This window comes from Lepidochelys kempii, chromosome 7, assembly GCF_965140265.1.
Source record: "Lepidochelys kempii isolate rLepKem1 chromosome 7, rLepKem1.hap2, whole genome shotgun sequence".
NCBI classification, from domain to species: domain Eukaryota; kingdom Metazoa; phylum Chordata; order Testudines; family Cheloniidae; genus Lepidochelys; species Lepidochelys kempii.
The window spans coordinates 13,778,402-14,931,834 of record NC_133262.1 but is presented as its reverse complement, the minus strand read 5'-3'; the positions used below and the strand labels follow the sequence as shown (position 1 = coordinate 14,931,834).

The window sequence follows — 1,153,433 nt, the reverse complement described above, 5'->3', positions numbered from 1 at the left end:
CGAGCAGAACCCATCATTAGCATGGATGCATATCCTCTGGAATGGTGGTTGAAGCATGAAGGGACATATGAATCTTTAGTGCATCTGGCATGTAAATATCTTGCGACACCAGTTACAACAGTGCCATGAGAACACCTCTTCTTACTTTCAGGTGACATTGTAAACAAGAAGCAGGCAGCATTATCTCCTGTAAATGTAACCAAACTTGTTTGTCTGAGTGATTGACTGAAGTAGGATTGAGCAGACTTGTAGGCGCAAAAGTTTTACGTTGTTTTATATTTGAATGCAGTTTTTTTTAACATAATTTGACATTTGTAAGTTCAACTTTCATGATAAAGAGATTGCACTACAGTACTTATATTAGATGAATTGAAAATACTATTTCTTTTGTTTTTTAACAGTGCAAATATTTGTAATCAAAAATAAAGTGAGCGCTGTACACTTTGTATTCTGTGTTGTAATTGAAATCAATATATTTGAAATGTAGAAAACACCCAAAAATATTTAAATAAATGGTATTCTATTGTTGTTTAACAGTGCGATTAATTGTGATTAGCTTTTTTAATCGCTTGACAGCCCTAGTTATCTCCATTATCTTACTTAATAGAAGCGGTTGAGTCAGAAGCTCTAGAATTTTTTGTGACAGTTTGACATCAATTTGAGATGGTCTAGACAATCAGAGTACTGCACAAGTGCACCCATGCACGCACAAAGGCTGCAGGCTGAACTAAATGACCACTAAATGCCCGACCACTTCTGTGATTAAATTGCACGGTCAAATAAATTGTTGTTTTATATATTCATTGTCTTATACTAGCTCTTGGAGCCTCATTGCGTTAGGCACAGTTGTATATTCACATTGTAAGAGACTAAAATAAAAGGAGTACTTGTGGCACCTTAGAGACTACAAATTTATTTGAGCATAAGCTTTTGTGAGCTACAGCTCACTTCATCAGGTGCATGCAGTGGAAAATACAGTGGGAGATTTATATATACAGAGAATATGAAACAATGGGTGTTACCATACACACTGTAACAAGAGTGATCAGGTAAGGTGAGCTATTAACAGCAGGAGAACGGGGGGCGGGGGATCTTTTGTAGTGATAATCAAGGTGGGCCATTTCCAGCAGTTGACAAGAACGTGTGAGGGGCGGGAATAAACATGGGGAAATAGCTTTACTTTGTGTAATGGCACATCCACTTCCAGTCTTTGTTATTTGTATCCAGTTTGCAAATTAATTCCAATTCAGCTGTCTCTCCTTGGAGTCTGTTTTTGAAGTTTTTTTGTTGAAGAAGTGCAACTTTTAGGTCTGTAATCAAATGACCAAAGAGGTTGAAGTGCTCTCCAACTGGTTTTTGAATGTTATAATTCTTGAGATATGATTTGTGTCCATTTGTTCTTTTACGTAGAGACTGTCCAGTTTGGCCAATGTACATGGCAGAGGGGCATTGCTGGCACATGATGGCATATATCACATTGGTGGATGTGCAGGTGAACGAGCCTCTGATAGTGTGGCTGATGTGATTAGGCCCTATGATGGTGTCCCCTGAATAGATATGTGGACACAGTTGGCAATGGGCTTTGTTGCAAGGATAGGCTTCTGGGGTAGTGTTTCTGTGGTATGGTGTGTAGTTGCTAGTAAGTATTTGCTTCAGGTTGGGGGGCTGTCTGTAAGCGAGAACTGGCCTGCCTCCCAAGATCTGGCAGAGTGAGGGATCATTTTCCAGGATAGGTTGTAGATCAGTGATGATGTGCTGGAGAGGTTTTAGCTGGGGGCTGTACGTGATGGCCAAGGGTATTCTGTTATTTTCCTTTTTGGGCCTGTCCTGTAGTAGGTGACTTCTGGGTACCCATCTCGTTCTGTCAGTCTGTTTCCTCACTTCCCCAGGTGTGTATTGTAGTTTTAAGAATGCTTGATAAAGATCTTGTAGGTGTTTGTCTCTGTCTGAAGGATTGGAGCAAATTCAGTTGTATTTCAGAGCTTGGCTGTAGACAATGGATCATGTGATGTGTCCTGGATGGAAGCTGGAAGCATGTAGGTAAGTATAGCGGTCAGTAGGTTTCTGGTATAGGGTGGTGTTTATGTGACCATTGCTTATTTGCACTGTAGTGTCCAGGAAGTGGATCTCTTGTGTGGACTAGTCCAGGTTGAGGTTGATGGTGGGCTGTAAATTGTTGAAATCCAGGTGGAATTTTTCAAGGGCTTCCTTCTCGTGGGTCCATATGATGATGTCATCAATGTAGCGCAAATAGAGGAGGGGTGCTAGGGTACAAGAGCTAAGGAAGCGTTGTTCTAAGTCACGCATAAAAATGTTGGCATACTATGGGGCCCTGTGCGTACCCATAGCAGTGCTGCTGATTTGAAGGTATAAGTTGTCCCCAAATCTGAAATGGTTGTCGGTGGGGACAAAGTCACAAAGCTCAGCCACCAGGTGTGCCGTGGCCTCATCAGGGATACAGTTCTTGACAGCTTGTAGTCCATCCTCATGTGGAATACCGGTGTAAAGAGCATCTACATCCATGGTGGCCAGATTATTGCACCAGTTCAAATGGTCTGCAGGAGCAGAAAGACATGAGTTAGCTTTGGAGGTGCTCGTGCAACTTGGAATTGCAGCAAAGAGCTGAGAGGACATTTCAAAGAAGAGGAGAGATGCAAATACTTTTTCTATGAGAAAACAAAGGCAAGCTTGTGCTTTACAGGAAGAAAAGCACACTGTGTGTAAAAATAATACAGTTTGATGGATTTGGCTGATTGCTATGCAGCCCACTCTCAGTATAAGCAGAATTCATCTATTCTACTGTTCTGTCAAGCAAGCAGACAGTCTGTGCCATTTTGAAAAGTTGATAGGATAGAACTTCTTCCATCTGCCAATTACAGTGACCTTGGGAATCCATTGGACTGTAACATTCACTCTTTTGAGATAACTGCTTTATCACCAGGTATACTGAGAAAAATTACACAACCCAAAGATAATCAGTGTAGGAATTCTCTCTTTTCCCAGCTACTACGTGGGAGATAAAAACATTTCTTTCTTTTCTTTATTACCTCATGATTTGTTTTAAATTTTGTCAGCATGTGTCTTACATTTTTTTCAAATGTATTCCAAATAACCTATCGGGTCAGAAACAGTGTTTGCCAGTCCTGAGATGAAGTAATCTTTGCTGATATGAAGCATTATCACATATCAGTAAGGGGAAAATGTTTAAAGTGTAGGAGGAAATTTCCACATAAGTAGTAAGATTTGGCAACTTGAAGAGCCAATGAGAGTTAAACTACAAATAAAGTAAACCAGTTAGTGCTGTTCACTGAGCAGAGTGAATATTTTTAACATTTTTCACAAGTATTTGTTTAAATTTGAAAACGAATTTCATTTTGACTGCATCTGCAACTCTTCCCTTGGACTTGTCTATATAGTACCTTGGTCCAGACTAGTTGGGATGTAAATTACCAATCCCTGTAACAAACCTTGTTGCCTACTTTGTCCCTATATCTACTCTAGCGACACCATCAGAGGACCCAACCACATCAGTCACACCATCAGGGACTCATTCACCTGCACATCTACTAATGTGATATATGCTATCATGTGCCAGCAATGCCCCTCTGCCATGTACATTGGCCAAACTGGACACTGTCTACGTAAAGAAAAAATGGACACAAATCGGACATCAGGAATGATAACATACAAAAGCCAGTAGGAGAACACTTCAATCTTCCTGGACATTCTATAACAGATTTAAAAGTAGCCATACTTGAACAAAAAAAAAAACCTTCAGAAACAGACTTCAGAGAAAACTGCAGAACTAAAATTCATTTGCAAATTTAACACCATTAATTTGGGCTTGAATAGGGACTGGGAGTGTCTGGCTCATTACAAAAGCAACTTTCCCTCTCCTGGAATTGACATCTCCTCATCAATTATTGGGAGTGGACTACATCCACCCTTATTGAATTGGCCCTGTCAACACTAGTTCTCCACTTGTGAGGTAACTCCCTTTTCTTCATGTGTCAGTATGACAATGCCTGCATCTGTAATTTTCACTCCATGCATCTGAAGAAGTGGGGTTTCTACCCATGAAAGCTTATACCCAAATAAATCTGTTAGTCTTTTTAAGGTGCCACCGAACTCCTTGTTGTTTTTGTGGATACAGACTAACATGACTACCCCCTAATAATTTTTTGTATCTCAAAGACCTACAGTGCGAATAGCTGACATTGGCCCTTTCAAACCTTATCTAGATCTGAACCTACTTACAGAAAATTCTTTTGTGGATGTTAAAAGTAGTACTGGTAGAATAATGTGCATGTTTGCAATGGCTTACGCAGGTCTCAATTAAAAAGCATCTTCCTGTTTGAAAGATTTGATGCAACACTTCAAGGGCCTAATGCAACTCTCATTCGGGACAATGGAAAGAAGATACCTCATTTACCTGAATGAGAGTTCAATTCAGACCCAAAATGGTAAATACCAGTATTAGTGGTAATAGCTTTCAAACCAGCAGAAAATTTTTAAATTAACCCACTTTAATCAAGTTCTTCTGTATTATCAGGGGAATAAAAGTGTATTTTTTTTACAGTTAAGGAAATAACTTTAAGGGTCACAATGCAAAATTCATTTAGCAGAATCCTTTTGCTTTACTATTTATATATCCCTTATTTTGGTATTGAAGGGTGGGAGAACATAAAATTAACTATCTTGATTCTGCTTTGAGGATATCACACCTTGAAACAACAACCTTCCTTTCCAAATGAGTCATTTATTAGCTGCTTCATCATCAGAAATCCTCAAGGAATCCTCAACAATGGGTTATTTCGTTTACTGCACAATTATGTCCATGGCCCCCAGATTCTATTAGTTCTAGCGGAACAGAAATCCAGTGGAATGTTTCACTATTCATTCATCTGCACTGAGAAAATAGAGAAAAATCACTCCAAAAGGAGCAAAAAAAGTAGACTTCACAAATTTAGTATTGCAATTATGAGAAATAATAATGTTCTCTGCAGAACAGCAAATTATCCTTAGGTTGAAAACAAAAGGGAGCAAAAAGCCAAGATTATTAAAATTGTTTAGTGATTTTCAGTGCCCAACTTTGGATACCTTAAAAGAGGTCTAATTTTCAAACCGTGCTGAGTACCTATCCTCTGAAATGAGGTCCTTTAAAGCCTTTCAAATTGGGCACTGAAAAATTGTTATCCCAATTGTTATCCCAACCCTAAACACTAGTCACTAATCACATTTGAAAATCTTGGCCCAAATACTCTAAGCACTAGAGAGGAAGTGTGATTTAAGAATAAGGCTGACCAACTTGGTATCATTAAAATAAGAACTGACCCCAAACTGATGTTTGAAGAAGTTAACACAATTTTTCCTTCTTTCCCATTTTTGTACGTGATTATGTCACAGACCAGAGTCGAATACCTTCTTGCAGTCTTAATCTGTACAAAGGATTTTGCAATAAAACCAGATTTAAAAAAAACAACTTCTCCATTGTTTGGGATTTTCTTACTAACCTATAACTGGTAAATGGACCAAAATGTTCACTGAGGTAATGTAAATTTCAATGAACCTAAGCATCATTACAGCTGAAACTCAACTGAGTTTCCCCATATTTTATAATTCCCATTCCCATAACAGGCCCCCCCATAAACACCAATGTATATGTCCATATCTTCTAGTTGTTAGCCTCGGTGGCTTGTTACCAAGACCCTATATACTCAGGGGCAAGTTGGACCTAAACTCTGTAGTAAAATCCTTAGTTTTTCTAGCATTCTAGTGCAGTGGTTCCCAAACTAGGGGCGCCGCTTGTTCAGGGAAAGCCCTGGTGGGCCGGGCTGGTTTGTTTACCTGCCGCGTCCGTAGGTTCGGCCCATCGCAGCTCCCAGTGGCTGTGGTTTGCCGCTCTCGGCCAGTGGGAGCTGCAGGAAGCAGTGCAGGCTGAGGGACACCAGGGGCTTCCCCGAACAAGCAGTGCCCCTAGTTTGGGAATCACTGTTCTAGTGCAATAGAATGGAAATTCTATAGCAGCATCACGTAAATTTTAAAAATAGAGGAAGTTTTGTGTGTGTGTGTGTGTATATGTGGATTAATTATGAAAATTAGCAATGCAGTCAGTATAGTCACCTCTGTTGTATGCATTTTGTTAATAAATTCAATTTATTTGAGGCTGTCCTGCATTTTCATTTTTCAGTGTGCTGCAGAAGATTTCATTGACCATGCATCACTGGCTCATGGAAGTTGTCAGGGGAGAAGCTATAGGTTTTGGCACCTCTGGAGGCCTGGGAAGAGGTTTGAGATTGTGGGATTCTTGGCTAAAATGATCAGCAGCGAAGTAGTTTGTGTTATCTGCAAAACAGACATTGATTTCTACAGATTTATTCATTGTTTGCAATTTTTTTAGATAGTATATTTATGCTAATATATGTTAGCTGATAGGTTGTTTGCAATCTATAAACTTCGACTATATCTTTGCTGATTAATTATTTTTTATATGAGATTAGTTAGTTAAGGCACCTGGTATTGCTACTGTTGCTTTGAGGGACTCTAATGAGGGAAGCACTTGCAATGCAAGTAAGGTACATCCTTGTACGTGTGTTTGTTTGTGTGTGTGTGTGTGTGCATAAAGGTGTTTGCATAAAGAACGGATCTTTTCCCAACACTCAGGTGAGCAAACATCCATCCACACAAATGCTCATGGCCTAATTGCAAAATAATTCCAAATTAGAGTTAATGTTCATGAAGGATCTTAAGCAAAGAAAGCAGTCATGGGATAAGACGGAAGGTCCTCTCATGGATCAGTTACTGGTTAAAGGGTAGGAATAAATGATCAGTTTTCAGAATGGAGAGAAGTGTCAGTTTCCCCCAGCGTTCTGTACTTGGACCAATACTGTTCAACATATTCATAAATGATCTGAAAAAAGGGGTAAACAGTGAGGTGGCAAAATTTGCAGATGATACAAAGCTACTCAGGATAGGTAAGCCCAAAGCAGACTGCGAAGAGTTACAAAGGGATCTCACAAAACTGGGCAACAAAATGGCAGATGAAATTCAATGTTGATAAATGCAAAGTAATGCACATTGAGAAACATAATCCCCACTATACATATAAAATGATGGGGTCTAAATTAGTTGTTATCTCTTAAGAAAGAGATCTCGGAGTCATTGTGGATAGTTCTCTGAAAACATCCACTCAATGTGCAGCGGCAGTCAAAAAAGCTAAAGAATGTTGGGAATCATTATGAAAGGGATAGATAATAAGACAGAAAATATCATATTGCCTCTGTATAAGTCCATGGTGCGCCCACCTCTTGAATACTGCATGCACATCTGGTCACCCCATCTCAAACAAGACATACTGAAATCGGAAAAGGTACAGAACAGGGCAAAAAAAATACCCAGGGGTATGGAAGAGCTTCGATATGAAGAGAGATTACTAAAACTGAGACTGTTGCAGCTTGGAAAAGAGATGACTATGGGGAGAGGTGAGAGATCTATAAAATCATGACTGGTGTGGCGAAAGTAATTAAGGAAGTGTTATTGACTCCTCCTCATAACACACAGGGGTCACCCAATGAAATTAATGGGCAGCAGGTTTAAAACAAATAAAAGGAAGTATTTCTTCACACAATGCACAGTCAACCTGTGGAATACTTTGTGAGAGTATGCTGGGTTCAGAAAAGACTATAACAGGGTTCAAAAAAGAGCTAAATAAGTTCATGGAGAATAGGTCCATCAATAGCTATTAGCCAGGATGGGTAGGGATGCAAAACCATGCTCTGAAGTGTCCCTAGCATGTGTTTGCCAGAAGCTGGGAATGGGTGACGGGATGGATCACTTTGATGATTACCTGATATGTTCATTCCCTCTGAAGCATCGGGCATTGACCGGTGTCAGAAGACAGGATACTGGGCTGGATGGACCGTTGGTCTGACCCAGTATGGCCTTTTTTATGTTGTTTTGATTTTCCATCTCTTTTTGCCCCTCTAAATAGCAATGAATGACTAGGGAAATTTGAAATTGCTGGAGTAGATGAATTAGCAAGTAAGAGGAAAAACCACAAAGAAGAAATAACCGTCTTTTAATTTTAATGATTTATTATGATACTTAATAGTACAATAGTAAATAGTATTAAATGTTTTGTAAGACTTTTCTGAAAAAAATGTGATCTTAGTAATATAAGACCGCATTATAGCCTCTGATGGCACACTTTTTGACAAGAGGTGGGCAGATACCACTTTTTTTTTTAAATATAAAATGTGGAAAATAAATGAAGTTCTAAGGTAATATATCACCAGATCACCAGATTTCTGATTCGGTATTGTATAGCTGAATTGTGGGATCAGTGCCATTTTCTGAAGTTGTTAATTACCAGACTAAAGGCCAGCACATAGTGCTACATAAAACTGGCAATAAATTGCCACTGAGAGGCTTGCTTTTTATATTTTATTACACAAAAAGCTGTTATTTTAAATTAAGAAATTAATTCAAGGAAAGAAATGGAAAGTAAGATTTAAAAAATGGTGGTTCGTATGCAAGGCAGCTCTGTATTTATAAGTCTCAAGAACTTTAAAATACATATTAAAATGTACTTGAAGTTTTTTATTCGTAGCACATGCAATTATCTATATTTTAAGAATATTTATGAGAATTATTACACAGATAGTGAAAATGTGCAATTATAGGAAGAATAAAGTGAGGGTCTTGTAGTCTGTGACTGTCTACGCCCCTAGGGTCAGGGCAGCATGGCCTAGTAGCCAGAGTCTCTAGAGGTGGGGCGCCCACCAAGGGGTGTTACAGCCCCGGTAGGGGGGCCTGGGCCCACCTGACTCCACTGGGCCCCGACCCAGGGACCTAACAGTGGCATAGCAACTTGCCACTGAGTCAGTGCGGGGGATCCTACCAAAACACGCTGAGGTTTCCTGGGTGGAAGGTACCACTCCATCACCCTCCCTGGGTCACTTCCTACTAGTGTCTGTGTTGGGGTCTTCCATGAGCCATCAGGTTCTCTGTGATCAGCTGGGCCGGTCGTCTCCAGTGGCTCCTCCAGTCGCCAGGGTGCAGGTGGGCCTAGGGAGGCTCTGATTCCGGGTGCAGTCAGGGGCTGTGGCTAGCCCTCTGCAGGAGCTTGCCAGCCAGGTCCTTCCCCTGCGGCCTCCAGCCCAGAATGAGGTGGGCTTCCTCCCTTTATACTGCTAGAGCAGTTAGAGCATGTCCAGTCCTGTCGGGGAGGCAGGACTTCTGCTGTCAATAATATGGCCTTAACCTGTCTGGGCTAGTGCGGCGTAAGCAGACCCCGTCACATAGTCATATATATATATATATATATATATATATACAACTCTCAGACTAGATGTAAACCTGTGGATCCTGCTTACTGAAGATCCCATGGTACTTTTTGCAACACTATTGGTAACAGTTGTGGTGATCTGGCCAAATCCTAAAACAGAAAATTCTATTATGCTTATCTAAAATCCACCAGAAGTTTCAATTGTATACAGCCTCCTTAACTCCTGCTGCTCAAGAGTCTGAACCAAAGCCCAATTGACTCCGGAGATTGGGTCAGATTCCTATTGTGTAATGTTTAAACAGTTATGTTCCACCCGGAAAGTTGTTGCATTTCAGTGCTGGGTGAAGCGATTCCAGTAATAGTTCCTATGGTCCCATTCAGAGTAAAGAGGTTTGATCCAACACCCATTGAATTAAAGTGAGAGATTACCAATGCCTTCAATGGGCATTGGATCTAATGTTACACTAATAAAAATGATACCAACAGGATCTTGTAAGAGGGACAAGGCAAATTGCCACGTCTATTGTAAATACAACAAAATATTCCTATGTGCAATTTCTAGATAGATCCATTCACACACACAGACATTCACACACAGGTTCTACATAAAGGTTGTTATAGTTACCAGCCTAGATGTTGCTCGTGCCAAGTCACTGGCCAGGTGGCCTGGACACGAGAGTGGAGCCGAGCCTTTGTCAGATGCGCATCCGATGCTCCTGGAGGGTGGTCATAGAACCAGACTCAAAGAACACAGTCCCTGGACCCAATTTTTATAGGTCTCTGGTTCAGTACAGGTCTATGGGAATTGCTTCATCATGCTGAATTTACAATTGAGATGACCATCAATCAGCAGGTGGTACATCCATGATGGCTAGGTGTTATCTTCTTGTTCTTCCTTGATGCGTTTTGGGTGGATTCCCGTTCGCCCTCCGGGGGTCATCCAGTTATCTCCACTTTGCATATTCTTCAGCCCATCGATATCAAGGTTGAAATTCTTAGGATTAGGCTGGCACCATTTACTAACCAATTATTTCCCTGCTTCAGGCTCTCAATTCCATGCACTCATCATTCATTCTTTTACTTAACAACAAAATCTATGACTTTTGATTCATTTAACAAGTTTTATCCCACTATCTATTTTTCCCTCTTTGGATACCAAGATTTACGTAGGCATGACAAGGTGTCCCCGTGGGGGAAGAGCATCAGGGTATTGTTTTAAAGAACAGCATTGTTTCCTCAAAGTTCTTATCACTTTCCAGCACAGACTCTTTGTCCTATACCGGCCTGAAATAATTAGCACTTTGGCCTTGCATTTGTTACAGAGTGAAATTCAACAGCATGGAACTGATGTTCATACCTTTTTACAATACCTATATACTCTTTTGTCTATCTTTATTTCTACTATACATAATTATAATTCTATCATACTTATATAACTTTGAGGGCGACCCAACACTAATCCAAAATGAATAGGCCAGGGGTATTTACTCCAAAGCCTGGATAGTTTTGTGTCATCTCCACTACTTCATCTCATCTCCAGGCAAGGCCTGCAGAAGGGCCTGAAAGTGGGGCCTAAACTGACTGAGCAAACCAGTGAACTACAGAAAGCTCTGCTAACAGTCTGCAGATCCCTGACTGGACACACACATGGCATTTCTCTCCTTGATCCTTTCAGGCTTCCATCTTGAATGTGGCAGCAAAGCTGGCCTGGATGCCCCACTGCACCTGGCTCCTGTGCCCTGTGTATAATGGGAGTCATGAAAGAAAAGTTAGCATGGCTGCTCGCAGCATTAACTAATCCTCTTTGGTGTAGAAAATGGGTTATGTAGAAAAGGGAACAAGCCGTTGAAGGTCGGGTGGGGGGGAGGGGAGTTCCCTAATTTCTCCTTTGTGCTGTCTGGCCAATAAGATTCTTTTTTCCTATTCAGCTTGTTTCCTCTGCGGATAATTGAGGCAGGAAGGTAGACGTTGGCAGAGAAATTATTAGAGCCACATTTCCTTTCATATCAGCTCCAAGGCCTATTTCCATTGGATTTCCAAAATTTGTTTCCTCCTGTAATGTGACATTTGGTATAGGAACCTTTGTCTGCAAAGTGCTTTGGGATCCTTTGAGTGCAAGAGGATACGTAAACGCCAGATATTAAATTAAGAAATGCACACCAAAGGCCTCATTCTCATCCCATTGATGTAACTGAGAACTTTGCCATTGACTTAAATAGGAATAGAGTCAGGTCCCAAGCTGACGGGCCTGATTCACCTCCAGCTTGCACGCTTCATAGTCATTTAGGCCCTGATTCAGCAAGGTATTTGTGCACGTAGCTTTAAGTATGTGAGTCATTTTGCTATCTTTAATTACATGTGTTTTGATATCCTCCTGGAATGAGGCCCTATGCCTGTGTAAGGGGCATGCAAAATGCTACTAAACTGGATTTTTCTATTCACACTAATAGCACCATCCCCCACCTCCATATCACGGCTTTAAAGACCACATAAGATGCAGGGAGTGGAAACTCTGGCCCATTGTGTTTTTATTTTGAGATACCAGTGCAGTGGGTGTAGTGGATATGAACAGCAATTTCTGAATCCAGATGGCTTATATTCCAGTATTAGTAATATAATATCGTAACCAATATTCAAGTTCAGCCTTTTTATCCTTTAAGAAATGCTGTACCAAGGCTCATAGAACATAATTTGATATCCTCTGACTTAGTGCTAAAATATTACAACCATCGGATCCCCTGAGTCCTGAAGTTTGCAAAGATCATTTCTTTTTTAGATTAGACCAAATATCTGGAGAAGATATTCTATTGTTCAGAGTAATAATTGTTTCATATAAAATATAATAACGCAAGGGTCCTAAATTAATGAGGCTTACGGAATACTGGATTGTGTAACGTATCTCAGCACATCATATGATAAAAATTGTGGTTTTGCTAGAGACTTTGCAAGGCGCTAATACACATCCTTTTTTACGTCAGTATCGTTTAGAATGGTCATGGATGTACACACACTTCTCACTTGGGGAGAAAGCATTTTTTCAGTCAACCAAGGTTTGTTTCAAGTTAATATATGATTTTTGTGCTAGTGCGAAGTTAACCTTCTATGTTTTGTCTCATGAAAATTCTCAGGATGAAACTAGAAACAGTTATGACATACTTGTGAATTTTGCCAAATGCAGTAGTTTTTACCTAGCATTATTAGTAGTATTTATTCGTGTGTATTAATGTAGCACCTAGAGATCCCAATCAGGAATCAGGACCCCACTGAATTCGGTGCTGTACAGCATGAAATCGAAAAGCCATCCCTACCCCACAGAACCACTTTTGCAAGTTTATCCTCACTTTAGACAACCTATTGCTTAGGGATGATTATGTGTCTCCAACATGTTATGCATATTGCTTACTGTGATGGGTATACAAACCCCACACTGGACAATAAGAGGTAAAGGAGCTGCTCTGGGCTCAGCAGACTCTGTCCATTACAACTGCAAGGCATACACAGGCTGGAGGAGGAGCTTAAAAGGAGACCAGAACAGCTCACTTGTGGGCAGATTAGGAAGGAGAGCAGACATTCAACTTTCAGCTCCTGAGGAAAGGGCAGAGGGAAGACTTCCCAGACAGCCAGTCCCTGAAGGCTCCTCCCTGAGGGAAGGGAGGGCCAATTCCTGATGCACCCAGAGGAGGAGTCATTCCCCTCCATCTCTTACTAATTCAGTTTATTTGTGATAATTGCCCTTGCTTCTTGTTCATGGGCTACCCTGAAGAAGGAGAGACTTTGAAATGACCTGGCTGGAGAGCCAAGACACAGGAAAAGACAGGCCACTTTTGGCAGGAGACCTCCAGTGAAGAGAAAGCTGCTATGCCATGCCTGGCCTTGAGGAGATGAGTTGACCCCTTCACACTTACATTTCATGAAACTCCTTCAGCACCATTTTTATACATTAAACGCCATTCTACCATCAGATAGGCATGTGTCACTCCCACTGATTCCAATAGGGGATGCATAAACAGATCAAAGGGCTTAATTTGACCCTATTTGAACCTGAGGGTTGTAGGGGGGTTTTATGTGAGGTAACAGAAGGAAAGAAGATACCTTTCACTAATGATGTCAGTCATATTCCTATGTAAGTCTACATTATATTATTATGTGTTTGCTTTTCATGTTTAATCATTATCAGTACAGCCAGGATAAGGAAAGAAAACATCTGTGTATCCTAAAGGAAAATTAACTTCTTTTGAAAGGTCAGCATAATTTAACAGCATAGTCCTCATTCCAACATCAGATATCTTAACCTTGATAAGAGACATTTTCAGGATTGTCAGATGGTGTTTTTATATATATATATTGCTAATATTAAATTAGTTTTTAAATGATATAACTATAAAATTAGTTTTAGCAAAGTGAGGAAACTGTTACAAAAGAAAGAAGATGAGGATGACATCATTTCAGTGTAGCCCATAGCAACAAAATTAACAATTTCTTAACTGATGCAGTACAGCATATATAATATATATGCTACCAATGGAGTCCACAGGAAGGTGGCACGTTGCACCATATGTGGGAATTAATGAATTTATTTTCAATATTTTGCAGAAGTGCCATACAGATTGTGCACCATGAAATAGAATGTAATAAATGTACAAAAGATGCATTATAATTACTGCACCTCTGTCTCTGTGGGAGAGAAAAAGATACACCATCAGTTGCTCTTTCATAATAGCCAGATCTGCACACCTAGTTCACCTGCCCAAATATTCTATACAAGACGCTTACTCCATCCTAGAAATTTAGGGGCCATATTCAATACAGTATTTAAGCACATGCTTAAGTCTTATTGAAATGTAGGCGTGGTAATGGCATGATGACCATCAGAAGTTGCTGAAGAGGAAAGAAAGTGCAATTTGATCTGTAAATTAGAAGATAGGTCAAAGGAAATACATTCAGGTCCGTAAGATGAAGCAGAGAGTAAAATTATATTTATTGCAAGTGGTTAAATGGTGAAGTTAGGTTGTGTACCCCTGTTCCCCCCTGACTTTCCTTTGGATTTGTGTGGATTTGGATTTCATTCCCTAGTGTCTTTTGAGAAGGGTTTGGTTTTTTTTGGGGGGGGGGGTGCATGAAGACTAAGAGCTTCCTAGAATTTATCTCCCCGACTTTGTCCAAGAGATTAGGGTATACGCAATGTCCTTTTTCATTGTCAGACTTTTCTTGCTGCGAGGAATTCGGCTTCCTTGTCAGACAAGGTTATTATTTTATAATAATAATTTTATATAATTGTGACCAGAGTTGTAAGGGGGCCATTCTGAAATTGCTCAGTCAGGGCACACTGCAAAGAATGGGGCAGAGAATCCCCAAAACTGGTGGTTATTTCTAATGCTTGGAGTCAACAAACCAGCAACCAGACAGCTTTTACAGTACTTTACTGGTTACCCATAAGCCAGAAATACAGTTCCATTAAAGCAACCCAGTCTTGGGCTCCCACCCAGACAGCCAAGTCAAATATGAGGAAGATTACTGAAAATCTTGTTCATCATATAAACAGTTCTACCAATCTAGAAGGACTGGACACTTACCAACCAGATTAATGAATATCTCTGATCTTACCCAAATATATGCTTACAGCCAATTCTTATTAAGTAAACGAAGATTTATTGCAAAAGAAAAGAGAGAGTATTGGTTAAAAGGTCGTTATACATAAAGATATAAATAGAGTTCTTAGGTCAGTTTCATAGTTGAGATGGTGAGCTTTAGAGTTGCAAAGAGTTCTTTCAGAATCAGTTCATCAGGTTATAGTCCAATGTACAATATCAGGGCGATCCAGAATGGAACTGGAGACCTCAGTCTTGCAACTCAAACTTCCCCTGTTGAAGCTTAAGTAGATCTAAGATTCAGGATCAGGGTCCTAGAGTTTTTTTTATAGATTCCTGACAGGCTATTGACAACCTCTTGAGAACAGATGTTCCTTGGGTGAAACATTGTGGCTTTGAAATAAAAACCTTCTATTTCCTAAGCACCACTGGTAATTAGCTGCTAGGTAGTTTACTATAAACTTCAAAGAGAAATCAAGACAATGATTTGCTATATTCACAGTTCATCTAAATATTAACATCTCCTTTTGATCTCTGAATTAACAGAATACAGTGACAGACAGGAACCATTCGGTTACATTGGCAACCTCTAGCAATATATATGTAAACACACTATAGTGGGGCGGTGTAGCATCCCTCTGAGCCAGAGAGGGAGGGACCACTCTCTCTGCCCAGCTGGGCAGAGTCTGGCCAGGCCCACCCCCCTCCATCAGAAGTTGAGAAGCGGGGAGGAAGTACCAAAGGCGGAGCCTCTAGCCCAGTGGAGGCTGAGCCAGGGAAGGAGGCAGACGCATCCTGCTTGCTGCTGCTCACCAAACTTGCTGCTGAGCCAGGCAGCGGCCCAGACCTGGAGAGGCCCGAACCCGAGGAGGAGCTGGTGGGATTGCCGGTGGCCAAATACTCTGATGAACCTGAGGAACTGGAGTTGGATCTGGAACTTGGGTAGGAGTAGCCCAGGGTTTAGTTTGATGGTGTTGCGGCTTAACAGCTGGTCAGCAAGTTACCAGGAGGATCTCTGCTGACCCAGTGGCAGGACACCCGCCGCTGTTAGGCCCCTGGGCTGGAACGCAGTGTAGCCGGGTGGGTCTGTGTTCCCCTACCCCTGGCATCCACCTCTCGGGTGGCAGCCTCCCCACCATTGGCCACATGGCCACTGGTTGCCCGTGCTCCCCTGCCTACGGGTTAGTGCTACAGACTGCTTACTTGCTCTACCCTGCCTAGGGGCCTCAGGCCTCTTGACCATTGGGAAGTAACCCTGGTAGGAAGGCTGGGACGCTGTACCTACTCTGCTAATTCCCCCAATAGTAGGCCGCGATCCTGGTGATGTACTGAGGCGGGGTGGCATCCCTCCAAGCCAGAGTGGGAGGGACAACTGCTTCCATACTACACACACAAAAACCACAATTATCATCTGCTAATATGTCCCTAAAAGCTGAATCTGGGTCAATTAGCCTGCTAGTTGTATAACCCTTTCTGGCCCTGACATAAATATAAAGGGAAGGGTAAACACCTTTAAATCCCTTCTGGCCAGAGGAAAAACCCTTTCACCTGTAAAGGGTTAAGAAGCTAGGATAACCTCGCTGGCACCTGACCAAAATGACCAATGAGGAGACAAAGCTGGAGGGGAGAGAAACAAAGGTTCTCTCTGTCTGTGTGATGCTTTTGCCGGGAACAGAAAAGGAATGGAGTCTTAGAACTTAGTAAGTAATCTAGCTAGATAGGCGTTAGATTTTGTTTTGTTTAAATGGCTAATAAAATAAGCTGTGCTGAATGGAATGTATATTCCTGTTTTTGTGTCTTTTAGTAACTTAAGGTTTTGCCTAGAGGGATTCTCTATGTTTTGAATCTGATTACCCTGTAAGGTATTTACCACCCTGATTTTACAGAGGTGATTCTTTTACTTTTTCTTCGATTACAATTCTTCTTTTAAGAACCTGATTGCTTTTTCATTGTTCTTAAGATCCAAGGGTTTGGGTCTGTGTTCACCGATGTAAATTGGTGAGGATTTTTATCAAGCCTTCCCCAGGAAAGGGGGTGTAGGGTTTGAGAGGATTTTGAGGGGAAAGCCGTTTCCAAGCAGGCTCTTTCCCTGTTATATATTTGTTAAACGCTTGGTGGTGGCAGCAATAAAGTCCAAGGGCGAAAGGTAAAATAGTTTGTACCTTGGGGAAGTTTTAACCTAAGCTGGTAAAAATAAGCTTAGGAGGTTTTTTGTGCAGGTCCCCACATCTGTACCCTAGAGTTCAGAGTGGGGAAGGAACCTTGACAGACCCTGTGTCACAAAATAATATAACTTCTTTCTTTCAATGTATTTACTGTCTCAGTCCCCAACTCTAGATGAAATGGCATAATGGGGTGGCCTTGGGGAGCACGGCTAAGCTGACGTACTATGATATTGATTTTCTAAGCATTGTATATTTTTTTGCCACGTTCAGCCTTGGGATAAGTGATTTTTAAATAAATCTAAATAAAAGGTGGGAAGAAAAAGAACAGTTCCCTTTCTAGCAAAGGGGAAACAAGTAGGAGGTGCTTTTTAATGTGCTCAGAGAGCAGTCTGTCCAGGAGGAAAGTTAAGGCAGCTAAATCGAGAGAGACAACCTAGATTGCCTCAAGAGTCCTCAGTCCCTAAATATAACATAGTCGGGCAGAAAGGTGGTATCTCGAAACATCTGGTACCATGAAGGTAACCAGCTATTCAGATTAAGTACTGGAAACATGTTTACTTCAGGAATATGAATTGAGAGGAAAAGGATCTAACCCCTCAAAGCGTAATCACAAATCACACACGTCACTGAAACAATCACAAACTTCCTTCATTTTACTTCCCTGTAAAATGGAGTGTCACCATATGTAACATCAGGCTTGATGCTGCTCCCACTGCAGTCAATGACAGGTTTGGCATTGACTTAAAAATGAGGCGATCCTAACCCTCTCTGGTATATGTGTTCCACTGTACGCTGTAATGTATTCATTTTAGCAGAACTGGTGGAATGATTCTCAGCAGTGAGTATCTGTGTAGACAGCGTGGATTAGCATACTGAAGGTAGCATGTAAATAGAAAGGAAGATTTTGTGGTTCATAAATATTTGCTGCTCCAAGATCAGGAATATATCAGTGGCTCTTATCCTGGAATCTTCCAAATACTTCACAATGATTCATTTGCTTTATATATGTGTGTGACACAGAGAGCTTCAGAGAGGCAATGAGAACAAATACTTGTTATTTTTCACTATTTCAGTAATATTAAAAACCTGGAAACAAGAAGAGTTGTCATCAATAAAAAGTCGACATTTACTAGCCATTACCACACCATGCAAGGGTATTTCCCTATAGAACAAACAGGAAATAACTTCTGCATTTTGGAGACTATGGTACAGTAACTGCTGGTAAAAGTTGATATTATAACAACCACTGCACCTTAAATTTACAGCTGCTTCTACCTGCCTTTCCATTTTGAGGAGGCCAAGGGTTGACCCCTGCTTACCTACTGAAGGCCAGCTCCGATGGATAGTTTCGTTTTGTTTTGGTCTCTCTATTTTCAGGCAATAAATCTTTCCTTTTCTAATGCTTCCCACATTCCTGGCTGCCCTTTGCTGTGACTACTGCATCTCTGTGAGACCTTATGTGCTACGTGATACTTCCCTGGATGCTGAATTTTGTCATTTTTGTTTAGTCTCTGTGAACATCAGAGCTCAGCTGAAACTGTAGTTCAGCATCCTGACGGACCAGCTGAATCTTTACCAGCATTTAAAAATAAAAAAAAAACAACCCTGACAAACTTACAGCTTTACATCAGCAATAATGATAGTGAGGAATCATTTCTCATGAGCTAGTCCTATCTTTGCAGTATTAGAGAGAGATCCCCTCTGGCACTGTTAAACATGAGGCTCAAGAGCTATCTTGCTCTGATGAATTGAACTATATTTTAAAAATCCCCTCCCCCCAATAGATTATTAAAATGGAGTTCCATATTTGTTCTCCAGCCTAAGACTGTACGGTGGCACAGGCTTTCCTTCATGGGCCTTGAGGATTGTTATTACCTTAGTTGAGCTAATTCAACAAAGATGGGCTCCTTGACTTAATTAAAAAGTGCAGCCTTGGTTCCTTTGTGTACACACACTTCATATTATTGTGCCTGAACTTGTCATGATCTAAGGGGATTTGATTATTAAGTATGAAGGTGGAAAGGCAACCTGAAGGTTTCATTAAGGGACTCTTGTTTATCAAACCGGCAGAGGTAGGAGGAAAGCACTAGGAAAGAACATAGGGGGAGATTTTCAAAGGGAAATAATCATTAGACACCTAATTCCCATTGACCTTCAATTCAAGCTTGGTGCCTAACTGTCATCGGTGCCTCTAAAAATTTTCCCCAGGCTCACCCACTTTAAAGGAACAGATTTCATCACTGTAGATGATCTTAATTCAATCTAGGCTGTTCTTCTCCCAAAGTAAAAATCCTATGAATACTATGGGTGGTGAAAACAATAAATTCCAGTGCTGATTCTGCATGACCCTCAAGACACAGTACCTAGTCCCTACGTACATGCATGCCAGTTAGCAGTTTTACCCTGGACAACCTTCAGGATTCCAAAGAATGACAGCTGGAGGCTGCACATGTCACTTCAGGGGGATGACCATCACAGCCTGATGTAATATGCATCTACTCCCAAGCTCTCACCTCCAGCCCACTCTCCTTCTCAGGCCAGTCTGAAACTGGTGGCCTCAGGATGGCAATGTGGTGTATCTTAATCCATCATGTTTCTTCAGAAAGGGCAGCAGCTCTATTACTGTGGCCTGCCCATTGCCATGACCTTCTGTGCTATAATGTTTGTGCTGCCCTAGGTTTCCATTTTGTCATTAAAATATCTCAAATTATTAACTTTCCAAAAATTGAATAAACATGCAGAGAACTGTCCAGTGACAAGCAATCAACTGGTTACAACCTATTTAGTATTTCAGTTCTTTTATTTAAACTACCATTTTCATTTGCACAGCAGTTACAACATTTAAATCAATACCCACAGAATAAAAATGCTTTGATTCCTAAGCCTTTGTGCTGGGGTCATCAATAGTTCATTAGTCTTGCTTTGCATCTGTCAATAAATGGAGCAATTGAGAGAGAGAGAGCCCCAGGAAAGAAGTAAGCAAAATCCATATTGGGAAGCAGACATCTTCGAAACCATTCCTTTGCTTCTTATTCCTCCCCTTTCATTTTTAGAACCCATGATATGATTATAATACAGATGTTGGCCCTGATCCTGCAAAGAGTGTCTCATGGAGCCCTATTGAAGTCAGCGGGGTTCTTCAAGGGCTTGGTGGGGCTTTACACAAGCACAGCTCATGCATGATCGAGGCCAGAAATATTTTTGAAATGCTGGCTTTTATAATCATCCTTGACGAAGGAATGAGTTGCATATGAAGGGGTTTTTTTATAACTATATCAGGGAGGAAAGTAGTACTAGAGAGAAAGCAGGCCTACTAATAAATAAGCAGGGGAATGAAATTGATTGATTAAAAACTACTGAGTTACTGATTTCCCTTTCAAATTTGATTTTTTTAACAATTAAAATAAAGGAAAGTTTAGACAACTGGGTAGTAATGAAAACCTTGTTAAAATAGCAATTGTTTAAAGATCAAGTAAGGGAATCCATGGAAAATCTGAATATATGCAAATCAGCTAGTCCAGTGAGATGCTAGTTTTCACATCAAAAGTGCAGTTCTACTCTTCATAAGTTACCAAAGTGGTGTCATATTTACTAACCCAACATCTTGTGTCTGTTCAGTTACATCTGCTTTCTTAGTACAGAATGAGACTCCAACCCCGCAAACATGTATGTGAGTAACTTTATGCCCATGGCAGGACAGGCAAAACAGAATCTTGCCTTCCATTTGACAGAGGGACAAGGAGGTATGGGGCTATTGCCTTTCATAGTAACATGAGAGCCATTCTGCTGGCCTAGAGCCAGGATGGATCCAGGAGGGCAAGAAGGAAGAGTTCTGCCCTGTGCATTTTACATTTCCTTTACAAAAGGAGTAGCATGCATCCCTAGCTTACGTGTGCTGCAAATGACAGCATATATTCTAGGTAATGGGGTCCTGGTTCAGTACTTTCGTTGGATAAAAACATCCCTTTGAGACATGGCTAGGAATCCAGGCTCCATAGTTTTTCAGTTGACACCAGTGGGATCAGAATTTCACTTCAGGTCCCCTCCAGCACTCTCCTGAGGGTTAAGTGAAGTTCCTGAACTGTTGCTTTGACAGAAAGAAGCTTCCTGTATATCCTTGTAAGGCACTCACACAGCACAGGACAGGGCAGGGGATTTGCTCCAAAATAATAACCATACCACTTTTTATAAAGCTTTTACCTTAAGGTATAAGGTGGCTTACACTCCCAAGGTGTTTTTCATCTCTGAGGATCCCAAAGTGCCTTAAAAATTCTTAGCTGTATATTGAGATCATTTCACACACCTATGAAATGCACACATGTGAAAATAGCAGGTTGTGTGTTAAAAACAAAAAACAACAACAACAACAAAAACCCCATAGCAACACTGTGCACCACTTTAAAGCAGGGCGTATAGAATTCTGTATTTAGTTGAAACAGCACTGTGGACTTAGGCAGGTATAGTGGCCGAGGCTTTCAAACTCCATGCAATCTGGGCTTCTAAAAGCCAGCCTGTGTCATTAACCAGAGTTGTTGTTTTGGCCCGAAGATAAGGCATATCTCCTACTTTTTAGGGGGAAACATGCAATAGGATGTCTAATGATTATAGTTATGACTTTGATTTTTACCATTAATCTATAAGATAGCAGATCAAGCAAATCAATGCTCCCAGGTTGGGACATTGGCTTGCTATTGATTCTGAAGATAGCATTCCACCTACTGAATAATGAGTACCACTTCCTGGAGCATCTCGGTGTTCCTTGAAGGCCTCCAATCCAAGTAATTACTCAATCTTGTGTAGCTTGATTTGTGAGATTTGACGTTATATCAGCATGAGGTGCTGGGGCTGCAGATCATGCTACATGACGACTATAATGTAGCAAAAATTATATTAATAACAGTTCATTACCTGGTCCCTGTCAATCTGCACCACCAAATTTTACAGATCAAGTAGAGATCATTTCTTGTAGCAGGTTCAAATCAAAGTTGACTTACTGGTTCAACAAAATTGAAGAACATGCTTGGTAATTTCAGTTTTTATCAATTAATTAGAACTTCACATAGTATGATTAGAAGGTCAAGAACTAAATTGTATTATTAATTAGATATTAAACCATTAGCCTGGTAGTCTTCTGGGAGTCTATATGATTGCTGTCATCTTGATCATGACATATTTGTACCAAGAGTTACTAAGCATCTGAATATAGTATATGCTCAAAACCCACCACACTACATAGATGCTCGAGTCAGAGTGTTGAAACAAAACATCCTATCATCAATAGCTGTTTGAAGTTCTCATCTTTCCCATCGTGAATTGAAAAAAATAACCAAACAATTAGCAGGCAGGAACTTGATTCTGTATTAATGAGAGCTCTGCTGTAGGGGCACCAAGATGCTCCTGGCCTAATAGTGGGAGGGAGGTCGAAGAACGAAATTTCCCACTAAGATGATGCAACAACTTTCCACACTCTGCTGTGTAGCATTCGAAGACTTGCAGTTCAAGGCTAACATGGGTTTCTACCAACCCACTGTGTTACAATTATTTTGCAAAGTTTGAGTGGTGTATTGTGGACTGTGTTGGAATTGCAAGTGGGGGCAGAGATGGTTCTGGGTCCTGCTTTAAACTGGGGTCTCTGTAATCTGTAGTGAACCATGTAATCTGGGAACAGCAGTCAGGAGTGCAGCCAGCCAATCTATAGTAAGGTGGGGTGAGTTTTAGGGAGCAGCCTGCTTTATCACTCTGTTTTTTTATTCTTGCGTGCACTGTTACATTGCAATCTTCCAGCAAGAATATTTGTTTTTAATCTAACTTCTCTGTGTGTATATCATGAACATAAGAGTTAGGGTCCATACTTATATTCAGCACATTTAAGTGAAGAACAGTGTTGTTTAAGTGGTCTAATAAAGAGATGGTAAAGACAAGAAACAATATGTGTAGTTTACTCTAAGAAAGCTACAAACTCTTGGGAGTTCTAACACTGGAAACAAGTTATTTGCCATAATAGTATTTATTAGGGCTATCAAGTGCTTAAAAAAATTAATCGTGATTAATTGCACTGTTAAACAATAAAAAAAGGTATCAAATTAAATATTTTAGGATGTTTTCTACATTTTAAAATATATTTATTTCAATAACAACACAGAATTCAAAGTGTACAGTGTTCACTTTATATTTATTGTTGATGACAAGTATTTGCACTGTAAAAAAACAAAAGAAATAGAATTTTTCAGTTCACCTAATACAAGTACTGTAGTGCATTCTCTTTATCATGCAAGTTGAACTTAAAAATGTAAAATTATGTAAAAAAACACTCTGTATTCAAAAATAAAACAATGTAAAATTTTAGAGCCGGCAAGTCCACTCAGTCCTACTTCTTGTTCAGCCAATCACTCAGACAAACAAGTTTGTTTATCTTTGCAGGAGATAATGCTGCCTGCTTCTTGTTTACAATGGCACCTGAAAGTGAGAAGAGGCATTCTCATGGCACTGTTGTAGCTGGCATCACAAGATATTTACGTGTCAGATGCACTTAAGATTCTTATGTCCCTTCATGCTTCAACCACCATTCCAGGGGACATGCGTCCATGCTGATGACGTGTTCTGGTCGATAACAATCCAAAGCAGTGAGGATCGACGCATGTTCGTTTTCATTATCTGAGTCAGATGCCACCAGCACAAGGTTGATTTTCTTTTTTGGTGGTTCAGGTTCTGTAGTTTCTGCATCAGAGTGTTGCTCTTTAAAGACTTCTGAAAACATGCTCCACATCTTGTCCCTCTCAGATTTTGGAAGGCACTTCAGATTCTTTAACCTTGGGTCGAGTGCTGTAGCTGTCTTTAGAAATTTCACATTGGTACCTTCTTTGCGTCTTGTGAAATCTGTTGTGAAAGTGTTCTTAAAGTAAACAACATGCTGGGTTATCATCCGAGACTGCTATAACATGAAATATATGGCAGAATGCGGGTAAAACAGCAGGGGACATACAATTCTCCCCCAAGGAGTTCAATCACAAATTTAATTAATGCACTATTTTTTTAACGAGCATCATCAGCATGGGAGCATGTCCTCTGGAATAAAAGCATGAAGGGGCATATGAATGTTTAGCATAAATACTTTCCAACGCCTGCTCCAGAAGTGCCATGCAAATGCCTATTCTCACTTTCTGGTGACATTGTAAATAAGAAGAGGGCAGCATTATCTCCAGTAAATGTAAACAAACTTGTTTCTCTTAGCGATTGGCTGAACAAGAAGTAGGACTGAGTGGACTTGTGGGCTCTGAAGTCTTACATTGTTTTGTTTTTGAGTGCAGTTATGTAACAAAAAAAATCTACATTTTCAAGTTGCACTTTCACAACAAAGAGATTGCACTACAGTACTTGTATCGGGTGAATTGAAAAATACTATTTTTGTGTATCATTTTTACAGTGCAAATATTTGTTGTTGAAATCAAAGTGTATATTATTTTTATTACAACACATAATACAATATATATGAAAATGTAAAAAAAAATCCAAATATTTAATACATTTCAATTGGTATTGTATGGTTTAACAGTGCAATTAAACTGTGATTAATTGCGATTGATTTTTTTAATAGCAATTAATTTTTGAGCTAATCATGTGAGTTAACTGTGATTAATCAACAGCCCTAGTATTTATATATGGTACTGCAGTGTTTTTGTAGCTGTGTTGGTCCCAGGATACTAGAAAGGTAAGGTGGGTGAGGTAATATATTTTATTTAACCAACTTCTGTTCGTGAAAGAGAGAAACTTTTGAACTTACACAGAGCTCTTACATAAGGACATAAGAATGGCCATACTGGGTCAGACCAATGATCCAGCTAGCCCAATATCCTGTCTTCTGACAGTGTCCAGTGCCAGATGCATCAGAGGGAGTGAACGTAACAGGACAATTATTGAGTGATCCATCCATCCTGTCATCTAGTCCCAACTTCTAGTAGTACATTCACAATAGTGAAATATATTGTTATATCAGATTCTTGGTTAAAATCAATGAGATCTCTAATATTGTTATTACAAGTGTTAGAAGAAGGTTGGGTTACTACTACTCAGTTATCCAAATCAAACCAATTGGCAGAGCTCATATTTTCACTGTTATACTTACAGTAACTGGATCATTAGATCCTGGTGTGTAAATTGATTTGATTTTTGGTATTACATTAGATTTTCTGATCCCCACGAGATTCTAAGAGTGATATCTTGGCAAGAATAGCACTGTATGCTCTTATAAAGTAATATGATATTGGTGAAAAGACCTTCAATCTACTCATTTGGGGATAAAAAAAAAAGCTGACTGACTCAGCGATCCCTTTTATTCAAATTCTTGCTATACATACTTTGGGTGACAAGTTAGTGCAGATGAAAACAGAATATATAGTACCAAGGAGAAGAACAGAGAGCAAACTGCAGCAGAACCAGCAACACCCACAGCAGCAATAAAGAATGAGTGTGGTACAGCACCTGTGTAGAACGCCTGAGGCCAGACTGGTAGGTGGCAGAAAGATTGCAATAGGAAATGGACATGGGGAGTGCCATATGCACTGAACACTGAAAAGCTGAAAACAGCATTTTAATGCTGTGAAAAAAACTTGTGACCTTGAATAAGGACAAGAATAGGGAGGAATAGATGATGTTGTGCAGGTTGGCACATGCAGTTGTTTGCCTAATTTAAGCATATAAATATCCAATCGATACATGACAGTCAGGTACTGTATTTGCATGTGGCCAGTTAGGCAATCAACTGTGTGTTTGTTTGTGTGTGTGTGTGTGTGTGCACGCACGCTTGTACACATAAGTAGTGAGTTGTGTACATATATTAGGTATTTGGACCGTTTTTTTAAAGGTTTCCTCCCACAGTAAGAATATAAAATGGTGCCTTTCCATGTGCTTGGAGTTAAGCATGAGTTTAAGTGTTCTGCTGAAAAAAGGACTTACAAATAAGTCTCTAAAGATCTTTTTACTGACCATCGTGAAATATTTTGCATGGGGCTCCTTACCTGCTTGCTAAATATAATTACATGGAGTGCAGTTAACTAAGCTTTAGTTCAGAAGGATCCGCCTTAATATTTTTTGATGTACATGGGTTGCACACAAGCCAGTATCTGGAATGGAACTTATCATGGAGAAACAGAAATACACTGGATTTTTTTCCCACTAGAGTAAAATTTCTCATTTTCAAAAGACAATACAAATAAATTGGATGTCCTCCTTACAAGTAGCTGCAATTTACTGCAATTTAGGTGTCCTACCGGTCACTATTCCATGGTGCTTAGAAAAAAAAGATCACTGTCAACAGCCAAGCCTTGTAACGGTTATTCGTTCTATTAAAAGCAAGCATGTTTTATATTTTTTTAAAATACACACGCCTATGTTTTGAAAGTACTTTACACATAGCTTTATCTAAACAAAGCATCAAAAAGTGGAAAATCTAATCTGACAGTATGCATTCTAGTGATCCCTAATTTTCAGTCACTCTGCCATGTCTTCCAGGTTTCTATTTAATTAGTGTGGGAGGTAGTAGATTAAAGACCTGAATGCCTTTGCACTGACTTCAAATTATCTTGAGTTATTGTGATCGCTTTACTCTAAATTCTTTTTCAGTCTAATTTAATTCCTGCAGCATAAATGCCATTATTAATATCACATTTAGAAGACCAACCTCCTTCAGCCTCCTGGTAACTGCAGAATAACCACCTTTCTTTCTGGTTGATATTTGAAAAGTGTGGCCTGGAGTAAGAATAGCTTTAGGCTTAGCACAGATGAAATACATTCGTGGAGTTTGGTTTAAAAAAGAACTGCCCAATAGTTATACTATTACATTAGTTTAGAGAATAGCACTTCAAAACTGATTTTAGATTTTGCTTTTTATCTTGGGACTCTGTATGTAGATTGCAAGAATTGCAATAATTCCAGTTTTTATATAGCAGAGATATTTTCCTCAAATCATTCATTGTTTATGCAAGTGGATGGGAACCTGATTGGAGGAATATGGTGATAATGGCAGAAAGGGAGCTGTGATCCTCATCCTTTTCTTTGACCCCGTGGAAGCTCCTCTGTGGGTTCCCTGTAGGGAGTGGGGGACATGAAGTCGTATGGTGAGGGCTAGGGATAGGATTTGTGGGGGACTGCCCTGTTCTCCACATTGTTCCCTCACCTCGTATTGTGCAGGATGCATTAACAAATGTGCATAAACAAACATACAATACACTCCCTTCCACCTCCATCCCAAAGGAGTTGACTGAAAGAGAAGCCATGGCCGCATGACTCGAGAACCATGCTTCCATGGAATATGGAGTGGTAGGCCACAAAGCAGTGCAGAGTCATAGGCCATTGACACAATTAGCCAAGTAGCTCTTGTGGAATGCATGAATTTTAAAGGTCTGAATACCCTAGCAGTCCTGTATTGCTGGAGAAACTCCAGCCCTGAAGGAACGATGAGACTGAAGGTTCATGACTGGCACTTTATGGAGTGCCCTGTCTCGTGAGTTTGTCCCAGATAGGTAATGACCTGGCCCATCATATTTATAATTATGGTCAAAGCACATACATATTCTTAGTATTAAAAATGAGTAATTATATTGTGTTCTCTATAATAGATGTGTTTGGCTTTTTTAAATCATTACAATGAAAAGAGGAAGTACTCAAAATGCGTGGTTCTTTAGCTATCATTGCACACTCAGATTAAATTTTAGAACATATGTACCCATTTACCAGGGAGAACTGGCCACTTTTAGAACTTAAAGTGTCACTTTAAAAAAATAAACTAGCATTTATATCATAAACATGAAGCATCAAGGGGTTGCAAAAGCATTCAAAAATGAAACATCAAACATTTCAAACAAAGAAAGTGAATATTTCACAGCTCTACTGGGAAGGTCAAATGGAATTACCTTGATATTTCCTTATTGGTGGCATTAGGAGTGATCCTCTATCTCTGTGTCCATGAATCAATGGTCTAAGGATTTTCTGAAGGATGCAAGCAACAGTGAAATAACCTTTCTTGGTAGGTTGGCTAAGGTTAAATAATCAAATTGATTCTTGGACCAAGAAAATGATTAAAATTAGACAGAGCTGTGATCTTTTGTCAATATTGGTGGTATTAGGAAGCTGCATAGATGGGAAAATACAGAACATCCAGCTAATTTGGTAGGGAAAGAGTCTGAGATCCATTGATACAGTCATCATGGAGGCTAAGATTTGTTTGTAGATATAATTAACTCAGGGCCAGATTCTGATATCCTTACACTACAAAAATGGCCTCACTGGCTTCAGTGGAACTACATGGTGGAGTAAGATGCTACTCAGTAGGAGTAAGAGTGTCCAAATCTGGCCCTGCTACAACAATCCCAAATTCTTGCATAGCCTTGCTGTATTTATTCATGCTTTAGGAAATCTCCTTGATGCTATCCATTGCATATCAGCTAATGTGGAAGTCATAATGCACTGTAATTCAATCTGATTTAGTTAGGATGCATAAATCAGACAATAAAGAAGTCATGATGCACAGTAGCTTCATTGTCCTTGTTAGGATCACATACTTTTCAGTAGTGATGACTTCTATAATCTTGGAAGTGATTCAGAGAGTAGAAATTGGGTGTCAGCTAAATACTGTTAGATTTCCTTTCAGACAGTGGTAGTCACATTTGCAAATGTCCATTCACTGAGCAAACCTCTAAGGTTTTATGTATAGTGTCATCCTAAATCTGCTGGGTAGAGCCCTGTGTATACATAAGCAGCCTGCATAATGGTCAACAACAAAGCTCTTCAAAACAAAATTTATTAAATTGACAAATGCACTTTAGTAGTTAAATTAGTCAAATATCTGCTACACTATATAAACTTACTTTCTCTCATGTTCTTCCTCCCATTTTAGACCATTCCTGAAGAAGGTATCAAGGTCAAAACTTGCTTTGTATTTCATGAATTTATCATAAACCCATTTGTTTCTCTGTAGCCATCACCATGAGATCAAATGAGAAAGGGAAGGAGGAATGTTTCAAATACTCAAGTTTCAGTTCTGCCCATTAGAGTTCCTGAAGTAAAACATATAGCAAAATATTGCAGAGAATTCAGTGTGTTGAGAGATCTTCATTGCTTATTTTAACTGTAATGCATTATTTGGACTGCTAAGCAAAATCTAAATGATAAATGTTTATATTTTGATGAAATCTATATCTTGGGATTTTATATAAGAAAAGCCACTGTTGCCATTTTAATTTATTAGGGGACAGTTATGTACAGATGGTATATACAGAGTCATTTCCTGACTGTAGTCCAGAGTAAGTTGATTTGTGGTTTAATGATTTTTATCAAAATGAAATAAGCGTTTGATCTTTGGATTTGATCTGACTATATCTGCAGCTGCTACTCCACTACAGCAATTACTTCCAAACTGGGCGTTATGCCCAGGCAAATGGAGTTTGTCCTTGTTTCATGTCTCATTGACTGTCCTGATAATACACATAAGTAACAGTCTAAGCTCTTCCTTCTTATAAATTTGATAGCTGTGAAAACGAGTAATATGATTTTTCTCCCCTAATCAAAGACGAGTGCTGTGCTAGAATAAAGCATTTAGTGGGACCAGTTAATTTTATTAATATAAAACTTAAAGACATTTCTAAATAAAATTTAGTATGAATGCATGTAATTTTCTCTACATAATCCTGCCATAACCCTTTTTATAGGAAAACAAGAAACTCATCTATACTTTCTAAATCTAGGCCCTTACTGGTAATCTTCACATCTGTCTATCTATTTTAAGAATTGTCCTGTGGAGATTTTTGTATATATACTGGAGCAAATCTATTCTTTGTATAACTCCACCGAAGCCAATTGAGTTGTGCCAGAGATGAATTTGGCCCATTATAACATCATATGAAATACGTGACTCTGTATTTGCTAAAAGCATGAACTAGGCTAATTTTAATGCTAGCTCATATTTTCTTTGCATGAAATATCTTTCCTATCTTTCCAACGCAATATTTTTTCTTTACTTACCCCTAAGGGTCAGCAAAAGTGTTCAGCATCCAGCAGCAAATAGTTAAGCTTCATCCGAGGGCAAACCCTGCAAACTGTTGTTCACGTGAATAGTCCTGACCCATGTGAGTTGCCCCATTGGCTGCGGTGTACTAGACAGGAAAGTAATGTGAAATAGTATGGGCTACTCATATGAGTAGTATCAGCCCCCTAGTTAGTAGCATGCAGTTTGTTCTTTGAATGGAATGGTATTATTTTTTTCCACTGTTTTAGTGCTAAACTATCTTTCATGCATCTAACAGAGCTCAAGTCTTCAGATTTGTAGCATTAAATAGGTTCAGTTGCACAAAATTACAAAACAGACCAAGGATCTATACTTCACCCTATTTACAGTCACATGGAAAAATGCATGACACCTTAACTCTGTAGCACTTAGATTTTAAATAGTCATTTTTGGCAGAATAGTCTGAGGTACAGATCCATATGTGATAAAAATGGAAATAACTGGAGAGCAATGGGATCGAGCTGACTATGGATTTACATTTCTACCAGAAACTGACATAAAACAGGTAGTTATGAGTATACCAAAAGGATTTCCTTCGCCACAGTTGCTACTGTGTCTTTAGCAGATCAGACCACATGTACTCTATTCACTTCTTAATCCAGGAAAATTAAAATCACCAGTGATAGCTTCATTGTCTTGCCATCTGCTGCTCCAGGTGCTCCCGTGCTTTATCAGAGATGGAGCAATGTGACCTAGAATTCAATTGCATAGTTGGGATTGTTCCCAGAAGTCCTGAGTTTCAATCTCATGACATCGAAATAAAGTAAACATTAAGAATTGATGCAAGAACATATGTCCTTGTATACCTCATCGGAAGTCTATTGTGGAGCTATTTTTAGACATTTACCAACTTGCAGTCACCAGAATATCAAGCTTAGTGTAATGTTCAGAAAAATGTACAGCTACCTCTCTAAAGATGCAAACAAATTTAGTTCAGTTGTGGGGGATGGTTTATGATTGTGGAAGCGTTGGGACCCAATTCTGCAGCCCTTTCGGATGTCCTAAATTTGAGTTAATTTATCTCAAATGGAAATGGTTGAAAACTGCAAAACTGTGTTCCTTTTCTATGTAATGCTGCTAATAAACAACCCTAAGCTTGGGTGACATGATTCTTATCTTACACCTATTTCCCACTTGTGTAATTCCACTGAATTAAGTGGTTGAATCCTGATGTCCAAATATGGGGAAGTGATGAAAATGATTATCTTCTGTTTTCGAGTTTTCCGCTAAATATTCATACTACTCAACAGGCTGAGCAAACTGTTAGCCCTAGCCAGTCTGGGTGAAGTGTTACAACGCATTCTTGTGTGGCACCAAGAAGATTTAAAATGCATTCAGCTTGTAGAACACCTGGGACATTCGTGTGTTTTCAGATGAAGCAGTCTCTAGCGCTCTTTTCTCTGCCTTGTTTCACCTGACGAACATGGTCTGAGCAAAGCACTTGATGGTCATTTTGCTGTAAGAAATTAAAAACAATATATGAGAGGAAATGGAAAGAGGAGCTATTCTGAGAGCTTTTTCCATCTCCTTCATTGCTAGGAAACTGCTACCCATGACTGCACCACATTTCATCTTCTCAACAGCTGCCTAATTTGTACTGCAGAATTAAGGGCTATTTACAGAGGAAACTTTCACAAGAGAAGGGGGAAAATGTAAATGTGGTTATTTTTCCCCTTTCATTGCTTTCATAGGACCTGATTAATTTTGGAACAAATCTAAAAATGTATGGAAACCAACTGTGCTAATGACAGCGAGAGCCAAGGCCTCGAGGTTTAAGTGATTTCCCGTGGGCAGATACCGGTACTTGTGTGGTGCTACAGTGACTTCAGTGAGGCTCAATGCAGGTGTAGAAGTCCACTTGCATGGATCTCATTGTAGGCTTGAGACTCTGAGGGCTAGATCTACAAAAGGATTGAGGCACCTAACTCTCGTGGGGCCCCTAAGACAATATTTAGATCCTCAAAACCCCTGCTTAGCCATCACCTAACCCTCTTTTTTGCCTAAAGTCCCCATGTACCTACATTCCTGCTGCTTGGTAGGACTTAGGAGGCTTTGCGCATGATCTGTCTTTGCTCCAGCATGATTATCAAACTAGACATTCCCTGCTTCTTGCTTATAAGACAGGAGAGATTTAACAGGAGAGATTGAAAAACCCACCCCAGAAGAGCCAATAGCGCAGTAGTTACAGAATCATAGACTTTAAGGTCAGAAGGGACCATTATGACCGTCTAGTCTGACCTCCTGCACAATGCAAGCCAGAGAACTCACCCACCCACTCCTGTAACAAACCCCTAACCTATGTCTGAGCTACTGAAGTCCTTGAATTGTGGTTTAAAGACTTCAAGGTGCAGAGAATCCTCGAGCCTGGGTGCCAAATTCAGGTTGGCAGGGTGCCTAGAGGTTAAGCCCTACAACACTGAGCCTCAGTGCCTTTTGTGGATCTAGCCCTAAAGGCCTAATGCTTATTTACAATAACATCTCTTTGCCCTGTTCTTAGGGCTCCTTCATGTTGCCAGAGGGTGTAAAGATGCCTTAGTGTAAATGAGAATTGGGGCCTAAGAGTTTAAAGATGGTAGAAGTGTTGGAGTGAAAAACAACTTTTGAAACCAGCTAAATTCCCTGCCATGAACACAATATCAGAATGACTTCTGCTATCAGCTAGTCAGGGTTCAGAGAGATGAGTGCAGCTTTGCCATTTAACTCTCTGAGAATTAATCCCCACTGATACCACAGCCTTGTATCATGGGTTTATGGAGGATTCTCCCTAGAGGGAATTAGTGTCTTCCTGTATAAAGAACAATGGGTGGAAAATGGGTAAATATGAATCCCTTTTTCCTTTTCTGTTTGTTGTTTTGTTATGCCTTCCTTATTTACTATGTACAATTACATATTTCTTTTCATGCAATTATTCATTCTCTACTTTTTTTCTTCTTATAACCTCACTGTCTCACCCTGCCTCACTGGACCTGGGGGCCTCGAACTGTTAACCCCACATTATTGCCATATTTCCTCCTGGCCGTTCCCTCAGAATTCCCCACTTGTGACTATGAGCAAAGTTTCAGGAGAGCAGCCAAATGTCAAGTCCCCTCAAATTACTGTACCGTATAAATAGACTAACAGATGCAAACAGTATGTTAGAATAGCTCTGTTCAACAAAAATTAATACTTACAGGAGCTGTCCTCAACATGTCCCAAAGGCAGGCCAGATGGTCACTGTTAGCATGGCCCGCCAACTCTAAGGCATGCAGCCAACTTGCTGTCCCACATTTGTCCCAGGCACCCCCACTTAATTTCTTTGCACCAATGTTGCACAGAGTGGTTTGCAATTCTGAAGTTCTTATTTTTAAAGATCTGGGAGTTGTTTGCAAAGATTGACCCAGATTAAATGGCACTAAAGACTCAGTGCCTGGCTGTGTAATGAAACTGTCATTGTTCAGAATAGAAGTGGTTGGTCTTCCTGCATGTCCTCTTTGGGTACGTCACCCATGAATGTCTATAGGCTCAGGATATTTCCTGTGAGCTTTTCCATGAAGATTCAGTGAAAAGTGATAACTCCAAGGGAAACTCAGCAGCTTTCCTGGGCTTCCAAGGGGCTTATTTGTATTGTCTGAGTGGATCCAGAAAAGCTCATTCTACACCAGCCAATAGGTTACAAAGCCTATGTAGAGTCTCGGAGCCCTTTTTCGTCTTTTTTTAAATTATTATTATTATTATTTTATTTATTATCCTGTGCATTATCAATCAAGGAGGTGTCAGACACAACCGCTGCACTGAAGCAAGAGGATAATGACAGGTTAGTTTATGTGAGCTGAACTATTTTGGGGAGAACACACTGCAGAATCATATCAGTAGAATGGATGAGCACTTCGAAGAACAAAAAGCATTTAATGAAAAAATGCTGCTTCAGTTTTTCTGGCCGACTCTCTCAGGGTAATGCATGCCCAGAGAGCCTGATCCTGAAAGGTGCTGAGTACTTTCTTGTATTCAGGGGCCACACAGCACATCACAGGATGAGGCCCTACTAGTGTATTGGCTGGTTCACATGGCTTGCATGCGCTATGAAACATTAATTACTTTGCTGTGTTTGCTTTTCATTTTATACTGTCATATATTGCATCTTCCCACACAGGCAGCGTAACAAAGCAAATGGCTTCATTACAGATTGAAGAAAAGCACCAGATAAGAGCTGATGTGCAACTTCAAAATCTTGTTTGTGACAAACCGTGAGTAACCCATCAAGCAACACCAGGTTTGCAAGTATTTGAGTCATGTTTGGAAAGAGCAAACCATTCTAGGCAGCTCTAATTATCTTTTTTTTTTTTAAGTGTGATTTCTTTCCTTCTGGTTAGATGTAAAGTTTGTCAAACTTGCCTGTCTTTAAAGTACTGAAAGGTACAAAAACTTCTCAGACTCCCCTTTCTTTTTTTCTTAGTATCACCATGCTCTCGTCTCCAGCCAAATCCTCTATGAAAAAATGGAAAAAGACTCTTCTGAACTGCAGCAGGAGGGATATTTAGCAAGATATTGCTACATTTAATGCTTTTTCGGGCTTCTTTTAATTGCAAAGGGCACAAGGCGCTAACTTTTCCCCCTTTTCTTCTTGTCTCAAAATTACAGAAATCTCCCTGGTCTTTAACAAGGGACAATCCTTCCCCTCTGCCCCCATACTACACGAAGCACAAAGCACAGGAAGGCTTGACACAGTGACACTGGTGGGATTCCAGTGTAGCAAGGAGGAACAGAGGGTTGGATCCTTGTGCGTGGGCTCTGCCCTGCACGGAGCTGTACCATACTGTGGCTCACTGCAGTTCAGCGATAAGGGGTGTTTCAGAAACAGGCTGGGAGAAGAATAGGCAGGGCTCAGGAGAGCAGCTACTATACATATACACTGGCCCTTCCCCACAAGGAGAGGGGTTAGTGAAAGTCATTGACTGCTCCGAGCCAATGCTGAGTTAAGGCAATCTGGGGCCAAGGGCACACAAGGACACAGAGCTTCCTGTCTCTAACCCCACATGGAGCCATGGTGTTATAGAGTCTTCCTCACTTCGCAGCAAATCAGGGTCTGTGGCATATGACCCCTGTTTCCTTGGGAGCAGCAAAGGCAGCTATGGGGATCCTCTGCACCCCATAAAACAGGGGTGGCAACATTGAGTCCTCAGTATTTACCCCAGCAACCAGGTTATATATATAGATGAATAGGCCAGGCCCACTTGATTCTTCTCTCCCTGCCATACACCCAGGCCTCTGGAAGTGACTTGGCAGGACTTCCCAAGGCAAAGGGCCTGGTCTAAACACCCCATTTAGATGCATGAAGCCATCTACACATCTGAGCTATTGTTCCAGGCACTCTGCAAACTCAGGCAGACATTGCTGCCTCTGTTACACTTGATTTGTTTTCAGTCTTCTCTTCATGGTTACAGGGGGCTAGAGCCTTCATAGATTCATAATATTAAGGTCAGAAGGGACCATTATGATCATCTAGTCTGACCCCCTGCACAACGCAGGCACAACGCAGTTCAATACAAATAGTTCACCCACCTACTCCTGCGAAAAACCTCTCACCTATGTCTGAGCTATTGAAGTCCTCAAATCGTGGTTTAAAGACTTCAAGGAGCAGAGAATCCTCCAGCAAGTAACCTGTGCCCCATGCTACAGAGGAAGGAAAAAAACCTCCAGGGCCTCTTCCAATCTGCCCTGGAGGAAAATTCCTTCCCGACCCCAAATATGGCGATCAGCTAAACCCTGAGCATATGGGCAAGATCTTCTTTAAATGAAAGCTGAGATTCTAGCACATGATTCCAGCAGCTACGGCCCTTGGCACAGACCGTATGGTGCCTATTCCTTTACTCAGCATGCATCCCAACCCCGTGGACCCACCCAGAGCCTGACTACTCAGGCTGTATGCTAGAGACAAGATTTAGCCCTTGGTGGCAAAGTTCTTCAGATACTATACTAAGCAGCATTAAACATCTGAGGAGAATATTCTTCCAATTTTAACCTCTTACACACAATGACAAAGTTATTATGGTGAGATGTTGGGGGGAAGAATTGCATTCAGGTCCCATCCTCTGCTTAGTCCGGAAAATAGAGAACAATGGCAAATATGCACACAGTAGTATCTGTAAAGTTGGCATCATTTAAGTGTCACTTCTACATGATTGCCTTTCCTGAGAAGAAATTAGGGCAAATAATTTTTCAAACCCTGTAATATGTCATTCCCACAAAAATTGTTTTTGGGAGTAGGTCCTTCTAGGAATGACATCCCATATATACTCAAGGCCTTGGGCAAGTCACTTCACCTCTCTGCCTCAGTTTCCCCATTTGTAAAACGGGGCTAATAATACGGACTTCCTTTTTGAAGCATTTTGATATCGGTTGATAAAGTGTTATGTAAGAGCTAGCTATTTTTGTTACCTGAACACCAGTAGGTAACTCCCCAAATGGGAATTACCAAAATTGCTATACATTTTTAAAAAACAAACATCTGTATGACCCTTCTACATTGATCTAAGTGAAGCATATAGCAACATTCTTCAGAGGCTTCAACAGGGAATCCCAATGAAGTATCCCTTTCTCACACAAGCATGACACACATTGATGTTACTAATAGCAGGCAAAGGCATCAACTTTCAAAAGTTTCTAGCTGTTGCACCTTGAATGATGAAGATGCCCTACTGACCACAGACTTCCAGAGTGGGGTGGGAAGGGCTATTTACAATATAGAGCTGACAGATCAAATAGAGCTACTTCCTGATTCCTGATTAGCTCAGGAAGGGGTGAATTCACTCTTCCATTCTAAGCAGAAAACACATGGCAGTGCAGGGTCCTGAGGGTTAGAAGGTTAAAATTATGAGATGCCCGACAGAATGTCAGTCGTGATGACTGGAGAGCTGTACGGCCAATAGCGGTATATAAGCTTGGCACCAGGCTGCCAGAAAGCATGAATTTCAAATGCAGAAGATTGTGCAAAAAGCAGTTCCCACAATTTAACAAACAGAAGATTATAATAGGCCCACAGGCAGCAATGTGAAGTATAATGCTTTAAATTCAAGTCACACTGATAAGAATAACAAATAAAGAGATAGAATTCACTTTAAAAGCAGGATTAGCAAAGCTGTTGGGAGGAAGGGGGATATTTTAAAGGATGTTAAACAGAAGTTAATCTACTTTTATATAATTTGTTTTCCTATTCTTCCTGAGCTGGCTTGCTTTGGAGACAGCTGCTTTCAGGGTTTACAACCATGCATATGGTTAGTAAGGATAGAATTGGCAGCCAATCAAGTGATAGAATAATGACTAACTAGTAAAACAGCTGAGTATATAATTTACAGATGATTTGACCACATCAAATCAGTGAAATGTGAACTATTCATTTTTACTATCTCCAGCTTGCTGTCTGTTGTGAACTGTCCCATTTACAAGTCTGATTGCCACCCAATAGATCTACTAGCCACGCATACGCTCCTGATGGTGAAAGCCTTTACTTTCTGCAGCCCTCAGCATGCCGGCATGATGTAGTCTGGTGATTCCTACACCTTTACAGTGAATTGGACACACAAAAGCCATTTTAAATTCCATACCAGGTACAAAATAGAGAGAGACCTGAATCAAAACCTGGTCACTGGATCAGCACATCTCCTGAACTGTGAGATATTCCAAGTATCTGTAACCTCACCTTCAAAATACAGGACATGCTCAGGATTCATATGCCACCTATACTATGGAAAATTCAGACTTTATAGTTGTCCCATCTCTATGTCAAAGCCAGGCCAGAAACCCTGGGTCTGCATATTCCCAGATTTGGGAGAAGTATGGCACTGGACCCAAACTTTGTGAACTAGATCAATCACTAACATGGAAACAAAATTGGTAGTGGAGCAGTGAGAACAGAGACTAAAGTTACATTAAAATTGTTTAACTCTTTACAAGCAGCACCCTCTCTCCTCTTCCCCCTCCCCTCATCAAATGCTGTAGGAGAACTCCTCTTCTGAAAATTTTCAGCAGAAAATTTTTGGGGTTTCTAAAGGTATTTTTTCTTTTAATCTAAACCTACATTTTCATTCATACTTTATTTTTTTATTACTTGGAAAAAGGGGGAAAGGGAGTAATGCAGGAAGTGTGGGGGTGGGGAGTGTGCGGAACACAAAACTCTAAAAATGGAAAACTGAAGTTTTTCAGTTTTCAAGAAGCCCAACAACATTTAAAGGTGAAAAAAAATGAAAAATTTTGTTTTGTTTCAAAATGTCAGTTTGAAATGAAATTTTTCATTTCAGGTTTTCTAATTAGAAAAGTAAAACATTTAGTCACAATCAACACTTTTCCACACACACACAAATTCAATGTTGACAAAACCAATGTGAATTTTTTTGTGCAAAAAATTTTGACCAGCTCTAACAAAGGAATTTGGCTGTTGTTCGTGGCGCTAGGAGAACAATAGTGTAAAGTTTTAGGTGACCTTGTATTGTCTATCTTCTATCACATCCCAGAGTATATTCAAATCATTGTTGTTTTACAGGAATTTATGAATAGAGCTGTTTGTAATATGGGATATTTTTCTGCAGAAAATGTTGATGAAATTGAAAAAGATACATTTTTATTGAAACCCCAGAAATGTTCAGTTTTAGAACAGAAAGTTGTGACGTTTCTACCCTTCCCCTTTGCCTTCGTGAAGCTTGCACTCCTTGGGGCACCAGAATAGAATTGTCCTTATGCCATCCTGAATATCAGGACTGTCACTGTACCTGCTGTTTCATGGAGGCACGAGGAGACGTGTGCTTCTCCTCCTGTACACCCATGCAATGGCCAGCTCCAATCTAGTCCATAACGCCTAGGGACAACCACACACATTGGAGAATCAAATGTTTCTTTTATTCAGATGCCTGTATAAACTGTGTTCCTCCTCTGTGCTTATATTTTTTAATCACTCAGAACTCTTCAGCTCATCTTCACATTAGAATTCTGTTCATTATCGCTGATTCAGGGAATTCAACTGTCCAGCATGAAGCAGCTTGATTCTTTCATGTTGCAAATTTGTTGGTCTGCTAGGCAAGCATTACATTTTGTTTGCAATGTATTTTACACGTGTTTGAGAGGGTCAGGTCACCACTCAATGAAACTGTCGGAAGAGTCCAAACAGGCCACAGTACTGCATGGAGTGCAGATAATATTGATTTTTCCAGCGTTATTGTATTATGGAGAGAAGTCTTGCATCCAAGGATATTATTCTAGCAGTTGTAGCAAATGTAAAAGTGCCATGCAATTTAACAGCTGAAGTGCCAGAATTTTATATGGTGAAGTCCAACTCTTTCAAAATTCTACAGGAGGATACTTAAACTAACAATTTTATTCACAACTCTTACGGAGAGAGTCTTCCCCATTAGGTTTATTGTAAGGCACCATTAAACCCAGGGGCTTAGTACAGGCTAATTATTACTTTTGGCTCATGAACAAAGTGGGTTATTGTGAACTTACACAAGGCCATATATTTGTGTCTTCAAAATTAGTGATTTGCTGTCAGAGTTTCTTAAAAGTCCATGTGTGCCCATGGTGAACAGCTTGAGACAACTGCGGCATCCCTATGTGACGAAATATGTCTGCAGTAGCAGATGATAATGGTGTAGAAGTTCCACAGAGTCTCTAAGCATCTTGAAGGTGGTCCAGAGGACATAGGGTTATGAAACTCTGCAGCTATCAGTAGGAAAATTCTTCATCTTTGTTGTTCTGTCTTTCCTGCCAAAGCCCTCTAGTATCCTTAAGACAAGGTCTGTGAACACTTGAGGGTAGGAGGGGAGGAATGTTTGGTGCCATAGGCCAACTCATTTTTCTTTCCTAACTCACATTGTCTTCTGGCTGCAGTCTCAGCTTGACAGCTCTTATGAAATGGTATCTGCCCCCTGTTGTGCACTTCAGTTTGTTTGCTTTGCACCTCTTGAAAAAAACATGCGTAGAGATTATCAGGAAAGCATTGCTCTTCAGGACAGTAGCTAAACATGTGCTTAAGTTCCACTTAATTAAAGTACATGTTTAAATGCTTTCCTGAGGTGAGATCTAGAGGACTGATCCAAAATTAGTTGAGGTCAGTGGGAGTTCTTTTTTCCCCTTGCCTTCGGTTCAGGCTTTTCGGGGGTGGGGGTCATACAGTGCGAGAGTTCTGGTATAGTTTATGCCTCCTTGGCCACTTATTAGTTCAGTGTATCCATTCTCCTGATCCTTCCAGGCTGTGGAATGGTTAGGGTGGTCTGCCCCTTGAGTTAAACCAGGAAGTCAGAAGAACTGACAGATATGGGGCATTCAGCTCAAAATTTTGCTCCCTGCATTGCATTTTCTGGGGTTCCACTGGGACATTGTGCAGAGTTGGTGAAATTGCTAAACTGAGTTCCTCAGTTTTGTGCAGGAACCAGGATGTGCATTCTGAAATGCACATAAATTTGCCATACTCTTCAGCTGATGATGCAGTTCAGAGTAGCATACTTTGGCCAATATTTATGAGGCATGATTTATTTTTAAAAATTGCAGTGTTGCAACATGATATTCATTCATTCTACTTTCTTCTAAAAGGAAATATATTTTGCAGGCAGTTTTTTAGGATTTGAAGAGGGAAAGAAAATAACATTGTGGCCAGTACAGTAGAGTAGGCTTAGTGCACTTGGCTTCTCTCGGCTGGAGACACTTACAGTCAATGAGACCATAATGACTTCTCTACCATTGGTATCATCTTTTGACTGATAAGTTGAGTAGGTAAACTTTTGTACTGGGTTGGCAACTGGGTTGACATAGAAGTCTATGGAAACTCCAGGCATATATTAGAGGACGGAATTTGGCCCATTTTTATTGTCATATATATTGCAAATAGGCATGATTCTGGTCCCAAACCCAGTTTCACACTGGAGTAATTTCCTTGACTTCAATGGAATTACACCTATTTTCCACCAGAGGCAGCATTGGCTAGTGGATGGGGCACTGGACCGTGACCCAGGAGACCTGGCTTCTCATTCTCAGCCTGCGCAACTGACCTTCTTTGTGACTTTGGACAAGCCATTCCACTTCTCTCTCTTTCTGTCTCCCTTCCCATCCTTTGTCTGTCTTGTCTATTTAAACTGTAAATTCTTTGAGGCAAGAATTGTCTCTTACTCTGGTTTATACAGTGCCTAGCAAAATGAAGTCCAAATCTCAGCTAGCCATTAGATGCTACATTAATACAACTAATAATGCACTAGCATGAATCCGATCAGAATCAATCTCCATATTCTGAAAGTTTAATAGTTTCCCAGAGCAGCACTACATCATGGGCCAATTATCTACTAAATCACAATTTTCTAAAAATTCAAAACCAATTTTGGGCACACAAGTTCCAAAGTGTGTTTTGAGAAGTTTCCTGCTAGGTTAATCATAAACCTTTTTTTGCCAAGCTGCAGCACAACACACATTTTCAGGGCTGAGTTATAAACCCCCTGAACAAAATGGGATTTATAATGGAACGTTGATGCTTCACTATTGATTTTATACTTCACGGCTGTAGAATGGCACTAGTGGGAGCTGCCATAATAAAACTCTTCGAAACCTACAGATTATACAGGCCCCAAGGTTCCTACCTCTCCTTCCCCTCTCTAAATGGTGCCTTACCAAACTGCACCTCAGTTTCTTCTAGGTCTGGCATTGTTCCTCTTTGAGTTTTCAGAATATTTGTGTAAGTTATTTATCACTAATTTCTGCAAGTTTTATCTCTACAGGTGATCTTTTTCCCCAAAATAACTACTCACGTTCAGGATTAATCAGACTATACAAAACTCTTAAAGCTACAGTTAACATTGTCTCTGTGTAGTGAAGGAACCCATTAAAGGAATGGGTTTACTAAGAGTACCCAAATCAACATATCAAGGCTGTAGTTCAAAGTCCAAACATTACCTCTTGAATGATACGTACCCTGACCTCCCAGCCTTATATTCTGACACCACAACGATAAAGAGCCTTTCCTGGGGCCTGAGTCACAGTTGCCCAGTGGTGTCTTTGAACCATCACCGCCACCTGTTGTATTCATTTAGATGGAATAAACGGGCCAAACATAAGTCATAACATAAGTCAGTCACTGTCCAACATTTAATGGTGTTAAACAAGGCCTGGGGTTTGGTGTACAGAGACTTCAGCCTGCTCAGTACCATGGGAAACACCATTAAAAATCCCTTTTAACCTTTTATTAAAGATGCATAAAAGAAAGAAAAACAGTCGAAGCTTTTTGAATTTATTGAACAGGGCTTTCATTTTAACAACATCTCTTGTTCCCCTTTCCCTTTTGCTGGAGACAGTTTCTAGAAGGAAAAAACCCTTGTTTGACTGACTCTTAGATGGTATCAAAGATGGTAATAACTGTTCTTTTGGGGAAAATACAAGAAATTGGCTGAGATGGTTGGAGCTGTTGTTGAAGTATGATCCTTTTTCATCTCTGGTGGTATCTGGAATTCAGCTAGAGCTGGTAAAAGTGATGATGTCATCTGGGTCCCTTTCTCTAACTCAGTTTAGTCAGGACTGTCTCTCAAGATTAGGCTGAAGGTCTGGAGTCCCAGAAGATGGTGGGGGTGACAGACATGATGGTGAAGTTCACACAAATAGCCAGTTTTTCTCCCCAGAGTCTTTTTTCAAGGACCCAAAAGGCAGAGATGGGTAGACTAGCCCATCCCCTCATTACTTTGCCTACCAAACAGGCCTAATATCTAACATACCAATTTTGGTTCATTAATTTCTGGACATGGATTTTCTTGTTGGCCAAGAATGATTTTAACACAGTTCTTGAGTTATATGAGTAGGCGTTCTTGTTTGAACTAATTCAGTCTTTCTGTCTCCTCTAAATACCTTTTCCCATCAACATTTGTGGTTATAGGTTATTGTGATGGAGTGTTCCAGCCCTTTTAGGCCCCCTGCTGAAGGCCTTGTGGTCCTACCATACCCCAGCCCAGGAAAAGGAGCAGTGAGGTTGAGTCCTCCAGGCCTGCCTAGAAAAGCTGAAGGGAAGCAGCCAAACAGAGCTCAGCAGGCTCAGTTAAAGTGCGCCATAGGGCCTAAGCAGGGTAGTTGCTGGCTAGAACCAGAAGGGTGAAGAAGGAGTGGAAGGCTGTGAGACTCCACAGGTAAAGAGACTGGGGAGAAGCCCTGCTCAAGAAGGGATAGGACTGGTAAAGCTTTCCAGATGCAGAGGCCTAGGAGAGCGAGCCATGGCTAAAAGGGGGAAAAGAGTGTTACAAGCTCTCCAGGCAAAGAGGCCTGAGATAAGATCCTGAGAAACCAGGACAGAGACTGAGAAGCTCTCCAGGCAAGAAGAAGCCAAGAAGGTGGTGGGACAGAGTGTGAAGAAGCCCAAGGAATGCAGCAATAGCAGCTAGTAAAGAAAGCAGCATGTGACTGCTACTTGTAGGGTCCCTGAGTTGGAATCCGGAGTAGTGGGCAGGCGTGGGTCCCTCCACTGGTGGAGTGCCCAAAGCCCTGAGACGAGAACAACTTCCATTTTGGAACCCAAGAAAGGGGCTAGAGTTTAAACAGGCCCAGAGCTAGGGCTGAAGACCCTGGAGATGGCCAACCATTTGTTGGACTGTGTTACCCCAGAAGGGGTTCATTCATGTGTTTTTAAACTATTTGTGACTTAGGCTGAGGGCTGAGCCATTGAAGACCTGTCTGATGATTATAACCACCAACAAGGGGTGCCAGGAACAGAAATAGGAAAGAGTGCATGATTTCACGCAGCTGACAGGAAATGCTCATGAGAGGCTAGTGTCTGCCCCCACTATAGACATCTTGTGAATTTTCACACACTTTTCACAGTTGAGCTCAGAATTATTATGAATTTGTAGGCCCAATTATCATAACCCTCCCATCCCAGAGGATACCCTTAGAACAGAAGGCCTGTCCCAACAAGTCTGCCACACCTCTACCACAAGAGCCCCAGCACTGGTATTTCTGGGTGTGTCAAGGATAAGGGGGAAAGGTGGGGAGTGGCTGGCTTGGTCCTGCATGCCTGTTTATTCCTTGGCTGCTGCGTGCCCCATTGGAGCTTTGGGAAGGTGGGTAAAAGCCTGGCGGGCAGCCCCCAATAAGGCACTTCCTTCCTGTGACTTCACCAAGCTGTGTAGCATCTCAAGGACAAACTCTGCCTCCCTTGTCTGCACTGGCTGAAGAGGGAACACTCGCCCTCTGCTCCATTTCCCCTGATTCTTTTGGTTATAGATATTGCTGCTTATCTTCAGGTCACCAAATTGCTAATTTTCTTTTCATCCCTTCAGCAGCTGATTCTGGAGCACTTCTAGTTGGGCAGGATTTTACTGAGAGCACCAAGCAACGTGCGTCAGATATTTTGGCACGTTCCCTTTGCATTTCATGCTGAAAGGGTCATGTTCAGATTTATATTGAGTTTAGCTCCCATCATTGGGAGCACAAGCAGACTACTTGGAACAGTGTTGTGTGTGTGCTCAGCATCGGACATAAACACTTTTCTTGCCAAATATGCTGGCATGTCATTTGTATTTACCCTAATATTTATGCCAGTTCCTTGCAAATATGCTTGTTATGATCTGTTCCAAACAGCCGCTTGCCATGGGAGATAGATGCATTTAAAGGGACTGAATTTTCATCTTTCAAGCTAAAACTAACACTTTGCCTGCTCTGGCTGTATAAAGAGGTCTTAGTATAAGTAAGAATCTGAGCCAGCATTAGGAAATGCAACTTCTTCTTCAGTTGTGAGTAGCTAAAAATGTAGGCTGCCAGCAGTTGAGTGGGAAAGAAAATGCTTGTTTAGATGAACTGTTGGATAAGGCACTTGCAAAACCAAAATGGAATGCTTTTTTCCCCTGCACAAACTTATTAATTGTCCTTTATTCATTATTCAATATTGTGGATCTAGGCCCCATTCTGCAAGGTGCTGTACAAACAGAGAGCTATTGTGATGTTACACCCCATATTCTTCATAGAAATATTGTTATGATATGAATATGGCATAACTAAGATATATTTTATGCAAAAAGGGTCATGTGAGGTATCATTGGAAAAGTTATGATTTACTGAATGTCTTTATCCAATTTGTATGCATGTATCATTTCTGTATCTAAAGTGAGGAATATTGTCTATGTAACAATTACTACTATGTTGTTATGTGCTTGGGAAACGCCCACCATACAGTAAGCAATCAGCCTCAAAGACAATGAGTCTTCAAAAGGTGTGGATCCGCCATCTTCCCAGGAGTTCCTTCCCGTAGACCTTGCAAATAAACCTTGTCTCGTGGTTGCCCTGACACTGCAAGGTGATACGATGATGTCACCTTGTACAAAATACCACCTTGGACACCACTGGTACTTTTCCACTGGAAATGAAGGCTTCCTGCCTTATGTAAATTCTATTTAAGGCTGGGAAGGAAGGCATTCAGGACTCTCCTCCATTGTCTGCCCAGGAAGGAAGATGACTAAAAACGCCTGAAGGAAAAGGCAGGGTGGAGTCCAGGCTGAGATAGGGGTCCAGTCTGTAAAGAGAAATAACTGGAACTCGATGATACAGAAACTCTGCAACTTGCCTAAAACAACATTTAGGGTGATAAATTACATTTTAAACCTGTTTCTTGAGTGTATTAAGCTTAGTTTGCGTGTTTTGTTTTATTTGCTCAGTAATCTGCTTTGTACTGTTTGCTATCCCTTATCACTTAAAATGTACCTTTTGTAGTTAATAAACTTATTTCTTGTTTATAACATAACCCAGTTAGTTCAATTCATATCTTGGGGAGGGGCAAGAAGCTGTGCATATCTATCTCCACATTTCAGAGTAACAGCCGTGTTAGTCTGTATTCACAAAAAGAAAAGGAGTACTTGTGGCACCTTAGAGACTAACCAATTTATTTGAGCAAAAGCTTTTGTGAGGTGAGCTGTAACTCACGAAAGCTTATGCTCAAATAAATTGGTTAGTCTCTAAGGTGCCACAAGTACTCCTTTGCTCTCCACATTGAGGGAGAGGGTGATTTTTATGAGCTTGCGCCGTGCAGATTTTTCTATATAGCACAAGACAATATTATTTTGGTTTACTCCTGAATCTCTGAGCTGAATCCTCTCACACAGAGCTGACTTCAGTCAGTGTCTCCGGATGTGGTCTTACCAGTGTTTGTGTGCTAGAGAAGGCTTGAGGCCCTGCTGGCCTGGCACAGCATAGGCAGGGTTAGTATGCCCAGGTTGGTGGAATGGACGGGCTCAGTGAGACCCCAGCACATCAGGTGATACCCAGATGGGGGCGGGGTCTAACCTGTCACTGCTATCATAAAGGAAAGGAGAGACTCCCATTGAATTCAGTGGGTGTTGGATCAAGCTTGTACATTGTTGTCTTTTTAAACTGTAAGCTCTTTGGGGGCAGGGCTTGTATATTCCTACAAACAGACCAAAGTCCTGACTGTTTGGATGGGTGGGGTTTGAGGGGTGCTGGGGCCAGGGCTGGTAGGAAGTGGGGTAATGGAAGGACTAGCAGCCCCTACACATGCATACATTTCCTGTTGCCTCCTTCTGGCCTTTGGGGTGGGGACTTTATTGAAGACATCTGTCAGTGCAGGCCTCATACTAAGCAGCAGAGCAATGTGTTCTTGTTGTATTTATTGTCGTTTATGAACAGTAAGTAACTCTGAATCCAGCCATTGCTTTTACTGTTTACCTAACAGTAGCTGCTGGATATCCCTTAGAAAGAATCATGCAACTTGTTAACTTGGCAGGATGGTAGCAAACCATGATACCTTCTTGTTGTAATCTGGCTCGTGGGCTTATAATGATTTACTTACTTCATTTACTGTAGGCTCTATGGAATGTTAAGCCCCTGCATTTTGTCATAAATAAGATAGTGTGTGCCTGTTGAAATAATTGCATGTTTTATATGTACGTTTATCTTATGTATCACAAACACAATATACACTGTCTCAAGAAGATAATAAAAAAGCAAATCTAATGTCACTGAACTGCATAAATCTTTGGTATCTGACTGGTTCTCTTAGTTATCATATGCAAAGTTAGCTGCAGTAGATTACATATCAGTTAACATCCTTATTAAATGTCAAGGAGTATTAACTGATCATTTCCTGTGACTACCTCACTTAGTACCAGTTCCATCCTGAAACCTGTCTTTGCAAGCTTAATATATGGAAAATAATGCTTATGCATTACCGACTTATGTAACCTAAAATTAATTACATGGCAACTGGAGTTATCTGTTATGGTCAAGATTTCAGAAAATGGATGCCTAAAATAAGGCTTCAAAACCCACAAGGGAGCTGTTGGGTACTCTGCATTTTTGAAAATCAGGTCACTTAAGTCTGTTCTAAATACCTTATTATGAACCTAACCTTCAGCACCTCTTGAAAACAAAATTTCCCTATATATTACTACTTAACCATAGCAGCTATTCTTTAATTATGAGCTCACTTGGGAGAGGTGAAATATCACCAAAAGGCTTAACTTGCTCCCCATCCTGTAGATACTGCCAAAACACTTGTTGCTCACTGGGCAACCCTCCCCAGTCTTGTACTTAGGAGTATGTGAACTGAGTATTTCTTGTCCACAAAAAATCTCCCTGTAATCCTTGCCCTCTATTAGTTCCAAAGGGAAACTCATACATGCCAAATCATTATTTCATGGCTATAATTCAAGTTCATTTGTTACAACTGTTCTTGTTATAAATGACCAGGCAGATCTCTCCAGGATTGACCCGTCTTCCTCATGGCAATTGTGTCATAGGAAGAAAGTGACAGAACTCAGGAGGATAGCATCGCACCATTTTGTATCCACAACCGAAGCCCCAAAACATTTGGGTGAGTGGGATGAGCTCTATTTAAGAAAATCAGCATTTTGGTTGCTGAAAATATATGGTTGATTACTTTCTACTGCCAATGCCACAGCTTCTAGTTATTAAGGTTGCATTGAGGTTAATCTGGACCAAGGTCAACCAAAATATCTGCTTCCCTGTCCACTTCCTCTGCTGCACCACCAAAAGAAAACCTTGGCATCTCTCAAAGAAGTCACCTCTTCTTCCTTCAATTTTAGGATGAATAAAACAAGAAGAGCTGAAAGGTTCTGAATATTACAATATGACTTGTTTGATGGCTCAATAAAACTTTGATACTTTTCTGCGCAAAGTTAAGAGGTTTTGGAAAGATAATTAAAAAATCATTAATTGATTTTTCCTTTATTGTTGTAATATTTATTTTCCATCAACATCATCTGCTTCATGATGGTTTTGGAATATTCTCCAGAAACATTGGACATTAGGATATTCTTATGCATGAAAGATTTTTAAACTCTTTAAGGAATCTGAGGATTATTTAGACAACTCTTAGCTCAGCAATTTAATTCCATCCATATGTTAATTGTTTGAATTGGGGAGGGTGAATTGGAGTGGGGAGTGGAAGATATTCACAAAGTACAATATGAAGAGATTGGATTAATTATCATTAGAGGAGATTTACCAGTAAATTTAAGGTATTGAATGCTATGCAAAACTAGGGTTACTATAAAAACTATTTGTAGCAAACTCCTCTGTGCAGTAATTGCTCTATGTGTAAGGAAGACTTGCCCTGGAGCATTCTTCCTTTACTGTATATGAAGCTTTTACCTAGGGTTTGTTTTCTCTTGAATAAATTCCTTCTTCCTTTCATATGTTTCACTCTTCCTTTTTAGATTTAGCTGCCATTTAGGCATATGGTTTAATCTCTCAGCCTGCCTCTATTCTGGAACTGCATGTAAATACAGTGAAACACAACCAGTTGGGATGTATCCCTCCATGTAACAGAATATGGAATAATAGAAACATAGGGTTAGAAGGGACCTCAAGGATCATCTAGTCTAACACTCTGCCAAGATGCAGGGTTTGTTGTGTTTAACCCATCCAAGACAAATGTCTATCCAGTCTCCTTTTTGAAAACCTCCAGCAAAGGAGCTTCCACAACCTCTGGAGGCAGTCTGTTCCATTGTCCAACTGTTCTTAGTAAGGAAGTTTTTCCTGAGATTTAAGCTAAATCTTCTGTGTTCTAGTTTGAACCCACTGCCTCTTGCCCTGCCCTCCATCTTTTTTTTTTTAATGTAGCCTTTCAAATATCTGAAGACCACTATCATGGTCTCCTCTCTTCCAAACTAAACCTACCCACTTCCTTCAGCCTTTGCTCATATGGCTTGCATTCCATCCCTTTAATCATCTTTGTTGCTCACCTCTGGATCCTTTCTATATGATGGTGACCAAAATTGGACACATTATTTAGTACCTAACCAGTAAGTGGTACTATCAGTTCCCGGGACTTGCATGCTATGCCCCTGTTAATGCAACCTAAAATTGTATTTGCTTTTTTTGCAACAGCATCACATTGCTGATTCATGTTGATGCTGTGATCCACCACAACTCCCAGATTCTTCTCTGTCTTGGCAGCAGCACTGCAGTTATCCCCCATTCTGTATTTGTGCATTTGGTTCTTCTTCCCTCAGTGTAGCATATTATGGTTGTCTTTGTTGAATTTCAATTCTGTTGGCTGGAGCCCAATTCTCCAATTTATCAAGATCCCTCCAAACTTTAGCTTTATCCTCCAAAGTGTTGGCAACCTCTCTGCCCCTCAGCTTTCTGTCATCTGCAAACTTGATCAGTGTGTTCTCTATTCCTGCATCTAGGTCATTAATAAACATGTTAAACAATACTGGACCCAGAACAGAGCCCTGTGGAACCCCACTTGAGACCTCTCTCCAATCTGACATCATTCCATTAATAGTTACAGTTTGTTTGCAGTTGTTTAACCAATTATGTATCCATTTAATGGTAGTTCCACATTTCTCCAACTTACTTATCTGCTTACATATAACTGCTTCATCTTTATTTGGAGACCCACTTCAGTTACGCAACCAATTTTGGTTGGTGCATTGAGGCAGTTACCTCAGACTGGTTTCATAGTGTGAATTGGTGGCTCTGACATTCCTCAGAGTACAAACTGGACTGAACGGTGGTGTCTCCTTAACTCTCTAACCTGGGGTGCCTTTTATACTGCTTTGCTATAAGAACAGCCACCCCGGTCTGATCACACAGCCTTTGGCGTATAAATCCACTCCCAGCTAAATACATGAGCACTTTGACCATGAGCACTCTGAATTACATACAGGGCGACCCCTGCAAATTCTTAGTTCCTCCAGAAATGTGTGTCTCATGCTGTCTAGCACACTACTGAACAATGCACCCTCATAGAAAGTCTGTCATTTCATCGTGGGAAGATGATATATGTACCAGCCTTGCTTAACCCAAATGGAGTTTCCCACACACTTTAGGCTGAACACACTGATTAAGATAAAAAATAAGATAGATTTTAAGTGATTAGAAATATTGGTGCATAAAAGTCAGGATTGGTTGCAAAATAAAAGAAATACACAAGCTATTACCTAACTTAACAAGCTATGTAGCCTTGAAAGCAAAGATTTTTGTCTCACCATACTGCTGTAAATTTCACAGGCTGGGTCTTCTTCCAGCCTGGGACCCATTCCCCCATTAGTTTAGCTCTTTGAGAGTTGTTGATGTCATGAGCAGAGAGACAGGAGGAGGAGAGGGTGAGTTGGAGGTTACTGTCCCTCATATTTATATCCCTCTCCCTTCTTTGAGGATCACCCCAGCTTGGGTGTAGGCAACAAGCAGTCTCTTGTGGATGTGAGGTTTCAAACATTCCTGTGATGCAATGTAAAGTTCTTGTTTACAACTTCCCATTGCTGGAGAATGGCCGCTTACGTAGGTGATGGCCATTTAACACCTGTCTGGTGTGCTAGTATGTCTGTGTCTGAGAAACTGGTTTGTGGGTGTTACTTTGAATTACAACATATTTCAGTAGCAGTCTTAAAGTTTCAGAGTAGCAGCCGTGTTAGTCTGTATCTGCAAAAAGAACAGGAGTACTTGTGGCACCTTCGAGACTAATAAATAACCTTAGAACTTTACATACAATGTTGATACACATATTTTTCCAGGACAATGATATCCAGCAGATTTTGACTTTTAAAATACCACCTCACAAGGCATACTTTGTACACAATTTATCAGAGTCTTGTAAAAGTGGTGACCATTATAGTCACAGTGGTATATCATCCCTCTTTTGTTATATAACAAAACAAGCCCTCTTGTGGCATCTCATGGCAACCAGGATGACCATAGCACATGATCACCACCAGCAGACAGTTGTTGTTTTCTTGTGTGACTACGCAAGTAATTTAATGGCTAGGGAGGGAGTTGGTGGCTGAATATTTCTGCATTTTTACCAAAGATCGCATGGAGAATGATGTGGGCTGAGCAGTTAGTTCTTGCATGTTAATTTTAGAGCGTGGAAGCTCATCACTCAGTATGTGCAGCCTGTTTCTGAATCTGGTTTTGGAATGGATGTGTCACTCCAGTGGTTGGAGCTTGTGATGGTATAATGAAATGGTGACCCGTGGCACATTCCTCTGCATAGTGTTAGGGGATTCCTGGGTGCATCCCAGTGCACAGATATTTGCAGAGTTGGATGAGGGAATGGACAAATGCAGGGCCAGCAAATCCACCTCTTAGCCATTGTTCACACATGGAGGGGGCACAAGACTGTTTCAGGCCTGAGTCTGAATCTATTTATAATATGTATTACGGTCGTGTCTAGGGGCCCCAAATGAAACTGTTCCCCACAGTGCTGTGCAGTGTACAGACATACAATAAGAGGTAGTGCCTATCCCAAAGAGCTTACTCTCTAAACAGAGAAGACAGAGAAAGGATGGAAAGGGAAACAGAAGCACTGAGAGGTGAAGTGACTTATCTAAGGTCACACAGCAGGTGAGTAGAAGAAATGGAAATAGAAGTCAGGTCACCTGGGTTCCAGTCCTGTGCCTTATCCCCCAGACTATACTGGTTCTCACTGATTTCCTTTTCTCTAGCTGGCCCTCTGCTCCTTCCTGATAGTTAGCTCAGTGTAGTTTGCTGGAGAGACAATCCTCCCTCTGTAAACCATACCATCAAATCTGCTTCCCCTCCCCTGCCAATAGTTTACATTTTGTGATTTAAAAAAAAAAGTTTTACCATTTTAGCAAGATTGCAAAATTTGGGACTATCTCTTCCCACCCAAATCTGGTGCCATAGCTGCTAAATGTCACTATCTCACAGTTAGAGGCAAACTGCAATGACTTGAGACAATCACAAAGAGATTCCATCAAAGTGAATGGTTTCTAAGGCTAAGGGAAGATTTCACTCCAGCTGAAATACCTCTAGGGCTTGTCAGGACAAATCAGACAGGAACCTGACCCACTGGCATGAAGATAAAGTACATGCATACACACACAGCTACTCCCCATATACCTGAACTTTTCCCAACATGCTCATTTCCCCTCTTTACACTATAATAGCTTTTAATTTTATATACAATACCAGTAATCGTTTTGTCTCCTTTTGCCTGGATCATCTAAATTGCTTTAAACCCATCTGCAAAGCAACTGCTTCAAATTAAATTTTGTGATAAAAACAAGTGAAGCATAATTGAGAACAGACAAAAGACGCTTGCCTTGAGAAAAGAATGATAAGAAATGAGACAATGGTGTTCTTAGGTATATATTTTTTCTCTACAGTAGGCCAAATGTTCCTGCAATCTGTGAGATGCTTACTACATTATAATTACGCCAGATTGGTGCTGTTATTGTAAACATTAAATGGTCTATTTTCCCCATCTACGTTGTACAACTCCCCCCCCCCCCCAGAACTTAACTATCATACTAATAAGAAAAGGAGTACTGGGGCACCTTAGAGACTAACCAATTTATTTGAGCATAAGCTTTCGTGAGCTACAGCTCACTTCATCGGATGGAATAGGTCTAGATTAAACACAGATGCAGAAACATCTGTATTTTCAGAAGCCTTGTGTAAAGAAAGTATATTTATTCTATAAAGAATTACAAAGATGCTTTAAGAAAAGGAGGACTTGTGGCACCTTAGAGACTAATTGGTTAGTCTCTAAGGTGCCACAAGTCCTCCTTTTCTTTTTGCGAATACAGACTAACACAGCTGCTACTCTGAAACCTGTCAAAGATGCTTTATACTTTTGTCCATGCTGCAGGCAGGAGCATTGGAAAACACGCAGCTTGTCTCTAGTGGGGTTGCTTTACCATGGAATTGTTCATGCAAATATGGATCTATTGTTTCTTGTGTTAATTAATAAGCCAGCAGCTAAGGTTGCTAGAGGAAATTAAGAGGTACAATAGGCTGTTAGCAGAGAACAATCAGAAACCAGCTTCTTGGAATGTGTGGTTTAATGTTCTTTCTGATAATTAAGCTGCTGCGGAAAAGACTCCAAGGTGTGTGTAAACTTAATAAGGGAGCTGCTCAAATAACATCCTAGCTAGTGTGTCTTGGGGCTGGTCTGCATGGACACCTCCAGGAAGATTAATTCAAAATAATTAAAGGTGCAAATTTGAAGTCAGATAGTTAAATCACAGTAAATCTTTGTGTGGACTCTTATTCAGAATTAAATGGGCCTTAATTTGATTTAGCTTAATTCGCATTGGATTGTGGAGGGCTCAGAGGTTGGACTGTGCCCGTCACTAACCTGCAGAGGGACAGTGGGGTCTGCATAGGCCTAGAGGGGAGCGCTGGTATTGCCTGTGGCTGGTGGTGTTGGGAGCGGACACCTGGCAGGCACAGCCAAGGCTTCATCACTCTAAGGGCAGATCGTAGCAAGGTGCCTCACAACCCTGGGGACCCCAGGAAGTGTCACAGGAGGCATCTTCTGCCCCCTCATCAGATATCTGAAACTCATAAACCAACGTGTCTCTCACTTACCATTCTCAAGACAGGATCTAACCAAAAGTGTCAAATGTGTTTTCTAATGGCTGATTACCACAGGAAGCTGCTATGGGTTATGTCAGACGTTGCTGCAGTTCGCGTTCATTGGAACAAGTGCCTAGAGAAATTCATAGCACTCCAATGATTAGCACAGAGCAGAAATGCCAAGAGAAGACATTGCTGGGAACGGAACACGGAACTGTATAATTGAGTAACATTACAGTAGCATTGCTCATTGTAAGTTCAGGCATGTACAGGATTAATTGCCAGCAGGTGCCAAAGATAAGAAATTTCCCTTTGAGCTGGGGAGGGAGATAGCTTTGTATATTTCTTTTTATTGCTCCATTTTTACCAACATATATTTGAGCATAAAATGAGCCTTCATTTTAGGAAATGTGATAAATAATATTGCTACCTTGGAGAAAAACACTTTAATACAAAAGCAATTTCCTTGTGTGAGCCTTCAAAGAACAGAGAGTGTTAATTAGGAAATTACTACATGGAAAAAAGAAACATTGGGGCGGGGGGCAGCCCTTCATTCTTATGGGTGAAGCCGTTACTTTATAACCTGCCCTGAGTGAGGGTGTAGCACCCACTGTCACAAGAGGAGACACAAGAATGAATTGGGACTCAGAGAGTCCCACATCCTCCCTCGTTGCTCTAAGGGGATTTGCACCTGTTCTAGTTGGCACTTGGCTGGTGCGGAGCTAGGGAATTTCCCCCTCTTCACCCCTGCCCAGCCCCATTGGTCACTGGAGAGTATATCAAGCAAATAGCCCTGTTCTCCCCACCCCGAGAGCCAGAGTCCCAATTTGAGCAACAGAGTAAGGGGATGCCTACTGTGTGTCTTGAATAAGGAATGTAGCAATCTAGCCTTATGTAAGAGAGGATTTGCTCACATGAGGTAACATTTGCAGAATCAGGCTCAGTATCACAATAAAAAGACTGAGGTTGAAGGGAATGATTTAAAATTCAGATGCTCTCTCAGCTTCTCAAAACATTTACTAAATACATCATTTTAATCAATATATATCAAAGAAAAGCCATGGGACCCATTAAAATCATGGGAATGCAAATAGAACAGTCAAAATAAGTAACCATATGATAACTCCCATCTTTGTCTGACTGGTCTGCTTCAACAGCAGTTCCTTTGTTTACTGTAATATTGCCAGTTAATTAGAATTGTGAAAGCTATGGAGAGTAGCCTATTCCTATTGCAGCCAATATGGGTTTAGCAATCGTCTTCAATGGAAGCCAGACCCGAGTCACACACGTTAGTAGGAAACTTTTATGCACCATTTTACATGGATGGAAAAAGAGAATTGTGCACTGACCTCAAGAATCATTGGTTTATATGGGCTCTAGTAACATAAGGATTCCAATGCATGTGCACACACAAAAACAAAAACATCCTACCCAAATCTTTATTTTTAAATTGGCAAAAGAGCCATAGCCAATCACTAGTCAAAGGAAAAAATAAAAATATAGTGATCCAAGTTTCTCCTCCTCCCAGCTCTGAACAGACATTTTTCAGCTGCTTACCAGAAACAAATGCTTGTGAAGAAGGATATTCAGCCATTGCCGAAAAATGATTTGTCTCACAGGCATCTTCTAAAATGTAAGTTTTGCCTAAGTATTCCATTTCTCAATGGAACTGAACATTCTTTCAAGACCTTTGCTAAAGCAGGAGTGCAGATCTTTAAGTGGGAGGTTTAGGAAACAGAAGAAATCTTACAACATTGTATTTTAAAGTGCTTCCTGGATTTTCTTTTTTTTTTCCTTCCGTATTATCTTTTACAAGTATCTGAGATGCAACTTGCAATGAATTCTGCCTGCCCGAAAACACAAAAGGCCAGATTTTGATACCCTTCTTCACAGTGGAATAGCACCTACCTCCATGAGGGGTCCCAGTGAAATCAGTTCATTCAAATGTCAATATTAAAGTGATCAAATATGAATTAAAAGCTCAGTTCAACAAGATTTTCTGTTCACTATTCATGCTCTTAAAGAGTGATATCTAGATGTGAGAGCCACTTCCCTTTATGTATTTTGAATCATACTTCATTCCCATTAAACAGCACAAAGATCTTAAAACCTGTCTATGAGAAGTGCTAATAAATGCTAAACAAATTTCACCGCTACACCCTATGGATACCTCTATCCACAGCAGAATGGTTCACTGCACTCACTAGGGCTTCTGGCTGTAAGACGATAGACAGAATACAAAGAAAATCTGAATCACTGGTGTGATATGGAAATGAATAATTAGAACGTAAATTAAACATTATCCTGTAGCGTGTCTGTTACACAAATATCATAAAGTTGCAATGGGAAAAATAAGTATTAAGTTAAAGGTTGACTAATGTAAGTCCTAGTGGATAAATTTGTAGATATTTAACAGTATTACCAACTCCTGCAATTTTATTGAGCGTTTTATGGTATCTGGTGTTTTTCTTAATGCCTTAGTTCCTGTAGTCATGGGATTAGGTGAGAATTTCGACCTTCATTTAAATAAACCATAAGTTTCTCGCTCTCATGGTTGCAGAGAAAAGTTTGAAAATGTGACCTGAGTGCTCCCCACAAGCTCAAAACCAAAAGACAAAAAAGAACCTAACATATATTACTGTAAAATAATTACATGATTTTGAAGCCACTCTCATGATTGTTTGAGGGGGTGATTTTTTGAATCCTTGAGGTTGGCAGTATTGATTAAAGTCTGTTTTCAACAAAACAGACCAAACCATTTTGATAATCTGGCATGAAGGTGGCAAAGCTACACATTACTTAGGAAGGAAAGACCCTTAAGTGAGCATTTTATTTCTTTCTAAAACACACTCAATTCACCCGATCACTGCTAGTTCAGATCACCCAAACAGCACCCTGCCCCCAGCTCCTGACCTTCCCCATTGCCACACCTGACAAGTAAAATGGAGACATTAAAGTGAAGGAGATTTTAATAAGGGTATCAAGAATTTTCCAGCCTACCTGGGAAATTCTGGAATCTAGACTCAAGGTTTTCATCCACTCATCAACTTTCATTCTCAATTCCTTACTTGTCTGTCCCTTCCTCCCATTCTGATCAGCAGTTGTCTTTGAGCAAGGCAGCTATAGTCATGCTGCATGGGGGGGCGGTTACAGAAACATTGCATGGCATCTGGAGTCCCCAGGAGAAATTCTGGCTTCTGGGAGTAAGAGATGCACATAGGAGAGTGATAGGTTTACCACATTTGCGCAGAGTACACCATGTTCAGCCAGCTTTGTCTACTTATTTTCCCTTTCAAACAGCTACCAGCATGTGACCACTACGAGGCACTAGCGAGCACTAGCAAGGAGCAGCGGTGGTGTTCCCCAACAGGATTTTGCACAGCCCCTGTGCGGGCATATGGATCAGGGTGTACTTCTTGCACCCTGTGTCCTCTACCCCCTTGTGCACCAGTGCCAGAATACAGCCCTCTATTTGTATTTATTTCCACATTTGTCTTGTGAAATGTGCAAATGGATGACTCAGATGGGCAATGTGGCCCGGTTAACTTTTCTGTTAGAACTTCATTTCCTAGCTTTGTGGGTGGCCTAAAATAGGCCACCCAACGTTGTGTGAATGTGTAGACATACTCCCATGCATTGGATTGCATTTATTGTTTGGCAATTTAGAGGCATGAGCGCTCAAGCAATTTTATCCAATATAAAAACAATCGTTCAGAGAATGAGAGAGAGAGACTGTGGAACTGGTTATTCTGACCACCAAACCAAATCAAATCATGAAATTAAACCATTTGCGCTTACGGGGAAAATGCAAAAGCCATCCTATATCTTGTTTCGATGGCTGGCTCAGCTCAGCACCCGACTGGCATTGTACTCAGTAATGGATGAGGAATGACAAAATACTGCAGCAGTATTGAGTGAACAATCTCTGCTGAGAGACATCCACCTTTATACCCTTATCTGTGTTTAGGTAAACCTGGGAAATTAAAATGTTTTATCCTATTAGGGATTCTGTATTTTGAGGGCTGTCTTATCATACTGCATAATAATTTGTATGTGCCGTACTAATTATGTATGTTGCTGTTCTCACAAGTGATAGTGTATAGGGATAGTTACAATTTCTTTTTGCCATTGCAGTGCCTACATCCAGCCTGAAGCATATCAGCTTATATGAGCAAAATGAGGTTAAAAACAAATATAAGTATCTGAAGCACAAAGTAAGATATACTGGGCAGATCTCACATTTTGACAGCACTCTCCCAGCTGCCTTTGACATAACACGCTCATCAAGCATTTCCCGACCTATAAAGTGATTGTTCTCTCTCTCTCTGGTGGAAATTTTGCAGTGCTCAGTTTCTTGAACGAAAAAAGAGCTATGTTTGTGTCATGCACCAGCTGTTTTCCTTTCTGAAGGAAGATGTGCCGGGGCTAGATGAAAGCTGAAGTCAGTGGCAGAAAATAAGGCAGCCAGATCAGATGAAACACATAGGAAGGAACCGTTGGAGACTTTGCAAGTAGAAACAATGAATGGAATAGTGGTAAAGGAACAAGTGAAGAGGTGGGAGGATGTGGGACTTGAAAGGCTAGTAAGATGAGCGGAGGATAAATGTCCAATGTGTCTCTCAACCTAGTCACCAACAGTATGTTCTGATTGTGAGCGGGTAGCCTGAGAAAAGGCACAGACTGACAGTATCCTAACCACTGACCAGAATCAAAGACGTGTGAAGGGGTATACAGACTACATACTGGTCAAGAAGGGATTAATGACAGCCTGTGGGCTCAATCAGCACTGCCCCACTACACCTGTGAGAGGTGTGAAGCCTGGAGGGAGGGGTTAAAAGGGAGAAAGCCCACCTCAGTAGTGGCTGATTGGGAGAGGAAGTAGAACCGTTGTGCTAGTTCCTTGAAAGATGGCCTGGCTGGGGCCAGGGCCTTTCTAGAGACTGCCTAAAGAAAGGCTAGGCTGGGTCCAGGGGACATTCAGAGACTCCTGAAAGAAGTCCAAAGACCGCTAGATGCCAGAGATTCCTTGGGGCAGGTAGGCCTGGTGCAGGACTTTTATCTTTGCTTTGTTTTCCACAGCTAATGTGCTGTGCTTTTGGTCCTGGGAGACTGAACCTTTACTGTAGCGAAGATACTACTTCTTTATAAAAAAAGACTGCTTCACAGCTGACAGCAGATAAACATAATTATACAGTCAGATAAACATAATTTACAAGACTTTGATGGTGCCAGCTGGTGACTACCAGGAAATCTAAATGTAATGGAGTATGCTGGCAAAAATATCTCTCTGTCCATCTAGACATTTTTGCACAACCATCACTGAAATATTTGAATACCTCTCGTACCCAGAAAAAGTAAACTGGATGGTATGCTACCATCCAGCACGTGGATCAGCCATATCAAATTGACCTAAAATGTACTGGGGTTTCCTAAGGATGATAATCCATGTGAAATAAATGATGCCAACTAAGAAGGAGTCAATATAGCCACGATCTGGGAAGATAAATAAACATGGTAGTGATGCAGGTAATCTCTCAAGGGCCCTTCCCGTGCAGAATACAAGGGAAGAAAGGGGAAGAGTACTGGAGACCCATTGATAGAGGCACTGGTGAGGTAGGAAGGTGTGGTGTGTGAGGTTCCAGGACCATTGGAAAGCCTTTAGTAACGGCAATCTATTTCAGTAAGAAGGTCCTCCTTTCAAAAGAAAAATCAAGTTCCTAGAGAAGCTTTCATTTAACTCAGATGACCGAGTTTCTACTTTTGGCATACAAAGGAGAAGATGGAAGGATTCAAAGAAGAATAGAACATAAATGGGCTAGAGCAATGTTTGTACGATTGAAAGAAGCCTGGGGAAAAGCAAGAAGAATTAGGTGTAATACTAAATTCTGGAGATTTTGATCTCCTGGGTATAGTGAAATCTGGGGGGACAATTTTCATAAGAGTAAGTCAGAAAATGGCAATACTTTATTTTTGTAGGCTATCTGAATTGCTTAGTGTCAGATACTCACTTACGTAGTGTCTTAGGGCCACTTTAAGTGCCTAAAGTTGCAGATAGGAGCCTCAGGGGATTTTCAGGAGTGCAAAGGCACCTAACAACCATTGAAATCAATAGGCTGGATTAAAATCCCATTGAAATCAACGGGAGTTAAGCACCTAGACATTTCTGAAAATCTCACTAGGTGCCTAAATATCTTTAAAAATCTGGCCCTTATTCCTCAAGTAATCAGACCTGGGACCTGGCCTGGGACTTGAGAGCCTGAGTTCTTTTCCCAGCTCTGCCACTGGACTGCTGGATCACCTTGGGCAAGTCACTTCCCCTCTTTGTGCCTCAGTCTCCTCATCTGTAAAATGGGGATAATGATACTGACCTCTTATGTACAGGGCTTTGCAATCTGCTAGATATTTTTAAGATTAGTATTATTATTATTCAGTGGAATATGCATGGAATAAGCTAGTACTCGGGTGATTAAGGATATTACAACCTGCCCTATAATGAAATGATATCATGTAATGAACCATTGGTGGACTTTGGAAAGGCCATTTAAGCAAAATGAAAGACTAGTCAGATAAATGTCACTCACCAGAATTACACTGGGAAACACCCGAGCGGGTTCTGACCCTTCAAAAATCACTTTTGGGACAGTAGTCAGCTGTGTACCTATTGATGGTAATAATTTAAATGCCATCTCTCTTCGTTCTTGCAGTATAATTAAATGGAGCTTCCTTTCCCTTCCCCAGTCCAGATACTTTTGACTAGAATTGAAATATCACAGAAGGCTAAACTGAAATCCTGTCTCTACCTTCTTGCTTATAAATTAAAGGTGTAGGGTCAAGATTTCAATTCAGAAATCGAATTGGGTCTGTAGGGTTACATTTGCATTGTGTTTGCTGACCTTCCAAAGTGTATTGTTTGCTTTTTAATCTACAATAAGGCCCATGGAGTGCATAATTGTTGTAGGCACTTAGGAGATGTGCTTAGATACAGTCCTTATGGGCACTTTAAAAACATCTAAGATAGGCAGATAGATGTAAGAAGACGTGATTTCCAGCCCCAAATAATTTTCAGGCTGTTTTCCTGTTCCCTACATCTCGGAGGTGTCTGAGGATTATCCCTATTTTACAGGGCAGAAACATAAGGTGACTTGCTCAAGACCACACAGCAAGTAAGTAGCAGAGACAAGGATAGACCCTGGCAGTCTTGACATCCAGCCTCCTGCTCTAACCGGAAGTAATGCTTCTTCTTGGGCCAGTTTTCTATTACTAGTATTGTTTTTATTGTTTGTTATGGTAGTGCACAATGAATCAAATCGGAATTATTTATTTTTCAAAGCACTAAAATGTGCTGGGCACCTTATGGGAAGGCAAGAGGAGAAAGGAGGCTGCAGATCCCAGTTTACTTGTTGCGTTGCTCTGACTAGGGTGGGGAAAGGGGCTGGTAAGACTTGACTTACCCCTTGTGTCCTCATCATAGCTAGTCCTGACTGCTTCGGGGAAGGAATTTGAGGGACGGGGGGTGATCTGATGGTGAATTGCTACTGTGGTGATTGAGTTGTGATTAACACTTTTCTTTTTGTACTTAAACTTTTTTCATTAACCTTTTTGTCCGTGTCTCTGTATGTGTGTTTTAATTTAAAAAATGGTCAGAGTATGGCCATGCACAGTGCATAAATTAGAGCAATTACCACTCATTTCATTTTTTCAAAGCAGAGCATTGAGTATGACATACTCTGTGTTCTGTGGGACCCATTCTAATACCCAGCTTCATGTTGAATAGCTCTGCAGTCTGTGGGCATTTCCAGTGAAATCCACAAGACTCCCTGAAGTCCCTCAATGTGACTAAGAGTATCAGATTCTGGCATTGTAATTACTTCATTTTTTCGTCTTAATGTAATAACATTTAATTGCTGTAAGAAGACATTAATAGAAAGTACAGTACAATATGCATCAGATAGAAGTACTGTCATTGAAACCAATGGGATCATATTCTGGTTTATTCTTAGCATGTTCTCAACATAGTCTCAATTAAGTGTGTGTGTGTGTGTATTTTATTTTTCCCTCCTAAAGTTTGTAATCCGTGTTTACCAGAAATTATAGGCAGGTTGGCTTTCCAACTCCACTGTGCTCCAGGTCAGTTTGATAATATGGGAAATGGCAGTTTAACACCAATTAACAGTCCTCTTTATAATGGATTAGCATTTTGTTCAGTTGATAATTTCCGTAATTAACTCCCTGAGTTTGCATGCACTTTTGAACAGAAATTAGGTACTTTTATCAGTGCTGAAAAAGGAAATGCACAGAACAGACATGGCTCACTGAAAATATTATAATCGGTAATGATCGTGGGTTTACTAAACTTGAGCTTGCTTGTGAAAACAGAACTAGCTGTATAGATCACTGTATGTGTGTAAGCTAAGGACAGCTGCAGGTGGAGATGGAGAACTTGACAAGTTTCTACAGTTCTGATAAGCTCTGCAGTGCTTGTTCTGCAAAACGAATGTGTTCATCCTGCCTTCAGGATCCCCAGGCTTTCAAATTGCTGACTTGCCGTATACTTGGGCCAGATGGTCAAGTGCTCAGCACCCACATTCAAAGCCAAATTTTCAAAACAGCTGAGTTCCCATTTAGACAATTAAATAAGGGTCAGATTTTGCTTATCTGCATTTGGCCAATTTGTCCATTTTATGATCCCATACAAATCATTGTCAAAAATCAATGATATATGTGGTTCTACCAATGGGATAGCAATGGTCTTAAATCATTCTTAATCTTTAATCAACAGCATAGTGTCACCAAGAATTTGATTCTGCCAATGGGAGTTTTATTATTGATTTTTGAGGTAGAAGGAGGCAGATATAAATTGAAAATCTGCTCCTCCTACTCCTAGAGAAGGGGTTTTGTTTGTTTTGTCATGCCAGGCTGTCAGCAACAGAATAATTGGATGTATGCATTGTGTAGCAACCAATCTCCCACATGACTGGGTAACAGCATTTATAAGGGTTTGTCATGCAGCTAAGCAAGAAGCTTTAAAACTTTGGCTCTAGTTAAAAATTAAAATATTCATTTACGCCAGCAGAACTCATGTCACGGTTCTTGACATTTCACGAAATTACCACGTACTCAGTGAAGACATAGATGGAATCTTCTTGGTGTATTTGAGAACCATTTAACTCAACAATAATGGAGCTAATTCAGAAACCTAAGTAATGTTAACGATACCACAGCGTTCATATAAAAGCCTTGGCTCTTTACATTAGTTGCTCACTGGGATTTAAGAATTACACGGGAGAATGCTCACTGGATGCCTCTTATACTGGTTCTGCATGTGGGGAAATCCCTGTGATATCAATACACTGAAAAGATCAAGTTTGCTTGATCAATGCTGCCATCAGACATACATGTGCAACCAATTTGGTGGGGTGCTGTTATCCTCAAGGGGTGGGTGGGCTACAAACAGATGTGATGAACCTGCTACATCCTTGCTTTAAGATGGGGTACTAGCTGGTTTCTGCTACAGATCATCAAATCACACTAGATAACAGGATAACCAGTCCCAGGAGTGTAGCCTGGACATGTACCACCGCAATAATTACTGCAGTGGTACAAGTCAAGCTAGTATAGGTTTACTTACATTTTTATTGCAGACAAACCCTGAATGACATATGCTGGAGTCTCATGCTGTCAGTCCTAAAACATCCTCTGAATTTCTAAAAGTTATAGTTTACAATTTCTTAATCAAAAAGTGTTTGTTTAATCCAACATGGGGTGATTCTATATTCGATCTCATATTGACAAATAAAGAGGAATTGATCTCAGAACTAAAAATGACTGGTTGCTTAGGTGCAAATGATTGTGGCTTGATTACATTTGTTGTGTACAAACAGAATAAAGTCCAAACCGATAATATATATTCTTGGTACTTTTAAAAGGGCCAGATTCACAAAGTTAAAAACAATTATCCAAATCAGCTGAGAGTAAAATGTGAATGATAATTGGGAACTGCTAAAGAATATTTTACTAAATGTTCCCAAATCCACAATCTCATAACTGAGAAAAGACTGTTCTGATTTAAAAAACAAGCTGGCTTAAAGGGGTAGCGAAAGCAGCTATAAATTTCTAAAAATTCTATGGGAAAAGTGGAAGTTGATGGTAATGAATAGAAATTAGAAGCTAGGAATTATAGAATATTGATAAGAGAAGCAAAATCACACAAGGAGAACCAAATGGCTAGCAGAGTTAAGGACAATAAGAATGAGTTATTTTAAAGTATATTAAGAACAAAAAGGATGCTAACAGTGGTATTAGACTATTACTATGTGTAATGGTAGAATAGTCAATAATAATTAGGCTTGGTAGAATTTGTAATTTCGACAAATAGTGGTGTTTGTTTTTAAGCATTTTTTTCCATTTTCATCATTTCAAATTTTCACAGTTGCAAAAAATTATGAGGGTAGTTAATCACTATTTAATGACAGGATATGTGGAGCTTCAAAGAGTTAGAGCTTTGTACTGTTAAAACACAAATTGTCAACATCACATGTCAAAATAAAAAATTAAATATCCTTAAATCAAACTCTATTAAATCCTAAAGCAACATTTTTTCTTATTTTGCCAATCTATACATTTAGATTATTGTCAATGGAAATATTTCTTTGTCAGTTTGTGTGTGTATGGTGAAACCAACATATACTGACATTTACTGATGAAAATCTAATCTTTCCTAGCCTAATAATAATGAAGAAAAGGCTAAAGTGTTCATTACATGGTTTTGTTCTGTATTTGGGGGGGAAATCCATGACTATTGATATCATATGATGCTGTTGGAATGGAAATTATTTCATTGGTAACTCAGGAGGATATTAAATAGTAGCTACTAAAGTTAAACTTTTTAAAATTAGTATGCTTTGATAACTTGCATCTGGGAGAGTTAAAAGAAATGGCCAAGTAGCTCTCTGGAGCATTAATGTTGATTTTCAATAAGTCTTGGAATACTGGGAAATTTCCAGAGGACTATGAAAAACTCTTGGGAGTCATGGTGAATAATCAGCTGAACATGAGCTCCCAGTCAAAGGGCTCATGCTATCCTTGAATATCTCGACAGAGGAATATGAAGTAGGAGTAGGGAGATTACCTTTGTATTTAGCACCTACATGTCCACTACTGTATATTGTATCCAGTTCTGTTGTCCACAATTCAAGAAGGATGTCAGAAAAATTGGATGGGGTTTAGAGAAGAGCCATGTAAATGATAAAAGATTTGAAAAACAGGCCTTCCACTGATAGACTCAAGGAACTCAATCTATTTAAGGATTAAAATAAAGGATAAGATGTGGCTTGATCATAGTCTAAGTACCTACATGGGCAGCAGAAATTTGATAATGGAGGGCTTTTCAATTTAGCAGATGAATCATAACAAAGTCCAAAGTCTGGAAGCTGATGCTATACAAATTCAGATGTAAAACAAAGTGAGAATTACAGGGTAATTAATCAATAGAGCAATTTATCAAGACTTGGAGTGAAGTCTCCATCACAGGAAATTTCTAAATATAGAGTGGCTGTTTTGCTAAAAGATATGCTCTAGTTCAAACAGGAATTAATTCAGGGATGTCTTATGGTCTGTGTTGGGGAGGAAGTGGTCACAATTCTGCCTTCTGGCTTTATAAGTGAAGATGATCTAGAAGGTCACAGGTTTGCTTCTCACTGCTGACAACTCACACATGCTCTCCCCTCTTAACTAGTGGGGAAAGCATTGATGCTGGAGAGAGGACACATTTGTGTTTAAGACATAGATTATTCTAAGGAGAAATGGTCAAATAGAGAAATAATGGGAAGAAGATGATATCTGATCTTTTATAGAATTAGAAATTTGTTTCTGTTTTAAATTGTTAAGAAGTTGATTCAAATTTTCTGCATATGGGCAGGATATTTACTTTCTATGCTTGCTGTTCAACGTAAGGTAAACACTCAGCTGATCCACTTAAGATATAAATAAGTAGTTTAATGCACTTTGTGGTGCATAAAACAGATGTTTGAAAGCACATCTGTTAGATGTTCGGGTTTTTTAGTCACCTTCAGTTTTTTATAATCTGATCTCCTTCTACAGTTGTATTAAAGACTATTTTCAGCTGTAAATGTGCACCGGGCCATCTTAAGGATGGGGTGTTTAGGAGTCTACAGTCAATCTAGGTCTGATTCCTAGCCCTGGCATTCATGCCCCCGGGCTGGAAGAGGCTGAGACCACTGCAGAGAAAGTGTACATAGCTCCTGGGGTGAGGGAGCGCCTTGTATCCTTTGACATTGTCCTGTCTAGCTGCTTAAGGAGTCAGGCTGATGGACTGTAAAGGGAGCCACATTCTGTCATCTTCAGCTGGAAGGATGTGGTGGCTGCAGTGCAGGGGATAAAACTGTTAATGAAATGATGGGATCTTCCAAGAAAAGCAGAGATCCTTCTCCTACCAGAGAAAACTGTCAGTTGATGTAAATCGAAGACAATGAAGCTATGCTGATTTGGCCCAATACCTCTCTAACACACTGCTGCAAGAACCCTACTGGCCTGCTTTCATATTTCAGCAATGTGTTCTTTCTTACCTTGTGCATGGTATATTTCAAACATTACAATTGATTTAAGATTTTGTGCTGTTAAGTACAAAAAGAAGCCTAGCTTTCAGACCACTTGCGGAAGGAATCCTTTCACTGATTCAAAGCCTGGAGATAGGCCTGCATTTCCAACAAATGTCTTCATAATACTTAATATTCAATAGAATAAGAGGAGAATAATGAGCACGGCCATATCCCAGGTTAGTAATTACCTCTGTCATTATTAATTTTCTAAAGCAATCCAGTCAAATGAGTCATTATTATTTAAAATTCTTTAGCTAGGACTGATTTGATTCTTTCTCCCTATTGTGCCTAATTTCATGTAATGTCTGACTACAATACAGAGCTAAGGATCCCGTGTAATTCTAATATAGAATCATTATAAATAGCCTGATTCTTTGATTATAGCCCAAATGGATCTGATGCTTTGTTACTTTACTGAGCTTTAATCACTTTTGAATGAAATGGCAACATTTACTAAAGGTGGCTACAACTATATCATAAGCAAAAAATAACACACTGATCTGAGCAGAGTTATTTGAACCTGCATTACCGAAATATATTTATGGCTTGCCTTCATTTAAATCTTCTAAATAAATTTATCTATTCAGTGCAATGTCTTTTGAATCAAATTAGTCCCAACAACTGTGTTGTTTTTTACAGATGACACATTCAGTGTGAAAGTAAATGTTTCTATTCATTGTGGGCGTGACATAACATGCTACCCAGGCTATTCTGCTGATTGATGAGTTCATCCCAATTGTATCAGATCAGCAGGCTGACCACTAAGAACTGCAGGTGAAACTATAGCCTCACCTGATTAAGATGAAACTGTGCCCTGGAAAAGTGTGAATGCAGTGTCGTAAAATCAAGTTGATGCTCTATTAAAGGTGCCATCCTTCACATGACGGGTCAGATCCTTAGCTGGTGTAAATTACCATAGCTCCATTGAAGTCATTGGATTTACACCAACTATACTGATTTACACCAGCTGAGGTTCTGGCCCAAACATTTTAAATGAGGTCCTCATCTGTGCTGGTCATCTACAACACTTTTCTAAAAGCGTATGGAATATCCTGGGAACACATTAACTTCCTCACTCTTTGTGAAATAGAATCATAGAATCATAGAATATCAGGGTTGGAAGGGACCCCAGAAGGTCATCTAGTCCAACCCCCTGCTCAAAGCAGGACCAATTCCCAGTTAAATCATCCCAGCCAGGGCTTTGTCAAGCCTGACCTTAAAAACCTCTAAGGAAGGAGATTCTACCACCTCCCTAGGTAACGCATTCCAGTGTTTCACCACCCTCTTAGTGAAAAAGTTTTTCCTAATATCCAATCTAAACCTCCCCCACTGCAACTTGAGACCATTACTCCTCGTTCTGTCATCTGCTACCACTGAGAACAGTCTAGAGCCATCCTCTTTGGAACCCCCTTTCAGGTAGTTGAAAGCAGCTATCAAATCCCCCCTCATTCTTCTCTTCTGCAGGCTAAACAATCCCAGCTCCCTCAGCCTCTCCTCATAACTCATGTGTTCCAGTCCCCTAATCATTTTTGTTGCCCTTCGCTGGACTCTCTCCAATTTATCCACATCCTTCTTGAAGTGTGGGGCCCAAAACTGGACACAGTACTCCAGATGAGGCCTCACCAATGTCGAATAGAGGGGAATGATCACGTCCCTCGATCTGCTCGCTATGCCCCTACTTATACATCCCAAAATGCCATTGGCCTTCTTGGCAACAAGGGCACACTGCTGACTCATATCCAGCTTCTCGTCCACTGTCACCCCTAGGTCCTTTTCCGCAGAACTGCTGCCTAGCCATTCGGTCCCTAGTCTGTAGCTGTGCATTGGGTTCTTCCGTCCTAAGTGCAGGACCCTGCACTTATCCTTATTGAACCTCATCAGATTTCTTTTGGCCCAATCCTCCAATTTGTCTAGGTCCTTCTGTATCCTATCCCTCCCCTCCAGCGGATCTACCACTCCTCCCAGTTTAGTATCATCCGCATTCAAATATATTAATATTATTGGAAATAGAACAACCTTAAAAAAGTCAAGGTCTTAGCAAAATCTAACTAAAACTAGTATTCCTTGTTTTACAGGAAGTCCTATTTGTAGAAAAGTACAAACGTAAAATGCCTGGAAATGAACAATTGAGAGATCCCGTCTATTTCCCACTGCCATATAATCCTGTCAGTACGTGTATTTTTTTTTTTAAACCTGTAACAGGAAGCTAGGCAGAAGGGATTGGAGAGGGTTTATGATAAGCTCCACAATAAAGCAGAGAGCAAAACAGCTTTAAAAATAAATGCCCAAACACTTCATTAAAGGAACTGAAGCTGCCCAGTGGGGCCTCCGACCCTTCTAGAATGTGGGGTGACAACTTTAAACCTGAAAAGCAGAAAATAGAAGTTTACAGTACATGCCACTACTGCAATGCATCCTTAACTCCGCTGTCCTCAAGTGACATCCCAACACACAAGAGCCATCTTAATTGTATTGTGTCATGCTGAAGCGAAATGGAAATGTGGCCAGCTGCAAGGGAGGGATATCTTGGGGCGGGGGTGGGGGGAGAATTAATGCTGGGAGGCTTAATGAGCTGGTTTTCCAGGTCCATTAGCACTTTTTTGAAGCCTTCATAGCAGATCTAAGCAAGATCTATCAGAAAGAAACTTAGAGGTTAGTCATCTTTTCCCAACTCTTAAAGAGTGAAGACAAGATCAGTGGAAATGGTGCCTTTACCAAGATGCAAAGGGCTTAGTAGATCAGTGCTTTAGTCCTGCCTCTTGGTGAGTTAAATGATTCCCTGTCATTTAGATAGCTTTACATTATACCTTTTTAATTCATCTTCGCCATGGAGAGGTTGATGAGGATGAGGAGGAGCCAATGGGAACTGTAAATCTGTAAATCAGTTTCCACGGTATGCATCCGATGAAGTGAGCTGTAGCTCACGAAAGCTCATGCTCAAATAAATTGGTTAGTCTCTAAGGTGCCACAAGTCCTCCTTTTCTTTTTGCGAATACAGACTAACACGGCTGTTACTCTGAAACCTGTAAATCTTTGAACACTTGCCCATGCTAGGGTTCAAACACCATCAGCTTGCTTTGGAGGAAGAGAATAGAGTATACATTTGAGGATTGCTCCACACTTAGTACTGGTGTCATTTTTAATCAGTGTCAGACATGAGGGCATATATCTGTTTCTCAAAAGCCTAGAGGTCTTGGAACTCATATGCAGTGTGGTTGTAGCCATGTTGGTCTCAAGATATCAGAGAGACAAGGTGGGTGAGGTAATATCTCTTCTTGGACCAACTTCTGTTGGTGAGGGAGACAAGCTTATGCAGACCTGAAGAAAAGTTCTGTGTAACCTCAAAAACTTGTATCTCACCAAAGGAAGCTGGTCCAATAAAAGATGGACCTCACCCACAATGTCTCTCTTAGTACTCATTGACAATAAACACCACATCACCTGTGTAATGGGGATATAGAGTGGGTATAAATTACACTTGCACCCACTTTAAAGCTTTTAGTGCTTCCAAAGAGGCGTAGAGAGGCCTCAGTGTAAATTAGAACAATCTGCAATGAGTAACGTCATGGTGTCAGTACGGTATGTAGTTTAAGGCAGTGGTACCTTTCTATAAGCAGGTCTAAAACTAAGTTTTTTATAAATATTCAACTGTTGGAAATGAGGCCTTCATACTGAGTTTTAAAGCCCAAGGCCCTTTAGGTATATTCTGTTTCCAGTCCCAGCTGAGTGGATGTTCATTTTTTTCCTGTGCACTCAGTGACCTTTATTTCTTGTGTTGCTTAGAGTTGTGAAATGAGAAGCACCTGCCTTTGTCACTGCTCTGAGCTCTGCTCATTTTTGCATTTCTCAAGCCAGTATCTTTCCCCAGAGGAAGGCAAGTCTTGGAACCCAGCTCACATGCTTCCTGGTGCTTTGCTCGGACATTAGAGCTTGTCAGTTTATGCTGTTTTGAGTTGAATTTTGGAATTAAAAATATTGAATTAGACATTTAATAAATGAGGAGACGAAAAAAGGACCTCTTGGGGCATTTAAAAATCTTGACCATCCAACATTTCATCATTTGCTAATTTCTACTGACCATTTGTAAAGAAAGCTAGATTTTGTCCTTTAACAGCAGAAAGCAGAAATAAACATTGTTCTTTTGTAGCTTTTATAAACTCACAAGCACAAACTGGTTGGATGGCTTTTTCCTCCCTTAATTTCTTTCAACTGATGTGTTTGAATATTTACATCAGATAGTAATGTGTGATAAGTCAGTATTTGTCCTAGATGATTATTATCTCTCAAAGCGAATAGGCTAAATTCATCTTCACTGTAATAAGATTATATCAGGACTGATTTGGCCCAGGGAGATTAACTGCAGGAATTAATAATATTTTAGCTTCCCCAGTTTAAACTTTATTCTTTAAAAAAATCTTTATTATTTTGAGTGAAACTCACCTGTGTGAATATCTCTAGCACAAGTCCTCTACAATCTCCTAAATACCAATCTAAACTCTATTTTGAGTCAACAGGATTACTCCAGTAAGTAAAGTTACTCACACATATGAGTGTTTGCAGAATTGAGCCCCTAAACATTATGGTAAGGTCTTCAAAAATACAGACTGATGACAGAGCTCTGCTCCCATTGACATTAACTAGATAAAACTCAGCAGTCAAAAAAGCTAACAGAATGTTAGGAACCATTAGGAAAGGGATAGATAAGAAGACAGACAATATAATGCCACTATAAAATTCATGGTATGCCCACACCTTTAATACTGCACGCGCAAGAACCAGGGGTCACACAATGAAATTAATAGGCAGCGGGTTTAAAACAAAGAAAATGAAGTTCTTCTTCACACAGTGCACAGTCAACCTCTGGGACTCATTGCTAGGGGATGTTGTGAAGGCCAAAACTATTAACAGGGTACAAAATAGAATTTGAGAAATAGATGGACCTATCCTCCATGAATAGCTATTAGCCAAGATGGTCAGGCCTACAATCCCATGCTCTGGGTGTCCCTAGCCCTTGCCTGCTAAAAGCTGGGAGTGGACGAGAGAGGATGGATCACTCGATGATTGCCTGGTCTGTTCATTCCCACTGAAGCCTCTGGCGTCGGGCACTGTCAGAAGACAGGATACTGGGCTGGATGGGCCGTTGGTCTGACCCAGCATGGCCGTTCTCATGTTCTTAACTCCCATGGATTTCACTGAGAACAGAGTAAGACAAATAATTAGCATTAAGATCCCACCTTAAACTCTTTGTGGCAAGGACTGTCTTTATTTTTGTGTATTGTACAGCATGAAGCACATAGGTGCCAAAGAAAGAATCATTATCATTAAGAATCCAACACTGTACATTTCCGGGGGATTTTATTTAAAAATGTTGCCTCCTGTAGTTTATGCTCCTATTTATATTCTCATTTCTGTAACCTGGAAGCGTGCTCGACGGCTTAGTGTAGGACAGGGGTAGCCAACCTGGGGCTCCGGAGCCACAGGCGGCTCTTCAGAAGTTAACATGCGGCTCCTTGTATAGGCCCCGACTCCGGGGCTGGAGCTACAGCCGCCAACTTTCCACTGTGCTGGGGGGTGCTCACTGCTCAACCCCTGGCTCTGCCAGAGGCCCTGCCCCCCTCCACTCCCCTCTCCTGAACCTGCCATGCCCTCGCTCCTCCTTCCTACCCCCCGCCAGAACCTCCTACATGCCACGAAACAGCTGATTGGAAGGTGCAGGGAGATAGGGGGAGGTGCTGATTGTTGGGGCTGCTGGTGGGCGGGAGGCGCTGGGAAGCTGATGTCGGGGGTGGGGGGGCTGCTGATGTATTCCTGTGGCTCTTTGGCAATGTACACTGGTAAATTCTGGCTCCTTCTCAGGCTCAGGTTGGCCACTCCTAGTGTAGGATATTTAACCCATTCATCCAGCACTATAATAAAAATGCATTAGGGAGCTAAGCCAAAGCCCACTGAAGTCAATGGGAATCTTTCCACTGACTGACTTTAATGGACTTTTGAATCAGGCCTTAAGTGTATTTAATTATAATAATCAAGCATGAACTTCTATAATCCATATTGATTTTAAGTGCCAAATAGAAACTATCATAAATCAGTGGCAATCACAAATAGTGGTAGAGGAGCCTGGAGCAGAAATTTGGAGAAGCCCCAGTTTGCTTTGTACTACCCAGTTCAATTAATATGATCTCCTCTAACAAGACTGTAGAGGATACAGAGCTATCTCTGCTTCCTCTCCTCACATAATTACAGCTTATATCATGTCATAGTCCTCAAGACATACAGTAAAAAAGCTATAAAATTTATATTAAAGTTTTATGATTTCCAGATTTTACTAGGAATACTTCATAATATTAGTGCCTTCTTCTTGGAAAGATTTCACTCCTATGAATCTTTGCTTTTTCTGATGTTTCTCTCCCAGCCATATGATGGGTTTAATCAGTGAATGAAAGTTAAAAATGGTACTGGCTTTAAATCCTGTTTCCCTTTAGTTATGATAAATATTCAACTTTGAAATCAGGTCTGAGATGCTGAAGCCACCGCAAAGGTCTGATCCTGAAAATCTTCACTCAGTTGAATAGTCTTTACTTGCATACAGACCTCTTGAAGACAATGGGACTACTTCATATAGTGTGAAATTTGCCCCTTTGCAGATGATCCATGCATAGGGTGACCAGATGTCCCGATTTTATAGGGACAGTCCTAATATTTGGGGCTTTTTCTTATATAGGCTCCTATTACCCCCCCACCCACCCCCATCCCGATTTTTCACACATGCTATCTGGTCACCCTATCCACGCAAGGCCTGTGTCAGTCAAGTGCCCAAAATAAGGCTTAAGTTGTGTCTGTATCATGTGCCATAAGGACCATGTGTCTGAGTAAGGGTTGCCTGGCTAGCCCTTGAACTTGGATGTTTTGGTAAAAGCAAATACGGGAGGAAAAGAAGTGCCATAGCTGACAAAGAAGAGTCAATGCTTATTCTAAATTGGAAAAATGGAGAGCTGCCAAATATCTATTTATTCTCCCCCTCCCCCACGCCCACCCACAAAGCCATCTAACGAGGAACACGGTGGCAAAGTTCCTCTCACATCTGGAAATTTGGCAGGAATATAAATGTTAATGGAAGTTACATGTGAGAACAATAGAGTCCTCCAAGTAAAAATAGAAAACACCCATTAGGTCATACACCCATCCCCCTTCTAGGGAGAATTATTCTTGCAGTTCATCTTCTAGTGCTTCAATCTAGTATTACATGTCTCCTGTGATGGCCAATCTGGTTAGATCCGTACCCTTCAGACTCTTTGTCTCTTTACATTTTCATCCTCATTTAGTGATGCATAATAAAGAGATAATAGGCCTGACCCTACTCCATGGTAGAAGTCCCATTAATTACAATGAGAGCACCATGAGGCCAAAAAAAGTATAGGATAAAATCCTGCTGTCTTTTACTTAAGCAAAACTCCCACTGCCATTCAATCAGCCTGTTGCCTGAGTACGGACTGTAAGATTTGGGACCTGTCCCAGCCAAGCACTTAAGCGTGTGTGTGAATTTAAGCACACGAGTAATCCAATTGAAGTAAATTACACACCTGCTTAAAATGAAGCACCTGCTTAAGTGCTCAGCTGCTTAACACCTGCTTAAGTGCTCAGCTGGGTCAGGGCCTGGCCCATAGAAATGGACAAAATTTTGGTATTATGGCAAAAAGCTGAATGAGTGAAAGTAAATGGAACTTCTTACATATAACAACTTAGCTGAGCTTTGCCATGAATCTCTGTGGTTTTTATAGTAAATGTTACTTTATGACAGTTGCCATGTTACTTCAATCCTCTTGAGTATAAATTAGAAGCGTATATATCCTAAAATGGTTTGTTCTTTATGTCACGTAATGCTGCCTTTCCTTCCATTCATGATTAATTTTTTTAATGGTTCCCTTTAGAACTTAAAAAAAAATAATTAAAATGAATGAATCCTCTGCAGTGGCAGTAAAGCAGTGAGCATATTGCATCCTAGCTCTGCTCCCAAGTCTGATCAAAGGAAAGTGTGGTGCTGGGAAGTTGTAATGTTTTGTATTTAGCGTTCTGACCACCCACCGAGACCAAATGTTGACTTGGGGGATAGTCATGAATTAGAGTTTCGCTTATGCTCAAATAAATTTGTGAGTCTCTCTGGTGCCACAAGTACTCCTTTTCTTTTTGCGAATACAAACACGGCTGCTACTCTAAGAACTGTACAGAGATGGTAGAATTAACATGAGTAAACGTGGAGTTTATTTCCTACTGGAGTCATCTTTGATACTTATTCCCTACTGGAAGATAACGTTATGCAGAAGATTTTACAATGGCCACGGGTATCTTTCCTCTGCTATCTTCCTTTCTCAATATTTCACATTAGACCTGGCTAACCTATTTCAAACAATAGTTGTAAAGACTCTACCCCTCTTCTATTTAAATGTATGCTTTACTTACCATCCTAAAGCTTTATTTTTTTCATATTTCGCAAATGCACTGAGTCTTCTAAGCCTATGCATGTGTTTCAGTGGAGATCTCAGTCAGTTTTTAGAATTTCTTTTAAACTATTCTGGTTCACTGTTAAACATTAATATTTATCTGTAAATGTAAACAAGTGGATTTGCAGCCCATTATATCTGCTATTCCTCAGATTGTCTACAAAGGCTTTGAAATGAGCTTGAGGTAGGTAATTGACAACTGAGTGCCTGGTGGGGTTGAAAGTGTCATTACCGCAAGAAGCAACCTTCAAAGCTCCAATTCAGTCGAGGACCAGCAAGGGCTGGCTCAAGTAATACAGTCCTTTGGGACTGGTGAAAAACAAGCTCTCTAAGCAGGCTCATGGGGCTTTGCAAGCTGTCAGCTCCTTTTTTTTTTTTTTTTATTTTAAAACAAAGAAGATTTGCTTGAATTCAATGGGTGTTTACCATGTGCAGACGGCAAGTCTAAACCCTACGTGGCCTTCCCAAATTGAGCACAATCCCATGGGAGTGCTGGCTGGAACATTTATAAGTTCTAGGCAGAAGGAACGTTGGGTTTATGGTTCATATTAGGAGGATACTGAAAATGCAAACCATAGCACGGGTAAAAATGGATAGCTGTTGCAATAGCCCTGAGGAGACGTACTTTAGGTCCGATTCTGCCACCTTTACTCACACTTCGTAGCACCTTACTCTGTGAGCAATCATGTTGAAATCAGTAGGACCACTCCTGTTGCCAAGTACTGTTTTTAAATGACTACAGATGGCACTATCAAGCCCTTAGAGTATATCGCCACGACAAATATCATAACCAAACTTCACCAAGTGTAGCTTCACCAGTAGTAGCAACTGTGGAAACTGTAGTGTAGATAGGCCTCAGTTGCTTTTACCCCCATCATGTTGTCTATACATGGACAACACAGTGCTGATGAAAACACCTGACTGTTGTCTGCACTCGGCTTCCTCTTTGTACCTCTGGTGGAGATGCAGCCACGGAGCATTCAGTGTAGCATATCGTTGGGGCTACAAAGAAGCCAGTAGTGCTATCTCGTTTGCCCACTGAGCACTAAACTATTCACCGGTTTAGGTTCAAGCAGCCTAAAGCCTGCTGCAAACTGCTGGTGGCCAAAAAGGGGCCAGTCCAGCAGCCAGGGATGCTTGTCAAGGGTCAGACTAAAAGTTCATTCACCTAAAACACATTTCCTGACATTTTGAGGTTTTGCCCTTTTTTTAAAAAAAATGGCAATTTTCTAAATTAAAACATTTCGAAATAAGTCGAAACATGTTGAGATAATTCTGATCTTTTTCACCTATTTATTTTTAGCCAAAACTATACTCTGAATTTGACCCAAATTTGCAAATAGATTCAGTGGCCCCCTGTCATAAATATAAAGGGAAGGGTAAACCCCTTTAAAATCCCTCCTGGCCAGAGGAAAAATCCTCTCACCTGTAAAGGGTTAAGAAGCTAAAGGTAACCTCGCTGGCACCTGACCAAAATGACCAATAAGGAGACAAGATACTTTCAAAAGCTGGGAGGAGGGAGAGAAACAAAGGGTCTGTGTCTGTTGGTATGCTGCTTTTGCCGGGGATAGACCAGGAATGGAGTCTTAGAACTTTTAGTAAGTAATGTAGCTAGGTATCTGTTAGATTACGATTTCTTTAAATGTCTGAAAAAAGAATTGTGCTGAATAGAATGACTATTTCTGTCTGTGTGTCTTTTTTGTAACTTAAGGTTTTGCCTAGAGGGATTCTCTATGTTTTGAATCTAATTACCCTGTAAGGTATCTACCATCCTGATTTGACAGAGAGGATTTCTTTACTTCTATTTACTTCTATTAAAAGTCTTCTTGTAAGAAAACTGAATGCTTTTTCATTGTTCTCAGATCCAAGGGTTTGGGTCTGTGGTCACCTATGCAAATTGGTGAGGACTTTTACCAAACCTTTCCCAGGAAGTGGGGTGCAAGGGTTGGGAGGATTTTGGGGGGAAAGACATGTCCAAACTATGTTTCCCAGTAAACCCAGTTAGAGTTGGCAGTGGATATTCCAAGGACAAAGGATAAAATTAATTTGTACCTTGGGAAAGTTTTAACCTAAGCTGCTAAAAGTAAGCTTAGGAGGTTTTCATGCAGGTCCCCACATCTGTACCCTAGAGTTCAGAGTGGGGAGGAACCTTAACACCCCCAAACGGCACTTTTTAGTGAATGTATTAATTTATTTTTTAAAGTCCTTGGCTCTATTTGCTAGATCACTAGGATGTCACAGCCATGCTGCCTGTGTCAGGAACTGGAAGGACACACTAGGAATTGCTAGGGTGGTTCTCTCACGCCTGGGGGTCTGGGTGAACTAGCTTTAGAAGAGCTCAGTGCTGCCAGAGGAAGGGGCAGCTGTCATAGCAGGGCTGAGAATCTGGCTCAGCGGATCCAGTGCTCTCCCTTTGGGAACTAATTTGCAGCTTCTCAAAATGGAGTTTTGCAGCAAGCCTAGGAGAGCAAAAAAGTTTGTAGTTATGAGGGAGTTTGCTCTAAATACTTCTGAGATTTCTCCTTCAAGATATTTGTTGGGGGTGGGGGTGTATGCATGCAAACACAGACATATTAGAGTTGCACTTAGAGGTTGGGCTCGCTCGGTGTGTGTGTGTACTGTACTGTACTGTACTGTACTAAGGGTATTTTGGTAGTTTCCCATTAAACATTGCATTATTCTGGTCAGCGGACTTTACCAGGAGCCCTGTTCATGGATCTGAGGCCAAAATTTGGTCCTTTGTTTGGATGTTTTGTTTATTTCTATCTTTCTTGTTGATTTCACTGAGAGTTCATCTCTTTGAAAATCAGGCAGGTGCTTCAGATGGATTCAGGAGACTCATTTTAAGCTCCTGTTTTAATAAAATCTTGAAGCAGTATCTTGCTCTGCAAGTAGCCCCACTGATTAATTTCCATAGAAATCCAAGGAGTAAGTTATTCCTCAAAATGAGTAAGGATGACAGAATCTGAACCTTTATTCTTGGTTTATCTGGACTGTGATTTCAGTTACCGTTTGTTAGAAAATATGTCTGCATGTCCGCTATCGCTTCTTTTTTTCCTCCCCTTGGAACCAATTAATAAATCATTTCAAAATGAAAAAGTGTGTTTTTCCCAAAGCTGCACTGCTCTACTTTTATCTGTCTTGTACAGCAAGTTGGTTTAAAGATTAAAAACTTGTCCGAATAGAAATGAACCAAATTAAGGCACAAAAGAGGAAGGATGTTGCTGTGGTTAAGACCTCAAGATGGGCTTAAATTCTTGGCTCTGACATGGACTTCCTGTGTGATCTTGGACAGTCAGTTAGGTGGACATGTGTTACCTGTCTCCCACCCTTTGTCTATCTTGTGTAAGCTCTTCAGAGCAGGAACTGTCACTTAGAAGTTGGGTATTATATATGTATCTGGTAAGTGCTAATACAAATAAATAATAAAAAATATCTTAAAGGAAAAAAATCTCAGAACTATTTAGTGCAAACTCTCCCATAACTGTAAATTTTTCTCCATCTTGTACAGTCGTACAGTATCATGAGTTAAAGTGAACCAAATCTAAACTGTTGTGGCATATAAAACTGCAAACAAAGGAAGGCAGCTTTTTTTCCCTAACCCCCTGAGATTTATTCTGATAGTTTGCAACAAGATGGAATGGATAATGGAAGTCCCTTGTCACAATAACTCAGTTTAAATGTATTGTCAGATTAATAGACTCGGTTATCCACTCTTCCAGGGAGAAAAATGACTCATAGTTTCAAATCATCCCCTCACTCATAACATCCAATCAAATTAACTGAACATTCCAAATTTAGATTACCAGCAGCAACCAGGCATTTTATGCTTTTTGTAATAAAAATCTCCTTTTTTTTAAATATATTTTTAGTGCTAGCCAAATGATTTCCAATTGCCACAGCAACATCTGTTGGTGACTGAAATTCTATCACTAAACTCTCTGTAAAAGCCCCGTTGGTTTGTACTGTGCTTAGAGTATGTATCAAAAGATTATTGTGCTGTTCTGGTGATAGGAATCTTTGTCTTTACATAGGTAACTCAACTGCCCAGGTTCAGATGACAGAGCATTGGTAATATCCTTGTTTAAGGAAATCTATCTTCACACCCATCTGGAATGGACATTTAGACCCAAATCTGCAAGCAAGATGCTTATATGAGTGCCTAACATGAGCATGTGCGTTGTCTTGTTGAATGCCACACTGAACTGGGGCCAAAATAGGGTGCTAGACATCACTGTAAAAGCCTGTCAGGCCAAATTCTCCGCTGATGTAAAGTGACACAGCTCCACTGAAATCAATGGAGCTGTGTTAATTTACACCAGTAGAGAAGTTGGTCCACTGAATTTAGATCCTTTCTATAGAATTTTTAACCCATCCTACATGATTACATAGGTCGGTTTAAAAATTCTATAGAAAGGATTTCGCTGTTAAATTCAATAGGAAAGGCATATTAGCTCTCTTCTTCTTCTTCCTTATTATATTATTATTACTATTATTATTTTATTATATATTATTTATTTTATCACATATAAAGGTAGTTGAGGGTAATTAGTGTGCTCAGTGTTATACAAAATAGGCATAAAAACACTATATATTTGTCAAAGCAGGACTTATTAAATGCAGAGATTATGGTAAATTATTTATGGAAAGGCAAACAAGTTGAGTAAAAACCAGACAAATCTTTTCCCATCCCTTGAACTGAACCAAAAGCAGTCATTTTTCAGCAGTTTGGGGTAGTTCAGTTATGGCCTGATCCAGCATATTGACTTCCATGGGACCACTCACATGTGGTTAAGCATGTGCTTAAGTGGATCAGGGCCTTAATCTTATACCCCTGGCTCTCATTCCTAGTCTGTCATTTTGTGGCAGTGGGAATTTGGGCACCATTGCAACTGGTTTCTAGGATTTCTTCAGCAGTGATGTCCCCAAGGTTATGATGTAAGTTCATTAGTTCACTTGATGACAGAATTTTTTGATAGTGTTTTGGCTATTAACTAGCTGATGTAGGGTTGCTGGGGCCTTTTATAATTGTTAAGCAGAATACTTTATGTAATTGTGAAAGTCTTTTCATCTGCTGTTTTTTATGTAATTACAAGGAAAAAAATTCTGAATTTCCATGCCATCACATGTGGTGTAGTCTTCAAAGGGCAGCTTCATTCATGACTGCATGGGGAGTGAGTTATCCTGGTTTGCATCTGGATAGTGGCAAACTGCTAGCTTTAATAGTTCTGAGCATCTCTGACCTGCAATCACTGTCTAGCAGATTTTTTGATCTGACACTGCATTGTGGGGAGTATTGCAAGGATCGTTCTTCGACCTCTCTCGGGGAATCCTGCTGTCAGGCAGCAAACCTGTGAAACATGAAATGTGTAGTTTTAAAGTCTAAACTTCTTCTAATTCAAGATGCTCATAAGCACCACTTTCCTTTCAAAGTTCTCATCCTGTGTGTGCTTGTCCATCTCTTGTGATGTTTCAGAGTAACAGCCGTGTTAGTCTGTATTCGCAAAAAGAAAAGGAGGACTTGTGGCACCTTAGAGACTAACCAATTTATTTGAGCATAAGCTTTCGTGAGCTACAGCTCACTTCATCGGATGCATACTGTGGAAACTGCAGAAGACATTATATACACAGAGACCATGAAACAATACCTCCTCCCACCCCACTCTCCTGCTGGTAATAGCTTATCTAAAGTGATCACTCTCCTTACAATATGCATGATAATCAAGTTGGGCCATTTCCAGCACAAATCCAGGTTTTCTCACCCCCCCCCGCCCCAAAAAACACACACACAAACTCACTCTCCCATCCTATACCGGAAACCTACTGACCGCTATTCCTACCTACATGCCTCCAGCTTTCACCCTGATCACACCACACGATCCATCGTCTACAGCCAAGCTCTGCGATACAACCGCATTTGCTCCAACCCCTCAGACAGAGACAAACACCTACAAGATCTCTATCAAGCATTCTTACAACTACAATACCCACCTACGGAAGTGAAGAAACAGATTGATAGAGCCAGAAGAGTTCACAGAAGTCACCTACTACAGGACAGGCCTAACAAAGAAAATAACAGAACGCCACTAGCCGTCACCTTCAGCCCCCAACTAAAATGCCTCCAATGCATTATTAAGGATCTACAACCTATCCTAAAGGATGACCCAGCACTCTCACAAATCTTGGGAGACAGGCCAGTCCTTGCCTACAGACAGCCCCCCAACCTGAAGCAAATACTCACCAACAACCACATACCACACAACAGAACCACTAACCCAGGAACCTATCCTTGCAACAAAGCCCGTTGCCAACTGTGCCCACATATCTATTCAGGGGACACCATCACAGGGCCTAATAACATCAGCCACACTATCAGAGGCTCGTTCACCTGCACATCCACCAATGTGATATATGCCATCATGTGCCAGCAATGCCCCTCTGCCATGTACATTGGTCAAACTGGACAGTCTCTACGTAAAAGAATAAATGGACACAAATCAGATGTCAAGAATTATAACATTCATAAACCAGTCGGAGAACACTTCAATCTCTCTGGTCACGCAATTACAGACATGAAGGTCGCTATCTTAAAACAAAAAATCTTCAAATCCAGACTCCAGCGAGAAACTGCTGAATTGGAATTCATTTGCAAATTGGATACTATTAATTTAGGCTTAAATAGAGACTGGGAGTGGCTAAGTCATTATGCAAGGTAGCTTATTTCCCCTTGTTTTTTCCATACCCCCCCTCCCCCCGACGTTCTGGTTAAACTTGGATTTATGCTGGAAATGGCCCACCTTGATTATCATACACATTGTAAGGGGAGTGGTCACTTTGGATGGGCTATTACCAGCAGGAGAGTGAGTTTGGGGGGGGGGGGGGCGGAGGGTGAGAAAGCCTGGATCTGTGCTGGAAATGGCCCACCTTGATTTTCATACACATTGTAAGGAGAGTGATCACTTTAGATACGCTATTACCAGCAGGAGAGTGGGGTGGGAGGAGGTATTGTTTCATGGTCTCTGTGTATATAATGTCTTTTGCAGTTTCCACAGTATGCATCCGATGAAGTGAGCTGTAGCTCACGAAAGCTTATGCTCAAATAAATTGGTTAGTCTCTAAGGTGCCACAAGTCCTCCTTTTCTCTTGTGATGTGTACCTCATGCCTATCTCGCTCTCCATTGCATCACTAGCATTTTTTTTAGCAGTGAGTGTCATAAGGTTTACTTTCAAAAATGTCATCTTCTCTCTTAATTAGGCATTTTCCTACAATGAACCATATGAGAATCAATTAGGAAGATGATTTTTTGTGTCTTTCCAGGATGATCACATGCAGCAGACTAGGTAAGTGTTTACTGATTGATAAAATTGGCAGAAGGGTAGATGATTGGCTTTGAGGATTGGATTTTTAACAGGGGAAGGTATTTTTTTTAAACTCACCAGACAAATAAGGAAAGGAACCCAATAGGGAAATCGAAGTGCAGCATGTCTCTTCACTACATAGCCGAAGGCTGCTCCTGTCACTGGGGACTCCGCTTCAGTGTTTCCCTCTCTCTCTGATTCGCCAAGCCTGCTTTTGCTATCACCAGCTGCCACTTTACACCCTCAAAGTGGCTGCATTTCAATTCCAACTCCTGCTGTGGCAGAACAATTCCTGGATGGTTCCCTGACATGGCTTCAAAGTCAATTCATCACCATTGTTTTATTTTAAAAAATCTGTTTCCTATGGGAATGCTATAAAATGTGAGACCGTGAATCATATGAAATGAACTCACTTGACATTTTTGTCTTAGATCACAACCTATCCTATTTCCCATCCCTGATTGCTTTGTTGTGCCCTGTCCCCTATACTCTTGCTTTCCTCCTGTCTTGGATAGTTATCAATGCCTATTATCCAAGGTGAGCAGGAATTGTGTCCCTCACCTCTGTTTGCCAGAAGCTGGGAATGGGTGACAGGGGATGGGTCACCTGATGATTTGTTCTGTTCATTCCCTCTGAGGTATCTGGCAATGGCCACTGTTGGAAGGCAGCATACTGGGCTAGATGGACTTTTGGTCTGACCCAGTATGGCCGTTCTTATGGGATCCATTTGCACTTGTTATTTCCCTTTTCTATTATTTTTCCTTTTACCTATTCCTCTCTCACCCATATATTTTCCATCTCCCACTCATCCTCTTTATATCCCTCCTCCCCCCTTCCCATTCCTGTCCTCTGTCAAGCTCCCATTCCCTTTTTTCATGTTTTTCTTTCTCCCCATCTTCCCTACATTTCCTTATAGAAAATAACTGTTGCATAAATGTTTTGGGTCTTTCCACAGAATTTTTAATAGAGAATTACAGCCTTGCATAGAATCCCATAGAATAGGTTAAAAAACCTTTGGGCATTGATTCAGAAAATCACTTAAGCATATGCTTAATTTTTGAGCATGTGCTTAAGTGCTGTCCTGAACAGGACTATAGCACAGATCCCATCTTCTATTAAAAGGCATTGGTTTTTTAAGTCATTTCCATAGAATTCTATTAAACGTTTCTGCTTCTCTAAGTCTTTTCCATAAGTGAAACTCCACTTGATGGGATGGAAGCCCAAACTAGTGGGGGTAAACACTGAAGAAAATGTTTGTATGTCCTCCTGAGTAGCAAATTTGCTGTACAACTCACAGCCCCATCACACATTGGAACACTTCTTCTTTAAACTATAAACGCAAAGTGGAAAAAACAGCCCAGACAAAGAAGATTCCCATGCCCTTTTCTTGTTGCTGTTAAAGTGCAAAAATGGAAACACCTACTGCTTGGTGGCTTGCTAAATAAGTCTTTTATTTTTATAAATCACCAGAGTAGAATTTGAATGATTTAGTTTGTCAACCTGGGGCAATGTTAATTTCCATTCTCCAGGTTTTTGTAACTTGTGCATTAACTCTCGAGACTCTGGCCACCCTTTCCTGAGTAGGGTGTCACCACCTCGGAACTGCAGGGGCTTCATGAATTACAAAAGCAAATTGAAATGTCAGCCACATGCAGCCTTTCTACAACAGCTAAATTATGGATCCAATGCACTACAGCAAACATTTAGAAATTATTCAGTCAAAATAGTTGTGGGGTTCTGGTCTGTAAAAACACTAGCTTATGAGTAATATTATCTGGGGGGTGTATGTGAGTGTGTGTATATAACTCATTTTAAAAAAAAAACTAGGTACTTCAATCAGAGCTTCATTCTACCATAAACCCAATTAGCTTCAGTCAGCTTGGCTGTTCACAGGAGTGTGTGTAAGGCTATGAATAATTCCTAGACTCGGTTTTCCCTCTAAGAAATGTCATGTGGCTTTTCTTGCTGCTAGATAACCTTCTGCACTTGTCTCTGAGGTCCCACATCCTAATAAACTGAAGATATCTGTTTAAAAATCATAAATATGTATTTGAATAGTATGTCGGGGCAGCTTTAGCAAGGGTACATGGGTGCAACCGCAGATGCAGAAATCAGGCTGGATTAACCAGTGGGCACTGGGTGCACTTGAACAGGGCCCCTATCTCAGGTCTCTCAGGGTTAGTCAAGGTTTACTTGGCCCTGCCTCAGTTCTGGGGGCTGCACTTGATGACTTCTTAAGGTCCCTTCCAGCCCTACGTTTCTATAATTCTGTGACGGTGGGAGGGCTGGACCAAATTTGAGTGAGTGGCATTGTGACGCCATGTGTCAGGTCACAATTCCTAGAGTGGGCAGCTGGGCCCAACTCCATGGGACAGGAGCTGCCATTGTGGGGTGAGTGCAGGGCAGGCTGGGGGAGAGGGGGGATTAGGGTTGCAGTGCCAAGGCAGAGTGTGCTGCTGTGGGTAGTCAGTGCCCCCTCAGCAGTTTAGTGTAGTGCAATCCAGTGAATGAGGAGGCCACATCTGTCTAGTATGAGCATTAGTATTAGTATTCAGCGCATGAGGACATTCAATAAAGATATATACCTGGCTTCTTTTCCTGGTCTCAGCAAAATGAATGAGGGTTTTGCCATTAAGTTTCAGTGGGAGCAGGATTGAGATACTACTATTCTTAACCAAGAACTCAAGACGTTGTTACCCATAAAAACTTTATAGATTATAAACTCTATTGGGCAGAGACCATCTTTCTGTTGAGTGTTTGTAGAGTGCTTAGCACAATGGATCTCTAGGCACTCTTGCAATTCAAATTAATAATTATATAGCTGCCACTGATAAGTAGATAACATTGCCATACTATTCAGTATACACCTAGACTATAGAGTGCCTAGATGGACAAAGCTGTTCAGTTCCAAAAACGACTGAAAAGTTCTGAAGGTGTATAATGAAGCTCCAGCAAATACAAATGATTTACAAGAAGCTTGGGAAATGAGCTATGTGCTTTATGTCCACTCTTGGAGGCCATTTCTTCCTTGGCCTTTCGGCTGAGATGTCAAGATGGGCTACTGGTAACATAGACATCTGTGTACCATGACTGAAACCATTAACTCATTCTCTACAGGCTCAACCAGCAGGTCACCACACAGCAGGCGTATTGCCGTAGACGAGGGCATTTGGTGGACCACCTCGCATGTGGAAGAGGTAAGGAGAGAGAAGGCCAGGAGTAGCTAGTGGTCCAACAGTACATATTGAGAAGAGAGTAACCTGCTTCACAGTATTTTAAAACACACACAAAATGCCAACACTGTGTTTTTACAATGTTTTAATATACTTCTGGTGTCTGATGGGAAAAATGTGATAATTTGGGGCTCAAGGGTGTAAATGCTTACTAGCTGGTGTTTTCATAGAACATACTTTACCACTGACTACTTACTTTGGGATTCTAAACAAATAGCAGGTAGGCCTTGGAGGGTGTTAATTTGCTTTTCACCTGAAAACTTTGTCTAAAATGCTGTTGTTTCAAAATGTGCTGGGGAGGATCTGCACAGATCTCCCCGTTCATTCTTTTTTTTTTTTTTTAGGACTGTCAAGCGATTATAAAAATTTATCGCTATTAATCATGCAATTAATTGCACTGTTTAATACCATACCATTTATTTAAATATTTTTGGATGTTTACTACATACATTGATCTCAATTACAACACAGAACACAAAGTGTATAGTGCTCACTTTATATTTTTATTACAAATATTTGTGCTGTAAAAAACAAAAGAAATAGTATTTTTCAATTCATACAAGGACTGTAATGCAATCTCTTTGTCATGAAAGTTGAACTTACAAATGTAAAATTATGTATGTAACCCACACACCTTCTGTGTGTGGTGTTCTGTCCCATCTAGTAGCACCAAGACCACTTAGAGAGAGAGAGAGAGATTATGAGTCTGCTCTACAGCCTTAGCTAACAGCCAATTGGCTTTTAGCTCATACAGTAGAGGATTGTGCACTGAGGTCCAGATTCGATTCTGCCTGACAACAACTGGGATCTGTCGGTGTTTAACTGCATTAAAAATAAAACAGTGTAAAACTTTAGAGCCTACAAGTCCATTCAGTCCTACTTCTTGTTCAGCCAGTCACTCAGACAAACAAGTTTGTTTACATTTGCAGGAGATAGTTTACGTCGCTTGAAAGTGAGAATAGACATTCGCATGGCACTGTTGTAGCTAGTGTCGCAAGATATTTACGTGCCAGATGCACTGAAGATTCATATGTCCCTTCATCTTCAACCACCATTCCAGAGGACATACGACATACATCCATGCTGATGGTGGGTTCTGCTGGATAACGATCCAAAGCACTGTGGACCGACGCATGTTCATTTTCATTATCTGAGTCAGATGCTACCAGCAGAAGGTTGATTTTCTTTTTTGGTGGTTTGGGTTCCGTAGTTTCTGCATCAGAGTGTTGCTCTTTTAAGACTTCTGAAAGCAAGCTCTACACCTCGTCCCTCTCAGATTTTGGAAAGCACTTCAGATTCTTAAACCTTGGGTCGAGTGCTATAGCTATCTTTAGAAATCTCACATTGGTACCTTCTTTGCTTCTTCTAAAATCTGCAGTGAAAGTGTTCTTAAAATGAATATGTGCTGGGTCATCATCCGAGACTGCTATAATATGAAATACATGGCAGAATGCGGATAAAACAGAGCAGGAGACATACTATTCTTCCGCAAGGAATTCAGTCAAAATTTAATTAACTCTTTTTTTTTTTTTTTAATGAGCGTCATCAGCATGGAAGCATATCCTCCGGAATGGTGGCCAAAGCATGAAGGGGCATAGGAATGTTTAGCATATCTGGCATGTAAATACCTTGCAATGCCGGCTACAAAAGTGCCACATGAACATCTGTTCTCACTTTCAGGTGACATTGTAAATAAGAAGCGGGCAGCATTATCTCCCGCAAATGTAAACAAACTTGTTTCTTAGCAATTTGCTGAATAAGAAGTGGAACTGAGTGGACTTGTAAGCTCTACAATTTTACATTATTTTATTTTTGAGTGTAGTTATATAACCAAAAACAATCTACATTTGTAAGTTGCACTTTCATGATAGATTGCATTATCGTACTTGAATGAGGTGAATTAAAAAATACAATTTCTTTTATCATTTTTACAGTGCAAATATTTGTAATTAAAATAGTAATATAAAGTGAGCACTGTACACTTTGTATTCAATATTGTAATTTAAATCAATATATTAGAAAATGTAGAAAAACATCCACAAATATTTAATAAATTTCAGTTGGTATTCTATAGTTTAACCATGCGATTAAAATTGAGATTAATCTCAATTTTTTAATTTGCGGTTAATTTTAATTTTTTTAGTTAATCGTGTGTGTTAACTGTAATTAATCAACAGCCCTAATTTTTTTCCCTCATCTCTTCATTGTACCCACACAATCATTCTACTATTTTCAGGCTAGCTATGGGGCTGCTAAAAAGCCATGAGATGGTATTTAGTACCCCATCTAACTCCAACTGAAGCCAGTTGAAAGATTCTCATTAACTTCAGTGGGAATTGGCTGGGCCCTCTTTCATCACCAATCTGTGCTTGCCATATCCAAATGCCAGTCTTGTAGCTAATCACATGTTTTCCTTCAATCACTTTTATTTTGTTCACATAAGCTGATACAGTGTATTTATCTCAGTCTTACTTACTACTATGGACCAAGGTTCAGAAAGAGCTAGCGTACTTGAGCCAGACTATCTGATGTGGAATGTAGAGCTATTTTGGAAAATTTCAAATTTTGAAATTTCAGAAAAAGGGGCCACTTTTTTTCAGATTTTGTTGAAAGAAAAATTCAATTCCAAATCTTGAATTTGTAAAATGTGGAACTTGCACAAAAAAGTGCCCCTTTTTTCAGCCAGCTCTAATCAATACAAAGTTTGTGGTGTTAGCTAGCTATGCCACTTTAAATATCTTAATACATTTGTCCTGGGTGATAATATCTGCAGTATATTTTGTTATTGCTTCACCAGTGTAAATTTCACATTAGAAAATATTGCTGACACTCCAGTGGGAGGTCAGTTTTAACCTCATCCTGACTGATTTTAATATGAGGTACAAAACTGAGTCTCTTTTAACAACTGTGAACTAAGTTCACAGACAGCTGCAGCGGCACAGGGGGATAGCAAACAGAGCTGTAAACAGGGGAGTTTGAGTGGGAGTTTGTAAGGGGAGTTTGTTTTGTGGTGCTTGTTTTTTGCTGTGGGTGGTGGTGTTTTGGTGTGGTTTGTGTTTCCCAGATTAACAGGATTTAGGTGGGAAGACAATGATAGATACCGAGGCAGCTGTGGGAGTGACCCATGTAGTGGAAGACACAATGAGGATGACTGGATGTGGAAGCTGTGGTATGTACATGATCCTGGAGGGGGCACCTGGTAAGAGTTTTGTCTGTATGAAATGTCGTCTGATAGAGCTGATGGAGGAAAAGATCCGAGGTTTGGAGATGCAGGTGGAAAGTCTGGTTGAGTTTAGGAAGGAGTCTGAGCAGATTATGTAGCAAAGACATGAGGTATCTGAAGGGAAAAGCTCAGACTTGCAGGGGGAATCAGGGCTGGGGAATTCTGAGGGGAGACTGGGTGAGGAAAGTGGTCAGTGGAAGCATATGACTAAAAGAACCAGGCAGAGGAAAAGATGGGCTAGTGAAGGAGAAATAGAGCTCAAGAATAGGTTTGCAGAGTTGGAAAACGAAGAAGGGGCTCAGCAGGTAGTCACTGAAGGTGGAAGGGCAAGGAAGAAGAGAAGAGCGACTAGTTCTATAGGAAAAGGGGAAGAGTTAATGGAGATTGCACCAAATATGAGCCCCAGGAGCATACAGGATGGGTTAAGGAGGATTACAAGGGAGAATAGGAATGGAAAGAATTTATTATAGCCAGAGGGAACAGGGGATAGACTGGAAAATAGCACCATCACTAGGAAAAGGCAGGTCTATGTGATTGGGGACTCTCTTTACTGAGAAGAATAGAGAGCTCTGTAACCAGAGCTGATCCAGAGAATCCAGAGAGGGTGTGCTGTCTTCCAGGTGCTAAGATACGGGATGTAGACTTGAGGTTGAAAAGGATTCTAAAGGGAGCAGGAAAGAATCCCCTAATTATCCTTCATGTGGGAACAAATGATACGGCTAGATTCTTGCTGGAAAGTATTAAGGGAGACTATGCTAGGCTGGGGAAGACGCTTAAGGAAATCGAGGCTCAGGTGATCTTTAGTGGGATTCTGCCTGTTCCTAGAGAAGGGCAACAAAGGTGTGACAAGATTATGACTATTAACAGATGGCTTAGGCAGTGGTGCTGTAAGGAGGGCTTTGGGATATATGGCCACTGGGAGGCATTCATGGACAGAGGACAGTTCTTTCGGGATGGACTTCCCGAGGGAAGGAAATAGACTTCTAGGATGGAGGCTGGCACAACTGATTAAGAGAGCTTTAAACTAGGAATTTGGGGGAGATGGTTGGGAGATGTCCAGGTAATCTCCACGCCGGATTTTAGCATTGAGAGGGAAGAAAACGAAGTAAGAGAGGATACAGCCGTGGGTAGGAGAATGTATGTAAGGAGAAAGAGCAGTGTAGATACCAGTCTAATAGGTGACACTGGCTGTAGAATGACCGTGCCTAATCGGGTACAGAATGTGAGTGAGGCCAAACAGCAAAAATTAAGATGTGAGGAGCCTAGGTAACAAAATGGAGGAACTAGAGCTACTGGTGCAGGAAGTGAAACCAGATACTCTAGGGGGAACAGAGACCTGGTGGAATAGTCGTCATGACTGGACTACAGGGATTGAGGGGTCTGTGCTGTCTAGGAAAGACCGAAATAAAGGCAAAGGTGGTGGAGTAGCATTGTCTATCAATGATGAGGTAGAATGTAAAGAAATAAAAAGCGATGGAATGGATAAGACAGAGTCCGTCTGGGCAAAAATCACACTGGGGAAGAAAACTATTCAAGCCTCCCCTGGGATAGTGCTTGGGGTGGGCTATAGACCGCCGGGATCTAATTTGGATACGGATAGAGCCCTTTTTAATGTTTGTAATAAAGTAAATACTAATGGAAACTGTGTGATCATGGGAGACTTTAACTTCCCAGATATAGACTGGAGGACGAGTGCTAGTAATAATAATAGGGCTCAGATTTTCCTAGATGCGATAGCTGATGGATTCCTTCAGCAAGTAGTTGCTGAACTGACTAGAGGGGATGCCATTTTAGATTTGGTTTTGGTGAGTAGTGAGGACCTCATAGAAGAAACGGTTGTAGGGGATAGTCTTGGCTCACGTGATCATGAGCTAATTCAGTTCAAACTGAACAGAAGGATTAACAAAAATAAATCTGCAATTACGGTTTTTGATTTCAAAAGGGCTGACTTTCAGAAATTAAGGAAATTAGTTAGGGAAGTGGATTGAACTGAAGAATTTATAGATCTAAAGGTAGAGGAGGCCTGGGATTATTTTAAATCAAAGCTGCAGAAGCTATCGGAAGCCTGCATCCCAAGAAAGGGGAAAAAAATTCATAGGCAGGAGTTGTAGACCAAGCTAGATGAGCAAGCATCTCAGAGAGGTGATTAAGAAAAAGGAGAAAGAATACAGGGAGTGGAAGAAGGGAGGGATCAGCAAGGAAAGCTACCTTATTGAGGTCAGAACATGTAGGGATAAAGTGAGACAGGCTAAAAATCAAGTAGAGTTGGACCTTGCAAAGGGAATTAAAACCAATAGTAAAAGGTTCTATAGTCATATAAATAAGAAGAAAACAAAAAAAGAAGTGGGACCACTAAACACTGAGGATGGAGTGGAGGTCAAGGAAAATCTAGGCATTGCCCAATATCTAAACAAATACTTTGCCTCAGTCTTTAATAAGCCTAAAGAGGATCTTAGGGATAATGGTAGCATGACAAATGGGAATGAGGATATGGAGGTAGACATTACCATATTTGAGGTAGAAGCGAAACTCAAACAGCTCAATGGGACTAAATCGGGGGGCCCAGATAATCTTCATCCAAGAATATTAAAGGAATTGGCTCATGAAATTGCAAGCCCATTAGCAAGAATTTTTAATGAATCTGTAAACTCAGGGGTTGTACCGTATGATTGGAGAATTGCTAACATAGTTCCTATTTTTAAGACAGGGGAAAAAAGTGATCCGGGTAATTATAGGCCTGTTAGTTTGACATCTGTAGTATGCAAGGTCTTGGAAAAAAATTTGAAGGAGAAGGTAGTTAAGGACATTGAGGTCAATGGTAAATGGGACAAAATACAACATGGTTTTATAAAAGGTAGATCGTGCCAAACCAACCTGATTTCCTTCTTTGAGAAAGTAACAGATTTTGAAGACAAAGGAAATGCAGTGGATCTAATTTACCTAGATTTTAGTAAGGCATTTGATACCGTGCCACATGGGGAATTAGTTAAATTGGATAAGATGGGGATCAATAGGAAAATTGAAAGGTGGATAAGGAATTGGTTAAAGGGGAGACTACAACGGGTCCTACTGAAAGGTGAACTGTCAGGCGGGAGGGAGGTTACCAGTGGAGTTCCTCAAGGATCGGTTTTGGGACCAATCTTATTTAATCTTTTTATTACTGACCTTGGCACAAAAAGCCGGAGTGTGCTAATAAAGTTTGCAGATGATACAAAGCTGGGAGGCATTGCCAATCTAGAGAAGGACTGGGATATCATATAGGAGGATCTGGATGACCTTGTAAACTGGAGTAATAGTAATAGGATGAAATTTAATAGTGAGAAGTGTAAGGTCATGCATTTAGGGATTAATAACAAGAATTTTAGTTATAAGCTAGGGACGCAACAATTAGAAGTAACGGAGGAGGAAAAGGACCTTGGAGTACTGGTTGATCATAGGATGACTATGAGCTGCTAATGTGATATGGCCGTGAAAAAAGCTAATGCGGTCTTGGGATGCATCAGGAGAGCTATTTCCAGTAGGGATAAGGAGGTTTTAGTACCATTATACAAGGCACTGGTGAGACCTCACCTGGAATACTGTGTGCAGTTCTGGTCTCCCATGTTTAAGAAGGATGAATTCAAACTGGAACAGGTACAGAGAAGGGCTACTCGGATGGTCTGAGGAATGGAAAACTTGTCTTATGAAAGGAGACTCAAGGAGCTTGGCTTGTTTAGCCTAACTAAAAGAAGGTTGAGGGGAGATATGATTGCTCTCTATAAATATATCAGAGGGATAAATACTGGAGAGGGAGAGGAATTATTTAAGCTCAGTACCAATGTGGACACAAGAACAAATGGATATAAACTGGCCACCAGGAAATTTAGACTAGAAATCAGACAGAGGTTTCTAACCATTAGAGGAGTGAAGTTTTGGAATAGCCTTCCAAAGGAAGCAGTGGGGGCAAAAGATCTATCTGGCTTTAAGATTAAACTCAATAAGTTTATGGAGGAGATGGTATGATGGGATAACATGGTTTTGGTAATTAAATATTCATGGTAAATAGGCCCAATGGCCTGTGATGGGATATTAGATGGGGTGGGATCCGAGTTACCCAGGAAAGAATTTTCTGTAGTATCTGGCTGATTAATCTTGCCCATATGCTCAGGGTTTAGCTGATCACCATATTTGGGGTCGGGAAGGAATTTTCCTCCAGGGCAGATTGGAAGAGGCCCTGGAGGTTTTTCACCTTCCTCTGTAGCATGGGGCATGGGTCACTTGCTGGAGGATTCTCTGCTCCTTGAAGTCTTTAAACTACAATTTGAGGACTTCAATAGCACAGATATAGGTGTGAGGTTTTTTGCAGGAGTGGTGGGTGAAATTCTGTGGCCTGCATTGTGCAGGAGGTCAGACTAGATGATCATAATGGTCCCTTCTGACCTAAATATCTATGAATCTATAAGTTGCATACAATAGAAATGACAGTGTGATTATAGCACAAGAAGTCCCTCTATTATATGGGTATGTCAAAACTCCTTTGTCACATGAATGACAATCAATGCCTGACTTCTTCTGAACATACTGTTATGTCAACAACTGTTTCCTCAGTTACTTAGAAGTGGAGTTGGGGGAAGGAAGTGGACCAGGTGACATGATGATAAATTCTCAACAGAAGGATTTTTTTGTCCATATATTTGTAAGGCACTGTGGCACCTCCATGTAAAATTTCATCTCAGTTCTTTGTGTGAGATTATTTAAATCCACATGTGTGTCTCACTTCTAATCCATCGCTATGAATAATGTATTGACAAACTGATGACTAGTGCACCTGTACTAGTTGAAGGGACAACGCAGAGAACCCAGCAAGTGTATGTGTTCTCTGAAGATTTTCACTGCAGTGAAAAGCATTCCATTCTGTATAAATAGTTGTGAGCCCTCTAATGGCACCCAACATCTTCTCTTTTAGCAGAGGCCAGGAACTGATCAGAGCAGCAGTATGTGTATGGCTTGGCCTTGCATGTTTGTATGCAGTTAGCAAATACAATTATCTGGCAACCAGCTCGGACCATGTGGCGTCTTCACTTTCTTGTTTTTGTGTAAAGACTAAGAGCAAAAGACACAACAAATCCAGCCTGCAGAGAAGGGGGCACCGCCTCTTCCCTGAAGTTCCTGTGGACTCTAAGGTAAAGCTAAAAGAAAAGGAGTACTTGTGGCACCTTAGAGACTAACCAATTTATTTGAGCATGCTCACTGAGAACCTTCATGTGCATATAGTTATGTTCTCTAATATAACAGTGATGCAGTATTGCTAAGGATGTCCACACCCTTATATCCCCACGGCGCCATTTCTTGGAATATTGTCTTAATTCTTACTCGGGCAAAACTCCCATTGAGTTTTGGGATCTTGATTTGATCCTCTAAGTGTGCCTGTAATATAAATAATACATCATAATAAGAGCAGTTTCTGTGCATTGAGGAGTGCCCACAGATATACAGGTGTTTCATAGAAATTATGTGGTGAAAGAGGATATTTTACATCTAAAGGGCAAGTAAAAGATATTGTCCAACTGGCAAAGCTAAAGCTTTCAGAATTAAAGGCTAGCGGGTCTTGAATCAAGTTCATGCTTCCCCCTTCCCTTACATTTGTAACCCTTTTTGTGCTTTTATTACCTAAGGACATCCTTACAAATTGTTTTTTGTACTATAGTATTCATTGTCTAAAATCTTATAGATAATAGGGAAAGCAGCTGGGAAATTAAGGAGTTATTTTAATTTCTGTTAATGAACTACAGCTTGCACAGCTGATAGTCTTCAGGGAAAGGAGAGAGAAAAAGTTCTTAGAAATCCACAGACTCTGTGCTTGCACTGAGCTGTGTTGTCATTGTACGTTTCAAGGGACAAACCTGAGAACATACAAGACTGTTACGAGTTCTGGGCAGAGAGTTACACAGGCAGGGTTTTGCAGTTCACAATACCAAGTTTTATGGCACCTATCAAATCCATGAACAATGCTAGATAGTCTTGAGCTCCATCTATTGCCACTTCATCTATTAACTATTTGCAGAAATATAGAAATATAGAAATATATTTATAGAAATAAAGTATTCTTGTAACACTGTTTTTATAAATCCCACATAGGATTTCTAACAGATGAAGAGCCAAATTCTGTCCTCAGATACTTGTGCATAAAGACCACTGAAGTCAGCAGGACTGACACACAAGTTTTTGAAAGCAGAATTTAGCCCATATCAGCATTTTCTAAATTTAAAGGACTATTGGAAAAGCAGAACATGTGGCGGTTATTTTAGAAGATGGAATATATGGGAGCAACTTGGAAGAAGCTTGAAATCCAATTAGGGAAACTCACTTAAAGGTTTTGCATTAGCTCATTACAGGATGGCAGATGTAGGAGGTCTTCAAAGCAAAGAAATGTCTGTTAAATGAGGAAAGGCTGCATAGCTGTGTTTTTTGTGGTCATGTCTAAGAATTGAAATATTCTGGGACACAGTTACAGATAGACAGACAGACTCCTGAAATGAATCCCAGAAATTTGCTTTGGGGGATTAGATAGCCTCATATTTAATACAGCTGTCTTGAGCATCCGGTTATTTGTAGCTCAAGAAACAATTCTGATTTACTGGTCGCACAATGTGCCCGTAATTTGGGCCCATCTACAGGAATTTTGGTGAGAATGCTGCCAATGTGACAGTGGCAGGCTGAGATTGAAAGTGAGGATATTTCACTGCATTTTAATATTCAAAGGTTCTTTTTAATGTGGGGGCTTATATAAACAGGCTACAGAGGGAGACAGAGGCATTGCAAACTCCTCTGCACGCCTCTCAAGTCTGACCTGCAATGTCTATGCTGTTCCTGCAGGGCTGAACCCACACACTTTGCATTCACATCAATGGCCATACAGCCCAGTAAGCCAAATTCAGGGCTGCCTACTATGAGATCAATGGCGTTAAATCTAATTTGGCCCCTCACATTTCTGCACTGAGCTCAGATTGGCCTCTGCCCACAATGTTTATTGAATGTTTTGAATCCTACCTAAAGCTTATATTGTCCTTGCATGACTCCCATTTGTTTCAAATGAGGGGAGAAAGTACCCCTTAGATTCTATACGTGCCCTTTTATTAGAGGTTGATCAGGAATTATTACCTTTAAAAAAAAGCTATTTTTAGCACTGATGTGTGAATTTAGACAAATACAGTCCTTTTAAATCTCCTTGCTATAGTGAATAATTGTCTTAAAGGGAAAAATTGAGATTGTGTATCATTAGGAGAAGCGTCATTATGATCTTTTGTGTTTATTTTGCCAATAAGCAGAAGTAGATTGAAAAATGAAATGTACAAATTAACTGGATGATTGTGCCATGATTGTCATCTGCCCCCCCTCCCCCTCGCTCTCTCTGAAGTTAGGGGAAGCAGCCACGCTGTCAATGTGACAGGCATGAGTAATAGCATGCAGCTGTGCCACCAAGTTTCTTATTGCCCACGCCAACCAGAGGAAATGAGAGAATTCTGACAAGGCCTTGCACTTTTCAAAAACTGTGAAGGGAATAAGCAAGAAAATTAAACTAGTGTCAGAATGAAACCTGGCCCAACTGAAGTCAGTGGGAGTGTTTTTCCATTGACTTCAATGGAGCAGGTATTTCATCCCTGGGACCTGTCTGAGAAGGAGCGCTATTTCCATTTCAGTCTTGGGAGCCCAGTCTCACAATCCTTCCATGGGAGTTTTGCCTGAGTAAGGATGGCAGAATCAGATCTCTTTACCTCTGTGCTAAACTCCAACTGACCTCAGCAGGAGTTTTGAATGTGGATCAAGCGTAGTTTATGAGACTTAATCATCTACAAAGCTTATAAATGCAACTGAAGATCATTTGTCATTTAATGAGCATGGAGCTCCAATTTAAAACAATGGGAGCTCACACATGGAATAGGTATGGCATCAGGAGACAAACAGGTAATCCATATGTTAGCTGATATGGCCCCTGACCTGCCAGTGACTCTTGTGCACGGCCTCAGAGAGAATTTATTGAGGCATCTGGCAAGAGTAATCTGCCCTGAGATGTTAGAGGGAAGAAAGGAGGAAATATAAAGAGGGAGTGCAGGATGTGGAACTGGTGTTGTCCAAAATCTGAACACGTTACTGCGGCTTTTGCAGCATGAATGTTTGCTCCTATGGGTAGTAGTGATGCCACTGTCTCAGGGCCAGCCTTAGGGAAAATAGCACCCTGGGCAAACTTGTATTTTGGCACCCCTGCTCCCCGCTGCTGCTCCCTTCTGCGGCCTCGCACCCCAGGCCCACCCTGCTTCTTGCCTCTCAATTATAGTGCCCCCCTGACCACGACACCCTGAATGGTCACCCATGTCGCCCACTCATAAGGCCAGCCCTGCACTTTCTCCTGCCCAAAGTTGGCCCCATGCTATTAAGACTACTTAAATGAGTTGCTCTGCTGAAGCTGCTTAAATCTAGAAAATTGGTTAAATCCACAAGCTCTGTGATTCCTTTGACAGATTTGTGATTCCTCTTTAAAAGATATTCCCATGGAACCTCAAACGGCATAGAGACAATGTTTATCTAATTAAAGAGTTTAATGAACAAAAATGAAAAGTGTTCTGCTTTGCTAATGGATTTTTCATTTGAAGAATGCAGTGATATCGAGAGGTGGTAGCCACTCCAGAGTTAAGGTTACAGCTGACTTTTCATTATAAGTCCAACTGCAGCATCCCCTTCTGAAATTAGTGGTCTCCAAAGTGATATATTACTTCTGGGGTCTAGGTAGAATTTGTCTAAAAAATTTGATGTGACTTGGACAAGGGCTTTACATATTATGATGCCCTAAGTATCCACACACATTTAATTTTCCAACAGAAAATAGAAAAAAGAGAGACAAAACCTCGTTTCCAGGATGCCCTATCTGAGATTTAGAGCCCAAATGGGGTTAGGGCTGTAGCTTAGGGGATAGTGATCTGGGAGGCCTCTGAGACCCTCCAAAGGCTCTGGATTTGGTCCACTACACTGCTAAAACTGAAAGAGGAGAAGCGGGGAGGTCTGTGGACCAGAAAGGTTTGCCATTGGATTGCTGGATTTACCCACACAGAACTCTGTTCCTGTGCACATCTGGTTTCCACAGAAAACAAGTGTTTGTTAGTGAGGTACCTCTCCCACATTCATCAGGAATCCCCCCCTCCTCCTCCAGCCTCCTTCAAGTTCCAGTCCAATTTGGCAGGTTTCAGAGGAACAGCCGTGTTAGTCTGTATTCGCAAAAAGAAAAGGAGGACTTGTGGCACCTTAGAGACTAACCAATTTATTTGAGCATGAGCTTTCGTGAGCTACAGCTCACTTCATCAGATGTTTACCGTGGAAACTGCAGCAGACTTTATATACACACAGAAATCATGAAACAATACCTCCTCCCACCCCACTGTCCTGCTGGTAATAGCTTATCTAAAGTGATCAACAGGTGGGCCATTTCCAGCACAAATCCAGGTTTTCTCACCCTCCACCCCCCCACACAAATTCACTCTCCTGCTGGTGCTAGCCCATCCAAAGTGACAACTCTTTACATAATCAAGTCGGGCTATTTCCTGCATAGATCAAGGTTTTCTCACATCCCCCCCACCCCCATACACACACAAACTCACTCTCCTGCTGGTAATAGCTCATCTAAACTGACCATTCTCCAGGTTTAAATCCAAGTTAAACCAGAACATCTGGGGGGGGGGGTAGGAAAAAACAAGAGGAAACAGGCTACCTTGCATAATGACTTAGCCACTCCCAGTCTCTATTTAAGCCTAAATTAATAGTATCCAATTTGCAAATGAATTCCAATTCAGCAGTTTCTCGCTGGAGTCTGGATTTGAAGTTTTTTTGTTTTAAGATAGCGACCTTCATGTCTGTGATTGCGTGACCAGAGAGATTGAAGTGTTCTCCGACTGGTTTATGAATGTTATAATTCTTGACATCTGATTTGTGTCCATTTATTCTTTTACGTAGAGACTGTCCAGTTTGACCAATGTACATGGCAGAGGGGCATTGCTGGCACATGATGGCATAGATCACATTGGTGGATGTGCAGGTGAACGAGCCTCTGATAGTGTGGCTGATGTTATTAGGCCCTGTGATGGTGTCCCCTGAATAGATATGTGGGCACAATTGGCAACGGGCTTTGTTGCAAGGATAAGTTCCTGGGTTAGTGGTTCTGTTGTGTGGTATGTGGTTGTTGGTGAGTATTTGCTTCAGGTTGCGGGGCTGTCTGTAGGCAAGGACTGGCCTGTCTCCCAAGACTTGTGAGAGTGTTGGGTCATCCTTTAGGATAGGTTGTAGATCCTTAATAATGCGTTGGAGGGGTTTTAGTTGGGGGCTGAAGGTGACGGCTAGTGGCGTTCTGTTATTTTCTTTGTTAGGCCTGTCCTGTAGTAGGTAACTTCTGGGAACTCTTCTGGCTCTATCAATCTGTTTCTTTACTTCTGCAGGTGGGTATTGTAGTTGTAAGAAAGCTTGACAGAGATCTTGTAGGTGTTTGTCTCTGTCTGAGGGGTTGGAGCAAATGCGGTTGTATCGCAGAGCTTGGCTGTAGACGATGGATCGTGTGGTGTGGTCAGGGTGAAAGCTGGAGGCATGCAGGTAGGAATAGCGGTCAGTAGGTTTACGGTATAGGGTGGTGTTTATGTGGCCATTGTTTATTAGCACTGTAGTGTCCAGGAAGTGGATCTCTTGTGTGGACTGGACCAGGCTGAGGTTGGTGGTGGGATGGAAATTGTTGAAATCATGGTGGAATTCCTCAAGGGCTTCTTTTCCATGGGTCCAGATGATGAAGATGTCATCAATATAGCGCAAGTAGAGTAGGGGCTTTAGGGGACGAGAGCTGAGGAAGCGTTGTTCTAAATCAGCCATAAAAATGTTGGCATACTGTGGGGCCATGCGGGTACCCATAGCAGTGCCGCTGATCTGAAGGTATACATTGTCCCCAAATGTGAAATAGTTATGGGTAAGGACAAAGTCACAAAGTTCAGCCACCAGGTTAGCCGTGACATTATCGGGGATAGTGTTCTTGACGGCTTGTAGTCCATCTTTGTGTGGAATGTTGGTGTAGAGGGCTTCTACATCCATAGTAGCCAGGATGGTGTTATCAGGAAGATCACCGATGGATTGAAGTTTCCTCAGGAAGTCAGTGGTGTCTCGAAGGTAGCTGGGAGTGCTGGTAGCGTAGGGCCTGAGGAGGGAGTCTACATAGCCAGACAATCCTGCTGTCAGGGTGCCAATGCCTGAGATGATGGGGCGCCCAGGATTTCCAGGTTTATGGATCTTGGGTAGTAGATAGAATATCCCAGGTCGGGGTTCCAGGGGTGTGTCTGTGCGGATTTGATCTTGTGCTTTTTCAGGAAGTTTCTTGAGCAAATGCTGTAGTTGCTTTTGGTAACTCTCAGTGGGATCATAGGGTAATGGCTTGTAGAAACTCGTGTTGGAGAGCTGCCGAGCAGCCTCTTGTTCATATTCCGACCTATTCATGATGACAACAGCACCTCCTTTGTCAGCCTTTTTGATTATGATGTCAGAGTTGTTTCTGAGGCTGTGGATGGCATTGCGTTCCGCATGGCTGAGGTTATGGGGCAAGTGATGCTGCTTTTCCACAATTTCAGCCCGTGCACGTCGGCGGAAGCACTCTATGTAGAAGTCCAGTCTGCTGTTTCGACCTTCAGGAGGAGTCCATCTAGAATCCCTCTTTCTGTAGTGTTGGCAGGGAGACCTCTGTGGATTAGTATGTTGTTCAGAGGTATTTTGGAAATATTCCTTGAGACGGAGACGTCGAAAATAGGATTCTAGGTCACCACAGAACTGTATCATGTTCGTGGGGGTGGAGGGGCAGAAGGAGAGTCCCCGAGATAGAACAGCTGCTTCTGCTGGGCTGAGAGTATAGTTGGATAGGTTAACAATATTGCTAGGTGGGGTGAGGGAACCATTGCTGTGGCCCCTTGTAGCATGTAGTAGTTTAGAAAGTTTAGTGTCTTTTTTCTTTTGTAGAGAAGCAAAGTGTGCGTTGTAAATGGCTTGTCTAGTTTTAGTAAAATCCAGCCACGAGGAAGTTTGTGTGGAAGGTTGGTTCTTTATGAGAGTATCCATTTTTGAGAGCTCATTCTTAATCTTTCCCTGTTTGCTGTAGAGGATCTTGATCAGGTGATTCCGCAGTTTCTTTGAGAGCGTGAGGCACAAGCTGTCAGCATAGTCTGTGTGGTATGTAGATTGTAATGGATTTTTGACCTTCAGTCCTTTTGGTACGATGTCCATCTGTTTGCATTTGGAAAGGAAGATGATGTCTGTCTGTATCTGTACAAGTTTCTTCATGCAGTTGATAGATTTCCACTCCATACGGCTAAATGCAGTGCCTTGCATAATGACAGGTTTCAGAGGAACAGCCGTGTTAGTCTGTATTCGCAAAAAGAAAAGGAGGACTTGTGGCACCTTAGAGACTAACCAATTTATTTGAGCATGAGCTTTCGTGAGCTACAGCTCACTTCATCAGATGTTTACCGTGGAAACTGCAGCAGACTTTATATACACACAGAAATCATGAAACAATACCTCCTCCCACCCCACTGTCCTGCTGGTAATAGCTTATCTAAAGTGATCAACAGGTGGGCCATTTCCAGCACAAATCCAGGTTTTCTCACCCTCCACCCCCCCACACAAATTCACTCTCCTGCTGGTGCTAGCCCATCCAAAGTGACAACTCTTTACATAATCAAGTCGGGCTATTTCCTGCATAGATCAAGGTTTTCTCACATCCCCCCCACCCCCATACACACATAACTATTACCCATAACTATTTCACATTTGGGGACAATGTATACCTTCAGATCAGCGGCACTGCTATGGGTACCCGCATGGCCCCACAGTATGCCAACATTTTTATGGCTGATTTAGAACAACGCTTCCTCAGCTCTCGTCCCCTAAAGCCCCTACTCTACTTGCGCTATATTGATGACATCTTCATCATCTGGACCCATGGAAAAGAAGCCCTTGAGGAATTCCACCATGATTTCAACAATTTCCATCCCACCACCAACCTCAGCCTGGTCCAGTCCACACAAGAGATCCACTTCCTGGACACTACAGTGCTAATAAACAATGGCCACATAAACACCACCCTATACCGTAAACCTACTGACCGCTATTCCTACCTGCATGCCTCCAGCTTTCACCCTGACCACACCACACGATCCATCGTCTACAGCCAAGCTCTGCGATACAACCGCATTTGCTCCAACCCCTCAGACAGAGACAAACACCTACAAGATCTCTGTCAAGCTTTCTTACAACTACAATACCCACCTGCAGAAGTAAAGAAACAGATTGATAGAGCCAGAAGAGTTCCCAGAAGTTACCTACTACAGGACAGGCCTAACAAAGAAAATAACAGAACGCCACTAGCCGTCACCTTCAGCCCCCAACTAAAACCCCTCCAACGCATTATTAAGGATCTACAACCTATCCTAAAGGATGACCCAACACTCTCACAAGTCTTGGGAGACAGGCCAGTCCTTGCCTACAGACAGCCCCGCAACCTGAAGCAAATACTCACCAACAACCACATACCACACAACAGAACCACTAACCCAGGAACTTATCCTTGCAACAAAGCCCGTTGCCAATTGTGCCCACATATCTATTCAGGGGACACCATCACAGGGCCTAATAACATCAGCCACACTATCAGAGGCTCGTTCACCTGCACATCCACCAATGTGATCTATGCCATCATGTGCCAGCAATGCCCCTCTGCCATGTACATTGGTCAAACTGGACAGTCTCTACGTAAAAGAATAAATGGACACAAATCAGATGTCAAGAATTATAACATTCATAAACCAGTCGGAGAACACTTCAATCTCTCTGGTCACGCAATCACAGACATGAAGGTCGCTATCTTAAAACAAAAAAACTTCAAATCCAGACTCCAGCGAGAAACTGCTGAATTGGAATTCATTTGCAAATTGGATACTATTAATTTAGGCTTAAATAGAGACTGGGAGTGGCTAAGTCATTATGCAAGGTAGCCTGTTTCCTCTTGTTTTTTCCTACCCCCCCCCCCCAGATGTTCTGGTTTAACTTGGATTTAAACCTGGAGAATGGTCAGTTTAGATGAGCTATTACCAGCAGGAGAGTGAGTTTGTGTGTGTATGGGGGTGGGGGGGATGTGAGAAAACCTTGATCTATGCAGGAAATAGCCCGACTTGATTATGTAAAGAGTTGTCACTTTGGATGGGCTAGCACCAGCAGGAGAGTGAATTTGTGTGGGGGGGTGGAGGGTGAGAAAACCTGGATTTGTGCTGGAAATGGCCCACCTGTTGATCACTTTAGATAAGCTATTACCAGCAGGACAGTGGGGTGGGAGGAGGTATTGTTTCATGATTTCTGTGTGTATATAAAGTCTGCTGCAGTTTCCACGGTAAACATCTGATGAAGTGAGCTGTAGCTCACGAAAGCTCATGCTCAAATAAATTGGTTAGTCTCTAAGGTGCCACAAGTCCTCCTTTTCTTTTAGTCCAATTTGGGACAATTTAAAAGCAAATAAGGAAATCCCCACACAAAGTTGTTTTATTTTAAAGTGAAATAAAGTTGCAGAAATATATTAGAGAACTCAGAGGGTACTTTTAAAAAATAACATTAGACCTAAAAACCAAAAAAAATTAGAAACGTAGGAAATTCAGACTTCAGGCTAAAGCTTAAAAAACCCAGACTATTGAAAGCAAGGAAATTCACACTTCAGGTAGCTCAACTACCTTAACTCGGCTCCCTGCAGATCCCAGCATACCATCTGTTGTTTGTGTGCAGAGTATTGAAAATGTGCGCCACAGAACATTAGTTTTATAATGTGCTTCCTACATCTCTGGGCTTATTAGGTTTGTACATGGAGTAATATTAGTTCCTGTGTCTAATGACACTAATAATTGGCAGCCACAAAGAATCAGACAATCTGATAGTATATTGTTTAATCAGAGGGTTGTAAAATTCTTGAATGTGTATTGTATAGAATCATAAAACAGGTCATAAGGCAAGGTAGTGTGACTTTCCAGTGGTTTCAGGGCATTGCTGGGGGGGAGGGGCAATGTGAATTCCCATACTTTCAAAGGTTTGGCTTTCTTGTTACCTTAACTCTGAATTTCCTAAGGTTCTAACATACATTTTTAAAAGGAACTCTACTATTCTTGCAAACTAACACACACACAATTATGTGCCTGCAACCTTCAATTCACCTTCAGTTTCATGTGGAAATTCCATACGCTTATTAGGGTATGTCTACACTACAAAATTAGGTCGAATTTATAGAAATCGGTTTTTTAGCAATCATTTTTATATATTCGAGTGTGTGTGTCCCCACAGAAAATGCTCTAAGTGCATTAAGTGCATTAACTCGGCAGAGTGCTTCCACAGTACCGAGGCAAGCGTCGACTTCCGGAGTGTTGCACTGTGGGTAGCTATCCCACAGTTCCCGCAGTCTCCACTGCCCATTGGAATTCTGGGATGAGATCCCAATGCCTGATGGGGCTAAAACATCGTCGTGGGTGGTTCTGGGTATATATCGTCAGGCCCCCGTTCCCTCCTTCCCTCCGTGAAAGCAGCAGCAGACAATCGTTTCGCGCCTTTTTTCTTGAGTTACCTGTGCAGACGCCATACCACGGCAAGCATGGAGCCCGCTCAGGTAACCGTCACCGTATGTCTCCTGCGTGCTGGCAGATGTGGTACTGCATTGCTACACAGCAGCAGCAACCCATTGCCTTGTGGCAGCAGACAGTACAGTAGGACTCGTAGCTGTCATTGTCATGTCCGAGGTGCTCCTGGCCACATCAGCCAGGAGCGCCTGGGCAGACATGGGCGCAGGGACTAAATTTGGAGTGACTTGACCAGGTCATTCTCTTTAGTCCTGCAGTCAGTCCTATTGAACCATCTTATGGTGAGCAGGCAGGCGATACGGATTGCTAGCAGTCCTACCGTACCATCTTCTGCCAGGCAGGCAAGAGATGAGGATGGCTCGCAGTCCTACTGCACCATCTTCTGCCGAGCAGCCATGAGATGTGGATGGCTTGCAGTCCTTCTGCACCGTCTGCTGCCAGCCAAAGATGTAAAAGATAGATGGAGTGGATCAAAACAAGAAATAGACCAGATTTGTTTTGTACTCATTTGCTTCCCCCTCTCCCCCGTCTAGGGATTTCATTCCTCTAGGTCACACTGCAGTCACTCACAGAGAAGGTGCAGCGAGGTAAATCTAGCCATATATCAATCAGAGGCCAGACCAACTTGCTTGTTTCAATAAGAGCAATTACTTAGGTGCACCATTTCTTATTGGAACCCTCCGTGAAGTTCTGCCTGAAATACTCCTTGATGTAAAGCCACCCCCTTTGTGGATTTTAATTCCCTGTAAGCCAACCCTGTAAGCCATGTCATCAGTCACCCCTCCCTCCATCAGAGCAATGGCAGACAATCGTTCCGCGCCTTTTTTCTGTGTGGACGCCATACCAAGGCAAGCATGGAGGCCGCTCAGCTCACTTTGGCAATTAGGAGCACATTCAACACCACACGCATTATCCAGCAGTATATGCAGCACCAGAACCTGGCAGAGCGATACCGGGCGAGGAGGCGACGTCAGCGCGGTCACGTAAGTGATCAGGACATGGACACAGATTTCTCTGAAAGCATGGGCCCTGGCAATGCATGCATCATGGTGCTAATGGCGCAGGTTCATGCTGTGGAATGCCGATTCTGGGCTCTGGAAACAAGCTATGGTGGGACCGCATAGTGTTGCAGGTCTGGGACGATTCCCAGTGGCTGCGAAACTTTCGCATGCGTAAGGGCACTTTCATGGAACTTTGTGACTTGCTTTCCCCTGCCCTGAAGCACATGAATACCAAGATGAGAGCAGCCCTCACAGTTGAGAAGCGAGTGGCGATAGCCCTGTGGAAGCTTGCAACGCCAGACAGCTACCGGTCAGTTGGGAATCAATTTGGAGTGGGCAAATCTACTGTGGGGGCTGCTGTGATGCAAGTAGCCCACGCAATCAAAGATCTGCTGATATCAAGGGTAGTGACCCTGGGAAATGTGCAGGTCATAGTGGATGGCTTTGCTGCAATGGGATTCCCTAACTGTGGTGGGGCCACAGACGGAACCCATATCCCTATCTTAGCACCGGAACACCAAGCCGGCGAGTACATAAACCGCAAGGGGTACTTTTCAATAGTGCTGCAAGCTCTGGTGGATCACAAGGGACGTTTCACCAACATCAACGTGGGATGGCCGGGAAAGGTACATGACGCTCGCCTCTTCAGGAACTCTGGTCTGTTTCAAAAGCTGCAGAAAGGGACTTTATTCCGAGACCAGAAAATAACTGTTGGGGATGTTTAAAAGTCTATAGTTATCCTTGGGGACCCAGCCTACCCCTTAATGCCATGGCTCATGAAGCCGTACACAGGCACCCTGGACAGTAGTCAGGAGCTGTTCAACTACAGGCTGAGCAAGTGCAGAATGGTGGTAGAATGTGCATTTGGACGTTTAAAGGCGCGCTGGTGCAGTTTACTGACTCGCTTAGACCTCAGCGAAACCAGTATTCCCACTGTTATTACTGCTTGCTGTGCGCTCCACAATATCTGTGAGAGTAAGGGGGAGACGTTTATGGCGGGGTGGGAGGTTGAGGCAAATCGCCTGGCTGCTGGTTACGCGCAGCCAGACACCAGGGCGGTTAGAAGAGCACAGGAGGGCACGGTACGCATCAGAGAAGCTTTGAAAACCAGTTTCATGACTGGCCAGGCTACGGTGTGAAAGTTCTGTTTGTTTTTCGTTGATGAAACCGCCCGCCCCTTGGTTCACTCTACTTTCCTGCAAGCTAACCACCCTCCCCTCCTCCCTTTAATCATTGCTTGCAGAGGCAATAAAGTCATTGTTGCTTCACATTCATGCATTCTTTATTCATTCATCACACAAATAGGGGGATGACTACCAAGGTAGCCCAGGAGGGGTGGTGGAGGAGGGAAGGAAAATGCCACACAGCACTTTAAAAGTTTACAACTTTAAAATTTATTGAATGCCAGCCTTCTGTTTTTTGGGCAATCCTCTGTGGTGGAGTGGCTGGTTGGCCGGAGGCCCCCCTACCGCGTTCTTGGGCGTCTGGGTGTGGAGGCTATGGAACTTGGGGAGGAGGGCGGTTGGTTACACAGGGGCTGTAGCGGCAGTCTGTGCTCCAGCTGCCTTTGCTGCAGCTCAACCATACACTGGAGCATACTGGTTTGATCCTCCAGCAGCCTCAACATTGAATCCTGCCTCCTCTCATCACGCTGCCGCCACATTTGAGCTTCAGCCCTCTCTTCAGCCCGCCACTTACTCTCTTCAGCCCGCCACCTCTCCTCCCGGTCATTTTGTGCTTTCCTGCACTCTGACATTATTTGCCTCCACACATTCGTCTGTGCTCTGTCAGTGTGGGAGGACAGCATGAACTCAGAGAACATTTCATCACAAGTGTGTTTTTTTTTCTTTCTAATCTTCACTAGCCTCTGGGAAGGAGAAGATCCTTTGATCATTGAAACACATGCAGCTGGTGGAGAAAAAAAAGGGACAGCGGTATTTAAAAAGACACATTTTATAAAACAGTGGCTACACTCTTTCAGGGTAAACCTTGCTGTTAACATTACATACATAGCACATGTGCTTTTGTTACAAGGTCGCATTTTGCCTCCCCCCACCGCGTGGCTATCCCCTCAACCCACCCCCCACCCCGTGGCTAACAGCGGGGAACATTTCTGTTCAGCCACAGGCAAACAGCCCAGCAGGAACGGGCACCTCTGAGTGTCCCCTGAAGAAAAGCACCCTATTTCAACCAGGCGACCATGAATGATATCTCACTCTCCTGAGGATAACACAGAGAGATAAAGAACGGATGTTGTTTGAATGCCAGCAAACATACACTGCAATGCTTTGTTGTACAATGATTCCCGAGTACGTGTTACTGGCCTGGAGTGGTAAAGTGTCCTACCATGGAGGATGCAATAAGGCTGCCCTCCCCAGAAACCTTTTGCAAAGGCTTTGGGAGTACATCCAGGAGAGCCGCGAATGCCAGGGCAAATTAATCCTTTCACATGCTTGCTTTTAAACCATGTATAGTATTTTAAAAGGTACACTCACCGGAGGTCCCTTCTCTGCCTGCCAGGTCCAGGAGGCAGCCTTGGGTGGGCTCGGGGGGTACTGGCTCCAGGTCCAGGGTGAGAAACAGTTCCTGGCTGCTGGGAAAACCGGTTTCTCCGCTTGCTTGCTGTGACCTGTCTACAACCTCATCATCATCATCATCTTCTTCATCCCCAAAACCTGCTTCCGTGTTGCCTCCATCTCCATTGAAGGAGTCAAACAACACGGCTGGGGTAGTGGTGGCTGAACCCCCTAAAATGGCGTGCAGCTCATCATAGAAGCGGCATGTTTGGGCTCTGACCCAGAGAAGCCGTTTGCTTCTCTGGTTTTCTGGTAGGCATGCCTCAGCTCCTTAAGTTTCATGCGGCACTGCTTCGGGTCCCTGTTATGGCCTCTGTCCTTCATGCCCTGGGAGATTTTGACTAAGGTTTTGGCATTTCGAAAACTGGAATGGAGTTCTGATAGCACGGATTCCTCTTCCCGTACAGCGATCAGATCCCGTACCTCCCGTTCAGTCCATGCTGGAGCTCTTTTGTGATTCTGGGACTCCATCATGGTCACCTCTGCTGATGAGCTCTGCATGGTCACCTGCAGCTTGCCACGCTGGCCAAACAGGAAATGAGATTCAAAAGTTTGCGGTTCTTTTCCTGTCTACCTGGCCAGTGCATCTGAGTTGAGAGTGCTGTTCAGAGCGGTCACAATGGAGCACTCTGGGATAGCTCCCGGAGGCCAATACCGTCAAATTGTGTCCACAGTACCCCAAATTCGACCCGGCAAGTCCGATTTAAGCGCTAATCCACTTGTTGGGGTGGAGTAAGGAAATCGATTTTAAGAGCCCTTTAAGTCAAAAAAAAGGGCTTCATCGTGTGGACGGGTGCAGTTTACATCGATTTAACGCTGCTAAATTCGACCTACAGTCCTGGTGTAGACCAGGGCTAAGACATCCAGCAGGGAAAATGCCATTAAACACAGTCTTTTTAGCCCCTCTTAGTTTGCCTTTAATATATTAAATAGCGGTCTTTGAATTTGGTAATGTGTGGTATCCACTATTAGCACAATGGATAAATTCTCCTCTTTTCCCTAGTAATGTGTTTTAGGCTCTTTGCAAAGAGTTTATAGCAAAAGGGTGGATGCATCTGTGGTACATCTTTATGTGAAAGGCAGAACTTTCATTTCATCCTCTTGCTTCCATAAAATGATTTAGTGTTAACGTAATTATTAGCATTCTCATTAAAAACAGTTTAGCTAAAAACCAAGACACATAAAGACATAGTGACTTCATCAAAGCAACTCAAATCCAGATAAAGCTAGCTTCCTAATTTGACTTCTGTGCTTTGAAATAAATCCTCAGAGCATCAATTATGGTATCTCCTGTAAAGCAATTACTATCAGCCTCCATCACTTTCCTTTACACATTTTAATTGAATTATTATTTCTACTTTAAAATGTAGGGTAAGGAGTTTTACAGTCCAAAAAAAGAACTAAAGCAGGCAACAAAGAAATTCAATATAAAAACAGAAATTGCTTTCTTTCAGAACCAGGTTGATTAGAGTTGTGTATAACTACACACACAGCAGGTGGAAGGAAGATTAACATTTCACTAATTCCTAGTGGTCATTACAGCAAGGAAATTTAATCCACAGAGTTCACAAGAACTGCAATTGCATGCTGGTATGTCTGATTTAAGAGAGAGCAAAAATCACACAATTTTTATATTTCAATATCTGGTTTCATTTGAATCTTTTCTGGCCTGGAGGCAGTACCTGTACACCCAGCATCCTCTGTTTAAATGAAAAATTCATTTTACTGATCATGAACATTTAACAAACACATTCACGATCTGCTTCTGCCTCCAGTGGGAGTGGAATCAGACCCTCAGCTAATGAAGCCTGTCGATAGGAAAAGTGTTTGTAGAGCAAGGATATTATTAATCCACCAGGAAGTCACTGATTCAGATCTATGCTATATCAGAGTAAATTCAGAGGAACTCCATTGATTTACATGGGTCCAAATGAGATCAGATTCTGGCCCACTGCTTCATAATCTGGCAAATAAATGAATAAATCCAACAACTAAAATCAAACACAAAAGGCATGAGAGTTCAGCTGGGGTCATCCACTGTCCCTACCAGAATCTCTAAACTCTGTGCCTCCTACCTCCACTTTTTATGAGCTACAGGTCCCCTACCAGTGAATCACTGGCTCTAAGTTGGTCCCAGGGTCCCTTGACAGCCAGAACTCAGACACATAGATCAATGGGATCTGTGCCTAAGCTGCAAATGGTTGCAAGGGTGTTGAATGCTCCCAGAAATTTTCCTTGTAGTTCTTTGGGCCAGCCTGAGCCTAGTTTTCCATTTTCCAGAGGCAAGACAAGAGGGAAGTGAAAGAATAGGAAGGAAAACATTGCTATCTCTAGAACTTACTGTGGAATGTTACTGAAGATGAGATGTGGGTATAGCCAGCAGCACTCTGCAAAATAAACTGCATACTGTTCACTTCACCTAGAACCAGACGTCCTGCTGCTGCATCTGCCTTAGAGGCCTTTGGTATAGACACATCAAAAAGATGAGCTAAAAGGAGCTGTGTTGGCAGGAAACATTAGTTCAGACATTATAAGAAAGCCATTGCTCTTGGCTATGCACATGGTATCATATTTGTAACTAATACAATGTGATCTCATAATGCAGCAGTGTCCTGTGTCAGTTTGGTTCTTCTCCTGAAGAAAAAAACCAGAAGCTAAGGACCAAATCCATCATCTTTCACACCAACTGCAGAAAGAAGGCCCCTGTACAGCAGGACTATTTGCAAAGAAGGGTTTCTGCCCCCTTCTCCAGCGTCTAGTCCACCTACTCAGCCAGGTGCTGAGACTGGATGTGCCGCTCTGGTAGATACCTACATGGTACCTCCCTCTGAGGTGTGATTTGGGAACAGTGAGGTTTCCATTAAAATACCTTGGCATTTTGCTTTGCTTGGTGTTGGTGTTGGGTTTTTTAATTAATAGTTTTAAAAACATTTAAAATAGAAAACAAAATGTGGGTAAAGATATTATGACTGGTATGTCATGGGGAAACTAGATTACAATAGCACGACAATAGGCCCAATTCTCTCCCTCCAGAAGTCAGCAGGAGTTTGTCACTAAGCTCAGTGGGAACAGAATTGGGCTCAGTACTAGTGTAGCCCATGTTACAACATCAGTGTAAGTCTACAGAAATGTTATTACATTACTAAGATGAAAGCCCAACAAAGAAATCAAAATCCACTACTCAGGTGTATACATTAAAAAAGTTAAATATGCTTTTACATGGATTATCTTCTCTCAGAAAGTCATGAATTAAAGAAAGTATCATCCCAACCACTAACTGAAGGGGTCAGGAAGACATTTCCCCTAGGAACACATTATTCCAGAACTGTTCATTTCAAAAGTTTCTTGCACTGTCCGCTGAAGCATCTGAGGTATTGTCCCACATATGGAGAAGGGACTATTTGGACCACCACTCTAATCCAATTTGGCAATTCCTGTCTTCCTAGATTCCAGTGAGCTCTTAGACATGAGAGTCAGGGTGCTACACAGGTGTTTTCATCCCTTCCTTTCTATACCATGATAAATAAACTTTAAGATGTCTTAGGCATCATCTTTCCAAAATAAGCATGCCATGAGATGGCTGTTCCATAGATGCAGCTGTCCATTGAGCTGTTCATACTCTGCAGAATGGTTTCAGAATTGTGGCTTTTTGTCTATTGCTGGAGCCTGCTACAGTGTCCAAAATCCAAACGTGTTGCCTCATAACACTCCCCTCTTGATTTTGTCACCCCTGAGGTTGGAGCTGCTGCAGCCACTTATTCTTCTTTGAGCTGGAACCAAAGTGCACCAAGACATGAATGGGTGATTTGCTTTGGTCTTGGTCCAAGTATTAGTCTGGATCCTGTTTCCATTGACGTGAAATGGCATTAACTAAAATAGGTGTAGAACTGAGACCGTTAGTTGATTTTCTTTTTAATACTCTTAAGGCCAATAATTCATTCCTCTGGGCTATAAAATACATACACACAAAATTGTTTTAAAAATAAACAGAAGCAGATGGTATTGCAACTAAATTATGTTTGTATTGGAATAATTGAAGAACAAATAATATATCCCTGCAAAGAAAACAACTGACCATCAGACATATGTTTTACCTGTGTTTTATTAAGCAACAGGGGTTATTTACTAGAATAATTATTATAGTAATGGCAGTGATATAACCCTTGCTGTCTGTATTCAGACAAATATTCTCACTGGGCCTGAACCTCAGCTGGTGTACATTGGCATAGCTTTCTCGAAATCAATGGAGCTAAGCAGCTTTGTGCCCTTTGACTTGCATGAGTGAAGACTGGAAGCTTGCTCTTGAAATGTGAGAGTCAGACCCCAGGGGAAAATTGTGCAGGTCCCATCGCTTTCTGTTTTCCTAGGTTGCCTGTGCCATAAAGAAGCTGTTTTACCCCACTAATGGCCGATAAAATTGGTGGCTGAGATGAAATTATGGCTTCTGCTTCCCGGCTAACGAGGATGGACAAGAAGACTTGTGGTGTTCCATGAAGGAACTTGTGGGCAACTACTGAGCAAGATATCAGACCTGTCACTGGCTAAGATAAATACACAAAGAAAATTAAACAATAAACGAAGAGGTAAGTTGTTGGGTTTTTTTAAAATGTGTAGGAGTAAATCTGATGCTTTGATGATTATATTTTCAGACATGTGGCCTAGAGCTATTTCAGACTACCAATACTGACTTTTGGCTGACGATAACTGTTTAAATGCAAGAAACAGAATTTATTGCATGCAAACTAAATGAAACAGTCCTTAGGACAAGAAAAAACGGATTGCAGGTGCAAATAAGCATGAAATGAAATTCTGCTAATGAGTTTCCATTAGAAGCTAAATACATAATCAAATCATTTTTCACCCAACATACAACAGTGAGAAAATCAATTTATTCATCATAAGCATTACTGTGTGTCTTGACACTTTCAATATGGGTCTATAACTAGCTATGCTGAGCGAACACTTCAATTTCAGTTAGGGGGCAGCTGGCATCAGCATATAAACCTTTCTCAGTGCAGAGACTGAAGGGTTCTGTGATTGGTCATCAGATGAAAACTAACAAAATGATTTCTTTTAAAACCACAAACAATCAAAGTTAAGATTACAAAATACATGGCATGTTTCAGGATAATTGTATGTGAAATCAAAAGAAATAAAAAAGGTTGTCTTGGCCTCATTAAATCTAGATTCTACTTACAAATGTCTCCGTGCGGTAAGTGGGTTAGTTTTTATTTTTATTTTTCTCTCCTATAATTTATTTAGTCCTCTTGTTAAATGTCTTTCTTGATTTCCTCTCTCCTGCCTTGATGAAAAACTTGGAACCTGACTTACCTGACTTCTTGGGACTTTATTTATCTGTGGCTTGTATTTCTGTTACAGATATCAAAATTTTGGGATTAGAGGAGAGTGCCCTGGGGTTAAGGTACTAGTTTGGGATTTAGGATACTCAGATTTGATTCGTTTTTCTATCACTGATTTACTGTGCAAGCTTGGGCAAGTCTGAGTCACTGTCTCTTAGTTCCCCATTTGTAAAAGAAGGATAATAGCACTTCCATATCACACAGGGTTGCTGTGAGGATAAATACATTAAAGAATGTGAGGCACTCCAATTCTAAATTTATTGGGGGCCACAGAAGTACCTAAGATTGATAACTAGGAATAAATGTCGGATAGGAAATGTCCATGGTGAACTATATTCAGTGATGATTCAATAACAGAAGGCATATTTTAGAGTTAAAGGGCCAAATGTTTCGTACAGTACATGTAGCTAGCACAGCGAGATGCACAGTTGCAGTAAATGTACAACAGAGCTGGGCAAAAAAAAAAAAAAAGAAATTGCCAAAAACGCAGTTTCAAGGTGACCAATTTGGTTTGAATTCAGCACGTCGTTTGATTGAATAAAAAATAAAATTAAAAAAAAATAAAAAAAGTCGAAACCATGCATTTTGAAATTTTCAGCACTCAACATTTCAATTTTTCATTTTGAAACAATTTTTTATTTAGAAATTTAGCTCGACATTTTTTTATTAAAAAATGTAAACGGTAAAAAAAATAAAACAACCAAAAACCTAAAAAAATGAAACAAACTGGGGGGAAAAAATGTTTCGGGTCATTTCAGCCACCAATTATTTGCACAGTTCTTGTAGAAATAAACAGACAGACGGTTGATTATTTCTGCATGTAATGATTACGGCACACAACAGCAGCAATTTTGCATGCAAACCATGCTTTTGGAGTTTTGTACATGCAAAACTGTAAAACCTTACATTCAAAAACTGATGGTGGTTGAAGCCAATATACAAAATATTGATTCCTTATGGGCCAGATTCTGCCACCTTTACTCCCAATGAGTCAGTTGTCCCATTGATTTTCAATGGGGCCATTTGTGGAGTAAAATACTATTCAATGGAAGCAAAATTGGCAGGATCTGGTTCTAATTCAGTGTTATTTTAAAATACAGTAAATGAGCTGGATCACTGCATTATCCCATTAAAGAAAACAGCACTAACAGCTGGTGACTTTTAGCTACCAAAAAGCCCAAGACAGCTCTTCTTTTGATGCTGACACTCAATACCTTTGAGGACCAGGACCTTTGAAGTCAGTGGGAGTTTTGCCTGGGTAAGGACTTTAGGAATAGCCAATAATCAGTCCATTACAGTCCACTGTATTATGTGCATTAGCATCTAGAAAGGCATGTTTTTCAACCTCATAGAAATCCAAAGTAGAAGAAATCTTGGGGCGGGGGAGAACCCTCATATCGACCTTTCTTTCAAGTAAGAACTCATTTTGACAGCTGAATGCAGTTATTAAATTTTCAAAACACTCTCACTGACTGATGACATTGGGACAGTATACCAGCCATGCCTAGCTGATAAAAAGAGGATTTAGTGGACATTATTTCTCAGTGGATCTTATAGATGGAAGTTGAAGTGTGTATTAGTGCACCACTGAAAAGCAAATGAGATTGCTTGGACACATAATACTTCTAGAGAAGCTTTCAACAAATGTATGGTTGGGTGTAAACCTTCTATTGAGGCATGAAAAAATGCCTTTCTTGCTCATAGTAGAAATTTCAGCAAACTCGGAAATGAAATTTTCTTCCTGTCTCATGTCCAAAATCATGAAGAGGCAGGAGTTCAATTATACTAATTGTCATTGATAAATGCTTATAGTTAAAGGATCAGATTCTGATTCCTATTCACATGGCATCTTACTTCATGAGTGGCTGTGTTGATTTCTGTGGGATAATATTTTGCATTTACATGGTGCTTTTCATTCCATAGGATCCCAAAAGGATTTACAAATTTGGTAAACTGGAATACAGCCTCCTCTTGTGTGAATAGCATATGGTTCTGCTAGACAACTATTTAGGCTTGGAAATGATGAATACCTTACAGTTGAAACTACAATGGGCAATTTAGCCAGGCACAATGTAATGACCTGACTTGGCAATTGCTGTGTTCCAGAGGGCAAGGTCACATAGTGGGTGTGGTGATTCCTGTATGTGCATTATAGAAGCAAAATACTAAACACATTCCAAAATACTTTGTTTTTCAAGTTCATAATTTTTTTTTGCATCAGTGAAATTTTCATCTAAAGGGGACATAAAATATTGTGTGCTGTCTGTATGTCCACCATGCTTCTGAGGCAGCTTTCCACAGAGTATTCTCAAAGCATGTAGACAGTGTCTCTTTGAATTTCCAGTGGAGATTGGTTACTACTTGGTAGAAGTGGAATAGGTGAAGTCACAAGGCATTTCTTCTCGTCTCTTGATTGGCCAAGCCTACCTCAGGAGAAGCAATTTGACCTGTTTTCTCAGAGGGAATGCCAGCATTTGGTGCCTGATGTAAAAGAATTGACTCCATTGGGCATTGGATCAGACTCTTTGTGTGCTCTTTTCAGGTCAACCAAAAACAAAGTTACTTTTCCAGGGGCCTGAACCCTGGAATTTCTTTGAGCTATTCACAAGGGTTCAAGAGTTCTCTGTGTGCCTGTCTATTGCTCCCAGCAGCAGTGAAGGAAGAGGGGACTGCTTTTGTCTTCTAAATTCTGAAGACCATCATCCTGGACTGAGGAGGATGACTGCTATCCACCAATGTCACCAGAGGAGCTGAAGGCCCTTCGCCTCAGAAGACCAAGTAGTATTGGTGAGGTTTGTCAGGACTTGTCTTCCATAGAGGGAAAAGAAAATGTGTGGGACAGAAAGAAATGAAAATATTTGCACAACTTATTGTATATAGTTCAGCAAGTACATTAGGCTTCTCAGACACTGTAGAAATGTACAGCATTCTTGTTGTTTATTATTTTTCAATAGTGTCTCAGAGCCTCAGGCATGGCTCAGGTTGTGGTGTACAAACAACAACAAAAAATCCCAGCCCCAAAGAGCTTACAGTCTAAGGCCTTGTATTCACTATACAATTAAGTCAACCTATGTTAGGTCAATATACAGCCATTGCAGTAATTACTGTGGTTTTTCATATCCACATTATCCTCCCCCTGCCAGTGGTGCATGTCCTCACCAAGAGCGCTTAGAATAGAGTCATAGAATATCAGGGTTGGAAGGGACCTCAGGAGGTCATCTAGTGAGTCCAACACCCTGCTCAAACCAGGACCAATCCCCAACTAAATCATCCCAGCCAGGGCTTTGTCAAGCCTGACCTTAAAAACCTCTAAGAAGGAGAGGTTTCAGAGTAGCAGCCGTGTTAGTCTGTATTCACAAAAAGAAAAGGAGGACTTGTAGCACCTTAGAGACTAACAAATGTATTTGAGCATAAGCTTTCGTGAGCTACAGCTTACTTCATCGGAATGCATCCGATGAAGTGAGCTGTAGCTCACGAAAGCTTATGCTCAAATACACTTGTTAGTCTCTAAGGTGCCACAAGTCCTCCTTTTCTTTTTAAGGAAAGAGATTTCACCACCTCCCTAGGTAACCCATTCCAGTGCTTCACCGCCCTCCTAGTGAAAAAGTTTTTCCTAATATCCAACCTAAACTCCCCCACTGCAACTTGAGACCATTATTCCTTGTTCTGTCATCTGGTACCATTGAGAATAGTCTAGATCCATCTTCTTTGGAACCCCCTTTCAAGTAGTTGAAAGCAGCTATCAAATCCCCCCTCATTCTTCTCCTCTGCAGACTAAATAATCCAAGTTCCCTTAGCCTCTCCTCATAAGTCATGTACTCCAGCCCCACTAATCATTTTTGTTGCCCTCCACTGGACTTTTTCCAATTTTTCCACATCCTTCTTGTAGTGTGGGGCCCAACTTAAGTGGAGCAGTGTGGGGGGCTGACAGCAGCCTCTCAGCACGGAGAAATACAATGCTGACAGGTTATGTAAGTAATGCAGTATTGTAGCGGGGTGGTCACCCGCTCCTGCCTGGAAGGGCTTAAAACAGCCCTCAGAGAGGGCTGAGGCAGAGGAAAAGCGGGGCTGATTGGGGTGTGGCCACAGCTGAGGCTGCCTCCCAAACAGACCTAGCTGGTCCTATAAAAGCCAGTGAAGCCAGGAGCAGAACTCTCTCTCTAGCCTGTTGAGAGGGAGGGACCTGGCTGCTGGAAGCATACCAAGGTACCTGAGGTGGAGCAGGGCTGGGAGAAGGCCAGAGGAGCTGGGGAGCTCTGGCCTGGAAACCCCCCAGACTGCAGGCCAAGTGGAAGGCCAATAGGCAGAGGCAGCCCAAGGGGTAGGCAGAGGCAGCAGGTCCAACCCCCCTTGCCTATGATGAGTGGCACTTACACTGCAGTTGGCCCCAAAGAACGGGGGCTAGGTGATGACTGGCAGTGGCCATAGACTGAGGCGAGGTGGGGGTAGAGGGTTGGGGGTTCCCTGGGGAGGGGAGACCCAGATCTTTGCAGGGTACTGCAGGTGGCAGCACCCCGACATGAAAGGGGGTACCGAGGTCCAGAAGAGACTTGGGGCCCAGCGGCAAGCAGGACACCAGCCTGTAGGGGGCGCTCTGGAGGCTGGAATGCTAATTCCCTGGACGACCAGCAGGAGGCGCCGCAGGGATGAGTCTCGCTCCGTTACAAGTATCTACACGGACACTACGCCACCCTAACTACATCGACCTAAGCACTAGGCCTCTCGTGGAATGGAGTTATTAGGTCAGTGTAGTGGGGGACTTATATTGGTGGGAGCAACACTGTATGTGGACATCTACAAAGTTAGGTCAACATAAGCTGCCTTATGTCAGCCTAACTCTGTAGTGTAGACCTGGTCTAAGTATAAGACAAGAGACAACAGTAGGAGACAGACAGACAGGAGAACACCAGGAAACAATATCAGTCAGCTCACCAGCTCCATTACTGTATTACTGTCAAAGCATTAGAACTTTCTACATATTCTCTGGGAGAGCTGATTCAAGGATGTCCTGCTTCCTCACCTTCCCTTAGACTTGTAAATGAGAAACAAATAAAATGTATGTAGAACTACTTCTACTCTACACATCAGGAAACACCCTTTATCTCACACCAGCTGGATATCTTCATTGCCCTTCATCACCAGACACATTCATCAAACATGACAAATGCCTCCAAAATGCTAAATCACTCCTCTCCATTTCAATGGCTGCATGATAGTTATCATACCCCTAGTCAGTTTTAAAATATGTACATGCCAAACTGAAATACCTACAGCTCCTACCAGGGATACGAGAACAGGGGAAGAAAACTATGAGTTCCAAATGAATTTTAGTTTTTTTTCACTTGCTCAAAAAATAAAGTTGAGATAAACTCATGAATTGTTCTGGGACTTCCAGACATTTTCCTGCTAATTAAGCTATGACCTGTGAAGTGTGAAATGAAAATGCAAATTCTTACAAATGCAGTTTTATTGATCTAGTGGAATGCTCAGTTCCATGGCCTTTGCTACATAGTTAGCTTGGACAGCTTCAATTATCCTCTTATGTGAAAACTACAGGGTTTGGATTACAAGGGGTTGTAAATGAACAAATGCCTTCATGCTTCCTTGGAGGAGAGAACTGTACAAAGCGTGGCCTCTGGCGGTGGGGGCGGGGTCTGCATGCGCGCGCGGGGGGGGCCGCCTGGGGCCTCGCCACCGCGTGCATTTTTTCAGTACCTTGTTTTAGTCTGGAATTCTTTCAATTTCTGTAATCTGGCGCTATGCAAAAGTGTTTTTGTTTGTTTGTTTGTTTGTTTGGGTTTTTTTGGAGGGATAGCTCAGAGGTTTGAGCATTGGCCTGCTAAACCCAGGGTTGTGAGTTCAATCCTTGAAGGGGCCATTTAGGGATCTGGGGCAAAAATTGGGGATTGGTCCTGCTTTGAGCAGGGGGTTGGACTAGATGACCTCCTGAGGTCCCTTCCAACCCTGATATTCTATGATTCTATGAAAAATGTTGAGAGGTTTTTGAGGGGGAGGGATAGCTCAGTGGTTTCAGCATTGGCCTGCTAAATTCAAGGTTGTGAGTTCAATCCTTGAGGGGGCCATTTAGGTATTTGGGGCAAAAATTGGGGATTGGTCCTGCTTGGAGCAGGGGGTTAGACTAGATGACCTCCTGAGGTCCCTTCCAACCCTGATATTCTATGAAAGCCTCCAAAGACGCACCCAACTGCTTCCTTACTCTCTCTTTCCCCAAGCTGTTCTCTATCTTACTTCCTGCAGGGACCCGTGCCACTCTTCCTGTCTCTGGGAAAACTGGTGACCATCTGGTACTTTGTGATGCTTCTTGAACTGGGATAGGCCACTTCCTGGGTCTTTTGGGAGTAGCCAGGTGGTTGGTGTAATACAGTTTCCTGCAATATCCTGGACAAAGCTTATTGAATTAAGTTCCTGTATCATTGTGGGCCAGGGATTGTATGCAGTTACATGGGGGAGGGGGACCATAGCCCTCTAGGAACTAAGAATAGTAGTGGGTAGTTAGGCAAATTCACTCAGGTTATAACACCTTCAGAGAGCTAACACCACCTGGGGAAAGGCTCCCATATACTGGTTCAAACTAGACTCTCCAGTGACCAATAGACAAAGAAAGGACTTTTGGTTAAATAGCCTGAGTTAAAACAGACTCAGGGCCTTCTTTCTGATCCAGCAGCAATCAGGACCTTCTATCCAAGGATGGCCTCAGGCCTTCCTAGTAAGGGTTGGATGGACATGACCCAGTCCATGTGCTTGTTCTGAACTAACAGCTGTTATAAACTTATGACCACAGGAGAAAAATGGTTGGTAGGATTTGAAGGACAGTTGACTGGCCAGAGTGATCTCTGGGACGCTTATTAGCATGTGTGTAGGTTCTTTTATCATTTGAATATGTTGTTGCTGTAATGCTTTTACCTTAAGAATAAATGCACTTGCTTAGAAAGAGCTGTGTGGTAACTTAACTGTGGCAATTACATTGTTCAATTCTCTGAGGAGAAAAGTGAACAAGCCTGCTGAGGCAATCTGACTTTGCTGGGGAATACACAGTTTAGCCAGGGATCTGTGCAGCCTGGAAATACTCCTGTCAGGAGGTAGAGAAAGATGCATGTCTCTGTTTGAGAGAGGTGATGGCTGGGGATCCAGGAACCTAAGAGTGCGTGCCCTTGCTAGACCACACAGGGGCAATACAGGTGCAGTTGTCCTGAACTGTCACATTCACCATAAGGCTTAGTAAGGCAAAGTAACTTAGGAATCCAAAGGCATCTCTAGCAGCTACCTTCCTACCTACCTGTAGCTCACGAAAGCTCATGCTCAAATAAATTGGTTAGTCTCTAAGGTGCCACAAGTACTCCTTTTCTTTTTGCGAATACAGACTAACACGGCTGTTACTCTGAAACCTTCCAGAAAGAGAAGCCCCAAAATCCTTAATTTCCAGTAAGCACACTAGGATGATCCCTGGTTTTAATTTAGCAGTCTGCATTGGAAGAGGATGTTTCCCTCTTGTTCTACTCTCTGTATTTGTGGAAGAGAAGGAGGTTAAGTAGAAGAAAGGAGCTTGAGACTACATCCAGGCCTCCTCCTAGAAAATCCAGCAAATTTGGAGTGGGTAGTGGTCCCAACTGGCTGGCTCACAAAGATACACAAGTAAGAACACAGGAATGGTCATTCGGAAGCTCACTGGATTTACTGAGAAAGTGGGAGGTGGGAAGGGACTCTGGCTAGCAGGGGATGTTTTCAGAAGTGTTTTGGCTGTTTCCCATCATATAAACATTCTCTACACATTTGTAAAAATGTATCAGAATCAGGATGAGTTGTGAAGGCTTGAATGAGTATCGCTCTGAGCTCTACCTATAATAACTGCTCCCAGGGAATTGAGTTCTATTCCCATCAGTGTCACTATAGAAAAGTCCCATTAATTGGGTGAGCTTCCCTTTGGAAAGGAACTTTTATGAGGCTTAAATGAGGTCTGTAAAACACTTTGAGGTCCTTAGATAACAGGTACCGTAGAAATGCTAAACGATATTAAAAACAAAATACTAAAACATCAAATTTACTGTTGCAGCTAATATCTTTTGTGCTTAATGGGTTTGAAAGTGTTGCACTGTATAGTCCATTGTTGTTTTACAATCAGGTTAGTGTGTAAATCTGCCTCTTTTTATTATGTAACAGGTTACTTGTTTTCTGCTGAGTTGCCAAGGAAATATGCTGGGTTCATCTTGTGGAGTGTTTTCATGTTGTTTTCCCTTAATGTTGGTAAGTGAAGTTTCCTGTTTCTTATTATATATTCCTTTATTTTCATCCTCTTCAGTGTATTGGGTGTGTCTTCAGGCATTAAAAAATTCCATTCCTTCTGTATGGGGGATTTAATGTTTGAAAGACACTGAAAGAGAAGCTTTGAGATCATCAAGGCCCAAAACATTGGAGTTATTTTAAAGAAGAAAACTTACAAAAATCTAAAACTGAAACCAGTGCTTTATGAATTTTAAAGGGTTTTAACAACTGAAAGACGCTGAAAGGGAAACTATCAAGACATCTTGGCCCCAAAATTAGGTTTTATTACAATATATATTTTTTGCAAAATCCAAAATTTAAAATCAGTGTTTGTAGATTTTTCTAAAACAACCTCAGTGACAACTGTATAATTGTTTTATAAATTTAAGCATTCCTTCTTTGGTGTTTTGCAACCCAAATACAAGAACCTTGTGTTTCATACATAAAAACCAAAAACTGACAAGGAGAAAAGAGGGGAATTTTTTATTTATATTCAGTTGATACATGATTCCAGAATCCTGAAAGCATTGAAATACATTCTTCCATGAAGCAAAATACTGACTGATGCATTTGCTTAGATCTATGCGGAGCACTTTAGTATTTGTTCCATTTTGTAGCTGTGCAAAGGAGAGTTTTTAGTTTTCGTTTTTAACATTTTTTTGCAACACAATTTCCATTAAAGCTGAATGCTGAATTTGTGCTGCACAAAAAAGTGCTAATGTTGCAAATGTCATAGAATGCAAAACCCACCTTGAAGTCGATGGGAATTCTGCATCTGGAGTACTTAAAGAGTATGGCCACGAATGGAACGATGATCCAATGGTTAGGGTGCTAGCTTGGAATTTGGGAAATCTGTGTTTAATTCCTTGCTGTTCTACAGACTTCCTGTGTAACCCTGGGGAAGTCATTTAGTCTTGCTGTGCCTCAGTTCCCCATCTGTTTAAATGGGGCAGGCAAAGGGATATTGTGAGGCACTCAGATACTAAACTAATGGGGCCCATATAACTCATGATTTCAACAATTTCCATACCACCATCAACCTCAGCCTGGACCAGTCCACACAAGAGATTCACTTCCTGAACACTACGGTGCTCATAAGTGATGGTCACATAAACACCACCCTATACCGGAAACCTACTGACCGCTATGCCTACCTACATGCCTCCAGCTTTCATCCAGACCACACCACACGATCCATTGTCTACAGCCAAGCTCTACGATACAACCACATTTGCTCCAACCCCACAGACAGAGACAAACACCTACAAGATCTCTATCAAACATTCTTACAACTACAATATCTACCTGCTGAAGTGAAGAAACAGATTGACAGAGCCAGAAGAGTACCAGAAGTTACCTACTACAGGACAGGCCCAACAAAGAAAATAACAGAATGCCACTAGCATTCTTGTTGCAAACGCCTCCAACGCATTATTAAGGATCTACAACCTATCCTGAAGGATGACCCAACACTCTCACAAATCTTGGGAAGCAGGCCAGTCCTTGCCTACAGACAGCCCCCCAACCTGAAGCAAATACTCACCAACACAGCGGGGGCTGTGAGAAAACCTGGATTTGTGCTGGAAATGGCCCACCTTGATTATCATCCACATTGTAGGGAGAGTGGACACTTTGGATAAGCTATTACCAGCAGGAGAATGAGTTTGTGTGTGTGGTTTTTGGAAAAGTGGGGGAGGGTGAGAAAACCTGGATTTGTGCTGGAAATGGCCCAACTTGATTATCATACACATTGTAAGGAGAGTGATCACTTCAGATAAGCTATTACCAGCAGGAGAGTGGGGTGGGAGGAGGTATTGTTTCATGGTCTCTGTGTATATAATGTCTTCTGCAGTTTCCACAGTATGCATCCGATGAAGTGAGCTGTAGCTCACGAAAGCTTATGCTCAAATAAATTGGTTAGTCTCTAAGGTGCCACAAGTACTCCTTTTCTTTTTGCGAATACAGACTAACACGGCTGTTACTCTGAAACCTACACAAAGTAAAACTATTTCCCCATGTTTATTCCCCCTCCCGCCCCCCCCCGCATTGTTCCTCAGCCGGAACTGGCCCACCTTGATTATCACTACAAAAGGTTTTCCCCCCCAGCCCCGCTCTCCTGCTGGTAATAGCTCACCTTAAGTGATCACTTTTGTTACAGTGTGTATGGTAACACCCATTGTTTCATGTTCTCTGTGAATATAAATCTCCCCACTGTATTTTCCACTGAATGCATCCGATGAAGTGAGCTGTAGCTCATGAAAGCTTATGCTCAAATAATTTGTTAGTCTCTAAGGTGCCACAAGTACTCCTTTTCTTTTTTCATGGATATAGATAGTTCTCACACATTATTATTCTGTTCCCAAACAGAAACCTTTAACCAAAAATTAATGTTAAAAGTGTATTTCAGTGGAGTCCCACTACCATTCAAAAAGCATTTACAAAATAAAAAAGCAAATGTTAGGAAGTCTGGATATGAACAGTTAAGGTATTTGGCTAGTTTCCCCATTCCTCTGCCGCTCCCATCCCTACCAGATGGGTTTAGGCACCCAAATGCCACTGAAATTCAATGGGAGTTGGGCATCTAACTTTGCCTTCCCTTATTTGTCTCTGTGGGAATGTCTGCATGAGGATAAACAACCTGCAGCTGGCTCGGGTCAGCTTACTCAGGCCTGCCTGGGTTGGGCTCCGGAGTTGAAAAATCGCCGTGTAGATGTTCAGGCTTGGTCTGGAGCCCAAGCTCTGGGACTCCGTGAGGGTGGAGGGTCCCAGAGCTTGGGCTCCAGACCAAGCCCTGAACATCTACACGGCGATTTTTCAACCCTGCAGCCCATGCTCCGCACACCTGAGTGGGCTGACCCAGGCCAGCTGTGGCCGTGCCCCGGGTCTTTTATCCCTGTGTAGATGTACCCTATCTCCCTCCCTGGCCCTGTACCCATTTCAAGGCTGTGCACATTATTTTAGTCTCTTCGGATAAAATTTCGAAAGGGCCTAAGGGTAATGTTTCTAAAAGGGCCTAAATCATTCAGGAACCTAAATCCCTTTGAAAGCCAATGCAAGTTAAGTCACTTAGGAGCCTAAGTCCCTTTGGGACTATTTGAAACTTTCCCCCTGGTATTAATTCACAGGCTGCCCTTTATAGAGTGGCTGAATTAATTCAAGTGTTTTCAATGGTGAAAGGTTGCAGTTTCTCAGGTATCATCCTTTCCCTCCTTACTGCCAGGGGGGAGGGTGCTGCCAAGTTCAGCCTGTGGTAGCCATTTATTGGAACTGCCATTGAAAAACTGAAAAAAATCCAAAACTTTGGTTGGAAGGTTTTTGATGAACATATGGCATTTCTTATGTAAAGCACACTTTAAAACGTTAGTGTTTTGAAAATCTAATTTTCCAGCAAAAAACAGCTAGAGACCTGGGGATTACAGATTATTCACATGCATGGTCCCACATTCAGCCATTGCAAACTGCTACTGTTTGACCTGCACCCAAATGGTGAGGAAAGGACATTTGTCACATGCCTGTTGACAAGAACAAAGTGGTCTCGTGATGCTGCCCAAGCTCAATAAGATTCATATAGCACAAATGGTTGCATGGAAGCAACATTCTCTTAAATTCAATTTAATAATCCAAACTGTAAACACAGTTGAGGGGAAAATATTTGAAGATTGATTTTTTTCCCCTAAAGTAAAGATTCTCTAAGTGGTGACTCTTAGAAGCCAATTGCCTTACGAAATATATCTATTTTTTACCTAGCATTTGATACAAGTTTATCTGTCAAAATGAGGAGGGATGTCAAAAAGTTTAAACCTGTTTGCAGGAAACCTATTTGGTGTGAAAACCTGTCAGGCTCCTGGCAGGAGAGGATTTCCCTAGCTGAGAATTACAAAAGAATATCTTCATTTAAAAGATGAGTTTAGAAGTAAGCATATAAAGTCATCTGAGGATGTTACCGGTATTAGCAAAAAGCCTCAGCCCAGAGTTAGAAAGCCTGCTGCTAGCATCCTTAACTAGTAAAGGCTTTATTACCTGAAAGGTGAGATCAGATGGAAAGTCAGCATTGTTGGGGGCAGGGTGGGAATGAGCTAGTGGGTTTGGGAAGAAATCTTGCACAGCTGTTCATCTTGCTATTGTCCTTGAACTGTACTCTGGGGTGAAATTTTGTTTATTGCAGGGGGACTGAGCTTGTAATAATGCAGACACCATTGGCATTATCATACTTAATGGTTCCCTATAGCTACAATGCCACCAGAAGTAGCCATGTCTCAGTCCCGATTCATTTCACTTGCAGAACATCCACTGGGTCAAAGGAAGGAGGAACACTGTCCAGTGTGCACCTCACTCTTTTCTGGCTCTCACAGAGGAAGGAATTCTCCTTCTGTGGAGAGACATCACTTCACCCGTCACTGAAATGCAGCCACCGTTGGGGTGGAATGCAGCTATTGTTTAAGAGGGGCCAGGCACCACATGATCATTTTGGGAGCGAGGGAAATGGAAGACTTTAGACCAGCATTCTGTGAGTCTAATGACCTCAACTCCATTTGACTTCTGGCCCTGTAATTGTAAGTCCAAATCCCTACATGTTGTCAAGACCTCCAATGTACCCATCTGAAAGATGGTATTTCCAAGAAAACACTGCCCCTTTACACGATGTTAGGAATTGGCTCAGTACACAGCTCAGAAGGAAGAGAGCCACCTCCTGAATTATCAAACCCTGTTGGAAGTTCATGCTGGATGTTATACATATATATATACATACACACTACACATAAACGTGTTCTGGACAGGCCCTCATACAGCTTAGCTTGTCAGAAGTGCTGAAACTGCAAGCCAAGTTGGTATAATTGCAGCCTATAATGAATCCTATGAGCTTCCTGTTAAAACCCCACCAAACAGCTCTCTTGTTCTTGTCTGAAATATTAACCTCTTTTTTTTTTTTGTAATTTAATATGTAATTTCCATCCATAAACAGGTTAACCTCATCGAAGAAAGCTGCTTCCCACACTGGCTGCCAGCCAACCCAGATGCAGTTTGCAAGTGAAAACCTGTCATTGATGTGATATTACATATGAACTATAGTTTTGTATAGAGATGGGTAGCAAGAGTACCTTCCTTGGGCAGGGGTCAGATAATATGTGTATTTTGGATGTGTTTGCTCCATAATTTACTTTGATTGTGGCACTATAAGATACTGCAATTGTGTAAAAAAATTGCTTTATTCCATTATTTTTCTAAAAAATCTAATCTTATTTTAGCATCTGCCTAGTTTTAATAAAATTCTGTTTTAGCAATAATTTTACTGTGTGAAAGTCTAATAGTTTTTAGCTTCATTTTGTCCAGGGGAATATCTCTTGGTGAGAGAATTTTATATTAATGTTTAATGCACGTTCCAAGTCCACTTTTGGAAGATCTGTATTTGATCAGCAGTTGATGCAGTGCACTTTTCACCAAAGCAAAATGGGTTATATCTTCCATGCAATAGCTGCAAGATTAGATTTTATTCCCTTAAGTAAAATAATTGTGGAATCAAAAGTTTCAGTTTCAGCACCAGTTAAAGTTATAGTTTAATTCCTGCAACTATTTAAACTGTCACTGCCTTTCTATCAAAAATATTTATTTGAGCACAACCCCCTATCCCCATTTAAAGTGACTGATCAGAATTTTTCATCATCTGTCTTTCTACTGTTGTCAGCAGCAATCTGATCATCTCACGCCCCCGCCTCACCCGAGTTAAGAAGAAAGGTGGAAGACGAGAGCATTCAGTGAACATACAATTTTCCCAATTGCTTGAAGGCTTACACTTGGTGATATACAATGGTATGAAAGGTTTTGGAGAAATGTGCATTCAGTGTAATCCTCTAAATCCATTGTGCAATGTCCTCTTTCAGAATGCCCAATTACCTGAATGATTTGAGAAAAGTAAAGCATTAGAATGGCACCCAATTAGTCTTTAAGACCAATATATGTGATTCCCTTTATACTGTAAAGTCTCAGGGCTTGCCCTGCAAGGTGCTGGCCACTCTGGCCGTAATCCAGCAAAGCACTTAAGCACATGCTTAACTTTAAGCATAGGACTTGAAAGCCCTGGGTGCTACTGGATGTTGAGCACTTTTGTAAAACTGGGTCCCCAGAAGTAGTGATACTCAGCACTTTTCATCCACAGGTGGGTAAGCATCCTTATCCCCATTTTATAGATGGGGAAACTGAGGTCCAGGGAGGTAAAGTGACTTGCCCAAGTTAACACAGCCAGTCAGGGAAATTTTTGAATTACCACTCAGGTCTCCTAATTCCCAACCTTTATGCTCGATCCACTAGATAACAGGTGATCAGGAATGGTCTAGATAATAGTTAGTCCTGGCATGGGTTCAGGGGACTGGACTAGATGACCTCTTGAGGTCCTTTCCAGTCCTATGATTCTATGACGCAGCCATTGTAATGTGTATGCAGTAGTGTTATAACCATGTTGGTCCCAGGATATTACAGAGAGAGGTGAGGTAATATCTTTTATTGCACCAGCTTTTGTTAGTAAGAGAGACAAGCTTTCATTGTAACGCATAATTTGTTATATCTGCCCATGAACTAAAGCACTATCCACATGTGCACAACAGGGTGATTTTACTGAGTTACTGCATGGTATTGATGTACAAACATCTACAGTGTCATAGTTCAACTCAGAGGCTGGGTCTTCAGATTTGCCCAGCTGATCATATTAGAATAGACTTTCTCACAATATTTTGGGGCTTTTTATCTTATTTGGAATCTGGAAATGTTGAACCACACAAAAATGAGAAGTAATAGGAGGTATAAATGTGAATGGACATTTTCAAACATCCAAGTAAGAATCAGTTGTATCTAAAAATGGGCAAAGGTGCAGGAATTGATGGAGGAGTTCTTGAATTTTCTAAGCCAGTTCAATCCCTAGTGTACATACTAATTTCTGAGATAATTGTTACACAATTTGCTGAACATAATCAAGTGTTATCTGTGCCCTGTAAAATGAAGCCCCGGCTAATATTTTGACTAACCGCAGGGGTGATTTAACAGTTACACTGAAATGAGAATAAAGACTTGTTAATGACCTTTAAAAATCACATCATTTACTTCTGTGCTATTTGTAGTTAAGCCAAACTAGCCACAAAGGGGTACATGTTCCTTTCAGTGCATGCATGCAACTCCTGTTAATACTAATGGCAGATGCATACCCATTGAGAAATGTCAATCCCCCTAAACCAGACTTATCACCCTGGTGTGACAGCATCAGGAAGCACTGTGATGGAGGAGGAGAGAATTTTCTATTCTAATTGCACAACTCTAACATTCAATGTGATGAAAATAGTTTAAGGGCCCGATTCTGCAGGCTGTTGAGCGTTTCCTGTATGGTGCTGAGAACCCTTGCTGCCCATTTAGCTTTCCTAAACAAAGAACATATTATTATGTTCTAAAGAACAAAAACATTGCAGGCCAGATTTTCAAAGTGCTCAGCACTTGCAACTGGATCTGATTTTTCAAAAGACCTCCGTTCTCATTTAGATACCTAAATGCAGTGGTCAGATTTTCAAAAGCACTCAGCAACCAGCAGCTCCCATTAAGAACAATGGGAAATGCTGAGTGTTTTGATGCATTTTGGAAATCTGGCCTTGCAAAGTCATTAGGGCAACATAGCAATAACCCAGGAGACACTGTCCAAGGTATTTCCCACTGGCTCTAGTTCTCTTGTTTAGAGCAACATTCCAATCAACTCCTACAGCAGCTCATACTTATGCACAACTAATGGTATCAGTGGGCAATTCACATATAAGGGTGATTGATGATCAAATCAATTCATAGATTATATATGATGGCACTGGGTCTTCACTGCATACCACTAGTACAATACAGAACATCTACATTTTCACATGAATGATAGTGACTCAGAATTTACTTCTAACTTAATTTGCTGTATAAAGAGCTTAAACTGCCAACAAACAAGTAATTACTATTTTATCTCACACTTTTTTTTTCTTATCTTAAAAGGCAGATAAATTCAATTCTCAGCAAAGGGCCAGTAATTGGGAGAAAATGGTCCACATTTTTTCTGTGACGGTCACATTAGTTAAAGTTGCTGGGACTATTTTTCCAATCCATAACACTCAAACATGAAAAGTGCGTCAAATTATTCCCTTTGTATATACACTGCAACTCTGGATGAAATGGAAGCTTAGGTCCCAATTTTCCACGTTGTTACATCTGTTTTACACTGGAGTGGCCATGGAATAAAACTGGTTTTAAAGGGTGGAGGATCAGGACCTCAGTTTTAGTGTTTTCTTGAATACAAATTCTCCTCGTGTCTCCAAAATTGTAAGGGCTTGATGACTTACAGATATCTATATTTCTTGTTTTGTAAGTCTGAAATTTGGGTAACTTTGAGCTTATATAACATAGTTTGTAAAGTACTGTAAAGCCTTTAATAAAGTATCATTTATTAAATCTCATACTAAGACTGTTAAATGTAAGAATTATATGTATGTGTTTAGTTAGGACAAGGAATGGTATATAGTATAGTATAGTATAATGGTATATAGTAAATCCTACACTAGAAATATACACTGATTTTTACTAGTGAGACAAAGGATGGTCCAGTAATTACAGTGATAGCCTGTGGCTTGAAGAACCTGTGTTCAAAGCCCTGCTCTGTTATAAACTTCCTATACGACCTTGGGAAGTCACTTGGGGCTGGATTCACAAAGCAACTTCGGCACCTAACTGACACTTCAGGTACCTCAGTCCCAGATTCAGGTGCCACCTGTATTCATCCCATGAATTGTGCTCAGCTGCCACCAAACCCTGTAGGTACCTAAAAATCACTTGGCACCTAAATTTGTGCTGTGAAAGTTCCCTAGGCACTTGTGTGTCTGGCTCTGGGCATGCACACTGCTGTCTCACACTAGGTGTTTGGATGCCTAAGCCCCAGTATGATGCATAAACTCTTGCCTAATTCACCTGCAGGGCCCAATACAGTAAGCATTCTCTGAGTAGCCTACCTCCTCACAAAATAGCTGAATGGGAGGGGGGTTAGAGTCAGAGAAAGCATGAAAATGACTCGATAGCCTTGTGGTTAGAGTACTTACCCAAGCTATGGGAGACCCAAGATCCAGGCCCCTTCCTTCACTTACTTTCATCCACAGTGTAACAGCACCAATAAGAGCGAATGAGGGAGCCGCACATCAGAATATCTCATACCCCAGTGGTTAAGACGCACAGGTGGCAGATCCCTGTTCAAATCCTTTCTCCTCATCAGGTGGAGGGAGGACTTGAACCAGGGATCTGTTACATCTCGCCACAAGTTTTGAAGGACCCCTTCCTCCTCTGCTTAATGCAAGAAACGCCTTAGGCATTTACTTCCAGGAGAGGGTTCACAGCTGAGAATCTCAAGCAGGGATAGGCATTTCCCTCCAGCCTGGACTTAAGCATGAAACTCCCTGACAGAGATCAGACTTAGGACACATTCCTTTCCTTGGCATTTCCCACTGGCTAATGTAGGTGGCTCTCCACTCAGCATGCTGGCTTTTGTGACTCCCATTTTTAGGCGCCTATCTTCCTCCAAATTGCTGTGTAGACATTTGTGCTCAGGCTGGAGCCCGAGCTCTGGAACCCTCCACCAAATGTCTACACAGCAATTTTTCAGCCCTGGAGCCTGAGCCTAAGTCAGCTGACCAAGGCTAGCAGTGCTATTTTTATCCCTGTGTAGACATACTCTAAGTGACTGTCACTTTTGGAAATGGTACTTAGTTACTTAGCTACGTCTGAAAATGTTACCCCTGCCCTAGTCCAACCAGAAATTATGAGTTTGATGCAGGAGTTACTGGGTGAAAGTCTCTGGCCTGTCTTATGCAGAAAGTCACCTTAGATGACCATAATGAGACCTTCTAGATTTAAAAAACATTAATCTTTTCCAATGTGTGATAGGGTGTTCACCCCACACCAGAAATGAAGGGGTTGAAAGTAGCCTAGGGAGGCTGTGCAGAGAGCAGCCAATTGGAGAGAGGCTGCACGGAGCATCCAGTCAGGGCCCAGCAGGCTAACATTAAAGGGAGGTGCAGGGCCACAGATAGTCAGTGGCTGCAGGGACCCAAGGAGAGAGGACTGTGTTCTTGGTGGGAAGGTAGCACCTTGGACAGAGCAGTTGCTGGCAGGGACCAGAGGCGCAAGGGGGAGCTCCTGACTGGCTGCTGGGACTTGTGGGCTGGAGGCTCTGAGAAGAGGGTGAAGAAGGTGCTGGGGCATTGGGGAAAGTGAAGCAGTATTGGCGAAGTTAAGGAGAGGCAGCAGGAGGCTTCTATCTACAGTGTCCCTGGGCCAAGACCCAGAGTAGTGAGATGGCCCGGATCCCCTCCACTCACACTGGGGAAGTGGCTGGACTATAGAACTGGGAGATTCTTAACCTCCCCGGAAAGGGGGAAGACACAGATTGTGACATGGCTAGAGGGCCGAGTCATGAAAAGGACACTGCAGTTCCTGGGCTGAGATGGGTCTACAAGCATAGAAAGTGGATAGAGAGGCACCACCAGGAGAGGACATGCCAGCTGGGTGCTAATCCCTGAGACAACCAGCAGGTGGAGCTGCTCTGGTGAGTGAACCCCTGTCACAGTAGCTTACTATGATATTGCTTACACTGATCTCCACATGATTCTGAATAGATCTAGATTGTATGGTATTATTAAGGTATAAATTTTGCCATGGAATGAAATCCTGGCCCATTAAACTCAATGGTAAAACTCTTATTGCCTTTAATAGGGCCAGGATTTCACCCCCAGTTTCACCCTAGAAGTTTCAAAGATGTCATGTTATTCGCAAAAAGAAAAGGAGGACTTGTGGCACCTTAGAGACTAACCAATTTATTTGAGCATAAGCTTTCATAATCATCGGATGCAAGTGAGCTGTAGCTCACGAAAGCTCATGCTCAAATAAATTGGTTAGTCTCTAAGGTGCCACAAGTCCTCCTTTTCTTTTTGCGAATACAGACTAACACGGCTGTTACTTTGAAACATGTTATTAGTATGTGTATTTCTTTCACTGAAATATACATCCCAAAATCTGTGGTTCAGTTTTACTCTCTGCCAGGTGCCAAAATATTAAGTCTAGTTGCATTTTCCCCTACCTTATTTTATTTGACCTTCAGGTGTTACCTAGAGCCCCATAAGTGTTCATGGCACCTTGCAAAACACACAAAAACACACGAGGACATTACAGTATAATACAACTATGAGGCATGGGGTATTGGTTTAGATGCAAGAGGTAGAAAGGAGAGACAAGTCCTAATACTGCACTGCCTTGTGCCAGGTATAACACCACCAGATCAGAATTTACCACTTTGCAGTCAGATTGCATAGGTGTGAATGACATCACGAGGTACCAGCGGGAAGAGAGTCAAACCCATAACTAACGAGAGCAGAACAAGAAAGCTCTGCAAGAGAAATGGGTTTGAAGGTGGGGTTTGATGGAGACAGTTGGCGGGGTGCATGGGAGGTTGTTCTAAGCATCATGGAGGCAAAGGGAGCATTTATGAGAGAGGATACATAGGAACAAGAAAGCTATAAGATGAAATGAGAGCAGAGGTGCAGGTGAGGGTGGAATTGTTCAGGGTCTTTGACGCCTAAGGGGAGAAGTCTGAAACTTGTATGTTTTCTCTATTATCAGTAAGATAAAGGGAAACCTGACATTGTGTGTCATAGGGGGTCTGCACTCTTCTGTGAAACCTTTTCAGGACTGCCTATAATTTAGTAATGCCTGTTCTGACGTTCTGAAGTTAAGTTCAGGAATGGATTGTGTCGACTGGCAATGAGCTTCATGAAACTGCTGAGCTGTGCTGAGTTGAGTGCTACCAAACTATACAGTAGAAATCTTTTTTTTAAAGTCTTACATGCCTCAAGTTTCTGTCCTAATCGACCCGTTTTTAACATTCCCCTGCACCAGACAACTGGAGCATTTCTAGTTTGGTTTGATTGACACTTCTTTTAAAATACCCTTTGGAATGTGCTTTGGGTCTGGTTTCCCCACAGAAACCTCAATACATCCGAACATTATAATAACCTCTGTCTTGGGACTGTTTCTCTGCAGTGTGGCACCTCAGGGACAAGCCTGCAGTCAACAGTCAGAGTACAAAGTACATTCCAGATTGAAATGTAGCTAAAATAGCAAAATGTATAGGTCAAACAGGTATTTAGATGTCTAGATTTGTTAATGATTCATTTGAGGCTCTGAGCTAAAATAAATATTTCTTTCATCCATTTTTAAATGAATGTTTGTTTCTGGTTTCTACATAGTCTTTTACGTCAATCCTTTGGATATTTTTATCCACCACACTGTACCCCGTAGATATGGCTGTATGAGTATGCATACACCTGTCGTGCCACCATAAACTAGAATTTGCACGAACATATTTGGCAAATGCATGGCCACAAAAGCTAAGCATGCAGTTATGTAGTTTGTGCATGCAAATTGCGCTTTGCATGTTCAACTGCAGAGCCCTCTTTTGAAAATCTGGCTCTTTACATCTGGTAGCAATGGGCATTATACAAAGCTGGCATGGAATATCAGACCTACTCATGTAAATATGTCCCATTGCTTTCTAGTGGGCTTGGTTCTAATGTGTATGCACTCATACTACTGCTGCTAATGGGGATTCTTCTCTTGTTCAAATGGTAGGTGCTGGTCTCATGAGGCAGAACATTCTAGTTCTATCCCTCTTGACATAAATAGTTCTTGCAGCCACATTTGTAACTGCCCTAGGGGCTTTTTATCAGCAGATCAGTTTACAGTATCTCACCCTAGAGAAAAACCTAGTGCTGAGCCACCCAGACTTGCTTTGCTCCCACCCCCTGACCTTGTGTTGATTACTACAGATCCAGAGAATGTGGATGCAGCTGTAGAAACATCAGAGAAAAATGAGTTATGCCTGATAAATACTCTTGGTATTTGTGGTGGAATATGCTCCTACACACTACTGTAATCTTAGTAAGAAGTATGCCTAGTTAAGGTATCATTTGAAAACTCATAATTTGCTGGTCAGTATTGTCTGGTAAAATGTGTGGCAACATTGTATGTGAAGTTCTAAGATTCCCCTTTATGATGTTATTAACGCATGTTCCAAACCACACAGCCTGGGCCAGGGAGAGGTCAGGTCTGTCTTAAACAAAGGAAGGAATGTGTGCTTGCCTTAATTTGCGTTGAAGCCATAAACAGAGTCATCAACCAGGAAGGGAAAACAAAGGAAGTTCAAACAGGTGAAAAAAAACAGCAGGGAATATCCTTCCACATAGACTCTTTGTCTCCTGGGTCTCAGCTGGAAGTGTTTTTCAAGAGGGGGACTGAAACTATAAAAAGGAAGGACAAACATCCCTAGGCATTCCCCTCCTGTCCTTCCCACTTCATTCTCCACACCTGAGAAGACATTGGACTCTGGGGGAAGGATCCTGACCTGAAGAATTTGGTCAGTAACCTTGCTGGAAACATGTGGTGAGAAAATTTCCTTTGCAACTAAGTTAGCTTCTTAAGTAGATGCTAATAAGCATTCTATATTGTTTTTCTTGGTAACCATTTCTGACTTTTATGCCTCCTTACTTATACTCATTTACAATCTATCTCTTTGTAGTTAATAAACTTGTTTACTGTTTTACCTAATCCAGTGTGTTTAAATTGAAGTGTCTGGATAACTGTTTAAGATAATAAGCTGTCATATTACTTCCTGAAATAAATAATGGATTTAATATATTTGTACTGGCTAGGAGAGGGCTGGGAAGTACAGGACATACATTTCTTGGAGAAGATTCCAGGACTAGTGTCACCCTGAAGTATAACCAAAGCTGGTGAGAGCCACGGTGCAGCTGGCCAGCTGCAGTTACACACACATACACAGGGTGTAGCTTGCATGCTGGAACGCTGTTTGTGAACATCCCAGGTGGGAGTTACTATAGCAAGGCATTGTAAGGCACTCGAGGTTGCAGGGCAGGGGTGACACAACCTCTCCCCGTCCCCCAGTCTGGATTGTGCCCTGGTATGTCACAATAGTGCAGACTTTTTTCACATGGGCCTTGCAGTCAGAGAAGACATCAACAAAGAAGGTACATTTGTATAAGTGTCAGGGATGCTTTGCAATCTCAAAGCACAGAAGCAGTGGATTCACTGTAAATATTGAAACAGAGTCCTGACCTGCTCTGTGCTGTGTTGGATAACAATAAAGGTTGTCAGCTATTTTCTCATTTAAATAGCCCTAATTCTGAAAAAAGCAGCTGAAATGACTACTCATATGTAGTTGTGTTTTTAATAACCTGTGGGTGACATACAACTGCTACCTGCCTCATTAAGATGCTAGTTCACTGCATTAGTATAAACTATTTTGATTTTAAAATTGAATAGGGATGGTGAGATGGTATCAACAGAGAGTACTGATTCATTAACATATTTATAATTGTGTTCCTCCTCCCATATTTTTGACCCCTCTTTGAAGTCTGTTCTGTAGTAACAGAGTCAGAACCTTGACAAGGCTTTGGTGGACAATGACAGAGCTTTGCTTTCTGGCTGGAAAAGTCCCACAGAATTGAATAGAAACTGGGGGTTGTTTATAGTTTTTGGGGGAGAAGGGGTTGGACCATCTTATAGAATTAGATAGAGAATGGTATCCCTGCTCTGGGATGGTGCAAAACATCTACTGAAGGGTTATAATTCTTCATAAAAGGCTTTATGTTTTTTTTGCAATATGTTCTGAATTGCCCTATTGACATTGTCCCTATTCTATTTATTCTGACTTTTCTACAAACTTTATTATCATTTATTTTCTGTATTATGATAGCACTCGGGAGTCCTAGTTATGGACCAGGACCCCATTGTGGTAGGTAACTTTTTGGTTTTCTTTCACTCACTCAAGAACAGTCATTGGCTCTTCATAAAATAAGAGAGACTCTTATTGAATATTTTTGAGTAGTTGAATCAGAGAAGTAAAGAGGCCTTTGAGCTGAGGTGGGACTTTGCAGAGTCAGATACATGCCCCGTTCTGGCTCTTGTTCTTGTCTGCCATGCTGCACAGCCCAGTGAAAAAGCTGTCTTGCTGTACGTAAGCATGAGAGTCCTAAAGCTGTGAAGCTCCTGGTTTCAGGGCTGGTCGTGCTGTGTCTGATTACACAAAAACTGATGGTTTTGTTATGGTTTTTGTTTCCCCCTAGGGACTGTACCTGAAAGAGCAACCAGCCACCTGCATTGTTTCAAATGACAGCAGACAGGCTGAGAAACCGTGTGTCCCAGGGACCACCCCCACCTGGCCTGACACATGCATACACTCTGCCTTTCCCCTATAGGTCTCCCAGTGAGCCTACTCTGCATGAGTCCTTGAGCTAGTCTTACCCTGCACATAGTCACATGGAGTTAGAGTTACTCCAGGCAATGCTATAAGTGGCAAGGTAACGGTCAGCTGAGCTGCACATCCAAGAGATACAGGGGCTACTCATCTAGACTGAGCTGGCATCCATGATTCTCCTCACTTCTAGGTTGTGGCAGAGTATTGGAGGGCAAAAGAGAGCCTGCTTTTAGGGAATAGATTGTGGGGAGGTGAGACAAAGGAAGATTGAGAGTGAACGGAGTGTCAGAAAGAGAAGAGAGAGAGATCAGTAGACAAATGTGCGTGATGGTTTTGTCTCTAGGTTAACATGCCAATTGTTTGTGTTCAAAGGGGTCCTAACTGTATTTGGAGTTAAATGAGGACACAGTGCCTACTACCCTCTGGAGGTTAGATGAGGATATCATGGCTTACTACACTGTTTCCCTTCGCAATGTCTCCATCTGCTGTCACATAAGAACTACATACAAACATCTGAATGTGGTAGAGGAGAGACTTACACTGTAAGCCTAATTCGGGAAACATATTCACAATTTACTATGAGTACGTATTGACTGGGACCACTCTGTCATTTTGCCTTTATGCTGAACAATCCAACTTGGACAATTGAGAGCTGTCACGAGCAGAATCATTTAGCAGAGCAAATTAAAAAGAAAAGAGCTATAAACTGCAAGGAACTTACTTCATGGATAACAGCCATCATACTTTTCCATGCTGTGAGAAACAAGATTATACAGCAACTGTCCTTTCATACAAAGCAAAATGTGTTGAGTGACAAACTATCCTGCAAGATCCTAATTTCCCATTCGGTATTTCTTAAAACTGGCATGATTTTACAGGCAAATACATATTTGCCCTCAGCGGTGTACTGATAAAATGTATTACAGGATTAATTACAAGTATAGAGATGGGTTTGTAGTGGCCTTACTGCTTTTTATTTTCTATAGAGTGCTATATTTTAGGATAGAAAAACTGCACTTATTGGAAAAAAGGATATTTTGTATATGCATTCTTATTTCCTTTCTCGAATATGTAGCCTGAAAAGCAAGTAAAACTGTTCTTCCAAGGCACAAATACAGGGGTTGTCAACATTTAGTTCATGTTAAATAACACTTTCTTATTATTATTTCCTCATTTTATAAAACAAATGACTAATGTAACTATTGAGAGACATATATTGTTGGGTTAGTTGATCAGCAGCTAAGCTTCCCAATATCAGTAAAATGAGATTGTGAAGGCCCAAAGCAGGTTCTAACATACATGCTATTGTAGGTAAATAAGAAGGGAACAGATTCAGTCCATCTGGAAGCTTGTACAGTGACAATTCCAGATGGCAACTCTGTCACAGTGACAGGGCTGACTGCAACTCTGACCCTTCTGGGTCTTTTTCAATGCACTCCTCTCAAGTGTTGAGCCTCAAGCCATCCTTCCTTTCTTGAGGTGTAATCACACAGTTCTGTCACTCTCAGACTGAGCCTTGGTCTACAATGCCCAGGTACTAACTATGATTGTCTCAGTAGGTCAGACTTAGGCTCAGACTCTGCAGTTCTGTTCCCTATGGGGGCAGTGACCAGTGGTCAGTACAGTTACCAAATAGCTTAAAGCAAAGTATTATTTATTTAGAACAGAAGCATTTAAGAGAAAACAGGTCTTAAAACAATAAACAGACTATATACATGTCTAGCTTACCAGGTTATCCATCTTCCACACAGCAATCCTGGTAGGTCTACACTTCCCATATACCCCCCATCAAGACCGCCACGGTGTAGACGATACAATCTGACCTCATAACTCAGTTCGTTCCTCTCCGCTTCAGAGAGCGTTCTTTAAAGCTGCTTAGTCCTTCTGATCACCCACCTTCTGTTTTTAACTGTTTGTAGCCTTTCGTTCTGTTAGTTCCCAGTACTGGCAAACAAGTCTTTTGACTTGATGGAGACAGCATATAGGATTATTGAAGTTAAAAGGTTTCCCCATTGTCTTTCAAGCGTGTGCCTTGGTATTCTTATCAAGAGCCAATGTGTTGCCTTCTGGCTTTGTTTTTCCAACAGTACCCTTCCTAGATCCATACATTCATACAGGAAAAGCTAATATACCATAACTACCTCACTGATCTTCTCACATACAGGATTCATGAAAATTATTACATAGCAGCTCTGCATCTGCCACAAGCTCCAGCAAGTAGAACTGGGGAGTTTATAGCCAAACAGGAACCCCTATGTACACTACCTCCACACAGATAACCACTGTTTCTGTTTGAATGTCTTACACAGTCCCCCTGGCAACAAGTTACTCTTCAGCTCTCTCTAGTGGATTATCATCCTACAAAGTTCTGTGAAGCGTTTCCTTTGGCGTCTTGCATTCAGATTCCAATTACCAGCTATCATTTGCATTAGTGCACACATTTTGGTTGCCTTATAGTAACATAGTTTGAAGAGAAATTAAGGATTTTAAAGGCTGAGGATTCTTAGATCTTGATATATTCTTTCAGGGCAGCTAGAGGAGGCAGATTGGCAAGCATTTTTGTAGATAAAATGATGCCTGTAAGAAGGATGGAATGTATGGCGGTTATTTGTAATTCCTCAGCTATTGACTGAGAGAACAAGTATTCAAGTAGTTATGAGGGGACGTTTACAGTAACAAGGCCACCTTTCATTGTGTGTGTTTATTAACACATTTAGCATAGTTATAAGCTATTTCAAATTTCCTGCTTGGCAGTGAACCAACCATAAATAAATAAGCTTACAGTGTCATTAAACCTGCAGTGTTAATGGGGGTGAGTGCTAGACAAAAGCTCACAAATACTAACTTTAGTGAATGGAGTTTTAAATGCTTTAGATATTATTTCAAGAGTCCTCCAGACCCCTGTAGAACCTTTACTCCCTCTTTACTTCCTCCCAATCTTTGAGTTCCTATACTTACACCCATCATTTTTACTAGAGAGGACATGAATCCATATAAGACGCTCCTTGATCAGCTGGGACACAGTCCAATTCAATTAGATTCTTTCCAGTGTCTTTAATGAGAGTTGGATTGGGCACTTGCAGAGGATACTTAAATAATTCAGTGTGATAATTTCTCTTTCTTTCAGTGGCTGCGGGCATTGGTACTACACCAGATTAAGCCACTTGCAAACCCTAGTAACCAAAAACAACTGGCTGAACCAGTCTCTTGCACACTGTAAATGCATTACCAGTATAGCTGGTGGAAATCTGAGGGCGCAGTGTGGTGTCTTGAAAAATTTGAGCAGGTGAGATCATGAATAATTTCAAAAGAAAGCAAACAATTTTGCTTCCTTTGAAATTTTTCACTTTTTGTTTTTCCAGTGAAGAACTTATCAATGAATTTTTAATGAAAAGACCATTTTTCAAACTTCCTGGTTTTTTCCCCCTTCCTCTTGTTAAATAAAAAAAGAGAAAGTGTTACTTCTCTCACTTTTAACATTCTTTTAAATTTTTTTCCATGAGAAATATGCAGTTAAGTGTGAGGAAAATGCTTTTTCACTCTTTCTTTTTTTCATGCTTTCCACTGGGGGGAAAAAAAGAGGAAAAGGAAATAAAAATGGAGAGAGGGTTTGGACTTTTACAACAATTTAAACCAAAACATTTCAAAAATACAAAACAAAAGTCAGGCTTTTTATTATTAATTTCAAATTTTAAACCCCAAACCATTACAACTGAAATTTTTCATGAATTTTTTTTCTTTCAACAATACCCAATTTTTCACTGAAAAAAAATTTATAAAAAAATTCGATGACTCTAATTTCTCGTAGTTTAGCTGGCTAGTGCTGCTCTAAAGGTGAATCTACCTCTCAGAACTTCAGTCAGAACTTAGATCTCCATGGACATCAATGGAAGCGCCACACTTGTAAGGAAAGTAGAATGCTGGAATCGAGAGACTTTTTGCCCTTAATTATTTCTTCTGAAATTTTATACTATGTGGAGGATCAACTGGGGAATACAGGAAATGGGGGGGGAGGGTTAACTCAAATGGATGGAACGGCTTCAATGGAACTTCATCCTGGTCCATTTTTCACCAAGAAAGGGCAACAGAAGCAATATGTTTAAACTGGGCTATAAAGGTAGGGTGACCAGATGTCCCAATTTTATAGGGAAAGTCCTGATATTTGGGGCTTTTTCTTATATAGGCTCCTAATACCCCCCACCCTCTGTCCCGATTTTTCACACTTGCTATCTGGTCACCCTATATAAAGGAGAACAAGCAAAAGGTAGGAGGCATTTAGTGAAACAATAAACAGACTTCTGGGGAGAATGATTAAAAGATCGATGAGTGAGAAGGAGAATGAAGATGAGGAAAAAAAGGAGCAGAAAATAAAATACTGACAGGGTCAGGTCCTCAGCTGGTATAAATCAGCTTTGCTTCCTTGAAGTCAGTTTACACCAGCTGAGAATCTGTCCCTGAATGGCAAATTGCAGAGAGTATTTACAAAAAGAAAAGGAGTACTTGTGGCACCTTAGAGACTAACAAATTTATTAGAGCATAAGCTTTCGTGGGCTACAACCCACTTCATCGGCTGCAAGTATTTAGGTACCATGAAAGAATTTTCAAAACTAGTTGCGGAAAACGGAAGTAAAAGTGAAAATAAGTCCATTGACTCATGCTGGTGGGGAGAAGGAGATGAAGAAATGGCAGGATTTTTTGTCTGTTACCAGCCAGCTGGCTCCTGCCTTTAGAGAGGAGGATAAGGATGGAAAACTGCTGAGGACAGAAGATTATATTTCCTGGTGTGATGGGGAATCTGATAGTCTCTAGATAACAACAAAAATGAGATTAGATGCTCTCACAGTAAATGAAGTCAAGAGAATTTAGCCCCACACTAAAATGTAATGTAGTCTTTGGAAGAGAGTTCAGATTCCTGATGGCTGCAAAGCACAGTAGTTAGCACCATTGTTTTAAAATACATAGCTACTCAGACATATCATAAGCAATGGCACTGCATGCGTCCGATGCAGTGAGCTGTAGCCCACGAAAGCTTATGCTCAAATAAACTGGTTAGTCTCTAAGGTGCCACAAGTACTCCTGTTCTTTCTGCGGATACAGACTAACACGGCTGTGACTCTGGAAAATGGCAGAGCAGTGATTCTACAGCAACACTTTTTTTATTTTTTTGCTTTTTTTATTATTTTTACTCTCCACCGTTTGAAATACTCTTAGGACATGGAAAATAAATAGCATTTCTTCCCCTAACAGCTTTCATTTCTCCTCTCCTGTTTACCATTCTCATTTACTTAACTTTTCTAAAAGGAAGCTCAAACATCTGTCCATATCAGTACAGAGGCCCCCACCAAGCAGGCCAAGTGCCACCTGCACCATCTGGTGGCTGAGTGCTTTACATGCATTGGATTTGTATTTCTCAGGCTTTGCAGCCTTGCTGAATATGAAGATTGAAAACAATGCATCCTTCTCCCGTTGACTTTAGTCTTTATTTTTAATGGCACAAATTTTGCTCTCAATTATTTACAATGTAACTCCATCTTAAGCTTTGCACTGTGTTCATTGGCGTCCACTGGCTTCAATGGAGTTACTCATGTCACCGAGAGAATTTGGATCCCTTTCTGTTACTTGTATGTATATTAGGGTACAAATATGCGGACAGTTTTTCAGATATGCTTCTACAACAAAAAATTTGACAGCACTAAGGATTTAAAAAGAAATACATTCTAAGAATGTCATGCTCATTCTCTGAAATAATGGTGTTGACGTTTCCTATGTAAATCACCATAAATACTGTACGTGTTTCAAAAAGTAAAGCTTGGACTCTTAGCTAGGTATGACACTGACAAATGGATGTAAATGTGTACAAAGGACAAAAGGGCTAGGCTGGCTTTGAGCCAGGACCTGCATTGTGGATATGACTGAAAATGCGCTAAAATTCCCAGGAGCGATTCTGGCTGACTAAATTCTTTCTGTGGATTTGGGGAGAGTATTCTAGCGAGGCAGCTCCATCACACTTTGGAAGGGCACAGTGTGTGCTCCTGCCTTACAATCCCCCCTGATTCTTGCGCACCCACATATTGCAAGCTGTGCTCTGGCCCTAAGTACTAGGGGTCCAATTTTGCCTCCCTTACTCATGCAGAGTTGTGCTTTCCTCAGATGGTACCATTTAAAGCCGGGAGATGCCCAAGGGAGGCAGAATCAGACACTGAAAATTGCAGAGATGTATCTGATTGCCCACTTTTGACACTTCTCAACAAGGGGATAGTAGTAACAGCCAGACCTAACTGAGTAAAGGGCTTTCCAGTGCACAGGAGTTCCTTCCTAAATGTTCTGAGAGGGCCAGGTTTGTCCCCCAAACACTGGCAAAACTGGCAGTTGGTTAAGTCCCCTAAACCTGCAATGACAGCCTTCATCACTCCCTGAATGATCTTACTCTGACATTCTGGACTGCACCAACTGGCTTCAGGCCCACCCAGCAGAGCAGGGATTATGTGGCTTGTACCACTGTTATCTCCTGCTGAAGGAGTTTCCACTCTGGTGAAAATCAGTGGAACCCCGGCACTGACTCAGATACTTTTTAATTTATCCGCCCCATTTGGTTTGCTGGTTAGAATTGCTACAGTATACCTTCCTACACAACAGGGGCAAATCCTGCATTCCTTATCATCCAAGCAAAGTTCCCACTGAAGTTTGTTATGTAAGTTTTTCTTATGTAAGAACTGCAGGATTTAGTTTCATGTAGGATGCACAGATAGTCTTCTGAGGCCAATATCAGTGCCATCTCTGAGGCTAGATTCTCCCATCTCCATCCTCCTCATCTTCATACTGTACAATAGTATGACTTTGAGTATCTTCTGGTATCTCCTGCCTGGGAAATAAAAGTCCTTAAAGCTACTCCAGTTACTTCTTCCATGTATTGTTTTAGAAATGTTCAAACACAACTCAATATATTATTATGAATGTGATTTGGACACCTTATTTAAAATATCCTTAGATGACATTTAAATATGGAAGACTCAGCAAAATGAGTTGTGATCAACCTCTTACAAAAGCAAACTCATTTACAAAAGTACTTTAGTAAGAATGAAAATAGAATGTAACTGTGGAAAATGGAAATTTTGATTCTAGTTGTCATTAACTTACTTGGAAACACATTTGGTATTTCAAACTTTAGTAAATCATTGTGCCTTCCAATTAACTCTCACACCCCAGACAATATAATGTGACTAATTTAATTTAACTCTGTTATTTAAACATCTAAACAATTCTTTATTTCTGAGGCAGAAAGAAATGTGCAGTTGTGTATTATTGTACAAGCGGTAATGGGCAAAAGGAAAATTACTGGCATAAAATTCATTTTAGCTCCTTGGTTTATCAGTTTAAAGAAAAGATACAGTTTGAATGATGGCAATTAGAACATTAACTTGTCTTCACTGTCTTACAGACTTAATTATTTGTAGTTAAGAATCTAAAGTATTGCAAACTGAATTTTTGTCTGCCTAAGCAAAGGCATAATGGGAATCGGAGTCGGTGCTTAGCAACATCCTTGGATACCCGAGTGCTGTCATGACCCTCAGCTTTGATTGTTACCTTCCAGGCGGCACGTTAAGGAGATACCACATCACTGGTGGACAACTTCAAGCAGAAGTTGAAACTAACTGTGTGGGTGTGTGTATATGTATTGCGGCAAGGCACCCCTTCTACCTCACCGGACTTAGCGCTCCCTTCTCTGGCAGGGAGGAGGCCCGGGGTAAATCAGCCCCCACTCTGGAGTGTGCCTGTCTTCCCCCTTTGGGGTTTATTTCTCAGAGCCTTCCTGGTAGGCCTCAGGGCAGGCTTGAGAAGTGCTCTTCCGCCAGACAAAGGGAAACAAGTCTATAGCACACCAAAACAAAAGGGGAATACCTTTCTCTGGCCCCCTCAGTGGGGCAGGTGTTGTCCTGTCACTGGCCCCAGGGTGTTAGTCCTTCCCCTAAACAAGCACTGGGTTTGGGTGTCTCCCCTATGGGGAGGAGCGCAGTCTCCCACACTGGAAAATCCTATCTCCCTGCCATTTCCAGCCTTGCAGCAGTTTGTCTCTCCCTCCTCCAGGCTCTCACCAGAAGAGAGATTTGAACAGGTTTCAGGCAGCCCTTAATTGGACTCAGGTGTCCCTAATTGACCTGAAGTAACCCCTTTCCAGCTTGTAGGAAAAAGGGCATTTAGCATTCTAGGGTTAACATACCTGTTTTCCCAGACCTTCTTGCAGATGTCCGGCCTGACTCTGTCACAGTATATACACCTAAAGTGCTGCCCGATCCAAGTTTAAGCAATAAAGAAATATGCTAGGACTTCAACAATAGTAATTTTAGTAATAATAATAAGCAAATGAACTATACTATGCTTAGAGTCTGAGAACAGTATAATGGCTGCAATCATGCGGCCCCAGTCCTGTAAGTACTGCTGTAATACAAATAATGATCAAGTTAGAGAAAAAAGTCATGTTTCAGCAAAGTTTTGCTCCATTTAGTCTTTATAAGGTATTGATATCTTTTGGTAAGGATTCCCATATACTATAGGAACAAATTCTCTGCTGGTGTCACTCCACTGATTTCGGGATGGTCCTGTGCATTTCAGTTTCTACATGTCACCCCGGAAGCCTACATCAGAGTCAGGCATTGAATGCTGCTCTTAAGCCTCAGTCCAATGCCTTAACCACAAGACCATCATTCTTTTCGGTAGGAAAGTATGAATGCTCCATCAGCTCCCAGCAGACTTTAAAAGTTTCTCAAGTGATTCTAAGAGACCTATGTTTTCATTTAATGGTAAGCAAGTCTCTCTATAATTTTGCCTTGCAAGTATTCATGCCAGAAGAGTTTGAGCAGCTATCTAATCAGGGGAGAGAGACAGTATTATGTGATTTACCTGACTAATCATAGGTGAGCAGCGCCGCTTGAAATTTGAATATCTGTGATCCTGCCATAGAGTAGAGAATTTGAAAAGATGATTGCTGAATAAATTCACATAATGAACAAATCTGAGGAAAGTGTGATTCGCTTGCAGTTATTCCATGAGCAGAAAATCAAAAAAACTAGATTCCTTGAATAAATTTTCCATTGCAAATTATTTGCTCAGCTCTAATTGTAGTCACATGCATCCAGAACATGCTTGCTAAACTGCCACTCCTTTTTTTTTTCGCACAAGCACAAAAATCTACATTTGAGCTTCACAAGCAAGTCTCTTTACACCCGATTTGTGGGCATAAATGTGAGTTTTAGCACATGGAACAGCACAGCTGAAAATGTATAGGCCACTTTTGAAAATGTGGCCCATATTATACAGTGCTTTTATTACTCTAGTGTTGTTTTCAAATATACATGTTTTCAGATCCATTAAAAGCCAATGTTTAAGCACTATTCCTTTTGCAACCTTTTGTGCTCTATTCTGCAAAGAGGTAGCTACCCTGGCAACTTCTTGGAAAAGCAGTTTATAGCATTTGGGCCACTTTCTGTCCTGGCTTTTAGTGACACTCCTGCAGAATCCACTGATTGACCAGCAGTGATCTCCACAATGATTCTGCAGCTTCCAAGAAAGAGATGTTAATCTGAACAATGTTGAGTACCAAGGGCAATGTGATGGTATATGTTTGTGTGCATCAAATTCATATAGCATCATCTGTGACGAGAATGAAAACTTCCCAGTTAATGATGGCTAAAAATCTTTACTACATAATAGATTCAAGCATGGCCAAGATTTTCAGAAATGACTAGTGACTTTAGGTGCCTTGAGAAGGCCCAACTTTCAGAGGGCAGGAGCTCAGCACTATCTGAAAGTCAGGCCCCAGAAGGTGTCTCAAGTTGAGCGTCTCAAGTTGGGCACCCAGAATCCCTGAACCATTTTGAAAATCTTGGTCACGGGGGTCTGATTCTCCTTTTGACTTCATTGGGGTTATTTCTTCTTTATGTTGCATCTTCAGGTGCTGGAATGCAAATAGTAGTAACAATAATACCAGCAAGAGGGGAAATCAGGATTACAGGAAAAATGGCAACCCATGCAGATTTTGAATAATGCAAAAATACATTCTGTTTTCTTCTTTTCTTTTCTTGGCTTTATGGCGGGGGAACCCCCACTGGATAGCCTAGTCAAAGTAAGAATAGCTGAAAACCAGGGCTGGTTCATTATACTTCATCCAACCATTGGATGGAGTATAATGAAAACATTATGGGCCAGACACACATGTGGAACCTTCAGGCCTTTGGCAGCAGAAAGTTGATCAAAAATGGAGTCAGAAGGGTGTGCAATCTCCATTCCAGCTGCTGGCCCAGAATGGCTGATGTAGCCCACAAAATGCTGGCCTATCCAGGGCTGGCCTATCCTGGGTCCAACTGGGTGTGAGAGTAACTGACTCACTACCTCACCAGAGCAGCCTCCAAAGATAGATCTCTAATCCTGCTTGTAGAGGGGCACATTCTGATATCTTTTCTCTGAATAGCACGTTACTGCACAAGTAGTCCCATTGAATCTGACTAAGAGGGTAGACATTGTGGGGGATGCAGTGTTCTCTGTTTTTATTTCATGGAAGACAAACAAACCTTAATGCTTGATACTTTCATGTTTGGGCTAATACTAACCAGTGAAGCATTGCAGATACATTTCAATGTTTTAAAAATATAAGCAATCTCTAAAGATCTGTGATTAATGTGGTTAGATTGACTGAAAACATTTTGCTGCAATGGATCTTAAGAAATTCACAGTTCATTTCCAGTGATTAAAAAAAAATAATTAAATGCTGTGTGGTAAGTTTACCATGAAGTGATTAGAGCCAAGCTTTACATTAACTATTCTACCAAGATCTAAGTCCTGCAAAAGCCCAGTTTTACTCATGTGGTCCCATTGACTTTAATGGGGCTTCTCATACAAATAAAGTTACTTTCATGAATAAATGTCTGTAGGTTTGGGTCATAAGTCATTATAACAGAGGTAGATATTTTTCAGGTAATCAAGAATAGTCCTAAGAGTTATTGGCGTAAAGAGCAATTTAAATATAGATGGTATTTTTTTTTAAATTTACATTATACCCCTCTATATCAGCCTCACAATTTAAAGGGACTTTTTGTAAATGTAATATATGCTCACTTTGAGATCCCTTTACATTGCCAAAGGGATGTAAAGGAATCTTTGTGTAAATCAGTCTGGCCCATATAGATATAATATTTCAATTATTTCCTCTTAATCAATTAAAAAATCTCAATTGATTTTCTCTTAGTACATTTTTAAAACAACCTCTGCCTCCCCCCGCAAAAGACACAACAACCCTATTCTCATAATTCTGGTGTTAGGTGGCAACGTCTTGTGATGAGGTTGGCATTGTTGAACGTGGCTCTGAAAGGGATTGTATGGCTCAGGGGAGTTCTGAAGGCATGCAGAACCTGTTATGTCTGTGTTAGGAGATTGAATTCAGGCCAGGCGGGAGGTGCTGAAAGGTCTAGACAACACACAATTTTTCTATAAATGGTAGGGTGTGATATTTTACAGAAATGCTTAAATCAATACAACCTCTAGTGTGGATGTAGTTATAAAAGTGCCTTATAGTGGTATAACTTAATCCCTTTCCCATAAAAACCCCACTGCGAGGGGCAGGGCCTGAACCACTTTAATTATAGTGGTATACTGAAAGTGGTACAATTCGTGTGCAGACAAACTCCAAGTCATTGCTAGCTCATGGCTGTTCTGTGACTTGTGTAAAATGAGTTATGGGCTCAAGCCAATTCACAGTGGATGCCCTTGCACTTGGGCCTTGTGTTGAAAGTCTTAGTGCAGGGACCAAGAGTTAATAGGGTACCAAAACTGATTCTCTGACCTCTTGTGTTTTTCTCTGTACAGAAAGACTGAAGTGGGTGGAGAACTAAGGTTAGAACTTATTATGCCAACCCTTACTTGTATTGTTAGCACATCTTTCCAACCCTTCCACCCCATTCCTCTTCTCTGATTGATCCAAGTTTTTGTGTTTAGTCACAAAGCTGACTGTGAACTATCTGAGGTGGGGACTGTCCATTTGTTAGTTGATTGTCCTAGACATTGTACAATGGGGCCCTAATCTTTGGTTGGAGCCCCTCAGCGTTAATAGTGGTAAGGCTGGATAGCCTCTGCTATGATGTGCCCGTGCAGAAGACAGAAGGCATAAGTCTCTGTGGCTGCTGTTCTGAAACCTATAACAAAAAGACATTCCCTTAATTAAAAATGGTATATGGATCGGCTTAGAATGCAACATAGTGCCAGAGATGTCAGACTTTCTGAGCAGATCACATTTTTGTTTTGCCTGATATCGTCAAAGCTAACTATCCAATTATTTATTAGTTACAGGGTAGCCAGGAAAATCTCCTCCCTCTCATTGCTTCCATCTCTAAACATTTAATCATTTCTCTGCCAATAATTAATCTATCCACTTCTGTTCGATATATTTTCTGTGGTTTGTACGATCATTTCATAAATGTACAATTACCACAGCTGGCTGAAAAATTGTCTAAATACTTTTGATGGAAAGTTAGGTTTTTTTATTCAACTGACATTTTTGAGAAAAAATCCATTTTCATCAATTTAGGGGTTTTCACTGAAAAATCAAAAATCCCCCAAATGACATTTTGAGGGGGAAGGTTGTTTTTTAAAGGGGAAACCCTAAAAATTTAAAAGAAAATATCATTTCCCAGTGTGCTTTAATAATTATTTATTCTTTACCTGGGTCTGCAGCTTTGAGAACCTTTTGACTGTAGTTTTCTGATCAATATCTGGTTCCTGGAGTATTGCAGGTGTTTAGAGGCCATGCTGTCTGGGTGTGATGGACTAGACATTCAGGGGCAATCAGTCATGACTATCAACAAGACCTTTGGACTCTGAATGTCTTGTGATGAGGAAGCTGTCAATCATTATGACTGAACTAAAGTTTCCACTGAAAAGAACTTTAACAGATTATGCAATGATTAATAATAATAATAAATATAAAAATACTTAGGACAGTGTGGATACCAGTCTAATAGGTGATACTGGCTGTAGAATGACCGTGCCTCATAGGGTACAGAATGTGAGTGAGGCCAAACAGCAAAAATTAAGATGTGAGGAGCCTAGGTAACAAAATGGAGGAACTAGAGCTACTGGTGCAGGAAGTGAAACCAGATACTCTAGGGGGAACAGAGACCTGGTGGAATAGTCGTCATGACTGGACTACAGGGATTGAGGGGTCTGTGCTGTCTAGGAAAGACCGAAATAAAGGTAAAGGTGGTGGAGTAGCATTGTCTATCAATGATGAGGTAGAATGTAAAGAAATAAAAAGCAATAGAATGGATACGACAGAGTCCGTCTGGGCAAAAATTACATTGGGGAAGAAAACTATTCGAGCCTCCCCTGGGATAGTGCTTGGGGTGGGCTATAGACCGCCGGGATCTAATTTGGATACGGACAGAGCCCTTTTTAATGTTTGTAATAAAGTAAATACTAATGGAAACTGCGTGATCATGGGAGACTTTAACTTCCCAGATATAGACTGGAGGACGAGTGCTAGTAATAATATTAGGGCTCAGATTTTCCTAGATGCGATAGCTGATGGATTCTTTCATCAAGTAGTTGCTGAACCAACTAGAGGGGATGCCATTTTAGATTTTGGTTTTGGTGAGTAGTGAGGACCTCATAGAAGAAATGGTTGTAGGAGATAGTCTTGGCTTACGTGATCATGAGCTAATTCAGTTCAAACTGAACGGAAGGATTAACAAAAATAAATCTGCAACTAGGGTTTTTGATTTCAAAAGGGCTGACTTTCAAAAATTAAGGAAATTAGTTAGGGAAGTGGATTGGACTGAAGAACTTATGGATCTAAAGGTAGAGGAGGCCTGGGATTACTTTAAATCAAAGCTGCAGAAGCTTATCGGAAGCCTACATCCCAAGAAAGGGAAAAAATATTCATAGGCAGGAGTTGTAGACCAAGCTGGATGAGCAAGCATCTCAGAGAGGTGATTAAGAAAAAGCAGAAAGCATACAGGGAGTGGAAGATGGGAGGAATCAGCAAGGAAAGCTACCTTATTGAGGTCAGAACATCTAGGGATAAAGTGAGACAGGCTAAAAATCAAGTAGAGTTGGACCTTGCAAAGGGAATTAAAACCAATAGTAAAAGGTTCTATAGCCATATAAATAAGAAGAAAACAAAGAAAGAAGAAGTGGGACCGCTAAACACTGAGGATGGAGTGGAGGTTAAGGATAATCTAGGCATGGCCCAATATCTAAACAAATACTTTGCCTCAGCCTTTAATAAGCCTAAAGAGGATCTTAGGGATAATGGTAGCATGACAAATGGGAATGAGGATATGGAGGTAGACATTACCATATTTGAGGTAGAAGCGAAACTCAAACAGCTCAATGGGACTAAATCGGGGGGCCCAGATAATCTTCATCCAAGAATATTAAAGGAATTGGCACATGAAATTGCAAGCCCATCAGCAAGAATTTTTAATGAATCTGTAAACTCAGGAGTTGTACCATATGATTGGAGAATTGCTAACATAGTTCCTATTTTTAAGAAAGGGAAAAAAAGTCATCCGGGTAACTACAGACCTGTTAGTTTGACATCTGTAGTATGCAAGGTCTTGGAAAAAATTTTGAAGGAGAAAGTAGTTAAGGACATTGAAGTCAATGGTAAATGGAACAAAATACAACATGGTTTTACAAAAGGTAGATTGTGCCAAACCAACCTGATCTCCTTCTTTGAGAAAGTAACAGATTTTTTAGACAAAGGAAACGCAGTGGATCTAATTTACCTAAATTTCAGTAAGGCGTTTGATACTGTGCCACATGGGGAATTATTAGTTAAATTGGAAAAGATGGGGATCAATAGGAAAATTGAAAGGTGGATAAGGAATTGGTTAAAGGGGCTACAACGGGTCCTACTGAAAGGTGAACTGTCAGGCTGGAGGGAGGTTACCAGTGGAGTTCCTCAAGGATCAGTTTTGAGACCAATCTTAATTAATCTTTTCATTACTGACCTCGGCACAAAAAGTGGGAGTGTGCTAATAAAGTTTGCGGATGATACAAAGCTGGGAGGTAATGCCAATTTAAAGAAGGACCAGGATATCATACAGGAGGATCTGGATGACCTTGTAAAGTGGAGTAATAGTAATAGGATGAAATTTAGTTGTGAGAAGTGTAAGGTTATGCATTTAGGGATTAATAATAAGAATTTTAAGAATGCTGGGGACGCATCAATTAGAAGTAACGGAGGAGGAGAAGGATCTTGGAGTACTGGTTGATCATAGGATGACTATGAGCCGCCAATGTGATATGGCTGTGAAAAAAGCTAATGCGGTCTTGGGATGCATCAGGGGAGGTATTTCCAGTAGGGATAAGGAGGTTTTAGTACCGTTATACAAGGCACTGGTGAGACCTCACCTGGAATACTGTGTGCAGTTCTGGTCTCCCATGTTTAAGAAGGATGAATTCAAACTGGAACAGGTACAGAGAAGGGCTACTAGGATGGTCCGAGGAATGGAAAACTTGTCTTCTGAAAGGAGACTCAAGGAGCTTTGCTTGTTTAGTCTAACTAAGAGAAGGTTGAGGGGAGATATGATTGCTCTCTATAAATATATCAGAGGGATAAATACTGGACAGGGAGAGGAATTATTTAAGCTCAGTACCAATGTGGACACAAGAACAAATGGATATAAACTGGCCACCAGGAAATTTAGACTAGAAATCAGACAGAGGTTTCTAACCATCAGAGGAGTGAAGTTTTGGAATAGCCTTCCAAGGGAAGCAGTGGGGGCAAAAGATCTATCTGGCTTTAAGATTAAACTCGATAAGTTTATGGAGGAGATGATATGATGGGATAACATGATTTTGGTAATTAATTGATCTTTAAATATTCATGGTAAATAGGCCTAATGGCCTGTGATGGGATGTTAGATGGGGTGGGATCTGAGTTACCCAGGAAAAAATTTTCTGGCTGGTGAATCTTGCCCATATGCTCAGGGTTTAGCTGATCGACATATTTGGGGTCAGGAAGGAATTTTCCTCCAGGGCAGATTGGAAGAGGCCCTGGAGGTTTTTCGCCTTCCTCTGTAGCATGGGGCACAGGTCACTTGCTGGAGGATTCTGTGCTCCTTGAAGTCTTTAACCACGATTTGAGGACTTCACTAGCTCAGACATAGGTGAGGTTTTTCGCAGGAGTGGGTGGGTGAGATTCTATGGCCTGCGTTGTGCAGGAGGTCGGACTAGATGATCATAATGGTCCCTTCTGACCTAAATATCTATGAATCTATTTAAAAAGCACATGTTTATAGAACTAAATAAATCCATAAACTGAATGCAAGGCTTATCCATTTCTAAATAGCTCTAAAACCAATAAAGATGTACCTTTTGAATTATGATTGCTTCTACCTCTGCTTAACAAAGCTGTGATCAAGTATAACACCAGCTGCAGATTCAAATAAGTATGTGATATACTTCAACTCTAAGACCCTTAACAGAAAATACACCAGGATTTACTGTAAAATTCCATGGAGCAGTAGAGCAAATGGTAGGTAAGTACTAAGTCAATGGGTCTTGGGTTACTTGGAGCTTTTAAAGTAATCAATACTTTCCAGTCATATTAGCTCATAAGAAGATGGAAGATGACATTAATATCTGTCTCTTTTTCCTCTCTATACTTACTCATACTCTTGCTTTAATCAATTTATGCTGGAATCAATAATAATATAGAAAACAACACTGTTGTTTAAAAATAACACATTTGATCCGTATTGACTGGCTTGTTGTAGCTAATTTATATGGTGTTTCATTGGAGTAAATAATTATTTTCTTTTTCTATCTCTAAATGGAAAATTCATACCCCTGAAAACTCTGGAGTAGCATGTGCTATTCCCCATGGTGGTATTTGTTCTGAATAAACAGTACAATAATACTACAATATCCATTTTAGTAAAATCTTGTAGGGTAGTTTCAAATAATAATACTTAACATTTATGTAGTATATTATGATTTTAAAAGCAGGGTACAGACATTAACGAAAGTTAATTAATATTAACCTTTTAATCAATCAGCTCTGCACTAGTATACATTCAGAGTTACCTGAAATAATTTCACTCTTTGGTTGAAGGAACTGATTCTTTGCCTTTGATTCTGTATCAGAGAAATGGAGCAATGCTTCCAATATATTGTCATTGGGTCCAATACTGCATTCCTTACCCAGGCAAGTCAAGATTAGAGTTGGTCAGAAAACAGACGTTCCACAGGAAATTCTGACATTTCGAAGTTTGTTTTTGTTCCAAATTGGAATTAAAAGTTTTGAAATTTCTCACAAAACAGTTCTTCATTGACGATCAAATAAGCACAATCCCTTTTGATGTCATGTCATAATACCTAAGTGAATTTACATGAGCCTAATCTCAATAGACCTTTGTGGATCCAATACTCACTGATAAAGTGTTCTTGGAATTGTAAGAAAGTAACTTTTGATTTTCAGTGTGCCCATCAACCTGTTCTTCAATATAGATGATATAAAGTCCAAATATACCCCCTTCCTGGGAGCCTGGTTTTATTACACAAATTGAGAATAATATTACATAAAGTTTAGCTCATACCTTCTTGGTTGGGCCTAGAGTTCCTGTGTCAGGACCACTCCTGATCATCTCACCGCCACCACCAATCCCACCTCCTTCACAGCTGAGCGATTTAATGAGACACCTGTCTCTTAGTCAGCAGAACTCACTTTGCCCATTCTCAGCATGATTAACGCCTGCTGACAAGGTGGGGGTTTTTTTCAGGAAAACATTACCAGACGGGTATATACCTCTACCCAGAGCCATGCCCAGGGCATGCTCTCTGGCTTCCTATCCCATGCATAACCCCTTTAGGCTGCAGCTGAGTGGCACACAGTGCATCTCAAGAGAAGGAGGTGTAAAGGTGGCTTTCAGGCCTTTCTAGTCCTCAGTCCTAGGTTTGGAGGTTGCTTTAATTTGCAGAGGATGCCATTTGGTCCAAGGGCCCGATACAACAGCCAAGAATCATAAGGGCATAGGGAAGCTTAGGCCACATCTCCTGCTTCCAGCCACACTCCCTCTCCTGGCAGCCAGGAGAGGAATGGTATAGGAGCTGCCACAATGACTCTCCACCACTGGGAAGATGCTTTCAGGGCTGGCTACGCTAGCTGAGAAGCTGTTTTGCATTAGCAGCACAACACATCCCTCATGCAGAAGAGAATGTGATCCTATGTGTCCATCTCTACTACTGTTACTGGGATGAAGATCATAATGGTGAGTTACAGAACATGGGTTAATCTTCAGAAGCATATGAACGCTTTTGCTTTAATCTGTATTCTATCAAAACACAGACACTTTTGGAATTTTTTGAGGGGAGGGGAAAGTGTTTGATATTGTGTTTCAATTGGCTTCCCATTTATGCCAGCTGGTTTTGATCCCTCACGTTCCTATTTTGTACATTCTTTCCATTGGCTGGGCTGTTGAATGAACAAATGTCACTCTCAGAGTGACGTTAAATGCCAGGATGATGGAGTATCCAATGTAGTTGTAGTTGTGTGGATACCAGGATAATAGAGAGAAGGTGGTTGAGGTAATATCTTTTATTGGACCATGTCATGGGGCGGGACTCACCCCTGCGGCACCTCCTGCTGGTCTCTCAGGGAATTAGCTCTTCCAACCTCCAGAGCGCCCTCTGCAGGCTGGTGTCCTGCTTGCCACTGGCTCTGTGTCCCTTCCGGACCCCAGTGCCCCTTTTACCCAGGTGCTACCCCCTGGCAGTACCCCCACAGTCTCTGGGTCTCCCCTCCCCAGGGAACCCCCACCCACTATCCCCACCTCCCCTCAGTCTTTAGCTCAGCCTTAGCTGGGGTGGACTACAAAGTATAAGCCAATCATCACAGGCAAGGGGGGTTTGGACCTGCTGCCTCTGCCTACCTGTGGGCTGACCCTGAAACTCCAGTACCCCTTTTGGCCTTACACTAGGCCTGCAGCCTGGGGGGTTTCCAGGACAGGGATCCCCAGCTCCTCTAGCCTTCCCCCAGCCCTGCTCCACCTTAGGTACCCAGTTACACTCCTCAGCAGCCAGGCCCTTCTCCCTGTAAAGGCAGAGAGAGAGTGTCTGCTCCTGGCCCACTGCCCTCTTATAAGGGCCAGCTAAGCCTGATTGGGGCATGGCCACAGCTGAGTCTGCTTCTCCCAATCAGCCTGAAAACTGCTTGCTCCCAGCCACAACCCTCTCCTGGGCTGATGTCAGGCCCTTCAGGGCAGGAACAGGAACACCACCCTGCTGCAGACCAATTTCTGTTGGTGAGAGAAACAAGCTTTCAAGCCACAGAGAGCTCTTCTTCAGGTCTGGGAAAGCTATTCTGAGCGTCCAAATGCTCAGAGTAGCTTTCCCAGACCTGAAAAAGAGCTCTCTGTAGCTCGAAGGCTTGTCTCTCTCACCCACAAAAGCTGGCTCAATAAAAGATATTACCTCAACCACCTTATCTCTCTAGAATGATGGAGTGTAAGACCACGAAACTCTTTGCTGTGTTCATGAATTTGGCCTAGTATTTATTTTGGATACTTTTGCTAGAAGATATAGATGGCCTAGCTCTGAGCGGCTAGGTATCCACTGACCCAGACCAGGGTGAAAAGGGTAACTTTTGACCTCATTTGTTCCAGGATTTGTATTGGGACCTAATCTTGCACTCCCAGTTAAGATCTGTAGCTCTGAGGCAGGATCTTGTTTAAAAATTCTATTGGTATAATGTTCATCTTTGGATATCAGGGAATTTATCGTTGAACTGGGGTGGGTGGAGCGGTTCTCACTTCACAGGTCTTGCAGACCTCAAAAATGTTGATTTTGTACAGATCTAAGAGCTTCAATGAATCCAACCTCAACAAAACAATCACTAACCTGAGCAATCATGCCACAATCACGGGCTGTGATCTTGCCAAATCTTGCAAACTAAGCAAGGTGGACCTAGTAAGTACTTAAAATGGAAATTTACAAGGTAAAAAGGAATTTGTGTATCATTAGGGCACCAGACTGCAGCTGCTGTTCCATCATCTGACAAATTATACCATATTAACTAATGGAAAATAACTGATATTTCTATAACCTTTACTGCCTAGATGCATTTTGAATTATGTTGTATGATCATATAGTCAAAGACTTTTTTGTAATACGGAAGCATAAGAGGACTGTGTTGACATTGGTATGGGAACTTATATGCTATTAAAACTTCTGGACCACATTTTCAGCCAGTCTGAAAGTTGGTCTCTGTAATTGCTCCCTCAAGTTTTGTGCACACCAAGAGTTGTGTGTAATGTGTACAAAAGGGTACTTGTGGGGGGGGGGAGAATGGACTTAATAATGAGAAATCTAATTGCCAAGGGTGACTGAAATGCATCTCTCCGTGAACATTGTCTTCTTTATGGAAAGTAAAGTTTGTCTAACAGCTTGGAAGATCTTGACTGTGGAAATGCATTGCAATAATTTAAATTAATGTCTCTGTTGAATGATGTTCTTTTATAATTAACTAAATCATAAACATGGCCATCTAATCTACTCAATAAGAGAATGGCTTGCAAATCAGTTATGGACAATAAGCATCAGGTTCCTTATGTCTGAAAATACAATCTCTTAGCATGAGGTCTGTTTAGCACAGCAAATTTTTTTTCTTGTTTGAACAAACATGACTTGTGCAAACTATTGTTTCTACGTACAGAGTTAATTTGCAAGCAGTGATTGCTAGATTTCTAAGTAAATGAAAAAGAATGATGAAAGAATGTGTTTAGCTATTTGTTGAATTCACTCATTTATTAGTGTTAGATTCAAAAGATACTGGGCCAGATTCTCTGGCTTGTTTCCATCCCTTGTGCACCATCTGAGATGTATAGAGGACCACAATATGGCTGTAGCTACCTAGCTGAAAATTGCCTTGGTGGAAGGCGGGATAGTTCTCAGCTGCTGTAAAGCCAGCAGAGCTTGTATCTATGACAATGGGCCTCAGCCTAAGACAGTTTTTAGGGGCTGGGAAGCCTGGGGTGGAACACAGCTTTGCTTCGTCAGTTCACAATTGGTATACTGGCCTTTAGGAACTGTAATAAGCTGTTGTAAGTTTAAAGCAATCCCCTCTAGATATCTCCCAGGATCCACTACTTTCAGGATAGGCACCCAGAAAGCACTGCGACTGAAATGGTTTGGAACAGCAGGAATATGAGTGCAAGGGAACCTGAAGCTTTTCTTAAAGAAGTTCACCATGGCTTAAGTGAAGACACTGGCATTTATGCTTAAATTAGTTTACTACAATAGGTTCAGTTACAAACAGTCCAATCCTGAGTGCAGACACGGCCACAGATTTAATCCCTCAGGAAGCTGCACTTTGGCAATGGTATGTGACCCAGGTATAACTTGGTGTCAACTTGTGGAGGGCACAGGAGGGTTTTACAGGGATCCCCTGGATCAGCTATATGCATAATAATTCACGAATGGGAGGTCTGTGCTGAGAGCCAATGGCCAATTGGTCATCAGAATCATTGTGAAATATATGTATAGATACTAGTTAAGGAGTTATGGGTCTATACTGAAAATTTTGTTCTTGAGGCCCGTAACCAGCAGGTGGCATGTCCCAGACATGTTTTTTCAGGCAGGGGGTAGCAGACACCTATTTCCGTATCTGGTCATTTTGTATTGTGTGTCTCACAATGTATGCCTATTTGCACACTGAGCCAGATATCAATTAAGAGATTGTGAAATCTACAAGAAAAGAATATACAGGAAAAAACAACCAGCAGTGCTGGGGATGTAGGGTAGGGTGGAGTGGGGAGATGGTCCTGTTTATAATTAAGGACAATGGATTGTTCTGATATATCAGGGAGTGCAAACAGACAGCCTGGATCTTTCACTGAGGAGGCAAGTGATGGTGTGACTTGTCTCATGAATAGTAGATCACAGTCAAGTCTGGCTAGAAGGACTTTTGGGTAAGAATTGCTCTGTAACACATGAATGTATCTAGCTTAGCAAGTCTAGATTCTAGAATGCATCTTATGATTTTATTTTATATGTAACCATTGGTTCCCAACACTAAACTTTTAATTGTTTTCATTATAAAAATATCTAAGTGTTGTGTGTCAAATGGAGTGATCTTAGGTGACACTAGTAAGCTGGGGTGTACTGCTGCCTTGGAAGCAATGAATCTGAGTACTTTGATTGTTCAGTGGAACAGGGACTGGATATTCCAGGCAGACACTTGGAGGGTTTGGGGATTGGTGTGTGCATATTGCTAAACTGGAGAGAGACAGTGGGGTCTGCCTAGGCCTAGAAGGGAGTGCTTGTGTTCCTGTGGCCACTGGCGTTGGTCAGACACAGACAAGGCTTCCTCATGCTAAGTATGGGTGGTAGCGAGGAGCCTCACGACCCTGGATAGTGTCACTTATTAATCTTTGAAACTCTGATCCAGATCAGGTGACTGGAGGTAGTAAACAAGCTTAAGAATTTCAGAAGTGCTGAATCCTACCCTAAAAGTCCAGTTTCTGCTGCAGTGTGTGAGGTGTTTGACACATAGTAAGTCAGTTTGCAAAGCTCTTTGGGATTCTTCTAAACAGACAGCACCCCCATAAGTTATAATCAACTTTCTCAGACTATATGCTTGCTTGTCAGTGTAAAAATCCTGTTCTATCTGTGGACTACTTGTGCAGAAAATATCTCTGTCTCAAGGATGGTAAACCTATCAACCTTACCAGGGAAGGCTTATTGATTCTGGTTGCTCGTTCACCCTAGCTGTCATGGCTAGTCTGAACTGAATATAATTAGACAAGCTCCATGAACTCAAGGGAAACAGCTTTTCCTTTTTTACAGCTCCTTATAAACAGGACATAAAAAGAGAATGAATCAGTTTTGCCTTCTACAAAATGGTCAGTTTTTGCCATTTCATTATCTGACCCTATTCATCAAACCAATGAAAATGAAAATACAGCACTCAAACACCTCTTACCTGAACACAGAAACATATTCTGAAGAGACATGCCAAACTGGCAAACAAAACCCACAAAAATTGGGCTTGTTTTTGGCTTAATGGGCTTGTGAGTTGCTTTTTGGCTAGTTTTTGGCTTGTAGATTGTTGGTTGTTGTAGCTTGTTGCTTCAATTTTTTTGATAGGCTCCCGGCAAGCAGGGCTGACTTTAGTTTTTTTGCCACCCCAAGCAAAAAAAAAATTGGCTGTGCCCCCACCCCCTTTGGGGGGGATGGGGGGCTTTTATACATGTTTGCACTTCGCAATGTTTTTTTTGGTTTGTTTTGGGTTTTTTTTGACTGTTTAAAATAAAAAAAAATGAAAACAGAGACTTTGTAGTTAGTGAAATAAAACAATTTCCTACTAGTGTACTCATTTAATTTTAACAAAATCACAATTACAAATAATTTGGGTGAAACTATACTAATGTTTTTCATTACAGTGTGTCTTCTGGTGCGCCCCGTTTCTCATAAATTAAAAGAATTTATATGAACTGAATTTTTCTGGTTTTTATACTTGCATAGTCTTTTAATAATTCAGTGAAATCTAAATTTTTTTGCAATGGTACTTTCAACTGAAATTAATGCAAGTCCTGACAAATGATTGAGACATGGTGGACCTCAAATAATTTTTTAGTAATTTCAGTTTTGAGAAACTGCACTCACCAGAAGCCACTGATACTGGTAATGTTAAAAGAATGCGTAATGCTATAGCAGTGTTTGGAGTGAGGTGCTCGGGGCTTTACATCCTGCCCGTGGGCCCCCAGCCCGATCTCAGACCCGGCCCCACCCCCACAGAGGGGACAGTAACCAACAGAGAGGCTGGTGGGCGGGTCAGCCGCGGGGAGGGTGGCGGACCAGGGGCGCCCACCCAGCGCTGAGCCGCCTGGGGCAGCGGGTCCCTTACCAGCCGCAGGCCTGTGCCTTTTTCTGGCTTAAGAAGTGTGTCCCACCCAAACAGTAGGGCTAGGCATCTCTCCCAATCAGGAGCTTCATAGGCAAGATGCTTTTTGAGCTAGCTGTGCCCCAGGGGAGAGCAGGAGGGAAAGTAATCTTATGACAAATCTCCTAAATCTAGAACATAAGAAAGATTAAAATATAGAACCGTCTTGTCTTCACAGAACAGAAATTCTGCTATCAGCAACATAGCTCAATCTCACAATAAAGATAATAAAAGTTGCACTCATGAAACTGACAGCAGAACTTGTTTTTTAATTTTTCAAAAGCATTAAGGTAAAGGAGCAGGATGGGGCAAGCACAGTGCACCTGCAAGTTGGCAGATGATTGGCCAAATGGTTTGCTTAGCAAATCTTTGAATTGTAAGTATCCTCACACCTTCTTGTCAACTGTCTAAATGGGCCATCTTGAGTATCACTACAAAAGTTTTTTTCTCCTGCTGATAATAGCTCACCTTAACTAATTAGCCCCTCACAGTTTGTATGGTAACTTCCAACTTATCTGTATATGTATCTGTATATATATCTCTATATCTTACTATATGTTCCATTCTATGCATCCGATGAAGTGGGCTGTAGCCCACGAAAGCTTATGCTCTAATAAATTGGTTAGTCTCTAAGGTGCCACAAGTCCTCCTGTTCTTTTTGCGGATACAGACTAACACGGCTGCTACTCTGAAACCTTACATAGGATAGATTTTAGTTGCTTCACCCTTTATGGCAAAAGTTGCATGGCCACATGTGCTACTATTTCATAAGTATACTTCCAATCCCTAAAAATAATCCCTCACAAAAGCAAGTACTATCTAGCATGGGATGTGCAATAGTACTTCACTGAGCTATATACAGTACCATAGCATAAGTAAACCAGTGGGTTTTAACCTTTTGAAAGACTTGCTAGTGGTATATACTGAATATAATGTTGTTGTGTCCCCACTTGCCCTTCAGAGGGAAGTTGCAATGTTTGCATGTACATTTCAGTACATCAGCATAGAAAAAAAACCTGTGAAGGTCTTGGTTTAAAAACCATTACTGCTCCTCTTACAGTCCCTTGTCAGTGTTAAATATGACTGGGTAATACATTTTAAATTCTGTAGTCTGCTGAGATTACATATTCCCTCAAAACTCGCTCCTTCCACTGTGAAGCCAGTAAAATCGGAAGCAATCCTTAAACCAAATCAGGGAGTATTCCTAAAATTAATGCCAACTACTGTTGGAAATGATGTGCTTGCATTAAGTTTTCTGAAGTTTGTTCACTGTTGAATGACTTTGTATGAGAAACAGAGATAATGTAGTATAAACTGTGCATGTAAACTAGTGGTTTCAACTGATCTATGCTTTAGACTTGAGTCTAATTTATGAATTAGTTCTCTGTATAGATGTGTGTAAACAATGATTTTAAATTAGCTGCATAATGTATGGAAATAATTTAATCTTTGACTTTTCTGGTTAATATATACATGTGTAAACCTAACATTAATGCTCCATTACCCAATGATTTACTATTCCTTGTTTAAATATTGTATTCCCTTGAATTGTTGTTTGGAAACATTTACACATCCAAGATAAGCTTTGTAAATTGACTGTTTACATCACATTTCATTCAGTTTGCTCACTAGGGGCCCAATTCTCCTGCCCAAGTTAATGTGGAGCAGTGCCTTATTTTGCCAATAGTTCCCCCTCATTTCACTGTGAGCAGAGATGGCAGAAGTGAGCCCTAAATTAACTTCATTTTCCATTCAGATAGAGCTGTTCAGAGACTCCACTGCAGCACCAGCACTGTCCAAAACTACGCATTGTTCCTTCTGCTGAGACAAGTGCCACCAAGTCAAATAAGAGCTGTGGTGACAGAGAGAGAAGTGAAAATCACATTTTAAAACTACCTGTATAGGCCTGATTCAGGTATAAATGAATGTTTAACTCAACAGTTACTCCAGTTTACACCCGCTGAGTATCTGGCCCTATATGACCATTATCCAGCAATACAAAATAATTAAACAATAAAGGAAAATAGTAATATTATTCATTTTATTTGACTGCAAAAATCTAAGAGCCAGATCCAGTTTCTGGTATGTGCTCTTTGAACTTTAAGGAAGCAGCTGAGGATACACCAACCCTATGCCAACCCCCAGACTCTAACAATGGGGAAGTTTCAAGATTGTGGGAGACAGGACCAGAGTGTAATGCTCCCCTGAGAGCTGCTCTCTTCTGGTACAAGTTAAAGCAGCCCCACCTATGCTGTCTCACTTTCATAGGTGCACTAAGAATGACTCTAGTGCGCCTGGGGATCTGACCTTAGGGCCTGATTCTGCTCTTACTTATACTAGTTTTACTACAGTGTAACCCAAACCACTTCAGTTAAGTTACTCCTGATTTACACTGGTGTTCATGAGAGCAGCATTAGACCCATAGATTTAGCTGGGAAGGGGCTCCTTGTCATGTTCTCACTACAACAGAATCATCTGCTATGGGCAACAACCAAATTGTGAAGAGGTAACCCTCCCTATACCTCAAGGACAGCAGTGGATGGGACAGCATAGAACCAGTTTGGGGAAGGGGCAGGGTTGGATTTTTCTTGGGCTGGTTTGCATACTCCTTTCCCCCAATTAGCCCAATGTTGCCTAAATCTATGACTTCATTTTCTACTGTCTTTATCACATTTCACTTTATAACCACATTCACTTTCTCTCCCATGCTGTGTATCACTAAAGTTAAATACAAGTTTTGCACACAAGCCAAATAGTTTGCTGCATGGGAATGCATTGGCCAGAGTTTACTGGCATGAGAGTTTGGGCATGTTTAGTAATGGTCTCTCTGTCTAAAAAACATTTTTCCATGTCCAATGAGATGCTCACTCACTGAGATGCCTGGCCCCATCATATGACTGGTCAACAAATATGAAATGAGAGTCATAAATATGTCATGTCCTGATTTATTGTTTTTGCTATAGATACTGTATTTTCAATTATTTATCAAGTCACCTAGAGCCTGGGAGTCACTTTTTAAATTTAAATATATAAATATAGTGTTACTCTTGTGCCTAGTGGTAGCAGAGTTCAGTACCTCGTCTGGGTATTTTCTTAATATTACTTGTTTTATTTACACTATCTGTACACACCAGTTCTTGAACAGAAGTGATCACAAACGGCTGAGATTTCTACAATGGGCTTGCCTGCTGTGCCAAGATAGCAAAGTCTGGTTCCCGAGGAGCAACACTGCCCCAAGAATTGAAAGATTAAGGTAGAAAGCAAACTCCCCTCCTGCTTGCCACAGCCCCCCCCACCCCCCAAATACATCACAAAACTAACAATGAACCATTTCGTCAAAGACCAACCAGTGATCACATGCTATGAAAAAGAACTTGCAAATCTGTTTGTAACAATGACATCTGTTGACTCCAATCATAGCAATAAAGTACATTAATCTTAAATGCACAAGTTTACACTTCACTTGGAGATATATGTTAGGCAGAGGGAGCTTATATTTGCTACATTTTGAAGTCTGGTTTTTAGAGACTGTATTCTCTCAATCAATGCTGAGGAGTAGGGGGCAAGTAGCTCTAAAAGAACTCTGGAGTTTCACATGGCCGTAAGCCCTCTCCAGTGCAACTGTTGCTGCTCGTGGCTGCCACTTTCCATCCCTTAACCAACACAGTTTCCCCTCATGAGTACAGGCTGGGGCAAGCACATGAAATCTACCACATTCTGGAAGAAATGCTGAACAAAGGGGGAGAGAATGGGAAGGGGGCGAGAAGCAACTTGACCAATAGGTAAATTATAGGACAATTTCTGTGATTGAATAATTAAATCATAAATGAGGCCCTGACTGAATATATCAACTCCCTCTACCAGCATAGTTACAGAAGTGGAATTCTTTCTTTTGCTTTCTGGGTAGAGGCCTTTATTTTTAGTAGCCAAAGAATGTAAATTCTGTTTCATGTATATAATTTGCTGATGAGTGTGGTGTTGGTGTATGTTTGCAGCTATGGAACACTGCAAACTGCACATGATATTAATAGGTTTCATAGTAGCAGCCATGTTAATCTGTATCCACAAAAAGAAAAGGACGACTTGTGACACCTTAGAGACTAACAAATTTATCTGAGCATTTGTTAGTCTCTAAGGTGCCACAAATCCTCATGATGGTAATGTGCATGTACTGTGTACTCAGACCCAGGGTCTTTATTTTCTATATCACTAGTGTCACGCTCTGCCACTGCCAAACTAATCTTTGGATTCCTAATTTACCGATTTTTTTACTTCCTTTATATTACTGCTCCTCTTCTGTTGTTTTCCTCTGGGAAGGTGATTACCTTCCTATGACACCAAAGCAACTCTGAGATTAGCCATCAGTAGTCTTGCAAGTAGCATATGGCCATTAGCCCCCCACTATAACACTGTCTTCTAGGACACAGGCAGATAACATGCATTTGCATGCTGTGCTCCACAGACTCAGGGAGAAAAGTATGTAAAGTGTATTCTCATATCCCAGTGTTCTAAAACACAGTACTCCTGAAATAATAAAATGCAAATTCACTGCAGCTGTCTCCAATAGACAGATGCAAAGGAAAAATGAAGGAAGAGAGATAAGGGCCCCTTCAAGTGCATTGACTTAGTTTAAAATTACAATAATTTAAACTGTTCACAGACAGACTGGCACTAACCAGATTAACTAAAATAGCTTGGGATATACATTCACGCTCACTGGCTCAGACCAGATTAACTAAAATAGTTTTGAGTTTTTTATAGTAGCTTTCTGATCTCTGACAACCTACCCTCTTGTTGCTGCTTGCCCTCCTCTATCAGAACCCAGGTTAGTACAACAGTAAGTGTACAAATTAAATTGACTTCTGTTAACTTTGGTATGAACTCTGGAGCAGTCTAATCTCTGCTGGGATGGATTAAAGAATGAAACCTTGTGATATCAGACCTTTCAGCCTAGTGATTGCCTGATGTGGTACAAAAGCCAATATTAATCTATCAATTTAAAAACCCGTTAGAAATCACATTTAACAATGTTCAAAAACTGAAACAAAATATAACTTAGCAAAAATAAGAACAAAATAAGTAACAATACTCCTTAACATAATATAACTGCAGATAGAGCCACTGTGCAGAAGGCTGGTAGAAATTATCATCCATATTTTACACAGAGAGAAACTGAGTTAGAGATTAAGGCCTAATTTTCAAATTTTCAATGGTCTAATTCTGGGTTTCTATTCTTAGACACCAACTGGAGTTATGGATGCTCAGCACCTTCGTAAATAGGTTTTAGGAGTGTCTAATGACTTATCCAAGCCACAGGAGGAGTCCATGTCAAAGGCAGGATTAGAACTCAAGAGTTCTTGTCTCCCAGTCTGCGTTCTCAGCGCTTACAATTTTATCATGAGCCAAACAATATTTAGTGATTTTCTTAATATCCCAGCTCCTTGAGTTGAGATCTCAGCTTTCATTTAAAAATAATATTTCTAGTTTTGTCTTTGCTTTCTATACAATATTAATTTTTTTTAAACTGCAATAGCATGGTTGGATTTCAAAAAACTGTTTATTAATTAAATACAAATATACAAGACATAGCTACTTATGTGCACTGCTGCTCCAGCAGGGTTCTGAATGGCTTCTAAACAAAAGACAAAGAGGTCAACTAAAAGGCTCCCAAATGGTTTAAATGATTCCTATACACTAGCCCTAATGATTGAGGAGAAAAGCTGAACATGTGACCCAAGCATGCATGTACCCAAGATGCAAAAATCGAAAGGCAAAAAAAGCCCAACAACTCAGCATGAATTTTTTAAAAAATATCTTGAGTTTTTAAGCCAAACTTAGCACCCACAAAATCATAACTCATAAAAAATCATAAAAAAATCATAACTCATGACTTTTGAATGCTTGAGGTTGGCAATACCAGTACACTCACGTTGATTTGATTTTTTTTATTTTTTGTAGTATGTAACAAACATACATCTGGGTCCAAAATGTAGACTGTTCCACATTATGGATCACTGGAAGGGTATTTGATGATACCAACAGATGCCCATTCAAATAAACTGTCTTTTTGTTATTGATTCTGAAAAATCTTTTAGCAGTACTGGGAAACACTTTGGACTACGTCAAACTCTTTTGTAAGTAAAAGTGAGTTGAAAATATCTATTCTCTGAGGGCTGCCAAACTTCCTTTAAGATTCTACTACTTCAAAAATACATGTCCTGGGATGAGGATCTAGTTTTTGAACTAGTTTGAAGAATGTTATTTCTAAAGTATTTGTCAGTGTTCATACAGCAATGAGCATCATATCTGGAGCTGCATAAAGAGTGCTGAGTAGAGATCTTTGTACTGAAAAATTTGGATTAAAAAAACCAGGTTTCTAATGCATCAAAGCTTTGAGGTGTTAAGATCTGCATTTTGGAGTTGGCCCATTATAAAGTATGGGCCATTTGTAGGACCACATATTTGACTTGTGTAAATCAATATAGATACACTAAAGCCAATATGTTTAAACCATCTGAGAATTTGGCCCACAAAATACTAACCTGGGTTCACTTTTCAAACATCCCCCAACCTCAGGCAGGGTTAGCATGTTCATGTCTGGGGTTTCAGTTTAGTTCCATCTCTAGTTTTGTAAGATCTGGCCTGAAGCACAGTGGGCTCCCTAATAAGTTTCTTACTTGAAAATACATCAATCCTGTTCCTAATGACAAATATCATTATCCAAAGCAGTTTTTTGTATAAAAGACCAGAGTTTTGTCTGTTCCATGATGAATTAACTTGGACATGCATTTGACCAAAAGGTCCCATATTACAAATATGAGCCAACAGTATTTCTTGAGAGCACAGTTTTGTGTACATAGGCCATTAGATACTGTAATCCCATCTCACGTTTTGGAAGATAATTCTCACTGGTGTTTTCTCACAGAGTGTTTTTAAAAAAATTAAAGCATTGTGTTGTAAATAAATATGTTGTTAAGGGGAAGGGAAGGCACATTAAACATAAGGGTTAGCATGGAATAAAGTGCAAATGTACTTGTGGAAGTAGACAAATGGGTGATCAAGGCTGATATCCTTGGTTAAGTGTGCATGTGTGTGTGTAGAGGAGCAATATGATTAAACACCAGAGCAAGTAAGGAGGAAGGGGTTAGGACCTTAAAGGAAAGAACATGATATTTGTATTTGATGCAGTAAGGGAAAGTCAGGGGCAAAAACCAAAGCAGCAGTGACGTGGTAGCCTGAAGGGTCAGGAAAATGATTTAACAGCAGCATTCAGATGAACCCAAAGTGGGGAGCGTGACACATATTGCAACCATGTGCGGTTTTATTGGAGACCATATTGTATTTTATGTTGAAAGCATGAAAAGCTCAAAAAGCCACTATACTGACTGGGCCAGACAGTATGAGCTATAGAGTATTCATAGCTCTTGCTAGAATGCAAGTGATGTTTATTTGTGTGTTCTGGGAATCACTAGGGGGTGACTAATGCAAAATTACAAGGCTGGCTTTGAAGCTTGACCACCTGGGGACCATGGGACGAGGGCTATCTGTTTTCAAGAGCCTGGGAGACAAAGAAAGACTTTTTGTATAAAAGGCTGAGTTTAACAACTCAAAAAGAAAAGGAGTACTTGTGGCACCTTAGAGACTAACCAATTTATTTGAGCATGAGCTTTCGTGAGCTACAGCTCACTTCATCGGATGCATACCGTGGAAACTGCAGCAGACTTTATATACACACAGAGAATACGAAACAATACCTCCTCCCACCGCACTGTCCTGCTGGTAATAGCTTATCTAAAGTGATCATCAAGTTGGGCCATTTCCAGCACAAATCCAGGTTTTCTCACCCTCCACCCCCCCACACACAAATTCACTCTGCTACTGGTAATAGCTCATCCAAAGTGACCACTCTCCCTACAATGTGCATGATAATCAAGATGGGCCATGTCCAGCAACTCAGGGTCTTCTTTTTGAGTCAGCAAATAGGCCCTTTTTTTAGTCCTAAGGTGACCTCAACCCTGGATGGTGTAAGGACTTTGTCCTATGAGGGCCCCATAAGACCAGTGGGCAATTTCTGATACATTTAATGAGCATATAGGACTTCTGTTTTCTCTGTATGGTTTTCTATCCTGGATAAATTACGCCGCTGAGAAAGAAAGAGCTCTGTGGTAACTTATAACTGCCGGCATTTTCTGGTCATAGTCCTGAGACAGGAAGTACAGCACATCACAGATTGGCTTGTGGGAGATATTTCAGTGTATGGCAGGGAACTATGCAGCCTTAAAACCCCTGGTCAGAAGGGAGTGGGACACAGGTCCCTGTACAGAGACAGTTGACATCTAGAGGCCTGAGATTTGACTGGGGACTCCAGGAGTGGACTGCAAAGGGATGATACAAGTTCAGTTACCCTGAAATTGTGGCAGGGAGATGGGTATCCCGAAGGACTAAAAGAAGGAAGTGATGGAAATCAAGATTGGAGATGAGAGTTTTATCTGTGGAGAGAAAAAGTGGCTTATTTTGGAACATTAGGAAGAATTAGCAGGCCAGCATGGCTTCCCCCACTTTCACTTTGCTCCCTGCAGTTTGTTTGCTTTAGGCCTTCTGCTCAGCTAGACCAGTAATTTGTATTACTGCAATGCCTGGAGGCCAGCTGGGATTGGGGCTGCAGTGTGCTAAACACACAGCACAAAATAACAAACAGCCCTTGCCCTGAGGAATTTACAATCAAAAGCGCCAGGAATGAGGAAGGGTAGGAGGGGGGATCTAGGGTGACGAGATGTCCCAATTTTATAGGGACGGTCCCGATTTGTGGGTCTTTTTCTTATATAGGCTCTTATTATCCCCTACCCCCGTCCTAATTTTTCACATTTGCTGTGTCATCACCCTAGAGGGATCTAACATACAGTGATGGGTTGCCCAAATCTTATTAGTGCCGCAATTTTTCTCCCCATGGGGCGGGTGGATTTTGGTGGTGGATGGTGCTTTTGCAAAGAGTGGATGAGCTCAGTGGAAAGCCAAAGCAAGGAAGAGGGACACTGAAAGGGGGGGGGGGGGTAAGGGGGCGAGGGAAGGCAGCAGATGGAGTGAAACCACGATAACGAGACCGAGGGGAAGGGCTGGCTGCGGCTGAAGCAAATAACCCCTCAGCACAGAGGAGAGAATCTCCGTCGTGGAAGCTCTGGGAACCAGCTGATGCCAAAAGCTCCGTCCGTCTCTCTTCCCGAGTCCAGGCTGCTGGGGGGCGGCGTGGGGCGGGGGATCCCCGGGAACCTGCAGCCCTGGCGGGAGAGAGCAGCTTCCCCCTGCGCGGGGCTGCTGCTGTTTGCTGCCCGCAGCGCGCCCGGGCAGGCGGCATGGACCTCCCCGGCCCGGCTGCCGGGAAGGGGCCCGGGCGGCCAGGCGCTCTGAGCGGGATCCTGGCGCCGGACCCGTTTTAACCCCGCCGCCGCCGGCAGCGCGAGGAAGGGCCCCGGCGCCGGGCGGCCCGGCCGGCGGCTGCCGCCCCGCTGGGCGCTAGGGGTCGCTGTGGCGCGGCGGCGGGTCGGAGAGATTCCCCGGCGGCCTCCCAGGCTCCTCTGCGGGTAAACAGCGATGGCCGCCGAGGAAGGAGGCGGAGAGCCCGACAACAACATGGGGAATCACCTGCAGCTCCTACCCGGTAGTGGCCGCTGCCGCCGCCGCCCCGGGCCGGCTCCCTGCGCGGGGGGAGAGCGAGGGCGGGCTGGGCGAGGGGGGTGGAGAAGAGGAGCTCGGCTGGAGGGGGGCGCGAGGGGCAGGGCCCCGAGGGATGGGGGGGCGCGAGGGGCTGCGGCGGGGGGCAGGGCCCCGAGGGATGGGGGGCGCGAGGGGCTGCGGCGGGGGGCAGGGCCCCGAGGGATGGGGGGGGCGCGAGGGGCTGCGGCGGGGGGCAGGGCCCCGAGGGATGGGGGGGCGCGAGGGGCAAGGGGCAGGGCCCCGAGGGATGGGGGGGCGCGAGGGGCAAGGGGCAGGGCCCCGAGGGATGGGGGGCGCGAGGGGCTGCGGCGGGGGGCAGGGCCCCGAGGGATGGGGGGCGCGAGGGGCTGCGGCGGGGGGCAGGGCCCCGTGGGATGGGGGGCGCGAGGGGCTGCGGCGGGGGGCAGGGCCCCGTGGGATGGGGGGCGCGAGGGGCTGCGGCGGGGGGCAGGGCCCCGTGGGATGGGGGGCGCGAGGGGCTGCGGCGGGGGGCAGGGCCCCGTGGGATGGGGGGCGCGAGGGGCTGCGGCGGGGGGCAGGGCCCCGTGGGATGGGGGGCGCGAGGGGCTGCGGCGGGGGGCAGGGCCCCGTGGGATGGGGGGCGCGAGGGGCTGCGGCGGGGGGCAGGGCCCCGTGGGATGGGGGGGCGCGAGGGGCTGCGGCGGGGGGCAGGGCCCCGAGGGATGGGGGGCGCGAGGGGCTGTGGCGGGGGGCAGGGCCCTGTGGGATGGGGGGCGCGAGGGGCTGCGGCGGGGGGCAGGGCCCCGTGGGATGGGGGGCACGAGGGGCAAGGGGCAGGGCCCCGTGGGATGGGGGGCGCGAGGGGCTGCGGCGGGGGGCAGGGCCCCGAGGGATGGGGGGCGCGAGGGGCTGCGGGGGAGGGCAGGGCCCCGTGGGATGGGGGGCACGAGGGGCAAGGGGCAGGGCCCCGTGGGATGGGGGGCGCGAGGGGCTGCGGCGGGGGGCAGGGCCCCGAGGGATGGGGGGCGCGAGGGGCTGCGGGGGAGGGCAGGGCCCTGTGGGATGCGGGGCAGGGAACTGTGGCATGAGGCTGTGGTGGGGGGTAGGGGCCTGTGGCATGAGGGAGCAGGGGGCTGCAATGGGGGGCAGGGGCCTGTGGGGGGGTGTCAGGAGCCTGTGGCACAGGGGGAAAGAGGAATATGGTGAGGGGGCAGGAGTCTGTGGCATGGCGGGGTATGGAGCTGCAATGAGGAGCAGGGGGCAGGAGACTGGCGCAGGGAGGGGAAGAATAAAGGGGGGTACTGTTTGTTTTGGGCCTCTGGAAATGCCACCAAGGTCCAGAAGCCTGGGACAACATTGTGGAATAGGGAGCGGGGCTAGGTAGTGGAATACTACGGCACTGGTATGGTGGGGAAGCAAGTGAGAGATCTAGGGAAGGGTCTTGGATTCCGGGAGCAGAGGAGGGAGAACTAGGAAGGGAACCTGAGGACTTAGGCAGTGGAGGAGGGATTGCTGTGTATTGGGCTCGGGATAGTATACAAATAATAATAATAATTAATGACAGGTTTCAGAGTAGCAGCCGTGTTAGTCTGTATTCGCAAAAAGAAAAGGAGGACTTGTGGCACCTTAGAGACTAACAAATTTATTTGAGCATAGGCTTTCGTGAGCTACAGCTCACTTCATCACTCAAATAAATTTGTTAGTCTCTAAGGTGCGACAAGTACTCCTTTTCTTTTTAATAATTAATCGAGGGACATGATATTAAAAGAGGTGTTTTTCAGTGGGGGACCAGGCATGATCAGATTAGGGGAAAGTGGGAGAGAACAGGTTCTTTGGTGGAGGGTGAGGTATGGAGGCAGGGAAGGAAGACAGGCTGTGTTAGGATGTGGTGTTTATGAATGCTTATGTACTGCCATCCCTCCTGCTTTCAGCGGTGCTCTGAATCTGCCTCCAGGAGAATAGCCCCAGCAGAGGGCTGCTCTTGAGCAGAAGAAGGAGCAGTGGCAGCATCTACTACTGTTTTCACTTCTGTTTGTGTGTATTGGAGAAGCTTAGACAGAAATGGGAGGCGTTCTCTGATTTTTTTTTTTTAATTGCTGCTCATGTAGTTGCAATCAGTATTTAAGCAGGGAGTAAGATATGCAGAGGAAACAATGTTTTACAAATGAAGCTGCAATCTTTAAGCCTTCATATGTCATGTACTTGTTTAGTATTGGCTTGCTGCTTGCTTACAGCAGGGACTGTGCAGAAGTTAAACATCAGCCAGGCAGCACAGAAGGGCAAAATAATTAAATATTCAATGTGTGTTAGAAGTTAGGAATGGAAACTTTATCTTTTAGATCAAGTCCATACCCACGTAAAAGGAGAATCGGATATTCAGTGTATGATTTATGTAAATCATAGGTATGATTTACAGAGGTGCTGAGCACTGATTCAAGGAGAACTGCAAGTACCTTTATCAATAGCTCAAGAGTTACTGTATTAGTTTGAAGTCCAAGAAGAAACTTTCAGTTTGAACACTGTAAATCCCACTAATAAGCAGGGAAGCTGGGATGGTCTGTGGTTAAAGCACTGAACTCAAGAGATCTAGAGTCATCATAGAATCATAGAATATCAGGGTTGGAAGGGACCTCAGGAGGTCATCTAGTCCAACCCCCTGCTCAAAGCAGGACCAATCCCCAATTAAATCATCCCAGCCAGGGCTTTGTCAAGCCTGACCTTAAAAACTTCTAAGGAAGGAGATTCCACCACCTCCCTAAGTAACGCATTCCAGTGTTTCACCACTATCCTAGTGAAAAAGTTTTTCCTAATATCAACCTAAATCTCCCCCACTGCAACTTGAGACCATTACTCCTTTTTCTGTCATCTGCTACCACTGAGAACAATCTAGAGCCATCCTCTTTGGAACCACCTTTCAGGTAGTTGAAAGCAGCTATCAAATCCCCCCTCATTCTTCTCTTCCGTAGACTAAACATCCCCAGTTCCCTCAGCCTCTCCTCATAAGTCATGTGTTCCAGTCCCCTAATCATTTTTCTTGCCCTCTGCTGGACTCTTTCCAATTTTTCCACATCCTTCTTGTAGTGTGGGGCCCAAAACTGGAGAGTCAATTCCTCCTCCTGCTACAGACTTCCTGTGTGACCTTGACCACTCAAGATAGGAATTTTAAAGCAGCCTAAGGGCTTGTCTACATGGGGTAATTTCCGAACATAAGGAAACCACTATAATTATACTGCTATAACTCCCCATGTGAGAAGAAAAGGAGTACTTGTGGCACCATGTGAGGACACACATTTTGGAATGAATGCCTTTCACCATGTTAAAAGAAAAGGAGTACTTGTGGCACCTCAGAGACTAACAAATTTATTTGAGCATAAGCTTTCGTAAGCTACAGCTCACTTCATCGGATGCATTCAGTGGAAAATACAGTGGGGAGATTTATATACACCGAGAACATGAAACAATGGGTGTTACCATACACACTGTAACGAAAGTGATCACTTAAGGTGAGCTATTACCAGCAGGAGAGTGGGGGGGGACCTTTTGTAGTGATAATCAAGGTGGGCCAGTTCCAGCAGTTGACAAGAACATCTGAGGAGCAGTGGGGGGGTGGGGGGCACAGTAAACATGTGGAAATAGTTTTACTTTGTGTAATGACCCATCCACTCCTAGTCTCTATTCAAGCCTAAGTTAAATTTGCAAATTTCCAGTTTGCAAATTAATTCCAATTCAGCTGTCTCTCATTGGAGTCTGTTTTTGAAGTTTTTTTGTTGAAGAATTGCAACTTTTAGGTCTGTAATCGAGTGACCGAAGAGATTGAAGTGTTCTCCAACTGGTTTTTGAATGTTATAATTCTTGACATCTGATTTGTGTCCATTCTTTTACATAGAGACTGTCCAGTTTGACCAATGTACATGGCAGAGGGGCATTGCTGGCACGTGATGGCATATATCACATTGGTGGATGTGCAGGTGAACGAGCCTCTGATAGCGTGGCTGCTGTGATTAGGCCCTATGATGGTGTCCCCTGAATAGATATGTGGACACAGTTGGCAACGGGCTTTGTTGCAAGGATAGGTTCCTGGGTTAGGGGTTCTGTTATGTGGTTGCTGGTGAGTACTTGCTTCAAGTTGTGGGGCTGTCTGTAAGCAAGGACTGACCTGTCTCCCAAGATCTGTGAAAGTGATGGGTCGTCCTTCAGAATCGGTTGTAGATCCTTGATGATGCGTTGGAGACGTTTTAGTCAACATTCTTGTCAACTGCTGGAAATGGCCCACCTTGATTATCACTACAAAAGGTGTGTCTTCTCCCTCTTCCCCCCCCCCCCCCCCCCCCGTTCTCCTGCTGGACCTTACCTGATCACTCGTGTTACAGTGTGTATGGTAACACCCATTGTTTCATGTTCTTCTGTGTATATAAATCTCCCCACTGCATGCATCCAATGAAGTGAGCTGTAGCTCACGAGCTTATGCTCAAATAAATTGGTTAGTCTCTAAGGTGCCACAAGTACTCCCTTTCTTTTTGTGGATACAGACTAACATGGCTGCTACTCTGAAACCTTTCACCATGTTAGTTTATGTTGATTTGGAAGTGGTATAAATTAATCTAGAGAAAGGCATTCCACATGGGGAGCCAGACTGATATAGTTATAATAGTAAATTTCCTATTGTGGATAAGCCCAGAGAATTAGGTGCTTAATTGTCATTTAAATTCAGTGAGTGGGGTGTCTTACTCCCTTAGACTCCTTTGAAAATGCCTGCCTTAATCTTTTCCCTGTACTTCCTTTTCCCAGCTATAAAATGAGGTACTTTCTTACCTCACAAAGGCATTGAGAGTAAATTCATTAATATTTGTGATTGATGAGATACGTTTGAGTACCTAGGCTGGTGATCTGCCTTCTACCAAGTAACTGTAAGGTCTCTCATATGGTTTGAATGTTATCTTGGGTGCTTGCCCTGGCTTTTAGTGTATTAAAACTATGCCAAGGTCACGTTTTACTTTCAACTGAAAAATTAAATAGTTTTTTAGGTAAGAGAAGGCAAGATGTGCTCTTTCTGCCTTCCCTCTCATTTTTTTGTGATAAAATTTTGTAGAAAAATAAAGACACTGATGCTCTTTCAATGTTCACATTGTGCTACTGCAGTAAAATGAGTCATCATTCCTCACAGGCTTCCAGGCTCGTTCGGCCAGCACACTGCAGTTGATATGTATTTTGGCAATGCTATGCAAAACTTTGCAGGGCACAACTGATTTTTAATCTACAAATGTTGCTTTCTAGTCTCTGTTTCAAACAAACAAAGCATCTCCTCCTTTTCTCCCTGCCTCTTTTATAATTAAAAAAAAACAACCCCATTACTTAGTGATATAACTGAATGAGAGTTCATTTAAACCAGAATATCATCTTTAGATGGAAGGCATCAACTAGCAAAAATCTTTTGGGTATGAAGTTTTAAAAAAGGTGGGCCTATTGCTGACTTGAATACAATTGATTTTATAATATATACAAGACTTCTCCCTGGAGACAGTGGGAGACAACTCTAAGTAGAAATTAAATGTGTTAGACATTTTCCCAGTTATTGTTCAAAGTGTTTAGAGCTCCAAAATATAGTTAAAACAATATAGGAAATGAGATTAGGGGGTTGTCAGACCTGGTCATTTCCTATTAGTATGCATTCTGCACCTAGACTTGAGCCAGCATGTTAAAATATTCATATGAGAGGGAGAAATGTGATATGTGCAAGGTTCATAACACAGACAAATCAGATCATGTCCTCCTATGTGGAAAGTTATGTAAAATATATCTAGCACAACATTTTCAAATGTAATTTACTCTTGGAGGAATTCTGCACCAAAAAAAATGAAAATTTTGCACACAATGTTTTAAAATTATGCATATTTTATTTGTCAAAATAATGCAATATAGTCAGACCAGTTTCAATTATTTTTGGTTATTTATTTCAAAATACCTGCCAGTGAGTATGTCTGTAACAATACAGACAACAAAAAAAGATTCAGGAAATGTTTTTTGACCAATAGATTCCTTACTAGGCATATTAACACAGAACTCAGAGTAATAATTAATTTAAACTACAATACAGAACTGTATTTCCCGCACCCCTCAGAAGCAGTGCAAAGGCTTGGTGGAATCAAGGGTAATGGAGGAGCTGAGGGAGAGGGAAGTAAATTGCTGGGAAAGAGCCTGGGTGTGAATTTGGAGGGTTTTTGGGTGTGGGTGGGAAAAGTATGGAACAGGATTTTGGGGGTGGAGGGGCGGGATTGTAGGGAGCTTCCCCCATGCAGACCCTGGTTGACCCCTAAGCCTCTCCCATTCAGTCAGGCACATTTGCCCCATGTGTTCCTGCACCCCCAGATGTCCTTACATCCCCTGTCCACATGTGTCCCTCCACCCCCACTCAGACACCCACTCCCCATCCCCATGTGGCCCTGCACCCTTTCCCTGTCCCTATGTGTCTCTGTGCCCCACTCAGCCACCCTCTATACCCATGTAGCTCTGCACCCCCTCCCGTCACCATGTGGCCCTGCGCCTCCACTCCCATTCAGCCCCTGCTGCAGTCTGTCCTCCCCCACCAGCCCTTATAAGCCCCTGTCTGATCCCTCCCCAGCACCCCATGTTGTCAGTCTCCCCATAGCCTCTGTCTCCTGACCTGGCCTGACCGGTGCTGTAAAGAAGGCAGGCTCTTTCTCTTCTCTAGCTGGCTGGGAGCTGCTGCTGTGATCTGTTGCCACAGCGACCTCAGGTGGGCAAAAGGCAGAACTGTGGAAGTTATTTTCTGCTGGGAGCTGCTGCTGTTCTTGTGCCCCAGTGCCCTGTGGTAAGCAACAGGCGGAACTGCAGCAAAATTTCGGCAGAAGCTTTTTTCTGCATAAAAAATTAAAAGTATGCGTGGTTGATTAATTATGCACACATGCAGTAGCGCAGATTTCCCCCAGGAGTAGTAATTGTCCAGTGGAACATATAGAAAACTATCAACCAAGCACTTGGAAAAGCTTGCATCTGTGGCATTCACTTGTGATGGCTGAAGAGGAGAATTTGAGAAATGCCATGTTCAGTGTTTTGCAATCTGTTCAATATTTACCTTATGTTAAGATCATTTACAGACACATATCTTAAAAGACATACAGGGTGTCATGCATCATGAGAGTCCTGGAAAGGCTGTTGGTTTCTTTCCAATTGTGCCCCTTTACCTCTAGTTTTGAAAACAAATAGAGTCTTGGTAAGGGAAGGTTTATGTAGCCTACAGTTCCATTGCTGAGAATAGAATTGTTCATCCTGAGACACCTTGCTTTTATAAGTCTGACCTCTTATTGTGATTTCGAAATAAGATGCAGTTGCTGATCTTTGTCAATATTTGTGGTTTGTATTTGTTACTTGGTTTTGTTTTCTTTGTTTGTTTTAAAGAACATATCAATTATAAAGAAGAAAGCTGAGCAAGAAATATCTGTCATAACCCTTATATTAGGTCCTTTGTGTTATACAGTGTTGTGTTTCAAGATCTGAGTGATGTATTTCAGCACCATTACAATCGATTCACTACTCATCATTTATTGCTAGAATCCTGCAAATCTATTTTAGAACGCTTACATGAAAGCTAGGCATGACTATATCATGTAAAGGTCATTTTCATTTCTTCTGAAGAAAAAGTCTGAGTGTCATGCAACTAAAAGAGAAGTGTTGTGTAATTAGCTCATTGCATTATATGGATATAAACTAACAGTAGCCATTATGTAGTAAGTGGTCATGCCTAGAGTGATCACTAGTTGGCAGTTATTTATTACTTTGATTTTCTCCACTGTAGGCTCTTACATTTAATACAGTAGAAAAATATTTAAATTTTTAAACACGTTTTCTATGTAAGTGAAGTAGCTATTCTGAGCACCGAATCACTAAATACTTTTCTTATATAGGAGATGTATTTACTGCATATAAATTATGAAAGTGAAGGATTAAAAAGGACATTGCAAACTTAAAAGTCACACTTTTGTCTGAAAATATTTTCGAAGTAACATCTTATAATTACTGTAATGCAAGAGATTACTACTTTCCTCCAGTTTTACATGTTATTTACTGTTATATTTGACAGCAATTTCTAAAGAATCAGGTTAATTGCTTCCCTTCATAGTAACTTTAGTTTTGCTTGCTGATTTGTGTGGGTGTTTCACACAATGACGAGAGAGGTTAACAACAAAAAAAAACTTGGCCAGAAATATTGTCTGAGGGCTTCAAATGGGTGTAGTACTTGATATTTCTTTTAACTCATTTTGTGTAGATACTACTACTAACTTCTATTGTGCAATTGTCTAAATTTCAAAATACTATAAATGTAATAAAATAGCCTAGTTTTGTAGATCCCCTCAATTCATTTCCTTACATAATGAGAGTAAAAATTTGGAATTAAGGTAAAGTACTACTTTGTATTATAGTTGGACATCTTTGATGATAATATTGGTTCACGTAATAATTGCTGTGCCTTTTTCTGTTTGGCACCTTGAAAACATGTTACCCAGCACTTGACTGTTTCTGTGAAAATGTGATTCTGTGCAACAGCAGGAAAATAGTTTCCCATAAAAGTAAAACACATTTGTTTTCCACCAATTTATAAATATGAAGACTATTTGCCTACGGATGGATTATTCAAGGGATACTATGTATCCTCTTTTTCCTAATGCTTTGAGTTTTCGAGGCAGCTTAACACTTGTTGGATGATGTTTCTTCTTGACGTTCTGTTTCTCTGCTTGCTAGCAGAGAGTGAGGAAGATGATGACCTTGAAATGGAAGTTGAAGATCAAGATAGTAAAGAAGCTGAAAAGCCAAATATTAATTTTGACACCAGTCTGCCAACATCACATATGGTATGTGGTTTTTCTATGTGCCTTCCACAGCATCTTAAGCATCCTTGTGAAGAGGTTTTGATCCAGTTGTATGTAAATGTACAGGCTTGGATATAAATAAAGGCTCTGAATAGATGCAGTGGCATTCCTAGTGTTGTCAGATTACATAGATTATTCTTTCAAATATTATCCTAGAAATCCCTCCTTTTAGTTCTGGTAGTAATGGAATAGAGGCCGGAGGTACATATGACTAACTTGAACTTCTAGAAGAAACAAATGGTGGGTATTTAATTTAGCGCAGTTCCAGTTGGTGATCTCCATCATATACTTAGTGGATCAGGGATTATATCCTAAGAATTATGAAAGGCCGCAGTTGTCGCTCTTATTTTCAGCATAGAATCGAATGGCTACTTAAAGCCACCACCTTCTCACGTATAAGTGGGTCTTCCAGAGTAAGGTTGAGGCATTTTGACAAACCAGTAAGAGTAAGTGTTCACAGCTGTAGCTTCTGGTGTGCCAATTCTGTCTGAAAATAACAGACTTTACACATCCAGCGAAAGTATATCAGAGTCGCAGAACTAATTGAAAAATTTTCAGTTTAAGTATAGTTCAAAGTTTTTTTACATGCTAAAAAGGGCCAGGCATTTTAAAAAAAATCAAACAGTAAAAACTCAAGTTTTCACAAACTTGAATGGGCATCATCTCTAGATAGCAAAATGCAAAATTATGTTTATTGTAAGGCCAGCAGAACAACCTGTAAAATATTCCTTTGACGTTAAAATGTTACAGGATTCCTGCACTGTTGTCCTTTATAGGTACTTGATCATGTAAATGTTAATTACTGAGTGTAGGGCTTTACTACCATGAATAGTCCCTAACTACCCTTTAGGCCTTGTCTAGACTAAGGAAAAAGGTGCTTTTAAAAAAGAAACATGTTAGCCAACTGATTTTAAATGTTACTTAGCATCTTGGTGCTGACTGTGTTTAATACCTTTAAAACATACTAACTGATTGTGGATGTCAGTAGTCTGGGGTTGACGAAAACCAGCGAAGTCTTTAAAGGTATTAAACCAGGTCTACATTAGGTGCTACATGAAGTTTAAAATCATAGCAGCTAACATGGTTTACACATATTATTCCTATCCCTTCCACTTGTCTTAGCATGTTACTAAATCCATGGGCGTTTTTGTAAATTAAGTGCAGTTTGCAGGTCAGAAGCTCCTTATGGAGTGCTTGCTGATGAGCTGCAAGGAACTGACTGATCATTTGGCAGTGGTTCTCTTGCTCATTTCTACCTGGTAAATCATTATATATTTTCCTAATATTACTTTGCCATTTAAGCAATTGGTATAGTTGCCACAGGAATGTTCCATGATCTCAAATGTAAGATGGGTATACATGATTGTGAGTGTGAGGGAAGGTGCCCTATTAATATTAAGATGCAGTCCACAAAGACCCCCTGTATTAGTACATTAGAACCAGTTTTTTCATAATCTTTATTCCTGCATTGTTCAATATTTTTAGAAACTTTGCAAATACTATTATGTTGTAATCTCCTCAGGCAAGACATTTGGTCTTGCTTTATACCTACTAAGTACCATAACTTCTTATAGCTCTCAAAAGTAATATGCTGTAATATTTATTTTTTGCTTTACAGTATTTGGGTTCTGATATGGAAGAGTTTCACGGGAGAACGGTGCATGATGACGACAGCTGTCAAGTGATTCCAGTGTTGCCCCATGTGGTGGTGATGTTGATTCCTGGACAAACCTTGCCTCTTCAGCTTTTTCGCCCTCAAGAGGTTAGCATGGTGCGGAATTTAATTCAGAAAGACAGAACCTTTGCTGTTCTTGCATACAGGTAAAATACTCAGTAGTTACTGATACTGTGAAGCTTATGTTTTATCACTGATTTCTTTGGGCAGAATATTAAAAACAGATGGCTGAAACACTTCTGCAATATATTACATGCTTTAATGGCTTATAGAGTTGTGTGTTAGAAACCAAGTTTGCCTAATTATGTAAAGATTTAATTAGTTTGTTTCATGACATCATCACAAACATAATCCCCTTTGAAATAGGGGGCGAAATACATTTTGGGGGTTTTTTATGTGACTGTTTTATTGATTTCATTAGATGTTTGAATGCAGTGCCCTCTTTGCTTAAAATAAAAAGTCTCAGGGTCTGGAACATAAGGACACAAACCAGAGGTTAGCTTCTTATTTTCTAGAACTTTCTTTATTTAAAAGTGTGTTTTGCCTGTGTAATCAAAAGAATGTATTTCTGATTCTCTTTTCCCCAAATTAAATACTGCATAACTTATATGTAACATACTTAGACACATGATTCAAATAGAGCTACAACAAATGAGGAGATATTGGAGCTACTGTATAGGTGGGTGGGTGTGGGTGTGTAAAAGAGAGAAAGAAGCTTACTGTGACTGCCAAGATGTCAGGCTTTTCTCACTGCTTTGGTTTTTAGCTGTCCCTTGTCTTTTTTTCCCCCTCACTCCTAACTGGCTCCTCATCAGTTTCTCCCTTGTTTCCCCCTTCCCCTGTCATAGGGTGTACTCTGAAGACATGCTCTCCTTGCCATTTGCCCCACCTCCATTTGAGAGCTGAGGGAGTCCCCATGAGACCTAGTTAAAACAGTCAAATTGCAATCACTCCTCCTTCCTTCCCTCTTTCACCCCCACCTGCACCAGCCAAAGAGATGTTCCACAAGGGAGTAGAAAGGAGTAGAAGTATGGTTTGCTTTCTGTGCAGTAGCTGATGTGGGGAGAAGCCACTGCAGCCCCTCAATATCTAAAGGTCTTCTCCAACTCCAGCCATCTTGGTCAGATCTTGGGAGTGTTAACCAAGGTTCCTCACTTCAGAATCAAGTCCTTCTTTCTCTTCCACCGTGTGGTATCCCTGCCTAGAGATTGCCCAGACTGGTTAAGAATGTGCAGGTTTTCCCCCCAATCCACTAGAGATGTTACTAGATCATACTGGGGGCAAGAGAAGCTATTTTCAGAACCATACAGTCTTAAGAATTTGTTAGTATGTTCATTAGCAAAAATTTAAACACAAAATTGTTTGTTTTCTTACCATTATGTCATGGAGGAATCATTCTCACAGATCAGCTGTGTGCTGAGTCTGAAGGAGTTTTTGCTAAGTAATTTTTGAATCATCGGTAAACATACAGTTAACAAAAACAGACTTTATTTTTTCAAATGTAAACAAATATTGCTTCCCCTTTGTAATAATTCAGATAGTTGAAGATATTTTCCTCCTCAAAGTTAAGACCAAACAAAACAACTTTAGGCTAAGACAAAGCATGGATAATTTCAGCCGTAAAGGAGACTTTTTCAGAAAGTGATGAATGAGTGAAAAATGGAAGTGTGAGGGTTAAGTTGAGTGAACACTGTAACCTGTATGGTAGGTAATGTGTATCTTATGCTCTTTTTTAGCAATATACGTGAAAGGGAAGCACATTTTGGAACAACAGCTGAAATATATGCCTACCGAGAAGAACAGGAGTTTGGAATTGAAACAGTCAAAGTGAAAGCAGTAGGAAGACAGAGGTTCAAGGTGCTTGAAATAAGAACTCAGTCAGATGGGTAAGAAAGTAGATAATATATGCGTGTCTGTGTTCAGCAAAACTAGTGACTTCCAGCACTTTTTATAATTGGTTGGTAAAATATGACTCTGAAGAAATTTTCCCTCTGAAGAAAATTTGCTCTTCCCAATGCAACACTTTTAACTGTAGTGCTGGGGAATCATGCCTCTCAGGGTCACTGAACTGATCAGTCATTATGGATCAGGCTTTATTTTTAAGGTTGCCTGACGCTGCCTGTTATAAGACCCTGTTTTCAGTAGACTAGAACTTTACAAAATGTTTACCACAAAATGATTCATCCATTTTCTGAAATGAGGCTAAGGAAAATTATATTGATTTGCTGTGTTAACATTTTTTGGCAACTTCTTCTTTTAAAAGATTTACTCACCGCTGCTTTGGAACAAGGACTTGAAATTTGGCCAAGGGCATGGCCTTTGTGTCAGGAATGTGCTTTTTGTCATCCCCATGAAAACAGATTTGGTCAAGTTATGAGCCCTTGCAAAATCGCAGTTCTCACTTGTTCAGTAGCAATTTCTTAGATTGTAGCAGCTAAATTCCATCTCTGCACATATCTCCATTGTGCACATAAGTTATAAAATAGTATGTGATAATGTCATTATAGACTATTTCTTCCAGAGGACCCCTGCCTTTTTTAATGCAGAGAATGGGCCTGCGTTGAGGTGAATCAGGGTTGTATAGTGAAGGAGACTGTTGCCTGTAGCACCTCTGCTTTGTGGCAGATGTTTGAAGGTTTATAGTGAATGAGGCAGGGGATTTCAGGAAGAAAAAGAATGATATCATGATTAAGTCAGCTGAGTGTTGCCCTGGAGAATTGGTTTCTATCCCTGCCTCTGACGGAGTTTGTGTGATGTTCCTCAAGTCACTTAAACCAAACTTGGTTACTAATTGTGAGTTCCTCATTGTCCTCCTGACTAAGTTTCTGGGGTCTGATTTGAAGAAGGTGCTAAGGACTCTTAGCTACAACTGATGTTAATGGGGGCTCATGCTTTGAACATATGAAGTGCTATGTAATGGTAAATACTCAGGAAAAAAAAAATCAGGTCCGAGGCATCTCAAATGGGGTACCCAAAAATTAGTGGATACTGTTGACCTTAATCTCTGTGTCTCAGTTTCTCTATCTGTAAAATGTTGATGATGATATGCCTTCATCTCCCACAGGTATTGAGGAAATAGATTCATTAATGTTTATGAAGAACTTAGACACTATAATGATGAACACCATAGAAAAGCCAATGAGGAAGTTTAATTCTGTCTTCAGAGCAGGGAGGAATTAGTGTGCAATAAATAAGGCCTGGGGCTACTCGTTGAACAGTGAGGAGAAAATAAAATGTTGAATAGCTGCTCAATAAGTGAGCACATCCATCCTGTGCACTGAATTAGGCAGAGGTCCTGTGGAAAGAGTACTACAGGTGAATCGCATCATACGTGCATTTAACTTACGCTAATTCAACTATACGCACTTGGCAAAAAAAAAAGAAAAATAACAACATACCTGTAAATAGTGCGGGCAGTTCCGCCCACCATTCCACTCAATGAGCGTATGCCCCGGAGTGAGCGAGAGATGGGAGACGTGAATCTGCTGTTCCCTCAGTCAGTCTCAGTTCCTGCGTGCCTCTTGTAGTGTGAGCATTTTGCCGCACTGAGTGTGATTCTCATGTTTAAAGATACTCTATATATTTTTCGTACAACATGGCCTCTAAATGCAAGCCAACTACTTCATCTGGTGCTCAACTGAAGAAACAGTGATCTGCTCCAACACTGGAGGAAAAACTGGCTGTGTTGGACTTATTGAGAGACAGTATGTCGGTCTCCAATGTGGTGTGTAAATATGGCTGCAGCGAATCTAGCATCCGTGCCATCAAGATTCGAGAGAGAGAATTTGTCAAGCCATGGCAAAAAGTGTTCCAATAACTGCTAAGGTGACGAGCCAGGTACGTGATAAGACTTCAGTGAAGACTGAAAAGGCATTAAACTTATGGCTGGAGGACATGAACCGTAAACGTGTGCCTATCGATGGCAACACGTTGTGAGAAAAGGCTCTTAGCCCCTATGCGCTGTTCAAACTTCCCGCAGAAGAGGGACAACCTTCTGATGAGAAGGAATTAAAAGCCAGCCAAGGTTGGCTTAACAGTTTTAGGAACCGCTTCAACCTCAAAAATGTGCAGGCTACTGGTGAAGCTGCATCTGCCAATGAAGAGGCAGCAAAAGCCTACCCCACACAATTAAAGAAAATCATAGAAGAAAAGGGCTATCTTCTGGAACAAGTTTTTAATGCTGACGAGACTGGGCTCTTCTGGAAAAAAAATGCCCAACCGCACTTACATTTCGAAATCAGAAAGACAAGCCCCTGGCTTCAAAGCAGCTAAACGCCGCGTGACTGTGTTGTTTTGTGGCACTGCAGCTGGGCATTTAATAAAGCCAGGCTTGCTCTACAGGGCTGCAAATCCCCGTGCCCTACAAGGCAAGAACAAAAATCTCCTGCCTGTGTTCTGGCAATCAAATAAAAAGGCTTGGGTGACGGCAGCATTATTTCTGGATTGGTTCCACAAGTATTTCATTCCAGAGGTCAAGCGGTACCTCGAAGAGAAAGGACTTGACTTTAAAGTGTTGTTGATCATAAACAGTGCTCCTGGCCACCCTGCAGCACTCCGGTTTGCGCATAATGATGTTGAAGTAGTCCTTCTCCTGCCCAATACTACCTCCATCCTCCAACCTCTCGACCGAGGCATGATTCGCCGTTTCAAGGCCACATACATGAGGCTTACGTTCTCACGGATACGTAGCGCAATGGATGCTGATCACAATCTTAATGTGAGAGTGTTGGACGTCCTTCAACATTGCCAATTGCATCATTTTTATTAAACAGGCAATGGATGCAATCAAGCCTGAAACAGTCAATGCATGTTGGCGAAACCTATGGAAAGAATATGTGAATGATTTTAAGGGTTTCCCGACCATTGACACAAAGAAGTGAAATGCATTGTTCAGGTGGCCAGGCAAGTTGGTGGTGATTGCTTCGTCGACATCCTTGAGGAAGAAATTGAAGAATTAATTGAGAGCCATAGAGAAATATTGACTAATGAAGAGTTAGAGGAACTGATAAAATCATCTGCAGAAGATAATGATAATGAACAGGAAGAGCCAGCAAGTTGGAATCTTCAAAAATTTGCTGAAGTGTGCCAAGCAGCGAAACATTTAAATGATTTAATTTCTGAATACGATCCCTCTATGGAACGAAGCCTCAAAATCACACGTCGTATTACAGACAATTTGAGACGGTATCAAGAAATGTTTGAGCAGCTCAAGAGACAACAGCAACAGTTGCCGATCACCATGTTTTTCAAGGAAAAACAACCAGCAGCAGATGAGCCTACGCAATCAACTTCTCGAGCTGAACCAGAGCCAACCATTTCATCTACAGCTTGCTCTCCGTCACCTCCGTCTCCTGGATCGACATCAAGCCCTGACAACCCCTCTGTAATTACCCCTTGTAATTAAAAATACAGTATTGTAAAATTATATTTTGCATATGTACTCTTTATTATACACGGTACATTACTGTTTACATTATACATTTATACATACTACTGTACAGGTTGTATACACAAAACCATGTACAGTATACTGTACTTTATGGGCGATTTAAGAGATTTTCAAGGGTAATTTTGACTATACGTGATTTTCACCTTGCACACTGACTTTAGAACCAAACCCCCGCTTAAGATGCTACTCCACTGTATGTGATCATGTAATTAAAGACTGTATCACATACTCACAAGAAAAATTAAAATTGCACAGGCAACCTTCATTCTGGCATTTCCTAACTTTTGAGTGCTTGACTTTGCAACCTCAATGTTGATTTAATGTTGTTTCTTATGTATCTACATACTTTTTCTAATAATTTTTGCTTTTTCTCATTTGCATTTTAAATGTTTTTAAAATTTTGTGCTAACCGTTCTAATTGAGAATTTAAAATTCTCAGACATATGATTTTTGAAATGGTGGGGTTGTTTTTCTGGCCAGTAACTCTGCAAAATCACATCTCTGGCACGTTGGCTAATATACCTTTATCAAAAACAAACATTCTCCATTCAGAATTTACTGATCGGTTTTGTTTCACTCCGATAGCAGTGCAGAGCCAACACAGCCAACATGAGTGAAAAGTAGTAAAAAGTTGTTTTTAGCATTAAAGTAAGCCCATATTATTTGGCATGTTCACAGGGCTCAGATTGGTTGAGTAAGAAGGTGCTATATTTATAGTGATCTTTTTTTAAACAATAGCTGTGCTTTAAGTTAGGGACACATGGCTTAAACTCCCGCATAGATTTCCACCACAACTTTAACAACCACTACTGTCCATTAAATTCTCTCTGGAACACTCCCACACTAGCATCAACTTCCTGGACACCACAGTCAGCTTTAACAATGGAACCCTACAAACAACCAGATACAAGAAACCCATGGATCACCACACCTACCATCATAGATCCACCCCAAACACACCAGGAAATCTGTTATCTACAGCCAGGCATTCAGATACCACAGATTATGCTCAGAGGAGAAAGTCCGGGACATGCACCTTAACACACTAAAACCGCCCTCACCAAAGGACACTCCACCAGATAAGTAGATTGCATCGTAGAACGGCCCACCCAAATACCCTGAGAGAACCTGCTTGAATACAGAAATAAAACCCTCTCTGACCGCACACCCCTAGGTGTCACCTACCACCAGACACTGGAACCCATACCATACAGGGTATCATCAAACAGTTACAACCCATACTTGATGGGAACCCCATCCTGAAAGGAATCATTCCTGAACTTCCATTTCTGGCCTTCAAACAATCCTCAGCTTCTCTAAGCTCATCAACAGAAGCAAGCTCCCCACAGAGCAGGACACAGTAACTCAAAGCGGCATCAGACCCTGCCAGAACAACAGATGCAAAACCTGCAGACATATCTCCACTGCTCAGTGATCAATACCAGTTGACTCTGGTTCTGGCCTCCAGGTGTCCATGGAGTCCAGTGCTGATGAGGGAGATGCTAGTATCAACTGTTCCACCTCGGTGGTGAATCTGGCAGGTACATACCTCCTCTGCCTTTTGGTCCAGGACTCTGTCAGGGCCGTGTCAACAATAGCCCTGGAGATTGAATGAGCCGCTGTTAGCACCGCACCCCAGTGTTCCCCTTCCACAGGTTGTGGAAGCAGGGCCAGTACAGGTATCGGTACAGGGGGCCTTGGTACCGCTTAAGTTGGCACCACAAATGCTACCATGGTGACTTTCACCACCCTCCATGTCGGTACTGTCAGACATTGTGGTACCACTGTTCACGTCAGGACCGACACCGGTATGCTTGATACTAATAGTACCACTTCCGTTGGCAGCATTGCTTCGTTCTGGGTGACGGATGAGTCAGACAGGGTACTCACTGCCTCTGGTCTCCGTTCATCCTTATCTCTGGGATCTGCAGGCTCCTCTGCATCTGAGTCGGGGTCATCATCCTCCCTCTCTCCAGTGTCCTACCTGCATTGAGGGCAGTTGATGGAGCATTATGGGTACTAGGATTGGTGCCCATCTTGCAATCGGGATGGAGGTGCCTGGCTGAAAGTGCATTAGGCAGTGATATTGGCATTTCATCTCCCTGTTCAGGGAAGATCAGTCCTCTCCAATGCCATGGGAACAAGATTCTTAAAAGGGATCCTTTGTCTACATCCTCTCATCCAAGAGCGTGTTCCCCTGTGGGACCTAAACACAGTCCTAACAGGTCTGATGGGTCCTTCTTTCGAGCCCCTAGCATCTTGTCCCTTTCCACTCTTGTGTCAGAAAATGACTTTTCTGGTAGCAATAAAATCCACAAAGGAGACTGTAAGTTGCAGGCTCCAATGGAAGATCCTTTTTATGCACAATTCTCCAAAGACCAGGTGACTTTATGACCACACCCAATTCTTTTGTCTAAAGTGGTTTCTCAGTTTCATTTGAGCTAGTCAGTATATTTACCTGTTTTTTGTTTTTGTTGTTTTTTGGGGTTTTTTTTCCTAAACTGCATTCAGCTCCAGAGGAGCAGTGTCTCCATACCTTAGATGTCAGGCAATGTTTAGCCTTTTATCTGGACAGGACTAAACCATTTCCTGCTTTGCATCATTAATTTGTGTCATATGCAGACCACATGAGGGTTCAAGCAGTATCTTCGCAGACTATCTCCAAATGGATAACATCCTGCATCAAGATGGCATACGTCTCCTCAGTGGGTGGGAGCTCATCCTATGAGGATTCAAGCAATGTCCATAGCGTTCCTCAGTGACATTTCCATATTGGACATATGCAAGGGTGCAATGTGATCATTGATACATTCGTTCATGAACCATTACCCCATAACCTCATATTTCACAGCGGATGCAAGCTTTGGTAGTGAGGTCTGAGTTTAGGTAGACTCTGAGCCCTGCCTGCTGCAGCTGGGGGCATGACACTTCTGCTTGTTGTCACCTAATTGGAATACACAGCCGCATCTACTCAAAGAAGAAACAGGTATTTGTTGTAACTGTGGATCTTACAGACATGATGCAGACTCTATTTCACGACCCACCCTGCATCCCCTCTGCATCGGAGTCTCATTTCTGGGCATTCAGTGTGAAATTACTCCGTTGGCGCCTCCTTCTCCATTGCATCAAACACTAACTTCTGTTCCTTTACTTCACCAGTTCAGTTTAGCTTTCCCAGAACTTAATCCATTTCTTATCTTATCTCACTGCTTTGTGATCCATCTCCTTCACTCCACCAATCATGTCAGCCTTTACCAGCTTGTCATTTCTCCCACAATCACTTCTCACCTTCTTCCATGCTGTCCATTATGCATTAAACACTATTCCCTAATCAATTTTCAAGGAAGTTCTCTGTCCTCTATTATGATGCCTATGGTAAACTGCGTAATGATATTGGCTAGGTTGGCTAAGACCTCTTGTCTGCTTATTTAAAAAAAAAAAAAAAATTAGACACTTCTAAATTGTACACTCAGTTGAGAATATATGTAATGTCCGTATTCCACCTGCTGTAACCCATGTATTTCTCCTCCTATCAGGGATGCTGGAACAATTTGTATAGTAGGGGCGCTGAGAGCCATTGAACCAAACTGTAAACCCTGTGTACAGTGAAGACCACTTCAACCGGGTAGAATTAGTGGGGGAAGCAAAAGTGGATGGGAATCTGGGAGGCAGTGACCATGAGTTGGTTGAGTTCAGGATCCTGACGCAGGGAACAAAGGTAAGCAGCAGGATACGGACCCTGGACTTCAGGAAAGCAGACTTCGACTCCCTCAGGGAACGGATGGCCAGGATCCCCTGGGGGACTAACTTGAAGGGGAAAGGAGTCCAGGAGAGCTGGCTGTATTTCAAGGAATCCCTGTTGAGGTTACAGGGACAAACCATCCCGATGAGTCGAAAGAATAGTAAATATGGCAGGCGACCAACTTGGCTTAATGGTGAAATCCTAGCGGATCTTAAACATAAAAAAGAAGCTTACAAGAAGTGGAAGGTTGGACATATGACCAGGGAAGAGTATAAAAATATTGCTCGGGCATGTAGGAATGTTATCAGGAGGGCCAAATCGCACCTGGAGCTGCAGCTAGCCAGAGATGTCAAGAGTAACAAGAAGGGTTTCTTCAGGTATGTTGGTAACAAGAAGAAAGCCAAGGAATGTGTGGGCCCCTTACTGAATGAGGGAGGCAACCTAGTGACAGAGGATGTGGAAAAAGCTAATGTACTCAATGCTTTTTTTGCCTCTGTTTTCACTAACAAGGTCAGCTCCCAGACTGCTGCGCTGGGCATCACAAAATGCGGAAGAGATGGCCAGCCCTCTGTGGAGATAGAGGCGGTTAGGGACTATTTAGAAAAGCTGGACGTGCACAAGTCCATGGGGCCGGACGAGTTGCATCCGAGAGTGCTGAAGGAATTGGCGGCTGTGATTGCAGAGCCACTGGCCATTATCTTTGAAAACTCGTGGCGAACCGGGGAAGTCCCGGATGACTGGAAAAAGGCTAATGTAGTGCCAATCTTTAAAAAAGGGAAGAAGGAAGATCCTGGGAACTACAGGCCAGTCAGCCTCACCTCAGTCCCTGGAAAAATCATGGAGCAGGTCCTCAAAGAATCAATCCTGAAGCACTTGCATGAGAGGAAAGTGATCAGGAACAGCCAGCATGGATTCACCAAGGGAAGGTCATGCCTGACTAATCTAATCGCCTTTTATGATGAGATTACTGGTTCTGTGGATGAAGGGAAAGCAGTGGATGTATTGTTTCTTGACTTTAGCAAAGCTTTTGACACGGTCTCCCATAGTATTCTTGTCAGCAAGTTAAGGAAGTATGGGCTGGATGAATGCACTATAAGGTGGGTAGAAAGCTGGCTAAATTGTCGGGCTCAACGGGTAGTGATCAATGGCTCCATGTCTAGTTGGCAGCCGGTATCAAGTGGAGTGCCCCAAGGGTCGGTCCTGGGGCCGGTTTTATTCAATATCTTCATAAATGATCTGGAGGATGGTGTGGATTGCACTCTCAGCAAATTTGCGGATGATACTAAACTGGGAGGAGTGGTAGATACGCTGGAGGGGAGGGATAGGATACAGAAGGACCTAGACCAATTGGAAGATTGGGCCAAAAGGAATCTGATGAGGTTCAATAAGGATAAGTGCAGGGTCCTGCACTTAGGACGGAAGAACCCAATGCACAGCTACAGACTAGGGACCGAATGGCTAGGCAGCAGTTCTGCAGAAAAGGACCTAGGGGTGACAGTGGACGAGAAGCTGGATATGAGTCAGCAGTGTGCCCTTGTTGCCAAGAAGGCCAATGGCATTTTGGGATGTATAAGTAGGGGCATAGCGAGCAGATCGAGGGACGTGATCGTTCCCCTCTATTCGACATTGGTGAGGCCTCATCTGGAGTACTGTGTGCAGTTTTGGGCCCCACACTTCAAGAAGGATGTGGATAAATTGGAGAGAGTCCAGCGAAGGGCAACAAAAATGATTAGGGGTCTGGAACACATGAGTTATGAGGAGAGGCTGAGGGAGCTGGGATTGTTTAGCCTGCAGAAGAGAAGAATGAGGGGGGATTTGATAGCTGCTTTCAACTACCTGAAAGGGGGTTCCAAAGAGGATGGCTCTAGACTGTTCTCAATGGTAGCAGATGACAGAACGAGGAGTAATGGTCTCAAGTTGCAGTGGGGGAGGTTTAGATTGGATATTAGGAAAAACTTTTTCACTAAGAGGGTGGTGAAACACTGGAATGTGTTACCTAGGGAGGTGGTAGAATCTCCTTCCTTAGAGGTTTTTAAGGTCAGGCTTGACAAAGCCCTGGCTGGGATGATTTAACTGGGAATTGGTCCTGCTTCGAGCAGGGGGTTGGACTAGATGACCTTCTGGGGTCCCTTCCAACCCTGATATTCTATGATTCTATGATTCTAAGCCACCCCCACATCGCTAGTTCCAGCACTTATGTCTCCAGTTATGTTCTACACCTTGTTGGAGCTTGTCTCTATTTAAAATGTAACCACTCTGGGTTAGAGAGTGTATTTTGTTGTATATTTGTACAGAGTGCTGCACAGTCCCTACTGAGGACTGTGCGTGGTAGCAAAATACAAATAATATTTTCATTAAAAAATTTATATTTAGAGATGAGATTTCCTGTCCACCCACTTAAAAGGAACAACATAAATGTTTGCATTCATTGTTCAGCACAGCAACATTCTTTTTAAAATGAGGCATTAGAATATCAGCTAACTGAGCAATCTGATTAACTAGTCATTCTGTTACTTTACAGTAACATTAAGTAAAAGATTAAATAATGTGTTGCCATTTACAAAGGCCAGTACTGCTCTGCTGTCCCTAACCATCTAATTTTTTTGCTTCTGTCACTGATCATTTCAGTTTTGAAACAAGAAAGTTATTGTTTGAACACAAGATGGCAGTACATAGTTAACAAAGGTAGCAACCACATCTGTTATGAAAATTGAATATCTGGAGGTGGCAAAGATACAGCTGTTTTATTCTGCTGCTAGAATATTTTACTATGGCAATTACATTCTACAAGTGATTTAGAAAGTTCATTATCACACAACAAAATATTAATCAAGAAAATGTGAAATCTTAAGGAACTTGTTTTTTAGGTTTTTAGAATTAACTCAAGGTAGGGTTGAAAAATTATTTAAAAACAAGATATTGTTTAACTTTTTAAAGATTAAATTTATTGGAGTGCTTCAGATCTTGTAATATCGTCTCCAACATATGTTCAGCTTTATTGCATGCTTCGGGAGGCATTCTCATATTTGAAACTGTTGCCTGCATTTACAGCTTGTGCAACATAGATGTAACTCCAACATAGCTAATAACTCCAGTGTGCTGTATTCAACTTCCCTAGTGTGACCTTTGAACCACAGTTAAAAATCAACGGTTACCTACGTATATTTATGTTGAACCTTTTAAAACCTTTTTATTACTGTATTTAAGTCACATGAAGTGACTATCAAAAACTAAAGGGTGCCATTCTTTTTTTATTTTTTATTACTCACTTTCATCCTATTCTTTATCTTCAGTAAATATTAAAATATCACTTTACAATATGATCTGCATTTGTGGGTCAAGGCAGCACTTCTAAAAATATGCGATGGGAAAGTACTCATTAAATATACCAGAAAAAGAAGCAGAAATCTAAGTCTGATTTTTTTTTTGTTGAATTGAAACAACATGTGGAATCGCACTTTCAAGCTGACAAATTCATGTTAGTATTTTAGCATTCTTGGTGCGTTATACTGTTAAGAGAACAGAACATATAAAATACTTTCCTACTAAACAGTACTCCTGGTAGGTGGTTTGGTTTTTGTTTTTTTTTAAAGTACAGTGGCCTTTGTGGGGAGTAGGTGACCTGGGGGGAGGGATAGCTCAGTGGTTTGAGCATTGGCCTGCTAAACCCAGGGTTGTGAGTTCAATCCTTGAGGGGGCCATTTAGGGATCTGGGGCAAAAATTGGGGATTGGTCCTGCTTCAAGCAGGGGGTTGGACTAGATGATCTCCTGAGGTCCCTTCCAACCCTAACCTTCCATGATTCTAGTGTATAAGTGGGGTACTAAAAGATTATTACCATCTGTATCCTATTTCTGCTGATTTTGAACTCTAGCTAATCACATAACGTTTAGGGTTTAAAGAAAGGAAACTGCTTTTCAGCTAAACTTCCTTTCTGAGAGTTTGATATGTATTATCTGACAGTTATTTTAATACCAAAATTAACTTGAAGACAAAAAACTAAAAATATAATGCTGAGATGGTAGAATGTTCTGCTGTGACTCTACTTCCAAACTGACTTCAGTTCTGATCACAATTCTGATACATAAACTATGCCCTTAAAAAGTTGGCGCCTGTTCTTCTGGGGGGAAGCTGCTGCTGTGCAAAGTGCTTCCTAGCGTCCTTGCCTGCAGTGGGCTGTGCCTGTGTGGGGTAAGCCAGAGGCACATCCCAACCACAGTACAGTACAGTATATATATAATGCCTTTTGTCTGCCCCCCAAAAATTTCCTTGGAACCTAACCCCCCCCCCGCATTTATATTAAATCTTATGGAAAAATTGGATTCATTTAATATCATTTCACTTAAAGTTGCATTTTTCAGGAACATAACTACAATGTTAAGTGAGGAGTTACTGTACATAAATTCTATGCTATGTAGTCACAACAATAGTTCAATTTGTACAAGTGAGACTTAAGTAACTTTAAAAATCTAATGAGATGGCTTCATGTTTGAAGATTTACGTTGCTTCATCAAGGTTGGTTCTTCTGCACATACTTACATAGGCGGTGGAATCCAAACTGTTGCTCTTCTAAATTTTTTATATATAATTTTTTTTCTTTATCAGAATCCAGCAGGCTAAAGTACAAATCCTTCCTGAGCGAGTGCTGCCTTCAACTATGTCAGCAGTACAGCTGGAATCCCTGAACAGATGCCACATAATTCCTTCTTCCAAACCCACAGCGTGGCAGGACCAACATATACATCAATGGTGGCAGAAATATCAAAAGGTCAGAAACTAATTGTTTTTTTTATTTTATTTTTGATGGCATTTCAAAAATCAATAAGTTCTATCTGTGTGTCTTTAAAGAAAAATGCACAAACTGGGACCCTATATGTCAACCTTCTGCTGTTGCTGCAGATTGTGTGGGTTGTTTATCAGCGGACAGCAGTGGGCAAAATCACACTTTGTATTAGATTAGTTATGTCTTATTTTAATTACCATGTCATTGCTTTGGGGGAAGTAGTGTTGTATGTGTATATCTTGCTAAATTGCAGGGAAGGTATAAGGATTGCCTACACATGGAAATTCACCAGCAGAACTATACTATTAGAGTTATTCTGCTATAATTCTACTGGCATAACTCCCCATGTGGACACTCTTATTTAGGCATAAGAGTGCTTTTTTTTTTTTTTTTTTTAGCTTATGTGGCTAAGTCCATATGAAATCTATTAATGTTTATAGTGGCACATAAACCTTTTTTTTTTTTTTTTAAATGTAAGCTAAGAATCCCAGACTCCCAAGACACATTTACAAATGCATTCTATTTATTGGGATGGTCAGTGTTAGGAGATTGTGGTGATTGCTACATAATGAGAATTAAATCTAAGGGCTTGATTTCTAGTTCCTCTCTCTAACATTTACTTTTTTTTCTCATTTACTTTTTTTTCTCATATCAGTTCCTTTCATCCATCAGTTTCTTTCCTCTTTCATTATCACCCTGACTTCTAGTACTTCAGGTGAATTATAGACCAGTCAGCCTAACTTAGATACCTGGAAAGGTACTGAAACAAATAATTGAACAATCAGTTTGTAAGCACCTAGAGCATAATAGGGCTAAACAAAATAGCCAGTATGGATTTGTCAAGAAAAATCATGTCAAACCAACCTAGTTTCCTTCTTTGACAGGATTACTAGCCTACTGGATGGGGGAAGCAGTACCTGTGATGTATCTTGATTTTAGTAACGCTTTAGAAACCATCCCACATGACATTAACATAAGCAAACTAGCAAATATTTATGTTCTGCATTGTTTTTCTGGCGATTTCTGTAAGTGTACCTGGTTTGTTTTTTCTAAACTGGACTCTTTATCATGTACATAATTGAACCTCACTAATCTAACACTGATTAGTGAGGTTTGTAGAATACTGAGAGCTGGAGGTAGGGCCAGCAAGTTGATATGATGATCTTTGTGGGCAAATAGAAGGGCTTCTTGACGTGCCCTGGGTTTAGCTTTGACTCGAAAACTGTTGGCCATCAGTGCTGCTACTACTGCTTCTGCTGCTGCCTGGGTGCTACTGCCATGGCTTTGGTTTGGCTGTCGGAGAGAAGAGGGACGTGGTAGCTGATTTGTAGTGGAAAATTTTAGAGTGCCATCATTTCCTGTCTTTTCTCTGTGGTTGGGTAAATTCAGCTGAAGGGCAGAGGTGACTTTTTTTGGTGGCTTTATTGATCTATGGGAACACTGAGAACGTGCACCAGTGGAAGAGCATGAGCAGCATCTGCTCGTGGTCGAATCTTCTTCCAGGCATTTGATATGTGGGTGAGAGGTAATCCATGGGTGACGCTGTCTTCCTGTAGTTATCCACAGGGAGGCGACTTCCCCAACATCAGAACCTCTGTGTTTACTTCCTCACTGAAGAGCAAATTTAGATGTCTACTTTCCCTTTGCAGCTGTGCAGTTTAACAAAGTGCAAATCAGTGAGGTTCCATTCTGCTTAATTTTTTGTATTTAAATACATAGTTGTTCCGCTCATGTTAGGAGTGGTGATCCTAGACCAGGGATCGGCAACCTTTGGCACACAGTCTGCCAGGGTAAGCCTCCTGGGGGGCCGGGCCGGTTTGTTTACCTGTCACATCTGCAGGTTCAGCTGATCGCAGCGCCCACTGGCCGCGGTTCGCCGTTCCAGACCAATGGGGGCTGCGGGAAGTGGCGGCCAGCACATCTCTCGGCCTGCGCCGTTTCCCGCAGCCCCTATTGGCCTGGAGTGGCGAACCATGGCCAGTGGGTACTGCGATGGGCCAAACCTGCAGACGCTGCAGGTAAACAAACTGGCCCAGCCCGCCAGGGGGCTTACCCTGGCAGGCTGCGTGCCAAAGGTTGCCAATCCCTGTCCTAAACCATAGATGACAATCTCATAGGCTGGATGCATTTTACTGGCTTCTACTAAATACTGTAAAGGAAATTTTATAAATGAGGTTAATACACAGGCTGAATATATAATACAAGAAATAGAAGTTTCTTGGTCTTTTTAAATAAATTGAGAGTGTCATGCTTTAAGATCAGAGGCCCCTAAGTGTTAATCCAATACAAATGATGATGATATGCCCCTTGCTGAATAACTCAAGAATCCTGACAGGTTTCAGAGTACCAGCCGTGTTAGTCTGTATTCGCAAAAAGAAAAGGAGTACTTGTGGCACCTTAGAGACTAACAAATTTATTTGAGCATAAGGTTTCGTGAGCATGCATCCAATGAAGTGAGCTATAGCTCACGAAAGCTTATGCTCAAATAAATTTGTTAGTCTCTAAGGTGCCACAAGTACTCCTTTTCTTTTTTCAAGAATCCTGAATATCCCAAACTGATATTTGCTTAACACGTTTTTGCTTAAATATAATCCTGTTTCGCTTTCAGTATTGAAATGAATCAGAAAGAAGGCAGGGCATAGCTGATTGCAAGTCCCTCCCTCCCTGCATATGCTAATCAGGTTGCCCCACACTTTTGCAGTGAAAAAATGTGCTTTATGGCCAGAGTTCATCACCTGGAGAAAGTAACTCATCAACAGAAAATGCAAATCCAGACTTTCTGAAGACCAAACCTCTGCAGGAATCAAAAGAAATCAGGTGTGTAGTGCTCCTAAGATTCCTTGCATCTCGATTCTCCCACCTGAGAAGCTGGTAGTTAAACCTAAAAAGCTGAAATAAAGCACATTCATGTTGTAATTACATATCTCTTCATATGTTCTCAATATGATACCCGTGACTGTAATTATATACAAAATATTTCTGCATACTTCAGTGCCTAATAACCTGCCCAGTAAGTAATGTCTACCAGAGAACTACAATATTTGTATTTAACCCATTTGTTTTGGACAAACTCTATATTTTTAATGCTACGTCATTATTCTTGGCATATGTTCAACACAAATATTTCATTTTCAGAAGAGCTAGTATATAATTTTTTATTAAGTATTTTGAAATTTAAATTTAGAAAATTAATTTGATTTAATGCAACATTAAGGTTACATATTTAAGTCAGGAGATGCAAAACATAAAGTTAACGTAGGCAAATAAAGGTTTCTGTGTTGCATGTGCTCTATTTGTAAGTTCTAATAACTAGTGAAAGCATAATATATATGAATTAGTGTTTCTATGAGAATCTTAACTATTTTATTTCCTTCTCTCCTTTTTAAAGATGCACCTTTATGCTCCTGTAATGTAGCTTTTAGAATTTAATTCACTTTTTAAAAAAAAGAGGAGAGGAGAAACTGCTATTGCACTTTAATAAGGTGTTGGTCTTGACTGACAGGAATTTAACTTCAATTTCACTCATTTCCCCAGAGTATGCTCCACTGGGGAAAATCCTGTCTCCTTCCCTGTGCTGCAGAGTTGCACCATTGCAGTTTTGCCAATGGCTGAAATTGGGGATAATCTACAATGTAAACATTTCAAAAGAACCTAACATTTCAGTTTGTGACTCAAGTCTTGCCTCTATCTCGATTCTCATCCATGTACAAAAACCTCTTCCTTAAATTAAGAGGTGTTTTAAGATCAACCTAGCTGGCCTATCAGGGAAGTGAGTTGGAGCTTGAGTGATGCTGGTGCTCAAGCTAATAATGCAAGAGCTCAAGTTACAGTAGCTAATCCAATCACTTTGCTAATCCAATCAGTCTGTGCTGTTGCTGCATGTTTGAATTTAATAACCATTTGAGATTGTCAAATAACAGGCTCAAATGGAATTATTTGATCAAAGATTTAATCAGAGATTAGTTCAACACCACCCAGAAAGAAAAGATATATTACCACCCTTGGTGTAAGTTAAAGAGCTGGCCTTTGTGTCTCTCCCCTGTGTAACTGGTGTGTTGATGGCAGATTTCATTTCCCTACCTAATTCCCAATATATCTATCTTTTCTATGGGGTATGAAACAAAGAGAAACCGCTTTTATGGATGGAAAAAATATTTTCCTATGATTGACTTTTGCCATATGTTATGTTTTTTAATGTTTTTGTTTACCTCATTACTTATGGAATTTCCTTTATGGTATCTGTAGGCTACATGATGGATAAGCAAAAAGGGAATTCTAACCAGATCACTATTCCTGACAACTGGCAATCCCCAAGACCTCTTTTAATGGATCCCCATTTCGTCATTGCAGAAAGTATCTGCAATAATAATTGTTCCTTACCAAACAGTCCTGCTTATATCTCTGTAGACTCTTTTGGTAGTTTGAGGGGGTCTTTTTTCCTGGACATTTGTTTTCTCACAGAGTTGGATGGCTTATAGTCTAAGGGTATGGCTACGCTTGCAGATGTAGAGTGCTTTGAGTTAAACCAGCCTTCGTAGAGCGCAGTAGGGAAAGCGCTGCAGTCTGTCCACACTGACAGCTTCAAGCGCACTGTCATAGGCACATTAGCAGCTCTTGCAATGGCCACAGAGAGCAGTGCATTGTGGTAGCTATCCCAGCATGCAAGTGGCTGCAATGTTCTTTTCAAATGGGGGGGGTGGAGTGTGACAGGGAGTGTGTTGTGTGTATGTGGGGGGAGAGTGAGTGGGTTTTGGGGGACTGAGAACATGTCAGCATGCTGTCTTGTAAGTTCAGACAGCAGCAGACTCCCCTTCCCCCCCCCACCTCTCTCTCACACACAGCATTCCACAGTAACAGCTTGCTTTGTCTTGAAGCAGATAATCAGCCAGCTGTCAGAAACAAAGCTTTCAATGAGCATATCCGCATTTCTACAGCGAGTTAAAAACAATGAGAAGAGTGGCCACTTGACTTAAGGGGATTATGGGATGTTTCCAGAGGCTGATCAGAGTGCAACACCTCATTCACACCGACGCTGTGGTGCTCCAGCGGGGGCGCAGCAAACGTTATTCCACTCGCCGAAGTGGAGTACCAGCAGAGTTGTAGCCGCAGAGTCAGAGCGCTCTACGTGCCTTGCCAGTGTGGGCGGGTAGTGAGCTAGTGCATCTGGGGCTCCTTTACTGCGCTGTAACTCGCAAGTGTAGCCAAGCCCTAATACTCAATCGTAAGAAATTCCTGCATATAAGTCACTCACAAGTTACGGACCAATACTCTGGCCTTACTAGTCAAATGCACTTTGCTAACACTATAAAAAAATTTGGGAGAATATATCAATTTAATATAGGGTAGAACCTCAAAGTTACGACACCTCAGGAATGGAGTTTGTTCGTAACTCTGAATAAAACATTGTGGTTGTTCTTTCAAAAGTTTACAACTGAACATTGACTTAGTAAACTTTCAAAGCTGTATTATGCAGAAGAAAAATGCTGCTTATAACCATCTTAATTTGAATGAAACAAGCACAGAAACAGTTTCCTTAGCTTGTCAAATCTTTTTTTAATTTTCCCTTTACTTTTTTTAGTAGTTTACGTTTAACACGGCACCGTACTGTATTTGCTGTGTGTGTCTGTTACTGCCTGACAGCATACGTCCAGTTCCAAAAGAGGCATGTGGGTGACCAGTCAGTTTGTAACTCTGAAGTTCTACTGTACGTTCTTATAAGAGTAATATGTATTTTGAGCAAAACTAACACATTGGTGACCTGGTCTGGTCCCCAGCTGCGAGGCTGTCAGTTCTTAGCTAATGCCTACACCCTGGGCAAGAACTAGCGTCTGGCCTGCTAGCATCATGCGTACATCTCAGTATTAGTATTTTACAATACTGACTGTCAAAAAATTACAGACAGGGTACAGACACGGTGAATCAAAAGCTTTCCATTCTAAAGAAAGTGCTAATATCTTTAAAGTGGTGAACTCAACCTTGCAACATCTTTGCTGTTCAGTCTTCCTGTTCCATTTATAACAAGTGCTACAGATGCATGCAACATAAAATGGGGTGTTCACTGCAGCAGGTTCACAGAGTGGGGATGTTGCAATTCCCCTTAGACAGAAATACATATATACCTTCTAAAGCTCAGAGCCATTCATTGGACATTACGAGCATTTTTTTATCCATCTCCAGCACAAAGTTGTCCATGTAATTATGAAAACATCACTGCAATGCTTTATATAAACAAGCAGGGCTTTTCAGTTTTACTCATCTTTGCAGGGAAGCAATGGTTTTGTGGGAATGGTGCATTCTCTGGTATAGACCCTCCAGTTATGCATCTCTCAGGGAAGAACAAGAATCTGATGGACTAGCTGTGCAAATCACAGTAGATATCAATGAGTGGTTACTGAAAACATCAGTGATACAGGAAATCTCCACACACTAGGGACACCCCCACTTTTTTACAGCCAAATAGAATGCAAAATGTCAAAAGCTTTGTTTGAAAGCAGTGAGACATATTTTGGATGCATTCCTCATGTCCTGGAGCCAGTGTCTCTTCCGTGCCTTTTCTGCTATAAACCTAATATCCTGGATTCAAAGGGGAAAAAAGAAAAACAGGACAAGGCAAAGATCATTTTAATGGCTCCCACATAGCAGAGGCTCACAGACCTTCTGTGTTTTTCAGCAGGGATCTGTGAGAGACTACTTCTTGTTCCAGATTTGCTGACTCTAAAAGATGATCAAGTCTGTCATACAGATCTGAGCTCTCACCACCAGAGCATTAGGACAATGGGTTTTTAACTGACCTCGAACTATCTTGTTCCACTGTTGTTCTGAGTGTGTTAGAGAACTCTAGGAAAGGATCTACTAGAAAATGTTATAATTAAAGGTTCACAATGTGTGCAGATAATACTGTAATAATAACAATGTCCCCTACAATGGCCTCAATCCATTGTATACTTGCATACTCCGGCTCAAAATGTCATACCTATCACTTTTTTTTTCTTTTTAAATTATGGTCCATTTATCAGTCAGATTAATGAAAACTCTATTGATGGGGGCACCATCACTGTAATGGGAAATAAATTTACATAATTACCGGAGATTCCTTCCCCTGTGTTAGGCTCTCCCATGCTTGCCTACTGTAACTAACTGGACGTCGGTAGAATCTCAAACAGGTCCTGGCTTGCGGCATAGCTCGACTCCCCCCCCCCACCCGCAAGTCCCCCATCTTTATTCTTGCTGTTCATGTCCGGGGACTGTGATTTGGGCTCCTAAAAGGTATCCGCAGTGGTGTGTGGGGTGGTGGTGGGGTCTCCGCCAATATGGTATACAGCTCTTTGTAAAAGCAGCAGGTCTGTAGCTCAGCACTGGATCGACTGTTGGCCTCTTCTGATATGCCTGTCACAATTCCTTTGTTTTTCACGCAGCACTGGTACTGATCTCAGTCGTACTCCTTCTCCTGCATCCCCCTGCAATCTGCTTATAGATGTCCATGTTACTATAGCTATGCTTGCACAGCCTCTTTGCCCAGAAGGCTAATATGTCCTGTCTGCTCCAAGCTGGAGAATGTCTGGAACATGTAGCTGACATGGTCATCTGGGCAGCTGCACCGAACAACAGATAGCTGCTAGATGTGCTTGCCCCGATGGACAATCAGGAAAAGGCATTTCAAAAATTTGTGTGGTTTTAAAGGGGGTTTTGGCTTCTGTTCTTCATGACCCCTGGGCAGTGAAGGTCACAGTTGTGACCAGAGTAGTTAGTGTCTGGGATTGTGGGACAGCTGCTGGAAGGACTGTCAGGGTCAACATAGGCAAGGCAATGTTTACACTCATGCTGCATCGACCTCAGTATGTTGACCATGGCTCAACACTGCTCAGGCAGGTGGTGTTACTCTGTTGGCTTAATAGAGAGCATATGTTAATGAAGACAAAGTGAAATGTAGACTTGCAGAGCTAGGTAGATGCAAGTGGCTTGTGTCGAGCAAACTTTCTAGTGTAGACGAGGCCAAAGGTACCAGTTAGGACTGGTTGTGGTGTTTATTTTTTGGCGTGTAAACCTCTGTCTGTTGGCAAATGGACAGAGACCCACCGTACTCATTTCTCATATGCTAGTGAAGAATATAAAGTTTTCAAGTTATTAGAATAAAAACAAACAAGGAATTCTTGCGTTGGTACCTTCACGTGCCAAGATTTCTGAAGGAAGATTATTTGACCTAGTAATATCCCTGAAAATAAGGGCTTATACTTAAATGCTGACAGATTTTTAGCTAGACCATTGCAGTAGGTGCAACTGTTAAGACACTCACACTAGTTCCTTTAAATAAAGAAATAAAATAAAATGCCAGTCTTGTGTACTTGAGTTCAGTATCTCAATAAAAGGTTCCTAAATGTGTAATGACCAAAGCATTTTCACTGCAGAAATCAGTCATAATAGATGTCCTTGTTTTGTGTTGGGGCATCAGCTTTCATAGAGAATCATTAATTCCCAGGAAGTAGCCTGTGTCTTCCTCAGTATTGCTAATATCTTAATCTCTCTCACTCTCTTGTTAATTCTTTGAAACAAGCGTTCACTGCAGAGATTTGATTTGTTTTTTGAACAACTGAAAAAAGTGTGTTACTGTTGGACAGGTTGAACATAGAGAGATGATGTCACTGAGCCTTTTCCCTTTCATGCTGTTTCTCTGAATCCACTCTGTATGTCGTAGTGCTGTTTCTTTAGAGCAGAAATCAAGTGATCATGTTACTCGTTTTCATATTTGAGAACAACTCCGCTAACTCAGGTCACTCTTGACAGCTCAAATAAATTTGTTCGTCTCTAAGATGCCACAAGTACTCCTTTTCTTTTTGTAGAATTTTACTGTAATCATTATGGTTATGATTTGTTCTACATCTCAAACTGCGCGCGCGTGTGTGTGTGTGTATGGGCAGGTAAACGAACTGGCCCGGTCCGCCAGGGGCTTTCCCCGCACAAGCAGCGGAACAAGTTTGGGAATCATTGTCCAACTGTATTTTCTACTGCATGCATCTGATGAAGTGGGTTTTAGCCCATGAAAGCTTATGCCCAAATATGTGTGTGTGTGTGTGTATATGTATGTGTATATATATACACATATACATCTATTTCTCCTGCTGATAATAGCCCACCTTAATTAATTGGTCTCGTTACAGTTGGTGTAGCAACACCCATTTTTTTCATGTTCTCTGTGTGTGTATATATATCTTTCTACTGCAGTGGTTCCCAAATTTGTTCCGCCGCTTGCGCAGGGAAAGCCCCTGGTGGGCCGGGCCGGTTTGTTTACCTGCTGCATCCGCAGGTTTGGCCAATCGCAGCTCCCAGTGGCCGCGGTTCGCTGCTCCCTCAGCCCGCGCCGCTTCCAGCAGCTCCCATTGTAGAACCACTGTCCTACTGTATTTTCTACTGCATGCACCCAATGAAGTGGGTTTTAGCCCACAAAAGCTTATGCCCAAATAAATTTGTTAGTCACTAAAGCGCCACAAGTACTCCTCAGTTTTTTTGCTGATGCCACTCTGAAACCTATATTCTGTTTGTTTTTTAGGGTCTTGTACCACACTCATGGTATCAATAATGCAACTATTATTTGATTTTAAAACAGACACTTCAGTAATGTTACTCATTTTTCCCTCAGTTAGATAGCAATGGACTTGTGACTTGATCACAGTTTTGTACTTAATATGAAATGTCCTTACTCAACAACTGTTTTACTATGAGGAAGCACTCTTTGGATCTACTTACTAGACTACTACTGAGCTGAGACTCAGGTGATCTGGATTCTGTTTCTGGCTTGTCCACAGATATTTTTTGTGTGTGTGTTTTAACTTGTCATTTGGGGACACTGGCAACTTAAAAATCAAACATCTATGTGAGTACTTCTACCTGCTGTTTTTACAAGCAACACTTACCATTGCTAATTCTTTAAAAAGTATTCTTTTGAAGTAAGGGAGACAGTTTACACCAGCTAATTATCTGGCCCATTGTTCTCAATTTTTTTTTTAGTTTGCATGTGCATTTCATTATAATAATTTCATTGTTTAACCTGTGTAGTCAGTCAGTTTCCCCTCCTACCCCCCATTGCTGGAGGGGATCATTCATTACAACAGGAGAGGGATAAATATGTTTAAACTACAAAAAAGTGATTGTAAAACCCACACAAATTAACAGTGGGCTAATGGACAGGCAAACTACCTGAAACTACTGATAACTTTTTATAAAACTGACTAGATTTGAAGGTGATTATGTACCTTTAAAGGCCACGTCTGCTTGTTGATTATTTGTCATTAAATGAGATTTAATCTCTGTTTGTTTGTTTATTTGTAAATCTGCAATGTGGGTACTGTGTATCTTCATGCATTTTCAAAATATTTTGAGATTTTTTTGGATTGAATGTGCTAACAAGTCCCCAGTGGTGTTATGTTGATTGACAATTCGTGGCATTTTTAAATAAGTAGATGTCTTCCCAGATTATTTTCTCCTCTCCCTCCCCCATATCTGTTTGAACAAGATCTACAGAAATGTTATGATTCAAAAGTAAATGTTATGTTTTCTGTTTCAGCGGAAGTTTCACTGTGCTAGTTTGACTTCTTGGCCTCCGTGGCTCTACTCCTTATATGATGCTGTAAGTATAAACCAGATTTTACCCAGGTATCTGTAATCAATTTTATGTTTTTGGGTATTTCATTATTAAGTAGCACAAAACCATATAATCTATTTTTATTTTGTGTTTTTAAGTACTGACTGCGGCATTATCAAAACATTAGCCAAAATGACACACATTTTAAAATATCTTCAACAAACTTACACATTTTGCTGCAGAAATACTCAACACAATAACAATTTTTGTTTTTATTTCCAAATTAGTAGCTTGGATTTTTATTTGTTACCTTATAGTCTGTGTACATGACTTTAGTAGAAACCGTGAATCCCCACCAAATATGACTTACCCTAATAGTTGATCCGGTACTGAAAGGTTCAGTGTAGTTCAAAAAAAATACACATTTAGAATCCTTAATCAGCTGTTCCCCTCCCTCCCAATAAAGTCTGCTCAATCTTTACCACAATCATTATAAGCAAAACAGAATATGCATCCTGTGAAGAACTTTAGCAGTACCAGCCCTGGCTGTTAGTGTATTACCTCGTCTGTGAAATCTTGTGGTCCCACTGCAGTCAGAGGAAGTTTTGAAACTGACTTCAGTGAGGCCAGGATTTCACTCCTTGTGTCCTGTGGAGGGAAAGTGGACTATGCATCTGGTCACAAGGGGAGCGAGGGGGGCAGTTCTGCTGCCAGCCACCCTGATACTACCATAGCATAGAAATCCTTTAAAGGTAGTTAATTTATTTTCCAAAACTGATCAGATCTCTTGTTTCTGAGAAGTATCCCCACCTTGCCTGATGGGAAACCTAGGCTGATTTTTAATTTATTAGCTTAAAATATGTAGACATGTAGATAAACTGTCTTTGTGCTAAGCTTTTTAAAAGCTAATGTCCACTAGAGGCCAATAGCTCACTCCCCATTTTGCTTTTATTTTAAAGGGGAAAAAATGTGTATTTAAATTACGCTTTTCTTCTAATGAAAGGAAACCTTAATGGAAAGAGTCAAGAGGCAACTACATGAGTGGGATGAAAATCTTAAAGATGAATCTCTTCCATCAAATCCAATAGGTATTATAAAATTATGTTGCTTGGTTTTCAGCAAATTTGTATTTTCTCCCCTCGTATTTTGTTAAAGGTAATGATCTTTTTTTTTTTTTTTTTTCTTGCTGGCTAGCCCACAACTTCTACTAGGAAGAGATTATGTGTAGTGAAAGCACATACTAGTCCATTAACAAAGCACCTTTACCAAAAATTTTCCAACACACTTTTAGCACTTGTTCCCTGACCTGCTAGAAATTAATTTTTAAAGCTGGAAAGTTCAGCTTTTGAATTTTCTGACTGACCATGAGATGGGACTGTAGTAGTATATCAGGCCTGTGCTTGTCCTGTGGTCTAACGGTGCTTTTGATGACATAAGAACAAGGATGAATACAGTAAAGTCCATTACCTTATGACAGCATAAATTCCAAGGTCTGGTTAAAGGCAGCTGATTTTTATATAATTCTTAAAAATAAAACTCAATTGAGTATATCAAGACTGAAACGTGTGACTATTGTTTGGGTTTGTTTTTGTTCTGTTTACAAATCTGGCGGGGGGGACCTACGGAAATGAATGCACACAGAAAATGCTTATCCTTCCCATGAGATAACACTTAAGCAAACGTTGATATTAGAGCCAACATTGCCACTTGGTTACGGTGTGTGAAAAGTGTATATTTTTGCTAGTACAATCTTGTTTAGAAAAGCATTGTGCAGACATAGAGAACTGAATAAAAGGCATCTGTATTTCATTTTTTTATTTCTTACATTGTAACAGTCATGGTGCTTTTCTCCAGATTTTTCTTACAGAGTTGCGGCTTGCCTGCCAATTGATGATTCGTTACGTATTCAGCTGCTTAAAATAGGGAGTGCTATTCAGCGACTGCGGTGTGAATTAGATATTATGAACAAAGTAAGTATCTTATTTATGTTTAATTTACGGTGCTTTGATTTAGTGTCACCAGGTAATAAGAGTAGAGTTTGTATAATCTATAACAAAATATAACTTGGAAATGGCAGAATTTTTTTTTTAAGAGGTGGTATTTTTTAGAACTTTTTTTATTTTTCCTATTTATTTTTAACTTTGATAGAATATGTGCTCCACTGATAGTGGCTGGCCCATTATATTTAGCAGCAGACTCGCAGTGCATTTTATCCTTTTTTTCCCTAGCGCTAAAGTACTTGCTGGCTTTTTTTCATCTTGAAAGAATGACAATCATATTTTTAAAATGATGTTCCAACACTTCATTGTACATTGCCAGCCAAGAGATGGTGCTAGAAGCCTGATGCAGTTAGTACCATTCTTTCAAAAATCAGAAAGCATTTACAGTAAAACATACATTAATGAAATATTGCTGTGCCATGATAAGTGGAGTGGATTTTGGTGCTTTTTAAAGTGTGATATATCCCTACAATGATAAGACTATATAAATATTGGACTAAAAGGATTTTTACATTCAAACATCTACTACCCTGATAAGCAGCAGGATTCCAAGATGCTTTAAAACTTGTCTTTTGTTGCCCTTTTACATGGGTTTTCTGGAACTAAAACTTAACCAAGACTATCTAACGCAGGAATTACAATAGCTGTGTGTCCAGATGGGCTGTCAATCTAGTGTAAATGTACTAACTTCACATGAAAGAGCTAGGAGAAATGCACAGAGGAGCATTGGAGAGTTAATAACAGATGACAGAAAGCTGAGGTATTTAAGGCCTATTGTGTTTCAGTCTTCACTAAAGAGGTTAATGGTGATCAGATGTGTAACAGAGTCAATATTAACAAGGGGGAAGGAACACAAACCAGAATAGGGAAAGAATTAGTTAAAGAATGTTTAGATGTTAGAGATATTCAATGCAGCAGGCTAGGATACTTAATTCACGCTAGGGTACTTAAGGAACTAACTGAAGCAATATCGGAACCATTAGCAATTATCTTTGAGAACTCATGGAGGATGGGTGAGGTCCGAGAGGACTGCAGAAAGACACACGTAGTACCTATCTTTTAAAACGGGAACAAAAAGGACCTGGAAAATTAAACACCAACCAGCCTAACTTAGAAAGTGGAACAAATTACTCAACAATCAAATCGTAAGCAACTAGGGAAAATAGGGTAATAAGTAATAGCTAACATGGATTTGTCAAGAACAAATCATGCCAGACCAACCTAATTTTCTTCTTTGACAAGGGTTACTGGTGGGGAAGCAGTAGCTATAGTATATCTTGATTTTCAGTAAGGCTCCTGACATGGTTCAGCATGACATTCTCATAAGCAAACTAGGTATGTGATATAGATGAAATTACTATAAGGTGAGTAATTTCTGGTTGAAGGACCATACGCAAAGGGTAGTTATCAGTAGTTCTCTGTGAAACTGGGAGGCTGCACCTAGTGGAGTCCCACAGGGCTCTGTCCTGGGGCCAGTATTAGTCAATATTTTCATTAATGACTTGGATAATGGGGTGGAGAGTAAGCTTATAAACTTGTGGCTGAGGCTAAATTCTGAGGCGGTTGAAAGCACTTTGGAGAAGACCATTAGAATTCAAAATGACCTTGACAAATTGGTTTGAAATCAAGATGAATCAGTAAAGACAAGTGCAAAGTCTTTCCCTTGTGAAGGAAAAATTACAACTACAATATGGGGAATAACTGGCTATGCAGTAATACTTCAAAGAAAAGGATCTGAGGGTTATAGTGGATCACAAACTGAATATGTGCCAATAATGTGCTGCAGTTGTGTAAACTGCCAATATCATTCTGGGTTATATTAAGAGTAGTATCATATGTAAGACAAGGGAGGTAATTTTTTTCTCTACCTGGCACTGGTGAGGCCTCAGGTGAAGTATTGTGACCAATTCTGGGTGCCACAGTTTGGGAAAGATGTGGACAAATTGGAGACAGCAACAAAAATGATAAAAGCTTTAAAAAAACCTGACTTATGAGGACAGGTTAAAAAAAACTGAGTATGTTTAATCTTGAGGAGGAAGACTGAGAGGGACCTGATAACAGTTTTCAAATATGTTAAGTCAAAGTTCCCTTGAGCCCATGGCTCATCAGGGTGTCATAAAGAGGACGGTGATCAACTGTTCTCCATGTCCACTGAAGATAGGACAAGAAGTAATGGGCTTAATCTGCAGCGAGGCAGATTTAGGTTAAATATTAGGAAAAACTTTAACTATAATAATAGTTAAATACTGGAATAAGTTACCAAGAAAGGTTGTCTAACCTGTTCTTAAAAACCTCCAGTGATGGGGATTCCACAAACAGGGATGGTCTAAAGGAAAGGAGTACTTGTGGCACCTTAGAGACTAACCAATTTATTTGAGCATAAGCTTTCGTGAGCTACAGCTCGCTTCATCGGCTGCAGACTAACACGGCTGTTACTCTGAAACCTGTCATTATGCAAGGGATGGTCTAGGCATTCTTGGTCTGCCACAGCATGGGAGGATTGACTAGATCGTCTCCCATGATACCTTCCAGCCCTACATTTCTGTGATTTTTAGGGCTGCATTGGGAAAATTTTCAGATAGGATTTCTCTAATCATTTAGGAGATTAGCCACCCCTTTCCTGTTGCTGAAATTATAAAATGTTCTAATGTTAACACTCATGCAATTCCAAAAACTGCATTAGGTACATCTTTTTATAAATCCTAAAAGAGACTAGGAGACCTGAACTGCCCTTATGAAATATATAGCATTGACTTTAGTCTATAGTCTTTCCTTGCCCAACAATATAGGACACGAGTGTACATGTGAAGATCCAGCTGTAAAAATATATTATATAAACCTCTCTAACTGTTGGAGTAATATATAATATAAGGCCACTAAATTGATTACATACAGAATCAGCCAAATTTTGATTTATTTTTGATTTAGTGTTGTAACTGAGGTCAGAATCTGGCCTATTGCCTTAATGCATGTGAAATATATTGTATTAGTAATGCGTTTTGTGAATAAAACTTGCACTGCTCTTATGATAAACAGTTTATTTATATAGCGCTAAAAATGTGCATAGCACTATACAGAAATAATACATACATGATTCCTTTCCCCAGAGAGTTTACATTATAAATCAGACAGTCCTAGTGATTGAAACACCAGGTAAAGAAGGGAAGGATGGACAAAGAATAAAATAAAGGAGAATATGGGTGATGTCTGATGCTTAAATTCTGATAATTTTAAGATAAGTGCAGTAGAATGAAAGAACAATAGAAGATGGCACACAGGAATGGGTTAGTGGTGGGGAAGTCAGGCAAAAAGAAGTGGGTGTTGAGGAACAGGAAGGAAAGTAATGACAGTTGGCACATTATTAGAGGGAAGTCATTCAGGGTATAGTGCACATCACCAAAAAGCCCCCCAAAAGGCATAAGTAAGAGGAAACAAAAGGAGCAACATGCTGAAGTGAGCAGGACATGAGGAATAGGGGTCAGAACTTAGTTGGAACCAAAAGTACGAACTGTGATTTACATAAATTGTTTTAAGTGAATATTGTTAAAACAACATTTTGTTTCATAAACTTATTAAATTGTTTCACTGACAATTTCAAAAGTATTATTCTTTTTTTAAAAAAGGTAGGAAATATTTTATATCTCAAAAATTTATACTGGAATAAAGTATTATTATGAACTGATTTTTACAGGTTTAGTTTCTGGGAAAGGTCAGTAATTTTGTTCTGTTCCAGCTTACTTTCTAGTAATTTTAAGTGGTAGATTAATCTGTTACAGTACTTCACAGGGGTCATAGGAAGAAGGGTGGTGAGGGAATCAATCCATTTAATTTTAAAAATATTTTTTCTTGAAGTTAAAAGCACTCTTTCCCAGTATTTCAGAACTTAATACATTTTGCCGAAATTAAAAGCTCATGTTTATACTTGTCCTCCTGTTCTATGTTACATATTAAATAGCAACATCTTTTTATTTCTCTAGAAGTATTAGTTTTTCAAAAGCTCTTGAAAGAATAGTCCTTTTCCTAATTTATTACAGTTACATAGTCAGAGACCTTTTCTTTTAAAAAACAAAAACAAAAAAGCTTGTGATTATGTTACTTTGATGACAAACATGCAGAAGTGAGTAAAGTTGTCCTAATGATAGTGTATTTGTTTTTCTTTTGAAGTGTACATCTCTTTGTTGTAAACAATGTCAAGACACAGAAATAACAACTAAGAATGAAATATTCAGGTGAGTTTTTAATTAGTTTAGTCTCTTCTTTGGAAGACATGCAATTCCTGTACTTTGTCAACATTACAATAAATGAAAATTGGATATGTATTAATAGTTTTGCTCTTCCTACAACTCTCATTTTCTCTTTGCATTTTATTCTTCTGAGATTGTTCTGAGCTGATCAATAAATATTCACAGGAAATTCTCTGTGTAAAACAATATAGATAAAATAAACTCAGACATCATCCAGTCCACAGACATCTAACAAAAGGGTTATTTATGATGACTTTAGAATAATAGAAGTTGGAGTTTGAAAGTCCATGTTATATTATCTGGCCCAGCATCCAGCCACTGTAGGGTTGTACTCTTAGGGTGAATTTTGGAGTCTAAATTCTTGTATATCACTGTAATATTTCGGATCTGATTAACCTAATTCAGAAGTAATAGGGAAAAAAATCTCAGTTGTGCATAATACTTCCACCTTTTAACAAGCACTGATTTCAGATTACTGTATGTGATTTGAGTATCATAGATGTGCTATTAGTATGTTATGAAGCAAGGAAGACATGCATCATAGGATATGACGTGATGTCAAACAGTCTAAAAATCATTCTAAGAGTTGTAGTAGGCAATTCATTCTTATATGTATGACCTATCCATTGTCCTTATTAATAGGTATGTCAATATAGTATTTCTTGAAAACAGTTACCACTGCTGGTGGCCTTGTCTCCAGCTTCACCCAGGATAACTAATATCTGTCTATCACCTATGATGATTTGAAGGTTAAAAGATTTCTTGGCTTAACAAAGGTTCTTCATAGTGCTTTTTTTGTTTTGTTTTGTCCGTGTGATAAGCAGCTATAGTAATTATCTAAACGATAGATTGTGGAACGCTTAGCTGCTGCTATGTTCATTTGTGGGATGTCTTTTTTAACTACTTTTTTGAAATTGAGACATTAGTGTGGTAAATGCTTATTTTTCTGACTGCTCAATTTTAAAGGCAGAATTAAGAGGATGAGTAGTGTTGCTATTTGTTGTAAGTTTTTACTCAGTGGAGGCAAGTAATGTTCTCTCATGTAATGAAGGTTCACATACCTATTTTTATTCCATCTTTTAATACTGTAACTCAATAAATTTTGTCTACAAGCATATTAGACTGCTTTTTATGCAAAATATTTTTAAGCATTTGGCAATTTCCTTCCTCTATTCATTTTCTAATTAGAGTTGTTTTAATTTTATGAACACTTTTCAGCCCTGTTTTCCTTTTTGATATATGTCTTGGGAAATTATCAAAGTACATAACTGGCTCTTATTTATCCGTTGTAGTTTATCCCTGTGTGGACCCATGGCAGCATATGTGAATCCTCATGGATATGTCCATGAGACCCTTACAGTGTACAAAGCCTGCAACTTGAGTCTGAGTGGCCGACCTTCTACAGAGCACAGTTGGTTTCCTGGGTAAAACAGTATTTCTTTCTACTAATAATGTACTCCAGTATTACAAAATACAGTTCAGAAATCTTATTAGCAAATAATAGAAATTTATAATTCTGATTTAAATGCATTCTGGCCTACAAACGCTGAGAAGCAGACATTACATTATTTTCTAAACTCTTAAAAATGATAATTTAACTACTGTAAATGAAGAAAAAAGTAAATTTAGTATTCCTTCTTAATCTAAAATAAATTGGACAAGTTAGACAAAACGTATTGAAAATTCTCTTGTACCTTTAAAATTGTGCATACATTTTGCCACGTTTTAAAAGTTGTTTTTGAATAATTCTCTTTTAATTACCCAACCAGCATCTTGATAAATAACTATATATAATAGGGAGTGTTATAATTTGTATTGTAGTAGTACCAAGTGACCCCAGTCAGGTAGGTATCAGGGCCTCATTGTAAAATAGATACTCTGTCCCAAGAGGGCTTACAATCTTTCATGCAGATGGCGAAAGAACCAGCAACTAAAGTGTCAGGTGACATTAACTATCACCTTAAAATCTGTTAGCTGTAGGATCATGTCTTTCATTCTTTTTAAAAACATTTCAGTCTCCAGAATGATACTACTGTTACTTCTTCCCTCCCTCCCTCCATCCCCAGTTTGAATTGTCTTCGGTATGTAATCTCCAACCCTAGAACTTTCTACATAGTAAACTGTGACTGTCTCTCATTATGACTAGAGATTATTTACAAATCTGAGGACCTTGTTTTAAACTATTTTGGTTGTTTATATTGCTTATAGTTGGGAATTCTGTCTTTCATGGACTAAAATGTATAGATTTGTATTTATTTTATTCATATTAGAAACTTTAAGTGGTGCACACTTTAATCCTGACTACTGATTCCTCACTATCAAATATCTGATAGATCACTGAAAAGGATTAAGTGTAATTTACTTCTGTTCTCCCTCAGTCTCCTCCGTTTATCTTTGATGCTTCATCACCACCCTCCCTACAAGTGTAGTTGAATCAAAATGCCAAGCAGAATATTTAGCATATTGATCATTTCAGACCATGTCGTGTTACTCATCTTGTCTAAAAAAATTACGAGGAAAATCTCATATATAAACCATATAACTGGACTAGTAGCTTCTTAAGTAGGTTGGCGATTTTGAATACCCAGCTTTTAAAATAAAATAGAAAACTTTAAATAATATATTTAAACACAGTCCAGCTTCTGGAGCATATAAGTGGGATATTTATTTCCGAAGAGTTTCTCTGTCTATGACATAGACAAGTTTATGGAAAGCATATTATAATTATTTCTGTAGGGACCAGTGCTGTCCCTACAAAAATTTTAAACAGGGAATTGTACAGCATAAACAGATGAATTCTGAAAAAAGCCATATTGTTTCTCTGCAGATATCTTTGGTGATAAAAAGATTTAGAGGCAAATACAGAAAACGTGATGCATAAGTGGAATTGTTCCTATATAGAATATTTAGAAAAATCCACGAACTGTCAGCTATGCTTTAATAATAATCGAAAAATAGAAATATTATCTTATCCAGAGACTGATTTAAATGTGCAGTGATATAATTCTGCTGTTTGAGGAAGTAAGGTACTTACTTTTCAAAATAACAAAGGTGTTTATTCCTGAACCATTTTTTAAATAAACTCTTTAGCACCTGTAGCACTGCTGGAATAATAACCTAATTTTGAAGCTATTTGAGTTCCGAACACTTAAAAAGTGTGTACGCTTCAGCAGGTGAAAGATGCGAATAAATCCTGTTTTTCTAACTTGAAGGAGATAGAGGGCAAGGAGGAAAACAAAATGTACAGGTGCAGGAACTGTCTCAGATCCTGCCAAGAATCAAAGGGGAAACTGAACAAATTTAGAGCAGTCAGAATTGTTCATGGTTTATCCATGGACTTTTATTTTCAAAAGGTTATTCCACAGAACAAGTCTTGGTAAGGTAAAGTGATACAGATCAATTTCTCAAATAAAATTACAGTAATGAATTCTTTTAGATAGTGCACGTGTTTGAAAGGTTGATCTCAGCTTCTGCAACCAGTAAGAGTTGCATCTGAGTAATTGGATTCCTACATCAAAGGGTTCCCCCCATTACCCACAGCCTTGTCCTGAGCTCTCCCCTAAAAAACCTCGGGATATAACATTTTGGGTGTGGTGCAATTTTTGTTTTTTTTTTCTGTCCTTTATCTGTTATTTTCTTAAGCAACCACTATGATCCTTTCTTCCAGCTGAAGTTTAGGTTCCCTTAAAGTTGCCGCCCATCCCTCCCAGAACCATTTAAGCTTTTGGTTTGAATAGACAAGCATATTTTAGAATAATTAAAAACAAAACAAAACAACAACTTGCACTTGTAAGCTTGTCATAATTCACATACAATTTGAAATGTAGGTTGTGTTCTACAACTCTGTCCTTAACTTTAATCCATAAATCGTTTTCTGCCTCTTTCTTTCTGTACCATACTATCAGAAATAATTTGCTCATCAAGTTTAACTCACCTTTAACCAGTCTGTCTCTCCATGGTAATCTGTTGTCTCCTAAAGGAATTGGACCCTGTTTTTGCATTCACTTGCTGACTTAAACAAATGGATAGCTACCACAATAGCCATTCCAGGGTACTTGACTAATTTGCACACGTTTAAATTTGCCATTTCTCACCTTGCTGCCTGCTTCTCCTTTGAATACAAGTCCACCTGTCAGTGGTGAGTGATGTAGATGGGCGGTCATCAGGATATATGGAAAAACCAGTTCACTGACTGATCTGTCAGAGCAGTGGTTCTCAACCAGGGGTCCAGGTCTCCCTGAGGGGCCGTAAGCAGGTTTCAGGGGTCCTCCAAGCATGGTCAGCATTAGACTCGCTGGGGCCCAGGGCAGAAAGCCAAAGCCTACAGCATGGGGCTGAAGCCCAGGGACCTGAGCCCCATCACCCAGGCCTGAAGCCTGAGCAATGTAGCTTTGCGGGGGGCCCTGTGGCATGGAGCCCTAGGCAGTTGTCCTGCTTGCTACCCCCTAACGCTGGACTTGGCTTTTATATGAAGAAAACCAGTTATTGTGGCACAGGTGGGCCTGGAGTTTTTATAGCATGTTGGGGAGGCCTCAGAAAGAAAGAGGTTGAGAACCTCTGTCTCAGAGGATCTTTTTTCTTTCATGCATTCATCACAGAAGGCATCTGGTGACTCATATTATCTGTTCTGAAGTTAGTCCTTACTTCTCACTCTCAGATTTTCTCCTCTGGAGGCAGTAGAATTTTGGTTTTCTTCCTTTTGAAGCCATTGCTCTATCAAGCTAGATGCCTCATTCTTTATTAAATCCATCAGCAACTCAGAAAAATCATTCTCCTTTAAATATATCCTTAAAACCATCCCTTATGTCTTAAGTTTATTATGATAAGCATTTTTGATACTCCTGTATTGGCACACAATAATTAATCATATTACTGAAATATATAGTGAAATAAAAATGCTTTTACTATTGTACTTTTGTGGACAATATAATAATGTTAAAGGCTGAGATTTTCAAAGAGACCTAGGGAGTTTGGTGCCCAAGCCCTGTTGAAAAATCAATGAGAATTGGGTCCCTGAATCCCATAAACCCATTTGAAAATCCCAAACTAAAACTGATATTTTCTTCTTACTGAGTTATTTAACTGTTCCAGTTCCATTAAAATGTTCTCATGAATGATGTGACTCCTGCCAAAACACTTTATTTTTTTTTTTTTTAGGTATGCATGGACTATAGCCCAGTGCAGAATTTGTGGGAATCACATGGGGTGGAAGTTCACAGCTGCTAAAAAAGATCTGTCTCCTCAAAGATTCTGGGGATTGACCCGATCTGCTCTCCTGCCTAGAATTCCAGAAGATGGATCAGGCCACGATAGAACACCATTACTTTGCCTGTAATCTAGTAAACCTGTTTTTGGAGTGAATAAGCAGCCGCCAGTATCTCTCAATTGAACATGGTCAATGCGGCTTCTGATGCTTGCTTAAATACGTTTTTTTTTTTTTAAATGAAAGCAAAGAAAAAGACAAGCATCATTACATTTTGGGTTTGGTGCACAGACAAGGTACTGTTGTTTCCAGATATACTGGGAATTGAAGGTTGTGTCTTAAAATTTGACACTGGAAAGAGAAGTACAGTGAGAGACCAGAAAATGCATCTGATTCAAGGAATGTCAGATAAATGCTGAAACAGATTACTCAAACTTGCCACTGTATAATTTAAGAAGATGTTTACTGCAATTGAAGTAAGGTTAAAAGATACGCAAAAAAAAAGCACGATTAAACAGTATTTGATTCATACAATTTATGTATGATGGTAAATATCAAATTTTTGTTTGTGGGATATTGGCTACTAGTATACTTCAAGTATATTTTGCTGAGAAATCCTCGTTTCCAATTATATGAAATACTCCACGTTCACACAGTCTTTTTCAAATATTTGCCTAAACAAGTATCAAAGAGTGTGTCAGGTCCAAACCTCTGTACTGATTGATGTTGCATTGGTTAATGTCATCCTTGTAGCGATGCTGTAAATGGTAGAAGCCAAGAACTTACTGATATCTGCTGCTAAAGCAACTACTGTATAAAATTCCTTTCTAAAGGAATCCTGTATTACTTGTTTTGTCCTTATCAGTTATTTCATATACTTAGCATGTTTGACATGTTGATTAGCAATCGCATAAAAACTAAATTATGAATATAAAATGTACAGGTTGATTCCAGTGCATAAAATACATTGTCATTTGTTTCCATAATACATTAGTAAATTTCAGTCAATAAAATTAAATAGTTTTACATTTTTTTAAACAATTTCCCTCTGAAATTAATTTACCTTGTATACGTGCCTAAAGTTTGGTGATGTAAATACTTCACACTGGAAATTGCTCACATCTGTATTTTGACTAGGGAGAGGCAGCATACCTTTACTGCTTTTTATGTTTGCATATCATAAGTGAAAGGCTGTGCATTTATCATCATTCTTTCCTGATAAAGGAGTAATTTTTCTAAATAAAGCAGAAATCAAAGGCAGGTTTGTTTTTATGAGACACTGTGCTACAGAAAAGGGTGCCAAAAAGGGTGCAGCTTTCGCTGTTTTTTCAGAATGCACTTTGATGGTAGAATCTGAAGATGACAGATTTCTCCTATAAATATATATATATATTCCCCTCTTCTGTTCACTCTTTATTTGTTCAAAGTAAATCTTAGAGATCCTGTATGTGTGGTTACTTGTATTGTTAAAGAAAAATTATACTAAAATGTTTAAGATTATATTTATGAAATGCTTCATCCATCCTCACATACCATGTTTGTTTATTGTATGTAGCATTAATATGTTACTCCAGTAAAGGAATAAGGACAAATATCTTTAAGAGATAAGTAACTGACTTTACTGATGTTGCCATGGTGTGTTGTACTGAAGCCAAAAAAAGATTTTCAAGTGATACAAGATGTTATATGCTGAAAGGGTATTAGAAAACTTTATTATGTTAGATATCTAGAGAGTAATGATGGTGTAACTCAGGTTTAATTCCTTGAAGCCTTCTACCTCTGTGCTTCTGTGATGTTTTTAGTTATCACATATACATCTGTAAAATCAAATTTTACTTTATTCTGCAACATTCTTAACTTATCAGTGAGCGGTGAAAAGCAATATTAGTTTAAACAAAATTCTGAACAAATAGAGGGTGAAAGATGATTCATTTTCTTAGAGCATTCTAGATTTTATTTGTATTTTTAGAATCAGCTTTCAAAAAGATTAAATGTTAAGCACTCGTGTGAAAGGAGCAAGAGTCTGTGAATTATCTGTACTATAGTCATTCAAATTATATTGAGGTGTTTTTTCTAACTTAGTTTGAATATTTTTTTTCCTACGGTACTAAGCACCTGAAGTTCCTATTGACATTACTGAGCTTTGTGGATGCCTAGCACTTTTGAAAATCATGTCATTCACTGTTAATATTCACTGAATTGTGGTGAGTGATTTTTTTCAAAAAGGATGTTGTCTTCGGCTATCATCAAACCTAATAGTGTGCTTTTATTTTTGGCTAGGTCTGTATCAGTTTGCCTCAAGTAAAAAGATCAGAATAACATTGTGAGACAATATTTTAGCATGAAATAAGCATACTTTTGGTATTGTACATATATAAAAATGTAAAACTAATATAATAGAGATCACTAAGAAGTTAATTTAGCAGTAACTTAATGTTGTTGTTTTTCACTCTACCTAAAATTCTGTGTAATGTTTGCCATTACAAAGTTCATGACATTTTCTAAGTTGAAAATGTGTGATTCAGGTTAATTGCAAAGAAGATAAACTCTGTTGTGGGACACCTCGCCATTAAAAAACTACAACTGTAGGGATCCTTAATATGTACAGTAGGACTTTTATAGTATGGATGTAGAATTGTAAAAGGTTCTGTACATTAGTTAGAATTTTCTATGCTTAGAAAAATAGGTTTTCTTTTCTGAGGAAAAATTACTACAATGTTAGGATTGTCAGCTGTTATCAGTAAGTTATTCAAATACAGAGATTACATACTTCTGAGAACGAAGTACTAAACAAATCAGTAAACATCATGAAAACAGTTGTTTCAGCTTCATTCAGTTGCTTCTTTTAAAGTCATTATTGCGGTAGCACTAAGACACCACATTGATCTGAAAGTCCATTTCACTAACAAATATCAAGATTTCAAAATAATTTCTGTTAAATTTAGATGCATAAACAGATCCATAATAAAATGTTTTCTGTTGCATGTAGCTATTTCTGTTCTAGAGTGTTCTGGAGTTCTATATCTCTTATTTTATTTTATAATGCTATTTTTGTACATGAAACATTTTGGTCATCCACCTGTTTTTCATCTGACTGTTAAAACTTCTTTGTAAAGTTGCAGGTAGGGTAACACGCTCTCTTTAACTGTTCCTTTGTCTGCCTTTTTAAACAAGTTTTCAAAAAATCTCATTGCTTGCAAACATTCACGAAAAATAAAACTCTTTCAAATATATTTCAAAACAAATGCCTAGGATCATGTTTTTGGGTGGTGCTTGGGCTGGGAAGGAAAGATAGCATTTGGTTTTGTATTATTATTTAGATTGTGGTGTTATTCAAAATGCCCTAGGTGTGTTCCAAAATACAGAGGACACTGTTTCCACTTTAAAGAGCATGGAGACTGGAAAGGCAAAGAAGGACAAAAGATGTAAGATAGTCAAACAATATATAAGCAAAATGGTACACACATGGCTCAGTAATTCTACTGGGTTTTTGTTTGTTTGTTTTTGTTTTTGAAGGGGGGGGCTAAATGAAACACTAAAGTCCCTTCCCCTCCCCCATCAGCCCTTTTAGGGTGATCACCCATCCTGAATTGGGTGGGACAGTTCTGAAATGCAGAGTTCAAGTCCTGGTCCTGGGCTGAATGACTCCAGACAGCATTTGGCTCAGATTCCCGCCAGTGCCTGCCTGAGACTTGGGGCAGCACCAGCCTCTTCCCAGCTGCCTTAGCCCCCATCACCATGAGGCCCTGCCCTTGCTCCTCTTCCCTTCCCCCCTCCCCTAAAGGGCCCACCCAGGGCAAGCCAAAAGCCGGAGCTGGGCAGTAGCAAGAGCCTTCCAGGTTGGTTTGGGGAGTCCCAGACCCTCTATCTGCCATGGGCGGTGCTCGCTAGGGGGCAGGGACACAAGCATCTTGAGCATGCCAGACCGCTGCCCAGGGGAGGTGGAGGGTCCAGGTCTCTCCACAGCGGCCCAGGTTCCTGGGCAGCTCTTACCACTGCCTGGTTCTGGCTTCTGGCCTGGCCAGGGGGAAGGGCCTCAAGAGGAGAGGAGAGGCAGGAGGTTGGGGGAAGAGGTGGGGCCTTGCGGGCAGGGCTCCTACATGGGTCCCACTTTTGCCTTTTTGAAAAGATGGTCCCTCTAAGCCCTTTACTTCCACCCACCCAAGCAATCCCTAGCTTCAATTCCAATTTTTATCTCCCTCTCTTCTAGTGTTCCACCATTTATCTTCATTTAAATGAGTAAATTCTTCATTAACAGAGAGATTAGATAAATAAGTAGATAACTTAGGCAGCTAGTTTTCGAGAGGCATAATTGGTTAGTCTCTAAGGTGCCACAAGTACTCCTTTTCTTTTTTCATCATGGAAGAAGTGAGTTTTGAGGAGAGGGTAGCTATGACAAGTTCAGGAAAAGTGTGCCATCTACGGGGAGTTGTGTGGAAAAAGGCTCAGAGACAAATATGGGAAAGGCAGACAAATGGTATGTTGAGCCTGGCAGAATTAGCAGAGAGGAGGGGAATGAGGATGTGATAAGACCAGGGAAGATGAGGCAAAATTATATCGGGCAGGGTTCTCAAACTGTGGATCGCGACCCCGTTTAATGAGGTCATCAGGGCTGGTTTAGACTTCCTGGGGCCAAAGCCTGAGCTCCACTGCCTAGGGCCGCAGCTGAAGCCTGAGCCCAGCTTCCCCGGGGCCAGAGACGAAACCCAATAGCTTCAGTCCTGGGCATCAGGGCTCAGTTACAAGCTGAAGCCCTTGGGTTTCGGCTTTGCGTCCCTCCCCTGCCTGGAGTGGTGGGGTTCGGGCTTTAGGCCTCCCCTGCCTGGGGTGGTGGGGCTCGGGCTTCAGGCCTCCCCAACCCTGACCCCAGCGCAGCAGGGCTTGGACAAGCTCAGTTCCCCCTTCTGGGGTGGTGTAGTAATTTTTGTTGTCAGAGGGGGGGTCTCAGTGCAATGAAGTTTGATAAATCCCAACGTAGAGCCTTAAAAACTGTTACAAGCATCTTGAATGTCTAAGATAAGCACAGGGACTAGCCAGCTTCAGGATGGGAAGAAATATAAAAATGACGTAAAGCCACCATTGCTCCACCTCGTGCTCAAGTCCTGCATCAAGTGCAATTGAACCAGAGCAAAGACTCTCAGCTTAGATATGAACCCACCAGTATGCTCATAAATGTGTGCTACCACATGAACCAGGAACATTTGGACCTTGTCTAATCTGAGCTTTTTCACCTCTAATGTTCTATGCTCTGGGCTAGGTTACCTAAAGAAATAGAGTAACTTGGTTTAGCTGTTGACATTTTTGTTCTAAGTACAGGCCAGGAACTAATTTTCTGTCAGAAAACATCCCCAGTTCTGCCCCCAGCTCCACCTTCAGCCCAAGCTCCACGGCTGAACCAGCTGTGCAGTAATGAAGGTGGGAGGGGAGACAGGAAACATTTGGGCACCACTGAGCTAAGGGCTTAAGTCGCTTGAAAATGGCTCTGAGGCATGTATCTTGCTTAGGCACTTCTGAAAATTTTACCCTTAGACTAGATGTAAAGTGTATAATTCTCCAGTTACCTGGCAAGAATTATAATGGAGGGTGGTTAGTATTACTGCCAAATACCAGTAAGTCTGAAATGTAAATCATGCCTAGTTCCCGTTTGTTAATGTTTTCACCAATGCTGGTGTATGACTAAGTTTCTGCAGAGGCTTTTCAGGTCATACTTTGAATGTAGACTGAAAGTGTTTGCTATTTTTAGTATATTCTAGCAGTTTATAATCACATGGCTGAAAAGCTATTCAGTGCTACATATTATATGCATTTCTAACTTCTCCACACCCACACAAGATCTAGCATGCAAGAAAACCTGTGTATGCATTTTCTCATAAACAAGTTGCCGTTGATTGGCTTACCAGATGCTTGACTCCGTACAAATTTAAGATGTCTGCCCCTCTTCTTTGGGAGATCCCACGTTTTTCAGCATTGTGCAAATCCGCTAGGGGCTAGTGACAAATGCATAGCTATTATGTTGGGCATAGGTTGATAGATTCTGCATAGAAATGTAAGCATGTACCATATGAAGAGGACAGATCCTGAGCTTGTCGTCTAAAGATATTATGACTAAATGAGGCTGTTCAACTTGTACTTAAGGTTATATGCAGGTAGGGGAGCATGTTGAATTGAATTTCAGACTTTCAGAGAGCTATTGTGTTATGAAGAAATTACCTAAAATGTCAAGACTTTAAATCCTTGTCCTTTTACACACATTGATAATGAAGGGCACTGATAGCTCCTTTAGCACTAACATTCTATTAAAGCAACAATCTTTACTATCCCATTGGAATTCGAAGAGGATTTTGTGGGGAGGGGGAGGAAGAGAGGGTAGACTTATTAGACAATAACCAGTCATGCTTCACAGTATTCTATAGGATTTGCTGATTTATTGAAGCTCATAAGAAAGGTCAACTACCTGAATAAAATCAGTGATAAAATACTAGATAAGGATAAAGATATGATCACAGGCTTTACTTAATCCATAGAGAAATTACAAAGGGTTTGGAACGGCAGCGTGTTATATGACTTCTTTAATGTGTGTGTGACTTTTAAAAAATAAATAAATATGACTTTTAGAGGACTTAGAGGACAAACTGATTGAAAAGCTTCATCTATGTCTGAATACGGTAGCACTTGTCTATAAAGGGCTGCAATCTGTATTTTATTCTCTGTGCACATTTTCTTCACCTACTAGTAATTCCATTTGTAATATATAGGAACAAAAAGGTTAGTATTGTCATAAAAACTATCAACTGAGACTATGAGAGTCCCACAGAAGTTAATGAGCCTTCATGTCTATACCAGATGGGCAAGTAAAATAAGGATAATGTTCTGCCTTCACATTCAGCCAAATGGATCCCAGTGCACAAACATTGATTGTGCAAACTATAGAGGAATCACTCTTACTCCAAATTGAAGTATAACAGCATATGAGATGAAACACAACAAATTCTAACAGAGCACAGCAGGACTTCACAAAAGTTTAGGAAGTAAAGAATAATTTACAAGAAACGAAAGCACGTGGGAGATTTTAGTACTCAGTGATGTAGTGTTTATTCAGGTGTAGACCTCTGTCTGCTTTTAAAACACGGTTAATGTATCATTATTTCCTTTTGATGGATGGGGAAATGGGAAGTGACTTACATAAGGTAGTCGAATAATTCAGTAAGAAACTAGGATTAGCACTCAGGGCCCAGGACAGAGTCAAGAGACCTGTCTATGAGCTATTTGGCATACCTATATAGGAAAAGTATAATTACCCAAGATAAAAAGAGGGATTAGCCCTTCTGTGAAAATTTTCATGGCATCTGCACTGACCATAAATAATGAGGGCCATGTTCTACATTTCATCCAAAAGACAATGGGTAAAATTTTCCAAAAGTGCTCAAGTTATTGAGGAGCCAAATCCCATAGCCTTTCAATTTAAAAAAATACAAAAAGTAAATAAAAATTCAACTAACTGGACAAATAGGGCCAGAGCCTGGGATCCTGTAAATTGATAAATCTCCACTGAAGTTCATGGAGCTACAGCAATTTATACCAGCTGAAGATCTGACCCATAGCCTTTAAAAATACAGCTCAAAAATCTGAGCTCTGAGGCAAACATAAGTGTTATGCATTCATTATATTGTTTGTTTGCAGTGGAATGCAGCCATAGGTAAGAAAAACCCCGTAGAAACTACCTTGCAGTGAGGGAGGCTGTCCATCACACAATGAGCAATAATCAATACCAAACTTGCAAACTGCCTCTTTATTTTCATTCACTGAGCGTACCAATCCGTGCTTGGGATGTAGAGGAGAGTGGGAGTTGTAGAGAGTTGTTTGCAGCCTTCTCATTCTTTGACACCTGGCTCTGGTGGAAGTTAGAGCAAGAAGATGGGCCTACTCTAGCTGAGTCAGTGGCATAAGGTCCATAATGGATCACCACATTCCACTGTTCTCCCTCCTGCCCTTGCAAGTACCTGACAGTCCCCCCCCCCCACACACACACACTCCATATTAGCTCTGGTTACCCTACAGAAGGGAAATTCTCTACTAGCCGTTTTAAAACTGTCTTGTGCAAAATGGCTTCAGCAGACCAACAAATCCAACTATACGCATCTCACTGAGAACAAATGCTGGGAGAAAAGTGAGATTAACACAAAATGTAACCATCACATGCCTGCCAATTGTAACTTGCCTTCATCTGATACTTTGTATTCATGTGTCACTTGAGCTGTAATGTACTGGGGCCATGTTAGCACAGTCTCAGTAAGTTTGAATATGTACGGTGTGGTCCTTGTGATAAAATAAACTACAATTGCATTAGAAATGTATTTGTTGTAAAATGATTCTGCCCAATACCTGGGGAATACTATTCGCTTTCAGTGAGCATGAAGTTTGAATAGAACTTTGTCATAAAATTAGGTTTAAATAATCATTTTCTCATGTAGGAGCAACAGATTTGTCTTTGTCTGTAAAAAGAAACCGTCATCTTATTGCAAATGCAGCATAAGTCCCTTCATAAATCAAATTGTGTCTGTTCATTGCTGAAGTCTATGCTTGGAATAGAGATAAGACTTTGAAGAGTAGGGGAAAAAATTAAAATGCTGCTTTTGTCACTAGCCTGCAGTCTGGGTAGCTGCAAACATACCTTATTAATTCAAAATGGTAATGATTTAACCCTTGATGTCTTAGAGTATGTTTTTCTTCAAAAGAACATTTGCAATGTAGGAAGCCAAACAATACAGTCATAATATTATTCTTATTTGTCTTGCAATAGCACTTAGGATCTGTAGTAATGGACCAGGACTCTGTTGTGCTAGGTCCTGTACAAACATACAACAACAAAAGATGGTTGCTACCCTAAAAGACTTTACCTTGCACTTCTATCGCACCAAATGCCATAGAATCTCAAGATATTCAAAGCAATAAAGCTACAACACTCCTGAAAGCAAGATAGGTATTATGTGATGTGAGTCAGGTGAACTGAGGCAAAGCAATGTGACATGATTTGAGGAAGGTCACAGAGTGAGTCAATGGCAGAGTCAGGAATTGTACGCAGGAGGCTTTCCCCTTTCGTCATCCACACGCTGAGACAAATAAGTTTCTAACCCCAGTCTGTTAGATAGCCTGAAACAATGACAGATGTGTAAACTCACCCCAGCTCTCATTGGAATGTCAACCCTGGAGCCCAATGACGTTATTATCTGCACTATATGTATATACATATATATATTTGCATTAAGCACCAATAACATTAAGCCCAAATATTGTAACGGTGATATAGCCTAAACTGGCCTATATCATAATCCTGTTCACTCATGCTAAGTATCCCATAACACCTTGTGTCACTTTTAGTGACGTGTAAAGAAATGTGTAACTTGTAAAACCATCTAAATAATACCAGCTGAAATGTGTAACTTGGGGAGCACACCTTCTGCATAAGGTGAATGTAACTTCGCTGCACGAGTCTGCTCTTCAGAGAATGGTATCATTATAGAACCGTTTTCCTGTACCATATTAATAAATCAGACTGGGATTGGTTATTTGGTCTCTTACATATATTTCATAAAGAACTAACAAACCAACCTGTGGTCAAGTAATCGACTCTACAATTTATCAACAATACCAGCACTAACTATTTAATTGCTTAGCATTTTAGCGGATAGCCTGGGGCAAGGGGAATTGCTGCAGTGAAAGCAGTGCAATGGTGTAAAAGGTTGAGAGAGAGAAAGCAAGGGAGAGGAGCAGAGAACGGAAGATGGCGGGGAAAGAGAAATAGCAATGGTCCTAATGTGGAATAGATTTTCTCTCTGGTGAGTGATACTGTGACTATAGGGTACTGAACACACAAATAATGGTAGTAACTAAAGTTAATTCACCACACACAAAATGCATTCTATCCTTGATCTTTGCACTAACTTCTCATTGCCAGCAGCAGGAGATCTTTTGTGGTCTGAGGGCAATATGAAGTCCTGAATTTATATCCCAGCCTGTAAACTATACTAAAAATGGAATTCAGTCTCTGCAACGAATGAGTTTAACACCTTATTCTAGGTACATGTTAGGCCATCCCATTGCCATGGTGTCGGTGGGTGTGAAAGGCATTTATCTTCCCAATTCCTCTACATGGTAGGGAAGTGTAGGGGCAAGGTTGCGGAAGATTGGCGAGGAGCTAAGTGGTGGACTGAGTATGTGACTGGATGTAAGCGAAGGATGCAGGCAGTTTCAATGAAATTTGTCCGACAGACCCTGCCAAAAGACATTGTAGCATAGCTCAGCATATTTTTGCCTGTAAACAAGTCAGTTTAAGTAATAAACATAAATCGTACATATAAAAATCTAGCCAGCTGTTGACCCCATGTAATCCCGAGATAAGTGTGGAGAATATAGCGCCGCAGAGGACTCCCCCCAGGGGCGGAGTCCTGCCTGGTCAGCTGTCCCGAACGGCCAGAGTCCCCGCAGCCCCTCCGTGCGTCCTAGGGGCTTCCCACGCAGATTGGAGCGTAAGTTCTTCCTTCCGTCAATAAAGCATAGTTTACTATTCTTAGGCCTGAGTGTCCTCCTTTTGCTGGTATCTTCCCCCTGCCCGCCCCCAGCCCTTGTGGGCACAGGAAATATTATCCCCATTTTGCAGATGGGGAACTGAGGCACAGAAAGGTTAAGTGATTTGTCAATAAAATATATGGCCATAATCACAACCAGTGTAAATACAAAACATGCTGTTAAGCACTTGCTCAAATTCACCTCCTGCTGCTAATAATCTCACCAGTCATGGGCCTCTCTTTAACCTGCCCTTGTTGGGGAGATAATGATGACATCACATGACTTGATAGCTTTCCTTGGTCCCGGCATATCAGGATGGGCAGAAAATTTTCTTTCCCATTAACTACACAGGGTAGAGGATTGGATGATGTTGGCTGAGATTGTCCACCCAAAATAGAAGGGTTGCTGGTTGACTGCAATATGTGTCTTGAAAGAAAGGCATGTATGATGCCTACCAGATGCTGTTTGCTCAGTTATCTGAAATTACTTCAGAGGGACTTTACTTTTACCTGAGCGAGAGAGTGCATGTGTGCACGCACATATATAGAGAGCTGGCTCCGTATGTATTTTTTGCTCTCTTTGTGATTTGTGCCCAACAGAAAGCTGAGGCAATAACGGCCATCTCGTTGTGCATTGTTAGCCAGAGCTGCTCCTCTCTCCCTCAGTAATGGAAAAGGATAAAAATGTTAATTTGAAGAAACACTCATTGCTGTGAGTTATGCTTAAAAAGTAAATTAATATCATTGCCAGCAACTCATCAGAAGAACAGCTCTAATCCTCATTAATGCAGCCCTTGTGCAGAAATATTATCACAGAGAAAATGAGGCTACAAGAGGGACTAGGCTCAATTGCTGTGAGTGAAATAGATTATATTGTCTTCCTTCAGATCAACTCCTAAATATTAGCTGTCACTAAGTCAGATTAGGGGTTAACCTATTCGGAAAGTGACATCTTAGCTTGCACATGGAGTTTATTTTCCTTATGCAACCTGATAACTTGTTTAACCTCCTTTATGCCCTGATTCCCACCGCCGAATAATTCATTTCTCAATGGTATACTTTTCCATTTAGCATAATGACTATTATAAAAGCTCCACTTGTTCCTTGTCTCTTCCAGCACCAAACACATTGTTTGCCCATTAAAAATGTGAATCAATACCATTAGCCAAGCTCTTAAGCTACAGGTTGCTATGTGGGCCTAACCCGTAAGAAGGGATTTTAGTTAACATTTAAAGCCTAACAGACACACACATAAGCAAATGAATTACAGGCGTGAAAACAAACAACCAAAAAATGACATAACTGCATGTGTAAGTGCTGCTTTGTCGCCACTGGTTAGTGAACCCAGGCCCTTGCATTGTATAGATCACCTGATTTCGCTGTGCTCATGCCTCAAGGACTTTGCAGCGAGTTGGCAGGCATGTTTGACACGAGCTGGTTTGCAGATTGATGGTTGGTATCCCTGAAACACTACAGTAATGCATGTGGCATAAATGCCGAGCGCTAATGAATTGTTATTATTTAGCCTGGGAGGTGGCTGGGCAACTGCTGTTGTACCACATCTTTCTGAAAACACAGCTTTGGAGTACAGTGTGGTAAAATTCACCGTGCACTTCAGCGTAGGAGGCGCAGTCAAACTGATTGTGTTGCCTCTTGCTCAGCAGACCCTCCTTTGTGGAACACAGATCCCGCGAAACTTTTCTTCCCCTGGAAAGGATGTCAAAACAAGCCCCAGTAACTAGGGTGGCCAACTTTCGCGCTGGAACCTCCCCCAACCCCAAAACGCCCCCCCCCCCACACTCTCTCTCCCTCTCCTTGGGGGCAATGGTCCTAGTAAAGCTCTTAATAGCACACATGCCCAAATAAAGCTAGGCTTCTAAAAAGAAGGGTTTATTGTCCATGAAAAGACTGCATAAAAATACTTACTACTGGTTGCGTCTTCCTTTCCTTACCTATATGCGGCAATAGGCAGCAGGCGACTGCACTCACTGCCCGCTGGCTGAAAGAAAGGGTTGGCCTGGAGTGTAAATTTTACTTAAGTGTTTGCTTTTCTGTGATCACCCTCATCTATAAAGCTAATCTGGAGGGTGGAGCAATTGCTCAGCAGCACTGGGGTGCTTTGAATCTATTATAAGCAGCCTGTTTGTCACTGCAAACAGACAAAGCAAGGTACAAGCAACAGACTTTTTACTTCAGCGAGTACAAAAAAGGGCAAGTGTGACTTCATGTCTTTCTCTGCAGCCTTCCTCTATGAGCAATAAAGCAAAAAGAGCTTTCATGCCTAGCCTCTTGTTACAAAGCTACAGCAATAAGATCGGCTATTTTGAAATGGAAAGGAGGCGTCTAATGTATGCATTAGGGCACCCTAAATGTTATATGCAGAGGGACTAACCACCTCAGGTTGCTCAACCCCCATGGTACAGTCAAGAGCAACAAAAGTTTATTTTAAATTAAAGACCCAACTTGAAACTTGATTTACTGATTACAAATCTATATGGATTGTCACGTGACACAGAGATTACGAAAAGGGAACTGGATGGCTGCAGTGACTGATAATGGGCCATATTAGCTGCTGTGCTGAGGTTACAGATACTGAACTTCCATGTCTTGGGAGGGTTTGTCAATAGGTGTGTCCCACTGAAACCTTTTCACCGTGCCTGCTGCCTCATAATGTGGTACATATATTAGTGAAATTTCCTGGTTTGTAAAGCGTCTGTGTCATCTACTGCAGACCTGGTCAGCTCAGAAGACCAGCCAAACCCTGATTACAAGTAACAGCTTCATCAAGAAACATGCAAGAGTGTGGAAAATATTTGTTTCAATGTCTCAATACATTAATTGGCCCACTGACTGAATCTGAAGCATGAAGCAACTCCACTACACTTTCCTACATTGCAGGGCCATAATAGGGGGCCATATGCTCCTTAGGTACAGCATGTGACTAGCGAACAGTGCTACACTTCACAGTCAGGCTGAAGACAACCAAGGTTGTGTTCCGCGTGGCCTTGTCACTCACGCCTGTACATAATGTCAATTTTCATATTGTTTATCAGGCGAAAAATATGGGAATTTAGGGCTAGATGCACCATGGCGCCTTGGGTGTTGCCTGCTTCCCTTTTAGGTGCCCTTTCACCTGGTGAAATCCACAACCCTGAATTAGGCGCCTAGATAATACATTGGGAGGTGCCTAAGACTGGGATTCATGAAAACCAACATGATTCTCAGGGAGCTGCTTAAGCCCCTGGTCCCCAAACTTTGAGTGTTGTGGCCTCCCCGTCCCCTTACCACACCCATCTCTGCCCCCCACTCCAGAGCTGGGGCAAGGAGCGGAGACACAGCTTGGCGGGGTGTGTGTGTGGGGGGGTGGGAGACACGAGGTAGACAGAGGTAAGGGGGCTGAGGCTGGAGCTGGGAGCGAAAGCAGAGCCAGGGCCTGAGGCTGGGGGTGGAGCATAGATGCAGCCAGGCCCACAACCGGTGTGGCTCTGCTCCCACCTCCACCCGCTCGCAGCCTCTGCCCCCCGGGTCGGGAATGGAGCCACAACCAGGGGTCAAGGCTCGGGCTGGCGTGAAGCTGCAGTCAGACTGTGATGGGTGTGGAGCTGGGCTGAGGCTGGGGACGGGCCAGGGTAGTGCTGGGAGGGGGGGCAGTTTGGGAACCTCTGGCTTAAGCTAAAGGACAGTAGCTGCCGAGAGAGGGGTGTGTGTCCTAAACCCCATCCCTCAAAGAGATGTAGGTGCCTAAGGCAGTGCTGCCAGGTGGCATTTATCACCACGTGGGAGTCTTCACAACTATGGCCCCTCTCTTGGCATCAGTCGCCCATTCCTTTGGAAATGGGGCTGTGTACAGCTACCTCCTTACAAAGTGGGGTGATCTTCCTGAGAACCCCACCGTTAGGTAGCGTACACACAGAACACGGGTGAGCCTGGTTTAAATCTGCCCTCTGTCTGATGTAAGAAGGGCTTTGAACTTAAGTCTCTCACTATGCCAGTGAGTGCCAAACCATTGGCCTATTCTGAGGTGGGTCTCTGGTACTGAAGTTGTTGTACAAATAATTATTTGGGCTGGAGAGTTTGTGAGAATGATGCTGTATTCACGTGAGACATGGGCGACCCAATTTCAAATCCCTTCTCACTAGGCAAAGGGAGAATTGAACTGGCAGGATCTCCCATCCCAATTAAGTACCCTAATTACTGCGCCAAACAGTTATAAGGGGAAACCATTCTGCCCCAGGCTGTATTCTGTGAAATTAGGCATGCTCTGCGCACACCTACCAGCAGCAATGACGTGTTTGGGGGGGCGCCCACGCTGAGTTGTGTCCCCTCCTCCAATTTTTGCCAGGGTTTACACTGGATCATCAGACCCATCAAGTGAGGGCTGCTGCCCTTGTTCTCTTTGCCCTGCCCTGGAGCTGCCCCTGGCTTGTGTCTTTGCAGCATTCATCCATTCCCTGCTTCTTCTCCATGCTGCAGCTGGAAGCAGCTCCCGCCCCTTCCCACTCCTCACAGTACCAAAAGGCAGCTACCACCTCCAGGTTGCTGCTGGCCATGGATATAGCCCAGCTGCCTCCTGCAGCATGGCCAAGAAGGGGTTAAGCCGTAATGAGTCATTGTGCACCAGGGACCTGGCTGCAGAGGCTTCACTGGCTGCAGAGCCATGCAAATGAGTGGCTCAGTGGGGAAGGCACCACCTGCAGGAGGAGCTGCACCTCACATGGCTCCGGGTGCAAAGCCTAGGGGATGGAGGAGCCCCTCTCGGCCTGGGGGGGCCTCAACCTCCCCACCCCACCACTTCTCCCAAGTCCCCGCCCCACCCCATTCTACCTCCTGCCCCAAGCGTGCCCTGTCCCTCCCCCTTCCTCCAAGAGCCTCCTGCATGCTGCTGAACAGCTGATTGTGATGAGCAGTAGTGCTGCGGGGGTGGGAGCTGGCTGCTGGTGGGCGTCAACGCCTATGCTCAGGAAAATTCAAGGTAGCTCTGGACTGGAAATGACGTGTCGTCCTCTCTCACTGGAAGCGGGGTGTGCCCCGCTGAAGGTTTATGGAGCAACAGCAGGGCTGGGGAGGGTGAAGGGGCAAAGCAGGGAGGGGCCAGCGAGAGGAGGCACTGGGGAGGAGGCAGCAAGACTGGCCGATGGGTGGGCAGCAGAGATGACACATGGGGCGGTCACTTGCCTCCCCCTTTAAATTGTGGCCCCCACTCTCGACAGTTGTGTGTTGCCTCTGCATACCAGATCACACTCATATAAGAATCCTATTGGAGCTTAGGCAGGAACATAGGCATAAAGGCCTTTTAGTGCCAAAACTTACGTGCTTCGGGAAGGCAGGCACCACCAGCGTTTGGTAGCAGCTGTGTAGAAATGCTAGGGGGTGCCTAAATGTTGGATATAGGCATCTAGAGAGGGAGTCAGTCACCTTGTTGTAGCTCATTTGCACTGGCCGAGAAGAGTACCAGATTAGATGGCTCGTGAGTGCATTCCTGCTTGGCAATTCCTATGCTACAGTCTTTTGCACATTGGGTAACTGGTGTACACTGCAAATTACCCAAGCTGATCTTGTCAGCGTTATATGGTCAAACTCTGCATAACGCTACCCATTTGGGGCTGTTATAAGAGGAACAAGCATTCCTTCAACAGCAGGCAGGCATGTGCAATGACAATGAAGAACACATTTACTGTGGCACATTCAAGGGACATCCTGCTGGTTATTGTAAATTTGAAGTCCTTGCCGTAAATGCCAAGCTTATTTTAGAGCTTCCCCAATGAAACACAACCTTAACTCCAGATCTAACAGTCACCACTGTTATCTTGCTAGATACACACTCTCACAGAATTTGCTTTTGTCCGAGAATTTAGTGTTCGAGAAAGTTGCCAAATTATTGCAGCTGTAATCCAATTTCCTCTGTTACCCACATCACGGGCAATGGCATTTTGAGGCCCACTTAAATGTATCCATCTTATTGCTAAATGATAAACACTTGTAAATACGCTATAGCAGACAATAGATTATTTTATCAATACCCTTCCAGTGTTTCTTAAACATTTAGACGTGAAAGACAAAATTCTTAATTGTCCAAACCATTACTTGTCAGCTAGCTGAGGTGGTGGGAATATTTCCCAAATGGAGTCACCCTGTAAGCGTGGCACAATCACAACAGATGTGCCTAACTTACAAACTATTGCCCTGACTTGGAACCATGAAAGTAGCCTTCTATGCCTGTTCCAAGCACCAGTGAAATCCATGTCCGGCACTAAGCCGATGTGGGGGAATGGTGTCTGTGAATACCCAGTTGTAGCACTGGATCCTACAATGCTAATAACTTGCATGTAAGGCTCTGCAAGTAGGTTTTCAAAAGCAAAAACAGCACCCAACTCCCACTGACTTTAAGTGGCAGTTAGGCACATAAATGGCATTTGTGCCTTTGAAATATATCCCCTTGTTTAATTAAACCTATTTTAGCACTAGACCAGGGATCAGAAACTTTTGGCACATGGCCCGCCAGGGTAGAGCCCCCTGGCCAGCTGGGCCGGTTTGTTTACCCCGCCACGTCTGCAGGTTTGGCCGATCGTGGCTCCCATTGGCCGCGGCTCGCCGTTGCAGGCCAATGGGGGTTGCGGGAACCAGCGGCCAGCACGTTCCTCGGCCTGCCCCGCTTCCTGCAGCCCCCATTGGCCTGGAACGGCGAACCGCGGCCAGTGGGAGCCGTGATCGGCCAAACCTGCGGACACGGCTGATAAACAAACCAGCCTGGCCTGCCATGGGGCTTTCCCTGGTGCTTTGCCATGGGGCTTTCCCTGGTAATTACCAGCAGGACAGTGGGGTGGGAGGAGGTATTGTTTCATGATTTCTGTGTGTATATAAAGTCTGCTGCAGTTTCCACGGTAAACATCTGATGAAGTGAGCTGTAGCTCACGAAAGCTCATGCTCAAATAAATTGGTTAGTCTCTAAGGTGCCACAAGTACTCCTTTTCTTTTTGCGAATACAGACTAACACGGCTGTTCCTCTGAAACCTATGTAAGTGCTAAGTATTGCTATAAAGTGAATAAGAAAGGTGGTGGTGGTGGGGGGACAACACAAGAATGCCCTGGAAGTGGGGGTTGCCAAGCCTCCAGGATTGTCCTGGAGTCGGCAGGAATTAAAGATGAATCTTTAATTAAAGATTATGTCATGTGATGAAATCTCCAGGAATACTGCCAACCAAATTTGGCAACCCTACCAGGAAGCCACTTATGCATGCTTGTGAACACTCCCACTCAAGCCAGGCCTCAGCTGCCCTGCTCATCCTCTGCTCAGTACTGATGTCAAAGTGGCTTGAGTGCTGGACTCAACCAATGATACCTGGCTCTCAATGTGCTATGTGTTTTCTAAAGAAATCAAACCCTGTATTCTATGTACTCCAAGAGGCCTCAGGTCCTTACAGTTATTTTCCTACTAAGCTCCCTCCAGTAAACCTTTACATTTAGAGTTCTCAGGGGGCATAAAAAGCCCCATGTAGTGATAATACTGCTCCCAGCCTGCTGGCTCTGCCCTTTCCTTTAGAGATGCATCCAGGCCCATTTGGGACATTAATGATATTTACACAAAGCACAGTAAATACATTCAATAAACCTCACAACTCACCTTGGTGATACGTAATTAGTATTATTCTCCATTTTGCCCTCCTCTGGCGGTTCCTTATCTGAGGTGGTGGTATATAGGTAGTCTTTTCTTGTCCCTTGCGGGTGTGGGGAGAACAGGTATCTGGAGAAGATGGAGGGCAGATGAGCTGATTGCTGAGGGCAGGAGCCCCCTTGAAGTTCTGCACCAAGCGAGGCTGAATCCATCTTGTTGTGCTGTGCTATGGATCCTGCCTGAAAGAACTCCCTTCTCCCTGAGATGATGGTTGCTACCTCAGCATGATATCCTTGGTAACATATTCTAAATATTAGTCCTTTTCTAAGCATCCCATTAATGGACATCCCGGGATGGTTAGTCATTGCCTACCAAGACCCTGGAAGACTACAGAAGCAGAGTATCATTGCCTTGTTTATAGCTACTCCCACCCCTGCTTAAGCCTGGCAGCACTGACTCTTTGCAAGAAAAAACAGAAGGGACAGAAAGCAGAAAAGTTGCAGGGAAGAGACAGTGAAAGGGCACTTTCAACTCTTCCTCCTGGTTTTCTCCATGAGGAATCTACCTCTGCTGCGTGGTGGTTGGGAGCTCTTTTGAAGGATAAAAGGAATATGGTGTATTAGAACAGAACCATCAGTCGCTTTCAGTGACACAGGACAACAAATGAAGAAGCCTGTCTGCACACCATGGGGTGGGAGTGGGGCCGGGTATGAAAAATCTGAGGATGTCTACACTACAAAATTACATCAACTTAACTTACATTGTCAGACAGCCCTGCAGTTATTAAACTGCCTGTGTGTATGCACACTTGGCTCCTTGTGAAAGCAGTGTGTCCCCTCACCAGGAGCGCTTGTATCATCAGAGTGGGGCACTGTGGGATGGCTTCTGAAGGCCAGTAACAGTCAACATAATTAACAGTGTGTTGACTAAATTAGATAGACTGTGACTCTAAGCTGCTCAGGGAGGTGGTGTTACAATAGGCTTAGAGAGACACTTAACGTCAGCAGGAGCCAAATGTAAGTGAAGACACTGCCTCAGCTAGATTGACACAAGGCGGTTTATGTCTAACCATGTAGTATAGACCAGGCCTGAATTTGCTTAGTTACTCCAGCTTTACAGAAACATGAGAAATAATCCATTCAACCATCATGGTGGCAGCCACCTCAGAGAAAGGGGCACAGCATTTAGGAACAGGGATGTCCCACAGTGCACCAAACCTGATTTAATGTGACTTATATGGAACTTTACAAATTAATACAAATTATGAATACAGTAATATATATCTTAATTAAGCCACTATTACGGAATGCACTACTTAAAGTAAATTTGACCATGATCTCTGCAACAGCTTTTGTTGCTTAATTGTGGAATTGAAAAGCTATTAACAGCAGCTTTTAATGTTTTGTAGAGTTTAATTGAATACAGTTTGTTTAAAATGTTATATAGTCATTTACAGATACGAAAATTGATGTCTCACAGTTTCACATTTTTTAATTTAATTTCTTCCAAATTCTGTGAAACAGTAATGTTGAGCATTCAATGAACCTGAGGTAGGGACCATACATTTAATAAGAATTTTAATTGGGCTATTTGATCTGAGATGCTAATCAGGTTGCAATAAAAACAGAGTGATTGTATTTAATCACACTACTTTCAAAACAACTTGCTTCTCCATCTGCTGAGAGTGTGAAGTTTAAGGATGGAAAAGTCAAAGATGCCAAACCCTCCCTCAGAGTTTCATCCTGAAAAGAGAATTTTCAAAGCTGCCGCACTGAGTTGCTACCTCAAGGGCTGCTTTAAGGATTAATTCAAGTTTGTAAAGTGTTCTAAGTTCCTTAGAAGGAAGAATCTACTTCAGTGCTAAATTGTATCCTGTTTTCCCAGGCAAAATTAAAAAAAATACTTTAACAAATTGTACAGATAAAACGCTTGCAAGCATATCAACAGACTAATAAAATACAACCATGCTCTTATTAGTATGAAAATACAGTACTCAAGGATTTATGTTTTCTCCTCAGTTTCTGATCATTGGCCCTAAATATCTACAGAACAATTTATCATGTCTTGACTGTGTAAGTAACTGGAATTCCAACCCACCCCATAATAATTAGCTACATAAAAGCACACAAATACATGTCCTGCTGTAAAACTGCTGATTTTACTGCCATCTAATGTTAGAGTCATTGTCTATTTTTCTGAACTAATCCCACTAATTTCAATTCAACTATTCATTGAATGACACTAAACATAAGTAAGGGTGGCAGGAACTCGACCCCAAGTCAGTTATTTTGAGAGGTGTGGGGGGATTATGGTAGTAAATATATTTTTACAGTCAGTTTCTTATCCCCTCAAATGCTTTACATATACACCCCTGTACGCAGTTCAGGTTCACTTTGCCTAGGGTATGTCAAGCAAACACACCCTAACCCTTTTACTCCCTTTGATATCTGTGACTCTAGGGAAAGGTAAGAAGGGAATTACTTCTAATCAGTAAGGAGAATACGAGGTGGTTCTCTTTTACTGTGACAAAATGTGATTACCTGACACTGGGAGGAGAAATCTGGACTAGCTGCTCTGGATCTGCTTTAGTTTTCAGTGGTTACATGTTACACTTTAATATTCCTCATTTCATGTATAAAAACTAAAATATACTTTAGGAAAAAGGACAGAGGGGCTCCAAAAATTTGTATACTTGTAAAATGGAGAAACAAATGACTGAAAAATCATAAGACATAAAAAGTACTTATACCCAAGTAGATATTTATGATATCAATTTAGACTAGTCATCCGTTTAATCTAAAGTTGATTTAGGAATTAAGATAAAAACTAAAAGCTTCAGGAAAACAGGGTTGTTTCACATGATAGGATATCATTTGTTTGGGAACTGCTGAAGTGAACCTTTCAAGCTGATACTCAGCTTTGACTACAAAAAAATATTTAGATCTCATTAGTCTAGGAATATGAGACTCCCCCCAGGCAAAAATAATGCATTAAAAAGGTTTTTATCTGGAGCACAGAAGTCATTCACCTTGTCTGTAGCTAAGACAGAATATCAAAAATCCTTGTGTCACCTCTACTTGCCATTAGGAACACTGGAGATAAAAAACGCCCAGGTATTAATTATTTACCATTTAAACATAAACAGAGGTAGAGTTTTCAGTCAGATTGGCAGAAATAAAGCCCCATGTTACTGCAGAGCTAAACTCCTGCATTCAGAGCATAGTATGAATTTTGAACATGAAACAATTTAGTGCCTAAAAGTCTTGAACTCAAATGCAATATTGGTTGGTGGTAGCATTATATTTACAAATATTTTGATTCTTCCTGTAACAAGGTAAATACAATTATGTGTATTAATAAATCATCAAACCCTACTACTCGTACATTTTACACCTTCTTTACACAATTTAAGAGTTCTTCTTTATCCATTTGGTAACCACTCTTCTTCCACTGATCCCTTAACTGCTGTAACATTGTTCCAATTTCCTTTCCAGAAGAAATTCCCATTTTTCTTAAATCATGGCCACTGACAGGAAAAGAAGGGACAGACCACTCTTGCATTTCCTTTAGAAGATGCTCCTCTCCTTGGTATTTTAGAAGCTCACAGATCCTGGAGTTCATATCAGGTTCCCTAGACTTAAACAAAACAAAAACACACAACAACTATTAAGTGTCAGAAAACAGCTTAGTCTCAGATCAGCTGATGTTGTTCCTACTCAACATCACAAACTGACACCACAACCGGCACTTGCTTGACAGCCTGTAAAGCCCTAATGGACAATATATACATAACATCTCCATTTTGACTGTGCAGTTGATTAGCTTTCCCCAACATCTAACCAAGATTGGCACTTGCAATAGAGCCACTGTAGCTACCAGACTGGCTCAGATAAGTAGCTGGATTTAGCATTTTGGGGAAGGTGGAACAAATCAGAAGATATTTTTCATCCCAAGGGAGTGAGCCTGTCTTTTATTACTTAGGTTTGCAACCTGGGGATTTTGGCAGATCCTTGGAGGCTTCTGGAAACCCAGATAGTAGTAGTAGTAGTGGCCATTATTTCCGGTATATAATTGGCAAAGAGGCTATTACCAGAGTGACCCATGCCTTGCTCACCTCCAGCCTAGAGTACTGCAGTGTACTCAACATGGGGCTACACTTGAAAATTATTCAAGCTTCCGCTGTAGCAGAATGGCACTGGTTGCCTACTTAATAGTACTTCTCACAAGGAACATATTATACCTGTGTTTCAGAGACTGCACCAGCTTTCAGTTCATTTTGTGCACAATTCAAATGGTTGAATTTGATCTATAAAGCTCTTTATGGTTAGGGTCCCTTGAAGTCAACCTTTTTTCTTCTGTTTTGATACAGCAGGAGAGATCACCTGGGACAGCCATAGCCAAACTAACAAATCATTCCCCAGATATGTTTACAAGGAGTTGTGTAGCATTGACTCAAAATTTTTCTTTCAGATGTTTAACTCCAACATTTCAAACCTGGCTGCCTTAAAGTTAGACCAATAGGCCCATGCAAAAGCTGCTACCTTACGGAGTTGGGGCAGCTCAGCACTGCTAAAAATATTACTTCTAAGAAGGCGCATACATATGGCTTTTAGGAGCCTAACACAAACCATCAAATTTGAAAATTTTGGCTTTTTTAGGTATCGAAGTGTGATACAGGTGCCCATGCGAATAGCAGCTCTGAAGGGGGTCTCAAAATATCAAACCTTGGTGTTTTATGTTGCAAGTGATAGATTTATTATAGTAATTAACTTCCTAACAACTCCTCCTCTGACCCCCAAACCTCCCCACCTCAGTTCCATACTTCTCCCACCCACACTCAACAACCCTCCAGGTTCAATCCCAGGCTCCTTCCCTCTTCTTCAGCTCCTCCATTGACCCTGACTCCCCCAAGCCGTTGCACGGCTTCTGGGGGGTATGAGAAATATGTTTCTGTATTGTAGTTTAAATGAATTACTCCAAAAAGTTCTGTATTAATTTGCCTAGTAAGGAATCTTTTTGCCAAAAAACATTCCCTGAATAATTTTTTTTTTTTTGGCTGTATTATTACTGCCATACTTGCTGACAGGTATTTTGAAACAAATTACCAAAACAATTGAAACTGGTGTGATTATAATGGTGTTATTTTGACAAATAAAATATGCAGAATTTTAAAATATTATGTGCAGAATTTTTAATTTTTTGACGCAGAATTCCGCCACAAGTAAACTATAGTTAACTCTGTATAGCACTTTTCATCCACAAACCTCAAAGTACTTTTGAAAAGAAGGAAAGTATCACGATCCCTGTATTACAGGTGGGGAAACTTTGGTGTATAGAGGTGAAGTAACTAACCCAAAATCACAAAGCAGGTCAGTAAAATGTCTGGGAATAGAACGCAAGAGTCCTGATTCCCAGTCCAGGGTCCTCTGCGTTGGACGATGCTGCCTCTTTTCCTGTCTGTCTTAAGTGAGAGCTTTGAGTTTAATATAAGAAATAAAATAGACAGTGACATGAAATGCACTTACATCTATAATGAAGTCTTGATATGGTTTAAGTGGTTCTGGACTATCTGTAGCTTTGATTAAGTCTCTTCTATGCTTCACTATAAAAAGGCCAAGGTTTTTCTCTTCTTTTGAGATTTTCAGCCTCAAATCGAGTTTTATGACATCATCCTGCACCTTGAACAGTGATGTTAGAACGGTCATTGGTTTTGGAAACAGATTCTGAACATTTTTACTGACTTTGTCAAATTCCTCTAAACTCCCATTAACAGGTAATCCTGAAGGGGGACACACAAAAAGTATCATGAAATAGTGTTACAAAAGAACTAGCAAATCAGCAGAAGAAATGGTCTAATCAAGTACTGCACGACAACACAAATGACTATGGAGACTACTGCCATCTTAATATGCTGGTCTGCAGTTATTTGTGTTATAGAATTCTTATGTAACCCTCATTGTACTTTACCTATATAATGGGCAACATCGAGCTCATACATAAGTCGAACCAAATGATTTACGTGGTTTCCAACAAGAATTTTTTTCAGTTCCACCCAAATCCTCTCTCCTGATATTCCAGCCAAACCTTTGGCATTTTTCTTAATTGCTTCCAGAGTATTAGGTTCATGGTCACCAGGCTTTTCTGCTACTCTTCCATAAAACCTACAAAATAAGAATTCTAAATCTTACTACATTTAACGATTCTTCTGTTTAATACTTCTCTTCAGAAAATTACCTCAGGGCAATATTAACTGTCCTAATCTTAAAGTATTCATGGAGTATTAAAGTGCAACTGATCTTACATAATTAGAACTTATGGAGTGCTTTATATATCCACAGATGTCAAAGCACATCACACTTTCAAAGGCATCATCACTTCATTCTACAAATGAAACTGAGGTGCAGTTGCAAAAGGTCTTACAGAAAGTTGGTGGCAGATCTTGGGACAGAACTGAAGTCTCTTAGGGCCAGATTTTCAAAGGTATTTAGGTGTCTAGTGGGTTTTTCAAAAGCACCTAAATAGATTAGGTGCCTAACAAGAGTCGGGCACCTAATCTGTTTAGGCACTTTTGAAAATTCCACTAGGTGCCTGTTTGGATCTTTAGATGGCTAAATAAATACCTTTGAAAAGCTGGCTGTTGACTGCTATGACCTACTCCCAATGAACCAAGCAGTTTCTAATCTTGTAATGATTATCCAATTTTTGTGTCTTCAGAATACCGCTTTCCTTTTCTCTCTGCATGTTCTCGGATAACGTGTCATTCATAAGCCATCCTGACAGCTTAATGCCATGTTGGCTCTACTCTTACTTCCCCTGTAACAGATGGCAACATTCCCCATTCCTCAACAGAAGAATCATATTACACACCCACTAACCTTCCCAGCCACTGTAGTGAACTTGGCAGCAGATGTCCAGAATCAGAGACGATCACAAAAGAAAAGCTGACTGAGCACTGAAAATTTCTAGGCATGGTAACATTAGATCCATTGAGGGTCAGAGTAACCAGTAAATTGAGCTTCATGTTATTAATTAACTCCTCAGTTCTAAAGCTGACTTAGTCTTGTTTCTCCATCTCCATGTTTTGTTAATAACTGGGACATGAGGTTGCAGAAACAAGTGTGGTACGACCCATCACCCTATTTATCACCGCAGAAGGAAAATCATTACCAAAATTACATGAGTCCTTATTTTCAGCATCTTACTGAGGACAAGGCACTATATGAGTTTGGCTTGTGTGTTTTTCATGACACACTAAGCTTCTATTTATCCAACTGGCTGTGGAATATAACACTCTTGTGAAGATTTTGTTTGAAAATAACTATAACGTTATTCATTTCTTTATTTAGAAAAGCAAAATATTACCTGAAATATCTCAGTATTCGTAAATAATCCTCTTGTATTCTCTGGCTTGCATGTCCTACAAATCTTACTTTCTTGTTTTTTAAGTCTTCGTAACCCCTGAAATAATCAAAAAGCGTGCCATCCAAACCTAGTAAAGAAAAAGTGTTTTTAAAAGGTGTATTTAAGTAAATGTAAAAACAACCTATAATTTTAGTTGATTTAAAGCAGCAGAGATTATACACTTAGTTTTAACACAATACTCTATTACTGGGTAAATGATTAAATTGCAGCAAGGGAGATTAAGGTTGGACATTAGGAAAAACTTCCTAACTGTCAGGGTGGTTAAGCACTGGAATAAATTGCACAGGGAGGTTGTGGAATCTCCATCATTGGAGATTTTTAAGAGCAGGTTAGACAAACACCTGTCAGGAATGGTCTAGATAATACTGAGTCCTACTACGAGTGCATGGGACTGGACCAGATGACCTCGAGGTCCCTTCCAGTCCTATGATTCTATGAAGAAAACGTTCACGTCAGAAGACCTGAAAGCCAAGATATCCTCTGATCGGTCAGACCTCCCCCATTTGTGCAACCCCCAATTTAGCTATGGAGGCAAATTCTGGTTTTGGGCAAAGGCCTAGATGAAACACTGCCTTCAACATTAAGAGAGAAATTGTATTTTATTTTTGGAAGAAGTTACCTAAAAACATAGAGTTGATTGTAAGATCTCTTCTTTCAGCATCTTTTTCCCAGTCCGTTGTGAATTCCACCTCTGCATGTCGTCCATCAGTGACAACATCAATTCTAAGTGTGGTAATTTCAAAATTCTGTTCATGGAGCTGCAATTCACACAATATTGTTGTTTTATCTTCAAACACAATAAGGAAAAGGAATCAATGTACAAGAGTTAAATTTTCTTTGTGCATATCCACCTTCTATACAAATGTACAATGAACAGAAAAATCAGAATACGTTCATTGCCTTTAGGTAAGGTTCGTTTGATAAGGTTTTATTTTTAATTTTCTCATGCTACTTGGGGTGCTATACTTTTGTTCAGAAAACAGAAGCCAAATAATTATACAAATCTTGGAGGAAATAATTGCAATGCTACTTTGGCTAAGATCAAGCATAGTATCAGTTTACTATTGGATAAACCCTGTATTGGGGAAAATATATCCTGCTTTTATATGGGGATGGACTATCTAACAGATTTTTTCTAACTACTAAGAGCCTACAAGATTCATAAACCTAGTTTGTGATTACCCTGGCAGTAATGGTTCCATGTTTTTCTCCTTTGTTATTGATCATACGAACACCAGCAGACTGGAACATTTCCTTCATCTGAGTAGGTGTAGCAACGGTGGCAAAGTCCACATCTTGTGGTTTCATTCCATTTAATAAATCTCTGACAGCACCTCCAGCTATTCTTAATTCATACTTTTCCTTTTCAAATAACTCTGGGAGGGGAAAAAATCTTGGTAAGAATATTTTCTTTTAAAAATGTAATATCCCTCTTTAACCAGCTGTAGATTTGACTCATGCATATTGGGGCAGATTTTCAAAGATATTGCAAATGTTAAATATGCACAAATACCAGGATTGCATATAAAAAAACCCCCCAAAACCAAAACCACTAGTCATGTGCACATACAACCAAGCCAGCTGATTGCCTAACTGGCCACGTATGGATGCAAATATGTTTGCATTCATGACATCGCATGCACACATTTGAAAAATCTAGCCCAGTACATCATGTTAACAGAGGCTTGTTTTGCATAAAAGACAAAGAAAGTCAATATAGGCCTTGTGCATTCAACAAATAAATATTTAGATTACTGAAATTTGCATAAGGTTATACTTGCTATAAAGTTTGAATAGCACCACAAGAGGACCTAAACAAGAATAATTGTGCAAGTGCCTGAACATTGGGTCCATGTGAAATTAAAACATGCGAACAACAGTTTAAAGCAGCGATACCCAGATCTCAGTGGTTCAGAACCCAAATTAGCGATCAACATTACCCAAAAGAGCTACAGTAGCATGAATTCATTGTCTCACAGCAAAATGAGAGCTGCAGGAGACACATTAAAGAGCCACTTCTTACTTGCGAGACTCAGTCAGTATCACTGGTTTAAAGATTACTGCTAGTAATGGTTCAGTAGTGACTTCTCTTGTCACTGGACACAGAATGTGAAGAAATGCCTATATGATCTTGAAGAACTAAAGAACTTAATATGCTGCCTTCAGCAGCTTCTTGACATAAATTATGAGGAGCACTGTCTTCTTTGGAATTTATACAAATGATTGTCATATTTGAAATTGGTAAAAAAGAATATATGGCAAAGTACAGATCTCCCTGTATTCTTAATATTTTACCAAAAAGGGCCAACTTCCTCAATTAATTTAGAAAAGTGGTTCCTGCAAGCCTTGCAACACACTGAAATAAAAGTATCTGCAAGATTTGTGAGTTAGAAACAAAATATTTATTTTCTTTCAGGCAATACGTTAATTTTACTAAAATTTAAAATATTTTTTGAAATAAGGTTTCAAAAGACACCCTCTTTAAAGTTGAGAGGCATGGTCAGTACATTACTACCACACTCCAGCACGTGACACATTAAAATTTATGTAAATATTATTACAGTGCAGTTTTCCCAATCTCCCATGTTTTCTTGACAGATTTACTGATGCAGTAACCTCAAAAGTGATACACCTCAATTCAAGGTCAGAGGTGTAACTGCAATACCATATTTATTCAGTGGTGCCAAAATCAGTTGTTCCACCCCAAGTTTAAAAGAAAAAGTCAGACTCAAGAAGTGAGATTTGTTTTCAACTATAAAGAAAAGAGAAACACACAAAGAGCATATTATACATAAAAATGTGTTCAAATGTCCAAGTTTGCTAAAGTGAGGCAGGGTTTTTTTAGACCTCTTCATTGTAAAATGAAGACAGAAGAAACAAAAATACATACTAATTTAGGAACAAAATTGTTGATTTTTTCATTGTTTATAAACCTACTGTGAATAAAAATGTTTTCATTTATTATTTCAATTAAAAGAGTTTTGAGGATAAATATTCCCTTGTAGAGTCGAAATCCTTAACAATACCCACACATGAGAACCAAAATGTCAAATGGACTAAAAACTGACTGAAATGGCTTTGACCAATGTGCCAATTATACTGTCCTAGCTGAATGAAATGCAAACAAGGAAACAACATACAGTAACTCCTCACTTAAAGTCATCCCGGTTAACATTGTTTTGTTGCTGATCAATTAGAGAACATGCGTGTTTAAAGTTGCACAATGCTCCCTTATAACGTTGTTTGGCAGCTGTCTGCTTTGTCCACTGCTTGCAGAAAGAGCAGCCCGTTGCAGCTAGCTGGTGGGGGCTTGGAACCAGGGTGGACCAGCAGCCCCCGTATCAGCTCCCCGCTCCCCTAAGTTCCCTGTGCTGCAGCCACCCAGCAGGCTACCAATTGCCAGAAGTTCAGCTGTCCCTCCCCCCACTGCCGTGTGCTGCTCCTGCCCTCTGCTTTGGAGTTGCTCCTAGAAGCCTCCTGATTGCTGTGGAAGGGGAGGGGGAAGGGCAGGGGGGGCTAATGTCAGGGTGTCTCCCTCCCCCCTGCTCCTGCCCCCCGCTTACCCCATCTCCATGGCAGGGGCGAGGGGGGGATGCGACACGACAGGGCTCAGGACGGGGGGGGGGGGGAGAGCTTGCTGGCAGCAGCTGCTGTCTCAACTTGCTGATCTACTTAAAAAGACAGTGTACTTAGAGTGAGGTCAGTGTACTTAATGGGGCAATACACATCTCTCTCTCTCCCCCTCTCTCACATACACACACAGGGTGTGTCTCTGTCTCTCATGCTGTCTCCCCACCCTCCATTTGTGCTGCCTTGTAGAGTGTGAGACTACATTAATAACAATGAGCTAACCCTTGAGGGCTCAGTTGAGTGCTAGTTCATCATTTAGTAGTAAGGCATTCCCTGGGAAATACTCCACTCGCTGACTTCACCACCTCAACCAACTTCACAATCATCATTGCTGTGTACAGTATTAAATTGTTTGTTTAAAATGTATACTGTGTATGTGTGCGTGTGTGTATATATAGAAGTCTTTTGTCTGGTGAAAAAAAATTTCCCTGGAACCTAACTCCCCCTATTTACATTAATTCTTATGGAGAAATTGGATTCGCTTAACATTGTTTCGCTTAAAGTCACATTTTTCAGGAACGTACAACGTTAAGCGAGGAGTTACTGTACATGGGAAAAAACAGCTGTTTAAAACTTTCAGTTTCAATAACGTTCAAAAAATGTTCGGCATTTTAGTATCAGCCATATTAAAATGTTCTTTATTCTTGAAAGTGTCCCCTTAAAAAGTTAGAATAAAATGTTTTATGAAGAAGCCACTTTAAAATATTATTAAATCACTTTGTAAAATAAATGAATAAATACATTAAACTTACATAATACTTTCCTGAAAGATCCCAAACACTTCACACATTACACAAAACACCCCAACTTTTGGAAGGAACAGCAAACAAATGGCACACAAAGTCAATGAAATTTTGTCTAAGACACTAGAGCAAATCCAAATTCAATATATGTACCATCATATCTTTAATATATTTACAAAGCTAACAGGATCTCTGAGTTTAGAATGCAGTTCTACCCTCAGGAAATGAATCTCTAAAAATGTCACAGTGGGACTCCATATACACTGTCTCACTGATTTGCATTTCAAATTTGCTCACTTTGGAAGTGAAAAGATTTGTTTTCTAAATGCCATCACCCACAAACTCACCCTGGACTCCTACTTCTCTCCATTTCATAAATCACCACCAGTAACAGAGGTTCTCCAAGTGAAATGTAACTTCCTGCCTGCAGCCCCATAAACTTCAGATTTTGCAATCAATGACACTTATCAGCCTTAGGTAACTTTGCACAGGTGCTACCTATAATCTGAAGACAGAGCGGTTGCCAAGGTGCAATTTGGCAGATACCTATGAGCAAAATAAAAGAATCCAGCTCGACTGCAAGAGCACCCAGGGTTTGGGCAGACGACACGTGAAAAAAAAATATATATTTTTTTTTACTTGCAAACTGGGCATATCTGAAATGTGAATCATAGAAACACAGGACTGGAAGGAAGCTCAAGGGATCATCTAGTCCAGTCCCCTGCACTGAGGCAGGACTAAGTATTATCTAGATCATTCCTGACAGGCATTTGTTTAACGTGTTCTTAAAAACCTCCCATGACAGAGATCCTGCAACCTCCCTAGATAATTTGTTCCAGTGCTTAACTACCCTGACAATTAGCAAGTTTTTTCTAATGTCTAACTCAATCTCCCTTGCTACAATTTAAGCCCATTTATCACTCTCCTCTTTATAGCAACCTTTTACGCACTTGAAGACTGGTACATCCCCCCTCAGTCTTCTCTTCTCCAGACTAAACAAACCCAAGTTTTTCTATCTTTCCTTACAGGTCATGTTTTCTAGACCTTTAATCATTTTAGTTGCTCTCTTCTGGACTCTCCCCAATATGTCCACTCCTTTTCCCAACTTCCAAGTGTGGTGCCCAGAACTGGACGCAATACTCCAGTTAAGGCTTCAACAGCGTTGAAGAGAGTGGAAGAATTACTTCTCATGTCTTGATAAATCTAAGAATAGAACTCACAATTAATTTGGGGCTTGTTCCCTGCATTTTGACAGTGTGCCCCGAGGTTGGTACTCACGCTCTTGTGCTTCTGCAAGACAACTTGACTCAGAGAACAATATCTGCACATTGGACGATACGGTTGCACATTTCATTTTCTCAGCTCATAAGTGGAGTAAGAGTCAATGAATATGGAACCATTTACACAAAGTCATGTTTGCAGGAAGAACTGAATTTTACAGGTAAACAGAAGCATACATGTTCTAGCATGCACCACTACCTAGCCCCTCCTACATACAGGCCTAGATAAAGGCCATGTGTACATCTGATGGAGATAGCCTTTCATTGGTGAGAAATGCACTTGCGTCCACACTCAAATTTGTTCCAATACATATTTCTCTAACCATTAATCAATGCATGCTGTGCCCACACAAGGTTAAAGTAAGCTTCCCTCTATTAGCTTCATCAATTGAGTGGCAGCCTGGACCCCTTCAAATTCCATTCAGTGCTAACAGTGGTCTGAGCTACTGAGCTACAATAATCTGGTCACTTTTCTGAACTCCCCTGCCAGAGGTTTGCTTGACCAGAAGTCACCTCTGAGGATGGAAGTATAAGCTGGTTTCAGAGTAGCAGCCGTGTTAGTCTGTATTCGCAAAAAGAAAAGGAGGACTTGTGGCACCTTACAGACTAACAAATCTATTTGAGCATAAGCTTCCGTGAGCTACAGCTCACTTCATCCGATGTAGCTCACAAAAGCTCATGCTCAAATAAATTTGTTAGTCTCTACGGTGCCACAAGTTCTCTTCTTTTTGGAAGTGTAAGCATCTCTCACCTGCCACACTCTTCAGCCCTGGGGTGAAGAGAGACTGGAATTCCGGAGACTCCAGCTTCATGGTGACCAAGTGCCGTCCCTGGACCCGGACCCCTCTCTGGGCGAGGGGGAAGAGGTGGAGACCCGCCCTGCAGCGCGGCAGGAACAGCTGGCACCACATCTAAGGAGAAGAAACGGACCCAGTATAAGTTGGGACGGAGCCCATCGCTGAGGGGGGAAAAGCCAAGTTCCCCTTCTCTGCAGCTTCTCCACAAGGTGGGAAGGGTCAAACAACTGATCTTGACGTGAACGCGCCCCTCAATCGCCACAGCACCCCAGCGCCTCCAGAACTTCAAGGCAGGTCTGCTCAGGGGGAGATAAGGAAGCATCACCCCCTTTGTTTTACAAACGGGAAACTAAATGGCGCTCAGGCCAGACGAACGGTGCCTTGCTCCGGGTTCGCTCCACCGGCTCCCACAGGTTGATTCCAGAACTAGAGCGTCCACACACACGCAGAGCTACTCCGAGTCCGGACCCCGGCCCGGCGCGCAGTGCGGGGGGGGGGGGAGCTCTCCTTGCACCCCAAGACCCCCTGAGTCCGGGGTTCCGGACCCCCGGCCCGCCCCAGGCAGGACTCCGAGGGGGCCGGCTGCCCACAGACCGCACTGGCGGCCCCAGGTCGGGTCTGCCACCCCCGCGCGGGGCCGGCATCGCAGCGGGGCAGCCCCGAGCGAAAGGCTCGGCCCCGTGCAAACGGCGCCGGGATCTGCCTCCCCAGGCCGAGCCCGGGCAGCCGCTGCCCCCGGGACCCATCGCCCCTCCCCTGCCCGGTGCCCGCCGCAAGGTGGGGGCGTCGCTGGGCCCGGGGCAGGCGCCGCGGGGTCCGGCCTGAAGGGAGCGGCCCCGGCACGCCGGGCGCTTAGACCGCGCGGGGGCGGGGGAGGCGGCGGCGGCCCTACCCAGCCTGCGGCCTCCGTGCCGAGCTCGCCCGCCGAGGCCGCCTCTTCCGGGAAGGGCGCGTGAGCGGGGAGGAGCCAGTCGCGGGGCGGGAGGATGACAGGCCCAGCGCCCCCTGCCGGCCCCTGGGGGAAGGTGCGGGCTGCTGGGCTCTGCGCCCCCTGCCGGCCCCTGGGGGAGGTGCGGGCTGCTGGGCTCTGCGCCCCCTGCCGGCCCCTGGGGGAGGTGCGGGCTGCTGGGCTCTGCGCCCCCTGCCGGCCCTTGGGGGAGGTGCGGGCTGCTGGACTCTGCGCCCCCTGCCGGCCCCTGGGGGAGGTGCGGGCTTGGGGACTCCAGCGCCCCCTAAAGGCGAAGGCCGTGGGACCGTGGGCTCCATCTCACCCCCCAGCCCCTCGACAGCCAGCACCGAGCTTTCAACCTGCACCAGCTCCACGCTGTTGTCTGCCCCCGATCGCCTCAGCGTCCTGTGGGCCAGGCTGGGGGAGGTCACGATGAGCCTCCCGCTCCTGTGAGCATCCCTGCTGCGGGTGAAATAAATCCCCACGCAAAAGTGCCCGCGGGCGAGTCTGAGGGACCCCACAGCTGGTCACTTGCCCTATTCACCTGTGTAGGGCACCTTGACTGATCCTGTCACTAACCCACAGACAGTGCTTCTGTTTTTTGGCATTTCTTAATTTCATTTGGGGGTGGGGTTATTTTCAGCAGTGTTTGAGTTTTATGTAGCTGTCCAAAACCAGGGGGGGTTGTGGCTTTCTCTTTAGATATTCACTGATTTCGTTTTTTTTAATTGGGGCATTCATCCGTTGCACTAGAAAATCAGAAGCCAGCCCGCAGAGTAGCATGAGAACCTCCATACACTCTTGGGTAAGGTGGGCAGAAGAAACATACAGTGTACGGTAATAGGTATGTGTTGTCAGACATCACCAGTGTGGTGCTCTGCTCTATCCAATGTTGATAACAGTCGGCTGCGTGCATGTGTGTTCTCCCTGTGTGTTGTCCCAGCTCTTTGCAGATCAGCTGGCACAACGGATCTCGAGAAGAACCACCCAATGACCACAGACTCAGATAAGGTACGAAGGCACCCAGCCAGGTTTACTGCCAAATGAAACACAGTCTCTAGCTCCCTGGATCAGATGTCTATAGTTCTGCTAGTACATATGTGCTCCCTGACAATGCCTGGGAATGTTAGGCCCGGGACCATGACTGAGGAATGTAGTATTATGATTGAGCATTAGAGGCACTCCCAAATAATTAATATATGTGAATAATATGGATATGGTGTATATATTTGTAGTGTATACGGGCATATATGTATGTATATGTACATATACCAGCACTTTATATCCAAGCATAACAATTCTTTTCCAATCTGGTGTTATAATTTGGCCCCTGTGGTACTGCAGGTAGCAACCCACTTTTATTTGGGCAATTACAGTTACCATTTGTATCATTATTAGGAGTCGGCTGAGTGTTTGGAAATACTGGGATAGGGATTGTGATGTGTCCTACAGTGCTTTGTATAGGAGAAGTAAAACAGAAATTTGGAGTAGTGACGCTACCACTGAGGCCTTTCTATATAAATATATTGTAATTAGTTACTACACAGTAGTAGTAACTGTAGCTCACGAAAGCTCATGCTCAAATAAATTGGTTAGTCTCTAAGGTGCCACAAGTCCTCCTTTTCTTTTTGTGGCTACAGACTAACACAGCTGCTACTCTGAAACCCGTACACAGTACTGTCCATCCTTGTTATAGATTACCCTTACTACGGGCTGTCACCCTTTGGTAAGCTTCACTGGGCAGGAAACAGAAGTGGCTAACTTCTCTGTTCCATTGGTTGAACTGCTCTGTGATACACCAGTACTAGACCTAGATCCACTTGTTTCTTGTGGATGTTGTCTTCCAGATAACCTACTGAATGGATGGTAACCAATTTATCAAATATTGCTGTGTCAGGATGTAGGATTGATATCCAGACACTGAATAAGATTGTTTCGAATAACATGTTAGTTAGGATGCAGTGTCAGTAACCCACATTATGACTGGTGCTAACAGGGAATTTGTTTACCCAATTTGTAGTTACTGTGCAACTTAATTTCTTTACCAATTTGTTTTTCCTTGCCTTCATGTTGTTTGCTGCCATTCATTTGATGATTTTTACCTGTGTGTTGGTTAAGCGGTTTAGCAAGGTTGCAATAACGCAATACAGAAATAATACCACAGTACAACGATAATATGGTAGTACAGCAATAATACAGCTTTTTTTACACAGGAACCAAGTTGAAATTAAATGACAGTTTCTCCTGGTCCAGCTAGTGCTTTTTAGCTGATAGTTAACTTAATTGTCCATATATGGTAGATAGAGGTGTATTTGACCAGTCTCTTATTTATAAAGCACTTCATTTTTCTTTTCTTGATGCTTGGTAGTTTCTTCACTGTATACTGATATTTTCTGGTTTCTTTGGTCTGTGGGATGCAACTTAAACAACTTTTGTTAGTTAACATAGTAAAGTTTTTTGTTTGTTTTCAATAACCCAAACTTAATACAAAATTTAACTAAGTTTGTTTACAATGTAATAGTAGGGTGCTGCCTCTCACCTTGTACATGTTGGTTCGAACAAAACAACTCTATCCATCATATTACCCTTTTGCCCATCTTTAGGATGGGTCAGACTGTTCCTTGTTATCTGTGTGGAATGTGCAAGTATCTAAGTATTCTGGTACCTTTTAGGTATGTGTATGTTTGCAACATCAGCCCTTTTCTTGCCAGCGTCTGTGAGCAGGGTCTGCCTCTGGCTCACAGTTTAGCTTTGCTTTATGTTAACAAAGTCTTGATCATTACTTTAGTTCAGGCCTTAGGCCTCATACTGGGCCTCAGATACAAGGGTTTATGTTTCAGAGCCTCATTTTACTACAGTATGTTGCCAAACAGAGAAATGTAGTGGCTGGAGGGGACTTCACGAGGTCTAGTCCATCATCCTGCCTCATCGTCCTGGGCCATCCCTGGCTCTGACAGATGCTTATCCAACCCGTTCTTAAAAACTTCCCATGAGGGACTCCATACTGTCTTTTAATTCATACAGATGCACTGTTGCCCACCCCTAGAGTTCAAAGATCATGACTCAGGTCCCGCAAACTCATGACTAGCTGGTTTAGAAATAATGAGATTAAAAAAAAATGTGTTTATTTGCCTTGGACTTTCTGAGCCTTTAGGGTGCTTTACTATGCAACTATAAGGGCTAGAAATTTACATTAAAAAAAAAATCAAAGCTGAGATTCACATACAATCCCCTGATTCCAGCAGCCTGAACTTTAAGAAAAAGTACTGCAAGTCTCACAACAATATCACCAGAGCTGGCCACGCTGCTGATGAGCTGTAAACATGATGAGTATTCTGTGGTAAAGTCTTAGGACTAGAATTCCAGCTAGATTGGCCTGGTTGCAGCTGCTTACCTTTGGTGGAGCCCTGCCTGGATGTAGAGATGTATGCAGTTGGATCAAATTTCCGATTTCTTTAGTCCTTACATTTCAGTATAGAGAGCCCAAGCAGAACAGAGGTCCTGTGTGCAGCATGCCTGGATGCATTATGGATAGAAATAATGCAGAACATAGTTTAACTGTTAATTGTAAGCTCTTTGGGACAGGGACTATCTCTTACTATATGTGCGTAGCAAAATGGAACTTCAATCTCATTTGGAGCCTATAGGTACTGAACATATTTTTTATATGACATATAGAAGTTATAATAAAAACATAAAATACTATTGCTGGACAGTTGCCATGTAACACTACTTTATTTCTTAGAATTCAGAACAATACACACAAAAACTTAAAAACAGAGAGACACAAAGCGGGTGACTCCCTAAAACAGAGAGACACAACTCACTTAAAGCTGGCTTTCTGCAGACTGTCTTCTGAGAAAGACCCGGATTACATGCTTCCCTATAGAGCCCTCAAACCTGCAAGCGGGACCAGTAAACCCTTTACAAATTACAATGATAGCATCTTATTTTAATACAGCTTTCAATACATCACAAATACAAAGAATAAAGTAGCACATTCCCATTTGGAATGTTGTTTTCAGTTTTGGTATCTCAATTTGAAGATATAGCTGAGATTCAAAAGGTTCAGTGAAGGACAGTAAAGATGGTTAGAAGTCTTTTATGAGGATATGTGTATAGAAAGAGACTGAAAAGCGATAGAACAGTAAACTACAAAACATAATGAGCTAGTACTCTGAACACAGGATGGGAAGCCAGGAGCTTCTTGAGTTCTAATCTCAGCTCTGTTTGTAACTCATTGTTTGCCTTGGGCAAGTCACCTAACCTTGCTGCCTCAGTTTCTTCATTTGCATATTACCTACCAAATGATATAGTTTTGATGATTAATTACTATTTGAACAAAACTTTGAAAATGTAAACACTGTAACAGCTTTGAGTGTCATATCATAGCCTAGACTGTGGGGACGGGTACATTAGAAATACTGTGAAAGATATATACGCACTTAGTTGAGGTATTTAAAATTAAATATCAGTCCTGTTTTTTTTTATGTGGTCCCTTATAAAAGAACATAAGGCATCTGGCCCTGTCAATTCAGAGTCCACAAATTCATGGATTCATTTCCTGTTGTTAGCTAAGTAGCTTTCCAGTGTACTCCTTACCTTTGATCTCAAGAGCAAGGGGTCACTTGAAATTAATGGCCGGTATTTTTAATATAAAGCAAAATAATTCTTCACAGTGTGTTTAGTCAGTGAGCTGAATTCACTAATACAGGAGGTCAGAACATTATATGCTGTAGCTGGCTTTAATAATGGCTTGGATAATTCTGTGACCAGAAAAACAAAATTATAGCTACAAAGGCAATGCTAGAGCCCATTGAATTTGATACTCCGGGTATTAAATGTTAGCCCCAGGGTCAGAAGAATCTCTTCCCCGTGAAAAGCATTTCACAATTTCTGAGGTGCATTAGGTGATGGACATTCTGCTTTCCTGTGAAATAATGACAGTAGTTAGGATACTGGTCCTAGTATTGCAAACCTGATGGTCCTACGTTTTCCAGTGCAGAGGGCACTATGCCTCACTTAAACCTTTCATTAAGGCTTTAGATGGAATATACTGGTGTAGTGGGACCTTGTTTGGGTCCATTGAAAAATTTTGTTGTTAAGCCATAATCAGCTTGGGAAGATGCTGATGTTGGTCCATCCTCTGGTGCATTTAAGACAATCACAAAGAAAAGTACCGCAGGAGTTTGCTTAGTACCTACCCTGGCCCTGCTTGTTTCTTATTCACTGAACCATCATAATGCAAATGTTCTGATTTCTGGCAAAGGTAGCATGTGACCTCCCTCTTAAGGTTACAAAAGAATACATTTATAATTGTGTTCAGAAAAATTCCCTCATTAAATACAAGTTCATACTAATCTTCAGGCCGCTTTAATATTAAAATAACTCTATCTGAAATGTAACTAATGCTTACTATTCCGAAATATTTTACAAACATAGGCCCCAATTCTGCAAAATGTGTCCACCCACACAGAGCCTTGTGGGGTCTATATAGATCTTAATGGGTCTATAACTCATACATCAACTACAGAGATCACTTCAAGTAACGAACTGGAGCCACTTCTGGTGTTAAACTTGAGAGCTGTTCAACAATGATCTGTGACATTGCATAATAGTTTGGGTATCTGGTGTACCTTTACTGAGAGGGAATGATTCAAAAATGGCTACATTTCCTCTTAGAAAGTTAGAAGGACACTCCTGACTGAGGTAAAGGGACAAATTTGGCTCATTAGAACATGAAGGCAGGCAGGTTTTCAAAGGAGCCGGAAGGAGTTACACATCCAAATTTCATTGAAAGTCATTGGGAGATGGCTGCCTGGCTTCCTTTGTGAGTAAAGCTCAGTTTCAGCAGCAAGGGTGTTGAAATGGTCATTTCAAATGGGAGGTACTGTTACACATAAATGGACTCTTTTGTCTCACATTTTACGCAAAGCCAGCTGACACAGTAGCATTTTGCTGTGGAAAGATTTTCCTGGCATTGAACACTTAACAGACATTGCAAGAGTGAATGCCTGCAAGTATAAATGAACTCTTCCAAAAAATCTGATATATATAATGGCCTTCAGTCAGACTTGTCTAAGATGGTAAGAAGACTAAGAATCTGTCCCTGAGTGGCGATAGCTAGGCTGATGGAAGGATTCTGTCATCGACCTATCCAATCCACATTTACACCTGGGATAGGTCAGCATGACTACAGGCTACAGCTCTCAGGGGCATGCATTTGTCACACCCCTGAGTGCCGTAGTTATACCAACCTAACTTTTAAGTGTAGACCAGGCTGATGTGGCATAGCTATGAAGAAGTTTTTTCTGCCAGTGCAGGAACACCACCTGCTCAAATAATATTAGGTTTGGCAACAGAAGGACTCTTCTGTTGGTGTAGCTGCATCTATACTGGGTGGGTTTGTCAACATAGCTATTCCAGTATAAGTTTTAAGCGTAGACCAGGCCTAAAACTAGCCTCCTTTTTACTCCTTTACAGAAACTTTCCATTGATAATGACAGAGTTGCCTTCCCTATAAATCAGTTCTTTACATTTGTTTTTTCCTTTGCTTCTTAATTTCTCATTTCCTCTGCTATCACTTTTAATTGTAACTTTGTGCCAGAATTCTTTTATCCCGCAGAGCATTTCGGGATGCAGTTTGTATGAAAGACAAAAATCATTGTGGTGTGTTGTATCATATTGCTATATGCCAAATTATTTATAGTCCCACCATATTATGGTATATAATTAAGCCAACACAGGTAGAAGTAAAGTCATTTCATGCTTAAGAAAGCTCTTCATTCTGTGGTTATATGCACAGTTCCCTTTTTTTCTGCAGTCTCCTAATTAATCATCCGTCATCATTTCTAACGTACGTCTCAGAGTTGCATTTAAACACAGAGCAGAGTTATAAAAGAAACACGGAGAGAGCTGCCCAGAGGCCAGTTTTCAGAAACAGAGCTAAGAATCTGAAATGAACCCTTAGGATTCTGCTGCAAACCTCAAGGAACATTTTTTGGAGGAGCGAATGGGTATCCCTTTTACAGATTGCCTTGTCTTTCGTGCACTGGGAAATGAGAGTCTGGAACCTGCTCCCAGTCAGTAAACTCTTGACAGTGGACTAGACTGCAGCTGTGCTAATAAGTAAGAAAAACCTTAACTTCTAGCAGATGTTTTCTGCAACTGTGGCTTTTTGCTGTCTTTTAAGACCGAAGATATTATGTATCATTTTCTACAGTATTTATTTTATACCATTCGTAATCAATATGTGCTTGCCTCTTATTTCAGTGTGAATGCTTATGCGTATTAGTGAATAGGCTGTTAATGCTATTGTGGATATGTAATCACCTTGTCTAATTATTTAAAATGATACTTTTGTTTGATCAGAGAGACAAGGTGGGTGAGGTAGTATCTTTTATTGGACCAACTTCTGCTGGTGAGCAAGAAAAGCTTTGGAGGCACACAGAGCTCTTCTTCAGGTCTGGGAAAGGTACTTCCAATGTCATAGCAAAATGCAACATGGAATGGAATGCTTAGCATAAATAGAAAAGGAGTACTTGTGGCATCTTAGTCTCTAAAGTGCCACAAGTACTCCTTTTCTTTTTGCGAACACAGACTAACAGGGCTGCTACTCTGAAACTTAGCATAAATAGTTAGCACATAGTATAAGGGACCATTCAAGGTAGAGTGGCCCGTTAACACCAATAGAAGATTTTACCTTGCTCACCCTGTCTCTGAAATATCCTGGGTCCAACACGGCTACAACTACCCTGCTTACATTTTCGTTTGATTACATTTTCAGTAATTTCACATACACACCCACCAGTAAATGATGAAGAACAATGATAAATATATCTGAAAAGTTTGTAGTATCACGTGAGTATGGAAATGCCTCTTTAAAGAGTTAATTTTTCTCTACTGGGGTGATGGAAAAATGAAGTATAAAATAAAAAGAAATGAGGAAGGAAAATATTTGGAGCTAAAATCACAAGGATTCAAGGATAAAACAACATAAGATTCAGTCAAGGTAAACTGATCTGCATTAGTATAATATTTTTCTCCCATTTTTCAAATGGGAAATTGAGGGTCCAGGAATCTTAGGACAGGTCTACACTTAAAACGCTGCTTGGCACAGCTGCACCAATGCAACTGCACCACTGTAGCTCTTTAATGAAAACACTCTAAGCCGATGGGAGAAAACTCCTGTCGGCTTAGTTAATCCACCTCTGGGAGAGACGGTAGCTATGTCAGTGGGAGAAGCTCTCCTGCCGACATAGTGCTGGATTATGCATACTCCTGAGTGATATACTTATACTGAAGTAATTCTGTATTGTAGACCAGGGCCTAGTGTCCTTCCAAGGTCCCAGGGAAAGTATGTGGTGGAAGAAGAATTAGAAACCAGATCTCTTGACTCCAAGGTAAAAATTTACAAACTTGGGTGTTAGGCACCCAAATCCATCTTTCAGCTACTAAATAGATGGCTTGATTTGCAGGCATGCTAAGTACCAGCAGCCTCTGTCCAAGTCAATGTTCTGAAATTACTGAAGTCAGTACAAGAGGTGGGTCTTCAGCACATCTGACAAGCTGTGCATTTTAGAAATCTAGAGATGAACTCAGGTGCCTAACTTTTAGGCACCTACGGTTGAAAAATTTGATTGCCAGCGTTGTGCTCCCCATTTACTCAGAGAAATATAAAGCTCTCTTTAAAACATTACATAAGGGTACTGCTGCAGCTATGAAGCAATAATAAAGCACCTCCCATAGCTAAAAAGTTTAATCATAAGTGAAATCCAGTTCAATACTCTGATTACATCAGCTTCAATAATACCAGAACTAAACGGTAAGTACTGTTGCATTGCCTCTGGGAGGCTCAGACGTCCCTGTTAGGATTTGTATGTGATTTTTCAGTAATTTGAATGCGTTTTAGCAGAAATATGATCTAGCCATTGTCTGTAGATTTTTGTATCTTTAGTAATGTTTATGGAAGAAGAAAAACTGAAAATCTGTATGAGGCTTGCAAATGGAATTTTAAAGAAATGCTATATTTCGTATTTTTGCAAGACCCACTGGGTCTTTTCTTACATAAAGACTTTTTATTGGTATGATTTCTGTGTCTTTACATACAGATTAGGCAACAATTAAATAGCCCATTTTAGGGCATGTCTACACTACAGCCCTAAGTCAACCTATGTTAGGTTGACTTACAGCCACCACACTAATTACAGCCAATGGTGAAATCCACAGACGCATGGCTTTTCAGGAGCTATACTGCCATCGAGGGCAAGTGGTCTTGGAGATATTGTGCAGGCATGTGGATGGCCATGGCATGATTCTTTGAAATTCCCATGGATCTCAGAAGGGCATCAAGTATCAGGCCAAATCTGCTTCCAACTCCATAGTAGCAGATGGAGGCCAAGCTTGGCTCCCCTGAGACTGATCAGTTAGAAAAGCCACAGGTCCAACCAGACTCATTCACTTTTCTGACCAGCGAATAACTAGCTCCCCACAGGATATAAACATAGAGAATGGAATGGGACTTGGATGCTACACAACACCTTGTTTTCATGAACTCAAAATTAAAAATAGCTACTCTGCAGCAGAAGTTTCCAAACCTGCACTTGCTGGATCACTGGGGATCTGCAGAGTACTTGCTGATGGGTCATGGAAAACTGATAGGTCGCAGGATGCTAGCTCTTTTCACTTCCAGCTGCTAAATCACTTTACAGAAGCTAATATACACTAAATACTTTCACAGTGTTATTTTTCCATGTAAGGAATTGCTGTAGTTGCCATAGACAAGTTATGTGAGTCGGACTGGGAGGGAATGCAGCCATGCCAGAGGATGTTCTTAGTAAGACAGTCTCTCTCTTAAGATGCAATCCATCATATGAAAGTTTGGGAACCTGCTGGTCAGTACTGCCTTGTTGTTTACTGGGTTATGTGTGAATGATCAGTCGAACAGGTTTTCTGTACTTCACACACAAAAACCGAGTTTAACCTCAGCACACCATGCTGTTTACTAAACATTAAAAGTAATCACTCTTTCAGTCTCATACAAACAAAAATGGCTTCTCTTACACCCAGTAATAAACACAGGCATGTAGGTCCTTGGAGAACGTAACCTTTAGGGCTAGCCTGCTAGCTTGTTTTATTAGAAACCGCAAGAATGTGGAAGTAACGGTTCAGGCACATCTAACAATAACAGTGTTGATGGGGTAAGTTAGTAAAATAGTGTACGTGGAAGGGAAGGAGGGTAGAATGAAGGTTGTGGTGTGTGCATAGACAACCTTTACCCTCAGTCTCCCACTCCGGAAAGCAGCAGCCCCTCCCTAAGCTTCCAGATTTTGCCCCTGCCTCTCCCTGTGGGGTGCAGCTCGCAGCACACTGACGCCGGCAGCTGCTGCACAGGGAAGGGGGACAGACATTTAGTAATGGCAAGATGTGTACCTGCAGGCAGGGCCATCCCTTGCCATTTTGGTGCCCTACTCAGCCCCCTGCGGGGGGGGGGCTCAGGCCTCCATGGGGGGCAGGAACAGGCTTGGGGGGCAAAGGGGAACCATCCCCCAGCACGAGCCAGCGGAATGGAGCGGTTTGGGGCTGGGTCGCTAAACTTCCTGCCACACAGTGAATGCACGGTGTGCCTGACCCCTGCTGCAGTCCTCAGGGGAAGGGGTGGCGTGGGGGTGGGGCTGGGGAAGAGCAGGGGGCAGGAAGCAGCAGGACGGGCGTGGAGCAGGGCGTGGGCTTTGGGGAAGGGGTGGAGTAGGGGCGGGGCTGGGGCAGAGCGGGGGGTGCATGGGGAAGAGGCGGAGCAGCACGCAGTTGCATATTTGGTGTATGGGTAGGAATGGCCCTGCCTGCCTGCAGGGGAAGGAGTGGAGGATAGGCACTATAAGGTGACAACTTAATTTCCTTAATTTTGTTTCTTTGCATGTAGCCACCTCAGATGTTACACTACAAACTTTGTGTGTGTTAATTTATAGGTAAGGGGCTACATCTTGTATTATAACTCACCATTATCACTTATTACCAAAAGGATATGGCCATCCTGGTGAGCATTTTTCCAGTTCTCCTTTGGACACTGATGGCATTTCAGGCAAACTCATTGCAAGCTAAAGGAAGTAAGTAATTTTCTCCTAGTGATACCTGAAGCTTTTGTTCTTTTGCCATTTATATGCTTACATTTTTCTCCCATCATGATTTGTTCTCTCGGGGTCTCTGTCACCTTGTCCTTCTAAATTGTCAGTCCCATCCTTCTTCTATCTTTGCTAATATTTATGCCTTATTTCCTTGTTCAGCATAAATATGTTCCACACATATATGTAGGCTTGGCAGAATTCAGTTTTTTTAATACCAATCTTTATTTCAAGCATTTTTCCAATTTTTATTGATTCTAATTTTCACAGTTGGGCAAAATTATGGGTGTGTGTATCAGACAATTATTTAATGACAGCAGGTGTTGTTATTAAAGTTAAAGCTTTAATACACTTTAAAACACTAACTGTCAACATCACATATCAAAATGCACAAAGTAAATGTCCTTAAACCAAACAAGAATAAGTTCTCAAGCAGCATTTCTCTTACTTTACCTATTTGTAAATTTTGATTACCGATGGAAATATTTTTCGTCGGTTTCTGTGTGTGCGTGTGGTACAGTGAAAGCGGTGTATACAGACATTTACCAATAAAAATCTAATCCTGGAAAGCCTATACATATAAATTCTTGTGTTTTAAATTAAATCTCTCTGTATGCTTTAATATACATTTTTCCACTCAATTCCATCTTGTTTGTAAGGCCCTGATTGTGCAAACTGATCTGTGGGTGATAGCCCTGGGCCAACACAAATCCATGGATCCATCCATGTCAGGGATCCATCCATGTAAATCAACCTGAAGGATCCAAAACTATATTTTTTTAAACAAACTAGCTGTGATAGTAGGTTACTCAACTTTGTGAATTTAAAGTAATCGGGTTTTCATAATAGTTTTATCTTGGTTAGGTTTCAATTAAATTCCTATTCAATAATCTATTTGCTCCTATCTCTCAGCCTTTTGCCCAAGTATAAGAAACATGTTTTATAAGAAGCTATTGAATGAATAAAGTCTAACATTTAAGTGAAGTCTGTAACCATTTTCCTGTATTGATAGTTACTTGTAAGTAGCTATTGCTCTGAACTACTCACTATTCACTATTATTAGTTTATACATTAGTATATCATTAATTATTTTGTTTTTTCCCTTAATCAACAGTTCAGGTTCTCCCACCTGTTAACTTCACTCTCACAGTCTCTGCTCTAGCAGAAGTACTTTTGCAATGGAAACCAAACCCTGATCAAGAAGAAAAGAACTACACTATTAGATATGATGTGGAAATTATGACTCCCGAGAGGGACGAGGTAAGTGTAAAGTATTGCTAATACATGTTGGATTAAATGTGCTATATTAAATTCAAACCCAAGATTTACTGATTAAGATATGACTTTCAGATACATTGGCTTATCAGATTTACTTTTGGTTTTGTGTCATAAACAAATATATTAGCCATTGACCAGATCCATCTCTCTCTCTGTCTGTGGGAACAACTCTGTTGCAAGGGAGATTAACCCCAAGAAATAGCAGGTGTCAGTATTTCTGTCACGGTTCCCAAGGAATTCTACTAAGTGAGGGTAGTTTTAATTTTTGGCTCACTGGAGGCTGTCTGGGAGAGGTGTTGAATCAGCACTGCTCTTGGATGGTATAGTCCACCACTCATGTTACTGCATTTATTGCAGATTGACGCCAGTATATAGATAGTATTTGGATCCATGTTTCACCAAAATTCTCTACCTGGAAACCTTCATTTAACCCATTTCCAGTAGGCAATCCCCCATCTTAAGCAACACATTTGAAGTACCTTCAAATACCATATGATTTGAACTTTAGTAAAAGACCACCTTTGTTAGGAGATCTACCTTTGCTGGTCCCCTGAGTGAGAACCTAGGTCAGGTTTCATTGCATTTGATACTAATAAATTGTTTATTTTTCAAGTATGATACAAAGAAAACTTGCAGTACCCGTATGGCTGTGCTTCATAATGGTTTTTCTGCACGTATTCGGACATTGCTTCTCTATACCAACTCGCAAATAAAAAGTAACTGGGTTACAGCTAAACTCCAAGCCCCACCAGGTAAGATATGTTACGAATGTAATTTTATGTTATGTTGTAGTCTGTAGACAAGAAAGCACGAAAAGGATGACAGGTTAAAAACTTCAGAAGGAAGACACATCTCCTACTCTACATGGCATTGTTCTTATACAATAGTTTTGGTCCAGATTCCGGTATCATTTTTCACACTGAATAGCATCTTACTCCTGATTATAACCCCATGACTTCATTTTGTCAGCGGCACTACTTGCGGAGCAAGATGCTATTTGATCTGAGTATGGGTATCAGAATTAGGCCCTCAGAGGGACAACAGTCCCAAGGAGCAGAAGATGGCTGAGATTTAGGGTATCAGTTAAGATAGGCCTGGTTTGGCCAATATAATTGATAAAGAGGAGGTGGAGTAGTGGTTTTGTTAGAGCAGGGCGTGGGCAGAGATATCATGAGAATGTGTAAGATCCTGAAATGAAAAGAACAGAAAGATGCCTATCCTGGAAGACTCATTGGCTCAGGACTGGTAACAGAATAGCAACCTTTTTCACTTGGAGGTTACTGGTTGATTTTTAATTACTACTACTTAACAACTGGTCAGGGGTCTACGTGAAATAAGTTGGGGAATCCTGTTTGGTTTCTAGTAGAGTTGGTTCCTCATCACAGTTTTAACTAATTGTCTATCTATGCTGACAGGACTGAACGGAGATGGGCACTATTTCTCAGCCTTAGAAACGATCCTTACGGGTCAAGGTAGAGGCACTTTAGATGGTAGGGATGCATGTAGAAGGTTACACTGCTGTTGTAAGATTTGATCCTGTAAATGGACTCGCATTCTTTTAAATCAAATCTAACCATCCACCCTTTGTTTTAGAAAACATACTCCTGTTTTAGGATTTTGAATTCTCCATGAGACAAGTCTGTAGTACTCGTCTCCTACAGACTTTTCATGTTCCCAATTGTCCTCATCTCTATCCTGCATTGTTTTCATTGTTGGTCTGGTATCCAGCAATATCAGCAATCAGAGCCTTGTGTTACAAAAAAGCTAAGCAAACAGGCCCCAGAGAATCATAGTTATCTCCATTGCTTCTTCCATCTCCTTTCCAATCCATATCTGATTTCAATCTCTCTGCAGCTCTTGTCATATCTGTGCTAGCCAGACTCACTCTTGGAAGCCCCCAAGCCTGGAATATGTTCTGGAGCTGTACAACTTTGATAATCCTTACAACAGAGTCCTTGAAAGACAGTAGCTGACATCATCTAATCCTCCCTTATTTAATAATTTAGTTCACTTCTGCTCTAGAGACAGTTTAGGACAGCTCAAGTCTAAATGCGCCGATTACATCACAAAGCCTGAAGGGCAGTGTTGTATCTGTTCTAGTCTGACTTCCTTTATGCAAACAGGTTCAACCAATTCTGGGAAAGAAGGAAATGGAAGTGATTTTAAGAAGCTTTTGATTTTTGAAATGTTTATTTAGAGATAGATAGGTTTGTTTACATATGTATGTATGTATGTATACTTGTCAGATATCATGCAAACTGCCTGAGAAAGCCTTATACTCTTGGGTCCTGATTCAAAGCCCTTACAAGTCCATGGGACTACTGAGAGGCTTAAAATTATGCATTATGTGTAGTAATAATTGGGCCTACAAATTTACCCTAATTGTAAGCTCAATTGTAAGAAGTGAGTGAAAGTTCAGAAAATGTCACAGTAGCCTATAACAATAAATGTTGATGGGGAAAGGTACAAAAGGGAGACAGAATTAGTTAAAAAGCCTACTGTTATAACTCAAGCACTGTGTTAAGATCATGCCTGGTAAAGTCAGGGACCAGAACTCAGTGAACCAGAATTGGTGTTTTGGAAATTAGGCCTAATTGGCAAGCAAAATAATGAGGAAATGGGCTATTCTGCCCATCATTCCCTTTTGGGCACCTTAAAAGAAAAGTCTTTAGGAGGAAAAAAAAATCAAGCAGCAGCTCTTTGTCAACAACTGGTGACTGAAAGATGGGAGAACAGGAACAAGCAAACTTCACCACCATGGCTTTCCTCCCTCCCCCGCCTACTGGAACTCTGGGATCCACCGTGGGTCTTTGTCATCCTACTACCAAGAGATGTTCTGAACAGACTTGGCCAAAGGGAGGGACCCAGATGATATCACTACCCCCACTGCTCTGGCTACACCCCAGACACCGCGTTGTTTTCTTCGCCGCGTGTGTATTTTTTGCTCGTCCCACCTTATTTCTTCTGTTTCCTATCTCTTATCCTATCTCTTCGTTTGCCTTCTGTTTAATAGACGTCAGGCTTAGCTAGCCAAGACTGCATATTTTTCCAATATGTCTGTGAGCCTGTGCCCAGAGAGGCAGATAAAAGCAATGCCTAATTAGTCCAACACTGGTACAGGTTTGCCACTTCTTGGAGTGGCTGATAAGACTGCTATGCCTGTGTTTCTCCAGCAGAAATGTTGCAATTGAGAGTTTAACACCAGTGACAAAAGCTGCATTTTCTGTCCTTCCTGTTCTTGTCTCTCCCCTTGTGTGTATATGTCTTGTTTTGCTTTCTAGGAAATGGGATCAGACTTTAAAAAGAACAGCAACAGCAGCTTCAGCCCTTCTCAACTAACTTTTTCTCTTTTCCCCAAAAAAGACCACTTAAGAGAATGTCAAACAAAGATTGTTTTCCTTCTAAAGACTCTCTATAGGTAAACGAAAAGGGAACAAGGGATGCTGTTAAAATGAAAGTCTTGCTTAATACCTTACATTTTAAATGCTTTAACTGTTTTCCCTTCTTTTTTCTATCTCTAATAACAGGTTAAAAGGTGTTTTTAATGATGTATTTGCCATGGTACTAAGCAGGCTGAGGTCTTTGTTTACCAAATGTTAAAGGTTGCTTAAAACTTTTTCATGTTGGAAAGTTACAGGTCATGTTAACACCTTTAACTCTTTGGGTTGGTATATAAGGCCCTACTTGAATTGTGGGACGAACTTTAAATAATTGCGGCTGAGTTGCGAACAAGACATGGAAAATCGTGGAAAAGTAATAATGGACCTTTATTAATAGCAGTAATTTGGAAAAGCCAAAGTAGACCTATTTGTTTATGAAAAAATTACTGGAACGATATCAACACTGACGCATTATGTTATGTCTGCTCATTGTTTTGATAACAACCTTTTTTACTGCAACTATATTACATTCATTTTAAACCAGTGACAGGTACAATATAAAACTCAGAAGACTACAAGTCTTAACACAACTGCTGTAGAAATTGAGTGCAGTCACGTTAGCCTTTTACAAGCATTGAATGTTAGTGCAGTGCTAATTGCATAATCAAAATGTATGCAAAATTGTGGACTGTGCAAAGTAAGCCAATTAAAATACAAATTGCAGTGGAAGCTGCAAGATCTGCAATTTCTGTAATGTCACGAATGAAGTAGGGCTGTCCTCAGATAGACCATTAAATGTAGTATAACATGTGCTTAAGGGTTTTGCTGGAATGGGGTTGAAAGAAATTGCTTCAAGTGAATGGGACTAGGAGAAAATATTTTAAAACTTTCTAAAACGTTTCTAAACATTGTTTCCCGTAATTGAGGGGCATACACAGAATACGTGGTGATGTCCTGTGCTATAAAAAGAACATTTGTAATGTTTGGGATGAACTGCTTCACCACTCATGAGAGAGATTTGATGTATAGACAGAGAAATATTTGATATATAGACAGATTAGATAGAATATATACATATACAAGGAACCAAAGACTGTAATCAATTGTATTTTAAGTTATTTTATAATCGTGAGTAGTAAGAACATGCTAGTAAATATTTAGCGCGTATTACCTTACAAGTGCAACCTTTTGTCTATTACTGGTGCTATAGGTGCTGTTGAGACATCAGTCACTAACTTGTCCTGTGTGATTTGCACTGCCGTTAATAATACTGCATCTCTACATTGCACCTGGCTTGCTGGCAAAGCGGCGCCAGAAGATACCAAATACTTTCTATTTTACAGGTAAGTGCCTGCTTCTATTTTTGACCCTTGTAGGTTTCCTTAAGATAATAATGTCTTACAAACTAATCTAATTTAGGTATAACAACTACACTGAAGAATGCCAAGAATATAGTAAAGACAAATGGGAGAGAAATATTGGTTGCCGATTTTCAAGCACTTACATAGAGACTAGTGAAACTGACGAAGTCATCGTAATACACATTAATGGGTCAAGCAATGGCACTGCAATCAAACCTTTTGAACAGATATTTAATCAAAATGCCATTCGTGAGTAAATATTTTTATTTTTTACACATTAAAATATCGATAGCTTCTTAGATCTTGGTGAAATGTTTGCAGTGAAATCTTAAAAAAATCTGATGTAAAACTCAAACGTGCTCTGCATTTTGGTTTAAAGATTTGCTGAAGTTCATTGGTGGTTTGAATGATACATGGTCCAGTTTAAGATATGGGCTAGTTTAAGGGTTCACATGGATATTTTCTGAAACTGGAGGTGTTAGTGTGGAACTAGGGGAAATATGATGATTTTAACAGTGTGATTTTAATAGTTAGGTTTAAATTTAAGGACAATAAAACTAAAAGATAGAAATAACCTATTAGTTCCCCTAATTTATCTGTCTGCCAAAGGTCTTGTCCCCTAACGCCCCTACTCTACTTGCACTACATTGATGACATCTTTATCATCTGGACCATGGAAAAGAAGCCCTTGAGGAATTCCACCATGATTTCAACAATTTCCATCCCACCATCAACCTGAGCCTAGACCAATCCACACAAGCGGTCCATTTCCTGGACACTACTGTGCTAATAAGCAATGGTCACATAAACACCACCCTATACTGGAAACCTACTGACCACTATACTTACCTACATGCCTCCAGCTTCCATCCAGGACACACCACAGGATCCATTGTCTACAGCCAAGCTCTAAGATACAACCGCATTTGCTCCAATCCCTCAGATGGATACAAACACCTACAAGATCTCTATCAAGCATTCTTAAAACTACAATACCCACCTGCTGAAGTGAAAAAACAGAGTGACAGAGCCAGAAGAGTACCCAGAAGTCACCTACTAGAGGACAGGCCCAACAAAGAAAATAACAGAACGCCACTAGCTGTCACCTTCAGCCCTCAACTAAAACCTTTCCAGCGCATCATCAAAGATTTACAACCTATCCTGAAAAATGATCCCTCACTCTCACAGATCTTGGGAGACAGACCAGTCCTCGCTTACAGAGAGCCCCCCAACCTGAAGCAAATACTCTCCAGCAACCACACAACACACAACAAAAACACTACCCCAGGAACCTATCCTTGCAACAAAGCCCGATGCCAACTTTGTCCACATATTTATTCAAGTGACACCATCATAGGACCTAATCACATTAGCCACGCCATCAGGGGCTCGTTCACCTGCACATCTACCAATGTGATATATGCCATCATGTGCCAGCAATGCCCCTCTGCCATGTACATCGGCTAAACCGGACAGTCTCTATGCAAAAGAATAAATGGACACAAATCTGACATCAGGAATCATAACATTCAAAAACCGGTAGGAGAACACTTCAACCTCTCTGGCCACTCAGTAAAAGATTTAAGGGTGGCAATTTTGCAACAGAAAAGATTCAAAAACAGACTCCACCAAGAAACTGCTGAGCTTGAATTAATATGCAAACTAGATACCACTAACTTGGGTTTGAATAGAGACTGGGAGTGGCTAGGTCATTACACATGTTGAATCTATTTCCCTAAGTTAAGTATCCTCACACCTTCTTGTTAACTGTCTAAATGGGCCATCTTGAGTATCACTATAAACGTTTTTTTCTCTTGCTGATAATAGCTCATCTTAATTAATTAGCCTCTTACAGCTTGTATGACAACTTCCATCTTCTCTGTATGTGTATATATGTCTTCTTACAATATGTTCCATTCTATGCATCCGATGAAGTGGGCTGTAGCCCATGAAAGCTTATGCTCTAATAAATTTGTTAGTCTGTAAGGTGCCACAAGTCCTCCTGTTCTTTTTGCGGATACAGACTAACACGGCTGCTACTCTGAAACCTGCCAAAGTATGGTTTCCCACAGTATTTTTTTACTGCTTTATCCAGTCTAGCTTTAAATGTCCCAAGCAATGCAGCTTTTAGCAGTTTTTAATGTACAGTTTAACACATTTCATCGGAAGGAAGCTTTTCCTGATAGGTTATTTTTCCTTTATGTCATCCCTTTACTCTAGTTTATACTCCCTGGATCCTCTTATATAATTTCCTTCCCATCTTAATTTGTACAACCTTCACTTATTTATAGACTTATCACATCTCCTTTCATATGTTGCTTAACTAAGAGAAACATATTGAACTTTTTAAACTTACTTCTTAGAGGTATCCACATATTCAGTTTCAATGCTCTTCTCTGAACTTCTTGCAATTTTTCAGAAACTTTATGGCAGCATGGTGCCTGGAATATACTGAAGTATTGTATTCCGGTCACCATATTACCAAAAGGATGTTGAAAAACAGGAAGATCTTACAACACAGATGGACTCAGCAGGACATATAGAAGCACCATATACACAATTCTAGGGGTCATCATCCAACTCCTAAAATAAGGCAACATGAAATGATATATGGTGACAAAAGCTGGTGGAGGCTAAGGAGAAAAGGGGGAAAAGGTTATAGCAACAAGACCTATTTTGCATGAAAAAAATCTCCTTACCTTCTCTTTGTCAATAATGAATCTTACAAGGCATGAAATAATTGAAAGTTGTTATTTTTTAAAATCTTGTAAAGGATTTTAATAAAGGAGGTCAGTTACTCAGTAATTGTTAATATATCAGTGGCTTTACCAACTTTTCAGTGGTTGTTTTTCCACTGATATATTCAGTTCTCTTAAACCCCTTCCTATCATACAACAAACTCAAAGTGAAATTCGTGGGCTGTAAATAAACCAGATCCAAACCATAGACAAACTTTTGAACAACCTCCTGCCAAGAGAATTGCTTTATGGGTAATACATTGGTATCTTATTCATTTTCTAGAGAAAGTGAATCCTCCTAGAAATGTCACCATGTCTTTAAAACAAAACAACCTTCTGGTCAAGTGGGAAATGCCAGCTTCTTCTTTCCTAAAGGAATGTTTTAAATATGAACTTAACATCTACAACTGGAAGATGGGTTACAAACAGGTAACTGCTTGTTAAAAGTTGAGGTATTCTATATAGAACTTACCTATGAATTGTCTTTCTTATATGTCTAGAATATGTTTTATATGTAATCTAGCGAAAAAGTCTTCTGGTTCATGGATATCTTTTGAGTTTCACATTATGAATGTAACCAGCACTCCAACTACCATCCTCTAAAATCTACAGATCTAGCGTCAAATCTTAGTCCCACTGAAATCAATGGCAAAACTCCCACTGACTTTAATGGGGCTAGGATTTCACCCCTAATTTTTAAATCAGCTTTCTTTTATGGAGCACTTTTTTTTTTTTTTTGCCTACAATGAATTATACCCACATTTTAGCTTGGAAAACACGAATGGAACAATTTAAAATGTACATCAGTTTTGGATGTTCATCTTGACGCATCCAGGTCCATTCTGTCAAAGGTACAGGTGCTCAGCAACTCTGAAAATCCAACAGTAAGGGTCTTAAACTGGACCCCCCAAAACCAGTGACTACTTTTGAAAATTTTGGCCTGAATGAATTGCAGGGGGAAAATGGTGGATGTAATTAATTGTGGGTGCAAAATTGTGCCCACAAATATGGAGGTTTTGTGTGAAAATCATGTCTTTGACATCGACCTCTAGGCTATTAAAACTAATTTAAAAGAAGAACAAACATAATAATCAATTTGTAACAATGCTTATATCTATGCCTAAAGCAAATATTGTAAATTTACTTCTGAAGTTTAGTAACTGGAGCAATTTAAGTGTTGCTGTCTTGACCTTATTAGTCTTAAGAAATCTATGACAGAGTTATGTTGTTTTTAACAGATATTGGAAACCGAGTTAAATAGTTTCAGTTTAAGGATTGATGACACCTGCAGATACTCCATACAGATTAGAGCTAATCATCAATCATGGTGTACCGAAGGATTTTGGAGTGATTGGACTGAACCTCTTTATATTGGTAAGAATCAAAATGTCTTTGTTGTCTAACAGTTACTTTAATACATATGTTATTGAAGGCCAAATTCTGTTTAATCATGCACATGTACAGCTACCATTAACTTCAGTGGAAGCCATGCAAGTGTATCTGAGGACGTACATTGACCCTTTAATTGTTGCTACTCCTTGCTACCTCTGGATAGTCCAGAATATGGGTTCCATTCATAAAGATATTTGTGGATCAATGAAAAATTTGTTTGAAAGAACACTTGAAAATAGTGTAGATCCCAAATTCAGGTTTTAATTAAAAGAATCAATAAAAACAGCTTACTAAAAATATACATGGTGTCGTGAACACAAATGCTATTGTATTGCGAATACATGAGAACCAGAAAGTGAAACTGACTGGTTCAAATTTTAGAGCTGGTTGAAAAGGATTAATTGAACTACACCCACAGCTCTTTTTGAAGTCCATGAGGGCTGTGCATGCTTGGCACCTCTGAAATCATGGTCCTAGGGGAGTGTATAGCGCTCCTTCCTGCCTACTGATACCATGTTGGAGCATTGGCTATGTCTACACTTGCAGAATTTTTGCACTATCAGTTTCAATGGTGATAGTGAACCAGTGAAAGAAAAGCGCTGGTTTGTGTACTCACTTACTTCCAAAGGCGTCAGAGAGTTTTTACATTTGCAGCACTTCCATCGCGGATCAGGGCAGCTATCCCACAGTGCAGCTCTCTCCATTTTTGACGATGGGTCTTGTGGGTGGGGTGATCGCAGGGCACCCTGGGTCCCTGCACAGCCTCCTCTCCCCAAACACTGATCAGCTCCAGTCGCTCAGCACTGCTCCAAGCGGGGGATCGTTTGCTCAGTGGAGCAGCCATTGTCACCTGGCCAGAAGATAAATGAGCACTTGCAATAAAACAGGAAGGGGAGTTTCAAAGTTCCCGGGGCTTTACAGGGGGAGGGGTGGATGTCTGTTTACCTGGCATCACAGCATCAGAGCAGCTGCCAGAGTGGTCACCTGGGCATTGTGGGATATTCTGCGGAGGCTAAAAGCTGTGTAAACAGGAAGAACGTGTCTTCACTTGTCCATCAGCGCAAAAGCATCACCAGTAAGAGCTGCACGCCTCTCGTGGAGATGTTTTTCTCTTTGCGGTGAAACTTCTGATTTTTACTGCAAAAAGTCTTTGGCAAGTGTAGAAGCTCCCATGGTTTTTGTGCAAAAAAGGGACTTTTTCTGCTTTAAATGGCAAGTGTAGACATGATTGGTGCAATACTATTTCAGAGAAATGAATGCCACCTCCCGAATCTACCTGTTGTAGTAACCTGCAGTGTCCTTAGGTGTCTCCATATAATTACTAGCCTGGGGCAGTTTTGCTCTCCATGTGAAATATGACAAGATCCTAGCCTGAGCTGGCACAGCTGGGTCTGACATGCATCACACAGGAAGAAATCAGCATGTCCTGCTAGCTGTTTAATTCTTTAAATATGACACATACCTGCCTCCTCCGCCCCTCCCCCCCGCCCAGTGATGTGGGTACTGGTGTGCTAATGCCAAAAGTCAAAGCGAATGGTGAGGTCAGGTACTCCTTATTAGAAGTTACCTGAACTCCCACGGGAGTCTGTGAAGGTTAGTATCTTTGGAAAGCATTAATTTGCCTAGATCGGATCCACTTGATACTGCATTTCCTGATTGCTGAACATGTTCTCATCGAAGTAGCAGTTATCATATCATAACACATTATCGACTGTTTGTTCTCAGCCATCCCCTCGCTCTCTTATCTTTGGAGTTATATTTTTTTACTTCCTGATTTTCTTTTTTAAAAAAATGTTCTTCACTTTGCTCTCTCCTGTTTACCAAACTCTTCAATGCCTTTACACCTATTATCTAGTGAACATTAATGCGCCTACTTGGCTCTAATGAATTCACTGGGTACCTTCACCCAGCTCCTGATAACAGAGTGTCCTTCAGAAATGGGGCCACAGCAGTGCTATGCAACTACAATTCATGCTCTGGTGCTGACCAAGCTGTGCTCACAAAATGAAGGAAGTCAGTATAGGGTTGCTTACATCAGCCCTAATCTGTTTCCATTCTGGGGCTCAGCCCTTTGTGACTCATTTATAGGTCCTATAAGCCAACGGTTCTTAAACTTATTTGATTGCACCCCCCCATTCTTTGTGTCTGTAGTAGTTTAACCCCTCCCCCCCCCCCCCACACACACACCCTGTTCCTGGCCCACAAATACAGATATGGCCACCCTAGCTCTTAGGACAGAGCAGGGAGCCGTGGCTGCTGGTGGGGTGCCCAGCTCTGAAGGCAGCACCACCACCAGCAGCAAAGCAGAAGTAAGGATGACAATACTACACCATGCCACCCTTATTTCTGCACTGCTTTCAGAGCTGGATGCCCAGCCACTGCTCTCCTAAAACTTCTCCCCGCCCCCCACCGAATACATTCCACGCCCTCCCAGTTTGAGAACCTACTGGAGCAAGGGTCAAAATTGGCCCTACAATTTCCACATGCACAGTATCTGAGTTGCCATGGTTAAGGCCCTGTGTTAAGTTCTTTCAGCTGCCATTAGCTGGGCCCTTACTTCTTATTTGAAGTATGAGGAAATACTGCCTTGTCTCAGGTAGCACACTGGTAACTTTGGCAAATGTTGGATCTGCAGAGGATAACTGGGTAAATTTTAGTCTGCTTGTCTGTGGAGAACTTATTAGACATGAACTAGCCTACATCAATGAACTGTTTATGTGCCAAGTGAGTCCGTGGAGAGCTGGTTTCACATGTTTTTTGCAGAACTTGAACTTGCAACCTCATATGTTGCATCACTAATTGCAAACATGAAACATATTCAAACTGATGAAAAAACTAAAAATGTACCCAGATGTCTCACCAGGATTATTCATTTAAAACCTAAAAAAACCCAAGGAAATTCTCCAAAACAAACTTAATTCAGTGTCTGTTAAGGTTGCTAGGTTTTTCTTGTTCACAAACAGAAATTTGTATTCCTGATTCCTGCCTTATCTTATGGCTCTTTAGGATCAAAGGCAGCCAAAAAAAAAAACCCACAGAAGCTTCAGGACTACTCTACTATGTGCTGGGAACCAGGAGTAGCTCACTCCAGTTTTAGGACTAAGAAAATGTAAATGCATCTTAGTGCCACTTTCCACCCCACCCTCCCAGACTTGCACCAAGCACAGCTTGGCCTTAGACCTCATTTTCTTGGAAGTATAATTGTAACCAAAATTTAAAAAAAAACTATTTAAATCAATGGCAGTAATTAATATGCACGTTTGCCCAGGTCGACAAGCTGCAATGGCACAGGCCCCAATCCTGCAATCGTTTCTCATGTGAGCACTCCATACCTACAAAAATAGTCCCAATGACTACAGGAAAGGAGTACTTGTGGCACCTTAGAGACTAACCAATTTATTTGAGCATAAGCTTTCGTGAGCTACAGCTCACTTCATTGGATGCATACTGAAGTGATGAAGTGAGCTGTAGCTCACGAAAGCTTATGCTCAAATAAATTGGTTAGTCTCTAAGGTGCCACAAGTCCTCCTTTTCTTTTTGCGAATACAGACTAACACGGCTGTTACAATGACTACAGGGTGACTCCTCCCATAAGATCTGCAGGACACTTAGGCACTTAGGCCTTCATTGCACAGAAAAGAATCTGTTCCAAAGGTGAATATTATTTCTTCTTGGAACCTGAGTATTGTGCTGCTGACCAATTTATATCCTTTCAATTATTCAGTGACAGTCATTCTGTCACCTTGATATCGGCTGCGTGCCGTTTTCATAGGCATACGGGGAGTGGGAAAACTTTAAAATCTAAATGTTCAAATGTAAATGTTTTCTTTATGTAGATCAGAGTGGTGAAATGTGACATCAGGAACACCTTTGTCAAACAGGAACATTGTCCTTAATACAATAGGTGTTTCTGCCCCCAGACACTTGGAGCAGTGACATTCTTCCTGAGGGAGGATTAACAACAGACTTCAAAGAAAAATTGGTGGTCTCACTGCATGTTTTATTGGCCCTGGCTATTAAGCCAGGAAAATCCAACTCCTGGCTTGAAAGGATTAAAATAAATAACTGAAGGGTGGTTTAACGGAAAACAAGTTCTTTGTGACCACGATTATAAGCAAACTGTCTCTTTATTGCAGCCTCAGACATATTTGCCTGTTGTGTGGAATTGCACAACTCAGTATGTTAACAAAGCAGGGTGCACTGCACTGATAATGATTGTGGCCCTGATTCATGCCAGTTCTTAGCTTGCTTGCTTTCTTCTATGCATAAATTGAAACCTAGCCACGTGGAAGAAGTTCTTAATGCTTAATTTGCTACAGATTGTTCCCCAGTCATAGGTATAAAAGATTTTATATGGAGAGATATAAATTGTGATCTCAGATACATCCATGTAAACCCACTGAATGAAGTAAACTTGGTTCCAAGGGCTTATCTACTGGAAGAATTTTTCCCAATGTGTTTTCTTCAAAGGGAAAAAATCATCCTTTTTTTTTTAAATCCAGGAAAAAACCAGCCAAGGACTCCTGTAGACTCCAAGACCTACACGGTTCTCATTGCGCTTATAGTATCCATATGTTCCATGGCATTGCTTATTGCTATAATATGCAGAAAGTAAGTATTTTTGCTTAGGCAATAACTAATTCGCCTAGATTACATTTGCATGAGGAATTATTAAATGCATTATTCGGTACTCAAAGGGCTTTTATTTTGGTATTAAACATGATTAATACATATCAAGAATATTGATTAAATAATAATAGTTGTTCAGTGAATTTAAGGAAGTTTAGGAGAATGAACAATTTAATCTCAAATTCCAAAGCCATGTGTTGAAAGAGGGACTGAAACTGTCTCAGTGTGAGATGGACTGTTGGGAAGCTACCTTATCTACTTTGCTCAGTCCTCAGTAAGATGGACCCTGGTGGCCATTTATCTCCATAGAAGAATGCCACCTTGAGACCCAACAAAAGCTGCTCAGAGAAACCATCTTCCATGGTTAAAGACAAAGGCCAGTATTTTCAAACTTGTGGTCGAAAACCAGGCACCTGAAATCCATATTTAGGCACCTGTACATGTGGCCTGATTTTCACTGACTTCGCTGGGAGGCAAAGGTGCTCAGCACCACCAGAAAACCAAGCCAGTGTGGACTTATACCCGTTAGCATTTAACTATTCTCTAGGACTGGTTTGGCAAGTATTTTATAGCAGCTTCTTTTTAATATTAGAGCCCATGGATGCCCTTGTAGCCAACCTTCCAAAGACATTGTGTGAACAAAGCCAGAAATAGTTTGGATTTCAGTGGCAATATTCAGAAATCAAGGAAGAGAATCATAAATCAATGAGGAAGTCAGTTCATCAATGATGATTCAAAGAATCAATAATGTAATTACAAACTCTTCTCCCTAAGAGATATATCAAGCAGCAACCATTAGGTTCACAATAAAAATGCTCACAGTAATTCAAGCACTGTCCTTGAATCCACTAACTGCCTGTTAATTTCTTTAATGGCTCCTAAATTAGTTGCTCACCTGATGAGTCTTCAGCTGACTTCCTTCCCCCAAAGTTTCTTTTGTCAAACTAAAAGCACAGGTTGTAAAAAGAATCACTTTGGGTATGTCTACACAGCCGATGTTAAAGTGCTGCCATAGCAGCTCCAGTGCTGTAAAAAAGCCACTTCCATGAGGGGAATAGCTCCCAACACTGGGAGCCCGGGTCCAGCTCTTTAGCACTGTCTACACTGCCACTTTACAGCGCGGAAACTTGGACCACTCAGGGGGGTGGTTTTGCATTGTATATTCCCAGTACAGAGTTAACTTGGGAGTTGGCCCTAATTTCCCTCCTAGCCACACACAAAACCTCCAATCCAAATTTCATGGGGACTTAAACCTGGGCTAGCTGGTATGGTTAGAGGTGTGGGTTAGAACTCCAGTTCCACTTTCACCCAGGCTGGTAATCCACCCACTCTGCAATATGGACACAGGCTCACTCATTTGAATGCTGATAGTCCTCCACTACCTTCCCACAAGTCTCCTTTTGTGCCCAGGACAGACATGTTCTCTCACAATTCACTGGGGAGGAATTATAGAGCAGGTCAGCTTACTTCAGCTCAGTGAACATGGGATAGGTCTCTGAAGTCCTAGCCACACACACGCATGAGTGCAGCACCAGTGAGGTATGTCTACGCTGTGATAAAAAAACCCCATGGCGCCAAGTGTCAGAGTCCAGGTCAGTTGAAAAATAGCATGTTTGAGCTTGGGCTGGAGCCCAGGTTCTGAGACCCCCCATGAGGTGGGAGGGTTAAGCCTGAGCCCCAACATCTACACTGCAGATTTTACAGCCCTGCAGCCTAAGTCAACCCACCCAGGCCAGCTGTGGCCATGCCACGGGTCTTTCATTGCAATGTAAACATCCCCAGGAACTAGGGTAGGGGGCTTTGCAGCATGGCTGCTCACACCTGGGCTGGGCCAACATAAGTGCTCAGACCGGCTGCCAATCTCCCGAGTTCACTGTGCTGTGACGATATTCCCTTTGTGGTACAAGTAACTCACCTGCCAAGAGCTGAAATGATAGCAGCATGTACAACAGTACGATCTCCAGTCAGCTGTGTCCCATCCCTTAGCTGGATCCCCAGCTGCAGCTGCCCCCCCTCCCCCCCCGAGTGACTCCAGCTGAGCCACACTTCAGGGGTTGACATGCACATTCCAAATCATTTTGTGACGCCGTGTTCAAAATAGGTTGCAGAATGTTCCATCTTTTCTCCTTGGTAAGGAAGAGGAAGTGCCTAGGTCCCCTTAGAAATCTCTTTCTTAGGAAATCCTCTTTCTCCCACATTCCCAATGATTCCTCGGCCACACGCCTCAGGCATAAAGTTATAGCCTGTACAACTGTGAAAAGACTTCATTGTGTTTTCAATATTCCCAGTCTTCCCTTTTGTGACGTGTAATTTTCATCATCACATCACTAAATAATTAGCTAAGCACAAATATGTGTTGTAACATTTACCTACTGAGGCAGTAGCCATTTTAGCCAGGGCATGTCTACCAACTACAATACCGCATGATAGTCATGGAAGACTTTGGAGGAGCTATCTGTGGGGTATAATTAAGAGCCCAAGTGGGCGACATGAAAGGGAATAAGTTAGTAGCAGGAATTTACTGTAGATAATTTGCTCAGAAGGAATAATGGGATAATAAGAGCTTGGCAGGAACCAAAGAGGCTTTTGAAAAGGGCAAAGTGATGGTCATGGAAGAGTTCAACCAACCAGATGAACTGAGACAGTGGTGATAAAATAAAACTATCAGTAGCTGAGTGGGAATGGTACAGGACTGCCTCTTCCTTAAGCAGCACATAACAGAGTGAAACAGAAACAGGCAGTTCTCACCTTGACCCCAACCAACACAGCTGAAAGTGGTGCAGATGTAATGCTAGCTGAGCATCTAATCAACGGAGACTACGCTAATTGTTGCACTGGTTTTAAACCAGTGTCATTTCACTTAAATCATATCAGCATGTGATGGAACGGACAATTAGATCATGTATATTAAGGATATAATTTTGTCACGGAGCTCACAGGATCATGTCTGTCCTGGGCAGAAAAGGGGAATTGTGGGAAGGTAGTGGAGAACTATCAGCACTCAAGTGTGTGAGCCTGTGTCCATATTGCGGAGTGGGTGGATTACCAGGCTGGGTGAAAGTGGAACATTGAGCCTCAGCATCGAAGTTGGGTGTAAGGATCTTGATACTGTTCCATAGGGGTTGCAGGATTTTAATCTAATCTTTGGTCGGCTCTGCAAGTCATAGTGCAGTGGGATCCTCGTATTTGATTAGGAAAGCAAGATAGTGCTTTTTTCTCAGCAGACACTGTAGATTTTCATTTTGGTGATCAAAGACTGTAATTGAGCCTCTGATAAATTCAACCTAAGCTTTTGAGTTACTTCTCACTGTGTTTCTGTGGGGACTGACGTGTTTAGCCTTACTTTGTTTTATTTATGTTTGTGTATAACTGTGAAGATTAAAGTAGCCTTGTTATAATGCAGAAATTGTTCTTCTTATGTTTCTTTAGCATTGTAAGATTATATAAAGTTAATATTTGAGAATTAAGTTCATTCCTTTTAGACTTGGTTTGGGGAGGTTGACCCTGTGCAAGCCTTGCTGAAAATTTTTAGCAACTGAATTCTAGGTCTCCATATGCTTTCCTAGGGGAGATGGTTTTTTTGAGGCACTGGAGAAGGTAAGTGAAGTCCACCCAAAGGGTACACGGCATACAGGCCACATGGGCTTTTGCAAAGCAGAAGCTCTGACTACTTACCCGCAATGGAGTCCAGCTACAAGGAACCTATTGAGCATACCCCAAACTACACCCAATTTCAGGAACTTCTGGGTGTGGCTTGCTAATTTTGCATTTACCAAGCACCAATGACCCAGTTATTCCTAAACCCCCACCCTGTCCCCCCTCGTCTATAGATCTCTTAAAGAGATCTCTCTCTATCAGGCACATGGATTATAGCTGCACCATCCCAGCAGCACCTCAGAGAACAGATTATGGCACCGAGTCACATTCCCTCCCCTTTGCCCTGGGGAAAGCGTAAGTTATTGCATTCTCTTCCACTGCGTGGCACTTCACTACCCACAGCGTGCTAGGCCAGCTGCTCTGGCCAGTCATTAGGGGTGAGTGGAGTCTCCTCCCTCATTGCTCTGGCCTCAGCCATTTACTAGCAGGTGTGTAGCCCCCCAGCTCTCCTCCCTGGGTCAGGAGTCACAATCTGAGTAGGAGTTGGGGCAGGCGAGTTGAGTGTATGTGGCAATAGAGTCCCTGGGAATCAAACCATTGTTAATCATGGTAGAGTGAAGAAACCAACTGATTTCTTTCATAAACCTGCTTTACTGTTTCCACAGGTATCACGTATGGAGCAGACTATTTCCACCAATTCCAACACCCCAAAACAGTTTAAAAAATCTGTTTTTAAATAAAAGCTATCAGGTAAAAGAAATGTATTTACATTATTTGCACAGAGGAGACAATTAACAGTCTTTGGCTGCTGCCTCTTTCCTAGACATATGTTAAGTATGTCTTTCTTTTGTATTGTCCTCCTGGAGAGCAACTAACATTGCTCTGATTAAGAACTCCCTTCCTGCTGTTCATAACTTCCCATGTAAATATTACTTGTGAGCCACATTTCCAGACTAGTGCATGCAGAAATGTGTGCACATAATTTGTGTGTGCAATTAATGCAATAATCAGACAATCCTAACTGCAAGCACAAAAAGCCGAGTTAGAAACTGAATGAGCCATTTGCACCTGCAGTTGGTGAGGTTGGGTGTGCAATTATGGCAACTGTGGCCAGACTCTCAAACTGGTTTAAATTAGCAAAGATCTGTTGACTTTAGAGAAGACTTGTGACCGAGCCCTGTTTGTGCATTGTATATTTGTGTGAAATCCTAAAGGGTGGCCCTATGTATTACATAGCTCTACTGTATTAAATACACACTAAAAATAAGCCACAAAGTTAAAAGTATAAGGCCAAATCCTGGTAAAAGAACCATGCCTGGGTAGTAGACTTTGCTTGCTTGAAGAAATATCTCTAGCTAGACTAGGGCTGGCTGCAGTTGTGTGTGTGTGTGTGGGTGGGTGGTGGGGGGGAGGGAAGAGCAGTGGATGTGGCCTGCTACTACCTTCTAATGTGAGGCATGATAACATCCTGCCATGCCTGTAGCTTGCCCACTGTGTTGCAGAATGGAAATCTGCTGCAGTGTCTCCTTCTGGGTAGCACAGGGGAAGCCATATACATTCCTTCCGGATTTGAGAGAAATAGCCAGATTTTCAAGGTAAATGTGCACCCAAATCATACATTTGCTCAGGCAAACAGGCACTTAGATGCCTAGCAAGCTACCCATTGGAAGGCCAGAGCGCCAGCTTGCCTAGTCAGCTGTAGGATTTGCACTTACGATTTAGAATTCACTTTTGGAAGCTGTGCCCACAAAGTCCATTTACTGTGTTCCAGTGTGAGCCCAGATTGCTACAGATGATGCCATAGCTTCAGTGGGGAAAGGAGCTGTCTCCTGAACAGTGAAGTGGAGTTCGAGTGGCAGATTTGTTCAGGATAGTACAAGTGATGTAACTAGGACTAATCTGATGAAACGAAGAAAGGGAAAACCTAGGCAGATTTATCTGGAAACATTTGCTGACAGCAAGATGTATGTGGTGGAGGAATGGTGCGAAGTGCTGGAAAAGTCCATCCCATAGGAAACTTAAACCTGAATGGACAAAGCACTAAAGAATGTATTCCAGGTAACATTCTAGGGAGGAAGGATGATCCAGCGGTTATGGTACTAGCTGGGAACTCTAGGTTCAATTGCCTGCTCTGCCACCGACTTCTTGGGCAAGTCAAACAGGGCATTGCAATCGAAGGTATGAGCGTCGTACGTTACATGCCTGAATAGCTTTAATCTAGCCAGCTTGGGTACTAATGGCAGTGAACCATTAGTACTAGTGGCAGCGTGGACTGCAGCTTGAGCTAGCTGTCCGAGTAGGTACCCAGGGTTCTGGGCCTGGGCTGCAACCTGCCGTTTGTACCCAAGCTAGCCAGAGTAAACCTAGTTCAGATATGTCTACTCCAGCTGCAATCACACCCCTGATTGCAATGTACGTACCCTTAGTCTCTCTGTGTTTCAGTTCCCCGCCTGTAAAATAGGGACAATGGCCTCTCAAGGATGTTGTGAGAATAAGTACATTATAGATTGTGAGCACTCAGATATTACACTAATGTGGGATATGGAAGTACCATAGATAGATAGCCCTGTGTTGGCACAGATGCAAACACCATGTAACTTCTGTCTTCTGACCTGATTTACTTTGTGAAAACTGATGAGAGATCCTTTGGACTTAATATTAAGTAGTTTTTATGCCTTCTTATGTTTGCTATTCCTGAAAAAATATAATTGCCTTACAGATAAGATGTAACTTGGCCTTGGCTTTTCATGGAGAATTTTGTATAGTAACTTGCTTCTAATTTCCTGCCATCCTCTGAAAAGTTTTCCTTTGTTATTCCACAGTCTGATCAAGGAAATAGGCTTAAGAGATTATTGTATAAGCCTTCAGTTTGTTTTTAATTAAAGTAAAGTCAACTGTGGAAAATAACATGACTGGGTATGACAAACTGATTTTAGAATAAGAGAAATAGCAAACATTAACATAGCAGCTAAGCAATCTTTAGAAAAAGTGAAATGAGACAAAGAGCATTTTACATTACTGAGAGCAGCATTGGGGTTTATGAAGCAATCTTTTTATTTAAAGTACATTTAATGCAGATGAACGAAACCAGATTGAGAGCCCTAGAGGCAGAAGGCTGGTGTTTAGCAATAGACTACAATACAACCTGAGCAGCTAGCAAATTTCCTCCCACCCCACTGACATGCTTTAGTTTGTTCTGATGGGACCACTTCTGTGCCAGATCAATTTTGGTGTCTCTGCTGAGATTGCCAGAATGGGTGCAATTATTGTGTTGCCCCTCAGTTCTTAAATATTTAACATTAGGGTGTGGTTCAACTCAGAAAGGGGCCTGTGTAAAAATGGCAATTCACAGTTTCCATATTTATTGTGTTTCAATGACTCCAAGGCAACTTTGTTCAACTTACAAGTAAACAGATATTTTATCTCTCTGCCAGCCCTATAAACTTAGCTTGGGATCATGAAAGTCCAACTGTGTTCTTTCTGGTTCATGTATCAAGGTTCAGAAGGCCGCATTCTATCCATAATTACACCTGTGAAAGTCCATTTGGGGTTCAGAGGTCAGAATTTGGCACCACCATTCTTATATAGAGAATTCTTAAATAATGGATAGCCCGCTCACTCTCTCCTAATACTATTCATCCTGCTTTTCCTCCATAGATCTCAATAAGGTTTACCAAGGAGGGAAAGTATCATTGTCACTTTACAAAAGGGTGAAAATCTGGTCCCACTGAAGTTATGGCAAAATCCCCAATGAAGTCAGTGAGACCAGGATTGTACAGTACTTGTCCAAGGTTACGGCAGGCCAGTGGCCAAGCCAGGAATAGAACCCCAAGTCTTTTGTATGCTGGTATAGTGCACCACACTGCTCCTCTCGGAGCCTTATTAGCTCTGCAGTGCTAACAGGACAGAGTTAAAAATGGTAGTCAAGCATTGATTTTGCAACGAAAATAATTAGGTAGGACACCAAATACACCTGGGGCAGATCTGTGGAGTAAGATAGTGCCATTTTCCCCACAGCCCGTGCTTTAGCATTTTTCTTCTGCCAGTTAAGGCAATATTATACAAAGCTAGATTTGTGACCTTTGACTATGGATCTCACATTGCCAGTGACAAAAGTGACGTGTCAGCAAAATGGCCACAACCAGCAACGGGGTTAATTGTGATATAAACTTTTACACAATTTATCCCCTGCTGAGACATACTTTGCAGCCTGCAAAATTTCATACTGCTTGGATGAGTTAATGGGTGCATTGCTCCTGGAATACACCAGTTTCAGAGGTTAAATCTCAAGCAAAAATATATATTTTTGAATTGTGTGTTTTTAATCATAGTGAACTTTGAACTGTCATGAACTGGAGCTCAAAAGCATTTTTCACCTACCATTTGGTAGCTAAAAGCAGTGTTTGTGTTTCAGAGAGCACGTACCTATACCAGTGAAACAGAAACAGAAGTCGGAAGTTGCTTTGAAGATCTTGGAAGTTATACTGAAGACCTTTATTCCGATGTCCTCGAAGATTCATAATCTGAAATATTACTCCATTCCTGATCTTGAAATTAACAGGAGTGTTACTGCACGTGACAACAGCTTAGAGTGGATGGACCTTCAGGGCACGCCATCACCAGCGCTTCAAAGATAGAGAAATGTGTTGCTTCCAAGCGGTTAAGTTGCTTAATTACAAACTAACACATACGAATATGTCACTTTTTAAGAAAAAAGTGAGTACGGCCTGTGACGTTCTGGGCCTCCGGGGGGCACCCGACACCCCCATGTTCATCTTTATAAAATGATTGCATGGTATCCAGTGCAAAGTTTCTCATGTTGGGTATCTTCAGAAGCCTCTGAGCATGGTTGTTATAGTGATGTTATAGTAATTGTTACAGTGATGTTGTAGGCTATCATTTCATGTATATAGTTACGAGGCTGAAAATGTGTCTTGTGGCTTAAAGCAAGCCCAGACAGAAACTCTCCAAGAACAGGGAGGCAGTTCAGGGCATGGATGGGACAGCCCAGCCTCACAGGAACAATGGACACTGGCTCAGGCAGCAACAAAAGAATCTGTTAGACCCTCGAGGGAGTCACCCCCTTCTTTGGGCAGTCTGGGACTGTGATGTGATAATGCTCACCTGACTCTGAAGGGGTACGGGTAGGCAAAGCCAATAGGAAAGAAAGGACACGATAAAAGGGAGAGCTATTGTGCCATGTTTTCGCTCTTCCACCTGCATCTACAGACACCACCATCACCAAGCGACTGAAGCGCTGATCAAAGGGGAGAGCCTGGCTGAAGATCCAGCCTGAGAAGCATCTAAGTTTTTAAGGACACTGAAAGTGTTAAGATCAGCTTAGAATGTGTTTTGCTTTTATTTCATTTGACCAAATCTGACTTGTTATGCTTTGACTTATAATCACTTAAATCTGACTTTATAGTTAATAAATGTTTGTTTATTCTACCTGAAGCAGTGTATTTGGTTTGCAGCGTGTCAGAGACTCTCCTTGGGAGAACAAGCCTGGTACGTATCAATTTCTTTGTTAAATGGACAAACTTATATAAGCTTGCAGCGTCCAGTGGGCATAACTGAACACTGCAAGACGGATGCTCCGAGGGTTGTTTCTGGGCAGGGCCAGCTCTCGGCACCAGCTAAGCCAGCTGGTGCCTGGGGCGGCACTGCTGAAGGGGCGGCACTCCGGCAGCAGCCCTGCTGGCAATTCGGTAGCAGCCCCTCTCCGTTGTTTCTCGCGGTGGTAATTCAGTGGCAACTCTTCTGACTCAGGTCTCGCCGTGGGTGGCAATTCGGCGGCAGCTCCCTCCGATGGTCCTGTTCTCTCCAGCAGCGGCGTATTCGGCAGGGCTTTTTCTTTTTCTTTTTTTTTTTTGCTGCTTGGGGGCGGCAAAAAACGTAGAGCCGGCCCAGTTTCTGGAACCAAAGATATTGGCTAGTGTCATTCAGCTGCACAATCCAAGGAGCATCTTATATGCCAGAGGCTGTGCGTGAACAGCCCAGGCATGGGGGCTCTCACAGCAGAGCAGGGTAGGTCTGGCTCCCAGAGTCAAGGATTGGAGTGGTCTAGCAGATCACTGGTCCAGACAACACCAGAGGGGAACGTCACACATTCTGTAAGCATTTCTTATCAAAGCATGAAACAATAAATTCCTTTCTGTGAGAGCCAAAGACCTCTTCTGCTTGGCAGCTAAGAGATAGAGCTCCAGTAACCACAGTGAAGCTACTTCTACTTACATCAGAGCTGAATTTGGCCAAGTGGAACCACTCCTGTAAGAGTGGGCTGAAGAACTCGTCTCCTGTTGCTGCTGCTGTTCTCCGATAACTGGCATATTTTTGTTCCCAGGACCATATGTTCTGAGAAGGGGGTTAGGGAGCTATCACACTGATACAAATCACATTTGAGTCTTTGCTCTTTGGAGCTCAGGTGGGACAGGGCCAGAAAGACTCAAAAATCAAAATACAATGAAAGAACTCTTTCAAGAGGTGGTGGCTCGATCTGTGTTTTGTTACGCAAGTCCCTTGCCTTCCATTCCCTTTTTAAAATCTCACCTTTTCCCAGACAAACAACCCCCCACATGGAACTAAATTATGATACATCCTTTGTTACCATAGATGTTCTAATATCTGGTACTATGAACTCCATCCTCCCTCTGGCCTTCCCTTTTTTAATATTCATTCCCTTAGCGTCCTATGTTTGTTGAACTCATCTTTGGTTATAAGCTTCTCAGTTTGCAAGACCTGTGTCTTAATATATGTAAGAAGTGTAATTAATATCAGTGGAAGTATAAGCAAATACTAACAACTTATGGATAAGGGAACATCCAAACTACCTAATTAGGCAAACTACTCGGAGATTTAATTTAAAATGTGGATTTTCTTCCTTTTTTGGGGGGGGGGAGGTGTAATTAGAACTGCTTTAATGGTGTGTGAGATTTGATGTGCAGAACTCTGTTTCATAGTATTTAACCAGAGGTCAAACATGAGGGCCTGATTCTCCATTACCTTGTACAGTTAGTTACAGTACTGCAAAATGGGTGTAAAACTTTGTATTTGCATTCTTTTTGCACTGCTGTAATTGATTAAACGGGTGCAGAATAATGGCAGATCAGGCTCAGACTGAACAAGGTGCAGGATATGGCAGCTCAGGCTCATCTGGTCTTCCTTAATTACAATTACAAGAGTTTGTAAACTGTGAGGTCACGAGAGACTGATTTTGAAGAGGTTAGTTACCTTCTGCGGCATCCAAATAGGCTGCTTACTTTTGCATATGCAATTGATAACTGCACGTGCAAATTATCTTTTTGCATGCACAACTAGTCAGACTTACAAGCGATCATGTGCATTCAGATAATTCATTGCTTCTGCAATCAATGCGACCTCGGATGTTATGCATCAGGATTATAGCTTTTGTGCGCTGCAGTGCTATCGGTGTGCCAAATTCAAACACTAAGTGACTTCATACGGAAAAGCATTTAGCACAACATCTATAAAGTTCAACAGAAAACTAACAAAAGGCACACATTGACACGTAAACAGGAAGCCAACAGATTCTTGGTAGCTGCCCTTTCAAACATTATGAAATGGTTAGTCTATCAGCATCAAGCCCATCTGTACTACGTGCCGTCTGCAGACAGGGCCGAGCACGTTGTCAGCACTTAAATCGTCAGAATTACTTTGAAAATGCTGCTTGTGCAGATGAAACAAATTCTAGGCCTAAGTGACAAAGTCAGTGGAGTGGCAGGCACTCAGCACCTCTCTGGAGCGTGTCCTGTGCCCTCTCATGGCTTCTTCTCGAGCCTGTTCTTCACAATTTCTGTGCTTGAGTGCCAGACATCTTCAGCAATGTCCTGTTGTGCTAGGAATGCCTTTAACCTGAGGACTGGCCATTTGCCCAAACCAAAAACTGAGTGCTAGAGTAAATGGTGAAAATGGTGTTTCTCACCTGATCAAATAATTTTCTACTCTGAAAAGGAACCCTGTTTGGAGCAGTAAGTTTCGTGAGATCCTGTCTCTAGGCACATTGGCACACTTCCTAGGCTATGCATATGTGAAGATAGAAGATATCCTGAAAAGAGCGAGGGAAACAAAGACCTTCAGTTACTATGTTTTCAGCCCCAGTCTCTGTTTTCACATGCTCATGTTTGTGAGAAGAGTTGAATGCACCTGTAATAAATAGGAGCACATCCATTCTGTAGCCACAGACAGTGAACTTTGGACAAACGGATCTCTGTGCATAAAACAGGATCATGCCCATTTCTGTGGTCTTAATCAGTTGCACTTGCAAAAGGTTGGCATGGAAAAGTAGAGGGCATGGGAAGATTTGTTCCCAAATATATATGGATGTTTCATAAAGTCGTCCTGACTAGAGTGCCCTCTTGTGGCAGGCCATGGTACAACATGTGTACCCATCACAGTTTGTCCACTCAGGTAAACCAGGGACTCCATGCTAGGCTCTCTTGGTTGAATAATACCCCTCTGGGGGTCTGTTTATTACAAAATGTAACACAAATAGTCCAAAACATAAGTCCCACAAAGTCCCTTTATCACAATCAGTGCATATAGTTCTTAAAAAAAAAATCACACATTCTCTTGGCCTTTAGCGTAACACATACCACATTTTGGCATCTTCCACCACGCCTAGGCTTCTTGTCAGTCCTTTTTAGTCCCTCTTCCAGGACAGCTAACCCAGCCTCTTCCACTGAAGTGCAACCCTGCTTTTCCCACTGGAAACTTCCACAGTCTCTCTGCTGGGAGAGCATCCTCACCCAGGGAGCCCTGCTTGCTCCCCCAGCCTTCTCACTGTTCCCCTGGGTCCAGCTCTGCAGAGTGGAGACATCAATGGGTGAGCACCACTGCTGTTCCCCTGCTTTCATCCCTCAGCTTTGGCTCTCCAGCTTAGAACCAGCCAGCACCTCCCTCCGATGCTCCTCCTGCCTTCAGCCCCCTTCAGGAAGCACTTGGCAGTTCTCACCTGCATTTTCCTGACTGACTCCGCCAACCTCGACTCACCAGGTCTTTCTTCCTCTTAGATTCTCCCTGAGCCTTTATAGCCCCAAGTGTTGCGCTGCCCTCTTAACTAGCCAGCCTGGGAGCATCTGTTCTGGCACAGGGAAGCTGGATCTATTTAATTTACAGCAGCCAGCCACCCTGTGACAAAGTGAAAGGAAACCCGCAGAGAAATATTATTGCTCTTGGCTGGGATTTCTGAACAAGCCAAAGGGAATTAGGCCCCCAACTCCCCATTAATTTCAGCTCCCTTAGGATCCTTGAGAATTCCAGCCTTAATCAATAGGGTGTTCTGGTATTGCCTACATTGTACACTATACACTTCAGCTCTCAGTTGCACCAGTCCAAACCAAATGAAGCAGAGTTTAAGCCAGTGTTTGTTCTTTTAGTTTAATCTTGTTGCCTCCCTTGCAATCTGTATGCTTGCCTTGTGTAATCCACAGAGCACACTGTAAAATAAACCTGCATCTCAGAGCCACGCAGGCAACTTTGTCTTGAAAGGGAACTTGTTTTGCTGATGCTCATGAGGTGTGGTGACTTGTGCAGAGTTTCTCCTAATACTATCCGGAAGTTAGTGCCACCACTGTCCTGTGCTGTTGTTAAATAGGTGCCTGGTAAGGCAACTCCCATATTTTCACATGCTGTGTATTTGTACCTCTCTACTGTATTTTCCTCTCCATGCATCTGATGAAGTGGATTGTAGCCCACAAAAGCTTATGCCCAAATAAATTTGTTAGTCTCTAAGGTGCCACAAGGATTCCCCATTTTTTTTACTTTAATTAGCCAGTTCCCAAACTGGTGTAAATTTGTATGACTCCTTTGAATTTTTGTGCCTAAAAATTTCCCTTCAGGTGATTTTAATGGATCTGAGGAGCCAAGATATAACAGCCTAAAAGCAGAGTGTATTAGATCAACAGAAGCTTAAAGTGGAAACAGAGGAGAATACATTTGCTATTGATGTATTTTATTTGTTTCATGCCATCAACTATCCTAATATATAAGAATGCTAAATCTAGTTCTCTCTCATGTATTAAGCCCTTTTTAACAGAAGGCTACAGCAGGGCTTATGCAGTGTATTTAAATAATTTTTGCATCGTATTACTATAGGTGCAGCGATCAGAAACTGTCTGGGATGCTCAGAATTTACCAGCCAAGCTCGTGATGTAGCCAAAAAATGTGATCAAACATAAAAGGCAGGTATATTAGGCTGGTGCACTTGGACAAATATTTGTGTTTCTGATTAATGTCTCAAATAAAAATGAAAGACAATCTTTCAAGGTTTAGTGTTATTGACAAGAGCCAGATGGATGGTGCATGAGGAAATTACACAACCAGTTTGAAAGATTTGATGAAAACATACGAGAATGTGTACAGATTTTCACAAAGCCAGAAACAATGCTCCAGATGCTTAGTGCTTCTAGAAATGACTCGCTTGCTCAAGAGGGGCCAGATTGCAAAAACCTTACTCACAACACTAGTTGTGGTGCAAGGTATTATGCAGTGTGAGTAAGGGCATCATAATCTATCCCATAGAATATAAATGCTGTGTGGGGACAACAGCCATTGCCTTGCTCTTGGAAAAATGCACTTAAATAAAATATAACATGAAAGATATATGTCCAGCAACAAACTGTTAGGGTCCGGCATCTAGATTTGGTCATTCTGCCCATAGGTGAGCAATACTGCATATCCATGTATCTACACTGGTATGCGCTCTTCTGAAATCCAGGTACCCCATCTCTAGAGAAAGAACGAGGAGGACTTGTGGCACCTTAGAGACTAACAAATTTATTTGAGCATAAGCTTTCGTGGGCTAAAACAATGGGTGTTTTGATCACTCTTACTATGGTGTGTATGGCAACACCCATTGTTTCATGTTCTCTGTGTATATATATCTCTTCCTCCTGTATTTTCCACTGCATGTATCTGATGAAGTGGGTTTTAGCCCACAAAAGCTTATGCTCAAATACATTTGTTGTCCTCCTCGTTCTTTTTGCTGATACAGATTAACACAGCTACCACTCTGAAACCCATTCCAGAGAGTTGTTGTCTTGTCTAAACCACACAATTTCCAATAAGATTCTAGCAATAAAGTCTCATCAGGAAAGTTTGTAAATATAATTGAAAGAGACAGTGTGGTCAGTGTATAAGGCACTGGACTGAGAATCAAGATGCCTAGCTGTGTGACTGTGCCTCTCTGTGCCTCAGTTTCCCCCACTGTAAAAAAGGGCATCATGACCTCACATCCCTTTGTAAAATGCTTTGAGAATTGCAGATGAACAGCAGTAGGAAAGAGCTAAATATTATTATTACATGGTCAAAGATATTCAAGATGTAAATTTCCCTTTGAAGACAAAATGTTTGTGTGTATCGGATGATAGGAACTAAGTAGTTTTCAAGGCAATCACTATTTTCCCCTCCTTACAGCACCGATTTATACTGGGTTTATTCTTGTAATGGGATGAGATCCTAACCTGATATAAATCAACATAGCATCATGAACTTTACCAGCTGAGGATCTAGCCCATTGTATTTGCCGTTGTTGACATCACAGTACTGCCTATCTCATGCAGATGTAAATTGGGAGGCTTTGCTTGTGGCTTAAAGGGACTAGCTATTTATTTAAAAAGAACAATAAAACAACTCTCTAGCAAGTCATTCCTTACTGTCATTTAGCAATTTAAGCCACAGGACAGTAATCTAAGTCACTGAAAAATTTCTAATACACTCATAACCCTCATGGTTAATTGAGCTATCATCATTTAGTGATTATTGCCTCATTACAGTGTAATGTGGCAGAGATGATGGGCCAAATTTACCAGTGGCGTGGTGGCTGCAACTGTGCTGAAGCAAATATTGGGCCTGTTTATACCAATGTTTTTAGATCTGAATTACAAATAGGTTCAGTACATTTGTGCTAGACACCCAAGTGAATACTTCACACAGATTTTGCCTTCAATTAGGATACACAAACCCAATATATTCATCATATACATCAACACAAAAATATCTGAGATAACATCAGATGGAGAGTCAGCATAGGGAATGCCTACCACTAAATACTGACCTTGACTGAATATTGCAAATTTAAAATTGAGTTACCAGGCCATTTGATTTTTAAGCTCCCTTGATCACAAAGTGGAGCCTGGCTCCTTTGAAAATGTACAGCGTCATTGGACTGCTATAATTATATCGCCTTCACACACTGGTGCACCCAAAATTCAATGTTAGAAATATAATACAGCAGGATATTCATACCCCACCCCATTCTGCTGGAAATATGTGATGGTGGGAAGCTTGTGCATATCGAGTTCTCCCCTTGCTTGCTTGTTCACTGAGCACTGGAAAGTTGGAGTCTGTAAGAAGAGCTGTGTTGGACTGAGTGGCAAACCAGCTAGCACCAAACTGGGAAGATCTGCTTGGAAATCTTGCACCTTTGCTTCTGTAGCCTGTTGCTCTGCCTGGGCCTCTTGCTTGGTCCGTTCGATAGAGACTCCTCTTTAAATCCACATAAAAGGGCTGCAATTAACTCCCCTCCACACCCTTTCGAGGAATGTCTGTTTACTAGTAAATTTAACATACAGCATCCAGTGAGAGCACATATCCAGATCCAGAGATCATGTTCACAAGCAGAACACTGAGTTTATGAAACCGCAGTATGGGCCATATAAAAGCCAACTCATGACTTTAATGCCATTTTCAATTTACCATTACCATAAATCCAGCAGCACTGACAAACTGAGGATACTACTGATATCAAAGAAACTGCTAGCTTCTCTAGTGTTGAATTGAAGAGAACCTTCACAGTACAAATGATGATATATACATTCTTGACACTCTGCGCATCAAATTCAGGGGTAGTCAATTATTTTTTGTTAAGGTCCAAATTTCTTGGGAAAGGTACAGTCAAGGTCCAGGAAAAAAAAAAGAATAATGATAATAAGTAAATAAAAAGATTTTAGGGTCTGTTCAAAAGCGGATTTGGCCCGCAGTCTGCCTATTGACTACCCTGATGTACATTGTAAACCACAAAGCAACAGCCTTCCTAGTGAGGGTTCATTGGAATTGTGTATAACTTACAACTGGATGAATGCTTAGAAGAAAATTTCATCAGTAATACCAAGAGTCAGCAGGAATCTTGATCAAGGTTATATATCCTTCTGTACAGAATTAATATTCCCACAGGCACCAGAAGAAAGGTCCTCTCATCCTGTGGACTGTATTTGTGCTATCTGCAAACGTTATCAGCAAATTGGGCACCTGTACTTGTTCTGACTGCAGTTCCTTCCTACCTGCTGAACTTTTGTAGCTTGTGTCCTTCCTCAAAAACTGTCAGAAGTGTTAAATGGGTTTGTGAAGATAAACATTTCATCTGTTTCTTTTTTCCATATCTAAATGAGATGCTAACTGAGGTTCTCCATCAGTAAACACTCTATGATATTAGTTCACATAAGCTTTGAAAGGTCACAGAGCAACACAAGAGTTTGGGATCATCCAAAATTCATCAGATACTCTTTTTTATAGTGTAGGAAGCAGAATAAGCCTAGAGACTTCATGTAATTTGATTTCTCTGCCTCCCCTTAGTTCTGGGTTGGACTGCTTCCCACTTTTAAGTCAGTGGCAATCCGAGATAACCAGTGCTGAAGTTTGTCTCAAATTATAAACAGGTATTTAGGAAAAATGCTCCTGGAAGACCAGTATCTTTACAAATGACAGAATATTTATTACCAATACCTTTAAAAAAAAGATTACATCTGCTAGATCACTGATAAATATCATTTACACTGGGGAGAAAACTACATCGGCTTTTTTTTGTTTCATTTTCTTGTTTTTGTGGGTTTTTTTGTTTTTCTGTTTACATAGAAGTAACCATATCAAACTAAGAAAGGAACACAGCTGGAAATATTGACAATATTTCTCTGGTTAACACCCCTGACTTTTACACAAGTGGAATCCCAATGATGAGTTACTGAATAAATATATTTAGAAGGTTGAAAAGTTAACTTGTAGTATTTTGTAAGCAAAAAAGACAAGTTACAGGCAAATTTAAGCTATCAGGAAAAAAATAAAGCACTGCAGCGCATTTAAACTTGAAAATTTGTATAGAAAATTCCATTGCCTTTTTACCAGCATTGATCCCTCTGAGTGGACTTACAAAATTCTCCCATAGTAACAAACAGTCCTTTTCTCAAGAAGAGTTATTTTTCTGTTGATATTGTCATTTTCCAATATGATTCTACTTAGACTTTATATTTGCATGACGAGTTTGTAAAGAAACAAAGACTTCCTAGCACAGAACGGTTGAGGGACCATACACACAAAGATTCTTTGCAAATGAATATGAAAATTATACTTTAGAGAGTTATTCACTAGAAACATGATACATCTGTCAGATTCAGTTTATGATCTACACTCAAAACAGATTATAAAAACAAACATAACTTTGGAATTAAATTATGAAGATTTATGAATTTATATTTAAAATGTACACTGAAAAGAAATACATATTCAGACAGTGGAACCCAGAATTAGTTTTAAATCTTAAAGACATGCATATTATGATTATAATTTCCTTGGTGTAAGTCCAGAGTAAAATAATTGTTTAAACTGGCATTACTTTGGATTTACACCAAGATAACTAAGGTCAGAATCTGATCCTTCTTTTGCTGCAGTAACTTTTGGTCTATGTTACTATAGGAAGAGATTACGACTAAGTAATATCAACTTTAATGTTCAATTTAATGTTAATTATGATCAAGACAGAGCTACTTAAATACAATAAAATGAAAGCTTAATATATGATGTTAAATTATTGGCTAGGAACAAAAATCTGTATACTTATTTTTGAAGATTGTAGCTGTTCTTGAAGGTTAGCTCAAGTTTATCTTGTTTACTCATCTGATCCAAAATGAATAAATATCATAAGCACTTGATTTAACATAGGAACCATCATAACTGCCGTTTAAATACAGCTGCTTTGAGTTACGAACCAAGTCCTAAACAGTTCTCCCAATGTGTACCCTTGTAAAACTGTACAATCAATTTGTAACCAATTTACTAAGAACAACTTTGAACTCTCAGTTCTAAAGGAAAAAATTCCAAACAATATTTTTTATGATAGTGTTATCTGTAGCATTTTATAGCAGAGGAAAAATTAATATCTACATCATATGTTAACTTTAAAAAATTCTATAAAACACTAAATATATAATAAAAAATATGCATATAAGGACATATGTAAACTGCTTTGGTAACATCATATTACAGATGTTTTCAGTGCATTGCAGAGTTTCCAAGGAAACTTCAAACAAAGCTATATTTGCTTTGAGGAAGTACTGTATAATGCCATTCCTAAAGAAGCATAAAACATTTTTTTTCCAGTAGTAAGATGTACTTGAACAACAATATTACTTAGTACTGGGTGTCTTCAAAACACTAGCTAAATGTTGCTTATATTATAAACAGGAAGTCCTTTATGTAATTTTTGTCATAAACTTGATCTAGCTGTGAGGGATATCATTATTGTGCTGATGGCTGACAACGTACACGCATTTGAAGTAGAAGTACCAGATCCTCTTGCATATGCATCTGAAAAAAGGAGAGAGAAAAGTAACAGTAAGGAGAGCAGGATTCACCCTGCAGCCATTAAATCCTGCCATGATGAACCCAAAATGCATTTGACAGCAAAATGGGTAACAAACCACAAATGAGGAGGTGGTGACCTCCGAAGGTCCAGCGTTCAAAGTAAATTTGGCTACGGACCCAAGAGTTCCTTCAAAGTTTAGCCAAACTGTATGTTTGCAGATTGGGCTAGGGATCTTACTACAACAGCCTTCTGATGAGACATCATGAGTACAGGCTCAGGGTTGCCGAAGAAATCAATCCAAGCATATTGAATGCCCAAGATTTGTAAATCTCACAGTCCCAGTCTGAGGAACATGGGGAAGACGGAATGGAATTTTTCTTTCTTGGACCTAACCAACCTCTTCTCCCCCTTCTAGATTCTGTTTATTTAGTGGGACCTACTACTTTCATTAGCCATTCTGCATTATGGAGTGTACTTGAATTCCCCCAGCCTTTTGTATTCCAGGTACATTCAAAATTCTATTACTTTATATATATCTCTTTAGAATAGAACAAAGTTCAAGTTACCAAACACTATACCAACATGGCATGATGGGCCAGATCCTCATGTAACTAGCTGATTTATACCAGCTTGGAATCTGGTCTGATATATTTTGTGACTCCCATGTTAGACCAGAGAAAAATAGCATGCACGTTACTGGCTTTTGATCTTATGATTTTCTGTGACCGACACTTAGATTCCTGACTCGTTTGTATGAGTAAGGTACGTATCTACATAGGTAAGATCGGAATTGTAGCCTATTACCTTTTACACTGTTGTAACTCTACTGAGTGCAGTGGAGTTACTCTGTAAGTAAGGGCAAAATCAGGCCCTTAGAATGAGTACAGTATAGCATCCAGAACTCTGAGAAATATTAAAGATTCCCAGCAAAACCACCAATCTGGATTTAAATTCAAACCTAGTCAAACACCGCAAGCAAAAGTGACACAGCCTTAAAAATTCCCTTCAGAACATCCATGAACACACTCCCCTCTGACAAATTTATGCCAGGGTCAGGCTTAAAGAACCTGCAGAAACAGTCAGCCTAGCAACACCTCCCTAAACTTTCAGCTTGATGTCTTGCCCTAACAGCTCTGATCCTGCTTGGAGAATTTCAGCCATCTCAGGTGGATTGGGGCTTTTCTCCTGACTTTCCCATGGTATGTGTCAAATCCTGCCATCCCTATTTCAGTGGGAGTTTTGACTGAGTAATGATGTCAGGATTTGGCCCATGGCCATAAACTCCCCCAGCCACCTGATTAAATCAGTTTGCCAACTGCAGCATCACTCATGGAAATCACTTGGGAAGGCAGAACATAGGCATTTTATAAGACCAGTGCATTGTAATAACTACTCCCTTCTCTACTTAAAATGAAAATATCAGCTTCTACATGGAGATAAAGCTTCATTTCCCTAAATAAGTAAATATGCACACAACATACAGTGAAGTACTGATATAAGGTGACAGTATAAATTAATACATTTTTGCACATCATACTGAACACTTTCTGATCATAAATTGCAGTGAAACAACAGATTCAATACATTGATATTGAAGAGACTATCAAAACCTGTAATAGCAAATGAAAAAAACATGAGCGTGTCAGTCTAGAAATGCTCAGTAAAATATAACCTTTTTTACTATGCTGTTGCATGTAGTTTATTCTTGAGTTGGGGCCAAACCTAAACCTTGGGTTTGAATGCCCCCAAATTCTCGGAAAGTTCAGGTCTGAATATGAGCGCTGTAGCTCAGTCTCCTCTCTGGTTTATTGTTTATGGTTTATTGAAGCCTGCCTTCATTATGATTGAATGCTCCGGGTTGCTTGCACAAAACCTTTCTTTGTGGCTGCAGCTGATAATCTGCATATGCAAAGTGGGCCACAGTGCCCGCAAGAGCTCAATTTTAGCGTGCAAGCAATGGGATGCCATCTGAAAATTTGGGCCCTTGATCTATTAAGAATCCATGCTCCATGGTCTGGAAACACAAGCACAAACCCCAAAATGACAACATTCTTACTTGATATCTTTGGAATTCGGATTTGTTCACTGCTGCTACCATCGCCTCCATCACTAAATGGCTTTATTTCTATGATGTAGTCTTCATTAAAAGGCAAAGAAAGCTCAACAGATGTTTTATTCGTTTCGATTACAGATGTGCTGCTCTGTCTGTTCCATCTGTATAAAACCTGCAAAACATTGGAGTGGAGAATGGAGGTGGGAGGGGGAAAGAGAAATACCAGAACTGATCATCTCCATAACAACCTGAAGATTTACTATTGCTCTTTCCCTTCCTAGAGTACCACAGAATTGTCTTTATTATCACCAGAAGCACGACAGATTTCACAGATGTGTTGATCCGAACCTGATCGGTGCTTTAGGAAGCAACGTTTGTGAATACTTCACTTTGTGCTGATGTGAAGCCACTGGGCACTGAGGGCTAACTACGGAGGGAGCTTGCAGAACACGGTTCTTGCTGGAATTCTGATGGGTAGCCCTGTTATAATGCCACATGACACGCAGCAGAGGCCCTTGTCACTGGCAGAGCACCTCTGCCTCTCAGCTTGATTAAACTTCATTTTCCCATCAGCTGGAGCAATTTCAGAAGCTCTCCAGCACAGCCAGCTTTAGCCAGGTGGGTGTGCTTCAAAAGGGCCATCTAATTTATGGGTCAGCCATCAGAAATCGTTCTGAACAGGTGCTGCTGCTGGGCTCTTTATTTACCAGGTTGTTGGGAGTAGCAGGGAAGAGCACTTTGACTGGAAAATAAAAAACGAAAGCGATTCTGCTGTGGCTTGTGATCAGATGAGCCTGGCATAAATCACGCTTCCATTCAAAGAGCTAACCAGGCACATGCCAACTTTATTCAGAATCACTGAGTTCCTCTGTGGATACTTCCTTCCCTCTCCTCTAATGTAGCATTTGGACACCTTAATTTATACTTTGTAAATGCAAGGAGCTGAATATGATTTTCCTTAAATTAGAAAGATCCCTAAGCCTCCTTTCTAAATTCTGGGCACCAGAGACATCAAATTCAGTATCACCTTAGTCCTTACTAAGGATCAAACTAAAATAAATCCTTTGGCTTATTTAGAGATGTCATAACATCTTATTATAGTGCTTCAGAAAACTGGACTGGCGTATTTGATGTAGTGTCACAAGCAGCTTCACAGAATAAATTGCTTCTTTGATTTACCTTCTGTCTTTTCCTAAGATCTGGAAATTCTACTTATTTAGAATATAAACCCTGCCACAAAATAGCATATTTCCAGAAAAAAAGAAGTGGTTTTGCTCTCTGCATATAAGTGCAATAATGTGGCTGTACAACTGTAACACAAAAGAAAAAGACGAGATACAAAAAAGACACACTACTAGATGAGAAGGCTTTGGAAAGGTCACGAGGGCCTCTCTTCCACCATTTCAGGCTGACTTTTGGTTGAATTTTGAACTCAAAAATGTGGCCAAAACTGCTGAGATTTGCTGGGTTTGGATGGAAATGAGTTTTGCCCATATAAAAATGTGGTCTAGATTGGGTCAAATATCAGCACAGACATGCATGAAACTTGGCCCAGGTTCATGAAGGTAAGTGAATCTGTCTTGAGTTTCATGTTCCTAACAAAACCTGAAACTTTGTAAAATTTTCTGTAGTTTCAGGTTCCATTGCAAAAGGTTTGCAGAGCTTGAAACTCAATGTAACTTCCTGCTTCCTCAGGCCAAAGTAAGGTCTCGTGTAGCATGGCATAGTTCCAGGACTGAATTCTACCCAACATTTTTCTCCTTATAATTTGTACCGGACCAAAATTGCTACTAACTGGTATGTCATGCCCTCCTTCCTTCTGCTTTATGAACAAAGCTGAACCACCTAACAAGCACTTTAATCTTGTCTGCTGCAATTAGTGGGCTTATTTCAGCCACTGGTGGGCCCCAGTAAGCAAGTCTGTCAAGGGCAGGGGTACAGTGGTGCAAGCTGCCCACAACCCCTAATTGGCATGTTGGCTTTGGCCAGTACAGCCCAGAAAATTCACCACTTCTGCCAGAGGGGCTCCCATAGAGCCTTGGCTAAAGTTTAAATCGCTTTCCTTCTGGCACAGATAGGAATCTCTGGAGGTGAATGCCCTTTACTAATTACAGAACAAGCCCACTACGTGTTGATTTTGTATCTATTTCTGAATGTCCTTACATAGTTATAATGGGCTGTGTAACTGTGTACATCGTTGTTCCTGCTTGGGTCAGGATAGCTGTGCAAATAACACAAAAGTCTCTTGGCTAGGGTGACCATATTTCCCAAAAGTGAAAAAGGGACACTCCCTGGGGCTAGCCCAAAGTGCCCTCCCTCTCCCGATGGGGCTGGCCCTATTCCCTGCCCCCATATCTATGTGGGGCTGGCATCAGGCACCTGGTCCAACCCCCCGCCCTTCCCCCCACGGGCCATTAGCCGCCAACCCGTGCTGCTCACCCCCTCAGCCTGCGCCGTTGACCCCACCCCCCTGCCAAGCCTCTCACCCCCCTCCTCCAGCTCATGCAGGCCAGCCTGAGCTGCCTGCCCACTCAGGGCAGGGGGGTGAGCAGTGCAGGCCATGCTGCTCATCCCCCTTGGCCCCTGCCACTCATCTGAGCGACTCCCCCACACCCCGCTTGTGTGGGGCTGGCTTGGCTGGAGCCGCTCACCCAGGACATCATCCCTGGATGTTCCTCCGTGCCCCACTAGTGGTCACCCCACTTTTTTTTTGCAAAACTGGGTATTTGTCTCCTTTGCTCTTGCCAACGGATGATCAGGACATGGTTTAAAAAAAGGACTGTTCCAGTCAAACCGGGACGTATGTTCACCCTACTCTTGAGTTCTGATTTTATTCCAAACTCTAAATTTAGCTCCGGATTCATGGATAGGTTCACTTTAACCCAAAAGTCAATGTGAAAATCCCAGGGGAGTTGAATCTGATGAGTTCATCACAGGCCTACTGTCAAGAGGCAGTTAATACAGATAAATAACCAGTCTTATGTACCCATGCTAAGAAGTTACCCACTTTGTATCCTTTCACTTCTGATTCATTATCCAGTGCTTTAACCTGATCCCAGTTCAGTATAATCTTGGAGTCAGATGAATTCCATATGATGTTTCCAGGGGGTTGACTCGGTGCTATATTAAAATATACAAAGTATTATATGGTTATGTAGCAATGTTTTCTGGCTTAATCCAGCTAAATACTTTTATGGCTTCCATCACCACAGTAGCTGAACATCCACAAAATCCGAATGCTCTGGTAAGTTAATGAGCTGTTGCAGCAAGGTATGTGTTCTAGGTCACAGCAGGTCTTACACAACACAGTGGTATAAATGAAAAGGGACTCAGTTGCTTGCTCGACATGAGTATGACCAGAAGAGAGAGCACCACCTTGAATGATGATATGAATGTTTAGCTTTCTTGCATAGCGATAATTTCAGTAGAGTTGTTTAAAAAAACCCAAACCACCACCTCAACCCCACAAAGCTCTTGCAGGAAGAACATGGCTACAGAAAAAAATCTCACAGCACCTTCAAACTAGAGAGAGACCTGGAAAATGCCAACAAGGAAAGTGCTTGTTGGCATCCCAGTGTTAGACCATGATCTATCACAATGAATACTCACGGGGCTTTTTGGTAGTGACATTGACTGGAGCACTGGAGGGTCCTGTCCCTGCGGTGTTGTATGCCTTGACGGCTAAGTGATATAATGCATTGCCTTTCAAATTAGTGATTTTTGTAGATGTTCGATTACCAAGAGTCCTGATTTTTCTAGCATTTTCTTCCTTATCTTCATGTCTCCAACATCTAACCTGAAAAAACACAATATGTACATTTACCTACTTAAGTCAGCGTAATTGAACCTATCCATGTCTTAATTCTCCATAGCCATGGTACTGCAGTAAGTGAAATCCTGAGATTAATAATGTAAAATTTATCTCTATGGTTAACATGCCCTTAACTACTGTCAAATGGAACAGGGCCATTCACCATCCTGAAAGTGAGAATCATATTAAGACAGTGTTCCCACTCCACTCTATAAATCTTGCTATTCTCTCCATCTTAGAGAAGACCACAACTGGAAATGTTCATAAACCCAGAGGTCAGTGCTTCTGACCTGCAGTGGACTCTGAGATGGAGAAAATGAAACAATTTATAGATCTCAATTTTCAACTGAACAGCACTTACTGTGGGCTATTGTAGTCTCCACAAGTCCCTAGAAAAGACAGGTCCCCCCCCCACCCTGCAACAGACTGCTACCCATTTTCATCATGGATGACAAATATATTTTCCTTTGTACCTTAAAAAGAGACATCCCAGTGTACAGGGGGAAAACAGTGAGCAAGCACTGCTTTGGGTCATCATCAGCCAGCAGATACCCATATAAGAAGCAGTGTTTAGGTGACCTTCAATTATATATTGCTATGATCTCCTCATTGAACAGTATTAAGTCTGTTCCAGCCTGATATCATATTTTATTCTCATACCTCATAACCCTGTATCCTTCCTTTACTCTGATTCTCACGTGGAGAGGCCCAATAAACTTCAATGTCTGAAGCAGAAAGGCTTTTGGCAAAGACGCTGGCTGGAGCTCTGGTGGGTTCTATATGTATAGATGGGGGGAAAACAAAGGTCTCAATGTAGGTTCTATGCTTAACTTTGCTACAAACTTCAGGGTTTACTCCACTAACTAGAAGAGAGTGGGGTTAAGCAGCCAAAAATACTGTTTCAAATTCAAAATGGTGACCCATCAGACCTAGGAATGAATTCATTATGCCAATGTGTAATAAATAATCAGATGTCATTGGGGCACTTAAACCAGGACATGACGTATTGGTATTAGGATTAATTCCTTTTAAATTTCAGTTGAATTCTTTCAAAATTACATATTACGTTCCCATTAATATCAAAAGATTTCACTGTGACTAATGTTATTTTAATGACTATCAAAACAATTAGTTGTGACTCACCATTTATAATAAATCAGAGCAAGGATTAGAAATCAATGGATGTGTCCACCTGGGATACTAAACCCTTTCAAAAACAGTTAGCAGCATGCCTCATGCATCAGATTTCAAGACAGTGCAAAGGAAGGAAGTGCAGTGCACAGCATACTGTACCTTCTTCTGCAGAATATACAACTGTCACAGGGCTAAAAGAACCTTCCCCTTTATTGTTGTACACTCCCACTTTAACTTCATAGGGAGTGAATGGCGGCAAGCTCTCATTTCGAAACACGTATCTGGAGGCATCAGAAGAAGCTACTACAGTCTGCATCCAGCTTACTGTGCCCAAGGGTCGGAATGCCACCACGTAACCAAAGCCACCTCCATTCTGTAATTCTTCAGGCACTGTCTATAAGGAGGGCAGATCATACACAGAATAATCAGTAGTGTCAGGTATTGCCTGGATTTATTTTTCCTTCTCGCATGCTTTCCATTCTCAGTTTGCTCCCTTTAAGAAACCCTCTCATAAATGGCATATTCCAAACAGGAAACAATTGTAGTTCTCCAGTAGGTGCAGCTAATAATTACGCCAGAGCATCTTTTTGCCAAAGATCTGCAAGGCAGCTCCTCAAATTCATATAGAAATTCCTGTATAAAACATTCTGAGCCACATCATACCTGCAGACACAACTGTCTACCCATCTTAGGGCTGTCTGCACCTATCTCTGTAGCATATCCCAGGTAAACTAAATCTGCAGATCAGCTCCTGTTTGGTTTCAGTGAGTTTCTCATCTGCATATCTAAGTTAACATGTGGCTCCATTGTTTATACAAACTGACATCAACCATGTGTATTTACTATTCAGATCTCTGACTTTATAACCATCAAAGCCTTTAGCTTGTATGCTCCTCTGGCTACTCTGTGTGCAGTTTCCAAATTCCTGGTCATGGTACGTAGCTTGTTTTCAGGCAAAGAACATAACGTGAAGTATACTAATAGCTGTAAGATAGCAGTGAGTGACATGTCATAAAAGTGATGGAGACTGGCAGGCAAATGATGTATCACATAAGATGAAGAGATTTTCCCCTTCAGGTCACTTTTGTACGTGCTGCAATTGCCTAGCTTCATATTTTTAACCTTAGAAAAGGAACATAAGCAATAAAAGCCCCAAGTCAGTACAATTACGTGCTTTAGTCTCACTAAAGCCAATGGATCTTAAGTGTGTGCTTATGTGATTTTTCTGAGTATCAGAGTAAAAATAAAACAACTTGAAGTGACAGGTTTCAGAATAGCAACCGTGTTAGTCTGTATTCGCAAAAAGAAAAGGAGTACTTGTGGCACCTTAGAGACTAACAAATGTATTTGAGCATAAGCATCTGATGAAGTGAGCTGTAGCTCACGAAAGCTTATGCTCAAATACATTTGTTAGTCTCTAAGGTGCCACAAGTACTCCTTAACTTGAAGTGAGTGTTCCGTAATCAGTGTTATATGGATTTTTAAAAAAAGAAAAGAAAATGACTGTGTGTTGATCATTTTAGAGGAGCCTAAACTAAGATACTTTCAAAGCATGATTCAAAGTCACGGATGATGGTTTTGATATCTCTCTAATATTTTTTTAAAAAAACCATATATTGAGTGTCTTTAAGGGATTCAGTGAAACTAATTAGTCCAAGGGAAGATAAGGGTCAACACACTGAGCCATGCAGTGAGGATAAAAACACATTTGCAGATTTTTAATAATCTTCAAAAATACCTCTGGTGACTCTTGGCTGCCAGGTTACTCAAAAGAAGTGCTCAGTGTGGGCAGTATCAAATCTAGTTATATTAATGGCTAGTTTAACTCACTCTATCACACCCCAATATGAAAATAAGAGCAGTCAAAACAATGAATATTTCACCCTCAATTGCCTTCAAGAATTTTTCATCTGTGCTTTCTTCTTCTCTAGGCTTTGTGATCGACTGAAATCAACCGCTAATGCAAGTTCTGTATGATGCACTATCATTAGAGCCACCTTCAGATCATTTACTGTTATTCAACAAAAATAGCCTGGCGCTAATCACCTACAACTCATCAAGCAAATCAGCACCTCTCAGGATTTGGCCTCTTGAAACTTATTTTATACACCAAGGTTAATTCTCTGTGGAGTGGCTGGCCTGAGTAACCAGATCAGATGATGGGCAGGTGTGCAGAGGAGCAAGAGTGGAGGAATCCTGCCCCCACCTCCCAGGCCACGGAGCTGCTTCCTGGGATGGGGGACAAAAGGATCCTCTCTCTCTCTCCACCCCCTAGCCCAGCCCATCCATGTTCTGCCATTGTCTGTGCTGATGTGCAGGGATCATCGTGGAGCTCACTGACACACTGTAGTGCACACATCCTGCACCGCCGACCCACAGCCAGCTTCACCCCACCTTGCACAAAAAATATGCATTAGTTCCATTGCTTGGAGAGCCTCCATGGAAGAACAGGCTGGATTTTAGTCTAATTGAATCAAAGGCAGGAACCTTTTCAATAAATGTGGTCTTGTGCTCTCATACACAGGTGTAAATCAGCAGTATCTCCACTGGAGAATGGAAATACAATGGGATAAAATTGGTGTGAGCAGATCATCATCAGTCATGTGCTGCACACTATATAAGAATGGCCCTACTGGGTCAGACCAAGGGTCCATCTAGCCCAGTATCCTGTCTTCTGACAGTGGCCAGTGCCCGGTGCCCCAGAGGGAATGAACAGAATAGGTAATCATCATCAAGTGATCCATCCCCTGTCGCTCATTCCCAGCTTCTGGCAAACAGAGGCTAGGGACACCATTCCTGCCCATCCTGGCTAATAGCCATTGATGGACCTATCCTCCATGAATTTATCTAGTTCTTTCTGAACCCTGTTCTGGTCTTGGCCTTCACAACATCCTCTCACAAGGAGTTCCACAGGTTGACTGTGCGTTGTGTGAAGAAATGCTTCCTTTTATTTGTTTTAAACCTGCTGCCTATTAATTTAATTTGGTGACCCCTAGTTCTTGTGTTACGAGAAGTAGTAAACAACACTTCCTTATCTACTTTCTCTACACCAATCACGATTTTATAGACCTTAATCATATCTCTCCTTAGCCGTCTCTTTTCCAAGCTGAAAAGTCCCAGTCTTATTAATCTCTCCTCAAAGGAAGCCGTTTCATACCCCTAATAATTTGTGTTGTCCTTTTCTGAACCTTTTCCAATCCAATATATCTTTTTTGAGATGGGGCAACCACATCTGCGCACAGTATTCAAGATGTAGGCATACCATGGATTTATATAGAGGCAACATGATATTTTCTGTCCTATTATCTATCCCTTTCTTAATTATTCCCAGCATTCTGTTTGCTTTTTTGACTGCCGCTGCACATTAAGTGGATGTTTTCAGAGAACTATCCACAATGAGTTGAAGATCTCTTTCTTGAGTGGTAACAGCCAATTTAGACTCCATCATTTTGTATGTATAGTTGGGATTATGTTTTCCAATTACTTTGCATTTATCAACATTAAACTTCATCTGCCATTTTGTTGCCCAGTCACCCAGTTTTGAGAGATCCTTTTGTAGCTCTTTCCAGTCTGCCTGGGTTTTAACAATATTTAGTAATTTTGTATCATCTGCAAATTTTACCACCTCACCCCTTTTTCCAGATCATTTATGAACATGTTGAATAGGACTTGTCCCCAGAACAGACCCCAGGGGACACCACTATTTACCTCTCTCCATTTTGAAAACTGACCATTTATACCTACCCTTTGTTTCCTATCTTTAAACCAGTTACCAATCCATGAGAGCACCTTCCCTCTTATCCCGTGGCAGTTTACTTTGCGTAAGAGCCTTTGGTGAGGGACCTTGTCAAAGGCTTTCTTAAAATCTAAGTACACTATATCCACTGGATCCCCTTGGTCCACATGATTGTTGACCTCCTCAAAGAATTCTAGTAGATTGTTGAGGCATGATTTCCCTTTACTAAAACCGTGTTGACTTTTCCTCAACAAATTATGTTCATCTATATGTCTGACAATATTGTTCTTTATTATAGTTTCAACCAGTTTGCTCAGGACTGAAGTCAGGTTTACAGGCCTGTAATTGCCGGGATCACATCTGGAACCCTTTTTAAAAATTGGCATCACATTAGCTATCCTTCAGTCATCTGGTACAGAAGCTGATGTAAATGACAGGTTACAGACTACAGTTAGTGGTTCTGCAATTTCACATTTGAGTTCCTTCAGAACTCTTGGGTGAATACCATCTGATCCTGGTGACTTACTGCTGTTTAATTTATTAATTGGTTCCAAAACCTCCTCTAATGATACCTCAGTCTGGGACAATTCCTCAGATCTGTCACCTAAAAGGAATGGCTCAGGTTTGGGAATCTCCCTCATATCCTCAGCCGTGAAGACTGATGCAAAGAATTCGTTTAGTTTTTCCACAATGGCCTTATCGTCCTTGAGTGCTCCTTTAGCACCTCGATCGTCCAGCCTTATAAAACAGATGCATTAATTCTCCCATTGATTTATACTTCATTTACCTCCCAGGTAATGACCAGCTCCGACTTGCTCCCTCCACCGCCACTGACGTTAGCCGGGGTGATTTCAGGAACTGTGTAAAAGAAATGTTACAGGAGGTGGCATGGAAGCACAAGTGATTAATTTTGAAGCTAGAAGTTTGATTCATTTTAAACAGAGAAAGAAAGAGGCACATGTAGTACTGGCATCTTGTGACTTTTCCCTTTTGGGACCATGAGCCTGACTATCGAAAGGAGCACAGAGAACAGATACTTTTAGTTTTTTGTAAGTGAGATGGACTATTATCCATGTATCTAGTTGCTAATTGCTTGTTTTAAATATTTATTTTCCATATAACAAGGTCCATTTATTTTCACAATATTGATTCCTGCTTTTCAATTTAGAGCCAAATCCTGCAGTCAGTAGGAATTTTTCCTGAGTTAAGACAGAGCAAGAACTACAAGATTGGATGCATAATGAACAGTCCTCGTGACAATTGCCTGGGGTGATGTCTCCAACCCTGCTCCAAGACCTTTAGGGCAGGTCAAAGGGCTAGAGCGGCATAAAGGGGCTCTGAAAGCCCCTTGGCGCAGACACTGCAGAAGACGTCTATAAGGCTGCCTTTTAAGGCTCTCCTCATGAGCACTAGTTTTAAAGGTGTCAGGGAGTGTGGCTTGTCAGGAACGAGGTCATAGCACATTGTGCTGCAGAGATTATGGGCAGTGCTGTGGCGCAGAGGACAATCCACAGAGGCTGCAGTAACTAAGGCCGGTTGAAATTTTTTTGACAAAAATTATTTCTGTTGGAAATACCATATTGTCTAACCCAGAATGTTTCATGGAAATATATTGGTTTCAGTGAGAATTTTAAGACAGACCCACCCCAGAGTAGCCAAAAGCCTAGTGGTGAAAGTTGTCTCCTCAAATGTGGGAGACTCAGGTTTAAGTCTTTGTTCTGCCATATCCCAGGTGAGCGCCCTAACCACCAGCCCATTGGCTATTCTGACATGCAAGCACAGCTCTCTGTATCTTGTGTTTTTTTGTGAAAAACATTTCAAAAGGTCTTATTTTTGTTCCTTATCAAAATGAAAAGAAACCTTGAAATTTTTTGTGAAACGGAATTAATTTTTTCTGGCCAGCCCTCACCATAACTCTCACAGATGCCCCAGAGCTGTCTGAGCGTGGAGTGGCCCAGGACCAAGAAGGCCTCAGGATGACTTAAAGCTACCTAAGTCTCTCCTCTGTCTCTGCACTGCAAATTCTGTGCTCTGCCTCTTAAACTACATCTACACTGCACACCACTAGTGACAGTGTGTAGAGTTAGCGTAGCTACACACCACAGTAAAAAACAAGCTGCCTCCACACTCCAGTGGGGAAAGGCTTCAGCAGTAGGGAGCTGTCAGAGCCTTTCCTGGCTGCCTTCCCCCCACTGCCAGAGCCTTTCCATGTTGCTGGAGCCTTTCTCTGTGACAGGGAAAGACTCTGGCAGTGAGACACGACACTGCTGGGAGAGGCACTGCTTGGATGTGTACAGTGCTGTATAGATTACATACCCTAATGTAAGAGTTCAGGGGCCTAAGCAGTGCCTCAGTATATACTGCCATTTATACCCATGCTGGAAGGGTGTGAAATGTATGTCCTCCACACTCCACCGTAAGGAGTGTGAAGTGTAGATGTACCTGAGAGGAGTAGACCAGAAACTCACTTCTGATCTGTAGAAAAAAGTAATCATACAGTACTCTACTAGTGTTCCCTCAGCACAAATGTGGGACAACGCAGGAATTACTAGACTGGTTCACAACAGTGATCCATCCTATCTTCAGAGGAAGCTGAATTCACCTCTCCTCAAATGGCCTTTGTCAGCTGGGCTATACAGGACATGGGGGGAATTGGGTGAAGTGTTCCCAGTCATGTACTTCTAGAAAGCATGGAATAAAGCCCATCTTGGGCCTCATTTTTTCTATTAATTCTATTCTACTCTATTTATGTGTGCTCTTTGTGAATGTTATACCATTAGGCAGAGGAGAAACTAGATAATATAGCTTATAGAAACTGTCATATAGAAAATATTTCTTAACCTTGTTCAAGGTAACCTACTGCTTATGGCAAGGTGCTTTTTAAAAAAGACTTTATTGGGCTTCCTTTCTACTACTTACGAGCTTCTTCAGTTCTTCTTTTCTCTGAGGGTCTGCTTGGTTCCCCAATCCCAATGAGGCTGGCTGCAACTGCTCGAAATTCATACTCAACCCAAGGGTTTAAACCCACCACGGTTGCAGTGAATGTCTTGCCATCAATGATATCTGGAACTGAAATATACCCTCAGGTTAGGAGAGTGAGAGTTGGACATTAAGAGCAATTACACTTATTCAGTCATTGAATAACAGTAGCCTCTTGATCTATAGGCGCAGTCTTGAAACTATTAAACAATGGGAGTACTTGTGGCACCTTAGAGACTAACCAATTTATTTGAGCATAAGCTTTCATGAGCTACAGCTCACTTCATCGGATGCATACTATGGAAAGAGTAGAAGATCTTATTATATACACACAAAGCATGAAAAAATACCTCCTCCCACCCCACTCTCCTGCTGGTAATAGCTTATCTAAAGTGATCACTCTCCTTACAATGTGTATGATAATCAAGTTGGGCCATTTCCAGCACAAATCCGGGGGGTGGTGGTGGTGTGAGAAAACCTGGATTTGTGCTGGAAATGGCCCAACTTGATTATCATACGCATTGTAAGGAGAGTGATCACTTTAGATAAGCTATTACCAGCAGGAGAGTGGGGTGGGAGGAGGTATTTTTTCATGCTTTGTGTGTGTATAAAAAGATCTTCTACACTTTCCACAGTATGCATCCGATGTAGTGAGCTGTAGCTCATGAAAGCTTATGCTCAAATAAATTGGTTAGTCTCTAAGGTGCCACGAGTACTCATTTTCTTTTTGCGAATACAGACTAACACGGCTGTTACTCTGAAACCTATTAAACAATGGAAGGTCACCTTGAGAGCAGAACAGTTAAGGACTATGAATCTGGGCCCTTAGTGTGTTTTCCCATTTTATTCTTTTGTCAATGCTTAATATGGGGAAGCAAAGCAGGATGTATACAAACAATATGCAGGCATTAAGGAAATCTATGCTTTAGAAATTGACTTTTCATCCTCACAGAAATACTATCGTATCCTTATATAGTCTCATTAAAAGGTAACACAACTTAGTCCTGATCTACACACAGTTTTTGTACCATATGATTATTTTGTTTAGCTGGTTATTGGTTTAACTAATAGAGATATACTGATACAAACCCTAGTGTGGATGCCTTATAGCATTATATAAGAAGGTGCCTTATAGCATTATAGCTTATTTCCCTTCCCATGCAGGAATAGGTATACTGGTATAAGCATATTTATATCAGTGTAACTATGTTCACTCTAGGTTGTATAGTTTTAACTATATGGGCTAGGTTAAAACAGTACAACTTTCATGTGTAGAGAAGGCTTTCCATACATACTGTAGCATTCTGAACCTTTTGCTCACAGCAGTTGAAACAATTATTATAAATTGCGTCTTTCACAAGAATTTGCTGAATCAAATGAACATATTGAAGAATGAGCAAAGATACAGTGGAATTTTGTTCTTCCTCTGTTGGGAAAGTAATTCCGCCAAAAGAGACGCTACTCCGGATGACGCTGTCTGTCGCCTGAAAGATGTCTTTAGAGTACGATTGTTGTCGTCATGATTGTACATCACCAGTGTAGCACTGTGTAATATATGAAATAATGGAAAGAAATATTTCCCCGAAAATACAGTGCATAAAAACTGATGAGAAAAACTGGTTGAGTAATACCACTGCAAGGTTGGCAAATCCTGGAAAGGATTAAGAAAGACCGAATGTATTGCTATTAGAGCTGGACAGGAAGTGGTTTTCCCATTCCATGAAACTTTTTGGGATTTCAGCCATTTTTCCCATTCCACCTTGAGACAAACCCAAGATCTTCTGAAGTTTTTCTGTGACAAATGAGAGAGACGCTACCTCATAATAGCCAGGTGGTCAGGGCACTCACCTAGGATGTGGGAGACCCAGGTGAGAATTCCTGATTCAGGCCAGGAACTTGAACCTGTATCTTCCACATCTCAGGCAAGTGCCCTAACCACCAGGCTATTGGCTATCCTGGAACAGGTGGGTGGGTCTGTATCTGTCTGTTTCTCTCTCCCTCCCAGACTTGAGGAAGCTTTTCTGACAAAAGTTGTACCTAAATGGATAGGTTCCTGGAAAAGGTTTCAGTTTCACTGAATGGGCGTTTTCAGACAAAACAGTTTTGGTGAAAAATTCCCAAACAGTTGTAATCACTGTGCTGGAGGCATGAGTTATTCTGGCTTCATAGCTAACTTTACTCATCCTGTATGTTTGTGTAATGATGGATCAGTTTTTACATGTACAGAATTCTTTCGTGGCCAACTTTAGTTACTACTGACTTCTGCATTTACCTGTGTTCACTGCTTGCCATCCCACAGAAAATGGGGTCCTTGCTTGAATGACATACATAGTAATGGGGCTGTGATTATCTGCTCCTGGCCTCCAGGATAATTGAGCTGTAGTGTCAGTGATTTCATCTACTGTCACGGCTTCAGGTGGGCCTGGTGGACCTGTTATAAAATACATACAAAACAGTTCAGCTGAAATTATTAAAATGACACAATATAGCATGTGAAGGAAGAAATGTTCTATTCTTCATTTAAGATTCAGAAACAGAAAGTTCAGCCTTAGAATGGTATGGCTCTATGGTTTTTGCCTCTAGCACATAGATCTAGGAGCAGCCCTAGCTGTTTTGCTGCCCAGGGTGAAAAATGTGTTTGGCACATGCCCCTTTGCAGAGGTATAGCAAAAAAACTCCCCCAAAACTAGGAAAAAACCCACAACAGCCAAACAACTGTCCAATCAGCAGAGCAAAACAAAGGCTGGCCAATCAGAGCGGAGCAAAACCACTGGCTAATCAGAGTGGAGCAAAAACAGCCTGTCAGAGGAGAGGGGAAAAGAAGCACCCAGTGGCATGGTGGAGCCCCATGGAAGTTGGTGCCCAGGGCTACCGCCCAGTTTGCCCAGCCCCAGAACCAGCCCCACCCAGACCTACCAATGACCTTAGTGGGAGACCAGCAGTGCAGCGCATGGGCAGTGTAGCCCATATAGAAGAGAATTACTACAGTTGAAGTAGACTTTACAGGAGAGAATTTAATTAGAAAAACACATAAGATTGTGCTTAAGTGCTTTCTAGACAACTTAAACTCATGCTTAAATGATTTGCAGAATCAGGGCTTTAAAGCGATGGTACATCTAGTTCAATCATTTCCCTGTAGTAATAATCCAAAGCAATTAGTTTAGTATTTGTACAGCGCTCTGTGTGAAACAGCTATTATCACAAAGTATTCAATAGCAATGACCTGAAAAGAAATAACCTAAAGAACCAAATGTCCAAAAGAAGAAACACAAAAGTTTGGTCTCCTAATTCCAAGAAGTCAGACTCCTCCTCTCTACCAACTACTGAAGTTGGAAAATCTTTGCTTGATAACCATTTGGGTTTCCTCTGGTGATAAAACAGACAGCTTTCCTGCAAACTCAAGCCATGATTTGGATAGGCTGAGAGTGTATGTGCACAGGAAAGGCCAAAGACCCCAAATTTCTGATTTCCTTCTATAAAGAAGGAAGGCAGAAGTATGATACAGATAAAGACCTATTTAAAACCTGGTTAAGAGAAGGCTTTACTAGAGCCGGTTGAAATTTTTAACAATTCCATGACATTTCAAAATTCTAAAATAAAAAAACAACCCATACTACATTTTCACAATCCTCTTTCCTCTCTCCCACCTCATTTTTGCTGACTTGTAGGATTGGTGGATGTGTTTCAAATTTCAAAATTCAGCAGAAATTGAATTACAAGATTTTCCAGCTTTTAAATCTATATGATTTAGACCAACACTGCACAGATTCAGGCCTCTCACCTCGTACCTTATTCAAATACACAATATAATATCACTTTCGATTACCTGCTGTAAGACTTGCTTCTTTTGCAACCAGCCTGGCCAAGTGTCTTACAAATTAGACAACAAACCCTCCCCAGTAACACAAACTTTAAAGCAACTGCTGCGGTACTTTTTACTTCCAAGACTCTGGGAGAATACAGTTCTCCTTAGACAAGATAGTTTGATAACTTCGTAGACGTTCTTCCATGTTATACTAATTAAATCTATTGAAAACTAGAGACACAGCTGGGAGAGAAGGGAGAGAAGAGAAACTGAAATTAAGATATTGATCCACCATCACTTCAGCAATGTGTGCCTGTTTCAGCTGCCAGCATGCACAGACGAGAGACGCTGTCATTACGTGGCTTCAGAATGAATGGAACTCTAAGCCTGTGATGGGTGGCTTATTTGTTATTTATACAATGCCATGGGTATGCTTTTCAGTATTGTCTTGTCAGTTTTTCTTGTTTTGTATCCTCTGACATAAGGTACCTAATTTATTTGAATTCTAGATGTGAATAACACACCATATCTAATCTGTGTTATTAATATAACTTAATTTGAATGGCTATATTGTACATTTATTAAAACTTTATTTCTTTGCATTTATTAACACACTTTTATGGGATGTATTCTCTTTCTCCATGCCTATCCCCATAGTATCTTAGTGGCTCTCTCCACAGGAAAATTTTTTTGTATGCCCCAGTAAAGGGGGAGAGGGAAGAACAGAAAAATCTATCTTATGTTTTTATACTCTCACCCACGATCATAGTATCTGAGTGTCTTGCTTGAAAATTGGTAGCTATAAGTCCTTAGTAGGCTTCATGGAGTCTCTGGTTTACCTCCTTTTTGGAGCTCAAACTATGGTTTGGTGTTTTTTGTTAAATTTGTTTGTTATAGGTTTTTATATTTTATTTTTATTTTTGGGAGGTATAGGGTGGCGTCTGTGTGGTAAGGGTCATTCTGCCTATTATACAAAGGAAAAAAATATGAACAAAATGTCATGAGAACAAAATGAGAAGGAAACTCATCTAGACAAAGCACAGACCATGTGAGCATTCAAGGAGGTCTTGAAAGAGCCAGCATTCTTACCCATGCAGGGATGCTGTTGTTTTGGGAGGTAGTCTCTCCAGCATAAGTATGGAAGGGCGGAAAGTAACAGAGCCATGACTCTCCTGCTGTTATGAGAGTATAGACCATAACCTTCCAAAGGATGACTCCCCTCTTCTGGAAGATATATAGATCTTTAACAGCATGAGGGCTTGAACATGGGCCTACAGGTCCCCAGGTAGTGCCCAGACTGCAGTGGCCTTCTGGCAGCTTACTGAAACCAGTGTAGAAGAGGACTAGCAGAGCTTTAGCGCACTCAGGGCCACGCCCACAAAATCTACTGATTGGGGGAGATGTCTGGCCCCACAGATTGGCTCAGATGCACAATTTAAGCCATCAGGAGGCCCAAGAAATTATCTGAGCAACTCGGTGAATCCCTGGCTGGCTGCCACTTTGGACCCTGCCTAATTCCTGGTTCCTGTCCTCCTTTTCCCAGACCTTCCTCTGCTCTCAATTTCTGTTTTCCTACCTCGCTCCAGCTTCCTGCTCTTTTGCTCTACCTACTGCAGTAAGATGAGGACCTGAAACATAAGCCCTTGGTATCAGAGGCTCGGTATGAGAACTGAGGCCTGAAGTAAAGTAACGGTCAAGACTTTGCTAACATAAAGCAAAGTTAAGCTGTGAGCCAAAGGCAGGCCCCGCTCACAAAAGTTGGCAAGAAGGAGGCAGTTAATTGGACGTATTCACATATTTAAAGGGTATCAAGTACGAATAGGATAAACAGGTGCCGGGATGGCGCCAGAACAGTCCAGTACGAACACATTCCACAGAAATAATGAGGAACAGGCTGACCCATCCTAAAAGACAGGGTCAAAAGGGTAATATGACAGATAGAGTTGCTGGTTTGAACCAACACGTACCAGGAGAGAGGCAGCACCCCAATACGTAGAGGGGTTGTACCTTGATGTGTCAGGAGTGATGTGTAACTTGTTTGTACCTGTGTATGAGAATGCATCCCTGAGTGGATGTCTTTGTCTGGCCTAGGGGGAAGTGGTAAATCCCACCACTGCCTGAGCCGGTCCATTGTCAGGGACCACATATGTATTAGCAGAACTGTAGACATCCGATCCGGGGAGCTAGAGACTGTTTCGATTGGCAATAAACCTGGCCGGGCGCCTTTGTACCTTATCGGAGTCTCTGGTCATTGGCGGTTCTCTTGAGATCTGCTGTGTCAGCGATCTGCACAGAATCGGGACAGCACACAGCCGACTGTTATCAACATTGAAAAGAGCAGAGCACCACACTGGTGGCATCTGACAACACTGGTGACCCCAATGGCTGATCTGGTGAGTAAGCGAGCTGTCTGTTGTAGGAATCAAGATCTAATATGACAGAAAACCATAAGCTAGGGGACCCCTTTAGCCCCTCCCTGCAAATCCCCAAAGAGTTTAAAAAATATTATGGGGAAGAAACATGTAATGTAATTTGTAAGGCTAGGGCAGAGACTGTAGCCTTAAAATGTAAAATATTGCAAACTATAACCATGGCTGTTAAATGGTTAAAACAGCACACCACAAAATTGGTGGGGCAAGTAACAGTAACAAAGAAAGAGTTAAAAGAATCAAAAGAAGCTACACAGCCCTGGAATGCTCCCACCCCCCTTGCAGGATGGCAAGCAGCCCAGAGACAACCAACACAGGAACAGAATAAAACATTGGAAACAGCTGTAAGGAACCTACAAAAAACACATGTGCCGTCCCCTGTTATAAGTATTAGTGGTAAACAGCAGGCTCCAGGTAGCTACCCTGTGCCTGAAGAATGGAGACAGAAATGGAAAAAAGAGGCCCTCGTAAAATTAAAAGATGAAATGGGGTCCACTGCATTGCAACCACTACCTTATGATAAAAGCCAGGTGCTGGTAAAACCTAAATCGGGACCTGGACTAGTGCCTGTCAGAAAGGGACAAGTAAGTACACAGATGGAAAAGGTAGCACACAATACTTTCGCTGAATTGGTAAATCAAATGAAGAAAAAAATGGTACAGTTCACAGAGCACATTAGGAGACAGGAGCTGCGACTGGATCACAGGGGAGTGAATAAAAAGGAATTTCAAAGTCAGAAACTAAAATTGAGCAAGTTAACACCTAGAATTGATGCATTAACATATGGAGTTGCCCAAAAACAGTTAACTGCAGGAAAAAAAAGGGCCCTCCTGCAATCTGTTTGGCATGCAGACAAAAGCAACAGATTCAGGTTTTACAAGAGCAGATAATTACCCTCATTCTCATCTCAGAGCCAGGATTGAAACCCAGTGTGCGGTTTCCCAACTGCTTTGACCCATGGAACCACACTCCACACTCAGCTAAAAATATAACCTCCTTTCTCAAATATTTTTACATACCAGTATGTTTTCTTTTATATCCTTTATCAGTTTGCTAAACTTGCTGCTGCTGCCTGTACCTTAAGAGTTAATCTCTCTTGGCTCAAGTCTCACTACCTTCCTAGGACGGTAGCTTTTCAATCCCCCCACCCCCTTGTTTCCTGCCTCTCCTCACTTCGACTCTTTCTCTGTGTTAAAAGTTATAGTTTTTGCAGAAACCTCCAAAAGATAAAGCAACTGAAAACAGAACAAAACAAGAAACAAAAAGAAAACAAGGTAAAAACTTTACTTTAAATAGAGCCAGTAAATTAATTAATAGATTCAAGATACTAAGGTCAGAAGGGACCATTATGATCATCTAGTCCAACTTCCTGCACAACACAGGCCACAGAATCTCACCCACCCACTCCTGCGAAAAACCTCTCACCTATGTCTGAGCTACTGAAGTCCTCAAATCGTGGTTTAAAGACTTCAAGGAGCAGAGAATCCTCCAGCAAGTGACCCGTGCCCCATGCTACAGAGGAAGGCGAAAAACCCCCAGGGCCTCTTCCAATCTGCCCTGGAGGAAAATTCCTTCCCAACCCCAAATATGGCAATCAGCTAAACCCTGAGAATATGGGCAAGATTCACCAGCCAGATACCCAGGAAAGAATTTTCTGTAGTAACTCAGATCCCACCCCATCTAACATCCCATCACAGGCCATTGGGCCTATTTACTGTGAATATTTAAACATCAATTAATTACCAAACTCACGTTATCCCATCATACCATCTCCTCCATAAATTTATTGAGTTTAATCTTAAAGCCAGATAGGTCTTTTGCCCCCACTGCTTCCCTTGGAAGGCTATTCCAAAACTTCACTCCTCTGATGGTTAGAAACCTTCGTCTAATTTCAAGTCTAAACTTCCCAATGACTAGCCTTCAGGAATGCTGGAATTATTCCTAACTTTCTTGAAGATATGGTTGCCAAGAAACAGAAATGCACACTCTGCTTCTAAACCTAACCACTCACTAATATTTTAATCTTATTTCCATACAGCACAGTTTTAAAATAATCTGAAATATAAAGTAATGCAAATTCCTTGTTACCAAATTAATACAATAAATTTGGCAAATATTAATATATATTTTATCCATTTTTGTTAAAAGTTTTAAATCAGGTAATAACTTGTTTATTCAAATGTTTAACCCTTTTTATTTTTTATTTTTGTTTGCCTTATTTGAAAGTTTAATACCCTCAAAGTATTTGCATGGACCTGTATTTAAAATTTATTTTGGTTTAATTTTACAGTTGGCTTAAGTTTATACGCTTTTCTTTTATGTTATGTTATGTTAATGGGAAGCAGTGGTTGTTAAAGTTTGTGCTTCTAAACAGTTAACAAGAGTGAAATTGGTATCACAAGCAAATTAACTCTAAAAAGCTTATTAAAAATTATGTGATTGTCTTTTGCTAACACAGAATGTTCAGCAGGAAAAAAAGCAATAAACCTTCTCACAGAAGATTGTGAGCATTTATTTTAGCAGTTAAGCATTACATTTAATATAAAATATTAGTAATGCACCTCAAATGAAAATGACTGTCTATACAACAATTGCAAAAGTATAGCTTGTGTTATAAAAGACTTGGTCCCTATTATGTTGTCCCTATTACATTGTAAACAAACTAAGTTAAACTTTGTAGTAAGTTTGGGTTACTGAAAACAAAAACAAAAAAGGAAAACAAACAAAAAACTTTACTATGTTAACTCACAACAATTGTTTAAATTGCATCCCACAGACCAAAGACACTAGAAAATATCACACCCTGAAGACACCAGAAAATATCAGTATACAGTGAAGAAACTACCAAGCATCAAGAAAAGAAAAATGAAGTGCTTTATAAATAAGAGACTGGCCAAATACACCTCTATCTTCATATATGGACAATTAAGTTAACTATCAGCTAAAAAGCACTAGCTGGACCAGGATAAACTGTCATTTAATTTCAACTTGGTTCCTGTGTAAAAACAGCTGTATTATTGCTGTACTACCGTATTATCGTTGTACTGTGGTATTATTTCTGTATTGTGCTATTGCTGTACAGCGTTTACAAGGCGCATAACCTTGCTAAACCGCTTAACGAACACACAGGTAAAAATCATCAAATGAATGGCAGCAAACAACATGAAGGCAAGGAAAAAAATAAATTGGTAAAGAAATTAAGTTACACAGTAACTACAAATTGGGTAAACAAATTCCCTGTTAGTACCAGTCATAATGTGGGTCACTGACACTTCCTCCTAACTAAGGCACCTGTTATTCAAAACAATCTTGCTCAGTGTCGGGATACCAATACTACATCCTGACACAGCGATATTTGATAAATTGGTTACTGTCCATTCAGTAGGTTATCTGGAAAACAACATCCTTAGAAACAGCTGGATCCACGTCTACTACTGGTGTATCATGGGGCAGTGCAATTCATGGAACAGAGAAGCTACCCATTCCTGTTTCCTGCCCAGCAAAGCTTACCAGAGGATGACAACCAGCAATAAGGGTAACTCATAACATGAATGCACAATACTGGGTAATAACTAATTACAAGACATTTATATATAAAGGCCTCATTTGTAGTGTCACTAGTCCAAATTTCTGTTTTACTTCTCATATACATAATGCTGTGGAAAACACTATAACAATGCCTATCCCAATATTTCAAAACACTCAGCCTACTGCTAATGATGATAGAGGTGATAACTGTAATTGCCCTAATAGGAGTCTATATGTGTCACCAAAGTAAAAGGGCCAGAGTACAATACCAGACTGCAAAAACATGGTTATGCTTGGATATAAGGTTGTGTCATATGTACACATAAATACTATACATATATACCCATATATGCTACAAATATATATGCCATATCCATATTATTCATATGTATTAATTATTTGGGAGTGCCTCTAAGACTCAATCATAACACTACATTCCTCAGTCATGGTCCCGGGCCTAACATTCCCAGGTCCATCATAAAGGACTAAAAAATAATTGGATAATAAAATCTGCCTATCAGTCGTACGAGGGAATGTGCAGACTAAAAAGACAGGTGGGGCATAAGTGTATGGATGGTAAAATGAGGTAACCACATAACACTGTTTAGCCCACTGGGTTATCTGTAGTCCATGCATTATGCTTTTCCAGGACGATGGGGAAACATCCTCTCCATAAAAAGACAAAAAGTGGGAGAATGTAATAAGATGGACTACACACATATCTAAAGGGTATCAAGTACTAATAGGATAAACAGGTGCCAGGAAGAAGATACTGGTACGAACACATTCCACAGAGATAATGAGGAACAGGCTGACCCACCCTAAAAGACAGGGTCAAATGGATAACATGATGGATAGAGTTGTTTGTTCAAACTAACATGTACCAGGAGAGAGGCAGCACCCCAACAAGCAGAGGGGTTGTACCTTGATGCATCAGGAGTGATGTGTAACTTGTTTGTACCTGTGTATAAGAATGCATCCCTGAGTGGATGTCTTTGTCTGGCCTAGGGGGCCATGGGCAGTTCTCTCAGGATCTGCTGTGTCAACTATCTGCGCAGAGCCGGGGCAGTACACAGAGGGAACATGCACACAGCCAACTGTTATCATCATTGAACAGAGCAGAGCACCATACTGGTGGCATCTTACAACACCTATGACTCTGATCCTGGCTTCGAATCAAGCAGTTTGACTGCCCATGCCCCGGTCATCACAAACAGCTTCCTCTGTGGTGGTGTGACTCCACATAAACCTCTAGTAAGTAGAGCTTGGCAAATAACTGATTTGTCAGTTTGGTGGCAGTTCAAGAAAAAAAACCCCAAAATATTTTTCATTTCGGTTGAACTGAATCAGAAATATTTTGGTGAATAAAAAGAAAGTCTGTTTCAGACCAGGGATTTGAACCCACATCCCAGGTGTGTGCCCTAACCACTGGGCTAATGGTTGTCAGGTGGGGAATAGCATCACCACCACCTCCTCCTCATTCTCTGTCTGTTTGGGAATAGGCAAAATTATACCAATAGTTTATGAATAGTTACAGGTCAAGCTGAAACTGTTTCTTTTTTTGTGGACTAATAAACTATTAGTCTGAGAAACTTTTGCCAGATCTACTAGTAAGGACAGCCCTCAGTATGGCCTCACAATGGTGCAATAGGTATTTTTCAGCCTAATAATGGATATGGAAGCTGAGGACATAAATGACTACTCATAAGGGTCAGTGGCAGAACTAAAAGTGAAGCTCGGGAGCTATGGCTCCTAGTCGCACATCCTAATGTTTAGTCAATACATTTATCTGCCTTTGTGGCATGGATAAACCCTTATCAATAAGTTACCTGCTTTTTGTTTCCTCACCCATCCTGACACAGAAAGTTACCATAGTTTCCCTGGCCTTTTTTCCCCCTTCACTTATGTTTGAATGATTTCTTTATTTTGGTAAGATCAGTACAATTAGCAACAAAAATGGCACTACTTTTCAATCGAGGAGGCAGAATCAACAAGAGTGTGCATAGTTGTCATGGGACAACAATCTTTTAGGAAAAGGTTCAGACTAGGCTGACCAGATAGCAAATGTCAAAAATTGGGACAGAAGGTCGGGGGTAATAGGTGCTTATGTGAGAAAAAGACCCCCAAAATCAGGACTGTCCCTATAAAATCAGGACACCTGGTCACCCTAGTTCAGACTGGTGTTTTTTGTGGTGGCAAGGTCACTATTTCTGCTATCTTTGTGGTCATTTTGTTGTAAGAATCATGTTCTTGTTGACTGCTTACAGAGCTGGTTTACGGGAAGTTACCTAACTCATGTTCCCACCAGCGGACTGTTTTGAAATGTTTATGCAAAAATATTTATCTGAAACAATAAAAGACAAAAAATATGAAACAGCAATGTAATTGTAGTACTTGAGCTCTCTGGGGATATGGGGTAGTAGCTTTCCTTATTGGACAGGGGATGTTGGGTATAGCAATTAATGAGTTTTTGCTTCACATATGCCGTCACAAACAATGATTTGATGATCTGGCACATGACATTTCATCAACAGCTTTCATCAGCATGTGTTGATAGATTCATGAGGAGAAAATATGAATGTTACAGTCATTCCTCCCATAGGTATAGCTTTTCTCAACTATTTTGCCAATCGAATAAAGAGAAATTCGGAGTTAGGAACAAAAGACCTAAATCATTCATTGTGTTCACTGGGCTTTTTAGAATATGTTTTCTTCTAAGAATGGTGTTGACAAATTCCTAGCAGACTTTGTCTCCTGTAAAATGAAGTATGCAATATCACTTAAGAACTTCACATACTACTAATTTAAATACTTAGTAGTTTAAGTTATTGGCATTTAAGTGCTGATCTGAGCATCATCCTCATTAAATAGAGAAAACATTCAGAACAGCAATAGTGTCTTTTATCCTACCAGGGAAGGACTGAAAAACCATGGTTGTCTTCTTAAATGGACAGTAATAATTTCTCCTCTGCTAGACTCTGACAGCTTGCCTGTGGTTAAGAACTTCAGCATTCACCTCCTAAAGTAGTAAACATATTTAAACTCATAAAATAGGATTTTGATTTCAGGAATTCCCATCTATACACAGGGGTGCATTTGTGACGGTAGGTTTATGGCCTAATCTTGTATGTTTTACTCTGACAAAACTGCCACAGCCGATAGGTGAGGGGTGCAGGATTTAGCCCTTGCTACACAGTTTTCTCTTTTTCCTTTTGGAGTGAAATGAAAGCTTGTGGAATACATTGGGTAGACAGCAATAAAAACTGAAGTCTTCCATTGGCAGATAAGAATGCAAGCTTCTCCTCACACTGCCCAAAATGTATGTGCCTTTATCTTGACCCAGAGGGACACCTTCAGTGGGGAGAGAGTCCAATTTGATCTCAATTCCGATACCATTCATAACTGCTTTGCTGAGGCAACCTAACAAAGGCAACTAGAGCAAGTTGCAGGTCTGGGTTTTGGGACAGTGTCCTTTGCTATGAGGAACTGAGCATCCTCAACTTCCGCTGAAATTGGTAGGAACTGAGATTGCTCAGCACCTTGCATGAGCAGAATGGGCATTTTAGAAACTGGTTTGGTTGAAACTAACAATTATTTTTCCCCACACAGTAACTGTACACTGAATCCAGGCTATATTCATGCCAATGACCCAGAATAGAGATTTAATACATTCAAATTAAAGGCCAGATTCACAGATCATCTAAGCACACTAAGGATTTGATCTCAAAGTTAACACGACGGTCGTTTTACTAGATCATGATTAATCTGGAGAAGCAATGCAGTATTGACAGCAACGAATTTAGTGAATTAACATTAAAGTATTTCAGCTGCAGAAGTAACTCAATACAAAATCTTGTTTCTGCAAGTTATGAAAGTTTTGTGATGGCTATATAAACACACATAGAAGGATTTTTGTGTGCAGTATTTGGAAAATGTACTGTGTGGTACCTCATAGCTTATTTCTTACAATAATGATAAGGTGTTGGGAATTTCTTTGAGACCATGCATTGTATTACTAAGAACAGCAGACAGTGTAAAAAGTAGTTTTACAACAACAACAAAATTCAAATACCTCTTACAATCAGGTCTGCAGTAGCCGATAGCTTGTCCACAGTTGTTTGCACCATGCAGACATATTTCCCAGCATGCTTCAGCTGGATGCTTCTGATCATCAAATCACCAGCTGAATCCTGCTGATAAAGTAGGGAAAAGTGGTTACAATTACTTTTTAATGAGCTCTAAACATCATTACCACATGAAGGACACTGTGACTAATGGATTTATTTTACACCGGCTGATGAAAACATTAGTAATGGAAGCTGTGTGGCCTATTACAAATATGTGAACCTGCCTTGAAGATAAGAGCAGTAGCATTTCTAAAATTATAGTTTCTACAAGGGATAGGGGAGTCTGGTGGGTCAGGTAGACAGTTTACCATTAAAATGATGTGACAAAATTTATGTGAGGCAGGTTCTCTATGATTCCTTATTTATCTCTCCAGCCATCCAATTTATAGACTTAATTGGTATTCAGATACCTATGTTCCGCCTACAGCCATTTCATAGGTGAAAATCAGCCTAAATTAGGAGGCATATAGTTTGACAACCTTGTCTTTCAGCCAGCATTTTGATTGCCCACCATTTATATATTAAAGATAATGAGAACAGTACTCTCTAAGGAAATCTTGCTTCACCTAGGATGGAACAACACTAATGCATGTCTGATTAACAGTTGAATAGAACTAATTATGTTTATGTATGTATATGTATCTCAATATTTCTATACTCTTCACCAGACACAATGCTTTCAGTACATTAGAAATCTCAATTTAAGATTGTGATTATGGTATCTTCAGTGAAGAATATTAATAAAAAGTTTGAAATTTTTGTCCGTTTTGTCCCTTTTGCCCCTGTCAAGTGTAATCACTAGAAACAGCTGTCTCTGTTGCTGTGTACCCTAGAATGCAGATCTTTGAGTGATATGTTGCATCTTCAAATTCATTTTGTTCACCACCCCTGTCATAAATATAAAGGGAAGGGTAAACCCCTTTGAAATCCCTCCTGGCCAGGGGAAAGCTCCTCTCACCTGTAAAGGGTTAAGAAGCTAAAGGTAACCTCGCTGGCACCTGACCAAAATGACCAATGAGGAGACAAGATACTTTCAAAAGCTGGGAGGAGGGAGAGAAACAAAGGGTCTGTGTGTCTGTCTTAGGCTGGGTTTCTGCCGGGGATAGACCAGGAATGGAGTCTTAGAACTTTTAGTAAGTAATCTAGCTAGGTATGTGTTAGATTATGATTTCTTTAAATGGCTGAGAAAAGAATTGTGCTGAATAGAATAACTATTTCTGTCTGTGTATCTTTTTTGTAACTTAAGGTTTTGCCTAGAGGGGTTCTCTATGTTTTTGAATCTAATTACCCTGTAAGATATCTACCATCCTGATTTTACAGGGGGGGATTCCTTTATTTCTATTTACTTCTATTTTTATTAAAAGTCTTCTTGTAAGAAACTGAATGCTTTTTCATTGTTCTCAGATCCAAGGGTTTGGGTCTGTGGTCACCTATGCAAATTGGTGAGGCTTTTTATCCAACATTTCCCAGGAATTGGGGGGTGCAAGTGTTGGGAGGATTGTTCATTGTTCTTAAGATCCAAGGGTCTGGGTCTGTAGTCACCTAGGCAAATTGGTGAGGCTTTTTACCAAACCTTGTCCAGGAAGTGGGGTGCAAGGTTTGGGAAGTATTTTGGGGGGAAAGACGCGTCCAAACAGCTCTTCCCCAGTAACCAGTATTAGTTTGGTGGTGGTAGCGGCCAATCCAAGGACGACGGGTGGAATATTTTGTACCTTGGGGAAGTTTTGACCTAAGCTGGTAAAGATAAGCTTAGGAGGTTTTTCATGCAGGTCCCCACATCTGTACCCTAGAGTTCAGAGTGGGGGAGGAACCTTGACAACCCCTCAAAATGATAACAACAAGGCTCATAAATTGCATTTGCTTTTCCCCGCAGCACTAAATTTCACACCTGACAAATGTAAATGGAGACCATTACTCTGCTTAAAGTCTAGAAGAGGCTCTAACTTTGTGAAATGTCCATGAAAGCCACATGTGGAAACCTTTTTCGTTCCCTCCACTATTTCTAGTGAATACATATTTGGTTTCTTCCATCTTTTCTGTTAGCTACATTGAATGCAAGCAGACAAGGGGAAAAAATGAAATTAAATATTTTTTTTCTGTTGCAACTAGGTTAGATTAAACCCTCAACAGACCCACACAAAATGGAGTGGGTACAACTAGATGAAATAGGAAATGTGAAAAATAGCATAGATGGATTCCATCTCTGTACGAAATACTGCACACAACCCAGTTCTCAAATTTTTTATTCAAATGAAACACGAGTGAACTTTATTTTTCAGTGAACTGCGAGGGATTTTGGTCCTGTGGGCCCAAATGACCTCAAAAGAAGTCACACACAACAACTCAGCCCATGCTCTACCCCTCTGAAAATTTAAGAGGTGAAAACTTTTCATCTGTGTTATCAATTCTTTTCAATCAGAATAATAACATCCAAAAGTTTGGTTGGTTGTTGGGAGAGACTCATGGATCTGTTGTTCCTATTTTAAACCTCCTTTATAATGACTTAATCCAGGGCTGTCCCTGGGGTATGGTGAATTGGGGCGACCGCTCCGGGCCCCATGTTTTGGGGGGCCCCGTGGGCCAGTGCGGTCAGTCCCGGAAGTGATGGGTCAGTCCCGAAAGTGATGGATTTGTCACTTCCGCCCCAGGCCCCGCACCTCCCTAGGGACGGCCCTGACTTAATCACATACATTTTATAGCACCCAATCTGTAAGGACTCCCAGAGATGGTTGGTATTACAAAAAAGTGTGAAAATTAAAACAATTACAGGTGAAAACACATTAAAGCAGCGAGTGTATTATTCATATTTCAAACTACTGACAACAGTGCCTTAGATTGCCTCAAATGACTGTTAAGAACTTAGATGTTAAGGTGCATTGTATGACTCAGGGGCTCTTTTCACCTCTAGGTCAATGGTTTGATCCTCACTAGTGACTGAAAGTTATTACCTCAGGATGGCTGTTCATGAGTCCACATATAATGAGATCTCATTCTAATTGGGTATGGATTCACATTACTAAATCCCCTTTCAAATGAGATACCTATGTCAATAATCTCAGTAGAGAGGCCAAGTACTGATGTGATTAATTAAATGGACTCTATTCCTGCCTTGCTCCCTTGTTTTCTTTTCAAAGGCAACTCTAGGACTTTGTACTGAAGTAGTAAGCACTTTTGTTTCCTACAGGGCCCATGAGGAAACCTGCTTGTGACCACTGCAGGAACACCAAAAGCACCATGAGGTTGTCATCTTCATATAGAGGACCTTGACTGCAAAAGTATATTTACGGCTTAGCCTTTGAGAAATGACTTCAACTTAGTGGCTTTGACAATTATTATATTCACTGCAGCTGGGATCTTCAAAAGGGCCCATCCCTAAACAGCACCCGACTTCCATTGAATGGATGCATTAACTCCGTTAGGTTCTTTTGAAAATACCAACCTACATCTATTAAGTTAAACCTCAAACATACTGTCACAGACAAGGTACCATGCAGAAAGATTGGCTGCCTCATGGTGTTCTTCCTGCTGCACTGTCTGCCATGCAGTGGATCCTTGAAGAGAAAAGACAGTATGACCCGTTAATACTATAAAAATGGCCAAATCTTGATTCCATTCAACTAAATGTGAAAATTCCCATCGATTTCAATGGGACCAGGAATGGGCCCAATGTCTTTTGTTTTAAAAACAAAAGAAAACGATAAGGTTAAGGCATGGAGGTCTTTTCAGTGAATTTAATGGCCACAAGGGTACTAGATTCACAGCCATGGAGACAGAAGCCTTCTACTGACAGACAGAAGAGGTTTGGCACAGGTAGCAGTTGGGCAAACTTCCCCACACTGTCACACCAATTTACCATGCCTCAGCAGACAGGAGAGGGTGGTTCATGCCCTATGCCCATTTGGCTTGAAGACTCTCCATGGGGGCTGCTAACAAAAGTGTTAATTAGTGCCGATTACGGCAGTTGTTTTCTGATGTGCTCCAAACAACTCTAGAAGAAAATGGACACATTTCACACAGGCTGCTAGGCAGTGATCAGACAGTAATAACTTTGGGAGCTGCATTTGACTACTGACCTAGAGGTGAAAGGTGTAGGGTCACTAGTTAAGTGAATTTGAAATGAAATAATGTAACTCATAAGGCAGAGAGAATTTTTATGGATGCTTTCCTAATCCCATAGTCTATTCTGTAATGAGATACTTTACATTTTGAATGTGAACAAAATGGTTAAAAAACTCTTATCAAACCTGCTCTTTTACTCAATACCATGTTTTCATGGACACAATCTTTGTAACCTACGAGTATCATATTCTTTGGTCATTGAAAATATTTGCATTATCTGGTGTCACAGTTTAGATTTCAGATAAACAAAGTAGTATTAAGTGGTGCTAATACCAGCCAGCCATATCACACGAACAGAAAAATCAGATGGTAAAACATTGAAAGAAAACCTGATCCCAGAGGCAACACTGTTGTAGTTTGCAGGAGAGGGGGATACTTATTTTGCAGATATAAACTGGAACAAGGGTGAGTAAACATTGATTTATGGGGGCACAGAAATATACTGACAATGACAAAGACTAATCAAACAGGTTACAGAGCTCCAGAAAAGTGTGTTCCCCAAATTCTTTCTACTTTTTATGTGAATATAGAGTTTTACAATTACATTCAATTTATACTTTGCTGTTTCAGCAAGGAGGAGAACGCTAAGGAATTTATTCACCTTGGGGCAGATTAAGAAATCTCTACGCAAAGGGAATTGCCAATGTATTGTAGGGCTCTTTAGCATTAGTGGGATTTATTGGTATAAAATATGTCCCTCAAGAATCCACAGAAAAATAGACCTTGAGAAATACCAGTCATATTGGGCTATATATGAATTACTACAAACTGGGATACAGTACCTATTTAATGCTTTGCTTATTAGTCAGTAAAACACAAGATACAGTTCTCACTATTAGCAGGGATATATCACTACTTTATCTTTCCCTTTAAGTTTGATTCTGTGTAGACAGTCCTTTTCTCAGTTATCCATGGTCATTACTTGTGTCTCAGTATAACATATGAATGGCTTTTGGGGGTAGTTCATATTAATACTTACCCCTCCAACTCTTTCAAAGTGATCCCCGTCTTTCTCAAAGTCTATCAGGTGTCCATTAAATGACCAAGTAAACATAATATCTAGCGAGTGATCATGAGATACCTGGCAAGGCAGGACAATACTTTCTCCAACAGTGACATCTGTGCTGGAAGGTGGTACGACAACCCGTGTTGGATCTGTATACAATAAACAGAGAATACACAAAAGAAGAATGACTCCCTTCTCCTTTAGAGATACACAGATTTCAAGAGCTGATTACAACACTAGGCAGCTTGTTGCAACCTCTTTATTGGTGAGTGAACTTTTAAAAAGTTAAGAGGTTCAATTAGGAGAAGAACTGAAGAGTTAGGAGGATGCTTAAAGGAACAATTGAACTATTAAGTTTGTAAAAGTGGGCTGGGAATTTTGTAAGAACAGGCCCTTGAGCCCTCTGTTTTCAGCTGAGTTGAAAATACCACCTGCAAATCTTTCAGGATGTCTGCTTTCATCTGAAGCCTAGAAGTGCAGGGAGAGGTGTATGAAAATAAAAAGGTAATGACCAGATGTGGAGAGGGGATGGGGAGAAGGGGTATCAAATTTGAAAGGCTTGGTTCAAATTTAGGGGAGGGGCCAAAGATCAGAGAATATTTCATCAGAACCTGTTTATCCTCCCTTTATTATAACCATTGTCAGTTGATCACTTTCCTTTTATCTGGGAATACATGCTGCAAGGTTTATCAGCGAATGTATTGGTTCACTAGTGTTATCAAAAAAAGTTGCGAGTATTCCCCAAACTGAGCACTACCTTGACACCATTCATTCATGGACTAACATGCACTTCTTGCCTGAATCATACAGAGTGCTAAAGCAGCAGCAATCAAAGTGAAGCAAGAACATATTAAAATTAAACTAAATACATTCAGAATCTCCTTTATTCATGGCTCTTATCACAAACTGTGTATTTGTTTGGTACATCTGTTTACCATCTTCCAAATTCTGATGCTCTTAAGTCCATTCATTTTGGGTGAAATTCTTTGTTTTGAAGAGGGCTGACACAAGGTCTATGCACCACATTCCTCTTAACTGGGAGAGTTTAAGTGATGCATAAGCCATATGCTGGCTCCTTACACAAGGATGAATTTTACCATTATTACAATTTCAAAGCTTATACTGTAGATCTCAACAGATACTTCCTCTCAACCCACCCTTGATTTACATGCCTTTGAAGCTAAAAAAATTATTTTGGCTTTAAAATAGCAGTGACTCTTCCTCCCAAATAGCTCTTTATGAAGGATTTCTCATTCTGTCTTGAGATATCAGATGTTTCAATACTTAGGCAACAGAATCCAAGAGGCATTTCCAGAGATACAACAAAGCAAATATTCCACCATATACCTAATTGTCAAAGACTAAATAATCACTAATGTAATGATATTAAGGAATATTTCTCATCATGCCATTGACGCAAACATTATGCATAAACACTGCTGAACATTTTAGAACTTGTTAAAAGACAAGGCCAGGGGACAAGGGCCTGAATGTACAAAAGAAGTTATGCATCTGTCTGTTTTAGGCATCTAAGTCCCAGTTTCAGGGACTGCTGGGATGCACAAAACTTCCACTGAAACCCTGTAGATGCCTAAACTCACTTGGCACCTAAGTTTTTGCAGTAAATGTTCCCAAGTTGTTTTTGCTTCTGTCTCTGAGCATGCACATTGCTGCCCTACTGTGGGTGTCTGGGTGCTCATCTGCCTATGCCCCAAAGTGATTCACAAGCTGGGGAAAATAGGCATCTGGCCACCTAACTCACCTGAGGAGCCCAATCTAATAGGGTCTGACAGCACTGTAGCTTGGCAGATTGCTGGGATAACTGGGTTGGCCTCCCGCAGTAGGATGATAAAATTATTGTTTAGGCATCTCCTACATGATGTATCTAATCCAAAGGTAAATGTTTAAAACCTGGGCATTTAGGGCTTGATTCAAACCCCACTGAAGTCAAGAGAAAAAGAATCCCACTGACTTTGTTAGGCATGCTTTCAAACCATATGGACTTTAGAATGAAGTTGGACTGTTGTTGGTTCACTAACTACATAAATACAAAGAATAGAAGACTTGGGTAATACAGATTTCCACAATGTGTAGCAGGAAAATTAGCAGAACAGGTAAGGAAATACAGTATGGTGCCTCTCAACTCAGGTGTAGTGTTACCACAAGTAGGCCTACAACATCTGTACTGACTATTGTGTTTCATTATAAATGTTATATGTTAGCTAGAGGTTCAGAGTCTAAAGGATTGAGTACATTGGTTTCCACCCAACCCCCTGGAATGGATTAAGACACACTTGATTCAAGCTACTCTTTACAGCAATCAAGCATGTTACTCTAGGGTTTGTACCAGTGAGGGTTACATTGGTGTTGCTAAGCTCATGCAAAATTCCCTGTGGGCCTGATCCTGTGAAGTAAAGGTAATGGAAATTGAGGGCACTTAGCATTTCAAAGGAAATCTTAATTTACCATTTCTGTCCACCCATCCCCCGAATAATTTCAAATAATAATAATGATAAAAAACCCACCTATCGAAGGCTCTACATGTCCTAACACATCATTAATGCTACCATAAAATCCTAGCAGGATTACAATAATCATTTAGACAGGAACTCCCTCAACCCTCTCCAAAAATCCCATAAAATGTTTAAGGGTGTGATCCTGAGAAGAAATGAGTGTCTCCTACAAGTTTATGAGCAGAGTTGGGCAAATTTTTTTTGCACTAACCTTTTCACTTAGTTTAAAAAATGCAGATTTGGTGACACCAAAATATTTCTTGAATTTGTGTTGCTTTTGCTGAATTTTCTTATTTTGGAAAAAAGTCAAAAATTTTTTCCAAAAATGTTGAAATGGCCAGTTAAAATGATTAGTTTTTCAGTTAGAAACATATTTTCATTTCAAAATTTCCAGTAATTTTATTTAAAAATATCTAAAAGGTTTAAAATGCTTAAAATCAAAATAAAATGTTTGTTTTGTCTAAACAAAATATTTCAGTGGACCTGAACTGTTTTTGTTTTGTTTTTTTAACTTTTTGGAATTGCTAACATCTGATGAAGTGGGCTGTAGCCCACAAAAGCTTATGGTCTAATAAATTTGTTAGCCTCTAAGGTGCCACAAGTATTCCTGTTCTTTTAACAAACTGAAAAATCTCTTTTGCCCACCCAGCTTTTGTCCTGATCACCTTCAGCTTCTACTAGAGTCCTATAATTTATCTTGCAGGATTGGGCTCTACACAAGTATTAGTGGCTAGTTTTTGCTGAGTCTAGTCTGCACTTCCCTGTGACATCCTGCAAAAATGCAAGAGGTCATCACTACAAAAGGGAAGGGAAGGGCACGGAATGGTTGCTGATATATACACACACACACACACACGCTTTCCGAGATGCTAAACTTAATCCCAGTGGAAATCGATGGGAGCTACAGGTGCCCTTGCCTCAGGTTCCTAATCCCTTAGTGTCGAGAAGCATAGTGATGTTATATTTTAACATACTGTTTTTCACTGAATGGCTGATACAGCCTGATGACAAATGACACCTGAGTGGAATACAGGCAAGACTTTGACCCTAGTCACATTTAGCATGAATGTGAGCCCTCTATGATGCAATTTACAAATCACTCTGGGGAGAATGGTTACCAATCTGTGTTCAAAGACTGGAGAAGTAAAAAAAAAGTTCTATTTAATAGTCCTAGTTGCAGCAGCAAATGGAAAGTGTTATGCACAAGCCAGTTGAGGACAGTCAAGTGGCAGACCTTGGCAATATGAGGCCAAATGGTAATCAAAGTTATTTGATTTGCATTGTTAAAAGTCATAGTTTGAATCAAGCATAGTTTTAATCAAAGAGAGTGCTTCAATGACACCAAATTTGTTCTGGTTAGCCTCCATATTTCAAAGTTAGCTACAACAAGGATTTTTATGAGCTAGTCAAAATTTGCTATGAAATAACTATTTATTTATTCATTCTCTATTGCTCTTAGTTACTATACAAGAAAGACGAATGAACCATTTACCTATATACTACAGCAGAGCGGGGTTTTTTTGTTTTTCCACCATGATGTTCTACTAAATACAGATTATTTTCCTCAGCTATCTTTGTTAAGTAACCTTTACACAGAGGAAGATTTCCAAGGGCAGCTAATTGTTTTTAAAAAGTGGTCAAATGGAAAGGTTTTTTTATTTGCGATTCAAGTGAACATTTGCTTTTGGAAGCCTTCTTGTGCACATTGGTATGGCTTCAAAAATAAGAGCAATCAAAGTTGTTGAATGGGAGTTCTGAGAAAGTTCAGCTAGCATTACTGCACGGATACCATTGGAAATATTAAATTGAAAAAGGTAATGTTCAGTTTCTCTAGAGGTTTTTATTTTCTTCAAACACCAAATAGGTAAAAAATCCTCCCCACTTTCCAGTTGTGAAAAGGAACTAATGACAGATTAAGAAAAAAGGGCAACTGAGTGAAATAGCATGTTTTGTATGCATATATGTAAGTATATATCATAGATTAATATATATAGGTCCAAATGCAGCCTTGGCGTACAATGAAAGAGTTCAATTTCCATTGCAGAGGGACGGAGTTCAACCATAATTAATAAAAAGGCTTTCCTAGATAAGTATTGAGAGGACAGGCAGTAAATGATGAGATTTACAGTTTGATCTGACTCACTGCTACAAATACTGTCAATGAGTAGTTAACACTCTTGTCTGTAGGTGTCACTGAAAGCTCAGGAGAGGAGGAAAGCTGCTTTTTTCTTTTCTTCCCCTCAAGTCAGCAATTTTCAGGACCAAAGTTTTAGTGCTTATCATGTAAAGGAAACTTCATTTTCTTATTTTACATACAATATCTTTTTGCATGCCAACTATATCTGAAAGATCATTTATGTTTCCAGTGTGTTTTGAAAGCTTAGGTCTTTTGAGAAGAGAATATGCTTACAGGGCCAGATCCTCAACTAGTGTAAATCAGCACTATTCCATTGATTTCAGTGAAGCTATGCCAATTGACACCAGCAAAGGATCTGGCCCATAATACGTACAAAAGAACCCTCATAGAGTATTCAAGCTTTCCTGACCTATCTTTTGATCTGCATTGTTTCTCTTAGTTTTACTGTTGATTGCAGGCTACCAGAATCTGCTGTATTTCTCATTAGTTTAGTTTGCTTATGTTGGACTATATTTTTAGCAAGAGTTTACCTGTTAACCTTCAATGTGAGAAGATGTGGGTAGCATTTGTCATCAGTGTGCCTGCTGTAACTGTTGCTTTTGTTACTTGTATTCTACCAGAAGAAAATCTTCTCTGGCTGTTTGCACTATTTGGTTTTCATGTCTCATTTCGGGAAGTTGCTACACATTTGATAGTTTCAAACCGCCCAGCTGTATGTATCACCGATATTTGAGGGGAACAAATTATCCAATTTGAAAAGAAACCAGCTTGCCCTGATTTTTTTTAATTGATTCTGTGTCCATTAGGAGGGATTGTTTGTTTAGAATAAACAGCTCCATATTGCCATATTTGCTTGTTGTAGATCACGCAGTGCTGTGTTGTGTCATGTTGATCTAGAATACATGACACAGTGGGACACAATCTGCTGTGGCACAAAATAAGCAACATAAATAAATCAGAGGCAGACAGTCAGAGACGGATGCGTTGTTTTAAAGCCAATGCCCGATGTGAGAGTGTCAGCTGCTGAATGAAACGAGTGAGCAACAACAGAGTAATGAATGACACCACAGTGGATAACAGTTTATCCCTAGTGACCAAAAAGACTTCAAATGAATTGGGGATTTCTAACTAGAGCTAGGCTGGTCTGCTGGTCCATTGCATTACACCGCCACACAGGGTCCCATTTCAAGTGTGTTCACTTCCAACCTGGCAATGTTGTGTGCTCAGACTGTGAACGGATGGGAATGCTATGTTAATAACCGTAATGTCTTTCATTCAAGGACATCAAAGTGCTTAGCAAAAAAAGGATGAAGCATCCTAAGTCCTGAATGAGGTGGGAGGATAGAGTATTTTAAACCTCAGAAGGCTGAATACCGTTTGCAACATGCTCAGGACTTGAGACAAACAAAAGGAGTTGTGATTCAGTGGGAGTTGAGCATCTCAAATGATTGATCCCAAAGAGACGTAGGGCCAACGTTTTCATATGTGGGTCTCTAAAGTTAGGGACCGAAATATGTATTTAGTCATCTAAACAAGTGACCTGATTTTCAGAGGTACTCGGCTGAAGAAGACAAGCCTTGTGATATTGACACAGGACTGGGACCTGTGAGCTGGGGGTTCACTTCCTGGCTTTGTTACAAACTCCCTGCAACACTTGGACAAATCAGTCTCTGTGTGCCTCAGTTCCACATCTGTAAAATGGGGATAATAGCGCTTCCCTTTCCCCACCCTTGTCTATTTGGATTATAAACTCTTCAGGGTGGGGACTCTCTCTCTCTCCTCTGTATGTGGGGTGCATTGTACAAACGTCCCCCATCATAACAATGGGCACCTACCATTTCCATTGCTTTAGCACCTCGAGCACCAGACAGCTTATTTAGGTGCCTAAATACAGATGTAAATGCTTAGCTTCAAGTCCCTATGTTTACATTTTTTGCCAAAATGACTTTCTCAAGGTTACACAAGTCACTGGAAGTGCTCAACAGAAAAACAATCCAGGAGCCACGGCCCCCCCTTCCTATATTGTAATCACTAGATCAGGGGTTCTCAAACTTCATTGTACCGCGACCCCCTTCGGACAACAAAAATCACTACATGACCCCAGGAGTGGGGAACCGAAGCATGAGCCCACCTGAGTCCTCACTGCACTGGGTGGGTGGGTGGCAAAAGCAAAGCCCAATCCCCACTGTCCTGGGTGGGGCGGGGGGAGGAGGGGATGGGCAAAGCCAAAGCCCAGCAGCTTCAGTCCCAGGAAGGGGACCTATAATATGAGCCCCACTGCCCAGGGCTGAAGCCCTTGGGCTTTGGCCCTGGAAGGCGGGGCTTGCACTTCAGCCATAGATGGTGGGGTTCGGGCTTTGGCCCCGGGCCCCAGAAAGTCTAAGCCAGCCCTGGCAACCCCATTAAAACAGGTCCCGACCCACAGTTTGAGAACAACGCTGCACTTGATCACATGCTCTCGTCATACAGCCCCATTGGACTGACGTAAAGAATGGCACAGACAGGGTTCATAAGGAGCCTGGTCTCTCTCTGCTCCCCACTATTATTAAACATCTCCAGAAGAATAGCATTATGCTTAGCACTGTATAAGTATATTTGAAGACCCAGATCCCCAAAACGCTTCATAGAGTCAGAGTTTAGACCAGAAAGGACCACCAGATCATCTAGCCTGACCTTCTACATATCACATGCCATCAACACCACTCAGCATCCACACACTAAACCCAATATCCAAACTTAGATCAAAGTATTATAACCTTCAGGAGACCAGACTATTATCACAGAATGAAAGGCCAGAAAGGACCTTGAGAGGTCATCAAGTCCAGCCTCCTGTGCTGAGGCAGGACCAAGTATACCTAGACCATCCCTGACAGGTGTTTGTCCAAGCTGTTCTTTAAAACCTGCAGTGTCGGGGATTCCACAGCTTTCCCTGGAAGCCTATTGCTGTTCAAAATTACCCTTTGTATTTTGCCTCTTAAAACTCTCCAGTTTGTTCCCGTGTTTCTTAGAGTGGACTGGACACTGTACTCCAGCTGAGGCCTCACCAGTGCCAAACAGAGTGGGACAGTTAACTCCTGTGTTTTACATACATAAGAATTGAAGCTAGCTCATGGAGGGAGAACAAACCTGGTCTGGCTCTTTACCTGGAAGAAAGAAAGTGAGTCTTTGCTCAGGTAACTCATGTACATTTTCTTCAAGCTCCTTGATACCATTTGGTACCCACATATCAGCAATAGACTTGGAGGCAATGCCTGACTTAGAGAGCCTGACGAGCTCTGGCACAGAATGGCCAAAGTGGTTGCTGGAGAATGCAATGAAGAAGATTTTATTCTGAGCTGGAAAGAAGGATGCCATATAGGCCAAGGCCATTTCAGCACACGAGGTGCTGACTTCCGATACTGTGTATCGTCATTGTTAGATTTTTAATGAAAGCCAGTGTGGATGACAAGGTAATTTCAGGTTCAAGCATGAATGCTCAAGTGCAGGGGTTTATGTTCAATTACCAGATGCTTCAAACAAGCAGCTAAGACAAAGGAAAGCAATGCCAAGCACAAAGGGTCAAGTTCAACACTATTGAAAATGGACAGAATGTTGCCTTTGCTGTTGATGTACAGTAATCAGATAAGACACAACAGGGTTAGGTAAAAGGTTCACTAAAGTTTTAGCATCCTTTGTGTGGGTCAGGGGACTTATGCAGTAGCTATAAATTTGAGGCCAGCCATTCTATGGCCTCAGGTATTTAACAATGTTAGGAACACCTCCCCTTCCTTCCCCCGTGCAAATAGGAAGAATAATAGACCACAGTTTTTACTAAACTCCACCCAAATGCATAAAGTTATCACTTTTGATTGTGCATTCATGGTTGATTCCGGAGGAATTTACTTTGATTAACAATTCTGAAAGGCTGGTTCAGGAAATTATATTGAGTCATTTTTGTGCCCCAGTTGACCCTGATGTGCATACAAGATGCCCCCATAGCAGAAGCAGATACAGGGCTATATTTTTTCTGTGGCCTCCATTCCGCATTCATTTTTGTAGATACAAACGATTGTGCTTGCAATTGTGGACCTGGAATGATTTTCAAGTGCAAATATTCGTCCCCACCCATTTAACTACCTGGTTTTGTGATGCAAACATTAGAGTTAACTTTCAAAGTTCTGGGCCATATATCTTTTATTTTATGCACAGGCACTCATGCAACTTTACAAGGATTTAGATTTAAATTCAATTTTTAAAGATAAATTATAACCCCAGAATTTTGGGGATGATTTTTGAAATATTTTTGTTTGGTTTATTTATTTTTGCCATAAGTAGCTGTTCAAAGATCTCCATTACTTAGTTTCAATTGGCAAGGACCAGTGATTAGATGGATATAGCTGAAACTGCTCCCAGGCAATTCATTTTGGTCTTGGATGTGTGTGACTTTGGAAGGGAGATATTGGGCAGCATACCAAAGCAGTATGCCCTAGATTTTGCCCTGCACGTAGAGCATTATGTTGATTTCAAGTAAGACTGAGTCTTATCTTCCTTTGTGTAAGCTGCAGAATTTTAAAGTGTTCCTAGCATGTGTATCTCACCTGAGTGAGCAGATGTTCTCACTTTCAGATTTAGGTCATTCTGGTATTGTTGTTGAAATTTTGCTTGCTGACTTTTGGCTTCAACATCAGGGGTTAAGAAGTTAGGTTGTCTTGTAAGGGTAACAAAATACCAGTAAGATGAGAGATGATCTCACCATTTTCCAGGAATATTTTAATTGCATAATATTGGTACTAAACTACACTTGGTGCCTGAATGTAAGTTTAATAGGAAACCTAACATGAAGGGTGTGTGTGATTTCAAAACATATTTTCAAGGTTTGTTCTTGGCAAAAAGGAAATCAGAATTTTTTCAAAAAAGGACAAGAGGATTACAAAGTTGTAACGGCTTGGGTACACCTCCACCTGAGTTCTGGACTGTAGAATAAAGGAGGAAAAGAGAGAAAATGAAAATATTTGGAGTCAGTGGTGATCTATTTTATGAGTGGTGTTTATGGTCATTCTTGGTTTGTGACTAAATTATTGCATTATGTAAATAATTCAGTGGATTTTTCCCTTGTCATGTTAGTTTGTACAAACTGACTAATTCTCTAGGAAAGGGTTATTTGGGTGTCTGCCAGGGTTTAGATATAAATTAGCTAGGATATAAATTAGATAATGTCTTCTGCTGTTTCTATAGATGATAATGTGATAGAACCAGAAGTACTTGCAGTTGTAGTTTGGTCAAGAAGCAGGATGCTGGTGACAAAAGGGCATATTGACAAACAAGGAGAGAGATTAAGCAGATGGGGAACCACATGAAATGAGTGGAAAAGCCCCCAGAAGCAGACCGATAACAGTCAGCACCGTGACAGCAAAGAGAGAGTAAAAAGACACACTGATTTGGTTTTTTTAAACATGCACAAGTAGGTGACATTTTTGCCTGTGCAGACAGTGAAGGTCGAATGCCACACTGTCGTTTTTGATCAGGCAGAAAAAAAACTTGGGTTATCATGCAAATATGCTCAACAATAGTCTTGGTGTCATCATAAAATTTGTCAAACTTTTGAAGAAAATAATGACTGCCTTAAGAGTGGCAATGTGAGATAGCAGATACAGATTAAACTGAAGTATTAAAAGCCTAAGGCATCCATGTAACACAGGCAGAATACCTACCCATTCAGGCAAATAGGACCAGGATAACGACACAATGAAAATACAATGAAAGTGTAAATTCCAATGATTGAACCAAATTCACCCATTTACAACGATGAGGTGACATGTAAATTTATGCTGCCATTTATGTTACCTCTGAATTTGGCCCTAAAAATCTATAAGCATCATCCAGTCCCCTAGCATATGCCCGCATCCCACAAAGACATAACAAAATGCAAATTCTCAACAGCACGGATAATTAACCATTGGAACAGTTTAGCAAGGGATGTGGTATGTGCTCCATTATTTAGAGTCTTCAAATCAAGATTGGATGACTTTCTACAATAGAATGTTCTAGCTCAACCAAGAATTATTGGACATAATGCAGGTCTCTTAATGGGTGACATTTTATAGCCTTTGTTATGTATGAGGTCAGACTAGATGGTCATAATGGTCTCTTCTCTTCTGTGAAAGACCTTGCAGGACAAGATCTATATTATATTAGAGACAATATAAATCAACAGTAGCATTTAAATCACTCTGCTTTTGATATGTGACCAAAGATTAGAAATCACACATAGGAATACACTAAATATTCAGACAAGCTGCAACATTTCCCCCCTCCCCACCTTTTTGTATTTGCTAATGCAACATTTATACAAGAACTGCAAATTGACTTAAAGTCAAAAACATCTGAAGCTTGGTGACTATCAAACTTCTGGGACCTCTTAACATTCTAGACATCTTCAGACACTGTGAAAAATGCTGAAGACAGGATAATGTGACCCTGAACTGAGAAGATTAATAACCGGTGAATAGCTAAACTAACATGTGGTAGTTTGCTATGCTAATTTCTACAGCTATGCTAATGGATTGTTTGAGTAGTTTATGGGGCATGGCCAAAATTAATTTTAGTAAGGAACAGGGAAAGGTGAGAGCAAAGGTGAGTGGTTAAACAAAATCTTCCGCTTTACAATATCACAGCATCCACCTGCATTGCTTTCACTTATATGCTGTCAATCTTACAGGAAGGCAACAGCACATAATGGTCCACATATAATCAGTAAGACTCAGGCTGGCTCTTTTCATATACCAGTATATGTTTCCATGTGTTCTGTACAATGAACCACTGTACGTGTGTATTCACAAGCAAAGGAACTGATTTGTAAGGCATGTCCCGTATAAGAAAATATATAGCATTTTACTGTATTGATTATTTTCTGCAGTAGTATGATATTGCTAGATATAGAGTAAAATTTCTCATGACAGGTCAGTGGGACTTAACCTCCTAAGTGCCTGAGTCACTTTTGAAAATAGGACTTAGATGCTTTTGAAAAGTTAACCCATAGTGTTGCTATATACTCCTGCCATACTTTTCTGTAATAAGGGATGTCAGTGATTTATAGCGATGTACATAATTGGGAGTGAGGCTTGGAGGGGGAGAAATGCGGTCCTTCCTGAAGGAGCAAATGTCCTGATTCAGCAATTCATCCCCAATTCAGCAATCAAACACATGCTTAAATGCTTTCCTGAGAGGGGTCCGCATGATTACAACCCTGGCAACTTTAACATGGTTAGTCTTTGCTACATTAGAACCACATTTTATAAACGGAGAGCTTGTATACTTTTTAGATATATGTTACAGTGTCTCCTGAGCCATTTTCTGTTAGGAAGCATCCATTTCATTTTAACGTGGGCAATTTTTCTTTTTAAGTAAAATGTGAGCAAAATACTGTTCCATTGCTTTTCCTACTAAGCTGTCCATCTGTTCACTTTTAAAAGTGGCAGTTTTCTTCTTGGCTCCATTCATACCTGAACGACAGTTTTGGTACAACGTATTAACGCATTTCTTAAAATGACATTGAAAAAAAGTTTCCCATAGATTGAAAACTGTCTAAACATGATGTAAGAGTTCCCCTCCCAGGAATTAATGCCTCCCATCTCCAAGAAAGGGACCAGCCAGTCAATCAGCAGACAAGCATTTCTGCATACTGAAATACACACTCTTTGTGTGGCTGAATAGTAAATGAAGGTTAATTTAAATCTGAAAACAAATTAAAAATGGAATTGGATCAAAGAATACCGGGAAGGGATGAACCATTATAACACTATGAAGACAAAACAAATTAAAATATATCTGGTCCAGAAAGAGAGCACAAAGGGTGTTTCTTAAGTAAGAACAGGGAACAATACTTCATTTTAACCTCCATTTTATCCTGTGCAATGCTATCTTATTAAATCAAGCTCTCTCCGTACAAATGTGACAAAGAAAATCTTATGTAATGGGGTCTGAAAATGACAATCAAATCTGTCACTCAGAGAAATTTTTACTTGCTCTTTTATAGGAGTCAGCATTGGTGCCTGATTACAGTAGGAAAACAAAGCATACACTTTGCTATACATGTATTGCTTTGTATTTTGCACTAAAATAAAAGGCACTTCACTTCAGAAGTACCTTATATGAAATCGGTATATTTGACAAATGATTGTACCATTTGTGACAGACTTTATAGATAATCCAGTGAATTCAAGGTGTCACCTTTTGTGGGCTATTGATTAATACTAGCTGATATCCATCTTTGCAAGTATGGAATAATCTACTGTCATTAAAAAATGATGGCCATCTTACAAGGAAGGTTAATCAGATACAGACGCAATCATATCTGGTCTTTGATAAATTACAAGTCACTCAAAGATCAATCATCGGTTCCCCCCTGAAACAAGCCATTGTTACTGCAGAAATGTAATGACATGCAGTGTGTTCTACTGTCACATGCACAGCATCCAAAAGAATTTTGCCATTTTGAACAATGTAGCCTGCTGAGATTGTTGATTTGTGGCATTTTAAAATATGTTTAGAATGATAATGATCGTAAATATAGAGAAGTGCTGGCTTAAATTTTCAAGGCACTACAGGCGAGCAATAAAAAATAACTAATATGCCTGCACTCAAACACATCAGCTATAAGGTGATTGATATAGTTTGTGCATTTGTATGGAGCTGTATGTATTCTTACATTTCTCTACATGCCCATCACGCCCCAACATTTATCTCTGCTCTGCTACCTCCATACCCAGGGTGCAGGCCAAGAAGTTATTCTAAAGCTCAGGATTTAGTGAACATGCAACAGTAACATCAAAATAAACCATTTTTAAAGTCTAATAACTCCGGGCTCACCAAAGCTAGAGAATACCATTAGACATCAATGGAAAACCAGGATTTCAAACAAACATGGTATAGCATTAGTTTCTAATCCTTAGTATCATGGATGTCATACCATGAATTGGTCATTGGTCTGAAGGGATAGGCAAATATCTAGGCCTTCCAGGACATTTACTATACAGACTATGGTACTTTCAGCCACTTATGGCCACTGTCCTTTTGTCTGATGACCATTCCCCAGAAAGCTGAAGTTGCTGGAACCAATCACTATATATATTGCTATACCAATAATCTCAAAAGAAGTTGGCGAATTTACTATTACTTATTATTTGTATGATGATAGCCACAGAAGGCCCCAGTCATAGACTGGAGCCTCACTGTGCTTGGCGCTGTAAAAACAGAACAGACATCCACGGCCTCATGGAGCTTACAGTCTAAGGATTAGGGCAGCTCAATACTTTAAATGCTGCAGCTGCACCCCTGTAGTGCTTCAGTGAAGACAGTACCTATGCCGACAGGAAGGCTTCACCTGTTGGTCTAGGCACTCCACCTCCCCGAGAGGAGGTAGCTGTGTCAACGGAGACTTCTCCTGTCACCCTAGTGCTGTTTGCATCAGGGATTAGGTCAGTTTAATTGTGTCACTCAGGGGTGGGGCGTGTGTGGATTTTTCACAACCCCGAGCGAGCAACATAGCTATATCAACCTAATTTCCTAGTGTAGACCTGGTCTTAGACAAGATGTAGATATGACTGGGGAGGGGGAGAGGGCACAAGATAATAATGAGACAAAACGGGATACCCCTCACTTCTGCTTTTTCCCTATTCAGTTCTTTTGTATCTCCCTTTCCCCATCTTCTCTCACTCATTTCCTTCTCTACCTGCTCAGATGTTGTGCTATCTTAATCTGATGTAAAATATTAACCATTGTACCTGGCTCCTTGAAATGGATAAAAACCTCGAGCTGTGCTTTGTGTCAGTTTTATTCATTAAGACAAAACTCTTAGGTATTATATTTTGTAATGAAGTTTCTTTATAAATCTGTAATTTGTATTATTTTGTAAGACATGATATAATTATTAATGTAATTTTTAGTATGGGGTGGGCAAACTTTTTGGCCCAAGGGCCGCATCGGGGTGTGAAACTTTATGGAGGGCCAGGTAGGGAAGGCTGTGCCCCCCCAAACAGCCTGGCCCCCGCCCCCTATCTGCCCCTCCCACTTCCCACCCCCTGACTGCCCCCCTCAGAACTCCCGACCCATCCAACTCCCCTGCTCCCCGTCCCCTGACCCCTATCCACTGCCCCATCCCCTGACAGGCCCCCCAGGACTCCCATCCAACCCCCCTTGTTCCCCATCCCCAACCATCCCAGAACCTCTGCCCCATCCAACCATTCCCTGTCCCCTAACTGCCCCCCAGAACCCCCTACCCAACCCCCCACTGCCGCATGCCGCTACCGGCCCCTTACCATGCCGCTCAGAGCGGCAGGAGCTTGCAGCCCTGCTGCCCACGCGGCAGCGTACCTGCAGGGGAGGGGGGACAACAGGAGAGGGGCCAGGGGCAAGCCGGATGTGGCCCGCGGGCCGTAGTTTGCCCACCTCTGTTTTAGTAGATGGGGAGCGGGTGGGGAGCATTATCCCGGTTTTTAGCTGCCCAAATCCTGGTACCATTATTTTGATTGTACATGTCTTAGGGGGTGACAACAGGGGATTATACTCAATGGACAAATATTTTGTCTCTCAGATGTTATAGTAAAAAATATAAAGCCAACACATCTGCCTTTTAGATCTCAATTCATGTTGCAAATAAAACCACAGGAAAACATTTCCTTTTTCTTCCATTTGGCTAAGAGTCAAGTCCTAATGTTTATTTCACAAAAATCATGTTTTGCCCCAGAATAACGCAATTACTGGTCATAACATTTCATTTGAACTGTACTGGTTTACTGAAGGACACCTGTTGCACATTTAAAAAAATAAAACATTCCTGATTTCATGCCAATTTGTTGCAAGTTTTACATACTTTTTCAAGGTGTGAAAGACAAAATTCTATCTATCGTCCTCTGTTGGGCAGAAGCAGATATCAGGGCCTTGAAGTTTGGTTTCCTGGTGGAGGAGACATCAATGATGTGGAGTCTAGATATAGTCTTAGTGCAACTTTTTTATTTTATACTAGATACATCAGTCCTTGAACAGTCATGGTCACAAACAGCACACAAGCAATCCACTTTCAGGCATCTCACTCTGAACACCAATGTCTGGCTCCCAAGGGGCAACTCTGCCACAAGAATTTACCTTAACTAGCAAGATTAAGGCAGAGAGCAGCTCCATCTTATTGCTTGCCGTAGGTTCCACAAGAAGAAACTACATAACAATAATACAATCATTTTTTCCAAGACTGAATAGTGCTTGCACACTAAGAAAAAGAACATCCAGGACTATGTAACAGTGCCACCTGCTGACATACCTAAATACAGTTACATATTGTCTTTCATTTACAGGGGTGATTAGTAATTCTTAATGCCTCACTTTTTTGGGTACCCCACTGGAAGTATCAATGAGGGACCTGATTTTCAAAGGGTGTCTTATCATCCCTTTCTAAAATCCAGATCCCTAGGCAGTGTCACAAGCTAGGCACCCAAGATCACCAGGCACTTTTGAAAGTCTCGGCCACAGTATGTGAATCAAAGGAATATGCTGAAAATGTCCAGCAGAAATTCAGTGTCGTAAATGTCTGAGAGTAAAATTAGCTAATACTGCCCTCAATTCAGCAACCTGAGGATGAAGGGGATGAAGAAAAACTTTCCAAAAATAAAGAACAGTAAGTATTTTCATACTAGTTAAACAATTTTCATTTATTTTCTCTATCTGTGATTCCCTCAATGATGCAGAGTACTGAACGCCACAAAGCATTAATTTTTTTAAACAGAACCATCACTGGGGTGGACTCCTAGTCTTAATTTATTCTATTTAGCAAGTTGAACAAAACTCACAGCCCTACACTGAAACTAAAAACACAGACGGGCAGATTTTCAGCCGGTGTAAATTGACTTAGCTTCTTTGACTTCAACAGAGCTACACTGTTTAGCTCTAGCTGAAAATCAAATCTTTTATCTCTCCGTTGATGCACAATTTCCCTCTCCTTTCCTCATCCCCATCTTTGTATATGAAAAACCCTGTTCCCACCTTAAAATGGTTTTGGACAGGAAGTGGACCATCAGAGCTTACTGATGTTACTGGAAACCAAATTCTCTCTATTATCGTATACTGGAATCTGTGAAGGAACACAAAGGACAGTGTAAAAGAAGAACAAAGCAAAGAGTTTCACACTGAGACCTACAGTTATTTCTTCGGAAAAATTACCACCTCAGTTTTCAGCAATGAGTGGCAACAGCCTGTAGTTATTGCAATGGTTTCTCTGCAGGTTGGGTTGTTGTGTCAATCTCACAGATGACTTCAACCAAAGTATTCCTCTAAACAGCATCTGCTGCCACTATTTTATAATTAGAAGAAAATTAATACAAGTGTTAGCAAATAGCTCCCTGAGAGAAATGATTCTTCAACACAAGTGCCAAGTCTAAGACCCTTAAGCTTTTTAGAAACCACACTAAAAACAGAAATCAGCTAGGTTGTGCTTTTGCAGTACAATAAAGAGACAAACTAGACTGCAGGATATATTAACTTACTGTTATATATGCAGAAGTGTAGGTCATAACACAACCTGTTGCTGTTACAGCTCACTTTGTTTAGTTCCAACCCAATGTATTTTGGACTTGCACAAAAAGATAAGAAGTTTGGGATCAGGCCTTCCATGTAAAGTTAAATTCTGCCTGTATATGGATCAAGCGGAGAATGGCAAACAGGCCCTGAGACATGACTGCGTAATAGAGGGAAATACCATCATATAAATGTAGATAATTCTTATTTTGAAACACATCTTTATCCTATATCCTGTTGATCCTTTGCCCTATTACTGCACGCAACACAGAAGACAAAACACATCTTTCTAAAAGGACCAAATGCCAAGAATTGAAAGGAGCCCAACCAAACAAAATCCTCCAAAACAAACCTCTTTTAAAAAAATTCCATGCTCAGAAGAGACTAATTTATTTTCTGGTGAACATGATAACCTCTTCTCAATTTACTTGGGAATCCTGCACGGTACTGATTAATGTTTCCTTGTCCCATTGACAGATCTTGAGACAGCAAACTTTTATTTTGATAGCTGAGCTTTTCTTCTATTACTAATAACTTCCTGGCATTGATGTGAGAGAAAAGTGGAAGGATCAATGAAGAATCATGTGTAGAATAAAAAACTCTCAAGATCATCCCTTCTTCAGAGGTTGCAGAAAATCTCTGGTTCCCACTCCTGACTAGAAGTACAATATGAAGCATTATTAGAAAGCATCTCTAATGTTGCTCTCCTTTCACAGATTTTTTACTCCAAATCAATCACAGGTTTCCTTATGTAGATCACTTCATAATGTGACTCAAGAGGTAACTTATAAAGATATACAACGAGAGAGAAACATATAGTGTGCCAACATGTAAAATAATTTTCGTATTTCAAACTTTATTTTCAAGATTTTTTTAAATGATTAAATTTAAGAGTGGGTTTAGTGTTCATAAAAAGTGAGAAACTAAAGGGACTAGGCTTGGCTGAAACTACTTATTATTTGCATTGGGTATATATAATAATAAGGGATCTGAGCTCAGCTGTGCTAGGCACTGTATAAATATATAAAGAGAAGATGGCACCTGCTCCAAGACATACTGGGGCATTCATCTCGTCTTCAATGCAGTTAAACCATGGATGAATTTGGCCCAGTGCTGGTAGCTACCATAATAGCTATCCTACCTACCCCTGCTGATGCCCTTTAATCATTAGCTGCAACACCACTCCTTGCCATTCACATTCGTGGTGCTCTTGAGAGGATAAGATCAGTCATCTTGAAATATATCAGACAGTTTGGTTATCCGGACAACTTATGTCTAGCCTTAAATCATTAAGATCACTTTCTATTGTACCTAAGCCAGGATATTAATTCAGGTCTCCAGTGTTGAGATGCAAGTGAATCACTATATCACATCTCTCTCTCTATTTTTTACTAGTAAATACAATAATAATAATAATACCCAGCTCTTACATAATGCTTCTCATTAGATCAGTAATGTAGATGTTGGAAAGAGACTTCCTGCTACTCTGATTTCAGAGTCACTGTTTTCAAATTTCACTGTGTACAATTTTCAGCACTGAAAAATTCTTGCCACTGCTGTCCGTTTCACTCCCCCACCCCGCCCCCATATTGCACCCTTTGGCTTATCACCAGGCACTGAGACAATCAGTCACGTTTTCAATGTGTGTAATATCTAGGTTTAGGTCTCCAGTCTCCTTCAATAACATGAATGGATGGGAGTCAGATTGCTCCCCACACTTTGACAGCCATTGACTCTATGACAAGCTTTCCCTTTCCTCCAAGACAGGGTTGCATATTCAGGGAGGGTTTGTACTGTTCTCTGTGGTGTCCTTTCCCATTAGAATATCAGGAAAATAGCAGCATAAGATAATGGTGACCCTGTCTGCAATTGCTCCCTCCTGTGAAAGTCATGCTGCCTTGGCAAAGGAGATATGAGGCAATACTGCAGAGTCCCTGCCTTCTCTACCCCGTCCCCTCCCCAGATCTGTGGGATTCCTGTAGAGGTGATGCATTTGGAGGTCCATTCCCTGCCTGCTCTGGAAAGAGACAAACCACACCCCTCAGAGTGGATAAGTAGGAAGACATGCTAAGAGTTGAAATTCACACAGTTTGACTAGCCTCTATGATGAGGGTTTTTCCTGCACTGGGGTGTTCTGGGACAGTAGGAATTTTAAGCCATGGCAGCACAACTGTCACATTTGACTTTATAAGAATCAAAACGGTCAAAGGAACAAACAAACATACAAACTCACTGAGCCAGATCTTCAGCAGGTGTAAATTGATGCAGCTCCATTAAGTCCATGAAGCTACTCAAATTTACTCTACTAAGAATCTGGCCTACTGCATCCAATTAGAAATGGACTCTTCTTTTTATTCTTATGTTGCAGACATTGGCGTTAGCAGTACAAATCATTAACTGTCAGAGCTTAGTGATGCAGGAAAGGTTAGCCAGCTCATCACTCCTGTTCTAACCCTGCAGCTACCTCCAACTGACTAAATCTGTCAAATGCATCTGTGGCCTTCTTCCCACGATGTTGCTGCCTGACTTACTGGATTCGAAGATTCTCTCATTGCTACAAGTTACAAACATTCTCATTTCCCTAAGTCAGAATCAAAAGTTGAGCTACTTTCTATTACTGATAGCTGAGGGAAGTGGGTAGGATGATAAACCAAATGTATCCGCTTTACTGTAAACACACTCACCATGTTGATAATTTTCAGTTAACTGGCCCTTGCTGCTCTTTACATGACTTCCCTATCTATGAAATTAAAACAGCTTCCATCAGGCCAGGTTCAAAGTAACTTATTCTTTATATTTTGTGCTCATATACATACATGCTCAGATGCAGATGTAAGTAGGCATCAGATATATATCAGAAAACCACTATGTGTGCTTTGAGAATGCTTTCATTTTAACAACATTGAACTTTCATTTGTATTCAGAAAACTGCAAAATATTGTAACCTTTCTGAAATGGATCATGTTAAACTAAATTGGAACAAGTTGATGAAAAAGTGTTAATTAACCTTCTTTCATCTTATTGAGCATTTGTGTTTAACCTACAGGTCATCTCCTTTTTGAACTGCTGTATGGATTTGATCTTCAACGACAGGCAAATCGACTGAATCATCTATTGACAGTGAAATTAAGTGAGAACTCTTGAACCTCTTCCTTTCTCTGCAAGGGTAAGTAAATTCCTAAAATGAACCTTTTCATGAATTATTTTAATGGGTTTTTTTATGGTAGAAGAGGTTGTAATAATTCTTAGTCTTAATATGTGAGCTTGTTTAAATTTGTTAGCTATGCCTTGTGGGCTTATGCTGAAAATACAGGGTGACAAATGGAAAAACCTCTCCTTTTCTACAGGGAGTGTAGACAAATGGCTGACCTCTTTAAAGTCATTTCCCCACAAGTTTTACATACTGACATAGAAATATTTAGAAACACAAGACACTTGCTCCTGTCTTGACATGCTTATTTATCTGTGCAATTATCTCATTTAAAACCACTAATTGACTAAAAAAGTAAATGGGGGAGGAAAATCCTTCTGAATTTAACATTTAATAGAACAGACATTTCACAGCACCCAGCTTTCTCTAAATCAGAGTGGGATAGGCAAAATAAGAAACTGAACTGAAAAAAGAAGCTCAGAAGGAGTCAATATATTTTTATTTCTGCTGTTAAAAATATAACTTTAATAATGCTAGAAATAAGTCCAAAACTGTTAAGTGAGGTAGGTCAGAGATCTATGCTTTTTAATATCTAGCTTTTCTCCAGTAAGACTTTTATCACATTAATGGCTAAATCATACTGATTGTAAAACAGCCAAAATGAAGCAATTAGTAAGGCCTGTGACAGCCATAGAGAATTAAATGCACAAGGTTTTCAATGCAAGCCAGATGGATATCTTCAATATATTTCTTATTATCTGCTCATGGTAATATGTTCAATTAAACTGAATCAGTACTACGGAAGACCATTTGAATTGCCTGAAAAAAATAAGTGTCTGCTACAAGTTTAATGAGGCTAAACAGTCATATTATGTTGACAAGTTTTATTTGTTATGATCAGTAAGTGTTTACAAGAAAAAAAGGAATCTATTTCATGTGAGCAGCCTTTCCTAAGTGAAAAGTATTATACTTTACACTTCAATTTAGCTGCCTGAGTGTGTTCTATTCACTTTTTAAATCCTTTAGGTATCAGAGTTGAACTTAAATGTAAAAAGGGCAAGAAACAAACATTTTTTTCACTAAGCACTTTCTGTTCAGCAATGATCATAAATTAAAGGAATGCAGCTTTATAACAATATGCAGTTAACCAATTATGGGACTGAAGCAGCTCCCAGTGAGGTCAATGGAAAAGCTCGGTGGTAGTTGGATGGGGCCCTAAAAGAGGGCAATGTTCAATAAGCCATTATGCTTGCTATAATCTTTATCAAATGTTATGGAAAGTTACTGACCTTTCTCTACTGCAACACAGTGCTAATGGTCCATGGCTGTACTGCTTGTCATGTTGGCATTAAGAAAACCAAAAGTAAAAGATATTCGCACAAGAACTATGAAGATGGTAAGGATCATACATTCCATGGCACGCACACATTTTATACTCCGTGGGCCACATTTTCAGCAGTCCTCCTTAACAGTGTTTGCAAAATTTGAGGGGGGAAGGGAATATGATTCAAAGGTTATAGCATGGATCCTGGGTTCTATCCTGGCTCTGCTGTGTGACCTTGGACAATCTGCAATCTCTGTGCTTTAATTTACTCATTTGAAAAATGGAGATACTGAAACAATGCAATTTATTTTACCTCAGAAGGGTGTTCTCTGAACCATAGTCAATGTTTTCAAAGTACTTTTTTAGATCCTCAGGTGAAAGGAGATGTCTAAGTTCTAAGTATTATTAAATGCAAGTTTTGCATGCATAAAATGCATACCCCCACAAATTTTGATTTCTGAAGACGATTTCTGAATATTTGACCCTACATATGTGATTTGGAATGGAAATGACTTGTGTCTCACAATGACGATCCCAAAGTGGTCTACAATGAGACTATTCAACCTACTGTATTTAGGAGAAGAATAACTTACCCCAATTAAAACTATGTGGGAAATGCAGTTAGGCAACACACTGGAATTTTGCTTGAAATTGTAATACTGCTCTTGCAAAATGATACCTACTGGACATCAATAACACATTTTTCACTTCTATCCAACTACTGACCAGGCTTAGCTTAGAACAGTGATTTTCAATCAGTGGTCCGTAGACTGCTGGAGGGCCGCAGACTATGTCTGAGGGTCCACGAAAGGTTGTTGTTACCACAGACATGGATCCCTGGGGGTCCACAAATTATGTCTAAGATTTCCAAAGGGGTCCACACCTCCATTCAAAAATTTGTAGGGGTCCGCAATTGAAAAACAGTTGAAAACCATTGGCTTAGAAGATCCACTATCAGCACAACAGCCCCAAGGGGTATGGCTACAACAATTTGGGGAGGTGACAAAGAAGGATCAGTGAAATGAATAACTCTCATTTAAAAACTTTTCTTTCATACAGTGTATGCATTGGATCATATTTAATCCTACTAGAAGACACTTAATTGTATCCTAGAAAATAATTGGTGCCATTGGAAACAGTCCAATTAGGGAGAATGTACTCAGTTGCAGTTTTATGGCCAAACGTTATTGCTTTTGTTAATTGCTAAAATTTAGTGTTCATTACTGATTTCTAACTGTTTGTGAGTCAGAAGACAGGACACATTTTTCAATACTTACACATATTGGTTAGTTTCAACAGACTATGTGAACACTATCACAGTTTTCTTTAGAAAGAAATGCACAGAGATGGTCTCTCTACTGAAAAACAAAGTGGAAATCAATTTTATTTTTCTACTCCAAAACTAAACAAGAAGAACACACACAAAAACCACCAGGAATAAATCAGAGGTCAAATGTCTCTATATCCCCTGTATTTTTCCCTATAGAATTTCAAAAATCTGGATTTGCTGAACGTGAGATCAATTGTGGGGGTTTTTTTAAACCATTATTAAGCCAAAATTGGGATTTCTCTCCCCCAAATTATTTCTTTAAACTAGTATTAATTTTTATGGAATACTCAGATCTTACATATGTATGATGAGTCCCCATAAAAATGGTCCTCCATTACTTAACAAAATATTTTAAAATTGTCTTTCCCCCCCCTCTTTTGACCTTTTCAAAGTTCTTGATGATGGGTAACTGAATAGTTTTGGCTCTGATACTAGTTGACAACACACAGTGTGCCATCAAATATAATTACCAAAAACCAAACCACGAGCAGCCCAAATTGCCTCTCTTTGATTGCTGGTCTATGGAAGCTATGCTTTTTTCTGAATGGGTATTGTGACACTGGCAAACCAGCTAACCTGTGTATGACCCTTATAGGCATTGTAATCAGGATAATTCACTTGTGTGTGGGTATCAAAGAAATGTTAATTAGACTAGCAATCACTAACTTGTTCATGTGTAGTGATAAGATTCAAGAGCAAATGCTAAATGTATTTGTCCGTGTTTACCTATATCTTGTTAGAACTTTACCAATGTCACCACATCAGCTTGTAGATGCTAAATCATTTTCATGTCTCTTTAGATGGTGTATGTGACTGTACTCAATCAGCCTTAAAACCAAAGATGTGTATATAATGCATGAGACTAATGATAATAACTGATGACCATCAATTATCCATGCCTGTTATAATGAATGGTCAGCAATTACCTTATGTAAATCAATGTACAGTAACTGGTTTGTTTGTTTATGCATGGGAAGCAGAAGTTTAACTTCAAAGAAGGGTTCTAGTTTAACAATGAAGATCCAACTTTTTGTGACAATTTCTGTCAGAAGGCTTGTCAGCCTGCCGGAGAGCTATAAATACTGGACCTTGGGCAAGATCCTGCCATCTCTAGTCTGTTGAACTTTAAATAGGGAAAGTTTAGGCCATTGGACAGAGATGTCCAAGTAACTTCTTGGATTGCCCTGGATAATTCATGCAAGGACTCTAACAGACTACAGCTAAAATGTCATTTGGACTCTAATCTTTTGGATAATCTAAAGAAATTTATTTGCAACCTACCAGACCAGATTTAACATCACTGGTATTAACCAGATCTACAAACTCTGAAATCAACTGTAATTTACATGATTCATTTACCCTCTTAAAAATTATCTTTCCTTTTCTTTTATATTATTAAACCTTTAGTTTTTAGTTCCTAAAGGATTGGCTATCAGTGTGATTTTTGGGTAAGATCTGAAGTATATTTTGACCTGAGGTGCATGTCTGATCCTTTCGGATTGGAAGAACTTTATATGTGATTTCTGGTTTTAATAATTACAGAAGTCCAGTTGTCTGGGTGGTAAGCTAGGGACTGGGATGCCTAAGGGGACTGTGTTTTTAGCTTCTTGTTAACCAGTGTGGTGATACAAGAGTTCAGTTTTTTTACCGTCTTGGTGAACTCTAATGTTGGAATAACCACCAGTTTTGGGGTGTGTCTGCCCTGAATGTGGCATTCTCAGTGGTGAGCCATACCAGGCAGCATGACAGGCCTATCCCTCTCTATTTCAACATTAAGTTGTCATTGAAACTTGCTCTCTTCTTAATGGCAGAGTCAGAGATAACTATCAGGGCTCCTGGAAATGACAGTCAGACCATACTAACTTTCACAGTTCAAAGCAGACTTCCTGGCTGGTGCTAGGATGAACTTTTTTAGGAGTTTAAAATTGGATGATGTACATCAGTCAGCTGGGAAAGAAATGTAAAGTAACTGCATGTCACAAAGCACCACCACCTCAAAACAGATCTCAGAGAAAAGAAAAAAGCAGCAATTTATTATATTGATATGGTGAAAAACTGGGTCATAACTCACAGAGCATGTGTGAAGAGGATGCTAAGGTTCTAAAATCTTATTCTGGTAAATATGAAATATACCTTGTAAATATGAAATATACCTTATGTCTTTAGACAAATACTTTATGGGGAATAATGCAAAGAGACATTTGACCAGTGATTTAGAATTCTTAAGTCAAACATTGTAGCTAATACTATGCAGACAGCAATGAAATGGTTAGAGGTAGTAAAGTATTAGATGCAAATTCTCTCCTGGGGAAATCTTCTTGATCAAGGACTCAAGCTCCCCCTAAGTGAAAAACAATTGATATAGATGTGTCCCTGGAAGTACCTCAATCATAACTGGAAACAATAACTAGTGAAATGCATAGTGATAAAATGCATGTGCAGTCAGTGATGAAAAAAGAAAAAGAAAAAACAAGGGCTATAGAAAGACAGCCCAAACTCTTGCAGAAAATCTGCACTTTGTATATCCGTAAGGCAAAGAAATGTTGTAGTTAATGCCCCGCCAATGAAATAATATACCCAGAAAATGGTGGTCACTGTTCTAAATGTAATACATTGAAAAACTTGGGAAAGCCATGTAGATATGACACAAACCAAGCCACGTATATTTTTGACCAATACATGATAAAGGACAGTTAATGAACACAACACATTTGTATTGATATACTCAGCATTAATGTTTGAGAAATAGATCAGTCATGCACAGGCCAAGCATTTGCTGATCTCTTACTCTTAGATTTAAACTTGATACTGGAGAGCCCAAAGAAACGTTATATCAAAGTACATGATATATTCAGCAAATTCAGCCTTCTGGTTCCATTGCACTGTGCAAGTAAGAGTTTCTATGGCTATAGAACTAAATGACAAAGTACAAGGCACAAATATAAGCAGAAATGCAGACATGCTGAGGACTGAGATTTTTGTTATGAACACTCAAGCATCTTCAAGTATGGACCTGGAATCATAGAAGATTAGGGTTGGAAGAGACCTAGGAGGTCATCTAATCCAACCCCCTGTTCAAAGCAGGACCAACCCCAAATAAATCATCCCAGCCAGGGCTTTGTCAAGCTGGGTCTAAGGATGGAGATTCCACCACCTCCCTAGGTAACCCATTCCAGTGCTGCACCACCCTCCTAGTGAAATAGTTTTTCCTAATATCCAACCTAGACCTCCCCCACTGCAACTTGAGACCATTGCTTCATGTGTAAATCTTGCAGTTATTAAACTGGGGATATCTGTAGATCCAGTTGACAACATGTAACTCTGACACTCTAAGCATCATCCCACCATGAGAAGAATTACAATGCAAGAGTGATGAGACCTATGAAGGAGTTGCAAGGGTCTAAAAACTCTACTGCAATACAATGCAGAACAGGCTCCTTCTTTTAAGCAGCCTTGGTGGTATGGCTGAACCCAGGAAAAAAGATTGCTGTGTGTACTGGAGGTAAACTAGTCGGAACATTGTTTGATAGAAATGGGATCAAACCGATCCAGTTTAAATCATTCCAATAAAGAACATGAAACAACCACACAAAGGAGCAGAGTTACATCATGTTCTTGTAGCTAACTACTGTAGCTGGCAAAGTTTGCACCAGACTGTTTGAAATTAATGCACCCCCATGGCCATACTAAAACAAGTCAATGAATTCCATTTAAGATAAAGAAACTGTTTTCCATAATATGATGGACCTTTTTGCAATCCAACCCGGTTCAGTGTTTTCCTGAGTTTTTATTTGAAAAGTTGACCTTGCCAAGCAGATGCTTCTATGAAAGGCCTTGGTGCAACAGAGCCTCAGAAAGGCTGATTACTACTGAATGTAACAAAGTCACTCAGACCAATCTGAAGAGCATTATGCACACGCAGAAAAGCAATTCCATCTGATTGCAAGTGTGATCATTAGTATTGGCCCAATCACCCTATTATAGAAAAATTAAATCACTTGAAGAAACACTAAATTCTCCAGCGCCAATCACTTTCAGAACAAAATTTCTGAAACATGCAATATTGGATAGATGGCCAGGCATTAGAAAGCAATATTTTTCTAGTGTAGCAAAGTTTTGGAACAAGACAGTTAAGTTCTTTTCAGCTCCGTCTTGGATGGCATATTCTTAATTTTTGAAGGTGAGAAAATAGTTATTTCACATCCACTAAAACAAGATATAATAGTGCAAATCCACACTGGTCCTATGGGTATAATACGAGGCAGGGACGTATAAAATGCGAGGCAGGGACATATTCTCTCGGCCTGGCACATGGCAGCAAGTTGACCACTTACTTCAAAGTGTTCAAACAAAAGGTGCATGTGAAATACAAAAGAGTCATAGATTGCATATTAATGTCTGTAAGACCATTCCAGACCAGGGATGTGGTTTATGTGGGATAATAAAGTCTGTATCAATACTGATTAATATAATGCTCTTTGAACTACAAGCCTGAACATTACCAAAGGGATTACAATAATCCATGAATTGTCAGATACGGAATCCCTGAAAAGCTTTCAGACCCTGGAGGTAAATATTCCTCAGAGGAATTTGCTGAATTTTGCCAAACCACATGATTTTAAAAATAGGTTATTAAATCAGTGTATCCACAAAGTAATGTTCTTGCTGTGGGTGGAAGAAAAGAATCCAAACTCGAGCTGCTGGAGAAAGCTGAGGCTGTTGACAAAGACCTCTCTCAGTCTATTTCAGGGTGGGAATACACCTATTGGCAATATCGTTGCTCACTACTCCTGTGTGGAGGTAAATAGCTGAAAACCAAAGCAGCCAATATGAGATGGATGCAAGCTAGTCTGAGACACAAACAAAAATAAACAACGGTTTAAATCTGTTAAGCCATTCACTGCTTTGAGCGCTGGCATGATGGTAGCTAGAAACCTACTCCTAAAACGAACAGGTAAATAAGGTAATTAGAACTTGTCCTTGCCCTAGTTGCATGTAAGTACCGGAACCATTGTTATAATCTGCTCTGGATTATCAGTCTACAAAACATACTGACTTTATCCCCTACCTACTGTGATATCGGACACCAGAAAGTGATAAAGCCACTCCCACCAGACTGTTACTTACAAACCCCATAGATTCTCCCCTGTCCTGAACTTTATCTAGCTATTTACACCAGGGAAAAGTGGATGCAAAGCATTACCATTGGGAACGTGTAGTGTTTTACATACACTGAGTAGTACGAGGTGCAGTACAGTGAGGAACCTGAGCCTATCTCCCCAACGTAATCACAGTTTATGAACCATTAGAACAATAATACTTGTAGCATCACTAGAACAGTGAAAAGGCCTCTGCTGTGAAGCCATATACTACCAAACTTGGCCAGACAATCAAACCAATATTGTTTCAGACTCAGAAGCTATTTGATTTGATACAGAGGGCTATATCAAAAGAGATATACACTGCACGTGTTTACATAGTTTGAGTGTTAAGAACTGATATGATCATTCCATTCCTCCAAAGCTACAAGACTAAATCATATTAAGAGGATCATGTACGTCAAAGTAATTTTGCCACAAACTCATGTAAGTATTTAGTGTAACTCATAAGCACCAAGCTGTATGGGAAGGATTGGCTTATTTTGGGAAGGGAGCAGTAGCAATATCATTTGCATTTATGTTATTATTAGCTTGTTTACATGGCTCCCTCCTGAACCCCTGCCTGCCAGAGAAACTTCATTTGTGTATTAGTTATTGCTATCCGAGTGAGAAGGGAACTGTTGGTAATTAAGCCATTCTGCAAGCAAATGGTATCCGACTTGTGCACATAAACAAGACACAAAATAACACTTCAGGGAAGATGAAGGAAGCTGGTCCTCCCTTAGCCATTGACAATGCAAGGCTCAGGGGAACCATTCCAGCAGGCTGCTTGCACCCACTCTGATAATGTGAAGTTGAAAGAGGCAGAAGACAGGAGGCAGGATTGGTAGTTGTGGTGCGCAGGGGAACTACCTCATTGGAAATAAGCTGCTACTGTAGTAGCTAGAGAAGCTCCCTTTCCCAGAGTCTCTCTATAGTTAATGTATTCAGCTTTGCCATTAAAATCTGAATTAGTCCTCCAGCAGCTCAGAGCTGCCTCTATAAAAAGCCACTTATGTGACTGCATTAAAGTACAAATAAGCCAGCATTCGACAGTATATGCCTAACACTGTTTACTCTATTCGTCATGTAAACACTCTAGTACTAAGTCTTTTTATGTCATGGAAGAATTGGAACATTTAGCCTCAGGTACAGCAAAAATGGAAAAATGACTGAAAATTAATATGTATATGCTGCATGTAAACACAACCGGTATTCTACACATCTCCTAATAATATCTGCTGAATTATTCCCTATCCGTATAGATGCAATCCCTGGTTTTTAATGTAAAGGTCAAATTGTACATGCAAGGTTTGCAAGAATTTGAGTCTCAAAAGCCAGGACAGTTTTCACTTAGAACTAACAGAACAAACCAAAAATGTATTCTGATTGGTCTGGGAAACCACTGAAGTTCAGAATTTCTGACAATGGCATGTTAATAAAGAGCCCTATGGGCACCTGTCAGAATGTTATATTTTTAAGACATCTACTGATGCATAATACAAATATTTATTCATCTCTCTGGTTGTTTACCAGAGATTATTTTAAGCCTCCATGTATCTGGTGTAACAGATATTATCCTTCCTCCCTTCCCCCTCCAAATCCTCCGTCCTTGCTCACCCTATATGTGACACTATTGGCATCTCTCTTCAAATTTGGTGGGGGAGGAGGAAAGAAGGAAATAGGATTTAAAAAAGAGAAATGCTTATTGTTAATGGAAGAAACCAGAAAGGTTAGAAAAGATGTCTTCTGATGTATGACCTTCACGGTTTTTTAATGAATGACATATGATGAGATCAAAAAGAATAAAAACATATCTTAAGGTCAGAGAACACATCAGCTGACAAATTAGCCCTTTTGTAGACCACAAAATTGAATTAACATATGGCATTCAGAAATATTTCCCCCCCAACTATTACATATGTGTAGGTCCTATTAATGTTAATAGGATCAAGTTGCTAATGAGCACTGACGATGAAAAAATAATACTTGCTAATCTCTTATAACCTTAAGAGGTTATTAACACAATGTGAAGAGATACTTAAACCATGTGACCAATAAACAATGACCAGATGCAATATATACACTTGCACTAAGTAGCAAACAGGCTGTCTCTAATAATAAGAAGAAGGAAGAATTAGATAATTCTTAAATTACAAAATTACTACTTTTCAGCAGCATCAGCTAAACAAAGTAATATTTTTAAATATTAACCTTTTATGGATGTACAGTCAGGGCCTGATTTGTGGAGGTGCACCTGACTTCAATATGGAGATATGGGTCTTAGCATTTTTGAAAATCAGACCTTGTATCAATTATATTTAAACTAAAGACTCAGGGTATGGTTCTTATCTTACTTATGCTGGTTTTACATCTGTTTAACCCTCTTGACTTCAATAGAGTTAGTTCTGATATGCATCACATAAGATCAGAGTCAGTCCCTAAGGGTTTGTCTGGACACCAGCTGGGAGCATGCTTCCCAGCGCAGGCAGACAGACAGACCTGTGCTAGCTCTGCTCGCTTATGCTAAAAATAGCAGTATGGCCATGGCACGTGGCTTGGACTGTCCACCAAGTATGCACCCAGAGGGCTGGGCGGGTTTGAACTCGGGTGGCTAGCCCGAACGACAGCACATGCCGCTGCAGCCACACTGCTAGTTTTAGCAAGCTACCTCGTGTCTGCCTACCCATGCGGAGAAGTATGCAGTGTAGACATAACTTAAGGGCAAATTCTGCCTCCATTTACACCTATGTAACCCCTCATTAGGGCTGACTAGAGTCAAATTGGTCCTCAAACACAGAGCGTTTAATTATTATTATTATTTAAAACAGTATGTTACAATTCACACAGAGGTGAGGAAAGTGTGCTTCTATATCTCTAGAGGCAGGAGTGCTGGAACAATTTGTATAGTCAGGGTGCTGAGAGCCATTGAACCAAACTGGAAACCCTGGATATCATGAAGACCCCACTTCAAGCCAGGGAGTGTGGAGGTGCTCCCAGCAGCACTAGTTCCAGCACCTATGTATATAGGTTCTAATACCACTCTCATTACCGTAGTATCTGGGCACCTTCTAGTAGTGCATTGAGCAACGTGACTGACATCTTTGTCATGGACTGTTCTCTCATCTGCTCCCCAGGGGGTGAAGCACATATAGTGGAGTGTCTTGTTTTGGTAGGGGGGGTTGGTTGTTTTTGATAAATATACATATTGCCCTGTTTATTGTTATGGGTCGAATTAAAACCCCACCGAGACGGATAGGTGTGAAACCACCCTTCAATTAACATAACTGTTACCATGAGCCCCTGTGTCAGACAAAAGATGTGTGTGAACCCACCCAAGAGATTTTGGCTGAGTATTGTTTTGGGTGGGGATGTCTGGGGGAAGGGGAAGGGGGAAAAGATATCACACAGAATCTGAGACCAGACAAGAACAGAGACAGAAGAGGCAAGAAAGCCAAGCAGGAGCCTGTAAGCACAGTGTGACCATGGACAAAGCTAAGATCTGCTGTTGGCATGATAAACTAAGAAACTGCTCCTTTTGTTTTTGGCTCCTTCTGCATTCAGAGACACAGGACTTTGTACCTTCCTTATAAATAACCAAAACTGCATCAAAGAAAATATCAGACTCCATCGATTTCTACTTGCAACTGAAACATCTTTAAGGCCCTGAACTTTGACCAGCTGCTTTGGTCGAAAAGGGGCAACATTATTTTAGAGAAGGCAAAGGCAAAGAAATGAGAGAGTTCATTCCACTGTCTTGGACTGGCCCTCAAGAAAATTCTGTGTCCCACTTTACCTGGCTATGCTTTGGGCAAGCATTGTTCTCACATATAGCCACCACAATTCTGGACAAATGTCTCAAGTCTAGCCCTGGCCCTCTCCTGACCTGAGATTGACGCCGGGGTTAGTTGTGTCAAATTGTATGGTGGTTTTGAGATGTGCACAAATGAGGGTTCACACACTGGGATTCACACTTATTTGGTGCTACCATCTTTAAGATCTGAGCCCAGGGTCAATTTCACCGCTGATATAAGTGAGTGCAACTTCATCATAGTCCATGGAAGGGCCATTGCACCACCCAGTCATATTCCTAGCTTATCTGCTTTCTTGTACTAACATAATGGACTTAAGAACTGGATCCTTTTGTGCCAATAAAAGGTCGGTTGTTATATTCTATTGTTTATGTTTTCCATGCAATAATAATGTATTTAAATTAGTACATTAATTTACAAAGGATTCACAATTAGACTTTTCCTTAAGGAAAAGCTATTGGGATCCAAATCTACAAGGGGCTGAGCACCCTCAGCTTCTACTAAAATCAGTAGGACAGAGGTCACTCAGGGCTATCTCCTGTGCCTGCTGAAGTGTTAAGCTCCCGCTGACTTCAGTGGTGGGGCACAAAGCCTTCTGCCCCTTACAGGAGGTGCTCAGAACCTTGGGCAAGACTATTCCTGCTGTCCTGTTCTTGGGAACTTCCAGAATTTCAATCACACTTATTTGTTATGCTTCAGCTTGAGGAAAACAGGGATTAATGTTTAACATGACTCTGACAGCCAGAGTCATCTTAAACACAGACCTACTGCTAACCTTAGGGACTTCCTGTTCAAAGAGACTAATATCTGCTGAGACACATGCTGTACAAGCTGCGCAAACTGGAAGTGACTATGTTAAGTCCAATTTATTTCTAAGACATAATATAGTCCCCCTAGAGCCTTCATTTTAAAATAAAAATTGCACAAAGGCACATGAACGAAAGAGAAGAAATATGCATTATGCTGGTGCTGTCCTACTGTGGGGCCTGACCCTTCAATTCCTAAATATGTACCAGCCTCATCAATGGGAGTTCTACCTGGGAAAGGACTGCTGAATTTTGAGATGATATCGCAGAAGTGACAGAATGTTACACTGCACATCTAGAGGTCCCAAGGGGAAAAAGTGAAGGGTATCAAGCACAAAACACAAAGGGACAGATTTTCAGCTGGTGTTATTCCATGAAGCCCATTGACTTCACTGGAGCTATGCCAATTTACACCAGCTGAAGATCGCTCCAATATACCTAAAAACTTTTCTAATATAAAGAGAAGCATGTAAAATTAAAGATAGAGAGAAGATCTAATAATATAATTGGGAAAGTTCCTATTCTCACACACAAGTGCACACCCAGCATTTTAGGGATGATTTTGCTCCATGAACATGCTGGTGCTGCATCACACACACACACACACAGGTTTGTAGCAGGTAAAGAAACATGGGGGATCACTGTGTTTCTCAGGGCCAGCTATCCTGGGATTCACTGCTTAAACCCACTCTGATTATAAAAAGCACCTGTTTAAACTTGCATTAAAAGCATTTTTAAGAAGTCTCTGTATACTATAGAAATAATTGATAGGGAGAGCCTCTAAACCAATACTGTCCATCAATGCCAATATATGGGAGAATTAAAACTGACAGCATTAGAGCTCTGTGATTGATTACAAAATAATAAATCAATCTCTCCTGATCTGTTATCCAGCATACCATTTTCCACAAATAAGAGAGAGATGGAGAGTGTTTATCAGTGTAATAATCTATATACCTGTTGCCTATAATAATTCATCAGACATGCAACTTCTCATAACAGTGCATAACTTTAAAACATTTGTCAGTGTCACTGCATTTAACAGATTTGAACTTTAAATCCTTTGATCAAACATTTTATGTTTACTTTTTTTAAAAATTTGTTGAGAGAGAATTTCTGGGCATACACTTGGGATTTGTGGGATGTATAAAGAATATCACCCAGTGGCAAGAATTAATAAATCGTGTTAAATCACACTGATTATATTTTGGAAAATAAAAAGCTGTATTGCACGGGCAAAAGTTGCATATTATTTTGTAAACCTGCACGTATAAAGAGTTTACCAGGACTTTTAAAAGGATTAGACATCTGCAGTTTCATTAGATTAGATAAACATTTTTAAAGGACATCAACTAGCCATTAACTGCCTAGGGTAAAAAAACTTCCTCCATGGATATTCTGACTTTAATGCAGAGGTGGGCTGGCCCCTGAGTGCCTGGCCCTGGAGGCTTGCCCCCGGCCCCTCCCCTGCTGTTTCCCCTCCGCCTCCACCTCAGTACTCTGCGCCACGCTCTGGGCAGAGCAGTTGCAGAGCCGTGGCCTGACCCGGTGCTCTGGGCGGCACGGCTGTAGTGCCGCCAGCCACCGGTGCTCCAGGCAGCGCGGTAAGGTGGTGGTGGTGGGGGTGTGGATAGAGGGCAGGGGAGTTCGGGCTGGTGGTCGGGGGTGGGGGTGTGCATAAGGGTCAGGGGGGTCAGAGGGTAGGGAGCAGGGGGTGGTGGATGGGGCAGGAGTCCCGGGGGGGACATCAGGGGGCGAGAAGCGGGGCGGTCGGATAGGAGCCGGGGGCCGGGCCACACCTGGCTGTTTGGGGAGACACAGCCTCCCCTAACTGGCCCTCCATACAACCTGATGTGGCCTCAGGTCAAAAAGTTTGCCCGCCCCTGCTTTAATGGGTTTCAAGTTAAGCATGTAGTTCAAAAACTTTGCTGGATCAGGGCCATAGTGCATAACTGTTCATAATTAGTCATTAGGGAGGCAACTTCTTCTGAAGGGTCTAGTGCTGGTGACTGTCAGAGAAAGGACAGTGGACTTAATGGACCATTCGTCTGATCCAGGGCAGCAATTCTTATGTTCCTATATTTCATTCAGTTTAATCTTATATATATCACAAAACATAGTACCAACTTGCAATAAATATTATTCAAGACATCAAACAGATTTTACTGTTAACATATCTTTGGCCTCAGTTATACTGAATGGCATTAGGTAAGCTTTGATATTTGAAAATCAGCAATCTCTGTATACTCCACAGAGCCATACAGCAGAAGGGAATGTGTAGCAACTGCTCCCATTGACTAGTGGGAGCTGCTGGGAGTCAGTACCACGCAGGATCGGAGACATTAAGAAGCGTGGAACATGTGTGGCTTCTTCTTTCTCTATCAGAGATGAAGGAGGAGGTATCAGTATTGTGTAATAAGGGCTGTTACCTTTCACCACCAAACTTCCAGTGCTGCTAGCCGTACCAAAGTGGTTTGTTGCTATACATGAATAACTTCCAGCATCTGCCTTAGTGACATTGACAATTCGGAGGCTTCCATCATCCATAATATTGATTCTGGAAAGACAATCAGGCATGAAGGGTTTTCTTTTAAGATAGCATAATATTCTTTTAAGTCTGTATCAATTATTTGCATTTTGAACAGTACACAGTCCATTGCCAGTTACAGAGGGAGTTCAATTGACAGAAATCTCTTAGGTACCCAATTCATAAATACTGCATGCATCATTTACTTGAGTTTTCTGTGTCTTTACCTGAGAGCAACTTTAATTTACACACTAGGAGCACGTGTAGGTTTTATGTGAATCTGCCCTTTGATAGTCAGTGCTCACCGGAACAACTCTTGCAACATGTGGTGCACATGCTACACCCAAAAGTCTAGAGTCAATTACTCAATACTGCAAAATAGTATTATTACAAATTTACTTGCTTTCTTTGATTTTTTTGTAAGACACTTTGTGGCTTCTAAAATAAGGGTACAAAATTTACTAAAAATCAGGGTGAATTTTCTGCTTATTGAAAACCTACTACCTGGATGTTTTAATTGCACTCTCATTTCATGACATGTCCGGCAGCACTGGCCTGTACAATCATGGTTTGAGAAGTCCTGTAAACTTTCTCTCCCTTGCAAAAGAATTTCTGCACCATGCAGTGTTATACCTTGCTTGCACAGCAGGGGGCAGCTGGAGAACTGAATGTTAACAGGTCAGCTTTTCTAAACCTTTCATCATTTTTGTTGCTTTTCTCTGGACTCTCCAATTTGTCCACATCTTTCTTAAAGTGTGGCAACCCAAATTAGACATAATACTCCAGCTGAGGCCTCACCAGTGCTGAGTAGAGTGGGGCAATAACCTCCCATGTCTTACATAGATACTCCTGTTAATACACTCCAGAATGACATTAGCCTTTTTAGTGACTGCATCACATTTTTGACTCATGTTCAATCTGCAATCCACTATAAGCCCCAGCGCATGTCTTTACTCGTATACTGCCACATATCAATGTACGTGTGACGTGAACTGTATATTGAACATAGAGATGGCCATACTGGATTGGACCAACGGTCCATCTTGTGCAGTATCCTAAATCCAGCAGAGGCCAGCACCAGCTGTTTCAAAGGAAGCACTTGGTGCTATTATCCACTTCAAGTCTTAAGAACAGACCTAGAAGTGTTTTTCTGAAAGCTGAAGATGCCCTGGACATGCACTAAAACTTCCAAATAGACATAAAGAAACAAAGCAAAGAACAAAAAATATTCTCCAGCCCCCAAAAGAGAATCCCACCCACTCATTCCAGCCACAGCATACATCCCTCCCCCCACCTAACCCAGCCCGCAGCACCCCTGCTCTACACAAAAGCCCCAAAAAGGTGATAATCTTATATTTTATTTTTGGTTTTCAGAATTTAAAGAAAGGGATGAAAGGAACATTATTAAATATATCACATTTTTGAAACCAAAAAGGGAAAATGATTGTGCATTTCAATTTATTTTTTTAGAATTAAAAAAAATATGTTGGAAAAAAAAACAACCTTGTGTGTCAGTGTTCATTGTTTCACTTTTTCAACAGAAGCCAAAGCTGTACAGACAGGAGAACGAAGCTCTTGGGTCTGCTGGAAAAGGCGTCTGGGGGCAACATGAGCTGAGACCATGGCTGAAAAGAGCCAAGTGTGGCTCAGGGGGCAGAACAGATGGAGCAAATTTATTTAAAAGGTGATTATTCGATTTAAAAAAGGCATGAGGCAAGTTCAAGGGTGAACAAGAGAGTCTGATGGGACTCCTTTAAGTGCAGAATAGGACTGAATTCAGGAGGCAGTGCTGCCTAGTCCATAGGGCACAAACAGTATGTCAGGAAACCTGGGTTTTCCTCCTAGCTTTGTCACTGACCTGCTTTGTTACAGTTGGTAAGTCAATTACCCTCTCAGTATTTGTTTCCCCATATATATGCTGGAAAACCCTTTGAGGTCTGTGGATGAAAAGTGCTAGATAAGTGCTATTAAGTACTGGCACAATGCTCCTAAGGGGATGGATCATAGATCTTTATTTCGCATAGAGCTAGTTGGAAGCTATTTATCAGATAATGTATTTCATGAATAATGCATTTTAATTTTATCCAGTGTTCAAATGGCTCTAATTTTGAGTTTTGTCTAATTCTCTCTCTCTGGCTTCCAAATGCTACCCTTTCTCTTTTTGTATGAACTTCCTTCACAGCATAAATTTAGTTTGCTGATCACTTGAAAAGAATTTTGGATTTCAGCTTCCAAAGAAGTGACCTTTGGATGATGCCAGTGAGTCTAATACCAGCTTTGTGCACACTCGTGGGGAGGGGGATGTTAATGCGGCTTTACTGAATAAGGATCTATGTCACTTCTGTTTCCAATTTTGAGGTTCATGTGGGTAGCTCTCAAAACTGACGGTGTCTCTTAATGATGATATGAAAGTGCCAACAGTCCACTAAGTACCTAAATACACCGCTCCACCTGCATTTTAATAGCTGTGAATACACTCTTCTTAATTCTGAAACCACACTCCAGTAAGTAATCCCTTTTACTTTCATGCTAAGGATTTACATTAAAACAGACAAATACCTATGTAAGACAAATGTATTTTAAATAAATCAGATCCTTAAGCTTACTGTTTAAACTGTGACTCATTGATTAAGTGGGCCTCATGGTCCATTTTGCTGAAAGTACTCTTCTAACCTGTACATTTTGCCCCTTAACATGAAGCTCATGTGGTGGAAGTTAACAGGAACAATTATTTCAGCACTTTGAAATTTGTTAGAGAGAGTTCAAAGAGTAGGAATGACTTCCACTGCTTCACAAGTTTTCTTTGTAGATGTAGCCACATTAAAACAAGGGAAAAAGCTCATTGTAGGCCTTTGAAGGCTCTCTAACTGCTAACTGCGTTGAAAGAAAACATGTCTTCATCAACCACTTTCAGCAGTTTGGTTAAAAACGTTCTTTCAAGATGAGAAGTTCAAATTAAATGAAGCTTTGCTCAGCATACTTTTTGTTCTAAAATATATCCACCAACACGTTTTCTAATTAGTTGCCAGGAACGATGTTAACTAAAGCAACATTTTCCATAAATGCATGTATTACTTTAGCGGAGAATCAAATGTCAATTGCTGAGTACATTTTTTTTCCAAATTAAATAGTCCTTTAAAACTGCTTCAAACTTGAAAGTAAGAAAAAAACAGTAGTTTTCCCTGGAGAGTGTGTTAACAGTACTACCATCTGCAATTAATTTACAGTTATAGGTGTCTAGCAACATGGTCAGAAAATGTAAAAAGTTTCCACAAAGTTTGCCTTGTTTATTGCAACTCAATGCGCATGGTTTTTCAGTCTCTGTCAATCATTATTATTTATACAGAGCCATATAAGCACAGTATTATCTAAATATTATTCTGTAATAGACTTCCATTGACTTCAATAGGCTCTGGATTAGGCCCCTAAGAGTTACTCTTATCCTAAAGATCCACAAGGGACAGATTAGGACTATGGAAATATCTATTCAGACTCAACAGGCAATAATCACTTTGCTGACATCAAGCAAGTATAATGCTACTGAAACCACCAGGCTCATCATAACTTCACCTCTTGGAAAGGCCTGCCAGCCTTATCTTATTCACCATTCTTCATTTCCCTCTCTTCTCCTATTCTTTTCTCCCATCATCTGCAAAGTGCTAAGCAGGTATTTATGAAACGTGTAATTCCCCACAGCATCTAAAGTCAGCAGAAGCCAGATATTTCAGAAGAATGAATTTAAGAAGAATGCTTCAGCAGCGGCATGGCAACCTGGCACCAGTGATACTGGACAGCTGAGTGGCAAAAGCTGAAGTTTTATTTGTATAGTGACCACAAGTTATTAGGCAAAGCCAATACATACATTAGGATGCTACTTAGGCTCAGAATAATAATCTTTAAAATTGATCCAAAACCCTTCAAATCAAAGAGATCCTTTCTATTGACTTCGATGGGCTTTGGATCGGGCACATAGGGCTTTGGATCGGGCACATAGCTCTTAAATATGGGTATTACTACATGCTATAGGGTTAGACATCGGACTTTCCCCTTGCATGACTAGTTATTTATATGTTTGGAGAGGCACAGCCTTCCCCTATGTTACCCGATGCCCATGACTGCAAAATTAAAGACAAAAATTGGTAACTTTGGGCCTGATTCAACCAAAAAGAGGTTGGGCTTGTCAGAGTTGAAGCTGATTTTCTGGGTTTTCTGCAATGAAGAATTTAGCACCCTTTAAAAGTCAGGTCTCGCCCATTGAGAGAAGCATTTCAGTTATTAACTTTTTTCAAATGCCCCATATTTGTGAAAACCTGTATTTTTAACTCCTCTGGTAGAAGACACTCATACTCTCAGTGAAATCAGGCCCATGCAGAGAGTTTTGTGAAGGTAACCGTCACAGGAAGCAGGCTGCAGAGCACTTTCATCCTAACAATGAATAATTCATATCTGAAATACCCATATTTAGTGTCCTCTTAAAAAGGACTGGACACAGTAATTTTTTTAACTAATGGCTTAAGCCACTATTACAGAATACGTTAGCATAGTTTGTAACTTGAACCTGAGAAAAGTTACATGTGAATACTCCCAATGATTTCACAGAGTATTCTCATTAATTTAACGTGTTTTCAGAATTGGACCCTTAGAATCTACTTCAATCCTGCCTTTACCCAATATTTAGGATTGCATGATGCTTACTATCTGTGTAAATAATATAATATTATTTGATTAAAGGATAACGACTATACGCAAATAATTGGTTAGGCAGATTAACCACATTTACTTGCTCTTTCCATGAGTATCAGGGAGATTGAAAGATTCCACTGAGGCTAGTTAAACTGTCCTTGTTCATGCTCATATGATTTTTAATTTTTAAGTCAGTTTGTTGTCCAGGTTGAATTTTCCAGGTTCTGGGTTTGATATACTTCAAGGCCTCCAAATTTTAAACAAGTGACTGACTTGCAACTATTAATCTGATTCTGAGCATCGGGTTCCCTACTAATTCCCATGAATCCTGGTAACATTAGATAAGAACTGAAAATGTATATCTGCTTCTACTCTTGCATAGGCTAGTGAAACTGACCGACCTGTAGGCTGCCTTTTAATCACTGACAATATCATAGAACAGTCAAAGAAGATAAAAGTATCAAGGTGGAAAAATAAAGAAGAGACAAGTACTTCAGCACCCCTTTATAAAGACAGGTCATCTTAATTGCAACATATTACATTATCTGTAATGTACAGAAGCTGCTGCTCTTGGCTGTCAACTAGAGATTCAGATCCATCGAGAGTAGGAACATATCTGGACTTATGAGATAAATTGAATCTCTATTTCTTAAAATGAGGCTTTGGGTTCTAACCATTGAAGAGTTGACCTTGTTCTTCTTGTAAATCAAAACCAGCCTGGGGAGATGGTAAAAATGCAGATTTTTCTTCCCCTACAGCAGCAGCAAATGACAAAACCTGCATACATCCTGTCACCCGAAGGAAGAGGTCTATCCCAAAATTGAGACATACACAGTTTTCATGACAGCTCCTCATTGATGCTGTATAGCCCATGTGAGAGCAAATGCCCTTAACTGTTTTTGAAGCAAGAGAAGAAAGTGTCTTAAGGCATTTGTTCATTTGGCTGGCATGGACCTTGGAAAGGAGAACACACAAAGGAGAATTAGGAAAGAAGAATGTAAGAAAGAAAAATGTAAATATTGAAAGCAGAATTTTCAGTAGGAGTTATATTTTTCAATGAGTAACAAATTTAGAACCAGATTCTGCCCCACTGAAGTCCATGAGAGTTTTTATCATTGACTTTATGGAAACAGGATCAGGTTATATAAATGGGCAGCCTGCCTCCTGAGCCACACCTCATGGCCAGGGGTGGCTCTCTGGCATCATTTGTCTGATGACCCAAAGTTACACAGGAAAAGGACCTCCTAAACTCATCACAACCCTGGAAATCAGTGCTAACCCCTTACCAAACCTCAGAGGAAATCTGACAGATCTTTTGTGTGTCTGAAGATATGCATTTCAACCAAAATATGCCATCGATCTGTTCTTCAGTTTCAAACTCCTATTTCAATCTGGTATTCACTTAGAAAACCCAACCTTGCATTATTTACTGTAAAAACCTGTCCCAAGCCGTATGTTTAATTAAAAAAAAAATCTATAAGGGATCCAAACACTAAATCTAACACCTTTGCTGGCCAGGGATTGACAGCATCATCCCTACCTTGCAACGATCAGGGAGAAGGATGCCCTTGTACATGTGCATGTAGGTGCTCTGCTGGCATGCAAAATGCTAACACAGTTCACTTTGATTTATTTACTAACCTGCAAAGTACATGCAACAATATTTGAAAAATTAGATTTTACCCAGAGTGATGATATTGCAGGTGTTTATGCTTATACGATTCTCAACATTCCTCTTTTTACTGCTCTGTGAGATGAATGGGGGTGGGATGGGGGCAGTGCATATGGTGGGCTGAGTGTGCAACATTAACATTTTTACCTTCTATAAAGAAGTGATATGGATACAGGCTACAGGACTTCTGGGCTATCATTATTGACTTGTAGGATGGTTTCTTTAGAGCAAACTACTCACAATTATATGGTGGCTTTTGTTCACATTGGGCATATTAGTTCTTCTGCAATTAAATCAGTTATGTTGCTGCTTATGTGATAATATTAGTATTGCAATTTATAAATTACAAGCAGATCTTTACTCGCTTTGGCTGTTGATTAAACACATAAATCAGAAATATTTCCTGCTTAGCCAAGTGAATGTTTTAAATTTTAGTTCCCCAAGAAACAATTTTTAGAATGTCTGATCTTTTTTCTATTACAGGGAGAAAAGATGTCTTCGAGCAAGAATTTAAATGAATGTCAGTTGGAAGAAACACACACAGAGTGCAATTTCAGATAAAACTACCATTGATCCCTTCATGTACAGCCTTTGTGGCAGTGGTTGACATGGCTATTGAAAAGAGACTGTGGTGACAGAATTCTTCTAAAAGGTAATCTGTCTTCTCTGGGAAGATTTAGGTTAAATGCACCTGTGTTTCAGCCTGTATGATAAATGGCTCACTGGCCATCCTCTGAACCTTATGGGAGAAAAAAAGAAGGGCTGATCAGACAGACCAGACTGTATTCCTAGCAATTTATCTGTTCAGTCTCTAGCCATAATTCTACAGACAGAATCAGGCCCTAAAGCATTTTAAGAGCTTATTTAACCTAACTCATGACCCAATTCTGCCATGAATTCAATGGAAGGGTGAGGGTGTTGAGCACCTCTTTGGAGGTGCTCAGCATCTGGTATGATTCTGGTGCATTTTATTATTTACCATATTATCTCTCTTAATTTATTTCTATCTAATAGCCTTGTCAAAGTTTGTTACCCATTTCTATTTCTTGCCATTGAACTAAGCAGAAGGTTGAGATTATTAAAGTGATCCCATAACACAAGTATTAGCCATTAATCTATTTCAGTAAAATAAGCAGAGATTGCAAAATGCTTACAGGGCAGATTGTGAATCCCTTACTCGCAGTGATGAGTAATGACTCACAAATGTGTTGCTACTGAACTCTGTGAGACTGTGAGTGACTGCTCAACATATTGTGAAAGGGGTTGGTTCAGAATATGACACACATACTGTAAATGCTTTGGAACAGGGACCTTGTCTTCATACTTGAGTGTAAAGTTCTTAGTACCCTGCATTCTATATAAATAAATAAACAACAATGATCAAATATTGCATTTATGCCCATTCTTTACCACGGCTGTGAAATTAATCACTAACAAAGCGAAGGCAAAAGGCAAAATTCTGCACCCTTAATTGTACAAAGCTGGTAGCAGAGTTGTGCCCTAATGGCCCAATCTAGATCCCATTTACCTCAGTTCCATTTACTTTTATGGAAAATGATCACACGCTAAATCATGGAAGTTTAAAGTGCTCACCATCTCACAAGCAGTGATGACCATCTCCCAGATCAGACCCTAACAAGTGGCAGATAAGACACTGATACAAAACTGTATATTGCAGAACAGGGGTCAAAAATTATTACCACAGTATAGTTCTCCACCCAAAACAAACAAACAAACAAATCCCCCAAGCAAGGTTTTTACCCCATAAAGGGACAAATGCCAGAGACTTCATGAATTCCTCTAGAAACTTCACTATTGCTACTGATTTCACATGGAAGATGGCTCAGACACTGATGGCAGTATGAAAGCCTAAGATAGGGAATGCATGGGAAGAAAATAGTCTTATAGACTGGTTTGATCAAATCATTCTGACAGGATGATTGGATACCATATGACATTTCTGCCCATTTTAAAATCTGTGGTATGCGGAAAATCCATGCTACTACAGTTGTGGGAGTCACTGAGCACCGCTTGAATATCATATTAATTATTAACTGAGAAATAGAAATGAGGGACCTGAACAATATTCACAGTTATGTAATCCAGTCATTACATTAGATAGGACCACAGGGAAGACAGGCAGTTTTTGTTAGCACTGCGTTAGAATGTATTTCAATTTCATTATCAAACTAAACTCAGAATTGAATGAAAAACTAGGCAATAGATGGCTAAGTCCTGCATTGTGCACACACAATTGCCTCTCTGAAACCTGTCTTAAAGACTTGTTAGTTTTGCTTTAGTTAAGCAGATAGTTACCTCAGCACACACTTCCCTATACATAGTGTGGGAAATAGTCAGGGATTACTGCAAATACTAAGGTAATGTTATTTAGTGACTGATCGAAAGCCATTTAAATCACTGGGAATTTTTCCATTGATTTCAATAGGCACTGGATGTTGCACTTACTTGTCTATGACAATTGACAGGTCTTTTAATAGTGACCACTGTAACTAAATCTCAGAGTTTACATTTGCTTAAAAAAAAACTCCTCAGGTAAAATGCTGACCTTATCAAGGTTAACAGAAAAACGGCCACTGACTTCAGCGGGGTCAGGATTTCACTTCTCATTTGAGTCTGATAGATGCAAAGAGAGTATGTGCTTTTCCCTTAGGGAATTACATGTATAGTTGTTCACAGTGAAATGGATATCTGCTATTTTGTAAACAGAAGACAAACCAACCATCATGTGAAAAATCCCATGTTTAATTGGTCACCTCTTATCATCTCCTTCCCAGGTGACAGTTATTTTTTGTACCGTAGAACCTCAGACCCTGATGGGCAACCAATCTGGAAAGAACTGTGAAATCACCCAAGTAATTGGCTATAATGACTAATTAAATCTGTTGACTGGACATTTTACTAAAGAGTTGCATTTTCTGGAAAATTTAAATATTCCAGAATGACAAAGGCCCTTCCATAATTCTAAGGAGATGATGATAACAAAGAGCTTTTTGTATTCCCAATAACCGAAATACGTATGAAATCAGTGAGTGTACTCTGTGAAATCACTGGGAATATTCACATGTAACTTTTCTCAGGTTCAAGTTACAAACCATTCTAAAGTATTCTATAATAGTGGCTTAAACCATTAGTTATTCTCATTATAAAAAAAAGGAAGGGGCCAGATTCTTAGCAGGTGTAAATTGATGCAGTTGTCTGTGATACTATGCTGATTTATGTCATCTGAGGATCTGCTGCAGATCCTCCTTCTCAGTAAAAATGTTTTCTTTTCCTTTTAGAATAATATTTGCAATTCTTCTCAACAATAACCTGGAAAAATTATAGCTTATATCTTCCTCAGTCTTAACTAGACTGTCTCTACTGACAATCGTATAATTAAAGTGGAAATAAGTTCCTAAATCACAATTCACTTCATTGAAGGAAGTCCATTTTGTGTTCTGCAGGAGATACGTATCAGGAATTAGCTATGAACTGGTTATATTAAAAAAAGTCTGATTGCCTGTTTTTTCAATGCAACCCTATGTGATTGTTAATTAGAAAGATCTCCTGGAAGTTTCATTTTATTTTAACTCTGGTTTCCGTCTGTGGTCTCAGAGCACTCCCGAAGCCAGCTACATTGAATCATGCAGGGTTCAGTTTACCTCAGAGTTTTCTAACCAATTTACCACCTACATAACTGAATCGATGTTCCAGGTGATTGTACTTCATAAGTACAAATTGTACAAGACACTCTTCCTCAATACGTTGCCAAATGCAGCTTCCCCCATGAAGCATGACATTTCTCATGTTTTGCTGCGAAAGCTAATATTAGTCAAAATAAAATTTCAAATTTAGATTCCCCTCCGCAATGAAAATGCCTTTGGTTCAGAGTGAAAGACACCCTCCACTGTCACTCAGATGCATTAGGGAATTGGTTTAATTTTACAAAATACTTAAAAAAAAGTCCTTTGCCTCATAGAAGTTTTTCCATTGGGAGGGAGGCATTTTCCCCACAGAGAAGTCAAATGCTCAGCCACCAGGCCAGAAGCCACAGATCCCCAGAGAACTGCACAAGTCTCAGAGGATCCACTAGAGAAGGGGTGGGCAAAATTTTTGGGCCAAGGGCCACATCTGGTTGGGGAAATTGTATGCAGGGCTGGGGCAGAGGGTTGGGGTGTGGGAAGGGGTGCGGTGTGCAGGTACAGGCTCAGGGCAAGGGATTGGGGCAGAGGAGGGGTGTGGGGTGTATGGGGGGCTCAGGGCAGGGGGTTGGGGTGCAGGAGGGGTGCAGGGTGTGACAGGGGGCTCAGGGCAGGGAGTTGGGGTGCATGGGAGTGAAGGATGAGACAGGGGGCTCAGGGCAGGGAGCTGGGGTGCGAGGTGCAGGCAGAGGGCTTAGGGCAGGGAGTTGGGGGGCAGGGGTGCAGGGGTACAGGAGGGGTTCGGGCTCCGGCCTGGCGCCGCTTACCTAAAGCAGTTCCGGGGTGGCAGCAATGTGCACCGGGACCAGGGCAGGCTTCCTGCCTGCCTGCCCTGGCCCCACGCAGCACCGCTCCTGGAAGCGGCCGGCACCACGTCCCTGCACGGCCCCTGGGGAACAGGGGGCACAGGGCTCCACGCACTGCCCTTGCCACGCCTCCTGGTACCTCCCCCAAAGCTCCCATTGGCCGCGGTTCCCTGTTCCTGGCCAATGGGAGCTGCGGGGGGTGGGGAGCAGTGCCTGGAGGCAAGGGCAACGCATGGAGTCCTCTGCCCCCCGCCCCCAGGGACGTTCTGAGGCGTGGTTCTGAGGCGTGGGGCCTGCGGCACCACGGGGGACAATCCCACGGGCCAGATCCAAAGCCCTGAGGGGCCGGATCTGGCCTGAGGGCCGTAGTTTGCCCACCCCTGCACTAGAGGTACAAGCTGCACAAATTCACACACACCCCAGAGACTCAGCCACCCATTGGAGGTCCTACAATGACACTACAATGGTGACACTACACCATCTCTGGAGCTCCAAGACTTTTCCCCTCAGCATCTCTCTACCTGCCAGTTTCCATCAGCATCTGCCCCAGGAATGATCCACCCCCATCTCCCAGTGGAAATTCCACAGTGCTGAGCAGCCACACCAGCAGAAGTAAATACAGCTTGGAGTCATATTAACATCCTCTGTTTGTCTCTCAGCTGCCCACCTGACCTCTTTCCAACCCCACCAGTTCCACAGATAGCCTAAGAAGGGGCTTCCCTCAGATTGAGGTGAACAGGAAAATGCCTCACAGGTGAGATTCTCTCCTCCACCCTCCCCCACTTTCAGGCACAAGCTCCATTCTGCGATTGGATGGGGAAGGAATCACAAAGCTCTCATAGCTGTATACACAGCTGTTAGCCCTTCTCCTGTTTTCTGGGACCTCTCCTGTCCTCCATGAGTTTGTAAATATTATTGCCAGTGGCTCCAAGATTTCTTCAGCGCTCTCTGACCCCGCTGATTTGAATTCATTCAAATTGGTCAGAAGATCTCTGACGTGTTCTTTACTTATCCTGATCTGCATCCCTTCCCCTTTATTGTCTATGGTAGCTTCACTAGTCATCCAGAAACATTATTTTTTGTGAGAAGGCTTAAGAGTCCATTGAGCAGCTCTGCCTTCCTATATTTTCTATTACCAGCTCATCTGTTCCATTGAGCAGCGAACCCACACTGTCCTTGATCTTTCTCTTTTTTGTCTGACATATTTGAAGAACCCCTTCCTGTTGTCTTTAACATTTCTTGCCAGCTGTAACTCACTCTTTGCCTTGGCTTTCCTGATTTTGTCCCTACACGCTCATATTATTCCCTTGGTGACATGCCCCTCCTTCTATTTCCTGTATGTGTCCCTTTTGGTTGTTAGATTGGTAAAAAGCTCCTTGTGTAGCCAGCCACATTAACCTCCTGTGGCTCTTCCTATCTTTCCTCTGCAACAGAATAGTTTGATGTTGAGCCTCTAGTATTACATCTTTTAAGAACTGCCAGCACCCTTGACTCCTTCTCTTCCTAATTGGTCTTTCCATGGGACCTTGCCTACTATTTCTCTGAGTCAGCTGAAATCTGCCTTTCTGAAGTCTAGCGTCCTTGTTTTCCTTTCCATAGGAGAACATGAGAAGAACCAAACCCTGGGCACTGGACTGGACCTTTGGCACATTGTTTAAAGATGCCCAGGGTCACAATTCCAGTATAAAAATATCTCTAAGTTATTTAGGAGGAACAGCTCACTACAAAAATATATTCCTTAAAGGCTACTGATAACAGGAAAAATAAATAAATACATAAACCAAATGGTTCTAGGAAAACCAAAGGAAATGAGAATGCTGTGAATATTAAATAATAGAAACTCTTTTCTTTCATCTCTCTCTCTCTCTCTCTCTACTGATTTATCAGGATTCAAATAATTAAAAAAATAAATTTGGGGAGACCAATTCATGAAAATAAGTGTTTGGGTAGCCAATGTGCATGCAAAGCCATGGAAAACTAATTTTTCATAGCTTCCATTGTTCATAATATAAGCACGTTTGGTGTTAAATGGGGCCCTTTGTGTTGAATTGGGAGGATTATCTAAGGTTGGAAGGGACTAATGCTGCAAGATGCTGAGTTCACCCATTTCCCGTTGAACCCAGACATGACAAACACATAGGAATTCTCAGTCCCTACTGAAATCGAGCTCTTATGGCAAAATTCTCCAGCTCCTCATTTTATTTTTATAGTAGAAAGTGGGTTAAAAACAGCAACATGTCCCCAGACTGGTCCTGAGGTGTCACTGTGGCTCTTTGGGGATGGGGAGTGGCACACAGCCTGCATTGGGATGGGGGATGTAAGCATGGACCAAGGCATGACTGTTTGTGGCACTAACTGTATCATCAATACCACTCCCCATTTTCCCTTCACTGGCCTGTTGAGTTTGTCTGTTCTTAAAATTAGGTTCTTGTGTGGGAGCCATCCATTTAAAAGTATACCTTCTGGTTATGTTTCTGACACTAGAGTTTAATATACAACAGCAATGGTTTACATTTAAATTGGCAAAATTTACCCACATGGGGAGGGCCAGTGCAGAGTCATTGGCACAGCTAAGGCTGGGTGCTCGGGGCTGTGAGCAGAGAAGCTGCACAGGATTGCTTCACACTCTTCCTATTCACTAGAAGAGATCTCTGTGCTGGCCTCACATAGACTGGTGAGAGGTGAGCAGCAGGTGGGAGGAAAGGGGCTTGGAAATTAGCCAGCGGAAGGTCTACAAGATCCACATTTATGTAGCTATAATCACCACAAAACACATTTTAAATGGGGAGGAAGAGCTACAGTTACTACTCTAGCTTTTAGCAGGAGCAGCGGACAGGCCATGGTTTGGGGAGAAGAGTTCACACATATCACATTGTTATTATATAAGCCCAATAAACTCAGGATTTATGCAGGTGAAGTGAATTCCACACAAGTATCTCAAGGTGCTTTACAAAAACTAATTCATTCAGCCCATCCAAAGTCCAGTTGAGGTACTTTAGGAAGCCCATTCTTACACAAGAGTAATTGTTACCCGAGTCACAGTGGTTAAGTGACTTTCCCAAGGTGACTCAGATTCAGTGGAAGCACTAAAGAGACCCCAAGAATTGCGACTTCCAGCCTCCTGCTCTAACAGCTCTACCAATTGGAATGACAAGCTCTAGTCCTCTCTGTGGAAAAATATGTACATTCATACAGATTTTCTATGTGAATCAGCTGCTGACACAACCCATTTTTGGAACCATTCATGAGATTAGAAAAGAAGCAGTAAATGCATTCTCAGCTTATTGTTCCAGCTGATACCATCTGAACAGAAGCCCAAAGGCATAGTCTTTCAAATACAAGACATTCTTTTTGTTAGTTTCAATGAAAAATGTTCACGGTACAAAGACAGATTACCCACTTCACTTATAATTGACATTAACATGGATTTTAAAGTTCCAAAGACACATTTTAAACTACATAAACATAATATTTAATTACTCATCAAAAATACTATGATAACATGCTAGAATATCTGAGAAAAGTACTTTAGAAATCCTTTCCCCCCTCCCCAGACATATAGTTATTTCCTCAGATTTTAAACTCATTACATGAATTTCTTAAAGCTGAGCCTTGAATGTAGAATCAGTATCTTATTTTTTTTAATTATGAAAACATTGCAGAAAAGAAACACTTGACAATAAATAATGTTTTCCTTTAAAATGCATAAAAGTTACTGAAATCAGTTTCTTTGGATTAGGGGAATACTGTGTGTATGTGGATGAATGAATGAATCTACACTTGCATTTAGGAATCTAATTTTAGCATTTTTGAAAATTTTGGGGTGTGTGTGGGTGTGGGGGTGTTAAGCCCTCCCCTAAGAAAAGTTCTCTGCTACTTGGAGACAGATTACACCCGTCTCCTGCATAGTTTCACTGCAGGGGATAACTCTATCTTTCACTATAGTGCACTCACAGGGTGAGAGGAATAATTTAGCCTTATGTACAGTACACTGGGATAACTTTAATAATCACTGAAATGTAGCCCTTGCCAGTGTGGAAAGCAACAGCTGTTTAACAGCCCAGAGAAAATGACACTATTTCTTAGGAAGGTGTAAGCACATAGTGCCTCTGACTGCATCCAGGAGGCATGCTGCCTGTAGGCCCCAGTTCCTCTCTCTAGCCTCCACCCCCTTGTGACCCACCAAACACCACCTGAGAAATGTCACAACTGAGCCCAATGTTAAGAAGTCTGTTGACAGCTTTGGGTTCTTTAGGTGAAACTGCCGCTAGAAGGTTAGTCATTACTTTGACTAGGCAGACTTAACTCGCATCCAACTTTGTGTGTGTGTGTGTGTGTGTGTGTGTGTGTGTGTGTGTGTGTGTGTGTGTGTGTGTGTGTGTGTGTGTGTGTGTGTGTAATGATGAGGAGGAGGAGGACAGAACACTCAACACTTGCATGATGAGCAAATATTTTAGTACAGTGGTCACCAACCCGTCGATCACATTCTCCGGGCTGCTAAAAGTCTGGTAATGCAGCAAGGCTCTGGCAGGCGGCCTGCCTGCCCTGGCTCTGTGCCTCTCCGGGAAGCTGCTGGCTGCTGGTACATCTCTGCGACTGCTGGGGGAGGAGGTGGTGCCACGCACTGCCACTGCCTCCAGAACAGGCCAATGGGAGCTGTGGGGGCAGCGCTTGTGGGCACGGGCAGCGCAGGGAGACCCGTTGCCCACCTCCCACCAGGGGCTGCGGAGGTGTGCCAGCAGCCAGCCGTTTCCGGGCGTGGAGCCTGCCTGAGACCTGCTGCGCTGCCGGCCGGGAGCCGCCTGTGGTCAGTGCCTCCCAGCCCAGAGCCTGCACCCATACCCCCTCCTATACCCCAACCCCCTGCCCCAGCCTGCAGCCCCCTCCTGTACCCAAACTCCCTCCCAGAGCTTGCACTCCTCACTCCTGCACCCCAACACCCCGCCCCAGGCTCAGCCAATGCACATCCCACAGTTGAGAATGTTACACTGATTTGTGACAATCCCTGAAGGATTTTGGATCTATAAACCACAAATGATACTAATAAAAAGTAAAATTCATGAAATGTCCAGTGGATTCTATGAGATTAGGTGCAATGTGACCATATGACCTCTGCACCCGAACTCCCTCCCAGAGCTTGCACCCCTCATGCCTACACCCCAACCCCCTGCCCCAGGCTTAGCCTGGAGCCCCCTCCCACACTCCGAACCTCTTGGACCCACCCCCAGCTCACAGCCTGCACCCCCTCCTGCACCCCAACCCCTTGCCCCAGCCCGGTGAAAGTGAGTGAGGGTGGGGGAAAGTGAGCGACAGAGGGTCGGGGGAATGGAGTGAGTGGGGCGGGGCCATGGGGAAGGGGTGGGGTAGATCCTGGGTTGATCTTAAATTCAAAAAGTGATCTTGTGCGTAAAAAGGTTGGAGACCACTGTTTTAGTACTTTTTCCTCTCATTTCATGAGAATAATATACATGAAACGCTCAATACTAAAACATCTCTGACAATACAGAGCACTGCATAGGTCAAGTGGCTATGGAGTCTGTCAGCTCCAGGTCACTGGTTGAAATATGGCTTAGGTTGGTATTAACAAATTCATTATTGTCTGAATGTGCTAGGTGACCTCTGTAAAATGAACTGAGGAGTGCCATTCCTAGTCAATAAGTGATCGTACTAAGGACAAGATCATGGGAATAAGAGAGTAGAAGATGCCTGCTTACTCCAGTAGGTGGGATATCCAAAGGAAAGCATCTCCTTGCAGCTGCCACTCTTCCTCTCACACAGAAGGCGCAGGCAGGAGTGGGAAGTGTGCAAATCTTGATTCAGCCGGCATTCACCTGGCAAAGGACTGGGGTAGATTACTTCCTCCATGGAGCAAGGTGGAGCCAAAGACTGAACTGCGACTCAGACTTGTTTGTGTGGAACCACGCACTGCCTTTTACTCAGGGTAAATTGTATAATTACAATCTGTCCCTAAATAAGCATTAGTTGGAAACCAGAGAGTCCATCAATGGCTATCAGCCAAGATGGTTAAGGATGGAACTCCTGCTCTGGGTGTCCCTAAACTTCAACTGCCCGCCTCCAACTGGACGACAGAGGATGGATCACTCCATAACTGCCCTATTCTAGTAATTCCTTCTGAAGCATCTGGCACTGGCCACTGTCAGAAGACAGGATACTGGGCCAGATGGACCACTGGTCTGCTCCGGTGTGACTGTTCTTATGTTCTCACTAGACTTTAGAGGCCTGGACATTGAACTTTTCCATGACACTTACAGATGGGCCTTCCAGTTGAGCAGTCAAGCATTTGTTGGCAAAGGTTGCACTGCTATTGCTAGTGTTATAACTCTTCTGGGGATAAAGTGAGCACCTCATTCTCCAGGGCTATCAATCCAGCCCCTTTTAAAAACACTAAATTCTCCAATTAAAAAGAAAGTTAAGTTTTGAACACACAATTTCAGGGCATTTAAGCATTAATAAAATAAAATAATAATAATAATAAAAAAAGCAGAAAGCACCTTTGCTTCCAAAGAGCAGTTTTCTAATTTTTATTTTTATTTTTTATTTTTGGTAGGGCAAGTATCCATTTTTTGCACTATTTAATAGACATGTTTCTAAAGTCCAGTGTTGATGACAATGACTTGACACAAAATGACTGTTCGATATAATGAACAAGAAAGAGGCAAGCAGGTCTTTATGGATATATGTGGTGTTTATAAAACTGCAGAGATGTTGATTAACAATATATTCAAATTATTTTTAGAATGTCTTTTCTTTTACTTAAAAAATTTCAAAAGGAAATTGTATTGCTCTAGTAACGTATGTACACAACTCCCATTAGCTTTCGTTGAACTTGTATGTGTCCATAAAAGCTAAGTATATTTATTATATTTTCTTACTTTCCAACTAACTGTAGCAAGTTTGGCATAAAAATTATTGAAAACTACATATGGATCAGAATTTCAAAGAATGGAAAAATGACCACAAAAGGATACACACAAAATGCTACATCAAAAAAGTGCATATAAGGTTCAAATATCCATATCCATAAAGTTATGAAATTTGAGGAAATAATTAATTGTATAGTTTGTGGGATGGTTAAGTTATAATGAAAACAAACCACTGTCCTATGCAAAGAACATTTTGGGCTTGTCAACATGGGGACACTCAGAAAAATTAATCCAAATTAGCTAAAGGTGGATATTTAAAGTGGATTTGTTAAAACACATTAAATTCCTGCGTGGACACACTCATTCATAATTATAATGGCCTTAATTTAGCTTAGTTTAATTCACTTTAAACCTCTGGAAGTGATTTTAACTCAACTAAATTAAGGCCACTTAATTCTGGGTGGTTGTCTACCCTAAGAATTTATGTCAACTTAGCTTCATCTCTTAGGGGTGTGACAACCCCCTGAGAGACATAGCTATGCCAACTTAATCTCTGGTGTAGACAGTGCTAGGTCAATGGAATAATTTTTCTGTTGACCTAGCGCTGTCTACACCAGGAGTTAGGTTAGCTAAACAATGTCATTCAGGGGGGTGAATTTTTCACCCCCTGAGCAACGAAGGTATGCTGAGGTAAATTCCCAGTGTAGTCTAGCCCTGGGTTAGTTAGGCTTAACTTTCCTGAGCGTCCCCCTGTAGATAAGCCCTTATTATGAGGGTATGAAGTAAGCCTACTTCAGTCCGATTGATTTTGATAGCATGTCCTGAAATTCTACCATGGGGATGGAGAACCGAATTCAAGGGTCAATGAAAAAAACTGATAAATATAATTGCAATTTCTTTGCAATATCCTTTTTGATGATCAGACTTCTGACATTGTGACAATTTAATATGGGGAAGTCTAGACCTCAGTCCCCTCATAGAAATTGATCGTGTTCATAATTCTCTATGGAATTTGTGGATGATTACGATAAACCATTTCCTCATGCTAGGTGAGATGAGGTGACAGATCGAGCTCATTTTTGTGACCACTGCAACTATTTTACAAAGGGAGGAGGGAGGAGAGAATGGCACTAAATGAAGAGTTCAGATAATGTTAAAGCAATTCTAGGAAGAGGCTTCACTGGGAAATTAGCTTTGTTAAGAATAGAAGGATACCTTCATTGTAGCAAGTGCTATGGCAAGCTTAAATAACAGATAGGAGGGAGCCACACCCTGTTTCACAGGAAGTTTAAAACCCTACCTATGGCGAAACACAAATCTTGACGACTTTTAATGCAGTGAATTTTTATCTGCTTTTCAAATTCTAGTCTTTGTGGAGATGCCCTTCACAGGAGAAAAGTGAAATTGGTATTGTAATAATTTAAGGTTCCAGTGGACGCAGCACCAAATGGTGTTGGTTTTATAGTGGACTATAGAACATACTCATAATTTCAAAACAGGATTCCATGTTTCTATGATCCTCCAAGTGCAAATCATTAGGTGCCTGATACTGTGAGCTCCTCTGGAGAGGCGCTAAGCACCTTCAATTCTCATTGCCTTGGGCCCCAAATTAGCAAGGTATTGAAGCAAAAACACATGTTTAAAGTTAGGCATGTTCTTAGTAATTTGTTGAACTGGGGCATTAATCAAGAGTGAAGGATGCTGAACAACCCCTTAGGAAGTGCTCAAGCTATCACTAAATCAAATCCTAGAACAAAATGGTTACTTTTTTTTTTGAATACTTGCAACACAGAAGACTAAAGCAAAGAGAAACGTGTCTCACCCACAAGCGGTCAATGGAAGTGTAAGAGAGAGATAAGATGCGCCCAACACCTCATTTTCTGCCTCATTCTCTGCACACCATCCAACCTGTCCACTGAGGGCTCAATGTAATGAAGATTTATACTGTGATAATTGAAAACAATTGCATAAATAAAGCACTGATTTGTAGCCTCTCTGTCCTAAACTCAGAGTAATAATCATGTGCTGCTTTGGGTGAGTGAAATGGATTGAATTCGAGGATTAAAACTGAATCTTTAAAACCAATAAAACATACATTTTTCTGTAAGTGGGGGTGAATTCTTAGAGCCAAATTCTTAGCTGATGTAACCAGCATAGCTCTACTGACTTCAATGGAGCTATGCTGATTTACACCAGCGGAGAGTCTGGCCTTAGACTCCAACCTCTTTAAAGTAATTCCATAAACCAGTGATCTTCAATCAGCTTGCGAAGCAAAACCTGATTCCATGTTAGGAAATCTTGGAACTCATTCAATTCACTAATAAAGTGAGTTTGGACTCTTGTAGAGCTGGGTGAAATTTTTCATGCAAAAAAACTTTATTTTGCTGAAAAATGCAGATACAGGTCCACTGAAACAATCTGCAAGTTCAGGTTGGTTTGGGTGAATTGTTTTGGTAAAAAAAATAAGAAATTTGGAAATGTCAGAACTTTTCCACATTTCTGAAACATTTTGTTTTGGCTTTCCCCCTAATTTATTTCATAAGCATTTTAAATGTTTTTAAAACCCCAAAATCAACACAATTTTTTAGACATTGTAGTTCACCAAAATTTTGAAACATTTTCATTTTGGGTTGACCCAAAACATTTTTCCCCAGACCTATGCTGGAACCAAATATTCAGTTATTTACAGCCATCGCCTCTTGATAGCCTTTACACTGGTTCAACTGTCACAATTATGATAAGGCAAAGTGAAATGAGAGGTTTGAATACTGCCCTTAAGTTAAATGCACAAAGTTCCATTTGACGCCGTTCAGTTGCACGGCTGTAACTGATGGCAGAATTTGGCCCATGGAATCTGCCCCTAGGAATGGCAGCTACAGTGTCACAAATGTCTCGTTTGGAACTGCAGGACCTAGTCTTGGACAAGTTCTGATTCCTCAGAACTCTGAGCAGTCTTGGCAACTGCTAAGGCCAGGAATCTCATGGATCAGCCTGTGTGGCTCACTTCTGGCTGCTCATGAGACCAGTGGTTCAGAGTCACCTCCAAATGCCAACTGAGCTAAACCAGTACAAAAGGCAGCCAAGGTGTTTTACCAAGAAACTCCACAAAGCCACAAATTACATTGAAAGTGTTTCAGAGTAACAGCCGTGTTAGTCTGTATTCGTAAAAAGAAAAGGAATACTTGTGGCACCTTAGAGACTAACCAATTTATTTGAGCATGAGCTTTTGTGAGCTACAGCTCACTTCATCGAATGCATACCGTGGAAACTGCAGAAGACATTATATACACACAGAGACCATGAAACAATACCTCCTCCTGCCCCACTGTCCTGCTGGTAATAGCTTATCTAAAGTGATCATCAAGTTGGGCCATTTCCAGCACAAATCCAGGTTTTCTCACCCTCCACCCCCCCCCCACAAACTCACTCTCCTGCTGGTAATAGCCCATCCAAAGTGACCACTCTCTTCACAATAAGAAAAGGAGTACTTGTGGCACCTTAGAGACTAACCAATTTATTAGAGCATAAGCTTTCGTGAGCTACAGCTCACTTCATCAGATGCATATCGTGGAAACTGCAGCAGACTTTATATATACACAGAGAATATGAACCAATACCTCCTCCCACCCCACTGTCCTGCTGGTAATAGCTTATCTAAAGTGATCATCAGGTGGGCCATTTCCAGCACAAATCCAGGTTTTCTCACCCTCCACCCCCCGACACAAATTCACTCTCCTGCTGGTGATAGCCCATCCAAAGTGACAACTCTTTACACAATGTGCATGACAATCAAGTTGGGCTATTTCCTGCACAAATCCAGGTTTTCTCACATCCCCCCCACCCCCATACACACACAAACTCACTCTCCTGCTGGTCACTTTGGATGGGCTATTACCAGCAGGAGAGTGAGTTTGTGTGTGTATGGGGGTGGGGGGGATGTGAGAACCTGGATTTGTGCAGGAAATAGCCCAGCTTGATTGTCATGCACATTGTGTAAAGAGTTGTCACTTTGGATGGGCTATCACCAGCAGGAGAGTGAATTTGTGTGGGGGGGTGGAGGGTTTGTGCTGGAAAATGCAAAAGCTGGATTTGTGCTGGAAATCACTTTAGATAAGCTATTACCAGCAGGACAGTGGGGTGGGAATAGGTATTGTTTCATATTCTCTGTGTATATATAAAGCCTGCTGCAGTTTCCACGATATGCATCTGAGGAAGTGAGCTGTAGCTCATGAAAGCTTTCTCCCTACAATGTGCATGATAATCAAGGTGGGCGATTTCCAGCACAAATCCAGGTTTTCTCAACCCCCACCCCCATACACACACAAACTCACTCTCCTGCTGGTAACAGCTTATCTAAAGTGATCATCAAGTTGGGCCATTTCCAGCACAAATCCAGGTTTTCTCACCCTCCGCCCCCCGCTCCCCCCCACAAACTCACTCTCCTGCTGGTAATAGCCCATCCAAAGTGACCACTCTCTTCACAATGTTGGTCACTCTACCAAGGCAGGATGTAATGAAAAATGCAGATACAGGTCCACTGAAACAATCTGCAAGTTCAGGTTCAGGTTCAAGTTCAGGCCCACCTGATGATCACTTTAGATAAGCTATTACCAGCAGGACAGTGGGGTGGGAGGAGGTATTGTTTCATGGTCTCTGTGTGTATATAATGTCTTCTGCAGTTTCCATGGTATGCATCCTATGCAGTGAGCTGTAGCTCACGAAAGCTGATGCTCAAATAAATTGGTTAGTCTCTAAGGTGCCACAAGTACTCCTTTTCTTTTTATTGAAAGTGTTGAACACATATCCATGAGCTTGTGTGACATCACACTTGATCCTTCCCTGAACAAAATACAGAGGCACAGGTTCTGCTGAGAAATAATCAATTAAAATGATTCCTTTTAAGAACAGGATACCCAGTAATTTTGGACCTCTCTCTGTCCAATCAAGTAGTTAAATTCTTCATTTTAGCTCTCTTTTGCAGTAAATGGGTTAAAATAAGTTGACAGGCCAGTTATTTCACATGTTCAAACAAGGTAAAGCCACCTCTTTGAGAACTAAGATAAATGCTGTAATGCCAATTCAAAGCTCAGAAAGCTATTTACACAGTGTCATTTTTCACTCTACCAAGGCAGGATGTAATGAAAAACCGACAAGTTATTGATGATTTGGCTACCTGCCTGCCTAAAAGAAATTGCATAGGGTGCTTTATTAAAAAAAATAGCCAACGCAATCAATGCAAGACAATGGTTGGAAACTTCCTTTGGGGTTTTGGTCTTCACTGGAATGCCACTAGACTACATGTCCAAAACAAATTCTTACACTACATCTGTCAAGTTATCAATATGAAACTAATATCATCTCTGTTTGCATACAGGCACCGTGTGGCTAATATGTGTTTTCTATCCTATTGTCATTTTCTTTTTGATGTTCAGAGCAGTTAAGAAATAATTAAGTAGGTTCAAGGCAACCAACCCCTCTCCCCCAAATCTGTATTAATACTCTTTAACTCAAGAAACATCTAAACTGCTAGGGAAAACCAATTTGCATTCTCTTTCTTATCTGGCTTTGCATTTTTTCCTTACTAAAATGGTACAGTTATATAGAACTGTAGTTAATATAATGTCAGAATTTCCATTATGCAAAATCCTTCTAGTTTTAGTGGCTTGTGAGGAAGTCCTAAAATTTTATTTTTAAACACGGTTCTTGGCATGCAAAATGACAGCCTGGGAGCAAACATTGATTAACATATTTTCCCCCTAGAAAAGCAAAGTTGTTAAACCTCTTTAAGGATCAAAAGTTCCAAAAAATAAAAGCTGAACAGAAAAATCTCTACCTTTCTATCACTTAATTCAGTTTACCCCTTGCAGAGAAAGCAGAAAGCGGTGTGTATATATGTTTATTTAAAGTTATGGGCCAAATTTTAAACTCTTTGGTAAATCACTACAGAATATGGACCTACTTACTTAACTTAAAATACCCAATTCTGCGAAGAAAATACATTCAATTGAGTAAGCAAAATAATGAACATAAAAACAACAGTTTGGCTAACTGGTAGATAACTTCCTATTTTGGAGTAGTTATCTGGGAGTTTTTAGAAGCTCTAGTTTTTTTTAAAAGGGGGTTGTATACATTATACTCTCAAAATAAAAATAAGTTAGATTTCAAATAACAGGCCAAATTCTTCTAATATAAGTAGACAATATGGCCATTATTGTGAATAAGGTGAATTGCAGTAGGATAAAACTAATGAAGTAGCACAATGGGGATGAATTAAGTCCATCAAATCCAGGCTATTCAGAAAAAAGAAAAGGAGTACTTGTGGCACCTTAGAGACTAACCAATTTATTTGAGCATGAGCTTTCGTGAGCTACAGCTCACTTCATCCGTGGAAACTGCAGCAGACTTTATATATACACAGAGAATATGAAACAATACCTCCTCCCACCCCACTGTCCTGCTGGTAACAGCTTATCTAAAGTGATCATCAGGTGGGCCATTTCCAGCACAAATCCAGGTTTTCTCACCCTCCACCCCCCCCCACAAATTCAGAGACAATTCTAAGAGTACAATTTGACGGTTAAGTAATGCTAGTGAGCCCAAGAGCTGCTATCATTTAAAAATCACAAACATACCTTATGGCTAATTCTCCACAAACTAACTTTAGTTAGAAGAGTGACAACTGAGCATGTAGCTTGACATTTTCAAAGCAGAGTAGGGAAGTCTGATTCACATTATATCATTTTTGCAGCAAAACGTGTGTCTGAACTGCACACACTACTTTGAAATTCTCAGTTTGACACCTCCTGGGTTGTAGTGGTGCCGAGATGAATGGACTCTTCTGGAGCTTTTGCGTTCTCTCCTGTCACAGATCTGAGTGCACGGAGGCCATGATCCTGCAAGGAGCTCCACATGGTAGACTGCTACATTTGCAGAATTAGGATCTAAGTGCACATATATCAAGGATGAAATCCTGGCCCCACTGGACTTCAATAGGGTCAGGGTTTCACGCTACATTAGTGAAATTGACACAATTAGAAGCTCAAATTTAGAGCAGCATCCTTCAGGACCAGCAATTCGTCACAGGCATAAGTGCTATATGATTATGCATGGATGTAAGCATGTGCTTAAGCACTTTCCTGAACCAAGGCAAGAGAAATCAGCCATGTATTTTTAGACAGCAAGAAATCTGAAATCAAGAAATACATGCTTTGACAAGATAACTTTAATTTACATGATACTGTCATTTTTATGTATTGCAATAAGCAATATTTTTCTTTACAGAAAGACTCCATCCAAGTGACAAAAAGAGTCTCTTTCCGGTCCTTGACCTGTTTTGACTATGCAGTATTCTCAGGGTTGCTGTGCTTATGCAGAAGGACTGAATTCCTTTCTCAGCTCCTAGCTAATGAGGTAATCGGGGCAAGTCATTTCACTGGTGAATCAACGAAGTAAGGATACCAAGACAGCTGAAATATCCAATACTACTTCATCCTCAATATGTGATTGATGTGTTATTAATGGTGTCGACAAAATGTAAATGCTAAATGATTTAAAGAGATGGGATTCTTGTTTATTTGAAATGCTCAATAAACTCTAGCCTTTTTACTCAAACCCTATAACTATAGCAGAGAGTAGGACGCCTTGAAACAACTACAGAATCATAGAAATGTAGGCCTGGAAGGGACCTCAAAAAGTCCTCTAAGCCCATCACCTCATGCTGAGGCAACATAAAGGATACCTAGATCTGACAAAAAGAAAAGGAGTACTTGTGGCACCTTAGAGACTAACAAATTTATTTGAGCATAAGCTTTCGTGAGCTACAGCTCACTTCATCGGATGCATTCAGTGGAAGCCTAACACGACTGCTACTCCGAAACTAGATCTGACTGTTATTTGTCTAACCTGTTCTTACAACCATCAAACCTCCCTAGGTAATCTGTTCCAGGGTGTAACTATCCTTATAGTTAGAAAGTTTTTTGTAATATCCAACCTAAATCTCCCTTGTGGCAAACTAAGCCAATAGCTTCTTGTCTTACCCTCAGATGACAAGCAGAACAATTGATCACCGTCCTCTTTATAATTATCTTTTACTTATTTGAAGACTTATATACCCTTATCAGGGGGTAACTGTGTTAGTCTGTATCCACAAAAACAACAGGGAGTCCAGTGGCACCTTAAAGACTAACAGATTTATTTGGGCATAAGCTTCCATGGGTAAAAAACCCACTTCTTCAGATGCATGGAGAGAAAATTACAGAAGCGGGCATTATTATACTGACACATGAAGAGAAGGGAGTTACCTCACAAGTGGAGAACCAGTGTTGACAGGGCCAATTTGATCAGGGTGGATGTAGTCCACTCCCAATAATTGATGAAGAGGTGTCAATTCCAGGAGAGGCAAAGCTGCTTTTGTAGTGAGCCAGCCACTCCTAGTCCCTATTCAAGCCCAAATTAATGGTGTTACATTTGAAAATGAATTTTATTTCTGCGGTTTCTTTTTGAAGTCTGTTTTTGAGGTTTTTTTGTTCAAGTATGGCTACTTTTAAATCTGTTATAGAACGTACAGGAAGATTGAAGTGTTCTCCTACTGGTTTTTGTATGTTACCATTCCTGATGTCTGATTTGTGTCCATTTATTCTTTTACATAGAGACTGTCTGGTTTGGCCAATGTACATGGCAGAGGGGCATTGCTGGCATATGACAGCATATATAACATTAGTAGATGTGCAGCGAAATGAGTTCCTGATGGTGTGGCTGATGTGGTTGGGTCCTCTGATGGTGTCGCTAGAGTAGATATGGGGACAGAGTAGGCAATGAGGTTTGTAACAGGGATTGGTTCCTGGGTTAGGGTTTCTGTGGTGTGATGTGTAGTTGCTGGCGAGTATTTGCTTCAGGTTGTGGGGGCTGTCTGTAAGTGATGACTGGCCTGCCTCCCAAGGTCTGTGAGAGTGAGGGATCGTTTTCCAGGATAGGTTGTAGGTTGCCGATGATGTGCTGGAGAGGTTTTAGCTGGGGGGCTGTATGTGATGGCCAGTGGTGTTCTGTTATTTTCTTTGTTGGGCCTGTCCCATAGTAGGGCCTACTTTCCTTGTTGGGCCTGTCCTGTAGTCCTACAGGACAGGCCCAACAAGGAAAATAATAGCTCTTAACATGACCGGGTTGCGGTTCCAAGGCCCCGTACCCCAGCCAGAGCTGGGTCAGGGTAAGAGCCGTGCAGACAGCTGTTGGGAGCCATAAACCCTCCACCTGCCCTAGGCAGGGGACCCGCAGGGTGGGGACACGGACTGGGGGCTGATGTGCGCCCCCCTCCCATCCCAGGCAGGTGGAGGGTCTGTGGCTCACGGTCTGCTCCAGCTTCTGGCTTGGCCAAGGGCAGGTCCTCGGGCAGAAGGGGAGGGGTAGGGCACGGAGGGGGCAGAGCCCCTGGCCCCACATTTTTGGGAAGGCTCTGCTGGGGCTGACTCCAGCTGAGGCCTCACTATTGTAGAGTACAGTGGAACAGTCACCACTCATGTCTTACATATGGGACTCCTGTTAATATATCCCACAGTGACATTTCCCTTTCTTGCCAATGCATCACAGTGTTGACTCATATACAATTTGTGGTCTTCTGTGTTATGTAAAGATGGTCTGTGACACAAAGGCGTCAATGCAAAGAAATCCAAATGTCAGTGCTGGCACTATCAGTAAAATTTCCAAAAGCCACGCTAAGGGAGTCAGGAGCCTAAGTGACTTTCAGTGAGACGTAGCCTCCTTAGTTACTTTTGAAAATTGGACTTAGGGATAGATGCCTAATTCCCAACATCTTTAAAAATCTGGCCCTCAGGCATATTTGAAAATACTACTGTATCACCTTAGCTTGTCCCCTCAAGCCTTCATATGGCAGAAGTGTAAATTTAAGGAGCGATGCGCCAGACCTCCAAGCACTGCATTACCTATGCTCAGAAGAAGATCAGTTTGAATGTTGCATTTCTTTGTTTTTACTAGATTTCATAAAAAAGAAAACCTTCTGGACTTAAACAATACGGTTTTGTGTCTGTGCGCTCATATATCACCACGCTTGTCAAGGCTGCAACATAAATGGGACCAACTGGGAAAATTCCCATGAAGATAGCAAGCACACCTAGAGTATCTAGGTCAGATCGTGCTGTAACAAAGCGCACCGTGAAGGCCCCTTTATAAAGAAACTTGTTTAATTAAGATAACAGATGTTGTTATTATACAAGTCCTTGTGAGCGGCTGTTTAATTGGACACTTTCACATTCTTTGCCAGCAGTCCTGAACATCATTTACTTTTTATGATTTTTTTCCCCTTACAAATGAACCAAGTAAACAATTCACACACTGTATGTTCATACAAAGGAGAGTATTCTAATGGTAAAGGAGCTTAACATGAGCCAGAATGGGAGGAGAGTAATCTTTTTTGGCATAAAAGGAAAGTTAGTTTTCTGTGCCACTGTGCATGTGTGTCTGGTAGCAGCGTCAGTTTAATATTCAGTGTCTTTCAGGAAAACATTAGGAACACCAGCCCCCCATTTGTGGATTTTAAATATTAATTATTTTAACAGAATATTAACTGGTTTGGAAATGCTCAAGCTCTGGTTTTGATATGAGCTGGCAAACTGGATAACTAACAATAGACCATGGAGCTCAATGTGTGATGGAAGGGGAAAAGGATGAATGACTGATCTGAAGGCAAGACATAACATAGGGTCTCTTGTCATCTTTGCATATTGCACAGCTCTAAGTCTGAAAAGGGAAAACAAGATTTCTCACTTACCTACACCTGGAGAAAGAAAGCACGTCCAAATCCTAGCCTGCGTAAGGGCCAAATGTGGTCATCTCCTTCATGGGGATGGAAGGTGTTCAATTACAACTGATTCACTATGGTTCTGCAGTGGGGGCAGGGGTGGGGACTACTAGCTGTGAGCTGCCATGAAAGCCGATCGAGTACACCCTTTGTGCTGTGGAGATTTGCTTTACAGTGCCTATCTTCAGAAGCAGTACACAGCAGGAGTTAGGGGGTGGAGAGCAGTGAGCAGATTCATCATTATGCAGTTCCATAGTGCTAAATTCTTTCAGATAGGGGGGTGTACAGGGCTTTCATGTGCCATTATTGTCCTTAGGCTATAGAAACATCAGTGGAATGGCTGCACAGCACCCCCACAACAAGCTCTGGGGCTTTTGGGAAGATTTCCTTCAACTAAACCCTTCTTGGATTATCCCTACAAAGGCTATTTACTGGAGCTATGCAGAAATGTGTGGGGAGTAGCATTTGGCATTTAGACAGTTACTAAAAATTCTTTTTTTTGTGTCTGGTCATGGAAAAGTAATAAGCTTTGATGTGTGTACAGAGAGACTGATATTTTAAAATGAATACCTACCACTTAAAACAGTGCCTTTCATCTGAAGACTGCCAGTGCTTTGCAAACATTCATTTAGTCCCATAAACCCCTGCCCCCATGTGAAGTACATAAGTGTGATTATCCCCAATATATAAGGGTGTAAGTTGAGGGGGAAAGAGAGAGATAGTGACAGGCCATCCATGATGGAGCAGGAAAAGGAACGCATAACTTCTGGATGCAAGACCTATGTTCTAATCCTTGCCCAACACTCCTCAACAGCGACATGATTTCCCATCAACAGCAAGGTACATGCTGGGGAATAAGATCAGTTCAGACAAATATTCTTTCCATATATTACAAACACACACAAATGCAATAAGGTATTTAAAGAAAACCCAACTGTGAGGCTTCAGTGAGTTTGGTAATGCAGATTAATAAATCATACTGTACTAACTGCAATGCTCCTGTGGCTGAAGGTGCCAAACTTTATCCATTTAGCATATATGGTACTGCTTGCAAGCTCTTTGGCCTGTGCAACGTTATAATTATTTGGACAATGGAGGAGTATACTATAATAAAGGGGAATATATATTTACAAATATTTAAAAATATGCTTTCTGATATAATTACATAGTTCAGTTGGATAGGTACCTAAATTATAGGGTATTTCTTACTCAATTTGAAATATGGGCATGGTTGTGCCTGAACATCATAGCTTTAGTTGACAGCGCTCTATAGACCACCTGGATTTATCTGTAGTCACCCAGGGCCTGATTCTCTCTCTCTTATATTGTAAACCAAGAGTAACCACTATAGTCACTGACTTTAGTGGAGTTACTTCTGATTTACACCCATGTATGCTCGAGCCAGAACAGGCATTCTATCTATAACAGAGTAAGTTCCCTGCAGGAACCATACTGTCATTATAAATAAATGTAAATCTTTCTATAATAAGATCACCTGAAAAATAAAGGTTTTAAAATACAAATTTAGGTAACAAATCTATCTAACATTGTAACTGAATTATTATGAGAGGATTCAGAAACCCTGTAGGAACAAGTCTGTCATGACTACCCCAACTCAGTCTTCCTGTATGTTAGGGGGCTTATTCCTTCACGCACTTACTTCCCTCGTCCTTCTCGCATGAAAAGAGAGCAACAATACCCAAAGTCCAAAGGTGCAAACAATTTGATGTTTATTGGGGTGAACTTCCAGCAAGCATGATTCCAATTTCCTTCCTTAGTGTCCCCCTTCCCAACTCTGACACCACAGAGCCTTACCTATGTCCCTGTTCCCATTCCCCCCCTTAGCAAAACATGATTCCAATTCCCTACCCCCATTCCCTGTTCCCATTTCCCCACCCCACCCTCACACTTCCTGATTGACTGCAGACTATATAGTAAAACTTGAGTTCTGCTTAGCTATACCTTAACCAATCATTTTCCTGAAATTTAACTAACCAATCCTAACATATTGTAACATGATTATGTAACCAATTATATCCCACCATCTTAATTAGTTTACACCCAGCAAAATTAATTATACAGCAGACAGGAACAATCACAGAACCAGACAGAGAGTATGCAGACAAACAATAGGGAAATGGGGACTACAGTGATAGAACAAACAAAGAAATGAGGATTTCACATCCCAGCTATTGATAAGTGAGTTCTTGCCAGACAGGATGCTTATCAAACTAAAAAAGAAAAGGAGTACTTGTGGCACCTTAGCGACTAACCAATTTATTAGAGCATAAGCTTTCGTGAGCTACAGCTCACTTCCTCAGATGCATATCGTGGAAACTGCAGCAGGCTTTATATATACACAGAGAATATGAAACAATACCTCCTCCCACCCCACTGTCCTGCTGGTAATGGAAATGGCCCACCTGATGATCACTTTAGATAAGCTATTACCAGCAGGACAGTGGGGTGGGAGGAGGTATTGTTTCATATTCTCTGTGTATATATAAAGCCTGCTGCAGTTTCCACGATATGCATCTGAGGAAGTGAGCTGTAGCTCACGAAAGCTTATGCTCTAATAAATTGGTTAGTCTCTAAGGTGCCACAAGTACTCCTTTTCTTTTTGCGAATACAGACTAACACGGCTGTTACTCTGAAACTTATCAAACTAAGTTTCCTTTTTACATTTTCTAGGCACTTCCCTTTCTCTGGAGGCGATAGGCATTATCAGGACAGGATTGTATTCCTAACAGCCCAATAGCACCTTATTTCAATGTGATTAGTTTGGAATGTGAGGATGTGACTGTTTGCTTCCCAGCTTATGGCTGCCTCTGCTGCTTAGCCAAGGGCCTTAGCCTAAGCACAGGGCCTCAGACTGTCACAGTAAGAGAAGGCCCTTACACCGGCAGACAGTGATTTTGATTCTTTCTTTATACCTCTATAACTAGCCAAGTGATAAGAATATACTTAAATTCTTAGAGTATAGGCCTTTATAGACAGGCCTGAATATCTATATCCTAACACTGTATACGGCATTTAATGCTAAGAAATGATTGTCACAAATAGGGAATATGGTGAAACATAAAATGCTTAATCAAAAACTTGCATGAAAGGTGCAAGAGTTTAAGAGAAGAGTTTTCCCTAAGAATATGAATCTCTTCTCATTTATACCAGCCTCCCACTGGGGTAACTATTCAGTCCAGTGAAGTTGTTCCTGATTTACACTGGTGTAACTGAGAGCACTATCAGGCCCTGCAACTGAACATGGCTCAGTTTCCATAGTTACCACAATTCATTTAGCATTTTCTTCTGACCAAAGCTCTCATTAACTGTTCAATGTTTAGAGCCCCAGCTCTGTTTCCAAAAGGGTAGGGAAGGGAGAAGAAAGGTAGGGCCCACGTCAACTCTCTCTCCCGCACGGTGTTGGGATCTGTCGATCTGGTTCAGACCCTGCTGCTAGTCTACTTGTACTTTTGAAAAATTATAGGGCCAAATTGCTTGGCAGAGCTCAGGAAGGTGGTGGTGCAAAAGTTTGTAACCTCCTCTTCCCGATCCACAGAGCTATCTAGCATAAGGTAGAGCAGCAAGCCTACTCTACATTTTGCCAGGTGCTCAGAGTCTCAAGGGTCTACTCTGAGAACCACAAATTGCCGGAATCGAGGATGTCTGGCCATAACCCTTACGCCAAAGGCTTGGAGGATGGGATCTGCGGTGGTAGCACTGAATTACTAAGAGTTACCCCAGGTTAGGGAAATCCTCTACTGGGATGCTTCAGCCATATGTAATGTGGTTATGCACAAGGATTATGTTATGTGCTGCCCATAGAACATAATAGGCTCTGGGCTGTGAATAATGTGTCTGGATGTTCATGTAGCACCACGAACGGGTAATGAACTCTGGATCCATAGCTATGTAGGAGCAGTCTTTATTTCCAGAGCTGATTTTGCAACATTTCTATATCTATGCTATAGCTATATATAATTTAGGTTCTGGAGCCAGGCTGCTAACGTTACTTTGATGCAGTTATGCCTCCAAGGCAGGATTTCCATTATTATGGAGATGAACTGCCTTTAATGATTGCAATAATATAATTGTACCCCAGGGCAGAATTCCTAATAACACAATGGTAGAGCTCTCAAACACCACTCAGAGATACCTCCAGGGCAGGTTGTTCATTAAGGCACAGAACACAGTAGTTCTGCCTCCAGAGAAGAATACAAAACCTAAAGCAATAAAGCTTTCTTTTTCAAGATAGGCTGTGCCTTCTGGGCAAACACTAAGCATTACATTTAGTTCTTCCTCCTGGACAGCAGTAGCCCCCAGAACAGGATTCCTAGCAGCACATGATGCATGTTATTTCTGCCTCTGGACGTTATTCCCGCCTCTGGACGTTATTCCCTAATATTACACTCTGTCTACAAAGTCACAAGAGCCTCAAGGTAGGAACTTGAACAATTGCCATGATATGGCAGAATTCAAAGCATCCCAGGGAACTGGCACATTAACATTGTTTTTAATTCCTCTTGGAATTGGAAGGACTATCCACACCAATGAACCTCCACAGCATCAGAGCTGAGGTTCAGCGAGGAGAGGTATCCAGAAGTTCAGATGCTCGTCCAAAGTTCACAAATCTTCAGTGTTGACTAGGCTGGAAATTTTGTGGGAACAGCTTTTCTCACATGCTACCCAAAACTTCTGCTTCCAGCCCAGAAGAAAATATCTCAGCAACAGCTATTCTTTATGCTCTTTTTTCCATAGATTTCAATATATTTAAGACCAGAAAGGACCGTCATGATCAACTACTTTGACCTGCATAACACAAGTCAGAGAATTTCACGCAATGAGTCCTGCATCAAGTCCAATAAATTGTGGTTGAACAGGAACATATCTTTGAGAAAGACATCCATCCCTGATTTAAAGGCTCCAGTTGATGGAAGATTTACCACAAGCCTTTGGACCTTTAGTATTTTCAGTTTCAGTCTGAACCCAGAACTCACTCCTGCTCTGGCCTCTTTGGGCCTGATAAGACAGCTGCAGTGACATAAAGGGGTTTACGATGCCCTGGTTCCTGCCAAAGGATTCTCTTGGCACAGGCACTGCAGGAGATATCCATAAGACTGTGCTATGACGATCTTCTTGAAAACCCTGGCATAGGGATGAGCTGAGGCAGGATGGGCATGGCAGGGCTGTACAGATTCTGAGCACTGCTGCTGCTGAGAGGGCAGCCAGGGTGGCTGCTGTAACTTAGGCCCCTAAAGCTGTCTAAATTACATGGGGGGAAGAGGTGATCTAGCAACTGGATTGTGAAGATGCAAAGATGGCTTAAAGCCACTTTAGCCTCCCCCTCCTCTGAGGCTGTGAGTTCTGTGCTGAGTCTCTTAGAGGCAAAGCAAACAATCTCACCCTTGACAGGTTTCAGAGTAACAGCCGTGTTAGTCTGTATTCGCAAAAAGAAAAGGAGTACTTGTGGCACCTCAAATAAACTGGTTAGTCTCTAAGGTGCCACAAGTACTCCTTTTCTTTTTGAGAATCTCACCCTTGGTGTGCCTGGTGTAATCAAATATGACCATAAGGCTTCTGTATTAAATTGCCTATTTTGATCTGTATCTAAAATGTGGTCTGTGTGCTTGACTTCTAAGATGGAATGTTAGACTAAGCCGGGGATCAGGCAGTTTCAACACCCTCCCGCAAGAGGGAGACAGCAATCAGGCCTCTGATTATAACCCATTGAGAATGAATGGGTTTAATTTCCCAAACAATGGAGCAGAAGCCACTGCAGGGACATTCTCCTGGATAGGCCCTGCTGAAAGATCCAAAGTCAGAAGTCAAATTTCCCCTGAGCCAATGGCTCATCAAGCTGACAGGGTTAAGGCATATCAGTTTCACAGCCAACAGCACACAAGGAAGTGATGTGGCCAGCATCTCATCCAACTGTCTTTGACTGCCATAACCTGATGCATAAGGTACCCATTTTGCAGCTGGGTGAACTGGAGGTGGCCTTTCAGTGTGAGATCCAGCTGACTGGAAAAACCCAGGTTGAAACACCAGAAGATGCCATATCTTGGCTTGTAAGCAGAAAAACTATTGACCAATATGGTAAGTGGGCTCAGAAACCTACACAGAAAGGGGATGGAGCTTTCTTGAAGCAGTCAAAGAGAGACACACTGGAGGATCTGAGCTTTGCTAGAAGAATGAAAGCTGGATTGTCTCTGTTCCTGTACCTTATAGGGAAAGCCTATCTAACATAGCTTGAGGGGAAGCATAAGGTTAGATAAGGCTAAATACCCATGCAGACTGTTGGTTGTTTCAAGATCTATTTTTCTCTGACATACTGTTCCAGCTGCTAAATAAGAGTACTTTGTGTGAAGAAGGCTATTGTTCAATATCACTGGCCATGGGTTCCTGAAGGGAGGATCAAGCAGATGTCCACAAATCTATTTGGACCTGCAGAGTGATAAATGGTTAGTATATATGGGGTAGTGAACTCAGGACCTGGTCTAAAGGCTTGTCTACATGGCTAGTATGTCAAAGCATACTACAGGTTTCAGAGTAGTAGCCGTGTTAGTCTGAATCAGCAAAAAGAACGAGCAGTACTTGTGGCACCTTAGAGACTAACAGTAGGAAGATATAGTATGTATGGCAACACCCATTTTTTCATGTTCTCTGTGTGTGTATATATCTGTATCTATATATCTGTGTCTTCCTACTGTATTTTCCACTGCATGCATCCAATGAAGTGGGTTTTAGCCCAAGAAAGCTTACGCTCAAATACATTTGTTAATCTCTGAGGTGCCACAAGTACTCCTCATTCTTACAGCATACTACAGAATTGTTAGTGCACAGTAGCAGGGTCCATGTGGTCAGTTAGCATGCAGCAGGATAGTACATTGTAGATTCACACCCTGGCTTGCTGCACACTAACTCACTGTGTAGAGAACTGCATATTTCCACCCCAAAGCAAGTAACTGCAAGACTCGAGATCTGATCTGCATGCATTCAGAAACACCAGGAAGGGGACAGGACCACAGCCCATGGTATGGAAAAATGAAAAGCAGGTGCAATGGAAAAAACCCTCTCAACATTTTCATAGAATCCTAGAATATCAGGGTTGGAAGGGACCTTAGGAGGTCATCTAGTCCAACCCCCTGCTCAAAGCAGGACCAATCCCCAATTTTTGCCCGAGATCCCTAAATGGCCCCTTCAAGGATTAAACTCACAACCCTGGGTCTAGCAGGCCAATGCTCAAGCCACTGAGCTATCCCTCCCCCCAAAATAGAATATCAGGGTTGGAAGGGACCCCAGGAGGTCATCTAGTCCAGTGCCCTGCTCAAAGCAGGACCAATCCCCAATTTTTGCCCCAGATCCCTAATGGCTTCCTCAAGGATTAAACTCACAACCGTGTGTTTAGCAGGCCAATGCTCAAACCACTGAGCTATCCCTCCCCCCAAAAGTTTTTAAGTGACTTTAAAACGTTTGAGTTTGAATTTCATTCTAACAATAAATGAAATGTAGCAGAGGAGAGACTTTTTTATATTTCCAAGCAGCCACCTCCCCAATGGTACCCAGTTTTACATCTGGACAGGTAGGCTATCATGTATTTGTAATAATAAATATAGTATGGGAAACTTAGAAGGAAAAATGTCTTATTAAGGCATTAGGGCTGGGAAAAATAATTGGAAGAACAGTAATTCTATTTGAGTCCATATGAAAGAATGTAGTGATATCATGTTTCAGATCTTGCATTAGTCATCATTATCTTCTTTGCTATTTTTTCCACAATTGCATCTGGCTCTCTCTGGTGAATATGAGTTAGTTACATGGAACAGATGTGATACTGTGATTTGTTAAGGCTTTTACGAATGAGTAGTTAATATACTATAGTTAATGTGTCCTGCTGAACTATTCATGTATTTGATTATTTTTTTCCCATTAGAAGCCAAAATGATCTCACCTTCATGAAATATTTTGGTGAGCCACCCTTGCTTAAATTCAGATGGTATCTATTACCTTCCAATTCCAACTGTTCTGTATCTAAACTTTTTCTAATAGTAACTATAGGAGTTAAAGTATAGTTTTCATGTTTTAGTTCATATTTTCTTCTGGGAGGAAAGGTTAAAGTCCAAAGAATTGTGCTTGGTCAGCATTGTATCACAGTGAGAGTACATATTTAGATGAGAAAAATATATTCGTATATTTTCCCTTCTAGATAGTAGCCCTTTGTCCAAATAAACTAACCCCCAGTCACCCCACCATCAGCACACATGAGAAAATGTGCACAGGTAATGCTTATACAAACTTCAGATACAGAGTTTGGCTAGTGCAGAATGCAAGGAGAACAGTGAGCTCACAATTCTGAGACAGTAAAGGCTTAATTGTTCAACATTTTCTATTCTCTTTAAAGTCTTTTGTCTGAAGAACAAGATATCTCCGTTTTAAAACCCAATACATTGCGAGTCCTAAACACTTTTTTATAACTTTAATCTAGACTTGCCTCAGATTCTAGTTGGTGGAGGTAGCTCTATACTTTATCCACAGGATAAGACTGAATGAAATTCTGCAGGGCTCATCCAGGAACAACTTGCACTTACTTCAATGGGTTAAATGTGCAGTCTAGCCCACTTTAAAGAGGGAGTGGGCAAAATGACTGGTCTATTGAAAATGGCATCTTGAGAGTTCAAAGCAAACAGCACATAATGCAATAGCTTAATAAATAAATGTCAGATATTGCAACGCAATGAACACCCTTGTTTTATTGCAAGGCAATGAGCACCCTTGTTTTAGCATCTGGCCATAAATGAGCCTAAATTTTGACATACCATTCTAATGTTTGCAATGAGAATGGGGTTATTACAGGTAAGCAGTTCAGATAAAGCAAAGCATGAGGATAGACTTTCAGGTGAACCAAACCTGAGCCAGTCTAAGCTGTGAAAAAGGTTGGTACATATTTTAAAAGTAGGATTTGGGCACTTCTGCATTTGCTGATTTCGTTCATGCCTAATTGAAGGATGAAGGATAAAGTCATCCTTGTGGGCAGGTGAAAAGCCAACAGCACCAGAAGTCTTGAATGTAAGTATATTTTCATTGACAATATTTTAATAAACACATAGAATTATGTGCATTAATTTTAAGAGCTATAAAATTCAGCTATCTGCTAGCAGTACAGGAATCTGCTCATTGAGTGAATGCCACCAAAATTGGCATGTAACACTATCTCATAAATTCCTTGAGACAAATTTTCAAAGAATGGTTTCAGTTTTTTTCCTGTGCATAATTGCAAGCACCACTGTTGCACAAATTGGGTAGATAAAGCCATCAGATATAAAAACATTCAGTACCAACACCTGACTGCATGTGCGGAATGTGCATGTGCAAATTTAGAGGCCATGTTGAGGCCAGTTGCAAATATCATCCTTGGAATAAAATAAATGTGACTTGGCCACTCAGAAAGTACTGTCTCCAAGTCAGACATTACAATTGCCAAACTAGTTACTTACCCCAAATAGGTTTCAGAGTAACAGCCGTGTTAGTCTGTATTCGCAAAAAGAAAAGGAGTACTTGTGGCACCTTAGAGACTAACCAATTTATTTGAGCATAAGCATCGTGCATCCGATGAAGTGAGCTGTAGCTCATGAAAGCTTATGCTCAAATAAATTGGTTAGTCTCTAAGGTGCCACAAGTACTCCTTTTCTTTTTACCCCAAATAATTGCTGTTTGCTGGGAGACTGAATAATTTACAAGGGGATAATAATTTGCAGTTGAGAGTTTCAGGGAGAGGATCTCCTGGGAAATCTTTTTGAAGAACTATGGCTATTTGGAGCAATCCAAAGGCAAATATTTGCTCTTTCGACTATATCTTTAGTGGATAAGCTTCTTGGCAGGGCTTTTTTTTTTTTAAACTCTATACAGAGCTTGGGATGAACACAAGAGGAGCAGCTCTCCCACCCCAAATACCACAGATTGAACACTAAGGGTATGTCTACACTACGAAATTAGGTCGAATTTATAGAAGTCGGTTTTTTAGAAATCGTTTTTATATATTCGAGTGTGTGTGTCCCCACAGAAAATGCTCTAAGTGTATTAAGTGCATTAACTCGGCGGAGTGCTTCCACAGTACCGAGGCAAACGTCGACTTTCAGAGCGTTGCACTGTGGGTAGCTATCCCACAGTTCCTGCAGTCTCCGGAAATGAGATTCAAAAGTTCGCGGTTCTTTTCCTGTCTACCTGGCCAGTGTATCTGAGTTGAGAGTGCTGTCCAGAGCGGTCACAATGGAGCACTCTGGGATAGCTCCTGGAGGCCAATACCGTCAAATTGTGTCCACAGTACCCCAAATTCGACCCGGCAAGGCCGATTTAAGTGCTAATCCACTTGTCAGGGGTGGAGTAAGGAAATTGATTTTAAGAGCCCTTTAAGTAAAAAAAAAAAGGGCTTCATCATGTGGACGGGTGCAGGTTTACATCGATTTAACACTGCTAAATTCGACCTAAAGTCCTAGTGTAGACCAGGGCTAGGTGTTTTTACATTTATTTGCAATTCATTTCCAGGAAGCTATTAATGACCATTTTAGCTTTCATTGCTGAAAGCCCTTGGGTTGGAGCAAGCTAACAAAAGTAATGATTACTTTAAGAGTTTACCTCTCATTTTCTCTTAGGATCTCTTTTCCTTTCTTCCAAGTATAAGTAGGTCTGGGGGAAGCTTTAGGCTTACACTCTATGATTACTTCACCGCCCACTTTAACAAGAGTTAATCTTTTCAAGAGAGTTTTGGAAAAGTCTGGACCCAAAGCTGAAAAAGAAAAGTAGAAGCAGCTTAGAATTCACTCTGGAAAGAAGCAATCGGGTTTCTTTTAACATTAGAATATTTTGGTGTATCCTCTCACCAATTTACATTTGTAACTTCCATAATTATCAACATCAGGAGCTACACATGCAGATTGCTTAGGAAAATAGATACTTTTGTGCTTAAAAGCTTAATTTATTTAGAAAGATATATTTAATAGCAAAACCTATTGGTAATGAAACCTAAAGATCATGGACCAAATATTCAGCTGGTGTAAATCAGTGTAGCCCTAATAAAGTCAATGGAACCTTGCTGATTTGCACCAGCTAGGAATCAAGCTCCATTTATATAGTGCAATTTGGAGAAGCTCACATCAGAAATACTTATATGTGCAGTGGGTGTCAATCTTCCATGTTCATAACATAACAGTGTGTGGTGATGATGAAAGTATGCTAAGATGCCTAACAGTACACAGGAGATTACAGATCTCTTCGCCAGTATTGTGTGTGCATAACACAATAGTATGCAGGGAGGTGACTGTTGCCATAATTATGGAATGGAACACATAATATAGGACAATAAATGCTGTAGTTTGAAGAGGCGTTGAGTGACTCAGGGAATTTAGTGGGACATTTATGTTAGGTTCTCAGCTTTTTTTTTTTTACATAAATGTTTCTTGTTCTAACACTTTTTATTGTAGATACCGTGATCAGCATTAAACTATCAGCATTTGTAAACAATTACTCCAGAGCGGCTTCTGAGATAGCACAATTTACTTTATACTTAAAAGAATGCCAAATAAAAGTGATATCTCGGTTTCCATCATGTTGGAGCTCTTGGCAGATGTTGACATGCTAATAGTATAATTTAAAGAGTCAGAAAAAGTAACATTTATATTCAAATAAAGTGCATAGTTTTGTATAGATACAAGAACTGATTCTCCTTTTACATTAAATAAGCTAGAAGTACTATGAAGTCAGAGGAATTACATTTGTATAAAGCCAATTTTAGGTCAGTATAAGCCCCATAGTACATAAATATGTTCATTGTGTTCAGAATCAAACTTAACACCCATAGTGACAGTGAAAGGGTTTGATAAATATTTTTCAGCTGACCAAATACATCTTTGTCAATCTGTCTCAAACCCAAAATGAAGCTTTTTGATTGAACTTGGTGCTCCCACTTTCCCCCTCCCCCTCGATCTGTAAGTCTTCTAGGCTTTGGGGAACAAAAATCTTGTTACACAGCAACATTTACTTCAGGCCTCCTTAAATACATTTGCACATTTTACCGATGCACGCATTTGCATGAACAATCACCTACACCGGCATATACAAACAGAAGTGTCTGGAAATTTGGAAGATGCAAGGAAGCCTGCTGAAAGTTTGGTCCATTTCAGTAGAAATTCAAGTTTTATTTTAAAAAATGTTTTATGATTCAAACCACAGGCGTGGAAAAACCAAACCAAACAAAAAGCACATTTTGTAGGTGTCCCCTGAAGACTTCATTCACAAATCCACAGACCACCTGGAACAATGATCTATTCTCTCCATGCTCACTGTATAGCCTGTCAGCTGGGCCTAACATGGAAGGTTTGTGCAGTATAATGGAAAGTACTAGGACTTAATATAGAGTGCCAAGCCCAGAGTTTGTGATTTGAATTATCTTTAAGCATACAGTAAATTTTGTTTGCTAAAATGTCTTCAACAAACTTCCAGAATTAAACTGAATTATGGAGTACACACTGTATTGACTATAATTAACATGTATGCACAAATCCAAGTTTAAAAAATAGTCAGCCCTATAAATGTGACACCTACAAAATGGGACAAATTAGAAAAGACCTCATCTCCCCCACAACTGATAACATACTAAATTTGCTACTTTTGCAACTACAAAAAAGTTACTTTTACATCTTACATGTCTTACTGTATTAGCTAAGATACAATGCAGTATACTAATTCAATATGATTATTTTACAGGTGTACTAATCACATTAGACTCATTTCACAGTACATTTCATACAGCTATACTTTTGAATACAATGCTTTGGCACCATGTTTGACTTTTAAGAGTTATAACATTGATTTTGCATTCTATTTTCAAATCTATTGCTGTTGTTCCAATGCATGATGGTCCTCACAACTCCCTTCTCGGATGCAGGTTTTTTGTTTGCTTGTTTGTTTTGGCAAATAATTCCTGCTTGATAATATATCGAACTTGGCCGCCAGAATGCTTTGTGGCAAAAATTAAAAACTTTTTCATGTTATGGCATATAATTGTAGAAGTGAGCCCAAAGATTTGGCTTGGCTCTCCAGTTTTGTGTCACTCCGCTACTTCAGGAGAGTTTTAATTCACTGTTTGTAGATCAAGTAGATGTTACACATAATGGCTAAAATAATGGCTGTAGTTTGGGGAGGGACGGGAGGGGGGAGGTATTGCCCCCTCCATCCCTGAAACTGCAAGCCTCGGGTAGGCACGGAATTCCCCCCCCCCCCCATGCATAGCCCCATTGTCTGGAATGGAGCTGCCGCCCCCAAATATAGAAGTCAAACTAGGCCTATGTCTACAATGCTCCTGAAGCAATAGGGTGGCACAAAACTGGATAGTGGAACCCAGGAGAAATTCAGTTTCTTGAAAAAAGAAAGGAGTACTTGTGGCACCTTAGAGACTAACCAATTTATTTGAGCATAAGCTTTCGTGAGCTACAGCTCACTTCTCTGCCACTCAATTTTCTGCCATCCACTCTGCCTCCAGTGCAAAAAGAATATAGGATAAGGAATAACTTCATGCTGATTAGGGGATGGACTATATGGCCTAAGACAACTCTTCTATCTCCAACTTCTGTGAATCAGTGAGTCAACTAACATCTGAGCTGTCTTGCCTTTTATGTGTGATCATAGATGGATCGTTTCATTTTGGCATAGAGGAAAGTACAATACGTTATATAGGAGACGATCAAAGAACCAGAAAAACAAAACTGGTGCCAAAAAACCTTTCAAAATAGAAGACACACAGTAAGGACCTCTGCATATTAATATACTATATATATCAGAGTTGGTCACATTGCTCTTTGAGAACAATATTAATTACCAATTTTAAAATGAAATGTGCCACTTTTTTTCTATTGAAAAATAATTTGGAAATCAATCTTTGGGTAGATCAGTTACTTATAAATGTTTACTGAACAGTTTAGACAACTAATTTTCAGAATATGGGTTGCTTGCAAAGTATTTGCATTGACCATTCACTTTTGTTACTCGCAGACATGTGTTCTATGTATAGTAGCCTGAGACACCCAGTACTAGCATTTTTGCTCCCGGATGGTATGAGATGGCTGTAACTTTCTAAACTGGAAAATAATGAACACCACATTCATTGCAGAATCATCATTCTTGTCATTTTATGTAGGGGGGAGGAAGGCGGGGAGAGAGAGACAACCACACAGAAACTACTATGATTTACATATAAGATACCGAATACTGAGCAACAGCCTACATTATTTGTGAAGAGATAATATAACCCTAGGAATCACAGAAAATTGAACTCAGGTCTTGGAGTCACCAATATATTTGTAAAGCAGGTTTTTCAGTATTCTACTAGTCCTTCTATTTCAAGCATTTATCTGGAACAAAGAACTGGTCTTAATATAGAAGGAGGATCAGTTCCTTAACAGCACAGAGTCATTGCAACCTTAATGTGAACAAAGCAAATCTAGAATTAACCATATCTTTCTCTCAATCTGCAGGTTTTTAAGGCTAACTCTTTAAGATATTTGCTAGTTATGCATGAGCAGCTCTCTTAGACTTGTTCTACATTTGAGCTTGATGAAGATGTAAAACACCGTATGTAAAGACCCCGGGCACTCCTTGCTTACCCATTACATTTGCACAGGCCCTGAAGAAATGGGGTATAATGCAGAATAGGACTGCTATCAGACAGGCAGAGTGTCATACCAGCACAGGGATTTATTGAAGAGGCAGACAGAATAGAGAAGCAGGGATTTTGTTTGCTGCTTTAACAGATGCTGACCTTGAAGAGTTGGATTTTCTTAGAGGTGAAGTATCAGGGTAAAAGCTATCTAAAATCCATCCCTGTTTCCTGTGTGGATATGGGAAGCTATTGCTCTTGCCCATTTCCTCATGTTTCCTGTGTCAATATGGGAACCCACTGCACTATACTCTTTCCTCTCTAGGGGCTATTGTTAGGATCACCCACCAACTCCACAATATATTGGCCTAGAGCCTGGGCTGCAGCCAAACACTGGAAAAGTAAAAGTGACTTTCAGCCATGTTTTTGTACTCCTGATCTTAGGGCTGTTGTGAATTTTGTCCAGTCCACAGGAATGAGAGAGCAGTCTCAGGGCTACTCTAAATGACATCAGCTGCCAACAGCTCCAAGAGGCCATTTTATCATCCAGAGATTATTGGGGCACAGGTAAGCCCTAGACATGCCCCCTATACCAAGTGCAGCCTGCATGCAGGGAAGAATCTGGGTCTTTATCTTATGCTAGTTTCTGCCTACCTTACAAGGCTCATTTTATAACAGTTCTGAATAGACTGGAAAAGCATCAGTAGGTTTATCTGGATTTCTTTTATACAGTAGGCAACATGCCCAATAAATCTTATCACTGTGAAGCCTAATTTGTTGAACATGATTGTACTTTCCTCGAGCAGCAAACTTCCAGATGAAAATGTTTTTTTCTATGTAGGCATCTCTCAGGTTGATAAAAGGACGACCTACATTGAAATGTGATGTGCAGAACATACCTCATGCCTTGTTCTTAAGGACAAAGCAAATCAAACAACGGTACTGAACATTCTCTTTGAAAACTCCTAAGACTAGATTGTTTAATCAGAAACTCTAGTTTCTCCTTGGAAATGCTGCATGTAATCTGACCTCTTTACTGGTTCCCTCTTTTCTCTCTGATGGAAAGAACTTTCCCAGCATTGTAAGAGAGCAAATTAGCTACTCACAAGCTTATGCTGAAGGAAGGAAGAAGAAAGGGCAGCTTTCTAATTCAGTGCAGAACTAGGAGTCTGGAGACATGAGTTCTATCCCTGACTCTGACATACACCTCCTGGAAGTCCCTTTAGATGTGATCTCCCACCAGTTTTATGCTGCCAATGAATACTATGGGGCTACTCCTGATTATCAACAGGATAAGTGAGAGGAGAATCAGAATTAGTCTCTCTGTGCTCCAGCTTCCCCCTCTGCAGATAAGATAAGGAGACAAGATTTCTAGTTCAAAGTGATGGTCTGAGGCTCAGTCCATGGATCCTTGTAAAACTGACTGGTTGGCTCCTCATTATTTGAAACTCTATTTATCGCATGGTATGAAGGGATAGCCAAAACCCCTGGTTAAATGGAATTGTATAATATGCAAGACCAACAACCAGCCTGTCTCTATTCTGGACTTGCTCTAGCATTACACAAATTGACCCTGATTTTCCTCTTGCTTACGTCAGTTTTACCAGGCGTAACTCCACTTCAGTGAGTTACTCTTAATGTACTCCAGTGCAATAGAGGCCAATATATCAGGCCCAATGGGTTTACTTGCTGAATGGACCTCAGAGCGCATAACACTTTTTATGTGTGGATTGACAATCATTTGGCAAATGAGCTGCTCAGTGCGTACTCATAGCAGACTGTCGCAAAACAAAAATGCATACAGTGGAACCCTCTTGTAGTGTAGTCATAGAACAATTTGACTGTAAGCAGATATACAGGAAGAAGTGCAGTTTTACTATTGCAATACACTGACACAATTTATAGCTGTCATTATGCTCACTGAAATTGATATATAACATGGGCATGACCCACTGAAGTCAGTCTGTCTCGTTCTGTCTGAGGGTTTTATACTGCTTTCCACATAAAATCAGTAGCAATAATGAAGTCCCTACTGGATGTTATAGAGTCTCTGGCACTTCCCTTTTTATGGTGTCAAAACTCTGTGTAAGGTAGAGGTATTTTAGGGATTTAGGGGTTGAAAAGGGTGTCAGCGTTGTGTCATTCTTAGGGTGAAAAGGCTATTCAAAGAGGAAAGTTTTGCAAAGTTTCCTAAAGAGGATTAAATTCAGACTCTGTATTCAATAGACAGACTTATTGAGTTCAACATGGATCAGTTCCCAACTGCACTATCACTGGATCCCACTGTCTTATTAAAAGGCTGATATAGGGGCTTCTAAACACCAAGAGGTGGGTAGTAGGCCACCAATTTTCCATGCTCAGGTACCTGTATTAACAACAAGATGGAGTGATGTGAGGAATTCTTTGTTCCGTGTATAACCATCTGCCTAAATAATTGTTATTACACTTGTTTCCTTGGTGCCAGAGGTATACTGATGTACTCTTGGCTGAGACATTTAAGCTTAGCAACATTGGTATAGGTAACATGAGATTTTTGGTTTTTAGGAAAGGAAACTCACCAATTACACTCAACTCCGCACTGGTGAAAATGACTCCATGTCTGTTTTCTGCTACACACTGATACATGCCTGCATCTGACAGATTCACATTTGTTATTGTAAGTGCTCCATGTTCTATCTGAATTCTGTCCTGTAGAACAACAAAATAAATAAGGAAACCCCACCTTAGAATTTATGTTACAGCAGCTGTGTCATCTCTTACATCACAGGGTACAAGAAAAAATAGTAATATGAACAATTTACATGCTACAATCTATTTGTCTGTCAACTAAATTTATATCAGGTTAGACGTTAAATGGAAAAACCAATACCGTAGTTGGTAAATGCAATTTAAATGGGAGGACTCTCCCTTGAGTTCTCATTGATTTAATACCTAAACCATTCAGATTAATATCCCCTTCAAAGAGATAAACTTGAATCTAAAAATGCACTTCTGTTTTAAGGTAGTGTATCATGGTCAAATACATTCTTGAGAACATTTAAAACAGTTGAGTTATTAGCCTGTAGCCCTCTGAAGGTTAATAGGAATAGTAATCATCTTAGGTAGTGCAGAGAGAAACATTTAAAATCAGCTGCAGTTTACTGGAAAAAAAATGTAGATGTTAATAATTTAATGATCCTTTATTTCTGCCACTAACGTGATTTAAGAACAAGACCATCTGCTAGTGACCAGCATGAAGTAAAATTAACATGTGGAACAAAAGACCATGGTATCATTTGTCAGCCTAAGGATATGGAACTCATATTATCAGTTTTAATAAGTACAGCAAAATGCTCCCTCCCTCCTGGGAGTTCTGCCATTTTTAAAAAAATAAGTAATATAAAGAGCTATTGGCTTTCTACTTGGCTGCAGGGTGGCAATTTAATGTTTGTGCAATCTTTATTAGGACTTGATCAAATCTAGGCAGCCATGTCCTTTCACATTAAGTGGAGGGAGAAAAATGCAGGCTACCCTGATAACCCTTTAGTAATTTGCTTTAGTTTTGCTGTATAATTGAGACAATAATGGGACTCAAAGTTGCCCTCTAGCGAGAGAAGGAGTGGGGCGGTGGGAGAGTGAGCTTTATCCCCCACTTCTATGGATTGCTAATCTGTAGGCAGTTCTTCATGGCACTGCTAATGGCAGGTCAAGTCTCTGGTCACCTATGCAGGAACAACTCTAAACAAGAGAAATTGGATTATTGTTTAGAGACTGGAGGAAATGCCAAAGTTTCATTAACATTTGAAGTTCAGCTGAAAACTATCAAATGAAAATCATTTTATGTCCTAAAACCCCATGGTACCTGATTTTACTGGGGCCTCTCAACCATCAGATTACTATTATGAATTACTCATTCCACAGAGCTATAAACAGTTGAAAAAGTATAATTGCTTCATATACCCTATTTTCCCTAATATAAATCTCTTCTGAACCTGTCCTGAAGCCTTCCCCACCATCCTACAGAAAGTAAGGGACTATTTTTCTTCAATACAGGAACTCAATGTCATATAATGGCATTGACCCATGAAGGTAGAAAATATGCTCTAGCTTGAATTTTAAGGCTCAGTCACTGTTTGCACTTCTATTTCAAAGGCAGTGAACTATGCAGACATGAGAAAGCTGCCAAATCAGCAGAATCCTTGTAGAACATTCTGCAAAAGGCAACCTCGTTCAAAGAACAAAGGATATTATTCTTCAGCAATATTCTTACCCGAGGCATCAATGGCTCACCATCCTTTAGCCAGCTGTATGAAGGCTTTGGTCTCCCATTCGCTTTACACTCCCAAAAGATGCTTTCTTCTATAGCTTTGTGAGCATCACTTATTTTCTGAATCCAGTTAGGTGGTGCTGCAGTGCAGAAAGTAATGAATAAAACCACATGTTTGTAAACAAGAGTCTATTTTCTAGATGCCAGCAAACCCCCCAAATAGCTTTCCTCAAAGAATCACATATTTAATACCATTGGATTCGCTTTGGGGATTTTTTCCCTAGGGTTCCAATTCTGCTCCTTTTGAAATTAATGGGAACAGGATCAGGATCTCGTTTCCCAACTTTTATTTTTAATATAAGTATTAAATAAAAAAAATTGCATCTTCAGAAATGAAGTACTTCAGCACATGAGAAGTGCCATTGAAATAAATGGGACTGCTGGCATGCTTGAAGTTAGTACTTTCCTGATGTTTTCACAAACTGGGCCTAAGTGGCTTGCTGGGTCACAGCTCTCGATCAAAACCCTTTAAGCTTTGGGAGCATTAGGAGCCATATTCAAGCACTATTCAGATCTAAGTTCAGATCCTAACACCACATCTTGGCCCCTTGCTAGTTTAGGGACAGATCCTGCAAAACCCGAGCTACTCGTGAATAAAGGATACATGTGTAGAAAAAAGCATCTCATGTCAATAAGAGTTCAGAGGATTGGGACCTTAATACAGTAGCGTTTAAAGTACTGACTTCACATACTTCATCTTCTAAATAGATCTCTGTGAAAACTGGCATTTGTTGTTTGCAGGTGTCTGAAAACCTTTTTCTAGTTTTGTGTTAGGTAGGTTTTCACACCCTTATATTATCCATACTCAAAACTGAGAGCAAATTTCTGCTGTAACTCTCAAGTTTTCCTGGAAACCTTGAAAAACCACTGAGTTTATGTTATCTCCACAAAACCACATTGACATAGGTTTGTCTCTAGTCCACTGCACAAAACCCCAGTGAACGTTTCAAAAAACTCAGTCTGAGCTTCAGGACTGTACTAAAATCAGATGTGTTTCAGGTTTTTCTTAAAGGTAGATTTGCCCTACTTTAAAATAACAAACACAACCTGAAAGGATTTAAAAAAATATTACCAGCAGAGGTCTCCAAGAACCTGAATAATATTTTTCGATACTTTCCCTGGATAATCAGATAAAACAATTAGGATTTCTCAAACAAAAGACAACAGCTTTATAAATCCCATTTAGCCTGAGATGAGGGAACAGAGAAAGGTTTGACAGAATAGATGAAAAAAACAAACTTGATAACAAACACCAAATGTTAAATTGAATGGAAACTTGATATCACTACACTTTAAATACTGCTGTGTCCATCTTTATATGTTCCTGCTGATAGACCCAAGAAATCTCAAAGAGCTAGGATGCTTTTTTAATGTTCTGCCTGGGGAATTTGTCTCAAATGATGTTGCTGTTCATAACAGATATGCACCTAATTCCTCATATGCCACATTGAATATTTCCCCTCCCACTGTGTCTATAAACAACAAATCAAAGGGAAAAAAACACAGAAATTTGCATAGAATTTTAAATACACCACAGAAATACTCAGTGGGGATTACAAAAGCAGAAAGGCAAACTTAATATGGTGAAACAATGTTAATATAGAACTTAAATAGACCTCACAACCAAAAATGGAGAGGTGGACAAGGCTTACCCCTTCCTACCTTTCCTACTGTTATACTTTAGGCTTGTTCATTACATGCATCCCAAGAGTCATAAAAAGGGGAGGTCGTGAAACATAGCAAGATGGGTGGCAACTGCTAGCACTGTATTGAATAAGACATGAAGTAATGAGTTCCGGCACACATTCCTTCTCTCAGTGCAACAGGTTCCAAGATTTAATGCTATTTGCAAGTTACAGCTGACTGCACAATTTGTCTACATGGCTACTATTACTATTAGCATCTAACTCATAACTTTGAAGAAAGCCTTAGGATACCCTTTGTTATGAAAGGACTCTATAAAACCTCCTTTTTGTTTTGTTCATTTCCCACTTCCCAAAAAAACCCCAAATTGCTCTTTTTAAAAAAATAGACAAAACAATCTGTCAAGGTTCCTCCCCCACTCTGAACTCTAGGGTACAGATGTGGGGACCTGCATGAAAAACCTCCTAAGCTTATCTTTACCAGCTTAGGTCAAAACTTCCCCAAGGTACAAAATATTCCACCCGTTGTCCTTGGACTGGCCGCTACCACCACCAAACTAATACTGGTTACTGGGGAAGAGCTGTTTGGACTCGTCCTTCCCCCCAAAATACTTCCCAAAACCTTGCACCCCACTTCCTGGACAAGGTTTGGTAAAAAGCCTCACCAATTTGCCTAGGTGACTACAGACGCAGACCCTTGGATCTTAAGAACAATGAACAATCCTCCCAACACTTGCACCCCCCCTTTCCTGGGAAATGTTGGATAAAAAGCCTCACCAATTTGCATAGGTGACCACAGACCCAAACCCTTGGATCTGAGAACAATGAGAAAGCATTCAGTTTCTTACAAGAAGACTTTTAATAAAAATAGAAGTAAATAGAAATAAAGAAATCCCCCCTGTAAAATCAGGATGGTAGATATCTTACAGGGTAATTAGATTAAAAAACATAGAGAACCCCTCTAGGCAAAGCCTTAAGTTACAAAAAAGATACACAGACAGAAATAGTTATTCTATTCAGCACAATCCTTTTCTCAGCCATTTAAAGAAATCATAATCTAACACATACCTAGCTAGATTACTTACTAAAAGTTCTAAGACTCCATTCCTGGTCTATCCCCGGCAAAGAAGACGACTACAGACAGACAGACCCTTTGTTTCTCTCCCTCCTCCCAGCTTTTGAAAGTATCTTGTCTCCTCATTGGTCATTTTGGTCAGGTGCCAGCGAGGTTACCTTTAGCTTCTTAACCCTTTACAGGTGAGAGGAGCTTTCCCCTGGCCAGGAGGGATTTCAAAGGGGTTTACCCTTCCCTTTATATTTATGACACAATCAAATGAAGAAAATCTACATAATTTGTACAGTGTGTTCTGTGGCATAGTTATATTGGAATGTCATATATAAATTGCCTCAGGTGAAATTATAAGAACTCAAATTCTATAATAGGTGAGATTTTAGATCTTTCTTTTTCCTTTTGTGGCTATCAATCTTACATTCCTTGCATAAGCAAAGATTTCACCCATGCAAATGGCAGCTTTTTGCCTGTGCAATCCTGGACTGAAGGACTGAGCCAGCGTTTATGAACTGGAAGGAGCAATCAGATCCCTACTTTTAGAACATTCCAGTCTTTATTTTATTCGGGTTATAAAATCTTAAAATCCTAATGTAAATAATTGCATCAAGACTCAAACTTCTGATGCTGGAAATGATCCAAACAGCTACAGAAGCTATTCATTTCAATCTCTTGTGCAGCACCTGTGAGCCACAGAGTTGAACGATACCCCAGTGTTCATCCATTCTAGTTATGTGAACTGGTTAAGCTTTTTAACCTAATGCTATTTATGATGCAGACAGCTATTGTGAAAGCTTAGTAGGTCAATAATAAATCTCAGTGACAACAGCAGGGCCCATTGTTTCACAGGAATGCAGTTCTGTGGTTCTCTTTGGGAGACATTTTTAATTAGGTCAAACTCTCCATTGAACCACTTGTTCTAGAGAATACAAGACATTCTCCTAATTTAGTCTTATGTAAAACACCAGGGCTGGTTCATGAAGTAGGTGTATTTGAGCCATCAGCACCAGCTACCATAATATAATGAAATTTTGACATCCTCCCATTGGGGATCATACAAAGAAGCAGTAAAGTGAGACAAAGCTTCAAGCAGGCTAATTTTTTTTTAAAAAAAGAATAAGGGTGTAAGGCCAGTTGTGCATTACAAACTTTTAATGGCATAGCTATGTAGGTCTGGGGTGTGATGAGGTGTGATTTGTGACTGACATGGGGCTGTGCTGGCAACAGCTGCTAGTTTAAAGGCAGCTATATTGAAAAAGCTGCTTCTTTGTTGGTAGAGCTTCTTCCAGATCCCTGAAAACTCCGGAAGGGAAAAGCTAGGTCATTAGACATCATAAAAGCAGCATGGAAGCTAATTTAAGAATAATATTAACATCACAAGAAATTGGCATATGCCACATCTATGAGAGAAAGGAAAAAAGGGCAAGAAAAAATACAAAAACAGTTGAATGGATACGAGTATTCTTTAAAGAAAAGAAATCCATCTCAAGTGATGGAATCAGGGCCTGGAGCTCAGTCTCTGGCAGGTACAATGTAAAGTAGAGATTAAGGGACACATTTCCAAAGCCCTGCTTACCTTTTACCACATTCAAAGGTTTAAAGGTTTAGTTTAGGACATTTAGACAGCTAAGTGAGTAACTATACTCACATTAGGGCTGCCAATTTGGTAATATTTAAAAACCAGACACTCCAGCAGCTGTGCTGGAACCTCCCTCGCCCTGCCTCTTCCTCCCAAGGCCCCACCCCTGCCCTGCCTCTTCCTCCCAAGGCCCCACCCTTGCCCCACCTCTTCTCCCAAGGCCCCACTTCTATCCATGCATCTTCCCCCCTCCTTCCCCTCACTTGCTGCTTTTCCCCGCCCAGGTCAGGAGGGACTTGCCTGCTTTGCCAGGGTTGGGAGCTACAGCTGCCTGACGCAGGTAGGAGGGGGTCCTGGATGATGATCCAGCGCCACCCCGCCTCCGCACCCACGGTAACTGGACTCTGGGTGTTCTGGCAGTAGAGCTGACCGGACACTGTCAGGTCCCCTTTTTGACCAAACTTTCCAGTCAAAAGCCAGGTACCTGGTCACCTTAACCCAAATAATATAGTCTGGCACTTATATGTCTAAATAGCCTAAGCTGAGTTTGCAATTATTGCACAAATTGCAAGTGCCAAAAAGGAGACCCAGCTAAGGCTGGACCTGCACTAAAAGGGTTAAAAGCAAGTTTGAAGATGAAATAGACAAAACTAGCAAAGATGTGTCTGCAGCAAAAGAGCGACTAATACACATATTGTTAGATTCACAATTGCTATATATAGACTTCAGTGGAGCTAAGCCAATTTATAGCAGCAGAGGACCTGGCCCAGGCTGTGTAATTCATCATGAACAGCAGATACTCTACTGAAGGGCTACAAGACTGCCTATTGTTGTATCTATTCTTTATGAAGAGGCTGAAAGTGAACCTGGGAATCAGAGCGGAGAGCCGAACACTACTACTAACTAAAACAGTTGAAAAAAATAATTAACAATAAAGCATTTTTTTGTTCTGAAGCACTACACAGTGAATGATGTTTGCCCCCTATGAGGGACAATTAAGCACACCTGTTATATGGGACAAAGAAGAACATAGTCTCACTAATTTATACATCCCTAATCTGTTAGAATTCTTAATGGCCATGTGAAGGCAGATGACAAGCTGTTTCCTTTTCTCTACCCTCAATAAAAAACAAATGATAATCCACTTATCTAACAAAGTCTAACAAAACTTCAGCAGGTTCATTGGCTTGAATGCTGTATCCTCATCACCTACCCTTCAGCTGTTTGTGTCTGGAGAAAGTAACCCATTCTGGAAAGGGATTGTCTTTCCTCTGTTTGTACAGCACCAGCACAATCCTGACTGGGGCCTTTTGCTCAATACTATAATATCACTGAAGTAGAAGTAGTAGTTCGCCGCTCCAGGCCAATGGGGGCTGCAGGAAGCGGCGTGGGCCGAGGGATGTGCTGGCTGCTGCTTCCCGCAGCCCCCATTGGCCTGGAGCAGCGAACCGCAGCCAGTGGGAGCTATGATTGGCCAAACCTGTGGACGCGGCAGGTAAACAAACCGGCCCAGCCTGCCGGGGGGCTTACCGATCCCTGCATTTGACATTATGTTGCCCAGTTATACCAGTCTATTTCCTGTTTCATAAAACATTTTGTACAATCACATATTTTCTTTTTTTGCCTTTTGTAATGGCACTGATAATCTTGTGTTACAGACTCAGTATACCTTTATAAAGGGAAACAGTATGCTTGAAGTTTTTGCTATTCACTCACTTATGCACCAGACTGCAGATACTGCAAGAATCTGTGGGAAGTTGGAATGTCTTATGATCATCATTCAAACTGTTATTTTTAACTAATAAACTATACTAAGTATCACACTGATTTTACTGTATTTTAGCCAAACAGTATTTTATTTCACCTTAAGTCTTTTTGGACTTTAAAAAAATAGCCTATGATTTCAAGCCCCAGCCCTATAAAGACTTACTGCACCTTGTTCTTGGTACACCTTTCTGGCAGTGTAAAAGGGACTTAGAAGCAGGTATAATATAATTTACATTTAAGGCTGCTTTACATTGCCAGAATGGTATAAAGTGGCCTTATCATAAATGAGACTCAGACCTTTGGACTACAGTAGGATTACTCATGTGTGTAAAGGATTAAGGAACTATACTGGCAATCAGGAGAGTTGGGGTCACTGCCCAGCTTTGCCACCAACTTTCTGAATGACATTGGGCAAGTCAATTAATCTCTCTGTTCCTCAGGATCCCATCTGTATAATTAGGATAGTAAGGCTATGTCTACACTAGCACTTTTGTCGGTATAACTTATGTCCCTCGGGGTTGTGAAAAAAACACCCCTCTGAGCGACATAAGTTACACCGACAGAAGCGCTGGTGTGGACAGCCTTATGTTGGCAGGAGACGCTCTCCCACTAGCATAGCTACAGTTGCTCATTGGGGATGGTTTAATTATGTTGACGGGACAGCTCTCTCCTGTCGGCATAAAGTGGCTAAAATGGAGATCTTACAGCAGTGCAGCGGCATAAGTACAGAAATGCCGCTGTGAGGTCTCTACTGTAGACATAGCTTAACACTCCCTTTGTCTGTCATGCACATTCAGGCCCCCAGACTTGCAAGCATTTACTTAAATTAACTTAATTTTATTCACATTGAAGCTAATAGGCCTACACATGTGCTTAAGTTAAGGATATGCATAAGGGTTTGCAGGATCATGGCTTTCATTTGTAAGTTCTCTGAGAAAGGGGCAGTCTATAAAGAACAGTTTCTTACCCTACAATAACTGTGGTTATTCATCATGTCATCAGTGTGGATTCCATTATAGGACTGCATGTACCTTATGCTCACAAAATTGGAGTCTTTTTACCATCAAGGTCACATATACGCCCCAAGCCTCCCAGTGCTCCCATATGAGGGCATAAAGGATGGTGCAGGGCCCTCAGATCCCTCACAATCCAAAGACCATGTCACTGAGAACACTGAAAAGTGGGGATGGAGGATGATCATGGAATCTGCATTGACAACAATCTCTGTAACCCAAGCACCCCGCAGTGGCCAGAGGTCACTCTACAGCACCCTGCCTCAACTACCTACTCTCTTCAGGATCCTTTAAAAAACTCAGTTTAAAGGTAGTTCAAACAATCCCCTCCTAAGATCCTATTTATTGAGTTCTCAGGCACATATGGGCCCTTTGGGCCTCAAACCCAGTTCAGTATCAAAATAACGCTTTCAAACATAGCTCCCTGCGGGACTGCCCTTCTGCTTCTCCCACAGCATCTCCTGCCTAGAAATTGTCCTCCTTCACAGGTCTTCCCAGCTGGGCCTTTGGAGTCTCTCCCCAGCTTGGACAGGGTCTCTCTCAGGCCTCTTTGCCTCAAGAGCTTTCTGCACTCTTTCCTGCTTCTTGAGCTTTCCCCTGCTGACTCAGAGACTTTCTGTTCCCTGCAGTGTGTACAAATATAGCCAGAGTTTCCTGGGGCTCCCACCTTCACTGCAACCTCCTGCTCCTTTTTGTACTTGAATTACCTGATTCCTCTCAGGTGGAGATCATCTTGTAATGGAGGTTGGCTTATCCCCAGCCTCACCAGCCCATGAGGCAAGCCACCCTGTTTCAATCTCAAAGAACCACAGTTACAGTAGGGCAGAGGTGGGCAAACTACGGCCCGCGGGCCACATCTGGCCCGTGGGACCCTCCTGCTCGGTCCCTGAGTTCCTGGCCTGGGAGGCTAGCCCCCGGCCCCTCCCATGCTGACCCCTCTTCCCCCGCAGCCTCAGCTCACTGCGCTGCCAGCGCAATGCTCCGGGTGGCGGGGCTCTGTAATGCCTAACTCACTTTTGAAAATGATTTAGGCTCTTAAGTCACTTTTGGGTAAATTTTTCAAAAAACACGTAGTCTCACTGAACGTCAATAGGGTTTAGGTGCTCAAGTGCTAACATCACTTTTTAAAAATGGGAGTTGGCACTTTTGAAAATTGATTTCACTTGCAAAAGTCCTTTTAAAGACATCATGTAGCCATTTGTTTTCTGTATTTTACATTATTTGCTATCCATGAAAACTTGTTTTACATGGGACTTGTAAAAGAGGTGCATGGCAAAGCTGAGTGCATTTGCTCAGCTGGTGTGGGGCCAGTTCGCACTGGAACAGCTTACTGGGACGTTTGCCATGTGGAGGATGACATTTTGTTCTCAAACTACATGGAGGATGCAGAGCAAAATGGTGTCCACCGCCCAACATGTGTGTGAGGTCAGAGTGGTGGGGGCATCCTGGTAGTTGTCCATTCAGGACTACACCACAGTGTGGAAGTAAAAATCAGAGCTGAAAACATGTTTTGCACCTTGAACAGACATAGCTTCATAGATTCCAAGGCCAGAAGTGACCACTGTGATATCTAGTCTGACCTCTGGCAAAACACAGGCCATATAACTTCCCCCAAATATTTCCTTTTGAACTAGAGCATCTGATTTAAAAAAAACATTCAGTCTTCATTTTAAGATTGCCAGTGATAAAGCATCCACCATGACTCTTAGTAAACTGTTCCAATGGTTAATTACCTTCACTGTTAAAATATTACACCTTATTACTAGTCAAAAATTGTCTAGCTTCAACTTCCAGACATCGCATTTTGTAATACCTTTGTCTGATAGACTGAAGAGCCCATTATCAAATATTTGTAGATACTTACAGACTGGTACTCACCCCCTAACCTTACCTTTGTTAAGCTGAATAGATTCAGCTCCTTGAGTAAAAGACTCAAAGAGTAGTTACCAAGAGTTTACTGTCAAACTAGGAGGATGTATCTAGTAGGTTCCCTCAAGGTTGTGTCCAGGGTGCTGTACTAATCAATATATTGATTAATGACTTGGGTAATAGGATATGCTTACAAAATTTGTGGATGGCACCAAACAGGAGGGATTGCATGCATTTTGGAGGACAGGATTAGAATTCAAAATGACCTTGATAACATGGAGAATTGGTCAGAAATACAAAATGGGGAATAATTTGCTAAGTGGTAGTACTGGAGAAAAAGATCTGGGGGTTACAGTGGATCACAATTTGAATATGAGCCAACAATGTGATGCAGTTGCAAAAAAGAGAAATATCAAGCATACGTGTATTAATAGGAGTGTCATATCAAAAACATGGGAAGTTATTGTTCTTCTCTACTAAGCACTGGTGAGGCCTCAACTGGAGCTGTGTTCTAGTTTTGCGCACCACACTTTAGGAAAGATGAGGACATATTCGAGAGGGTCCAGTGGAGAGCAAGAACAATGATAAAAGGTTTAGGAAACATGACCTATGAAGAAAGGTTAAAAGAATTGGGTATGTTTAATTTTGAGAAAAGAAGACTGAGGGGGGCTGTTATAAAGAAGATGGTGATCAATTGTTCTCCATGTCCACTGACCATAGGAAAAGACCTTAATCTGCAGCAAAAGACATTTAGGTTAGATATTAGGAAAAACTTTCTAATTATAAGTATATATAAGTACTGGAATAGGTCACTAAGGGAGGTTGTGGAAATGGAATCCTTGTCATTGGAGGGTTTTAAGAACAGATTAGAAAAACACTTGTCAGGGATAGTCTAGATTTACTTGCTCCTGCCTGAGCACGGGGGACTGGAGCAGATGACCTCTCCAGGTCAACTTCCAGTCTTATGATTCTATGATAAGCCCTTTTGGGTTATTAAAACACATATTGTTTGCTTGTGCTCCACTTACCAGGCGATCCAAATCATTGTGGCAATCCAAATCACTGTGTATCAGTGACCTGTCCTCTTCATTATTAACCACTCTCCCAATGTTTGTGTAATCTCAAAAGTTTATCTGCAATGATTTTATGTTTTCTTCTAGGTCACTGATAAAAATGTTAACTAGCAGAGGGCCAGGAACCAACCCCTGCAGTACTCCACCAGACACATTTCTACTCAATGATGATTCCTTGTTTACGTACACTTTGAGTCCTATCGGTTAGCCAGCTTTTAATACCTTTAATTGTAGCATGTTAATTTTGTAGTGTTCTTGTTTTTTTAATCAAAATGTCATGCGATATGGAAGTCTATTACGCCAGTACTATTATCTGTATCCACCAAAGGAAATAGCATTGGTGTAATAAACTTAGACTTCTGTCATTTATAGAGCTTGCTAATAACTGATTTTTAAGTTTGCTGGCAATTCTAAAAATAAAAAAATTGTTTCAGATCAACGCAAAACTGAAATCTTTAGCAAATAGAAAAACGGAAAAAATATTGTTTTGTTTTTTTAAGCAGTTTTTAACTTTTAAAAAAATAATATTAAAGGAAATTCTAAAACAAAAAGTCATTCTGAATAAAAAATTCAAAACATTTCTTTTAAGAAATGTTAAAACAAAACACTGTGACTTTTTCATTTTTTCGTTTTTTTGTTTTTTTGACCCAATTCGTCAAAACTGGCACAAACTTAAGGCACATTTCAGTGTCACTGAATAGCGTTTTTTGTTGAAAACAGTTTCAGTTAAAAAATTATGCCCAGCTCTAGTCACTTACACTTCTACAAAAGGAATGTAACGCTATGATGTGGTAGCATTTTGCTCCCACGAGGTGCAAGACAGAGGAGAATCATGCTCACTGATTTCAGTACAATTATAGCAGGGATGTAGTTGGCCCATTTTTCCTAGGAATGTTTTTAATCACAGTAGTTGAAAAGGCAGCACCATTGTTTCTTTGTGTTCTCCCATCAGTCTGTGTCCAAAGTTGTCTCCTGTTTTATATTTAGACTATAAGCTCTTTGGGACAGAGACTGCTTTTTGTTCCATGTTTGTACAGTGCAGTCCTGGCTCATGACTGTGCATCCCAGGAGCCCTGGCAAATAATAAAAAATAATTATAAATAAAAAAGTTATCTTGATGCCGGTTTTGTGAAAGGAAAAGCAGCTCTCTCTTAGAATTAGCTCAGAAGAGTCTCCTTGGAAAACCGTAAAAGTGTTGGGTTTTTACCTCTGCATAATATATAAATCTTTGCTTCATGTAAGGTTATCAAGTTTAAAATTTCTGAGCCGTCAGATTAAAAATGGAATTCAGGTTAAAGTGAATACTTCATAAATGTTTTGGATCAAAACATATTGCTCTGACTTCTGACTTCCAAGTTCAATCAGTTCAATGAGAAAGCAGAAGCTAGAAGCCCAGGAGCCAGTCCAAATGATATGGCAATAATGCATTCCTACCATCTGGGAGCCCTGGATCTGGTAATAGGCTCAAGTTTAAAGGCTCACTGCATTGCAGAGGGAATTTGCACACCTTCTTCAGCAGCAGAGGTTCAAACTAGATCGTGTTATGAAAGCTCATTTTTTCAGCTCAATAGGGAGCAGATTGCAAAGCCAGGTATACCATACAACATACCTGTGACTGCTACTGTGGTGTTGTATGGATAAGCAACACATAAGGGCTAAAAAAAAAAAAAAGAGAGGTACGTCTCCAAACTTAATTCACTCGTATTCAGGAGTTAATCTCAGACACAAAACACCTGGTTAGGTATTGTGTGTGTGTGTTATGATAGCTTCTTATGGTAAAAAAAACAAGGAAAGCAATGTTTAAGTCAGGATTTGCCATATACTTTTAGTTGAGAAATACAAGTACTTATAATTATATTAATTTGGTACATTTTCTAATAATGAAGTAGGACAGCTGGATAACAGGAATGCATGCCTTTGGAAAACAACAACACAACATATTTTAGTGTCTCAAAACAGAGAAATCTATGGAAGAATACATCTGTCATGTTTAATTATTCTTTCCTGCAGCAATGAGAATGCCAAACAACTTTCGTGTCACTGATATGCTAACAATGGGAAAAGTCACACAGAAGAATAAACATTGATACAAGAGTGAAATACAATACAAGTCAGCCTTTCCTGACGACTTTCTGAAGCACCAAAAGTGGTTGACAAAGGAGGTATGCCTGGGTTATCTACAGCAAGCAGGCAAATTTGAATTTCATTTTCTTTTTTTCCACCTGTTCACAGATGTAGATAACTCAGTTTAAAAGAGTAACACTGTTAGAGCCAGATTTTAATCTCTGAGGGCATGCATTGTGATAGAACATTTCCCTGAGCAATGCTGCAAGTAAGTGACAAGTCTGATTTTCCATATCAAATACTCTGGAGTGTTCCTCTTTTTAGGCTGTGAACGTTTGTCCCACTAGAACCAACTTGAAAAGCTGTAACAACCTTAGTTATATTTCCATAAAGATATAACATTTCCCATCTTTAAAAAGAAAAAGGATTAAAGGAAAATGCTTCCATTCATTCATGCACCACTCATATGAGGTATTTACACGAAGTTGCTTTCAGTATGAAAATTTTAGCCTTTATATGAAACTCAAGGTCAAATTTCAGGACCTATGTTGTGAAAATGGTCTACATTTTCAACATTAAATGGGTGCCAACAAAAAAAGGTGTCCTTGAAAACTGGAAAGATTATGCCAGCCTCAAAATGACACTACTGGGGATAAAAAAAAAAAAGATAATATTTTAATTTAATATCTTCCAAATAAACAGTGGAATTTGCACTGGTCACCGGTCACAGAGGAACAGTTCTGGAGACTGAATGCCTCTATTTGCCCAGAGAAAAGGTAGGCGCACAGGCAGCAGTAGAACAAGCTTCCCAGCATTGCACTGCAATGTGCTTCAACCCCGACCTGGAGGAACAGGGTTTTAGGGATAAGCGGGTAGCTCAGTCTCCGTCATCCCATAAAATCCTGACCTTCTCTGCCAAGACTGCTGATAAGTATGACAAGTGACAGCAATTGTGGTTGTGGCTTTTGTGATGTGGACAATTGTCCACTGGGAATTGGATTGAGGTCACCAAATTCATGATGCTTACTGCTTATAATCTAACAGAGGTTGTGTCAGCAATGCAGTGGAGACATGCTGTACTGTCGTGGTGGGGAACATAGATTTGGTCTTGAGTTCAATCCAGCCTCCCAGGCTGATAGAGCTCGGCACTCTAAAGAATAACTGTGCTCCGTACCAGTGCACGAGAGAGAATATTGGGTCACGCTTGAACAACTGGTCCCTCAGTGGAGGACACCAACGTGCTCCAGAAGAAGCTGTGTCTGGAAATAGAGTGGTAACTATGACACAGGGATTTTTGAAGCTTGTTGGGAGTGTAAAGCAAGGACAACTCTGTGTGTGTGTGTGCGCGCACACACTTGCATATTCTGCAGGTTCCAAAAAAATAACCAAAATGAAAAGAAATCCAAAACCATGAACATTTTTAGCCAGTGCTTTCTTACCTTTAAAAAACACAACATGATTTGCCCTTGTACCCAAAATGAGCAAATCTAATGTAACTTAGACCAACTCAAACTTTGCAATTGCAAGCTCAGTTCATTTCCTAACGGCTGACACAGTTTGGGGCTGAGTTTCCAATAGATGATCATGTATCTGCAGACACTTCTACTAGGATTAGAGGCACCAATACAAGCTTAATCAGAGGCCCATGTAGGGTGACCAGACAGCAAGTGTGAAAAATTGGGATGGCGGTGGGGGGTATTAGGAGCCTATATAAGAAAAAGACCCAAAAATCGGGACTGTCCCTATAAAATCGGGACATCTGGTCATCCTAGGCCCATGCATTTGAAATTTTACATTTATATCGTGCTCAGATCAATACCCATGATTTGACTCTAACAAGAGCAGATACAGACAATCTTTGGAGTGGGAAGGATTAGCCAAGCACTGACTTGGTTAATCAACAACAGTTTTCAGTCTGTGTAGTGTTACCACCAAAACCCCTTCTAAAAACAGCCCAGTTAAGAGCAATTACCAATGATTAATGAAGGGCAGCACACAGCTCTCATAATAAATCACAAATCATAACCACCAGAATGCCTCATAGGACTGTTAGGTTTGCAGCTATTTGTAGGCAAAGGCAAATAAATTGCTTTACAATTGCTTTCTGTGTGTTACCATGCCAGTCTCCTTTCCACAATGCATTTTTTCATTTCCCTCACTTCTTAGTCACAATCAATATGCCCTACTCAGAAAGATTTTATTTTATTTCAAATTGTACTTGTTGAGCACTACTGCTGGCAAAATAAAATAATCAAAAAAACATAAAAAAACCCAATGACATCCTGACAAGATGTTTACAACACATTGCTTGTGCGGCAATAAAAAAACAGGAAAGTTGTCATTCTGCTTACCATAAAATGTAAGCTGCCCTCGTGCCATGTTCTTTCCTCTCACATTTTCAGCCACACACTCATACAGACCAGCATCTTCCTGCTGAAAGTTTGGGATTTCAAGAACTCCACTCGATTTTTGTCTCCTGGCTTTCCTGGGTATTTGTTTACCATCTGCTCTTCTCCAGCTAATAGTAGGAACTGGGCTGATAATAAGAATAAAGCAAAAGAGCCTCATAGTAAAAGCTACATCCCGTTATTGGGTTATTAATTCATATTTTGAAAAGTAGAACCAGTAGAAGTTCTGTTTCCCTAAAAGCAATAGTTTTGTTCATATACTAAGTATAGTGTGCTGTGACTCCAAACTGCAAGCAACGGACACAATCCCTAGATAAACCTCTCCCCACCTTCCCTTCTGACTTTGGGAATCAGGACTAGAACTTTGATCCATTAACTCCAAAAACACAGGTGTGTTTCACTTGAGATGCAGAGCATGTTCAATCGCTGGTTACAATAATAGGTCCTTTATTCTCTCTGTGGGTCAGTCACTAGAGGGTGATTACACAAACACATCCACCCATCTTGATATATTATGCATGTTGCTAAGTGAGAGCTGCTTGCCCACTAGAAAACATTTCAACAAGCACTTCACAGGCTTAATTTTAATTATTTGATTTGATCACCAAAATCTCAATTGTGTATTCCTGATACTTCTCTTGGAAAGTGAACAATGCTATTCTTTTGATTTTATGTCTTCCTGGGCTTAAGCTTAACTCCCACTGAAATTCAGAGGGAGCAGGTTTGGGCCCCATATTGGTATAGCATTGGCCTGATTAAGATAACTGTTTCTCTGATCAGTTCCCTCTGTTTCATATACGATGACCTTTCTTTCCACAAGGTGAATACTCTGCCAAAGAACTGGAGTAGTTTGGTCACTGATTCCATAATTTATTTTTTAATGGGTTTACCAGCTAGCCCATCATTCACATTGTCTGCGCTGGCCTGGTGAGCAGGAGCCCGTGAATGAGTGCCAACAACTCCACTTTCCCATCTTCCCCATATATGTGCTGAAAATGTATGGTAATTGCAACATGTGACACTTTTCAGAGCCTCTCAGGTGCCAAAAGAACCTTAGTAACAGAATATACCTAGATGCAACTTTACAAAATAAATTGTCTCTTTTCTTCTCCTTACCAATCACATTTTTCATGGCGGGTTAAGCTAAGACAAATCTCTTCCATGTAAAGGAAATCAGCAAATATCTATACTACAAATAAAGCAAGTGATTTAAAAAAGTATACTCTAACATACACTACTATTATACCCGGGTAAGCTAAAGTAATAATAATGAACCAAAACTTACTTTCCCAAGGCAAAGCATTCCAGTTTCACAGTTGTTCCTTTTGCAGATGGAACATTTTCTGGGAACTGCACTTCTATTTTTGGCTCATATTCACCCATCACCCCTGTGAACACATCATAGATGCTAAAGTGTGGCTGAATTTTTGTGATACATTCTCAAGTGTTCCTGCATTATCACAGAGCTGTTCTATACATCATTACTTGCCCAGTTAATCTGCTCATTTAAAACAGGGCCTGTCTCTAACAGCCTAGTACTGTGGACTCTCTTCCCATTTACTGCTAGAGGAAAATCTGCATCACAGCTCCCCTCCATCTGTTTAAGATTAAATTTCTTCATGGTTCCATTACTTTTTTGCTTTTGAATATTTAGTTCTTTTTCAGGTATCTTGTAAAATACGGAAAGAGATAATAAAGTAGGATCACCATCTTTTGAATAATGTAATGTGGAACAAATAGCCACTAGAAAAAGTTTTAAAAGCATTGGGGGCTAATCAGGGCTCCTATTAACTTCAAGGATTTAGATGCTTAGAGATCGTATACTGTACTAGTAATTTCTTGATCTTTAACTGCCTTATTAAATAATGTAACATGGCAGGATTTTTATGAAATTGTGTTTAAAAATTTGTGCACATAAAAAAGCCATTAAATTTATGATAAATTGCCAGATTTCTACTGACTGCAGAGTCTTAAAACTGGTACATATAATTTCACCGATAGTGATTATAAACGAAATGATGATCGTAGTTTAAATCTTAACTGTTTCTCTCTGGGAGGCCACCGTGCAGGACTGGGGTTTAAGAATGGGGGGAGTCCTGCAGTTTTGGAGATAGGGAACAGCACAACTGATGAAGAAAAATGACTGCTACCAATACACACTGATTCAGAATTTGGGCAGCATAGGTTCCCACAGAGTTAATTCTGATGAGTAAATCAAATATATTGAAGTAGTTCTGGTGGTCTTTTTTACTTATTTGCTGTATTGTCATGTGTGTCATTGCTTTATAAAAAGTACTGCATGGTGCAAGTTTAATGACAGCAAGAAGAAGCTGGAGAGGCTATTTGCTTTGCTTTTTCACAGTGGGATTGTTTTATATCAAAAATGCCCAAGATAAGTGTGTGTGTGGGCTAAGACTTACATCAAATCCATTTTTACTTCTTGACCTATATATTATCTGTTCTGATACAACAACAGGTTACATCACCTTCCTTCAATCCATTTGCTTAAATGAGCATTGTCTCTACATTATATAAAAAGCAGCTGCCACATGAAATCAGTCATCTGAACAAAGTATGTTTGTTAACAATACAAATACACAACACTTACTACCAAAACAAGACACATAAAAGTATCAGGGAACTCACAAGTGAATGTCACTAAACTAGGCATTTCAGTTTGAATTATTAGGCTCAATAGTTTTCAGCCTTTGGAGATTATAATATGGATGGAGCTGATAGTGCTGTCCATTTTAAGGCTGCCTGACAGTTTTCAATATAAGACCCTGTTTTCAGTTGCTTAAAACTTGGCGAAACTTCAACTGTTTGGACTGAAATTTTCTATTCTGGGGGTCTGCCTCAGGATGATTTTATTGTGTTTGTTGAAAATATCTGCCAAAGGAGACTGGGCCTGGGAACTAGGGGGGAGAGGATCAGGCTGGTTGGGCAAGAAAACCGGGATTGGGAGCCGGTGATAGAAATGAGCAGGACTGGGAGCCAGTTGGCCTGAGGAAAAACACTGAGATTGGACAAGGAGCTGGAGGAAAAAAGGGAGGCTGGGAATGGCTGGACAAGGTGACTGGGACTAAGATCCAGAGTAGGGGGGAATGGGAGCCACTGCACAGAACTGGTAGCCCTGGGGCAGCAGGGGCTAAGGTATCTTTAGGCCACATTTTTGCCCCGAGATCCTGGGCTGCTCCAGGAGCTGGTGAGACCCTTGGCATAAATTAGACAGCCCCAGGGGGCTGCACTGTTGTCCCAGGATGCAGTGCTACCTGGAGTCTCTGCTGTAAAGTGTGCTGTAGCCCTGTCCCAGACACACTCTCCCAACCTCCGCTCCTGACCCACACCCTACACCAGGGTTTGCAAGGGGAGCCTCAGGAGACAATCTTACGCCTGTCTTCCACAACGCCTGTGCCGGGGGAATCCTCCCGAGGCAGAACTGGGGTTTTTAAGGCCCCCTTTATGCTGCTAAGGCCCTTCAACCCAGCGTAAAAGAGCCAAAGTGGTGGAAAGGATCTCCACCTCAGGTTTTCTACAGGTGGAGAACATTTCATCCCTAGTCTAGCCTATATTTTTTGGGGAAAAAACCCCAAACCTTCCTTTTCGGGTGTGTGTGTGGAGGGGAGGCTTCCTATTCCACCTCACCATAGACAGGAATTCTGCTACATGGTTGCATGTTTAATCATATATAATGTACAGTAAATAGATTAATAACAGTTTAGTATATTTTAAGTAAAGTGGGAGAGGTACATTGTGAAATTTTCCCATGTAATTCTAATTGAAATTAGATGTAACTGGGACATTAATTGTTGATGAATAGGCCTCTTAGCCTGCTAATTTAATGATACAGCAGTCTAATGAGAATAATATGTCCTATATTAAGATGTGCTGGACATGTCGGCATAAATCCAAAAGACAAGCAAGACATATTTGCCAGTTTAAATACAATGTGGCTATTCTGTGGTTTCCATTTCATTCATTTGTGCTCTTTATATTTCTGAAATGTGCTGTGTTCTTTCTTTTGATGCATCATAGCATGTTAAGTCCAGATTTTATTGCATCACTAACTGTTGTATTAGAAACCAAGCTGGAAATGATTTTAGATGTTGCACACAATGTTAGTGACAAGCTTAGTTTCAAAATACAAAATTTCGCGCATCTTAAAGATACTAACTTTTGCGCCTGGGGAAATCTGACCATATTTTGCTAAATGGACATTATAGCACCTTTACTGTTTAATGCAATGTTTTCCAGGGCTCCTCAGCAGTTCAATTAAAATTTCAAGTCCATAATAAACTCTAGAGTACATCTCAAAGGAGTTGGAGTATGTTTAGGAAGGCAATTGGACCCTGTAAATATGTCAGTGTGAGTGTGCAGAGGAATGATTTGCTAAGGCAAAGCCCTTGGCAATGTGCTTCATAGTGAGTACCACTAGTAAGCATCATAACATTATGCTCCATTTCAAGAACAGCAGCATATACAGGGCCCAAACTTACTTCCGCTGAAGTCAGTGGAAGCAGAGTATTGTATGATCTGTGTAAAATATTGTTACTGAAGATCTTAAATAACATACAGGCTATTTTTATTCCTCATATGGAGCAGATGCTAATGGAAGACTTGACAGCTTTAAGCTTTCATCTTTTTCTTTCCTGCACTGTGGTAACCTATATGGGAGCTAAGGGCCAAATTCTGCTATCCATTACTCCATTGACTTCCTAAGGCTAACTTGATCATTTAAACACTGCAAGCAATCATGAAAATATGATTTATGTATCTACTCAAAAACTTAATGTGATACATGTCTATTTGTGGTATAAAATTAGAAATCTTTACTTATTTTCCCCTTCTTGTAGCACTCCTCTGACTACTAAAAATAGCATTCATTCTACTGGGAACTATTGCCTAAGCTAATAGCTTCCAAAACAGCTAAGTGTTTGTGTGATCATTTTTGGCCTGTATAAAATGAGCAAAACTGCAGCATATCCACTAAAATCTGTTTTCTTCCCTGTCCTTGCTCAAGTGTCTCCAAGTTTGTATTTTATTTTACAACAATCCCCTGCTATTGTGGCATCTTCCAGTGACAAAGTATCTTTTACAACAACAGCTTTAAAAAATACTGATTTCTATGACATAGAACTGCAAACTGAGTCTGTGCATTCTTCAAATTCTCAGTGGAACTTTAGGAAGTTGAGACTAATTATTTATCTTTACTCTGAATAAAAATTCAGGCCGTTTCTTAATATTTGCAGAATGATTGCTTCAAAAAAACAAACAATAACAACAAAAAACAGATATCTTACCATCATTTCTCAGTATCAAAGGAGTTGGGGGGCCCAGCACTTTATTATTTGTTACAGTGTTTGTCACTACGCATGTGTAGTTGCCCACATCAGATGTTTCCACCTTTGCTATGTACAAATTCCCAGTCTCTTGAGAAACAAAGCGACGATTATCCTGGTGCACAAATGATGGATATTCATTGAAGATCCATGCGTAAGTCAGTTCTAGAAGTAAAAGGTATTATTAACATAATGCTTTTTTAATTTTAAAATATGGTTCCATCCCAGGGCAGAACTGAAACTCTGAAAATGAATTTCTCCCTGTCTCTTGTACTTACAGTAAGGGGACAGTAACTCATAATGAAATGAAAATGTCTTGTTTGTACAATTATGAATATAATCTTCCATACGTGTACTGGTGCAGTGCTGTCTTTCTGAGTCTTCAGCCAGACAGCTACAAGCTCCAACGCCTCTGTTGCCCCTCAACTTTTCCAAACCAGAACAAAATGAAATTAACGAGAATTTCTCTAATTCTATTCTGAAACTGTCAAGAATCATGCCAATTTCACATGGCTTAGAAAAGCGATGAGCTGTAGCAGAGCCAGGCACTGGAGCTATTTATGGCAAAGATGACTCAAGAGCAGCCTTGCATAAACTGTAAAGAAGCAGAAATGCAGATAGACAGTACCGGATAGAATACAGCTATCTCAGTATCTCGCTTCTTTTTTCTGGACTAGTCATTAATTCGGGGAAAAAATAGTAAAAAAACCTGTTACATTTGGGTATAGATAATGTCGGTCTTGTTTAGTGGACTTTTACATCAATTGCAATGTTGATTTTTGTGAGACTTCTTTGATTTATACCCAAAGGTTCAGTTTTTAAAGAATTTAATCAAAAAATATCAGCTTTGTATGTCACAGCATCAATTAAAAGCAATCTGAACATTTTTTTTACAAATTTAAGAGCCATGATATCCTGTAGCTACAATAAAACATGTGTGTAGTCTTAAAAATGTACACATTAACACATTTAAAAAGGAACTGGTTAAAACTGAATATATTTTCCTCCTATACTGACCTACGTCCAGGCTTCTATTTTTCTCTTGCAAGTGTTGAAAACTTTAGACACAAAGCATAACAGGGAATAATACAGCTGCTACCATAGCATTTGGTCCCAATCTTGCAATGTTACCGTGCTGGCTGACTTTCATGCCCATGTAGAATTCCCAAGTCAAGGCCCCACAAATGTCTTTCTGCATTGATCACTTACCAGGATCAGGCCTTCCACCATTATGCAAATGAAATAGAGAACTATCATGAACCATTGTCTTTGGCAGGGAAACTTACTTTGTAGTTCACCTTTAAGAACTGTTGTGGACCAGCTTTCACAAGCAAATTCTACATCTTCACTTCCAAAACGGCGCATCAAAATTGTGGGTGACTATGTTTGTATGTGCACATAACTCATTGGGATCCACCTCCATTTATTTGAATTTATCATCCACCATATCGCAGAGAATTCAGACTTAACGGTTTGACAGGTCAGGACGTTTTATCACATGGAAACTAAGGGTGGAACAATTGTTATGCCTTTGTCACCAAGATCATATCTGTAACAGGGTGTGCTGACTCAGGCACTAACTCAGCACTCCATCACTCAAATCCCCATCTGTTTACGCTAGCTAACGGAGTTCTGATTGAAAGACAGGCAGTTGACAAAAGAGGATAATCAACTGAATGGGGATACAGCTGAGTGGCTAAGTGGGTAGAAGCAGGCCCAACAACTGGGCCCACATAAGCAGACAGGAAGGAAGGGTCGTGGGAAGGGTTGGTAGCCGGAAGGAAGGCAGAGGTAGGCAGGACTGACTGTTGCTGCTGCTAGTAGGGTTCCCTTTGCTAGAAGCAAGTGGGGAAGCTGGCTATGAACAGTAAATATATGTGAACAACACTATATGCTGTGGCCTGCTGGAAGAATACGATAAATAAAGGTGGTGGAGAAGGAGACCTGGAGAAGTTGTGATCTGTGATAAAGGCCTAAAAGGACTCACAAGGGACCACCCCGTGACAATCTCATTTTTCCTGAGTCATGAAGAATACTCTTAACTTTATTCATTCTTTCCCTTCAAGATAAATTATGGTGGAATCTGCCTTACTCTGTTCTTGTGAACTGTACGGTTTTATACTTTGGAATTTTTTAATACACTAAATTAAGTAGCTATAATCTTCAGTGTGACTAATTCGATAATACTTTAATTTATAACATGTCTTTGGAAGTTATTTGCAAAAGAAAAAACTGTGAGAGACATACTGCAAGTGATTGCAGAGTTTATAAGTTAGGTTAATGTAATATAACCCCATTATATTTGTCTCAGACTAATACCTAAACATTGAAAATGTTTGAGAAATTACAGTAAGGAAAGATCACTGTAGCTTTGTAAAGGGAACATTAATTATAATAAACAGCATATTCTTAGTTTAATACTCTAATGAGCCATAATTGTAATTGACCTCAAGTACTGTTATGTACTTTAGGAAATACATTCTGTCCTAACGTTCCAGTGTTTACACACATAGGAGGGGGTATGCAGTTTGTTGTGGTTTTCATTTTAGTTATTTATTTATTTAATGACAGGATTATAAAATATCTGCTTAGACCTCTTGGAAGATATAATTACGTTTATGTGGGAATATCTAATCATTGTATTTACACATGTGCATCTAATTATAAGTAACCCCATGCTGATGTCAAGAGGATACTTCGAATAAACAAGGTAGCACTTCTCAGCAGGCTTATTATTTCCTGCAAGCATTTAGATTTTTTTTTTTAATTTACTCATGGTGAACAATTAACTTGTTTCCCCCAGAAGCATCCAACAATAGACAAACATTTCTGCTCTAGAATGCAAACAGCAGCTTTTAGGTTTGAGTGAATCTCCACAGACCATGGTCCCCCCTGCAAAATAAGGAAAAGCCTAAGACAAAAATGTTATGTAGTAACTACAGCACAGTCAATGAATAAGATACTCAGCAATTTGTTTGACTCCAATTCAGTGTGAGTTTAGAAACCCTAGGCAAGCAGATACAAGAGTGAAGAAGGCTGTGTGGATGTTGTATGCAATGGGGAAGACTGATTTAAAAACCAACTAGTGATTTTGAGTACTTCAATTATTGGGAGCCCATCTTGAGGCAAAGTGGACAAATTTTCAGAGGCTGGATGCTCAGCACTTTCTGAAAATCAGGTTCCTTTAAGTTGTCTCAAGTTGGGTTTCCCTCCCCGACCCTCAAAATACAAAAAGAGGAACCCCAAATCACTAGCCACCTTTGAAAATTTCAGCCTTACTAAAGATCTAATGATTTAGTATCTCTGTCTTATGTTGATTCTAACACAGTTACACTGCACAGTACTACAGCTGTATAACTAATAACTGCTGTAGTAATAAGGCTTGAGGCAGCATTATCAAGTCAGATGTGCTGTGTAGTATTGAAAATAACTGGGTGATACTATTAAGAGTTCTAATTTTATTGTTCTAAAATAACTGGGGACTTTTTATTATTGTAGAATTACAGTGAGTTTGAATCAAGTGATATAATAAAAAGGATGGGAAATAAAGCAGACTGGAGAAGCCTTAAGTACATTTCTTTCTGTAGCAAAACATATATATTGTACATACTGTACAATACTCACTTTGATTTCCTTAGAGATCCCTGTGCAATATTTATGTCTTTTCAAACTTGACAGATTTCTTTTTATAAGGTTTCACATACTAATTGCTCTGGAAGTGACAGACAGTTCTTGTGCCATAGGCAATTTGTAACATCTGAGTAAACAGACACTTAAAATACAGTACGAGATAGCATTTGGTGATTCTGGTGGGTGATTGAAAAACTTATGTGGGTTATAACAAGGTGCCTTACAGTGTAAAGATTGTATCCAGAGTAGTTCATGGTTTCTCACAGACCATACCAGGTATCCTTTCAGGACTGAATGTGATGTGCTGTTTTCTAACTTGGGTCCCTTCTCATGTAATTTTGGGTAACAGACAATGTTTTACTACACTGCATACAATGTTTTATTTGCCTTTTTAAAATACATTAAGCTAGATCTCTTAAATGTGGTGCACTCTTTTATACATTTTGACCCAGATTTGCAACTGGTGAAAATCTATGAAGCTTGATTGGTTTTTAGTCAATTGATACCAGCCGAGAAGCTGACCCTTTATACATTATATATCTTTCTTTTCCTAGGGAGATGCACTTTCCATGCGGGGAGTGCTTTGACTGCACGCATTTCCAAAAGAGAAAAAGGTGTGTCAAAAAAATTTAAGACTGCTGGCAAATTCACACTTTGGCAAGGATTTCAAGACTGGACAGAGGAAAACTGCTATTTTTGAACTTTTAAGGCATGATCATAGGCTTCCACAACTTTTTAAAATTCACTGGATTCAGGACATTAAATAAGAAACTTTTTTCACTATATTGTTCATGTTAAGAACTTTTCCTTATATATACACATGTATGCTGCTGATTTAGGAAAACTGGTGACTTCAGCTTACTCTGCTGTTCGTGCTTCTGTACATACTTGGGATGCTCAGTGCAATAGCAGTAAGCTTATCGCATTCCAGGAGAAGGAAAGCAGATTTCCTTTTGTCAAAGAATTAACTTCTTTGTGCACAAGGTCACAAGATACTAGGATCTGCTCTAAGGCTCTGGAACAATGAAGCAAAGATAATACAGATATGGAACAGCATGTTAAAACTCTATAATATCCCTCAGAATTCAAGGGAGCCCTTGGTAAATTCAAGCACAAGTAAAGACTGGTGAAGTAAAAGGTGTGGAATACATTAGGTTGTTGAGAGAAGATTGGTCTCACTCTGGCTAAAATAAATGGTGGAAGAGAAGTGCAGAGACATATAGTCACAGAAATGGAAGTCACATAAACATATCACAGAGAAATGTACCACACAGTAGTACCTAAGAATCTACTTCATTTAGTTAGCCATCAAAATTCACCGACAACCGGAAATACCATAAGCTTTTAGGGAAAGCTTGGGCACACAGCAATAACAGAGAACATATTAACATTATTAGTATTAACATATTTAATTTTATGTTATGGATTAGTGATCGGCACTGGAATGTGATAGACTGCATGCTACAGGTGGAATATACATTTTAAACACATCCATCTAAGGCAGTGGCTCTCAAACTTTTGAACTGGTGACCCTTTTCACATAGCTAGCCTCTGAGTGTGACCCCCCTCTTACAAATTAAAAACACTTTTTTATATATTTAACACCATTATAAATGCTGGAGGCAAATCGGGGTTTGGCGTGGAGGTTGACAGCTCGCAGCTCCCTATGTAATAACCTTGTGAACCCCTGAGGGGTACCGATCCCCAGTTTGACAACCCCTGATCTAAGGGACATTAACCTTTATCCCAGTTCAAAGCCCTGTGAATGTTCTTGACTTCTACTCAGGCGCAATATCAAAAGATAGGAACCCTTTACTTCAATTCTTTCATCACCTTCATAGATTCTCCCTCACTACCTGCCTGAGCGTGACAATTTCGCTCCACATCAGCTTGGACTATGTCTGCATTTCAGAATCGAGTATATTGATCACAAATCCATATTATACACTATAAGAAACAAACAAAAATAACCCATTAACAAATCTCAGCCAGGATTTAAAAACAAGACGTTTTAGGCTCTTGCATTCATTCCTAGATGGCTAAATAAATGGCCTGATTTTCCAAAGTTTGGAACATCCAATAACTCCCATTTACTTCACTTAACACTTTTGTAAACTGACCACTTATTTAAGCTACTTAAATAAAGATTTTGGAACCCAATGTAAGACACTCATTTTTGAAAATCTTGTCCCAGATACTGTCTCTTCTGGCCTGTGATATACCTGTAGTTTTGCTGAAGAACTCTCTCACACAAGTTGCCACTAGAGAATCTGCAGAAACAAGCAGACAAAGGCAATCACTCTGCACCAGAAACAAAAGGAGGACTTGTGGCACCTTAGAGACTAACAAATTTATCTGAGCATGAGCTTTTGTGAGCTACAGCTCACTTCATCGGATGCATTCAGTGGAAAATACAGTGGGGAGATTTATATACAGAGAGAACATGAAACAATGGGTGTTACCATACACACTGTAATCTGAGTGATCACTTAAGGTGAGCTTTCAGAGTAACAGCCGTGTTAGTCTGTATTCGCAAAAAGAAAAGGAGGACTTGTGGCACCTTAGAGACTAACCAATTTATTTGAGCATGAGCTTTCGTGAGCTACAGCTCACGTCATCGGATGCATACCGTGGAAACTGCAGCAGACTTTATATATACACAGAGAATATGAACCAATACCTCCTCCCACCCCACTGTCCTGCTGGTAATAGCTTATCTAAAGTGATCATCAGGTGGGCCATTTCCAGCACAAATCCAGGTTTTCTCACCCTCCACCCCCCCACACAAATTCACTCTCCTGCTGGTGATAGCCCATCCAAAGTGACAACTCTTTACACAATGTGCATGACAATCAAGTTGGGCTATTTCCTGCACAAATCCAGGTTTTCTCACATCCCCCCCACCCCCATACACACACAAACTCACTCTCCTGCTGGTAATAGCTCATCCAAACTGACCACTCTCCAAGTTTAAATCCAAGTTAAACCAGAACATCTGGGGGGGGGGGGGGGTTAGGAAAAAACAAGAGGACACAGGCTACCTTGCATAATGACTTAGCCACTCCCAGTCTCTATTTAAGCCTAAATTAATAGTATCCAATTTGCAAATGAATTCCAATTCAGCAGTTTCTCGCTGGAGTCTGGATTTGAAGTTTTTTTGTTTTAAGATAGCGACCTTCATGTCTGTGATTGCGTGACCAGAGAGATTGAAGTGTTCTCCGACTGGTTTATGAATGTTATAATTCTTGACATCTGATTTGTGTCCATTTATTCTTTTACGTAGAGACTGTCCAGTTTGACCAATGTACATGGCAGAGGGGCATTGCTGGCACATGATGGCATATATCACATTGGTGGATGTGCAGGTGAACGAGCCTCTGATAGTGTGGCTGATGTTATTAGGCCCTGTGATGGTGTCCCCTGAATAGATATGTGGACACAGTTGGCAACGGGCTTTGTTGCAAGGATAAGTTCCTGGGTTAGTGGTTCTGTTGTGTGGTATGTGGTTGTTGGTGAGTATTTGCTTCAGGTTGCGGGGCTGTCTGTAGGCAAGGACTGGCCTGTCTCCCAAGATTTGTGAGACTGCTGGGTCATCCTTTAGGATAGGTTGTAGATCCTTAATAATGCGTTGGAGGGGTTTTAGTTGGGGGCTGAAGGTGATGGCTAGTGGCGTTCTGTTATTTTCTTTGTTAGGCCTGTCCTGTAGTAGGTAACTTCTGGGAACTCTTCTGGCTCTATCAATCTGTTTCTTTACTTCTGCAGGTGGGTATTGTAGTTGTAAGAAAGCTTGACAGAGATCTTGTAGGTGTTTGTCTCTGTGAGCTATTACCAGCAGGAGAGTGGGGAGTAATAGCTCACCTTAAGTGATCACTCTGGTTACCGTGTGTATGGTAACACCCATTGTTTCATGTTCTCTCTGTATATAAATCTCCCCACTGTATTTTCCACTGAATGCATCCGATGAAGTGAGCTGTAGTTCACGAAAGCTTATGCTCAAATAAATTTGTTAGTCTCTAAGGTGCCACAAGTACTCCTTTTCTTTTTGCCAATACAGACTAACACGGCTGCTACTCTGAAACCTGTCACCAGAAACAGTATCACTAGACATGGCCTGAGTGTGATCTCCATGGAATGACGGGAGATGGAGGTGTAGAGATGCAGAATTACAGAAAGATGTGTAAAGCATGATACAGACACAGCGCAAAATGGCATCTTTTAGCACTGCAATGGGAAATGGTGGAGGACAGAAGAAATCAGCAGCCTCATCAATCTGTCTGCCAGTGTATTCTTTCTGCTAGCAGCATCCACTTGCTCTCTCATACTGGGATGTCTGTGCCTTTTATTCAATTTATCATCTGTGTCATTACTTCCTGTCTGGCTACTCTAGAGTACCTTACATTCAGATGCATGCTTAGTTTGCTACTAGCATCATCTCGTTCAACTCACAGAGGTTTTATAATATAAGTAGAAAGTGCAGTTTCTTTAGGAACATTTGTATATGTGAGAGAACAGTTTTGCTGCTGGTGTGCTCGGTCTTCATTCTCTGACAGAGCTAAATCTGATGAAAAATGGATTACCCCATTCTTGCTCTTTTATACAGTTTGGATGTTACTGTGAACACCTGATGCTCTTTCCATGGTGCAAGCTGAAGCACTGTAGTGCTCTTCAGGCTGGCAAAGGTTTTCTTGGTCACTAGCCTGGTTCTCTGTGACTCTTGTTATATCTGTCTGAGAACTGAGACTGGCCAATTTCCTCTTTAAATGTAATCCTTGAATTATAACTATATGACTTGTGAATACGTAATTTAACATTCCTCATACTCTCTTAAATGTCTTGCATCTTGTTGCATGCTAGAGTGACTTAAATAACCATCTTAAGTCCATGGCTCTGGATTTCAAAAGCCAGCTGAGCCAGGATGACCTGAAAATATACGCATTGTAGCCAAGACTAGTTACTTTGCTAGGACACTCATAATACCCTGGACAACAAAAACCTTCTGTACATGCAAATAATAAATAAATAATGATGGCTCACTCTTATAGAGCACTCTTCATCAGTAGATCTCAAGGTGCTTTACAAAGGTGGTCATTATTATTTATCCTGTTTTACAGATGGGGAAACTGAGGCACAATGACTTGACTTGCCCAAGGTCACCCAGCAAAGCAATGGCAGAGCCAGGAACTGAACCAAGGTCTTCTGAGTCCCAGTCCAGTGCCTCTATGTGTATATATGTCTTCTATTAGATATTCTTGTTATCTATAGGTGCAACAAGGTGCCTGGGATGCCAGTGAACAAATGGTCCTGTCATTAAAACAATGAGGAGTCCGGTGGCACCTTAAATAAATCTGTTAGTCTTTAAGGTGCCACTGGACTACTCATTGTTTTTGTGGATACAAATTAACATGGCTACCCCTCTGATACTTGGGTCCTGTCATTGTGCATGAGAACTTAGGGATGGAGTCACCCAATTATTTTCTCAATTTGGTTCAGGGGTGTGCTACTAGGTAAACAACCATGGATTCTCTTTACTCTGTGACAAGTACTGTTCCCATGAGTATCATCATGCACTTCTCCATAGTATTCAGTTCTCCTGAAAGGCAGGCAGATAATCAAGCATATCTACCTGAGGAATACCTCAGGCTCCACATTGCTCTCCAGAAACTCAAATCTCTGCCCAAACTGAAAATTACTTTCAGTCATACTAGAAATATAGCAAATCCCTACTTACACCATTAAATATGGATTATCGCTATGGTTTTCAGTGTCTATTCTGCATTTACTTTGGTGCAAATGAGAGCAGAATTTGGCCCACAATATTTCCAAAGAGCATTATTTGCATTGAACTTTCCCATCGTGTAGTGCTTGGCAATTTTTGGCTTAGAGCACATCACTGAATATATAAACCTTGAACAGTTAAAAAGGTGTCTCCCCATTTTTGTATATATTCTTCCCCTTTCACATTTCCATTACTCCCTGTTTATGTGGCATGGCCCAAAGCCCTGGCAGATTGCATTTCTAATTAATTGATGAGAATCTATATGAAACAGAGCGTAATCCCCAGTACATCCCCAGGACAACACGGCAGCATACATTCTACTTTAGGAAAAGATACACACTTAAAGGAAGTTAATGTTAATTGCAAAATATTCTCAAATAATAACTTTTACAAAGTTGTCAAAAATGTTACTGAAAGCTGAATAGGAACTTATGCTTTGAATTACAATTTTAATTAGACTGATGATTTGCCAGAATAATGTTCTCTCAAGCTCCCATGTAATTTAAACCTTTTTTTTTTCTCTTAGTGAACACAAAATGCACATTTCATGTCTCATACAAAAACAGCTTTCTTTCTGGTATTGCTTTTAGACAAAATATACATTTTCCATAAAGAGAGGTCTGCCACTGAGCAAATTTAAAGTCTATATAGTGATTATGAAAAAAGCTATTAAAACATCAAGATTTCATTTACCATAAAGCTAAATGGAAGAGTAAAAAATGTAAATGAATATTAACAACAAAATGGGGAATGTTTATCATTTTTAATACGAACAGTGTGCTATATATAATATGCAATGTTAGATTTTACAGGCTTTACTGAAAGTTACAAAGATAGATCATTAATAATTCCCCTAATTTATATAGTATCACCCAATATTTCATCCTCAACAAGTGGGTAAAAATTGGGATTCCCTTTTAATCACAGAGCTTGCAACATTTGCTGTAAAATCTAATATAGACGAAGAATGTATACAGATCTTAAAAGATATATATGCTACAAATTCACTGTATGATCTTGGGGAAATCATTTAGGCTGTTTGTGATTAGTTCATCATTGGTAGAATGGGGATATTTATACCTTAACCACCTTTTAAAAACTATCTTTAACCCTGGGATGAGAATGGTATGGGAAGGCTTATCCAGCTACCAGTGGAGTCAATGAAAGACTCCCATTAATTTCAACAGGGGTCAGGCCTCAGTATGAAGTATCTTTATTTATTTTTATCTTCAGATAGTATATGGCTCGAGCTATGAACTTTAAATGGAAAATATCTACCTTATTATTATTGCTAGTATAGCAAACAAACAAGCAAAAACTCCTGAAATAAATCAAACTTAAAATTAATATAATTAAAAACATAAAACAAAACAAAAAAGCCCACCCTAAGAAGACTTTTTACCCCACTAGGGACTTCACTTAAGCTTAGAGATTGTTATGAAATATTCATACTATGGCAGTACCCAAAAGCTCTATCTCCATGTATCTTATCTGTGCATTTCTAACGCTCCCATCCACACAGTGTCTGGACACTGATCGCACTGTAGGGCACACCATTGTAACAGAGTTCACTACATTAGTCTGCAAAATACGTAATCTCTCCCTGCTGAATTCTGCAGAAAGAGACAATTCTTTTGGCTGTCTTCATTGTACACAAAAATATCTTTACTCTTTGGAAAGTAGGCTAAGTCTCCAAGCTGCTGCAATAGTGAGCATGTGATCAAATTGAGGGGAAAAAATGTCAAATAATGTATTTCTCTCTCCTTAAAGTGTCTTAGATTAAAGCTGTTGTATGACAGACAGAAAAAGGCCTGAATAATTGTCTCCGGCACCTATCACAACCGCACAGCCTCTTCACCAGTCAGATTAGCAAACCACTCCACCCACCCTTCAGTTAGAGATGGCGCATCATATAAGTAATACAAATTATTTTACAATGCTGAAAACAAATTAACAATTATTGGCTTTGAAGCCTCCCCCTGAAGAGGGATGCAGATACATACTCCCCTCTACCCTTGCAACAGGCACTCAGACTTCTTCCCACTGTAGCTTCCCACTGTTGAAGCTTCCTTTCCCACAACACAGTCAAGTTTTGTTAGGCTATGGCTGCCCTACAGAGCTTACAGCGGTGTCACTATAGCACTGCTAATGCAGTTACTCTAAGCCAATGGGAGAGAGCTCTCCTGCCAACTTAATTACTTCAGCCCCCGTGAGCGCTGGTAGCTATGTGGGTGAGAGAAGCTCTCCCGCCAACATGGAGCTGTCCGCATCAGCGCTTCGGTCAGTGTAACTTGCATTCCTCAGGGGGGTGGCTCATTCACACCCTGAGCGATGTAACTTATGCCAACCTAAGCTGTAGTGTGCACTTAGCCTTACACTCTCTGCAACCTTCCTGAAAGTGCCCTAATTGGGGCCTCCCACTTGTGTCTGTGTTCCCTTTCTCCCTCATCTGCCTGCTTCCGTTCTGGGTCTCTGCCTGTACAGGAACACATGGCCGGGGGAAGGGGGATCTCACTCTCACTCCCCATTGCCAGTTCAAACCTAACGGCAGGTTCAGGAACTGGAAGAGGAGAAGCAGATTAGCTGGAAAAAAGGGGCATGAGTGGAACTCTCCTGCAGAAAACCCTCCTCCAACCCAAACATGTTCACATTACATGAATACTCAAACCCCTTAAATGCAGTCATTCCCTGTGGATAAGAAGTTCCAGCCCCAGTCGGCAGGGACTTCATTAGCAGAACTCCAAGCATGAAGATGCTGCAAAACTGGGCTCTTAAACAGAGTGTGGGCTGGGAGGAGGAGGAAGTGAAGGCTTTTTTAATGTCTTCATTGAATATGAAGGGAGTCATCTCTTCTGTCCCCCTCCACTGTAAATTGTAGGCCTGCTCCTGAAGCTCGACGCTGTGCAAGGTTCTCAGTTCCCTTCATTCCCACTGGCTTCCTAAGACCAGCAGCACACCTGCTGCTTTAGTACTGCACTCCTGATCTTCCAGGAGAGAGAACAGCTCATGTTGCGCTGAGACTAGTGATCCTAAGAACAACTCCCTTTGCTCCTGTGAAGTACTGAACTCTATATCACAGATCACATTTGTTTTTCACACACACACACACACACACACACACACTAGTGATCTATCAAGCATGTGTATGTAACCATATACATAGGAATTATATTTGATATTAGGTCGGTGGTATTGGGGCTAGAGAACAGATTTGCATTTGCCTTCATAAATTATGATTATTGCTAAGCTATAGGTAATGGATAAAAATATGTTATTGCCATTCATATAATACAGCAGCTTGTGACAGAAGACCATATATTGTGCTGTAAGCTATCATGGCAAAGCCTCAAGGATACAAAGCAAAAGGGCCCATTGCAGATTTATCTGAAAATTTCTTGGCTATGGAGGGTTGAAAGCAGACTCTTAACATTATATTTAATATGCTTGCTTGAATTTCCATAGTAATTTCCATGGAGACTTACCTAACAAAGTAACAGGAGCCGGTATTTTGCTGCATTTCCCCTAGCAGCAACAAACAGAGGTAACAAGAATACAGAACTGACACATCACATACATCCCAGCTGTCTCTGGTATCTACCATTCCATTCCCTCTCCCAAATGTTGCTATTCTTCACTTTTATTTCTTTACACTATCATCTATTTTGTAACATAAAAAGTCCAGAGGCTCTGGGAGGGAGGGGACCTGAAGAGGATTGGAATATAGCTGTTTACTGCCAGATATTACCCTGAACAAACACTGCATACCAAGTCACGCAACACAGTCTCACAAAGCTCATACCCAAAGTTACAAATATGGCAGCTGTCAATATTCACTTGTTATTACAACCAGACAAACTCCAAAGCATATGGTGTGGGGACGAATGTGACCTATTCTTAGATTGTTTCAATCCACACTTTAAAGCACTAACACTTTCTCTCTCTCTCTCTCTTAACTGGCCTTCACTGTTGATGTTCATTCAATTTTAAAATAAAAGAGAAGATCCTATAAAAAGCTGGGCTTCCATTAACTTCAGCACAAATTGAGGAGGCTTAGCATCTCATAGGATCAGACCCTTAATAAAAGGACAATCTCTTACTTTATTATCACTGAATTTTCAAAGAATCTGCTACAACTTGCATTCACAGGTTAAAAAAAAAAGATTCACTGCTGATCTAGTACCAGTATACACCTCAGAGAAGAGAGACATGAGTAGTGAAGCTGTCAGAGAAACCACAAAAGGAGCAGGAGAGGAAAGCAGTGATGTTTCCCTTCATTTGGTCCTACTCAGGGAGCCTGCAGAAATCCTTCTGTTTTCCACTGTACAGATGGGGCTCTGCAGTTCGAGGGCAGAAGGAGGGGGAGCGAAGTCTGGGAGCACTGTCCAGGGAATACTCTCTTCTCAGCCAGGCAGATGGATTAGTACTTCTCTAGATAAAGACAGGGTTGACCCAAGGGCAGCATGGCAACTGCTGGCACAATGTAACTAAAGGAGAAGAGAAGACAAGGCTTCATCGTGGGGTTAGAGCTACCAATCTGTGAGGTTTGGAGAACACACTTCTGCCTGTCTCCAGCCTCCCAAGCTCCTTCTCACTTGAGTGGAGTGTTTGTCTGGAATTCTGCAAGGGTTGTTGGAGGGCAGTGGTTCTCAACCCTTTGTACTGGTGACCCCTTTCATATAGCAAGCCTCTGTGTGATCCCCCCCACTTATTAATTAAAAATACTTTAAAATATATTTAATACCATTATACATGCTGGATGCAAAGCAGCATTTGGGGTGGAGGCTGACAACTCATGATCCCCTCATGTAATAACCTCGTGTCCCCCTGAGGGGTCCCGACCCCCAGTTTGAGAACTGCTGTTGTAGAGTGTTCTGGCTTCTCTGCCTCTCTCTGGTGAACCGTTCTGTGGCAATAAAGCTAGCTATATTATTAGTTGTGAATAATATTTGTTGTGAGCTTAGCCCATTTCTCTTTTCACAGATTATTCATTAGCTGATTCCCCCCAATTTCTATCCATGTATTAACTTTTAAAAATAGCTGCTTAATAATTTGTCAGTGGTGCTTGCACTCACAACTCTCTCTACACAACTCAAAAGATTGCTCTAGAGGAGATAGAATAAAATGAAGAATAGTAAAGTAGATGGTGAAAGTGAGATAACTGTTGATATGATCAAGGCAACTGGAGATACTGGAGTAGAGTGTCTTCACAGATTATTATATGTTTACTGGGATCAACCCTGATGACTGGAGAATGGGGTTGATGGTGCCTCTCTTGAACAGTAAGTGTGATCCAAATGATTTTAACACCTATTGGGGCATCACCCTGTTAAGTCAGCCTCTCAAAGTCCTTGAGAAGTTTTGGAGGCAAGATTGAGGTGCAAGATGGAGGAAAATTTAGGAGATGAGCAACATAGCTTTAGGAAGGGAAAGAGTACTATAGATACAATATATGCAATGAGACAGAAGTTTGAAAGCATGATAAATGGAGGCCATAACTGCTATGTAGCAGTTATTGATCTCAAGAAAGCATATCACTTGGTTCTGCAGCAATTGGTGTTTGGAGCAGTGAGCTGGATGGGAGGGGGCCTGCAAGAATTGGAGATGATAGAGGGTCAAGAGCTAAGGTGTAACAATATGTGGAATTTCAGAGTTTTGAGATAACCATGGAACTGAGACAAGGCAGTGTGCTGAATCCGCTTCTTTTCATCCTGGCTATGGACTTAATTAGTAGGAGAAACAAGCCCGTGGAGACACAGAGGAAAATAATGTCTGCTGATGAGCTGTCCCTTTTGGATGACAGCAAAGAGGAATTGGTAAATACAGTATCAGAATGGGCATTGGTGTTTGAAGATTATGATTTGAAAGTAAACACAAGGAAAACTGATGTTATTCAGTTAGGGAAGATAGACAAACCTGCTAGCTGATGTTTGAGGAAAGAAGCTGAATCATAAGAAAGAATCTGTGCATTTCTGAAGTACATTCAGTACCATTAGAGAGAGATCTGGAGAACCTTAAAAGAAGAACCAAATGTGCATGGGCAGTAGTGAAAAAGGTGGCAGGCAATTAAGTAACAAAGTGAAAGGAAAAGCATATGCTGCATGTGTTTGTGCCTGCCTGCTCTATGGTTTGGAAATGGTGGATCTTGCAGAGATGAACGAAGAAGACACAGGGAAAAACAACATAATGAGGAATATGCTAGGTAAGTGAAGGGTAGACAGAGCATGCATGGAAGAAATCAGGGCGCATGGAAGATCAACTTGGGAATCTGAGTGATAGGCTGGAGAGTGAATGTTTGAATTGGGTGGGACGTGATATAAATGGGAGAAGAATGACCAGCAAAGAAAGCATGGGACAAAGAAGACAGCAAGAAACAATGTGGAAGACTGAGGATACACTGGACAGACACTGTCAAGAGAAATTTGAAGAGAAAAGGGGTGGAACTCCAAAACCTTTGAAAACATGACAGGGACTGAAAGGAGTGGCAAAGAACTATGGGCACCTGTGACCCTAGGTAAATGGAAAAAGGAGTCAAGAAGTGAAGGGAAGTGATCTGCTTAATAATTTAGAGGAACCAAATTTAAGACCATCAATTTATTCACTTATTCTTCACTTTGACTATTTGCTATGCACTAACCATGCTGTATGATTGGTCACTAAGCCACATTCCAGGTTTCTGCCCCCTAATAGGATGACAAATTAAAATAACACATTTTCAGAAGAATAATTACTTGTGCTAAAGTTTATACAACTTTCAGGATGTGTGAATATTTTCACAGATACTCAGCGGCCATCTGACTATTTGCAACAACAAATAATAAGAACCCACAACAGCAGTAGAGAAAATATACTACTTTTAGCCTAAAAAAATCCAGGAATCACCTTTTTGTACTACCGTATTTGACCAGTTCTATGTAAAAGGATATGATGTGGTCCTCAATAAGTAAAACATCAGAAGATTTTTGGTGACTGATACAAGGTGTATTCCAATAGGAATGTAGCACTTATGCAACATATTTAAAAATAATTGCTACCTCTTTATGGACTTGCCTCATACCTGAGGGTTTCAGGAGGCAAAACAGGGAATTAAATAATTAGGAAATTTGGAATGTACTTTAAAGGAATTAAAATTGCAAGATGAAGGCTTATGTGATGGGAAACATTTATAATAAAGATCTATATAAATATCATAGGCCCAAGTCCTGCAAACACTTATTATGCACATACTTAAATTTACCCCCAAGTAGTCCCTTTGACTTCAGCGGGACTAATCATGTGTGTATCATAAGTTCGCAGTAATAAGTGATAGAAGAGATGCTATACCATAATATATGCATATTATATATATATTATGCACACACAAATGCACACACACACATTTTCCTTACAATGTGTTCCTGCATTTAAACCTATCTTTTCCCACTTGCAATAATTTGAATACACAGATTAATTATATTTTCATTAAGGAACTAAGACTGTGTAAGAACTTCGGTATTACATGAATTCTGGTCAATAATCAGTTTGACCCATTCCTTATCTCTGCTTTTCTATATCTCTAAAATGGTTAAATATTTGACAGTTGTTCAATAATTGACCTAGCTTATCTCCTACAAACAGGTTGCTATCCTAGTTGCTATAGCAACTATAAACATTAATGATTATTACCCCAACATCCCATTGGGGATTTTGACACAGTCTTAACTTAAAAGTTCCCTCAGGGAGAAAAATCACCAGTCGCCTCCATCTATGACAGAATGGAAAATATTACGAGACTGAAAGTCCTCTGTATTGTATTTATTACTGCTAAATTCACAAACCTATTGCAGAAACTTCTCATGGGTAGCAGATTTTTTTCCCTGCCAGCCTAGCATGCAGGCAGATAGGTCTTGGGAGTAAACTGTATGGATAAGAACTGCATGGGCACTGTCACAGTTCAGGGCAATTGCACCATTCAGTGGCCCAACAAGGGAACCTACCCTCAGGCTTCTAGGTCCCCATCTGTTGCCTCTCTTGGGTGGAGACCTGCATCCCTCTCTCTTCTGACTGGGGTATTCCCAGGCTGCACAGGTCCCTGACTTCTCTGTGTATTTCCCATCACAGCCAGGTTGCCCAAGGACAACGGCTTGCTTTTTCTTTAGAGACAGATACCAAGTGTAAGGGCTACAGATATGTACCCACACAGGCTTCCTATGCAAGCATACTTTATTCTTAAGGTAAAAGCATCACAGAGAAAATGTATTAAAACAATAAAAGAACCTGCATGCATGCTAATAAGCTTACCAGAGTTAAACCAAACTCTAACATGGATTCTGACAGGATAAGTCCTCCAACCCTGCACCTTAGGAGTGTCCTTGTGGTTACCAGTTCATCACAGCTTCAGCTCAGAACAAGCACGCTCATAACTAAGGCTGAGATTTTTTCACCGTTATTTTTAGTAAAAGTCACAAACAGGTGATGGGCAATAAACAAAAATTCATGGAGCACGTGACTTGTCCGTTACTTTATTAAAAATAACCAGGGGCAGGGCTAGGTAGGGGGAGGAATGGAGTCCCATACCGGGGGAGACTGACAGGCTGAGCCCCGGGCTATGGCAGGGGGCAAAGCTCCAACTCCAGTGGCCGCAGCAGGGGTCACAGCCATGGGTGACACACAGCCCTTGCTCCAGTGCTGGCCCAGCTGCGGGACAGAGGTACATGCCCGACTGCAGCCGCAGCCACAGTGTGGGGAGAGGGGAGGCACACGGCCCTGGGAAGCCGCATGGGGGGCATGTGACCCCAGCTGCAGCCTCCGGTGAAAGCCACGGGGCTGGGGCGCGTGGACCCTGCCAAGCCCGGGAAGCTGCATTCCTGATTCCAGCCAGCCCCAGTTGCAGGGCAGGGGCGCACAGTCCCGCCTCCTCCTCCTGAAGCCCTAGAAGTCACGGAGCTCCGGCAAAGTCATGGAATCCGTGACTGCCATGACCTCTGTGACTAAATCATGGCCTTATTCATAATCTGTTCACTTCATTCTTTATACAGTTCAGGGGTCTTTAATCTGGAGTTTTCAGAAGAGGTAATTAGTACACAATGGGTCTCTCTCTTCCAAAAGTTGGTTTCTGGGGGGAGAACTTGCATTTCCCTCCCCCAAAAATACTTCCTTAGAAGTCCACCTCATACATATTGTTCCAAAAAAGACTTCTGAAGTTCCTACTACCAGCCAGAGATAGAATTAATCTTGTCTTCCTGCTAAAGCAATTCTATACAATCTTACAGTAGTACATAAACATTTGTATTTCTAATACAATGAACTCCAAAGATGTTAAATTTAATTTATCAAAGTTTAACTTAATTCCATAAGGTTTATTCAGGATAACACAGGATATTGTCAGTCTGTTACAGGTACGCTGACCTAACAAACCAGAAATTGCCTCCAGAACCTGTATCTTCTGGGAACATTGTCTCAGCCCCAATTAATCTAACTCTCTGGGTTTTCAACTTAATTTCTTTACTTAATTTCTGGGGCCAACTGGAGGGGAGAGGGTCAGTGGCCCAGAAGATAAGTAATTCTATAGCTGTGAAAAACCTGGTTGGTAATTTCAATTAGCAAACGTTTTTTCCAGTGTCAATTCACAATTCACAAAGTGGACACCACTACATTTTTTGGTCTGACTCTGGGTCATAACCATGAATTGTCTCAGATTCACTCAGAATTTGTTTGCTTGAAGTTTGTTTGAAAAATCAACCCAATGTTGTAAAAAAAAGATTTCGGAAACATTTGATGATCCAGTCCCAATGTTTGGATTGTTATAAAATTTAAAAAAAATGAATTTTCCCTGGTTGCCAGTTTCATTACACACATATTTTGCAGGTCTAGTTTAAGCTAGGCTCAGTTTGCTCCTGGCACTAGACCAATGGGTCTCCCCTAAAGTGGAGATATAACTATTAATACTGTCCAAAACCCTACTCTGTTGAGGAGGGGACTGTATCTGGTTGGAACAGAGACCCCAAAGTTGGGAGAGGATGGGACAGGCCCAGTCAGCAGATGTACTCTGTAGAGCGGTCTGTGGAATTTAAAGCTGATCTCCTTTAACAGAACTTCTGGGGGTAGGTATCCCTCGAGCCAAACCCCACATAGCGTGGCTACTACAATGGGCACAAGTGTTGCAAATTGCACCCCTTGTGTCTTTCCGTATGAAGCTGTCTCTTAATGTTAAAATAATGATTTCAGGCAAACTTTACTGCATGGGGACTGTACAGTGTCATACAGTGTCACACAGCTTCATCCAGTCATGGCCACAAAACCAGCACAGGGCATTCATGAGTGGATCAAACCCCCTATATTAGCAATTACATTCTATGTGAAAATACTTGCTCTTCTATTCAAGCCAAGATGGTTTCACAGCACTTCCTATTGAACTATACATGGGGCCATATGGTTCTCTCTGGTTTTGATCTGCACTTCCTCATTCATTTTAGTCAGGAAATTTTCCTTAAAAGAATAATAGCATGATATGGTCCACAGAGTGGCATAGAAAGAAACCACTCAGCCAAGCAGAGATAAGGTGTCTCAATGGTAGATCTTGTCAGTAGTAAATAGGAAGAGGAGAGAACAAGAATAAAGATAGGACAGACTAAATGATTAGGAGGACCAGACCGTGGCTGCTAATTACCTGTGCCCTTAAGTCAAAAGAGAGTCCAGATGCCTCAAGTTAGTTATGTACTTAAATGATACTAAAATTGATTTTTAACTCTAGAATATATTTGTCCTTTACATAATTCAACCATTACTTATATTTCCCAAGTTATTATGTGTACTATATAAACTATAAATAATATCACTTTAAAGAGTGATTCACAGATTTAATCAGTCAGTTTGTTTTCTATTTAAAGTCATGGAGAGTTAGCTTAAAGCCCTACTTTTGTATGCTTGCTCGAGCTGAGCCTGATCTAAAGGCCCCGTGCTTGTTTTAAAACATATTTCAATGTGACCTAGCTAATCCTTTAATACCACGCTTTCACTACCTTTGATCAGCCTCTTATTGTAGCTATAAGAGATTAGATCAAACCTTTAAAAGAAAGTTGGTTGTGGAGAATTTTCTTACTGAAGTGTATTAATATCAATTCTAAGGCTGAAATATTTAGCAAAACAGTATGAGAGAGATGTCCTTTTTAGGAAATATCAGACTACCAAAAATATTTGATATCTGTATAGATATTATTATTGCATTACATTTTTGATGCTACTGTAACGTGCATGCTAAAATAACATTATATCGATGAGCTGGATTTAATTGCTGTAAGTAAAGTTACATTTATACTTTACTAAGACACATTGTTTTCTGAAAAAACTCTGCATTTGGGGGTTAAAACTTTATTTATTTTTAAGCTGGGCAGTTTCTCTGTTTTCTTTTTAAAAAATCATGAAAATTATCCCATGTTCATACAATATTAAGGTTACACATTTACACACAGAGGGAATGTAAAAGTTTGGGTTTTCACAGTGCCATGACCTTGCTCATGATTTTGTTTTTTAATTGAGGTCAGATTTTGCCTTCGTCTTATTCCACATGGATTAACACACTACCTCTATGTGCATAAACGACTGTGCTGTCAGAGCCACTGTGCTGTCAGAGCCGTTAACTTAAATGGGACTCTACAGGAGCAAGCAGATCTAATTGCAAGATTGGAGATGCACCAGTGTAGTGTTTTGCATATATAATATGTGGGTACATGTACACAGACAACTGTCCCACTCATGTGCTTTGTGTTCTGTAAGGACTGCTTCTGAGGACTTGAAGGTTGCTCACAGTCTCTGCCCTTTTTTGACATCTCTGTGGGAGACTGCCAAGCAAAGTTCAAATTATTATGGGAGGAGGTGTGTGGTTGTGATGTGACCAAAAGTACACTAGTAACTGGACTCAGGTCTCTAATGTATTGTATATAGACCACAAAATGGTCATAACATAACTTACTGCGTCTATTTACTCAGTGGTGAAAGGTTTCAGCCATTAGTCACCTCCCTTCAATATTCATTTAGTATAGACCCCAGTTTAGCAAGGTAGTTAAGCACATGCCCAACTTTCAGAATATTTATTTGTTTGTTTTTAAACGCTGTCATGAGCCATCACCAAAAAAGAATTAAAAAAATCCATTAATGTCTTGTTCCTTATTATTTCAATATCGTCCAGGGTCTTTACCTGGGAGATGAATCACTTATGTTTTAGTTTTTGTGAATGCAGCATGAGTTACGTATGCCAGATGTCTTTTCCCTTGCTGTCTATCTTGTGACAGTCCAACAGCCCAACTGGCATATAAGGGAAAATAGTAAGTGTTCGGTAGCAAACTTGCTGTTTTCAAAGATTTAGTCAGTTATTAACAAGGAAAGTCACTGGGTTGTTAATGCACATGTGTCAGAGTTTCAAACTTGAATACAGATCCCTGGGGAAGCTGCACTGACAGATGTGCTGAAGACAAAACTGCAAGTAGGCAGTCAGTCAGCAGGAGATCATTAGTCTGCATGAAGAGTTGCAGCTCCTAAGTGACTGAAGGGTAAAAATCTACAAGAATCATGCATAAATTATACATAGCAGGGTTACACTACCAAAACATCATATATATTAAACCTGCAGAGGTATAGGGCAGCTGTAAGAGGAAACTGTAAGCAAATGTATTCCCTCCTTTCATAAACAGAAATTTTTAAATCCTCAGATGGTATAAATCTGTGTAGCTCCATTGAAGTCAAAGGTGCTACTCAATTACACCAACTGGCTCCAAACATCTGAGCTAAATTCTACTCTCAGTTATGGCCCACTTCTGCAACTCCAGCTCACAAAAGTTGACCCCACTGAAATCAGAATTACTTACTTTGGTAAGGGTTGTAAGATCGTACAGTTAAAGAAGTGTAAATCCAAAGTAAACTGTATTTACACCAGTGTAAACAAAAGTAGAGTTTTACAATTTCTTAGAATTCCCAATTAAAACAAAACAACAACAAAACAATCTTAACTGTAACGTTGTTAGAATTGAACAGGTGATAGACCAGTAAAATGCTAAAGGACACATATGTGATGGGACATTTAAAAAAGAAGTTCCAAAACCAAAAAAAATTAATCTATTTCCCTCCCATCTTTAAAAAAATTAATAAACATGTAAACACACTGAATGAGCAGTTTTAAAACAAGGATTATGGAGGATTAATTTTAATCTCATCCATGTCTATCTCCTGAGAAGCTTTTTACTTCTTGATCTTAATAATTTAAACAGGCTGCATATAAAACATAAATGATGGACCATATACTTTAAATGGAAGTTACAACTTTCAACCCATCTAATTTAAATTAGAGTAGAGTTTTTTATGAGTGATTTTAAGTTTCAAGAAACCTGTCTGGCAGATCAGGACACTTCTTCAACATGCTGAATCAGAGAGAATATAGAATTATGCTCGATGGTACGGTTTCCTAACCCTGTAATGTCATATTTCATTCAGCAATGGCCTTCTTTTTCTGTAATTTTTTTAAACTGATTTTCATAAAGGAACAGACAATGAAAAGTACAAAAAGGTAAATGATTTATAGCTTGTATTTGTTTCCAAATACTGTCCTGATGCAAATGCTGCAGGACTGTCCAGCAATGGATTCTTGATTCTGACTCATTGTTTACAGGCTAATCTGTAATACTAGTATCTAATGAGATAACTTACATTAATTTTGTTCTGTTGATAAATGATTGCACCTGGTACACGGGATTTCAACCACTGGCTTCAATGCAGCTACATTCATTCACAGCAGCTGAGGATTTGGCCCAAAAATTCATATTGAAGCATGCAGGATTTGGAGCAGCAATTTTTGGGTTCTCTGCCTGCAATATGTCACTTGATGGCTTTCAGAGCCAAATATGTTTTCCCCAGACTAGAGAGCACTTTTTTGTATTAGTTATTTGTATTGTCATAGCACCTAGGAATCTCAGTCATGGACCAGGACTCTATTGTATTGGGTGCAGTCTTTAATATTGTAACTATTTTTGATCCATGCGGTTGGACAAAATGTAGGATCTTGTGGGTTGTTTCCGTTAGGGGGGGAAATCCATGATGGATCAAATCATGTTTCATTACAAAGAATGAACACAAAATCCTGTTTCCCTAAACACAGTTGGAACATGAGGAGACAGGTTTTTTGCTCACAGTTTTAAGCCCCTTTCCAGCCTGCACTTAGCCCAAAGTTCTTTCTCTTAGCTTTTTCTCAGGGTCATGGTACCAATTCTTCTGCATCCGTGTCTGATGCTTCCTTGGTGTCGTCTCGGTCTCCTTCAGTGGTCTTTCTGGTTGCATCTTCTCTCTCATTCTCTCTCTCTCTCACACCCCCCCCCCCAACAAATGATTACCAGTGAAAAACCTCTACCAACATAGCTCTGCCTCTGACCAGCTCAGCATGACTTGTTTTGGGCAGCGTCTTCTACTGTTTTGGCTATCTATTGTATAAAAGAGCCTGACCGTTTTCTTACATTTATTCTGAATGAAGGTTAGGGTTTTGCCCACCAGCTTCCAGGAAGTGTAACCCAGAATGACAATATTAAACATATGGGTGTGGGAGTGCTAGTTCAATAAGGAGTGTGTGTGTGTGTGTGCAAAGTGGTCCTCTTGTCACAAGATAGCTGATTTGTCCCCACGTAGATCTCTGAAATAGGCCACACTGCCATTTGGCTAGGATTTGTTTAGCTATTTCAACCCCAGTTCTGTTCTGTCTTCCCTCACTGCATCTTTCATGCACCTCAGTAAACACATGTCTCAATGGCACAGATGGAAGTTCACCTTTTGAGATCCTAAATGTTTCAAGGCAGCAGCTCTCTCATTAGTGCTAATTCAAGCAGTTTTAGTGATAGTTGCTTTTCCCCCCAGGCACCAAGGAATGATCACATTTTCATTCCAATCTCCTCCACAGTCAACAATGGATTTTTCACAGATTCAGCAGTTAAACCAGCTAATCAAGTCTCTCCATTAATTTGACCGAATAGAACACTGTGATTTTTCAGGATAACTTTTAATATTAAACTCAGGTAATGATGCAGGCTGCTTTGGTTTTGTCTGTTTTAAATTGGCCCATTCTAATGACTTTGCTCATTGCAAAGTCCCTTTTTGGACATATACAGATTTTTTCCTGCAGAAAAAATTCCTTTTCAAAAACTTTTGTTAGGGGAGATGAGAGCCACAAAAATAGAAAATGTATGGACATCCTGTGATCCTCTCTATGTAAACAAAGGAAATAAGCAGAATTCTGATCCCAACTGACATAAAAAAGTAGCACTTTTCCAAATACAGCATCCCACTCCTCCATGAGAGCTAGAAATAACATGGTAGGAATCCCAGGTCAGGTCACAGCGAACCATGGCTGGACCTATTCTTCCAAGCTCTTCTCCATGTTCCCTGCATGAGGGTTTCAGAGAAAGGAGGATAAATTAATGCCACTCTGAGTACACTTAAACAATCTCTCATTTCCCCGTGGACACTGACTGGCATGTTTGATCTTCCATATTGACTAGAGGGGCTATTTCCTCACTCTACTTCTTACTTCCTTGGCCCATTCTCTTTGACTACCTTGGGTTTTTTGGGCCACACATTATATTAAGATTCCATTTATAAATGGTTAACAAAGGGTTAACAATGACGACGAGATGTTACAGACATCAGCAGCATATGAACAGATGGTTATAAACGTCATCAGAACAAGGTGTTACAAATGGTTATTAGCCATTGTTATAAACAACTTTTTGATCGTTCGGACTCTAACATTTGTTGAGACGGCTATTAATAATTTATAAACCCTTTATAAATGGCATCTTGTGTGACCATTGTTTTTGGTGGATGGGGGAGAGGTAATGAATGGTAGGCAAATATTTGGTGCCAGAGTGTTATACCCAGAATTTGTCCCAGGGACAAAGGGCTAGATTGTGATACCCCTTCTTATTTTGAGTGGTACCTTACCCTTGTCTGCAGGGAGTCCAACTGAACAGTCCTGCTCAACTTTCCTGCTTTCCTCCCCCGCCCTACTTCCTCCTCATCAGAGTTGGGTAAGCGAGGGAGAACTCTGGGACATGATCCATGCAGAGATGATTGCACAGGCAAAAAATAATTCATTTCACACAACAGTTCATCATCCTCATGATTACAACCAAAAAATGGTGCCCTGGGCGAAATTGTATTTTGGCACCCTTTCTTTGAGTCAAGTACAGATACACAGTATGGTCACACACCTGAATTTACTGGAGAAGCTTTAAGTTACAGTCGGGACTGTGTGTACCCTTCAGCAGAGACCATTGCACGGGCACCCCGGCAAGAACATCAGGCTGGCGACCGTGTGAAGCACTGGAGGGATGGCAGGGCTGCGAGGGACGAACTGAAGCCTAGCACAGCACGCACCTGGCACAGGATCTGTTTCCCTGAGCTGCCATAAACCTGCCCAGGAGCCCTGCTACTTCTGTTCCTCAGTGCTGCCCAACTTCAGACACTGCTGTGTGCCCCCAGGAGCGCTTACCACTAGCCTGGGCACACCTCATCCTCCCCTGATCCACGGGCTTTTGGGAGCGAGTGAGCAGCTACCCTGGCAGGCAGGCTGTGTTTAGGGTGACCAGATTCCCAATTTAATAGAGACAGTCCTGATATTCGGGGGATTTCTTTTATAGGCACTTATTACACCCCACCTCTGTCCCAATTTTTCACACTTGCTATCTGTTCACCCTAGCTGTGCCAGACAGCCTGGGGTGAGTGCAGGAGACACAGGGTGGAAGTAGCTCTCCCCCGGGTGCTCTCCTCACCCCCCAGTCCAGTGCAGACCGGCACATGGCCAGTCCTGGCCCCATCCTGCCCTGAAAGGTGCTCCCCCAGGCCTGCTGGGGCTCCCACAGCTCAACCCTGGGACAGACCGTTCCCAACCACAAGTTGTAACAACGCCCCTCACAACTTCAGCTCCTCCCCTATCTGGGAGCTGTCCCAGCCTACTCACTCCCTCTGCCAAGCAGGACCTTGTGTGGGCCAACAAAGCCATCCACAAGTGGGGAGTGGAACCTGGCCAGTGGGCACTTGCCTCTTGCCCTGCCCATGTGCCAGCATCCTCTTGACCACGGCTCCCCCCTGACCATGGTGCCCTGGGCAGTCACCCACGTCGCCCACTTGTAAGGCCGGCTCTGTGTGTTTCCCCAACCAATGACACCCTGTGCTGAGGACTTTTCTGCAGAACTTTGTTGCTGTAATTCACAGTGTATTTTGAAAACAGGGCTGGCAGCTGCACTTCACTACCTACCATATAGCATGAAAGGTTGAGATTGAGATGAAATCAAAATTGCCATCTCTTCTGTCAAACGCTAAAATTTAGTTAGTTCTACTTGATTAAGCTGTGCAACAGAACCAAAAGTTCTCTCAGCTATTGAAAAAGTCAGGAGAGAACAAAAAAAGAGAGAACCTTTAGCAGCTCATCCATTATGTGAAAAAGATGTGAAAATAATTCCCTGTCAACATATCAGCTCAAAGGCACAGAGCTTACAAATGCAATTCCATCAGAAGTAATGTTCTGAGATAGTTAAGAGTTCTTTGAACAGGTTGATCTTTAATAACTCCCTTCCCCTTGGGAAGATGGAAATATGCAAGTGGATCTTCGTAACATGTATGCATACAATAATTCCGAAGAACAAGGTGTCAACTCATTTTCCTTTAAATCTTGTTTTTCCAAATAAAGCCCTACTAATCAACCCAATGTTTTAAAATTCGGTACCTAAAGCTTGGCTCCTAAATGGAAAATAAGTGACTAGATACGAATGTATGAGCTTCATTTCCAGCATACGGAACTGAACACATGAGTGCATATTTCTATTTTAATTAGTAAAACGTACCTCTTTTATAGTTCTAACAGAACAAAGTGGAAGAAAAATAGCTGAATTCTCATAGAATCATAGAATATCAGGGTTGGAAGGGACCCCAGAAGGTCATCTAGTCCAACCCCCTGCTCGAAGCAGGACCAATTCCCAGTTAAATCATCCCAGCCAGGGCTTTGTCAAGCCTGACCTTAAAAACCTCTAAGGAAGGAGATTCTACCACCTCCCTAGGTAACGCATTCCAGTGTTTCACCACCCTCATAGTGAAAAAGTTTTTCCTAATATCCAATCTAAGCCTCCCCCACTGCAACTTGAGACCATTACTCCTCGTTCTGTCAATGTTCAGACAACACCGATCAATCTATGAAATGATCAGGTTTAGCTCAGGGTTGTGTTGCACGGAAATTCCTGTGAGATTCTGGATACAAATTTAGAATGATCTTTTTAAAGTCTCTTTGATGGGTAAATACTATAGCATTTAACTGAAAATACTACGCCAGATCCTCTCGTTGGTGTAAATCTGTATAACTCCACTGAAGCTGTTTGATAATCTGGTATAATTTCTAAAGAAATGATGGGAGGGAAAGGATAGTTCAGTGCTTAGGGTGTACTGAACCTGGGTTCAATTCCCAGCTCGGCCACAGACTTCCTGTGTGATGCTGCCCAAGTTACTTAATTGCTCTGTGCCTCAGTTCTCCATGTATAAAATGGGCAAAACAACACTCCTGAACCTAAGCTGGGTGTTGTGAGGCTAAATCCTTTAAATATTGTGAGGTGCTATGGCCATGGGAAACCACATAAATAAAACAGAGAGAGAACATATAAACCAATCTATGGAATTTGCTATTGAATTCTACAGCTGGATTAAAGTAATATTTATAACATCTTAGAAGTCTCATCTTTATTATTTTATAGGATGTTCCCACAAGTGTTGGGAATAGGCCTATGTGGCTCCTCCTGTCAAGAGGCATGGAGGTGAGCAAATGAAACAAAAATGGGGAAGAAAAGCCCTAAAGGCAAAAGAGGGGGAGAATGACTCATTGTGGCTGAGCCACAGTCTCCTCAAAAGCCTGTAGTGGGAGCTCCCTACACACTGTTTGAGGCAGGGACTCTCTTTGTTCTGTGTTTGTACAGCGTCTAGCACAATGAGATGCTGATCTGCAACTGGGTCTATGAGGTGCTACCGCAATACAAATAATTATAGGTGGGGTTCTACTTTCAATTATAAACTCCTGTTTTCCGTTGCTTATAATTTTACCAGACTTGAATTATTTGGGCTGAAACTTTCCATGCCAATTGTCTACCTTGGGCTGACTCTTTCTGGAAAATTTCAGCCCAAAGAGTACTGCTGTTTATGAGAATGAGGCTAGGGAAAATAATGTTTTCAATATTAAAAATAAAAAAACCACGGCTATCCTTTCTTTGAAAAGCTCTAGTACCCCCATACTTTGCAGCAGCCACATGAAATCTGTCATGTGGGTGGCCTTTGTGCCACAGATGTGCTGCTTGCCATCCTCATGAAAATCTGTCCAGATCTGGTAAAGTTATAAGCCTTTGAAAAAAAATCACAATTCGCACATGCTCAGTAGAGACTTTCTAGAACCTAACAGCTAAAAGCTTTGAAGTTGCAATCCTCACTGAGCCTGCTCCATCCCCTCACAGCTCCTGTGTGTGACCAGACTGTGTACACACCATTCTCAGAGAGTGACTGATCATGCTGTATCCCCTCAGGTTTCCTGCACATGACTGGACAGCACATGCACCGTATTCACAGAATGACTGAGGCATGCTCCAGCCCAGGGATATGGGGATGGAGCCAGCCTTCCTCCATAACAGCTGTTCTGGGCCGGGATGCGGCTGGGCACAAGGACTGAGAGCAGGAAGCCTGTCTCTCCTGTGTCTTCAGTAAATTCCTTCTGATACCTAGGTAGCATGGAGAAAGAAACCATCTGCTTCAAATTCAGGGGGAGGCAAGAGACAGATCTAGGCTCTTGTGGGGGAGGACTGGGATAGTGGATTGGAACAAGGAGCCTGGGACTGGAGGGTTGCATGGTGCAGAGACTGAGAAACCAGGGAATGCAATGGGGTAGGGGAGAAACTGAGATCAGATGAAAAAACAGGTGGGGATGGGTCTGGGAGCCAGTGTGGTGTGGAGAAGGAGGGATAATAGATCTGCCAAGGAGCCAGGAGATACAAGGGGAGAATAGGCACTGGCTGGGCATAGCCTGGGGTAAGGAACTGAGAGTGGTGAGGACACAAATTGGATGAGAAACCTGGGGAGGGAGACTGGGACTGGGAACTAGTGGGCATGGGGAATGTGGGGCAGGGGGGATGGGAAATTGGAGGGAAACAGAGACACATCAGGGAGTAGGGAAGAGAAATGGGACTGGCTGGGCAAGGATACTGGGAGTGGTTGTTTGGGGAAGAGTGGGATGGGAGGTGTGCAGGGGTAAGACTAGGATTTTCTGGGCAAGGAGACAGGGACTGGGATCAGAAGCCTGAGGAGTGAAGACTGGGCCTGGGTCGGCAAGGAGAATAGGAACGTGATGAGGAGCTAGTGGTCGGGTAGAGACAAGGCTGGGATAGGGAAATGTTAGGGGGAATAGGGCAGAAGGGCCAAGCTTGTGGGCAATGGTCAGAAGCATAGGCGCCTACCCTGGGGTGCTCCAGGGCTCAACCACCCACAGAAAAAAAATAGGGGTGGGGCCACCCATCAACTGTTCAGCTGTGCCACAGATCAGCTGTTGGGCGGCTGATGGAAGGATGAAGAGCAGCGAGGGGACTCAGGGTAGGTGGGAAGAGGCAGAGCAAGGGTGGAGTCTCTTGGGAGGGGCCAGAGTGGGGGCAGGAAGAGGCAGAGCAAGGGTGGGGCCTCAGGGCGGAGTGCGGGTGGAGCACCCACAGGGAAAAATAAAAGTCAATGCCTGTGGTCAGAAGAGTCTATGCCCACTAGAATGCACACATTTCCAGAGTCTTGAATTGCACCCTCCTCTGTCAGCAGATATTTGTGAAACCCACTGGCAAAATGTCCCATCTCCCTCTAGAGCTGGCCTACATGGAGAATAACTACCTACTACTGCTATCAGTTATTTCATTAGTTTAAGTGGCAGAGGTCGGTGTGGCAGATCTAAAGACTTCACCCCTGCTAATGATCTATGTGGGTATCAATATGATGCCACACGATATAATTTCTGGTTTTTCAGTTTGCTTTTTTTAAGAGGCACAAAATCACACACAAAACCCCATGTTAAAAGATTATTAGGGTTGCAAAGTCAAGCACTCTGAAGTTAGGAACTGCCAGAATTAAAGTTGGCCGTGCAACCTTACTTTGGCCCCTTTATGGGTATAGATTAATTTGATCTCATACTGTGTATTTGTGCAGCAACACTGCCCCATTCAGTGCACAGAACAGACAGTCCATATTTTGTTCTCTCCATGTTGCTCAATGCATGGCCTCTGCCTTATTTACGTCACATTATTCAAGCCCAGCTCTGAAGACAGAACTATTAATTTCCTCATGGGCTTTCCTGTGGTGCTCATCACTATAGAATATGAGTGCTTCACGCACAATAATGAAAATTATTTTCATACTCCCACCGTACAGATTAGGGATGTAAATATCGGTTAAAAATGTTAACCGACTAAATGATTTAAATTACATCGTTTAACCAGTTAACCATTAACTGAGGTCACTCAGGTGGGGCGGCGCGGGGTGGCAGAGGCTGGAGTCCCACTGGCCTGGCTGGGGCTGGGGCCTGGCTGGGGTCCCAATGTGGGCTGCGATGGTCCCACGCAGCTGGGGATGGGGTCCCGCCTGCCCAGCCCACCGTGGCTGGGGCCGCTCCAGCATGGCCTGGTACGGTTGGAGCTGGGGCCATCCCAGCCTGCCCGGCCCATTGAGGCTGGGATCCTGCAAGAGCCCACCTGGCCCACCGCGGCCGGGGGTCTCACCCCAGCTCACCTGCTGCAGCCGGGGCTGCCCCAGCTTACTGCAGCTGGGGTCCCGCTGCGCAGCCCGTCCGGCCCGCCAGCCCGCCCGTGGTGGCTGGGTCCATGCCAGCCCACCTGCAGCTGGGGTCCTGTCGAGGCTAGGATTCCTCTGGTCCGCTGGCCCAACACAGTTCTGGCTGACCACCAGGGTAAACGGTTAAGATCCGGTTAATGGTAAACCTAATGTTTATTGGTTAACTGGTTAACCGATTAAACTTTTATATCCTTAGTACAGATGGTGAATGGAGGCACAGAGAGAGAAAGGTAAAAAGTATTCACTAATTTTGGGTGCCCAATTTGATACATGTAGGACCTGATTTTGCAGAGTACTTTGGATTATATAGCACTATTTAAACTCACAGCGGAGTTCCCGCTGAGTTCAGTTGCAGTTGTCAGCACTCCTGCAAATCACGCCCAAGGTCTGAAGTCAGGCATTCAGAATATGAGGACCATACAACTAGTGATCACCCCTAAAAAGACCAGTTTAAGTAACTTGACTGGTATCTCACAGGAACTCTATGGAAAAGGCAGGGACAGAACCCAGTTCTCCAGGGCATCATTCAACTGCCTCAGCCATGCAACTGTCTTTTCTCTTTCTGCAGTATCCTGCCTCATTCACTAAACACCTTCCAACTTCTCAAACGAATAATGTAGGGGTCCTCCAGACAACAGCCCCCTTCACTACACAGCATTCAGCAATCCTGTATAGGAAATGAGGCTGGGATCCTGTGGAAAAAAGTTGTATATGATCATGTAATTAAAGACAGTATCATAATGCATGCAGATGAGGGGGTGAATTAAAGTTGCACAGGCAACCTTAATTCTGGCATTTCCTAATTTTTGAGTGCTTGACTTTGCAACCTTCATAATTTTTAATATAGTTCTTTTGCATGTAATAAATAACAACAGCAGCAGCAGCTAACTCTTCTCTGTCAGGACTCAATGATGGGAGGAACATATCAAGGGCACACAATAATTACTTTCTCTGACAGGATTTGCAGATGGCAGGAACACTGATGGCAAAATCAACCAGAACTGATGCTTTGATATGTATTTAAATTCCACACTGTCCTCTCCTCATGGAGATGAAGAATAGCACAGATACAGGTGGGGCAGGCAATGCAGATCTGATTCTTGCAGTGCTTTGATTCCAGAAAGAAGGGAGTCACCCCAAAACAGAACAGGTCAGAGAAGCAGGTGGCGGAATTTACACTCCCCCATGGGTCATTGATGTTGGCAAGCTGCCTGACCCATCTTCCTATGTGCACTGCCCCTGAAAGGAGATCATACATCAAGAACACCAAAAGGACAACCTCATGAACTTTCCTGGGCCCTCCATCCCACTCCTGTGGGTTTTACTACAAGAGTGTGTCCTGTGTCCCTGCAGTTATTACATTCTACAGGCTGCAAGAGTTACAAAAAGAGGCTGTTAGTGTTCAGTGCAATTGAAGCCGGCTCAAATTTAAACAGTTCAATGTCACTGTTTAATCTATAGTCTCATAATGAAATGGCAGAGATATTGTTAGCAAGTATTCAAAAATTAAATTACTATTTGTATAGTAGGTAATGCAGCGCTCAGCAACAACATACATCTGGTAAATGTGACAGTTAAATGTCCCAATTTCCATAAATGCACAGAATAAAGTACCAGTGTATTAGCACTGATTCGACATGAATTAGTGAAAAGATATTAAATATGGAGATTTGTACTGGAATTCATTTAAAGGGAAAGGATCTCTCAAATATTTCCAAGGGGGTCTCATCCCCTATGGAGTGTGCTCATCTTCAGAGGGTATTGATCTAGCAGTACTTTGAAAATGTAAAGCACTATAAGTACTATTTTTGCTACCTCCAAATTATAGGGCTGATCCCAAGAAATGCTGAATACCCACAACCTGTCTCATCAAAAAAGCCACCCAAACATTTCCTAAAATGGCCATTGGTTTTTAATGTACTTAGCAGGAGATACTAGGATTTATTATTATTGACTAGTTAATTTGATGGTAGCACACAGAAGCTGCAATCAGAACTCAATGTTGTTAGGTGCTGTGAAAACAGAGGTAGATGTAGTCTTTTGTCTGAAGTGTTTACCATGTAAAATGATTGAAGTAGTTACTACAATCCTGCTCTTTCCTAGAGTGTATTCAACACTGTGACTCCCCTCCGGCGAATGGAAGTTACTGGCGCCATTGCCATTGTTAATGTCCATCTTTAAAAAACACTTTGTCAGCAATACCAGTGGATCTAGGTGTGGTGGTATGAATGAAGGAATTATTAGAAATGGACTTCTTAATGATGAGAGAACTGAGAAGTATTGGGAAGAAATACATACATGTGATAGGATAAATGGCTAAGGAACAAAGATGACGACTTGGGTAGCTTTTTATTATTCTTAGTTTTACTACTTCCCTATTTTATACTTGCTTAATAGGTATGAGTGAATAAATGGGGAAAGGGAAAAAAAGGGAACTTCTAAAAGACAGGGTCCTATAAATAAGGCAAGCCAATCTTCTGTGCCCATCTATGTAATGTTTCAAGAGCTGAACATCTGACAGTGCCAAATGTTTGATTTACATCCATTCCTGCCCTTATTCCTCAGCTCCAAATAGGTGTCTATTTCCAAATTTCCAGCACTCAGCCAGCATTTTAGCATTTCAGCATGTCCCATCATTATGCTGCTTAACACAATATAACACTATGATACACTGACCTGACAAAATGCTGACTCCCTGCTGAAAATGTATCCTAAGAAATACACATTTCTTTTTCAGCTGGAGGGAAAAAAGGACTGGATTCATTCAGTGAATTTCCAGCTTGTATTAAAATAAGAATTGTTGCAATGCATCTTGCACTGGAAAGTCCAAATGACTATGTATGAACTGTATTTGGTCCCCTTTAAGAAGCTGAAAATACTTGTTAAGCATTTGCCTCACATTAAGATAAATTACTGCTAGCATTTTAATCAGAGACAGCTGACTTTTTTTTTTAGCATCTCTAAGGTAGAAAATGGCTCAAAGCTCAACTAGCACATGGAATCCAACATAATTTTGCTCTCAGCTACAATCCCTTTAAAAAACAGATATATCCCAAAGACCAAACTTCTGTTTACATACATGTAGCAAACTACAGCTGAAAGGAATGAGGGTAGGGGAGAAAGCAAAGAAGTAGAACCATTTGGGTTTTTTTTTTTAAAAGGATGAACCATTAATAGTTTTTCTTAACTATAAAACAAAGGGGAAAACATTGTCCTGGTGCCATACATCTACTGCTTTCACCCTGTCTGATCTCCCAAGTGAAGGAGGGCTGGGCTGGGCCACTACATGGCTGAGTTTTCTCCAAGGAATAGCTGAGGATGTGCTAGTGATAATGATTCACTAGATGGTGCTATTCCATCTAAGTCACAGTGCTAAGGGGCACTGTGGTCTTTTTTATGATATGTAAAACCATTGTCCTGAGTAGAGGTAGTTGGGATTTTTTGGACAAAATGTTTTTTTGTCATTAAATGCCAATCTGTCAAAACCAAAGCTTTTTGGAGAGAGACTCACCTCAAAATAGGCAATAGGGCAGTGATTAAGGCACTTACCTTAGGAAGTCCAGATGCGACTCCCTATTTTGAATGAGGCAGAACAAGCACTTGAACCTAGGTCTCCCACTTCCTAACTACCGCACCATTGGCTATTCTGGGGTGTTTCTCTCTTGTGGGTTTTTTTTTTTTTGAGAAAAAATACAAAATGTCTAGAGTTAGATGTGAAAGGAAAACAAATGTTGACATCTCAAGATTTTTCATGAAACAGATTTCTTGTTTTCTGGCCAGCCCTAGTCCTCAGCAGGTAAATCAAAGGTCCATGGCACTATTTTCCAGGCTATGGCATTAAGCACAGTGTCCTAATCAAATTCCAAATCAGATAATTGTATTTTCTCTCTCTAAATTGCTCTTGTATTTTCAATTACATATAGTATTCTTCACGTCTTGCCTAAAACTGCTGTGTATTGCTGTAGTAAAGCATTAAACAATTGCTGTGTTATATCCCAGAGATGGTAGAACTACAGTGTTGGATGAAGTGATCTCTATAGTTTTAGTTTGTAAAAACTACTTTGGGATCCCTTGGGATGGAAGCTGCTATAATTTTTCACTAATAAAACATCCCTAGAAAGAGTATCCACCAGGAACATCAGATATTCTCATACTCATTTCTATCTCCCCACAGTTGGAAAAGGAGATATCTGCAGTAACTGTGCTGTAATCATTAATAGGTTTCCAATGTATATTGTGAGCAAGCTAGTTGGCTAACTAAAGTGTAATTGGGAAACAATGTGCAATTGGCAGCCTAAAAATTCTACCATTCCTTCAGGTTATTTCCTGCTGATCAGGATGAATTATATTAAATACAAATTAGGTCCTGTTAAAAAAAAAAAAAGAAGATGACATTTTCTTCATGCAGGGCAAGTGAGATTACCAGGATCCAGATCAGAAGAGACTGGAATTACTTTGCCTTTCGTAACATTTCTTCTTATTGAAAGAGGTTTAGAACATCAGCTTCTGTACGCTGGCACAGGCCAATTGATGACAACGGAGCTGTGCCAATTTAAACTAACAGTGGATCTAGTAATAATACCTTCAGTCTTCTGCCTTGATGGGCACCAGAAGCGAGTGTCCTTATCTCACAGGCACCAAAACATGCCTTTCCTTACATGCTGTATATATTCAGACCCAAGTAATGGGAAATAACTTTATCAGCTCTTTAGAGTGTTACTGTCATCACTGAATACATTTACATTAGAAGGTCTTTGAGTCACTTACACACAACACATCCACCTGACAGTTCAATCTGGATCTCAGCCATTTTCTCTGCAAAATAGCAACAAAATTCCTCACTGCAAAAAAAAAATAAAAAACAAATAAAAAATAAAAAAACCCACCTCAGCACATAACCTGGAATTCCCCTCACCCTCCCATTGCTCACGCTAAATTAATTTACACATTTAATCTTCGTGGCAGAGGAGTTGGTATGGTATGCAATTCTCTGTAAGGGTGAGATGGGACTCATCGGGGTGGTATGGAAGGAGCATGGTTTGATTTTAAGGCAGCTGAATTAATTGATGGGTAGGAGAGAGTAATTGTGAATAGCATTATTTGTGTCTTATCTCTTGTTTATAAGTTTCCGCATTACCTGCCCCTAATGGGAAATGGCAGCCCCTTTACTTGGTGATGATATTGTCAGGGTAGGGGTGGGTGATAATTTGTGAGGGTTCATGATGTGAGGAGAGAGACTGGATGGTAGCGTTGGTTTTATGGGAGAGTGCGCATCGGGTATATGCAGGGAGAGTGGGCCAAATTCATCAATGTAGTTACACCATGGATGGATTTGGCACCAGTGCTTAACGTTATTTTATGTTACAAATAATAATAAAATTGTCAAGATTTTACATGCGCTCATGCATTACTTGAAACACAGGCCACAATTCTGACACTCAGTCCAGTAGCATTTTCAATCAAATTCCAGCCTATAGCAGTTTCCTAGGTAACCAATATACAGCCACAGAAACTAACTGCATAGAGCACACAGAAAGCACGGGGAGAGGAAGGAGGGAGGACAGAATGGGGTATAATCGGGGAAGATGGTGCCTTCAGACAGTAATATGCTGTTCTTATTTTTGGTATACAGTGCCTCGCTCTATGATGGTGAACTCATTATAAATAAATTGATAGAGGCATTTTCATACATACGTCTTGAAACTATCTGAAACTATTATATCTTTAAGAAGCCAATTTTAAGTATTAGAGTAATGTTTGTTCAGGATTTTTACAAAGCAATGGGTTCAAAGACTGACCAGTTACTGGTACGGTTATAATAGATGCGTAATTCTTATGAGTATCTCAGCAGATCTGTTTAAATCGCATTTCTCCAGACAAAAGCAGAGATTTGAATGCAGATCAAGTATCAGCCTCCTGCAAAGTTCAGCGCATCTTTGATTTCAGCATGGCAATCAACATGATCATAACACTAAAACAGTCCAGAAGAGAAAGAAACCCCATCAAAATAAACAAAACAAAAAACTCCTCCCAAGACTACAGCACCAAAATTGGGATGAAGGGGTTTCTGAGCACCTGGGAGGCTAGGGCTAAATAACAGTGACCAAAAGAGGAGCAAAACAATTTATGCCACATTGTCAAGAGCTAAATTCAAAGTAAACATAAGAACAGAAGAACGACCCTACTGGGTCAGACCAAAGGTCCATCTAGCCCAGTATCTTGTCTTTCGACAGTGGCCAATGCCTCAAGTGCCAAGTGCCTCATAGGGAATGAACAGAACAGGTAATCATCAAGTGATCTATCCCCTGTCATCCATTCCCTACTTCGGGGAGGGAGACAAGGTTTTTGTAGCTGGGGGGGAGAGAAAAGTTGAAGCAGTTGGTAGTGGGTGGCAGGTGATGGAGGCTTTGTGCATCTCGGAATATGAATTGGATAACAGGCTTGTGATATAGAAGTCAGCTCAGGGTACATTTTACTGAAAAGTTCCTACCGGACCCTTCAACCTCTTACACTTAGTTCTGACCTTTCAAATGCCAACCACTACAACCTCAGGGTCTTCTTCCTTGCAGAACCCTCCAGTAACAGCCCCTCTACCTTAAAATTGCAGGTTTCGTTGCATCTGTGTTGGGCCCCACATCTCTACTGAAAAGTTGGGTAAGCTGGTATGCATTGGGATCTGGGATCTCTATAAAACCTTAGGCACACTAGATTACATGAGCTGATAAGAGCCAATCCTTCCATTATATACTTGAGTACTTAGCAGTTAATAAATGCAGATACCCCAATGGGGCACAGTCCAGGTGCAGGTAGGTCCCAAATTTAACCTTTAAGGTAGGAACAAAGTGCCTTAGATTGCAGATGTAACAACCATGTCCCTGTAATGGGTACTTCCATGGAGATTCCAGAAGTTGTAATCTGATGATAATATTATACACTGAAGGAGAGGCATAATGCCTAAAAAAATGAAGGCGAAAGGTGTCCTAGTTACAGAAACTAGATAGATGGTTATCCTTGTCATGGCATTCCCCCTCTCCCATACAGTGACAGCATTGAATGTACCTTTGGTGAAGAAAATCTTCAGAGCGCCCAACAAGTTAAAATGCAGAACAATGTCATTGGTGCAAAAAATATTTACTCTTCTCAATAGAGGTCAGTGGGATTTCTGCCTGGGGTTTATCCTGATTCAAAAGGTTTGGTCAAGGCTTACAGATGATATTCAGAATTAAAATCTCTCTTGATTTGTGAGCAGTAGCAGATCACACAGGTCATTAAAGTATCAGACCCAGGGGCCTTCCAAACTATTTTTTTTTTAATTTTGTTTCTTTCAAGTGTCAGTCTAGGTGGGCACTGTGAAGCCCAGGGGCCAAAGGAGGCTGGCAGACTTGTCAAGCTTTCCTGACAGCTGGGCAAAAGCAAATGGGCTCAGTAAATACTTGCCTCATTGTGTCTGAGCAGTAAAAACACCACAGTGGCAAATGGTTTGCTAGGCAACTTTTAGCTGATGAGTGAGGACTCAAATGGCACATAGATTTAAAAACAAGATTACAATTTAAAAAAAAAAGAGAGAGAGAGAGAGAAATTACCTGAAAATTTATATGTGGATTACTGGAAATACCACTTGGGTGTATACCCAGCCAAAATAGCTAGTTGTTGATCATAGTGATTAGTGACAATACACTGAAGTTGTGTGACACACTTCATTGACTATTGGGCACACAATGCATTGCCTGCAATCAAGTCCAATACCAAATCAATTGATATAATAGACAACTAACTAATTATCTTTCCAATGCTTGATTTGTGAGAATTGCAACACAGAAACACACATGTATAAACACCCAGCCAACCAAGATAGTTTTGGCACCACTCGTTACATATCTACCTAGGATATAACCAGAGATCTTTATAAAAATTTAGTTGAAAATGATTGCTTTGAATTTTCTAAACTTTTTTTATCACCCCCTTTTAAAGCGACGTTGTAGTAAAGTAATTGCTATAGTCTTCATAGTTTATAAAATCCATTTAGAAACTTGATTTTTTTGGGACCATCTACCACTTTCTTGGCCACGGAGAAAACACTGAGTTTTTATTGAAATGTCCCTGTTAACTTGTCTGAACAGCAGCATCGATGATGCTGATTCCCATCATGGACGAGGATTTGATAGCTATCAAACACTGTCAGAAGAGAACAATCTCTTGGGCTACTGTAGTGTGTTCTTTTTCATTTCCCTGTTAAAGACTGTTGAATATTTCTTTATAAAAGGAATATATTTAGAATATAGGGGATGTTATGTACCATGTTTTAAGGTAATTCATATTTGGAAGTTACACTAACTTGATAACATCCTTTCATGTCTCCCCACATTATTTAAAGCCTCAGAACCACATAATGCAAGGTCAAATTTAGCTCTGGAATAGGTGGGTGCAAATCTCATTAACTTCAATGGGATTTGCACCTCAGGGCTAAACTTGGTGCACAGGATATAAATTCTCTTGCACTGAGGGTGAAATTCATTATTGTGAATGAAATAATAATGCAATGGAAAGAGGCTCAAATGTGATCCACCCTTTTTCTACCTGGTTACCCTCTCTGCCTACTGAAAACTTGCAGAAGACCAAACATACAGAGCATAAACAGATGGGCTTCTATGGGCTCCATGTAATCTAGGTTCATCTGCTCCACTTTGGCACACACTGGCATTTGCATTAGTTTCTTTCCCTCCATGCATGCATTTAGATGATAAAACTTTTTCCTTTCTCTGGGTTTATCACACCAAATTCTTAGCAGATTTACCCAGGTGTCTGTATGCCCAGCAAGAACCATTCAGGATGGATCATTCTCTCAGTCCAACACTATCACCTGCTTCTTCCCTGGATGGAAACTTTAAGAACTCTTGAAACCCTATTCTGGAGCAAGAGACAGAGAAACTTGCAAATTGCCATTGAATATTGAAAATAGTATTATTAATATGATTTACCTCCAGAATGCGGTGGTGGTCCACACAACAGTACCATTCCCTGACCCTGTCGGACTGACACTGTACTTCTTGTTCTTGTCTTGAAGTTTTCAAGGTCTGTTAGCAAGAAAGAGTGCATGAAATGGCATTAGTATTCTCTTCTGGAAGGACTGCATATGTTAGGGCTATTTATTTTATTTTCTGAGGGAGATACAAAATGAACATCAGTTTGGAAAAGATATTTGTAGAAGTCTGCTCCTAAGACACAGGCAGAACAGGCTGTTGCCTAGCGTAGCAAAACATTGGAGGAAGCAAAAGGTTCAATAAATATTTGGGTGATTGTGGACTGGTACTGGTGGACATTCACCTCGGGCAAAGTAAACTCTTTGAGATAACACTGACAATGTATTATGCTTTGCAGATAATGTTATAACACACAATGAAAGAAATTATTGCCATAAATTGCCATTTATCCTTATTTATTTTATAATCCATGTCTGTTTCCCCACAGATTATGATTCTTTCCCTTTTGGATGAGTCTTTGTTATCCATGTCCCATGCAAGCCACATGTGGATGCAAATCTGTAGTTCGGAACATGGAAAGATTCACCATGGTGAAGCTCCCTGCTAACACTGACATTCATTCACCAACGTATGTTAGCTGCACAGTGCTTTATTGCACTAAATTCCTCAGTTCATTTCTCTCCTGTCCTTTCCTGGAGGTATTAGACACTGTGAAAATGTGCCCCCCTCTCTCCCTGTCTTGCACAGTGAGCTTGAGAAAGTTACTATTAATCGTTGAGGTTACAATTTGTGACTGAACTAGCAGCACCAAGTATTGATCAGCAGCATCAGCTGCCATGGGAATTCTATGCAAGAGCTCTAGTATATTGAGTCACCCCAGTAGCCTTTTTATCTTATACAGTGGCTTGCTTTTAAATTTCCATTCTGTTTTTCCTTTCGGTGCAGCTGAGCCATTGTTTGCTGATCTCAAAATTGCTGTTTGGCGCAGCAGAAAAACACAGAAAATACACCTGAGATAAGTGAACAACAGGAATGTCATTATACTGTTAGAAAGTGAAAACAATTATACTTAATTTTTATCCCCTTTAGATCTTTTCGCTACGGAAGAGTTAACACAGGTCCATAGATAGTGCTCTTTGCTATTAAGACGACTCCATTTTTCATTTTAGCCACAGTGCTGTTCAGGTATTAATCTCACAGTAGTGTCGTAGATTCTGAACCCGCAAAACAGTTACGGATGCACATACCTTTACCCTCCAGTGTAAAGCTACACAATGTGGAAACTGTTTGCAGGGTTGGGGCCTCATTCTCTCTTATGCCTTGGGATGAGTGCTATGCCCGATCACAAAGAGACTTTTTGGGGACAAGGCAAGCGTTTATTATTCTTTGTATTGTGGTAGCACCTAGGAGGCCAGCCATGTTCCTAACTGTCAGGGTGGTTAAGCACTGGAATAAATTGCCTAGGGAGGTTGTGGAATCTCAATCATTGGAGGTTTTTAAGAGCAGGTTAGACAAACACCTGTCAGGAATGGTCTAGATAATACATAACCCTGCCATGAGTGCAGGGGACTGGACTAGATGACCTCTCGAGGTCCTTTCCAGTTCTATGATTCTATGGTCCAGGACGCCATTGTGCTAGGTACTGTACAAATTCAGAGCAAAAAGACAGCCCCGACACCAAAGAGTTTACAACCTAAGTAAAAACAGTAATCAGAAGGCAAATAATGGGCAACAATTAATTATAAGGTTTATACAGATTTTAGCACAGTTCTGCTGTGTCCTTATGCTATACATTTTACTACTTTTTAAATGACTGAATAACATTGCACAATATTCGGAAGGTATATGGCTTGTGAAGGGAGATAAAGTAAATTTGTGCACTGCTGTGGGTTAGTATATAAACCTGTTTGTTAGCCTGAGAGAGAATTTTGGGTTTGACTTTTAATACTCTTACATCCTTACTAATATGTGTGAAGAACAAAGGACAATGATGCTGTGTGTTGCATTTCCCACAACCAGATGGGGCTTTTAGTACAATGAGACAGATAAGGGATGGAGCTGAAAGTGTTACAGGATATGGTGGGAGTGGTACTATATGAGCACACACTTGACATCTGCCTCAACTCCTTATCTCAAAGCAAGGTCAGGCAACCAGTCGGGAGGGGCAAAGGGAGATTGGGGCAGAAGGTAAAACACTGAAAGACCAGAGGAATGCCTGCCCCTAAACGGAGCACAACCTCACTTCTTACCCCTTCCATGGGGTACAAAATGGATGGGATGAAGACCCCGACTCATGACCCTCCAGAACAGAAAATGACCATAAGTTATAAGGGGTGTGACTAGGGTCGTGTGTTGCAGGTATATTTGGGCCTGCTAAGAAGAAGGAGTGGGAATGGGGAGTGGGAAGGGGAATGAGAATGGTAATGGCAGAATGGAGGACTGGGAATAGGGCAATGAGGAACAGAGACACAGGTAAGGCTCTGCAGCACCAGAGCTGGGAAAGGGACATGGGGTAAATGCTCTGTGGCATCAGAGCTGGAAACAGAACACTGGGACGAGGGAGCTCCATCGGTGTGCGTAGCTAGGGGTTAGAAGAAGGGTCGTATAGAACTGTAGTTGTGGGAGGGAAGGGAAAACTCTATCGGCATATAGCGATAAGCCTGACTGGTGTGAAGGGCTTCAAAATATGTTTGCTTGGAACTAAACCCCAATAAACATCACATTGCCTGCACTTTGGACTTCTGGTCTTCTGCTTTCCGTCTGCATAACAAGAACCAGGGAAGGGGGTTAAGGGAAAGCCCTCTAACACTGTGAATGAGTTGTGAAAATTATAACAGTCCAAAATATCAACATGGCTCAGTTCCTTTTGGAGTCAGTAGACTGAGGCAATGATAAGTAAATTGAGGCCAGTCAGCAATTGGCTAAGCCCTTTACATGATCAGACCCTTAGGGAAGATCAAAGTAACACATAAGTCTCAAAGCTATGATCCAAATTAAATAATGTGTCATCATAATTTGGGCCCCAATTCTGCATTGGATCAACTGCTGTGGGCCATTGCGGTAGGACTCCACAGGGAGAAAGAGGTTCATACTGGCAACCCTGATTAAAGATTGGGAACATACGTAGCAAAAACAATGCAGAATACAAAACCATGCATAAATAAGGAAGAAAAAACAGAGTCATATTCCTTAACTGGGAAGTTACTGAATGCTGAGAATCAAGCAACAGACAGTTGTGGGTGAAGAGAATGCCTTCACACTCCATTACTTTGGTTGTAGCCTAGAGAAAAAACAATGGTGATGTCTTTTCAAGCAGGCAAAAATATACCTTTAAAATTAATAATACACAAATGGGAAAGTGGTGCTTTTAAAGGTCAAGTCCTGCATTCCTCATCCTCCCCAAAACTCCCACTGACTAGTTATGACTGTGCAAAGAATGTATGATTGAACTTCATCCTTGCTGAGGATGGTAACATAAGAACTAATGGCCTGAAACCAAGTCGGGAGAAAATAAATTAAATATTAGGATTTTTTTAACCGTAGAACCAGTCTGACAATGGAATAATCTGCCAAGGGAGGTTTGCATACATAATAACAAAAGCACTAGTGATTTTCAAAACAGAGTCAAGAGATTGTTGCAAGGCAATTCTGCCCCAGGGGCTTGAACTGCAGGTTTAAACATGTGAGGTAGTCCACTAGGGCTCCTCATGCGGGTATGGGTTGCAGGATCAGTTCCCCAGAGCAGGGGGACTAACTAGATCAGTGGCTCTCAATCAGTGGTATGCATACCCCTTGGGGGTACTCAAAGGTCTTCTGAGGATACATCAACTCATCTATCTATTTGCCTAGTTTTATAACAGGCTACATGGAAAGCACTAGCGAAGTCAGTACAAGCTAAAAGTTCATACAGACAATGACTTATTTATACTGCTCTGTATACTGAAATGCAAGTACAATATTTATATTCCAATTGATTTATTTTATATTATATGGTACAAATGAGAAAGGAAGCAATTTTTCAGTAATAGTGTGCTGTGACCCTTTTGTATTTTTATGTCTGATTTTGTAAGCAAATAGTTTTTAAGTGAGGTGAAACTTGGGGGTTACACAAGACAAATCAGACTCCTGAAAGGGATACAGTAGTCTGGAAAGGTTGAGAGTCATTGGACTAGATGACTCAGGAGATCTTTTTCAGTCAGTTCAGCTGTGATTTCATTCACGCACACAGACATCTTTGCTCAGGTGTAAGACTTCACCAACGTCACTTCTCTTCAAGTCAACAAGTAAAGCTTTAACATTATCTCATTTTTATTTTATTTTATTTATTTTAAAGTAAGTTTCTAGCCTTTGTGGTTGTGGAGAAAAGTTTGAAAACATGAAGCAAGGACACACCAGAGGCTCAGAAACCAGAAGGCAAATAAAAAGAACCCCTTTGGAAAAAAATCTAATGATTTTTAAGCCAATATCAGGGTTGGGTTTTTTTTGCCAGGCTTCAACGTTTGCGGTTACTAATACTGTACAGCCGGGGCTAGCTCTTCAACCCTTACTCATATCGATGAGAACTTAATCATTGAAATAGTCCTATTGGCCTCAGTGGGACTATTTGCATGAGTAATGGCCACCAACAAGTGTAAGGGTTGTACAATGGGGCATTCAATAAGCAAAGCCTGTGTGCGTGCATAGGTAAACATACACATTTAACAAATTTAACATTTAACAAATAATTATGACACTACCACAACCACTATTACTACCAATTAATAGAATCATCTGGGAAATACAAAGTTAAACCTGCACAAATGAAACCATTTGGAGAAAAATGTAATGAGTAGTATTGATGATAAAAAAATCCAAGGAAAAGGCATCATGGTTCCGCGCATCAAGGGAGATGTATGTATTTAAAATGTGTCCATCTATTTTGGAAAGAAAATTTTAAAAGCATGATAATGTCAAAGTCCTGCAGACATGTAGTAATAGACTTTTTAAGCTGTGACTCAGCTATTCAATTATTCCTCCACCATAGATTGAAGTATTTAATTTTGCATTATATAAAAAGGCATGGTACAGACTGTACATAATACAGTTTTCAGGCCCTGATCCTGCAAACACTTCTGTGGGTGTTTAATTTTAAAACTGGCTGCAAAGGGAGAATTTTTTTTAATATTCTGATTTACTGCTCTTGGGGATTTTGCTGGTAAGGATGGTTTAGAAAAAAGTTCTTAGGTCATTTGTCATGACACCAGTAACTCTAGTTCTTTCAGCATGGGAAAAAAGTACACAACATAATGGTAAGTTTAAACCCAGAGCTGGTCTTCTAGCTTCTTTGTGGGTGTGAGAAAATCACTCAGAGGACACCAGTTTGATGGCAAAACAGCCAGTAATCTATTTATGACAAGAAAATGATTATAACCAGGGGAAAAAATGTCTCCACTTGAGTCAGCTGCGGAGAGATGACAGAATAATGGCCAGAGCTCATTTCCAGGTAAGTTTCAGGTTATGAATATAGACGATCATTCATCACTCACGCTAACATTGCAAATTACTGAATTTGTAAATTAGGCCTGTGTCCTGCAAATGCTCATGCATTACTCAGCCTTACACTGTAAATAAGGGCCCTACTGTGAATCTGTTACTCACATGAGTAGTCCAATTGGCTTTAGTTGTGAGTAACTTTTCACTGATGTGTGTAAGAAGGATTTTCAATCTAGTCCTAAGTGAACAAACATGAATAAAACTTAAAGGCTGATGCATCACAAAACATATTTCATTCCCTTATTTTGAAGTGCATAGTTTTGTTTTATTTATGCATCTCCACAGTGTACATATGAATTTACTGTGGTACATAGTATCTTGCTATTGCATTTTTTTGTGAGAAGTGAGGATAAATTTTGGCTTTTTTTGACTTATTTATACAAATATATGGATTAGTGAAGTGCCAATTAAAGAGGTTCTGCTTTACTCTTGATGCTGTGCAATGTGGATACACTGCCTAGAAACTTGTATTCAAATAGTTACAAAATGTTCCATTTCAGAATTAAATTCTGCACAATTGAACAATCAATACATGGAAGCAAGAACACTTGCCATACAAAAGTTAAATGCACTTGCTGAAAATTTCCCCAGAAGCAGCTTTATTGCATAAGTGGCACTCATACATTTTATTCCTTTGATTTATGCTATCCTCAATCAGTGGCAACACACCTTTCTAGTGCCTCTCCACCTCTGCATGAAGAGTAGGTGGGAAACTGTTCTCTTTACTTTTTACCATAAAGATCAATGGGATGGCATCGGAGAAGAAATGAAAATAAGCCTTTGCAACTTCAGATTATTGTGAATTACAGTGCAAATGGTGCAGCTATGTATATTTCCCAGAGTGACTATCACTCCTAACCTGTCACGTATTCTCTACAGTCTGGCTTGCCCACAAATTCTCAGATTCTAGATAACATAAGGAAGATTTTATCTTTCTTTTAGTTAATTAAAAAAATAATTACATAACTCTAAAAGAGCTCTTGCTACAGTATTCTGACTTTCTAGTTTGTGCTTTGTAAACTAGATGAGCCCTTAAAAGTCATGAGACTCAGAACATGAACTTTTTTAGCCAATTTTTAATTAGTTAGAACTAGGAAAGTAATTAACAGATTTACTTGAAACTCCTTAGAAAATTCAAGCTTCACTCTGAGATTACGTGCTGAAAATTTGACGTGGTTATGCTGTGGTTTTCAAACAAAAACAGAGGGTGAAGTCCTGCATCGAGTGCAAAACCGAACCGTTGCTTAACTATGGAGTTGCAACGGCTCTGCCACAATGCAGAATAACATAAGAATGGCCATACTGGTCAGGTCAATGGTCCATCTAGCCCAATATTGCATCTTCCAACTGTAACCAGTGCCAGATACTTCACAGGGAATTAACAGAATTGAGCAATTTTCAGGAGATCCATCCCTTATCACGCAGTTCCAGCTTCTGGAAGTCAGAGATTTAGGAATACCCAGGGAAGGGGGTTGTGTCCCTCACTCTTTTGGTTAATAGCCATTGATGGATATATCCTCCATGAACTTATCTAGTTCTTTTTTGAACCCAGCTATACTTTCGGCCTTCACAATCCCCTGGCAATGCGCTCCACAGGTTAACAGTGCATTCTCTGAAGAAGTACTTCCAAATGTTTGTTTTAAACTTGGTGTCTATTAATTTCATTGGCTGACTCCTGATTCTAAAGTTATGTAAAGAGGGTAAATAACACTTCCCTATTCACTTTCTTCACATCATTCATGGTTTTATAGACCTCAATCAGATCCGCCGTTTGTCGTCTCTTTTCAGAGCTGAATATTCCCAGTCTTTTTAATCTCTTTTTTCATATGGAAGCTGTTCCATACCCCTAATCATTTTCTGTTGCCCTTCTCTGTACCAATTTCTAATATATCTTTTTTGAGATAGGGCAACCAGAACTGCATGATTCATGAGAGCTTGTTCTTAGATCTACACTGAGTGAGGTGATAGTATACATATTGCATAGTGGGGCATTTTCTAAATTAGGAGCAAGTGGGTGACATGATCTGCAGCAGTTTGCCATGCCAAATATAATTCACTTTTTTCTCCTGTCTTGCTCCTTACGTTGCTTGTTCAGCCCCTGTTGCTCCACTCTTTCTCAACCTATTTCTCTCTCTCTCTTACAGCCCATTTTCTGTTGTCTGGTTCCCGTCCGCACCTTTCTGTTGCTGACGCTCTCCATATGCTTCACTCTCCTATTGCCAAGATCCGCCTGTTCTCTGCCTTTCTGTCTGCCATTGACCCAAGTTTCCTATCTCTCATCTCTTCAATTTTTTCTTCTCCACCATCTTCTTTTTTTCCTATTGTTCCTAAAATTTAAACTAATTTCAAATATCCCATTTCTTTTCTTTCCCCCGTCACAGATCCTAGCAAATGCCTCCTGCCAGCCACACACTAGACAGCTGTGAGGGGAATCCAGGCCTCTGTGCTCTGGATCCCCTGGGGTGTGTTTGTGAAGGCCTTGGCTGGCCTCTCTGGCACATTTTCTGGGCATTGACTCCCAGTCTGCTACCCCTTCTTGGAAATGAGGATCCTCAGCCCACCTGCTTGGGGCCTCCAGGACCAGCACTGACACCCAAGATCCCCAGCAACCTAAGCACACCCTTTTCCCCGAACTCCACCCCAAAGGTGTGAAGATTTTGTTTACAGTTTAACTCTCTCAGGGGCATGCAGAAGCAGTCCACACACACAGAGAGTACAGTGTAATACTACTATCCTCTTTTATACTTAATGATGCAAAGCACAGGAGACTACAGATCATACAAAACAATAAACATCTAAAACCACAAATATCCTTCATTTTCTACATGCTACAGGCGCTGTCAGCAATGGTGGACCCATATACATATAGGCAGTCATAACAAAGCACTTTTTCATAGTACAACTCCACAATATTAATCAGTGTTCATAAGTTGTACAGACTTCACCAATCCATAGCACCCCCTTCCCATGATGACATCATCTCCCTTTCTTTGAAACCCACACTGAAGGAAGGGGACATCAGTTGACTCATTTTTGGACAGTGCATCATAGGTTCTTTGACTTTGCACAGCAAGACACACATTCAGAGTACAGGGGCCAGAAGGTGGCAAGCAAAGAAAATGATTCAGCCAGCAGCCCCGCAGCAACACAAGATAACTTCTTCCCCTTCTAAGAAAGCAGGCTACCAAACAGAATATAATGCCCAGGTTCCTACAGCACTTAGATAGCAGGTAACAGTAGAGCTTTGGTAATATGGGCATGAAGACGTACACAAGTTGGATGGGCTTAGATCAGCTGTGTTGATAGAGAAAAGGCACGGTCCTAACTTTCTGTAAATATTCTTTATAAAAAGACTTTGGATAATTAACTCCGCTTAAAATGAAAATTCTGAGATACAAGAAATGTTAATGCTCCCAATGTCTTAAACAAATGAACTTCCCAGTGAGAAGAACTCAAATTATGTGAAGTGACTGAGATGAATAAAACATTAAGCATCATGAAAATATACAGATATGGTTACCAGTGGTGTAGTACTTTCACCACGCTGTCAGTGATGTATCATACAATTATTTGGTCTTCATTTACCATGGGAGTTTTATAACTTAATAGGCTACCAAGCATGACATGGAGAATTAAACTATATATCACAACCGCAAAGGGTTATGTGAGCTTTATATAAGAAATAGGCTTCAATCATTATACGGTATAAATCTCCAATGAATTCTTGATTATATTGGTTTCTAAACAATTTTCTTTGTTTAAATAAATAAAAGATGTCTTCACATAACAGAAATCAACAATAGTGAAGGTGAAATTAAATAAATTTAAATGAGGCTTTGCAAACAACTGAACAGAAAAAATGCTTTATTTGAAGACTGGGGGAAAAAACATTCAGGCTATGAGAAAAGGTTTACGGATTGATTCTGACCTCAATGACATTGATCACACAGATTTAAATCCACAGACTTCATAGTGTGATTACCCTTGATTTACATTGGTTTGCGATCAGAATCAGGACCACAATCTAGTTCAAATTTGTAAGTTATAGTATCAAGAGGAGATATATATTAATGATTCATATTGTTCTACTGGCTGCTTAGAGACTAACCAAATTGGTTAGTCTCTAAGGTGCCACAAGTACTCCTTTTCTTTTTGCGAATACAGACTAACACGGCTGCTACTCTGAAACCTGTCATATTGTTCTGTGATGCCCTTGACTGCCCATGGATAGGTACCATCTTTAGCTCATCTGCTTACAAACCCACCTGGGTACATTGTACTATATGAAAGTAATATCTCTACAAGACAGCACCTTCTCCGTGTAACATAGTGGTAGTACTGGATATTGAGATTCACAGATAATAGAAAGCCACTTTCTATACAGTACAATCCTTCCACACCCAGTAAGATATTGGTAATGTAATAAGAGATCAGCTCAGTGCAAGGTATGCTATGTCATCCTTCATTACGGGTAAGTACATGTGGTTCCCCCAATCCACTAATCAGAAGTCAGTAGACACACATATTTTTGGGAATACAACCAGCCCCTACGATTTGCCCAAACGTCTTCATCAATAAGACTATGATGCCATCGAGGTACTTGCCACTTCATCACAAAAGTTCATTTTAATAAAGCCAAATGCAAAGCTACATATCTAGAAACAAAGAATGCAATCCAGAATAGGAGACGGTATCCTGGAAAGCAGTGAATCTGAAAAGGATTTAGGGGTCACAGTGGTGAAACAACTGACCCTGAGCTCAAAGTGCAATATTGTGGCAAAAAAAGGCTAATGTGATCCCTGGATGTATACCCAGGGCAGAAGTGAACAGGAAGGTGATTTTACATTTGTGAGACCAATACTGGAATGCTGCAGCTTGGGGATTTAACTAAAAGGGTTGAGTATATTTTTGTTTCATTTATTTATTTACAATTATTGTGGAAGAAGGGAGTCAACTTTATATTTGTATGTCAAGTCAATAAGAATATTTATATGTAAGACAAATACGATGTGACAAAATTGAGGACCTCTGAGATGATTAAAAAAATCATCCCATATTAGGCTGTGTGTGTGTTCAAGCACTTCATTAGATCAGGCCCTCAATCGAGGTATCCCAGGATAATCCAGATTTTTTTGTGGCAGCAAGGTCATGTGTGAGGAGTAGGAAATACCCTTTCTAGTCACGTGATCAAGGGAGAAGCTTTATACCCTGACACTGCATTTCACGGTTGGTTTAGCAGATGATAAAAAATAAGTGGGAACTCATTCTGAATATAATACTTATTCTCAGATACCAACCACTGTCAAAAGCAGGATATTTAACTTGATGGACTGATGGCCTGAATGTGTGTACAAAATCCCATGCCCTACTCATCACAGATTGCTTGCATGATCAGTAACTACAATTTATGCTGTATTTTGTTCAAATGAGTATTAATTATCATATATTTTTGTTTTCATCAAACCAAATATCAACAAAAAATCAACTACTGTATTGGGGGAAAAAAACAACCCAAAAACGAGCCCTCACATGTACAACTGTTGTGTGTCTGCACAATTCCACTAAGTGGACATTTTAATGGAATAAAAAGAACTGGTAATTGAAAATTACTCCTGAGAATAGAATTTTTATGTTAGCATTAAAATGTAGGGAATAAAGAAATACAAATCAAGTAGGTACATAAAATCTGCATAAATTACACTGTATGTAAATTTCTATGGCCCTTGAGCATCAATAACTTATGCACTGTCTTGTTCCATAATTTGTGATTATTTAATGATTGCAAAAAATGAAGAAGATGAAGAAGAAAGGGTTGAATCAGGGACCTACCTTCAAATCAGGTTTTTATTTTAGAGCCTTGGTAACAAACTAAATAAGACAGAGTTTCTTTTTTATAATTTGCTTAAAAAAAACCAAATTAACATCAATATGCATATATGAATTTTGGTTCTATTTAATCTGAGCGTTCCAAAATAGCACAAATTTGTTGTTAAGAAATGATAATATTGGTAGGTGAAAGTTATACTACAGGGAAATTATTATGAATTTACATTCATTTCATAACAGCCAAAAGGGCTATACAAACCAGACAGAGGATCGCTTCATCAGCCATTGGAAGGTACCAAATATTTAACAGGGCACGGAGATATCACATTCCTATTAAGAAGCAAACAGTAAATTTTCCAACTGACACTGCAGAGGGGAGATTATCAGGCAGTAAATAACCAGAATATCGGTATGCCACCAGGATTAACATAGTCAATTTTAGCAATCTGCAATGACCATGATTGTCCAAGACCTGTTTTTGTCTCTCTCCAGAACATATGTCCAGAAGCACAGCAGCTTTGACCCAGTGCTGATTCAAAATATTGTATCACATGCTGAAAGCACCACTTTCTGGTTTTCCATAAAGGTTTTCCCTTTCATGTATTGTTTCAGCCTGTTCTTGCTTAGGATGGGAGTGTGCTGACAGGGCCACGTCTAGTGGTATAGCTGGTTGAAAGAATAATGGTAAAGTAGAATGGTTGAAAGAAAGATGACTTGATCATTAGAAAATTATTGTGTTATGAATCTTGATTCTGTCTGCAAATTGCATCTTTTGGCATTCTTTGGCTTTGCTGTTCATTTGGAGATATATATTTGCTGATTATTTTGCATTTTTGTGTTGCATAGTAGAGATCAAAACTTATCTATAATTATACCTATAAATAAGGCATGACCTGACTTTGCATCTAAAATTCCTAAGGAAATAGTGGAGGAAAAGATGAACCATGTATTTTAAGAGTGGCAGCTGTGTTAGTCTGTATCAGCAAAAAGAACGAGGAGTACTTGTGGCACCTTAGAGATGAATAAATTTATTTGAGCATAAGCTTTCATGGGCTAAAACCCACTTCATCGGATGCATGCAGTGGAAAATATAGTTTATTTTTTAAAAATAAATTTATTTGCCTTTAGTGAGGAGCTTTAATTCATTATGTGATGCAAATTATAAAAATGAGGAACACAGATTAAAATAAAATCAAGCAACACTAATTAAAATAGCATTTCTTGATTGTGCCAAATTCTGCTCCAAGTTAAACGGATGCATATCAAGAGTAACCAAGAGCAGAATTTGATCTAACAATTCAAAAACTTTGATGTTATTAAATATCAGCAAGAGGAAAGCTGGAGAATACTTTAGGTCTTCCATGATGTATAGACATGGAACTCACAAAAGTTACAAATTCAGATTTGAATCATAACCCTAAGAAAGCCTAAAGGGAGTCTAATTAAGTTCCCCTCAATGTGTATGTTATGCCAAAGTAGATTCCATCAAGAATTAACTATTCAGGCCTTGGCTATTCATTCATAGGGCCAGATTCAGGGGTGAAGTGTAATTTAAATTCCCTTACAATAACTATGATTCCATTAGACTGACTTCAACTCCCTTAGAGCTACTTTCTCTCACTCTGCTGATGTCTAAGGGAGGGTAAGTGATTGTTGCGCATACATCTATGGCCCAGTTGAGGGTGTAAAGAGGTATAAGTTAAAGTAGCCACCATACTACTTTAACTATACCTTCTTCCAGTTCTTTGGTGTGTAATTTACACTGACTTAGACCCCCTTAGATATCAGTAAAATGGATTTAATCAGCTCTAACACCAACTAAGTGAGCATAAGGGAATCTAAGTTAGTGTAAGGTGGTCTGATACATCTCCTTCAGATTTGGTCCATTGCCTTACATAATATATATTAAGAAGATTTACATTGTGCAGACCTAAGACTACAACTAAAACAGCAAGGGGTGCTGTTCTAAATGTATTGGACACCACAGAGGCTGTGCGTGATGGGGGCCTTCTCCTCCGACATCTGCTGGCGCTGTAATAGAGAAAAAGGAACTGTGAGGCATATGCTGTGGGACTGTTCAATGGTCAGGCAGCTTTGGAAAGAGGTGGACACAAGGGTGAAAATAGAGCATGGCTTTCAGCAACCAAATCTCATCTGAAAATTATATCCTAGATTATGTACTGATCTACTAAACTGGGTTTAATTCCACCACAAAGGTTCGTGGAGGGCATAATGATCACAAAAGGCATGATTTTACAAAAATGGACTAGACATATGCCCAGACGACAGCAGTTGTATTCAGTCCTGTCTGAGTTAGCAGCAATATAATAACTTATTGACGTAAAGAGCAATTATATAAATCTGAAAAGAAATTGGATCCTGTTTCTTTGTATATTTTGATAAAGAGTGCTGAGATAGCTCAAACAAAACAGACTTCCATTCCACCTCAGCCTTTTCCCTTCCTCTTCCTGCCCCTTCACTCTCCCTGGTCCCCTCCTTCTCTTTGTTGCCTATTTGTGTATGTCATGTGTGTGTGTGTGTACATATATACAGTGGTGAGCTGGAGCTGGTTCGGACCGGTTCCCTAGAACCGGTTGTTAAATTTAGAAGCCCTTTTAGAACCGGTTGTTCTGTGAGGGACAACCGGTTCTAAAAGGGCTTCTAAATTTAACTGGCCAAAAGTGGCACCTTAGGCGCCAACTCCATGGGTGCTCCAGCCCTGGAGCACCCAAGGGGAAAATTTGGTGGGTGCAGAGCACCCACCGGCAGCTCCCTGCCCCGCCTCACCCCCGGCCCCAGCTCACCTCCGCTCCACCTCTGCTTCCTCCCCTGAACGTGCCGCCCCGCCCTGCTTCTCCGCCCCCCAAGGCTTCCTGCGAATCAGCTTCCCGCTCAGGCCCAGGGAGGCGGAGGTGAGCTGGGGCGGAGGGGCGCGAGGAGGGCCGCCCGCACCGCAGCAGGTAACCTGGCGGGGTGGGGGTGTGCAGGGGAACCGCTCCCCGCCCCAGCTCACCTCCGCCATCCTTGGCCTGAGTGGGAAGCCGCCGCCTGCTTCTCAGCCGTCCCCGGCTTTCTGCTGAACAGCTGATTCGCGGGAAGCTAGGGTGGGGCGCAGAGAAGCCGAGGGGGGCAGCGCGTTCAGCGGAGGAGGCGGAGCGGAGGTGAGGTGATCTGGGGCCGGGCGGGGAGCTGCCAGTGGGTGCCCTGCACCCACCAAATTTTCCCTGTGGGTGCTCCAGCCCCGGAGCACCCAGGGAGTTGGCGCCTAAGGCGCCACTTTTGATGTGATCAGTGGGGGAGCGGCCACTCCCCCTGCTCCCCCCCTAGCTACACTCCCCCGCCCCTAGGAGCCAGAGGGACCTCCCGGATGCTTCCTGGGAGCTGCCCCAGGTAAGCACCTCCAGGACACCCCACCTCTCCCCCTGGCAGGTGCCTCTGACTCTTAGGGGTTGGCACCCACGAGACCCTCCTGCCCGGATCTGGGGGCAGTCAGGGGACAGGGGAGGGGGGTGGATGGGACAGGGGTCCTGGAGAGCAGGAGTGGGCAACGACCCCCTCATAGGGTGAGGAGGGAACCCGTTGTTAAGATTTTGGCAGCTCATCACTGCATATATATTGTTGCCTATGACTCATAAACTTTAAGATCAGAAGGGACCATCGTGATCATCTAGTCTGACTTCCTGCACACTGAAGGCCACAGAACCTCACCCACTCACTCCTGTAATAGACCCATAACCTCTGGCTGAGTTACTGAAGTCCTCAAAAAATGCTTTAAAGATTTCAAGTTACAGAGAATTCACCATTTACACTAGTTTAAACCTGCAAGTGACCTGTGCCCCATATATTGCAGATGGTGAAAAACACCCCGGGTCTCAGGCAATCTCCTAAGGGAAAATTCCTTCCCAATCCCAAATGTGGCAATCAGTTAGACCCTGAGCATGCGATCAAGATAAATCAGGTGGATACCTGGGAAAGAATTCTTGTAATAACTCAGAGCCCTCCCCCATCTAGTGTCCCATCTCTGGTCGCTGGGAATTTTTGCTATTGGCAGTCAAGGATGGGCAGTCTCATCATACCATTCCCTTCATAAATTTATCAAGCTGAGCCTTGAAGTAAGTTAGGTTTTTTCCCCCCAGTACTCTCCTTGGAAGACTATTCCAAAACTTCACTACTCTGATGGTTACAAACCTTCACCTAATTACGAGCTTAAACTTGTTGATGGCCAATTTATAGCCATTTGTTCTTGTGTCCACATTGGTACTTCAATAACTCTTCTCCCTTCCTGGTATTTATCTTTCTGATGTATTTATAGAGAGCAATCATATCTTCCCTCAGCCTTCTTTTGGTTAGGCTAAACGAGCCAAGTTCTTTGAGTTTCCTCTTATAAGGATTCCTTGGATCATCCTAGTAGCCCTTCTCTGCATCTGTTCCAGTTAGACTCTTAACCTGTTATGTCTGTGTCATACTGTCTGATTTTGTGTGGTCTGGTCTTGCAGTTTTGACAAGTTGTAAAATTTCATAATTGCATAATTTTACTGGCTATGCTGTGAAAATGCGGTATTTGATAACATGTGTGCTGTAGGTCATTTACCTCTTGTACTTTTTACTGTTGGTTTCTTTACAAAAATTAATAAAAATTAGTCAGAGGCACACCATCATTACTTTGGATAAGTCTCAAACCATGAAGAAACAACCTATAAAAATTGAGGAACACTGCTTAGACTACATCATCTCTATAATACTGTCATCCTTAATCAACCGTCATTGAACACATGCGACTGTAAGAAAATTTGTGACATATTTAGTCCTTGAAAAAAATGTTGATTTGTGTCGCTGGCTCACAGTGCGACCTTTGGCAAGTCACTTAACTTCTCAGGGTCAAAGTTTATTCATCTGTAAAGATGGTTATAATAAAACTTGAACTATATACCTCAAAAGAGGCTTCATTAATTAATATATGCAAAGAGATTTGACATCCTAGGATGAAACATACCAGATACGTGCAAGATATTATTAGCATGCATGCATTAACAACCTTCCTTTAGTACAAACTTGAATTTCTTTTTAGTGCAATACTAGCTTTTTCTGTGACCTTTTTTAACATGCCATATTGAAAATTCTTACTTTTATGAATGCACCCTATTTTGGTAGAATGAAGTGATGACAGTCTGGAGTAGATTATTAGACTAACCATCTGAAAAACGTCCAAGGTCAGTCAAACTTGCCAGCTGCAGCTAGTATGATATCGCAACACATTGAACTTTTCCTTCTAGTTTATCATTTAATATAGGGTACTGCATGACTCACTTCTGAAACATCATATGTGATGGAATTAACATTGAAATAATGCTCCAAACAAAACGCCCCTAAACAACCTCACAAGCCTCTGTAGTTTACCTCAGTAAACTTCATACAGAAATGTTAACTTGGAAAATATGGCATTTGATGGTTATAATTATCCAACTTTGGCCGGGGTAGGTAATATTTTCTCCATATTTTAACATTCACAGAAAGCACAATCATCAATATTTATAGGCTAAGAAGATTAAATGATAAGCAAACCAGGGCTGCTGTATTTGTCCTTAATTATGAATGACTAGGGTCCACATGGCCAGGGATTAAAGCAATATAAAATCTGGAAACTCTAGCATATAACTTTTACCTCCAGAGAGGTCTTGAAAATCTCAATTTGATCTTTTATGCCAATGTCACATCAGCTAATAGCAGAGATCAGAAATGCACCAAATAGCAAGAAAAAGGCAAGATGATCTCTCTTTACTAAGAATTCATGGGTAGAATGAGACACAGATAATGTAATGTTTGACCTCTATTGTTAGTATTTAAACCCATTTTCATTTACTGCTCACCTAATTGCTTAATTTTGAAAATCTGAAGTCAGGCATGTTTACAGCATTTGTATACTAGGTCCACTTGCTTCCTGTTGTTGGCTACAATGTGGAAATAATTCCACTACTGAACTCCAGACACCCTGGAAACAAGAATGAAAACAGTAAGACTTCCCTAAGGAGGCTGCATGTCTCAGGTCATTGGTGATTTGACAAAGAGCTTCCTATCTTTTATGAAAGGTAAGCTCTGGTTTGCATTTCTTTGTTTGCCAGGGGAGTGTTTCCATGGTTGTTTCTCCTTAAGCTTGTATAAAAAAATGCTTAGCATATCTTTAGAATCCAGAATGCTTTCTGTAATTATTCCACTTCCGAAACTAAGAGTGTTACACACATGAGGAATATTTCTTAACTACTAAACAAAATAAAAAATATAGTAGAAAAATGATTCAAATTGGTTGTGACAGGTGTCTACATGTCTTTTAGAAAGCCAATTTATGTGACTGTATCTTGCAGAAATAAGCACAGTTGCGCATTTGGTTGAATGATGCACTGTCAAAACATCATTCTCCATTGGTTAACTCTTTTTTATTAAGTTTAAAGCATTTTATAATGATTGGGACATGAAGTTTCAATGTTATTTCTTATCTACTACACTTCTACCTTCTTTTTTTAAATTTACAGCTTATACGAAAAATAATTATTCATTCTGATATATCGTAAGAGCAGCAGATGCTTAAATCAATCATAGAACTGGAAGGGACCCCGAGAAGTCATCTAGTCCAGTCCCCTGCACTTCTGACAGGCCTAATTATCTAGACCAGTTGTGGGCAACCTACAGCCCATTAGGGTAATCTGACTGCAGGCCAGAAGATATTTTGCTGACATTGACCATCCGCAGGCACAGCCCCTCGCAGCTCCCAGTGGCCACAGTGGGAAGCGGCGGCCAGTAAATCCCTGCGGCCTGCCACTTCCCGTAGCTCCCATTGGCCGGGAACGGCGAACTGTGGCCACTGGGAGCTGTGGAGGGCCGTGCTTGCAGATGGTCGACACCAGCAAAATGTCTCGTGACCCGCAATCAGATTACCTTGATGGGCCGCATGTGGCCTGTGGGCCGCAGGTTGCCCATCACTGATCTAGACCATTCCTGACAGGTGTTTGTCTAATCTGCTCTTAAAAATCTCCAATGATGGAGATTCCACAACCTCCCTAGGTAATTTGTTCCAGTGCTTAACTACCGTGACAGGAAATTTTTCCTAATGTCCAACCTAAACCTCCATTGCAGCAATTTAAGCCCATTGCTTCTTGTCCTAGTCTCAGAGGTTAAGAAAAACAATTTTTCTTCCTCCTCCTTGTAACAACCTTTTACATACTTGAAAACTGTTATCATTTCCCCTCTCAGTCTTCTCTTTTCCAGACTAAACAAACACAATTTTTTCAATCTTCTCTCATAGGTCATGTTTTCTAGACCTTTAATCATTTTTGTTGCTCTTCTGTGGACTCTCTCCAATTTGTCCACATGCTTCCTGAAATGTGGTGCCCAGAACTGGATACAATTCTACAGTTGAGGCCTTATCAGGGCAGAGTAGAGCAGAAGAATTACTTCTTGTGTCTTGTTTACAACACTTCTGCTAACACATCCCAGAATGATGTTAGCTTTTTTTGCAACAGCGTTACACCTTTGACTCATATTTAGCTTGTGGTCCACTATGACCCCCAGGTCCCTTTCTGCAGTACTTCTTCCTAGGCAGTCATTTCCCATTTTGTATGTGTGCAACTGATTGTTTCTTCCTAAATGGAGTACTTTGCATTTGTCCTTATTGAATTTCATCCTATTTACTTCAGACCATTTCTCCAGTTTGTCCAGATCATTTTGAATTTTAATCCTATCCTCCAAAGCACTTGCAACCCCTCCCAGCTTTGTATCGTTCACAAACTTTATAAGTGTACTCTGAATGCCATTATCTAAATAATTGATGCAGATATTGAACAGAACCGGACATAGAATTGATCTCTGCAGGACCCCACTCATTATGCCCTTCCAGCATGACTGTGAACCTGATAACTACTCTTTGGGAATGGTTTTCCAACCAGTTTTGCACCCACCTTATCGTAGCTTCATCTAGGTTTCATTTCCCTAGTTTGTTTATGAGAAGGTCATGCAAGACAGTATCAAAAGCTTTACTAAAGTCAAGATATACCATGTCTACCGCTTCCCCACTATCTACAAGGCTTGTTACCCTATCAAAGAAAGCTATCAGGTTGATTTGACATGATTTGTTTTTGACAAGTCCATGCTGACTGTTACTTATCACCTTATTATCTTCTAGATGTTTGCAAATTGGTTGCTTAATTATTTGCTCCATTATCTTTCCAGGTACAGAAGTTAAGCTGACTGGTCTGTAATTCCCTGGGTTGTCCTTTTTTCCCTTTTTATAGATGGGCACTATATTTGCTCTTTTCCAGGCTTCTGGAATCTCTCCCATCTTTCATGACTTCTCAAAGATAATCACTAATGGCTCAGATATCTTCTCAATCAGCTCCTTGAGTATTCTAGGATACATTTCATCAGGCCCTGGTGACTTGAAGACATCTAATTTGTCTAAGTAATTTTAAACTTGTTCTTTCCCTATTTTAGCCTCCTCTGATCTTATCTCATTTTCATTGGCATTCACTACCTTAGACATCCAATCACCACCAACCTTCTTGGTAAAAACTGAAACAAAGAAATCATTAAGCACCGCTGCCATTTCCACATTTTCTGTTATTATGCCCCCCCCAGCTTTGAGTAATGGGTCTTTCCTGTCCTTGGTCTTCCTCTTGCTTCTAATGTATTTGTAGAATATTTTCTTGTTACCATTTATGTCTCTGGCTAGTTTGATCAAAATTTGATCAATAAATAAATTCTTTATACATTGTTAAATCCCGATTTAACATGATTCAGGGCTTACAGCAGAATATTGGACGCTATTATTCTGCTATACTTGGCTCAAAGGTATGTCTACACAGTATCTGGGAGGCTGGTTCCCAGCAGGGGTAGACAGACACATGCCAGTTCTGCTCCAGTTACATGCTAAAAATAGCAGTATGGTTACGATCGCATGGACAACGGCTCAGTCTAGCTGCCCAAGTACAATTGTTCCTGACTTCCTGGGAATGTAGCCTTCATTAATATGCTAATTTACTAAACTAGGCAAAGGCTAAATTATAGTACTTTACCTAGCTACATTTTCAGGTATATAATAGCCAAGAAACACAAGGGGATTTTGAAAACTGCCTAAGATTTAGTAGCACAAGTCCCATTGATATTCAATGGTTTGTGTTTGTATACCCGCTATTTTTTTAAATGTTTCCAATAGTGTATAACCTTTTCAGATGTAAAATATCTTGGATCTATGATGAAGTATGAATTTTAAGGCAAAATTCAGGTGTCCTTAACAAAATCAATGGACATTTTGCTTAATTAAGGACCACAGAATGCAGCCCCAAGTGATTATGAGTAAGTCAGAAATGCCATATTATTGAAAGCACAGACCAAAGAGGTTGGCATATCTGCTCATTTTAGATTGGATAAAGCATGTTCTATCAAGAGATTGCTCATACACAGTCTTCCAAATTGCTTTCACCAGATTTGCATAGCTCTAATACACACAACAGACCCATGCTTTCATATCCTGGACACAAATACACAAACAGATGGAGAAAGAAGCCATTTGCATTGGTTCATATGGAGTAATGTGACTTCACTAGATGTAGACTATAAAATCTTCTAATTTGGCCCATAACACAGCCTTTAAAAAGCAGGTTTCAGAGTAGCAGCCGTGTTAGTCTGTATTCGCAAAAAATACAAAAAATAGCATACTCCAGGCCATCTTAATAAGCTGTAGAGTTTAGAGGACATAGCTTAAAGGAAATCATAGCCTGTCTATAAGAAAGTGGGCTGAAAGCACTTTAACTGATGACTAGCACCCAAAAACATTAAAGCTTTTTGCTCTCAAAACACTAGACAAGACTTGCCTCTCGATATTTATGGATCTAATATTGCTAAACACTGTCTCTACACAACCTGTGGCTGACTTCTTAAAAGCAGGGTTTTATGTCATCCCTTTCACAAATACATAAAGATTAAGTGCTTCTGCCTGTGTCCTTGCTGTGGTGTCAGGACTGTACAGCTGCCTGTGTAGTTCAGAAAAAAAGCTCTGTTGATACAGGGCTTAATAGTGTTTTAGTTTAAAAGCTTGTGTTTTAATGAATAATTTTTAGAGTCACTGATTTGAGAAATAGTTTACAAGTCTTAGGATGGATGCTTTCTAATTTGACCTTCGGAGTAGAAATTTCACTGGGATTTGAATTTAATTGGGGGTGTGTGTGGGGGAGGAGAAGTTTCAAGAGGGTAGGCCCCCAACTTCCCTACCCCCTATGAAAATACTGTTGTTATGAGATTTTTACTATGTGCATTAAACAAGAGGCAGTATAAGGTGGGAGGGATAACTCAGTGGTTTGAGCATTGGCCTGCTAAACCCAGGGTCGTGAGTTCAATCGTTGAGGGGGCCATTTAGGGATCTGTGGCAAAAATTGGGGACTGCTTTGAGCAGGGGGTTGGACTAGATGACCTCCTGAGGTCCCTTCCAACCCTGATATTCTATGATTCTAGATTGAACACTTTTATTTTCTGTTACAGATTTGTTTTTATTAAACTCCGTTTTATTAAATGAAAGCATTGGTGCCTTTCAGTAAATACTGGGGATTTTACTTAATTGAATACCAAATGTGCTAATTACTAAACTGAATATGTAATTTCTTGTTTAATTGTTATAGGTTAATTAATATTTCTGTAAAATATTTCAATTATTAACCATTATATTTTTATTGCAATAATATGCAGAAAATTCAATCAGTGTCAAAGGTTCATTGTGCTAAAATCTATACAATCATAAAGGAAGTCCCTGACCTAAGAAACTTGCAATCTAAGACCCACAATGAATTAACTTTATCATGTTAGCTCCATTGAAGTTAATGGAACTTAAGCACATGGTTAAAGTTAAGCACATACTTATGACTTTTCAGGATCAGGTCCTAAGAAGCAAGCAATATATGAAGGGTTAGTGAGAGGGATAAAATCAAAATGTATATAAAATTTAAACAGAGATCTTAATCTTTCCTCCCAAGCCTTCCCTGCTACCTCTCCTTTCTCGATCACTGTGGACAACATCAGCGGTCTATTCCTGAGGCCTGTTACTGTGTGTTGACTTCTACTCAAATCTCTCTCTTGATTCTCACATCCAGACTATGTCTAAATTTTGCAGAGTCTTTCTGCATAATATCTGTAAGATATGATCTTTCTTATCCACATAGCTCAAACTCTTGTTCATCTCACATCTCATTTACTATAACATCCTTTTCTCTAGTCTTGATAAAAGCAATTATGCTCATACCCCTTAAGAACACTGCTATAAAGACCATTCTCCTAGCCCATCGTTTTGACCATGTCATCCCTCTCTTTGCATCCCTCCTTTGGCTCTCTATTCTCTATCCCATCAGTCATAAGTTGCTGGTCAACATTTTGAAGGCCCTTCTTGGTCTTTCCCCACCCTGTCTTTCAGTGAGCTATCGATGGTCACCTTCAATCATCCCATGATGTCCGCCTCCACCACCCACTTGTTAAGTTTTCAGACGGGCACTTTTCCGCTTTCTACGATGCTTCCCTACACTCTTGGGAGGAGATCCTCACAAACAACCACAGAACTACCCCATTATCCTCCTTCAAATCCCCCTAGAAAATTCTCCTTTGCCTTGATGCCTCCAAAAAAATACTTAACAATAGTATAACTTGACAGTAATATAACTGTCTATCATCAGTATTGTCCCATTGTTCCCAGGTACATCTGAATCCATCTCTTGTTTTATACTTAAATTATAATCTCCTTGGGGACCATCTTTTTGTTCTGTATTTATACAGCATCTAGCACAGTGAAGTCCTGGTCAATGACTAGTGCTACTAGGCCCTACGGTAATCCAAATCCAAATAAATAATAACAATAATAATATACTGTACATAAACGCTTGTACTATAACACTCTCTTGCACTGAGGATGGAACAAGGGCATCTAACAAAATTCCTGACACCCTCTTCCCCATGACAAGGAGTAAGTGTGTTTGCAAAGAGCAAGGTTGAGGGCCTTGCAAATTTATTCATTCATTTGCTTACTCATGGAAGCAAAATCCTTTATTATAACCAGGATACAAGGAGGCACAAGCTGACAAATACACATACAGGTGCATACTAAATGTATCTGCTGGAAATGATTCTCCTTTGTTTCTGTTACAGTATAGTGTAGTGTTCAACATGTGTAATCTGAACTATGGCTCTCATTCAGCAAAGCAGTTATGCATATTCTTTAATTTTGAGCACATGAACAATCCTGCCAGAAAAACTTTTAAGCATGCGCTTAACTCAAGCATGGGTTTAAGTGCTTTGCTTCATTGGGGTTTAAGGGACGTTGAGTGAGGACCATGAATGTTTGTGGAGTACTGGACATTACCTTCCCTAAGTTTTTATTTTAGTGCAATTTAATGCATTTAAAAATCAAACTATTCTTCAGAGGTATCTTCATGACCTTCATTGAAAGATCATTTCTAGCAAAGATTATTTAGCAGTATCTAAAGAGAGAAGAGTTCATCAGAGGCAAGGAAAAGCACTCAAACCCTCTCTTCTGCTTGATTACACCACATTATTAAGGGTCCTCTGAGAACTCCTTCAGCACACCAAACCTGTTGGATTGTGTTGTACCACACCTTGTTACTTTGGGTTGCTGCTGGCCCAACCCAAGACCAGATTTCAATAGCAGACATTTCATTCTTTCTGCTCCTATTTCTATTCTAGTGAATGATAAAGTAGTAGTCACGTTTTGTTGCAGATGGACAAAAGGAACTGGCAAGAGTACATCCTGACAAACATGTGTTTAGAGTCTCACTGTCCCTAACTTACAATTTATGTCATTGTTTTATATTTTCCCCTCTCAGAAAATAAAATGGGAAAGGAAGGAAAGAAAGTTCATGCACTGAAATTACATTGTTTGTTTTCAATTCTTTAGAATGTCCTAATAAAACCCGCAATCCACAAGGCACCATCCTACAAGGTGCTGAGGGTCCTCAGCTCCCACTGATATCAAAGGGAGCTGAGAACTTTCAAAACCACCACTCAACTATCTGGCAAGATATAGCCCTAAATGCTCATGGAGGCATTTTGATGCTATGTTGGTGGGCACTGTCTAAAATCCTGGAGAGACAGATTCAAAAGATGCAGGTGGGTTCTATACTTCAGAGATAGCCTGGTCCAACACAAGCTATCTTTGAACTAATGCAAATACAATTGGAAAGTACTTTTAAAATATGGACAAGTAGTATTATCCTCATTTGAAAAATGGAGAAATTGAGGCTCCAAGAGGTGATATGACCTAACAAAGGTGTCACAGCAAGTCATCTTAAGAGTTGAATCCTGGATCCCTGTCCTGTGCTCGATTCACTAAGACATATGACAAGGAAAGGTCTCATTTTTTTTAAGCCTTAGAAATATCAACGATTTTCTTAGCTATCAATTCAAGTCAAATCAAATCATTATGGATAAATGTGTGCGTATTTTATACATACACACACATCATTTATATAGGGGTGTGTGTGTGTGTGTATATATATATATATATTTCCATCAGTACTAAACTTCATTCTATTCATGTTAAAGAAGCTTGCAGGCATTTTAAACAACAGCTATTTATATAACAAAACAGTTATACTACGTAAAATTCTGTAGGATGGAAGGAAGACAGGGCTTTTCTAAGGTCATTATGCTCTCTTTTGAGAGACCTATTGTAACCCACAATATTTTTTTCCTGATGAAATTACTTACACCAACTGTTCTGATTGCTGACTTTCGTGTACCTTTCTGAATACTCATCATGTTTAAAGGTTTCAGAGTAACAGCCGTGTTAGTCTGTATTCGCAAAAAGAAAAGGAGGACTTGTGGCACCTTAGAGACTAACCAATTTATTAGAGCATGAGCTTTCGTGAGCTACAGCTCACTTCTGAGGAAGTGAGCTGTAGCTCACGAAAGCTCATGCTCTAATAAATTGGTTAGTCTCTAAGGTGCCACAAGTCCTCCTTTTCTTTTTTCATCATGTTTAAAGACATTCCAAGAATTAAAAGAATTACCGGTATATTCATTTAGCAACAATGTTCCTGAGCCATATCATTTTGGTCTTATATTTGACACACAATAGCTCAGATGGTTTTCCAGCATCACTAGTCTCCATTTCCTTGAAAAGTCAGTACCCTTCAGTTAGGACACATCTCAGTTTTCTCCTTTTGAATAATCAGGATCCCTGAATAGTTACTGCAGTCTGGGGACACTGTATTTTACAGTATCATCTGCATTTCTCGACTATTCTATTTATTGTGGAAAAAATAACTTCATTTGATGGTATATATATTTGCTACTTCTGTTTAGGTATCCCTGCTATTTTACTGCAAAAATAAATAAACCGAGTATGTACTGTAGTCAATAAATATAGCACAAATTTTTCCATGTATACAAAGATGAGCAATCTAATAAAAGCTACTTACCAATCTATATTACTCAATTACTCCTGTCCTGTATTTTGAATTATAAACAAACAAACAAAAAGGCTAAGAAAAAATATTTGGTAAATATAGTCATGCTCAGAGGATTAACACCACAGCTAAGGAGACATTAATATTCACAACAGGCTACTTATCTTTAAGGGACCCATTTTTTTATTTCTTTATTTTTTCCTTTAAAGACTGGGCTAGATTTTAGACAAACATCACTGAGTCTCTAATAATCTAGGAGTAAACAGCCAAATGGGCCATGAACTGGAACTAACTTGGTGGTAATACAGATAGGCTTTGGGAATGAGACAGAAGAGAACAGGAAATTTCACTGATAATAGTACAATATGAGATTCTCTGCAAGGTTGTGGTAAACAGGCAAAAGGTAAAAATCACCTTGACCTTCCTCAGTCTTACTATTGAAGTTTTATATTGGCTTCTTTATGAATAGCATATTTTTACATATAATTGTGCGTGTGTGTAATATATATATGTATATACAACTGGATCAGGGAGTCATTAGTTAATGTTAGTGAATTTGTAACTGGTTGATTAAGGCTGTGGTGACCAAATGACCTTTAAAAACACAGACAGCTAGTTTATTTTAAAGTGAAAACTGTCCTGAATATCCGGGATCAAATCTGTGCTTCAGAAATAACAGAAAAAAATGGAAAGTTTTATATTCACTTCAATCTAGCAGTAATCTGAGTAAATCATAATACTTTGCCACAATTCAACACAATGTATAGTGTGGCTAGCAACTGAAAATAGCAACAGGCTTTGCAACTCATAAAGTCTATTAGCAGAGCTTTGCAAATTTTTTTTTTCACATTTCCAGCCCTAGCTATGCTGTGCTCAAATGAGTGCTATTTTACCGTCAGTTTAATAAGCAACACGAGCCCAATCCACAGCTCTCTGAAGTCGCTGGCAGCCTTTCCATTGACTTCATTGGGCAGAAAAAATGTTTGAGGCCTTAACTTCATTGACAATTATAAATAAATAAATAAATATGGAAGTAACTGACAAATCTATGTTCTCAAAGAACAGAATTTTGGAAACCCTTCCAAATTGTATCCTGACTCATATACCCTGTGCAACCCAATTAATTTAATTAATTAAAGGGATTTACACTGACTAAACATCTAAACATAGGTAAAAAAGTAATTTGTATCTTAATTTCTTTGGTTTATTTTCTACTTAGAAATGGCACTTCACTTGTTTTAATAAAAAGAATAAACAATCAGAAAAAAAAGAAGTGATATCAGTTCCGGAGATTACATTGATTCAAGTAAGTATGGCAGATGAATGAGGCTGGAAAAAAGCCTCTGATTTTTTTCCCCTTGCACATGTAAAAACTGAGATTTTTTACAATTCAGAACTGGGTCTAACACATGTGAAAACAATCACCACAAAATATAATCAGGTCAGATTCCACCTTAGAATGCCATTGAAATGTTCATGTCTTTTACTGAGGCTTCTAGTATATCTAAATTTCAATGGTATGCCAGGTTTTAAAGTAAACTTTAGAAGAGCCAGGGAGATTAAATTCATAACTTTGCTAGACACTAAAAATCATGGACTGAATAGAGACACTGGAGTTATGTCTTATTACAATGATCTATAACTCATTAACAACTCCCCAGTTGGTCCTCCCGGGCCCTGCCCCAACCTTTCCCCCCTATGACTGGACAGATGTTAACGAGCCACTTCACCTTGAATGGTCCCTTGAAATATGTGTTAACTACTTATGCTAAATAATCTGTTCCATCTTGTATTTAGCTATGACAAAGGCTGTGAGTTTGTCATGGAGGTCTGGAAATCATGGATTTTGTGACTTTCCGTGACCTCTGCAGTGGCCACTGCCCCCGCCAGCAGCAGCAGGAGTTTGCGTTGGGGGCTTAGGGCTGGGGCATGGGACGGGGTGAGGGCTCTGGGTGGCGCTTTGGAAGTAGCGACTTCCCTCAGCTCCTAGGGGGAGCCGCGGTGAGGGGGCTCTGCATGCTGCCGCCGCCTGCACACACCACCTATGCAGCTCCCATTGTCCGCGGTTCCTGGCCAATGAGAGCTGCGGAGCCAGCACTTGCGGAGAAGGCAGCATGCAGAGCTGTGTGGCTGCATCTCCATTTAGGAGCTGAGGGATGTCGCCCCTTCCAGGAAGGCACAGAACCGGGTAGGGAGCCAGCCAGCCTTGCCAATGTGCCCCCCTCACTTCCCCAGCACCAATGCGGGTCCTGGGCCACCCACACTGTCTATCCCCCCCAGCACCAGCAGGGGTCCCAGCCCTCCTCAGCACCCCGAGGACAGTCCCCTTCCCAAGACTTACTCAGGGGTATATATTACAACTCATGTAAAGGCCACAGGCTGAGAATTTTTGTTTACTGCCTGTAACCTGTCCATGACTTTTACTAAAAATACCCATGTCTAAAACATAGCCTCTGAGTAGAAGAAGAGCTCTGTGTAAGCTTAAAAAGTTGTCTCTCTCACCAACAGAAGATGGTCCAATAAAAAATATTACTTCACCCCACCTCACCTTGTCTTCAGAAGAGCCAGTCATTTTAGATATTAAGAATGACTACAGTTTTTTTGAAAGAAAGTGCTCCAATAACAATCGTTCTCTTTGTAACAGGTACTTTCAAGAGACAATGTGATTAAAGCTCAGGTAGGGGAACTCACTTCACAGTCCATTATCTCTCAGTATACTGTAAAATCTCTGCTAACTATAACATTTGTCATTAACCATCAATGCAATCTCCCTCAATCCTATTTTACTTGTAGTCTTCTTTCAATTCTAACCTCGGACAGGTCACAGATTTTATTTATTTATTTTTGGACTTGCTATTGGATCTGGCTATTTTTCACTAAAGGAAAGATTAATAGAATTTTTGAGTAACAAGTGTGACAGGATAAAGCTGGCCCCTCATAGGTTTGAGATCATTTGCTCTGTGCTGTCTATAAAACAATCTAATGCAGAGGTGGGCAAACTACGGCCCGTGCGCCACATCCGGCCCGTGGGACTGTCCTACCCAGCCCTTGAGCTCCCGGCCGGGGAGGCTAGCCCCCAGCCCCTGCCCTGCTGTTCCCTCTCCCCCACAGCCTCCCCTCCCGCACAGCCTCAGCTCACTGCGCTGCCAGCGATCTGGGCAGCAGGGCTGCGAGCTCCTGCCAGGCAGCATGGCTGCAAGGGCCGCTGGCCTGCCCCAGTGCTCTAAACTGTGCAGCGGCGTGGCTTGCTCCAGCCAGGCAGCGCAGCTGCCAGTCCTGGTGCTCTGAGCGGCATGGTAAGGGGGCGGGGAGTGTGTGTGTGGGGGTGGGGTAAGGGGCAAGGGAACCCGGGGGGCAATCAGAGGATGGGGAACCGGGGGGGTTGGATAGGCGTGAGAGTCCCGGGGGGGTGCTGTCAGGGGTTGGGGTGTGGATAGGGGTCGGGGCAGTCAGGGGTCAGGGAGCGGGGGGGGTTGGATAGGGGTGCGGCCCTGGTGGGGCAGTTAGGGGTGGGGGTTCCCAGGAGGGGGCAGTCAGGGGACAAGGAGTGGGGGGTTGGATGGGTCTGGGGTTCTGAGTGAAGCAGTCAGGGGGTGAGAAGTGGGAGGAGGTGGATAGGGGGCAGGAGCCAGGCTGTTTGGGGAGGCACAGCCTTCCCTACCCAGCCCTCCATACAGTTTTGGAATGCTGATGTGGCCCTCGGGCCAAAAAGTTTGCCCACCCCCGATCTAATGCATATTTCAAGTGCTATGTTAGGGATCCAACAGGATAAACGTTTAGGTCCAAATTTTCAAAACTTGCTTTCAGTTTTGGGTGCTTCCACCTTTGGATGCCCACTTGGGGCCTAAATCCTCAAATGGTGTAAATCAGGGCAGCTAACTTGTCTTTATTGGCTTCCGTGGAGCTACCTCAATTTACAGCAGTTGAGAGTCTGGCAGCCAGAAACGGAGGCCTCTAGAATTTGAGGCCACTTTTGAAACGTGGGCACTACAGCATTCACAGATTATAGATGTAATTTATAAACACCAAGACAGCTCGGACAGACGAATGTTATAGATATTCCATTTTGCAGCATCTCTGGCTATACTTCTAAAGCACATATTTTAACAAACTGGTTAGCTTACATTGGCCCATGGTTACTTAACATATCGCTCTGTCAGGTACAAGAAAGACATTGATGGCAGTTATCCAATACATTTTGAGTAGCTACTTCTGTGATTGTCCCTTTAGACTGCATTTATATTAGGACATAACACTCCCTTGTGCATTGTTTTCTTGTTTCAATAGTAGCCTCTCTGTGTGATATAAATTGAAAACCATTTCCTGAATATCAAAGGGGGCCTACAAAAGTACTAGCTTTGAGATAGGGTGAACCGATTATTTACCAGCATCCTGCCACTGTTTTAAGTAATAACACAGTTATCTTATTTATAACCCTAAAGTAGAAACAAACTGGATATTAATCCTTACACCTCTGTTTCTTGTTCATTAAGGTTATAAAACAAACCTCTGTAATGTACTGCATATTAGTTCTATTCATCCAAAAAAGCTGATGGTGCTTAGAATGTCTTCCTACTCATCAGAGAATGTGCTTGAAAAGGTGCAGAGTTTGTACAGCCGATACCAGAAAGACTAGTAATGTGCCTATTACAGCTGTGTGTGAAATGATGATGTAAGCAAAGAAGAAAATGTGTATTTGGAAGCATTTGCATGAGCAGAAATTCAGGGGAGGAGTTTGCAAGTCATCTTTTACAGAACATACTCTCCTGCATCATAGCAAACACGATCACACGGGACCTAGCACAATGGGACTCCAATTCTGGATGAACATCAAAGTCCTACTGTAATACAAACAATAGCAATTAAAAAAAAAGATCAGGGCCCTACTCTGTTAAGTGTTGAGTACACCCAGAGATAGGAAGACACAGCTCCCTGTTCCACGGAGCTTACAGTGCAAGGAGGAGATCTGCTCTTTCAAAATTGTGTCAGATGCTACAGCTTCCCTCTCTCGCCCCCCCCCCCCCCCCGGCTTTGGCCCTGCACGTACCATGCTGGAGAGCTGTAAACCAGGCCGAGACCCATCTTCACAACACTGATGCTTTCCTATTGATTAAGGAACCAGTAAAGACCCTAACATGCTCCACTGCATTCGACAGACTGGCCCTACATCCCAATGGCATGTAATCAGTGTGGGCCTGGGAGTATTGGGACGGTAGATGTCAGCTTTGTGGAAGTGAATGTTGGGTTCCTGAGTTGTAGCTAGGCTGTATACAACTGTGCTTGGCTTAGAGATACTGCTGAGAGAGGGGAGCTGTTTCTGCATATGCTGCTGCTGCTGCTCAAGAATGCATTGATGCTGCAATAATGCAATTCTTCGGCCATGTGCAGAGATACCAGGGTTTGCTGTCTCTAACCTTCTGGTCTTTATTCTTAATTCATCTGAAGCCTAGTCCATGAAATTACCCTGTGAACAGCTTAGGCACTGAGTGATCAGCAAGAACATGGAAATGCTGAGGCCATTCAAATTGGATCATCTAAACTGTGCTCAGCTGTGAGATTGCCTTGGTCAGGCAGTCAGCATGTGAACAATGTAAGCGTCCATCTGGGTTTTTAAACAACTAAAGGACAAACTGTACAGAAAATGAAGTTTATTTTTAAGGGGCCTCACCTCACAGTGTTTTTTTGATGGTACAAAATGCACCATGTGTATCACAGTGACTGATTGCCTGATTATTGCTTGGAAACAGGCGTGACTGAATGTTTATAAACAGCTTTTTATTGGCTGTGGGTCAAAGACATTAGTCACCAAGGAAGGGATGTCTCTTGAGCTATAAGATAGGTGGATCAGCCTTCTGTTGGGCAATGGCTAGAGAAAGAAAGAAAACAGCTTCTGCAGTTTAGAAAATGCATGTGATGTTTTATTTCCTGGAGAAGTCTGTAGCTCAAAGAACATGTTTTGATTTTGTGAAAAAGTGGAGACTATGAGCAGGGGGCAGAGGTGCACTGGTTATGTGCATTGGTGCAGTGGTTATATGCACAGTCTAAATGCTGGCGCAAGAAATAAAAAATACAACACCCCGACATTTTCATAGAATTGCAAAGGTTTTAGCCGCACAATCCCATGAAAGTCAATGTGAATTGGGGGGAGGGGACTAAAAGCCAACCCATGACTGAAAAAGAATAGCACTAAGTGTTGTATCAGCTGTTCATCCCGATGAAACTAGATCTTGAATTGAGTTCATGACTAGATCACTAGGTGGGCTAGCTATGTATGTTGAGGGTCATACAGCTAGCTCTCCAAAGATTCTGCTTCTTTCACAAACCTTCCAAGGAAACTATGATGTACATCTTAATGAGATACATTAATCTTATGTGGACCATGAACTGTTATAAAATTTGGCCATTTGGGTAGCAGAGCTCCTGAGCCAATGGACACTCACAGGCCCAGGAAGTCTGGCAGACAATCACCTGAGTTCACCTCAGGCCCTTGCTCTGGACACAATTTACTCCTTAACACCTCCCTATTCACTCCACTCAGCTCTTTGCCCTTCCTCCTGACTGATCCCTACAGGATTAGGCTCCACTGGCCATCTATCTTGGAGTTGCATATGTACTGCATTCTCTCAGTCAGCGTTCAGTATAGCCAGGTCTCTAAAATGACTTGCTTCCCTCACCATCTGGTTGCTGAGGTGATCTGGGCAACTGTCTGCCAAACTTCCTGGGCCAGTAAATCCATCAGTTCATATTTGGTGGTGGGGTGGGATCTCAATGCCTGGGTGAAAAACATGGAGACTGAGAAGAACCGCCACAGAAAACAACTGAACAAAGGAAAAGAGATACGGAGGAACTGGAGAACTAGATTTCTGCCCCTTGCTGGCAGATCTGGGAAAAAAAAAAAGTTCAAGGTTGAGATTAACTCAGGCAATCATTTGCCAAACCTTTCTGGGCCAGTCAGAGAACCACCAGCTCACAAGGTCTTAATTTCCAGATTTTATTTTTTCATCCAATATAACGACTTCCAAGAGGTTTGATAATTAAATTACTGCTTATTAAAGGCACCATCTTTTCTAAGCAGCCAGAAATTACAGTTACCACCTTGGAACTGATTTCATTCAGATGTGCCAAAAGCTTCATTCAGTTTCATACGGTAATGTCAATAAATTAATTAGGGAGTTTTGTTGTTGTGCTTTTTATTTATATATTTATTTATTTTTGTCCTGAAAAATGCAGCGGCATTGGTGGCTTTCTGCAAATGTTTTCATTATTAATTGTTCTTGAAAGAATTACTTCATTGATCATTTAATCTTCAGAAAGCAAATGAATCCACTTCAGGGCAATAAGAGGCTACAACAATAAAAAATTTGAGCAGCAATTATAATTTGTTTCTTAGCAACTAATAGCAAAAATTATGGGATTTGGTCTATCACCAAATATTACAGGAATCATTACAGCTTTGGGAATATTGCGAAAATCCTTTATTGTATAATGCTGTGAGTAATTTTCGTTTTCAACTATCATAGTGAAATTATTTTGGGACTGGTAGGTCAAACCCCAAAAGCAGTCTCATTACAAGTGTATTATTATTGTTTTTGCTACTGCCATTGCATTGTGCTGTGCTGCACACTATCTGTTAAGTCACGCATAGTAATAATTTTCAAAGTAGCATTTCTAGAAAACAAATTCCTTTAATAAACTCTGTGGGGGGGGGGAGGGGAGAAATAGGTCTCTAGCTATTTCCTGCACTTAAAAAAACATCCTGTTGGTTAAAGCAAATTCAAATTTCTATAATGGATCTGAATGAAATCCAAAAGGATTTTAAAGAAAGGAACCACACTAGAGAATAGAGAAAATGCCCACAAAATTTGAGTGGATCCGTTAGATTAAATTGTCCGGGGAATTTACAGTTCAGCAGTTTCCATAAAGATATCAGACCTGTGACCCACATTTTCATCAAAACAAAAATCACACCAAAATATAGATTTTTCAAGAAACCCCTCCATCCCCCCATAAAATGTTACTAATTTTTTTTTTAGAAAATATATATGTTGTGTAGCAAATATTTAGCCAGCCCTAGGAACAACCTCTGTTTGGTGGATACGAGGGTCAACATTTTGGCTCCATCAGAAATGAAGTGCAGGTGCAAGTTTGAATACTTGCATCTCTAACTCCCTAGTTTGTGCTCACAATCAGGTGGTACAAAGTGCAAATACTCCTGTTGGTGCACACTGTTCAGTTGCTGGCAGAAGTGTTGCTGGCACAAATTGCATCCGCCACAGAGAGGCTGTGTGGCTGAACACATACCTTTGAATATCAAAATCAGTTCGGAGAGTTAAGTATGAATAATAAGAATACAAGCCAAACAACAGAAGCATATACATTTCTGTATTAAAGTTGTATCTAATTAGAGAATACACCCAAGAGATGTTAAAATGGAGGGTTAAAACTTCCATTAGAAATTATTTGGTTCATAGATATCAAAGATGGACCCTATTAGGTAATTTACTTCATCACCATGCCAGTGAAGAATTATTCTTTTAATTAAGCTTTGTCCATTTTAGTTTTAAAAGTTTCAAATGGGAGGGCTTCAACAGCTTTTCTACAGTCTAAACAATCTCACCCTTAAGAAGTATACGGTGATGGCTTCCCTTAATTCTCCATGATCCTGGTGATGTCAAGGAATTATGACGTGATTGGAATAACAGATACTTGGTGGGATAACTCACATGACTGGAGTACTGTCATGGATGGTTATAAACTGTTCAGGAAGGACAGGCAGGGCAGAAATGGTGGGGGAGTAGCACTGTATGTAAGGGAGCAGTATGACTGCTCAGAGCTCCGGTACGAAACTGCAGAAAAACCTGAGTGTCTCTGGATTAAGTTTAGAAGTGTGAGCAACAAGAGTGATGTAGTGGTGGGAGTCTGCTATAGACCACCGGACCAGGGGGATGGGGTGGACGAGGCTTTCTTCCGGCAACTCGCAGAAGCTTCTAGATCTCATGCCCTGGTTCTCATGGGTGACTTTAATCTTCCTGATATCTGCTGGGAGAGCAATACAGCGGTGCATAGACAATCCAGGAAGTCTTTGGAAAGCGGAGGGGACAATTTCCTGGCGCAAGTGCTAGAGGAGCCAACTGGGGGGGAGCTTTTCTTGACCTGCTGCTCACAAACAGGGAAGAGTTAGTGGGGGAAGCAAAAATGGACGAGAATCTGGGAGGCAGTGACCATGAGTTGGTTGAGTTCAGGATCCTGACACAGGGAAGAAAGGTAAGCAGCAGGATACGAACACTGGACTTCAGAAAAGCAGACTTTGACACCCTCAGGGAACTGATGGGCAAGATCACCTGGGAGAATAACATGAGGGGAAAAGGAGTCCAGGAGAGCTGGCTGTATTTTAAAGAATCCTTATTGAGGTTACAGGGATAAACCATCCCGATGAGTCGAAAGAATAGTAAATATGGCAGGCGACCAGCTTGGCTTAACGGTGAAATCCTAGCGGATCTTAAACATAAAAAAGAAGCTCACATGAAGTGGAAGATTGGACATATGACGAGGGAAGAGTATAAAAATATTGCTCGGGCATGTAGGAATGAAATCAGGAGGGCCAAATCGCACCTGGAGCTGCAGCTAGCAAGAGATGTCAAGAGTAACAAGAAGGGTTTCTTCAGGTATGTTGGCAACAAGAAGAAAGCCAAGGAAAGTGTGGGCCCCTTACTGAATGAGGGAGGCAACCTAGTGACAGAGGATGTGGAAAAAGCTAATGTGCTCAATGCTTTTTTTGTCTCTGTCTTCACTAACAAGGACAGCTCCCAGACTGCTGCGTTGGGCATGACAACATGGGGAGTAGATGGCCAGCCCTCTGTGGTGAAAGAGGTGCTTAGGGACTATTTAGAAAAGCTGGACGTGCACAAATCCATGGGGCCGGACGAGTTGCATCCGAGAGTGCTAAAGGAATTGGCAGCTGTGATTGCAGAGCCATTGGCCATTATCTTTGAAAACTCGTGGCGATCGGGGGAAGTCCCAGATGACTGGAAAAAGGCTAATGTAGTGCCAATCTTTAAAAAAGGGAAGAAGGAGGATCCTGGGAACTACAGGCCAGTCAGCCTCACCTCAGTCCCTGGAAAAATCATGGAGCAGGTCCTCAAAGAATCAATCCTGAAGCACTTACATGAGAGGAAAGTGATCAGGAACAGTCAGCATGGATTCACCAAGGGAAGGTCATGCCTGAGTAATCTAATCGCCTTCTATGATGAGATTACTGGTTCTGTGGATGAAGGGAAAGCAGTGGATGTATTGTTTCTTGACTTTAGCAAAGCTTTTGACACGGTCTCCCACAGTATTCTTGTCAGCAAGTTAAAGAAGTATGGGCTGGATGAATGCACTATAAGGTGGGTAGAAAGTTGGCTAGATTGTCGGGCTCAACGGGTAGTGATCAATGGCTCCATGTCTAGTTGGCAGCCGGTGTCAAGTGGAGTGCCCCAAGGGTCGGTTCTGGGGCCAGTTTTGTTCAATATCTTCATAAATGATCTGGAGGATGGTGTGGATTGCACCCTCAGCAAATTTGTGGATGATACTAAACTGGGAGGAGTGGTAGATATGCTGGAGGGCAGGGATAGGATACAGAGGGACCTAGACAAATTGGAGGATTGGGCCAAAAGAAATCTGATGAGGTTCAATAAGGATAAGTGCAGGGTCCTGCACTTAGGACGGAAGAACCCAATGCACAGCTACAGACTAGGGACTGAATGGCTAGGCAGCAGTTCTGCGGAAAAGGACCTAGGGGTGACAGTGCATGAGAAGCTCGATATGAGTCAGCAGTGTGCCCTTGTTGCGAAGAAGGCCAATGGCATTTTGGGATGTATAAGTAGGGGCATAGTGAGCAGATCAAGGGACGTGATCGTTCCCCTCTATTCGACATTGGTGAGGCCTCATCTGGAGTACTGTGTCCAGTTTTGGGCCCCACACTACAAGAAGGATGTGGATAAATTGGAGGGAGTCCAGCGAAGGGCAACAAAAATGATTAGGGGTCTGGAACACATGACTTATGAGGAGAGGCTGAGGGAACTGGGATTGTTTAGTCTGCAGAAGAGAAGAATGAGAGGGGATTTGATAGCTGCTTTCAACTACCTGAGAGGTGGTTCCAGAGAGGATGGTTCTAGACTATTCTCAGTGGTAGAAGAGGACAGGACAAGGAGTAATGGTCTCAAGTTGCAGTGGGGGAGGTTTAGGTTGGATATTAGGAAAAACTTCTTCACTAGGAGGGTGGTGAAACACTGGAATGCATTACCTAGGGAGGTGGTAGAATCTCCTTCCTTAGAAGTTTTTAAGGTCAGGCTTGACCAAGCCCTGGCTGGGATGATTTAATTGGGGATTGGTACTGCTTTGAGCAGGGGGTTGGACTAGATGACCTCCTGAGGTCCCTTCCAACCCTGATATTCTATGATTCTATGACCCAGGCTGGGGATAGCTAGGAGAGAAACAAATGTGTGTGGGAGATGGCTTGGGGGAAGATGAAGAATGATAGCATGGTAGATCCTCAAACCCAAAACATTAGAAGTGTGTAAGTGGAATATCCCTCCTCTAAATAACAAGGGTGACACCTATATTTTTGGTGCATCCACAACTAAATTTTCAAAATTAAATTATTACATACTAATTGGGACTGAAGGTTTTCCTTAGGCTCAAAAATCAGAAAGCAGACCAAAGAATCACTGTATTTGATTTTTTTAAAAATCTCATGATTTTTAACCCAATCTAATTATTGGGGGGTGTAGACCTGTGTTGCAGTGTCCCCAATTGTAAAATGGGGCTAATAATATCACTTGCCCCATGGATAAATTCTGATGATTAATTAGCTCATGTTTATGCAGTCCTTTGCAAAATATAAGTACTAAGGGGTAAATGCTGCCACAGGCAAACAACTCAGATAACTGGGCTGAGATCTATGAGGGAGGGAAACCTCCCCTCCAGGTGCTCCACAACCATTAAGGTAACCCTAACTCAGTAATGTAGCTTCATTGGCTGTTTGTCCCCAGCCCTTGCTGTGCAACTAATTTGGGGATTTATACAGGTTCCATCCCAGCTTCCTCCCCAGCCTGTCTCTCTTCACCTACAACCTTAACTTTCTGGAATGGCATGGAAGGAGCCACTGCAGCAATGGGCTCTGCCAAAATAGTCCCAGAAGTGATGATCCTGGCTTCTAAGCAGACCTTGCTTGGCTCTTCTGCAGGTAGAGTCCATCACACCAGTCCAGGAAGGGATAGGCTTTGACTCAATACTATATTTATTAATAAGTAAAGTCCCCAAACTTCCTACATTTTAGTGGTCAGACGTCCTGAGCGAATATAGTTCGTGGACCACTGTTGCACAGTATGTGATTTATATTGTTAGGAATGGAAACAAACCACCGTCTGTGTCTGTGGAAGAGCCCTTATGGGCTTGCACTGAAGCAGTATATGATGAGTGAGCAATAAAGACCGGATGCCATGCTTAGCATTACCTCATGTCATAGAATCATAGAATATCAGGGTTGGAAGGGACCTCAGGAGGTCATTTAGTCCAACCCCCTGCTCAAAGCAGGACCAATCCCCAATTAAATCATCCCAGCCAGGGCTTTGTCAAGCCTGACCTTAAAAACTTCTAAGGAAGGAGATTCCACCACCTCCCTAGGTAACGCATTCCAGTGCTTCACCTAATAGCCAACCTAAACCTTCCCCACTGCAACTTGAGACCATTACTCCTTGTTCTGTCATCTGCTACCACTGAGAACAGTCTAGAGCCATCCTCTTTGGAACCCCCTTTCAGGTAGTTGAAAGCAGCTATCAAATTCCCCCTCATTCTTCTCTTCCGCAGACTAAACATCCCCAGTTCCCTCAGCCTCTCCTCATAACTCATGTGTTCCAGTCCCCTAATCATTTTTGTTGCCCTCCGCTGGACTCTTTCCAATTTTTCCACATCCTTCTTGTAGTGTAGGGCCCAAAACTGGACACAGTACCCTAGATGAGGCCTCACCAATGTCGAATAGAGGGGAACGATCACGTCCCTCGATCTGCTAGCAATGCCCCTACTTATACATCCCAAAATGCCATTGGCCTTCTTGGCAACAAGGGCACACTGCTGACTCATATCCAGCTTCTCATGCACTGTCACCCCTAGGTCCTTTTCTGCAGAACTGCTGCCTAGCCATTCGGTCCCTAGTCTGTAGCGGTGCATTGGATTCTTCCGTCCTAAGTGCAGGACTCTGCACTTGTCCTTGTTGAACCTCATCAGATTTCTTTTCGCCCAATCCTCCAATTTGTCTAGGTCCCTCTGTATCCTACCCCTATCCTCCAGCGTATCTACCTCTCCTCCCAGTTTAGTGTCATCTGAAAACTTGCTGAGGGTGCAATCCACACCATCCTCCAGATTATTTATGAAGATATTGAACAAAACTGGCCCCAGGACCGACCCTTGGGGCACTCCACTTGATACCGGCTGCCAACTAGACATGCAGCCATTGATCACTACCCGTTGAGCCCGACAATCTAGCCAGCTTTCTATCCACCTTATAGTGCATTCATCCAGCCCATACTTCTTTAACTTGCTGGCAAGAATACTGTGGGAGACCGTGTCAAAAGCTTTGCTAAAGTCAAGGAACAACACGTCCACTGCTTTCCCTTCATCCACAGAACCAGTCATCTCGTCATAGAAGGCAATTAGATTAGTCAGGCATGACTTGCCCTTGGTGAATCCATGCTGACTGTTCTTGATCACTTTCCTCTCCTCTAAGTGCTTCAGAATTGATTCCTTGAGGACCTGCTCCATGATTTTTCCAGGGACTGAGGTGAGGCTGACTGGCCTGTAGTCCCCAGGATCCTTCTTCTTCCCTTTTTTAAAGATTGGCACTACATTAGCCTTTTTCCAGTCGTCTGGGACTTCCCCCGATCGCCATGAGTTTTCAAAGATAATGGCCAATGGCTCTGCAATCACAGCTGCCAACTCCTTTAGCACTCTCGGATGCAACGCATCCGGCCTCATGGACTTGTGCACGTCCAGCTTTTCTAAATAGTCCCGAACCACTTCTTTTTCCACAGAGGGCTGGTCAACTCCTCCCCATGCTGTGCTGCCCAGTGCAGTAGTGTAGGAGCTGACCTTCTTCGTGAAGACAGAGGCAAGAAAAGCATTGAGTACATTAGCTTTTCCACATCCTCTGTCACTAGGTTGCCTCCCTCATTCAGTAAGGGGCCCACACTTTCCTTGACTTTCTTCTTGTTGCTAACATACCTGAAGAAACCCTTCTGGTTACTCTTAACATCTCTTGCTAGCTGCAACTCCAGGTGTGATTTGGCCTTCCTGATTTCACTCCTGCATGCCCGAGCAACATTTGTATATCATCCCTGGTCATTTGTCCAATCTTCCACTTCTTGCAAGCTTCTTTTTTGAATTTAAGATCAGCAAGGATTTCACTGTGAAGCCAGGCTGGTCGCCTGCCATATTTACTATTCTTTGTACACATCGGGATGGTTTGTTCCTATAACCTCAATAAGGATTCTTTAAAATACAGCCAGCTCTCCTGGACTCCTTTCCCCCTCATGTTATTCTCCCAATGTCAAAAAAGTTATAATGAAAAGTAGAAAAAAATCTGAAGAGGATAAGGAAAGTGAGCAGACAATGAGTTCTGTACTAAATATTTAGAAGATGAGAACTATTTCAGCTTAGAAAAGAAAACAATAAGAGGTAGCCTACCATAACGTTAAAAAACAATGAATGCTATTGAGACGATGAGCAAGGCATTACTATTTTTTCTCTCTCATAATACTAGAAAAAGGGGATGCCCAAATAAATTAAAGACAACAGATTTAAAACTGTGGAAAACCTGTAGCATTCACTGCCGGGAGACTGAGGCAATTAACTTAGTAGTGTTTTTAAAAGGATTAAATTTTTATAGGAAAAATAGGTCTGACTCTGACCTCATTTAACTCTGCCGATTTACACCAGTATAAATGAAGTCAGAATCAATTCCAGTAAGAGCATCTATATTAACAACAGACAGTATAAATATGCACTCAGGAGATAAGCCCTCTTGATCCAGGGAACATTTCTCGGTTAACTGACAGGGGTTATGAAGAAATATCCCCAGTGTGCACAATGGACACCTTCTCCAGTGAACTGTGGGGACTCCAAAGATCTGAGGGGAATCCTAGCCTCAAGTCAGTATATCTCAGGTCAGCTGCCTGGGGAACATGTTCCTCTGTATGCTATCCTGGCCCTGTCACTCCCTGAGCTGCACATCTCACTTCCTAACAGTGTTCCATTCACTCTGTTCCTCAGTTTCTGCACATCAGGGTGGAAGAAGCATTACAGTCTGACAGGAAATCTGTGCTTTTCCAAAGAAAACAAACTGCCTAGGATAGCTTTACGTGGCTCATAGTACAACAGAAATTAGAGAAAAGACTCGTTAGATCCAAAGACCCATCCCATCCATCACCTCGAGGCCAATACAAGATTGTTCCCTGCTGTACGACTAGGATTTTGTCCAGTCTTGTTTCAGCTATCCACAGCAAGAAAGCCTCCTGACTTCTCCTTGGGGGACTATTCCACAGCCTAACATGTTGCACTTCTAATATTCTTTTTGTTTTTCAATCCTGTTATTCCTATTTGTGCTTTCCTCCTTCTGCCAGCCATACACCCCAAACTCACAGGGGACCCAGTCATGCAGGGGGCACTTTACAGTGTCGCTGGCAGTTCAAAGAGAGCGCATCCATCAGTTCTGCTCCACTCCTCTTCCCACAATTTTCATCTCCCTTCCATCTCTGTCTCCTTCTCTTTCCTGAACTATGCAGTGGAGGGGAGCATAGTGGAGGGCCCAATATGTGATTTCCCCCTCACCCCCTTTGTTAAATAAACCTCTTCTGAATTTGCCTGTTACCTATGGCTCAGCAGCAGAATAAAACTTGGCTTTATCTGTCTGTCTGCATCTAGCATATTTGTGACTATGCGTGTTCACTGTTGCCAAGCACTGCTGGCAACGTAGGTCTCTCTTGGCATTGTGCTATTAACTAAGTGTTAGTTTTGGACTCTTGCTATTCCCAGTGCACCAGGTTTTCCAAATGCAATTCATTCTCACATAACACTGTACTTGCTCTTAACAACTCCTTTGCTGTGCACATTTCACCTGTACCATCTGCAGTATCATGAGCTTTGCTTTCTCTCTTGTCCCGCCCCACCCATTCTCATCTTTAAGGTACTTGGTGTGACGATACATGAATAATGAATGAACACATCTTGGAGAGTTTATACTAAAACATTTACCATAAACATCTGCAAATCATTTTACATTTGTTAGCTTCAGCTGGTAGGCAAATTTTTGAGGATTATTTCCCTTCAAGGGCCCAATTCTGCTCCCTTTGATGTCATTGGGAGTTTTGCTATTAATTTTAAGGAGAGCAGGATTGGGTCTTCGATTGGTAGAAGCTATTCTATTCTATCCAGGTTCAGATACCGCATTCATCATAGTACTAATCTGAATGCTTTCCAGTAGTGCATTAAGCAACATGACTACACATCTAGGCCTATCCTGTTCCCATTGAGATCAATGAGAATTTTGCTATTAACAAGATTAGAATACAAGTGCTCTGAAGAGCTGACTGACTTGGCCATGGCTGGTGATGGGGTGTGTGTCGAATTGCACAATCTCGTGAGGCATCCTCCAACCTGTCTCTCCACATTCTTCAATCAGAACTAGCCAAACATTATTTTGAGGAGCTCTCTTGTCCTGCTTGGGGTAGGTTGTATATGTGGAAAACAACTGCTTGAGAGAGAGGAGACGGTCATTGGATATAGGAGTTGGTGAAAAAGATGTGCTGAGAACTACATTTAAAACATCAAGTAAAGATTACAGTGTATCTGATGCAGAACTAGGTAGGTAAAGTGCACCCAGAAAAGACACCATTGGTTGGAGAATACCTCCTCTCCCCAATGAAGGACACATATAATTTGAGTGAAAAACATACTATGCAACAAATTAGCTTACATTTTCCTGTTTTACACTGCAACAAAGGTAAAATGTAATATACAATGGAATTCATTAGAGGCTTGAAATCAATAGCAGAACTCCCATTGACATCAATGAGAGCAGAGATTGTGCTCTAAGAGAAAGTAATAATCCCTCACTGATTCCAAGAGGAGTCAGTCTGGTCCCTCACTATGGGTTCCTTGTAGGCACAGCCCTGCCGTGCAGTGCTGCACTCCCCCAGGGAGAGCACTGGGAGACATTCTGGTTCAAGGAAGAGCTTCCAGATATGCAGAGTCAGAGCGCTTGCTGCTACCCCCTTTCATGACTGATTTCCAATGGCTGGTGTGTAGTACAGGGCAGACACAACCTCACTTCCTTCCAGTCCCTTCGGGGTGCCAGGCATCTTTGGAGCAACAGAGAGTGAGCAATCCCAGTTATCCTGAAGACAGGGACTGAAAAGTCTTCATATATGGATGGCCAAAGGGTAAGCGAGACTCCTCTTACCCTCCCAACCCTCCATACTTCCCTGCACTGCAAACCTGGGTAAGCGACAGGCAGAATCTTAATGACAAACAAGCATAAAGAATGACATAGGTTTAATATCCTGAGTCTTTTAGTAGTTCTACCAAAAGAAGGGATGCAAGGATGCAAAGCCTTAGACTTCAGTCCCAGAAATATTATGGATTGACATTTAAAGGGATGCATCAACATGAAATCTAGTCAGTTTAACAAAAAGTGAGTTCAGAGGCACTACACCCATCCGAGTTCTCCTGCTAATGTAGGTGTTTTTGCAATTACATCTTCTTTGCTTTTCTTCTCTTTTTCAAAATGTTTTTCCCCCTGCCCTGCTGCCATGTGGAAGACTCCCAGAAACAAAAGGGAAAATGACTAAGTAAGACTCAGATTAAATAAATCACGTTGATTTCAGAGGGACTCAATTGGGGCTTAAATGATAGTGCAGCACGACCAGTGGCACTGGCTGTTCACACAGAGTGGGATATATTAATATTCCAAAGCTAAAACAAACAGGACTAAAAAAGAGAAACATGCATTTAAATACAATCTCATCTTTCAGTCATATCAACCTTAAAAGTATTACTCATAACTAAAGGAAGCAAAACTATTACACGATTAATGAACTGTATGCTGTTTTTGTCCCTCTAGATTTTTATTGCATAATCATCATGATGTGATGAGTACCTGCAGTTTGTAATAAATGTATTCATCTGGCTCACCTTATGGCCAGTTTATAATAAATCCCAGTTTGTGGGTAGTCTATTTATTTATTTTTAAATCAAAGCTACTGCATATAGCTACTGCCTTTGTATCTTTCCATGTCTAGCTGTACATCTTGTTGAAGAATTCAGGTACTTCAGGCCAAATTTTACCCTGGCTACCATAGCAACATCAGGGCCCCCTTCCTCCCTTGCATCCCGCTGCTGGCTACTAGCATCCTGGGTAGCAGTGAGGGAGTAGGCTAAATCCCACCCCTTGCACAGGCAGGTGGGAGGCAGCAGAACGGGGCAGAGCCTGGGCTGCACATCCTCAATGTGCCAGGCAACATACAGTGGCTTGGGTATAGACTGGTTGCAGTTTACTGACTCCCCAGAGTAGCAGCTCAAGCGGGAGGGAGACTATGAGAGTGAGTCAGAATCTCCTTCCTGGGCTGCTCCTGAGGCAGCGCTAAGATGCACTGCACCTTACTTGGGCCTGGTGGTAAAGTCACGGTTGAGCATTTAATGAAATAAAATATTATATTAAGTTTATCATATTAGGAGACTGTGTGCTTCACAGAAAATAAAGTGAGCTATCTGAAATGTAAGATTATATTATATTATACATGCCAGAGTGTGTGGGTCAGTGTGTGTTTGAGACAGAGATATTACTGTCATCCTCCACCTCCGTTTCACTAACTCAAATGGATTTTAAAACAACAGATTTAATTTAAAAAAAAAAGTCATTTAACAAAGGTTTGTGAACAAAAGCAACGGAACTGAAATAATATCACAGCTTTTTACCAACCCTTCTAAACTACCCTCTTTTTTGGGACTGATTCTGCAATCCTTTTACTCATTTTGAATGGTATCTTATTTTGCAAGTCATCCCAGACTCTACTCAGGGTAAATAAAGGCAACTGAATTTGTTTCATCGGCATTCTTTGGTTAGTGAGGGCTGGATTGAAAGAGACTATACAAAACGTATGTTATAGTTGGGATTCTTCCAGGGGATAGATATGGGGTTTATCCCTGGGTTTTCAGCTCTGTCGTGAAGGTTTCTCTCTACAACAGTACGGTTTCTGCTAGGAAGGGGTCACAAAGCATGAGTTGTTGGAGATTTCTGGGACCCCAACAGGTCAATAAACCAAGAGTAGGTTTAGCCTCCCATATGAGCTAGGCTCCAATTAGTTGAAACATACAACAGAGCTGTTGCTTTTTTCAGTTTTTCAAATCAATCACAATATGGCAACTTAATAATATTACAGTGAACAACCGTCACTCTACTGCATATCCATCTGATGTAATGATAAAACTGATGTCAATCATTTGATACAATAATGAAGTCATTGTTAAAGAATCTTTCCACGGAATCAATATCACCTTCTTACAAAGCAAATGTCTCCTCTTTGTCTTCACATCTATAGTAGTTTGCACACGTGCCCCAGAATGTTCCTTCAGTGTTTATGTAGCAGTAGGAGACCTGCATCCTGAAACAACTGTCTCTTTATAACTGGTATTGGGGCCTACATTCTTCTCTCAGTCACACAGGTGCTACCCCATTCAAGGGTCATTGAGAGGAGTGGCTAGCTGAGCACCTAATTTTTATGCTCCGAACAGCAATTAAGCGCTCAGACTGGTCCAAGTATTTTGTACCCCATGCTCTTGAGAATAAGGGAGCATGCATGCTAGGGGGCTTGAGACTTACTTCTAGAAAAGTTGTGGACAACATTTAAGCCTTGATCTTGCAAGTCAAAGCACACAGCACAAGGCTGGTGCACTCCAGGACAAGTCTGAGTAGGGGTAACTATGTACAGGTAAGGTTAGGAACTAGCAGAGTCCCCAGACAAGTGGAAATAAATCTTAAGCCCACGTGTCACCTTGCTGTTATTACTGTTAATAGCATACACACAACCTGAGGTGCGGATAAAAAATGGCCATGACTGACAGGACAATCCTCAGCATGGAAATGAGATGTTTTATTACATACTTCCCTCTTCCATCTTACTTTTGCTAGTATCTAGGAATTACTTGGCAGCCATGCAGCAGTGCTAGGATCACACTCCCTGGGTAAGCCCATTACCTATTACTTTACACTTATATGTACAACACTCTGCACCTGTGTTGTGCAGGATCAAGCCCCCTGTATTCAATGTTACTTGTGCCCATGTGTAACTTCTGCTCCCATGTGCACCGGAGTACAGCCTTGTGCTCCTATTACACGTCAAAAAAGGGTTTGCAGTGTCAAGGCATAGGTATAACTGTGTTTCTTTAAGTGGAATTTCTTTGGTGTATGTGGTGATTGCCCACACCCCTTTTTCACCATAGGCTTTACATGGGGGAGGCAAGCTTCAAAGTTCCCTGTACTTTTTCCCCAAGCGGAGCTTTCCTGAAAGAAGCCTTAGTTTAAATGAAAATTCATACACACACATTCATACACATACATTATGGCATTCTAAAGCAGAAACTAGATGATCAGTTTACAAATACACTTCTGAATGTGGCTGGATTTAAAAATTAATAGAAATATCTTGTGACGTATACATGGAGGAAGCACATCTTTCCCAAGGACTTCCTCAGGCTCCTGTCTTGAGACACCCACTCTCCTTCCAAATATCTGCTCAACCATAGGTTGGTCCTACTGATTCCTAAACCCAGGGACAGTCTGAACAGTGTTCCCCCTTCACACATACTTCTCAAAGGGCTCACTCCTAAACTCGGCCATATGACCTTGATCCAACTCTCCATAAAATCAGCGGCGAGACTTCTATCGCCGTCAGTGGGAGTTGGATCAGGCACAATACTTGCGGAGTTAAGAATTTCAGGTGTAATCCATGCTCAGTACCTTGAAGGATAAGGCACTTTGTGATGCAGTCATGTGCTAGCAGGGCCTGATCCGACGCCACTGAAGTCAATAGCAGTTTTACCATTGACTTCCATGAAAGCGCAACTGGGGCCATTAGAATTTGTAATGTTATCTTTGAATAGGTGAATACATTTAAAACACAGCACAGGGGCTGCATTTCGTACCTAGGCAAGACTCCCTATCGATTTCAGGCCCTTTATTTCTGAACACAAGTTACCGTACAGCAAATAAAATTGTCAAACTATCCCTCCTCCACAAAAGAGAAAATACACAATTCAATTTAGTTTAAGTGTATTTTCATATATCATTTTGAAAAGCAATGGGTCTCATATTAAGAGTTTAAGGCTCCCCCCCCCGGTGAATCTGTACTGCTACAAACACAGGGTTTAAAGAATCATTAATCCATATTCCATTAGTGTGGTGTAGCAGACTCCTTACTTTTTGAAAATGTGTTCAATTTAAGAGACAACTAGCATGTCAGGAAAAAAAGGAACAAATTTGAAATGTTAATGATGTATAACAAAGCAAGTATTTGGGGGCATATATTAGCACTTTCATCATAATTAGTTTGTAACCTAAATACATATTTCAAGAATAAATTGCTGACCCTCTCTGACCTCCACAAGAGGCTGAATAGCTATTTCAGAGTTTAATCTGCAGTGAAAAGGCTAGAGAAGAATAATTTAGCCCTTGAAATAAGAATGAACATCTTTTAATGATGCCCCTGGATTCAGAATTTAACCCTTGCACTTAAAAGCGAGTATTAGTCTCAAAAGGGCTGGCAATATCTTAGCTCTCAAATAAGAACGAGATAACAAACAGCATAAATACGGAGCAGCCCAGAGAAAAATGGATTGTTCATTTTAAAGACAAAGCAGTGAAAGGTGCTGGCTGGTAAAACAACTGAGTCTTGGACTCTATAACAAAATGGTATTCCACAGCTAAAAATGTCATAACATGTAACGGTAACAATGCTTGAGAGACCACAGTTGAATTGCTTGAGCTGCAGGTAGGGCAGAGATTGCAAGTGCAATAATAGCAAGTTTCTAGGTCTCCAAATGCCACACAAAGGGGTTAAATTCAGAGTAAATGACCCTGGTAAAAAGAAAAAATCCAGAGAGAGGGATTGAGGGCAAATGGACTTTACTGAGACACTTCAAACTGCTAGAGTGGATTCTTGCTAGGAAATAATTTTATATTATTCCATAAAAAACCTACAGAGGGCAATTCAAAAATGATAATGTCAGAAAAAAGTATAAGGGAAAGAGGTTACGTGCTTTGAATTAGCTAGGACTTCCAGTTCCTGCAACAAGTGCCTCTTATTGTTGATTTTGTTGTATTAAATAGCACCGGCACATCCACATATCTTGGAATGTCAGTGTTCAGAAACATGCATTATTAAAACAGATTCACACTTCTCAGAGGCAGAGCTTGTGTAATAAAATTAAAACTACAGTGGGTATTTCAGAATTCAGCCAGTTCTGGTTGCAATCTCTTTGCTCATATAACTCGGAATGACTTACTGTTTTGCTGAAGAGCAGAGGCTGACTTAACAAATGCTTGTTTTTCTCCCCATCTCCAATCCAAATGTTCCTAACATGATTAAAATCTAATTGATCTAAATTTGAGCAATTTATTTATCCAAACACTCATCCATCACCATTTTAAGTGCTAAGAAACAAACTTCGCATCTTAAAGCAACCTTCTTAATTAAGAATCAGTCAAGCCTATCTTATGCTTGGTCATCTATCAAAACTCCAAGTACAGTCCAGATTTATTACTGTCAAGAAAGTTAAATCAATTAATTATAAATACAATAGACATTAAGGTTCCATGTTTGAAAATAAATATGCAATGTTATGATTGGTTGTTTTTTTAAAATACAGCCTTGTTTTTGTGATTACCAGCTAATGGTCATTTGATACAAAATGGCTTAATGAATATAGTGGCATATCCTGCTCCCATTCATGTAGTCAGTGGGAGTCTGACAATTGATTTTGATGGGAGCAGGACCTTGCCTTACATCACTGAACTCTTAACTTACTACACCTGCTCTCACCCTCTAGGTAGTTAGAAGTTGAGATCATTATTGACTTTCATAAATGATACGATTATAGCACAAACTGTTTTCAAGTGCTTAGCTATGAATAATGACATTGCAAAGGCTTAGCCTGATGGATATTGGAAGTCCTTGATTTGTAAGATTTGAGCTGCTGTGAAGCAAGTGATATGCAGAGAAGCAGGCCCAAAACAATATTTATGAAACAATCCCCTTGACATACTGAAATCTAATGTTATTAGATGAGTTTTGAGGAAGCAGTTCATTAGCGCTCTACAGTGAAAGAGCATCTTCAGTCATGGAAAAACACAAGCAGATCATAAGAAAAACTGATAATATATTGTTAACTACTCTGGGAGAGGGAAGACTTTAGCTTCCCACAGCTCTGTTTCTCATTACAAATCACCTTTTTATGTGCAGCGAATCTGGCACAAATTTGGCATCTTACCCCTTTTACTTGCAGAATAGGATCACATTAATTGTAGATATTAGACAGTCCATTAAACATATTGCATTATATTAAAAGTCTAGCTTTCCCTTACGAGGTAAATTATGCTTAAGAAATACTAAGATCTGACCAAAAATGCACATGAAGAAAATTATTGTTAAGGTATAGCTTGCACCTTTCACAGCACAAAGCCTCTCAGGGTACGTCTACACAGCAAGTAGACACAGCAAGTAGCAAGGCCCCACTGCTGGCCTGTGACAGCTGACTTGGACTCGCGAGACTCGGGCTCCAGGACTGTTTCACTGCTGTGTAGACTTTTGGGCTGGAGCTCAAGCTCTGGTAGCCTCCCACTTTGCAGGGTCCTAGAACCTGGGCCTGAGCCCAAGCCAGGAAGCCTACCCACCAATGAATCAAGTTTGCTGGCCTGGGCCAGTGCGGGTGTGTAGCTGCTGTGTAGACATGCCCTCAGAGCTTACAGGTATGAAGGAGGAGGGACTTGCCCTCAGTGCTATTATGCCTGCTAGCCAAGGAGGTTGGCCATGGCTCTTTATTATCCATGATCTTCCTTTCAAAGGACCCTCATCCTGCACTCTATGAAGTCAAATGCAGAATTCTTACTGGCTTCAAACAATGCAGGTTCAAGCCCATTAAAACCTATTTAGCTCTCCTCATTTATGAAGGTGTGTCAAAAGTGCTGAATAGGCCTTAAATAAATATTATAAAGCAGCCTTTAGAAAAAACAAAAGCAACTTTGGTGGTTCTAAAATGATCAAATAAATCAATGTACATGATACATAAATAGCACATATAAAGAACTTAGTATTGCACATCACCTTTACATTAATTTCAATATTGTGTATATATACACCCGTACACAGTGTCAGTGTAACCCACACACCTCCTGGGTGTAGAGTTCTGTCCCATGTAGTGGCACCGAGACCACTTAGAGATTAATGAGTCTGCTTTACAGCTTTAGCTAAGGGCCATATGGCTTTTAGCTCATGCAGTAGAGCCTCATGCATTTAGCTCCAGAGGTCCGGGGTCCATCGGTGTTACAAGTGGGACAGAACACCACACCCAGGAGGTGTGTTACATCAGCACTTAAAAACTCTGTCAGATATGTACCGCCCACTAGATCTTCTATCACAGGAGTGATAAAAACTGCCGTTATGGAACAGCTGCTTCTGAAGGACATGTCCCTTTGGGCACTTTTGAAGCTTTAAAATCTTTGTTTTCCATTGGAGGGAAAAATCACTTTTGAACATTTCTATTATTCACTTGTAAAAAGTGTTAGCAGCATGTTTCCTACTGCCACGTACTCACACGTCCACTGTCTCTTATCGCTAGGCAGATATACACATTCTGTGCTGTACGCCCATTTAGTTAACTAGTCACAAAATAGAACATTTCCAATCCTCACTCAGATTTAGTCAAGATATGTTCTCAACAAAACAAGCAGCATGACAAAGAATAATGAATAACAAATTAGATGAGGTTAAAAAAAAGCCATCATCTTACCATTTTTCCAGCATTATATTGCAAGAATTCAGTATTTGCCATGGGTTGTAATCGCTACTTACAAGCAAACTGAAGTTTTGCCTCTCTGCTAACAATGGTTCCAAATGAGTTTGTTGCTATGCACTGGTACATTCCAATATCTTGGGTTTTATTGAGGTTATTGATCAACAAGCTGCCTCCCACCACACTGTAGCGGTAATCCATACCGACGTCAACACTGGTTCCATTTAACTTCCACCTATAGTATAAAAATTCCAGGAGTTGAATTCTCCTAACATTAATCAATATTTCTGTACGTTTCTAAAGCAACATGAAAAGTAAATACAGAAAACATTACAACCCATGATTTCTTATTTTTAAACCCAGCATGAAAATGCATGTTTCCTGCACCACATTGAAATGTTCTAATATTTCACTTATAGAGCAACATCCTTAACATATATTTCAGTCACTGATTTGATTAATGCTCTTATTGTTTTGGCTGTTGTTATTGATGTTGTTAGTCTTTGGAATTAATCATTTTGCAAGGGGAAGCCCCAGAAACAGAATTTTTGAACCACTCAACTTCTTTTCTTTTTCTGCCTTAGTTGTTTGTTTGCTTTTAAATTTAAGAAAACTCACTCACAGCAGATGTTTTAACAAACTGGGGCATCAAAATTTTCTAAAAAATCTCTCCCCAATTACAACTGCCATCTCTAGCAGCCCATGATGGAACATATAAAGGATTAGATCCTTAGAGCAGTTCCCTGTATTGGAACCTATGGGGAAGGAATTTGAATATATTTGCATGAGAGAATCAACATATTCTACTGCATTAAATGCTAAGTATTGCCAGAAGACAGCAACAGGATTCGGGTCTTATGAGTTTAATCAGTTTCAAAGTGGGCATTTACACTAGAGAGAAAAATGGGGGGTGGGGGCGGGGAGGGAGACACCAGGTTAAATTGGTTAAGACAACCAGATTAATTCTATGTAATAACAACAGCATCACCAGAACAGCATATTTTCATATATATAGCTTCTTTCACCCAAGGTTCTCAAAGCACATTATAAAGCTAGGAACCATAAGTAGCATTATTGAAATTTTTCAGATTTTTAAGATAGTTAAGCACATAGATCTTAAGGGACAGATTTTCAGTTCTGCATGCAGATAATTTACTGTGAAATTATCATGACTGTGCACAGAAAGTTAGACCTCACATTGCTCATTTGCACACAGCATTAATGTGCAATTTTTGTGGCAAAAAAGAGGGCGTAAGGACCAGATTTTTAAACGTATTAAAGTTCAGGGGATTTTAGGTAGATTCAATGTATTGCATAAAGATTTTAATCCCAAATATCTCATTTAATGTGTCAAAGCAAGTCTTAAGAAGCCTTAGCAATAAATGAATAGGATTCAAATTAACTATATTATTGTATTTGGTGTGTTTCATGGATTTTAAAAGTGATACAAAAGGGTAAACTATTGTATCAATTCAAAATCAAAACACACCAACAGATAAAGATGCATCACACCCCAAATTCTGATAGAACTTCTCTGGGTGGGATGCATGCAGACATGTGTCTTGGAGAGACACGATCATGGAGAAGGCATGCTAAAGAATAGCAAAATATGTAACAAACCTGATAGTTGGTTTAGGATTTCCCTTTACGTCACAGCTCAACTTCACTTTCTTTTCCTCAGAATCCAGTGGAAAAATCACATTGTTTGGTTCCTGAATGAAAACTGGCCCATGCAGCGTGCTGTCATCTGTGTTACATGGAACAAAAATGTGACAGGTATTGTACAATATCTTAATATAACAAATATAAAGAAAAGTCTTAGAGAGAGGTGCATCTGGTATATCATTCACCCTAAAAATGACCATGCAACAACACTTTTACTGGGAAAAGAAGTCAAAAGATTTATTCTACAATCATACAATCTCTTATACTGCTGTCTTTTCACAGACTGTTGGACTTTCACGAAAGGGATCACAAACATAACCAGCAGAAAGATTTGAATTTCACATAGGCCCCAGTTCTGCAACTGACTGTGAGCTGGGCCATCCGTCAGGCCCACACATACTTCTATTAAAATTAGAATGTATTATTCTTGAGTGTGTGGTTTACATGCTTTGATGTAGACATTATCTTTAAGAAACATTTTATTTTGAAACCATTTTTAAATGCAATATTTAAAATAATGTGAGTTGTAGGTTCATAGGTATTTACAGGGTCTGATAAAATCCTGCATGATAATTGGGTACTGTTAACCCACTGTGTACTGAAACCCCTTTGTACTGAAAGAGTTCACTAAAATACTGGCATTTCAAAGTGGTTCTTTGGCCACACAGTATTTATTGTAAAATACTTTTCATATTATCAGATCCTTGACATAGACACTGTCTTTATTTATTTTTTGTCTTGTACAGCTCCAAGCAAACAGTTGCCATTTGATGTAGCCTTATTTATGTTATTATCATCAACTGTTATGATATTTTCATCATTATTATCATAAGCATTCAACAATTACCATAAGAGCATTTTGTTTCATGTACCTGGTATACAACACAGCAGTGAAAGAGCTAAGTAGAAGATCCATATACTGCTTCTTTCTATGGTCCTGATCGTGCAATGAACTCCACATGGACAGACCTCTTCACCCACGGTAAGGGCATCTCTACACTTAACATGCTGAAGCAGCACAGCTGTACCACTTAAGTGTAGACACTACCTATACTGCTGGGAGGGTTTCTCCCATAGGTATAGGTAATCCACCTCCCTGAAAGATGATAGCTCGTTCAACAGGAGAATTCTTCCATTGACCTAGCGCTGTCTACACCAGGGATTAGATCGGTTTAACTATGCTGCTCAGGGGTGTGTGGATTTTTCACACCTCTGAGTGAGGTAGTTAAGTCGACTTAATTTTGTAGTGTAGACCAGGCCCAAGTTTATTGCAGAACGAGTGCCTGTATGTTTAGCTACTCAGAAATGGCTGAGTGCAGCTCATGGCAAATGGGCTCTGAACTTTTCAGAAATAAATGTGTGGTTTTCCTTCTGACCCCCCCGAAATGTAAACTAAAAATGTGCTAAATTGGTGTATAAGAGTGAAGATATTTTATCAAAACATCCCGATATGAAATGCAAAGAATGCTGTAGCCTCTTAATATTCTACCGTAAATTAGGGAGAGGAGTGTGGATGAAAACCTAGCTAGGGTTGTATTTATTATACTCTCCATGATATTATCTTCTGTTAATCCTTTCATTCCCCCAGGCCCTCTCCTTCTTTTCTTTTCTTCTTATTCCCCGATGCAACAGGAGCTCTCCTAACCTTCTCCATCTTCTTTTTTTTAATCTTTATTATGCATGGAGCTAAAGGTGAGCATTGCTAAGAGATATAGGTGAACTGGTTCAATGAAAATAAAAAGCAACCCAAACCTTCAGCCAAACATTGACTGCTAGACCTTTCAGAAGAGCTAAAAAAGTTCAGTTAACTTTGCATCCCCCACCTTCTGCTTTCAGGCTTCTGTGCTCCTAAACTAAAATTGGCAGCAGAATTTAAATTGTGTGAGGGAGAAAATGCAGGCAGTACTTCTGACCTAAGTTCAACTTGAAAGTATAAAAGAAAAAAACTCACAAAAAAGTTGTCACAAGATTTCCGGTCTGATTACCTTACCTAAGAGCTTTGATGGATAAGCCTGGTTAGGAACTGGAAAAGCACTTGAATTCTGCATGCTTATCTGAACCACACAATGTCCTGATTTCATAGTCAATGTCTGAGTTAAAAATCTATCAATATATTGTTGGACTCAATGTTACCCACAATTTCTTCTATTGTTTTCTAGGAATTATGTTAGATATAGCTGATAGGAAACGCCAAATACGGCTCGTGTTTCTCACAAACATACAGACCAGTAGTTACTAAATCAGGCTACAAATATATTTTAAAACTACTAATTAGGGCAAACTCCCATTGTGACCTAACTAGACTTTTTAAAAATGTTGTAAAGGACTCATATTTTTACAATGATCCAGACAATTTCTGAGCTTCTTAAATTCTTATGAGACATTAATAAGAACTTCTTGTGGGATCACCAGCACTGTGTCATAATTAAACATAAAACAGTATTTCAAAAAGTAACACGAATGTTGTTTATGATATATACACACACAGTTTGTATTATAACATAAATTCATTACCATCATAGATCATGTCTCTGAGTGATTTCATATTATCTTTAGAATAACTGTAACATAAAGTAAACTCTGATTTTTTCTCTCTCAAAAATAATTCATCTTCTTGCTTTTGTCAAGCAGTTGTTGTTGTTTTTAATTTTGCTATTCAGTATCATAAATACTGGTTCCTTGCTAGATGTCACAAAGCCCAGTCTGACCCATTTTAAGTCAGAGAGACTTTTCATTGACCTTAAAAGGAGTTTGATCTCTCCCTCTAAGTCAATAGGGATCTTCACAGGCCATTACTCTTGCACAAGAACCTAGAGAGCTCCTGTTGCATTGGGGAATAAGAAAAAAAGAAAAAAGAAAAGAAAAGAAGATAACCTAATCTCCATATTCCACAAATAAGAAGTGAGGTAGACTCTGTTTACACACGTTTACTCTCAGCTACACTACTGATTGTGACCTAAGTATGGATTTAACTTGAAGCCTCCTAAGAGGCGCTAATACCCTAATTAAGGATAAGGATTCTCAACTCAATTAACAATTTAAATAATTTTTACATGAGGTTAGGTGACCAGTCTTCCTGGTATTACCCCTCCACCTCGTTCTGACTCCCTACTATCTCCTCAATGAACTCTCAGGAGAACTGGAGAGAGTGGGAGAAAAGGAGTCATGTAGAGGAGTGACAACGAGGCTGGAAATGAGCAGACGAACTATAATACTATGATATAATACTCCGAAGCAATCATATGTGAGGAAGATGTATCTCAGTGGATGCATGGCACTCATGGCCAGGCAGCTGGTAGAGCGTAGAGCTGGTGGGGGTAACCTATAATTCTAGCATATATTCAGGAACTCTACTGAATTGTTTTGAGGGGTGTCAGAAGAACCCTATAGCAAGTACCTCAGAAAGAAAACTCTGCCTCTGTTATGTAATGATTTGAGAGAGACTGTGCAAAGATTATCAAGGAGCTACATTTCCCAAATCTCCTCTCCTCAACACAAAAGGGGATGCTCTAAGCAAATACCTGTTGTATTTATCTTTATTTTTAAATACATATTAAATATGTCCGACTGATTCATATATTATTCAAAACACATTTCACATAATCTCTACCTTCAATTATAGCTGTGTGCAGCTCACTGTTGCTGGCAGAAAAAGAAAGATAACAACAACAACTAATAATAATCACCACCACCTCAGGATGAGATTGGGATATCCTTACTCATTTCTGATATGCATAGGTCCTTTACTCCTGGAGTAGCTGTATAGACTTCAAAGGTGGTAAATTATGCAGCATGAGGAAGGGAATTGCAATCTAGCCCATAGGGATTACAGCTTCAATTTTTATACTGATTGGATTTACAACAAAAATTAAAGGACATTTTAATTTCTCCAATGTCCCAAATAGTCAAATACAGAAATGAGCATTTTTAAGCATCTAATTTCAATAGATGTGTTGTCCTGATGCTCAGATAGTGTAGTGATGGGTGCCTAGAAATATCATAGACAGACTGATCGATCATGCTGGAATAGGGAAAAGACAAACTATCCCCTCGTAATTCTATTAGTCAGTGAACCATGCTGACGCAGATATCTACTGTATCGACTACATTATCTATGTTACACCACATAGAGGTACTTGAGTCACATTGTCTTGTTGTTTCACATTATTTCAAGTGTGGTGTGTCAGTTTACATTGCATCACATCATACTAAAGGTCACAAGAAAATATACCTCATGTTTAAAAGAGGATTGTTGCCGTTAAGCTCAGATACTCAAACTAATAAAAAAGGCACACAGCAAACTTGTTTCTTTATTGCTGGTCTTTGCCAGACCCCATGGACATATGATGGCTGATGCCAAAGTGTAATTTTTAAGGCTGTTTCAAGTGGCTTATTCCAACAGAGGGACTGATGTGGTTCTGGTATGAAAGGTGGGGCAAGTAACCACAGTGTGCCAGAGGGTCATAAATACCTCACCGTGCAAATGTTCAACCAGCAATGCAGCACGGCTGGAGAGGGACCATAGAAGAGGATGTTATTGCACGGACCTGATTGTAGGACTGGTGCCTAAATAATTTGCTCTTTCATCCTCTGCCAGTGAACCAATTTTGAAAAGCAGACGAGACAGCAGTTTTCAAGCTTCAACCATACTGGTTCATAAATGTCTAGAGACATTTGATTTGGCACTGTATTGCTAAGAAATAAGTGCAGCCTATTTACATCATTTGCAAGCACTGTACTGGGTAGTTAGAAAACTAGTCACAACACACAAAAGATACAGAATTCAAAGGCAGTAATGGCCTCAGTTAGGTAAAATAATTTTGTTAATTGATGTAATTAATTTGTATCAAACCCATGGGAGCTGAGAACAAAATGACATTAAGTGTAAGTTGATGACAGATCATGAGATCAAGTTGCTTTCCACATACCAAAATACATGCACTTGACACCTTTTAACATTTGTCTTTTACCCCCACCCCCCACTCCACCCCACCAACAACAACTTTTCTGCTACCTAACAACAACAACAGACACAGCTAAAAATACTACTTGGCTTTCAAAAGAGAAAATTGCATTGGTTAAGGAAAATAAATGAGAAACTCTGGGAGCAGCTGTCAGCATAAAAGTAGAACAAAAGGGGGAGAGAAAAATTACAACGATGCCCAGTTAAATTTATTTCTCAAATTTATTTCTGAGTGACTATTCTTCCTTCTTCTTTCTCTTCCCAATTACTGCCTGTGGGTAGCCAAGATAAGCAAGTCCAAACTGTTTAGTTCATAGCCCACACAGTCTTGTTGCCACGATCCAATGTATTATTGAAACCAGGACATGATCCTCTGATTGTATCTGGTAACAAATGAGCTACGCTGATTTATACCAGATGAGGATCTGGGCCAAAGAATTCTAAATACTCAGCAATTAATAAACAGAACAAAATTGCTGTCTTGTCTCTTGTATGTGGAAAACTACTATTTGCACCATAAATATGATAGTCTTGATTAAATTACAATATTGCTGGTTAAAAAATGAATTTAATATATACAGTATCTAGTATATCATAAGGCAAATACATTTTATTTTACTATACTATGTCATTTTGCAGGAAGAGGTTTGTTACAGGATGCTTGTTATTGTAAAATAGTCAATGGCATTTAAATTCACCACAAAAATTATGATTATTTATATTGCCGTAATGGCAAGAGATCTCAATCACAGATTCGAGCCCCACTGGGGTAGTCACTGTACAAACATACACCAAAAAGGCTTACTTATCTAAGTATATGTTTACTAGATGCAATTGTTAAAATAAAGATAATGAAAAAGATAGTGTTAGTTTTTATAGATCTATATATTTTGATAGAGGCCATGGCTGAAAGATTGATAGATGGGTAGATCTGTAAAGACTATCAGACCATGTGGTGGGTATCATTAAAATAATATTAAAATCAGTAGTGGGCATGGGCATGGGCATGGTTTACCAGTTGAGAGCCTTGACATCAATGGAAGTCCTTCTGTTGAGTTCAGTGAGCTTTACATCTAGCCCTAAGTGGGGAGAACATTTATAAGATTATTTTAATTATACTTTCTTTTAGGCTTTTATGCCTATAAAATGATGATTCAAAGTACCTAAGTTTATAAAGAACTACTACCATATGATTTCATGGTGCTCTCTTTGATCCTTTACTTTCCAGCATCTACTGTCTGGTCTGTGTTAGTCTTTACAGATCTATTACTTTTCTGTGAAAATACAAATACCCTTCATGTGTAAGCTATGCTTTCTGTTTATGTATTTTCACAATAAGAGATTCCTTTTGAGTTGCATCTGTTACTCAAGACAGAGACAACTGACCCAAAATGAACATGGAGCAAGCTTAAGCTTAAGGCCAGTTGCAAACAGTGATTCACCTCCAAAAGGCATCTCTTCTTCTATCAGCAAAAATAAACAGAAGCGAAGATCAAGGTTTTGACTCCTTTGAAAGGAGCATGCTTTTTTATGCTTGTGAGGCTTTCATCCAACACACACAAAATTACATTGAATTTTAGGAGAAAAGCTATCTTTTAAACACAGTAGTACAGGAACTGCCAGGCTGGATCGAGTCCAATATCCTGTCTTTGACGGTGTACAGAAATAAATACTGCAGAGGAAAGTCCCTTGCTGTTCTATTTCTACTGGGATGGACAGCTGTGGATCAGTGAGCAGCAATTTGCCCCCTGCAGCCACATTGTCTACTAAGTCAAGCACGGCTTAGAAATAGTTGAGAATCAGGTCCCAGGTACACAGTGGACATAGGAAAGTATCTACATTTTCACCCTTCATGTCTGGGTTCCAACACACTCGCTGGGCACTGCAGGAGAGCCCAGTCCAGAGCCACTGTCTATATTATGTATGTTCCATAGAAACCCAGAAGCCGTGGTTTTCTTGGGCTGTCAACCCATCAACTTTCAGAAACACTAAATTCACCATAAAAAAGTAAATGAAGTAATTGGAAAACCCATCTGGAAATTTCTTTACTAACTGCAGTTTATTCTATCAAAAAGAATTTCTTTATCTGAATTTTAAAAAAATCTTGTCCCACGTTGCCTACTTTCAGTTTTTTGAATGTACAAAGTTTTACCCATGTCACTGGTGTCTAGAGTTGGGCAGGAACTGGGTTTTCTGTTTCAGGGACATTTCACAATTTTTGGAAACCAATTCTGTTCCAAAATGGGACCAAAAAACCCCAACCCCCCCCCAAAACAAAAATATCCTCTTGGATCAATCATTTTGAGGTGAAAAATTGAAATGTTCCATTTTGAAAATGTCAAAACAGAAAGTTCCAACCTTATCACAATTTTTTTTTTCATTTTGTCCTCAAAATGAAATTTTGTTGATATTGACATGTTTCTGCAAAATGTTTAACTTTTGACATATCAGCATTTTCGGATGGAAAACAGTTCCATCGGAAAAATTCCAACCAGCGCTAGGGGAATCCCAACAAAGTGATTACTTCTCTGCAGGGGAGTTGAATTTATGTTTACAAGTCTGGCCCAGAAAGATCGCTTAGCTTACAACTACAGGGGACCCAAGCCAGAAGTCTTCTGTCACCATCAGGAGCAAGATTCACTTGTGTGATAATTCTAGTGCCACATGACTTGACTCACAAACTGCTACCTGGTGGCTGAGTGCTCTGTGGAAAGAATAGCTAAGCAGCCTGGAAAATGAGGATAGCTCCACCCCATCTCAATGTTTGTTGGAGCGCATCACAGGTTTTGCCCTCTTGTTTAATAGAAAACTGACATCTGTTATTCCCTCCCTAAAACACACACTGGTTTCTGGATGCTTTGCTCACAGATCTGTCTTTTGCATGACTGAAAGTCCCCCAACTACTGTGGCAGGGCTGTTTGTGGAAAGTGGCATTTTGAGGGACTGGAAAAGCCCAGGTGAATTAAGTGCTACTCAGAATCAAACCTCTTCTGAGCTTTAAGACACTTTATAACCATTTGATCCTCCCTTTTGATTAGCTGACCCACATGGACTGAAAAATAAACTTTTATACCATGCATATTAAGTCCTTACTTTTTTGTAGTCAGAATTTTTCATCTCATTGTTTCATGGATTTATTACAACTTGATGTTTCACCCGAGTGATCTTCTAGTCTAACTTTATTCACGCTATCTTTGAGATGTAACTTAATCTTATGTAGAGAAATGCCTTTAATGTTCCCTTAGCATTATAACATCTTCAATGTACTGTACTCAAATGATCCTCCCCTCTTATGTACCTAAGTCTTCCATTTATGCAAAGCCCTTTTCCTGTTTTCTTCCACCCATCTCCACCACTCTATATTTAATTCACCTCAGCTACTTTTATTGAAGCTTCATTACTACTTGTTATGGAAGAAACCTGAGTTAATATTGTATAATTTTCTGCAAAAATGCACAGAATAAGCACAGAAAGCACAGAAAGACTCAGATATTTTACTCAGACAGGGATCTGCCCAAGGATATATACATTTGACTCCTGTTGACATCATCAGCATCAGGGCAACCTTCCAAGTGCTGGACTTGGCTTCCTCTGATTATGCCATAAATCTATCACACAGATCAAAAAAATCGAACTTAGGGGGATCTAAGTGTGATCCCCATCAGGCCATGTCCCGAAAAAGTTGACTCTGATGCCAAGTCACAAGGAGTTCAGTAATGAGTTTAAAGCATAGATACTGGTTTAATGGCATCATAATAACCTCATTTTGTTTTGGTTTAAGTCACCCATTATAGGCTGGCTATTTGTCAGTTTGTAAGATCTAATAAGAATATTGAAGTCAGCTGTGATATCCCTACAGCGCTCACTTCTCCTCCAACCTTTATTTATTTATTTAAACTTTCAGTTCAATTTTATCTGACCCTCCCTCTACTTGCTTTGCCATAAACAGTGTACAAATAGCAGGAAATATGATAGAAGCAAACCTGTTTGGGGCAAATTTTCTATATCCTCCTAATATGTACCTGTAAAATTGCAAGTGCACTTATTTGCCTGTGCAAAATCTTACATTTATGAATACAATTACCCATTTCATGAGAGTAAGCATAGGAATTTACAGACTCAAATGGATATGCACATATATTTTAAAGATACACTTTAGGAGGCTCTTTAGAATATTTTCCATGTGGAAATATCATGTGGTATTTAAATTATATGCAAATGCTAAAATGGAACTTATATTTGACATCTTCGTTTTATGTTCAATCATAAATAAATCATATTCAGATATTTTAAGTTATAGGAAAGTGTACTATTTCATATGTTACTGAATCACTAATGCATCGTATGAAAAGATATTATATACTCTTTAGATATATGAAACTCATATTTCCTTTACACATGGGGTGGTCCACTCCAATTTTAAAGCTAGAGGTTTCCTCAATTTTCACAAAAATCACAACATTTGGTTAAAAGAAACCATGAAGATCCTGCAAACTTTTTGTTTTTCTTATCTATAGTACATTTTCTGTATCCAGCAGTCAAAACCCAAGGCAAAATAAGAAAGCATTCAGGAGGCTGTTAAGCACTAAGCACTTGTTGTCTGTCTGTACATTTATTAAAATGAAACTTGAAGGGAGTTTAAAGCAAACTGAGGTTAAACATTTTATTTCAAATGAACAGGTCGAAGCCATTCTTATTCTCTCTGAACATTATACTCAGTGATTGATACTGTTAGCTAAGAAAAGGAGTACTTGTGGCACCTTAGAGACTAACCAATTTATTTGAGCATGAGCTTTCGTGAGCATCACTTCATCGGATGCATGCCATGGAAACTGCAGCAGGCTTTATTTATACACAGAGAATATGAAAAAATACCTCCTCCCACCCCACTGTCCTGCTGGTAATAGCTTATCTAAAGTGATCACCAGGTGGGCCATTTCCAGCACAAATCCAGGTTTTCTCACCCTCCACCCCCCCACACAAATTCACTCTCCTGCTGGTGATAGCCCATCCAAAGTGACAACTCTTTACACAATGTGCATGATAATAAAGTTGGGCCATTTCCTGCACAAATCCAGGTTCTCACCACACACACAAACTCACTCTCCTGCTGGTAATAGCTCATCCGATGAAGTGAGCTGTAGCTCACGAAAGCTCATGCTCAAATAAATTGGTTAGTCTCTAAGGTGCCACAAGTACTCCTTTTCTTTTTGCGAATACAGACTAACACGGCTGTTACTCTGAAACCTGTTAGCTAAGAGGAACTTTTAAAATTTCCATTGAAAATTATGGCCAATTTGAGAGACAGTTTAATTGAATATTTCATACTGTAGGGAAAGCTAATAAAATTGAAGAGAGAATTCTTGGAATATATCCAGTTTAAATGATAAAAACCCTTTCCTTATTTTCTTCCTAGGGAATTGGTTTTAACTACCTATGCCAGTTTATTTTCATACAGTTACAAATCGGTATTTCTGCAAGACAAAATTGTGCCTTGGGAATAGTAACTCTTTTCAGGAAAATAAAAAGCCAGATAGATTGGACAGCTGAAGGGCATCACTAATTAACACAACATAATGCTCTTCAAGGTGAGTCAGTTGTACTAAGACTTCCAGAGCAGAAAAGATCTAAAACTCTCAATTTCTCTCTATTTTTTTTTTTTGCCTATCACTTCAATTACCTTCATTACATCAAATGCACAAACATATCTTGCTAATAATATTTAACTGATAAGAATGAGATTTCACATACGACATTTCTAATACAATCAATAAATAAATAAATAATAATCTGGGTGTTTTTTATAAACAAGTTGCACCAGGCATTTTTGGGGTGATGCAGTGCAGTAAAAAAAATGAAATTACATTTGAAAATGGATGTAAACACTCCTGCATAAAGAGCTGTTTTATGGGGGAGGCTTTCCAACCTTTGCATGCTTATGGATGCTTTGCATGCTTCCCTTGCTAACAGAACTGCGGATAATCCCTGCACCACAGCCACACCACTTGCTTTTAAGAAACCAAGATGGTCAAGATCAGACATGCAACCATGAGCATTCTCATCAAAAACCAATTTGAATCCTTTGATATTTGATTAATACCATCATACCCCACAGATCTCAAAAGACAAAGGGTCTGGCGACACCAACCCACAGCTGATATATCTTAGCCATGGAGAATAGAATAAATTCATCACAGATAATTGAAGGGAGTATTACGAAGCTGAGACACTCGGCTTAGTAAAATGGCAAACAGGTGGATGGGTGGTTGCTGGTGGTTTCTGTAGGTTAGGACAAGCAATTCCTCTTGACGTCAGTCACATCACTTCTGCAACTCTGAACAAAGGCCTACAGAAGACCATACTCCAAGCAGCTCTCCCTATCTCCTCTCTTGTCTCTCCTTCACTTTCCACAGATCACGGTTATGCTGAGTTCAAGCAGCTGTGGAGTGGCGAGAACTGTCTAACAAGTGATGTACGTCATTGAGCCAGTTCACACTTTGTCAGATATACCTTGCCATCAGTAACAGGACCATAAAAAATCCATAGTTTTCCTTAGCCTCTGAGGATGCGAGCAAATAAAGCTATTCCAGTGTTAATTTAGTTGTGGAAGAGTTCCGGCACTGAAATGGATGTGGGAATGGATAGACCACTGTATGAGAGTAAATTAAGTGTCTGAAATATTTGAATCAAAGTCAAAGACAAGGCAAAACATACAACCAGCCCAATAGAAATGGGCTTTACTCAAAGGTCACGGAGCAGAGTCCATCATTCACTGAGCCAGGGAGAATGCGTATGACTCTATAGCCTTGGAGTTGGGTACTCACCTGGGGGTGGCAATGACAGTCCTTACTCCAATTAATCTTTAACTATTTATACAAAGTGGAATGTCTTCAGCAGGTACTGAGAGTGCCCCACCCCAGAAAAGCCAGTAGCCTGGGAGAAGGAACACTTGACTTCAAGTCCCTGCTTCAGTTGTGGGTCTGCCACATCCCAGGTGAGTTCCCTAACCCCTGGGCTATTGGTTATAGAGGGTCACCACTAATATCACCACCACCTGCTCCTCCTCCTCCTTCGTTCTGAGATTGGTGCCTCAGTCTCCCTGGGAATCGAGCCTGAGAAATCAAAATCCAAATGTTTCATTTTTAAAATGTCAAATGAACCATATCAACATTTTCTACCCCCCAACACACACTTTTTTATTAGACTGTAACATGTGTCATCCCTATAGTTCCACACTATGATCATGATCACAGATGCTTTCTCTTCAGTACAGGACAAGAGCACAGAGTTTATGGATTACTGACACAAATGTTCTGACACCAAACATCCATATAGTCAGCACACCGCAGCTGACCACAGCTAATAAGCAGATATATTCACACTACTCCATTAGGATTACTTATATTAGCCCAATACAATGCATGATACAATGATAAAATGTATAAATACACTGCATATTAAGAATACATAAAACACAAGGAGACATCTCTACGTCCCTTAACATGAGATAAGTTATCAAGGAGAGACAGGCCCCATAGCATATTTATTAATGACCAAGTCATTTTTGTTGTTTTCAATTTCTGAAAGTTAGGAATTGCTCAAGGGACATTTCTGAAACGTAGTTTAAAAAACAAAATCAGTCCTGTGCTGATGTCTTATTAGTTAAGTTTGAGCCTAGAGGAAACCATTAGAGTAAAGCTGCACATCCATGGAAATACAGGAGTATAATGGGAACTTCCAAATACCAACCCTTAACTATAGCAATACCTTTAGCGGTACTATAGGATGAGGAAAAAATACAAAGAACTTCAGGAAGAGAACCAGAAATAAATATGGATTATGTTTATAGAAGCAAAATTATACAGCAGTTTCTGCAGCAACTTCCAAAGCAGCTGGAGAATGAATGTATCTATTATTCAGCCGAGCTGTATGAGTTTTACAGCTAGCAATAGGTGAATTAAGTCAAAGTCAAAAACTCCACTAAAACCTTTGCTTATTTCACAAATTAAAGATGTTGGATCTAGAAGTTTTAGAAGTTTTTTTAATCTATTATTTTTCTTTTACATGTGCCTCTTCTTATGAGTTTGGGTTGTTCCCATGACTGTCATAACATCATTGGAGTTTGGACATTACATCCACACTTTTGGGGCTCATCAGAACCAAGCCAAACCCACACTCTGAAACTTGGTTCTTCAATTGCTGGTTATTTCTTCCCTTTTGATGTTCTTCTCTCTCCCAAACATACATACAGTAAAAATTGAGGGTATTATGCTATCTACCTAATTAATTCAAAGCTTATTGCTTATATACACTATTAAGTGTCTCATGAGCTCCTCCTCCGCTAGCATATATAGAACCAAACTAAACAGATACAGTACAGTATTATAGCAATGTTACGCCGAGGCTTATTTAAACTCCATCATATTTGCGGGGAGGAGGAAGAGAAGGTCAAGTTAGAAGTTGTTCCAAAGTATATGTGCCCATTCATATACTACTCTTCGCTGTAAATTTTACCAGTTGTAGTCGGACTTCATCAAACTGATATCTTTGCCTAACACATTAAAACTAAAATGGGGTCAGTTGTTTCATTTGGTTTTGAATAATATTGTACATTTATTTTAGCATCAGAGTTCAGGCACATCTCTAGTGAAAATACAGTTTCGAGTAAATTACTGCACATTTTATAGTTAATTCTTCCAGGTCAGGGCTTTTTATAGTTCAAGTTGGGGAGGTCAGTCAATGAGCAGTGGGATCCAGTTGGGATTCATTATTTTTTTAAGGGAGATTTTTCTGCTGCTAGTAGCCTGCTCCAAGACAGTCATTGTTCTCAACCATTTACGCAATGGCTTCTAACCATCTTCTGTCTATTCTTCATCCTCAAGGGTCACTCTGCTGGTCTGTAGATACTACACTGAGGTGCAAGTCATGTTCCATATCTGATGAATTGTGGCTTTGAGTTTTTGTCACTCAAAGCTTATTGCTTGTATACACCAGAAATTATTCTATTAACAAGTTTCTCATGAGCTCCTCCTCCACTAGGGGACTGGAACTTGGATTGGGGCAAACTGGCTGTGGTTCAGTCTTAACAAGAGTGACGGGGCGCTTGTGGGCTTACAAGTAGCTCCTGCCTCTATTTTTGAGAAAGTATGTTCGTTCTTTGTCAAAGAGTTTTGATTTTGTGGGCACCCTTGGAGACTTCTGTTACCAAAGTATCATTTGGGACTGATAACCAAGAACATCTTTTTCATTGGCATGTGGCCTTTCCTATCTGATCTGGCTCTCTCCACAGCAATCCATGTAACTTCCATGCTGCATTATTGCACTGAACTTTACTTGGAGCTACTCTAGAAGATCGCTCAGGAGCTTCCTCCAGTGCAGAATATTGTTAGATAAATTATCGATTTTCTCCAGGGACTGTCCTGGTTTCCTATTCATTTTGGGGTACAATTCAAGGTGTTACTTTTGATGTAACAGCTTCCTGTCTAGCTGAGAGTCTTCATCTCTCTTTATGTGCTTTCATGACAATTTAGGACATCTGAGCTCCTTAAACTAAAAATCTCTAGATAATAAACATGAGGGTTCTTAAGGAAAGTATTCTCTTGACAGATGAAACAAAAGCCAGACTACAGATACTATTTTTCCACTAAAGAAAACATTAGTCAATAAAAGTTATGGAATAACCACCTTACACAATGCTGTAAAATACTGGAGACTGGAGTAACCATTAATCCCTGTATCATCTAATGGTTAGAAAGCTAAATTGAATTCTTAAAATATATGCACAGGTTCTAAACTAATTGAAGAGAACAACTTTTTGCAGAAATCCTCAAGGGGAAAGGAATTCTCTTTCAATCACAATTTCAGTGGAGAGCCTGATGCTTTTGTTGTCAGGTCGAAGTACATCAAGCACCATCAGAAATAAAGCTGATTCCTGCCAACTTTGTATCCTGCTATTTACAGAAAGGTTTAGGCAAGGGATTCAGTTCTCACATATTTGTGAATAAGCAGATAAAATTACCAATGAGTAATTTAATACTTCTCCTGGGTAGGAGCAAGTACTAGATAATCTGTCTGGCACGTTTCTTTAACGCGGAAGGATGTCGAACCTAATTTGCACTCACTGGCTTGCAATTGTGCTGTATTCTGTTACCTAACAGAGCAGCCAAAATATATATATTTATATATATATCTATATATATTTATAGCTGCATATTTTGTAAATATAGCAGGAAAACATGACACAATACTGCAGAGTTACAGCATTACTTGTCTTGTTTCAAATAAGGCAACAGGATACACCAGGAGTGCTTTAGGCCCTGGATGTTTATAGTTGTAAAATATTAAGAGGACTAGTGCTTACATGTGAGAATTGTGAGCTGGTGACTGGTATAAAAATATACTTGGCTGTATCCAGTATAAGGAAGGCTGGGGCGCAATTATGGAAATCTTGGGAATATTTTTTTTTAAAAGGAGAGTGCTGTTAATTTTAACATGCATGTTTTAATGGTAAAAGCAGGTTTTTAAATTTATACACAGTGAAAAGTAAAATGGTAGTTAACCAATTCAATAAAAATCCATGTAGTTCTACTTACATGTTTTGCCTTGACAACAATAGGAGCACTTAAAACAGTGTTCTTGGGAGGACACCATAACAGGATACCAGTGAGTGAGTGTGATGAAATTTCATCATACCTACCTGTCAAAAAGGAAGTGTTTTCTTTGGCTCTATTTCATTTTATGATTAAAGAAGCATGCAGTGTCTGATTGATTGATTGATTTGGGTTCTTCATCTTCATCTTCTCTCTTGCTCTCTCTCTCTCTCTTCCAGATTTGGTTAAAAGTACTTGACGATAATTCTGTGCTAACACTCCCACAGATCTACCAATGAACTGTATTCTGACTTCTGGTAACCCTGATTCCCCCACCCCCACAAAAACAGAGAGACTTTAAGACACGTGGCTGCTTTGTGATGGGCATAAATACTTTGTCTCTCTCATTCTGGGCCCCTGGGGGCGGAACCAAGTTCTATAACACCCTGCCTTTACCACTCTGTTTTGACTGCATCTTTCATGGCTCAAGGCTAAACAATGTAACTGTTCCAGGGATCCCCTATTGGTTTTCCTCTCCGAAACTGAGTGGTGCTTCAGTTATTGATAGGTAACTACAGCCATATATGAATTAAATGTATATTATTCAAGTTAAATGTATAACTATTTTATACTGAGTTTGTAAACTCTTTGGGACAGAGACCATTTTTGTACCAGCACCTGGCACAATACACTCCAGAGCCATAATGGGCTCCTAGGTGCTATTGTTTTACAAATAATAAATAATTATAATAAGATAATAACTGTACAGTCATAGGCCTTTGAAATTTCTCGTTTTCAGCAGGGAGAGTGTTATTTTTTTAAAGGAACTCAGGTTAATTCCGTTAAATTGATTCTGCAGGAATGGTCATCGGAAAATAGGGGTAATAGGCAACTTGTACCCTGTGGTGGGAGAATCAGGCCTGGGTGGTACTTTTCAAAAGAGTCTGGGTGATCTGGCACCTACACATAATTGAAGATTCAAAGAGAGACAGGTGCCTAACTCACTTAGGCTCTTTTGAAAATCTCACCCTTTGGCTGTTGTATGCCTGTTCTTATATAGTTGCTTTGATGTTTACATGTTAGTGTTATAGTCACATCCTCAAAAATGTAATGGATGGAATGGAAAGATGATTTATTTATTTTTTTTACAGAAAAATGTAATGTTTAATTTTAAAACAAAAAGAGAGGGGAGGGGAGGAGATCAGACTAGTAAGCAATGTAGCACTAGCTGTTAAATAGGTCAGCCGACTAAACTGGAGACACTTCTGAAAAGGAAGCATACCAAAGTTAAATGGGTTGACTGGCCAAGCTTGGTTCACAGGTGGCCACTTACTGTGTTGTATAAAGAAGCTCTTTTAAGGACAGGTAGGTTGGTTGAGGAGTGAGGGTTGCAGAGAGGGGTAAGACTGTTAAAGTCCAAAGAGGGAGCAGAGTGGGACAGGCCCTGTTGAGATGATAGGGAGGAATACAGATTCAAATGATTTCAGGGGCTCACCATTTAGATTAGATTCTTCTCTCCTTATTTCACACAGGTTAATCTCTCCATTTAATACTGGGATTTAATCACTCAAGTAAATGCTATATTAAGTGGACTGTTTCTAATTATTGGAGCCACAATCACAGTTTTGGAATAATACGTGGCAATACCTGGAAAGTCAGGTCGTCTTCACTGATTTCACCTGACCTGTCTTAAACCCACTATTTTCATGTTGGCTGTCCTAGATCATGTTTAAAACAGCCAGTTTTAATATGCTGAGAAAAACAGCAACGATCTGATCTAGCAAAGCAAAGATTAAAAGAAGTAGGTTGAAGAGAAAGTACTTTGCTTTTCCCTGTATAAATCAATTTACCTCATGTTTTAATCCTTTAAAACTATACAGATCATTGTAAAACCAGTCACACTTTTAACAGACCCCTTTTATTGACATTACAGCTGCTTTTATAGAAAGACTGCAATTGAATTAAATTGTAAACATATTCCCCAAAAATAGAGTTTGGGATTTGCATTTTTCCTACTGAATTTCAATAAGGAGAATAAGGAAGGCTCACAAGGGAGATAAGCACGGTCTTTCCCAAGATTTATTTGAATTTACAATTACTTTGGATAATATTAATATATTTTTATATACTTAAGTTACCAGTGGGACCAATATGCTTATGCTTTGGAGGGAGAGGCTTGTCAATAGGCCTGTCAATAGCTTGATTATAACTCTCTCACTTGGGATGTATGTAACTCAGCGTATGCCTGTACTACAAATTAAACATGATGTTCCAGGTCTGAGCCCAGGAGTAAATTTTTTCAGATTGGAAAAGCTTCTGTAGTAAGCTGTGGGGAAAACCATCAGAGGAGAGGGAGATACCCACCAGAGAACTTGCAGGGTCAAGTGTATCTATTTATTAGAGCTGACTGGGAATTTTTTTTACAAAACTTTATTCAATAAAAAATGCCAATTCACCATTGGTTTTGACAAAAATTTCATTGAGAAGGTTCCCCAGGTCCAGGATGGAATCTCTCTCTCTCATTCACTCTAGAACAGTCCAATGGTTAAGGCACTTACCTGGGAGGTGGGAGACTGAGGTTAAAGTCTCTACTCTGCCTGATTCTTGTTTTCCAGCCAGCTCTACTGTTTATATCCATTCTATTATATTCTAATGCTAGAGAAATTCAGCTTCTAAACGCTTGCTTCATAACACAAATCAGGCTGATATATTACACCCTAAAGTAAACCATGCATCCTGCCCTCTATTATTATTTACAGCATTTATAGTCTACAGCCCAACAAAAGCAGGCACAATAAAGAAATATTTTTATGCACAGATTTCAACACATTTGGAAGAATTGCCAGGCAACCTCTTCATCTTTATTCATTCATTCATTGGTGCAAAACTAGGCATCAGCAGTTTTCAATTATCTCTTTGATTTTTCATTGATTAGAATGTCTGCCTACCACCACAAAGACCCTAGCCGTCTGCTTGGAATTTAAAGAGAACTGATTTGGAAAGACAAAAAATATCTCTTATGCCAAGTGCCATATCAAAGCAAAGTTTGTGTGATTTTGTTCTTCACTATATCAAGTTCCCTCTTCAGATGCTCTGGCCAACATATATCGCAGCATAGCTTCAAAAACTGATGGCGTGTGGTTGTGGGTGATTGTGAAAGTTTCACTAGCTTTTCCCACTTCTCCCGAATGTTCAATCCTCTAAACAGGATCCAGTGTTATAATCTCCAAGTTGCTACCATGTATAAATGGATTTATGTTATTTGATATATGTTGTTTGGACATGGGGCCAGATTCTCAGCTGAGGTAAATCTGCATACCTCCACTGAAGTAATTGGAGTTACACAAATGTACACGGTCTGAGGAGCAGGCCTCAATCTTAAGAAAGTTACTGTGGCCTAAAACTGAAGGAGCTATAAGGCACTTCAGTTTTCCTCAGATGTACAATAATTAATGCATATTGCCAGGACAACCTTTGGAATGGTTACAAACAATGCTGAATCATTTGTGGTCAACCTATGAACACTAGATCTTAAGAAGACTTTCTTTAGCACTCTCTCTGGATTTTTCACTTTACAATACCCTATTTGGGATTGGGGGCATATTCACGCACTCTTTCTTTATGTCTGCTTAGTATGAGCAAAGTAGCTTTAGGCACAGGAAAGTTTTCACAACACTGTCCAGTAATATTCCATCAACCATTTCTTTCTTTTATGGACTCCAATCTTGCAGACCCTTTCACATGCCCACTTACTTTAATCGCTGTTCCATTGCAGAGGGATTGGAGAACCTGGACCCACCTAAATGTAAACACACGCACACAAAATCATCCCACACAAACACAACATTTAATTTAATGTTCTGAGTTACACCAGTGTAAATTCAGAAAATTCAGTTTTCCATGGAGTTACTGGTATAAATTTAAAATGTATCTGAATGCTTAGGATCCCTTCTGCACATATAATATAAATATTTTAATCTTCAAAAGGGTTTATAAACTGTAATTAATCTTCACAATACCTCTGTGTAATATAGAAACGTGATCACTATTACCCCCTTTTTTCAGTATAATGTAGCTCATAAAAGCTGTCAAGACATATGACATGGAAAGTGATGTCATTCATATAACTGGTATAGCACTGGCAATTTAAACTTCCTAATGTTGTCTTGCTAATGTGCTTCAACTCTAACCTGGTGGTATCACCTGTAGAGGTGAAAGAGTTGTTCATTTTCAGTGGTCCATTCAAAACTTGACCTCTCTGTTCAGGTAGCCAACAAGTTGGATCCCATTCATGGTCATTCTTGTCACAGGGGACACACATCCAGTGGAAAGACTATTAATGTTAATGCTGATACTTCAAATACATACTTCAAGTCACACTTCAAACTTAATCCAGCAGTACCTGAACAATTGCTTTAGATACATAAGCCAGGAAAGAGAAAAGGTGTCTTTCTATCTAAACTATTTACAAACAAGCATGAGAGTAACAGATGTACAGCGGTCTATCAAATCTACAAAAATCTTTGAACCAGGTTAATCACAAAGTAGAAATTCTATCAAATCTACAGAAATCTTTGCACCAGGTTAATCACAAAGTAGAACTTTTGTACAGTACAATTAATAACTGATACCTAGGTATGATGCAAGGCTATTTTCAGCACTAACAAATAAGGAGGTTCTTTTATATGCTGCATAGAGGATTTCCTACATCATCATACCCCCAAGGCATTAAGGATAAACACAAAATAATTGTATCTCAAGAGATGGAACACAGCTAGTTGCCCCCTGTGGAAGCTCTTGTTTTGATGTTGTAATGAAGGAAAATCTCTGAAGAAATGTATCACAATAAAATTGATACACAGATAAAAATCAGATCAAATATTAATGAAGGCAGCACACTAACAAATGAAATGCAAGGGAGATGATATGTATATCTTCAGAAGAAAATTTTCAGTCAGAAATTTCTATTACCTTACAACAAACATATTTGTTTTATTGTATAATAAGGAATGCTATTTCTATTGGATTGGTGTGGTCCTTCTAAAGTAAACTAGTTCTAAATACCGTATATTTGTGGTAATTTGGCAGATCTTAGGAAATCATCAAAGTCATGGACTAGAATTTCAATGGAAAGTAACAAATGTTACCATTTGACATATTTTACTGGGATTAACACAAGAAACAAAACATTCATGAGCCACTAAAGCTGAAGAATCTTAATACACCTACGCTACTAGTCAGAGAGTTTATGACTACCTGCAGTATTTTATCAGGTGGTCACATGCCAATTGGAGAGTGGTGTGTCTCAGTTATTTTTCTTTTTAAATTACAAGTCATAGAAGCTAAAAGAAAGATTATTAAAGAAAAATATAATTTCCTATTTAGTGAGTAAAGTGCTCAGTGGGTAATCAAAATGTATGCACTGCTTCAGCAAGTTTTTTTAATTACAATTTAAATAATAGGTTTCTCTATATTGAAATTAAAGGATTATACTGGATTGAGAACTGCACTACACAGAGTCTATAGATTATTTTTTTAAATGCCTTGAAGACAATAAGAACTTTTCTAAGTAGTCTTTTATTTAGTCTGAGTGCTTTAGTTTTAACTTTATACTGTACTTTTTTAAAAAGTAAGCCATTCCATGTCATAATGAGGAATATTCAGACAAAGTAATTAAAATAAGAATAACTATGTATAAATTGCTTTGGTTGCACTCTGTTTTCTCATTAGAACAATGTTCAGAAAACAGCAGAAAATTAAAGATGTTCAGAAGGGTTTTTCTTGACCTGTTGGTTTCAGAACCTGCTGTATATGAAATAGAATTTAAAATGAAAGGTATCAGAGCCATTAATATTTTGGTTGTTAACAGAAGAAAAGTCTGTAACACACTTAGAGGATTGTCAACAACTAGTTCAAAGTCAAGAGAATTAATACATTTTTAATTATTTTAAAAAAAATCATTTAACTTGTGAAAGCTGAATGGGCTGTAATGATGATATCTCATTAAATGTTAACAAAAATACTACTATAGTACTTGTGACCCACATCATCATCAGCATTATCACATAAACATATAGTGTTTTTAACACCTCAACGCTCATTAATTTTGCTACAAACACTGTTTCTAGAATACATCTTCGTACAGAGATCTCCTAAGATTTCTCAGTAAAGAGGCAATGAACACAGAGCAAATATATGGTATCAGTACTATAGCTGAAAAAAGTTCATAAGCATATTCTAAATAGAATGGAGGGCTAGCTGGACATGACTGTGGTGTACATGGGTGGGTTAGTGGTCTAAACATCAGGTTTGACATAAACAGACTTCTTACAACCACAAAATGCAATGAGGATAGCAACACACCTCTCTGCTTCATTCACAAGTGATCTTTCAGATAAAATATTTTAAAACAGCAGGAGTCTCATGGAAAATGGAAATGATCGTTGAGACTATCCAGTCCTGTCTTTTCTATTGACATAAATGATGTCCCTTTTGTGAAACAGGGGTTTTTACTAGGATCCCTGCCAAAAAATGCCTCCACCTTCAGCTCCACTCCTTCTCCCACATACATGCACATTGTTCTGCAGTATGCTGAACACTAATTACCTACTTTACTATCAGGTTCCATCAAAAAAGGAGCTGCATTTCAGTGCTTTATGAACTGATTTCTGTATTGTAGAGGTAAACCTAAGTTTTGGACTCATGCTTCCCATGTAAACTTATAGCCCACTCCAGGCATAACTTGTTTATACATGTCAACCCTGCATATTGCTAATGTTGCTGAGACTGTAATTAAGATTTGTATTATACTGAGAGAGAGAAATTATGTTGTGGGTAGCATGTTTCCTTATCAGTTGCAGACACTCTCTTGTGACAATGTGAAGTCTTGTTACTGTCAGTGCAACTGTGCTTTGGGTATAAATATATGGCTTAATGATGGCCTACCTATGACTTGTTATATCTTTGCTTTTGGGAGTTTGCACTGTGGTGGTGGGGACACTTGAAAGACAGTATACAAATGAATATGAGTAAATAGAAGAAAGTACTGACATTCCTAACAGTATGAAAATGTGATGGCCACCATTTTGGCCAACATAGAAGATTGAACTGGGCATCTCCGGAGCTGAAAGCCATGAGTCTCTACAGCCTGAACTAAAGAGCCATGTTCCTTAATAGGGGGCTGTGACAGACTCACATCACTACAAGAAGGATGTGGAAAAATTGGAAAGAGTCCAGCGAAGGGCATCAAAAATGGTTAGGGGACTGGAACACATGACTTATGAGGAGAGGCTGAGGGAACTGGGATTATTTAGTCTACAGAAGAGAAGAATGAGGGGGTATTTGATAGCTGCTTTCAACTACCTGAAAGGGGATTCCAAAGAAGATGAACCTAGACTGTTCTCAGTGGTAGCAGATGACAGAACAAGGAGTAGTGGTCTCAAGTTGCAGTGGGGGAGGTTTAGGTTGGCTAGTAGGAAAAACTTTTTCACGAGGAGCGTGGTGAAGCACTGGAATGCGTTACCGAGGGAGGTGGTGGAATCTCCTTCCTTAGAGGTTTTTAAGGCTTGACAAAGCCCTGGCTGGGATGATTTAGTTGGGGATTGGTCCTGCGTGGGGGGGTTGGACTGGATGACCTCCTGAGGTCCCTTCCAACCCTGACGTTCTAAGATTCTGTGATTTTATGTGGATCAGTCATTGAGGGGAACGTGGCACACGCGCACGCACACCCACCAACAGTCAGAGAAAGCCCATCCTGTGGCACTGAGGCCACAGGAGCTCGGATATTGGACAAGGCCCAATTTGTGTGACCGCTGCCATTTTGGCTGATACCCTGGGGATTGAACTAAAAGCGTGAACCACGACAGCTTCAGCACAGGTGTAATTTGACATCTATATTTAGGGCGGGCAGCTCCAGTCCTGCCAATGGGGCCACATGTGGGGGTGAGGCAAATTCCACCCCTACCCGAGGTTTCCATAATGGAGGGGCAACACTCTTCATGCCCCCCACAAACTTCAACTAAGGCCAGAGTGTAGCATTCAGCCATTGCCCTAATGTGGGAGTAGCAATCAGCTACTTTTCCCTCAAAAGGAGCTCTTGGAAGGGGTTGTGGGAAGTCTGTATCTAGAACAATATTAATGCTAAGTGGTTATTAAGAACCTTACATCTTCTGCTGACTACAAATGAAAACTAGATCTGAGAAACTTCAGTACTGTAGATAAGACAAATATAAAGAAGGACTTCAAACAGCATTCAGAAAACATGATGAATGAAGAAGTTTGCAAGGCATATGTGACATCATGCTAAGTGTAGAATATTCAAGTATATTCCAATAAAAATAAAAACAAAACAAATATTTACCAAGTTATTGCAGAGTACATGTGTTATAGCATTACCCTATATTAGGAATTAACTGCAATAGCCAAGTTGCCACAATGTGGTAAGTGTTAACTTTGCTGGTTTCAGAGTAGCAGCCGTGTTAATCTGTATTCGCAAAAAGAAAAGGAATACTTGTGGCACCTTAGAGACTAACCAATTTATTTGAGCATAAGCTTTCGTGAGCTACAGCTCACTTCATCGGATGCATACTGTGGAAAGTGTAGAAGATCTTTTTATACACACAAAGCATGAAAAAATACCTCCCCGCACCCCACTCTTCCGCTGGCAATAGCCCATCTAAAGTGATCACTAAGTGAGCTGTAGCTCACGAAAGCTTATGCTCAAATAAATTGGTTAGTCTCTAAGGTGCCACAAGTACTCCTTTTCTTTTCTCCTTGCAATGTGTACGATAATCAAGTTGGGCCATTTCCAGCACAAATCCAGGTCCCCCCCGCCACACACAAACCCACTCTACCACAGGAGAGTGGATTTGTGTGGGGGGGGTTGGCGGAGAGAAAACCTGGATTTGTGCTGGAAATGGCCCAACTTGATTATCATACACATTGTAAGGAGAGTGATCACTTTAGATGGGCTATTGCCAGCGAGAGAGTGGGGTGGGGGGAGGTATTTTTTCATGCTTTGTGTGTATAAAAAGATCTTCTACACTTTCCACAGTTTGCATCTGATGAAGTGAGCTGTAGCTCACGAAAGTTTATGCTCAAATAAATTGGTTAGTCTCTAAGGTGCCACAAGTACTCCTTTTCTTTTTGTTAACTTTGCTGACACTTTATTTATCATGTCTCTTGACCCTTTAACAATTAACATCCCGCAGTTAAGCAGTTTTGTCCACAGACTAAATTAACTGCAAATAAATTGATTCATCCTCTAATAAAATGACTTAAATTTTGTGGAGAAAATTTCGGTTTAGTGTTTTCGATTAATTTTAATTTGCTTCTCTCTCTTTTTTTCTCCTTTACACATCTACATAAACTTTCAGAGGAAATTTATAAGGTTTTAGTCAACCTTTTTATTATATCAATATACACATAATATCATCTCAGAGGAATTTCATATATATTAAAATGCAAATATACGTCCAATAGTTACAATTTAAATAAAATGAGCATTTACTAATAGATACTTCATTGTGATTTCTGAGAAATAACATAGGAAAATAACCTAGAAGAAGAAATAACTGATGCCTCTCAGATACTAACATGTTGTAAATGTTGATTTTCTTAATGGCTACCAGAGCAGTACATGTAGCATACACAAAAGATGTGTATCCTCAGCTGATGTAAATCTATTAAGCTCTGTTCACTTCAGCGCAGGATCTGGTTCTACATGACAATAAAGTGAAATAAAACCCAAATCCTGAGAGCTGCCCAGCACCTTTCTGGTGATTCTAATTCCTAGACCAGTATCTTAATAACAATGCCATATTTTCTCTTTCTGCAATGAACGAGGCAGAGGTCCTAAGGCCTCATTAATTACACAACCTTGTCCAAAGGCAATTACACAACAGTCCTAAGGTCTCATAAATTACACAACCTTGTTTCATTCCCCATCCATCCTGTACACTCAATGAGGCAAAGTTCCCAAGGAAAAAAATAGTATGTGATGACATAATTAATAACTATGATCTACATAAAGGAATAAAATCAAGGTTACATGGCAACCTTACTTCTGGCATATCCTTATGTTAAAGTGCTTGAGTGTTCATTTAATGGAATTTTTGTATGGAATTTCACAGGGGCCTTTAATAAATAAACAAAATAAATAAATAAATAAATAAATAAATAAATAAATAAACCTGAAAAAAATCATTGCAATAACACGGGTTATCAGAAGAGTGTGAATCCAGGATCTTTATTTCACACTGCAGGTCTCTACCACTTGAACTAAAAGGTTAATTGATATCTGTTAGCGGTATCACTAGAAATCTGTCATCCTTGTGCACCAGTCACTGAAAGTGGAATTTGACACCTAATTTGCCAGTCAGATACACAACTACGTGCTAGAAATTAGGATTCCAGTATTCTGTTCCTGCTAAGGAGGTTGTATATTCTAGTAGTAAGAGCAAGGAGCCAGGAATTAGAGCACTTGGGTGCTATTAGTTTGTTACTAATGCTTTGCATTTACATTATGCCTGTTTGTGCATAGTTCTTAATGGTTGCAAGATAGGCAAGAGTATCCTATTTTACAGACATTATTGCCCAAGAAATAGATTTGAAATATTAATTATGAAAGGTAGTTTGAGACTTGGGTCTACCATGCTAAGGTGCTGGGTTCTATTGTCAGTTCTGTCAGAAGTGACCTTATACAATCTCTCAAACCTTAGCCAAAATTTCGAAAGGCGGCTAATAATTGTTAGCTTTAACAAACTATAGTAATTCGAGCTATAAATCATATTTATTTATTTATCTATCATAAAAAGCTCCTCAAAATGTGAGTGTCCAAACAGAGGCACCTTAAAGGAGCCTGACTCTTTAGACAGTGGATGCTCGGTGCTTTCTGAAAACCACCCCTTTAAAATGCCTGAAGATGGCCCAAGAACAGAGGCACCTAAAATCACTAGTCACTTTTGAAAATCTTCAACTCATCTGTAAAAGGGAGGAAATTATGCCTGCCCACTTGCCGAAGTAGGGCGTGAAGATTTGTTCAATAATAAGGACTATGACATGCATAGAATTATTAACACCAGTCACTGGGAGAGTCAAGACTAAAATTAGAATAATAGAATCATAGGGTCTGAAGAGACCTCAAGGGTCATCTAGTCTAACCCCCAATACATGGTTTCTTGGCTCCCAGACCAGTACATCTCCCCCAGGCCAAAATATATTCTGATGGAGAAAAAACAGGAGAGGCTCTTTTGAGCTTTAGCTCTATAGGTATCATTTACCTATTATGTAGGTTTTAGGAGACACGTGGAGCTCAGGGAGCATATTCAGTACAGTTAGAATGTTCAGCAAAAATAAGGAATGAAAACAAATAAGGAACTATAGAGATTTTGACTGTGTGTGTGCAAATGGCAATTTTCTGTGGCTTATAACTCAAACTCGTCATGTTTTCATAGGGACAAAGAAAGACACTGATTTGACCTCAGAAATATCTCCCTACCAAATTACTGTTTCCTACTTGAAACTATGGATGTGCTAGAATCTTTAAAATGGTTAGGCTTCTTTAATGTTTGAAAAACAAGCATTGGTGACCTGTCATACACAGATGGTCAGACTAGATGAAAAATATGATTCTTTGAGCCCAACCAGGAAAATTTCAACTTGAAAGATTATACTTTGTTAAAGCTAGCAGCAGCTGAAATATTTTCCATTACAATTTTAACTAAAAGTATTTGGAAATTGTCACTATAAGCATCATGGCTGCTCCATTAATAACAGTATAGATGTATGTACACACATACACACGCACACAGTCCTGCTCTTTAAAATTTTTCCAATCCCACATGTGATTTCCTCACCTGCTGGGTGAATTCCATTGAAAAGCATTGAGTTCCTAAAGAACAAAAACAACAATAAAATATTTTCTTCCTGCAGAACCGGAAGAATATTAAAAAGCGAGGCTGCATACACAACCACACAAATGCTGCATATATACACCAACACCCGGTGTGCAATCGTGGTTTACAGAACACTTAGAAAACTATTTTACTTCCTGCATTCCCTGTAGTTCTATCTTCCTTTCATGTAGCTGTTCCAACTTTCAATTCACAAAAACAAAACCTCTTTAGAACCAAAATAAATACTAATCTTAAATTCAATGTACCCTGACAGCAAATAAGTTTGCTGTGCTTACTTCAGCATGAATAAAAAGCCCGCAAGGAGACTCCTACATAAGAGTATATTTACAAGTTCCATTACCCACTGGAGAGATTGATGTAATAAACCTATAATAAAAAGCCTCATGTTATGGATTTCTCTAATGTTTCTTATCAAATAGCCTGTATTATGTTGGCTTGTGTATTCAATTTAAAATAGGTTTTCAATAAGTGCCTCAGAGCTAGAGGTCATTTTTGCTTAGTTTTCTGACACGTAGAAATGTTTATAGTCTTTTCTATTCTTTAGACTCTGAAAGCTGTGTTTGTAGTTTGGTCAAGTACTTTACAACATTTATCTATATACATTCTTTTCTTGGATCTACCTCCAAAGCTAATACAGTTGCTGGTCCCATTATGTAATTTATTTTTTATTACTAAGTAGGAATAGGTGAAGTGTTTCACATCAAGTAAGACTGGCATACAGAAATTGTTCTGTACTATTCATAGCTGACACTGATTTCCTGTTGTCTTGCTGGAACACAAATAAGGTATTCCTTGTTCCCCGCAAGGCAGGAACACTCCAGCAGTTACTTCACATTTTATGTTAGTGGAAACAGCACAATGTCATAGAATGGATGCAGTGATAGGAGATGCAGGCAATAGTAAAACACATGGTCCTCTTTAGTAGTTTTTATTTCTGTGCACTGGATGTAGCTAACCGCATGAGATATCTTTGCCATTAATTTAATTTAATTGCTATCCGTTGTAATTTACCTTAGGAAATATTTGGAATCAATTAAATATTACTATGCTACCTTTTTTCTTGGATTGTTATTTAAGATGCTTTATTATTTTTTTCCAATCTGTACAAACCATTACAATCTTAAACTCTGATCCTGCAATCAGAATAATGTGGGAGACCTTCTTATCTTCCAGGGGTTCCATGGGGGGACTAAGGGCTTGTCTGCACAGTGCAGCAGTACGCTTCAGTGGGGTGTGAATTCTAATGTGCACCAATATGTCACTAACTGGCCTGTATTACACCCTGCTGGTGCTCATTAAAAGTTCTCTAGTGCACAATAACCTAGTCCCGTTTCTAACAGTGCTATGTTAACAAACAGTAGGGAACTTTTAATGCATTCCAGCAGTATGTTCACGGCCCAATTCGTGTGTGACACATTAGTGTGCATTAGTATTGAGACTCCATTGATGTGAACTTCCCCACCACCTCGACAAACCCAAAGAATCTGTATATGAGTATCTGATTTCAGGATCAGTGCCCTAAAGCTTATTCTCCCTTCAATGGGTACAAAGTTAGTACCATTGGGAGTTACATGTATTAAAATGAGCTTTCTCTTCATGGGCCAGATCCAAAGCCCACTGAAGTCAATGGGAGTCTTTCCATTCATTTCAGTGGGCATTCAATCGTGGCCCATATGCAGGCAAAACTGGAAGTCAAGAGTTGGTAAAATATCCCCCCCAAACTTACAGAGGCGTTTTTTCTCCTCTAGAACAGTTAATATTCTGTATTCTATATGCTAGAAGCAAATAAAAAGGGAGAAAGAATGTCAGACAAATGTGAGAATACTGTAGTGCATTAAATGGAAATTAAGACTCAATTCAACTTCTATGAGAACAGTAGAGATACTTTTCCCCATCAATCTCAGTCTAACAAAGGTGAAGGGCACTCAGAGGCGAGGAATCAACTTGCCATTAAAAAAAGTTAAAAATAGAAAGCTTCCTTAGAGTACATCAGGTGAGCACTAGTCATCCAGCACCCCAAATACTGGGGGATTCTTTCAGATCCAACAGCTGCAGTTATACATCCAAACTTCCCTTTGAAAACAGAGGGGGATTTTGAAATGAAAAGTGGTGCCTTTTTTTCTTTAAGCTACATTTCAGTACTCCTGTCATAAGAAATCTGGAACACAAGACGCATTTTTGCACACATTCAATATAATTTAGCCTACTATTTAAACTCCAAGCATTTTCCAGCCTAGTAATTAACAGTACTGGTGCAACTACATTCTTGTTCTTGAGACATATGCTGTAGCAGGGCCATCGCCAGGATCTACATGAGGTGTGACATAGCAGCAGAAGCATAGCTTACAACCCCCAGAGGTATCATCATGTGAAGCCCAGCTTACCCTCAAGAGGACTCATTCCCTCCCAGTGTCTGTGTTCCCCTCAACGCATTCCCCTCCCTTTTCCATTTCCTTTCCCCGCTGTGTCTGGCTTCTTCTTTCACTCTCAGCCACTGTACCTACCCATTTTGTGCCTTGAGTTTGGTTTCATCCCTCCCTTTCATCTCTCCCTCACTTTTTCTTCTTTTCCTTTCCTCTCCCCTGCATTTATATTTTCCCAATCGCTAAGTGTTGCCCCTCCCTATTCTTTCCCCACATCTCACCCTTATTTGTGTAAGTTCATTATTTTTAAAGAACACATTTACAGCAACTCAGAGAAGCTTGAAAGTTGTAACATTTCCGATCCCATTAACCTATGCATGGTAAGAGTTCAGTGGTGACAGCGCTCAATCCACAATATCAGTGTAGCTCACTCACCTCTCAGACAAAAGGTCAGAGGCTCAAGTTGCACACCAAAGTTTAGACTGTATATAACACTGACATGCTATTACTTCAGCATGGTACAGGTGTTTTTCTTCAGATGAGATTCTCAGTGATATCCCTTTTGCCCACGTAGATGTTAAATGCATCAACTCACTTTTGAAACGACTAGGTTACATTGTCCTGATCATCATTCCCAATCTTAGTACAATAGGTTCTAACATCCTAGTCCGGACGAGAATTTAGACACAACTTTAATTACCTACACTTTCACTGTATTACAAGTATCCCATTAATTTGAGATACTCTGTGTATGAAAAGTACTATGAAATAAAAATCTGTTCTATAACAAAACTCAATCCATTCACCTCTCATGGTGGTTAGTCATGTCAGAGAAAATAGAATTGTTTTTTATTTATAGGCCCATTAGGTCCATGTTCCCCAACCTAAATAAACGAGCTACTAAGAGTAACTTGGAAGCAGAACTTCATATCTACACATCGAAAACATGATGTGCTGATGCATCTTCAGATAAAGAGGGCACTGGCTTCTGGAAAGCACTCACCCTCCCTCCCTACTTTTGCTCTGGCCCCTACGCACAAACAGCCCAAGATTCTCCTGCAGCATTCCACTCAGCTGGGGGGATTAGAACCTGTGGCAAGGAGGAAATAGAATAGTAAACAACAAATGCTGACTGCCAGAAATCTCACAAGTACAGACTATCATGACATTTCAGGTATTTCCTGACTCCGTCCAGACCAGAAACATTGTGTGAAGAATGTTTCTTGGAGTATTTCAGTACTCTGTCTTTCACCAATATAAGAAACTATAAAAATCACACACTTCCTACAATACCCAGAGGCCATCAAGACACTGCATGAAGTTTATGTATTGTCAGTGTAAGAGACAAATGAAAAAGGTGAACACCTTTTCATTCTTTACAGTATTCTCTGATTTGGGAGGAGGCAATGGTTGGTACCTACAGCAGAATAATACTCTTGCTACTTTCATTCAGGGTTGAACAATATTTCCATTAAAAATCTTGAACTATAAAAATCAGATAAAGTTTTCTAAAACAAAACTCTCCTTACAGCTATTTCCAATAACCTGGGTAGCTTGATACTTATTTTATTGATATTATAATATAAAAAAGTGTTGTTTTTTTAAAATTGATCTTAAATAAAAGCACAAAACCAGCCTTAAAACTCGGAATATTTCATGTGCTTTTAATGCAAATATGATAGAGTTCTAAAATGCTTTAAACTAGACTAATATATTTGGTTACAAAACAACATTATTTACTATGGAATATCACAACGTTAGGCTGATATCACAGTCTCTTGAATTATAAGGTTTCCAGTCTTAATAAATGACCTACCAATCCAAAGCAACTCAGAGGAAGATACTTTTCTTTTTCACAATGTTTCAATACTGTAATAAGGGTGTGGGGAACAAATCTTCGGCCAGTATTTTCAAACAGGGTCCTAAGGTTTGGCACCTAAAAATATATATAGGCACCTAAGCAAAAGTTGCATAATTTTCACAGGTAATGAGCATTTTCATGTCTTGTTGAAGCTAGGGGAATCTGTGGATGCTCAGCACCCCTGCAAATCAGGCCATTTTTATTTAGATTTTAAGTACAGATTTAGAAATTCGGGATTTGAAAAGAATGCTTTAGAAAAACGATGCTTGAGCCCCCTCTGAAATCACTGGGAGTTTTATCGTTAACCTCAAGGGTGAAGGCTCAGATCCATAGCTATTATACCTACAAGCTACAGTGGGGTTGTTTAAATAACCTCAACTCAAAATGTATTTGCTTTGGTCAGCATAAAAGAGAACTTTAATGTTTTTATAACATAGGGTTGGTTTTTTGTTTTTGTTTGGTTGGATTTTTTAATTTTATTTTATTTAGTATCCTCCTAAAAAGAAAAAGGATGCTCGGGACTAACTTTTAATGAAACATCTTGAACAAATTATAGCAAAGGAAAATTTGAGTCCTTGATAATTTAAGTGTTATTTTTACTACTAATGTGAATTCAACCCTAGCAAATTAAAACAGAAAGAATTAATTGGATATGCAAATGAGATTATTCAGTATATAAATCTAATTACATACCAATTTGCATTAACAGCATGAAAAAAGAATAAATTGTTCTTTGTAAATTGATTGTCTTAAATAACCACCTGTAGCACAATAAAGTGCCATGCAAAAGGTATATTTTATAGGCAGTCATTGTCAGCATTAATAATACCATGCTCTTCAAAGATCTTGTCAAGAGTACCTTCTAAAGAGGAATCCTGCTTACACTTCTGATTTACAATATTGCATTATTAGTCTCCTAGTATATACTAAAACACTTTCACAACTTCTCCAGTTTTTTATGTCAGCTATAGACAATATGTAAAAACAAAACACACTGATCTTTAAAACATTCTGTGCTTTCAGAGACAAAACCAGACTTTCAGCAGAAAACTTTGTTTTTTCTTATCTGACTTTAGAAAATCCAGGAACATAAAAAAGAACACATTTGAATGAGACATGAGATACTGCACACATCCTTAGTAATCTGACATTTACAGTAAGCTCAGTGATCCTGAAACAGCTACCAGTACAGTATATTAGATGATCCCTCTAGGAAAATCAGCTTACGTTTTAACTTTTATTGTTGCACAGCTGATAAAACAAAAGGGTGCAGGACAATTTTAACAGAATGAGAAAACAATTCCTTAGAGAGAGACACTTCTGATAACTTTGGGCCAGCTTATAACTCTCCTATTCCAATTGTGGAACTGGTACGGGCACAAGTAGCCTCTTGAAATCAAAGGACTTCTTGTTCAACATACTGTTCATTAACGGGAGTAAGTAGTTTAAAATCTGGCATTTAAATAACTTCACATATATAATGATGGTCAACAAAATATACTGTCCACAGTCAGAAGAATGGAAATGGCCTTTTCACTGGTAACAGAGGAGATACTGGGAGAGAGCAGGGCTGCTAATTATAGAAAATTAAAATATAACAATCTAAAATAAGTTTGACCCATTTAGTAAAAAGGTAACAGTCAGAGTTGGGTGAATACTGCTGAAAGTTGTCTGTGGTTTCATCAGTATGTCTAAACCAATCTGATTTGACTGTATGTGTGCATTCTTTTCACAAATACTTTAGCAAATGAGTTTCCCTGCATGAAGGTCAAGGAAACCACATCTAAAGAGAATATTCCAGATTAATGAATTTGAACTCAAACTTTACTGTTCAAAGCAGAAACCTGTTACTAAGCGTTCTACTGATCCTACCAGAAACATACCACATGACCTGTGTTTCCAATCAACACTAAGCAATAAAACTCAACTACCCAATATCAAATATTTACAATAAACAGCTCATGAACAAACTGCAGAAATTATTGGGAAAACAATTAACAAAAACAAATAATTAAACAATTGAGAATGTCCCAATCTGTTTTCAGACAATTCATGAACAGAAACAGGGTGAAATCCGTCAAATAAATTATTTGCTACAAATTTTTCATTTCTAATAAAAATACAATAAAATTTAGAACAATACAGTAGAGAAACAATTCACTAACATACATTTCACCTATTTTTAAAAAATTAGAACAGTAAATATATGAGAAAAATAAATCAAGAAATCACCAAGATAAAAAAATAATTGCTCCAGGGCCAGTATGTGATCAGAGGATGGAGTGCAAATAGAGTGAGGGAAACACAGAGAACTCCCCTGAAGCCCCTCGCTTCCCTCCCCTTGAAATACAGGAATTGCTGCTCTTTGTAGGTGAAACCTATCCCTCAAATAGGTTTTAAGTGGGTCTTCCTGGCTTACAGCTGTGGGATAAACTAGCTTGCCTGAAGAGAAGAGAAAGGTCCTTCTGGCACAAAGGAAGGGGAGTTCCTTTCTCTAACTCCAGTGAGTACTGGGACAAGGAAGTGAGACTTTTTTCATAGCGAAGTTGACTATAACTGCACTCTGAGGAGGACAGCTCTATAGCGACAGGCAGCAGATTAAGGACAGAAACACAACCATGCTTCCACCCAGAAGCTGGGATGGGATAGAGACCTCCAGCTATGCCAGTTGAGAGAAATTTGGTGCCGGTGTACATCATGTTCACTGGGCCCCCCACCTCTCCCATTTCACTTTATTTACTTGGATGTTACAGACATTTTGCCCCCCACCCCCAAGCTCGGCACCCCAGTACAATTGACACCCTTTCATCACGCCCTTGTCAGACCTACCTCCAGTCCTGTGAGCTCCTCCCCATTACAAAGCAAGAGATGTTCCTTCAATGGCCTCAAATTAACATTTTGGAGTTCAATAGGTCCCATTCTACTCTGCCACTGGCATGCTCCCTTCATTAAACAGAATGGAAATACCCACAGCAAGGGGTTTTGTTCTTCCTCCCACTTTGAGACCCCACTACCCCTGGAGCAGCTCCCTTGGATGGGCCCAATTGGACGGAGAAAAGGGAAATGGGAATAGTGAGTAGGGCTGCTGTTGTTTAGGGGAGGAGGAGGGAAAACATTTATTATTCTTCCATGCCAGATCTGATGAACTTCAGTTAGTTAGCAAGGGGGGCTGCTGCATTTTGCACTAGCTTCCGATCCCAAATGGACAAGGCAAAGAGCCACATAGAGCTCTTTGCAGTGGTCTAGTGTTGAGGTGACAAAGGCACAGATCAAGGTAGCGAGGGTCAGATCTACACCCTTTGTTGTAAACCACTGAGCATGAATAAATATCCTCTCTTGGTCATACCTGCTATCTGATAACCTGAAAGCAGATGGGAATCAGGCCCTAAAATGAGAACTCAAGTGACAACTGGTGAGCAAATTCCCTCTCAGTCACCACCTGAAGTGAAAGGCTGTCAAGGTTCCTCCCCCACTCTGAACTCTAGGGTACAGATGTGGGGACCTGCATGAAAACCTCCTAAGCTTATCTTTACCAGCTTAGGTCAAAACTTCCCCAAGGTACAAAATAGTCCACCCGTTGTCCTTGGATTGGCCGCTACCACCACCAAACTAATACTGGTTACTGGGGAAGAGCTGTTTGGACGCATCTTTCCCCCCAAAATACTTCCCAAAACCTTGCACCCCACTTCCTGGACAAGGTTTGGTAAAAAGCCTCACCAATTTGCCTAGGTGACTACAGACCCAGACCCTTGGATCTTAAGAACAATGAACAATCCTCCCAACACTTGCATCCCCCCTTTCCTGGGAAATGTTGGATAAAAAGCCTCACCAATTTGCACAGGTGACCACAGACCCAAACCCTTGGATCTGAGAACAATGAAAAAGCATTCAGTTTTCTTACAAGAAGACTTTTAATAAAAATAGAAGTAAATAGAAATAAAGAAATCCCCCCTGTAAAATCAGGATGGTAGATACCTTACAGGGTAGTTAGATTCAAAACATAGAGAACCCCTCTAGGCAAAACCTTAAGTTACAAAAAAGATACACAGACAGAAATAGTTATTCTATGCAGCACAGTTCTTTTCTCAGCCATTTAAAGAAATCATAATCTAACACGTACCTAGCTAGATTACTTACTAAAAGTTCTAAGACTCCATTCCTGTTCTGTCCCCGGCCAAGACAGACTATAGACAGACACACAGGCCCTTGTTTCTCTCCCTCCTCCCAGCTTTTGAAAGTATCTTGTCTCCTCATTGGTCATTTTGGTCAGGTGCCAGCGAGGTTACCTTTAGCTTCTTAACCCTTTACAGGTGAGAGGAGCTTTCCCCTGGCCAGGAGGGATTTCAAAGGGGTTTACCCTTCCCTTTATATTTATGACAAAGGCCTATTCTCAATTCTCCTAAAACATCCAGTCCATTTTATGGAGATGCCTTTCCTCCTGAACTCCTTCCCCATACACAACATTCTGCATGGTGATGAGAAGTGAACTATAAAAGGAATTGTGAATTTACAGATTGTTTTGTAATGGAATAACTTTTGACTTTAAATTGCATTAAGGAACAGAGGACTACAAGGGACCTCTGGGGCATCCAGTCCAGTCTCCTGCTATCACAGGCCACCCTGTCATATAATCCCATTCACAAATTATCAATCTCCATTTTAAAACTAGTTTGCCCCCACTACTCCTATGGGAAAGATGCTCCTCTACACAGAGTTTCACTATATCCAACCTGACTAAGAAAAGGTTCCACTGTGTGTGTATCAGTGGAAAAGGCAATCTAGTGTCATCTTGCACATCTGGAGACTGAAAGCAGCAGTTGTACCCAAAACATTACAGTCACTTTACAGGCATTTCTTGTGTCATCTCTGTAGGTAACATGTCACTGTTCATTGCTGAAAAGTTAAATAATCACTGCACCATTACTCTGAGGAAAATCTAACATGATCTTTGATACTGATGATCCGCCAACCAAAAGAGGAGCACCACAATGCATTAAGTTGTTATGACTAAAGCGTTGCTTCTTTAATGAAAGATGACAGCATCCTAATTAGCCAGCCCACACACCTACACTCCTGCTTTGAATGTATGTGTTGAATGTAAACATTTAACCCCAAGTCACATTAGCAGCCAGGCAGATTATGGTTCTAGCTGATCTTTCTCATGAATATTCTTGTCAGTTTTCCAATGGGATAAAGTGTTAGTTTATTGAAACAGTCATAATTCTTCACCTCTTTATTGCCTGCCTTGCTTTCAGTTGAAGGAAAGATTCCCAAGCACTAGTTTTTTCTGCTAAGTTTAGAGAGATTTAAAGGATTTTTTTGGAGGTAAAAGAGAGAGAGAGAGAGAGAACAAAAAAAATGGCGAAAATGTTCCCTTACTCATTTGCAAACCCTTGTCTCTGGCTGGATTTTCTTCACCCTATAGAAAAACAGATTTCATCTTACAGAGAAATGCTGGGATTTATGATATACATTTTTGCTCCAATGGACACAGTTAACTATCCATGAAAAGCTAACTGCCTCCAGGTCCCCTCATTTGATTACATGTAGAGGACAGATTGAAAAGAGAAGGGTTCTGTCCCAGGAGCAGCTCACTCCATTCTCCCCCACCTACATAAGCACCATGGACTGAAGGGGGCAGGGCACTGGATCTTCTCCTCCTCAACCCACAGGACTATGGCCTGTATATTAACTTTTGCTGCTTCCCTTCCAAGCCATGGAGAAACTTCTGTGCCAGACAGGGCAAGAAAGATTGCTGGAAGTACAGCTTGTAGGTTAAGGGCAGATCCCCTGTTGTGTGCGTGCAGAGAGAACCATACTACCCGAATATAAAAATTCAAAGGAAATACCATGACTTGAAACTCACAGAGTGTCCTCTCACATATGAGGGCAATTCCTGCATGAGGAAAAATGGTGCCCCAGTCTTGCAGTTCATGGCTGCAACACACCTACCTCTACCAAAGAAGAGGGAGTTTCTTTTATTAGACACGGAACTACACAACAAAATAACCTGTAACATGCTGCATAAGAACATCCTTCGGTTTTATTTTTCTGTGTCAGAACCATTTATTAGCTGATTCCCATTAACTAAAGGGCACACGATATATGGGATAATACTTTACTGAATGAATCACTGCAGGACATGATGCAGCACCTTTGGACAGATGGGCTAATGAATGCATAAACAATATCTTTGCTTGTTGATCAGCTCATTTTTTTGCATTCATTTTCAATATTTGTATGTGAGTTTCCTCTAAAGAAGATGAATTTTCTTCACAACGGGCATTTCCCAAACCCTCCCATCTTCTTCCCTGCATAGCTGCCTTCACTGTTCAGGGTAGGATGCTGGTGCTAAAACTAGTTCTCATTCCACAGGTGTTCTTAGAAATGATTCCATACTTGACCCATATTTTCTGTATCCTGGGTTGCTATTGAAGTATAGAAAAAATAAAAGTCAGTTTTGCTAAATTAAGGAGCAGGTGTTGTCTGAGATGTGTGATACCGAGTGCTCCATTTTCTCCCTCCTCCCCATACCACTTTCAGTACTGTAATGATAACGGCCCAGATAAACTCAGCTACATGCCAAGGAAGGTCAGGGCAGAAAGAAGCGAGGATTAATTGGGGAACAGTTGGAGAAGTTAGAGGAAATTGAGCCCTAGATTCTCCAAATTGCAACCAATTGTATGTGTTGGGACTCCTTTTAGAAACCACAGAAATTAACAAACAAAACCCAACTCCCCCGCCCCCCAACTCTACACTTCTGTGAGGTGTCACTACAAAGTGGATGCAGTGAAGCTTCATTTATAGTCTGAGTGACCTTTGAGTCCTTGAATGAAATGTTCTACACCAATGTTTCCCAACCTTTCCCCCTTTTAGGAGGCTGATTTGTCTTGCATACCACAAGTTTCACCTCACTCAAAAACTACTAGCTTACAAAATCAGACATAAGAACACAAAATTGTCACAGCACACAGTCACTGAAAAATTGCTTACTTTCTCATTTTTACCATGTAATTATAAAATAAATCATGACCCCCTGGCTGAGAAACACAGATATAGTATATAGAGCAGTATAAACAAGTCTTTGTCTGTGTGAAATTTTAGTTTGAACTGACTCCACTTGTGCTTTTCATGTAGCCTGTTTTAAAACTTGGCAAATATCTAGATGAGTTGATGTACCCCTGGGAAGGCCTCTGTGTACCCCCGGGGTACGTCTACCCCTGGTTGAGAACCACTGTTCTACATAATCATACACCTACACTAGTATTCTCAGGATCTATGTCAGTGCTACATACCACAAAGGCGTGTTTACACGGGCCAATTAGCTCTGGGTTCAAGGCTTTCATTTAAGTTTGGCTTGTAATAACGAAGATTATACCACATTGTACAGTGATCATCTCAATGCAGCTTACTGCAGAAGTAAAACTCAGACACAGTATAGTGTAACTATGCAGCTTGGTTGGCACAGTAATAGGGCTCATATCCTCAGTAACATTCCTCAGTGACTTTTACAGTTTAGTCACCTTCAGCTTCATAATACACAGAAGCTGCACAAGGCAGAAATTCAGGATATGTGCACTTCCACATCCATGAATGCAAGTTTCTCACACAAAGGCTGCATCCCAGGAGGCTGTTGTTCCATAGATCATATTTATCTGAACCACTATTTTAGCAAGGCAATTTAACTCGCGTAGGGTCAAATCCTGCTCAGCTGACACATGCAGAGGATCCTGCTAAAGCTACTACCCAAGTGGTCCTGGGAATTAAATTTTGGACCGCATATCAAAAGGTATCATCTCCACATGCCTCACCATAGATGCAACCCTACTAATCCCAAGTTTACTTTATCGGTGGCCTTTGCTGGTTCAGAAAGTAAACTAGCCAATTTTTTGTAAAGCCGTCACTACAAGAGACTCATATCAAGCAGATAAAACCACATAGACTGACAAGGGCAGAAAACTACCCACTGACCAGGGAGCAAATTCCCTGGGAGGAATGTCTACATGAAAGGCAGGCTACTGTTAAAAACTTCTCAGGACAGTAAGGATATGTGTGCTGTTAAGCTGAAATGACCACATTGATTAGAACTATTAGGGCCACATGACAACCCATGGAACCAGTGTAAACACAGTGAAGTTACCATAAGACATCAGGGCTTGATCCTTCCAGCTGACACAAGGAAGTGAGGCAAGCTGCGTTCCCTGAGCCAGGCAGCGTCAGAGTGTCCTTGGGGGATTCCCCACCTCCCCCACTCCCATAGAAAAACAGCTGGCATTTTCACATTGCCCTCTCCCAGGAATTGCACAGGTGAAGAACATCTTCATATTGTGGAAACTCAGGACTCCACAGCAGCATTGCTTGGAGAAGCTGTTCCAAATCAGCACTCCAATGGACTGATTTGGCCAATCCTCCCTCTCTACCAGCAACACCCACTTTTGGGGCGGCCCTAGCTGGCTGCAAGCTCCCTGGCAGAGTGGGCCTTATGGAAAAAGTCCTGAAAAATTTTAATTGGGATGAAACCAATAGGAAACTATAAAGGCTTTGTCCTGCATGGTGTTGAAAACTCCTGAAAGGTTGTTCAGTATCTTCAGCTCCTGCCTACTTCAGTGGGAGTTGAGAGTGTTCAGCATCTCTCAGAAGGCCACAGAACTTGACAAGATAGAACCCTTAATAGGGTTTTATAGAAATTATTCATAAAACCTATACAATTTATTAGAGAGTGACATCTTCTCTACATGTTTTTCAATGTGTAGCAAGGATATAATTATTCATTAAAATATATAGGATAGTCCAAAATACAAAGAGGAAGTTTTCATATTCTATTAAATTATACATGACTTTCATCACATAAGGGAGGAGAGGGTAGTTTGTGGGTGCATTGTATTGAAAACTCCCTTCACACTTACTCTGCACCTGCTAGGTCTCCCCACCTTGAATCTGGACTAATCTAAAATCTCTCCAGATTGGACCTTATGTAAAAATGAAAATCCACTTTTTGACATATACTGTATAGAATTTAGATGTGACGTAGGTGACAAACTAAGACTGTTCATACAGACAAGTTCCTCCTTTAGTTGTGAACTAGTCCTGAGTTCTGAAAATCTAACTGCTATTCATAACTATTTCAACAAATAATTTTCAGCCTAGGAGATGTCCACAAACTGTTAACTTTAACTATTTGTTATTGTTCACCTAACTCACATGGTGTTGTTTCTGCTCACTGACTGGATAAGTGAAATGGAAAAATAATTTATGAAGAACGAATATATGTCTAATTCAAATGTACAAACAAACATTTGCAACACTAATTCATGAAACTTCTGGGATCCACAAGCATTTTCAGGACTATGGGGCAGTCCTCTGAATACTCACAAATACCTCTCCTCTTCAACAAAAAAAGACCTCAAAAGTCATATCAAAGCAAACTGTACTTTTGCTCACAAGAATATTCACAAATCAGAGACTGTTTGCTTTTTGGGGAGGTTTGCTATTCAACCATCTTTAAGATGGGAGATAACTATATTGACTGTCATATGCAAATATTCTATGAACAAATAGTTTCTACCACTTAAAAGAAAGCAAAGGAAGCAGTTTATAATCCAGTATTTATTGTATATTTTAAATAATATTTATACTTGAAGGACTAGCTGAAGTTAAGCATCATATATCAATCTAAAGAGAGGCTGGTAATACACTTGTATAGTTCAGCTAATACATTTTTCATTTAACTACACAGTGGACGTCAATACATTTGTATAGTGAAACTAATACATTTTTCATTACTTTAAATGCAATGTGGGCAACTACAGAGTTACTAATGAATTTACATGAGATCCTCCAAAGACCTCAGAAACAATTTAAATCATTTTTAAACCACTGTATTCTCTTGTTCACAAAAAGCAATGATGGTAATGAGTAGGATATCATTTGTACAGAGTGTGTCAGCATATTTATTTCCACTATCAACTAGGACTAAAGAATCTTAGAATATCAGGGTTGGAAGGGACCTCAGGAGGTCATCTAGTCCAACCCCCTGCACAAAGCAGGACCAATCCCCAATTTTTGCCCCAGATCCCTAAATGGCCCCCTCAGGGTTTGAACTCACAACCCTGGGTTTAGCAGGCCAATGCTCGAACCACTGAGCTATCCCTCCCCATAGTAACAAAAAGCCCATAGTAACCAAAAACGCATGTTTTCTCCATGTTTCTTCACAATATCTGCCTCCCACTGAGAGCTGTTAATATAGTGACTTTCTCCTGGGGGAATTCTGTGTCACTGTGTGTGTGCAGAATTCATGCCCCCTGTAGATTTATTTGCTTCCCTGCAGAAAAATGACTTCTGTGGTGTAGAGAAGTCTTATTGTAAGGACAGTATGGCTTATAAATGCTTATGGTGCTTTAGTGATTAGAACTGGTCTAAATTTTTGGACTGAAAACACTTCCTATCAAAATATGCTCCATGAACTGTTTGCTACTGACTTTTCTGGAGATGGTCAGTAGCCAATATAAATTGTGAGTTTGATTCACCAGCCCTCACGTGCTCTTCACTTGCCTATGGTGTAACACTGAACATATGGCTGCATATATTTGTTGACTAATAACTAGAAATAAATGGTCAAACCTAGCTACATTACTATTAGACCAAAGAGGTTTGGGTTTTCCTCTAAAGCTCCCCACTCCCATTCCCCATCCATTGTATTTTACAGATGCTCCCCCACTTACGCGATCATTCCGTTCTGGAACACCTTGTGTAACTCGAATTTTGTATAAGTCAGAAACATATACCTGACCATTAGGCAAAAAAACCCCAAACCAAACCAAAACAACAACAAAAAAATCCTCCTACTTCTAGTTTACGGAACTTTTTCTGTAAGTGCGGATTTGAGTAAGTCGGGACTTGCGTAACCCGGGGAGCGTTTGTAGTTTAAAAATATTACCAAAATAATTGAAACCAGCGTGATTATATTGTGCTATTTTGACAAATAAAATATGCAGAATTTTAAAATATTGTGAGCAGAATTTTTAATTTTTTGGAGCAGAATTCCTCCAGGAGTGGTGACTAAGAGAAAGTTAGAGGTCAGAAGACAATGTTATTGTCTCCATGGATGCCAGTACCAGGACTTCTAGGTGAGGGCTGCACAGTTGGACTGGGATATTTCCCAGGGCCCATTTGCCCTATAGAACAATTTGAGAAGATATTCTGTTGTGAAGTTTGATACTATTATCATTAAATATCATCTCAAATTATTTTAGAATACAAAAACAATTAAAATCAGCATCAAACACATATTAAATGTTTGAAATCTTCAATTTAAAATAAAATTGTCCCAGATTTCTGATTATTATTATTATTTATAACACAGTAGCATCTTGGGGCCTTGATGGAGACAGGAGCTCCATTGTCGTAGGTGCTGTACAAACACAAAATGAGACAACCTCCACCTCACAGATTTGACAATCTAAAGAGGACACACAGAGAAGTGGGAGGAAAGGAAACAGAGTCACAGGTGGGTAAAGTTAATTGCCCAACATCCTAGTACACATACAGCACAGCAAGGGGTAGAACCCATGGCTTCTGACGGCCAGTATATGAATCTATCCACTAAGCCACAGTTCAGGATCCTGTCTGAATACAAGCAGGAAACAAATTCCATAATCATCGGACAGACCACTCAAGCAAAGAGACGGTAGTTAGGTCCCAAATCTCTCTATACTAACTGCAGTCCTGGAAGAACTGTCAGGCATATCCTTGTCTCCATTCTATTGTCTCCAGAGTAGAACATGGATAAAATACATCCCTGGAGGAGAAGCCTGGGGGTGCCACTGGAGAACTCACCAATAGCTCTCTAATCACCATGCCCTGGTGGAGTAAGCCCATTCATCGATCTAGGCATCCACAATATATTTGACTTAAAAAAAATTCAGAGGGAGAAAATTGAGGGATGAGGTAGAAGCGGAACAAGAGGGGAGAGAAAGAGAAGGGGACAAATTGATAAAGGGAGTGAGCCAGGAATGTCTAATGATCTTAGGCCTAGAAACAACCCTGGTGCCATGTTACCCATCATACCAAACAGATTTAATTGTATCCCTAGGATAACATTTTTCTTCTTTTTTACCCCACAAACATATCCTGTTTCACTGACAATTCTTGACTCATTCAGTGAATCAACGATAACAAGTTGGACCAAAAAACCCAAATCTGAGCAACACCAAGAACAGAGAAACACCAAGCTTTCTGGGGGTTAATTCAGCAGGAAAGATATGCTCTATCTCAACTAGGAAGTTAAGGGCTTGATGCACATGTCATTGATTGAAATGTTTGCCTGTTTTATCTGGGAGATCAGATGAGATGATCATATTGGTCCCTTCTGGCCTTAAAATATATGAAACTTGAAGATCTGTTTGGCTTTAACCAGATCAGACTCTGATCAACTAGGGAAGCCAGATGTGGTGAGGAATCTTTAACTGCTTGTTTCTAAAATTATTGCCTTTTGAATATGAAAGAGAGGGAGAGATACACATGAACAAACATAGCAATTAATGAGTATTTTGCAAAAATTGATAGAAGCTGCAACACTCCTGTAAGAAACAAAATAAAAAACATTTTTAATATTTATCAGTGATAAAATGTGGCCCTACAATTGACCCTGAACAAAAACAGCCACATTCAGCCACAGAGTAAGTGACGACACCAACAAATGAAACCCATGGAAGCCACACTCGCTTCGTTCACTGTTGGATTTCACCAGAGAGGGCTGGGGCTGAAGACACCTTATGAAGCCATTCTCCAAATGATTTGGATGAGCCATATTTCATTTAGTGTGGGAGTCATATAATCTGAGGCCAGAAGGCACCAGCAGATCATCTAGTCATACTTCCTGTATATCACAGGCCTCCAATCCTACCCAGCACCCACACACTATAGCCAAGAACTGAAATGAGACCAAAGTATTACAGCCCCAGGAGACTAAATTATTATGTGCCACAAGAAGAGAATAGGGATGAGATGGTGCACCAGTGTCTGAGGTTCTCACGATAGCAGAGAAATGATTAAGTGGGAAATTCCCAGACAAATGAACTACACTCACACACTGCAGAGGAAGGTGCCCTCCCCCCAGTCACTGCCAATTTAACCGGGAGGAAAATTCCTTCCCAACCCCACATATGGTGATCAGTTAGACCCTGAGCATATGAGCAAGAACCAACCAGCCAAGCATCTCAGAGAATGCTCAGTCCCACCTCAGAGTCCTGGACCTCCCTGTCTAATGTCCCATTTATATCCTGGCCATCACTGGAGTACCTCTAACACATAGGTAATACATCCAATTACATAAGAATGCAGAAGTATTCATTGCCAAAGTATTCACTGTTATATTTTAAAGTTTAAAACCCAAGATGAACAATCTGAAATATGTTCACCATAGGCCCAGTCCTCCAAACCTCTAAGCATGTGCGGATCTTTATTTATGTGAATAATCCCATCAATTTTAGGGCCACATTTTATCACTGATAAATATTAAAAATGTTTTTTATTTTGTTTCTTACAGGAGTGTTGCAGCTTCTATCAATTTTTGCAAAATACTCATTAATTGCTATGTTTGTTCATGTGTATCTCTCCCTCTCTTTCATATTCAAAAGGCAATAGTTTTAGAAACAAGCAGTTAAAGATTCCAAATAATCACTAAATTCCACTGTGACAGGGGCTTGAGGTATTTGTTACCAGTAATTGGGTGCCACATTAAGGAATGCTAAAAAAAATTGTGTTGAAAGGCTGTGTGATAGTTTTTAACTACAGCACCTTACACATGAACTGCGAAATCTGCTGCTGACTCAAACGTGTAAGACCTAACAGAAGGTTAACAACCTTTCACACATCAATCTGCAAACATCTGATAGACAGATTTTAACGTTGCATCACTATGAAAAAGTGAAACTATAAGTATATTTTACACATAGCAAGGTTATTTCAAAACAAGCGCGAGCATGCGTGAGCACACACACACACTGATTTTGATGGTTCTCAGAATAAACTAAAACAGAGAGCTTCCAACTAAGTTTAAAAAATGTCATTTAAGGTACATTTGGTTCCACAGGATTCAGAACAAATTTAAATGAGAAAACAGTAATACACTTATGAAAAATTAAGCAAACTTTATTATTCGTTGTAATGATCATTTCAGCGAGAACATCTTTGTCATAGAAGTGCCACGATTTCTTTCTAGGTCAGCATAAAATGTTAAAATAGAGTTTTCGTGTGTGTGTGTGTGTGTAAAATGTTAGCAGTCATTAAAAGGTTGAAAGAATTAAACATGAAAGATTGACATCCCTGAAGAATAAAATCTATTCTTCATCCCAGAGCTCTGTGGCATAATACTGGACCTGATTGTGGCCCTTTTATTCCACTTCTGTAAAGGGGGCATAACATCAAGCGTTGGGCCCTCAGAGGCAGACCCCCCCCGTACAGGGCCATACTAGAGGTAGGAAGGGGAGGATTGTGGGCGGGGAGGGGAAGTGGCTCAAGGGTTATGTGCTCCAGTTCACAGATGCTCTAACTTATTCCAGTGGCTGCACTGACCTCTGAATCAGACCAGAATATGGGAAATGCAAACATGGTCAGAAGCCACCTTTGCTCTGTGACTGTGGGGGCTACTTCCGCTTCTCCCTGGTCTCACGCATTCGGGCAGAGTTGCTCTGAGCAGCGTCCGCGGGCTCCCTTGACGCCTTTGAGGAGCAGTGGGTGCTGTCCGGGGTTCTCTGCTCAGTCTCCCCGTCCTGTTCCCTTAGTTTAGCCCTGTGACCTCACTCCCATCCCTGTTCTATCTTTAGTTGTGCCCCGTACTTAATTGAGATCCCGGACCTTGTGGATTCTCCCCTTGGGCTCTGCCCGCCCATCTCCAGGATCCCAACAGACTGACTTGTGTTTTCTGTGCTTTGATTCCTGAGACACATAGCATAGATTTTGGTACCTTGGATTCTACCTGTTCTGCAGGAAGGGAGTATGTTGCTTTCATTTTAACAAGAACTCAGTCTTATTAAACGATATTCCCCCTGCAGAGCAGGATTTACTACTTCTAGAGGAGAAAAGTACAGTCTCTTGTCTCATCCATTTCTTGGGCTCAGTGCCAAGATTACTAATAAAGTGAATTACTTGCATCAGCAATAGATGACAGTGTATTTTTGCAATGTGGATACATTCTTTTCTATTCTATATAGGTTCTTATACCTCCCTCTTCACTGTAGAATCTGACCAAATCCTGATAGTGCACTAATTGATGTGACTGGCCTGTGTCACGTGGTTCATTCTCTCTGTCATCCTCTCCCCAGGTGGAGAATTGTGTACCTAGTGAAGTGTTTTGGTAGAGACTTTAAAAAAAAAAAAAGTACATACCACTAGAGAGAATGCAATGACAAAAATGCACCTTGCACTTAAAGCAGAATGTGGTCAGGTTTCCAGGGTTGTAGCAGCGAAGAGCTCAGAATGCTTCTATCTATGCCTGTTTTCAGTCATCGTGATTGAAGTCTTTAAAGCTTCTGTACTGGTTTATAACACACTGTTGTCATGTTCTGCATTTTCTTATTCAACTCTGCTCCTAATGCAATTTGTTTTTTGTTCAGTTGCTGGGTGCAGTAATTTCATGTTTCATCAGTGCTGATACCGTATTATTGCATTTTGTTCTCTACTCCCAGTTCCCATGATGTAACCCAAAGACCTTGTTATTGTTGCTGTTTCTATTGTTTCCATTTCACCAGGGAAAGCTTCTGTGATTTATCATTCATACCCCCTGTTCTTGCTAATAAAGTAGAAGTTGCACAAAAGAAAGAACACTTTTGGAAACTAACATCCACCATGCTTGTTTGCACACATCAGTGTTTATTTTCCCTTTGACCTTTCTCCCCCATTCACATTTTGATAGCTACCACTGCAGATGGGTGACCTGAATTACCCTGCAGTTTATTACACCTAAAACAGAAAGGTAGTGATAACTAACTAATAGAGATTATTATCCAGTAATCTGTAAAATATAGAAAAGACTGGGGCATTTCAGGCTGTGAGGTGAATACAATAGATAGATGTAAAATATGATCCATCTATTGCATAAGTAAACTAAGGGTATGTCTTCACTACCCGCCGGATTGGCGGGTAGTGATCAATCTATCGGGGATCAATTTATCAATCCCCGAATTGATGCCTATACTCCACCTCAGCAGGAGGAGTAAACTGAGTCGACGGGGGAGCCGCCGCAGTTGACTCGCTGCCGTGAGGATGGCCAGGTAAGTCAAACTAAGATATTAAGTTGTGTATCTTAGTTTGAAACCTTCCCCCACCCACCCGCCCAGTGTAGCCCAGGACAAAGGCATAGAAAACTGATAAGAAGCAAGACAATAGAAAGTAGAAATGTAAGGTGATGTCATTATAAAAGTATGGGCCAGATCCTCAGCCAGTATAAACTGGCACAACTTGATAGAAGTCAATGCCCTGATTTGAAGATCCAAGCGCATACTGTCATTCTAAGTTTAGAGTTTTCTGATCAACCCAATGATTTTGTTTCTTTCCACATCACATGTGATCGTTATAGAGGTTTTTGTGTGCGTGCTCATTTATTTTTCCTTCCACTTGCAACAAACTGGGTGGGGTTTTTTTTTTCAGAAGGGAAAGTTTGCTAACTCAAGTTTTCCTATTTCACCCATTCACATATTTTCAAAAAAATTAAAACTTGCTTATTCCAAGTGCTTGCTTATACAGATCCCTAGATAAACAGGTTATATTGCACATATAAGCACACAGATCTGTTTTCTTTTTAATTTATTTCTAATTGTATTTTTTTCCAAATATAACAAATATTCCAAAACACCAGATTCATCATAATACACAAAATAAATAAACAGAGTTTGGATAAAGGGAGGGGAGGGGAAGCGGCATATCTATCTTCAGAATCTATGTTCATTATATACTTCTAAAAGGTCAGACCAAATTGCTTTGCATTTTTCAGGCATTTCTTTTCTGTGCAATGATCGTCATTTGTTAGATGCGAGGTCAGCCATATCATGGAGCCAGGCATCCATAATTGGTGGAGATCGACTTCTCCATTTTTGCGGGATTCATTTTTTGGAGACCAAAGCTGCACGTTGGAACCTTACCGCCTTGTTACCAGGAATATATACAAGAATGAAACTTTAGGGGAGGGCTCCAACTTAGCAGCCAATATCGACTCAATCCTTTGACACACCGCATATCAGAAATTCTTGATACAAGGGCACTTCCAAAGCATAATAGCTAACGTAGCACAAAGGGAGTTACATGTCCAAGAGTGGTTAGCATTTATGAGGCCCATTACCGTTAGTCTATGTGGGGGCCATTATATTCAAACAAGTGTCTTTTGATGAATAGACTGTAGTCTCAGGTCTATAAATGTTTTTTTTAAAACATTAGATACAATTGTATTTCAATGGGTTGGCTATAAACTGTGTATCCAAATCTCTATTCCAAGCAATTCTCAAATGATCAATCTTTGGGACAGGTTTTTGGGCCATAAAAGTGTAAAAGGATACTGATGGCCAAGAAAATACAAGTTTCCTCAAAAATAAAAGTTCTCGAGGTTCTGGAGTTCCCAATGCATCCAGTCCAAATACATTTATAAGTGAATACTTTAGCTGAAGATATGTCCATGCTCCAGAGCAGGCCAAGATAAATTGTTGCTGAAGACCTACAAATTGTTTACAATTTTTTATAGTCAATTTGCTGTGACATAGTCATAATTCCTCTGTCCATCCTCATCCCTCCACATCAAGGTTTTGCCACTGATTTCCAGGATAGGATTGTACCATGGGACCACCTCTACATGGAAAAATGGATGGGAGCAGAACTTTCTAGCCAAGTTTGACAAAGCTTGCCTCACAGACATTATTGTGGGAGCTCTGGAGCCATCACATCTATAATAATTTGACTTTACAATGCCTGAAAGGAGACAGAGTCGACCAATTCTTGTTGAATCTGAACCCAAGGTGGGGTCTGTGTGGTCATATCTAACAGCCACTTAGATGCCTGGTTTAATAAAAAGGAGATATGATATTTTCCAAGTTGTGAAAACAAAATCCTCCCAGAGACAGGGGGAACTGTAATTTGTTCAGAGCCAGGCTATGTTTCTTACCTGTACCCCCTAAAATGTTCTGAAAATAATATTGAATTTCTTAAAATAAGTTTGAGGAATAGAAATAGAGAGATCCCAGACATTCAACATTCTGGGAAGGACATTCATTTTCAACATATTCATTTTACCCCACAAACTGAGGGTTAACGAACTCCATCTCCCCAAATTGTTAGCTGCATGCATAATAATTTGTTCCATATTTATCTTAGGGATGTTCTGAATATTTTTGGGACTCAGTATTCCTAAGTATTTCATATAAGAGGATTGCCACTGAAAGTCCCAATTTGAGAAAAGGTGTTTTGTGGGCATATTTGTTAATGCCTAAGATTTCTGATTTCCCCAATTAAGTTGATATCCTGAGAGGAGTCCACACCTCTGTTTTCTTGTAGTATAGTGGCAAAGAACTGACACTATGGAAAAGGCTCAACATCTACTTTTTACAAATTATACATGAGAACTCTTATTACAAAGCCACTTCCAAGTTTCCAAAAGTTTGTGAGAGAGACATATTAGATGAGCAATAAAATATAACTTAAAGTAATTGTCATTGACCCTATTAAGTTATTGAACCCCATTCTAACCATATGAATGCCTGGCTCACATCCAAAATTCACAGAATTTTGATGGGGAAATGATATATTGTGTCTCTCCAAGCAAGCTGATGATGTATCACTATATAGTCACTCATTAGAAGGTAACACGCATATGCTACGCTGTCAATTTAGGATTAAAGAGACAAAAGAGAAAACATGCAACTCCAACTGAGCATGCAGTAGGAATCTACAAATGCCAATGGAGAGAAGGGGATTTTCAAAAGCTCTCAGCATTGGCCTAACTTTGCTTACACCAAAGTCACTTGTAAAATTCCCATTGACCTAGGTGTGAGACTAGAGTTAAATCAACAAGTAGTTAAATGTTCATCTGTTCTGCTCCACTTTACAAAAAACATTTCAGCCCTGGCTACACTAGAGAACTGAACTATTACTGATAATGGCTCTCAGCAATGGATCCACAAAGTTTCAGTCAGTTTTTCTGAAGCAGAACAGAAAGCAGTTTAGTCTTCTCTACATTAACACTGCAAGCATTTTTAATACCAATTTAGGAGCACACATTGCGAAAGCCATTGTCAACAAAGTTCAGTTTTCTCCTCCACCATGTATTAGACTTGCTATTTCTCCACAAGCACTTGGATGTACCTAACCTTCATGGTCTGGAGTCAGCCACTCTGCATATATTTATGCATGGTTCTGCTAATAATTCTCTACTCTCTTTTGGTTTCCAGGGCCCCAGCTATCCTGTTTATCCTCAAACCTATCCAGCTGCTCTTTAACTATCTCCTCTCATGGCTCCCTATCTATTGGTGTCCATCTGGATTTTGTCTTTGGTCATCTTCACTGTTCCTTCATACTTTAGGCTTTAAAGAGCTCACCTATTGAGCTCACCTGTCATTAATGCCTCTATATGAACATCTCATAAATCTCTCTCTTCATCCCCAATCTTTCCCCTACCATCCTGTCTCACAACTCTGACTTGCTTTCTAATGTATTATCCCAGATCTACCATTGCTAGTAAAAGCTTCACAAGAACCGAGCCCCTCAATCTTAAACCCCTGTTCCTTCCTCTCCATTTCCACGGACAATCCAGCATCTTCCCTTTTAAATCAAGATTGGATTTTTTTCTAAAAGATATGTAGGAATTATTTTGCAGAAGTTCAATGGCCTGTGTAATACATGAAGCCAGACTAGAGGATCACAATGGTCCCCTCTAGTCTTGGAATCTATGAATCTACCCATGAGTCTTCAATTACAGAGAGAACTATTTTTATTTGCTCTCTCTGGCAAGGGGCATACTGTGTGTGCCAATCAAAAATGAAGCTGGAGACATTCTTACTGGTAAACTATAGGCATTGGGTCTGCATTACATGCTCAAGAAGATCACAGATCTGTAAGAATTGAGACATTAAGCTAACATTATAATATCACTGTGACCAACTGAACTCAGAAACAGAATTATCATCCTCCTATATGTTTGCTTTTTAATCCCAGTAACAAGAACATAAGAATGGCCATACTGGGTCAGACCAAAGGTCCATCCAGCCCAGTAGCCTGTCTACTGACAGTGGCCAATGCCAGGTGCCCCAGAGGGAGAGAACCTAACAGGTAATGATCAAGTGATCTCTCTCCTGCCATCATCTCCACCCTCTGACAAACAAAGGCTAGGGACAACATTCCTTATCCATCCTGGCTAATAGCCATTAATGGACTTAACCTCCATGAATTTATCCAGTTCTCTTTTAAACCCTGTTATAGTTTTAAACCCTGTTATAGTCCTAGCCTTCACAACCTCCTAAGGCAAGGAGTTCCACAGGTTGACTGTGCATGAGTGAAGAAGAACTTCCTTTTATTTGTTTTAAACCTGCTGCCCATTAATTTCATTTGGTGGCTCCTAGTTTTTATATTATGGGAACAAGTAAATAACTTTTCCTTATTCACTTTCTCCACACCACTAATGATTTTATATACCTCTATCATATCCCCCCCCAGTCTCCCTTTTCCAAGCTGAAAAGTCCTAGCCTCTTTAATCTCATATGGGACCCGTTCCACTTGGCACCTGAAAAGTTTAATTAAGTTGAAAGTCACCAACTTCTGCTCAAGATGCTGACTGCCGGCTTGTTAATTAGTTGCCTTTCTCATTGATTAGCCACTTGTATAGTACTCGATTATAAATGGTTGTAATGCTTGCCTTGTTTCAGTGCCTAATTAATATGATATAGGCTATTTAACAGTTGTGTCTTAGTTTGATTTATGATGCTAAATCTGTATATTTTATTGCTAAATAAAAATAATGCACAAGAAAAAATAAAAAAACAAACTGAAGCACTGAGGTGATAACTTACAAGTTTTGTTTTTTCATCATAATTTATAAGAAAACTTTTCTAAAACTTGCAATAATGACTCAGTGCAGCCTGTCATGGGTAAATAAATTTCAGTGTGCAAGTTGTCACAATACTTGACAAATGCTTCAATAAACCAGCATTAAACAATGTTCAAATGACTGAGTTACAGTATATCATTTTGTGGTGTATTCATGAAAAATAATATTTATTGTGAACAACCCTCATATCTGCCATTTTGGGAGATAACATTCCTTTTCAGGAATACATAAGGATCTCATTTCATGTTAAGGGCTTAATCCTGATAGAGGCTAAAAACCCTCAACAGCCAGTGAGGGCACCCAAGCACCCTCTCAGATTCAGGCTTTTGGGTAAAATCTACACATGGGGCTGGATTCACAAAGGAACTTGTCTGTGGTGATGCTGAGTGTTGCCATGACTAATTTTAGGTGCTTAGAAAAATCACTGAGATTCACAAAGTCTGAGTTCAGTGCTTTGACTCCCTATACAATGAATGTGGATAGGTGCTTTAGAATGGGATTCATTAAAGCCAGCACACTGTGAAGTTCTTTGACTAAACTAGCCAATGGTACATTTCAAGCTGAGGGGTGTGCACAAAACCCCACCCCTCTCTCAGAGATAGGCCCCCAAGCCTGAGCTACAGGGAGATGCCTACCTCTGCTTGGGATTCTCAGCTGCCAATCTTCACTTGGCATTAAGGCATCTACACTATTTTAGCAAGAAGCTGGGGGTGGGGAAAAAGAGGAGGAGGGACCTCCCTCATCACTTTTAACCCAGTGGTTAGGGTACTCCTCTGGAATGTAGGAAATCCAAGGTTCAAGCCCCACCTGAGAGGGAGAAGGGACTTGAAGTGTGTTCTGCTACCCCAGGCGAGCGCGCTAACCATTAGGTATGGTTTAGTCTTATGTGGGCTCCCTCAGTCTCTCCTGCTGAAGCTGTTCAACTGTGGATAATAAATTAAAAAAAACTGGAACAGAGGGACTTGATCTTTGGTCTCCTGCTTCCCAGGGGAGTGCTCTAGCCATCAGGTTTCAGTGTCATACTCTTGCTCTCCTCTCTTTTCCACTCCCCCATGATTCTTTCCTTATGTGTTCACAGCTTCAATAGGAGAGACTGAGAGGGTCCCACATCCGCATATCCCATGGTCCAGTGGCTAAGACACTCAGTGAAAGGAGGTAGATCCCCATTCAAATATCTTCTCCTCAGATGAGGGGGAGACTTGAATTGGGGGTCTCCCACATCAGATGAATACCCTAACCACTGAGTTAAAGGTTCTGAGGGAGGTCCTCCCTTCACTCCAAAGCCTCTGTGTGTAAGTTCACTTATGGGGCCTGATCTGGTAGGTGAAGTCAGAGCATGCTTACTGGACAGGAAACCCTTGGTGAGTTAGGCAAAGGAACGCCTATTTTCCTCAGTACATGAATCGCTCTAGGGCAGGGGATTGGCAACCTTTCAGAAGCGGTGTGCCAGGTCTTCATTTATTCACTCTAATTTAAGGTTTTGCGTGCCAGTAATACGTTTTAATGTTTTTAGAAGGTCTCTTTCTATAAGTCTATAATATATAACTAAACTATTGTTGTATGTAAAGTAAATCAGGTTTTTAAAATGTTTAAGAAGCTTCATTTAAAATTAAATTAAAATGCAGAGCCCCCCGGACCGGTGGCCAGGACCCGGGCGTGTGAGTGCCTCTGAAAATCAGCTTCTGTGCTGCCTTTGGCACGCGTGTCATAGGTTGCCTACCCCTGCTCTAGGGCTTAGGCCTCCAGATGCTGGTGTGGGCTACAGTGTACATGTTCAGAGGCTGAAATATAGACAAGGAAATTCTACTGCACAAATCTAGGTGCAGAGTGATTTTAGGCACCTACAGAGTCCAGGGACAGCAGAGTGGGGGGTTTTGTGAATCCCAGTGGGGTCTGATTCTGAGATTTAAGCACCAAAAGTGGCAGTGAATCCAGCCCATGATGCAGAGTGCCAGCAAACTCTCATAGCAGGCTACATGCCATAAATATGAGGGGAGCAGTCATACAGCAGTCATACACCCACTTAGGCTGGCGTGAAAGACAACAATGAGAGTGGGCCAGGAGAGAGACCACAGAATCTATGATTTTGCAGACTCGGGTAGCCCCAAACTCCAGCACAACTAGTGCAGAGTGGCTGTGGCTGTTCTTTTAGCTGATAGGATGGAACGGCATCTACTATGAGGAGCTGTACAGCAGTCCTGCTCACTGGCTCCAAGATTCTCCAGTCTCCTCCAGCCACAAAGAGGGCCAATGAAGATGGAATGGATTTTTTTTTCTTTCTTTCTTCAGACAAACAGCAAAAATCATGCAATCCCAACTAATGTAAAACTCCTAGTTGTAGTCAGTGTAAGGTCTAAGGCCCCTCAACAACTAAATAAAGAATATGAGGAAACACTTGCTTTCCCCATGAGATAATATTAGCCAGCCACATTCTGCTGATATAAATTTACACTTTATAGTGTCAGAAAAAGGACAATTCTATCATTCCCCACACTTACAGTATCATTAATTATCAGGGTTTGAAATGCCCCTTTTCCCATTTCATTCCATCCTCCTTGGAAGTGACACATCCATTGACTGCATGGCTGAAAGATCTTTATTTAAGCTATAATGACCAATGGCAATTGCATTCCTTGGCAGTTAATGATAAGCTGGAGGAGACCAGTGCATGAGACTAAGTCAAGGGACCTGAACCCAAATAGTTATTAACTGAAATTAAGTGTCCTTGGTGATTATTGTTACTATTATAAATGGTGGACTTAAAAAAAAATGGAAAGAACAAGTAAAGTAATTCTCTTTATGTGTGAGGGAAAGTCAGACAAAGTTAAAGTGGCCATGACACAGCCATAGATACTCTGATTAGGAGTACTGTTTTTTTCCCTAGCAGTTCAAGATGGGGGTAGGGACCAAAAGGCGCACAAAGCTTAATTATCCACATTAAATAAACCGGCAATAGAGCTGACAACACTTTGCATTATAACATGCAATGAATTTAAATGGTACTTTTTCTAGAGAGACCAAATTATGGATCCAATCCTGCAGTCCTTAATCTGTATTTAGGCAACAGCCCTGCCCCAAAGAGCTAATAATATAAATCAGTAAGAGATAGGGATTCTCCAGGGTCACACAGATGCTCAGTGTTGGAGCCAGGAATTAACCAGATTTTGTGATTCTCAGTCCTGCATCTCCTGGACCATGTTCTCTCTCAGCACTACCATTTACTTCAATGACTGGGTAAGGATTACAGGATGGTTTCCTATCCCATCACACAATTCAGATTTTTCAGGGAACACTGAACTTTTAAACTACCTAAGAGTATAGCAATCAACAATGCCTATGCTATGGCACTTGGTACTTACTAGCAGTAGAGTGATACTTTGCGTCTTCATTCTCACCTAATTTGAGAGGAGGCTATGTTATGGCTCCCTAACAGATTTAATTTCAATCTTCACACAACTAATTTTCAAAGCAAGGAAACTAAAATGAAAAGAGGCATCATATATAATACACAAGGGATCAATATGCAACCAAATAGTGTGAACATTTTTTTACAAAAGATCTTCTGTATATTTTTATCATGATCAATACTTTTTTCTTAGAAGATGTCATTAATCACGTCCAGATAGATTTGGGACCGATAGGAGAGAACCACAAAATACCTAGCAGTTTGTGTGGAAAACAAAGCTGGGCAAATTATAATGCTGTTGCCTCTCTCTATACGTACTTTCATACGTGTTGCATTAATCACAAGCTGGAAATTATGGGTCAGAGACTTTGTGCTAAACCACTGGAGGATTTTGGCCATTGAAGTTGTATGAATGATCACTTTAATGCAATGGAGTTAGTTGATGTAGGCCACACACCCACATTGTTGCTGGCTTAATGGAAAAGGGGGTGACACCATCTGAAAGAGGGTTTTGACTGGAATGACACTCCTCTACACAAATCCTGGGTTATGTATTCTGCCCTGTGTGGCTGTTACAAACCAGCATAGTTTAGTGAAGTCCTGATGCTGTGTTAGTCAATAGCCTGGTTAGGATATGCATTAAATGATATGTGATCAAATGGGTGCTTCATGCTAGCATTGCATATCATCTTTCCCCTCTCTGTGTATCAGGAATACCAGAGGACGCGGCACAATGACTCATAATATTTATTATTAGCGGTGATACCTTTACAGGGCCGTACATCCAAACCAATGCACTTCACAAACATTAATTAATTATGACTCTCAGTACTCTTGTAAAGTGGATAGCACTTCAAGGTCATACAGCAAGCTGCTGATAGACCAGGACCAGAGAACCCTGAGACAGAGCTGTCAACAGATGGACTAACAGAGTTGAGTATAATTCCTGAATTTTAGTCCCAAATTGAAATGGAAATTGTACAAAATCTATAAAGGCTGGATAACTTTCCTGCCATATTACATGTGTGTACTTCCTGGTTTCTGAATAGCACTAGAAAATGAAGTATTTGGGTCCTGATCAGAAGCAGAATGTAAAGCAAATTAGATTTAAAAAAAAAGTCTGTCTGTTCTCATGAGATTACTAGCCCAGTTTTGAGGATTCAAGAGGCCAACCAGATAAGCATATGGATTCAGGGTAATTTTCTGAACTGAACTGCCAGAACCTTTTGAGATATGCCTATCTGTTCTTGTAACTGACCTAGCTATTAGAGTACCCCCTGTAAAATGGATAGGACTTGCTCAAGTTCATATAGGAAGCCATGTATCTTTTTTTCATGATGGGTCTGATACTGCTCTCTTTCCTCACTGAGGGGGAAAAAAGACTGCAGGGTTGGGCATGGTTTTTTTCCACTGGAACTTTCTATATAGAAAATAAAATTTCTGGCCCCATTTTAAAAGGAATTAAAAGAAAGACAAATCTGTTATGACTGTAAATTTAGAAGCACGTTTGGTATGAAAACATTTAATGTGTGTTTTATCTAAGGATGCTGGCACTTTTTAAAATTATAGCTACCAAGTTTACCGTTGTAATTTAGAAAACTCTTTGTGAAAAAGAAACAAATGCCTTTCCACAACAATAAGGAATGGTGAGCACTATTAATAAGCATTTATCATCATTTTTAGGGAATATTTAATGTTTATGTTCCTTCTCACTTTCCCCTAATTTGTTTTATTCAGACAATGATCAGCAGCATGCAGGCGTAGCTTTCCTTAGGCAGTTGTCTCTGCACAGTATTTTGTACTGCATCTGAAAACCCCTCAAAACATTTAAAGCTTTCTGTACTAATAAGGGGAGTAACTCTAATCCTGGGAGGTCTTTAAATCTTATAAAATGCTTCATATTGGTGGAACCACTATGTGATTTGATCTCAAATTGCTACATGTTGTCAGCTGCAAATTGCGATGTTTGGCCTCCTTTGTTTGATCACCCATAGTTCTTCTTGCCACAAGCAATTACTTTTACAGTAGCAAGTCTTATCATCACTACAACCTCCCTTGTTTATAACAGAATTGTCCCCAGACATAGTGAAAACAAACTTAAAATGTTGATGGGATCTAACCGTGTTTAACAGGCTGTAACATAGTTTGGGACACAGGTTGAGTCTATGCTAAAAGTCAGACCCATGTCTTAACTGCATTGGGGGTAACAGAACAGTTACCCCCATCGCTCTTTTTGTGGTATATGCAGGCTCTTTATATTCCTGGGGTCTACTGGGAGAGGGCTGAGAGATGAAGCATGATTGAAAGTTAAAAGATGACCAGACTTTGCCAACGAGACAAAAAAATAAAGTTTGTTAACCAATGAAAACCCCTGCCAACAAACAGGGAATACTACTGGGGCTAAACTCATCTGTGACCTGGGTCACATGCCGATTGATATATTTTATTATTCTGGGAAGTGATATTTTACCTCTTTTCCAACTCCTGACTTTAAATTTTTTCCATGCCCCTCTTTATGCTTGAAATTATCTCTGACCCCTTGTGTGGGAATCAGCCACACTTTCTTCTTTCCTCTCCAGCTCACTCCTTCCACAACACCTTTCAACAAGTGTCCACTGGATAACGATCTTTCATTTAACAAAGCTTACTTTTGCCCTAACTCAGCAGTTTTCAAACTTTTTGAGCTAAGGCCCCTCTTTGAGTTACAATTTTTGGTTGTGCCTCCCCCCAACCCAGACAAAAAGAGGCAAGTCAGGGGATGGAGGTGGTACTCCCTCTCCAAGCCCTTGCAGGCTGAAGCGTGAGCCCCACCAGAATAGACTGAAGCTCGAGCCACCTGGCGTCACCTCTCCTCTCCCCCCCGAATATTCCTTGGTGTGTCCCACTGTTTGAAAATCTGTGCCCTAACTTACGTGAGGTTTTTGCCTGACCACTGTATTAATTGTGGCTGATTTGACTGGAAGCTTCTTTGGGGCAGGGATTTCTACGTTTGTATTGTGTCACCCACATATATGGTGCTCAAGGAACAATACATAGCAATAGTAAGTCTTATATTCATTGTGTGTCCATGTTCAACTGTAAGTTTGTGAAGATAAAAGCTCTAAGGTGCACGCGACACAACTGCAGTTTCCATGGAAAAGAAAGTGTTTGTAAACTAACACCAAGGAATTAAGGAATATCATATTCTGGGGGGAAAAAGCCCAAAATATCATACACGAACACACAAAGGGCGAAATTACTTTACCCGCATAAACAACAAATAACCAGGCTTTTTACAAGTAGGCTGGGAAGTTAAATATACTCATCCAACCCTGGGCAACCTGCCATTGTAGCCTATGAGCTACAGTAAAGGTTGCTTTCTCTCCCTATCACTTGTGCAGTGTGTTGGGGCCAATCCACATAAATATAAATTCCATGAACCATCCCCTGGCCTGCCCAGTTGCTGACCTCCATATGGCTGATAGTGGGCCAGCATGTGAATTTCACCTTAAAGTATTTATTACTGCTGCCTTGAAATCCTAGAATATGGTAACTATGCAACTCAATGACATAGAAAAACATGCACATTCTTTTTAATCATCTAGATAAGTGGCTCTCAACCTTTACAAACTACTGTACCTTTTTCAGGAATCTGATGTGTCTTGCGTACCCCCAAGTTTTACCTTACCTAAAAACTATTTGCTTACAAAATCAGACATAAAAATACAAAAAGTGTCACAGCACCTTACTACTGAAAAATGGCTTATCATTATAAAATACGTCAACTGGAATATAAATATTGTACAGTAAAAGCTGATTTTTCTGGCACTTCAGCACCCAGAAAGCTCTATAAATTGACATTTCTTATCTTCATTGAAATTCCGGTTTATAATCCAGTTGGCGCGCTGCCTCTGCCAGCAGGTGCCGCCCCCGCAGCTCCCATTGGACGCAGTTCCCAACCAATGGGAACTGCGGAGCTAGCACTCGGGGCGGGGCGGGGGCAGTGTGCGGAGCTGCCTGCTGCGCCTGCGCCTAGGAGCCAGGACAGGTCACCGCTTGTGAGGAGCTGCCCGAGGTGAGTGCCCCCCAGATCTGGCATCCCGTGCCACCAACCCGAGCCCCCTCCCACACCCAAACTCCCTCTCAGGGCCTGCGACCCACACCTCCTCCTACATCCAAATTCCCTCCTTCTTAGTTAACCAGTATTTTTCACTTACCGCCCCACCCCACATTTCCCCAACATGCCGGATAGAACAACTTTTACTGTACTTATTTACAGCTTTTACTGTACTTACATTTCATTTTACTGTACTTACATTATACAGTGCAGTATAAACAAGTTATTGTCTGCATGAAATTTTAGTTTGTACTGACTTCGCTAATACTTTTTATGTAGCCTTTTGTAAAACTAGGCAAATATCTAGATGAGTTGATGTACTCCCTGGAATACCTCTGCATATCCCCAGGGGCACACGTATCCTTGGTTGAGAACCACTGAATATCCTTTGTGCATATGTTTGTACAAATTTCAAATCACTACATGCATAAATATATGAACTAATTGAACTAATATACATTACAGTAGCTGCTAGCAACCTTTCTATTCAGCTTCCAAGTCTAGTTACATTGAATTCCCGTTCAAGTCTCTTTGGCTTATTTGAACCATGAAAAATAATAATTATAGACAGGTCATGCACTCTGGCTTTATTGCAGCCCAAAATATTACACACATTTTCACCTTCCAACTTTAATTTAAAATAGAGATGTGCCAAATAGTGAGATTAAAATTGTTCCCTGAAAAGTCAACGCCACTGTGATTAGAATATTAAAAAGCATCAGAGAAACACTTTGATTCCACCCCCCCCCTTATTAGTTATACACCACAGGACATGTTTTATCAGAACAAGGTGTTCCAGAATGTGTGATCATACTTTTTTAATAATATCACTATTTATGATATGATGTACATGCACACACCCATAGCCCGTTTGGTGATATTAACGTAAAAATACTTGCCAATCTAGGTTAAAACCGGGAGTCAATGGAGACCTGATCAAAGAGAGGTAAATATATTGCCTGCTACCCCAAAAAGGGGCAGAATAGAAGCTGCTGGAACTGTGGGCACATTGCAACCTAGAAATAGCCTCGTGAGAAAGGCCATAAAAAGTGAATTACCAAAATCAATTCCTGAGGTAACCAAGACATGAATAATATTTTAGCAGCCTGCCTGTTAAAATACGTACAGCTACAAGAAATGTTCGCGAGGGAAAAAAATAGAACCTAAGTAGGAGATGTAAAAGTAATAAAGCCTACCTTCCGTTTCCAAGATGAAACAAATAATTAAAATGATGGTACTTATTTGAGTAAGACATAACGGTTCATTTCTGAAGTCTTTTAAAAAAATTATATTGATTGTACATAAAAAAGTCAAAATCTTCCTAAAAAAGTTAGGCTCCTCAGTCCTTATTTAAATGCTTAAATAACTAGCCCAATTTTCAAAAGTGCTAAGCACTTAGCATCTTCCATTGGAGGCAACTTTAGGCATATTTTTAGGCACCAATTTTTATACCTTACCCAAAGCAGAGCGTGCTGTACTTGTGACAATATTCTTTAACTTCTATAGTTTCTCCAGATAGTGCTGGGTGGGACATATGGGTATTTTTTTTATTAGTTTTTGTGGCAAAACTGTAATCACATATTAAATATGCCATTGTTTCTGTAGGTGTTCATGCATTATTTTGCCTCACTTTTACTTTTAAAAATACATTGTTTCATGGAAGTCACCCTTTGCTATTGAGTAGAAATGACAAATCACTTCAGGAAAACATTGACTATTAAAGGCCATATCATGATCTCAACTCATAAAAGCAGCTCTCATTGATATTTGTGAGAGCTGATTATGCATCGCAAAGCCATTGGTGTTTTGATACAATGGGGTGCTGTTATGCTAGACAGCTAATGATGATGAAAACAGTTATACCATGCTTTACCTGTTCAAAGTGCTATACAAATATTAACTAGGCAGTCAGGTACTGGAGTTACTGGAAATACATAAAGTAAAATAATTATATAATTAAAACTAACAAATTCATTTGAGCATAAGCTTTCATGAGCTACAGCTCACTTCATCGGATGCATTCCTGATGAAGTGAGCTGTAGCTCACGAAAGCTTATGCTCAAATAAATTGGTTAGTCTCTAAGGTGCCACAAGTCCTCCTTTTCTTTTTGCAGATACAGACTAACAGGGCTGCTACTCTGAAACCTATAATTAAAACTGATCATTTCCTATTTACTGCCAACACTGAAGGAGGAGGTGTGGAAACTAAGTAGCACTAGTACAACAGTACTTCATGGGTTAGTGGTTCATACTTATCTAAAGGCACAAGCAGAATTTCTCTTATATTTGTAGTCTCCATTTGTACTGAAACATGAATTCCACTAGGTCCCGTAAGCGTTCATCTGGATTTTCAAAGGCATTTGAGGGAGTTAGGCACTCCGATTTTATTAAAATTTAATGGGAGTTGGGCACTTCCATCTGTGCCTTTTAAAATCTCCTTATATTTTATTTGGTATATTGGGGTACACCGAAAATACTGTATATACATTTTGTCTGATTCTTCCTCATGTAATTTGTGCTTACATTAGTTTAAATATTGCACTCTTCTGAAACATTTGGCTTATGTACCTAAGCAACATATTCTTATATTTTGTTATGCACATACTGCATCATGGACTTTGTACCCATCTAAAATCATTGCCTTAAATTAATTTACTCACTTTGGAAACGTTTCCGACACAAGCATGTGCATTTGCTCATATACAATGTTCTCAGTGGGGCATGGCCACATGTCTAAAGGCAGAATCAATCCCTTTACATGTTGAATTCATTGATCTGGTTACACTGATTTTTGTTATGAAAATACAGGATTCTAGAAAATACACTGGAGTTTTTATGTGAAGCACAGAAGTATGTTTGACAAATATTGGTCTGCATCATTTTTTATTGTTGGGTTGAGAAATATATAGTTGAGGTCTTTGGCTATGTTGTACCATCATGTCAGAGAGAATGTCCAGAGATGATGTTGACAGAATATTTTCATGTTTGAAAAACAGTATTGAAAATTACATTGAAAATATACCTCTTAAAAATCTGTCTCCAGTTTCAGAGTCTCTGTTCTCATGTACATGTTTCAATGTTAAAAAATCCAGTGTGGGTGGGATAAATGATTATGCAAGCTGCATATTTTTAACTTTGTGAAAGATATCATCCTACTGAATGTCTGAAGCTGGATTTATTAAATCTGGACAGGTGCTGCTGGTCCACTATTCCCTAATGCTGACATTCTCCCATGTCTAGAAGACCAGCACAAGGACTGCAGTGCTTAAGTCCCACTTAAACCCTATTTTGATTGCCTGAGTGGTGTATAGGCCTTACACTGGTGCTCCGTGAATTTCACTACAATTTCAGATGAGAGAAGGTATTGTGCCCATTGTGCTCAGGAACAAATGCACATGCAGGGAAAGGGTCACAAACCCAGGAAGTGATAATCAGACATCTTGAAGAAACTCAGAGTCAGGACACAGTGCAGTGATCAGCAATCACTAACGGTTATGTTTCAAATGGTAAACAGAAAAGGAGTACTTGTGGCACCTTAGAGACTAACCAATTTGTATATACAGACAGACATAATCTTCCTTGCCAAATGCAAACAGATGGACATCGTAAAATTGGTTAGTCTCTAAGGTGCCACAAGTCCTCCTTTTCTTTTTGCGAATACAGACTAACACGGCTGCTACTCTGAAATGGTAAACAAAAATCCTTTGTATAAAAGAGCGTACACTTCATAAAGTAGCAGAGCTACACATGGTACCGGAAGTGGGAGAGCACTTGATGGGAGAACACTGTTCGGAAAACATCTAAAGTCAGCATATAAAGGAGAGAGGGACTGTTTCAAGCAGCCATTACACTAAAGAACAGATCAGAGGAATTCCCCTCCCTGCTCAGAAATCCACCTCCTCTGCAACACAGACAGAAAAAAAAATGATAGCCTAAAGCCACTGCTGGAACATGGAGGAATCTTGGAAGAGGCTTAAACAGTGGTTTTTTTTTTTTTTTTCTCATATGACAGCAATAGATGCAGGCTTTTTGAGCTGAACCTGGAAAATAGCCTTACTGTTAACCATAGCTGGTGTGGGAAGCTCTAGATATTTTTACAGCTTCCAGCTCTCCCCAGAAGACAGTGCAAATTTTGATAAAGTCTGAGGACAATTTGAGACACACTGCACACCTAGAAAGACTGAAACTCATGAAAGACTCCTTTTTCCACACAAAAGTAGAAAAGAAAAACAAAAAGGCACTGATGATTACATCACAGACTTGAAGCACAAGAGCCAATCTTGCAATTTTGGGCCCCTAAACAATTGCTTAATTAGAGATAGGCTGGTGGGAGTCTACAATGATTCAGTGCTGCAGGAGCACCTCCTGAAAGACTGTGATTTACCTTCAGAAAAACATAAACATCTGCAAAGCAGCAGAGCAGGCCAAACTGCAAATGCAGGCTTTAAGCAAAGAGGATACCAGGGAGACTGTGCAAGAAGTCACTCTACAGGAGGACAAGAAGGAAACATACACAAAAAGGTGGTACACTGACAACAGTCAATATAAGAAAGGGCAAAACACCACCACATTTTATAGCAGGGCTAGCCCAAATAAATGTGTTGGAAGTGTGGAACCAAACACGGGAACGGACAATGCCCATCATCTGGACAAAAGTGCAGAGTGCATCACAAGTACAACCATTTTGCTCACCAATGCAGCCCACAGAAAACCAGGGCTGCGATGTGGGAATATGGTAATAGCTCCAGTGAGGAGGCAGTATATGTTGATGCCATGCGGCAATGACTGCCAGTAGACAAGAACTGGCTCATTACTCTTAATAGTAATGATTCACAGATCACATATAAAGTAGATACAGGGCAAACTTTAAAATACAAGCCCCCACTGGAGAATGAGGCAAGCATCCTGACAGTGTACAATGGACTCCCTATTCCAGTGATGGGCAGATGCCAGCTCAATCTGATACACAAGAAAGAAAAGACTAGGCACACCTTTGTTATTGTTACATGAGACAAAACATCTATGTTGGGCCTGGAATCATCTCAACTGTGGGGACTGATATGCCAGCTGTTTAATATAGAACATAACTTGTCTTAAGGCATCAAAACCTTAGTAGAGAAATATACGGATGTGTTCAAAGGCTTGGGAAAGCTGCTAGTCATACCTAAAACTACTTTGAAGAAGGATAGGAACCTTGTTATACACGCAGCCAGGAGAGGCAGATTCCAGCAAGAACTGCAATGTCTCCTACCCATGGAAGTAATAGAAAGAGTTGAGGAAGCAACAGCTTGGGTGCCCTCGCTGGTGATTGTACAAAAGAGATCTAGATCTTAGTGCTTGTGTCTCCATCCCAAGGAATGAAACACTAACATAATAAGGGAGCATTATCACTTACCCACCAAACATTAAAAAGAAAAGGAGTACTTGTGGCACCCACCTTAGAGACTAACAATTTTATTTGAGCATAAGCTTCTGTGAGCTACAGCTCACTTCATCTGTAGATCATGAAAGCTTATGCTCAAATAAATTTGTTGGTCTCTAAGGTGCCACAAGTACACCTTTTCTTTTTGCGGATACAAACTAACACGGCTGTTACTCTGAAACCCAACAAACATTAAATCTTGGGAGAGATGGCAGGCACCAAATTTTTCATGATTCTAGATGCATCTAATGGGTTTTGGCAAATGTTCTTGACTACTGAGATCTCACAGCTGTGTACTTTTAACACTCCTTTCAATAGATACTGCTTCAAACCTTGTGGCATTTGCTCTGCACCTGAAGTATTCCATAGAACAATGCAACATTTACTGAATGACATTGAAAGTGTTAAAGTGTACATAGATGATATCCTTATCTGGGGCACTAGAGAACAGGAACACAATACACGGCAGGCAAAAATTCTGCAGATTGCCAGAAAGCAAGGATTGAAGTTGAGCACAAAGAAGTGCCAGTTCATGAAGACAGAACTTCTCTATTTTGGGTAAATCCTGTCAGAAAGTAGTGTCAGTCCAGATCCAGCAAAAGTACAAGCCATCTATAGGATGCCAAGCCCAAAGCAAAAAGACTGACAAAGGTGTGTAGGTATTGTGATTGACTCAGCAAATTCATAGATAACCTGACTGATAAAATAGAAAATGTGAGAAAACTATGACTTAATGGTGTGTATGGGAACTGGACTAGAGAGTGTGAAAATAAATACAACACACTGAAAAGATTACTTGCAGGTGCTCCCACCCCACAATATTTTGGCATCTCATGCCTTGCAAAGTTATCCACAGATTCTCCTAAGGATGGATTAGGTGCAGTGCTACTTCAAAAGAAAGGCTGTGCTGTAATCCTACAGCGTATGCATTGAGAGCTTTCACAAATACAGAGCACGGATTGAAAAGGGAATACTGGAAATACTAAGAATGGTATTTGGCTGTAATATTTTTTACAACTACATTTATAGAATAGCTTTTGTAACTGAAACAGATCATAAACTGTTGATAACCATTTCAAGAAGGAACTGCCTAGAATTGAGAGACTTCTAATGAAGCTCCTAAAATATGACTATGTCATTGAATTCACCCTGGGAAATCATTTAATCATGGTAGGTATGGTATCCAGGATCTGAGATGAATCTCAGAGAGCTGTGGATCCAGAAACTGAAACAGAGAGATATTCCCATCAACATGACAAAATATTCAGAAGCCATTTTACCTCACACATGGGCACAGCTAAAAAGTGCTACAGTGAAGGATGAGATGCTGCAGTTCATTATTCATGCTCTACACTTTGGAGGGAAAACACAATTCATGCCTAAACAGTATGTTCTTTCACGCACAAGCTGTTTATGGTTGAAAATGTCCTTGTCATAAGTAAGAGCATTGTGATTCCATTTGAACTTAGAAAAAAATGCGCTAAAGACCATTCACGAAGGGCACTTGGGTATAGAGAAATGCAAAAGAAAGGCACGGGAAGCACTCTATTAGCCAGGCATGAATGATGACATCACTGACATTGTAAATAGCTGTGCCACATGGGTAATGAGCTTGCAAAATGTGGCATAAAAATGATTAGGTGGCTGTTTAAAAATGCAACACGTGATAGAAGACCCTCCTCTTGCCTTGCTGAATCACAGAGCAGTACCATTACAATGCGGTAAGTCACCTGCAGAGCTTTTGCTAGGACATCAGATAAGAACTAAACTTCCTCATCTGAAGATGAAACAAGGTGCAGTTAAGGAACAGATGCACAATTGAGTGCACAAGGACGGGGAAAGACGTAAAGGTATTAAAAAGTTCCACTGTGGCAAAACCTCCATATGCCTGAGGTAACTACATCCTGGAGAAGCTGTTAAAATTTAGAATAATGGTTCTCAGGGAGATTAGGCTGAGGTGATTAAGTTGGTTGCTCCAAGATCATGTGAGATCAAAACAAAACAGGAATTTTTGTTGAGGTGGAACCGTAAGCATCTCTTACCAGTACCAGTGATAAGCATCCCCGATCAGCTACCTCCACACACAGTGCAGGACTTATCAGCAAAACCACCTACATATCAAACTGGGCACATCCCAGTAGTCACACCCAGACATACCAAAATGACACCGCCTCCGAGACGACTAAGGATGTGGACTTATCAGACACAAGATCATCAGATAACCAGGCCGATTACCCGTGAAACACACCGCCATAGCCACAGGAAACTGATGCTGTCCCAAGACTTCCAGTGGAGACGAGGACACATTGTGGCAGAACTGAAACCCAAAGAGACTAATAGAAAGCTGCTGAGCAGCAGGGAAATCACATCTCACCATTTTCTGAAGAACTGTAATATTATTTTGTTCATTTGGTGTTAATAAAAAGGGTATGCTGTGTATGCTAATGAACTCATGCATAAGCAGAGAAAGGGACACAAACCCAAGAAGTTGTAGTCAGACATCTTGCAGAAACTCAGGTCAATACAGAGACAGGACACAGTGCGGTGATAAGCAACAAAATCACCATTAACAATTATGTTTCAAATGTTAAATAAACACCCTTTGTACAAAATAGCATATGCTTCATAAAGTAGCAGAACAACATAGGCATGAGATACTGTAGGCCACATTTTCAAGAGCTCACATTTAGGCACCAGAAGAGGGATCTAGATTTCTGAAAGAGCTTTGCACTTAGAGTGCTGATCCGTTTTTAAAATCTGGCCCTAAGTGTCATAATAGGAACTGATGGGAGCTGAGCACTTTGGAAAATCTGTCCTCGCCCGCCCAAATGGTGCCGTACATTTGAAAAATCTGGTGATGAGGCTTTTTGAAAACCTGGCCATATGTGACTTATTGTGTGTAGGCCTCCGATTTTTTTTTCATGGTGGAGAATAATGGATATCTGCTCTCAAACTGCTATTAACCAGTGTGAAAGAATGCACATGTTATGATAAAATGAAAAGTTGTAGGCATTTTGGTTGCTTGTGTTTTGGGCACTGGCGGATTAGGGTTTTGTGGGACCCTGGGCCAGACCCTCCCACTGCTTCTGCCTGCAGTCCCTCCCCACTCCCTCCCCGGCACTCTGCCTGGGGGGAACAGGGTTGGAGCACAGGGGCTTGCCCCGCTCTGTCTGCCTGGTGCTCCTGCTGGGGGTGGGGGGAGTGGGGTCATGTCATGGGGGCACCCATTTTTCTGGGGTTCCCCAATTGGCTGGGGCCCTTGGACACAGTGGCTAATCTGCCACTGGTTTGGGGTGGGGTGGGATTGTTTTGTTCTGTTCCTGAGGATGGAGTTCTGAAGAGAGGTTAGATCTGGGAGTGAAGAGTCAGGATTCCTGGATTCAATTCCTGGCTCTGCCATTGAGGGTGAGTCTAGTGTAGGTGTGGTTGCAGCAGAGGTAGGCATATCTATATTAGCTTTAATCTAGCTAGCACAAATAATAATAATAGGGAAGATAAAGTAGATCAGGTTTCAGTGTGGGCTAGACCCCCAAGTACAAACCCACTGGGGACCCTGGGTACGTCTTCCCTACTATTGTTACCAGTGTTAGATAGATTAAAGCTATCATGGGTAAATCTACCCATGCTACAATCACACCTTCACTTTGCTGAGTGTGAATTGCTGTGTAATCAGGGGCAAAATACCAAATGTGCACACGTCTGCACACACCTTTTTGAAAATACAGGCCACACCTTATCCATCTGTATATGGGTAGTCTCCTTCTAGTACAACAGTTTTAGCAGGAGTGTTGTGAGGACACATTCATTTTATGTCTGAGAGATACCCGGAGATCTATGTATCAAAGTGTCCTCAGAGTTGGGAGATTGGTTATCTTCAGAAACCCAAGTTTACAGAAGACAATTTTACTAGATGTACAGGTAGAAGAAAGGAAATCACTACCTAAATTAGAATTGGAGGAACAGAACATTAGCTGGTGTCAATGAGCATAACTCCACTGACTTTACTACTGAGAATGCGACCCTGAAAATGGTCTGGAGTGCTGCAAAAATACTAGCTATGTTCTGGGTGACAGGCAAAGATTTTTAACTGAAAAAATTGAATAGCGCAACAGGATTTTTAATCTCAAGTATTGTATAAGAGTAAAGGTGCCACTTCATACCTTGAAAGAAAACACATGCATCAAGAGAAAGGAAAATGCACTGCAAGGAAAGTGTGCATAATGCTTCACACAAGCACAGTGTGAGAACACACAACACAACCCAGCAGACACCCACTAAAAACTGCCAAGGTGGAGTTAGGGTGTGACAGGAGGAAGAGGTTCTCATTTTGTAGTAAGAGTTCACTACAATTCTCTTATTTTGTTTTACGTTGGTATCATTTTCTCCTTCTCTGCAGTAGCCTTGTTTTAACTATGTATCCCCCTCATCTTCTCTAGCTTTCATAATTATTGCATCTATTCAATTTAATCCCTGCCCTCTACAATCTGTAGGGCAGGCAGGGACACTGCTCAGCCGGACAGTATTCCTTCCAGGGCTCTCATGTTGTACTAATGGGGAAGCAATTTGTGACACCCCTTTATGGGGTATAAAATACTCTCTTCCATGCATCTAACCAGCTCCACTCACCAGTGCATATAGGGGGCTGGATGCCATGGTTCTGCCTTCTGACCACACACTTTCTCAAGGACGGAGCAACTCTGGAACAACCCCTCTGCTCCTCAGCGCCAGGAGCTAGGATCTGGGAAGCTCTAACACGAGCTCAAAAGGGGTGGGGGCATCCTAACTCTCCTTTACTCCCCTATACGGCCACCTTCATGTTAGGCACAATTCTTAGCAGGGTTCCAACATAATTTCCCTATCCCTGCCATTCTCCCCGCAAGTTTCAGCTATTCTTTTCCTTTTATATATACAAACGATTCTGGGAGCTAGCAGCAGTGCTCAGCACCTATCAGGATCAGGCCCTATCATACAACAAACCAATGACAACAAACTCATCTTTATACATATCACTTCACTGATTATAAACCAAAGACTTACACAGACAATCCAATAGGTTTCATTACCAAGCTATTTTGTTGGAGAGTAAAAATAAAATTCTGCGTGCATTTTAATCAATAGAGCTAATATAAATCTCATGATGCGACACATCAAGTCTTTGTATTTTGGCCTGCACACTTTGAAGTCTGTTAAATGGCCACTTTAATTTTAAAACCGATCACTCAGAAATACTAAATGGATAAACTCTTTATAGCTTTTTCCCTATGACAAAACACACTTAGTAAAAACAAAAGCATTATCATAAAACTGATAGTTGTCACTTATGGATTCTTTTATTTGGGCATGAGTTTATGAGCTTTATTCTAAAAAAGGAAGGAAGACAAACAATTTTACTTGACAAGTTTTGCTTTGCAAAGAGCTCTGAGGAAATTTTATGAACAAGACTAGAAACCCAAATATCCCAGAAGAACTAGAGAGGGGGAAATTACAGGAGCAAACAAATTTTGTTTAGAAGTTATTGGTTTCCTTATTCTCTTTCTCCATGTGGTCTAACATCCTCACTGCCAAACACACAATGTCTGTGTATTTTATAAAATGGGGGGTGGAAGGGTGGGGAGGGAGCTCAATCGCAAAACTTTCAGGTGAATATGCTTGGTCACATGTAGAATACTCATATTTGCACACAAAAAAGGTCCTACTCCAAATGTATAAATAAAGACCTGACTTCCTTAAACAGGATATTAATAAGCAGCAACATGATAAAAGCATATAAATAATAACTAGTACAGAGGAAGTAGGTCATGAATTTCTGTTCTCTCTGGCTGCCCAATAACACAAGAGCACAGGGACATTCAATGAAATTAAGAAGTGGCAAGTCCAAAACTGATAGAAGAAAACACTTTTCACACCATGTGTAATTAGACTGTGGAACTCTTTGCTCCTGTAGGTTAATGATGACAAGAACTTAGCAATATTCAGGAAGGGATTGGACATTTATATGAACAACAAGAATATCCAGAGTTACAATTAATGGTAATAATTTAGAAATTGATATTAATCCTCATGCTTCAGAGTTTAAGGCAATCTGGAATTATTAGAGACCAGGATGAGACTTAATATGGGAGGCAGATTATCCCACACTTGCTTGTGGAGGGATTCTTGTACCTTCTTCTGAAGCATCTGGTACTGGCCACTGTCAGAGACAGGATAGAGAACAAGATGGACCTCATAGCTGATCTAGTATGGCAATGCCTATGGTTTTTTTGTGAAACAGAAAAGAAAAGAAAAGAAAAGAAAAGAAAAGAAAAGAAAAGAAAAGAAAAGAAAAGAAAAGAAAAGAAAAGTGCATGTACAAAATTGTACTGCAATTGGCAAGCATGTTTGCAAATACATTTCCCCTAGTTTCCCCTTTGCCGTAATCCATGATGATACTCTCCTGGAAAGGAAGACAGACTTAAAGCTTCTACTGTCTGTTGATTCGTTGGTGGCCTATGTTAAATGAACTGGTAGACAATGTCACACAATCCACCGCCTCAAGAAGCACCTTTGTTGAGAACTCGAGGTCAAGTATACATTACACACGGAGAAGAACTACCATCTGTAGTACTAGCCTCTTCTAGTCAGATTTTAGGCAGGTTGCGCCAGACCCTCAGATGGTGTAAATTGTCATTGCTCTATAGAAGATAGTGAATCTGTGCCTTTGCTTCTAGAGAAGGCAATCAAGCCATTTACACCACCTGAGGATACAGTCCATTACTGGGACAGGGGAGGGGAAGTTTGCCCTGTATTATTTCCTTTATGGATAAATTAGATGGCCTCCGTATTCAATGCTGTCAATCCAGCATCCTTCATGAGCACACAAATTCATCTCAAGGAAAAAAAAAAGTCTCTGGTGAAATCCCAGCCCCAATATAGTCAATGGGAGTTTTGCCTCACTCTACATGCTGCATGAGTCATAGCAACCACCTGAGAGGTAAATGACCTTTTAGGAAAGTCCCTTGCGGGTGGCAACCAAGAATTTTCAAAACATTAAATTATAGAAGCTAACAAAATAAATAAAACTGCATTACAAGGATTCAACTTTAGACAATATGCCACCCAGTAAGCAAAAGTACCATTCCTAGAAAAGCTGAGTGAATCAACTAAAGTAACACAGACCCCACCACTCCACGAGTAGAGCTATCAACTCTCATTCTCCTAACTCTTCATATTAATCTGAATACTAACGATCCAAATGATTGATGAACTTGATTTTATGTTTTATGCCCCCATGAATTGTGGGGCTTCACCTAAGGTCAGAAGGGCCTGGTACCATATGTAAAAATTAGTCTGATCATTTCACTCAAATCAGAACCTATCTGATGTAACTGGTTTTTTTTCTGTAAAGTTTAATCTTCATGCTCCCTTAAAATTATTACAGTGCTTTGCTCCTGAATCACAAGTTTATGCTTAGTTGGTTGTCTTGACATTCATTTCTTTTGTAGCAATGGGAGTGCTTTTCTGGTGTGTTAATTTATTTCTGGTGTTGGTATCATTTACATTGGAGTATTATACTTTAATCGGTGGCTTTGCATTTTGATTATTCATCTTGCTACCTCAGCTTTATAGGCTATGTCTGTGAGGTCTTGATGTATTTTGTTTATCATCACAACACTTCCCTAGATTCTCTTATGGTTCATATTAGTTGTTCTTTATTACTACTGTTTTGGTTGACTTGGGTTCAGTTTAGTCTCATGAGTGGAATTTATCATTTGTTTACGCTTTGATCATTTTAATTAAATTGCAGTGGGGTTTGGAAGATTTTGCTTTGTGGGCTGGTTTTAGTTCTTCAAGGTCACATGTCATCTGAATATCATCTCCAAGTAGAATGTGTCATTTTTATATGCAGGATTTACAGCCGTATATTACTACAAAGTTTCAGTCAACACACAATCAATTTTTTCCTCAGTTCATTCTTCGGCTTTAGTTTTGTGTATTAATGCTTAGAAAATTCTGGGGGATGTGCGGAAGATATTTTCTGCATGGAGAATTGCCATACGTGGCAGATATACTGGACCATATATGTTCCTGGTATCATCTCTTTGCCTTCACATGGCCCATTCTATACCATAGCTTCAGTTTCCCATCCCTATCCACATATATTTTATTCTGTGACATATGGCTATATCATACTTTCCAAGAAAGAGATTGCTGGATCTTTGCTAAAGCCTGATAAATGTTTTTTTATGGGCCATTCCCCCTTGGGTTACAATTATTAGCATAAGGATTGTTTGGCATTGTAGTATTAATATAATTATGAGGAGTGCAGTTCTGCAAAGTTGGCAATTCAAGGAAAGATTCTAGAAAATATAGCAGAGTCTTTAAGAATATTGGTGTGACAGAATACACCCTTGTATTCACATCCTACACACTATTAAAATAATCTTTGTACAAAATATGCCTTGTAAGGTCTCATTTGAAAACTCATAATTTCCTGGTCAGAACTGTCCTTGTAAAATATCTGTGGCAACATTATATGTGAAGTTTTAAGATTCTTTTGTATGGTTCCTAACCTCACAGCCCTGCCCAAACAGAAGTTGGCAACATGTCTCTCCTAAACAAAGGAATGTGTGGTTGCCTTAATTTGCATTTAAGCAATAAACAGAGTCATCCAGCAGGAAAGGAAAGCACAGGAAGTTCAAACAGGTGAAAAAACCAGCAGGGAATATCCTTCCACATAAACTGGTTCTCACTTGGAAATGTTTTTCAAGGGAGGGGGATAAAACGATAAAAAGAGGGACAGATACCCTAAGACACCTCTTTCTCTTTGTCTGGCTATCTCATTCACTATACCTGCAGAGACAAAGGAAGCAGGTGTTCAACTCTGGGGAAGGGATCCTGATATGAGAGGTTGGTCAGTAATTTGCTGCAGCATGAGGTAAGAAACTTTGCTTGAATCGAATATAGTTTATTAAGTTAGCCATTACTAAGCATCTTATCTTTAAAAAAAAGAAAAGGAGTACTTGTGGCACCTTAGAGACTAACCAATTTATTTGAGCATGAGCTTTCGTGAGCTACAGCTGTAGCTCATGCTCAAATAAATTGGTTAGTCTCTAAGGTGCCACAAGTACTCCTTTTCTTTGTGCGAATACAGACTAACACGGCTGTTACTCTGAAACCATCTTATCTTTATTTTTCTTGTAACCATTTCTGACTTTTATGCCTCATTATTTGTACTCGCTTAAAATCTCTGTGTGTAGTTAATAAATTCGTTTTGCTGTTTTATCTAATACAGTGTATTTAAACTGAGGTGTCTGAATAACTATTTGAAATAATAAACTGGCACATTATTCCCTGAAAGGAATAACGGACTTAAAATATTTGTGTTGTCCAGAAGAGGGCTGGGCAGAACATTACATACGTTTCTGGGGGAAATTCTGAGACTGGGGCGGGGATTGGGGGTCATCTGGCAGCATAACCAAGGCTGGTAAGAGCCAAGGTGTGGCTGGCTGGTTGCAGCACACACAGAGACCTAACTGGGAGTGATTTACATGCTGGGGGATGTTTGTGAGCAGTCCAGGCTGGAAGCTACAGCAGCAAAGCATTGTAAAGGGCACCCCAGGTTAGAGGTCACAATTGGCATTAGTTATGATGTCCAGGGAAAATGCCATCAGTGATCAAAAACAAGATCTTGGAATGATCAAAGTAAAAATGAACTTTGAAGACTGATCCAAGGTTATATTGTATATGTTCATGGTTCATATGTATATGAACAGGATATGCTGGGAGTTTTATTTCATTCTAGGTGGACCTTCAGCAGTGAAGGATATGAGGGAGACTAGATAGCTCAAGGAATTAATAGACTTTCACCTGTAGGTAACATTTAAATACAGTCCAGGATTGGTCTATATATAATTTATTTTTTTCCAACACTCCTCATTGCATCATTAGAGTTAATATTAAAGTAGACTGTGAGCCTCTTACACTGATGACTACTCACACAAATAGTCCCACTGACTTCAGTGACACTGCTCATGCGAGCAACTGCTTCCCAGTGTGAGAGAAGAGCTAAGAATTCTGACCTTTATAGCTCATAGTAATGACCAGAAAGGTAGGTAAGTAGCTGATTTCCTAACTGGATAGCTAAAATGACAATTGGCAATGCGTTAAAAAGGTGGTTTCTGGAAATTGGAATGAATTAATTACTTTTAAGAGATGTGAAAAGGCTTCAAAATTTAGCTCCAAAGTTGTATTCTGAACAGTAAGATTCAGGAGTGTTCAGATTTAGAGTTTGAGGTTGTATTAATCTCAGACTACTACAGTACTAAACCATAATTTTTATGAAAACTGAAAATTACCTCATTATATTCTTTTGATTTGATTGAACTTTTTTTTTTTTTTTGAAGGGATGGAGTCAACAAAGCTTTCTAGCTAACACCATGGGACTTTTAAAAAATACTTTCTTTTGAGCCCAACAAAACGATACACAATCTTTGAAAATTTAAAGTAATGCAAAAAGTCTGATTTGATTCATGGTGCTAATTCCATAGTGGGATTCCCTGACACCCCTCTTTCTTCCTATATGTCTTTCTATGCAGAGTCTTACAAGTTTTCACAGGTAAAAACAATGTTCTGAGATCACAAGGAGTTCCAGAAAAGGAGAGTAATGACGTTTGGTCCAGGCCACATTTGGAAGGTAAGTTTTCCTTCCCCCTCTGTAGTGCTGAAGAAGACTTATCCATAAAACCAAGAGACTAAATCCCATACAATCAATTAAAGGAATTAGGAACTGGGGAGCCTTGTTAGTTTCTAATTATGACATATTTTTGGGAAAATCTCAGTTTTACTGAGAGATACTTTGAAGGGAACCTGAATCATGTATACCTTTCCCTAGGAACAGGAGAGCACAGTACTTTTATATTTTAACTACTTTATTTTGGTGCCTAGACATGGTTGGTGCTCTAAAAATACATCAAATAAAATAAAGACTGCAAGCTTTTTGAGATAGGTGGTGGTTTTTTTAGCATATTTTATGTATTGTAATGTACATCATACAGTAAGGCAGCTGTAGAACTAGTAATTAACCACTGTCATACTAATTAACAATTTTTAATTAACCATGTCATATTTTACATTTTTGTCATATTTCCCCCCTTATGGGGATCATGGCGTCATGGCCTGAGCAAACCAGGCTGTGGCTATTCTCCGTTGCAGAATGGCCCACAGGGGGCCATTACAGCTGAGATTAAGCTAGAACAGTCCCAGGACAGTACAATTTTATTTATTTTTGATTTCACTCTAAGGGGAAATTCCACATCAAAGGATGTCCCTATCCAAAGCTTTGGCCATCTTTGGCAAACAATTAAAGACACAATAATGCAGGAGTTACAAATATTCTCTCAAAGCAGCAGCACCTCTCTCTCTTGCCATAAAACCAAGCCTCCTATATTCGTCACCTGAAATAAAACGTGCCCAAAACTTGAGATCACCCACTCCATTCCTGGGGTGAGTGCAACTTAACTGGAACACAGAATGTGACACCATGTCATTGGGAAATTCACTGCAAAGCACAGAAGAGGGAAAAACTGCTGCTGCAGAACAATCTGTGTTAAGGCCAGTTTTCATTTAAATTAGATCTTAAATGGGAAAAGTAGGAATGGAAAAAACATCAGGCCTAAAAACCCAAACACAGTCCTCTGAATTATTCTTTTACTGAATTTCTTTATATTTCACGGAGCAACAGATTCTTTATTTATGAGTTTTTGGGGTGGAAATGATAGCAAATAAACATGCATTCTTGTGGTTTGTGAGATTGAGTGAATTTATTATTATTATTATTTATAAACAACATAGATTGCATTTAGGGAGGAGGGAGGACAGAAATACCGACAACTCTGCAGTTCACTCACAGCAGTGCTGTAGCAGTTAAATTATACTAGATCTATACCTACGACACACTGTTAGAGTTAGAATTTCTAGTACCATGTATGGAATAGTATAACACTTTGTAACTAGTTTTCATCCTGCTCTGAAATTGTCATAGTACATTTAAGAAACTTGGGCCAAAATTTTCAAATGTGGGTACCTGAAGTTAGGTACCTAAATCAATATTTAGATTTAGACAAAGTGGCCTAATGTTCAGTGGTCCTGAGTATAAGAGAATAAACATATTTCCAACTGGCTTTTAGAGAATACTCAAAAGTAACACAGAAACATAAAAATATAAAAAGGGAGGAAAACACAAGTTAATGAAGAAAACACTTAAGAATTCTGAATATCAAGCAGTGAATAAATTAGAGCAATCAAGATGAACAACAAGATGACAAAAACATTAATTAAAACCTAACTACCCCCATTCAGAACAAAGCACGTGTTTAAGAATATTAATACTGTGTAATGAGAAACCTATCAATGAAGACTTAATGAGGGAGGAGGAAGATTCAAAATGACCTTACTGTATTTCTTTATCATTCATGAGCAATCCTTTGTTCTACCTCTAAATGTGTTTTTCATCACAATTTTGGGTCTGATTCTGATTTCACTCACACTGCTTTTAGTAGTATAATGCAAATTTAGCTATTCCTATTTTACATCTGTGTAAACAAGATCAGAATCAGATCCATTGTTTGCAAAGTAGTGGCTTGTTCGATTGAATTAAGAGTGCATGCTCGGCTGTATTGCCTTAGTGCTTTTGCTTCTCAGGCAAGTGACACATCTCTGGAGAGAGGGGGGTGGAAAAGCAGGCCTCCATTCTAGAAAAAAATATGGAATTATTTAGTAGGGCTTGTATTTTGCAAAAATACAGTGTACAAAGTGATTTTGGAGATTAATGTTTAAGAAATTGGATAGGTCCCAAGTGGATAATACCTAGGAGACTAGCTGTTTTAAAGGTGTGGAGGGGAGAATTAGGGATCATGGGATTTGGAGATTTTCCCACTGAAGGGGTTTAGGGTGTATAGCAGTCTTGCTGGGAAGAAGTCATATCCCAGAAACTCTCACTTAGTTGAGGCCTACACTCCCCAAAGCACTTATTTCCCAGTTACATATTGTTGAGCAGACAATCAAACTAGAAAACAGCACTGGGTCAGAAGGTCAGCTGAGAACAGACTGCACAGATGCAGGCAGGAAAAACATTGAAACAGGGCAGAGAAGGTTGGGAGACAGGGAAGGGAAATCAATTTATCCCTCTTTGCTGGGGAGGATTATAGTTCTAAATAGGTGGATGAATGAGACAAAGTCAGAATTTTAATTGCAGAAGTCATAACTAGAGAGATGTCTTTTTCCATAGACATTTTTGGCATTTGTGAGACACACTGGACTGGAAGTGGTGAACTTTCCATAAAGCACCATAAAACCATCTACTGTGGAAGCACAGACAATGCCCAGAATGAAGGAGATGCCCTCATACTATCAGAAAATATTTACAGCTCTTTGAAAATCTTTAGATGTGTCTCATCACGCATAATGAGCATTAAACTACAAGGGAAACATGACCCTACTATCATAATACAATCTAAGCCATTGGTGGGCAACCTGAGGCCCCTCAGGGTAATCCACTGGTGGGCCGCGAGACAGTTTGTTTACATTGACCATCCATAAGCAAGGCTGCCCGCAGCTCCCAGTGGCCGTACTTTGCTGTTCCCGGTCAATGGGAGCTGCAGGAAGTGGCAGGCCGTAGGGCCATACTGGCCATCGCTTCCTGCAGCTCCCATTAGCCGGGAACGACAAACCACGGCCACTGGTAGCTGTGGGCGGCTGTGCCTGTGGACGGTCAATGTAAACGAACTGTCTCAAGGCCCACCAGCGGATTACCATGACAGGCTGCAGGTTGCCCAGCACTGCTGTAGAGTGATTCTTGACCAAATGAAAAAAAGAGCAGAGGAAATCCTTTGAGTCATAAAATGGCTTTTGATCTGGATGTTCTATGACATACCAGATACTTGTTTTTCATCAAATGTTGGAGTTACACAGAGGTCAACGAATGCCTAAGTATTCAAGTCTTAACAGAGAAGCTCTGTGGCAAGTAATCAAGTGGTATGGTTTTAGCAGCAAGTTGATTTAAATATTGCAGAGTCTGTATAACATAGCTTGGCATACAGTATGAGTCAGCGGCAAGCTGACAGAGTGGTTTGAAGTGAAAACTGGAGTCAAACAGGGATGCATATAAAGTCCAATACTTTTACTGTACACTTAGAAAACATCTTGTTCAACTCCCTCAGCAAAACTCGTTGAGCCTGCAGTGGGGAAACTTATCAATCACTTTGACTTTGCAGAAGATATCATAGTTATTGTGTTTATAGAGGAATACAACCAAGAAGCAGCAAGTAACCTGTACAGAACAGCCATAGAATGGGGCTTAGAAATGAAGGAACAAAAGTCAAAACCGATGATAACATCAAGAAACAGGCTAAACTCGTCATTAAAATGGTGTAGACATTGAAAAAGTAGAGTTTCTGCTGGGCTTCATTGTACGACAACTGCTGTGAAGATGACATCAACAAGCAGGTAGCTATTACCAACACAATGTTCGCATGCCTGAATAAAAGTGTGTGGATCTTAAAACGAGTGTCCATACGAGCTACAACCTGACTACATACAACACTCGTTGTACCCACATTACTTTTTGTTTATGAAACATGGGTACTGAAAAAATACCTGGAGCAAAATTTGCAAACAATTGAGATGAAGTGCCTGTGCCATATCTTAAGTGTCACAAGGCCAGACAGACCAAGAAATGATGACATCTGTGGAAGACTAAAAGTGCAGTGCACGACTATAATCATCAAAAGGTGCCAACTACAACGGGTTGGCCATGTTGGTAAAACATCCCATTACCCACTGCCTAAAATTGTTCTTTCAGGACGAGTCAATGGAGAGAGAGAGGCTGAGAATGTCCAAGGAGACAGTGGTATAACATAAAACCATTCAGGCAACACCAAACAGGCTCAAATTATGCCTCAGAACAGATGTGGATGGAATCTGTTCATAACCTCTGGCCTACCCAACCTTGGTGTTGGAAAAACAAGATGATGACAATATAGGTGGGAGAGGATCTGGACTATGGTGAGCAGGGATCAAGCATTTGAAGAAGTGTTAGATTGCATTAAGGGAGGAGGGAGGACTGAAATACCGACAACTCTGCAGTTCACTCACAACAGTGCTGTAGCAGTTAAAAAGATGAGTACAGTGTTGCATCATATTATTCAAATTATTTGGATCATTCCTCTCAATATTGTTCTCAAAGGATTTAATGTTATACTATACCAGTGTTTAATTGAGCACTGAACTGCTTAGCATGGAACATGGGCAAAATGATAGCTTTCGTCAACAGCAACTCAATTAAAAATCGGTAGAACTGGTATCTGAAATAGCAGGGTCTAGCTTTGGAGATACTAATCAATATTAAAGGAGCAGGTTGAGAGCGTTGCTTTGGTCTGTTCAGCAGCCTTTGCTAATGCAGTTCACAGAGTGGAGTCTTACTTTGCTGGTTTATCATTGACATATAAAACTTGGTATACTTTTGAATTAGTGTGAAATACAGTGGCATTTTTAAATCAAAAAGTTTTAAAGTGACACTTTACCTGCAAGGCACAACATGAATGACTGCAGCACGAGCAGTTCCCATAGCAACCTCATTTTCAGTTTCCGAGGTCAAAGGAGGATCACGTCCAATAACTAGTGAATAAAATGCTGCTTCTTTTAAGTTTTACACAACCTTTAATCTGTGGGAGGGAAAAAAAGAGAGACACATTACAATGAGATTTAGGATTACAGCTCTTCATACTATGAGAGTATCTTTCCATGTGAGCTAAATGAAATTGAGACCTGGAGGGAAACAGAAATTGTTGTTTTATAAAGTCAGTCCAGGTGGGTTGGGGGTGGGGAGCAGGAATTAGAAATTATGGATCTGAAGAACAAAGAAGAGGATTTACAGAGTGTGTTTCCGTATTTGCAGAGGAGCACTATATCTGTGAGATGTGCGGTCTAAGTGATCTGAGCATAGGACTGGAAGGCAGACTCATGTGACATAATCTTGGTTCTGCATCCTCCTCTTTCTCTGTTACCTTGGGCAAGTCATTTGAACTTCTCTACCTCACTTTTCCCATCTGTAAACTCACCTGTTTGCCTCATGGGGGTGCTGTTATTAGTTAGTTAATTGTGTAAAACACTTTGAAGATGAAAGTATTACTATTATCCCTCTTTACTGTCTGACAACTTTAAAGTACTTCAGCAACTGAACTGAACGAAGCAAAATGTAGCTACCTCCAGAAATCATAAATATCACTCTGTACAAAGGAGACTGTCTCCAGAGGTAGTGAGGCCTTCTCTCTACCTATTGAGCCAGGACACTCCCTCTCCTCCTCATGACCCTGCAGTGACATGGTCAGCTTTGGACTAATTTCCATACTGTAACTTAGATTTTCTGCATGGCAGCATGTCGTGTTACCACTAGACCGGGGTGGACAAACTTTTTGGCCCGAGGGCCACATCTGGGTATGGAAATTGTATGGAGGGCCATGAATGCTAACAAAATTGGGGGTTGGGGTGCGGGAGGGGGTGAGGGCTCCGGCTCAGGGTGTGGGCTCTGGGGTGGGGCCAGAAATGAAGAGTTCAGGGTGCGGGAGAGGGCTCTGGGCTGGGGCAGGATGTTGGGGTGCAGGGGGGGTGAGGGCTCCAGCTGAGGGTATGGGCTCTGGGGTGGGGCCAGAAATGAGGAGTTCAGGATGCAGGAGAGGGCTCTGGGCTGGGGCAGGGTGTTGGGGTGCAGGGGGGTGAGGGCTCCAGCTGAGGGTATGGGCTCTGGGGTAGGGCTGGAGATGAGGGGTTGGGGGTGCAGGAGGGTGTTCTGGGCTGGGACCAAGAGGTTTCAAGGGCAGGAGGGGAATCAGGACTGGGGCAGGGGGTTAGGGCACAGGAGAGGGTCGAGGTGCAGGCTCCAGGCAGTTCTTTCTGCAAGCAGCTCCCAGAAGCAGCGGCATGTCCCCACTCCAGGTCCTATGCGGAGGCACAGCCAGGTGGCTCAGTGCACTGCCCCGTCTGTAGATGCTGCCCCTGCAGCTCCCATTGGCTGTGGTTCCAATGAGAACTGCAGGGGCGATGCTTGGGGTGGGGGCAGCATGCAGAGCCCCCTGGTTGCCCCTACATGTAGGAGGTGGAGGGAGACATGCCACTGTTTCTGGGAGCCATGCGGAGCCATGGTACACATGGAGTGGGGCAAGCCCCCAGCTGAAGCACCAGAGCGGGGCAAGCCCCGGATCCCACTCCCTGGTGGGAAATTGAGGGTTAGATTAAAACGTCTGAAGGGCCAGATATGGCCCCTGGGCCATAGTTTGCCCACCCCTGCACTAGACCATCAGGCCAGCCAAGGATTACAGTGCTGTAAAACATTTGAGAGTCACATCAATTTGTCTCAAGGCAATATATTTTCAGTAGAGCATGACTTTGTTCTTCCCGCCCCTTCTCTGGGAAGTTTTTCTGAAGCATCCGCACAATTACCGATCCTCAGATAAGGAACCTGAAACACACTGGAAACCTTCAATGGAATTATCATCTAAGCATTTCCAAATGAAACCTGATCTTTTCCTGGCACTCTAATTTCCATTACAAATTAGGAGGAGAAAATACCCCTTTTCTACAAAGGGCTCCTGTCCAGAAATAACCACAGGAGGCATTTAAATACTAAAAATACATACATAATTCCACCCAATCATACATTCTTATCATTTATTCATATCACTGATGTCTGGAAGTTAAGGGGCCTTCATGTTTACAAGACAAACTGCATGACTAATAGAAAGTGAAATGGTATCATTAGAGGTCTCTGGTTGCTTTTGTGAGTTAAAATTGATAAGATTCTTCTCATAAAGTCAGGTTCAATGTGCTGAGAAGACTAAGAACCCTTATCTTCTGATCTGAAGATGTAATTCGAAGAGGGTGAAGACTAACTGAATATATTCAGATATTCTGACATGCATGATGATTAGACTGGTTGTAGATAAGCAGGAAGGGCTGATCAATGAAACGAATAACATCTTAAGTGAATTATTAGGGCATTAATAATTAATTGTATTTAAAAAAATGTCGTGACTGACCTCTGAATTGATCTACAATGTTAAGCCGTTTCTCTCTTGCAGCAATTAATGAGGAAAAGTATCCAATTTCGTAATACAGATTTCATACTAGGTAAAAAAAAACTAGTTATGCTCTATGTGCCAAATTGTGCTCTCAGTTACAGTAACAGAAGTACAGGGTAACTCCACAGAACTCAAGACAGTTATTTTCAATTTACATCTGTGCAACTGAGAGTGTAATTTTGCCCTACGCTCAACATCATGTTGTGAATTTCTTCTTAGCATTCTGGCTTTCCAACAACGTATTCTCACCAATAAACAGAGATCCTTATGTATAAGGTATTATTTGTAAAACTTGTACTATACTGGGGCCGTTCAATGGTTTAGGATTATTCTTCTCACTTCATGGAATAAGCTGAGTGGAACTTGAGCAGAATAGTAATTTACATGTAGTATTTCCTTTGATACCTAATTAAGAACACAAGAGGTAGGATAACACTTATAATTAACTTAATATACTGCCAGAAAAAATATCTCCAATGCCCACAGACACATGCCACAAAAAAACACAGCTACTAGCATATAGAAAGACTAACTATGATGATCCCCAGGGGTACTGAGATTTGTGAGACACCTCACCAACACCTGGCTTTAGCATGAGGAAGTCTGGTCTGTGCCTGCTGTGGATCCTCTCCCTGAAACCACCAGCCCCTGGTGACATAAGCACCTCACTCTCTCAGCACAGGTAGCAATAGGCACACACCAACTCCAAAATCCTGGGGCTGTTCCCTGTAGCATCCCACCCCTTGTCCACTGAACACTCTCAGAATTTCCAGGCCCGCTGTTCCCAAAGGAACAGTACACACCAGCGTGTAAGATTTAACTCAGGATCATCACTTTGCTTAACTCCACACCACTTAGATATATTTACAGTGAAAACAAGAGTACATTCATTGTCAAAGAACAGAGATTCAAGTGAAAGTGAGTAAGAATATTGGAAACAAATGGTTACAGGCAAAACAAAATCACAACATGCTTTCTAGAGACTAAACTTAACCAATAAGTTATCCTCTCAGCTAGAGAAGCTTATCTCAGCCAAAGTTCTCTCCAGCCATTTGAACCAAGCCTGGTTGTAATCCCATTTCCATGCAGTAAACTCATTGTTTGTTTACTACCTTGGTGAAGGATGAAAAGGATGTCCCCCAAATACAGTAGAGCAACCCTTGATGAGCAGCTCAAGATACATCCTCCCCTTCACACTGCTTGCTTTCCTGTTCATAGAATCATAGACTTTAAGGTCAGACGGAACCATTATGATCGTCTAGTCCAGTGGTTCTCAAACTAGGGCCGCCGCTCCTTCAGGGAAAGCCCTGGCGGGCCGGGCTGGTTTGTTTACCTGCTGCATCCACAGGTTCGGCCGATCGTGGCTCCCACTGGCCGCAGTTCGCTGCTCCAGGCTAATGGGCCTGCGGGAAGCGGTGCGGGCCGAGGGATGTGCTGGCTGCCCTTCCTGCAGCCCCCATTGGCCTGGAGCGACGAACCGCAGCCAGTGGGAACTGCGATCAGCTGAACCTGCGGACATGGCGGGTAAACAAACCAGCCTGGCCCTCTAGGGGCTCTCTCTGAACAAATGGCAGCCCTAGTTTGAGAACCACTGGTCTAGTCTGACCTCCTGCACATCGCAGGCCACAAAATCTCACCCACCCACTCCTATGTCTGAGCTATTGAAGTCCTCAAATCATTGTCTAAAGACTTCACGGTGCAGAGAATTCTCCAGCAAGTGACCTGTGCCCCACACTGCAGAGAAAGGTGAAAACCCCCCAGGACCTCTGCCAATCTGCCCTGGAGGAAAATTCCTTCCTGACTCCAAATATGGCGGTCAGCTAAACTCTGAGCATGTGGGCAAGACTCACCAGCCAGATACCCAGGAAAGAATTCTCTGTAGTAACTCAGACCCCACCCCATCTAACATCCCAACACAGGCCATTGGGCATATTTACAGCTAATAGTCAAAGATCAATTAATTGCCAAAATTAGGCTATCCCATCATACCATCCTCTCCATAAACATATCAAGCTTAGTCTTGAAGCCAGATATGTCTTTTGCCCCCACTGCTCCCCTTGGAAGGCTGTTCCAGAACTTCACTCCTCTGATGGTGAGAAACCTTTGCTAATTTTCTTCTTCGAAATTCCCACAATCCTTCATTAACCTTCAGTTCAGACTGGTGAGAAGAGACTCCTGGTAAACTACACAATACTTAATTTACATGTAAAAAGCCCCCTAGATTAAAAATATATATATCTGACAGAAAACTTGTTCACCTTTGCTGGTGATCATTCCCTAGACACTGAGACTTTAGAACATAATTTTCACTGTATATACATAACTCCTTACACAACATCTGTACATGCATTTCGAAATGACAACAAGTGTGAGAGTGGCTTTTATTTGAGACCTCACACGACATTCTTTGGTGACCTAGAATGGACATACCAGACCCAGGAGATCCGTGTACCTTATACACCCACTTCCGTGCCCCATGCTAGTTGGTACAAAGTGGTTCCTGAATCACATTCACCAGTCACATTTTATTAGAAAGGTTAACAACAACAGTACCAATTTCAAGCCAAAAAACTCTCCAAGTGGTCTGCATACATCCCTGTGAGGTAAGGAAGTATTATAGCATCCATTTTACAGATGAAGAAATGAGAATAGATGCTAGAAGTGTCATCCAAAAAGCCTACTGAAGGATTTCCATTGATTTAATGGACTTTGGGGATCTGTTTGTAGGTAACTCGATCAAACTGATGACTAATCAAGTCACTGACAGAACTGGAACTATATGCCTGGAGATCTGGCTTGCTTTCTTCCCTATTTTTCCAGAGGCATCAGAAAGCAGCCAAATAGCACTCTGTCATTCATGTGGCTCATACTGCAATTTCTAACTCCTCCTCTTGAGGTGTTTATCTTTTGGTAGAAACCCCAGAATGTACCATGGCAGTCACAAGTACTGCCATCCTACTTCCAGAAATTGGGGTGCTCATACACAGGGGAGTAATTGGGACCTTTCATATTTGTGCTGTGTCTGGTCTTAATGGGATGAAGTATTAAGGTGGCTTCCAAGTATATATTATACCACAACATGCAGATATATCTCTGTTCACATTTTCAAAACTTGCATAGAAACTTTCAGTATACAGGAAAAAGAAAGAGAAAAGTAGATCATTGACTGACATGATGTTATAAATTTCTTCTAAACATTTAAGAAGGGCATTCAAGATGGCAGCTTCTTTCCCTTCCATAAAATCATTTTAACACCACAACTACCTGTCCTGGTTTTAGCTGAAAACAAAATAATGAGACAGATATTTATTAGTATTCAGCACAGTTATTTATCAAATACAATGGAAAATGTGAAAAACTCCCTAAAATTCTGCTTATTTCAACATTTTCAGTGTAATCAGAAGACTTCAAAGGGAGATCATCTGGTTTAAAGAAGAGGTATTTTGAAGTAATCTCTGATGATGGTAGACCAGGTGCCAGCTCTTGCCAAGGCTGTAGGCTTCAGCTGAGCTTGGACAAATTCATAGCTAGAAACCAGACCAGCTCATCTGCGTGTTCAAGATATGTATTACAAAGATGTATTTAATGTTTAGTGTAGTGTTTAAACTATAAAATACTTGTACGTTGCTGCTCTGAATTTGTGAGCCCAGGCAGACGGAGGAAGATTATCAATACTAAGTGGGGGGTAGTAACACATCACAATAAAAAGACTGGGTTAATGGCCTTCTCACAGGGGTGAAGGTGCTATGTGCAAGGAAGCTTGTCCCATCATTTTGAATTCTGGAAATAAAGATACCTGGCATGAAAATTCTTCATCTCTTTGTTGTTTGCTGCAGCTAGGAAACAGAAGCAGAGATCCCAAAGGTCAACCTAGGTTAACCCTAAAAGACATGGAGTGTTGACAGATTACTACATGTCTGTCACCTTTTGGAACCATATCTGCAACTGATTTGTTTATGTATGTTGTCTGTTTTAACCTGTAAATAACTCTTTCATTTGCTACAACCATTGTCTTTGGTGTGAGATCTGAGGTACAAATTGACCTGGGGTAAGTGACTGGGCTCTTGGGACTGGATACAACCTTAATCTTAGTTGATTGCCATACAGTAAAGATCAATAATCACTAGTTCAGCATACCTGGGTGGCATGACAAACTGGAATGCCCAAGGGGACTGTATGACTCTGTGGTAAGACTGTTAGAGTGCTTCAGAGTTCACATTTGTTACTGGGTTGGTGACATCTAATTATAGAATATACAAGCAGTGTGGTGTGTCTGCTCTGAGTTTGGCACTCAATGCCGTGAACCACTCCAGCCAGCATGACATAATCAAAGTTCAGAGTAGCAGCCATGTTAGTCTGTATTCGCAAAAAGAAAAGGAGTACTTGTGGCACCTTAGAGAATGGCATCCGATGAAGTGAGCTGTAGCTCATGAAAGCTTATGCTCAAATAAATTGGTTAGTCTCTAAGGTGCCACAAGTACTCCTTTTCTTTTTATAATCAAAGTTTCAGAGTAACAGCCGTGTTAGTTTCTTTTTATAATCAAAGTTGAAATTCTCATCATTTGTGACATTAAGGACCAGCCTACATATGGCACTTGTCTCCTTCAGGACTTCCTCGAACCTCAAAGAAAATTTTATGCATGTACAGGGGGGCGGGGGATACCTCAGGTTTAGCAATTACTTTAGAATACATTCCTTGAGGATGTGCTTGCAGATATTGAATTTCTATTGGACCAGTACCGTGTTTTGATGTCATTCCCAGAAATACCGTTGCTGAAAGCAATTATTTCCTGGAATGATATTACAGTTTTAGAAGCATTATCTTCCTGCTACTATATAACAGCTTTCCCAGAAGTCCCATTGCAAACAGGCACTTGGATTATTGGCATGCCAGCCCAACTTTGGCATTGCATGATAAAGTACCTATCCTGGTCCCTAAATGTGACATCTAATGGGCTATGGGAAAATCTTCCAATAGAAATAATGCAAGCCCCATCATGAGAGGAAGTAAAAAGTAAGTGGGGAGGGGAGGCATGAGCACACCATTAGAATTAATATTCATCGATCTTTACAATATGGTGGTATCTTAGATACTGCTTTATTTTCCTATACTTAGAATCGCAGATTCTTCTCCCATTTCACATATGAATGAGCCTGAGCCTGAAAACCTTTTCTCACATGTGTAGTTATTATTTATGCCAGTAGGCCCATTGCCAACAGCTGTGTTTGTGCTGAAAGTGTTGGTACATGTTTTATGACTACCACCTTAGAACAGGAAACAACCAAGCCTGGGCAACGAATTTGATAATTGAAAAGATCCTTCCCATCTCAAATTTCTGTTTTCTGGCTGAGTAAAAGCCTTTGGTATTACTTTTGCAAAGGAATGCAACAAACCTGAACACTCATAAAAGGAATTCTTATTCTTAAGAGGAAATATCAATGGAGTCAAAGTAGCGTGCAATTTTTTTAAAGATATAAAAATGAGAGCCTCATGATTTAAACTCTAATTATATCCCCTCTGAAACACCCCACCTCGAAACACTTGTGCAGATGCTTTTCTATCCTTACTTTTGGTAATGCCACCATCAGTAGCAATTTGTTTTGAAAGGCACCTTTTTCCTAATTGGATTTTGACAGAGAAAGTTGACTGTACAAGCTTTGAGCATAAGGTATTAGAAGAAACAGGATGTGCATAGTTGTTGAGGTATTTAGCAGTTGGTTTTCCAGAGATGCTGAGCACACATTGCTCTCATTAATTCCAACTGTAGTTGTGAGTGCTTAATGCTTCTGAAAACAAAACAAAACAGGACTTTAGCCTTCAGGGCACTTGGGCTGGTGAGTTCACATTGTATCGAAAAAGACCACCACAAGATGGAACTCCCTTTTTCCCTCCAGTGTAAAGGAAAGCATTGTAATCTTTGATGAAAATGTTAGTGCCCAGAGTCCAGCATACAGACCCTCCACTTTTGCAGACATTCAGAAATAAAATTTGCAAAACGCCTCAGGCTCTCAGCTGAAGTAGTAGTAGCAAGAAAGCTTTCTTAGCAATCTTCTCACGTTTGTTTTTCTTCTACCCATTGGTGTGCTACAGAGTGCCAATTCCTCTGAACTCCAAAATAAATCACTGGTAATGAAGCATGGTGCACATACAGACAGCAACAGGCATTTTTTAATCACCTAAACAAAAGAAGAGCTAAAAGTAAGCACAAAACACTCCAAAACCTAATATATGAGTTGTCAGATTTAAAGTGGCAAGTACGCTATGATTTTCACAGCTCTCACCTGAGTGCAGTTAGGAGCACAAAGACTGAATGTCATTGTCCATACTAGCTTTCAAGCCACATACCAGTAACCCCTTAAAGCCAGGAGTCTTTTTGGTCAGAAATACAGTCATTTTCAAACTCAGAAATTCAGGATGCAACATGCAACACAAGTCAAATACTGGGCCCCACCAAACAGGAATACAAAGGCTTGGTGCAGCAATGCTCTATTAGGAGTGAAGATTCCTCCCATACAAACTGAAGGGAAGAAAGAGACCCTCTCAATAGCGACTACTGCAGCCTCAGTGTTGCAGTGTTCCTGTGGACTGTTCACCACATACAGTAAGTGGCTAGCATCTGTGCAGTCACAGAGCAACCTGGTCTGGTCCCATTCTTCCTTCAAACATAATCACCCTACAAGTATGGAAAGGGTCCTGTAGAGCACAATCCCAAGGAGCACAGGGGTGTGAAGGCACCTTGTGCAGATTCTTGGCATGTCAACCCTTCTATCTTATAGAATTACATTGGTTATGCTGCCTTCACAGCCCTCCATGTCAAAAGGATGGAGCGTTTGGATTCAGTCCTTTGAGCATTATGTTGCAAGACATGTAAATAGTGCATTTCACCGTGATACTTACCAATGGCTTTTAAAAACGGTTTATGTTCCTTTTTATAATGCTGTACTAATAAATGAGAAAGTAGTTATTAAAATTTATACTTGCATCCAAGGAACTAAAGGTTCTTTGCAACGGTGATTTAATATTAGCATTTTAAAGGTAAGGAAACTGAGGCACAGAGAGTTTAACAGACTTGCCCAAGATCACACACCAAAGCAGCACCCAGGAAAGCTGGCTCCCAATCCCCTTCTCTAGCTGGTAGATCACAGTGCCTCCTTTGGTACTTTGCTCAGCCTTGTACAGTCTTTCTGTCTTTATAGGTGTTGGCTATATGCCTTTAGTGCAGAGGTGGGCAAACCATGGCCCACGGGACCCTCCTGCCCAGCCCCTGAGCTCCTGGCCCAGAAGGCTAGCCCCCGGCCCCTCTCCCGCAGCCTCAGCTCACTGCGCTGCCGGCGCAATGCTCTGGGCGGCGGGGCTGCAGAGCCTTGGCTGCCTGTCCTGGTGCTCTGGGTGGTGCTGCTGTAGCGCCCCCAGCCACCGGTGCTCCAGGCAGCGCGGTAAGGGCAGGGAGCAGGGCGGGCTGGATCGAGGGCAGGGGAGTTCAGGGAGAGTGGTCAGGGGGCAGGGGTGTGGATAGGGGTCGGGGCAGTCAGAGGGCGGGGAACAGGGGGGTTGAATGGGGGCAGGGGCAGTCAGGAAGGGGTGGGGGGCAGTGGGGGACAGGGTTTCCGGGGGCCGTCAGGGGACTGGGAGGAAGAAGGGGTGATTGGATGGGGAAGGGGTCCTGGGGAGAGCAGTAAGGAATGAGAGGAGGGGTTGGATGAGGTGACAGGGGGCAGTCAGGGGACAAGGAGCAAGGCGGGGTGGATGGGGCAGGAGTCCTGGGGGGCTGTCAGGGGGTGAGAAGTTGGGGGAGGGAGGGTCAGATAGGGGGTGGGGCCGGGCCACGCCTGGCTGTTTGGGGAGTCTCAGCCTTCCCTAACCGGCCCTCCGTACAATTTTGGAAACCCAATGTGGCCCTCAGGCCAAAAAGTTTGCCCGCCCCTGCTTTAGGGGCAAGGTCCTTCCCAAGGGCAGACTCCATGCCGCCTTCTTCCTCTGTTTGACACAAACTTAAAACAAACATTAATGTGACAGACAGCTTAGAATTTGGGGATAAATTTAATATTTACCCTCCTGATTCTATCAGCTTCCATAGGTTATTCAATAGCTACTTGCTGCCAAAACGGTTAGAGAAAAAAATAGTGAAATATTCACATGATACAATCAATATTGTCAAATGTTGTAGCTGGTTGGTAATTAAATTAAAAATATTGCTGACTGTTCAAAATAGACCACAAACAGATACAAATTCATCCTGTTTTCATGAAAAAGGCTGAAAATAAACGCGTGTAGGATTTCGGAGATTAAAAAAAACCCTTGTCTTTGGAAACGTGTGATCGTTCCAAGGACACAATATTACACAGAGCATGATACAATCATCGTTATAAAAATGTAGGAACAATCAGCACAATTGCAATGTCGCAGGTTCAGTTTGTATCATGACATAAACCTAGCTCCTTAATTAGCATTGTGGACATGTTGTGTGGGCAAGTAATTTCAGTAGTTCTGGTTACCTGTTGAGAATAACAAATGGCTGAATTATGCAAAAAACCCAGCCAATCACTTCTGAGAATAAAGACCTCATTAATTGGAGTTGTTTCTGAGTTCTGTAATCAAATGCCCTGTGCTGTTTTAATTTTGTATTTGTTTTTGCTAATTTCCTGAGAAAAGAAATGAGGGAGAAAGGAACAAATGAACTAAGTTATTTCAGAAGCATTCAGTTGCTGTGATAATTATTGAGGGTCTAAATCCTTACTCCAACTAGTAGTTCTTTCTTACCCAATTTGTCCCACTGCTGCTTGTGTGTATAAAGACCGCTCATGTAAGATCAGACCTTAAGAGAGAGTACTTTACCTCCTATAGACACTTCATCTGATCCTTTCTGGTTTAATATTTCAGAATATTAGTCAGAATTGAATCTGAAAGACATTGTTTTACATACACCTTCAACTTGGCTTGTAGGATGCAGGCATTCTCTCCTCATTTGTACACATAACAGCATTTATTCCCAACTAAAGAAGTGTGGACTATGCATGTTATTGCTGTAGAATCACTACCAACGTTCAAAAATTCAGCAAAGTCCCCACAAATCATTATTTTTCTTTCCCTTGCCTCCTTGAACTCCATGCACATCCCTAGAAAACCCTGGGGGAAATAGATAATCTTTTCAGAGTTTCCTGAAGGTCACAAATCTAGGCTCTGTCAAACCAAGGGAAGTAAGTGAATTCCAGAGTCAAGGCCTCCTTTCTGGACATACCATGTCACCCCCAAACCGACCCTTTCATTTAAATTGTTGTCACCACAAGCACTTTAGTTGCTCACAATTGCCACATCCCCCCATGAGAGTCTGAATCCAAAAAATCATGAGTTTGTCTCAAAATCATGAGATTTTGTAAACAAATTGTTTTAAAAAATTTAGCTTCTGATTTTTGAACTCACTCTGTCCACCCTGAAAGTATGTGACAATTACAGTGGTGCCAAATTACAAATTTAGCATAAGACAGTTTTGGCCTGCAGGAGCTCTTGCTAGAAGACCCAACCAAGATCGTGGCCCCATTTTGTCAGGTACTGTACAAACACATAGTGAGAGAGGGTCTTTGCCCTGAAGAGCTTGCAGTATAGTGCAAAATACAGTGGTGAATTTGTGATGAGAGAGCTGGAACTCGGAACCACAAAACTGATCTAATTTTTGACCACCAAAGACCCATTAGTTGGAAACAACTTTGCATTCCTGCTTAATTGAAGGTATACATTGTCCCCAAATGTGAAATAGTTATGGGTAAGGACAAAGTCACAAAGTTCAGCCACCAGGTTTGCCGTGACATTATCGGGGATACTATTCCTGACGGCTTGTAGTCCATCTTTGTGTGGAATGTTGGTGTAGAGGGCTTCTACATCCATAGTGGCCAGGATGGTGTTTTCAGGAAGATCACCGATGGATTGTAGTTTCCTCAGGAAGTCAGTGGTGTCTCGAAGATAGCTGGGAGTGCTGGTAGCGTAGGGCCTGAGGAGGGAGTCTACATAGCCAGACAATCCTGCTGTCAGGGTGCCAATGACTGAGATGATGGGGTGTCCAGGATTTCCAGGTTTATGGATCTTGGGTAGCAGATAGAATACCCCAGGTCAGGATTCTAGGGGTCTGTCTGTGCGGATTTGTTCTTTTTCAGGGAGTTTCTTGAGCAAATGGTATAGTTTCTTTTGGTAACCCTCAGTGGGATCAGAGGGTAATGGCTTGTAGAAAGTGGTGTTGGAGAGCTGCCTAGCAGCCTCTTGTTCATATTCTGACTTAGAACAACGCTTCCTCAGCTCTCATCCTCTAATGCCCCTACTCTACTTGCGCTATATTGATGACATCTTCATCATCTGGACCCATGGAAAAGAAGCCCTTGAGGAATTCCACCATGATTTCAACAATTTCCATCCCACCATCAACCTCAGCCTGGACCAGTCCACACAAGAGATCCACTTCCTGGACACTACATGCTCAAATAAATTTGTTAGTCTCTAAGGTGCCACAAGTACTCCTTTTCTTTTTGTGAATACAGACTAACACGGCTGCTACTCTGAAAATGTAGACTGTGTGTCACTAAATGGTACATACTCATTTTCACAGGTGGAATCACTGACCCACACAAAACCTGATGTACCAAAATAGAAGCCGCCTACAATGTATGTCCCACAAACTCCAAGTCTTTACAGAAATCTATGTTCTTGATATACAGTGCCTAAATCTTTTTTTAAACCCTAGGACTTGATTTTAACCCTCTCACTATTGTAGGTGTTGCTGTGAATCTCTATGTAAAAAAGTTATGCAAAATTTGTTTTTTCAGAGACAGCCCTTTCACATCACAAAAATCAATCAATCAATAAAATAAATAAAAAAAGAGAGATAGTTAGGAGAGAAGAAGGTAATGGGAGAGTACCAGTGACATCTCTCACTGTATTCTACGCACTCTTGTTATTCTCACGGCATGTTTGTCAGATACCGAAATATCTCAAGCTCATTTGCTGAAATTATCCTCTTCAAAACTCCATTATAAAATGCATTTTAATATCTGGTGGCTGATAAAGCAAACGATATACAACTTTATATATAACACATTTACAGAATGTGTTCATCATAAATGGAAGAGAGATGCTCTTTTTAACATAAATTTGAATATCTTAAAAAAAACCCCTCAAATTTGCTGTCTAGTTTTCTCCTCTGGGCATTTATTTTTAGTGGCTAGATAGAGACTTCATTTCATTGCATCTCAAGAAGTTTTAACACTTCAACAAACGAGTTTCTAACTCACCATAGTCATTTATATTTGTCAGACCTTTTCGGTCTTTGGCATGCGTTGCATATGAAGTCTCATCTCTCAGTTGCACATCTGCCGTAGGCTGTCACAAAGCTCAGTCATCATAATCTGAAGAAAATGAAAAGGTGTGCAACTGCCAGAAAGTAAGCTGGCTCCTGTTCGATTGCACCACCTCAAACAAATCCAAGCTAGAGATACTTAGTATCATTTCTACTATTCTGTACCATGGGGATACAGCCCAGGAAAAGAATATTCCCAGAAGAACAGCACAATGGATCCAAATCCTTTGAGGTTCTGATTGCCACCAAATTTGACTGAGTTTACTGAGTCACACAGTATCTCTCAGGATTGGGCTAAGTAACGCTACCATAAACTCAGTCATATTACTGAAGAGTAATAGACCATCACTTCCTACAACTCTTCTTCATTCACTAATTGAACTATTAGAAGACCAAGGAAAGCGAGTGAACATATAAAAAAGAAACAGTCTTGTGGTACATTCAGCTCCACCTGCATGCAATGCTCTCCATATGTCAGGATGAATTTATTCATTTTAAATTTATAGTGCTTTATAAAGAAACAATTTATCAGATAATGATGTCAAAATATTGCGTGATGGCACGTGAAGCATGCATTGCCTATTTTGTACCCTCAGTGCTATAATCCTGACACCTCCGGTGAGTATAAAATTCACTTAATTTTACTGATGATTTTTCTCTCTTTAAACTTTTCTAAGAAGTTCAAGTCTTACAGCTTACATTATACTCTATATTCCTTGTCAATGTAGTCTATTTACACAAGATCATGTGTAGCCAGCAAAGGTCCTCAAACAAAAATTAAGTTTTGTGGGTCAAAATATTTTATACTATTTTGTTAAAAGTGCCTGTTCCCATGGAGGGGGTGTAGCAAGGCGATGACTCACTGGTGCAGCACCTCCTGCTGGTAGTCTTGGGAATTACCTCTTCCAGTCTGGAGCGCCCTCTGCAGGCCGGTGTCTCTCCTGACGCTGGCCCCATGTCCCTTCCAGACCCTGGTGCCCCTTTCCCTCAGGGTTCTGCCCCAGCAGTACCCCCAACCCTCTAACCTCACCTTGCGTCAGCAGCTACTGCCAGTTGCCATCTAGCCCCCGCTCACTAGGGCAGACTGCAGTGTGTAATGGCCACTCATCATTGGCAAGGGGTAGGACCAGCTGCCTCTGCCTGTCCTCAGGCTGCCCCTCTGCAGCCCCAGTACCTTTTGTAGGCCTTCACCGAGGCCTGCAGCCTGGGGGTTTACCAGGCTGGAGCTCCCCAGCTCCCTTTGCCCTCCCCCAGCACTGCTCCACCTCAGGTACCTTGCTCCCTTTCTAGCCTTGCTAGCCTTTCCCACTCCAGGGCTAGACTGAGACTCCCCCAGCTATTGGCCCTCAGTTCCTTTATAAGGGCCACCTGTGGTCAGCTCCTCACTCAGCTTTTCCCAGCCGCAGCCCTCTCAAGGGCTGCTTTTAACCCTGCTACGGGGGGGAACAAAAATCTCACTTCCTGGTAACTCTTACTATTTCCTTATGGATTTTTTTCCCCCTCTGAGTTTACTGTAAAAGGTTGTTTCTGAATCTGAATCGCTGTAAGTGAATAGCAGTGTCTTCATCCTAAGACTTTTTCAAAGATAAGGTTAGCAGCTTAGCTCTTCATTACTGCTGTGATGCCATTAAAGTTCTACTCCTTTCAGACAAAAAGACATCCTCCTTATTTTTCAAACTAATGGCATCTGGTGAGCCATATATTTTCTCTGACTGACAAAAATAGGCTTCTCAGAGCAATTGGAAACAGAAGTAAATAGTGAGGGATTTATCTCTCAGCATCCTCTGACACAGCCATGCCCAAAATTTTAGCTGTGTGCGACCTTTCATAAAATTAACATTGTTTGAGTTCAGAGTTGGGTGAACACTGAAAAAAAAATTGAATTTGTTCAAAGTATTAAACAAATTCAACTCTTCTGTGATTACATTTTAGGAAAATTCTAATGGATGAGTTTACTGGCAGAAACGTCCTTCGAATCAATTAGTTTTAAGGAGACCTGGCAGGATATTTGCAGAAATCATATCTCCAAATCAGAATCCTCTAGGCTTCTCTCCCCTCTCCCACCCACCAGAAATGTGATTCTGACACTTACATTTATTCAGTCAGAGAACAGAAATATACCAGGTGACCTATACATCTAATCAAAACCACTTGAATACTCACAACAGCAACAAAACAGGCTTAAAATGATTTGAAGTAATTATCCAACAAATAATTATGGATAATTAATACATGCATGAAAATAATTTGTTCGGGCACAATTCATAACAGGAAAAGGTGCAAAATGTGTCATATCTAGTTGGTGCTTCTCCTGTTCCCTTACAACAGACAATACACCTACACAGGATTTGCCTCAAACTTTGCAGTAATCAAGCTGGAAGTGCAGGAAAAGGTTCTCCTTCAAGAGGTACGCCAACTCTGCAGTACATCTACCACCAATGGGAAGTCAAAGCACAAAGCACCATCACTCCTTTCATGATAAAATTGATATTCCTGAAGTCAGGAACAAAAGCTGGTGCTGTAATTGCTGTGCGTGGTTCAGAACGCAGGTGTCTCCACACGACAGCCTGCTCTGCTTTCAATCTGCCAATGAGTCACCAAGCTCTGTTTTTCCAATTTATCTAATAACGCAGAACTTCCACACTATTCTGGCAATATTTACAACAAAATCCATCCAAACCACCTAAAAGCAAATCAGGCACAATAGGTTTCTCATACCGTGAAATTATTTCACTGTCCTAGAACTAATCTGCAACTATTTGTGCCTCAATCTTCACAATGAACAGCATGCTTGGTGACATCCAAATTTCCATTCTGAGAAAGGGAGTTTTGTTTCAAGTCACACATGGTTTGAAGTCAAATCAGCAAGTGACTGAAAAAGAACTATACCCTAAGACATTGGGTTTTTCAAAGAGACCACTCCTTGAACAGCAATATAAGCAATTAGTCTGCACAAAGTACTGTAGCAAACATCCTGCAGTTGCAGAGTGATGGACATGAACTAATGGTACAAAATAATCAGTCAAACTCAAACTGGCCTTCATGTCTGTTTTCCTACATAAATTGCAATCTCAAAAGCAGGCACACCTGTTTCATCTATTGATATAGTACACAGCATTGGATCACCTTGCAATATTAAATTTATTTATCCTCACAACACTCCTGTGAGCTAAGGAACTATTATCCCCATTTTACAGATGGGGCATTGAGGCACAGAGAGACTAAGTGACCTGCCCAGGGTCATCCAGGAAGCCTGTGGCAGAGAAGGGAGTTGAGCCATAGCCCAGGCAAGCACCCTAACGCCCTAGCTCTTGGCCACCCTTCCTGCCAAATACATAAAATCATCATTTCCTAAATTGTGCACACAGAGAGCTGTTTCCAGGCAAAAATTGGGAATATGTTCAATGTTTCAGATGTCGTGAGCCGCATCTGTTAAAACTGGCACTTGAAAATAGAGGGGCTGAAAATCTGGCTCCATACATTTGTTGTTTCTTCCATCTATAATTTCTATGCTTTTTATGACCACTAGTCTTAGCATTTTACATAACTGTTCAGGTTACCTTAAAACATCAAACTTTAACCTTGCTCTGGTAAAGGATTTTAATATAGTATCATGATTAACGTACATGAATTTTCCATACAAGAATTAAAACATCTTATTCCTACTCTGTAGTTACCTTTAAAAGACCCATTCGTGTTTGGTCAACCTCTTATCATGGCCTGTGTATTAATGTTGTTCAAATTCCAAAAAAGGTAACTGTACTTTTTTGTTTTAAATACATTTTGGATATTCTCAGAATCTTATAACCAATTTATTGCAGCTCCAGAGGACAGCACAGAGAGAGACATCATAACTATTGTTCCAGTTCTTTACAGCTTTAACATTCACCTCAACTTAGTATGGCAGGGGTAATGTTATCAGTCTAAACTTTGCACCAAATATTTTCTTCAGCCACGATTAAGCTTAAAATAAAAGTCTAAAATAATTTACTGTAACTAGCACATTTATGGTCTCAACATTTTATTTAAAAATAGTGAAGAATTGCATTGCAAGATCTCTGATGCATAATGTAGCTAGCGTATATTTCACATGGGCACAAATCTCAAGTAAAAGCTGCTCCTTCTCATTCCAAGTTAATTAGCAGATTAAAGGAGTCCTTTAACTCTACATGGCATCAATTCAGAATCCCTTAGAGCATGGTTCTATTTACAGTGAATTTTTCTGTGCTTGTTTGAAACATCTTGGCCACTACATCCTCTGTCATTGGCTGTCAATTAATTTATAACAAATGTCTTTAAGACATTTTTTTTAAAATATTCCAAACAGGTTATTACTGACAAAGGTTTGACAACAGGTGTCGAAAAGGTTAAGCCCCACAAGTTCAAAGTTTTCAATATGTACATCTTTTTTTCCTGAAGAGTTGTTAGTATTATCTGTGATCCTTATAATTTTGACATTTACAGTAAATTTCCTAATATTAGTAGGAAACACTTTACATTACAATCATGTCTTTTAACTTTGCTTTTTTTTTTTAATTTTGTCAGAAGTGAGGCCAATTGTATTGTAAAAAGGCATAGCCAACTCTGAAATTAGTCACTTAAAAAAAAAAAAAGTGAGAAATTGAGTTCCAGCTGCTACAGCAGACCCTCAATCCCCCAGCCAAGTTTTGTGATTTAACAATCCCATTATATTTTTATGTTAAAAATATTTTTCTCATCTCAGTGTTGTGTGAAAAAGCCACACAGCACAGGAATTGACTAAAGCCTGACCCTACAAACACACATTCATAGAAGTCATTTTACTCATGCCAGTAGTTCCATTGGCTTCAGCTAATGGAACCAATCAAATCCAATTGATTGCCATGTAAATTAAATAAAGAATTCTTAAAGTCGTGTGTCAGGCCTGAGCAGGAGACAAAAATGGTACATTCATTTTCACCTCAGCGTCTGTCAAATCTTGCAGAGCGAAACTGTTCCATGTAGTGGGCACACAAGTTAAACCAGTCTCGCTCCCATCAGTTACAGACATGGGTGGGTCTCACTGAGGAATTTTTATCCGTTTCAATGCGACTATTCAAGTGAGTCACCTTATTTGTGTGTGCATGAGTTTGCATAGAATTACTATACAGGGGAAATGCTGAAACAGACTACATAAGAACTGCCACCAAATGCATATAAATAAACTGAGAAAAAAGTTTGTTTTTTTTATTTTCTCTCTAATCTCTTTTGTGGTAGTAAGCTTATTTGGTGTTTGTTGTTATAACAATAGCAGGTACAAAATTCAGGTAGCAGAGGGATACTTGTGTCCATTGTGTCCCTTTAACTCATATGTTACCACCACTCTAAATATAAATACTCCTGGTAGGAAAGATACAGATTTTTCGCCCCCTGCAAATTGTATCTAGCTGATGTACTAAAGAAGGAAAAATGTCAAAGTATGAACCTTCATCTACTGAATTTTGTTTTTGTACAAGGGCTCATGTACCTTATTACTGGTTGGTTTTTTTTTGCATTCTCTAATACTTTCATCCCCCAAATATTTTAATGTTATATACATAACAATGACATATCAATGACTTAAGACATATCAGTCAGAGGAGTGTTCCTATAAATTCTGTACTTGTGTACAGTAGAACCTCGATTTTATGAATGCCAATCTTAAACCCGACCAGTCATACGAACCATTTTTCCTGACAATTAAAAAAAAAAAAAAGATCATGCAATGGAAGTGATGAAGAACAAGTCAACATCCCTTCACATTCTGATGCCTTTGGTGCACTGGAAATCACTTTGCAGTGATTTGAAGAAATAGATGCAGTGTGCCAAACTGCAACTTATGCACCCGACCTGCTGTAACTTTGAGATGTTCAATTTTATGAACTACTCAACCTTCAATTAGTTCAAAAAACTAATTTCTGTATAGAAATGCACAATATATTGTGGGATACTTCTGTAGATCCAAGAAGCAACAATGGAATTTCTAAAACAAAAATTAAAATTAACTTGTGAACTAACATTGCAAATCTCATTAAGACTTATGAAAGCAGAAAGTTTGAAGACTATTTCTTGGACTGAAACTAACAGTTTGAGACTGCAAAAGAAATTCCAGTTTGTATTATTGGATACATTTCCTGTCAGTGGTTACATAAAATATTTCTTAATATAAAATTAAAGTCTAATATAATACAATTATTTGTACTTTTATTAAACCTAACATTATATTCAACTCATTTTATGCTATTAAAATATTATGTTTATGCATGAGGGCAAAATAAACACTGAAGTTGTTATTTAAACGCACCAATTTCTGACTACTGATTTCTCAATTATAAATTGCCCTAATGCAATTCTGAGTTTCTTTTAATATGGAATTAAATAACATTAGCAGAGATGATGGTATGGCAAAGTAATAGAATGACAGGGTTAAATCCTCGGCCCACTGAAACCAATGGGAATATTGCCATTGAGTTTAATGGGGCTAGGATTACACACATAGAATTCAAAGCATAGCCATCATATCCCTGTTTGCAATAAATGGGAATATTTGTCATTTCGTATACTTCAGAGATTGTGGGATACTTACTTGCCTAGGAAATCTAAAACAATTAAATAGCAAATGTGTCAAAATCCTACCAGGAAAGGCATATTTTTTCCTCTCAGTGTGTTTGGTTGACCTCTAGGTAAACAATTGTGTGGAGATCCAGTCCTGAACATTGTTGGCACAGAAAGGACTAGCTCACTGTCTTAGAAATCATTAGATTGGTAGGACTCAAATCCCCTGGGGCAGATCAAGGACAAATCTCCCACATTTACAACATGGCTTAAAGAACTTTCAGTATCTTTGAACTGAAGAGCAAAAAGGACCTTCATCCTTTCCCGATAGGAATTGCTTAGCCATGCTCTGTGTTGTTAGCTGATTTAACCTTGCTTAAGAAGCAAATCCCTTGTGGCACAATATATAGAGGGAAGAGAGCCCTGCTTCTCAGGTGACAACCATAGGAGTCATGTTACTGTTGGAGGTTTGGGGGTAGAATTGGGCAGTAGTAACAACAGCATACTGGTCTGTCTAGACACAGGAGTAATATTAGCGTTTCAAATCTATACACATTTTTAAAATATCTATTTGAAAATAACTGCCATTCCCTATAGCAATAGGTACCCAGCCACCTCAGAGGAATGGGACCACCAATACTCTATTTCCTCACTAGCTACAGTAGCTGGCCAACCATAAAGGAGAGGCCAGCAGCCCTTTTAGGTATGGAGGCTCCTGTGTGCACCTGGAGCTCCAGGAAATGTTTTCCTCCTGTAACATGCATCCCACTGGGGCAATAAACCTCTGCACACACCCTAATGAAGGCCCGTGACTTCAAAAGCACAACTGAGTCCTGACTAGCCAGTCAATAGTTCTTTTGGCACCAAGCCCCTTGGATGAGTTGGGAGGGCAACGATGCCAAACTGTTTTCGACTGGATGACCCTGTCTCAGCTCCGTGAATCTTGCTGGGCAGTCCAAAGATGCAATCTACACAGTGTCCAGAGCAAAAGGAGGTCATTCCTATGGTATCCTCATGCAATCATGGCTATGCTTTGGTACATTCCACGATGCAGTATTTCCCCCCGATTTAATTACTAACATAAAAGGAAATAAACTTCAGAATGCAAACAAAGAAATTGCATTTCATCTAATTTATGTAAGCTATTCTTTAGCTGAATGCCATAAAATCCTGCATGTTTATGATGGTCTATTAGAGGGCTGAAAACATGCTTGCAGTTGCACATATTGACTATGCAGATTATGTGATATTATTGCTTTTTTCTGCCTCTTTCATTTTTCACAGAAGAAATTTATTTGTTTAAAGACATCCTTGCACAAAGCGCTGGCTCCTGCTAGGAAAAAAAAAAAAAGACTGTCTGCGTGCTCCCTCATAGCCACAGGCTGTCAAGCTGGTAAGTGCGCTGCAGCCAGCTGTGGTATGCTAAAGCAGGGGGCATCAAAGACTGTTTTGTTTCCCATTCTGGAGTATCAATTATTGGAGGAAGCAACCCCATGGCCAGATAAGTATTTCTGCAGTGGAGAACTTAATGTCAAATGATCTGAACGGCATGGAATTTCAGGAATGGCTGGATGGCAGTGTGAGGATTTGTTGAGATGTCACATTAATCCCTTGGTTTTCTTGTCATATGCAGCAGATGAAAGGAAATAAAGGAAAGCAAATCTGAATGCATCATTGATTTATGTATAATAGATTCTGGGTGCAAGAAGAGAAATATACACTTCTGTTATCCCTAGCTTTGGGCTCCATGTTCCCCTTCTCTCCTTGAGCCACAATGTGTGGCTCCTGGCTGGAGGAAGTCCTACATCTTTGACATGCTCCAGAGCTCTCCTGAACCCTGCCTTCCCTCCGTCCCCCCTGCCCCAGTCACTCACAGGGTGTCTCTTCATAGCACAGTTAGCTCAAAGTTATAACTTGGGTGTTACCCTTTCCTTGACTCCTGTCCACACTCAAAAAACCTCTAGCTTGAGTTAAGTGGGGCTTTAAGCTTGAGGCATCTGGCTCATTGGGAAGAATGGGTTGAAGCTCCAGGGACACTGATGCTCAAGCTAGAGATCATAGAATCATAGAATATCAGGGTTGGAAGGGACCTCAGGAGGTCATCTAGTCCAACCCCCTGCTCAAAGCAGGACCGATCCCCAACTAAATCATCCCAGCCAGGGCTTTGTCGAGCCTGACCTTAAAAACTTCTAAGGAAGGAGATTCCACCACCTCCCTAGGTAACGCATTCCAGTGTTTCCCCACCCTCCTAGTGAAAAAGTTTTTCCTCATATCCAACCTAAACCTCCTCCGCTGCAACTTGAGTCCATTACTCCTCATTCTGTCGTCTGCTACCACTGAGAACAGCCTAGATCCATCCTCTTTGGAACCCCCTTTCAGGTAGTTGAAAGCAGCTATCAAATCCCCTCTCATTCTTCTCTTCCGCAGACTAAACAATCCGAGTTCCCTCAGCCTCTCCTCATAAGTCATGTGTTCCAGTCCCATAATCATTTTTGTTGCCCTCCTGCTGGACTCTTTCCAATTTTTCCACATTCTTCTTGTAGTGTGGGGCCCAAAACTGGACACAGTACTCTAGATGAGGCCTCACCAATGTCAAATAGAGGGGGACAATCATGTCCCTCGATCTGCTGACAATGCCCCTACTTATACATCCAAAATGCCATTGGCCTTCTTGGCAACAAGGGCACACTATTGACTCATATCCAGCTTCTCATGCACTGTAACCCCTAGGTCCTTTTCTGCAGAACTGCTGCCTAGCCATTCGGTCCCTAGTCTGTAGCGGTGCATGGGATTCTTCTGCCCTAAGTGCAGGACTCTGCACTTGTCCTTGTTGAACCGCATCAGATTTCTTTTGGCCCAATCCTCTAACTTGTCTAGGGCCCTCTGTATCCTATCCCTACCTTCCAGCATATCTACCTCTCCTCCCAGTTTAGTGTCATCTGCAAACTGACAGACTGGATGTAACAGCAACAGTTCATTAAGAGCTAATCCAATCACTCTGCTAGCCCAGTGACTCTGTGCTGCTAATCAAATCACTCTGTGTAACTCCAGCTGTTGCCCAATGTGATCGCTCTCCCTTGAGCTCAGAGTTGCAGTGAAGACAAGCTCAGAGTGGCTGGAGGAGTTGGGTTTCAGCTATTCAGTTGGGGAGACAGCAAAGTGATGGTGGGGAAGACACAGGAGGAAAGGGGCAGAGCTGACAGGCATAAGGGTTTAGTATGGAGGCAAGAGGCAAGTCCCCCTGAATTTCAATGGATTCCCAGGTTTGGTGGTTTAAACACACTGTGGGGTGGCAAACCCTTCCCCCATCTTCCACAGGTGAAATGCTTATGAGTGAAGGTCTGTAACAACCTTCCAACGAGAGTAGAGGAGGCAAAAACCTAACTTGTTTCAAGATTGAGTTTGCTAAACTTATGGAAGGGATGGTATGATGAGATTGCCTACAGTGGTATATGATGCATCTGCGTCTGCTATGAGCAAGTATCTCCAAAAGCCACAGATGGGGAGGGCTCTGAGTTACTACAGAAAATTTGCCCTGGGTATCTTGGCTGGTGGGTCTCATCTACATGCTCAGGGTCTAACTGATTGCCATATCTGCAGTTAGGAAGGAATTTTCCCCCAAGTCAGATTGGCAGAGACTCTGGGGTTTATTTGATCTTCCTCTGCAGCATGAGGCACAAGTCACTCGCTGTTTTTAACTAGAGTAAATGGTGGGTTCTCTGTAACTTGAAGCTTTTAAAACAAGATATGAGGACTTCAGTAACTCAGCCACAGGTTATGGACCTATTACAAAGTGGATCGGTGAGCTTGCATAGCCTGTGATGTGCAGGAGGTCATGAGTCGGTCATGATGGTTCCTTCTGGCCTTAAAGTCTACAAGGAAATTTGGTGGGTGCAAACTCATGGGGTTTCCATTCTAAAACGTAGGCTACTTCCCTATAGAGTGACTAAAGTGGCCATTGTTTGCAAACACAGAGTGCTCCAACAATCTATCAGATTATGTCTGTGATGTTGTAGTAGAAATGCTCCTCTCTATTGCCCATCAAAGTTCTGGTTTAATATAATCTACGAGTGCTAACTTTTAACATTTCAGCATTCATCTGTTCTTTATCTACAGGCCTTAAGTATCATAGAATCATAGAATATCAGGGTTGGAAGGGACCCCAGAAGGTCATCTAGTCCAACCCCCTGCTCGAAGCAGGACCAATTCCCAGTTAAATCATCCCAGCCAGGGCTTTGTCAAGCCTGACCTTAAAAACCGCTAAGGAAGGAGATTCTACCACCTCCCTAGGTAACGCATTCCAGTGTTTCACCACCCTCTTAGTGAAAAAGTTTTTCCTAATATCCAATCTAAACCTCCCCCACTGCAACTTGAGACCATTACTCCTCGTTCTGTCATCTGCTACCATTGAGAACAGTCTAGAGCCATCCTCTTTGGAACCCCCTTTCAGGTAGTTGAAAGCAGCTATCAAATCCCCCCTCATTCTTCTCTTCTGCAGGCTAAACAATCCCAGCTCCCTCAGCCTCTCCTCATAACTCATGTGTTCCAGTCCCCTAATCATTTTTGTTGCCCTTCGCTGGACTCTCTCCAATTTATCCACATCCTTCTTGAAGTGTGGGGCCCAAAACTGGACACAGTACTCCAGATGAGGCCTCACCAATGTCGAATAGAGGGGAACGATCACGTCCCTCGATCTGCTCGCTATGCCCCTACTTATACATCCCAAAATGCCATTGGCCTTCTTGGCAACAAGGGCACACTGCTGACTCATATCCAGCTTCTCGTCCACTGTCACCCCTAGGTCCTTTTCCGCAGAACTGCTGCCTAGCCATTCGGTCCATAGTCTGTAGCTGTGCATTGGGTTCTTCCGTCCTAAGTGCAGGACCCTGCACTTATCCTTGTTGAACCTCATCAGATTTTTTTTGGCCCAATCCTCCAATTTGTCTAGGTCCTTCTGTATCCTATCCCTCCCCTCCAGCGTATCTACCACTCCTCCCAGTTTAGTATCATCCGCAAATTTGCTGAGAGTGCAATCCACACCATCCTCCAGATCATTTATGAAGATATTGAACAAAACCGGCCCCAGGACCGACCCTTGGGGTACTCCACTTGATACCAGCTGCCAACTAGACATGGAGCCATTGATCACTACCCGTTGAGCCCGACAATCTAGCCAGCTTTCTACCCACCTTATAGTGCATTCATCCAGCCCATACTTCCTTAACTTGCTGACAAGAATACTGTGGGAGACTGTGTCAAAAGCTTTGCTAAAGTCAAGAAACAATACATCCACTGCTTTCCCTTCATCCACAGAACCAGTAATCTCATCATAAAAGGCGATTAGATTAGTCAGGCATGACCTTCCCCTGGTGAATCCATGCTGGCTGTTCCTGATCACTTTCCTCTCATGCAAGTGCTTCAGGATTGATTCTTTGAGGACCTGCTCCATGATTTTTCCAGGGACTGAGGTGAGGCTGACTGGCCTGTAGTTCCCAGGATCCTCCTTCTTCCCTTTTTTAAAGATTGGCACTACATTAGCCTTTTTCCAGTCATCTGGGACTTCCCCGGTTCGCCACGAGTTTTCAAAGATAATGGCCAATGGCTCTGCAATCACAGCCGCCAATTCCTTCAGCACTCTTGGATGCAACTCGTCCGGCCCCATGGACTTGTGCATGTCCAGCTTTTCTAAATAGTCCCTAACCACCTCTATCTCCACAGAGGGCTGGCCATCTCTTCCCCATTTTGTGATGCCCAGCGCAGCAGTCTGGGAGCTGACCTTGTTAGTGAAGACAGAGGCAAAAAAAGCATTGAGTACATTAGCTTTTTCCACATCCTCTGTCACTAGGTTGCCTCCCTCATTCAGTAAGGGGCCCACACATTCCTTGGCTTTCTTCTTGTTCCCAACATACCTGAAGAAACCCTTCTTGTTACTCTTGACATCTCTGGCTAGCTGCAGCTCCAGGTGTGATTTGGCCCTCCTGATATCATTCCTACATGCCCGAGCAATATTTTTATACTCTTCCCTGGTCATATGTCCAACCTTCCACTTCTTGTAAGCTTCTTTTTTATGTTTAAGATCCGCTAGGATTTCACCGTTAAGCCAAGCTGGTCGCCTGCCATATTTACTATTCTTTCGACTCATCGGGATGGTTTGTCCCTGTAACCTCAACAGGGATTCCTTGAAATACAGCCAGCTCTCCTGGACTCCTTTCCCCTTCAAGTTAGTCCCCCAGGGGATCCTGGCCATCCGTTCCCTGAGGGAGTCGAAGTCTGCTTTCCTGAAGTCCAGGGTCCGTGTCCTGCTGCTTACCTTTCTTCCCTGCGTCAGGATCCTGAACTCAACCAACTCATGGTCACTGCCTCCCAGATTCCCATCCACTTTTGCTTCCCCCACTAATTCTACCCGGTTTGTGAGCAGCAGGTCAAGAAAAGCGCCCCCCCTAGTTGGCTCCTCTAGCACTTGCGCCAGGAAATTGTCCCCTACGCTTTCCAAAAACTTCCTGGATTGTCTATGCACCGCTGTATTGCTCTCCCAGCAGATATCAGGAAAATTAAAGTCACCCATGAGAATCAGGGCATGCGATCTAGTAGCTTCCGTGAGCTGCCGGAAGAAAGCCTCATCTACCTCATCCCCCTGGTCCGGGGGTCTATAGCAGACTCCCACCACTACATCACTCTTGTTGCACACACTTCTAAACTTAATCCAGAGACACTCAGGTTTTTCTGCAGTTTCGTACCGGAGCTCTGAGCAGTCATACTGCTCCCTTACATACAGTGCTACTCCCCCACCTTTTCTGCCCTGCCTGTCCTTCCTGAACAGTTTATAACCATCCATGACAGTACTCCAGTCATGTGAGTTATCCCACCAAGTCTCTGTTATTCTGATCACGTCATAGTACCAATTCAATTCCTGACATGGTCAATAGTTTCTATGGCTCATCCTGTGTAGATGTATTTGTCAACCCAGATTGAATATTTTCAACATTTGACAGAACTCCTTAGTGATTTAAGGACCAAATATTTTAAAACTACTTAATTTCTTTTTTTTCAAAAAAAAAAGCCGTAAGGATCCTAATACCAACTCATCAGGGAAGTATAATAATGATTTTAGACATGGGATTCAAACCTCAAACTTGGAGCCATACAATTAAGAATTAAAAAAGAGAATGAAAAGATACATTTGTTTAATAATTTCACCCACTTCCTCTTTATAGGTTTGAAACTCATTGACCTGAAGATTCCCTGAATCACCTTAAAGTCCCAGGGCCAGATGCCCCCCTCGTGTAAATCAGCGTAGCTCAACTCACATCAATTGAAGATCCGGCTTTAACCTTTCCAAAAATTATCACAATAGCAAGAGTAAAGGCAAGCTATAAAGTAAGACTATTTAGAAGCTCATGGTTCTGTTCTTGGTTTTGCAGCATGAAAGAGACAGAATGTTCTTAATGCCTGACCTCGGTAGTGTCACCTCATGCCTCAAGTAAGTTTTTACTTTGGTTATATAATCCCTTCTAAAACAGTCTCTGAGAGGTGAATAATTCTTGAGCCCACTGGAGGAAAAGTCTTCAGCTGGAAAGGTCAAATGTTTCAATATAATCAAGTGGGGAGATTTTTCAATGCATTCATTAAGGAAATTCTTCATATAGAATCCTCTTAGTAGGGCACATCAGTTATGAAACCAGAGATGGATCAGGCTAAATGCAAAAGGATTCTTCAGGTGGGCCCCTCGCAGGATACAGCTATAACTCATTGACTGTGATGAGAGTTACTTGTATCCTGCCAGGGGAGAATCAGAGTAGACTGCACAAGGAAGCACTCCTCCCTTAAATATGTCAAAAATCATTAAGAGTGACTGGGCAGCATGGACAAGAATCAATATTAGGGAAGACAGGAATAAGCACATGAAGCAGGAAGTGCAGACACAGAGAGAAACCTAGAAGCAAAACAGAAACCTGTGGGAGATAGAAGGAGACCTTGGACCCGAGATAAAAATACACACTTGGTGGGAGAGGGAGGAAGGGAATGAATGAGAGAGTGTGGGTGCTGGAAGCCGTGACACAAGAAACAAAGTGACCTTTACAATTGAAAGAAGAGGCTCTAAAATGAAAGAGAGCCAAGGCTAAAGGGGAAGGCTTGGGAATCCAGCGTAGGGGAATTCATTTCACTATGGGGGTTGTGATTCTGATTATCTTTATTTCTTTGTATCTCTTGCTTTTTCATTTTATAACATTAAAGTGATCTTTTGAGTAGCCAGATAAGAATTTACTGCATATAGTAAACTTCAGTCCAGCTATTTAAAATCACAGTGATAGTATTTTAATTTCTCTCCTCTTAAAATAGTTACAACCACCATAAGTAGCTATATCGTGCAGTAGGAATGGGGGTAGGAGTAACCCATTTTAAGGCTTGATCCAAAGACCACTGATGTTAATGGAAAACCATTTACTACAATCAGACCCATAGTGAAAACAATTATATTATCTGCATTTAGTGGGAAAAAATATTGCCATGAAATAAATAACAGTCTATCAGCTAAACTGCTGCTGCGTGTGCAGATAATATACAGAGAGGAAATGGACCAAACACAGAGAGATGGTAAACTCTACAATTAAATTAAATAAGCACCTTTATTATCCACTTTTTTATTAAATTAAGGCAGCATCCAAAGGAATTCCCAGAACAACCCCCCACTCAATATTTCATGGCTATACTATCTCTTCAGAGGGAACTCAAAGTATTACTAGAAGAGAACCAGAAAACTCACAAATAATCTAGGAGTAAGATAAATATTTCAATAAAAATGATGCTTGTAACATAGCCAGATCAGTTGTGTTACATGAGCCAGGCACTGGGCAGAAGGAAATAAGTTGGGATAAGATTCAGGGTTTTCAGAGAACGCACACGCGAGAGATGCTATATGTATTGCAGATATGCTGTGTTCAATTTCTGCAGTGGAAGAGTGAGGTGGGATATGGCCGCCCTGAGAAGAATTCACAGACAGATGGCAAAGGAACAGAACTGGCATAAGGCTACAAAGGTATAAGGAAGAATCCTATTTCTTTTTTTAAAGTCACTGCACGCGAGAATGAAAATGACAGTGAACTCACAGCAGGCAACTCTGTTCAGTGATAATCACATGGGCTGAAGTGTGTCAGTGTTAGAGATGGGCAGATGCTTGGTTTCAAAATGCTTACCAGATTTTTCTGGTTTCTTTTGCAGGAGCTCTCACTCTGACTTTTACAATTGAAAGACCCTGAAATTCACTGAAAAGGTCTCAGCTTCCAATCAATGCAGCAGTGTCACAGGGTGACTGGCCTCTTTACGGGGAGATGGGCCCAGCCACACCTGTGACTTCAGCAGCTGCTTCCAGCCTAAGAGGGAAGGACTAAGGGGAGACAGATGGTAGCTTAATGGATACCTGGGCCTTGTAAAAGGACTGACAGTGAGATCTGTCTGGGAGTTGGAACCACAGAGAGCAGGCAGGTAGGCTTCTGTGAAAGGCACTGAGCCAGGATTTGGAGGGGAAAGGTTACTCCAGGGGCCTGGGGCCAGCACTTTAGCCCAGACCAGAGAAAGACTCTCAGAAGTAGCACAGAAGGGAGCTAGGAATAGGGCCCAGAGCATAGCCTGAAGATAAGCCCCAAAGGGCAGAAGAACATTTCTGTTTGTTAGATCTTTTTAGTTTAGACTTGTTTTGTGAGTTGGCTGGAGGGTTAAGACACCTCTGCAGAACTGACTGGAGTGTGGAGAGCAAACCCACCTCAGGAAGGAAAACTGACACAGGGATCCCTTGCAGTGCAACACTTGTCCAGCAGGGGCACTATGGGAGGCCACACCGACTTACAAGCAGAAATATTTTAAATTTATTGGAGAAGCAAACACAGAAATGGCTACACTCATAGCAAGTAATAAATGCTGAGCCAGATCATCCCCCAAACCAGCATATATAGACACTATTATGAAAGTATCATTAATGTGTGCTTGCACTTTGGCAAACCAAGCCCCCCTGCATAGTCTGCCAGTACTGCTACCTGCCAAAAGATGAAATACATGCTGAAGGCCCATCGCTGAGTCTGTGGTTATATTCCCTGAAAGATGCAAGCCATCACCGTAGGAATGCCCGTCTGGTAGAAGAGGGCCTGGAGAGTAGAATCTGTGAATCCGAAGGACCAAAGGGCCCAGTCAGTCAGAATTTTGCTCTGAACGGGACAATTTATCACTTTTTCCTAAGAGAAGTGTCATGAAAGACTGTGGAGGAAACTGGAGGTAGTTCTTCTGCAGTACATTATTACGTTTTGAAGCTCACTAGATGAGCCTTGCTACATGTGAATTGAGCAAATATTAATCAAACTGCTGGAATTTAAAATGAAATCACCCCAGTACAGATGTACAGTAGTGGGAATTATTTCACGGTACAGAAATAACACAGATTGGCAAAATGTTTTCTCATCTCATCCAACATTTTAAAAAATATAGACCAAAACACCCTCAAATTAATTTACTATGGTATTTTGAGTACCAAATCATTAAATCTTTAACAATTCCTCTTTTCAATAGTCCTTCAAATGTCATAGACAGAAAGGCAGTTCTTCCAATTCCATTTTAAGATCATAAAAAATAGTGACAAATCTTGTAAGAAAAATATCTCTTAGCAACCGGAGGAAAACGAAAGTGCACATATATACCCAAAGGGATAAATGCTTAGAAGCATCAATATATAGAGACAGACCGACAGATATAGATATAGGTATATATTTGTACTGAATAACCACATAGTGTGTTGTACAGTTGAAAAGTCATGTGAATTCTAATATCTTTCAGTTTCACTAATGTTTTTCTCTTTCATTTTATAGGCAAATGTGTATTCAGTGCTTTGGGCTCATGTATGGTCGATGTCAAAATAACATATGGCCTCTCCCGAAAAGCCCTCTTAAGAAAACTCCTCTTGACATCCAAACCATCAACTTGTTTTCTTCTGGAAGAAGAGTCTGGAAGAACAAATGACTGCCCTGCACCTTTAAGCAGGGAGGTAATTGGCTAGCTGGCCAAATGAAGGGAGCAGTGCTTTATGGCTGGGGGGTGAGGGAATGAAAACTGCTGCAAAAGGGTCACCCCACTACAATGGGGTCTGTCATAAATATAAAGGGAAGGGTAAACCCCTTTGAAATCCCTCCTGGCCAGGGGAAAGCTCCTCTCACCTGTAAAGGGTTAAGAAGCTAAAGGTAACCTCGCTGGCACCTGACCAAAATGACCAATGAGGAGACAAGATACTTTCAAAAGCTGGGAGGAGGGAGAGAAACAAAGGGTCTGTGTCTGTCTATATGCTGGTCTTTACCGGGGATAGACCAGGAATGGAGTCTTAGAACTTTTAGTAAGTAATCTAGCTAGGTATGTGTTAGATTATGATTTCTTTAAATGGCTGAGAAAAGAATTGTGCTGAATAGAATAACTATTTCTGTCTGTGTATCTTTTTTGTAACTTAAGGTCTTTTGCCTAGAGGGGTTCTCTATGTTTGTTGAATCTAATTACCCTGTAAGATATCTACCATCCTGATTTTACAGGGGGGATTTCTTCATTTCTATTTACTTCTATTTTTATTAAAAGTCTTCTTGTAAGAAAACTGAATGCTTTTTCATTGTTCTCAGATCCAAGGGTTTGTGTCTGTGGTCACCTATGCAAATTGGTGAGGCTTTTTATCCAACATTTCCCAGGAAAGGGGGGGTGCAAGTGTTGGGAGGATTGTTCATTGTTCTTAAGATCCAAGGGTCTGGGTCTGTAGTCACCTAGGCAAATTGGTGAGGCTTTTTACCAAACCTTGTCCAGGAAGTGGGGTGCAGGGTTTTGGGAAGTATTTTGGGGGGAAAGACGTGTCCAAACAGCTCTTCCCCAGTAACCAGTATTAGTTTGGTGGTGGTAGCGGCCAGTCCAAGGACAACGGGGGGAATATTTTGTACCTTGGGGAAGTTTTTGACCTAAGCTGGTAAAGATAAGCTTAGGAGGTTTTTTTCATGCAGGTCCCCACATCTGTACCCTAGAGTTCAGAGTGGGGGAGGAACCTTGACATGGTGGCACAGTGGTGGGATTAACCTGAAATCATTTTGAGATCCAGTTGAGATTTTTTGAACTAGAAATACAGATTTTAAAAAGGAAATTTTTTTTTCTTTGGAAAGAAAGTCCAGAAAGCAGCTGAAACTGAAAGCTGAAACTGTGGCCAAGCAGAGACAAAAGGGGATTATCTTTGTGAATTGCAGGTTTTCTTTGCCTGGAGGCAGGGTACTTAACTCCTGCAGGGAAATTCACAGTCTTCCAACCCAGAGGTTTTTTTTTCTTTTCTTCCTAAAAGTAAATAGGGGGGGTGTGCTCTACCGATTTGCCTGGAGACAAAAGTGGCAGGGTTTTTTTTTAGGATTTTGATTTTTTTTGTTTTACAAGGAGCAAAGGTTTGAAAAGGAATTTTTTTTTTCTTTGGGCTGGGTAAGCAGGTTTCCAAGTAGTTGGAGGTTTTTTACTTTAATTTGGGCCCAGAGCAGAGACAAGGGAATTGTCTTTTTCTGTAGGCTGACAATCACTATCAGAGAATAGGTATTCTATTCCAGCACAGCAAAATTTTACAGCCAAGTTTTGTTTGTTTATTTCTAAACCTCGGGTGTAAAGTTAGTAAAAACAGAGAGGTTAGAATGGCAAAATCCGCGGCTCGACTACAGCTCGAATTAGCCAAATTTCAGGCTGAGGAAAGACAAAGGGAACATGAAAGACAGATAGAACTCATGCAGCTGAAGAAGGAACAAGAAAGGGAGGCAGAACAACACCAAGCGGCTGCTCACAGGAGAGCTATGGAAGCGAGGGACAAAGAACTGGAGGAGAAGGAAAAAGAGAAGAAGTATGTGGAGGAGATGGAGAAGATAAAGGCTCAGCAGAATATCCCAACAAACCCTAGTTATCCTTCTCCAAGTACCACTTCCCATCCCAGAAAGTTCCCCACCTACAAGGTAGGCGATGATACTGAGGCCTTCCTAGAAAACTTCGAAAGGGCCTGCCTTGGGTACAACATCTCTACTGACCAATACATGGTAGAGCTGAGGCCGCAGCTCAGTGGACCCTTAGCTGAGGTGGCAGCTGAAATGCCTAAAGAACACATGAACAAGTATGAACTGTTTAAATCCAAGGCGAGAGTCAGAATGGGGATAACACCCGAGCAGTCTCGTCGGAGGTTCAGAGCCCTAAGGTGGAAACCAGACATGTCATTTACCTGACATGCCTACCACATTGTGAAATATTGGGATGTCTGGATATCAGGAGCAAGTGTTGAATCTCCAGTAAATTTGCCCTTCCTAATGCAAATGGAACAATTCTTAGAGGGTGTTCCTGAGGAAATAGAAAGATACATCCTAGATGGGAAACCCAAAACTGTAATTGAGGCAGGAGAGATTGGAGCCAGATGGGTGGAGGTGGCAGAGAAGAAGAAAACTGGTCGCAGTTGGAGCGGAGACCAGAAGGGACCACCCCAGACCACACCCTATTACCGGGGGCCGCCCAAAGCCCCACCTACCTCCCAAAGAACCCTCCAGACCCCTTATCGTCCCACCACCCCGTTCTCCAGCAACCCTCCTCGCCCCAGTGACCCGTCAGCTGGACGATGTTTTAAGTGTAACGAGCTGGGGCATGTAAAGGCCAACTGCCCCAAGAACCCCAACAGATTACAGTTCATTGCACCGGAATCACACCAGAGGTCCACAGGCCCAGATACCTCCCAGATACCCTTGGAGCGGAGGGAAACTGTGAGTGTGGGCGGGAAGAAGGTCACCGCGTGGAGGGACACCGGAGCACAAGTGTCAGCTATCCATGCTTCCTTAGTGGACCCCAATTTAATCAACCCAGAGATCCAAGTGACGATTCAACCCTTCAAGTCCAACTCTTTCAATTTGCCTACAGCCAAGTTGCCTGTCCAGTACAAGGGCTGGTCAGGAATGTGGACTTTTGCAGTCTATGATGATTATCCCATCCCCATGCTGTTGGGGGAAGACTTGGCCAATCATGTGAAGCAGGCCAAGAGGGTGGGAATGGTCACCCGCAGCCAGGCTAAACAAGCCGTGAGGCCTAGCTCTGTTCCGGAAACTTCTATCAGGACCCAGTCAGAGGTGATGGACCCGGACCCCAGGCCAATGTCTGCAACAGCAGTAGTGGATCCAGTCCCAGAGACCCAGACGGAACCAGTCCCAGAACCGGAACCAGCCAAACAACCAACACCAGACCCCGTGCCAGCACTGAATCCAGTACTTGCAACCTCAACACCAGAGGGCCCCACCGAACCTGAACTGGCAGCAGCCGATAACCCTACACAAGAGGCTGAATCCCAACATAGTGCACCAGCGGAGAGCGGTTCACAGTCAACAGAAACAGCTCCATCCCCTATATCGCTTCCAGAGGGACCAAGCCTAGGTCCACAATCCAATGAGGAACTGATGTCCCCAGCATCAAGGGAACAGTTCCAGACCGAACAGGAAGCAGATGAAAGCCTCCAGAGAGCTTGGACGGCGGCACGGAGCAACCCACCGCCTCTCAGCTCTTCTAATCGATCCAGGTTTGTTGTAGAAAGAGGACTTTTATACAAGGAAACTCTTTCTGGTGGACACCAGGAAGACTGGCATCCTCAGAGACAGTTGGTAGTTCCAACTAAATACCGGGCCAAGCTCTTGAGCTTAGCCCATGATCACCCTAGTGGCCATGCTGGGGTGAACAGGACCAAAGACCGTTTGGGGGGATCATTCCACTGGGAGGGAATGGGCAAGTATGTTTCTACCTATGTCCAGTCTTGTGAGGTGTGCCAAAGAGTAGGAAAACCCCAAGACCACGTCAAAGCCCCTCTCCAGCCACTCCCCATCATTGAAGTTCCATTTCAGCGAGTAGCTGTGGATATTCTGGGTCCTTTTCCGAAAAAGACACCCAGAGGAAAGCAGTACATACTGACTTTCATGGATTTTGCCACCCGATGGCCGGAAGCAGTAGCTCTAAGCAACACCAGGGCTAAAAGTGTGTGCCAGGCACTAGCAGACATTTTTGCCAGGGTAGGTTGGCCCTCCGACATCCTCACAGATGCAGGGACTAATTTCCTGGCAGGAACTATGAAAAACCTTTGGGAAGCTCATGGGGTAAATCACTTGGTTGCCACTCCTTACCACCATCAAACAAATGGCATGGTGGAGAAGTTTAATGGAACTTTGGGGGCCATGATAAGTAAATTTGTAAATGAGCACTCCAATGATTGGGACCTAGTGTTGCAGCAGTTGCTCTTTGCCTACAGAGCTGTACCACATCCCAGTTTAGGGTTTTCCCCATTTGAACTTGTATATGGCCGTGAGGTTAAGGGGCCATTGCAGTTGGTGAAGCAGCAATGGGAGGGATTTACACCTTCTCCAGGAACTAATATTCTGGACTTTGTAACCAACCTACAAAACACCCTCCGAACCTCTTTAGACCTTGCTAAAGAAAACTTACAGGATGCTCAAAAAGAGCAAAAAGCCTGGTATGATAAACATGCCAGAGAGCGTTCCTTCAAAGTAGGGGACCAGGTCATGGTCTTAAAGGCGCTCCAGGCCCATAAAATGGAAGCATCGTGGGAAGGGCCATTCATGGTCCAGAAGCGCCTGGGAGCTGTTAATTATCTCATAGCATTCCCCACCTCCAACCGAAAGCCTAAGGTGTACCATATTAATTCTCTAAAGCCCTTTTATTCCAGAGAATTAAAGGTTTGTCAGTTTACAGCCCAGGGAGGAGACGACGCTGAGTGGCCTGAAGGTGTTTACTACGAAGGGAAATGTGCTGGTGGTGTGGAAGAGGTGAACCTCTCCATGACCCTTGGGCATATGCAGCGACAGCAGATCCAGGAGCTGTGCACTAGCTACGCGCCAACGTTCTCAGCCACCCCAGGACTGACTGAACGGGCATACTACTCCATTGACACAGGTAATGCTCACCCAATTAGGGTCCAACCTTACCGGGTGTCTCCTCAAGCTAAAACTGCTATAGAACGGGAGATCCAGGATATGTTACAGATGGGTGTAATCCGCCCCTCTGAAAGTGCATGGGCATCTCCAGTGGTTCTAGTTCCCAAACCAGATGGGGAAATACGTTTTTGCGTGGACTACCGTAAGCTAAATGCTGTAACTCGCCCAGACAACTATCCAATGCCACACACAGATGAACTATTAGAGAAACTGGGACGGGCCCAGTTCATCTCTACCTTGGACTTAACCAAGGGGTATTGGCAGGTACCGCTAGATGAATCTGCCAAGGAAAGGTCAGCCTTCATCACACATCTCGGGCTGTATGAATTTAATGTACTCCCTTTCGGGTGCGAAATGCACCCGCCACTTTCCAAAGACTTATAGATGGTCTCCTAGCGGGATTAGGAGAATATGCAGTCGCCTACCTTGACGATGTGGCCATATTTTCGGATTCCTGGGCAGACCACCTGGAACATCTACAAAAAGTCCTTGAGCGCATAAGGGAGGCAGGACTAACTGTTAAAGCTAAGAAGTGTCAAATAGGCCTAAACAGAGTGACTTACCTTGGACACCAGTTGGGTCAAGGAACTATCAGCCCCCTACAGGCCAAAGTGGATGCTATCCAAAAGTGGCCTGTCCCAAAGTCAAAGAAACAGGTTCAATCCTTCTTAGGCTTGGCCGGTTATTACAGACGATTTGTACCGCACTACAGCCAAATCGCTGCCCCACTGACAGACCTAACCAAAAAGAAACAGCCAAATGCTGTTCAGTGGACTGGAAAGTGTCAGAAGGTCTTTAACAAGCTTAAAGCGACACTCATGTCTGACCCTGTACTAAGGGCCCCAGACTTTGACAAACCGTTCCTAGTAACCACAGATGCGTCCGAGCGTGGTGTGGGAGCAATTTTAATGCAGAAAGGACCTGATCAAGAATTGCACCCTGTAGTGTTTCTCAGCAAAAAACTGTCTGAGAGGGAAAGCAACTGGTCAGTCACTGAAAAAGAATGTTACGCCATTGTCTACGCTCTGGAAAAGCTACGCCCATATGTTTGGGGACGGCGTTTCCACCTGCAAACCGACCATGCTGCACTGAAGTGGCTTCACACCGTCAAGGAAACTAACAAAAAACTTCTTTGGTGGAGTTTAGCTCTCCAAGATTTTGATTTCGACATCCAACACATCTCAGGAGCTTCTAACAAAGTGGCTGATGCACTCTCCCGTGAAGGTTTCCCAGAATCAACTGGTTAAAATCGTCCTTGAGATGTGGAAAATATTGTTAGTCTTTATGTACTTGGTAGTATATTTAGAGATGCATGTGTCTTATTGACTCTGTTTTTCCTAGAGCTCCAGGAAGAAATCCCAGCCAGTGTTTCACCCTAGCTGAGATTTGGGGGGCGTGTCATAAATATAAAGGGAAGGGTAAACCCCTTTGAAATCCCTCCTGGCCAGGGGAAAGCTCCTCTCACCTGTAAAGGGTTAAGAAGCTAAAGGTAACCTTGCTGGCACCTGACCAAAATGACCAATGAGGAGACAAGATACTTTCAAAAGCTGGGAGGAGGGAGAGAAACAAAGGGTCTGTGTCTGTCTGTATGCTGGTTTCTGCCAGGGATAGACCAGGAATGGAGTCTTAGAACTTTTAGTAAGTAATCTAGCTAGGTATGTGTTAGATTATGATTTCTTTAAATGGCTGAGAAAAGAATTGTGCTGAATAGAATAACTATTTCTGTCTGTGTATCTTTTTTGTAACTTAAGGTTTTGCCTAGAGGGGTTCTCTATGTTTTTTAATCTAATTACCCTGTAAGATATCTACCATCCTGATTTTACAGGGGGGATTTCTGTATTTCTATTTACTTCTATTTTTATTAAAAGTCTTCTTGTAAGAAAACTGAATGCCTTTTCATTGTTCTCAGATCCAAGGGTTTGGGTCTGTGGTCACCTATACAAATTGGTGAGGCTTTTATTCCAACATTTCTCAGGAAAGGGGGGGTGCAAGTGTTGGGAGGATTGTTCATTGTTCTTAAGATCCAAGGGTCTGGGTCTGTAGTCACCTTGGCAAATTGGTGAGGCTTTTTACCAAACCTTGTCCAGGAAGTGGGGTGCAGGGTTTTGGGAAGTATTTTGGGGGGAAAGACGCGTCCAAACAGCTCTTCCCCAGTAAACAGTATTAGTTTGGTGGTGGTAGCGGCCAGTCCAAGGACAACGGGGGGAATATTTTGTACCTTGGGGAAGTTTTTGACCTAAGCTGGTAAAGATAAGCTTAGGAGGTTTTTTTCATGCAGGTCCCCACATCGGTACCCTAGAGTTCAAAGTGGGGGAGGAACCTTGACAGGGTCCCCTTGTAAAGCCTTGGAGCCCATTTGTTTGGCCAATATAAAAGGAGGGCAGTAAGAGATGTCTGGGAACCCAACTGGATTTGGGGAGAGGTGTCAGCCAAGCTAATTGCTGGTGCCTCTTTGTGGTGGATGTCCAGTGCAGGTACTCCATAGGAAAGGTATACAGTGCCCGGATAAATGGCTTGGAAAAGGACTTAAAAGAGGTGTTCATTAAAGAAACGAATGGGGGGTGGTTGGGGATTCCTATGATTGGTATGTCAGGGAGCCAACCCCCCATTAGTATAGCCAACCGTAACCCTCCTACGAGGGGGGTGGATGGTAAGTTCCCGGCAATCCATTTGTTGGAGGGCCCTGGAGGGAAAAAGAGGGGGAACTGGTAAGAACTCCCGGGTACTTCAGTGATAAACATGGGGTTACTTGCACTGTACACTTTTATCTGCTGGGAAGTCCCAGACATCTAATAATAAAGTTGCGACCTGATTAAACCCATGTCAGATGTCTCCTGTCCTTCTTTTGGGGCAGCCAGAGAATGGCCTTGCAGTGTTACCTGAAAGAACAAGATCTGGCCTTTGGTGAACGGAAGAGAGTTCCATGGTCAAGAACCTCTCGCTGAAATGTCCTGCCTCCAGTCCCGTCACAATTAAACTAGTAACTGTTAGCTCATAGTTATAATGCAATCATGAGGAGAATTATAAACAAAGTGGAAAGCCATTTTTGTGATTGAGACCATAAAATAGAAGGTCACTTTTTAATCAGAACTTCTTAATACCCAGGGTATCCCCGCCTTCATAAAGTTAATCATTTTGTATTCTCACAATAACATGTCTGGACCATGCCAGAACCAAGTTGTTAAAGAAAATACATTCAAGTCTTAAAATCTGGTTTGAATTTAGGGTGAAGTTTTATGCCGTTCTTATTTTAGCCTGTTTTGAGCAGTTCCATTCTTATACTGTTCTCTGGATACATACATGGATCACACGCTCTTTTTCTCACTGTTGTTTTATGCAGCAGCACAAATGCATTCACTATATGATTTTCAAGAACCACCTCTGGAAACAATTTTTCTAAGGAGCTTAATTCCTATTTAGGTGCCTACATGAAGTGACCAGATTTTGAAAATCGCTGAGCACCCAATGGCTCCCATTTTACTGAGTGCTCTACGGAAAAACACAAATTGGTACCATTGCATTGGACACTGGTAATAACTGGAGCAGAACTTTACAGAACTTTTCTTTCTGGAGAGCTCTCCCAAGATTTTGAGTTCTTCCTTCCTCACTTGCTCTTATTAGTTTTGTCCTAATTGGGGGAAGTGGAGAGACTCAGTGGAAATCGGAAGAGGAATCTTCTTATACTCACCACAATGAAAATATTTCCCTGTAGAAAAGGAAACACAAGTTCCTGGTACTAAAAATATTTGGTGTTCAATATTGCTCTTCGGAAACCTTTACAAAGAATCATTCATCTTAAAGACACCCCCTTAATTCTGCCAAGATTTGTGACACCCTGTGTTGTGCTCTGCATAAATTAAGGCTGACTTAGGACTGCTCCTCCATTTTTTGCACATTCTCTCTCTCACACACACACTTCTGGACTCATACAAGCCCCTTTCATATGTCAGATGAGTATTTTATTGCAACATGAACCATCGACGATAGCGAAAAATGACCTTTAATACATTAGATGAGAAAGTCACATTCCGTAGCCCTGTGTGTGGTCCAAAAAGGACCCTTCATCTTCACACCACTAAGGGTATGGCTACACAGCAAGGAGACACCCACAGCTGGCCTGTGCCAGCAGACTCGGGCTTGTGAGGCTCGGGTTATGGGGCTGTTTAATTGTGGTGTAGACATTTGGACTTGGGCTGCAGACTGAGCTCTGGGTCTCTCCCACCTCGCAGGATCCTAAAGCCTGGGCTCTGGACTGTGCCCAAATGTCTACACAGCAATTAAACAGCCCCCTAGCCTGAGGAAGCAGGCACAGGCCAGCCGTGGGTTTTTAATTGCAGTGTAGATATGCCTTAAGAGCTCCAAAATCTGTCACCTGAAGCAACTCTCATTAAACTATCGCATTGAATATACCTTCATCTGAAGAACTTTGAAAAGTCACTTTATTTTTACCCCTTCCCATGGCAGCTGTCATCATGTCACTATTGCAGGGAGAAGTAAGTATCTCTCTATCCCTAGAGTTGTTACTAGCAGCAATGAGTCATGTAATATCCAGAAGAAAAATAAACATTTTTATTGGGAGCCACAGGATGTAAAGCTCCAAGCAGACCCTGGTCAGCTCACACAATATACTGTGTAGGGGAAAATAAAGTTTCCCGTAAGAAACATACTCCAGACCAAGAACATACACAATACATTCCAAAGTCAGAGTTTGTTGTTTCCATCTCTAAGAGAGAGAAATTGTTCTCCCCCTACAGTAAGTCTAAAGAAATATTCCAGCAAATCTGATGGCAGCCTGAACCTGCCTAAAAGCCATGAGATCTCATTAACTGAGCTTTTTATGAACAATCATAATTCACGGTAGGAGATCCAGAGAGTTTAAAACATCTCCAACTTGCTTGAGTTTGCACACCTTTCTCTCTGGTAGTTTAAATCTGCGGGTGGGTCAACTGAAAAAGCAACTCAGTTTTCTAGTGAAAAGGAAATCTATGCTACGTATTAAGCTGTTTTGGCCTTCCATATATAGCAAAATATGTCACTGTGGGGTGGGAGACACAGGCAGCAGTTTGAGATGGAAGGGTTACACACAAGTGGTGAAGCTTTGAGTGAGTTATTTGGGAAGGGCCTGCGTGACTACCAGTAAAATCTGTCACACCATCCTGTCTTCTGTACGTGCCACATATTTTACAGGAAAAAAATTAGAGAGAGTTAGTAAATTTGTAGCAGTACGATTTGTCAGATTCCTCCACGTTCAAAGTGCTTTGGTTATTATAGGGTTCAACTGTACAGGACTTTGCAGGAGAGGAAAATGTGGTATAGAAAATGTCTTTTGTGTATATATTAATTATTAATTATTATTATTATAAGTTTAAGGTTTGATATTTTGGGAACTCACACCCGAGAATCAAGTGCCGTACAACTCAAGGGAAAACTGGAAACATCCTCATTCTCATGGTAAAAAACCTCCTGTTTCTAGTCCTGATACGATGTGAGAAATCGGATTTTAACCCTCACACTAGTCCAGCACATTATCTGAATTGGCCCTCAGACCAGTGTAATTCTTTTTTAAAGGGGTATGATGGACTGGCACATTTGGGGGAAAGGAAACATTTCTCTACTACATGAAAAGAAGAAGTTGTTGTTGTTCATAGGTTTGGAATGTTGGAAGTACCCTGTAGGTTGCATCTGAAGAAGTGGTGTTTTACCCACGAAAGCTTATGCCCAAATAAATCTGTTAGTCTTTAAGGTGCCACCAGACTCCTTGTTGTTTTTGTAGTAGCAAAAGAGATGGATTAGTGAGAACATGCAGGCGAAGTGGTCAAAGGTGAATGTTAAAAACAATTTAGCACACAGCTTTCACTGCCACATACTATATATAAGATGTTTACTGTACTTGTTTTTTCATTACATTTCTTCTCCCCATTCGATCTCCTCCTCTTTTTTAAAGAAAAAAAATCACTCTCTCTATATTTTCCCCTAAGACTCTTCTCTGCTTTTTCCATCCCCACCAGTCTTTGATAAGTGGATTATAAGCTACAAACAATCAAGTAAGACCTTCAAACCTATAAGGTCTGAGTGGGTTTGAAATTCAGCATGAGTTTAGCCATCCGTAGGCACAATGGATTTTTCATAATACATGTGTCCTCCAAGAATGTGCAGGCCCAGTATAAAAGTAGAACCTAAAAACTGGGACAAGATTTTCAGATGTGACTAAGCTATTCTTGGTGCCTAACAAGACACACCTTCCAAGATACTAATTTTCAGAGGGTAGATTCTCAGCACTTTCTGAAAATCAGACCCATTTAAGGTATGCCAAATTGGGGACCCAAAATCACTAATCTAGTTTGAAAATCTTGATCTGGGTATGGAAACTGGTATAGGTTGGTGAGAATGGAGAAGAACATAGTTCTTTACTGATAGCATAGGAGGCATGGCTGGTGGTAAGATTGAAAAACACAATACAAAAGCAAGTTTCTAAAGTCCTGGCTGCTTGACTATTTGGTTACCAGTGCAACAGATACATGTTTCTGACTAGAAAAATCTCAACAACAATACAATCGAATGGATAAAAATTTCTGATCATTCATGAAAGAGATGATATTTAACATAACATAGGATGTATGTAAGATGCACTCTAACATGAAGTACAAAGATCACATGCATCCGATGAAGTGAGCTGTAGCTCATGAAAGCTTATGCTCTAATAAATTTGTTAGTCTCTAAGGTGCCACAAGTACTCCTTTTCTTTTTATGGATACAGACTAACACAGCTGCTACTCTGAAAGATCACACCGTAGATTTCTTGTGGAAGAGTTATACTAAGCCCTAATATTGATGTAAGGTTAAAAGATATTCTAAATCAATTGATATTTAAGACTGCATCGTTTGTTAGTGTCTCTGTGGAAAATGCAACAACCTTGTTAACACTCTGTGTATAGATCTTTACCTTTAAAATACTACATCAATTTGATACCAGGCAATCTGCCACTTAGCATAAAAGGAGTTTCCAGGCTATTAAGAAACAGTTATATGGTATGTTTTTGTTCTAAAGAATATGGGTCAGATCCTCAGCTGGTGTAAAATGACATAGCTCATTTGATTTAAATCGACTATCCCATTTGATACCAGCTGAGGATATGACCCTATAGAGATAGAAACCAATTTTGGAAACATTATAAACGTCGTAATTTTACCTGTCACATAAGGTTTTGTCTTGTTTGTTGAATTTTTTCAAAATGGCTCATTAAGTGTATTCTATTTATGCTTAAAATCTGTAATCACAACCGCATATGCCCACAAAAGCCAGAATGTGTCAGGAAATGGAGATTCCGATCAGGTAGGCACAAATGATAGAGAAAATTTAGTCCTTAATTTCCATAGCTGAGGGCAAAATTAGGTCTGAATACTTGAGAGACCACAAGTGATCAAGAACACAAAATAGCAGGTGCACATTTAGGGGCAGATAGCCTTGCTCTCATATAATAGCACGTTACCCCATGAGTTATCCCACTGATTTCAGTGGGACTATTTGTGGAGTGCAGTGTTTCTTTTTACTGTGAGTTAGGGAATCAGAATCTACCTACCATCCCTTTAGACCACAATATTAGATACATAATATGTAATAAATATATATTTTACATTGACCTAGTCTTTTAATATCAGGGACCACTCTGTCACTCATGTCCTTTCTGTGTTAAACAAAGCTGTCAGTTTCAACAGATTGTTTACTGGGAACTGCTAAAATAGCCTTGACAATGAAAATTTGGGGTTTTTAGTGAGAATTCACATGTGTATTCTATATAAAGATACCAAACCCCACTTTTCTACCATTGGAAGAAGCAAAGTCAGCACCTTCCATCACTATTAATCTTACATGAATCTTCGATTTCTGGGCATTGCAAAAAGAAAGCTGTCAGCTATAAATCATTTTCAATGGCTAGCTCAAATCTCATGCAGGACTTCAAGCTACTCAGTTAAAATAATTCAGGAAGTGGTAAAACAAAAAGTTGTGGAATAAAATATGCATCAAGGTGGTTATAGTGTATAGTATCAATTCTGCTTTTGTTGGAAATAGTATAGTTTGTATCGTTAGTGCTTATCAGCCTTACTATTTTTAACCAGCATACTGCCTGGGCAGTGAAGACCCACTGATCAGGGGGCCAGTGCCTTTGTCCGCCAGGGGGCAGCAGAGCTGTCACATAAGTATGACGACAGCAGCTTGTCTTCTGTAAAGTGATAAGGAAAGGAGTACTTGTGGCACCTTAGAGACTAACCAATTTATTTGAGCATAAGCTTTCGTGAGCTACAGTGAAGCTCACGAAAGCTTATGCTCAAATAAATTGGTTAGTCTCTAAGGTGCCACAAGTACTCCTTTCCTTTTTGCGAATACAGATTAACACGGCTGCTACTCTGAAACCTGTAAAGTGATAGCTACCATCACAAGATGAAGAATAATATAACCCCAAGACCACAGATTGCTACCTACAGCATCCCTACCTTGCCACCTCCCTGCAAGCACAACTCCCACTAGTGGTTAGCAGACCTCCAGGAGAAGGAACTAGAGAATTACTAGAGAAACTAATGCATTTCCTGCCCAGTGTGGTGCTGGGAAACCCCAGAACCACTGTGATTGGCAAATGCAACAATCACAAAGGCAATACCAATAATACTGTAGCCTCTGAATTATTTTTCTGCACAGAAACATACTTCATGCCAACAATCTCCACAAATTTAGCTAGGGACACAGTGGACCTAATCTTCAACCTAAGAGTAGAAAAAGGGACATCATACATGAAAGAAATTGACTCATAAGACTAACTGAAACACTTTAACACTTCTCTCCGTAAGGCCAATAAATATACAATGAAAGATTCTGGGTAACACTTCCAAAAGTACCTAAGAGATTTAGGTCCCATTTTCAAGAGTCTTACTGCCAGATTAGTAAAGGTATTTAGACACCTAAAGATGTACTTGAACATCTAGTGTGGTTTTCAAAAGGAAACAGGTACCTTACACAAATTGAAATCAATGGGAGTTAGGCACCTAAATGATTTTGAAAAGCCCACTAATGCCTATCTGCATCTTTTTGCACCTAAATACCTTTAAAAATCTGGCCATTAGGCAGGTAGTAGTTTATATGTCATTGAAAGTGCATGGGAATAAGGCTTTTAAGTGCTGAAGTCACTTTTGAAAATGGGATTTAGGTCTAACATTTTATTAAACCTTGAGTTTTCACAGACTCTTTTCTTCAAATTTCACGCCTAGTTCATTTTTGTAACGAACCCAAAATGCATAAACTGTCTAGATGTCTCAGCTGAAATCCTGCATCCAAAAACCCTTGAACCTTGGGGAAGTGTGGACCCAGAGCTGAACTTTACAGTTTAGGCCCATCTCTAATAAAACTCAGCTTTGTAAAACTATCTTGAAAATTTAGTAAATCAGCCACAAACCCAGCTAGCCCAGACTTTACAATCATGTTGAAGGAGAAGGAGGTTTTGTTTGCTCATCAGAAAATGCATTTGGCTTTAATGAATGTACAAATATATTATCCTAAATTTGTTATGCCAACACATTACACCGGTATTTGCTAATTCCCACATTTAGGTTCATAATTTTCAACCTCACATAAGAAAAGTTTAGTGTAGCCCAATCTATGATTATGAGACAAGCTACCTGGTTTTATTCTATGTTGCTTTTACTTCTAAAACTATACATCTTTCACAGATTAAAATTGTTGCAGTATTTCTATTATTAGTGCAGTGCAATGCTGCTTATTCTGCTCAATTTAGCAACTATCCTAATCTTTAACGTCATTTCTTCACTCTCTTGGGTGAATACTCCCTGACAGATGTGGGATAATCTACTAGCTCTTCATTATCCATAGCTGCTTAGTTTTACTTGAAAAAAGAATTCAGGGAACTGTCTGTAGTCTTTGTGGATAAATGTAAAGTAATGCACATTGGAAAAAATAACCCCAATTATACATACAATATGATGGAGGCTAATTTAACTACAACTAATCAGGAGAAAGATCTTGGAGTCATCATGGATAGTTCTCTGAAGATGTCCACACAGTGTGCAGCGGCAGTCAAAAAAGCAAATGGGATGTTAGGAATCATTAAAAAAGAGATAGAGAATAAGACGGAGAATATCGTATTGCCCTTATATAAATCCATGGTACACCCACATCTTGAATACTGCCTACAGAGGTGGTTCCCTCATCTCAGAAAAGATATACTGGCATTGGAAAAGGTTCAGAAAAGGGCAACTAAAGGATTAGGGGTTTGGAATGGGTCTCATATGAGGAGAGATGAAAGGGGCTAGGACTTTTCAGCTTGGAAAAGAGGAGACTAAGGGGGGATATGATAGACGTATATAAAATCATGAGTGGTGTGGAGAAAGTGAATAAGGAAAAGTTATTTACTTGTTCCCATAATATAAGAACTAGGGGCCACCAAATGAAATTAATGGGCAGCAGGTTTAAAACAAATAAAAGGAAGTTCTTCTTCACTCACGCACAGTCAACCTGTGGAACTCCTTGCCTGAGGAGGTTGCGAAGGCTAGGACTATAACAGGGTTTAAAAGAGAACTGGATAAATTCATGGAGGTTAGGTCCATTAATGGCTATTAGCCAAAATGGATAAGGAATGTTGTCCCTAGCCTCTGTTTGTCAGACGGTGGAGACGGATGGCAGGAGAGAGATCACTTGATCATTACCTGTTAGGTTCACTCCCTCTGGGGCACCTGGCATTGGCCACTGTCGGTAGACAGGATACTGGGCTGGATGGATCTTTGGTCTGACCCAGTACGGCCATTCTTATGTTCTTATGTTTATCTAGTCCTTCAAGTAGGATACCAATTTCATCTTATGAAGCATATAAAGAAGATATTGTGAGATATGTTGAAGTCAATCTACTTGGTGAAAAATCTATATTTTTACACCACTTTTATTACACATTTAACATATTACTCCATCTATATGGTAACTTCCCAAGATAAAAAAAATACTTCATTTGTATTTTTACACAGGTTTTCTAATTTGCAGGGAAGCATTAACCTTCAAAATAGGACATTTTGTTAAATATTATCCTCAATAGTTTGGCTACATTTACTGTAAAATAGTGACATAGCATTTTCTCTCATATAAGTGTAGTTATAGAGTTATCTAGCATATGCAATGTTTTAAGTGTACTGTATTCTACATAGTTTCAACAAGAAACACAATAATCTAAGAGAGGTTAACAACAGTAGTAAAGTGGTTTTCCCAAAGTAGGTACTGTCAGGGAAGGGACTGTGTGGGACCCCGAAGTATCTCTTAACCATTGCATCTTCCCACTCCATACATGTATCAATAGTTGAAGATGAAAACAGAACACTTTGAATTACAGAATCGGCTTTTGCACGATACATCACTTACACTCCCTTGAAACCATATTCGATCACAATATTTACTCTGTTCTGAGAGCTGCCCCAAGGATTTCTTTTCGTGTCATGAAATTCTTTCTGTGCAAGCAGCTCTTCTATTCTAAAAGGTGCCTGAACGTACAAAAATCCAAAGAAGCAGAACAAGAAAACCACTTCCAAATTACTGTGCCTAATGACTGACCTTGCTCATTAATAATATGTCCAGAAGGCAAACAATATTTTACGTCTATAGCATCCAGATATGGTTTTGATTCTCAGACTCAGAGAAGGTTTAGACAAATGGTTTAGAAATTGTCTTTTTGCTAACTAAACACATTTTCCATAGTTGTGGTATAATTACACCTACACACACACTTCAGTTTGAATCACTCATTCACAATAAAATGCTCCAAGTGTATTTTATATACACAAATTTCCTATTATTTAGTGAGACAAGGTGGATGAGGTAATACCTATTATTGGACCAACTTCTGTTGGTGAGAGAGAGAAGCTTTCGAGCTTACGCAGAGCTCTTCCTCATGTCTGGGAAATGTACAGAAGCTGGTCCAATAAAAGATATTACCCTACCTTGTCTCCCTAATATACTGGCTACAACATATGACATGGCTACAGCATTGCAACATTGAAAACTGTTATTTAGTAATGCCTATCTGGCAACCACATTCACACAACCTTGCAGGGAGATTCCGTGTTTCTAAAGCAGAATCCTAGGGCACTCTAACTACTTCCTACAGAATAGTAGTTTTTATTTTTAAATAATCTTTTTAAAAGCATATCACAGTAATTTTATTAACACGCTAAGGCATCAAAAAGCTGCTAGAGGCAACAACACTTTTGAACATCTCACTACGCGCTGTTCAAATTTCATAATCATTTACACAGTAACTTACCAATGCGTGCGGCAGCTGTTTCTGAATTTGTCCCAGTGGTCTTAAATTTGATATTTTTCCACATACACCACATCTTCCCTCCTCAGCTTGAAGCTGTTTCTGTGCATTTCATTTGACTACAGAACTCTCAGATTCTACTGCCTTATTTACATTTCCTTTGCAGGGCACTTGAATCTACCCACCGAGATAGGGTTTCCTTCTGGCAAGTCTTAACTCTGTCTTCTTTAGTCCCTTCTGCCAACTGCCTGGGATAGTCAGCTTCTGTAGATTCTGCCATCGCCTCTAAAATCTACAGCACTGCATTCTATATCTTTTATTTCTTTGCAGTTCTTCTGATGCTTTCCTCTTAACATTAAATCACTGGCTTTCCCTTGCTGAAAAACAAGCTAATCTGTTTTACTTTATAAATAATCTGTTTTACTTTATTCATTCCTTGAGAATATGTACCTTTTAATTATAGAAAAAAAAAAGACTCTAACAGAAGGGTCCTTGTGTAAATACAGCCATGTCTTATCTATGATTTATAGCTTTCTCATACAATACAATAAAACTGTCTGGTACACCATTGGAACTATTAACTAACCAATATTGAACTGCACTTTCAAAATCTTCTCATTCATTGGTTTAAACCCAAATGCATGATGCCACTGAAGAAAATATATAAGACTGCAGCTAAGGAATTAACAGTGTAAAGAAATCCTGTCTGTCACCATTCTATTCTGCATAAGAGAGAGACTATGGGGATAAGAATATATTATACTTTAATATGGAAATTCATTGCCTGGATGGAGAGGAAGAATACAATGACAATAATCTTGCATCGCTGCTTTCACTTAATTGGCTCTGTACTGTCCAGCAAGCATACTGATACTTGGGAAACCAAAAGCAAATGATTTTCACATACTGCATTGATCTCATAAAAAATTAACTATTTCCTGCTTCAATATGTTACACTATATAAGTTTAATCGGGGTGACATTAGAATTCCTAAAGTACAGCACAGCAAACCTGAAATAATGCCAATCTCTCTCAAGAAGTTTGTGCACATTTACATACAACTGTATGCATAGCGCCCAGAAAACACTGCATTGTCCTTGTCACGGAGTGTGGGGGAGTCCAGGCCCTGCACCCCTCTTCCTGGGATCCACTGAGACTCTCAGCCAGCCAGTAAAACAGAAGGTTTATTGGACAACAGGAACACAGTCCAAAAACAGAGCTTGTGGGTACAACCAGGACCCCTCAATCACGTCCTTCTGGGGGAGCAGGGAGCTTAGACCCCAGCCCTGGGGTTCCCTGTGTTCCTCCACCCAGCCCCAAACTGAAACTAAACCCACCCAGCAGGTTCCCTGCTGCAGCCTCTGTTCACATCCCTGGGCAGAGGTGTCACCTCCCCCTCCCCCTCCTGGCTCAGGTGACAGGCTCTCAGGTCTCCCATCCCCAGGGCACATTCCCAGGTCAACACTCCCCCCTCCCTGCTGAGTCACATCGTCACAGTCCTGTTTTATATTACATACACAGTAACATACAAGCACTGAATGTTAGCGAGAATCAGTGCCCATTAAATAAGTGCCCATTAAATAATTTAAAGAAGCGCTCATTAAATAATTTCTTATGGTCTCCCATTGTGTATAAAGTACATGAACAAATGTACACTCTCCATTAGCTATCTTTCTTTATTTCAACAAATTAGCCTGTGGAAAACTAAATCACAGTAATCTGGTCCTCCTGCAGTTACTTAACAAATGCTCATTCTAAAATACCCTCACGTGATGAAGCAACAATTGGAGGTCAGTAACTATATGTTTAAAGTAGGGTCCTATAAGAACCACAGGTTTGAAAGTAGTTACTATAAATCCATAATCAATGCATCATAAGTATTTTCCAGGGTTATTATTTTCCGGGGTGGCTGTAATGGGTGTCGGAGGGTGGTAATATTAGCCCATCTGAGTTGCTTCAGAGTTAAAACTTCTACAGGACTAGAGATTGTAATATGCAACAAATCATTCACATTTTTAGTAAATAATTTGCATTGACCTAATTTTGTCATGTCAATAGCTTAAAATTAGAGAAATAAAATTCCCCATGTATAACTCCACTTCTGAGAAACAAATGGATGATGACTCATTTGGCATTCAGCAAGTTCTGTATCTCTGAAAAAGATGGATGCTATTATTGTTCTGGCAATTTTATGCCAGATCTTTAAGTTGCAATAATCAGTACTTTTTAAAGTTTCTTTTGTCTTATATGGAAATGAATGCTGTGGAGAGACACTAACAATATAGGTGATCAAGGTAACAAGCACGGTTCCTAATCTTACAGCAAGTGGTTTGGTTTTGGTTTTGGACATCAGAAGTGACCAGTAGCTAGAACAGGAGACTAGAAACTGGATGCAAAGGTTTACACTTCTGGTTGCATCACAGACTTGCTGTATTGTGACCTTGAGCAAGTCTCTGCCAAGTGAGTCTGTGCCTCAATTTCGACTTCTGTAGAAGAGGGATAATAATGCTGAGCCATGGCACAGGTGCTTTGTGAGGCTTATTTCATCAGTTTGTGAAGCACTTTGAGAATTGCGTATGGAAAGTGCTATACAAGGCCCTGATTCAACAAAGTGCTTAAGCATGAACTTAACATTAAGCACATAAGGCGTCTCATTGACTTCAACCCATATGCTTAAAAATCACCCACATGTTTAAAAGCATCTTGCTGACCCAGGGCTGTAAGCTTAAGCATTATTATTTACAAGACCAGTAAAACCACCTCCCGGCACTTGATTACTCAGTATGGATAATAATAATTGCTGTGTTGCTGTTCTGCAGCATTGCTGGCATTGCAGTTTTCTTTTAATTCCCTCTTCTCCCTGGTTTACAATTTTAAGCAAATCTGGACCAAAATCAAAACCTTTTGTTTCAAATTCACACCTGCCTGCAAGGTGTGTTAGCACCATGTATTGTTAGTTGCCTCATATGCCACATCCTGCACAATGTGCCGTAATTCAACTTGTGCCTTCCATGGGTGTATTTCAGCTCCTTTTGGGAATATTTTGCAAGCTGCTTCGGACGACTCCATCACAGTTGCAGTCAGATGCTTAAAGTTTCAAATCTCCCAAAATGATAAGAGACATTACAAAAACCAGTAGTGGCAAACACTGCTCACTAATATTCAAAATATCTGTGTCTTGAGGCTAAATAATAATAGTGAACATTCCCGCATAAATTTTAAATGTGCTAGCGAAGTTTGGCTAGGAAGTCAAGTTCAAGCAAACAAATCTCCCAGTGTAAAAACCTGAGATGAATGAAAATGATAGCTCTCATTTTTATGAAAACATACATATTTGCAAAAGGCTGACAGACAACTAAGTACACTGTTTTAGCTAACGCATATCAGAGCAATATCACATTTCATGCTGCATGTGCTCATTATCATTAAAGAAATGCTGAAATAACACCATTAGTAAAGAAACAAACTATCATAATACCCATGTAGCGTTTTTTAAAGCGGGGCTCATTGGAGATGCCTTCTATTTTGAAATGAGGACAAGTTCTTCTTTCAATTATGGGGAAAAAATGCTTAGGAGGCAGTTGCTGAGAACAATTAACCTTAAACATGTTTTCTGCAATACTTAATTCAGACTTACCCTTTTCCATGGAAGCAGAAACCTCCACACTAAAATCCCAGCATATGGAAGGCACATGGAAATACTGTATTCATTCTCTAGCATCTCCTCTTACTAAATGTTATTTTTTCCTTATTTTCTCTCTGGATCCCTAGGATCTGAGAAGATCTGTACTACCACAAATAGCCATCTATTGTGACTCTACTCTTTCTTGTGCTGTTCCCCTCAACCAAGTCTAATGAGAACATACTCTATCCTCACCAGCAAGACACTTTCATACTTCACAGCTATGGTTTTCCCAGTGTTGACACTTATTGCCTATACAGGAAAAAAAATATTTGCACTCCTTATGTACCTTCTGCATCATAGGGTTTCATTCAACTTGTCTGACTATTCTACCCTTCAAATCAGAACAATTTTGAATTACTTTCATCTATTCCAGGGTTTGCACTATAGCACAAGAAGTCCAAGGGCACTGTATGTAAAGCCACATGTTATATAAATGTATAGAACTGGAAGACAAAGCCCATGAAAGCCAGCAAAAATAATATTAATACGGATATTAATTTTAATGCCACTACTCTCACTTATAATTTGCCAGTCACTACAAAAACTTATTTGTTCTGCAAGTACAGTGCTAGATTAATGCACCTTTGTAAATGACAAATATTAACATGATGGCTGCTCAGATATTACAGGAATCGGGGCTATATAAAGCATGTTGATATATTGCATCTTTTCCTAAAAAATAAATAAAACACCTACTCCAAATTTCAGTTAGTCAGATCTGTGTTCACAATATGCCTTGCAAACAAAATGAGATTCTTATTGTATATAGCACATGCTTGTCTTATATTTTAACTCAATCCTCAACATTTAAGTGAAATTAATCAATACCACAGACATTCCATTATACATATGCATGTACATTTTAAAAAGAAAGTTTTAAAGCACTTTGCAACTCACTGAACACTTCACTCACCCTCTTTCCCCATACAGTTTATGGGGAAGACCGAAAGCTGGTAGCTTGAATGAACTATTTTGTCAACAAGTATTTTCTACATTATAATAAAGAATACAAGCACCTGTTTCAGCTAAATAATCTTTGGTCATACTTTTGTTATTGATATGCACAGAAAACCTGTAAAAGACTCAAATGCCTGCTTTAAGAGGTCTCACACGAGTCTTTGAAACAACACAATACTACCTATGTAACAAGATCTTTAATGTTCATAAAAAGCATTTTGGAAAAAAAAGACAACTAATTTGCCTAAGTGAATCAATTACATGCCTGTATAAAGGAGCCAAAGAAAACTGCAAGCTCTAAACAGATTATACCCTGTCTCACCGGTTAGATTCAACAAAGAGCAGTGGAATAGAAAATCAAATGCATCGGGCAAAGTCACATTCACATGCAGCTATGGAGGAAAAACTGGTACTTACAGAACTGTAAAGTAAAATGTCCCAGCTTCTCTTTACATTTTACAGCAAATCAAACAAAGATTTCAGCTCTCAGCAAGTCACTCCTTCCACTACGCTGATCAGCCAGGCGGAACAGGCCCTTATGGATTGTCTATGCAGCTGGGAGATAATGGAACCATATTCTCAGCTGGGACTAGAGATGCTTAACTGCTATCCACTGAGCACTGCATGTCTCTTCCCCAGCATTAATCAGGAAGTACACTGCTTCACTGCTGTATTCCCCCAAAGGACCTACACAATTAGCACATGAATCAAAGATGCATACTGAGAGAGAGCTGCACACATCTTTAACTGGATATCCTAACACAGATTCTGATTAGGGAATCAATTTTATTCACTGATCAACTGTGTCAAACCTTTTTAAAAAAACAGAAAAATATATATATAATACTTGTTCACCAGTTTCAATGAGGGCTTTATGTCTGCTATAACCACATAAAAGATGATTACACAAATCCCTATAATTAAACTGGATGCTTTACATATACAGTAAACTATGCTGTTATAATCCAACAAGTCTGTGTCAGGTCTTCTCTGCAGCCCTATTTAACTAATATATGGTGCCATACACACTGCAGTAACATTTTCACCCCTTCTCTGTATAATATTTATATCCTTTTCAGGTTTAATCTTTGGGGAACAGAGATTTGGTGAATTCTGACCCTAGTGGGGAAGAAACTTTTCACTGAAGATAACAGTCCTGCAGCAAGAATCAGAAGCAGACCTAGTTTTCTTTAAAAAGCGAGAGCACTATTGTACTTGTATTTTTCTTGTTAATATACTGCGGTTTTATTTGGGGGGGCATGTTTTATTTAAGTTTCAAATCTATTAGTTCGTAAGAAGGCTGTGTAGGAAAGGGGTAGTATATCCAGTTGCCACATTTTGTGAAAGTGAGCCATTCTAGCCATTTAAAGACTGTGCTCAAAGTTGGTGTAAAATTTATCTCTTGGAAAGTGTTTTCTCCATCATCACACATCAATATGTAAGGTATGCTGTCGTGAGAGTGGTTTTGGTTCCTGAACACTAGTTTTTTTAAAAAAAACCCTTTTCTATTTGTTGAGAAAAACAGTTAGGATAAGGCAGAGTGATAGCAGACACTATTATAAATTATTTGTACTACCACAGTGCCTCAGAGACCTGATCATGGACCAGGACCTCATTGTGGTAGATGCTATAGAAACACAAGAACAAAGAGATGGTCCTCTGCCCCAAAGAATTTACAATCTACGAATAAGACAGCAGACGGGGAGCACAAGTAAACAGAAAACATTGGTCAGCACACAGTAATTTACACCAGCCAAGAACTGAGCCCACCACATGAAAACTTCTTCACAGAACTCCCAGGACACCTTATTCATTGTCATGCTGCTATCCAATGGCACAATCTCTTGAGACTCTGAGTCCTACCAACTTCAACTGAAGGCTCTTAGTGTTTTGTGGGATCAGTGATTTGGGCCTTGGAAAGAGTCTTCTGTGAGCCAAGACGAAGTAAAACATTCACTTGTGACCCAAGTCAGGATTTTGACCAAGGTTTTCTGCAGCGACAGGCAAACGACTGCCAGTTCCCGGACAGGCTAAAAATATCGCTGTGTTGTATGGGAGTATACGTACCCCTATTAACATGAAGAGTAGAATATACAACTTTAGCTTTATGAAATAGCCTTCACTTGCATGTCAAGTAGTGAATAATTCTTCATTCGCTCAATGTGAAACAATGAAAATGACACTGGTCCAACTTACATGCAATAATCTGAATCCACACCTTCGATAAAAATTGTTTTGGCTGTATTCTCAGTTGATGTAAACTGGCATAGCTCCTCAGAATTCAGTGAATTGAACTGAATTCTGATTTACAGAGACAGAGGGTCTGGCCCAAAATTTCAGATATTGGGCTTGATGGGAATTTACTTGCTAAATGATTGATGCTTACGAGTCCCTTATTTTTATTCTTGGCATTATGGGAACTTCAGCCCATGTGTTTCACAGAGAGTATGTGAGATGCAGACCGTAAAAAAGGTTAATTAAATAGAAATTGTGCATCTCAGTCATATTAGTAAGCAGACCACAGGCGCAAATAAAAAGAGAAGCAAATTAATATATACTGAAGTATTTATTCAGTAATAAAGTTGAAAATAAATGGTTTAATTGATTTTAAGTTCTATTCAATTCTTATTTGCTGGGTAGTTATTTCGATTCATTTTTGATTATTGTTTGGGTGAGATACACTGTAGCGCCCAGTGATTTGCACTTATTTCAAAATATAAGTGATAATTAGTAACCACAATTTTCTTAAACTCCATCAATCACTGGTGTAATCCCCTGGCAGGAAAATTATTAGAAAAATAAGAGCAGAATCATACAAAGCCTTCAATTGTGTGAAGTAATAATTATTTCTTTATTGAAAGTAGAATACCGACATTGATGAGAACATAAATAATAAATATAAAATCTAGAATCTTTATAATTTACTTATGGAAAGGTTGAAAAAAACAGACAGACCTCCAATTGAAAGCTGTCAAACAAGAAGTGTATAGGTATTGTTAAAAGAGATGGGTTGAAATAAATAAAAATAATAAAAAGAGCTAGCTGAATTGGTAATGTTTTACATTCATTGCTTTGTAGGAAGTTAGAAAGTGATATGGTTGATATTGTGGTAATGCTTAGGAGCTCCAGTCAGAGACCAGGATGCCACTTTGCCAGATACTGTATAAACAAAGAAAAAAAAATGGATCCTTTCCCAAGGAGCTTATGTACAAGGACTTACATGGATTGGGACCTTCCTACCTGACTCTTCCCTATTTGAGATGTAGTGCCATACTTGTGATCAGCGGAGGTGCTCAATCTGTTTAATAAAGCGGGTGGTGGGGGTTGTAAAGCCTTCTCACGGATGAACATTCAACTCCGAGTCAAGCTTAGGCCCCTGCTCTGAAAAAGCCCAAGTCTGTTGATCTTCAAGCATGTCTATTTGTGCAGCATGCTGCAGAAAGTGAGGTTCGGTTTCCACAGGGAAAAGAGTTCTGTGTTTTTGATAGGGTTGAGCTCTGCTGGCTGCCAGGAATAAAGCAGCTATTCAATTTTATTGTTGTTCTTGTAATTTGTCGTAGGCTAGGGTTGCCAGTTTTGGTTGGTCATATTCCTGGAGGGGTCAAAGATGAGTCTTTAATTCCTGGGAGGGTTGGCCACCCTATCACCGGCACACCTTGAACCTTGGATAGTGATCTCTTTTTCTCATTGTATAAATCAGTCAGTTGTCTCAAATGTTGTCTGATGAGTAGACAACTGAAAACCAGCATCAGGGCTCCTGTTCCTGATCCTCTTCCATTGACTTACTATGTGGCCTTGCAAATCGCTTCAGGTCTGATATTCCAAAAGTCAGGCTCAGGACTGCACACGTCAGGTATCTGCCTGTACCAATGGACAGACAGATGCACAACGTGCCATGAATACGCAGAAATATGCAATTTTCAAAGGTAACTATGGCAACGGCATGAAAAAAAATATTAAGCATCCTGTCATGTGTCTAATTTTGGTAAAATAAAGGTTTGTGGAATACAAGGCCATTAATCTCTCTGTTTTACATGTAAAATGGTTCTACCAATGATAATTACCTACTCCACAGAGGTGTTCTGTGGCTTAATTAATATTTATAAAGCAGTCTGATATGCTTGGACAAAAGGCTCCATATATAAATGCACATCATTATTGTTTTTACTCCCAGTCTACATAATTCGGAAACAAGATTCTACATTAAATTTCTCCTTATGGTTGATTCCTAATCTAATAGCATATGTCACTCACCTCAGACCAACTGCTCTACCCTTATTGTCAACAGTCCAGTGTTCAAATCCAATAGTTTGCCTTACTGAGTGGAAGTGTATATTCAAAGTCTGGCACTAATGCAAAGTCCACTAAAGTCAATAGGAGTCCTTCTCCTGACCTCAGTAGGCTTTGCAGCAGGTTCTACATGCAAGGAAGCATTCGGATTATCTTTGAATCCTATGTATATTCAGTGTCTTTGAGCTTCTTATGGACAATTAGGGGACATAATGGAACAGAGAGGCCCAAGGTGTGCCAGGTGGAACAAAATGGGTTAAAAGAAAAAGAAGGGAGGTGCTCCTGCAGAAATAACAAAACAAAAAAAAGAGAAAGAGAGAGAGAAAACTCTCAGCTAATACTCTCAAACCAGGGGAGCTGCAAGGCATCTATCTATCCCTGTGTTGTAGGCATAAGAAGTAGGGTTTTAAACATATTATTCTGCATCAAACCCTCCAACCAGAGAAGGCAGACAACTATCATAGCACTGCTCCTCCAATTGCCAACTCAGAGCTGCCAACTCTGAAGAATGTACTGGGTAGAATTCCTTCCTCCAGATATTCTTGATAAAAGAAAGGTCAATTGGGTGCTGGTGGTAACCCCGTGTTTGGCAATGAGTGTTACCTCTAACTGCTGAAAAGAGCCACATACAAAATGAATACACTGTAAACCAGTCTTCTAGAATCCTTCTTGGAATGCTTATAACTGGTCTGGATACAATGGTTCTTAGATTCTACTGCTGAAAATAAGTAAAAGGATGAAGTTGTTTTGTTGCTAATTTACACCCATATGTCTGTTCCCAAAGATGCAAGGGCAAATTGGTAGAGATCCATTGAAGTTCATGGTGCTATGGTCATTTTAAGATAGTAGATTATTTCACCCAATTTTTCCTATGATGTTATGTGGAGGCAATTTCATTGGCCAGCACTTACATTCACCCAGAGTGAATATGGCCAATTCTGTATGGAGAAGCTCATATTTTGAAACAAAAATCTCAGTAATTACTGGGCTTCAATCTTTTGATTGAGTGAAGAGCTCTAAAATTATCTGACCAGAGACATAAACTCATCTATTCCTTAAACATTCATTCCATAGAACCGTTGCTTCATATTGCCAGTTTTGCTACTAAAAAAAATGCAAAGTGACTTTTAAACTAAAGAAAAACACTTGTATGTAGCCAAAAAGGTGGAAGGAAACCCCATTTCAGGATGTTAACTGATTTAGGAATCAAATATTCTCAAAAGGGATATTGTCAACAATGCTTAGTCTATATCTCAAATACTAGAGGGTTACCATACTTCAACCCCACACAGAAATAAAAGTGCTTTGAAGGATGTTCTTGTGAACAAAATGCTGGAGGCTATATCTTCAACATCCTCCATATCCATTTCCCTAGATCTCATGTGTCAGGTATATATCTTAAAACACATCATTTTTTTAGAATGTTGGACAAGACAAAAGAAATTGGAGAAATCGGCACATCGATTCCATCTGCTGAACCAGCAACAGCAGTGGGGCAAGGGGAAAAGCAGGCATGTCTGAAAGTGGAGACTATGTACCGTTAACATTACTTGATCCATCTCTCCTGGGAAGAATTGAAAAAAAATCCCTCCCCAGGCAGATTTTGATTTTTGGAAGGATGCTCTCATAAGCAAATTGCCAGAAGACATAGCATTCACCCTCGTCCATCTCCTGAAGTCCCATGTGGATGTCAGGTATATCATATAAAACAGAGTATCTTCCTGGATGTCTGGGAGTGCCAAAGAAACTAATGAAAGAATAACAGGCACACAGACACTACAAGCACCTCTAGCAAAAATTATAACCACCACCATGTACTCAAAGTATATCTTAAGTGACGCTGGGGGCATTTCATAGACCCAGTTGAATGCAGTCAAGGACGAAAGCCTCGCATTTTAAAAGAAAACTGGAAAAGTTATTTCCAGGTGCCTTCTCTCTTACAAGTGCTCACGCACTTAAATGATGATGGCCAAATAAATATCAGGGTAGTCAGATTACACTTCAGCACTGGTTGGGCATGTTTACCTCTGTGTTTGAACAGCAACTGGAACAATGGGATCTCAATCCTGACCATGGTCACTGTGTGTGTTACCACAATACCAGTATTAAATAAAGAAGGAGAGAGGTAAACTGCTTTCCCCCTTTTGCTGTCAAATATGCTGTCGATGATCTCCCTGAAAATTTGTCTGCTGTTTCTGATCACTTTTGCCACTTCTGATGCAGCTAAAGAACATGGGACTTGCCAACTGTTTTGTTTAAGATGAGTTTGGCTTGGAATCTCTTCCACTCATACCTAACCCTTATTTGTTTTTATTGCATCAGTATAATTCAGAAGGGTCACCTTTCTTCTCTTCAAGTTGATGACTGGAATTCTACTTGGCTCCCCGCATCAATGGCCAAAGAATACAAAATTTCAGGGGGGCCTGAACTGCAAATGTGGCATACTTCATCAAAGCTGACAATGCAGTATGCATAATGGAGTAGGCTGCTTTGCAAACCATTGTCACCAATGCTGTCATGTAACTCTAGCTTCTGACGTTGCATTGCCAAGACTTTCAACAAGATTGTAGAACTGCTGATGTTCTCCACCACAAAACTCAAAGCATGCCACCGCTACTTCAGAAGAAGAAAATCAGTCCAAGAAGGTGTTTCATTTACTTTCCTGGTTCTTGATGTCTTCACTACTTTGCAATATTTCATAGCTTTGTGGGAAGGGTATTATGGGGGATCCAGACAGAGATCAATAACTCATCATATCTTCTATTTGATTTATATTCCCCAGTGAATACACCTTCTCTGCATCAGCTTGTTTCCTATTTTTTTGAGCAAAACATCTTTTTCCCCCCTCTTGAGTTCTATACCTCTGCAGAAGATGGCATTCCAAATAAATTAAAGAGAATGCCACTATTTTAATTAATTCTCACACTTGATGCCTTTGGGAAAGGCCATAATTATCACAGAGGATAACCAGTTATGCCTACAATTAAAAGACTTTAAAATATTAAAAGCAAGATAGACACTTGTTTACAAGAATTAGCATTTATGCACAGAAAATATTTCCAATCCATAAAAAATAGTTTATAATGCTCCAGGGTGATCAATTTTTATGTTCATACAATTAAAACTGGACAGCTCAACATGCCCAGACTCTGTATTTTGCAATGTTTTCCTGTAAAATTGATTGACTTGACAATAAAATATAAATAAACTTAAACTAGTCTATCAATATAATATTCATTGATTACTGTCAACATCAAAAGGCTTTTTAGGCACCTCCCAAAATAAGGTGGTGGTATAATCTCTTCCCAACCTATATACTATATGACATATGAGGGGACTAATGATATAGCAGGAAGGAAGATGGGATAACAACAGTAAGATCACTTGATTATTCTGCACAGGCTACACATGGCTGGAGATAGTAAAAAGGATGTTTTCTGCTGTCGTGTTTTAAACATTGTTACTGAATATCACAACATATCAATCTAGATGGATAGAAAGCTGTATTGCATAAAAGAACTGGCCACTTCTTGGACCTTGTGATGCCATATGCTGGGTATGACTAGCAGGCTTACCAAAGCATCTCTTGGGGAGGTGGGGAGAGTGTTCAGGAAGTCTCCAAAAGGCTAAAACTCCTATCGGCCCAGCCATCTAGATTCTAATGTGGCCGGGACCACTGTATTTTGAGCACTGCCAAGGAGTTAAAAGATGGTAATGCACTCTCTCTCTCCTCTCTGCCTCCAAGAACCAGGCTTTGGGGGGAGGAGGGGCAGGGAGTGAAAATAAAAAGGAATCTAGCTCTAATTCTTTTATTCTTGTTAGGGTAAATCATACCCTCTCTTCTACATAGGAAAGCTAGAAGGGACTGGCTTGCCCCTACCAGAATGTCTTGCACACTAGGAGACCTCTCATGCTATCTTCCACTTTCTTTGATATAGGAATCAGGGTGGATGAGTCTTAGCCTAACAAGGAGAAGAGTCACCATCACAATTTCCAGTAGATCCAGAAGTAATCATTGACTGGCTAGTAAAGGGGGGAAAAGAGGTGAGGGATTACATCTTGGAGGAGAGCGGCCCCGTGACACCACAGTCTACTAATATGGGATTAGGGTTGTAAAAGTGCCATCTCTCATTACAGCATTCTACTTTGACTGTGGGATGTAGCAAATGGGTTTAATTGGAGTGGGTTGAAGATCACTATTTCCCTACTGCATTTGTATACTTAAGTCATGAAACATTCTGTAAAGGAAAACAAGGGCAATGGGGAGGTACAGAAGGAACAACTGGAACTGTCTCTTTATGGTAGAATGAGATAAGGGAAAGAAGCAGAGGGGCACTAAAAGTTTTGGTCACAAGCACTTCCTGCTGCTGTGCATCATTAAACAGACAGATCTTCCAGTCTGGATTAGTGGAGCTGAGGGTGCTGAAAAAGTATCATTTAAACTTTGTTTAATGTTAGATTCCAGTTATTATTTTTTTTTGCGTATGTCATTGTAGCATTACTCATCAGGAACAATATATATAGGAAACCATTCAAACAAAGCACTCTGCTTATTTATGGTCTTCTATGATCCTGCTGAGTTGCCTACAGTAAATATGAGAGGTCAAGAATGACATTAATTACTGAATTTCAGCAAATGCTTCCACAAAACATCGTAACTACCTACTGAAAGGATATTCTGCATAAGTGGAAAATCATACTGGAGGACTCACAAAATGGAACTTAGTTTGGCAATAAAATGGGGGGGAAATCATCCTATGCAGTTTTAAACTAGAAAGAATCAGCCTGTGGAGGGGAATATTTTCTCTCTTACCTCTTTGATGACTTCCTAAATGAATCACAATTGTCAAAGAATAAAATAAAAAATAAAAATCCCTTTATGTCAAATTAACAGTTTCCAGGTAGACTATCAGCAAATCTTGAACAGCTGATGTAGATAAAGAGTTTCTTCATTTTATCAATAAATAAATAAAAATCAGGAAACAACTACATTTCATTGCATAACCAAAGACAAAAAAATAATTTGCAAAACCAAAACAAGGCTGTATGCCAAATGAAAGCTAATGCAAGTCAGCAAGTCTCTATAGGGCAATGCTAAGATGAATGATTCGGCCTCTTTTGTATTATTTATCATGCCTTTTTATCTATGAATTCTAAACTATCCATTACCAGAAATGGTACCTACACTCAATTTAAATAATATTATGACAGTCAGTTGTTTCTCTCATTCCTAAAAGCCACTTCAACTGAGGCTGATGTTAATGCACTAATACCAAAGTTAGGATTTGTGCTAGTTTCCAGCTATTGTTTCATTGTGTATGGTATGGAATTTCTTTGCTCGCTTTTTCCAGCAAACAAGAACTTGAATGGTTAATTGTTAAGCCTATGCATTTTAGAGAATTACTGATTGCTGTATTTGAAGTGTAAGTGATTGTAAAATGTGCTGTGGCTAATGCCCAGAAAGCCAACTTGGTATCAGGGATAATTATAGACAGTTTAATTGCTTTTGGTGTTTTAATTGGCAAAGTACACTGACAACGGGAGGCCGAATGAAACTGAAAGGATTGGCTAGCCCATGTAGGTGTCCAAATTTGCTAGTGGTGAGCTGATCTTATGTACGGTGGGTACAACCTTCAAGGACCCAAGCATTCCTAGGACAAAGGAGACCTAATTATTTTTCAGATAAAACTATTACTGTCCCGTGTATGTATTTAGCTCTTGCTTTTGAAAAATAATTTTGCTTGCCTGCCACAAGGGTCTTATAAATACTATGTTTATTTCAGTTATATACATTATGCAGAGACAGACTCAGCCCATCTCCTGAAAGCCTAACTTTCTTTTGGGGAGTTTCTTTTTGCCTCAGCCTGGAAAGATGCTCAAACCATGAGTTTGAGCCTCAGCTGAGCTAAGATGCAGAAGAGCCAAAATCAGTGGTCTTTATGCTTCCTAAATTTCCACTGACTAAGGATTACAGGATTTGACCAATGAAGCAAGCCCAGCCAGCAGATGCGGTGAAGTAGTCTTCACTACTTGTGTAAGTCTGCTCCAGTGTTTGCAACAACTCAGTAAACCCCACTTCACAAATATTATTAGTGACATTTCATGCTCGTTAAATGTGCCAGATTGACAGATATGAAAACTTAAATCCTCTATTTACCCCCAGAGCAGAAGGCAACTGGGCAAGCTTCCTTCATTCTATCCTGTAAATCTGCCTTAATCCTGCCTGCTGAATTCCCCTCCAGTGGCTCTAGGGTAGTTCTCCTTTTTAATGCAGAAAAAAATTGAACCATTTTCCTCTCTGCAGTTCCTCATTGCAGTTCCTCTCTGCAGTTACCTCCTTGTTCTGTAACTTTCATGCACCACACTGACTGGATGTCTGTCTGCCTGTCGTCTACCATAGACCCACTATACACATTATTTAGTCTCCTCTGTTATAATTTACCACATTGTGATAGGATAGCATGTGTAGGATTCATGGATCTTGAAAGGTGTGTTGTGAGGAGTGTTGATCACTGTAGCAGTGGGGATATCATAGCATCAGAAGGGCAGGACTGGAAGGGACTTCAATAGATCATCTAGTCCAGGGGTTCTCAGACTTTTGTACTGGTGAAACCTTTCACACGGTAAGCCTCTGAGTGTGACACCCCCCCCCCTTATACATTAAAAACACTTTTTATATATATTTAACACCATTATAAATGCTGGAGGCAAAGCAAGGTTTGGGGTGGAGCCTGCCACTCATGACCCCCTGAGGGGTCCTGACCCCCAATTTGAGAACCCCTGATCTAGTCCATTCCCAGCACTCAAGGCAGGAATAAGGGCATGTCTACAAGTACAGTGCATTTATCAAAATCTACTATTTGTTTCCCGGTCACCCAGTTTTTTGGGTGCTTCCCAAGAGTCCCTTATCCTGCAAGTATCACCTACATTCTTTATTCCTAGATACACACATTTACATTTAGACATATTAAAATGCATATTGTTTAAGTGATCTAGATCAGTAGTTCTCAACCTGGGGTATGCATACTCCTGGGTGTACGCAGAGGTCTTCTAGGGGGTAAATCAACTTATCTAGATATTTGCCTAGTTTTATATCAGGCTATGTGAAAAGTGAAGTCAGTACAAACTAAAATGTCATATAATGACTTGTTTATGCTGCTCTACATACTACACACTGAAATGTAAGTACAATATTTATATTCCAATTGATCTATTTTATAATGTTATGATAAAAATGACAATAGTCATTTTTCAGTAATAGTGTGCTGTAACACTTGTATTTTTATGTCAGGTTTTGTAAGCAAATAGCTTTAAATGTCATGAAACTTGGGGTACACAAGACAAATCAGATTCCTGAAAGGCGTACAGTAGTCTGGAAAGATTCAGAGCCACTGATCTAGATCACTTTGAAACAGTGACCTTTCCTCTTCATTATTTACCCCAATCTTTGTGTCATCTGCAAAATTTATCAGTGATGATTTTATGGGTAAAAATGTTAAATAATGTAGGCCCAAGAACTGATCCCTGAAGGACACCACTGGAAACAGTCCCACTTGATGATTCCCCCTTTACAATTACATTCTGAGACCTATCAGTTAGCCAGTTTATAATCAATGTAATTTGTGCCATGTTAATTTTATATCATTCTGTTTATTAATCAAAATATTGTGTGATACTAAGTCAAACACCCGATAGAAGTGTAAGTATATTATGTCAATACTATCACGTTTATCAATCAAACTTCTAATCTCATAAAAAAAAGATATCAGGTTAGTTTGACAGGATCTATTTTCCACAAAGCCATGTTGATTTGCATTATGACATTACTGTCCCCTAGTTCTTTATTTATCAAGTCCCATATTGGCTGTTCCGTTATCTTGCCTGGGATTAATGTCACGCTAATAGGCCTATAATCATTTAACCTTTTAAAATATGCACATTCACTTTCTTCCAGTCTTCTGAAACTTCTACAGTGCTCCAAGACTTATTGAAAATCAACATTAATGGTCCAGAAAGCCAACTCTTTTAAAACTCTTGGATGCAAGTTATCCGACCATGCTGATTTAAAAAACTCTGACATTAGTAGTTTCTGTGTAACATCCTCCAGAGATACTAGTGGAATGGAAAGAGTGTTACACCATATGGTGAGACTGCATCATCTGTTGTGTAATCTATAGAAACCTATTCAACTTAATTAAAATGTGACTATCTTAAAGGCTGTTCAATTCTATATTAATTTCTGTAACTGCTTTTGAGCTCATTTAATCTGTTATGGGTAGTGTATTTGTTTTAAGGATGTCTGGTTCATAGGAATATTTCCCTTATTTTTGGCAATTTGTTTTTAAGAATGCTTCCATTCTTCTTGGCATGTTTTGTAAAGTATTTCTTATGAAAGGGAACCATAGGGCAAAAAGGGGGGAGGGAAGAGAGGGCGATTCAAAGAAGAGAGCAGTGGTGGCTGGGAGCCAGATAATTTGATGTGGCAGCTGTCTTCAATTCACCATTTTGTTTGTCCTGTGAGAGGGAATCAAAACAGTGCAGCAAATGGCATTTTCATAAATTCTCTCTCTTGCTCTCACACGCACACCCCACTACATTAAACGAATATTGTATTATACTTTTGATTTGTGAAAGGAGAAGAATAAAAGCCTAGATACGGACAAGTCTCCAACACTGAGGCACACAAAAGTGCATTAAGGAAATCATTAAAGGGGCCTGCAATGGTGCTGGTGTTTCACCCCCCTAACAGTGGTTAAAATTCCACAGTGAATTTATTTGCTTTCATTCTGGCAAAGTAAAAGCCCATTTATATGTAGCTGGCATGTTAGTTTTGCATGTGTCTGTGTGGCAAAAATGATTTTCCTTCTGTTCAATTTCTCCACTAAGGAAACCCAACTCATAGAATCATAGAATAGTAGGGTTGGAAGAGGTCATCTAGTCCAATCTCCTGCTCAAAGCCGGGCCACCACCACCTAAATCACAACTGGTTACATAGACATGAATGTGTGATGAACTGAACCCTTAATTTAAAATTTGGTGCAAATTTAAGTCTTTTTTTCTACAAGGAAAAAAACAAAACAAGCAAAATCCTTCCATGCGTATTTTCATTGGCTAAACATTTCTAATGTTAAAAGCTCTACCATTTTGAAAAGTTTATGGTTAAGTTTGTGTTTATTTTTGCATGAGTTAATGGCCGGGGTGCATGTGGTTTCACAACGATGAATTGCTCATGGAAATTAATCTGAATATTAAAAACGTGAATGCTTTACGGAGATTGTTAAAAGTAAATAAGACTGATATGGGCAAAATGAGCTGTTACCATCATCCTTTTTAATATGCGTATATATAAATATAGCTATGAAATAACTAGTTCAAACCTCAGTAAATCTCTTGGAAACAATCTCCTGAGCACAGTAACTATTTCAAAATGTTTAGTATTGCAGAACAGTACTTCCTAGGGACGAATACCCTGAGTTGTAAGAATGTTAATATGAAAATATGGTTACCATTTCTTTTTACCTGCTTATTGTTAATAGCAGTCCTCACATAGAGGCTGGGCCTTCCATCTTTTTTAAATCCACAGGATGAGGTAAAAATGAGTTTTGTGGTCTGGGGGATTGATATATCTTCGTATTCTCAACAGTCTGATGAGAATAAGAGGGTGTAATGAATTAAATGCTTCCATATTGATGTCTCATGATGGTTTGGTTAAAGGCAATTTTTCTCATTAAACCCAAACATTGTTTTGCCTGACATCCAGCCCTCTATTCCTAAGAATCAGACAAATCTCAACCTTCCCTGCTTATTATCTCCTTGATGCTAGGATAACCTTTATAGTCAACTTCTCAGAAAATAGAATTATTCTCCCTTTATATAAAGAAAAAACGTGTGATAATAGCCATTCCCCAGAGATGTGGGTATGTTAGTGGGAGACGATAGTACCCAGGAGAGATGCCTGGTTTGACGGCCTTGTATGTTGCAATGCGTAGTCAGAGAGAATGGGATCTATCGAAGAGTACAGGCCTCACCATTCTGTCTCATCCACATGCTTTAACCTCTGGACAGCACATATCCAGTGGCACATGGCCCTCTATCCCATTATCAGTCACCTGTGTCATTCAGTCCCTCCGCTTGATTCAGGACTCTTACATTCAAATGGCTTCTTTGATCATGGAATCATAGAAGTTAGAGATGGAGACAGCATGTTAGGTGGACTACGTCAAATGCCTAGAAATGAGTTGGTTGAATTAGATGGTCTTATGCATCTCTTACTTCGAAAAGCCTATGAATTTCGGAATATTGTGTTCTGAGAAAAAAATCCTATGATAAACACACTGAGTGCGATCGGCTACTTTTGCTGTTGTTTTTAAATCCTAGGAGTTAGTAAACATATTAGTCAGTAAAACATCCAGCTGAGTGTATCGTTTACCTTCTCCCCTTTAGTGTGTGTTGGGGCACCTCTGCCAATGCAGGATTGTTCCCTACAGTATGTTTTCTAGTGTTTAGCCAATTTCATTTAAAATGTTCAAGTAAAGAGCCTTCCACTACGTCCCTAGGGAGAATATTCTACAGTCCAATACAGCTCATGCTCAATACATTTCTACAGCTTAAATGTTATCTTGATTATTTTTTCACCTTTCACTTCTAGTTACACAACTTTTTGTACAACTTTAATTAGATCCTTTCCCTCTTTGGAGCTTTTCCTTTCAGCTATTCTTGTTCTTTACACTCTTGATTTTCAGAGGAACTGCAGAGCCAACTCTATTGTCAGTTACACCTGTGAAATCCTGGAAAACCATGGGGCTCCACAGGTGTAGTTAAGGGCAGAATTTGTCCTGCAGATTCTTTATTGCTGTTGGAGATGTACAAGCCAGAAAGAGCACAGCATGACTTTCAGATCTCATAGAGAGCCAGCAGTTGGAGAAAAGAAAAACATCTTTTTACTTGTAAACTGAACTTACTGAGATGCAATAAGCCTGGAACTCCACATTGTCCCTTTTGCTATCTCTTTTTAGAGCAGAACCATACTCTGATATTACATTTTTAGAAGTGTAGCTATTTGAAAAGCTTACAAAGCTGTTTTGCAACCTCCTTAGTTTGGAAAGACCTTTTACTTATCGTTAAAGACTGCAAAGGAAAGAATTTCATTTCCCCCCATTTTGACCTTCTTGTGCTTACTGAATTCAGTGGCATTCCCCAGTGATGGAAAGGATCTTTGTGTGTACTACAGACATCTTGAAGCTATCACATCTCTGATGCAAATGTTAATGCTTTAAGGATGATGGTAGCAAAACAGGCTAAACATGGACATTAACTGGAGATGGAGTGGAAGGCTGAATTCTTAGCTGTGCTCAGCTCACATTTGGAGCATCTCAGGAATGGGGAAAGTGGCTGCTCATCACCTTTCTGCCTTCCATGATCCACGGGTTGTTGGGGGCCAAGATGTCTATCAGCATAACTTACAGCAGCCAAAGGGTTTCTCCAAGATACATCAGAGGCACTGGTCCCATAGCTATAATCAAGGACTGGGAGCAGTGCTGTTCATTTTAGTCCTACGTATCCCTCCCCCAACCATGCCTCCTAGCCTGCCTCTCTCTGTTCCGTACACACAAAGATCTTACCTTTCTTTGGAAGCTGTTCATTAAGTATGCTTGAATCTTTGTTGTTTTAGTTACCCGGTGCCCGGGCAACTGGTACATCTTTTGACCTATCATGACAGGCGTGATAAGGAAATAATAACCATTAATTTGCAATAGCTAAATTCTGCCTATAAGAGAACAAAGTGGTAATGATTCACTGTACATTCTTAAAACTGACTGAGGACAACTACAGGATGGAACGTGTGATATTACTAGAATGTCAAACTTACAAGACAGCTCAAATACATGAGTTGTGGTTTGAGGTGAGAGCTTCCATCCTGAAGGTATTGGATATCAGATTAAAAAGTGGTGTTACTTCAGAAACAAAATGCAGTGTTATGTACAATGGAGACAGCTGAAGAGTACAAGGCTTCCTGCCAGGTCCCTCAGAACAGGAAACACTTGTAAGTAATAGAGATGTCTCTTGCTTCCCAGGAAGATTTCACAGACCCTCTGAGTCCTTTACTGTGGGCCCGTACTTTGCTATTAGTTTAAAAATAACCCACCAAAATGACAACATTTTGCACTTCTAAAGCATCTTTCATCAAAGATTCTCAAAGTGGTTTCTGCTCATTAAGTCACAGACTACTCTGTAAATATCAGTTTCCCTGCTAGCTGGGGAAACAGAGCCTCAGAAAAGCTGCGCTTCTGACACAGTGAGTCAGCGATATGGGCAGGAACATACCCCAGAACTCCCGATTCATATGCTTTGCTTTAACCACTGGGACATATTTTCTCATGATCTATCCAGCACCATTGAGGCGTATCGCGCTTTACCATCAAGTATACAGACAAGGTCTCTGACCCCACGTAAACCTGTCCACCACTTAAGTCCTATTTTCAGGTCTTTAGAGGAACACAGAGGCATCAGGCTCTCTGTACAGGCATCAATTTCACCCCGTTCAAACACTGCTAGGGAAGTAATATTCGAATACAGAGAGCTACTGATGTCAATTGGGTTTTAGGACCACTGTGGGGACAGAAACAATTTGTATTGTGTTAGGAATATACTAATGGCTACTTGAAGGACACATATAGAAAGGATAAACATGATAGACTACAGAGAGAGAGAGAGATTACAGAAAGGGAGATATACTTAAGGAGCACAAAAAGTTTGGAAGGTGTGTAGTAGGACCTGTGACATCAAAGGACACTGAAGATTGTGGAGAGGCATCAAGAAGAGGAAGAAATACTAGCAGTTTTCCATTGATGAAAGGAGGCATTGATCTAAAAAAAAGAATAATTAAGTATATATATAAAAAAAATAGGATTGGAGTACAGATGAAGTATTAGTTGTGGTGAAGAGTATTTAAAATCAGAATGACATGCTGAGAATGCACAAAGCCAAGCACAAAAACCTTGAGCAAAAGCTGATGGGGCTGATGAGATGAAACAAGCAGAAACACATTGGTGCACTTTCTTTGCTACCGCATAAATCCAGCACAGTAGGAAAAGCAGCAGGAAGGGTCTGCATTATTTCACTGTATGAAAGTCACCCAAACAATCGCTGCTGTATGAGTCAGTCAGTCACAACATAATCGGCATCGCAGGTAACAAAAGTACTATGAGTAGAGAGATATATATGGCACCCCGATTAATACATTACCTAAAAATGTAGAATGTTATCAGAATGTTTATACATCAGCAGTGGTAGCCATGCTCAAGTAACCTTATCAAAAGGCATTTTATCAGGAAAAATGTGTTAAAGAGGAGGATAGGGATGAATGAAGAGTATCAGACTGGCTTTGCATTTTTTTTAAGCTGAAAAAGTGCATATGTTCATAATGTTGCACAACCCAGGCACTCTAAGTCATATTAATTGTCAAATTTGCCTAATGAATCAATTCCTATTTAATTACATTTAAAGTGTGTGGCCTTTTAAAAATTGCATACCACTTTCCCACCCTGTTTGTCCTGTTACACTGCTTATCAGTTTAGGCCCCAGTGAGACTAACCATGTGCTTAAAGTTAGGCAAATGGCTAAAAACTGGCAGGGTGAAGGCCTTAGATTGTAAATTCTTTGTGTTTGGTTTTTGCCCACCTAGCACAGTGAACCCCTTCTTGATTATGGCCTTTAGTAGCAACAATACAAATAAATACTAATATAAGAAAAGATGCAGAGACTATAACCCACCTGTAGTGGAACCATCCACAGTTAAATCCTGGTCCACAAAAATTGGATTTAAGTGAGGGAAAATGACCTAGGTGGAAGTTTATGCTGCAAATTAATACAGATGGGATAAAGACCAAAAAGACAATATCCATGTGTTATCAGATCCAAACTCCTGACCTTTGTAATTTGGCATTATTTGTACATTTAAGGACATGGCAATGGCCTCTGTACTAAATTTAGTTTCGTGTGGTATGATGCCAACCCACAAAAAAGGGGAGCTTCCAAGAATGACACATATATATGTTTGTCTTGGTCAATTTTCATAAAAGTGGAGAATGGCCGTACCAACGAGTAGGTGAAGTTAAATTGTTTGGGTAAGAGAACACAACAGAAACAAATGCCTATTTAAAATGTGATATGTTATTACAATACTGTGCCACACATCATACATGGCATGAATAATTATATTTTCTTATACAACGCTGTGTCTTAAATTAATAGTGCCATCGCACAGTTTAGGTAACTTGCAAAAACCAACACTCATGTACATGTTATACGCATACGCCACATCACAAAATTCTGCAACCCCTGCTGCATGAAGTGGTCATACATGCCAGACAAGTATCTTTAATTGCCAGACTATAACATTCAATGTCTGACAGTATCCCGGTAGACTAAAACTGAAATACTGGTAGGACACTATAGTGCTGCTGTGACAAGTACCCTGTAAAGTTTTTACAGCACTAGGTACACAATAATTTTGTGCCTAGAATATTATGCAACTCCACATACCACACTATTTGTGACATTTTTGCTAAATGTCTTGGATCACGGAACAAGTTTTTAGATTTAAAAAAAAAGAAAGGAAAAAATCATAGTTTAATCTGTAATTTTTGTATCTATTGTTATAAGCAACCTCCTAAACCTCCTAAACTGAACAAGATCAGAGCGGGAAACATTGTCCTCTCCTCCCCCCAACCCCCCACTCAAGTTTGTTTACTTTGTGCATTTGAACAGTAAAAAGTCCATTCCATTGTTCTGAGGATGGTCAGTTACACTTCCTGTCTCATGTACCAGCATGATATCACTCACTATTCTGCTGCAGTCTCATGCACTGCTCATTTGCACAGGCCCTGCAAGAAGATGTTTTAGTAGTTACAGCAGGAGCAACAATAAAACTGAAATAAGAGCTGTCATAAATATAAAGGGAAGGGTAAACCCCTTTAAAATCCCTCCTGGCCAGAGGAAAAATCCTCTTACCTGTAAAGGGTTAAGAAGCTAAAGGTAACCTCGCTGGCACCTGACCAAAATGACCAATGAGGAGACAAGATACTTTCAAAAGCTGGGAGGAGGGAGAAAACAAAGGGTCTGTGTCTGTCTGTATGCTGCTTTTGCCGGGGACAGAACAGGAATGGAGTCTTAGAACTTTTAGTAAGTAATCTAGCTAGGTTTATGTGTTAGATTATGATTTCTTTAAATGACTGAGAAAAGAGCTGTGCTGAATAGAATGACTATCCCTGTCTCTGTGTCTTTTTTGTAACTTAAGGTTTTGCCTAGAGGGATTCTCTATGTTTTGAATCTAATTACCCTGTAAGGTATCTACCATCCTGATTTTACGGAGGTGATTCCTTTACTTCTATTAAAAGTCTTCTTTGTAAGAAAACTGAATGCTTTTTCATTGTTCTCAGATCCAAGGGTTTGGGTCTGTGGTCACCTATGCAAATTGGTGAGGATTTTTACTGAACCTTCCCCAGGAAGTGGGGTGCAAGGGTTGGGAGGATTTTGGGGGGAAAGACGTGTCCAAACCACGTTTCCCAGTAAACCCAGATAAAGTTTGGTGGTGGCAGTGGAAATCCAAGGGTAAAATAATTTTGTACCTTGGGGAAGTTTTAACCTAAGCTGGTAAAAGTAAGCTTAGGAGATTTTCATGCAGGTCCCCACATTTTACCCTAGAGTTCAGAGTGGGGAAGGAATCTTGACAAGAGCGTACAACAAGGACAAGATAGGGAGTCTGGTAGGTCTTCATGTGTTTTGTTCTAGGGCCCACCCAAAACCTTTATAAAAATAATGAAACACTATTTAGAGAGTGTCCTCTCAGAAATAAGATTTTTTATTTAAAAAAAAAAGTTTAAAAATACTCCAATTGGCAGTGTCCCTTCATATATTAAGACTCTCGTCTTTCAACACACACAGAAATGTGCTTTAGATAGCAATGGTCCAGGTTAGAAAGATGATTGGATTACTTTCAAGCAAGAAAATTATTAAGAAAGGCCTATTGTGTTCTTTGTGGCCAGAAAGAGGAAGCTTGAATGAAAACAGCCAGCACAAAGAACAGACAAATAGAAGCAAGGAAACAATTGATAAGAATATGAAGACCGGGAAGAAAAAATATATACAAGAAAGAGTAGACAACAGAAAAAGTATATATTTAAAAACAGATTTTAAAAAAAGCATAGCAGAAAGGATAACAAAAGCAAGATAAGTTCCCCAAAACAAAGAGAAAAGAACAGAGAATAAAAGAACACAGGAAAAAGGCAACTGACAAAAAAATCCCGAAAAAGCAAGACAGTAAAAAGAGACTATTTATGCTTATGAATGCAGGTGAAACTAAGACCTGTTCAAGTCAGAACAGATGTGTCTGGTGTGAGTCTATCAGTAGGGTGACCAGATGTCCTGATTTTATAGGGACAGTCCCGATTTTTGGGTCTTTTTCTTATATAGGCTCCTATTAGCCCCCACCCCCGTCCCAATTTTTCACATTTGCTGTCTAGTCACCCTACTCTGTAAGTAGAACCTCTACTTTACTGACTCTCTACACCACATCTTGATTACAGTTCTCAGGAGGAAGTGTGGTTGGCTATGGGCTATGGTAGGGTAGATGGAAATGTTTGTTGTGAGGAGAATATATCACAGTGCAGTATTTGACAAAATAGTAAACCTGCCTACACAGAGCCATCCATTAAGCTTTGTAAACAGATTTCTGTTTTTTAAAAAATGTGTTATAAGGCTAATTTTCAAAGTGTAGTGTTGACTTCTTTTTGCAGAAATTTCTTTGTTATTAATTGGAGTTACATGGCTAACAGCACATGATGCTTTGATAGGGTGACCGGATGTCCCATTTTTAAAGGGACAGCCCTGTTTTTTGGGACTTTTTCTTATATAGGCGCCTATTACCCCCCACCCTCGTCCCGTTTTTTCACAGTTGCTATTTGGTCACCCTATGCTTTGATAATTTAGCTCTATGTTTAGAAATAAAGATATGGAGGACATGTCATCTCAGCTTCAAATGCTCTTGAATACAGAGGTGGGTTTACTTTTTCTGACAGACTTCACAAAACAATAAGGGCATTTTCAGGTTCACAGGAGCTTTCAAAATCTGCAGTCCTACCATATTTTATGGCCTGATCCTATTCTCATTGAGGTCAATGAGGATTTTGCCAATGGATTTCACTGGAAAAGTCCCATTTACTAAAACGGGAGCTGGATCAGGCTGTAGGAGACTAGATGAAGATTAAATCACTGGACATGTCATATGTAACAAAATGACCTTTGATCTAGTGGACTATCTTGTCTACATGATAACCAAAATACATGACAGCTTTCAACACATCCAAACGACTTGATTAACTATATCACTGAAAAAGGTTTGCAGGGAATTCAGCATTTAAAAATCATAACATTGTCACCAGAAAGTTTTGGTTCAGAACAAATGTAAAGGGGAAATGTACAACAGATGGATCATCAGTGTTTCTCATTGTAATGGGGTTCACACTGCCCCCTCCAGATTCGGCCCCTGGGCCCTTCTCCTCCGTGAATCAGAGACCTTTCAGTCTGGTGCAACACCCGTATTCTTTATCCGTGATCAGTTTCCCACCACCAGTTTCCAACTATATACAGGCTTTACAACTGCTTGGCCTACCACAGGCCTGGCCAGCAACAGACTAGGAGACTCCTACTCCCTCTGAGCCTGGCCTCCCACTCTTAGTCTCCACCCCTCTTTCCCTCACTTCCTGCCAGCCTTATAGCTCCTGCTAATGAGGCTGGCAGGTGTGGTCAGCTAATCAGGCAAACATAGGGCGGTTCACCCAGCCCCAATACATTCTCCCTGATTGGGGCTGGAGTGGCAGGAGCTGATTAAGGGCTTCTGTAGCAGCACCCTGCCACACTCATATAATATATATGAGTTTTTGTTGTTGCAGTTACCTAATACAATGAACTTTTTGGTATTTTTAATATGCCTGTAATTAATGATACAGAACAAAATATAAAGATCACCAGTGATTTGAGTCTTAAAACAGGAAAGACTGGCATTTAGTCCAAATGTCAAGGTTAAAATTAGACAGCGACTAAGTACTTTGGCACCTTTAAATGAGGTGTCAGATGATTTAGTGATTGGTAATGGGATATGGATGTTTTAATTTTAGGAAAATCTGCAGTAGCAGAGTAACACAATAGATCTTTTTATGGAGTGTTGAACTAATAACCTGTAAACAATGGAATATGTATAACATATGATAATTCTGCTGACACTATGGTTCATGACATAAATAATTATTGATATAACTGAAGCATGATAATCAGTTTAAAATATTAGATTTAAATAATATTCATTTAAAATAAACATGTCAAAATCATGTATTGCTAATTGAAATATGTATACGAACGAGAAGTTAGTTGTGGCATAAAACAACATACATTAGAATTAGTTTATGTACCAGGTATTTAAAAATACTATAACTAGATAAGAGAGAAATGCAATGTCCACTGTAGTTACCATTTAGTATTATTTTTATTAATTATTTGTACTGCAGTAGTAAGTAGGAGCCCCAGTCTTGGTCCATGGCACTGTGCAAATTCATTGCAAAAAAGACTGTCCCAGCCCCCAAAGAAATTACAATCTAAAAGTAAGGCATGAGACAAGAAGCAAGTACAGAAAGATAAACGAGGGAGCACAAGGAAACAATGAGACAATAGTCTGATGTTTCAAACAAGGGGAAAAAAATCAAACTGAAGGCTGTCACATCATTCTTTAGACCATAATTTTGTGCTTTTTGCCCTTCCCACACCCTTAACCTCTTAAGAACAGTGTCAGTCTTAACTTTGAATTCCCTATTTTTTGTTATTTTGTGTAAAATGACCTTAACATTTTAAATATACAGTACATTGGGCTTGAGCCTACATTCCTTGTGCACCCAAAATTTCCACTGACTTGAAAAGGTGGTTTGAAACAGGGTCAGAGATATCTCTTTTTCTATCCTTGCACATGTACCTTCCATGAATATCAACTGGAGTTATAATAGTGCTTGTGAAAAAAATCAACTCCATGATGTTTGTCTGCAGTAATTTTTTATGGTCCAGAGAAACATTACTATTGATCAGAATTTCCACTTTAGAGATTTTTCTTCTTTAAATTTATTTTCCTTAATGTCTGATGAGGGTTCAAGATGTGTTTGATTATTGAATGCTTTCAATGATTTTTTTAAAAGTCCATCATATGATGAATGTCCATTTTATATGAGCAGGATCACCTGCATTAATTACTATGAGAGATTAGCAAAACTATTCTATGCTCTGATGGCTTCATGTAGTGTTGGTTTAGTGCACTGAAGTGCATGTAATAGATTGAGTCCCCTGGTGTTTACAACAGACAGCCAATTACAAAGTACTTGCACACTTGATGTTTTTGACCTTGTCCATAACAAAATGTGAATTGATGTACTGAGTCACTTTCAAATGATAAAACTTTTGAGCAATAAAGTGAACACAACTCCTTCCAACGAAAGTTTTCAAACTATAAAATGGAAAATGTATTCCAGATTTATAGGAGGATTATTGTAATTTATTTCTCAAATTGACAAAGTTTACTACACATCTTACTGTTCCATCTCTCCCTACTTTATTGGAAATCCAGAGGAAAAAACTGTATCATCATTGTTTCTTCAAAATTGAAGGCCAAACTGAGAACCCAAATTTTGGGGAAAGTGAAGTTTTATAAGCATCCTACCTACCAAATATTTAGGATTTTCAAACTGCTACACTCATAGTATTCTTTACACTGTGATGTACTATATATATAGCCACATTCCTGATTTGGGTGTAACGTGGTATTTCACCAACCCAGCAGCTACTCTAGAAGGAACAATGTCTCTTATAGAGCCGTTGGGTAGCACAGCCTTTTGACGCTGGTCATTGGAGAAGTGTTTCAAGGGCAAGAATAGTAAATTATTTAAGAAATTGCAATTACTTGAAAACTAGACAGGATTCTCTGTGAACAGAAGCATTGATATAAAAAATCCTCAGATTATGGACAATGTTATCGTCAGTCTCTCAATCAGACTGGGCTCCTGTTCAAAAGTGAAACCATGTGACCTGGTAAAATTATTCCTTCTATTACATTTCTCAGAAAAGGCCCCCCCAGTAGCCTAGAGGGAGAGTGTATAAGTTAAGCTTTCAGATGTGGAAAAAAACCTCAAGATAGGTCATGCAAGACATTGATGTCAGAACAGGAAATAGAACCCAATAGGTGATGTCATAGCATTTAACAAACAGGGAAACTAAGGCATAGTGCATAGTGTGTGTAAGTGATTTGCCCATGATCTTATGATGAATCAATGGCAAAGATGGGAATTGACCAATATTAAAATTATAAAGGCTGAACTTAAATGTTTATTTGTGAACCATTTTCTTAGTTTCCTTTCCCTTCCTATTACAAATTTATTAATAGAATTTACTCCATGTGTAGCAATTTATAATTCCCAAAATTGTTGAGGTGAAAAGGGAGAGTTTATTTTGAGTACTTTGGGATGAAACTCAAGTGTATTATATGCCTTGGTTGAAAGTGTCTTCTGAGAACAACTTATTCTTAAGAAAGTCTGTACTTCTGTAGATGCACTAACTATTTACACAGGTAAAATACTCACTCTGTGAGATCTATAGGGCAGGGTTTACCTTTGTGTTAGTAATTTGTAGGTTGCCTAATAAAAATGAGGCCATGATCCCTGCTTGGGTTTCTTATGTTAGGCTTGGCAGAATTCAGTTTATTTTATTTTATTTTATTTTATTTTATAGTTTCAACAGACAATATCAATATTTAAGAACTTTTTCCATTTTTATCTATTTCTGTTTTGAAAGTTGCACAAAATTATGAGTTTTAAGCTTTTTTTAGTTTTTATCAATTTCAATTTTCACACCTGTGGGAAATCAGACAATAATTATTTAATGACAATAGACATTAAGATTCAAATAGTGAAAGGTTTATCATCATTAAAACACAAAGGGTCAGTGTCACATGTCAAAATACACAAAGTAAATACCCTTACATCCAACTCTAATAAGCTCTCAAGCAGCATTTTTCTTACTTTTCCTATCTGTACATTTTAATGATCTCTGATGGAAATATTTTTCATCAGCTTGTGTGTGTACAGTGAAATCAATGTTTACCAACATTTACCAATAAAAATCTAATGATTCCAAGCCTACTTACATGCTACCACAATAGAAAAATAAATACTATAAAAGGGAGTTGCATTTTCAAATCTCCCATATGTGGACTGGAGAGTCAATACTAAAGACTTTGAAGTTAACATGTTATTACACATCTGTTGTCCAAAAAACATTTGTGATATATTCTTGCTACAATTTTCATCTTTAATATCAAGCCTAGTCATAAGCAGACCAAAAGGAATTAATACTGTTGTTGAAGTACTCACCAGATGGCACTCTTGTGCATGGTCTTACAAGTTTTGGTGTGTGTGCACATGTGTTTTGTTTTGTTTTGCTTGCAAGCAACAATGTACTGTTAATTTTGTTGTTGCCAGTTCTTTGGGGTAGGGAAAGCTGTAATGAGCAGCGGAGGAATATACTTTTGGCTCAGTCTGTCTACACTAGGCTTTGTCTACACTACAAAGGTAGGTCGACGTAAGGCAGCTTACGCTGACCTAACTCTGTAAGTGTCTACATTAGAAGATTGCTCCCGCCGATATAAATTGCCCACTACCTCGACCTAATAACCACCTCTGTGAGAGGTGTAGCGCTTTGATCAATGTAGTTAGGGTGATACAGTGTCTGTGTAGACACTGCATTACTTACATTGCTTGTTGGCTGTCAGTCCCACACGGGTCTCACAGCTGGAGCCCCACCACCGCAGGGCTGACAGCCTGCCTCACACGGGGCTCACAGCTCCAGCTGTCAGCCCTGGAGAAGTGGGGCTCCAGCTGAGAGCCCTGTGAGGGACTGATACTTTGGGCTGTGGCCATAGGGCTGGGGGGGCTCCAGTTGTTAGTGCCCCACAATGCCCCACACAGTTAAGTTAGTGGAAGGGCTCCTGGTGAGGATGCACACCACCGACAGAGGGGGCATTGTGTGGACATGAACCACCACAGTAATTACTTTGGTGATGTCGACCTAACTTAAGTCAACTTAATTTTGTAGTGTACACAAGACCTGAGTAGAGTTAATTCTTGAGACAGAGTTTCTCCCTCAGAAGTTGGCATTGTTGTTGGGCTGCAATTTTGGAAAGAAAAGTTTTCCATGGTGTTTGACCACCTCTGCTCCAGGGATAGGCAATTTGTAAGTAAAGCAAACTAATAATATACTCAAAAAGAAAAGGAGTACTTGTGGCACCTTAGAGACTAACCAATTTATTTGAGCATAAGCTTTTGTGAGCTACAGCTCACTTCATCGGATGCATACTGTGGAAACTGCAGCAGACATTATATACACACAGAGATCATGAAACAATACCTCCTCTCACCCCACAGTCCTGCTGGTAATAGCTTATCTAAAGTGATCATCAAGTTGGGCCATTTCCAGCACAAATCCAGGTTTTCTCACCCTCCACCCCCCCACACACAAACTCACTCTCCTGCTGGTAATAGCCCATCCAAAGTGACAACTCTCTTCACAATGTGCATGATAATCAAGGTGGGCCATTTCCTGCACAAATCCAGGTTCTCTCACCCCCTCACCCCCCTCCAAAAAACACACACACAAACTCACTCTCCTGCTGGTAATAGCTCATCCAAAGTGACCACTCTCCCTACAATGTGCATGGTAATCAAGGTGGGCCATGTCCAGCACAAATCCATCCCACCATCAACCTCAGCCTGGTCCAGTCCACACAAGAGATCCACTTCCTGGACACTACAGTGCTAATAAACAATGGTCACATAAACACCACCCTATATGGAAACCTACTGACCGCTATTCCTACCTACATGCCTCCAGCTTTCACCCTGATCACACCACACGATCCATCGTCTACAGCCAAGCTCTGCGATACAACCACATTTGCTCCAACCCCTCAGGCAGAGACAAACACCTACAAGATCTCTATCAAGCTTTCTTGCAACTACAATACCCACCTGCGGAAGTGAAGAAACAGATTGATAGAGCCAGAAGAGTTCCCAGAAATCACCTACTACAGGACAGGCCCAACAAAGAAAATAACAGAACGCCACTAGCCGTCACCTTCAGCCCCCAACTAAAACCCCTCCAACGCATTATTAAGGATCTACAACCTATCCTAAAGGATGACCCAACACTCTCACAAATCTTGGGAGACAGGCCAGTCCTTGCCTACACACAGCCCCGCAACTTGAAGCAAATACTCACCAACAACCACATACCACACAACAGAACCACTAACCCAGGAACTTATCCTTGCAACAAAGCCCGTTGCCAACTGTGCCCACAAATCTATTCAGGGGACACCATCACAGGGCCTAATAACATCAGCCACACTATCAGAGGCTCGTTCACCTGCACATCCACCAATGTGATATATGCCATCATGTGCCAGCAATGCCCCTCTGCATTTACATTGGTCAAACTGGACAGTCTCTACGTAAAAGAATAAATGGACACAAATCAGATGTCAAGAATTATAACATTCATAAACCAGTCGGAGAACACTTCAATCTCTCTGGTCACGCAATTACAGACATGAAGGTCGCTATCTTAAAACAAAAAAACTTCAAATCCAGACTCCAGCGAGAAACTGCTGAATTGGAATTCATTTGCAAATTGGATACTATTAATTTAGGCTTAAATAGAGACTGGGAGTGGCTAAGTCATTATGCAAGGTAGCCTATTTCCCCTTGTTTTTTCCTACCCCCCCCCCCAGATGTTCTGGTTAAACTTGGATTTAAACTTGGAGAGTGGTCAGTTTGGATGAGCTATTGCCAGCAGGAGAGTGAGTTTGTGTGTGTGTATATGTGTCCCCGGGGGAAAAAAAGGAGGGGGGGGGTGAGAAAACCTGGATTTGTGCTGGAAATGGCCCAACTTGATTATCATGCACATTGTAGGGAGAGTGGTCACTTTGGATGAGCTATTACCAGCAGGAGAGTGAGTTTGTGTGTGTGGTTTTTGGAGGGGGGTGAGGGGGTGAGAGAACCTGGATTTGTGCAGGAAATGGCCCACCTTGATTATCATGCACATTGTGAAGAGAGTTGTCACTTTGGATGGGCTATTACCAGCAGGAGAGTGAGTTCGTGTGTGGGGGGGTGGAGGGTGAGAAAACCTGGATTTGTGCTGGAAATGGCCCAACTTGATGATCACTTTAGATAAGCTATTACCAGCAGGACAGTGGGGTGGGAGGAGGTATTGTTTCATGATCTCTGTGTGTATATAATGTCTGCTGCAGTTTCCACGGTATGCATCCGATGAAGTGAGCTGTAGCTCACAAAAGCTCATGCTCAAATAAATTGGTTAGTCTCTAAGGTGCCACAAGTACTCCTTTTCTTTTTGCGAATACAGACTAACACGGCTGTTACTCTGAAACCTAATAATATACTCTGCATCACTGATTCTCCTACAACAGGGTGCTGATCTGCAAGACTCTGGATGTCTATCATCACTCAGTACAGAGCTGTCTCTATATTATGAATATATACCTCAGCTTCTCAGAGTTGCCTGTAATAGGAGAAAAGAAGTTTAGACAGACAACTGAAATGCTAAATATTGAAAAAGATCATAGTAGCATGTTCCACTACAGTAATTCCTATGATATAGGAGAGACATTCTGCATTCTTGAGCTGTGCACTGAACAGGAAATATGTTAACATTAATATATTCTTGTGACAAAGACTTTAGTGTGAATAGGAAACAACTTGATCTTCACCCAGTCTCTGTTCATTCTTCCTTAAAAATGTGTCTGTTCTTCTCTGGATGTTATATCCTAAATGAATTCAGTTTTCAATTGGCATTCCTTTGCATATCTGTGAATGGGCCTTTGCACAGATCCTCATCCCAGCCGCATGCAAATTATGTGCCTGAATGTTGCTTTTCTAATTGTATGCGTCTACTTTACAGCCCATGAGACTTCATCGCACAAAAAAATGATTAAAATAAACAAAATATTTATTAACATTGTTAGTTTAATTTCAGCCACTGTATTTTCCAGTGTTTACTAAACAGTGTTAGAAAATACAACTGTCTTTCCCCTATGCTTAGATTAGAAAAAATATCTACAAAGACTGCTGACAGATGTTGACTTTTTATTGTCTTCTACTGTAGGTTGCTATTTAAAATGAGAGTTTCTTTTCCCCCCCTTTATGATCAAGCTCTTAATTAAAACAACATTTATTTAGAGTCTCAGGGCATAGGACAGTAAAGTCTTTACAAACTACAATGGACTCACACTCACCATGTGGCAAGCGCTGGGGTGGTATTTGACAGTTTTAACAGCACACAGAAGCATTACTCAAGGGTTTAGAATGATAAGTGAACAATATCATATCTGAATCACAGAGGGAATTTAGTAAGTACCATGTAGTTACTGAAACTGAATTCTGCCTAAGAGACTGAGGTTAGTTTGGGCCCCAAACCTGCAATGGCTAACACACATTTAACTTTATGTACTATGACTAGTCAGATTGAGGCCAACGTAATTAGTTGCAGCAGCTACAGGTAAGAACATGTGCTAGTCTTTGCAGGATCACACCCATACTTACTAGTACAGTGTCACAAGAACTTTAATGACTACAGGTGATTATAAACTCACTTTTATGCCTCATTTAAAAGAGGATAGCTCTCACAGCACTGCGGCCCCCAACACCAGATCTGACATTTTTGGCACGGTCCTGACTCAGAGAAAAGAGTAGCAACAGAATCATCAACAGCAGTTCATCGAGAATCTCAGGAGTTCCACAGAGATCTCCCATCCAACTACTGAACAGGCTTCGCTTATGAGATCTTATATGTTCCCATCGTGGGCATGTAGAGCTTCAGGCATAATACAACCTTACTAGTGTGTAAGACCTTCACACAGCAGTTCAAATAAAGGTGTCAGTGGAAATGCCATAGCCATTCCTTTGAAAGATGTGATCTGCCTTGGATATGGCATTCTGAAGCCAGTATTAATGCAACTAGAGTAATGTATGATGTATGTGTGGGGGTAAGGTATACAACTAATTAATGTAATCAAAAACCTGTAAAACTTGAGTAATTCCAATTTTCAAATTCTCTGTGCATATGTGCAGGGATTAATAAGATTATAGCTACATTATTTCTTTAAAATATATATTCCTGTAACGTTCTGTTAAAAGTCACCAGCCATGGTTTTTTTGTTTGTTTTTTTGTTGTAAATTCCCCATGAATATACAAAGGAGATGACAATAATTCCTTACCACGAATGCTGCTAGGAAAGTGTTAATGCTCCCTTTTGCATCTACAAGAAGCAGAGTTATCATTTAAGCTTTTGCTGAGATTGCAACTCACTTGCCTCAGGTATTAAGTGTATGTAATTTTCCTAACCATGGGATATCCATTTATCAGATTTGATACTTAAAGGGAAAATCTATTGCTGACACCTCCTAGTTGCTTTAGCTGCAAGAAAGTGTGTTACTCTAAAAAAAGGTTATTCAAATCAAATATGGCGAAGAATAAAAATCAAAAGCAACCTTAATATACTATCCAGGTCCAATTTGATAAAATTCACTGGAAATTGGCAGTATGTTGGGGGAATTTAATATAGCAAAACAGTAAGTTATTATCCTTCACCCAGCAATTTATTCTAATAGTCACTGTTTCATTTGCATTAATGTATAAAAGGTACTAATGAAAAAGACCAGCCAAGAAATACCTTTGACTATGCAAAATCATGTAAGGATCTTCATTATCACAAGAAAGTCATTAAACGTCCTTTTGTCCCTGACCACCATACAAGAAATCACTAATATTTATGGGTGTTGTCTTAGCAGAGAAAATTAATTCTTTAAAAATTAATCTGCAAATTGCATGCAAATTTCACTAGCACCTCCACTCCAAATGACCACTATATATACTGCTCATCAGAGGTGGAGAAAAGATAATGGCCAATTAATATCTTTACACTTAATGAAGCCACAAAACTTTAAGTCCATATATAGTTTTTTCATTCTATTTCATTAATGCATTTCTTTTAAAAGAAATAACTTCCACATAATGAGAAGCATGCACAGAATCCTTGGGCCAAATTCAGCCTTGCTGTAACTCCACTGCCTATGAGCTGAACTTTTAATTTAACAAATATATGCATACAATAGTCTATACCATATCATTAAATTATTTGTTAGAACACTGCACATTTCAATGCACCTGCCACCATGGTGGACTTAGCTTATTAGCAACTTGTATGGTTAGATTTTCATCAGTTGGGTAAGAGCTATCTATTCCCAGAACAACATGTCTGTGTAGTTTGATTTCAGTCAGAGCATCCTGGGACTTCATGAATTTCAGTAAAGGGAAAAATAAATAGGGAAAATGAGTACATCACATTAAAAAAAAAAAAGTCTGATACATGTCCTACCCACTCAGATTTTGAGACTTTGACATATATTTCCAAACCCTTTCAGAATGTTGAGTTTTGTAAGTAAGATCACTATGAATTTTGGTGGTATCCATGAGGACATGAAGTCCAGCAGTATTTTATACTAGCTATGAATTTTGGATGCAAATTCTAAATTTCTACAGATATTCTAATATTATGGCTTGCTTCCACCTCTGCCTCAAATCATCCATATACTACCCGTGGCTCCAAATTCTTTTCCTCTTCAGCATGTGTGAAAGGGCAGTGGGAGCACGGAAGTTCTGCTTCACTGAGAGGAGTAGGAGTTCAACAGCCCACCTCTGTGCAGCACCGATCTGAGCTCTACAGGCGATTTCTGCATGCCCATATGCAGCAGGGTTTGGAGTGGAGTTGGGCAGGTGGCTCTGACACTATGCTGATCCTTACATGGAGGTGATGTCACAGAAGCTATGGTGGCTCCTCTAACCCTCCACTACTACCTCCATCATAAATTCAGAGAGGATCCTTCCAAGTTACACCTACAGAATTCTTCAGAGCCCAGTCCAACTGATCAAGCTACTAGATCACACGCCCTGGTTCTCATGGGCGACTTTAATCTTCCTGATATCTGCTGGAAGAGCACTACAGCAGTGCATAGACAATCCAGGAAGTTTTTGGAAAATGTAGGGGACAATTTCCTGGTGCAAGTGCTAGAGGAGCCAACTAGGGGCGGAGCTTTTCTTGACCTGCTGCTCACAAACCGGGAAGAATTAGTGGGGGAAGCAAAAGTGGATGGGAATCTGGGAGGCAGTGACCATGAGTTGGTCGAGTTCAGGATCCTGACACAGGGAAGAAAGGTAAGCAGCAGAATATGGACCCTGGACTTCAGGAAAGCAGAATTCGACTCCCTCAGGGAAATGATGGGTAGGATCCCTTGGGGGAATAACATGAAGGGGAAAGGAGTCCAGGAGAGCTAGCTGTATTTCAAGGAATCCCTATTGAGGTTACAGGGACAAACCATCCCGATGCGTTGAAAGAATAGTAAATATGGCAGGCGACCAGCTTGGCTTAACGGTGAAATCCTTGCGGATCTTAAACATAAAAAAGAAGCTTACAAGAAGTGGAAGATTGGACAAATGACCAGGGAAAAGTATAAAAATATTGCTCGGGCATGTAGGAATGAAATCAGGAGGGCCAAATCACACCTGGAGCTGCAGCTAGCAAGAGATGTTAAGAGTAACAAGAAGGGTTTCTTCAGGTATGTTGGCAACAAGAAGAAAGCCAAGGAAAGTGTGGGCCCCTTACTGAATGAGGGAGGCAACCTAGTGACAGAGGATGTGGAAAAAGCTAATGTACTCAATACTTTTTTTGCCTCTGTCTTCACTAACAAGGTCAGCTCCCAGACTGCTGTGCTAGGCATCACAGCATGGAGAGTAGGTGGCCAGCCCTCTGTGGAGAAAGAAGTGGTTAGGGACTATTTAGAAAAGCTGGACGTGCACAAGTCCATGGGGCCGGACGCGTTGCATCCGAGAGTGCTAAAGGAATTGGCGGCTGTGATTGCAGAGCCATTGGCCATTATCTTTGAAAACTCATGGCGAATGGGGGAAGTCCCGGATGACTGGAAAAAGGCTAATGTAGTGCCCATCTTTAAAAAAGGGAAGAAGGAGGATCCTGGGAACTACAGGCCAGTCAGTCTCACCTCAGTCCTCGGAAAAATCATGGAGCAGGTCCTCAAGGAATCAATCCTGAAGCACTTACATGAGAGAAAAGTGATCAGGAACAGTCAGCATGGATTCACCAAGGGAAGGTCATGCCTGAGTAATCTAATCGCCTTCTATGATGAGATTACTGGTTCTGTGGATGAAGGGAAAGCAGTGGATGTATTGTTTCTTGACTTTAGCAAAGCTTTTGACACGGTCTCCCACAGTATTCTTGTCAGCAAATTAAAGAAGTATGGGCTGGATGAATGCACTATAAAGTGGGTAGAAAGTTGGCTAGATTGTCGGGCTCAACAGGTAGTGATCAATGGCTCCATGTCTAGTTGGCAGCCGGTATCAAGTGGAGTGCCCCAAGGGTCGGTCCTGGGGCCGGTTTTATTCAATATCTTCATAAATGATCTGGAGGATGGTGTGGATTGCACTCTCAGCAAATTTGCGGATGATACTAAACTAGGAGGAGTGGTAGATACGCTGGAGGGCAGGGGTAGGATACAGAGGGACCTAGACAAATTGGAGGATTGGGCCAAAAGAAATCTGATGAGGTTCAACAAGGATAAGTGCAGGGTCCTGCACTTAGGACGGAAGAACCCAATGCACAGCTACAGACTAGGGACTGAATGGCTAGGCAGCAGTTCTGCGGAAAAGGACCTAGGGGTGACAGTGGACGAGAAGCTGGATATGAGTCAACAGTGTGCCCTTATTGCCAAGAAGGCCAATGGCATTTTGGGATGTATAAGTAGGGGCATAGCCAGCAGATCGAGGGACGTGATCGTTCCCCTCTATTCAACATTGGTGAGGCCTCATCTGGACTACTGTGTCCAGTTTTGGGCCCCGCACTACAAGGAGGATGTGGATAAACTGGAGAGAGTCCAGCGAAGGGCAACAAAAATTATTAGGGGTCTGGAACACATGACTTATGAGGAGAGGCTGAGGGAACTGGGATTGTTTACTCTGCAGAAGAGAAGAATGAGGGGGGATTTGATAGCTGCTTTCAACTACCTGAGAGGTGGTTCCAGAGAGGATGGTTCTAGACTTTTCTCAGTGGTAGAAGAGGACAGGACAAGGAGTAATGGTCTCAAGTTGCAGTGGGGGAGGTTTAGGTTGGATATTAGGAAAAACTTTTTCACTAGGAGGGTGGTGAAACACTGGAATGCGTTACCTAGGGAGGTGGTAGAATCTTCTTCCTTAGATGTTTTTAAGGTCAGGCTTGACAGAGCTCTGGCTGGGATGATTTAGTTGGGGATTGGTCCTGCTTTGAGCAGGGGGTTGGACTAGATGACCTCCTGAGGTCCCTTCCAACCCTGATATTCTATGATTCTATGCTTGGGTTAGGCGCCTGGAACCAGATTTTCCCTTTAAAGTACAAGGGAATGGAGGTCACTTTCTCTGCCCCTCTCCCTGTATCCCTGTATGTATAGCTATTACTTAGCAACAGAGATGGTGTGAGATGTTGCTGTTGTGATGACAACAAAGTGTGCTGAATCTGATAACATCAAGATATCAACAGGTTTGGTATGCTTGGTATCGACAGAGATGGCAGTAGCTTTTCTATGTCAGCTGGTGGTGATCAGTGTTTGAGTGTTCTGTAACTACTACCATTGTCCGTGTAGTCTTAATGGCTAGTCTTAACCGCTGGTTTGTGGAAAAAGGTACTTGGTGAGTGAGCGATTTGTATTTAACCCTTAGCCCATGCTTCCTGTATCTACTTTGTAAATACATATCAGAAAAAATGATTGTTCGAACTCATTTCTAAAATTCCGTAAGGGCTTTGTGAGTTAAAAGACACAATTAATCATTACAAAAGAATTATCATATGTGAATGTGCCCTCAAAGTGTGAATGGTGGCATGGAAAAAGTTAGGGTTGTGCTGAGAGACGGAGTGTTAACTGGCACAAGGGAACATGGTCATCAGGAAGAAGAATGGTGATGGCAGAGGGTAAAGAAAGCATCGGTTGCTGGTAGGTGGCCTAGGAATCACCAAACTTGATTTCAGGTCACAATGACAGTTCAAAACGTGTGGGCAAAAAACGGTTTGTTTGTTTTTTTAAAAAAACTAGTTTAATAAAAAAGGTTCCACAAAACAGATAAGAACAAAAACAATATGTGACCAGTATTGCATGGTTCCAGAGCACTTAAAATGATAACTATAGAGATTTTGTTTTACTTTGAACACTTTGGGAACTCTCCCAGAGGGAAAATATTTGAGATAGCGAGGTAAATGTGGTTGCTTTCTGATGCAAACACAAGAACAGTTGGAAAGTTCTCAGTATCGTACACTCCTCCAAACTTGTGATAGGACACAGATTATGTATTAAATATGATTAGTCTTTTAACATTTGAATATAGCACAGTAGACAAGCCTAGACCTGCTTCCTGCCCCAACAGTTTACAATCCAAGCATGATAAGACACAGACAGCGATGGAGCTAAGAGGGAAGGGCAATGGAGGGAAGAAGATAAAAACAAACAAACAAAAAAACCCAAGGCTGTTGGCAGGAAGAAAATATATCAAAGGCATGAATGAAAAGGGGACATAGGGTTTTTCCAAGAAAACAAAGGGGCTTCACTAAATTATTTGAGAGTTATGATCATGAACTAGGTGTTAATATATAGTCTATAACTATCACAATCCAACAGCTGTTCACCAAGGAAACCTGGTGTCAGGGAGATCATGTAAAGCTCCTGTTTGCAACTGGAAAAGAGACCCTCCCTACAGTGTTTTTCTTCTCCAGTTCAGAAAGTCAAAGAGCTCCATGACCAGTATGTACAGTAAGATCTTCTTTTCTTAATATTTTGAGTCTTACTGGGGTTCTCTGGTCTTGGTTTCACTTAAATAATATAGATGTGTCAATAGCATACATTTGCTGCAATATTTATCTGAATGTTTAAACAAAACTCACCTCAGCAGTGTCTGCACCCTTTTTCCATACATGTTGTGTGCAATTGATATTGCTAACAAGAATGCTCACAGAAAGTGCATGCTAAACTTGCACACTTAAAATACTCATCAGAAGCAAATTTTAAATTCAGTTTCTGCAAACCTTCACAAGTAAAACCTTATTGCTGTAGTTACGCTCACCCAATCAGGGAATAGAGACACAATTAAATCAAAGCAATACAGCTGAAAAAGCAAGCCATGATATTCACAAAAGAAAAACATCATTGAATAAATTCAGACAACAAATACATTAGAGATAATTGTTAGATCCTTTGAGAACATTCCAGGAAAAAGAGGCAAAATTAATAAAATACATTATGAAATTATGAATTATTAACTCAGCTCTATTAAATACCAACTAGAAAAGCCCTTTTGCATCAACCATGGTTTTAAAAGGTCTGCAAACTACAGATTAGATATCTTTGAATTTAAAGTAATTTTGATTTAGACCTCAAACCTATAACAGAGTCTCTGAAGGGAAGCTTTCCTAAAAAGTGTATCAGATTCATTGCAAGAGCATCTTACTCTGAAGCAACATAGACAGTAAAGTTAAGCTGCTTTCATAGAACTTTCAGAGAGTGAAAATGATGAGGAAGGAAGACAGACACTTTCTATCTTACAGTATTGTATTACCAAATTTAGAAGTATTTGAAAATTAAAGATGTCTTCTTACCAACTATTGTAAGTGCATAGTAGCTTTGTTTCTATTTTGAATAATGAGGTTGTCTACTGTTGCATCATGTAATTCCTAAATGAATAATGGCTGGTCACATACTGCTGTAACAATTTCAAAGCAATCTCAGGATGTTGTTTCACTTCTCTGATAGCACTTTGGACATTTTAGCCGTTTAATAAAGTTCTTTCTTAATCACACAATCATAGAAATGAGGGTTAGAAGGAACCTCAAGAGGTCATCAAGATCCATCCTCTGTGCTGAGGCCTAGACCACATGTGTTTGTCCAACTTATTTTTAAAAACCTCCAATGATGAGGATTCCACAACCCCCCTTGGAAGCCTATTCCGCTGCTTCACTATCCTTATCATTGGAAAGTTTTTCCTAATATCTAAAGTAAATCTGCCTTACTGCAGATTAAGCCCATCACTTCTTGTCCTGCTTTCAGTGAACATGCAGAACATTTGATCACTGTTCTTTTTATATCCATCCTTAGCATATTGGAAGACTGTTGTCAGGTCCCCACCTCAGTCTTTTTTTCTCAAGACTAAACATGCCCAGTTTTTTTAACCTTTCCTCATAGGTCAGGTTTTGCTAAACCTTTTATCATTTTTGTTGCTCTCCTCTCGACTCTTTCCAATTTGACCAGATCTCTCCTAAAGTGTGGTGCCCAGAATTGAGCACAGGACTCCAGATGGGATCTCACCAGTGCCAAGTAGAGTAGGACAATTTCCTCCAGTGACTTAAATACAACAGTCCCTGTAATACACCCCAGAATGATATTTTAGTCTTTTTTGCAGAGGCATCATATTTTGGCTCATATTCATAACCCCAGATCCTTTTAAGTATTACTACCCACCTAGCCAGTGATGCTATAGTTTGTAGTTTTGCATTTGATTTTTCCTTCCTAAGTGAAGTGCTTTACACTTGTCTTTACTGAATTTCATCTTGTTGAATTCAGACCAATTTTCCAAGTTTATTTTGAATTTTAATCCTGTCCTACACAAGTGCTCCCACGCTAGTGTCATCTACACATTTTATAAGCATTCTCTCCACTGCGTTAGCCAAGTCATTAATGAAAATATTGAACAGTACCGGACTCAGGACTCACCCCTGTGGAACCCCATTAGATATGCCCTCCCCGTTGGACAGCGAACCATTGATAATTTCTCTTTGAGTACGATCTTTCAACCAGTTGTATACCCACTTTATTGTAATTTTATCTTGACCACATTTCCCTTGTTTGCTTAGGAGAACATCATGGCGGACTGTGCCAAAATCCTTACTAATATCAAGATATATCACCTCTATTACATTTCCCCATCCACTAGGCCAGTAAACCATGTCAAAGAAGGAAAGTAAGTTGGTTTGGCATGATTTGTTCTGGAGAAATTTATGTTGGATATTCCTTATAATCCTATTATCCTCTGGGTGTTTACAAACTGATTTTTAAAGTCATTTGTTCCAGTATCTTTCCAGATATCCAAGTTAGGCTGAGTGGTCTGTAATTCCCTGGGCACTCTTTGTTTCCCTGTTCAAAGATAGATACTATGTTCGCCCTTTTCCAGTCCTCTGGGACTTCACCCGTCCTCTATGAGTTCTCAAATATAATTGCTAACAGCACCAAGATTGCTTCAGCTAGTTCCTTAAGTACTCTAGGATGAACTTCATCAAGCCCTGCCAAGTTGAATACAGATAATTTATCTAAACAGTCTTTAACCTGTTCTTGCCCTATTTTGGCGTTCATTCCTTTCCCCTTGTTGATAATATTAATTGTGTTGAGTATTTGGTGATAATTAACCTTTTTAGTGCAGACTGAAGCAAATAGGATTAAACACTTCAACCTTTTTGATCTCATCACTTATTAGTTCTCCCTGCTAAATAGAGGGCCAACACTTTCTTTCATCTTTCTCTCTTGCTGCTAATGTATTTAAAGAACCTGTTCTTATTGCCTTGTATTTCCCTTGCTTAGGTGTAACTAATTTTGTGTCTTAGCCTTTATGACTAAGAACTTCTTGACAGGAGACATTTGGTATGGGTTTAATCAAGCCACAACATTATTATTAGATGTCTGGGACTACCTGGCAGATAAAAGTGTACAGTGCAGACAACCCTATGTTCATTCCATAATTACCTGGGGGGCTTCTGTCAGCTCTCCCTTTCTTCCCATCTGTGTCCCCCCAGCCAATCCATTGCTGGGATGTTATCATCCACCCCCACCCCTGCCTCACAGGCTGCTGGGCTATAAGCAAGGGGGGTTGGCTCCCTGCCGTACCAATCATAGGAGACCCTGATCTCACCCCCGTTCTGTTCCTTTAATGAACACCTCCTTTTTAAGTCCTTTTCCAAGCCATTTATCCAGTCACTGTGTACCTTTCCTTTGGAGTACCTACACTGGACATCTGCCACATACTTATATATGTGTATATAATGACTTGAGACATATAGCCTACCGCCCTTTATGCCATGCATGAACAGAGCCCTTCCTGAAACCCGCTGTGGGGAAGGCAAAAAACCTCAACTCCACCTGTGCTAATCTGGTGGTAAGGGAAAAATTCCTTCCCAGCCTTCCTAAAAAGGGGCACCTAGTGCAATGCCCACAGCAGGTCTTGACCAAACCTGGTATTTCACCACCTAAAGGGGAAGGAGGGTAGGTGCTTCCTCAGCCTGCTCCGTGTAAAAGGGGGCATCATGCACTGAGCTGCCCCTTTTAAACCTTTCTACCCATCCGGTTCTCAGGGGCTGAGTTAGGGTTGCCACGCTGGTCCCTTTTCCCCTTTTGCAGCAGTTTTCCTCTCTTCCCCCCACCCAGCTATAAACCACTGTTCCCTTCAATCGGCCAGCCAACCAAATTCCCCCCTCCCATGCTTAAAGGTGCGGTACAGTCATTAGCATGTTGTTTCCTAAACAATTTGTCTAGCACAGTCCATTGTTCACTGTATTCAGCATGATGAAACTACATACTTTTTCCTCGAGTAGAAGAATACGAACCCACAAGCTTTACAGTCTGCTAAATATACTTAATTGTACAATGATTTGTTGTCTCCATGCTGTATTTACAGGTTTTATTTTTGTCTCTGCACTTGCCGACCGATACAATGCATCTAACGTTTAGTGATTTAGCCACTGCTCTTAGATATGTATGGTGAAGTGCACTTGAATCTGTCTAGCTTTCTATTTCTAAATGGCTTACAGTATGTCTAATTACAGTATTATAGCAATAACAGTAATATTCTGACTCAAGTGAAATCCAGTTTTGGGGGGCGGGGGTTTAGTTCTTTAAAGGTTGTATTTCTACAGGGAAAGAAGTTTCTAATTAGCTCAAGATTTCTGCAGAGCACTACTCCAAACACGACAACTGTTAGCTCTTTTTTACATTGTGCTCTGATTGTTCTGTGTGTTTATCTTCTAGAGATGCAGAACAACAGTGGGGGAGCCACATAGCTTCTTGACTCAGTAGGAAGAATTTCAGTCCCATTCTTGCCTCCTTCTCAGCTTCCCCTCAGGGTTCTGAGTCCTATTACCCTTATCCTTGCATTTGTAATATGACCAGCTGCACCGCCTGTGTTTACAGCCAACTCTGGTTCACCTGCCTTTCAAATTGTAAAAAGAAAAGGAGGACTTGTGGCACCTTAGAGACTAACAAATTTATTTGAGCATAAGCTTTCGTGAGCTACAGCTCACTTCATCGGATGCATTCAGTGGAAAATACAGTGGGGAGATTTATATACACAGAGAACATGAAACAATGGGCGTTACCATACACACTGCAAGGAGAGTGATCAGGTAAGGTGAGCTATTACCAGCAGGAGAGCAGGGGAAGGGGGAAAACCTTTTGTAGTGATAATCAAGGTGGGCCATTTCCAGCAGTTGACAAGAACGACTGAGGAATGCGGGGGGGGGGGGGGGGAAGGAGGGAGACAACATGGGGAAATAGTATTACTTTGTGTAATGACCCATCCACTCCCAGTCTTTATTCAGGCCTAAGTTAATTGTATCCAATTTGCAAATGAATTCCAATTCAGCAGTTTCTCGCTGGAGTCTGGATTTGAAGTTTTTTTGTTGTAAGATAGCGACCTTCATGTCTGTAACTGCGTGACCAGAGAGATTGAAGTGTTCTCCGACTGGTTTATGAATGTTATAATTCTTGACATCTGATTTGTGTCCATTTATTCTTTTACGTAGAGATTGTCCAGTTTGGCCAATGTACATGGCAGAAGGGCATTGCTGGCACATGATGGCATATATCACATTGGTAGATATGCAGGTGAACGAGCCTCTGATAGTGTGGCTGATGTGATTAGGCCCTATGATGGTGTCCCCTGAATAGATATGTGGACACAGTTGGCAATGGGCTTTGTTGCAAGGATAGGTTCCTGGGTTAGTGGTTCTGTTGTGTGATGTGTGGTTGCTGGTGAGTATTTGCTTCAGGTTGGGGAGGCTGTCTGTAAGCAAGGACTGGCCTGTCTCCCAAGATCTGTGAGACTGATGGGTTATCCTTGAGGATAGGTTGTAGATCCTTGATGATGCGTTGGAGAGGTTTTAGTTGGGGGCTGAAGGTGACAGCTAGTGGTGTTCTGTTATTTTCTTTGTTGGGCCTGTCCTGTAGTAGGTAATTTCTGGGTACTCATCTAGCTCTGTCAATCTGTTTCTTCACTTCAGCAGGTGGGTATTGTAGTTGTAAGAATGCTTGATAGAGATCCTGTAGGTGTTTGTCTCTGTCTGAGGGGTTGGAGCAAATGCGGTTGTATCATAGAGCTTGGCTGTAGACAATGGATCGTGTGGTGTGGTCAGGGTGAAAGCTGGAGGCATGTAGGTAGGCATAGAGGTCAGTAGGTTTTCGGTATAGGGTGATGTTTATGTGACCATCGCTTATAAGCACCGTAGTGTCCAGGAAGTGGATCTCTTGTGTGGACTGGTCCAGGCTGAGGTTGATGGTGGGATGGAAATTGTTGAAATCATGGTGGAATATTCTTCTTTTAGCTCCAAACTGCACCCACAGTACATGGATACCCTTCACCAAACATGCCCTTAATCTTTCTCTTTCAAAGCTTAGAAATGATTTTGTCCGTGATGGTGCATTTGTCCTTGCCCCTTTCCTGTTTAGTTCTAATGTCAAACAATTGAGCTGCTGCCCTCTGAATTTGCATCTTAATCTTCAGCACTGAATTCAAAAGGAGAATTCAAGGGAAGCAACAGAGGAGATTCCACAGCACTCGAGGCACTGTGGAAAAACTTGTAGCGAGTTGATACATTATTTGATGATTTTGATATGATTGATTTTGTTCTTGGTGAGTTAATCATATAATTACAAATTAGTAGATTATTTTATACTGGAAAATTGTTCCAGGAATTAGGTCACTGTCACTTATCATTATAATTTCTTTACCTAACACAGCCACTCTTTTGATCTGTTAACATTCATTTTTACTCTGCCACATTTTTTTCCAGTTAATATCTACTCTTGATAATTACCGTGACACAATGAAGAAGAACTAAGCTGACAAGATCTTACAAAGCCTGAAAAATGCCCTCCTTCCCTCTCTGTTTAATTTTCCTCATTAGAAGGTGCATAACAGCAGCTAATGGCCAACTCTATACATCTTCCAATATATTGTTTTAATACCGATGAAGTTCTAAGCAATTACTGCAGCACCGACACTGTCTAAAGTCACCTTGGGTGGGTGATATTACTGTTGTCTATGCTGTCTTTAAGTAAAGATGTGAAGTAGTAATAAGTCTATACCTTTCCTCATCATGTATTTTTTAACAGCTTATGGTAGTGTAACGCCGACAGACCCCTGTCGTCTGCTGGTGCGATCAAACCTGGGACCTCTGGAGCTTGGTACATGAGCGTCTACTGCATGAGCTAAAAGCCAACTCCCTGTTAGCTAAGGCTGTAGAGCAGACTCATTTTATCTCTCTCTTTAAGTGGTCTCGGTTCCACTAAATAGGACAGGACATCACACCCAGGAGGTGTGTGGGTTACAGTAGCACAGGGGGCAGCTCTGGATGACTGTTCAAGTTCATACATAGGGGCTCCAGGCAGGTTTGTGCTTGGGCTAGCCACCCGAGGACCTGCCTGGACTCCTAAGTACACATTTGGGCTGTTAGCCCGAACTGCTACCAATGCTACCCCAGCTACACCGCTATCTTTAGCGTACTAGTTTGAGTGGAACTAGTTCAGTCTGTCTACCTGTGCTAGGAAGTGCTTGATATCTGCAGTGTAAATGTATCCTACATTTCATTTTTGGCCACATGTGCATTTATGTCGCCATTCAGCAATTTTGAAAAAAGAAAGATTTTTTTTTAAATGGTTTTAGTTTATCCTTATTGTAATAATTGAAAATAAATTAATAAATATAGATCCCATGCCTTTTTTCCATTTTCAGAGAAAATATGCTCTTTCTGCAGTTAGAACAAATTTTAAAAAATTAAATAATTGCACAAAACTGCTGGTAAAATTTGAAATAACTTAAATACTTGCAAAAAAGGCACAGTAAGTGAAGAATACATGGGAACAATATATTTCATTTGATTTTCCTCATTCCTTCTCAGACAATTCGTACAATTCTATATTTTTGCTGTATATGTGTAACACTGACAGGCCCCGAGTTTTGGCATGATGGGATCAAACCTAGGTACCTCTGAAACTTAGTGTTTGAGCCTCTACTGCATGAGCCATATGCCTCTTAGCTAAGGCTGCAGCAGACTTTTTAATCTCTAGATGTTCTACGTGCCACTAGAGGGGGACAGAGCAGGCATGGGTTACATATGGACTGCAATACAAGGTCAACTGAAGTCAATTGACCTGTTTCCATTGATTTCAATGGACTTTGGATTAGGCCCTAAAATGTGAATTTAAAAGAAGGGGCAGGGGGCAAATCCTAATTCTGAAAACATTCTTTAAAATATTTTCTTTTAATAAGACCTTTTGCCTTCCATTCAAACTGTATCACAAGGATAGCAAGCAATCACTGTGACCATATTTATTTACTTACTTTACAAGAAAGGCTCTTTAACAGTACTGCAGACAAAGTACATCATTTCTGCTTCTTTTCAGAGCACAATGAAATGAAATGGATGAAGTTTGCTGGTATTGCCACTGAATTATATAATCCTAGAGAAGACATTAACGGCCGCTCTAAAAATCTAATTAAATTTTAGAGCACAAGTAATGCAGGCATAAGGCCTGTGTAAGCCATTATCTACATTAATAAAAATTAAAGTCAAACAATACCTATACAGTAATAATGTACCTGGACTCAAGGTCACTTTAATTCCCTTACTCCAGTATTTTTCTTTATTGTTGCTATAAATATTATTGATTATTTAATCAAATTCCAAATGTATGTTCATTTGTTTCCCTACCCTGTTTTCCTAATGAACAGCATTGAGAGAGAAATTATGAGTCAATTATTTCTTTTTCTTACTTAATTATTTTCATGCTTTGACCATAATGTTATGGTTATTACTAGCATATCAAAGAACAAGAAGCCACGACAGGCAACAGGTATTTTTAGGGAGCATTTCTAAATATACCTCTAGAGTCCATCTTCATTTTTAAGTGTATCGCTTTTATTCTAGAACAAATGACTATTACTTCATACTTGACTTTGCTGCAAGTCTAGTGACTGTTTCTTTCTTCTGCTCCCCCTGCTTCAGATTTTAAATCTCTCTCTACTTTATGCCTTCTGTCTCTCTTCCATAAACTCTTTTCCTGTGTTCCATAAACTCCCTGTGTTGCATAAACACTTTCCCTGTTTTGTTTTGTTTTTTTCACAATCTGCAAAGCTTTATTGAAGTGGAATGACAGTGCTAATACAGTGTTCATTAACATGTGGTGCGCAAGAAAAATAGAGAAATATGTAGTGCTTTAGTATTTGGTAAAAGTTCGATCTAAGCAATATTATAATAGACTTGTGTCAGTTTCACAGTAACTAGTAATGCTAAACCTGTGCCTTGTTGCAGAGGAAGAGTCTCAGTGAATCATGGTCAGTCTTGGATTTTACTCCTTCACTGAGCATGAACAAGGGCACCTGCTCCCTGGCCATATCCAAATCCTTTGGGGCCAAAGTTCTTTCCGAGGCTGGTATTCTGAGGCTGGTATTCTGCAGTATTCCTCCCCTTCCCCCCACTCAGTACTGTAGTTTCTTCCTTTAGTCTCCAGATAACAGGATCTATTGGTAGTAAACTGAGCTCTCTTTCAGATGATGATCCTAACAGTGTCACTATAATTTCTTACTCATTCTCTTCCCTTACTTAAATTTAACCCCCATATTATACTTTTTTCAACATAATTCAACTCCCCCCTCCCATAAACTTACATTCATACATTTTGAATAGAGGTGGAGAGAATTAGTCATAGTACACTTTTTATTACTCCATTATTATTTTGTTTTTCTTTTTTCCTGTATGTGTTCTACCTCGTCTTTCTGCCAACAAGGATATCAATTAGTGGCAGTTGTGAAGAGGCGGACATTTATTCAGTAGATCTGAGTGAAAAATCAGAATTTCCATCCTTTGCGAAATTCAGGTATTTAAACTTTGTGCATGTGTGTGTCCAGGTGCATCTGTGTGCTGATTCAAGATGAAAAATCAAAATATTAATTTTTTTGATGGAATGAAAAGTTACAAAAAAAAATCAATTTGGAAATGTCAAAATGTTTTGTTTTGACATTTCAATTTGAACAAAATGTTATAACATTGCTGAATTGAAATGTTTCATTTCATTACATTGAATAGAAACAAAATGTTTAAATGGTAGAATGATCAATAATGCAGAAAATGCATTATTAAAAAGCAGAATAAATCCAGTAGTATTTCTGGTCTGTATTTGGAGGAAAAAGATCAGATTACATAGTCTCATCATATGGTGATGATAAAATTCTTTCCATTTCTCTAGTATCACAGGAAGATGTTAAACAGTGGCTATTAAAGTTAGATATTTTTAAACCAGCAGGTCCAAATAACTTGCATCCAAGAGTTTTAACAGATTTGGTTCAGGAACTCACTGCACCATTCATAAGTATTGAAAAACCAGGAAAGTACCAGAAGACAGGAAAAAAACGCTAATGTTGTGCCAATATTTAAAAAGTATTAACAGGCCAAACCAGATAATTATGTGCTTGCCAGTCTGACATCAATCAAGGAATGGAGTGGCAGATATGGGACTTGATTAATAAAGAATTAAAGGAGAGTAATAAAATTACTTACAATGTGAGTTTTTGAAAAATATATCCTGTCAAACTAACTTGATATCTTCTATTGATAAGATTATAAATTTGGCTGATACAGGTAATAGTGTTGATGTAATAGACTTTTAGAAGGCAGTTGACTAGGTACCGCCTGACATTTTGATTAAAAAATTAGAACAGTGTACAATTAACATGCTACACATTACATAGATTAAAAGCTGCCTAACTGATAGATCTGAAATCATAATTGTAAACCAAGAATCATCATCAAATGGGTGTATTTTTAGTGGGGTTTTGCAGAGATCAGTTCTTGGCTCCATGTTATTTAACATTTTTGGAATGATCTGGAAGAAAACATTAAATCATCACTGATAAAGTTTGCCTATAACAATAAAATGGGGCAGACGTAACTAACGAAGAGGTCAGGTCACTGACAAAGAGTAGTCTGGCTCACTTGGTAAGATGGACAGAAGCAAACAATATGCTTTTAATACAGCTACATTGTAAATGTATACATCTAGGGAAAAAGAATGTAGGCCACACTTACAGAATAGGGAACCGTATCCTGTAACAGTAACTCTGAAAAGATATGAGGGTTGTGGTGGATAATCAGCTGAATGTGACCTCCCAGTGTGACTCTGTGGCCCAAAGGGCTAATGCAATACTCAGATGCATGAACAGGGGAATCTTGAGTAGGAGTAGAGAGATTATTTTTCCTCTGTATTTGGCACTGACATGACTGCTGCCGGAATACTGTGTACAGTTCTAGTGTATAAAATTCTAGAATTCTATGTTGATAAATTGGAGAGGGTCCAATTGATAAATTGGAGAGGGTTCAGAGAAGAACCATGATAATGATTAAGGGATTAGAAAACCTGTTTTATAGTCATAGACTCAAGGAGCTCAATCTAGTCAGCTTAAAAAAGAGAAGGTTAAGGGGTTGTCAAGGTTCCTCCCCCACTCTGAACGCTAGGGTACAGATGTGGGGACCTGCATGAAAACCTCCTAAGCTTATCTTTACCAGCTTAGGTCAAAAAGTTCCCCAAGATACAAAATATTCCACCCTTTGTCCTTGGATTGGCCGCTACCACCACCAAACAAATACTGGTTACTGGGGAAGAGCTGTTTGGAAACGTCTTTCCCCCCAAATACTTCCCAAAACCTTGCACCCCACTTCCTGGACAAGGTTTGGTAAAAAGCCTCACCAATTTGCCTAGGTGACTACAGACCCAGACCCTTGGATCTTAAGAACAATGAACAATCCTCCCAACACTTGCACTCCGCCCCTCTTTCCTGGGAAATGTTGGATAAAAAGCCTCACCAATTTGCATAGGTGACCACAGACCCAAACCCTTGGATCTGAGAACAATGAAAAAGCATTCAGTTTTCTTACAAGAAGACTTTTAATAGAAATAGGAGTAAATAGAAGTAAAGAAATCCCCTCTGTAAAATCAGGATAGTAGATACCTTACAGGGTAATTAGATTCAAAACACAGAGAATCCCTCTAGGCAAAAACTTAAGTTACAAAAAAGATACACAGACAGAAATAGTTATTCTATTCAGCACAATTCTTTTCTCAGCCATTTAAAGAAATCATAATCTAACACGTACCTAGCTAGATTACTTACTAAAAGTTCTAAGACTCCATTCCTGGTCTATCCCCGGCCAAGACGACTACAGACAGACAGAGACCCATTGTTTCTCTCCCTCCTCCCAGCTTTTGAAAGTATCTTGTCTCCTCATTGGTCATTTTGGTCAGGTGCCAGCGAGGTTACCTTTAGCTTCTTAACCCTTTACAGGTGATAGGAGCTTTCCCCTGGCCAGGAGGGATTTCAAAGGGGTTTACCCTTCCCTTTATACTTATGACAGGGGTGATTTGATCACAATCTATAATTACGTACTTGGGAAACAAATAGTTGATAACAGGCTCTTCAGTCTAAACCAGAAAGGTGTGACTTGATCCCATGTTTGGAAGCAGAGGCTAGACAAATTCAGTCTGGAAATAAAGTGTAAATTTTTAACAGTGAGAGTAATTAAATGTTGGAACAATTTACAAAGGGTTATGGACTCTCCGTCATTGGCAATTTTTTAATCATGATTGGATTTTTTTTTCTAAAATAGGTGCTCTATTAACTATTTGGGGGGAGTTATATGGCCTTTGTAATACAAGAGGTCAGAATAGATTATTACAGTGATCCCTTCTGGCTTTGCAGTTTATAGATCCATCTGCCTCAGGTGCCATGGTACCTTATGGGAGTTGCAGTTTGGGTGACTAATGTTGTAATTCTTCCCTATAGGCTAGGATCCCTGGTTGCACTACATGTCCCATTATACACTTCAGTAATAATGGTTTAGTCAGAGGTGAGACCATAATGCATTATGGGAAATGTGGTCTTAGAAAGAATGTTGGGCATGATCATCTCATGATTCACTGCAGCAGCATTGGCAGATACACTTTAATGTCCAAATGACAAAATGTTTTAGTTCATTTCAAGAAACCAAATGTCTTGATTCAGATTAAACTGATCCAGAACAAAAGGTTTCACTAAAATTTTCCATGGAAAATTTCGACTTTGCAGAAGCTGCATTGTCTGTCAAAACAAAACAAACAAACAAACAAAAAAAAATTAAATAGAAAATTCCTGACCAGCTCTATTCACTCAAACCTGGACTGAGACCATCAACTTATTTCACATTAGATAAAAAAACCCAGCAGTTACTGCTCACCTGGGGTGGATCTCAAGTTGCAATGTTTCATATCTCATTACCAACCTATTAGCCAACCGAGGGATCTTAAATGTACAATTACCTTTTGGTCATTTTCTTCTGTGATGCACTTCCATTTGAGAAAGCTAATGGATATTTCTTCTTCTGCTTGGACCAACTTCTGCTGGTACAAGAAAGAAGTTTTCAAGCTCCACAGAGCTCATCTTCAGGTCTGGAAAAAGTTATTAGTAATCTTCTGCTCATCAGGTAGACAGGTGACAACCAAATGTGACTTAGAGGACAATAGAGATTTTGGTGCCTAAGGAAGGGCCAGTTCTTCCTATGTACTCCAACAGATCCAGATGATCCAGAGCTGTAATAATCTCAGGCCATGATTCAAAACTTCACTGAAATCAATGGGAATCTTTCTATTGAGTCAAATGGGCTTTGGATCAGGCTCTTAAGATAGGCCACAACACAAATTAACTAAGGATGCTTCACCATTACCGAAGGGCAAGGGCATCAGTAAAACCTAATCATAGCAAGGAATGATCAACTAAGAAAATCTCCTCCCTGTGAATGGAAACGATCAGGGGATGGTGAGTGATGAGTTCCTGGGTTTCTTTGTCATGGTTCCATATCTGGCTGCTATTGTGATGTAAAGTAGGCTCATCAGAGCTTTCATATCTATCCCCCTCCCTCCCCGACACACTCTAGGAAGTGAATGGCTGTTGACATAAGGGTAGCGTAGCTGAGCACTGACAAAAGCACAGATGAGTGGGAGACTCACCTAAATGCATGGAAGAAGAAACTACCTCAGCACTGGGCAGAAAGACCTAGCCATGGACCTAGCTCTTCCATGCCACACTGCAAGTGGAACAGTACTGGCTTTTCCTCGTTTGCTCCAGGTCTGAATAAGTATTGGTAAAAGAACTGAAAATAAAGGACTGCTAACAAAGAACATACAATCCTAGCAGCACACAAAGCAGTGAGCCACCTTTCAGTACACATTCTGAACCTGGTCAGAAGAGGGAGGGGTTGACCTTCAGGGGAGGGAAAGAGGGCTACACAGTTCACTCCCATTAGTTGGGACCTCTCTCACTGACAGAGGAGGGACTAGCTGTGTCAGCCTGCACTGATGCCAAATGCATCACAGCAAGGGAATGAATAAGTAAGGAGCCATCACTTGAAAATTAGTATCTACTACACATTTCTGATTGGCAATGTTGCATTTATAATGAGATAATTCTTCCTAGAGCTAAGGATGCTTACAGTTGATGGAAAAATAATCACTAAAGTGCATTCGGTACTTACAGGTACATTATAATGCACCAGTTGTTCTGAGATATGGAATAACAAAGAAGTTGGTTTTGCAATGCCAGGCTTCTATAAAGTACAGTTTTGCAAACAGCATTGTGCTTTCTCTTATTGCAGTAAATGCAGTCTTGGTTGAATTTACCTCACAATAACTGGCAATCGCTATGGCAAACAAAAGCCAAACAATTACCTGATAACAACTACCTAACACACCAATGGTGAATATTAGTGTTCTTATAGTATGTCTCTTGGCACTGTCAATAAAATGAAGTGCACTCATAAATTTGCTCTTTCATCTGGATAGCTTCACAGCCACAAAGAATGTGAGTGAGTTACATACAGTGTTTTAATCGGCATCAGAACTGCCCCAAAGTTCTGGAGTGGTTTTTGTGTTTTTTTTTATTGTTTGTTTTTGTATTGGTATTCTAGTTTAGTCAACCACTGAGGTGGTTCCAAGCTCTTAGACTCAGTGGTAGAGTTAATATTGAGATGAAAGCCAGAGAAAAACCTAAAGGAGTACTTGTGGCACCTTAGAGACTAACCAACTTATTTGAGCAAAAACAAACAGAGGAGAGATCACCAGTTGCTAGAGCTGGTCAGGAATTTTCCATTGGAATGATTTTCTGAGGTAAATCTCACTTTCCACAAAATCAAAATTTTCCATGTGAAAATTTTAAATGTTGCTAGGAAATTTTAATTTTCTGTTGGAAAATCATTCCCGGCTCTGGGGCTCTCCTGCTATTTGGCAGCCTGTCTGGTGGTCTTCTGGGCAGCCAACTGATCCAGGCTCCAAAGCTGCCCAGCCATCTGCCATGGCTCCAGGTAGCCTGAGAAGCCTCAGAACCTTTTTGAAAAGGTCAAAAGTGAAACAAAGCATTATTATAACTAGGCTTGGCAGAATTCAGTTTTTATTTTTTATAATTTCAACAGATAATATCAATGTTTATTTTAAGTATTTTTAATTTTTTATCAATATAAAATCACAGTTGCACAAAATTATGAGTTTTATGCTTTTTTATTTTTATCAATTTAAATTTTCATGGCCATGAGATAATTATTTAATGACAGATGCTGAGATTCAAAAAGTTAAAAGTTTATAACTGTTAAAACATAAATTTTCATGATCATATGTCAAAATGTACAAAATAAATATCCCTAAATCTAAGAAGTTCTCAAATAGCATTTTCTTACATTGCCTATTTATAAATTTCAATGACCATCAATGGGAATATTTTTGTCAGTTTGTGTGGGTTGGAGAAATCGACGTCTAGTGACATTTATAGATAAAGAATTCTAATTCTTCCAAGCCTAACTATAACTTTTTCTAGACTAAGAACCTTGTTAAAAAAGGTCAACAGTTAAACAAAGGACCATTATAACCTTTTCTAAATAACGTTTTTGAATTCCTGTTCCATGGGAAATTGCAAAATTTCAATTTTTCATTTCATTTTGGAACTTTTTTTTAAATTTCCCATTGAAAGAAAAGTCTGGTTTCCAGTCAGCTCTACCAGTTATAGATAAATTCCAAGGGGGATTCAAAAACACACCTCCGATTCAGCTGGGGAAGTCTCTGGCTCTTGTTTGTTGTGGTAATGAACTTGAAAGGGTAAACTGGTCTTTAGGGGTGAGAATTTCTCACAGATTTTTCCTGACATTCATGTTATTCATAATCTAGTAAGCCATCCATGGATGGCCTTTCTGACTGACGGAAGCCCATGGCTGTGGCTCTCTTGTGTTTTGGGGTTCCTTGGAGTAATTTTAACTATGGGGACTAGAAGTTGCCAGAAATGTTGTTAGGCTAAGGTTACCACATTTTCTTTCAGCTATGAAGCAGCTGCTTTATCTAGAGAGCAACAAAAATGGTGATCAGTGCCAATATGAAAAGTAAAAATCTTTAAAGGAAAAAAAGCTGATATCACACAGGCCTCTGAACACTCTTTAGGTAGTGACAGCTTTTCGTGCCAACGCTTCAGTTGGATTTAAATCAGTAATCTAAAAGGGAGGTATTGTTTAACTGAAGGGGAACAAAAATAGAGCACAGAGATTTTATAAGACAGTTGAGAGAACTTTCTGCTTGTTTAGGAAAAAGATTTTTTTTTTTTTAAAAGCATGTTAACTACTTGGATTGGCCTTGTGCTGATAGGACTGTCGAATGATATTTGCAGTTTATTTCTGTCTCTAATGTGCTCTCCCTGCAGATGTGAACAAATGGTTTTATTTAGTTTTCTTAGTTTGAACAGTAAACGATATTGTGCATTTAAATAACATCTCTCCCCCACTAGGGTTTATTCGAAATGACAAAACAAATTATAAAGATTATTTTAGAATAGTTTCCAGGAGATGGAAAATTTCATTTTTATTTATTCATGTTTTTATTGCAATTTCTTTGGAAGCCAGAAAGGACCAAAAAGTAGTTTGAAAACCAAAGATTATTGTAGATCATGTACACATTCTCTACCTTATTTCTATCTCTCTGAACCTTTTCCTTTCATTCTGTACTAGGGCTAAAACTGTGCTAACTATGATTGTATTCAAACAAAATTGTAGCTTGCCTGATTCTAGCTTCGTTTCTCTGATTAGTATTGACAGGGATTGTATTCTGAGATCGAAGCTATAGCCAAACCATGCTAGAGGTTACTCCAACCACAGGTCTATATGCAGCTCCAACCTCTATTCCTTTGAATGATCTTCCTTTCCCTCAAACTACACCAGCAAGAATCTATACACATATACAATCCGCCAGCATGGTGGCATTCCTAGTCTGAAGATAATGGCAAAAATACAAACATTTGATGTGAAAATTTTAATAATTTTTCTACTTAATAATTAATATGCACAAATTATTTCCATAGAGATGTAAGTGGGGTGAGTAATAAAAAAGTGAAGTATATTTATTTAACTTAGGTGAATAAATTATTCGGTGGCTATTGTGACAACTCTACCCACAGTAACTTCCTTATTACTTAGGAAGCAGAACAAAAGGTCATATTGGTTGTTGCTCCATCAGTCCCTCAGATACAGCAGATACCTAATTAGCTGTATTAAACTAAGTGCCCATCTTTGAGACCATAAAAATAAATAAATGCTGTTGCACATACAAAATTGCAGTGTAGGTACTCTGGCTGACTGTAGAGTGTTTTAGACAGTGTCATATGCAACTCCACCCTCTATTCCTTTGAATGACTTTCCTTCCCCCAAGACATCATTTGCACATGTACCATCCACCAGCACCGTGGCTAGGCTGCTCATTTAGTCTCCTGCTTGCTTTAAACTATTCATCAGTGTCTCAAACTAAAGAGGCTAAGAAGCCTGCTGCTGCTGTAGCTGTTGGAATATTTCTGTTAACACTCCTAATACCCATATCTCTGGTGCCTCCGATGGTATAAGCTAAGAAGCTCTCCCAATAAGTATCCATTTTAACAGGTGAGGAAGGGTTATTTGCTGCTCTTTAGAGTCCAAAGATAAATTTAATAATTGTCTTGCTTAAAAAGGAAAATACAGATCTCCATGTACTTCATTAATGGAAAGAAACAGAACACATGCTTATATTACCAGTACAGGTATTAACTTGAAGGATAAATCTGCCCTATTTATTAATAGCAGAGGATGTTTCACATTCAGAGAAAAGTTCAACATCACATACTGAATCTAATTGAAGAAACTGAGGTTGAAGGTATGAACTATAAGAATAATCTGCTGGAAGATGTGCATTTGCTGAATCCTAGTGAAGGGAAGCAGAAAGAGAATAAAAGAATAATTGCAATGAAGACAAACAGATCTTTACGAGAAGTGTCAGTTTAATGGGATAGCCACGTTCTAAAAATAATAAAATCAAATCCAAAGAACACTGTACATGAGCAAAATAAAATCGACAACAGGTCATATTATTATGTTTTCTGCCTGAGTCAGCAAGGGAAAAAAATCTAATTTTTACATGTTATGTGTATTACACTATATTTTGGAACCAAAGACAGGGTCGAACTACACAGAAGAAAGGGTGAGATGATTTCTGGTTCAAAAGCCATAGACAGATTCTGTTTGTAGCTAAAGTGGAGTGTGAACATGAAAGGAATTTTTACGGAAAGCACATTTGCTGCTATGAAATCAGATGTTAAAATAAAATTCTAGTTCAAACTGAGTGTTCAAATGTTTGACTCAAGTGTCTCTGCTTTTCTGAGTTATGATTAGAGCTGTGAGAAATATATTCTCAGTGAAAGCTGCAAACATTCACCTGCTTTTGGGTTTGACTGCAAAGCATGAAATCTGAATCATACTGGATGAAAGGTTCGATAGATGTCACAAGCCTGGATCAAGCACTGATGAACCTTGGCCAAGAGATGCCTCTGCATCAGAACCATGCTATTTGCTCTTTCATGGTGCAAGGGACATCTTTGGGAATGAATTGAGGCCATACTGTCTTTAAATCCAGTAATCCTTAAATGCAGCCAGAGCCCTCACCCACATACCTGCCTCCTCTACAGCTTGGAGTATGCAGCACCACTCCCATATTCCCTGGTGTCAGCTACTTATGTTAAACCTTCAGTTCCAGTGTGACACTCTGAGTACATTTCCCAGACCTGAAGAAGAGCCCCGTGTAAGCTCAAAAGCTTGTCTCTTTCACCAACAGAACTTAATCCAATAAAAAAAAATAACTTCATCTACTTTGTCTTGTTAATATATGGTTTATATATGACCGATGATAATTAACCAATGAAACAATTAATGTCTAAGTTTGTGTACATTCCTGATATTAATTGGAAGATATATAATGCTTAATGCCAATTGGAAGAGACCTAATGAATATGTAATTTGGATATACACATATATACTAGAATGAATGTGGGTAGGTGAAGTATTGTAGGAGAAATCCATCGTGAACCTCTGAAGCCCCAGGAGAAGTTAATTGATCATTCTCTTTTGTTCTGTGTATCTGTTACTGCTTTAATAGTAGTTAATTGCAAAAACACTTTTGATTCAAATAAAGTTTTGAATTAATAAACGTGACTGTATTGGCCTGAGTGTGTCAAACTACACCCAACAGGATGAATCGAGGTGTGGGACGCTGAGCTCAGCTATGTGGATTGAGACTTAAATGAATGTTTGCACAGATCCCTGTAAAGCAAAAGAGGCAAGTTGTGCAGCTCTAATGATTACCAGTTACAGTTTGTGACTGAATGTGAATTTTTGTGCAGATATTATGTGTGACTGGGTAAAGTATGTTTATTCAACTGTGTGCATCAGATACTGATTACGTGGGGCATGTCCGCAATACAAGCAGCCATAGCTCCAACTTCAATGGATTGCCCTTACTCGCATCAGCAGCATATTTGGCCCAACATACATAACTGGAACTGTGTACGTACCAGAAGCCTCTCAGAATAGCAACATAGGGCCACATTCTGACCACAGTCTAAAGTTCTTCCTTTGATTTAAGAGGGCAAAATTTGGCACAACTGAAGATAAAACTGTCACCTGCACCACAAGTCCTTTGCTGAAGGTGTTATCAAACACACATCACAGTCCTGGATAAAATATTGTGAAAAAGCTTCCCACATTATTTTATCACTTCTGGTTTTAATTCAGGCTGGAACCCTGAAGTAGGGAGAAAAGAAAAAGCCAAACATCTGAGAACTTTGACTCAAGTTTGGTTCCAGAATTGGGGGAAAAAATCCCAGGAATTTATAGGGTGGAGGGAGAAGAGGTAGGGGACAGCTACATTTTTTCAGGATTGGTTCAGTCATCTCTAGTGAATTTGCAGAGTTTTGGTTAGTTGGGTTTAAAAAAAAAAACTGTTTTAAGCATTCAGTTTGTATGTTCAAGAATATGTACTAATTCTTAGTTTATGTATTTTCCCCTGAGTTCCTTTTCAAAAGGTGACCAAGCAAAAGACTGCGCACAACAGGAAATATCAACTCAGGAAGGGAAACATTCTATACTCTGTTTTTCTACATCGTTTTAAAGAAAGTACCTCACAACATAAGAGTGGCCACAGTGGGTCAGACCAATGGTCCATACAGCTCAGTATCCTCTCTTTGGACAATGACTGGTGTCAGTAGATAGCTGCATGACAGCTTTTTCATTTTTAAGCAACAAACCCTAAAGACTTTTTTTTCCAGCTAAAGAGAAATATTCAGGTAGTGTTATTTTCTCCAAGCAATCCATTTTGCTGACAGGCATACTGCAAAGGAAAATCTCCATTAGCAAACGGATTTTTTGTTTGTTTTTCAACACTGATTCTTACAAAGGATGATAAGAACTTGCTTTGGGGAATTTAAAAGCCACTTCAATATTGTTGGTTCAAAATTTCTCAACAGAACTGAATATTATGAAGTTCAGGTTCTATTTATAACATTTTCCTTTTAAGGCTGGTTGGCAAAGGAAAGTGAGAGTTTGATTGATAGTTCCCTTAGCTCCCTGTACCTACTCAGCCAGCCAAAGTTTTGTAGACCGGTTAAATGGTGTCACAGGGAAAAGGAGGGGTGGAAACAGTGAAAGAAGTATGAGAAGTGTTTCTAGCAGCCAGTTCCAGAAGTGATGGGAACAGAAACACTGAAATAGCAGAGGCATCTTAGGGTAGAGTGCATAAGAGGGTGTCAGAAAAAGACCTGTCAGATGAAACACTGTGTGTGTGGTAGGAGTGGGGAGAAGAAAGAAAAGAGGCCTGGAAGCAGAAAGAGGAGACTCCAAAGAGAGAAAGCCCAGACTAAAGGACCCCACAAGCCTAGAATATAATGACCAAAAAGAAGTCTTCAGCCTGATTGTTTGCATTTATATTTTAAGATATAAACTTCTCAGTTTAGTGAGAAAAAACATTTAGGGGCCAGATTCTGCTCGGGATTTACACCAGAAATTTCAAGGCAATTATTCCAGATTTACACATGTAACTGAGATCAGAATCTGGGATCCTGTACGTGCCTCTGCTAAACAAAACTTTAAAAAAAAAGTCGATCTAGGTCAGGGGTGGGCAAACTTTTTGACCCGAGGGCCACATTGGGGTTGCAAAACTGTATGGAGAGCTGGCTGTGCCTCCCCAAACAGCCTGGCCCCCACCCCCTATCCACCCCTTCCCACTTTCCACCCCCTGACTGCCCCCTCAGAACCCCTGAACCATCCAACCACCCCCGCTCCTTGTCCCCTGACTGCCCCGACCCCTATCCACACCCCCCCCGAGACCCCACCCCCTATCCAACACCCCCTGCTCCCTATCCCCTGACTGTCCCCTGGGATCCCCTGCTCCTTATCCAACCCCCCACCCACTCCCTGCCCCCTTACCATGCTACTCAGGGCAGCAGGTGCTCGCAGCCCCGCTGCGCGGCTGCGTGGGAGGGGAGACAGTCGGGGAGGAGCTGGGGGCAAACCTCCCTGGCCGGTAGCTCAGGGGCCTGGCAGGACAATCCCGCGGGCTGGATGTGGCCCATGGGCCGTAGTTTGCCCACCTCTGATCTAGGTATTTAAAGGGAAAGCATCCAAAAATATTTTGTGCTGAATCTAGAACTTTCCAAAGAGCTCAGTGAGGATTCTTACCCTCTCTATTTCTATTGCTGAGCTTGCTTGGTTATTGCATTCTCTGCTTCAAGAGCTTTGGTTGAGACTTATAGAGAGACTGAGGGACCCTGAAGGAAGTTAGTGTTACCACACTATTGAGAGGGCAGCTACACTACTGTGGGTAATGGGGGGAAGACAACCAAAGAGACGAGGATGGATGGCCATGAGTGGGTGGAAGAGACAAGAAACACAAGAGCCTGAATATACTGAGAGACACTGTAGACTTTGGGTGACAAATTAGACTATAATATCCATTTCTCGCACCATTTCCTATTCTCTTTAGGATGGGTCACTGGTAACTGGGAGGGAGCCAGTGTACGAATTACAGTAAATGGACAAATCCTCCAAACAATGTTTTCTTTGCTCTGCAGCAGCAGGGACTGGCTGTTTGTTTTTACAGTTAGTCTTTCCAGATGTATTTTATACATTTGTTAAATAAATTGCTTCAATAACTGAGTGGCAGAAAATGTCAAAACAAAAGCATTACTGAAGCCTTGCACTTTAGATGCCTGTTTCAACTTTTGCTGAGATTTAGTTTTTGAAGACTGTTTTGGGGTAAAAAAATATGAACTGTCTTCTGAGATTCAGAAATTCACATCTAAATGTGGGTATCTGAGGGGGAGCAGAGGGAATGTGCGTGTAATACGTTGTGCTATTCTGGACCACTGTGACTCACTAAACATAGATAACACAGTCTGGCTGAAAACAGCAAGTGTTCTAAGAAAATCGCCTTCGTGCTGGCCTTTAGCAAATTGGCACATTTCAGATTCATTATGGGACAAATACCGCACATTTACTGTATGTAATGCCTTTGATTCAGAGTACCCCAGGGTGTTGCAAAACTTTCAAACTGATTTACCTACGGTGGACAAGTTCTGCTCTCACTTAAATGGTCTCAACCCTATTAAAGTGATCAAGGCTGTACAGGTTTATCTGAGGGCCTAATCTGATTCTATGTTTACGGGAATCACTAGTGACCAAATCTTACCAGCAAAGTTTGTTGTGAGGGGTGGGAGGGAGAAGAGAGAGGGGAATACAGATTCAGTGATTCAAGTCTATCACAGACAGCCCCAGCAATACATGTTCCCTCCCCACCACTAACCAAACATTGCTCACCTTGCTCCTCCTTCCAAATTCTAACTTTCTCCTCCCTTTTCCCCACACATCCTCATTTTCCCAGGCCTCCCCCCATAGCCTGTGCTCCCTGCAACATCCTTCCTCCCCAGGGTTTCTCTCTCAATCCTTCCCCCTTGTCTACATCCTTAAGTCTGTGGCTATCTGTGCCTCCCCTCAGCCTGTGCCTGAACCCTCATTGTCCCTCCAGAGCCTGTGCCCATCCTTCAGCTCTAATCCTGAACCTCCTTCAGAAGGTGGAAAGGAGGAGGAGAAGCTGGAGCTGCTGGGAAGGGTTGGTCTCTCCTCCGAGGCCAAATCAGCCTTCTACCTGCCCCAGCTGCACTCACAACCAGCAGAAGGAAGAGTTAAGGAAGGGAGCTGTGGCTCCAGAGAGCAGCCACCTGCCCATCCAGCACAATGACATTACTGCAGTATCAGCTGCTCCCTCCTGGCTCAGTCCATCATCTGGGCAGTAGATCAATGGGGAAGACAGGAAAGTGTTGAGCTGCACTGAACAGCCTGAAACCTTTCTCCCCCAACACCCTCACAGCCTTCCTCCCTCTGTCCCACTCCAAGGTTGGAGAAAAGAGGGTGAAAGTTGGGAAGGAGAAAGTGTTGTTTCCTCCTCTTCCACACTGGACATTGTGTGGGAGGGAACTCTCCTTATATCACTCCTTTGAGGGGACCCCCAAATGTAGCCATCTCTCAGGTGGAATGCAGCAACTGATTAACAGCAAGAGCAACATTATGCAAGTGCAAGGCAGTAGACAAACAGTATTTTACTTACATGAAATTAATGGGGGAAGAAGGGAGGGAGATTCTATGCAGTTAACAAAAACTGAAATTTGTCAAAACCAGGTTCCTGGGATGAACCCATATAAAATAAGGCTCCAATCCTGCAATTGGACCCATGCAAGCTGACATGTGGGTGCAGACACAGATTAAGGCCGTTGTGTCTGACTCATGTGAATGAGTTGGTGTCAGGGCGGGAGGTAAACAGATAGTTGCAGCATATACACACATATCTGACTGCTTCTATTTGAAGAAAAAAAAGTTTTGAAAAAAGCTGGACCAGTGTTTTGCTTGGGGGAGGGAAGGATCCACAACCTTTCCCCAGTTTGACACCTTATCTGATCCAGAAGCTGGCACCCCAAGCAACATTGTGCCGACTAACACCTTTCTGCGTCAATGGTACATTGCTGACTCAAAGGAAAGGGTACCACCCACTGAGTCACTCCTAAGTTTAAAACATATTATTATTGATAATTCCTTTCATGTGTGGACCAAGATTATTTTGTAGATACATATGGGGACAGGGATCAACACAAAAGCAGCATCTTGGAAAGTCTCTAGCGAAAAGTTGTCAGGAGTTTCCCTTCTTGGCTCTAATATATTGTCAGAACCATAATATGAAACTGCATAAGGCAACACAAAGTTGGTCTCTCTGGTATTCTTTCGAGTGCAAAAACAAAGCTATTGCTATAGTCTGACCTGCAAAACAAATTCAGAATTATCTCTAGATGAAATGTTAAAGATAAATTGATTGAAAGGTTAAAGCAGTACTTTATAAGAAAAGCAATATAGCTTCTAAATGAAAATATATCTTGGAACCCATTATGACTTCAATGGTGCCTTGTGGACACTAAAGCTAATTCTCTGATCATAACTATCACCTACTTATTTTATTTACTTTTTAAAAAATAATTTCCAACTTTACCTCTGGTGAAATGGCTGTAATATTGTCTAGTAAAAAAAAAGAGAGAGAGAGAGAGAGAACAATACAGTACAAATGGGATTCTCTTTCTCCTCTCTGGACTAAACATGCCCAGTTCTTTCAAACCTTTCCTCATAGGTCATTCTTCTGAACTTCTTTAAAAAAACAACAACCCCCTCCCTTTTATTAAAACATAGCTATAACAAAAACTTGACTATATCATACATTACTTATTCAGGATCAGGTTAATATTCTACAAACCTTTCTAAAGATTCTGGCTTGTTGGATGGAGCATCCTCTTCCTCTGACTATGCTAAAGAGAGTGATCAAGTTTTTAAACACCTATCCTTTTTTTGTCCGCATGTGTACACATACTTCGTATGAAAGCTTTTCCATTACAAGGACAGTCCCTATTTTATTATACCAGAGTTCCACAGGAGAAGAAATCACATTTTACAAATCGTATGAAATACAAAATCTTGCTGTTAACAATAAAAAAAAAGGAATTAATCTGTCCTATTAAAATGTTGATCCTTTACTGGAGCAATAAGAAAGTAGGTTGGGGACTCTCTTTGAAGCTCGCATTTTGTTATAAAATGATCTTTTTAATAATGTCTGCCCAAAATAGTCTAATTCTTGGACATAGCCACCACATATGCAAGTGGCTCCAACTGAGTGCATCCCTAGTAACAAAATTATGATGGCTGTTAACTTGAGTCAAATGCCGTCTACACAGTAATTTATAAACATTTTCTTTGTGAACTACACAATTTAAAGATATATATCTTTTTTCCCATTTTGAGATCCACTCACCTTCAATTTCTTTGTCCAAACCCCTCTCCCATATTTTCATGTGGGTTGTTTTCCTATCAATATCTTTTTTCCGTCAAAATTGTATATTATCTTACAAATTAAACCCTTTGTTCCAGCTTGCCTAGGGTCAAATCCTCAGATGTGATTAAAGGTGTAGGCAGAGTCAACTTGTATTCAGATTTCACAATAAAATGTTTGACTTATAAATATTGAAAATATGGGATCTTTATGTTATGTACATTATTATAGATATCTTGGTATGATTTCAAATCAGGACCCAGGAACAGATGTCCAAATTGAATAATCTCAGCTCTTACCAAAAACTAATAGTCGCTTGGCTATTTTCTAGAGCTAAATTCCTGATTATGAATGGAAGTAGCTAAGGCAGAGGGCCTGAGTGACAGGAATTTTAAAAATTACCCCAAAGCTACTAAGGTGGTCTGGATGAAAAGGTGATTTTTTTAATTTCATTTTCAGTGACCTAAATTTCTTTTTAACCTAACAATTGCTATAAATAGCTATATTTGGGATCCAGTCTTCTTTGAGTTTTATCCAATGTTTGGATGGTTTATTGTTAACCCAATTGATCACATCTTTTAATTGTGATATATAATTTAATTGTGATATATAAATGATATATAATAAGAAGTCAAATTAGGAAAAGCTAGCCCACTGCCACTTCGTAGGTTTATATAGAACCTTTAGAACTCACCCTTTGTCTTTTCTGTTTCCATATGAATTTTAATGTCATGTCAGGGATACCAATAGGGATGCACTGAAACAAAACCAACAACTTTGGGAGAACATTCATCTTTCCGAAGGCTACCCTACCTAGCCAAGAAATTTCATATTTGGTTGTTAGTCCCTTCTGGATTCTGTCCAGTTTGTTCACATTCTTCTTAAAGCATGGTGCCCAGAATTGGAGACTGTACTACAGCGGGGGCCCCGCCAATGACTAATAAAGCAGAACAACTACCTTTCATGTCTGACATATGACATTCCTGTTAATACACCCCAGGATAACATATGTCTTTTCTGCAATTGCACTGAACTGTTGACTCATTCATTTTGTGATCCACTGTAACCCCCAGATCATTTTCTCAAGTATTACTGCCTAGCTGGTTATTCCCTATTTTGCAGTTGTGCATTTGATTCTTACTTTGCATTTGTCTTTATTGAATTTCATCTTACTGATTTCAGACCAATTCTGTGATTAATCAAAATCATTTGAATTCTAATACTGTCCTTCATAATGCTTGCAAGTCTTTCTTGTGCGTTGTCATCTGCAAATTTTGTAACCATATTATTGAATATTACTGGACCAAGGAAAGACCCCTGTGGAAGCTCACTTGGTATGTCCTCTTGGTCGTCTCACACTAAGGAGCTAAATTCCAGGAGTCTGAATCCTGCAAGATAATTTCAGAGAAGGTAAATCTTCCCATTTTTCTTGAACTCTCCCTACAAGCAACAGTGTCTCTCTAAGGGGCATGTGATAGGATACTAAAAATAAGATACAACTGTCCTCCAGAGAAGAGCTCAACAAGTATGCCTCATTCTACCAAATTCATGTCTTTGGTGAGACAGGTTATGATTTATTTCTCACACACTCAGAGCGTTACTTGGTTTTGAAAAAAGAAAAGGAGGACTTGTGGCACCTTAGAGACTAACCAATTTATTAGAGCATAAGCTTTCGTGAGCTACAGCTCACTTGAGCTGTAGCTCACGAAAGCTTATGCTCTAATAAATTGGTTAGTCTCTAAGGTGCCACAAGTCCTCCTTTTCTTTTTGCGAATACAGACTAACACGGCTGTTACTCTGAAACTTGGTTTTGAGGATCTCTTCATAGCTTACCAGTCACTAAGAGACAGAACTTTAAAATGTTATACATTTCTCCTTAGTTAGCTTTTCAGTCTCTCCATGTGACTCTTTCAAAGCCACACAGAGGAAAAAACGTGCACAAGTTCTCTTTTCCCTGCATTGGCTGTAAATGCTATTGAATGTTGGATGAGCAAATTTGTGTGTCCTGAAACATTTCCATCTTAACTGGCTGACCAGAACCTTATCAACTGAATACCAATAGCACCTTCATTATTATTGTATATTATTTTAATTTTCAATACAGTTTTAGTTGATTTGAGAAGTTAGTTGATTTGAGGCTTTTGTTGTCATTCTTTCCCCCTTCCCCTCTGTAGTCATAAAAGATTTGAAAGGTTTAACATACACTCTATGTAAGTTCTTGGGAAAGGGTATATTGTATTAAAGATTGAGTATCAGCAGGGTCTCAGAGTCTTCTCTTTAGCCTGTAGATTAGGTGGGAGCCTCAGGCAGCAGAAACTTAAGATTAGAAATAGAACCCACTAAGAATCAAAATATTTTAATATTTTTGGGTGCTTTATTGCTTTCTTACTTGACTTGACAGTCTCATCAACCTACTGCCATAGGCTATCTTTATCACTAACTGATCTCTCTCTCCCAGCTACATAGGGAAATTTGAGAAGCAGGATAGAATAAATACCTTTATTTCATATAATAACAAGCGGACTATAAAAGGGACTGTCATTGTTGAGCACTCTGTGACTTAACTTCCATTTATCTATGTTTAATATTCCTTTCTGTCTCTCACTATAACAATTGGAACAATTTGAAACTGCAGAGAAACAGAATACAGAACAACACAGCTACAGTCAATCCAAGCCCTATGGGGTCTTCCGCCATGACAAAAAACGCTAATCAGTTCCATTAGTACTGAATACAAACAGCATCCATCTTCTACTGCCTCTCCTGTTGGTATGATGTTGCTATAAATAATAGCTTTCATACCCCGTTAAATAAATTTCTGAAAAGACCAGCTCTTAATTTGGAAGAACTACAAAAGGAAAGAGAAAAATGGGCATGAAAGGTGTTTAGATTTGTCATTGTTTGCAAAGGAATAAAGTACTCGTGGAAGCAATTCATAGAAGTTGTGCATAAAGTTCTACCAGAGGCCATATACTGCACTTATTTCAATGGAAAGGGGAATATATTAAGTCATTAAAACAAGACTGAAGTGTTTGGAAGAGAGAACATGTTAAAATAAAATACCACCATCAGGAAAATGACATTGAGGCAGCTATAAATTCTCTGAGTGACCCCATATATGTTGGCTGGACCTCCTTTATAGACACAGGATACAGCACAGTTACTTTGAAGTGTTTTCCTTCATTTAAAAACTCTGCATTTCAACCTACTACAGAAGTCAGCACTAGAAATGCATTTTGCCTGATGTATTGAGTAGGTCAGAATACCTTGTAGAGATTAATGACACCAGCTACACAAAAAAAGCAAGCAAGAAAGAACCATTGCTATGTCCAATGTTGATAAGCTCTGAAGGTTACCCACGTGTCCATCAACTGACAAGATCCCTGTATTACATACTAAAATATTTCCAAATTATATGCTAAAATGACGGCAGCCACAGAAACATGCCATGCTACTAACAACCACTATCTGAGTGATAGCCAATATACACTGTGTTAAGAGCAGTGCATGAAATGTTGGCTTACTTTAAGCAAATTGCCTCAACTCAAGGATGGAGACTAAAGCTGTTCCAAACTACTGTTTTGTTTTAAAGTTGTTCACTTGTAAAAAAAATCCCTCCCAACATTTTGAGAAAATCCTGTTCCTGCAAATATTTATGCATTGAACCAGGAGGAAATGTTGGCAATTTCAAATCTATCTTTTCATGATGAAATTCCAAAATTCTGCCAAGAGGACAAAATCTTGAAATTTTAATGATATTTACACACCAAAAAAAAAATCCCATGCTCACTGCAAATTTTGCCAATTTTTATTTTTTTTAAACAAAGTTCCTCTAACAAAACAAATTGAAAAACCACAAACAAACAAACAAACAAAAACCCACAACTTTTCTGCCTGTAGAAATTACCTTTTGTTTCAACAAAACGTGTTAGGCACGCACAAACCAACTGCACTGCCAAAAATAATCCTTTGGCTTTTTCATGAAACTGTGAAAATCTGATTCTTTTTCACAAGTACGGAGACATTAGTGTGCAGGGCTCTCTCACAGCCATTGCTGAGCTCCCACCTCTGGACACTCACCATACTACAGTATCCAGGTCCTAAGACTGGAGCCATGTGCTTTAAGCTTCCTGAGACAGAGCAGAGTCCATAGGCACACTCCTGCACTCCAACTAGCTATGCCAGGTGTTCTCAAACTGGGGGTCAGGACCCCTCAGGGGGTCACAAGGTTATTATATGGGGGAGGTCACAAGCTGTCAGCCTCCACCCCAAACCCGGCTTTGCATCCAGCATTTATAATGGTGTTAAATATATTAAAAAGTGTTTTAAATTTATAAAGGCGGGGTCGCACTCAGAGGCTTGCTATGTGAAAGGGGTCAGTAGTACAAAAGTTTGAGAACAACTGAGCTATGTCTTGTGAGTAGTGCAGACTCCTCCAGATGCTCTGGTTGCTTTAGTCCCTCTGAGTTTTTAAATGCTACCATTAACACTTACACACATACACACACAAGTTGGAGAAAACTGGTTTTATCTAGGATTCAGTTACTCCCTTAGGGCAGGTCTACACTACATCTGGGAATGACGCTCTGAGATCGATCCCCCGGCAGTCGATTTAGCAGGTCTACTGAAGAGCCGTCAAATCCACTGCAGATTGCTCTCCAGTCAACCCCAGTACTCTACCCCCAACGAGAAGAGTAAGGTAAGTCAACGGGAGATTTTTCTCCCGTCGACTCCCTGCGGTGTAGACCCCGCGGTAACTCGACCTAAGGTACGTCGATTCCAGCTACGTTATTTATGTAGCTGAAGTTGCGTAGCATAGGTTGATTTACCGCAGTAGTGTAGACATAGCCCTGGCTATTTTTTATTTTTCCTGGCCAGAACTATTCAGGTGCTGATAGTCTTTAAGGACAGACCTATTCATAGGCAGACATGCAGGCACCACTTTCCTATCTCCAAAGCACAAGCAGTATGAGGCAGAGCACAGCACATTACAGTTGTAACACAGAAGGATACAGAGAGTTCATAACATCAAGCTGGAATTCACAAGTTGTACACAGACAGATTCCGCAAATTATAACACACATTTATGGAGGCACTATCTACTATGCAAGAAGCAGGAACATGAGTTTCCACAATATTTCGTGAAACAGTGGGTTCCATTTCATTTGAAATCTACTTGTGCTATGCTCAAATGACTCCTGGAATGAATAAACATATGGCTGGCCAATTAAGCATCCTTATTCTGAGGAGCAGTCTAGTTCCTCCTTTTTTCCTATTAGAGATGACAAGCCAGAAAGTCAGTGCTCTGACAGTATATCTGAGCATGAATATTAGTTATCACTAGAAAGTACAATACATGAGGCTTAAGGGGAAAAGCTATTTAAATTAAAAGGAATTCTTCTGACAAATCACTTGGAAAAAAATATTGTCTATCAAATTTTAAATCAGTGTCATTATGAACCATTTAAAAGCAGAGTGCTGGCCTCTGGAAGAATGTTAAAAATATTTATTCTCATAAAATGTATTGAAAAATTGACAGGGATTTTCATTGAATAAATTAATTGCTGGTCGACTCTCTACAGCACAGATTAAAATAATGAAAAAAAAGCAGTGTCAATTAATTTCTTCAAACAAAAATGCCAAAATTCATCAGATCAATTACTTACAGTGAATAATTTGACTTGTTCTATCAGGCTAAAAATTCAGCTGTCAGCAAGAGGTTAGCTAATTAGGAGGATCATCTGACTTTTCCACTGTGAAAATGTCTATATTCCAACAAATCCCACCCAAATTTTATTTATTTTAAATTATTTAACATTTGCTTTTATTCCTCACACACTTGTCCATAATCTGATTTCATTTGGGAACAGAAACAGAACCTGAAAATGAAAAAAGTACTTTCAAACTGGCCAGAATCTAAAATTATTAGAAATCTCAAGACAGCCTATTTTTGTGAGATTTCTATACCAATTCTAGACCTAAGAGCTTTACACATACATTTTAACATGCTTTGTGTAAAAATCCAAACTCTTAGATTCATATCTAATTGATCATTAAAACCTTTTGTTGTTCACTTTTCCACCAATTCTGATGCGTTCTTACGCAGTCATTTGGAGAATTAATATTTATGTATCTTTCATTCAGAACCCCAAAAGTGTGATGTGTAACTGCAAAAAAAGATAGTATGGACTTAGACTTTATGGCACTTTTGGGGGACTGTTCACCAAGTTTGACCTGACCCAAAATGAAATATTTTGATACATTTTTCCCAATGGTAAAATAAATAAAAAAATCAATTTTGATTTTGCAGCAGCTGCATTTTCTGCTAAAAAAAATTAAATGGAAAATTCTGCATTAGCTGTCGTTAAAACAGAAGCCATTGTAAGGTAGACTGTGATCAATCAGTCTTCAAGATCTACAGAAATAGGGAGTTCAACTATACAGTTTCAGAAATATTGCGTCAACATTTCTTCAAATGCAAGAAATTCAAAGGTTATACTTTGGAAAAAAAAAGGTGAAAGCATTGTAAACAAGGGGAATGCAGAGTCCCTTACTCTGTCAGTCTCAGGGTACCCAATTATACAAGTAAGGAAGGGTAGTTATCCACATCAAAGGGTTGCTGTGAATTCTAACGACCCAGTCCTGCTCAGGAACTCACAGGATCAGCCCCTAAATAATATTTAAAGGTAGGTTTTTGAAAAGCTTTCACTGCTGACCTGCCTCTGCCACCCTCAGTCCTGTACTCATTCCTCTAGTCCAGGTGGTCTCCACTGAAGTGGCTCATCTTCTGGGCATGTGTGGTTTAGAAAACTTCTGTTTGCTGATAACAGGCTTCCTAAAGTACAGTACATGTCTACATAACAGGTCCTTAATAATTTTACTTCCTAAGTCCTATTTTGGATCAGCCACACTATGCAGCATTCCTAACGCATGCGTGGTACTTCTGTGCAACCTGCTCTTCATTAAATAATTACATAAAGAAACACACTACAGCTAGACAAAGGCAGCAGTCTTTGCCAAGCAAAATAGATTAAAATACTGTTGGCACTCCCGGGCCATTTGGAGGTCTGTCAAGTAAAATAAGAAGATTTAGGAGAATGTATAGCAAGATATGTTACTCTGAAGTCCAGTATCTCCCAAATACCTCATCCAATTTACCTTAAACTTTCCAGAAAAAAAGTGTGGTCGGGGCTGGTTTACTTCTGGTCATCTCAGAGGAGGGGTTCAACTCTGTGTTTGTAATGGAAGACCAGCCTTAAATTTAAATGTCAGCAAAACTTATTGCACTGTCACAACAGCAATGTTCAACACACCTACCTTCTGAATTCTTATCTAAGGCATTTCAGCTAAGGTTTTATGGGTCAATTGCCGAAGAAAGATGCATGATTATTTTCATGCAAGGGCTACTAATCAAACCTGTCAATAAAAGTTTATTGTTTTCTTTATCCCTCTTTCTTCTTTTATACATGTCATTTCTGTCCTTTATCCTGGAATACCAGCAATCAAAGCTGATACTCAAAAGATGCTGTTTCTTTGCTTATACTGGGCCAGAGAGATTGAACAATTGACTGGATAACTGACTGATTTCCAGCTATTGACCACTGGAAGAGAAATCTTTTTAGGTGGTAATTTGGAGTTATCAGCAAGCACCTGCTCTAATATAAGTCACTTTGTTAGGTTTGTCTGCAAATAGTTTTATTGGATAGTTCTACATTTCCACATCTGTCTCCAAGTTTTTTGGCCCCAGAGCACAGACAATCTATAGATCAACAAACCCAGTACAAATGTAGTAACAAAACACCTGCATCTTTAGCATCTTCAGATAAACTATGTCTAATGCTGAAGAGTGGAATTCCTGTGTGACAAAATATTATATGAAATAAGTGAACAGGTAGAAATTTTGCCTAAAATTACAGAACCCTCACATATATGAACACTGCTAAGGAGTGCTTCCTGTAAGCAGAACCAAAAAGAAAGGAATTACCAATACGAAGTTCAGATTCTCAAATTCAAGCAAAATAATAATAATTCAGGGGAATATTATGTAATGTTTGCACCAGTGTGGATTTATAAGGGTAGTTCTAGCTTTTTTGTTTTAACTTATTTGTTTCACAGCAAGCTACTCTATAAAGTGGCTCCATGGGGATTAAACCCATCCTCATCGTGTACAAGTGAATCACAAAATAAACTGTTGATGAATTTTAGCAAGAAGACTGAAGTGCATCTGTGCTAACCTATTTCTCATTCTGTAAAGGATTATTTATTTATTTGTTTAAGAGGGAAGCATGTTACTGGGATTTATATTTGCCTATACTTTATTGAAAAAAAGAGAACATCTTTCCAGGTGCTTCTTGAGGGCTCTCTAAAATATTATGCAAAAAGAAAAGTTCATGCAGTGTTTTCAGAAACTGCTGCCTATTTGCTTTATTCAAATATATGTCTGGATGAACATGATCAATGTTCATTAAAAGCACTAAAGTGACAGGTACGCAAAACAGCACGGGATGTTTGCGCATCTAAGCTTTCACAGCTATCATGAATAAATGGAGCGTGTGCTTCCAAATGCAGCTGGCACCATCCATAACTTTGCATTTGACACTTGACTGCCCTTAGGAGGAATCAGTTTTTCAAAACTAGTATATCTGGAGAAAAAAAAACCTCATAAAAATAACCCTTTAAAAAAAAAGGCTTTAAAATTCAGTTACAAATGAGATGCCAGGAAGAAACGCCCCTGCAAATAGTAATCTTTATCTTGGCTGAATCAATTATTTATTATACATGGTGAAGTTTGTTACCAAAAACGTTCAAAGTTTATTTTAAGTATAGTAGGAGCATATACTTACATATTTCCTCAAGTAAGTTTTAGATCGAGTATATTTCCACAGGTAAATTCAGGTAGACTATCCAAATCGTTCACATTTCTGAGCAGCCATGTGGACTAACATCAGACATCTACAGCAGGTGTTTTCACCTTTCACCACTTATACTAAAGCTGCCATTGTGGATGATGAACACAGACTACAGTGCTCAACCAAATGGCGAACAGTCACATTATACTGATGTTGTCTTCTGCTGCAGAATGGCTTTCAACGCAGAGCCAGCTTCTGCCCCTACTTAACCTCCAGTGAAGCCCAATTATTTCAATGAGGTCACATGAAGTTTAAAGTGAGGACTGAATTTCACTTATAGCTGGAAAGGTCTAGAGGAACTGGTACTTTGGCAATGGCACAATTAGAAGATGAGTAAATCCTAGCTGCATAGTCTTCCTTTCTTATTACTAGACAGCAAATTACTTTGGAACTCTAACACAGCGCACAGGCATAGACATCTCCCAGCAGGAGATGCATCTGATCCTCCGCACTGGGTGCTCTGGCTACAAATACTCCTGTGAAGTGGTAGGCATAGATAACCTAAAGCAACTGCTACAGCTGTGTCTGTTCCTCTCAGTTTTTTTTAATCTCCCTGTGTCAGTAGCCCTGCCAGACTCAATGCCTTTAGGCTGAGCGCCTGCTGTTTAAGAAGCCTCTTGCAGCTTTTTGGTTAGAGGAGTCTGAGGAAATAAATGGTTTGAGGGCTTGCTTCCAAGCTGTTGTTTCCTTCCCTTCCCCATGTCAACACTAATTATTAGAGATGTACGTGTTAGCATGTTTGGATAATAAAGGAATCATCCTCACAGCTAGAACTGAGTGATGTCAAACTTATAAGGTTCACAAATATCTCGTTAACTTTTTTGGCCAGCTTGTTTCCCTTTCTCATGCTGAGTTGTATCTGAATTCACAACAAGGGTGTCGCACATTTTTTAGCTTCTGTGAGGCGGGCAGATTACAGGCCCCAGAGATTCCTTGCATCTTTCCATTCTCCCCAACAAGGTCCCTGTGTGCCATGCTCCCATCTTCCCATCAGAGTTCCCAGCAATGCCTCACCTTCCGTCCTTAATGCCAGGGCTTGTGTGTATATCCTCCCTCCCGCTCCATGCCCATCCCTCATTCTTCCCCCTTCCCCATAGGGTTTTGTGTGTGCCACATTCTCTTCCTCAGCATTCTGCCCCCTTCTAACAAGGGGTTCTGTGTGCCCCCCATTTCCCCCCATCAGGTATTTCTGTGTGTCCCCCATTCTCCTTTAATACCAGGGGCTGTGTGTGCCCCCATGCCTCCCTTCCTCCATGTTCCCTAGTCCACCCTCTGTTGGGAGTTCTGAGTGCCCCCCCATCCTAAAGGTTCTGTATGTCCCTTATTCCCCCCTTCCCCCCATTCTCCCCCCTATTCCAGGGATTCTGTGTGCACTCCCAGTTTCTCTCCTTCCTCATCCCATGCCTCCCTATTTCCCCCACTGTTCTTATTCTTCTCTCTTTCAAGATATCAGCATTTTTACACTATATTGGGAGGGAGGAAAGAGCTAAAATGAGGATTATTGTTTCACTAGAATGTGTTAATGGCTGCTATAGTTTCCGAGGTGGTTGAAGCTGGTAGCTCTGCTAACCAGATGCTCTGTGAAATATGTACGTACATTCTTGATCTGTTGAAGAACTTTGAAACCAGATCCAATGAGCCTGACAAATAAAGAAATAGTCTAAATGCCCAGTATATATGAGCATAAGTTGATTAAATTGTGTAATACTGCAGGCTACTGCAAAACTAAAGTATAAATTGCAATCATATATAACAGAGGCACAAACTATGCTGCTCCCTTCATTCAAAGAATTCTATTTTGCTTTGGGTAGAACATTAAGGGCCCTTTACAAAGCAACACAATCAATACCAGTACAAATATATTTGCTCCTGGCATGGTCACTCATGCTGAGAAGGTTAGGGATCAGAAACCAGAAGAAAGAGTCAACACTCTAGCATGAAATGTGATAAGGCAAAGTACATTTGACAACATGATGTATGATTAAATGGCTATTCTAGTGATTCCCCTCTCCTCCAAATGGCTGATCATTGTCTCTATTTACATTTCATAAATTCTCCTTTAGGAACTGGTTCTACAAGGTGTTGAGCATCCTCCAATACCCAGTAAAATCAAAGGGAGTTCAGGACTCTCAGTGCTCTCAAATCAAGGAGCTAGGTTATCAATAATTGAAAAATACCAGCGTTGAATGCTGGCTTAGGGCTGCCTGCTGTTCCACTCTATTGATCTCCAGAGTGTGGAATGGCCTTTTGCTTTGGAGGGGCATGCAAAACTATGTTAAAGTGCTGATCCCTCAAGTAGTCTGCTAAACTCATAAAAGCAGAGAGAACTCTCACTCCACATCTCATACATGTCTACAACAGCAGATCTCAAAAAAAGGGATACGCCTAAAGTTCTTCCTAAACTACCTTCTAAAACTTGTGGGCAAGATCCCCAGCTAGCGTAAATCAGTGTAGCTCCACTGATATGATAGTCAATGGAACTATGCCAATTTACACCATCTGAGGCCCCTCATGTTAGGATTATGGAGCCAATGTATTGACTATGATTTATTCCTGATTTTTGTTGGAACAACATAATGCTTTTGCTTAAGTAAGAAAGTAATCAATATAGCTATCTATCTAAATTAGATTTTAGGCATCTTTCAACAAAAATCTGACATCCAATTTTTGGCCAGATATAGAATAATCCTCATGAACTGTGCAAATTATTCATAGTGAATAATTTATTAGCTAAATTTCATAATTTTGTTTGCAAATTGTCCACAAACATCTTATGATTTTCTCAGATATCTTTAATATTCAAATCATTTAGCAAATATTCTCTGTGGTCTACAGACTATTCATGAGCAGTATGCATGACTGTGAGTATTCAATATTTGAATTACAATGTGTTGGTTAGTTTTGATTAGACCCATAGGTAAGGTGCAATGTTGCTGTTCCCTGATTGGATGTGTAAAACTCTCAGTATAAGATTACCTGGACAAATACTCAGGATCCTTAATTTTTGTGTTGCTTTCCAGGAGTATTCTTCAATGTTCACTTCATAGTCACTGAATGTTTGCAGAACATTCTTGCCATTAACCCCATGCATAAGAATATTTTCAGAAAGCAAATATGAAATGGACACAAATACAACTGAAGTTAATTTATTTAAGAATTAAAATGAAGGGTCAGGGACACTTTTTGCAGGAGCTGCCCAGTTCTGCTCAGGCCAGTTGTTGTGTAGATTTGAAACACTGACCAGAGAATTTTAGATACAGAATAACAAGTGAATTTCATGTATTGAACATGCCATTTTTCCCTCTGGGACTGAGCAAATGTGGTTGAAGTGTATTCTGGACTGGATTTGTCCAAACTGCCCTTTAGACAAAGGGGATGAAAATCCAGTAGATTTCTGGCTAGGAGGCAGAAGGTGGGTGTGCACGGCGAGGGAAGGGGGAAGTCAGCTTCCTCTGAACAATCATAATCTTCACCCTGCACCCCCATAGAGAGGCCTCCATAGGGTCATGGGTCTATGTGTGAGGAGGAGCTTGCCATGGGGCTATGGTAATGAAGTTTTCAATGCATGTCATTTGTCACCCCAGAAACCAGCAGGGAATTCACAGAAGCACAGATACGACCCAAGTCTATAAACTAATCCCGCCCTCTGTGTGTTGGCAGGGGGCCAGGGTGGTAGTGAAAGAAATGGAGGCAGCTTTGAGGGGCATTCCCTCTGTCAGGGGGTAAAAAAGCTGCAGATTACCATGACATCTGTACACAGGCAGCCCTGGCCTCTTTGGGTTCATTGGGTCCAAACTCTGCCCACTTCATGGAGAGAAGACAGGGAGATACAAACACATGGACAACTGTATGATCCGGTGGAAACTCTTTGAGGAGGATTTCACAGAATTTCTTTTCTGTTAATAGGGTTTTTCCCCCACACAGAGGAAAAATCTGCACTTATGTTCTTAAGTTAAACATTATCCTCATTTAGCAAAAGTACAGAATGAAAGTAGATTGATGGCTAAATCCATGAACACAGACCCATGAAAATCAGAGATCAGAATGTTGTCTACCTTTTGATTGATTTGGTCTCTCTCTCTCTCTCTCACACACACACAGATCTGCCAAAATGCGTGGTGAAACTCATCCTGATTATGCCACTGATGCTGTCCGAGGCAAAAAGGAGCCTTGCATTCCACTTCAATGGATTGCAATAAATACTAAGACAGTTTATTCATTCTAAATCAGGAAACATTTCAATATGTGCTTGTATTATATCACAGATGAACTATGAATAACTGACAAAGGGGTCTCCAAATAAACATACAAAATTAATTATGCCATGCACAGGAAATAAAGGAAACCACAATCCCCATTGCTAACATGAGAGTTGGTAATAAATAATAATATGAAAACACTTTACTGTACTTATTTTGGTAAAATTAAAATCAGTGTTCATGCAGCAATACATACTAAATAATACTGAACAAGGAAAGTCTGAGAATCCTAAAGTGCAACAAAATGTGTGTCAAGAATCAAACCACACAGTGAGAACAAATGGAATAGATCAGCTGCACCATTCTGAAGTCTTTGGGACAAAAGTAGCAAGCAAATTAGCCACAGATTTATGAAGTCAATTGAACATCTTAAAGTGATAATACCACATGTTGGGGTGACCATAAATTCTTGGTGACTGATCATCATAGAATCCTAGAATATCAGAGTTGGAAAGGACCTCAGGAGATCATCTAGTCCAACCCCCTGCTCAAAGCAGGACCAATCCCCAATTTTTGCCCCGGATCCCTGAATGGCCCCCTCAAGGACTGAATTCACAACCCTGGCTTTAGTAGGCCAATGCTCAAACCACTGAGCTATCTATCCCTCCCCCCTTATGATCCCATCTATGCAACTGTAAATCAATCAAAACTCCACTGATTCACCACTGTGTTACTCTAATTTTACACTGGCATAATTCCACCCAAATCAATGGAATTACACTGATAGAACCTGCCACTCTATTAAACAGACTATGTTAAAAAATAAACTATTGGCCTTCTAATGTAAATACCCCTACAACTAATTATAATAACCCTCTAATACACATCCACATTCACACACACCCGTTCATCAGCTTCTCAGAGGGGAAAATATTTGCCATTTGAAAATTTGATATGAATCACTTTTCACTCCAAAAATTAAGAAGAGAGGCTAACCTCAAGAAAACCAGTCCACTAATTTCCCTGATAATAACATCTTCATCACAGAATGGATTGGATGAATCATTCTTGTTTTAACCTCCACACAAAATCATCTTTGAAATCAGTTATACTGTTCACAATAGGATAAGAGAGAGGATTTGAAAAATAGCAGAATTAAAGACGTGCACCTTCAGACTTGGTTTGAGAGGATGAATATAGAGGATTAGAATCTTAAAACTGGTAAGAAGAAAGAATTAATTTGTTACAATTTTCTGTTTTCATTCCCTGATGTGAAAGGGTTACATGAATTTCATTGTCTTTACTCACATGGTGTAATTTAAAGATTTTTATAAGAAGAAAATAGTTTTGCACCATAGTGCAATTATTCCAATTTTTGTCCTGCGAATTTTTAAGATTCTGTTCTCCTCATAATGTAAAGACAGCTATTAGTCTGGTTTAATTATGGACCTCTTATGTTTTCAATATAGTTGTAGTAAAAAAAAAAAAGACACACAAGAGATTTATCAGAGCTATTTCAACCTTCTTATTCTTCCCTGGACAACATGTGTGGAAGACAACTTGATTTGGTTAAATCTAAATTGTTAATCCTCCTTACTGCAATTCTTTTTGCTTTGAATGGATTAATGTTATGGTAATGGTCTGCGCTCATAAGAATGTAGTACCTATTATATTATGTGAATTATGGCACTCTGCTGTTTCACTTTGACCTTTTCAATATTTTCATCTTGATTAGCTAGCCAACCTATTGTTTTCATCACAGGGTAGTATAGCCATAAATATGCCAAATGAATGGGATGAACCAGTTAAGATATAAATGATCAAAATGGTCAAAGTAGTATATCACATGACTGGAGCTCCCACATAAATATAAAGTACAATACTTTATAACATTGAGAAGCATCTTGTATCAAACATAGGGTAAATGTATAATGATGCATGACCAAAAATATGCAATTAATAGAAAAGAACAGACCATATAAAGCCCTCTGGAAATGCTTTTAAATGACATAGTAAATGGACAACACCTCTTTAAATTTTGTAATAGCAGACTCCCAATGTCATTAATATATTACTGCTAAGGGCACAGAGTGGATTGAACTGATTTCCTCCCCTTGCAAATGCACTAAAAACCAAGGGAGAAATGGAAGGAATAGGAGGGAGTTTAGAGGTGAAGGAAGGAATAAAAGCCTGAATATTGCACTGTCTTAGCTCACTTTGTCTTCTTGTGATTGAACACTGAGCATACATGCATATTAAACCCAACTGCCAGGTAATGGAAGGTACCTCAGAAGATGTCTCTGCAATCTAGAAGAGTTGGAGACTGAAGAGGCAGCACAATCAAGAAGCAGCTGGTTGGACCATTCCACGGCTAGGACTTTATACTGTCCAGAGCAGATGATAGTAGGTGACTTGGAATGCTATTTGTCCTGCTGCCCTCTAGTGAATTCTGTCAGTCACGCGCTAAAGCACTAAGAGTCAGCTGTGAGAATCCTGCACAGCTGGACTCTTTGGAGAACAACAACGCTGCCACGCAGTAGTGTTTAAGAAGGTTAATTAATGACAAATTTTCAGACTTGGGGACCACCTACATCCATGTTTAGGCACCTAACTGGTCTGATCTTCAGAGGTAATGAAGACTCACAACTCCCATTAGTGGGAGTAGGTGGAGCTGAGGGGCCTCAACATTGTAAATATCGGGGCACCTGTTTAGCTGCTAACTGTTAGGACTCCAAGGAAAGGGTTAACTTAAGTTTCTCAGAAAATGGAGATGATGTACTTGCAACAGTATCATACTGTTACTCTAAATTCAAATAGGAGACACTGTAAATGTCTCTCGGGGTGGGTGTGTGTGTGTTTTATGCTAGCTTCATTCCTAATTATCCATGGGCCACTCTAAACAAAAATTAGCTCTCATATCCACATTTTATTAAAATGAACCACAGGTCCAAATACATACACTAAAAATCCTCTCCGCCTATTAGCTCTATTTATTATATAAAACCACGACAGTCCTTTAACAGTGACTTTCTCTGCACTTCCATTAGCAAACTGCTGGCATGATTCCCCCCATATGAGAATTATAAGTTATACCTCCATACTACTACTGTTTTTTTAAAACACATTTTCCTAATATTTAATTTATAAATCATTTCCCAGATGTATTAGTAATAAATGTTTGAAGGCGGCAGACAGGAATACAACAGGAAAGCAATAATGCGTGCTGTTTACTAGGAGGCCTCATTAAAAAGGCATCAAGGAAAATAAAAACAACCTTGTGAACCTTTGTAATTGGTCTCAAGGGAAATGTAACTCTAAGGACATCAATGCAGAGATGTCCCAGGCCAATCTAGTGCTTAACATTATAGAAAATATTAACTTCAGACTCCATTTCATACTCTTCTGTTCTTAGAATGGAAGTTATTTGTGATTAGAAAAGCATTTAGTATTGCATCAAGGGTGACAGTTATATACCACACTTTATATATCATACTCGACATTTAGAAGTATGACTTTGCATAGCATAAAGTACCTGTTTTTACATCTCTTTCCTTAGAAGTTATTTAGTTGGCAGGACAATTATATACCACTTTCATTGCAGTTCATCTTGATCACGTTTCACTGTGCCCTCCTGGATGATCTCTGATAATGTGGCCAATGTCCAATGCATTTGACTGTATATTTTAACGGTTTCTATCACAGTAGCTTCACTTAAGAAATCTACAGTGGGTGTGAAGTTAAGTACTTATACTTAACTTGCTGTTTTTAGAATGGATTGGGCCAAGGATAAATTTAGTCTGAACTCTGGGCAACAGAAAGGGTTAATACATCACTAAAGTGAACAGTTAATTTGGCACATTCCTTCCCCTCATCCCCCCCACTCCCAAAGTGCTTCCTGTATGTTCATTTAAACACAGATGTCACTTGCTAAGCTTCATTTTTAGACCAAATGTAGCATACCACTTATTACTGAACAGACTTCAAAATCCATATTTAAACCCAGCAGGTCCCAGAGGCTCTTTTCAGATACTTCTGGGCTTCCCAGAAGACTCATGAAAGTAGATTAAACTAAAAATTGCATTTCATTTTCCTGTTTTGTTTGCATTTAAATAGTGGAAGTTACAGCTGGATAATAGCCATCCATTTTCTTATGTACTTCCATTCCAGCAAAATGCATTTCCATAAGGTTCTTAGGCCCATAAAGTACATATTTCTCTCCACTTCTTGGAACATGGAATAAGACAGTTTTCTGCTGTGTAATTTTGTATGGGGAAAAGCTAAGACGTTCTAAATGGATTTAATTTGTGAGATCTAAAAGCCATCAAAGCACAATTATTTTTAATGTCTTCATTTAGAGATGTATTTCACTGCGCAATAATCTGCTGGGGGGGCAGGGTAATCTACTTTAGATGCCTAACTCTATGGGTTTGTATTTCTCTCACCTTCTTCAAATCCTAACACTTAGTCAGATGTCTAGGATCTTATTTATGGCCTGGAATTATTACCAAGGGCACCCTGTTAGGAATGCTACGTATCTGTCAGATTACCTGTTCACAGTATTAGTATTTCTACCATTTTAAATCCTGAAATACGTTGGTTGTTATTCCCACTTACTATTATTTCATATTTAAATTAAAATTGTGACCTAGAGGCCCCACTGAAACATATAGGATGGTGCAGTTCACTCCACCACACTTAGAACAACTCTGCCTTGATAGGAGTAGGGGAGTTTCTGCTGCTGTCTGTAGTGAGGCAGTTCAGAGTGTTCTCTTTCACTCTGGACCAAATCACTTTCAATAGAGGTAGGAAGAAGTGAGCAAGGGCAACTGTTGCTTTGGAATCCTGGTAGCGCAAGACCTTAAAACTATGTCTATTCTTAGGACCTGCTGAATGAGTGCTTCCAGCCCCTATCAGCTGGGGAGGCAGTAACGATCAATGGGGAACTTGTCAGAACAGCTGTTTTCACAAGCTGTTCTGCCCCTTTCCCAATAAGGTTTTGGAAAAAACTTGGTCTGAACTTCTGTATGCTTGTTCAAGCCAAGCTTGCAAAGCTTTAAATGTTTGCACATTGCCGTTTCAATGTTTTGTTGTGCAGTATTTCATGGTTTAGGTTGCTGTATGCTAAAGGAACGTCTCAGCAGAATAAAAACAGTCACAGTCAGCAAGGACTCTTCTTCAAGTGTAATATTTACAACCAGCAAGGCAAATAATTTAACATAGTAGAAAAGTAAACAGAAACACTCCCCAGTTTGAAATTCAACCCTGTTCCACGAAGTGCAGAGTCCAGCTGCACTCTCTCCTCTATTGCTACTATTATAGCCCTGCCTTTGAGCACCTGGGGTGGAGGAAAGCTGAAATGAAGTGGCATCCAACAGCTGAGAACTGGGTGAATGACATGCCAAAACTGCACAAAGCTTCAAATACCTCCTTTTATGCGGAGACAATCTCTGCTTTCTCTCTTACACATGGGCTTATGAAACCGTTCACTATATTCATTCTCAGTGTTACAATTTTCACTAATAAAGATAGCTCCATTCCTAGATGAACATGATCCAACCCTTGGTCTTCTGACCCAAATCCTCCAGACTACGTTCTAAATCTACTCAGTGTTTTTGAATGCTCAAATTTCATTCAGATGTCTTGTTCAAATGAAAGAAGCATAAACACTGCTTTAGTTCGCTAGTGGTTATGTATCTAAAAAGGCCTGACAGCATAAATTATTCTTTCCAAAGTCAATTTGTAAATTTTTCAGGCCCACCTTTCCCAAGCAGAATCATAGGAACAGTTTATTAATTTAAGAAAATCAAACTCTCCAATACAGGAAGATGACACCCTTTGATACAGTTGTCATCACAGACAAGGAAAATATTTCTCTCTGAGGAGTAACATATTTAGGAGGATACCTGAAAACTAGTATTTCCCATAGGATTAGATTCCTAGATTCTAAGGCCAGACGGGACAACCATATCATCTAGTCTGATCTCCTGGCGATGGTAGGGCAATAAACACCCCCTCCCCCACCGAACCTCCCCAGGAAGATCAACAAGTAGAATTAGAGAAAAGTATAGAAACACTCAGGAGACTAAACTATTGTATACCACAGGCAGAGTACAACAAAGACCAAGGCAAACCAATGTCTGAGGTCCCTGCAATGTCAGGGAAATGATTTATGGAGATATGCCTAGGTGAGGCTGCCATTAGTTCCTCTGAAGTACAACAAACTCCAAATTTCAGGGATCTGCAGCGTAAATCTGAGAAGAGAATTTGGCCCTCCAACTTTGAAATACATATGTGTGATGGGGTCCCACCCCAGAGAAAGTCCCATCTGCACAGAAGCAACACCCTGGCTGGTGCCCCGTTGTGGCTGACTGTGGGTTTGCTGTATTTAACCCTTGGTCACCTCCTGTTGGCTGCCTGTGTCTGAGTCTTCTGTGGTCTAGCCCTCCAGCCAGGTTACTCAGACATTCATTCCCTTTCTCAGGTATCCAAGTCCAGCTGTAACTGGCCAGGCCCCAAGCTGGCTTTCCCCAGCAGTCCATTCACTCAGCTTCTCCTGGGCTGGCAGCAAAGTCCTTACAAGTCAAACAGAATCACACTCTTCTTTTACTTCTCCCTGGCCCCTCACTAGAAATCCAAAACTACAAACAAAGCTAAATGCTACCAAAAATCTTTTATCCCTCTCTGGACCTCCCTCGCCTTATGAGGAGCTGGACTTGTGCTCCAAATGGTCTCTCCTTAAACAGGAATCCCTAGCTCACTGGGTTGTGATTTAGCCAGCTGCAGGGCCTTACCCATTTTATCCCTCAACTGTCCCCTGCTTGTGTCTACACCCTGCAAAGAGGGAGGAGTCAGCATTTATGCTGATTCCCTTCTCCCAGCTCATCCCTAATTGTCTGGGTGAGAGCTGAGCCTGGCCCTGCCTCCTCTGTGAGGCTGCTGGCTTTGAGCCCTTAAAGATACAATGATGGGATTATCTCCCAAACACCACTTATTCCCAGGATCACTTCCTCTCTGCCAATATCCCCTAGATCCTTTTATAGACAAACACACACACGTACATATTGCACCTCTTAAAACCTTAAAGGGCAATGCCACATGACAGGGGTGGGCTAATCACTAAGCACCACTCTAGTTAAGGGCAGGACAATACGAGAGGCTATAAATCACATTAGCTTTGAACACCATTCCTGCAATTCACTAGGGGATTCAGTTCAGGCAGAATAGTGGTGGAAGGATGTTTGTCCCTCCTGCTACTCTGGCAGCCATGTGTGCCTGTCCCTTTTAACAATATGTATAAAAAAATACAGGGGTTGCTCAGGTGTAGTTACAAGCAGTGCACATGTCAAAGACCTCATCTTCAGCTGATTCTGTTTTATTAGATTACAGCCTCACAGCTGTTTTTTGCCCTGAGGAGTTCCAATATACTTTATATTCAAAGTCTGTCTCCTCTGAGAAAAACTGAAAATCGAGCTACCATTTTGCAGCCCTACAAAATTGCTTTTGAGGGATTAAAATATTAAATCTCCCAAGCTTTCTGTGGCAGTGGGGCTAGTTCTGGATACAGGTAAAGGAATGATCCAGGCATGTGCAATTTACCTTTAAGAGGACTAAGGGAAAACTAGGGAAAATCTGTTTTGGACCCAACTAAAATATATTTTTAAAAATATACAGATTTAAATGATATTCAAGAAGGGGAGTTTAGTCCATCAAGCATTAATGCCTAGCTGCTGAAAGGGGAAGTTACGTACAATGATGTACATTTTCAAAGGCACATTTGGGGAAACTGTGTGTGTGCTTCTATGTGTGCCCAAAAAGAACATGCACACTCCTTTCTGAAAACTGATAATTTATTCCTACCCTTTGTTTCCTGTCTTTTAAGCAGTTACTGATTCATGAGAGGATTTTCCTTCCTATCCCAGGGCTGCTTACTTTACTTAAGAGCCTTTGGTGAGGGAAGTCCAACTACACTATATCTACTGGGTCACCTTTGTCCACGTTAGTCGACCCCCTCAAAGAATTCTAGTAGATTGGTGAGGTATGATTTCCCTTTACAGTTTGGAGGGAAGAGACTATGGGCTGTCAACCACAGCCTTAGCAATTTACAATTTTACCCACTGACTTTCAATGAGATTTAGGGAACAATTTTACAAAGTGCCTAAATAGTTTAGGAGACTAAGTCACATTTTCAAATGTGACTTAAGAAGTTAGGAGCGTAAACTCTATTGACTTTCAATGAGACTTGGGCTCCCAAGTCTTTAGTGAAAAAAGTAATCCTGACAATGGTATTGATCCACTATTAGATGGAAATGGTAGAATAATCAGTAATAATGTAGAAAAGGCAGAAGTGTTCAATAAATATTTCTGTTCTGTATGTGGGGGGAAAACAGATTACATAGTCTCATCATATGTTGATGATAAAACTCTTTCCATTCCTCTGGTATCTCTGGAGGATGTTAAACAGAAGCTACTAAAGTTGGACATTTTAAAGTCAGCAGGTCCAGATAACTTGTACCCAAGAGTTTTAAAAGAGCTGACCAACGAGCTCACTGGACTCCTAATATTGATTTTCAATAACTCTTGTAAGCACTGGAGATGTTCCAGAAGACTCGAAGAAAGCTAATGTTCTGTCAATTTTTAAAAAAGGGTAAATGGGATGACCCAGGTAGTTATAGGCCTGTTATCCTGACATCAATCCTGGGTGAGATAATGGAACTCGATAAATAAAGAATTAAAGAAAAGTAAGTAATTAATGCAAATCAACATGGGTCTATGAAAAATAGAACCTATCAAATTAATTCAATATCTCTTTTGATGAGATTATAAAGGTTGGTTGATAAAAGGTAGTAGTGTAGATGTAATGTACTTAAGGCTTCAGTGAGGCATTAACTTTTTACCATATGACATTTTTATTAAAAACTAGAATGATATACAATTAACACGCCACACACTATGTGGCTTAAAAACTGTCAACTGATAAGTCTCCGAATGTAATTGTAAATAGGAAATCATCATTGCATGGGTGTGTTCCCAGTGGGGTCCCACAAGGATCAGTTCTTGGCCTTACACTGTTTAACATTTTTATTCATAACCTGGAAGAAAACATAAAATGATCACTGATAAAGACTGTAGATGATACAAGAAGAGGAGAACTGGTAAATAATGATGAGGACAGGCCACTGATTCAGAGCGAAGTAGTTTACTTGGTAAACTGGGCACAGACAATATGCATTTTAATATGGCTAAATGTAAACGTATACGACTAGGGACAAAGAATGTATGTCATACTTACAGAATGGATGAATCTGTCCTGGGAAGCGGTGGCTCTGAAAAAAGATTTGGGGGTCATGGTGGATAATCAGCTGAACATGAGCTCTCAATATGACGCTGTAGCCAAATAAGCTAATGCGATTTTAGGATGCGTAAACAGGGGAATCTAGAGTAGGGGCAGAGGACTACCAAAAGTACCAGGAGTACCAGTAAACAAGGGAATCTTGAGTAGGAGTGGAGTACCCCTGTATTTGGCACTAGTGTGACAGCTGCTGGAATATTGTGTCCAATTCTAGTACACACAATTCAAGAAGGATGCTGATAAACTGGAAATAGTTCAGAGAAGGGCCACGAGAATGATTAAAGGATCAGAAAACATGCCTTACAGTGATAAAGTCAAAGAGCTCAATCTATTTAGCTTAACAAAGAGAAGGTTAAGGGGTGACTTGATTACAGTCTATAAACTATGTATATGGGGAACTATTTAATAATAGGTTTGTTGGGGACACTGGGCACTATACTAGGTAACTCGGGAGAGTGGAAGACCACGAGTGTCGAGGAAGCCCTCCTGCTCTAGGCCCCTTTGCTCCTTGAACCCTCTGTGATCCTGCATAACTCTGAGGAAGCTAGCACACAAACAGACAGGTTTGCACACGGCTCGCCAGCCAAGGCCAGCTTTGGCCTGGGAAACAGATAGATAAGGCAGAAATGTTTAGCAAAAAACAGTAACAAATAGGACCAAATAAGGCAAGGCTCGGGCAATGCTACTGAGGAAAAACACAGCTGGCTGCTTTAGCTGATTGGCTACGGTATTGTACGGGGCAACAGGTAATTGGTTGCATAAGCTTGTGTAGTGAAATAGGCAAAGGTATAAAATGTATTCTGGAATCTGCTGCACTGCGGCAGGATTTGAGACAGCTCAGTCTCCCTGCGCCCTATTTGGAGCTCCAAATAAATCTCTCTGCTTCTCCACCCCGTTGTGGTCATTGGCGCAACGCACACTGGGCAACGAACCCAGCTGTTGCTTGCCTCGGACACTCTGTGCCGGCAACAGGTTCTTCAGTCTAGGAGAGGAAAGTATAACACGATCCAAAGTCTGGAAGTCAAAGCAAGACAAATTCAGACTGGGAATAAGGTATACATTTTTGCCAGTGAGGGTTATTAACCATTGGAACAGTTTACCAAGAGCCATGGTGGATTCTCCATAACCGACAATTTTGAAATCAAGATTTGATGTTTTTCTAAAAGATATGCACTAGGAATTTTTTTTTTGGAGGGGGGGGGGACTCTATAGCCTGTGTTAAACAGGAGGTCTGACTAGATTATCACAATGGTCCCTTTCTGGCCTTGGAATCTATTACTCTAAATGATTACTTCTGTTTTGAAAATGGGATTTAAACTGGATTTAAAATATTCCGAAACATCTAAATGTTAAAAAGGATGATTTGCGGAGAACCCACTGAACTTATCCTTTAAAATACAGCAATTTATTTGCTTCTTTCACCTGTAACACACTCTGGAACTGTAACTTAGCCCATATGAGAGCTAAAAATATTATGTGAGCCACTAACCCAGGTAACTAAAGCAGGAAATAGAGTTTGAAATGTTCCTCTAGTCTTACGGCCAAATTTGGCCTTAGCTTTCTCCCCGTGTGAGTATACTCAGTTCAGCAGGGTTATTCAGGTGGGTAAGTAAGGGCAGGATTTCCCCCACAATAAAGAACTGCCTGACAGAAGGAACCTTCTATTATTCTGAGTAAGAGTGAATGAGACACAATGGTAGTGACACTCTGGCCTTTCTTTTCATCTGCAGGGTTGCTGGAGATACTGCAAATACACAAGGAGAATATGGCAGTTGAATGCATACAGGCATGAAGGAGGACTTGTTCAGCTACTGTCGCAGGCCAGTTTCATGCTTTCATAGGCAGAGGAGTATGATGGCTGCAGGCATATGTCAGGCATGAAACAGACCCTCTTCAAGTGCTCTGGTCAGCCTGCTTCACGCCTGCACAAGCATTATGCAATGGCTGTAGGCATACAACAGTGCTTCTGCATTTGTACAGCAGCTGAACAGAACTGTTTTGCCATTAGAGATATAAAACAGTGGAAATATAGGTACATAGTAGGTATTTTGGTTTGACCAGGAATATAGTCAAAGACTGGAAATAAAGGTATACAACACAAAAAAGAAGTGACCCATTCCTTTAGCATTTTGATTTCCTTGATCTGACTTTGACGTAAATATGAAGGTGTTCTAAATGGCTTATAGAAAAGGAGTACTTGTGGCACCTTAGAGACTAGCAAATTTATTAAGTAAATGTGTTAGTCATTAAGGTGCCACAAGTACTCCTTTTCTTTTTGCGAATACAGAGTAACACGGCTGCTACTCTGAAACCTGTCATTATAAATGGCTTATGGGAGACGTAAGCTGCAACTGAACAAGTGAGACCAGCTAATTTGGAAGTAGCTCAAGGACTGGTCTGCTATTTAGGCCCCAATATTCAGATCACACATTGTATGCCCCTCAAGACTTTTTAACATAGTGGAAATTGATATCGTAAAAAAGTTTAACTTCATGAAGAAATCATTCCTAATTACCTTTGCCACATTAAATTATTCAACACACTGCATACAAATGCACCTTGCCTTGAAAGATTTTATAATTAATGAAATGCCCTCTTCCACTGCATATAGCGGAAATAAAATGCAGAAGTTATTTTAACAGGTTGTGCCTCACCACAGCACAATTATGTGTTGAGTTAGTAATGAAAGAAAAACCGTCTGCTTCACAGCCTGAGCAAAGCAAACTTTAGAACTTCTCCTTCCACAATTCCGCAAGCAGCATTTCATAGTATAGATGGACAAAGAACTAATTTAATCTCCTTCCAATCAGAGTGGTGTACTGAGGTTCAATGTCAGCCCTGACATAAGCGAATGCAGCTCCTATTGAAGTAAATGGGACAGATTTGATTTCAATTAGAATAGGTTACATACGGATTAACACTAAGGGCAGACTATGCCCCACAGTAGCAAAAGTGCAAGGATCACACAGGGGTCGTGCAGGGCATGCCAAGATCAATTATTCAAGAATTAATGCAGTGATTCTTAACCTGGGTGTTGGAAACATGAACTGAACATAAACCAATTTGGTGCTGTCTGCCTGAATCTTCAGACAGCTTGCAACGAAAGCTCTGAAAACGGGGATCCTCAGTTTGGACGTTGTGATCTCCCAGCTGGTCATGTATGGATGTCACGAGTCACAACTATCCTGCCCTTCCAATGTTGCCAAATTTGAGAGGGGTCTCATCTAAATCCAGGCTAAATGGGAGCTGATGTCTTTTTAAGATAAAAGGGGCTCTCAGCACTGAAAAGTTGAAAACTGCTGCTTTAATGCAATGATCATGTCTGATTTAAGACATTCACTCTTCTATCTTGTAGATTGCATGCATAATCTCTGCAGCATGCGTTTGTGATCCATGTATTTTTGCCTGCATGTGGTCCTAATATGGATACTTTACAGAACAACTTTAATTAATATAGATGCAGAGTTATAAAAGACTAGCTACTTATACTTGCACAGTTCCTCTTCTCCTCCCCCCCCACTTTTTTATTATTATTATTTGACATGATGAAACAATGGCAGTAGTTCCAAGTATAATATCACAGAATGGCTGATTTAACTTTTCCAGCAGGAAAATGGAACTCCAGAAAGAAGTGCTTTCTGAAGGGGGTACTTCCAAGATGATACTAAATAGCAGCAAGGCACCTGACAGGGCCTTAGGGACTGCAGATGGTGAATCAAAATCTGTTACCACGTTTGCTTATGTTGAAAATTATCTTTTTTAATAGAGATATTTTAGAAATATGGCTGTTAATGATGTTCATATATTTCCCAGCAGGAAATCAGTTTTTTTTTCAGACTCTACACTCTCAGAGGCAGTTGGGGGATAACAGTAAGTCAGAAAAAATTAACAAGATTAAAAAAATATTTTCAACTTTTTTTCCCCAATATGGTATCACATACCAAATGACTCACTGTTCTATGTAATCATGAAAAAATCCATAATTAGTGTAGGCGCTTGCATACTTCCTTTGAAATCTTGTATGGAGTAATTAATTTTCTGAGAACCAATTTTATATGCACTTTCTTCACCACCCTGAACTACTCCTTTAATAATGTTGTCTGAATTGCTTGAATCAACAGATGGAAGCATTTTTTTAAAATAAGGTATAAATGGTACTAACTATGCAATGTGCTATACTCTTTCAGCTGTCCCTGTTAAAATTTCACATTCAAATTTCACTATATTATCATCATATGTACATTTTATACTGTTATGATGATGAAAGAGTTGTAATTTAAAAAAAATGTTGACCCAATTTCTCATTCATTCCATTTCTATCTTCTATTAAAATTAAAACAAAACATTTAAAACAAGGGGCAATACTATAATATTTTACATGTAAGCCTCTTTCCTTGTTAATTTATTACAAATTATCTTCATATGTGAAGAAAAAAATATTTCCTTTTTTTTTAATTTTAGTTCTCAACTGACAATATAAAAACTGGAGTATTGAAATTTTTACCCAGATCCACTTTAAATGTTGAAGCTGAGAGTTTATGAATAGCTATTTCACTCACATGTGATACTGTCAAAGGTAGGTTATATTTGAGAAGGACAAGATTTTGATCCTTTTGTAAGTGTCCTATGCAAATATAATTTTGTAATAAGAAAAAGAATGAAGAATTTTAAGTTCTAATTTCTTTTCAGACTGTTTAAATATTACATGGGCAATATGTACTAGAGTGAAACAACATTTTAAGCCTCTATTAAATAACATTGAACAAAATTAATGCACACCACACCCTTCCAATATTGTATGTTAAAAATGAAGAGAACTACATTTCTTATAGAGAAAAATTGTACTTACAGTATCAGATGTCTTTGTACTCTCATTTGCATTAGCCTAATTTCAAGACTTAGAGTATTTCTTCTTTTCATCTCACATACAAGTGGATACAAGTAGCTTCAACCCTTTATTTTCAGACAGTTTCCTTCAACCACAGACTGTCTCACAAATGAAAGAGCTTCATCACTGGGACAAGTCCAAAAACCTTGAGAAATCCACGCACATTCATCTCTTTTTACAGTATTTCACAGAGGTAAGAAAAATACTTCCTTACTTTGTGTTACATTTCAGAAACTTTAAATGGTCTAATATCCTATTCCTTTTCAACATACCACAAAGTGCTAAATGGTAAGAATTACATTACTGCTGCTTCTTAGATTATGACTGATAAGGTGAGCCTTTTACATTTATATTGAGTTCCGAAGAGCTGATGCTATACTGGTCCAATAATTAATAATTCATGGAACCAAATTACAGCCCCAGAAGGATACAGTCACTTTTACTAGTTCTTTCATATTCCACTGATATATGTATGACAGTGGAGAAGCCTGAGCAAAAGAAAAAGTTAAAACTTCTACTTTAGGTTTAAAATTAACGCCTTTTTCTGTCCTTGCAAAAGAGGTACGGTATACAACGACATTTCTGTCAAAATAAATATAGGTGCCATTAATGAAATCTCAGAACATAAATTAAATTTATAAAAAATTAACGTTCTCAGGTACTCAGAAATCTGGATATTAAAGCTGATAATAATCCTCAACACAAATATCTCTCTTTTTTATCCCAGAAATGCTGTATGGCCATTCAATGATCCATTAGTCTTCATAACCTCTTCTCAATGCTCTCTTTTTCCTGCTGTCTTACATGCAGTCCCTTCATGGACTGATTTTCCAATCCAGTCTGTCTGGCCCCCAGCCTCTTCTTGTTTTTCTTCATGACTTCTGATGTGAAGCCCAAACATGGAAACAATGAAAAATGACAGACTAAGAGGTTTGTAGGCTAACCACTTCATCTTGGTTTCTCAAGCACACCTTAGTTGGGATTTTCAAAAGCACATAATTCCCATTTTCAAAAGTGACAGGCCAGATTTTTAAAAGTATTTAGGTGTCTGAAGACACAGATAGTGGCATTTTTAAAAGCACATAACCTTACTCTCGGAAACCACTGAACTGTTTTGGCTGAAATGTTTCAAAACAATTCATCCTGAGGCAGATGTCTACCATGATAAGGTTCAGCCCAAATTGTAAAAGTTTGGCTAAGTCAGGGATCAGCAACCTTTGGCTTGTGGCCCAGCAGGGTCAGCCCTCTGGCGGGCCTGGCCAGTTTGTCTGCCTGCTGCATCCACAGGTTCAGCTGATCACAGCTCCTACTGGCTGCAGTTCACCGCTCCAGGCCAGTGGGGGCTGCAGGAAGCGGTGTGTGCTGAGGGATGTGCTGGCTGCCGCTTCCCGCAGCCCCCATTGGCCTGAAGCAGCGAACTGTACCCAGTGGGAGCTGCGATCAGCTGAACCTGTGGATGTGGGAGGTAAACAAACCGGCCTGGCCTGCCAGGGGGCTTACCCTGGCGGGCGGCGTGCCAAAGGTTGCCGATCCCTGGGCTAAGTTATAAGCAACTGAAAACTGGATCTTATAATAGGAGATATCAGGCAACCTTAATAATAGGCCCACCAGCCTTATAACCTGCTTGAATGAGGCATGCTCAGAGTGTCTAAACCAGTGGTGGGCAACCTGTGGCCCAACAGGGTAATCCTCTGGCGGGCCGCCAGGCCGTTTGTTTACATTTGCATGGCTGCTCGCAGCTCCCAGTGGCCTCAGTTCGCCGTTCCCAAGCAATGGAAGCTGTGGATGACCCTGACGGGCCGTGTGCGGCCTGCGGGCCACAGGTTGCCCACCATTGGTCTAAACTAAACCCATGTCAGATCAATATTTTCATATGGAGAAATTTCTATTTCTTTTTAAAAGCCATTTTTAATTTTCAGTGTTTACAGGGACTAATGAGTAATAATTAATGTTTTGATAACGGACACTAGGATGATATGAATAAACGGTTATAGAGGGAGTTATCGTGTAGATTTAATCTGGGAGAAAAATAAAATAGGAGTTGACGTAAGACTACATTAAACCACTCTATACCCTCCTATCGTGTCTTCTAGTTCATTTCTCTTATCTGCTTAGCATGTTTGGACTGGATACCTGCTATTTTATTTGAATAGGTGTCAGATATCCAATTACCCAAATAAGGATAGTCTTTCTATTGTAACTATTGTATAATGCTAGTATGATGTCCACTACACTTTACCATGAAAGCCAAAATTAAATCCTTAAAAAGATAAAGCTGCCATCTATATCAGAGACTAGCTATTGAAAGTCTGCAAGAAACACCTGTTATTAAAGTTTTAGGCCAGATAACAGCCATTAAGTCTTTTGATTGGCACTTCATATTTTACAAAGCCACAAAATATGCTTGAACAACACTATATTTTCCATAAAACATAATGCCTCTTGGAACTCATGCTATTTAAAAAGGATTCATTTGAAATCTGAGTTTTGGCAAGACTCCGAGCAAAATCTCCCACTCTAAGCAATATACGAGGAACCATTATTTAGAACAGGGGCGGACAAACATTTTGGCCTGAGGGCCACATCGGCGTTGCAAAACTGTATGGAGTGCCAGGTAGGGAAGGCTCTGCAAACAGCCTGGCCCCTGCCCCCTGTCCGCCCCCTCCCACTTCCTGCCCCCTGACTGCCACCCTCAGAACCCCCAACCCATTCAACCCCCCCTGCTCCTTGTCCCCTGACTGCCCCCTCCCGGGACCCCCCTACCCCTAGCCACCCCCTGCCCCGGAACCCAATCCTCTATCCAACCCCTCCTGCTCCCTGTCTCCTCCTTCCAGGACCCCCTGACCCATCCAACCCCCCCACACACCTTGTCCCCTGACCACTCCCTCCCGGGACCCCCGTCCCTAACTATCCCCCCAGGACCCCACCCCATCCAACCTCCGCCCCCTGTCTCCTGACCTCCCCCATCCCCATCTGAACCTCCACCCCATCCAACTGCCCCCTTTCCCTGACTGCCCCCTAGGATCTCCTGCCCCTTATCCAACCCCCCCACCCTCTTACCATGCCGCTCAGAGCGGCAGAACAGACTTATTGGAAAGCCTAGGAGGTGGACGGGCGCAAGCTGCGCTGCCCGCACAGCGATGTACCTACAGGGGTGGGGGGGACGGGGACTAGCCTCCCCAGCCGGGAGCTCAGGGGCCAGCCGTAGTTTGCCCACCTCTGATTTAGAAATTAAAATGGCCTGCTGAATTCCAGGTTATTTGTTCGGAGTTAATTTTGCATTGTTCAAATCTCACAAAAGCGCTCCCAAGCAGTTTGATTCATTTTTAAAAACAAATTGAAACTGCTGTTGAGACGAAAACACTTCTTGTTTGGATTTTGAGAATGTTGTGTAGGGGTAAAATTTTCAAAAGTGCTTAAGTCTTAACATTGGGCTAAGTCATTTTTGAAAATGTGACTTAGGCTCCTAAATCAATCAGGAGCTTTTGAAAAGTTTGTCCTAATTCTGTTTATATTTATTTATTTATTTGTTTATGTAGTCTGTTTTGAAAAGATTATGTTGGATTTTGTAGGCTCAAAATGTAAAGGGGTGCCATATATCTTAAAGTGTGCACACAAATGTTTACACATTTCAGATTCAAGTGACCAGCCAAATTGGCTGAGGCAGTAGTTTCTGTGGTGGGCGCTCGTACTGAAAAACTTAATTTAGAAAGGGCTGCGGACTTCTTAACCAAATTTAAACCAGTCGTTTCTGCCTGAGCTATTGACAGCCTAGATTAACAGGGATGTTAAACTCTGCAGTTTAACGATAATTTAAATGTTAACACTCCATACTGTTTCACTGCAGAGCAAAGTATGCAGGAAAGGACAGGGACAATCATATGATGAAGGTCTGCACAATTCACTGTGAGTGGCATGTGGTTTGGCATTTCAGACAGGCAGAGTTTAGGAAAGTAACTTTACAGGGAATGATCTAGGGGGAAAAGTGGAAATACATGCGCAATTCTGCATGTTTGTAAGTGGAGGCCTGAAACATTTTTCAATCTTGAGAGTTTCATTCAATCGAAAGCATGTGTTGACTATTAACAGGCAACTGATACCTAATTATCTGTATCTGCTTTTTAAATGTAAGGTAACTAGGCCAATAGAGTTGAACTGTTATTAATAAGGATCCTGTGCTAAACGTGTCATTGAGCATGATCTAAAAATGGTTCCATGAAATAGGTTATTTTCTATATGTAACCCTCAAGGGGATTACCTAGCTTCCTGGGGCTCTGTCTGCCGGCGGCTGAGGGAGAGGCACACTGTCCCTGGGAGGGAGAGGGAGCCAAGGCAGACTCAGAGTCTGCCCGGCAACCAATAGGGAGTGAGGAGCCCTTCCCAGGGTGTCCAGGAAAGGGGAGAAGCCATTTTTGAGTCAGTCTGGAGCCAGCCAGGGCAGCAAGGACGGGACTGGGTGTGTGGAGAGCTGGTGAGTCCCAAGCCTGCATGCACCCTGAGAATTGGCCTCCAGGGACCTGAAAGCAAGATCCCTCAGCTGGGCTTTTCCCTCTCCACTGATGACTCCCAGTTTGTAGAGTTTTGCTGGGAAACTTCCCCAGCGAGGCTGAGTTAGCCCTCCAGCTCCCTAGGTGAGACCAGTCGCCACATGGTCCGCTCCGCTCAGTCTGCTAGTCCAGGCCTGCTGTGTGTGTGTGTCTGTGTCTGGATACTGGGCTAGGAGACTACAGTTTGGATTTTAGTACAGTTGTGTAATCTGCACCTGGAACCCTGCACCCCTTTTTGTGGTGAGGGGAAATCCTGAGATTGAAGCAGCCTGATTCCTGCCTGACGAGGATCCCTGCCAGCAGAGATCAGCCCCTCTGCAGTGTCTGAGGAGTCCAGAGTCATCTCTGAACCTGAGGATCATTCATGGAGTTTGTGGGTGCACCATCTTTCAGTCAGTCAGGGAATTTGTTTTGGGGACCCCCCTACTCCCTGAACTGTGTCCTTAAGCCAGGGAGTAAGGGTTTGGGGATTTTATAACCTGCTGCATATTAAACCTGTGGAGGGATTTACCACCTTCTCCCACTTGTGAGTCCTTTGGGCTGTACTGAACCCAGTCAGCCACACTGCTAAACCACTGCAGAGAAGAATTTTGTGGTTATAGGTCATCAAGGCCCCTAACAAAGTACGCGTACCAACAGGACACTGATCTTACATTTGCTACATCAAGTCACGTGATTGGGGAAAGTCATAGGTATTCGCAGCATGGGCACCAGTGAACCTAGAAATAGTGTTTTACCCTGTTAAGTTATATTTGTTTAATATAATTATTGCGCTGAATATATTGTATGTGTTTGTGTTATGTCTTGGAAGTCTCCAACTATCTGGCAAGTAAGTGGGGATTACCCTGTGGTTAGAATTTTCCTCCCAAGCAGCCCTGGTGACCCTGCCAGGAAGGAGCGACGGGAGTGGAGGCACCGCCAAATAAATTCATAGGGAAAAATAAAGAAGATACACCCTGCTGAGTGGGTGGCGGGATCCAGAAGAATCCAGACCTGTCCATCAAAACCTGTAAGCAGATTGGCATTAAAGAAGGTAACCGGGTGGAGGGGAGCGCTACATATATAATTTATATATACAGAAAGTTAACGGGAGATGATAATGCTCAGCACATCTAAGAAACCGCTCAGCACATCTAAGAAACCACTCAGCACCAGGGCGGCCGCTGGCCATACATTTGGAAGAGGGACTTCTAAGAAAGACCCTGGTATAAGCTTTATAAATCAAATCACTGTATGTGAACTAAGAATTTCTAAATGGTATTCTAATCTCATCATTTTGAACAAGATTATGTAGGTTTAAAACATGGGTATTAATCTTGCACAGTCCAGTTTTAAAACCAATTCAGTTCACATTATGTTCTTGAGAAACATTGTTTCCTGCCTTCTAGAGAGGCTCGCAGAGCAGGTGCAATATAATGGGAGAGGATTCAAGAACAATAGAGAGCAACAGCAAAGGAGACCTCAGCAGAAGCATTACATCTTTTTGGAAGACAGAAACATAACATAAAACCTCCTGTGAGAAATAGCAATCTCATCCTCAAAGAAACAAATTTAAGGTGAATTTAGAAGTGTAAGTTTATCAAAGACACTGGCAATTCTATTTATGCTACATTTTTTTTCTGTGGATTTAATAATGTTCCCCTCTAAACAAAATGCATCTGATGAAGTGAGCTGTAGCTCACGAAAGCTCATGCCCAAATAAATTGGTTAGTCTCTAAGGTGCCACAAGTACTCCTTTTCTTTTTGCGGATACAGACTAACACGGCTGCTACTCTGAAACCTGAGGTCAATTTGTAGCTTTTGAATTCACACAGTCATTAGTAGCTGCGCATCTGTACTTCCTGTCACTCGATATGATAAAAGATACGGATGCCATTTGCAAAGATTCTGGTAGGAATTCAATCTGACTGTCATGTGCACGCATCCTGCCATTTTATGTACAATTTCTTAGCCCTTCATTCAAATGAAAGCTTGTGTTGCCTGAATTCTCAGGCTTTAAAGCTGAGATTTTTTTGAAACCATTTACAGGACTTGGACATCTAGTGTAAAATTTTCAAAAGTGATTTAGGGCCAGATTTTCAAAGGTATTTAGCCTAAAGATATGGATAGGTACTTGGTGGAATTCACACAAGCAGGTTAGCTGCCTCAATACCATTGAAGTGAATTGCAGTCAATGGGAATTAGGTACCTAACCTGCTTAGGCACATTTGAAAAAGTCTATTAGGTATCTCTCTCCATCTCTAGGTGCCTAAATGCCTTTGAAAATCTGGCTGTTAGTGACTTACGAGTTTTAGCCTCATTTTAAAAAGTGATTTAGGTGCTGCGGGAGCCTAAGTATCATTGGAAGTCAATTGGAATTAGGCTCCTGAGTGCCTAAATCTCTTTTGAAAATGGGGTTTAGATGCTTTTGAAGATTTACCCACAAATCCCTATATGTTTAATGGGAATTAGACTTTCAAACCTCACCCCTCCCAGCAGCATTGAAAATCCCACACTCAGATGTTACATTTGCACTACTAAAATAGGTATTTAAATAAATGAATAAATAATACAACACTTGCTTAATGTATTGCTAAATTGGCACAGTAAATGATTAAAGCAATAATATACATTTTAAGTCAGAAGGTAAAAGCAAAGCCACAACAGAGAACATAGAACATACGCAAGGATTTGAGCTTGAAAATACAGTTAGTGGTTCTTTAGTAGACAGACTCTATTCAAGTAAAGTCTAAACCAATTAAATATAATTTAATCTTTTCCTTCATCTGACAAAATCACCCTTCCCCACTGACAGATTAGTTTTAAACCACTGCCTTATTTTTCTCATATCTAGTTGTGAAACTGCAATCCTACAGAAACCATTAAAAAATCCTGTGAGTTGTTTTCTCCCCTCATTGTGAATGTGATGCAACTACACATGCATATAAAAAGAAGCGCAAGTACTGTATCTATACACATATACACAACTTACATATATGCATCCCTATTCCTATCACCTAACAGATGGTCAAGTTCTACAGTCCTAACATGGGTAGAATTCTTGTTGATTTAAAAGGGAAGTAGCCTCCATGAAAACAGAAGGATGAGGGTCATGTGCAGCAGAGTGTTCATGTGCACATCAAATATACCATTCTATTGCTAAAGAGGATTTAAATTAATCAAAAGGGTTCAGTGTGTCACCAGCATGGATTTTTTTCTTGGAAAATACCGATGATTTTCATGATAGGCTTCCACTGCTGTATCATTTAAACTTCAGACTAAAAAAATGGACACATACTGAGCTGAGCAAAGTTCATCCATTCTTAGGAACAGACTATGTGTGCTCCATGAATAAAGCTGCAAATGCAATGTCTCCAATTAAAGAACATCTATACTGCTTCATGTGCTCAGCTGACTTTTCTTTTTTTTTTTTACTGTATTATCTATGAAAATTGCTGGTAATTACTACATCTGCATTGTCTTTGCTGCCAGGTTTTAAAAAAAAGTATAATGAAGCACCGCTATATCTCCAGTATTAACTTCAAATTATACTCAACTCTAGTGAGAGCGATGTGTCAACTGAACCTCACACTGCTAAGAGAGCATTAGATAGATTGGCAAAATGCCAGGCTAAATTTGAAATTAACCCTGGAAATTTTCTCTGTTAGCTAAATATTTAATCTGTTTATAATCTACATTTCCTCTAAACAGCATCATATTTCTTACCTTATATCATTTACTATTTCCGTGCCATGCTGCTGAGCTGAAATGTATGTTCAAATAGAAAAGTGGATTTTTCTGAACTGAGATGTTTAAGAGACTGACCTTATTATACTTTGGTCTTCATTCATTATTACCAGAACAATTTAAAATCGATTTGTCGTATCTGCACGGTGTTTTGGAAACTAAGACCTCTGAACCAAGAAATCAACTCTCTGCTCTTTCCAAGTCTTTCGATAAGACAAAACTGAAATACTGACCAAATGTCATTATTAAATATCTCCTGGCCCTTTTCCCAAGAGTAGAGGTCTTAGCCCCATTGTTCTAGTCAAATTTCTGTTTCAGTAATTACGCTCTGCCATCCTAAATTCCTCATGTAATATCAGTTGAATAAGCTATTCTTCCCTGTCTCTCCTAAAGCATTATGTAGAGTCATCGTGTGCTGTTCAACAGATGTCACTTTTCACCCTAGAGGTAGCTGCATTTCTGTACTGGGTAAAGTGATTCCTGCAATGCTGTATAGTTTACAATCTATGTGTAATAATATAATGTTGTTAGGGATCATTTGGGAGAGACATGGTAGCACGGATGCAGTAAATGTAAATTGCCATTCCTTTCTCGTGTGTCTTGTTGATACCCACTAGGAAATAAGATATGCAGAAATAAGTTTTTCCTTCAGATGTCTTCATCATGTCTGTCTGAGCATATAAATAAATTAGCAACAAACATCTTAGCAATTGTGAAGACATTTATCCTGATAGTGGTCTTATCTCTGTAATACAAAATATGTTGTATTTACATTCTTTCAAAAGCTAGAAAAAAATTGGCTTGTATCATAGTTACCTATGACATATTTTAACTATCTGATTATAGAAATGTAGGACTGGTGCTTCAGAGGGAATGAACAGATGGACCATTGGTCTGACCCAGTATAGCTGTTCTTAGCATCTTAACAACCTTTCATGTACTTGAAAACTGTAATGTTCCTCTGTCTTCTCTTCTTGAGACTAAACAAACCCATCTTTTTAATCTTTCCTCATACGTCATGTTTACTTTCAGTCATTTTTGTTACTCTCCTCTGGACTTGCTCCAATTTGCCCATATCTTTCCTGAAATGTGGCACCCAGAACTGGACACAGTACTCCGGTTGAGGCCTAATCAGTGTGGAGTAGAGTAGAAGAATTACTTCTTGTGTCTTTGCTTACAACACTTCTGCTAACACATCCCTGGACGATTTTTTTGCAACAGTTTTACACTGTTGACTTATATTTAGCTTGTGATTCCCCAGATCCCTTTTTGTAGGATTCCTTCCTAGGCAGTCATTTCTCATTTTGTATGTGTGCAGTTGATTGCCCCTTCCTAAGTGGAGTGCTTTGCATTTGTCCTTATTGAATTTCATCCTATTTATGTCAGACCATTTCTCCAGTTTGTCCAGATCATATTGAATTTTAATCCTATCCTCCAAAGCACTTGCAACCCCTCCCAGCTTGGTATCATCCTCAAACTTTGAGTGTACTCTCTATGCCATTATCTCAATCATTTATGAAGGTATTGAACACAACCAGACCCGGGACCAGTCGCTGGGGGACACCACTCACTTTGTCCTTCCACCTTGACTATGAACCACCGATAACTACCCTCTGGGAACCGTTTTTCACCCACCTTATATTAGCTCCATCTAGGCTGTATTTCTCTAGTTTGTTTATGAGAAGGTCATGAGAGACAATATCAAAAGCCTTCCTAAATTAAAGATATACCACATTTACAGTTTCCCCCATAACCACAATCCTTATTACCCTGTCAAAGACAGATAATAGGTTGATTTGACATGATTTATTCTTATACAACATGCACTATAGTCATAGATACAGTAAAAGACAGATTTAAGTTCAGCTGCACAGAATGCACATTACTTGGGGAAAGGAATGTCCTTTTATCCCTTGATTGCCTGAAGTGTATATACCAATTTATCAATATTCTCAGGTTGTCTTATGGGAGTGCCTAGAAGTCTAACCAAGATTGCAGCCCTATTATGGTAGACATTGTGTACACGCATGGGTCAGTCTCTGCCCCCAATAGCTTACAGTGTAAATAGAGAAGACAGGGAAAGGAAGTATTATCATTTTCAATTTGCAGCTGGGTTATTGTCATACAGAGAAATTAAGTCATTTGGCCAAGGTCACAAAGGTAGTCTTTGGTAGAACAAAGAATTGAATCAGATCTTTTGAGTCTTAGACAAGACCAGCTTTTCCTGCCTAAGTACTGTTAATAAGTAATCATTTTGCCATGTTAAGCAATAAATGTTGTGGAAGGGCAGAGAGTATACTGGATGGAAGAGTGTAAACAGAGAGCACTAACACACACACACAAAAACATTTAGGGCCTGGTTCTCAGAAGTGGATCCAGGCCCAAATAGGTCCTGTGGATGCTCAGCACTTCTGAAAATCTGGCTCCTGTACTATATTTGTTTGTGCTTCAGTCTTGTCTACGTTCGATTCCATGGGAGTTCTAAGTTCGTATTTGAAATTAGTAAGCCTCCAAGATAGATATGTCTGCACATCGGAACTGCACCACACACTGTAGTTAAAGAACATTTTCATTTCCGACACTAGCAAACTTTCCCAGTATGAGACTGTTCATTTAATCCCTGAATAAAAGCACTTCGATATGGCAGAACCTCACGGAGATCCCCTGCACATGCAGCAAAAAACACACCTGGATGAAATTAACCTGGCGACTGAATATTATTGTACATTCTAGAAATAATATATTTTTACATTTGAATAAGGCCTTTCATCTCAAAAGGATCCCAAAGTACCTTACAGTTACACACACACGCACACACCTGTGCACCTTAAAATTGATCTGTCTCCAGGGTAGATGGCACCAACCGATGCACAGCATGCTGCACAAAAGGGGAGAGAACAATAACCTGCACCTAAAGGCAACAGGGCAAAGTGCTACTCTTACCAGAAGTGCCATAAGATTTTTAAGGCTCATGCGTAACAGACAGATTCTTGGTTCTTAATACCCTGCTACAGTATATTGCACGGAAGTCAATTTTTTTTATTATGGAAGGATGAAGAGCATATTCCACCCGGAGGGTATACAAACCTCTGGATCCAGCAAGGCTAGCTATTTGAAACCCGATACTACAGGCATAGCTATTCTGCCCCTCCAGCAGCAATGAAAATATTTCATTTACTAGGAAAAATAATGGACAGGCAAGTACAGACAAACTGGCATCCTAATATATCCGCCACCCAGCACCCCTCCAACTTTACTTACACACTGAAATAAATAAAAGGGCTTTGCAAAGGAAGATAAACATCATTATCCCTACTTTGCAGGTGGGGACACTAAGGCACAAGGCAGTGAATGAGATGCCAAGATGTCACTAGCACAGTCAGGGATAGAACCTAGATGATCTGACTTCCACTCCAATGCCCTATATACTGTACCACACTGCCTCTCCAACAGGTTCTGCTAAATCATAGGTCCATACTTAGCAGCTCATGATATACTAATTTTGATTAAATACAATTTTCCACCAGCCTGGCATTTGTTAAAAACACAAAACAAAACAATAAACAAAGTGTTACAAGATTTTGTTTACCATACAGAGAGTAATTTCTTTGTTTGCTGCAACTCGTGTTTCTGCTGCGCTTTTCAGCACAACGCTGATCTTGCTTTCTCTTCTGAAAATCAAAAAGAAAGTCACCGCGAACAACAAGGACACCAACCTGACCTTTCCCAGGCAGACATCACATCGCTGAAGGAAAAAGCCGTAATGCTGCACAGCAAAAACACAGCCGCACGGCCACCACAGGGCATGTGTGTGTGAGTAAGAGGGAGATAGAAAGAGGCTGAGACAGGCAGGCACTGTTGAGCATCCAATTAATGTACTCTACATAAGGCACAACTTGGTATTTATATTACAGATGCTTAGATAGTGAACAAGCCACTCCATTTGGTACCTATCAGATAGCAAGGCTATCAGGGTAAAAATCTTAATCTGCTGCATGTAAAACCACTGGACAGTGTATCAGGAATTCAAGTATTACAGTGGTACATTTTTCTATTTTAGTTACACTGGTACTGTAACTCTCCATCTGCATTTCACAAGGATGGACAGGCAAAAGGAGGGTGCGATAATAAAAGACAACTCAGTAGTCAAGTAGGGATAAAGGTACAATGACACAACTTAGCAGCATGCTGAAGGACAGCACTGGTAGCAACAGCTGGACAGAATCTCAATGCAACAAGGAGACAGGAACAAGATTTATGAATTGGTTGAATCCTTTTTTTTAAAGAGTAAAAATTAACCCTCAACCACGTCATGTATAGAAATGATGCGATACTGTAGTTATGTACCAAAGATTTCCATCACAATATAGTCTGAGCTTCAAATACAGTCATTAAGATTCATATAGAGTGGCCCATATTGTTCGCACAACTCTTCGAGGCAGCCACTTCCTTTACTTTAATTCTTCCTCTCCAGTTTTAGCAGGAAGGTATTTGCAAAAAAATGATGACAGTATCATTTACAGAGCTGCTGAGCACTCACTGCTCCTAGTAATTTTGATCAAAATCTGCACACCTGAAAATCAAGCCCCGATAACAATCACGCTTGAGCTCTTATCTCCTCCAATAGGTTGTTCCATAGTCAAGCACACTTGGACAAGAACACCTTATCTCTAGTTCTCAAGAGTTATACCCTTATCTGCATTTTCCCAGAAAAGTACAGCTGTCTCGATGACCCTGATGCAGCCAAGCTCCAAACTACTGCAGCATTTAAGATTAAGGGGTTTGATCTGATGCCAAAAGTAACCAGGAACCAATAAAAGATGTGGAGTACCAGTGAGATATGTTCTCCAAGTGCTCCTGAGGAGGGGAACAGGACACACTGGCTGGGATTTCCCTCTTGTCCCCACCTTCAGCCATAGATACTGTGCTGTAATTTATTGTTGTTGACATTCAGCTGTTCTTGACATCTCAGCTATTGTATTTCTAACTGTGTTTGTTTAGTAACCGAGTTTGCGTGTGTTCTATATCCATTGATATGGAGGGATGCTTTGCCCTGAAAAGTATGGAATGAGAGGTTTTTATTGTAAGGTTGTACAAATGTTTTGGGATCAATTTTGCCTGGCACAAAAATAGGTTAGCCGAAGAACGAAAACTATTGAACAGTATGTTGAAAGAGTGGAGTTCCGGCAATGCAGGAACAGCTGTTCTTTTCCAGTTGATATATTTAGGACAGACATAACTAGGGCTAGGAGAACATCTGGACAAAACCCGAAGTATTTAATATTTCCAAGAAACTCAGTGAAATGGATGATTTATAGTTTTTACATTTTATAGTGCCATCTCGCTTTATGGAATTTAGATAACAAAAAATCCTTACAGTTTCGTATCATAAAAATAGTGTAAAGGTGGTGATAAAAAAGTCAACCCAGCTTAGAGCTGCTCTGTAAGCAATCCAAGTCTGGGTCAGGAGTACTCTGTATATTGCTTAGTGGCTGCTACTGATTCCTTCCTGGCTAAGCATCTTTTAGACCCTGCCCTCAAGAATGAAATCAGAGCCAGGTCATTACAAAGAAAACAATCAGAAAATTAAATTGCTAAGCTGAATTATTTAATACCTTTTAAAATTAAGAAAGCTGAAAATAATATTTTAAGATCCCATCTCAGGAGGGGTGAATGAAGGTCCTGTTTGATGCCTTATTTAAGCCACGGAAGTGCTATTTTAGTACCACACAAGTGGGCCTTCTGCATTGCTGGCATACTGTAGGGTAGAAGAGGGCTCTGAATAGGCTGGCAGAATCAAACTGAAGCATGACTGGGAGACCCATAATTGTTTGGATATAGAGGCTCAAAGCCCACATGCTTTGGAAACAGCATGGTAGCAGCTACTGTTCCAATTTGTGGGCTGGAACTGGAGTCACGGATCAGCCTGCTCTTCAACCTCACGGTCTGCTCAAATAGATCTCATTCCTTCCATCCCCTACACAAAGCCTAATTATTCTGGTTTTGTTTGCAGGAAGGGATAGATGCAAAACCCACTTTTAAAAAACAAACAAACAGAAAACAAGAACACAAACTATGGGCTTGATCTAAAGCCTACTAAAGTGAGAGAAAGACTCCCCATTGCCATCAATGGCCTTTGGTTCCAACCCTATCTGAACATCATCTCTTCCTTTGCTTATCTACCAAGCCTTGACATCACAATTCTTTATTGTCTCTGCAGCAAAGAAGAAAGCATTTTCCTGTACGCCCTTTATTGTATAATTGTGATGGTACCATTAGTTTGGGGAAAATGCAGTAGCTATCAGCTGAGCGAAGGAGGAACTGATGTACAAATATATAGACTTGTCATTTAGATAGTGTCATGAATTTGCAGGTCTTCATTGTGTTATAGTTCTGACAAGAGCTACGGAGCTCACATATCTTCATACCAAGTGTCATGAAATTTTAAAAAATGTAAAAAAGAAATATTGCTATTGGGGAGTACCCTGAACTGTGAGATATTATACATACACAGAGAAAGTAAATACAGCTGTTGACAATAGTTGATTCAAAATTTCCATTGCTTCCAATATAATGGAGCTCCAGTCTATGTATGTCCACTCCCCATTTCCAAGAGTATGTATATAGTTGCTTAATTATTGCACCCTGTAATACATCAGGTACAGCTAAACTTGTTTCAACCTTAACAAAAAAAATCATGATAATAGATAAAAATGTCATTTTAAGTAAGACATCAGGGAACCAAAAGGATCATTTCTGCTCTTTCCAAATTAAGCTTGCAAAACTTTAAGCTGTAAGTGAAAATGCCATATATTGCATTGCAATGAATTTCCAATAATAGTATCTACTTTATATTGGCACAGACAAACTTAGTCTTAATTAGGTTGACCTTTAAAGAGCTTTTCAGGAACTGGAGAACTAAATTCTTTAAAATACAATGCATTCACATTCCTGTCTGCTCAAACAAAATTATAAAAGCTTTGAACACACACATCTTGGGCCAATGCAATCCCTTGTGTAACTCAGCTGAAGTCAACTGAGTCAGGCCTGGGATCAACTTTGGTTCCCTTATATTAGAATTTCATCTCTCATATACTTTGGAATACTTGCAGCAAATTCTGTGTGCACATGTTTACATAGGATACAGTAAAATATTTCATTTGTGATCTGTATGTGGCGCGACGTGTACTTTACTTCTTTTGTAAGGTACCTCATGAACACGTCTGTCCCACCTCATTAAGTTGGAAATATAGCTGTAAATTGGAAAACGTGGAATGGAGTCAGTGCTGGATTGGGGTCCAGATGCAATGCAACCAAAGGCTCTTTCACAATCCCTCAGCGAAAGTGTCTGTGGGATTCCTGGCTCCCTGCTCTGTACCTCAGTCCCCTCTGGCAGTGTTCCCCTCCAAGCCTTCCTGAATCCAAAGTTTGATCCGTCCCACCACCAAGAACAGATCCACGTATATCCACGGATCCCACCTTAATCCACCTCCTGAGATTTGGAAATCACAACAGCTGGCATCTATAATCAACTGAAATGGATGAAAATTGATTCCAGGTCTCTGTCAGATGTCTGTGCCCGATGTAACATATCTGTTGACACACTAGTAAATGCACCATAGCATGTGGGTTGAATATGAACATGCTCTCTAAGAGCCTACAGAGATTTGCCTATCAAATTCCAGTTTAGAGTTTAAAGAGAGAGTGTATCTCTTCCGCTGTGTGTATATTTGTAATGCAATTTGTTTACTTTAATTGAATTGTTTTAAGCTGCCCAGACTCTCGTTTTAGTGTCATTTCATCCAGCAAAACATTACAGCTATTGCTGTTAACAGCTAGTGCTGCTACAGGAAAACACATTTCAATATGACTGGACTTTTTTTTTTTTTTTTTCAAATGTCTGTTTCTGGCACAAGATTAGTTGCACTGCCAAGCTGGAGCAGTAAGTTTGCTAAGGCAGGGCATCAGCTGTTTTCGGATATTGGTTTCAGATCAGCTGGAGGGCAGCTGTGAAGTTTTAACTGATGTGGATAAAAGGCCACAACTAAGGGGAAAATTAAAGGCACATTTGAGGCTGCAACTTCATCAACTAATGAACTTTATCTATTTATCCTCACAGATTGGCTGATTTCCTATGGGACTTGCAGGACCAGTTAAGTCAAGAGGAGCTGCTGGGTGCTAAGCACTTTTGAAAATCAGGCCACTAAGATCCCAGTCCTGCAAAGCTGTTCACATGTGCTTATCTTTACCCACGTATATCGTTCCATGTGCTAACTGCAGACTGTATGACCAGAGTTGCTTGTGATGGTAGGGGGCTGAACTCAACAGCCTTGGGGCTCACGTCCAGTTTATGTTTTATGTTCCTAAAAGCTCATGCTTCAGGGTATCAGCCCCTTTATCCCTGCCCCTCCCCAACCATGCATAATGTATTCTGTTTTTGTTGTTGTTGTTTTTAAATTTCCTTCCTCAGAAGAATCAGGAATGGCCATGGCTGGAGATGGGACCCTGGGCGGGGTGAGCCAATCCTCAGAGGTGTTTTTTGGTTTGGTTGCTTTTTTTGCCTTCCTCTGCAGTATGTGGGTGCAGGTCACTTGTCAGGATTATCTGGGTGTCTCTCACTTAATTATTTCCCTGCCATTGTGGGGGCCTCAGGCACTAGTGCATGATGGCCCTTCCTATTCTCTGCCTGTGGTACACAATCGGCTTCTCTCCTGTGGGCTGTAATACTTTGGTCTCACATTTTGGTTGTTTGGTTTAGTGCTGGGTGGCATTGATGGCCTGTGATATATAGGAAATCAGACTATATGATCTGGTGGTCTCTTCTTCCCTTAAACTCTATTAATATATTTACTGTGTCCTATGTAGGCTTCACGGGCCACACAGAAGGGCTCAGATTTAGAGATGCGGAGCAGCCACAACTCCAGTTGTAGTTGTGTCATGGTTCTTTGAAAATTAGGCCTGTCGTACACATGCTAGAGAGCTAGTTTATGCCCACCCCTGCGTGAGTGAGGACAGATGGCATGGAGCTTTCTCTCCTTATGTCCCTGTACATGGGCCAGGTCAGTGCACTAAACAGCAAAGTGTGTACCACTCATGCTACATGACCCATTTATTCTCCCAGACATTTCCGGGAGGTGGAGGGATGAGTAAGTGGGCGGGAGCGGTAGGAAAGGATGAAGGTTTTTGGTGGGGTCTGGTGGATTCAGTTTGTTGGTCTCAGTTGCTGCTGTGCTCTAATAATAAACATGCATGTGCCTAGAGCACTGGATGGTGGGTTCTGGGTGCACTTTTTAAATAAATTGAAATAAATCAATACAAGAAATTCTAGAAGGCAAGCCCTTTACCTATTTAGTATATTTCAATCCTTGAAATGCTGAAGTGACTTTTATTGTTTTCAGTATGCATAAAAATCAGTTGTCTCATGATGTTTCAGCGTTTGAGGTTTAAACACCTATAGTGTCTGTCCTTGATGTGAAAGGGCAACGAACAGTATGCCATCATTCTCATGAGGGGTATTGAGGCACTGATCACATTTATACAATTCTCCTAGCTTGCATGGGGACAAAAACTCTGTGACCTTAATATCCACGACTATTACCATTTGTACACAGATATGCAAAGTGTTCATTTACATGGACTAAAATTGTTTTTGTCAGCCAGAAAAATACAAGATAGTCAAGCTTTAAATTGTCCCTCTGAAAACATTTCTAATATCTAGAGAACCTGACAAATTGGTATCTCATAAAGTTGCTGCCTGTTTGATAACACAGCTTGGATCCCAATCTCTCCAACTCATGGCAAACCACTTAAATAGCAAAGCACAGCTTCCACTCGACATCCATGCAAGGAGATTCTAATGCTTTCTCCTCACTAAAATCTCTACTGACCAAGTGAGTGAGAGAAAATTCAACCTACAACTTACTTGGGTCTACTGTCACAGACTCCTTGCAGCAACAAACATGTATTAACTATTATCTGGGCTTTCTATGTATAGTATGTCGAAGCCAATAAACTGCAACCTAATGGCTAGATTCAGACACAGCCTTGTGTTTGGGACAGGGTGGTACCACAGCATGGCCAGGGAATTCTGTCTCAGAGAAAATGGCTGCCTTTTGGAGCTCTCTGTTATGTGGGGAAACATAGAGACTACTACAGCATATTTCCCCCATGCAGAGGCAGCACAGTGATTGCATCTTGTCTTAATTTAACCCCTGGATTTGTAAATTATTCAATGTGGGCAGACTCCTGCATTTGTACAGAGAATCTTGCAGGCTCAGGGCCACAGATTTTAAGTTCTCTGGAGCAGGCACTGGGCCTTCCTATGTGTGTTTGTACAGCACGTACCAAAATGGTGCTACAATCCCGACTGAAACCTGTAGGAGCTATCATAATATTGGGATTGGAACTGAGGTCTCATTAAATAATGATAAAATACAGGGTTTTGGAGCGGAGCCTGGAGCTGGAGCCCGGAACAGCTCCGGAGCAGTGGAGCTGCAGGTTTTTGCCTGGAGCTGGAGTGGAGATGGAGCAGAGCTCCAAAGCTCTGATAAAATACCACTCATCCCTCACAATCTCTTATAGAGAACAAGGCAAGAAAACTGTAAATCAGCGCTTTATCTCATACATTTTCAACATTGCTGAAAGGTCTTTTAAGAAAGTGTATTCCTATGCTATATCATCGTCTTGCTGCTGTTAGAAGATGAAGGTCAATTAGATGCTTCCAGTGGATTGGTGCTGCCTTCCAACATCCATTTTAAATTACACTCAAATTATATTCAACGTTCTTATTTTTTTATTGTTCCTAAAGCTATAATAAGGGTCTGCTCCTTTACTCTGAATTGTAACTTTCAGGCACTAATTTAGTATTTATTTGGAGTGTAACAAACTAGAACCAGGAACTGAATTTGAAATAATAAGGGAATTTATTTTGTTGGTCATGGCGACCTTTAACAGTGTGTGGACCTCGAACAGTTGAGCATAGGAAAGCTCATGTTTTAATTCCTGCACTTGTCATCTTTTTCTACATTCCTTTTCCTAAAACACCATTGCAGCAACTTTGAGACAATCGTAATTATAAATAATAGTGGGCCAAATTCTGCAAACTCCTGTTTATTAAAGGTTTGCATGATTTGGCACTATACTAACAAACAACTAACACTCAGATTAAGAATAACAAGATTATCCTCGAATCAGAAAAAGTTGTTGAGTAGGGCTAGGTAGTTGGTGGCCACACCCCCACCCAATTGGAAATGAAGGGCCTGATCTTTCAGATCCTGGGTTTACAGGATCACATCTCAGGCCAGTCTTCTCTTTAAGATTTCTGTTCCCCACTGCCCAGGCAGCTAAAATTTGGAATTCCCAACAAATATAAAAACGGAAATGAGAGCCCAAACTGTACACAAATCCTGGTAATTCCCCCCTGGGCAGCAGCATGTAATGCAACAGTATCACCACGCCACTCATGATGACTTGCTTTTACTTAGTTCCCATAAAAATTCCTCTTCTTTTTCTTTTGCATGTGAGAGTGGCTGATTGTTCATTTCACACTGTCAGTTTAAGGGATTCCTTTTATGAACTTCAGCTCTGACTAGATTACAGAGACCGCTTATGTTACTGGAAATGAAGAGAAGAAGAAATTAAGGCTAGTAAAGCTGGGCAAGTATCATAAAAATAACTGCATATAATTGGCTAACCTGAAACACAAGTACAAGGAAACGAGCAGGGCAGGCAATAAAGAACCTGAGGAAGTGACCTTAAAATTTCTGCCTTGGGATGGACTGACTACCATCTAATCAGCATTGAGTGCTATTGCCGCAGACTGAAGGAGGAAACATAATGCAGAAACATGAGAAAGAGGGGAGATAAAAGAAAAGCAGTGAGGCGAACAACATGTTTCTTAAATCAGTCAGGGAATGGAAGGAAAACGGTATAGCCTATTTATTAGACCTCTGGGTCTATGGCAAACTCACTAATATATTTTTCAGTATCATACTTAGAATCTTTCAGAAGCAAAGTTAAGCAGCTTACAAAGAAAGGTGTGTGTATATGAGTTAGACTAGAGTCTTATTATGCAAGTGTGCAGTAAGATAATCATTGTGATGATGTGTTTTGGAGGGGATTTTCAAAAGCATTTAAGAAAGTAGGATGCCCAATTATCAGTGATTTTGAATTGGAGTTGGGCACCTAACTGCCCTTGTGCCCTTGAAAATCTTCTCCTTTCCCCTTTAAAATGCAGGCTTTTAGAGGCAGAAACTGTGACTTTCTATGTGTTTGTACAGCACCTGGCATATTTGGGTGCTACTGCAATACAAAAGGATAATTACAATGTGCGTCTGTGTATGTACACACTTGGTTTCAGTGCTTATCCATCTATAGTCAAACCACACAATATTTTATTTTTATTAGGGCTGTCAAGCGATTAAAAATTAATTGTGATTAATCGCACAAATAAAAAAAAATTGTTATTAATCGAGCTGTTAAACAACAATAGAATACCATTTATTTTGAATATTTGTGGATTTTTTTACATTTTCAAATATATTAATTTCAATTACAACAAAGAATACAAAGTGTACAGTGGTCACTTTATTTATATTACAAATATTTGCACTGTCAAAAACAAAAAAAAAATGTATTTTTCAATTCACCGAATACAAGTACTGTAGTGCAATCTCTTTATCATGAAAGTTGAACTTATAAATGTAGAATTATGTACAAAATAACCCCTGCATTCAAAAATAAAACCATGTAAAACTTTAGAGCCTACAAGTCCGTTCAGGATTACTTCTTGGTCAGCCAATCACTCAGACAAACAAGGTTGATTACAATTTGCAGGAGATAGTGCTGCCTGCTTCTTGTTTAAAATGTCACCTGAAAGTGAGAACAGGAATTCGCATGGCACTGTTGTAGCTGGCGTTGCAAGATATTTACGTGCCAGATGTGCTAAGATACACATGTCCCTTCATGCTTTAACCACCATTCCACAGGATGTGTTTCCATGCTTGTGATGGGTTCTGCTTGATAACTGTCCAAAGCAGTGCAGACTAATGCATGTTTATTTTCATTATCTGAGTGAGATGCCACCAGCAGAAGGTTGATTTTCTTTTCTGATGGTTCGGGTTCTGTAGTTTCTGCATCAGCGTGTTGCTCTTTTAAGACTTCTAAAAGCATGCGCTACACCTCATCCCGCTCACATTTTGGATGGCTCTTCAGATTCTTAAACTTTGGGTCGAGTGCTGTAGCTGTTTTTAGAAATCTCACATCGGTACTTTCTTTGTGTTTTGTCAAATCTGCTGTGAAAGTGTTCTTAAAACGAACATGTGCTGGGTTATCATCTGAGACTGCTATAACATGAAATATATGGCAGAATGCGGGTAAAACAGAGCAGGAGACATACAATTCTCCCCCCAAGGAGTACAGTTACAAATGTAATTGACACTTTTTTTTATGAGTATCATCAGCATGGAAGCATGTCCTCTGGAATGGTTGCTGAAGCATGAAGGGGCATATGAATGTTTAGCATATCTGGCATGTAAATACCTTGCAATGCCAGCTACAAAAGTTCCATGCAAACGCGTGTTCTCACTTTCAGGGTGACATTGTAAATAAGAAGCAGGCAGCAGTATCTCCCGTAAATGTAAACAAACTTGTTTGTCTTAGCGATTGGCAGAATAAGAAGTAGGACTGAGTGGACTTGTCGGCTCTAAAGTTTTACACTGTTTTGTTTTTGACCTCAGTTACATAATAAAAAAAATCTGCCTTTGTAAGTTACACTTTCACGATAAAGAGATTGCACTACAGTACTTGTATGAAGTGAATTGAAAACTACTATTTCTTTTGTTTATCGTTTTTACAGTGCATATATTTGTAATAAAAAATTATATAAAGTGAGCACTGAGCACTTTCTATTCTGTGCTGTAATTGAAATCAGTAGTGAAAATGTAGAAAAAAATCCAAAAATATTTAATAAATTTCAATTCTATTGTTATAAGTGCGGTTAATCTCAATTCATTTTTTTAATCACGGTTAATTTTATTTAGTTAATCGCGCAAGTTAACTGCGATTAATTGACAGCCCTAATATATATATATATATATATATATATATATATATGGAATTCCATATATATATATATGTCAATTCCATATATATATATATAAATATATATATGGAAATATAGCAGCGAAAGCATTTTTCATTTTGTATTTCCCAACTAGGTAATAGCACAAATGACTCCCTCTAGAAGCTCTCATCTTTTCCCTCTGAGAGTTTGTGATATCCTGGCACCACTGCTCAGGAGAGTTTCTGATCACTGGTAGAATATGTTCAAAAAGAAATCACCCACTGGCCCACCTCAAATTCTGAAAACAAGAAACTGAATACCAGCATGCATGTCAGTCCAATGTCTGAAAAAATAGAAAGGAAGCCCAAACAAAAATCAGGGGTGTCTCATGACACTCAGATTCACAATCTTCCTAACTTCTTGATAAGCTTGTGGGATATTCTACATAGTGGTCTGCGCAGGTCAGAGTTTTTTAGCCAGGTCCTCTTCCAGCAATAAATTGGCTAAGTTCCATTATCAGCAGAGGAACTATATAATTTCCACCAGCTGAGGACCTGGCCCTTATAGCGTAAATGTTCTCTTTATACATAAACATGTGTTCATCAATGGAGACTGACAGATAACCATTCAATCAGACATAGTGAGCTATTATACACAAGAGAAAGTATCCATTTCCTTTCCAGTATTACTTATTTATTCATTCATTCACTCTGCTAACACAAATTCAGATGCTTATTCACACTATTTGACAGAACACCAATGCACCCAGATACAAAATAAGAACTTCCTCAAAACTTTAAGTCCTTGACATTAACTGGTCTATAGTAATTCAAATACTAGCAAAGATGTTTTTGTCCAATGAACTATTATTCATAGAACATTGACATGCTTTTTTATTTAAACTGTCAAGTCAGTAGGGCGCAGAGTATGCACCTATGTGCTACAGATGCATATAACTATTTGCACGTTAATGTATTTTCAAAACACCTACTTCTCACTGAACTCATAAAGTGATAGATACCAATTTTCAGCTGGGAGAACCACTCGCTGCTCAAGAGAAGGTCTCTCCCAGATGAAATAAAGATGCAAAACAAGCCGGAATCAAATATTCTCATTAGGCAGATTTCCTTCTATACTTCTTAGACCAAACATGAATACAAGCAGTAGGAGGTAAGCCCAGATCTACTTTGCCATATGTCACCCTATCATACTTATCCTCAGTCCAGTTAGTTCTTTCAAATGTCATTAAACTTGACTATACTGGAAAATATCATAAGATCACTGCATCTTTGCTTTTCCTGACCCATGGTATTTATGTCTATAAAAAGATCTCACAAAGATTATAAAAAAAGCATTGGCATACACTCAATCTGTGGAAAGCATACGGGGCTCAATTCTGTGAGGTGCTGGCAGCCCTCAATTCTCATCAACTTTAGAGAGCTGATTTTGCTCAGCAGCACCTCACAGAATCAGGCCAATATTAAATACAAAGGAGATTTACAAAGTTAGATCTGGATGCTGCAATTTTATACATTAACACAAAACGCACATTGACCCCCCCACTGAGGCCAGTAGAAGTCTGGCCTGAATAAGGAACCATGGATCAGGCCCATATTATTAATTAATAATAAAAGGAGTAACAACCAACAATTAACATTCATATATAATAGGTACATGAAAAGATCTATTTTCATATACCACACACAGGGTCATAGACTAAAAACTGTGGTAGCTCCTGAAGAAAAACTGCTGCACTATTACTCCAATGAAGGTTTTGCATAATTGATTTACAAAGCCCTAAATTGTTTGGGACCTGCCTATACATTTGATATTTGCTACAGTGACAAGTGCACAAGCCTCTTGGTTAAAAAGTGTTAGAAACTGGTAGCAGGGCATGTTCCATGCACTGACCTTAACTTTGGAGTTCATTTCACCTGTGTTCTGAGATAACCTGATTTTCTTCCTGCTGAGGACCAAGATTTCAGGAGACTTTTTGAGGAGGTTTGAGAGGTCTGAGGTGGTCACGGCTTTAGGAAAGGAAGAGAGTTCACAGTCTACCTATTCTGATTTTTATACCATGCCCATCATCATGGTATCTGGTTCACTGGTTCTATTTTTTCCATTAAGATGTGTTCAGGATGAACTGGCAATCATATTTTTGGATTAGATGTGGAGGTTTTAAAGTTTGTCCCAGAGCCTAAGGTTTTCAGTAGTCTCTCCTTAATACATGGAAATAAATATCAGAAAAATCTTGGATCTCAGGAAAGAACCCACAGAGTTTAAAGCTTTGTTTTTATTCACTTAAACCATTATTTTAATTAAGGGATTATTGGTTCTAATTGATACAACTGATATTGGGCACTTGCCTGAACACACAAAAAGCTTGGTTGATATTAGTCTAACATCAGTGCGTAAGTCTACAGAAATGGAAGGCCACTCGAGCGGTGACCCAGAAGTTAACAAATAATAGTATACCTAGCTCTCATAAAGGGCTTTTATAGGTAGGTCTCAAAGCACTGTACCAAGGAAATCAGTGTCATTGTCCTCTTTTTTACAGATAGGGAAACTGAGCCACGAAGCGGTTAAAGTGACTTGTCCAAGATAAGCCCACAGGCCAGTGGAGCAGCTGGAAGTAGAACTGTGGTCCCCAAAGACCAGAACAATATTCTGTCTATTAGGCATCACTGCTCTCTAGCATCTCTGTTACAGATGGGTTTCATGAGATGAGATCACATTCAGAAAGAGAAACAGAGGATAATTTCTGAGGTTATTTGGAAGACTTGTATGCTGTGTATTTCCAAGGCAGATGTTCCTTCTTAGCATTTAACCTCAATTCCATTTTTTGTGTATGTACAGTTCGAATTATATTCCAAAATGCTGATCTTCCCTTCCACAAGCAATTAAAATGGTCCCTCACCTTTTATTGATATATAGCTGCCGTTATGCTACCCAGCCATTCAATGTCTCTGCTCTATACTGAAAATTCCAGAAAAGAAGCAGTCTTTGTTAAAAAAAAAAGACAAATATAGAGATTAATGGCTAATGGTGACCAGATGCTCAACACAATTAATATTAACAAGGGGAAAGGAATGCAAGCCAAATCAGGGAAAGAATGGGTAAAGAATATTTAGAAAAAATAGATGAATTCAAGTCAACAGGGCCTGAAAAAATTCATTCCAGGGTACGTAAGGAACGAGCTGAAGCAATCTTGGAACTATTAGTAATTAATTTGAGAATTTATGGAGGACAGGTGAGGTCCCAGAGGACTGGAATAGGGCAAATATAGGGGAACAAGGAGGACCTGGAGAATTACAGCCCACTCTGCATAAATTTAATATCCTGGAAAATACTGGAATAAATTATTAAACAATCAGTTTGTAAACACCTAGAGGATAATAGATAAGGAACAGTCAGCATATCAAGAACAGATCTCATGTCAATCCAACCTAATTTCCTTCTCTGTCAGGGTTACTGGCCTGGTATGCAGAAGAGAAGCTGCAGACATAATACATTTTGATTTTAGTATAACTTTTGGCACAGTCCCATGACATTCTAATTAGCAAAGTAGGGAAATGTGGTCTAGACCAGTGGTTCTCAAAGCTGGTCCGCTGCTTGTTCAGGGAAAGCCCTGGCGCGCCGGAACGGTTTGTTTAACTGCCGTGTCCACAGGTTCACCCGATCGCGATTCCCACTGCCCGTGGTTCGCCGCTCCAGGCCAATGGGGGCTGCAGGAAGCGGTGCAGGCCAAGGGACATGCCGGCCCTTCCCGCAGCCCTCGTTGGCCTGGAGCGGTGAACGGTGGCCAGTGGAAGCCGCAATCGGCCGAACCTGTGGACATGGCAGGTAAACAAACCTGTCCGGCGCGCCAGGAGCTTTCCCTGAACAAGCAGCGGACCGGCTTTGAGAACCACTGGTCTAGATGAAATTACTCTAAGGTGGGTGTACAACTGTTGGAAGGGCCATACTCAAACAGCAGTTATCAATGGTTCAGTGTTAAACTGTGAGTGTGTATCTAAAGGGGTCCTGCAGGAGTGAATCATAGGTCTGGTACTATTCAATATTTTCATTAATGACTTGCATATTGCAATCGAGAATATGCTTATAACATTTGCAGATGACACCAAGCTGGGAGGGGTTGAAAGCACTTTGGAGAACAGGTTTAACATTCAAAATGACCTTGACAAATTGGAGAATTGGTCTGAAATCAATAAGATTAAATTTGATAAAGACAAGTGCAGAGTAGTTCACTTATGAAAGAAAATAAATTGCACAACTACAAAATGGGGAGTAACTGGCTAGGCGGCAGTACTGCTGAACAGGATCTGGAGGTTATAGTGGATTACAAATTGAATATGAGTCAACAATGTGATGCAGTTGTGTGAAAGGCTAATAGCATTCTGGGATGTATTAACAGGAGTGACATATGTAAGGCACAGGAGGTAACTGTCCTACTCTACTCAGCACAGGTGAGGCCTCAGCTGGAGTACTCTGTCCCAGTCTGGGTGCATTAGGAAGCACTTTAGAAAAGATGCTGAGAAATTGGAAAGAGTCCAGAGGAGAGCAACAAATATGATAAAAAGTTTAGAAAACCTGACCTATGAGAAAAGGTTAAAAAAACCTGGTCATGAGAAAAAAAGACGGAGAAGGAACCTGATGATCATGTTCAAATATGTTAAAGGCTGTTGTAAAGAGGACGATGATCAGTTGGACTATGTCCATCTAAGGTAGGAAAAGAAGTAATGGGCTTAATCTGCAGCAAGGAGATTTAGGTTAGCTATGAGGAAAAATCTTTCTAACTATAAGAGTAGTTAAACTCTGCAATAGGCTTCCAAGGAAGGCTTCCAAGCTCTCATTATTGGAGGTTTTTAAGAACAGGTTGGACAAACACCTGTCAGGAATGGTTTAGGTCAGGGGTCAGCAACCTTTGAGAAGTGGCGTGCAAGGCCTTCATTAATTCAAGGTTTTGCGTGCCAGTAATAAATTTTACATTGATGGGACCCCCCCCGATGGAACCCCAGACTGGCAGTGGGATGAGCGGGGCCGGCGGCTGGGACCTCGGCTGGCAGGCGCCGGCGGATGGAACCCCAGACCGGCAGCGCGCTGAGCCGCTCAGCCCACTGCCAGTCTGGGGTTCCATCCTCCGGCCCCACTCAGCCCACTGCCGGCCCTGGGTTCCGTCCATCCAAGCCAGCAGCGGGCTGAGCGGGGCCAGTGGCCCGGACCCTGGCTGGCAGCAGAGTGCCACTAAAAATCAGCTTGCGTGCCGCCTTTGACATGTGTGCCGCAGGTTGCCGACCCCTGGTCTAGGTTCACTTGGTTCTGTCACAGTGAGGGAGCTGGACTTGATGGCTTCTCGAGGTGCCTTCCAGACCTACATTTCTGATTAAAATAGTAATGAGTGACTGTTTAGAGAGTGTTATTTTCTTTAATAAAAGGCAGTTGTTTATGAAAGTCTGTGGCTCTACAGAAGATGACACCCCATGTATTGGCTCTCATTTCTCTTAATTTTCATTTCAAAGATGCAGTGCATTACTGTACTGTATCACAGCTTCCCAAATCCTAGAGCTTTTCTCTCAAAGGGTGTTACAGTCAGGTGAGCAGAAGCAAATAATTGTTTTTCCATTTTTTAAACCTTCCAGCATTTTCCTGAATCCCATCAGGATAGGAAACATGCTCCTTTCACCTTGTGTTGATTTAATCAGAGCCCAAGTATCTCACTTTTTCTCATTCCTATTTCAGAACAGAACTCAGGATAAATTAACTTGACCATGGGAATTTATATGTGGATTATCTGCACATGCATGTCAATAAATCCTGTCAGTTCTTCGTGATGTAGCACCATGAAACGAGTGGAGTGTTCTTGAAATTGGAGCACATTTCAATCCATTCTGTATAGACAACAAAGCATTCATTGAAGATGCAGCATACATCCATACAGTTCTCATTAGTGTCCACCCTGCAAAGAAATGTTTTCAGGTTTAAAGTCAAATTAAAGGGGAAAAAATCCCAGTGTGATTATTGATAGATACAGTAAATGGAGTATTTGGAAAACGAATGGTGTTTGAAATAGGAAGATATTGGATTAAAAATCTTAAAACATGTTCCAAACCAGTCATGTCAGAAAAAGAAAATGTTGATTGTATGAAGAGGTGATATTTTTAAAGTTAATATTCAAGAACCAAGTTGGAAAGAGACACCTAATATATATATGATAAATGGTTCTCTATCACACATCAATATGAGAAAAGCCAAAAGGAAAGGAATTAATCAAAAGGAACAAAATGTTAAGAAAATATCATGTTGATCTCACGTGACTAGCAGTGTATTACTATTTTTTGTGTTTCAAATTCTTTATGTGTTTTCTCCATTTCATGTGTGTTTATATTTTGATATCCAGCAGATTATGTTTGGTCATACATTTAATAAGGCCAAAATGTTTTGAAAATGCCCAAATTTAACATGATAGAATTAGGTCGTAACTAGAACTAGCCAAAAAATATGTTTTTTTTCCTAGGGACTTTTCAACAAATGCCTCATGGGAGTTGTATGGATGGGTGCCTCCTTCTCCCATTTTTCTCCTTGGGGGGGGCTCTATGGTTGGATTACATTTTCCATGATGCTCCAAGGCAGTGGTGGGCAACCTGCAGCCCACAGGCCACTCGCAGCCCATCCGGGTAATCCGCTGGTGGGATGCCAGACAGTTCATTTACATTTGCACGGCCGCCCACAGCTCCCAGTGGTTGCACGGCCAATGGGAGCTGCGGGAAGTAGCGCGGGCCACAGGGATGTGCTGGCCGCTGCCTCCTACAGCTCCTATTTGCCGGGAACGGCGAACCGCAGCCACTGGGAGCTCTGGGCGGCCGTGCAAATGTAAACGAACTGTCTGGCAGCCCACCAGTGGATTACCCTGATGGGCCACAAGTTGCCCACCACTGCTTCAAGGTCTATTCCTAGTTTTAGGCATTTGCATTAAAAAAAATCAAAGTTTTCTGTGAAAAGCAAATGTTTTTAGCAAAAAAAAAAATTTATCCAAAAACCCAATTTCCCACTGAAAAATTAGCCTTGTTTGCAACACCAATAAAAACATAATTCCCAACAATATCTTAATTAGCAATCTTTGAAATGAGAAAGCCCCTCTAACTAGTTTAGATATAACACACACAAACCTAAAATCATAGGACTGGAAGGGACCTCAAGTGGTCATCTGGTACAGTCCACTGCATTCATGGCAGGACTAAGTATTATCTAGACCATTCCTGATAGGTGTTTGACTAACTTGCTCTTAAAAATCTCCAATGATAGAGATTCCACAACCTCCCTAGGCAATTTATTCCAGTGCTTAACCACCCTGACAGTTAGGAAGTTTTTCATAATGTCCAACCTAAACCACTCTTGCTGCAATTTAAGCCCATTGCTTCTTGTCCTATCCTCAAAGGTTAAGAAGAACAATTCTTCTCCCTCCTCCTTGTAACAACCCTTTATGTACTTAAAAACTGATATCATGTCCTCCCCTCAATCTTCTCTTTTCCAGATGAAACAAACCCACTTTTTTTCAATCTTCCCTCATAGGTCATGTTTTCTAGACCTTTCATAATTTTTGTTGCTCCTCTCTGGACTTTCTCCAATTGTCCACAACTTTCCTGAAATGTGGTGTCCAGAACAGGACACAATACTTCAGTTGAGGCCTAATCAGCATGGAGTAGAGCAGATATCTGATGAGAACATGATACCTGGCTGTTACTAACAGGGAGAAAGAATTATTTCAATTCCTACCATTTTGTCACAGCCAGGGATGGGATTGGCCCCCTCCAAACATGCAGGTCTCTCTGTGGAGTCACAGTGCCTTCACAATGCTTCCCAGCCACGGCAATAAGTTTTTAGTAGAAGACTCCTGGCTTTTTTTGCTAGCACCTGTCCCTGTCCCACTCTTGGAAATGTGTGTGTGTGTGGGGGGAGTGAGTGTGGTCACACCAGTTAGGATGAAGATCTAGGGCTTTTTTATTTTATTTTTTTAGTCTATTTAGTCTCAAGGCTTCTGTGCATAGCATCAAGATCCTCAGCATAATCCTGCTTGCTCCTTCCTTATGATTTTTGGTGAGATGGGGCTGCATAAGGAACCCAACTTACCTATCTCCTCATCCTCCCCATCTGTACAGAGCACGCAGAGTGCATTCCATAGGGAAATTGGATGGAAGGAAGTGATGCCATAAAGCCATCACCCCGTGTAGATGAGGCAGATCTGAATCCTCTGTAATCATATGGATCAGTGGTTCTCAAACTTTTTTTTCTCATGGGCCACTTGAAAATTGCTGAGGGTCTCAGCGGATCACTTAATGATCTTTCCAAATGTTGTTTGTACAGTTAGCTAACTATTGTAAAACGCTTTGGATAAAAGTGCCATATAAAAAAAAAACAAACTTAATAATAATAAACATTATTTTGTTCTACAAATAAAAGCACACAACTCATATTTTAGTATCAGTAGTCTTACCTTTCTAATGCGATGGATATGCCCTCTCCCCCGTGCCGGGCAGCCCCCAAGCTGGGGCTGGGAAGTAGGGGAGGTCTCTCCCTCTCTTCCCCACTGCAGCAGCTCCTGACCTGGGACTGGGAAGAGGGGGGGGTCTCTCCCCCACCACAGCAGCCACATAGCTGAGGCTGGGAAGGAGGGCCATGTCTCCCTGGCAGCCACAGCTCTGGAGCTGGGGAAAGTTGCCTCTTTCTCTGGCCGCCACAGCCTGCATGTCCCAAATTTCCCCCCACCCCCTTTTCTCACCCCACTGCCCCCTCCCACCTACTCCCTATTCCCCCCAAGGCCACCACCTCACCTTACATGTGCATCTTCTCCAGGGTCCAGACACCTAATTAATGGAGCCACGCCTGCACAGCTCCACTAATTAGGTGCGTGGCCCTTCATTCTCTCATGTGCAGCTGAAAGGGATAGAGGGAACTATCCACAGACCACCTGAATGGAGCCCGCGGACCACAGTTTGAGAACCTATGATATGGATGGTGGGGGATGATCTAGCCCATTGGGACTAACCATATCTACTCTCCTGTCATCTAACTTGTTTCAATGACAGCACAGACACACAGTCGTGCCCAGCAGCAGAAGAGTTAAGCCTTCCTTATACATAGCAATTACAGAGCTCAAAATACCAAGATTCTCTAGTCATGTGACTACCTACATGCACACATTAATTTAATGAAAAATCAGACAATGTACTGTTTATTTTTCTTCTTCAACCAAAAAGGAACTCCTGAAGTGTTTTAAGGAAATGAAGCATATTTGAGGATGCTAAAGGCAATTGGGAGTGAGAAGTTAGTTTAAAAAGATGTGTTTAAAAAAAAAACACAACCAAAAACAAACCATAATCCCAACGGAATTTAAATTCACACAATCTTAACATATGGCAGACACTTTCGCAAGCAAGTGTATTCCTTCAACTTTTACCATAGCAAACTTATACACAGCATACAAAATGAACACAATACATCACCCTCCGCATATTGCAGTTGTAGCAAATCCTACATAAACACACTGAAGAGAAAATCCCAGCATCCTGACATATTGCTAGCTTCCTGAATAACACTACATTGCATTAGTTCCACTCAAGAATGTACAGTGCATCTATTTAATCTTTCATGTTTTCCAGGCATCACAGATGTGCTAACCTCAACACTTTATGATCTAAGTCAGGGGTTCTCAAACTTTTTTATTATATTAATTATTATTTATATTATTTATTATTGTGTGAACAATATCCCACTAGAGAAATTGTCCTGTTTACCACCTCCACTCTCATTCATGATGATATACCACCTGTGTGGCAACTACAGCAACTCTGTACATGGGAAACTAAATTTAGGAAAGTATGTAATGCATTTTTATTTCTTTTGATGTAATTTAGCAGCTAGAAATAAGGAAGACATGCCTACTTTTCAGGTGACTAGCCTACTCTTAATAGACACCACCAAATTGTCTGTGGACCAGACTGGGGAATCTCTCAATTAGGGAAACTCAGTCTTTGGTTCTGGGTGCTGGGATTGGAAAGTGCTAATTTAGCCAACAAAATGGAACTTATATTGTTTCATTAATGTAACAGAAACAATGAGTATTGCAAAGCAAATTAATACAAAATTGTATCGGAAAGCAACAGAATTTGTGCAATCTCTGGTTTGACAAAATAAGTGCATTCAAGAAAAAAAATCATTAATCGCCATACTTCATTCATTGTCTGTTTGGTCTAATGGGGAAAAGAGTTTGGCATAGTGATTAGAACAGCACTTTGAGTCAACATGGCTGTACTCTACTCTCAGCTCTAGCTTGGACTTGCTGTTTGAATTTAGGTAGCTTACTCAAACCTCTCTGTGTCTCACTTTATGTATCTGCAAAATAAGTAAATATTAGTATTTATTATTTATATTACATTAACACCTAATACTCCAGTATTTATTATTTATATTATATTAACACTCAATACTCCAGTCCAGGATTTGGTACCCATTACGCTAGGCTTGGTACACATAATGACAAGATGGTCCGTGCTCCAGAGATTTATTACACTTATTTATAATTTGTGCTGTGGCAGTGTCTCAGAGCCTCAGTCGGAAACCAGGATCCCATTGATCTAGGGCGCTGTACAAACACAGAACAAAAAGATGGTCCCTGTCCCAAAGAGCTTACAGTCAAAATACAGGACTAACCGTTGGTACCTCATGGACCTACTACAAGTCATAAGCAATGTTTGTAATGTGTTTTAAGATTCTCACGTAAAAGGAAGTGCAAAGTGTTTTTGGTTATTGCTTCCAAAAGGAAAGAAGAAAAGAAAAATAAATGGAGGGTTTTGGTACATTTTAGTTATTATTTGTCTTATTAACTTGTACACCTAAAAATAAACCATTTCCCCCTGTTTGCGATGTTACAACAAGGAGGGAGGTCTGAACAAAATTATATAAAAGAATGAGGTTCCAGTGCTTTATATTGTCATGGCAATGCCCTGGATTCGCTGGTCTGGTCCTGACAAACTGTAGGGGATAATATATAGTGGCTAGAACCACTAACATGAGTTTCATTTACCAGAAAACAATGATGCACTATGGTATTTTTGCCTTACTTGCAACTTACACAACACAACGCACTACACATCTACTATGTCCCTATACGTAAGAGGTACATAAGCAAATTGAAATAACTGAGATGTAAGAGTCAATTGAGAGTAAAGGCTGAGTGAATATGACATCTCAAAGGGCCATGTAGCTCTTTTCAAGTAACTCAAGTAGGCTTTGCAGCTTGAGGTGAATCCACAGCCCATCAGCTACCCAAGAATGTGGCAAAATTTACTTCACTAACCATAGACCTTCTGGGTTATTATTACTCTTATAAATGATCATTTCTATACACAGTAACCTTTTAAAAGATATCCAGAACAAAGAAACGAAATGCCATAGCAACTAGGGCTGTCTATTAATCACAGTTAACTCACAGGATTAACTAAAAAAAATTAATCACAATTAATTAATTGCAGTTTTAATTGCACAGTTAAACAATAGAATACCAATTGAAATGTATTAAATATTTTTGATGTTTTTCTACATTTTCATATATATTGTATTCTGTGTCGTAATTGGAATCATAGTGTATATTATTTTTATTACAAATATTTGCACTGTAAAAATGATAAACAAAAGAAATAGTATTTTTCAATTAACCTCAAACAAGTACTGTAGTGTAACTTATAAATGTAGATTTTTTTGTTATATAACTGTTCTCAAAAACAAAACAATGTAAAAATTCAGAAGCTACAAGTCCATTCAGTCCTACTTCTTGTTCAGCCAATCGCTAAGACAAACAAGTTTTGTTTACATTTACAGGAGATAATGCTGCCCTGTCAAGGTTCCTCCCCCACTCTGAACTCTAGGGTACAGATGTGGGGACCTGCATGAAAAACCTCCTAAGCTTATCTTTACCAGCTTAGGTCAAAACTTCCCCAAGGTACAAAATATTCCACCCTTTGTCCTTGGATTGGCCGCTACCACCACCAAACAAATACTGGTTACTGGGGAAGAGCTGTTTGGAAACGTCTTTCCCCCCAAAATACTTCCCAAAACCTTGCACCCCACTTCCTGGACAAGGTTTGGTAAAAAGCCTCACCAATTTGCCTAGGTGACTACAGACCCAGACCCTTGGATCTTAAGAACAATGAACAATCCTCCCAACACTTGCACCCCCCCTTTCCTGGGAAATGTTGGATAAAAAGCCTCACCAATTTGCATAGGTGGCCACAGACCCAACCCCTTGGATCTGAGAACAATGAAAAAGCATTCAGTTTTCTTACAAGAAGACTTTTAATAAAAATAGAAGTAAATAGAAATAAAGAAATCCCCCCTGTAAAATCAGGATGGTAGATACCTTACAGGGTAATTAGATTCAAAACATAGAGAACCCCTCTAGGCAAAACCTTAAGTTACAAAAAAGATACACAGACAGAAATAGTTATTCTATTCAGCACAGTTCTTTTCTCAGCCATTTAAAGAAATCATAATCTAACACGTACCTAGCTAGATTACTTACTAAAAGTTCTAAGACTCCATTCCTGGTCTATCCCCGGCAAAGACAGAATATAGGCAGACACACAGACCCTTTGTTTCTCTCCCTGCTCCCAGCTTTTGAAACTATCTTGTCTCCTCATTGGTCATTTTGGTCAGGTGCCAGCGAGGTTACCTTTAGCTTCTTAACCCTTTACAGGTGATAGGAGCTTTCCCCTGGCCAGGAGGGATTTCAAAGGGGTTTACCCTTCCCTTTATATTTATGACATGCCCTCTTCTTATTTACAATGTCACCAGAAAGTGAGAACAGGCATTTGCATGGTACTTTTGTAGCCAGCATCACAAGGTATTTACATGCCAGAAATGCTAAACATTCATATGCCTCTTCATGCTTCGGCCATCATTCCAGAGGACATTCTTCCATGCTGATGACATTCATAATGCATTAATTAAATTTGTGACTGAACTCCTTGGGGGAGAATTGTATGTGCCCTGCTCTGTTTTACCCGCATTCTGCCATATATTTCATGTTATAGTACTCTCGGATGATGACCCAGCACATATTGTTCATTTTAAGAACAGTTTCTATGCTGATTTAATGAAACGCAAAGAAGGTACCAATGTAAGATTTGTAAAGATAGCTACAGCACTCGACCCAAGGTTTAAGAATCTGAAGTGCTGTCCAAAAGCTGAGAGGGATGAGATGTGGAGCATGCTTTCAGAAGTCTTAAAAGAGCAACACTCCAATGTGGAAACTACTGAATCCAAACCACCAAAAAAGAAAATCAACCTTGTGCTGGTGGCATCTGACTCAGATAATGAAAATGAACATGCATCAGTCCACACTGCTTTGGATTCTTATCGAGCAGAACCCATCATCAGCATGGGCACATGTCCCCTGGAATGGCGGTTGAAGCAGGAAGGGACATACGAATCTTTAGTGCATCTGGCACATAAATATCTTGCGATTCCGGCTACAACAGTGACATGAAAATGCTTGTTCTCACTGTCAGGTGACATTGTAAACAAGAACCGGGCAGTATTATCTCCTGCAAATGTAAACAAACTTGTTTGTCTGAATGATTGGCTGAACAAGAAGTAGGACTGAGTGGACTTGCAGGCTCTAAAATTGTACATCCTTTTATTTTTGAATGCAGGTTTATTTGTGCATAATTCTACATTTGTAAATTCAGTTTTCATGATAAAGAGATTGCACTACAGTACTTATATTAGGTGAATTGAAAAATACTATTTCTGTTTTCATAAGATTTTGAAAGTAAATTTCACATTTCTATAGGTCCTCGCTTCAGGCTGCACCAGAAGCAGTAATGTGGACTAGAGTCACAGATGGTGTAACTGGATTACTTTCACAACAGATTAGATTCTCAGCTGGTGTAAAGTGAAGGCTAGGGAGCCTCTATTATTAATAATAGTTTAGATTTACGTGTCACTTTTCATCCTGAAGGGTTCTAAAGATCTTTACAAGCTTACAGCAATTTACAAAATATAGAAGATATTCATGTATGTATGTTGATATTTAGCTATTAATAATATTGAACAATAACAAAATAATTAATTTTATGTATTAGCACTTTTTCCCACACTAACAATACATTCCAGGCCCTGCCCAACACACACACAAAAAAAAAACCAATTAAAACACAATAAAAGAACTCTTACCAGTGACCTTGCTAAATTCAAACAGATAGAAGCCACTAGATTTCATTAGTATTCCTGTTTGTTAAAACAATACAGCCTCACTGTAAATTACTGGCTATTACTGAATTAAATGGTACAGAACTGATTGCTTCTGTGTGTGGCATCATACTTTACATTGACAGTCACCCTCACTTTCCCAGTTGTCATTAAGGGCTACAATAGATTGATCATGCAATCCTGGAAATAATATAATTCTGTTCTACTAGGCATATTAAACCTATTGATCTTACAAGTAATTGCAAGGGCAGTTACCACTTTTGGAAGGTGTGGGTCTTCTGCCATATAGCAGCATTCACTACTAATAGTGTTGTCTTGCACAAGGGAGCTGAGAGGACCATACAGCATTGCAGTGATTATTTACTGAGGCTATTAGACACAGACTGATCCACAGCTATTGGGTCTCTACCTAGCAGACTAACACAGCCTGGCAAGTCCTAAGTCACCCACACGGGGTCTCCTTACATCCTTGACTGAACGAAAGAATGGAATACTAACTACACCAAGCAAATACTGCTGTTCTATATGGAAGGAGGGGATGTGCTCAGAAAATTCAAGGGGTCTGAATTTGCAGAGTTTCCAAGGAATGCATCCCTCAGGTAGAGACTGAAGCCTTGCAGAGGGGGATGGGACCCAGCCATTAGTTCCTGTCCAACTGACATGTTTCCATTTAGAAACATGCCACACATAGCAATTGTTCTCCACCTCAGATCTCAAAACCCCATAACACCTCACTAAACCCCAAACAAATGCTGTAATGAAGTGGAGGAGCATGGAACACAACCACTTTCCTCATTCCTTGACCTGAGTCAGCATTGGTGGACTTTCCATTCCCTGGGTTCTGTTGACAGCCCAGGATGGATGGTACCCAGTGGCCCCTTGAGTACTGAAAGATTTACTTCATTAATATAATTTTAACATCCATAAATAACTGCTGCTTCCTGACATTTACTGCAAAGGACTTGACTGGGGGAGAAAAATAAAAAATTCCACACTCCTAAGTCCCTGATTCCCTCTTTTAGTGTCTGCACCACTGTGACCCCAGTAGACTGAATGAAGTTACTCCTCTTTTACACCAAGACGACGACAATTGGGCCCAGAGTAGACATACTCCATTTATATAGTTTTACTGCCTTACCATACTTGAGAATCATAGGATGTTTATGAAGAAAATCCCAGTACCGTTCATTGTTTTTTTCCCAGTCCAAATCTTAGTGTGGGTTGAGTTCTGTGTTCTGATTATAGAGGTCCTGAACTACTTTAACCTCAATGCTTCAATGACAAACCACGGGATCCAGTTATTCTGTTCTCTTCTCACATACTGATTTACTAATCAAGTCTTGAATGAGAATAAAATATAAAGAAATGTTATTTTCATTCAATTTCTTATGTATTATGTAGGAATACAGTGTAGTGTCTTACTTAATGCTTTGTCTAAGGGCCAGGGAACAGGAAAGAGACCTGACTGCTGTGCTGGAAAGCCAAAACGAGCCCTTGTCACAGCACCAACGAAGAGAGGCAAGCCCTTGCTAGTGACCCATGAAGCAGGGGCAAGACCCTGTTCTGCTTGTGGAGAGGGCTAGCAAACTGCAAGTCGGCTCGATTTGCAGGTTGGAGAGCTATGACTGAGGAATGCTGAGATGAAAATCAGAGATGTGTGTTCTGTTACTGCATTTTTCTTTACCATATTGTGTTATTTACATGAGGACTGTTTTCTGGACCTTCTCCAGGACCACATGTTAACATATTCCCAGATGTCCTAGCTCTGGACACTTCCTGATCATGCTGCTGTTGCACACTGCCAAGCCTTTCAGTTTTTATTTATCCCTGAATAGGTTATGGCCATTTGTCTGGGGTGTGGGGAAAGAGAGGTATCTCACCTTGTTTGGAGCTCCTGACGTGTTTAAGCAGCACAAGCATGATAGGGTGGTTGACATGACAAAGAAATCTGTGTACACAATCAATGGTTTATGCCCAACCACGTGGTGGTGTCTGCAGTACAAAATGAAAAAAACAAAACCCTGCTTTAAAATCATAATGTAAATTCTCTAAGTACTGAATCACTATCACCATAATTTATGGCTTTGCTTTTGAAAATAAATTAGATGCATAGGGCCTAATTCAAAGCCCACTGAAGTTAACATGAAGGCTCTCGCTGACTTCAACGGGCTTCAGATCAGGTCCTTGGAGTCAGAGAATGTTGGCTTGCTCTGACTTGTATAAGAGGTGTTTTTAAATCTCTCTTTTGGTACAGTCTCTGATCATCAGGGTAAAGAGAGGAGAGCCTATTTCATAAGGGGCTATAGATGTACAAGGTATTTTTGTAGGATATTATTTTTTCTGTGCCTAACTTTTTTTCCTTTAGGTTCTTCTTTTCTTTTGTTCTATCTTGGTCTTTTATCATACACCAAAGATTAATTTTGAATTTTCTGCTGATTGTATGAACATGGACTTCAGGCACAAAAGCTCTTTTATGGGAGACATTAATATTCATGTTGATGTTCCTGAACATCTACTTTCTGAAAGATCTAATAATTTTTTTAATCCTCATGATTTTGTCACAGTGAATTGTATTCACAAAAGAGCTTGTACTTTGTCTTGGGCGCTGGCATTTACCTTGAGGTTTGCCTGCATAATTAGCACTGGTTAGGTCCCTTATTCATCATCTTAGTAATTGTGATTTCTTTTCCTATCTAGTTTTTAGAATAGAGAACTTCAACCTGGGAAGAAACAGGAGCTAGGGCCATGGGAGGAGGGAAGAGGTGATTTGAAAGTAGACAGTTGCCTATCTCTCCTCAATCATTCTCTCCCCAACTTCAACCATCATTGAAATGGGACCTTTTAAAGTCAAGATAGTAAATTAGGAGCCTCTTAGTTCAGCTTCCTGCAGTCAAAGTCCACTCTGAAGATGACCAGCTATTTCTGGGTAGCTGAGCTCTGAGCCTGGGTTGCTCAGAGAATCAATAGTTTCCCTTTGAAGCACTGCTGCTTAAGTAAAACCAGCCAATGCTTCAAGGGTGCCTCTTCCTCCTGCAGCCTACCTGCTGTGAACACCACCGCTGAAGTGGACCCCGGTCTGGAGGAAGCTAAGCTACGAGCTGGACTAAGTTGTTTCTCGACTTAAAATATCATGTATAAGAAGGTGGAGGTCCTGGAGGAATTTCCTATATTGGTATAAATTATAAAAAATGGGCTGGGAAAAAGTGGAAATTGTAGAAATATAGCTTCAAATATTGGTTTAAAAAAACATTTTAAAATAACTTATTTATTTGTTTTGCTGGTACAATTCTAACTGTGCATGATTTGCATTCAGCCCCGGGTCTGTCACACCCCCAAAGGCCCACAAGATGAACAAGAAAGAATATGACAATGAAGTGTGAGTTTCTGTAGGATTGGGGCCACAGTGAACAACATACGTTACAGCAAAGGCCTGTGTGTAGAGTTTGTTGCTGTTTTTTGGTTGATCAGTCTGGTCTTTCTGAAGATAACTTAACCACGGACAAAGATAGGGATCTATAGTATCTTCTCTGACCTCATTTTTATTGTGACTCTGCCTTTCTTCCCTACATTGACAGCTGACAGAAAATTTAACTCAACTTTTATTTAACTGATGAGATAGCATTTTGGGAACCAAACAGCTGAGAGCTAGCCACTACTGCTCATGGTGTTTTATGGAGCAGAAGGAAAGGAGGAGAGTTGCTTGGAGCTCTTTGATATTATGGAGTGATTGAATGTTTTTAAGTAAATATGGTCCCAGTATTTTACTCCTCAAAATATTCATGCAAAATCTCTTTCTTATTTCATTACTTTATACTATAAATAAAATAAATAAATAAATAAAGAGAATCACAGTATGATGTAAGTTTCTGTTACAAAATTACTAGAATCAGGGCACAATTACTTTTAAGTGGTGCCCCTCCTGGTAGCTTTCATATTTTTTTTCTTTCACTGCCATTGGCAACTTGTGTTTGTTCCCCACCCCTCTCATTTCCCTCCCGCCGTTAAGTATTGATGAGATTAGGAAGATTATTCAGCAGCTTCATCCTTCCACCACTCTTCTGAGCCTTGGCCTTCATGGCTCTTGATACATTGTAAGAACATTGGGCTCAGTTCTTACCAACACCGTTAATCTTTCCCTTCCTCAAGGCTCCTTTCCGTCTTGTTTGAAGATGACTGCCATTCTATAAGGCCTCCATTCTTTTTAGCAAGTAACTAGCTAACTTTCATCTAATTACTAATCTGCCTTTTTATTTCAAAGGCAGCTCTAAAGAAAATAGGAAGTGATGAAATCTCTGCAATATATGTGAGAGCTTGACCTTTTATGGTAAGTTTTAGCCCAACTTCTGAACAGGCCACAGCACGGCTGAGACACAAGGGTTCAGCAGCCCTCATGTATCTGTTAACCAAGCAGGCACTTACAACCTACCACTGAAGGATTTTTCTTATGCTTTTTATAATATTAGCTATTATCTGCTTTTATCTCACGTGGATGTTTTTGTATTGGTTTCCCAGGTACTGTTCTAGATTGAGGATGATTCTATTTGCTTCAGCCTCCACAATGTGCTGCACTGGGGCACCAGAGCTCCAGCTAAGATCATATTTAGTTCTGCATTTGTATATCCCCACAGGGTGCCATTCAGTCTTCTGTATTTGCAGTAGAAAATCCATGCCAATAATACTCATTGATTCCATTCAGTTCTTGCAGAACTCAGGAAGCAACTTGATGTTTAGCATAATTGTAAGACATCCAGTCATAGATGCAGCAATTTGTTACATTTTAATACAAACTAAATTAACCCAGTATTGATTAGTGCACCTATTCAGAGGTCTCAGGTATTATCTGTTATGGTTTTCTCGAGTGATCATGCCCTCTGTCTTTCACACAATTCATGGGGCTTTGGGAATTAAGAGAAATTATTAAGAACACTGTATCAATTGGAAATCTAGCAAGACAGACCTACACTTTCCTAGTCTGATCTCTGAAACCTTAATTCATCCTATTCATTTACTGCACTTGAGTCTTTATGAGATTCTGCTCTCCACTGGGCTAGATACTCAGCTTGTGTAAGTCAGTATAACTCTTTCAAAGTCAATAGAGTTATGCCAATTTACAGCTGCTGAGGATTTGATCAGCAGGTAGTATAGATTCTGGAAAAGGAAGCATTTTACCAGGTCTGTTACTTTACCCAATGTTAGGAGAATTTAGATAGAGTCGGATGAGCTGAAGCTTTTTTTTTTTTTTTCTGTTCCCTTTCAAGGCTTTAGTATAAAAGCATCAAGTCCATCCAATTTATCCAATCCTTTGGCACTTCACTCAGCCTCCAGATGGCTTCCATGTGTACAGATTGCAACATATAGATCACACATTTGCAGGTTATGCTCCTTCCTTAGCTAGAACAGATAATTTATTCATTCAAACTTTAGGGAAATCGATCGATTTTCAGGCTATATCCATCTGTTTGATTTTGCTGTTTCACCTGGTATTGGTAATAGTTAAAGCTGTGTGAACAAAATAACAGATTCTCAACTAGTCCAAATATTGACTCGGACTGGGAGAAAGTCATTTTCAAATAGTAATTGGAAACCATTCAGCTCGGTGTATGCAGCTGTATTTCCTCCCGTAGCTCCCTCCTGTAGAGCCTCCAAGATTTCTTGACGCACAGTATGCCATTCCCTGGAACACTGGTTTAGGCAATGCTTCCAGATCTGCTATTTCAAGGTGCCCCATCCTCACAGGGCAAAGTTGCCAATGGGATATGCGTTGTTCTTGTTTCAGTGCCATGTGGTGTTGAGTGAGAATTGCTACTTCCTGACTGGGAAACCTACAGTTATAACTTGAATCTCTGGGGAAAACAGAATGTCTTCTCTGATTCCAGTCCTGGCAGGAGAATATGACAGGCTCCTCGGGTCCTTTAAATAGGGAACCTTCATCCACATTTTCTCTTAACTCTCTTAGGAACATACTACCTAGTTCTTGATACAATATCTATTCTCCCCTTCACAACCAGTTAGTGTAACTGCAGTTATTGTATACGTCTTTCCCACTGTCTAGCAGACTATACAATTAATACCGATGGGTGGGAAAGGAATATTAGAACAACTGAATCACTTAGCAAAGGGCCCCAGTTTATCTTGAACTGGTCCTAATCTCTAAACACAATCCCTCCATTTTAAGGGATATGCCTCCTTACTCAGTGGATCCGAGTCTCTATTGCTCTGTATGTTTACACCAGACCAAAGAGGTACAAAATGTTATTATATCAGAATGGTAACAGATTACACTCTGCACTCACTTGGCACTGCTGCAGATGACTACACAAAGCATGAAGCAACACAGAATCAGGCCCCGTGCATTAAACCCTCATCTCAATCCTGTGAGGACAAAGGGAAGGCATCAGAGAGGGTACAAGGATAGGCAGCCCTACATCTTGAATCAGTGTTGTGGGGCTAGCCAGGTAAAGTTTTGGAAGGAGGGGTTTGGAGACAAGAGACCCATCTGTTTCCTTACACCCAACTGCTGTAGAAAAACTGCTTTCCCTGCTGCTAAAGGGAAAGAACCTTTCGAGCCATAATCAGGGCAACTCACGTTTATAAGGTCAGAAAGCTATCGGATACAAATTCCTTGGCTCTGATGTACACCTCTCTGCTATTCTATTGGTCTCAGTAGGATTGAATAGGTACCAACAAGAGAAAATCTTGACCCTGTGCATAAATTATGCACAGAGAGGTTTGCATTTAAATTTGCTGTAAGATCAGAGATTTCTGATCCAATATTTTCATTGATTATAGTTCACTATCTACTAAAATGTTGGCATTTTAATTATCAAAATTAATTAAAATGCACATGACACCAATTCCTAATTTCATACAGTTGTATGATTGCAAATGAAAAAGTACACCTAAAAAAGAATCCACGGAAAGCATGTACAAATATGGCAAATTTATCAGTCAAATTTGATCAGGTACATTTCTGTTTCATGTTTCCTTGAAATAATTGTCTTAATTTTTTCATACAGTATTTAAATAAAAGAAATACAGAAGGAAGCTAATCTGCTGAAGAGAAAAATCAAATTCTTAAGTCTCAAGAGAGAAAAGAAAAGGAGCGTGGGGAAAAAACCTGTTGATTAGGCTTTACTGGTCTGTTTCTGTGCCTATAACATTAGTGCCAGTCCCAAAATAGAATCATAAAGGTATTGAATTATTTAGATTTGAATTAGAACCTGATAATAAAAATTAAACTTTTTTTTTAGTCCTAAGCTGCTCAGAAAAGGCCTTACTTTCATCTGCGAACTGACTATACCAAACTATGCCAAAATGAGGTAAGGAGCATGGATTCCATCAGTTCAGTCATTGCCCTTATGACATGTTAATGCTGTTCTTGCAAGGCAGCTAATATTGTGTCAATGGGGGAAAGTCACTCTACTATCAGGAGAAATATATGAAAAACTAAAAACATGAGTTTAAAAAAAATGGAGTTCTCTGCTATATCAAAGGCCCCATGGGAACTTATTAAGCTCATTAAGAGCAAGTAGAAAATCCAACAGCACGTTCATTTTTGCCATGTCTCAGAGAGTAAAACATGTCAGGTTATAGATGTCTAAGCTGTCAAAAGCCCAAAGCAGGGGCATAAAGTAATCTCAGGAACCAGCATTATTATCTATCTCTTCGTTTGCCTCAAAACGTTTTATTTTTGCCCTCTGAATACATTATTTGTTATTTGAACATTTTTAGAACATCAAGCACACAACCACAGGGGGAAAGGCAGAGCTAGAAATATGCAGTTCAGAAATACTGATATTCCTGATGAAGAGTGCTGTAATTATAAGGTATATGGTTTTAAACTGGGTTGATCTTTGGAGGCTACCAATGTCAATCGAAGGAAACTACTGGCAAAATAGTGCCTTACAAGGATGACCTCACCTTGGTGACAGTGTGCCCTGCTGTGGATGAAAGGACTCAGACACAGATTGCTTAGAACCCATTACCCTGGTGCTCTGCTCTCTGCACTGGCTCCCTTTCAAAAACAAAGGTGACAGATTTGGGTCTTTATCTTCACAGCCCTCCTTTGTTTGAGCTGAGCCATCTGAGATCTCATTATCAAGGTCCCATGTATGTTTCAATGGAACAAATCAGTCACAATTGTAAATGGGATTCTGCATGGGATTCAGCTTCCTGGGGAGCTTGTCTGACAATGCAGAAGCCACACCATCGTCAGACTGAACTATGAAGCCCACCTTTTTGACTCTCCTCCCCACGCCCACTAAGATAAATGGACATCACATACCAGCCAAGGAGAGGAAAGAAAGATGTGGTGGATCCTTAATGGGTTTGGTTTCAGAATTTGTAAGGTTCTTAGAAATCATGGTGATTATCAGTACATAAACAGTGTTACAGACAGACATGACCACACCTTATTGGGGTGCAGCATGAGCTACTGACTTATAGAATTAATGAGGGATGAAACTAGTTGGGTTCTATAGAAATTACACTAAAAAATCCTGTAGGATTGAACAAGGAATGAAATCCCCTCTGTAGGTTTCTGGAACCTTCTATAGAGTTCTATACCAGGGATATAATTCCCTAATGGATTGTCTATCAAGTAGTAATAGGAAAAAAACCTCCACCAGCTAAAATAAAAGTTTATTATTTTCTATTGAATTCTACAGAAGTTTTACATCAAAGCTGGACTGGTGCAGAGGGGGAGTGAAATGAAGCATGGCCTGGCCCCCTTCCGAGATCCCTTTGAGAGAGTTAGTGCTGATAGTTGAATTCTGGTAGATGCTGAGCACTCTAGTCTCAAGACAACAAAGCCAGTTTAAGCACGTGTTTAAGTTCCTGAAGTCAGTGGGTTACATGTATGCCTAAAATTAAACCCACACTTTTGTGTTGCACATAATCAGGGCTGGAGTACTCAGCACCTTGCAGGACTGGACCCATAATCTTTTTGCTTACCTGAATGCAGGGACTGTAATGATGCTGAGTTCCTCTGTGTGTGCAGGAGGGGATACAAGTAGCAAGGGGCTGGGTAAAGTCTATTACAGATTTTTATTTTTTGAAGTTTGCCATGTTTATTTTAGATGAAACTTCTGTGGGGTTTCCCTAAATTTAATGAAGTAAAACAATTCACCTAACAGTAGCTAGGAAATATACAGAAGACAACTCCTGAGTGATGGTTTAATTCTTCCCTCTTCACAAGATTTTGAATAAAGAAACGCAATGGTTTAATAAGACACTGACTGGGTGGCTGAGCCAAATATGGCTTGTGGGAGGGGTAAACTGAAAATGAGAGCTGATTGAAAACATTTTCCATAGAATGGTTTTCTGTCAAAACCTCAGTTTAACCAAAATTTAAACATTTTGTTGGACTTTGACTCTCTCCTTTCATTTCAAAAAGGAAGAACATTTCATTTGGCCTTTACAATTTTAATTTATGTAGTTTTGACTATTATATTGATATTTTATTATATGTAGATTACATATTATGTTTAATATTTTTTGAATACTGCAATGTCTGACATAAAAATAAACATATTTGATGGTTTTAAATATTTAATTATTATTATTATTATTATTTTGTGTGGATTTTTTTATTCATGGTAAATTTTTGTTTTTTATTCTCATTTGGAAAGAAAAATTTTCGAAAAGTTGGATTTTCCTGCAGAATGAAAATTTTCTAACCGCTGTATTTAAAACATATTTAGCCTGTAAACTCTTTCAGGCAGTGACTGTATTTTACTCTTTTTGTATTGTCTTTCCATTGATTTCAGCGAACATTGGACCAGATGTAAAGGCAATGCTAGTGACCTAAATTATGCCACTCTGATGAGGTTTACATAGACAGAATATGGAATTAATAAGGTATATAATGTAAGCCCTGAATTGATGTTTTGCAATCATAACAAAAACACTGGCAGTCTGGGGAATGTACAGGTTTATTGTGGGATAGGGTTAGAAAAGAAGGAATAGATACAAAGTATTTCCAAATGCTAAAGAGGAAATATAAATTGAGGAAATAAGAGGCCTTTGAGACCTTATATATATAAGGAATATATATATTCATTCTGAAAGTAATATATCTGAGCCTGCAGATCTGAGCTTCTTCCTCATGGCATTTCAGGTCCCCATGCTAAATAACAAACAGAGAGATGGATTACAGGAAGCTGTATCAGCAGGGGAGATAAAGGGGCCATAAAATCCATGCAGTCTTTTAGGAGTTCAGAGTTGGATGGCTTTCCTGCTGAATTTTATATGTAATGTATGGATCAGATCACATCATCGCTGCTAAACACCTTTAAATCTGCTTGTAATATTAATGTCTTCCCCTTTAGTTTAAGAACTGTTCTCAACACTTTGATTCTCCACCCAGGTAAAGATGGGGAATAACGCATAAATTATCATGCAATCTTCCTAATCAATGCTAATTGTAAAAATTCTCACTCAGGCCCTTGATCACAGACTTAATCATGCCTTGCCTGAAAAGATTTATCCATAATAAATGGGATTCATCATCAATGGACTCTCCCATGACAGCATCATATTATTTTTGAATGTAATATATTTATTTAGGAACAAACAAAATTGAGTTGGAGCAACTTCTTTAGAGGCAGAGGGAGCATTTAGTCAAGTGAGACAGGCTCTTGTTTCTGCATGAATTCAACTGCTATATATTAATCTGGAAACCCGTGTTATAATTAAAGGTGCAGCATAGGTTGTCTTTTCCTTATATTGTCATCTGTTTCTGAAAATACTTTCAATACCTATTATGCAACTTTATTTTTGGATTAACAAATGAAGAAAGCTGTGAACAAAAACAATAAACAGTGTTGATATACCTTTTGCATCAAAAGTGAAAACAAGTCATCATCTATCTAATCAGTCAAGTGTCCTAGGCCTGGTCTACATAGTGCATTAGTCACATGCTCACTGACCCATGTGAATACTGCTGGGGTGCACTCCAAGTTTCCTAATGAGCACTAACATAGTAATGTTTGAAACAGAACTACATGAATATGCACTAGGGAACTTTTACTGTGTACCAGCAGAGTTCACATGGGCCAGTTAGCACATACTAAATGGTATACCCTTCTGGTATGGATTAAAGCACTGTGTAGACAATCGCTTAGAGTTTTGTACTGCTGTCCATCACCACAGTATCTGAGCTCTCTGTGGTACTGGAAGTAGGGAAGCTCCAGTACATTTTAGTCTCTGATGTGTCTCCCTTTTTAGGTTATAGAAAGCTTTACTTTGTGTTTATTTATGTTTTCCTGGTTTATTTTAAGGGGGATGGTGAAGGAGTGATTGATGTTGTGAATGCCATTCTGGTCATGGTGGAAAGGCTTTATCAAATAGGAAGCTTTTGCAGCTTTTCTTAATATGGTGATCATTGTCAGGATTTCTCTTATGGAAGCTTGTTCTTCACCTGTATCCCTGAAATTCTCTGCCTCATTAACTAGTAGCTATTTTGAACTGGGAGAAATTGGAGGCATTGTCACTTCACAAAGTATGCTTAATACATATTGAATAATATTTTATGTGGATTCTAAGTGGTTTAAAATACTCTATCTTAGCAAAATCAAGCAACCCCAATGTCATTGTAAGGGTAAATCTCAACACCATCATGAAGAAAAATAAAATTGGTTTAGAAAAGATGAGAAGACCATAACTCCATGTTTGGAATAAAAGATTCACTATTAGTGGAGTCTATGTAACTAAACTCCCCCAAAAACCCAACCTAAAAAATTCATTTAAATGATTCCCAGTTTGTACCCCAAAGTACAGGGTTATGATTTTCCCTATTTTCTTAAACTGTGCATGCATGTCATATGTATGTATTAGCCATAAAATACTTCTAACATTTTTTTTCAGTTAATTGTTTTTATATTTTTTCTGATTTTCATTAAGTGATGGGGAGGGGAAACTATATTGGCCACAAGGAATATTTGGATACTTTAAAAGATTGATCACATACTCTAATATAGGTCTTATTCAAGATGCATAGACAAATAACCAAGCTGTTCAGAGAATAAGGCATGGTATAAAATTTATCTTTTTTATTCAAGTGTTTGACTGGGGAACATAATTGGGAAAAATATTCTTATGAGAGACTGGGGAAGTATACATTGGGAAATTGTGGCAGATTAATTGACTCCATTGTTTAAAAATATCTATAATGAGTCCCAATGCCATAGGAATGCAAATAGAAATAATTACATAATGAAAGTTTGACTTGGATTTCTATATAACAGGAGTGTAGACAAGGGACATATTTTAAGGCATCAGAAAAACATCACACTATGTTGACAACTGGTAAATGCACATTCATCCAACACCTGATATGCCAAACTTACAATTGAATTACTTGGACAATTATGAATAAGTGGCTATTATCTGAGGAACAATATCCTTTTAACATTCATTAAAAGATGCATGCCACACAGAAATTATAGTATAAAAGGAATCTGCAGTCTTTGAAATTTAAATACAGGCTTTTACCTGATTTATTATAAGGATGTTACAATCAATAATGGAATTGAGGCTTAAAATAATAAGGTCTCATTTACTCGTAACATAAATCCTATCAATGACTGTACAGTTTCTTCTTTATCTGCTGTAACTGCAACAGATGACTTCTGATGCATTGCATATTAAGTAATAAGACTCACTTTCTGCCAATGAAAGGGCATGTCTTTCCATTGAGTAACATTTTTTTTCCTAAATGTCTAGGCAGATTTAATAGTGCTTTTTCATGCCATCTGTCTCTTTCACGTGCGTCTAGAATCTAATTTCACTTTCTACATCTTTTATCAAGAGAAAAATGGTTTTGAGCTGACACCCAGAAATCAGGAACACAAGCATTATCTCCAAAGCTTGTCTTCATGAATTTCTTTGCTTAATGAACCAAGTCATATTTTTTCTTTATCCATGACAAAGCCTTAAAACTTTAATCTTCTATGACTCAATTCAATGGATGGTCAGTCTGGTTTTGTTGCTAAGACCTCCTACCCTGTAAAGTCCTGTGTAGGGCATTTGAGTCTTCTTCATGTTGAAACCACCTTTTTTATAGGGTACCAATTGGCTTTTGTTTCACACAATTACCATGTTTTGCTGCCATCCTCTTTAGAAACAGATGCTGCATTTCAAGTACAGTACAAACAATCTCAGTATGGTACTTTGTGTGAGTGAGTCTATTTTTCACCTTATGATCCCTGTCATATCACCACCGAGTATAATAATGTTATCAGAGATGCAGAGTCTCACAGGAAACAAATTTTGTCTTACTCTGTGTAAAGGCCCAAAGAGAAAGTGGATGACATTTTCCTATCTGATAACCAAGCATGTTATCTGTATAATTTGAACATTTTCCACTTGTGGGCCTGCCTCTGAACTAAGGTTCTACTGTTGGTTGTGTACAATGGAGTGACAATCATGAACTCTGAGTCATGAACACAATATATATTCTAAGATAGACATCTGGATACAGATGTAGACTGAGACTGTCTTCAACAGAAGTTTAGCATGAGTAAGGGGAGCAGAATTTGGCCCTTAATGTGAACCTGTATAGGTTATAATATTATCTACAATTAACCCTTGTTTACCACACAGGGAGTCCTTCAAGGTGGGCCCTATGGCAAATGATGAATGAATGATTAACTTCAAGCTAGCCATATTTAACTTAGGAAACACAACACAACTGAAACATATCCATGCGCCATCCCAATTTAACCGGACATTGGAGGTCCCTTCTGTTTCACAAGCATGTTCAAAGGAATGAAAACATCGGCTCTCTGAGCTCACTGATCTTGCATGATTCTATTATTGATGTGCACAAGTCTATGTCTGCAACTAGAGATTGGCCACAGTCAAAACTCTGTATATCTGGACACCTGAAAGCTCAAGGGAAAATATGATTTTGGATCTAGATCAAAACAGTGTGGACCAGGCTTATATAGGATTAAAACTATGTCATGATCCATCTACCTATATTACTAATGTTAATACCCAGTAATTTCTTTTTCTTTTAAAGTGCATTTCTAATTCCTGTTTTAAATATCTTCACAGTTGCAGCTTTTGTTGTGCCTTTGCTAATCCATGGCAATTAGCCTATGTGTAAAGATATTTTCCCTATACTACTTTAGAGCTTCATCTTTTCTTGGGTGCAGCTGAATTTTACACGCAATTACATTTATGTAATCTGTGAAAATTGTACATCCAATCTATATATACATATATATATGTATGTATATATAGAAATATATTCTGCTATATACATTGTGCATGATAAACAGGCCAGGGTAAATGTACTGGGTGAAATTCTGCTCTCATTTGCATTGATGCACTAAATCTGAAGTAATTCCAGGTTTCAGTGCAGTTCTACCAGATTTACACCAGAGAAACCAAAAACAGAATTTGGCCCCAAGTGGCTTATTTATTTGTTTAGCATTTGCATATTCACTGAGCCAAACAATAGCATTCTTAGTGACCAAGTGGAGCTCTCGAAGCCCACTGCCAAATTTGGTTATCAGGCACTCCTCAGAAATGTGGTTAAAAGTGCCCCACTAAATATAATGGCTGCAAAAGTGGTTCTAAACAGGTGATGTACATGCTTTTTGAAGAAGATAAAAAGGAATATACAAGATAAACAGAATTTTTAAACACTGAAAAAACAACAAGAAAACATAGTAACATTTATACACCCAATTCAGTAATTTGATTAAAGGTAATGAATCAGCATTTTTCATCAGGCATTAGCTAAAGGATCGGCACTAATCGCAGTCTTCCAGTGACATCTAGTCTTTTTGTTTCCCAAAGATATTTGAAAATGTAATTTGTTAGCTACTCAAGTGTACAGGCTTTCTGCTATTAAGAATCTGTTAAGCTTGGCATCATAATGACAGAATAAAAAATTTTCACACAAAAACTCATTCTGCAAACACTTAAGTGAAATTCAAATGGCATTTGAGTTATGCAAAACAAACAAAATAAACTGTGGGATTTAGACACTTAAGCATCAGTTCTGAAATCCTGACATCAGAAGAGCTCTCTTTAGATCTGGTTGAAAATTTCTGACCAAAACATTTTCCTTTCGAAAAAATGGGGGAAATATTGTTGGGGGGACATATAAGGGAGGATATTTTGAAGATTTTTTTCCCCAGGAAATTTGAAGATGAAACCAGAAAATGATCTTTCCAGCTGAAATTTGTCTCATTTCATTTTACTAAAACCAAATTTTAAAAAATTCCCCTTTCTAATTTTTTGCCAATTCATGTAATAGAATGAATGAGGTGTAGGTTTTCCCCCACTTTTTTCCCTTGTGTTTTTCTTTTTATTTAGTAAGAACATTGTAGATAAAACTGCAGCAAGTGCTACACATTGAAATAGCCCAAAAGATGACAGTCTTTTCAGAATATGACTTCATTCAGAGCATAACTTGTGCTTATGGACTAAACCTCTGCTCTTTCCAAACACATTCACCTTCACCCCCACGCATGCAGAACAGCGCAGGATCCATCTCTAGTGCTTGAAAGAGGCATGACAAGCAGACGTTGTGTGCTGTTTGAGTGAGAAGAGGCTCTCCAGGCTTTGGCTGATTAATACATATACTCATATCAACAGCAAGGACTAGTTAAGGATACAGGCTGCTCGTGTTTAAGTAGCATAAAAACGTGCCCCGCTGTATAATCCCCAAGAATGCCCTGTGGGATCCCCCCTGGCTGGCAAGATGTCTATGGCAGAGAGTGTACTAGGAAGCATCTCTGCTAATCTTTGCTGCAGGATTTACCCCTAAGTGCACCCATTAAGAATTCCCAAAGGGTACATATTTTCTGCTTCAAGTAGCAATTTTTTTTTCCACGTGATGTCCCTAACAAACGTAGTGAATGATCGTTAGTACCGGAAAATCCCTGAAGGGGTAGAATAGTGGAGTATTTCTTTCCTTTTCAAAAAAAAAAAAAGAAAAGAAAAGAGAGGGGGAAGGACTGAAGGGAAAGCAGCAGGGGTCTCCAAAAGAGAAGAACAGGGTGATGAAAAAAGTAGAAAATTCCTCTAAGAATTTAATAGAAAATGATAACCTTTCTATAGATTTTAAACCCTACAGTATAACATAATAGTCAATTACATCCTGTTATAGAATTCTATAGGTAGTCTTTAAAAAGTATGGAAGTATTGAGTTCTCCATTATATTCTATAATGCAGCTTGGTAGCACCTCTATTGATTTTACCCTGATTAGGGAAAGATCCTGTTGTGCTTAAGTATCAGAGGTTATTTAGACTAGAGTTTGATTGCAACCTCAAATATTAGCCCAGGTTTACAAGCAGGCAATGAATCTCAGCTAGTGCTGTTTGCACAGACCACTCCTCCTCCTCCACTTTATTCCTTTTCTGAAAGCCCCAAGACCTTAACTTTGTTGCCTATGGGCAGCCTCTGGCCTGAACTGCCTCCTTGCTCCAACTTGAGGCTGGTGGGATGAAGCTACTTGAGGTCTTCAGGGACAGCCAGTCAGTTGCCTCGATAAATTCTTCAGGGGGAAGGAGGGGAAGGAAAGAAGAGGGAAAAATAAGCACAGGCATATATATGGGAAATAGGGAGTCCCAGGAACCATGTAGTCAAATTATGTGGCATCCAATCCACTGCCTGGAAGCTAGGAAACACCCATGGATTCCCTAGCTGCTGTGCAAGAGGGGATGAATCTGAGCTCACGGTCGCAACCGGCTGTGAATTTCCATATGATCAAACTGCGCAGGATTATCAGAGCCTCAATTATAATAATATCTTGGGGTGTGGAAATAATCTGAGAACAAACACAGGCTGTGTCTGCTGCCTAAAAATATACAGCTGGTCTCCAGTCTGAAATATAATGTATACGTACGAACAATAAATGATTGCTAACAATTATCAAGTATATACTGTACTACTTTTTGTCATAGACCTGTACAAAGTTGGCTTAGTATCATTATTATTCCCATTTAACAGATGGGAAAACTAAGGCAGAGAGAGATAAAGTGATTTCACTAAGGTCACAAAAATTCAGCAGTGACAGTGGCCGGAATAAAATTCTGGTCTGCCCACTTTCAGTGCTGTCAAGGTTCCTCCCCCACTCTGAACTCTAGGGTACAGATGTGGGGACCTGCATGAAAAACCTCCTAAGCTTATCTTTACCAGCTTAGGTCAAAACTTCCCCAAGGTACAAAATATTCCACCCGTTGTCCTTGGACTGGCCGCTACCACCACCAAACTAATACTGGTTACTGGGGAAGAGCTGTTTGGACGCGTCCTTCCCCCCAAAATACTTCCCAAAACCTTGCACCCCACTTCCTGGACAAGGTTTGGTAAAAAGCCTCACCAATTTGCCTAGGTGACTACAGACCCAGACCCTTGGATCTTAAGAACAATGAACAATCCTCCCAACACTTGCACCCCCCCCCCTTTCCTGGGAAATGTTGGATAAAAAGCCTCACCAATTTGCATAGGTGACCACAGACCCAAACCCTTGGATCTGAGAACAATGAAAAAGCATTCAGTTTTCTTACAAGAAGACTTTTAATAAAAATAGAAGTAAATAGAAATAAAGAAATCCCCCCTGTAAAATCAGGATGGTAGATATCTTGCAGGGTAATTAGATTCAAAAACAGAGAACCCCTCTAGGCAAAACCTTAAGTTACAAAAAAGATACACAGACAGAAATAGTTATTCTATTCAGCACAATTCTTTTCTCAGCCATTTAAAGAAATCATAATCTAACACATACCTAGCTAGATTACTTACTAAAAGTTCTAAGACTCCATTCCTGGTCTATCCCCGGTAAAGACCAGCATATAGACAGACACACAGACCCTTTGTTTCTCTCCCTCCTCCCAGCTTTTGAAAGTATCTTGTCTCCTCATTGGTCATTTTGGTCAGGTGCCAGCGAGGTTACCTTTAGCTTCTTAACCCTTTACAGGTGAGAGTAGCTTTCCCCTGGCCAGGAGGGATTTCAAAGAGGTTTACCCTTCCCTTTATATTTATGACAAGTGCAGTAACCTATCCACTCCCAGTCCACGTTGCCTTTCACAAAGACACCAATATAGTTTCAAAATGGCTTTCTCCCTCTCTTATTGAAATCCAGTTCGTTATTTTAGGTATATTTAATCTTAAGACACTCTATTAGCACCTGATAAATTGCGGGAAGCCTCAGAAATTTCAGTTGCTTGCTATATAGGCATTTGAGAACCAATCTGAATTTGCTGTGGGAAGAAAAGGTCATACAGATATTAAAATATCTATTTGTTTCCAGAATTCCTGTTAATTTTGCTTGGTAAAAACCGTATGAACACTGAGAGTTATTGAAATAAGACCAGGACAGAAATTATATTTAAATGCATTTACTTTTCTTCAATAACAAATGTAATATGTTTGGGCTTCTAATCACAAAGCCTGACACTAACAAGTAAATGGTCACTTTATTCCTTTATCATTATCACAATGAATAAATATGAACTACATACAAAGATTACAGATACTTTCTCCATTGTAAGTAAACAACAAAGCATAACAGGCTACAGAGTTATCAGGAGATAATCACATCCTTGGGACATCTACTGGGTATGATAAAAAGAAAAGGAGTACTTGTGGCGCCTTAGAGACTAACAAATTATTTCCGATGAAGTGAGCTGTAGCTCACGAAAGCTTATGCTCAAATAAATTGGTTAGTCTCTAAGGTGCCACAAGTACTCCTTTTCTTTTTGCGAATACAGACTAACACGGCTGCTACTCTGAAACCTGGGTATGATAAATGCCACTGCCAGAATATGATTATCTCTTGATAACAAGAGTCCCTGGAGTTTTCACACTGTTGCATAAAAACTCATTACAGGGAAGAAAATGGGTATTTATTGTTTGTGAACATGAAGTTGCCAGTTTAGACTACTGAGCAGCAGTTTTACCTGCGATACTCATTTCACATAGCCAGCTGTCAATGTGACCCAGCCAGTCATGCCACTTTAAACTATTCATTATTCCAAGAAGTTTTATAACTAAGCCATGCTATGTTCTTACATGATCTAACCCTTGGAAGCTCTTCAGGGAAATAACTGACAGTTGGACGAGTTGTGTGTCCAGAGGGTGAGAATCCATGTGAACCTCAAGATTAATTAGATGCTCCTGTGGCAAAAGTACTGGAGTGAGTCTCAGAAGACCTGTTGTCACAAACTTCCTATAAAACCGTACGCTAGTTGCTTAATGTTTCCGCCTCACTTCCCTTTCTTCGGGATGGAGATATTAATACCCCCCTGCATCATAGGGCTGATGTTTTGTGTTGATAAACTCATTATGGTTTGAGCTGGTCAGATACTATGATGACTGGGAGAAGAACAAATGCATAGAAAAGAAGACATTACTTAATTGTTTATTTAAGCACCCTCCGTTTCTCACTGAAGTCAAATTTCCCATTATAGGATAACAATCATGTGGTCCAGTGCTATTTAGCCCTAGCAACTCTTTATTTTCACTCAGAAAAGTGAAACACGCCATGTTCTAAGCACAAATACATATCAGGGCATGTGTTATTTGCATAACACCTTCTCTTCTCAAGAGCAGAAGGCACTTGGCCTCAGGCCTCACTGTGCACCAAAGGCAAGAATTCCTCTCTTTCTAAATGCATCTCCTGGAATGTGTTGTCCCTTATCTAGACCCTCTTCCCCCTCCCCCCCCCCCCCCCCCCCGCAAACATCCTGAACTGGTCTGATTACAATGTCATGCAAGTAATTTGTCTAAGAAAGAACAACAACAAAAACAAACCAAAAAAAAAAAAAAAAACCCTGAATTTTAAAGACTTAGGTTTCTTCATTTTATATGCATCTATCTCCAGCTGGATTCTCATGCAAGTTAATGCCAAATGGAAATAAAACAGAACTAGAGACTTCCACAGACCATTCCAAGCAATGAAGGAGTGTAATGGGTTTCTCTTCCCCCATTAGGGGACATGATAAAAGTTTTCAAGTACATAAAAGGTTGTTACAAGGAGGAGGGAGAAGAATTGTTCTTTTTAACCTCTGGGGATAGGAAAAGAAGCAATGGGCTTAAATTGCAGCAAGGGAAGTTTAGGTTGGACATTCGGAAAAACTTCCTCACTGTCAGGGTGGTTAAGCACTGGAATAAATTGCACAGGGAGGTTGTGGAATCTCAGTCATTGGAGATTGGAGACAAATACCTGTCAGGAATGGTCTAGATAATATGTAGTCCTGCCATGAGTGCAGGGGACTGGACTAGATGACCTCTCAAGGTCCCTTCCAGTTCTATAATTCTATGATTAGCTGAGTTGCAGGCAGGTGCTACAGTCTTCTGAGGCACAAGCAAGAAGTTTATACCAGCAGAACTAACTATCCCAAACAGATTCCTTCTTCAATACTAATGAATGGGAGGAGGGGTTGTCTATAAATATTTTCCCCTCAAAATATTTTTATTTACTTAGACTCTGGCCAAGCGACCATTTAAACCATTTAGAGCCATCCCTAGGGTACGGCAAATCAGGGTGACCACTCCGGACCCCACGCTTCATGAGGAGATGGGCGGGGAGATGAGATGGCGGATGAGTGGGTGGTGGGATGGCGGATGAGCGTAGCCCCCCTACCAACCTCCCCTTCCCTTCAGCGCCTCCTGCCTTTCAGCAGGCATCGCTGATCAGCACCTCCCCCTCCCTCCCAGTGCCTACCCCCTATTAGCTGTTTCGCTGTGTCTGGAGGCACTGGAGGGTTAGGGGAAAGGAGAGAGGGAAAGACAAGCTTTGTGCCTGCAAGGAACAGCTTTCCCCATCGGAAAAGATAGGGGGGAATTGCCAGGCTTTTGGCTTTTCACAAATCCAGTGAAGAAAATGAATTTCTGCCCATTTCACCAACAGTGCAGGACCCTTGGCACAGCTCTAATGGAAACCTGTCACTCTGCATTTTCTAGTTCTATCGTGCCAATTTGCGTCACATCACAGCTGATTAATATGTCACCTTATGAGATGTGATATAATAATATATAGGAAATTCGAAACATAGTATTTCCTGCAGGTACGTGCCCTCTATCTCACGTAGGAAGTAGTTAACTTGAATATCTGCACAGGTAATAAAGCACACAGACTAAATTACCCACATTGGCCACTATTCTGTATTGGATGATTCAATACTTCTCTTATTTGAATGATGTTTCAGCTATATATGAAGGTCATTTCAAGGCATGTCCAAACTTGATCAAAATCAGAGTTCTTTTCAGAGCCAACACATAGTACATTATCTAGATTTAGAAATGACATAAAACAGAACAGGCTATTTCAGTGAACTAAGGGCTATTACAATGAATTCTGTCCACTCCATATCTTTGCTGCACTTCCCATGCTACCATGGCTACACTGCTATTTATACTCCTCCTAGTTCGGTGGTTCTCAACCTATTTACCATTGTGGGCCACATTCAATATTATCTGTATGGCCCTGAGGATGTCACATGTGCTGCAGCAGTGTGGCGATTGGGCCGCAAACGGCCCATGGGCCACAAGCTGAGAACCACTGCCCTAGTTCTATGAGAGTTAAAGTGAGTACATGTACAGAAGCATGGGAATCACACCCCTAGCTTGTAGTGTAGATGTAAGCCTATGTATTCATATGGTACGCAGCACGAGGCCCTAATATTACTTGAAGATTCTTCATGCTACTGTAATACCATTATTACTTCTAATAATGATTTAGTTTATAACCAAAGATAAGAAAAGAACCTCCCACCTCTCAGGGTCTTACAGCCCAGGCTTCAGCCTGAGTCCAAAACATCTACACCATTATTAAACAGCCCCTTCTCCCAAGCCCTACAAGCCCAAGTTAGCTGTCATGGGCCAGTCACAGGTTTTTAATTGCAGTGTGGACATCTCCTTAGGTAAGTAAAGGGGAAGATAAAATACTTGCAAAGAATATAAGAAGAAGCAATTCAGAATTAGGGGCAAGCCTTGCAAATAGATTAACATGTCCAAGCATCCACATGGCAACACATTCACTTTAATGGAGTGCTCTCTGATGGAGTGATGCACCAATAACTTAAAAGATCCTTCCTCCGGACATTGAAGGTGTACCTTATAGGTAGATGTTGGAGACTTTCCTAACATTTTCTAAAGTCTCTATTTTCTGATATAACAAGGCATTATCCTCAATTAAGATATTTGTTTACTGCTTTGGTACATTCACTCTCTGTTTCCAAATGTGAAAACTTTTTTCAGCATACATGTAAGGTACTTCTCTGGACAATGGTGTTATACCTTATTGACATCTATATGAGACCGGCCCAATGTACCTCTCCCAAATAGCTTAGTTAGTTTCCAGCTGCACTGTTCCAATAAGACAGGCAAAAAGAGCACAAAGATCTGTAGAGCCACATCCCCTATAGTCTTCCTATGGCAACTTTTTGACCCACCAAGCAGAATTTCATCAAGTCATGTTTGGTAAAACAGATTAAGGAGGGAGATTGCAAGGGGAACAAGTTGGGTGCCTTGATATGTATCTTTCTGTGTTAAATCAGATGGCATCTTATCTGTTCTCTTAAAAGGTCCCCTGATGTCATATTAGCACACAGAACTACAATATGGGGAATAAGTGGCTAGGTGGCACTGCTACTGAAAAGGAGGTGGGGGTTATAGTGGATCACAAACTGAATACAAGTCAACAGTGTGATGCAGTTGCAAAAAAAAAAAAAGCTAATATTATGGGCTGTATTAGCAAGGGTGTCTTATGCATAACATGGCCGTAATTGTCCAGCTCTACTCAGCACTGGTGAGGCCCCAGTTGGAGCATTGTGTCGAAGTCTGGGCACCAAAATTTAGGAAAGATGTGGTCAAACTGGGAAGAGTCCAGAGCATAGCAACAAATATGATAAAAGGTTTAGAAAATCTGACTATGAGGAAAGGTTAAAAAAACTGGGCATATTGAGGGTATGTCTACATTACGAAATTAGGTCAAATTTATAGAATTTTTTTTTTTAGAAATCATTTTTATATAGTTGATTGTGCGTGTCCCCACACAAAATGCTCTAAGTGCATTAAGTGCATGAACTCGGTAGAGTGCTTCCAAAGTACCGAGGCAAGCGTCGACTTCCGGAGCGTTGCACTGTGGATAGCTATCCCACAGTTCCCGCAGTCTCCGCTGCCCATTGGAATTCTGGGTTGAGATTCCCAATGCCTAATGGGGCAAAAACATTGTCGCGGGTGGTTCTGAGTACATGTCGTCAGCCCTCTCCCCCTCCGTTAAAGCAATGGCAGACAATCGTTTCGCACCTTTTTTCCTGGGTTACCTGTGCAGACGCCATACCACGGCAAGCATGGAGCCTGCTCATCTCACTGTCACCGTATGTCTCCTGGGTGCTGGCAGACATGGTACTGCATTGCTACACAGCAGCAGCTCATTGCCTTGTGGCAGCAGACGGTGCAATAGGCCTGATAACCATCGTCATCATGTCCTTGGTGCTCTTGGCCGCCTCATTAAGGTCAGTCAGGAGCGCCTGGGCAGACATGGGCGCAAGGACTGAAATAGGAGTGACTCGACCAGGTCATTCTCTTTAGTCCTGCAGGCAGTCGTATTGCACTGTCTTCTGGCAAGCAGCCAGGAGATGAAGATGGCTAGTAGTCCTATTGCACCATCTTCTGCTGAGCAGGCAGAAGATGAGGATGGCTAGCAGTCCTATTGCACAGTCTTCTGCCAAGCAGCCAGGAGATGTGGATGGCTAGCAGTCCTACTGGACCGTTTGCTGCCAGCCAAAGATGTAAAAGATAGATGGAGTGGATCAAAACAAGAAATAGACCAGATTTGTTTTCCGTTCATTTGCTCGCCCCTCCCTCCCTCCCTCCGTGAAATCAACGGCCAACAGTGGTTTCTCCTGCCCTGAAGAGCAAGAATACCAAGATGAGAGCAGCCCTCACAGTTCACAAGCGAGTGGCAATAGCCCTCTGGAAGCTTGCAACGCCAGACAGCTACCGGTTGGTCAGGAATCAATTTGGAGCGGGCAAATCTACTCTGGGGGCTGTTGTGATGCAAGTAGCCAACACAATCAAAGCTCTGCTGATATCAAGGGTAGTGACCCTGGGAAATGTGCAGGTCATAGTGGATGGCTTTGCTGCAATGGGATTCCCTAACTGTGGTGGGGCCATAGACGGAACCCATATCCCTATCTTGGCACCGGAGCACCAAGCTGGCGAGTACATAAACCGCAAGGGGTACTTTCAATAGTGCTCCAAGCACTGGTGGATCACAAGGGACGTTTCACCAAAATCAACGTGGCATGGCCGGGAAAGGTACATGACGCTCGCATCTTCAGGAACTCTGGTCTGTTTCAAAAGCTGCAGGAAGGGACTTTCTTCCCAAACTAGAAAATAACCGTTGGGGATGTTGAAATGCCAATAGTTATCCTTGGGGACCCAGTCTACCCCTTAATGCCAGGGCTCATGAAGCCATACACAGGCACCCTGGACAGTAGTAAGGAGCTGTTCAACTACAGGCTGAGCAAGTGCAGAATGGTGGTAGAATGTGCCTTTGGATGCTTAAAAGCGCGCTGGTGCAGTTTACTGACTCACTTAGACCTCAGCGAAACCAATATTCCCATTGTTATTACTGCTTGCTGCGCGCACCACAATATCTGTGAGAGTAAGGGGGAGAGGTTTATGGCAGGGTGGGAGGTTAAGGCAAATTGCCTGGCCCCTGGTTCTGCGCAACCAGACACCAGGGCAGTTAGAAGAGCACAGGAGGGCGCGGTGCGCATCAGAGAAACTTTGAAAACCAGTTTCATGACTGGCCAGGCTACAGTGTGAAAGTTCTGTTTGTTTCTCCTTGATGAAACCCCTGGCCCCTTGGTTCACTCTACTTCCCTGTAAGCTAACCACCCGCCCCTCCCCACTTCGATCACTGCTTGCAGAGGCAATAAATTCATTGTTGCTTCACTTTCATGCATTCTTTATTAATTCATCACACAAATAGGGGGATAACTGCCAAGGTAGCCCGGGAGGGGTGATGGAGGAGGGAAAGACAAGGCCACACAGCACTTTAAAACTTATTGAATGTCAGCCTTCTGTTGCTTGGGCAATCCTCTGTGGTGGAGTGGCTGGGTGGCCGGAGCCCCCCCCACCGCGTTCTTGGGCATCTGGGTGAGGAGGCTATGGAACTTGGGGAGGAGGGTGATGGTTACACAGGGGCTATAGCGGCGGTCTGTGCTCCAGCTGCCTTTCCTGCAGCTCAACCATACGCTGGAGCAAATTAGTTTGATCCTCCAGCAGCCTCAGCATTGAATCCTGCCTTCTCTCATCACGCTGCCACCACCTATCATCTTCAGCCCTCTCTTCAGCCCGCCAGTTACTCTCTTCAGCCCGCCACCTCTCCTCGCATTTATTTTGTGCTTTCCTGCACTCTGACATTGTCTGCTTCCACGCATTCGTCTGTGCTCTGTCAGTGTAGGAGGACAGCATGAGGTCAGAGAACATTTCATCATGAGTGCATTTTTTTCACCTTCTAATCGTCGCTAGCCTCTGGGAAGGAGAAGATCCTGTGATCCTTGAAACACATGCAGCTGGTGGAGAAAAAAAAGAGGGACAGTGGTATTTAAAAAGATACATTTTGTAGAACAATGGGTACACTCTTTCACAGTAAACCTTGCTGTTAACATTACGTACATAGCACATGTGCTTTTGTTACAAGGTCACAATTTGCCTCCCCCCCGCGTGACTAACCCCTGCCCCCTCCCCGCCACCGCATGGCTAACAGCGGGGAACATTTCTGTTCAGCCACAGGCAAACAGCCCAGCAAGAATGGGCACCTCTGAATGTCCCCTTAAGAAAAGCACCCTATTTCAACCAGGTGACCATGAATGATATCACTCTCCTGATATCCTAATGATATCACAGAGAGATAAAGAACGGATGTTGTTTGAATGCCAGCAAACATACACAGCAATGTTTTGTTCTGCAATGATTCCCGACTACATGCTACTGGCCTGGCATGGTAAAGTGTCCTACCATGGTGGACAGAATAAGGCTGCCCTCCCCAGAGATCTTTTGCAAAGGCTTTGGGAGTACATCCAGGAAAGCTTTAAGGAGATGTCCCTGGAGGATTTCCGCTCCATCCCCAGATACGTTAACAGACTTTTCCAATAGATGTACTGGCCACGAATGCCAGGGCAAATTAGTCATTAAACATGCTTGCTTTTAAACCATGTATACTGTTGAAAAAGGTACACTCACCAGAGGTCCCTCCTGCACCTGGCGGGTCCGGGAGGCAGCCTTGGGTATGTTCGGGGGGTACTGGCTCCAGGTCCAGGGTGAGAAAACAGTTCCTGGCTGTTGGGAAAACCGGTTTCTCTGCTTGCTTGCTGTGAGCTATCTACAATCTCATCATTATCATCTTCCTCATCCCCAAAACCTGCTTTTGTGTTGCCTCCATCTCCATTGAAGGAGTCAAACAACATGGTTGGGATAGTGGTGGCTGAACCCCCTAAAATGGCATGCAGCTCATCATAGAAGCAGCATGTTTGGGGCTCTGACCTGGAGCAGCCTTTTTCCTCTCTGGTTTTCTGGCAGGACAAGAAGTAATGGGCTTAACCTGCAGCAAGGAGATTTAGTTTAGATATTAGGAAAAACTTTCTAACTATACAGATAGTTAAGATCTGGAATTGGCTTCCAAAGGAGATTGTGGAATCCCCGTCACTGGAGGATTTTAAGAACAGGTTAGACAAACACCTCACAGGTTTACTTGGTCCTGCCTTAGCACAGGGGGCTGGACTAGATGACCTCTCAAAGTCCCTTCTGGCCATACACTTCTATGAATCTATTATCAGTAATATCTACAAATTGGGCCTGAATATGCAAAAACACCCACTATGAAGCGTGACATGCTGCCACAGAGCTAGGCTGTCAGAACGGTCAAGATAGATTCATTTGCAGCTTGTCCAAGAGGCTAAAAGGGGAGAAGTTCCCAAAAAGGTTGAGGAGTACTTGGGGTACCTTAGAGACTAACCAATTTATTTGAGCATAAGCTTTCGTGCGCTACAGCTCACTTCATCGGATGCATACTGTGGAAAGTACAGAAGACGTTTTTATACACACAAACCATGCAAAAATGGGCGATTATCACTACAAAAGGTTTTCTCTCCCCCCCCCCCCCCACCCTACTCTCCTGCTGGTAATAGCTTATCTGAAGTGATCACTCTCCTTACAATGTGTATGATAATCAAGGGGGGCAACCTTGATTATCATACACATTGTAAGGAGAGTGATCACTTTACATAAGCTATTACCAGCAGGAGAGAAGGGTGGGTGGGGGGGAGAAAACCTTTTGTAGTGATAATCACCCATTTTTTCATGGTTTGTGTGTATAAAAACGTCTTCTGTACTTTCCACAGTATGCATCCGATGAAGTGAGCTGTAGCTCAAGAAAGCTTATGCTCAAATAAATTGGTTAGTCTCTAAGGTGCCACAAGTACTCCTTTTCTTTTTGCAAATACAGACTAACATGGCTGTTACTCTGAAACCTGTCAAAAAGGTTGACCAACTCCTCCAATAAGGAGAGGGAGAGTTGGCTCTTGGTGTCCCCTTGCCACAAGAAGAATGGTGCTGAGAAGGAAAGGATGAGAGATGCAATAACTGTCATGTCAAAGCTTTGAGTGGTGTGACAGGGTCAGGCCAGATGGCTACAGGAGAGTGATAGAAGGCAGATATATTAGCCCCAGGTTAAGTAGGTCCCTTTTCCCTGGGTAAGGTAACAGGGAAGGTTTTTTTTTTTTTTTTAAAACAAAAAAAAAGTTTATTGGTAACGCTTACAGAATTACCAAAGGAAACAAAACAACTATGCAATAAAACAACGCAATCAGAAGGTATAACACAGCAGCTTTCAGGAGGGAGAAGTGTTCAGGCTAGCCTGGGCCCAGAGCGGGGGGGCTTCCTCGACACTCGTGGTCTTCCACCCTCCTGAGTTACCTGGTGGCCTAGAGCGGGGGGGCTTCCTCGACACTCGTGGTCTTCCACCCCCTCGAGTTACCCAGTGCCGCGCCCAGTGTCACCGATCCTCCCTCTCCTGAGAGTGCCCGGTAAGATGGGCACGGCTGCGGGGTGGGCGGTTTAGGGAGGGGGGGTAGACACCCATGTATTATAGGACCCCTCCTAGATGACAGAAATGATGGTATCCACAGCGGCAATGGCTGGGGCTGGCGTCTCTCGCTCTTCCCCTCAATCAAAGGGTCAGACGGAGGGAACCGGACGGGGTCACCGAGCAGAGAACCCCAGACAGCGCCCACCGCTCCTCAAAGGCTTCAAGGGAGTCGGTGGACGCCGCCCAGAGGAACTCCGCTCGGATACGTGAGTGTACTGAGGATCGGAAAACGGCCCCACAATCGCAGGACGTTTCATGGGCCAACCTCCTCTCTCTGGTTTTGTAAATGGCTGTTTTAGCCAAAGCTAGGAGGAGGTTGACCAGAAGATCCCGCGACTTTGTGGGGCCACGAATGGGAAGTGTATAGATAAAAAGGTGGGGGGAAAAATGAAGCCAGAAGCGTAATAAAATATTTGTGAGGAGCCGGAAAAGGGGCTGCAATCTGGCGCACTCTAAATACACGTGCACCAGGGTTTCCCTCACATTACAAAAAGGACAAGTGTCCGGAATGGGGGTAAACCGTGTCAAAAACACGCCCGTGCTCACAGCTCCGTGAAGAAGCCGCCAACTGATGTCCCCGACGGGCCTTGGGACCAGGGTGGAATACAGGCTGGCCCACCGAGGTTGCTCACCCTCCAAAGGTGGCAGGAGATCCCGCCACTTTGTATCGGGGCGGGACACCAGGGTGTGGGCGTGAAGGGTGTGAAGCGTAAGTGTATATAAATATTTCCGTGAAGCAATTTGAAAGCTAACCGGCTGCAGTTCGTGCAGCCGGCTTGCAGTGAAAGGGTGAGGGGTGTGTTGGGATCTATGGGGTGGGGGCCCGATGGAAAGGTCCAGCGGGCCTGGGGTAAGGGATGGGCGGGGTGTGCCCTCGCACAAGGCTCGGCTAACATAAGCCCGAGCAGCGGGGGTCAAGGCGGCCTTCACCTCCTGAAGTACGCGCCGGGGGGTACGGAGGCTGGAGAGCCCCATGCGCCGAGCGAGCATCAGGGGATCCAGCCAGTCTCTCCGGTCGTAGTCCAGGAGGTCTCCGACCCTCGTAACTTCCGCCAGGACCAACCTCTGGCGCACCGAGCGGGACTCCGCCACCTGCACACGGAGCTGGGGGTTGTGTAGCAGGGGCTCCGTGAGGAGATCTGCCCCCACGGTGGCCGCCACGGACCTGGTTGTTAGAAACAATTTCCAGGTCCGGAGGAGGTCCTGGTAGAAGACCGGCAGCCCGGAGAGGTCTCGCGGAAAACCCCTCGGAGAAAGATAAAAGAGCTGCCGGTCATATCGAAACCCTTGGAAACGGCGCAGGAAGGCGTGCGCCAGTATGCTCCACGCCGAACTACTTGCACTATAAAAGAGCCTCTGCAGGGCCTGGAGGCGGAAGACGCGGACCTGAGTGTACAGACACTTCAGGCCCTGCCCTCCTTCCTTCAGGGGTAGATGAAGAACTCCAACAGGGGCCCAGTGCATTCCTGACCAAAAAAACTCTAGAATCAATCTCCGGAGATGGGTCAGGAAACCCGGGGCCGGGGCTAGGGTGTTGAGCCGGTACCAGAGCGTGGACAGGACTAGTTGGTTAAGCACCAGTGCTCTCCCTCGGAGGGAGAGACATCGAAGAAGCCTCGTCCATCTCCGGATCCGCTCTATCACCCCGCCCTCTAAATTTTGCCAGTTCTCCGGCGGGGAAGGATGCGTGGCGGAAAGGTAAACGCCGAGATAGAGCAGTGGACCCGCACTCCACCGGATGGTCTGAAGTGCGGGTGGGAGGGAGCTCACCTGCCGCCAGTCCCCCACCGCCAAGCCAGAGCTCTTGACCCAGTTGACTCGGGCGGAGGAGGCTGCCGAATAGATGGCTTGGCATGCCTCTACTCGCGCCAAGTCGCCCGGGTCCTGGACCACGAGAAGTACGTCATCGGCGTACGCCGACAGGACCAGCCGCAGCTCCGGCTCCCGCAGCACCAACCCTGTCATCCTCCTACGGAGGAGACAGAGGAAAGGCTCGATCGCCAGAGCATACAACTGGCCCGAGAGGGGGCACCCTTGCCGCACTCCTCGCCCGAAGCTGACCGGTTCAGTCAGGGTCCAGTTGAGCCTAACCAAACACTCCGCGGAGGCATACAGCACCCGGAGAAAACGCACAAACTGAGGTCCAAATCCAAACGCCTGCAGAGTGCTCAGGAGGTACCCATGGTCTACTCTATCAAACGCCTTCTCCTGATCAAGAGACAGGAGGGCGAACGATAGACCAGCTCTCCGCCCGAGTTCCAAAAGGTCTCGGACGAGAAAGAGGTTGTCGAAAATGCTGCGACCCGGGACAGTATAGGTCTGGTCTGGGTGGACCACGTCCGCCATCACGGACCCCAGCCGCAGCGAGATTGCTTTCGCTACGATTTTGTAGTCCGTGCTAAGGAGTGAGACGGGACGCCAGTTTCGTAGATCGCGGAGGTCCCCCCTCTTCGGCAGCAAAGCGAGCACCGCTCGCCTGCATGACAGAGGGAGGACCCCGCTCTGCAAGGACTCAGCCCAGACGGTGACTAGGTCTGGGCCGAGAATGTCCCAGAACGCGCGGTAAAACTCCACGGTCAGCCCGTCCATGCCCGGAGATTTATTGGTGGGCATGCGACGGAGGGCTTCCGAGAACTCGGCCAGGGTGAGAGGCAGCTCTAGTCGGTCTCGGTCGCCCACGCTGACCGTGGGGAGTTCCTCCCAGAGCACCTCGCAAGCGTCAGGATCGGTCGGGTCCGGGGAGAAAAGGCTTGTGTAGAAGTCACGGGCCCTCCCACACATCTCCTCCGGACCCGTGAGGGGGGTGCCGTCTTCCGCAAGAAGGCAGGTGACGTGTTTCTTGGCCCCCCTCGTTTTCTCCAGGGCATAGAAGAAGCGGGAGCCGCGGTCCATCTCCCGAAGGAGGCGGATGCGGGATCGAACGAAGGCACCTCGGGCCCGGTGGTCCTCAAGGGCCCGGAGCTCCTCCCGCTTCTCCCGGCACGCTCCGCAGAGGGACGGGTCCTCGGGATCGGCGGCCAGGCGCCTCTCCATCTCTAAGACCTCCCGTTCCAGCTGCTCTATTGCCGCATTTCGCCGTCGGCTGGTGCCCCGAGTGTAGTCACGGCAGAAGAGCTTGGCGCGCACCTTCCCGAGATCCCACCATCGCCGCACCGAGGGAAAGGCACGCCACTGCTCTCGCCAGGCCAACCAAAACTCCCGGAAGGACATCACAAAGCTCTCGTCCTCCAACAGGCTGTTATTAAAATGCCAATAGGCCGACCCCGGTCTCTCTGCACGGAGGGAAACCGTTACAGCGACTAAATGATGATCGGAGAATGGGGCCGGCCGAATGGCGGAGGAGTGGGCCTGTGAAAGATGGAAACGGGATAAGTAAATACGGTCCAACCGAGAGTGGTGTGACCGATGGGCCTCCACCCGGACAAAGGTAAACGTGGAGGTGTCATCTGGGTGATGGTCACGCCAGACGTCCACTAGGGAATGATGGTCAACTATCCCTTGGAGAATATTCGCAGCGGCCGGACTCGGTTCGGCCCCTGAGCGGTCCCGTTCCTCGAGGGTGGTGTTAAAGTCCCCTCCCAGGACCAGGCACTCGTGCGAATCCAGGGTGCCGAGAAAGTCGGACACCTGCTGATAAAATTGTGGCCGCCTGGAGCTCATTTGCGGGGCATAGATGTTAACAAAATTAACCACGAGCCCCTCCATACGGACTCGAAGGTGCAGCACGTGGCCCGGCACGGCCTCATTGACCCCTAGCACCTCAGGCCGTAGGTTGGGGGAGAATAGGGTTGCCACTCCAGCCTGCCAGGTCGCAAAGTGGCTAAAGTATACCCCGTCCCCCCACTCCAGCCGCCACCTGTCCTCGGCGGCCGGGTCTGTATGGGTCTCCTGCAGGAAAACTACAGAGTACCTCCCCTCCCGAAGGTAAGAGAGCACCTGGGACCTGCGGAGAGCCATCCTACAGCCCCTGGTATTCAGGGTCGCAATAATAAGAGGCATCATACGGAGGGCTGGGGGGGTGGGGGTCTTGTATTGGCGGGGGGGTTCAGGGCCCCCGGCGGGTTGCGCAGCAACCCATGACCCATCCCGTGGGTGAGTAGATCGCTTCGGAAGCTGCGGGCTCGCTCGTAGGCCGCAGCACCGCGCTTTCCTTGCCCCCTGCCCTCCTTCATAAGGGCCTTTGTGGCCTGGAGGAGTTGATCAAAGTCCCCCCATAGCCGAAGAGCCAGCTGTGCCCTATTGCGGGCGCCACGGGAGTGCTCTAGGAACTTCCGTAGCGCATGCCGCAGCTCATGGGGGGGTGGGGTTACAATTCCCGAGGTATTCCCTAATGGGCCTCTTAATACAGCCTCGTGGTCCGCTAAGGCAGGTAGACAGGGTGCGGACCACCGACGGGGCGTCTGACAGGCTGGGGTTATTAAATTCATTTCACGCCTTGGGGTGGAGGGGGATGGCAGGGGAAAAATTGCCACTCCTAACGGGTCGTGACTAGAAAGTGCAAAGACTGCTCCCTGGGGGGAGTCTGCAAAAGGCGGAAAGGAAATAACCCCAGGGGCGGCATTAACATTGCAGGAGGAGGGACCTTGGGCAGGGGCAGGGGTGGGGGCAGGGGCAGGGGTAAGGCTCTGGGGTGCAGGAGGCGAGCAGCTAAAGGAAAGTGCCTCCTGAGCAGAATCAAGGGTTAAGGGGGAAGGGGAGGGGCTCCCAATAATGCTAGGTGCTGGCTCCATGGTGATTTTAGCGGTCACGGCATCAGGTGGTGGACCGCCTTCTGCAGGGTGCTCACCCGGGAAGGCAAAAAGGGGGAGGGAGCATGGGGAAAGGGAGGCTGGGGTAAGGCTGCCCAGCTCGAGGCCGGCCGGCAGCAAATCATCCCCTCCCTGGGTGACCGGGGTCAAATCTAGGGCCTCAATCTCCGCATACACGGAGGAGAGGCCAACTCCTGCCACCCCGGGGGCCTCTCCTCTAGGGCCAGCCTCAACGGCCGCCTCGGGGTCCGCGGGGGGTTCGGGTAGCATCCAGGCAGAAGGGGTGTCCTCAGGAGTCTCGGAGGGGAGGGTTTCCCGTGGAGGGGGGATTCTGCCCTCCAATGCCAGTCTGTCTTCCCCTCCCGACACCGGCGGATGGATCTCGCTCGCGGCCGTGGCGGGAGGCTCGATAGCAGTGCCTCCTTTCCTGGTCTTCCGGGGGGCTTCCGCGTCGGGTGGATGCAGCGGAGCTCGAGCCTTCCGCTTGCCTCGCTTCCCCTGGACTAGGGTCCATCCCTCCATAGCATCATCTGGGGGCTGGTTAGCAGGGGTCGTGTCGGGGGGCGGAGGCGATGGTTTAGGGGTTCGGGGAGGTAGCGGTGGGGCAACATGAGGGGCGGGGGCTTCTCCTTGGGGAGGGCCCTCTCTTATACCCGATAATATCCTTGCCACACCCTCCTCCATGGGCTCTATTGGGGTGGTACTAGCAAGGGTGGAAACCCCTTGCTCGCCCGGGCATTGTAGGGAAGGTATCTCTTGGGCCCGGACGGGAGCAGCGATGGGTCGAGTAGGAGGAGGGTTGGTTTCTGGTACTGGGCAGCCAGGGGCGTCGGCAGCGACGGGGCCAATGTCCTGCCGGGTCTCAGGGGTTTCGGGTGCCCCTCCCCCCCGAGCCAAAGGGCAGTCTCTGCGGACGTGCCCCGCTGAGCGGCAGAGGTAGCACCGGGCCTCTCCGGTAGAATAAAAGACCCGATAGCGGGCTCCCTCATAGGGGACTACAAAGGATCCCTCAAGCGCCTCTCCGTCACGCGCCCCTGCCGGTGGTAGAAGCTGCACTTGCCGGCGGAACGAAAAAATGTGACGGAGGGTGGGGTCCTTGCAGCCCAACGGGAGAGGGCTGATAACAGAAACAAGTTTCCCCAGGGTGGAAAGAGCGGGTAACAGGGCAGCATTGGGTAAGAAGGGAGGAACGGAGGTAAGGACGAGGCGAACGCCCAGGTCTTCTAACGGTTCTAGGGGGACAAACACCCCCCCTACCGTCAGGCCCCTCTCCACCGCCTCCTGGGTGGCATCCTCCGAGGCTAAGAAGAAAACGACCTTCCCATACATCTTGGAGGCCGCCACAATAGCCGTGGGTCCCACCACCTTCGCCAACGCCTGCACGTATGTCTCCACGCGGGGCGAGGCGGGCACCAGGAGGCAACGGACGCCGTGCTTCCTGGTCAAGGCGGGGAAAGGGCCTCGGCCGCTGGTGATGGTGGCAGAGGCAGGGGGGGGGGCGAGATGACGAGGTGGCAGGCAGCGGGGAGCCCGCTGCCGCCCGGGCATACGTCCTGGGGGCCGGGGGAGGGACAATCGCAGAGCTGGTGGAGGGAAACGCTGGGAGGGGCGCCACGGTTGATGACGAGGCCGCAGCGGTGGGGGCAGCTCCCGTCATGGAGGGCTCAGTGGTTTTAGCGGGGCCCTTTCCCTTCCACCCGCCCTGGCCCTTCTTGCGAACCGGGGGGGGTTTCCTAGAATCTGGGGGGGTGGTGGGTGCAGCAGCAGCAGCAGCAATCACCCCGGTGCCTCCTGCTACCGGTGCCTCAGCAGGGGGGGTGGCAAATACCTTAACAATAGTAGTAGGGGGGGACCTTGGGGGTTGGGCAGGGGTGGTGGTGGGGAAGGGACAACTAATTCTAATAAAGCAGTCTCGCCCCTCTCGTTCCCCGCCATTGTGAGCAGGGAGAGACAGGGAGACACCGGAAGGAAAAGGGGGGAGGGGAGAAGGCAGAATAGCCCCTCCCTCCGCTGGCTGCGGACGGGAAGGAAAAAAAATGCCGAGGGAGGGGGGCTGGGAGGAAGGGGGGAACAAAATCGGGGTCCAGTAAAAGGGGCAAGTTGTAGGATAAGCAGTCCGGGGGGGGGGTGCAGACCCACACACGTTTGTCCAAAGAGTCTCGGTTGGTCGGTTGTTAGGTCCGGTCCGGAAGGCAAAGTTCAAAGCAAACAGCTGGATCCGAAGGGAGATGGCAGATTGCCAGCAGGGACAGACTGCGGGGGGGCCGTGACAGTTGTAATAACGATGGGGGGGTAGGGGCACCGATGGATCGGGGGTGGGGGTCTCCACGCCACACCCCCTGTGCCGCCACAAACGCAAGTAATCACAGTCAAACTCCCCCCCACGAAAGCATAATTCAGAAAGTTACTCAGTCTTACGGCCTCCGTCACGATGATTTATATTATTTCTTCTGTCCGATGGAATCTCCGTCTCCGGCTGTGTTGGCTGTGTTCCAAGTCCTCCGGTATGTTAAGAATGCTATAAGGTCCGAGCTACTGGCGAAACGGCTGGGTCTGGGGGTTTCCACTCCCCCCTCCGGACAGCAAAATCGGCAATCTTCCCCCCCGTCCTCCGGGGGCTCAGCTAAGGCAAATAGCTGCACCCGAAAGCAGGCGTGGGGGGGATGGCCGGCGAAGGACGTAGACAAAAAAAAAAACACAAAAAATGAAAAGAAAAACAAAAAAGCGTCTGACCCGGTCGGGGGGGACTCAGGCAGGTGCAAAAAGTAAGAAAAATCCGGGCCAGGGGGCTTTAGGAAAGAACAGAAAGCAGATAGCTGAGGAGCAAGCAAAAGACGTTCCGTTTCCTAACAGGGAAGGTTCCAGAACAATCAGGAACGTTCTAGAAACAATTAAGGCAGACACGCTGATTAGAACACCTGCAGCCAAGCAAGAAGCTGCTAGAATCAATTAAAACAGGCAGGCTAATCAGGGCACCTGGGTTTAAAAAGGAGCTCACTTCTGTTTGTGGTGTGCGTGCAAGGAGCTAGGACCAAGAGGCACAAGAAGCTGAGAATGAGAAGGCGTACTACTGGAAGACTGAGAAGTGCAAGCATTATCAGACATCAGGAAGAAGGTCCTGTGGTGAGAATAAAGAAGGTGTTGGGAGGATGCCATGGGGAAGTAGCCCAGGGAGTTGTAGCTGTCACACAGCTGTTACAGGAGCCACTGTAGACAGCTGCAAACCACAGGGCCCTGGGCTGGAACCCAGAGTAGAGGGCAGGCCCGGGTTCCCCCCATTCTCCCCATCCCTCTATTCCCCCAGCTCCCTATTTGATACCGGAAGAGTTGACCTGGACTGTGGGTTTCACCAGAGGGGAAGGTCTCTGGCCTGTTCCCCGATCCAGTAGGTGGATCAGCAGAGACTGCGGCGATTGTTCTTCTTCCTTTTCCCCATCCTGGGCAGCGATGAGGCTAACTGAGTGAACAGCAAATTTGAGCCATGAAAGTGGCCAAACTGAGATCTGCCGTGAACCTCTGAGGCGAGCAAAATCCGCCAATAAGCGCAGGACCCACCATGGCAGAGGAGGAACTTTGTCACAGTGGTTACAGAAGATCTCATGTATTAGGTCCCATTGATGAGGTCACTGCACATAAAAAGAAGCTGACTCACATACTATACATTTTTCTTTCTTCTCTGCTCTTGTATTTCTCCTTCCTGTTTATACTGATCTGGGGCCATGTAATAGAGTTAAGTTTTAATACCACTTTAGGGCTTTCCAGCAGTAGATTCCAACTAGCAGTAATCAGAGTTGCATGTATACTCGTGAAATTAAACTGGGACAGTTTGATTCCTTGGGAGTATACTTGCTCATACTGAAAATCACTCAAGATTCTTGCAAGAGCTGCCTTGACCAATAATGCTTTGGCTTACAAATCTGAGGCTTTTGAGCTCTGTGCAGCCAGAGTTACAATTCCTGACCCATATAGCAGCAGAGGGAGCTGAACCATATAACTCATGATTATAAGCTTCAGTGATACTGTACAGTGCTCTGGCCTCAGCTTTTGGGTCATACTTTCCTTTGATTTTAGTTCTTTAAACAGGTGAATAAAACAAGTTGAAACATATGGGTATCAGAATATAAATGCAAGAATTTTCAGACTTAAAATAAAAGGTTACTGATAGTTTGAATCATATGTGCTGATCACAGGTTACTGAAGACATCTGAGTAGGGCGCATAGAGCCAGATCCTGCAAATTTTAATCACCCAGATATACTAAGACCTTCAATGTTGTTAACACTTGTGGAAATGACATAGCCTAGCTGTTGGGCAAAAAATTTTTAGTGTAGACAGGGCTTGAAGCATAAACACCTTCATCCACACTGGCTGGCCAAAGAGACTTGAACAAGGAACCTGGGGTGGAGGAGAAGACTGAGATCAGATGATGACTGAGATCAGGAGACTTGTGGAAAAAACACCATGTCTTCATGTAATGTATACGAGTATATTGTAATGAATACACACATAAGGCAGGTTTCAGAGTAACAGCCGTGTTAGTCTGTATTCGCAAAAAGAAAAGGAGTACTTGTGGCACCTTAGAGACTAACCAATTTATTTGAGCATGAGCTTTGAGCATGAGCTTTCGTGAGCTACAGCTCACTTCATCGGATGCCGATGAAGTGAGCTGTAGCTCACGAAAGCTCATGCTCAAATAAATCGGTTAGTCTCTAAGGTGCCACAAGTACTCCTTTTCTTTTTACACATAAGGCAGGGGAGGCAGAATTAAGGTTGCATGGGTGACCTTAATTTTGACATTCCTAACTTTTCAGTGCTCAACCTTAATTTTTTCAGCATAGCTTTTGTAATATTTTAATAGGGAACAAACTCATATCATTCATTAAAATGCTCCTTCAGACCAATATGTATATGGTGTTCCTATCCAGTCAGTGAAAAGATAACAAACATTATTATGAATATACTCATCACATCCCACAGAAACACCCAACTAACCATAGATTTGTGCTTTGTTCTGAGCAGTAGCATTAATAGATTTAGAACATGGCAGCATGCACATTTCTGAATTCATATTGATAATTGCTACAGGATAATTTACTGCAGTAAAGTGCTACACAAGGAGCATAATACCATAGTAGATATTATCACAGTAAATTAAAAAGGAACAGTTACTGATAACTTGTATAAAATTAATGTACCATTGAGCGTATCTATGTCAATAAAGGTACACTATGAAGGTCAACAGCAAGAAATAAACAAACTCTGGATACGCATCAATTTGCTGGCAGATGCATAGTCACCTGAAATTGCAGTATGGAAATTTCACAGAGAGAAGAGAGGAAGAGATCATAAACAAGAGACAATAAGACAAATTCAGGCCTGGTCCAATTCCATTAACTTCAAAGGAGTTGCATCTGTTTCCACCAGTCCTGAATTTGGAACCAAGACTATAAAAGATACACTAAATAATGCACACAGATTTGGGTACAGAATTTACTGCAACCTCCAGGCAGGTTTAAGTTGCCTCATTTTCACTTATATGGTAGAAAAGCATTCTGACTTTGGATTCAAAAGCATTAGAGAAACAACAGTTGCTTTAAGATAACTTTTGAGAATGTGCGTTGTACTAGAAACAAGTTCTTCTTCAACATCAAGCATCCACGTAATGTTCCTTCTTTTTTTTCATTTATACATTTTTTTTAAAGATAATGTAGTACTTGTGAAAGGTGCTAAAATGACAGTCCTGGAGGTTGAAGTCTTCTTATATATCCAGAGATAGGGCAGCAGTGTAGATTTCCTCACACTGGTCTACCAAAGCAACCCTCTAGGGATCATCTTTAGGTGCGTTAAAATTGTTCTGAGGGACTATTCGTTAATTGGTCTCTTTGATGAGGCTGCCAGTAAAGGTGCCAAATTGCAACCAGTTGTGACGATTGCTACTGTGATGTAAATACAGCTAGGAGAAAAACTGAAAACTACCAACTAATTTAAAAACAGACCACTGAACAACCATTAGATGCTAAACTTTGGGGTGGGGCGGTCATCACTCCTGATATGGGACTGTTTGGAAACTGTATTATCAAGGTGAAAGGCTCCATATTCCATGATCAATGCCTCTGTGCTGGCATACAGAAAATGCACAAGAGATAAAAAACAGGTACATACAAGCAGTAACATCAGAAGCAATCCCCTCAATAAATTTGATTCTATGCTTTAATTTCCGTATTGAAAAGTCTTCTAGAATTATTTGGGTTCAAACTATGGAGGCTCTCTGGAAATTCAAAAAAATATAACAAGCATCTACAGAAATTAATCTAGAATTTCATAGAGAATGATCAACCTCCTTTGGGTTTTTGAAGTATCCTACAGAGTAGGATAGAATCAATGAGGATGGTTACAACAAACTTAGAGAAAATTTACCATTTTCTATTAATCCTAGATTATGATACAGAATACAGGACACTTTTAGACTAATTGACAATGTAGGTGAAAGTTCCTCATAGTAAACTATAAAACAGGATGATAGAAATGTGAAAATTTTGTACTTCTCTTTTTACAATGTAAGGAGAGAAGCAGAAATGAATGAAGAAAGCAGAAGAGTAACTAAACAAGTGGATGTGATGGGGTGTTCCAACCCCGCACTGGGCCAGCGGGGACGGACCAATCATTGTGGGCCCAGGAGACCATGCCCCCTTTCCCCTGCTGTGCATGATCCAAATGGAAGAGCTAGATAAAAGGAGGCATCCCCGCTCAGTCGGGGCTGGCTGCAGAGGAGGAAGGACATGTCCTGGGGGATCCTCCAGAGGTACCAGCGATGCTCTAAGCAGCAGGGCCCGTGGACCAAGAGTACACTGTGGATAACTTGCTGACTACAGAGACTGACAGGGACGCTGGATCACCGCCAGCCAAGGAGACACCTGAGATACAGCTTGTAGGAAGTGACCCAGGGGATATAGTGGAAGCTGCTGCCTAAACTCTTAACTAGGGAGTCCCTGGCTTCACAGGGACCTGGGTCGGAACTCAGTGGAGCAGGAGGGGTTGGGTTCCCCTACCATACCCCCCAATGACTATCGCTTGCCGCAGACAGGTTGTAGGGCTTCGGACTGTTTGTTTGCTTTGCCCTGCCCAGGGGCTGCAGCCTGATTGCTGCTAAGTACTATTGTTTGCCCCAGCCAGGAAGCTGAAGGGCTCCAGACTGTTTGTTTTGCCCGCCCAGGGACCCACGGACTATTCGTTGAAGTGAGCTGTAGCTCACGAAAGCTCATGCTCAAATAAATTGGTTAGTCTCTAAGGCGCCACAAGTACTCCTTTTCTTTATTCGTTTAAGTGACCGCATCAGGGGGCCAGGACCCACTTGACTGAAATCATCTGCTTAACAGGGAATTCCAACAAATTGGGTGATGGGCTGTATCAACCCCACACATGGCCTACAGGGGCGCCCCAAATCAACAAGCAGGGCCCCTGTCACAGTGGAATTAAAGAGGAAATAGTGCAATCATCCACATTCCACAAGCTGGTACATTAGGTAGCAGGTGTGCCACAGAATCAGCAACAGCAGCACTTCCTAAAAAGCAGCAGAATGAAAATATAATCTGTCGTATTTTGGACTATCTGATCTGGATCTAATATAATATGTCCCCACATGAGTCCATGTTGGAAATGGTTTCTAGAAGACTCTCAGACTGTACTTTCCAGTCACTCTGTTTGGAATACAGCAATTTTAGTAATAGAAGATTTATAATCACACATGATGTGGTGAACAGATTTTTTTTTCCCCCGTTCCTTTATCTACGCAGAGACAGAGAATTTGAGAATGGAGACAACCAAACCCGTATAGCAAAGGCCTAAGAAAATGTATTTTAACATAACTAGAGCTAATTGAACACGCCTTTCTTTAGTGCTCAAAAAGTTCAACTACCATTTCTCTGGAATTCTATGTATTTCCTCTCTATGAATTCGGAAGGATAGTCTGATCAGGAAAATCTCCATAGCTCTTGATCTGACTCATGGAAGTCACACTTCACTTTTCTTTCAACAGTGTGCATTCCACATGCTCTCTTTCTGTATTATTCAAATCCACACTATAGAGTTTTGAAAGCATTGCTGCCAAATACATCCTGGCTTGTTATTTTTACGCTATGGGTTGTAGTAGAATTTCTTAACAAAAGATCCACCCCAAAAGACCAAACTAAGTATCCAGTCTCAAATACTGTAGCTATTAAAGAGGACTTTCAATGCTCATCAATATTACACAGTATATTTTCTATAAATCTGACAAATTTGCTATACAAGATTCAGCTTGTCTGGGGAAAGGAAGACAGAGAAATGGAGGCCCAAGTCGCGTTTGTTTTCACCTGAGTCGATTTATCACTCCAGCCGCCTGGAACTCCTCCGTTCTTCAATGCCAGGAATAATCTTCCCACACCCCAAAGACAGCTGAGTCAGCAGGTAGTACAATAGGGCACCTGACTCTGGAGTTTACCCACAGATTCTTAGGGGCAGATCCTCAGCTCATATAAGTAGTTGTAGCTCCACTGACTCCCACAGATCTATGACAATTTGATGAAGGAATCTTATGTCAATGTCAACATATGAGGATTCGGCAAACCTGAATGGTTTGGAATGGAGGGATGCTGAGATAAAGTTTCCTGACACCTTAAATGACTGCTTCTTGGAGCAGCTAGTTCCAGAACCCACCAGAGGAGTGGCAATTCTTGATTTAGTCCTAAGTGAAGCACAGGATCTGGTCCAAGAGCTGGCCCGCTTGGTAATAGTGACCATAATATAATTAAATTTAACATCCCTGTGGCGGGGAAAACTCCACAGCAGGCCAGCACTGTAGCATTTAATTTCAGAAAGGGGAACCACACAAAAATGAGGAGGTTAGTGAAACAGAAATTAAAGGGTACAGCACCAAAAGTAAAATCCCTGTAAGCTGTGTGGAAACTTTTTAAAGACACCATAATAGAGGCTCAACTTAAATGTATGCCCCAATTTTTAAAAAACATAATAAGAGAATGAAAAAAGAGCCACCGTGGTTAAACAACAATGTAAACGAAGAAGTGAGGCAAAAAGGCATCCTTTAAAAATGGCAAAGAGTCCTGTGGCACCTTATAGACTGACGTCTGTTAGTCTATAAGGTGCCACAGGACTCTTTGCCGCTTTTACAGATCCAGACTAACACGGCTACCGCTCTGATACTTGACATCCTTTAAAAAGTGGAAGATAAATCCTAATGAGGAAAACAGAAAAGAGCATAAACTCTGGCAAACAAAATGTACAAATATAATTAGAAAGACCAAAAAAGAATTTGAAGAACAGCTAGCCAAAGACTCCAAAAGTAATAGCAAACTTTTTTTAAATACATCAGAAGCAGAAAGCCAGCTAAACAACCAGTGGGGCCACTGGACGATCGAGATGCTAAAGGAGCACTCAGACTATAAGGTCATTGAGGAGAAACTAAATGAATTTTTTGCATTGGTCTTCATGGATGAGGATTGTGAGGGAGATTCCCAAACCTGAGCCATTCTTTTTGGGTGACAGATCTGAGGAACTGTCCCAAATTGAGGTATCATTAAAGAAGGTTTTGGAACAAATTGATAAACTAAACAGTAATAAGTCTTCAGGACCTGATGGTATTCACCCAAGATTTCTGAAGAAACTCAAATGTAAAATTGCAGGACTACCAACTGTCATCTGTAACCTATCATTTAAATCAGCTTCTGTACCAAATGACTGGAGGATAGCTAATGTGACACCAATTTTTAAAAAGGTCTCCAGAGGTGACTCTGGCAACTACAAGCCAGTAAGCCTCACTTCAGTACCAGGGAAATTGGTTGAAACTACCGTAAAGAATAAAATTGTCAGACACATAGATGAACATAATTTGTTGGGAAATAGTCAACATGGTTTTTGTAAAGGGAAATCATGCCTCACCAATCTACTAGAATTATTTGAGGGGGTCAACAAGCATGCGGACAAAGAAGATCCAGTGGATATAGTGTATTTAGATTTTCAGAAAGCCTTTGACAAGGTCCCTCACCAAAGGCTCTTAACCAAAATAAGCAGTCATGGGAAAAGAGGGAAGGTTCTCTCATGGATTGGTAACTGGTTACAAGATAGGAAACAAAGGATGGGAATAAATGGTCAGTTTTCAGAATGGAGAGAGGTAAATAGTAGTGTCCCCCAGGGATCTGTACTGGGCCCAGTCCTATTCAACATATTTATAAATGATCTGGAAAAAGGGGTAAACAATGAGGTGGCAAAATTTGCAGATACAAAACTACTCAAGATAGTTAAGTCCCAGGCAGACTGCGAAGAGCTACAAAAAGATCTCACAAAACTGCGTGACTGGGCAACAAAATGGCAGATGAAATTTAATGCTGATAAATGCAAAGTAATGCACATTGGAAAACATTATCCTAACTATACATATACAATGATGGGGTCTAAATTAGCTGTTACCACTCAAGAAAGAGATCTTGGAGTCATTGTGGATAGTTCTCTAAAATCATCCACTCAGTGTGCAGTGGCAGTCAAAAAACGAACAGAATGTTGGGAATCATCAAGAAAGGGATAGGTAATAAGACAGAAAACATCATATTGCCTCTATATAAATCCGTGGTACGCCCACACCTTGAATACTGTGTGCAGATGTGGTCACTCCATCTCAAAAAAGATATATTGGAATTGGAAAAGGTTCAGAAAAGGGCAACAAAAATTATTAGGGGTATAGAACGTCTTCCGTATGAGGAGAGATTAAAAAGACTGGGACTTTTCAGCTTGGAAAAGAGGCGACTATGGGGGGATGTGATAGAGGTTTACAAAATCATGAGTGGTATAGAGAAAGTAAATAAGGAAGTGTTATTTAGTCCTTCTCATAATACAAGAACAAGGGGCCACCAAATGAAATTCATAGGTAGCAGGTTTAAAACAAACACAAGACAGTAGTTTTTCACGCAATGCACTGTCAACCTCTGGAACTCCTTGCCAGAGGATGTTGTGAAGGCCAATACTATAATGGGGTTCAAAAGGGAGCTAAAAAGATTCATGGAAGACAGGTCCATCAATGGCTATTAGCCAGGATGGGCAGTAATGGTGTCCCTAGCCTCTGTTTGCCAGAAGCTGGGATTGGGTGACAGGGCATGGATCACTTGATGATAACCTGTCTGTTCATTCCCTTTGGGGCACCTGCCATTGGCCACTGTCAGAGGACAGGACACTGGGTTTGATGGACCTTTGGTCTGACCCAGTACGGCTGTTCGTATGTTCTAAATACTATAGGTAAATATGTATGTGTTATGTCAGACCAACCCAAGAACCACAAACATGGTTACCTGTGGGACATATAAGATTGTCGATGATCATTGCAGACTACTGTATCCTTGCTTTGCACTGTTCACATTTTTCACATAAGGTGTTAATGCACCTTGCTTCAAAATGGTAAATGGCAATATGACAAATCTCTCACCACCTTGCTCTGTCAGGGACTGTTTGACCCCAGCAACTGGGAAACATCTGACATGCTTTTAAACTTGACATCCAGTGTCTTTTTATCATTTGTACTGGCTACAATGAACATTTAAACCAGTTGTGGATCTGTTGCCTGTTGTTACTACCATGAATTAAAGTTTTCTGTCTGAAAAAAAGAAGGGAATTCCCACTCTATGCTTTGAAAATTCTAAAGAGCTTGGAATTGGCCATCCCTTTGCTGTAGAGCATTTTCCTGTTTATGTAGAAGTGTCACAACTACTAGGCATGTTCATAAAATACAGGAAAGATCAATGAACTTAGTTATTTAGTTATTGGGATTTGACTTGTATTATCACATACAAAAGAGACTTGTCTCATTAGAGACAAGAAATTGTGTGAAACCTCCCAACCACAGCCCAGGATTTCATTTAATATACAGTACCACAATGTCAATGCAAATGAAAAGGAAACATTTAAACGGTGCTATCCTTTTTGGGGGGAAGCAGTGACAGCTTACTAGGATATGGAATCACACTGCTGGAACATCAGCAATTTTAAAGAAATTACTGGCATGCTGTGTTTGGTTTACTGTCTCCCACCTTGCATTTTACAACGTGTATCAAAGCACATAGTGTAACAGCTCCAATTTCTTTCACAGCAGCTACACTGTCTGAGAAAAATTGACAAATTAAATAGAATGCAGCCTTGAAAGCAACTGTAAACTATGGCTGCCCAACAGAACAGAATTATACTCCTCAGAATAACCTGTTAAGGAATGCTTTGGCGCTCAAATGTAACATGAGCTGGTGGCATTGTAATGCTTTTGGAGAAAGACACACACACACCCGGACCCAGCAATTGGAACCTCTGGTGTTCTGCTTGACAGTATTTTCAGGTGAGGAGCGCTACCTAGAGCAGAAATGTACCTATTGATTTTTCCTAGTATATGTAGTTTTAATTTGATGAATTCTCAAGCTGCCCTTCAAGTAAAAAAAAAAAATTAAAATATCTGATCTTAACAGAAATTGGTGATGCCTAGCTAAATGAAATCCCTACTACTTCACTGGAGACATTAGTGTTAATCCAGTCAAAACACTGGAAGTTCACTACTTTAGCGAGTGTGACATGCACAGGACTAAGTGCTTGTGACATGTGCCTACATGTGTTATTTATCTTGATCTAAATATATTAAATGGATAAATTAGTACAACAAACACTTTAAATTCATGTGGTCTTTCCAAAGAATTATAAACACTGCGGAATGAGTCTTTTCAACTTCAAAGGCCAGTTATGATGTTAACCTTATTGGATAGACAAGATATGAAACACACTTTATTATATTGTTTATTACTTGAACTGACATCACATTATAATCTGGATAGAGCACTGCCTCACAGCATAGCTTTAGTCAGAAGTCTATCACAGATTCCATTTAAAATCTCATTTTTGAATAGTTCATAATTCAGCCATTCAAATCAGCACGTAAGCAGAGGCTTGAAACAGCATGTTCCCAAACTTGCACATATATACATATTTCAGAGAAACAGCCGTGTTAGTCTGTATTCGCAAAAAGAAAAGGAGTACTTGTGGCACCTTAGAGACTAACCAATTTATTTGAGCATAAGCTTTCATGAGCTACAGCTCACTTCATTGGATGCATACTGTGGAAAATACAGAAGATGTTTTTATACACGCAGATCATGAAAAAATGGGTGTTTTTCTCTCACCCCACCCCACTCTCCTGCTGATAATGTCTTATCTAAAGTGATCACTCTCCTTACAATGTGTATGATAATCAAGGTGGACCATTTCCAGCACAAATCCAGGATTTAACAAGAACATCTGAGGAACAGTGGGGGTGGGGGGGAGGAATAAACAAGGGGAAATAGGTAACTTGTTATAATGAATCAACCATTCCCAGTCTCTATTCAAGCCTAAGTTAATTGTATCCAATTTGCAAATTAATTTCAATTCAGCAGTCTCTCGTTGGAGTCTGTTTTCGAAGTTTTTTTGTTGAAGGATAGTCACTTTGAGATCAGAAATCGAGTGACCAGAGAGATTGAAGTGTTCTCCAACTGGTTTATGAATGTTATAATTCTTGACATCTGATTTGTGTCCATTTTTTCTTTTACGTAGAAACTGTACAGTTTGCCCAATGTACATGGCAGAGGGGCATTGCTGGCACATGACGGCATATATCACATTGGTAGATGTGCAGGTGAACGAGCCTCTGATAGTGTGGCTGATGTTATTAGGCCCTGTGATGGAGTCCCCGAATAGATATGTGGGCACAGTTGGCAACGGGCTTTGTTGCAAGGATAGGTTCCTGGGTTAGTGGTTCTGTTGTGTGGTATGGGGTTGCTGGTGAGTATTCGCTTCAAGTTGGGAGGCTGTCTGTAGGCAAGGACTGGCCTGTCTCCCAAGATTTGTGAGAGTGTTGGGTCGTCCTTCAGGATAGGTTGTAGATCCTTGATAATGCGTTGGAGGGGTTTTAGTTGGGGGCTGAAGGTGACGGCTAGTGGCGTTCTGTTATTTTCTTTGTTAGGCCTGTCCTGTAGTAGGTGACTTCTGGGAACTCTTCTGGCTCTATCAATCTGTTTCTTCACTTCCGCAGGTGGGTACTGTAGTTGTAAGAATGCTTGATAGAGATCTTGTAGGTGTTTGTCTCTATCTGAGGGGTTGGAGCAAATGCGGTTGTATCGCAGAGCTTGGCTGTAGACGATGGATCGTGTGGTGTGGTCAGGGTGAAAGCTGGAGGCATGTAGGTAGGCACAGAGGTCAGTAGGTTTCTGGTATAGGGTGGTGTTTATGTGACCATCGTTTATTAGCACTGTAGTGTCCAGGAAGTGGATCTCTTGTGTGGACTGGACCAGGCTGAGGTTGATGGTGGGATGGAAATTGTTGAAATCATGGTGGAATTCCTCAAGGGCTTCTTTTCTATGGATCCAGATGATGAAGATGTCATCAATATAGCGCCAAGTAGAGTAGAGGCGTTAGGGGACAAGAGCTGAGGAAGCATTGTTCTAAGTCAGCCATAAAAATGTTGGCATACTGTGGGGCCATGCGGGTACCCATAGCAGTGCCGCTGATCTGAAGGTATACATTGTCCCCAAATGTAAAATAGTTATGGGTAAGGACGAAGTCACAAAGTTCAGCCACCAGGTTAGCCGTGACATTATTGGGGATAGTGTTCTTGACGGCTTGTAGTCCATCTTTGTGTGGAATGTTGGTGTAGAGGGCTTCTACATCCATAGTGGCCAGGACGGTGTTATCAGGAAGATCACCGATGGACTGTAGTTTCCTCAGGAAGTCAGTGGTGTCTCGAAGGTAGCTGGGAGTGCTGGTAGCGTAGGGCCTGAGGATGGAGCCTACGTAGCCAGACAATCCTGCTGTCAGGGTGCCAATGCCTGAGATGATGGGGCGCCCAGGATTTCCAGGTTTATAGATCTTGGGTAGTAGATAGAATTTCCCAGGTCAGGGTTTCAGGGGTATGTCTGTGCAGATTTGATCTTGTGCTTTTTCATGTGTGTGTGCGTGTTCCTTTTAGATACACAACACTTCAGTGCAATTTGTGCAGTCACACTTTTTTAAAGAACAACAAATAAAACAATTTAGATGGTTTCAAGTGTCATTTTGGGAGCTCTCCAGCATGAGAAAGTGCTTGCTCCTTCCACAGACTTACAAAAGGAGCAGGTTTATCCTTAATCTAATCTTTTACATCCCTCTGAGCCATTCCACAAGCTTTGCCAGGCAGCTGAACTATTCTTCTGTATGTTCCACCCTTTTTAAAGGAAGAAGGAACTGGATAGTCTAATGAGGCATCCACCACCTGTAGAGCTTCAAAGTGAAAAATTAAATCTATACATTGTCGGTGAGCACTCTTTGATGTCCAGATAGGCTGCATTATTTAGCTGGTGACACAAAGAAAGCAATGGGCTCAATCCCCCAGTTCTCTAAACCCCCTTTAACACTTCTCATCCCATGCTTGGGAAGTCTAGGACCCAAATCAGCCCCTACACAAGTTAGAGGAATCATAGGTATGTTCTGTTCTAGCATGTACCCTAGTTACCATTCCACAAATGAGAAATCAACACTCCGCCTCTGACCTGTCAGACCCACTTTCCACCCTAGACAATCCCCTGAGGCTCACTTTGCCATCAGAGGATTCCTCTCTGCCAGACAGCTTTGAGGTCATATTAGGCCACTGGGGCAGAGGCTCAGGCCTCTCGTTTGCAATCCAAACATTAAAGGCATCTAAATCGCTGCACTCACTTTCTCTGACTCTCCATCTCATTCCCTATGCTCTTCTTGTCCCACTCTTGTAATTCCTCTTTTTGCCTCAGTGATCTCCTCTGGCTAACCAACCAACCCTTACTGTGTTTGTTATACAAGTTGCAATGAGTTTAATACTGTGTATATGAAAGATTGTGTTGACTGCCAAAACAGGGAGCCTTTCCAGAATGAAGGGGCAATAAACATAAGAATGGACCTTAAAGAAGGGAATCCCAATAGTGAAGTAACTGGAGTCACTGGGACCACTCATATATATAAAGTTAAGCATGTCTTAAGTGTTTTGCTGGTTCACTGTGCTGGGTGAGGGGATAAGAACAGTGAAAATGGCAACACAAGGCACTGCCAAATACAAAACCAAAACAAACTGAGAAACAAGCTTAGAGTAGGTTTCAGAGTAGCAGCCGTGTTAGTCTGTATCCGCAAAAAGAACAGGAGTACTTGTGGCACCTTACAGACTAACAAATTTATTTGAGCATAAGCTTTCGTGGGATACAGCCCACTTCATCGGATGCATGCAGTGGAAAATACAGTAGGACGATTTTATATACACAGAGAACATGAAACAATGGATGTTACCATGCAGACTATAACGAGAGTGATCAGTTAAGGTGACCTGTTACCAGGAGGAGAGAAAAACAAACAAACACCTTTTGTAGTGATAATCAAGGTGGGCCATTTCCAGCAGTTGAGAAGAACATGTGAGGAACAGTGGGGGGGGAGGGAGGGCAATAAACACGGGGAAATAGTTTTACTTTGTGTAATGACCATCCACTCCCAGTCTTTATTCAAGCCTAATTTAATGGTGTCCAGTTTGCAAATTAAGCTTAGAGCAGAGTTTTGCAAACAACTGATTTTTTTGGTTCTCTGGTTAAACCAAAAAACTGGGGGGGCAGGGGGAAAAGGTTGTCTCAGGCTCACCCAAACAAAAAGAAATAAATATTTGAAATGTTTAGGCAAACTAAAAAGTCAAAAACAAAGTAGTTTGGGATAGAAAAAAAATGTTCAACTAAAAAAAATGCTTTGAGTTTTTTAAACCCTTTCAAAATAAAATTCAAAACACAAGTAATTTTGAATTGAAAAATCGAAACATATCATTTTTTCAGATCTTTTTTAACCAAAACTCTTCAGCAAATTCGACAGAGGTTCATGACACTGAATCTGCATTTTCCCATGAAAAAAATTTGGCCCAACATGTGTTGCCCACTCTAGTTTACAGGAATACTTGGACATGGAACATTCAGTCACGTGTCAACTATGGATTTGGTCCACCTGTGTACATGAATATGGGGGGATATTCTACAGCCCCAACTGACACATATCCCTGACCCCTAAGTCAGGTTTAAGGTCTGTGAGTACCAATCTGTAGACATTAGGGGAATTCTTGTGTGCTACATATCAAGATCGATATCAACTTGTACTTCCTTTTTAGAATTTACATGTATAGCCTCATATTTCACCATGTGGTGGTCTCAGTTCTTTCAGCATTTGAAACCAAATGAGACTATAACTAAGCTTATTTGTATTTGGAGAGTAGCACTGCATGCATTTAGCAACTTTCATAACAGATGATAATGCACATACACATTCCATACTACGAATTACTTCATGGGTATTCTGAAAACATCACATTAAATTTGGTTTGAATTGGAGTACAAAGATTTACATAACAATTCACTTCAAGCATTTATGATGTTCCGGTCTTACCAGGATCTTGTGTAATATTCTCACTAAGTGATGAGGTTTTCCATTGTCAGAATAAGATGCAACCTGCAGGGTTCTCATTACACAAAATGCCATTAACAGGTACTATGATGTTAAGGAAATTGCTAACACTTTAATAAAAACAACCCCTAGCAATTCTAGTGTAAGCAGAATTTAATGCACTTTCTTTCTTGTGTTTTATTTCAGTTATACAATTAAAATAATGCAGCAAACTAACCAATACAAAATGGATATAAAAATAATATTAAGAAGCTGATTTCAGAAGATACGAGCAACATATTTCAAATCAAAGCAGACAATTCATTATTAACTAAATCAATTGTAGCTAAATCTTAAAACGGTTTCTGATTCATGCATGCTGGAATAGCCAGGCAAGACAGGGTAAGTAACGAACAGAGTGGCAGCAATTAGAACTCCCTTTCTTTCATCAATTCCAATCAGCCCTTAATAATATTTTAATGGAGATAATAAGTTTTTTGGGTTTTGGGGTTTGGTTGGTTTTTTTTGAAAATTTCTGCCATTTCTCTCTTTCTCTGTTTAGGGCCTGCTGCACTGCAGGGTAAGCCATTATAAACTAAAGGTTTGCCACTCTGCAGTGATTGCAGACCAGAGTGTCTCATATCCCAAGCATAGGAAGACACTGCAGCTACCATGGGCTTGTGGGTGGTGAACAAGATAACAACAAAGCTATGGTCTTCCATAGGATTAAAAAAAAAAAATTGAAAGCCTGGCTCCATTTTAGGTTATTCACAATGGAAATGATTTACAAAAACCATGCAAACAGAGAAGATGATGATTTTTGTTTATAAATCCAGTATGGCCGTTGCAAAGCAGCCTTATTGCTTGTGAAAGGATTGGCCACGTGGTTAACAACTAATATTTACCTCACGCTTTATTCATGTAACACGTTTTTTCCTTATTCCTTTCAACTTTCTAATGAGGTAGCAACATAAATAAAAGAAAGAACATTACCACAGGTCATGCAGTGGGCCAGATTCTGATCTCATCCGCACTGCTGTAAATCCAGACCAACCAATCACTTACTGCAATACAATTAATTCAGTAGAGTTACACTACATTTTAAACAGCATCAAGAGAACTGGTTTATATTACTACCAATATTTGGTTCATAGTTTTCTCATATGCTTTTGAAACTGGAAAATGAAAATACAAGGAAAAAAATGTAACAACGTTCACAGAAAGAAAAAAAGGAAACAATTATTTCTATGAGAATAAGCATGAAGTTTTAAAACCCCTTTCAAACAGTAATAATCTGCCATTAGTCCACCTTAACTCACAAGACTGTACTCTGCACTAACCTGCAGAAGTCCATCTTAACTCACAAGGTTGCTGCAGCAGCATCTTTCCCTATAAGTTCTGCTTTCAGGATGCGATCTAACATCAACCACTATGGTATAGTTAGGTAAAGAGTCAGAGAGTAGAGAAGGTCAGAAAATGTACCCCCCAGTGCACAAAGTTTCAATTTTTCAGTGACTTGAGGACAAACTAAATACTGTCCAAAACTAGGATGACCAGATAGCAACTGTGGAAAAAATGGGACAGGGGTGGGGGATAATAGGCACCTATATAAGAAAGAGTCCCCAAAAATGGGACTGTCCCTTTCAAAATGGGACATATGGTCACCCTATCCAAAACCAAAATTGTTTGATTTGGAAATGCCACAGTGCCTTATTGGAATTGTAGTTCAGATTCTTCCTGCTTCCATTCCCCGGTCACACGACTTCTGCCACCCAGGATGCACTGTGGTCTCTCCTCTTTGTAAGGAGACATGATGCATCATGGGAATCCACGGCCATGATTCATCATGGGAGATGTAGTCCAGCTGGAGAGCCCGACCCAGAACAAATGTGGATATGAGGACACCAAACTACCTCTTCCATGAAACACTACAGCAGAATATCCAAATCAAAATATTTTACATTTGCAGACCGTTTTTTCAAAAAACATTTACACAAAATTTTCACCCAGCCCTGTATAACAGGTATTTAAAATATAGTGGCACAGTTCTGAGCATACCTATGCACACATTCAAGAGAATTTGGAAAGATTTCTGGTTTCACATGGCTTAGCTGTGAAATAAGCCAGTTTGCTCTGAGTTTTTCTTTCAGTTTGTAAGTTTGGAGGCAGGAATGTCCCTTTAAACTTGTATTTGAGAGTGAAACCGTGCAATAGTAATGGTTGGAGAGCCTACATATATTGGTTGAAACTAAAGGAAGTTTGCACAACCCCACTGAAACAAAATTACCAACTTTCACCTCTAATGGACAGATGAGTAAATACTTGAGGCAGGGTTATTCCTGGGAACTGGGCATTGGTATTGGGCTCAGATTCCTGGAAGAAGGGATTGTCTTGCATGCTATTTAATCATCTTATTTCAGGACTGATGTTTGTTTGCAAATAAAGACAGTTCCACTTAGAATATACCCAGGCCACACTTCACTGATTTCTTCTTCAACAGGAAGCTAACTTGTATGGTCCTGAACATGTGCTGCTCTATCCCACACACCTTCTGGGTGTGGTGTTCTGTCCCCTCCAATGGCACCGAGACCACTTAGAGATTAATGAGTCTGCTACAGCCTTAGCTAAGAGCCATGTGGCTTTGGGTTCATGCAGTAGAGGCTCGTGCATTTAGCTAAGAGGTCCCAGGTTTGATCCCAGATGAACTCCCACTTGTAACACTGACAGACCCTGCTTGTCGGTGGGCGGGATCAAACCTGGGACCTCTGGAGCTAAATGCATGAGCCCCTACTGCATGAGCCCAAAGCCACATGGCTCTTAGCTAAGGCTGTAGCAGACTCATTAATCTCTAAGTGGTCTCAGTGCCACTGGAGGGGACAGAACACCACACCCAGGAGGTGTGTGGGTTACATTGCCACTCAGTAGAGGGGTAATAGTGGGGTTAAAACAGGAAACTTATGTCAGAAGAAAGCGCAACATAATTTACAGTGATAACACTGATAGGTCTTGCCATTGTGTGAGTTGAAAATTACACGATCAAAATGAAAATGACAGGAAAATGCAGCATGCGTGCTGATTTCTGGTGCAGTGCAGTGCATAGGTGGTCATGCTGATTGTTCCTCTAGGATACATGTCTACACAGTAGCTTCCTAAATCATGGAGGATATTACTTATACTAATAGTGAGTGACAGGCATTTTACATTATGTGAGAAATGAAGCCTATTCCTTTGTTGAACATGCTCTTTTGAAAAGCACAAGGGCTGAAGAGAATATGTCGATCACATCTACGGTATTTGCAAGGGGAAGCTTTCAATGAACAGAACAGTATAAAATAGTATTGTTAGGCTTAGGGCTTAGACACACTCATGTGATCATCAGCATCCCAGAAGAAGCTAGAAATATACTTTATTCTCCTCCCCCCCGTTGCCCAAAACAAAGACACCAGAAAAACCAAGTTTCAGAAAACCCACTTGTACTCCCATTTTCATTTTCTAAGAGGGGGAAGTGACAAGGAATTAATACCAGATTTGTTTTCTCCTCATCCCTTAACAGTTACCTCCTTGGGAAAATATTCTAGGTCAATTGACTCACTGAAAAGCATAAACACAGTGCTCCTCCGCACGACTAAACCAGAGCATTCTCTCGCTTTTGGAACTTCACAACACCATTTTATTAATTCTCGACAACAAACCCTTGAATCTTGGCACATAAACAAAACAACAAATGGCAGCAAACAAAAGAGAAACACCAAAACAAGCGGATAATGAACCTGTGGTAGACATGCCTGTCGAAAATATGCTGCCTAGAGCTTTGACAAACACTTATCCAGCTGGAATCTGTAGGTCTTCCCAGTTCAATCAGGGCCTAAGCTGACGGGGAAATCTACCTCTTGCTATCACTTGCTTGTCCCTAATGTACAATAAGGAAGCCTGGCTTATAGTCTCATCTTTACTTGAACATGTTGAAAATATAACTAGAGATTCCACTTTATCAATGGAGACCATTGCTTTGACAGCCCATTCACCCTATTCTGTGCCTATACCAAAATCTTAAATTTACTGTGAGAACCTATAATAAATCATAATATATTTTATTTGTACAGGTCATATCTGTGTGCACGGCCTATAAGAATCACTTCACCCCACCTCCCCGCCAAAAATGTAGTGGATCCTTAAATTTGGCAAGTACTTGACAGCACAGGGCAGCAATACTCTATAACAGCGGCTCTCAACCTTTCCAGACTACTGTACGCCTTTCAGGAGTCTGATTTGTCTTGCATACCCCAAGTTTCATCTCATTTAAAAACTACTCGGTTACAAAATCAGACATAAAAATACAAAAAAGTGTCATAGCAGACTATTACTGAAAAAAATACTTACTTTCTCATTTTTTACCATATAATTATAAAATAAATCATTTGGAATATAAATATAGCACTTATGTTTCAGTGTATAGTATATATAGCAGTATAAATAAGTCACTGTATGTATGAAATTTTAGTTTGTACTGATTTCGTTAGTGCTTTTCGTGTAGCCTCTTAAAAAACTAGGCAAATATCTAGATGAGTTGCTGTACACCCTGGAAGACCTCTGCATACCCCCAGGGTGACATGTACCCCAGGATGAGAACCACTGCTCTATAATGTTTTAATGGCAGATGTGAAGACTTATCCCACATGCTAGTGAAACCACCTATCTGAGACCATAAACCATAAATCTGAGATTTATGTAGGTAGAGCTTAATTATGTAAAACGTAAGAAGGTTGAGATACCTCTTTTCTTGGAAACAAATGTCATGGGATATTGAATGATCAAGTATTCAGGGCCATTGTTTTAGGACTCATTTGAAAAACAACATCTCCAGCAGCACAGTGCCCCATAAAATCATATTGGGAGCAATGGGAAAGTATCAAGAAAGACGACAGCCATGTTCTGAATCACCATCATTACATCGTACAGCAGCCGGCGTGTTCCTCAAGGGTTTTACATTAAAGATTAACCAGAATTGGCTCGTTTTAGCTTAGGTTTGATATGTTCACAGCCTGAGGTGATATGGCTACTAGCCAACAAAAATGAGGGTAGTACCAGATGAATCATTTCACAGCTAAAGCAAACAATAATGACATTCGGTTGAAGTGATAGCTAAAGGGTCAATGGATTAAAAAAAAACTTTTATGTAAGAACCACAAATAAAAAACAAATCTTATACTTAGCATTCTACCCTATCCAGAATATATCTGCCACATGCAACCAAAGAAGGACTTTGCATTTGTCATCTTCATGGCTCATTGTCACCTTGATACTTTCAGTTTTAAAGATATTGATTGTGGAGGACTGAGAGGAACCTGACTCCCCTGTGCCAGGACAGTACCCTATGTTTAGAAAATCTGGCAGAATTGGACCTCAGACAGCATTATGAGTCAGATCACCCACAAAATAATGAAGTGAGAACTGTTTTTGTGTATGTCTACACAACCCACAAAGCATTGGTTCTTAGAGACCGGGGCAACCGACTTGGGCTTGTGGGGCTTGCACTGTGGCACTAAAAATAATAGTGTAGCAGTTTGGGCTGAGGCAGCAGCCCGGGCTCCAAGATCCTCACCAGGTTTCAGAGCCCAGCCCCAGCCCCCAAGTCTACACTGCAGTTTTCAGCCTAGCAGCACAAGCCCCCCAAAGCCAAGTCAGTTGATCTGGGCTCTGACACTCACTACTGCACAAGGGTTTTTTTGCTGTGATCTGTTATTTATTAGGGGAAGGTGCCAACGTTGTCCAGAGCTTTGGTCACCCTTTGCTGTGAAGCTTGCAGAAGACTGAAATCTAAATGAGTAAATTACACAGTCTCTCACATGCACACGCAAATATTTTGGTGTGTTATATGTCAAGATATTATACAATGTCACGTCATCTCATTTTCTGGGTCAGGTCATATGAGGAGTCTGGCTTTTGCACTTCATTATTTTTCCTAATTACTGAGACCAGCAGTGCAAGATCTAAATTACACTGTAAACTGAAGTGAAAAGATGGCAAGTGTTTTCAACGTCAATAAATGAATGCCCCTTTCCTTCCCTCTTCTTGTCCCATCCCCCATATTAACCAGGGTAAGTAAGTAACATGGGTATTTTAATTTACATGGAATCATTTCAAAACTATACCCAACACTTCCAAAATTGTGAGCCGAATCTTAGGCACCAAAATAGAAAGTAGCTTGGTTCTGAGTGGTACCTTCTATATCCTTGTACTTCCAACAAAAACTGCAGGTGCTCAGCACCACTAACATTCTGGACATTTATGTACCTGCCTAACTTTAGACTCCCAAGCTTGAAAAATGTTGAATGAACACCCATACACACACACACACACACTGGGTCATATCAACAGATAGTGAACATCAGCAGAGCTCCATTGAAGCCGGTGGAGCTAAACCAATTTACACCAGTTGAGGATCTGGCCCACATTTATAGTGCATTATACCATTGTAACGTATTTTAGGTTACTACTCCTCCTAATAAACAGAAAGGTATTTGCAATATTCCATAAACCTCATCTCTCTGGGCCCCAATTCAGGAAAACAGTTAAGTACATGCTTAAGTTCATCCTTATTTATGATAGCAGTTAAATGTGCTTAAAATTAAACATGTGCTTAAGTGCTGCCCTGGATAGGGATGCTTCCTTGAATTGGAACTTCAACTAAATTAAATAAGAAAACTCAGCAGCAGAATTAGAGATTTTTACCGTTCTTACTCCACAGATTTATATTGCTACTGCTGAATGGCATGTTAAAAGAGTAAGAGTTAAACGCCATTCTCAGTTACAACTCTCTGGAGAAACGTTCTTGTGCTTCACCTAGAATAGAGTGAGACTTCCTTACAAAATTAGTCTCATTTCAGCTATAGAATTGCTCTTGCAAATTCAGTCATAATTCAAAGACAACTGAACGACTGCGAGTCTTTCTGTTGATTTCAGTGGGCTTTTGATAAAGCCCCATGGAAACAGGAAGTAACCATAAATTTAATGTGCACGTGGAGTGCAACTGTATCTCATCAAAAGGAAAATTCTCCTATTCAGTAGAATAATTGTAGAGTTCCCACCTCCACCACTTCCACACTCATGTATACAATGAAAAATATACACTCATGTGAAAAAATGAGTTCTCTCTCTGTGGATGAAAACCTATAGGGTTTACATGTAAATAAGAAAAACTACAAACTCGGTGTTTGTTGGAAGGCATAGGGAAGGAGAGGATACATTTTTATGTACCCAGAATCTGATAAGCCAAACAAGATATCAACTTCCTGCAGGAGAAATGATCATGGCAACAGGTTTAAAACAATAGGTATATTACAAATTGTGTAGTTTGTTTTGTAGTAATAGAGAAACTTGTGGGCTGGCACCAAAAGGACCACACCTCATGGAGGTAATTACATAATTTCATTGACACTTCTTTTGTGGGCGTGCGGGGGAGAAAGCCAGAACAGGTTCAGAGCTCTTGATATTAGTGGCTTGAAGGACATTGGGAAAGGATTGCATATGTTTAGAGAAGCACTTACATTTTGCAAGATGTTTATGGCATCACAAATGATTTAGAGTTTTGTTCAGATTCCTCCAAACTCTCACTCCATCAGTATTTGAAGACATTTTGTATTATCCCCTAAATGGCTTGCCTCTTTGTTGCTGTGATTATGACTACTGCTCAGGGCAGATAATCAAATTTCTTGTGAATCAGAAGGAATAAAACTATAAGGTGAAGCTGTTAAAAACTAGCCATCAACAAAAAGGTCAAGCCTCTGGCAATGAAAGAAGAAAAAAATACTCCCCAGGCTTCAAACAGATTTATTCTTGATATAAAGCTGGTCTATTTACAACTAGGCAAAATTTTAAAACTGGTAGTAAAGCATGTTACAAGCTTTCGTAATTCAATTTTCTCTGGCATTTATCATGTTTAATAAAATACCTAAATGTCAACTAGATTTATAAAAAATGTATTTATAGTTTAATAAATGCGTAAACTGGATTATTTATGAACACAACTTACATGGAGCATAATATCTTAAATTGATATAGATTTTTGTTTACTTCTCCATCACAGAGGTAATTAGTGTTTGTTTACAGGGATTTTATTTTACAGTAACAGGTACTAAAGAAGCATCCGGTTGCTTTCATGACTCCATGTCGCATAGTCAGTGGTTAGCTTCATGGTGTTTATTTTGCTTTTTCTTCTTGACTATGAACTTTTATTGACTTTGACACAGAGACAAAGGTGCAAGGATGCCTTCGCACAAGCCCAAGCCGCTCAGAAATCTGACATCTGTACTATTCACAAAAACAGCCCCACACAATTATTCAGTTTGTTAGAGGTCAGGTGGAGTGGAATACTGTACCTGACTTGGTGAACACCATTGACTAGATATAAACTTCATTTGTGCACTAGTTTTATGATTAAGCTTTTCTGGAAAGACAAAGAGGAATCTAAGAAAAAAACATGAGTTCATTGATGGAACTGTGCCAGAACTGAGACCTCTGGATAACTTACAATGCACTGAAATCGCTTCTTTATACTGTAATTTACTGTTAAGTAATAATAATAAAAACACTGTTCGAGATATTCATAATCTATTTCGCTCTTTTCCATTTATACCTGCAAGTATAGAATGCAAATAGGATGACATGAAAATAATGAAGTCTTAGCGCTATTTCAAGGTCACTGTGTCATGCAATGAAAGGTCAAATATCTTCAGAGAGTGGTTTTAGTTAGAAGTAGTGCAACTGGATCAGCTCAGCTGATTCAACTGCATCATAGCACAGCAGGTTTAATTATTTCCGTAACTAACCTTTTCTGATGGATGTCTAGTCTAGCCTTGAATATAGTCAGTGTTGGAGATTCCATCACCTTCCATAAGTAGTTTTATGTATAAGTAATATTGCTGTGTAACCCACTGACCAGTAGCTCACAACTGTATAGGGTCTAATGTTTCTGAGGGCCACACATGGACTTGGTAACTGATGAGCACAATCTCCTTCTCTGGCAGCGCTGGAGAAGACAACATTCAACTAAACATGCCTCTGTACCACTAGAGAGTGAGGGTGGTGAGCCAAACACTATCCAAGCCCATTTTGGAGCTTGGGGGTCCATTCTTATTTGGCATCCTGCAGATCATAAAGCCATTTCTGAGCAGCTTGATTTCACTGACAAGTATTTTTTTTAATTGTTATAACAAGTTCCCTGCAGTGCTTAATCCAGGGTTTACATGCTGTAACTTAAGCCCCAAGCCACTGATGCTGTTCTTGCTTAAAGACAGAATGGGCCATATCCTGAAAATGGAGCCAAGACAAATAAAGGGATTTAGTTCTGAGGGAACTGCTTAGAGCACATCAGGGTTAACGGAAGAAATCCTCTGAATCAGAATGCCCATCAGACCCGTCTAAGCCATGGCTGGGAAGCTACCCTGCTGATCTACTAGCCTTTCATACTACACATGAATCTACTCAACAAGCTTCTCAGCATGGCCAATTCTCCCTCTGCCTACAGAGGAGGAGGAGGAGAAAATCTATTACGGATGTCTTCTGCAGCCTCACTGGAGCACATTTAGAATCCCCCTAGCTGGGCTCTCCACTGACTTGCCCTCCATTGCAGGTGAAGCGTAGCATCCCTTGCTGTATTTGGATCATATCGATTTGGGGGACCCAGCATAGGATGTAGGCTATGTGAAGAGTTAAATATTTGATGACTTTGGGAAGGCAAAAAAGCCTGATTTCAAATAGCAAACATTTTAAAGCTATTGTAATTATTTTAGGGGCCTCAAACTAGTATTTCAGGTTCCAGAATACTTTTCTAAAATGGATCTAAGCAATAGAAGTGCAAAAGAAATCTATGCTTCTACATAGGGTTTATTTTAAACCTAAGTTTTCCCTATACCCATTTGGCAATTCTTAAGGAGACCACCTGATTTGGGAACTGTTTACTGGCTTGCTATGGTTATGTCAAACCCAGCAAAATATTACAGGCAATTCAGAATATTCAGCCTACCAGATATTTATAATGACAAAACTGGTATTGAAATTAACTGGTATAAAAAAGGACTTGCAAGAGGAGGGAGGGATGATTATAACACAAATTGCAAGCATTTTGTACATCTTCAGGCCAAAATTGTCCTTTCAGATTTCCTAAGTTCCAGGAATATAGGGAACGAAGAAGAAGATCAGAGTCCAGGTACACAGAATATCCAGAGTACACTGTGCATATCTCAGAAAAGAATTCTGTCCTTAATGTCCAATTTTCTAGTTCAGTGAAATTTTCTTTCTGAAAAATGATAGCATGTATTAACCAAAAGCAGTTCTGCTTACAATATTTGTCACTTAGGATAGCTGAATAGTCCTCTCTCCCTCTTTTTAAACTCCCCTACTAAACCTCAAAGCTAGTTTTGCCATTTCAATTTTACTGAACTTTGTCATAAGAATTTGCTGACTACCCAAAAGCTTTTTAAGCTCAGCCTTCCTACTTCCATATTCAGATAACTATTATATCTCTAATAGTACATCTAGTCAGTGTCAGCACTTCTTTCGGATAAACTTTAATGTTCTTTAATGACATCCATGGTAAAGATGATGGAGAATACTACATTCTAAACAAGTACTTGAACATTAGCGTAACCAAAGCTTTTATGTCTAATTAGTGCTCTGAGCTGAATTCAGGTACAGTACCATTTATATCTGAAATACATTTAATGAACATTTAGATACACCAGACTAAAGGACTACATGTTTCTAATACTATTAATGAATATTTTATTTTAAAACTGTCTAAAATACATCTCAGTAAGCAATACAAACAAAATTAAAATAATCGGTGTTCCAATTTACTTTTACAAGATATTTGTTCAAATTTCATCAGCATTATGAAAGTTTCATGTCTTTTAGTGCAAAAATTTAAAAACATGTATGAAGTGCAAATAGATTAACTTTAGAAAGAAGTGTGTGTGTGTATGTATACACACGTACAAGAAGAGGACCATAAAATCTCTCTCTCTCTAATATATATGGATGGGCGGATATATTATGCCATATGGTCCTCTTGGTGTGTGTGTGTGTGTGTGTGTGTGTGTATAGACACACACACACACTTTTCTTTCTAAACTCAATCTATTTGTATTTTTTTTCAATTTGCTCTAAAAGCAAGAAACTTTGTATACACACACACACACAGCCATTTTGACAGTTTCAGATGAACAGCCCCTAGACATTTTTATGCAAAATGAATAATCTAAAATACGTTAAAAACATTTATGATCAAGTTGCCCAGAAAGTTAATATATGCATGTTCCCTATCTACCCTAAATGCTTCCTGAGCCCTAGCTAATACGGAAGGCCATATGACTCTTTTGCCATTCATTCTGTGTACTGGTAGCTGCAATTTTGAAATGATGAAAGCTTTTATTACTTCTGAAAGTAGAACTTCGGGAGGGTTCTCAGACTTTTGACTAGAGGGTCTTTGTTTTTTATGTCTTTGATTTCCTTTGAAAGCTGCCACTGGATTATACACTGTATGCCAAGGTCTTCGTGCGACAAAGTCAGTGACAAAGGAAGAGTGCTTTGAAAAAATTGCTGCTCTGCTGTACAGAGCACAGTTCAAACCTTGTCTTTCGAATTTGGTTGTGGGGCTGCACAACCTTTGAGTTTCACTCTGAATTTTGGGTTTGAATGAGTTCCAAAAAAGTTAAATCAAAAGTGAGATGAAACTGGTGAAAATTCAGTTTTATGGCAAGTTTCAAGGCAAAAATCACAAAGCAGGGTAGGTTCACTCAAAAGGTTGAACTATTTCATGAGCTTAGCATGAGTGTCTAGTTTATAACCCAGACAAGTCCCAGATGGGGATGGATTTTACCATAACTGGTTTGCACAGCCCTGAGGAGCCCAGTACTCTTTTCTGGTGGCTGGAGGTGGAGCTCGCTCACTATGAAAAACATAAATGCCGGATGATGCAAAAGTTTCCTAGGAAGGTTTTTCAATATTTAACAACCCTCAAATATTTTTACAGAGATTTAATACTGTTTAATCAATATTTAATTACAATTTTTAGTTCAGAACATCTCTAAACGATTAAATAAATATTGAAGAAATTTATTAGACCTTGGCTTTTTATAAAGCATATGACTAATACAACTTTTGAACAGATGTATTATAAAAAAGAAATCTTTAGCATCTAAGTGAACCAATAAAGTTAAACTGAATCAGAACTTTAAAAACAGCAACTAGGAAAATGGAAGATTTACAGTTCATTTCACTATCATATCAATTCCAAAAAGGTATAAATAAATATGTACCTTCCCTACTAGGAAAATAATTTAGACCAGCATTATTCTAGTGCTAAAACCACATTTTCACATGTGAGAGCCTAATATTAGGCACCTACGTCCATATGTAAACACAAAAATGGTCTGGGATTCAAACCCCACAGAACTCACTGGGAGTATTTCCATAGACTTCACTGAGCTTTGGATCCTAGCCTAGCCTGCCCTCACCGCTCCCATTCACTTCATCTAGACTGGTGCCTCTGAGAAACTCAGGCTGCTTAAATAAATACATAAATATGGATTCAGGTGCCTAATTGTAGGTAGCCAGGCTTAAATGTTTTGCCCCTATTGTAAACACAGATTTAAATGATTAATTGTAAGCATCCAAATTTGGTCTTCACTATGTGACATTGTGCAAGGATGATGTTTATCTGTCATAGTCTTTCAAAAACAAATGCTAATTTTCAACTTGTATAATTTTTCTTCGGAGAAAACTTTTTAACAGATGGTTATTAGCTGTATCCTTTGCTGTTTGACCTCAATATTTATGGGTCTCATTCACTGACCTTTCATGGCTTGGCACAATTTTCTCTTTAATGAATTCATGTCAAGCCAATTAAGGTCTGTTACTGTTCACAGACCAGTTATATTAAACAACAAAGTCGACTGCAAAATCTACTGCCACACTTAAATTGCGCCTAGTTTCAAAGTAACAGGATAATGGCCTATTAGTTGCAGTGCAAGAAGTGCCTCATAATGGGAAAGCACAATCCTGTTGCTTTACAAGTGAGTTTTGTCATCTTAACCAGATGAAAGTTCTGGCTCCAAAGTTGTTGCAGTTACCTATGCCATTTAATCATTGATTGCATGGTTTCTAGTATCAGTGTCTATAGGTTTTTTTTTTTATTTTTAAACTTTCCAATAAAATTTGTATGCATAATTGTACTTCATAAAATTAATTTCTGTTTTATAAAAGTGTATAAAACTCAGGACATGACACAAAGATCCAAACTTCATTCAGGGACTAAACCTGCAAGATGCTGTGCACCTCTTTGGGTGTGCTAAGTGCCTTCATCTCACACTAAATGGCTACAGAGCGGTAGAAGGCACGTTGCAGGAGACACCATGCAAATTTAGTTCCAAGCAAAACAACAAAGCTTGAGGCTGGCCAGTTTTAATACCAACAGATGAATCTATTGCTACTCAGGGCTTTTGGACAGCACTCAATTTTTCCCCTGTAGGTTGGAAGGAACTGAGAGAGGTACACAAAAGCAGAATGTTCAGCCACTGAGGAAGGGTTGTGCTTTAGTGCAGCACTGATCAACACCTGTTGCTCGATTTTCCACACCTCTTTTCGAAATTTACATCAGGGCAAAATGGATGGAAAAATGCTAGCATGTCAGAATGGTGGTGGTTTACATTTTGCAGAGGAGAAAGTGACTGCACAGGTTCAAGACTGCAGACAGTCAATCCCATAAAGGGGCACTGAGAGATTCCTTAGGTAACCAGTTCGCTCAGAAGGAGAGTTATCATACAATGGGATCTCTAAGTACACTGGGGCTTCTCAGAATATTTGGGGCATGGGGGAGGAGCAATAAATAAAAATTTAAATTAAATATTTACATATAAAGCTCTAGATGTTGTTATGGCACGAATAATGGGTGCCAGATGTGGGGAACTGGGGTGGAAGAGGAGCCACAATATTATTTTAATTATCACGGAGGAAATGACATTGTCACAGGTAATGGACAACAGATGTATCATTAGGACATTCACACGGACTGATATTTAGGTCTCATTTATGCCTGAGCACTTCCATTGAATTCAATGAGATGGCAACCTAATTCTGCCTTCATTTAAATAGGTAACTGTAATTATGCAAAACAAGACACTACTCTAGTCAAGAAGCACATCTATAAACAAAGCAGGAGTTAAAGGTATGAGCTATTAAGGTTTATTTTATGTCCATGCTATTAATCACGCTTTGGGTTTGTATATGGTAACATTGTGTCCTATTTTATCCAGAGCCTGAAGTACAAATTAAAATGTTCCAGAACCGCAGTAGGACAAGATTAGCTGCAGCAACAGGCAATGAGTATTCACAACTATTTCCTGACTTACCATAGGTAACTAAAGATAGGTAAGTGCTTTGAATCAAAGGGTACATTGCTCCAACTGTATGACCAAAGAAAGATTTCAGGCATTACAAATCACAGCCCAGACATGCTAGAGTTGAGTAATCAATTTGCACAAATGAAATCATCATCATCCATCATCAGATGAATGCAACCTTTTCTCTTCATGTGGAATATCCAGGAGGAGATTTTCTAGAAACTATTAGATAACAGAAAAGCATTCTGTGAACATATATATTTTAAACCTCCAGAGAACTGATCACAACAGGCAGTTGATATTTGACATTTATTATTCTGTTATTAATAAATTTGTATTACTTTAGCACCTGGAAGCCCCAATTGTGGACCAGGATCATTTTGTGTTAGGTGCTGTACAAAGACAGAACAAAAAGACTATTCCTGCCCCATACAGCCTCCAATCCAAGTGCAAGACAAGAGATGGATACACACAGATAGTGGAGTTCATGGAAACAAAGAGACAATACTGGTCAGCATGATTTGCAGTGGTATCAGCACAACAATGGCTTCATTCTTCCCAAGTTTTTTTGTAGACATCATAGAAAAGGCAAGGTTTAAGGAGGGATTTAAAGGAGGACAAAGAGGTAGCTTTGCAGTTGTTTAAGGAGAGCTCCTATCAAGAATGAGGAGGAGCATGGGAGAAAGTATGACTGTGCTTGTAAAATTTTCAAACAAATGGCCGATGGAGGCTGGCAGCATGTGCCAGCCCGAAATGGGAACTGACTCAGGCTACAAACTATACAGGGCCTGGGCTTGCATTCAAGCTGCTAACTTGAGTTAAAAGCTGAATTGGTATGTCTACACTGCTAATTTAACCCAAATTAAGAACACAGCTTTTTTGTAGCATAGACACACTCTTAATGACACTGAGGCCTGGTCTACAGTATGCGGTTATTTCGCAATTAGCCGAGTTAATTCGAAATAAAACAGATTCCGTCCAAACGACCAAACTGTTTTTTCCCCCAATTTAAAGGGCTCTTTAATCCGATTTCTGTATTCCACCTCGGAAAGTGGAGTAGCTCTAAAATCGAGATAGCAGTTCCGGGTTACAGGTACTGTGGACGCAATTCAATGTTATTGGCCTCCGGGAGCTATCCCAGAATGCTCCCTTGTGACTGCTCTGGACAACACTCTCAAGTCCAATGCTCTAGCCAAGTAGGCAGTAAAAGCCCTGGGAACTTTTGAATTTCATTTTCTGTTTGGTCACCATCAGCACAGTCCACCATCACAGGCAACTATGCAGAGTCCACCATCACAAGAGACCATGCAGTTCTGGATTCACAGACGAGCTCCAGCATGGTCCAAACAGGAGGTACTGGATCTCATCGCATGTTGGGGAGACCAATCTCCGTAGCTTTCATGGAGGGAGGAGCTACTCGCAACACACACCCAGAAACACCCACGAGAATGGTTTTGCCCCATCATGCAGAGGGAGCGTAACTCAGAATTCTAATGGGCGGCGGGGACTGCGGGAACTGTGGGATAGCTACCCACAGTGCACCACTCTGACATTCAATGCTAGCCTGGGTACTGTGGATGCACTCCACCAAATTCATGCATGTTAGTGGGACACACAAGACCGAATGTATAAAATCGCTTCCGAAAATTCAAATAGAATTTTGAAATAATTTTGTACTGTAGACATACCCTGACACTACTACTACTGTATTTTTTTGAAATTGACCTTTGCCTTCAATATGCAGTGTTGTTGCATCTGTGTTGGTCCCAGGATATTAAAGAGACAAGATGGATGAGGTAATGTTGTTTATTTGTCAAAAAATGATATTAACTCAACCATCTTGTCTCTCTAAGTCCCTTGAATAATAATTAATGGTCACTGGTAAAAGACCATCCATGTGGCCCTTACAGACTCTCACTCAGAAGGCATGAAAAATACATTTGTTTTTAATTTTTAAATATGTTCATTATGATTATTTTGTCTTCTTTAATTTAGCTGTAATGTACAGAGCACTGGAGAATCCCTGCATTAAAGGGTGCTTCTGGCTCTCAGCCACAGATGACAACCACTTATTCTTCATGTTCAGTACTTTGGCAGCATGAACTTTACCCTTAAGCAGAAAATACCCATGGTTCCCCTGCACAGCAGTGACTTTAGTCCTACACATGTTGTGTCTCTAATTCTGTTGTTGGGATAACACGAGAGCCTTAGTCAATGAGGATTTGTGATGGTCTGCTTAGCCAGTAGTTGGTGCTCAGTTCTGCCACCTGCCTCATGCTGAGTAGTGCTTTAGTCTGCAAAATATTCCACTTAACATCCCAGGTACTAAACACATGAATTAGGCCCTGAATTATTTAAATGCTATTTTAAGGAAGGATTATACCATTCCAGAACACTCCCCAGATATACAGAGATTGCATACCTGCTACTACACCGCTAAATGGGTTACACTTAGCCCTCCAAACAGCCAGCCAGTGGAGCTGACTGGCATTTAGGAAGGGGTAGAATAAGGACATTTCTTCCTTCCTGCCTCCAGGGCACCAGTGAGGGAATTATCCCTGTGCTTCCTGGAGTACAGGAACTGCTATTCTGCCTAGGTCACAGCTGAGGAGGTTCCTTATGCTGCCTGCAAGACTCCCTTCTGTTCTCCCCCTCCAATCACATGTGCAGTGCAGCTGCCTAAGGGTCAGGCAGAATCCAGGCCTCTGAGCCAGCCCATCTTGTCATGTGATACACTGGCTGATGAGCTTAGCAAAAGTGGTCAAGAGAACAGCAACCAGGTTTAAGCAGAAAAGGGGGTTGGTGGTGACTCATTTTATTTCATTTTAAATATGTTTCCACAACACCCATCTATTGAGGCCTTCTGTCTAGGAGATGATTTAAGTGGGTCATGTCTTTAAATAGGTCTGGGCAGAGACGAGGGCCTGATCTATACTTAAAACTGAGGTCAACAGAGCTACAGCACTCAGAAGTGTGAAAAATCCTCCCCCACCCTAAGTGACATAGCTATGCTAACCTAACACCTAATGTAAACACAGCTAGATTAAAGAAAGAATGCTTCCATCAACCTAGCTTCCGTCGCTCAGGCAGGTGTAGTTCCTACGGGGATGGAAAAATGCCTACTCTATGGGGTTCTACCAGTATAGCTATGGCGCCATAGCTCTGCCGCTATAGTCCCTGGTGATTTGAGGGAGTAGTCCTCCTTTGTGGCCTCTTCTCATATTCTAAGGTCCTTTCCTCTGAGTCTGTTCCTTCTATTTCCAATAGTTGGCATCTAGTTTCCCTCATTCTAACCAATATGAGATTCATATTTTTGTTTTGTAATTAGGCTGAAGTTGAACAGTTAGGTGTTTGGAGGAGTTAAAAGAAACAATAAATGGATCCAAGAATATTCCACACTGAAGAAATAAAGAGGGATGCCTCAGAAAATTCTCACCTACATTAAAACAAAGAATAAAACTGGATGTTTATATCACGTCTGAGAAAATAATTTTCTGTAGCTCTACAGACAAGGGCTATAGGGAATAACTTGTCTAGACTGATTATAATAGTTCTTCCATGAAAATTACAGTCCTTGCTCTGTGAGGAGAGCAGCATTTCAGAGCTTTCTGAAGTGATGCCACTACCATTCTAGAAATGAGATAGCTGTTGATACCAATAGCATGCCTTCCCTAGACAGCTGTCAAATGAGGCAACCCCCCATTATATCCAACCCCTGTAAGCCAGGAGCTCAAATTCTTCCCTGAACTTTACTCTATTAGTCTGTAGAGCAAGATGCAATGGCTGGAACTTGGACTGTTGACTTCAACCATAATTCATTTTTTTCTTGTTTCTTTTCTCGGCTTTAAAGCAAAGGGCATTTGGTTCCATTTTGATATAAACAAAAAAAAAAACACAACGAAACAACAAACCCTATATTTTTTTCTGTAACATGATGTTCTCACTTGTATAGTTTAATTACTGCCCTTCGCAAGAAAACATAGATTCAGTGTTTAAGGGCAGAAGGGACCATTATAATCATCTCACCACCTACATAACACAAGCCATACAACGTTTCCTTGTCATTCCTCCATCAAGACCTTTTGATTGCATTACAGCATGAAGTATGATGTAAATACTTTTAGTTATGTCAGACCAAAATTCTCTACTGTCATTTTATTTCTTTATTCCCAATGAAAACTGGGATTTTCACAAACCTGTGCATATTTGTGATGGAGGACATGAGAACAGTTTTCAACTACATAAAATGTTGTTACAAGGAGAAGGGTAAAAAAATGGTGCTGCTTAACTTCTGAGACTAGGGCAAGAAGCAACGTGCATAAATGGCAGCAAGGGAGGTTTAGACTGGACATTCAGAGAAAACTTCCTGTCAGGGTGGTTAAGCACTGGAACAAATTACCTAGGGAGGCTGAGGAATCTCCATCATTGGAGGTTTTTAAGAGCAGGTTCGACAAACACCTGTCAGGAATATTCTAGTTATTACTTACAGTAGAGCCTCAGAGGTACAAATACCAGAGTTACACACTGACCGGTCAATAACAAACCTCATTTGGAACTGGAAGTACACAATCAGGCAGTAGCAGAGACAAAAACAAACAAACAAACAAACAAAAAACAACAACAACAACAAAACCCAGCAAATATAGTACAGTATTGTGTTAAATGTAAACTACTAAGAAAATAAAGGGAAAGCAGATTTTTCTTCTGCATGGTAAAGTTTCAAAGCTGTATTAAATCAATGTTCAGTAGTAAACTTTTGAAAGAACAATCATAATGTTTTGTTCGGAGTCATGAACATTTCAGAGTTACAAACAATCTCCATTCCCAAGGTGTTCCTAACTCTGAGATTCTACTGTAATCCTGCCTTGAGTGCAGGGGACTGGTCTAGATGACCTACTGAGGGCCCTTTCAGTCCTACATTTCTATGATTTTGATCAAAAATGTGCTGGTTACACTGGTGTATTTAATGCTTTGCATTTACTTCATTAGGGCTCTGCATGGCTGTGTTGCTGCTCTCAAGTGCAGTAATTTGCAAGATCAGGGCCCTAGGGACTATTCTTGAAATTTTGCTGGGTGTCTGAGATGAACAGAGACACAATTACAGCAATCCCTATTCCTTACAGCCTCCCTATTCCCAGAAGCCAACCAGGGTTCCTGCATCTGATTCAACAAGTTGTAATGTGCTGCTTATTTAAAGTGACATAAAATAATTAAAAACTTGGAGAAAATGGAAATAACTTTATGGAAGACTGGTAGAGTTCACAGACACTCTTCAGACTCCATCTGCATGTTTTCCAACAAGTCTGCAAACTGTGAAACTTACATTAAGCTCTGCATAAGATACATACCAGAGAGAGTAACCTTGATATAACTTTGAAAAACTTCCTCATTTGATTTTTACATAATTAATTCCCTTAATATTCATAAATTTCTCTCTGTTCGCTATTGACCCGAATGACATACTGTAATGAATACTGATGAATTAAACCCTAAAGATTTGGAATTCAGGATTCAGTCCAGCTGAACACCCAGAAAATTCAGAGACTTATTCACAATCTATTGGAATTATTCAACACCTTATGGTTATAAAAAATTGGGCTGGAAATCTCAAGGACATGTTTTCTTGTGAGATTTGTGGTCCTTCCAGTTTGCAGCCAGTTTGTAAGTCATCAAATAAAAATGTCCTTTATGCTCTCTCTGTCTCTGGAAAGCAGAGGTAAAAATAATGCAAAGGAAGAAGAAAACCAAATCAATCAAACTATTTCCAAACTTCATACAATGCCCATTTCAAGGTTTCAAAAAACTGTGTTATTTTTAATTTTATCTAATTCAATTCACTCATTAATAATGTTTATCTCTTTTAACAAAAAAAGAAAAAAGAAGCAATGTTATCAAGTATATGTTTGATACAACTCACATTCTCCATTATATATATTGTGTGTCACGACAGTACACCTCCCTTTTATATTTTAAGCAAATTATAACCACATCAGCTTTCACAACTTCATCTCCTTATCTCAGTACAAAAGAAAAACAGAGCTAAATTTTCAAATATGCATGAACAAAAGTGTGCATCTACTTGTGTCCAAATTAGGCATGTGCAATGCACGTACCCACTTTATGCATCTGGACTGGACAGGCACACTTTTGAAGAATTGAATCTAAATTCTAGAAGATTTCACTTTTTAGAAACATTTACAAAACAAAGTTTTTAAGGGCACGATCCACAGCCCATTGAAGCCAATGAAAAGATACAACTGATTTCAATGGGCTTTAAATCAGGCCCTAAATACAATTTGCACAGTGCTCAGGGAAAATTATCTTGGAGGAAAGATTGACACATACACTTAAGAAGCCCAAAGTACCATACTGAAATACGGTCACAATTTTTTTTTTATAAAGACCAAAGTTCCATTACAAACAGCAGAACATTTTCTTTCATAAGAATTTTGCTTTTCATAAGATTGGAGTGTTCAGATTTTATGGTGGCTGGTGCAGAAGACATGCTGGACTGTTCATATTTTCCTCTGTAAAGCTCCATAATATGTGGTCTTGAGTTGACAGAAATGTCTGATTTTGATGGGAGTAAAGAAGGTTTTTTCCTTGAACATGGACAGAAATCAGCTCTCAGAGTCAGTGCTGACAGTGATACTTAATGGAAATTTTGAACATGGTCAGTTGAATGATTTGACTGTTCTAATTCTTTGAATACTAGAGTCAAGTCTGAATTCATACTGTCTCATGCATATAAATTAAACTCAAAAGTGTCTAAATTGGAATTTTCATACCTCTTCAGGACTACCTTAATTCATGGGATGCTGAAGAAGTGCAGTGTACCATCCTGTCAATATACAGAACAGTAGAAGAAGGAACTTGAGTTATAGTCTACATTAATTTCATTCCCTACTGAAAGTACTTTCAGTTCATTTAGAGCTTAGTGGATCATGACATATATTTCATCTACTTATTTTAAGAAACAGAATAAGAATTTCAAGCAGGAGCAGATTTCAACTGCCCAATAAAAAAAACACATCAAAAAGTGTACTACATATTTGGTATTTGCCATCTAAGAACTTAAAAGTACATTCTAGTTCCATGAAACACTAATTTTGTGTGTAAGATTTATTGCACGTGTAAGCACTTGAGTAGTCCCATTGACTCATTTTACAGCACTGTAAGTCCATTGACTTTCATGGAGTTACACCAGTGTAAGGAAGATAAGAATCAGGCCTTTAGAACATAAAAAGACCTCCCAAACTACCAGATGATTAGATACATCGAATGACAGATAGCATGTACAATCGATTGATCTAATCTGTCTAGCTGGCAATAGCAGTTGTATGCCACTGCATTCTGCTGGATGGAATCAGAGCTGCTCCAAGTGTCTGAGACTGCTACTCTGAAGGGGTGGCCTCCACAGAGGATAAGTCTGAAGTTAATAACACCACCCAATGGAGGCTCTCCGTTCATACAACTGGTAAAGGCTTGTTTTTAAACTGCAGTAAGTCCTGAATTCTATTACCAGTTTGTATGTATTTGGATAAGTGACCCGCACCCACTCAGCGTGTGGCATTCTATCTACTTCTGGTGGTGGCTCGACCATATTAGAGAGGTTGATGAGTCTATTACAACCTTAGCTAACAGATCTGGTCTCTTACCTCAGGCAGTAGAGGCTCATGCTTTTAGAACTAGAGGTCCCAGGTCTCATCCCCGCTGCAGACAACAACCCGGGGGCATGGCATGATAGATAAGAGCTTCTCCAATGCTCAGATTGGCCATGCCCTAAATCTAAAGTACCTCTGGCAATACAAATAACAATCCCATAGAAAGGACTGATATACCATTTTGAAATCATACACATCTTGACAGATTCATTGACAATCTCCAAATTGCTAAACTACTACAGAGAAGCATATGAAGAAGATCCAAATAATAGCAGGATTTTCCCCAAAATACTTTATGAGTCACTTATTTTTCTATGAAAAAAAACCACGAGGACAACAAATAAATGTCCTAACTGCCTGTGTTAGACTTATTTTCCAGGTCAGTACCTTTACCAGTTGGAACTAAAGGTAGCTGCCCTCCTTCATCTTTAACACCTATTAGATACAACTCCACTTTTAATCCAACAACTCTTATAGCTCCCTGAGAGACTGAGATAATACAGCAAATGTTGAAGGATGAGGACATTTATAGAGAGGCTCTATGAACACAGGAACAGAGGAATTACCAAACTGGGCCACAGCAGTGGTCCATCCAGTCCAGTATCATTTCTCTCCAGTACTGGATGCTACAGAGAAAGGTGCAGGATACTGTGCAGAGTACAGTTATGGAGTTATGTTGTTACTGGCCCAGAGAGATATTTCTTCAATTAGAAGTAGTTAGTTTGTATTTGGAGTTTCTCTTTTTTTAAGTGCTATTATCTAATGTGATTGCAGTAGTCTCATTGTCTATATAACTTCTGCACCCTTTTTTTCTGAATCCTAGGCAGCTCTTCATCCCAGTGGTATCTTGTGACAGTGAGTGCCACAAGTTAATTCTATTTATCAGTTTTATCCATTTAATTGAATCTCTCCCTTGATCTTCCATTATGAGAAAGGGTGAATATGAGTCCCTTCTCCATGGCATTCATTATTCTGACTGTTCGATCACGTCCCCACTTATTCTTCATCTCCACACTAAACAGTTCCAATCGTTTCCATCTCTCTTCACACAGAAGTTTTTTTCCCAGGTTTCTAATCATTTTCATTGCCCATTTTGGGTCTCCTTGTATTGAATTTGAAAACAAAAGTAAAATGTGGATTCATGAAAAAATGGAAGATAACAGATAAAGAACTGACTATGAAAGCGTGAATGGGCTTCCACTTCCTTTCTTTGGGACACAATGAAGCAAAATCACTGTAAAGGTACTATATCTATCATTGGAACTTAGTCCAGGAAGTTTAAATAGAATTTATAATAATGCTTCAGACACATGCTAGAGGGAGTACATTCATGTCTGATGGAATTGCCCTAAGCCCCAGTATTCTGGGGACAAATAGAGACAATTATAGGAAGTACATGACCAATAGATCCTTAGAGAGACAAGGTGGGTGAGGTAATATCTATTATTGTACCAACCTCTTTTGTTGAGAGACACACACACTCCACTCTACACATCCCTACATGGTTTTATACATTTAGGACTCCACTGGCGATCGAGATGATCGGACAACCAGAGAACAGGACCTGTGCACTGCCACCTTGAGATGTTGTAGACATTCTTTCCCAGGACTGAACTCATGAACTGTCCCATTCAAGCCCACCTAGGTTCTTAAACCAAACCTATCACCTCGGCACCTGAGAAGGATTGGAACCTGAGATGTCAGTAGGACTACACTGATTTACACCAGCTGAAGATCTGGTCCATTATATTTACATGCGTGAGGCACGTTAGTCTTTAGGCACATCAAGACAAACTCCATTAGACAATTTGGAAAAAAACAGCTAAGCCAGAAACATTGTGCTGTCCAACCTACGTAGTAAATTTTGTCTCTGATGCTCTCTTCTGTTTATCTGCATAGAAAACTCCTTAACATCAAATGGAATTCCATTTATTTAGGAAGGGCAAAATATTGGAGCCAAGGTATATTATACAAATCAGAAAGGAAAGATGTGTATCCTAAGATAGCACTAAACTGAAAAACTATTTAAAAAATATGTTCCCAGCCAGAAAATAACCCCACAATTCCCATAGCACCTTGCAAGAAAGTACTGGTATATTCTCATTTCTTTTCCTTTTTATCACGTACATGCACTTAAATTGTGCCACTTCCTGTTTTGGACTAGCCCTCTTTGTTAATGAGCTGCAGCAGTAGCTATGTTTTTGTCTTGGGTCTGATAACAAACTAAGGGGCCGCTTACATGTTTACTGCATATTGCACGGTCACCAAACTGTTCAGATTTGCTCTGCTGGGAGGCTGTCTCATTCCAGGAATAGAAATTACTTAATCAGTATGCTTGCCGCTCACGTGCCAGGAAAAACCTCTCTGATTAAATTAATGTAGTAAAGTTTTGCAATCACCGGTGACATAACTACTGATTAAATGGAAGCTTTGTAAGCACATACTCATTTTATGGGTTTATTTATTTATTTATTTCACTTCCTCTCATGCTTTTGTTTTAATTACAAGGGTGTAATTCTGAACACTTTGCTACTGAATAATATGGCTCAAAAAAAATCTAGATTAAATTCCTAAAACAAATTATGGTCTTGTGGTGAAGGCATTAGATTGGGACACAGGAGCTGAGGATTCTCTTCATGGCTATGCCACAGACTTCTTAAGTAAACCTAAGAGAGTCATGTAACCTCTCTCTGACTAAATTTACCATCTGTAAAATGGAGATAGTAATACTTCCCTAATGGATAACCTCAATAACCAATAATGGAGGGCTATATAAATACCTAGAGGAAAAACAATATAATTTAACCTATTACAGTAGAGTAGGGCAGCTAATGTGTCCAAAATGTTGGCAGCGGTCGGTGTATCTAAACTTGTTATAGCTCTCCTGAAACTCTGAGGTGATAGTTTCTATTTATCTTTAGGTATTAGATACTCAGAAGGAAGGGGGGTCCCTGCAAGTCTGTTTGATTTAGAGTCAGTGAGATAGGGCCTGACCCAACTCCCATTAACATCAAAAAGTTTTTCTGCTAACTTAATGGCAGCTGGATGAGGCCAATAATCCCTTAGGCACTGATTCTACATATCAATCTGCATGGACGAATTGGGTGCCCCCACAGAACTCCACTCAGGTCAAACGAATCACATGGTATTATTTTTGTTCTTTGATTGGATGAGCGGTAAGAATTTACAATTTGAATACTTGCACGTGTTCATCCTGCAACTGGCTCTGTTCAGGTGGATAAACTGTCTTCAGTGGGGCTCCATGCAGGTGCAGTCAGCTCCAGGATTTAGGGCTAAATATGCCCTGTGTGCAAATATTGCAGAAAATGAATTTTAGATTTGCAAATGCAGGGATTCAAACTAGAAGTGTTTGCAGCGCATCCAATCCAGGAACAATAGTTTGACTTATCACCACAGCTAAGCAGCACAGCTGAAATGTCAGATATTCATGATCAATGCAGAGTTTATAAAAAAAGACTCACCATATTAACTGGGGCGTGTAATTTGTGGACCTGGAACAGTGGGAACATAAGTGCCACCCTGTCCTTCTCTCCCCACTCTTTGGGTGTGTGGGAGAACTCTGGTTCCTGCCAGGGTCCCCAGGCGGGCTTGGGGATGTTGAGGGAGTATTGCCCTCATACCTCTCCACAGGTGTATAGAATCCAGGGTCATTGGTGACCAGTTAAAATCTGCACTGTTACTGCCCTGTCAGATAATTTGGGGACCGGTTCCTCATTGGTTGATTGTTTAATAAAGTTGCAGCCTCAACATACACCAGAGAAAGGTTAATGTCTCATTGCTTCCTTCTCCACATCAATACTGAAAAGATATTCATGGAATAATTTTGGACAAATTAATTAGCGGGATGAATCTTCACATACATTCTGCTAGAAATACATGGATGCTGCATTCATGCAATGAATTTCAGGTGGTGAATTTTCAGTCAGCTCTAGTAATAGGCAAGAAGAAATGAAGGCCTCATTCTCCTAAGCGTTTCCCCTATGCATTTCGACCACTTGGTCTACATGATTGTTTTATTAATTATCCTTGATCCTTTCCTAGCTGGCATTCTACTCCTCCTCCTCCCTTGCACGCAAGTGTGTGTTATGTTCACAGCATACATGTAGAGAAGTTACATAAATATAGAAATATTCTTGCTGGAAGGTTGCAATGTAGCACTACTTCATTTCTTAGCATCCACAATGATAACATACAAGAACTCCAGAAAGACACACAGCAGGCTGCTCCCTAAAACAGAGAGGCACAACTCACACAACTTTACTACAGGAAGGCTGTCTGCAGACTGACGGTTCCAAGGCCCAGTTATACACACCCCTAGAGAGCCCCTTAACCTGCAAGCCAGATCAGGAAAACCCCTTAATTTTAAAGTGACAGCCTACAATTTTAACAGAGTTTTCAATAAACTACAGCATGTGTCTGATGGAGGAGCTGGCAGAATTGGGTAAAGAGTTGGGTTAACTTACAAAGTTGCAAATTTTCTCTTCTGAAGAATTCTATAACATTTTCAAAACTTGATGTGCATAAATTAGCAGTACCACATAAGGCAGCAATAATTTATGCACTTGCTATGGACCTCATTAGGCCCTCCATAACACAGAGTGCCAAACAGATTTTTTTTTTTAAAAAAAAGCAGAACATAATATTGCATCTAATATTTATATATAACACATATGCATCCCAGTTTTAGTGCTGTCATCTCATTGTACTCCCTTCAGTTAGACATAAAAAAGAGCTTAGAAATTGGCTTGCTTTTCACATGGAGTCATTGACGGAACATGGGACAGATCTGCAGGCGGGATAAATCAATATAAAGCAATAGCCAACGGAGCTTCATTGATTTATACTGGCTGAGGGCCTGGCTCTGTAAGTGTCTGGATATTGTACATGTGGATTTCTACAAAGTTCCATATTATTGAACAAGGGAGAAATGTGTATAAGGTCATTAGGATGCGTATACAGTGGGAATCTTCCCATTCACTTCAATAGGCATGAGATCATGAAGTGAAGAAGAGGGGCTGTGGTGCGTTCAGTACGTTGACGACACTTGTTTTAACATGTCTTTTCTCTTCCAGCCTAAATGGTGCAGATTAGTGCCTTGGTTCAATATCTTGCCGAGATTGAAGTACAACCGAGAGCTAACAAACTGAGGCTCAGCCAAGATAAAAAAAAGAGTTGGTCTGGTGGAATGAGGAAAGCAAATCCAAGCTGCAAATAGATTATTTTATCTGTCTCTCTGATTGCACGCGTTTGCCTGACATTTTTCATCTGAGTTTGCAACCTGGAAGTCTCAGTAGATTTCTAGTTATTGCTGCATAGCCACATATCAGAACAATTCGCCTTTGTATCTGTGACCTTTATTTCAGATATGGCCCTCAGCACAGTGATTCATAAGTCTGTCACCTCTAGGTTAGGCTCTACTTGGGGGCTACATCTTAAATCAATTTAGCAAACCTGATGCAGAATTCAACAGCCTGCTGACAAACAGGATCTCTCATTGCAAGTATATTACATTGCTGTTCTGAGGTCTTTGGCGGTTGCTTGTGGGTTTCTGTAGCTCAAGGTGTTAGTTTTGACCTTAAGTGGCTTGGGATCTTGTTACTTCAGAGATCACATATTTCCCTGTGCCACATTGCCACAGCTGAGGTTCACAAAGATGCCCAAGATGGAGCTCCTTCAGTTTGAAAGGAAAGGTGCTCCTGGTGAAACTATTTCTATAAAGGACCCTGGACTTTGTACTCCCTTTGTCCAAAACAACCTCTATCTGCTGAACTTCAGGGCACAATGCAAAGATCACCTTTTTACCAGGCCTTGTGTGGAGGAGGCTGATGCCCGACTGTGGCTATCTTGGAATGGTGTATATATGTAGGGCCCTACCAAGTTCATGGCCATGAAAAACGTACCATGAAATCTGGTCTTCCGCCGTGAAATCTAGTCTTTTTACCCTATACTATACAGTATACTTTCCCGGGGGAGACCAGCGATTCTGAAACTAGGGGTCCTGACCCAAAAGGGAGTTGCAGGGATGTTGCAAGGTTATTTAAGGGGGGTCGTGGTATTGCCACTCTTACTTCTTTGCTGCCTTCAGAGCTAGGTGGCCAGAGAGCAGCAGCTCTTGGCCAGGCACCCAGCTTTGAAGGCAGCACCCTGCCAGCAGCAGCCCAGAAGTAAGGGAGGCAATACCATACCATGCCACTTTTACTTCTGCGCTGCTGCTTTCAGAGCTGGGCAGCTGGAGAGTGCTGGCTGCTGTCTGAGGGCCTCACTCTGCAGGCAGCAGCGCAGAAGTAAGGGTGGCAGCACAATACCATGCCATCCTCACTTCTGCACTGCTACTGGTGGTGACTCTGCCCCCTACAATAACCTTGTGACACCCCCACAACTCCTTTTTGGGTCAGGGCCCCTACAATTACAACACCGTGAAATTTTAGATTTAAATAGCTGAAATCATGAAATTTCTGATTTTTAAAATCCTATGACCACGCAATTAAGCAAAATGGACTGTGAATTTGGTAGAGCCCTAAATATACAATAGCATTTGCTGATAGATCTTTGGTTTCCCACAATAATATCATGGGTGCCTAGAGCCTAGGATTGGTGCCTTTTTAGTTCCTTCTAAATCAAAATAATGACAGGGATACACCAGTATATGTAAATGAGGTCAGTGCAGAAGTACCAGCAATAATGATGTGAAAGTCACATTGAATGAAGATAAAAGGTCAAATGGAGTTTACATATTTAAATATGATTAAATTTCTCCTTGTGTAAATGGTGTTAACATAATCAGTGTGACTGGATCACATGTACTTTCTGTGCTCTTGGCACTAACTTTTAGAAATGGCTTCTGGTTTTGCACCTTCAGCTGGAATTGAGAAAAAATATTTACAGCATATAGGAGTTAATCTGGCTTGTAGGATCTAGCAACCTGCTTATCAACCACAGTACCTATCATCATTTGTCTGCAGAGTTGCACTCACAGCAAACAAATTGGAGATGCCATTGAAAAGATGACATTGTGAATACATACAATTCTCTCAGTTCATGGAGGATCTTCCATTCCTCCCAGCCCCCATCTTCACTCCCAACACTGTTGATCTTTGGTGTATTCACCTTCCTTCCACTAGCGAAAAAAAAAGGAGGTTTCCTCAGAACCTGTTACTTTAATTAGCCAGATGGGATCATTGTTGAGTGAACTTCCTTTCCAGTGACTCAGTAACAACTACAGTCCAGTGATCTCTAAAAATGAAACTTCAGGATATTATCATGGGCCATTTTAATACTATATTATCCTCATTATATTAATATGCCTGCAGTGGTTAAAAGGGAAAAATATTTATGTACATTATTCTGAAATGGCCATTTTACTCGGTTTCAGAATGAGGCAGAACCAAGAAGTGCATTAGGTCATCCCAGATGAGTAGCAAAAAAATTATTTGTCCCTTTGGTATTTATTTCATCAACATTAATCACAATGAATCCTTCTGATATTCATACAGAAGTAAATTACCTGCTTTCTTATGCAGAATGACATTTCCCAATCAAGAAGCTCCTAATGGACTCATAATTATGTTATTTATTCTGGCATAAAGCCTCTGTAAAACACAAATTTAATACTTTTATAGTCATGCAAAAGAACATGACACAATATTAGTAATAGGATCCAATTTTAATATATTAGATTCAGACAGTAATGCTATTTATGGACTTTGTTTTGTGTTGCAGACCTGGATTCCAGAATCCAAACTCCACATCTGGGCCTGGGTCAAATTTCCAGATAAAAATGCCCACCTCTAAACATTTCACTTTTTGCTTACAGATATATTCTTTCCTTAAAAAAAAAAAAAAAAAAAAAAAAAACAGGCTTATAACTGTTCAATGAAGTTTGGTATTTCTTAAGCAGAGGGCAGTATTACATCAGTAAACGATTATTGAAGTTACCTAATCTACAGTATGTGAAATTGCATTTCTACAGAACAAGGACACATAACACAGTTTACTGGCTTAAGGCACAGATATAAAACATTAGTGAAGCGGAGCTGTTTTCAAGCCTCTTATGGGAAATAATAGTAAAAACACTTGATTATTAAAGCCTCCTTTTTCCCCCAAGTGCTTTACCATTGAATGGTGCCTTGCAACTCACTTTGTAGTTTGACTTTGACCAAGTACCATTACGAGATCCTTCCACCAGCCCAGTTTTTCTTAATATTTTCTCCCTCTCCTTTGCATGGTGCAGGGACAGGATCATTAAATATTCTCCCATGCAGTTAGATACTTTTAGTTCACTTAAAGTTCTCTAATAATGAACAGTGCCTCATTCATTTATGTCTCCGCATCCAAAGCCAAAAACTAGAACAACAATCACAAGTTTCCCTTTTACTCTATGGCATTGGTCCTTCTGGTGTCAGTAATCTCAAGCAGAAAACTTGTCAGTCTGCTGATGCTGCCGTCCTTAATTGAAAAGTTGGAAATGATAACTCTGCTAAGAGATAACATTCAGAAGTAAAAAGACCAAACCCTAAAACTGTGCCCAATACTTTGACATTTCAGTATCATTCAGAAACCACTTGCTCACATGGAGGTGTTGTTCTTTACTCATGAAGCAGTTCAGATGGAAGGTATTACCAATTCCTAACTGACATCTTTCACTCAATGAAACAGTTAATTAACTTGGTCCTAGGCCATTTCTCATCCTTTTCACACATGAATACATGAAAATGAATCTGCTTTTTACTTCTTTGGCGCTATGTTCACTGCCTCTTCTCTCCCTTTAACAGGAACTTTACTTGGTTGCAATGTACAAGAAATTCCAAGCTGGTACTAGCCACACCTCATTAGTCAAAATACTACACAAGATAGGAATGCTTTGGTACAGAGATGGCTTTGGAATTCAAAATTATATGCGGAAGCTGGAATAGAAGTTAAAGTGAAAAACATATCTGGCTGTAGCAGCAGAAGAGAAATATAATGCATCCCTTTTTTAGGAACCACTGGGTGTATTACGTTAGTTTAGAGTGTGAATTTTGTACAAACAATTTCATGGAATATGCTGTATATGGGGGTTATAAAAATACTTGGAACCGGTATATTAAAAAAAAATGCATGGAGTAAACTCAGGACATGATGAAGAAAAAGGGCCTGAAAATAGCAGTGCAGAAACTGCATTTCACCAGCTGGAGATGGGCTTGGGTAATAAGCAGAGACAATATGATTTGTGAGTTACAGTAAGTCGCAGAAAGCACTAAAGAGAAGGGAATGAAAATAAAATGAAGACGACAGCATGTTAGAGACTCGTTCAAATAATAAAATCACTTTTAGCATGCATCTCACACATACAGTGATGCAGATTTAGATGATCAGTTCTGACAATAATAAAAAACTGTACAGACAGAGAATACCCAGACATCTTCAAGGTAAACAGTTTTGTCTGGAAATTAAACCACTAACTTCCGACTCACAACTGTCCATTGCAAGGAGAGAGCTAGAATACCGCCTGCCTCATGTTACTTGCAACACACTGCACAATTATTTCTAGCTCTTGCAAACTGTATCTGAGCAGCTTGGAAGAGCTGGCTGATGTACACACTTCTGAGTCAGAAGGTAAATAAGATCAGAGACCTTTATAGACATGACACTCTGATCCCAGTTTAAAACACATTCTAACCACATTAACACGGGGTTGTATCGAGTACCAAATGGAAACTGGTAGGTGATTATCAGGAAAATGGGGCGAAGTCAACATGAGCCATCTATAGAAAATCAAATTGCAGCTTTCCATATTCTCAATGATCAACCAAAAGTATAGAGTCTAGGGCTCAGATACTGCAATTGTTTGCAGTGCTACATCTGTGTGGAGTCTTATCTTTAAACTGCGTTCTTGATAGAGCTGTGCAAATAATTGATTTTTTGGTTTGGTGGTTCCCCTTCCCCATATAATAATATGTTTTGAGATTTTTAACCTTTTACATTTTTTAAAATAAAAACTGACATTTTGAAATGAAACCTCTTTCTGAAACAAAAAAAGTCAAAACATTTCTCTTCAGAAATGCCCAAACGAACCTTTTCAATATTTCTGAATGTATCGTTCTTTATTCAACTGAAACAATTTACCAGCCAACACAACTAACACCAACTCACATTCATGAATTATTACAGTCTCCCTGAATTTGCATTTTTAGTGGGGAAAAATGATTCACATGAAATTCTATTGTAGGATTGGAGCCTTGGTATAGACTCTTCTAGAATAATTTATTCCGTGCTGACATTTTTTTCTTCTGAACACAGAAAGAAAGAAAATAATTGAGTAATGCAATTAGAGGACATGTCAAACATGAGACATGAGTCTGGGAGCCTTAGCAATGCCACATGTCATTTCTGCCCAGCTGGGTGAATGTCACTGAATAATTGAATCAGGCATCACCCTCCTGAATGGGCCCATGGCATTTTTGGTTCCAGGATTGCATATAATGAAGTTCATCCTTGGCTCAGACTTCCTCCCCTGTCACAGGGGTCTCGTGGTGCAGAACTCAGACGTTCCCTCTTTTCTTACTTTTCAAGTGGGTTCGGATTAACTGTTCTCCCAATTTTAAAGTCTATCTAGGAGATTTAGAGTATGAACTGACAAGGAAAGTGGGGCTACACAATCAAACAAAGTAAAACAGGAATGAATAGCAAACAAATACAAAATAAAGGTTCGACCCACAGGCCCATTAGTGCCAACTAGCAGAGGGCATAATGGTTGCATGGTGGTTTATAGGGGCCTTCCGGGTCAAATGTCTATATAACAGTACACCAAAGGGCCACATGAGGTCTCTACCAACAGCCAATAATGCACCAGTCATCCTAATCATTGTGAGATCTATGTACAGATGGTATTTAAGGAGTTATGTATGAAAACTGTATACTTAAGATCTGAGAGTTATGACAGGTCATAAGGTGATAAACAGGTTTCATGTAGGCAGGGGGTAGTAGACTCTTCTCTGGCTGATCATTGTGTGTCTTACAGTGTAAGTCTATTTGCATTGCTAAACCTGAGACTACTGAAGAGATTGTGAATTCACATGAGAGAAGATATGCAGCAAAAAACAAAAAAACAGCAGGGAGCATTCCATTTATAGGTAAAGACAATGGAATTGGGGGGTATAACTGGGAGTACAATGAGGAGATAAACTGCAAGTGTATTCTGTTTTAAGACAGCTGGGTCAAACTAACATCCTAACTGTAAGAACAGCAGGACAATGGAACAGACTGCCTCGGGAGGTCGTGCACTCTCCTTCACTGGAGGTCTTCAAAAGGGGGCTGGATAGCCATCTGTCTTGGATGGTTCAGACACAAAAAATCCTGTATCTTGGCAGGGGGATAGACTAGATGACCCTTGCAGTCCCTCCTAAGCTGACGGTTCTATGATTCTAACCAATCTGCCTTGAAAATGCTGCAAAGACTTTGGGTGAGCTCAGCTTCTTTAAGACAAGGCAATTGTCATAAATATAAAGGGAAGGGTAAACCCCTTTGAAATCCCTCCTGGCCAGGGGAAAGCTCCTCTCACCTGTAAAGGGTTAAGAAGCTAAAGGTAACCTCGCTGGCACCTGACCAAAATGACCAATGAGGAGACAAGATACTTTCAAAAGCTGGGAGGAGGGAGAGAAACAAAGGGTCTGTGTCTGTCTGTATGTTGGTTTCTGCCAGGGATAGACCAGGAATGGAGCCTTAGAACTTTTAGTAAGTAATCTAGCTAGGTATGTGTTAGATTATGATTTCTTTAAATGGCTGAGAAAAGAATTGTGCTGAATAGGATAACTATTTCTGTCTGTGTATCTTTTTTGTAACTTAAGGTTTTGCCTAGAGGGGTTCTCTATGTTTTTGAATCTAATTACCCTGTAAGATATCTACCATCCTGATTTTACGGGGGGGATTTCTTTATTTCTATTTACTTCTATTTTTTATTAAAAGTCTTAATTATTAAAAGTCTTCTTGTAAAACACTGAATGCTTTTTCATTGTTCTCAGATCCAAGGGTTTGGGTCTGTGGTCACCTATGCAAATCTGAACTCTAGGGATGCATGTTGTGATTTTATTTTACATATTACCATTTGTTTCCACTATTTGACTTGTAACTTTTCATATCTCTACACGTTGTTAAATAAACTTTTACTTGTTTTCACCATCAACATTGTGATGCTGGCTGACCCAGGTCATGCTAGACTGTATTGCAAACTGGATACAATTAACTTAGGCTTGAATAAAGACTGGGAGCGGATGGGTCATTACACAAAGTAAAACTATTTCCCCATGTTTATTGTGCCCCTCACCCCCCCCCACTCCTCACATATTCTTCTCAACTGCTGGAAATGGCCCACCTTGATTATCACTACAAAAGGTGTTCCTCCCTCCCCCCGCTCTCCTGCTGGTAATAGCTCACCTTACCTGATCACTTTCCTTACGGTGTGTATGGTAACATCCATTGTTTCATGTTCTCTGTGTATATAAATCTCCCCACTGTATTTTCCACAGTATGCATCTGATGAAGTGAGCTGTAGCTCACGAAAGCTTATGCTCAAATAAATTGGTTAGTCTCTAAGGTGCCACAAGTACTCCTTTTCTTTCTGAAACCTGTATTCAGGTCAATTCACTTGTCTATTGCTATAGATCAAAGCGATTAGTGTTTTGGGTATTTAGACTTCACAAAATTAATGGGCTGTTACATCCATTGTTTTCTCATATCTGTTCCTGTCAGAATGTAATATCAAACTTTTATATTGTAAATCCCCCTGTAACTAAAGAACTCAGGCATCAAGAGAAGCCTGGGAGAATGCTAATGAAGGACTTTGTCAGCCAAGGTGTTAATTCCAAAGTAAATGGCCATTGTGATGATGACCTGAGGTCAGAGGCTCAAAGTGCATTCCTCACTCCCTGTCATCAGAGGAAAAGCCCACATGGGTAGAGAGACTGTCAGTTTGTCTTCAGTGAGAAGATATAAATATGGATTCAAAGAAAGATCCTTTATCTCTGACTGTCTGGACTCTTACAGTGGAGTGTGCCAGATGCAGTGTCGAGATCCCTAGAGACAATCTGAGTACCCTGAAGACTTTGGGGAAACTCACAGTTTATTACATCTGTGCCACCATTTGGAGTTACAAACTGATTCACCTGTACATATATTTTACCAGCTTTAACCTTTCAATAACCCTCATTCTTTTTTCCTAGCTAATACTCACTCAGTTAGTTTCTTATAGAATTGGCTACCGGCACTGTCTTGTAAGATCCAGAGGACCAATTGATCTGGGGTAAGTGACTGGTCTCCTGGGACTGGGAAAAAACTGGATGTGGTGTGATTTGGTGTTTAAGTCCCGTTTGTCTGCGTGGCAAGATAGGCTGGAGAGTCTAAGGGAATTGTGACACCATGGTAAAATTGCTATAGTGATCCAGGACGTCACATTTGTTACTGGCTTGGTGAAACCTAATTATGGAACATAGCAACAGTTTGGGGTGTCTGCCCATGTTTTCCAACAGTCTGCTCTGAGGTAGGCACTCACAGTTGTGAGCCACTCCAGACAGCATGACAAACATATCTAAGTTCAGCAGGTATTACACAGAACAGTGATCTGAAGGGAAACTGGTAAGCTGGGTTGTACTGCCTCTTTGGGAGCTGCAGATCTCTGAGTGTGTCTAGTGGACCAGCGGCTGATCACTCCAGGAGCACCCTCGGAGGGCTCAAGGGTTAGAGTGTGCCTATCACTAACCTATAGAGAATAAACAGGGCCTGCATTGGCCTAGAGGGGAGTACTTTTGTTGCCCATGGCTGGTGGGGTTGGGGAGCTGACCACCGGCAGGTATAGACAAGGCTTCCTCACAACCCTAAGTAACCCAGGAAACATCACAATGGAAAGCCAACTGGGGGGCGGAGGGGAGACAAGCTATAAATCCAGAGTGACTCCATTGGCCTCAGGGCAGTTAACTCCAGTGTAAATTTAAGTTATCAAGAGTAGAAACTGGCCAAAAATACATACAAACTAAGCAATGAACCTTCTAGGATGCTAGTATATTAGGAGACAATTAGGAAAAGGTTATGATAAGAGGTACAGGAGAAGAATTATGACCCTTGTATCCTGTAATGTTATCACAAAAAGAGGGGGTAATAAACCAGATCACTGGATTGTCAATATTGCAGGGTACAATTTATTTTGAATGGACAAGGGTGTGCGCAAGGAGCTTACGTACCGCAGCAAGAGTATTTATACTATATACAAAAGACAGATAATGAAATAAGTGGCAACAGTGACATTTTAGAAGACAGAAGAAGAGACAAAGATGAGGGATACAAATTTTCAGTAAGTATCTCATATTCCTAAATCATGACAGAAATGATGATTTAATTCTAGAATACACATAGAAAATCACACACACACAAAAAAATCACAGGCCACTATTACTCATGAATGATTTTAACTCAAACTTTTGTTAAGAGTAAAGTCATCAAGGAAGTCATTGGACTGTACAGAAGATAACTTCATGTGTCATTGAGTGAGGAGATCAAATGGAATTTTAGATTACATACTAAAGGGGAAATAAGTGAGACCCTCGAGCTGCTGGTGAAGAAGAGCTTATGAGCAGAACACCATGAGTGCGATCTTGCACTACTGAAATCAGTGGGGTTTTGCAATATACTTCACTGGATGCATGATCAGGCCTTGCATTAAGATTTTCAAATTGGGGAGTTTACATATTGCACTTGATTTCAGCAAGTTTAGAAGAAGTAGCATGCATCATTCTATGGGTGGAAATAGTAAGAAGTAAGAAGATAGAGAAGGCCTGGAATACAGTCAGGATGCTACAGCAAAGACAATCAGTGGAAAGCAATTCTTTTACAAGATAAAATTGAATGAAAATGGAAAGGTCAATGTGACTGTACTGATAACTTCTGAAAGATTTGAAGGGTGACAGGGAGTTGTACCTTAAACGAAAAAGGGAGGAAGTAACAAGACAGGAGTATAAGGTAGCAATTAGATATTGCAGGCAAAACAAGGGCCTGATTCTGATGTCCTTTCTTAGGCCGTGTGGCACCTTGCTATCAATATGGCTACTCCTAGTCAGTGAGAATTGGGTCATTGTTAGTGAAAGAGGTTAACAGAACTTCAGAAGATAAAGTAATTATATACTTTTATCAGAGGCAAAAGGAAAAGTGGGGCAATGAAAAATTACTTGAAAGCAAATAGCATAAGAAATGAAGGGTGTTTGTTTACAGAACTTACTGTGGCAGAACTAGATCAATGATCTGTTCATGAAAAAGGAAAAAAATTAAACATGATCTGAAGGATCAAATCCTCAAGTTCTTTCCCAAGCAAAACTCCCGTCAGCTGCAATGGTAACTTTGGCTTCAAAAAGAACACTGAGAACAGACTCCAAGATTTGACTCAGGATTTTTGTATGTTGTTTTAAACTGATGGATTGATGCATTGTTCCCTTGTTTTAATCAGATAGGATGGTAGAGGAGTCAGCACTAGAGATGTTTAAGAACATACTAGCTGAAATGTACTGGGACCAAATTTTGCCCTTGTAAACCAAATTGAAGTCATTTACTCAAGCATTGTTATTGTTGCTATTCTTAATAGCAAAGGCTCCAACTGTGCTACCCTCATTCTTCCTGTTGAACAGTACCTTATTCCAAAATCAGATTGACTTCAGAGTAAGGTACTCTGGAGTAACCTGGAAAACACAATGTCAATGCATTTTACCAGCATTCCTTGAGCAAATGTTTAACTGTTTAATGTTTATTAGGAGTAAATGGGTGACTGGGCTGAATTTCCTAAATGTTAATTGACGCTATTACAAACTGCCAGTGGCATTGTCAAGATGTACAAGGCAATTAACAACAGGAGAATTAATAGCAAAAGGAAACTATTTTAATAACTGGTCAGAATGACAGATAAGGTGGTGGTTTACTATCCGTGGCAAAAAACATTCATTCTTATTTAGCTTGTTGAAAAGCTTGTAAAGCCGATCTAATTTATAGTGACAGAAAACACTATTAATCTCAGAAACCTGATTTCCCTTTTTCATTTCAAGGTAGGGCTACTTTTAATTTGGCTCTGGGCCTGAATCTGGGAGGTGACAAGCGTCTCATTAACTAAGGAGTTGAGGATGCTGATCTTGCCACAGTTAATTGGCACCTCCTAGTATGACTCTGCCTTTCTATCCTCCCCATCTATGATTGAGCAGTATCTTCATACTGCAATACGTAATCACACACAAAAGAAAGCAGGCTACCTAGTGAACAGGATTCAGACAGTATTGTCTGCTTAGACTGTAAGCTCTTTGTAAAAAGAAAAGGAGTACTTTTCAATGAAGTGAGCTGTAGCTCATGAAAGCTTATGCTCAAATAAATTGGTTAGTCTCTAAGGTGCCACAAATACTCCTTTTCTTTTTGCAAATACAGACTAACACGGCTGCTACTCTGAAACCTAAGCTCTTTGTGGCAGGGACAGTCTTTTGGTTCTCTGTTTGTATAGTGCCCAGAGCAGTAGGATCCTGGTCAAATACAAATAATACATACAACTGCTGGGAGTGGACAACAGGGGATGGATCACTCAATAATTGCCCTGTTCATTCCCTCTGAAGCATCTGACATTGGCCACTGTCAGAATACAGGATACTGGGTTAGATGGTGTAGTAGGAAGAGAGCCTGAGACATAAGCCATTGTATCAGGGGCCTGGTATGAGGCAGGACTTGCTCACAGAATCTGGCAAGAACAGGGTTGATATTGCAGAAGTACACATTCCTAAGAAGTGCTAGTCACAGAGTACTCACACAAATACATTCCAATATGGTACTAGAACATCCAGATATCAAGGATGGTACAAAAGCATTCCCCAAGGATAACAGGAACACACTGACCCATCCTAAAAGATAAGATCAGGATGACAGTACATAATAGAGTTGTTTTGATTGAACCAAAATGTACAAGGTGATGAGTGATAACTAGCCACATCAGGGGGCAGTAACTAACTATGTTAGAGGGGCAGTACTAACTTCTTTGTATCGGGGGATAAAAATGTATCTCAAAGGGAGTATCTCTGTCTAGCCTAAGGAGGAACAAAAAGGCCCGCTGTTTACTGAGCTGGTCCACTGTTTCGGGCATACGTGTATTAGTGGTCTGGTAGAGACTGTGGGATACTAGTACCATGCTTCGTTGACAATAAACCTGGCAGGGTGGCTTCATCCCTTAACAGATATTGTGGCCATTGGGCGGTTCGCTCAAGGTCTGCTGTGTCAGCTGTCTGCATAGGGCTGGGGTGGCAAACAGGGAACACACACACAGACACACACACACACACAGCTAAACATCTATCAACATCTAACCACAGATGGACCATTTGTATGATCCAGCCCGGTAATTCTTATAATAGATATTAGGAACATTTGATTTATTTGGTCACTAGTTTGAAGAGCCAATAAATCTTAATAAATCTTTGGCTTACCTCTTTAGCCCTTCATTTCTTTGCGCTCCATACCTTCTTCAATTAGTTTGCCTACAACCTCTCTCTCCTGTACTGAAGCTTAAGAGAATTATTTCTTTTAATATTTAAAATTGTGACAGCCATTGCTTCAGCCAAAGAAGAGATTCCTCTTTCAACTCTGCAGCACCAAACAAGGTTTTTGCATTCAAATTTGCTATGGTTCAATTCTGACTGCCTTGCCTTTCACACCCAAGAAAGCTCTTTTATGTTCATTTTGATGCAGCATTCTGATCAAGCTGCTGCTGCCTCTAAATTCTCTTTCATTCTGAAAAGGGCTTTGTAGATTACTAATGCTTTTTGCCCTAGTTAACTCTGAGAATATTTAAATTACGGAAATGTGGAATACAGACATTACCTTTACCTCATTCTTATTAAGATGGGAATAGTGGCTGAATTTATCATTCTGACTCACAACAGAACCACTAACCCAGGAACTTATCCTTGCAACAAAGCCCGTTGCCAATTGTGCCCACATATCTATTCAGGGGACACCATCACAGGGCCTAATAACATCAGCCACACTATCAGAGGCTCGTTCACCTGCACATCCACCAATGTGATATATGCCATCATGTGCCAGCAATGCCCCTCTGCCATTTACATTGGTCAAACTGGACAGTCTCTATGTAAAAGAATAAATGGACACAAATCAGATGTCAAGAATTATAACATTCATAAACCAGTCGGAGAACACTTCAATCTCTCTGGTCACGCAATCACAGACATGAAGGTCGCTATCTTAAAACAAAAAAACTTCAAATCCAGACTCCAGCGAGAAACTGCTGAATTGGAATTCATTTGCAAATTGGATACTATTAATTTAGGCTTAAATAGAGACTGGGAGCGGCTAAGTCATTATGCAAGGTAGCCTATTTCCCCTTGTTCTTTCCAACCCCCCCCCCAGATGTTCTGGTTTAACTTGGATTTAAACTTGAAGAGTGGTCAGTTTGGATGAGCTATTACCAGCAGGAGAGTCAGTTTGTGTGTGTGGTTTTTGGGAGGGGGGTGAGGGGGTGAGAGAACCTGGATTTGTGCAGGAAATGGCCCAACTTGATTATCATGCACATTGTGTAAAGAGTTGTCACTTTGGATGGGCTATCACCAGCAGGAGAGTGAATTTGTGTGGGGGGGTGGAGGGTGAGAAAACCTGGATTTGTGCTGGAAATGGCCCAACCTGATGATCACTTTAGATAAGCTATTACCAGCAGGACAGTGGGGTGGGAGGAGGTATTGTTTCATATTCTCTGTGTGTATATAAAGTCTGCTGCAGTTTCCACGGTATGTATCCGATGAAGTGAGCTGTAGCTCACGAAAGCTCATGCTCAAATAAATTGGTTAGTCTCTAAGGTGCCACAAGTACTCCTTTTCTTTTTGCGAATACAGACTAACACAGCTGTTACTCTGAAACCTGTCTTCTGGTAGTGACTCTTCAAGCACTCACACTGGTAGTAGTTTGAATAATATTAAATTAAAATGAGCAGTGGGACTAGTTGACTTAGCAGATGAATAGTAAGACATGGAACCGTTCTTATGAAGATCACCAATTCACCAATGTGGGCTGCGGGAAGCAGCAGCCAGCACATCTTTTGGCCTGTGCTGCTTCCTGCAGCCCCCATTGGCCTGGAATGGTGAACCACGGCCAGTGGGAGCTGCAATTGGCCGTACCTGCGGATGCTGCAGGTAAACAAACCAGCCCGGCCCAGCAGCGGATTTCCCTGATGGGCCGTGTGCCAAAGGTTGCCCATCCCTGGTCTACGCCAAATACCAACCAGTCACTGAGTCTAACTTTTGGGAAGAGGTGATTTTCTCCCCCTAATACATAGGGATCATCATGATCATCTGTTCTGACCTCCTACACCTTGCAGGCCATGGAACCTCACCCACCTACTCCTGTAATAGACCCCTAACCTCTGCTAGCTAGAAAAGTGCACCTTCTCTTTTAAAAAAATAATAATGGATTTAAAGTACAAGGGGAAAAGAGCAACTGAAATTAGTTTGTGAGATATGCAAAACCTTAAATCTCTCTGTATCTAGCTATGTGCCTATGGTATGATATTATATGGTATTGTACTTTTGATACTGTTTGGTATCTAAGTCCCTAGGGTTCATTCATCCCAAGTCACAAACCATTAAAAGTTGTTGATTACTTGGTAGGCTTCAGGAAATAAGATAGCGGTCTCATTTCAGTTCCTAAGGCACCCCAAATCACTATGGCAATAGATATAAGTTAGCAATCTGCTTGCAAGTCTTAAAAGATACCCAGAGACTGCACTTTCCTCAGTCCTAAAAGTGTATTCTTTCTGGTCAGGTACGAGTTAGCCTGGCAAACCCTTGTATCTGTGCTGCATGTACTGTACCTGTCCTGTGAGTAAACAGAGAACCTCACTTCCAGGACTGGCATCTTTCATGAGCACTAAATTCACTTAACTGTCCCTTGAGTCATCTCCAGTCCTGAGACATGGGATGATGGATGCAATACCTGAAATAACAGCTCCTGTAGCAATTTTCATCTTTCTTATTGCACCAGACATATTGTTTTGCCGTGCCCTTTAGAACCAATACCACATGCTTGCTTACAGTGATGCAACATTTCATTTTTCAATACAGTAATTCTTTCCATGAAGCAGTTTTTCATTCCCTTTAAACAGTGCCCATGACAGCAGCTACCTATAGCATTGTTGTTTAAGGCTCTCTCCCTCTTTCATTTAATAAATGTAGCTTATCTCAGACAGACCTCTTTGCTTTCAGCCCCAACCACCTTTACACCCATTGGAAGATTCTCTACTTATAGGGCTTTTAGTAGGTGATAGTAGACATGATGTACATTTCTTCAAAATCCCAAACAAGACCTGACTTCTGTACTACAAAAGGGTACTTTCCAAAAGATCAGTCAGTGGGAGCACCACTACCAACCTTAAAACACAAACAAGCTCTGAGAGGCTCTTCCTCATGTCAGAGCAACACATTTATTCTGCCCATTTTCAAGTGCTCACTCAACAAAACTGCAGACAGGCTGTTTTTATTGTTACCCTGAGAGAGTGCTCAAGCTCATCATCTAAACTCCCAGATTTGATAAATAGCCATAGCATACATGTTTTTGTTAAGGAAACAGCCGTATAAAGCTGGGAGAACTTTGATTGATAATGTTTACTGAATGGATATAAACATTATTGGCCTTTTCTTTAAATCTGTTTTTTTTATTCATTCTCCCTTTTGTTCAAGCATTGGAATTAAAATTCAACCAGGGCTTAGCACACATAGCAACAACACTGGAAAAATGACTGCTGGTGTCGCATGAAGAGAAGGGTTGAGTGTGCTGGCGTCAGGGTCCTGTGATGTTATAGAAATAAAGCTGGAAGGACTAGACCACCTTTAACAATTACTTAAACCTTATTATGCACTTCAAGGGCTTATCTATCACAGTAATGAGTGCTTTAAAAAAAAAAAAAGTATAACAATATGCCTCCACCATTATCATACCAGAGCCACGAGCTGTTTGTCACAGAAAAGCAATCCCCATAGGAGTGACCCCCTATTGTCCAAAATATAACACTGTCACTCATGTAATCAGTGGGCAATAAATCACCACAACCTATCCTATAGCAACAGCGTTAGTGCTATTTCAGCATGGCGGTTACTTTCCTCTGAAACAGAAGGGATGTCTAATGCAACTAGAAACCCAGATTACATCATAATCTAAGGAAGGAACCTTGAAATGTCTGGCAAATGGGCAGTTTGTGTGCATCTGCACACGCACACACACACAATTTAAAACGACCATCCGTCGTCAGTATCAATCACAAGTGACAGCAGCTTTCACGGCATTGTTTATTTTCAGTACATATTTAACTAGATGACAGCTTAACCTTCTCGGAAGACCATTATAATTTCTCTGTACATCAACCAAGTGAAGAAAAGTGGATGCGCTCTGATGTAGAAATTGGTTTTTCCATCTGATTTCATAAACATGTAAGTACACTTGCTAATTTAATAGATATTTGGTGTTATTTTGAGCACTGTGCACTCTTATCAGGAGAGTAAATACCATATAACTCAAGGGCAGTCATTTTGAAAGCCAGGCTTGCAGCAATCAATGCAAAAGCCTGCATGAACAGCAAAAGAAATAATCAGCCCCAAATCAGTTAAACAGTTAAAGGAATATAAGAACTTCCAAGATGCACTGTTTTGGATAGCTACCCGCATCTTTCAATTTAAACTAGTCACAGAGCTCTTTCAAATATCTCACCCCGTGACCATGGTGGGTATAAAACTACTGAATTAACACCAAACAATGAGCATTGACCCCGATAGATTTCCTCCTTCCCTCATTCTCCAAGTCATAATAACCCCAATGCTAAACACCATTGTACTGTGACCAAGTGTGGTCCAAAGCGTATATGTCAAGAGGAATGCAATCCGGGTATGCTGTGGACACAGAAAGCTTCCTTTGGGTCTCTTCTGAAATGCAACTTCATGAGAAGTAAAGAAAACTCATTGTCTTGCAAGAGAAACTTAGCATGTTGCAGTAATGGGTCATCTTTGGGTCTCATTTAATGGTACCTGTCTTTGAAAGACTTAAAATTACACAGTGCTTAAAATAGTGCATAACCTTTTAATTTAACAGCTAGAAGAAGTACTATAGAACCCACTTCCTCTGATAGAAGAACTTCCACAGCTATAAGATCAGAAAATAGTTTTACTGATTTTTGACATTACTTCAAAACAATTGGTTTAAAAATTGTTTGCCTAACCAGGCCAAAGAAATGCCTCGTGTGTTTATTTATTGACAAGTTTAAGACATTGAAAGTTGGATTTTTAACAGCAGCATATTGAGAACCTCACACTAACCCTCCATGAACAGCCTCGGTATGAGAATGCCATGTGAGTGAGTAATGGTAGTAGCAGAAATCCAACAAATATTTTCAAGAAGAATAGTGAGGAGACAAAAAGTACCTAAATGTAACGTTAGGGAGAGCTGGCAAGAGAAATGAAAACAACTAGGAGGGAACGGAAGTAGGGGAGATAGAAAAGACCCTTAATAAGAGGAGATGGGGATGTTGCAGGGGGGAGGGGGAGGGAGGAGAGAGAGAGAGAAAGAGCCTAGTAATGATCAAGGAAGTCCTAGGAGGAGAATAATTCTCTTCAGTGGGGTTGAGAAGACTACAGGAACAGCAAAAGCTCCCAGTGCCTTTGAAGAAGACAGAAAGAGATAGGAGATCTAGATCTTAAATAGTCCATTTAAGGACATTGACTAATTGAACTAATAGAGAAATGTCTCCAAACTGAATGCAATATTAGTCAGTCTGTGACAATTACTAATAGTCAACTGCCACAATTGCTCCTTCACCCCAGAATTATCACTTTGCCAATAAATACTGAGGGGAAAAAATAGTCTCAGATCTTTTCAATAACTGATTGCTATGTATGCTATATAACTGAATATGCATCCGTTACAGTTTCCTACCCTAGAGCTATTGTCCTGCATTTCCAAGCAGGAAATGATGGCACTGAAGCTCATGTACAACAGTACAGTATGTTTGCTGGTAATATTTCTAATTAAATTACATTGACAACTTAGTTGTTGAATACAAAGCATTGCAGCTAAAAGCTTTCGAAGATTAATGTTTGCAGGCAGATGTTCCATGGACCTCAACAAGTAATAAAGGAACAGATTCCACATTATTTTAATTGTATGTTTATAAATATTTGCCTACAAATCTTTACTTATTGGGCCCTTTTTGGAAAATGAAAACCTGATACTGAACATCTTGCTTACGTACTGAACCACAGAAAGACACACTTCTATCACAAACCAGCTATAACGTCACATTAAGGGAATACATCAAGCGTGTGTACATATAAGTGTTAGACTACAAATATTCAGCAGTTGCCAAATGATCTTGGAGACTAAATGTTTGTTTTTAAACTACATTACTAGGCACATATATTAAATTTGGGAAAAAAATATGTTGGTTAAGGACATATTTAATACAAATGGAACACATTTTATATGCAAATTGAAACCAACAGCATTCGTGTAAAAATATCTAGTTTAGCACTGCTAAACAGAAGATAAGTAAATAGGGCAGTTGTTTTATTGATGTTTGTGGGTCATTAGTAGCACAGCTATTACTGTTCCAGAACTTTTCTTTGTATCAAATTGATGTTTTGAAAATTCAGAGTGCAAAACACAGACCTAGCAAAGTTAGGATATCTTTTTCATAAAACAAATCTTGATCCTACTGTTCGTATTCAGGCAAAATTTATTAGTTCCTTCAGATTAATTTCCTTTATCTCTTTCTTTTGGACAATTAGAAACTGACGTGTCACAGGAGAAAAATTTATCAAACAATATTTAAAAAGAAAAAAGAAAAAAATAACTTTGCAAGCTTAAGAAAGAGGATCCAATTTCCAACAGGACCACATTGTTTACACACAGTCACTTGAATTCTCTTTTGATTCAAATAAATACACAAAATTCTTCAATTGGCATTCTACACAACATGCAAGCTGCCCAGGAGAAACATTTTAAATTATTCAAATCTAGAAAAGGAGAACAACTGAGAAAATAAATATTTTAATGATGTACTGTCTGCAACTACCCAGTAGAGATGGAGTAATCAAATCTCAGATTAGAAGAATGCCACAAGCAAATTCATACCCATCTCCCAAAATATGACTCAAAGAACAACTTTTGAAGAGGCTTATATAGATCCAACAAAATTACTGAATACAATACTTACTACCATGAGTACTCCTAGTACGTAGCTATTTAATAGTGGAAATTGACTACCTCAATATTAGAAAAGGTGAAAAATAGATTATAGAATAGGATACAGTATCTGACCCAAAATGAGCTCATTTCTGCCAATCTTGATTTGAATGGGAGCAGACTTGGGCCCCTAACTTCTTTCACAATGATATTTAGATTTAAATCCTTACCCTGCACCACTGAAATCAATGGGTGGTCTGGCGTGCCAGATCTAACTCAAAACACAGAGGCCAAAATCTCATCTCAAACTAGTAAATTTTCAAACCTAGGTGATGTCATTTTGCAGAGCACCCAGCATTTTACACTCACATGACCTATTTAAAAGTAAGTTGATTAAAATAAACACACTCTTAATTTACGGTTCTCAATGAGTTACTAACCATCAGGTTTAGAAATGTTATGATAGAACCACAGGAAGGGACATAAAATATAACCTGAACATAAAACACAATTTCTGTGAGAAGGCCATTCTATCAGATATATACACGGAATCTCAAACGAGGTTACTTTTGGAAAAATGAGGGGGAAGGAGGCAATTAAGATGAAAATAGTTACATGAGTGCTCTATGTTTTGTCTAATCCTAATTTATGCAATATAAACTATAACTCAAAAATTATACCTATGTTACTGATCCTATGTCATTTAACTAGGTAAACAGTAAGCAAACTTCTCCACTCAGTTTTCAGAAGTTAAAGAGGGCCTTTGCTACCAATTAAATTATCATTCAATAAATGAATGTAGTTCGAAAGCTGAGAATCTATGGTGAAACGCAGGGTATAAGAGGAATTATAAGAGATAACACAACAGTAAATATTAAAATATAAATGCTCTACCTACTCCAGTGCATGGTATGTAGTCTTGATTCAATTCACCATAACCTGAAAAAAATAAATACATACAGAAAATAAGACAGTGATTTTTATCAGTAAACTGATTAATTGTGTGTGTTACATCATTTTTACCTGAGGGGAGGGATGGGTAGAGCTATTTGCAAGTACAAAACAGAATATAATCTACAGTTATTACAACAACATGAAACAGCAACCTACAGGTTAGCAATTCAAATTGTACCAGAAGATAAGACGACAAGTGGACAATTAAATGAACACACTTGTGCTGTGCTGCTAATGAAGGAGGATGAGACTATACCATACAGGACTTATTGCATACAGGTGCCCAAATGTCTCTCTATGCAGCTGAGACAAAGTATTACAAGGGCCAGATCCCTATGTCCTTAATTTTTACTCAGGGCTAAACTTTTCGTTGTCAATAGTAATTTGCCTTGAGTCAGGACTGAGTACAGACTTCAGGATTTGGTACCAAATAGCTTTTCTGTTTTTAGAGAAAATACCATATAAAACTGAAATGCTGGAAAATAAGTTTACAAAGGTATGATGGGCAGCAAAGTTACCCAATCTGCAAAAAGTGTTCTGTGAAAGTGTACATGTAAGTTGTCATACGCACCAAATAAATATATACAGTGATGACAATAGTCAAGCATAAACAATTGAATGCAGTCATCCCCTTCCCTATTCCAAAAACTAACCTCTCTCTTCCTGCATTTCTCCTAATACATCTATGTTCTTGGATTATGAAAGTTAAAATTAAAAAAAAAAAAAAAAAGAACAATTTGAAAACCGAAGGGTTAATTGAACAAAGTAACGAAGGGAGTTAAAAAGTAGGTTAGGCCAAGTACTCCACTGGATTTTTCCACCCTGTGATTCACAGTTCCCTTCCACTTGAGTTAATTCTCTCTTGAACAGCTCTCGGCAGTGGCATATGACTCTCAGACCTACCACTCACTGCACTCAGTAGCTTACATTCACGTTCAAGAATTCTACTTGTTTGAACTTAAGCTTTGGACTTAACTGTCGACTGAACACACTCTTATAGCCTGCCAAGTCCTCCCAGTAAAACCCAGCTTCCTTCGCTGCACGAACGTTCTCAGTCTGCCAAAACTGGCAGACTTCCACTGCTTGCATGGATAGAACTTACAGTTCCTCAAGATCACAGGTCATAGCTTATAGCTCACCCAAATGGGTAGGCCCAACACCCTAAAGTTTGGTTGTCAGATCACTACCTTGCAGCCCATGCGGGTCCCAGGAAGTTCTAACTCTGCAGGTAGCCAGTTAACCCAAATGACCATCTGCTCAAATTTTGGTTTAGGGTAAATGTGATGGAGTGCCCACCCCACACAAGGCCAGGAGGGGTTAAAGTGGCTAGGCAGGCCAATTAACTGCCCAGGTTGCACCTGAAGAAGGAGACAGGGAAAAGGGCAAGAACTGGAAATGGGCAGGAACAGGAGGGGCTTGTATAAAGTGTATGAGCTGCAGGCAGCAGGGAGCTTTATGAAATATCTATACTCACTCCCTGGGGAGAGGGAGTTTGAGCTGGCAAACCCAGGAAGAGGGGGAAGCCAGATAGGTAGGAAGAAGCCCAGGGAAACAACAGTAAGGAGTAGGATTGTATAGACCTTGGCTGCTTGTTATAGGGGCCTCGGGATGGAACCCAGTGTAGAGGGCGGGGCTGCGTAATCCGACCAGCCATTGGAAAGTGTCACAGAACTTTGGAGACACTAGCCAGACAGCTGGTATGGAAGGATTTTGAATTCCCCAGAAGGGGCGAACTTTAGTGACCTGGCCGGAGGGCCAAGCCACAAACAGGAACGTGAGCAGGGTGAAAGAGATGGGTAGAGACACCACCAGAGGAGGGCAGTGCCTGGCAAGAGCTAATCCCCAGAATCACCTGGAGGAGGCACCACATGCGGTGAGTTTGAACATTTGAAAATATGGAAGCCATTTTGAAAAGTAGAAAGTAGAAGATGCAGAAACAATTTCAATATAAGGATTTAGAATATGTTTCTAATATACTTAGTATAGCACCCAGCCCTGGGACATGCAAATATCAGTTGCTTAATAAAAGTCAGCTTTTGTATAACTTCAGTGCCTGCTTCTAAAAAAAAAGTGTTGAAAACAGTGTTGCAGAGCAACGCTGCACCTACTGACAGTCATGCCACCAACAGCAAGTTTCACACAATTAATGGAACAGAACAGCAGACCTCAACTACAGAACAATGGGCTCCCACAGGGATCCATGTTTTCAGCATTGCTTTTTAATATTTATATCAGTGACACATCATTGACCCAGTTATGGAAATTTGGATACATGGAAGATTCAAGTGAGCATTTTCACCCAAGTGGAAGACATCTTCACAGAAGACCTACAAAAAACTGGAGTACTATTGGTCATGGCAGCTCTGATCTGAACCCTAAACTCCCCCCAGCCCCACCCCCCGGTGTCTCAATTTTCTACCAGAGCAACCAACATGCAAAGAGGTGCCTGAATGTCATCTTCCTCAACATTACACTGAGGCACAAGGACTTCCTAAAATAGCTGAGTGATTCTGGATCATAGCCTCACATACTGACAGCATCTGATGAGGACAACTGCCAAGATAAAGGAACAATGTAATCCACAAACTAGCCAGGATCAGTTGGGAAGCAGAGCTCACACCTTGTGGACAGCCACTTTTGGCCTTCATCTTCTCAACAGCTGAATACTGCATGCCAGGATGGACAGGTAGCAAACATATGAAATTTGTCGATGTGCAACTGAACACTGCTATGAGAATTGTCAGACTGCTGAAGTCACAGTCTGGTTTCCTGTCCTCATGCATATCTTACCACCATCCCTCCAAAGAGAAGCAGCAATAATATGAGAACACATCTCTGTGATAATGAACTCAGTCTTGCCCATTTATGAAGACCTCAAAGAAACCCTGAGATGCCACCTTAAGTCCAGGAACCTACTTCTGGTTAACAGCTAACTCTCATTGCTTTGGGACTGTCACCAAAAGACAAGTGTCAGAAGCTGTGAGAAAACAGTGATGTCAAGAATCAAGACTTGATTACAGATCCTACAGTCTACCACCTGGTTTCACCATGCCACATACAATATGGATCACAGCAACCTGCATTTGAACCTCACATGGGTGCTGCAATTACTTACTACACAAATGAAGAACAGGGTAGTATGCACATGTGGAGAAGACATCCAAACCATGGAACATCTAGTGAACTGCTGCCTTCTCCAGAGAAATAGCCTTGATTCATTCTGTTTCATTAAAAGCCACAGAGTGGATTGCAAACTTGGATGTTAACCTTTAATGTTGCTTATCAAATTGTCATATGAAAAAGAATGTTTACGCAACATTTGGGTGGGTATTTCTTTAGAAATAAGTGCAGACCCCTTTTTACTGTCAACTCTGACTCTTCAAGATAGCCGAAAACTAAGAGTCATTGGCCAAATTCAGCCCTAGTATAAGTCCATTGATATCAATGGAGTTGGAGCTACCGATATCACCACCTTCACATTATGCACTGTGCCACACTGAGTTTCAAACCAAGTCTGCTATTTTTGCTTTGACTATGGAAAATGTTGCTTGTTTATTTTGTAAAATGAAAGTTTGGTACATAGAGGCTGGTATGTATCATTCGTTGCATTACTTAATGTCATGACATAATACTGAAGGGGAAAGAAATAAGGAATTTTATATCTTTCAACAATATAGTGCCCAGAATGTGTGCCCATTCCTGCTTCTATTGAAGTCTCTGGTAGAACTCTTCCATTTAATTCATTGGAAAAAAGATCAAGCTCTAAATTCCTAGATTATTAAACAATTTTGCTGGCTGTAATTTCATGCGGGGGAATTATACATTGCTACTCTCTATTGAAATGTAATGGGCACATTTTACAAATATTTACCAAAGCACACGCATTTAGACTTTTTCTTGAGGACTGACAGTTTCTCAGCCAGTGTTTGAGTCAGCATAACTCCACTGAAGTCAATGGAGCTATGTAGCTATATAGCATCTTGGAATCTATCCTTGACATTGAGAAGAATTCATATAACTAAAGGTGAAAGAAATCATGTATATGGTACAATTTATTCACTGTGACTGTCATTTATTTAAAGAATCTGCAGTTAAAAATAAATTTCTTTTAGAATTCATGGCTTGAGTAGGATTCCAAATATTCCCATACCCAAGAGGGGGAAATTCTGATCTTGCTTACATTGTCTTAAATCTAGATCAGTGGTTCTCAACCAGTGGTACACATAGCCCTGGGGGCACACAGAGGTCTTTTAGGGGATACATCAACTCATCTAGATATTTGCCTAGTTTTACAACAGGCTACATAAAAAGCACTAGTGAAGTCAATACAAACTTAAATTCCACACAGACAATGACATGTTTATACTGCTCTATAAACTATACACTGCAATGTAAGTACAATATTTATATTACAATTGATTTTATAATTATATGCTAAAAATGGGAAATTAAGCATTTTTTCAGTAATAGTCTGTTGCGACATCCTAGTTCATTCAAAGTTAAGAAACCAAGGGAGACAAAAGCAGGAAAATTTGTTTCGCTCTTCTAATCTATGAACTAAAAACTAGGTGTGAGAGAATGAGCTCTACTAGTTCTAAAAACTTAAGGACATGGTTACCAGAAACAATCAATTCATTGCACTAACCACAAATAATACTTCCTTTCTCTGATAAATCAGTTTTAAATGCAAAACTTTAATAAACTTTTATCTTTATGTATCCAAGACATTTTAGGTAATTATTTAATACTAGTTCTAAAAATAAATGTTTTTGTGCATTTTAATTGGATCTGCATTTCCAACCAAATAGACACATCAGAAGTAAATAATTAATCTAGTAAACAAATACATCATTCAGCATTTTCTAACATAATAAAAATGTGAACATTAAGAATCTGAATAAATGTAACTTAAGTTATAAAACTGCTTAAATAAATGTAAATATAAATAAATATATCCTCCTGGTTTACAAAAGGAAGCACCAAATGTGTAAAGGCTATATTTAGTCACAAATCAATATGTTTTGATTGTTAGCCACCAGTCAGAATCAACCTTTCTTTAGGAAAATAACTAAAAAGTACAAATGAAAAAAACGTGATTTAAATCAGGAAGCAGTAAACACTGATTTTAATCATAATTAAAATTGCTTTGATTTAAATCAATCTACCCTAAGGGTTGAATAAAATGGCAAGTTATGGGAGTACTTTAGTGCATGGGCAAACTTATATTTAAGATTTTATCTAAAAATGATTTAAAATTAATCAAAAACTGCAAATCTCAAAGCCTTCTTCGGCTAGATTCTGCAAGATTTGTATATTTACCGACATACTAAATGACAGCTTGTATTTCAAGTAATGTCCTATAAGGGACAGCCAAGCCTGAATTTGGATGAGAATTTTCCTGCATAAAAACTGCCAGATTAAGCTCACAAATCAGTTCTGATGTTCTATCTTTTACACCTTTTGATTCCCAGACATTACATTTTTTCGTTTTGTAGTTATATTTTCTACTGTGCACTTGGTTTTGCTCTTGGTTTACTTAAGACTTCCTTTTGGTTTCACATAAATCAGTTTAGTCTAGAGTGATCTTAGTCCACTCCTCATTTCATGGTTTTGGGATACTTCTGAAACTGATCTGCAGTAGCAGCCTGAAACATTTCTTAGAAGGATTTCTCCTGGGATTCAGGCAATAACAGTGTCACTATTCTATGTTCATTGTTCAACACTTACACTAGAATCAAAGTATACAAGTGAGAATTAGCTTTCATTCCTTAGGATCCACATATAAACTGGTACTCCTTAAGAGAGTTTTGTGACCTCAGAATAACTTTTGAAAGGATATTCTTTATTTGCTTATCTCTATATGAAAAAAGAGGGCAAAATTATTGCATGGTACATGGTCTAAAGTTTCCATCGGCATGAATTTAGAATGAATGCATTACTCACTGGTGGTAAAGCCAAGGGCAACCCACACTCATGCCAATGGAAACTTTAAATTGTACAACTACATCACAGTCAGAAGAAAATTATTCCAGAGCATAGGAGTGTTTGTCAGAGCCAGATCCAATATGGCTATGTGAACGAGTTGCTATAACCAGAGGTGCAGATATTCATTATTGGAATTTGAAGTGTAGATTCTTGTGTATTCAAATAATCTTGGGTTCACAGGAATCTGCCAGCATTTCACCCTAAGGTACACAGATCGCCTAAAGAGACATTGATGTTGAAAGTCAATGTGAGCTGAAAGCCCAAGTTCCCTTTGTGTCTTTAAAAATCTCCCCTAAGCTTGTGCCCTTTAAAACACAAATAAGTTCCAAAATAACCACAAAATCTTTTGAAGTAGCTCTGAACAATGAGAGCTGAGGTCTTGCATTCATATGGGTCCTGATTTTTTCTAGTGTTCCTGCAACTAATTTTCCTTTATATGAACGCTTCATTAACGAGTACTTAAACTTAAAAAAATAAAAACACCCTCAAGGAACTTCTCATTTCACTCTAGATACACATTGTTGAGGAATATGTTTCACAAACTTTTTGTGGTGTATATGTTCAACTATTAACAGTTGAAATCCTCTTATTGTTTCATTAATTGGTGTCATGTTTATTTCGTTTCTGCCACAGATACACTTCTCCATAGCACAACCCTAGAGGGCAAAGATGAACGACTGCCTGACAAACAGATAACTCACTGGCCAGGTGCAACCATAAATTTACATTTAGCAGAGAGGAGAAGAGATGAATGACAAAACACTACATCAGATACAAAAGCTAATGGAATTAGAAAACATCACACAAACTTAACTCTGACCCTACGTTGCTTGCTGCCCAGGATAGAAAACTTTATCTGAATCGCCCTTTCCCCAAGCAGCCTAGCTAAGGTGGACTGGTTGAGTGACTGATCAACATGTTCCCTTCCCTCTCCGCAGATACTGAGTTGATGGTGTCGGAGATGGGTGCCCAGAACAATTGCCTTGATTGCCCACACCCTAAGACTGGCCCCACTTCTTCGTTCTCCTATAGCAGCAGTCTTTAACTACCTGATCTCATTACTTATTAGTTAATATGAGCAACGGGTGACAGAGGTGAAATGTGTCTCGGGGAGATTTCCATAGAAGATTGAGGCTCCTTCTTGGCCTCCCTCTAACACAGGATGCTGCTGCTGTGGATACAGGCATGTCATCCTCTATTACCCATCTTCCTCTCAAACCCGTCTGTTCTGGGCTTAGGGTCATTATCCTCCCTCACCATTCCAGGCCATATTGTTGCTTTAGACGTACAAGAAGGAGATGAAAAGCATATAGGTCCACTTGCTCCTTAGAAGGAGCTTGTTAAAGTGGGATGAGGTTCACTCCTGAGCATTGTGATTTTGCTCATTGCCAAGAAAAAAGCATTTGGCCATAACGCAGTCCATTTAATGAGATATTTTTCAAGGTGACAGATTTGAGCCCAGAATAATTTTTTAAGTTTCAAGGATATACTTGGAAATGAAAACATTTACATGAAGGAAAAATTATTAGATCGAAGTGTTATAATTCCTTAAATACCTATTCCCAGGAGCTGCTCTAGCTTTTGGCAAATTAAGTAATTGCCTAGTGAGGCAGATTCTGGCTAGCCAGGCAGCGGTGGTTGGGCTACCTAGACAGGCAGGTGAGGGAGTGGTGCTGCAAGTTGGTGCTGCAAGGCGCCTCTTCCCCGGGGCCACTTCCACCATAACCACCAAATCATCAAAAAGGCTCACTGTGCCCCCACAGAAATTCTGATGCAGTTCAGAATCTCAATAAAAGGGGGGCAGCACCCTGAAATTTTGCCTAGCGCAGCAGATTGTCTTGAGTGGTCTCTGTCCATTTCTGTAGCATTCATGCAAGGTTCATGCACTTGGCAACATTCAGGGCACACCCGGAGTGTTGTGTAGGAGCAGTGCACACATGGCTCCTCTCAAGGGCATGAACCTTGGAATCTCGCCCAGATGACATGAACTGTGGGAAGCCTCCCAGGACTGGGCTCAAGGCCCGAGAGCAAGGAATGCGGTAGATAGAAATTGGTAAATAAGAATATTATACAAAGCCAGTGTATTCCTTTTATCTGTTGGAGTATGTAATGCGCGGGGGGAGAGAGAGAAATAAAGGAGAGGGTGGAAAAGCTGACAGGCACGAGCAGCCTGTCGGCAGACCAGCCTGCTTGCTTGCTTAAAGCTTGTCCTGTCTTGTATTTGAACCGCAACACATTTCTCCTTTTTCCCGCTGTTCTCCTATTCTTTTTTTAAATCTTTTTCCTCATTCTCTTCCTGGATTTAACTGTTAATTTCATATTATTTATGAAACAATACACAGAGGTCAGAGGAAAACCTTAGAACCTACATGTTTTAATGTACCTGTGTTTGTATGTGTCTGTCTATAAACACAACAATAGACACTTTCAAGCATGTAAGTTCTCAGGCATTCCATTGACCTTTGTGTATTTTACACAGTTTTCTGTTCAGCTACCTGCATGTTTTATCTGCATCATAGCCACATTCCCTTTGCTCAAGGAACTCCCCCTCACAAACAAGCTGAGGCAATGAACGGACAAAAACTGCCACCACACACTGTCTTATTACATTTGCCATTGTAGCTAGGCCACAAAATACAAGGTGGAGCAAGAGAAGGGAACTAGTCATTCTTCCCGTCATGATGGCCTGTGTGTTACCAATAGATTATTAGCAGTGTGAAATAGTCAAAGCCGAAGAACTTTCAGCTTCAAAACAGAAGCATTGCTTCTATGGATGATTTCATGCAAAGCACTCCATTTACATGGAAACGGCAACTCGAAAACTGGGAAGAGGGGCAAGTTTATAGTGCTTTAATTTCATTGCAAATATTTCACCCTCTCTAACCCAAACAGTATAGTGCTCTGGTCTACCCTAGGGCGGGGGGGGGGGGCGGGAGGGGGTTGATCTAAGATACGCAACTTCAGCTACGAGAATAGCGTAGCTGAAATCGACATATCTTACATCGACTTAGTATCACTTACTTCGCATCCTCGCAGCGTGGGATTGACAGCCGCCGCTCCCCCATCGACTCTGCTTCTGACTCTTGCCCTAGTGGAGTTCTGGAGTCGACGGCAGAGCGATCGGGGATCAATTTATTGCGTCTACATTAGATGCGATAAATCGATCTCTGATAGATCGATCACTACCCGCCAGTCCGGTGGCTAGTGTAGACGTGGCCGTAGACACATGTTTGAGATGGTGATTAAAGTAATTGTACTTGTATCCTCACAATCCACATTGAACGCAGATTTCCACACTTGAAAACCTAATGCATTACCACTAACAACCAGCAACCCCCAAGCAATTTTGCTTTAGAATAAATATCAGTCATAGCTTCCAATCAGCTCGAACACTCACTTCATACCCAGGTGGCGAACACACTGGAATTAATAACTATGAAATTACCATGAAACAAACATAACACTCTCCTAGATGCCACTATATAATGCGCGAAACACATCCTGGAGTTCTTAAGCTGCTCAGAATTTTCTGTATGCCTTTCTCTCAAAATCACTGCAAGGAGCTGCAGAATGCAGATATAACATTGTTCCAAAAGCTAAAGGGAATGACAGTTCTTTAACGTGGCTCCCCAGTCACCAGCTGTAAATTTTGTTCTCTCAGTTGTCTCTTCCAAGAAACGAAAAAGATTCATTTTTAAGTGATTCTCATTTTATATAAAAAAGAGTAACACAGGCTCCAAAGGAACAATTACTTCAGGAGGAAAAATTAAACGGAAGACACCGCTTCATTTCACAGAACCCCTGCTTAATTGCACAAAAAATAAAATCTATTTTTCAGGTGAAGGCAGCTTTTTGGTGGCTAGTTACTGGGAGCTACTGATGACACCCTAAAGACCATTTGATGTTATCAGTTGGCAATAGAAATCTTTACGCTGCACTCTGCATCTGCTCAGTTCTGGTAGATTGCAATTTGTGTTTATATTGACATTATTCAGATTGCACTTTTTCAACAACAGGAAGCCATACCACAAAAGATGCACATTCACATCTCAGGCACTTGTGTGTCCCCAGTCACCATCCAATCCCCAGTCTTTACTGCATTTATCCTCATACCACCCCTGTGAGGTAGAGAACAGCTATTTCCCCCATTATACAGATGAGGAACTGAGGCATAGAGAAAGGAAGAGAATTACCTCAGTTCATATCAGAAGTGTGTGGTAGAGCAAGGAATTGAACCCAGGTCTTTGGCAGGCACCATATTCACTAGCTTATCCTTCTTTATCCCTCTTCTTTTGTGATTTCTCACTGTAAAGTACTTAGTTAGAGGTAATCGGCATCAGAAAATTTATATAATCTTTTTGCCCATTGTTATGCTGTGAATGCAGTAGGCTCTGGCCCAGGGAGAGAGACCAATTCTTTGGCCAACTTAAGAGTGGCAGTGACTGATTCCCTGACTGAGGGAGTTGCTCATACATGGATTGTGAGTGATGGGATGAGTAGAGAAAGTTTCTTACGGCTGTGGGAGGGGCTCAGACTACAGCCCCCCTGGCATTTCTGAAGTCTTGAATCCAGCAGTTCAGATTATCACATACAACATGCACTGTTAGGGATTATTCTAGTATGTGTACTGTCATGGCTACTTACATACTAGATTGTTAATGCTATTGTTACAGACGTTAAGTTATAAAAATCATTGCCCAGCAATTTGTTGTATCTTTACTATGCTGATGTCACTCGGCTATAGGGACTGAATTGTCAAGTGTGCTGGAATAGCCCTCTGTACCTATGGGTGGGATACAACTGATGCCGGGGCTGATTCAGTTTCTGGCATGTGAGAGGAATCTGATGAATCCCTAGATTGAACAGAGCAGGAATAACTAGCTTGAAGACACTCCTTCTAGCTCACCCCTTTCGACACAATTACTTTAAGTCCCCATTGTGTTGTTTAAGCAAATGGGCCAAAGCAAGGCCAAGAATTTGACCCTATACATCCTTCTCATAAAAGCTTTAACAACTGTAGTTTTCAGTTCCATGAAGGAAGCCTGGAACAGGTTGTGTTTGTTTGTTTCACTTTATTTATAAAAAACAAAACATAATAAAAATAAATAAGTTATGAGACAAATGCCAACAAGTTCACAAAGTGTATGCAACACTTAGGGGTAGACAGAGCCTTTGTTCTGTGCAGGGGTGGAATACAGCTCCACAGTCTCACGAGATGCACTAGATAGGAATTGCGACTCAGTGGGATTAAAACGTGGATCTCCCGCCTTCCAAGTGAGCGCCTTAACCAGTGAGTATTGGGCATAAAGGGGCTGCCAGTGCTACCTCCATCTCCTTTTGTGACTGGCATTTAAGTTCCCTTGTGAAATTCAAGAAATTGGTAGAACAATTTGGCAAATTTGTTTCAGTTGACTCTAAACTGCATTTTGGGAGGAATAAGGCATTCTTCCAAAAGATTTAATTCAGCTCTATTCGTTAGTGATTTTTTGCCTTCTAATCCACAGTATGCATCCACTGGCTTATATTTTTCTTTTCTTAGATTCAGGAGAGTTGATTTATGGCAGTAAGTGACTCATTTTTATAACCATTCGTTTGTCAATTATTTCCCTAATAAACGGCTAGATTGTGATATTTTTTACCCACCCTGAATAAAGTGAGTCATGTAGCCACACTGCCCCCAGAGCAGACCAAGGCATGAATTTTGATGTAGTCACTATTTGTTTTCTGGTTGCCTTCTTGCTCCAGGAGAAAGCCATCTGTTACTGTTACCGAGCAGTAGGAGATAACTTCCTCTTGGTGCTGCCTCAGCTGTGCTACTTGGACAGCTCCACTCAGCCCCTACCCTTACCTGGTTTCAGAGTAACAGCCGTGTTAGTCTGTATTCGCAAAAAGAAAAGGAGGACTTGTGGCACCTTAGAGACTAACCAATTTATTTGAGCATAAGCTTTCGTGAGCTACAGCTCACTTCATCGGATGCATACTGTGGAAAGTGTAGAAGATCTTTTTACATACACACAAAGCATGAAAAAATACCTCCTCCCACCCCACTGTCCTGCTGGTAATAGCTTATCTAAAGTGTGTAAGGAGAGTGATCACTTAGGTAAGCTATTACCAGCAGGAGAGTGGGGTGGGAGGAGGTATTTTGTCATGCTTTGTGTGTATGTAAAAAGATCTTCTACACTTTCCACAGTATGCATCCGATGAAGTGAGCTGTAGCTCACGAAAGCTTATGCTCAAATAAATTGGTTAGTTTCTAAGGTGCCACAAGTGCTCCTTTTCTTTTTACCCTTACCTGATTACCTACAACATTGCCTAACCCTTGCCCTTCGAGCCACCAAAGGGGAACAATGACATGGTTAACTCCCCTGTGCAGGTGCACACAGCAAGCAATCATCTTGCCTAAAAGGAATACCGTGTTTTACACACCTACCAGCTGTAGCTGATAAATTACGAACACTTTTCTCAGATATTTGAATCCCTGGCTTTCCTCCTACCCCTGAATTCATACATAGTCATTAACACAATAGATTGATGATGACAACTAAACTGAAGAGATATGATTTCAGCGGTGAAATATAAATCCTGTATGTATTTGTCATAAGCACATTTCTTGTTCATCTAAAACATTCGGTAAAAGCACTCTAAGTGCAATCTGTCTCATGGAAAGAGGACTCCAAGTCCAATCGCTCTCCCAGCGTTCATCTGTTTAACTTAGAAGAAAAATGCTGTCAAAACAAAGATCTGATGGTTTGTTACTCCTTAAACGTGAAAATGCGATAGTTGAAAATGCTTTTTTTTAAAGGTAGTAGAACACACATCATCAGCTTGAGAACTGTATTATAAATCTCTATTGATTTTCAGGTATTAAAATGAAATTTTCTCAATGTCATTTGCTTCACAAATGAAATGAACATTGAGCTGCTTGACTGCATGTTGACAAATAAAATCATCTTTAGAAAGTGTCAAAAGAAATGTAGACATGATTTACAGGCTGATTCATAAACTGAAGATATTAGCCACATAATCTTGAACTTTTAACTCCTTTATTGTTTACAGTGGGCTTTCACTCTCCGTTGAGCTAAGCTCAATACACACCAATATACTGAAAATTAGAGAGAGAGGCATGAACCTGAAAAACTGTTCTTATGGAAACATTTTGCTATGTGGGTGTAAACAGGTTAAAGTATATCTGTCAGTAAAAATGAATGATTGCTAAAGAATGCAGTCTGGATTAGAACAAATTAGGTTAATCTCCTTTCTACTTTAAATGCAATTAAATGCATTACATCATTTTGTATTTCCTCTAAGTGATACACTAATCTCTGAACTGCTGAGTAAGTAATTCTTGACTTATTTGCATATAGTACATCAACCCAGTCACTTATCATAAAAGATTATTTAACAGTATGCCAGACTCCAATGGTAAAAATGGAGATTTGTTGCTGATTAAGTTAGTTCTGCCTTGCTTGTTTTAACTTTTTCTTGTCACTTTAGCAGCATCTTCCAATACTCATGGGTTTTCTGAGAAACAGAGGGTTATGGGTTGCATCAGGTGGTAGCCAGTCTTCAGTGAACAGTCAGAATTCATACACTATCATTTTAATCGGCTGATGTATTTTTTTCTTCTTTATTTTTAATGAGATGTCTAATAAGTAGCAGCCAACCTGTGGCAAGTGGTAGAGCTCTGCTCTCTAGGAGGATCAGTGTTCAGTTCTTGATCCTAGTCTTTCACTCTCTAGAGCATCAAAACAGTCATTGTCATCTCCATAACATGGTCGGCCTATAAGGAAGGGGAGAGAGAATGCCTCCTCTGGCCAAAGAAAGAACAAAGCTGACCGATTCTCTGAAGTGCCCTATTTCCTCCTGTAAGAAAAATTCCAGCCAACCCACTGGTGGTTAAAGGAGGGAAAAAATCCACAACTTCCAAAAGTCCAAAATGTCTACAGCTTTTCATGAACAAATGCGGGTTTCTCGTGATTCTGTATTTCTATTTCCAAACTGTTGTATTTCTACATCTTTTGCCCAAGAAACATATCATACTAAGACAAAGATGCAATGCAAAGAAGATTTTTCATGGCAAGTCAGTACATCTTCTTTGAAAAACACATCAGAAAGATATACAGTAGGCAAAAATCTTGAGATAGCAGGGTAATTGGCTAGATGGCCATCAGATCTTTTCCACTTCTAACATCTACAATTTTCTGATTTTCAAATTTGTTTTTAGGGGAAAAAAGTGGTTAAGAATCTTTTAGCGTTTTCCTGATCATGACTACGTGTGTGTATTTGATTTTGATTCTTAGTAAGATAAGTATAACAGGACACCGGATGTCAAGAACTCAGGAGAATGCCTAAACAATCTATATTTTATGACAGCGTCTGTAGTAATTATTGACATCACTGTATCATCCACTTTGCATTTCTTTAGAATTCAACTTCTGCTTATTTGAAGTGATGATTTTGTGGTTCTTTGCCAGCTAATATATTCATCCACCCAGTCCATTGATTACTCTGAATGAAGGCCTTGAATATTTAATGCTAGTTAAACATTTTATCAAGGTTCTACTGTCACTAATGACTAGCTTGGTAACAGATTTTAGCATGGCTCTCTCACTTTTCTGTGATAAGAAGATCAGATGGATACACACCCACATTCTGGCCTGCCTGGCACAACAGCTCCATATCTCTCTCAATTTGTCTAGAGTTGTTTTTTTTTTGTTTTTTTAAATACTGTTTCTTTACTTCTTAAGACTTCTTGAATTTGTTCTCAGCTACGCTTCAAAGCTACAAAGTAGGAGCTGCAATCTCAGATCACTCACATTCAACCACACACCTGCCTTCTCTTCCACAAAACAAAGAACAGTTTGCTTTCTACACCAATTTACCAAATAATTTTGCAAGCTCATATATCTGGGTCACGGGACATAGACGTGTAAAATCATCATCGAATATTACAAAATTTGAAAAGTTCACTCCAATAAATATATTAATAAATAAATAAGTGTCCCTCCCATCACTGTATAAGAAGTGAGTGTGGGCGAGGGACTTAACCACTGATCAGCTGTTTGGTGTCTAAAAAGGCGCTTTGTGGAGGGTGGAGAGCAGCAGGCATGAGCCTTGGGGAAACAGGCGGAGCATCCTTGGAGAAAAATAAAAGTCAGTGCCTAAACGTGCAACCCTCTAGTTTATAGCTCAACTTTATTTAATGCTTCCTTTAGGCAAACGTTCTTTCATTTGACTCACTTGATATTAAAGCAAGTCATTAAAGGAGTACAGTCCTTCGGTGGCAGTTTTTGGCTTTGGGTGAAACAAACACCTTTTAGTTCACACCAAAATCTCCATGCCTCTACTCCATTTCTGGAAGCATCCTCATACACCAGACAGCAGAGTGTGAGATGTTATGTTTCACGACATTGAGAGAGCTAGTTGATTTTTACTGCAATCTGACCCATAGTATTATTGCACAAACAAATCAAGTCTGTGTGCTCTAAAATGCCCTTATAGAATTGCACCTGCAGGTAATTCCAGGTCTATAATTACAGAAAGAAAAATCTATGGCTAAGTTGAGACCCTGGTGAAAATCAGAGCTGCAGAGTCGATCTTTGGGTCTGATTTGTTTGTTTCGGATAAGCCTCCATGGTTCTAGATAGAGGACCCTTTTGTTTTTTTAAGTAACAGTTTGTATGAACCTACTGTAGCAGCTCCTAAACAAACAAACAAAAAATAGGACAATAGACTCCAGCAATCCATAAAGGCAGTAACATTTATTGCTTTCAGTAGTTTCTTTCCTTTATTAATGCCCCTAAGAACTATGGGTTAATACGATCAATGAAAGACCTTTTCATGCTGTAGGCTAATTACAGCACTTACACATTTTGTGGAAGCATTTCCACATCTCCTGGCCACGAGACGTATGACCTACGGGCTCAGACTTTTCCCTTGGAGTGCAAGAGTGATTCAGCTTCCGTGCTAATTTCTGTGCTCTGAACAAAAGCTGTCCTCTGGGTTGAACTTAGCCCACGGGGCCTTTGGCTCTAATATTGGAACAGCCATGAAATGACAGAAAACAAAAAAACCTGTGTCTTTGGTAATCTGCATAATTTAAAAAAAATGTGGGCACCTTGACAACAATGCCTGAAATGATCAGACTGCTTTTCATATGCACGTGGTGAAAATAGCCCTACAAATTTCAACTTAAGTATCACATTTGTCCTGCAGATAAACCTCCATCAAAATGCTGTTTCCCTATAACTCTGCTTTCTGACAAAATTCAGATGCAACTCCAAATTTCAACGCCATCGTTCATCTCTCTAACAGGCCAAGGCAAAACCTGGGACCAAATACTTCAAAACTTTGGAAAGACTTAAGAAAGTCACCCTCTAATGAATTATTTTCTGAACTACCTTTTGTGTTCAATATTATAGGGGCCAAGTTACCAATTTAACTTCATTTTTGGATTTTTAATTTATATCACCCAAAAATATTATTTGTTCAAAGATTATGATTGGAGTCAAATTCTGTCTCTGGTACCCAGGGCCAATTTCCATATATGTCACTGGGAGCTGCATGTGTGTATGGGAAGCATGCCAACCATCAAACCTACCAATGTGCGATATAAGTAATTCAAATATGACAAATTAAACATGGAATGCCTGGATTCTGTTACATGACATCCCATAATTGACATATTACAATTTTTTTTTAAATTGTGAAGCCTATTTCAAAGGAGGTTAATTATCTAAACTTTTTTAAAAAAAAATACAGGATAACGTCTATCATTTGATCAAAAAGAGTGTTTTTTTCCTCTATATGGACCAGACACTAAAGGTGATATACCACAGTTTGCCAGTGGCTTACACAACACTTACTAGAGAATAGAGCATTGAGGATCAAGAATTCTAGTTTCTATTTCTGGCTCTGACAGAGGATCATGGTCCAGGGGCTAGAGCACCAGCCAGGCACATAAATTGGCACATTGATTCTGAAAGGATAAGAGGATAACACTTTCGTTTTCCACATTGGGTATTGAGTTATATTCCCAGTTCCACTTGGAATGACTGTGCAATTTCTCAGTTGGCTTGTTGTAAAATGGCAGACAATACTGGACTACCATCTAAGACAAGGGTATATGGCCTAGCTCAGTAAGAGCTATGAAGTGTACAGTAATGTAAACAGCGGTTAGTAGACGTGAGATTGGAACTCATATCTTGACTCCTAGCTCAGTGGATTTTCTCATTTCCTACAGGGTATTTGGGAAGTGCAGTTTCTCTGCTCTGTCCACTCCATGTGGAACCTGTGATGCCCGATTCAGTATATATATGTGAAACAACCAGCAACTAGAGAGCTCCAATTAAAGACACAGAACGTAATCCCAGGGGGGGAAATGTCTTGTCTTGGTTTTGCATTACTAGAATTGTGCTGTCTGCCAACTTTGAGAGCACAATACAAACACTGTTATAGATTGTAATGCTGGAAGGTGTAAATGGCTGCCATCAGTCACAGACCTGCCTAAAGCTGGTTAGTGTGCTAACCACTCTTTTCAAGCTAAATGGAAGGAGCAATTAAATGCTTCTTTCTCTAGCGATAACCAAAAACAAGAAAATGGTATTGCCTAGGGCACTAGGCTACATAGCCACGTGTGAACAGAGTTAAGCTGAGGGTATGGCTACATTCACATTAAAAACTCATGTGAGCCCAAGCCATACGGCACAGGCCAGACAGGTCTTAGGCTAAGAGGCTGTTTAGTTGCAGTGTAGACAGTCAGGCCTGGGCTGGAGTCCAGGATCTAGGACCCTGTGAGGTGGGAGGGCCCCAAAGCTCATGCTTCAGCTTTAGCCTAAATGTCTACACCAAAATAAAACCTGAGCCCTGAGAGCCAAAAAGTCAGCTGATCCAGACCAGCAATGAATGTCTAATGTCAGTGTAGACATACCCTGAAAGATTTCCCTGGGACTGATTGTAAACAGAGGTGCTGGAACAATATTTATAGTGGGGATGCTGGGAGCCATTGAAACTGTAAACCTTGTGTATAACGGAAACCACTTCAAGTCAGGGGCTGTGATAGCACCCCCATTACTCTTAGTTCCAGTGAACACAGGGGCTCGATTGCAGCTATGTTTGTGAGAGGCAGAAAGCATGAAGAAAGCCAATAGAAACTGAGGGAAGCAGTCATGAGCATGGCTCTGGAAAGAAGCAGAGACACAGATTTTTTGGTCACAGTAGTGGCTGGAAAGGCAGACTTGGATTTCTGAGCAAGGAAACTGCCTGCTGTTAGTTTCTACTTTGTTCAGGGAAACATGACTGTGTGTATACTCTTTGCAAACACAAAAACAGAACTGGGAAAAAAAGAAAAAGCCCACCACACCAGTTGCACCAAGCTCATGTCATTAATTTCTCCTCTTAAAGGAAACAGGGAAGGCCCCAAATATTGGGCAAAGCTTGGGCCAGAGGGATAATAATACTTTGCAAAAGTTATCATGACTAAAAGAGTTCATATGCTGTATTTGGAAAACAGTAAACACTCATTCTAACCATCAGTCAAATATTACATTAATTTTCACTCTGAGCTAATATTTAATATAGTTCTATCTGAATACTTTTTATTTTTCCTAAGTTCAGTCTCCTTTAACAGTGCACTGGAAGCAAGCAAGGAAATAAGACTCATCCTGAATGATAATAAAATTGATAGTGCACAAAGCGACAGTGAAGGCCTCATGAAAATTTCCAAAGCAAGGGAGAATGTCATTAGCAACTGATGTACAATAAATCTTACTCCCTATGAGACAGCATTTGGGATTTATTGCTCAATGCAATTCTGCCACTAATCAGAAACCTCATGTTATGAGATTACAACTTCAGTCATACTGTTCCTTCAGGAGGATTCATGCAATACTGGAAAGTAACGGAGAAGAGATAGCTCAGGTAAATAGATAGTGGGATAATACCTTTCACATGCATGGATTGAGCTTGTAGTTTCTGTGCACAGATCCTGCTGTATATGAGTTCAACACGCAAAAGACAAAATGTGTATTAAGTCACTTTCCATTCTAAACTCCTGTTTTCAGTTGCTTATAATTTTGCTAAACTTTAACCATTCAGGCTAAAATTCCCATGTTTCCGCTCTGCCGCTGGCTGACTGGTTTTGGCAAGTTTCACTAAAAGTGGTCGAGGCTTTTCTGAGAAGGTGCTTAGGGAAAAGATAGGGTTTGTGAACATTAAAGCTTTCTCCCAACCATTTTTTTGAAGAGCTGCAACACCTCCATCTTGGTGTCAAAGAGATACCTTTTGTTTTTTCCATCAAACTCCACCCAGAAGTCATAAGCCTCTGAGAGCCACCTGTTGTCAGACGCTTACTACTAAAATCTCCAACATCCCTCTGCACTGGCATGCTCCAAACTAACAGCACTCCACAAATACCAGCTGTACTGATCACAATCCAGCCAGGTAGGAAATGCCAGAATTAAGGTTGCCCTGTGCCTAACTTTTGAATGCTTGTCCTGATAAACAATGTTTTAAAAAGTGTACTACTAAGGTTTTATAAAACATGATTTGGGGATAAAACTTTGCCTTCTGTGCATTCTGTACATGCCAGAAAAACTATTTCAGGAATTTTTAGACACTTTTTTGGTTCTCTCTTCTTCGTGCCTTGGTTACCATACGTAATCATCTGTAGAGAGCTAAGATGAAGCCATAAAAAAAACTTTCATAAAACTCTTAAAACCTTTAGCTTTCCACTACTTCAAGTCACAATTTTAATGTTTCATATCTCAAGATATTCATGGTCTTTCAGCAAGTGCTCACAGAGAAGTTGAAAGTCTCCCATTTCCAGTGAGACTATGTGTTATATTCACACTCATTCTTTACGTAAGTTATATGTGCTCCAATATCAATAGGGCAGGATGGGTGTTATAGGGGATATGTCACTGGTCTGGAACTCAGGAGACAGGTCAATTCTTGGTTCAATCATAAATTTCTTGTGTCATCATCGGCAAGTTGCTTAATCCTCCCCAAGACTCAATTCCCCATTTGTAAATTGGGAAAGCAGTTCCCATTACAGAGTTGTTGTCAGGATAGGACTGTAAGACACTCCAATATTACAGTGGTGAGGGCCATATCAGAAGATAACAGTCCTAACTTTGCTGCTCTTCTTCAGGTCAATTCTAGTTCCCGCTACCTCTCCCACATGCTAAAAGAGAACTAATAAAGGAATTTAGCAGGCATAGCTGTTTATTCACATCAGCCTTTCATCCTTGAAACTGACATCATCTGAAACAAGCACATGTGTGTTTCATTCACAAAGAGTGATGCTGAATGCAGATTAAGCTAAATAAGTGGAACTTCATTGTCATAAATATAAAGGGAAGGGTAAACCCCTTTGAAATCCCTCCTGGCCAGGGGAAAGCTCCTCTCACCTGTAAAGGGTTAAGAAGCTAAAGGTAACCTCGCTGGCACCTGACCAAAATGACCAATGAGGAGACAAGATACTTTCAAAAGCTGGGAGGAGGGAGAGAAACAAAGGGTCTGTGTCTGTCTGTAGTCGTCTTGGCCAGGGACAGAACAGGAATGGAGTCTTAGAACTTTTAGTAAGTAATCTAGCTAGGTATGTGTTAGATTATGATTTCTTTAAATGGCTGAGAAAAGAATTGTGCTGAATAGAATAACTATTTCTGTCTGTGTATCTTTTTTGTAACTTAAGGTTTTGCCTAGAGGGGTTCTCTATGTTTTTGAATCTAATTACCCTGTAAGATATCTACCATCCTGATTTTACAGGGGGGATTTCTTTATTTCTATTTACTTCTATTTTTTATTAAAAGTCTTCTTGTAAAACACTGAATGCTTTTTCATTGTTCTCAGATCCAAGGGTTTGGGTCTGTGGTCACCTATGCAAATTGGTGAGGCTTTTTATCCAACATTTCCCAGGAAAGGGTGGGTGCAAGTGTTGGGAGGATTGGTCATTGTTCTTAAGATCCAAGGGTCTGGGTCTGTAGTCACCTAAGCAAATTGGTGAGGCTTTTTACCAAACCTTGTCCAGGAAGTGGGGTGCAAGGTTTTGGGAAGTATTTTGGGGGGAAGGACGCGTCCAAACAGCTCTTCCCCAGTAACCAGTATTAGTTTGGTGGTGGTAGCGGCCAGTCCAAGGTGTAATATTTTGTACCTTGGGGAAGTTTTGACCTAAGCTGGTAAAGATAAGCTTAGGAGGTTTTTCATGCAGGTCCCCACATCTGTACCCTAGAGTTCAGAGTGGGGGAGGAACCGTGACATTCATTAAACCCGACAGACTGCTCTGTCCATGTGGCTGAGTTGCTCCCAGCCTAACTCCCCCATGATCCTGTTTTCCTGGTATCCTGTCAATAACAGTCCCTCCAGGGAACATGGTCCCCTCTACTCCATTTCCAGTGGTCATGATACATCTTCCCTGTTTCACAAATATTTTATTATAAGCATTAAAAACAAAAATGATTGACTCCCAGACCTCCACCCCATATCCCTTCAGCCAGAGGTTAATAGCCTAAAGCTGAATTAGAATCTTGTTTTTAAAACATTATCTCAAAAAATAGCTGAGTCTGTTTGGTTTCCTCAACAGATGACCACACTAGGAATGACCTTTCTCTGACTCCCTGTCACCTGTCTCCAACTCTAGCAAAACTATCTGTGGAGTCTCCTCCCTCCATGTGGAGTTGGCCTCCGAAGGGTTCTCTCTGTCCTCAAAATATGATTTCATCCTGCACTCTACCCTCATCTTTTATTTGAAAATATGGACATATTTTCTGGCCACCCTGCTAGTATTGCTCTCTTGATGCCTGTAGCTGGACATCCTTTCCCATAGGCTCTTTGATTATGAGCTTCACTGTTGAAACTGGGAGATTAAATCCATTAACATGCTGCACCTGATTACCTCCTCCCAACTCGCTAATGCTGAGTATATGTGCCCTGCTCAGGGTGTCAACACACACCAGTAAACATCCTGGACAAGCTCCAATCTCTACCGGGTTGCCCTGGACATGCATCAGCTCTTTGGTGCACTAAGCAGGAGCTTTGCTGTGATTGTCTGTACAGGTTTTTGGTCTGATTGCACTATTACTGGGTGGCCATAGTATTTGGGTGTACCTGTGTTCAGTCTGACAGGCTTCTGCCGGCATAAGCAACTGACAGCTGCTCCTGAAAAAACGCTCTACCCAATTGCATCACAACTGGAGCTCTCCTGGTTGCTAGTTCTTCAGGGCAGGGCACTCTCATCATTTGTTTCAGGATGTCAAACGCTTGTTGATGTGGACTTGCCCAATCCCACTCAGAATCCCATCTCATGAACTGCCACACCTGTTGATTTTGAAAATATATTCAGAATTTTTTTAATTGTCTGTTGTGTATGGGACTGCCCTTCCCTGTTGTTTCTTGCACTGCAGCTATACAATTCTGATGCTACGCCCTGATCCACGGCTTGCATGGCTATAGTCCCCAAAAGGGAGCTGTGTGCTTACCACCAACCACCACAGACATCAGTTGGTACCATCTATTATTTTTCGGGTTAGTTATTATGAGGTCACATTTTCCTACGGATGCATTATACTCCTATTGTACATTTTTCGATTGTGACTGCTCTTTGTAATGGGTGCATTCAAGCCTATTTCACCCAAGGAATCACATTGAAGGAAGCCCCGCTATCCAAGTGAAATTGCACAGGGCAGTTCCTGATTAAACACTGTTGTATGCACGAAGATTGGTGTCGTCCCTTGTTGCTTTCCTATCCCAACAACCTGAACCTGATATGCTCTCAGACTCCAGGAGAGAGTTGTGTCGTCATCACCGCTGTCTGATGTGCCATCCCCCTTGTGCACAAGTCTAAAAATCTTTCTGAAACCTTCCACTGCTCTTGCACGTACTGCTAAACTGGTTCAGCTTGCCACATTCCTTGCAATGCTGTCCTAGTGTGGGGCACTTTTTCTTTACCTGCTCATGCTGTGTGTTGCAGTAAATGCATCTCACTGTGGGTATGGAAACCTGGCCCCCTGTTCTTCTTTACTGTGGCTTCCCTGCATGGACTACTGGGGGTCTGATGCCTTCTGGGGCTTTCAGTTTCTCTCTTCTGGTTTCCACTGCAAGCCCTACATCTAAGCACCTGTCTAATGTAAGATCACCTTCCTGGAGCAACGACTCCTGCAGCTGGTGATCCCAAGTGCTGCAGACTATCCTGTCCCAAATTAGGGAGTTCTGTCAATTCCCCAAAATTGCATGTAGCAGCCAGTGTGCATAAGGCAGGAAAAGAGGGGTCTAATCCCTTCCCTTTTGGACTCATCTCTAGTGAAAAACACGTGATGCTCCACAGTTTTATTCTGCTTTGGAAAAGAATAGGTCCCAGGGCTCCTATAACTGCTGTGAGACTTGAGGCAGTGGTGAGCTTCAGGAGATGCATACCACTCGGACTTGTTCCCCAATAAGGTAAAATAATAGTTTTACTTTCCTGCTGCTGTTTTTCTACTGCACTGTCACGTCTGCATACAAATCAAACTCTACCTTCCAAAAGGTCCATCAGTGGGCTTGGTCTGAGTCTGCAAAATCCAGGGCTCTGCAGGGCTTCTGACCAAGTTCCATGCCTCATACTGCCAGCTGCTGCACTGCAGAAAACTGATCGTTCCAATGTTGCCACCATGTTTCATTTGCAAAGAATTTGCTGAAGTCAGGTTAAACTGAACAAGTGGAAGTTCATTAAACCCTGTGGACTGCTCTATCCATATGGCTAAATTGTTTCTGGCCTCACTCCCTGCATTCCCTGTCTCTCCAGGGAACATGGCCCCTCTGACTCTCTGGTCATGATAGGTTTCCTAAATATATTCTAAAGTATTATCACAGCCTGGTAGGAAGGCTGGACATATGGTAGCCAGACAACTTTTCATTTTAGATCTCAGCTATTTTTATATTTGGATTATTTCAGAGAAATATCAGAAACTATGATGAATGAATTTTGTAATTCTTTGTGAGCTTCATAAATCACCATAGGCACCTACTCCTGTAGGAAATGATCTTTCTGCTTTTACTCCCTCTCCCACCCCTCCCCCGGCAACTTCCAGAAGAGAAACTGCTGCGTTAATAAGACATGTAAAGTACCTGGGAATATTCTACAAATTTATTCACTAACTTCAGACTGCTTGGTTATGACTAGGAAAAAAGAAAAGTGGTTGGGGGACGGGAACCGTGCTGCAATGTAATCTATCCACGTGCAGAGGTGCAGAAAGCTATTAGTCTGTGTCCCGGTGATACCATGCCATTTCAAACATTAGAACAAGCTAAGCTATCCAGCTTTGACACCTGTCAAAATAAAGTAGGTCTTGGGTAGTAATTGGTAAATTGGATTTTTTCTGTTTCCAAGACTGGTTCAATTATTTTAGCAGCATCACAGATAAATGATATGGGTTTTTAGGGGAAATTGGGTGGGGGGGGGAAGAGAAAAGAAAAATATTAAACCCATAGTTAGCTAAAATCTCTTCCTGGATTTCTGTATACTTGCCCACTCTCCATGGATTGCAAGATCTATTCCTAATGAAGAACTGGTTTAATGGTTACAATTGCAAGATTATTACTCAGATTCACCTGTTTTGCCCTGATGTCCTCTTCACCATTTACCACTAAGTCTTGCACTGCTTACACAGACAGTTAACATAGCTGAAATCAATGGATTGCCTGTATGAATAGGGAAAGCAGCATTTAGCCCTTAATCTGCATTGGATAATCTAGAAGGCATTAATAGGGTCAGCCACACATACAGCATTGTATTGGGGCAAGATCCTACTGCCATTGATCTAGTGACAGCATATTCAAGCCCTTCATTCTGTGCTTTGTATATAAAAGTAATTCATGTCATTAGATGATGGGAGCCAAATTTTTATTCTTACCTGTGCAGTACAGCTTACAATACCTGGGCAGATGGAGTCTGCTTCTGTGCAAAATGGGCAAGATTGTATGCCAAAGCTGGCATGCAGAAAGAGAGGCTGCAGCTGAGAAGTTAGTGCTAAAATTTCAAAAGTACTAATGATGTTTTAAACTAACAACATTTGTTATTAACACAACATTTTTCAACCATGAGAGAATAATAGGCTCTCAGACCAGCTATAGGGACCATATAAATACCTAGAATGATTTAGGTCACAAAGATTACAGATTGCTTCACAAACTATACACATCATTACCAAGCTCCTTCTGAAGACCCAGACAATCACCCAAGGGTACACAGTACACTGTACAACAATTGAGAGGAGGAGAAGAGGCTAGGACTGTAAGGCAAACTCAACAAGAAGTGCCCTGGGAGTTTTAATATCTCTGCACATCAGACATGACCTAATTCTTTAAGGTCTAACCTGATAATTACCCACAGGGTAAATTCCTTGCTAGTAATTTCATCTTCTTTGGAAGGAAGAAGGGCTGAGCCAACCCTGTTAGGATTCTAAACCATGTATCCAGGGTACCTAGAATATCTATCCTAATGTGTACTCCATATATTAGGTTTCAGAGTAGCAGCCGTGTTAGTCTGTATTTGCAAAAAGAAAAGGAGGTTTCTAACTAGTCTCTAAGGTGCCACAAGTCCTCCTTTTCTTTTTCCATATATTAGAACACTTTGCTACACTAGGTTTTGATCCCATTGACACTAATCATGAAATTCCATTTCAGGTGTTCATAGAAGAATTTCACATTCAGTGCCTCACAGGTGTATAGCCCAGGGGCAAGTGTACAGTAAAAAATAGTTTTAAATAAGTCTGATCTTTTGTTTTATTGAAGTAACAAAAATATATATCATTTGTAGCTTCAGAAGCGTTTCTCCCCCCCTGTGGAAAAACTCTCAATTATTTCCTAAAGTGTGAGGGGACCCACAGGACATTAGAGAAAGAGGTGAGATGCAGCTTTACAAGTAGACATGTTACCTCTTCAGCAGAGTACTGTAACATGCTCCACAGCGTAATCATGAGGGGTTTGGGGGCATAATTACAGTTTAAAGCTACAGAAAGGAAGAACTTACATTTATTGTGGCTATCTCCTACTCAACTACAAACCGATCGTCAGCATTTGTGTTTTTATTTAGTGAGTGAGTTACATTTCCGAACCTATTAGAATAAAATAACACGTTTATGTTACCAGCAGTGTATTGCAATAAAGCTGTGGGACTTTGATCTCCAAAAAAGGATTTCTATGAAAAGCAGGAAGGCTATGGGTGATGTGATGAACATCACAGGCTTCATTTAGAATGATACCTATTGCTTTTATTACGTGTTGTAGCAGGTTCCTCCTAGTGAGATTAGAAAGAGCGTCATAGTTGGCTCTCGCCTGCATAAACATATGCTTGAGGAGGTCTGACAGTGTGGTGTATATTTGATATGCTAGCTGCAATGCTAGTCACTCGATTGCAGCCTTGAATGGCAAAATAGCCAGTTGGTTAATTACATTGTTTCTCCAAGCATTATTACTAGAACAGATTTGTTGTGGCTACGGTGCAATGATTGGCTATGTGAAAATATGTTCTATTCTCACAGCACAAGTGATGCCATAGAGTCTATTTCAAATATAGACATTTTGGGGGCAAGCATAAAAAATAATCTGCCTACAGTGTTCCTAGGCCCTACATTTATATGTGCATAGGGTATAATGTTAGTAATATCTCAAGATGATATTGTGTATGTTATAGATATAGTCAGTTGAGTGTATGCAGGTATGTTTATGAAGGCATATTGCACAGTGTTATATTCAGTCTGTATTTGTATCTATATTCTAGATATATAAAATATGTTAAAGATTAATTTTGCTAAATCAAGTACTGAAAAGTTAGAAGGTGACAAAGTTAAGAATACTTGTGAAACCTTAATTCTGCTGCTTTGCATGTATGCATTATGACAATCTTTAATAACATGATTGCATACTAATTAAAGTCAAATTCAGCTTGGGAGTAAACTAGTACAGCTTAATAAATAGAGCTCAGTTTTGCCCATTAATTTTTATAATTAAAAATCAAACCCTCCTTTTTGTGAAGTCCTTATTTCACTGCAGTGAAAATGAGTGACCTTTATGTCTGGGAAAGATTAAAATTAAGGCTGTTTAAAAAAAAATGTACGGAAAATTTTCAACAGACAGCTGTTTTCTGTGAAACTTTTCATTTTGTCAAGTCTGCCTTCCTTGAAAAAAATTTGGGTTTTTTTTTTAAATGAAAAACCTAAAATATCTAAAGTGTAAAAATAGAGGAAAAGTCAAAGATTTCTGCAGGAAAAAAATTCCAATAATTCCAGCTCTAATAAAAATGTATTACATTGTTTAAAAACAGGCAAGTATAACTCTGCTGCTCTTACATTTAATTAGGGGGGAAAACCAGGTAGAATCAGAGATGGGACCTGTCATTATGGTCTCAATCTGGACTTGTTGAAATCAATTGCAGTTGTGTAATTGACTTCTATGAAAATGGGAATGAGCCCAATATCTGCATCTTCAAGAGTTTTACTCCATAATATACTAACTGATTAGCAGATAGTGGTTTGAATAAACATTTTATATAGGTCACAAATCTACAATTTAACTATGTATGTAGTAAAATTGTTCAGTGATCAAACCGCAAATATGACATTTCATGTTATATGTGATAACTCTAGTACTACCATGAATTTACCTGGTTCTCCCACCATTTTATCCATGGTTCGATGATTAAGGCTGTACTTTTGTCTCAACTGTTACAGAATCCATTGATTTTATTTTTGTTTTTAAAGCAACATCCATGACTTTTGACATTTTTTAAATTTTTGCATGTGGTAGACGGATGCAGTAGCAAATAGTTGTGCTAGGAACATTGACAGCTGCCAAGTTAACACCTGGACTATGAAACCCATCACAAGGAAATGCGACATGCTTCTCAAGATACACGAACAAAGGAATTCAGGCAGACCCATCGTACCTGGCCACAGCTCTATTACTGAAGGATCATCAGAACTCATAGAAACCATCCTCAAACCCATTCACTGCACACACTGTCAGCTTCCTTCAGGACACAGCCAACTTCCTCCAACTCTGCAACATTAACAACCTCCCTCAGAATGCCATCCTTGCCACCATGGATGTCTCTTCCCTATACACCAACATCCCTCACAATGATGGAATAGCTGCCTGCCTCAAATATTTACAAGACAATGGATAACTCTTAGCCACCCCAAACACATTTCCAAGGTCATCCATTTCATCCTCATCCATAGCAATTTTACATTCAGCAATAAACACTTTGTCCAAACCATGGGAACTTGGATGGCTCCTCAGTATTCCAATCTCTTTATGTGTCGCCTTGAAGAGGAATTTCTGGACAAGTGCACGAAAAAACCAATACCTGAGATACATTCATTATATTTTCACCCTCTGGACAAATGGCTTAATCTCCCTCCAAGATTTCCACCACCCATCAATCAAATTCTCTCTGGAACACTCCCACACTAACATCAACTTCCTGGACATCACAATCAGCTTCAACAATGGAACCCTACAGACAACTATATATGAAACCAGGGATCACCACACCTACCATCATAGGTCCAATAACCATTCCAAACACACCAAGAAATCTGTTATCTACAGCCAGGCACTCAGCTACCACAGAATATGCTCTAAGGAGAAAGTCTGGAAAATACACCTTACACTCAGACTGCCTTCACCAAACCAGGACACTCCATCAGAAAAGCAGATGGCATTATGGATCGGGCCACCCAAATACCCCAGGAGAACTAGCTTCAGTACAGAAATAAAAACCCCTCTGACCACACACCCCAATTGTCACCTACCACACCATACTGGGCATCACCAACTACAATCCATACTCGATGGGGATCCCATCCTGAAAGAAATCTTTCCTGAACCCCCCTCTTTTGGTCTTCAAAAACCCCCTCAATCTCATCATCAGAAGCAGACTTCCCACAGACCAGGACACACCAACTAGATGTGGGTCAGGCAGGGTCTGTTGTTCTGGCAGGGTCAGAGGCACCAGAACAACAGATGCCAAACTTGCAGCTACATCTCCACTGATACAATGATAAACATTCACCATAACACACCTTTCAAGATCCATGGGTCCTACACTTGCCTGTCACAGCATGTGGTGTCCCACATCCGGTGCACTAAATGCCCCGGCAACAACTACGTGGGTGCAACCAGACATTCACTACGCTCTCAAATGAACTCACACAGGAAAATGATAAAAAGACAAAACCCACAATATTACCTAAGAGTGAACACTTTTCTCAAAGAGATCACGTGTGCCTGACCTATCAGTCCTCATCCTCAAAGGTAAACTTCAACAACAATACTTTCAAAAGACGAGCCTGGAAGCTTAAATTCAGACACTAAAAAGACACTCAAATGGTTTTAAAAAGACACTGGATTTATGGTTTCTTACAATAATCTGGAATCCACTAGCTCCTCTTTTGTCCTATGAATACAGGGGTGTTAATGTGTCACTTCAGATTTGAATGGTCCCTTAGAACATTTGAACAGGTGTTCCTTAGAACAGATTTGAATGGTCCCTTTCTAGACTACTGTACCCCTTTCAGGAGATTGATTTGTCCTGCATGGCCCCAAGTTTCAGCTCACTTAAAAACTACTTGCTCACAAAATCAGACATAAAAATACAAAAGTGTCACAGCACACTATTACTGAAAAATTGCTTCCTCTCTCATTTTTACCATATTATAAAATAAATCAATTGGAATATAAATATTGTACTTACATTTCAGTATATAGTATATAGAACAGTATAAACAACGTATTGTCTGTACGAAATTTTAGTTTGTACTGACTTCGCTCGTGCTTCTTATGTAGCCTGTTTTAAAACCAGGCAAATATCTACATTAGCTGACATACCCCTTGGAAGACCTCTGTGTATCCCCACTGGTGCATGTACTCCTGGTTGAGAACCACCGCCTCAAAATATGCGCTAACTACTTACGCTAAACGATCGGTTTGATCTTTTAGGTAGCTGCAACACTCTCAGTATCTTTCCGGGACCTGAAGAAGAGCTGCGTGTATCTCTCTCACCAACAGAAGTTGGCCCGATAAAAGACATTGCCTCACCCACCTTGTCTCTGTATACTTTATGTATACTAATGTAGCTGCCTGCTATAAGTGCTGTTTAAGAGTGTGTGTGTGTGTGTGTGTGTGTGTGTGTGTGTGTGTGTGTGTGTGTGTGTGAGAGAGAGAGAGAATGTGTAAGAATACATACGGGAAAGCTATTTGAAATAGGGCAGGGCAATGTGTTATGTCCAATTTTGGATTCACTTAAGCCTCCCATTAAAAATGGAGAGTTCCATTTGGCCTGAATAAATGTAAATTTGCTTTCTAGTCAAACTCATGGTTGATATTGCCAGTCCCAATTGCTCAAAAATCATAGCTAGGTCCCCAGTGATTATGAGATTGGCTCAAAAATAAGATAAAAAATAAACACATACATTTTGAGCTCTTTTCATTTGTCTTCTGGTTCCCGAGCCTTTAGGCTATGCTCACTTCACATTTTCATTCTTTTCTGAGGCAGATACAAGGGCTAGTAACTTACTTTTTTAAAAAATGAAAGCAGATTGTCATGCAGTTTCTTGCTTCCAACAGTTGGAGCTTTAGGGAAAGACAATTATTTCAAGATTTGCAATAAAATTGCAAGAGTTGGCAACAATGGATTTATTTCCATAGCAGGAATTACAAGTGATGGGACCTGCTGGATGGGCAGATGATTTGAGTTTTAAATTTGGCTGGTGGTAGGTTATCTATAAATCTACTGCTGCATTTAATATGTATTTTTAAATTGCATCTAAGGCACCTAGAGCATATGGATTAATGCCCTCAGAGCATTTCTATTAATAATAAGACAATTACTACATCCCTAGATTTCCAGACAATGAAAGTCTGTCATGGCTGAGTGAAATCCTGTTGCTGGGATAAAAGGAACAGGAAGAGGTTGACAAAGATTTTCTTTCATACAGATGATTTTTAAGGAGTAGAGAACAAATTCTTCATTAAATACATGGGGTTACTATGCAGCAGAGCAGAGAAAAATCGTTCATTACAAAACTCCAGCCTGGTAGGAGACCTGGTTGTACCAATGATAATATTGTCGTACAGTTTTCCATGCCACTCAAACTCATTCTGTGAATCCCAAGTATTCTCTCAATACCTCCAACTTCATTGTGTTTGCCTATCTCTAATCTGAATTGGCCTTTAGGTAGGGGCATAGTCAGAATTTGAACTCCAAGGTACCGGACACTCTTAACTCTCCATGAAGTCAATGGGAACAGAAGGTACTCAGCACTCCCACCAGGGGACAGTCAGCAACTTGCAGAAGCCACAGTGAGGGAAACCTAGCCCAGAAGTTATTATAAAGCCAATATATACAAGCTGTTACCACAGATCCTTCCTGTTCTAAGCATAAGAAAAAATTAAATTGATCTCAGATATAGTGTTACAATAATTGTTGGCAAATGCTAATTTTATAAGGGCACTGTCACCGGGGTGTGGGAGAGTAGGAAGAGGGGCAGCATTTGCTAGCGGGCAAAGGGAGCAGTTGTCTCCCCTGACTTCAGTTTACCCCCCCAATTTTTCATAGACCTATATGCCCCACTCACTGCTCCTGCCAACTTCACAGGATATAATATAAATTACATAGAATGCTCTTTATGCTGACAGAACTTTCTCTCTCCCCTTCCCCATTTTTCTGAAATGTCACTCCTGGGTAGGGAGCAGTGCACCTGTAGAAAGTCTTGCCAGCAGAATAATTGTAGACGGAATAAAAAGTGTGTGTGGGGGGAATAAAATTCCCATTAGAAATACTGGACATGAAAGCCACCATTGCCCTTGATGACAGTCATAGAGTGTACCCTTAGTAGGTATTATCTTAATGGGGTAATATTTTTTGTTATCGATGCTACATGGAAAGTGTTCTTCCATGCCAAGAGTAGAGGTTATTGCCTCCAGGCTTCCTTGTGGGTTACGCTGGGAATTCTATCAAACAGATCTAGCAGTCTCACCTCTCTTCTTAGGCAGGAGGTGGGTGCCATGAGGGATGGCAATTATTTAAAATGGCATGTAGGTTCAGGCCAAGATTTTCATACATGACCAGTGATTTTGGGTGCCTTAATGTTTGGCTGCCTATCTTGAGGCAGTCTGAGGGGCCCCGATTTTGAGGTGTACTCAAGCTGGGCCCCACCCAAAACATCAGCCACAACAATCTTTCTATAGTCACTGTAAGTAAGGAAGAAGAAGGGTGAAAGATTTGTGGACAACTCCCTTAAATTCAAATATTTAATGATGTCTAAATACACCATTCCCTTTACAAGGTGCAAATAAGTATGTGCAATTTCATGCTAATTACTTACAGTTTAATTACTGTGTAAATACAGTTATGTAAAAAGATAATCAGATGGTTACTTGTGCAGTGTAAATTAACTGATAGGAGATTAACAATTGCAAATTAGGGCGATTACACTTTGAGTACTATGTTAAATGTTAAGTGTAATGCATAGTTAATCACTTATCTTTATTTCAGTACATCACTGCATTATGCATTAAACATGATGGCTTGTGCCCTGTATTGGGGTGATATGGAGGGGAAGAATGACGACAATATTTTCTGAGTTCACACATTCACATTGTGATATTATTTCCACCATAATTTTTCTGCATAATTTCTGTCATTATCTGTTACGTTCTCCATGCTGCTGGCAACAGGCGACTGTTGCAATTTCATTTGGAGAGAGAAATTTCTGCAACCTTATCTTTAACTTTCATTTCAGATTCCTTCATCTGGTACTCAATTTCATTTCGCTTGTGTGGCCGTCTGCAGCTATCAACCAATTGTCTGCAATGGCATGCCTCCAAAATGCTGCTTTGACTTGTATTTCTTTCATTGTTTCACCAGCTTACAGGGAAAAAAAGTACAATCTATGCATAAAAATGTGGATGGTTGTTTTTGCTGCTTACTAGAAGTTGTTTGTCCTCCTTTTAAACATTTCTTTGTGTCTGTTGTTCTTGAATCTCTGCATGTTGTGGCAGATCCTTGCTAGATAAAGGATGCCTGCAGTAGCTGTTTGTTGATGTTCTATTGACTTCTGTTTGTGGCTGAAGGTGTTTCTCATTACTTTCTTATAATATAGTGAGGATACCAATTTAGCTACATTGACCTTGTAATGATGTTTATTTCTTCTTTTATTAGTGCCTATGTTGAGCATAGTTCTCATTACTCAATCCATGCCTGGGTTTTGTTGCTTTTTGGATTACATGAAACAGCTAGTACGTGCTGGATACCAGTCTGCGTTTGTTCAGTTTCTGAAATCTGAACATGTTTTTTTTATACCAAGGAATTCCTGGCATAGTCATCACAAGGAGTTTAAGATATAGTTTATTTGGGGGATTCCATTTGCCTTAAACATTTGTCTGTATTAAAAAATAATAATGCAGTGAGTGGGCCTTATGTACGATTTCCTGCATCTATGTGGTAAAGTAATATATTGACTGATTTACGTAGTAAGAACTGTATTGCAAACCCTGTGAGTTGAAAAGTCACGAGTCAGGTTCCCCCAGAATCATGAGATTGGTTCAAAAATCATGAGCATTTTAAAAGAATAGTAAATTTGGGGTTCTTGTTATTTGCCTTCTGGTTTGTCAGCCTTTAGGGTGCATTCAATTCATATTATTCAGCTTATTTCTGCAACTAAGAGGGCTAGAAATGTACTTAAGTAAACAATGTGAGATTCTTACCTAATCGCATGCCTCCAGGAGCCGGGGCTTTAGATATCACAAAATACCGGAGAAAATGAGATTAGTAATAAAATCGCGAGAGTTGGCAACACTGAAACTCAGTTTCCCATTACCATGTAAAGTGTTGGTAATCCTCAATCAAGTCATTTGGTCTTTAAGCATTATTACTTTTTATTATTTGTATTACCGTAGCACCTAAGATCCCTAGTTACTGACCAGGCCCTCATTGTGCTAGGCACTGCACAGACAGAACAAAAACTGCACTTTTACGCATTTTATATGGCAGGTGGTGAAGAATTGCCCAATTGGTGCTTGGTTGATCATTTATTATGCACTGAATATTTAGGAGTTTATCGTAACAGAAGCTAGAATGTTATGTTCCAAGCTGTGTACAGCTTGAGTGTACACAATGAATAACATTTAAAAATATATATTTCTGGTACCATAGATATCCCCAGCTATTAGAAATAAAGGCCTGATTCTTCAAACAGACCCACATAAAGATACACTGACTTCACCTCTAATTGTGCTGTGGGGCGGGGCTACATTTTAAACATAAAATAGTTAAGTTTTCAAAAGCATTCAGCATTGGTTTAACTCAGCTCCCACTGAATTCAGTGGTAAAATTCCCTTTTAGGCTAATGTTGAGTGCTTTTGTAATTTGATCCTTAGGATTTTTGGGGTGGTCACCTTAGACTTAAGTAAGTATAGTTCTTGGTGCATGCATCTTCTTTTCCTTAAAAATAGGCACAAATTATGTGCAATCACTACAGGTTAACTGACGCAGTATGTCATATCAGCTTTGGAAAGACAATTGGTATAAAAACAAAAACCAAAGGTCTCCAGACCCTCTGGAAATACTTTCCACCACATGAACTTTCGCCCCCAGCATTTATTAGATAGTTTCTTCCTAAGTCAAAACTTTCATATCAAGTTGAAGCATTCAAGAGGCTTTGTACCTGGGGTGATCATTCTGTTAAACTGTATGGAGTTTATATAATAATGGAATGCTTCACAGATCTTTAACTGCATCACACTGAAGTAAAGATCTATCATATTGAGTCCCCTGCATATTAATACATGTTTTCGTGTTTCGTTATTGTACGCTTATAAAACAGAAACCAAAACACTAATTATTTTAGACCTTCAGTGCATGCTGAATGAATGAGACTAGTAAAGCTAATTATTGGTGCTTCTTGGATTAAGTTTCTAGCTTCCTTATTCTGCTACCGACTACACAGTTTTAATTATGCATTTTTTTTGCTAAAACTTAATGCCCACATCAGCAAGGACAGCAGGTAACACTCAAGACTGTATATCCGAGAACTCTTTTTTGGCCACCTAACTCTTCAAAAAAATTGTTCGCCAGTGAGTATGAACATTTTTCAGTTATCACAAGTGGACTTCATCACCTTTGTAAAGCCATGTCTTTCATTAACTGTATTTCATTTCCCTGTCACCAAAAATCTATCTAAAACAAAATTGCTATTATTTATTCAACACACTGAATGAATGTGCCTGATCATATAATATTCCACTGGTACCAAGTGACAACAGCTCGCAACTTGCCTGCCAAAACCCAAACCTAACAAGAATGAAAATGGAAGGCCACCATAAAATCTTCAAACGTTACGTTACAGTTCAAAAAGACATTCTATACAAACCGCGTAGCAGAGGCACATGTGCGTTATCCGTCAGTGAGTTTTAGAACAAATCTGAACAAGCAACAGGATATTTTTCAAGTTGCCAACTCTGCAAACTTAGCCTATGTTCCTGAAGTCAAGAGAAGAGTTTGTTTGGGCTCTATCAACACGAAACTAAAATTTAGCTGACAAAAATAATCCAGTTCACTGGCCTATAATGGGGCTGGCTCTGCAATGTTCACACTAACACTTACTTATGCAACTGTTACATAGTTCACTTATGATCAGAACCCACTTTAAATGATACAGGATCAATTTTTATTGCTTGCACAACTTTATACATAACCTCAGTTTCATGATTCGGCGATTACAATTATTACGGACTAGAGTTGTCATAAAAATAAAGGGAAGGGTAAACCCCTTTGAAATCCCTCCTGGCCAGGGGAAAGCTCCTCTCACCTGTAAAGGGTTAAGAAGCTAAAGGTAACCTCGCTGGCACCTGACCAAAATGACCAATGAGGAGACAAGATACTTTCAAAAGCTGGGAGGAGGGAGAGAAACAAAGGGTCTGTGTCTGTCTGTAGTCGTCTTGGCCAGGGACAGAACAGGAATGGAGTCTTAGAACTTTTAGTAAGTAATCTAGCTAGGTATGTGTTAGATTATGATTTCTTTAAATGGCTGAGAAAAGAATTGTGCTGAATAGAATAACTATTTCTGTCTGTGTATCTTTTTTGTAACTTAAGGTTTTGCCTAGAGGGGTTCTCTATGTTTTTGAATCTAATTACCCTGTAAGATATCTACCATCCTGATTTTACAGGGGGGATTTCTTTATTTCTATTTACTTCTATTTTTTATTAAAAGTCTTCTTGTAAAACACTGAATGCTTTTTTATTGTTCTCAGATCCAAGGGTTTGGGTCTGTGGTCACCTATGCAAATTGGTGAGGCTTTTTATCCAACATTTCCCAGGAAAGGGGGGGTGCAAGTGTTGGGAGGATTGGTCATTGTTCTTAAGATCCAAGGGTCTGGGTCTGTAGTCACCTAGGCAAATTGGTGAGGCTTTTTACCAAACCTTGTCCAGGAAGTGGGGTGCAAGGTTTTGGGAAGTATTTTGGGGGGAAGGACGCGTCCAAACAGCTCTTCCCCAGTAACCAGTATTAGTTTGGTGGTGGTAGCGGCCAGTCCAAGGATAACGGGGGTAATATTTTGTACCTTGGGGAAGTTTTGACCTAAGCTGGTAAAGATAAGCTTAGGAGGTTTTTCATGCAGGTCCCCACATCTGTACCCTAGAGTTCAGAGTGGGGGAGGAACCGTGACAAGAGTGCATTCAGCCTGGTGTGCCTTTGCCTGGAGAATGTAGGCCACAGGCAACCCTCTGCCCCGTGTGCTTATGAATGTGGGGCAAAAGTCATAAACAGCGTGCTCCCTGCATACAGGGAGCAGGGTACTTTAAACCGACAGCAGCATTAGAAATTCCCTAACAGGTAGACAGTGTTAATATTGATAGGTCTTTTGAAGGGGGTGTTTTAAGCAGAAACGAGGGAGAAGACAACAGAGCCATGGTGGACCAAATCGAGGGGAGTACTAATATGGGCCAGCTTGGGAGAGGGACTGTATGTGCGAGTGAGATGAAGGTGGAGGGGAGAGGGAGACTGAGAAATCTGATGGCGACATGGAGTTCAATCATAAAGAAGGAAATGGCAGCACCCTGGTTTGTAGGTCATTTAACTAGCAAATACATGTAACCCAGAGGTTGAACATGTATGGCTGTAAGGCTTGTTAGGAGTCTGATTGAACTAATTGATGGAACCGTCATGCTGCACCAAACTGACCTTATTATTGTCCAGATTAAAAAAGGTCAACACTGAGCTATGACAGCCACAGCTTTCAAGAGAGCTTTCACCGATAATGTGACATTTTACCAACATGCAGAGATATTTCACACTGCAGTCACTCCTAACGGCACCCATCACGGGAAGGCTGTACAATAATCCTCTGAGAGATGGTATACAGGCAGGATCATTAAAATGCATGCTATTCCCTGCTTGCTATCAGATCAGTAGGGCATAGGAATATGATGTCTCTAATAGCGAAGGCACTGGCTCCCACCTTCTTCTTCTTTTGAGATACCTTTACTACATCAGAACTGAACTGACTTATTGCATAAAAGGGAATAAGCCACGTGTACATGTCTCTAGCTGACAAGATTTACCAGGAAATGAAACAGAGGAAAGCATACAAGTAGCTTTTTTACTTAATCTCAACTGAATTCACTGCAGGATTATTCAGGTTGCAATTTATTTGTGTATGGGGAGGCTAAAGTTTCTTTTTAAAAATGTACATCTTAATCATTCTTCATCTATGGAGTCTATGATTCTCCTGGGAGACAAAAATATCAAATAAAAAAACAGGAATTGATCTCTGTCATGGTGAGATATGAAAATATCTGAAATCAAAACAAAAGGGTCTAAATGTGTTTGGCTGTTTTCCTAGCTATTCACCTAGAAGAAACAGAAAAGAGCACCTGAGAAAGGAGATTACAGTCAATTTCAAGGTAAGTAAGGGGATACTTTTTTCCATTCTACTTGAAGGCATTGCACAACCAAACGAAAAGGCTGAATGGTGATGACTGACTAACTGCAGTCTGCATATCAGACAAACATTTTGAGGGGAAAAAAAGCACAAAACTATGCTGAACAGGGTCCACATGAATCATGAATACACTAAGGTCCTTGGAAATAAAATGGAGACCTTTCACAGTTAGTTAGCAGATAGACCTTATGAATCCTAATAACAGTATTTATTGTACTTGTATTTTAACAGGTGTTTGTAAAAGAGAGGAAGAAAGTTCATGAGGCATGATTAATTAATGCATATGAAGGTCACAGAGTGGATGAATTTGCTGCATGTTATATATATCAAGCAGCCACATGAGAATTTCAAGCCTAGGGAGCCTGTAAAGGTGTGGGCAGTCCTTATGAACCCCCTTGCGATCTGGTGTTGCACTGTGAGGGAGCACCACTTGAATTTTCCTCAGGTGGGGCAGCAACAGGTTCAGTTAATGAGCCCAGGACAAGGAGAAGCCAAACACACATTAACAAAGTAGTAAGCCCCCTTTTTCATAAGAGTCCAGTACAGGAGCAATTACAGCAAAGACTGATAAGGTTCTCACTTCAGGACACTGGTTCAGAGCCTCCAGACTTAACATCTATAACACCAAGTCTCTGAGTCTGATTAGGTTAGTCTCCTGGAGCATGGGAGAAACAACTGCAGCCTGAAAGGCTTCTACTCCTCCCTCCCTTAGCTTCCTCTTCCTGTTTATATATCTCAGCCCTGATTCAGGGCCTCCTTGATTACACCCCATGCTGTCCTAACCATAGGTTCCAGCCTGTCCCTTAAAGGGATAGTACAGTTCTTCACAGATCCCACAAAAAGATAGTCCCCCCATAGCCCTGCCACCCCCAGGAATTATTGATAGAAATTCAGGGTCATGTAGCTAGCTAAGGCCACAACTTGAGAACATGGGAAGGATTTACAGAAAATATCTGTTCCGTATATAATTACAGAAATAAATTTGAGTCTAGCAGTCACACACTCCAAGGTGCACTGCTGTCAATCTTAGCTGAACCTAAAACCAAAACTCCAGAATTAACCATTTATTTTTTGAAGTATGGGTATCTCCCTCAGGCCCCAATGTAGATCAGTTGCCCATTAGATTAGGTGCTATACAGATACAGAGAAAGACAGTCCCTTCCCCCAAAGAGTTTAGAATCTAAATAGACAAGAAACAAAGCATGTTGGAAAAAAAACACAGAGATGTGAAGTGATTTTCCAATGATCACAAAGCAGGTCAATTGTAAAGCCAAGAATAGCACCTACGTCTCCTGATGCCTTAGTCCAGAAGTCTGTCCATTAGACGACACTGCCTCCTAACCAAATGAGTCAGCGTCGCCTTATGGTGACAAACCAAGCTTGCTAGGTAGTTATTACAGGGAAAGACACCTATAAGAGCAACTTCTTTTTAAGAAGTCATTCTGGAGATTGCCAGCTATCAGGAAATCATGCTAAAATCTTTGGAAAGTCTACAGTAATGAAAAATACAGAAGCTCGTCACTGACAAGCATCACTTTTCTGAAAGAGCAGTATGCTTTTTGTGTGGAGGTTAGAGCATTACAGGCCTGATTTTATCTTAAAAGCAGGTCCTTGAAAACAACTGGGAGCATGCCAAGAAGGTACACATGCTCTTCATGGATTTTGAAAAGATATAAAGGCAGATAGCAAGAGACAAACTATGGGCAATGCTTCAGTAGGATGGAATGCAGGACAAGCTACTGCAGCCTAGCAAATCCCTTTGTTACAAGGGCGAAAGCTTTGTACAGGTATGTCTCTATGGCCTCTGTTTCTCTAACTTGCTCTATTCTATTGCATATATGGACAGTGGCCTGAGGAAAAAAAGTCTTGGTTTATATACGGTTGCTAAACTTGACTTGATTATATTTATTTCAATGAAACAGAAACAACCAAAATATGCCATATAATTTACAAAATATATTAGCAGTAATTAGGAGGATTTATGTGAAAAGACCAAGAATATTGTCCTCCGGGGAAATCACCAGGTACTGGCATTTTGCATTAAAAATATCAGCAGGACACCAAGGGTACTGCCAGAATGGAAAGAATAAGAAAGGTTAACATTTCTGGCTTAATGATAGTCTGGCACAGGGATAAATGCTAATGCAAGTAAACTAAACAATGAACAACAATTTTTGAGGGTATACAATTGACTGTATTCCTGGAATTAAACTGTGCATGCATTAAGATGCAAATGGCTGGGGTTTCTAATAACAAAATGCTAGGTAATGTGGCTTTGATGGAGATGCTGCATAAATACCCCAGCCTCATGAATAAAACTTCCACAATGCCAGATATCTTGTCATCTGGGGATTATGATGCAATATACTATATTGCTTGGGCAATATACTGCTAGGACTCCAAAAGGAATCAGGAATTATGTTTGATTGAAAAACATGCAACAAAATACAATATAGTGAATTATTAAATGTTAGAAGCTAGTTTGGAGGAGTATTCACAAAGACACTGGATCAGACTCTAGTCATTGTCTGGCTATTCTGGAAGAAGGACCGGAGACGCAGGATATGGTTTAATCAGCCTGCAGCTTTATTATGAGATGTCTGGGACTACTCGGCAGATAGAAGTGTACAGTGCAGGTAACTCCATGATCATTTCAATATTTTCCCATGGGCTTCCACCCCCCCACCCCTTTTCCATCCTGGTCCCCAGCCAACCCATTGCTGGGACCTTACCATCCCCCACCCTCAAACAAAGATTAAGGTGTGGTATAAAGGAAGGGGATGGTGGGCTGGCTCCCTGCTGTGCCAGTCATAGGTGCTCCAAACCCTTCCGCCCCCCCCCCCCACCATTTTGCTCCTTTAAGTCCTTTTCCAAGCCATTTATCTGATCACTGTATCCCTTCCCTATGCAGTACCTTCACTGGACAACTGCCCCACATTTACATAATGAGTTGCAACATCATAGCCTAACTCCTTTCCCTACTCACTGTAAAAATCTCCCCCACCCCCCGAACCCACTGCGGGGCAGATGAACACCCCCCTGCCCCCGCCCCCCACACACACACTCCACCTTGGCCAATCTGGTGGTGACAGGAAAAATTCCTTCCCAGCCCCCCTAGAAAGGAGCGGCTAGCGTGATGACCACAAAGGGTCCTGACTATGTTTTATTTTGCCACTTCCAAGAGTGGGAGGGTGGGTGCTGCTCCATTTGGTTCAGGGAAAAGGGGCTTCTCCCACCTGGCTTACACTTTATCAACTCCTCAGTCGTTCCAGTCCCTGGGGGGATGTGTCAGTGTCACCAAGCTGACCCACTCTGCTCTCACTCCCCACCCTTAAAGCGATAGGCCCCTTTCCCCGGCAAGCCAGACAATGCCCTCCAACCACCGCTTAAGATGTGGTGTGATCATTAACATCAACGCAAAACCTGAGTAACTCCTTTGACTTCTGTGGAGCTACACCAGAGTCACACCCCAGCATTAGAACAGAATCTCTTCCACAATGGCTGCATCTACATTAGCTGTTTCCTCGGAAAAATCCCCTACCATTGTTAACATTGATGCAGCTTCACCCCTGATAGCAATCATGGGGTGGTGCCCATGTACATGTAATGACCCCAGCCCAGGTCAACAGATTGAATCTGCTCAGAGCAGGACCTAACCATGCTTTCTGACCCTGTGCTAGGTATAGCCTGTCCTCGTCTGTACTTACAACATAATCAACTGCACTTGTAGCAAACCCCCACTGTCAGCAACTGGCAATTTCCAAGCATAGTCAAGACTCATGAGGTAAGACAACAGGAGAAGCTGAGCAAAAAGATTAGGCATTTTCCAACCTATCTTCCCCCTTTCGGGTGGAAATTCCCAAGGTAATGGTAGAGGATCAGTGAGGGGACCATCAAATCCAAGGCTATGAGATCTTTACAGTGACAGTTTAATTAGCATTGTATAAATATTCTTATTTAGCCTTGTCAAAAACATATGTTGTTAAAAACAATGATTTAATGCGAACGGAAAGGTCATCCCCCTGCTTCCTGATTTAAAGGAATAGGTCACAGCCTTGTCAATGCTTTTGCATGCAAGTGAGCAGTTTATAGGAGACTATTATCATTATTGCTATTTGTTTTCTGTGTCATGACAACAGTGTGATCCAATTTACAGAGATATAAAAACAAGGTCTCTGCCCTGAGAGCTTATGAAGTCATCCAAACCCCACAGAAGTCAACAAGAATCTTTCTGTTGACATAAGTGGATATTGGATCAAATCCCTAAAATCTAAATAGAGAATTAGAGGACCATTATGCCATTTGAAATCATCTAACCTGTGTTAAAATATATTGATGAATTTGTGACTCTTTAAAAAGCAGGAGCCACTTTCCATTTTCATTCTTCCTTCCCTTTATCATAAATGATCTGGAAAGGGGGATAAACAGTGAAGGTACAAAATTTGCAGAAAATACAAAATTACTCAACATACTTAAGTCCAAAGCTGATTGTGAAGAGTTCATAGAATAGAATATCACAAAGGGATCTCACAAGACTGGGTGACAGAGCAACAAAATGGCAGATGAAATTCAATGTTGATAAGTGCAAAGTTACACACATTGGAAAAACAGAATCCCAAATATACATACAAAAAGATGAGGTCTAAATTAGCTGTTACCACTCAAGAAAGAGATCTTGGGGTCATCATGGATAGTTCTCTGAAAAGATCTGCTCAATGTGCAGCAGCAATCAAAGAAACTAACAGAATGTTAGGAAACATTAGGAAAAGGATGACGATAGGATAGAAAATATCATAATGCCATTATAGAAATCCATGGTATGCCCACATCTTGAACACTGCATACAGCTATGGTTACCCCATCTGAAAAAAAGATATATTAGAACTGGAAAAAAGTACAGAGAAGTGCACCAAAAATTATTACAGATATGGAACAGCCTCAATTTGAGGAGAGATTAAAAAGACAAGGACTCTTCACTTTAGAAAATAGATGAATAAGTGAGGCTGTGATAGAGGATTATAAAATCATAAATGGTGTGGAGAAAAAGTTTGTTATTTACCCCTTCACATAACACAAGAATGTGGAGTTACCCAATGAATTAATAGGCAGAAAGCTTTAAAACAAATATAAGGAAGTACTTTGTTACACAATGCACAGTCAGCCTTTGGTACTCGTTTCCCAGGCCAAAAGTACAACTGGGTTCAAAAATAATTAGATACGTTCATGGAGGATAAGTCCATCAATGGCTATTAGCCAAGATGATCAGAGATGCAACTCCATGCTCTAGGTGTCCATAAACCTCGTATTAAAATAAGCAGTAGGCCAAGTTTTCTTAAGATTTCATGGCTTAACAATTTACTGCAAGTTGTTACACTTGTATTCAATAGCTATTTGTTCAGTTTATTATTTTGGCATTTCATTATGGATGCTGTGGTCTCATGAGATTCCACACTCTTATTACTCCTTTCTACAAATTGATTTTTTAAAGCAGTCACAGAAGGGCCCAATCCTATGAGATGATGCAAACACTCTCCCCCTCATCACCTAACCTTCCACAATAGGATTTGTGCAGGACTAGAGCCATAGCTCAGGGGAAAGAAGAAGAGAAGTGCTATTATTGATTCATTGAGACTGGGAGGTGCCCAGCTCAAGATATGGGTAACCTGAATAAGCATCTATGCTGCGGAATGATTCCAAGCACCACTGTCATTCCAAAGTGGAAGTTAGTAATCTGGCACACCTTTCAACTTTATGGGTCAGGTTCTTTACTGATATAAATCAGCAGAGCTCTATTTAAGTCACTGTAGCTATCCTGATTTACACCAAATGAGGATCTAACCCTATATGCCTACTTACCGGGGGCAATTCTCTTTAATCATATTGTTGGTTTCTCTTCTCAGGATGATTGTTAAGAATATCTGGATCAATAAGTCAATTATGTGGGACCTATTAATAGGCAGATCACAAACTCAGCTAAATCTCCATCTGTCTCCATTAGTGATAAACCAAATAACATTATACCCCACAAGTACAGTACTGGCTCACACACTGTTTAGCTGTACATTTAAATTAATGTTGCTGGAGTCTGACAGAATCCCAAACACTATCTTGCTATACTTATGCCAATATTGCCTCATTAATATACATGTTTATAGGATTTGACAAAGGGATTTCTTCAGTTTAAAGTCGAAGACAAGCTAAATGAGTCAGTAAATGTTAATGTGTCCATGTTCCTTCCAGATAACTAGTTGCCCCTAGGACAATATCAATAAGTGGCATTTATGTGGTATTATGAATGTGTTAATTATGTGTAGACAAAATAATGAGTAAGCAAAGGTCAAGGACTAATGCAATTTTCCCAGAAATACACATCACAGCACTTCCAATATTGAGGTCATTACCATTACTGAATATTAACCACTACTTAAATTATGTACATTCTATTCACTGTGCTTGTATTTTTTGTTTGGGAGTTATTGTGTAATTTACAAACATTTCTGACAGATTTTTAATAAAACCAGGCAAAACTCACTTATCTACCTCTTCAGCAAAGCTAGTCCAGATTTTGAGCAAGCCTGGCTTGATTTTCAAATTGAACTTGGACTAATTTATGGTTTGAGAGGGAATTCTTTTTGGTATGGTTTTGAAACAGCGCTGGGTTAAATTTGACCATTTTGGCTATGTTTAACTTTTGAACCTCAAAACTCAGTTGACTGCAAACATATGCAAATCAAACTGAAAAATGTCACATGGACCCTTGAGAACTAAGCCGCTAGTTTTGCCCTGGTCTGTTCATTTGTCAATGTATATCTTTTTTTAAAAAAGAATGCCTTTAGTCTGTAGGGGATTTTTTTAAAGTATATTGCTACACTTCTGTTTCATTAGTCAACCATAACAATAAACTTGTTAGTTTAGGAGATTGTTTTGCAACTTCAAATATTTAAAGCACAGTGTATGATTGGCGGGGGAACCCTACCTGTTTAATATTAATGTTTATTTTTAAAGAAGAGAAGCTTGAATCACGAGTTTTCCTTATGAGCAGACATGATTACTGTTTGAGTGTTTCAGAGTAGCAGCTGTGTTAGTCTGTATTTGCAAAAAGAACAGGAGTACTTGTGGCACCTTAGAGACGAACCAATTTATTTGAGCATAAGCTTTCGTGAGCTACAGCTCACTTCATCGGATGCATCCAGCCCTCCTTTCCTTTTTGTTTGAGTGTTGATACTACTTTTCATTTGCTTTTAGGCTTGATGAAACAGTTGGGTAACTCAGTAAGCATCCAAAAGTTATTGTGCTGCTAGGCTGCTCAAGGAAAAGCTGAAACTAAGATTCATTGAGTCTCAAGGGGTTTTCTGGAAGTCTCTCTCCTCCAAACAAGATGTTGTTCATATATGAAATATTAATGTTGCATAATAAAAAACATAGTGCACAATGTTTTAATAAGAACAGGAGGACTTGTGGCACCTTAGAGACTAACCAATTTATTTCAGCATAAGCTTTCGTGAGCTACAGCTCACTTCATCGGATGCATTGATATTTTATATCATATATATTTTAATAGTGCAAGCTGTTTCTGTCAATGAGGATTTCTAAATCAGTTTGTCTGTGTTGTCTCGAGAGAACATTGTTTTCTGAATATTTACCATGCTGTATTTTATTAATTAATCATTTTTTAAAAATAAAGAGACACATTGCCTCTGCATTTAAGGTTGGAGCTCAGGAAGTTTTTCTTCTTTTCTCTCTCTCCACAAGCATTTGCCGCCAAACTAACCTTCTATTGAGGGCACAGGAGTCGCTCTATCAGAGTGACAAATAAACTACCCAAAAATATTGGATGTGCTTTAATTCTTTCTTCCGTCCCAGTACAAATGACACCAACATAATGCATTATTACTTTTATACTTACAATGTATATAATAAAGTAATTGTAAATATGGGGGGGGGAAAAGGAGAACATAATATAAGAAAGCCCATCCTAGGTCAGACCAATGTTCCATCTAGCTCTGTATCCTATCTTTCCATAGAGGCTGGTGCCAGGTGTTTCAGATGGAATGAACTGAACAGGGTAATTTATTGAGTGATCCATCCCGTCATTCTCCATACCATTTATGATCTTATCATCTCTATCATATCCCCCTTAGTCATCTCTTTTCTAAATTGACGAGTTCCAGTCTTTTTAATCTTTCCTCAGATGGAAGATGTTCCATACTCCAAATCATGTTTATAAACCCATTTCTAAACATTTTTCCCCATTTCTCATATATCTTTTTTGAGATGGCATGACCAAATGTCTACACAGTATTCAAGGCACGGGTGTACCATGGGTTTGTATAGTGCCATTATAATATTTTTGTCTAATTATCTATCACTTTCTTAATGATTCCCAGCACTGTCACTATTTTTGACATCCACAGCATGTTGAGCAGATGTTTTCAGAGAACTATCCATGATGATGCCAAGATCTCATTCTTGAGTGTAACAGCTAATTTAGATTAATTTGTATAGATAGCAATCTGGTTTCCAATGTGCATTGCTTTGCAATTATCAACATTGAATTTCATCTGCCATTTTGTTGCTCTGTCACCCAATTTTGTGAGATCCCCTTGTAACTCGTCACAGTCAGCTTTGGACTTAACTAATTAATTTTCCATCATTGCAAACTTTGCCTCACTGTTTACCCCGTCTTCTAGATCATTTATGAATATATTGAACTGCACTGATCCCAGTCAGATCCTTGTGAGACCCTGCTATTTACCTTACTCCACTGGGAAAACAGACTGTTTATTCCTGTACATAGTTTCCTGTCTTTTAAACAGTTACTGATCCATGAGAAGACTCTTATCTCATGACAGACTAGTTTGCTTAAGAGCCTTTAGTATGGGACCTTGTCAAAGGCTTTCTGAAAGTCCAAATAGACATCAGCTGGATCATTCTTGTCTACATGCTTCTTGACACCATCAAAGAATTCTAATAGATTGGTGAGACATGATTTCTCTTTACAAAAGCAGTGCAGACTCTTCCTCAACATATAATGTTCATCTATGCATCTGATAATTCTGTTTTTTAGTATAGTTTCAGCCAATTTGCCTGGTACTGAGGTTAGATTTATGGTGTGTAATTGGTAGAATCACCCCTGGAGCGTTTAAAAAAAAAATCAGCATTACATTAGCTATCCTCCAGTCAAGTGGTACTTGAGATTTAAGTGATAGATTACACACCAAAATTAGTATTTTGCAATACCACATTTGAGTTCCTTTAGAACTCTTAGGTGAATGCCATCTAGTCCTTGTGACTTCCTATTGTTTAATTTACCAATTTGTTCCAAAACCTTCTCTATTACCACTTCAATCTGGGATAGTCCCTCAGATTTGTCGCCTAAAAGCATGTGCCAGTATGAGGTTATACACCCTGGCATGCATCCAGGACATCTATCACCCAACAATTTATCATGACTTAATAATTTGGAGGATAAAATGCAAAAATCCAATCCCTTTTGCCAAACTGTTTTCTGCATATGATAAAAGCCTTTTCTACATACCCATTAATGACAGTGCCTCCCCTGCCATTATTAAATCCTTCCCACCATCATAACTACCAGTGCTCCTGCCCCAAAAGAGCTATGCAAGTTACAGAAGTCTACCTGCATCCCTAGATCTATGGGCCTGGGACTGATTATTGTTCTTTCCTTTAAAATATTTATCCAGTTATTGCTTCTGCCCTCAATTAAGAAAGGACATAAGAAAGGCCATACTGGGTCAGACCAAAGGTCCATCTAGCCCATTTATTAGATCTGGTCAGGAATTTTTAAACTTTTTTTTTTTTTGTTGGAAAATGCTGATTCACAGTGACACTGAAATTCTTCTCAGGAAAGAGAGTCAGCTTTCATGAAGTTCTCAACTTGAAAACATTTTGAAATTAATTTTGAAATTGTCAAACATTTTCAAAATTACCAAAAAATTCTGGTTTTCATGTTTCAAAATGTACACTAGTTCCAGTATTTTTTTAAATGGTTGAACTGAAAGAAAATGTTTCAGCTGACCTGAACTAATTTTTATTTTTAAATTTTGGTTCTTGAAAATATTTGAGATTTTGACATTGTCCAGTTCAGAACAGGAATTTCAAAGAAAAGAAAATGGTTTCCCATGCAGCTCTATTTTTTAATCAAGGAAGAACAAATGGAGTAAAGGCCTAGAAAAGAATTTGTTATGTAATGAAGGAATACAGTATGTTTGAATCTAAGTGATAGAAACAAAACATGGGAGGTAATGGCTACCTTGGTTTGCTGTTGCCCATTTATTATGCAGAAGAGCTTGGAGATAAAATACAACTTGAATCACTAAGTAAAGTCAAAAAGAACAAGGAGGACTTGCGGCACCTTAGAGACCAACACATTTATTTGAACATAAGCTTTTGTGGGCTAAAACCCACTTCATCGGATGCATGCAGTGTAAAATACAGAAGGAAGATAGATACCCACACACACAAACATGAAAAAATGGATGTTGCCATACACGCTATAATGAGAGTGATCAATTAAGGTGAGCTAGTATCAGGAGGAGGAAAAAACCTTTTGTCATGATAATCAGGATGGCCCATTTCCAACAGTTGACAAGAAGGTGTGAATAACAGTAGGGGGGAAAATAAGCATGGGAAAATAGTTTTACTTTGTATAATGACCCATCCACTCCCAGTCTTTATTCAAGCCTAATTTAATGGTGTCCAGTTTGCAAATTAATTCTAATTCAGCAGTCTCTCGTGGGAGTCTGTTTTTGAAGGTTTTTTTGTTGTAATATTGCAACTTTTAGGTCTGTAATCGAGTGAACAGGGAGATTGAAGTGTTCTCCAACTGGTTTTTGAATGTTATAATTCTTGACGTCTGATTTGTGTCCATTTATTCTTTTACATAGAGACTGTCTGGTTTGGCCAATGTACGTGGCAGAGGGCATTGCTGGCACAGAAACAAATGAAATCAACAGAATGCCACAGTTAACAAAAATCAAAAAGACATTTACACCTGTGTAACTGAGGGAAGAATTTCCCCTTATGTCTCTTATCAAAATAACTTTTATTTTAAATACATGTTCACAAATGAACTATGGGCCAGGAATTATTCATTGAAAAATTTCAAACAACAAACCCATTTGAAAAACTCCAATTTTTGCAAACAACTCAAAATAGAAAGAACAAAGTCGTATCAAATCAGTGATTTGCCAAGTTCTAACAGTGAGATTCTCATATTGTTGCATGATCTGCTGTCATAAATATAAAGGGAAGGGTAAAAACCTTTAAATCCCTCCTGGCCAGAGGCAAAACCCTTTAACCTGTAAAGGGTTAAGAAGCTAAGACAACCTCGCTGGCACCTGACCAAAATGACCAATGAGGAGACAAGAAACTTTCGAAGCTGGAGTGGGGGGGAACAAAGGGTTCTCTCTGTCTGTGGTGTTTTTGCTGGGACCAGAGCAGGAATGCAGGTCAGAACCCCTGTAAAAAGTCAGTAAGCAATCTAGTTAGATATGTGTTAGATTCTGTTTTGTTTAAATGGCTGATAAAATAAGTTGTGCTGAATGGAATGTATATTCCTGTTTTTGTGTCTTTTTGTAACTTAAGGTTTTGCCTAGAGGGATTCTCTATGTTTTGAATCTGATTACCCTGTAAGGTATTTACCATCCTGATTTTACAGAGGTGATTCTTTTACTTTTTCTTTAATTAAAATTCTTCTTTTAAGAACCTGATTGTTTTTTTCCTTGTTCTTAAGATCCAAGGGGTCTTTGGGTCTGTGTTCACCTCTGCAAATTTGGTGAGGATTTTTATCAAGCCTTCCCTAGGAAAGGGGGTATAGGGCTTGGAGGGGAAAGGTGTTTCCAAGCGGGCTCTTTCCCTGTTATATTTGTTAGACGCTTGGTAGTGGCAGCAAAAAAGTCCAGGGACAAAAGGTAAAATAGTTTGTACCTTGGGGAAGTTTTAACCTAAGCTGGTAAAAATAAGCTTAGGGGGTTTTTCATGCAGGTCCCCACATCTGTACCCTAGAGTTCAGAAGGAACCTTGACAGCTGCAAAGAATATATATCGGGAAATGTTTAGAGTATCTGCCAGGTTAGTGACAGTTGAAGGATGGATCAAACCTGATACCTGGAATACTAAATGATAAGGTTTGAAAATGAAGGGAAAGAGTGACAGTAGGTTTGGGGGATGGAGGAAATTTAACAGAACAAGGTCATATATTCAATACATAATTTCCCTTCATTAATCATTACCATAATGAAGAATGGGTTGATTCCAGTGTGAATGCATGTCTCAATACCAAGGGATGGCACTAAGAAACTTCCATTTTACTGTTATGTCTGTTAATGATGTTGCTAACATCTGAAAGTATCTTATGAAGACCAGTAACGGTAACCATTAGGTAATACCAGCTTGCAGTCACAGTGCTCACCTTTGCTTTTTGTTTGACTTTGTCTTTGTTTTTTTTTTTAAAATTAATCTATGCCAATGGGTGCATGCTTCAAATCCAGTACTTCTACCCTGATCTGTTGGGAGATAAGGCTAGAGCTGTAAAAGCAGTAGAAAATATTTTATGACTTGATATAGCTTATGTTATCAATTCACTCCTACTTCTAAAAACAGGGAGTTATACAATATGTACAGTAACTATTCTTTGAAAAGTTGTACAATCCAAACTCAGTTTCAACTTTGAGGGCTGTCCCTGTGGAGGGGGTGGGAAGGGGTGCAGAGCCTGGGACAAATCAGCCCCCGCCGGCTTGGGGCCCCTGCTTTGCATCAGCTGCTGGGCTGGAGGGATGGATGCCGTAGCATCCCCTGCACCCCTAGTTCCCATGCCTATGTCTTCTGGAACTGAGCATGCCGGCCAATAGTACCAGCCCACAGGGCCCCCCCCACAAAGAACGGGGCCCAGAGCGGTTGCCCCACCCAAGGGACGGCTCTGCTCGTGCCCACATAGCTACCACCGCTCATCATTGCAGCTGTAAGCTCTGTAGTGTAGCCGTAGTCCAAGAGTCATAATGACAACTGGTCAGAAAAGGGATTTTTTTATTGCCAGAAACTGGGATTGGAAGACAGGGGATTGATCACTTGCTAACTGCCCCATTCTGTTCATTCCCTCTGAAGCCCCTTGCACTGGTCACTGTCAGAAGACAGGATACTGGACTAGATGGACCATTGGTCTGACCCAGTAGAGTTGTTTTTATGTTCTTATTTTGCTAGACAATCCAACATTTCAAAATGTTTTCTCTTTTCAATTTGAATGAGAAAGTCAGAAGTTTCCCATGGAATGGAAATTTAAAAAAAAAAGTGGAAACATTATTATAATGGCTTGACATTAACAAAGTATTTTTCTCTCCAAACTGTAATTATATAATAATCTTAAAATATTTTAATATAAAAGCATAAACAAAATTATAAAGGTCAAAACAAAATGTGTTCATCTTCTTGAAATGAAACATTTTGAGTAGAGCTAGAAAATTCCCTGATGAAATATTTTGGAAAATGCTGATTTGACAAAAATCAAAATGTTCCATAGAAATGGATTACCAGGGAATTATGAAACGGTTTTGACCTTATTGAAAGGTAACGTTTCATTTTTATATAGATTCTGAACTACCAATAAGGATGATAGAAGGAATGTTTAAATGGTTTTAATCCTTTCCTCTACAGTTGTGTGTTGGAACACAAAGAGATTACTTCTCGTGATTTTTTTTTTTTTAAAAAGGATGTTTTCCCCCCTTCTTTGGTCTTTGTAAAATTCACGCGTCCTTTTCAGTCCATACTAAACAGTCGCTAGGATTAAATTCCATGTAGAGCTGTGCAAGATCTGGATTTTGTTTTGTGGGTAAGTTATGTAATTTCAGAATTAATTCTGTTCCAGAATGGTTGAAAAACAAAAAAAAAAAATTGGAATTTCCCATGCACAGAAATTAATAAATTATTTATATTTTGGGTTGAACATTTCAGTTTTGCGTCATTCTAATTTTTTACTTTAAAAAAACTGATGTAGTATAACAATAAAAAAGACAGTCATTTTGAAATGGAAAATTGAAATATGCCATTCAAAATAGTTGTAACATTTCAAGCTTATCAAAACCTTAATATTTCAATTTGTCTTCCAAAATGAATTTTTTGTCAAAGGCAAAATGTTTCGATTTTGACAAACCGGCATTTTCTGACAGAAAAAAATATTAGGTTGGAAATTATCCAACCAATTCTTCTTCTTCCATGCCTGTTACTCCTCTTCTCCCACTACATTTTCAAGCTTCGTATCCTTGTTTTATAGCCTCCCTCCTGTCTCTTTTTCAAATGGTCCCTCCAGGCCCCTCTTCTCTGCCAGCGATGTGGACATGGGTATACTGTTTGTTCTTTGACTATCAACTCTGTGCTTCTTTTCACATCATGCTTACACAAAGAACATCTTAGCTGTGAGCTAGGAGTAAGTGGGGGAAAACAACCAAACTAATTTTAAGATGGAGCTTGATATATTTGTGAACAGGATTATATGATAGTGTTGTGTGTGATAGCAGAGGATTGGACTTGATGACCCAAGTGTTCCCTTCCAGGTTTATGTCTTATGTTCCTATGTCATCCACAAGACCACAAAACAAGCCATTGTATTAATCAAGACATGGCCCTATATCACTGACTCCTCCTCTTATATATTATATCCCTATCTCTCCACCCTTTGTCTGACTCTTTTTGGACTATATGGTCTGTGGGACAGTGACCGTCTTCGTACATTTTCTGTACAGTGCCTAATGCATTGTTGAGTACACTGGAAACCATGATAAAGTTCATAGAAAGCCTGCATAAGTGGTGCCAGTCATTTATACACATTGTTTACATAACTAATACATAAAATATACTTTGCAGTAATAGAGACCTTGGGAGACTTGTGTAAATCTCTGAGAAGGAAAATTTGCCAAGCTTTTTTCTCCCTAAATTTAAATTATAGGATTTCAGCCACCACATTTCCCGACCCCCTGAAAACGAACCCAAAAACTCAAAGAAAAGAAACTGGCAGAAACAGGTGTTTTCTAGAGGACTAAAGAAATCGGTACACAAAGGCTTGCCACCTTATATAAAGTTACCCCAATAATTCACAATGCTAGATTAATTTTCACTAAAGAACAAAACAAGTTTATTTATCTACAAAAAGATAGATTTAAAATTAGTCCAAGTAATGAGCCATTAAATCAGAAATGGTTCCAGGAAAAAGCTAGATAAAACACTTTCTAAACTTAAACTAGACTTGGTTCAAAGTGAAGTCCTTACCACATGTTTTCAGTACATTACTGACCAAACTTTCAGGCCAGGGTCTGTCCCCAAAATGCAATGGCTAGGATTTTTGTGTGTGTTGTTTTCTTAGGGAAAAGAGAGAGATGGATAGGAGGAGATAACTTGGGGTTTTCTTGTCACTTATTTTTATAAGTTAGCCACCCTTTACAAGCATTTTCCTGAGCATGACCTCTAGTTGAAGTTCTTTCCGACTGAGAGCAAGGAGACATGGAATCCAGTAGAGGAAGGAGGCTTCATGCTGTTTCTTTTCACCTGTGTACAATGAAATGCAGATTTTCATTGTCTTGCTGTCTGAAGACTTTTTAAAGCTTATAAATAAATTGAAGTTAATACACATCCCTTTGTTTAAAATGTCCTCTGTCAAGCAGACCAACTTTATAACTTGGATACATATATTTTACCACAGTATTATTGACCAGCAAGTTATTAGTTTTCAAATGATACCTTACAAGGCATATTTTATTCAAATCTTATTCCAATAATGGGTAGGGTTTGAATACAGGGGTACATTCTGTCACAATACGGAAAACACACAAGTGCTTAGCTTTACCTGTAATCATAGACTTATGGTTCACTTTAAGTGACTTTAAAAATAGAGGTTTCAGAGTAACAGCCGTGTTAGTCTGTATTCGCAAAAAGAAAAGGAGGACTTGTGGCACCTTAGAGACTAAAATTTATTTGAGCATAAGCTTTCGTGAGCTACAGCTCACTTCATCGGATGCAGTGAGCTGTAGCTCATGAAAGCTTATGCTCAAATAAATTGGTTAGTCTCTAAGGTGCCACAAGTACTCCTTTTCTTTTTTTAAAAATACAGTTCATGAGGTGGAATTTTCAATTGCAGGACAGAGTTCTTTGCACTATTGTATAAAGGAGATGATCTGAGCCAGATAATGTATACAATTTTCATCACCAGAGTAAATTCCAATGGAGAACTACAGTCTTGTGTTATGTGGAATGTAATCAATTATTAAGGCTGCCTGAAACAATCTAAATTATTTGAGAGCTGTACTTGGATTGAGATATTATAAAAAAAATAAGTTTTATGCAAAACCTTAAGTAGTTTGCAAATTTATACCACTGTAATATAAGAGTTTGTGATATGTTAGTGTCTAGTTGTTATTATATTATTAGGTTTTCCTATGGTGTTTATTCCTCCTCATGTGTAAGTCCGCTTTTGAAAAATAAAATACATTTTGAAACCCAAGTATTTGATTAGGTACTCAATTCTTAAATTTTGAAGTTTAATTTAGTCCTTCAAATATAGGAAGATTAATGAATTTTAAAAGACTCTGCATTAGAGATAATCTATCCTACATATTCCAATGTCTAAAATTGAAAATTTGAGGAATATACTAACTAAAGATGTGTCCAAAGCAAAAAAAAATTAAAATAAAAAAATGCAAAGACACTAAAACTTTGCAACTCAAGACCATTTCTTATTTTAATTAGGCAGGATATAGATTTATGATGCTATTCATGGCCGAATTAAAAAGTTAATATTAGGTGCCTTTCTGCCCATTTTCAAAGGTTAAGTCAGGGGTGGCCAACCTGTGGCTCTTCAGAAGTTAATATGTGGCTCCTTGTATAGGCACTGACTCCAGGGCTGGAACTTTTGCCACCAACTTTCCAATGTGCCGGGGGGTGCTCACTGCTCAGCCCCTGGTTCTGCCACAGGCCCTGCCCCCACTCCACCCCTTCCCGTCCCCTCCCTTGAGTCTGCAGTGCCCTCGCTCCTCCCCCCATGAAACATCCATGCCATGAAACAGCTGATTGGGAAGGGAGGGAGCGGAAGGCACTGATTGGCGGGGCTGCCATTATCTGGGAGGCACTGAGAGTGGGGTGGGGGAGCTGATGATGGACTGCTGACGTATTATTGTGGCTCTTTGGCAATGTACATTGGTAAATTCTGACTCCTTCTCAGGTTCGGGTTGGAGACAGATGATATAGACATAAGCCGTTTCTTAATCCACTTCAGAACTATGAGCTTACATCTTTTAACATAATAAATGACCTAGTCTAATTTTGATAATTGTCTTTTTTAGAGAGTCACTTTTGGACTAAGACAGTGTCTGCCATTTCAGAGTGAGGGAAAATTGTAACAGCTTAACTATTTTATAAATCCTTGAAGGTGTGGGGTTTTGTTTTTTTGTTTGGGGGGGGTTTTGGTGGGAAGACCAATCCAACCTTAAGTAGTTTGCATATTTTTATTACTGTAATGTAAGGATCTAACATCTTATGTCTGTTATAGACAAGAGATGGATAATCCAGGAATAGAAGTACCATTTTGAAGTGTGACCCTGAAGTTGACAGATTGTGTTATTTCTGTACTATCTGAACTCAGTTTAAGTTTGATCTATGAGATTATTTACATTCATCCCCTTTGGACAATTGCAACAATGTCGTCTCACTTTTCCCTACCCGGATCTCACTTTGTCTTGCACTGCAACTTTGCTTAGAAAGCTGTTTGGCAGCAGTATTTCAGAAATATGAATCAAATTTTGCTGAATGAAATGAAATTAACTATCCAGGAAAAGATAATCTACTTTTCTAGTAGTAGCAATTCCATATTTCATGCAATAATACTGAAATACACTAATAAATAATATTAAATGGTTTTTATTCTCTACTGATAGCAAACAAACAGGCCATCAGAACTAACCATTGTTTCTCTAAATACTGTGAATATTGTCTGGGGATGTTGTTGGTCCACAAAACAGCCAGAAAACTGTGTGTTCACAACAAAAATTCTAGTGGAGCCACCAAGAACTTCCCTGAACTTGGAGAGAAATGGAAGGAACTGGCCAAGCATTTGGTCCTCAGTACATTTTGGATTCGGAATATACTCAGGGGGTGTCTACACAGCAACTAGACACCCCTGGCTGGCCCCTGCCAGCTGACTCAGGATTGCAGGGCTTTGGGGCTGTTTAAATGCAGTGTAGACTTCCAGGCTTGGGCTAGAGCCCAGGCTCGGGCTAGAGCCCAGGCTCTAGGACTCTGTAAGGTGGGAGGGTTTTGGTTTGTAGTGTAGACATACCCTCAGATTCCATATTAGAAATGCAGTTGAACAGGATTTGAAGGAGTTTCCCTCTTTTTATGTTTTAAATGTACACGATATAGTTTTGAATTATAGTTGAGTAATATTATATTGGTGTGTTCCCCCGCCCCAAAGGATGCACAATAATAGCCTCATTTTGTAAGATGGCATGAGTTCCCAATGCAGCAAAGCACTTAACGTCAATGGGATGACTCACATGCTTAAAGTTAAAACATCTTCTTAAGTGCTTTGTTGGTTTGGGGTTCATGAGCACTTGCTGATATTCTTTAGCTCAGGGGTTCTCAAACTGGGGGTCAGGACCCCTCAGGGGGTTGTGAGGTTATTACATGTGGGGGCATGAGCTGTCAGCCTGTACCCCAAACCCCACTTTGCCTCCAGCATTTATAATGGTGTTAAATATATTAAAAAGCGTTTTTAATTTATAAGGGGGGGTGTGTGTGTCACACTCGGAGGCTTGCTATGTGAAAGAGGTCACCAGTACAGAAGTTTGGGAACCACTGCTTTAGCTTATGTAAAGGAAGAGGATGTCTCTGCCACACAGGCCCCCCTTCCCTGTGGAAGCCCATCAGAAGAGCTCAATAAGGGTGAATCTGTGCTGGGGTGAGGGAGTGGCCTCGGGCTGCGATGAGACTATCACCATCATTCTCCCCTCCCGATGTAATGCATCCATGTAGATTTCTAAGCCTACATTAATGCTGCTTGAAGTAGCAATCCCCTCTTTGGCATCGAGACCCTCATGGAGAGGTTTTCAGCAGGAATCTCCCCCAAGATCTGTGACGCCAGATGGCAAGCATCCATGGTTCAATTCTCTGTGGGACTGGGACTTCCCTTCCAACCAGATCTCTTCATACTCCATTTAAAGTAGTGGCGGAGATTTCAGAACAATAAATAAAGGATTAGCAGGGAGGAGACAGGTGTCAGTGATGGCAGAATAACTGAATGTAGGGATTTTCTCAGTCCACTGACCAATCCCTAATCACTCATTTGCATTCCTCCCCCTGCCTCTTGCTCTGTCCCATGTTCATCATCCCTTCACTTCCCTGCAGCTGTCATGTCTCTCCTTCTCCTGGAGCATTATCAGGAGGGTCTCTAGTTGCTTTGTTTTCTTTTCACATACCCTCCATGCTCTTTTACTTCTCTCTTTGCAGACAGCTCTACAGGGAACAAGAGGCCTCAGAGACTTGCTTATTCAGGTAAGTGTTTACAAAAGGAGGATATCTAAATATAATTAAAGAAACAGCAATGCAAATATTGCACTTTTGCCCATTTATGCCAGTCATTGCAGATGGTCTCTTCAGGGGCCTTAATATACCATTGCTCAGGAACTATACTGTGTCACTTAATCTACTCCAAGTACTCTGTTTACACTGTTCCAGATTCCCCTAAGATGTGCTATTCAGCTACATTGTAACCTCTTGTGTTGGACTGAACAAATCAAAGAGTATATATTCCTGAACCATCATCAGCTGGTTTTGGCACACACAGTCAGTTTCTGCCTCACATGGTATAGTCAGACTTTATACTTTTATGAACTAGCAAAATACAGACTGACATTGAAACTCACTTTTCAAAGGGAAGTGCTGAGAATTAAAAAAGGTGGGAGGGATATAACATTAAGCCAGAGGATCAAAGAGGCCAAAACCACTTATTCTATATCAAATCAATTTATAAAATGGTATAGTTGCTAACGTTACCTAACAGTGTGATTCTGATTAGATCACAAATTAGGGTATAAGTTTTACATATGAAATCATGCATAAAGATCTAGGATTTCTGACTTTTAGAAGTTAGTGCTTTTTAACTGAACAGCATATTACCTCTATTGCTTTTGTTTCATGAGCGCACACACAAGGACTATGGACCTGTGAAGTTGCTGTAAAAGCCGGTTGTATGCTTTTTAGCATCTTTCCAGGACAAGCTTATGGTATCTTCCTTGATTTGCATGCACATTAGAGAAAGAGGGCCAAGTTCCCAAAAGCAGAAAGAGGTGCATGTCTGTAGCCAGCTGGTATAGCTCACTAGAACAGGTGGAGCTGGTCAGGAATGGGCAGAACCACAGCATTTTGGAGATGCACTGACCGTGCACACTGTAAGAAGAGCTTTCACTGGCTGACCTCTCATGGTGCCTCAGCCAGAGTTTAAAGATGCTTACTCCCCACTCCTCTCTATCCCCCATTGACTTGTCCTTCCACCAATGAGAATGCTTTCTCAGACATAGCTGCCTCTGTGGATGGAAGGTCCTACAAGTTTCACTGCTGCATCTCAGAGGGTGAATCAAGCGTGAACCTCTTACTAAGTGCGTAGATAATTATGTGCCTAATTCCGTGGGATACGAAATTTCTCCTGTATGGTGCTGAATTCCCACTGAAGTTACTGGGAGGTGCTGAGTATTTCACAGGATTGGGACCTATATATCTACCTTGAAGAAAATTTTACAGTCACATGGTATTATTTAAACAGCAATCCTCTTTTTAAAAGAGGTCAGTGAACACATACCTTCATGCACAAAGCTACAGCATCAACTTTTGATCGGAGATTATTAAACTCCACTTTTAAAAATGTTATATATAGAAAGATGCCTTTAAAACATTAAAAATACATAGCTCAAAAGTTGCCATAATCACCAGTAGAGTCACATTTGCAACATATGCTACATTCGCCTATTTTGTAAATATAGGGCAGGAAAACCCTGCGCTTAATACAACTTGTTGTCAAGTATCTTCAGTCTTTAGTATAAGTACCACATGGCTCCAAGCTCCCTTTTAGCTGGAAAAAAAAAAAAGGAAACTTGGGATCCATTAATTCATTGCATGAGTTATAGTTCCCTTCAGCACCTTTTGTTCACTGTCAGAGTTCTGCAACAATGACGAATGCAGCTACAGTTAGCCCAAACTCTAGAAATTTATATACTAAAGCATTAAATGGCTAACTATAAACCTAGCAAATGATTTCCTACGTAGCCTAGAAGGTTTACTACATATGCCGCAGAAGAGTCTAGTGATAGCATTCCACTAATGAAAAGCTGAACTGTGTGTTATTATGCACCAGGATTACCTTTTTCTGCGAGAAATCAGAGCCTTCGCAAACATCAGGTAGTGATATTAGAGACCTGGCGGGGGAAATATGGGGGTATTCTGGAGGAGCATGGCTAATTAAGTCAGCTGAGCTGGATACCTTTTGCTGCTTCAGTAGTATACTTGTATATGATTGGCTATTTATACTATTCACCCCACAAGAAAGGCTGCATCAAAAGGAACAAACAGAAAAAAAACATTCGTAATTGAAAACAGCAAGTTATGGTCAAGTTTTCTGTTCTCTGTTTTGTTCTTATCAAATGACAAGAGTTAAAACTGTGATGCTGTTACTTAAACTCTAGGAACTTCATCACGGGCCCCATCCAGAGCCCAGGGAATCAGTGAGAAGACTCCCATTGATGTCAGTGGGCTTTTGGTCAGACCCTAGCAGCAGTAATAGTTCAGAAAAACAACTTTCAAAGTCTTTAGAACCTCTGGCTCTTCAAAGAGATCTGAAACTAAATTAAATTGGTGAGGAAAGGGTTTGGGGTTTTTTAAAATTCCTCTAAATTATCAGCAAGTAAATCACAGTGGTGAAAAGAGATTTTGCAGTCATTGTATCAATGATAGAAGGATTACCCATGGTCACAGGAGTAAAAAAATTACTGACCTTTGCATGATTCTAGTACTAGCTTTATCCCCCCGCCCCACCTTGACTTCAGAAAATATTGAGTCACTCTACATCTGTGCTCCCTCATTCTCAGATCTATTTGACGAGTGTTTTTTCCCCTACATTTGTAATTACAAGCAGCATGTCAAACGTTAAATTCACCTGAGCAATTTTCATTCAAAAGTGTATTATTAGCATATCATATAAAAGCGATTTAACATTATGCCTACTCCCCCCAGTAAAATGGGTTAAATGTCTAATATGTACATTTAATATTCACTGTGCAGAATGTACACAAAACACTAGGAAAAACAGCAGGGAACTATCCTGACTTAGAACAGAAATGGAGAGTAATTGCTTGAAAAAGTTGGATGTATTTCTGTGAGGCTCCTCTTATGGTGTCGTTTACTCCTGCAAGAAACATCCGTTCATAGCAGGTACTTAACTGAGAAGTCCTGAATACCAGTACAGAATGCCCACTGCAAGTGGAAATATCTGCTTTTGTGACACATCACTCTTCCCCATTTTCCAGGTAAAGAAGCTGAGCGTGGAAAGGATGAGCAAAACTTTTTTTAAAAGGGAGACCACAAAAGAATAGGTTTTGGAGAGAACGGGGGGGAAAAAGGAGAGTTTAGAGAGAGACAGAGAAATCTCTGCAGCCCCTTGCTTTATCTTACGGACCTTCCAGCCAACACTGAGGGAAGGGAAGAGTCTATGAAGCCTCCACCACAAACTGCCCAATAGACCTTGCACAGATGTGTTGTTCCAGTCCACAGACCTTTCTCCTGGTCTGCTGAGGGAGATCCATGGCTTGGACACTGGGTGCCACTTTAACTCCTGTGGAGAGCTGATGTGACCTGCCTCCTGTGAATTGAACAGTGTATTCCCATGCCTGTGTCGATTTCTGAAATACTTGGCTGGCCCTTACATACGCTACAGGTGTATTTGTGAGCGCCCAGGAGGAGATGCCTCTACAACTAGTTAGCTAGTGAGTAAGGTAGGTTCAGAGCCTGGGTACTAGCACTATGTTCTATCCAGGACTCAGTACTAAGCATTTCAGAACAGGATCCCTGTGTAGGAATGTGCACTCATAACAAGCACCCAGCTTGCTGTCACCATTTCATATGGGTTCTCACATTTGGTCCAGAGAACAAGTTCTGGGAACTGTTAGCTGTTCGTTCGTGTTCTAGCAAGACTGCTAGGGTGACCTTGACAGCAGGCCTGCTCAACTTCTAGGCCCCATCTGACTCATTGATACTTCCATGTTGTTTTTTTTTTTTTTTGCCAGCTTCAAGAGTGGGCTGGGCTAGTATCTAATACTTCCTCTTTGCCTGCTCTGAGTTCTCCCCCATTTCCCTCTCAATGAGACCCAAAAGAAGTTATGGAGGAGCAAAGAGAGGAATGCTGAACAGCTAGCAAAGGCAGGGGCAGTGTGAGGAAATCTAAGCCATCAGTCATACCACTACAGGCGTGTCTGCTGTTGGGAAGACTAGCTCAACACCCAGGAGGTCATGAGTAATGGAGGATAATGGTGAGGGGCAACCAGGGGCAGAGAACTGAAGGGTAATGAAGGAGGAGAGTGGATTTGTGGGTTGACAGAGAATTGATAGGGAAATTGATTGAATGTGAGCAAAGGGAAGGATGTGTGTGTGGGTAGCTGATAGATATTGGGGAAAGTTAAGGATTCTGGTGGAGGAGTTGGGTAGTGACATACACCGTTAGGGATTAAATGCAAATTTGCAGACAGTTTGCATGTATATGTAAATTAGCCATGAGTTTTTGGCTGAGCCCATGCAGACAAGTCTGCTTCCAAGGCTTCAAGAATATGGGGGAAACAGTCAGCCAGCGTGTTGGAAAAGCTGAATTGTCTGTGTTATTTGCTGGTCAACAGGAGGATGCTATTTGCTTTACATGGTATTACTTTCCACTCAGGTCCTTTTTCTCAAAAAAATGTTTCTCCCCCTAGCACCTTGCCCTAAAGAGAAACTTGTGTGTGTACCCAGTGGCTCATGGATTCCTTGGAGCACTGTGCATGCCATGATAGATACTAAATTTGGTATCCAAGTCTGGGCACTGCCTGCTATGTGCGCAATCCCACGAAAGCTGGATGATTTGTAAAATAACCACACTAAAGATGGCCTCAAATCCAGTTGCCAATGACTAGATGATGCCATAATTATGCAGTGGCTGTCACCATCTAGTGGAATAGGGGTAACTGTGTGTGTGCAAACGGAGATTACATGCAAAAGTAACTGCCCACTGAATTGGACACGTGTTTTGAAAATGAAGGTAGTGACATGATTCAAGAAAAAAAAAAAACCTGACAAGCTGCTTCCAGTTAATTGCAAACACTGAACAATATTGCAAAGGTTCTTTTGGATTAAAAACATATTTATATAATGATTTGAAATATGTTCAGAATAATGAAAAATATTGTAATTCAAAATAATTTACATGCACAAATTACCAATCTGCTATATCTACAAAAATCCTATTGACATGCATATATCAAGGGCTGGTTTGAAATCCTGTTTCATATGGTGCCAAGAGTTGATGCTATTCGAAATATATTTTTTCCTCCTGCAGTGCATGATGATTTCTACTTCTAGCCATACATGCACAGCAGAGGGCATTAGATATCTCCTAGCTGAACAACAATACACGTACAATTAAATAGAAGAAGTCATTCACAAGACTAAAACCATCTTAGGCAAGTGTTCTGCTCTGATGCTGAACAAGCAACTCTTTTATAAACCAGGAGTTCTGTGTCGTTCAGGAGTTCATTTCAAAAGACTGGAATAAAGAGCGTTCATCCCCATTCACCGGAACAGTCTAGTAGTGATAAAACATTATTTGATGACAGGGGTTCAGTGGTGGTCTCACTCCAGTGCCGAGTGGACAAGCTTCCACCCGAGCAAAATTTACATCCTTGATTGTCCCACAAAAAAGCCGAGGTTTTAAGAGGCTTGAAAACAGAAATAACTTCTGAACCCTACTGATATTCACTCCAGGACAGCAATGAAGCAACATGGCTTTTCCCAATGACTCTGTTATGCCTGTCCTGTGGCTAGATAGAAGATTTCATTTCAGAGATATTAGACTCACTTTTCAGGAGGAGTAAATTCACCTTAAAAGTAATAGAAATTTAAGAGGCCACATCTTGCCCTGATTTACAGTGTTATGTCCAGAGAAGTTGTAACTAAGTGGAGTGGGAGTGCATTAGGTTTAAATCAGCTCAGAATTTGGCCTAAGTATTTAATCACATTAATCAAATGCCGAGATACATTGCAGACAATAACCCTCTTGGCATCATTTGCAAGTTTTGTTGACTCACTGGAGTAGCGAGTCACCATCTAACCTGGGTATAATGGAGGTGGGAGTGACTATCTGGAGAATGAAGATCAAGGCAATGGGCTGAGCACATTTGAAGGGCAACAGCTAAACACAGCTTGAACTGAACTTTATCATACTGTTGATTATTAATAAAAGCCAAACTCTAGGAGGAGAGTTTGGACTCTAAAGTGAGGGCTGCACTCGCAGACCAAGTTGGGAAAGGCACCTGGTCAAACTTTTTTTTTCAAGCTATAGATAATAAAAGACTGGAGAACAGAACAATGAACTAAGTAGATCATGAAAAAAAAACATGCATGCAACATACACTCAGAAGCTCTATGGACTTTCACAGATAGCTATTTAAGTCTTTACGCCCATATATTATTAGAAGCATATATTGGAAATGTGAACAACTGTCTAGTTTTGATGTTATTTGTAAGTATTGGCAATAATACCCTGTGATCACTTACATAAGAAGTGTTTAATAAGACGGATATTAAAGTTTGGTTTAAAAAACCCTTGTATATTACTGCCACTCAGTACATGAAGGTTTAATTACCATTTGTAATGCAAATTTTTTCTATTAGAAACAAAATAAACTTTACTGTTTGCTCATTATCTTAGTCCTCTAATTTAAGACTAAAATTACTTGTTAAGCCTTATGCATATCAGGTTTAAATGGGAAATATTTATATAAAATATTTAACTGGATTTATATAAAATGCCATGGCATATATTGTCTCAAGCCTACAATTACCTTGTACTGTATATGATTTAAGGGTGATGTCATCAAATCTCTCACCTCCCTAGTGCCTGGATGAGGCTCCGGGATCCCGTGGGGTGGGGAAGAGGGTCCAGCCCAAGCCCGAGTATCTAAACTGCAATTTTACAGTTCCACAGACTGAGCCCCAGATTCAGCTGATATAAGCCAGCTGTGGGCATTTAATTGCAGTGTAGACATACTCTGTGGTTCCTCACAGCTTCTCTTGGGACTAGCTCAGGAGGTGTCACCTACAAGCCAGTCTCCATTTCTCTCAGTGGATGGACCGTACTACTAGCAGTTTTGTGCCTTGCCTTAAAGCAGTCAGTAGCTCTCGCCTTTGAATAGACGTTCCTCTCAGCCATCTCCCTGGAGCTGGGAGTGTGCCTCTCAGTCCTCTTGCCTTTGGTTACTCAGTTGCGAGGCCTTGTGCCAGCTCCCCTCCACTGAATGCCCTGCCTAATTAGCGGTCCACTCTGGAGGGTACAGCAAGCCAGCCTTCTGTTGTCAGCATCACCCTGCTGTGAGGGAGGAGCAGCCTTTATACAGCTCCTCTTCTTCCAACCTCTTCCCAGGTGGTTGGGTTAGAGGGGAGCCTTTCCCTTCCCTGCATGCTCTGCAGGATTTGAGTCCCTTTAAGGGATAGTAGCCTGATTCTTTCTCTGAGCTCCATTCATTCCCAGGACTCAGTCTCTACATGTATCTTTTGGACACTTCTCAAGCCTTAAAGATTCAAGTCAGGTGGTGGAGTGGGCTGACCACTGGAAGCTACTGCCCTCTATGGTGGACTACCCTATCACAGATGAGCAAATGAACTTTGAGTTACTAATAAAGTAGAATTGGCCTAAACCTTCTAGACCAGCCATCAAACTCAAATGAAGGTTTGAATCAATTTTAATAAGAACACCTCTTCTCCAGCATAACATCTATTCTGCCCATCAGAGGCCTTGCTAGCTTGACTTGGCCCCTTGTGGAATCACATAGGACAATCTCTACTTTCCTGGGTACTGTCCTCAAATCTTGGATGCTCTGGCTTCAATCATAGGATACATTCTAGAACTCCTGGAGTAAAATGTGGAAAAAGGCCAATTCTCTGAGGTGGGCAGGGGGTCAGGTCGGAAGGGGAACAGATCTGGCTAGTGAGAGGAAGGGAAAAGGGTGAATAGAGAAAAACATGGTACAGTATAGTGTATTAAGTAATAGTCATCTTTTGGTCCTTAACATACACCTGTTTGATGTGGATTCATAATGTATCATTCTATTTATTGAGCTCTACTACAAAAGGTTCATTTCAACTGAGCGTATTTATGGTAACTATGAAGTCATTACTTAAGAGTGTTTATTTTTCTCAACTCTTGTGTTAACCTTTAATTAAACTAAAAATTACATTTGAATGGATTCTCCCTGAATATTTGCTTTGCTTGCTTGTTAAGTATCACTTTGTTTGTTTTTGACAATATAATTATGGAGATATAGAAGCCACTGTATTCATTAAAAAAAAGAAGAAAACAAAACTTTCTTTTACCCCAAAACTTGTGCTCTTAATGAAATTTTATCTAGTACTAGTCTCAGCTTGTGGCTCACTGGGACTTTATGGAAGAATTAACAGAACAATGAATTTTGTAAGACCAAGTTCTTACCCCTTCAAGCTATTTAATGCAATCATTTGATTTACCTTTGAGACATTGATCTTAAAAGATTAGGTATTCAAGAAAATAGGCCATAATTGCTAAGAATAAATTAGCCAATTTTTCTTTAAATGGAGTAGCAATGTGATGATCTTATGCTACTTAAAGCCTTCAAGTAATTATACCTACACTGTGATGTTGGGGGGGGGGGGGTTGGTGCATTAGGCTCCTTTCAAAATCCCAATCTATATTATTAGGGCCAGAGCCTGCTCATTTTGACCAGGCGGGTAGTACACTACCTATCCATCATGCACATAATTATTAAATCATTAGATTAAATGTTTAACAGATTTTGAATCAGTTGATAACAAAGGCCACCATTTCAGTAATGTGACCCAACAATTCTAAAATCCCTGCCTTTATTTTGTTGGTATCAGATTAAAATAGGTTTTTGTTCCTCAGATTAAGATTTAAAAAAAATAGTGCTTAGGTCAAGGGAGTAGGAAAGAACAAAATTACTTCCTCAGTACAGCATAGACCATCTTGCAACCATTGCCTCATGTGTGAAATATTGTCCAGGTTCTGCAAGGAAATGTGAAACTTGCATATCCTAACATTGGCATCTGAGGTTTATATATCCTTGTAACAAGGTTTGCTACTCACCACAGGTGCACTTCCTTGTGGCTCATCTGGGGATTAGCTTGCCAAAGATTGGACGCCTCTTCCACCAGTCACTCAGCCTGTTGTTTCAATTTCGCCCTCCAGGACTCTCTGTGACTTGACCATCTGGCCAGGTCCCTACAGTCCCTGTGTTCTGGGGTCTGCAAATACCTCTCTGAACAAGCTGTCCCTCTACCATTCCAGGCAGTCTTCTTTCTTACATCTGAGCTTCCTCCACTCCCTGTGGCTTCTTGCCAGACCCTGTAATCACCATCAAACCTCTCTTCTGTCAGGGAGTGACTGCAGACTACTCTCCCCAGCAACTTCCCTTCTGTTCTCAGCTTCTTAGCTTTATTGAATCCCCACCTGCTCCTGCCCAGCTTAGCTTCATCCTTAATTAAGTATTACTGAGCCCTGGCTTCCCTCCAGGTGCAGCCTATGCTGTTAATTGGCCCATCTAGCCTACCTTAACCCTTTCAAGACTGGTGTGGGGTGAACACCTCATCACAATCCCCAATTATTTTTTTTTAGAGGGGGCAGGAGGTGTATTATTAAGGGAATGGAACATGATTATATACTGCCATGTAACTCATTAAATTTGTTAGGAGTCATCATTAGGTATTTATCTAATGAATAATCAAAAGAATGAATCACTAGCATCACAACATTCATATTTATATTTATATCTGAGTAACTATCGTAACAGATGACAATAAGAATGTGTACAACTCATATTTTGGCTGGTTTAGAGTTTTAAAGCTGACATCTGTGTATTTCCCGTGATTCATGTTACTTTTCTGTGTTTGTGATTACCTTTGCACCAGAGCTGGACATCACTCATGCAGCATCCAACAGTATACAATTCCTGTGTTTGAAGGAAAATTCACATCTGGTTCCCCAAACACTTCTCAAAATTACCACCACCCTAGTGTATAGCTGTAAGTAGCAGATCACAGCTAACATGAAAGTGAGTTAGAAACAATATTTAAAGGGACACTATCAGGTTAGTATAGATGTGGTAAGAAAGCCAGACTTTACAAAATCCATAATCATCAGAAATAGGACAATGATTATTCTTAATTTCAATTATTTTTACTTGTTCTTGCCTCAGCACAGCGGGCTGGCCTAGATCACCTCCTAAGATCCCTTCCAGCCCTACATTTCCTTGATTCTATTATTCTAATTAAAATATTTTATTTTTAAAGAAATAATATTCTCCAGCAGTGTCTGAAACCCAAACTTTGCAGCATGATGCTAGTGTAGGGATATGCCTATATGTACTTACATTGAGATATATCTCAATAGATGCTCCTACATGGCACAGATAGTTTTTCCCCTCAATATAGCTAGTAGATGTGAACTCCAGCAGGGTGGGGGCATAGTCTTGACTTCAACTAGTTACACTGAGGTGAAAACTCCCTGTGCCATGTCTTCCACTAGGAGTTTACATCAAGATCAAGATAGCTAAATGGACCCAGAACATGAACACAGCTACAATGGCATGTGAAACGGATGCAGCTGAAAATAATGAAAAAAACATTAACAGCATTATGTTTATGGTAGAAATGAGTTTTGTTTTTTTAATATCACAGGTGTTACTAATAACACAGATAAGGAAATCTGTCTGCTTCTTAAAAAATAAAATATAGGAATTTTAACCCAACAGTGTCATAAGTGTAAAAAAAAGACTGAAAAGTAATCCTGAAGATCAACAGCAAACATTTGTATCCACCTAGGAGACTCCGGTTCAGGAACTAATAGAGGTTCTTGCTTCCAGGTGACTGAGAGGCGTATGTGTCATGGAGGTCACACACTCACTCTGCGAGTTGTTTGAACTCAGCAACACCACTTGTTTTGTGGCTTGCAGTGCTATTATTTCTGACTCCAGCACAAGTGATTCTCAGCTGACAGTAAAACATCAGCATTCAGAAAACCAATAGAGGGACTACAAATACAAATAAGCCAGTCACAGCAAAGGATGGTGGAAATCTCAAAGACTACCCATCATAAAGAGTGATGTCCTGAGTTATTACTAAAAGATATGAGTCAAACACCCTTCCTTCAAGTCACGGGAAAGAGGACTAGAGGCCGCCAGTCGTAACTGGTGCCACATCACAACATTTGTAGGCACCGAATGGCTGCACAATTCCAGTAGAGAATTCCAAATATCAATAGTACATGACTAGATTTTTCATGCAAGTTCATGGTTAAACGAACTCAGTGTCATTTTACCATTAAATTTCCCTATGCTAAAGCAAAGCTCCCTGTACTTCCTCTAGTTCAGGAGAAGCTCTTTCACCGCCTACCATTCACATCTAAAACAGATACATTCAGGGATCCAAGAAAAGCTCAAACATCAGGAAAATGAAAGAGGCTAGAACAGAGCTCTGAAGTTAAACTGCAAGAGATTTCCAAATTCTTCAGTTCTAATCATCCCAGCTGGTCTGAATACAGTCAAATCAAACTGTTCTTCAAGAAATTTAGGCATTTTGTGTCTGATTTCACTATGCAATACTTAAGCATGATCTTCAAACAACCTAAGCACATGCACAATTATTTACAAATTCCCACAAATTTAGAATTCATCCTGCCAACGGTTCACTTAGGACCTGATCCAAAGCCTACTGAAGTCAATGGAAGTCTTTCCGATTGACTTCAGTGGTGTTTGGATCGTGCCCTTAGTTTGCTTTTGGTGTGCACACAGTCGCTGTGAAGATGAAACCAATAAACTAGTGCACTCGCTACTGGAAGCCATTGCCTAAGAGGAATCAGGAGTTTTGGGGAAATTAGCTGCCTACATACCTGTAAATGAGGAAGTACGGGGGGGGGGGGGGGGGGGTTATCCGCATAAAATAAGTAGTTATGGTAGACACTTAAGGGGTGGGGGACTTTAAGGAATTATTTAGACGCTATTTAGGCAGATTCAGTAACTGCCAAATGCAAAGCAAGGACACAAAAGCTCTGATGAGCCCAGAAAGAAGACAAAAAGTTGCCTGCAGAGTGAAGTAGCAGAAGCATCGGGAATATTTCTCCCCTGAACCCCTCCTCCCCCTGAATCCAGCACCAGATTTTACTGTTGGTTTTGAGTTCGACATCTAAATATAGAAAGATATGCTGGAAAGACATACTGATAGCTAGAGAAATGAATGGATTATTTCAGATGGCAAACTAGCCTGGTTAAACATGCTCTGATCTTATGCCCTGTGGCATCCCCAGTAGGGGAAACAGGTTTTGTTTGTTTTTTTAAGAGAACCCCCCCCCAATAACTATTTAATAAAGGATTTCAAAAATAACGTGAGAGTGTTAATATGAAGCCTGCATCAACTTCTACTGCATACAACTCCAGTAACTTATCTGTTAGCATAAAGATCATGAACCAAATCAAGGATAGATACTTTTAAAATGAGCACAGATACAAAAAGAAAAAAAAGATTGAGAGGAAATAATTTTATATGAATACTTGTGGCATCTAGCTCTTTAATATTTTACCCTCTTTTAGCCACTAAGAAAAAACCCCAGATACATTGCCGCAGACCCCAAGCCTCCCTTTATCTCTTAGAATAAGTGAAAGCAGATTTCTGCAGGAAAAGGTGATCTACAATTAGCATGTAAGATACCAACTAATTCCACTTGTTATGCAAGCAACGTCGTCTAATTTGTAGGTTAGAGAGCAAGTCACTCTTGTCTGGGATAAATAAAACAACACACTGCATTATGTTGCTCATAACACGGAAAGCTAACATCAGCTCTTGGAAAGCAAGAGCAGCCTGAACCCCTAAACATCAAGAAACCCTCGTTTGCAACAAGCAAAAGTTATGCATAGGTTTCCACTAGACAGCTAAATAGCAGGTCCCTCCACCCCCCCTCGTACACCTCCTATTGCTCGGATAGCTGCCCTCTGTATCTAAAAATCTCCCAAGGACACCGGCTTGATCGATCTTTGTCATGCATTTGGCTTCGCACTTGCGAAGAACAGAGAAGAGAGCCTGGCTTTCTGCGAAACATTAACTTGCACCCGGCTCCTGTCCCTAAGCGGGTTTGCTCAGCGCTGCTGCGGCATGTCAGGGATCTAGCGCGTCTGTCTGTCTTTTTGTTGCTTCAAGGGAGATAAATTAACAGCGAAAAAAGAAGAGGAGTACTTGGGGCACCTTAGAGACGAACAACGTGCTGTCCCAAGCCCTGAAGCGTTAGGAAGCACTAAGGCAATTCCCTTCGGGGTTGATCATCCGAGTGTCTGTTTCGCCGCGGTCCACCACGCTGCTCCGCTGTCTCTTATCGCATCGACTGAGGGGAAATGGGGACCTGCCGTCTTGGCTGTATTGCAAAGATAGCCGCTATCTAGCAAAGTTGATCGGAAAATCTTGACTTCTCCGGGTAAGCCCTCCGCGTAGGGTCGGGCTGGGGAGATGGAGGATACGGACGAGACAACCGGGAAGGGGCCCCTTGGTCTATTTCACAAGCCCCGTTGCGAATACACAACTCCAGAACCCCGCGTGCTGTTGCCTCCCTGCCGTGAAACCGCAGGATCAAACCCTGGCAGGTCCCCTCGCTGCCCTCCCATAACAAACCTGTTCGTGCGCAAACATAATAATAAAAACCAAAACGTCCCCTAGCTGGGTCAGGGGGAAATCGCCCTGACCGTTGGCGTCCAGCATAAGTGCCCGGGGAGAGGTGCCTGGCCGCGGGCAGCTGCGGGCACTGCTATCCTACACGACGTGGGCTGGGGCCGTTTTCACCCGGGCGAGCCCCGGCCGGGCGGAGGAAGCCGCGCGTCCGACAACTACCAAACTTACTTCCCGCCCCCCGCCCCGCTTGCAACGAGCGCGGGCTAGAGCCGCCTCCGCCAACCGGGGGCAATCGACGCGCCCGCGGAGAGCCCCGCGTCTGCGGAGCGCGCCCGGCCCCGGCGGGACGCCCCAGCCCGGCCCCGGGAGCTGCGCTCCGCGAGCGGGCAAGGCAGCCGCTGCCCATCGCAGCCAGCGCTCGGGTCCCTCTGCACGCCCCCGCCGGCCTGCCTTTTTACACCGCCCTCCCCCTTCTCGGCGACTCCCCGGAGCAGCTCCCCCAGCCTGTGCAACCAGCGGCGCCTTGAACCCCCAGCTTCGCCGGCATCCCTGCTCCAGTCCCGGGCTTACCTTAGAGCGGGCTCTGGCAGGCTGCGAGCCGCAGTCGGATTCCTGCCCCCCAGCCCCGGCCCCGGCCCCGGCGGCTCCGAGACACCTCGGCTCTGTGCCGCTGAAGAGCCGAGCGTCCTTTGCCCGAGCGCTACCTCCCCGCGTTGCCGTGCAGCCCGGAGGTATGTTGTTAAACCGAGCCGCCTTTGGCCGTAACATTGAACGTCAGAGATTTGGGAGCGCTGAGCAAACCCCACCCTCCAAACCCTGAGCCTTGGCCGCCCGCGTGGGGGGGTGGAGGAGAGAAGAGAATTAAAGAGCAGGCGTGTGCGCTACCTACAAGCGGCTCCTCCATTAACCCCTTTCCTCCTCTTCCTCCGCTCCAGGGCCGTCCGTGGGGGGAACGGTGCAAGGGCTCTCGGCTGGGATTCCTCCCTGGGCATGTCAACGTGCACCTGACGGGAGGGAGGCAGATTTGCTTGGCTCCAGCGCACTTTCTGGCCCTGTTGCCATTACAACTGCTTGCAGGGTTTACAACTTTGCGGCAGAAGGAGTCATTCCACTCTCTCCTTGCAGAGAAAAGGCTTTCAAGGTTTTACAGAAAGAAAAGGAGGACTTGGGGCATCTTAGAGACTAACCAATTTATTTGAGCATAAGCTTTCGTGAGCTACAGCTCACTTCATCGGATGCTGTAGCTCACGAAAGCTTATGCTCAAACAAATTGGTTAATCTCTAAGGTGCCCCAAGTCCTCCTTTTCTTTTTGCGAATACAGACTAACACGGCTGTTACTCTGAAAGGTTTCACAGCTCACTGATTATTATTGACGTGACAGTAGCATCTGGGGGCGCAACCCAGATCAGGACTCGGGGCTGCTGGCTGCTGCCCGAAAGAGCTTACCGTCTAAACGCAGCAGACAAAGAGGAGAAAGAGGACTAGAGAGAGGAAGTGACCTGGGTACGTCTACACAGCAAACAAACAAACAAAACCCCCCAACAACAAGACTTGGAGGCCTGGGTCTACAGACTGTGGCTTACTTTAAAAATAGCCACGTAGCTGTATGTGCTTGGGCTGGAACTCTTAAACCCATCCCTGGCCCGGTTAAGGGATGAGAGCCAGAGCATATACAGGGCTATATTGAGAACTATAGACCCAAGTTCTGAGACTGGCTGTGGCAGGGTTTGTTTTTGCGGTGCAGACATACAGCCAAAGTCACAGCAGCTCAGCGGCAGAGCTAGGAATAGACACACCTGTGCTCCGGGCCCCCAGGCTGATGTCCAATCCACGGGACTAAGTTTAGGGTTGGATGGGTTCAGATTTTCATCAGTCAATTTCACCATACACAAAGGGACAAAAAAAATATTTCCATGGCTAACAAGTGCTATTTACAGATAGGCAAAATAAGAAAAATGCTGCTTCAGAACTTATGAGAGTTTGACTTAAAATATTTACTTTGTACATTTTGATGTGTGATGTTGATAATTTGTGTTATAATGATTACAAAGCTTTAACTTTTAATGTTTATTGCTATTAAAATAATGATTGCCTGGCACGCACACCCTTAATTTCCCACAACTGTGAACATTTATATCAATTAAAATTTTAAAAAAATACTTAAACCCCACAATTTTGCACTACTGTGAACATTTAACTAGATAAAAATCTTTTAAAACTGCTTAAAATGAACATATAGTAGCCCGAAAAATTTTAAAAAAATAAAAATCAAGTTCTTCCAAGTCTATGTTCCCACCCTAATTAAGAACAAAACAAAACTTTATTTCTGTATTTACTTTTACTCAGAGGCTTCATTTCAGAACATTAAGAATTTTTTTCTTTTGATGATGGGGGAAAAAAAAAAGCCCTGGATTCTATTCAGATAAGATATACCTTGAAAAACCCTAAAGTTTATCCAAAAGGAAATGACCAGCAGTACTACTGGTTGGGGGAAGGAGGAAGGGGTGAGGCCAACTGGCTCTCCTTCCCCCACCTGCACTCCCTCCCAAGACCTAATGACCATGAGAGCACATGCCTGGCCACCAGGCCTTAGGCATAGGGGGGGGCAGAAGACAACAATTCCATTTTGAAAATTGTTTTTTTTTTCCTACATAGGAACAAAAATGAGACATTTCAAAAATTTTAATGGGAAAACAAGAGAAAGTGAGAGAGAGCAACAGGCACAAGAATAACCAATAGCCTGGTGATTAGGGCATTTGGCTGGGAAGTGGGAGACTCAGGTTGAAGTCCCTGTTCTGCTTGATTCAGTGCCGAAACTGCCAGGCTATGGCTTCTTCCTCTTCTCTGTATGTGTCTGTCTTGAGAAATTGCACCCTGGATAGGAGAAGCCCTTCCCAATGAATTTTTTTGTTGGAACAGATACATTTCTATGAAACACTCAAAATGGCCATTTTGATAGAAAGAGTGTCAATTTTTTTTCAACCAGCTCTGCCCATGCAGCCCACGTCCCGCACCCTCTTGGGCTCAGTGGAAGTATAAGCCGCAGCTCTTGCAGTCTAAGCAAGCCTCAAGAGCTAGAAGCAATCCCCTTCAGAAGGAGCAGAGAATGAATCCCAAAAAGCATCCTGCTGCTTTACACCTGTGAACATTAGTGATGTCATCAGACTGACTTCGTAAATTACAACTCTGGATGTGGTTTTCTATTTTACCTACTGGCTATTTGCTCTGCTCCCAGCCTCACTGCCTTTGCCCTCCGTGCCTCCAACCAGCCTTTCTTCCCCGTTACTTCCAGTCACCTTCAATCTCCCTTGTCCTCTTCTTTTGTCCTTCCCATTCCCTTACTCCCATGAATCCATCCCTACCTGCATTCCTTCTTCATCACCCCAACCTGACCCCTCGTCACATGCTTAAAAAGAATCCCAAGAAAAATCAACTCAGACAAGAAGAGTGGAACATACATGGTGTTTTCCATCACTGTGATTGTTTTGCAGATATGGTATATCCCTCTACATTGCCCTTTGCCCCTCTTTTCTATCTACATTTAGCTCTTTGGAGCAAGACTGTCTCTCCCTGTGTGTAGGTCCTGTCATCTGATACCATAAAGATATCAATCCTGATTAGAGCCTCTAGCTGTTACTGCAATGCAAATAAGTAAGCCAACAGCTACTTGGAGATTCAAAGTTATTTCAAGACATAAAAAGGAAGGAAATTTGTGTTTAAAGCTGTAGGGGACCTGCCTTTACACCTGAGTTGCAATCTAAGTTCAGTGCATGTTCTTAATGACTGTGCAAGCAGTGTCATTAGTGCAAACAGGGTGTTTAACCTTAACTGTGCATCTCCTGGGTTTTGGTGGATTAACTGAAACCCCAATTATATTTAATTATCTCCAGTGCTGCCCTCTGTGATCATTGCCTTGCTTTATGGCTTAATAATCTGCACATTGATATAAACCAAATGACAATTAACATTAGTGCAGGTTGGGTTTGCATTTATTGCTGTTCCTAGGTCTGCACGCCACATGCTTCCGCTCTGCAGTTTCATTGCCATTTATCAGCACCTCCTTATTGGAACAGCTCCTGACTTTAAAAACAAATCAATTGACTTTTCCCCAAACAGCTAGGAGAGTGAGGATCCTAACAACAACTTGACCAGTTTTCTGTCAGAAAGTAAGGAAGCTCTTTCAGACAAATTGCAGTCCTCAGACTTCACAGTCTGGGATACCGCAAAAGGCAGCGTGGGAGGGAAAACATTAGCACGTGTGAGTTCCCCAGTACCTAAGAAAGAATCACACAGCTCACCCCCACCGCCGAATCTCTGCTATGGGCCCAATCCTGAGAGCTGCTGAATAGCAGCATCCCCCACGGTTTTGATGGGAGTGGCCATTGCTCAGCATCTATGAGGATAATCTAAATAGACAGACGCCAAACCGGATAATCAAATTAATCAGCCTCCCACAGTGGATTTAAAAGGGACACAATCCTGCTTCCACTGAAATCAACTCCAGAAATGAGATTGGATGACAGCCAGATCTGGTAGATGCATTTGACCAGTACATGATTGAATTCTAGTACTGTATTTCATGAGATGTTCCATAAATGTTATTTATTATTTGCATAATCTCGTTCTGATTTATACAATGGTAACGTGTGCTCAGTAATCCAATATATATAGATTATATATTTCAGGTTTAGCTCCGAGTGCTTTCAGCGTGGGAGTGCCTGTGTCTCCAAGGTCGCCTCATAAATCCAGGTATTGTGGCACTGCACTGCCAATCTGTGTGGGGTATAATAACTCTTAAGGGAAATCAACGCTGAAAATGCTTCCGAATTTTTCAGAAAGGACATGTGTAGAATACATCACCACAGCCCGGCTGAGCATGCAACATCTTTGCAAACACTGGTGAAATACATCACATCCCCTCAGTTGGGTGGTGAGCAAAAGCAAATAATGTGAAATAGGTAAATCCTGGGACATCTGTGCAAAGAGATTACTTGCTTAAACAGCATTTCACCCGTGCACATTTTCTGTGCATATTTTATAACCCATCACTAACAAGGCCACCTGCTTTGTTCTAAATAAACTCATGAAAAAGTTAAAGGTGGACAAAAGTCGTCACAAATCAAAGGCCCTAGCTCAAAATTCAGATGCATTCTGTTTAGACAATAGTCTAAAATATTTCATCGACAGGATGACAAATTCAGCTACAAAACTGTTTTAAGATCAATTGTAATAATAAGGCTGACATTTTGGCCAGTGCCTTACAGACCGACCTTCAGAAGCTATGTAATTGTACTAGATGATTGACAATCAGAATACCAGTTTCAGAGCATCATAACAAGAACAGTACATAGTGTGATAATAATAGTAATTAAACACACCAAACCTATGTTTAATTACCATAAAGGTTGCAACATACGCTGGCAAGCCAATCTAAGTAAAATGTAAAAGCTGGAATAATCCTTAATCATTCTATCATGTCCAGATATAAAATGATAAACGAGGACCTACGGAGTCTGGCAAACATATGTACCATGTTGCATATCCGGTTCTCTCCTCCTCATGGCAGTTTCATCGTGCATCCTGTTGTGACCGTGCATGTGGAGATGTACATCTCCTGCATTGCATGGCTGTGGAGAGGTTTATTCTATGACAGAATGTCAGGACAAGATATCTGAGGGCTGGGGTGAAGCCACAGGATTAAGGCTGCAGAACCCACCACCCAACTTCACTTGGCAGTGGCTTCTTTATCCTGTCGCTTGTGACACTCTTGAAAATGATTTTTACTTGTATATTGAAGCCTTCATTAGGTAACCCTGTCTTAAGTAACTACTTCAAAGTATCCTCCAGGTTTGCAGAACAATTCGGTTTGACCTTTAATTAAATACCAAGGCTATCTTTAGTAGGCAAAGGGTATTTGCTAGGTGCTCAGGGGATTTTTAATTTTAGCACTTCTTGTAGCTCAGTGGTTGCGTGAACAGGGATTTGTGCAGATATGTTCTTCTGTTTTGATTTGTGTGTGCTTCTAATCCATGAGTTTCACTTTAAGTCACAGGTTCAAATGATTCCAAAAAACTCAAAGCAAAACTCAGATAAAGCAGCATTTTCACACACAAACCCATGGTTTTACCTCATTTCTTGTTTGAAACAAAGCCCTGATTTGCTTGAAACCAATTCTGGGTTCAGAAACCTTACAATGGACTAGGGGTGAATTCTTCATTTGTAACAAACCCTGAAACACGCTCAAGCTTTAGCTCATTTGCAGTTTCTTAAAGCAAGTTTTCTACAACTCTGCTTACCTAGTACAATGTAGGTTAATATCCTGTGTTTGGGTTTTCTTAACAGTGCTCTAAAAAAAGGAAATGTATTTTCAATTCTCATATACTGGCCATAGCAGCTCCTTTCATGTAAATAATTATTCACACTCATTTAGAGATTACACTCCAAATATGCATTTCAAAGGAGATTTAAAAAGCAATAGACCATAACAAACTTCTGCAGGAGAATTATCTGCAGCATAATGTGTAAATATTTTAGAGTTCACAGATAAGTGACAACATAAATGGTAATGTTTTCAAAGACTATGACACTGATACACTGAATCCTGGGAGTATAAATCTTTTAGTCAATGTTTTAAGTAATTTTAGGGCTGATGAAGAGGTGCTGGATAGAAAGTCCTGGAGGCTGAAGTCCCATAAATGAAAAGGGATGGAATGGAAGAAGCACCTTGGTGTTCTGCCAATGTGCTTTGACCCTTATTTCAGAAACCATCTCTAGAAGCTAAGGAGTTTTCCTTTCTCCAAATAGATTCAATCCCTGGTCTCTGGCCAAAAAAAAAGATGCCAATTATGGTGGAGGGTTTATGTAATGTGGACATTTATATATTAGGAGATGGATGGTTTCACAGTTCAGGGCAACAGCACATGTATTTCTCCTCCATGGTCCCATGAGGGAACCCTTTTTAGGTTCCCAGCTCCTCAGCCATCACCTGTCTTGATCTCTTTCCCTCCAGACTGGGGATTTTCTAGGCTGCACAGTTCTTTGCCTACACTGTGATATCCCCAGCAAACCAGACCATCTGAAAGGCCAGCATCTGCACTTTGTTTTTTTTATGAACCTTTTAATTGCCCACAGTTACAAGTTACAACACTGAGCTTAATAAGCAAGTATATTTATTCTTAAGGTGAAAGCATTACAAAGAAAATATATTAAAAGCCAAGAAGACCCCTACACACATGCTATAAAGCTTACCAGAGATCACCCCCAACTCTTAGCTCAAGTTCTGGTAGTTGTCAGTCCTTCAAAACTCACAACTGGGTTTTCCCCATGTTTACCTGTTCATAACTTTCTCCAAATCAGAATCAGAACCACCATGGAAATTTCAATCTTTCCTTTATATGGTTTCGGCCTTTGATCTTGGCCTTAGGTAATGATGATCAGCAGACAATGCCTCACTCCTCAGTATGTAGCTTCAAAGGGCTGGGTTTTTTGCCTAGCCCAAGGTAGGGAATTTGCATTCACCTTCCCTTACATATTCTCCAAGAAAAGCACTTAAACATTTTGTTTCAAAAGTCCATTATTGTTGAGCATGTTGTTCACTATAGTCCATTGAATACCCAGGTCTCACATTTGTCAGATCTGCCCCCTGCAAGATTAGATACAATCCTGGCCAAGAATAATATATAAACCATTTATTTAATACAATGAATCCCAAAAGATATTTAAACTTAATTCAGTCAAGTCTCCCAAGGATATGGCAGAAAACGGCCATATCTGTCACAGATGGAAACCAAACAATTCATTTAATATCCTTAGAATCTCCATATGGCCTTGAGATGTTCATATTTATGTTCCCACTGTTCATGGATAAAAGTATGTAGATTGCACTCACTTTTCAAGATCCAATTTTTTGGAAGACACCTAAATCCACTACTGATTCTTCATTCTTTACCTCAGCAAAACTTCCAGGGAAGTCAGTGGCAATTTTGCCTTAATTAAGAAGTTCAGGATTTTATTCAACTAGAGTTGTAAAATCAAAAGACTGTTTTTAATCTTAAAATGTGCAACACAGCATCTGTATCCAGTCCTGTTTTTTTTTTTTGTTGCATTCATCCAAGACATCCAAATGTCCTCCCAGCCCTTTGAACAAAAATGCCTGTATACCATGTCTGAGTCCAAAGCTAAATTTTATCACTGAATTTCCAAATCCTGAAATTAGGAGTTTTATAATAGAAATTATGTAATTTGCAAATAAATGGTACCATTATAATTGTAATTTCTAAATTAACACATTAAAAAAAAACAGCACAGGAAAACCCTGCAGCTTCTCAGTTCAAGTGCCGTAAATTATTTTTAATCGTGTTTAAGATTCTAAGATGACACCTACCTCTAGATCTTAGTACTTAAAGAACCACATTTATATAGAAAACTATTATCTGCTGTGAACTTTTCAGATTACATTTTAACACTATGCACCTCATTATTTCAGTTAATAAAAGAAAAGTTCAACAGTCATTTGAGTTCAGCACAAAAGGGAAGTTTTGAATTATAAAACACGTGTGGAAAGAAAAGGAGTACTTGTGGCACCTTAGAGACTAACCAATTTATTTGAGCATAAGCTTTCGTGAGCTACAACTCACTTCATCGGATGCATTCATTCTTGCATCCGATGAAGTGAGTTGTAGCTCATGAAAGCTTATGCTCAAATAAATTAGTTCGTCTCTAAGGTGCCAGAAGTACTCCTTTTCTTTTTGCGAATACAGACTAACACGGCTGTTACTCTAAAACATGTGTGGAAAAATGTAAATCAGAAGCAAATACGTTTAAACACAGGCACACCCAACATTCAGACTGTGTTGGCATGATAAGGTCTTGACATTTCTAAATGTCATGTGAAGAAGAAATACAAAATTATTGCATAATAAAACCTATTAGTCAGCTATTTATTAAAATATACAGTCTAGTGCCAGTGGAATACTTTACTACTTGTAAACATTTTAAATGGAAAACAAAATATTTTGTTAATATATTTAAAGAAACACTTATCACAGGTGACTGTGGTCATGGATTGTCCAAAGATTGGTTAGTGGGGCCTACTGATGGAAATCAACTTCATGCACTAACTGTGCACATCCAGGACCGCACTGAAAAATAAAACATTGTCTGTGGCCATTGTGTTAAATTCAGAAAGCATGTTGGTACAGGGATAAAAAGACAGTGAGGGTGGGTAATAAAAATGGGCAGATAAAGGGGGGGGGGAAACGGTGTAGATACTGGAGAAGGAAAGAAAAAACGGTTGTTTAACCATCCATCAAAAATGCCATGCTGCCTTTTCAGCAAAAGTTTAAAATGTCCAAGTAATTGAAGTCACTTTCCATCATAAGTGCTGCACCAGAAATTCATTAGTATTCCATGTCTAGGCTCTAAGTCTGCAATCTGATCCACATGCCTCTAGCCTTTTGGTGTTCCATTGACTTCAATCAATCTCTGTGTGGTCTCATGTGGATCCAGTTGTAGGAGTATGGCTGAAGGGATGGCTTCTCTTCCCAAGAGAGATCAGCCATGGAGATGTGATCTTCAGGCCAATGGAGTGCTGGATGACTGGTTAGGGAGAACTGATGTCAGGATACAGGGGAGTTGATAATCATAGGACATAGGATTTGCCGTACTAGATCATACTTGTGGTCCATCTAATCCCTTATCTAGCTTCTGATAGTGGCCAGCATTGCATGTTCCAGGGGAAAATGCAAAAAAACCTCTTAACTCTTACTAGTTATGGAGAGGTTGAAGTCCTAAACCATCGGGATTAATATCACTATAAAATTTATATTAACACTATTATAATTCTGGATATTGTTATCATCCATTTAAGGGTCCAATCCCTTTTTTGTATCTTGCTAAGTTCCTGGCCTCAGTGTCATTTTGTGGCAATTAGATTGTGGAACTTATTACATATTGTGTGAAAAAGTATTGCCTTGTATCAGTTAATTTGCCATATTTTAAATTTCATTGAATTTCCCCTAGTTCTTCTATATGAAACAAGGACAAAATTTCTCCATCTTCTTTTTCTAGACTATTCATTATTTTGTAGACTCTTATCATCTCCTAAGATTACAAAAACTTGATCTTTTCAATCTGTCTTCATATACGTTTTTTTTTCGCATGGCCCCTAATCATTAGTCCCCATTCATAGATTCCAAGGCCAGAAGGAAACATTCTGAGTAGGAAACAGTCTGACCTCCTAGGAAAAAAAAAAAAAGGCCATAGAACTCTGCCAACATAATTCCTTTTGAACTAGAATATTTCTTTTAAAAAGATCCAATCTTGTTTTAAAAATCACCAATGATGGAGAATCCACCACAACCCTTGGTGAATTGTTCCAATGGTTACTCACTCTCACTGTTAAAAAATTACCTCTTATTTCCAGTTTGAATTGGTCTAGCTTCACCTTCCAGCCACTGGATCTTGTTATACCTTTGTCTACTAGATTGAAGAGAGCATTATCAAATATTTGTTCACCGAGTAGGTTCTTTTAGACTGTGATCAAGTCACCCCTTAACTTTCTGTTTGTTAAGCTAAATAGATTAAGCTCCTTGCGTCTATCACTATATAGGACTCTTCTCTAAACTATCTTTAACTCTACAATACCCTTTTTAAGATCAGGTGACAAGTATTGCACACTGTATTCCAGGAGAGACTATCTTGATTTACATAATTGCATTACAATATTTTTTATATTACTCTCCATCTCCTCCCTTCTACTGTCTTACATCTTGCTTCCATTTTTGACCACAACTGCAATAGAGCTGTCCACAATGACAGTCAGGTCCCATACTTGAGTTGATACAAAGAGTCTGAATCCTGTAAGGTGCAAGAAAATTGTAAAGGTTTCCTTCCAACATGACCTGCTTTGCATTTATTAATACTGAACTTCCATTTACCAGATTGTTGCCCATTGACCCAGTCTGGCTAAAACCCTCTGAATTTTCATCACAGTTCTCCCTAGACTTGAATAACCGGCATAGCTGTGTGTTATCCTCAAATTTCACTACCTCACTGCTCATTCCCTTTGCAGATCATTAATAGAGGCATTAAGCACTGGCCCTACCATGGAATCTTGAGATACCCCACTGTTCACCTCTTGAAATGATAATGTTGTGTCCCTTCAATATTATTCCAATGAAAATAATTGCCATTAGCATGGCAATTGGACTGGGCCTTGTTAAGAGCTGATGTAAAAAGCTGCACAGAGGAAGCCAGAAACTATGCTACTTGTTCTTGAGCACCATCTGCTGGCACCGTAACTATTTACATACCTTACACACACACACACACACACACACACAGATATAGATCACTGTCACAGGTAGACCCTGTGATTTTACAGGTGAGTAGCCAACATTTACATTGTGGGCTTCATTTTGCTCCCACTGAAGTCAACTGCAAAATTCCCATTGACTTAGTGACGTAAAACCACATCCTATGTGGCTGCTAGGAAGAGTGACGTATCCCTACAGAATTGGGAACAGTCTTGAACTGTAAGACCTCTTGGACTTTCCCTAGGGCCAGCAGACACAGAGGCAATTTTGAGCAAGAAAGTCTATTGTCAATATAGAGATAAAAAAGGACAGAAATAGAAACATGTTTATTTCAGCTCAAAAACAGAGGGAAAAATACATTTGTGCTAAGCAAAAAATGAAAGAAATTTTATTTGAAAGGTTTCTCTAGAGGCCATTACAAACCACAAAGAGAGAAAAAAATGAAAATTATAAAGTAGTAGGTGAAAACATCCTTCTACAGGTTATGAATAACCGATAAGCCTCATTCAGGTAATGGTAGGTTACAGTTAGATGCTGAAGTGTAGTAGTATGTCAATATTAAAGGTAAAGTCAAATCCATTCGTAGCTGTTAGAAGAAAAAATCAGAGATGCATTTTCCTCCCATCAGTCTTCCAAGGGGTATAAGGGACATTTAATAAGCAAGTTATTAACAATCAACTCTGCAGCATACTTTTAGAGATATGTAGCAGTAACACCATTCAAATAATACATTGCAGATGTGCTGGAATGGTTTGCTAACAAAGACATATTTTAATATTTGGCAGTTAGCAATAAGTGACCATAAACATTCCTATTTAAGGCCATTTTCTGAAAATAATGTCTCTGATTGTATACATTCTACGAAAAAAAAAATTTTAAACACCCTGGGTCAAATTTGTTAATGGTAAAAAATTAAGCCTAAAGTATATACTGTATGTGCCAAAACTACTAAAGACAAACTAGCATAGAAGTACAAAAATATTTCTCAATGGTAGTCCAAAATATTGCAGTATCAATACTATGAAACACATAGTGGTTGCCATTAAAATCTACACAGTTTCACCTTTTATTTAATTAATGTTACTACTAGTTAGTATAAGGAATAACATGGTAATGTGAGTTACTGTAATTTTTATTAAAAAGGTAAATGGAGCTATTATGTAATGTCTGGAAAACTATATTCAAATTTGTGTTTAAATATTTGCATCTTTTCTGCATCCTTATGAAACACAGTACACAATGCCTGAGATACTGAAATTATATGGGGACTTAAAGGGAGGGACAGATTTATTTATTTTTAAAATTATTTATTATTTGAATTACTAGAGACCTAAATCAGAATCGGGGCCCAATTGTTCAAACACATAGCAAGAGATGGTCCCTGCCGCAAAGAGCTTACGATTCAAATAGACACAGCCCACAAAGGATGGCATGGAAAACACAGACACCGAGAGGTTAAGTGTCTTGTCCCAGTTATAAAGCAACAGATCATTGGAAGAGCCAGGAATAGAACCCAGTACTTCCAGTTCATTACCTTAGCAATGAGACCATGCTAGTTTGCATTCTATGTGGTATATATGCCACTAACATCTACACAAAGGGTTTGTCTACACTACGGAATAAGGTCGAATTTATAGAAGTTGGTTTTTTAGAAATCAGTTTTATATATTCGAGTGTGTGTGTCCCCACAGAAAATGCTCTAAGTGCATTAAGTGCATTAACTCGGCGGAGTGCTTCCACAGTACTGAGGCTAGAGTCGACTTCCGGAGTGTTGCACTGTGGGTAGCTATCCCACAGTTCCTGCAGTCTCCGCTGCCCATTGGAATTCTGGGTTGAGATCCCAATGCCTGATGGGGCTAAAACATTGTCGCGGGTGGTTCTGGGTACATATCGTCACGCTCCCGTTCCCTCCCTCCCTCCGTGAAAGCAAGGGCAGACAATCTTTTTGCGCCTTTTTTCCTGAGTTTCCTGTGCAGACGCCATACCACGGCAAGCATGGAGCCCGCTCAGGTAACCGTCATCGTATCTCTCCTGGGTGCTGGCAGACGCAGTACTGCATTGCTACACAGTAGCAGCAACTCATTGCCTTCTGGCAGCAGACGGTGCAATATGACTGGAAGCCGTCATCGTCATGTCCGAGGTGCTCTTGGCCACATCGGCCAGGAGCGCCTGGGCAGACATGGGCGCAGGGACTAAATTTGGAGTGACTTGACCAGGTCATTCTCTTTAGTCCTGCAGTCAGTCCTATTGAACCGTCTTATGGTGAGCAGGCAGGCGATACGGATTGCTAGCTGTCCTACTGTACCATCTTCTGCCGGGCAGGCAAGAGATGAGGACGGCTAGCAGTTGTATTGCACGATCTTCTGCCGAGCAGCCATGAGATGTGGATGGCATGCAGTCGTTGTGCACCGTCTGCTGCCAGCCAAAGATGTAAAAGATAGATGGAGTGGATCAAAACAAGAAATAGACCAGATTCGTTTTGTACTCGTTTGCCTCCTCCCCGTCTAGGGGACTCATTCCTCTAGGTCACACTGCAGTCACTCACAGAGAAGGTGCAGCGAGGTAAATCTAGCCATGTATCAATCAGAGGCCAGACTAACCTCCTTGTTCCAATAAGAACAATAACTTAGGTGCACCATTTCCTATTGGAACCCTCCGTGAAGTCCTGCCTGAAATACTCCTTGATGTAAAGCCACCCCCTTTGTTGATTTTAGCTCCCTGAAGCCAACCCTGTAAGCCATGTCATCAGTCGCCCCTCCCTCCGTCAGAGCAACGGCAGACAATCGTTCCGCGCCTTTTTTCTGTGCGGACGCCATACCAAGGCAAGCATGGAGGCCGCTCAGCTCACTTTGCAATTAGGAGCACATTAAACACCACACGCATTATCCAGCAGTATATGCAGCACCAGAACCTGGCAGAGCGATACCAGGCGAGGAGGCGACATCAGCACGGTCACGTGAGTGATCAGGACATGGATACAGACTTCTCTGAAAGCATGAGCCCTGGCAATGCATGCATCATGGTGCTAATGGGGCAGGTTCATGCTGTGGAACGCCGATTCTGGGCTCAGGAAACAAGCACAGACTGGTGGGACCGCATAGTATTGCGGGTCTGGGACGATTCCCAGTGGCTGCGAAACTTTCGCATGTGTAAGGGCACTTTCATGGAACTTTGTGACTTGCTTTCCCCTGCCCTGAAGCGCATGAATACCAAGATGAGAGCAGCCCTCACAGTTGAGAAGTGAGTGGCAATAGCCCTGTGGAAGTTTGCAACGCCAGACAGCTACCGGTCAGTTGGGAATCAATTTGGAGTGGGCAAATCTACTGTTGGGGCTGCTGTGATGCAAGTAGCCCACGCAATCAAAGATCTGCTGATATCAAGGGTAGTGACCCTGGGAAATGTGCAGGTCATAGTGGACGGCTCTGCTGCAATGGGATTCCCTAACTGTGGTGGGGCCATAGACGGAACCCATATCCCTATCTTGGCACCGGAGCACCAAGCCGCCGAGTACATAAACCGCAAGGGGTACTTTTTAATAGTGCTGCAAGCACTGGTGGATCACAAGGGACGTTTCACCAACATCAACGTGGGATGGCCGGGAAAGGTACATGACGCTCGCCTCTTCAAGAACTCTGGTCTGTTTCAAAAGCTGCAGAAAGGGACTTTATTCCGAGACCAGAAAATAACTGTTGGGGATGTTTAAAAGTCTATAGTTATCCTTGGGGACCCAGCCTACCCCTTAATGCCATGGCTCATGAAGCCGTACACAGGCAGCCTGGACAGTAGTCAGGAGCTGTTCAACTACAGGCTGAGCAAGTGCAGAATGGTGGTAGAATGTGCATTTGGACGTTTAAAGGCGCGCTGGTGCAGTTTACTGACTCGCTTAGACCTCAGCAAAACCAATATTCCCACTGTTATTACTGCTTGCTGTGTGCTCCACAATATCAGTGAGAGTAAGGGGGAGATGTTTATGGTGGGGTGGGAGGTTGAGGCAAATCGCCTGGCTGCTGGTTACGTGCAGCCAGACACCAGGGTGGTTAGAAGAGCACAGGAGGGCGCGGTACGCATCAGAGAAGCTTTGAAAACCAGTTTCATGACTGGCCAGGCTACGGTGTGAAAGTTCTGTTTGTTTTTCCTTGATGAAACCGCCCGCCCCTTGGTTCACTCTACTTTCCTGCAAGCTAACCACCCTCCCCTCCTCCGTTTAATCATTGCTTGCAGAGGCAATAAAGTCATTGTTGCTTCACATTCATGCATTCTTTATTCATTCATCACACAAATAGGGGGATGACTACCAAGGTAGCCCAGGAGGGGTGGTGGAGGAGGGAAGGAAAATGCCACACAGCACTTTAAAAGTTTACAACTTTAAAATGTATTGAATGCCAGCCTTCTGTTTTTTGGACAATCCTCTGTGGTGGAGTGGCTGGTTGGCCGGTGGCCCCCCCACCGCGTTCTTGGGTGTCTGGGTGTGGAGGCTATGGAACTTGGGGAGGAGGGCGGTTGGTTACACAGGGGCTGTAGTGGCAGTCTGTGCTCCAGCTGCCTTTGCTGCAGCTCAACCATACACTGGAGCATACTGGTTTGGTCTTCCAGCAGCCTCAGCATTGAATCCTGCCTCCTCTCATCACGCTGTCGCCACTTTTGAGCTTCAGCCCTGTCTTCAGCTCACCACTTACTCTCTTCAGCCTGCCACTTACTCTCTTCAGCCCACCACCTCTCCCGGTCATTTTGTGCTTTCCTGCACTCTGACATTATTTGCCTCCACGCATTCGTCTGTGCTCTGTCAGTGTGGGAGGACAGCATGAGCTCAGAGAACATTTCACCACGAGTGCGGTTTTTTTTCTTTCTAATCTTCACTAGCCTCTGGAAAGGAGAAGACCCTGTGATCATTGAAATACATGCAGCTGGTGGAGAAAAAAAAAGGGACAGCGGTATTTAAAGAGACACATTTTATAAAACAGTGGCTACACTCTTTCAGGGTAAACCTTGCTGTTAACATTACATACATAGCACATGTGCTTTCGTTACAAGGTCATTTTGCCTCCCCCCACCGCGTGGCTACCCCCTCAACCCTCCCACTTCCCCGTGGCTAACAGCGGGGAACATTTCTGTTCAGCCGCAGGCAAACAGCTCAGCAGGAACGGGCTCCTCTGAATGTCTCCTGAAGAAAAGCACCCTATTTCAACCAGGAGACCATGAATGATATCTCACTCTCCTGAGGATAACACAGAAAGATAAAGAACGGATGTTGTTTGAACGCCAGCAAACATACAGTGCAATGCTTTGTTGTACAATGATTCCCGAGTACGTGTTACTGGTCTGGAGTGGTAAAGTGTCCTACCATGAAGGACGCAATAAGGATGCCCTCCCCAGAAACCTTTTGCAAAGGCTTTGGGAGTACATCCAGGAGAGCCACGAATGCCAGGGCAAATTAATCCTTTCACATGCTTGCTTTTAAACCATGTATAGTATTTTAAAAGGTACACTCACTGGAGGTCCCTTCTCCGCCTGCCGGGTCCAGGAGGCAGCCTTGGGTGGGTTCGGGGGGTACTGGCTCCAGGTCCAGGGTGAGAAACAGTTCCTGGCTGTCGGGAAAACCGGTTTCTCCACTTGCTTGCTGTGAGCTATCTTCTTCGTCCCCAAAACCTGCTTCCGTGTTGCCTCCATCTCCATTGAAGGAGTCAAACAACACGGCTGGGGTAGTGGTGGCTGAACCCCCTAAAATGGCATGCAGCTCTTCATAGAAGCGGCATGTTTGGGGCTCTGACCCGGAGCAGCCGTTCGGCCCTCTGGTTTTCTGGTAGGCTTGCCTCAGCTCCTTAAGTTTCATGCGGCACTGCTTAGGATCCCTGTTATGGCGTCTGTCCTTCATGCCCTGGGAGATTTTGACAAAGGTTTTGGCATTTCAAAAACTGGAATGAAGTTCTGATAGCACGGATTCCTCTCCCCATACAGCGATCAGATCCCTTACCTCCCGTTCGGTCCATGCTGGAGCTCTTTTGCGATTCTGGGACTCCATCATGGTCACCTCTGCTGATGAGCTCTGCATGGTCACCTGCAGCTTGCCACACTGGCCAAACAGGAAATGAGATTCAAAAGTTCGCAGTTCTTTTCCTGTCTACCTGGCCAGTGCATCTGAGTTGAGAGTGCTGTCCAGAGCAGTCACAATGGAGCACTCTGGGATAGCTCCTGGAGGCCAATACTGTCGAATTGTGTCCACAGTATCCCAAATTCGACCCGGCAAGGCCGATTTAAGCGCTAATCCACTTGTCAGGGATGGAGTACGGAAATCGATTTTAAGAGCCCTTTAAGTTGAAATAAAGGGCTTCATCGTGTGGACGGGTGCAGGTTTACATCGACTTAACGCTGCTAAATTCGACCTAAAGTCCTAGTGTAGACCAGGGCAAAGTCCCATCTTATTGACTTATCTGCCACCTTGAAACAATATTTCAGAGATGCAATTACTTCACCATGTCACCACCAGCAACTGAGAATTACAGCTGCCGAAAGGCTTTTCCCCAGAATTTCTGGCAGTAGAGCAGGCCACACATTTTGAAATTCCTAACCCAGGCATTCATTTTGCAAATCAGATCCATGCGGGCTGATCAAGAAAGAAAAAGTAGTCTCTTTGCAGCATTAGTATTAGTAGGGAGTATAATTAATATAATAGATGCACACATCTTGCTCCTGAACTCTACTTCTGTGTAATGTGCTAGGATACTCACTACATCAGTGTGGGAGTCAGCTGATATTTCATTATTACAAAAAGGGTACAGAAAAGTGCAGTTGGGATCTTTCAGAAGCTAAGAACCTTTGATGAACAGATGTAGCCCAGTCAAAGGAAGGGAGTGTGCATTGTTGAAGCTTTAAGGAAGTGCATTGCTTCCTTAGCAATGCCGAGATGTTCCACTAAAGCTTATATTGATTTGTGAGCATTTATGACAGTCTTAATGAACAATGCTGCTTCTCAGGAAGAGAATCAAACTATGGGGAATAATTCAAGGTGTGCCAAAATACTTATACGGAAAAATAAAGAATACCTCATAGCAAGCTACTTTAGAGATAAAGATGGTGTCCCAAAAATGTATTCCAGCCATATATTAAGTCTAATAAATGTAGCACAAAGATGGTGGTATATTGGACAGCAGCATAAAGTCACGAAGCACCATGTAGGAGTTACCGAACATGCAATATAAATTGTTAGCAATAATGGATGTGTACGACATGAGATTGATGGCACCATCCATGAAAGGCATAGTATTGGACCATCAGTAAGATCCTTTTGTGCTTCATATCGACAGATTTAGAGCTGCTACTCATCAGATGTTCAGGAAATTAGAGCTAGAGCCAGGGCAGTGAATCAGCTACCAGAGAAGCTTATCTTAGTTTAGTTGCAAGGGGAGAAGGGAACAGCAGCTGGAAGCTGCCTCTTTAGATGGCCATACAAGCCATATTTTGCACCTACTACCCATTTAACAATAGTTTTTTCCCATGCTTTCTTGTCAGTGAAGAATCTACTTCTATTACAACTATTCAGGGAGAGAAGGCTTACTAAATATCAGGGAAGAAGGCTCACTAAGTATCAGGGAAAGCAATTGTACTGATCTTTTTAGGCTTGAGTACCTGGGCACTTGGTTAGGATAAGAGCATGCTAAAATGGGAATGTTTTGGATTCAGATTGTTTTTGTTTATGGCATTTTATGAAATGTGGCTTTACATAAAAATCAGGGGACCTGTACCTTGTCACAAGTGAAAAAACTTAGATCTTTCAGAGGTAGCCAAGATACCAGTCCTACAGCCAAATCAATCTCTACCAGCTGACTATCTGAGAAATCAAGATACGCACTGAGCCTTGATGGCCAAGAAAACTCAAATTTGTCAATCCAGTGTGGGTATCTACTTCCAGGAAGTACCTCTTCCCTCCAGGAGAATGCTCTGTCACCAGCCCTTTCATGTTTCAGCCTTAGGACTGTTAGCTGACCTCATTCATATCAGAGACAAGATGGGCGAGGTAATATCTTTTATTGGATCAACTTCTGTTGGTGAGAGAAGCAAGCCTACCAGCCACACAGAGTTCAAAAAAGAACTAGATAAGTTCATGGAGGATAGCTCCATCAATGGCTATTAGCCAGAATGGGCAGTGATGGTGTCCCTAGCCTCTGTTTGCCAGAAGCTGGGAATAGGCTACAGGGGATGGATCACTTAATGATTAACTGTTCTGTTCATTCCTTCTGAAGCACCTGGTGTTGGCCACTGCCAGAAGACAGGATACTGGGCTCGATGGATCTTTGCCAGTATGACCATTTTTATATGAGCTCTTCTTCAGCTTTTTGTAGCTCAAACGTTTTTCTTGCTCATCAAGCAAAAGTTGGTGCATTAAAAGTATTACCTCATCCACCTTATCTTGCTAATATTCTGGGACCAACATGGCTACAGCAACACTCATTCACATCAGCACTCCATAGGCAGAGAGGCTAGTTCTCAGATAGCCAAGGTTGAAGCCATGCTGGGCATAAGAGACCAAAATAAACACACTGAATCCCACACAGATGAGAAGGAAGTCAGAACGTTTGTTAACAATCTCATGAATAGTATGCTTCCGTTAGGCATTAGGTATTAGTGGAACAACGGGAGAAGAGATCTTAGAAATGCTCCAGGTGTCCTGACCTAGCAAATGAGAATCTGCGAAAAAGCATAGGAAAAAGTTGAATATCTAACTGTTAGGAGAGGGCTGGAATTGATTCATCCATCTGTGCCCTGTTAACATTCCTTGTTCCCATGGAAGCCAGTTTCTCAGAGATACTGATGCAGGAGTAGCATTTTTCCTCTGTGCCATCATCCATCACATCTGTTTTTAAATGCTCACGTGTGCACTCAACTTAGTTTTGTGTGAATAAATTTAGGGCCCAATCCTGTGAGAGGCCAAGGACCAGCTGGGAAATACTGCCAATGAAAACTGAGTTTACTCACTGTCCCCCAGAATTGCAGCCCTGCACTAGATACTCTCCCGGACCCGATGTCACCTGGGCCCAAGAGGGAGGGGATGGGATATTGTCAGGGTGTTAGTGCAAAGCTCCCTGATTCTGGCCACAGCGTGATGCAGGGTACATCTACATTTGAGGTGAGACACGTGATTCCCAGCTCACGTATAGGCACCTGCATTAAGCTCTGCTTGAGGTAGCCTCTAGAAATAGCAGGGTGAGCATGACAGCAGCTTGTGCTAGCCGTCCAAGGAATGCACAGGATTGCACTCTGGGCAGCTAGCATGAGCAGCTGTCTATGCTACTGAAGGCAGATGGCTCTTTTTAGGCACTAGCTCAAGCTTAGCTAGTACAGGTACATCAATGTAAGCTGGAAATCGCACCTCCTATCTCAAATGTAGACATGTCCTTAGAGCAGCTCCCAGGCTGCTCTAAATCATTCCACTGGCGTAGGGTCCTTAATAGCCTATTCCAGTGGAGGACTGGCAAAATGAAATGGAGCTCTACCACATAGTTGTGCCCCCAGCATACCCCCTACTCCACTGGGCAGGGTGTGGGTGCAGGGGAGACTGCAGGGTCAGGGCCCAGATCCTACACACTCATATTAGCAGGGACTTTTTCTCTTCTTCCAACAGGAGAATTCTCTAGCCTACATCCATAGCCTGATGATGATCCCCATAGCATCTACTTAGTGGCAGAGAAGAGTGATACCTGGAGAGAATCTGTCCCCTTGTCACTTTTGGACCATCTTCATTTTGGTCTTTATTTTAAAATACAGACTATAGATAATGGCTTTTTGAAAGGGGAGAGAGGAAATATGGGACTGGTACTATAGATAAAAAGGAATGTCGTCTTTTCTGGGGTGGAGCAATCCAGCTGATTTAAGTGATTTTTTAAATATTCTGCATTTGCTGCAAGTGTCACTACCGTGTACCCCGTATAGCCGCAGGCAGACTGTCTCACTATTGTCTTGCCTTCCGATTTATTTTTAGTTCTGTGGAAAGTACAGCAATTAGCTGCCTTCTTACTGTGGTTGTTTCTTCCCAGGCATTTGCCAATCTTTTTTAAACCCTGTATTAGCCGTCTACATGTCATTTGTTGTACCATTCAGGCTACAGTTTGAGGCCATAATGCCTAATTAGTGACCTTTTTTGCCTGTGCCAGCCTTTATTTTATATGTGTGCGTGGGTGTGTGTAAGTCTAAGTGCAACTGAAAACATGCATACTCCAAAAGAAACGCCACAAAATAAAAACCCACTAAACCTCTATCCCAGATAAATATCATAGTTATCTTTAAAAAGTTACCATTTATTGCGGGTTACCCCATTATTATATTCAAGTAAAGCCAAGTGGATAATCTGCAATAATAATATCTTTGAACAATTATTTTATTCTGTGTAAGTCTAACTAAAAAGGTGTGGGGGGGAGGGGAAGCGTGCGTTCATAATGATTTGAGGTCTGTAGAACCTATACCTCTAAGCAATAAAATCTGTCTTCTCAAAATTCATATCTAACCTATTCTTGAGCGCCTTCAGCAATGCCTCAACCACCACCTTGGCTCCAATGGGATAGCTCACAGGAGTGACTGCTCACCAGTGAGGGTAAGGTAGACCCAGTCTGCTAAAAGAGGATCCAAACATGTTTAGCTTTATAGATGCTTCCAACCGATCCACAGATTTCCAATTGTTCTGAATAGTTGAATACATCCAGAAAAGGTTGATTTGCATCAAAATATATCACAGAAATGATATTTTTATGGAAATAAGTGACTGTATTATGCTAAATGTGTTCCTTTCAAAAGGATGTTCATTGGAACAAATCACTGAGATGCTAGGTTTTCTTCTAAAAGGAAGATTACATGTGGATAAGGAAAGTATGTAGCTTATAAACATGTTTCTGCAACATGCTCACAAAGGCCTAAAGAAAGTCATTGCACATTTGTGCATCAAGGTATTTTAAGACCCCAAATACAGTCTTCTGCAGTTTTAGCACAAGTTTTAAGATCATATCGAACCACAGGCAGACATATATAACATTAATTCACATGGAATCTTTAAGTGGTAATGTATTTTAAACAATTCTGTAATTAAAACTTCACAGAGATATTTAACTTCAGCTTTCGAGTTTTAAATCACCATCAGCTCATTCAGGAATACCACATGGCTATTTGCCTCTGCTCTGTTTTGTCAGTGTCTGAGTTAGTTTGCATAAGCTTCTTGGAGTAGCAATGTTGTTTCCTTATTTGTTTATAAAGTGCTAATTACACAGTTGGAACATTATGAAATAGTAATTTAAAAAAAAAAAAAAACTGAAGCAAAGGGGGCTGGAGGCACAACTCCAATTTCCTTTAAGTATAGGAAGTAATTTGTACATCTTGTATTAATTTCTCTCATCAATATTTCCAGTCAACCATTGCCTGCTTTCTAATTAGGGAAAAGCACCTCCACACACACTTATACTTGCCTTTTTCAGCTGCATGATTAAAAAGAAATGGGATAGAGTTTGTGTGGTGGAGGCTGAACAAAAACAAACAAAAAAAAAAGATGAGACAGCCTGCTAGTAACACATTGTACATTTTCACTTCCACCCACAGGTTTTGAGCCTGTGGAGGTTTTCTTATCATAGTAATACTTATTCTTACATAATCACACTTGCCAGGAAACACTCCCACTGTACTGTGGCTATGTACAGCCAGGTGTAGTCTGGCCCTGACCCCTATCTGACCCCCCGCTTCTCGCCCCGACAGCCCCCCTGGGACTCCTACCCCATCCACCGCCGCCTGCTCCCTGTCCCCTGACCGCCCGTGGACTTCCCCCCTGCTGCCCCATCTACCCTCCCTCTCCTTCTGGACTATTCTGTTTTCTGCCACTGATGCACTGTGTGATAAGAGGTTTCAAAAATCTGACCAATGAGGAAAGGTCAAAAGAATTGGCATGTTAGCCTGGAGAAGAGAAGGCTGAACAGGGAGATAACAGTCTTCAAATAAGTAAACTGTTTTGAAGATGGTGATCAATTGTTCTCCATGTCCACTGAGGGTAGGACAAGTTTAGTTTATCAGCTTAGTTTGCAGCAATGGAGTTTCAGGTTGGATATTAGGGGGAAAAAAAACGCTTTCTAACCCCTCAAGATAAATAAGCACTGGAATGTGTTGCCTAAGGAGATGGGGGAATCCCTGTCCTTGGAGGTTTTTAAGAACAGGTTATACAAACATCTGTCAGGAATAGTTTGGTATACTTAATCCTGTCTCAGTGGAGGGGGTTTGACTAGATGACCTCTTGAGCTTTACATTTCTATGATTTTATGGGTGCCTTCATTTCAGAAGTAGTGGCTGATTCACGTGGCTATGATGTTGCCATGGTGGCACATAGAAAGGATTTCCATCATAAACAGTTCTTCGGAAGTCTTCTTAGAATCATAGAATATTAGGGTTGGAAGAGACCTCAGGAGGCCATCTAGCCCAATCCCCTGCTCAAAGCAGGACCAACACCAACTAAATCATCCCAGCCAGGGCTTTGTCAAGCCGGGCCTTAAAAACCTCTAAGGAAGGAGATTCCACCACCTCCCTAGGTAACGCATTCCCGTGCTTCACCACCCTCCTAGTGAAATAGTGTTTTCTAATATCCAACCTAGACCTCCCCCACTGTAACTTGAGACCACTGATCCTTGTTCTGTCATCTGCCACCACTGAGAACAGCCTAGCTTCATCCTCTTTGGAACCCTCCTTCAGGTAGTTGAAGGCTGCTATCAAATTCCCCCTAACTCTTCTCTTCTGCAGATTAAATAACTCCAGTTCCCTCAGCCTCTCCTCGTAAGTCATGTGCCCCAGCCCCCTAACCATTTTTGTTCCCCTCCACTGGACTTTCTTCAATTTGTCCATATCCCTTCTGTAGTGGAGGGACCAAAACTGGACACAATACTCCAGGTGTGGCCTCACCAATGCCAAATAGAGGGAAATAATCACTTCCCTCGATCTACTGGCAATGGTCCTACTAATACAGCCCAATAAGCCATTGGGCCTCTTGGCAGCAAGTGCACACTGCTGACTCATATCCAGCTTATTGTCCACTGTAATCCCCAGGTCCTTTTCTGCAGAACTGCTGCTTAGCCAGTTGGTCCCCAGCCTGTAAGGTGCATTGGATTCTTTCTTCCTAAGTGCAGGACTCTGCACTTGTCCTTGTTGAACCTCATCAGATTTCTTTTGGCCCAATCCTCCAATTTGTCTAGGTCACTCTGGACCCTATCCCTACCCTCCAGCTTATCTACCTCTCTCCCACAGCTTAGTGTCATCTGCAAACTTGCTGAGGGTGCAATTCATCCCATCATCCAGATCATTGATAAAGATGTTGAACAAAACCGGCCCCAGGACCAACCCCTGGGGCACTCCGCTTGATACCGGCTGCCAACTAGACATCAAGCCATTGATCACTACCTGTTGAGCCTGACAATCTAGCCAGCTTTCTAGCCACCTTTGGCAAGAGCCATTATGGGATGGTTTAAGCTTCTTACATTCCTCAAAATTGCATCTTCCAATCTCATTCATGGTCAGTCACCTGATCTACTTCCTTCTACTTCAGCTGTACAGACTTTAGGAAAAAGCATACCTTCCTCTGAATGTTGGACATTACCCCACCATTGCATTTGTCTTGTTCTCAGCTGGTGCAAGGCTGCATCTTGCTGGGATCATCTAAGTATCTTCTTGTCTGACCAAAAAAAATAATCAAACCAATGGATGTTAAGAGTACCTTCATTTGCCTATCTGTAAAGTAGATGTAATAACACTTGCCTTCTTCATAGAGATATTGAAAATCTATTTAAATCTAATATTAGCACAGCACTTTGATACTTTAGATGGCATAAGAGTGCTTGAAACATAGTTTTTAACTAGTATTAGTATTGTCAAATGGCAAAACGTTTGCATGACAATGAATGTTCAACCTACTGTATATATGTTTGAAAACAGAAGCCATTATACTGTTCAAAAAACCATTTACCAGTTTCTATTAATATGCTTGTTTACAGTGTAACATGTTGAAAACCAGATGTGTATCAGGTGTGTCTTGTTTTAGTTATCAATGGTTTGTTGTCAAATTGGAAAGGTGTATCTAGTGGGTTCCCCCTGGGTCTGGTACTATTAAATATTTTCATTAATGACTTGGATAATGGTGTGGAGAGCATGCTTATAAAATTTGCAGATGATACGAAGCAAGGAGCGGTTGCAAGCACTTTGGAGGACAGGTTTAAAACTCAAAATTTCATTGAGTCAAAAATGTTCCAAGCAGTTCAAATGATTATAGCATGTGGGGGAGACATCATAACACAGAGGCTCAAGCATTCCACTCAAAGTCTGACTAGAATTCTAATGCTGGCTCTGTCATTGTCATAAATATAAAGGGAAGGGTAAACCCCTTTGAAATCCCTCCTGGCCAGGGGAAAGCTCCTCTCACCTGTAAAGGGTTAAGAAGCTAAAGGTAACCTCGCTGGCACCTGACCAAAATGACCAATGAGGAGACAAGATACTTTCAAAAGCTGGGAGGAGGGAGAGAAACAAAGGGTCTGGGTCTGTCTGTAGTCGTCTTGGCCAGGGACAGAACAGGAATGGAGTCTTAGAACTTTTAGTAAGTAATCTAGCTAGGTATGTGTTAGATTATGATTTCTTTAAATGGCTGAGAAAAGAATTGTGCTGAATAGAATAACTATTTCTGTCTGTGTATCTGTTTTGTAACTTAAGGTTTTGCCTAGAGGGGTTCTCTATGTTTGTTGAATCTAATTACCCTGTAAGATATCTACCATCCTGATTTTACAGGGGGGATTTCTTTATTTCTATTTACTTCTATTTTTTATTAAAAGTCTTCTTGTAAAACACTGAATGCTTTTTCATTGTTCTCAGATCCAAGGGTTTGGGTCTGTAGTCACCTAGGCAAATTGGTGAGGCTTTTTACCAAACCTTGTCCAGGAAGTGGGGTGCAAGGTTTTGGGAAGTATTTTGGGGGGAAGGACGCGTCCAAACAGCTCTTCCCCAGTAACCAGTATTAGTTTGGTGGTGGTAGCGGCCAGTCCAAGGATAACGGGGGTAATATTTTGTACCTTGGGGAAGTTTTGACCTAAGCTGGTAAAGATAAGCTTAGGAGGTTTTTCATGCAGGTCCCCACATCTGTACCCTAGAGTTCAGAGTGGGGGAGGAACCTTGACAGTCATAAATTCACAGTGTGACACTGGGGTTACAGACATCATCTTGTCTTGCCCCAGTTTCCTTATCTGTACAATATGGATGTACCTATAGCATCTTGAGAGTTATTGATTTCACTGCAAAACCATGAGTTCACAAACCTTTTGGGGGCACATTAGACACACCTTTCTAGGAACCAGGTCAAACTGGAGTTTATAACCAATTAAAACCAGACAAATGTTTAATTGGTTTCAGGTTTCATTATGAATATTTCACATCTCTAATTAAGAGTGCAGTTTAGAAGATTCATTGCTAAATCTGAAGTTTCTTTCATTAATCCATTGCAAACTGCCTAGGGGTTGCAGGGAACCGGGCTACAGAAGAGATTAGAAAGATTTATCATTATATTGAGATAAGGACCAGGAGATTGAATTTTACCTGGGGTAGAATTGACATTGTCTTTTGCATTTTGGATTAATTTAATTTATGGATGGCATTCTGGGTCAGGTCAATGTAGAATAAATTTCAGTAATCTAGCCTTAAAGTGACAAAAGCACAGATCACCTAAAGGAATGGGTATAGCTTCCTGACTTGTCAAAATGCGGAAGAAAGTATCTGTGTTTGCTGTTTCTGCAATTTATAGGTGTTCTTGAGTTGGGACTGGTGTAGTAGGACCCCAAGATTTTTAACCAATATAAGGAGAGATATTCTTAATAGAAGGAGAACTGAAGTTTCCTGCTAGTTACTCCAAGGTAGTTCTCTCTTCCAGTCAGCACTGTTTTTGCCTATGTGAATATGAGCTAGCTTTTCCCCCCAGATCTTTATTTCCTTCATATTTTGCAACAACAGAACCACCACACTGTGTGGATTTAAGGAATAGGAGATGGACTTGGGAATCAATAGCACCAGAATCCACACTGTCTTCCCCAGCAGCTTCACATATGCCATAAATTTCATGAGAGAGAAAATAAGATTGAGACATGTAGTACGCCACAAGAGAGGGCCCACAGTGAGGTTGTATACCATTTGATCTCTGCAATAAAAAGGAGCGGAGCAATACCAACAAGGCTCCATCCACCTTTGGTGGGTCATGAGTGTATCAGCTAGATCTCATGATTAACTTTGTGGAAGGCTACCAGTAGGACTATCAGTACTAGCATGGATGTTTCGGCCTTTTACCATAGATTTGAGGAAATGGTCCACCAGGTCTGAAGACTATGTGGCCTGCAATATCTAGGGCAATAGAAGATGGAAGTTCAGTTGTAACTCTGATTTGTTACAGGTTTAAAGCAGATAAGTCATCATAATGTTCACACAGCTTTGGTATAAATCATTTTAAAAAGAAGAAAATTAAAAAGCCTTTGTAACAAAAAAGTGTGTATATACCCGATAAATTCCAAAGGCAACCCCTGACAGCCTTGTGCACATTTGCAACTGTTACCCAACCACCTATGTGTGTTAAGAAGAGATTTTGATCTTGACACGTACCCAGTGAGGTACTCGGCTTATTCATGTTTATAAAATAATGTGCAAGTGTAGCTATGCTGCTTTGGCTGCATAATAACTGTTAAAAACAGTAATGGTAGGAACTCTCTGTTTTGCAAAAGATCTTGGAAAGCTAAAGTTTCAGTCAGACCAACACTGGATCAATGGAAAACACGACATTGTTCCAAGTCAGGGACAAATTCCTCAGTCTTGGCTCAAGTTTTACAGTTTATTACTCATCATGCAATCTGGACTGTTGCAAAATTAAATTTTGTAGGCCTTCCAACCTCAATTGCTGGATGTGCTAAGAACATATTCATTTGTGCATATATTTTTGGAGTTTTTTTAAGTGGTGAATCATTTTTAACTTCAAGTGTTGTGATCATGAACTACAGAATATCAAAATATCAGTACAAATACTTCCAATGAAGTCACATACGCTACCAAATGATACACTGGTTGGAGACAAGTGGTCAACAGATCTCTCATCCATTACCTGTCTGACCATCATTGGAAATAGGAACAGTGTGTCTCAATTGATTTTTACAGAATGGCTTAGTATAGAATATAAACACTTAGTTTTGAAATCATACTTCCTTCAGAAATATGCATCACACCATACACTGAATTTGCATACGTATGTCAGAACTGAATATTTGCAATTGTTGCTGAGGCTGTACTTAGAGTTGTGTGTAATACTGTGAAGTGGTTGGGTACAGTGCATTTCCTTCTCTGCTAGAGACTGAAGAAATTCCCTTATCATAGTCAGTAGAACTGTATTAGGTTAAGAGGTATCCCATAATTTCACATTTCCTTCTTTTTAACAGTCTGTATTGGCGATGGTGGAAAGGAAATGTCACAATTAACCAACCTGAATTCACTTTTAAAAGAATTTTTGTTTACATATACAAATATTCAATGCTTTCTCATAATTTCCAAGGAACTCCAAATGCTGAGGCATTAAAGAATCCCACAATTTGTCATAAATTAACTTCTGTGACATGAACTTACTCAGCTACATTTTGATTTATTTTTATTCATGCATACCCTGTCTTTCTCTGTAGCTGTTCTACAATTTGAGGCTCTTTTGTCTTCCTGGAATACAAAGAGGGAGACCCATAGATTTCCCTTTTATGTCATGACATAGTCAGGAACCAATACCTGATGGCTATCTGGCCTGCACACATTTTACCAGCATGAAAAGAATTTTCTCTTAGGAATCTTTACCACGTAGTCCTAAAAGGCTTTGGAAATGCAGTGGAGGTAAGCGAAGGGAAATGGATTTTGATTATAGCGAAAGTACCTCCTTCACCCAAATGTACCCAGTGGGTTTGAATGGTGGAAAATTTTTATTTTCTGCAAGATCCATGTGAAACAGTGGCCTCACCACTGGAGCGCCTTGTAGATAACTGTGGGGTAGTGGCTGTCTCCCTGCTGACAATTGCTCTGGTCTTCTGGTGGTACACCGCTCCCTATGGTCAGCCCTCTGGCCAGGTCATGATTTATGTCGGTGCCTTCCAAGTATGAAAGCTTCTCCCTTCCCTCCCCCCCAAAAGAGAAACTATAAACTCAAAACTAGGGTCTTGTCTTCATGGAACCAGTCCTTTTAGTCAGTCTTCCTTTAGTCAGTCAGTCTTCCTAGGCCTGGTCATCCCTGCGATGGGGGCTCCGTGTGCCAAGCCAGGCTGCCTCATTGGCCCAGTATGGAGCTGGTATATCACATCTTCCAGTTGTCAGGATTTCCTACTAATTTGGGAAGTTGCAGCAAGGTGGGTTCCGGTCCCCTGAGCCTCCAAGCTGGGGCCCACAACCAAAACCGGAGTTCTGGCCCCCTGGATGGGGCAGAACAACAATCAGTCGGTAGTCCCTGGTCAGGGCAAAACAAACAAACAGTCTAAGGCCTCTAAACCTCTGGACTGGGATGTACAGCAGACAGTAGCCACACCTGGTGGTCTGTCATAGGGGAACCTGGCCCCACCCTCTCCATCAGGTTCTGATCCAGGGCCTTATGAAGCCAGAGAGCTCCCAGTTAGGGGTTCAGGCATCGGCTTCTACCACAAATTGCGTTCGGGGCATCTCCTCAGCTTGCGGCAGTTTGGCTTCCTCATCAGTGTCCACAGTCAGCGAGTCGTCCACAGTGTAGTCCAGGTCATTGGGCTCTACCGCCTGGAGCATCACGAGCACCTCTACAAAAACTTGAGGTCCACATCTTTCCTCCTTTGCAGCCAGCTCTGATTGAGCTGGGATGCCTCCTTTTATCTGGCTCTTCCACCTAGAGCATGCAAAGCAGGAGAAAGGGAGCATAGCCTCCTGGGCCCACAGTGATTGGTCTGTCCTGGTTGGCCAGTGCGCAGTTGGTGCACCCGTCACAATCCCATGCTATGGGAGACTCATTTAGGCAGAAAGCTGTCTCAGACTCTTGGCTGAAACCACACTTCCTTCAGCAAGAGAAAATGCAAAGGTCTGCTCCCATTCCTGGCGAAGAAGAGCTGGGTCTCCTCCTTTTAACTCCTCTCTCCACTCCTGACATCTGCTACTGGTGACAAGGTCCACCGGCCTTCTTTAATCCCTCCTTCTCAGTATGGAGCCTATATACCCCATCACAGTCCACTTATTCTTAAAGATAAAAAGGCCCTTCCTGACCACAGCCAGTAGCTGACCATGAGAAATTTTAATATCCCATATGTCTGTTGCATACTATGAAATATCTTCTCATTAAAAAATATGCATGGCTAGAGAGAGATAATTTAGACCTGTCCAGCATCTGTTTAATTTATGGCAATTTAGAAGAAGACTTTAAAAACAAATAAAAACAATCTTAAGCTTATTTCCTATTTTATGCCTGCTAAAAAGATTGCATGATCCAGCTATTTCCAATGTTTGTCCCTCCTGTGGGTGAAATAATTTGTGTACGTTTGAAGCAACTGCAAGGAATTGGAGCCAACATGAGAGGTTAGGTCAGAGCACAATGGATATTGCTGTGTGCAAATTAAAAAACCAAAAAAAGAAAACAAAAACAAAAATGGCACGGAACAAAACATGATGCTTAGCATTACCCAAGGTCGTTAAGTCCAATTTGGTGCAAAATATCAAATATTTTCGCAGACACTGTGCATTTTTTTTCAAACAGCAGCAGAAATTTGGATAAAAGCAGCCTGGAGGAGTTGGGTGCAACTCCCAAGGAAGTCAGAGGAGCCCATCCACTTGCAGTTAATAGAGTGGTGTAGAATACATGTAAGTAATAAGTAGAGCTGAGTGAAAAATAGATTTTTCTTTTTGCTGGCAATTGTGACAAATAGAAAAAAAATTGATCAGAATTTTTTCCCCAGATTTTGCTGTTGTATTGACCAAAAGAATTTGGCAAAATGACATGAAATCACAATAGTTTTGGTATTACTGATTTTTTTTTTTGAGAAATGCAAAGTTTTGTGCAAAAGTATTTGCCCAGCTCTAGTTATAAATTAGTCAGAAAACAGACCTATGTGACAAGTAGCGTAACTTGCAGCACTGTGGCATTCAAGGACTATATTCAGATACCCTTACTCATGCTGAAATACTACTTTACTCAACATAGAGCCAATGCGATCATCATGAAATAACATGCCCATGGGTAAAGGTATCAGAACCTGGTCCTAAATGAGTGTAATTTAAACAAAGAGCCAGTGAAGTAGGTAAAACAGCTAATGGGAATATATGAAATAAAGCAACCCTGCTTCCCTCCTCCTCTCCCCACCCCACCCCACTTTCAGACTTAATGTTGCGTGACCCAGGACAGTCATTCAATAAGATTTGTGTTCACTTACACCAGGGATGAATTTTTTTTAGAATATGCCAAATCTGTGCTTATTGCTCTTGTTTTGAAAAGCCACAAATGACATATTTGTACAAATTACACTGTTTTGTTTCTTATATCTTTGCCAGCAACGTGCACTCAAAGTGTAAATTATTCAACTTATGTCCCCGCAAATCTCTAGCATCCACTGATATAAAAGGATGATACCGTGAACTATGGGAAATTGGATAGGTGACTTTTCAGGGATATGTGGCAAACATTTCCTTTGGTTCTAACCCCACTCCACCCCCACCAAAAATTGAGTTTTGGATCAAACACACCTAAAAAAATCTCAAAGAAAATCTAAACCGCTGAGTTTTACCGGGTTTCCATAAATCCTTAGCAAACAAAACTTGAGCCAAACTCACTAGAAATTCAGCTGTCATCCACTAAAGCTACAGGTACTAGACCCAAAATTAGAGGAATTGCACCTGAATTCAGGTTTCAGGATGGAAGTTTTACATAACTGTAGGAACAACCACGTCCTTCCGGTTCTTATCCTTGATACCACCCCTTATAAACTGGATTCTGGACTGAGTTCTGGGTAGTACTTTGCTGGGGTGAAGCACAAATTAGTGGTCCAGGCACTTAGCTGGTGTAAACTGGTGCAGCTTCACTGAAGGCTATACTCCAAGCTGAGGATCTGTTCTATTATACTGCAGCTCTTGGGGGTTACAATCCTGTGTGTAGTGTCACAGGCATTATATTTGATAACCCAGGTAGTTCACTGAACCATGACATTTATGGTAGGGCATTTACTTTCAGAGCATCCTTTCCATAGAGTTTCAGATGGATTTAAAACAAACCAAAGGATCTGTCTGCTTTTCAGAAACAGGTGATAAAATTAGCATCATCTCCTTTCTTAATGGTAAGTGGAGCAAGTACAATTTTACCTGCCAGGGCCAAATTTGGTAAGGACTCATTACTGACAGTGTTATAGCCACAGTTATCAGGAAGGCAAATGGACTGCTAATTTCCTCCGTTACCTGAGTCTTTCCTCCGTTACCTGTGTCTCCTTTGCTAGAAGGAGATTATCAATTTTCTATTTACTTAGGTCACTGAATTCACAACATTCAAAATGTATCTTGTGCTGCTACTGCAACGCATTCCCTTGCCTTCGCACAAGCTTTGCCCCCAAATCTGTGTGGGCTCTCTCAGTCCACACATACTGGTAAGAATCCTTCTCGAACTTTTTCTGGAAAGTTGCCAGAGGGGGCTACGTAGCTAAACTTGGAAAGAGAACAGAAATCTAAGATACATTCGGTATACATGGAAAAACCACCCCAGGCAACTTTAATTTGTTTGACCAGCATTTACTTAGCAAATGATCAAAGGTCTCCTTGGCCTTGTCAGAATAGTGGGTGTTATAACATTGCATGGATAGCCAATTTGAAACAGTTTGTCCAGTGCGTGAGAAACAAACAGGCTCTTTTTCAACAGCAGCCTTTCGCAACTTCACTTTCTGCGACTCTCCTCATCCCGCCAAGGATGTAAAGGAAAAGCAACTGGAAGAGTTTGCCACTTACTTGGTCAGCCCTAGATCCATCCTTTTAAGAGGACAGACCTTCCTTTCAACACAAGAATGTGCACAGTACACCCCTTCTCTCCTCTTCCAACAGCACGTACCGGCACTGGCAGGAAGGGACGTGAGATGGCAGCTGTTTGAATACCAGCCTGACAGCCTGTATATATTGATAATGTTGAGGCAATAGTTCTACTACCCATTTCCCATGGATACAAGCAGGTCCAGTGTGCTGCTGTGTTCTGGCCTCTTTGTGGAACTGCAATCATGTGTCAATTGTGCGTTATGAAAGCCAAAAACTGTAATAATTTGTTTACCTGCACCCTGTAATATAAATGTTGATGCATCTACATTTGCACTTTCAGAAAGAATGGCTGTGCTAATCTGGAAAGCTAAAATGACGAGTTCAAATGACAATTTTCTCCACTGACCTTTCTTGTTTCTGAAATTAATGGAAGCTAATCTTTTCACTGCCTGCCCTAATTAGACTAATGAAAATATTTCTGGGGAACGGTCAGAACAAGTGATTGTTAAAAGACTAAACCTGAAAAATATCCCAGCTTTAAGCACAGCCAGTCATTATTCGAATGTACTTTTTTATAATTACTTGTGTCCATTTAATGTTACAAGAGGAACAGCCCTGAACCTCAATATTTTATGGGAGGAGACATCTACCGCTGAATGAATATTTGCAAGTGTTTAAATATGTCATATAACAGTGGGTTAATTTTAGATTAGTAATAAATACAGCACGGAGGCACAAATACATGAATACTAATGACACACTACATAGTTTGAGAATAATTTGGAAATAATAATATATAATAAGCAAAGGATGTGTCATTTAGCGGCAGCAGTAGCCCAAGAGATTTTCATGAAGCGAGGTCTGCGTGTCACTTGCATCTCCCAGGCTAGGTTTGTGTTTGCAGTTACAGAAAATTGTGCACACAAGTTGAGTTTTCATGCATGCCAATAAATGCTCAGGCAAAGGCACCTGTGCGTGGTTTGGATGTGCCCCTGGTTACTTAGGCAATTGGTGAATAGATACGTTTTGCCTCTTTTTTCTAGCTAGGCATTCGTAACACCAGCGTAGTATCTGAGCACATCACAATCACAAAAAGATTTTATCCTCACCATGCCCCTGTGAAGCAGGGAAGTATTAATCTTAATTTATAGAAGGGGAAACAAACACAAGGGAGATTAAGTGACTTGCAGTGATCACACAGGAAGCCTGTGGCAAAGCTAGGATCTGAACCCGGGGTTCTTAAGTCCCACTCTAGACCATGCTTCTTATTAGAGAGACAAGGTGGAAGAGGTAATGTCTTTTACTGGGCCAACTTCTGTTTGTGAGAGAGACAAGCTTTTGAGTTTACACAGAGTTCTTCTTCAGGACTGGGAAAACAACCTAAAGGAGAGCTCTGTGTGGCTTGAAAACTTCTCTCTCTCACCAACAGAAGATCCAATAACAGATATTACCTCACTCACTTTGTCTTGCTAGTATCCTGGGACTGACATGGCTACAACTACACTACATGCATCCTTCCTATTGTAATCTACTCAAATATTGCACACTATCTGACTAGCTCAATTTGGCAATTAGAACTCCAAGTTGAGTTAAAAAGCCCTTCTTTAAAGAGGGGCGTGGGGGTAGGGAGCCTACCCCATGAACAAACGTTTAGGGATGTACTTTAAAACTCTTTTCACTATGGCTTCCAGTTACTGGGGCAGATTCCCTGGCCTGTTCAACTGCCATCTAGCAAAGGGAACAAAAGCTACAAACATCTCCTCAAACAGATTCCTCTTGCAGGTGTACAGGCAGCGTAACCAGGTCCTACACTATGGTCCCCATAGCCCCAAGAAGGAGAGTTAAGGAAGGAGGCATGATCAGAACATGCCGCTCTCTAGCTACTCCCAGCTGGTGGAGAGTTGCTTGTCAGCACACCTTAGAGCAGCCCCATAGCTGCTCTAACCTGCCTTGGTGGTAGGCAGAGGTGTAGGTTTGAGCTGTAACCAGCTCCCTGACAGCCCAGCTCTTCTTTGATCTGTAACCAATAGTGGAACAGCAGAACCTGGCCAGGTATGTACAATGGGACACTGACCTCACTTCAAAATTCACCCAGGTCAAATTGCTGTTCTCAGAATGTAGGCCTATGTTTATACTATGCATCTTTGTATATAGAGTACAAAGGGGCACAATACATGTGTGTGTGGGGGGGACGACAGATGTATACATTTTCAGATCCTCACAAAATATTGTGTTTCAATAGGTACACTTGGTTTTCTGAGCTTGACTTTTCAGATAACAGGGTTTCTTCCCCTATAATTGTGACTTACAAATTTCATAGTTTTTTAAAACTCATTCTGTTCTGTACTTGTTGCACAAGACCCTTTTGCTGTTCTTGAGGTGTTTTTTGGGGGGGGGCGGTGGGATGGGGTAAAGAAGGAGACAGAGAAGAGTAGAGACTTGTTAAACCCTTTTGGGGATCTAGCAGAGTTTCTCCACACCCCTTGCAGCTAGCCAGGTCCACTGACTAACATGTATATGTGTGTATGTGTGTGTGTAGGACAGAGGGAGGTGGAGAAGAAGAGGAGTAAGTGATCTGTGGCTCTGCCTATTCTTCATCCACTCACCCCTTGGGGGAAGCATCTGGCTGAGCTCCCTACAGCATCCAGAGCTGAGGTTGGAATAACCTTAGGCCTGGTCTACACTACATGGTTAGGTTGACATAAGCTGCTTTGAGTTAACCTAGCTGTGGAAGTGTCTTCACTTATATCTGGCCCCACCAACATAAGTGCCTCTCTATGCCAATTTAGTAACACCCCCTCCCTGTGTGGCGTAGAGATACAGTTGATGTAATTAGGTCAGTGCAGCATTAGGGTAGACACTGGGTTGCTTACGTCAACTGTTACTGGCCTTCAGGAGCCATCCCACAATGCCCTCATGCTGACAATACAATCAATACAACTGCTCCTGGTGAGGACGCTGACACAAGGAGCCAAGTGTGCACACACACAAGTGACTTAATAACTGTGGTCACTATATTACACTATGTGTAAATTGGGTTACCATAATTTTGTACTGTAGACATGGCCTTAGTGCAGTCATGTAAAGGAGTAGGGGGGAAGAGGACAGGATTAATACTCTCTCTATGCCCTTACTGGGAGGCATTAGGGCTACCTAGATGTGAACTCTAGGTGCTGAAAGAAGTTCATCCAAATGTTCCCCTCCTGGACAGAGTTGGCTAGCTGCATGGAGAAGGAGGGGAAATGCATGTCACAAATTACTTCAATGCAACAGGGGAATCCTGGAAATAATTGTGTTTGAGGGATGCTTCTCAGTTTCTTCCAGTGTTCCACCCATTACCCAGGGATGTGCCTAAAGATAACTTAGCCTTATTGTCAAGGCTCCTTCCCCACTCTGAACTCTAGGTTACAGATGTGGAGACCTGCATGAAAGACCCCCTAAGCTTATTCTTATCAGCTTAGGTTAAAAACTTTGCCTTGTCCTTGAACCCTATGCTGCCACCACTAAGCATGTTAAACAAAGAACAGGAAAAGAGCCCTCTTGGAGACGTCTTCCCCCAAAATATCCCCCCAAGCCCTACACCTCCTTTCCTGGGGAAGGCTTGATAAAAATCATCACCAGTGTGCATAGGTGAACACAGACCCAAACCTTTGGATCTTAAGAACAATGAAAAAGCAATCAGGTTCTTAAAAGAAGAATTTTAATTAAAGAAAAAGTAAAAAAAATCACCTCTGTAAAATCAGGATGGTAAATATCTTACAGGGTAATCAGATTCAAAACATAGAGAATCCCTCTAGGCAAAACCTTAAGTTACAAAAAGACACAAAAACAGGAATATACATTCCATTCAGCACAACCTATTTTACCAGCCATTTAACAAAAGGAAATCTAACGCATTTCTAGCTAGATTACTTACTATCTTAACAGAAGTTCTGAGGAGTTATGAAGAGCATTCCTGATCTGTTCCTGGCAAAAGCCTCTACAGACAGACACTTTGTGTGTCATCCCCCCCTGAGCTTTGAAAGTATCTTATCTCCTCATTGGTCATTTTGGTCAGGTGCCAGCGAGGTTATCTTAGCTTCTTAACCCTTTACAGGTGAAAGGGTTTTGCCTCTGGCCAGGAGGGATTTTATAGTTCTGTATACAGAAAGGTGGTTACCCTTCCCTTTATATTTATGACACCTACATGTTCAGCTGTATTAAATACAGTACAAAATCCCCAAAATGACTAGTTTTGTTTACCTTTCATTAAGAATTCTCCAGCAGTTGCTTTCCCATGATCTGTCAGTTTCTAGTGAAATATCACACAGGTGTAGTAATATATGAAATATTATTTATCACTCTCTTATGTATTCCACATAGGAGATGCATTACGACAATGGAATAGATTGTATCAACTTGATTTACTCCTTGTACATATGCTATATTTACAAGAAGGGATTTCACATGTGATTTATATTTAACTGTAAAAAAAAAATCCACAGGAGATCTATCAAAAGTAATAGAAGACATAACATTTCCTATTTGCATCAGTGAATGGATCTTTAACAGGTTAGCTTAAAATACTGCCATACAGCAGCTGTTGTTCAGTAGAGCAAAAATAATGGTTTGGGAAACAATGAATATTGCAGCTTCAGTGCTTCTGAACTAAATCCAGGCACTGATTGTATCACTATTATACCGAATAGTCTCAGAAACCCTTAAATCTGTTAATTTACAATTAATTAGAACACTTCTTCATACCATAGACTTTCCTTTGGTGTGTCACAAACATGTGATGTGAAGTTTTGCTAGGATTTTAGGTAGTGTGATTGTAAAATTGAAATTTACAGATAGATTTTTTTTCTGAGAATATGTATTGGAACTGAACCCAAATTAAATTTGAATATTTGCAAATCTGTTGATTTCAGATCTTTTTCCGGTTCAGACAGAACAATTTACATGTTAATCAAAAACTAGAGATAGACCCATATCAAGTCTCAGATCAGAACAAATCTAATTTTAAGGGAAATTTTGACCCAGCTCAAAATTGCATGGCTGTTCCCAACCCTGGTGCCCATAGTACAAAAAAGAGTCTATTGAAGTCCACATTAGGAGTGGTCAAAAGTTTTCCATTGAAACTGTTTTTTGATGGAATATTGGATTTTTGGCAAAATATTTTCTGCAGAAAATTTCATTTTTTTTAACTAATTCAGCTGAAAGGCAAAATATTTGAGTTTGGAAATGCTGCCACAATAGCTCATGTCCTCATCTGTTCTCCTGGGTAGGCTCACCATCTGGGCAATATCTCCCATTATGCGCCATGACCAGGTACTCCCTCCTCTCGCTGAGAGGGGAGAACAGGATGCATCATTGGCTATGTAGTCTAACAAAGAAAACCTGAATAAAGGGGAGAACGGGAGCTTGAGTCACCTAAACTACAAGTCCCATGTGGCACAATGACAGCATTTCCAAATGGAAATATTTTGGGGTGTGGTTTTTGAATTTCAGCTGGAAATGGCAGATGGAGACAAAAATAAAATGTTTTTTTATAGAAATTTTTAATGGGGAGGAGAAAACCCTCTTTTTTAACCAGCTCCAGTTCGTGTTACTACTCAGATTGGTCAGGTGCTACTACTCACAATTAGTAAGGGTGGCAGAATTGGGCCTCGTCATGCTCAAATTTTCAACTTTGCTCCCTTTGTTTCCAGAAATGAAACATCCAATCCATCTGTGGCCTTCAGGTACAATAAATAAATAAATAATGGGAAACTAGATTCTGAATCTGAACAGGGAAGGGAAAGTAGAAGAGTTACATGTAAATTCTGGAATCAGCAACCCAGAAATATCATAGACTACTGAAGACTTGCAACCATTGTCGGTGGTCACCATTATCAGTGGTCTTTGAACATGATCCTGTAAACTTTTACTACTCACAGTAGTTAGTGTATGCAGGAGGCTCCATTTTGGGTCAGTATGTATCTTACTATATGGGAAATGTTGTAAATTTATTACTGTATTCTACCTAAAAATTCAACAAAAATATAAAAGTAAAATAACAGTACCAAATAGAGACTGGGGTGTGTATAAATAATCTCTCACACACATGTACACAGATTCATGTACATACATTTGTGTATATATACATCATGAGCACCCTGTGGCCTACATCTCAACCGGGATTTGGATCTGCATTTTATCACTGTCTCTTATCTCTATGGCATACTGAACTAAGACCTCAGGTTCAAATGCTCTGATACTTTTTGATTTTCAGTCATCTCAATTAAGAACATTAGTTTAGCATGCTGGTGATTTGTCTTCTGAACATACACTGGCCAGGGGATTTTTGCATGCAGATGTCTCTGCCACATTATAGCTAGTTTGCAGGTGGCATATTAGAGCAGACGTTCCCAATCTTATCTTTACTGGCACTCTTTCTACACAAACAGCAGATTGCATTGCAGCTGCCCTCTTGACCTAAAGAGAAAAAAAGTTGCACACTCGCGATGTTGGTTTTTCCTTGCAGGCTCCACAGTGATGCAAACTGGCACGTGAATCCTTCCTCATCAGCAGCATCATACCACTCAGCCCCATATCATCTTAACTCTCAGCCAAATCCTCTCACTCTCTTCAGTTTAAACCTTGCTGTCTACTCTCTTGCTTCATTAGTTCCACAAGGAGTCCTGCATTTGTCTTCTCTTGGCTGCTACTATTTCTCATATAGAGACTGAGGGAGGGGAGAAAGGCATTGATTCTGACAGGCTCTTGCATGAGTGCACAGGTATGGGGAGAGTGCTTGAGAACCAGCTCTCCCTTTTGTGCATGCCCCTTGCAAGAGTCTGTGAAAACTGCAGTCCCTGTCAGCAGCCACTATTCCTCTTGCTTATCCATGTAGGCAGTGCCATGGATCTGCCACCTTGTCTGCGCCAACCTGCAAGCAAGACCATGTACAGTGTGACATATGGTGCAGCCCATAGAGCAACTGGGCTTTCTCACAGCACTTCTTGGCACTGTGCATCACTTCATTGCTTCCTTAATGCGGGCCAGCGTCCAAGAGACCTAATATAGGCCAAAGAACGCAATAAGCTTTAACATCAGTGATTTGTGATGCTTATATAGGTGTCATCTTTCGTGCCCCCAAAACCCATGACCATGTTCATTTGGTCTCCCTCCCTATGTCAGGTCAAATGTGTGTGCTTGGTGTCTCCTTTTGACCACTTTGATTAACAACAGTAGTAGTTCTAAAACTCTTCCATGGAGTGGACCATTTCTTAACCTAGAGACACATTTCTAGAACATTCTATGCACCCAATCCCACCCAACCACATCATCCCTGAAGCAAATAGAGACCATGATTATATGAAACAGTAATGTTAGAACAGCACCAAGATAAATATACACTCGCTTTCATTTGAGGACATATGACTGCTTGGTTAGTTCCCACATTTTTATCTGTGTTGTTTAATTCCTTCCCTTGGGTGTCAGGCTTGACATTTTAGTTCTGGATCACTTCATCGTCTACGGCACCCATATTTGTAATCTCAACAGCTAGCCTTGTGCTTTGGTTCAATCCCTCTGTATGATTGCTACTGTACTCTTCCAATTTCAGTGTCACCACAAAGATCGATCATGGCTTAATTATGCCAAAGGATGACATGAAGCTGTCACATGGGATGCTGACTGCTTGTTAACTAACGCATGCTTTACCATTGCATTAACTGAGGACCACATAAAATTGCTTCACTAATTCAGAGCAGGTAAGAGAGGTTTACTTCAAGAGGAATGTAAGGAATATAAAATAGGAGCTGATTCTGTGGCCTCATTGTTATGCTGTGCCTGTTGGTGGATTCTTGACAGAGATGATTGAACCTAGAAGCTCTGGTTCTAAAAGTATGAGGTGTAACCATCATATCTGCCTTCCCTTCATGTAGACTGTAAGCTCCCTGGGGCAGGGAACATGGCTTTTTTCTCATTGATGTTTCATTAGCAATCAGAGATTGCTGGCGAGCTGACAAGTTGTAATAAAGAGAGCTTTATTAAATGTGTTGAGAGACCAGTATTACATACTAAAGCTCTAGAGTTTGTCTGTTAGTGACCTCACCCCAGCATGTGGTCTGGAGTCCTGGTGTTACTCCAGAGTAGGTCCCTCCTAAAACCAAACCCTCTTTCTCTAGCTCCGCTCATCATGCTACATTTGTAAAGTATCATGCATGTATATGGTCCTGCATATAAATGTTAGATCACCACCACTGAAGGAAAGTTGGGGAACTTTAGTACTTCTCTCCTTAAATTTCGCTTCCTGAAACATTCATAGCTCTCATATATGCTCCGCGTCTTTCCACTCTCTCAAAGATGTCCTGGTCACATGACTGAGGTTCATATCTCAAGATAAAGCAATATAATGTTGAGATTACTAATTTGATCTTCAGTTCTATCTCAGCTATTTATCATGCATCTGCAACAGTGGTATCAGGCGTGCACTGAAGCTTCCACCCCCATCGATTTGACAGAAACTGTTCTTTTATTTCAAATAAGAAGCACATTGTGTTGGTGAAACTGCTTTAGTTAGGGTGAGATTGGCACCCAAGGGTCAAAATCCACCCTATGCACAGGCCCAACACCATGATTATGAACCTCTTTAGTCCTACTTAGAGGTTTTAAGTGGGATTTAAGAACTTTGTCATTCTGGAAGCTCCGTTTGGCTCCCTTGACATTATATTGGCTTGATTGACTCAGAGAATGATGAGAAATGCAATTATTCTCAATTATGAGAAACACAAGGATACTTTGGTATGTGAAATTTAAACATTAAGGAACAAATTCATTCACAGGAGGCCAGCACAAGGCACCACAAAAGCTGCGCATAAAGAATGATGCATATGCATTGTGTGGACAATGAAAAGGGGCAAGATTCACCTTTAATACACTGAAAAGCCATAGTCTACAGCCCCACTTCAGGCCTCACAAAAACAAGCATTGCTTCATTGAACTCAATGGAGTTACACCTTCTTACACCAGAGATGAACTTGGCCTTGAATGAATTGTTAAGCTCAAACACTCGTTTGCTATTTCTGTCTATGAATTCCAGGCCTCGGACAAAGATGAGATTTACCTACCTACTGGAAAAAAGAAAAGGAGTACTTGTGGCACCTTATAGACTAACAAATTTATTTGAGCATCTTAACAATTCATAATGTTTACCTACCTACTGGAATAATCATATTATAGCTAATATTATTTCTCCTGTACCCTTTCCCCACCATCACAGCTAACTAGTTATTCAGAATAAACTGTAAAAATAACACCCATCAGGTAAAAAAACAAAAACACTCTAAAAATCCACCACACAATATTCTTTTCGACATCTGGTTTGTTTGATTTTTCCATCCTACTTTTTGGTCTAAATATGAGATGTCAGTCACTAAATAATCACAATTTTACTTCTCTCTTTTCTTTCCCCTATGTAAATTAGTTAATAAAAATAGGTAAAGACTGACAAGAGAAGAATAATCTCTAAAGGCCACTAGTAAGGTCACCTCTGATGCAGAGTCAGTAAACAATGCCAGAGCCCGATGAAGAGCATTCTTCCCTTAGACAATATACTGATGTATCATGGGAGCACAGGGGAAAAAAACAGGTTAAGCTAGGCTTTCTTTAAGTGGAAGTCAACACATAAAGGGCATGCACATGCTGGACACTATAAGCCATTCCAGGGCATAATTTATCTTTGTCATGTATCAATGGAACTGGCCTTTTTTTGAAAAGCAATTTAATTAATGAGATCACCACACTGAAAAACTTAGTAAAATGAATATATACAGTCTCCTGCTTTAGAAGGATTTTCACCCATTTTAATATAGGTTTCAAATACCAATATTGATCATGCAATTATCCAATTTAAAAAAAACAACTAAAGAAAACAGAATTCCTCTTTCTCTAAAACGAGCTAGAACTCTTTTTTAATATGGTTAAAAATTAAATCTTATATATTATGTTTCAGCAGGTGTGTAGGTCCCCTCACCCCACCCCACCCTACCCTACCCCACCCCTCCTTCTTGAAAAACACTCTTATGCTGTTCAAAAGGCCTGAGGCAATTTCTATCCCATTTATTTTTTTGGATTTTTCTCAGCCCCATCTGTTTATTTTCTATGGAGCAATCATAGTAAAGCAGATAGCCAAGCTATAAAGAGCTGAGAGCAGGTGGGATTGGGAGATAATTTGTGAGGCACAATGTTATGTTCTGAGAATATAACATCTCTGATTTGATGACTTGACTGGTAATCTAATTTGCCTGGTATTATTTATTTAATTAAAAACAAATATACGTTGGGTATCAGAGAAACATTTATTTGTGGCCAAATACTGAATGCCAACCTGAGGGGAGTCCACACACGGTATATCTAGGAAACTTACTTTCTACAAAGGAATTGCCAACTTATCTATTTTTTAAAGTAGATTAAAAAATGCAGTTTCCTGAAATTTTATAGTCTGTGGGTCTGATCATCTAAGATATTGAGCCCCCTCAAATTCCATCATCTCCTTTAAATTCAGTGGGCTGAGGGGGAGATCTTTAGTTTGCAGGACTGAACTCAGTTGTAGGCCCCAAAATACTATTCAGAAGACCAAAGCAATCCTAAATCTTTTGTTGCATAAAGGTTTATGAAGCAATTTGTACATTAAATCTCATTAGATTGGATAACAAAACATTACAGATGTTATTTTAACTTCCCTTGCAGTGGAATACCAGAGGAGATTCAGGAGACCATGTGGTTATGCATACAGATATGTATCTGTCTGTGCTATTTTAAAGCTAGAATTAAGTTGGATAATTTGCTACCTTAGGGTTTTCTATGGCAAAATGTGTAAGGTAAGCCATTTCAGCTATGAAGACTGAAGAGACTTCTTTGCTTTGCTGGCTCAGAGCCAAAGTGTGATTCATTAAGTATCTTCTCACCACACCTGCAGAACTGTGACCATACGACTGGCTTTGCAGATGCCCCCCAGCCTACAAAAAAAGCTGATACATGGCAGATGGCCATACTCCTAATGATAATAATGTGCTGCTGACTAAACAGGACACGAACCAATTAAGTAATGACTTACACACTGCAAGGGTTCTCTGGGGTATGGTAATAACAGCCTTGCATTTGATCACCCATAAAGAAAAACCCACACTTCATGATTATACCTGCCAAGACTTTGCTAGTGAGAATTTGCAGACTCCAACTGCTGATAAAAATAACCAGTTGAGTCAGTTTGAATTCTACTGATTCACAGTGTGTAGGTGGACAAGGACCAGCTGATCTATAACAGTGTCATTGCCTTCACTAAAGCTAGTAAAGCATGTATTAAGGTTTATTTTCTTTCATAACCTGAACAAAGAAACACTAAGGCCTTGTCTACCCTACAGGGAAAGGTCGATCTAAGCTACACAATCTGAGTTATGTGAGTAGCCTAACTCAAGTTGAGGTAGCTTAGATCGGCTTACAGCAGGGTCCATACTACGCGATGTCGACTGGAGACGCTCTCCCATCGACTCCCCTTACTCTTCTCGATCCAGTGGAGTACAGGAGTTGACAGGCAAGCGATCTGCCATGTGTCGATCCCCCGGTAAGTGTAGACAAGCCCTAATACTAGTGACCAGTTAACATCACATACCTCACTTCTCAGGGTGATCAAGACATATCCAGTGTTGCCAACCCCAAATGTTCAAAAACCATGAGTCAGGCTCACCAAAAATCATGAGAGTGGCTTTAAAACAATATGATGTAAAAATAATAGATTGTGTTCTTTTTATTTGCCTTCTGTTTTTTGAGCCTTTAGGGTTTACTGGGGTCTCATTTTAAAGCTTCCTCCTCAGCCACGAGGACTTCTTTTTTTCTAAGAATGAAGGCTGAAATTATCACATCTCCACTTGACTCCAGGAGCTGGGGCTTTAAGGAAAACAATCCTGGGAGTCATGACAAAATCATGAGAGTTGGCAACACTACATATTTTGAACTCCATCAGCTTCAGTCATTTGTAGCTTGGCTTGTTCCCTGCTGCCATCTCTCTGCATTTCATATGAGATGAGGAATTCTTTTGATCACCCATAAAGAAATGGGCGTCGGAGGAGAAGTATATTTAAAAGCATTGGCTTTAGTTCCATGGTGGTGCAAGATGGCATCCAAGGGCCAAAAAAGAATGCAATTTTGATGTAAAGGGCTTTTTTTATCATCCCAAAATTATCCAGCAGTAGAGCAAGAAGTATTTCTGTTCAGATAGAACGGAGCCCAATTTCCACCCTGTGCAACTCCTCTGAACTCCTCCCTGAAGGGACTCCAGGTCCCTCTCACAGTACTGGCTTCTCAAATGTAGGGCTGGGCAGGCAGACACTTGTGGGGTGACAGAATCTCCACTTATAATAGTAGCTTTGCCCGGTCTCCTCATCCCTCGTGAGGAGGGGTGTATCATGGCAACATCGTGATGCATGGGTACACTCAGTCAATCTGGCTGTGGGACATTTCTGTTGAATGGGCCTTGTGTGTTACGAAAAAATCAACCTGGTTTTGTCCTAGTTCTGCCCTTAGATGGATACAATGTCAGTTGAGTTGCATTCTGGGCTGATTTGCATCCCTCCAACCCTATTATGCGGTTTATTTTTTCTAGAGTTACTAAGTTTTTCATGAAAGATGCCAAAACCAACCCATATCAGCTGCAACAGTCTCAAAAGCAGCATCTCCATTATGTTAAACATCAACTGATCAATGTACTAATTGAGGGACCGTGTTGCTTTTGCCTTTAGTAGAGCTATCTAGCTGACAGCACACCATGAAAATTTAATACCCCAGTTTCTTCTATCTTAATTATTCCTAATGAGCTACTTGCTTTAAAAAACAAGCAAATTCCAATATCCTGTCCATACGTTTCACAGCAAGACAATATCATGTTAACTGAAATTGTGTTTCTCAATAATTGGATGAATTTAAGAGAGATAGTAGATTATAAGATCTATAAAGATGCCCATGTGGTATGAGCCAGTTCCCCGCATGGTTACAGACAGTGAGGTTTAATTTATTCATTTATTTAATAAACATATTTTCCTCTCTGAGGCATAGCTGGCTTCAGTTAAAATGATATTTCCAAAAGATAAAAATAAGTATCCTAATAAAGATACTAATTGCAAATATATTCTTTAGAGACAGCCATAAATTAGAATATTCCATAGCGACTAACGCTACTTGTATTAACAGCTACACAATGCAAGACACAATTTCCCCATCAACTAATTTTGTATTTTACCATGTTCAGAATGCCAGACAAATTTTCTTTCTAATGTCAGTTAACACTGCTTTGATTATGAACGGAAAGGAAAGGTGTTGAGAGAGGTTAGCTGCAGACCGAGAGAACAAACGTAATAATTAGATACAAGTTCCAAATGACAAGCAAACAGCTGTTAGAACGTCGGAGAACTCATTTAAACAAAAGGAAAAAAACCCACAAATATTGAGAATTGAGCAATGGCCAAAAATGCCAGGAAACAGACTGGCAGAAAGGTCAGGTATGAAACTGATGAAAATCATGATCATCTACAGAACGTGAGAGGTCTGAAATAAACTTTCTAGAATAAGAAGGATGTTACAAAAGTGAACAATCACTTCCAGCCAAAGACAAGGTGTTTCATGCACAAGTATGATGGCTGGAAACCATAAAAAAGTAACACTGATGTCAATGGAGATATGCTGCTTTACACTCGCTGAGGACTTGGCCCAGAGAGTTTTAGGGCTCAATCCTGTATGGTGCCAAGAACTCTAAGCCTGATCCAACAAAGCACTTACTCACACATTTAAATCCTTAAGCTCTGATTCAGAAAAGCATTTAGGCACCTTTGAAGTCAAACCTCAAATGTTTCACTTAGAGTTACCCCAAGTCATCATGGATTTTGGCAATATTGTCATCAAGTTATTTACGCATAACCTTTTAAATTATTTGAGCCAATGTAAATATGGTTGAATAAAAATAAATAAATAGAAAACGTGCAGCACCCTATCTACAGGATCTAGTGTTCTCATCCTAAAAGTTGATTCGCGTGGGCAGACTGCTGCAGCCATTGACTTCCATGACTCTGCATGGGCACCAGGGTCTAATGTTATAGAGAGAGAAATAGATAGAACTGTGTGGATCAGTTTTCGAGATCAGGGCCCAATCACTGTTTGTAATGGCTATTCTGTAATAATATTCAGTGTGAATTCTGGCATTTTCTACATTGATTTGCAAACACAAATAATCCCACCAGCTCTAGTTTAGCTTCATTTTAGTTTAGCACACAATGGTTTGATAATAATCCAAACCTCTTCACTACTATCCTTCTGCAGCTGCCAAACTAAGCAGCAAGTCTCATGGGGATAGGGCTCACATTATTTCCAAAGAACAATATTTCTTGTTATGTCTCTCTCATTCTCTTTATCAACTTCTCCTTTTATTTGCTCACTTAAGAGTCTCCAGAGATACTAATAGGTTGTATTAAGGATGGTAGGATGAATAGGTGAATAGGGGTTGGGGAGGAGGGGAGAGAGTCTAGGATAGCACATGCGCTAGTAACATCTAGCATAACAAAACTGACTTTAAAAGGTCAAAGCTTTAGGTAAGACATGGCATCCTACTCCTTGCTCCCTCACCTCCTCTCCAGGATAGCCACAGTTTCAGGAGAATTGGTAAAGTCTCTACGCGATTGCCAGGTCTTCTCTAGTGGTGTTACAGTTAATTTATGAGGATCTCTCTGGTCTGCACAGTAACCCTAATTTCTTCCTCTCCTGTATGTATGAATATTTCCCTTTAACAATCCCTTTCCAGACCTGGGACCTCTGTCTCAAACTATCAGCAAAACATATCATTTATATAATTCTCTATTCCCCTTTTCTTTCTTCTGAAAGAAATTGTGCTGTTCTCTTAACCCATCCCTAAAGCAGGGAGAATTTGTCCCTTTTCTTTACTTTCTCCCTTAACTTGAAAGGACCAGCAGAGCTCCTGAGAAATTGGTGTTTAGGTGTAGCTGGACAAAAGCTCTTTCCTCTGGAGCTGAGCCCCAAACAAAACTTCCCAGCTAATGAACACTGAAAGAGGAAGCTTCAATTAACAAGTAACTGTAATACTGCTAGGTTTCAGAGTAGCAGCCGTGTTAGTTTGTATCCACAAAAAGAAAAGGAGGACTTGTGGCACCTTAGAGACTAACAAATTTATTTGAGCATAAGCTTTCGTGAGCTACAGCTCACTTCATCGGCTGCATTCAGTGGAAACACTGTATTTTCCAATGAATGCATCTGATGAAGCGAGCTACAGCTCACGAAAGCTTAGCCTCAAATAAATTTGTTAGTCTCTAAGGTGCCATAAGTCCTCCTTTTCTTTTTGGAATATTGCTGTAACTGAGTTAAGATTAAAAGGCTTAAATTTATTTTGATTATCCCACATACAACATTTTTGAGTAAATAGAAAGTACCTTACTTGATTAGTACCAGGAAAGAAAAGATGCAGCCAGATCCAGGAAAAATGAATTTGTAATGCATTTCCCTTCCACACCAACCACTCCCTAAAAGCATCACCATAGGCTCTCTCTTGCTCAGCTGTGGGTGGTTTAAGGCAAGCTAGGTGCAGCAGGGAAGGACAGTAAGACTGAAGTAATTTGTGTAGTAAGGAATAGGTCCTGAAACAAGCAGGACTTCTTTACTTCAGAAGCTACAAAGAAGTAAGTGGGCCAGATTCTGGTCTTACACCAACATCCACTTAGTAACCCCAGACTAGCTTTTATGGGTGTAAATGAAATGAGAACTGCTCTAAATCCTATTTTTTTTTTTGCCAGTGCTGTTTGAAAAGTACATAGATTTGCCTTCATGTAATAAAAACATAACGTATCAGGTGTGCCAGTGAATACATTTGCACCCCATTCCTTAATGCAAAATAGCATGAGTGATGGTACCTGACATCTTATAGTGAAATAGGAAGGGAAGTATTCTTAAAACACACACAAAAAAAAAACCCTCACGAGTGTCAGATAGTACATTAAAAAACATAGGCTTTCAACAAGCTCTCCTCCATCAAACTAAACAAACACCCAGTTGGTATTCAGAATCTTATAAAGCAGGACGTATTTAGCAAATGCACCACAGCTATTTGTAAATGAAAACACAATTCCATGTTTATCTTAGAAGTGCTCCCACAGTTTCTAGTCATCCTTCTCATCTCCAGGCTGTACAGATACATCTCTGTATTCAGAGATGTAATTACTTGGTTCCTATCTAGCACTTTTAATTGATACATCTCAAAGCTCTTTACAAAGGAAGGTTTAAGTGGTATCACCCCCATTTTACAGATTGGGAAATAGACAATTCTCTTTGCCTCAAATACACAGCAGCTGAGAGGCAGACTTGGGACCAGAGCCCTTCCTGACTCCTAGTTCAGGGTCCTGTCCACTGAACCACACAATCTTCCCTAAATAGAATTTATTTAAAACTAAAGAGTATCATAAATGTTGATGTGCTGCAGGGTACACTGGGGTCATACAATTAAAGAGAAATTGAGAGTTACGTAATATGGGATTAGATCTAGGAAGAATTGGTATTGTACTGGGTCTTCAGGGACTGATTCTGATCTCACTTTCACTGGTTTTACAGTGGTGTTTTGCCAGCGAGTTCAATGGAGTTACTCACGATATATGTCAGGGTGAGATCAGAATCAGACTCTCAATACGTAAAGATGTGTCAATGCTTTCAAAAGCTACTTGGCTAACTGCTACCAAATGAGCTCATTCCTTCCCTCCTACATGGCTGCTCTTCACTTCTAATTAACATATGGATTTGAACATGATCATGGTAACTTTGGATAAATAGAAAGCAAAGCCATTCAAATTGCAATGTGCCAGCTGCCACAGTTCAAAGCATTCAGTGATTTTTAACTAGAAAGGAAGAAAAAAGGCCCAGAGTGTACTAGTTACACATATAGATACATAGATATTAAGGTCAGAAGGGACCATTATGATCATCTAGTCCAACCTCCTGCACAATGCAGGCCACAGAATCTCACCCACCCACCCCTGCGATAAACCTCTCACCTATGTCTGAGCTTATTGAAGTCCTCAAATCATAGATTAAAGACTTCAAGGTGCAGAGAATCCTCCAGCAAGTGACCCGTGCCCCGTGCTACAGGGGAAGGCGAAAAACCTCCAGGGCCTCTTCCAATCTGCCCTGGAGGAAAAATTCCTTCCTGACCCCAAATATGGGGATCAGCTAAACCCTGAGCATGTTGGCAAGATTCACCAGCTAGATACCCAGGAAAGAATTTTCTGTCGTAACTCAGATCCCACCCCATCTAACATCCCAACACAGGCCATTGGGCCTATTTACCATGAATATTTAAAGATCAATTAACTGCCATATATTCTGAGGCTCAGCATTACAATACCTAACTCTAAGGTGCTCTGTTACCTAGTGGAATCCTTGACTCTGAGTGAGGTACCCAGGTGCCCTATACAATACATGGGGAGAGTTAGGCCCCTAAGAATTCACAGACACCAGCAGAATGAGCAAGGAGCAGCACAACCTATCCATGCCTGAACTGAAATGAGAGAGAAAGGGTGGGGCCTAAGACCCATCCCCCAAATAGAGTTAGACACCCCCCTCCACTTGAGATTCACAGGTGAGAACCCTCTGCTGGAGTTAGGCACCAAAGCCAGGTCAGCCCTTTCTCACAAAATACTGAGGAGGAGTCTCCGTTATACCTCACAGATACGGGTTCAAATACCCACTGCCTGATTTGGAAGAGGGACTTGAACCCCAGTCTCCTTCATTTTCCAGGTGAGGGGTCTAGCCACTAGGCTTCAGCTCAACAGCTGTCCTGTTGAAGGTTAGTATACACTATTTAAATATTCATTGGTGCAATGACTGGAACCTGGTCTCTCAGGTAAGAGCACTAACCCCTGGGCTGTTGAATCACTCTTTGGCCCAATGAATATTTAAGTATTTTGTACAAACTGGGACAGCTTCATCACGTGAGAGTGAGAACGCCAGAATACCCTAGACAGGGGTGAAAGTAAGTCGAGTGACTTACCGGTACGCTGGGGCCAGCTCTGGCTCCCGGAAGGGGCGGGGCCTAGAGTGGAAGGGGCGGGGCTGAGGGGGGTCAGAGCCAGGCCCAGCCTACCCTGTAAGGTAAGTGCCCCCCTTCCTTCTCCCCCCTCCCCCACTGGGGTAGCAGCAGCAGCCCAGGGCTCCAGGGTTTATTTAAAGGGCCTGGTGCTCTCCTGCTTCTACTGCCCCGGTCCTTTAATTAGCCACCGGAGCCCTGGGGAAGCAGTGGGGCTCCAGCGACTATTTAAAGGACCAGGGCGGCAGAGGGAGCTGGAACCCAGCCCTTTAAATAACCCCTGGAACCCCCGCTACCCCAGGGCTCTGGGGGCTATTTAAAGGGCCTGCGGCTCCCCTGCTTCTACTGCCCCGGTCCTTTAAGTAGCCCCCCGGAGCCCTGGAGTAGCGGTGGCAGGGCTCTGGCGGCTATTTAAAGGGCCGGGCCAGTAGAAGCAGGGGAGCCCCGGGCCTTTAAATAGCTGCTGGAGCCCCACCACCGCTACCCCAGGGCTCCGGCAGCAGGGCTCTGCCGACTGCTGGGAGCCCCAGGCCCTTTAAATTGCCCCCTGGGGAAGCTGGGCTGCCCCAGTACGGTGCACCAGCTCTTGCAGGTATGCCATACTGGGGCGTACTGGCTTCCTTTCACCTCTGACCCTAGAGCAGTGGTTCCCAAACTTGTTCCGCTGCTTGTGCAGGGAAAGCCCCTGGCAGGCTGGGCCAGTTTGTTTACCTGCCGCATCCGCAGGTTCAGCCGATCGCGGCTCCCAGTGGTCGCAGTTCACTGCTCCAGGCCAATGGGAGCTGCTGGAAGCGGCAGCCAGTAGTCCCTTGTGCCCAGTACAGCTACTGGAAAAGTCTGTTAATGAGTCTGGGGATGGAGCGGGAATCCTCCAGGGACATCTCCACGAAGCTCTCCTGGAGGTACTCTGAAAGCCTTTGCACAAGGTTTCTGGGGAGGGCTGCCTTTTTTCGTCCTCCGCGGTAGGACACTTTACCACGCCAAGCCAGTAGCAAGTAGTCTAGAATCATTGCAGTACAAAGCATGGCAGCGAATGGTCCTGGGTTTTGGTCGCATTCAAGCAACATTCGGTCTTTATCTTTCAGTGTTAGCCTCAGGAGAGTGATATCATTCATGGTCACCTGGTTGAAATAGGGAAATTTTTGAAAGGGAACAGTAAAAGGACCCCATTCATGCTGGGTTGTTACACTTGGCTAAAAAGGATCATCCCGGAGAATAGCCACGCGGCGGGGGGAGGCATGAAGGTATCATCCGGGAGAACATCCATGTGGTGGGGTGGGGAGAGGTGTGTGCTGCACATCCACCCAAAAACCGCAGCCCCTCCTTTTAAATGTGAAACCCAACCAGCATTGCTTGCTATGGGAAAGGATGGCGCTGCAGTTTGAAACCATTCCCACATGTTATGAAGGTGTAAGAAGCCAACCCCACGTACCAAAAGGTTTACCATGGCTGCCTGGAAACTGAATTCTGTTGTCCAGCTGTTTGTGATGTGTCACCATGCTGGCAGGTGCTCAATATAAAAGGCAAAATGCGACCTTGTACCTAAAGCACATGTGCTGTCTGCTGTGAATTGCTTGATTCACTGTGAAAGTCTCCCTTTTGTTCTCAGAAATGTATCATCTTAAATTTTACTCTCCCTTTTTATCTCCCCCAGGTGCAAATGTTTCTATGCTCCCGCTATCATCTCCATCCCTGAGGTTATAGCAGATTAGAACGTGAAAAAAACGCATTTGCGATGACATGTTTTCTGAGCTCATGCAGTCCTCCCACACTGATAGGGCACAGCTGAATGCATAGAGGCATTCAGTGGCAGAGGCCAGGAAAGCATTAAATGAGCGCGAAGAGCAGAGGCAGGAGGCGATGCTGAGGCTAATGGGGGAGCAAATGGACATGTTGGCTTTCCTGCAGCTCCAACAGATGCTTCATCAAGAGCACAGACCCCCACTGCATCCATTGTATAACTGCCTGCCCTCCTCCCCAAGTTCCATATCCTCTTCACTCAGACACCCAAGAACGTGGTGGGGAGGAGGCTTCAGGCACCCAGATGGATGGCCCAAGCAAAAGAAGGCTGTCATTCAAACAGTTTTGATTTGTAGTGTGGCTACAATAAGCAGTGTGGCCTTGTCCTTCCCTCCTCCTGCACCCCACCCCACCCGGGCTACCTTGTCAGTTATCACAATTTTTTTTTAATGAATTAAGAAAGAATGTATGGTTTCAAAACAATAGTTACTTTATTTCCTTTGCCAGCTGTGATCAAAGTGGGGGTGGTGGTTGGCTTACAGGAAATTAAAATCAACAGAGCGGGTGGGTTTGCAGCAAGGAGAAACACACACAACTGTCACACCATAGCCTGGCCAGTCATGAAACTGGTTTTCAAAGTCTCTCCGATGTGCAGCGTGCCTAGCTGTGCTCTTCTAATCGTCCCGGTGTTTGGCTGCTCAAAATCAGCTGCCAGGCGATTTGCCTGAACCTCCCACCCCGCCATAAATGTCTCCCCCTTACTCTCAGAGATATTATGGAGCACACAGCAAGCAGCAATAACAATGGGCATGTAGGTTGCGTTGAGGTCTAACCTACTCAGCAAACAGTGCCAGCGAGCTTTTAAACATCCAAAGGCACATTCTACCACCATTCTGCACTTGTTCAGCCTGTAGTTGAACTGCTCCTTACTACTGTCCAGGCTGCCTGTGTACAGCTTCATGAGCCATGGCATTAAGGGGTAGGCTGGGTCCCCAAGGATAACTATGTCATGCACCTTTCCCGGCCATCCCATGTTGATGTCGGTGAAACGTCCCTTGTGATCCACCAGTGCTTGCAGCATCATTGATAAGTACCCCTTGTGGTTTACGTCCTGGTTGGCAAGGTAGTCCAGTGCCAAGATAGGGATATGCATTCCATCTATCTCCCCACCACAGTTAGGGAATCCCATTGCAGCAAAGCCATCCAGTATGACCTGCACTTTTCCCAGTAAGTCACTACCCTTGATAACAGAACGTCAGTGATTGCGTTGGCTACTTGGATCACAGCAGTCCCCCCAGTAGACTTGCCCACTCCAAATTGATTCCCGACTGAACGGTAGCAGTCAGGCATTACAAGCTTCCCCAGGGCTATCACCACTCACTTCTCAACTGTCAGGGCAGCTCTTATCTTGGTATTCCTGCGCTTCAGGGAGGGGGAAAGCAACTCACAAAGTTCAAGGAAAGTGGCCTTATGCATGCGAAAGTTTAACAGCCACTGTGAATCATCACATACCTGCAACACTATGCAGTCCCACCAGGGTAAGCTTGTTTGCCAGGCCCAGAATTGACGATCCACTGTATCAACCAGCCCTACTGCCGCCATGATGTCCCAATTGCCACAGCCCATGCTTTCAGGAACATCTGTGTCCAAGTCCTGATCACAGTCGTCCTTGTGCTGGTGTCTCTTAGCCCGGTTCTGCACATACTCCAGGATAATGCGCAAGGTGTTTACAATGCTCACAACAGCAGAGGTGAGCTGAGCAGGCTCCATGCTTGCTGTGGTATGGCATCTGCACAGGTAACCCAGGAAAAAAGGCGCGAAACTATTGTCTGCCGTTGCTTTCACGGAGGGAGGGAGGGGCAACTGACGACATGTACCCAAAACCACCCGCAACAATGTTTTTGCCCCATCAGGCATTGGGAACTTAACCCAGAATTCCAATGGGACTGCAGGAACTGTGGGATAGCTACCCATAGTGCACCGTCTGTAAGTTGATGCTAGCCACGGTATTGAAGATGCACTCCACCAACTTAATGTGCTTAGTGGGGACATACACAATTGACTGTATAAAATCGATTTCTAAAAATTGACTTCTATAAAATCGACCTAATTTCATAGTGTAGACATAAGGCTGTATCTTCCACTAAGGAGGCGAAAAGAAGATCTCAGTCAGGTTAGGCTGTAATGTGCTGGAAGGATTTAAGATGAGGAAAACGTCTCTAGAGAGGAGGTTATCTTGTTATTTAAGTTTAGGTTCCAAAGTACCTGTTATGATGTTATATGTAGCCATTTGTTCCCATCTCTTACACTGGCTTTTATTTGAATCTCTATTCTTTCTTGAAAACTTCCTGTTTGTTTTATAATTGAACTCAAGTTCTGTGTGTATTACAGAAGTGGTGGTTTCAGGTGAAACTGATGAACTGTGGTACACTGTTCCTTTGGAAACAGAGGATCTGCGATTTCTGTGGGTATCCAGTGATCAAGGACTGGATCAGTGATTCAGGGTATCCAGTGATCAAAGGGGACACTTTGAAAGGACCCCAGAGGCTGGGATGCATCTATTGTCAGCCTGCAAGGGCTGGTGTGGCTCAGAGGACAGTGGCTGACAGGTTGCTTGTGTTAGCGAGTCCCAGGCAAAACTCCATTGTACTGGAAGCAAGTGGTGACAAGATGACCCACAGCCCTGGGTGCCACGAAAAGAGTCACAGCTTCTTATTTTGTGTCATCAACCAAGATGGTAGCAAAGTGGTACTTAAATAACTAAGCACCATAGTCATAACACTGATGCACAAATGCAGGTTGGAAATCTTGGCTCTGTGGTTTCTAGAAATGGCAGAATAACAGACATTAGCACTTGTTTGGAATTATTTCTGTAGAAAACACAGGGGCTGGAAAGACATCCCAGATCCTACTTAGTTTCCTTCCTCATATCCAACCCTCTTCCCCTCCTCCCCCCCCGGTAATGCTGTAAACATATCGGTCACTTTCCACCTATATATAAAAGAGCATAGTATGAAAAAAGGGTTAGATAAATCCCATATCTAATAGTGGATTTCGTGGTCATTAAATCATGAAAGCTAGAAACAAGTTAAAAGACAGACCAGTGATCTCCGCAGTGTGGTGGAACAGCTAGCTTTATGTTATCACTATCAGTGAGATTTTATAGAATTATTATACCCATTGTTACAGAATATTGACCAAAGTCTTGCAGAATTCCAGGTGCCCTGGCTTTAATTAACCTTTTTCATGAATGGAGCTGATGGCCGGGGGGGAGGGGGGGAAGTGGAGGAGTGAGGGGAGCATCTACACATTGCATGGGAAGTTTATAGTCATTTTTACACATTAATAATGTTCATAATACATAATTTTATGGATGAAACAGGCACTATTTTTACAGCTGTTCTTTAGAGAAAGAATAAGTTTCTCTTCATTAAAGACTAATGAATGACATTACGTTTAAGTGCTCGCATTAGATATGCTTCTTTGAATTTAATGATGGGGCAATGAGGCCTTTAATTAAATAGTCAAAAATTTCCACTGGGAGAAACAAAACAAATTTATCTATAGGATTTTCCCCCTAAAATTAAAAATAAAACAGAATCCATCTGCTAGATAATCAGTGCTTTTAGTCCTTAAATTAGGCCTTACTACTAATTTGTCTTCTGAAGATTTGTTCCCCATTTCTGAAGTCTGTATGATGGGATCAAGATACATTTCATTTGTAGATGTAATATCAACTTCAATTAATGCCTAGGTACTGATCCCATAAACAAGTTTTTTTCTGGGAAGGAAAATAATACAAATCTCTTTGATAGATCTCTGACTTGTTAATGCATGACAATCTGTCGCTTTGTGACATACTAGTAATTTCTTCATAGGGTAGTTCCTTTATCCAGTCAAAGAATTAGAGCTGAAGAAGCATGATCAGACTATGAAAGGGTAGCCTGAAATTGGCCTGTTTCCAGCGTTAGAGCGTGCTATGCTTGGTGTCCACATTACCCAATGCTCATTAACAAGGTATCTGTCAAAGACCCATCGTTAGGGACGTGTTAGTGGAAAAAAAAGGTTCAAGCGAGCTAAATTCCGTTTCACAGTCTTAGTAAAGTCCTCACAACTGAAAGCAATTAATAAAACTTTCTATATTCTCAAACATGAAAACCAGTATCAGGTGACACTTGGAAAACCTGCCTGTCTAACCAACCATCTTATATTCAGGCAGACTGTTATTCCTATGCACAGCTCCATTGCAATCAATTGCCATAATCCAAACATAATTCATAGGTTTACTAGGATTATGAGCAAATGAGGTTTAATGAAATCAGTAGAGGAAGTCTGCAGTTTACTTGGTAACACCATCTTTATTCTGAATTTCCAAATTTCCTCCCTTTAATGTTTTTTCTTTTAACTGAAGGACCCTGTTGTTATTTAAAATAGATTTAAATTTGTTGCGCACAAAGTGTATTAAGTTTAAAACAGGTACCATCTATGTTAGTCTGGTCAACTTTCTATACCAGTTTACTTCTGCCTCCTGTGAAGTTTTTTTCAGATTCACTGTATTTCTTTATATGTCTGATTTAGTGCACAAAAGTGTTTTATTTAAGCAGTCCTTAATATGCACACTGGTTGCTATAAATAAATCAACATTTTCCTACAGTTACCACACTGGGATACTTGAGATACTGCAGTATTTGCCTACACTTACAACTAGATCTGGATGAATCAATGATCTTTCAGTTCAGTGGCCAAACCTGGGGAGAAGGAGAGAGAAAGTTTCAGGTCAATCCAAAATGACAATTTTTCAGTTTTTCTTCACTGAAACAAAAACTGAAAAAGTTTCATTTTGCATTGGGACAAAACATTTTACAGTTTCAGTTGACCTGAAAATGCTTTTTGAGTAAATAACTGATTTCCTGAAAAAATTTCACTCAGTTTTACTTAAAAAAATAACTATTATGAAATACCTCAAATAATTGGCAGATAACTTCTGATAAATGCTGGACTTTCCAATGATAATCGCTGCATTCAGTTTAGCTAGTATCCTGAATTTTGTTTGCAGATACATTATCTATGTTTCCTTTCATTTCTTTTAATAAATTGGAAGGAATAAAAAAGGAAACCCAGCACATAACTCTACTGGAAAAGTTGAAGAGCAAAAAGGACAGCAAAAATACAATATTATTTTAGAAAATGATTAAAGAATGTTTGTTTTCAGTGTTGACTTCATTGCAAACAATGCAGCTCATTTCTATTGATGAGAATAAAAATGATTTTAAAATATTTATAAAGAAATCAAATATATTCATCAGTTATTCATTAGTTCAAGAAGCAACGTGATTGTTAGTAATGTAGACACATTTTTCAAACACCACCTGATATCATGACATTATTTTTCAAATGGGACGTGTTGGAAGTAACGGTAGCATACCACATAGACATGAAGTTTTATGTAAAAAATGTATGTGAATGTCCAAAGGCAGTGGCGGGCAACCTGCGGCCCAGAGACCACAGGTTGCCCACCACTGTCCAAAGGGGTACATAAATATGTGTGTGCAAATTTCTTATTGATAACGACACAAGGGCAGATCTTCAGCCATTGTAAACTGTCATTGGTCTATTGAAGTCAATGGAATTTACACCTGCTGAGGATATATCCCCCCCACCTCTGTGTTCTAAATCTTTGTTCTCTATTGTTGCAATGACACATGCATATTAAAGTGGACAGAGAACCAAAATCTATATTTTACATGCTTTTATATGAATTTGAGGTATGATTTTTATTAATGTTGATCAACCAAAGGACCCAATAAATGTAGCTGGAATTGTGGGTGCGCAGCGCCTCCCTTGATTTTAGTTATTGTCCAAAGCTGTTACTAAACACTGAAACTGAGCTAGAATTTCCAGAAAATCAAGGTTCTTATTTTCTTAAGTGTGAGGATTGTTAAATGAGAAAATTAAAAAACAAAACTTTGCCAGGCAGCAGCAAGATATATTATCACACAGAACACTCATGGCTTCACAGCTCCATCTGTTCAACCAGTGAAAGCAATTTTTAAAAAAAATTCTGCACAATTAACCCCCCGCATCAACTTAAACTCTGGCTAAGGCATGAGTTGAGTTAAAAATGGATCTATTACTAATAGGTTACTATTAACATAAAATCAAGAGAATGAAAAATAGCACCTCAGTATCAGAGATATGCTGAACAAAGATTTTATCCAGCAAGGTACTTAGAAATATTCATACTGATTAGCACATGAGTAGTCCCCTTGAAGTCAATGCTACTCACATGCTTATATGTCCCGATCCTGCAGACACTTAAGTGCATGCTTAATTGTACTACTGTGGGTAGATCCATGGGTTTCAATGGGACTTCTTATGGTAGAAAAGTTAAGCGTATTCATAAATATTTGTAGGATTGGGGCCATTATTAGGGACCTGCTTTAGTACCCTTCTGAATTGGATTTCAAGTGATAACTGATACCTGCAAATTCTTAAGTCTGGATTCCTCAAAATTAAAGCTAATAGTGCACGAATATTAGAAATTCACCAGTGCCATATTCACACAAATCTTACCCCGCAAATGCAACAACAGCAAAAATGTAATTAGCCACCAAACATTTGCAGGCAACCCCTTTAAATATTATAAGTCTTTGCTCCTCACTCACTTCTGCTTGCAGCCACTATTTTATTTTATATAGTCTCTTATACTACACATTTATCTGAGCACCTTCATTTAGTTTGTTAAGTGATGTGGTGGACGTCTGTCACGTATTGTTTGTTCTCTCATCCACTCCCAAGGGGAGGGGTATAGGTGAACGGGTGGAAGTGTATGCAGCAGAATGTTTTGTTTTGGTAGAGTGGTTTTTTCTTTTTAAAAAATATATATGTCACAGTTTATGGCAACTATGCCTGTATTCCTCCTCCATTCTCCCTTCAGGGCATTCACTCTAAGCACCTGGCTCCTCAGCCATCTCCTCTCTTAGGTAGAGACCCATGTATCTCTCTCTCGAGCAGAGTTTTCCTAGGCTGTGATATTCCCAGCATGCCAGGCTGCCTAAACAGGACAGCGTCTGTACTTTGCTTTCTGCTCTTTGCCCTTCAAAGAGCTATACTTTGCCAGAAGTTATAAATGACCACACCACCTTTTATAAGTAAAAGGGGAAACATAACAGAGAAAACATATAAAAGAGCTTATATGCATGCTAAAAGCTTACCAGAGGTCACACATCAGTCTTATGGGGCCTCAGAAGGCCAGAGTCCTTCTAATACTTCTTAGGAAGGATTGGGGCTCCCTTCAGACAGAGTGCCCTGTCCATTTGCCAGCTCAGAAAGAAGGACCTGACTCTATTTAAACTCAGGCTATTTATCCAAAATTCCCTTCCTTGTCTGTTGGTCTCTGGAGAATCCAGTTTTAACTAGAATATGCAAGCCTCTCCAGGTGGTGGTACTTTTCTGGAGGTGTTACAGCCTGAGTGAATTTGCCTAACCATCCCGCACAGTTCTTAGATTCTGGAGGAGCTGTGGTCACCTTCCCCCATGAAATTACATGCAATTTTGGGCCCACAATGGTCCATAACATTAATACAGAGAACATGAAACAATGGGTGTTATCATACACACTATAATGAGAGTGATCAGATAAGGTGAACTGTTACCAGCAGGAGAGAAAAAAAAACCTTTTGCAGTGATAATCAAGATGGGTCATTTCCAGCAGCTGACAAGAATGTGTGAGGAACAGTAGGGGGGTGGAAATAAACATGGGAAAATAGTCAGGCCTCTCCTTGGAGTCTTTTTTTGAAGTTTTTTCATTGTAATATTGTGACTTTTAGTTCTGTAATTGAGTGACCAGGTCAAAAAAACTTCAGAAACAGACTCCAACGAGAGACTGCTGAATTGGAATTAATATGCAAACTGGACACCGTTAAATTAGGCTTGAATAAAGACTGGGAGTGGATGTGTCATTCCACAAAGTAAAACTATTTCCCCACGTTTATCTTTCCCCCCTACTGTTCCTCACACATTCTTCTCAACTGCTGGAAATGGCCCATCTTGATTATCACTACAAAAGGTGTGTGTTTGTTTTTCTCTCCTGCTGGTAACAGCTCACCTTAACTGATCACTCTCGTTATAGTGTGCATGATAACATCCATTGTTTCATGTTCTCTGTGTATATATATATCTTCCTACTGTATTTTCCACTGAATGCATCCGATGAAGTGGGTTTTAGCCCACGAAAGCTTATGCTCAAATAAATTTGCTAGTCTCTAAGGTGCCACAAGTACTCCTTTTCTTTTTGCAGATACAGACTAACACGGCTGCTACTCTGAAACCTGTCATTAATAGGGAAAGGAATTCCAGACAATTTTCTGGCTTTTCTGTAGTGTTGCCAGGCCTCTTTTACTCTCCTGAAAGCAGTATTCCTATCTCTGAGAAGGATGAAGGCATGCAATAGAAGTTAATGCTGCTTGAAACAGTATTTGACTTTTGCATGGATATACAAATATTATATTCCTACGAGTAGCATGCTGCTCCTCAACTTTCCCATTTCTCACTCAAACCCTGCAGAATCCTGACTACATGGAACTGACAGAGATGGAATATTCCTTCCTCCATGCCCTGTGGAGGGTCATCTCTGGGTTTGGATCAGAATAGGGCAAGTGGCTGGACCAGGGGGTTGCATATCAACCCCCTCATTGACCCATGTGTATTGTCTTTTTCCACAGAATCCCTTCCATTGTGGAGACCCCCATTTTGTAGGAGCCTCCAGGGCACATTCTCTGTGTCATAGCTCCAGCAGAACCATGCTGCTATGGGGCAGGAGGATTCTGGTGTTTGCAGGGATGCTGCATAGATGATTCTGGCCTTCTGCTCACCCCAGAAGAGCTGCAGGGTTAGAGGGCTAGTTCCATGACCCATAGGGGGCAAGGGGGGGGGGAAGGAGGGAGGCACAAACCCTCAACAGAGCAGCGTTGGGGGATTCTCACAGAGGATTTTCCTCACCTTAGCCCCCTTTTGTGTTTTTACCATGTTTTGCCATGTGTTTTTACCAGCCTCTTGTCTTCATCTGATATTCAACAGTCAAGAAACACAAGAAATAGCAGTTTTAATTTTAAAAGAAAAAGGGAAAAACAGTTTCAGTTTCTGAAACCTGACTGAGTTGTTAGACATGGTTGAACAAAATTAATAGTATTTTGTTTTCTTATTCTTATTTCACTCTTCATGACTTTAACAGAAAGCACCTCCATAAATATTGGTAAGCACAGAGAAACAGCTAATTAAAAATAAAGACTTCCATATTTAATGAAATTTAAACCAACAGACACTTAAGTCTGAGAAGAAAGAGCAGCATGTCTTGGCAATGCTATCCCTTCAAAGTAACAGTAATCTTTTGTCCCCTTTGGAATATAACAGTGACTTGTTGGATTTCAGTGAAGTTACACTAGGAGAGGGTTTGGTGAATAATTTTAACTTTTCCCTAGACATGATTTAATAGATTGCTCTCTGTGTGGCTTGTGGTAAGTTTTACGGTACTTCCACAAGTACCAGTTGTGTTAATTGCAGCTGGACCAGAAGTTTTCAAGCTCTTCAGTGTTTGTAAGGCAGTGACCCTGGTGCGTTTTTCTTCTTCCTGACTGAGATCCTTGAGGCATGTGCATCCCAAAATGAGGTGAGTCTAGAAACATAGATTTAAGTGCCTGATCTTTAAGTTGTTTAGTGCCTTCAAGTCCTTTTGAAATCATGGGTATCGAGGGAGTTCAAAACCTCCCTGGACACATGGTGACACTGTCATCTTTACTGTACCTTGTCCCCTATCCCAAACCCATGGGTGAAGTCCTGATCCCATTTACTTCCAGGATTTCACCCCATGTGTTTAGCCTCCTGTTGAATCTTGTCCTAATTCTAGAGTGTCTTTGTTTTACTTGTTTGTACAGGACCTAACACAAGAGGGCCCCAATTCCTGATTAGGCTTCTACGTTCTACTGCAACAGAAAGAATAACAACAACAACATGGAGGCATTCAGCATCTTGCAAGATCAGATCCTAGGTACCCTCTCCACTGCAGTGACCCTCCTGAATGAAGTAGCTAAAGATACAATAATGCCTACAGAGGGCAAATTAGAGAGACAATTTACCTATAGTGTATTCAATTTCCATTCTTCAGGTGTATTTCAACTGAAGTGTAGTTAAATACACTGCTTATGTACTCGTCTTAGGAGGAAATCTGTTAAGATGAACACCTGGAAATGAATCCAACTCATTTGCACTTTAACTATACCTCTCTTTGATGCCACTATTCACCCTAAATGAGTGCTGCTGAAAACTCCTAGCAGTAGTTTGGCTTATTTTAGAGGAAGTAGGGTATTTATATTCAAGCCTACCTCTATTTTTAATTCACTTAATTTCATCTTAGTGAACAAATACGACCGTATCCAAACATTCACCTTGAATCACGCAATTTGTATAATAAATTATGACATAAGTTCTAATTTTTGACCAAAATAATAGGCCATTAACACTTTCCAATTGTCTTGGATAACTAAGTATTTGCAGTTAGATAACCTCAATATTTGCCGTATTTAAGGCATTTCCTATAGTAAATTTAGGGAAGGACAAGGAATTACTGCAGAAATTATGGTAAATTTATGGATTTACCTTGGGTTGTTGTTTTTTTTAATCCACCATTCTTTTTCTTAGAGATTTTGCTCATCTTGTTACATTTTCTTGTTCTTCATGAAATGTAAGAAATTCAAACACACAACAAAACCACCCTTTTGCTAAAGGTTTCCTTTTTGCCTTATCACATAAATATTGTTGTTCTACACCTCAAATGTTAAATAATTGGATTCCTCATGCCTGATTGAAGGGGAAAATATCTGTGCAAAGCTGTTAAAGAGAAGTTTTCTGAATGTTTGACAGCTGAAAATGGTGCTGGAGTTCTATAATCTAAAAAACACTGGAACTTGGTTCTTAGCTTTTTCTAGGTTGTGCCACGTTTGATAAAGATTATATTTTGTTTTCTTATTTTGTATCACTCAAGTTTTACAGTTGCAATGAACCTGTGATTAAAGTGGGAGTGTTCTGTAGTGAATATTAATCTGTAAACCAAAATGTGTCCTGTATATTGGCTTATTAAAACATTTTTAGCTTTTCAGAAAAAGGAAGGAAAATCAGCTATGTCAAGGTTCCTCCCCCACTCTGAATTCTAGGGTACAGATGTGGGGACCTGCATGAAAAACCTCCTAAGCTTATCTTTACCAGCTTAGGTCAAAACTTCCCCAAGGTACAAAATATTCCACCCGTTGTCCTTGGACTGGCTGCTACCACCACCAAACTAATACTGGTTACTGGGGAAGAGCTGTTTGGACGCGTCCTTCCCCCCAAAATACTTCCCAAAACCTTGCACCCCACTTCCTGGACAAGGTTTGGTAAAAAGCCTCACCAATTTGCCTAGGTGACTACAGACCCAGACCCTTGGATCTTAAGAACAATGACCAATCCTCCCAACACTTGCACCCCCCCTTTCCTGGGAAATGTTGGATAAAAAGCCTCACCAATTTGCATAGGTGACCACAGACCCAAACCCTTGGATCTGAGAACAATGAAAAAGCATTCAGTTTTCTTACAAGAAGACTTTTAATAAAAATAGAAGTAAATAGAAATGAAGAAATCCCCCCTGTAAAATCAGGATGGTAGATATCTTACAGGGTAATTAGATTCAAAAACATAGAGAACCCCTCTAGGCAAAAGACCTTAAGTTACAAAAAAGATACACAGACAGAAATAGTTATTCTATTCAGCACAATTCTTTTCTCAGCCATTTAAAGAAATCATAATCTAACACATACCTAGCTAGATTACTTACTAAAAGTTCTAAGACTCCATTCCTGGTCTATCCCCGACAAGGACCAGCATATAGACAGACACAGACCCTTTGTTTTTCTCCCTCCTCCCAGCTTTTGAAAGTATCTTGTCTCCTCATTGGTCATTTTGGTCAGGTGCCAGCGAGGTTACCTTTAGCTTCTTAACCCTTTACAGGTGAGAGGAGCTTTCCCCTGGCCAGGAGGGATTTCAAAGGGGTTTACCCTTCCCTTTATATTTATGACAAGCTACACTCACTGCAATGAAATGTAAGCTTTCAATTCACAAGTATTCCACCAAAGCTGAGATAGTCATAATTTTAAAAGAATTAGGCAGAAAGAGACCTACATATATTTGTGACATTAAAAAATCACCATTTTGCAACTCACGTGCAGTATGATTTCAACCTGAGTAGCCACTTGTATGTTCTGAAATCTATTTACTCTCTGGGTTATATTAGTATGAAATCAGCTTTTTTTAAAAAAGCAATGGGCCTGCTCATGCACATTTAGAACCAGACTGGGAAAGTTATTGATATGAGTCGTCCTACTGAAGTATAAATTAAGCACATTTCAACCATTGCAGTCAATGGGACTGCTTGGGTGAGCATTTTTTCATGAGTTCAGCTTCTATTTTTCCTTCAAGTAACTTCATATATATTTCATTAATTAAAAGCAAACAAAAACACAAATGTAACCCCCATTGGGGTTTTGAATCATGTTAAATTTTTAGTCTCAGGCCTTCTATGGGCCAGATTCAAAGCCCACTGAAGTTAGTAAGAGGTTTCTGTTGACCTCAGTGGGCTTTGGCTCAAACCCAAAAAGCAAACCAGTTCATGGAAGTTGAAGGAATTTTTATTAAGTAAAAAGGGGAAAAATGATAAAATAACAACCTTCTAATGCCAAATTTTAGTGCAAAAAGCCCCCAACACCTCCAACATTTTCCTCTTTATCATCCTTTACTTTATTGCTTCATGGACCTCATCTAAAAGGTTCTCTGGGTAAAAAGTGTTATCACTTTGATGCGTGTCAGCCCTTTGACATGAGGCAGAAGTCTTTTCTTCTCTGACAGTCAGCCTGACAATGCTAAGGAGAAGATCTGGGCAGAATGCAGTGGGGAAACCCCACTGCTGATGAATCAGCACTCCCTGCTGAAGGGCAGGCTGAAGATGCCTACTAGCTAAGTTTAGCATCTTTTCAGTAGGTATAAAAATCAGGCTTCTTTTTAAAAAAAAAAAAAAAAAAAGATTCTTATCTAAAGCCTAAGGGCTGAAACGGAAACTCAGTCTCAACATATATGTGATTGTTTCCCCCTGTACATTTTTTTCTTCAGTTTTAAGTTTTGGGGATTTTTCTCTTTTGTAATACTTCAGGCAATAATGTAACACACTCTCTTCTGTCCTTACAATTGTGACAGGCAGATGTGAAAAGGTTGAGAGACCAGGTAAAGTCCCTCAAAGTTTAGAGGCAAAATTAGGCTGGAGAAGCCCCAAGATCAAGCTCTGGCATGAAACGTCCAGTGCTTTCTTCTTTTGATTGGAGTGAGCGGAGCACACTATCATTATTATTGTTGTTATTATTATAAATTCCACTGTAGTACTTTTTCTTTATGTCCTGGGCCTTGATGCAAAAATACTCAGGTAAGAAACAAAAATAAAAAATAGTGGGTAAAGTTGTTTACTAAGTATTTTAAAGCTAAAAAAACCCAGGCTGTTCAGGTCAGTTCAGTTTATTTGTTTAGGGTTTTAGTTGTTGCTATTTTATTTGAACTTGTTTAGCTCTATCTGCCTAAAAGAGACACGGATATAATTAAATTACCCTTTGAAAAATGCAAAAGGTATGTATTATTATTACTAGTTATTTTATCATAGTAGTTTCTGGAGTTCTCAGATGAGTTTAGGGACTCACTATGGTCGACACTGTACAAACGCATATGGAAAAAAAAGATGTGTTCTTACCTTATGTTGGTTACCACATGGTAACTAACACAAGGTAAAATCCTTGAGAAGAGAGGCAGTTGTCATTTTCATATGTATTAGAAGCTAGAGGGTAGCTTAGTGTTTCCCTCAAACTGCTAACACGTGTTAATACTACATATTGTTCATGGATAGTGAAGCAGAAACAATTGGAAGAGAAACAAATATAGAGATCACCCATAATCTGGAGAATTTAACAAGAAATACACACTGCCCAGCTACTGCTCAGAGCATAAACTGAATCAGACAAGTTGAAGGAAGAAAGCAAGCAAGTTGAATACTTTAATCACTTCATGTGAAAAAGGCTTACTGTATAGTTGCCAAAGCTGAAGATATTTAGAAAGGAGAAAATTGATTAGGAAGAGGTAAGCGTGTACAAGTAATAAAAGAAAACTAGGATACGAATGAATCAGAGGAACCATTAGCATGGAATTGTGTGTCAGGAACTGGGAGAAAAACTATATGTGATAAAAAATATTGAAGTCAAGCAGCAGCAGAAGAAAAAAGAGGCTGGTGACTCACATCAAGAATTACCCCACAATAAGTCTTTACCTACCTCAGACTCTGATGCCAAGAGGATTTGGACTAGGTAAATACTTGGTGTGTTGGAGATTCAGTCTGTGGCACTATTCCTCCTGAGTCAGTGGGCCTAATTTTTCTCTCACTTGCAGCAGTGTAAAGTAAGAATAATTCTACTTGTAATCAATGGGCTTACACTGATTTAAGTAGGAAGAGAATGAGGCCCAGCATGTCAGCATAATAGAAGGTAGGGGTAGCTGAACCAATGGACGTATTGAGTTTGAGAGGTAAAACTAAAATCCTCCTAACCTGCTGTGGTTGATTAAAACCCCAGGGCAACTTTCATAAGAGTGATGGTGCCAATCTCAGTAACTTGACCAAATAGCAGCTCAAGTTATTACATTTCTCTCCCCTACATTACCTCTGCAGTTTCATTTAGTTATATAGTGAGCACCATTAAAAATGAATATTTACCACATTTCAGTTCTTACCATGGTACTTACTGTAGTCCCAGCACTAAGAAAGGTAAATACTGTATGTTCTGAAGTCAACAAAATACTATGGGCATTAACATGTCTGGCTCTTAATGCAGCTTACTCTTGTGTACTTCTTAACTTCCTAACATACACCTCGATGGTGCAGTCCAAGACACTCATGTGGACCCCTGTGCCTGTGTGGAGCTTCAGTGGCTTCAGTAGTAATACACATTGATGTCAGAGTCCATCCATTCACATTCCTATTAAAGTCAATAGTGTTTCATATGAGGGTCCACCCTCATGTATCAGATTGAAGGATCAGCTCCTTGAGATGAATTTGAGGTAAAACATTCAGATTTGGTTACTTCAGAGCTGGGTAAGTCTTCAATAATTAGAGGGGAACTCCACCCCCAACCCTCACACAGCTTTAACACATGTATTAGTGTTCACATTGAAACACACAGATCAGACTCACAATTTGGGCAGGTGATCGAGCGTGGACTAGTTCCTAAAATGGTGTAAATTGGAGTAGCTACATTAAAATGAATGGAGATACACCTACCAGCTGAGCATCTGGCATATTCCATGTAGTGTTGCTGTGTGCTGTTAAATGGCTGCATTTTCGTGTCAGGTGATGTGACCTTTCTAATATTCCTCACTTACCTCATAGTTTGTCCTGAAGTTTAATCTTAGGTGCTGATCCTGTCAGTTCTTTGCAAGTGCAGGATTATGCTTCCACAAAGCATCTTGTATTATTGTGGTCTTAATATGCATATTAAAAGCTCAGATGAAAGTCACTATTGTGCAGAAAAGTATGATTATCATTAGGATCATTATAATGCTTTTCATTATTTCAATATTTGCTCCCCACAACAATAAAGGGCTTTAAAAAGCTTTACCTTATCTCCACACGATATACTTTAAAAAGATCCTGTTCAAGACAGAAAAGTTTAAGTAATATAATAGGCAATAGAAAAATCTCTTACTATAATTAAGATACAGGTGAAGCAATGATTACTCACCTTGTAAATATAGGAACAATGAGAACAAGTCACTTGAATGTTTTAAAATATTTTTTCTCACAGTTTATAATAATTCTCCTGGAAGCTTGAAATCTGTTTACTTACCAAATATCCATTAGCTAATGTTTGTACAGTGCTTTGAAAATGTGAAGCACTAAATATGTGCTAATTATAATTATAATTACTTTATTACTACCAAAACCGTTTTCTTTACCTGTCTTTTTTTCTTTTATAAGGAAGCTCACAGAAGCTGGGCTCACATCTTTATTTTTCCTAGAGGAAAGGATTAGGAAAGTGTTTGCTTTGAAAAAAGAGATATTACCAGGGCCTTTCATATGCAGCCAAAACATAGTAGGTCAAAAATCAAATGTTGTGCCTGTCAGCCTTAACAATGCCCCTTTTTGGCATTGCCCTTGATGGGCTTCATCCTAGACCCGTTCCAGTGAATGGGAATTTTTAATTGATTTCACTAAGTTGGTTCATGCCCTATTTGAGAGGCTCATTGATGAGCTTCATCCTAGACCCATTCCAGTGAACGGGAATCTTTCCACTGACGTCACTGAGTTGGTTCATACCCTATTTGAGAGGCTAATTCATTAGGGCTAACTCTTTATGTTAAAAGAGGTAAATCTAGTCCCTTTCAAAGATTCTTGGAGGGACTGCTCCAATCTGGTTCCCCCAGATTTCCTGTGCCTGCTTGTTCTTAGTGCTTCCTCCCTATCTTTTTAGAAGTGAAGGGTTCACAGCTGTACCCTTATCTTCCCCACTATTTGGTAGCCTGCTGCATGCTTCACACATTTTCCCTCCATTTTTTTATGATTATTGTTTTAGTGTCTTCTTAGAGCAAATATTCCCAGGAGTGCATAGTCCTGCTCTCCACTAACACTTTTCGTACACAAACAGCAGATTGCATTGCAGTTGTCTTTTTTATATAGAAGGGAACAAATCCCACTGTGATGATGTTGGAGTCTTTGTCAAACTGGCAATAATGCATGTGGGCACCTATGCCCTTCCTTCCTCCCTCGTCGCTAGCTCTGCTTGTTGCAGCTGCTTTCTCCAGGCCTTTTTTCTTCTTAAGTCCCTGTTTCCCTGAGTCACTCAGTCTCTTATTCCCACTGTTTAAAATTAAACTTTCCTATCTTCATTGTCTGGCATCCTTGAACCTCGTTGTTGCCAACATCATAACACTCAACCTGCTCCCTATTTCATTTCCTAGTGGTGTAATTCAGTCATTTTGCTTTGTATGTGCATTTTTTTGGCATTTTAATGAACAAAATGGCATGTTTTTAATTAAAAGGTACATGTAAGCAGTAAGAAAGGGGCCAAAATGGCAACATTAACCATTGGAACAATTTACCAAGAGCTATGGCAAATCCTCCAACATGACAATTTTTAAGTCAAGATGGGATGTTTTTCTAAAAGCTCTAGTCTAGGAATTATTTTAGGGAAGTCTATGGCCTGTGTTATACAGGAGGTCAGACTAGATGATTACAATGGTCCCTTCTGGCCTTGGAATCTATGAATCGCACTGGAAAATGAAGCCCTCCATTCACTCACAGAACAGGTACAAAATGGATAGGTTCTCCCACATAGCCCTATATTCCAGTTTGAATGGACGAGACTCTAGGAGAAGAAGAAGTTAGTTCACGCTCCATGGCCATTCAGTCCTTCCCCTCCCTTCTGAGTTTCAAGACTGTATACAGCAAGGCAAGGCAGCCCATTTTGTGGGTTTACATGATGTAGACACATCTACAGACAACTGGACTAAGATCACCAACTGATTTCACATGAACCCCCAAACACTGTCCAGCTGTTAACAAGTTGCAGCCATTTTGGACCTGGACCTCGACAATGAGATCAGTGGTTTTGAGGTTAAAGGCACCATAAACCTTAAGTAAAACTATTGAGCACTTATGCAGCACTTTATATCTAAGAACAACAAACTAAAATAAAAAAGAATTTGCTGAAGCTGGACAGAGAAGGGTAATTCAATTTCACAAAGGATTATGATATTTCAAAATTTGGTTTAATCCAGTTTGGAACAAAAGCCAAAACAATTTGAAATTCTCCATGAAAGGGAATGGAGCCCCAACTTCCAACCCATGGATCCTGGAAACGCAGGCTCCCCAGCAGTTCCCTAGCAACCTGCCTCGGTTCTGCATAACTTTTGTGAAATCTAACCACCTCTGCAAAACAATTTGAGTTTACCAAACTGGAAAATTTAGACAAAAAATGTTTTGTTTTTTGATGGTTGTTTTTGATTTTTTCCAACCATCTTTGGAATTTATATTACAGTGAAGCTTGTGTTAAAGGTCCAAGCTTTATTAAGAGATCATCTGCCCTCAGCAACCACCCTGGCTTTCAAGTATTTTTCAATGATAAATCATCTGTATCAAGTGGCTACCTCTCCAACATGAACAATGACCTCTCGGAATTGATCCTAGACACAATAGCCACTCCTAAGTGACCAGCAGAGCTTCTTTTGGGCTTTAGTGTCAATAGGACACACAGAGAAAGGGTGAATCCAATGGTAAGTCACTAACCTAGGAACTGGGATACTTATTGTGAGAAAAATTGCCTATATGGATACAGATGCTATATAAAAATTATTTTCATTGTTATTATGATAAATTTGAAAGGAACTTTTCTGTCAAGGGCAGAAATTTCCAAAGGAAGAACTGCTTGGCCTGTCACCCAGTCCTAATACAATATTTCAACAGCTTTGTTTGCAAGACAATAAGGACCACTGGTCATGAGATGTTTAAATGTATTTTTATTTTTGCATATGGATGAATGTTGATCTGATGTAGATTTTTTTTATTATGAATGTAGATTTTTGTAGTCCAGCTGCTCAGAAGTTGATTTCTTTTAAGACCTTGTCACCCTGAGGAAACTATTTTAGCCATTTCAGAAGTGATTTCTGTTCTTCATTTCAATCACTTTTCGGGGGTGATGAGCATGTAGTCTCTGTGTGGTATGTAACAACTGATATTTTAAGTAGATTGCTGTTTAGGCAGGGCTTTTCCCAGATATGTCACTAGCTGAACAAGGACTGAATCTGAATGGGTCATGTTGCATAGTGATAAGGAAGAATATACCTAATTCACCTGGAGTCTCAGAAGGAGGTACTGTAAGGCATAGTGAGCATAGATCCCAGAGCCTGATGAACTCAGGGGGAGGGATTCATGACATCAACTGACAGTTGCCCTTGATCAGTCTTTTGCTAGCAATAAACTGTGCCAGCAACATCTGATTCAATAAATTGAGCCACAAGCAATATGCAATGATGTACCTGCCTGTGTCAGGAGTCCCTTTCTCCTTTCCTTCACAACATGAATAAGAGTTTCCTGCAGCTTATTGGAGCTCCAATCTTTCCAGGCTGAACTCCTGTACTTCCTGAGATAAATGCTCCAATACGAAGGGGGTAATCTGATCACAAGGCAGATACTGAATTGGCTGACTGGTGATTAGGGTAAAATGGGTACAAAATCAAATGAAGTTGATTTATTGTGTAGCGTTGAATGAAAGTGTTGGGTGTGTCTTACCACTAGGTGGAGTGGTGATTTGAGAAAACCAACCCTTACCATTTGATTCTTCTTGGAGCAGACTCTAGCAGTCTCACCATAGGTAATCTGGGTAGTAGCTTTTCACCAGTGATGAATAAGGTAGTTGGCCTCTTTCTCAAAGGTTTCACTGTATATACCATTTGATTGCATGACCAACTCCTTTCTAATGCAAAAAAATGTCTTGGATTAAAAGCTTCAAGCAGAAATTTAGTACAGGTAATTGATAAATGAGAAAGCAAGCTGACAGCCATAATGTAAGGGATATTTCACAGCCTTGCAATCTCAAGTATAGCAGCAATGAAAAAAGGCAGCAGAATGCTTTGGTATCTTGTTAGGGGAACTGCATATAAATCAACAGAGAGATGGCCTGATCTCACCGGTCTGACCTCACCTAGGGCAAGCATTGGATTGGTCGTTACAAAATACCTTGAGGCGAATATAGTGGATTTTGAAAAGGAATCGTTTAGAACAAGCAGAGAGAAAGTACATCACAAAGAGTGTAGTTATGGAAGAAAATCTAAGATAATTGATTTGATCCTTACTGAGAAACAGTAGACTTTGTGATGATCTAATTGAGTTGTTATAAACTGGTACAACACACTAGTGGGAAAAAATATCAAACAAACAACACAACCACAATAATACCAAACAGGCTGAGATGTGAAAGAATTATAGTACGAGGAGGATATGGAGAATTCAGGGTTAATTAGTTGAAATCAGACCAAAACTACTGACATTGTATAAGCCATTCATGATCACTACAGCTGCAGCTAATGTTCGCAACAAATGGCAAACAGTGAAACTTCCCTGGATTGGGGTTTTATTACTAACATGAAACTCAGATAAGGGACGTTAAAAGATTCATTCATGTACATGACCTTTTGCATAATTTTGGGGCCAGTTTTGAATGGTATCAAAATAATAATTTAAAAAAAAAAGGAAAATGTAAAGTTTCACATAGTTTTGATATAAAAGCTGCTTGAAAAGCTGCCATACTGTTTTTTTTTTTAAATCCAAAGCACAATGAGAATCTTATGCAAGGAGGTAGGAAGAAGAGAGGGGAAAGGGTGAATATGTGCATCAAAAGAAATGGCACTAATGAACCATTGTGAAAAGAAATTCTCCAGTTTTGCAAAGATAAAAACATCATCTTTCAAGGCAAAGTCATATGTCCATATACACTAATTTGAATAGTTCTAAATTGTAAACCTATGTACCAGGTTACTTGACAGCTTCATAATTTAAGGCAAAGAAATTAGATAGTGATGCACAAAAACTGTTACATTAACCTTCTTGTGGATTTCTGCACAGCATACACCACTGCCTAAACTCTAAAAGTCTTATCCCAGCTCAGTGTAAAACTGGATGGATTCTATGAAAGCAGACTTTCCTCTGGTTTTTCTTAAGTCCCAGCCTTAAAAAAAAAAGCTCTATGAAGATGTCCATATGGGATTCCTCCCCAGTCATTCTATCAGAAGTGTATAATTTTTCTGCTCATGAAACAGTCTATAGAACTCTCCCTCAAGCCTGGTGGATCCTGGGGAAGCCAGAACCAGGCATGTGGTAGCTTCATGGAAATGATAATACAGCTGTATTGTATTTTTTGAGTAATGGCAGCTGGAGAGAACTACATACAACCCCCACCCATGGCTTAGTCTTGTCTTCCCTCCAGGCTACCCAACTCTACCTCCTGTTCTGTGTGGAGTGCAGACCATGGTGAGCCCTGTCAGAACTTAAATATGGGTGCTACAGAGGCAGCTGACCCTGTCCATTCTGTGCAGAAGGCAGAGATCCACGGATGGAGGGCCCCTTCCATACAGGTGCCCTGCTCAGGAATCTGAATGGGATATCTTACACATATACATACAGGGAGATAGAGGGGAAAAAGTATAAAATCAAACACTGTTCCTCCCTAATCCTTTTACTCAAAGGACTAGGCATGATGGAGCTAGTGCTTCTCTCCCGGCTTAGGAATCTGGATATAAACTGGTGGACAGTTTCAATAGCCAGGGAAGGGAAATAAAGCTTCAAGCACTAGTTATTATATAGATCTTTCCTTAGGGATCTTTTATTTCCCCTCCCCCAAATGGTCAGACAACAAAAGCAAATAAATTGGAATGCACTTGGCAATAATTCCCAATGAGAGGAGACACCCTTCTCCTTTGGCTCAGCTTCCCCTTTTTTTTTATACTTTACCCTGAGCACCCGTATGACCAGCTGGGACCTGTTAACACTTTACAGGCTGTAGTGTTTGCCTCGTCCCAGGGGGTAATAGGAACCAGTCATTATGTCAGGAGATGGTACTCACATTTATTGCTCAGATTACATTCCTTAGAGAACAGCGGGTACAGTTGCAGGAACTGCTTCATCTACAGATTAAGTGCTTAGTTTAAAGGCATGCATCTACCAGCTTCAGCCTTACTCTTGGACCTGTCCAGTCCAAGTATATTAAGCCTCAGGATAACAATATCTACACATCATTTGAAGCAGATCAAATACCTCACGTGTAGTCATTTTTGTACCTTTAAAAATATTAGTTAACTTTTTTTTTTTAAAAAAAAAAGCCCATTATCTAGTCACTTCCTATTTTTCTCCAGGGGTAAAAAGAAAGCTTGAGGAATTTACATAAAACTCTACTTTGCTGCTGTTTGGCTAAAATGGAAACTCTATTAATTGATTAAATTAATCTGAATTCCTGGGGAGGAAAGTTGATTGTTCACTAGATAAGATCACTTTTCAGAAGCCCACAAGCCCCTAGCAAGAATAACTAGTTGCTCGGCAGCTCATCTTTATTTCATTTGGCTCTGGCTGGAACATTTTATTGCATTGCTTTCAACGACATTTGTCTAGTCGTAGCCATTATGCACTTGTTCTTTAGCAAGTTTCTTTTTCTGATTTGTCAACAGTTATTTACTGGCATTTTATCCATGTATTTAACTACTCTCACTTAAACTGGGGAAATCACAAGCAATGAAGATATTTATTTAAAAGATGCATGTTTAGTTTTATTCTGATCTGACCTGTCCTTATGTGTTTCATGAAATGTTTATCTGCCACTTGACCTTAAAATATGACCTGGTTTTATGTTAACATCAGAAATAAAATTTGGCACTAATTGTACGCTTTCATCCCATCTAAAATCTATAAGTGAGACCTATATAGTCATCACATTAACTCCTGTTTGTGTTTTGTTCTTGCCCGGTCAAACTCACAATGGGCTTGATCCAAAGCCCATGACAGTTAATGGAAAGATTCTCTGACTTCAGGGGCCTCTGCATCAGGCCTAGTGAGATCCAAGGCAAGTCATGTGACCACTTTAATCCAAATTAATTCTCTTTTATGCCTCTCCACCAGTGGAGGGAGGAGTTAAAGCTGTACTAAACAGGCAGCTGGGGACTCCCCTGGCTTCAGTCCTATACCACTAAAAAGTATGTGTTTATGTGTGTGTGTGCACACACATCTGTCATTAAGAGAGAGAGAGGCAGAGATAGACGGATGGTGATTTCGTTTTATGAGGTTGCTACTTTACACACCTTGTAGAGAAGATTTTCCTGGGGGCATAGCAAGCATAAAACACTGCACATTTTTGATCCATTATTTTAAAGGGTATATTAAGAGATTAATATGTTACAAGGTTATCAATTGAGATTCTAGAAAAAGAGCTGTTAGCCATCTTTTACTTCAGCAGGACAACAGGCATTTACACGTGGCAGTGCACGAAGGGAGCTAAAAGAAAGTCGAAGAGAGAGGAGCAGAAGAAAAAAATGATATGCATTTTTACTAGTCACCATTACTACATAACGTCTTTGTCATCTGAATTATGTAATTGTATGTTTGCCATTATATTTGCACTTCACGCTGTCACATACATCAGGTTACATTTTGCTATTCTCTCATCTCATCTGATTATGTATCGCTGACTATTTGTCAAATTTCAAAAGGCCATAATACACATTAAAGAAACAAAATGATGTAGTAGTCACCAGAAACAGGCTCATCGCAGTAAATATACAGGCATAGGGAGCTCCATGGCTCTCTAGCTCCAGAAACCTGGACCTGAACAGAACTAGACTATCCTGTTCAGGAAGGGACTATTGAATACAGTACAGTATCCAGGAACCATTCCTTTAGACAACTGCACAGCAATGTCAGCTACTGCATAATTTGCATAATGCTTCATTAGCATTTTCAGAAGCATATCCCAGCGAGGATTAACATTCGTGCAGCTACTCCAGTGGATTTGAGGATCTGGCCCTTTGAGTTCCATGTAGTACGAGTTAAACGCTCTTTTGTTATTTTTTCTGTTTGCTATAAAGTCTATGAAAAGGCAACTCAGCATGTGCAAATTCTCAGAAATGCAAATGCAATGGCCTCTAAAGCTTTATGAAAGTGTCTTAAAAAGGGAGGAACAAGGGATGGTGCTTCTTTTTTAGAGAGATGATTTGTATTCATTTTGCAGGTACCCAAATGCACAGAATGCAGGCTTAGAAATGCACCCAATGGTCATAATAATAAAATAATCATTAACTCACATATGTTTGTCCCAAAACCATAATTTATTCTGCGAATAATGAAACTCACGGTGGGGGTGGCTCAGATTTCGACAACTTGGGTATAAACCAAGAACAACTCTCCTGAAGTCAATAGAGATACCCTGGTTTCAGACCTGTGAAAGTGAGCAGAGCTCTAGCTCAGTAGCTCAGAACAAAAGCAGTTTACTTCTCCTTTACACACAACCCTACTAGCAAATAAAAACGTGAATATTCATGCGTTAGTCTGAATGACAAGCATGACAAAGGGACCAGACAATGTAATTCATCATTTAAAGCAAAAAGAAAGTGTCTGCCAACCTACTTATTGTTTCTGTATAGCAATTGTGCTGGCTTTTGCACTCCAGCTAAGCCTTGTTCCGCTGTGCCTGGGCCAAATCCTGCTCTCACACCAGACTGAAGCAAGAGTGGAGCCACTGGCATCACAAGATTTACACCCCCAAATGCAGCTAGGAACAGAATTTGGCCCCGCAATTGGTTTTTTTTTTTTGCCGGATTACTCAATCTGTTTCACTGCAAATACACACTCTGCTTGTTTCACGTGTAGTTGCACAGCTGTTCTCTTTCAGTGCAACACACAGTCAGTCAGACAGATAATGGAAGTAATGACAAAGGGGGCTGAGTTTGGATTAGAGCATTTTACAGCAGATTTTAGCATTTAGCAGAAGGAAAAGGAATGAGCAGATCTCTCTGTCTCTCTCTTGGCTCAATGGACTACATTTATTCCTGATTTCTGAATGGGGTTCTGTAAAGATTTCAGGAAATAATTTAAGGGTATTGGTGCTTTTCTTTATTATTGGGTTAGAAATTGAACATTGCTGGCCTCTACAAACCAAGGAGCAGAAGGAGGAATGAACCTGCTTTCCATTATGAGTAGTGTTCCACCTTCATATTATGTTCTGGCCATTTCCTCTATTTGCAGATCCCGAATGCCTAGCCTCTCTGTCTTACTCTTTTCAGAGTAGCAGCCGTGTTAGTCTGTATCTGCAAAAAGAAAAGGAGGACTTGTGGCATCTTTTGTTTGTCTCTAAGGTGCCACAAGTACTCCTTTTCTTTTAGTCTTACTTTTAGTTTTCATGTTAGATGTCAAATGAATTGGAGAGAATTTCTGAAGAAATGATTAGTGTAAATGGAAGAGGCTATATATGACAGCTAAAATAAGACTTTATTTTCACAACCGTCTCAGTTTTAAGGGGTGACTTGACTACCTCTCTTTCCATGTCGCATGAAGTCATAGACAGCTCAAGAGAAAGTTTGCCAGAATTCAAGTGGATACTGTGCTTCTGCCTTAAATGCCACAAATCACTTGAAAAGCTGTTTATGTAAAAAACAACATATAAGGCAGGGGCTTGCACTTTATTGGATGGTTATGGAGGAGGTGAGCACCTTCTGTGCTAAACATACATAATCAGGAATGGCCCAATTAAGCTATGTTGGCTTTACATCAGCTGAAGATCTGGTCCATCATTATTTCTTCAAAACAAGCTCAAAATTATACTGTAGCTATTCTACCAAAAGTCAGTCAGAAACAAAAAAGTGTAAGAATTAGACCAGGGCAATTATTGAAATAATGAGATGACACAAAACCAGCTGCTTGCAGAAATCACCAACTGTACGGATAACAAGGTAGTACGCTCTTGCTAATATTTGACAAAGCTTGTTCAACCAAAAGGATATAAAAAATCATCAAGTATCATTTTACCTATATTCTATAGGACAACTACAGTAGAGCAAGAAGGGAAAATAGCTTATTGCATTATACATGTACCTAAATGTTGCTCTCTGTTTATGTTCAGGAAAAATTTCACTTTGGAATCGCTATCTTTTTTAATGTGGGAGTAAAATGCATAAAGACCTAGGCACCAAGAGCAACAACAATATATATCATCTCCTCTCCTTTGCATTATGCTATTGTTCATGACAATGCTATCAATGCACTGCAGTCAGAACAAGATCTTGGTTTCCAATATATGCCTTGACGTGAACAGAACTTCCAAACACTTCGATCAAATTTAATGTAGCACTTATAAATGCTTAATTAATGAAGAATAAAAGAATAATAGAAATTGCTTTCTTTACTGGTACAATTTAATAAGGTGTGCAAATAACAAGTTTTAGCATTGTATAAATACTTCTATGTGCTCTACTGGCCTCCAATCATACTTGTCAGATCTCATAATCTAAGCCAGGTCTGGTTTGATTTGGCACCTAGATGACAAAACTCCTTGAAAAATCTCCGTGCTGAATGTACATGGGTTAATGAATGAATTCCCTTTAAGTCAGTACTAAAGCACAGCCCCAGCATGGTTCTAGTGGGCATTGTATCATCAGAGTTGTTTGTCAGCTGAGATGTTAAACTATAGGCCAAAACACTAGGCTTGAAATAAGAACAGGAGGACTTGTGGCACCTTAGAGACTAACAAATTAATTTGAGCATAAGCTTTCGTGGGCTACAGCTCACTTCATCGGATGCATAAAATGGAACATATAGTAGCAAGATATATGTATATGTATATATATATATATATACATACAGAGAACATGAAAAGGTGGAGTAAGAGGCTAATTAATTAAGATGAGCTATTATCAGCAGGAGAAAAAAACCTTTTGTAGTGATAACCAAGATGGCCCATTTAGACAGTTGACAAGAAGGTGTGAGGATACTTAACATAGGGAAATAGATTCAATATGTGTAATGACCCAGCCACTCCCAGTCTCTATTCAAACCCAAGTTAATGGTATCTAGTTTGCATATTAATTCAAGCTCAGCAGTTTCTTGTTGGAGTCTGTTTTTGGAGCTTTTCTGTTGCAAAATTGCAACCTTTAAATCTGTTACTGAGTGGCCAGAGAGGTTGAAGTGTTCTCCTACTGGTTTTTGAATGTTATAATTCTTGACATCTGATTTGTGTCCATTTATTCTTTTGCATAGAGACTGTCTGGTTTGGCCAATGTACATGGCAGAGGGGCATTGCTGGCAGAAGATGGCATATATCACATTGGTAGATGTGCAGGTGAACGAGCCCCTGATGACGTGGCTAATGTGATTAAGTCCTATGATGGTGTCACTTGAATAAAAATCTGGACAAAGTTGGCATCAGGCTTTGTTGCAAGGATAGGTTCCTGGGGTAGTGTTTTTGTTGTGTGGTGTGTGGTTGCTGGAGAGTATTTGCTTCAGGTTGGGGGGCTGTCTGTAAGCGAGGACTGGTCTGTCTCCCAAGATCTGTGAAAGTGAGGGATCATTTTTCAGGATAGGTAGTAGATCTCTGATGGTGCGCTGGAGAGGTTTTAGTTGGGGGCTGAAGGTGACAGCTAGTGGCGTTCTGTTATTTTCTTTGTTGGGCCTGTCCTGTAGTAGGTGACTTCTGGGTACTCTTCTGGCTCTGTCAATCTGTTTTCTCACTTCAGCAGGTGGGTATTGTAGTTTTAAGAATGCTTGATAGAGATCTTGTAGGTGTTTGTCTCTGTCTGAGGATTGGAGCAAATGCGATTGTATCTTCGAGTTTGGCTGTAGACGATGGATCATGTGGTGTGTCCTGGATGGAAGCTGGTGGCATGTAGGTAAGTATAGTGGTCAGTAGGTTTCCGGTATAGGGTGGTGTTTATGTGACCATCGCTTATTAGCACACATCCCAACATCTCAGGCATTGGCACCCTAACAGCAGGATTGTCTGGCTATGTGGACTCTCTCCTCAGATCCTATGCTACCATCACTCCCAGCTATCTTTGAGACACCACTGACTTCCTGAGGAAACTACAATCCATCAGTGACCTTCCAGAAAACACCCTCCTGGTCACTATGGATGTAGAAGCCCTCTACACCAACATTCCACACAAAGATGGACTACAAGCTATCAGGAACAGTATCCTCGATAATGTCATGGCAAACGTGGTGGCTGACCTTTGTGACTTTGTCCTCACCCACAACAATTTCACATTTGGGGACAATATATACCTTCAAGTCAGCGGCACTGCTATGGGTACTCGCATGGCCCCGCAGTATGCCAACATTTTTATGGCTGACTTAGAACAACGCTTCCTTAGCTCTCGTCCCCTAATGCCCCTACTCTACTTGTGCTACATCCATTTCCTGGACACTACTGCGCTAATAAGTGATGGTCACATAAACACCACCCTATATTGATGTTTCCAGCTGAAATTATTAAAAAATGAAAACCAAATTTTGCGAAGCCTAATCATCATCGGAAAATTGGTCTCAATTCAGTATGATGAAATTCAGTAAAGATAAGTGCAAAACACTTCACTGAGGAAGGAAAAATCAAATGCAAAACTACAAGATGGGGAATGACAGGGTAGGCGGTAGTACTGCTGAAAAGGACCTGGGGGTTATAGTGGATCATAAACTGAACATGAGTCAACAATGTGATGCAGTTGTAGAAAAGGCTAATATCATGCCGGGGTGTATTAGCAGCAATTTTGTATGTAAAATGGGAGGTAATGGTCTTGCTCTACTCAGCAATGGTGAGGCCTTAGCTGGAGTACTGTGTCCAGTTCTGGGCACCACGCTGCAGAAAAGATATGGAAAAACTGGAGAGTGTTCAGATGAGACCAATGAAAACAATAAAAGCTTTAGAAAACATGACCTGTGAGGAAAAGTTAAAAAAACCTGGGCATGTTTAGTCTTGAGAAAAGAGGACTGAGGGGGGACCTGATAAGAGTCTTCAAATATGTTAAGGGCTGTTACAAAGAGTACAGTGATCAATTTTTCTCCATAATCACTAAAAGTAGGACAAGAAGTAATGGACTTCATCTGAAGCAAGGGAGATGTATTTGTGCAGGAAATGGCCCTACTTGATTATCATGCACATTGTGTAAAGAGTTGTCACTTTGGATGGGCTATCACCAGCAGGAAAGTGAATTTGTGTGGGGGGGTGGAGGGTGAGAAAACCTGGATTTGTGCTGGAAATGGCCCAACCTGATGATCACTTTAGATAAGCTATTACCAGGAGGACAGTGGGGTGGGAGGAGGTATTGTTTCATATTCTCTGTGTGTATATAAAGTCTGCTGCAGTTTCCACGGTATGCATCCGATGAAGTGAGCTGTAGCTCACGAAAGCTCATGCTCAAATAAATTGGTTAGTCTCTAAGGTGCCACAAGTACTCCTTTTCTTTTTGTAGATTAGGAAAAAACTTTCTAACTATAAGAGTAGCTAAACTCTGGATTAAGTTTCCAAGGGACACTGTGGAATCCCCATAATTGGAGGTTTTTAAGAACAGGCCGCACAAATACCTGTCGGGGTGGCCTAGGTTTACTTGGTCCTGCCTGAACTCTGGACTTGATGACTTCTTGAGGTCCCTACATTTTTATGATTAGTTATTATTAGAGAGCTTGACTCTTTTCTTAGGATTAGCGTGATATTAGCCCGAGTATTATGGACATATTCAAGATCAGATAATTACATATTATTTTCAGTCTATATAATTTTCATAGGACTGTCTGTCTATCTGTTTTCCTATGGAGGCTTACCCTGGATAAATTAGTGTACATGTCTTTATCTGAGAAGTAGTGTTGTATATGCCTCTTGGTATAAATGCCCGGTGTGTATCCACCCCTTTGGTGGCTGCACTTCAGTGATAGCGATGATTTCTATATACTAATATCTAACACTTCTATGGCAGTTTCCATTTCCAGAGCTCAATGTGCTTTACAGAAAGCAGGTAAGCATTACTATCCCTCTTTGACAAATGGGAAAATTCAGGCCCCAAATTTCTGTCCCTGATTTATGAGCTAATCAGTTTCACTAAAAATATATATGTACAGATATTTTGTAAGACTTTGGCAAAAAGGAAGGACAATTTTGCTTTGACCTAATGTAGAGCACAATCCATCTCTCAGTGGTGTCAATGGGAAGTCGCCACATCAATGGGATTTTGATTGGACCCTACACTCTAAATTCAGAAGTCATTCCTATGTTTGATGAATACATTATCTCAGTAGTACTGAACTTGTTGTGTTTCAACAAGAAAAAAACAATACTTGGTCTCATGCCTAAAATAGTGGAATTGAATGTTATTTTCAGGACATGTTTTCGTTCATCATTTGTGTAAGTGCAATGGGCTTTTCCTATTGATGCTTTGAATGCTTAATTTCAGGACACATCTGTTTTTCCTCTGGAGTTAACTTTTTAAAGTAACCTTTCAGAAGATGAAAGCGAGACATGAAACATTTTCATTTTCTTGTAGAATCTCATTTCTCAAGAGATTGTTCCATTTGGGAGGTGTCTGGTTTACTTTAAATGATAGCAACTTGTTTGAAAAAAGACAGACAGACTCAGGTAAAAAAGAAGTTTGTGAATAAAAAAGCCACACAAAGTGGAGTTCTTTTTATTTTAATTAATCTGTACAAAAATTAACTGTAAAGTTTAAAGGCTGAAGCAAGCTAATGTTCAACAATTGACAGATATAATCAGATAATTACTGCTTTTTAATGAATATTAAAACATCAAATATTCAAGCCTTGCGGCTCACTTTATTTTTAATATTCTGCTGTAATGTTTTACTTTTTACCCTGATTATAATTTGGGAAATTCAGTGCAATTCACCTTGAGTGAAATTCACCCCAGTGCCAAAAGCGAGAACTAAGGTGAATGCACCACTCAAGTCTCACTTGAGATCTAAAAATAGGGCTTAAACAGGACATAAGCGGTACATAAACTTGTACTGACCCCATGCCTAGGAGTGAACTTCATGTCTTATGAACAAGCTAACCTTTTCCCTATGTCCCTGAGCTCAGGAATGTTGTGAATCCAAGCAATTCTACTCAGGGGAGTATTTAAAACATTAGAGGCCATAGGTTTGTGGCAAGAAATAAACTAATAATATTCAATAATAATCCCAAAGACATAAAAGCACTCCAGCGTAGCCAGGTGTCAATTGTCATGAACTCATCTCCACATTCTGCATTAATGACAGGAAATGCCATGTGGCTACCAAGCAAAGCTGAGTTGGGGGAGCAATGGGAGGAAAAACAAAATTTGATTCCATCTACCCTGGAAGAGCAGAGCATGCTAATTACAGATTTTCCATTGCAGATTGATATTAATGGAATGGATGCAGAAAATAGTACTTTTTATAATATATTGCAATTTTAATGCACAGTCCTGTTACCTATTGACACATAAGTTGTCTGTGCTATTCATTTCAACAGCACTAAGCACGTGATTAAGGTTAGAAGGATGGGACACTCATTCTGTATGTGTCATCTGAGATCCTAACTCCCATTAAGAAAAGGAGGACTTGTGGCACCTTAGAGACTAACCAATTTATTAGAGCATAAGCTTTCGTGAGCTACAGCTCACTTCCTCAGATGCATATCGTGGAATGCAGTTTCCACGATATGCATCTGAGGAAGTGAGCTGTAGCTCACGAAAGCTTATGCTCTAATAAATTGGTTAGTCTCTAAGGTGCCACAAGTCCTCCTTTTCTTTTTGCGAATACAGACTAACACGGCTGCTACTCTGTAACTCCCATTAGTTACAATAGGAGTGAGGCACCTAAATACCTTTGAGGATCCAGGCCATCATTCCTAAAAGTTTCTTGGAAAAGATATTGCTAGAGACCCTATGCTGACTTTCCTTATCCATTGTCCTTCTGTCCTGCCCGAAAAAGGAAAGGGGGAGAAGAGAACAAAGAGAAGAGATTGTGTTGAGAGGGAGGGGGCTGACAAACAGTCAGTGAACCAAATTGTTGTCTTATGGTCAATATGAGCACGATTTAACGAAGTCTATTTATGTCCTTCCTGGCCTTTCATTCAGCCATATTCCACTCATTAAAAGTCAGGATTGTCAGTGTTAAGGTACCAAGGGATTTTCATTCAGAAATTTCTTTCTGGCTGGTATCAGATGTAAAAAGCTGAATGCAAAGAAAGAATACTCCACCTTTGAGATGAAATTTAAATATGAAATAAAAGTGACCTATTTTGGGAAGCACTTATACCCACTGTTTGGGGCCTAGTCAAAAATCCCCACTGCTTTCTTGTTTTCCTTTTTCATTCTCTCAGGCTCCCGCCACCCCCACCCCATTGTTTGTTTGTTTTTTTTAAGGCACTTGATAGCTTTATACCCCAAACCTGCTGTCCCCTAACACCATAACCGTAACCTTTATTATGGTCACACAAAGTCCAGTTTTCTTACAATACTTTTTGCTAATAGAAAATGATGCCCATTTGTCATAATCCATTGGAAAATGCTCCGCTGTGTGTTTGCTTTTCCTTGCTCACATGCCCACAAGCACAACTGCAGACTCCAAAGCTTTGGAACAATGAGAACCATGATCCAAATTATGGTATGTACTTTTGGCAGGATTCTAAAGGCCCTTTGATGTCAATGTGAGTCATTTGGTTGGCATTAGATATGGCCCAACACAAGCATCGTAACTGTGGAACATTCAATAATGTTGTGCCTTGTTCACTGGAATTAGGTCTATATTATGTCTGCAATCTATGTTCTGTGTCTTTATATCTGAGGATCCAGGAAATATCTCATGACATAATACACAATATAAGGGTATACTTGTGACACCTTAGAGACTAACCAATTTATTTGAGCAATTTATTTGAGTCTCTAAGGTGCCACAAGTACTCCTTTTCTTTTTGCGAATACAGACTAACATGGCTGTTACTCTGAAATATAAGGGTATATTACCTAAGTGTGTTCAATGGCACCGAAAGGGTGAAACAGCTTCAAAGGCATCCTGGGTAGATTAAGCAGGAGTGTCAACATCAAGAATGCATTGTGTGGATGCATTTCTCCTGCTTGATAATATAAAACCAAACCTGTCTTTCTAGGACCTCGTCTTGCACCACTGTAGTCAGTAGGAACGTTGCTACTGAATTCAGTGGGTACAGGATCAGGCCAGAAAAGGGCTGCTCCAAAGCCCATTTAGTCAAAAGGAGTCTTTTCCATTGACTTAAATAAGGCCACCAGCGAGCCGCATTGGAGACTGCACTAGTATATGAAACGTATTATTATCTCAGGCACTTTTTTTTATTTTATGAAGAAATGAGGGGGATAATGATTTACAGACTATACACCTATTCAGCTGTAGGAAGGAAACACATGGACATGACACAGCTGTAGTTCTGAGGATAATATTTAGCTTTCTCACTAAAATATTTTAATTTTCTTTTCTATGCCATCTGAGCTGCCTTAGAAAACAAATGTTAATTTCAAAGTTTTTGAACTCATAATATTTTTAATTTTCATTACACAAACAAAATCCTCCACTGATAACTTACATTTGTTGCAACTGGAGTCACAGATGTTATCTATGTATATATAATATAGTTGGATTTCAATATTTTTGCACTTACTATATATATTCTTTTCATGTTAATCCCTGTTGCCATGAATTTTGAGCATCTGTGCATTAAAATTATTGCTTTTATTACTGTTTAAAGTAGTTTTAACAGGAGTATGAATATACTTGTATTGATTTAATATTTACTTAGGCCCTGATCCTGCAAATATAATGCTGACAGACCCTGGTCGTCGGTGGGCAGGATCAAACCTGGGACCTCTGGAGCTAAATGTATGAACATTTACTGCATGAGATAAAAGCCATATGACTCTTCGCTAAGGCTCTAGAGCAGACTCACTAATATCTCTGTAAGTGGTCTTGGTGCCACTAGATGGGACAGACAACCACACACAGGGCGCGTTACACAAACACTTGGGCAAATGCTTAATTATACTACCATGAATAGTCCCATAGAAATAAATGGGGTTAATCATGAGAATAAAGTTAAGCATGTGCATAAGTGCTTGCAAGAGAGAGACATTACATTTTATACTTAGTAAATTCTCCTTCATTGGACCCTGATATTCTCTATTTCAGAATAAAGTTTTTATTCTCTAAGGTATATGCATTGATTAGATGATTGTTTATGAGTGAATAAATATTGTTTCTCTAACCTTTCAAAAAAAGAGTATTCCACTCACACTCAACCAGTAGAGCAGCTCAGCTACGGTCGTAGGAGTTAAAAATTCAGAATTTACTGGAGTCCTTTTTTGGTTTTACTGTGACTACATTGGGCCAGATTCTTCTCTGGTTCACACTGAAATTGTGCCTCTGTGATCACATTCTATGGGTCATGCCTCTAAAATAGTGCATCTTATCTTCCACTTACCAGCTGAGAATGTACTCTTTAGGAGAGATTAACATGATTATAGCCCATTATCTACTTCCTGAAGAAGTGCAATCAAGTTAGAGCCCTGTTCATGGAAGAAAACACATCTCGGCCAAAAATGGAGGATAGTACCACCAATTCTTGACTTGAACAAAATAGGGTATGTTAAATGAGACCTTATTCTTGTTTTAGAGAAAATTACAGCTATTAGTCGGCTACTCAGTAGAAGTTTAGAATACACAACGAAAGCAGGTTGGTCCTTATATATTGTTGATAAATATAATAATGATAATAATAACTGAAAGGCATGGAGCTTCTGGAGGGATTCAAAGATCTGGTGATGTTATCAGACAGATGGGCAAGAGAGATGATCTCAGCTTCTGTGTTTTGTATGGACTGGAGTTGGATAATGTGGATGACAGGGAATCCAAAAAAAGGGGATTATAATACTCATGATGTTAGACGATGAAGGCCTGGACACGAGTTTCATTAGTGCGAATTGAAAGAACAGATCAGCTTTTAGAATGCTATAGAGAATAAAGCAGCAGGATTTGGACACTGCTGGATATATTGTGAGAGGGATTAGTCAATGGTGAGATGCCCTACAAACTTAGCACTGTACACTATCAATAGAGCACACATTAAATGTATTAAGAACTGGCTAACTGACAGATCTCAAAATGTAGTTGTCAATGGGGAATCATCATGAAATGGGAGTGTTTCCATTGCAGTGCAGCAGGGCTCTGTACTAGACCTAACACCATTCAATGTTTTCATCTGTGATCTGGAAGTAAATATAAATTCACCGCTGATAAAATTCGTGAATGATGAAGACTGGTGGAGTGATAATGATGAGGACAGGGCAGTCATACAGAGTGATCTGGATCATTTGGTAAGATGGGCCCATTCTTTAAAAAAAAAAAAGTTTTAACACAGCCAAATGCAAAGTTATACACCTAGGAACCAGAAATGCCACAGTCAAAGACTAGGCAGGAGGTTCTGTATTATGGGAAGCAGTGACTGTGAAAAGGATTTAGCGTTCATTGTGGAAAAGCAACTCACCTGAGATCCCATTGTGATGCTCTGGAAAAAGGGGCTAATACAATATTTGGGTGTATAAATAGAGTGGTATTGAGAAGGAGTAAGGAGGTGATTTTACCTCTGTATATGGCACTGGTGAAACTAATACTGGAAGACTGTGTACATTTCTTGTTTTGCCATTTTAAAAAACATGTTGAAAAATCAGAGAACATGAAGAAGAGAGACACAAAATGATTTATGGGCTGGAGAAAATGTCTTATAATGAGACACTTAGGGACCTCAATCTTATCTAGTTTAACATGTTTTTTAAGAGGTGACTCAATTACTGTGTACAAGTACCTTCAAGGGGAAAATTACTATGTGCTAAAAGGTTCTTACATCTAGTGCAGACAGGTACAACAAAACCCAACATTTGGCCCTGATTGTGGGTCAAGGTTCCATGTGTATAAGACTAGATACCTCGCTGCGATCTATCGAAAGAACCAATATCTGGAAGCCAGGGGTGAAAGTAACATTAAGCACTTACTGGTACGGTGGCCCGGCTATGGGCCCCTAGAAAAAGCAGGGCCTTGGGCTGAAGGGCCTTGGGCGGGGCTGAGGGGAGTTAACCTCCCCCAGCCAGCCCATCTGGGCTGCCTGGCCCGCTGCTGGGAGCCTTTTAAATTGCTAGAACCGGGCCAGCTGCCCCTTTTGCCCCCCACATTGGCAGCCCAGGTGGGGCAAAAGGGGCAACAACATTAAAGTGCTGTCACGGCAGCACTTTAACGTCAGTTGCATATGGGCCCCTTTTTGCGTACGGTACTGGTGGCCCCTTTTTACCGGTATGCCGTACTGGCCTGCTTTCACCCCTGCTGGAAGCTGAAGCCAGACAAATTCAAATTGGAATTAGGCGCACATTTTTAACCATGAGGGTGATTAACAGTGGAACAAACTCCGAAGGAAAGTGGTGGATTCTCCACTTCTTGATATTTTCAAATCAAGACTAGATGCCTGTTTAGAAGATATATTTTAGCCCAACACAAATTATTGGGCTCAATATATGGATAACTAGATGACATTTAATGGCTTGATATAGCTAAGAGGTCTAACTGGATGATCTGATGATCCCTTCTGGTCTTAATCTCTGTAAATATGAATGTATAAATGAGAGAGAGAATGGTGGTGTTATTAACAGTGAAGGAAAATGGGATTTTAGATACATGACACGGAAAACGTGCTCTCTTCTATGTCCAATCTATTGATTCCAACCCACTCTTGTTGAGCCTGGGAAGTCAATGAGAGTTTGCCATTAATGTCAATGGACACCAGACAAGCGATAATTCCTTTCTGTTTTCCCACAAATTTTCCTGCATGCTCTCATCCCAAATCTCCGACTGAGACAATCCTATAGTTGATGACATGGCACATGGGATGGGTTAATTTTGTTCGTGCCAACAGTACAGTGGAAGATGCATCTATTGTCTGACTTAATGTTACTAAGGTATCTTTTGATTAAATCCTATTATCCAACATTTTCCTGATTTATACTATCCCTTGATGTCATACCGATATATTTTAGTGGATTACATAGATAGTTAAAAATATGTCAGTCTTTGATGGATGCTTAATTGTATATGGACTGGATACAGCAATCTATTTTAGGAAATGAAATTACAGAACTCTGGAAAAGCTTCTAAGCACCTAAAATTATGTAGATCCTACTGAATTATATTACAAATAACCAGTTCTCCCCCTGGTACTAATGAACGGGTGGTCCTGAAAAACTACACTGTGAAAGAAAAAGGGTAAAATATTTGGAGCTATCTGTTGTATCATATGCAGACTGTCAAAGGGAATCCACAGATGCTTTAGGGCAGCTTTCTATTTGCTTTGCACTACTCAAGCAGTACAAAGTTGCCATAGGGCCAGACTCTTGGCCCGGGCTATCTCAATAAACTTATCAAAGACACACTCTATTGCTCTGTTACTGCATGCAGCAGCTGCCATATGGCAGGATTAACTTTTATAGCCCTTTCAAAATTAAAAAACCAATTTTTTTAAATGATTATTGTAGCTGGAAAAATCATCACATTCCAGCCTTTTCTCTTCTACAGATTCCCAAGCCTATGGCAGAAAAGTTTTCACTTACAACTAAGAGGAAAGGGGGTTAATCAGCTATAAAGAAGATACATTAATGTTTGGAATTAAGTTAGAAAAAAAATGGAAAAAAGACTAAATTTTAAAAGAAAAGAATAAACCAGCCCCTTTCTATTGTGTGCAATTTAAATGATCCTGACTGATGATCTTGTTCAATATCTCAGTCTCTCTTATCTGAATTTTAAATCCTTGAAAACTTTGACAAGCAGGATTTGGCAATTTTATTTTGGCAAGTGCAACCATGAGCCTGATGTTGTGTTATATAATGATTAAAACCTGGAAAAATACATGGAATATGGAAGGAACCCAAATTGCAGTCGCATACTCCGAGCTTATCTATAGCAAAGCCATTGCTGTAATAAAAATGAACTGGATGGTAATGCATGAGTAAGCTCTTCAGATGTTACAAGCTGACTTGTGAAAAGAGGAAAATACAGTGGCTCTCATGAAATGATGCTTTCTTCTGGCCATTATTATTTAATTCTTCATAGAGGAGATGGAAAGCTACTAACACACATGTGTTTTTTTCCCAGCATTGTAATTTAAACAACATATGTGGTGCTTCAAGACCGTATGTACACAAACATAACCTGCACCATCACTTTCATGATATCAGTGATGGGCAATGAACGGAGACAAAAAACATTTATTTTCTTATAAACTGAAGATTAAAGAGTCTTTTCTGCCATAAGAACTGTGTTTATGTTAGAAATGTCTTGGGAAAGAAAGTTGCCTATGAGCATCAATGTCAATAGTTAACTGTTTTTATTTGAAGAACATTTGTAGTGTAGAATATCACCTGCTATCAGCGTGCTCTCTTCAGAAGTAAAAAAATCTTTATCCAGTCCATTCAAGCACAGAAAAGTTGCCAATCCTGCACAGTTTGGTGCTTTTCCAAGTACCAAAGACAGGTGTAATGGTTCATAGAATCATAGAATATCAGGGTTGGAAGGGACCTCAGGAGGTCATCTAGTCCACCCCCCTGCTCAAAGCAGGTCCAATCCCCAACTAAATCATCCCAGCCAGGGCTTTGTCAAGCCTGACCTTAAAAACTTCTAAGGAAGGAGATTCCACCACCTCCCTAGGTAACGCATTCCAGTGCTTCACCTAATAGCCAACCTAAACCTTCCCCACTGCAACTTGAGACCATTACTCCTTGTTCTGTCATCTGCTACCACTGAGAACAGTCTAGATCCATCATCTTTGGAACCCCCTTTCAGGTAGTTGAAAGCAGCTATCAAATCCCCCCTTATACTTCTCTTCTGCAGACTAAACAATCCCAGTTCCCTCAGCCTCTCCTCATAAGTCACGTGTTCCAGTCCCCTAATCATTTTTGTTGCCCTCCGCTGTATGCTTTCCAATTCCTTCACAACCTTCTTGTAGCGTGGGGCCCAAAACTGGACACAGTACTCCAAATGAGGCCTCACCAATGTTGAATAGAAGGGAACGATCACGTCCCTTGATCTGCTGGCAATGCCCCTACTTATACAGCCAAAATGCTGTTAGCTTTCTTGGCAACAAGGGCACATTGTTGACTCATATCCAGCTTCTCATCACTGTAACGCCTAGGTCCTTTTCTGCAGAACTGCTACCTAGCCATTCGATTCCTAGTCTGTAGTGGTGCACGGGACATGGGATTCTTCCGCCCGTTCATTTAGTTATTGTTAAGCTTTTCAGTCTTGTTTTGTTTCCATTGACTGTATGGTATTGATTTTGTTTCTAATTAATTGTTAGGGGTACCCAGAATGTAAGGCAGGCAACAGCTGTGTTTTTATAAATCCAAATAAGCAAAGATATAATAAAAAGCAGAGGTCCTGGGTGGTATATCCCAGCATAAAATTTCCTTTATCCTCTAGAGTGTGTGGTTATGGAGAAAAAATGGGGCCATCAGAAAATGGACAGCTATTTCCCAACTCCTATTTCCTTCACTGAGGGACGTAGCCTGTATGGAGCTTCTCTGAAGATCCCTGCAGCTTCTAAAAAGTATGTTTTATGGAGGGTGAGAGAAAAGCGAAATAGAAGCATAAGGTGGATAGGTGTGGGAGGAATCTTTGAAAAGAGGCACAACCCTACTGGACTACATATATAGTGAACTTATTTGGCTCCCATTACATTAGTAGAGCACTCCGCAATCTTTAAGGCATTTATCCTCACAATACTCCTGTGAGCTAAGGAACTGCAATTACCTGCATTTTACAGATGGTAAATTCAGGCACAGTGAGATTGAGTGAGTTGCCAAAGATCACACAAGAAGTCTGGTGAAGAATAAGGACTTAAACCCAGGTCTTCTAAGACCTCATCTAGTGCCCTAACCACTGGACCTTCATTACTGCTACCTGGTCTGGCTTCTAGTTTCTATTTTAGCTGTTCATTTTTGCCTGCTTTAATGCCATATAGCTTTCTAGAATGATTTTTAATGGGTTAATTCAGATAGTGACTGCTCTAATTAGAGCAAAAATGTGTTGTTTCAAACAATCTCCTTTACTGTTTGCATCCTACATTCCCACTGGAACAGTGAACATACACGAGCAACAAATCTACTTACCACCCTGCTGCTGCGTGCAACCATGAAATGAGCCACAGGGAACATGAACAGGAACTTCAGGAAGTGACACAGACTGTAATTAAAAGCTGACAGTGTGAGCAGAAGGTGAATTCCATCGAAAGCCCTTTTAAAGGAACCAGGCCATTTTCTGGTTCCTTTCCCTCTCCCTCCTGTGTTTATTAAATAAAAAAGATCCTTGAAAAACTATGGTCTTGTGCAGTTTTATGTGTTTCCAGTTTCAATAGCACAATACAGATGGTAAGTGACCCAATATAAAAGGCTTATGATATTCATAACAATCTGGAGCTTAAGCTGGTGATGAGAGAGAGACCCTGATAGCTAAATGACTGTTTTAAATATGGATACCCAGGAGCTATCCTTTGTACCTACCCAGGTTCTACACAGGCCATCTACAAACATCCAATGCCTGATCGTCCCAGCACAAGATCAGAACATTAAAATATATTAATAATACTTGACTCTTATTAATAGAATTTTCCCCAAAGTCCTTTACCATGGTGGCTGGTATCATAACTCCCATTTTACGGAGAGGGATGGAGGCTCAGGGAAGTGAAGCGAATTGTGTAAGTCACCTAGCCGGTGAGCCAGGAATAGAACCCAAGTCTCTCAAATTCCACTGCAGGGCTCCAGCCATGAGGCCACACTGCCTCCCAATAAAACAACAGGCATCTTGAATTTTGCTAAAGCAACTTAAACTTGCAGCTGACAAAATTGGGGGAGTGGTCATTGATACAAGGTGATCTGGATCGCTTGGTAAACTGGGAGCAAGCAAACAATATGTGTTTTAATACAGCTAAATGTAAGTGTATCCATCTAGGAACATGTATACACATCTAAGAATGTCAGTCATACTGAGAGAATGGAGGACTCCATCCTGGGAGGCAGTGACTATGAAAAAGACATGGGGGTTGCAGTGGATAATCAGCTAAACATGAACTCTTAATGTGACACTGTCCCACAAAGAGATAAATTTGATCCTGGGATACATAAGCAGGGAAATCTTGAGGAGGACTAGAGAGGTAGTTTTCCTCTATATTTGGCACTGGTTCGACTGCTGCTGGTGTACTGTGTCCAGTTCTGGTGCCTATACAATTATAAAAGGATGTTGATACATTGGAGAGGTTTCAGATAAGAGCCAGGAAAATGATTAACGGATTAGAAAACATGCCTTATAGTGGCAGATTAAGCTCTTTGAGTCTATCGAGCTTAACAAAGGGAAGGTTAAGGAGTGATTTGATTACACTCTATAAGTACCTTCAAAGGGAACACATATTTAATAAATGGGCTCTTCAATCTAGCAGAGAAAGCTAGAACACAATCCAATGACTGGAAGTTGAAGCTAGACAAGTTCAGACTAGAAATAAGGCGTACATTTTTATCAGTGAGGAGAATTAACCATTGGAACATTTGATCAAGGATCATGGTGGATTCTTCATCACTGATAATTTTTAAAATCAAGCCTGGATGTTTTTTCTAAAATATCTGCTCTCGAAATTATTTTTGGGAAGTTCTATGGCCTGTGTTACACAGGAGGTCAGACTAGATGATAACAACAGTCCCTTCTGGCTTTGAAATCTATGAAAGTTAGAAGGCACAGCACTTCCAAATTCCTACACATTCCCTTTTGGTCACTCAAAATCTATTGGGTTTTATGTGCACTAATATATCTCTATGGAGAGAACACAAGTATTCCCTTTCAAAAAATGAAGCTATTTGAAACTCTGTAAAAAAACCCCAACCTGTTAATTAAGAACATTCACCCATCACTAGATGATGCTGTTGGAACTTGATATCTGTTGTTTTTAACTTGTAGACATTTAACCAGCAACTTTTCCTCAAGCATTGAGTCTGTACAGACTCAAGTATGTTTGCTTTGCTTTACACTTATCTGTGATTAGTATTTACTGTTGGGATGTGACCTACTGGACAGCTATAGACAACTTTCCATTTCTTCTCATACCTATCATAAAACGGCCCTGTTAGACATGTCACAGAATTTGCTGAGAAGCAGTACATAGCTGGCATGATCTACCCCACTGTATGTATTCCTTGCCTCTGAATGTCACCACTTGGCAACTCGAGAAGGAGCGATATGATGGAAACTCCCTCACTCTCCCTGAAGAGCAATTGAAGCAAAGCTACAAAATCTGGCTGCAGGTCTGTGGAATAGGTCCCTCAGTAATGATTGACTTGGACTGGCTGTAATAACTTCTTATGTCTTGTACTGTACTGGGCTTTTGCTGGATAATTTATTTTCAGGGTTCCCTTCTTTTGTTTCCACAGGAAATCCGGATCTCAAGGTCAAGAGTCCACCATATATATATATATACACACACAACACTGCATGACCAGGCACTTCTCCCTAGTAAAGCTGCCACCTGTCACAGTTTACCTGAGGACAGGGGGGTCAATTTAAGGATAATGATGGGGGTTAAAAACCATAGATACGTTTTTCTCCGCCAAGCAAACAGGCACATATGTACACCTAAGTAGATATATATGAATTTGGTGGATTGGGGGAACCTTTGTTTTTAGCATTGCTCTGTCTATAATTTAAATAAGCACACAGGGAAATGTAATACAATTTTCATCTCAGTTTGATCTCACATCAGTTTTCTCTATTAGAACAGGTTGAAACTCAGGATCTCTCTTTGATGGGAAAATTTCACAATTCAAATTTGAGTTTATTTTGAGTTGGACCAAAAACATTTTCTTTGTAACACAACCCACTATTCCATAAAATGTTCATTGTCATGTCATGCCATGCCAATTTCAGACACCAGCTGTTAGGGCTTCCAGGGTCTGTAGCCCCATCATGCAGACTGCCCTAGGCTGGGGACTTCAGGGTTTCCAGGCTCCTGGGCCAGCTTGCTGCCCAACTCCCTGGCCAGCTGGCTCCCCAGACTGCTGGAGTCAGGCAGCCTGGGAAGCCCTGTGGTAGTCTGCATGGTGGGGCTGCCCCAAAGCTACAGCCACTAGAATATCTGCGGACCTGGGCCCAGGGGCAATCTGTATGATGGTGGTGCTGTCCCAGAGCCCTGAACCCTGGAAGCCTGGGCTGCCAGAGGAACTGGCAGGAAACTTTCCTAGTGGTCATCAGGAGTTCATCAAACCCAATATGTTCCCACAAAACAAAGAATCATAGAATTAAAGGGTGGGAGGGACCCTGAGAGGTCTTCTAGTCCAGTCTCCTGCACTCAAGGCAGGACTAAGTATTACCTAGACCAGGGGTTGGGAACCTTTGGCGGCCCATAAGGGTAATTAACTTCTGGCTGCGAGACATTTTGTTTATGCTGACTGTCCACTCCTGTTGGCCAGGAACAGCAAACTGCAGCCACTGGGAGCTCTGGGGGTGGGCAGGGGGGCAGGCTTGCCTTTAGACGGTCAACATAAACAAAACATCTCACGGTCTGCCAGCAGATTACTCTGATGGGCTGCGTGCTGAAGGCTGCAGACCCCGAGTCTAGACCATCCCTAACAGGTGTTTGTCTAGCCTGCTCTTAAAAATCTCCAATGAGAGAGATTCCACAGGATCCCTAGGCAATTTATTCCTGTACTTATCTATGCTGACAGTTAGGAAGTTTCTCCTAATGTCCAACTTAAACAGACCTTGCTGCAAATTAAGCCCATTGCTTCTTGTCCTATCCTCAGAGGTTAAGGAGAACAATTTTTCTCCCTCGGCCTTGTAACAACTTTTTATGTACTTGAAAACTGTTACCATGTCCCCCCTCAGTCTTCTCTTCTCCAGACTAAACAAACCCAATATTTTCAATCTTCCCTCATCGGTCATGTTTTCTAGACCATTAATCATTGTTGTTGCTCTTTTCTGGGCTTTCTCCAATTTGTCCACATCTTTCCTAACATGCGACCAGAACTGGACAAAATACTCCAGTTGAGGCCTAATACGCATGGAGTAGAGCAGAAGAATCACTTCTCATTTCTTGCTTACAATGCTCCTGCTAATGCAAAAAAAGCAAACATCGTGCTGGGATGCAACAGGGTTACACTATTGACTCATACTTAGCTTGCGATCCGCTATGACTCCCAGAACCCTTTCTGCAGTACTCCTTCCTAGGCAATCATTTTCCATTTTGTATGTATGCAACTAATTGTTCCTTCCTGAGTGGAGTACTTTGAATTTGTCCTTATTGAATTTCACCCTATTTACTTCAGACCATTTCTCCAGTTTGTCCAGATCATTTTGAATTTTAATCCTATCCCCCAAAGCACTTGCCACCCCTCCCAGCTTGTTATCATCCACAAACTTTATATGTGTACTCTGTATGCCATTATCTAAATCACTGATGAAGATATTGAACAGAACCGGATCCAGAACTGATCCCTGCGGATCTGATATGCCCTTCCAGCTTGTCTGTGAAACACTGATAACTACTCTCTGGGAACAGTTTCCCAACCAGTTATGCACCCACCTTATAGTAGCTCCATCTAGGTTGTATTTCCCTAGTTGGTTTATGAGAAGGTCATGTAACACAGTACCAAAAACCTTACTAAAGTCAAGATATAACACATCTATCACTCTTCCTCTATCCACAATGTTTGTTATCCTGTCAAAGAAAGCTATTAGGTTGATTTGGCATGATTTGTTCTTGACAAATCCATGCTGACTCTTACTTATCTCTTTATTACCTTCTAAGGGTTTGCAAATAGATTGCCTAATTATTTGTTCATTATCTTTCCAGGTACTGAAGTTAAGCTGAGTGGTCTGTAATACCCCAAGTTGTCCTTATTCCCCTTTCTATAGATGCGCACTATATTTGCCTTTTTCCAGTCCTCTGGAATGTCTCCCGTCTTCCATGACTTTTCGAAGATAATCACGAACGGCTCAGATATCTCCTCAGTTAGCTCCTTGAGTGTTCTAGGATGTATTTCATCAGGCCCTGGTGACTTGAAGACGTCTAACTTGTCTAAGTAATTTTTAACTTGTTCTTTCCCTATTTTAGCCTCTGATGCTACCTCATTTTCACTGGTATTCATTGAGTTAGGAGTTGAAACTACCATGAGAGATGAAAGCAGCTAACAGCCAAACATTAAAATGGAACACAATAACGAAGATAAAGATAAAATAAAAAAACATCTATGGAGTGGAGGAAAGGGAAATTCCATAAGCAATGGTGCAGCATATTAGCTGAGGTAGTTCGGCATAGGGATTTATTTAGGACAGTGCAGGGAAATCAAACCAAAAAGTAGTAACTAACAAGACAAGCACCTCAGGCATTTTATTTATCCATCTGTCTATTACTGTTTGTCTATCTCATCTATTTAGACTATAAACTCAAGGGACCTTATCATGTTGTTGCCAGCACCCAGTGCCGAGAGGCTGAACAACAGCTTGAGTGGTTCGTTACCCGGTGTGCTACACCCAATAATCACAACGGGGTGGAGAAGCAGAAAAGTTTATTTGCTGCTGCAAAAAGGTACAGGGAGAATAAAATCTCAAATCCTGCACAACAGAGCAGGAAGTTACACAGGCTTTTATACATCCTTTTTCCCAGCATACTTATCCAATAGCAAGCTGCCCCAAGTATCCATATAGCCAGCCAATCCAGTTCCCAGCTAGTTCCCTGATTCTCTGTATCATTTGTTAAACTATACATAAAGCTGCTTTATTCAGCATTGTTCTTCCATATCTCCCCTGTTTGGCCTTGCTTAGTTTCAGGCAGTCTGACTCTGCAACATACTGTTGCAGATTCTCAGCATAACTGCTGTGTGTGCCTCCAGGCGGGGGGCCAAGGACACTTGGGCCTAGCACGCAGAGCTGCTGCGAATGCCTCCAGGCAGGAGGGGGGGGCAAGAACACAGGGGCCTAGTGCGAGGGGGCTTCATTGACACTCGTGGTCTTCCATCCCCTCGAGTTACCTAGTGGCCATGCCCCAGTGTTCCCAACAATGTCCTGTATGACTGTACCGCACTTACTCCAATAAGGCCTCATTTCTAATTACAATCCTAATCTAGGGTGCTGCTCAAACCAAAAAATAATAATAAATAATGAAAATGCACCTCAGAGAAACCTTACACATTAACTGTGGAGAACAGGAAACCTGAGGCTTTGGAGCTGTATAACTTTACTCCACATTTAATGTAGAGTTTAAAGCTCATGCTGTTTGATGGGTAGATTTTTAGAAACCTGAGCAAGAATGCGTTGCTGCTTTGGAAATGAAGAGCAGTGAGATTTCCATTCCGCCTGCCATCACATTAACACCAGCACTGTCTCTTCAAATGTTTCCTGCTGATTCCTATCGAGCACAAGAAGCAATGTTCTGGTGATTAAGCAGTAATATCATTATAAAAGCCAAATGAATAATCATTGTGTTAATGAACTTTATCTTAGAAAAGATTAGTTTTTTATGTTAAGCTTCTTTCTGTATGAAAGAGGAAATGCGGTCTCATTCAATTTAATCAACTCAGAGATGTTCATGATCTATACAATTTAATTTTCTGTCTGCACATTTTCCTCCATATCTGCATATCTAGTTGCTTAAATAGATGGCATCAAATCCTTTTAACAGATCAGAGGCCAATAGATCCTCTTAACAAATGTAACAGACGTGTTTGATAGAACCAGATGCATTTTGTCTTCATGATGCCTATGTCTTATTGGCTAGATTTCCTTCCTTGTAACAAGCAACATAGTGTTACCTGATAAGTAATTACAATGCAAATCACACAAACAGTTGGTGACTTGAGTACACTACCCCTTGAGAGATTGCTGATAGTATTTCTCAGAGGCTTCTAGAGACTTTTTGGTTCCAAGACCTCCCTTGATTAGTTTGCATATAGCTGATTACAAGGACAAGATGCATTTGGAAGAAATCTCTCATGGAAAGTGGATTTTACTTTTTCAGTTCCACTTCTTTTTCCTACCATCACCCCACCAACAATAGTATAGTGCAGGGTTGTTGTTTTTTTGCAAGTTCAAAGCTATTTGCTAGTTACACCTGTTATGGAGTCATGGCATAGAAATCAAGAGTCTGCACTAGCAAAAGGAAAAAAAAATTGGTGTCAGTGTAGTTATGTACTAATTTTTATTTAGTAAATATTTTCCCTAGTTTTAAGCTGTGCTCACCCATCTGAGATGAAAGGAATACAAGTTAGGCTAAACCAGTGGTTCTCAACCAGGGGTACATGTGCCCCTAGAAGTACTCAGAGATCTTCCAGGGAATACAGCAACTCATCTAGATATTTGCATAGTCTTAGAACAAGCTACATAAAAAGCACTAGCAAAGTCAATACAAACTAAACTTTCATGGACAATTATTTCTTTATACTGCTCTGTATGCTATACACTGAAATGTAAGTACAATATATTTCCAATTGATTTATTTTATAATTATCTGGTAAAAATGAGAAAGTCAGCAATTTTTCAGTAACAGTGTGCTGTGATACATTTGTATCTTTATGTCTTTGGTAAGTTTTTCATTGTGGTGAAGCTTGGGGGTACACAAGACAAATCAGACTCTTGAAAGGGGTAATCGGGAATGGTTGAGAACCACTAGTCTAACCTACTGGTCTATCTTAAATGGCCACATGACCACAATATTGGAGCACCTCACACTATTTAAGCTCACAAACACCCCTGTGAAGTACTATCATCTCCTTGACAGATGGGAAACTAAGATACAGAGAGACTAAGTGATTTGCCCAAAGATCATACCGGAAGTTTGTGGCAAAACAGGGATTTGAATCCAAATTTCTAGGCTTGTGCCTTAACCACCAGACCATCCTTTCTCTCTTTAGGACAACTAAATTAGAAAGAATTCAGACCCAAGTCATGGCCATAGGCCTCAAGTAATTGCAGACTGGTACAATTTAATAACACTGACACAAAGAAATTGAACATCTTTGCACAGTATTTCCTTAATAGGTCTGAACCGTAAACCATTTGGATTTATTTCCAATTTAGGATATTTTAATCTATTTATTTATTTATAAAACTCCACCATATAGTTTTAGTTTTTATTTCCTTAGTTCCATTTATTTTATACCACAGTTAAACAGAACTTCTGAATAGGATTTTGGTGGTTGGACTTTGCTCCTTATATTTACTGATTTTCCTTGTAGGTAGCTTTCCTTTCAAAGCACATACCCATCCGAATACAAACACCCTGCCCCCCCTCCCAAGCTATTGTGGTCCTTTTTTTGAGCAATTATAGGATTTTTATTAAGTAGGATGTCTTGTTTACATTTCTTTCCCCACCTTTTACTGTATACATAGTTCATAGGTAGGGCCCTACCAAATTCACAGTCCATTTTGGTCTATTCCATGGTCATAAGATTTTACAATTGTAAATTTCATGATTTCAGCTATTAAAATCTGAAATTTCACAGTGTTGTAATTTTAGGGGTCCTGACCCATAAAGGAGTTGTGTGTGTGCGGGGGGTGGGGGGGGAAGGCATTGCAAGGGTATCGTGGAAGGGGTTGCAGGACTGCTACCTGTACTTCTGCGCTGCTGCTGGTGGCGGCGCGGCCTTCAGAGCTGAGTGGCCAGAGAGCGGCGGCTGCTGGCCGGGAGCCCAGCTCTTAAGGCAGAGCTGCAGCCAGCAGCACTGCAGAAGTAAGAATGGCACAGTATGGTATTACCATCCTTACTTCTGTTCTGCTGCTGGCAGGGCACCGCCTTCAGAGCTGGGTGCCTGGCTAACAGCTGTTGCTCTCCAGCTGCCCAAATCTGAAGGGTAAGGGTGGCAGAAGTAAGGGTGGCAATACTGTGCCCCCCCCGCCCTAAAATAACCTTGTGACCTCCCTCCCCCTGCAACTCAGGGCTGGTCTCCCTTCCCTGTGAAATCTGTATAGTATAGGGTAAAAGCACACAAAAGACCAGATTTCATGGTCTGTGACGCGTTTTTCATGGCCGTGAATTTGAAGGGCCCTATTCATAGGGCTACACATTTTATAATTTACTTTTTACTTGCAGTAATATTACATTTGCTCTATTAAGACATATTAATATGATTGCAGCGTTTTAGCAGATGCTTTATTACTGATCAGGAATTTAGAGGGGGTTTTGTTTGTTTTTTACTATTTTGGTTTTGGCCACCTTTTGGGTTTTTATTTTTATTCACTCATTTATATTTAACATTTTATAACTTAATTTTTTTTAAAAAAAGTTAACCTTTATAAAAATTTTGAGATACCCGAATGGTTAATTAACAAAATGAAGTCTGCCAGAAACTGTTGGCTGCTGCTCAAAAAGTGTCTGTGTTAGCTTTACAACTTTGAATGAAAGATTTGGAGGGTTTTTAGTTGTTTTTTTGTTGTTTTTTTTTAAAAACAAGAGAATTTATTTGACACATACATTTTTATATTTTCTAAATAGGTTTTTTTAAAAAAATTGCGGTCCCTCGCTATGTTGTAAACAGTTTATTACGAGAGGCTTAATAAATATTTTAAGCTTGCTGTGCTTAGCCTTGGTAGTAGAGCCTTTGAACTTTTTTTTTTTTAAATCATTTTACAGCCCTGAAGTTTTCCTTTTGTAAATTGCAAATTATAAGCAGATGACACATTTAAGTTGTTTACATTTTTAAATTGCAAATTTTATTTGTATATTTAAGCTTTCAGTAAGTTTTTTTTACAGGCAAGATAACTTTTTGACTTGGGCTTTGATGATTGCTCTATTTTAACAACATTTTTTTTAATTTTGTTTTATTTTTGTATTTTAGTTATTTGACACTTTCGTAAGCTTACTATTACACCTAACTTTTGCTGACAGTTTTAACTGCTGTTTTATTCATTTATTTTTTAACTTAGCATGACAATTTATTACTTTGGGAGGAGCGGGGATTGTATTACATTTTTACCAGTACATTTGGAGGCAGCCAAGTCATACAGAAAATTTTATTTCCTTTAGTTATTTTTACTAAATTGTTTATATATAGACAATTTAAATCAGATTGTGCATGCTACTGTAGGTACAAAAACAACTGACTATTTATATACACATTTATGGGGAAGGGCAGGTTTTTTTAGAATGACTGTGAAGGCTTTTTGGGGGAAAAAGCATTCGGGGGGTAATTGTTACCACCTCTCCTTTCCTGCCAAACTGCTGCTTTTATTTGTTTGTTTTTTGTTTGTTTGAGGATAAAACAAACAAACAAAAAAACCCAAAACCCAACACAAATCCCTCTAGATTTTTTTTATGGCTGCCAGTGGGTTCCTATTTTTTTTAAACATTTTAGTGTCACTTAAACTTTTGGTGTGCTTTGCCAAGCATTTTCTCCATAGGCATTTAAAGTACCTCTTTAATTTTTTAACTTTCATTTTGTTTTAAAAATGCCTTGTTAGACTGCCTGGCACGTATATTTCCTTTTGCTCGTTCAGCCCATTCTTTTCTCTCTCAAGATTTCCTACATAAGGTGTACCTCTTTTACTTTACACAGGGCTTCTATTTCCAGGATTAATCCCTGCAATAAGTTTTTTGCATCTCTTTTTTGCATTTTTCATTCAACACTATTCATTGGAGCTCCGTTTCCATCTGGTCCTGTCTCTCTAGGGAGCCAATTGGGTCCACCTTTACATTTAACCTACTTCTCCAACACCCTGGAAACCTCCTCAGATTTAAACCCTGCCAGTGCCATTGATAAACTGCTGGGTTTTGACTCTTGACTATTAAGCTACACATATAATAAACTATAAGTTACCTGCTCCAGATGCATGGAACCAATCAGAGTCATGGCACCACTATGTAGCGGTAGCCTCTGAGACCTCTTCCACGTTGACCTTCCGCCAATTTGCTTAAAATTTCCTGTGTCCGTGAACATTGCTGCTGTTAATCATGGGTGCTAAAATATTCCTAGAAAGCACATACAAAAGAGTTCAAATTTGATTTGACTGAATATTTTCAAATATTTTTGAGGTAGCTAATATGTACTTATTACAGCAATTGTAATAAAAAGTTCTGTCATAGGGGATATAAACATTCTGGAAAGACTGCAGGGTCCTGCCACATCTGATTCAGAGATGTGACACTTTTTGCTGTTTCAAAGCTTCGTTTTTAAATGTAATTAGGCCAGATGGACATGACACAGAGACAGGGAAAAGATAAAATGATTTCCTGTAGCAGCTAGGAAATACCACAACCTCACTGGGTTCCTGTCTAAATGTAAGGCACACTCTATTCACTTTCCACTTCTTCTTTCCTCCTGCTTCCAAAAAAAAACAAAAAACAAAAAACCCAGCCACCCCCAAAGCCATAAGTCTCTGACACTCTCTCTATGCACATGCTGTACATATATCTTTCCCCCTTCCCTACTGGGAAAACATGGAGAGGAAAGATTCTATAGACATTAGTGTCTTTGATTAATTTTCTAAGTCTAGAAAGTGTTTACGTTACACAGTGATGGTTGTGGTCTAAGAAACTGACTAGAAGAGAATAGCATCCATGGTCTTCCTATAGCAATGAGATAAGATACTGATTGAACTCCATTTGTCGTCATTTGAAAAAAATATATCATAATTTACTAATCTGTTACCACAATGTGGCATCTCATATTAAAGTGTGTCTTAAGATAGTACATAGTTGCAAACTCAGACCAAGATCCAACATCCATTTAAGATAGCGGAAAAACTCTTTTTGACTTTAATAGGCACTGAATCAAGCTCTCGGATACCATAATTTGGGAACTGGTTGGTAAATGTAGATATTTTAAAGGTGACCATGTACACTTTATGGGGAGCAATATACGTTTAGAAGATTTGATAGGTCAAGAGATTTGCTTGAGATTTAATTAGTTTTATATCCTCAAAGGTAAAGGTGTTTCACAATTTACTCTCAACAGTAATAGACAAAACATCTTGTTTATTTGCTCATCAAAAATGTCAGCACACAGTTGTTTTTTTTCCACACATTTCCTCAATTATATTTATAACATCATTCTAAATGCTGCTTTCTTCCCTCACATCCATAATTCAACAAGAGTTGAAGTTATGTTTAAATGTGTCTTTAATTAGGTTCTCTTGTAATCAGTACAGTACCTCATTACCCTTAACTATATCAGTGTGTTACTATGGAATTTTTACCCATGTAAAGTAAGGAACAACATGATAAGCAAAGACCACATTGCTTATGAAAGAATATATTCCTGTGGTATGACTCTGCAAAAGTCATTTTTTATCAGTTTGTAATAGGTTTGGGAAATGGATAGCATATGCTTGGAGGAGAGAGAGCCAGACACAAACACATGCTCAGAAGTCCAGAGGGAGACACTCAGATAATTACAAGCTTTTTGTGGATTAATCAACTTGCAAAAATGCTTCAGTAGCGTTAGGCACCCAAATACATATTCATCTCCCACTAAAGTAAAAAGAAAAGACCTCATGGGCTCCCAGTGTAACTGCCCAAAAGACAGTAGTGTTGCACCAGATTTACGGATGAGGCCAATCCATTTCCAGACCTCTACAGGGCTGCTCTCACTTTTCCCCAGCTGGCCATGACCAAAGGGGCCACTCCAGTACCCAGCAATAGCTGGACCACAGCAGTATTCTTGCCTTGCTAACAAGCTGCTGACAAAGCAGAGGTCACATGGCAGTCACAAGGATTCCCCTGTGGTAGGATACACTGGTATTACAGCCTACTTGTGCCATTGGTGCAGCCTCAGTATCACAACAGAGAACTGCAACAGTTATTTCAATTTTTGACCTGAACAAAATGAAAAGTCCTTCCCCACTACTCTTCCCCTTCATTATAGTCTCTCTGCTTCTCTTTCCTCCCTTTCTTTCTATACTTCTTCACTTTGAAAGTCACAGTCAGAATCAACGATAGATTTTTGTACCATTAAAATACTGAAATTCAAGTTAAAAAGAGTTTCTCTCTTTAAGAACAGTTTCTTTGTGTTCTGAGAAAGGTTACAGGTGGTTGTTTCTTTGTTCACCCACCTTCCGATGCAGAGCGGAGAAAACAAACCCAATATAGGAAGCTCAAGAAAGGAGGAATGTGAACCCTGGTATGAACGTAGTTTTGAAGCTCTTCAGGGCACTTTAGGTGCTGTGCATATTTATGGTCTGTAGCCATCTGTCGTCTCTTGTCTCATACTAAGATTGTAAGCTCTTTGGGGCAGGGACTGTCTTTTTGTTCTATGTTTGTACAGAGCCTAGTTCAACAGAGTCCTGGTCAATGACTGGAGTTCCTAAGCTGACAGTAATACTGATAATAAAAATAAACTCATTTCACATAAGTCAGCCAAAAGTTGCCACATGGGAGAGACTTTCTGTCCCTGTTGAATTTAACTTTAAGCACATGAACAGCATATGGGTCTCAATGGGATTACAGTTTAAAGTTGAGCTTGTGCTTAAGTCTTTGTAGTATTGGACATTGGTCTTTACTCATGTCAGCATGAGATGGAGCACATTACAGGTGTCACTCTCAGCTCCTGGGTAGCAGTGAGCATCTCCTATCATTCAGTAGCTATCCTTCAAAGAGCAGCATTAACTCTTCAGCCAGAAGAATGTTAACTATTATGTGGGACTCAGAGTCAAAGTTAAATGCATTGGAAAATTAGGAGATCCCGTGTTCTGGCTGGGAGATTGCAGACAATTCTTTCCTTTGGCCTCTTTTTGCTGGGAGAAGACTATTTATATGGATCTGTAAGCTTGGAAGTATATGTAGAGTGAACTAAAATAATATACAGGAAAATTCAAGAGTAAAGGAATTGTTCTTCTCATTGTGATTTGTTGGGGCTGAGCCTATATCATTGTGCTTTTTGCTAGGACTCAGCCGGTGCTATTTGTTGGCTTGGAAAGATACGATTTTTATCTGTCATTGGTAGTAAATGTTGAGTTCACAATTCCCACACAAATCAAGAAAAAATGTTTCCATCAATAATAATTGAGATTTACATATAAGCAGCATTTTTCTTACATTGCCTGAGAATTCCTTTAGTGTTTGATTTTAGAATATTTACTTTATATATTTTGATGTGATGTTGACAAATTTGTGTTTTAACAATTATAAAGTTTTAGTTTTTTGAATCTCTACATCTACGGTCATTAAATAATTATTGTCTAACCACCCCATTTCTGACTGCCCCATAATTTTCCACCACTGTGAACATTGAAATTGATAATATTTTTTTACAAAATACTTACAAATAAACATTGATAGCCATCAAAATTATAAAAATAAAAATTGAATTCTGCCAAGCCTAGCTAATTTGCATGTATGCTGATGCTACAGTCCTACAGTTATATTGTGAAGGTGTAGAAGAGTGGATTAACTGATAGAGCATCTTATTATGGCTGGGTGACACAACAGGCTCTCCTCCCCTTGCATTGCCTGTTCCTCCACTTGCATGGTGGTCCATTTCTTTTCGTGACTTGGCTGTCCAGCCAGGTCACATTTTATCCCACTCCTTCCAGAGTAACAAAGTCCAACAAACCACAGTCCAGTGTCCTTACAAAAGATCTTTGGTCACCTTCCCCCCCCCGAGTCCTCGTACCCTTTACTCAGGTTCCGAGTTGTCCTTGTCTTCTCAGGAGCCTCAAACCACCTTCCTCAGTGGCTGGGGACTGCAGGTCCATCCACTACACTGGATTCCATTTCAGGGACTCCCTAATGAGCAGCCAAGGTTTGGTCTTTCAGACTCCATGCTGCTGCCTGCTTGAACTTCTTCCTACCATAATCTGTCAACAGACCTCTCCCACAGCCTCTCTATGTTCTTCCTTCTTTCAGAGACAGGATTCAGAGGAATCTCCCCTGATATCCCCCAAGAAAATCCCAGATGTAATCCCCCATTTTCCCCTCTTCAGGCTTGACCTTTGTCCTCTGTTCCTCATTTAAATGTCTCTCAGGGTTCTCTCCCTGGAAGTTCAGATCATGCCCTATTATCAACTTGGTTGCTCCTGGTGGGTGAGTTCTGCATCTCCTGGCCTCCAAACAGACTTCACCACTCAGGAGAGGATACCAAAGCCCACCTTCCCCTGGGCTTCCTCCTTGATCCTGCCAATCTCTCTAGTGCCAGAAAGCAACTCCAATGATTTTGATACAGCCTCCTTCTTTCTTTTTCTCTTTGTTTTAATGGTGAAGCAGACTTGAATGAATAGTTTATAGCCTCCACTAACTATTATTCCTAAATACTTAGCAGTTTATATACTCTCACTCTGCCCTGTGCTGTTCAGGTAATGTAACACCACCTGTCTAACGCGACCCCATTTCCCCAATATTTTTTACTCAATCACATAATGTAACTTTTATTACCTTAAGGCATTTAAATTAATCAGAAAGCTTTTCCCTTTCTTTATCAAAACGCTTGCATAGCCATAAAAGTTGTTCAATTGTTTCTTCCACCTTAGAGAGCTCACATAGTCCACTGCTGTGTCTGTGTCTCGAAAATGATTTTTGTGTAAGTCACAATGGACAGTTAGTACTCTAAACAAAAGCACTTCATTTTCCTATCCAGGCCCTGAAGTATGTCATTATCCTCAACTCTAGGGCACAATTAAAAAACCCCTCTTCCTCCCTCCCACCCCCCCATTCCTCTTTTAAACTTTTGTGTAATAGGTTTTTACATTCCTGTTTACGCAAGGGTATTTCTATGCCAATCTTTCCATTTCTTACAGCCCGTTTAGCTGTTTTGTCCACCGCTTCATTCCTTGTTATCCCGATATGTGCGAACATCCAAGCTAGAGCTACATGTATCCCCATCTGCACTAACTTTCTGAGAAATATAATTTCATTGATTAAATCACTTATATGTCCTGAGACACCCTTTTGTATTGCCATGAGGCCCACGATTGAATCTGAAAAAATGACCTCCACTGCTGGGCATTCATCCCAGGGCCAATTTACTGCTAACGCAATTGCTGCTAGCTCGGCTGTCATGACAGCTACAAAATGGACTAATCCTCTCGATGTACTAATTCCAGATTTTGGTATACAATATGCCGCCCCCACTCTTTGGGGGGGGGGAGGGAGGGGCTGGACCCATCAGCATATATTTGCCACAACTGTCTCCACTTTTCATCTGTCTACTGGTACACTTCATTTTTAATACCTACTGTCTCTTTGTTACCCTTAAGTTTATAAAATAAATCTAAAGCCATGTTTGAATATGAGACTTCCCATCCGTAACTAATTTTCCCATGACTAAAAGTTTTGATGATGTCATACATTTTCCCCTGGTCTTTCAACTTTTGCAGGCACACTGTAACTCAAATGGCCTATGGAGTGCTAACATTGCCTGCTACAATTCGCCTACCAAAGTCCTCCTATATTTGTTTGGTACTTGCATCATTACAATTGGCCCTGACAGTTACATCCAGTAATTTCATTCACAGCATAACTGGCCTTTCACTAGAAGCTATCTGTAACATGCATAGGTGTTGTAATAAATGCACTGCATGCAATATAGAATGCCTGCAGCCCGCTTCTAATCTGCACTTCCCTTTTCAATAGGTCAAAGCACAGCTCCTTCCCCAGCTAGATTTCATCTTTAATTAAGCCTGGCCCACCCTCCAGGTGGAGCCAGGTGGCATAATTGACCTCTCAGGCCCACATTAACCCTTTCAGAGCCAGGAGGGTAATCACAGCACAGTAATGTGCTTTGCCCAGTCTTTTGGTGTAGGACTATACCGTAGATTTTAACGGAAAATTATAACCTTAATACAGAATTTTAAAATCAACTTATGGTTTTTAATAGCAAATTGTACCAGTGCTATTGAATTTAATACAATATCTTAATATATCTAGAGTAAGGACAGAATTCTCTATTGAAATCTATATTTTTATTAAAGAAATTTCTATAGAAACATATTAAATATCTATAAAACCCCTTAGGTTTAATCTCTATTACACTGTACATGACTTTCCCCTGAGGAAATTCATATCCAGCAACATAGCTAAGAGGGCAGATAAACAGGAAACTAAAATTGGAGTTAATGGAGCAAATCCTATTCTGATTTCACCCCTGCAATTCCACTGAAGTCCATGTAGATTCACTGCTGCAACTGAGAGCAGAGCTTGGCCCATCAGGTTAAAAATGTTAAAACAACCCCCCTGTTCTGAATTTTCCCATGCTAAGCTATTGATTCCCAAGCAGAGGGGGAGAAGACATAATCCTGGTGTCCTTTGCTGATTTTAAACCAAATGGTTTTAATGTCATTCCCCTTCATTAGAATTTAAATTAATACAGTGCACTTGCTGCACCTGTTTACCTGGAAAATAGCTCTGGAATTAGATCTGGACTTGTCAACAGAAAGCAAAGAAGCCAGCTACCAAAGGGCACAGGTCTGTAAACATTGTCTCCCTCAAGTAGCGTGTGGAGTATAAGGGTCATTTCCTATTGTAAGAGCTGCTTAATGGGAAAATAACTCTCATGTTAAAATGTCATTAGATGAGAAAGTTAGAAGCAGGTGCAGAATTATAGAGCCAGACATAAATTAAAGCCTACTAGACAGATATATCGTAAAATCTAACGTACACGGACCATTAGAGGTGCATAGAATAAGGTAATTGCATACAGCACTAAGAAAGGCCACAGCACTTTCTCTCCTCTGCTTTTGTTCTGAACTCCCCTTATAAAGAACAATACAAAAAACCCTCTCTCTTACAATTAATGAGAGCTACTGCTTACTAAAAAATTGCCATTAAATGTCACAAAGCGCTTTGCTTCAGTGGGAAACAGGAAATGTGTAGGTCTGGATAGTGAAGCTGGTTAGAAAGCAGGGGTTCTTTTCCTGTTAAAGTTGACTTTTCAGCAAAAACAAAACAAAGAATTAAATATTTTGGATGACCTCTTAAATATTTCTATTTGGAAATCCTGCCACAGTGTCCCACAGGAGTTGTATTCTGGGTGCTTCATGATCCCATTCTCCTTTATGAAAAGGCTCCCGGGTCATGCTACATCTCCTATGATGCACCATCATTTCCTTTCTTCGTGAGGGAAGACAGGCTACAAGGGGAGCCCCACGGCCAGAGTGCAAGATGAGAAATTAAGTCTGGCTGCGTAGTCTAGCTCTGAGGAGAATGAGCATATGAAGCACTCATATTACAAACCCCACGAGGAATCATATCAGCATTGAAATATTCTGAATTTTACTGAAAATATTTTGGGTGGGTTTTTGATGAAAAAAATCAACACTTTCAATGGAAAATACTTTTTGCAAAAAAATGATGCTCAATCAAAACCTGATTTGCCATTGAAAAGTAGTTATGATGGAAATTTTTTTGACCAGACCTAGTCAATGCTGTTTTAAAATATTTCATTCTAACCATGTGTGGTAAAATCGCATTCTACAAGTACTTTAATGTTGCTTTAGCCCTTTTTGGATCAAGTTACATCAAGGATCCTTGGAGCCATGTTGGTGTGTCTCTGAGGCCGTCTACACTAGAAACTAAAGTAGACTACACTAGAAACTAATCACTGCAGTAATGGCTTGGAGCTGCGAGCACGGGACCCGGGCAGCACCTGGGCTGGGGGAGCTGGGACCTCAGGGGCAGCCCGGCTCCCAATGGGGAACAGAATGGGTGCAGCCCAGTTGGGAGCAAGGAGTTCATGGGGCAGCTGGGCTCTAGCTGGTGCCCCCCACCTGCTCTGGGGTGACAACCCGGTTTTCTTGTCAATTTCATGGCTCCAACACGGACAAGACAGACAGCCAACCGCCAGTGTCAGCAACATAGAGTCTACACCGACACTGCGTCACCCTAACTACACCAACATAAGCCCCACGCCTCTCATGGAGGTGGAGTTATTATGTCAGTGTAGAAGGGCACTTACATTGGTGGGAGCAAAGCCGTAGTGTGTACACTGCCATAATTAGGTCGACGTAAGCTGCCTTATGTCAACCTAACTCTGTAGAGTAGACGAAGCCTGACTCTCACCTCATGAGAGGTGGGTTCAGCACCCATATTCAGATGTTTAAGAAGATTGTGTGAGTTAAACATTCTCTTTTTTTATCTGTGGGCACTAGCAAAGGAGTGGGCTCCAGTGGACACTAGTTGTAGTCACACCTCTGTAAGGTTCCTTTGTGTTATTGGGCATCTGCCCAAAAGGAAGGTTAACACCTAAACTAGTCTATGCAGTCTAAGGGTAGTGATTTCAGTCTAGGAATGAAAAAATACATGTTTGAGGTCTGGTCTACTATGTCGTTCAGGGGTGTGAAAAATCAAAATATTAATATTAATAAGTTTCTCTTCTAACTAGGGCCCTACCAAATTCACAGCCATGAAAAATGCACCACGGACTGTGAAATCTGGTCTCCCCCCATGAAATCTGGTCTTTTGTGTGCTTTTACCCAATACTATACAGATTTCATGGGGGAAGACCCGCTGGAGGTCTTGACCCAAAAGGGAGTTGTGGGGGCGGGGGTCCACAACGTTATTTTAGGGGGATGGCAGTATTGCCACCCTTACTTCTGTGCTGCCTTCAGAGCTGGGGGGCCAGAGAGCAGCAGCTGTTGGCCGGGTGCCCAGCTCTGAAGGCGGTGCCCCACCAGCAGCAGCATGGAAGTAAGAGTGGCAATACCATACCATGCCACCCCTACTTCTGCCTTCAGAGCTGGGCGGCCGGAGAGTGCCAGCTGCTGACTAAGGGCCCAGCTCTGCAGGCAGCAGTGCAGAAGTGAGGGTCGCAGTACTGCAACCCCCTCTACAATAACCTTGCGACCCTGCCCTACACACACTCCACTCCTTTTTGGGTCAGGACCCCTATAATTACAACACGCTGACATTTCCCATTTAAATAGCTGAAATCATGGATTTTCTGATTTTAAATCCTGTGATCGTGAAACTGACAAAAACGGACCCTGCATTTGGTAAGGCCCTATTTCTAACCAAAAGGAAACTGCAGAGTGTCAGAATCGGCTACTGCTTTGCAAAGGGACCACAGTACATTGTATTTCAAAGTGACCATTCATATTCCTTCTCAGCCATGTCAGAACAAGCAGAACATTAATAATTCAAGGATTATTAGAAAGTACAGCCTGCACTAGACAATCAGATATAATGAGTCAGCGAAATACACACACATTGTATGTGTGTGTGTGTGTATACACACACATACCCCCCTATAGTTTGAGTGGACTTATGAATTTAATGATATTGTAGGTAAAACCTGTATTTCCTTGGAATTCTCAAGCATGATTAGGAAGACTTAAAATTCTTCACTTAAAAATATAGTTCCTTTTCTTAAATTCAGTTATCTTTAATACAATAAAATTCTGTGAAGCATTTTTTTCAAAATACATTGCAATCATATACTACATATTTGCTTAATTCAAAGTATCTTTTTTTTAAAAAAAATTTTTTTTACATTGTAAACACTGAGTAGACTCTTTCTCCTCAGTAGCACTATAGGAAAACAATATACCTTGAGGCAAGTATATGACCACATAATTGGAGCAGTAAATTGATAACAATTAGCACATTAGCAGTGAATAGCAGCATGCCATAGTCTTAATTGACAATGCAGTGGTTAGTAATTGATGTTAATGACTCATAACAGAAAAGGAGAATAGTGACTAATAATCGCAATTTTTATGGCTTTCCCTGCACATAAGCAATGTATAACACCCAAGTAAATCAGAAAATGTACTGGGCACAGACAGTTCAGAAGAGGATATATTGACTCAGGACTTATGTAATGACAATGTGCACAAAAAGGCAATTCATTGCTTAAGTGTGGATTTTTGTGCATTACTGATAGAGATCCAAGTGCAACTTTGCACTTTTCAATTAAATACGTTAAACCTTGATATTATACCCAGCTACACAAGCCTACCAGCAGTTTGATCAACACCTCAGCACTTCATAATTCTCAGAAATGATTGTCTATTCTTTGCAAGGTTAACAGTTCAGGAAGTGCAACATGTTTATATTCAGCAGTTGGGGGAAAATTCTGTTCTATTACAACATGTGACAGTGTGCAAGGAAAAAAAGTAGTTTATGTTCATTTACAACTTTAAAAAGTATGAGGCTAGTTATCCTGAACAGATGGTAAATGTACACTGTATGCTTCACTAGACAATTAATGTCCATATTATTGATCATTATAGACTACCCATTGAAATTAAGGCAATTCACCAAGCTATTGCAATTCAGTGCAATTCACCCAGCTAAGACAGTTTTACCCAAGTAAGAAATACAGGATCTTAATTTTCTTACTATACTTCGGAATGTTCATGTCCCATCGACTGTATATATGTATGTATGTGTGTATTTATCTTTGCGCTTCACCAGTGTTGGGCATGTTTCACAATAAAACGTATAATGACACGAACGCTATATTAGCCTGCAGGGTTGTAAAGGTTACTGAAAGCTATTGCGTTACAATAGCATCTAGAAGTCCCCAGCTGAGACTGAGAATCTCTTTGTGCTAGTCACAGTACAAACTCATACCAGAAGAAAAGGAGGACTTGTGGCACCTTAGAGACTAACCAATTTATTAGAGCATAAGCTTTTGTGAGCTACAGCTCACTTCTTCAGATGCATATCGTGGAAACTGCAGCAGGCTTTATATATACACAGAGAATATGAAACAATACCTATTCCCACCCCACTGTCCTGCTGGTAATAGCTTATCTAAAGTGATTTCCAGCACAAATCCAGGTTTTTTCACCCTCCACCCCCCCACACAAATTCACTCTCCTGCTGGTGATAGCCCATCCAAAGTGATAACTCTTTACACAATGTGCATGACAATTAAGCTGGGCTATTTCCTGCATAAATCCAGGTTCTCACATCCCCCCCACCCCCATACACACACAAACTCACTCTCCTGCTGGTAATAGCTCATCCAAACTGACCACTCTTCAAGTTAAAATCCAAGTTAAACCAGAACATCTGGGGGGGGGGGTAGGAAAAAACAAGAGGAAACAGGCTACCTTGCATAATGACTTAGCCACTCCAAGTCTCTATTTAAGCCTAAATTAATAGTATCCAATTTGCAAATGAATTCCAATTCAGCAGTTTCTCGCTGGAGTCTGGATTTGAAGTTTTTTTGTTTTAAGATAGCGACCTTCATGTCTGTGATCGCGTGACCAGAGAGATTGAAGTGTTCTCCGACTGGTTTATGAATGTTATAATTCTTGACATCTGATTTGTGTCCATTTATTCTTTTACGTAGAGACTGTCCAGTTTGACCAATGTACATGGCAGAGGGGCATTGCTGGCACATGATGGCATATATCACATTGGTGGATGTGCAGGTGAACGAGCCTCTGATAGTGTGGCTGATGTTATTAGGCCCTGTGATGGTGTCCCCTGAATAGATATGTGGGCACAGTTGGCAACGGGCTTTGTTGCAAGGATAAGTTCCTGGGTTAGTGGTTCTGTTGTGTGGTATGTGGTTGTTGGTGAGTATTTGCTTCAGGTTGCGGGGCTGTCTGTAGGCAAGGACTGGCCTGTCTCCCAAGATTTGTGAGAGTGTTGGGTCATCCTTTAGGATAGGTTGTAGATCCTTAATAATGCGTTGGAGGGGTTTTAGTTGGGGGCTGAAGGTGACGGCTAGTGGCGTTCTGTTATTTTCTTTGTTAGGCCTGTCCTGTAGTAGGTAACTTCTGGGAACTCTTCTGGCTCTATCAATCTGTTTCTTTACTTCTGCAGGTGGGTATTGTAGTTGTAAGAAAGCTTGACAGAGATCTTGTAGGTGTTTGTCTCTGTCTGAGGGGTTGGAGCAAATGCGGTTGTATCGCAGAGCTTGGCTGTAGACGATGGATCGTGTGGTGTGGTCAGGGTGAAAGCTGGAGGCATGCAGGTAGGAATAGCGGTCAGTAGGTTTCCGGTATAGGGTGGTGTTTATGTGACCATTGTTTATTAGCACTGTAGTGTCCAGGAAGTGGATCTCTTGTGTGGACTGGACCAGGCTGAGGTTGGTGGTGGGATGGAAATTGTTGAAATCATGGTGGAATTCCTCAAGGGCTTCTTTTCCATGGGTCCAGATGATGAAGATGTCATCAATATAGCGCAAGTAGAGTAGGGGCTTTAGGGGACGAGAGCTGAGGAAGCGTTGTTCTAAATCAGCCATAAAAATGTTGGCATACTGTGGGGCCATGCGGGTACCCATAGCAGTGCCGCTGATCTGAAGGTATACATTGTCCCCAAATGTGAAGTAGTTATGGGTAAGGACAAAGTCACAAAGTTCAGCCACCAGGTTAGCCGTGACATTATCGGGGATAGTGTTCTTGACGGCTTGTAGTCCATCTTTGTGTGGAATGTTGGTGTAGAGGGCTTCTACATCCATAGTGGCCAGGATGGTGTTATCAGGAAGATCACCGATGGATTGTAGTTTCCTCAGGAAGTCAGTGGTGTCTCGAAGGTAGCTGGGAGTGCTGGTAGCGTAGGGCCTGAGGAGGGAGTCTACATAGCCAGACAATCCTGCTGTCAGGGTGCCAATGCCTGAGATGATGGGGCGCCCAGGATTTCCAGGTTTATGGATCTTGGGTAGTAGATAGAATATCCCAGGTCGGGGTTCCAGGGGTGTGTCTGTGCGGATTTGATCTTGTGCTTTTTCAGGAAGTTTCTTGAGCAAATGCTGTAGTTGCTTTTGGTAACTCTCAGTGGGATCAGAGGGTAATGGCTTGTAGAAACTCGTGTTGGAGAGCTGCCGAGCAGCCTCTTGTTCATATTCCGACCTATTCATGACGACAACAGCACCTCCTTTGTCAGCCTTTTTGATTATGATGTCAGAGTTGTTTCTGAGGCTGTGGATGGCATTGCGTTCCGCATGGCTGAGGTTATGGGGCAAGTGATGCTGCTTTTCCACAATTTCAGCCCGTGCACGTCGGCAGAAGCACTCTATGTAGAAGTCCAGTCTGCTGTTTCGACCTTCAGGAGGAGTCCACCTAGAATCCCTCTTTCTGTAGTGTTGGTTGGGAGACCTCTGTGGATTAGTATGCTGTTCAGAGGTATTTTGGAAATATTCCTTGAGTCGGAGACGTCGAAAATAGGATTCTAGGTCACCACAGAACTGTATCATGTTCGTGGGGGTGGAGGGGCAGAAGGAGAGGCCCCGAGATAGAACAGCTCCTTCTGCTGGGCTGAGAGTATAGTTGGATAGGTTAACAATATTGCTAGGTGGGTTGAGGGAACCATTGCTGTGGCCCCTTGTAGCATGTAGTAGTTTAGAAAGTTTAGTGTCCTTTTTCTTTTGTAGAGAAGCAAAGTGTGCGTTGTAAATGGCTTGTCTAGTTTTAGTAAAATCCAGCCACGAGGAAATGCTACAAGGGGCCACAGCAATGGTTCCCTCAACCCACCTAGCAATATTGTTAACCTATCCACAGAACAGATTCCACAGAACAGCAGGGATTGGGAATCAGCTTTTTCCCCAAAAGAGGAGTTCACTGCCAGAATGGTCCCTGCATTACTGAGCTTGAAGCAGTGGCCAGGGAGCATGGTAGTGGCAGGATTTTTGCAACTTCCGTACATCAAGCCTAGGTGTGTGGATTGGGAACAGGGTTGAGGGATTGCCCCCTGTAGCATACAGAATCTATGTTAAGAGAGAGAAGGTTTAAGAAGAACATGTAGGGAGACCACTGCCAAGTGAGATGCCATTAGGGTGACCAGATGACAAGAACAAAATATCGGGACACATGGGGGTGGGGACAACCACAGGCTCAACCCCCCACCAGGGCCGGCTCTAGGTTTTTTGCCGTCAGGTCACCCTAGATTCCATCTATAAAACAATCACTTAACCTCATGGAATATCCCTCCACAGCACCTACTTGGGAGGGTCTGCAGAGTGGCCTCTCTGGGTATGTCTGCATTGTAGCTGGGAATGAGCCTCCCAGCCCAGTGAACAGATTCACGCTAGCCAGCTCAAGTTAGTGCATTAAAAATAGCTATGTAAACCTTGTGGCTCTGTCACAGAGTTGGGCCACTTGATCCCTAGGCATGAGCTCGGGTACAGGAATGCACACTTGAAAAATCAGGCCCTTAATTTGAGACACCTGCTTTCATCAAAGTCAATGACAAAATTCTCATTGAATTCAATGGGAGCGGGATCTGGCTGCGTTTTTGTTACTTGTGAGAGGGAAGGGGGAAAAAAAGCCTAAGAATACATAACAATTTTTAAAATACTATTGTGAGTACATTAACTGCATATTAAAAATAGGCACTCAAATTATTGAAATATATATTCCTTCCATCAGCTCAGCAATGGCTGCATTTAGATAACTCTCTCTCTCTGACTGATTGCAGATATGGTACGGTGTTTTTCTAATATTCTTAGACTATTTTTTGCTTTAAATTATTCATTGACTCTGATCACTTAAACATTGAAAATATTTTTTTAAATAAAAAACCTCTTTGCTTACTAGTTGAGTTTTTGAAGGTCTTACAATTTGATTAAAAGCAAAACTAATTACTATACTGATTACTGAGTAAGAAGTACCAGTAATGTACATTTCTTAGTTCAAGCCACATCTTTGGTAGATGCACTCTGATTTTAATTTTCTAACTACATGGAATAATTAGTGTTCTTTGCAGATACAGTAAGCTGCTTCATATAGAATATATAGATTACATCCTCTTGTCATTTTTTACAGGTGCCTGGCTATTTCACAGTATAGAATTCATTCATAGTGCCTATTAGAGGTCATTATATGGTAACTGGCTTCCCTTCCTGAATATTTATAGCTTATGAGAAATTTATGGGTAGACCTAACAAGAATTTGAGGAAATACTAGGAAATGCTACTTTATAACATTATTAATATACTTCACATTAATGACAATGGCCATAAAATGTCATCTGATTGCTATACTCATACATTGTCTAAACTTTGTATTGATAGGGCAACTTAGTTATTCATGCTATCAAAAGTCTCTCCAGTCTAAAATGTCTCCAGGAAGATATTTTGCCTACTACTTAAAGTAGGTATTTTCAGCATAAAGAGTTGCACCTAGAATTAGCTGCAAATTGAATCCAAGATAACAAACACTTGAAGGAAAGACAAAACTTAGATTGAATATCTGGTGAACAGGATTACCCAAAAGAAGATTAAATTGGCTCATTTTATAATTAAAAACAATCCTGAGAGAACAATTAATAATGAGAAGACAACTTATCTGACAATGACACTGTTTCTTTATAATAATGACTTACAATAAGTAGGTGGCAGAGGATAGTTCTATAGAGAATGCTCAATGGGAAATAGAAATGCCATCTACTGTAGAATTGCCTGTAACTTGGAGATTAAACTTGTATCCAGCATTTGCCATTGATTTCAGAAAGGCAGAACTCCTCATCAGAGATAAGTGAAAGAATTTCTTCCTAACCTGGTAATTTTTCAAGCACTGGACTAGCAGGAGTGAAGCTACAAGAAATGAACATTTTCCTAAAAAAACATCTGCTTAGGTTATAAAGGAGGACACAAGAAGAATACATATTTTTTAGCTTTGATTTATGGCCTTACCTCACAAGAGAACTTTGCCCCAGTGTAGTATTTAAATAAGAGAATATTCAAAAGAAAATAATTGTTGTGCAAAACCAAAATATCCAAGAGCCACATTTTGCCAGAAGTATTTTAGCGACCGTCTTACATTCAGAATAAGGGGCTACTCAACTGGAGCTAGAGCAGAGGAATAGAACCCTAAAATACATGAACGCCAGCTTGCCAGTAAATGAGTTCTGACTGCTTAGCTAAAACTGGACATCTGCACAGAATTTTAAGAAGTTAAACAAATGATACTAATGACAGTACAGAAATGAAGTGACAGAGCTATACACATGGTTTCCACACATGGAGGGTGTAGGGCAGTTAGCAGTCCATTCCACAATTTCTGATCAGTAGCCCCTACTTGATGACACTGAGTAGATCAGGCTTGATTCAAAGCCAACTGAAGTGAGTGGAAAGAATTCAAGTGGCTTTGATGGCCTTTGAAAAACACCCTTAACTATGAGTTACTGGTGTCTAGCAGCATATGGCCTGCTTATTGCCCTACATAGCTATGTAATATGCCTCAGTTGTTATCAAGATTGTGAACACGCTATCTGGATATAAATATCATTTTAAGCAATCCATTTCTTTTTAATACAGCCAGGATAAGTCAAAGTTAAATAAGGTGTAGACCTCAGAGTACGTGATGATATGGGCATGAACAAATGCATCTCTTTTTAATTCACCATGTCATTTCTAAGAACAGAAGAATTTAAAATTTTGTTTAATTTTTGTTTCACCCGATGTGGACTTAATACTCTGAAATAAATTTTGCCATTTATAACCCATGTCCCTATTATCATTCATCCTATCTTCTGATCATATAAAGATCAGCCAGGCTAACGAATGGCAGTCTGAGGAATAATGATCTTGTTATGCCTTGCATTTTCTGTCACCAGTGGGTGCCCCACTTAAGCATTGGCTGAAAGGAAAACAGGTGTGGAGATGTTTCAGAGTAACAGCCGTGTTAGCCTATATTCACAAAAAGAAAAGGAGTACTTGTGGCACCTTAGAGACTAACCAATTTATTTGAGCATAAGCTTTCGTGAGCTACAGCTCACTTCATCGGATATTTCAGATGTACATCCCCTCACCACTCAAATTCACACTTGTAGCCCTCTCTGCACCAGGGCTGATAAGACATGTCTCTTCTCCACAGCTCCTGGCATCTGGAACAGCCTGTTTGCAACTTCCATGCTTCACCAGCTCCATCTATTTTTATCTCTCATCTCTCCTTCCTTGATTATCCCTTTGAATTTCTCCCCATCTGCTCTTTATATTAACTTATAACTCCATAGAACATTTTTGATGCAGTTTGCCTGAAAGACACCAGCTACCAATGTTCCCTCTAATTTTTGACAGGCCGTGTACGCAAAAAATTTCTTCTGTGCAAATTGCTGTGTGTGTGGTGTTTCGCCATGTGAGCGGGGTTTAGGTTCTGTGTGCACACGCACAGCTTAGAGGGAACAGTGCCAGCTACACCAAATAATATTGAAGCTTGCTATAAGGAATTTATTATGATTGAAGGACAGATCCTCAACTGGTGTAGATTCAAGTAGCTCCATGGACAGTATTTTACACCACCTTAGGATCTGGCCCTTTTAATATTTATATTTCAGTGCCATCCCCAAGATCAAGAAACTGGGCAAGCACGTAAGACAGGGAGTTCACAGTTTAAGAAAATGTTGTGAATGTCCATAACTGCGGTGATGGATATAGTATAAGATACATAGATAGATGTTTTATTTATCTGAAAACTTCATCCAGAGATCAGGTTTCAGAGTAGCAGCCGTGTTAGTCTGTATCCGCAAAAAAGAACAGGAGGACTTGTGGCACCTTAGAGACTAACCAATTTATTTGAGCATAAGCTTTCGTGAGCTACAGCTCACTTCATCGGATAATCAAGCTTATGCTCAAATAAATTGGTTAGTCTCTAAGGTGCCACAAGTCCTCCTTTTCTTTCATTCAGAGAATAGATTTGTGGCTAACTAATTTACTAATACTGGGCCTCCTTTTGTAGTCCTTGACTGAGGGCTTGTCTATACTCACTGTGCTGCTATAGCGCTTAGTGTAGATGGTAGCCAGTCGACATAGCACTGTCTACACCGGGAGTTTGGTCAGTATAACTGCATTGCTCAGGGGTGTGGGTTTTCCACACTACTAAGCAACATAGTTATATTGAAGTAAGTTTTTAGTGTAGACCAGGGGTTAGAGAAAAAGCCGAGTTAATGGGAGTTTTGCTTGAGTCCAGGGGTGCAGTATCAGGTCCTTTATCTAGTTTAATCTGGTTTCAGCACACTTTATGGATTTTAATATTGCATCAACAGGCTCCTCCTTTCCCCAGATAAAATATATGGCACTCCAGTTGTTTTAAAAAAAATGTGTATGGGGAGTGGAGTGTTTACTGCAGTTTCCAACTAGATCATTTACAAATTACAGTGTTGTTTGGAAATTTTTACAGATCACTGTAAAATAAATCATGATCAGCTCAACCCAATGCACTTCTTATTGTCTAATATCAAGTACATGATGAACATACAAGGGGAAAAAAAATCCAAGTTCTTCAGTAGTTCCAGGTCTTACATTTTTTGGGAGGCAGTCTGGATCTCTGATGGAAAACTTCTCATATTTCATTTACAGCAAGATGTATGAATTCCAAGAGGTTATAAACCTTGATTTATTTTTTGTGATGAATATTTCAATTAGCATTATTTATTACAGACAACAGAACTCTGGAGACACGTGAATTATGCTCTCTCTCTCCTGGGACATTGTACAAGTACAATATAAAAGCTATGTGCATAGTGCTTTGTTTTATACAATGTTAATTTCCACCTGCAATAAGGCTGAAGTTTAGATTTATCTAGGTTTAGTGTAGCTCAAATCTATTTGTGTTTCACACATATGTAATATTCACACTGAGCCAGCATAGGATGTATATTGCATGGCTTAGGGATGCAAAAATAACTATAGGGAATTCACAGTTTTGCACAGTAAGGGGCATATTAGAGATAAAGCTATTCACAAGCCTTTTAAATTCTTATGCATTTCTTCCTAAGCACTCCTCTGTGTATGATGTGAGAATTGTTTTCACTGTGAATCAGTGCAGATAAATTTGTGGTGAATTGTCTAGAAATTTCCTCTACCTTTGAAAGAAAAATCCTCAAGAAAAAAATACAAAACTGTAAGGATTATCAAAAGGAACTTTTGGGAAACCAAAGACAATGTCAGCCTTAGTATTATTATTCTGTCACTTCCTTTGGTAATAGTAAGATGGAGTCTAAATATTACCTCAGACTTCTCCTTTCAACTTCATACTTTGTCTCCCTCTGTCAGGTTTCTGTGCCTACTCTGCTCATGCCTGCAGAACCTAATTAGGTCTCATCCTTTCTGAATTAGTGTGGAGTCCAGTGTCGTTTGTTTGGCTATGTGTCTCATGCTAAGGGTGTTGGATAGAGGCCACCACTTCTTGGACACTGTGCATCTATCTAGGTGTCTCTCAATGGGAGCTGGGGGAAGCATAGATTAAAAGGAGCATGTTTTATTATCATGGCTGTCACCTGGACTGTCTCATTGGACCCCACTATCACACTGGCAGGACTTTATCATCCTGATCCTGAAAGGCACCCTTAGAGTGCTGAGACAATGAGAGGGAACCAATGACATTACCAGAGGTGGCCAATGGCTTCAGCTAAATCCAGAACATCACCTGGGATACGAGTCGTGGGTTCCTGCTGTCACCCCGACCCCAGTCTCCCAGTTTTTCTCCATCTTGTTTCTCCTTTTCTCTTCTGTTCAGTAAGAGTCTGGATTAACTGGCTAAAACTATCTTTTGCAACACTGCTTTGAGCCAACGGTCAGCGAGGCAATGTACTAAACATCCCAATGCTGGCAACATTTGCCACTTCTTGGAATGGCTGATAAGACTACACTGTGCCAAAACGTTTCTCTAGTTGCTAGGGTGCAAGTAAGAGTCAGCACCAGAGACAGAAGCTGTATTTTCTAACTTTGATATTTTTTTTCTGTCTCCTCTTGTATGTTTTTGTCTCGTTTTTGGTCTTTACAAGCGGACTTTAACAGCAACAACTCCTCCTCTGGACCATCTCTACCCCTACCACCAAAATATCCCCACCCCAAAACCAAACCTAATTATTATCATCCGAAAGACTTCAAAGGAGAGGGTAGGGGAAGAAGTTCTAAAACTCTCTGTAGCTAAAGAGAATAAGGGACTGTTAAAATGAAAGGCTTAATACTTTGAATTTCAAACTCTTTAACTGTTTTTCCTTTTTCCTCTTTATCTTTAATAACATGTTAAAAAGTATTTTAATGGCAGTGGTTACACCGGGAGTCTCCAGCACAAAACTCCAGAGAATACAGATGTTCATAGTTACACCATTAAACAAGGATTTTATTAACATCTTATTTCTAGTTGGGCCTGAAACATCCTGTAGGCTGCTGGCCTGTTACTTCAGACCAGGAAGGATTAAACAGCACACCCAGAGTTTGATCAGGCCCTTCCTTCACAGCACCATTTATTGCTTGCACCAACAACCTTCAGCAAACCTCAGAATTAGAGATCTGTTGGATTTACACAGAACTCTTTCTCCCCAAAGCCTCCCGGTTTCTGACATCTTTTCCTCAATCATCCCAGAGATCATCTATCTAAAAGCTCCCTTGCCACAGGCACTAATCTATTTCCCATTGCTCTTATTGCTTCTCTCCCTAATGAACTCTTTCAGCCTTTATAGCAAACAGTGCCCATGAGGCAATCACCTGACCCCTTCCCAGCTAGTTCTAATCATTCCCTCTACCAGGCCCAAACACCTGTTCTTAACAGGGCTCTACCTCAGAACAGGGCTTACTGGGGCAAGGCTCACCTTAAAGGGACACACTACCTTATTGTTCACCCCTTTTTCAACAGCTTCTAGCATGCAGCTCTGCCTATGATTGACCATGGAGAGAAAGAGAAACACTGGCCCTCCATTTCAGGGCCTAGCAAAGCCTGAACTTTCCTTCCATGAGGATGAAGAAGGTTCTAGGTTAGATTCGTGAAGGGACTTAGGTGTTGCAACACTTACTATTAAGGCACCCAGAAAACCACAGGAACAGTCCACTGCAAATGTAATCCACAAAGCTTGAATTTGGTACCTAGGCTCCCTATACAAGGAATGGGGAGAGATAGGCACCTTAGATTGCAACTCTCAAAGCCAGTATGCTATGCAGGAAGCTGCCTAAGCTAGCCCCTAGGAGTGGCCAGTTACAGAAGTCTGTCCTAAACCCACTCTCACAGAGACAGGTGCCTAAGTCTAGGCTGGAGGGAAGTGCCTATTTCTGCTTGTGTCTCTCAGCTGTGAACCCTCTTCTGGAGTTAGGCATCTAAGGTCTTTCTCAGGCTCTCCAGTCGAAGCTGTTTCACAGTATGGATAAATAATTAAAGTGTCATTGAAGCAGGAGGACCAGATCCTGGGCCACCCAACTGAGTGCCCTAACCACTAGGCTAGAAAGTCATTCTCAGTGTTGCTCAGCCTCAATTAATATTTATTTATCCACAGTGAATGAGCTTCATCAGCAGAGACAGAGGGAACCCCACATCAGAATATCCCATAGCCAAATGTTTAGGGCACTCATCTCAGAAGTTGCAGATACCTGTTCAAACCCCTTCTCCTCATTAGGCAGAGGGGGGACTTGAACTGCAGGGTCTCCCACATCCTGGGTGTATAGCCTAGCCACTGGGCAAAAAGTTCTGAGGAAGCACCTCCTCTTCTTCCCAGCTGGTTTGTGGGGGGTTAGGTGGCTTCTGAGGGCACCTACCAGATCAGGTCCCCCTGATGAGTTACAGGGAGCAACATGCATCTTCCCCCATCTCACAAATTGCTCTCAGGCAGGAAATAGGCAACAAGGTGCCTAGTGGGAAGCAGCATCACGCATGCCCAGAGGCAGAAGCAGAGGTCTCTAGGAAACTTTTACAAAAAACATAGGCACTGAGTGATTTGGGGCATCTAGAGGGTTCACTAGCAGCTGAGTGGGGATTGTGTGTTTACCAGTGGTGCCTGATCCTGGATTTAGGTGTCTAAAGCCTCAGTTAGGCAGCTAAGCCCCATTGTGAATAAAGCCCTTATGTGCCAAACATGGTTAGGTACCTACAGGATTAGGCAGCAGCTGAGCAGTTTAGTGAATTGCAGGACATCTAAAAATGAGAGATACTTATCTTTGCAACTCTAGCCCTCCTTTCCCCAAATAGCCAGTATCCTACTGCCGCCTCTTCTACTCCTGCTCCTTTATGAGTCCCACCTGGAGGGCTATTTGGCTCTGATTCAGCCAGGTTCTTAAGCATATGCCTATCTTAAAGCATATGGACCTTAAAGATAGACATCTGCTCAAGTGCCTTGTGGAATCAGGGCCATTGTCTGCCGCAGGGTACAACCTCTCTTTTTACCACAGTGGGCTATTAGCCCTTTCCTTTCTTCGAGTGTGAGGTATCTGTACCCTGTGCCATTTGATATGAGGGAAACAAAGTAAATTGAAAAACATCCCTCCTACACAGGAATGCTTCTGTTGTGCACTCTCCTCCTACATTCTGTCATCCTTCTGCACACTGAATAAAATTGCATTGAGCTCCAACATTTTTCTTAGTTTTCATCTCCCGTTCTCACTACATATGATTTTATAATCTGCTGTCATAGAAATCAGAGATGTGTCAAAAACATTGCACTGTGGCTTAATTATATGATCACACCAGGGAAAGACAAGGCATTATGCTAAGAGGTGGGTGAAAAATGTTGCAGGTTAAAGCAAAAGAAGCGAACAATACTTTTGCTGTTAAAAAATTAAAATCACCTTTCACACATGAGATTGTGTCTATTATTGTTACAAGCAAAAGACAATTTGCAGGTAATGATTGTTTTCTGTACTTGGATTTGTTTAGTTTTTCTGAGTAACAGCCGTGTTAGTCTGTATTCGCAAAAAGAAAAGGAGTACTTGTGGCACCTTAGAGACTAACCAATTTATTAGAGCATAAGCTTTCGTGAGCTACAGCTCACATCCGATGAAGTGAGCTGTAGCTCACGAAAGCTTATGCTCTAATAAATTGGTTAGTCTCTACGGTGCCACAAGTACTCCTTTTCTTTTTGCGAATACAGACTAACACGGCTGCTACTCTGAAACCTGTCATTATGCAAGGCACTGCATTTAGCCGTATGGAGTGGAAATCTATCAACTGCATGAAAAAACTTGTACAGATACAGACAGACATCATCTTCCTTTCCAAATGCAAACAGATGGACATCGTACCAAAAGGACTGAAGGTAAAAAATCCATTACAATCTACATACCACACAGACTATGCTGACAGCTTGTGCCACACGCTCTCAAAGAAACTGCGGAATCACCTGATCAACATCCTCTACAGCAAACAGGGAAAGATTAAGAATGAGCTCTCAAAACTGGATACTCTCATAAAAAACCAACCTTCCACACAAGCTTCCTCGTGGCTGGATTTTATTAAAACTAGACAAGCCATTTACAACGCACACTTTGCTTCTCTACAAAAGAAAAAGGACACTAAACTTTCTAAACTACTACATGCTACAAGGGGCCACAGCAATGGTTCCCTCAACCCACCTAGCAATATTGTTAACAGGAGGAAGTGAGCTGTAGCTCACGAAAGCTTATGCTCTAATAAATTGGTTAGTCTCTAAGGTGCCACAAGTACTCCTTTTCTTTTAGTTTTTCTGTTATTTGGTTATTTTATGCTTCAAAAGTTAATAAGTACTTCTGAGGACTGACCCGTATCGAAATTATGGGTGCCCCATTTATTGTAAAAACACTGTATACTTGTCTGCACTACAGATGCTATAGTAGCATAGCTATGGCTCTGCAGCTGTGCTGCTGTGGTTGTAATGTAGACACTTGCTAGAGTGGCAGAAGAGGTTTTTGCATCGCTGTAGTTAATCCACCCCCTCAAAAAGTGGTAGCTAGCTCAACAGAAGAATTCTTCCATCAACCCAGCAGCGTCTATACCAGGGCTTAGGTTGGCTTAACCACATCTCCTGGGGGTGTGAATTTTTCACAGCCCCCCCCCCCCCCAACAACGTAGCTAGGTTGACCTAAGTCTTAGCTGTAGAACAGACTTAAGTTAGAGTAGAGATAGGCACATTAGAAACACCTGAGATAGACGAGTCAAGGTGTATCACCACATGAACTGCTTCTATAATTAGATTTTTGCAGTTGTTCCTTGTTCATGAACTTAGCCAGTGGCATGAGATGTTTCTTTCTAAATGTAAAACTATCTGAACATCAACAGAACAAACTCTGAACAAAGGGAACAAAGGAACTAAATCCATGTTGCGCATGGTTGACATAGGAGTTTATTTCAGTTATTAAAAGAATGACCTCACCGCACATTAAGTGGTGGGGGCCGTTGTCTGGCTTGCTGGAAAAGGTGTATTTTCCACAGTATGCATCCGATGAAGTGAGCTGTAGCTCACGAAAGCTTATGCTCAAATAAATTGGTTAGTCTCTAAGGTGTCACATGTACTCCTTTTCTTTTTGCGAATACAGACTAACACAGCTGCTACTCTGAAACCTGTCCTTACGTAGTGAGGTATTATTCCACGTGAGAATGTATACCACTGCTTGCCTTATATATTGTCTGCATCCTGGTTGCTGACTGCCTACCAACTGGTTTTAGAAAATCCTGCCGTAGCTCTACATTGTTATAAACATATTGGCACTATTACCACAGGCTGCTCCCAATTTATTTCTGGGTAATTAAAGTATCTTATTACTAACTGTGTCTTGTTGCTTGTTCTGTTTCCTTGTACAGTGTGTTGTGGTCATGTTCATTTCACCCGAGAGGACTTCAGCAGATTCCTGTAATTACATCTCCCCATCTCTTGTTCATTCATTATAACTGAAATTATCTCTGAACATTCGTTCCGTTTGCTAAATCTGTTCTTGCTTTATTAACTTTAATCAAAACTAATATATATTACTGAAACAAAAGGTGGTCCAGGACTCCCATACCTGACTTGGCCCTCTTCCCAGGAGAAAACACCCTTCTTGAAACAGTGACACTAGTCACGGGGTATAATTTGGCTGCTGTAATATCAATTATTAAATAGTTACCATTGCTTCTGTTTATCTGCTGCTTTGTTACTATGAAATAGTAGAGTTGGAAAAAAAATCCATATTAGTCAATGGAATTTAAAAATAAATTTGCTCTGGCCACACTTGTGCTTCCTAGAGTATTTTCTTTCAGTGAATTTTCAAGTGAAAGAATGTTCAAACAGGCAAAATAGCTTGAATGGATGGAGGGACATTTAATTAGAGAGAGAGGTATCTTTCATTGTGTTTATTTTTAGAATTTGTAATGCACCTAGACACAATAAAACAAAAGCCTGGATGGATGAATGGACTAGACCTGACACCACCACTTAAAAAGCATTTTCCCAATAGAAAAAGGATGAACAAGTGTGCCAGGTTTTTTCATTAACTCTTCATTAAAACGCTTAGCCAAGAGACCTCCAAACACCATTTTGCCCAGTGTAAATCTGCCTGAGTCTACATAAAATGCACCATAAGGGCCCAATCCTGTCACCACTGAACTCAATGGAAATTTTGTGACTCATATCAGTTCTGTTAAGTCCCATTAGGTGAAGAGAGTCACAACAGGGAAAAGTGAAGAAGAGAGATAAGCCCAGACTTCTTGCTTGTACTACCACCAAGCATTTACACCCAAGAGTTTCTTATGGTCATCAGAAAAGTCAGTTATATCTATCATACTGTACAATGAAGCACAGACATCTTGCACATTGAGTTTAACAAGGACTGGCAATTTTCAGTAATTCATGCATTATATGAATTACAAGCACTGACTGGGCAAAATTAACCCTTGTGTAGAGTGGGCCAACACAAGGCTTGCGGGACTTAACTAGTACATAGGCCCTGTTCTAGTCCTTTGCAGATATTTCATTCATTGTATGATCTTATAATTAAATAGAAGGGGGGAAGGGAAATGTCCTGGTCATGTGACATAGAAGAAAGTGAGTTCCCAGCTTTCTATATTTCTCTTCACACTGTTATTTTTTAATCACCTGTTAATTACAAAACCATACTAATCCACACGGTCAAGAGTGATAACGTATATATAAGGTATGGATTGAATTCTGCAGCTGTCAGTCAAAACAGCCAGCATTGTAAAACAGAAGGATTTGTTAGTTAACAGCATAGAAAGTCCCTAGGTTAGCATAGAGATGTCCATCTGGGTGAGTCCTGAGCCCAGAGGCCCTCTCCTCGGACCCATCCTGAGTCCCAGTACAGAATCCTGTCCTGCTTCCCGCAGCCAACACATAACAGTCCTCACTCTCCTCTGCAGTTCTTTGTTCTTCTTCCGGGGCAAAGAAGATCACCTGGCCTCCTCCTGATTCTACTCCTGATACTTCTCCCACCCAGAACCCCAGTCAGAAATTGGGTTATTTAGTGTAAAGTGGGACATTGGTCCCAGATGGCATATCTCAACACCAAAGAAGTAGAGATTCCCACCCATTAGCAAGTCATAAAATCTACAGACACTATCCTATTACTGGTCTCAGTAAGAAATCCTGTATCTTTTTTTTCCTCTCTAAAAATTCTTTATTGCCTTAAAAATGAACCCACCATTTTATAAACTTTAGAGCTGCTCCTGCCATCTCTAGAGGCAGTAACCTCCACTTAACTTCAACCCAATCCTGGGCAGGATCAAGCCCTATATTAGACACTGCTACTGTTGTTGCTGGTTGTTCAAAGTTCTCGAAGCTTTAATGCCAGCTATACATCTGGGAAAATCATTGATGTTGCTCCAGCCTTAGGTCATTGATTGCACTGACCACCTTTTCTAGAGTGGACATACAGTTAGGTAGTACTTTCTTCATATGTTTACAATTGCCAAGGAAAAGATGCAAGTGTGTACAATGTGCATAAAAGTGTAGATCATCCACATTTCAAGCCTTTGGGGACATGTACACCATTTTCATGCATGTTTGTAAAGACTCTAGCACATGGGGCACCAATCCTGTCTGGGGATTCTGGGGTTACAATAACAGAAAGATTTATTCATAATAATGCACACAGACTACTGTGTGCCTGAGCCAAACCCTATGCAGATTAAATTCTCCTTTCCCACCCTTGTTTCTTGAAACCAGTGTAGCTCAGCTTAAGTGGTGGAGTCCTTACGCTATCTCATGGCTCAGATGTTTGACTTTGTTCCCAAAAGTAACTAAAAAAAACAAACTCCAATCTAAACCCTTCTTCCCAGTCTTGGCTGCCCTACAACAGATTACTACAGATCTGTTTGTCCTAGACACTAACTTCCTTTCTGGAGGGCTACTCCCAGCTTCAGTGCTTGGCTTCACTGCAGTGTTAGTTAGCTTGAGATATAACTCGAGTGTTGCCAGTAACCCACCTCCATCCAGACACAAAGATCTCTAATTTAACTTAAGTGGTGCTTTCAACTTGAGCTAGTTGCCCCATCAGGAGGTGCTGGTTGGAGCTTGAGTAGACTTGACACGTATGCTAGTAATGCAAAGGGGACTCAGATACTCTATGTTGCTAATAGAAACACTCTATGAAGGTCAAGTTTTGCAGTGAGGCCGCTCTTACGTGAGCGTGGCTAGCTCAAGAGGAGTTAACTCAAGCTAACACTGCAGGACAAGCCAGGGTAGAGTTCAGTGAATCACACTTACCTCAGCGAATCAGTAGGAGTTAATCTGCAATGTTATATACCTGCTAACAGGGAAAGGCGTGTTAAACTCTGCTGATTCACTCATGCAGTTTGTTTCATTAATCTCCACTCTGAACGCTGGCTAAGGGCCCCATTATGTTAGGTGCTGTAGAAACTCATACGAAGACATTTTTACTGAAGCACTTATGCCCCACACGACAAAAGTATTTAGGTGCCTAAACCCCAGTGTTAAGCTCATCTGTAGTCCATAAAACTCCTATTGAACCCAGTAGGCTCCTAAACTCACTCAGCACTTAAGTTTGCAGGATAAAAGTTCCCTGAAGTATATGAGTTTCTTCCTGTGGGCCTGTGTACTGCTGCCTCACTCAGGCATGTGAATGTCTAACTCCTGCATAAGCCCCATAGTGATCCACAAACCAGGGGAGACAGGCCTATCTCGTGTGTGGGGCCCAACCTGCACCTCATTCAAAATCTGGCCAGAGAAGAAGGTGGTGGTTTTCACATCCTCTCTTCCTTTCTGGCAGAGAGCAGGGAATTGAATCTTGGCCTCCTGTATCCCAAGTGCTCTATCACTGGGCTAAGAGTTATAGGGTGGGTTCCTCCTCCTCTGGCCATTATGTGTGGAGTGAGGCACCTAACTCATTCCCTCAGGAAACATCTCAGGCATCTCAGGAAGCTGTTTCCTGTTTGTGGATCACTAAGTAGAGATAGGCACCTATCTCTGAGAGAGGGCTGGGCTTAGGACATACCCCTTTCATTGGTATCTTGGCTATTTTAGGCAGGGAGCCACCTAGGATTTTATGGATTGCAATCTTAGGTACTCATCTCTCGCCCTTCATTGCATAGTGACTCTATGCATCTGCTCAGTTTTGTGGATCACAGTGTTATTCTGGGATTTATTAGGCACCTAAAAGTTAGGCACTGCAATGCTCAGTGTTGCAATGCCTAAGTCCCTTTGTGGATCTCAGCCTTACAGTCTCCAAAGACAAGTGACATAAAATGGGTGGAGGGAGAAGGACACAATCAAATTTATGCCTTGTGATTTCAATGGGGCTAGATGCAGAGTAAGGTACTACTCAGCCTCAGTAAGAGTTGTAAAATCTGTCCCTAACTTTTCAGTAATTAAAAAAAAAAAAAAAAAAAAAAAGAGAGATTTCTCTCTGGCAAATCGTTGCAATTTTCAGCACAGAATCTAAGTTTTAGATGACTTTATTTTTGTCTTGCAATTGTTTTTAACCAATATATTTTGGATTGCACACTCGTTTAAAAATCTGCTCAGCTAAACAAGCAGCGAAGTCATAACCTGAAGAAAAAAATAATCTTTATTTTTCTGCTGTTTTATTGCTGTAGGACCAGATTCTTTCCCTACTGATACCCTTTGTGACCCCATTAAAGTTACTAGTAGGAACTTATTGCTACTAAATATAATTGATACCAAGAGCATAGTAGGATTGAGAAAGGGTTAGGAATTTATACAGATAATGAGAACTTCTTCATACTATGTACAAGGGATAAGAACACTTATACACGAGCCAGCCACTAAATGATAGGTATGTATGGTAGAATGGAAATACCTGTGTGTCAGTGAGCGGGACAAGGGCACTTGTGTCTTGTGCTTCAAGCCCAGTGGTTAGAGCAGGCATTGGTAGCCTGGTATAGGAGCCCAGGTCAGAGGCCAGATGACAGAGCTGAAATTGGAAGTCAGGAACTGAAGTCAAAGGTCAGAGCTAGGTTACATGGGGTAAGGATAGCGCCAGGGATGGGTCTAAAGCATGAGCTATCACAGCCATGGGCAAACGCTTTAAGCAGCCACTAAACTTCTGCTAATGGGACTAAGAGCAGGTCTGCTGACTCCTCCCACCAATCAGGTACTGTAGTCAATCAGGCAGCTTACTATAGGCCAGATGGGTTTGTTAGGGCACTTGGAGACTGGCTGTGCTGCAGGTCCTGATTTGTCACACTGTATTCCTACCTTCCTAATTTGGCACTTAGGGTTTAACCCCCAAATTACTTATTATCTCATATATTGTTTGCACACATTAGCTGAATATGCACAAAATGATGCATTCACTTTGGTGCAGCTTCTGAAAATCAGGGCCCATAATTCAGCTATCTGTCTCATTGGAAAAAAAATGCCAAACATCAAACAAGTACATAGTTGGTTCTAACTGTCCACGTATTTATATTGAGTGGGACTTTCAACAATGCCTGAGGAACTGAGGCACTCACCTTATCAGTGAGTTAAAAATTAGATTGTATATACATACAAGATTATTTCCCACAGGTATCAGTAATAACAGCACAATGCTGTAAAAGAATTAGTTTCTTTTCTATAGTTGTACTCAAATTCGCTAGACATTAAAGCTCCTGGATATATTTCAGCATTCCCAAAATGAAACAAAGTTCCTACATCTCTGACATTTTTAGAAGTGTTTGGCTCAGTAATCACAATGGTAGCTGTGATGTGAGCAATTTTAAATGTCACATTGGTCTAGTTAGTAGTGGAATTGTCAGCTTTCCTTTCTGTGTTGTCCCTTTACCACAAGCCTGGTTGGGGGGATTCATAGTTCTGGTGAAGAATCAGACACTCTATTGGTAGGAGCACAACTAAATCCCAGAGCTTCAAGATTTTTCTGAAGTGTTAATGCTGATATGCTAAGACAAAATATGAATACTTTCCATTCTCTTTGTGCTGACTACATTTTGTAATTTTACAGGGAACAACTTCAACATTTTTCTGTGATTTATTTTGCTGCTAAGACTGCTGCTTCACAGACCCTCATTCCAACAATAAGCCTTCATTCATTTCATTTATGCTAAGCACAAAATGTCCACATGGGATTTCACGTTTCTCTTGGCTTCTGTGTGTTTGAGCAGAAGAAAAATCATTTGTGGTGTGCACTTAATGCATCTGGTGACCTAATTCTGTTTGTTCAGGTAAAGACAAGAGTGTCTATTTTAAATGGGTTATAGATATGATCTTTGCAAAGCTAATTTAGAAGGTAACTGTCCCTTTGAAAGAATTGTCTTTAGAAGCAGTGCAAAATAAATCAAAGTGGAGAGAACTACTATTCTTAAATATTGCAGATTATCTGTAAGACAGACTGCAAAAGCAGAACATTCATCCAGGTTTTGAAAGACCCATTTAATGATCTCTTTCCCATTTCCAGAAAAGGGCTCATATGAAAAATATGAAAGGAATGAACGTACTGGATCACCTGGGTAATCTGAAATGTTGTACTACCAAAATATCAAAAGGGAGCCATAATCCGATCTTCACGGGAGGCTAAACAAGTTTAGAACAGGTCTTGATTGCTTTGAGAAAGATGTCCCCAAAAAGATCTTACCATGCTTAGACCATGGTTTTCTTTATGGGACAGAAAATCAGAAGATTACACAAATTCTTTAAATTGGGGGTGGGGTTCTCCTTTTTTCCTGGATCCCTCTTCTTATCTGTATCACAAAACTAGCAGTTGGTGTGGAGTTTTAGCCAACAGATGGCTTACACACTGGCATGAATGCATCTGCCCATATCTGGCACGCAGTTTATATTTCACAACAAGTTGGAATGGCTGAAAAAAAATCCTGCACAGTTGATAGACATAAAAAATAGTGTCATTCACCCAAGTGGATTATTACCTAATATTATTTTGAGATAACTGCTTCTTCTAGGGTCTGCAGAATCCGTTGGGTATGTTTTAAGAGAGCAAGGAGCTGTCTGGGGTATTTTGCCTATTATATTATATTATTATTATTATTATTATTATTATTATTATTATTATTATTATCTTATTATTTTATTATAAAGTGAGCTGTTGATCAGAGGTTAGCTAACTAGAAGTCTTCTGGCTGTTGCTTCAGTCTGCAGTGAAGAATGTTTCCTTTTTCATTCGGAAAAGTCTATCCTTCTGTTAATAGGGATAGATTGACTTTACCTGATTTGTCCTATCCAATTCTTAGAAGAATCAAGATGCTAGCAAACTATCAGGTTTTTCTTCATCAACTGCCAGTCTTCTTGATGTTTCATTAGCCTCTTTTGTACCTCTTGAAATCTCTGATCTTCCATGAACTATTGGTGGCCTAGAAGATGAGGAGAAAGAGGTGGGGCCAACCAGAGAGGAAGCTGAAGGGAGCAACTCCAGCAAGAGTAAGTGAGGAAACCCAGCAACATAAAATGATTTTTTGCTTTCCTGGTGGATGAAGAAAAAAAAAAAAAGGATCAACTTAACTGGGATAAAATGAAAAGGGGGGGAAAGTGAGGGGAACTTGGATGGATATATTTATCTGTGCAATGTTCGCTATCTTTTTTTACTACAGAGCTAAGAAATTTGGGAGAGACAGACTCTGCAGGGAGACCACTGTAGGACAGCTGATAAAAGTGTGAAGCTTGTAGGAATAGTGCTTTCCTAGCAGGAGAAGTTGCACATATTCTCTCCAAAGCAGAATGCCATGCAGAAATCAAAACAGGACTAGTGCTGAGGGCAAGACGCCCTCCAGAGAAAGCTTTCAGGGGAGGCTTGCCTCTTTGGGCATCAAAATGTGTAGTGCTAGCCATGGATAGAATGATTATGCTAGCATGTGCATAGTTAGAAGCAGGTGTGTGAAGAAACCAGGGTGGCAAGGTGCAAAGTGTGACGCTACACTGTACCTGCTCATGGTGCTCCCTAAAGACTTTCCCTCTGCCCACTCACAATCGTCTCACTAAATCCTTCTTTGTTGTTATTTGGTTCTAAAGTCACAAAGTTTGATAAAACTTCTACTGCTCTTTATTTACTATCACTAACCTCTGCACAAAATGAGTATAATAATCCTTTCAGGCTCTTCTATTTCTCCTAACTACCTGGTGAGTTTCCCTGCTTGCTTTGTTTTAAAGCTGTAAAATGAATAGAAAACCCAATCCCATTTTCACACAGGCCAAGAAAACTAACAATAGATTCAAAAGTTTTCCCAAATATAATCACCCCTTTAATCACAACAAAACCCAAATATACTCAAACCTTTAAAAAGAAAAGCACTTTTCCCTAATGGTGTAGTTATCAAATAGGCTTTGTAACTAAGACTATAGAAAGAGAAAGAAAGTAAACCCCAGTGACAGAAAATCAGCTCACTGGAAATATATTACCTTTAAGAGTGTCTTTTTTATGTGTGGGGTTGATTAGCTAAGCCAGCAACAAGAAGCATTGCTTTTATGTAAATAGTATTTGAAAACATTGGGCCCAATCCTCAATTTCTTGTCCATTCAACCTCTCGCTGAAGTCAATGAATAGGTTAAGTGTTCCTTCTTTTCATTTGTACCTCCACTTGCAAAGATCTGACCAGAGAACTGTTTGAGGAAGTGGAACTACTTCATTAACCCAAACCCAAACTGTCCAGCAAGCCCCTGAGGTGAGAGTCTCATTCTGTGAAGAACTCTAAATGTACTTAAGAGAGAGGAGCTGTTAAAAGATTCAGGGCAATATTGACAGTCACAGGAGCAGTTCCAGTGGTAGAAGGAAGGAGTTCCCCATCTTCACTGACTACGTTTCATTTGTTCTCACAATACAAAGTCCTCGATACACTAGAAGAGATTCACACAACTACCTATAAGATGGATCTTTGTCCATTTTTGCTGGGCACTATACTGATGGCTACATGTTTCCCTCCTAATGGAGCACAACTCTTAAACATGCTGAGCACTGACCCTTGCTTATAGAAATGATGCTGGATAGCGACAACCTCACTAGTTAGCATCCAGTCTCTAGCCTTCCCTTCCCAGGTAGGTACAATGACAAAGGAATGGCTAGCCTTCTCTTGCTACTCCTGGCATTTCTGCAATGTTTCGGGGCTACTTTCAGTTAGGCTTCCAACCAGATTATACTATGGGGACACAGCATTAATTACAATGGTTCATGATCTCCTCAGGGCAACTGACAGAGGCCAGACATCTATGCTGCATTGGCATCAATGGCTTCGAAATCACTGACCCTGATGTGTCACTTATGTCTTATGAGACATGGTACCTTTCAGAGAGACTGCAAACAGCAGTGCAAGACAATTGTTCTCTCAGCTGTGTAGTACTATAGGGCTTTAACTTGCCACTACTCTCAAATAATGTTTATGAGAAACCACCAGGGGAAATTGTGAGACAGCATGGCCTACAATGTCATCAATAGATTGATTATATTCAGCTCTCCATCTCCTTTTCAGTGGACCCTGACAGAACTGTCTCCCTGTTCTCTAAGTGCCTGAGTAATATAGGACCTGGCTGAAAGCCAGATGGCTGAGGCTCAATCTAAATAAAAAGGAAATGATGCTTGGCTGGCTGAAGGAAGCTTTATGAGGAATTGGTAAAGACTCTTCCCTCCATTTGTTTTCCTATTCCCAAGGTAGTTCAAAATCTTGTGGACTTAATGTGGCCCACGTTGATCCTAGGAGACAAGGCAGCAGCAACCAGGAACATCTTTAATCTCTAGCTGGCCAGAAGGTTTCTCTCAGATGCAGAGCACACGAGAGCAATTCATACTTTTATCACCTCAGTGCTCTTCTAGCTTTGAATGCCCCTTGGAAACTTTAGGTATTGCAATCAACTACTACCCACAGTTTAGTTAGACTGAAGACATCATATCACATATGTACTTCAAAATCTTAACTGGCTGCAAGTTCATTTCTGGAACCCAGCTATCTCAAAAATTGGATTCCGCTCAGAGAGAAAGGCTTTGACTAGATATCAGTAATGTGAACACCAAGAGCATCATAGTAAGACATTCTTGGTAGCATGCTCTCAATCCCACTTGAAATACATCTGAACTCCAGCTTGGCCTGGTTCAAGTTTGAGATACCAGATGCATCTCTTCTTCTAAGTTTTCCAACAATGATTGGTGCTAGATTCCTCTGAGATTTAATTTACTGAAGAGTCCCCATGTCAGTTTTCTTCAAGGTAACTGAGTTGGGTGCCCTGAAAAGTGGCAGAGTATGTGCCCCCGACTCTTGGCTCTTTTTAGTGGGTATAACACACACCTAGGCAGCATGGGTAATAAGTGCCTTACAAGTAACTGAAACAATAAAAATAGCAAAAATAAAGATAGCAACATAATTAGAGCACAAATAAATACAGATCAGTAGAGCAACACAAATGTATTGGATGGAGGTCAGGTCAACATCTGCTTTTTCTGATTTTGCATGTATATAAAGGCAGGTATGGCAGTTTGTTACCCTGGAGCCATTCAAGCATGCAGTTTGTGGAGTTCCAATAAACGGAGACCTTCTGCTTGAGCTTATGTTGCTTTTTTTCCTGCCGCTGTTCTGGGATTTATGTATAGTTCACAGAATGGGTAAAATGTTCACTAATCTTATGGCAGCACATTGAAAGTGTTTTCAGTAATGCAGTTAGAACACAAAAAAGCCATTCATAACCAAGTGCAAACTATGCAGAGGAACATGCCATGTATGTATTAAGAATAGCTTTTCTCTATATTTAGATGAAAGTTGAGGGTTCCCCCCACACCCCGAAAATGTCGGGAAACAAATGTTGGGCTCAGTCAGAATTATGATCCTAATAGGAATGAAATCCATATATATATATATATATATATGATTGCCAAATCAGATCTGAAAGCCAAATATGAAGGCAGTTTTTCAAGCTGAGTGTGCTACTGATATTACATGAATGTTGACAAAGCATGTGTTGTTTGAATCCAGTTGGTATATCCCTGTAGTTTGTGAAAAAGTAGTGCAATGAGAAAATCTTCTCTTCTAATGAAACCAAAATATGAAAGAGGGGAGGGAATGGGAAGGAAATGCCTGCGAGATTCTCCTAAAAACAACATGGGGGATGCAGGGCTCAAACTGGAGCAGTACATAGTGATATGATGTCTCTTCTTGGCTTCGCATGGGGTAGAGCTTATCTTGTAGGTAGAGCTTAGATGACTACTTACTATCTTTTTATGAAGTTTGGCAGCTGGTGTTCTGTGATGCTGACTAGTATTGTCTTATTGTTCCCATGCACTTCCCACATATCTGTACGTATGTACCTGTTGTCTTTTTTCTTTTACTTATATTGTAAGCAATTTGTGGAAGGGACCATCTTTTTTTGTTTGTTTATACAATGGGGTCCTGATACAGTACTGGGGCTCCTAACCACTGCAATACAAATAATAGCAAGTCAGCCCCTGGGGAGAGGATTATTCTGTGAAACAAACAGGAGGTTCTGCCCAACAACCTCTAGGTGCCCAATTAAGATGCACAGATCTCGAGACACATGCTAGAGGCATAAGACCTTCCATATGAAGGCTTTGTACTTCTATAAGAGCTCCGGGGCCACCTGTCCCACTCAAGCTGGACTGGTGTTTCTACAGCATGCGCAAGGGTTGCACAGAAAAAGTAATGCAAACCTCAAGTGAGCAAAAAGTGAACAAAATGGATGTGAATAAAGTGATTTCAGTTTTTGGAAGCCTTTGGATATATTCACCAAGTTCTACACGTGGATCTCAACACCAAAAATGAGCTGGTATATGTGTGTGTATAATAAATAAACCAGTTCTATGACACAGAGTTGCTATAGTCCATGAGTATTAGAGTTTAGGATTAGAAGGAACCAATTAATGTAAGATGATATTTCCTCTCCTATTCATGTTAAAAGGGTTTGTCCCATAAATCTCATAAATGTAAATGGCAGGAAAGGAAAGCATAATCCTCCAGCATAGTGATTTATTACTCATATTTTTAGCATAGGGCCGGTAGTTCCTGATATAGGTAAGTAATTAACCATGTTTAGTCTCTGTTCAGGGAAGTATTTAAGCTTGTGCTTACTTTTAAGCCTGTGACTTCAATGGGACTTAAACACAGGTTTAAGTGTTTCTCTGAATAAGTGTCCTTTCCTCAGTCAGGTTCTTAAATGCTTCATTCCTATTCATGTTAAAAGGATTTGTCCCATAAATCTCATAAATGTAAATGGCAGGAAAAAATATCTCTGTAATCACATCAGGAGAAAAACAGTTAACATATGACTTATGATTTTGGATAAAATTGGGTAATGCAAAATTGATCAAAATGCCTGTGATGGACGGCATGGCCTTCTGCTAAGAAAATTAAGGTAAATACCAACCATAAGAAAAAATCAAAACAATGCCATGTTGGTATGAAGTCTGGGAGTTTGTTGTAACTAAGGTTCATCTTTAAAGCACATGTTTAAAAAAATAATATTACAAGTAGTTATTGCTTTTTATTAGTAGGTTAATATCTGTATTTGGACATTTTAGGTAGTTGCTGAGAATTGGGTATGTATTCTGATCTGTAGAATTTCTGTACAGTATATTCTAGCAAAGCCTGTCTGTTGCAATGGCCCTACTTCTCCCACTATGGCTAAATTCTGATCTCACATATGTCAGTTTTACTCCAACATAGCTATTAATTTCAATGGAGTTACTCCTGATTTATTCAGGTATAAGTGAGAACAGAATGTGTCCCGCTGATGAGTCTGGCATTTATTTTTACAAGAAGCCTTGAACGAGCTCATCTAACTATTTTTGGCCAGAGTGTGATGATACCATAATATTTCCCACTTAAAATAGTGTGAGATGCTGTTGAAAGTTCATGTTTCTGGGGTTTTATTGAAAGCAAATAGCAGCGCAAGAGAAAAATTTAGATCCCCAGTGGTTTAGCTGGTTGATTTTCTAGTCATCTTTCAGCCCAAGTCAAGAGGATATTGGCAAACATTGTTCAGTACAAAATAAAGTAATAATCTTTGTAAGAATGTCTATACACCACTAAACCTGTAGGGTCTTAAGAACCACAAAGTGATTGTGAACATAGGTCTCCTGGGTTAATAGCTGGAAATCAAATGCATTAGGAAGTCCAGCAGGAAGATGCTGATAAGAAACATTCTTTGTTCCTTTGGATATAGCAATACTTAAGATAAAAGTAGAGTACATTTTAGAGTGTGGATGAATCTAACTTCAGAATAAAACATGACATGAATATTGAAAAGAACAGCAGGAAAGCACTTTTGATTTTCTTCTAGAGCTCAATATTTGAACTTTAAAAATAATTTATTGTTTAGTTGGTGTTCATGGCTCTATAATATAAACTTACCTTGCACTTAGTCTATACAGTACCTATATATTTGTATCTATTTTTAAAGTGTGAATGCTTGCATGCTTTTTTTTTTAAAGCAACACTTTGTTCGAAGCTGTTGGCCTAAGCAACTTGGTAGTTCTGACCAAATCTGCATATTAATTTCAAGATGACTCAGGCCCTTACCCTCTTGTCTGTTATGCCAGTTATACAGCTGAATGCGTCCACTGCTTTCAGTAGCGTTACACCTGATTTACACTGGTGCAAATGAGAGAAGAATCAGGACTTGAGCTGTGTAATCCCTAGTCAGTTTTGTAGTAACATAATCCAGTGTACTGCTCAAACATGCTGTGAAAAATCTTTCTCACAGTATTATTAACTTATCTGTTCACTGAAACTGGAACCCAGGTGAGTACCCTAACCACCAGGCCATAGAGTCATTCTCACGCTCTGAGACAATGCATGTTTAATTATCTATACAGTTCCAACAGGAGAAAAACACCACTGGAGAACACACAATAGCTTAGTGAACTCACCTGAGGAGGGAAGAGATCTGGGTTTAAGTGTCTGTTCCAGAGTGAAGATTCAAACCTGCATCTCCCACATCCCAAGTGAGTGCCCCAGCCATTGGCATAATGGAGGCATACCTTCTCCTCCTCTTTTTTTTTTTTTTTAAACTAGCCCTTGGTTTCCAAGTTCGCTTTGCTTTTATTTAAAAAAACAAACAAAAAACCAGTTAAAATGCCTGGAAACAAAGCAAAATGTCTCATTTCAAGTTGAACTGAACATTTTGTTCCACCTGAAACTTTTTTCTGACTTTTTGATTTATCAAAGCATCCATTTTGGGTTGACCCAAACAAATTTCTTTTTCAAATTTTTCAGACCGGCCAGTGACTTGAAAAAAAGACAGCTTGGGTGAGGTAATATCTTTTGTTGGACCAACTTCTGCTGGTGAGAGAGAGAAGCTTCCAAGTGACATAGAGCTCTGCTTCAGGTCTGGGAAAGGTATTAATGCTATGTCTACATTACCACTTATTTCGGCAAAACTCACGTCGCTCAAGGGTGTGAAAAAAAAAACCCAAAGTGACATACGTTTTTGCCACCAGAAGTGGAAGTGCCCTTGTAGAAGTGGTTTTATTATGTCGAGAGGAGAGCTCTCTCCAGTCAGCATAGGACAGCTACATGAGGACCCTTACAGCAACACAGCTGCATCAGTACAGATGTGCCTTTGTAAGCTTGCTGGAGTCGACATGGCCTTAGAGTGTCACAACTGAATACAAGGTGGAACAGATTGTTTAGCATAAGTAGTTAACGCATATTCTAAGAGACCATTCAAGGTGAAGTGGCCTGTTAACACCTCTGCAGTCACCAAACTTTGGTCCAGTGAAATATATAACCTTCCCCACCTTGTCTCTCTAATATCCTGGGACCAACATGGCTACAATATTGCAAATGGGGAACTGAAAACTCAGCTATTCACATAGCTCTACACAGAAGCATCAAGTCACACTGGGGATGGGAAGGCCCTAACAACAAAAGACCTTGAAGTGGCTTCATGAGAGCACTCCCTGGTGCAGTGAGCAATGCTCCATCACACAGGAGAATCAAGACCTTTATCTTTCCTCTTACTCTGCGCAGGTGTAATGCCTCCAAGCACTGCTATGTGGTCTGTGCACCTCCTGCTCCAATCTACTAATACAGTCCTGTCTTTAGAAGCCTCAGTTATATATAATTAAAGTCCATAACAATGAAACGAATGCCCTTCCCCCCAGAAACATTTCTGTTTTATAAGCATCATATATTTTATAAGCATGACTATAATTAATGGGAACGTGCCGAATCCCTTCAAAATGAATTTCTCGCATGACCTACACTCATTGGGAGGAAGCAAAGTAAATTTCAGAGTTCTTGTTTCCTGTCAAACAACCAAATTGATAGATCCTTTCCAGTTTCACTCATTATAAGATTTCTTTTTCATTTGTAAGGCTAATATACAATGACTTCTTCTGCTAGCTCCATTCAAGCATCCAGCCACTTACTCTACATGCACAACGACTTTGTTTCATTTCACAAGGAGACGTGTATGAATTACAACATATGCTCAGACTATTAAATGTAGGGTCTAACTATTGATCTTGTATGTGTTCTCTACATCAAAATAATATTTTGGAGGTATTTAAAATAAGTATTAAAACCTCATCTATTCAAAAGCTACTTATAGTGTGCAGCCGACTGTACACTGTAACTGCCATTTTTCAATATTCAATAAGTAAATGGTATTACTGGTGAAGTGTATGTGAAGAACTACAGTAGCTACATATTTCCAATCAAATTATAATAAATCCTCCTGTTTTTGTCATAAGTTTTATCAAAATGTCCTACAAAATTTAGGCTCTAGTTCAGCAAATTACTTACATGTGAGTAATCCTATCTCTATTTGTCAAAGTATTTAAGCCCGTGTTTAAAGTGCTTTGCTGCATAAGAATGGGATTACTCATAAGCATGAAGTGAAGCATAAACTTACATGCTTTGCTGAATTGGGACCAGAAAAGGAACAGAAGAAAAAGGGCTCTGCAGAAATCACTCTAAAACCCTATAGACTTTTAAAACCAGATTTGAGGAAGTAACAGTATATTTATCCATGATAAAAAAGCTCTACAGAAAGATTTTCATATGCTACTAAATTCTATAGTACTTTCCCATAAGGAGAAATCTTGTTTGTATGGCTAGAATTTACTATCTTGTAAAGTATACCTTTGCTTCTATTAATATAGTCAATATCGTCATTACATCTAATCTTTGTAGCGCAGTTACTTGGAAAGAATGGTCCTTTTATCCATTAGATTGAAAGCATTTGCCCACACTCCTGACCATTCAACTTTGCTGCTTTACTATTGGAACGTTCCATTCCAATCCTGGCTATATCCCAGAGTACAACAAAATCCTAACATAAAAGGTAATGAGTACCAACATATTATCTCAACTTTCTGAATGACAAAGTATTTTCCTGGAGTTCAGCTTGTGTTTCGGGCAGTGGTTCAGAGAAGTTCTTATTTTTATCTGAAGTGGATTCCCCATCCCTATGTATCAGAATTTCCTGCAGATTCCATATTTAGCCAGTTAAACAAAAGGATAATACAGTATAGTCAATAAAGAAAAGCAGAAATGTATCAACTGAATACTAAGCTTTGTTTTCCATAGAGATTTTCGCTGGTCAAATATGTGCTTATTTGGGACTGAAAATTGCACTCCTTCTGTATATGTTTTCTGCAAAATTTATTTCTTTTACAATCTGTCAGTATTCCTCCAAGGCTTAAAGCTGGAGATGGGGGTGACAGAGTGGGATATGTCAATATCAAACTATGAACTCCATTGTGTACTATGTATTGAATACAAGCCTGGACATGCCCAAAGACAACCTATGGTTCTGCCTATTGTTACAGACAGTTGCCCTGCTGAGGACAGGTGTTTGATACTTGTTGAAGGACCAGATGGCAATCTTGGGCCATCGACATTGATTGTCTCTGCCTGCTGGCCTGTTCTCATGGAACAATAGTTTTGCTACACAAGGGCCTGCAGGTGGAGCAAGCATGACAAAAGGGGGTGGGGGAGAATGCTAGAGAGTCTCAGTTGAGCACCTGGCACAGAGACCAGAAACTCTACTTGAGAGCCAGCTACTACTCTGAGCAGGGGGTGCCCATCACAACATGTAAGAAGGACCTGCAGGAGAAAGAGGTAAGGAGGGACTCCGCATAACTTGAAATGCTAATGAATCTCAGACTGACAGGAAGGGTGAGATCAGATGAGGTGAGGGTGCAACTCAGGACTTCTGTTATTTTCAAAGATTGATAACTCTCAGGTGCTTTAAGAGTAAAATCACCATGGTTAAGATAGTCCTTTGCTAAACTTGTGTTCCTTTCTTTCCTACCACATTGTACTTGACAAGGTTAAACCAGAATTCCAGGGTGACCACAGCCTCGGTGGAGCTCTGGGGGAATGTGTATAAGCAGTGGAGGCAGGGGGACATAGGAAGGTCTCAGACACTGGTTTCAAGGTCTAGGGTGACAGTGCCTCTTGAAAGGCATCAGACAGGAGGGCTGAGCCCAAGAGTGTGCCCTAAGAGTTCAGAACTGGAAATAGTGTCTGGAATCTACTGAGACCCACTTGGCCTGGCAACACTAGCGACTGGGCTCACTCATCACTGACTGGTGACTGCATTGAGCACTACAGGGCCAGGTAGTAACAATGCGTGCTAAGTGAAATAATGGACCTAAACTTTGGGAAAGATTGGGTCTTGATCCCACCTTCATTTTTTAGATTTTCTTTCTATAATGGACCAAACTGGAGCACCAAATTCCTCTAAACTTTGGGGGAGTTTGGACAGTAATCTGATTCTGGGGTTAGTCTCTGTATCTCTGGCCCCGCTTGTAGTTCAATGGCAAGAAAGTGATTGTAACAACAACAAAAATCAGTACAAAGCCAGTAAATGGGATCTTATTTGGACAATGTGTCCCTATAGTTATAGGTACATATATACAGTACAATGTATACAAGACAGTTACATTTGTTGAGAGGTATTTTTAAGAGAACAGCAGTCAAAGTGAGTCATCCATTCTGATCCAAAAGGGGTCACCTGCCATTTCTCCAGGTGCCCCAGTTTTTATGTGCATTGTGGGATATTAAAACATCCAGTAATCCCCGACTGCTTCTCCCAGAGTAAGAATAATATCAACCATATACTTCAAATGGCAGAAGGTCACATCCCGAATGCTGAACAGCCATTTCTCAATGCCAGACTGAAATGTGTCTCTCCTGTTCCCTTTCCTCCTCGGAGGAGCTGGCCTAGCTTTTGCCAAACCATATAAATCAATGACTACCACATTATTGTATCAGCATTTTACAGCTTTTCCACAGCAGAAAAAGGCAAATATCTGCCAGAAAAACTCCAACTATTTCTTTCTCTCCCTGGTATCATCCCCTCCCTGCCTCCTCCAAGATAGCCTGTAAAAGCCACCTTTTTAAAAAAAGGGGTTTTTTGGGGGGGGAAATGTTTTGTAACTTAGTTTAAAAAATAAACCATATCTTCTTCCTGCCAATCACTGGTGCATCTGCTGTTGTGAGATGCTTTTATGCAATTGTTGGTATGCATACTTTGCCAATATCTTGTATATTTTTAGCAAATGACATATATTTAAGAAATATACAAAAGGTGACACATGTCATCAAAAATTATGCATGTCATGATGAAAATATAGAGAATGTGACAAGCACCATTAACATGTGTCAAAAGTAATCAGGATCTATTTCCATTAGGCTACCTGTAAAAACAACAACAAAAAATGCCCAATCTTTTTATCGTCACATACTGCCGTCAGTGCCCCTTTTATTATGTTGTCTTAAGGTCGCTGGCTGGGTCTTAGAAATATACTTTAATTCTCAATTTTTACAAATTACACCTGCCTGTAGTCTCTTTTGATAAAGGTGGCCAGAAACCCACACCCTTTCTTCTGCTGTCATTTCAGAAATAGTGACAGCAGAGCAGCAAGTTTCTGATAGCACTTGGCAGCGCTTACCACATCCTGATAGGATTTATGGAGATTAAAATGCAAAGCAAGTTGATATTCTGATGCTGAGTAACTTTCAAAGCTAAATCAAAAGCAAAAAACTTAACAGGCCTGTTTTTCCTCTCAAACATTTCACTTACCTTGACCTTTGCTGTTCACGCACACAAGCAGATTCTCACTTCCTCCTCCTCTGTTCTCAGCTGAAAATGAATAAATAAAATTAAATACCTAGATAAGTTACAGAAGTTGCACCAACACATGTCAACGGCATTATGAGTGAGTGCTATGGGAAACACATACCATCAATTCCACTTACACTGGATCTGAGTGGTTGGGACAATAGAGACAAAGATCATTTTCCAGACCAAAATGACTTGTTGTATGTCTTGTATTAACAGGCAAACTATAAAGAAATCTGACTTCATAACCTGATGATCAAGCAAGATGTTGTCCAGGGAATACTAATATATACTTAGTCATTTACTCTGGATACTGATAGCATTTTTCTTTTTTAAAGTGCTTTGCCTGTATTAACTAACTAATCCACAAGGTACCCTGGTGATATACGTAAGTAAGCATTATAATCCCCATTTTACTGAGGCAAAGAAGATAAGTGACTTGACAATCAGAGACAGATCTGGGATTATAAATAAGGAGTCCCTGGCTCCTGTTACACCACTCCTTTCTGGGCCATGAGCTGATGCAAATCATATAGGTGCAGAGTGCCCCCGGCACAGAGAAACCTTCCTGCATGAAAGGTTCCTCTTCACAGAAATATCCTTTGGATGGAAGCGGTATGAGGGTTGGGGTGGCAAGACTGTGAAACTCCTCCTGATGACTCTTTACCAAAAGCTACATAGGAAAGAAGGTGGAGGCTTTGCACCCTTCATGAAAGGGTAGTGGTATTGCCCCCAAATTCTGCTGGTCCTCCAAGATCCAAAAGAAGCCCTGGTTCTTTGAGTAGTGATTACAGGGGCCACTTATTAGGAGTTCATGGAGCAGAAGGGGCTCCTGGGCAAAATATAACTGCCAATGGCCCACTGGAAGGTGGGGCAGAGAGGATGAAGGAATGCAGGTTTATGGAACATTTGCACTCTTCCAATCCTGGGGGCAACTCCAGGTTGGAGCAGTCCTCTGGGAACAAGGACCAAGGATCAAGCTGCAACTCCTCCAGTCCTCAACAACCATAGATGGGAGGAACCCCCACATAGCCTGTTAGGGTAGATTTCCATCATATTTACAGTGCAATTGGAGTAAAGTACGGTTGAGAATATGGCCCTGTGAGTGGAAATTTGTAGAACTTCTGAATATCGGGCTCTATATTATAACTGAAAAAAATGCTCTTGATAGGCTAGTGAGGGGAAATAAATTTCAGGAAGTTTGTCACTGTGCATTTTTTTATGTTTCCTGATGTGCTGTTACCCGGGGTTCTTTCAACCCAAAGTTTTCAGTAACTTTTACTCTGTGCGAGGTGGTGTCAGGAAATAAATCGGGGGAGACACAGCCGTCCAACCGATAGATGGCTGGCACAAACAGGACTACACAAGAGGGCTTTCACTTAAAGCTAAACTTCACTTAGTCTCAAGCACCTATACACACGTCCGCAACAGGCTAGTAAAACACCCCCAACCCTTGATAATTACCAAAGCCGACTGTGGCTCTCGAGTGGCACAGCAGCAGCTTCCGGTGGCCAAATCTTCTGTCTGCCGGTGGGGACTGCAAGATGCATCCAGAGGGACAGTCCAGAAGAGGCCAACTACCTACTAAACTTTTCCCTCTTATTTATACATTAGTAATAGAATGACATGTCCTCTAAAAGAAAACTTGTTAAATAAGCAGTTTCAATGGTCAAACAAGAGGTTCCTTCTGATTATTTATTAACCAAGTGTGGCTTTTTCCAGAGTTTGCAGTCTTGAGGCCCCAATAAACATTCCTGCCGCACATCCTGGTCTTCTAAAATGCATGTATCAGCAACTTCAACACAATTCTTAACAGGAAGGACCAGGGTCAAGCTGCCCTTTCTGTGGCACCCAAAACTCCCTCTCCTCCTGCCTTGGTCAAGCTGAGCAGGGCCGGTGCAACCACTAGGCGAACTAGGCGGTCGCCTAGGGCACCAAGTGGTTGGGGGCGGCCAAAAGCGTGCTCCGGGGAAGTGGTGGAGCGGAGGTGAGCTGGGGCAGCGGGGCGCGGGGAGGGCTGCCTGCAGCAAGTAACGGGGTGGGGGCAGTGCACGGGAACTGCTCCGTGCCCCAGCTCACCTCTGCTCCACCTCCTCCCATGAGCATGCTGCCCCAGTCTGCTTCTCTCCCTCCCAGGCTTGCGCGCCAAACAGCTGATTGGCGCCGCAAGCCTGGGAGGTGGGAGAAGTGGCGGCGTGCTCCGGGAGGAGGCGGAACAGAGGTGAGCTGGGGCGGGGAGCTGCCGCACGGCTGCCTGGGCCGAGGGGAGGGGGCAGCAGGGAGTTGCCGCACGGCTCCCCGGGCTGAGGGGAGAGAGTGGGGAGCGGAGAGTTTCCGCACGGCTCCCCAGGCTGAGGGGAGGGAGGGAGAAAGTGGGCAGCGGGGAGCTGCTGCGGGGGGGTGCCTCAGGGCGGGGCTGGGGGGAGCTGCCGCAGGGCTCCCAGGCGGCAGGGCGGGCACAAGGTGGAAGTTTTGCCTATGGCGCGAAACATCCTTGCACTGGCCCTGAAGCTGAGCCTGCTGAATGGCCAATTTACAGACTGCTGACTTGGTTGCTTTTAGCAATAAGCCATAGTGGTTAGGCACATCGGCACTTTACTGGTTTGCTGACATCTCCCTGTACAGTACAATCCACAGTGTCTTAAAAATCATCCTGAAGGAATATAGGATTTTAGGATCTTATGTTTTCTGTACCTCAGATGATTGCTAGCATTCAATTCCCTAATACAGGAGATCTGATTTCATTCCTCTCCCACACCCTCCATCCCTTCTGTGTTCCAAGTCAAATAAAATCTTTCTGTTTGTATAAAAAAACCCTGTGCTAATCCTGAAACCAAAAGATATTTACACCACAGCTTGTTTGCCAAAGAAGTCTTATTCTCTCATGGCACATTGATCTTTTTCACATTGCCTTTGTTCTCTTGTTAGCATACACAACAGCTTACATTATGCCATGCAGAATAGAACACATGCAGGATGTGCTTGTCAATTGTGTCAAGCCTGAAAATCTATGATTAAAAATTATGTAACTCATTAGCCACTGCAAATCAAAGGGAGAATAATGCTTTCTGGCCAATTTCATAAACAAACATGCCACTCATCCTTTCCTGTGATTTCTCTTTAAGGTGGAGGGGGAAAAATTCAGACAAACCTATAAATAAATAAATTGCTAATTCTTCTTGCTGCATGTACACACAGCAATTTCATGGTGATTGATAAGCATTTCGTAATTCATTTTATTAAAAACTGGTTTCTATGTATTTTGGCTTGAAGTACCATGAATACCAGTAATGATTTACAATGATTTTTGATGGCTGTTTTGTAAGCACAGGGTGCGTAGTCTCCTGCAGACAGATAGCTATCATTATAGTTCATTCAATCTCCTCAGAGTAATGAAAAGAGTATGTTGTATTAGCAGTAAAATCCATGACTTCAGCAGGAGTCTTCCAGGTATTCCCAGTTACTTAGGGCTAGCGTTCTCCTTCTTGCAGACAGAAGCCAGAGGGGACTGAAAAGTCTGTGAGGTTCAAGAAATTGTGTCTTGGCTAGGAAAGGTTTTCTGAAAAGGCTTGCAGAGAGGACCTTCCAGCCCCAAAGAGCTACAACATCTGTGAGAAAAGATGCCTAGTTTATCCTGGTTTGCTTTGGAACGTGAGATTACTGAGTCATTCTGGGCTAAATTCAACCTACCCCTCCATTTAAATCAATAGAACTACACCAGGAATGAATTTGACCCATCATATTTTATGTGTGATGGAAGAAACTAAGAACAGCAAAGGAAAGTAAGACTTGAGTATCAAGGGCCAATTTTCTGCTACAGTGCTGATTCGGGGGGGAAGCGGGGGTGAAGACTCAGCCTATGGAGGATCTTCTGATGGTGTAGAATCAGTATTGTACACCAACCATCCTCTCTGCATCCATTGTAGAGGGCATGGTCAGGGAAGAAGGGTATGGGCAGGATAATTCTACATTATGCCAGTAGCACTGGACCTCAATATTTATCCCTTCAGGCTATTCCTAGTTTTGTTAAGGACTAACCTAATGCCCAGCAGTTCCAAGATTGGTAGCATGGATCTTTGCTTTCCTGAGCTGTGGTAGGCAGTCCTCAGCCATAGCTGAAGAAAGGGGGCCCAGTCGTGACTACAGGAACAATGGAATTGCTACATTTATTCAGAGCAGCCATCGTCTTGTCTATTAACCTGTCTCTGACGGAGGCCAGGACAAGCTTCTCCAAGAAAGGTGTAGAAAAAACTCTCCCACAGGCAATTATGGGATGACCTGGCTACCAAGAAAGAGTCTTCCTAAATTCCATTAACTAGCCTTATGGCGTGAAGCATAGGATATATATAACTTATGATGATCTTTTTTATGTAATCTTGAATATTTTGTTTTCTGTAATGTCCAATTTCTTTTCGAATCCTACTAAGATCTTGATTTACATATATTTTATTGATTTAGCAACCATTTATATATCTATATAGATATAGAGAGAGACTTCAAATTGGAACTGAATGGAAACTGACATGCAGCCATCGCCATAGGACTGGGAAAATATGTAGGTTTTTTTTTTTTTTTAGCAATATACATTATATACTGAATACACTGATGGTATTATAGTTTATCAGTTAAATATCTATTTTGGTCTGCCTATTAATTTCCAAAAAGGGTATTAGTTACTCAGTAGACTGCAATGAATCATGCACATCTGTTATGCTCTGTTATGTTGCTCCTTTTTAGTTCCCAGATCACTGTACCAATAGAAGCCAAAGGATACTTTGGAGACATGATAGTCTGTCATGTCAATGCAGCAGATGTGCCTACACACTAGGGACTCAGTCCTGTCCTCCATGACACACTGTGCATCACTGCATCCTTCTAAAAATGCAGAAGCTGATTTTCCAAACTGCATGACAATACACACACACACACAGGAAAACCTATAAAAAGTAAATGAAACCCATCAGCTGCCAGGATTCCTTGTTAGAGGTTAGTTGAAAGAAACAGTCATGCTCGCTATACATTATTCCATCTATTTTTAAATTCCTTCAAATTGTCAAGTATTCTTTGCCCACATCATAAGTAAATATATTTCTCTTCTAGGTTCTATTTGTATATAAGGAAAATCATAATAATAGTAGATGAATGATCCCTTAATAATCTAACTGTGAAGTATGTGAACAAACCCTGCTCATCTTATGATGCTAACTGAAACCGCCTTTTAACCAAGGTGGGTCTATTCTTGATCTACAGTTTCTTTCAGCAACATTGAGAGGTTGAAGTTGCTCAGTAAAGAGCTCTTGGCTTTTAACAGACTATACCTGGTCCAAAGCCCATTGAAATTAATGGGAGTCTTTCCAATGACTTTGATGGGCACTGGATTAGGTTCTACAATAGGAGATTCATCAGAATCTCGTACAGCCTGTCTTTAGGGCACACTGTAAGTCCAAACTGGTTTGGTTGGCCTATTCTTGTCTATTCTGCGCCTTCTCCCCATACTTTAACATTTGCAATGTGTCACTAAGTTTTTCGCAGTGCCAGTCTTTTTGCATCAAATTCACCTCTTAACTGTTCAAATATAAATTTGAAGTAACTCCAGAGGGGTAACGGACACAGAACTTGGCCTTTTATTTCTGCTTGGCTATTCTTTTGAGCTGGTTGGTTCTTTAAGTGATTTTTAAAGTTTTGCACTTTGGTCTTTTTGACCTCTAGCATACATATATAATCTGTAGCAGGCACTGTAGAAAAATGGACTCACTGCTAGCATGCCCACTTGTGGCTGGGTGTGGCATAGTAGGCTCCCCTCTTCTAGCACCCCTGCAACAGCCACTCTCTCTGGCCCTATTGTTGCCCATCTTTTCTCATGACTCAGCCCTCTGACCAAGTCACATTTGGTGCCAACTGTTTTGGGGTAACCAAACAGTCCAATAAACTAAACTCAAATAAAGCTAACTCTTCACCCTACCCTGGTTCTCTCCTCTGCAGACTCTTCATGCCTTCCTGGGCTCTGCAGGGCTGTCCTTCCATTCTTGGGCAGAGACATACTTCTCAGGGCTTTCACTTCAGAGGTCTGGCTCCAACTTTAAACTTCTTCACTCTCTTGCATCAAGCTGTCTCTGCATCACCTTTGGGTTCCATTCCAGGGTCCCTGTGGTGAGCAGATAAGTCTACTTCCTTAGCCCTGGTCTATACTACAAGTTTAGGTCGAATTTAGCAGCATTAGATTGATTTAACCCTGCATCCGTCCACACGACAAAGCCATTTCTGTCAACTTAAAGGGCTCTTAAAATCGATTTCTGTACTCCCTGACGAGGGGATTAGCTCTGAAATTGACATTGCCGGGTCGAATTTGGGGTAGTGTGGATGCAATTTGACGGTATTGGCCTCCGGGTGCTATCCCAGAGTGCTCCATTGTGACCGCTTTGGAGAGCACTTTCAACTCAGATGCACTAGCCAGGTACACAGGAAAAGCCCCGGGAACATTTGAATTTCATTTCCTGTTTGGCCAGCATGGCAAGCTCATCAGCACAGGTGACCATGTAGTCCCAGAATCGCAAAAGAGCTCCAGCATGGACCGAACGGGAGGTAGTGGATCTGATCGCCGTGTGGGGAGATGCATCAGTGCTATCAGAACTCCGTTCCAAAAGATGAAATGTGAAAATATTTGCAAAAATCTCCAAGGGCATGATGGACCGAGGCTACAACAGGGACCCCAGCAGTGCCGCGTGAAAATTAAGGCGCTCAGGCAAGCCTACCAAAAAACCAAAGAGGCAAACGGCCACTCTGTGTCAGAGCCACAGACATGCCTCTTCTATGATGAGCTGCATGCAATTCTAGGGAGGCCCCTTACTACTACCTCACCCCGTCCGTGGACACTGCAAGGGGGGAGTCTCATGCAACAGGCATGAGGATTTTGAGGATGAGGAGGAGGAGGATAGCACACAGCAGGCAAGCAGAAAAACCATTCTCCCCGACAGCCAGGAACTGTTCATCACCCTGGAGCCAATACCTTACCAACCCTCCCAAGGCAGGCTCCTGTACCATGAAGCCGGAGAAGGCACCTCTGGTGAGTGTACCTTTGTAAATATAATACATAGTTTAAAAGCAAGCATGTTTAATGATTAATTTGCCCTGAAGACTTGGGATGCATTCACGGCCAGTACAGCCCCTCCTTTTAAATGGCCAACCCAACAGGTGCTTGGTATGGGAAAGGAGGGTGCTGCTGCTTGAAACCATTCCCACATGTTAAGAAGGTTGAAGAAGCCAAAAGACTGTGGCTTACCATGGCTGCCTGCAAGCTGAATTCTGTTGCCCGGCCCTGCGTGTGTGATCTCTCACACCAAACGGCAGGCCCTCAATATAAGAGGCAAATGTGACCTTGTAACAAAAGCACATGTGCTATGTAATGTTAACAGCTTGGTTCACCATTAAAGAGTCTACCCACTGTTCTCTAAAATGTGTCTCTTTAAATAGTACTCTCCCCTTTCTTCCTCCCGCAGCTGCAAATGTTTCAATGCTCCCCCATCATCTCCGTTCCAGAGGCTAGCACAGATAAGAAGGCAAAAAAAACACACTCACGATGAAATGTTCTCAGAACTCATGCAGTCCTTCTGCACTGAAAGAGACCAGCAGAATGCGTGGAGGCAAACAATGTCAAAGTCCAGGAAAGCAGAAAGTGAATGCGAGGACAGGAGGGACGAGCAAGATGAGAGGTTGCAGGAGCAAGATGAGAGGTGGTGGCAGCGTGATGAGAGGAGGCAGGATGCAATGCTGAGGCTACTGGGGGATCAAACTGATATGCTCTGGAGTCTGGTGGAGCTGCAGGAAAGGCAGCAGGAGCACAGACCACCACTACAGCCCCTGTGTAACCAACCGCCCTGCTCCCCAACTTCCATAGCCTCCTCACCCAGACGCCCAACGACATGGCGGGGAGGGGGCCCTCCAGGCACTCAACCGCTCCACCTCAGAGGACTGCCCAAGCAACAGAAGGCTGGCATTCAATAAGTTTTGAAGTGCAGTGTGACCTTGTCCTTCCTTCCTCCCCTCCTCCCCCACCCCACCTGGTGCTTCCCTCCTCCCTCACCCCTCCCAGGCTATTTTGGCAGTTATCCCCCTATTTGTAGGATGAATTAATAAAGAATGCATGATTTTGAAACACTAATGACTTTATTGCCTCTGCAAGCGGTGATCGAAGGGGGGACCGCGGTTGGCTTACAGGGAAGTAGAATGAACCAAGGGGTTGGGTTTTCATCAAGGAGAAACAAACAGAACTGTCACACTGTAGCCTGGCCAGTCATGAAACTGGTTTTCAAAGCTTCTCTGATGGGCAGCGCATCCTGCTGTGCTCTTCTAATCGCCCTGGTGGCTGGCTGCATGTAATCAGTGGCCAGATGATTTGCCTTAACCTCCCACCCTGCTATAAACGTCTCCCCTTTACTCTCACAGATATTGTGGAGCACACAGAAAGCAGCAATAACAATGGGAATATTGGTTTTGCTGAGGTCTAAGCGAGTCAGTAAACTGCGCCAGCGCACTTTTAAATGTCCAAATGCACATTCTACCACCATTCTGCACTTGCTCAGCCTATAGTGGAACAGCTCCTGACTACTGTCCAGGCTGCCTGTGTACGGCTTCATGAGCCAGGGCATTAAGGGGTAGGCTGGGTCCCCAAGGTTAACTATTGGCATTTCAACATCCCTAACAGTTATTTTTGGTCTGGGAAGTAAGTTCCTTCCTGCAGCTGTTCAAACAGACCTGAGTTCCTGAAGATGCGAGCGTCATGCACCTTTCCTGGCCATCCCACATTGATGTTGGTGAAACGTCCCTTGTGATCCACCACTGCTTGCAGCACCATTGAAAAGTACCCCTTGCGGTTTATGTACTAGCTGCCAATATGGTCCAGTCCCAAGATAGGGATATGCTTTCCATCTATCGCCCCACCACAGTTAGGGAATCCCATTGCAGCAAAGCCATCCACTATGACCTGCACATTTCCCAGAGTCACTAGCCTTGATAGCAGCAGCTCAGTGATTGCGTTGTCTACCTGGATCACAGCAGCCCCCACAGTAGATTTGCCCACTCCAAATTGATTCCCGATTTACCGGTAGCTGTCTGGAGTTGCAAGCTTCCAGAGGGCTATTGCCACTCGCTTCTGAACTGTGAGGGCTGCTCTCATTTTGGTATTCTTGCACTTCAGGGCAGGAGAAAGCAAATCACAAAGTTCCATGAAAGTGCCCTTAAGCATGTGAATCATCCCAGACCTGTAACACTATGCGGTCCCATCAGTCTGTGCTTGTTTCCCGGGCCCAGAATCAGCATTCCATGGCATGAGCCTGCCCCATTGCCACCAGAATATCCAAATTGTCAGGGCCCATGCTTTGATAGAAGTCTGTGTCCATGTCCTCATCACTCTCATCACTGCGCTGCCGTCGCCTCCTCACCTGGTTTTGCAGGTTCTGGTTCTGCACATACTGCAGGGTAATGTGTGAGGTGTTTACAATGCTCATAACTGCTGTGGTGATCTGAGCAGACTCCATGCTTGCCGTGGTGTCTGGAGCAGAGCAGAGTTGCAGCGGAAGTGGTGGCTAAAGACGGATGCCACAAGAATAGATATTTATAGAGAACAACAATAGGACCTGCGAGGTGGATTCATGAGAGCTGGAGAGCAGAGTTGCAGCAGAAGCGGTGGAGGACAACAGTTAGTACCGCACACATTTCCTGAGAAAGAACACACATACCTGGGATCCCATGACAGACAACATGGAGAAATTCTCTATTGAGACAACAGCAGCAGAACAGAGTTGCAGCGGAAGCGGTGAATGACGATGGTTAGCAGTCCTACTGCACCGTCTGCTGCCAGTAGCACCCAGGACACAACAGCGGAGGTGTCAGTGAGTTGAGCTGAGCGGGCTGCATGCTTGCCGTGGTATGGCATCTGCGCAGAAAAAAGGCACGAAACGATTGTCTGCTGTTGCTTTCACGGAGGGAGGGGCTACTGACGACATGTACCCAAAACCACCTGTGACAATGTTTTTTCCCCATCAGGCATTGGGCGCTTAACTCAGAATTCCAATGGGCGGCGGAGACTGTGGGAACTGAGGGATAGCTACCCACAGTGCACTGCTCCGTAAGTCGATGCTAGCCATGGTAGTGAGGATGCACTCCATCGACTTAATGTGCTTAGTGTGGACATATGCAATCCACTGTATAAAATCCATTTCTAAAAATCGACTTCTATAATATCGACCTAATTTCGTAGTGTAGACATACCCTTAGACTCCTTGCTACCTCCCTGGATTTCTTCGGGCCTAGGCCCTTTCCCACAGTTCCTCCCCAGGCTTATTGCACATCTACCTCCTTCTAGGTCTTTCCTTCACTCTCTAACAAAGCAGAGAGGGACTACAGAGTTCTTCCCCCCTCTCTCTACAGCCCCCTTCTTATATGGGCTTCCTCTCCATTTATGCTCTCCAACAGCTCTTCCCTCAGCTGGAGTTCATCCTGATCCACCATCCAGGTGCAATCATGTGTCTTAATTGAGCTCTATCACTCCAAGTGAATGCTCTTAGTGCCAGAACGGGATATAAACTCCATCACAGACACCAAGTAAATAGGTTAATAAAAAAATAATGAAAGTTTGTTCTTTATAATTACAGAATATCAAATTGCTAAACCATAGAGCTGGTCAAAAATGGGGGAGGAGGGGTTGGAGGGGTATGCATATATTTTTTTCATCAAAATGTGAAATTCAGAAAGCTTCAATAAATTTACTCTTTACAAACACAGAATGTTAATCCACAGGTATGGACTGTAAGGAAGAGCCCATACCACTAACAAAAGGTTCAAAGTGTTGTTTTTTTTAATTTATTGTGAAATATATTTCTAATCCCAATGAAAGTTTGTAACCTGTTTCCTATAACCTCCCCAAAACTATGGCCCTAGTCCTGCAAACACACATGTTTCATCATGATTTTAGTGAGATTCCTTGTGTCTTAACGTCAAGTCAACACAGAAGTGTTTGCAGGGCTGGGGCCCATCATTGCCATGAAAGGGCTTTGATAATACAGCCTGAATTCTTAAATCAAAAATATGCTGCTATAATTCTATTAATAGCAACATAATAATGACACAATAATAATATCATATTAATAGGGTTGCTAATTATCTCAGTAAATCCTTGTATATGTCAACCAAATTCTTCCTATTGTCCTGAATTTAAAATGTGGGGACTGTGTTTCGAGACACTTAAATACAAACATATCGCTTCTACAAATAACAATAGATCAGAAATGAACTATGTATGCATGCTGATAAGCTCCTCATTAAAAACAAATGTATTGATGGTATTGTTGTCAATTAAGATACCATGATATATAGACAGTGGGATCATAGATAATTTGAACTGTTCTCACTTTGCAAACAGACAACTGAACAAATATAATTGATTCATGTATTGCAATTTTCATTCCATTAGTTAGAATATATATCCAAAATTGAAGGTGTCAGTCAAATTAAATGAATGCATGTTTTTATAGTGTTTTCTGATTCCTTTTATTAAACTAAGAACAAAAATCAATCACTATTTTTGTATTCAGATTCAACAAGGGTATCAATCCCGCTGAAAGTTATGTGGCAATAAATATACTTGTTTATTTTAGTCATGTTAGAAAATTACTTTGGACACGTTCGATCTATTAAATGTGCAAGAAAATAAGCTAGCTATAGTAGCAGTATCCGTAAACATTTTTAGCAATACATTTCATGCAAATGTAAGGTTATAGTATATAGTCCTGATTCTGATTTTACTTACACCAGTTTTATACTCCATTGCCTTCAGTGGAATTATTCTTGATTTACACCAGTATAAGTGAGATTAGAAGCAGGCCCTGTATTTTAAATGCTTTTATTCAGTTGCTGATCTCTGTATATTGAATTGCAAGAATAATGCTGAAAGGCAAACATTCCCAGTTATTTCTGTACTTCTGTGACCATTTGCTACTGCTGCACAGAATAACAACAGAGGGTCTTACATAAACAAAATTCTCATTTCATTCATTGGGAGTTTTGTCTCCCCCAGATGTAGTGGACATGGCCTGTGCTGTAAACATATTCTGTGAGCACTTTGTTCATAAAATAGGATAACCAAATGCCGTTTTAACCATTTTAAAATTTCAAATAGCTGCTCTCTGGTAAGGGCCTGCTAGTGCAAACATTTAAATGTGGGCATTTCTAAAAGCTATTTGCAGCATCAGACCCTTAGAATGTTAAACATATAATGGACATCAATTCAAACTGTAATGACAGTCTCAATAAATCCCTCCCTGACAACATGCAAGAGCTGAGACAGGAAAAAAAAATATGAAGGAAGCAACTTTTCAGATAAACCAAGTGGCAACCAGGTTGAAAACATTTTTTTGTCAGGAAGTAGGGGTGAGTATTGCCTCACCTATTCTATTCTTAAACTGTGCTCATCACTGTAGTATGAGTGCCCTGTGACCTGTGAGCACTCCAAAGAAATTGAGGATTACTGTGAAGAGCTTTCCCCAAAGCAGTGGCTTATCAGATTGTGGCTATTTGACAGTTTCCACAGAATATTATGATTTCAGTCCATCACTGATACTCAGCTGTTACCAAATTGTGGACCAATTTGTACATATATAAAAGTTAGTATGTATATAGATACTATATTTGTATATAGATACGATATTATAGTACAAATTCAACTTTTGTTTAAATGAATGGTATTAATTATTATTGTTTGTATTGTGGAAGTGCCTAGCGGCCCAATCCGGGATTGGAGCTTCACAGTGCTAGGCACTGCACACACATAACAAAAAGATAGTCCCCGTCCCAAAACATTTACAATCTAAGGGCAAGATTCTGAACAACTTATTCACATTGAATGATCTACCAGTTGTGCGATAAGTCAGTGGGGTCACTTGTCAAGTAAGATTCTACTCAGTGGGAGTTAGGACATCATGGTTGTTCCTGAGAGTTTTGCTATTGCCCTTAATGGATTTAGGCATTATATGGATTAGTAACCTGCTATGATAAAAGAGTCTATGCAATGGCAAGCTCTGTGTGGTTCGAAAGTTTGTCTCTCTCACCAACCGAAGTTGGTCCAATAAAAGGTATTACCTCACCCATCTTGTCTCTCATGATAAAAGATTTACATTTTGGAAGCAGACTTTTATTGCACTTCTATATAGTCAACACACATCCAGTTTTCCCATTGCTAATTCTGAGCATATTACTGAAAATTCAGCATGACTTAGATAGCCTCATAATCAAGACCCGAAGCATCTACTAATGTTCAAAGAAACTGCAGACAGAGAGAGGCTGTTAGAGTAAAAGTTGTGTGCTTTTCCTTTTTTATCATTCCAGCAAAACTCCAGTCAGCCTGCTGCAAGGCAAATCCATTGGGACAAGTTGCACTACACTTAGAGGATATCTTAATGAACGCTGAGTCACAACTGAACAAGAAGGTCTGTAAAAAAGTTATATATGGAGATATAATCTTACGTTGAAAAAGGCAGCATTATATGTCTACTCGTCCTTTTCAACCATACACAATAAAATGTGTACAAAAGGCTAAAGAGTATGTCTACCACATCTGCACTGTTTAAAAACAATATGGCTTGCAGGTTATTGCACTGGGAATTGGAAAATGTCTGTATAACAGCAAGACTCTCCCAGCCTGAGAACATCTGTAGTAAAGTGCTTAGTATCACAGAGTGCTTTTTTGTACTTGGTATTATGTCCTGGCCCTGTGGCCATTCAAATCATAGACAGTTACATCAGGAATTCTTGCCAACTTCTTCTACCCTGGCTTTGGTTTTGATATTGCAGACTTAATGTAACTTGCAGCAATAAGACTTCCCTGCCTTCTAATATGTTAAAAGAGAACAGGGATACACACATTAATGTGGAGAAAGCCCCAAGGGGAGAGGCTGTCCTACATTTGATTGTGACAAATAGGGAGGAACTGGTTGAAAATTTGAAAGTGGAAGGCAGCTTGGGTGAAAGTGATCATGAAATGATAGAGTTTGTGATTCTAAGAAATGGTAGGAGGGAAAACAGCACAATAAAGATAATGGATTTCAAGAAGGCAGACTTTAGCAAATTCAGGGAGTCTGTAGGTAAGATCCCAGGGAAGCAAGTCTGTGGGAAAAACAGCTCAAGAGAGTTGGCAGTTTTTCAAAGAGACATTACAAAGGGCACAAGAGCAAACTATCCCACTGAGTAGGAAAGATATGAAGTAAGTCGAGAGACCATCCTGACTAAACCAGGAGATCTTCAATGATCTGAAGCTCAAAAGAGAGTCCTACAAAAAGTGGAAACTATGTCAAATTACAAAGAATGAATATAAAGAAATAACACAAGCATGTAGAGACAACATTATGAAGACCAAGGCACGAAACAAGGTTAACCTACGTAGAGACATAAAGGCAGAGACAACAAGAAAACATTCTACAAATACATTAAAAGCAAGAGGAAGACCAAGGACAGGATAGGCCCATTACTCAATGCGGGGAGAAAAACAATAACAGAAAATGTGGAAATGGTAGATGTGTTAAAGGAATTTTTTGTTTCGGTTTTCATCAAAAAATTTAGTAGTGATTGGACATTTAACAAAGTGAATGCCCGTGAAAATGAGGTAGGATCAGAGACTAAAATAGGAAGAATGAGTTAAAAAATACTTAGACAACTCACCACGGCCTGATGAAATACATCCTAGAATACTCAAGGAGCTGACTGAAGAGATATCTGAACCATTAGCGATTATCTTTGAAAAGTCATGGAAGACAGGACAGCCTGGGCAATTACAGACCAGTCAGCTTAACTTCAATAGTTGGAAAGATAATGGAGCGAATAATTAAGCAATCAGTTTACAAACATGTAGAAGGTAATAAGATGATAAGTAACAGTCAGCATGGATATGTCAACAACAAATCCTTTGAAACCAACCTAATAGCTTTCTTTCACAGGGTAACAAACCTTTTGAATGTGGGAAGCTGTAGATGTGGTATACCTTGACTTTAGTAAGGCTTTTGATAGTGTCTTGAATGATCTTCTCATAAACAAACTAGGGAAATACAACCTAGATGGAGCTACTATATGGTGGGTGCATAACTGGTTGGAAAACCATTCCCAGAGAGTAGACAGATAAGCTGGAAGAGCATATCAAGTGAGGTCCCATAGGGATCAGTTCTGGGCCTGGTTCTGTTCAATATCCTCATCAATGTTTTAGATAATGGCACAGAGAGTACACTTATAAAGTTTGCGACAAACTGCAGAAATGGTCTAAAGTAAATAGAATGAAATTCAATAAGGACAAATTCAGAGTACTCCAGTTACGAAGGAACAATCAGTTGCACACAAACAAAAAGGGAAATGACTGTATAGGAAGGAGTACTGTGGAAAGGAGTCTGGGGTCATAGTGGATCACAAGCTAACTATAAGTCAACAGTATAACATTGTTCCAATAAAAGCAAACAACATTGTGGGATGTATTAGCAGGAATGTTGTAAGTAAGACACAAGAAGTAATTCTTTCACTCTACTCCACACTGATTAGGCCTCAACTGGAGTATTGTGTCCAGAACTTGTATTGTGTCCAGCACCACATTTCAGGAAAGATATGGAAAAATTGGAGAAAGTCCAGAGAAGAGCAACAAAAATGATTAAAGGTCTAGAAAACATGACCTATGAGGGAAGATTGAAAAAACTGGGTTTGTTTAGTCTGGAGAAGAGAAGACAGGGGGAGGTTGGGACGTGATAATAGTTTTCAAGTACATAAAAGCTGTTACAAGTAGGAGGGATAAAATTTGTTCTTGGTAACCTTTGAGGATAGGACAAGAAGCAATGGGCTTAAGTTTCAGAAAGGGCAGTTTAGGTTGGACATTAGGAAAATTTTCCTAACTGCCAGGGTAATTAAGCACTGGAATAAATTGCCTAGGGAAGTTGTGGAATCTCCTTCACTGGAGATTTTTAAGAGCAGGTTAGACAAACCTCTGTCAGAGATGAGCTAGATCAGTGTTTCTCAAACTGGGGTACTCCAGGGTGTCCGCCTGCCCTGCTGATCAACTCCTCTTCCTCCCTCCCTCAACTCCTCCCTCTCCCTCCCGGTGCCTCCTGCATGGTGGGGAACAGCTGTTCAGCAGCATGCAGGAGAAACTGGGATGGAGGGGACAGAGTGAGGATGGGGCGTGCTTGGGGGAGGGGGCGGAAAGAGGAGGGAAGAGGAGGGGCAGGTGTGGAACAGGGCGGAAAGAGGTGGGGTGAGATGAGGCCTTGGGGAAAGGGGTGGAGTGGGGGCGGGGCCTGGGGCTTAGCGGGGGCTTTGGGGGGGCTGCGAAAAATTTTAAATAAAAGTGAGGGTCCTTGGATTCCTAAAGTTCAAGAACTACTGATCTAGATAATACTTAGTTGTGCAGGGGACAGGGACTAGAAAATCTCTCTATGTTCCTTCCAGTTGTATGATTCTATGATTTAACATTGATCCTGAGTCTTAGCTGTGTTCAGTCATCTTTCTCATAAACCCATAGACTTTAAGGTGAGAAGGAAGCATCATGATCATCTAGTCTGGCCTCCTGCACACTGTACGCCACAGAAACTGACCCACCCATTCCTGTAATAGACTCCTAACCGCTGGCAGAGTCCCATCAGCCTTCTTTTGGTTAAGCGTAACAAGCAAAGTTCTTTGAGTAACCTCTCCTAAGGTAGATTTTGCATTCCTTAGATCATTGTAGTAGCTCTTCTCTACACCTATTCCAGTTTGAACTCTTCTTTCTCTCATCATTGAAAATGTGTGTGTGCATATAACACCTCTCTCTGCATTTCTCTTGTCTAAGGTCCAGGTGCTTAGCTGCAAGGTCTCATCCAACACCCTTCCCTGGCAGAAAAAGTGGGCAGAGTAAGACCAGGAATGGGAGAAGTACTATTCAGAGTAATTGGGAGAAGTAAACAGTATCCTGAAAGGGCATTAAGTAATCCCTCCGCAGAGAATGAGAGGAACAGTTGAGAAATTGTGGCTTTCTGGGTCACAATTCGTTCCTGGAATGACTTGACTGTAGTCTGCCCTTTACTCTGGGCTAAGTCTAAAGGCTCAAACTAGCCCTATAAAAAACCCTATATTTTACAGTTACCAAATTCCACACATTTCAGATACTAGAGCATTATTTGAAGTCATTTGGATTCCTCAGGGTGCAGGGAGCTACACTAATAGATCTAACTGTAAAATCACGGTATAAAAAAAATCATTTTGGATAATAAGGATGTTTTTAGCAACATAGGTAAGATTTTTAAAAAATATGTTCCCATACTTATGTAATTTTTAACTTGAAAGTGTTCTTTTAACAAAATTATAGGATTACGATAAAGAAGTGATCCAAATAATTATCTGTTCTGACTCAGAAAATCTCATTCTGACTGCAGTACCTTAATGTGCAGTACCTTAATTATAAATACAGAGCAAAATGTTACATAATAATAATATTATAGCCATCTGTACTTTATTTGTGTAAGATCAAAAGTAGTGTTAAGTGGAAAATAGACCAAAAAAAGCCTTTATTACATCAAATTAACACATACATCAATATCTGTCTAATCAGAGAGCCAGAGACATGCACTGTGCTTGAAATTCAGCTCCTTAAAAATTTATATACCTGCCAAAGGAAATATGACAAATAAATAAATAAACATTCATTCCTTAATTGGTTTAAATGAACTAGACTTAAGTTTAGAAGAAATGGCATTGGATCTGACCACAAATGCCATCACTTGTATGAACCCATAGAGGAGAAAATAGATTTTCTTCAAAAGAAATAAAAAAAACCTCAAATTAAATTCTTTCCCTCTGTCCTGCTTTGGCAGCCAATGCAGCATTTGCTTCTAATACTTAGCTTTCTGCAGTTTTAGATATAACTGCTAAAACACACCATCCAAATGTGTGTCAATGCAACACAGAGGACCTGCTTCTTCTGAGGTAGGTTCTTCAGAGTGATTTGAGTTGCTTTTCTCTTCTTTAAGGTATCACTTTTTTAAGGTCACTTTTTTCGTGGCCTATAATCTTATTAATGATGAATTCCAGTCATACTATATTTAACAAAACCTGCTCTGTTTTGTTCCCCAATTGTTTCATTACCTGCTGCACTTTGTTTTTGAAATATCGTAAGAACGTTCCTGTAGTATTTTGAATGAATACTAAGCAGACAGAAAAGGAGGACTTGTGGCACCTTAGAGACTAACCAATTTATTAGAGCATAAGCTTTCGTGAGCTACAGCTCACTTCTTCAGATGCATATCGTGGAAACTGCAGCAGGCTTTATATATACACAGAGAATATGAAACAATACCTATTCCCACCCCACTGTCCTGCTGGTAATAGCTTTTACCAGCAGGACAGTGGGGTGGGAATAGGTATTGTTTCATATTCTCTGTGTATATATAAAGCCTGCTGCAGTTTCCACGATATGCATCTGAAGAAGTGAGCTGTAGCTCACGAAAGCTTATGCTCTAATAGATTGGTTAGTCTCTAAGGTGCCACAAGTCCTCCTTTTCTTTTTGCGAATACAGACTAACACGGCTGTTACTCTGAAACCTGTCACTAAGCAGACAGAGAGACAAAAGAGAAAGAGAAAATTAACCCTGTAGTAGGGGATTTTACCCTATATCACCCTTAAACTTCATTTCCAAATATACATCCAACATTCCTATTGATGTTATTAGGTGATTTAGAGAGGGAGGATGGTCCTGTAATCAGGACACTAGTCTAGGCCTTAACAGACCTGGGTTGTGCTGCTCAAGGTTTTGCTGCACCACAGACTTCTTGTGTGACCTTAGGCGAGTCAGCTAGTCTCTTTGGCCCACATCCTGAAAGGCATGTAGGCACCTATCTCCTATTGAAATCAAACTGTGTCTCAGTCCCCCATCTGGAAAAACTTTTTCACTAAGAGGGTGGTGAAATACTGGAATGCGTTACCTAGGGAGGTGGTAGAATCTCCTTCCTTAGAGGTTTTTAAGGTCAGGCTTGACAAAGCCCTGGCTGGGATGATTTAACTGGGAATTGGTCCTGCTTCGAGCAGGGGGTTGGACTAGATGACCTTCTGGGGTCCCTTCCAACCCTGATATTCTATGATTCTATGATCTGTAATCTGGGGATAATAGCACTTCCCTACTTTCCAGGAGTGGTGTGAGGAAAAATGTATTAAAGGTTGTGCAAATACTACAGTAATGGAGGCGATACAAGTACCTTAGATAGATAGATTTAAATGTGAAGGACTGCTTCTTTAATGGATCTGTAGATAGTTTTTAACCATTTTTTCAAACAAACCTAGGTCTGTTTCTGCAAGCCTTTACTGCTGTGTATGTAAGTAATGTTAATAGACCATAATTACTGTGTCAGTGTTACTGACTTGCACACGTGTTGGTAGGATGTGGGCTAGAGCTGTATGGAGAAAAGTAATTTCACATCCTGGAAGATATCAATATTTTGAAATCTGGTTTCATTCCAGTCAGGACTAAAAACAAAAATATAAAAATTCCCTGTGAAAGTGAATTGAACCCTGAGTCATGGGCAGGCTGTCCTGGATTCATGAACCCCGGAAGACCAGCACCCTCCCAAGGTGGCTACTGGTAATCTGGGTGTGCAAGCTGGCAGGAAACCAGGCAAATTTTGTTGGAACTTCAGCAAAATTTTATTGTTTCCACACAATTTTCCAATGTTACTGAATCTGCAAATTCTGATAAAACCATGTTCAAATATGTGGAGACATATGTATGTCTGTATTATTTTAGGTATGAGGAAGGTGGGATATAAAATATGCTGGTAAAAGTGAAATAGTAGCTTGAAACCTAGGACTTTGTGAGGGCCCATTGGGTTGCTAGGGGCAACCTCAGATCATTTGTTCAAAAGTTGCCAGTTTGAGGACTCTCGGAGGGGTTAGTATAGAGTCTGGCTGGATGGATGTGGTTTGGTCCTGGCTTGTTGAAGTTGAGAAGCCTGGTCTCTCCAGACTGTAGAGGCTGGTCCATCAGGGAGGGGTCAGTGAGTGGGGTGTTGAGACCAGGCTTTAGGCTCCATGATTTATTGTGACAGGGTGCTGGGCAAAGGGTTGCTGATTCATCCCTCTGTCACACCAGCTCCCATTTAGGGGAATAAATTAGAGCTGGCTGGAGGTAATCTGTCCCTAATTAGGGAAGCAGAGTGAGCTGCCACCTAATTAGCCTGGAGCTATATAAAAGCCTCAGAGGAAGGAAGCCAGGGGGAGCAGAAAGGAAGGGAAAAGGCTTGGAGTAGAAGCAGGGAGGTAGTTCGTCCCTCCCGCAGCTCGTGAAGGTCCAACTGTACATGGTGAAATGGTGGTGGGAACAAACCTGTGAATAAAACTGCACCAGTGGTTACTAATCCCAAGGTCTCAAAGTGACTTTATGGACCTAGCAGAGGCAGGAGCCAAAGGGGCCCTGCCATGCACTACTACACTTATGAAGAGAAAGCCTGAACTGGGGTATGAAATAAAACTTTCTGGCTCTTTGATAGGACAGCTCATCAGTACCAGAGTTCATTAATTGATTTTAATTGTAAACAATATTTTACAGGTTTGATTATGTAATCTGGAGTGCACCTATTGTTAATGGGGATTCCTATGATGAACACCTATCGTAGCTATCAGAAGCCTTCCTCCCTCTTGGGGATGGGGTCCTTATGACAAGGAAGCAGAAGGAGAAGTGCCCTGAGGTAAAAATTCCATGTGAGAAGGTTGATAGCGGCAGTAGGGAACCAAGGTCAAGTTATAAGAAACCCAGGATCATGGCAACATGCTTAATCTTTCTGCCCAAATATCTTTCCTTTCTCTTCCCCATAACTTATTATTGGCACACAATGGGTCAGATCCTCAGCTGGTGCAAATCTACATATCCCAATGAATTGTGTGGAATTAGCTGAGCTTCTGGCCTATTTTGTTTAGTTCAATGTAGTAATTTATTTAATTGGTTTTTATATACTGTAGCTCATGCCCTGCTTTGGCAAATATTTCTCCAGGACACTAGGTCTTTCTATCTATAAAAGTAGATATTATTTTCTTTGCCTTCCCCTTTTCAAATTATACTGCAAATAAATGGATAAGTACTGATAACAATCCAAAATTTGGGTCTGATCAAGAAAGTTGCTGAGCACATACAATTTTCATTAAAGTTGCCTATAAATGCTATTTTATTAACTAAGAAAAGAGGTGACCCAATCTTTAATTCCAATTCAAAATGTAGACGTGATTTTTTTTTGAAAGCTCACAGGTCCATAAGTAGTTTAGAATGGCTCTCTTTCAGCATGGGCATTGTAGCATTCATAAAGACCTAGCAATTGTCCTTTTTGCATGTTTTTACATGATATCTGTACCACATAATGCTGGTTCAAAGAGCTGCAATCTGCTGGGCTAATTCATTATAATGGAGATATCATCCCTTTTCTGCAGCACAGAAAGTCATTCAAGTGAATGAAAATAGTGAATGGCATAGGAAAGGTAGATTGGGTGATGCTATTCCAGCTTTTATATAATGCAAGAACAAGGGTGATATTCAGTAAAACTAAAAAGAAGCACATTTAAAACTGATAAAAGTAAATACTTTTTCACGCAATGTACAGTTAGCCTAGGGAACTCATTGCAACAGGATATCACTGCGGCCAAGTGCTTAGCAGCATGCAAAAAATAAAAGAGTTGATATTTATGTGACAATGAGAGTGCCCAGAATTGTATTGGTAAATATTAAAAAAAAAAACCGAGCACTGGAAAGGAAAAATAAAATGAAATAAAAACATTTTATGCATCATGGTATAATCTACCCTCTAGCTATTCGGGGTTAGGAAATAATGTTTGCTGAGAGCAGGTTATGCCATAACTCTCGATTGCATGTTTCTTGCACTTCCACTTCCCCTATACCAGAAATAGCATCTTCCTATGAAACTGAATTAACTGGACCACTGGCCTGATTCTGTATGGCAATGCCTGTGTTCCTTTCATCCCATGCATCCTTTGGCTGGTCCTTTCCACAGGGATGAATTTCACCCCAAGATCTGATTAAACTCCTACTGAAGTCACAATGGGACTCATGCTGTAAGAACATATGCTAGTAGCATATTTCATAACCACTCAGATCAGAAAATATCTTTTTACTTGGAAAAATGGGAGGGTGATAGGTGCAGATGTCTAAAACTCAGCTGCTAAGTTTCTCTGGGGAAGAATTAGACTCAGCTATAAATATTGAGTTTAAAAGTTTTTGAGTGTTTTTCCCCCCAGTGGTCATTTCCTACAGCATATACAGGCAGGAAATTTTTCTTGAAAGACTCAATTTCACAACATGAAGGCAACCAAAATGATCAGAAGCCAATATGGTAATTAGCATAGTAGTAACAGCATTTTTGCTTGCTTACAATAGTTCCATGAAGCCTGTGTGGTAATTTGGAAAGTAATTCTTGAATAGATGGTCTTAAGAAAACTACTAAAACATTATGACTGGGAAAGACTAATTTGTTTCGACTAATGTAACACAATACCGTGCAACTTCTATAACAGACAAGTGACCTGATTTTCCATTGCCCCACACCTTATGTAGTCATTCACATAGTGAAAAGTTAGTATAAACCACTGCCATTCTGATTTGATAGTGTTCTACATCCACGTTGTCCTAGTCTAAACTACAACTCATGGCGTGGAGTATTGGAGAATCAGACAGAGATTTGAATGTTTGGTTCATTAATGCTAGATCCTGCCACCCTTACTGATGTTGACTATGCTCTTCTATGAGCAGTCCCATTAAAATCAGTGTACTGCTCAGTGTGAGTAGGGTTACATGAATTAGGTCCTTACTGTTTAATACTGTTTGTGTAGTTAAAAAGATGCACACTCATAAAAGTCCATATAGCCACTGTCATCTTCCTCTCCTGGCACTGCAACCATGTCCTCATCTTGAGTCACTGGGTTTCTGTCTGTTGACTCAGATTCAACCTCTCCTATACCCAATGCTCTACTAACTTACCTTAGACATCCTTTATCACTTCTACTGATGCATGACTCTGGGCCATTTCCACACCAACAGCCTCTACTTGATACATTCTTCTACGTCATGAACGTCACTGATGTTGGTTAGTTAACTGCTCATTCCTACCTGGGCACTACCTATGGCCACTCCCTTGTCTGGCCCTTGTACAATATTTATTTACTCTAATATTAAAAGTAAGACAATTCAATGACAGCAGCTCGTGGATACAGTAACAAGGAAAAAAATACTTTACATAGTTTACAATTTCCTTTCCCTGTATTTGTCAGCCAAGTCTTTCTCCTTCCCCACCTACAGTGTTGCAATGTCTAATGTGCTGTTTGACCCATGTATTTTCTGTCAAAGATCCTATCCTTCAAACACTCTGAGCATCTAACTGCCATTGATTTCCAGACTTTCACTAATCTTGCTCAGACCCTGAGTAAGCTGCTTAGAGCAGGGATCTCCGCTAACTTTTGTTAGTAGAACACCCAGAAGACCCATGACACTGTGTAAATACAGTAATAAAACAAAGAATAATGACATTGGGCTAAATTGTGTTTTTGCCACAAGCCCAATGTAAGAGACAGTTTGTAGTTGTGTTGTCCCAAGAACAGATCAGGCACCATATTATGAGAGATTCACAATCTGGTTCCTGATTCCTACCCTGGTCTGGTATTTGAATACAAAATCTGATGCAGATGACCTCCCCTGGTGCACTGGCCTCCTAAACCCCTTCCTGCTCACCTATGCATGAGAGGAAACTGCTACCTGTGATATGGATAAATGGTGCAGGGGAATAATGTAGATCTTTATATCACTTAGGCCCCTGCATTGCAACTTAAAGCAAAAGAAAATCTAGACTTTTAATATTATGAAGGTATTTTGACACATTCCAGAAATATATGTACATATAACATCGTATAAACAATGATTGAAAGTAATCTTCAGGTTACTATTAATTTAAGAACATTTCTGTCTTTTAATGGGAGATAAAAGTGAGAATCAAAGACATCATCAGCTTCAAGTTGAGGATGTTCTGCACTACGTGAATTAATTTAAACTATCCCAAATTTAACGTATTGTACTGAATTAATTTAGTAAACTGAATACATCAGGATGATCAATGTTGAACTTCATAGATACTAACCTAGTTCCCTCAAAATAGATTTTTTTTCCAGATAAGAACAATCTGCACATTTATGTCTCTTAATGACTAAATCAAGTGGAAGAACTGGATGCATATCCATCAGGGATTGTATGCATAGTTAATTAAGTCTGAAATAATAAATGCCTGATTTCCACAGGATATGGTAAACAGCCAATTAAAATAAGATGCAGTATACACTTTTTCTACTCATTAGTCAAAGCATAAAGCATTTTAACATTTCCTAAATAATTTACTTGTATCAAAATAAAGTGAAATGCTTAAAACATTAATAGGGTACTTTACAATGCTGTAGTCAATAAGATGCTATATGAAGGTAATGTAAATAATTTATGGATCTATTCAGCAGAAATGGTAATGGTCTGCAGCTTTCTGCACTGCAGAAACCCACTGAAGCCATAGAACAGGCACCCAGACAAGCAATTCCAAATCGCGATTAAACTCCATGACAGCTGAGCAACGGAAACCTCCAGTGACATGAAACTGTTTCCTGCTAAATAGGGGTCTGAGCCTGCCAGGTGCTGAGAGCTCTCAACTCCCACTGAAGGGAATGATACTCAGAACCTGGTAAGGTCAGGCACAGTGCGGGGGTCGTTTTGTAAATCCTTGCCATTACTTGTCATTGAGATATGGGGTAGCGCACAAAATGTGCTAGGTGATTTCCAACACAGTCCCACGCCCCAAAGAAAGTGAAGTCTAAAAGATAAAGCTAGATAAGGTATTGGGGAACAGCATACAGCGTAATGGCAAGATGATCAGAGTAATGATGATTCCATGTATTGTTAGTTATATTTTAAAGTTAAATACATCAGGCCCGATCTTCAGCTGGGGTAAATCAGTGTAGATCCATTGACTTTAGTGAATATGATGTTTTATACTGACTGAGAATCTGGGCCACTAAATTCCCTTCCCCTATCCTTCCTGAACAGTTCATCGGCCCACCACAATCACCAGATTCAGTTCCAGTGTCCTTCTACTTCTCCCTCCAGAAATTTGACCCCTTTTTTGCCCCTTAAATGAGCAATTAATGTATGGAATTGGGACTGCATTGAGATACAGCCATATGCAGCAGTGCAGAGTAAATAAAGGCTAAGAAGACCTTGTGTATCCGTGTTACCGCTCGGCTCACCCTGACTCCCAGTCATCAGGGGCACAGTATGGACTGCAAGCCCTGTACTCTCCCTTGAGCAAGTGGATTGGGAATATCATGAAGTGTGCGTGTCGGGGGAGCCTTCTCCAATGCATTGACCAGCAGAACCGAGTCGGTGCAAGAGGGGAAATAATCTGCACCCAGTAAAGGGATGAAGTAAGTTGCTTGCCCTCTAGAAGCAAGAGGGAATCATGGAAGAGATTGTGACTCTCAGAGATCACCCAGGGAATAAAGTGCTGATCATTATTAGAATCTGACCCCTTTTTTTCAGCATCATCTTCCATGTCAAATGTTGATGAGAACAAAATTAGCATATTTAAATGACACCTTCCTATGTGCAGCTATCTAGGGCTTGGTCCCGTAGTCCTTTTAGAACCACAACTCACGATGAAGTCAGTGGGAGTTTTAGATGTGCAAAGTTTGCAGGACTGGATTACAGACAGGAATAACAGAGAGAAAAAAAGCAGAAGAAATTTTTAAAAAATACTCACCATAAAGTTATTTAGTTCTAACTGACTAGCAGTTGGCAGGTGGGAAGAAGTGATGAGAGAGAGAGAGGGAGGCTGTAAAAAAAAAGTGTTTTTCTTTTATTACAGATAGGTAATGGATGATGCAATTTGGCAAGATTTAAATTAGGTCATCAACTCATAGGGCCAAATTCATCCTGGCATAATTCTGCTTAAATCAATGGATTTCCACCAGGGATCAGTTTGGTGCAGTTTTTCAGATTTTCTAGGCTGTGGCAGGAAGGGAAGACATCTGATTTTTAAAGTTATTTAGGCATCTGAAGATAAACACTGGGGAGTTATGTACCTAACCAGCTTCAGCCCCTTTGAAAACCCTCTAGGCAGCTAAACACCTTTGGAAATCTAGCCTTAGGGCAGGCCTACACTACAGCCGGGATTGACGCTCTGAGATCAATCCACCGGGGTCGATTTAGTGAGTATAGTGAAGACCTGACAAATCGACAGCAGATTGCTTTCCAGTAGACCCCTGTACTCTACCCCCGATGAGAAGAGTAAGGTAAGTCAATGGGACAGTTTCTCCTGTCAATCCCCTGTGGTGTAGACCCCGCAGTAACTCGACCTAAGGTACTTCGACTCCACCTACGTTATTCACGTAGTTGGAGTTGCATAGCATAGGTCGATTTACCGTGGTAGTGTGTAGACATAGCCTTAGATCCCTGTTCATGTTGAGTAGTACCTTATTCTGCAAGTAGTCCTATTTTGGCCTTAACAATATTCCTAAGGGCCTTATAAAAAATCAGTGACAGAGCTTTGAATTCCAACAGGACTATTCACAAGAGTAAGGTGTCTCTGTGTGAATTTGAGTTATAAAATTTGTCCCTAGGTAAGATCTTTAGTTTGATAATTTGAGGTTGGTCTTTGTTGTGTCTCAGAGAAAATTCCCTTCTATCCATCTTATCATATAAACACATGATTTCCAAAAATATGGCCTCACATTCATTTAGTGAACTTTTGTAATAATTGTTTATGATTTTGAAATAACCCCATTGTCTTGAATTGTAATCTTTTTCTAAAACTGTAAATGGGATAGGGATCCTGTGTTTAGATGTGTACTTAGGATCTCTATCCTGATTGGGGCCTCTGGACACCAAAGCACATAAATATTAAATAATAATAATGATGGTAACTGCTCTTTCTTCCTCGCTTTCTGTCTTTGTACCGTTACTGTTGCCATCTCTAAAAATTGTGTGTGAAATGAATCTCTGTTCTAAGGGCATATTCACCATTTTAATCCCATTTTCAGGGGTCAAATGGGACATAAGCGATATTAGAGCACTCTGCACAAACAGGAATATCACCATGTGAGATCTGAATTACTGACATACAAAACACAACAGGTATTTCAGCTTTAATTTCAGCTTTAACTCAAGTTTCTGTGTTTAACCTGGGCTCTTTGATGAAGTATGACATTAATGTAACCAGGCTCATCTGCACTAAAGTCAATATGCTGTTCACATTTATCGGAGTGGTAGATTTGGCCTTTCATGGTATTGAAATACATTTTGTGAATTAATTACATTTCCTCAAGGTTTCTGATTTCTGTATTGAGATTTAATGAAGTAACCACTATCCTGATGGTTTGTAAATGTCATAAAATAGTTCCTATCCCTCCCCTTTTTTATTAACTGCTTCCCAATAATATCTAAAATGCTGAGAATGAAGACTTACGAACTTTAAAATCTGATATCCCCATTATCTGTTCAGCAGATAGTATAACAGTAATATAAAATGACTTCAGACAGTCTCATCTTTCCCTTTACTTCTTTCTATTCACAATAGGTACACATTTTCCAATGTGTGTGTACAAAAATTCATACATAGTTTTGCACATCACTGACTTAGACAAACAGATCTCTTGATAAAGCAGATCAGGGTTGCCATGCATTAACAATACACGTATCATGGATTTGGACATCTAAATCATGTGTGCACACATTTTCCTGAGACCTTTTGCAGTGTGGACAGACTTTTCAAAAAATGTCCTTATTACAAAGTTGGATATAACTATAACAGCTGAGATAGAATCTCAAAGAAAAATGGCTTAAAAAAGTCTTTTACCATAAAACCTAGGTAACATTTTACTATAACTCAAATTTACTGCTCAACCAATACACAGAAACATGGCATTTGGACAGGACAGCTTTTTAGCTTTCTCAAATGCAGAAAAAATAAATAAATAAATCTTCCATCAGAGTTTCAATTAAAAGTGAGAAATAGGCATATTGCCTTTCCTTATCTGTACATTAAATCACGCTCTTGATGGCAAGTGTTTAACATTTTTCTGTTTATAGAAAGCATGTACAAGATCTTCTTTGAATCACACCAGTATCCATCTGTACAAACAGGGTTTCATTTGCCTCCTGATAGAGCTTTAAAAATGTGTAATCCAGACAGTCGTGACTTAGAATTTACTGCTATTAGAAACACCTTGTCTTATGTTGGTTGTAGTTATTCTAGATAATTAATAAATTATTGAAAATCAGTGAAATCCTCTAACATATCCTCCTTCAGAATGAGTTACATCCAATTTTTATACTGGTCTAATTTATACTTTTAAAGTAATAAAACAAATACAGTAGCTCAAGTATCCAATATTTATGTTTCATTTTTATTTTGTAATACTGGTTTGAAAAAAATCAGACAAAAACTCTGACCCCAGAATCTCTGTTCTTCAAAATTGAAGGTCATAGATACCAAAGGGTGCATGCTGCTCTGTGGATTAGATAAGCAGAGTGTGCATTTGAAACTTTGGTAATGGATCACCACCGGATATGTTTAAAAGAAAAAAAGGATAAATCAGCCCTGAAGTGTAATACTAAGCAATTGCAAAGATGGCATGCAAGATAGCAAAAATGTAACTTGAGTTCACACTGGAATGCATTTTGTCCCTTAGATACAGTGGCATTGCAAGATATGAAATTAAGGGCTAAACTTTGTCATATTGCAATGCATATGCTCCTGAAAGTAGCTCCTAGTGGGTTTACTTACCCATTGCGGGTATAATTTTCACAGTCTTGCCCTACACCAATCATTTGTTGACACCTTTCCCCAACATCTTGGTTTAAAGTATTCAAAATTGTCCCAAAATGGAACTGTACTTTCCCCCTGGACTTTGTATTTCCTTCTGCATTATCTTTTGCTATTAATATTACAGTATTCTATTTACAGTATTGTGCATCTTTAACACCCTTTTGTGGAACCGTTCTGTGGAACCCTTCTGTAAGTTGGGGGACTCTTTCACCAGCCTGGCAAGGGAAATAAACATCACACCGTAGTCCTTTAAAAGTCTCAGGGATCAATTTATTATTTGCAAACAGAAGACATTAATAACAAAATCAATCAATTCAACTACCAAAGCTGGCCACAGTGCCTCAAGCCTCTACTAGCCAGAGGAAAAAGAGAACACACCCTCCCCTCTACACCCTGAGGCCAGCTGCTTCTTCCTTTTTTATCCTGCCCAGCTATGTGACAGGCAGGGATCCCTTAACCCTTTCCAGGCAGCTGCTTCAGCTTGTCACCTCTTCACTCTTGGAATATGACGTAGTTAACCTGTAATTACTCACTTTGCATCTCCATTGCAGCAAACATGAAGATGAAACACAAGCCATCTTCAATTTTGTGGTCCATTCTTGGAGTAGGCTAAAAGCAAAGGGCCCTCCATGAAACATTTACAATTCAGCTTCACCCTAAAGCATTCATATCTATGAAAAGGTTGGTGGAAGCCTAAATTAAATGTGGGACCCAATTTTAAATAGAATCTCAACCTCCAGAGTAAACAATAGATGGAGCCTGCCTATTAAATCATCGTTTTTTTAATTAAATTCTTTGCAGCTTGTGAGTTCTTTGAAGTGAGCTAGGTGATAAATGAATTGTAATTTTAATAGGGTTATATTTTGTGCTAAACTCTCATAGAGAAGTGACACGAGATATATACTGTGTGACCATAAAATGCTGCATGGCATTTTGCTGATAACTGCACAGTTGGTATATGACATGGCAGCTTCACAGAGGAAACAAAGGCAATGTAAAGTGGGTTATTTTCAATTACAAACTTTTAAAAAATGGGGAGTAAAGGAGCATTAATGACATTTTTAAGTTTATTCTTCAAGGGCCTGATCCAATTCCCATTGAATTCAATGGAAAGTCCTCCTAATGATTCAGTGGTCTTTGGATCAGGCCTCAGTTGAGGAATTAAAAACAAGGAAGATATTTACAAAACTACAAGTGTCAAATATATCTCCTGATGAGCTTCCTAAAGTAATGTAACATGGAGTGGTACAGGGCCAGAATAAAAGACACTGTAGGCAAAGGAAAAAAATAAATGTGTATTTTTTTAACCAATTAAGAGCCCTTTCAAAGGTTTACCATTGACTTCTTTAGGAAGAGGATTACACCCATGTGTGACACAAATCCATAGCAGGCCAAGGGCTGCTCACTCAGCTACAACAACTCACTCCTCCAGTAGAGTCTGCAGTGGCTCATTGCCTAGGCATGCTGCAGCAATTCAGCTGCACTAACTCATCCCTCAAGCAAAACCTGCAGTGTCTCAACCCTCAGGTATGCTGCATCAGCCTATCCCTAGGCAGGGCTCAAGACATGACCCCAGGGCACAGGTATTTCACTTTCACTGCCAGAGCTGCAAGTTAATCTGTGCAACAGTGCCGCTTGGCTAGGAACCCTCCTGCTGCCTTGCAATATTACCGGCTCCCTAGATTTCTAGTCTGCTTTCAATCCTGTCCCTGTGCCAGCCTTGCCCAAGCCTTGTTCCATCCTGCTTCAGCCTTGTCTGTACCATATTCTGACCCTGTTCCAGTGCTGTTCCTGACCTGCTCCAGAACTGTACCTCTCGCTTGACCCCCAGATCCGTAGATCAACTTCAGCCCGGCTTTGACATTTGGTCTGTTTCTGGACTCTGACTACAATCCTCATTTGATTTGCCTATGAACTCTGACCCTGGTTCTGACCCACAGGCTATCCCTGAACCCCAGTTTCAGCTCACTCCTGGCTCTGTCTGGCTTTGACCACCACTCCTGCCACTGGCCTTACCACCTAGAACCAAAAGCCCATGTCCATTTCCTGGCTTATTAACAATGAACATGAACTCATACTTTGATTTTCACTGTCTTTGAGTTTCCGCCTTTTAAAGTAGGAAAACTAGTGAGCCTCAGGAAAACTGTTTTTTTTTTTCAGTTGTAATTTTAAAATGAACCCTAATCTCTCCCACCACTGAATTTCTCCTCTGTATCCTTATCACAGGATATTCAATGAGACTTTCCTACAACGGACTGACATATAAGATTTACCAGCAGAAAATCTTACATGATCCTAAAATAGTTAATCATTTTCCAGAATCACAAACATATGATATTTAAGGTGGTGAGATTCTCCTCCGCTTCCCTCAGCCCTGTTTAAATTGTATATCAAATGCCATAAATGTCATGGAGAAAATCCTGTCCCCATTGAAGTCAATGGGAGTTTTTCCATTGACTTCAACGGAGCTAAGGTTTTACCCCAGGTATTTCCTTGAAACACGCATTTATGCAGGAGTGTGCTGATATTGTTGGCATCTTCTTTGTCTGCATGTACAAAATTCATCGGAAAGGCCAATTTTTATCTTGATGGGAGTGGGTGAGACTCCATTGAATGAAGTGGATGGAGTTATACTTATTTACAGCAGGGCTGTGTTTGGCCCAATGGCTCTGTGATGGGCATAGTTTCATATATCTGAAAAAAACCCACCAACAACTCGCATAATGACACATATTACCGATGCTTAGCAATCATAATATATAATGCCACTGCTGCTAGGTTTCTGCTTGTAGAGTCCTGATTATTCCATCTGGGTAGCAGCTTAAACAAAGGAACAACTGGACAAAAGAAATATATGTGCAAAGTCTGAACCATGCTATTGTTTTCAGTAGAGTTTTTCTGGCATTAGCTGCAGGGAAATGAATCACACAGAGTAACATTTTTCACCAACCCCAAACATCCTACACTCCCATCAAATTGATGTACACCACAAATGTTCACTGGGCTGTAGAATGGGAACAAAGAGGGTTGCAGACATACAATTTGTCACCCTGATTTTATATAATAGCAGGATATAAGCATATAAATGGATTGGTTTGGCAGGTGAAAAGTAAAATTACAGAGAGAGGGGAATATTGTAGCAAATTCAAAAGTTGTCATGCTGCTAACGGATCCCTTTGCCATTTGACAGCTGTCTTACAAATAGGCTGAAAAATGACGTTGTAGCAAAGATCAGTTTGATCTCCATTTCAATAACTTAGGATGGGACACATTTCCATACAAAACCATATTATTTGATCTTTCTTCAAATATCAATAGGGTTATTATGAAAGGCATGTTTTTGTGTTCCTGCTTTCTGAAAACTCTAATGATATAGCTGAATGATAGCACGGTAAGAATACCCCATTATCTTGTATAAATGAGTTTGCCTTGTCATTTGAAGAGATATTTTATAGCTGTCCATGTGACATTTGGGATTTTCACTTTTGTTTTCCAAATATTGTTTGAGTGTATGTTTTTCTTTCCTAAAGAAGGAAGCGAATGCTGATAACTGGCCAAATCTGGCTCCCATTTCCTCTGTAAGAGGAGAAGGTCTCATATGCAGCATATAAGACACAGTTATATCTCACCATCTTATTCAGGATATGTAGGGACTCCAGAAAGGTTGTATCCTATATAGCGCAAGGCCATGTCCTTGTGGGCAGAACCCATGGGCAGGGCCTTGAGGGGTTAGTTGAGGAGAGGTTCAGTGTATATGCAACTGATGCACTGCATTTTCTTCAAGGCTACTTCTTGATTTGTAGTTGTACTCAGTAACTTGTCGGATCAGATTAAGCTGTAAAAGTGACATTAAACCAGGTCTTGGTGGTACAGATTGGGTTTGGTGTTTCATCCAATATCAGATCATGATGTTCCTAACTTTACATTCATCATCAGCAGGTACTTGAGACAGCTGTTTTCTTCAGATTTGCTTGTTGGCATTTGGGGTAAGAAAGCTAAAGGAAGAAGTGCTCACTAGTAAATCATTATAGTTTTATTCCAATGACATGACATTCTTGTGTGCTTTCTCCTCCTGCCAACGATAACCAGGCTGTGGGAGAATAGACAATTTTGGGTTCTCAGGGCCCTTGAAATGACTTGGGTTCCTCTTCTCAGTATTCAAAGGTAATGACAATGTTGTCCTGTCCTTATAATAAAGAGTTTGTATAGTCATCTTTATTTACACGTACATATATTCAGTGAAGCAAATTTTTAAAGAGGCCTCAATCCAGCCACTAAGTTTGAATCCACATAAACTGTAGGCACAAATAGCAGGTTTTAGACATTCAATTATCTTAGTTGCAAGTTCAGACAGGTAAGTGAGATATAGAAATGGTTATTTACACAAGAAATTAATTGGTTTGAATCTTAAATAGAGGCACACGATAGCGAGCCATTTTAAAACTTGTTTAAAATGGATGGGTGTGTTTTATCCCCCAGAACAACCAAAAACAAAAAGAGAGAGATATCAGGGACACCTATAATAGAAAGAGCCATTCAACCCAATAGTTTTAAAGGGCTGATGATAAAAAAAAAATAATAGCAGAAAAATAATGAATGAAATCAACAAAAGCCATTACAACATTAACAATGTACCCAGTGATAGTTAAACAGGTTTATACTTATGAAATCAGAGTGGTTCACATAGTAACAAGAGGATAATGAGTATGTACAAAATTGCATATATTAATATCTTCTTCAGTTAGAAATCAGTTTATTAAATGGTTCCCAAATGTCTTTGTGTTTAGGAAATGGTGCAACCAGCAAATAATTCTATCCACTGTATGTGAAAGTCACCACTAAACCTTTGCTGGTGCATGTGGAATCACGGGAGACATTTACCTCAGATTTTCTAATCATAAGAAATATACTAGTAATAAAGCAATTAAGTTAGGCTTTGTATAGACTTACTATAGGTATTGGCTCTTGCTATGGATAAATCTCTAATATAGTCCTGAAATCACATTTAAAATATATTGGATATAAGGTACTCATTATCGAGACCTAGGAGTAAACTATTGAAGGAAGGAGTCCCGCCATTCATAGATCCATGTGCTATGTTATGTCTCTAGTCAAAGTGATCTTACTGAAATTTAATTGTGTGGTATTGGTATCAGCCTTAGTTTTCATTTGGCAAACGATAAATTCAGTTTAATCAATTTTATGATCATCTTTATGAATATTATGATCTTTATTTAAATCAATGAGCTAAGGTAAAATCCTTTGAGTCAAACTTGTCATTCAGATGAAGAGACGTGGTGAAATTTTGGCCCTATTGAAATTAATGGCAAATCTCCCAGTGACTTAAAGGGGGTCAGGAATTCACTCGTAGGGTTTTAATGGATATCAGTGGAAGCTATACCCATCTACCTACAGGTGAAACTTCTCCCCTTAAGAGCAGTTGACTTTGTGTCTATTTTGTTATGAGCATGCAGTTCTTTACTGTATGACACTCACTTTTCAAAATGAGATACCTGTTTTCAAAGCAAAACTTATACTTAAGCCTCATGTAAAATGTTCATGTAAAATGTTCCTGGCTAAGTACAAATTCAGTTTATATAATGTGATCTCTTAAGGCTACACCTATTAATAATTTCAAAACACTTCCATTACAAAAAATCCCAGGCATTTATTTATAAAAATTATCTACATTAGAAATTTTGGAATTTTTTTAACAGCTCTAAGGGTAACCAAAATTTGGGGTCATTGGATGGAAGCAAGTTGGGAAGGTGTAATCTTACTTAAAGGCCATACAAATTATGCCAGCCATAATAATTAAGAGCAAAGGTTCAATCATGCAAAAATATTGTGGATCAGTGTAGTTACACCATTTTACCCCAGCAGAGGAGCTGGCCCTAAATATCTCCAATTCCCAGTGCAATCTCTAGGAGTTGATGAAGCTCAACACCTCATAGGAGACATTTCAGCTACCCATAGTCCCTATAAGTCTAAATATTTAGGTAAGGATTTACATAGGTCAATTATTGACTCACTGCGTCCATGTTTATCAAACATTGTGGAGAGAGATGGGAGCATCATATGAAACAAAATGATATATTATTGGCAAGGCAAAAAGAGATTATTTCACAAGCTGTTTCTGTCAGTTATTCATTACACTGCTGATATTCTGCTTCAGCTAACAGCAAACTCCCTAAAGATTAAGGAACATTCAAGTACAGTACTCGATTGCGGTATGGTAGATAGTTTACCATGTAAAGTGGCTAAACTTGCTATGAATTAGAAAAAGAAAATAACCTTTTCATTGGATCTGCACATAAAGAGGAGAAGCTGTGGAGTCCTTACAATTATAAATTATACAGTGGCTTGAGTATGCATGATGAAAATGACCTAAAGACTTAATATTGGGGGTTTATTTTCATTATGACTAACTTGGATACATTTTCTGGTTGCGGCCTTGAGCAACAAACCACTTTCAAAGCAAAAGATGATGGTTTCTGTGCTCAAAGAGTTGTATATATTACATATATATGTGTATGTATATAATATATATATATATATATTACACACATAAGGAGCCAGGGATGGTCAAAGGTGGTCCCACAGGATATTAGGGGGGTGGAATCTTCCCCTCACAGGTCACAGAGCATCACAGGAAAAATTATTACAGCCCAAGTGCTGCAGTAGCTTGTACTCTATTGATACCTTTCAGAGGGCAATAAATGGTGAATCTATACAACTGTGAATCTATCAGTCCTACCCCTGCTGCCAATCCTGTCTCAGTACTGGGCCTCAGGAGCTAGGGGGACTGTATATGGTCTCAACTCCTGCAGCAGAATGATACCTGGTCTCACCTAAACATGGCAAGAGTTCAGTGACGCTGGAACAGTTTTTGGAGTGGGGGTGCTGAGCTGCACCCCTCTTACCCCTGTTCATGCACCTCACCACCCCCCACAGCTGGGGCTGGGAGCAGGGCCGTGGCTCCGGGACAGGGAGATGAGGAGGGGTAAAGCGGCGGAGGCTGGGGCCACAACTAGGGGTGGGTGCGGAGCCCCGGGCGTGAGGCCAGGACCCTGCATGTGGGGTGTCAAGGTTCCTTCCCCACTCTGAACTCTAAGGTACAGATGTGGGGACCTGCATGAAAACCCCCTAAGCTTATTTTTACCAGCTTAGGTTAAAACTTCCCCAAAGGTACAAACTATTTTACCTTTTGCCCTTGGACTTTATTGCTGCCGCCACCAACCGTCTAACAAATATATAACTGGGAAAGAGCCCACTTGGAAACGTCTTTCCCCCCAAAATTCTCTCAAACCCTACACCCCCTTTCCTGGGGAAGGCTTGATAAAAATTCTCACCAATTTGTATAAGTGAACACAGACCCAAACCCTTGGATCCTAAGAACAAGTTAAAAACATTCAGGTTCTTAAAAGAAGAATTTTAATTGAAGAAAAAATAAAAGAATCACCTCTGTAAAATCAGGATGGTAAATACCTTACAGGGTAATCAGATTCAAAACATAGAGAATCCCTGTAGGATAACCGTTAAGTTACAAAAAGACACAAAAACAGGAATATACATTCCATTCAGCACAAGTTATTTTATCAGCCATTTAAACAAAACAGAATCTAACGCATATCTAACTAGATTGCTTACTGACTTTTTACAGGAGTTCTGACCTGCATTCCTGCTCTGGTCCTGGCAAAAGAAAAAAAGACAGACAGAGAGAACCCTTTGTTTCCCCCCCTCCAGCTTTGAAAGTATCTTGTCTCCTCATTGGTCGTTTTGGCCAGGTGCCAGCGAGGTTATCTTTAGCTTCTTAACCCTTTACAGGTGAAAGAGTTTTTTCCTCTGGCCAGGAGGGATTTAAAGGTGGTTAGCCTTTCCTTTATATTTATGAAAGGGGCTGGTGACCAGGGCCCCTGGATGCGGGGCTGGTGGCCAACCAGGACTGGGGCCTGCAGCAGAGCCCCTGGGCAGCAGTGGGGCCGGTGGCCAGGACCCCAGGCAGCAGGGGCATGGGGCCAGCAGCCGGGACACTGGGTGTAAAACCTGGAGGTGCTGCAGCTATGCAAGAGTTGCAGGATTTTTCCTACAAAGCACCAGAAGGCCTTTCTGGTTTTGCTTCATTCCTGCCAGAAGAAACATTTGATTTTATACAGATTTCCATTTCTAGAAGGCTGTTCTAAGTTAACGCACTCTGATCAGATGTTTGAAGATATCATGAATTAAGCCTTTATTGAAACTGAATATGATTTATGTTTCCTAGCTGAATCCATGCTACAAACTACTATTGCATTTTTTATTTCTATTCCATGAGGATTTTAATTGTAAATCTGCCCAAGAATTCACTTTAGAATTGAAACTATCTGCATGGATGGCTTTGGAATTTACTCTTTCACTTTTATGTCACAAAGTTTTTGAGGAAAACATTTTGTGTTCTTTAGTGAAAGACTAAATGTACAGAAACCTCCTATTCAATGAACCTAGCAAGGTCAAACTTGTTAGATATAAAGTCCAAACACTATAAAAACACTTTTGTGACAAACTGTCACTCTGTTTGCTGAGATAGAACTGCATAGATATTCAGTGATATAAAAAAACCAAAAGCCATGGATAAGAGCTACTTATTATTAGGGATACTACTCAGAACTCATAAAGGATGTCCTAGGAAACAGGCACATATTACTAATTATTTTTGTTACCATTAAAAACTGCCTTTATTAATTTTATTTTTAGTACTTCAATTTTTGGTTCTCTTCACCTACGCTATTTTTAATTAAGAGCCAGACTGTGAACTCTTTACTCACACTTATGAATAGTTACTCCCCTGTTTAGTCTTATTGATTTCAATAGGTTACTCCTATGATTAAATGCTGGCCAGTGTGGGTAAGAGGTTCAGCCTCTGCTGAAGTAGGTTTCAGAGTAACAGCCGTGTTAGTCTGTATTCGCAAAAAGAAAAGGAGTACTTGTGGCACCTTAGAGACTAACCAATTTATTTGAGCATGAGCTTTCGTGAGCTACAGCTCACTTCATTCACGAAAGCTCATGCTCAGATAAATTGGTTAGTCTCTAAGGTGCCACAAGTACTCCTTTTCTTTTTGCTGAAGTAGGCAGATTTATGTTCTGTGCCATTTAAGGTGCTACAAAATACTGTGGATTGCTTATCAGTGACATTCCTTGCTCAAAAAAGAAGGTTGAGGAATCATAATAGATACCAAGAGCTAAAATTCTGCCCTCATTTATTTCTATACAATCCCATTGACTTTAATAGGATTGCATAGATATAAAGGCAAAGCAGGATGAGCGTTGCTCTGTGGCTGCTGTGAAATAAATTACTGGCATCTGGTCATCCTACACAAAAGTTTCTGGAAACACTATATGATAAACTGAGCATCTGCATGAAAATCTGGAAAAATCAATAATATAGATGATATATTACTCGTGGCCAATGATATTTAAGCCATAGCTCGCTAGAGTAAGCTGGTAGTTTAAAGTAGAGTTGAACACAGGTCCCAGAGCAATTTATAAAATGTACAGGTTTTCCAGAGGGCAGTGAGGATTTCTAACCCCATCACTTTTCCTCTAAGTTTTTCAGTCAGCCTTAGATCGAATGAAGGAAATCATCATGTTGGAATACCCATTCCCCAGTCACAATCCAACAAGAGTGCCAATGCTATTGTTGTCATAGTTGTCAATATCCAAGGGAACATCAGATTGTAACAAACTTTGGGGTAAAAAGAACAAGCCCTGTGTTTTTACGTGGATTAGCTTGGGTGTGGCTAATTTATTAATTTGAATTCCTCATGAAGTTTCCTAAAATGAGTGTTATTCTTATCTATGAAATGCTACAAAAGACTTAAGTCCAATATCAATTCTAAGAGGATTAAATACTTAGGCATTATACTGGCCTCTAAATTAAAGAAGTTGTATAAACTCAATTTCCAGAGGACTCTAAATGTGATTAAACTGAATATGCCAGGTTTAAATATCTTGCTGTTATCCATTTCTGGGAGGATTAACTCCATTAAAACAAGCTCCCCCCAAATATTTATTTTAAATAACTTCCAGGGATATATCTTATTCTGTGTTTAAAAATCTTACCAAAAAGTTTGGCAAATTCATGTGGCAAGTGAAGAGACCCTTCCTGAAAATACAAATATTCTAGAGATCTAATGATGGGTGTGCAGAGCTCAGCTTGTACCAATAATATATAGCTTTTGAAGGCACACCTGTATCAAATTATAAGTCAAGAAGGTTTTAACTTATTGCATGGTGTGAAATTGAAGCTTTTCATGTTTCACCTTCAAAAATTACTGTATCTGGGGTCTTCATTCCCTCGAAGGTTAACCCAAGCTCTTTTTGAAAAACAACACTATGAAAGCCATAGTCTTAACTTTCTGCAGATAATACTTCTCTAGTCACACCTGTTCCTGGGATTCTTCCCTTCTATGTCTTCAAAGCTTTCAAAATCTATTTAGACAGGGTGAAATAGCCTTCTTATTAGAATTAGAGGATAATTTAGTCTTGCATTGTGGATATACAATATAGATCCATGTGATAGCTATATGGTCTTGTAGATTTCTTTCTTCTTTGCAAAGTAAAATAAGCGTTGGCCTTTTCTTGTAAATCAGCTCCTCAGAATATTAATACCGTGTAACTCATCTTCATGAGGTGTTGGGGGATAGTGAAGGGTGGAGATTCTTAATTTTTTTAAGTGAGTTTAGTTCTTATAAAAGATCACAATGACATTCCTGGTGACTGAAATCCTATACCCTGTGAACCATTTAGGAGCAATATATGTTCTTATAATAGGCAGAATCCAGAAAGTGGCAGTTTCAATCACTTCAGTCATCATTATGTTGTAAATAGATGTTACTCATAGTCTAGGCCTCATAGTGAATGTCTCAGAAGCTGCTATAGAGGATCCATATACAACAATCTGCATAGACAGGGAAGATCCTTTCGGAATTGGTTTAGCTGGCTGAAGAGCTATATATCTGCAGAGTGACACCAGGCTTCCTCAGTGCAAATCAGGATCTAGCTTAAAGGCATTCCTATGGATTTATACCAGTGTAACTGAGAACAGATTTGGCCTATATAGCCTAATTTCAGCATACCTGAGCCCACAGAGGTAACAAAGGACAGTCCATATAACCTTATCAGGACTCGATCCATTTCCTTCATTGATAATGTTGGGCAGAAAACTGAATAACGTTGCATTTCTATCCATAGGACTGATTTCAGTCTTGTAGAAGTGTAAATCAGGAAGAGATCCATTGAAGTCAATGGAGCTAAGTGAGGTTAAAAATGGAGTAAGTGAGATCAGAATCAGGGCCCCTGTTTTTATTTCTGATTTTCTGTTACCATCTTATTTTGTTCTTTGCACTTACATTAGTTGTGGTCAAGCTTTCTCTATCCAATTCCTTTTCAGATAAAGGGTTTCAGATGCAGCCAGACCTTGTTCTTAAGAATAAAATCTACTGTCATTACTTATTACCACTACCCAATACAATTGTCCTTTCAATGTCAAAGACTTGGTTTCATTGTGCAAACCTAAAGATACTTGTAAAGCTATCAGACATAAACCACAAAATTGGGCTTTAAAGCAGATAACACATGCTTTATAACAAGTAGTGAGACAGATACTCATCTGCTGTAAATCAGAGTAGCTTTGGATATAACTCAGTATTTTTCACATTCATCTCATGATATTTGTGGAGAATATAATGATTGATTTGTAAAAAAAAATTGTGTTATTACATTTGAAAGAAAATCAGATACCTCATTTGTTCAGGTTTTATTTTGTCTGTTTTCTTATGATCTTTGGGCCAGATGTTGATCCTTTATTCACTTGGAAAAGCACCTGATATCCACAGGCAGCCCTTTGATCTCAGTGGGATGATTTGTGTAGTACAGTACTTCAGCAATCTGATCCTCTGAATCCAGAACCATGGCAGAGCCAGATTATGATGCCCTGGCTCATATTGAGTGAAATCCCATCTCCAGTCAAGCTGAAGACAAATCTCCCATTTGCTTCAATGGGGACAAGTTTTCACCCACTGAGTAGCAACTTATCCAATAAGTTATGCAATTTATATCAATGGGAATGCTCAAGAACGTACTGTTCAACACAAGTAAGATTGAAAGAATCTGTCCTGGAGTTTGAAGCTAGATCATATGAATAAACTAAAAACGATGGGCTTGCAAACTCTGTTTTCCATTAGGCTAGTGCAATTGGAATGTAACTCCACTAATGTCAAAATAGTTACTTTGGAACAAAAGAGGGTACAATTGGGTCCAGCGGGCCAGAGGATGATTTCACACTCTTTATATCCTAGCATGCCTCCATTACTCAGTTGAGTTACCCCCTGATTAAAGCTGTTGTAAAGGAGATCAGAAGCTGGTTAATGAGGTCTGGACGTAGATCTAGATTTACAGAGCTGTGTGAGTTAGTAGGATATACTGTACATTATTTCTATTCAGAGCTGAACTTACTTTTGAGATCTCATGTGCGTGCAGTTGGAATTTGGCCAGCGGGTGATTGGTCAATTGCCTGTTATGGAAATGTACCAGACCAGCTGGAGACATTACACACTCCCAGTATGGGAACCAGACCCTGTGCACTTAGTGAGAGTGGAACAGCTGCTTCAGGTTATGATTCTAGGCTGTCTGCTCCTTCTAAGATGATCACTGCACAATAAACCACCTACCGGCTGTTAATCTGCATTACAGCTAAGGAAGCAAGACAGCTGCTCACAACAGTGCAGACAAAGACAAAGCATGAGGAGCTGCTGAAACAGAAAATTGAGCAGGCAGAATATCCTTGAAGTATGGGGGGAGTACACCAGTTATAACTTGTAACAGGGCACAGTGTAGGTTCCTGTAGCTCTGCCCTTATCTCCAGTGCCCATGTGTACCCAGCACTGCTCTGACATCTTTTTGGACAAGTTTCCCATAACTTTTTTCAACAATGGGCCAATTTCTTAGTATAAATGAGGTTCCATTTTGCTTTGCATACAGGTAATTCCATCACTAGTGTTTTACTAATAAAGTTGGTGCCAGCAATGGATATTAATCAAATTGAATATTAATGCCCAGATCAGCAGTGACTGAAATCTCTGTAATCTAATGTCCTGTATGAAATGGTTTCTCAAATAGGATACCATGAAGATTGAGCTATCTTTTTGCAGTAGATCTTCAACACTATGGCTGAGTCCAAAAGGCATGCTAACGTGGGGAAGCATAGCGATGAATGAAGTGACTGAAAGGCAGGAATTGAGGACTGTTGCAGAGAGTCAAATGCATTTCCATAAGCTCTGTGCTTTATAGTCAGCTTTGTACCTTTCAGCTGTAGCTTTATTTACAATCTTTTTCTATTTGTTTGATTTTAACAGGCTGTTGTAGCAAGATGACCTCTTTGTTGGATAGGTTGAGCTCCCGCAGACTAGGATCCATGAAATTTCAGAGGCTTGTGTGTGTACTACCAGGTCACATGTTGTCATAAATATAAAGGGAAGGGTAAACACCTTTAAAATCCCTCCTGGCTAGAGGAAAAACCCTTTCACCTGTAAACGGATAACCTCGTTGGCACCTGACCAAAATGACCAATGAGGAGACAAGATATTTTCAAAGCTGGAGGGGGGAGAAACAAAGGTTCTCTCTATCTGTGTGATGCTTTTTCCGGGAACAGAACAGGAATGGAGTCTTAGAACTTAGTAAATAATCTAGCTAGATAGGCGTTAGATTCTGTTTTGTTTAAATAGCTGATAAAATAACTTGTGCTGAATGGAATGTATATTCCTGTTTTTGTGTCTTTTTGTAACTTAAGGTTTTCCCTAGAGAGATTCTCTATGTTTTGAATCTGATTACCCTGTAAGGTATTTACCACCCTGATTTTACAGAGGTGATTCTTTTATTTTTTCTTCAGTTAAAATTCTTCTATTAAGAACCTGTTTGCTTTTTCCTTGTTCTTAAGATCCAAGGGTTTGGGTCTGTGTTCACTTATGCAAATTGGTGAGGATTTTTATCAAGCCTTCCCCAGGAAAGGGGGTGTAGGGTTTGAGAGGATTTTGGGGGGAAAGACGTTTCCAAGTGGGCTCTTTCCCAGTTATATATTTGTTAGACGGTTGGTGGTGGCAGCAATAAAGTCCAAGGGCAAAAGGAAAAATAGTTTGTTCCTTTGGGGAAGTTTTAACCTAAGCTGGTAAAAGTAAGCTTAGGGGGGTTTCATGCAGGTCCCCACATCTGTACCCTAGAGTTCACCGTGGGGAAGGAACCTTGACATATGTTCATAGCATGTCACGAGCTGAATGCTACAGTATTACTCTAGATGGAATATCATTCCAGATTTTGTTTTCTTGAGCATTTATATAACACATAATTAAATGGGACTTGCTTTCATGATGCTAAATCCTGTGCAAGGATGCAAAATCAATTTCTCAAAGCTTTAAAAGTATGTAAGCCAGTGTATTTTTGTATACAGATTCAGATATCAGCATCCCTTTTTGTTTTTTACTTGCAATTATTTAATTACTGTACACCAACATATTACATTAAAGGAAAGTAAGTCTTATTTCATTTGGATTTTCCTTTCACAGCAGCAGTGTCACAGCTTCTAAAACACTTTTCATGCGAACACAATGAGAAACATCAAAGTGTCATGACACTATTTTCAAGAAACTTTTTTTCTTAAAAGAAAGGCTGTTGATAATTACAGATAGTGTGCATGTAGGTGGTGATAGTGATTCATGAAAACATTTGTTAACATCAAACCTTAGTTTCACAGGTTTTATTGTAAATGTCTTCAACGTCAATTGATCTATTGCATTTATTGGCATTGATCATGATTGTCTCCTCCAAAGGGGTCAGCTGGCTTAAACAACCTTCTATGGCTTCGTATGGTGTAGGGGCAAATTCCTAATGGCAGCAGCTAGTATAGTTGCCACTACAACACCCCCCTCCCTGTTCATTGTGTGTGCTGGGAATAGGAGGACATTACGCTGGAGTGAACTGCTGTAATAATCTCTAACTATGGATGGCCCCTGTGGAGCCATTAAAGCTGAGGTGGAGTTTAGAGCAGCCTTAAGGCTGTCCTAGATCTTTGGGGGGCTCTACAGGCAACTGGCTCTCTGTAGGATAATGTTTGGCTATCATCGTCCAGCTTCTTATTGGCTCTCCCATCTCTGCTGTGCCCAGTGGTGACTGAGCACAGAAAAAGATTGAGTCCATTATTTGCTGTTCTATCATGAGCTGTAAGACACATGCAAAAGGAGCAATGCAGTAAAATATGAAATATTAAAAATGACAGCTAACTTTGTCACCCTAAAGGTCTAGCAAAACAACTTTGCTTTGTCTGCCAAACTATCATTTCCCATTGCAGATTCAGTATAATCCCTTATCAGTGTTACTGCTTTTCTTTCCTCTTTTATTTTGCCCAGTCTTCTGGAAAATTCTGTATTCTAGTATTTTGAATCCCCAGTTCTATTTTCTCAGTCAGTCCTGTGTCTGTTATTCTAAAAACATCGTACTTGTCCTTGAAAATGTATAACGCCAATTCAACACTCTGACTGAGCTCCCAGCATTTGTTTAAGAATGGACGGAGAGACACAAACACAAAGCACATACATGCCAAGGGTAGATTTTTTTCTGCCAGACATCCTTTGCTCATTATTTTATAGTAGCCTTCAATGTTAATGGGGTATCTTACCTTGGGATGTTGACATCTACCCTGTACAATCAGCTCCCTCATTATTAACATTAAACAAAAGAATGACAATAATACAAATACTTAGCTCTTATACAGTCCTTTTTATCAGTTCCTCTGAAAGCACTTTCCAAAGAAGGTCTGTGTCATTATCTCCATTTTACAGATGGGGAAACTGAGACACAGAATGGGAAAGCATTTCCTAAGGTTACCCAGCTGGTCACTGGCAGAGCTGGGAGTATAACCCAGGTCTCCTAAGTCCTAGTCCAATGCTGGTCTCATTGCCTCAGATAGATGATTAGCCAAATTAATTTCCATATTAGATCAAAGATTTCCTTTCATACAGATGGAACATAGCAGGCTCAATGACAAGACAGATGACTGACAACTTCTGTATAAGTCATTCAAAAACATAAAGCTAAGAACAAAACAGACAGCAATGCCTAACTCCCAAAAATCTCTTTGGGCCACATTTTAATTCCGTTACTCATGCTGAGTAGAACATTACTCCATGAATAGTTAATCGACTTCAATAAATGAGACCACTCGTGGAGTAACATATTATTTTGTAAGTCTCTGATCTGCTATGATCAGAATATTTAAAAGGAAAATTCCCACTAAGAAGTTTTTTTTTTTTTTTTAATTCCTATTACCTTTTATTCTCTGTAAGCAGCAATGGCAAGATTTATATTGTTTACAGCAGTGTTTTACAACCTGGGTTAACCAGTTGACTGCTGGGATCTTCTGCTACACTGTAAAATATGAGTGTCTTTTCAGTAAACACTTGAATAAAGATATTTTCAAGTGATGTGTAAACCTGTAAAAGTTTCAGAGATCAGGTTGTTTGTATCTACTCAAATGTTTGCTCCAAAGCTTACATAAACTAACCAACCCCCTCATGGCTCTTAGAAACTGGTCTGAAAACCTCAGGAGAACATGTTGTCTCATATTTCCAGCAGTTTCTCTTCAGGCTATGGCCAGAAATTGGGAGAAAAGCATATATCATGGTATTTTGGCCTTTCTAGTTCCAGTCTTGTCCTGACACTAAAAGTGAAAAAAAAACAACCCCAATAATTTTAGAAGGTAAAAATAAAAAATAAGGAAATATGAATCCATGAAAAGAGGAATGCAAGAGGATAAAATGAAAGAAGCTCCCTCATGGAAATGCTTATATTTTTCCTTCTTATGCTCTAGACTTACAGTTACTTCCAAAAGACAAAGAGCAATAGTGAAATCACAAATAAGCAAACCCACTGCAAAGGACAGATGTGCATTTATAAATGAAAAGAAAAAGTAACGCCACAACAAACATGGAACACAATTAAATATCCTTGAAGCACATGTCCCCATATAAAGCCTACAGTTGGACTACATGACTGCTTGGGCATTTCCTGTGGGAAAAATGTCTGTAAAATTTTTAAGACTTACGGACATTTCTGCATAAGGAAAAAACAAACAAACAATCAAAACCTTACTATTTATGGCCGACAGAAAATTAACTGTGCCAAGTACTAACATTTGGAGAAAACAAAAACTGCAGTAGACCACTGGTGTTTTCTCTGTTTTAATGGATAGATTCAAATAGCTTGAGTGAATTGTCTTACTTCTTACACTGGAGAAAGATAGTACAGCTCTAATTAAGGATCTCAGGTTGTTAGCATATCCATTCTAGCTTTAAAGGTTGTAAAAATTAATATCCACTGAATTTTGGCATAGAAGTCTCATCAATGAGCAAGAAGGTCTAGAAATGGAAAAGAAAAACACCATCCACATGTGTTGGTATAGAGAGAATTTTCCATTCATGATACTTAAAAATGCAAATGTCAATGTAAACAAAGTTAATGGCAGTTGGCCTAATGAGCCAGATTTTTTTAAAAAAGGTATTTTTTCTATTTAGGCACCTAAATAAAGTAGACAGATTTTCAAAAGGGCTCACCAACCAGCAGCTCCCACTGATCTCACTTCTGAAAATCTGGCCACTTCCTTTAGGTGCCTAAATGAGACTAAGCTCAGTTTACAAATCTGTTGGATAAGGTGGTGACAATTTTAACTAATTATTTTTCTGACCATTGTAGACATTTACATTTTATCCAAAATACATATCATATTATGTATCATGATTTGGATAATCATTAATCATTTAATACATTTAAAGTAAAACATCCACTCGGATTAAAACCGAACTATTTGCATGCTTTCCCCCCCCCCCCCCCTGCACACTGCTGATATCACAATGCAGTGGTAGATATATCCATCATATCATTATACATGGCACTACATCAGAGTTATACCAATGGTTCAGCAGTGTACTGTACACTGAATGAATTATATTAGGGATGAATTTGGTCCTAATTCTTTATTCAGAGTGATAAAGCCTATTGTCTGGCTATACCAAAAGAAGGACAGGAGACATTTGACATGGGTTTAATTAGGCCACAACTTTGTTATTAGATGTCTGGGACTATTTGGCAGATAAAAGTGTACAGTGCAGGTAACCCCATGTTTATTCTGTAATCACACGGGGGGCTTTTACCAGCTCCCCCTCTTTTTCCCTCCAGGTCCTGCCAGCAAATTTATTGCCGGGACCTTATCCTACTCGGGGGGACTTCCACCAGTTCCCTGTCTTCTTCCATCCAATTCCCTCCAGCAAATGTAACCCCATCCTCCCTGAATAATTTGGTTCCCCAGGATGCCCAAATTGCTGAGCCTTTTATGACCCCAAGGAATTTGGCCACCCCCCTGTTAGAATCTGTCGAGCCTTGCCCCCGCCAGGTGACGCCCCATGGCTCCCAGCCAGACCCTGTGTTAATACATTCTGACAACATGGACCTGCATCAACTCACTTCTTGTTCTGGGCAGTAATGGAATCCCTCTACACATTCCCAAAAGTGTTCTCCAATGTGTGCCGCATCATGACAGTGGCTGCTGATGGGCCCCTCAGCGCACAGCAGTGACATCAGCTAGTCCAATAACATGCTTCTCCTTCCATGCCAACACAGACTCGCCCCATCACTGGACCCTGGTTGCCAACCCTTAAGGCCACTAGGACATCTGCTTATCTGCAAAAAAAACCCAACAAGCCTGTGCCCACAGATCCACAGCACTGCCTCCATGGAATGAAATCACAACACATTAATGGAGACTGACTGCCCGATGCTTCAGACTGCTCCATGTAAAAGGGAGGTTTCTGGTGCAGGCCTGCCCCTTTTAAAATCTGAATTCCTAGGGGATGAGTCAGCAACCATACTGTCCTCTTTTGCAACAGTTTTCATCTTCCCCCCAGCCATAAAGCACTGTTCCCTTCATTCAGCTAGCCAGTCAAATACCCCCTCTCTCCCCTGCCTAAAGGTGCAGGGTGGTCATTCTGCATATCTGTGATAGTAAATCTATTACTACAAGTTTTACAGATACTTCTCAGTCAAAATATTGATCTATACCCCTTCAGCCCTGTTTTCAAAAACAATCCATTATGGAGACCACAGCACTCATTTGGCATTTGTCCCTTTAAATCTTTCAATCTCCTGTAGTTGCACAGTTGAGGTATCAGTAGAATACACTTTAATTAGCCCAGAGGAAATCGCAGTAGGGATGAAATGAGTTGGCTTGTTATTCTTCTGTTTGTACTAACTGCAAATAAAAGCATGTAATTGTTGAAACTGTTGCACTGTGGATATATAATAAAAGAATCATTGGGCGAGACAGAAAGCAAGCATGAGAATGATTCTGTAGACTGGTAGTTAGATCACTCACCTGGTAGACTTAGGGTCTAGTACACCTGCTCTCCTGAATTTTTTTGACTTTATTATTTCAATTCATTTTGTTCAGACTTGCATATTATATTAAACTAGTACATTTAATATATTATATGATTGTATATTAGATTTAATATTATATAGTGCATTTACTGTTTCTAATATAAAAGTCTAAACAATAGGAGTAGAAATGAAAATCAAATTGAAACAAATTGGTTTCACCTTATCAAAATACAATTATTTGACATTATTGAAAGAAAATGATGTGATGTGATCAAAATGAAACATTTCAACGGGCCTGAATTGAAATGTTTCATAAATTTTGTTTTGCGGGAAATTTAAAAATTTTCACTTTTGATTCCAATTCAGAACAATATATTTTTGGAAATGTCAGGATTTTCCATGAAAGGGAAATTCAGGTTCCTGACTAGCTCTAAAATTATGCTCCTGTGAAGAACCCACTGTCCTGGTGAACTCTTTGTGGGCTTATTTCTCCCTCACTGAAGTTGGTGCAAATCAAGGGTAAATAAATGGAGTTGTACTGGAATAAGCAAAAGGAGAAACAAGCTCTATATACTTAAATGAGACACTGAAATAACAGTCAGTAGTGTATATTCACAATTACCTCATTTCAGCAATCATTCTGGAAAGGAAAATCAAAAACATGCCACACCTTGAAAAGAACATTCAGGGCAGGTTTTGAAACTAAAAAGCTAGGGAAATGGTTTCGGATGGAACTATGCGAAACTAGACCCAAACATGGCAAATTTGCTTTATCAAACACCATGAGAACATTTGTGCCACTGACAGACAGCTAATTGCCCACAGCTGTCCCTGGAAAAAAAAGGTGTTTTTCTATGCGCAGTGAAGTGAGAAGCAGTCCTTCCATTGACTTCCACGGGAACAGGATCAGACCCTAGGCATTCAACCCCAGAAGACGTTTATCTGAGTAGACATCAACAGAAAATGAACTGGGATTATTCTGGATTCATCTCCTCTGCATCTAAAAAAAGCAGTCTTTTAGTCCCATGTTAAAAATATGTATATGATAATAGCACTTATATATGACCTTTCATTTTCAAAGTGTTTTCTAATTATTAATAAATTAATCCTCATATTACTCCTGGGAAATAATTATGCAAGTAGTATTTATCCCCATTTTATAGATAGGAAACTGAGGAAGAGAATGTAAATGATTTGCCAGGATTTAAACACAGGATTTTTTTGATCCAACAACTCTGCTCAGGCCATAGACCGCATCTCACTCTGTTAGGAGTTTGCAAAGTCCTAAACAAAGAAGGGTCTTGGGAGAGATTAAATAAAGCTCCACAAGAAAGTACCTGAACTCTTTTCTAAGAGAATGTAGTACAAATTAAGCCTCCAAAGGAAAATGATCACCAACAAATTCCTTAAAAAAGAACAGTCTTCCTTCTAATGGAAAAAAATCTTTGATGCTTAAAGAATCCATATTATAAACCTAATGGAATGTTGAGAATGAAGTGCTGCTTTCCTGCTGGGTTCTGTATTGGGTTTTGTCTTCCAAGTGCTGCCGAGTCCTGTGCTGAATTACACCCTGTGCCAGCCTTCAGCTTCATTTCTCAGCACAGATGATTCAACACTTTTAATTTTCATGCATTTATTTATTTTTGCTTTAAATGTATAGAGCTATACTCACAGTCTATATTAGAAATATAGACCTTTGGGTCATTCAGTTCCTGGCAGTTAATGACTAGCTGGGCCAACGATCCATAAGAACTCAAGCCAGGAAATACCGACCCTGGAGTTTACTACTGCTTAAAAAGTGCACTTCTACCATGAAAAACAACCATATAAAGTTGATCTGTGACATATCTGCTTTTGTTGGTGACCTCCCACCAAAATGATCTTTACTGCTTAGCAGGCTTGCAGAGCCAACACATCTATAACTCAATGGAATCTTTCCCATCTTGTGCATCATCCATATGAATACTCACTATCAGTTACGCCTATGTAAATCAATTGAAGGGTTTCCCAGTTGTCACTGATGGCATAGTCTGACATCATTGGGGTTGCCCAGGAATAACTGATGCCTAATTTGATCTGCCTAAGAAACAAACAAAGAAAACAACTTGACATGCCAATAACTCCACTAAGGATATGTCTACACTATGAAATTAGGTCGAATTTATAGAAGTCGTTTTTTTAGAAATCGGTTTTATATATTCGAGTGTGTGTGTCCCCACAGAAAATGCTCTAAGTGCATTAAGTGCATTAACTTGGCAGAGTGGTTCCACAGTACCGAGGCTAGAGTTGACTTCCGGAGTGTTGCACTGTGGGTAGCTATCCCACAGTTCCTGCAGTCTCCGCTGCCCATTGGATTTCTGGGTTGAGATCCCAATGCCTGATGGGGCTAAAACATTGTCGCGGGTGGTTCTGGGTACATATCGTCAGGCACCCGTTCGCTCCTTCCCTCCGTGAAAGCAAGGGCAGACAATCGTTTTGCGCCTTTTTTCCTGAGTTACCTGTGCAGACGCCATACCACGGCAAGCATGGAGCCCACTCAGCTCACCGTCACCGTATGTCTCCTGGGTGCTGGCAGACGTGGTACTGCATTGCTACACAGCAGCAGCAACCTTGCCTTGTGGCAGCAGATGGTGCAATAGGACTGGTAGCAGTCATTGTCATGTCCGAGGTGCTCCTAGTCACCTCTGTGAGGTCGATCAGGAGCGCCTGGGCAGACATGGGTGCAGGGACTAAATTTGGAGTGACCTGATCAGGTCATTCTCTTTAGTCCTGCAATCAGTCCTATTGAACCATCTTATGGTGAGCAGGCAGGTGATACGGATTGCTAGCAGTCCTATTGCATCATCTTCTTGCCGAGCAGCCATGAGATGTGGATGGCATGCAGTCCTTCTGCACTGTCTGCTGCCAGCCAAAGATGTAAAAGATAGATGGAGTGTATCAAAACAAGAAATAGACCAGATTTGTTTTTTACTCATTTGCAACACTTCCCCCCCCACCCCCCCGTCTAGGGGATTCATTCCTCTAGGTCACACTGCAGTCACTCACAGAGAAGGTGCAGCGAGGTAAATCTAGCCATGTATCAATCACAGGCCAGACTAACCTCCTTGTTCCAATAAGAACAATAACTTAGGTGCACCATTTCTTATTGGAACCCTCCGTGAAGTCCTGCCTGTAATACTCCTTGATGTAAAGCCACCCCCTTTGTTGATTTTAACTCCCTGTAAGCCAACCCTGTAAGCTGTGTCATCAGTCGCCCCTCCCTGCGTCAGAGCAACGGCAAACAATTGTGCATCTGAGTTGAGAGTGCTGTCCAGAGTGGTCACAATGGAGCACTCTGGTGTAGCTCCCGGAGGCCAATACCATCGAATTGTGTCCACAGTACCCCAAATTCGACCCAGCAAGGCTGATTTAAGCGCTAATCCACTTGTCAGGGGTGGAGTAAGGAAATCGATTTTAAGAGCCCTTTAAGTCGAAATAAAGGGCTTCATCGTGTGCACGGGTGCAGGTTTACATCGATTTAACGCTGCTAAATTCGACCTAAAGTCCTAGTGTAGACCAGGGCTAACTTTAGGTTGAGTTTGCAGACTTAAAAAACATCTTTTTACTTGTAAACTGATCACGTTTAATATAGAAATGAGTGGCTTTCTGACAATTGACATGGAACCCACAATGCCTTTTTTACAAGACTCTTTTTCCAGCTAAAGACTCTCCTGGCCACTGAGTCCATAACTCCAGTCAACAATCTCCTCCAGTTCTCTTTGACATGCCTCCACAACAATAGAGATCTGACTAAATCTTTGGCACTTGTTTGTGAATGCTCAGCATCAAATTCTGGAAATAGGCCAAAAAGTCAGTGAACATTGCTAGAGATGCCCAGAAAAGGGCACTGTTTATACCTACTGTCTTCAGAAGCAAAAGACTCAAGCCTAAAGGAACTACCTTGCATTCATTGTATGGTAGACAAAATCATACATGCTCACAGAATTTTGAGCAAACCTTGTTCCTCTTCTTGCATACTACAACCCATGTTACCAAGCCGCTTGGGCCATTATGGTGGCAGTATATATTGGCTACTGCATTTTTGAGCACTATCTGTACATCCACATGCTGATGCCTGTGTACTGACTTTACCCTCCTTACAAACTCTCCTTTCCTTACTATGTAAAATGTATCATCATGGGCTGTATTTAGCCCAAAGTCATCATCATTTATATTGGGAGAGTTCTGGTTTTACTTCAACTAAAGCGACTATAGGAATTTAATGTCTTTCTTTATTCAGCGACTCAGAGGTCACTACTGTGAGATTTATTTGATTTCACAGTTTGGCTAATTAATTTGCTCATTCTGAGCATTCACCGTCAGCATTGCTTTTGGAACAGTACTACCAAAGCAATAGATTAATTTACATGGTACATTGCATTTGGAATAATTATTACCCCACAGAATTGTTATTGCTCAAAATCTGAAGGGAGAGGTAAACTCCCCACTGTGATAAAAGAGTTTCTGTTGTGGTTTTATCAACTGAACACAGACTAAATGAAAAAAAAATAAGAAGCCTCTTGAAAATGTTAAGAAGCAAATATTCCAGTTGCTCACAATGCTATTTTTCTACCCAGTTAGTTTATTAGATATCATTCATTTCAAGTTTTAGCAAACTAAATAGCAAAAACCCTCATTGTTAAGCCACTTCACTGATCAGTGCAAATAAACACTGTAGACCAGAGATCGTCAACCTTTGGCACGCAGCCTGTCAGGGAAAGCCACTGGCAGGCCGGGACAGTTTGTTTACCTGCAACGTGCACTGGTTCGGCTGATCACAGCTCCCACTGGCTATAGTTCACCGTTCTAGGCCAATGGGGGCTGCGAGAAGTGGCAGCCAGCACATCCCTTGGCCAGTGCCACTTCCTGCAGCCCTCATTGGCCTGGAAAGGTGAACCGTGGCCAGTGGGAGCTGCAATGAGCTGAACCTGCGCACGCTGCAGGTAAACAAACCATCCCGGCCCACAGCGGCTTTCCCTGATGGGCCACATGCCAAAGATTGCTGATCCCTGCTGTAGACATTTCTTCACGACTAGCTAGTCATGAGCTCCCAGTACACCTGCATTATAATGATTTGTTTAAAAACTGGTGGGAGAACACTAGAAAGGAGTAGTGGCTTGGTGACACTGGATTTATAGTATCTAGGAAAATCAAATGAGCTAAATAGTATGAATTCTGCCCATTAAAGACTATGTGGGGATGTGAAAGCCATTTATATCATTTGAAGGACATAAACACAAAAGGGTGAAAGGAATTAATTAGAATTTGCCAGCACTGTAAAACTAGGATTAATGACATGAAAATAAGTAAAGGCAAACTGAGTGTAAGCATCATGAATATAATGCCCTGATGAGTCCTATCGGCTTTGGGAATGCAGTAGTTTTCCAGTGGAAGGGTTGGAAGCCACATTTCCTTGAATCGATTACAGCAAGATTTGACAAGGGAATGGTGGACATATGGAAGGGAACAATTCTACATTGCTGGGAAGGGATGAACTAAATTCTCAGATTCCACTTATTGGGGTCCTTTTAATGCTACCTGGACCACTCTTTTGACTTGCATATTAACTCTTTAGATGAAGGTCAGCGAGTGTCTGGACCAGGAGTTCCCAAACTCTGATATGTGTACAAGAGCTTGATGTTCCATCAATTCACCTCACAACAATTTTTTAAGAAGTGTTATGTGAACCAATAAAGTTTGGGAAACTGCTGGATTAGATTATTTTTCTTGGCTTCCTCTTTTGAGATGTAATTCTCCCCTCACTTTCTTGTTTATGAGCAGCTACCATTCAGATAAGTAGAGGATGATAGACAAGGCTTGATGGGTCATATGGACCCTCTGCCTGCCAGTGCTCCTGCTGATTTACATTCCATTCTGATGTTATATCTCCTATCACATGAGAATAATTATGACTATTTTTTTTCTAATTGGAGCACCAGAACAATTCCATCATCTCTGTCCCATTCAACTTCACTTTCAGTTTTACAATGACTATCAGTATGGCACGTGTGGCAACCATGAAAACTGG

The 1,153,433-nt window shown here is 40.7% G+C and overlaps 4 protein-coding genes and 1 long non-coding RNA gene across 15 annotated transcripts; 3 read left to right on the top strand and 2 right to left on the bottom strand.

Annotated features, from left to right (window-relative positions):
- Positions 1-88,367: 88,367 nt before the first annotated feature.
- On the top strand, positions 88,368-126,939 carry LOC140914103 (uncharacterized). Its single transcript, XR_012159769.1, has 6 exons — positions 88,368-88,762; positions 93,898-93,978; positions 112,420-112,635; positions 116,064-116,199; positions 121,591-121,674; positions 126,656-126,939. It is a non-coding gene; the product is annotated as an uncharacterized lncRNA (long non-coding RNA).
- Positions 126,940-170,466: 43,527 nt separating this feature from the next.
- On the top strand, positions 170,467-220,372 carry CRBN (cereblon). Of its 3 annotated transcripts, XM_073351162.1 has the most exons (12): positions 170,518-170,598; positions 177,325-177,444; positions 179,373-179,482; positions 181,119-181,321; positions 182,912-183,061; positions 194,971-195,133; positions 205,707-205,769; positions 206,728-206,812; positions 207,579-207,694; positions 211,889-211,953; positions 213,261-213,392; positions 217,126-220,372. In XM_073351162.1, the coding sequence occupies exons 3-12, from the start codon at positions 179,402-179,404 to the stop codon at positions 217,301-217,303; spliced, it is 1,236 nt and encodes a 411-aa protein (XP_073207263.1). In that variant the 5' UTR covers positions 170,518-170,598; positions 177,325-177,444; positions 179,373-179,401; the 3' UTR covers positions 217,304-220,372. The 3 variants fall into 3 exon arrangements, with proteins under 3 accessions (XP_073207262.1, XP_073207261.1, XP_073207263.1); XM_073351161.1 differs by lacking the exon at positions 177,325-177,444 and having other exon boundaries at positions 170,467-170,598; positions 179,376-179,482; XM_073351160.1 differs by lacking the exon at positions 177,325-177,444 and having other exon boundaries at positions 170,467-170,598.
- A 16,368-nt stretch (positions 220,373-236,740) lies between these two features.
- Positions 236,741-250,168, bottom strand: TRNT1 (tRNA nucleotidyl transferase 1). Its single transcript, XM_073351149.1, has 8 exons — positions 250,113-250,168; positions 249,175-249,334; positions 243,953-244,146; positions 243,390-243,528; positions 242,711-242,837; positions 241,316-241,509; positions 240,874-241,127; positions 236,741-238,984 (listed from the first exon to the last, which is right to left on the bottom strand). The coding sequence occupies exons 2-8, from the start codon at positions 249,332-249,334 to the stop codon at positions 238,736-238,738; spliced, it is 1,317 nt and encodes a 438-aa protein (XP_073207250.1). The 5' UTR covers positions 250,113-250,168; the 3' UTR covers positions 236,741-238,735.
- An 11,021-nt stretch (positions 250,169-261,189) lies between these two features.
- On the top strand, positions 261,190-285,045 carry IL5RA (interleukin 5 receptor subunit alpha). The gene is made up of 10 exons (XM_073351163.1): positions 261,190-261,274; positions 262,404-262,549; positions 263,181-263,319; positions 267,158-267,290; positions 267,367-267,557; positions 270,330-270,475; positions 271,285-271,420; positions 275,941-276,049; positions 280,330-280,414; positions 284,079-285,045. The coding sequence occupies exons 1-10, from the start codon at positions 261,193-261,195 to the stop codon at positions 284,184-284,186; spliced, it is 1,275 nt and encodes a 424-aa protein (XP_073207264.1). The 5' UTR covers positions 261,190-261,192; the 3' UTR covers positions 284,187-285,045.
- An 8,342-nt stretch (positions 285,046-293,387) lies between these two features.
- On the bottom strand, positions 293,388-953,125 carry LOC140914094 (contactin-4). Of its 9 annotated transcripts, none has more exons than XM_073351153.1 (24): positions 952,992-953,125; positions 881,105-881,145; positions 604,665-604,805; positions 523,366-523,492; positions 521,805-521,980; positions 470,837-470,932; positions 430,556-430,759; positions 426,541-426,643; positions 425,199-425,383; positions 410,714-410,850; positions 409,023-409,152; positions 402,450-402,600; positions 363,167-363,294; positions 327,957-328,132; positions 322,804-322,924; positions 311,242-311,400; positions 308,910-309,059; positions 306,778-306,848; positions 302,414-302,648; positions 301,781-301,896; positions 300,919-301,105; positions 300,317-300,429; positions 297,313-297,481; positions 293,388-295,258 (listed from the first exon to the last, which is right to left on the bottom strand). In XM_073351153.1, the coding sequence occupies exons 3-24, from the start codon at positions 604,717-604,719 to the stop codon at positions 295,158-295,160; spliced, it is 3,090 nt and encodes a 1,029-aa protein (XP_073207254.1). In that variant the 5' UTR covers positions 604,720-604,805; positions 881,105-881,145; positions 952,992-953,125; the 3' UTR covers positions 293,388-295,157. The 9 variants fall into 9 exon arrangements, with proteins under 9 accessions (XP_073207254.1, XP_073207257.1, XP_073207252.1 ...); XM_073351156.1 differs by lacking the exon at positions 952,992-953,125 and adding an exon at positions 952,677-952,863 and having other exon boundaries at positions 322,804-322,921; XM_073351151.1 differs by lacking the exon at positions 952,992-953,125 and adding an exon at positions 952,677-952,862 and having other exon boundaries at positions 881,101-881,145.
- Positions 953,126-1,153,433: the final 200,308 nt, after the last annotated feature.

What these genes read in the sequence shown, in the direction of transcription:
- IL5RA (XM_073351163.1), top strand. Translation starts at nt 261,193, where the DNA reads ATGGCCATCCTGGTGAGCATTTTTCCAGTTCTCCTTTGGACACTGATG. An exon ending in TGACTCCCGAGAGGGACGAG is followed by an intron (nt 262,550 to 263,180) that starts GTAAGTGTAAAG and finishes TTATTTTTCAAG; the next exon opens with TATGATACAAAGAAAACTTG. An exon ending in ATTGCTATAATATGCAGAAA is followed by an intron (nt 276,050 to 280,329) that starts GTAAGTATTTTT and finishes CTGTTTCCACAG; the next exon opens with GTATCACGTATGGAGCAGAC.
- CRBN (XM_073351160.1), top strand. Translation starts at nt 170,532, where the DNA reads ATGGCCGCCGAGGAAGGAGGCGGAGAGCCCGACAACAACATGGGGAAT. An exon ending in ATAAGAACTCAGTCAGATGG is followed by an intron (nt 183,062 to 194,970) that starts GTAAGAAAGTAG and finishes TTTCTTTATCAG; the next exon opens with AATCCAGCAGGCTAAAGTAC. An exon ending in AATTAGATATTATGAACAAA is followed by an intron (nt 207,695 to 211,888) that starts GTAAGTATCTTA and finishes TTTCTTTTGAAG; the next exon opens with TGTACATCTCTTTGTTGTAA.
- TRNT1 (XM_073351149.1), bottom strand. Translation starts at nt 249,334, where the DNA reads ATGTGGTGCCAGCTGTTCCTGCCGCGCTGCAGGGCGGGTCTCCACCTC. An exon ending in AATCAACTCTATGTTTTTAG is followed by an intron (nt 242,838 to 243,389) that starts GTAACTTCTTCC and finishes TTTCTTTACTAG; the next exon opens with GTTTGGATGGCACGCTTTTT. An exon ending in ATCAAGACTTCATTATAGAT is followed by an intron (nt 238,985 to 240,873) that starts GTAAGTGCATTT and finishes GTTTTGTTTAAG; the next exon opens with TCTAGGGAACCTGATATGAA.
- LOC140914094 (XM_073351153.1), bottom strand. Translation starts at nt 604,719, where the DNA reads ATGAGGTTGCTATGGGAACTGCTCGTGCTGCAGTCATTCATGTTGTGC. An exon ending in AGGGCAGCTTACATTTTATG is followed by an intron (nt 410,851 to 425,198) that starts GTAAGCAGAATG and finishes TCTGCACTGCAG; the next exon opens with CACCACCTAACTGGATTCAG. An exon ending in GTGAGCCATTGATGCCTCGG is followed by an intron (nt 409,153 to 410,713) that starts GTAAGAATATTG and finishes GTTGTTCTACAG; the next exon opens with GACAGAATTCAGATAGAACA.